Source organism: Dama dama, chromosome 18, assembly GCF_033118175.1.
Source record: "Dama dama isolate Ldn47 chromosome 18, ASM3311817v1, whole genome shotgun sequence".
In the NCBI taxonomy this organism is placed as follows: Eukaryota; Metazoa; Chordata; class Mammalia; order Artiodactyla; family Cervidae; genus Dama; species Dama dama.
The window spans coordinates 69,214,912-70,368,344 of NC_083698.1; the positions used below are offsets into that span (position 1 = coordinate 69,214,912).

The 1,153,433-nt window shown below is 36.6% G+C and overlaps 2 protein-coding genes and 1 non-coding gene across 3 annotated transcripts; 1 reads left to right on the forward strand and 2 right to left on the reverse strand.

Annotated features, from left to right (window-relative positions):
- Positions 1 to 335,855: 335,855 nt before the first annotated feature.
- ZNF804B (zinc finger protein 804B) lies at positions 335,856 to 854,344 on the forward strand. The gene is made up of 4 exons (XM_061166376.1): positions 335,856 to 335,963; positions 755,207 to 755,350; positions 844,695 to 844,825; positions 850,681 to 854,344. The coding sequence occupies exons 1-4, from the start codon at positions 335,856 to 335,858 to the stop codon at positions 854,342 to 854,344; spliced, it is 4,047 nt and encodes a 1,348-aa protein (XP_061022359.1).
- On the reverse strand, positions 374,629 to 375,387 carry TEX47 (testis expressed 47). The gene has a single exon (XM_061166375.1). The coding sequence runs from the start codon at positions 375,385 to 375,387 to the stop codon at positions 374,629 to 374,631; it is 759 nt and encodes a 252-aa protein (XP_061022358.1).
- Positions 559,864 to 559,974, reverse strand: LOC133073165 (U6 spliceosomal RNA). Its single transcript, XR_009696874.1, has one exon. It is a non-coding gene; the product is annotated as a U6 spliceosomal RNA (small nuclear RNA).
- Positions 854,345 to 1,153,433: the final 299,089 nt, after the last annotated feature.

Here is a 1,153,433-nt window from a genome sequence, read left to right on the forward strand (position 1 = left end):
CGACTGAACCAGGAAGATATAGAAAACATGAACAAACTAATTACCAGTACTGAAACTGAACTGGTAATGAAAAAACTCCCCAAAAAAAGAAAGTCCAAGACTATGGTTTCATAGGTGAATTCTACCAAATATTTAAAGAAAAGTTAACTCTGTTCTTCTCAAACTATTCCAAAAGACTGAGTATAAAAACACTTCTGAATTCATTCTATTAAGCTAGCATAACTCTGATACGAAAACCACACAAAAATACCTAAAAAAACAAAATTAAAAAAAAATACAATTCAATATCACTAATGAACACGGATGCACAAATCCTCAAAAAATATTAGAAAATTAATTCAACCATATGTTAAAATAATGATATACATTTATTGGGGGGGATTTATCTTATGGATAGGAGGATGGTTCATATCCACAAATCAGTCAATATGATAAATCATATTAACAAATTGAAGACAAGATTATATGACCATCAAAATTCATAAAATGCTTAAAAATTCAGCATCCCATTTATAATAAAAAAATGTTACAAAGTGGATTTGGAGAGAACATTTATTCAAATAGTTAAAGGATATATATGACAGGCCCATAAGCTAATATTATATTCAATGGTGAAAAGTTGAAAGCATTTCCTCTAAGATCAGCAACAAGACAAGGATGCCATAGTCCTCAAGGCAATCTACAGATTTAGTGAAATCACTATCAAGATATTTAATAGCGTTTTTCACAGAACTATAATAAATAATTATAAAATTTGTATGGAAACTTGAAACACCCCACATAGCCGAAATAGTCTTGAGAAAGAAGAACAAACGTGATGGTGTCATGCTCCCTGACTATACTGCAGCGCCACGGTAATCAAAACTACACACCAAAAGCATGATAATGGCAAAAAGCAGGCATAGAGATCAATGTAACAGAATAGAGAGCTTAGAAATAAACCCTCACTTATATGTTCAATCAGTCTACAACAAAGGAGTCAAGAATGTACAACAGAGAAAAGACAGTCTTTTCAGTAAATAGTCTTGGGAAAACTGGACACCTACATTCAAAAGAATTAAACTGGACCACTTTCTCACACTATACACAGAAGTCAAAATGGATTAAAAAATCATATGTAAGACCTCAAATCACAAAACTTCTATAAGAAAACATAGGATGTATACTTTTAGACATTAGTCTTAGCGATGATCTGTCCTCTCAAGCAAGGGAAAAAAAGCAAAAATAAACAAACCCCTTCCCTCTGGCAGTCATCTGTCTGTTCTCTGTATCTATGATTGAAATAGGTGAGGCAGATTAAGAGGAACAAACTTTTAGTTACAGAATAGATGAGTTACAGGATGATGTACAGCCTGGAGAGTATAGTCAATAATATTTTAATAACTTTGTATGGTGATAGATTGTATCTAGACTCATTGTAATAATCATTTCGTAGTATATAGAAATATTGAATATGCTATGCACCTGGAAATGATATAGTGTTGTAGTCGTTATACTTCAATAAAAATATTTGTTTACAAAAAATAATAAATTTAAACAAATTAATGAAAGTGATGGGTTGTGCATCATAGTAATTCAAAATGATAGCATTCCTTTCGATTTGGTTCAAGTTTGTTTAATATATTTTGGGGCTGTACACTGTGCCAAGCTCTTTACTAGGCAGTTGGGGCTATAAAAGTATATCATTCTAGTCCTATAGGAATTAATAAAATAAGGGTGATACTGACTCCTAAAAAACAAAACCAAACAATCAAAACTATAAACAAAAAATACTAAATATTATGTGTATTACTAGATTGAGGTGAAACAAATAAAGCTTCTCTCTTTGGGAGATGGATTTTTTTTTTCAGGAGAAGAAAGGAAAAGGGATACCCAGTTGAGAAATATGATGTGTCAAGGCAGAGAGCTATGACAGTTCACATAGCAATTAGTTAGCCATGTGTGGTCCTGCTTGTGCTTGTGGTAAAAACAACATCGTTTGTTTCTACTTCTGATAAATGCCAAGAGCTTGGTCATCTTCTTTAACTGTCTTTCTGCTTTATTTCTTGTGAGTCCTGTAGTGATCCAGTGGTTAAGAATCTGCCATCCAACGCAGGGGACTTGAGTTCAGTCCCTGGTTGGGGAATTAAGATCCCAGCTTCCCCCATGGCTCAGTGGGTAAAGAATCTAGGAGACACAGGAGACACAAGTTCAATTTCTGGGTCAGGAAGATCCCCTGGAGAAGGAAATGGCAACCCACTCCAGTATTCTTGCCTGAAAATTCCCATGGACAGAGGAGCCTGATGGGCTAGAGTCCATGAGGTCTCAAAGAGTTGGACACGACTGAGCAACTGAGCTATGCCAAGGGGCAATTAAGCCCAATCCCTGAATATTAAAAGATTCAGAATTATAACCACTGAATACTGAATTAAAAACTGATCCATGGTATTACCTAATTTCTTTGCTGAATGTACCATTTGACTTTATAAATGTTAAAACATTTATTAAAGATCTTGGAGTTGAATGGAAGTGCTATTTGTTGTCTAGTTAAAGAACTTCACTTGATGATTGATTATATTGTTGAATTAGAGGTTAAATCACAACTTTAGTTTCAATCATTAAATAAAATGTGGGTCTAACTATACTCACAGATGGCTTCAGCTTAGAGGTCAAATTTTAATCTGTGTAATTTTTAAATACTGTGATTCTCAGATCATAGAATTACCTGTATTGTATTTTTCAGAGTATGAATTGACAAATTTTTGTGGAAAGAAAGAAGAAATGTATGAGGACACCACATCTCCCTTGGCTCAGATAAAGTCCCATATATCTGCTTAGACTATTTACACTTTATACTGGAGATAGTGTCGGGATAGTTAAGGTCCCTGTTGCAGAATAATAACCTCTCTGACAAAATGCAAAATCCAACACTAAACTCCAATCTAGAGTGTGGGGTAGAGAGAGTTAACTGGATAGGACCCTTTTTAAAAGAACTGTTAGAAGTAGTTTGTGGTATAGTCCAATAATTGTTGATTATAATAGTTACCAACTTTAGTTTCTGCTTATGGTTTTTATTAGTTTTAATAAATGTAAACCATGTGGTCTTCTACTGCCCTACTGAAGTTCATTACTCACTATGTTGTCTGCAGCTGGTTGTTTCAGGATTATCTATCATGCTTAGGAAGAGGGGCTCTTGTCACTCACACAGTTTCAAGGAAGGACAGTTTTCTGGGGAATGAAATTTACACAGAGCATTTGGCTTCAAGTATTTAGTTTGTATGTGTGACCCCATAGAAGGCAAGAGAGGAAGACTCACAGATGCCAGGTGGACATAGACTGAGGATTTCATGTATAAAGTGGACCTTTTGTGATATTTGCCTTATTGGTATGTCAATATTTATTATTGATTATAATGATGATGAAATTTTATTTCATTAAAAAAACCGAGGGGAAGATTTAGGGCATAAATTTAATGTACCATCTCATGGAACCATTTTACAGGTGAGAGTAAGTACTTTCAGTTGCATGATTCTCAAGTCTGGTTGTACTTTTGAATCACTGGGAGAGCTTTAAAAATCCTAAATCTAGATTTTACCCTGAATCAGTTAAATAAGAACTTTTATGGTTAATGATTCTATAGTTGTGGGGTTAGGAAATTTCTCTCTAATTTTTGTTTGGAAATAAATTAAATCTTACAGAAAAGTTGAAAGAGCTCAATTATACTCTTTACACTTAACAATTCTTAACATTTTCCCACATTTGCTTTATTGTTTCCTTTATATAGCTTAATATTTTTCTGAAATGTTTGAAGTATATTTTGACAGTAAGTTTATTTTGTAGCTTTTGAAAAATTATAGATTTTACCCAGGTTTGTTGAGATACTGTTGATGTACAACATAGGTAAGTTTAGGTATACAACCTGATGATTTGACACATGCATATATAGTGAAATGATTACAACAATAAAGTTTACTGACATCTCCATCCCCTCACGTCATTACCAGTTTTTTTTTTTTTTGTGATAGTCACATTTAAGATGTGATACAATGTGATTACCACAAATTTCAAGCTTTCTTAACTTCCAAATATATAATACAGTATTGTTGATGATAGTCACCATGTTGTACATTAGATTCTTAGAGTTAATTAATCTTATAGCTGGAAGTTTGTGTACTTTAACCAACATCTCCCATTTCCCCCACCACCCAGCCTCAGGCAACCACTATTTTGCTCTCTATTTCTATGAGTTTGGCTTTTTTTAGATTCCACATATAAGTGAGAACATACAGTATTTGTCCTTCTCTGACTTATTTAGCATAATGCCCTAAAACTCCACCCATGTTGTTGCAAAAGTCAGAATGTGCTTATTTTTATGGCCAAATAATATTCCTGTGTGTATATATGAAAACATATCTTTATCCATTCATCCACTGGTGGACACCTAGGTTGCATTCATATCTTTGCTATTGTGAAATAATGCTGCAATGAATATGGAGGTGCAGATCTTTCCAAGGTTTGATTCTATTTCTTTCAGATACATACTCAGAAGTGGGGTGATGGATCATACAGTAGTTCCATTTTTAATTTTTTGAGGATCCTCCATATTGTTTTCCATAATGGCAGCACCAATTTATATTGTCATCAGTAATGCATAAAGATTTCCTTTTCTCTACATTCTGACCAACCCTTTTTATATCTTGTTTTTTTGTTACTAGTCATTCTAACAGGTATGAGGTAATACCATATTGTAATTTTGATTTGTATTTCCCTGATGATTAGTGATTTTGAGCACCTTTTCGTATGTCTGTTAGCTATCTGTATGTCTCTTTGGAAATACGTCTATTCAAATTTTCTGCCCATTTTAAATTGGATTATTTGCTCTTGCTGTGAATTTGTATGAGTTCTTTGTATATTTTGGATATTAATCCTTTGTAAGAGAAATTGTTTATAAATATTTTCTCCAATTTGGTAGGTTGCCTCTTTATTTTGTTAAGTTTCTTTCTCTGTAAAAAAGCTTTTTAGTTTCATGTGTCCGACTGTTTTATTTTTGCCTTTGTTGCCTCTGCTTTGGTGTCAAATCCAAAAAATTGTCACAAACCCCAGCGTCTAGGAGATTTTCCCTTATGTTTTCTTCTAGGAGTTTTATGTTTTCAGGATTTATATTCAAAATTTTAATCCATTTTAAGTTGATTTTTGTGTATGGTGTAAGATAGTAGTCCAGTTTTATTCTTTTGCATGTGGCTGTCCAGTTTCCTAGCACCATTTACTGAAGAGACTGTCCTTTTGTCACTGTATATTCTTGGATCTGTTGTCATAATTTAATTGACTATATATATGTGGTTGATTTCTGGGCTCTGTATTTTGTTCCATTGATCTATATGTCTGTTTATATGTCAATACCATACTATTATGATTACTATTAGCTTTGAAGTCAGGGAATGAGATGCTTCCAGCTTTGTTCTTCTCTCTCAAGATTGCTTTGGCTATTTGGGGTCTTTTGTCATTTTGTACAAATTTTAATATTGTTTGTTTTATTTCTGTGGTAAATATCATTGGAATTTTCATAGGAATTACATTTAATCTGTAGATAGCTTTGGGGCAAACTAGACAATTTATCAACATGCTTATTTCTTTTGAGAGCTGAGTGAAATTACATTGGGCTTCCCAGGTAGCTCAGTGTTAAAGAATCCTGCCAATTCAGGAGATGCAAAAGACGGGGGTTTGATCCCTATGTCAAGAATAGATCCCCTGGAGAAAGAAATGTTAATGCACTCTGGTATTCTTGCCTGTGAAATCCCATGGACAGAGGAGCCTGGTGGGCTATAGTCCATGGGGACACAAAGAGTCAGACACAACTGAACACCACCACACCAATATTACATTGTCTGGATGGTCCACAATTTATTTATCCATTTACTTACTGAAAAACTTCTTGATTGCTTCCAAGTTTTAACAGTTATGAATAAAGCTGCTATAAATATCTGTGTGCAGGTTTCTGTTGTATCTATTTTGATGTTGAAATTATCCTAGATTTGACCAGAGTCTCATCAAAGCTGATTCTAACTTCTGATAAATATAAAAATTTTTTGAGTACTTTTTTTTCTGGCATAAGATGATGTTCCAGATGCATTTTTGATGGCAATCTTGGGATTCAACCATTTCTCCAAGGACTCATGGTTCTTTTTAGTGGGAAGAGGTATTTGGAAACCAAGACATGGATGATATTATATCCTTTAACAAAGTCAAGCATTAGAACAAGCTTGGTGATATGTGATTATGGAAGCACATATTCTGAAAACTAGATTGTTTATTTTGAAGTACAGTTTGCTCACCAATTCCTAAAACCAAGAAGGATATATTTCATTAAGGAAATAAATAGTTAGATCTTATAGTTTATTTTTAATTTTAAAAGAAAGCATTATTAGAGTCATGAAAAGGAAAGTGCAATTTCACAGTCTATGTTTTTCTTGCCAGTAAGCAGTGCTATTTTTGTTGTAAGAAACTGTCATAGCCCCATGCTTCTACAAAATGAATGACACCATTTAGGTCTAAATCAGTTGCAAAATGACCAAGTCTTGGCAGTGGTGAAATTGACTTGACATATAACTGTACTGTAGATAAATATTTGAGAAATGGAATATTGATGCAATTGAAAAGTTTCAGAAACAGCAGTTGCTTCAGAATGAAGGACATGAAAAATGGACAGGTTGGTTCTGTGCTATAGCTTAATTCTGGGGAAGTAGCAAAATAGTACACCCCAATGGGGGAAGAAACTAAAAAGAGTTAGGTACCAAGGAGTGAAATACAGAAATGAAAAGCTCTGTCTAGAAAAACCAAGAGCCTATTAAAACATATAAAAAGCAAAAAGCGAGTCCTCAACAAAGTATGAAAATATGTTGTGAGAACAAATATAGAAGTAACCATCAAAATTCTAGGAAAAAAGAATTCCACTGACTTGGAGCTATTGTGTAGCAGAGTCTTCTCCATAGTTTTCCTCTTGACCTCAACCCCAACTTGCTGTCCCACCTGCCTGGCACTTCACCAAGTCCCTTGAGAGTCAGGTGGTACTAGCCAGTCACCATGCCCACTCTGTGCCCCAGCCGCACCTGAGGAAATGTGTATAGTTCATGTTATACAAGGAGGTTGAAGGTCTCTGCAAAGTTTAGTTGATGGATTTTACTCTGCAGACTATGATTATTACTGTGAGAAGCTTCTTATAGATAAGTTAACCCTCACTTAGTATTGTTTGGGTGCCAAATTTCAGGATTTTGCTAGCACTGTGAAGCCAGAGATGTGCTTTTTGCAGGACAAGTATGATAGGGTCTTGAGATGGACTCCTGTTCTGTGTTCAATGCAGATGAGAATACAAAATCTGTATAAAATAGTTGGTGCTAGAGACAATTATGGCCATATGGGAACACCCACAATTCCCCCTGCTGTGGACTGAATTGTAGTCTCCTAAATTTTATATGTGGAAGCCCCAAATTCCAATATGATGGTATTTGGAGAATGGACATTAGGGAGGTAATAAGCATTAGATGAGGTCACAAAGGGTGAGGCCCTCATGACGGAATAGTATCTCAATAAGAAGGGGAAGGGAGGAATTGCTTTCTGTTCATTATGGGAGGATACAGAGAAGAAGTTGCAAGTGAGCAAGAGAGCTCCTGTCAGGAACTGAATTGATTGGCACCTTGTTCTTTGGCCTCCCAGGCTCTAGAACTTTCAGAAATAAATGTCTGTTGCTTAAGCCACCAAGATTATGATATTTTGTTATAGCAACTCAAGAAGACTAATATACTCTTGTAGTCACATATGGAAGGCAAACTCATTCAGAAACTGCTTTATTAATTTACCATAAAATATCTTAACAGAAGGACTAGAAATACCTGAAGTCCCATTCTTCTTGAAGAATTCTCCCTCTACCAGCTGAGTTACATGGAAAATCAGTTCTTTATCAGACAGTGATTGAGTGACCATGGAATTAGAACAAAAGATATTAGATGAATTGAATGTTAAAAAGATGGTTTGATGATAGTATTAAAAAATCCAAAGGGAAGTTTTCTCCATAGCAGTTTTCAACTCACTTTATTATCTCCTTTATTTCTAGAAACACCTCTCTTTTTGCTCTTAAAACATCACACATTCCCCATTTTTCTCCCATCTCGCTATACCTTCTCAGTTTCTTTGGTTTGGAGATGGGCCTCCTATCCTGGCCTCAACGTATTGTTCTAAGCAAAACATGTTTTCATCTGAACATGTCTTGAATGTTCCCACCTTTGTACTTTTCTCATGGTCTTCTTTTCCCCCCTCAAATATTTACCTTCCTCTGTTCTATTCCAGCAAACCAACAACCTTTTAAGAATCAGCTCAAGTTATCCCTCCATTGGTGAATCTCTACAAAAGAGTAAACTTGTTTCCTATACTTAACTTAACTTTTTAAATTCCTATACTTAACTTTTCAGACTGGAGAATAATTATGGGAATCGATGAACTGAATGCCTTATACATACATGTAACAACATGGATAAAACTTGGAAGTAAATTTGGGAAAATAAGTACATGCAGTGCAATGCTATTTTCATGGGGTTCAGAAATATGTATATTTACATACATATGATAACATGTATGATAAAATCATAATAATAAAGATAGGAATTATAAGCATAAAATTTAGCATAGTGGTTTCTTCACTATGGATTTGAGGATAGGAACTAGATGTAGCAAGTAGGTAGATGCAAGGGTGAATGTTATGTTATAGTTGGAGGGAGAATTCACAGATACTCACTTTATGATTATGCTAGTAACTTACAGTGTCTCACATATTCTTTTGTAAGTATCAAATATTACTAAGTGGACTATGTGAAAAAGTTTTATTTGCTACATATCAATTATGATATTCATTCAAAACTTAGTAAGTTGAATTTTATTTAAAAATTCTGCCACTGAAGAAGGCACCACCTGGGTAGACTGGCTAGAGGCCCAGACAAGGGCTCTCAAGGCACAGCCCGCTGTAAAAGGCAGCATCGTATGGGACATAAGGACTCAAGATTGGGAGCTTTCTCTGCCACTCACCAGCTGTGTAACCACAAGAAAATTGCTCATTTTCCTCTTCTGTAAAATGAGGGTAATAATAATTCCTATTGCACAGGGGCTTCCCTGGTGGCACTGGTGGTAAAGAATCTACCTGCCAATGCAGGAGACATAAGAACACGGGTTTGATCCTGGGTCAGGAAGATCCCTTGGAGGAGGGCATGGCAACCCACTCCAGTCTTCTTGCCTGGAGAATTCCATGGGCAGAGGAGCCTGGTGGGATATAGTCCATGGGGTCGCAAAGAGTCAGACATGACTGAAGTGACTTAGCAGCAGCAGGGTTATTATGAGGGTTAAAAATATTGATTTATATAAATTGCTTAGAGAGTGTCCAGTATATGGAAAGAATGAGTTAAATGATAGCTATTTTTATTTGTTGGGGGAAGTTATAGGTATGTGGTCCTAAGGTTCAATTTAGGTAAACAAAATCAGTATCATGGTAATAGACATAAAGCAACCCATCTTGCATGGGAAAATTTATAAACCCTAAGGCCCACTCAAGAAGTGGTAACTTTTTCCAGTGATAGAATGCCTGTGTGTCTTATCCAGATCATGTTTTCCTGGTACTGAGGGACCTAGAAAGTTCAATTTATTATCAAATGGATATTTGAGAGCATGGCTTCAGAGAAAAATGGAAGTATTTATTCCAGGCCACTGTGGCTTGATAAATCAATTCCTACCACCCAGATATTGGCTGTGCTCCTCTTGGTCACATGCAGAGTATTGCTCACCTGCAAAGTGCTGGTAAACACTGTCAGCTTAAGGTCTTAGAGCTTCTTCAAGTTTCATTTTTATCCTTCCATGTTTGTCTTGACTGCCTTGTATTTAGTCTTTTTCTTGAAAGGCTAGAATGCAATTAGTTTACTTCAGTAAAATACAATCACAGAATTCTTTACCCCCAAGGGGATAACTATTTCTCTGTGTTTGCGTTTCTGGTATTTCTAATCTTTTCAGAAGAGATTAGACATTCTTTTTAGAACTCTTTTAACCATTGGCAAAGCAAGGCCTACCTGTTTTGTGGAAGGGACACATGTGCTGGGACCTTGGGCCTGAGCAAACGTTCTGTCAAGGGTAGTTTTCCTTCTGTCCCAGAACTCCATTTCACATTCAACCTTTTCAGGAAGTTCTAAAAGATGACATGGAGAAAACAGAGGCAGTTGGAGAGAAAGAGAAAAGAAGATAGATTTTAAATAGTTGCAAAGAACAGGACCAGGGTGGTAAGTGAGCTACAACTTTTCAGTTACAGGATTTCAGGGAGGAAAAAAAAAGGATAATCCCTCCTCCCAAACTTATTTATTTATTTATTTTTATGACATTTTCCAAATAGTTCTGTTTTCAAGGGAATAATCTTTTTTTCCCCTCTGAGAAAATGAGGGAGTCTCTATCTCTTGTCCCCAAATCAATCCTGATGCTGCTTTATGAAAATAACAGAACAAACTATTACACATGAATTTTATGGACTGCTCTTGACAATAACTTATTAACAAGTTTTTGGAAACTATTTCACTGTTTTTTCATGAGTGGTTTACAAGGATCATGGATGTAAAGAATAAGACTCTTGGGGCAAGGAAATGGGGTCACTGTTATAGGAGCCCCCAAAGTGCTCTTGATAAGTCATCAAGGCCTGGGAACTTTCATACTTTTGTTGGCTGACCAAGAAGTCCTGCCGTGGGAGAAGGGAGAGGGAAAGACTATTTATGGCATGACCTGGGATGTGCTAAAAGAGCTGTCAGAAAATATCTTCCTCGTAGGCTTGACCTGGAGCTGTCCATTTCCACAGTTAGAAGGACTGTCACCGTGCTCTCCAGAAAAGCCTCTATTAAAAATAAATGTTACTTTGAGGCTGTAGCACATCGGTAAATGTCAGTTTGAGGATGTGTGCCTGTAGCTGTGAGTTGGAAGAGACCAGGGTTCCTTCAGCAAGGTCAGCACATTTTGTAGGAAGGTTTGGAAGATGAAGTGAGCAGGAAGCAGTAACTTCTCATGGGCCCCACCTCAGCACAGGACCTTAGATTCTGAGCAGCTGATGAATGTAGGGTTGCATCTCTGTGTCAGGTGGGGCAACTCTTTTCTCTATAGTCATTGACTTTGCCTGCATTAAAATGATATTGCAAATGAGCTAGTCAAATCCTGATATTTGTGCAGAACAGACAATCATTGACCTTCAAAAGGAATTTTTTAAAAGTTTTCCAAATTCCACTTAGCAGTTGTTTTCACCTCCCGGGAAGAAGGTATAATTTATAGCATAGCTACATTAAACTAACTACACTTGAATGGCATACTAAGTCAATTAGGGTGCTTCATTTTAACAAGGACTTTTTCCAGTTCTGGGGTGTTATCACACAATCAGGTGTTCATATTTTTATGATCCAAGCCTCATGCCCTGACAGATCCTGAGTATTTTTCTTTAGTTACCCCCCAAAATAGAAAAGGTTCTCAAGAAGACATTGCAAGTAATCTGCCATCTTTTAAATTGGAATGGAGCCTACTGATTTAAAAATAAGCCATATGGTTCTCTCTCTTTTGGAAGAGATGTCTTTCTTCTTCTTAAAGTTGATCATTTTATGACTATGTGCATTATCTAAGTATCTACAAATTTGTAGGAGTTTTTGTTTTTGTTGTTTTATTTTTAACTGTATAATAACCAGCCATTACCAGGTGATTTGTTAGGTTTTTCCCTTTCTGTGACTCCAGGATTTAGTTCCTGCAGGATTGGTGTATTATTTTTACAGTGATATACTGTGTCCAAAAAGTAATATATCTCCAAATGACTTAAGGGAGTTGATATATGACATAAAATTATGATCATGTACAGCTCTGAAGCTATGTACAAAAAAGATGAAACAATAATTTCATTGAATACAGTACAAAATTGATTTTAGATGAATTCCCTTCATCTCTTCCACCCTGCTGGGCCCGGCTGCTTGCTGTGAGACACAGCTAAATAGGAAGGAGGCTGTTGTTATTTGATGGCAAATTAATTCAACAATTTCAACAAACATTTATCGAATGCATAGTATATGCCAAATATAATGCTACATGCTAGGCATACAAAGAGGAATCAGATATAGTCCTTGCTTCCAAGAAGTTCGCTGTTGAGTGAAGCCAGAGAAATGTTTATAATGAAATATAGTGTAAAGGGGTAAGTGCTGTCTTAGTGATGATGCACAGGACACATAGGGAAGGAAACAATATTTTCTTGGGTGACATCTGCATGTGACTTTGACTCCTAGCAGGTGGAAATCACAGAATGGATGTTGCAGGCAAAGGCAAAAAGTAAGAGCAGCATTCTGTAAATGCTAGGACCTGCTGAGTATCTAGTTACAAGATGAGCCTTTGAATCTGGGCTCGGAACAGAGATGAGACTTCAAACTCTCCCTTAAATTTATATAAAACTAAAATTTATATAATGTTTTCTGCATCCTTGGTGGCTCAGCTGGTAAAGAATCTACCTACAGTGTGGGAGACCCAGGTTCAATCCCTGGGTTGGGAAGAGCCCCTGGAGGAGGAAATGGCAACCCACTCCAGTATTCTTGCCTAGAAAATTCCATGGATGGAATAGCCTGGTGAGTTACAGTCCATGGGGTCACAAAGAGTTGGACACAACTGTGTGACTAACATTTTCATTTTCATAATAGACAAAGTGTCTTCCCGTGAATTAGATCATTTATGCCTCACAGGAAGCCTGTAAAATAAGAATCACAGACGTTCCTCTGCTTACAAACTTCTAGTTATGAACTTTTCCTTATCCAAATGGAGCTACCTTGCAAAGTAAAGGCAGAACAATTTATTTGCACCATAACAGATGGTGATAGCAGTTGTTCACTATCTTTGTAGCTGCACTGGGTCTCTCTAGTGCTCACGGTCACTTGTAGAGGCACTCTTTGTACTTAATTTTGAGTATTTTATGAATATTATTAACTACTATATGTAGATTAAGTGCATGTAGCATATACAGCATGGATATGCTAGACAAAATGTTGATTCACATCCTGGGTGAGAAAGAGCAGGATGGTATGAGATTTCATCAGTACTCAGGATGGTACATAGTTTAAAATTTATGAGTTATTTATATTTCATTTATTATTTTTGGGCCTCGAGTTGACCACAGATAACTGAAACTGTGGAAAGTGAAACTTTGGATAAGGGGAATCTACTGTGTATGTAGTTCTAGAAAGGGGAAAACAAATCTATAGCAATAGTGGATTAGTGATAACTTGTGGCCAGGGGTTGGGGGATTGAATGCGAAGATGTACAAGGGAATTTTGGTGGGGTGAAAATGTTCAAAAATCTGGGTTGGAGTATTGATTAGTTGATTACATGGTTGTGCACACTTGTCAAAACTTATGAGACTTGTACACATAAAATAGATGCATGTTATTCAATGTAAATTATACCTCAGTAAAGTTAATCTAGGGAAGAAAACAAAAAGATCTTTTGTACCCCTTTTGACATGGATCTTCTTTCTAAATGATACTGTGTGGTAGTTCAAATATTTAATGTTATGAAGTACTATTGCCTTATGTGTTGTGAGTTATTGGTATAATAACATGAAATGTTAGAACACAGTAACAGTAGATTTAATAATGTTCCCAAATTAAAAAAAAAACAAACGTTGTACATGTAAATTCTAAGTTTGAATTGTCATCTAAAAAATTCTCAAAAATATAGATTGTTATAGACTTAAAAACCCCATAATTTGTGGAATATAAATAGTGGCCCATTTATGTCATTTTAAAGGCACTTCTAGTCATTTTACCTGCAAGAGAGATGGGTACACAGATTTCCAAATGTTTTTTTCATGTGTCTTAACTTCTAATGTGGTTTGTTGTAATAAGGGGAAAAATAGTAGCTCTCAAGCTATTCATCTCTCACATCCAATGTGTTCTTAATAGCAGGTTAAATGAGTGCAGCTCATTCTAAAGCAAAGGAAGTCCACAAATTAGGTGTAGGATGTTTCTCCTGTTACATATAAAACTGTCAACTCAATTCAAGTAACCATGAGGCACAAAATGTGACCTGTCATAAAAACTATTGAAACCCAGGAACTCAGTAGACATTTCTGTTTCAGGTAAAACTTCAACATCTTGAAATAAATGTAAAATTTGATGAGTTCAAGCCATTTCACTACTAATCCAAATTACTTCCCCTGTCTTCTTCCCTTCCTTCTCTAGCCCCATTGCCATGACATCTGGTGGAATGATGGTGTTGGTGTCATTAGAAGTCAGAAGTTTCTTATTTACGTAGGTGTCCCCAGTGACAAGAAAAATATGTGACACATAACGGTCATGAAATATACATATGTTGAATTGAAAGAGTGTTGAAAACTACAATGAACAAGTGTTTCTACTTCCAAATAATGACAAATGGCTCCAAGGTAACTCACACCATAGGAAAGAGTCTGGACATGTAGGAGAGTGGGCAGTAGCAGAGGTGAGGACAATGTGGAGAAGTTGGAGAGCCTAAACTAGATATAAGACCAGACTATTCAAGAGTAAAAAGAGTAGAAAGCAGGTAATAGATAGACACATCAGGACCGAGTGACTAAGCATAGCACAGACACATTGCATTTTAAATTCCTAAACTTCTGTCATAGAGGAATGCTACCATAAGTCTTTTTTTTTTTCTTTTCTGAATGGACAACTTGCCTGAGAGAATAAACAATAACTCTATGCATCTATTGTCTCCCCATATACACACCCTACTTATAGAAGCATTTATTTTCAAGGAAGGTAAAGACTGGAGTTTTCAAGGAATGGTTAATCAAAGTATCCTGCTGTCCATCACCATAGAAAAACATAAAATATGAATATTTACTTCAGGATTTATTACTAAAACTTGTCAGTAAGTTGTTGCTGTTCAGTGGCTAATTCATGTCCGACTCTGTGACCCCATGGACTGCAGCATGCCAGGCTTCCTTGTCCTTCACCATCTCCCGGAGCTTGCTCAAACTCATGTCCATTGAGTCAGTGATGCCATCCAACCATCTCATTCTCTGTTGTCCCTTCTCTTCCTGCCTTTGATCTTTCCCAGTGTCATGGTCTTTTGCAATGAGTTGGCTCTTCCCATGATGTGGCCAAAATATTGGGGCTTCAGCCTCAGCATCAGTCCTTCCAATGAATATTCAGGGTAGATTTCCTTTAGGATTGACTGGTTTGATCTTGCATTCCAAGGGACTCTCAAGAGTTTTCTTCAACATCACAGTTCAAAAGTATCAGTTCTTTGGTGCTCAGCCTTCTTTATGGTCCAGCTCTCACATCCATACATGACTAATGAAAAAACCATAGCTTGTCAGTAAATACAAGCGTACATTTCACTGGTGTTACTTCCATTAATAACCTAATGTGAAGAAAGCAACTATGCTACAATTCTTTTGATATCTTCTGTGTAGAAGCTGGTGATTTATATTCTGTCTATTGTGTGAATCTTTGTTTTAACAGAGCATCCATGAAGCGACTCTGGTCAGTGACATTGACAGGAAGCTCTGGTTCTATGTGTACACATACTGAGTATACAGATATGGTCCATTTGTTTCATGCCTAATCAATTAGTCTTTGTCAAATTTAAATTGACCTGCCATTATGGAGTTTCAAGTGCATAGATTTGATATATCTATTTTATTTTATTTTATTTTTTATTTTTTTATTATTATCTTATCTTTTTTTTTTTTTATTAGTTGGAGGCTAATTACTTCACAACATTTCAGTGGGTTTTGTCATACATTGATATGAATCAGCCATAGATTATATGGATGCATTATTTCTTTTAGTGTAGACAGAGACATTAGGTATATTTCCACTAGTGTTGTTGTACACAGTTGGTTCCTAGTACCTTATTTTGAAATTGTGTGATGAAAATCACAATTATGGAAATAAGGCTGTGTTTTTAAATTGAACAATAAGGTAACACAAATTGTAGATGATGTATAAGAAATAACTCCCTGTAATTGAATATGTTATATGCATAAATATATGATTCATTATGCACCAATCAATTGACAATGCAGCCAACTAGTACATCATATAGGACATAAATACTACATTTAGACCAGAGAATAACAATGTAGGAGTGCAGTGAAATGTAGCATGCTTTCATTAATGTTTGAAACAACATTTCTATTATGCTATCTCTCACTGAAATCAACACAATAGTTTTTTTCCCCCAATTTTTATCTAGCTAGTCTGTTTAAGGCTATTTAGTATTTGAAATTTTAATATTTCTTAAAAATCCAACTGTATTAACCAGTCAGATAAATCTGATGATCACACAACTATAAATAACTGAGATAATTGATCAGTGGCTTAAAAATATTTTTTCTTCTGAAATACTCCTTTTGTCTATTAGTTATCCTTTCTTCTCAATGTGTACTCTTACAAGTTCACTTTACTCAAATGACACTGTTTCATTCTTGTTCTGGTAAAATGACCAGCTTCTCTTTAAGGCAGAGTAGAATAATTAAAACTTGCTCATTTCCTTTTCTTTAAATTCTCTGATTTTCTATTTATGAAGAGCCTTCAGCAAGTTCTTCTTTGTGCAGAATTTCTTCAAGTATGAAGATCCTTTCTGAATGAGATATTTGCACTTAGAACCCTAGACTATTCCTTAGAATACATTTAAATTAAGACAGCACACATACACACATTTTCTTGCTTAAGATCCCAGTGTAGGAATTAAATGTGTGTGAATATTAAAAAGCTGAACAGAATGCAGTAGTAGAATGATATATGTGCTAGAAAGGGAACAAACTGGTTTCAAAATAAACTTGGAATTTATTCCTAACTCACTTCAGTCCTCTTACCTATTAAATAAAGCCCATTGGACTGCAAGTAGCACATAAAAGAGGAGCATCAGGTATCTGATAAACCTGGCTACCCCATCTACTTTTAAGAGTCAGACCTTTCAGAGCCCGGGTATATCAGAATCTGTGAAGAACAAAGGCAATAGCATTTTATAGGTGCTAGGATCAAAAGCTTTCTCCTTCAGGGAGAAATTGCTCTATTATTTTCCATTTCTAGCCTTGGAGTTAGAATTCAGATTGATTCTCCCATGAGTATAGTCTGGCTAGAGCCTTCTGCAGAAAGAATTTCACTTACCTGGTTTCTTTATGTAACTTGGGTCTCTAGCAGTGGCATAGAGCAATTGAAGAAACATCCCTGGGATGTACAATTGTTTTTTAGAGTATTTTATTTTTCATCCCCCTGAACATATAGATTTGTGGGTTATTATGGAAAATTCTCGGAATGAAAAGTGTGTCTGTGTGGGAGGGGGGATGAGACAGAAATATCAATAAATAGTCACCGACTTTGTTGGTAAGATATGAAAGGATTCAGCATTTAATTCTACATTTGTCTGTGTCCTCACTTATACTGAGTCAGTGATAAAAATCATGACTAATACATTGCCTATAAACACTGTATGTTTACTCACTACAAAAAAGTACATTTGTATTCTGTATCATACCTTTGTGTATGTGACTTCAAATGTGTGTGTGTGTGTGTATGTGTGTGTGTTTAGTTGCTAAGTCATGTCTGACTCTTTGTGACCCCATGGACCGTAGCCTGCCAGGCTCCTCTGTGCATGGGATTTGCCAAGTAAGAATACTGGAATGGGTTGTCGTTCCCTTCTCTAGGGATTTTGCCAACCCAAGGATCAAACCCGCATCTTCTGAACTGGCAGGTGGATTCTTTACCACTGAGCCCCTGGGAAGGCCCATGACTTCAAATTTGTTTTCTATGGAAGGAAAAACTTCAGTAGAATATTTTCACCTTTTCTTAATTATAAGGTATCAGACCATAAGGGAAAGAATCTTTTCTATTTACAATCTTCTGGATATACAATGCAAGGGATGATGACATAGAGAACACAGTCCAGTTTTCATCTGATTGTTTAGAGGAGGATCCTGTAATCAATAAGATTTGAACCAAGCTCATGTAATTGAACAGGAACTTAAAAATGAATATCACTCAATTCAAGGTCCAAAAGTGGAAACATATTCTATAACTCAGAAACGGAGGAATTGACAGCATATTAAAAAGCAGAGACATTACTGTGTTGACAAAAGTCTGTATAGTGAAAGCTATGGTTTTTCCAGTAGTCATGTATGGATGTGAGAGTTGGACCATGAAGAAGGCTGAGCACTGAAAAATTGATACTTTTGATCTGTCATGTTAGAGAAGATTCTTGAGAGTTCCTTGAACTGCGAGGAGATCCAACCAGTCCATCCTAAGGGAAATCAGTCCTAAATATTCCTTGGAAGGACTGATGCTGAAGCTGAAGCTCCAATACTTTGGCCACCTGATGCAAAGAGCTGACTCCTTGGAAACGACCCTGATGCTGGGAAAGACTGAAGGCAGGAGAAGGGGATGACAGAGGATGAGATGGTTGAATGGCATCACTAACTCAATAGACATGAATTTGAGAAAGCTCCAGGAGATGGTACAGGAGAGGGAAACCTTGTGTGCTACAGTCTTGGACACAGCTGAGTGAGTGAATAACAAAAAGTATATAGAGATGTGCCATTTAGTTAGTTTTTCCCAAGTGACAGGCACTATGCTATATCCTGTGAAGTAGATATGATGACCTCCACTTTGTAATGAAAGAAATAATCCTAGAGGTCTGAAGTGATTTATCCAATAACCAGTAGCTTATAAATGCAAATAAGTTTCAATCTTCACCTGCATGGTTCCAGGCTTGTGCTTGTAAGTACTTTACTCCCACAGACCAAAGTAGTTTAAAGTTAAGTTAGTATTGCTGATGCAGAGATAGCCTCACCTGTCTGAAGAAATGATTGGAGTCTATTATTTGGAAAGCAAAAATAGACATGAATAATCTATCCAGTTACTTTTACAGGCTCTATGATAACTTTAGATTGACTTATTAAGTTGATGTTATCAGAATATTCTCTTGAGTAACAGTAAAATAAACTTCTCAGCTAGGTTTTGTGGAAAGTTTCAAAATATAAACTTAAAAAGAAGACCTTAAAGATTATATGTCTTGATCCTCTCATTTTATAGGGTTTTTGTTTGTTCATGACAGATGTGAGATTACCTGAGAGAATGCTGTTGCATGTTTGTACATCTGTGTTGAGCTGTGGACTAGACTGTCATATTCATTTGGAGAAAATATAATCATATGGTTGCATCTGAGAGACTCCCATCCAAAGGAAATAGAAATCTTTAGTCTGTGAGAGGAATTAACATGTGTCTGCGTCACCTTTTATGTTGAGTCAATTAAAATTATGACTGAATTAATTTTCTGTATATTTCATATGCTTACCTAATGGAGCCAGTTTATTTGCAGCCTGTATTATACCTTTTTGTATGTGATTTTAATTTCATCATCTTATTCTAGCTCACTATTTTCTAACTTCTTCAAGTATGAGAATAATTTTTTAAAAAAAATTAAAGCATTATTTGAATTCCTATAATAGTAATATTTTTAGCATTACTAATTGAGAAAAAACACAATTTCAAATAGTTACTCTTATTAATTCAGTAACTTTTGAATACTCTTGTATTTCATGAATGACAAATGCATCTCCTCACATTTCAATGATAGTAGTAAATATATGCAAGGGAACTATTTATTCAGTATGTAGATATATCTGATGTACAAATGGGTTTTTTTAGGTTTCCATAATACCACTTCATTCATTCATTCAGTCATTACATTGACTTTTCATTTAAAAAGTATTGACAGAGCATGCATTACATGCTAGGCACTCTGTAAGGCAGTAGGCATACAGAGATGGTCGTGTAGGCTGGTTCCTGACTTCTCAGAGTTCTGAGTATGAAATGTGTAATTAAGGAAGCTTTCATGGTACCAGAAGGGCATTAGTCATGGCACTTTGCCTAGCTTGGGGGTCAGGGAAGACTTCTTGGGTCAGTGACATATCTGAAACTTCAGAGATGTACAGCTTTGGGGATGTTGTAGAATGGCCACAGTGCTAAAACCCATTGGCTGCAGACCCAGATCCAGCCCAGAGCTGTTTCCTATGGAATAATAGAAGCACGTATGACAACCTCATAATATTCTCCATTGAATGAATAGTGTGGAATATTTGAGACCATGTCAAAATGTCTAGCAAGGCCTTAATGAAGGCATGGGTTATCAGTGTAAAGGACTTACATGGGAAATTCCTACCATGGGGGCCTCAGAATGGATTTATCAGAGGCACATCACATGTGCTTCCTCCAAAGCATAAAGGTCTGGCTGAGTCCCTCCTGCAAGGAAAGGCTAATCTTCCCTCCACACACATGATGGAACTCTCCTGTAGTCACTTATTTATTAAACAAATACTTAATAAATGCCTCCGATGTGCTAAGCACTCTTCTAGGAACTGGCGATATATACAAGTCCCTGCCTGAAAGTTTCTATTCTAGTGGGTAGGCAGACAGATAAATAAGAGACACATAAGATGGTGATAGCCTTCCCAGGTGGTGCTAGTGGTAAAGAACTCTCTTGCCAATGCAGAAGATGTAAGAGACATGTGTTCCGCCCCTGGGTTGGGAAGATCCCCTGGAGGGAGGGAATGACAACCCACTCCAGTATTCCTGCCTGGAGAACTGGAGAACCCATGCATAGAGGAGCCTGGCTGGCTATAGTCCATAGGGTCACAAAGAGTCGGACCTGACTGAAGCGACTTAGCACGCAAGATGGTGATAAGTGTTGTGAAGAGAAAGCATATGAGGCAGAAGAGAAAGATCGAGGTGAGGGTGGGATGGATGCTATTGAGTAGAAAGTGTGCAGATTAAGTGTTTCTGACCAAATGACATTTCAGCTGAGACCTGGAGAGAATAAGAAAATCCCTCTACGGCCTGGGGGCAGAGTCCACACTTCCCACGCATAGCAAGTCAGAGAGAATAATATGACCCTTCTGTTTCTATTCTAAAGCCTAACCTCTAAGGTCACACTTTCTTCCCATGATTTTCTTGCCTCCCATGATGACTGACAATGTTAATATTTATTGCATTCTAGAGAAATCTGAAGGGAGAAACTAGTTTGTGAAGGTCTTCTGACCCTGTCTAGCTTCTAACAAATCTCTCAGCTTGGTCCACTAGTTTCAGATGGTTGCTGATGCCTATAATAAATTATTATAACCTTTTCAACTTTAAGAACAGTTTTTGTACCTCACATTGTGACTCTATTTTATCTTTTTCAATGTTACAGTCCCCTAAGAATAAGGTGCAACAAGTAGAGCATACATGTTAGTCATTAGGGTTGGCTTAAAAATGAAATTTCTCTCACCCTGAGCATATAGTAGGATTGTTTTTCTCTGCCAGTTTGAACTTAGCTTTGGTCATGTGGCCTCATTTGGACAGTAAAATGGGAGCTGAAGTGATCTATGTGTGTAACTTCCACGAAGAAACTTTAAGAGCTACTGTATAATTCACTATGTTTTTCTCTGCCTCTAAAATCATGAAAATGATGTGTTGACAAAAAGTTTTCTGTTAGCTGGGTTCCTAAATGATAACGTTGAGTGATCCCTGGCTTATATATGGTGTAGTGGGGAGTTAATAAACCTTGTTATTTTAAAGCCACTAGATTTTGGGTTTTTTTGTTGGCCTAGTTTGACTTAGCTTATCCTGGCTGATTCAATAGGGGATAGAGGGAGTGTTTTATTCTCACACACATGGCTAGGAGTAGTCAGTTGGGACTTACCTGTAATAGGTTCCAACTGAGCTAGGAGCAATATTATCCATGGAAAAGGAAAGAAGAAAGCATAGCTAGGAAAGAACTGGAGGTGAAGTTCAGGAGCAACTGGATCTTCCATCAAGTTGTCTTACAAGACACTAAAATAGAATCAGTGATTTTTACTGCAAAGAGAGGGAAATAAATGGGGTGACTATTAGGATGTTAGTAAGGGCAGGCATTTAAGAAACAATAGGCATGTGGCAGAAGATTTCTTTTTATGGTACTCCCCATATCTTGCTAGAATTAGGGTGGCAACTAAAATCACTGCTGAGGAGTGGACAAGTACATTCCTCTCTAACACAACCCACACCCTGATGTGGGGTAGTTTGAGTATTTTACATTTGCTCTTCCAGAAGCATTTGATATCTTTCTCTGTGCTACTCCTCTCGCAGGGAATATGACCTCTATGAGTTGCCTTGACCTCTGGTTTTTAACTAAGTTTGGGCAATGGGAGGCACGATCAGATGATCCAAGATGAAGGGAGAATGAGACAGCTGTCCTCGGTCTCCCGGCGGTATCCGTGCCAAGTTTCTGTGGGTTGGTTTTAACCCTCCACTCAGAGTCACAGCCCCTGGTAGTGGTTATCTCCAGACAGACATTTTCTCAGGGTGCGGGAACTGCTCCTCCTTGTCATTGCTCTGACTGAGATGTAATAACAGCAGACTGCTGCTTCTGGCCTGGGATACTGCAACTTTCCTTGCTGGTCCCCCTAAACTTGCCCAATTCAGTTCACTTCAGTCACTCAGTCATGTCTGACTCTTTGTGACCCCATGGACTGCAGCACGCCAGCCCTCCCTGTCCATCACCAACTCTCAGTTTATTCAAACTCATGTCCATCAAGTCAGTGATGCCATCCAACCATCTCATCCTCTGTCATCCTCTTCTCCTCCCGCCTTCAATCTATCCCAGCAACAGGGTCTTTTCAAATGAGTCACTTCTTTACATCAGGTGGCCAAAGTATTGGAGTTTCAGTTTCAGCATCAGTCCTTCCAATGAATATTCAGGATTGATCTCCTTTAGGATGGACTGGTTGATCTCCTTGCAGTCCAAGGGACTCTCGAGAGTCTTCTCCAACACCACAGTTCAAAAGCATCAATTCTTCAGCACTCAGCTTTCTTTATAGTCCAACTCTCACATTCATACATGACTACTGGAAAAACCATAGCTTTGACTAGGGCCTTTGTTGGAAAATAATGTATCTAGGTTGGTCATAACTTTCCTTCAAAGGGGCAAGCATCTTTTAATTTCTGGCTGCAGTCACAATGTGCAGTGATTTTGGAGCCCAAGAAAATAAAGTCTGCTACTGTTTCCATTGCTTCCCCATCTGTTTGCCATGAAATGATGGAACCACATGCCATGATCTTAATTTTCTGCATGTTGAATTTTAAATCAATTTTTTCACTCTCCTCTTTCACTTTCAACAAGAAGCTCTTTAGTTCTACTTCACTTTCTGCTGTAAGGGTGGTGTCATTTGCATTGATATTTCTCCTGGCAGTCTTGATTCCAGCTTGTGCTTCATCCAGCCCAGTGTTTCTCCTGATGTGCTCTCCATATAAATAAGTTAAATAAGCAGGGTGACAACATACATCCTTGACGTACTCCTTTCCTGATTTGGAACCAGTCTGTTGTTCCATGTCCAGTTCTAACTGTTGCTTTCTGACCTGCATACAGATTTCTCAGGAGGCAGGTCAGGTTGTCTGGTCTTCCCGTCTCTTGAAGAATTTTCCACAGTTTATTGTGATCCACACAGTCAAAGGCTTTAGGGTAGTCAGTCAAGCAGAAGTAGATGTTTTTTTGGAACTCTTGATTTTTAGATGATCCAATAGATGTTGGCAATTTAATCTCTGGTTCCTCTGCCATTTTTAAATCCAGCTTGAACATCTGGAAGTTCATGATTCACGTACTCTTGAAGCCTGGCTTGGACAATTTTGAACATTACTTTGCTAGCATGTGGAAAATTCTGAAAGAGATGAGAATACCAGACCACCTGACCACCTGACCTGCCTCTTGAGAAATCTGTATGCAGGTCAGGAAGCAACAGTTAGAACTGGACATGGAATAACAGACTGGTTCCAAATAAGAAAAGGAGTGCATCAAGGCTGTATATTGTCACCTTGCTTATTTAACTTATATGCAGAGTACATTATGAGAAATGCTGGGCTGGATGAGACACAAGCTGGAATCAAAATTGCCAGGGGATATATCAATAACATTAGATATGCAAATAACACCACCTTTATGGCAGAAAATGAAGAAGAACTAAAGAACTTCTTGATGAAAGTGAAAAAGGAGAGTGAGAAAGTTGGCTTAAAGCTCAACATTCAGAAAACTAAGATCATGGCATTCAGTCCCATCACTTCATGGCAAATAGATGGGGGAACAGTGGAAACAATAGCAGACTATTTTTTGGGGCTCCAAAATCACTGCAGATGGTTACTGCAGCCATGAAATTAAAAGATGCTTACTCCTTGGAAGGAAAGGTATGACCAACCGAGACAGCACATTAAAAAGCAGAGACATTACTTTGCCAACAAAGGTCCATCTAGTCAAGGCTATGGTTTTTCTAGTACTCATGTATGGATGTGAGAATTGGACTATAAAGAAAGTTGAGCACTGAAGAATTGATTCTTTTGAACTGTGGTGTTGGAGAAGACTCTCGAGAGTCTCTTGGACTGCAAGGAGATCCAACCAGTCCATCCTAAAGGAGATCAGTCCTGGGTGTTCATTGGAAGGACTGATGTTGAAGCTGAAACTCCAATACTTTGGCCACCTGATGCAAAGAGCTGACTCATTTGAAAAGACCCTGATGCTGGGAAAGATTGAGGGCAGGAGGAGAAGGGGATGACAGAGGATGAGATGGTTAGATGGCATCAGTGACTCAATAGACATGGGTTTGGGTGGATCTGGGAGTTGGTGATTGACAGGGAGGCCTGGCACCCTGCGGTTCATGGGGGTCGCAAAGAATCAGACATGACTGAGTGACTGAACTGAACTGAACTGAGATGAGTGCCATTTTGCAGAAGTTTGAGCATTCTTTGGCATTGCCTTTCTTTGGGATTAGAATGAAAGCTGAGTTTTCCAGTTCTGTGGCCACTGCTGAGTTTTCCAAATTTGCTGGCACATTGACTTGCCCACACTTTTGTTAATGGGTGCTATAATGAACTGCCTTTCACAACTCCATTAGAGAATGTCATCAGTTGCCCACCAGGGATCTGACTACTAGATCACCTATTTTCTTATTCTCTTCTGCTAGAGTCTATTTCTCCACCTTACTCAGTGCAATCATCAGGTAGTCCTTGACTTCATTTTGAGAGACACATGATTCTCGAAGTCATCATTTATTCTGTGTACGGTCATGGTCTTCATAGGACTCCCAGGATTCTGTGTAAGTTTCATAATATTTGTGAGATGGCAATGCCAGTTATGTCCTTGCTGGGATCTTTGCTATTTTTAAAATTTCCATTTACAGTTTTAAATGCCTAAGTAAAAAGTAGTCACTGTAGAAAAATTTTCTAATTTTTCTATGGATAAAAATTGCTAGTCATTACCAACATTTATGGGTAATGCATATTATATGTTGGGTACTATTTTAGGAATTGTATATGTATTTACTAAAAAAAATAAATAAACCTGACAAACTGTGTTCAGAGGCAGAAAGGATTTTTTTGTACATCCTTTAATTTTTCTTATGCAATATTGCACATTTATTTTTAACCAAAAAGAGATCCTATTGTGTATGTTACTTTGTAATCTACTTTTTCACCTAAAATTCATGTGAACATTTCTCTAGGCTAGTATGATCTATACCATCACTTTTAATAGAAGTACAATTTTTCATTTCATATTATATTTATATATTTTGCGATTGTTGGACATGTGGGCATATTTCCAATTTTTTGCTATTTTGTGAACAAAGTGGTGATAACCATACTTGTAGATAAATTTTTGCCACATTTCTTATTTCTTTAGGATAAATTCCAATGCCTGGAATTATTGGGTGAATGAATATGAATAATCCAAGACTTTTGTAAATATTGGTAAAGATTTCTTTTGAGTACTGTACCAATTTCTTCTTACATCAATAGTATAATAGTGTTTTTACATATCCTAGGTTCTCATCCTTAACATTGATCTTTCTCAAAACAAGTTTGATAGTATCTCATAGCATTTATTTAATTGCTAGTGAGACTGAAAATATTTTAAAATGTTAATTGTTATTTACATGTTATTTCTCATTTTGTGAAATGTCTCCATGCCCTTTGCTTAATTTCTACTAGAGTGTTTGGCCTCTTAGTACTGAATTTTAATGTATTTATTTTTAATCAACATTAAAAATGCACATAGTTTAAGGAGGCACTTAAATGTATAATTTAAGAAGATGGTAGTTCTGGGAATTTCCTGGTTGTCCAGTGGTTAGGACTTGACACTTTCACTGCCTTGACCCAGGTTTAATCCTGGTTGATCCTATAAATTGTATGGCCAGGAAAAAAGAGAAAAAAAGACAGTAGTCTCATTTTCCCTGCTCTCTACTCATTTCCTCTTCCCCAGAGGCAACCCCTTTCAATACTTTGAATTGATTCTTCTGGCATCTCTATATCTGTAAAACATGCTGGCCAATTGATTTTCCACTATAGAATATGAACATGCAGCTCTTTCCCCCCACTACTTCCCCAGCATGCCTACACTCATCTCTCAATACTCATACTATATTTATACCATCATTTTGATTAACTCAGTATTCACTGTTTGTGTTATTATAAGTATGCATTTTTTAAAGATGAAATGTGTTAAACTAAGCTTAATTTCCCTTCTGGCACAATATTTTTATTTGTTGTTTGTATATTTTGTTTCTCCATGGTTAAAAGTCTTTTTTTAAAAAAAACAACTTGTCTATTTTCTTAATTTGCTTAGTTTTCTATATATTTATCAATAGTTTAACTTCAAATTATCTTCCAAGTTCTTAATCTTTTTTCTGTTAGATTTTCTATAAAATTCATTCTCCTTTCTTTGCCAGAGAATTATAACTACTCAGGTATAGACTGGTGGTCTTCTATACCTGGAACACAGATGGTGTCCTGCGATCTACCTTTATTTTCAGCTGTATGATTTCTTTCCTGTTTCTTTAGTGTTGCATTTCCTGTGTCCTGTACCTCAGACATTCCTTTTTTGGTGTTGACTCCCTCTCATTCTTTGCACCTTCCAAGTTCATAGGGTTAAAATTTTAGATTTTAAAGTCAGATAATGTCTATTTCCAGGTATACTTGACTGGATTTGGGGCTGAATAGAGAATTTTAGGTTGTAAATAACTTTTCCTCAAGATTTTTGAAGCTTTGCTTCCATTTTCAGATCTGAAGTTATTCTCTTTCCTGATCATTTGACTATGATCTGCTTTTCCTCTTGGACACTTAGGGTAATCTCCTTTCAGTTTCCACTGTTTTGAAATTTTACCATGATATAACTTGGTGAAAACCTATTTTCATGTAGTGCTGAAAACTTGATAGGTCCTTTTAACTTGGACACACATTCTTCAATTCTGAGCACTCTGAACAGTTTCTTTAATAGTCTTTCCCCTTCTCTATTCTTTTTTATTTTCATTTTTGGTTTTCCTACTATTCAGTTGTTGAACTCTGAACTTTATTGTTTTCTTATTTGTTTTTTTCTGTTTCTCATATTTATACATATGTTTTTTTAAACCTTTTCCAGTTGAATTCTTCAAATTAATCTTCCAATTCTTCTAAAGAGTTTTAAGTAGTGTTATTACATTTTAAATTTAAGCCTCTTTTTCTTTTGTTAGTCCCCAAACTTTTCTATGTGTATGGCATCCTGTTCATGTATAGTCCTGGGGATTGATTATCTAGGAGTAATACAGTTCCTGGCCCTCACCAGTGAGACTTGGGTGTTCTTTGGCGGTGTGCTTCCCTCAGGAATTTGGCAGGCTTCTGGCCTAGTTGCTTCTAGTAGATTTAAATGTAAGGAACTACAACAATGTTGTTTAACTTTGAAGCTTGAGAATGTTTGGCTTTTGGCTTCTGTGTTTTGAACACCCTCATTAGCTTAAAGGCTGCTGCTTTTTAGAAATCTGAAATAACCTCTCAGGTGGAATGACTAGTCTTCCTGTGGGCTTAGCCCTTTTTTTCTTTCCTGCCAAGAAACTTTTAATGGAATGTGCTTAAGACAGCCCAGGGCCACCGACTTAATTTTCTGTCAAGGTTGATACTTAACAACTTGTAAGAGTTTCAATATGGGGTAGAGAAGTAATTGTTTTTTTCACCCTGTAAGAATCCTTGCTATGGGCTTCCAGTCAATCTAGATTGCTTGCTGAAGGCAGAGTGTACCTCAGTAACAATGTACTACTTTCCACTTGTGCAAGCAGAATGGCTCGCTCTAGTCTGAGTTTATCTTTTTTATTGTTGTTGTAGTAATTGGCTGAAGATTGCAAGAACTAACCATCATATTCCCAGATTCTGAAAAGTCCCATTTTAAAACTACATTCTGTGTTGAACTCCTGGTTTGGGTTCCAGAATGAGTTCTGCCCTAGAGTGAGAAAGGTTACTACTATGCAGCCTGGAATGTATGGGTATTTGATATCTGGTTTCTATCTCCTCCACTCAGGTAGCTCTTTATTTTAGGTTCTGTTGCTTGCAGAACCCTGCTTTTGGGCTCCAAATTCTAGCTGAATCAGCTATTAATTTATTCAGCTGTTGGTATCAGAAAACAAAATTAATGGTGGTTCAAACAGATAAGGGTTTTTTGTTTGTTTACCTTTTATTTTCTGTTTTCACTTAATGTGTCTGGATACTAACAGTCCAGCTGCTCAAAGACATTCTCTGTCTTCTGGATTTGCCATCCTTAATGTGTATTTTTCACTCTTGCAGTTGTGAGTTGGCTGCTGTGCCTTTTACCTTCTAGGGAGAAGGAAAAAGACTAATATGGGGACACCTGCTTTTTTACCTTTGATAAAGTTTTCCTTAAATCCCACCTAGCAACATCTGCTTATAGCTAATTGGCTTGCCATAGGTCACATAGTCTGCACTCACCCAATCCCTTTATAGGACAGGTGTGCTTTGGATAGAAGCTGCTTAGTCAACCCCCATTGTCAGCACAGATGCTGTGCCTGAGTTATTGGGTCATTTTTCCTAGCTCTTGGCCTGTCTGTGCTGACCTTTTATTTCGGCTCTCTTGGACATGATCTCTCTCCTGACCAAGATCCAATCTGAGTCTACGCAGACTAGTGGACTTTTCAGACTTCTAGTTCAATTATGCAGAGCTGTCTGGCTTTCTCCCTTCCATAATGTACTGCTGCTCCTTTCTTCCCTGAATCAGCCTCATTTTCTCTCTATCTATTTTCTTCTGTCTCTGCTTTGTTCAGTCAAACCCTATTTATAGGAAGTTTCTTATTCAGTGTTTTAAACTACGGTGCATTCATATACATTAACTCCATAAAGATTTTAAAGTGTGGTGAAGTTTCCCACCCTTAGGCAAAATATTCAATGCAGATTTCAAATATATTTAAAAATACTTCAAGGCATGTGAATAGAACTATGTTTAATTTCTGGTTCTATTAGAGGAAATATGCAGGATAAGAAAATCCCTTATCAGTTTACCTAATCATGTGTAAATTTGGTTTTAATGACAATGTGGTGATCTCTATTTTCACATTATCATTGTTGTTCTCGTGTTGATCCTTCCTTGTCCTCTAATATCTGTCTCTATTAGAGCCCAAAGTCAATTAGACACAGAATTCAGAACTTCTTCAAGTTTCTTTGAAAGAAAGCTTGAATAAGCATGGTAGATTTTACTGAAGGAGACAAAAGGAAGGAGGGGATTTATATCCTGCACCCCACAGAAAACGACTTAATCACCATCTTAAACAATGTCCTTTCTTAATGGTTCTTCTGTGGGAAGTCTCTCTTTGACCATTTCCCAGTAAGTGCTCTGAGTTTATGCCACCTCTTCTTTCCTGCTGGATTCTAACCTCTGCCCTCCTTCAGCTCCCTTCTATCATATGGAGCAATTCAGTTCTGACCTGACTCCCACATGAAAAGTTTTCCACACAAGTTCAGAAAGGGGCTTATGAAACCAATAATACTTTAATTGCTCTCCTGAGAAGATATAAAACTGTTTTAGGGAGTAAAAAAGTTTTCTGTTACAATATAATCCTATAGTTTTCAAACCAGACTACAATCAAGAAAACTAGAAATGTAGTTTTAGGTTTTGATTATTTCAGCTGGGTTGTTATACTTTTGAGGGACATGCTGGCCCATAGGTTGTTTTGGCTAGATAGTCTTTGAAGTTTTTATTCCAGATAGAACACAGAGGTAGAACAAGAAGAGGATAGTAAGAAGGTAGAGCTCCTTTATTTTTCTGTATGTTTATTGGTATTTCTTTATGCATTATGACTGAGTATCTTGGCTATCCTCTTATAATAGAATCCCTTATTTTTTTTTTTTTTTTTTTTAGAATCCTTGATTCTTTTAGCTAGGTATAGCCTTTTGAAAATTTACCTCCGATGGGCTATTATTAAAATGTTGTGTGGAATTTATAAAAAGTATCTTTTTTTGTCCATTTCTCTTTATTGCTGATTGAGATATAGATATGATTTCCAGACCAAGCATTCATCTTGAATATTGAAGGGGAAGCATGTGTGTGGATGGCCCAGAGGAGGAAGACATAAGAAGCCTGACATCCTGGAGCACCAAGTTAGCTCTTGGATTCTTATCTACAAAAATTTGTTTACTTGAAAAAGAAACAAACTCTGTCTTATTCAATCCATTCTATTTTGTTTATTCTGTAACATGCAACAAAACTCAGCCCTAATGACATGTACATTTTATTCCAAGGATTTGATATATAATCAAAGAGCTGTCACTTTGTAGTTAGTGTGTGTGCATGATCAGTCATGTACTACTCTTTGTGACCCCATGGACTGTGGCCTGCCATGCTTGTCTGTTCATAGGATTATTCTGGCAAGAATAATGGAGTAGGTTGCCATTTCCTCCAGGGAATCTTCCCGACTCAGGGATCAAACTCACATCTCCTGTTGCTCCTGCATTAGCAGGTGGATTCTTTACATTGGGCCACCTGGGAAGCTCCATTGTAGCTAGACTGACCTCTAAAGGCATGCTTTCTGAAAGGAGTAACTGTGTACTGCAATATGTGCAAGAAACACTGGGATATAGGATGAAAATATTAGAGCATTTCTTTAAAAAAATCTAGCAATAGTGCAATAATGAAGTTAAGGGTTATTCACATTTAATTAGTGAATTGACTGCAATATCTATACTCTATTCAAATGCTGGACAATCATGTAGCTCAAAGGAAGTTCTGCAACTTGGAAGGACCGGTGGTATCAGTCTCAATTCTTGGTTTCTTTTTAGTATATTACGGCATTCAGTATTTTACTTGCCCTGGTTAAGAAGAGTTATAAATTGTATTCTCTAGTTTTAACTAAACTAATCCTCACAAGATGGCTAAATGACCTAATAATATTTCAGGAAATAAACTATAAAGTTAATGGCAACACAAATGAACACCAAGAAAATGACACTTTCCTTGTTTGATGATTTTAGCTACCTTTTTGACTGTGTTATAGAATGATTATATCACCCCTACTTTACCTCACTAGGGTATTATTATTTTTTGGTACTGTTAGTATATACAATAAACCTCTCAAAATATCATTATTCATATTAATTTTTCATTTATAATTTCTATTTTTGTATCTGATTATAATATAAATAGTATGAATAAAGTAACATATATTTTTACATAAATAATTTTTTATAAATATATATGTATGTATATTTATTTATATATATATATATATACATATATATATATAAATATGAGTGATTTTTTTTCCTGATGGGGCAAATTTTTCAAAAGTTCATTTTTTTTTTAAACCTGAAAGAATTGCGAAGCTAAAAAACTGTATTTCCAAGCCTTCTATGACTGAGATTTGAAAAGTTGAAATGAGGGATGGACTTCCTTCCTGCAGTTGTTAGGCTGTTTCTGAGCTAAAATTGAGATAATTCCATGCCCAGCTTGAAAAAAAGATTTTGGCAAACAAATTTTGTTTCTTCTCTCTTCTAGTGTCCCAGCAGGTCTGGCCTAAGGTCCAGAATGAAAAGAAATACAGAACTAAGGATAATAGTAGAAATAATCAATGTCATCCAATGAAACTTACCATAATTCTTGAACATCTTTCCTGAATCAGGTTCACATGCTGACATTGCACAATGAAGTCAGCTCATTTCAACTCATTGGATATGTGGGATCACTGTTTGTAGAGAAAATAATTCCTGATAGTAAAAACTGAGAAATTCTCAAAGTGTTGAAAAATATAGCTACTCTTTTAATCAAGAGCTAAGTTTGTAGGCAATACAGCAATACATCCATTGGTTTTGCTACTGGGACAAGAATTTCTTGGTATAGATTTCTTTCAGTCTAAGGCTAAAAATATTCATCAATGGAATTTCAGAAGATATGCATCTGACTAGGATAAATGCCAGAAATGTCTATTATTATGCTTAAACACAGCAAAATATCACTTTCCAGAAAGGTTGAGCACTCATTGTTTCTTTGCCTCTGAGAATGAGATTCAAAGTAGAATCCAAGGTGTAAGATATTTAGAGTGATACACAGTGAAACACATGTGGATGAATTTTTCATCAACCTGCATTCTGTCCTATGTTACTCTGATATTGACTAAATGGTATGAGTGGATGGCACTTGATCCTTGCTAGGATTTTCTGAGGAACTTTATAAGATATGTGTCTGAACACTTCATCTGTGGGCCAAAGAAGGGAATATTTAGCTATTGATTCCCATTCACCCATTTGTCAACAGTCATCCCAAGGGCATTGACTTCTGAGATATGCATGGTGAATGCCAAGCTGGTTTCTGACTGCATCTCATGCTGCCTTGGAGAGGTCAAGGGGTAAGAAGCAATAACAGGTATATTCCACAGACACCAGGTAAAGGATTGTCAGTCCTACACTAACCTGGTTGAACTTCCATTGAACTTGTTATTATAGGAGGGGCTGAAATAAGAGGTGAATCAAAAGGATCTGAAGTGGTGCACAAGTGACATTTACTCTAATGGGTAACAAAATACTTTATTTTTTGGGCTCCAAAATCACTGCAGATGGTGATTGCAGCCATGAAATTAAAAGATGCTTACTCCTTGGAAGGAAAGTTATGACCAACCTAGACAGCACATTAAAAAGCAGAGACATTACTTTGTCAACAAAGGTCCGTCTAGTCAAGGCTATGGTTTTTCCAGTAGTCATGTATGGATGTGAGAGTTGGACTATAAAGAAATCTGAGTGCTGAAGAATTGATGCTTTTGAATTGTGGTGTTGGAGAAGACTCTTGAGAGTTCCTTGGACTGCAAGGAGATCCAACCAGTCCATCCTAAAGGAGATCAGTCCTGGGTGTTCACTGGAAGGACTGATGCTGAAGCTGAAACTTCAATATATTGGCCATCTGATGCAAAGAGCTGACTCGTTTGAAAAGACCCTGATGTTGGGAAAGATTGAAGGTGGGAGGAGAAGGGGACGACAGAGGATGAGATGGTTCGATGGCATCACTGACTTGATGGACATGAGTTTGGGTTAACTCTGAGAGTTGGTGATGGACAGGGAGGCCTGGTGTGCTGCGGTTCATGGGGTCACAAAGAGCTGGACACGACTGAGTGACTGAACCGAGCTGAACTGAACAGAAATACTATCAATTCAGTTCAGTTGCTTAGTTGTGTCCAACTCTTTGTGACCCCATGGACTGCAGCACGCCAGGCTTCCCTGTTTATCACCAACTCCCCAAGCTTGCTAAAACTCATGTCCATTCAGTTGGTGATACAATCCAACCATCTAGTCTTGTGCTGCCTCTTTTTCCTCCTGCCTTCAGTCTTTCCCAGCATGAGTTTTTTCCAATGAGTCAGTTCTTTGTATCAGGTGGCCAAAGTATTGGAGCTTCAATTTCAATATCAGTCTTTCCAATGAATATTCAGGACTGATCTCCTTTAGGATGGACTGGTTGGATCTCCTTGCTGTCCAAGAGACTCTCAAGGGTCTTCTCCAACACCACAGTTCAAAAGCATCAATTCTTTGGCACTCAGCTTTCTTAATGATCTAACTTTCACATCCATACATGACTACTGGAAAAATCATAACTTTGACTAGATGGACCTTTGTTGGCAAAGTAATGTCTGTTTTTTATTTTTATTTTTTTATTATTATTATTTTTTTTTCCAGTGGGTTTTGTCATACATTGATATGAATCAGCCATGAATTTACATGTATTCCCAATCCCGATCCCCCCTCCCACCTCCCTCTCCACCCGATTCCTCTGGGTCTTCCCAGTGCACCAGGCCGGAGCACTTGTCTCGTGCATCCCACCTGGGCTGGTGATCTGTTTCACCATAGATAGTATACATGCTGTTCTTTTGAAATATCCCACCCTCACATTCTCCCACAAAGTTCAAAAGTCTGTTCTGTATTTCTGTGTCTCTTTTTCTGTTCTGCATATAGGGTTATCGTTATCACCTTTCTAAATTCCATATACATGTGTCACATGAAAAGATGCTCAACATCACTCATTATTAGAGAAATGCAAATCAAAACCACAATGAGGTACCATTACACGCCAGTCAGGATGGCTGCTATCCAAAAGTCTACAAGCAATAAATGCTGGAGAGGGTGTGGAGAAAAGGGAACCCTCTTACACTGTTGGTGGGAATGCAAACTAGTACAGCCGCTATGGAAAACAGTGTGGAGATTTCTTAAAAAACTGGAAATAGAACTGCCATATGACCCAGCAATCCCACTTCTGGGCATACACACTGAGGAAACCAGATCTGAAAGAGACACGTGCACCCCAATGTTCATCGCAGCACTGTTTATAATAGCCAGGACATGGAAGCAACCTAGATGCCCATCAGCAGATGAATGGATAAGGAAGCTGTGGTACATATACACCGTGGAATATTACTCAGCCATTAAAAAGAATTCATTTGAACCAGTCCTAATGAGATGGATGAAGCTGGAGCCCATTATACAGAGTGAAGTAAGCCAGAAAGATAAAGAACATTACAGCATACTGACACATGTATATGGAATTTAGAAAGGTGATAATGTCTGTTTTTTAATATGATGTTTAAGCTTGTCATGACTTTTCTTCCAAGGTGCAAGTGTCCTTTAATTTCATGGCTGCAGTCACAATGTGCAGTGATTTTGGAGCCCAAGAAAATAAAGTCTGCTACTGTTTCCATTGCTTCCCCATCTATTTGCCATGAAGTGATGGGACAAGATGCCTTGATCTTAGTTTTCTGAATGTTGAGTTTTAAGTCAACATTTTCACTCTCCTCTTTCACTTTCATCAAGAGGCTCTTCAGTTCTTCTTCACTTTCTGATATAAGGGTGGTGTCATTTGCATTGATATTTCTCCTGGCAGTCTTGATTCCAGCTTGTGCTTCATCCAGCCTAGTGTTTCTCCTGATGTACTCTACATATAAGTTAAATAAGCAGCATGACAATATACAGACTTGACATACTCCTTTCCTGATTTGGAACCAGTCTGTTGTCCATGATGATTAAGATGAGGTAAACTAGCATTATGGATCATTTCTGGAAATAATATGGTTCATTTGATAGCAATTAGCAGTTCATTGTTTTTGGAAATGTCTCCTTTCATCCTTGAAACTCAGGGTGATGGTTATTATTAATTCCTTTCTTAAGAGGAGGAAATGGAGACTCAGATATAATTGAATCATTTGTTTAAGGCCACACATTGAATTTTGCTGCTGCTCTATACTGAGTGAAAGCTTAGTGTGACAAATACTGATGCTGTACTGTCTGAGGTAAATATACTCTAATTATCCCTCTAGGTGAGGAGTTTCAAATTTGTGTGAGTTACAGAGACCATCAGGCAGAGTTGATGACTGAAGTGGGCACAGATGGGACAACGGATCCTGGGGAAGCTGCTCTTTGGGTTCCAGTGACCTCCTCAGGTTAGAGTGGACTTCCAGTGGGGCTAGGTTTACTAAATAAAATCAAACACACGCTATAATTGAATATTATTTTAAAAATCCCAATTTAAGTGTGGGAAATAATAATAATACAACCCTACTTGGGTCAATGAAAATACATCTTTGGGCTATATTTAGCCTATTTTTCTTCCATTCGTTTCATTTCGTCTTCTCCAGAAACTTTAAGACCCCATCAGGGCACTGCACCTAACATCATTTATTTTTCTTTCTAGAACTGGTTTTACAGCATTGTGATTTTGGGATGTGGTACTTTTGGCTTACACTGAGGTACATGTGATCCGTGATAAGAAACTCAATCTTGTATTTATTGTAAGGTTGTTTGAAGGACACTGTTCACTGTATTGGTCCTCCTTATAAAAAACTAATGGGAAAAAAATTCTCTCTGGACTCAGTGCTAGGACTAGTTGCACTTCTCATGAATATCTTTTAAGTCTTCTGGATGCTAAATTATGAAACTTAGCATTTTTTTTCACTCGTCTTGATTTCTAGAAGGTTCAGAACAAGATTTGTGGCCCGTAATAACAAAAGATTAAGGTATTAGTGACACATGCTTTGCATGTTGATCTTGCAGTGCATTTTATTTCATTTCCTACTCTTATTTTATCTTCAGTCCACTTTACTTACTCTTGGAAGTAATCTTAAGAGCTGCTACACACACTTAACAGGATATGAATAACATATCTAGTAAAGGGGAGAATCCAAATTTAAACTCAGAGCTTCAATTCTAAGTCCAGCCTTCTCTCCTTCATGACACAATTTATTCTTGTTTTCAGACTCTGAAGCTAAAAGTAGTTGAGTTGAAAAGAATGTACAGTTGGTTATTTCAGTACAGTGCAGTGATTTTCCTTGTTTTTTTTTTTTTAAGCTGCTTCTTAGTGTATGAATATGTGTCCATGAGTACATATGTACATGTAGGATGTTGTGAGGTTTGAAGGGGACTTGAAATTAATAATTCTTTTACACATTCACAGCAGGGCTGAAAAAAATTTCACTCTGAGCTTAATGAAAATTAACATCTTCCTTTTCTCAATTTCAGCCATTTAGATTTACTTGGTTAGAAATTGTGTTCATAAGAAAGCTCTGAGTGTGTGTGTGTGTGTGTGTGTGTGTGTGTGTGCGCGCGTGCATGTGTGTTTTACATCTGCCTGTGTATTCCCTTTTTGCTTGGAGTTAGAGGCAATGCTTAGGGGAAGGCAAGATGACAGTAGCAAAATCAGTTCAGGCCACTGTCAGTTGTATGGCTAAAATAAAGCAAAGCATGTATTCTACTCACCTACTATCTCTTGGTGTGGGGAGGGAGTGGTCAATAAAGTTTAAGGTACCACATTTGGTCTCACATATTCCTTCAGTACTAAAGTGTTTGGAAACTCATTGTGAAACTTCAAAGGAACACCAAAATTTCCCTGGCTAGCCCATTATTGCATTATTAACATCCAAAAATCTATTCAATTTCTTATTCTCCTTTACCTTTGGGGATTTAATTTATCTAAAGTCTTATAGGACTATGAAAGCTTTCCAGAGATCATTAGTTTAGCTTTCTGCTTCAAGCAAGTCTGCATTTTCCAGTGCTTCCAGAACAGTAGATTTTATAACCTCCTTTGGAAACACCTTTGGGCACTTAATCAGCTCTTGCCTTCTACTTAGCCTTCATCCCTCCAGCTGTATCTTGAGCAAAGTTCTTTCTAAGTGACAAAGAAAAAAAAAATCAATGACCTTTACCAGTGTTTTTAAAACTTTGTATCAGAATAACCCACAGTGCTTGCTAAAATGCAGATTCCCAGGGCACCAGCATAAGAGGGATAGATTAAAAGAATCTTGGGTAGCATTGAGGAATCTATAGTGTTCTGAAGCTCTGCAGACAGGTTGCTTGCTGTTCCATGCTTCAGGAAACATTATTCTATGCCTTCCACCAGTGAGCCTCAGACTTTGAATTGAGTTTAAATTTATTGCGTAGCTATCTTCCTAGAGAACAAGATTTTATGGATCACACATTGGACCTGGGAATTCAGAGAAACTCTTGGTGACGTTCACTGGTGTTTGGGATCTATAGTGTTGGGTCACCTCTAATTTTCTCCATAAATTTCAAGTTATTTACTTTCTCTTTGCTTAAAGTCAATACTTCAATGTGTTAAGTATTATTTTTTATATTTTAGAGATATTTGCACAATACTACTTTTCCCCTTGAGATCCTGGTTGTGAAAATATTCCTAGAGTGCTTCTGGGGATGCTTTTTTTGGAGTCTTAACAATTTTCAGTGGTTGTGGAGAGATCTGTATCTTAATTTCTTGTCAAGATACCTTACCTTCTGATTAGTGTAGATTGAGACTCTGCATGTCTGGGGCTTGATGTCTCATGCGTTTACCTTGATCCCCACTTAGAGTCCTGGACAGATGGCAAACTTTCTTGCTCTTTCCTCAGGCTTTTCAGTTTTGTTTGTTTGTTTGTCTGTTTTCCCATGGAAGTAACAGCTCTTCAACACTGTATATTTTGCAGAAGGTTCCATTTCAGCTTTTCTGCTTAACAGCAGGCAGAGGCCAACCTTCTGTTCCGGGGGAAGTGTAAACACTCCATGCTTACATGTGCCCTGGGCCTATGTCTTCTCTAAAAAATCTTAGGATTGATAAGGCAAGCCTGTCCAAACAGAAATTTAAATGAGTAATTTTGTAACATTGGGAAATATTGGAAAAGAATAACAGTATAAACATGGAGAAATTTCTTCCCTTTCTTATAGGGAAACACTGGAGAGAAAGACTGTAGTGCTTTTTTTCCAAACTAATGCCTTGGGGTTTTTGGCAATTTGTGCCTTGCTTTAAGTAAAAGTTGATAAGGTCTGCATTTTCTTCTCTCACCTTCATTCCTTTTTTATGTCAGAAGTTAATTATCCAGTCTACGTAATTATTACCAGCACATGGAGTCTCAGGGCCTGCAAGAGGTTCAGAATTACATATGGACTTTTAGCAATTTACACAGTATGGGCTTTGAGCCAATTTGAGAAACATTGAAAGCCATTATCATCTATCTGTAAAATGCCTTGCCCTATGTTTGCTGCCTTCAGAAAAGTGGGTTACAAGAAGGCCACAAAATACCACTGAAATAATTGGGCATGCAGTTCTGGGCATTTTGTAGATACCCATTTGCTAGCTACACATCCGTTGTGTTCTTATTGGCTTTTTTATTTTGAGAAGTCAGGCAAGGTTTTCTTTTGTTCTAGACAGTTACTATCCTATACAAGATACTCATTCTCTTCAGAAGATTTCTTTGCCATAATTCTATCTTCCCTGAAGATAATTTGATTTTACTCTAGGTCCATGAGTGTCACATCCTTGTTGGCTGGGTCAGTCATTTCAGAGTGATATTAAGTGTTTTTCTTCCTTTTCTTTGAGTTTAAGGATTGAAGAACTGGATTTCATCCAAAGGTTGACATTCTTGACTATTCTTTCTCTTCTTCATATGCCTTACTCTACTTTTAGTAATTTTCTCCCTACCTCGTACCCTACAGGTATTCATACTAGAAGTCACCAAAGCTTTTGGAAATACTGGGTTTTTTTTTTTTTTTCTCTTTTTTTTGGCCTTTTACAATCTTTGGTAGAATGTTTCTGTCTTTTGTGTGAACTACGTTTTGGCTATGAAGAAAAGTCTTTTAAATTATTTAACTATCTTTAAATTATTTAAATTAAATTATCATTTAAATGTTTTAAGTCCCTTGGGAATACCAGACTGCCTGACCTGCCTCTTAAGAAATGTGTATATGGGTCAGGAAGAAACAATTAGAACTGGACATGGAACAACAGACTGGTTCCAAATAGGAAGAGGAGTATGTCAAGGTTGTATATTGTCACCCTGCTTATTTGACTTATATGCAGAGTACATCATGAAAAACGCTGGGCTGGATGAAGCACAAGCTGGAATCAAGACTGCCAGGAGAAATATCAATAACCTCAGATATGCAGATAACACCACCCTTATGGCAGAAAGTGAAGAAGAACTAGAGAATTTCTTGATGAAAGTGAAAGAGGAGAGGGAAAAAGTTGGCTTAAAGCTCAACATTCAGAAAACAAAGATCTTGGCATCTGGTCCCATCACTTCATGGCAAATAGATGGAGAAACAGTAGAAACAGTGGCTGACTTTATATTTTTGGGCTCCAAAATCACTGCACATTGTGACTGCAGCCATGAAATTAAAAGACACTGGCTCCTTGGGAGGAAAGTTATGACCAATTTAGATAGCATATTACAAAGCAGAGACATTATTTTGCCAACAAAGGTCCATCTAGTCAAGGCTATGGTTTTTCTAGTACTCATGTATGGATGTGAGAATTGGACTATAAAGAAAGCTGAGCGCCAAAGAATTGATGCTTTTGAACTGTGGTGTTGGAGAAGACTCTTGAGAGTCCTTTGGACTGCAAGGAGATCCAACCAGTCCATCCTAAAGGAGATCAGTCCTGAATATTCATTGGAAAGACTGATACTGAAGCTGAAACTCCAATACTTTGGCCATCTGATGGGAAGAGCTGACTCATTTGAAAAGACTCTGATGCTGGGAAAGATTGAAGGCGGAAAGAGAAGGGGACGACTGAGGATGAGATGGTTGGATGGCATCACTGACTCAATGGACATGAGTTTGAGTAAGCTCCTGGAGTTGGTAATGGACAGGGAAGCCTGGCGTGCTGCAGTACATAGGGTTGCAAAGAGTCGGACACGACTGAGCAACTGAACTGAACTGAACTGAACTGAAGTCTCTTTACAGTTATATAAGATTATATCATCTTTTCACTAGGTAAAAAACAAGAGCACTATGCATTCTTAGAAAATAAACAGTATTACAACAATCAGCAAGGCACCACAGGAAACTTCCAATTCATGAGTGAGTGGAATAATGAGAGGAGGCAGGAGTTTTGTTGCATTTGCAGACCTCATATACCTTATTGGACTCAACTGCATACTTGGCTGCAGATCCTCAGAATAAACTATACACTTGTGTTGTTATATGGAAAGAAACATATATATTACAAAGGGAACACATAAGCCTCAGGAATGTTTTGCCCAGAACATGTGAGCAAATGCAGGTGGATTCTTTACCAGCTAAGGCACCAAGGAATCCCAAGAATACTGAGTGGGTAGCCTATCCCTTCTCCAGAGGGTCGTCCCAACCCAGGAATTGAACTGGGGTCTCCTGCATTTCAGGCAGATTCTTTTTTTTTTTTTTTTAAGACAATTTAAAATAAAGCTTTATTCTTTATTATTATTATTATTTTTTTTTGCCAAGTATCAAATTCTTTTTTTTTTTATTAGTTGGAGGCTAATTACTTCACAACATTTCAGTGGGTTTTGTCATACATTGACATGAATTAGCCATGGAGTTACACGTATTCCCCATCCCGATCCCCCCTTCCACCTCCCCCTCCACCCGATTCCTCTGGGTCTTCCCAGTGCACCAGGCCTGAGCACTTGTCTCATGCATCCCACCTGGGCTGGTGATCTGTTTCACCATAGATAATATACATGCTGTTCTTTCAAAACATCCCACCCTCACCTTCTCCCACAGAGTTCAAAAGTCTGTTCTGTACTTCTGTGCAGGCAGATTCTTTACCATCTGAGCTACCAGGGAAGCCCAATTTTATGGCCAAACTGTGTAAGTTGAGATTTGCCACCAGATCCAGAAATCTGCCTTTGGTGTTCCTAAATTAATACCATTTTCCCTCAAGACAACAGACATTCCACACAGAATGGACCCTTGGATACGGAACTGGTTAGAAATGTGAATATCCTTCTCTCTAATGATGGAGATGTATGGATGTGAGAGTTAGATGGTGAAGAAAGCTGAGCACTGAAAAACTGATGCTTTTGAACTCTGGTGTTGGAGAAGACTCTTGAGAGTCCCTTGGACTGCAAGGAGATCCAACCAGTCCATCCTAAAGGAGATCAGTCCTGGGTGTTCATTGGAAGGACTGATGCTGAAGCTGAAACTCCAATACTTTGGCCACCTCATGCGAAGAGTTGACTCATTGGAAAAGACCCTGATGCTGGGAGGGATTGGGGGCAGGAGGAGAAGGGGACAACAGAGGATGAGATGACTGGATGGCATCACTGACTCGATGGGCATGAGTTTTAGTAAACTCTGGGAGTTGGTGATGGACAGGGAGGCCTGTGCTATGATTCATGGGGTTGCAAAGAGTCGGACACAACTGAGCGACTGAACTGAACTGAAGTGAATGATGGGAATTCCATTTGTGTTGCATGCTGACTGCAAAGCTTTTATCCCAAGCCTCACTAGGGATATATTTGGGGGAGAATGTGATGAGGACAGTGAAGTGGTACCTCATGGCTCCCTGGGCTGCCTGCACTAATGTGCTGATTTAATTCAAGGATGTGTTGAAAAACGCTTCTCTGCTTGGAGTACAGCTTCCACAGAGAAGCACCTTTGTAGTCAATAAGAATGAGATGACTTTTTGAACCAAGAGCATTTATTCCCGGCTGGAATAAATTATCTTAAGACTTGATAATTATAATTGATGTGGTTGGGTTGAAAGTAAAGTTCTCTCTTCCCAGGCTGACTGCGTAAAATGATCTGTTAGGTTGATGTGAGCGTTACAGTATCAGTTCGCTGACATGGTTGGTCCATGTGGAATTTCAGGAGAGGTGGGCACTGTATCTAGCCTGTGGGATGGTAGATAATGGCTATGTGTAGGGGCAATAACATACTTTAAACAGCCATTTGCCCCATCAGTTCCTTCTTAAAGAGAATTATGGGATAATTTGCTCTAAAGTAACTTCTAACAGAAAACATATTTGGCATGGACAAGGACCTATAGAACCATCATGATTTTATATGCTACTTTTCCTAAGGAAATCCTGGTTTTATTAAATGAACAACCTCGCAGTACAAACTCTCCTAGTTTTTCTCTTAATGCCCCTGTAAAAGGCATTCAAATAGCTTGAATGAACAGGTTTCATTTTATGTCACGTTTTTGCTTCATTCAAATAGAATCTACTTTCAGTGCACTTTGTTATGAAAATACAATGCTATTATTTCTAAGGCAGATTGTTTAGAAATTGGCCAGCAAAAGAAAACTATATGAATTCTTCCACTAGTGGAAGTTTGTTGCTTCAAGATAGGAGTTTTGTTTTTCAAGAAATAGACACACTACTAAAATACCTGTAAAGTACTGCGAAATACTATATGTGGCTAGCTACCCTCTAACCAATCTGGCTTCATTTAGCCAGCTTTTTAGCAACTAATGCTTCACTGTTTGAGTTTGCTCTTTGGGAAACTTGCTGGCCCTGAGTGTGACAATATTTTGTCCTTATTTACTAGTTTGTCTCTGACACAGAACTCTTAAATTTAAGGACCTAAAGCATCCTTTAGAAACAACAATGAAAACAAATCAAAGTGGAATTCAGTTTATGAAAGCATTCCAAATCACTTATACAGGTTGAATCCATGTTTCCACTTATCTTTTTACCAATACAACCCATCCCTTTGGTCATTGAGCAGACATTTTCTAAGCACTGAGTGCTAAGTACTGACAAGACAGACCTTTATGAAAATCTGGTTTCCTTCCCTGAGTGTGGCCCTCCCACCAAATAATCCTATTGTGTCCCATACTACAGGCTGTGAGAACCTTTTCGAATTTATTTCTAGAAGTACTTAATTTTTTCCCATCTGTAAGTGATCCTCTTCCTCCATTGTGGGTTCATGGATTCATGGATTCATAGATGGATTCATGGATTCACATGGATTCACAGACGGTACAGTGGGAGTTAGGAGTAGGGGGAAAGAGGCTGTCAGTTCATTCTGTGTGGAAACTAACCAATTTAAGCTTCCCTGAGTAGTGTAGCATAGGTTCTCCATAATTCTTAGTTTCTCCACTTTTGGATTGAGTTTCTAAAGTGGAACCACATTGGCTCTAATCTATTTTCTACACTTCGAGTTTTACTGAAATAAAATAGTATGTAAGGGTATGGAATTTGAAATCATGCATGACAGTGTTCAAATCTAGGCTCACCAGTCACAATCTATGTATTTTCATACAAATTCCATAGTCTCTCTGAGCTGAGTTTTGGTAATCATAGTAAGCCCATGACATTGCTTTGAAGATTAAATTGAATATTAAATGTTTACTGTCTGTTATATAGTAGTTCCCTTTTTCGTTTTTGTTTTTTAACGTAATAAATGCCAGGAAACTAGTATCTCTGTCCCAAATTCTTAATTCAGTTCTTGACATCTCAGCATCAGATGTTAAATTGGCAAAAGTTAAGGAAATTTAAAAGAAAGGGAGTTGAAACAATTAATGTCAATATAAGATTTATTTACACAAGTAATAAGGATAGATGCCTTCTTGTATAAACCATATGAAGAACATACTTCTGCAAAGAATTCAGATACAAAAGCATTTTAAACTTTACTTTTAAGTTATCATAATGCTTATATGTTCACTCAAGGAGTTTGAAGTTTTCACCCATGTTTTCAGTAAGTTTTCGGAATCCCATGAAGAAGATGTGTGTGTGTGCACGTGTGTCTGTCTGTCTGTCTGTCAGTTGCTCAGTCATATCTGACTCTTCATGACCCCATGGACTGTAACCTTCCAGGCTCCTCTGTCCAAGGAATTCTCCAGGTAAGAATAATGGAGTAGGTTGCAATTACCTTCTCCAATGAGGAAGGTATTATCTCTAAATTATGAATGTGAGAAGAAAAGGATGCACAGAGATAATATGGTGGGAGCAAAGTCACACAATGAATGAGAAGTAGAGACTTGCCCTGGCTCTTTCTAGGCCTTCACTGTTTTGTCCAGGAGCCTGAATGTACAAGATCACCAGTAACTACTCAGGAATGTAACACATGCCACCTTGAGTCTACTTCTCAGAATCCGTCAAATAGGAGGGATTAATCAACCAGTGGCCAATCACTTTCACATCCCCATGTCCAGCATAATGTCCATGCTCAGTGGCTATGTTCTTTCTTTTGTTCCATTCTTTTCATTATACTCACTTCTCCAAATCAACTCTCTGGTTAAATATAACTCTAATTTCTCTAGACCAGCACCCATATGGCTTAAGAAAAATACATTCTGAGACTGACTAGTCTCCTTAAATTCATGACCTTGAACCTCATTTGGACTCTGAATGCCCACCAACAATCATTCCAAACTGCTAATCCATTCACCCTTCTACTCTACTTGATAGCTCATTTACTCTTTTCTTTTCTCCAGGCTCAACACTTTCATCCCTACCTTCATTTTCAGAGAAAACTGGGACATTGGAAAGGATTTCCAAAATTCTCATGACATTTTACTTTCAGAAAGCCTTCCAGGGTCTGCCATCCCTGTACCCTGCAGTCTTAGCTGTAACCATAGTTGTGCGTCTGTATGCCAATCTCAGCCCCCAGGTCCTATCTTCTCTCACCTACTCAAGGACATTTCTCCAGAAATTCTCCCCGTCCTCTCTGGTATCATTAGATTATTTATTTATTTTATTTTTACTAGTCTACTTAATCATTACAATTAGCATTCAAACATTTTTATTCTACTAAAAACAAAAGAAAACCAAAGAGAAGTAAGACAGCAACTCTTCTTTGACTTCCACTTTCTCCAGCTCTTGTTACCCACTTTCTTTTCAACGAAACTCTTTGAAGCTGAGTTGTCTAAACTCATTTTAGATGTCTTGCTTATTGCTAAATATAGTGGTCACTTCAGTGCTCCTTTTAGTTCTGTAGCAGTGGGCACACTGATCTCTCTTCTCTTTAATAGACTTTCTTCCACTGGCTTCCAGGACACCATGTCTTCTGTTTTCTTTCTGCATCACTGGCTGCTCCTTCTCTGATGCCTTTGCTTTTTCCTTCTCATCTCCTAGACCTCTTAATATTGGCACACCCAGGACAGAGTCCTTGGTCATTCTATCTGTGATCACATGCAACCTTGTGGCTTAAATGAACAAATAAAAAAAAATAGCTCCTAAACTTACATCATTCAGTCAGATATTTCTTACTACCTCCAAAGTGATATTTTTGATTATTTTCTGCCCAGATATCTAACAAATATTTCAAAGTCAATGTCCCATATTCAACTGAGTTTCTGATCCACCTCTTAAAAAAACTCTGTTCTTCTCATTATAGGTCATAGTAAATCCATCTTTCCTTCAACTCATGCACAGACCAGAGGAATTATCTTTTACTCTTCTTTCTCTTGTACCCCACATCCAGTTTAGCAGAAAATACTGTTAGTTCTTTCTGCAATGTATCTTTAGATATTTCTCCAGAATTTGGCCATTTCTCACCACCTTGACTGCTCCTACTGGTCCAAGGCACCATTACCTCCCATCTTACTTAATAGCCTTGTCACATGGGCTTCCTGCTTCTGTCCATATCCCTCTGCTCATCTCCCACCACTGTATTGTTTACTCAAAACATAACACCCTGAGTGAAACTTTTTAATGTGTTAGTCTTATCACTTTTGCTCAAACTCTAGCAGCAGATCCCATTTAGGATAAAATCCAGTCCTTATGCTGTAGTACAGAGCCCTTCATCGTCAGAGCCCAACCGTCTCCTCCCTCCATCCTATTATTCTGCCCCATGTCCTCTTCACCCGGGCAACATAGCCCTCCTTGCTTCTTCAAACTTGTCAAGCATGCTTCTGTCCTAGGATTTTTGTACATCTCTCAGAAACCATCTTCCCCAGATGGGCGTATAGCTAATCACTTAACGTCATTTAAGCCTTTGCACAAATGTCAGCTTCTCCATGGGGTCTAATCTGACTGTCCGATTTAAAATTACAGCTTATACCATCTGCCTGGTGGCTCAAATGGTAAAGTATCTGCCTGTAATGCAGGAGACCAGGGTTTATCCTTGGATCAGGAAGATCCCCTGGAGAAGGGAACAGCAACCCATTCCAGTATTCTTGCCTGGGAGAATTCCATGGACAAGGAGCCTGGGGGGCTATAGTCCATGGGGATAGTAGAGAGTCAGACACGACTGAGCGACTTCCACTTTCACCATCTGCACATTCCCGTCTCCTTGCAATACTGGATATTTTTCTACGGTCCTAGTCCTAGATATATGATTTGCTTATTTATTTTATAAACAACTTGCTTATTTATTTTATCTATAGTTTCTTGTCTTTGTCTGCCAGAAAGTAGGCTCCCTGGGGGCTAGAATCGCCTGCTTTTTTCACTGATGTATTCTGAGAAAGTACAGTTGTATCATGCAAAAAGCAGATGCTTGAAACACATTTGTTTAGTGAATAACGATTTCAGGAATCCTGCTGCCCTAGAGTTGCAGTTATAGATAGAATTGGCATTGGAATATTTTGGGGTTTGTGGTTTTCTATTCCTGGGCCCAGATGATTCGTTGTTGGAATTAAGATTTTCTGTGAGGCACTATCTGCCCAGGATGGATTTCTTTTGGAAGACATCAAAATTCTTTTTTCCTAGGGTTTTACAAAAGAATCCCACATGTTTAGCACATTATTTGGTATATTAACAAATAAAGGAGAAAAGCTCCAGACTTTATCTGGACTTTGAATTGTTGTAAAGTGATATGAGTTCTCTCCAGTTCATACTGGAGAGCAGAGAACCCTCTGGGTCCCCTTCATGGCCAACTCCTTGGACCTAGTGGCCACTTGGCATACAATGTGTCATTGTGAATCTATTGGATTGTTGAACCCAGGTCTCCAGCATTGCAGCCAGATTCTTCACCAGCTGAGCCACAAGGGAAGCCCTTGGATTATGCAATGGTTGTTAAATAGTTCATGTCGAGGTAGAAACAACCGAAGTCTGCAGTCAGATGTAGGATCGAGTCAGATCCTGGATTTAATGCTCCAAGCCTCTTCTTTACTATAAAGTCATTGCAAGGTTCACATGAAATAGTGTGTTTAATGTTGCCAGCTCAGGGAAGGTGCAGAGCAGGACCATTAAGGGTGAATTTTCTTTTCCTGGAAAAGAACTCTGCATTATCTCTTGTTATTTTCTGGGCATCACAAAAGAATTTACCTTGCCTCAATATATGAACATACACCAAAGAGATTAATTTATGAACTGGAAGAAACAGAACAAAGGACTTCTTGCTTCTCTTTTATTAACTCTGAATGCCTCAGATTTACAATGGAAATTACAAGCTCTAGCAGTTTTCTAGGGAATACCAATGAGAAGACTACAAATCACCATTTCTGGAGATAAAAGAACTAAGTAGCCATTTAAGTTTTCACTAAGAATATGTGATTGTGAATATTTATTGAGAACCTACTGTGAGCAGTATTAGATGTCTTATAGAACTGAGTATAGAAGAGACGGGACTTGTGAATTCCAAAACTACTAAACGTTAATGTGCTTTAATAGCACTGGGCAAAATATTTCTATCAAGACTATTGAAGAGTTTCTAAGGGACTTTCTCAGAGATTGTTAGGCACACTTCAGAGGATGCTGTTAGGAAGCTTTTAGGAGAGTTGTGCAAATGCATAGTCAGCTTAAAGCTGCTAAACACATTAATTAAAGCCAATTATTCTCATGTGGTGGACATAGTTTCAACTGAGAATGACTGCACCACATCTGTTTCCTTCAGGCACAACTTTAGTCTTCATTTGAGAGAGTGTGTTGGAGATTGAGGATGAAAGAAAAAAAAGAAAAACCCTTAGGAATGTTAAGAAATTCAATTCCTATGTAGTCCTCTAAAAATCACCTACCCATTTAGTGCCTCAATTAATCCACCTGTGAAGTAGAAATAGTAACAATGCAAATAAGAATTATTTTTTGGGAACGTCTAATTGAAGTTCTCCAAAATTGAAGTGGGCTGAAATTAACTATGGAAATTATAATGCAATGTGATGACTGAGGAAGCTCAATTTCATTAGAAGGCTAAGTATAGATTGAATTAGTGCTTGCTCCCTTTTCCCTGTAGTTGCTGCTGCTTACACCATGAAGGTAACACTTTGGTAGCCAGTGTGAGTAATAACAACTTTGAATTGAATTTGTCTAGTCTTCCATACTGAGTTATTTTCAGCTGTTCAGAAAAATGTGCAAATGTCATATTCTCATGATGCAAAACCAGTTTGGACTCTTGGAACTATTTTCTTTTCTTTCTTTCTTTTTTTTTTTTTTTGGAAAACACTGCTGGCTTTTATTTTGCAAAGTCTTACATTTTCCACTGACAGGTTCCAGGATCAGAGAGGAAGTCTGGAATCATTATAATCAACAGCTTAAAAAAAAAAAAAGGCAGAAAGACAGAGCTCACTTATTTCCTAATGGCAATGAAATGATTGAGAGAACAAGTTCAGGACCCTGTGCCTTGCTTCAAAAAGTGACAAGATTAAAAAGGATACGACTTTGTTGCCAAGACGCTGAGGAGCCATCTCAAAGAACTTGGAAGGTGACTCCAAGACATATGGTCAACTGCTGCTTTCTAAGTATTAACTAAGATGACATAAATGATGGCTTTAAGATATACTTCAATATGCAGCAATAATAAACTTATGTATATAATTTGGTATGTCCTCATCAACAGCTAAGTGAAAAACCAGACACAAAATTGAAAATAAACTATGACCTTAATTATGCAAAAGCATTTACATACTTCATATTTTCTTCATGTATATATATATATGTACAGGATATATCAGAAGTAAACATGGCAAATGTTAGTGGTCATCTCTAGGTGATGAGATTATTGATGCTCTTTTTTGTTGTATTCTTTGTATTTTCAATGCTTTCTGGGTTCCAGTGAAAATCTATGAATCTGATAACAGTAGGAAAAAGCCATTAAAATTATGCTTAAAGGTGCTTTGCACAGGACAGGGGCATAGAACAATGAATGCTGAGTGAGTGAATGGGTCTATCAGGAAAGCTGACAAACTTTACCAGCTCTCTGGCAGCTGTGTTCATCTTTCTTGTAGAATGAGAGTAAATGTCACATCACAAAGCTTTCATTACAAAGTAAATGATGACGTGTTATAAATTACTACCATAAATAATAAGCATGGACTAACCAAGTCCCTTTTGTGATGAGATGTCTCTAATTGCTTTTAATTTCATGCTTTCCCTTACTGTATTAGCCAATTCTTAAATGTGTAATCTCCACTGTCCTCTCAGTCATTAACATAAATTAGCAATGTTGTACTGTATGCAAATTAGTTGGCTGAAAAAGTCAGTTATGTGGAAAATACTGTAAATAACCTTTTTCAACTCAATTAAACAGTTTTGGTGTGAAACCACAGGCTTTAAGGAATAAGTAATTGACTAAAGCAGTTAAAGACCTCTGGGTCCAATCCAGAGAACCTTATACAGACAAAATTCTCACTTTCCTCAGCACTAATCTTCTATTCCCAGTGTATAAGGATAAGGTCAGAGATGAAACTCTATGAGGACAAAAGAAGAGGGATATGAGATAACATTTCTCAGTGTTACACGCAGTATCATAGTCTTAGTTTCCAAAGTAAAATAGCATTGGATACACAATTATATGGGATTCCTGGGTGGTGCTAGTGGTAAAGAATCCAGTTGCCAATGCAAGAGAGATGCAGGTTTGATTCCTGGGTTGGGAGGAGGGCATGGCAATGACAGCTTACAGTGAATGATGTTGGATTTGTGATCTCTGAATAAGATTTAGCTTCGGGACCAGGGACCAGGCTTGATCACTCAAGAGATTTTGAGTAGTAGCAGATTTTTATTAAAATGAAAAAGAGACAGAGAAAGCTTCTGACATAGACATCAGAAGGGGAACAGAGAGTACCCCCTCGCTAGTCTTTGGCAAGGGAGCAATATACTTTTTAAATTGGTTATTACAATAAATCAAAAGAATGTCTCATGATTGTAAAAATTTTACCAGACCCACTTCCACAATTTATGTTTTAAGATAACAGGATTAGAATTTAACAATAGAAAGTTTTTTTTACCAGATCCACTCCCATAATATACATTCTAAGATATCAGGCTTAGTCAGAAGGTTTTCAGAAAGGAGAAACTGTCCTCAAACAGGATACATTGTTGTTATATAATCCTTAGTACAGAGTTTAAACTGAGTTTTTTTGTTGTGTAATCATCAGTTCTGGGCTTAAAGGGAAAAAAAAAATGTTTTATGTGACTATGACTAAGGAATGTAGAGGAGAAAAAAAAAAATATTGTCCTTTCCTCCTCCTTAAGAACCCCAGACCCTTTTCTCCTCCTCAGGGACCCCGGACTTCTTATCAACCTGCCTAGGAATTAACTCTCTCAGCAAACTCACTCCAGTATTTTTGCCTAGAGAATTACTTGGACAGAGGGGTCTGGCAGGTTACAGTCCATAGGGTTGCAAAGAGCTGGACATAATGGAAGTGACTTAACATGCACACAATTATATATAAACTAGATAACCACAAAGGACCTACTGTACTGTATAGCACAAGGAACTATACTCAATATTTCACGTGTACCCCAATGTTCATCGCAGCACTGTTTATAATAGCCAGGACATGGAAGCAACCTAGATGCCCATCAGCAGATGAATGGATAAGGAAGCTGTGGTACATATACACCATGGAATATTACTCAGCCATTAAAAAGAATTCATTTGAACCAGTACTAATGAGATGGATGAAACTGGAGCCCCTTATACAGAGTGAAGTAAGCCAGAAAGATAAAGAACATTACAGCATACTAACACATACATATGGAATTTAGAAAGATGGTAACGATAACCCTATATGTAAAACAGAAAAAGAGACACAGAAATACAAAACAGACTTTTGAACTCTGTGGGAGAATGTGAGGGTGGGATATTTCAAAAGAACAGCATGTATACTATCTATGGTGAAACAGATCACCAGCCCAGGTGGGATGCATGAGACAAGTGCTCGGGCCTGGTGCACTGGGAAGACCCAGAGGAATCGGGTGGAGAGGGAGGTGGGAGGGGGGATCGGGATGGGATATACATGTAAATCTATGGTTGATTCATATCAATGTATGACAAAACCCAAAAAAAAAAAAAATAACCTATAAGGGAAAAGAATGTGAAAATGTATATATATATATATATATACACATATATATTCATATATATATATATATATATGAATCACTGTGCTATATATCTGAAACTAACATGGTATTGTAAATTGACTATATTTCAATTAAAAATATTTTTTAAAAATTAAAAAACTAAAACAAGTAATCACTATGCTAGCCTATAAAATTTTAAAGTTAATAGTGTAATCTGATAAAATAATAATTTTGCTATATGCTTAATGTATCTTGATAGAGATTAATTAAAGGAAATTAAATGACAGTTGAAGATGCTAGATGATCCAAATTTTAAAAAATGGCATTGAAATATAATATACAAATGTTTACTCTTCAGGGTTTTCTAACCTATGGTCAGCTGCTGTGTACTTTCCCAGGATGCTTTGTTTGCAAATGGAAGTGCATGATAAAATTATTTGGGAACTTTTATATCATATATACCTCTCTTGAAGGGTCACAAAGCACATTAAAATATTAAAGATCTGTAAACTTGTGCAATAAAGGAACACCTTTAAATTTGTCTAAAACAGTGTTTAGCTAAACTTATAAATAGAACTTTTTAAAAAAAAACTGAACATCTACTAAATCCCTTTGTGCTATTATTACATAGGATACTCCTAAAGACCTAAAAGCATTACATCAGTATTCTAAACTAATGGATATGGATGTGGTGCACATGTAATTAGGAGGTCATTTCTATGGCTGCCACATTCACTCTTTATCCAATAAATAGTGTTGCAAGTAGATGCTAATACAGTTTTTTTTCCCCCAGGAAAAACTATATAGTGAACTGGTGGCTCCTAGGAGCCACTTAGATCCAGGTATGTCTGATAAAACAAACAAACAAAACAAACAAAAAAACCCCCCCAAAACTGTTTAAGATTCTTGATTTTAAAAAATGACATATTTAAAAATAATTCAATGGCACAGCATATATGAAGTGTCTTTTGCAGTCTGAAGAGGTATATAGTAACATAGAGGACTCTTCTTTCTGCCCTCTGTCTCTTATTTCCCTCTACTACACTGATAACCATTATTTTGAGTGAAAAACTTTTTTACTTTTTATCACTGGATTGTGAGACAGAGTGGGGCGGTCCAATGTCCAAGTCCCTGTTAGGTTTGTTGATCTACTGTCTGCTTATTTTTCCTCAAGGTTCTGACAAATCCCTTCTGCACAGAACTCACTCTTCTACTCAACCACTCGTTTGGGTCCTTGTGGCCAATCTGTATAGGCAGGAAACAAAATTAAATCTCTCTCCCAAGTTCTCCTCTTCAAAGATCACCAAATTGTAGTTTAGAGGCATACTCAGGGCTGTGGGGCATCTATTGAAAACTTGGCCTGATATGTTTCCTGCTTCATCTTACAGGGCTTTTCTATGCACGACTCACATTCATTCACAGTATACTGACTGAACAAATGATACCACATATAGCAAACTACAGGCTTTCCAGGTGGTGCAGTGGTAAAGAATTACCTGCCAATGCAGGACACTCAAGAGACATGGGTTCAGTTCCTGAGTTGGGAAGATCTTCTGGAGTAGGAAATGGCAATCCACTCTGGTATTCCTGGAAAGTTCCATGGACAGAGGATTCTGGCAGGCTATAGGTTCACAAAGAGTTGGACATGCCTGAGCATGCACACACACACACATGCACATGCATAGCAAACTACAAAATAGGAGTGATCAAAAATAAACAAACAAAAAATGATGCATGATCTGAAAAAGAAATTGCTACCTTAACTGTTATCTTTAGCATAAATTTTACACTAAGACCCTAACATAATGATAATCTTCACTAGTTCCTTTTACTAAGAAAATTCCAGAAAACTGTGCTTGAAATAATAGAGGGATCTACAGAAAATCTTGCTTGCTCTTGGACTATAAGCTGCTAGAATGAATTTTTGTGCCTTTTTTTTTTTCTACCAGCAATCCTTTTAAAGTTAAACTTACTATTAAATTAACAATTATATGAACTCTAAAGAAGACACAAAGAAGAGCTTCAAAAGAAGAAATAGATTATACACTGTATTTCTTGAGGGCAGTTGTGTTGGAGTTTTTATTCAGTAGTGTCTCTGTCCAAAAACTTACATTCACACTTGATTTGCTTTTTAAATAGAAAGTTTGTTTATGAACCATTGCTTATTATTTGCTGTTAGAATCTGTATGCTTCTCTTCCCCCCTGGGCATTTCCCTTGTCTTTGATAATTATTGTTTCTCTCTGGAATTTTTTTACATGTATATTATTTCTTTCTCTCTTGTCAGACTTGTGTTCAGCATTATTTTCCTAGTTTAAGGTGACTCCAGAATCTATTCTACGGTGATTCCTCTGGAGAGTTGGGTAAAATATTTGAATTTGAAAGCACTTTGAGGAATTTATCTCAATCTAACCCACATATCTGAAATTTAGGGAAGGACCATATTTCATAGAATGAGTAACAAACAGTTGTTTTATGTCCTTGGTAGCTTGATAAGTTAGAACTGAAATAAGACTCTTATTTTCTTGGTGTGAAAATCCTGATCTTTAAATAAATGAGGAATATTTACAGTTACCAAATAGATTTTCAGAAAAAAAAAATTAAAATAAGACTGGGATAAAACTCTTTGAAAAATTAGAAAAATTACATTCAGAGATAGAAAGGTAGTCTTTTGTCATCTGTCTAGATTAGCAGTTTTCAGTGGGCATTGGTCCCCACTGTGGAGTATTTGACAATTCCTGGAGGCATTTTTAGTTGCCACATTTGTGTGAGTTGCTACTGACATCGAGTGGGTAAAGACAAGGGATGATGCTAAACATACTAAACTGCACAGGACAGTTCATTGCAACAAGAATTATCTGGCCCCAAATGTCAATAATGCTGAAAGAAACCCTGATGTGGATCAGTGGTTTTCAGAATGTCGTCCCCAGACCTGCAGCATCAGGATCAGCTGGGAACTTGTTGACCGTGTACACTCTCAGTCTCACCTTGGGCTTCCTATTCAGAGTGGGCCCGGCATCTGTACTTTAACCCACACTCTGGGGGATTCTGATACATGCTGAAGTTCAAGAGCCACTGAAATGGATATTTCTCTCTTCTTCTTCTTTTCCAGTCTTTTAAAAAGATGTGAATTCTTGCTTTCTATTCAACCTTTTACTTTGACTAAAGTCTGAAGTCAAGACCCTTCACAACAATTTCTTCTACCTCAAGAACCTTCTTGTCTGGTGGCCTCTCTCTAGTTCTCTGTCCCAAAGAAACCTCCTTCCCAGCAACAAGCGTGTCTTCTGTTGCACTGTTCTAAAATCATGGCAATGGTCAATTCTGTGCTTTGGTCTCCCGAGACTGGTCCACTCCATGCGTGGTCTAAAGCTGGAGCTTCGTTCTCCAGTGAGTCAGTGCTGGGAAGTGGAGATTTCATGCAGCTGCTCAGGACATGGCATTAATGAACTTTTGAAGTTAGCATTCTGGATCTTCTTTAGCCTTGAACCTGTTACACCATTTTGTCAGGAGTTTAAGGCCATATCCCTACGCTCAGTCTTTCTCCTCACACCTGTCAAATCACTTACACGTAGGGTTTCACATAAAACTAAAATCTATCTTGTAAAATGACTCACAGTACACATCTTAGATAATACGGAGTTGACATGGGTTTCTTCATATATGAACAAGTGCACTACCGTTTCTTCCTGCCTGTAGTACAAGAAATGGAACATCCACAGTTGTGATACCAGGAGCTGAATTTTATTACTTACACCATTTGATAACTTGAGAAGGACTGTTAGTCTTTAATACTAGTTAGAAAGGCCTTTGATTTGCCAACCCATCCTTTCTCTATCATGTATTCAAGCCCTTATTTCACTGAAGGGAAAAACAGCTTTTGTATGAGCTTTCATAATAGAGTTCATAATAGAGTGGAGGAATGCAAATCTTATAATTAAGAACTCAGTCTTCATTATTAGCCTGAAAATCATACAATAAAATAAATCTGGCAGACATAGCCAAATGTTCTTACTCAATTAATTTGGAAATATATTTATCTGTTGTGGGCTGCTATTGCAGCTGACAGTTTTGGTTTCCTTCATCTCTACTTAGGGTTTCTGGCAAGTGGTGATGCTAAAGGCAGTGAGAACCTGAACAGGATAATTGTTGCAAATGTAGAAAAGAGGTGGGCCATGTCACCACCTAGAGTTTTCCTCATGAATCGTCCCTTCATTTTCATGAGTCCTGGAGATCTCTACTGATCATCAACTGGGCTTTTCAACTGGGTGACGGCCACAAAGCCACAATTAAGGAAACATACACATACCTCTTGTCAGATAAACTTGTATTCTGACTTGTCATCTGGTCTCTTCACGTAGCATTCAGTGTCATTCTTCCAGAATGGAACAGTAGTCATGCTCTTCATGGTCCTAGACTCCTTTCACTTTTCTTGGTGTCAAAAAAGAGAGGTGGGGATCTGAATCTGTCTGCATTTATCTAGCTTATTGACATAAATTTGGATGATATCTCTCTTTCCTTCCCTCACACTCTCTTTTTAAGTAGGCAGTTTATTTCCACCCCTTAAAAATAGCCCTGGCTTCCCTTTTGACTCAGCTGGTAAAGAATCCATCTGCAATGTGGGAGACCTGGTTTGATCCCTGGGTTGGGAGGATCCCTGGAGAAGGGAAAGGCTACCCACTCCAATATTCTGGCTTAGAGAATTCCATGGACTGTATAGTCCATGGGGTTGAAAAGAGTCAGACACGAGTGACTTTCACAAAAAATAGCCCTAGAGGCTTCTTACGCTTTGAGATAGCAGAACCTATTTCTGTTCTTTAAAAAGTAGTTGAAATTCAGTAGGTTGCTGTGTTTCTTAAAAATGATCAATAAAATACATGCAGACAGATTCCTTTAGAACAATGATCACCCATCAAAAAAAGCAATTTTAGGTTGACATTTATGTGTGTTTGTGTGGAGAAAGCAGTTTTTACTTTCCTAAGTCTGTGTTTTAGGGAAAAGGCATTAGAGTGGGTGGTGATAGTCCTTGTTGAGGGTGTATGTGTGTCCCTGATAGCAGTAGACCGTGTAGGTAATGTTATGGAACAAAGAAAGGAATATGTGTTTTAGAGTAAGAAACAGTGGGTTGCTAGGTTGAAATCTTCAGGCATTTATCAAATGCTTTCTAACTTAGGCTTCCCTTTTTGGAACCCCTGCCTTGGACATTCTGATATCCTCAGCCATCATTCATTTCTCAGTACTGATACTAAGTACTTTTCAAACAGGCCTTCTTCAGAAAAGCTACCTATCTGTGCTTTGGCACATCATGCTTATCAGATAATTCAAGGTTCTATTTCAAGAGTAAATATGAGATACATTAATAGACCAGCACAAGATTTAGTTTCCACTCCTAAAACCTCTAGAAACAAATAGAAGGGATATGGGCACATCTCTTGCTCTGTTAATATATATTTTACACCATGCTTGTCACATTGCTAGAACACAATAATTTGTATCTCAAATGAATGAGAATGCGACGAAGACCAATTTGTGCTCCATTAGGAAAGCTAATACAGTTACCAAGAGACAATAGAAAAAAATGGTGCTTTTACTGGTCACTTAAACCACTCCTTTCTCTTAAAATGAAGTTGTACATGATTTACTTCAGGTACTATATGAAAGATAATTTTACAGTTACCTTGTTCAACTGAGTTATCCATTCCAAACAGGACAACTTAGTCTCAACTAGTGTAGTGTTCCTACTCCCCACCAATAGACTTGTGTCAAATCAGGTAACCTTTAGCTTGTTTTCCTTTTAGACTGTTACTTAAAGATACAGAAGGGTAGTTACCCAGGTTAGATGCTGAGAATACTGATGATTGGCAGATTTCAGCTCAGTACCTTGAGCAGGGGGGAGGATGGGAGAGTAAGAACCACATCCTAACAGCCAAGAGAGCTAACATAGGTGGGGATAAATATTACCCAACCTTCTAAATTTGGGGTTGCCACATTCATATCTTTCTTCTGGAGAGTTTCTCTCACTCAGATGGGTCCCTTTAGCTTTGTTTTCAAAGCTAAACACCTTCTCCTCCTTTCTTGTGGTTGGTAGACATTTAGATGGTTTACATTTCTAAGTTGACTATCCTATTTCCTCGTTAGCTGGATACCTCAAAGAGCCTGGTAAATAAATGGCTTGGCAAAATATGAGATGTGAAGTTTTAAAAAAGTCTCCACTGGATCAGTTTGTCAGATCAATTTCATCTCCTTATCTTGCTGAACATCAAGCGTATTGCCATCTCAGAGGGAGAGGTGCTGGCACATACTGCTTAAATTCACATTTTTGCTTGAGTTTGGATCCTGGTTCCATCACTTTCTAGCTATGTGACCTTAGGCAGATTACTTAACTCTTCTGTGCTTCAGTTTCTCTATTTGTAAAACAGGGTTGGTAATAGTTGCTGATATCAGCATGTGTACATGCTTAGTCACTCAGTCGTGTCTGACTCTGTGACCCCAAGGACTGTAGCCTGCCAGGCTCCCCTGTCCATGGAATTCTCCATGCAAGAATACTGAAGTAAGTTTCCATTTCCTACTCCAGGAGTTTCTTCCTGACCCAGGGATTAAACCCATGCTTGTTGTGGCTCCTCTTACCCTGTTGGAATCTATAATGTGATGGGGAGGTAGTCATGGCTGCCACAAGCAGCCACATTTTCCTCTGTTTGAGAATTATCTAATACTACAGGAAGATGGACACAAGGACAGTAAAAACATATTCCAGTGCTTACTGTATGCCAGAGGCCCTTCTAAGAGTTTTACAGATATTGACCCATTTGTAATCATTTGTATTAACCCATTTGTATAACCCTGATCTGTAAAACTCTTAAAACAGCCTCTGGCAGATAGTAAACACTGGAATATGTTTTTATTGTCCTTGTGTCTGTCTTCCTGTAGTATTAGATGGTTCACAGCCAGAGGAAAATGTGACTACTTGTGGCAGCCCTGACATTATAGATTCTAACAGGGTAACAGGAGATGCAAGAGGTGTGGGTTCAATCTCTGGGTTAGGAAGATCCCCTGAAGTAGGAAATGCAACCCACTTCAGTATTCTTGCCTGGAAAATTCCATGGACAGAGGAGCCTGGAGGCAACAGTCTGTGGGGTCACAAAGAGTCAGACACTACTGAGCACCACCACCACCAACAGAAAAGTAGGGCTTAAAGACTCTCTAGAAGGAATTGTGAGGGAAGGAAACTCTAGCTGACATTTTTTGCTTCTTTCTTTTCCCATTTTCATATTGATGATGAACATATTTCTAGGGACATTAAAAAATGTTTTTCGTACAACTTGGGTAACTTTATTGCATCTAATTCATTTTTAGGAATGGGTGACAGAAAAATAATGCCTAACAGAGACTTATTTTTCTCATGACACAAGAAGTCTAGAGTATCGATTATTGGTTCAGTGGTTAAGGGTTGTTATGGCTATGACTCTAATTCTTGTGGCTTTGTCGTCATATTTGTTACTTTATTGTCTGTCTACTTTCATCTGAGAAAACCAAAGCTTTCCCAGAACAACCTCCACCTCCACCCTACTTAATATCCAGGAATTTTCTACTAATGTCTCATTGACTAGAAATGTGGCATTCAATAAGCCCTAGATGCAGAGGAGGCTAAGAATGTGAGGACAGAATTGTCAGATTTGGTCTAAACAGATCATGAGCCACTGCTTGGAATTACATACTGACTCTGTACATTCTCAGAATCTATTTGCAAAGAAAGTGGGGGCAGGATGGACATTTGCTGGGCCATTAGCAGTATCTTCTAAATCGGTATCCATTTTACTATTCTTGCCTGTCTCAGTGGTGACCACCTTTATTTGAAATAATATTAATTGTTAATCAACATGTTTTTAAGTATGTATATCATTTTGTAGTTGTGAAAAACAAGGCAGCTAATAGGTGATGGGGACATGATTCAAACTCAGGCCCTCTGAGGTCATGCTGGTGCTCTCACCCACTTTTCCACAGTGATTATATTAGATAGAACTAGAGGCAAAGTGATTACCTGGCATCTCTCAGAGAAAATGAAATATGATTTGTCAAACTTATTAATAGAGGGAGGATTCTCTGGAGTTTTCTATAAGAGAGTCTTGAGCTGAGAGTTATTTGTCACAGCAAGTGACCCAGAATTTCCATGAAGCACAGTCTCTCTCCTGAGCCCTTAAACACTTTCATCTCTTTACCCATTTCAGGAATTCTGTCTTGATCTATTGTATCCTTCTGTCTGGGATCCCCTTTTTCTGTCAATTTATGGTGAGTCCCAGGAAAGTATAACTCCTATAGTGTGGATGACCTTGGCCACTTCTTGACTTTTGTCAATTACCCTTCTGTAATGAAATCTTTTCAAGAAACACATACAATAAGTGTGCCTCCTTTTAGTGCTGGAAGGAGTTCATAGTTCACCCAGGATGCTGTCACATAATTTCCACTTGGATGATGTTTACACTTGGTTTGAGGCCCATCAGCTCTGGCTTGTGTGTCTAGCTGTGCAGAGGCAGAGAAGGTGCTGTGCTTATATAAACGAAATTTAGCAGGACTCTTGCGGAGGACATCTTGGAACCTTTTGTTTAGACTACAGAAATGCTAGGGCATCCATTTTTTCACCTCTCCTTTATGATAATGGTGGACCTGGGCATGTCATGGTAAGCATAGTAAAATGCAATGCTCTCATACCTGTTATTGGGGAAGAAGACATTCTTCCCATTTAATCACCCAACGTCAACACTCTTGGCAGTGTTCCTTTTCCTTTTTCAACATTTGACACAGAAGTGAAAAGCCATTCCACTTACCTGACACATCATTAATACATTAATACAAGTGTTTTCTGGTCTCCTCATAACTTTTCAAAATCTGAAAAAGCTCTGGAAACCTTAGCACTTCCTCTAGAGCAGGGCTTAGCAAACTTTTTCTATGAAGGTTCAGATAATATTTTAGACTTTGCTGGTCATATAATCTGCTGAAAATAATCAACATTATTTATAACAGGTAAATGAATTAGCATGGCTGTGTTCCAATAAAAATTTATTTGGGGACTCTGAAGTTTCAATGCCACGTAATTTTAACATCCTAGAATTTTCTTCTTTCATTTTTTTCCAACTATTTAAAAATGAAAAAAGAAACACACAATACTCACCTCATCAAAAAAAAAATACTGACTTAGGGGCTGTAGTTTGTTGAGCCCTGCTTTAAAGCACCTCTGTTTAATAGAATATTCTGTGATGGTGAAAATGTTCTATAATATCAAATACTTGAAATATGGCTAATGCAACTGAGGAGCTGAATTTTTCAATTTAATTTATTGAAATTTAATTTTAAAAAGCCAGCTCTGAATAATAGCTGTTGTATTGGACAGACGTAGAACTCCACTGTTGTCTGAAGAAGATTCAAAATTCTCAGTTTTAGTATGTTTTAGATTAGAATTTTAACTTCCTGGAAGAAAAAGTCTGATTGGCCTAGTTAGGACAAAATCACATAGTGTAACAAATACTTGGCTTCCAGGAGTTTCCCTGTTAGTTGGGGTCAAGGTATGGTGATTCCTGCAGAAGATAACCTGAATAAACAAAACAACAGGTGTTTGCCATAATTTCCTGAAGTCTTGCATTTCAAAAAGAGGTCTCTAATGGAAAGGAAAGGAATGACTTTGAAATGACATACTGTTGGTAGAATCAGTGTGGGAGAGAGGTTTTATGGCTGTCCCTCATTTTAGCACCCCTTAATTCAAAGTGCAATGGTGACTTCTCTACCCCTGGGCCTGTTAGAGAATTTAGCTGTCATTTTGAAAGATGCTACTTGTATACTTGGCCAGCAAGCATTATCAAGCATCTGCCATGTTCCAGACACAGGGCTAGGTGCCTTCACAAACTATTTCAGACTTATTCATCGCTTGAATGTTCTCACACAAAAAGCTGAAAAAGCTTTTTTATGAAGATTTAAAATGAAAGTAAATGACCTTATCATGAATATAGTATGGATTATTATTCTGTTAAAGAAAACACTTCAAGACTATATTATGAGAAATGTGACTCGAGCCTTACATCAACTTCTGAAACTCTGAAAAAGTTTATTAATATTCAGAGCTTTGACTTTACAAGTTAATGGCATGTTTACCAACTTAAGCTGCTAGTCATTCTTACCTGCTTTGGGAAGTCCCTACCATCTCTAGAAAAGTCCTTATTTGTATATGATGGGTGTATGGGAGTGGGGATACTAATTCTGAGTGAGGAATCTGGTAAGGCACCCCTGACATTTCATGTAAGACTTAACTTGTAGGAAGGTGCAAACTGGGAAAGTTGTGGAGCAGAGATTTCTAGGAACAGCAATTGCAACAATCCCTAATGCAGAATGAATTTCCTTTGTTAAAGGAAGGGAAGATAGTCAGAAACTAATGTAGAGGGCTGAGCACCGAAAAATTGATGCTTTTGAACTGTGGTTTTGGAGAAGACTCGTGAGAGTCCCTTGGACTTCAAGGAGATCCAACCAGTCCACCCTAAAGGAGATCAGTCCTGGGTGTTCATTAGAAGGACTGATGCTGAAGCTGAAACTCCAGTACTTTGGCCACCTCATGCGAAGAGTTGACTCATTGGAAAAGACCCTGATGCTGGGAGAGATTGGGGGCAGGAGGAGAAGGGGACAACAGAGGATGAGATGACTGGATGGCATCACCGACTCGATGGACATGAGTTTGAGTAAACTCCAGGAGTTTGTGATGGACAGGGAGGCCTGGCGTGCTGCGATTCATGGGGTCGCAAAGAGTCGGACATGACTGAGCGACTGAATTGAACTGCATGTAGAGGGAGAGCAGTGAGAGGTGAATTCTGGGGATGGTCAATAGTCAGATCATTACATAAGGCATGTTAAATACACAGCGCAGACCCCGGAAGGTGTCTCATATTAGCATACAATAGATGCAAGTGACATCACTGAGTTTGAAGATGTAGGACAGTTAATTTATGACTGAGTTGAATGTGAAGGATCAGCCTTCATGAATGGGCATGCACCCAACTGAAATAAAAAGTAGGCTTATAAAATCATGTTTCCAGTGTCATTTAAGGTTTCACAGACTGAGTAATTCAGATTGAAATGTCTCCTATGGAATGCAGCAGAGTGACCTAGTTGTCAAGAAATCTCTATGTGTATGAATTGGAATGCTGATAAATAGATGAACTCAGATGACCAAGAGAAGCTAGCATATCAACTCACAGAAGATGTAGAGCTAGGATATCTGAATAATTGCTCTAAACAGATATCAACAACAATGTGAGGAACTAGAAAGTAAGACAACAACAAACAAAAACAAATGAACAAATTATTAAATCTCTGGAACCCCAAAGAACCTGAATATGCTATTTAGTCTGTAGTCTGCTTGCTGGAGCCTGGTACAACAAACCAAAGAGTTGAATCAGCATATATAGAGCTGCCTCAGCAACAGTGTTTTAAATTTCTGTGAATGAAAGAAAAAAGTAGGATTCCATGAAAGACATAATTTACTACTTTGATTATTAATGTTTGGAAATATACCTATGAACAAGGAATTTTCAAGGTAGTATTTTCCATGGAGGACATAGAAACCATTTTGAACACATTTATTTCTGGTGGTTAAGTAGGGATGACAATTATTAATGAAAATGCAGTCACACTTGATATAGACAATATGGAACTCTAACTTCAAATCAGTCAACCCAGTCATCTAGGCTACTGCTTTGACAATTCTGCACAGTTTTTGATCATTGGCACAAAGGTGGTATGATGTCATCATCAAATGTAATTTACTAAGCTCATTATGGGTATCAAAGTTATTAGAAATCACACAATACTATAGAGAGTATAAACATGCTGTTATAAACATATTTTTTATTTATGAAGATGAAAAAATTTTATCACTATCAATGCATACTTGATCAGTTGTTCAATCATGTCCGACTCTTTGCAACCACATGGATTATAGCCTGCCAGGCTCCTCTGTCCATGGGATTATCCCAGCAAGAATACTGGAGTGGGTTGTCATTTCCTCCTCCAGAGGGATCTTCCTCACCCAAGGAACAAACCCCTGTCTCCTGTGACTAGTATATTATACAGAAAATGATTATAATTCCCAGAAAATTTTATCAAGTTTTTGAAATTTTATATGACTATTTGAGGATAGATAAGGCAACAAAGACATATTTGCCAAGAGCTTAAAAATTATTAAAAAGTTTTAAGCTGTTCAGAAGAACTGACTCAGTAGGAAAGACCCTGATGCTGGGAAAGATTGATGGTGGGAGGAGAAGGGGATGACAGAGGATGAGATGGTTGGATGACATCCTTGACTCAATGGACATGAGTTTGAGTAAGCTCTGGGAATTGGTAATGGACAGGGAATCATGGAGTGCTGCAGTCCATGGGGTTGCAAAGAGTTGGATATGACTGAGCGACTGAACTGAACTGAAGTTATTCATGAGGTCAGTTAGCTCTTTCATATATCTGTTTCATCACAACCATTCTGTTTTACTTGTAACCATTGAAGAAGCTTCTTGATGACTCGAGAAGAACATAAAAATGGTGAAGGAGGGGTTGCAAAGGTAGTAAATGTGGATGTGTATTATGGGTATGGGGAGATGTGATCCATTTTCCAAACTGCATTATATCTTTTTATTCAAAGATATAATTAGAAATAAAAAATAAGCCACTAAACTTACTTCAAGCATGAGTGATCACTGTGGCTAAGGGATAAGGTGTGATTTTTATTGTATAAATATTATCATCCTTTCTCTTTCTAGCAAGGCTATTTTGCCTGCTTAGCTTTATAATTTCTGCTTAGCTATTCTGCCTGCTTAGTTTTATAATTTTACCCACTTAGCTTTATAATTTCTTTATAAATTCTTGTATAAAACAAACAAATTACCTGTCAACAACCTAGTGCTTAATTCTCACCCACTTCAGTTCTTCTTCTTCTAATTAGATATCTTAAATTATATCTTTGCAGCTGACTAATCGCCAGCCTGTGCCTTCTTCCCTAGATGGTATAATTTAAGAGGACCAGTTCTCCTGGTGTTGAGGTATTGATCAGCCTTGATGCCTCCCATCAGATACACTTGCCCTTTTCAACCTAGAGAGCTAAGCACAGTTCTCGTATATCTCTGAGTTTCAAAGGCAAGCCAGGAATGGAAAGTCATTTTTCTGCAGTATGGCAGTATGAAGCCTTACATAGAAACACATACTCATAACTTCTTTTAAAAGTGCTTATTTAACTATAAAATAACTCAGTTTTAGAAAATGATCTTTTCCTATTCATACAATTTTAGGCTCTTTTAGCAGCATGTACATAAAGTAGAAATAAAATAGAAGTAAAGTATGAAGGGTAAAGATACCACCTGAGAAATGAATTATGGTTAAAATAACTGTTGAAGGAGAGCGAAGGTGATTTGAAGCCCACACAGTTCTAAATCTCTGCTTCCTGCTAAAGGAGGATTCTTCTAGTAGTACCATATGATATAATGGGGGAGAAGGGAGGCTTTCCACAGACCACTGAGCACTTATTTTCTGGTAACCAGTTCATGTCCTATCCTATTCCTGTAATCTTTTTTGACAAATGAGAACAAATTTTCTTCACCTTTTGGTCATCAGAGAAATCTGATGCCCCTAATATTGACTTTTCAATGTAATTGCAGTTTTATCTGATGGAGTTTCAAACCAATGGGAGTAATAGTCCTGGGTGTCAATTCAAATATATGCCATTAAAAGACTTAGTGATGCGAAGACACATATATACCTACAAATACTGTTTTGGAATAGAATGAAGTGATTCTGATGGTTTTAGATTCTTCTTTAGAAAGATCATCAATTATTTAAGTTTGGAATGCAGCCCTCCAGGGGAGAATGTAATCTATAAGTGGTTACGATTTTAAATTATATCTAATTTTTTGTCTAATGTGCACTTCACTTAGCATGAATGCTTATTGATAATTTTTATCATTTCTAGGTTACAATGTCTAATCTTTTTGATCACTTTTTCTTTTAATATTTATACCTTCAAATATAATTAATGATTGCTCATCAATTTAAAAAGTTATTGCTGACCTTTAAACATGGATTTTCAAATGCCTTTGGCTGCTTTGAATGTCTTTGTGTGTGTGTTTGTGAAGTTTTTCCTAAATAGCCACAATACAAGATTAAAGCAGTTAAGACTGGCTTAAATATACAAACTGTTCAATTCAAACCTATGTAAATTATTTTTGGTTCAATTATGTTTATTCCATCTGTTTTTATCATCTGTTGTTACAATAATTTATCATTTCTACATGGTATTAAAATGTAAATGAATCAAGAGAGGAAACACATCTGTGGACAGTTAGTTAATAAAACTACATTTGGTAAGTGAGCTAAGTCATAATAATTAATTAAATGTCACTGCCCATGTATGCTTGTAATTGTATATTTAGTGTGTATTTGCATAATCACATAATGGGATCTATATGATTCATGCTTTGTTGAGTGTAAACTGGATGCACAAATTACCACTTCCAAACTAGAGCTGCTTATAAACATATTACAAAGGCATTTGGCTTTTTTCAGGAAATGATGTACAGGAAGGAAATAATAAAAAAAAATCTTAAAAATGTAAGTTATATATTCTTAGAGCAAAGTAGAAGACTGAAAAGACAATTCAAGTCACAGACAAGTCCTGACTTTTTTCTTTGAAATCCTGCTTTTAAAAGTGTCTGGTATTTTATTGTATTTAGTGACTATTTTTCAGGGAAAGGTTTGCTCTTTTGAAAAGGTGGTGTGGGTATGTTAGATTAGGTGTTATTCTGAGCCAGAATATGTCTAAGGCCCCACGTATAATAACTTTTCATTTAGTAATATTTCAATTATCCAGATCACACAAATACTTGGTTTAATTTTCAAAATAGAGCCTCAGTTCAGTTCAGTTGCTCAGTCATGTCTGACTCTTTGCTGCCCCATGGACTGCAGCACACCAGGCTTCCCTGTCCATCACCAACTCCCAGAGCTTGCTCAAACTCATGTCCATTGAGTCAGTGATGCCATCCAACCATTCATCCTCTGTCAGTCCCTTCTCCTCCTGCCGTCAATCTTTCCCAGCATCAGGGTCTCTTCCAATGAGTCAGTTTTCACATCAGGTGGCCAAAGTATTGGAGCTTCAGCTTCAGCATCAGTCTTTTCCAATGAATAGTCAAGACTGATTTCCTTGAGGATTGACTGGTTTGATCTCCTTGCAGTCCAAGAGACTCTCAAGAGTCTTCTTCAACACCACAGTTCAAAAGCATCAATTCTTTGGCTGTCAGATTTCTTTATGGTTCAACTCTCACATCCATATTTGATTGCTGGAAAAACCATAGCTTTGACTAGATAGAGCCTAGATAGTTCTTTTAGGGCCATATCCTGGGACAAAATTGTGCATATTGGCCTTAAGCTCTTAAATGTATACAATTTACAGCATTTGCTGAAGATGACAGGGGACCCATTTCAGGAGTGACATACTGTACACAGCAGACTCTAGACAAAATCTGTTTTGAGCATGACCACCTCCACCTCCTCAAAACCCAGTCCTCCCCAGTTGCTCTGTGTTGAGCTGATCAAAATAACTCACAGCAAGTTCTGAGTGACAAAGGCTTAACTACTCAGGTTTATCTGCATGTTAAAAATGAAGCTTGTTATCCAAATAGATTTCAAAGATGCTAATCTGCTTTAACCATTCCCATGCCTGCTACCATTTCCTGCCCCCATTAATGGATCAAGTACAAGCTTAAACTTCTCAATTCATTTATTATAGCGTTGCTTGTCAGGTCCTTCATCTTCTGATCATCCTGGTTTACCTCTTCTGCCTTCCTCATCTCTCACAATTATCTGTCTAAGACTTAATTCAATGACCAAGAAAACTCAGCTGAGAAAAGGATGACTATTGTTTATTTAAAAAATTGAGAAAATGGTTCAGACACTAGACTGTTTCAGTCTCACAACTATATTCTTCCTTCTGCTAAGGCCAGATTCAGGAGGTCAACTGGGTGGCTGTTCCAGGTACCAGTCATTTGAAGATGCTAAAATGTGATTAGAAGAAATGAGAAATATGGAATCAGTTAACTCATGTATTTAAGTGCAATGCCTCTAATAACCAGACAAAAATTTTAAACTGTTCCTTTTTCTGCCAAAGGTGATAGTACCCTTGATTGAAAATAAAAACACAGCACATCGCAGGTACTCCATACTGGTTTAACTGCTTTATCCACTGAGCATTTTTCTAATGGGCAGAGCAGATTCAAGTTGAAGAGATGGGGCAGGCCACCAATCCAGCGAACAACCAGATACACGGGTGAAATTCCAAAGGAATTCAAACATTACTTAATCATTAAGATTGAGCATATTTGTTTCAGTATTTAAATTTTAAAATCTTTTTGAAAGGCAGGAGGAGAAGGGGATGACAGAGGATGAGATGGTTGGATGCCATCACCAACTCAATGGACATGAGTTTGAGTAGACTCCAGGAGTTGGCGATGGACAGGGAGGCCTGGCATGCTGTAGTCCATGGGGTCATGAAGAGTCAGACACGGCTGAGCAACTGAACTGAACTGAACTTTTTGAAAAATATATGCTCCCTCCCCGCAAAAAAAAAAAATTCTTCTCAAAAATTTAAGAAAAACCTGCATGTAGAACAAAATCTATAGAAAAGATGGAAATGCTTTGTTGCTCTTGAAATAAAAAACAAAAATAAAAACATTTTAAACCTATTTTAACAGGCTTAATTGGGAAAAAACATCTTGTAATTCATGACATTTTCAAATAAGTTAAAATGCTATATCACATAATAATTACTTTAAACATAAAGAAGCGATGTGATTTTGATTAAAACAACATTTCTGTCTCTGCTGAACATTGAATTCTTGCTAGGGTGATATGAAAAGGAAGGGCAAAGGGAACATGGAATGGGTGGTAGAAAAAGGATGTGTTAAAATATTAATAGTCACTCATGATCAGTTACTAGAAGAAAGGCCAGAAAAGATATGTATGTTTTTATATATACAGGTACTCATATATGTAAGGAAAAAGAGTTCTGCGAATATTGAAAAGGAAGAAAAGAAGCCTCTAATGTTGGTAACTGGTCTGCTGCTCATAGCCAGGCCCTGTTTTCTCCTGTTGGTATAAGCAGTTTCACAGAACATCAATATCAGACAAGGTCATCTGAAACCAGAATGAAATGAGACATAAGCAAAGCAACTGAGCCAGCCACAAGCAAACATTCTTATTATAGATGATAAGAGCGACTGCTGCTTCCTTTTCATTTATAGATTTGTCCTCATTCTAGTTTAACATGTTATAGATAAGTTTTATTGAGTTACCAGATTATAGACTTGCCCCTGCTTTCTGACACTACTCCATCTAGGGGGAACCTCCACTTCCTCAGAGCCTCCACTAATCAACCAACTAAAATCCAAATCCTATCCTATAACAGGTTTTTTTTTTTTTTTTCTTTAAACACATTACCATGACACCTTTTAGTCCCCATACTATGTGTTCTGCATGAATGCATCAGGTAATAAAACCCAACTTGTTCAATGGATGATCTTTGGCTAAAAGACATTGACAGTATTAACCATTTATTTCTTTTTTTCTGCCTTTTCCTTGTCCTCCCATTTCATAAAAGAAGCATAGAGAGAACAAGTAGTTTTTAGGTTAGAGAATACCTTGGTAGAATTTTCGCTGAGTTAGATGAGAAACTCACACTGATGGGACATTCTCTCCCTTTTTGAAGGAGAAGGTAAGAGTATATTAGTTTGTAACATGAAAGATATAGGCAAATGCAAGTAATTCCTGTTGTATGAAGCTTTAATAGGCATAGAAGATAAAGACAGATGCTGAGGAACAGACAAGATAAACTGTGTAAACATCTGGTGGCTCACTCACAAATAGAGTCCCCTTTTCCTCCACTACACCGTTTGGTTTCAGGGAGCCTGATCACTATAACCTGTGCTACCCAGGCTTCCTTTCCCACTGGCTTCTGATTGGGCTTGGCTGAAGGGGGAGAGTTGCCAGGACATTATTGGCCTGGAGGCATTAAGAAGCAGCTGATGGTGCTTCTAGTGATATTCAAGAGAGTAGCTACATCTCTGTGGTTCTAGATCCAGTTATACACACTACTATATATAAAATAAATAACTAATAAGGCCTACTGTATAGCATAGGGAACTCTACTCAATATCTTGTAATTACCTACAATGGAAGACTGTGTCATAAAAGAAAAGATGTATTACTGAATCACTTTGCTGTATATTCAAAACTAGAACAGCATTGAAAATCAACTATATTTCAATAAGAATTCAGAAAAATGGTGTTAATGTCTATGGACATTCACATCCTAAGAAGGCCACCAACGATATTGCTAAAAAAAAAGAAAGGCACTCCCTCCTAGTTGCTTCTGTCTAGTTCCAGCTCACACATGCAAGCCTTCTCAATTTGCTTCTGATAATACCATCTAATCTGTTTGCTCATTTGCCTTTAAATGGTAGCAGTTTCCTGCTGTTGTTATTTTCTGGTTGTCTCAACTTTCCTTGTTTTCATCTCTTCCAACATCTCTGTACGTTGTTACCTGTACTAGATTTCCTCTACTGGGATACCTGGATTAAATTATGTTTTCCTTATCTTATACAAATTGATAGACTCCATAAGCCTAATTTGCAATTCGTTTTATACACCATCATAGAAAATAGATTATGAGTTTTGGCACAGGTTATCTGATAAAGTTACATTTTCTAAAATGAGACAGCTTAATTCTAAGAAGCTCAAAGTGATTTCAGATAACCAAATCCTATGTAAACACAAACCACAAAAACTAAATGCAAATTCATCTTTTTCTCCACATTCATTTTTCTTGGTTATATGCTGATCCAGTTATACTTGTAAATATTTGAACCTATTAAGTAAAAACATTCTTAATAGTCACTTCCTGATTGTTTGAGTTTGTAGAATAGACATAACACGACAGGGGTAGGGAGTTAAGATGAAACACACATCTTAATGATTCTTCTGTCCCTGGAAACTGGTTGAAAGACATGATCTCTTCTTTTTGATGCAAATCAGCCTGGATTTAGCTAGAGTTAAACACAGATCTAACTGCAGACGATTATCTTCATTTTTTTATTCTCTCAGTGGGTACTTGTCTGAATCTGCTTTCTCAAGGCTAAACAATACTCCAGAGCACTTTTGAGATCAGAATTGTGTAAGTCTCAATATGTATATGAGAGACTTCTGGGGTAGGTCATCATCTTTGCAAATTGCCTAATACCTCAGCAAGGTGAAATAAAACCAATGTGTAAAATAATAAAATTAACAGAACATTTGGTATATCTAAACTCTGGATACAGCTTATCATTAGAGTTGCGATTCATCTTTTTTGTTGGCATATTTGCTTGGCTGCTACAATTATAGTTGTATCTGGAAGTATTTTTTTTTAATTAATGGTTAAATTGTGAAGAAATAATTCATTTCAGAATAAGGGAGTCAGTGATTGGTGGATGTTCTGTTTAGCTTTAGTAAAATCAAAAGGCAAAGTTCTGCTTCCTCTGTGTTAATTAACATGCTGTAGGGAGCTTGATGTTTCTCACTGGCTCAGGGGAGAGTCCTCACCCATCTTTGGGGCTCAGGGGAATTTTGTTTCTCTTTTGGTTTTTCACCATATATCCAGTAAATGGGCCCCTTGTGGCCTGAAAGAATTAATGCACCTACTTAACTGCCCAAATTACCTCCAGAGAGTGACTTAGAAATGTGGAAAATTGGGTTCAATGTCTTTGAAGAGCTTTGAGCAAGTTGGATGAAAGCAATCTCCAAGAAGCAAGGAGAAGTATATGCTACTTATTGAAGTATTGAATTTGCTTATTAGATGAGCCTATTAGCCACAGGAGATATTTTAAAATTTCAGCAAGTAAACATTCAAACCAGATTAGCTTTGTGCATCCCTCTTTCTACACATACTTGAGTGCACAAGTCATTTTGTAGACTTTCTCTTATGTTGATTCAGGAAAGGTCCCTTCTATCCCTTTTCTGTTGTTAAATAGGCAGAAAAGTGGGTAGAATTGTAGAGCTCAGTAATGTCAAGGAATCAGCATGAAGGAATGGAGATTTCCATTGTGTATACTGTACATGCATAAGCCCAAGGCTTTGAGATATCAAACCACAAGTCATTTTAGAATTTAGATAAAATTTAAAATATAACCTGGGAATGTATTTTGATTCATACCATTTTCCTATGTCTGAGTCATTTCTATTTTTCTCTGCAAATCTAAATATCATTTACTTCTGAACACCCAGTTCAGCTCTCCTCTTCTGCTATTGGGAGTTCTCCAACAGTTTAATCTATAAAGATCTCCTTCTTTTTAAATCTTTGTTCCTATTGCCTGTATCTCTCTGGGGCAAAGTATTAGGTATTCAGTCAAACTCAACTGATGTTAGTGAAATGAATCAGGCAGAAACTTAATCTTTTATTACTTTGCATTGTGTTGGAGAATCACATAACTTGCATGCTATTTGCATTTTCTCTGTTTTAGATTTATTTCCCTTTCTAGACTATAAACGCATTGAAGGCAAAGATTAGTTTTATATCTTTGGGGTATCATTCACAAGGCCTCCTGCAGTCCTCAGATTATATATAAATCTATTTATTGGTTATCGATGACCCCATGATGACTTCTTAAATCTTCATATATCAATGCATGGTTGGCCTGGAACTCTCTAAGATGATTTCAGTGCTCTTCTTCAGATGTGGTCCTCCATCAGAGAGTAAATGCTCCAGCACCCAAAAGCCTGGGTGGTTACCTTGTTAATTTCCCATGAAAAAGGTTCACTGCTTAGCACCAATCTGATCTATATTTCTTCAGATATAGTGTTGCTCCTTTGAGTTTAGTGGGTCATAATATGCCATTATGTTGTCACTTTGAAGGATTAATATCTTAGACATTCCATTTTTGGTAAAAATATTTTGTTTTAATATAATTTTTTGCCCCTTAGAGCAGAGCTTCTATGTGATTTAAGCAGGTTCACAACCTTTATCTGAGGAAGAATTTTTAATTCTCTCCTTAAATCTGCCTTTAGAAATTATGAAAGTTCAGAAATGGAAATAGGTTGTATAATTTGTTCAAAGGGAGCAGTAAGGCTTGCTACTGCAGGTTTTCGGAAACTTAAATAAAGGAAGATAGGTCTAATTTTTCAGAAAGAGCTTCTTTGTTGAATGGCTTGGTGTTGATAAAGACTTTTTCATATAGAACAACAGAGCCTGCTGAGATCTCAGAGTTCTATTCTGACTTTGAAGGGAACATAAGCAAGAAAACAGTATATAAAGGTCCCCTTAAATCTAGCCAGTCAAGCACAAATAGGATTCAGTCCCTCCTGTGTGCGCCTTTGCTGGGTTCTGGAATAAATGCAAGTCAGACATAGGCTCTGTTATAAGAAGCTCATAATCTAATGCAGGAGATAGAATATACTTAGCATACAAACACTGCAAGAATGAATGCACGTAGAAGATATAGAGCAGCAGTTGACTATTTTTCCTCTGAGTTATCAAAAGGCAGATGACTATAAAGCCTTAAGCAAGCAGATTTTGAACTGGGTTTTGAAGCTGGAATTATCCAGACAGGACATAGGAGTGTATATGTGTTATTTGGGAGCAAGACTTGAAAAGGTGGGCATTCCAGGAGAGGCCACATCCTTTATAAAGAAGAGGAGTGCCAGATGACATGGAAGTATAAGTGATATGGTGAGCTTGAGAGGCTGTAAACTGTTCTGAATTGCTGGAGCAAGTGTGAGAAAGTGGTAGTGGAAGATAATTTTGGAGCGTTAGTCCATCCATCTACATCATGATGCACTGGTGAAGCTGAGGAATTTGAAATCTGGTTTGTTAGGGACTGGAATCCATGTAAATACCAGAACAGGAAAGAGACATGATCAGATTATCATTTTAGACATTTCTCCTGTGTGCTCAGGAAGTTTGTGAAGAGACACAATTAAAGGCAGGGAGACTGGAAAGGGACTTTACAGAAGTTTATGCAGGAGAGGAGCATGTACTTCATTTGTAGAGTATTAAAAATTTTTTTATGGATTTTGTGACATTATTCTTTTCAATTCAAGTGGGAATTCAAGCAGGGAAAATTTCATGCAAAGATGGGCACAATAAAGGACAGAAATGGTATGGACCTAACAGAAGCAGAAGATATTAAGAAGAGGTGGCAAGAATACACAGAAGAACTGTACAAAGAAGATCTTCATGACCTAGATGACCATGGTGGTGTGATCAGTCACCTAGAGCCAGACATCCTGGATTGCGAAGTCAAGTGGGCCTTAGGAAGCATCACTATGAACAAAGGTAGTGGAGGTGATGGAATTTCAGTTGAGCTATTTAAAATCCTAAATGATGATGCTATGAAAGTGCTGCACTCAATATGCCAGCAAATTTGGAAAACTCAGCAGTGGCCACAGGACTGGAAAAGGTCAATGTTCATTCCAATCCCAAAGAAAGGCAATGCCAAAGAATGCTCAAACCGCATAATTACACTCATCTCACATACTAGCAAAGTAATGCTCAAAATTCTCCAAGCCAGACTTCAACAGTATGTGAGCAGTGAACTCTCAGATGTACAAGCTGGATTTAGAAAAGGCAGAGGAACCAGAGATGAAATAGCCAACATCCATTGGATCATCAGAAAAGGAAGAGAGTTCCAGAAAAACATCTACTTCTGCTTTATTGACTATGCCAAAGCCTTTGACTGTGTGGATCACAATAAACTGTGAACAATTCCTAAAGAGATGGGAATACCAGACCACCTTACCTGCCTCCTGAGAAATATGTATGTAGGTCAAGAATCAACAGTTAGAACTGGACATGGAACAACAGACTGGTTCCAAATCAGGAAAGGAGTACATCAAGGCTATATATTGTTACCCTGCTTATTTAACTTATATGCAGAGTGCATCATGAGAAATGCTGGGCTGGAGGAAGCCCAAGCTAGAATCAAGATTGCAGAGAGAAATATCAATAGCCTCAGATATGCAGATGACACCACTCTTATGGCAGAAATTGAAGAATAACTAAAGAGCCTCTTGATGAAAGTGAAAGAGAAAAAGGAAAAATTTGGCTAACACTCAACATTCAGAAAACTAAGATCATGGCATCTGGTCCCATCACTTCATGGCAAATAGAAGGAGAAATAATGGGAACAGGGACTCCTGTTTTTGGACTCCAAAATCACTGCAGATGGTGACTGCAGCCAGGAAACTAAGAGACACTTGCTCCTTGGAAGAAAACCTATGATCAACCTAGATAGCATATTAAAAAGCAGAGACATTACTTTTCCAACAAAGGTGTCTAGTCAGGCTATGGTTTTTCCAGTAGTCATGTATGGATGTGAGAGTTGGACTATAAAGAAAGCTGAGTGCTGGAGTTGATGCTTTTGAACTGTGGTGTTGGAGAAGACTCTTGAGTGTCCCTTGGACTGCAAGAAGATGAAACCAGTCACTCCTAAAGGAGATCAGTCCTGAATATTCATTGGAAGGACTGATGCTGAAGCTGAAACTCCAATACTTTGGCCACCTGATGCAAAGAATTGACTCATTGGAGAAATACCCTGATGCTGGGAAAGATTGAAGGTAGGAGGAGAAGGGACTGACAGATGATGAGATGGTTGGATGGCATCACCAACTCTATGGACATGAGTTTGAGCAAGCTCCGGGAGTTGGTGATGGACAGGGAAGCCTGGCATGTTGCAGTCCATGGGGTCACAAAGAGTCAGACATGACTGAGCTACTGAACTGAACTGAACTGGACTCAGGTTTGCTGGGAAGGAAGATTAATTTTATGTTAGTGGGTATGTTTCTTTATTCTCAAATATATCTTACTAGTTATTTCTTAGGTATCATCCTTCAACCTGTGTGTGGACTTTAAGTTTCAAGATCAGGTTTACAAATTCATATAAAAGACAAGCTATGATAATCACAAAAATATTTTCAGTTAATAAAGATTAACATACATTTTTTCTTGTGTTTCTGACTATGGGACTTTCTAATATCCCAGGACTATTTTATTTTCTTAGATTGAAATAGCATTTTAATATAACTATCCCAGGTGGCTCAGTGGTAAAGAATCCACCTGCCAGTCCTGGAGATGCAAGAGATGAATGTTTGATTCCTGGGTTGGGAAGATCCCTGAAACAGGAAATGGCAACCCACTCCAGTATTCTTGCCAAGAGAATCCCATGGACAGAGAAGCTTAGTGGGCTTTAGTCATGTGTTTGCAAAGAGTTGGACACACCTGAGCACACACAAACACATATCAAACCTTATTTAAAAGTTTAGAATATCGAACTTTCAGATCATGTTGAAAAAAATTGTCCTCTGTCAATGGGAATATATTTAAAAAACTAAGTCTCTGTATGACATTTTAGGACTTCATTAAATTATGAAAACTTTCATCTAATACCCGAGATATTAAGTCCATTTAGGACATTCACAGATGGTTCATATGTATAGTAGTCCAGAGAAGACTTTTTAATTTCTGGTGTAAGTTATTTAAAATTTGGAAGAAACTAGACTTGTGCTCCTCTTAAACATTTTTAGCACATTTTAGAAGCATAAGTAGCTTAGGTAATGATTTAAAAATCTTTTGTACTTATTTCAGTGCCCTTTATCAGATAATTTATGGAATGAAATTTTATTAAGTGGTACAGATGTATCAGAATATATATCACATTCAATTCCACTTATGACAGTGGTAAAAATATTCACCAGCATATGCAAAGTGGGACATAATCGATGGGTTTCTATGACTTTCTATTTTAAAACACATCAAAGACTTAATTGAGCATTATAAGCAATTTTCTTCTAACCCATAATGCATGAAAATATGAATGTAGCAAATAATAGTAAACACTTATATAGGACTTATTATGTGTCTGGCACATTTCAAGTCTTTACCAGTATTGACTAATTTCAATCAGCTGGCATATTATCCTATAAATTATGCCAACATGTATAGGATTCATGTCCCAGTAGGTGTCAAAGTCAGTAATTATTGTCAAGGAGAGTCAGTGTTATCCTGGGAGTAATACTGAACACTCCTGGTAGTTCAAATTATGTTTACGACCAATATGGGCTACTTCTCACACTTAGAGAGTACACATGTAATCACCTCCTCTTATTGTCACAGATACTTTGTTGAGCCCCAAGCTTCATGCTGGCAGGGACCACGCTCTCCTTTGCTGAATTATCCAAGGAAACTGGGAACCTGCTTAATCATGGTGTCACTGTTGACGCTGAGTTTGTATATCCCACGGACAGTTGTCCACTCTAGCCTGGGCTCATCCCTACATGCAGCTGTTGTTCTTCTAGGGAGGAAGGTTAACCTTCACCCCTCCACCCTGACTCCCAAGTGATGAGTACTGCCAAAGGATCTATATTCTAGGCCTCCAAGGACCCAAATTCTTTAACTTACCCAGCAAAACTGATCCATTTTACCTCATTGTTTCCAATGTTCTCACCAGCCTTGCTGGACCTTTAGGTTTTCCAGCACTAGAAATGTCTTGTGCAGAAATCAGCTCTCCTCCTATACTCTTTAGTATGAATCCAGTGTCACCAAGCTTGCTGGTCATGTTACTTTGGAGGTTCCATAACCATACCCTGATACCAGACTGTTACCAGAGCTATCTAATAAATCCTGATAAAAAGTTCCATAGTTTTAAATTTCCAGAGAGCAGAAATCAGGCTTTGAAAGTGTGAAAGTCGCTTAGTCGTGTCTAACTCTTTGTGACCCCATGGACTGTACAGGCCATGGAATTCTCCAGGCCAGAATACTGGAGTGGGTAGTCTTAGTACTTAAGGAATTAGGCTTTAAGTGCTATTTATTTAACTTGTGATATTTTTAAAAAATTGAATGGAAATTTATTTAAATTGTATATAGTGCTCTACAATTTTCAAAAGGTTTCACAACCATGATTTCATATATTCTCATAATAACCCTTTTTTCCCCTTCCCCTGTATTACCCCTCCCCCATTTGCTCTCCCCAGTGTTAACCACTAGCTTGTTCTCTTATGTCTGTGAGGCTGCTACCTTTTTGTTTAATTCACTAGCTTGTTGTGTTTTTTAGATTCCACATATGAGGGAAACATACAGTTTTTGTATTTCTCTGGCCCATTTCATTTAGCATCAATTCAATTCAGTTAGGTCGCTCAGTTGTGTCTGATTCTTTGCGACCCCATGAATCACAGCACGCCAGGCATCCCTGTCCATCACCAACTCCCGGAGTTTACTCAAACTCATGTCCATTGAGTCGGTGATGTCATCCAGCCATCTCATCCTCTGTTGTCCCCTTCCCCTCCTGCCCCCAATCCTTCCCAGCATCAGGGTCTTTTCCAATGAGACAACTCTTCCCATGAGGTGGCCAAAGTATTGGAGTTTCAGCTTCAGCATGAGTCCTTCTAATGAATACTCAGGACTGATCTCCTTTAGGATGGACTGGTTGGATCTCCTTGAAGTCCAAGGGACTCTCAAGAGTCTTCTCCAACACCACAGTTCAAAAGCATCAGTTCTTCGGTGCTCAGCTTTCGTTATAGTCCAACTCTCACAGCTATACATGACCACTGGAAAAACCATAGCCTTGACTAGATGGACCTTTGTTGCCAAAGTAATGTCTCTGCTTTTTAATATGCTATCTAGGTTGGTCATAACTTTCCTTCTAAGGAGTAAGTGTCCTTTAATTTCATGGCTGCAATCACCATCTGCAGTGATTTTGGAGAACAAAAAAATAAAGTCTGACACTGTTTCCACTGTTTCCCCATCTATTTGCCATGAAGTGATGGGACCAGATGCCATGATCTTAGTTTTCTGAATGTTAAGCTTTAAGCCAACTTTTTCATTCTCCTCTTTCACTTTCAACAAGAGGCTCTTTAGTTCTTCAATTTCTGCCATAAGAGTGGTGTCATCTGCATATCTGAGGTTATTGATATTTTCCCCAGCATTCTTGATTCCAGTTTGTGCTTCATCCAGCCCAGCGTTTCTCATGATGTACTCCGCATATAAGTTAAATAAACACGGTGACAATATATAGCCTTGATGTACTCCTTTCCTAAATTGGAACCAGTCTGTTCCGTGATGAGTTCTAACTGTTGCTTCCTGATCTGCATACAAATTTCTCAAGAGGCAGGTCAAGTGGTCTGGTATTCCTATCTCTTTCAGAATTTTCTACAGCTTATTGTGATCCACACAGTCAAAGGCTTTGGCATAGTCATTAAAGCAGAAATAGATGTTTTTCTGGAACTCTCTTGCTTTTTCAATGATCCAGCGGATGTTGGCAATTTGATCTCTGGTTCCTCTGCCTTTTCTAAAACCGACTTGAACATGTGGAAGTTCACAGTTCACATATTGCTGAAGCTGGGCTTGGAGGATTTTGAGCATTATTTTACTAATGTGTGAGATGAGTGCAATTGTGAAGTAGTTTGAGCATTCTTTGGGATTGCCTTTCCTTGGAATTGGAATGAACATTGACCTTTTCCAGTCCTGTGGCCACTGCTGAGTTTTCCAAATTTGCTGGCATGTTGAGTACAGCACTTTCACGGCATCATCTTTTAGGATTTGAAATAACTCCACTGGAATTCCATCACCTCCACCTGCTTTTTCATAGTGATGCTTTCTAAGGCCCACTTGAATTCACATTCCAGGATGTCTGGCTCTAGGTGAGTGATCACACCGTCGTGAATATCTGGGTCATGAAGATCTTTTTTGTACTGTCCTTCTGTGTATTCTTGCCACCTCTTCTTAATATCTTCTGCTTCTGTTAGGTCCATACCACTTCTATCCTTTATCAAGCCCATCTTTGCATGAAATGTTCCCTTGGTATCTCTAATTTTCTTGAAGAGATCTCTAGTTTTTCCCATTCTATTGTTTTCCTCTATTTCTTTGCATTGATCACTGAGGAAGGCTTTCTTATCTCTCCTTGCTATTCTTTGGAACTGCATTCAAATGGGAATGTCTTTCTTTTCCTCCTTTGCTTTTTGCTTCTCTTCTTTTCACAGCTATTTGTAAGGCCTCCTCAGACAGCCACTTTGCTTTTTTGCATTTCTTTTCCATGGGAATGGTCTTGATCCCTGTCTCGTGTACAGTGTCATGAACCTCCATCCATAGTTCATCAGGCACTCTGTCTATCAGATCTAGTCCTTTAAATCTATTTCTCACTTCCGCTGTATAATCATAAGCAATTTGATTTAGGTCATACCTGAATGGTCTAGTGGTTTTCCCTACTTTCTTCAATTTAAGTCTGAATTTTACATTAAGGAGTTCATGATCTGAGCCACAGTCAGCTCCTGGTCCTGTTTTTGCTGACTGTATAGAGCTTCTCCATCTTTGGCTGCAAAGAATATAATCAATCTGATTTTGGTGTTGACCATCTGGTGATGTCCATGTGTAGAATCTTCTCTTGTGTTGTTGGAAGAGGGTGTTTGCTATGACCAGTTCATTCTCTAGTGTCCTTCAAGTCCATCTAAGTTGCTACAAATGGCCAAAAGTGAAGTGAAAGTGAAAGTCGCTCATTAGTGTCTGACTCTTTGCAACCCCATGGACTATACAGTCAATGGAATTCTCCAGGCCAGAACACTGGATTGGGTAAATTTTCTCTTCTCCCAGGTATCTTCCCAACCAGGGATCTAACTCAGGTCTCCCACATTGCAGGCGGATTCTTTACCAGCTGAGCCACAAGGGAAGCCCGCAAATGGGAAAGTTTTATTCTTTTATATGACAGAGCAGTATTCCATGTTGTATATATACCACATCTTCATATGCTGATGGATGCTTCAGTTACTTCCATACCTTGGCAATTGTAAATAATGTTATTATGAATATTGAGGTTCAAGTATCTTTTCAAATTAGTGTTTTTGGTTTTTTTTGATATATACTCAGGAGTGGAAATTCTGAATTATATGGCAGTTCTATTTTTAATTTTTTTGAGAAACATACAAACTTTTTCATAGTGGTTGCATAAACTTATATTCTCATCAAAAATGTAGGAAGAATCCCTTTTTTCTGCATTCCTGCCAACATTTGTTATTTGTGTTCTTTTTGATGATAGCTATTCTGACAAGTATGAGGTGATATCTCACTATGGCTTTTGATTTGCATTTTCCTGATGCTTAACAATACTAAACATCTTTTCATGTCCCTGTTGGCCACTGCATTTCCTCTTTGGAAGTAAAGTTCTTTTGCTCATTTTTAAGTGGATTTTTTGTTTATTTAATGGCAAGATGTATGAGCTGTTCAACAAAGTGTCAGAAAGAGAAATTAATTCCATTTACCATTGCATCAAAAAGAATGAAATATCTAGAAGTAAACCTACCTAAGCAGGTAAAAGACCTGGGAAAACTATAAGACACTGATGAAAGAAATTAAAGATGACACAAACAGATGGAAAGATATATCGTGTCCTTGGATTGAAATAATCAGTATTGTTAAAACTACCATACTACCCAAGGCAATCTCCACATTCAATGCAATCACTATAAAATTGCCAATGGTATATTTCACAGAACTAGAACAAATATTTTTAAGATTTGTATGAAAACACTATGACCCTGAATAGTGAAAATAAGAAGAGAAGAGCTAGAGGAACCATGCTCCCTAGCTTAGACTTAGACTATACTACAAAGCAATACTGTTCTGGCACAAAAACAGACAAAGAGATCAATGGAACAGAATAGAGAGCTCAGAAAAAAATCCATGCACTTATGATCAATCAATCTATAACAAAAGAGGCAAAAATATAAAGTGAAGGAAAGATAGTTTCTTCAATAAATGGTGCTGGGAAAACTTCAGCTACTTATAAAAAAATAAAATTGGAACATTCTCTAACACCATATACAAAAATTAACTTAAAACAGATTAAAGTACTAAATGTAAGACTGGTTACTATAAAACTCCTAGAGGAGAACATAGGCAGTACACTCTTTGGCTTGAATCACAGCAATATATATATATAATCTGTTTCCTACAGCAAAGGAAATAAAAGGAAAAAATAAAATAAATGGGACCTAATTAAGCTTAAACGCTTTTGCACTGCAAAGGAAACCATTAACAAAATGAAAAGACAACTTTCTGAATGGGAGAAAATTTGAAAATTGTATGACCTATAAGGGATTTAAACACTTTTTAATTCTAAAATTTGGACTTCCCTCATAGCTCAGTCGGTAAGGAATCTGCCTGCAACGCAGGAGACCTGGGTTTGCCTGGCAGGCTACAGTCCATAGTGTCGCAAGAGTCAGACATGACTTAGCTACTAAACCACCACCATCAATTGTAAAAGTTGCTTGGGTCCTACAATTTGACTTTCTTTTGGCTTATGAATAATCTCTGAGTACAAGGGTTTCAAGTAATAGCATCCCTCAAAGTGAAAGTGAAACTGTTAGTTCCTCAGTTCTGTCCAACTCTCCATGACCCCATGAACTGTAGCCTTCCAGGCTCCTATGTCCATGGAATTCTCCAGGCAAAAATACTGGAATGGGTGGCTCTTCCCTTCTCCAGGGAATCTTCCCAAGCCAGGGATCAAACCCATATCATGCATTGCAGGCAGATTCTTTATTGTCTGAGCCAAACCACATCTAAATTCAGAAGAGTTCAGAAGAGTAGGTAAATGTTTATTCTAAAGTTCTAGAAATACATGAGCTCTGTCAATGATAAAAAATAAAACTTTTCTTATTAAATATAATGAAATCAAACCACACTGTACAATGTCACACCAAATCAAACTAAAACACAGACAATAAAGAAAACAAAATTCCCTAAACTATATCAAACTACATACATATAAAAAGTTTAAATGTATTTCTTTGGTTCCTCATTTTTTTTTTTTTGTTTAAATATATTTTCTGTCTTCGTGAGCTGGACTTGAATTCAAAATCCATAATCCCAAATAGGGCATACAATTTCCTTTGTAAATGATAATTTGATTCTATACTAATTAGGAATGCAGATTAAGCCTTCATGAAAACATTTCATGCAATATCTCCACTTTCATTCCTCTTTATGTAGAGAATAAAAATAGAGAGAAAGGTAAAGGGCAAGTGTGTGTGTGTTTCTTCTTAGCTCAAAGGATACAGAAGCAACAAATTTATTGAAAAACTTTGAAGGTCAGGAGGTGATTTTCAAGGTACAAGTTGCTCACAAAGTGATCTTATTGAGTTGATTTGCATAAGGTTTTTATACACCTGGATATTATAATTTATAATGAGAAATATGTACAAGATTCTGTTTTTATCCTGTTTCTGTCACAGAGCTCTTTAATCCCTTGGACTTTCCTAAGTGATGAGACTACAAAGGGCTTTTATTATGTTAATAAAGTAACTTTTAGGAAGCACCTAAGAATGGGGGCTGGTTCCCAGGAGAACAACCACATGACTGTGATTGCAGGGCTGGAGCTTTCAGTTCCACTGTCCAGTTTCTGGGGAGGCAAGAGGTGCAACAGGTTGAGTTTAGTCACCAATGGCCAATTATTTAGTCAATCAAGCTCCATAAAACCCCAAAAGGACAAGGTTCAGAGAACATCTGGGTAGGTGAACATGTGGAGATTTGGGGAGGGTGCTGTGTCTGAAGAGGTCTTGGAAGCTCCAGACCTTTTCCCCATACCTTGTGCTACACCATGCATTTCTTCCATCAGCCATTCCTGAGTTATATCTTTTTTTTTTTTTACCATAAATTGATGATTAGCAAGTAAAGTGTTTCTCTGGGTTCTGTGAGCCACTCTAGCAAATTAATCCAACTTGAGGGAAGGAGTCCTTTGATATATATTCAATTGGTCAGAAGCACAGATAATGACCTAGACTCATGATGGTGTCTGCAGTGAGAGGAGTGGCAGTCTTGTAGGACTGAACTCTTAACCTTTGGGATCTGATGCTACCTCTGTGTAGATAGTGTCAGAATTGAGTTGAAATATAGCACACACAATGGGGTCCAGAGAATTGCTTATCAGTGTAGGGAACAACCTCCCACTCCCCCCTCACTGGAAATTGTGTCTTAGAACACCCCAATACACCCTCAAAAGTCCATCATTAGACATATGAAATGGAAGCCAAGAGTCTAGTTTTGAGACTCAGCTGTTAGGTTTTATCTAAATACAACAGAATGATAACAGAACCTTGAGAGTGACATGATCAGATTTGCTTTTTATCTTGTTTTTATTCTGGAGAATGAATTAGGCAAGAGCAAATACCAGAATGATTGGTTAGGAAACCATTTCAATTGTGCAGATAACAGATGGTAATGGTTTTATGGAGGATAATGAAGTCTAACAGTCTGATAATATTTCTTAATTTCACCCATTCAGAAGATTAGCACATGACACAAAATATGAAATGGCATGAGCGATTTTTAGTTCAGGGAGAAAGAACACATGGATTTTATTGCCATTCTTCAAAGGGTTGAGAAAAGACAAGTGGAGAAGAAACTTATTTTGGGAGAGGTTACACAGCTGTCACATCATTGCTGACAGGTCTTCAGACAAGTAAATGAATATAATTATTTCTATGATATGTTTCAAGTTTTAATTTATGTGATTTCTTGATGGAAGGAGTGTATGTACTCAGTTTCTTCAGTCAAGTCTGACTCTTTGTGACCCCATGAACCATAGCCCACCAGGCTTCTCTGTCCATGGGCTTATTCTAGCAAGAATACTGGAGTGAGTTGCCATGCCCCCTTCCAGCAGAACTTCCTGACCCAGGGAGTGAAATCTCCAGTTAATTAGAAATAGATTTCTAAACATTTATCATATGTATATTATGTTTTAGTCATTATCACATATTAATTATAAGCTTCCCAGGTGGCTGAATGGTGAAGAATCCACCTACAATGCAGGGAATGTGGGTTTGATCCACAGGTCAGAAAGATCCCCTGAAGGAGGCCATGGCAACCCACCCCAGTATTTTTGCAAGGATAAGCCCATGGATAGAGGAGCTTGGTGGGCTATAATCCATGGGATCTCAAGGAGCTGGGCACAAGTGGCCATGCACGCACAACAGAATGCATATATTAATTATATAGCTGGGACTCAAAAGATGACTGTTGACTAAAAGCAAACTATTATAATTTTATTGTCTCACATATAAATGTATAGACATTGAGATCTTATAGCTCAGTCAATATAGAAAACTGGCTTGGTCTATGAATTAGTAGAAATCTGGAGAGGAAATGGGCAGGCAATTTTGAAGCTCAATGCACTGATAAATGATTTTTAAATACTTAGATTTATAGCTGAAACTTTAGAAAATCTTCTTTCCCAAAGAGCAGAGAAACATAGGTATGTTGACATGATGAGGATGTTTTTGAAGTATCTGACTCTTGAGGGTAGGAAATTCTAAAAGTAGAATCCTGATTGGATGACAATCTTCATTCATTCAAATGAAGGGAAAAAAGAAGAGAATATAGGGTATGAAGCTATCAAACTAATGTGTTGTTTTAAATTTTTTAGCTTATAATGGTTATTTTCAAATACATAGAAATAGAGAACATATATTTAGATATTTCCAATTGACTAAATACATACCTTTTTAAAGAGTTGGCTTGTTTAAATAGCCAGACACTATATTTGGTTGTCATGCTTGTTAAGTCTCACTTAATTTCTAGCAAACTTCTAGCCCCCCACTTCTTATATTATGTATTTGTCTCCTAGTGAGTTCCACATTGTTGACTTGACTTCCTGATTCTTCATTATTTGTCTTACTTGTTCTTCTCACCCCTGTATTTCTTGTAAATGCAGTTATATCTAGAGACTTGATTGGAGTCAAACTCAATTCTTTTTATCAAGAATATGTCATAGTTTGTGCTGTTTGTTCCTTATTGCATTGCATCAAAGGCCCATACCATCTGGTTGCCCGCATTTAGTGATGCTGAGGTAGATCAGGTGTTTCAGCCCACTTAGAACTCCCTTCACCCTTATTTTCAATCATATTAACATCCATTGATGAAGATTGATTAGATCCATAACTTCATTAGGGCTTTGCAAAATGTTAATTTTCAAATTCTACCTTCCCTTTTGTACTTAAGATTCACAAAGAACCTTCCCTCATTAATAATTTGGTTACTTCAAAAGACTGTGCAAATGAAGTCTGATCTTTTCTCATTTCTCACTTTTCCTGATAAAGAGTTGGTACCTGAACAATATCCAAGGGTGACCAAAGAGGTGTTTTGCTTTTTAAATTTCATGATAAATGAATGCATTTTCATGGTACAGTTTTTATTCTTTTTGATAATCCAATTGCCCATCTTTTGTCAGTGGGAACCCCTTTAAGCTGGTTCTCGTGTCCCCTTGATATGACCCTGTTTATATTGGATGTTTCCCTTGCTTTCTGTCACAAAAATATCCTAGCTCTTGTGAATTTCTTGTCCCAGAACTGGGAGCTGCAATTTCTCTTTATTGTCCTAGTACCAATTAGGGGAAAATCATACCAAACTTTAAAACTTTTATAAGTCATTATATTATGTTAAAACTTTTTCTTTTATAAATATTTCCTGTATTAACATCTTTTGCAGACAGCTTTCTTTCTTAACTTCTGATAGATTTTAAGAATTCCTCTGTCATAGAGCATCATTATTTTAATGCTGTTGTTACATATTGCCAAACTGTCCCTGAAAAGATTATACTAATTTGTGTTTATGCCAGCAGTATTTATAAATGAAGTTATTCTATACTCTTTTCAATTTGCTATTATCCTGAACAGAAAGCAGTGGAAGGAAATTTTTAAAATTTTTTTGTCTTTAATTATTAGTGAAAATGAACTTTTAATTTTGGAATTCAGGGGCAATCTTTTGAGTTAACTGCACTGTGTGGATCGTAGTACATTCTCCCTATGCATGCATGCAAGACTATGCATCCACGTACCAATCATCCATCTCTCTCCTATCTATCTTTATCCATTTCACGTTGTTTGTCTATATCAACTTATATATTGGTTCCTGTGTGTTTCTGTACTTCATTCCCGTTCTCCTGGTGTTTCATGTAACTATTTTATTATATTTCATGTATAACTTTTGGCTCAAATATTTTCTTTCAAAATGTGTATTGTTTTGTGTATAGATATTTTAATTTATGAGGCTTCCCTGGTAGCTCAGAAGGTAAAGAATCTGCCTGCAATGCAAGAGCCCTGGGCTCAGTTATGTATATCATCCTTTTTGCTATTTTTTCCCATTAAATATTAATTCCTAGAATCTATCTTTGTTGCTATTTGTACAGCAAATAACCACTTTGCTCTAACCAATGCAAAATTCTTCATGGTGTGCCACATATTGCTCACCTCTTATTTCCTATGACAGATTTCTAAAGAGCCTTCAATTTCCCACCATCATAAATATTCCCATATGGACCTATGAAAATTTCCCTGGAATTTCTGAATGTTGTGTATGCAGTAGTTAATTTGACTAAATAGGATTTATTTCTGTAAGCAGTATAATAATTTTTTCTATATACACACATTTTCATCAACATTTAGTGTTCTAATTTTGTGGGCTAAAATATGTATTATCTCACTGATTTAATTTGCATTTCTTCAAAATCAATGATTTTTGGCATCTTGTAATATGCTTGCTAAATTTATGTATGCATGTGTGTGTTTTTAATTGCTTAATCATATTTATGGAGTTTTTTGGAAGATGATCATTATTTTCCCAATTATTCTCCAGCCCTATCACAATCAATGTTGGAGTGATTATTCATATATTCTCTTTTCCCGTTCTTTGAACTTTGCTTGAAAAACAGCAATCACTTTATTAAGGTATTGATAAGCCCTAATTTCCTAATTTCCACTTATTTTGCAACTCTCCTGGATTGTTTCTCCTTTATTTGAATATTTATTTCAAAAATATTTTCACTGTTGGCTTTTTGTTGTACTTTTTTTGAGGGACTATATCTGGACTTATTTTTATTTATTTATTTATTTTACTTTTACACTGAAATGATACTATGCTGGATAGAAAATTCTAAATTTAAAGTTATTATAGCATTTAAATATATTTCTCAATTGTGTTTTTGCATGCAGAGAAGTCTGATGTCAAGCTTGTTTCTTTGTAAAAGATCTACTATTTCCATCTATGAACATTTAGAATTGTATCATTGCCTTCATTAATCTTAAATTCACTGTATGTCTTTGTAAGATTTTTTTCTTATCTCTCACTCTCTGAGCCTTTTCAGTCCACAGCCTTTTATTTAATTTTTTGTAATTCTTTGTTTAGCTTATTAATGCATTTTAAAGCTTATTTTACATTTTGGTCTAGTATTTTCAATAAATTCAGTTGACATACTTTATCTAGTTTTTTAAAATTCCATTGAAATCCTGATACTCCTTTTTTTGACCTGTAAACCCATTGTCACCTGGGGGATGAGCTACTCTGTTTAATAATGTGAGTTGAGAAAAGGCTGAAAACAGGCTTCCAATTTTTCACTTGTCTCCTGAGCTTAAGAGGGTGGTGGGGATGAACCCCAGTGTAGAGAGCCTCAGGTACAACAGACCAGTTGTCTTGATCACTCCCATTTTCCTCCTGTATATCATCTCTCTTCTGCCTCCTAGAAAGCCTGCAGGAGAAATAGCATTAGGAAGATGCCTCCCTAGGTTGTAACTAACCAGCACTGGGGGATTGGACAGGGAGAGAGGTAGAACCAAATGTCTGGGCACTGCCGCTAAACAGGCATCTGTTTATATAGAACACATACCCCTGTGGGACTTTTGCCCCTTGGACCATCTGCACTGGCATCTAAAAGGCTGCCACTGATTTTTAAGGTGAAGACATAGGAAATGATGATCCCAAACACAGAGGAGAGGGCAAAGCAGTATTTACAAAATTATTCTAATGTATTCTCTCACTGGTCCTCCACGTCCTGTCCCAAGTTTTAGGCAACTACTTCCGCTCAACACATCTTTAAAATCAGCTTTAGCATCTCTATGGAAAAGTTAGTTGCTGAAATACATTTTCCTTCTTACTTCTGCAGTTACTTCAGGGTTAATTTTATAGAGGGAGCCAGAAGTCCCATGTTAAGTTGCCATATGGGCAGGAACCAGAAGTTCCTACTATGTTGAGTAAATATTTTTTTCACAAACTGATGTCCTATTTTACAAAGCATCTGTTCATTCTCTTGCCCACTTATCCTTTAGGGTCTTTGTTTTTTAAAATTGATTTTATGAGCTACTTGTCTATTGTGGATATCATTATGTTCTCTGCAATTTTAATAGAAATATTTTAATGTAAATATTGAAATAAGGATATTTTCTTACTTTTTGCTTTCCTTTTGTGTTGTTAATGAATAAAGTAAATTTTATACTTTCAGTGTAGGTAGTTATATCTGCCATATCCATTGGAATGTCCCTCATTACTTTAAATCTTAGAATGTTCTGGGGATCAGTGGAAATTAAGGGTAGGAAAAATTTAAATAACTTAAATATATAGGATATATATGTGTAGTGAACATCCTGATAAACATTAAAAAAAAAAATCATGTCCATAAATGTAAAAGGCATATCCATCAGTGATTAGTAATATGGGGAAAAATGCTCAGACAAAATTGAAGCATATAAATTGCTGAAAACGTGAATAAAAAATCTTTTAAGACATCCTTTGGAATAAGGAAAACCCAGGATCCAGGAGCCAGGATTCAATAATCTTGAGTTTCAAAGACATTTGAAAATTTCTAAAGGATAAGCTTATATACTATTTAGCCTTTTTGAGTATCAATTAAAAAAATCTGTTAAATGATGATAAAATTATTGAAAATGTATAGTTTTAACATTTCAAGTCTAATAAAAACTTTATATATTAACCAATGATAATAATGTTAATAAAAGTAACAAGAAATGAAATGACCAACTGTAAGAAAGTAAGAGAGAGTTGGCTATTTGTTAAATTATTTTGTGTTTACCTTTTAAGAAGGGTTATATAATATCTAGAAAGTATATTCCCCACCCCCAGTGGTCTGACTTCACTAATGTAAAAAAATGGTAGAATGATACCTAGGTGTTTTCTTTTTTATTTTTAATTAAGTATAGTTGATTTATAATGGATTAATTTCTGTTGTACAGTAAAGTGATTTAATTATACACATTATATACATTCTTTTTATATTTTTTCCCATGATGACTTATCCTGGGATATTGAGTAGAGTTCCCTGTGCTATACTGTAGAAGCTTGCTGTTTATCCATTCTATGTGTAACAATTTGTATCTACCAACCCTAAACTCCCAGTTCATCCCTCCTTCTTCTCCCCCTTGGCAACCACAAGTCTGTTCTCTATGAATCTGTTTCTGTTTCATAGATGGGTCCATTTGTTATACTTTAGATTCCACATATAAGTCCTTTTTTATGGTGTTTGTTTTTCTCTTTCTGACTTCACTTGGTTTGATAATCTCTAGTAGTATCCACATTGCTGTAAATGACATTATTTCATTCTTTTTTTATGGCTGAGTAGTATGCCATTGTATATATGTACCACACATTCTTTATCCATTCATCTGTCAGTGGGCATTTAGATGGTTTCCTCATCATGGCTATTGTGAACAATGCTGCAATAAATATTGGATATGTGGATTTATTTTCAGTATCCTGTTATCATTTACTCTTTCCATTTAAATGTCCTGCTATAATGTTGCCATCATCTGTCCAATCAGATTACAGATTTGTAACCTGAATTTCTGGCAAGTTTTGAATAAACATTTAGAAAAATTTAAAGTGATCAGACAGATTCTACTTCATGAACCCATCAAGATTGATCCACTGTCAATAAAACCTTTGAAATGAATTAATAGTAGGGAAAGAAGCATTGGATAGAAGGAGAAAAAGGCAATCTAATAAAATATACTAATTCAGTCGTGCACTTGACAAATGCATATTATTAAGTACCTACTATATTTCAGTATTGACCTAGACACTGTAATTAAAATAGTAAGCCCAAGCCACTTTGGTCCCTGCCAGGGAGAAAGAGAGCGAGCAGTCACTCAGATCATCACACAATTAAGTGTGAAATTGGAGCTGAGGTAATTGTTGTGAAGAAAGTCAAATGGCATCAGGGGAACATATACTAGAGGTATTTACCCAGTGAAAGAAATCAAGGAAATGATCATTTAATATGAGCTGAAGGATTCATTCTCTCTGAAAAGAGATCTAGTTCTCATAGAAGCAAGAGGTCTAAATGATCCCTTCTTCTCCCATCTTCCTCCTCTCCTTTCTCCTCTTTCCTCCTTCTTATCCCCCTTTCTCCCTCCATTTTCTTTTTCTTCCATCTTACCATTTTCCTTCTTTCCCTTCTCTCCTTTCTTCCTTGTTTCTTCCTTCTTTCCTTTTCACAGAGGTTATACTCATCTCTGCTTATTTCTCTAACTGGGTCATGCTGCTGTTCTGAAGATAACTTTGTTCCAAGTCCAGGTTTTGTACACAGCCTATGTGCAAGTTAATGTTCCACAGAGATTTTTTTTTTTTTAATTTTTATTAGTTGGAGGCTAATTACTTCACAACATTTCAGTGGGTTTTGTCATACATTGACATGAATCAGCCATGGATTTACAAGTATTCCCCATCCAGATCCCCCCTCCCACCTCCCTCTCCACCCGATTCCTCTGGGTCTTCCCAGTGCACCAGGCCCGAGCACTTGTCTCATGCATCCCACCTGGGCTGGTGATCTGTTTCACTATAGATAATATACATGCTGTTCTTTCGAAACATCCCACCCTCGCCTTCTCCCACAGAGTCCAAAAGTCTGTTCTGTACATCTGTGTCTCTTTTTCTGTTTTGCATATAAGGTTATCATTACCATCTTTCTAAATTCCATGTATATGTGTTAGTATGCTATAATGTTCTTTATCTTTCTGGCTTACTTCACTCTGTATAATGGGCTCCAGTTTCATCCATCTCATTAGAACTGATTCAAATGAATTCTTTTTAATGGCTGAGTAATATTCCATGGTGTATATGTACCACAGCTTCCTTATCCATTCGTCTGCTGATGGGCATCTAGGTTGCTTCCATGTCCTGGCTATTATAAACAGTCCACAGAGATTTTTAAGAAACTAATACAGGGGTACCAGTATGTGATGTGGTGAAATTTACACATGATGAATCGTTTGCCAAGTAGGTCTATTTTCTTTACTTTAGATGATTTTAACTTGTGTCTGGCTACTGTTAATAGTAATAGAGAAAATGTTGATCTTGACCTTGCTGTTGAACAGCTCTGGGTCTCTTAAAATTTAAAACTTAGTCCTTCTTTGATAAATTCAATCTCTTTGGGTTAGTGATCAGTTTCTTAGCATCCCTGCCCTCTTTGCTTCTTTTATTTCTTCCTCTGCTTTTTGGGTGATATCTCCTCACTATCACTAGGATCACCACCAAAGTCCTGCCTCCTGCCAGCATTCAAGACCAGGAGAAAGATTATAGAACAAAATAGTGATGGGGAGTGTGGTTCACTGGCTCCTGTTGACCTCTGGTGGATGTGTAGCTCCTCTTGCCAGCTCTTTGGAAGTTGATTTATATCCTTGCTGCCTTTGCTTCTGACCTATCTTTGGCTGCTGTAACCTGTAGTCTCCTTTCTCAACATAGGCAGTCCATATAATTTATCCTACTGTGACTGTCCACCAGTATTTTTAGCCCCTGCCCTCAACCTTTCACTGGTGCTGCAGATTCTCCATGATCTCTCTTTTGGTTCCTGGTTTGGGAAGTTGATTCTGTATCATTCTGCTAGAAGATCACAATCTTGCATCTTTAGCTAACTTCTGAATTTACCAGGAAGACAAAAAGGAATTTCTGGATCCCCTAAATGTCAAACACAGACTGAATCGAGAGCTATTTAAAGTCCATCCACCTGGACCCTCCCTTCAGTCATTTATATTCTTATCACTCAGACACCATGTTCAACATGGCACCAAAAAAGCCTCAGGGCTCCTCTGAAAGGCATGCAGTCCTTGGAGGTTGTGATAAGGAATAACTCATTTATCTTGGAATTCTACCAAACTATTTGCATGTTTTTACAGTCACACCTTCTCCCCAGTCTGCCTGTTTGACTCTGGGGTTGCCTTGGAAGGTGGTTTAAAAAAAAAAGCCTTCTATCTTTTCCTCAGAATTCTCTTTCCATTCTCTCTTTCTGTCAGGCAAGGATGGTCCTAATCATTTCTTTTTGCTTCCCAAGATGGTATTTTCCCTCCACTTGCTTGTAGAAATAAGTACTAAAGTCATATCTATACTAATAGCCAAAGAATTGCAGAGAAAACTTCAAGTTACAGACAGGGAAAAATACCATCAGGGAATATTTTGCAGTGTATCATCCTGCTATAGAGTGAAGGGACAGATATTCCAGACAGAAGAAACAATGTATTGAGAGTCCCTGAGGTGGGAAGGAGCAAGGCCAGTATGGTCAGATTGGAGGGGGGAGCAACTGGGGTCCTAGGAGATGGGGCTTGAGGAAGTGTTGACCAGTTAATGAAGAGCCTCCTAGACCATGTGAAAGGGGTCTGTTGAAATGTTTCTATCCAGGTAAAGAACTTGGCTGTGATTTCTTCTGAATCTTCAAAAAGCACAAACAAGAAGCAGCAAAAAAAAAAAAAAAGAAAAAAATCCTCCCTATTCTGAGCATCCTGTTTGCATTTTATTTTAGCCTAAGATCTGATAACTTTCATGCTTCCACGAAGTAAGTAAGAACAGATGCTGAACCAGAAACCCATAGATGATCATCCCAGGATGATCATAAGGTGATTTATGGGGTGGGGGTTGTTGTGTTAAAGATGTGTTACTTTTTTCTATTCTTATATGCTGTCATCAATACTAGTTGTGGCAAAGAGAAAGAGGAAACAGATTCCAGGTCCAGATTGCACCAGGACCTTATAGGCCTGCTGGTCATTTTGGTGACAGTTTTAGAACCTGATTGTGGTCTCTGTAGACAGCAGAAAGAACAGTGAAAGCACAGGGAAACATTTCAAAGCAGTATGTACACTCTGAGTTACGGGCCTTTCCTTCAAGTCTATGTGCAAGAACTACACTGCTTGTTCTATAGCTTACTGTTATCATCCAGCTAAGAGAGGGGATTGAGGCTTGGATAGAGCTATTTGTTCAGGTAGGTTTGCATTACCTGCTGTTTATCTGTAAAAGATAAATATTGAAATTGGTTTTCTGCCTCCTGTGAAGTACTTGCACTCTTTGGAATAACATACTACCTCAGCCTAAATTCAGCATTTGTTATTTTCATTGTTAGAATCAGTTCAGTGTAGTGCAGTCACTCAATCATGTCCAACTTTTTGTGACCTCGTGGACGGCAGGACGCCAGGCTTCCCTGTCCATCACCAACTCCCAGAGCTTACTCAAACTCATGTCCATTGAGTCGGTGATGCCATCCAACCATCTTATCCTCTGTCGTCTCCTTCTCCTCCCACCTTCAATCTCTCCGAGCATCAGGGTCTTTTCAAATGAGTCAGTTCTTCACATCAGGTGGCCAAGTATTGGATTTTCAGCTTCAGCATCAGTCCTTCCATGAATATTCAGGACTGATTTCCTTTAGGATGGACTGGTAGGATCTCCTTGCAGTCCAAAGGACTCTCAAGAGTCTTCTCCAACACCACAGTTCAAAAGCATCAATTCTTCAGTGCTCATTTTTCTTTATGGTTCAACTCTTGCATGCAATCATGACTACTGGAAGAACCAAAGCTTTGACTAAATGGATCTTTGTTGAAAAGTAATGTCTCTCCTTTTTAATATGCTATCTATGTTGGTCATAATTTTCCTTCCAAGGAGTAAGTGTCTTTTAATTTCATGGCTGCAGTTACCATCTGCACTGATTTTGGAGCCCCCGAAATAAAGTCTGTCACTGTTTCCACTGTTTCCCATGAAGTGATGGGACTGGATGACATGATCTTAGTTTTCTGAATGTTCAGTTTTAGCCAACTTTTTCCCTCTCCTCTTTCACTTTCATCAAGAGGCTCTTTAGTTCTTCGCTTTCTGCCATAAGGGTGCTGTCATCTGCATATCTGAGGTTATTGATATTTCTCCTGGCAATCTTGTTTCCAGCTTGTGCTTCCTCCAGCCCAGTGTTTCTAATGATTTACTCTGCATATAAATTAAATAAGCAGGGTGACAATATACAGCCTTGACGTACTCCTTTTCCTATTTGGAACCAGTCTGTTGTTCCATGTCCAGTTCTAACTGTTGATTCTTGACCTACATTCATGTTTCTCAGGAGGCAGGTCAGGTGGTCTGTTATTCCTATCCCTTTTAGAATTTTCAATGGTTTGTTGTGATCCACACAGCCAAAAACTTTGGCACAGTCAACAAAGCAGAAGTAGCTGCTTTTCTGGAACTCTCTCATTTTTCAATGATCCAATGGATGTTGGCAATTTCATCTCTGGTTCCTCTGCCTCTTCTAAATCCAGCTTGAACATCTGGAAGTTCATGGTTCAGGTACTGTTGAAGTCTGGCTTTGGAGAATTTTGAATTACTTTGCTAGTGTGGGAGATGAGTGTAATTGTGTGGTAGTTTGAGCATTGTTTGGCATTGCCTTTCTTTGGGATTGAAATGAAAACTGACCTTTTCCAGTCCTGTGGCCGCTGCTGAGTTTTCCAAATTTCCTGGCATATTGAGCACAGCACTTTTACAGCATCATCTTTTAGGATTTGAAATAGCTCAGCTGGAATTCCATCACCCCCACTACCTCTGTTGGTAGTCATGCTTCCTAAGGCCCACTTGACTTCACATTCCAGGATGTCTGGCTCTAGGTGAGTGATCACACCATTGTGTTTTCTGGGTCATGAAGATCTTTTTTTTACAGTTTTTCTGTGTATTCTTGCCACATCTTAATATCTTCTGCTTCTGTTAGGTCCATACCATTTCTGTCCTTTATTGTGCCCATCTGTGCATGAAATGTTCCCTTGGTATCTCTAATTTTCTTGAAGAGATCTCTAGTCTTTCCCATTCTCTTGTTTTCCTGTATTTATTTGTATTGATTGCTGAGGAAGGCTTTCTTATCTCACTTGCTGTTCTTTGGAACTCTGCATTCAAATGGGTATATCTTTCCTTTTCTCTTTTGCCTTTAGCTTCTCTTCTTTTCACAGCTATTTGACCCATGCCTCTGCTGGAGACTCCTGCACACTTATGGGCAAGTCTGAGTTAGCCTCTTGTGGGGTCACTGCTCCTTTCTCCTGGGTCCTAGTGAGCACAAAGTTTTGTTTGTGCTTTCAAAGAGTCTTTGAGACCCAGTCCTGTGTAAGCGCTGGGGGCTCTATGGTGGGGTTAATGGCGGCCTCCTCCAAGAGGGCTTATGCCATACCCAGGTCTACTGCACTCAGAGCCCCAGCCCCTGCAAAGCCCACTGCTGACCTGTACCTCCACATGAGACACTCAAACAGTTCTGTCACAGTCTCTGTGGGGTCTCTGTGTCCTGGTGCACGCAACGTTTGTTTGAGCCCTCTGAGCATCTGGCAGGTATGGGGTTTGATTCTAAGTACGAATTCACCCCTCCTACCATCTTGCTGGGCCTTCTCCTTTGCTCTTGGACGTGGGGTATCCCCTCAAAGTAACTCCAGTGCCCTGCAGCCGCTGCTCCATTGTTAGACTACACTTTATCTTTTTTTAGTGAGAAGAGATTTTGGGGAAAAGTCTAATGAGATTTCTTGTCAACAGTTTTTGGTTTTTTTTTTTTTCCCCCTAAGTGCTAAAATGTGGTAAGTGTGGGTTTGGAGAACAGATTAAAATTGTTTGAAATTGTGAGAAGAGAAAGTAGTCCTGCATTGAATGAAGACAAATCAAAAATGAAAGAGAGAAAAAAAAGAAAAGGTAAAAGGTCACACTTTCAAGTTTCAAATGCACTTTTTTTGAAAAGTAGTAATTTCTACAATTATGAGATGAGACATCTGTGATCTAATTTGAGCTTCAGTACTAATGGTCTTAGTACTGAACTTCAGTACTAACAGTCTTGGACAAATGATTTAATATGCTGGTGGCTTGAATTTCAGAAATTAAAAAAAGATTTGAATAGATGAAATGCTGTCTTATTTTTCCTCCTGTATCTTACTATACTGTAATGGTTAATTTTATATGCTGAGGTGACAGGGCCAATGGTTGAACAGCCAGGTGTCCTTAGTATGTCTGTGAGGGTATTTTTAGACAAGATTACTATTTAGCAGTAGACTGAGTAAAGCAGATTCCCCTCCCTGATGTGGGTGGTATTGTTTAGTTGCTAAATTGTGTTAGACCCTTTGCGAACCTGGGGACTGTAAGCCACCAGTCTTCTCTTTCAATGAGATTGGACAAGAATACTGGAGAGGGTTGCCATTTCCTTCTTCAGGGGTTCTCCCTAACCCAGGGATAAAACCAGCATCTATTGCGTTGCTTCCCTGGGCTTCCCTGGTGGTGCTGTGGTAAAGAATCCACCTGCCAATGCAGGATACTCAGGGAACCCAAGTGATGCAGGTTTGATCCCTAGGTTGAGAAGATTCCCTGGAGGAGGAAATGGCAACCCACTCCAGTATTCTTGCCTGGAAAATTCCATGGACTGTGGAGCCTGGCAGGCTACATTCCATGGGGTCTCAAAGAGTCAGATAGGACTGAGCAACTGAACACTTTACTACTGAGCCACCTGGGAAGTCCAAGGCACTAATACTAATGTGGGTGTGTCTCATCCAATCACTTAATGGTCTGAAAAGATCATAAAGACTGAATCTCAGGTGAATAAGAAGGAGTTTCCCCCTGCCTGACTTGATTATCCCTGCCTTCTAACTCAGACTGAAACACTGGCTCTTTCTGGGTCTCAAGCCTGCAGACCTATAGATTTGGGAACTACACGATCGTCTCTCCTGAGTCTCCAGATTCCTGATTGCAGATCTTGGGACTTGAAAGCCTCCATAATTGCTTGAGCCAATTCCATATATTTATATATATGATGTAACTGAACTCATTAGTCACTCAGTTGTGTCCAATTCTTTGCCACTCCATGGACTGAAGCACGCCAGGCTTCCTTCCCTGTACATTACCAACTCCTGGAGCTTGCTCAAATCATGTCTATCGAGTTGGTGATGCCATCCAACCATCTCATCCTCTGTCCTCCCCTTCTCCTCCTGACTTCAATATTTCCCAGCACCAGGGTCTTTTCTAATGAGTCAGTCCTTCACATCATGTGGGCAAAGTATTGAAGTCTCAGTTTAGCATCAGTCCTTCCAGTAAATATTCAGAACTGATTTCCTTTAGGATGGACTAGTTCGATCTCCTTGCAGTCTAAGGCACTCTCAAGAGTCTTCTCCAACATTCACAGTTCAAAAGCATCAATTATTTGGTGCTCAGTCCAGCTTTCATATCCATAGATGACTACTGGAAAAACCATAGCTTTGACCATATGGACCTTTGACAGCAAAGTAATGTCTCTGGTTTTTAATATGCTGTCAAGGTTTGTCATAGCTCTTCTTCCAAGAAGCAAGCATTTTTAAATTTCATGGCTGCAGTCACTGTCTGCAGTGATTTTGGAGCCAAAGAAAAGCATGTCACTGTTTCCATTTTTTCCCCATCTATTTGCCATGAAAAGATGGGACCACCATCATGAACTGATGGAACTCCATGACATATATCTATATCTATATCTATAGCTATATATATCTCATGATATATATATGTGTATCATGTTATATATATGCACACACACACACATATATACATGTTCTATTTCTCTGAAGAACTCTGACTAATACACATGCTGATGAATTTTTTAGTGGCTATTCAAACTCCTCGCTGGCATCATGGGCCTGCTCTTAAAAACTCAGTTTTGCTTGCTTCTCAGAATGTATATCTTTTCATTCTTTGAGGAAAGGATGTTGAAGAAATGTATTGCTCACGGAATTTTCATCTCTAATTCCCTTAGACCAATTCTGAACATAAATGCAATAAACACAATCAAGGGATCAGACTTTTCATAATTAACAAGTCTTTGGTATAAAATTAGAGATCAAATATTTTGTCTTCCCTTAATCTTCTGTCATTTCATTTATTTGCTGTGCCCTTTTGCTGCCTTTAGGCTCCTCCTGGCTGATACAACCTCATCTCAGGAAGGAACCACTCATCTGGAACCTGGCCAGGTGCACAGCCTGGCTTCTAAAACCTCTTTCATCTTTCCAGGAGGCTGCCAACTCATGTCTTACTTTGCATTTCTGGAGGACATCAGTAGGAACGTGGGCCTACGAACTCCTGTAAAAAATGTTGAGGAGCATATAATATACTTTGGTGCTAAAATTATAAGGAAACATATACCAGCACTTTATTTAGATTCAGTTTCTTATGGAAATTTTCCCAGATTTAAAATTCTGTACTGACAGCTTAACATCTAGTTGATAATTGAACATTTTTCTAGAAACAAATAGTTGGCATTATGAAAATGTAATGATAGAGAATACATCTCTTATTTAATTTGGAGACTTTGCTAATGTTTCCTTCCAAAATCCTAAAATTAAAGGTTTTCATGTCTACCTTTATGTCTTAAACATCTGAAAAGTAAGAGAAAATAATGAGAATTTTACCATTGACATTTCATGAAAAATCATCTCTCTTAGAGATATGAGGCAGACTTATATCAGCAAATTAAAAAAAAAAAGATTTGAGGGAATTATCCAGATATTTTAAGCAAAATGTGCATTTTTATTTATTACTTTAAGACCCTTCTAGCTTTTATGTGCTACTCATTCCCTTGCTGTTTTTGAATTTTAGTAACTGATTTATATCTATATGTTATTTTGTTACTATAGACTTGAATAGAGAGGCAATTTCAGTACTAAATGAAGATATTTATAACATAATAGAAATATTGTGACAGCAGTCCCTATAACACACTGCTGTTTTTGCAGATGAATTTGCACACCTATTTAGAAATGTACTTCACCAGAAAAATAGTATAGAAATCATTGCTAGCAAAAAACTAAAAAATAGAATTAGGATCATAATAATTAAAAGCCTGAAATTATTATAAAGGTGAAAAATTTCAAGGTTAACCTCAGTTTTGCTGCAAAGGTAGGTGAATTATAGACTTGTTCTTATAATTCAAATGTAAAAACCTGAAGGTATTTAGAAATGAGCAACATCAGGGATTAACATGCTTAGAATTAGATTGAAATAAGAGAAATTGAAAGGAAATTATTGTCATTGGTATAAAAATTGGCTTTGTAGAATACTGTTTGTCATTTTTATTAATCCATATTTTAGCCATAATTATTCTTGTATAAGATCACTTTTTTAACCCCTTAAAAAGTATGAAGTCCCTATGCAATAGATATTTATTACATACACATATATGTCTTTTGTAAGGGTTTTAAAAGGCGATCTATGTATCTATCTAGGGAAAAGTGGGGAGGAGGATGGGAGGGAGGGAGAAAGTTTGGAGAGACAGATGGAGGAGGAGAAAGGATCACAGAACCTGCAGTAAACATCCTCTTGTTGGGCTGAACTGTTCCAGAAAAGTCCTTCACATAGACATAGGTTTCAGGTCAGAATAGGGTTATCATTCATTGTTTGTCAGTTCAGTCATGATTATTTCTCCTTTTCAATGCCAATCAACTAAATTTCATTTCATTTTCAGATTATATCAGAAAATCAATATTGTTAGTAAATTAAGTCTGATAGAGTCTTAGATTCAGAATTAACTTTCACCAATGAACACATCATTGTCAAATTTCTCCTGGCTTGTGCATAGGGAAGACATGAATTGCACTATGAAACTGTTACTGAACTTTGCTGGTCTCATTCACTCAATCAGCTCTTTTGTTCATTACACAATTAACAATTCACTGCAGTACTGCCAAGATTTTAATGATATTTTCCAACACTACAAAGCAAACCAGGAAGTTAACTCTTTTTATTTTGATTTTTTTTCACTATATATCAGAAACAACTTAGTCTTTAAGACACAGGCCAAGGTGTTCTTTTTTGGGAAACCTCTTTTGTTGCCCTCAGCTGTTCTGTCATATCCTGTGTGCTTTCTTTTAACATAGCATATATTTTATTATAATGATAAATGTTAATTTTCTACTTCTCCAACTAGATTTTCAACAAGTTAAAATTTATTAGTCCTTTTTTTCTGAATAATTAGTATCTTGTATATAAATAGAGACTCACATATTTGCTGAATGAACAGATCACTGGGCAAATTTCTATACATTTTCATGTCTCTAAGTCTATTAGATTTCCTTCTATGAATTCATCAGGTAGAAAAAGGATGAGCTATTTTAGGCAAATTATACCATATGGACAGAGAGAGGATAGGTGAAAAGTATAGTTTGGTTGTGGGGGGGGTGGCGGCGGGGGGCTTCCCTGCAGTAAAGAATCCACCTGCAATGCAAGAGACATGAGAGATGGGGGTTTGATCCCTGGGTCAGGAAGATCCCCTGGAGAAGGGCATAGCAGCCCACTCCAGTATTTGTGCCTGAAGAACCCCATGGTCAGAGGAGCCTGGCTGGATACAGTCCATAGGGTCGCAAGACTTGGGCATGACGAAGAGACTGAACTCACACAAATGTGTATTTTGGGAATAGCAAAGTGTTTAATATGAGCATAGCACTATCTGAGCCGATAAAGACTAGAGAACTACTGTTTTATGTTTTTTTTTTTTTTCATTTATTTTTATTAGTTGGAGGCTAATTACTTTACAATATTGTAGTGGTTTTTTTCATACATTGACATGAATTAGTCATGGATTTACATGTATTCCCCATCCCGATCCTCCCTCCCACCTCCCTCTCCACCCAATTCCTCTGGGTCTTCCCAGTGCACCAGGCCCAAGCACTTGTCTCATGCATCCAGCCTGGGCTGGTGGACACGGTGCTCATATATTCTCTCTTTGGAAAAGACTCATCAGAACTTTTTCCTTTTCTTTCACCCCAATCAGAATTTACTGCTCCTTTTTGCCATTACTTTGTGCTTAGTTGCTCAGTTACTTTGCAGCCCCATGGACTGTAGTTCTCCAGGCTTCTCTGTCCATGGAATTCTACAGACAAGAATATTGGAGTGGGTTGCCATTTCCTCCTCCTGCCATTACTTTACAATGTGCATATTTCCATCCTACTACTTTAAATATTTTATTGCAAGTGTTTACTTGCCCATCTTGCTTCAGCTCTTTCCAGAATAGTGGAGAGAACTTGGAATTTGCAGTTTGACATCTTTTGGTTGAAATATTGACTTTGCTACTTGACTGGGTAATTGATCATAAACAATCACTTAGTCTCCTTGAATCCTATCTAGTTTCTTTGTCAGTAAAATATGGAAAATAGTACAAACTCCACAGCAGTGTCATGATCACATATATTAGGTGCATGACAGATGTTCAATAAATTATGTTTCCTTTTTTCTTTTACCTTCTCTGAAGGCAAGAATCATGTTTTATTAACGTGTTCCTAGCAGCTACATTCATTGACACCCAAGAGATGTTTAACAGATCCTGTTGAATGAATAAAGTATGTGTTTATTTAAATGTCTAATATCTGTGTGTAAAATGTTTTTAAGGATTCCCTGGGAGCTCAGCTAGTAAAGAATCTGTCTGCAATGTGGGAGACCTGGGTTTGATCCCTGGGTTGGGAAGATACCCTGGAGAAGGGAATGGCTACCCACTTCAGTATTCTGGCCTGGAGAATTCCATGGACTGTATAGTCCATGGGGTTGCAAGGAAATGGACATGACTGAGCGACTTTCACTTTCAATGTATTTAAGAATAGATAGTCAGGAACATTTTTGGAACATAAACTGTTCCAAATTTAGTATTTCAGAATTTGTACTACTACAGTAGTTCCCATATCTATTACTCTACTGTCCTGGCCACATTTCAGATCAGTGGAAGATGGGAAGAACATTCTAGGCATTCCACTTGCTCAGGCACTCCTATAGGGAAAGCTGGGGAAATAATCATACATGACTTAACACAACTACTACATAAATACAAATCATTTATCAGACTACCAAAATTATAAGTCTTCCTTTCCCTGAGGAGGTGCACAGACAGTTAGATAAATTGAATTGGTGTTGTTTGTTACTGGACTATTATAAATCATCAAGTGAGTTTGTATTATTAGCTAGGTTGCTTTAATGTGACATCTTTTTTGGATTCTCAAGCATAATTGCTGATTAAAGATTGCTTCCATGGAGGCTCAGTTTTGCCTCTTGGCAGCATGTCCTTTTGAGCATCTTATATCATTTCTATAAATATTAGCCATCGGCAAGGTTGGATAAAGTACTAGGCAAGGTCTAAGGATGACTCAGTCTCTTTCAACTTTTCATTTTACTGTGAGTATTTGAAATTGGCCGAGCTTGCTTTTTCTCTCCTCTTCCTTATGCTTCTCTCCTCCTACTCTTTTCCTGCCCTTCCTCTCTTCTTCTTACCTCCCACTCCTCCTTTTTTTAATTGGCCGGGCTAGTGACAGACTGCAGGACCATGTGCCGACATCAAGAAGGTGTTGGAGGCAAATAAACTTTTCACCCTGGGAATCCCATTTTGGCTGATTTCTGCCTCTTGAGAAAGGTGGCTTCTCTTGCTACTCATTTGGAAAGCCCAATGACTTTGAAAAGTATCTGTGCTTTAGTGAAAGAACGGAGAAATGAGATAATGTGATTATGAGGGGATGACTCTTCTACTAAGTAATGTATCTGTCTTGCTAATTGAGCTCTCAGTGTTCAGTTATTATGGGGGTGGCGGGGAGGGCAGTGCTTCCCCAGTGGCTCAGACAGTAAAGAATCTGCTGGCAATGCAGGAGACCCAGGTTCGATCCCCGTGTTGGGAAGTTCCCCTGAAGAAGGAAACGGTGACCCACTTCAGTATTCTTGCCTGGATGATTCATGGACAGAGGACCCTGGCCAGCTACAGTCCGTGGGGTCGCAAAGAGTTGGGCATGACTGAGCGACTAACACTATGCACTATATATAACATACTTGAATTTTCTGTGTACATGTATATTAATAGGAGTAGGCTTTATTGCAGAAAACTGTAAATTCCCAGCTGAGTTTTATCTTATGTCTTTTGATGTTATTCTTAATTTTTTTTCAAATTAAACGTAGAATGATTTTACTCACACAGGCAACTTTCTATCATTTACTTTCTCATGTTCTCTTTGTGTCAAACTCTATTTTGACATTAATAAGCAGAGATCACAGATCTCTCCTCATCCTTCAGGAAATCCCACGATTTGTTTTTAGGTGCTCTTCTTGTATGATACTCAACAGAGTCAAGGTACATTTAAAAAAACTATGCATTAAAATCTTAATTTTCATTAAATAGTGAAAGAGTCTAAAAGTTGCATTGAAGAATGTTTTTTCCCAGTATGGGTTAAAACGATACTTCAGACTGATTTAATGCCTTGTATTTAACCAATATCAGGCACATTTATAAGATTCATATAAGCATATTCAGATATTAAAATAATTTCTCTAGGTGTGCTGAAAAATTGATGTGTATTAAGGAAGAGTCAAGTGCTTAAAGTGTTCATGTGTTTCAGGGATGAGGTATTTTTCTGGGCTTCTTGCCCTTCCTATTTTGGAAGGCAGGCTTTCCCTCTGCTGAGCTTGTCAAAGCTGATAGTCTGGCACTCTGCCTCTGGCACTGAACTCAGTTCAGCGTTTTAAGAGAAAAATGAAAAACATCAACATTCTGTGTTTACACTTTGCCAATTGTTGTACATAAAAAAGTCTCCTTTTGATGTTTTATATTTAAGCAGTGTATTTATAATGCCTTTTTCTTTTCACTAATCAACAAACTAATTGAAATGTAACTAACTATGCTATGTACTTAGGGATTCATCCCAATATCTTTGATATAGTTCTAAATCTGCTAATGTCATTATACCTTTTCCAAATAACACTAGGTTAAATTAATGCATATTCTATAAAATGGATACTCCTTTACCATAGAGAAATTATATTCAATTTCTTTATATGTTTTCTTGTATTAGAAACAATGACATTGACCAAGGGGAAACAAATGATCTACCTAATAATATTGTATACAAATTAGAAATAAAATGGTCTTATCATTAACCCTATTAGTCTTATTTCATATACAGGTAAACTAGAGTTTATCAAAAATAAATAATTTTGCCAAGGACACATATATAGGCAAGAGAAAGGTAGGATTTAATCACAAGTCTTTCTGATACCATAGCTGATGCTCCTAAATGCAATACACTATATTCTTTTTTTATAAAATAAAAGCCCTCAGAATAGTGGAATTGTGCTTTTCACCTTTTCTATCTAAGCACCAAGCTGATGTTTTCAGATCTATAATATTTGGCACAATTCTCTTTAGTAAACATTCTTTAAGTTTCTAAATGGGAACAAAGAAGACACTTGCTAAAGTAACAATTCAATAGTAGTAAAACTGATGGTGAGTGCAGTAATACAAGAATGTGAAAGTAGAGGAAGAAATGATGCCATTTCCTGGGTAGTTGTGGTGTTACTGATGATGGCGGTAGAATGATTTGCCATTTTAGTTTTACTTTCTTATAGTTTTATGTTCTACTTTTTAAAAAAATGCATTGTGCCCTATCCTTGATATCATATTAATGTGCAGAAACAATACTGATTGATCCAGAATTAAAATTCCTTCAGAGGCTTTGTGCTTAAGCAGTGCATTAATATCACCATTATATTCATTGGTTGTTTTTTTGAACAATTATTTTATTTCCTAAATATTGGGCCCTCTCTGAACTCATTCAGCAACTTGGCTATTTTAGAAATGATACTAATGTTTAGATTAAAAAAATCACGTGGCCGATATAGACACATATTGTCTACAGATGTGATTGGCTGTCAGCAGTTTCAAAAACTTCACATGATTCTCTACCACTGTCGTTATCAGCCTATGCCTCTCTTTCCTTGAATCACCAGAGTATCATGGTCTCCTCATCCTTTCTAATGGTTTCTAATCAGAGTTCTGCAAAGATAATCAACATTGGGCTTCCCAGGTGGCTCAGGAGTAAAGGATTCAGCTGCCAGTACAGGAGTGCAGGTTCAATGCTTGAGGTGGGAAGATTCTCTGGAGAAGGAAAGGACAACCCATTCCAGTGTTCTTGCCTGGGAAATCCCATTGACAGAGGAGGCTGGTGAGCTATAGTCCATGGGGTGGCAAAAGAGTCAATGACTTAGCGACTAAACAACAATCAGATTTCTGCCCCCACAGCTGTTTTATACAGCCACATCAGAAGTCATCAGTGACTCCTACCTACCAATTGCATCACATTTTCTCATCATCCTCTTCTTTGATTGGTCTCTGCTCAACACAAGTCCTTTCTCAAAATGCTCAGTTTCTGGATTCCATGACCTGGCCTTTCTTGGTTTCCCCTGTTTGTTCTCTGAAAGGCTCTCAGAATCTTTCATGAACTCCTCTTACCTTCATTCCTTAATGACACAATATTCTCACTTCTTTTCCCTTGAGAGTTTCTTTCATGCCTGGAACTTGAGCTCTTATCTCTCTAAGGTCGACTTCCAATGTCATCTACTTTTCTAAGCTTTACATCTCTTTATTAGACTTGACTCTTATATTTCTTAATACCTCTCAACTGATCTCAAACACTTTTTAAGGACATGCCTATTTCCATTTTTTTTAAAAAAGACACCGTTTTTCCAAATTCAAACTTTTTATCATGGCTTTAAATCTTTCTCTTTCAACAACAATACCAGTTTCTTGTTCTGTCTGTAAACCCTATTCCATGACACTCTATATCCATTAGTTAGGAATTTAGACTTTAGAACCAGAATGCCAAGTTCGAATCCTTGATCTTCCAATGAAATTCTGTTATTTTGGCAATAAGTATTTCTTGTGATTATATTCCTTCTTCTGTAAAATGGAGTTGCTTCCCTGGTGGCTCAAACGGTAAAGCATCTGCCTGCAATGCAGGGGACCTGGGCTCGATCCCTGGGTCAGGAAGGAAATGGCAACCCACTCCAGTATTCTTGCCTGGAGAATCCTATGAACAGAGGAGCCTGGTAGGCTATAGTCCATGTGGTTGCAAATAGTCAGACACAACTGAGCATCTTCACTATCTTTCTACTTTTCATTTTCTGTAAAATGGTATACTAATAAGGGTATAGTGATAATGACTGAATGTGTTAACATATGTAAAGTATTTCATGTAGTACTTACTACAGACATCACTATGTAACATAAAATTGCTGTTCTTCTCCTCATCATCACCATCATCTCTAATCTTCTGTCTCCCTATCTATACTGTTTCAGGTTCTCATTATATCTTGTTCAGTCTCAAGATAGATATCTTTAATTGGTTTCTTCCATCTTCAATCTTTCCTTATTCTACTTCATCTCATAAGATATTTTAAAGTTACCATTCCAGAAGCAAAAGCAGATCGTTATGGCCCCCAATTGGAAAACATTCAGTAGTTCTTCAGTTAATCATTTGTGTGATATCAGCAAATCACTAAACTTCTCTGGCTTTAGTTTTTTTCATCTCTACCATGAGAGTTAGGGCTGAATGCTCATAGCAAAAAGATCGATTCTGTAATTTTGATTCCCCATCGCCTGTTCTGTGCAACATGTATCCCGAATCATGACATTCAAAGAATTTTCCTGCTTTGGCTCCAAACCATAACCCCAGCATTATCTCATTCTTCTCCTTTTTCTTTCTTTCTTTCTTTTTTTTTTGCTACTAACCAGCAAGAATGAAATATGGTATTTGTTATTCTCTGAAAACATCTGGTGCTGTCCTCCTTCCATGAATATAATTGTGACATTCTCTTGCCTGAAATGTCCTCTTTATTTACCTAACAAAATTCTGACCTTTTTCCCATGCTCAGTTCAATGTCACTGCTTTCATAAATCTGCCCCACAAATAAATCCCCACACGTAATTACAGTTCCTTTCTACTTCATAATCTTGTAATGAATAGATCATATTATACAGTTGTTTATCTGTCTCTCCTCCCTTAATTGTGACTCCCTTGTGATTTAGGGACCCACATTTATTCATCATTGCCTTTCCTGTTTTCAAACTTGGCATATGCACTGTGTTTGCCACATAGTCTCTCCATGGATATTTATAAAATGAATATGTTGGACACCCAGTGCCAGCAGCACTTTATGTGGCAGCAGAAACTTATGAAAATTCAGGGAACACAGCACTGTTGTATAAGAATCCTGTGATGTAAGAAGTATCTTCACTGTAATATAGCTATAGAGAACCCCAAGTTGTTGTATCACTCCACGAAAGACCCTAAGCCATAGAGAGACCTTTTTCTCAGTGTCAGTGATTTGTGTGTCTATTTTGCTTTTGCTGTTTCAGATGACTTCATATTCTTCTGTTGGATTAGTTTCTTCTTTCCACTTCTGAGGATAAGTATTGTGTCTTAAATAATATATAGGAAAGCAGTGAAATGGGAACTTCTTATTCACTATGGCATCCCTGTTCAAGTGTGCTAAGTTGCTTCAGTCACGTCTGACTCTTTGCAACCCTGTGGACTGTAGCCCACCAGCCTCCTCTGTCCATGGGATTCTCCAAGCAAGAATCCTGGAATGGGTTGCCATGTCCTCCTCCAGGGGATCTTTCTGACCCAGGGATCAAACCTGTGTCTCTTGTGTCTCTTGCATTGGCAGGTGGGTTCTTTACCACCAGCACAACCTGGGAATCCCATGGCCCCCAAGGGCCTGGCAAAGGTGGATTCTTTGTGTGTCTTTGCTTGGGGAGCCATAAAATCATGCCTTTATGGACAGAGCATAACAGGCCCATCAGAAGCTTGCACTCAGTAGCTGAATTCATCTATGCCAAGACATGGCACACAGAGGCAGTAGAATCAGGGTCAACCATAAAGACAAACTGCATAGCCTCTCTCTGGATAAATAACATCAAACTGAGTGACACTCATCTCTATTTCATTTAGAGGTTTCCTAAAATATATACATTTGAAACAAGTGTCTGGTATTTTTTTTCTTGGTACTTGATTTTTCAGAGACGTTTTTAAGTTATTGGGGTTAAAATAGTGCTGTCCTTTGCTCCATGCATTATTTAGAGGAGTCTGGTGTTATTTGTAATCCAATGCCATCTGTCCTTTGAAAGTTAATTGCTCTTCCTGCTTCTAATGCAAAATCTCCATAAACAGAGAGAGGGTCACTGGATTATCTAGGATTAAAATTCTACTCATTAACCTAAATTCTCTCACTGAGCTCACAGTGTAGAACTAGCTCACAGTGTAATTGCCAATTTTCTGTTTGGTGGAGAAAGAGTCTTAGTAGAAGAAACCTAAATAACTTGGCTGAGTTTGTACAGCAAATTAAGAATAAGGATGGGAACAGATGTTGAACAATGATGCAGTTCTTACAAACTTTTGTTTCCTTTGCTACCCTTGAACATCTCTTTAGGGCTATGAGTAACTTTACCCTTGCTATTATGTTTGACAAAATTAGAATGATACATAAAGGTTTTGGCCTGTGAAATTATCATCTGTCACATTAAAATTTATACTGGGTCTTATTTAGTCTCATACTATGTTGGATTACTACATTTAAATTATTAAAATATAATGAAGTGACCCCACTATCATGTGTATGCATTTGGAAATATGGGTTTCCTAATGAAATTTAGAAACATAGTTGGTATATAAACATGAGTAATCCTCAAAGCCAAAAGCTTTGAGGGGAGTTCAAAGTTCAGCTAGCTTCTGAAGATCTTAGGTTCAATTCATTATGTAAGCAATACCTCTCATAATTTTGCCTGTGCTGTTTTTGAGTAATGCAACCAGCAAAAAAAAAGAAAGAAAAAACTATCAGTAGACAACCTTTTTACTGGAATACTTCAAATGCTAGTCTTCATAGAGTTGAGAACCTCTTTATGTAAAGCATTTCAAATCTATAAGACTATATGATTTGTAAATATTTATTAAATGTGCTTTTTCATATTGCTTCTCTAAAAAATAGTAGATATTATAGAAAGTTGATTATAGGAAGTTAAATAACTCTATAGGAAAAGCTGGGTGTCAAACTGGAGCCTGAAGAATTTTATGCCACAACATTGATTTTTTAACAAGCATTAAAAGGAATCTGGAATTTTTCCAAAGACTCTGGGTTACATTTTTGCACCTAAAAAAGCCCCATCCACAAAATTCATCTATCATGTAAATATATAGATCAGCAATCCTCTCAGGAATTTCCCTGGTAAACAACTCCCAAACCAGTAAATTTGTGAGAGAGTTCAGCAGATAAATATATCTATTAATAGAACATACAGCAAAAGAACGGTGGTAAAGTGCAGATGGCAGCACCCATAAATCATATAGTGTCATCAATGCTATGTTACTCAAGCAAAATGGATGGGTGTTTGTTCCAATTAGCCCAACATTCATTCAGTGTTTTGATGCTGCAGGTGAACGAGTTTAGTGCATGCTAAGTATTATGTACTCAGGTGTCTGCTTAAGTTTGTATGCTCATGGCCACGTCATCTTCCATGGTCCCTTGTTATTTTTTCTGTTAAATAATAGCCCCAGTTTTAACCCTTTTAGATAGTGCTTCATTCCAGTACAGTTTTTTTACTTTTTCATAACAGTTACTTATTTAAATGATTTTCTACTACTTCTCCCACATGGTTTGCTTTCAGTTTCCTCTTTGTATGTTCAAAATTCACTGAAAGATCATTTCTTCTAGGAAACAACCCCCCACTCCCGACCCCAAGTCACCTTGTAAAGTCAGAGCTCAGACTGAGTTAAAATCCCAAACAGATTCATTTGTATGTAGTCTTTGGAGAGAGAAATTCATTCACCAAGTATGCACTGAACACATAAAATATACTGCAGCTCTGCTCATTTCTACAGGGAATATAAATATTCAAAGGTCCTTGCTTTTTAAACATTGCCATAATGAGCTGTGATAAATATTAGGAATGAAGAAATGTATGTTTAGCTAGAAGGATGAAAAGAGAGTGTATTAGCATAATATTTCATTTGGAATTTACTCGCAAAGGCCTAAATCTGGTTAGTAACAACTAGCATTACCAGGAGCAAGGCAAAGAATGGATTCCTTTTCCATTACATACCATTACATGAACACTGAATTTACAATTCACAAGGAATGGGGAATTCTTAAAGAAATTTTGTTGTGTATTTCAAAATTTAAACTTATAATAGATTTCACCCCATATGAACAAATGAAGGAAATGTGGGATGTAATTAATGAAAACAACAAAATAAGATAAATATTATAACAACAACAAAAAAATGGAGTGGACATAATCTTAAATTTTCAAAGATGCAAATGATCACCAAAGCCAGAAGACAATTGGTTCCAGCTTCTAAGATTCTAGAGAAATAAGAAATTCAAGTCTGTGGAAGATGGAACTGAACATTAGTGCATTTTTAAAAATCGAGTATTATTTTTAGAAAAGCGCAGTTGAGGTTAGGTGGTCTTTAGATACATTCCTGTGTAAAAAATGCTTTTATTTCTTTCACTTTACTTCTACAAATTGGAGAAAGATAAGGAAAATAAGCAATAATTTATATTTGCTTTCCTAAACTCGGAGCACTAAGAACTTTCAATGAAAAAGTTATGCTTTCTCCTTAGTGTTTTAATTATGTTATTAGGGTTTACAGTACAGCATGGGCAGTAGCTTCCTTACAAGCACAATATTCTTTTTTTTTTTTTTTTAAGTTGGAAGCTAATACTTTACAATATTGTAGTGGTTTTTGCCATACACTGACATGAATCAGCCATGGATTTACATGTGCTCCCTATCCTGATCCCCCCTCCCACCTCCCTCCCCATCCCATCCCTCTGGGTCATCCCAATGCACCAGCCCTGAGCACTTGTCTCATGCATCCAATCTGGACTAGCGATCTGTTTCACACTTGATAATATACATGTTTCAATGCTGTCCTCTCAGATCATCCCACCCTCGCCTTCTCCCACAGAGTCCAAAAGTCTGTTCTGTATTTCTGTGTCTCTTTTTCTGTCTGGCATATAGGGTCATCATTACCACCTTTCTAAATTCCATATATATGTGTTAGTATACTATATTGGTGTTTATCTTTCTGGCTTACTTCACTCTGTATAAGGGGCTCCGGTTTCATCCATCTCATTAGAACTGATTCAAATGTATTCTTTTTAATGGCTGAGTAATATTCCATGGTGTATATGTACCACAGCTTCCTTATCCATTTGTCTGCTGATGGGCATCTAGGTTGCTTCCATGTCCTGGCTATTATAAACAGTGCTGTGATGAACATTGGGGTGCATGTGTCTCTTTCAGATCTGGTTTCCTTGGTGTGTATGCCCAGGAGTGGGATTGCTGGGTCATATGGCAGTTCTATTTCCAGTTTTTTAAGAGATCTCCACACTGTTTTCCATAGCGGCTGTACTAGTTTGCATTCCCACCAACAGTGTAAGAGGGTTCCCTTTTCTCCACACCCTCTCCAGCATTTATTGCTTGTAGACTTTTGGACAGCAGCTATCCTGACTGGTGTGTAATGGTATCTTGTTGTGGTTTTGATTTGCATTTCTCTGATAATGAGTGATGTTGAGCATCTTTTCATGTGTTTGTTAGCCATCTGTATGTCTTCTTTGGAGAAATGTCTGTTTAGATCTTTGGCCTACTTTTTGATTGGGTCATTTATTTTTCTGGAATTGAGCTTCAGGAGTTGCTTGTATATTTTTGAGATTAATCCTTTGTCTGTTTCTTTGTTTGCTATTATTTTCTCCCAATCTGAGGGCTGTCTTTTCACCTTGCTTATAGTTTCCTTTGTTGAAGCACAATATTCTTGCTGACAAGTACATTGAGATGAAACAGCAGGAGCCAACAAACTTATTCAGAGTTGTTAAAATTTCAAAAGGATAAATTAATGTAGTATTGTTACTTAATCTTCATGCCTGACTGCTTTAGCTGTAGAAAACCTAATAATCAGAGCAGTGTCCTCATCTGGTCAGGTGTTTTATGTGATTGTATTACGGTAGAGAAACTTCCTTTTCATTTTGTTCACATCTTGATTTTGCCAGTTTCCATTCAGAAACCTGAAGCATTTTCATGAATGTAACATTCTTTGGTTAAAGATACCACAGCGAATCCATGTTTAACCTTGAAATGATAGCCAAATATGATTCTTTCAGATAATAGTGAATTGAACCATAAGACATTGCTCATGCTTGGCCATTTTTGACTTTAAAATGATGTGTTCCTGTGGTTTAGCCCATCAGTCAGCAGTATTTCTTTGGTGTTTATTACTGCTACACTCTTTTCTAAGCTGTGTCACACGTATCAGTCATCTTCTTCGTAGCATCCTTTTAAGGTGGGTCCTATTACTATTCTCCATTTCATAGATGAGAAAACTGAGGTGCAGAGAGGTTAAGCTGCTTGCCCAGTGTTCCCAGTGATTAGAAAGATAGCTATGAAATTCACCCATGTTGTATTAATATCTGTGAAGAAAAAGTGTGAACAGATTAATGACTATAGAGATTGTTGGTAGGCTTTCAGAAAAGTCACTCTAGTCGCATGCCAGCATATGACAGCTGGACCTCTCCATCCCTCAGTTTTCCTCTCTATAATGGGATTAATATCATTCCCACCTCATATATATTAGTAGGGAGCAAGTATCTTCCCACCTGGATGTTTCTTTGTGTGTCAACCCTGTTACCTGCAGCAGGCCATATTGTCGACAACACATCAAGCGTTTAAGTAACAGAGGTAGTATTTTAATCTCCCATCTATCTTACCATCAGTTTGGTTTTCAGTTGATTCAAACTTAAGCATGGGAAAGGTTTTTGTTCCCCTTCAAGTCCCTGACAAATAAGATTGATGCAAGGGCTAGATAAAAAATTCATATAGAAAGTTTACAAAATAGAATCTGGTACTTATTAAACCCTTATTATATTTACTGTTATGACTTAAATATAATCCCAATAGCAAATTCATACTATAAAATTCCTCTAAGAACTTTAAGGTGTGAATTAAGACTAGTTAAAATGAATAAAAATAATGCATTTTAAAACCATACTCTATGACTCAAATCTTTCACTTTTACTAATTGGAAATGTTATTTATTTTACTAAGATATAGTGAGATTTAACTATTTCATACTTCATCTAATCCAAATTGCCAGCAAAAGTAGTATATACATTTATTTTATATGCCATTAAGAAAGACAAATGCTTCTAATCAATTCTATGATGCAATAGATTAAAGATACATCACAATTTGGGGGGATTAAAAATTCAGAAGCTATGGTTTTTCCAGTTAGAAATTTATGGATGTGAGAGTTGGACTATAAAGGAAGCTGAGCACTGAAGAATTTATTCTTTTGAACTGTGGTGTTGGAGAAGACTCTTGAGAGTCCCTTGGACTGCAAGCAGATCCAACCAGTCCATCCTAAAGGAAATCAGTCCTGAATATTCATTGGAAGGACTGATGCTGAAGCTGAAACTCTAATACTTAGGCCATCTGATGCAAAGAATTGACTCATTGGAAAAGACCCTGATGCTGGGAAAGATTGAAGGTGGGAGGAGGAGAGGACAACAGAGGATGAGATGGTTGAATGGCATCACTGACTCAATGGACTTGAGTTTCAGTAAGCTCTGGGAGTTGGTGAAGACAGGGAAGCCTGGCGTGCTGCAGTCCATGGGGCTGCAAAGAGTCAGACACGACTGAGCAACTGAACTGAACTGCAATATGAAATAATGTCTTAGAATTGATGAAATATGGTAATAAAATCAATGAGTCAGATTTTTCCCTTCACCCATGAGTTGTGATAGTTTGAAATTAAAACACAGAAGCAGCAGGTAAGACCATCCATATTTCTGAGCAACATTGTTGATTTCCCAGATCCTCCTGGCAGTACCAATAGGCTTTTGCTTCAAATGGGCCAAATGTGGAAAAGTTGTATGTACTGTACATTCCACAAAAATGTACTTTATCATGGACATCATCTATGTCCTAAAATGAAAGCAGTTTTAAGTTGCTGAATTTCAATCCATATTCAAATTATGCTGTTTTTCTAAGGTACTAGCAAGTCTTTTTTAAAACACATTCAAAGCATATACTCATGGATGTGTATGCATGACAGTTTACTGAACTGGCTTAAAACAGAACATTTACAGAAACTACTTAATGCAAAGTTAAAACATTAAAATAAATTCTGCAAAGCACCTCACATATGTCAGTATTTCTTTTGATTTGAGTTAATGTTTCTAAGAATGAGAGTTTTAAAGAAACCAAAATGAATGTATACACTTTATGCAAAAATATTATACAAGAATATTTACAGTTTTAGTAATGTATCATATCTTTCTGCTTTCATTTTCAAAGCCATTAAAAAAAGGGAGTGAATATAGAATTTCCCTCAGCAGAGCTTTTTTCTTCAACTACTGTTTCTTTTTCCTTTAACAGTACTCTACTGCTGCAGTTCAGTTCAGTTCAGTTACTCAGTCGTGTCTGACTCTTTGCAACCCCATGAATCGCAGCACTCCAGGCCTCCCTGTCCATCACCAACTCCCAGAGTATACTCAAACTCATGCCCATTGAGTCGGTGATGCCATCCAGCCATCTCATCCTCTGTCGTCCCCTTCTCCTCCTGCCCCCAATCCCTCCCAGCATCGGGGTCTTTTCCAATGAGTCAACCCTTCGCATGAGGTGGCCAAAGTATTGGAGTTTCAGCTTCAGCTTCAGTCCTTCCAATGAACACCCAGGACTGATTTCCTTTAGGGTGGACTGGTTGGATTTCCTTGCAGTCCAAGGGACTCTCAAGAGCATTCTCCAACACCACAGTTCAAAAGCATCAATTCTTCAGTGCTCAGCTTTCTTTATAGTCCAACTCTCACATCCATACATGACCACTAGAAAAACCATAGCCTTGACTAGACAGACCTTTGTTGGCAAAGTAATGTCTCTGCTTTTTAATATGCTGTCTAGATTGGTCATAACTTTCCTTCCAAGGAGTAAGCGTCTTTTAATTTCATGGCTGCAATCACCATCTGCAGTGATTTTGGGACCCCCAAAAATAAAGTGTGACACTGTTTCCACTGTTTCCCCATCTATTTGCCATGAAGTGATGGGACCAGATGCCATGATCTTAGTTTTCTGAATGTTGAGCTTTAAGCCAACTTTTTCACTCTCTTCTTTCACTTTCATCAAGAGACTTTTTAGTTCCTCTTCACTTTCTGCCATAAGGGTGGTATCATCTGCATATCTGAGGTTAAACTGCCACATGGGCATGATTATTCATGTGTCCCATTGATTCATGTGCTTACTGTACTCAATTACATCTGATACACAGTTGGTAGTGTAAACTATGGGTCTGTGGAGTGAGACTCTTGATCTGAAATAGCTAGCCCATAAAACTAAGCTATTAGATTAACAAGTCAGTGCATTAAAAGGAGAAATCAACACAAGGTTGGTTTTCAGTCTGTTTATCTCTTTCACACCAGATGAGAGAAAAGAGTGACTTGGCATTTACGTAGTTCCTTGGTCTGTTTGGAAAGATTTCTCTGTGTTTTACTGATGTGCTGGCAACAGTTCAAACTTATAGTCTTCAGATCATTCATCCCATGTCCTCTCAGCATTTTGTGGGCTACTGTATGATAAGGCTTACCCAGAACAGCAGTAAGCAAATACATTCTTTGTAGAAATCCACTAGTACTGTAGTTTCCTGATAATTTCCATCCTTCAAGGCCAGTGACCAAGGTACAAAATATTTTCTGTTTCTAAATGTAAAATTTATTCTGTTTGGGGGCCAGTTCAGGTCATAGGCTTTTGGAGCAATACAGGTGACATAATACATCAGAATATTTAGGACACTACCATATTAAGGAGCCATTTAAAAAACAGTGTGGCAGATTTTCAGGTTTAAAAAAAATTGTTACTGATTGAGTGCTAATAGGGAGAGTTTGGTTAGTATTATCCTATCCCATGGGTAGTGGCAGAAACCAAGTATAGATATGGAACTTAACTCTTTTCCTTATTTCTTTTGACCTTTCAGAAGCCTTGATCCCTGAGGTACTATGCCTGTTGATAGAATGGTAACAACGGTATTGATTTTGACTTTTTTTTTCTGCTTTACCTTCTATGTCATAGAGAGTGCACTGAGTATGAGCTGCCAGTGGGCTATTTGAAATGGGCTGAGACTCAAATTATACATGGGAATTGGAGGCTTAAACCCAGGTACTCATGGGTTCTATTTGTAAGAAGCAGGACTTATAAACAACATTGATATTTCTAAAGCAAATTTCTCATCTAGTCCATGTGCTATAGATCGCAGTGTTTAGTGGGTGTTAAAGTGGATGGCAATCTTACTGGGCACCTGCTAAGGTCAGATTACACCACAGTTCATCCATTATTTCTGATTCTGAGACCTCTGTTTTCATGTTCTCACTTATTACTTCGTCACAGACAGAAAGCACAGGGGCAGCACTAAGACAGGGCCTCTAAAGTTACTGCTTATTTCTTTGACTAAACACCTTGCTTTAGCATGGAAGGAAAACTGATTTGAACCAAACATTTTGCCTTGATTCCCTTGTTAAAAAAACAAATATCTAGAGCAAATACGTAAATTCTCTGTAACCACTCCCCTCTGCAAAAAACAAAAGCCCAGAATCCTAGCATAGGAAACAGACAGGTTCAGTTTAAATCCTAACAAATTGTTATTTGAAGAAATGTTAAGATACCCTCAACAATGCACCATGGAGTCTAGCACAGTTGAACTATTCCATGTCCTCTTAAAAGATATGACCATTCAGAGACCTGAGATTGCTGCATACATAGACTGTTTCAGAATTCATAGGAAAGAATATCTGCTTTGGAATCATTCCAATGTTGATTTGTGCCACTTGTTAGGCTTCCCTGATAGCTCAGTTGGTAAAGAATCTGCATGTAATGTGGGAGACCTAGGTTCGATCCCTGAGTTGGGAAGATCCCCTGGAGAAGGGAAAGGCTACCCACTCCAGTACTCTGGCCTGGAGAATTCCATGGACTGTATAGTCCATGGGGTCACAAAGAGTCAAACCTGACTGAGTGACTTTCACTTCACTTCACTTCTTCACTTGTGCTGCGTGTTAGCTGTGTGAATTTGGGTAAATTCCTTCCTAACTCGGAGCTATGGGTTTCTCTTTTATCTAACTGACATTATAATATCACCTTATGGAGCTGTTGTAAGAGAAAAGTAAGATCATATGAAATACTTACAGCTATTCCTGGAACATCCTAGATATACTGGCAGTGCTCCCCTGCCTCGACTCCCTCAGGAGGAATTCAAGAGCCTGAGAATTTCTTTGCTAAGGGTGTGTTTACATGAGGCGGGTATTTCTTAACTGTATTGTACTGTTAGATTCCCAAACTTTTGTTCCTGTCCTCTTTCTGTTTTTTGGGGGTTCTCTTTTCTGGACAGCCTTATTCAGCTTCCTGTCCTTACTGATCGCCCTTGTGCAGAAGACCAGCAGTGATCTACCTTTAGCCCTGATCTTTCTTGACAGCTCTTGGCCCATATTTCTAATTGCCTGTGGATATCTCACGTTTGATATCCTGTCAACACTTCTAAATAGGAGCGCCAGACTGAACTGATAGTTTTTCCTTTCAGACCTGTGCCACTTTTTCCTTGACTGTATGTCAATTTAACCAACTGGCCTGGGAAGTTTGGGATTTTATTTGATTTCTCTGTCCTTGACAGTCCATCAGTCACAAAGTCACAGTGAACCCACTCCTGAAAATTTTTCACTTCCATTCTATCCTTTCAATTTCCTTGATCCTCACCATGCCTCACACCTTGTCATGTTCTGTCATAATTGTGGGAGTGGGCTTTTCCCTGATTTCTCTGACCCTTTGCTTTCCCTTTTCAATCCATTCTTCACTCAGCTATGAGAGTTGTCACAGTCTCAAGACTGTCATTTTCTTTTTGGAAAACTTCACTGACTATTTCTTTTAGATTACAGTCTAAAACATCAGTAGTCATATTTATGTCCCAATTTGGCCCAGAGCTACTTTTTATATTAAATAAATATTTAAAAAATTAACATGAACTATTTCAACCATGTAGGCTAAGTATAAAGATTATACAACAGAAATTAATACACCAGCTACTTATAATTAGCATTTGTTGATATTTTCCATATTTGTTTCATATTTTTATTTGCATATTTAAAAGTAAAGTCTAAAATGCTGTTTCCTCAACCCCTTTCCCTCTGTCCTTGGTATGTATCTACCTCATTTACCCTTTCCTTTCTCATCCCATGTTCTTGTGGCTGTGACATGAAAGAGGACTGGGATTTGGGGATGGAGAAGATCTCAGCAGATACAGCTTCTCTCAGGATAAGACTTCCATGTTAACGTCACTGACAGATGAGGAATAAGCAGTATGACAAAGTGATTTCTAATCATGGCTATGACACTTGTAAACAAGGTACTCAACTTCTATAAAACTCAGTTTTCTCATATGTAGACTGAATGTCACCATACCTACCTCAAGGATCATTGTGATGTTTAAGTGAGATAATGTATGTGGCATGCCCAAATCAGAGCCTGGCATCGATATATCAGTTCAGAATTGTAATCAACCATAATGCACTAAACGCCACAGGGCTCTTCATTCCTTGCAGGAGCACTGCAGCTGGAATGTGCAAGTGCTATAAATGTGGCCCCAGGGATTTTTAGACAATTATGATGAAATATGGACTGTTTGAATTTGATTTGAACTTGAAGCTAGCAAATACTAAAGTAACCAAATCCCTCTCCCTTTAGCCTGGCCCTCTCCAGCAGCCTCTGTGTTAGCCCAGGTTAAAGTGCATAACCTTGTATTAAGGGGGCTTCCCTGGTGGCTCAGACAGTAAAGAATCTGCCTGCAATGCAGGAGACGCGGGTTCGACCCCTGGATCAGGAAGATCCCCCGGAGAAGGAAATGGCTACCCACTTCAGTAATCTTGCCTGTAGAATCCCATGGACAGAGGAGCCTGGTGGGCTATAGTCCATGCAGTAGAATGGAGTAGGACATGACTGAGTGACTAACACTTTCACTTTTCACTTTGTATTAACATACGTGTGTGCATGCTAAGTTGTTTCAATCCTGTCGGACTCTCTGTGATCCTAAGGTGGTCATTGCTAATTGTCCCCAGGGAAATCACTGCTTCAGTAAAGGTCTTGCCTCTTGCTACAGGAACAACCCCCCCCCCCCATTTCATTCCATTTATATATGTATTTGGGCCAACAAATAGTTAAATGGGTTCCTAGCATATCTTTGGTTTGAGTGATGTTTAAGTGACTTCCTGAAATGGGGAATCGGGTGGAGAGGGAGGTGGGAGCGGGGATCGGGATGGGGAATACGTGTAAATCCATGGCTGATTCATATCAATGTATGACAAAACCCACTGGAAAAAAAAAAAAAAAAGAAATCAATGTTATATCTGTCACAGAAGCAAAAAAGAAACCCTGTATATATGAATGATTACATTCCTTGCCCAAGGCATGAGTCCCTCAGTGCTCCAGAAAAGTCCACCAATCCCTGCAGTATCCCTGACTACTGCATTTAACATCCAGGTCATAGAGTTACGGAAAGATATGTAGACTTGGGGACAGACAGAAAGTGGGTTGCCTATACATCTGAGGAAGTTCTTGTGTCTTGCTTACTCCTGCTGTTCATTTTGTGCTCCTGAAGCCTGGCACTCTAACGCCCCTACCTACTGACAGGAGCTGATTAACTTGTGTACAGCTAAAACATATGTCCTGTTCAGAACCTCTCATCTTTGATGATTGGGTAAAGTCCTTCAGGGATAATATAATATCCCATTTAATACAGGAATTAGGAACAACCCTTTCTTGTTCTGATATTGAAACTAAGTCTTATTTGAAGGGCGATAGAATTTTTAGTTCCAAGTATCAAAACATCATTATATAAAAACCCCAACATTTTACATTTTAAAGAAAGAATGATGTAAATGTTTCTTTGTGATTTTGGAAATGCTTAAAAATATATTGACAAGGTCAATTCCCAAATAACATTTTACTAACTGAAAAGTCCGATGACAGAGAGCTTAGGAAAGGGCAGAAATAGTGATTGGATTCTTCATATTTGCCTACCATTGAGAATAATTTAGGTTGAGGAAATACATTTTTAGGTTTATATTTTTAGAAATAATTTAAGGAAATACACAATTCACATATATTAATGAATGTATGAATTCAATTTATATTGAATAATTGTCATCAAGGTTTTGTACCCATGAAAAAGCTGGGTTGGAAAACATGGGTTGATGTTACCATTGTTTATAATGAAGGGAGGAAATATAGTTGAGTAGGATGAATGCCAGGGGGTTGAAACAGTGCTTAGTTTAAGAATAATGAGTCAACTATTAAAACTTGAATGTGGCACAGAATTGTGGTTTAGCCGTACTTCAATAAAAAATAAATGTAAAAAATTAATAATTTATTAGTTGACTCTTTTATTAACTTCTCCGTCTAAATAATATGTGTATATTGCTATGTTATTATTTTAAAAATTTTAGGCTTTATCTTTTGATTTTTCCCTTAAGGATTTACCAAATTCTCTCATTTTGCCACTATTCACATACACACCTCCCTCTCCTCCAGTGTCCCAGTATTATTTTTAATCATCATTTTGGTTATATTAATGTTCGTATTTATCTTCCTAAATATGCAAATTAAGATAAGCCATGTAGTAAACTATAATTACATTATTTCTTGCTTAATTGAAGATTATATTGTTTTTTCTTTATCTAAAAATATATTGATTACTAATATAATCTCACCTATTCAGTAGTATTAGTAATTCTATTGTTTTTGCTTGAGTTTTGGATAAGGTATTTATCAATAATTTAATCTCAGACTCTCTTCCAGATAGCTAAATCTCTTTTCAAGGTGTTCATTCCTTTCAGGTATTATATCAGTAACATATGTTCTTCACAGAGCATTATGACCTGCTTCTACCTAGACTGCTTGCCCTCTATACATACAGTTAAATTTCTGAGACTTTTCATGTCTGAAAATGACATCACTTTATCCTCACATTTGACTAATAGTTTGGATGGATATACTGTTCTAGATTGGACAACATTTTCCTTCATGTTGAAATCGTTTATTTTCAAGTATCTATAGTTGCTGTTGAGAAATCTTAGAATATAATTTTTGAGATTTTATGGCCCTTTGCTTCCCTTCCTGTAGGCTTGTAGTGTCTTTTCTTTATCCTTAGTGTTCTAAATGTTCTCCGGTTTCTTTTTGAGTTAATAATCTGTTTACTCAGTTTGTTTCTTTTAGTATGAAAAATCACGTCTTTCAGTAACAGAGAATTTTCTAAAAGTATTTCTCTGATGATTTCTGCTTCTATATCTGTTCTGTTTTCTGTAACTATTACTATTTCAGATATTAGACTTCCTTCATTGCTCCTCTATTTTTTATCTTTTTCCTTGTCCTATTTTTAATTACTTTGTGTTTTGTTATACTTTCAGGAGGAATTCAACAACTTCATCTTTCAGCATTCTCCAATTGACTTTTCACTTTCTGCTATCATACTTTAAATTTCCAAATATTCTCCATTTTTTCCCAGAATGTTTCTTTTTTATAGCATTCTGTTCTTATTCATGAGTGCAAGATCTTTTACTACCCTCTGGAAAATGCTAATATATTGTTGATAAATTTCTGAAGTTTATCTCTATGCACAGTCTTTGCTATCTTCATGCTGCTTTTTTCAGCAAGTTGTTTTAATCCTTGTTTTTCATAGTAGAAATTTTATATCTATGGTACTTGGTGGTGCTTGATTACATGTTCATATAAAATTACAGGACATTTAAACATATATTAATAGTTGTTCTAGTCTCATGGACTAGTTTAGACAATTGTGAATTTCTCCATAGGATGGTTCTACATTTCCATTTTAAGAAGTTCCTGCTATCAGTGTCTTTGGGTCTCTTCTCTGATCTTGTTGGATTCTCCAGTTATCTTTCTAAAATCTCATCTGAAGTGTTTGGGTAGCCAAATTGAGGAAGAAAATTTGGAGCCTAATTGGGAGCCAGGGTATTAATCTTTCCTTAATTTCTTTGTTTACCCTTGTATACTATAAGTGATACAGCTTTTAAGTGAGGTTCTATGATTTATGCAAATCCCTGATCTTTTCCCTGAGCTGGAATGGGGCTGCCAACTGGTTACTTGGAATAAGCAGATGGGATCTTAAAGTCCAAATGGTTCTTTAACAGATTTTTCAACCTTTAATCCTATTTTTGGTTATCACCACCTCTACTATCAGATCCATTTCGTTTTTCTGTATACATCCATTTCTTCATAGTTTACCCCAATGTCAGATTAGGATTCAGTTTTCTTTGATTTTCTAAATCAATAAACATCTCTCCACCAGATTTTTAGTGTATATGTGTGTGTGCGTGTGTGTGTGTGTGTGTGTTGTGTGTGTGTGTGTGTTCTGTCATACAGTCCTTTCTGACTCTTCACAAACCTATAACTATAGCCTGCCGGGGACCTCTATCCATGGAATTTTCCAGGCAAGAATACTGGAGTGGGTTACTATTTCTCCTCCAGGGATTCTTCCCAAGCCAGAGCTCCAACCCGTGTCTCCCTACCTCCTGTGTTGGCAGGCAGATTCTTTACTGCTGAGCCACACGTATGTACATGTACGTATATAATTAGATTCATTACAGTATCAGTCCTGGTTCCATCAGGGGTTAGATGAGTTACTCAAATTAGAATATTTTGAACAGAGTTTAATAAAAGGCTCTCATATTCACAAATATAAGAAGAATAGAGATATACCAAGAGAAATCAGGCAGTAGGCTAGAGTTAGTAACAAGAAGATTTTACTATTCCTAGGCCTCAAGGTGTGAACAGAGGGCATGATTACCTGTACCTTGAGATAGAGATAGCTGCATATGAGAGGGCTGCTTGACATAAACTGGATTCAGGTTGGATACATACAGCCAGCTCATGGCAAGCCGGTAGGATAGAACTAGGGGAATAAGCACTGTGACCAATTCTGTTTCGTCCTTCATCTCGTGGTGGTGTTCATGTTTGGTTAAGTTCACAGAGAAAATGTTAATGCAGCTGATCCTGGTTAGTGAGTCATTTGCACAGAACAAACTGAAAAAGAACAGACATGGATCTGTAGAGGAAAATGAACGTTAATCCTAATTGATTCTGAGATTCTGTTGTCAACATCATTTATTTTAAGAAAAGGTAAAGTTGAAGGGATGTAAACTGCAAACAGTTGAGAGGTAAGGAATAACTAAATATTATTCAAGACATTTGGAAAAACATAAAATGAAGTGTTAGGTTTAATTATACACTTTAATTCTTTGTAACCTCACAAACTTGCCAACAAAGGTCCGTCTAGTCAAGACTATGGTTTTTCCAGTAGTCATGTATGGATGTGAGAGTTGGACTATAAAGAAAGCTGAGCACCGAAGAATTGATGCTTTTGAACTGTGGTGTTGGAGAAGACTCTTAAGAATCCCTTGAACTGCAACGAGATCCAACCAGTCCATCCTAAAGGAGACCAGTCCTGAGTGTTCATTGGAAAGATTGACACTGAAACTGAAACTCTAGTACTTGGCCACCTGATGTGAAGAACTGACTCATTGGAAGAGACCCTGATGCTGGAAAAGATTGAAGGTGGGAGGAGAAGGGGACAATGGAGGATGAGATGGTTGGATGGCATCACTGACTTAATGGACATGAGTTTGGGTAAACTCTGGGAGTTGGTGATGGACAGGGAGGCCTGGCATGCTGCAGTCTATGGGGTCGCAAAGATCAGACACAACCGAGCGACTGAACTGAACTGAAACTCACAAAAATGATGAACTTGACTCACCAATTTATATACACATATTTAATGTGATTTGATTCTTGCAGTTTCTGCATAAAATTGCTCCCAGTTGGATTTCACCTCAATATCTTTCATGTTTACATTTAACAAAGATGACTTGCAACTATTATTTCATGAATGACACCTATAGAATAAATTCTATTCACATAATTTGCATTTCAAAATAATATGGTGAAACTATTTCCACTCAAAACTACAGTGAATATAGCAGTTAATCTTGAAATTCTATTTCAAAACTAATCAGAATAGACTTTGCAATTTCAAATTCAATTACAAAGGCAATGCAATGATCTTTTATAGTAATCTTGGTTTTATTGAAAGTATTTCAGAGGGATCTAATTATAAGTAGAATATTCTCCACATTGTGTTTCTCCATTTTCTTCTAATCCTAGAAAAGGCCATACAAATTTTGAAGACAATGTTAATTATACACAAGGGAGTTCAAACGTTTAAAAAAATGAAGGGAAAAATTCTTCTAGAAGGTATTCAGTCCATTAACAAATAGAGACTTTTTTCTCCCAATATGATTGGTCATTGAAACCATTTCTAAACATCTGGAAAAGTACAGACATTACTTTGCTGACAAATGTCCATCTAGTCAAAGCTGTGGTTTTTCCAGTGGTCATATATGAATGAGACTGTTGGACCATAAAGAAAGCTGAGTGCCAAAGAATTGATGCTTTTGAACTGTGGTGTTGGAGAAGACTCTTGAGAGTCCATTGGACTGCAAGGAGATCAAACAAGTGCATCCTAAAGGGAATCAGTCCTGAATATTCATTGGAAGGACTAATGCTAAAGCTGAAACTGCAATAATTTGACCACCTGATGTGAAGAACTGACTCATTGGAAAAGAACCTGATGCTAGGAAATATTGAAGGCAGGAGGAGAAGGGGACGACAGAGGATGAGATGCCTGGATGGCATCACTGACTTGATGGACATGAGTTTGAACAAACTCCGGGAGATAGTGAAGGACGGGGAAGTCTGGCATGCTGCAGTCCATGGGATTGCAAAGAGTGGGACAGGAGTTAGCAACTGAACAACAACAACCACAAAATAGTTGATTTACAATGTTGTGATAATTTCATGTATACAGCAAAGTGAATCAGTTATACAATACACACATCCTCTCTTTTTCACATTCTTTCCCATACAGGCCATTACAGAGTCATAAGTAGACTTCCCTCTGCTATGCAATAGGTTCTTATTAGCCATCTATTTTGTATATAGTAATGTATTTATGTCAATCTCAGTCTTTCAATTTATCCCTCCCCACCCCTTTGCCGCTTGATAACCATAAGTTTATTTACTTTATCTGTAAATCTATTTCCCCTGGAGGAGGGCACAGCAACCCACTCCAGTATTTTTGCCTAGAGAATCCCATGGATAGAGGAGCCTAATGGGCTATAGTACATGGGGTAGCAAAGAGTGGGACAGGACTGAGAAACTAAAACTTTTACTTTCACTTTTCAGTTCAGTTCGGTTCAGTTGCTCAGTCGTGTCCGACACTTTGCGACCCCATGAACCGCAGCACGCCAGGCCTCCCTGTTCATCAACAACTCCTGGAGTTTACTCAAACTCATGTCCATCAAGTTGGTGATGCCATCCAGTCATCTCATCCTCTGTCGTCACCTTCTCCTCCTGCCCCCAGTCCCTCCCAGCATCAGGGTCTTTTCCAATGAGTCAACTCTTTGCATGAGGTGGCCAGAGTATTGGAGTTTCAGCTTCAGCATCAGTCCTTCAAATTAACACCCAGGACTGATCTCCTTTAGGATGGACTGGTTGGATCTCCTTGCAGTCCAAGGGACTCTCAAGAGTCTTCTTCAACACCACACTTCAAAAGCATCAATTCTTTAGCCCTCAGCTTTCTTTATATTCCAACTCTCACATCCATACACGACTACTGGAAAAACCATAGCCTTGACTAGACAGACCTTTGTTGGCAAAGTAATGTCTCTGCTTTTTAATATGCTGTCTAGGTTGGTCATAACTTTCCTTCCAAGGAGTAAGCGTCTTTTAATTTCATGGCTGCAATCACTATATGCAGTGATTTTGAAGCCCCAAAAAGTAAAGTCTGACACTGTTTCCACTGTTTCCCCATCTATTTGCCATGAAGTGATGGGACCAGATGCCATGATCTTAGTTTTCTGAATGTTGAGTTTTAAGCCAACTTTGTCACTCTCCTCTTTCAATTTCATCAAGAAGCTCTTTAGTTCTTCACTTTCTGCCATAAAGGTGATGTCATCTGTGTACCTGAGGTTTTTTATATTTCTCCTGTCAAACTTGATTCCAGCTTGTGCTTCATCCAGCTCAGTGTTTCTCATCATGTACTCTCCATAGAAGTTAAATAAGCAGGGTGACAATATACAGCCTTGACGTACTCCTTTCCCTATTTGGAACCAGTCTGTTCCATGTCCAGCTCTAATTGTTTCTTCCTCATCTGCATATAGGTTTATCAAGAGGCAGGTCAGGTGGTCTGGTATTCCCATCTCTTTCAGAATTTTCTACAGTTTATTGTGATCCACATGGTCAAAGGCTTTGGCATAGTCAATAAAGCAGAAATAGATGTTTTTCTGGAACTCTCTTGCTTTTTTGATGATCCAGCAGATCACTGGTTGTTGCCAATTTGATCACTGGTTCCTCTGCCTTTTCTAAAACCAGCTTGAACATCTGGAAACTCACAGTTCATGTATTGCTGAAGCCTGGCTTGGAGAATTTTGTGCATTACTTTACTAGTGTGTGAGATGTGTGCAATTGTGTGGTAGTTTGAGCATTCTTTGGCATTGCCTTTCTTTGGGATTGGAATGAAAACTGACGTTTTCCAGTCCTGTGGCCACTGCTGAGTTTTCCCAATTTGCTGGCATGTTTAGTGCAGCACTTTCACAGCATCACATTTGAGGATTTCAAATAGCTCAACTGGAATTCCATTACCTCCACTAGCTTTGTTCATAGTGATACTTCCTAAGGCCCACTTGATTTTACATTCCAGGATGTCTGGCTCTCAGTGAGTGGTCACACCATCATGATTATCTGGGTTGTGAGGATCTTTTTTGTACAGTCCTTCTGTGTATTCTTGCCACCTCTTCTTAATATCTTCTCCTTCTGTTAGGTCCCTATCATTTCTGTCCTTTATTGAGCCCATCTTTGCATGAAATGTTCCCTTGGTATCTCTAGTTTTCTTGAAGATATTTCTAGTTTTTCCCCTTCTATTGTTTTCCTCTATTTCTTTGCATTGATCACTGATGAAGGCTTTCTTATCTCTCCTTGCTATTTGGAACTCTGCATTCAAATGAGTATATCTTTCCTTATTTCCTTTGCTTTTCACTTCTCTTCTTTTCACAGCTATTTGTAGGGCCTCCTCAGACAGCCACTTTAGTTTTTTGCATTTCTTTTCCATGGGGATGGTCTTGATCCCTGTCTCCTATACAATGTCATGAACCTCCATCCATAGTTCTTCAGGCACTCTGTCTATCAGATCTAGTTCCTTAAATCTATTTCTCACTTCCACTATATAATCATAAGGGATTTGATTTAGGTCATACCTGAATTGTCTAGCAGTTTTCCCCAGTTTCTTCATTTAAGTCTGAATTTGGCAGTAAGTAGCTCATGATCTGAGCCACAGTCAGCTCCTGGTCTTGTTCTGGTAACTATATTTCTGATTGTAGATAAGTTTATTTGTACTTTCTTTTTAGATTCCACACATAAGTTATATCGTATGATATTTGTCTTTCTCTCTTTGACTTAAGTCACTTAGTGTAAAACCTTTAGGCCCATCCATGTTTTTTTCCTGGACTTGTTTTTAACATTGGAAAGGGTTGAGTATATTTGTGCGCCATGCACAAGGAGCAGGGAAAGAGGGGCTTTTTGAAAATACAGCAGAAATGGGATACAGAGTAGAACAGAGTCTTTGTTCTAGAGAAAGGAGAGCAGATGGGACTGAGGTCACAGGTGCAGGGACTGGCCTGAAAGAAGACCAAAGGACATTTTCAGCTTCTGAAATTTGAAAGAAGGAATGAAACCAGATCCTGATTATTGTCACTCAAAAAGCAAGCAGCTGAAAGCTATTCTTGATAGCTTCAATTTCTCTCTGCAACAGAAACAAAGTCATCAGTGGGGAAAAGCTGGAGAGTGGGGAGGGGTTGGGGTGGCCCTTGAGAAAGAGAAGAACTCTGTGTATGGCTACTGTGAGGACAGGGGAGAGGTCCAGCTAGAGAAGGACCGAAGGGTTTGCATGGGTCCCCCCTGGATGATTGTGCACTTTTCTGCAGCCCCATTCAGCAGTCTTACATCTTCTGGTATAAATGGAAAATAGCACACTCAGATCTGTATTCTGTCTTCTTCTGTACATTTTAACAACTGAGCATGAAACATTTGAATCGGCTCATTTAAAAAGGATCATTTGATTGCCATCTTAGTTGAAGGAGATGTAATTAGACCTTAGGTGGCTGATGCTATTTTTCTGACCTATCTGTTCTGAACATGTGTGGTGTTTAAAGTAAGTGGCCCCTTGTCTCTCCCATTATCTTGTAAATGGCATAACTCCTGCTAGTTAACTGGATAATAGAATTCTTCCTCTCAGTTGTACTCCTTCACTGCTCTTTGCCTTGTTTATCTGTCACAACTCATGTTCAAATGACTCTACTTCCTGTATATTATTTCACACACACACACACACACAGCAATTCCAGCACATTTTGGTGACTCTCATTCAGTTTGAAATCACATTCCTGTTCTTTTTCAAAATCTCACTATTTGTAAGGATACTGCAAAAGAGGCTTAGATAGGGTATAGCAAACTATGGTCTGTGTCCCAGTTCCAGACTGCTGCCTGAATTGTATATGTGGCCCATGTACTGTGCTAAATCACTTCAGTTGTGTGCAACTCTTTGCAACCCCATGGACCATAGCCCACCAGGCTCCACTGTCCATGGGATTCTCCAAGCAAGAATACTGGATTTCCTTCTTAAGGGGATCTTTCTGACCCAGGGATCAAACCCATGTCTCTTATGTCTACTGTGCTGGCAGGAGGGTTCCTTACCACTGGCACCACCTGGGAAGCCCATGAGTTGAGAATAAAGTTTGAATTGTTGAATAGTTGGAAAAAATCAAAAGTAGGATAATATTTCATGATCTGTGAAAATTATGTGAAATTCAAATTTGAGTGTCCATGAATAAAGTTTTACTGTGACATACCACACTCATTAATTTATGTATATCTATGGCTGGCTTCTCCTCACAGTGTCATTGAGAGGTTGCTAGAGAGAGAGCTGTATTACAAAAAGCCTAAAATACTCACTGTTTAGCTTTTCGACAAAAGTTTGCTCATCCCTGATCTAGAATTTGTCTCTGGATATATTATGTAATCATACGTTTAGCCTTTTTCCCTTGCTGTTTAGTGCATTTAAATTATTTAAAGGAAAAATGCTTTGATATTATACATTTTAATTTTTTTGATAGACTAACACATTTTACAAACTATTTTATTGTCCAGATATTGCTTCTGTCACTAATATATTCAGTTGATCTTTGTTGAATCCTTATAAGACTTTTAGGTTCACAGATATTGAGAATATAGTGCTGGTAACATGAATAAGTATAGTATACTATTATATAGTATGTTACTTGGCTCTGGAGTCAGACACCCTTAGTTCATATTTTGTCTCTGTTACTTTCTTACTGTGTAAACTTAGAGAAGCTATTTTGGTTTCTTTGAGATATTATTCATACTCATCTCAGAACTTTCTTGTATTAAAAACTATTAAAGAAGACAAGTTAATGTAACTGAATCACTTCCTTGATTAACACAACATTGTAAATCAACTGTATTTCAATTTTTTTTTAAACAAAGAAGCAATTTAGGTAATACAAACAAACTTTACTCAACACTTCATGAAGTGAGCAATCTCTCTTCTCAAGGGTCCAGGCAACTGCAAAATGGGGCAGAAGCTGGGAAACTTTTATAGAAGAAAGTATAAGGAACAAGGAAGAGAAAGATGGGAAATGAATAAGAAGCAAGGAAATAAGTATAGAGCTCAGAACTGGCTCAGCATTTTGTGAATTCGTTGACTGGATATACTCTGGAGAATTTGCAGGAACAGGAACGTTATCTCACTTTCAGTTTGCTGATGTGGCATTTTGGACGGGAGCCACTCTGCCTTGGGCCTAGAAATTTATTTCAACAGTTGTGACAGTATTTATGGTAAAACCTCAATGACAATCATATACTCGTTTTTGTGGTTGGTGGAAATCCTTTAGAAGAAACATTTCTTTGCTGGTATAAATTATTACACTCACAAACCTACATTGTTAGTAAGAGCTATCCCTTTAATTTATGGGCCAACTTGCAGATGAGCTTTATAAAATGCCTTATTCTAGTAATCTGCATTGATAACCATATGATGGGGAAATAATTAGACCCACTTCAAACGTGCTCTAAAAACTCCCATTCTGTTGCTACTGCAACTGACTCTGGTTTCATAGATATTAAAATTAGGAAGAAATAGGTGAGGAAAGTAGAAAGGAGGATACAACTGGAAAGTAGAAACAGTAGGCAATCCAGGTAGAATTCTGGAATAATATCCAGGATCTGAAAGTACCATGATGACAGAAAGTGAAAGTGAAAGTAACTCAGATGTGTCTGACTCCTTGCGACCCCATGGACTATATAGTTCATGGAATTCTCCAGGCCAGAATACTGGAGTGGGTAGCCTTTCCCTTCTCCAGGGGATCTTCCCAACCCAGGGATCAAACCCAGGTCTCCCGCATTGCAGGTGGATTCTTTACCAACTGAGCTATCAGGGAAGCATGATGAGGACAATATCCTTACAAAAGGAGAATCTCTGTCTTTCAAAAAATATCAAAGGAGTTGATATGAAATGGTGACCAAGTCCAAGGCTGCTTTTGCTTGAACTGTGGCAGTCTAAATTATGTATAGACTCAGAAAATATTTCCATGAATTGGGAACTTTTGGTCCAAATATTTCTAGTAGCAGCATGGTCATATATTTTACTTTGAATATGCAAGTTTGTCCTTACCTGTTTTTTAATTGTTTGTTGTATTTTGACAACAGAATCAATACAGCAGCATGCTTAAGAGGAATTAATTTTGGAAAGAAAATGTTGAAATCTTGGTATCACATAAGTTGTGTAATCTTGACAGGTCTTGTTATTCTTCATTATTGTTTTGCTTTTCTTATTATTACGATATGGGAGAATCAGACATATCTCAAAGGGTATTGTGTGGTGTATATAAGTAAATATATATGAAGTTCCTGGCATATATTTAGCATTATGTAAATTGTGGCCATTATCATATTAGAAACAATTCCTCTTTGCCTCAGACTCCAGGAAAAGATACAATCATTCTGTCAAACTCTTTTATTCAGAATCACCTATCTTGGAATAATTTTCTCTAATGTATCAATGCAATCTACCATTTAACTGTGTTTTAAAATGGGTTTTCAGCAACATTTTTTTTTTTTTACAAAATTTGCTTTTCACACAAAAAAGAAGCTTATATCCTCATTAAACATTAACCTGCAGAATGAGAAAATCCATTTAAATGAGCACAAAACAGATCCTCTTGGTACTCAACTTAAAGCTTGATAGAAATTTAAACAGTTAATTTTTAAAGATTATAACTGGAAAAGTAACAGTGAGTTTTTAAGCAACGATTCAGTTACTTGGAGAACAACCACATCAGGTTGAAAAATGATGTTCTTGACAAGTAAAGAGCCCAAAAGGATCAATGGTGATTAATAATAAAGCATGAGGCTGTTATCATCGTTCTTCATGTATAAAAACATGTATTTCACAGGACAGGAATGGAAAGCTGGCTGTAATTAAACATTTATATAGATTTATTTTTCTCCCCGACTCTGTGGATGGCCTTAGCAATGTAATCTGTGGCAGAGGAATATTGTATAGTACATCTGTGAGAACGAGAAGTTCATGGGATCTAAGAGTACAGCCTCAGATGAAAGGCTTAATAAAAATTCAAGAAGAATTCAAAGTAAAATATAAAATAGTTTATCCTCTAAATTCTAAAATACCTTTTCCCCTCTAAGATTTATATAATTGCCATTCTTTGGGGGAATGGTAAAATATGTTTATCACAATTTTTTTCTGAAAATAATATTTACCACTAAAAATTCATATGGAAATCAGCAAGTATTAGTAGAGCACTTACTCTATATCAAAAATTGTTCTTGAGAACAAAATTGGTAATGAACGGAACAGGCAGGAATTTCTTCCCTTGAGAAGCTTTTGTGGTCAGAGGCAGGTGGCTATATTAATGTGTACATGCGTGTGTTGTAGAAGATGAAGTCAGTGTGGTCATAACTGGGAAAATTAGATCTTATAAGTTCTCATAGGTCTCTAATGACTTTCATTTTTACCCTTGATGAGAGTGTGAATCACTGAACTCATCAGTAAAATAATCAATCATATTTTAAAAGGACTGCTCTGGTTGCTGGGTAATTCATGGACTGTAAGGAACAAGAAAGGAAGCCGTTGGGGCAGATTAAAGGGTTTTGTATATTTCAGATGAGATATGATGGTGATCTGGACCTGAGTAGTAGTAGTGGTGGTACAGGAAAAGTTGAATTCTGGATATATTTTAAAAATAAAACCAACAGGATTTGTTAGTAGGTGGCATATGAGATATACAGTCTTTCCTCCTGAGTATTTGAAGGGTGGAGTTGCCAATTTCTGAGGGGAAGATAATGGAGGAAAAAATTTTGGAGTGGGACAGTAGTTCAGTTTCACAGTACTAATTTGAAATAGTCCAGTTGGCTATAGGAATCTAGATTTGAAGGGAGAAATCCATGCTGGAGTTTTAGATATGTAGAAGTTTCAGAAACGTAGGTGTTATTGGAAGTTTCTGTTGAGATCACTAAAGGAAGAGAAAGTCCAAAGGCCATTCCCTGGGGCAGTCCTAAAATTCAGTTAGTGTTTCTCAAGTTTAGCTGCATGTGGGAATTACCTGGAGACCTTTAAAAATACCTAGTGGGGGATCTCAACCCTAATGATTCAGATTTACTTGTGCCAGTCATGCGGCAGCCCGAGTTCTGTGGCAGTTGCATCTAGTCACCTTTGCTGTACTTATCCTGGTCATTTAGAAGCAAGTCATGAGCTCCAGTCCACACTGCAGGAGAGGGGATGACACAAGGTTCCAGTCCACACTGAAGGGGAGGGGATCACACAAGTGCATGAACATAAGGTGGAGAGGATCACTAGAACCATCTTTCAAAGCTGTCTACTACGGCGCTTATGTTTATCTTAGTGTATATTTGAAAAAAGACTTACTTTTTCCCAGTTAAACAATAGTGATAACATTTATTTTATAAATAAATATATTGAATAGAATATATTGAGTCAAAGAAAAATTCAGTAAATAATAATATAGGTAACAATAATAATAAGACAGTAGAAGAAAACACATACATTTGGGAAATGATGTATTAAAATAAATGACATCTTTCCAGTTTTTTAAGGAATCTCCACACTGTTTTCCATAGTGGCTGTACTAGTTTGCATTCCCACCAACAGTGTAAGAGGGTTCCCTTTTCTCCACACCCTCTCCAACATTTATTGCTTGTAGACTTTTGGATAGCAGCCATCCTGACTGGCGTGTAATGGTACCTCATTGTGGTTTTGATTTGCATTTCTCTAATAATGAGTGATGTTGAGCATCTTTTCATGTGTTTGTTAGCCATCTGTATGTCTTCTTTGGAGAAATGTCTGTTTAGTTCTTTGGCCCATTTTTTGATTGGGTCATTTATTTTTCTGGAATTGAGCTTCAGGAGTTGCTTGTATATTTTTGAGATTAATCCTTTGTCTGTTTCTTCATTTGCTATTATTTTCTCCCAATCTGAGGGCTGTCTTTTCACCTTACTTATAGTTTCCTTTGTAGTGCAAAAGCTTTTAAGTTTCATTAGGTCCCATTTGTTTAGTTTTGCTTTTATTTCCAATATTCTGGGAGGTGGGTCATAGAGGATCTTGCTGTGATTTATGTCGGAGAGTGTTTTGCCTATGTTCTCCTCTAGGAGTTTTATAGTTTCTGGTCTGACATTTAGATCTTTAATCCATTTTGAGTTTATTTTTGCCATATGACCCAGCAATCCCACTTCTGGGCATACACACTGAGGAAAACAGATCTGAAAGAGACACGTGCACCCCAATGTTCATCGCAGCACTGTTTATAATAGCCAGAACATGGAAGCAACCTAGATGCCCATCAGCAGATGAATGGATAAGGAAGCTGTGGTACATATACACCATGGAATATTACTCAGCTGTTAAAAAGAATTCATTTGAATCAGTCCTAGTGAGATGGATGAAACTGGAGCCCATTATACAGAGTGAAGTAAGCCAGAAAGATAAAGAACATTACAGCATACTAACACATATATATGGAATTTAGAAAGATGGTAACGATAACCCTATATGCAAAACAGAAAAAGAGACACAGAAATACAGAACAGACTTTTGAACTCTGTGGGAGAAGGTGAGGGTGGGATGTTTCAAAAGAACAGCATGTATACTATCTATGGTGAAACAGATCACCAGCCCAGGTGGGATGCATGAGACAAGTGCTCGGGCCTGGTGCACTGGGAAGACCCAGAGGAATTGGCTGGAGAGGGAGGTGGGAGGGGGGATCGGGATGGGGAATACGTGTAAATCTATGGCTGATTCATATCAATGTATGACAAAACCCACTGAAATGTTGTGAACTAATTAGCCTCCAACTAATAAAAAAATTAAAAAAATAAAATAAAATAAATGACATCTTGTGTGTTAACATTATGTATTATTTTCTACTACTGTACTAATACTCCCTTGGCTGTTACAGAGATGAAAACCATAAGCCACTAGGCTCTGCCTTTTAGCAACTTCTAAAATGTATAATTCAAAAATATTCTCTGGAAACCATCACAAATGTCACTTGAAAACAGAGATAATAATCTATGTATTGGGTCTTCATTTTGCTGAAACTCAAGAATTTTGTTGAACTACTGTAGGAGCAATTACAGCAGTTGCAGAATTACACAGTGAAATCCTCCTTCCTTCCCACACAGCTGCAAAGTTTGAATATTAATTATCATGTTACATCTGGACAAAATAAAGGATGTAATAATACAATGAAATTGAACACAGACACTCATGGGAAGTTTTATAGAGAAACTTTGAAATAGATACTCAGGGTTTTTGCCAATATTGCATTACTATGAGATATAGCCTCTTATAAGTGTCATGGAGACCCAACATTCTGCATATTCCTCAGTAGAACATTATCATATGAAAACAGATTTAAGATTATGAACTGAAATATGAAACATTTAGGCTAAGTTGTGTGGAAGAAAAGGAAAGCACTAGTAAGTGCCTCTCATTAGTACAATTTTAATCTTGTTTCCTTCACTGCAGCCTGGAATGCGGCTCTTACAAACCCACAGATCGTGCTCTCCACCTGAGGATGGCTGAGTCAGGGAGAGAGTGTATCTGAGAACCAGAGTCATATGTAGGGTTCTAGTCTTGAGTCTTTGAATAGATATGACCATCCATGTAATCAAGTTTATGGGTTGAAAAGAAAGGACTAAGACACATTTTCTTTCTTATTTCATGGATTCCTCTAACCATCTACTTCAGCAGATTGTGACACAAATGTGTTTTCATGTGGACTAGCTGTTTTTTTCACTGTGAAATACTAGCAGCAAATGTCATATAGGACAATCTTTTTTACCTAGAAAATGAAAAATAACCTCTGTATAAACACCCTTGTTCTTTAGCCAAATACTCTTGGCCAACTGCAAATCACACCGCCTTCACCCTTTTATAAAAACTAGAAACTGAAGAGTCCTCCTCTTATTACTATTTCTCTCATACTCTATATCCTGTATCCTAATCTGTAACTGAATTCTACAGGCTTTATTCCCTAAATATTCTTAAAATCTCCTGAGTCTTCTCCATCTTCACTGTAACCAGTTTTGAGCTACCATCACGTATTTGCATTGATCATTGCAATAAGGAAGTGAATGATGTAATTCTTTTTTTTTTTTTTCTTTTTTTTTTATTATTATTATTTTTTTTTTCCAGTGGGTTTTGTCATACATTGATATGAATCAGCCATGGATTTACATGTATTCCCAATCCCGATCCCCCCTCCCACCTCCCTCTCCACCCGATTCCTCTGGGTCTTCCCAGTGCACCAGGCCGGAGCACTTGTCTCGTGCATCCCACCTGGGCTGGTGATCTGTTTCACCATAGATAGTATACATGCTATTCTTTTGAAATATCCCACCCTCACATTCTCCCACAAAGTTCAAAAGTCTGTTCTGTATTTCTGTGTCTCTTTTTCTGTTCTGCATATAGGGTTATCGTTATCACCTTTCTAAATTCCATATACATGTGTCAGTATGCTGTAATGTTCTTTATCTTTCTGGTTTACTTCACTCTGTATAATGGGCTCCAGCTTCATCCATCTCATTAGGACTGGTTCAAATGAATTCTTTTTAACAGCTGAGTAATATTCCATGGTGTATATGTACCACAGCTTCCTTATCCATTCATCTGCTGATGGGCATCTAGGTTGCTTCCATGTCCTGGCTATTATAAACAGTGCTGCGATGAACATTGGGGTGCACGTGTCTCTTTCAGATCTGGTTTCCTCAGTGTGTATGCCCAGAAGTGGGATTGCTGGGTCATATGGCAGTTCTATTTCCAGTTTTTTAAGGAATCTCCACACTGTTTTCCATAGCGGCTGCACCAGTCCGCATTCCCACCAACAGTGTAAGAGGGTTCCCTTTTCTCCACACCCTCTCCAGCATTTATTGCTTGTAGACTTTTGGATAGCAGCCATCCTGACTGGCGTGTAATGGTACCTCACTGTGGTTTTGATTTGCATTTCTCTAATAATGAGTAATGTTGAGCATCTTTTCATGTGTTTGTTAGCCATCTGTATGTCTTCTTTGGAGAAATGTCTGTTTAGTTCTTTGGCCCATTTTTTGATTGGGTCATTTATTTTTCTGGAATTGAGCTTCAGGAGTTGCTTGTATATTTTTGAGATTAATCCTTTGTTTCTTCATTTGCTATTATTTTCTCCCAATCTGAGGGCTGTCTTTTCACCTTACTTATAGTTTCCTTTGTAGTGCAAAAGCTTTTAAGTTTCATTAGGTCCCATTTGTTTAGTTTTGCTTTTATTTCCAATATTCTGGGAGGTGGGTCATAGAGGATCTTGCTGTGATTTATGTCGGAGAGTGTTTTGCCTATGTTCTCCTCTAGGAGTGTTATAGTTTCTGGTCTTACATTTAGATCTTTAATCCATTTTGAGTTTATTTTTGTGTATGGTGTTAGAAAGTGTTCTAGTTTCATTCTTTCACAAGTGGTTGACCAGTTCTCCCAGCATCACTTGTTAAAGAGGTTGTCTTTTCTCCATTGTATATTCTTGACTCCTTTGTCAAAGATAAGTTGCCCATAGGTTCGTGGATTTATCTCTGGGCTTTCTATTCTGTTCCATTGATCTATATTTCTGTCTTTGTGCCAGTACCATACTGTCTTGATGACTGTGGTTTTGTAGTAGAGCCTGAAGTCAGGCAGGTTGATTCCTCCAGTTCCTTTCTTCTTTTTCAAGATTGCTTTGGCTATTTTAGGGTTTTTTTTGTATTTCCATACAAATTGTGAAATTATTTGGTCTAGTTCTGTGAAAATTACCATTGGTAGCGTCATAGGGATTGCATTGAATCTATAGATTGCTTTGGTTAGTATACTCATTTTCACTATATTGATTCTTCCAATCCACAAACACGGTATATTTCTCCATCTATTTGTGTCCTCTTTGATTTCTTTCATCAGTGTTTTATAGTTTTCTATATATAGGTCTTTTGTTTCTTTAGGTAGATATATTCCTAAGTATTTTATTCTTTTCATTGCAATGGTGAATGGTATTGCTTCCTTAATTCCTCTTTCTGTTTTCTCATTGTTAGTGTATAGGAGTGCAAGGGATTTCTGTGTGTTAATTTCATAGCCTGAAACTTTACTATATTCATTGATTAGCTCTAGTAATTTTCTGGTAGAGTCTTTAGGGTTTTCTATGTAGAGGATCATGTCATCTGCAAACAGTGAGAGTTTTACTTCTTCTTTTCCTATATGGATTCCTTTTATTTCTTTTTCTGCTCTGATTGCTGTGGCCAAAACTTCCAAAACTATGTTGAATAGTAGTGGTGAGAGTGGGCACCCTTGCCTTGTTCCTGACTTAGAGGAAATGCTTTCAATTTTTCACCATTGAGGATGATGTTTGCTGTGGGTTTGTCATATATAGATTTTATTATGTTGAGGTATGTTCCTTCTATTCCTGCTTTCTGGAGGGTTTTTATCACAAATGGATGTGGAATTTTGTCAAAGTCTTTTTCGGTATCTATTGAGATAATCATGTTTTTTATCTTTCAATTTGTTAATGTGGTGTATTACATTGATTGATTTATGTATATTAAAGAATCCTTGCATTCCTGGGATAAAGCCCACATGGTCATGATGTATGATCTTTTAAAATTGTTGTTGGATTCTACTTGCTAGAATTTTGTTAAGGATTTTTGCATCTATGTTCATCAGTGGTATTGGCCTGTAGTTTTTGTGTGTGTGTGTGTGTGGCATCTTTGTTTGGTTTTGATATTAGGGTGATGGTGGCCTCATAGATGAGTTTGGAAGTTTACCTTCTTCTGCAATTTTCTGGAAGAGTTGAGTAAGATAGGTGTTAGCTCTTCTATAAATTTTTGGTAGAATTCAGCTGTGAAGCCATCTGGTCCTGGGCTTTTGTTTGCTGGAAGATTTCTGATTGCACTTTTTAGATTTCCATGCTTGTGATGGATCTGTTAAGGTCTTCTATTTCTTCCTGGTTCAGTTTTGGAAAATTATACTTTTCTAGGAATTTGTCCATTTCTTCCAAGTTGTTCATTTTATTGGCATATAGCTGCTGGTAGTAGTCTCTTATGATCCTTTGTATTTCTGTGTTGTCTGTTGTGATCTCTCCATTTTCATTTCTAATTTTGTTGATTTGATCCTTCTCCCTTTGTTTCTTGATGAATCTAACTAATGATTTGTCAATTTTATTTATCTTCTCAAAGAACCAGCTTTTGGTTTTGTTGATTTTTGCTATAGTCTCTTTTGTTTCTTTTGCATTTATTTCTGCCTTAATTTTTAAGGTTTCTTTCCTTCTACTAACCCTGGGATTCTTCATTTCTTCCTTCTCTAGGTGCTTTAGGTGTAGAGTTAGGTTATTTATTTGACTTTTTTCTTGTTTCTTGAGGTAAGCCTGTAAGGCTATGAACCTTCCCCTTAGAACTGCTTTTAAAGTGTCCCATAGGTTTTGGGTTGGTGTGTTTTCATTTTCATTCATTTCTATGCATATTTTGATTTCTTCTATGATTTATTGGTTATTCAGAAGTGTGTTATTTAGCCTCCATATGTTGGAATTTTTAATAGTTTTTTTCCTGTAATTGAGATCTAATCTTACTGCATTGTGGTCAGAAAAGATGACTGGTCCTGTTCCAAATTTTAAAGGCTTAAGATATTAGAACAAAAATATTTTTTTTCCAGGTTTGATCAAAATATCACATTGTTTTCTAAAGTTTCTCAATAGAAAAATTTTAAACCCAACATCTTAGTTCTTCAAATGAGGATACTGAGATATAGAGAAGTGAGAAGATGTGTCTAAGGTTACATAGTTAATTGATAATGTGATGTGAATAGGAGAGGCTTCAATTCTACTGAGATCCCTTAGGAAGATACACACTTACCTTTACTTCTTCCCCGATCAGTCTTATCAATGAGTTAGCATGCATAACCAGAATTTACTTTGAACTCTGCAAGGCATTCTTTGCAGATAATATGTATCATTGTAGCAGTTTGACAGAGTTTAAATGGCTTCTAATAAACTGTCACTATGTACTATCTCAACAAACTTAGAAAGGTTATCTAGCTTTTGCAGGGAGTTAAACGAGATATTATTCAGTCTATTTAATCTTTAAAGCACTGTGAGTATTTATTTCACTATCTATATAAAATAAGACATAAATACAAAGTAAATTGGGGACTAGCACTTAAGAACTAGAGATGGTGGCTTCTCATTCTTTAGACAAATTTCATTTTATATTTGAAAGGACAAATGAAAATTCACACTGCTATGAAATAGACATTTATATAACAATGTATATGTGATAGTTATGTAAAAATACATGGGTATCTGAGCAATATGCCTAGACCAGATATCACTTTCTGAAAGGAGAATAACAAAATTTCTATGAGCTCAAAGCTTTTCCATAAACAGTCATTCTAGTTGGATTGATTCTCCAAGCAGTGGTTAGCCAGTGAGTGAATAGCAGGGCAAATAAAATGGTAGCTGCACAAAATACTTGTGGCTGCCATTTAATTACAATTACATTCAATTTAAAAAAGTTTTCTTCTCATAAGATATAGACTTTCCCAATGAACATTTGTTAATATACATTTTTTTCCCTTTCTAAATAGGATGACCATAAAATTTATAATCCACAGAGACAACAAACATAAACCAGGACCATCCTGGGCAAACCAGAGTGCACAATAATCCTACTTCTGTTACACATATAACCAATTAGAATAATGCATAGGGTTGACAAACTGGGAGATGAATGAAGTTTATTTTTGATGCCTTCCTCTTTTCCTTTCTTTGTGCTGTTTACCGGTTGTAAACTCTTTCACTTCTTTTACTTCTTCCCTGTGCTCCAGGCTCTCTTGACACCCCCAGTCCTGCCATCTCTAAGTAGTACCAACATCAGTGTTGTTCAGATGAAGTTGCCATGGTCCACCATTCTCAGTTGTTAGTTATGTGCTGGAATCTTATCCAACTAATTCACACTATGTGTAAACTGTAACTTGGTACAGAGAAAAAGCACATTAAAAAAAAAAAAATACAGGTTTGAACTGTGTCCCTACTCTGACTATGTGGCTCCTGACAAGTTCATAAGCTCTACAAACTGTTCTCTAGAAATGTATGAATGGTACCTGTTTATGGGATTAAAGCAGTTTGTTCAGATAGAATGGGTAGACTCTGCTATATGCCCAACTTGGAGAGCTACAAACTTGAGAATCTGTTATCCACCCCAATTTTATAAGCTTAAACCAAGAACATGACATTAGATCTTCCCAAACAGATTGTTTTCTCAGAGAACAAGTCTCTTTTCCTACCTTGTATTTATTTGCTTAGAGCCATCTGTAGTTCTCCAGGATCTTAGATATAGATAGAGAAAGACATTGTCTGATTATAATTCTTACATTTTTTTAAATATTAATACTTGGCTTGACTATGGTCATCAAATGCCAAGATGTTGAGTTTACTGTAACTAGTTGAGACTTAGGCTTTTCCAGTAGTCATGTATGGATGTAAGAGTTAGACTATAAAGAAAGCTGAGCACCGAAGAATTGATGCTTTTGAATCGTGGTGATGGAGAAGACTCTTGAGAGTCCCTTGGACTGCAAGGAGATCCAACCAGTCCATCCTAAAGGAGATCAGTCCTGGGTGTTCATTGGAAGGACTGATGTTGAAGCTGAAACTCCAATACTTTGGCCACCTGATGCAAAGAGCTGACTCATTTGAAAGGACCCTGATGCTGGGAGGGATTGGGGGCAAGAGGAGAAGCAGACGACAGAGGATGAGATGGTTGGATGGCATCACAGACTCTATGGACATGGGTTTGGGTAGACTCCAGCAGTTGGGTGATGGGCAGGGAGGCCTGGCATGCTCTGGTTCATGGGGTCGCAAAGAGTCGGACACAAGTGAGTGACTGAACTGACCTGAACTGAACTGAGACTTACCGGAAGACAGAAAAGCATCTCCTAGTGAGCTCTCTTGCTAACATACAGGACTGGATTTTGATGGAAAGTAAGGAAGATCTTTTCTCCTTTTTAAAATGATTCTTCAGAATGTTTATTCAGAGTTTTTAAAACTTTTTTGCTCTTGTTGCCCCAAAGACATCAAGATATTAATAAAATCTATAGTGTTGTATGGAATACTGATTTCTAAGTTATCATAGAATTTAAGAGGCCACTGATACTAAAATCATGACCTTGGCATCTAAAATAATACCTAATTAAAAAAACTCTCAAGAATTAAATTAGATATTGACAGTACTAAGTACATAACTAGTTGCTTAAACATAGATTTTCTTCCTTTAGCAACGCCATATATTTTGCAAGTGTCTGAGTTTGCATTTCAAAAGAAAGATACTGGAAAATAATCTAACAAGTCTTATGTGAGTGTGTACTCAGTTGTTCAGTTGTGTCTAACTCTTTGCAACCCCATGAACTGGGGCTCTCTAGGTTCCTCTGTCCATGGAATTTTCCAAGAATACTGGAGTTGTTGCCATTTCCTACTTGAGGGAATCTTCCCAACCCAGTTCTCGAACCCACATCTCCTGTGTCTCCTGCATTGGCAGGTGGATTCTTTAGCACTGTGTCACCTGGGAAGCCCTAACAAGTCTTATATTATTTAATAATGGGCATTTCTGAAGAACTGACCTGTTTTGAGGAAATACTTTTGGGCTTAAAGAGGGAAAGCTGTCCTTTTCCCACCAAACCATCTATTATAAAAATAAATAAAGTATACAAAATAGTTAAAAATTTTATAGTCTTAACCTAGATTCTATAATTAATATTTTGCTATATTTTGTTAATCACATATCTATCCATCTATCCTTATCTTTATCTACCAATAAATCTTGGTTTTTGAGTTAATTTCAAAGTTAGTTGCAGACATCTCTATACTTTACCCTAGGCACATCAGCATGCATATAATTAACTGATTCTACACTTATGTTTCCATTATTAAGGTAAATTTTACCAACAGGGAAATGTGTACATCTTAAGTGTAGCATTTGATGAGATTTAACAAATGTGTAGACATGCGTAATCCAAACTCCTATCAAGATATTGAATGTTACCATGAATCCAGAAATTTTCTTTCTAAGTTAATACCTATTTCTATCCCACATATTCAGTATATAACAATTATGATGATGTTTTTCACCACTATTTAGTTTTTTTTTTTTGGTGGAACTCCATGTAAATAAATGCATATTATATGTACTCTTAGGAGTCTGAAATTTACACATGTTGTGAATATCAGCAGTTCAGTCTTTATTGCTGTGCGTGCTTGTGAGTGCTCAGTTGCTTCTGTCATGTCCAACTCTTTGCGATCCTATGGACTGTAGCCCGCCAGGCTCCTCTGACTGTGGGATTCTCCAGGAAAGAATACTGGACTGGGTTCCCCTGCTTTCCTCCAAGGCAACTTCCTGACCCAGGGACTGAACCTGTGTCTCCAGCACTGCAGATGGATTCTTTACCACTGAGCCACTGGGCAAACCCAGTCTTTATTGCTAGTAGTAGGTAATGGCCTTTTAGGAGCCCCTTTAATTCTACCTCAGCAACAACATATTGCTCTGTTCAAGGTAAAGCCAGTCCATGGCATCTTTTAAACAAAATGGGGAAAAGAGTTTTAGGCAGATTCTTAACTGAGTTGCCCTATATTTGTCAAGAGGCAGGTAAGGTGGTATGGTATTCCCATCTCTTTAAGAATTTTCCAATTTGTTGTGATCCACACGGTCAAAGGTTTTCACATAGTCAATAGAGCAGAAGTAGATGATTTTCTGGAACTCTTTTGCTTTTCTTGATGATCCAACAGATGGCTGGCAATTTAATCTCTGGTTCATTTGCTTTTTCTAAATCCAGCTTGAACATCTGGAAGTATATGATTCACATACTGTTGAAGCCAAGCTTGGAGAATTTTGAGCATTACTTTACTAGCATGTGCCATGATTGCACTTATGCGGTAATTTCCACATTCTTTGGCATTGCCTTTCTTTTGGATTAGAATGATATCTGACCTTCTTCAGTCCTGTGGCCATTGTTGAGTTTTCCAAATTTGCTGGCATATGGAGTGCAGCACTTTCACAGCATCATCTTTTAAGATTTCAAATACCTCAACTGGAATTCCATCACTTCCACTAACTTTGTTTGTAGTGATGCTTTCTAAGGCCCACTTAACTTTGCATTCCAGGATGTCTGGCTCTAGGTGAGTGATCACACCATCATGGTTATCTGGATCATGAAGATCTTTTTTGTATAGTTCTTCTGTATATTCTTGCCACCTTTTCTTAATATCTTCTACTTCTGTTAGGTCCATACCATTTCTGTCCTTTATTGTGCCCATCTTTGCATGAAATATTCCCTTGGTATCTCTAATTTTCCTGAAGAGATCTCGAGTCTTTCCCATTTTCTTGTTTTCCTCTATTTCTTTGCATTGATCACTGAGGAAGTCTTTCTTATCTCTTCTTGCTCTTCTTTGGAACTCTGCATTCAGATGGGTAAATCTTTCCTTTTCTACTTTGCCTTTGTATTCTCTTCTTGTCTCAGCTATTTTTTTTTTCTTTTTTTTTTTTCTCAGCTATTTGTAAGGCCTCCTCAGACAACCATTTTGCCTTTTTACATTTCTTTTTCTTGGGCATGGTCTTGCTCCCTGCCTCCTGTACAATGTCATGAACCTCTGTCCATAGTTCTTCAGGCACTCTATCAGATCTAATCCCTTGAGTCTATTTGTCACTTCCACTGTATAATTGTAAGAGATTTGATGTAGTTCATACCTGAATAGTCTAGTGGTTTCCCCTACTTTCTTCAATTTAAGTCTGAATTTTGCAATGAAAAACTGACTTATTCTAAATCGGAAAAGGAGTACATCAAGGCTGCATATTGTCACCCTGCTTATTTAACTTATATGTACAGTACATCATGCTAAATGTCAGGCTGGATGAAGCACAAACTGGAATCAAGATTGTTGGGAGAAATATAAAAAACCTCAGGTACACAGGTGACACCACCCTTATGGCAGAAACTGAAGAAAAACTAAAGAGCCTCTTAATGAAAGCAAAAGAGGAGTGAAAAGTTGGCTAAAGCTCAACATTCAGAAAACTAAGATCATGGTATCTGGTCCCATCACTTCATGTCAAATAGATGGGGAAACAATGGAAACAGTGTCCGCCTTTACTTTTTGGGGCTTCAAAATCACTACATATGGTGACTGCAGCCATGAAATTAAAAGACGCTTGCTCCTGGGAAGAAAAGCTAGGACAAACCTAGACAGCATATTAAAAAGCAGAGACATTACTTTGCCAACAAAGGTCCATCTAGTCAAAGCTATGGTTTTTTCAGTAGTCATGTATGGATGTTAAAGTTGGACTATAAAGAAAGCTGAGACCTGAAGAATTGATGCTTTTGAACTGTGGTGTTGGAGAAGATTCTTGAGAGTCCATTGGACTGCAAGGAGATCCAATCAGTCTATCCTAAAGGAAATTAGTTCTGAATATTCATTGGAAGGACTAATGCTGAAGCTGAAACTCCAATACTTTGGCCACCTGCTGGGAAGAACTGACTCATTGGAAAAGACCCTAATGCTGGGAAAGATTGAAGGCAGGATGAGAAGGGGAGGACAGAGGATTAGATGGTTAGATGGCATCACTGACTGAATGGACATGAGTTTGAGCAAGCTTGGGGAATTGGTGCTGGACAAAGAAGCCTGGCGTGCTGCAGTCCTTGGGGTTGCAAAGAATTGGACATGACTGAGTGCCTGAACTGAACTGAACTGCACTCCCCTATATTTACTGTTGTGTAGTCGGTAAGTAGTGGCTAACTCTTTGAGACCCCATGGTCTTCAGCCCACCAGGCTCCTCTGTCCATGTGTTTTCCTAGACAAGAATACTGGAGTGGATTGCCATTTCCTTTTCCAGGGAATCTTCTCCACCCAGGGACCAAACCTGTGTCTCCTGCTTGGCAGATGGCTTCTTTACCACTGAGCCATCTTGGAAGCCCTCCCCTACATTCAGTTCAGTTCAGTTCAGTCGCTCAGTCATGTCTGACTCTTTGCGACCCCATGAACCGTAGCACGCCAGGCCTCCCTGTCCATCACCAACTCCCAGAGTTTACTCAAACTCATGTCCATTGAATCGGTGATGCCATCCAACCATCTCATCCTCTGTCATCCCCTTCTCCTCCTGCCCCCAATCCCTCTCAGCATCACGGTCTTTTCCAATGAGTCAACTCTTCGCATGAGGTGGCCAGAGTATTGGAGTTTCAGCTTCAGCATCAGTCCTTCCAATGAACACCCAGGACCAATCTCCTTTAGGATGGACTGGTTGGATCCCCTTGCAGTCCAAGGGACTCTCAAAAGTCTTCTCCAACACCACAGTTTAAAAGCATCAATTTTTCAGTGCTCAGCTTTCTTTATAGTCTAACTCTCACATCCATACATGACAACTGGAAAAACCATAGCCTTGACTAGATGGATCTTTGTTGGCAAAATAATGTCTCTGCTTTTTAATATGCTATCTAGTTTGGTCATAACTTTCCTTCCAAGGAGTAAGTGTCTTTTAATTTCATGGCTGCAATCACCATCTGCAGTGATTTTGGAGCCCCAAAATAGAAAGTCTGACACTGTTTCCACTGTTTCCCCATCTATTTGCCATGAAGTGATGGGACCAGATGCCATGATCTTAGTCTTCTGAATGTTGAGCTTTAAGTCAACTTTTTTACTCTCCTCTTTCACTTTCATCAAGAGGCTTTTTAGTTCCTCTTCACTTTCTGCCATAAGGGTGGTGTCATCTGAGTATCTGAGCTTATTGGTATCTCTCCTGGCAATCTTGATTCCAGCTTGTGCTTCTTCCAGCCCAGCGTTTCTCATGATGAACTCTGCATAGAAGTTAAATAAGCAGGGTGACAATATACAGCCTTGATGTACTCTTTTTCCTATTTGGAACCAGTCTGTTGTTCCATGTCCAGTTCTAACTGTTGCTTCCTGACCTGCACATAGGATCTTCTATTTCAGGGTGTTTTCTTAGTTGTTCCTTAGGAATCTAACTTCTACTTGTCCTTATTATGATATAAATTTGCTCCTGAAATGAAGAGTTTATTATTTCATGGGGTTGTTTTTTTCTGTCATTAAGTTGCTTTGGTAGTGATGGGAGTATAGTCTCTGGATTACACAAATACCCCATTAGTTTCATTCTAAATCACAGAAAGCTTATGGAAAGAAACCTTGACAAAGATCATGTTTTAAACTGACACTCATTGGGTATGGATAAATCTATGGCAGAAGTGGAAAAGGGAGATAAGCAACCAATTACCAGTTATTCCAAAGATATGAAATTGATTCTATTTAAGGCCTAATGACATTAAAAATATGTGTGTGTGAAAAAATTAAATGAATGTTATTGAGATGATTAACAAATGAAACAAAGTTAAAAGATACTCTAAAACCTATTTCACTAAAGCTCAATGAAGCAATATAATATTTGACCCAGTAGCATCAAAGCTAGAGCAAACTGTCTACATGTGAAAGGAAAGCTGGGTTGAAAAAGAGAAATAAAATGGTTAAAAACAGAAATGCTGCAAGAAATTATTTTAATCTCTGTGGCATAATTTTTTTCAAAACTTATCACATACAAACAAAAGAAAACAAAACCAAATCACCATTTCCCTTCTTTTAAGTTTTTTGTTAGGTTTTTTTTTGGGGGGGGGGGGGAGGAGCATATGTTTTCTATCGTTGGGTTTAGTTATCTTTCTTTTTAACAATTTCACAATGTTTCAGAGAGATGCTTTTGTAAAATACAATAAAAATAAATTAGTAGAAATATTAAACATAAAATTTAAAAATACAAGTCCATAGGGTTTTTTTTAAATAAAAAATTGTAACATGGTAATTTAAAAGAAAAAGTAGAAAAAGAAAAACATAGTAAATTGCCATGTACACATCATCCAACAGTTATCAACATTTTGCAATGTTATTTCCTCTATCTTTCCACTTTTTTTCTAAATTATTTTAAAACAATAGCCAGGTACCATAAATTCTTCAGAACACATTCCTTACAGGTAGTGACTTTTCATAATACATTGCCATTTTTATTATTAATAATACCAACCATGTTATCTAATGATCAGCCCATATTCAATTTGCCAATTGTCTAAAGCATGTCTTTTTATAGTTTCTTTAAATCAGAATCTAAACAAGTACCATGTATTACACTTGCTTAATGCTTATATACTTTTTTTTTTCTCTGTAGTAATTTCTGCTTCCCCCTTTTCCCATTGCCATTTATTTGTTGAAAACCAAAGTAGATCTGGAAGAATTTTTTACAATCTGGATTTGGTTTTTATTAAATTAAACAGATATCAAAATCAGTATATCAAACAGCTATAAAAGTTTACAAACATCTCCTTTCAGTTTCTCTGCTTAGCATGTTGTCTACCAGTAGCTGACAGTCATGGGCAGCAATGTGAGCAGTACTGAGTTAATAAAGGCAAGCATTACTCTTATGAAGGTTAATATGCCAGAAGAAGGACTTCCCTGGTTGACTCAGTGGTTAAGAATCTGTCTGCCAATACAGGAGATGTGGTTCAATCCCTGGGTTGGGAAGATCCCCAGGAGAAGAATTGGCAACTCACTCCAGTATTCTTCCTGGGAAATCCCATGGATAGAGGAGCCACGTGAGTTATAGTCCACTGGGTCACAAACGAGTAAGACACAACTTAGTGACCAAACTACAACAAATGCCAGAATATAGCAATAACATATCCATTTCTATTTTTAATTCATTTTTATTGAGATAACATTGGCTTATAACACTTTATTGGCTTCATGTGTACAATATCATATTTGCTTTTCTGTGTAACCTTCCTCCTGCTCACCACCAAAACTTTAGGTTTCTCTCCTTCACTGTATAGTTGACCCCCTTATCCATATCACCCTGCCCCTAGAATTCAATATTTTTTTTTCCTTTTTTTTAGACAGGAGTATAATTGATTTACAGTGTTGTATTAGATTCAAATGCACAGCAAAGCAAATGAATCAGGACCCACAGTTCATTCTTTAGAATAATATTTACTCTTCCATTTACAATTCCTAGAGTGTTTACTGGTTGTTAGTGGCTTCTGTATCATAAGTTGATAAAGTGTTTAATTTCATAGGATAAACTTCCACTTAACATTTTTAACAAGTCACTATTTTCAATAAAGCAGAGTTCTTAATACAGAGTTGTAATCTAAAATGACTGCCCTTCATGATAGGACTTATAAAGTATCATAATCAATGCATTTGTTAATAGATATTCTCTTATAGATATGGGTAGTTTGATTTTCCTAAATATGTAGTCTATTAGGAAAAAGTTGGAGGGCGTATGTTCTTGCTTTTTCTCCTTGCCCTGCCCTACTTCCCATGGCTTGACACATTTTGGCCTGTTCCCCCTCTTTCAAGCTTCAATTGCCACAAATATACCATGCCTTTGATGCAACACCAAAGCAGCAGTGGGCACTGATTGTATTTTCTCTATCGACTAAAATAAATTCCTTTGTTGATCAAAAGATGCTTATCAAAAGGATAAAGTGCAAATACTTCTAAAGCAATGCTAACTTATCTCTGTTTCTGCAAAGATTTATTTTCACACCAGAAGTGTAAAACAGAGAGAAACTGTTGCTTCAAAAAGAGGAAATTAGAAATTTAGCTTTTGAGTTCAGAGCACAGAGTACCCACACCCACCAAAATCACAGTGCCCAATAAAGTTTCATAACTTTCATTTCTAATAAAGTTGCTTCAAAACTGCATGCTGCGTTTTTACATCTTGAAAGCATGATTTATTGTACTTAGCTGGCTATATAATGAGATTTTGCATGAAGATTGATTAGTATTTTGCTAGGTCAATCAGTATCATAAAAGGTTGAGAGTGAAAATATTAAAACCTGCATTAGCAGTTAAAACAGTGGGGCAGTGAGATGGTGGAGGAAACAGCTGCTGTGTTTATTATATAGTTTTGTCAGTCCATGCTTATGACAGTATTGGATGACATCATAAACAGTTCATAAATAATGTACATTCCCAGCTTATTTCTTCTTGCAATATCATAAACAATGGCTCTTTTCCAGTCATTGCACCTCTGTGTGTTTAATGGACCTTGCTGGGGGTAGTACTGTTTTTAGCAGAAACTCATTACGTTGCAGACATTTCTGGAATTGGATGTGAAAGCAGAGAAAAACCCTGCAGCAGAGATACCCAGCAAGAAGGAAAAGTAGCAGAGAAAATTACTGGAAACAAGATCCGGACTAGCTAGAAGGCAACCGACACCATAATCTTTGTGGCGTCAAGGGATGATGTGGTTGAAGTAGCCTGATATAGAGTCAGAAAGTGGCTTATCTATTTATTTCGCTTCTTTCTGTCTCTCCCCACTGGAGTGTATAAGTCCATGAGGACATGGATTTTTGTCTTTTTTATTTGTTGTCAGATTCACCAGTGTTTGGCACATATTAGTTATTCAGAATAGTAAATATTTGTTGAATGAAGGAATGCCTTGTCCTTCTGAATGGGCGGGTGGGAGGGACATCCCTTCAACCTCAGGGACTACTAGAACACCATAAAACACTGTAAGGGGACTGCGCTATTGTAGCCTTGGTAGCTTTTTACATTATATCCTCTCTCCAAACAATAGAAGTTTAAACATTTTTAATTAATGTAAGAAATATTTTAGTCAAGAGGGATTACCAGTAAGTAGTTAAGTAACCAATGGATCCACTTGACCCTATTTATATCTAAGGGGGGGATCTTTTAGGTTAGTAATAATGTAGTTTTGTTTTGTTTCTTTGTTTTTGTAAACAATTCACCCATCATTTCAAGATAAAATGAATAATGAGAGCACATTGACGTGCTCCTCTTGAGAGAACATGAGGACTGTGCACAGTGGGGTACAGTACAGGGTTGTTTGGGTTGTTTAGCTTCCCTGAATGGCCCTACATCAAACTCACAAAGGATTTGGAGATGTAGCAAAAGCACTTGGGGATAGTGTTAGTGATATTGGATAGGACCTCAGGGTTGCATATCGTTACCAAAGCAAGTTCACGTGCCCCATATACAGTGAGGCCAAACAAACCAAAATGTCACAGTTTCGAGCAGAAAAAGTTTTGTTGCAGGACATGCAAGGAGGACAGGTGGCTCCTGCCCCCTACCCCCCACAAACCCCAAACTCCCCCAAAGGGTTTCAGCAAAGCATTTTAAAAGGCGAGGTGATGGAGGCATGTGGTGGCTGTTGCAAATTTCTTTGTGTAGGAATCTTTGGTTCTTATAGCAAGTAGTCCATGTAGGTCAGGTCATGATGTTTCTGTAAATCTTCAGCAAGGCAAATTTACTCTCTGTTCTGCAACTTTTTATCTCTATATGAATGGAAAAGTGTTACACCCTTAAAGGTCAGAACCTTCAGAAAGAACTATCCCATATATTTCACTCTGGAGGCAACATTCTTAACTAGTAGCAATAGCAATAGAATACAAAGGTTAAAGTAAAAGAAACAACTAATATGGAGTCAGATTTGTTCTTCCCTTTTGAAATTTGGTTACACAGGGCTTTTGATAGTCAGATAGTCTTCAGTCATAGCATTTGCTGAAGGAGAGCTGTTAAATGCAGGGAAATAATAAGAAAGTCTTGTTCTGGGCATTCACTGTATACCCCCAATTTGACTATAATTCCCTAATTATTCAAACTTTATTTTTGTTTTAATTCTCCATCCTCATTAATCTCCTTTAATAATGAATTTTTTTTTTTTTTTTCTGGAAGATGAGCTGGTAGCTAACATGTGAGCTTCTTCAAGTTGAGATTTAACAATTTTGGTTCCTATCTTGTCATCTACCCAAGCCTCTAATTGCAGAACAAAGTAGGTGAAAACAACTAAGAATAAATAGCTCTCTAATTTCTGAAAGGTATATAAAATCCATCCAGGATTAAGTGACAGTATTTCATGATTGACAGAATGGAAAATAGGCTAAAAGTTAACAGAGTGTCCTTAATGGAATTTTAGGTTTAAAATAGGAACATCTCTTTGGGTAGAAATATGGGTGCCATGACTCTGCCTTAAACTTAGATTTCTTTTCTGCTCAATTATTTCATGTTTAATATCAAGATTGTTAGCCTATAATCTGTAATTCTATACATCTCAGTGTCTATAAGTCAATTTCAAATCATTTTCAGAATATACACATACATATACACATACACCCCAAATAAACAACACCCCTTCCTTTTAATAAAATAAAAAAATTCAATCAAATCAACTAAATTTAACTCACACACTAAATTCATATTGTTCTGTATAAGTGTGGTTACAAATAGTCCAAATTCATCCTGTGTCATAGGTAAAGTAAACAAGAGCTACATTAAAAGTCTTTTCATTAAAAAAAAATGGATGTTTTTATTCAAATCTTCTGTTACAAATCTGAATTAATGTTTGTAGTTTTCTTAATAAGAGTCTATATCTTGTATTTGGTGACTGACATCTTTTTCATCATGTTTTCTCTTTAATTATTTTTGTATAAGTAAGACATTGATTTTTACATACAAATGTAGTGCCTAGTCACTTTTGTGGATATCTCACATGAATTCTAAATATTTTAAGATATTCTCTTGGGGTTTTTATATAAACAGTCATATTATGGGCCAAAAATAATAAATTTGACTAATTTCTAATGCTAAGTCATGTCCCCTTGCATCACTGATGCTATTTCTGATAATATTTCTATTAAAAGAACTGGGCTTTCTCCCTTCCTTAATTTATTTAAAAAAGGATACTGACTGGGGAAGTGAGGACAGGTGTAGAAGATGGAGAAGCAATAAGGGCAGAATTTAGGAAATAATAATTATATATGGAGCAGCAAATGATGTTTGGATTAGTTAAGTAGTAGGGAATGTGTTAGAATGACCAGTCAGAGAAGATTAGATAAGGTTTTAGATTACAAATCTTACACTAAGAAAATGGCCTATGTGTTTTATGAGCATATGATGATTTTTCATAAAAGTGTGAGTTGAAAATACTTTCAGTTCAGTTCAGTCTCTCAGTCGTGTCCGACTCTTTGTGACCCCATAAATTGCAGCAAGCCAGGCCTCCCTGTCCATCACCAACTCCCAGAGTTTACTCAAACTCATGTCCATCGAGTCGGTAATGCCATCCAGCCATCTCATCCTCTGTCGTCCCCTTCTCCTCCTGCCCCCAATCCCTCCCAGCATCAGGGTCTTTTCCATTGAGTCAGCTCTTCGCATGAGGTGGCCAAAGTATTGGAGCTTCAGCTTCACCATCAGTCCCTCCAATGAACACCCAGGACTGATCTCCTTTAGGATGGACTGGTTGGATCTCCTTGCAGTCCAAGGGACTCTCAAGAGTCTTCTCCAACACCGCAGTTCATAAGCATCAATTTTTCGGCGCTCAGCTTTCTTCACAGTCCAACTCTCACATCCATACATGACCACTGGAAAAACCATAGCCTTGACTAGATGGACCTTTGTTGGCAAAGTAATGTCTCTGCTTTTTAATATGCTGTCTAGGTTGGTCATAACTTTCCTTCCAAGGAGTAAGCGTCTTTTAATTTCATGGCTGCAATCACCATCTGCAGTGATTTGGAGCCCCCCAAAATAAAGTGTGACACTGTTTCCACTGTTTCCCCATCTATTTGCCATGAGGTGATGGGACCAAATGCCATGATCTTAGTTTTCTGAATGTTGAGCTTTAAGCCAACTTTTCCACTCTCCTCTTTCACTTTCATAAAGAGGCTTTTTAGTTCTTCTTCACTCTCTGCCATAAGGGTGGTGCCATCTGAGTATCTGAGGTTATTGCTACCTCTCCCAGCAATCTTGATTCCAGCTTGTGAAAGTACTTTAAACAGACAGTAAAGATAAAACTTATCAGTGATCAAGACCATCCCCAAGAAAAAGATATGCAAAAAGGCAAAATGGTTGTCCAAGGAGGACTTACAAATAGCTGAGAAAAGAAAAGACGCAAAAGGCAGAGAAGAAAAGAAAAGACGCAAAAGGTGGAGAAAAGGAAAGATATACCCATTTGAATGCAGAGTTCCAAAGAACAACAAGGAGAGATGAGAAAACCTTCCTCAGTGATCAATGCAAAGATTTAGAGAAAATAAGAGAATGGGAAAGACTAGAGATCTCTTCAAAAAATTACAGATACCAAGGGAACATTTCATGCAAAGATGGGCACAATAAAGGACAGAAATGGTATGGACCTAACAGAAGCAGAAAATATTAAGGAGAGGTGGCAAGAATACACAGAAGAACTATACAATAACCATGATGGTGTGATCACTCACCTAGAGCCAGACATCCTGGAATGTGAATTCAAGTGGGCCTTAGGAAGCATCACTATGAACAAAGCTAGTGGAGATGATGGAATTCCAGGTGAGCTATTTCAAATCCTAAAAGATGATGCTGTGAAAGTGCTGCACTAAACATGCCAAAAAATTTGGAAAACTCAGCAGTGGCCACAGGACTGGAAAAGGTCAGTTCTCATTTCAATTCCAAAGAAAGACAATGTCAAAGAATGCTCAAACTACCGCACAATTGCACTCATCTCACTGGCTAGTAAAGTAATGCTCAAAATTCTCCAAGCCAGACTTCTACAGTACATGAGCTGTGAACTTCCAGATGTTCAAGCTGGTTTTAGGAAAGGCAGAGGAACCAGAGATCAAATTGTCAATATCTGCTGGATCATCAAAAAAGCAAGAGAATTCCAGAAAAACCTATTTCTGCTTTATTGAGTATGCCAAAACCTTTGACTGTGTGGATCACAATAAACTGTGGGAAATTCTGAAAGAGATGGGAATACCAGACCACCTGACCTGCCTCTTGAGAACCTGTATACAGGTCAGGAAGCAACAGTTAGAACAGGACATGGAACAACAGACTGGTTCCAAATCAGGAAAGGAGTATGTCAAGGCTGCATATTGTCACCTTGCTTATTTAACTTGTATGTAGAGTACCTCATGAGAAATGCTGGGCTAAATGAAGCACAAGCTGGAATCAAGATTACTGGGAGAAATATCAATAACCTCAGATACTTAGATGACACCACCCTTATGGCAGAAAGTGAAGAAGAACTAAACAGCCTCTTGATGAACATGAAAGAGGAGAGGGGAAAAGTTGACTTAAAACTCAACATTCACAAAACTAAGATCATAGCATCCGATCCCATCACTTCATGGCAAATAGATGAGGAAACAGTGGAAACAGTAGCTGACTTTTTTTTTCTGGACTCCAAAATCACTGCAGATGGTGACTGCAGCAATGAAATTAAAAGACTCTTGCTCCTTGGAAGGAAAGTTATGACCAACCTAGACAGCATATTAAAAAGCAGATACGTTACTTTGCCAACAGAGGTCCGTCTAGTCAAGGCTATGGTTTTTCCAGTAGTCGTGTATGGATGTGAGATTTGGAATATAGAGAAAGCTGAGCACCGAAGAATTGATGCTTTTGAACCGTGGTGTTGGAGAAGACTCTTGAGTGTTCCTTGGACTGCAAGGAGATCCAACCAGTCCATCCTAAAGGAGATCAGTCCTGGGTGTTAATTGGAAGGACTGATGGTGAAGCTGAAACTCCGACACTGGCCACCTCATGCAAAGAAGTGACTCATTTGAAAAGACCCTGATGCTGGGAAAGATTGAAGGTAGGAGGAGAAGGGGATGACAGAGGATGAGATGGTTTGATGGCATCATCCACTTGATGGACATGAATTTGAGTAAGTTCTGGGATTTGGTGATGGACACGGCAGCCTGGCATTCTGCTGTTCATGGGGTCACAAAGAGTCAGACTCAACTGAGAGACTGAACCTAACTGAACTGAGAATAATTGAACAGGGGTCAAATAACTACTTTGGATCTTGTAGGACTGTCCAATGCAGATCATGCTAACATATTAGAAATATATTGCTACCAGTGTTATGAGCATTCACTTCAATTTTTTTAATATATGGGAGTGAAGAGATTGAAGGGAGAGTTTCTCAAGACAGGGGTGTTTGTGCATTATGTATCCACCTGCTCCCTACAATGGAGAAGAGTTACAGACTGTGTCCTGGAACTGCAGTCAGCAATCCTAGTAGTAGAATTTTGAATAACCTATGCAAGTACCTCCAAAGTGAGAACTAAATCAAAATGAAACAGTACTTGCACATGCATTACATCCAGCAGGAGGAACACCTCTAATAACTATGTGATACTACACAGCTTACCTTTTTTCCTGGTCTTGGTACTTGAGGTATAAGAACAAAAATGAATAGAGAAGGTGAAAGAGGAATAGAGAAGAAGCAAAACAGTCCCCATCCTGCCTTGCTTGCTCAAGTCTGATGCAGATTCTATCAGGGACAGGGAGATGAGGGGAGGAAGGGGAAGGCTTTTAAATTGAATTAAAGCATATTGAGACAGTCTGTCACTAAAAGAACTTCGAAATTTGAGGGGTTCTGCCTGTGATTTCTGGAAGATGCAGGGAAAGAATTAGTTCACAAACATGTTTGAAAATAGAATGGAAGAAAGATTAAACCTGGTCTCTGCTTGTACCCTATTAAGTCAAGCTGATTCAATGAAATATTTACACATTGTTGGAAGAGGAAATTTTGCTATGAGGAGACATGAGAAATAAGAAAATCAGCATATAATAAGACTAGCCAGGAATAAGTTTTGTAAACCCTGATGCTGGAGATTGCAAAAGAAAAAACTGGACAGATATGAGAGAGATTTAAGGGAAACATAATTTATGTGGGTGGGGGGAATGGGGGTAGGGGATGATAGCTAATTGAATTGAACGAGAAAATAGAAGATTGAAAGACTAATTTGAGATTTCAAGCTGGGAATAATGGTGATACTATTTACAGGAAGAGAGTAACCAAAAGGGACTCATTGGGCAAATAAGGAATAAATGAGGAAAAAGAAATGTGTTTGGAAAATGAGACTAAATAATAAAAAGGGAAATACTGAAAGGTCTTTGAAATCAGAGCAGTGTAGGAACAGGTCAGTCTTTCAGGAAGACTAGTGATTGAAGATAGTGATAACGGGAAATCGTTTACCATAGAACTTGTATCATCTCTGACACGATCTACCAATACCAAATAACAACTATAATAATAATTTATATCATTGATCCTAGGGGGAATACCAATAGAATTATCATGGGCTTCCTATGTGCCATGTACTAGGGAAGGGCTTTAAATGCATCATCTTATTTAGTTCATATAATAGCATTCTTAGGTTTATAGTTATATTTATATTAAGGAGAAGGAATGGGAGACTTATTGAGTTTAAGGAACTCACTAAAGTCTTTTATTTATCATTATTTAAATATCCTGCTGCTACTGATGTCCCAAAGGGATTATCAGATATAGAAATGACTCATTTCCCAAATAAATCAATAGATAAGGAAATAACCTCTCATGTATAGAGTTTAAGTTGCAATGATGACTAGTAACTGATGAGCATTTTCTACCCTTATGCTCTGTTTGCTTTTATTGCTGGAAATTTGAACATTTCCTTTCTACTACTTGCTTTTTGAAAATAGTATATTGTGATTTTGGTCCTCATGTTCTAATTTATTGTTTTTCATGCAAGTGTTCTTTTCTTTAAACCTGCCTCCCCATTTCCTTTTTCTCAAATATAAGCTTTTTATTTTAGAAGTTTTAATTTATACAGTTACTGTGAAAATAGTACAGAGAGCTCCAGCACTCTACTGGAGTACCTTATACCTATTTTCCTCTACTGTTAATTTCATAATTTGTATGGTACATTTGTTACAATTAAATAGCAAATATTGATACATTATTGTCCTTAACTGATGTCCATAACTTGTTTAGACTTCCTAAATTTTTCCCTAATATCCTTTGTTTTTGTCTAAGACTGAGCCAGGATATTATTTATATTACATTTAGTTGTCATGTCTCCTTGGAGTCCTTTGACTGTGACAGTTCCTCTGACTGTGACAGTTTCTCATCTTGTTTTGTATGGATACATATATTTTTAGTGATTCTAAATTTGTGTTTGTCTGACTAGACTGGTATTATGGTTTCTCGGGATTAGCACACAGAGCCAAAGTGCCATTCTAATCATATATCAAGGGATTATCAGTATGACACCCCTTTATGTTGCTTTTGATCCCCTGGCTGAGGTAGTGTTTTCAAATTTCTGTACTTTAAAGTAATTCTTTTATTTACTGAAATCCATATTTATTCTTTGGAAGAATGTCATAAGGTACAGCCTCCATTAATATAATGGGGAGTTACACTCCTTCCTTGAGGACAGAGTATCTACATAAATTGGAATTCCTCTCTGTGAAATATTTGTCCCTTCTCCCCCATTTAAAGTTAATTTGATTATTTATTTGTATCAGTATGGACTGATGGATATTCATTATTTATGGTTGTAATCCAATATCATTTTATTATTTTCTTGCTCAAATTATTCTGATTGTGGCCATTGGGAAATCTTCCAATTGGTTCCAACAACCCTTAAATATACCCCTATCATTGTGGGGTTCTTTTTTTTTTTTTTTTGAGCATGTTCTTACTTTTCAGACTTCAATATCCTCTTATGTGTGTTTTCTGTCATCATCTTATATTAGATATTTCTTTAAAGAGCATTTGTTCCTTTTATTGGATAAAGGTATTGGGAACCAAGATCTGAATACTAGATATATTTTTGCTCCTTGAGTATCATACTTCTATACTCTCTTAGCTATCAGAACAAGGAAAAACATGTGTGTTTACTAACCCGTGTATATAGCCATTTGTTGTTGCTTCTCAGTTACTCAGTAGTGGCCGACTATTTGCAACCCCATGGACTGCAGCACATCAGGCTTCCCTGTCCTTCAACACCTCCCAGAACTTGCTCAAACTCATGTCCATTGAGTCAGTGATGCCAACCAGCCATCTTATCCTCTGTCGTCCCCTTCTCCTCCTGCCTTCAATCTTGCCCAGCATCAGGGTCTTTTCCAGTCATTTGGCTCTTTGCATCAGGTGGCCAAAATATTGGAGCCTCAGCTTTAGCATCAGTCCTTATAATGAATATTCAGGTCTGGTTTCCTTTAGAATCGACTGGTTTGATCTCCTTGCTGTCCAAGGGACTCTCAAGAGTCTTCTTCAACACCAGTTTGAAAGCATTAATTTTTCAGCATTTAGCCTTCTTTGTGGTTCGACTCTCACATCAATACACGACTGCTGGAAAAACCATAGCTTTGACTGTACAGAACTTGTTGGCAAAGTAGTGTTTCTGCTTTTTAATATGCTGTCTAGGTTTGTCATATCTTTTCTTTCAAGGAGCAAGTGTCTTTTAATTTAACGGATGTAGTCACCATGCACAGTGATTTTGAAGCCCAAGAAAATAAAGGCTATCACTGTTTCCATTGTTTTGCCATCTATTTGCCATGAAATGATGGGACCGGATGCCATGATCTTAGTTTTTTTGAATGTTGAGTTTTAAGCCAACATTTTTACTCCCCTCTTTCACCGCCATCAAGAGTCTCTTTAGTTCCACTTTGCTTTCTACTTAAGCATGGTGTCATCTGTATATCTGAGGTTGCTGATATTTCTTCCTGCAATCTTGATTCCAGTTTGTTCTTCATCCAGCCCAGCATTTCTAACTTGATGTACTGTGTATATAAGTTATGTAAGGAGGGTGACAGTATACAAGTTTGACATATCCCTTTCCCAATTTTGAACTGTCCATTGTTCTATGTCTGGTTCTAACTGTTGCTTCTTGAGCTGCATACAGGTTTCTCAGGAGTCAGGTAAGGTGGTCTGGGTATCTCTTTAAGAGATATCCATCTCTTTAGGAATTTTCCATAGTTTGTTGTGATCCACAGAGTCAAAGGCTTTAACATAGTCAGTGAAGGAGAAGTAGATGTTTTTTGGGGAATTCTCTTGCTTTTCCTATGATTCAACGAATGTTGGCAATTTTGATCTCTGGTTTCTTTTCCTTTTCTAAATTTAGCTTGTACATCTGGAAGTTCTTGGTTCATGTACTATTGAAACTAGCTTAGAGGACTTTTGAGCATGACCTTGCTAGCATGTAAAATGAGTGCAATTGTGCAATAATTTGAACATTCTTGGCATTGCCCTTCTTTGGGATTGGAATGAGAACTGACCTTTTCCAGTCCCATGGCTACTTGTGAGTTTTCCAAATTTGCTGGCATATTTAGTGCAGCACTTTCACAGCATCATCTTTTAGGAGTTGAAATAGCTCAGCTGGAATTCCATCACCCCCACTAGCTCTGTTAGTAATGATGCTTCCTAGGGCCCACTTGACTTCGCATTCCAGGATGACTTGCTCTAGGTAAGTTATTACACCATTGTCGTTATCTGGGTCATTAATTTTTTTTTGGTATAATTTTTCTGTGTATTCTTGCCACCTCTTCTTAATATCTTCTGCTTCTGTGAGGTCCATAGCTATACATTTTTATATACACAGCTGTCTATATTTATATTAAGCTAAGGATGAGCTCATGCTGCTGTCTCCAACTCTAATTCTCTACATAATGACCATTCTAACATTCAAACCTTGATTATCTGTAATCTCCCACTCCCAACCATGAGAAACCAAACTCCTTCTGCTTGCCATATGTATACTTAATTGTTTAATTCCAATGTACATGTATACTTCCCTGTTGGCTTAGTAGTAAAGAACCTGCCTACCAATGCAGGAAACGCAGGTTTGATACCTGGATCAGGAACATCCTTTGGAGAAGGAAATGGAAACCCACTCTGATATTCTTGCCAGGGAAATCCCATGGACGAAATAATTCTGGCTGGCAGGCTAAAGTCCCTGGGGTTGCAAAAGAGTCAGACAGGACTGAGTGACTAAAACAACAAACAACAAAAAATGTATGTATGTGGTTATTTCAGTTAATTGTTAACCCATGCTCGAACAAGAAGCAACATTGCCCAGTGCTCATGAATAGTTTCCTTTACTTTCAGTATTGCAGAATTCACTCATTTCCAAAACTACTTAGGTCCTTGTTATTCCACTCCCTTCAGTGAGATTTCACACATTTGTAACACATTTAGAGTCTTTTGTGATAGTCTGTATTCCATATAGACATTTGCCAACCTCCTAAGTGATTTCTTAATAATGTACATACGTTAAGGTTTCCTTTTTTTTCTGTAATGTTCTATGAGTTTTTTTAATGTCCTGTGTTGACCAATGTCAATAATTGACCATTATTATAGAATCATAAAAATATTGCCCTAAAACATACTGCTTCACTGGCCTACAAAATACTTCAACCTTTCAAGCATGATATTTTCTGTATCAATTATCTCTGTTCTTTAAAAAAAATCAGGATATATAATTTATCTTTAAATGAGTATGTGCATGTATTACACATATACACATACATGTGTATATGTATTCACAGTTACCATATTGGTTGAACCTTTTTATAATGTTGGAATTACTTTTACTTCATTCTGTGAACAGAAAGTGATATTCACACTTAGGAAGTTAACGAAGTGTCAAGAATATTGGTACCATCATCACATGATGAAATATATTTGTGAGCTTAACCACTGAAGGATATTATTTTACCTAATCTGTGTCACAAATCTGGTGAAAAAGTTTCTGATTAGAAAAGAGTAAGATTCTGTTCATTCTGTTCATTCCATGGGATTGATACTGAGTCATAGAAAACAAAGATGAAACACATATGTTTTGTTTCATGTCCCTCAAAGCCTTCATTCTCATACAATTACTGTTTAGTAGATATTTATTAACAATTATCTGATTGTCTTCAGGTGTTATAAATGAGACCCTACTGCTAAAGATAGATAATGCAAGAACATGATCAGTTTGCAACATGTAGAAAGAACTGAAGTGCAAATGGAAATAATTCAGGGCCTTCCATATGTAACTAAAATGATGCTCAATAATTTTGCCCAGCCAATTTGCTAGAATTGGTCTCTGAACTTTCTATCCTGCTTCCCAGAAGACAAATAGGCTGAAATTATTATTTTAAAGAGCTAAGGATAACTTTACTAATGTATTTAGTATCATTTTTTCATTATCTTTAAGAAGAAACTGATGAAGCATGCTAAAGTTTGCTTGGGGGAAGTTCACAGGAGATTTGTAAATGTACTCTGGGCTGCAATTACTGGGTACCAATAAGAATACTTTGGTCATCTGATGTGAAGAACTAACTCACTGGAAAAGACCCTGATCTGGAAAAGATTGAAGGCAGTATAAGAAGGGAATAACAGAGGATGAACTGGTTGGATGGTATCACCCATCAATGGATATGAGTTTGAGCAGGCTCTAGGCGTTTGTGATGGACAAGGAAGCCTGGTGTGCTGCAGTCCATGGGGTTGCAAAGAGTCAGACACAACTGAGCAACTTAACTGAACTGAACTGAATAAGAAGCAAGTTTTTCATTGAACATTGAAAAATTGTACGTTTAAATCTGGTTCTGCCACCTTCTAGCTATGTTACTTTGGGCAAGTCATTTGATGCTCCTGTTTTATCAGCAAAACTGAAATAATAATACCGAGACCATATAGCTATTTATCTGTTTATTCATAGTCAATACATGTTTGTTGAATGCCTCTTGTATGTCACATGTGTTTTGATAGGCCTTGGAAATGCAGAAAGGGTTAAGAAAATCTGATAGATCAAGAAAATCTATCTTCATGAAGCTTTTATCCTAGTTAACAAAATAGACATTGTACAAATAATTGGTTTTGTGAAAAATGTAACATAGATGTATAGCATATTATGAATTTTATGTCATGAGGAGCACATAATTTAACAAAAAAATATGTAATCTCTTGTACATATTTGGTGCTTAAAAGATATGAATACTATCTACCATTACCATTCAGGTGTTATTTGTTGAATTTACAGTTACTGGAAATTGGTTACAAGTTACAGTTGGTTACAAGTTACAGTTATTTGGCAATTGGACTTCTCAGTGGTAAAGAATCCACCTGCAATGAAGGAGACCCGGATTTAATCCCTGAGTTGGGAGGATCCCCTGGAGGAGGAAATGGCAATCCCCTCCAGTATTCTTGCCTGGAGAATTCCATGGACTGAGGACCCTGGTGGGCTACAGTCCAAAAGGTCGCAAAGAGTTGAACACAGCTGATCATGAGCACACACATACATAGGCAGTGTAATGTGTATGAGCAGGCACCATGTGTATTTGTTACAATTGATATCCCAAATCCAGAGCTTACTTTACAGCTTACTCCTGGTGTTGTAATATGGTTTGAGTTTAAATAAATGTATAATGACATGTATCCTTCATTATAGTATCATATAGCTTATTTTCACTACTTTAAGAATTCTCCATGTTTCATTTATTCATCCTACCCTCCTACTCAACTCCTTCAGTCCTTTTACTGTCTCTATATTTTTGCATTTTCAGATTGTCATTTTGTTGAAATAATACATTATATAGACTTTTCAGATTATACTTAGTAATATGTACTTATAATTCCACCATGACTTTTCATGGCAGGATAGCTCATTTATTTTTAGTGCTGAATGATATTTCATTTTCTGGATGTAGCACAGTTTATGTTATAGTTTTCCCACAGATACTCTTGGGTTTTCTGTGCAATAGTTATATCTCCAGTGAAAAATGACAATTTTTGTTTATTTCTAATTTTTATTACTTTATTTTTATGACTTTATTGCATTGATTAAAACTTAAAAGATCACATATTATCAAATTTTGTAATCATGATGATACCAAAAGAGTCAAAAAGTGTAATTGGTCTACTATTATCTTAGGTTAATAGTTTTAGAGGGAGAAATGTTTTTTTCAGTGTGTTTTTTAGTCTTTTTATTGTTTAATTTGGTTATTCCTGAATCTTTCAGAATTTATATTTTTCCAATTTTTAAAATTTCCTATGTTTTTAACTCTTGAAAAATTATTATATTGTTTCTAATTTCTATGTACCCATTTTCCTTTCTAATATTCTTTATTTAATGCCTTCTTTTCTTGAACATTACTTTTATAGATTTGTTACTCTTTAAAATTTTTTCCAAGAGACCCTCTTTGGTTTTGCTGATATTCTCTTTTCTTTGCTTTTCTATCATTAATAATATCTTTTATATTTGGTCATTTTCCTTCTATTGTATTTATGTATGCAATATCTTTCAGGTTTTTTTAATTAGTTCTGTTTCCAAAATATATATCCCTGTACTATTGCAGATCTGATGATCTTATTCACCATCGTCCCTAGGTGGAGTTCCAGCTCCTTATCCAGGTCATAAACCCAAATCTCTTTCCATCTCTAGTGTCATCCTTTGCCCTTCCAGATTGTCTTAGTTCTCCACATGCCTGATACGCTCCCTTCCACCTGTAATTCTGGTCACTTTTCCTTTCCTGACAAACCCTTCAGAATCAATCTCAGATATTCTCATTAAACCCTAGTTTGGACTAAGAGCTCACCCTCTCCTGTGTACCATTGCACCTGGAGAATCTTTCCATTAAACCATTTAGTGCTAGAAAATGAGTTGGTTTCTTCATTACTGTATCTTCCCAAGTATGCTCCAATTACTTCAGGATAAGAGTCTTGCTTATTCATTTTAAAACAGATGTTCTATTTTGAAATAATGTCAGACTTATAGAAAAGTTGCAAAGATAGTGCAGAGTATCCCTGTAAAATCCCCATCTGATTTTACTTCCTCTAGTGCTATCATTTATGGCATATTTGTCAAATCTAGGAAACCAACATTGACACATTTTATTAACTAAACTGCAAACTTTATTTGGATTTCACCAGTTTTTCCATTAATTTACTTCTGTTCCAGAATTCAGTCCAGGATGCTATATTGCATTTAGTTGTCATACCTCCTTAGCCTTTGGGGATCTATGACAATTTATCAGTCTTTCCTTGTTTTTCTCATTCATTTTTGTAACCCAGAAACTAAGTGATCTAGACTGATATCTTAGAAAATAAACAATGAATTACTCAGGCTTTGATAGTTCTCTCTCATTTTGCTGTTTGCTCAGTTTTGACGTTTCTAACTGCTGCTAAAAATTTGCTGCTTTATGCAATACACAAATTTCTGTCTCTAGTTCCAGCTAGCCTTACCTTTGGGCTTTCTGCTAGCTACTTCTGCCTCATAGGCCTTTCCTAATTTGGAGCAGCAGAAATTTCCTGGCTGGCTAATATGAAAAGTTTCCATACATATGGTTCAAGTTTACAGAACTGATAAGCTCCAATGTTTCATATCCACTGACTCCTGAAAATAACATCAAGGGATAAGGTGAGATTCCCACAATTCTTTAGAGCTCTAGCATTGTAAATTCAGTAGTTCCTTCATGTCCACAATATCAGAGGATATCAGACCCTTCTCAGTATTTGGCACCATTGGCTCCTCGCTGACTACAGATGGGGATGGTGTGCTAAAGAGCATCCATTACATAAGGCAAACCTCTTTTTGGAGGAAATCCCCCTGGTGTATGGACTCTGACCTTGATTGGATCCAGCAGCAGTGAGAATGTGCCCCCAGGGCTCTGTATATGGCACTGGGACCAATAATTCACTGCTTGGAACAACATAAAGTGGGTAAGATGAAGAATTCTGGAAATATCTGCATGCACTTCTGTACCTTTAAGCTTAGATTGTTCACTCATCTAAAACCCCTCCTTGAGCCCCATCAATGATAACTTTGACCTAACAGATATGCTTTTAAACAAAGAATTTTTGTTTGGACACTTAACTTTTATTCTCTTGAAGTCTTCAATGATGCATAAGCCTGCTCTAAAAGCAACGAGTGAAAAAATTACTTGGTCTAACTGGATACAGAAAGTAATTTTATAAATTTACTAACAATATCCCAATAGACTTTTCACATTATCCCCTTTATAACCCTTTGACAAAAATATAATTTAGACAAATCACAGCTTTGGAAATACCTGCAGCTGAGAAATACAATAATGAAGATTATAGGGTTTTTCATGAACGTCATCCCCAAAGAGTTACAGCCAAATTATTTAGAACCTGTGGGGGGAAATAAAACTCAAGGTTGCATTTATATGTAATTTTATTTGTCCTGAGGCCAGCCTGACTACAGAGAAGCAAAGGCTGATGTAGGGCACAAAGTTTTTGCTCAAGATAGATGTTGGACTTTTGTATAATACCTATCAACATAGTAATTGGTACATGTATAATTCCCTGAAAATTACGTAATTACATAGGGTAAAAATTTAAAGCCACATCTGGAAACCTTGGCCATCAGCATAAGACTGATGGCTCTGTTTGAAAGGCAACTGTTTAATTCTTTTGTTCATCTTGCTAAATGTATATGGCAGTTGCTATCTGCTAGCACCTGTTCACAGAACTCATGAAACTTTGGTGATTAGTCTAGAGACTTGCACAAAGTAAGTAGGTGATCAAAAGATACTTGTTGATTGAATACATGATGAATTCAATTAATACAATGAAGTTTATGGAGCATTCCAATGCCTTCCTCGACTTCAAGAATTATCTTAAACTTGAGACTGACTTTGAGGGGGAAAAGTGGTCATGCTTTATAAAACTAGAGCAGACTTTTAGGGGCCAAATGAGTTTCCGGTTTTTGTGTAGGGGAAAGGGGAATATTCTCTTAGGTAAACCAACAGTACCGAGCAAGATAATTCCCACAGAGAATATACCAACCCAGTCTTTCATGAATTTTCACAGGACCCCTATAAATTGCATCTTCACTGAATTCCTATCCTCATATCTTTCCTTTACCTTAGAGAATGCTGCCTCAGTAACTCTTTTTTAAGCATAATTCAGATCATTTCAGAGATGCATGAGGAAAATGTTAAAAGTTTTATTGAGGTGTGATTGATACAAAGCATAATATACATATTTAAACTGTACAATTTGATGAGTTTTGATCTGTATACATCTGCAAATCCTTCACCACGGTGTGGATAATGAGTATAACCATTACCTCCGTCAACTTCCTTGTTCCACTTACAATCTCTTCCTTCAACCCTTCCCACCCACCCCTTCCACATCACCTCCATTCTCAGGCAACCACTGATCTTTCCATCATTGTATATTAGTTTGCAGTCCATAGAGCTGTATATAAATGGAATCATACAGTATGTAGTTTTTTTCTGATTACTTTCACTCACCATAATTATATCAAGGTGTCACAGAAAAGAACAAACCTGACTTCATATTAGATCTATTTCTTCAGGGCTAACCCTTATGCTTTATTGCATGTGCTTTGTCATGCTGGCTCGGCACCTGTGTAAAGGAATGTTGCCTATACCCTGAAACATACATGATGGCACATTCTCAGGGCTCTGACCTCTCAAGGTGTAACACTTATTTGCAGAACAGAAAATAATGACTGTCTTGTTGGAAGCTTATAGGAACATTGTAACCAGAGCTACACTGACAGCTGCAAGTGCCAAGGATTCCTGCACCAAGAGGTTTGCAACAAACAGCCACAACTCCTCACCTTTCAGTATAAAAGAAGCCTGCATTCCGACTTGAATAAGATGGTTCTTTGGAACACTAGTCCACCATTTTCTCAGTCTGCTGGCTTTCCAAATAAAGTCCCTATACCTTTCCCCAACAACTCATATCTCCATTTATTGGCCTGTCCTGAAGTGAGCAGTATGAGCTTGGACTCTCTAACAAAGGTTCATCCAGAAGCCTGTTTCTTTGTATTGCTAATTACTATTCTGGCTTCCCTGGTAGCTCAGTTGGTAAAGAATCTGCCTGCAGTGCAGGCGGTTCAATTCCTGGGTTGGGAAAATCCACTGGAGAAGGGATAGACTACCCACTCCAATACTCTTGGGCTTCTCTGGTGGCTCAGCTGGTAAAGAATCTGCCTGCAATGCGGGAGACCTGGGTTTGATCCCTGGGTTGGGAAGATTCCCAGGAGAGGGGAATGGCTACCCACTTTAGTATTCTGGCCTGAAGAATTTCATGGACTGTATAGTCCATGGGGTCACAAAGAGGCCAACACAACTTTCACTTCATTCTAGTCTATGAGTAAACCTCAGTCTGTTTATCGGCATACTTATTGATGGACATTTGGGATATTTTGAGTTTTGGCTTATATTAACACATTGTTGACTGAGAGGTTTTTGCAGAAATTAATGCCTGTAGCCAGCAATTTGTTATGTAAGTGACTATTGAAACACACCAGTCCATAGCACTGAGGTAACAGAAGACATATTAATATGTGTGTGGTAAATAAATTGTTAATAAAGTTGTTCTGAATGAGATACCAGACTTTGTATGGGCACATTTTTTTCCTTTCTCTTAGGTAAATACAAGGCCTGGGATAACTAGGTCATGTGGTATGTGTGTATTTAACTATTTTAGGAACTACTCAGTTGTTTTCAAAAGTGCATGTGACATTTTATGTTCTGATCAATGGCACTTGAGAGTTTTAGTTACTTCACAGTCGCATCACCACTTTGTATGATAACATTTTTTTTAAATTTAAGAAATTCTTGGACAACTGGCATTCTAGGATTCATCTGGATCCCAGGGTGACAGCGGGAATCCCAGGCCCATAGCTTCCTCCCCATCCACCTGGTGTGCATTTCTTGGCCAGGAGTGAACGGATCTTAGAACCTGGGCAACTTTTTCCCTCAGGTTCCTGAGCCAGGGCTAACCACCAGGGAGGGGAAGGGTTCCTTCCCAATATGCTTCTTGACATATGATGGACCATCTCAGACATACGAATTCACTTTGAAGTTTCACTACCAGCTGAATTCAGCTGGAGAGCATATTTAGAAATGTTGCCTAAAAAAAGACATCCTTCCTGCATCATTTTCTGTCAGTGGACATTGTTTGTGCATGGAGAGATTTTCCTTTTTTGTTTCCACTGCCACAATAATGAAGAAACATCAGAGAATTAGAGTAATAAAAATGCAATAATATTTTTTTTGAGGTTTATGTCTTTTTTTTTTAATTATTATTTTTTTTTTATTAGTTGGAGGCTAATTACTTCACAACATTTCAGTGGGTTTTGATTCATATCAATGTATGACAAATGCAATAATATTAAAAAAAAGTTGATGTTTGGCAGAAACCAACATAATTATGTAAAGAGATTAGACTTCAATTAAAAGATAAATAAATTTAAAGCTAAAAGAAAAAACATAAAGCACTGTCTTAAATGTTTTAAAAAAAGAAATTCTAATCAGTATGTTGTGGCATCTCATTGTCTTAATGACTAATGATACTGAATATATATTTATGTGCTTAAGTCATGTATTTTCTGTGGTGTACTGTCCATTCAGACCTTATATCTTGTATGGTAGACTATTCAAATATTTTGTCCATTTTTCTTACCTTTTAAGAGTTATTTATACATTCAGGGTACAGATTTTCTTCATTAGATATATAATTTGCAAATATTTTCTCCCATTTGGCAGCTTATCTTTTAAACAATTTAATGATACCTTTCAAATAGTAGAAGTACAGAATTTTGATGACATTCACAAAGATTTTCTCTTATGTTCTTCTCCAGAAATTTTGAATGTTTTTAATTTATTTATTGGTGGTAAAAAATATGGCTAGCATGAGATTTACTCTCTCAACACATTCTTTGGTGTTCAACTACTGTGTTTGTAACTAAGCACAGTGCTGTACAGTAGACCTCTGGAGCTCTTACTTCTCACATGATGGAAACTCTATACTATTTAACAGTATACTGTTTCTCCCCCTGCAGACCCTGTCAAGTGTTACCAAATGCCAGTTTCTATGCCCGATGTACAGTGAGACCAAAAAACCAAAACATTGGCGTTTGGAACAGAAAAAATTTTGTTGCGGGGCCATGCAAAGAAAATGAGTGGTTCATGCTCAAAAAGCTTGGAACTCCCGTAACTCTCTCAAAGAGTTTCAGCAAAGCATTTTTTTCAAGGCAACATGAGGGAAGGGTATCCCAGGGTATGTGATCACCTTGTGCACAATTCTGATTGGTTGATGTTGAGGTAACAAGTTAGTGTCACAGGTGTTAACATTATCAATCCTTAAGTGCCAGAAGATCTGAAGCTACATGCTCATGATCATCAAGTAGTTCACTTATTCCTTTGGGTAGTGGATTTTAGCATCTGAAAAACTCAGGAAATCTGCATGAAATATTATTATCCAGTACATCAAAGAGGAGCTACAGCAGAGGATATAGGGGAAGACAGACTATTCCCTTGGGTCCTGCTGGGTTACACAACCACCATTCTGCTTTCTGCTTCTCTGAGTTTGATGAATTTAGTAATGTTTTGTAGTTTTCAATGCACAAGTCCTTTACCTTTTTGGTTAACTCTCTGAGCATTTCTTTTTTTTTTTCATGCTATTGGAAATGAGATTTTTTTTTCCTTCTTCTATTTTCAAAATTGAAGCATAATTAATTTACAATGTTATATTAGTTTCAAGTTACAGCAGATTCTTTTCCATGAAAGGTTATTACAAGACACTGATTATAGTTCCCTGTGCTATATAGTAGGTCCTTGTTTTTTACCTATTTTATATGTAGTAGTATGTATATGTTAATCCCAACCTCCTAATTTTTCCTGCCCCTCACCTTTCGCCTTTGGTTTGTTTTCTAAGTTTATTTTCTAAGTCTGTGGGTATGCTTCTGTTTTGTAAGTTCATTTGTGTGTTTGTTTAGGCTCCACGTATAAATGATATCATATGATATTTGTCTTTCTCTGTTAAGGTTGAGAAACTTAATCAACCTACCACATACATTGAAATACAAATAGCAGTTTAGACAAAATGAGGTAACAAAGGAATATATTTCAAAGGAAAGAATGAGCTAAGACACCAGAAGAAGAACTAAGTCACTTGGAGATAGGCAATTTACCCAGAAATGTTTTCTTAATTTCCATCTTGAGTTGTTCACTGTTAGTGTATAGAAACTCAACTGATTTTTGTATATTGTTTTTGTACCCTGCAACTTTATTGAATTTGTTTATTAGTTTATAACTCTTTTTAAATTATGTAAAATGAAAGAGACGAAATAAATCATCAAAAGGGGAAATCTGTTGCTTGTTTGAAAACTAAGGAAAAACATAAAATGGATAATTTTTATAGGAACAATGAACAATGTAATGGGAAGTGTCTGCAGCAGCAGGTTTATCCAAAGTGTTTTTTCACAGAGCCCCTTATTACGTCAGCCCTCAGTAAAAGCTGAGGACATAAGGCTAAATCACAGTACTATGAAGACATTTCTATGATTGATTTCCAATTATGACATGAACTGAAGGAAAACATGGCAGTGTGACTTCCACGTGTCTAGGACTGATAGGCTTATTTCTGAAGTGCACACCGTAGAAATAGGGGGAAAAAAGGAACTTTATATTAAGCTGTGAAATTATGGTTAAATATTAAAAATGAGTATCTTTTCCATTTTCTATAGCATAAAATATATTACTTCTATATTAGACTAATATAAGAAATGTTTTATTGATTTTTATGGTTTTGAGGATCTTTGTGTAAAAGTCCATCTCAGTTAAAAGAAGCCCTTAATCTTAAAAATCTTAATTATAACCACAAAGTAGCAAAAAATCTTTAAATAACTTTTGTAAACTTTTGCAACTTAAGTTGTGAAACTCTCAATTTCCACTTTAAATCATTTTAAAAGGAGACCTAATTAGAAATCATTATATAAAGCACTTCAGACAAAACTTCTTAAATGAGGTGTAAACTGAAAAGCAAACAGAAAGGTAAACTATTGCTGTAATAAGGAAACAAAATGAAATGTGTGTAAAAGCGTTAATAAGAACACAACAGGCTTCTACAGCTACACTCCGGAGAGAGATGGGGGCTTATATAGAGTCTTTTCTTTTTAAGTAAATGAAGAGGGGAACAGAAAGTAAGATAATCAAGATGGCTGGAACACAGCTCCTTAAAAATAGATTTTCAATTTGCACAACTGAAGGAATAGTATTATTTTCTGTAAAGGCTCATGAGGAAACACAAGTAGTAAAGCAGGCAAAACAAAATAGAAAGTGTGAATGAAACAGAACGGTTTGCATTTGGGATATTGAAACCAACTAGCTTGACTTAATAAATTATTTTGGGGAAGCCAAACAGAACTTGAAAACTGCACTATTATTTTTGAAAGCAATCCATTTTATAACAAAAAAAGCCAAGATTAGTGAATTCTACCTCAATTTTTATTACTGACTAAATCTGAGTAAGTAAAAGAAGAGGAAAGAGATACTGATGCTTTGGGGGATGGAAATGAAAAATGATAATGATTAGTGGTGATACTTTGTCCCACTTTTCAATGACTCATGAGCATGATCATTGTGATCACATGCTCCTATGTGGCCTGCAAAATCTAAAATATTTACTACCTGGCCCTTTATGGGAAAAGTTTTTTCATGTCTAGACTGAAAACATTTGAATTATCTTTCACTTCATTGTTACATCTGCAAGAGAAACGGAATAAAAACCATTAGTAGAAATGATTGTACGTACTTGACAATACTGGAATCTAATATACATTTATCTTGACAATAAGCAACTTAGTAGTAGGAAAATGACTTTAAAAGGATTTGTTTGTTGAAAGAGTATTAATTCCTCTTTTTTTTTTTTTAAATTCCTCTTTTTTGATCATTTGATTTCCAAAACTCAATGAAGAGAAATGGTGTTTTATTGTCCTTTCCCAATGATCTCAAAATGATTTTCAATCATTAACTAAGCCTCCTGGCAAATATCATCCCTGTTTTACAAATATAAAATTCAGAGCAATGAGAACTTAAATTACTTCATTAGAACCAGGTGGTAAAATGATAGAGGAATTGGGAGCAAACTATTCTCACAAGTTAGTATTATTTTATCCCTTGATTCTTCTCCAGCTTCAGCATACAGTTTAAATGCTTTTAGAAATGTTTCCAATTCTTTTTTCTTTTTTTTCTTTTTTTCCTCTTGGTTTAAAAGTAGGACAAATACTTATTTGAGAAGTTGTGACTACTATTTGGCCATTACAATCAAACAAACCTACAAAATAAAACTTGATCAACACTTCATTCATATTCTTAGTCATCCCTAGAATGTGAGAGTCAGGTGAAGGCCAAGTAAAACAAAACATACAATTTCAGAGGAAACTGAAATTATTCAAAATGGAAAAAAGAAAGAATTCAATTAAAGGCTTAAAATGTGCTGAAACTGTTCTTTCATTCTTTTCTGGGTATCAGCACATTGGTTTAAGCCTAGAAAACAAAGTATACTGAGTTGTTGAACAAGGAGACATGGTTTCATATTCATTCTGCAAGAGCAGAATAACTGAATCACTAAAATGAGAAAGAAGAGCCTGAAGGATTATGCCTTTTCTTGAGACGGAAGCAATTATCTCTCAATATCTGAAATTCTGCTTCTTTGTCAAAGTACAGTTCAAAAGTTGAGTCCTCCGTGAAGTATTACTTCTGCTTTGGAAGGCTTATCACATCTCCCTCTAAGAGAGTATACTCTCTTAGAATTGTGTTGAACCTCTGTCACAGGGGTGCTGAGTGCGGTACCCAGACCAAGGACCGAGCAACATGAGTATCACCTGGAAACTTGTTAGAAATGCAAATTCTCAGATTCTTCCCAGACTGTCTGAGACAGAAGCTCAGGGGGTGGGATCCAACAGTCTGTTAACAAGTCCTCCAGGTGTTTCCAATCCCCACTAAAACTTGAGAACTGTGGCTTTTGCAACTCATACAATATTTCATCTCTGTTTTATTCTAGCTTGCAACTATTCCTCCACTGGCTCTCCAAGACTGCAGGTAAGTCTGTTTAGTCATTTTTTGTTTGTTTGTTTTCATCTTTAAGTTCTCATATTGCTGAGACCATGGAGTTTACAGTATTTTGCATTCAGTATTAACTCAATGAATATTTGCTGTTAAATTGATATTACACTTGACTTTGGTATGTCAGTACATAGCATTAGTTATAAAATATATACTACTGGATATTTTTCCTAGAAAAATAACATAGTACTTGAGAAAATAATTTAACATATTTTCTCTTGATCCAGTGAGTCCTTAAAAAAACAAACAAAACAAAACAAAAAAACTGACACAGGTTTTCAAAGTCTGGTATTCCTTGTACCATCCTCAGAGAAGGTTCCTTAGTGATTCTGCAGTGTGCTTCTTATCCTCTTGGTGAAACCGTAGTGATTGACTGCAAGCTTTGAAATCAGATCAATAGAAGTTTTATCCCAGCTCTGCTCCATTTTCTCTGTGCTTGTTCAATGTACTTAACCCTTATATGCTTGAATTTCTGTCCGAAAAACAGGGTATAATGCTCATTTTCTTAAGTTGTTACGAGGTTTAAAAATAAAAACTGTCACATGTAAAGTAATCAATAAACATATGCTGTTATTTAATTTTTGGTTTTATTATTATCAACTTGAGGAAAGAACAAATATACATTTTCTACTGTGAATAACCATAGTATGCTCAACTGATTATTCTAAAAGTACTGCATAATTGCTCTACTGTGAAAGAGCATAGTATTTCTGCACTAGGAAAAAAATATCTGGACAACGGTTTATTCTCTAAATTGTCCAATTGATGAAATTACTTTTTTCTAAAGACTGAGTTGTTACAAAACCCTTAAAAAGAGACAACATGCTGTTTAAGAAAGAGTTGTAGACTTGAAACCAGAAGGCCCACATTAGAGTCCTAGTTCCCTTCTCTTCATGGTTAGGATTTGAGTTTAGGTTACAAATCAAGGTGCAAGTTGCTTAGCAATCTGAACTTCAGTTTTTCACCTTTGTAAAATAAAACCAATAATAATTTGTAAATTAGTTAATTTCATTGCATTGTTAAAATCATAAATGTAGAAGTTGTAAAGTAGTACATAAATACAAGGTGGAAAAACCTTGCTGTGGCTATTATAATTATTATAAAATTGAGATTCTCCACTACTCATTATTTGCTAGATTCTTGTGTTATGTGGACATGGTGTGTTTTGGAGTCCAAGTGAGAACAAATTGAGTAATATTATTTTAATTAATTTATTTTTAATTTAATTTTTATTTTATATTTGAGTAGAGTTGATTTACAGTGTTGGTTAGTTTCTGGTGTACAACAAAGTGATTCACTTTATATATATATATATGTATACACACATATATCCATTCTTTTCCAGATCCTTTTCCCATAAAGGTTATTACAGAATTTTGAGTAGAGTTCCTTGTGCTATAAATTAGGTACTTGTTGGTTATCTGTTTTATATATAGCAGTGTGTACATGTTAATCCCCCTTCCATGTTCTTGTTGATATACTCATACCCGCTAAGAATGGGGTTCAGAACTTTGAAACATTGTGCATGTGCTAATAAAATGCTATTGGATACAAACGACTTCTGCTCTGACAACTGACCCTGCTTGGATTTAAATTGGTGTCCATGAGGCATGTGGCATTTCACTGTATCATGCAGGGCTATCAGATTCTCTGCCTTTGAAGGGAAAGCGTATTTTCTGGCTTACTGTCACTACAGTCCTAGTTAATCAGTTCCCTGGTGCTTCTCTTTATGACTTCAGGCTGTGCAGTAGTTCTGCAGTAAAACTACATTCTCACAGGGCTTTTGATTTTATTTGAAGTTCTCGTGCTTATGCTTGAGTTTTCTATTTCTTAATATTTATGAATGGCATACGAGCTTGATGGCAGTTTTAGAATCAGCCAAGAAGTCCCCCAGGATGTCTGATCTGGCTGTTTTTATAAAAGAACAACCACCACCAGCCCCTTTCTTTTGCTTACTCTGGAGGTTAAATCAACAAAATCATAAGATACATGCCTAAAGTTTGGAGCTTCTCTTGCTTTTTTGATTGAGGGTTAGAGATAGATCCTGTGTAACCATTAGATACTAAATGTGATACATACATCAAGGGAGGGTTCTCTAGAAAGGTAGACAAAAGGACAAGTTTGCCCCCCTACCGCGTAAGACTTTGATAAGGAGTGATCTCAGTCATTGGGAAGATAGCTCAGGATTGAAATCATTTCCAAAACCCAACTGGGATGGACTATCCTGACCAGGGTACTAAGGAATGCAGAAACATAGGCTATGACCACAGGAATAATAGTAAGGAAATACAGAAAAGCATGAGAGGACACTGGAAGTAACATTAATATAACTATGTAGCATATTATGTTTCTTCTGTATGCTTTTCTGTATCTTCCAAATTTCATGTAGTGAACACGTATTTTCTCAACAGGACAAATGTGCAGTGAGACATCAGAGGAAATACTGTAACTTCTTACAAGATTCTCTCTTCTCCATCTTGTATTTCCAGAGGCCAGTATAGTGCCTGGATTCTTGTCGGCACTCAATAAATATTTGCTGAGTGGAAGAATTAATTCATCTTAAAAAAATATTGCTGAGAAGTATGCCTCATATGGGGTTTCCCTGGTGGCTCAGTGGTCTTTACTACTGCCAATGCAGGAGACGTGGGTTCAACCCTTGGGTCTGGAAGGTCCTCTGGAGAAGGAAATGGCAACCCACTCCAGCATTCTTGCCTGGGGAATCCTGTGGACAGAGGAGCACGGTCCATGGTGTCGCAAAAGAGTCAGACATGACTTAGCGACTGAACAATAACAGCAACAACAACAGTGCCTCATAGGACGATGAATATATTAAAATAAAAATATAACAATGTATAACATTACAGCATGTGTGAAGTAATTGGATGGTTTTAGTCATATGAGTGATATAACCTGAATTATGCTTTACAAAAATATTACTTTGGATACCATGCAAAGTGACCTTTAGGGGAAAAAACAGAAATGCTTGACCATTAGAAAGCTATTCTAGACAAAAAAAATGGTAAGTTGAATTGATGCGGTTAGTAAGGAATGGTTACTATATTAACCATTACTGGTTAACTGTAATGCAAATTGTTAATTTATTTATTGTTAATGTTAATTTGTTATGCAAAATTAACTGTAATTTTGCATAACAATGCAATTATTGTTAGCAGATTGGACATAGGCTATGGGGAACAAAGAGTGGTAAAAAAATGACTGCAGGTTTTTTGGAGTGAGGTGCAGGAACAATGATGTACCATTTCCTGAGAAGAATAGTGATGGGCGAAAAAATAATTGGGGGAAAGTGGAGAGGACATAATTCTCTTTTGGTCATAATACATGTGAACTTCTCATTATGTATAAAAGATGCTCAGTTAATACTAATCTTATTTATTTCTATAAATATAGCTCAGAAGGGAAATCAGCACTGAAGATACAAATTGTGTGTTGTATGTTCAATGAATATATTTACATTTAAACCAACATTTATACCTTTAAACCAGGGGATTGGGTGATTCTGCAGATAAATAGATAAATAGATAGATTTACACAGACACATATTGAAAATATTAGGTGACGTCACTCAGCAAGACTGCTTTTCCTTAACAGTTCCCTGATGCTCAGGTTCAGGCGTGGATTAGGCAGACAGTGGATTTAACCAAGGCTTACAGTGTGTGAAATGAGTATGACAGAGTGAGAACAGGAGAGTGGAGGGGATATGAAAAGGAGTGCTTTACAATTACGGCAAACACTCTATTGTATAATGTGAAAATTTCTCATGTCTATCAATATTCTTATAAGAATATATCCAAATCAGTTTATAACATATCCAAATGCATAACCATTTTTTTTATGTCTGTCAATGTTGATGATGTTTTCGTAGCAGAACCCTTTGCACCTGCTCACATGTAAAATATGGCATGAAAAAGTGGACGTTGCTTTTTCCTGTGTTTATTTCAATAAAAGTTAATCAATGTATGACAAAACCCACTGAAATGTTGTGAAGTAATTAGCCTCCAACTAATAAAAAAATTAAAAAAAAAAAAAAAGTTAATGAACTCTCTTCCTGGGTACCAGAAGCCTTTTCTCTACAATCAGTTTGACCAACGGTTTCTAAAATTGCTTTGTTCTTGAGTCGGAAGGTACCACTTTCTCATATTCAGTCCAGAACTGGCCCTGCAAAAAAAAAAAAAAAAAAAAAATCCACAAGGCATGCACTGAGAGGAAAGACATGGCGAACACACGCTGTTCCTGTCTGGGGAAGGAAGCCTCCCTCCCCATCTCACCCCACCCACAATAGGACCCAACAGCATTCCCTTTGGGTTTGGGCCGGTGGCTAGCCCTGCCTCTCAGCCTTCCCTTTTCAGTTGTCGTGAATGCTCTGGTGAAGCCTCCAGAGGAAAGCACATTTTACTAGAGAAAATCAAATCCCTGACAACAGACAAGAAGATTCACAACCTCAGCAATTGATGATGGGATAACGTGTGGCTGACTTCATAACATGGCTGCAGTGAGACAAAATGTGCCAACTGTTAGGAAATGAAATGTAATAAACTTGCTATAAAAATAGATTTCGAACACCATAATGTAAGGAGAAACAGGAAGCTGCAAAGGGAAAGCGACAGGGCCATTAGAGAACTGAGTATTCAAGCTTTCATTAGACTTGGCCGCAGTTGGATATGTGCTCCAAGGTAGTGGTATGAACGGTTTGAGGACTGCTGAAGTTGACTCAATTTTATTTAGAGGCCTTTTTTTCCTTCTTGTACCAGTATGCCATTGTAAATTAGGATTCTAACATTTCAGAAGTGCCCTTTTCCCTTTATAGCCAAACTTAAAATCTTCTTAGTGTCTGCCTGAAGCTTTGGGAGGTGTGCTAACTCTTTTAGTCCACTAAGCAAACATTTAATTAATTAGCATTGTAGAGATGGAGCCATAAATATGTGTTGACTGAAAAGGCGGGAGGGCTTAGGGTTTCAGTTCACTCTAAAGTGACCAGGATGTGGACAATTCCCATGTTTATGTGACATTTGTCCTGGGCAACAGAGATGGTGCTCTTGGGACAAGTCAGTCCTCTGTTTGCCTAAAGCCACAGTGTGATATTTCAGGACCTGAAGGTGGGAGTAAACCCTTCTGCATAAAGAAGGCAATAAACAAGCCAAGGAACTAGGGAGCTCTTCTTAATTTCCCTCTGGCAACCCAAGTAAAATGAATTGTAAAAGCCACACTGTTTGGAACGTAAAGACAAGGCCCAAATGTTCTTAATTTACTCCCAGGGAGCACTCAATCCAGCTGACTGTAACATAAGGAATTTAATAAAGTAAAAGCAAGTTATCTAGTCAAACCTCCTGCTGCTTTTTTATAATATCAAAATGAAAATAGGCTTAACTTGGTGTTATTGTAATCGAATTCATTATGATATCCAAACATGTTTTATGCTTCTCCCCCCCTTGGATATGATGTTGCTGCTGATTGTATGGATGGGAAGGAGGTTAAATTGCTCACTTGTTGAATGCAGATTAACTAATTGTCGACGCTGAGGAATTGCTCACCAAACTTTACAGATAATTTATAAAATGTTCATTTCTAATGGAAATATGCTGGATAAACTGAGTCATTTTATTCTATTAATGAAGAATATATTAGATAACTTTATATACAAGGTTGTTATTAATCCAACATGAATTGTTTTTCTATAAACTCATTGTAAGTACAAAAGATTAAATTTGAAATTATCAGCAATGGCTATGCATCCTGGTCTGCTAGGTGCTCTGCAGGCTTCCTCAGATGATATGAGTGTGCTCTATGCCCATTGTTCTATGCTTCTGTTCAAGGAGACAAAGGAGTCACGTTAGAAACTGAGCCTTAAAGAATACAGAGGACAAGAGAAGTGTCAGTCACGAAGAGTTCAGAGAGTGAACTCAAACTATCCCCTTGCTGTATTCATGTTATAGTACCCCTTAAATAGAGAATTTAAGTTTTCCAACTTCCTACATGGTGGTGATTTCTCATACCTCTCATTTGCCTTTTTGAAGATTGTGATCAACCAGATTTCATTAAGAATAGTGAAGAAATATCATTAATTCAGAATAATCAGTCTGGCTCATCAGAATGTGCCAAACATAACAAGCTGATGCTTGTAGAAAACTAGAGTTTAACATACCGTATAGAATGGGAAGTGATACGTATATGCTGTGCTCTGAACTTCCCAAATGATGATAGAATAGGGTGTTGGCTAAAAATGTTAAGTATGGGAAGGATTATGATATATTGCCAGACAGAAAATTGCTTGTAATACATAATAAAATCATCAGTCAATACAGTGAAGACTGTGATAACTGAGAAAATGGGTGAGGTATACCTATAGATAAAGAGGTAAGGCACACCATCTGTCTGCAGAATGACAGTGATGACTTGATTCCTGATTGGATTGGTACTTTATGTATCAATCAATGACAAATTTATCTTCCCTGTGGCTCAGACAGTAAAGAATATGCCTGTAATGCAGGAGACCTGGGTTCAATGCCTGAGTTGGGAAGATCCCCTAGAGAAGGGAATGGCTACCCACTCCAGTATTCTGGCCTAGAGAACTCCATGGACAGAGGAGCCTGGCAGGCTGCAGTGCCTGGGGCTGCAAAAGAGCCAGACACTACTGAGCGACTAAGCACACACACTCACAATGACCGATTAAGGGAAGAGCAATTCCAGCGTGAAACAGAGACAGACCACAGCCAGTTCAGGATTCTTGGAGATAATTCTTAACGTTTCTGGTCACTTTCTAGGTGCCATGGGTGATGGTTGTTTGGATTTGCCATTATGTGTTTGTGTGTTGTGGGTTAGGATGAGACATTTCTCTTTTAAGTAAGTAATTAGAATAAAAAGATCATATTCCATCTTACTTTCCCTCCTCATAGCCCTCCATTTGTGATGAGGGGTTGCTATTCTCCCAGCTAATAGATTGTGATGCCATCCTTCTAGAGGAGCCCGACTTTGCCTCTGTTCTTGGTTCTTAAGTAGGCCTGGAAATAAAAGTATTAGTTATTTACTCTAGATAGGACTTTGAGAATTCAAACCCAACACAGTATTTTAGGATTTATGTTCAAGGAGAAAGAAGTGACCATAGAGTTGATCTGATGAGGAGAATAGGATATTGTCTGTCAATCAAGATAAACTATGGTTAAGTTATCAGCAACCCTTAGGATATATGAGTGTGAAATAGGACTATCTCCTTCTGATTCACCCTCAGGTGCACTGCTAACCAACTGCAAGACCTCAGCCTACTGATGGAAGAGATTGCTAGTGGAGTAGTCTCAGCAGCTAGATGGGAAAATTTCCTAAGTAAATAATGATAATTCCTTATATCTCACTGGGGGCTTCCCAGGTGGTGCTAGTGGTAAAGAACCCTCCTGTTGATGCAAGAGATGTAACAGACACGGGTTTAGTCACTGGGTCGGGAAGATCCCCTGGAGGAAGGCATGGCAACCCACTCCAGTATTCTTGCCTGGAGAATCCCATGGTCAGAGGAGCCTGGCCAGTTTCAGTCCATAGCGTTGGAAAGAGTTGAACCTGACCGAAGCGACTTGGTGCACACACACACATATCTCAATGGGGCTCTAAAATTTAAAGTAAGCAACAACATATGCTATTTATTTGATTGTCAGTACAATCCCTAAACTATAAAATAAATGCAAATGGTAGAAAAAGTGCACTCACTATTTCCTGATTTACTGAAACAGCTCATGATCTGTATGAGAAAACATAAGTCCATATTATATTGGACATCAATAAGTCACTCATTGCCTTTCTAAATCAATACCAATATGTATGACACTGTTTTCTTAGGTTAGGAAGGACATATGCATGCATACTCTTCTAGAAACCAAGAACTGAAGATAGAAATTAAATCACACAAGACCACAGAACAATAGAAAGTGAGCTGAAATTAGAACTCAAAATTCTTACTCTTATTCTAATGCTAATAAGGAAGATGGTCTCTGCTAATTATTTAATGTAGAGGCAGTCTGAGCCTATATACATAGGCTTAGACTATATATATATATGTATATATGGTAGACACTAGCTACATCCTTCCAATTCAATATTTAACTACACATTACATATGATGTTAAATTTAAAATTATCATTGACTTCCTAGTCAACATGTGGCATCCTTCTTTTCTAAATTTAAATCATTTCATTATGAAAGTATAAAAAAGACCAGAGGCAGCAGCAAGACTTAACTGGACACATTTTTAAGTCAATGATGCATTTGATTTCAACATTTTTGTCTTGTAGTCACAAGCCTGTACTAGCATTTTAAATGTAAGGATATTAGATGAATAGCATAGAAAAGATAAATTGTCCTGAGGTGCCCTTGCTGATGTTACAAAGAAGTTATTTTAGAATTTTTTTTTTTTTTTTCTTTTACATCAAAGCCTTTTCAAAGAGCTGGTTCAGGGAAGAATTTGGTATTTACAAAACCTAGTATTTCTAAAACTGCAAAGCCTACATTCTATTAAAAAGAATTCTCACTTCTCAAAAATTTAAAGAACCCCTAGAGTGCTAAATGCAAAGCTCTTTTAAGTAAATGAAATGGACCAGCTATGAGAAAAAGCTGCACCATGATCCAGTGGAAAGCAATGGTCATAAGCTCTGGCTCCATCACTCTTGAGGCTTGTGACCTTGAGGAGGAAGTAACATGAGACCTCAGTTTCCTCATGGGAGACCAAATGGGGTTGGACTGTATAATATGTAAGCATCATTTCAGTTTTAATAACCCATGGTTGTAAAACCTATATTTTATAGCATTGCATGTTTGGATTTGACTCCCTCACAGCCTACCAAATAAGCTTGTTTTAGCATTTCTACCCAGATTTCACTGAATGCATTTTTTCGCTGAAACTCTTTTTTTCCCCACAGACCTCAGCTTTTTGAAAAATTCACCCATGTATTTCTGGAGACTCCTGTTTGCATGTCCTTGTGTATAAATCTCGGTCTTGCCGGTGGCCAGGGCTGTTCACTGAGCCTCTGTCAGGGACACTCAGCTCCACCACATCTACCAAAGTGTTGCTGTTGCTCTGCTGGTCAGCTGCCACCTTATCCAGACAATGTCTCCTAGAACTCCCAAGATGTAGACCTTTGAGATCCAAGCACTATGATCTATTTCCTACAATCTCTCTGCCCCAGAACCAGTTTAGAAACACCTTATCTTCTTACTGCTTCAATCCCAGTCATGGGACTGGACTGAGGAAAAGAATGGGAAGTATTTGTCTTTCTTAGTTATAGAACCCACACAGAAATCTACTTCTCACTGATTCCTTTTCCTCCTAAGCAAATTATCGGTGCCTAGATTCCTGAGAGGTTGTGGAGCCCACAAAAGCCATCTCAATTTCTGCCAAATCAAGCCTTCTCTTTTACTGAACATTCACAAATATTTGTTGGTGGGAATTAATATTTTAGAATGGTGCATAACACCTCCTGTAATAATTAGCTGCAATCTTCTTAATAAAGGGACAGGCAATTAGCACAAGGACACATAGCTTCAGATTAGAAGTATCTTGTTCCTGGATCACATTGATTTTCCTATTAGAAAGTCTTTCATCTAAGATTTACTCTTAGGACACTCTAAATTTTCTATCATTATCTGAGTGATATGGATTGCCACTATCAAGCAGATATACATAAATGTGACTTCAACTTAGAAAGAGGAGATAATACCAATATAGGCATTGGTTTAGAAAGTCAATTAATGAGTTACTAATATCAAGTATAATATGGACTAATATTGTCTTGTATATATTATGAACTGCTTTAGATAAGCTGGGAATAGTGGGTACACTTTTCCTACCATTTATATTTATTTCACAGTTCAGAGTTGTATTGACAATCAAATAAAATAGCATATGTGGGAGTTTACTTTAAATTTTAGAGTTCCACTTAGATATAAGCATAAGATATTAAGAAGAGGTGGCAAGAATACACAGAAGAACTGTACAAAAAAGATCTCCATGACCAAGATGATCATGATGGTGTGATCACTCACCTAGAGCCAGACATCCTGGAATGCGAAGTCAAGTGGTCCTTAGGAAACAGCACTATGAACAAAGGTAGTGGAGGTGATAGAATTCCAGTTGAGCTATTCCAAATCCCAAAAGATGATGGTGTGAAAGTGCTGCACTCAATATGCCAGCAAATTTGGAAAACTCAGCAGTGGCCACAGGACTGGAAAAGGTCAGTTTTCATTCCACTCCCAAAGAAAGGCAATGCCAAAGAATGCTCAAACTACCACACAATTGCACTCATCTCACACACTAGTAAAGTAAGGCTCAAAATTCTCCAAGCCAGGCTTCAACAGTACATGAACCATGAACTTCCAGATACACAAGCTGGTTTTAGAAAAGGCAGAGGAACCAATGATCAAATTGCCAACATCCACTGGATCATTCAAAAAGCAAGAGAGTTCCAAAAAAACATCTATTTCTGCTTTACTGACTATGCCAAGCCTTCGACTGTGTGGATCACAATAAACTGTAGAAAATTCTGAAAGAGATGGGAATACCAGACCACCTTACCTGCCTCTTGAGAAATCTGTATGCAGGTCAGGAAGCAATAGTTAGAACTGGACATGGAGCAACAGACTGGTTTCAAATAGGAAAAGGAGTACGTCAAGGCTGTATATTGTCACCCTGCTTATTTGACTTCTATGCAGAGTATATCATGAGAAACACTGGGCTGAATGAAGCCCAAGCTGGAATCAAGTTTGCCGCGAGAAATATCAATAACCTCAGATATGCAGATGACACCACCCTTAAGGCAAAAGGTGAAGAAGAACTAAAGAGTCTCTTGATGAAAGTGAAAGAGGAGAGTGAAAAAGTTGGCTTAAAACTCAGCATTCAGGAAACGAAGACCATGGCATCTGGTCCCATCACTTCATGGCAAATAGATGGGGAAACAGTGGAAACAGTGGCTGACTTTATTTTTTGGGGCTCCAAAAATCACTGCAGATGGTGGCTGCATCCATGAAATTAAAAGACATTTGCTCCTTGGAAGAAAAGTTATGACCAACCTAGACAACATATTAAAAAGCAGAGACATTACTTTGCCAACAAATGTACACCTAGTCAAGGCTATGGTTTTTCCAGTAGTCATGTATGGATGTGAGAGTTGGACTATAAAGAAAGCTGAGCACCAAAGAACTGATGCTTCTGAACTGTGATGCTGGAGAAGACTCTTGAGAGTCCCTTGGACAGCAAGGAGATCCAACCAGTCCATCCTAAAGGGGATCAGTCCTGAGTGTTCATTGGAAGGACTGATGCTGAAGCTGAGACTCCAATCCTTCAGCCACCTAATGCGAAGACCTGACTCTTTGGAAAAGACCCTGATGCTGGGAGGGATTGAGGGCAGGAGGAGAAGGGACTACAGGGGATGAGATGGATGGCATCACCGAGTCAATGGACATGGGTTTGGGTGAACTCTGGGAGTTGGTGATGGACAGGGAGGCCTGGCGTGCTGCAGTCCGACTCCACAAAGATTTGGGCATGACTGATCGACTGAACTGAACTGAGATATAAGAAATTATTATTATTAGTAGTAGTACCATTATTCTTAACCACTGATAAACTATTCCCATCTAGCTTCTGAGGCTACTCTGCTAGCAGTCCCTTTTATTTGTATGGCTTAGTGGAAACAGTTTGAAATCTGCCTGTCATACAGGTGGTATCAAATTTGACTGCTCCCCTCACTGTATGGCAGAGTAAGTTATTCACAGTGTGAACCAATTTTCTCATCTATTACGTGGAGATAGTAATTCATAGCTTGTAGAGATTCTCTGAAGATTAAATGAGCCCTAATATTAAAAGTACTTGATACATTAAATCTTAACAAATGTCATATATCTGAAGGGGTTCTTTTCCCTAGGTTTCTTTTAGATTATCATTACCTCTTAGGATATAGGAAGTGCAGAATGTCACTGTGTGACATTTATTGTGAAAGTAAATTTACCTCTCTGGTCTTTAGACAGCTTAATAGGAAAATATGAAGGTTAGCTTCAAATGATATCTAAAGTCCCTGGAGTTCTAAAGTTAGTGATTTCATAATTTTAAATGTTTAATTCATTAATTAAACAATATTACTTTTTCCCTTTGATACCTGTCAAATCACTTTAAAAACTATTATCATACTCCATTTATTTTCTAATAAATTTTTGACAGCATAAATTAGACATTCAAGAAATCCACTGAGTTTTGTTAAATTAAGCCTACATAATACTGAGAGGGGTGTGAAAAAATAGACTCTTGTATTATGATTATCACATATTATTTAATGAAGGATCATACAGAGTTTCCAGATGCTACTTATTTTTAGTGGGAGATGATAATTAACTTTATTCTACCTATCAGGCAATGATGCACTATAGGTTGTTTTCTCATTTATCTTCATTGCTCTATGTATGCAAAAATTAACTGACTAAAATCAATCATTTTATTTTTTATTGAATATATGTGTATACATGCTATGTTAGATTCAAGTGTACCTTTAATTACATTAAAAATGATCACCACAATGAGCCTAGTAGCCATTTGTCCTCATGCAAAATTATTACAGTGACCATATTTCTTACGGTGTATATTACGTCCCTGTGACTTATTTATTTTATAGTTGGAAATTTGCCTCTTAACCCCCTTTACCTATTTTGCCTGATTCCCTAGCCCTGTGTGGAATTCTTTTCTGTGAATGTGTTTTCATTCTGTTTGTTTTGCTTTTTAGATTGCACATATAAGTGAAATAATAGGTATTTGTCTTTGACTTATTTCATTCAGCACGATACCCTCTAGATCCATCAGTATTGTCACAAATGACAAGATTTCAATTTTTAGGATGAGTAATATTCCATTGTGTGTGTGTTTATCTATATCTATACATACCGCTTCTATTCCCATTCATCTACCAGCAGACACCTAGGTTGCTTCCATATCTTGCCTTTTATAAATAATGCTACAGTGAATAGAGGAGTGTAGATATCTTTTTGAATTAGTTCTTTTGTTTCTTCAGAAACATATCCAGTGGTTGAATTGTTGGACAATATGGTAGTTCTATTTTTAATGTTTTGAGGAATTATCCATACTGTTTTCTGTAGTGACTGCACCAATTTGTATTCTGACCAATAGTGTATCAAGATTCCCTTTTCTCCACATCCCCACCAACATTTGTTATTTGTCCTGTATTTGATGATAGCCATTCTGAAAGATATAAGGTTAAATTTCATGGTGGTTTTCATTTGCATTTTCCTGACAATTAATGATGTTGAGTATTTTTTCCCATATGGGTTGGCCATCAGTGTGTCTTCCTTGGAGAAATATCTTTTCAGGTCTTCTGTCCATTTTAAAATCAGATTTTTTTAATACTGAATTGTATGAAATATTTGATATTTTGGATATTAATCTTTGAATATTTGACTTATTGAATATATTGTTTACAAATATATTCTCCTACTCAGTTTGCTGCCTTTTGTGTTTTGCCATGTGAAATCATTTTAATTTGTTGCACTACCATTTATTTTTGCTTTTGTTTCCTTTACTTGAGGAGATATATCCAAAAAATACTACTAAGACTAATGTGAAAGAGCATATTGCTTATATTTTCTTCTAGCAGATTTATGGTTTCAATTCTTACATTTAAGTCTTCAATCTATCTTGAGTTCATTTTTGTATATGAAAGGAGTGAGTGGTCCAGATTCATTCTTTTCCATGGAGATGTCCAATTTCCCCATATAATTTATTAAAAAGGTTCTTTCCCCCATTGTATGTTCTTATCTCTTTTATCCTAGGTTATTTCATCTTATAAATCATATGGGTTTATTTCTGGGCTCTCTGTTCTGTTGATCTATTTGTCTTTTTTGGGAGGCTGCTATTTGAAATCAGGAAGTGTGATACATCCAGCTTTGTTCTTCTTCCTCAAGTTTGCTTTGACTAATTGAGGTCATTTTTGTTTTCATATAAATTTTAGAATTGTTTCTATTAGTTCTTTAAAATTATCAATGAGATTTTGATAAGGATTGTATTAAATCCATAAATTGACTTAGGTAATATGGATATTTTAATAATATTAATTCTTCTACTTATGAGCTGAGCATGATATAGTTTTCCGATTATTTGTACCATTTTAAATTTATTTCATCAACATTGTATAGTTTCCAAAGTATAGGTCTTTCACCTCTTTAGTTCAATTTAATCCTAGTTATCTTATTCTTTCTTAATATAACTGCAAATGTCATTGTGCTATAATTTTTGTTTATGATAGTTTGTTATTAGTATATAGAAAGGCAACAGATTTCATTATGCTAATTTTTTATCTTGTTTGCTGAATTCATTGATTAGTTCTGATAGTTTTCTTTATGGAATCATTAGTGTTTTCTGTGTATATTATTATGCAGTCAGCAAAAACTTACTTGTCAATTTGAATTCCTTTTATTTCTTTGTTTCATTGTTTAAAATATACCTTTTCAAATTTTATTAAAGAATGAAATGAAATAATTTAGTTGAAGAATAAGAATTATATAGTTTTCATTAAAGAAAAATTTTTTAAAATCAGAAAACACATAAAAATAGAAATCATTCATCTGTACTTTGATATCTGTAATGTAGCCACTATTATTATTTATACTTGAACAGTGTGATTTTCTATTTCTGCTTTATTGACTGTGCCAAAGCCTTTGACTGTGTGGATCACAATAACTGTGGAAAATTCTGAAAGAGATGGGAATACCAGACCACCTGACCTGCCTCTTGAGAAACATATATGCAGGTCAGCAAGCAACAGTTAGAACTGGACATGGAACAACCGACTGGTTCCAAATAGGAAAAGAAGTACATCAAGGCTGTATATTGTCACCCTGCTTATTTAACTTATATGCAGAGTACATCATGAGAAACACTGGGCTGGAGGATTGCCGGGAGAAATATCAATAACCTCAGATATGGAGATGACACCAACCTTATGGCAGAAGATGAAGAAGAACTAAGGAGCCTCTTGATGAAAGTGATAGAGGAGACTGAAAAAGTTGGCTTAAAGCTCAACCTTCAGAAAACTAAGATCATGGCATCCAGTCCCATCACTTTATGGCAAATAGATGGGGAAACAGTGGAAACAGTGGCTGACTTTATTTTGGGGGGTTCCAAAATCACTGCAGATGGTGATTGCAGCAATGAAATTAAAAGACGCTTACTCCTTGGAAGGAAAGTTATGACCAACCTAGACAGCATATTAAAAAACAGAGACATTACTTTGTCAACAAAGTTCCATCTAGTCAAGGCTATGGTTTTTCCAGTGGTCATGTATGGATGTGAAATTTGGACCATAAAGAAAGCTGAGCACTGAAGAATTGATGCTTTTAAACTGTGGTGTTGGAGAAGACTCTTGAGAGTCCCTTGGACTGCAAGGAGATCCAACCAGTCCATCCTGAAGGAGATTAGTCCTGGGTGTTCATTGGAGGGACTGATGTTGAAGCTGAAACTCCAATCCTTTGGCCACCTGATGCAAAGAGCTAACTTATTTGAATAGACCCTGATGCTGGGATAGATTGAGGGCAGGAGAAGGGGACGACAGAGGATGAGATGGTTGGATGGCATCACCGACTCAATGGACATGGGTTTGGGTGGACTCCGGGAGTTGGTGATGGACAGGGAGGCCTGGTTTGCTCTGGTTCATGGGGCTATAAAGATTCAAGCACGACTGAGCAACTGAACTGAACTGAATGTGATTTTCTGGCTTTAAATTAGTCAGGTGCTTTCTTTTCACTAATTTTGGTGATGAATTGCTTAAATGCATTCTTTTGGCATTTGTGAATAACAGATTTTTAGACAGGCAGGAATCAACCTAAATTTCATGTGAATATCTGAGACTGAATACTACTCATTGGAATTTAAAATGATTGATAACAATATAACAGAATTTTATTCTGGTAGAATTCAAGTAAGTGTATTATAGTATATAGAGCTTGAAACAGATAAAAATGTTGTGACATTTGGGAGACATCCAAGCCCCAGCTTTTATAACTCTTTTAAAAATACCTGCTGACCTATTCAGAAGAGTGAGTATCCTGATTCAAAACCCAAATACCATAAATTCCTTTTCCATGTCCTCAAGCACTAAAGAGAAGCAACACTCGTGTTAATATAAGTTTTCTTTGCCACCTTCCAAACTTTATGACCGCTCCATCCTTGACCTAATTATATAAGACAAACAGTAATTATTTTGCCTGTAGCTTTGCTTATCTCCTGGAATTGCACAGAGAGAATGGGTAATCATAAATTTAAGAATAGAGAACAGAAGGCATGGGAAGGAAACAGAAAGTGGTTATTTGCTTCACAAAAGCATTCGTTAAAAATAATTTTTAAAAGCCTTACCTTATTTTATTCTAAAAAGAATAGTTGAATTTAATCACAGAATTTCTTTTAAACTAGTAAAATGAGGGATATTGGATTTGGAATTACAGTGTGTTTACAATCTATCTGGTCTGCTTATTCAAAAAATATTTATTGAGTTAAGTTGTTTCTTATTTGAGAAATATTTTTATTGCTTTATCTTTTACAAACACTTTTAAGCAAGTATGCTGTGCACTTAGTTGCTCAGTCCTGTCTGACTCTTTGTAACCCCCATGGACTGTAGCCTTCCAGGCTACTCTGTCCGTGGGGATTCTCCAGGCAATAATACTGGATTGGGTTGTCATACCTTCCTCCAGGGGATCTTCCGAACTCAGGGATCAAACCCAGGTCTCCCACATTGCATACTGTCTGAGCCACCAGGGAAGCCCAAGAATACTGGAGTGGGTAGCCATCCCTTCTCTAGGGTATCTTCCTGACCCTGGAATTGAACCAGGGTCTCCTGCATTGTCGGTGGATTCTTTACCACCTGAGCTATGGGAGAAACTCTTAAGCAAATATAGTTGCCTTATTTGCAGTTCAGTTCAGTTCAGTCGCTCAGTCGTGTCCGACTCTTTGCGATCCCATGAACTGCAGCACACCAGGCCTCCCTGTCCATCACCAACTCCTGGAGTCCACCCAAACCCAGGTCTGTTGGATGGCTTCACCAACTCAATGGAGTGGAGGCATTGTATAATAATAACCCTGGTGGCTCAGATGGTAAAGAATCTGCCTACAATGCAGGAAACCCAGATTCAGTCCCTGGGTCAGGAAGATCCCCTGAAGAAGGGAATGGCAACTCATTCCAGCATTCTTGCCTGGAGAATTCCATGGACAGAGGAGACAGGCAAGCTACAGTCCATGGGGTCCCAAAGAGCTGGACATGACTAACACTTTCGTGTTCACTTTTCATATCACCATTACTGACAACCAGTTGTGGTGAGTTTTGTAGTAAGACTTGTTTCAAAATTGTTCCAGATTTTTTTCCTTGGGGCATGGGATTAAGCACTGAGCCAAGGGATGCTGAATTGACATTTTTTTAAACAAAATATTATTATTTTTTCCCACAGCCCAAGAAATTATCTAGGAAAGTAACATTGTCTAATATGTTCTGAGAAAATATTACTTTATATTTTATTTTTTATTATCTTACTTTGGAAGGTTTAGAAAGAAAAAGTTGACAATGATCAACTTTTGTGTAGGGATTTCTTTCTCAAGTTTTCTCTCCCTTGGAAAATATAGAAAAGACTGTATCAATATTTAAATAATAAGCATATTTTGACTCAAAATGTGTTCATGATCTGAAGGTAACTTTATGCTGGTTCAAAAGATCCCAGTCAAGAATGTTCTCATTTATTAAATCTGTCTCTTGAAGTCACTGAAAAGGTTTTGAACCAACAAGTCTTAGAAGGAAATACATAAAAGAGTAATAAAAAACACTTTATCTGCTGCTTCTGAGGTAGTGACATTGAATTGAGAGGCTGATTGAGAAGTTAATTTTGCTTTTATATAGAGTCTTGAGGGGTTGTAATAGAAGTCAGCTACCTATAAAAACTTTGTTGAAATTAGTTACTAAGTCATTTTATAACAGCCAGATATTCTATAGGACAAAGTCAACTAAGACTTAGGGAAAGGTCAAATAAGAAACGTTTGTCCTTAAATAGCCTAAATTCTGCAAAGGAAACAAAAAACGATGACCATGATGTCACACGGTACAAAATGTTATGACCTATTTATCCGTCTATCTATTAGTCAGTCACTTACCGTCATCTATCTATCTATATCAACTTAGAATCATAGACAGAATCCTACTGGGTTGATTTTTTTTTTTTTTTTTTTCATTAGTTGGAGGCTAATTACTTCACAACATTTCAGTGGGTTTTGTCATACATTGATATGAATCAGCCATGGATTTACACGTATTCCCCATCCCGATTCCCGCTCCCACCTCCCTCTCCACCCGATTCCTCTGGGTCTTCCCAGTGCACCAGGCCGGAGCACTTGTCTCATGCATCCCACCTGGGCTGGTGATCTGTTTCACCATAGATAGTATACATGCTGTTCTTTCGAAACATCCCACCCTCACATTCTCCCACAGAGTTCAAAAGTCTGTTCTGTATTTCTGTGTCTCTTTTTCTGTTTTGCATATAGGGTTATCGTTACCATCTTTCTAAATTCCATATATATGTGTTAGTATGCTGTAATGTTCTTTATCTTTCTGGCTTACTTCACTCTGTATAAGGGGCTCCAGCTTCATCCGTCTCATTAGGACTGGTTCAAATGAATTCTTTTTAATGGCTGAGTAATACTCCATGGTTTATATGTACCACAGCTTCCTTATCCATTCATCTGCTGATGGGCATCTAGGTTGCTTCCATGTCCTGGCTATTATAAACAGTGCTGTGATGAACATTGGGGTGCACGTGTCTCTTTCAGATCTGGTGTCCTCAGTGTGTATGCCCAGAAGTGGGATTGCTGGGTCATATGGCAGTTCTATTTCCAGTTTTTTAAGAAATCTCCACACTGTTTTCCATAGCGGCTGTACTAGTTTGCATTCCCACCAACAGTGTAAGAGGGTTCCCTTTTCTCCACACCCTCTCCAGCATTTATTGCTTGTAGACTTTTGGATAGCAGCCATCCTGACTGGCGTGTAATGAAACACCCCAAGACACATATTAATCAAATTAACAAAGATCAAACACAAAGAACAAATATTAAAAGCAGCAAGGGAAAAACAACAAATAATACACAATGGGTTGATTTTTAAAAGGCATTGGGAAGAAGGGTACACTGGTGAGGGGATAAATGTAATTAAGCTAAATAAGTAAGAGGGAGAAGCATAAACTTTTCCATAATGCCATGAGAACATGTGTTGGGGATCATGAACCTTTGAAGCTACAAAAATGTGACAAAAGAGCTCTAAGTAAGTATGAGAGAGAGAGGCACTGAAGCTGAGAGAGGTAGTCAGAATAACAGATTCTGGAGTATTGCTTATAGATCCAATAGATCCAATCCAGTGACTGACTTTATTTTTGGGGGGCTCCAGAATCATTGCAGATGGTGACTACAGCCATGAAATTAAGACATTTGCTCCTTGGAAGAAAAGTTATGACCAACCTAGACAACATATTAAAAAGCAGAGACATTATTTTGCCAACAAAGGACCATCTAGTCAAAGCTATGGTTTTTCCAGTAGTCATGTATGGATGTGAGAGTTGGACTATAAAGAAAGCTAAGTGCCAAAGAATTGATGCTTTTGAACTGTGGTGTTGGAGAAGATTCTTGAGAGTCCCTTACACTGCAAGGAGATCAAACCAGTCCATCCTAAAGGAGATCAGTCCTGAGTGTTCATTGGAAGGATGATGCTGAACCTGAAACTCCAATATTTTGGCCACCTGATGTGAAGAACTGACTCCTTGGAAAAGACCCTGATGCTAGGAGACATTGAAATCTGGAAGAGAAGGGGATGACAGAGGATGAGATGGTTGGATGGCATCACCAAATCAATGGACATGAATTTGAGCAAGCTCTGCGAGTTGGTGTTGGACAGGGAGGCCTGGTGTGCTGCAGTCCATGGGGTTGCAAATAGGTGGACACAGCTGAGCGACCGAACTGATTGGTTACAGATAAAGATTTCAAATTTTATCCTTACATCTCTAGGAGGGGTTTCCCTGGTGGCTCAGTGGTAAAGAATCTGCCTGCCATGCAGGAGATGCAAATTTGATCCCTGGTTCAGGAAGATCCCGTGGAGTAGGAAATGGCTACCCATTCCAATATTCTTGTCTTGAAAATTCCATGGAAAGAGGAGCCTGGCGGGCTACTGTCCATGGGGTATTCATGAACATTTTCTACATACTTTTATCTGATTAAGCTGTGTCATTGAGTTGCTTATTGATCTGCCTAGTTTATTTAGGTGAAAATAGCAAAATAGCACTTCAGAAGCAAGCACTGTATATTACAATAAATTTAAATACACCCATGGCTGATTCATGTCAACGTATGGCAAAAATCACCACAATATTGTGAAGTAATTAGCCTCCAATTATAATAAATAAACTAATTTTAAAAATAGGGAAATTTATAGACAATCCATAATATGTATACAGTTTACTGTGCATTTACACACACACACACACACACACACACACACACACACACACACCATATAAATATGTGTACATAATGTTGAATGTTTTCTTTTTTAAACACTTGTTAATTTTTTCCTAATGTGTTTGTTTGAACTCTTAGTAATTTATTCAGTTGCATTTGATAAATGACTCATGAAATTACATTTTTTATCATTTAGATACAGTATTCCCCTAGGTTAATTTACTATATCCAGTAATTTTTAATAGAACACTGCCTCCTGGCTAGCAAATATTTTAGGCTGATTTCCATTTCTGTATAATCTACTCTTCTTTTGAATAGTCATTATATAAGAAATATGTAATACATCAATCTCTGGAAATGGGGAACCAGCAATAAAAATATGATGTTTGCAGAGTTTTTTCAATTTGAGAAGTTGTTTTAGTCAATATTTTATAGAGATTTTTAGTTCATCATTTTAAAATATTTTAAGTAAAAAATAACTTCCATTTCTTGAGTACCTATATAAAAATCCTTTTTGCACTACTTATTAGCTATCTAAACTTGGAAAAATTTCATAATATCTGTATATTTAAATTCCAGTATCTGTAAATCAGGGATGATCATACTAATGATGTCATAGGTTTTGTGAAGATTGTATAAATTATACATTTAAAATAATTGTTGACAAATAACAAGCACTTAGTATTTATCATATTGTTATTTTACATGATTAAGTAACTGGGTTTCTGTCTTGTAAGTGTTAGGGCAAGTTAGTTGCATCTGATTCCAACTTCGTATGTGCGATAAATATTATCTGTTTGGATTTTCTGCAAGCTGTAATGTTATAACCCTTTTCCCTTGCTTCACTGGTTTTAAATATCCTACTAAACTTCCAAGGATTCACATCTGTTAAGGTTTGTCTAAACATCTCCTCCTACGAAGCTCATTCCTTGTAGGCATCTTATCTTTTTAACATATCTTCTCAACAAGAATATTTTAATGTCAGAAAAATTTATAATTACCCAACCCCTTGCAGAGTATGTGCTTGATAATGTGGTTGATAATTCTGTTTCTTCCTCTTCATCATCATTCCATAAATGAAACACTGGATTACTTGGATCATAGACATACTGAGTGAATTATTATTCAAATTATCTTACTCTTTCCAATGCGTCACCTTTGTTAGCCATAACTCACCCATCCTTCCATTTATATTCAGCTTTAACTTTTTTAGAAATTTTATATACCTTAGTAGCTAAAGTTATATTGGAAGGATTACTGAAATGCATAATTTTTTAAAAGTGCTACAAATGAGTTGCATTAGTCTTTTCCTAAATCACCTACTTGTTCTAGGAAAATTCAAATTTGATTGGCACAATTTTCATCATGGCACATATTTGATTCAAAATCAAAATATAGGAAGAAAATCCAACTTATTTTATTATAACTATAATGTAACTTAGTAAAATTTTAATAGATCTTTTAGCATTTCAAAGAGTAACGTTCCTGAATAGAATCCGTTCAGTTCAGTTCAGTCGTTCAGTCGTGTCTGACTCTTTGCGACCCCATGGACTGCAGCACACCAGGCCTCCCTGTCCATTGGCAGTTCCTGGAGTTTACTCAAACTCATGTCCATTGAATCGGTGATACTATCCAACCATCTCATCCTCTGTCATCCCCTTCTCCTGCCTTCAATCTTTCCCAGCATCAGGGTCTTTTCAAATGAGTCAGCTCTTCGCATCAGGTGGCCAAAGTATTGGAGTTTCAGGTTCAGCATCATCCTTCCAGTGAATATTCAGGACTGATTTCCTTTAGGATGGGTTGGTTGGCTCTCCTTGCAGTCCAAGGGGCTCTCCAGAGTCGTCTTCATCACCACAGTTCAAAAGCATCAATTCTTCAGTGCTCAACTTTCTTTATAGTCCAACTCTCAAATCCATACATGACTACTGGAAAAACTATAGCTTTGACTAGATGGATCTTTGTTGGCAAAGTAATGTCTCTGCTTTTTAATATGCTGTTTATGTTTGTAATAGATTTTCTTCCCAGAAGCAAGCGTCTTTTAATTTCATGGCTGCAGTCACCATCTGCAGTGATTTTGGAGCCCCCCAAAATAAAGTCTGTCACTGTTTCCACTGTTTTTCATCCATTTGCCATGAAGTGATGGGACTTGATGCTATGATCTTAGTTTTCTGAATGTTGAGTTTTAAGCCAACTTTTTCCCTCTCCTCGTTCACTTTCATCAAGAGGCTCTTTAATTCTTTGTTTTTTGCGGAGGTGATGTCATCTGCATATCTGACGTTATTGATATTTCTCCTGGAAATCTTGATTCCAGCTTATATTACATCCAGCCCAGCATTTCTCATGATTTACTCTGCATATAAGTTAAATAAGCAGGGTGACAATATACAACATTGACGTACTCCTTTCCTGATTTGGAACCAGTCTGTTGTTCCATGTCCAGTTCTGTTGCTTCATTACAGATGATTCTTTTATCTTTCCATTTTGGGGATACAAAAATTTGGATTATTCAGGATAAATGAAGGTGGAAATTACAAAGCACTTTGCATCAGAGAATCTGCCTGCTTCTATAAATAGTTTGTGACCCTCCAAATAGTGCATACCAAAATATCAAGAGTTTGGAGTGGCCATGTAGAGGGAAGTTATCTCCGTTTTGACCAAAAAAAAAAAAAAAAAAAAAAAGTCAGCCTCAGCACTTTTGGAGTCACTGGGTTGGCCAGGAATCAGAAAGCTGAAAGCAAAAATCCAAGAGTTTTGGTGAATTTTACCTACTTTAATTAAAAAAAAAAAATAGTATGCTTTTTACCTAATTGTGGTGCATTAAAGATCTCTCTCTCTTTTACTTCACTCTTCTCTGTACACTTTGTATACCTTCATGTTGGTTTTCCATTCTGTATCTTATTTTAGAGTTTTTTCTTAAAATAAACTGCTTTTATAAAATTGAGATACCTGTGTTCTCTGACTTGTGTTCTGACTTGGCACTCATGCAGGGGCTATTCATGGACAGTGCTTCATGGATCACAGCCTTGTCATGGCAAAGGGCCTTACATAACTTGATGAAGCTGTGAGTCAGGCCATGCAGAGTCACCCAAGTTGGACAACTCATAGTGAAGAGTTCTGACAAAACATGGTCCACTGGAGGAGGAAATGACAACTCTGTATGCTTGCATGGAGAATCTAATGAGCAGTATGAAAAGCAAAACATATGACACTGGGCGATGAGCCCCCCTAGTTGGAAGGTGTCCAATATGCTACTGGGGAAGAGCAAAGGGCAATTACTGATATCTCCAGAAAGAATGAAGTGGCTGGGCTGAAGCAGAAACGTCTCTCAGGTGTGGGTGCATCTGGTAGTGAAAGTGAAGTCTGATGCTGTAAAGAACAATATTGCATAGATGGAATCTTAGGTCCATGAATCAAGTCAAATTGGATATTGTCAAGCAGGAGATAGCAAGATCAAACATCAATATTTTAGGAATCAGTGAACTAAAATGTAAGGGAGTGGGCAAATTTAATGCAGATGACTATTAGTCTTCTACTGTGTACAAGAAACCTTTGGAAAAAATGGAGTAGCCCTCATAGTCAACAGAATAATTGGAAATGCAGTACTCGAGTGCAACCTCAAAAATGACAGAATGATCTCAGGTCATTTCCAAGGCAAACCATTCAACATTATGGTAATCCAAGTCTACGCCCCAACCACTAATACCAAAGAAACTGAAGTTGATCAGTTCTATGAAGACATGCAACACTTTCTGGAGCTAACACCAAAACAAACAAACAAAAAAACAGATATCCTTTCAGCATAGGGGATTGGAATGCAAAAGTAGGTAGACAAGTATTACTCAGAATAACTGGTGACTTTGGCCTTGGAGTACAAAATGAAGCAGAACAAAGGCTAACAGTATTTCATCAATGGAAACTGCTGGTCACAGTATGAAAACTACAGGAAAAAACACCTTTTTCAACAAGCCAAGAGAAGACTCTACACATGGACATCACCAGATGGTCAATACCAAAATCAGATTGATTATGTTCTTTGCAGCCAAAGATGGAGAAGCTCTATGCAGTCAGCATAAACATGACCTGGAGCTAACTATGTCTCAGACCATGAATTTCTTATTGAAAATTCAGACCTAAGTTGAATAAAGGAGGGAAAATCACTAGGCCATTAAGGTATGAGCTAAATAAAATCCCTTATGGTTATACAGTGGAGGTGACAAATAGATTCAAAGGACTAGATCTCATAGACAGAGTGCCTGGAGAACTGTGGACAGAGCTTTGTAACACTGAACAGGGGGCAATGACCCAAATCATCCCAAAGAAAAAGAAATTCTAGAAGGCAAAATTGTTGTCTGAAGAGGCTTTACAAATAGCTGACGAAAGAGAAGTGAAAGGCGGAAAGGAGGAGAAAAATATACCCAGCTGAATGTACAGTTCCAGAGAATAGCAAGGAAAGATAAGAAGACTTTCTTCAATGAACAATGCAAAGAAATAGAGGAAAACAATAGAATGGGAAAGACTAGAGATCTCTTCAAGAAAATCGCAGCTATTAAGGGAATATTCCATGTGAGCATAGATATAATAAAGGACAGAAACAGTAGGAACCTAACAGAAGCAGAAAAGATTAAGAATGGGTGGCAAGAATACACAGAAGAACTAAACAGAAAAGGTCTTAATTACCTGGATAACCATGATGGTGTGGTCAATCATTTAGAGCTGGACATTCCAGAGTATGAAGTCAGATGGGCCTTAGAAAGCAGTACCATGAACAAAGCTAGAGGAGGTGACAAAACTCCAGCTGAGCTATTTCAAACACTAAATGATGATGCTGTTAAAGTGCTGTACTCAATATGCCATGCAAATTTACAAAACTCAGCAGTGGCCACATGACTGGAAAAGGTCAGTTTTCATTCCAATTCCAAAGGGCAATGCCAAAGAATGTTCAAAGTACTGTATAATTGCACTCATTTCACATGCTAGCAAGGTAATGCTGAAAATCCTTCAAGCTGGACTTTAGCAATATGTGAACCAGGAACTCCCATATGTTTAGGAAGGTAAGCTGGGTTTAGAGAAGGTGGAGCAACAAGCGATCAAATTGCCAACATTTGTTGGATCATAAAGCAAGCAAGCAAACTCAGGAAAAAACATTTACTTCTGCTTCACTAACTGTGCTAAAGCCTTTGACTGTTTGGATCACAACAAACTGTAGAAAATTTTTAAAGAGATGGGAACACCAGACCACCTTGCCTGTCTCCTAAGTATTGTAGGTAGGTCAAGAAGCAACAGTTAGAAATGGACATTGAACAACTGACTATTTCAAAATTGTGAAAGGAGTACAACAGGCTGTATATTTTCACCCTGCTTCTTTTACTTCTATGCAGAGTACATCATGTGAAATACTAGGCTGGATGAAACAAGCTGGAATAAAGATTGGAGAAATATTAACAACCTCAGATATGTATAAGATAACACTCTAATGGCAAAAGTGAAGACGAACTAAAGAGTCTCTTAATGAGGGTGAAAGAGGAGACTGAAAAAGCTGTTTTGAAATTCAATATTTAAAAAACTAAGATCATAGCACTGGGTCCCATCAATTTATGGCAAATAGAAGGGGAAAAGTGGAAACTGACAGATTTTATTTTCTTGGGTTCTAAAACCACTGTGGATGGTCACTGCAGCCATGAAAATAAAAGAGGTTTGCTCCTTGGAAGAAAAGCTATGATAAACCTAAACAGAGTATTAAAAAGCAGAGTTATCACTTTGCTGGCAAAAGTTTGTATAGCCAAAGCTATGCTTTTTCCAGTAGTCAGGTACGGATGTGAGAGTTGGACCATAAAGAAAGCTGAGAACTAAAGACTTGATACTTTTGAACTGTGGTGCTGGAGAAGACTCTTGAGAGTCCTTTAGACTGCCAGGAGATCAAACCAGTCAATCCTAAAGTAAATCAACCCTGAACATTTATTGGAAGGACTGATGCTGAAGCTGAAGCTCCAATACTTTGGCCACCTGATAGGAAGAGTCAACTCATTGGAAAAGACACTGATGCTGGGGAAGATTGAAGGCAAAAGGAGAATTGGGTGGTAGAGGATGATGGGTAAGATAATATTACCAACTCAATGGACTTGAATTTGAGTGAACTCTGGGAGTTAGTGAAGGACAAGGGAGCCCGACATGCTGCAGTCCATGGGATTGTAAAGTCAGACACAACTGAGTGACTGAATAACAACAAATTCATGGACAAGTATTTTGACCTATTCCAGTATTCCATTTCCTAATCTGTAGAGGAGGATTCTGAATTAGATAGCATCAGGTGTCTTCAAACTTCCAGATTCTGTGACTTTAGCATGTTTTATCAATCTTTCAACATTTCTCCTTCACTGTTTCCCTTCCTCCCTTCCTTCTCTCCTTCGTCTTGATGTCAGAAACTATTCTTGGAGTAAAATATACAACACCTCTGCTTTTATAGAGTTTATAATAACCATAAGTTGAAGGATAATAAGTCTATGGGTATATAATGGTGGTGGGAGCATAGGATCAGTGCAGTACCCCAGAGAAGGTGCACAGTCTGGCAAAAGACATACCAATTATGGTCAATTAACCATGTATTCTAAGGAAATAAAATTGACTGTTTCTACTTGATTTAATTAACTAAGACCTACTTAATTTGCAGGAAACTTAAAAATTTCAATCGGAAACAACCAAATACCTATTTTATTACTGCATACTCATTTTATTACCTAATTCTGTGAGCTGACCATCTCCTTTCTGGAACAAGAAGAAGCTTAATAAAATGATGCTATTATAACACTAAATATGTGAGTTTTAAATGTTTTAATCTTTGTTCTAATTGATGGCTTAATTTAGTAAATATATAGAAAAAGATATTTAAAAGATTGGTGGAGATTATTGGATCCTGGCTTGGTGCTTATAATAATTCCTGATGTTATAGAACATCACTGATGTCTACTAATAAAGGGAGGTATTGAGGGTAAGATAATAAATGAAAATTAGCTAAATATGCCTAGAGAGACAATCAATCAGGCTTAAAACTCCTGAATTTCCCAAATTCCTGATTTTATAATTATATAGGTGTGCTAGAGCCAGTTTGCATTTACTTACAGAGTTGACTATATATGTCTCTTTCCAGCTCTGCAATTCAGTGACTTCACATTGGTAGCTCAAAGTTGACCATCGTAGAAATGTTTATAGAAATTTGCAAACATTATAAATTAAGAAATCTCTCCTACCAGAATGCAGTTTTTAACAATTTACTGTCAAAAGGCAAACAGCAAATCCTTATACTGGTTCCCTTTAATTTTTTTTTTTTTATTAGTTGGAGGCTAATTACTTCACAACATTTCAGTGGGTTTTATCATACATTGATATGAATCAGCCATAGAGTTACACAGATTCCCCATCCCAATCCCCCCTCCCACCTCCGGGGAAATTTGGGGTATGGCTATAGGAGAAAGAATTCTGGTTGAGTTGCAGGATATAAACTAGAAATTGTGTGCTGGTGGGGAAGAGGAAGTACTTGTGCATGGGAGAGTTTAGATCTTATTAGATGATGACATTTTGGAATTAAGGAAACAAAAATGTGTGTGTGTGTGTGTGTCTATGCACATGCATGCATGCGTTCATGTCCTCATGTACATGTGTTGAGAATCAAGTAAAAAAGAATATAATAGATTAAAATAGAGTGACACTTCATGGGCTCAGTGATGTCCCGGTGATTATTACCAAGCCTTGTTTCTGGCCATGATTGATTAATTCTAGGACAGATACCAGAGTCACATTTGAATAATCAAATTTACTATCACTGGATTTGAATGTGAACTGAGACATCTGGAAGATGGAGGTCATACGAGATATATAATCTATGGCAGAATGACATTTTGTTTCTGTAGGGTAATAACACCATCTTGGCCTCATTGGGCTTGCCTTATTTCAACCCTAGTGAGATCAATGATCACATTTTTAGTCTTCCCTTGTTCACTAGAATTATCAGGCTAGTAAAGTGTTTTTCAAAAAAACTAGGACTTCCATCACCACTTTGTTCCTAATTGAAAAGTAGAATGAATAATTGTCTGAACCCTGGCAATGAACACAGTGAGGGGGATGTATGGGTGAAATGTACAAGATGTATCCAATCTAATATCACTTTTTCCTGTAGTCTTTGAATTCTTTCTTTGACATCAACTAAAGGCTTTCTGGCTTATTAATATTACCTAACATGGGTCACCCTTTTGTATAGTTTTGCTTTGACTAAACCAACAAATTGTTGGAATCATAGTTATCTGCCTGCAAGCTGCTGAGTTCCAAATTGCTCTGTGTTCACCAATAGCAAAAAATTAAGCCTTATCCAAAATCATACTCTATTCTTCATGATTGAGAGCTACCAAAATACTTCTCTACAAATTTCCATTTTTAATGATATAAAATTTTAAATCCACGAAACTTTTTCTGGATTTAATTATTTTATTCTCTACTCTGATTTTGCATTTCAGTGACTGGGAAAATTGAGAGGCTATGAATGTTAATTAGGTAAATTATTAGATCCATTGAGCAAGAAAGATACAATGGGAACATTGTAGAGCAGCTTTATGGGTTGGGGTTCTCCAAATCCTAAGAATACTCCTGGATATGTTAATTTCAATGGATTCTCTAATTTTCTTATTTCAGAATTCCCTAATTTCCTATTCATAGATCATATATTGCATAAAAATTAGTGATGTTGTGAATTTAACTAATTTCTTAGTTAAGCATCCCCTGGAATCAGTTTCTATGACATTTAGCAGCTTCACTCTATGGCTACAAGAGATAAGAGATTTTTTTTTTAGCATGGTAACATATAGAAACTGAGTATCAGTCATCACATTGAGGTAGGATTTTCAAGAATTGCTTTTTAGGGTTCTCTTATTTTAAGCTACACTTTGCTATTAGAAGTAGCAAAGATCCTACCATAGCCCTGGGCTTTTTCATCCTTGGTTGTTTTTCCAGTAGCCAGAGTTACCAACTTGACTGACAAATTCACTACTAGGTGCCACGGGCTGGCACTTTCCTAATGGGAAAGTATCCCAATGGTTTTGTTTGTTTGTTTTATGTCAACCTGATGACAAATTCCCAAAAGATAAATTTATTCGAGGATCTATGGCCCTTGTACTACTCCTAGTTGCCAATTCTGTGTTTGTTGGGGTATTTGTGGTTGTAAGCAGTGAACTCAGTTGCTTGCCCCAGACCTGCCAGCATTACATAGTATGATGCATAGAATATTAGCACAAAAATATGTTTTCATTACTTTATATCTGCAGAGATAGCTTTGGAGACATACCATAATACAAAATTGCATGTGAAACTTGGTTATTAGGATATACATGACCTGGCCTGCTAAATGATTTCATAGTCACAAAAGGTCATCAGCTTACAGTTTCAGGGCTATAAAATGGATAGTATAGGAGGCCTGTGAGCCTGTAGTAAGCTCTTATGGCTTCTTAGGACTAGACTAGGGCCCAAGTAAAAGAATACCATCCCTACAACCTAAATGTTCTGTCCAAGACTACCTGGAGAGTCTTGAAAAACAACACTCACCCCAAAGCTTCTTTGCTCCTTCTTTGTACCTTCTGTAAGAAAAAGATACCAGAATTCTTTCTTTCTTCTAAAAGACTAAGCCTCCGACCTAAACTTTTTAGAAGCTTGATTCAAAAACTTTGGTAAATATGAGGAAAAAAGAAATGCTTCATAGGAGGAAAGTGGTATAGTTTACAGACACAGTAGCTGGATAGTTTTGGGTCTCAGGAAGGACAGAAAATGCAACTGAAACTGCCTTAAGGAATGAAAAAAATTCATTAGCTATTAGGGCTACTAGTGGATAGTGATTGCAGCCATGAAATTAAAAGATGCTTGCTCCTTGGAAGGAAAATTATGACCAACCTAGATAGCATATTAAAAAGCAGAAACATTACTTTGCCAACAAAGGTACACCTAGTCAAGGCTATGGTTTTTTCCACTGGTCATGTATGGATGTGAGAGTTGGACTGTAAAGAAAGTTGAGTGCAGAAGAATTGATGCTTTTGAACTATGGTGTTGGAGAAGACTCTTGAGAGTCCCTTGGACTGCAAGGAGATCCAACCAGTCCATCCTGAAGGAGATCAGTCCTGGGTGTTCATTGGAAGGACTGATGCTGAAGCTGAAACTCCAATCCTTTGGCCACCTGATGCGGAGAGCTGACTCATTTGAGAAGATCCTGATGCTGGGAAAGATTGAGGGCAGGAAGAGAAGGGGACGACAGAAGATGAGATGGTTGGGTGGCATCATCAACACAATAGACATGGGTTTGGGTGGACGCTGGGAGTTGGTGATGGACAGGGAGGCCTGGTGTGCTGCGGTGCATGGGGTCACAAAGAGTCGGACACGACTGAGAGACTGAATTGAACTGAACTGATAGTGTCAGTTTGACCCAGCACCTCAAAATTTTCAACAAGAAATTAGCTTCTTTCTTTTCTCTTACCTGCTTTTTGTATCCTAAAACTGACTCCTTTGTCATGTCATGTGTGCTTAGTCACTCAGTCGTGTCTAACTCTTTGCAACCCCATGGACTGTAGTCCACGAGGCTCCTCTGTCCATAGGGATACTCCCGGCAAAAATTCTGGATTGGGTTGCCATGCCCTCCTCCAGGGGATCTTCCCAACTCAGGGATTGAACCCAGGTCTCCAGCATTGCAGGTGGATTCTTTACCATCTGAACCACCAGGGGAGCTCATTTGTAGTGTCATCATACCACAATTATGGGCTCATAAGTCTTCATTCTTCCTTGTTTATGTTGAGAGTGAGTGATTGTATATTTGTGTGTGTGGAAGGGAAAGAGCTTCAGAGTTTTAGAGAGATAGAAATGTCTGTTTCAGTCATTTAAAAAAAAGTACCCCAAGCTTCTCTAGGATTGAACTAATTTGGCCCATGTTCATTCATGGAAAGTCATGTCCTAACTAGCTGGCTTAGACATGGGTTTCTTGGTAAACAATGAAAATCAGTTCTCTGAAAATAAATGCAAGCATGTTCCAAATGTACATAAGATTGTTATGAACTTTACTTGTGTAAAGGATCTTTAGCACACAATTTATAAATAATAAGCATACAATACTTTTCAATATGAATTTCATATGGCCAATTAATTTTCACATAGTACTTCTGTTAACTTTTGCCAGACTCAGGTCTGTAGCCAATGTATAGTTGCAATCTAGTCATGATTTGAAAATATTCTAGCTGCTCAGAAACCTTACTGATTCATTCATTGATTATGGTAATCATTTGCTCATTTGGACAATACTTTTCAAATACTGGAAGAATATATATTATTTGGCAATTAATGTGATGTCACTGACTACAGAGTCAGGAAAAGGTATGCACTTGCATGGGCTTCGCTGGTGACTCAGTCAGTAAAGCATCTGCCGGCAATGCAGGAGACCCAGGTTCTGCCCCTGGGTTTAGAAGATCCCCTGGAGAAGGAAGTGGCAACCCATTTCAGTATTCTGGCCTGGGAAATCCCATGGACGGAGGAGCCTGGCAGGCTATAGTCCATGGGGTTATGAGTTGGACACAACTTAGCGACTAAACCACCACAAGCACCATGCAGTTGCACATCATTATATAGAATTTCCATCTTGTACAGTAAATGTGAATAATCTCAAGTACATGGATTCTTATAAAGTGTAGTAAAATCACACAAAACACTTAGAAATGGATCTGGTTTGAGTATTTATTATATTTTCATGAGTTTATATAATTTACTTTTTAATAATTGTGGTGTCAGTAAATGACTGCACATTTTCAAGAAATTTAGCAGCTGGCTCTTCAGAGCTGGTATGAAACAGCTCCTGCACACCCCAGGCTGAGGTCTAGGCTACACATTCCTAATTCATAAATGGTGACATGGGGATGGATTATGCTATTGGCTTCAGCAAATTAGGACAGATCCTGAATGATGGATCAAATACCACTCAAACTACATGAATGTACTGTTACAACTGAGAAAGGGAAAGTGAATGCTAGTATCGTGTGACCAGTGTGTGCATGCATGCTCAGTCGTGTCCAACTCTTGGTGAGCCCATGGACTGTATAGCCCACCAGGCTCCTCTGTCCATGGAATTTTCCAGGCAAGAATACTGGAGTCAGTTGCCATTTCCTTCTCTAGGGGATATTCCCAACCCAGGGATTTAACTCACGTCTTCTGCATCTCCTGCACTGGCAGGCGGATTCTTTACCACTGTGCCACTTGGGAAGCCCTGAATGCTAGAAAGGTGACCAAAAATTTGTGCCACCAACAAGAGCCTGAGCTTCCTGATATCGGCAGCAGCAGGAACATAGGGGCTTTTGCTACAGTGCTGCTCTAGTATGCCCAGCTACTTCACTTTCCAATTCTGTGTGCCTTATCCCAACCTTCTAATTCCTGGGGGAACAAATATGATTGGTCTGCTTAGATCACCAGGAGTCAACATTTCCTCTGAATAAAATTGCTAGATGCAATGGAAGTAGGCAAATATATATGCCTCTAATATATACTGCATGAAATGTAAAGTAATTGTCTCATTTTAATTTTCACAGTTGATAATGGATACCAGGTTTAAATAAATGAAATCTCAAATTATTATATCTTTGGAGGTTTTACAACTAAGTCATGGGTAAGAATTTCAGGGAACTTGTATAGCCCTTGCTATTAGATTTACAAAGTTCTTTAAAAAAAAAAAAAAAAAAAAAACCAGAATGAAAAAATGAATAACGATCTGATTGCTTATGATTATAAGATAATTGAATATAGATTTGGTTACAGGTAACAGAAAATCCCATACAACACTGGTTTTTATAAATAAGAAGTTTCTTTCTTTCTTAAGAGTCTGAAAGTAGTCAGTTAAAAGATGCTGTTGACACTCTGGAGTCTGAAAACCTCATGACTTCCCTTTTTGCTCTGCAAAGACCTAGTTTCCACGATAACCTCATGGAATGAGATGAATGCTTCCATTCTAACTTTTATCCTCACCCCATCCAGTAGTAAAAAACACATGTTCTGAAAGTTTTATATTTGCCTCTGTTTATATTTCTTTATTGAGAACTTGCAGGACTACTTTGTATTGCTGCAATGTATACTGAGAAATGTAGACTCTATTGTAGGACAACCACAGTCCATCAAAATATTGAGGAAAAACAGGTATCAAAGGCCAAGGAGATATTGAGAGTAAAATAACCATTTCTGTCACAGAATTCTGCTAACCTCTTCTTTTTAGTAACCTGATATTTTTTTCTCCGGTGTTAACGCTCTCAAGTTTATGGCTCCTGAAAAATCCCTTTTGATACAATGTTTCCTTACATAAAATATTTTTCATGTTATCTTAATTTGCTGAAATTACAGTGAGGCCCCCACAATACTATTATTTTAGAAAAATGCACATGGTTTTACATTTTTACATAATATTATGCACACAAGAGGAAATTTTATGTTACAGTCATACACGGAAAATCCATCATCACTTTCCACAACTAGAAAACAACCATACACACATGCAAAGTGTAAGTAATATTACACTTATCCAAATGGCAGTTGTACTCTGAAGCAGTCTAGACAATTCCTTTTTTGTTATTTGTTTTGTTTTATGCAGCTTTAATTCCTTCAATTCTTTTATCTCCTGTTCTTCCTTTCCTTTCTTTTTAAATGTTACACAGTGGTCTTAATTTTCTTTTAAAATATATTTAACATGTATTCAAATGTAAACAATAGATATGTGTATTAAAAGAAGAACATGTAAAGACCTTCGTGAACGTACCATGTAATCTAAGTACTGTAGCATCACCAATAACTTTCACCCCCTTGTGATCCTCCCTTCCATTACTCTGCCACTTCCTTCGGGGAACCACTTGCCAAATTTTGTGTTTATTCTGTCATGAATTCTTATGGTTCATCACATGTTTATGTTTCCCTGAACAGTCAATTGCTTAATTTTCTTGTTTTTAGTTTTATTAAATGTTGTACTTTTCACTCAAGTTATTGTTCATATTTATTGGCTCACCCATTGTTTTTCTGCTGTGAACTTAAAAAAAAAATCAGTAATATACTTGCATGTTTGTGTTGTGGAAAAAATCATACAGAGGCTATAGTCAAAACAAAAGACAGTTGTAAGAGCTGAATTTCTGTAGCAATATGCATTTTCTGAAAGATTTTTCAGAGATATCTGGCTTTGTCATATATAGATATTTAAACATAAATTTTCAATGTGAATTAATTAGGTTTTGTGATTTTAAGCCATTATTTATATCAGTCACAATAAAATGAATGAAGCAAGTAGGCATTGGGTCTTAGTTTACCTTATCCATTTTTTTCATAGAATAATTTAAGAAATTAAAGCCATATATCTTTTGAAATATTAAGAGAATAATAGTCTCTTTATAGGTTTTATAAACTCAGCACACAATATTGAAAAGAAGGAGTATTTGGACCATCCTAAGGAAAATCCATCAATGGAAAGAACTGTTTGTAGTATATATAAGATGAAAAGGAAATCTGTATTTCAGTAGTAGATATGCATTTATTCATTCATTTACCCATCATGAAATTATGCATCAATGATATAGAGATACTCTAATCTGAGTGTGCAAGGTAAATGAAACACACACATAGATATCTGAAATTTTAATGATAGACCCTAAACAGATTAGCCAACAAAGAAACATTTGCTTATAAATTATGATGAAGACTATGATGAAAATAAGTAGATAGCCATATAAGGTGGAAACTTTTCAGTAAAGTCAATGGTAGAAATTAATTTCCTTAAGAAGCAAAATAAACAAATCTGGGAGAGCTTCCTAGAGAGGCTTTTGATGGGCTAATAGAATTTGTAAAGATTAATAAGCTGGCAATAAGCTTAGAAAGGGTATTTAAATATATGGAAAATATAAGAAAAATAACAGATATCCAAAAATGTGGGATTTATTCAGAGTATTATACAGTCCTGTTTGTTGAAGTTGTGTGTGTGAGTAGTATTAGTTATAAATTAACACTTAAGCAGCATGTTCTGTATTTCGAATGCTGTTGTGAGTTTATCTTAATTCATTTACTCTGCACAGCCACCGTTTCAGGTAGGTTCTATTATTTTTCCCATTTTCAGATGAGCAAATTGAGGCAGGCAGAGGATAAGTAACTTGCTTACATTCACAGAACTCTGATTTTAGAAGGTCTGTCTCTGGACTCTACTCTTAACCCTTGGACTATATTGCTTTAAAATAAGATAGTTGTCTCTATGAAGGAGGTCCTTGATGGTTGTACTCAATAACTTAGACTTTATTCAGCAGACAGAGGAAGCCACTGAAGACTTTGAGTAGAGATAAATGATATATTTGGACTTGTGCTTGGGAGATATGTATGGGTCTTGTACTTGTGGATAGGACAGATATTAAATAGTCCAAGAATGAAGTGTTATTTGAGGGGAGTAATATAAATGACCTAAAGAAAATCAATGTGAACCTTGACTGAATAATGATTAAAACCTTGGAGAGGCTTTCTGAGGCTGTAGTTTCCTTATCTATTATGCATATTCAGAATAGAATAAAACAGAAGGAAGTTTTGGCTATTTTTCAGCCATGAGGTTTATGTATTATTAATCCTCTCTGCAATGGAAGGGTGAATTCAGAAGGGAGACAGGAATGTTTATTAAATATCTATTTTGTGCCTGGAATCAACTTTGGTTCATATTGTTTTCAGTTCTCACAATGGAATCATATGAAATATGGCTTCTCACTGAGTTTCGCTCATCCTGCAGATGAGGATAGCAATACTAATTTTTGACTAGCTTTGTCAGCAAGTAGTAGAAATGGAATTTGGAGTCAAGTCCTTTTTGTCCCTTACACTAGATAGCGCTGATGGCTGTGCTCAGCTCAGAAGGTAAGTTTGCCAGTCACACGGCCTCCAAAGACTTGGCTATGTGCTCATCTTGAGAAATGTTTTGAAATAAATGTTCCTTTGAAGTAATCTTCTCTGAGATTGCCTTCATTTTATATATAAAGAACAACAGATTGAGACACGACTAAAGAAATCTTCATCTATTTCTGAGTTACTCACATGATTAACTTAAAGGTGCAAATGCAAAGGCCTCTTTATTAAGAGGAAGATGTTAAATGCTTCTTCAGATTACTAAGCTTTCTTGTTTTGTTGAATCTTTAGTGTCTCAAACATGTCACCACTATGTCCTAAGGCCAAAAGAAAAACTTGAGTTCCACTTATTAAGCAGGAAAGTCCAAATAACTCAGTAAGCATTTATGTCCTATCACTTAATAGATGTTTGAAGAAAATTATATGCATATATATATATTTATTTTTAGATAAGCACAATTACTTACTAGTGGAATCTATGCATCAATTGAGGACTGCACAACTCTCAGAATCTGGAACTAAATTAGATATCACCAGCACCCTCATTTTACTCATTCCACATTGATTTTTCTTGCTATTTGTTTTTTTATCACAGCAGTCACTTAAAAACCGGTTACACAAAGATATGCCATTAGGAGGTAGTTAGCACAATCTACTTCTGAAACTGAACTTCCTCAAGTTAGTAGTTTGCAGTAATCTGACAGATGTTGAGTTTCACTGTCACCCTTAAAATTTAAAGTATCCTGTAGTGCCTCGTAAATTTGCCGTGATATCCTCGGGCACAGATGTAGTTTGGGAAACATGGGTATACATTATGTGACACACATCAAGAATGTTAACCTGAACACATTACAATTTGCATTCAAGCATGGTTAATTCAAGATATGTTTTTCACAGTTGATGTTTCTATTACAAATACAAGATTATTTTATAGAAGCATCCAGTTGCTGGGGGTGGGGGGAAAGGCATGGATTTGAAGTCAATGTTTCAAATCCTTGTTTCATTATTAACCAGCAGTTTGTCTTTGATCAAGTTACCTGACAACTGTAAGTCTTTTTTTTTTTAATCTTTAACATAGAAATAATAATAATAAGTACTTCTCATGGTGGTTGTCAGAATTTGAGTAAATACTGTATCTGAAATACCTACCACAATATTTGATGCCTCATGGGCTTCAGTGAATGTGGTTTTCCTTCTGTCTTCCTCTATACAGAGAGAATATCTCATAAAATTGACCATGTTTCTTTCCTACATAACACATGCTTAAAATGAGAAATTCCTCTGTAAAATCTGTGAAGGGTAATGGTTTTTTAAATTAGCATAAGGAAGCTGATACAGATGAGATCAGATGTTTAATTCTGGAGAATTTTTGCTGCCAGAACCATTAACAATCTCCTTTCCAGGAACAATTATCTCAGCAGCAAAGTAAGCACTGAGTGAATAAGAAGGAAGAAGTAGTCAAGCGAAAGACAGATGAGACAAAGAAGGATGAACAGATAGGTGTTCTGTAACAAAATATGTATTTTTCATGTGCTCCTAAAACATAGCTTCTAGGGAATATTATTCACTTGATTTTTTCCTTTATGTTGTGTGCCATTGATCAACATTCTCATTGAGACGAATAATTCCTAATATACATTTTTCCTGTGTGTATGTCATGGCTGACTGTGGTTGAGAGAGACTGAACCACTGAATTTCCTTGTTCCCTCCACCAATCTTTCTTTTGAATCAGCCGTATGTGGTTGGGAAAAGTATTTATACTGAAGAGAAATCTCTTACTCATTCAACATTCTTCAGAGCTACATCAGATCATTAACAAGGATTTTCTCAATTAACTACTAAATTAGCAATTAAGGCTTAAGAGATATCTACTTCAAATAAAAGGGTTATTGATTTTAATTCAGTCACATCTTATAATTATGGATATTAATCACTCAATATTTAACTGTAAAATATTTCTCTTCCCACCAGTTAACATGATAAAAGGAAGAAAAGTTAAAATGATTCCAAGTGGAAACATAGCCATGATTTAGGAAAGAGATTGTACAGTATGACATTAAATTAAAAATAAAAATGTGTATGCTTTACAACATAATTTTTAAATGACTTAGAATTTATATTTAGGTTTAGTTAAAATTTATCAGGCATATAATACATAAGCACATTCATTGAAGGACCATATGCAATTACAACATGATATATGAATAGTTAAAACTACACTCTGTGCTTGTACAGACCAATGCATATGCCAAATTGTTTTCATTATATTACATGGAAATGTAATTTGTTAAGTACAGTAACCTAAAATTATTTTATATTTAAATTTATTAAAATAACAGTGCAAGTTTTCTATATGGATATAATCATTTTAGTCTTTGAGAACATGTAAAGTTTCATAAAAAATAGAAAAAAGTCTGCAGTCCACCTCTCTTTCTCTTTTACCAGATGGCAAGATTTTCTTTAGCATTCTTTCATATTTGTGAAAGCTCCAGCTATCAGCCATGTGTTAAATTTTGGCAACCTGGAAAAGACTATTCTGATTCTAGTGGACAATGTTATAATTATGCACAAAAATTTTCCTTGCCCAAGACCAATTCTATTTAGGCTTTGTTTAAATTAGTAATCCCAAACTTAATGCTAATTTATGTAAGTGACAGCAGACTTTTCACAAAAAGATAGTTTCTGATTATATCTTGTATCAAATGCTGCTTCTTCTAATCTGCCTTTTCATGATTGCAAATTGGAAGTATTTTTTTTTCTCCTGTTCAAAAATGTTTCACAAGTGTTAAACAGCTTAGGAAGGCTTTATTCAAGATTTTGTTTATTGAAATAGAATAGGCCAGACTAAAGTCTGAACTGAGTTCCACGGAACAAAGGTTGGGAAGACTTTTAAGCATTGAGGTGAGATGGAGAGTACAGGACATCTGCATTGACTAACTGGTTTTACCTGAAAGAAAAGTAAACTTTCTCATGTCTTTGTAAAAGGAAACAGTTTCACAACTTGGAGTAAGGCATCCACTGCAGCTAGGCTCTTAACTTCCCACAGAGATTGGGGGATTGGACTACTGTGCTTTCCTTGATGTTGACATATCAAAGCAAGTGCTCCCAGGTCTGGAGAAAGACAGTCCTGGTTTGTCAAACTGACACGATTTTTAAAAATTTACACCACAAATGAGCAGAGAAGGAATTTACATTTTTTTGAAGTAAATGCTCCAAGAAAGGGATATCAAAGGCCTAGAGTCAAGAATAAGCTGTCTAAAGTTTAATCAAGTTGACAGGAACTTTCAGTTCAGTTCATTTGCTCTGTCGTGTCCAACTCTTTGCGACCCCATGAATCGCAGCATGCCAGGCCTCCTGTCCATCACCAACTCCCAGAGTTTACTCGAACTCATGTCCATCGAGTCAGTGATGCCATCCAGCCATCTCATCCTCTGTCGTCCCCTTCTCCTCCTGCCCCCAATCCCTCCCAGCATCAGGATCTTTTCCAATGAGTCAACTCTTCGCATGAGGTGGCCAAAGTATTGGAGCTTCAGCTTCAGCATCAGTCCTTCCAATGAACACCCAAGACTGATATCCTTTAGGATGGACTGGTTGGATCTCCTTGCAGTCCAAGGGACTCTCAAGAGTCTTCTCCAACACCACAGTTCAAAAGCATCAATTCACAGTCCAACTCTCACATCCATACATGACCACTTGAAAAACCATAGCCTTGACCAGATGGACCTTTGTTGGCAAAGTAATGTCTCTTCTTTTTAATATGCTATCTAGGTTGGTCATAACTTTCCTTCCAAGGAGTAAGTGTCTTTTAAGTTCATGGCTGCAATCACCATCTGCAGTGGTTTTGCAGCCCCCAAAAATAAAGTCAGCCACTGTTTCCACTGTCTCCCCATCTATTTCCCATGAAGTGATGGGACCAGATGCCATGATCTTAGTTTTCTGGATGTTAAGCTATAAGCCAACTTTTTCACTCTCCTCTTTCACTTTCATCAAGAGGCTTTTTAGTTCCTCTTCACTTTCTGCCATAAGGGTGGTGTCATCTGCATATCTGAGGTTATTGCTATTTCTCGCGGCAACCTTGATTCCAGCTTGTGCTTCTTCCAGCTCAGCGTTTCTTATGATGTACTCTGCATATGAGTTAAATAAGCAGGGTGACAATATACAGGAACTTCAAGTTCCTTAAATGACAGGAACTTTAAGTCTGTTTTAATCACAGGTATTATTGGGAGTCAATTGTAAGAACTGATGTGAATGATGAAAACCTCAAAATAATGGCAAATGGTTAGATGAATTTCAAATTTTAGTAACTACCATATTCCAGTGTTTATTCCTCGTAGAGTCAGTTATAGTTATGATGATGTACTCATTTAGCACACTTTTCAAGTCACTATGAAAGCCATTCAGAAGGTGATGATTTTGTTCCCATTTGTATAAGTCATATTCCTCATTCATTCTCACTCTCTCACAGAAGTGTATATGATTGAAATCCAGAACCTGTCATTATTTCCCCTGAAGTCATGACCTTTCTATGTATTTAACTTATTTTGGCATTTGAAAAAGCAGGTTATATAGTAAGATTCTGACATAGCCATGCATCAACCATGTGATAGGGTTTATAGTTTCAAAGGTACTTTCTTATTCTTTTTTCATTTGATCTGTACAAGAATATCTTGAAGCAGAAGGGAACAGATATGATGACCGCCTTTTTAATAGAGACAAAATAAAGATTCCCAGAAGCTAAGCAACTTATCCAAGGATATAGAAAGCAATTAGTAGAGCTACCTTTTACTTTCATATCCAAGTTAAGTCTTCCCAAATACTACTACTTAAATCCTCTACTTGTAACTCAGCCAAAGTGAGATTTTCTGAGGCATATATATTGCTTTTGTTTTGGGGATTTTTCAGCAAATCTGTCTTACTATTAAAGAGATAATGTCCAAATAATTGAGCAAACGTTAGGCTGAATAATGTTGTCATTCCTATGTCTTTTGGATGCTCCTCCTAATTGCTTTTTCAAAACTTCATCAAATATTAAGATAACAAAAAACATTTAATTTCTTTATTGTAAATAGGTAGACACCTTATATTTCTTGTACATCCATATGTATATATTTATTTTCATCAGCAAAGCTTTAGTTTTATATGTGTCTCAAATTATTCCTTGATTTCTAATGTTTGTAAAATATTATTTCATCATTAACACTTTCATAGTGTTAGAGTCAGTTTCCTTATTTGGGGTCCAAACTGGGAATTCTCAAAGTATGTTCCATTATGTTTCCTCTTGAAATAAAGTGCAGAATATAAGTAATATATGAGAATCTGTGGAAGTGGGTGCAAAGAATCTGCATTAAAGAAGGTCCCAGAGGATTCTGTGTACATTGTGGTTTAAGGTACAGTGGCTCAGATTTTTAGATCGTCTATCTCATCTTAACAAGCTATTTTTTATTCTTATGCAAATCCCCATGAAAAAGCTAGTCTATCAATGCTACTACCACTATAACTTACTATAACTTATGACATTATACCAATAATGTCAGCGATTTTACAGTAGCTTTTCTCAAAATATTTTTATCTTCTTATTAATACCTTATGACAACATTGTATGGCAAAAGAAAATAACTTCCTCAGAAACTTTCCAAATGAAAATAAAAGTCAAAACTAAAATTATAGACACAGAAGAAAGTTTTTGGAAAGTATTTTCTTAACCTTCACTGTGTCAATGCCCTTAAATGAGCTATATTTGTACCCCAAATCCTTAGGACACATAATATTCATTGTGGACACATGTCTTATAGCAGACTTGTGACACTCCATATCGTGCTTTGGATTAATTATTTGAATTACTATTGATTCCTGATATAGCCAGACTGAAAGTGAAAGGAAAGGATTAGTCTCTCAATCATGTAAGACTCTTTGCAAACCCATGGACTATAGCCCGCCACGCTCCTCTGTCCATGGGATTCTCCAGGCAAGAATCCTGGAGTGGGTTTCCATTCCCTTTTCCAGGGAATCTTCCCAACCCAGAGATCAAACCCAGGTCTCCTGCATTGCAGGCAGATTCTTTACTCTCTGGGCCAACAGGGAAGCCCAATCCAGAATTTAAAGTAAGAAACATAAGGAAGTATTATGAATAGATTTATATCTTTTCCAAAAGACTTTTATAACATTTAGAATGTTCCAAAGATAGCTGGCATGGGAGGTAGAGAAGTGAAGTGAAATGAAAGTCATTCAGTCATATCTGACTCTTGCGACCTCATGGAGTGTAGCCCCAAAGGCTCCTCCATCCAGGGAATTCTCCAGGTAAGAATACTGGAGTGGGTTGCCATTCCCTTCTCCAAGGGATCTTCACAACCCAGGGATCGAATCGAGATCTCCCGCATTGCAGGTGGGTCCTTTACTGTCTGAGTCACCAGGTAGAGAACTCCCTGTTAACTAGTGGAAACTGAAAGGAATCCCTGTACTGGGTGAAAAGGCAGACTACTTGATTTATAAAGCCCTTTTAAATACTCTTCTTAATCTCAGAGTATTTAGCTTTGCCATCTGTCCAGCCAGGGCTATTACTACTATCCCATTTAATTACTATTCCTTGAATGCTAGTTGTAATTGACTTCACTTTCTCATTTTTGTGGGGCTAAATATGTGAGATAATGTTAAATGAAGTATTATGCCTTGAACATCCTTGTCCTGAATATAGGCAAAACAAAAATTGAAATTCTTCTATTTGCCCAACTTTAAAATACAGTTTAATCAGGTCTCATAATTGGTAAGTCCTGTAAAACCATAGTAATTTTGAAGGTCTGTGGGTTCTTCAAAGAAAATTTAAACCTGAAATTATCATTGGTATATTTCTATATACAAAGTTTTCTCTGATAATTTTCCAGTGATTAGTTTTTTCAACTTGTAAGGAGGTTTTAAGTTGGGTTTTTAATATAATATTTTGTCATATATTTTTGGGGGCAATTTGGCTGATTTTTTTATTGATAGTAAAATACACTTAAGTTAAAAATTGTCTGTTTACAGTCAGTTGTCTGGTTACCTTGTCCTTGTTTTGAAAAAGACCCTGGAATTTCTAAATGTTTGTGTAAGCACACCCTTTAATTTCCCATGCAACAGTATTGCATGAAAAACTCTCAAAAGACTGGAAGGGAACAGGTATTCCTTCTTTCCTCCCCCCTCTCTTATTAAAATTGTATTTTTCCTTTACTAGCCATTTTTGACAGATAAAAAGCATTTGGAATGTTAAGATACTTTGTAGCATTTACTCTCAGCATAGCCATTTCCCCATGGGAAGCTTTCTGAAGACAGCCTTTGGCAGCTACTTAAAAATGATTGAATTATAGTCTAAATGTTTATCTGCTGCTCATCTTATATTTTTACCTAACAGAGAAGTGCATTGAAAATAGGCTAATTTACAGTTCAAAAGAAACTAATAGAAATAGTTGCTTTGGCACAAAAACTAAATTTAATTTCCTGAATTAATTGATTTGGGAATTAGCAAACTGGAACTATAATTCTGACTTCTAAGAAATAATGCATGTAAATTACACAGAGGATCTTGTTCTGAACCTTGTGGCCAATGAAATAAAATAAAAAGAATGCAGTATTGGAAAATGTGTTAAAGGTGCTATTGTTGTCTAATTCTTTTTGCAAATCTTTTTTACCTTTAGGCTGGGGAGAATGTGCTTAATTTTGCAAGTGTGACTCTGATAGAACAAAATTGCCTTAGTAAAGAGGTGATTGTTAAGGGCACACAACTACTAGAGCAAGGAAAAGTGAAAGCTAGTCACTCAGTCATGTCTGACTCTTTGCATTCCCATGAACTGTAGCCTGCCAATCTCCTCTGTCCATGGAAGTGTCCAGGCAAGAATGCTATAGTGGGTTGCCAATTCCTTCTCCAGGGAGTCTTCCTGACCCAGGGATTGAATCCGGATTTCCCACACTGCAAGCAGATTCTTTACAGTTTGAGCTACCAGAAAAGCCCAGGGAAGCACTAACTAGTTCTAAATGCAGAGCATTTGTATCATCTATGAAGTTGTAGGAAAATTTCCATAGTAGTCTAGTAAATATTTCACATGACTCACCATACTTTAAAACTTATAAGTGATTTTTATTGTTAAGCTATATACAGTTTATTCCTAATTTGTTGAAAAGTTTGTGTGGCAAGTTTTAAAATCAGGTGTTTGGAGTTCAGAATAAAATTTTCTATAGAAATTACATTATCCATGATGGTTAAATCTTTGGGCTAATTCATCATGTGTCAGAGAGATCTGTAGAATTCAACACGGTATCAAAGAAATCTAGCTACCATCTTAAGGGCAATGATTTAGAGTGTTTTTTTTTTTTTTTTTTGATTTAGAGTTTTGACCTACAGTTCTGAACTACATTTGCTCCCTTCAGTAGGGCCCTACATTGCCTTTGTGTTCGCTTTTCCACTTGAAACACAAGAGGATGAGATGGCAAGGTGGCTGAAGATGCATGTAAAGAATATGAGTGAGAGATGATAATAGAAGATACAAAATGCAAGAGGAGGAAAATATTTTTGGAGTTAGATTACCCAAACAACTAAGTATTGTTTAGGTAATGGCAGCTTGTCTTCTATTCTGTCCATTGTTTATGGCATGTAAAGTTTCAGACTATTGGGACAGGTAAAATTGTGGTAGCTACTAGACAAATACAGCTATTTAAATTAGATTAATTAAAATTAAATGCAATTAAAATCTATTTCCTCAGTTGTGCTGGCCATATTTGAAATACTCAATAGCTGCATGAGTTTTATGACTACCATTCTGGGACAGCAGAGATACAGAATATTTCCACCATCATAGTTCTACTAGACAGAGCTGCTCTGAAGGAGAGATTGACAAACTTTTTCCAGAGGGCTGTAGAGTATATTCTAGGCTTAGTGGCCCTGCATGGTCTATGTCTTATATTTTTATAACCATTTAAAAATACAAAAAACATTCTTTGCTCATGGATTGTACAATAATTGGCTTCAGGCAGAACACAGTTAGTTTCTCCCACTCTAGAGCATCTCATTCCTTTCTTCTGATAAATGCAGGTTAGGAGATCAGAAAGAGGGTCATAGTAAAAAGTTTTGCTTTAAGATGAGTACTTGTGCTTCAGGTGGAAGCTTAAGCAAGAAATGGTTTCTCTGCTAAGGAACATGATTTGGTCTGTAGTTTCTATGCTGTGCCCAGATAAGCCAGATCATATCCTTTATTTCAGTGATCCTGGATGATGGAACTTGAAAAAATGTATTACAATATCATAATTTGTTTGCTCTGGAAGCATCAGTCTTTGCATACTTGGCAATTTTATGTCAATAAATTAATGAAAATATGTATTGATGAAATGTTTCTATGCTCTGGTGCAATCTCATTGTAATTAGTCTAAAATTTTTTTCTAAATGTTTAATGTGGTAAAGTAGAATCTCATAGAGTATTTAGTATCTTTTAAAAAAATATATTTTACACTTGCAGTCATGATTGTAGTTTATGTAAATATTTGTATCATGAAAATGTGAACATCTATTTTTTATTATTACGTTTCAAAATATTTTATTTTATATTTCTTCTTTAGTCATCACCATTTGTAAAAGTAACCTTAGGTTTTAAATCTTTACTTGCTTTAAAAACAGAAAACTAAAATTTAGGAGTATTATTTAAAATATTTATGTCTGCAATTTAACAAGATTTTTGAATAAAAATTATGTGCCAAGTATTATGCTAAGCACTGTGGGTAAAAATCAATTATGTAATTCCTGATCTCAAGGAACTCACATGTAGCAGAAAGGCAGGCACATAAATCCATAAAGCAGTATATGAAGTGCAATGTAAGTTATTCAAGAAAAAAGTGTGGAGGACCGGAGCAAAGAACTGTACCAGAGTAATACCTATAAAATCTTTAGAAGGGAAGAGACATCTCTTTTGGGCTTTTTTGGATTTATGGATGAATGAGATATTTTGGAAATGAGAGAGAGAGCCAAGTCCTGCTGTATAAAACAAATAACACGAATACATATATGCATCACAGACACACATACACACACTTGGAATAAGTACTCAGAGAAAAGAGAGCATAATTTTGCTTGAGTAGCGATTGTGAATGTAGGATGGTAATATATGTGTCTAGATTTGTGGTTACTCTATGTGACTTACTAAAATTACTGAATGCTATAATAAAATAGGCAGAGAGATGAATTTAAGCATAGCCTTGGCTTTATTCAGAAATATGTTTCTGGCAGCATGGTATAAAAATGATTGGATATAAAGATTAAGGTAGGATGATGCCATAGGAAGATTTCTATAGATAAGGTAAATAGTATGAAATACATAAAATTAAACAAGTAATACAACAATACAAGGGACTCTTAGAATTCTAAAGTAGTTGGGAATAAATTTGGGCAGAATTTGATCATTTGATTTGGGGTAAGGAAGAAGTTAAAAAATGAAACCACATTTTATAGCTTGCTATCCAAGCCAGCTTTGAAACTCTTAAAGGAGAAGGATAACATGAAAGAGAATAGGTTTTAAAAATGCAAATAATGATTTTAGTTTGAAAAGATTAATTGTGAAGAGCCAATGTATCATACAGATAGAAATGTCTAATTGTAGTATAGTTTATTGGTATAGAAAAAGAGAATTCAACCATCATATGCTATCACCTAATCAACACATTATATGTTTGTAAAGTGTTAAGTGTTGTATTAAATGTTTAGCATTCACTGTACAGTTTATTCACAAAAACTTTGTGGGGAGCATTGTTATTATCACTTATTTTAGAAATGAGACAGATTTGCTTATTTCTACCAGCAGTATCTTTTGTCCTCTTATATAATTCAGAAAAATGAGACAATATGTTTAAAAACATCTGGTTCATAGTTGAAACTCAACCAATTCAGATACAGTAGAATGTAGTAGTTAAGAGTGTGAGTTCTGCGATCAGACTATGGTTTCAAAATGCACTCCAGTGCCAAAACTGGACAAAGATATTATAAGAGAGGAAAACTATAGACCAATATCTCCAATGAGCTTAACATGTCAACACCCCTAATAAAATGTTAGCAAATCAAATCCAGCAATGTGGAAAAAAATTATACATCATGATTGAGTAGATTTATCCTGGGTAGGCAAGGTTGCTTCAAATTCCAAAATCAATGGCTATAACTTATCACGATCCTGTGTGCTTAGTAGCTCAGTCATGTCTGACTCTATGACCCCATGAACTGTAGCCTGGAGGCTCCTCTATCCAGGGGATTTTCCAGGTAAGAATATTGGAGTGGGATGACATTTCCTCCTCCAGGGGATCTTTCTAACCAAGAAATAGAACATGTGTCTGCTGCATTTCTTGCATTGGCAGGTGGATTCTTTACCACTGAGCAATCTAGGAAGCCCTTACATAACTCATCACATTAATAGGTTAAAAGAGAAAAAACATAATCAATAGATGTATAAAATGTATTAAAAAGAAGTCTAACACCTATTCATGACCAAAAACTCAGCAAATGAGGAAGATTGGTAAACTTCTTCAACTTGATAGACAAAATCTGCAAAAAACCTTACACCTAACATTATATTTACATGATGTGAAACTAGAAACGTCCCTAAGATCAGGAACATAGAAAGAATGTCCCTTCTCACTACTCCTTCAACATTGTAGTGAAAGTCCTAGCTAATGCAATAAGACCAGAAAAGGAACTAAAAATTAGATAAAATGGACGGAAACAGTAATGTTTTGTTTATAGATGATGTTTTTACATAGAAATACCAAAGAACCAAGAAAACAATTCCAGAAACTACTAAGAAATTATAGCAATGTTGCAGGATGCAGCAATAATTATTTTAATATTCAGGAAGAATAAAACTGAAATCCAGAGGCAGGAGACTTAAGCCCAAAGCCTGAGAACACCAGAAAACTCCTGACTACATGGAACTTTAAGTAATAAGTGACTGTCCAAAAGCCTTCATACCTACACTGAAACCAACCACCACCCAAGAGCCAATAAGTTTTAGAGCAAGACATACCACGCAAATTCTCGAGCAATGCAGGAACATAGCCCTGAACATCAACATACAGGCTGCCCAAGGTCACACCTAACACATAGACCCATCTCAAAACTCATTACTGGGCACTCCATTGCTCTCCAAAGAGAAGAAATCAAGTTCCACGCACCAGAACACTGACGCAAGCTTCCCTAACCAGGAAACCTTGACAAGCCAATCGTCTAACCCCACCCACTGGGTTAATCCTCCACAATAAAAAGGAACCACAGACCTCCAGAATACAGAAAGCTCACTCCAGATGCAGCAATCTAAACAGGATGAAAAGGCAAAGAAATACCCAACAGGTAAAGGAACATGAAAAATGCCCACCAAGTCAAACAAAAGAGGAGGAGATAGGGAATCTACCTGAAAAAGAATTTAGAATAATGATAATAAAAATGATCCAAAATCTTGAAAACAAAATGGAGTTACAGATAAATAGCCTGGAAACAAAGATTGAAAAGATACAAGAAATGTTTAATAAAGACCTAGAAGAAATAAAAAAGAGTCAATTAAAAATGAATAATGCAATGAATGAGATCAAAAACACTTTGGAGGGAACGAAGAGTAGAATAACGGAGGCAGAAGATAGGATAAGTGAGGTAGAAGATAAAATGGTGGAAATAAATGAAGCAGAGAGGAAAAAAGAAAAAAGGATCAAAAGAAATGAGGACAACCTCAGGGACCTCTGGGACACTGTGAAACGCCCCAACATTCGAATCATAGGAGTTCCAGAAGAAGAAGACAAAAAGAAAGGCCATGAGAAAATACTCAAGGAGATAATAGCTGAAAACTTCCCTAAAATGGGGAAGGAAATAGCCACCCAAGTCCAAGAAACCCAGAGAGTCCCAAACAGGATAAACCCAAGGCGAAACACCGCAAGACACATATTAATCAAATTAACAAAGATCAAACACAAAGAACAAATATTAAAAGCAGCAAGGGAAAAACAACAAATAACACACAAAGGGATTCCCATAAGGATAACAGCTGATCTATCAATAGAAACCCTCCGGGCCAGAAGGGAATGGCAGGACGTACTGAAAGTAATGAAAGAGAATAACCTACAACCTAGATTACTGTATCCAGCAAGGATCTCATTCAGATATGAAGGAGAATTCAAAAGCTTTACAGATAAGCAAAAGCTGAGAGAATTCAGCACCACCAAACCAGCTCTTCAACAAATGCTAAAGGATCTTCTCTAGACAGGAAATGCAGAAAGGTCGTATAAACGTGAATCCAAAACAACAAAGTAAATGGCAACGGGACCACACCTATCAATAATTACCCTAAATGTAAATGGGTTGAATGCCCCAACCAAAAGACAAAGATTGGCTGAATGGATACAAAAACAAGACCCCTATATATGTTGTCTACAAGAGACCCACCTCAAAACAAGAGACACATACAGACTAAAAGCGAAGGGCTGGAAAAAAATATTTCATGCAAATGGAGACCAAAAGAAAGCAGGAGTCGCAATACTCATATCAGATGAAATAGACTTTCAAATAAAGGATGTGAAAAGAGACAAAGAAGGACACTACATAATGATCAAAGGATCAATCCAAGAAGAAGATATAACAATTATAAATATATATGCACCCAACATAGGAGCACCGCAATATGTACGGCAAACACTAACGAGTATGAAAGAGGAAATTAATAATAACACAATAATAGTGGGACACTTTAATACCCCACTCACAACTATGGATAGATCAACTAAACAGAAAATTACAAGGAAACACAAACTTTAAATGACACAATGGACCAGCTAGACCTAACTGATATCTATAGGACATTTCACCCCAAAACAATCAACTTCACCTTTTTCTCAAGTGCACACGGAACCTTCTCCAGAATAGATCACATCTTGGGCCATAAATCTGGTCTTGGAAAATTCAAAAAAATTAAAATCATTCCAGTCATCTTTTCTGACCACAGTGCAGTAAGATTAGATCTCAATTACAGGAAAAAAAATTGTTAAAACTTCAAACATATGGGAGGCTAAATAACACACTTCTGAATAACCAACAAATCATAGAAGAAATCAAAAAAGAAATCAAAATATGTATAGAAATGAATGAAAATGAAAACACAAGAACCCAAAACCTATGGGACACTGTAAAAGCAGTGCTAAGGGGAAGGTTCATAGCATTACAGGCTTACATCAAGAAACAGGAAAAAAACCAATTAAATAACCTAACTCTACACCTAAAGCAATTAGAGAAGGAAGAAATGAAGAATCCCAGGGTTAGCAGAAGGAAAGAAATCTTAAAAATCAGGGCAGAAATAAATGCAAAAGAAACTAAAGAGACCATAGCAAAAATCAACAAAGCTAAAAGCTGGTTTTTTGAAAAAATAAACAAAATTGACAAACCATTAGCAAGACTCATTAAGAAACAAAGAGAGAAGAACCAAATTAACAGAATTAGAAATGAAAATGGAGAGATCACAACAGACAACACTGAAATACAAAGGATCATAAGAGACTACTACCAGCAGCTCTATGCCAATAAAATGGACAACTTGGATGAAATGGACAAATTCTTAGAAAAGTATAACTTTCCAAAACTGAACCAGGAAGAAATAGAAGATCTTAACAGACCCATCACAAGCAAGGAAATCGAAACTGTCATCAAAAATCTTCCAGCAAACAAAAGCCCAGGACCAGATGGCTTCACAGCTGAATTCTACCAAAAATTTAGAGAAGAGCTAACACCTATCTTACTCAAACTCTTCCAGAAAATTGCAGATGAAGGTAAGCTTCCAAACTCATTCTATGAGGCCACCATCACCCTAATTCCAAAACCAGACAAAGATGCCACAAAAAAAGAAAACTACAGGCCAATATCACTGATGAACATAGATGCAAAAATCCTTAACAAAATTCTAGCAAACAGAATCCCACAACATATTCAAAAAATCATACACCATGACCAAGTGGGCTTTATCCCAGGAATGCAAGGATTCTTTAATATCCGCAAATCAATCAATGTAATACACCACATTAACAAATTGAAAGATAAAAACCATATGATTATCTCAATAGATGCAGAGAAAGCCTTTGACAAAATTCAACACTCATTTATGATTAAAACTCTCCAGAAAGCAGGAATAGAAGGAACATACCTCAACATAATAAAAGCTATATATGACAAACCCACAGCAAGCATCACCCTCAATGGTGAAAAATTGAAAGCATTTCCCCTGAAATCAGGAACAAGACAAGGGTGCCCACTCTCACCACTACTATTCAACATAGTGTTGGAAGTTTTGGCCACAGCAATCAGAGCAGAAAAAGAAGTAAAAGGAATCCAGATAGGAAAAGAAGAAGTGAAACTCTCGCTGTTTGCAGATGACATGATCCTCTACATAGAAAACCCTAAAGACTCTACCAGAAAATTACTAGAGCTAATCAATGAATATAGTAAAGTTGCAGGATATAAAATTAACACACAGAAATCCCTTGCATTCCTATATACTAACAATGAAAAAACAGAAAGAGAAATTAAGGAAACAATACCATTCACCATTGCAACAAAAAGAATAAAATACTTAGGAGTATATCTACCTAAAGAAACAAAAGACCTATACATAGAAAACTATAAAACACTGATGAAAGAAATCAAAGAGGACACAAACAGATGGAGAAACATACCGTGTTCATGGATTGGAAGAATCAATATTGTCAAAATGGCTATTCTACCCAAAGCAATCTATAGATTCAATGCAATCCCTATCAAGCTACCAACGGTATTTTTCACAGAACTAGACCAAAGAATTTCACAATTTGTATGGAAATACAAAAAACCTCGAATAGCCAAAGTAATCTTGAGAAAGAAGAATGGAACTGGAGGAATCAACCTGCCTGACTTCAGGCTCTACTACAAAGCCACAGTCATCAAGACAGTATGGTACTGGCACAAAGACAGAAATATAGATCAATGGAACAGAATAGAAAGCCCAGAGATAAATCCACGAACCTATGGACACCTTATCGTTGACAAAGGAGGCAAGGATATACAATGGAAAAAAGACAACCTCTTTAACAAGTGGTGCTGGGAAAGCTGGTCAACCACTTGTAAAAGAATGAAACTAGAACACTTTCTAACACCATACACAAAAATAAACTCAAAATGGATTAAAGATCTAAATGTAAGACCAGAAACTATAAAACTCCTAGAGGAGAACATATGCAAAACACTCTCCGACATAAATCAAAGCAAGATCCTCTATGACCCACCTCCCAGAATATTGGAAATAAAAGCAAAACTAAACAAATGGGACCTAATGAAACTTAAAAGCTTTTGCACTACAAAGGAAACTATAGGTAAGGTGAAAAGACAGCCCTCAGATTGGGAGAAAATAATAGCAAATGAAGAAACAGACAAAGGATTAATCTCAAAAATATACAAGCAACTCCTGAAGCTCAATTCCAGAAAAATAAATGACCTAATCAAAAAATGGGCCAAAGAACTAAACAGACATTTCTCCAAAGAAGACATACAGATGGCTAACAAACACATGAAAAGATGCTCAACATCACTCATTATTAGAGAAATGCAAATCAAAACCACAATGAGGTACCATTACACGCCAGTCCGGATGGCTGCTATCCAAAAGTCTACAAGCAATAAATGCTGAAGAGGGTGTGGAGAAAAGGGAACCCTCTTACACTGTTGGTGGGAATGCAAACTAGTACAGCCGCTATGGAAAACAGTGTGGAGATTTCTTAAAAAACTGGAAATAGAACTGCCATATGACCCAGCAATCCCACTTCTGGGCATACACACTGAGGAAAGCAGATCTGAAAGAGACACGTGCACCCCAATGTTCATCGCGGCACTGTTTATAATAGCCAGGACATGGAAGCAACCTAGATCCCCATCAGCAGATGAATGGATAAGGAAGCTGTGGTACATATACACCATGGAATATTACTCAGCCATTAAAAAGAATTCACCTGAACCAGTCCTAATGAGATGGATGAAGCTGGAGCCCCTTATACAGAGTGAAGTAAGCCAGAAAGATAAAGAACATTACAGCATACTAACACATATATATGGAATTTAGAAAGATGGTAACGATAACCCTATATGCAAAACAGAAAAAGAGACACAGAAATACAGAACAGACTTTTGAACTTTGTGGGAGAATGTGAGGGTGGAATGTTTCAAAAGAACAGCATGTATACTATCTATGGTGAAACAGATCACCAGCCCAGGTGGGATGCATGAGACAAGTGCTCCGGCCTGGTGCACTGGGAAGACCCAGAGGAATCGGGTGGAGAGGGAGGTGGGAGCCGGAATCGGGATGGGGAATACGTGTAAATCCATGGCTGATTCATATTAATGTATGACAAAACCCACTGAAATGTTGTGAAGTAATTAGCCCCCAACAAATAAAAAAAAAAAAAATTAAATTAAAAAAATAAAATAAAATAAAATATCAGTTGTTTTCTATATAATAGCAGTGAAGAACTGTATTTTAAGTTAAAAACATAATGCTATTTGTATGGAAATGAAAACACAACATCACTTGTGTTTCAAGTAACGGAATATTTAAGTATAACCTAACAAAATTAATGATAGATCTGCATTAGAAAAACCTAGGAAACTCTGATGAAGGAAGTCAAATGAGATATGAGTAAATGGAAAGATATTCTACGTTCATGCATAGGAAGATTTAAGCTGCTAAGATGTCAATTCTTCTTAACTTTATTTATAGATCCAGTGCAATGCCATTTAAAATCCCAGCAAATTATTCTGTAAATACTGTCACACTGATCTGCAAAAGATCCAACTTAGCAAAACAGTATTGAAGAAGGATGAAGCTGAAAGACTGGCACTGTCTGACTTATTATACTTATTACAGAACTAAACAAGAGTGTTTGGTAGTGGTAAAACAGTAGACAAACAGATCAATGAAACAGAATTACAGCCTAGAAATAGACTCACAAAAATTAGTCAGCTGATATTTGACAAAGAATCTAAGACAATTAAAAAGAAATCTATCATCAAGTCACAGCAAAAACTCAATAGAGAAAGGATAAATTTTTCAAGAAATGGCCCTGGAACTACTGGACATCCACATGAAAAAATTAGTAAATTAAGTAATCCTACACTTTTGGGACTTCCCTTGCAATCCAGTGGGTAAGACTCTGCATTCCCAATGCAGGAAGCTGGGTTCTATCCTTGGTCAGGAAACTAGTTCCCATATGCTGCAAGTACGAGTTCTCTTGCTGCAATGAAGATTGAAGATCCTGCATGCCACAACTAAAACCCAGTGCTGTCAAATAAATAAATTAATAACTTTAAAAAATAATCTTACACTTATGCAGAAGTTTACTAAAAGTAGCTCATAGACCTACATGTAAAACACAAAACTACAAAATTTCGAGAAGATAACAAAGGAGAAAATCTAGGTGACCTTGGATTAGTGATGACTTCTTATAGACAAACAAAAATCATGACCTAAGAAAGGAAAAAATGATAAGTTCAACTTCATTAAAGTTGCATGCTTTTGCTCTATGAAAGTCACTGTTAAGAGAATTAAAACACAAGGCATAGACTTAGAGAAAATCTTTGCAACACATGCATCATTTAATAATAAAATACTGTCTCCAAATATACAAGAAACACTTAAAGCTCAATAATAAAAAAAATACCCAATTTAAATATGAACAGATAACTCCATGAAAAAATATGTAGATAACAAGTAAGCATATAAAATATGTTCAACATCCTATTTCATCAGGGAATTGCAAATTAAAAAAAGATACCACTGTACACCAATTCGAATTACTAAAATCCAGGACACTGCCAACACTAAATGCTCATGAGGATCTGAAGCAACAGGAACTCTCATTTATTGCTGGTGGCAATGCAAAAATGGTACAAACGTTATGCAAGAAAGTTTGGTATTTAAAAAAAAAAAGCTAAGCCTAATCTTACAATATGCTCCAGCAATTACCCTTGTTGTAGATTGATTTGCATTGCCCAAGAAAGTTACATTGAAATCTTAACTCTTAGTACTTCACAGTGGGATCTTGTTTCGAAACAGAGTCTTGTAGAAAGGTTATTAAGTTAAAAATGAGTTCCTTGAATTGAGCCCTAATCCAGCATGACCGGTGTGCTTATAAAATGGGGGAAAGAGAACACAGAGAGACACATCGCTGTAAATATGAAATGATGGCATAGAGGAAAACACCACATGCAGAAGGCAGAGATTGGAGTAAATCTTTCCAGGAACACCAAAGATTGCTAGCACCTCACCTAGGAGAGCAGCATGAAGCAGATTCTTCCTTACCGCTATCAGAAGGAACCCATCCTCTTATCATCTTAGTTTCAGACTTCTAGCTTCTAGAACTGTGATAAATTTCTGTTGTTTGTAGGGACCCAGTTTGTGGTACTTTGTTTCAGCAGCCCTAGGAAACGAATACAGAATTCTGGGTAATTACTCAGTGAATCAAAAATTTATGTCCACACAAAAACCTGTATATGAATGTTTGAATGTGAAAGTCACTCAGTTGTATCTGACTCCCTGCGACCCCATGGACTATATACAGTCCATGGAATTCTCCAGGCCAGAATACTGGAGTGGGTAGCCTATCCCTTCTCCAGTGGATCTTCCCAACCCAGGAATCAAACCAGGGTCTCCTGCATTGTAGGCATATTCTTTACCAGCTGAGCTACCAGGGAAGCTCTCATAGGAATGTTTATAGCAGCTTTATTCATGATCTCCAAAATTTGGGAGCATCCAAGATGTACTTCATGGGTGAATGAATAAATAAACTTTGATGCATCTAAGCAAAGGAATATTTTTCAGTGATTAAAAAAATGAGCTATCAAACCATGAAGACACATGGAGGAACTTTAAATGCATAGTTGCTAAGTGAAAGAAATCAGTTTGAAAAGACTGCATTCTGTATGATTCCAATGATATGACATTCTGGTAAAGGCACAACTATAGATACAGTAAATGATCAGTGGTTGCTAGGGATCTGGCAAGAGGGAAAAAGGATGAAAATGTGGAGTACAGGTTATTTTTCAGGAAGTGAAACTATTGTCTGATACTGTTATGGGAAATATATGACTTTATGCATTTGTCTCCATGAAATGATATAACACAAACAGTGAACCCTAATGTAAGCTATGATTTTATTAATGTATATGTATCATTATGTAACAAGTGTACCATAATAGCAAGGTGTTAATAATAGGGAAAACTGTGCAGGATGGTTGAGAGAGAGTATGTGGGAGTTCTCTTACTTTCTGCTCAGTTTTCTATAGACCTTAAACTGCTCTAAAAGATTGGTCTATTAATTAAGAAAAATACACTTTAACTTTTAGTAGTTGTGAGGTCTGTGCCTCAGTTTTCTCTTCTGCAAAAAAGGACTAATAATAGAACTACTTTATAGAGTTGTGAAAATTAAATGTGATAAGACATGTAAATCACTTAGCATAGTGCCTTGTGTGTAGCAGGTAGCCAAGCATGTTCTATCTATTTAAAGAGATGTTGGAGTTTCATAAATATCACATATTTGCATTTGTTTTAGAAATGGAAATTTTTGACATAGCTGAACACTAGCCTGTTAGAAATTTAATATATACATTGGCATAGGGCTTAGTTTCATTACATTTGTAATTTGTGACTGGTACATAGTGTTGAGACAATCATCTTAAATGAGAGAATCTTCTGGTAATATGTGTTTTCCAATAAGGGCTAAAGAACTTATGCAGCTTCTTGGCTTTATGCAGCAGATGCAAACATTGCATGAAATTTACTAAATGGCATTACTGTAACAGATAGCTGTGGACACATCTTAAATGCCTCATCCATAGTGCTCTGTTAAAACAATCCTTCAGACAAATAAAAAATTAGAACAATATTAGTGCACATATGAGATCCTTAGGGACATTTAATAATGGCTTATTTCTTTTTATTTTATTAGAAAATTGCTTTTATTAGCAGGTGAGGTTGAAAATCAGCTTTAAGTTGTCTAACTCAATTTTCAATCTCCAGCAACATAAAGCTTACAGGCTGGTAGCAGTATTTGTAAATTAAAGATTTCTTTAATCTTCAGTGGCAAAGATTTATGAAATATTGCTTTAAATCTGTGCTTCATGTAGTAAAGGAAATTGAATTTATTTTATAGACAAAAGCAACTTGAAGAAACCCATAGATTACTTTGCCCACTGAAGAGTATAAATTATGTCTAACTAAATTTTGTCAGTACTGTATGTTGAGCTATTTAGATAAAACATGTTTTTGACATTTATTGCAAAATGATACCTTCTTCTAGACTCTTACATTCTCTGGAGTATGTGAATCATTAAGGGAATTAGTAATCTTTCTGTTGACATGAATCACATTATACAAGATGTAAAAATTTAAATGTATTTTTCTAAGTAAATTATTGTGAAAAGGTATCCAAACCTATTATGATGAATTTGAGGCATGCCAAAACATTATACAACCCACATGTGTAATTTCTAGGCAAATTCATTGCCATTATTTAGGATTTTTAATGCATATTTATTCCCACAGGGTGTAATCCCACAAAGAGGCAAGGTAAGTAAATCATTGTGATGGTTGTACCTTCTTGTTTGAAGTAAAACCATTCTTACAGAGTGTGAGGCTTTCTAGTGGACACCCCACCACCAATATTGGTCAATGTTTTATTCTTCGCTAGAAACAGCATAAGGACATCCACTATGAACAAAGTTTTGCACTAGAAAGAAAAAAACATATATGTTTTAAGACTCCAAGGAACAAAACATTTAATGGGCAAAAGATACATGTATATGTGTGTAAACATTAAAACATAGACAACCAACCATACGGCTCAGCAACTGTGGGGAATGAAAGATAAAGCATGGGTAGATGGTTTTAAAAAAACCACTGTAACTGGGTCCAGAAAAACTATTTGGTAATATTTATAATCAAATTAGTGTTAACACTAAAATTTATCTGTATGGCAAATGCCACTGAACAGCATTTCAATTCAATAATTTAATTATGAACTATATTGACTGTCATTAATTTGGAAGGAGATAATGAGTCTTTGGTTCACAGTTGTTCACCTTTTTCTTGCAAAAAATGTTTGTCTAGACAAACCTAACCCAAAACATTGCAACCTATATTTGTTATTTATATCAAACTCTGGTGGTCCTGACGTGCACAGTAGGTAGCCCTCTCCCCTACCGTTATGTACTGCTCCACAAAGAAAGAACCACTTTGGTGATTCTTCAGTGGACTTCTTTGTACATTAAAGTTGACATATTTCATATTTGGAGATGCTCTTTCAACGCTTTTACTGAGTAAACTTCAGATTTTGCAAGGAACTCAAAATAAGACAAGGATCTGTAACAGGTAGAGATTTCAGGATAACCTATTTTAAATCCAATAGATCCACTTGCACTTAAAGGATAGAAAGGTTGCTGCGTGGAGCCTCTGCTTCATCCCAAAGAGAAGACAATGCAGACTCCTAGGGTTTTGGAGGAAGCTTCTCCTGTATGCTGTGTTCTGTAGCCTATTGTTGTTTAGTCACTAAGTTGTGTCTGATTATTTTGTGACCCCCATGGACTGTAGCCCACCAGTCTCCTCTGTCCATAGGATTTTCAAGGCAGGAATACAGGAATGGGTTGCCATTTCCTTCTCTACTCTGTGGTCTATATGGAGCATGATAAAAAAATTCCATACCAGAAATAGACTATTGTATTTCTGACTCAATGAAGAGGGTTTTATTTGGATGATAACCTGGGTATTACAGTGGAAAATAGAAAAACATCCCTAAAATAGAACAATATCCCGAAAGCTGGAACTATATTACAGTATATCTACAATTGCATAGGCACTGCTTCTGCAAATCAGAGGCCCCTGGCCACCCTTTTGAACTAATAATTTAATGACCTTAATCTCATAGGGAGAGGCTGTAGTTTTTAAATCCCTTTTGTCTTCATTTCTGGGAAGTTCTGAGCCCTCTCCTTGTAAGTATTAATTAGTTCAATTCCACATACTTTTTTGTCAGTTGAAAGAAGCCCCCATCCCTACCTATCAATACTTTATTTTGTTAATCTAATTTATTGTATTTTTAATATAATATATTTCACATATATTAGAATTGGGAACACCATCATCTTTTTTAGCTTTTTTTTTTAAATCTATAAGCTATTATACATAGCCTTATAAGAGGAAGATTCCTTAGAAGAATCTATCTAGTGACTCTGTTATGTTGCTTGGTACCCTTGGATGTTACCTGTTTTTCTGGGAGGAGGTGCAGTTACCCAAGCCATGCATTTTAGGCATTTTCTATTTTCATTTCTTTTTACACAGAATAACTAGCACCCTAGAAACACTATCCTGTCTTGGACTAAAACACTTAGATTCAGAGGAAAGTGAAAGATGAAAGAATAAGAGCATCATTCCTCCTGAATAGTGTAGCAAGTTGTAACACTTTGCCTGCTCCTCTCCATGAAGCAAGATTCCTGCTTATTTCTGTAAAACTCCCATAAAGACCATTAATGACAAAGAAAGAATATTATCCTTGGTCTCTGGTTCATGATACAGTCAACACAGGAGATAAGTGGCAATTAGTGACCTGCAATTTGGATCTTTGTCATTGTTGAATCTTACCACTCCCAGAAAAGTACTTTCTTTTTAATTATTTTTTTAAAATGTAAACCTTTTGTTTTGTATTGAGGTATAACTGATTAACAATGTTGTGATAGTTTCAGGTAAACAGTAAAGAGACTCAGCCATGCATATCCATGTATCCATTTTCCCTCCAAACTCCCTTTCCATCCAGGCTGCCAGGTAGCAATGAGCAGAGTTCCATGTGCTATACAGTCCTTGTGGATGTGGTCCTTGTTGGTTATTCAGTTTGAATATAGCAATGCACACATGTCTATCCCGAACATCCTACCTCTCCCTTCCCCCTAGCAACCATAAGTTTGTTCTCTATGTCTGTGAGCTTGTTTCTGTTTCCTAAGTAAGTCCATTTGTTTAATTTTTTAGATTTCACATATAAAGGTTATCATGCATTTCTCTTTCTCTGTATCACTTACTGCTCTTACTTTGACAATCTATAGGTCCACCCATGTTGCTACAAATGACATTATTTCATTTTTTATGGCTGAGTAATATTCCAGTGTGTGTGTGTGTGTGTGTGTGTATGTGTGTGTGTGTGTGTGTGTACCACATCTTCTTTATTCACCCTTCTGTTGATGCACACTTAGGTTGCTTCCATGGCTTGGCTATTGTAAATAGTGCTGTTGTGAACCAGTGACACAGTGGTAAAGAATCTGCCTGTCAATGCAGGAGACATAAGAGACACGAGTTTGATCCCTGGGTTGGGAAAATCCCCTGGAGAAGGATATGGCTACTCACTCTAGCATTCTTGCCTGGAATCTTCCATGGACAGAGGAGCTTGGTGGGCTACAGTCCCTGGGATCACAAAGAATCAGACACAACTCAGCGACTAAGCACACACACATGCTGCAATGAACGTTGGGGTGCATGTGTCCTTTCAGAGGATATTTTTCTCCAGATACACGCCTAAGGAGTGAGATTGTAGGGTCGTGTGGTAGCTCTATTTTCAGGTTTTAAGAAACTTCACACTGTTCTCCATAGTGGCTATACCAACTTACTTTCCCACCAATGGTGTAGGAGGGTTCCTTTCTCTCCACACTCTCTCCAGCATTTTCTGTTTGTGCATTTTTTTGATGATAGCCATTCTGGCAGGTGTAAGGTGATACCTCAATGTAGTTTTGATTTTTATTTCTCTAATAATTAGTGATATTGAACATCTTTTCGTGTGCCTCTTGGCCATCTGTATGTCTTCCTTCGAGAAATATCTGTTTAGGTATTCTACCCATTTATTGATTAGCCTTTTTTTTTTTTTTTTAATGCTGTTAAGCCTCATGTGCTGTGTGTAAATTTTGGAGGTACATAATTTGAAAATATTTTCTCCCAATCTGTGGGTTGTTTTTTGTTTTGTTTATTGTTTTCTTTGTTGTGGAAAAGCTTTTGAGTTTAAGTAGGGTCTATTGTTTATTTTTGTTTTTATTTCCTTTATTCTACAGTCATCAAAAATGTATGGTACTGGCACAGACATAGAAATATATGTCCATGGAACAGGATAGAAGACCAAGAAATAAATCCATGCACCTATGGTCAGTTAATCTGTGGCAAAGGAGCTAAGATTACACAGTGTTGGAAAGACAGTCTCTTCAACAAATGGTGCTGGGAAAACTGGACAGCTACATGTTAAAAAAAAATGAAACTAGATCATTCCTTGATGCCATCCACAAAAATAAGCTGTAAGTGATTTAAAGACCTAAATGTGAGATCAGAAGTTGTAAAACTCCTAGAGGAAAACATACGCTGAACACTCTATGACATAGATTGCAGCAATATTCCTTTTTCAGTCTAGACTACTTTCTTAACCTTTCATTGATATGTTTTTGATCTTCAATTACTAGGCTCCGTTTGAAGGTTATAATGGGTTTGGCTATCTGCACCAAATTGTCAAACAAGTGAGAACAAGTAACCCAATAATACACACATCAGACATGGAATGATATTTCTAAAGAGAAATTTCTAATATAGGAGAATTAATGGATTTGTAGTTTCCTCTGTAATGGTAATGGGACAGCACATAGGAATATAAGGCATCTAGATACCATGATGAGAGATGGTCCCCAGACTGAAGAACCATCGCATGACCTGGACCTTGGGCTGAGGGTTGTAGTCACAGCTCTATTAAGTGATAGAGTTTTGCTCATCAGCCCTGCTCTGCCACAGTAATATTTTCCCTTAGGAGAGCACAGTGATCAGAGACCCCATGATCAGAGACTGGGTCCGTGCTTTGCAGTAGTAAATATACGATATAACAAATCCCTGGCTTCCAACCCTAATCCACACCACCTCAGCTTTCTCACAGAATTCAGTTCTTTACTGTTTGTACCTCTTTTCTATGGAGCAGTTTGAGTTTCTTATTAATCCTGCTCTGCATTTACCCAACATGCTCAGGAAGACCAGGCTGCATGGAATCAACCTTGGAAAAGTTAATTCTTTTTACCTCTCATTTAGAATCTCTGAAGGAAAATGCTGAGAAAAAACATATATGATTTGAAAGAAACAATAAACTTTAGAGATGACATACTCACATGTAGGTGAACCCTTTGTAAAACAAAATAGCAGCATGTTGAAACACTGCAAAAGTTTGTATGTCAATGGTGCAGCAGCGATGTGGAAGGTTTACACATTAAGTTCAATTTGAAAACTCTGAAGTATTACACTTTTCTTTTCAGAGAATCTCTTATATATAAAGGTTTGCCTGGAGTTCTAAAATCCACATTAAATAATGTTGTCAAAATGATGAATCTATGAAAATATAAGCTTCAATATTCCAATTCTATCTTCAGCTTTATTTAAAGTATTGTGTTAACGATTCTAGATCCTTTGCTTTTCCATAGAAGGTTTAGAATTAGTTTATGAGTATCTACAAAGTAACCAACTAGAATTCTGATTGGGATTCAATTAAATCTATAGATCAGGTTGGGAAAAACTTAGCTGTGTAAGTTATAGCTATGATGTACTATCTTAATTGATACTGAATCTTCCAACCCATAAATATAGAATATTTCTCCATCAATATAAATTTTCCTCAACTTCTTTCTTCAACATTTTTCTTTTAGTTTTCTTTACAGATCATGTGCTATTCTATTAGATTGATAACAAAGTACTTCATTTTTGAATGTTATGGTAAATGGTGAAAAAGTGGAAGTGTTAGATGCTCAGTCATGTCTGACTCTTTGCAACCCCATGGTAAATGGTATTGCTTATTAAACTTCAAATTCCAATTGTTACTGAAATACAGTAAAGGAACTGAATTTTGTTTGTTCGCTTTGTATCATTAGGTTTTGCATTCTTGCTTATTAGTTCCAGGAGTTTTTGGTAGATTCTTAGGGATTGTATACATAAACAATCATGCTGTCTTTAAATAAAAATGGTCTAATTTTTTAACTTTCTAAACTGTATAACTTGTACTTCTTTTTGTTGTTTTAATGGACAAGCTAGGATTATTCAGCCTTTATCAAAATTACTGATATTTGCCTCTGCAGGCATCTGCTTTCAGTAAGCAGATCAGGTTTGTGTTTCTTGGTGCACATATCTCTTCAAATATCAGGGTTTTAGTTTGTCTTGTGATATGGCATCATCTCTCTAATGGTCCAAAGCAAGTCATTGATCTTCAGTGTGCCTAGCTTTCTCACTGTTACAACGGGAATGACGATTTCCAATCACATTGCATGTCAGAACTGATCCTGGAAGTCTCTTCATCATTATTTTAAATATTTAATGTGAAAACCTTCTATTGCAATTTAAATCCATTTTGAATTATCTCAAGATTGTCTAATATTTCATGTTTCACTGAAAAACAAGAACTAATAAAGCTGAAGGATGATCACACTCTGAAATACAATGATAGGAAATAAAATGATCAGAAATCATGTTACTGGAAAAAAAATATTCATCAACAAAGCAGTAAAGCAATAAATACAATTCTGCAATTTGCTATCATGTGTGCAAAAATATCTCTTCAGTGTTGACTACAATAAATTAGAAGACATCATCATTAAAACACGTCAATCAGGAATTGTGTGTAGGCATTCCAAGCATTAAAAAAAAATTATGACTATGAAAACAATCCCAAGTTTCTCCCTTAAATTTGAATTTAAGATTTTCTTTGGAAGTTTTATTTAAATTCAAAGTTTAACTTGTCTATTAATTATTTATCATTTATTTTTATTCTAATTATTTAATATAAAGAACACCTAATGAATTTTTGTGCCAAGTTCCTCCTACCTATTCTACAATCCATCCCAGTTTGGTCCAGCATATAGTATAGGTATTATCATTTTCTCTGTGTGCCATGGAGTAAAATTTTTTGTGAAGTCTGTAAAATGAAGAATCAGGAGCAGATACAAATGGTCATTATTTATTGTAGTATGCATAGATTTAGAAGTTCATAACTTGTCATTCTGAAAAATGTTTTTCTGTGAGAGAAACTAGCATCAAGAAATAATTTTTCTGGGGTCAATAAAACAGGTCAATTCATCAGTACTGAAACTGAACCTGGGAATGGTATATTTTTTTAATTGGGGTAAGAAAGTTATGGATTTTTGTGTTCCTGAGACCATCGTCTTCCTTTCCATTGTTTTATTTTGGTGGCTTGATGGAGGTGTTTACAAAGAGAAACAAAGTTTCCGTCTAACGTCAGTAGTGGCGCCATTATAAGATCTTGAGTAACCTTGAGACTATTTTCTGGGTTAGAAAATTTGAGATCTCTTCATTACACAGAAAACTGGATGTCCCATTCCCCCTCCTTCAGTTCAGTCGCTCAGTCGTGTCCGACTTTTTGCGACCCCATGGACGGCAGCACTCCAGGACTCCCTGTCCTTCACCATCTCCCGGAGTTTGCTAAAACTCATGTCCATCTAGTCGGTGATGCGTCCAACCATCTCATCCTCTGTCATCCCCTTCTCCTCCTGCCTTCACTCTTTGCCAGCATCAGGGTCTTTTCAAATGAATCAGTTCTTCGCATCAGGTGGCTACAGTATTGGAGTTTCAGCTTCAGTATCATCCTTCCAATGAATATTCAGGACTGGACTGATTTCCTTTAAGATTGACTGGTTTGATCTTTTTGCAGTCCAAGGGACTCCTTGCAGTCCAAGGGACACCCCTCCTTAGCTTGTCCCATAAACATGGGAAGTAGTATGAAGCTGTGTTCCCTTTATCAGCAGGTCCAGCTCTGCAGCCCAAGCACCTCTCTCTGTGGAATAGCCGTGCAGGATCAGAGAATCCTTATGTTATGGTCTTGAGTTGTTGTTGATGACTCTTACCAGATAATCATGTGTGTTGATAGTGGTGTGTGTTACTTGGCATCCTCTAGATTTTCTGAACCATAGCTGAGGTTAATTAAAAAGATTCCATTGAAAGGTCTGATTTCCTATTTCTCTCTTTTCACTTGTGTTCCTGGTGTAGTAAAGTGAACAAAATAATTCTGTAACTGATTACTTGCTACATCCTTTATTTTTGTTACCTTGATGGTTAACACCTCAGTGAAAGAACAATCATTTCAGAATCCTAGAAAGCCTTGATGAGAATACAAAAGACAACAGATATTATAATGTGAAGTATTTAAGTTTGGAACATTCCTTGGTGAGAGATAATTTAGCATCTGCAGAAGCAGCCTTGATGACGAGTTCTTCACAGGTTGGTCATACTTAATAGTTAAAATACATTTCTCCTGGGAAAATAGAATACTTGATTGAATATGGCCTGTGGACATAGTTCACACATAAGAGCCTTATTTGTAGTTCACTCAAAGCCTTTACTATATTCTTATCTTTTAGCTATGATGTGACTGTACTTGGAAAGAACTATGATGTGACTGTACTTGGAAAGAGCACAGGATTAGGAGTCTCTACGAGCACACCTTTGAGTGACTTTGATCTTTTTCTCCTAAACATTGATGGCCATATCAGCAAATTCCCCAATTTTCTGTTATAGCTTGCTCTGGATCCTTTGAAATGTGATACCTGGGTATCACTCTACTGTGAAAATATGTCATTATCTGATGATTAAATGTGGTAAAATGCCATGACAGTTTCTTTATTTGATAAGGAGTTTTGAATGACATGTGTCTCTCTAAATTGACTTTTGAGACTGTATTCCTAATTAGCAGACTGGATATTAGCGTCATTTTATAAAGTGCATACATTTCTTTTAAAACCCCACATTCTCTGTGTTGCCCTAATTGAAGTCTATTTGTGTTATGAAACGATGTAGTATATAGCTCAAGAAGATATAACAAATTAGTCTTTTATTGCTTCAACGTTTGGACAAATCTGTCACAAATCTAAATGCCCCGCCCCCCACCAAAAAAAAAAAAAAAAAGTGAAACTCGGAAAAATTGCCCACTGACATATATAAATTTACCAGAAACACCAAAGACATCTTGCCACAAAAAGAAAATGAACATTAGAGTTGGTTTTTAGGTTGCATCAAAAATTGTGTAGGAGACAGACTCTTCTTACTATAGCATATTTGACCAGGAAGAATTGGCCAGAATGAACTAAAAAGATTATATGATGTGGATGCAAGAGACCCTAACTTTATTTTTTTTAATTTTTAAAAATTAATTTATTGATTTTAATTGGAGGCTAATTACTTTATTGCTTATCTCTCCTAGACCTAGTCTTAGCCTTGACATCTCTTCTCCTGGCTGTCTAGAGGCATGCTGTGCTTCCATCCTCCCGGAAGGGCCTTGAGCAGTTTACTTGCAGTCATCTTGTCTAAAAATATAGGCAAGTAGTGGACAGCCTATTGATTGGTTCATTCATACATTCACTTATTCATTCATTTATCCATTTCTAACAACTGAAAGGCTAGAAATAAAATTTGCATGCTCATTTTGAAATGAGTTCAAGACACTGAATTTAAAATTCATTTAGTTTCAAATATTCAGGTTCATTAAAAGTATAAGGGCAAGTGATCAGCAGCAGGCCTTCTACACGACTCTTTGAAAACCTCTCGTCCTTTCAGCGCTAATAAGAGTGTGGGCTTTAGAAATAGCAGCAGGAAAACAAGCCCAAATGGTTAGAAACAAAGATTAGAATCTCACAAATGCTTGGGTTGACCCCATGACATTTCTAACTGTTCTATTTATTGTGCTATATGTTAGCCAATTTATTTGAACGGGCTTATTAGTAACAGACTCATGCACAATCACATTGAGTGTATGAAGCTATTAGTGTTGCCAGATCATTTACATGCAGCAAATGCAGCAGGAGGTTCTCATACACTGCTGTCTACTTTTAATTGGAATTTTGTATTGAAAGTTCCCCTACGAAGGAAATATTTAGCTTCAATTGGACAGACAAAAGAAAAACAATCTAATGCCATTTTTATCCTTATGCTCGATTCAACTCATATTTATTTGTTCCACAAATGTTGATATAAAACTTAAAATCTTCTGTGTATATAGACTTAATATGTTTAAATTTATATGTATAAATATAAATTTAACTATATATGTGTGCATATATATACATACAATAAACTTAATATGAAGGAAAGATTGTAAAAGAGTGTGTGGTTGCATTTTTTAAGTAAATGATATTGAGAAATTTTGTTCTAAAGAAATTCAAAATAAAATTTCATCATACTTTAATTTCCAGATGGAGAACTAAAGAAAAATTTTAAATCATAGAATACTAGAGAAAATACAGAAGCATAAAGTAGATTTTACAACACGCATTTAAAAAAAAATTGGTACATTACAAATATAACACATGGTAGCTATGAACAAATGATGTAATTAATTAGAGAAATATTTGTAATAAGTATGTAAAGAGTTAATATATATATCTCTTACAAATGAATAGGTAATGATGAAGGACTTAAATAGATGAATTAAAAAGGAGTGAAAATGGTCAAGAAATCAAGTTATTGAATATCATTTATGATCAAAGAAGTATGTGGGGTATTATCACTTTTCCCCCATATTTGTAAACATTTGAAATGTACACAAATAATATTGAATTTTACTTTCTTCCCATTCTCAGCTAGCATTTATACATACTAAATATTTTTCTAAACACTTTGCATATATTCACTCAATGTAATTTTCATGATACACCTATGGGTTTGGTACCATTGTTATCTTCTTTTTATAAATAAAAAAATCAAAGCATTAAGATATTATGTAAGTTTCCCGAAGTCACAAAGCTAATAAGTGGTGACCTGAGACTAGAATGTGGATGTTCTGGCTTTGACTTTTGAACTGTCAGCCACTCCTACTACTTTGCCTCTCAATTCTCAGTAAGGTCAAGGTGAGGCAGTGTCCATCAAAGTGTATATTGATGGATCATTTCTAGAAAGCATTTGGTATGGAAGCACACATACATCCACGCACGTATTAGTTTCCAAGAACTTTAAGTATATAACACAAAGGAAAACCTAATAATAGGCAGTAAAATCAGGGCATACAATTTTTCTGTATAGTATGACACTCACATGGAGATGTTAGCCATGGATAAATATAGCTGATTTTTTTAAAGCATTATTTTATGTTTTAAAATTTTTCCTAAAATGATTTGTATAACCTTTTAGTTCAAAATCTCAGTAAAACCCTATTCAAATGTTAAAAGAAAAAATAGCAACACATGGGCTCCTTAAACCTTAGAGGGGTTACAATTACACTCACTGACTACAAAAAAGGGTTATCTCATCAATATTTATCCTTTGTTTACTTGCTCACTTAAGTAGACTAACAAAAAAAAAATAAAACCTAAGCCCATATCATCTGCATTTGACTCAGTAATTCAACAAATACTGACTGTGGGCATACTATATGCCAGGCTTTCATCTAGGGATATTGCAGCAAACAAAATATAACAAATTTCTGCACTTGTGGAATTTTCATTCCAGCAGGGTGAGACAAACAATAAACAACCATATATGTGATAAACAAAGAAGAAGAAAGCAATAATAGGACTAGAGATTTATGGGGGATGCTATTTTTATAGGATAGTTAGAAAAAGACATCCACATTTAGTGACATTTATGCAAAGACAAAAACATATGAGAGAAGAAGTTATTTAAGGAAGAAGCTTCCACGCAGAAAGAACAGTAAACATGAATCCCTGGGGTGGGAGTGTGCTTCGTTTGCTGGGGAATGGCAAGCAGGTGATATGGTATATGTAAAGTTGGAATGGGGACTGGGAAGTGGAGACAAATGTACTCTATGTAGGGCTTTATAGGGCATTGTTAGAACTTTGCATTATACTCTCAATGAGTGTAGGTTTTGACCAGTAGAGTTAAAAGTTCTGACTTAACTTTGGAAGGCTTGTTCTGAATATTGGGTGGAAAATAGATGCTAGGACATCAAAGATGGAGGCAAGAGACCAGTGAGAAGACTGTTACCATAACCCACATGTGAGATTATTGAAACTCAAGCTAGGTTCCTATATAGCCATGGAGAATGTGAGAAAAAATCCAGTTTGGTATAGGTTGAGAAGGTAGACCTATTAAGATTCTCTCATGGATTGGAAATTAGGTATAATTAAAGAGAGACGTTTTAAAAAATGAGTCTAGGGTGAGAGAGAAAGAACGAAGTTAATGTCACTTAAATTATAAGAACATTTTTTATTTTTCCACATCAGGGTCCTGCACACTTTTTGTCTTGCCCAGTTCTGAGGTGACATGGGAAAGTGCCTCCTCTTTGTGATTTCCTAGCACCCCAAGTTACCTTTTTGACTAATCCATGAGCCTCTTGAGGAGGGATATTGTTTTACTTTTATTTCTATCTTCAGTACCTAGTACAATATCTGGCATGCAGTAAATAGCACATGTAATATTTGTTGAATGAATATGCTATTTGCTTAAGTAAGTAAGTAAAGTCACTCAGTCGTGCCTAACTCTTTGTGACCCCGTGAACGGTAGCCTACCAGGCTCCTTTGTCCATGGGATTTTCCAGGCAAGCATACCGGAATGGGTTGCCATTTCCTTCTCCAGGGGATCTTCCCAACCCAGGGATCGAACCTGGGTCTCTGGCATTGTAGGCAGACGGTTTACCATCTGAGCCACCAGGGAAGTGCTTAAATGAGTGATTAATTAGATGAATAAATAATAATTGGATTTTCTGTGTAATTCATATGACATTTTATTCTCTTTTCCAGGGTAGGTTCAAATTAATAAATTAATTATATTTATGTGTGTGATAAAATTTCTTTCATTCCAGGCAGCCTTGAGTTTATTTTTTATGTTTGTTTACCTAAATCACATATACTAAGCAACATGTAATTATTAAACTGGTCTCCAGATCCTCTGGCAAAGATCCCAGAATCACAAGCTGAGTCCAGATCAAAATACTAATTCATTTAGAGGGGTATGGAGACTCTCCTGTGGGGATGGCTAAGATGTTATATATCCTGGGACTTCCCTGGTGATCCAGTGGTTAAAACTCTGTGCCTCCACTGCAGGGGGCACAGGTTCAATTCCTGGTCATTTGGAAACATTTGTTTCCTGGTCAGGAAACTCAGGTCCCACATGCCACACCACCATAAAAAATGTTGTTATATATCCTGAGTGTTGAGAGCTTCATGAATATTTCTAATGACTTAATTTGAAAACCCAAAAGCTATTTTTACCTTTTATTTATTTTTTTTACCAGCCATGAAACCTTCCAATTCTTCCTTTATAGAAAATTTTCCATTTCTTCATTTTTGTGTATCTAGGCAGTCATAACCTAAATTCACATTTCTATATTTTTCCCCTAACTGATATCAGCTGTGATATTAGTCCTTCTTCCTAATTTTTCCTTCATATTACTTTCTAATTATTTCCCCCCCCATAAACCTCAGGATTCATTAGATCATTCCTCTTAGAAAGAACTTAAGATCTTCAGTCAAGGGATACTGCCCATGTTCCTCAGCCTGATTTCTAGGTGTCTTCAATTCTGGCCAGTATTTATAGAATGGTTCCCTATGCAAGACATTTCTCCATATTACCTTGCCTTTCTTCTCCAACTGTATTCCTCATATTCTCCTGTTATAGGTAGAGTCCTCTTTGTTGTTTCCCTTCTCTGCACGGCAACTGTATTATTATCATTTCTGTCTTTTATTTGATATCTTTTCCTGGTGAGCAAACCTTTGAACTCCTTCTCATCAATCTGAAAGCTGCATAACCTTTCAGACTGTGCCCTACCAGCCATTTCAGCCTACTCCTGCCTCAGCTCTCCTAAAGACATGATGTACTGCAGCATTTCAAACCTTTAACTTTTATGATATTGTAAAGTTCTTACATTTTTCATTTTTATTTCCAATTAGACTGTAAGTGCCTTGAAGGCAGAGGATACATATCTTCTTTATTTTCTATTCACAATTTTTTGTTGGGACCTCACATGGTTTAACATACTATGAACTGTTAATAAATGTATATTGCCTTGATTTAAGAAGTATAATAGTAGATGTTAAACAGCTTTTATATCAAATTATGTGTGACACTCAGGAGCAGGGTTGTATATTTTAGGGTTGGTGATTAGCAGCCATTACCCAAGCATCACCTTGTGACCACAAGATTTATTTTTATTGAGCTTCTTGTCAAAGAGTCCATCTTAGTCTGTGACCTCAAATGTTATGAACCAAGCTTTATAAATTATATGGAAATCCAATGATGATACCCATTGTCCATTTATTACTTTTAGTATGATGATTTGCAGAGTCAGTATAGACTGGTAAAGGCAGAATAGAGATTTTAGACAAAGACTGGAAGTAAAATCCAAGATACATGTTTATTTACTCTAAAACAGGTGATATTGTTTCTCTAGTCCACTGTTTTCTTTTCTGTACCATAGTACAGATGATAATACTTGCTACTTTTTAAGATTTATAAAGTAGGATTGTAGTGAGACATGCATGTAAGGCATGTAAAACAATGCTTGACACTTGGGAGTCGTCAATAAATTTTAGGAATTATTATTTCTGTCATTGTTATCTTTATTATTGTTATTAAGGTACAACAAGGCCTAATTTTGTCAGACTATATTATAATGATGCAAATCACATTAAAAATAATTGTCAACTCACAAGCCAAGTGAATAAGAATTGAGGATGATGGACCTTCAAAAATGTAATTATCAAAAAACTTTCTTTATGCCTTATTCCTTTGTAGAGCCAACCTAATTTTGAATGTTGTATGTAAAATAAGGTAGACTAGAAAGCATGAATTCATCCTGTTGGTAATGATGCATTACAAGAATTGATTAAAAATAAAGAATTAGAGAAGAGAAGTAAAAAAAAAAAAAAGAAAATTAGAAAAATTGGAGATAATTTAGTATAAGTAGCATTGCATATTATGAAATAAAATCTTGAGGATATCCTTTCTTATACCAAAAACAGTATAATTGATGCATTAAATTACCATGAATTCTCAGAAAAGATAAAATTATTTATGATAAACACTGTCTAAGTTAAAGAAAACATAATAGATATTTCTGCCAAATAAGAGTAAGAACCTTTTATTAACTTGGAAAGCATCTAGCATATCCAGCTAAAACTGACACTGAGCACACAAATTTATATCACCTCCTCCTGAAATGCCACTAAAATAATAGTAATGGGATTTTTTAAATGGGTATAACACAAGCGGACAAAAAGCTGGGAGAGGAGAGAGAAAAAAGTATCAGAATTTTATTAACTGGAAAGTACATAGACAAGTGGTAATGACCTAGCAGACTCAAGAAAGTTGACTTCTATTATCAGTTGTGGTAAAGACAACTGATTTGCAAATAAAATTTCTCCAAAGTATCAGGTTTTAGTTACTTCTTGATATCAACTGGTTCTCTCTAGTTGTAGAGGTACCCCGTTATCTACTTTTTTTATTGGAGTATACTTGCTGTACAATGTTCTGTTAGTTTCTATTATACAATGAAGTGAATCAGCTATATGTGTACATACGTCCTCTCCCTCTTGAACCTGCCTTCAGCCCTCCCCTCCGTCCTACCCTCTAGGTCATCACAGAGCACCGAGTTGAGTTCCATGTGCTATGCAGCAGCTTCCCGTTATCTATGAATATTTTACACACAGTAGTACAAAAAAGATCTTCACGACCCAGATAATCAAGATGGTGTGATCACTCACCTAGAGCCAGACATCCTGGAATGTGAAGTCAAGTGGACCTTAGGAAGCATCACTGTGAACAAAGCTAGTGGAGGTGATGGAATTCCAGTTGAGCTGTTTCAAATCCTAAAAGCTGATGCTGTGAAAGTGCCGCATTCAATGTGTCAGCAAATTTGGAAAACTCAGCAGTGGCCACAGGACTGGAAAAGGTCACTTTTCATTCCAATCCCAAAGAAAGACAATGCCAAAGAATGCTCAAACAACCACACAGTTGCATTCATCTCACATGCTCATAAAGTAATGCTCAAAATTCTCCAAGCCAGGCTTCAGCAATATGTAAACCATGAACTTCCAGATGTTCAAGCTGGTTTTAGAAAAGGCAGAGGAACCAGAGATCAAATTGTCAACATCTGCTGGATCATAGAAAAAGCAAGAGAGTTCCAGAAAAACATCTATTTCTACTTCATTGACTATACCAAAGCCTTTGACTGTGTGGATCACAATAAATTGTGGAAAATTCTGAAAGAGTTGGGAATACCAGACCACCTGACCTGCCTCTTGAGAAACCTATATGCAGGTCAGGAAGCAACAGTTAGAACTGGACATGGAACAACCGACTGGTTCCAAATCGGGAAAGGAGTAGGTCAAGGCTGTATATTGTCACGTTACTTATTTAACTTATGTGCAGAGTACATCATGAGAAATGCTGGGCTGGAAGAAGCACAAGCTGGAATCAAGATTGCTGGGAGAAATATCAATAACTTCAGATATGCAGATGACACCATCCTTATGGCAGAAAGTGAAGAGGAACTAAAAAGCCTCTTGATGAAAGTGAAAGAGGAGAGTGAAAAAGCTGGCTTAAAGCTCAACATTCAGAAAACTAAGTTCATGGCATCCAGTCCCATTACTTCACAGGAAATAGATGGGGAAACAGTGGAAACAGTGGCTGACTTTATTTTTCTGGGCTCCAAAATCACTACAGACGGGAATTGCAGCCATGAAATTAAAAGATGCTTACTCCTTGGAAGGAAAGTTATGACCAACCTAGACAGCATATTAAAAAACAGAGACATTACTTTATCAACAAAGGTCCATCTAGTCAAGGCTATGGTTTTTCCAGTGGTCGTGGATGGATGTGAGAGTTGGACTATGAAGAAAGCTGAGCACCAAAGAGTTAATGCTTTTGAACTATGGTGTTGGAGAAGACTCTTGAGAATCCCTTGGACTGAAAAAGAATCCAACCAGTCCATCCTAAAGGAGATCAGTCCTGGTTGTTCATTGCAAAGACTGATGCTGAAGCTGAAACTCCAATACTTTGGCCACCTGAGGTGAAGAACTGACTTATTTGAAAAGACCCGGATGCTGGGAAAGATTGAGGGCAGGAGGAGAAGGGGATGACAGAGGATGAGATGTTTGGATGGCTTCACCAACTCAATGGACATGGGTTTGGGTGAACTCCAGGAGTTGGTGATGGACAGGGAGGCCTAGCGTGCTCAGTTCATGGGATCACACGACTGAGCGACTGAACTGCACTGAACACAGTAATGCATGTATGTCAGTCCTACTCTCCCAATTTGTCTCATCCTCCCCTTCCCCCTCTGTGTCCATTCTCCATATCTGTGTGTCTATTCCAGTTGTTCAGTGTTAGCCCTGGAAAGTTAACTCCTCGGTTCTGGCCCATATTTGAGAGTAGGCTAAGGTACCAAGTCAGAGGACAAAAAGACATGCAAAGAGAACATGAGATGAAGTGATATTAGTGCAAGGTAAGTCTGAGATCACAGGCCACATTTTATCCCACTTTAGCTGAAATCAGAGAAGTAGAAAGACTTTGAATTGATACAGCAGTGGTAGCCACCAAAGATCCCTACGGTTCAGGGCTAGAGAGCTCTTACCTGAGTTTGTAGCAAGTCATAATTCTTCAGAAGAGTTCTTCAGGATGGCAAACTGGATAGATTATCTTGACTTTTTAACATAACTGAAGACACAACTGATGGGACAGGTTAGGTTTGGAAATGTATTTATAGATTATATCTGTTAAAAAATAGAAAACTAAGGAAAAAATATTAATTCCAAAGAATGCTATTATTGGGCATTAAATTGGAATTTTCCAAGCTAGAATATTGGGGTGGGTTGCCATTTCCTTCTCCAGGGGATCTCTCCGACTTAGGGATAGAACCCACATCTCTTGCATCTCTTGCATTGGCAGGAAGATTCCTTACCCTTAGTACCATCTGGGAACCCAAACGATAACAGTCATAAGCATACATGCACATGCATGCCTCAATAGTGAGTATTATTTACGTGGTAATAACAGTATAAATACTGAATACTGAGCTAACTAAAATTATGATATAACTACATTGAGAGTTGTAGGTAACGGGAGTATTCATTTGGTGGGGTCAATGAAAGAATGAGGTGCCATAGTAGTAACTAAAATGTTAGAAGTTAGAAGTAGCAATATAAATACAGCTTCCCTGGTGACTCAGACAGTAAATGATCCACCTGCAATGCAGGAGACCCAGGTTCGATCCCTGGGTCAGGAAGATCCCCTGGAGAAGGAAATGGCAACCCATTTCAGTATTCTTGCCTGGAGAATCCCATGGACAGAAGTTGCAAAGAGTCAGACATGACTTAATGACTAACACATTGGACATTGGACCCTTGAACATTTCAGTGTGGGGCGGGGAGGGTGGCTGGGGAGAGGTGTTAGAGGTACTTATCCTCCCCAAGGTTAAAAATCATGTATAACTCATAGTCAGTGCCCTGCATCCTTGATTTCTCCACATCCATTCCAGACTTAACCAACTATGGATCCTGTAAACCCCCACTGTTTAAGAGTCAACTGTATGTCATTTAGAAATATGGGATACATTAGGAAGTAATGTGAATATTTCCATTTGTCTGCATGGCCAAGGCTTTCTGAACAGTGTAACAGAAGATAGAAAATGCTTTTTTCCCATACTGCTCTCATACCGTTAAGGGTCGAAACCACTGCCCTTCATCTTGGAACTCTGCTCCCGCTAAAAGGCAATTAGGGCAATAAAACTTTTATCTCCCACAAAGACAAGAACCTATATTTGAGGATAGATACCTTCCTCTCTTTCCTTATGAAAGGTTCTTTGTCTTTGTTACTGTCTCTCCCTCTGTCTCTTGCTGGAGGGGAGGAGGAATATGTGTGATATCTCCTATATATTCTCCCAATTTCATAATTTCTGGAATCAGATATACAGATACCTCCTGCTCCCAACACACACACACACACACACACACACACACACACACATGCAGCAAAGTGATATCTTCCATCATCTTGTTGCCCTGTGGATGAAAATAGAATGTGGAGAACTGAGGCAAGGTATTCTGTAGGGAAATAATAGGTCTGCATCTGGTACTAAAACCTAATGTTTACTGTTAGGATAAAATGAATTTGTATAAGTGAAAAAACTTATAAGAATCATCTAAAATAATTGAATCTGGTTATTTCAAGATTGGTTAATAGAATTGATATCAGTGATATCAAGGCCCTTTTTCTTATTACAAGTCTTTATATCTCTTTGACTCAAAACTGTGTGTGTAATTTTAATAGTGAACTTTGAGTTAAAATTTTAAATGATCACCTATAAACCTCATTGTCACAAAAAAGGGGTAACTATTTAACATTGACCTTAAAATCAGCACTTATACAATGTTTACATAGCAGTTTGGTTTTACTTTTACTGAATTGTTTTCTATATCTTACCAAGAATGAATTAACCTGCATTACACACTTGTGGTTCAACACATGAATTCAAGACCTTTATGGTTAAAGGAGCTGAGCTCATACTGTAATTATTTAAGTATGGACACAAATAGCCTTTGAAGAGTGCCTTGGGATTTTTTCATTTTCACTGGGTCAAACCTTTCCTCTCCAGGACCTTTTGCTGCAAATGTAACTGCAGTTTATCAAGGCAGGTAGTCATGCACAAAGAATTTCTGAGATGACACTTTGAGAAGGTCTGCACAGTATTTTTCTAGCTGCTATCAGCTATATAACTTGGTGACACAAAGATTTTATCTTTCTTCCACATTTTTTCTTCTTAACCTTGAATAGTACTTCTTTGTGTATTACAGTTATCTCAACAGTTTTTGTTGAAAAATAGATGAAAATTGTCTAAGGAACTGTTAATACATTTTGATATTAACATGAAATCTGCTGTTTCAAAGATGGAGATTGCTAAGTAATGAGTAGTGTGAATTTCCAAAATTTGCTGCCAATCTGAAGTTATTACATATACAGAACTTATTGCTCTTTGCATAAGTGCTATTTCTTTCTATAACTAAGATATTTGATAGATATTTGACTTTATTTGGGGGAGTCTTGAAGACTAAATTTTGGGGAAGTTTCCTTCAGTGATATCCTATTTTCTCTGCAAAATTTAATATTGCCTTTTAAATTTATATTTCCATGTAGTAGTTGTGATTAAAAGTCTTCTGAGAAAAATTTATTTTAAAATATTGTATCATCATTACTGTGATTTATCTGTCAGGTAGAGAGTAGAGGTAATAGCTGGGGGGGGGGTAGTAGAATAAAGCAATTGTTAAAAAATTTCTTTTTCTTTTGGGGTAACTTTAGATTTATAGGAAAAATTTAAATAGAGAGCAGAGACTTGTGTTGGCTGAAATAAAAATGTACAACATGAGAGCTATGAGTCTTAGTTTTATGCTGAGGACTACCCCGTGAGTGGCAGCCTCTCAGATAGCTCTGAGGAACTGCTCCAAAAAGGTAAAGGGAAACGGTTGATATATATATGATTTTGATGAAGGAGTGCATGCGATCAAGCATACATCTCAGTAAAAGAATACTGGTAATCACCAGCAACTCAGTTAATGATGTTAGTGCTTTTCTTATATGGGAAGATACAAGAATCCAGGTTCATAAAAAATTTTCTCCTGAAATATTTCTAATTATCTAAGGATTTGTTTTACCAAAGAACAGAGTGCCTCATCCTGATCTTTCCCTGAATTCCTTTCAGGGTGTATTTTAGGTCAGTGACTGCTGTGGCTAATGACTTCATTCTTATGGAACCACATTCTTTGTTTTACAGTTGCTACAAACCCTGCATCCTGTTTCAGTTTCCCCTACTGTTGGTAGCTTCCATTGCCAGGTACCTTTTTCAAAACTAAGAAAATGGTACTGATACTTTGTGCTGTGCTTTGTAGCTCAGTCATGTCTGACTCTTTGCAACCCCATGGACTGTAGCCAGCCAGGCTCCTCTGTCCATGGGGATTCTTCAGGAAAGAATACTAGAGGGGGTTGTCATGCGCTCCTCCAGGGGATCTTCTGAACCCAAGGATCGAACCTAGGTCTCCCACATTGCAGGTGGATTCTTTACTATCTGAGCCACCAGGGAAGCCCAAAAATAGTGGAGTGGGTAGCCTATCCCTTCTCCAGGGGATCTTCCTGACCCAGGAATCTAACTGGGGTCTCCTTCATTGCAGGTGGATTCTTTACCAGCTGAGCTACCAGGGAAGCCCACTAATATTTTACAATTAACTAAATACTTCATTTTATTTGGATTTTACCATTTTTTCCATTATATGTTTTTTTCTCTTCCAGAAAGCAATCCAGTCTAACATATGCCATTTAGTAATCTTGTCTTCTTAGTTTCCTCTGGTCTTTAATGATTTCTCAGTCTTTGCTGTATTTGGTGACCTTGACAGTTTTCAAGAGTGCCAGTCAAGCATTTTGTAGAGTTTTTGTCAGTTTGGTTTTGTCTGATATATCATTTCTCATGATTAGACTGGAGTTATGTACTGTCAGAAAGAATGCTATAGCAATGCTACGCATTTTTCATCCCTTTGTATTAGGGGTATATGATATCCACATGACATCATTGGTCATGTTTCTTAGGTAGATAGATTTTGCTAGATTTTTGTGCTATAAAGTTACTAGTCTTCCCTTTCCAGTTTCTATTATTTAGAAATCAGTCACTAACTCCAGCCCATACTCATTGGAAGTACAGGTATGAGAATTAAACTCCACCTCCATTTATAACAACTTTGACTCTTTTCTTTTTATTTATTAAATAAATTTATTTATTGAATAAATACAGACTCATGTATGTTTATTTAGGTTATAATCCAATACTACATTTCCCCCTAACTCTGTCCATTAAGAGCTCTTTCAAGATTTGCTCAGTGTCTTCTTAACATGGCCAAATGGAGTTACTTTTTAAGCACTTTCTTACTTTGTGATACTTCAAGACACTCTAGGCCCTTGTTATATTTTTACTGTTCAACTCTACCCTCAAGCAAGAAGCCCTGGTTTCTTGAAATGGAGAATGGTACTAGAAAACAAAATCTGAGCATTGGATATAAAATGATTGTTTTAAAAGAATATGGACATTCATATCAATGTATGACAAAACCCACTGGAAAAAAAATAATAATAATAAAAAAAATAAAATAAAATAAAATAAAAAAAGAATATGGACAATAAGTACATTTGGTTAAGAGAGAAAAAAAAGTTGCAGTAGAGGAGACTAAAATAATAAAAGAAAATGGTACAACTGAAGATATAAACAATAGGTAATAGGAATTAATAGATAGCAAAAATAGTCGGGGAGACATTAAGTAAAAGGCATCACTCATGTTTCTGATATTTAAAAGAAGAATGAGTGAGTCAGACGTAGCTTGAAATGGAATTGATGGCAAGAAAGAAAACACATATGAAGTTTCCTTATATTTATTTTATTAATTCATTTCATTTCATTTTGGAAATGAGGTTCTATCCAAAACCACTGATGTTGAATATGGGATTGAAGGCTTGACTTGATTAGAAAGGATTTTGAACAGTTGATGGAATGATTATGCCAAATAGCAGGAGTTGTGTCCATTTTAAGTTAGAAAAGCTAGCAGTCAAATTAGTTTTTTGTTTCTCCAAGAATGCTCTGTAGGATGCAAGATAAAGAAGGAAAAAGGTGAGTTTAATGGTGTGATTTTGGTAATGATAGATGATAAGCATTTGTAAACATAATGAAGTATTTACCAAAACAGAATTTTTAAACCCTGTCACTTGTACATTTTCGGGAAATTTGCATGCTAGTTTACATTTTGGTAGCTTGAAATCCATCCTGGTGGGAGTGTTTATATCACAGTCATTGGAAAAAAACAAATCAGGCCTTTATTTCCCCAGAGATGGTTGTTGAACACATACCACTGCTTTTGCTCACCCTACTTTTGAAAAGGTTATCTGTATCTTTTGCTCAATTTTGCCAACCTGAAGAAACCATCAAGGCAGAGTAATGGTATTCCCATGAAACAAATAGGGAATTTGCAACTTAGTATCACTCTGGTGGGGTGGCGGGGTGGGAGTGGTAGATGGACTTGTTTGTAAATCAGTTGTTACTTAGAGGGTCAGATGAAATAAGTCTTTGGGGAAGAAGGGAAAACTCAAGGATCTGGGGAGATTCTAACTTCTCTAGTCCCAAGTTCAGTGGTCACTGTCCTGAACTGATGGCAGATATTTGAGGTGAAGATAATAATTGAGGCTCAATATCCATGAAAAAGCAGAAGTTTTACTTTGGGTTGAAATCAGATCTGTAATTGACAAAGAATTTAAGTGTGTTAATAATTAACTAAAAACAGGAGCTTTTGTGGTAATTCTGTGTCTTGTGGTATTCTATGTCTTGATTGTATTGGTGGCAACATGATTTTATTGTTATTGTTCAGTCACTAAGTTGTGTCTGACTCTTTATGACCCCATGGACTGTAGCACACCAGACCTCCCTGTCCTTCACTATCTTTTGGAGTTTGCTCAAACACATGTCCATTGAATACGTGATGCTATTTGACCACCTCATCCTCTGCCGCCTCCTTCTCCTCCTGCCCTCCACCTTTCCCAGCATCAGGGTATTTTCCAATGAGTCAGTTTTTCACATGGTCCAACTCTCACATCTGTATAGGACCACTGGAAAAACCATAGCCTTGACTATACAGATCTTTGTCAGCAAAATGATGTCTCTACTTTTAAATATGCTGTCTAGGTTTGTCATAGCTTTCCTTCCAAGGAGCAAGCCTCTTTTAATTTAATGGCTACAGTCACAATCCTCAGTGACTTTGGAGCCCAAGAAAATAAAATCTGTCACTGTTTCTAGTTTTTTCCCATCTATTTGCCGTGAAGTGATGGGACAGGATGCCATGATCTTAGTTTTTCGAATGTTGAGTTTTAAGCCAGCTTTTTCACTCTCCTCTTTCACCCTCACCAAGAGGCGCTTTAGTTCCTCTAGACTTTCTGCTATGAGAGTGGTTTTCATCTGCATATCTGAGGCTGTTGATATTTCTCCTGGTAATCTTGATTTCAAATTGTGATTCATTCAGATTGGCATTGTGCATGATATACTCTGCATATAAGTTAAAATAAGCAATATGATGATATACAGCCTTGTTCTATACCTTTGCCAATTTGAAACCAGTCAATTGTTCCATGTCCAAGTCTAACTGTTGCTTCTTAACCTGCATACAGGTTTCTCAGGAGGAAGGTAAGGTGGGCTGGTATTCCCAACTCCTTAAGAATTTTCCAGTTTGTTGTGATCCACAAAGTTATTCTGTTATCTTGATTGTGTTTGTGGCAACATGACTACAGCTGTCCAAATTCATATAACTGTCCAGCTAACAAGGGTGAATTTTACTATATGTGAATTTTATCTTGAACCTATTTGGAAATAATAAAACATGGGCAAAGGTATACTACTAGGTGATAGCAGATTGAAAGAAAGCAAAGCTCATAACCATACCTCTCAAGGCAGAAATCAGATTAAAAATCAAAGAGATAAATAGGCATACTTAAAAATCCTAAAGGCTATATATCACAAACTTCTTAAGAGAGGAATACTTATGTGTAAACTAACATAGCAATAGTTCTCATAAAGCATGAAATAAAAAAATTCAAAGGAAAATACACAGGAATACAACTTATAAACAAAAGAATAATGACACCTCTCCCCCTGAAAATAAGACTCAAATAGAATATTCTACCAGAAAACAACAACAAAATGTTAAGAAATGTCTGGGTGAAAATTGAAGAGTAAAATTTTAAAATTCTTTCAAACTAATTATATAGTATGATATATAAAAAGTCTGTGGGGTAGCAGTAGAACAACCACCAGAAAAATATAAAGACCTCTATAAGTAAAACAAACTCCCTCAAAAGAATTAAATGCTCTGTGCAATAAGCTAAAAAAAAAAAAAAAAGTAAACTTAAAGAAAGTAAAAAGAATTAATAAAGATAAAAGTTAATGAGTTGGAAAACATAAAAGCAATAGGATTAATGAATAAATGTAAAAGCTGGTTTTGTTCAGAAAAGATATACAAAACAGATAAATCACTAGCTAATTTATCCAAAGAAAAACTGAAACCAAGGGAAGGTAATTCATATTGTGGTAAAATCTTCAGGAAAAAATAACTATTTCTACCAACACACAAAGAATTGCAAGGAGAAAAAAAAAAAACAAGGGGTATTTAGATGGTTAAAAAGGACCTTTTAACCATTTAAACCAAAGATCTTCCTTCATTTGATATCTACCTGAAGCAAGCAGCCAACCAACCAACCAACCAAACAACAAACAAAACTGGAAAAAAATGAGAAAAGTGGGACATCTGCGCAAACACTAAATAAATAAGAAAGTATTTTTAGGTATGATGATAGCATTTAAAATTATATTTCAAGATGAGTCATTGTTTTCTGAGTTCAACACTGAAATATTTATAAGAGATGAAGTGATAATCCCACATTGTGGAGTGAAGAGGGAAAGGCAAGTGAAATTGTAGATGAAACAGGAATTCCTGAGTTGATAAAATTATTGACAGTAGATGAGGGCTACATGTAGGTTCATTACATTAGCCTCTCTACTTTTGTATAATATATGCTTATTGATTTCCATAATAAGTTGACAATTGTATGGAATTTAAGACTTCACAAGTTTAAGCATTCTACAAAGATGAGGCAGAATTAGGATGTCCACACACTTGGGAGGCAGAAAATACAGATTTGTTTATAACTAGTCTCACACCCTAAAAGGTGAGCTGACCATACTCAATAACATAGATAAATCTCATAAGCCTAATATTGAGCAAAACAAATTGTACTGTGACTCCAAATAAACGGTACTGTGACTCCATTTATATTTCAAAACAGGCAAAGTGAAGCTGTGGTTTAAAATTTTGTTCTGTTCTGTTTAGTCACTAAACACTTTTGTGACCCCATAGACTGTGGCCCGCCAGGCTCCTCAGTCCATGGAATTTCTCAGACAAGAATCCTGGAGTGGGTTGCTATTTCCTTTTCCAGCGGATCTTCCCCACCAGGGATTGGGCCCGCATGTCCTGCATTGGCAGGTGGATTCTTTACCACTGAGCCACCAGGGAAAGAGAGTGATTGTTCCTTTGGGAGCAGTGACCAGAACGTTAGTTCACAAGGGGCTGCTGAGGCACTGGTGATTCTGCCTGTCTTGCTATTGTACAGGCAGGTTAAATTTGTGGCAATGCATTGAGTTATATTCTAATGATTTGTATATGTCTCTGTATGCATGTTATACATCCATAAAAAGGGAAGAACAGGGCAGAGGTGGGAACAGGTGTTCTAAGTTTTCTCATAGCCTCCATTGGCATTGATATTATCTGATCATAATTCTGGGCTTCCCTGGTAGCTCAGCTGGTAAAGAATCTGCCTGCAACACAGGAGATCCTGGTTTGATTCCTGGGTCGGGAAGATCCCCTGGAGAAGGGATAGGCTACCCACTCCAATATTCTTGGGCTTTCCTGGTGGCTCAGACAGTAAAATCTGTCCACAATGCGGGAGACCTGGGTTCGATCCCTGGATTGGGAAGATCCTGGGGAGGAGGGCATGGCAACCCACTCCAGAATTCTTGCCTGGAGAGTCTCCATGGACAGAGGAGCCTGGTGGGCTACAATCCGAGGGGTTGCAAAGAGTCAGACTCGCCTGAGCAACTCAGCACAGCGCAGTCATGTCTTCATCACTTCACGTGAAACAGGCTGAACAGTCCCACTCTGCTCTGTAAGAACACTATTTAAAAGCAACCAAGCACTGTTTTTGACAAATGCTTCTAATTGTAATTTTGTGAACTTGTTGAAATAGCTTAAATTTTATTTTTCTGAGAAATGTATCCTGTCAAAATGGTACATAAACTTGAGAGAATGAAAAACACAGTGACTTGGTTATTTCCATCTTCCAACTTACAGAAAAGCAGTGAATGAATTTCTGAGTATTAAGAGGACTTAAAACCTAGAAGGGAAATTGACTAAGAATTGTGTTGAACTGGAGATACGATATAGAGGGGGAAAAAATTGTGTGGCACAAAATTCCGATCCTCAACAGAATATCAGTAATCAAGATATCTGTAATCAGATGATAAAGGAGAAGCTTAAAATGTTCTATTTAGACAGCAAAATCTTGATATCAAATAACTAAGGTCAATAGAGTTTTATAAGAGACTAATATAAAACAGGGCTTCCCTTTTGTCTCAGCTGGTAAAGAATTCGCCTGCAACATGGGAGATATGGGTTAGATCCCTGGGTTGGGAAGATCCTTGGAGAAGGGAAAGGCTACCAACTCCAGTGTTCTGGCCTAGAAATTCCCAAACAGAAAGTCTTTAAAAAAGCAATAGTCCCTCTTGAAAAAACAAAAATAAAATATTCAGACCAAATTAGACTTGTACCTCCTCCAAACTTTAAGTTTTATAAAGAAAGCCCGATTTGCAACCAGGCAGATTTGCAACCATGCAGCACTATGAAATCCTATTGATTTATTATAATTAGAAACTTTCTCTCTATCAAATGATGATAGTGATTGCAAACCTGAAAAGTAAAAGATACAAGGAGTATTATCAGGATTAACAGAAAAGGTCATTAACCCAGGTTCAGTCATTCAAGAAATCTGAGAGTGAATCATACTTCCCTGAGTTTCCAGCATATTTTCAGATTCAGCACTGCTCAACTAAAATGTAATTTTCACTTTTTGGTATCTAATTAATTTCTGTTATTTTATGGAAAGGTTTTGCACTTTATTAAAAATCAAAGCCAATTAGTTTATTAAAGCTTTCAAAAATAGATCTAAAAGACATAGATTTAATTTTTTTTTTTTTTTTTTTTTGCCCTTTAAACTAGAAACATGTTTGATCACCCTATGAGATGGTGATACTTTTCCTATAACTGAACACTTTCCTGTTTGTTTATATATTTTTATAAACTCAATTTGATTCCTTTCTTTCTCCAGTAGTATGTCTGTCATTGCTATTACTTCAGTGAGGGGAAGCAATTTGATTGAACACTTATTTTTCATCTTTTCCCTGATTTGGCAGCTTGCAATACCACAGGGAGCTCTCTCTTAATATTTTTCCTATGTCTGTCATCTTCCGTATTTATGACTGAAGCTGAAAATTACAAGCGATTTTATGTTCCTCCATACTGCTGACTATCCACCTTTGTTCAAAACAATGACATCCCTGTTGTCCCACATTTCACTTCAAAGACTTTCCAGAACCAAGGAAGTATGGGAGGAGTGACTTCAGAAGGATAAGGAACAATATTTGTTGAGTGTTTGTGAGTCAGAGGCTGTGATGAGCATCTTAAATCCAGTATCTCACTCCATCCTCATGGCCTCATTATTTCACAGAAGGCATCACTTTGTGTCAGAGAGATTAAGTAAGCCATCCAAGAGCAAACTCAAGTTTATCTCACTCCATAGCTCAGAGGTATAAGGGTTTTGATGAGAAAATGCAAGCAAATTCTAGGCACTCTTCTAAATTATTTCTAAGCTTGGTCAACCCAGGCTTTCCTATCCTAGGATCATTGTACTCTCTTGCTTTGGGAGAGGGTTGAGGGTGGCAGGAACTGTTTTGTTTAGATTGATCAGATCTACTTGAGGAGTTATAAAATAATGAAGTTACTAATGACTAAGTATTGAGGGAAGAGAGTCTTTGTGACTGCCCCTTCTTCAGAAATATGGTCTAGCCACACCGAGTTCCCCCTTCCTGACCATCTTTAGCAACTATTATCTGATCTAAAAATCTTAGCACTAGTCTAGTTTGGATGTATATTTTTGTCTTGTCCCACTGGGGGAAAAAGTCAGTTCTTTAAAGGCAGTCTTAGTATCCCCAAATTCCCAAGAACGAAGGATAACGGAATACAATTAAGCTTTTTGATCTAAATTGGCCCAGGTCTCAACATCTGTCTTTTCTGATTTTTACTGGTTCCAAATTCTGTGTTGTAGACTGCAGCAACATTTTATAGTACTGTTCCTTTCTGTGTTGATATTATTTTGGAAGCAGTTGTAATGTTTGCAGGGATAAGGCACCATTCTCCTGCAACTTTTAGAAAAGGCATACACAATTCCAAATGAAGCATTTTAAAATTAAAACCTTTGACTTGCCAGGGAAATTTCTTCACGTTGACTGTTGTGTGTGTGTGTGTGTGTGTGTGTGTGTGTGTGTGTGTGTGTGTGTGTGTAATATGTGTATTTATGGATTCTGTGTATGTATACATGAAATACATATATATGAAGTGAAAGTGAGGTGAAAGTGTTAGTTACTCAGTGGTATCTGACTTTTTGCAACCCCATGGACTGTAGTTTGCCAGGCTCTGTCCATGGGATTCTCCAAGCAAGAATACTGGAGTGGATTGCCATTCCCTTATCCAGGGAATCTTGCCAACCCAGGGACTGGACCCAGATCTCCCACATTCCAGGCAGATTTTTTAATGTCTGAGCCACCAAGGAAGCTCCTATACACACAGGCACACACATAGAAATAGGAATAGGAAGTGTCTGGGTCAGGAAAAAGGAGTTCTGTATTGATGCTTACAACCAGATTCACCTTAACATTGCAGCACTGGTTCTCCAGAGCTAGTCTACCCACATCTAAATGGGGTAGAGCTCCTATGAAAACCTTCAAGGCTAGTGTTGAGTTTCACTCTGTAGAGAGGAAATGGGGAACAAAGGATTTATTCACCAGAAAGACAGCTGCCCCTCTCCCCTTCTGAAGAGAGAGAGAGAGAAAAAAAAAAAATGTTTTTTTGATCTTTTGAAATGGGATGGAAATGATCTCACTCACTCTAACCTTTGTAACGTAAATACTTCTTTTCAAGAACAAGTTATCCTGGGGTCTATAGCATTTATGACCTGAAGATATAACCAAGGTCTGGGTTTCATCCTTTTTTGAATTGTAAAGTCCTAGGGAGAAGCACTTTTTGGTAGTACCTTGATAACTTAAACTAGGGCCCTAATTCAGACTGTAACTGTTTGCTCTCTAGGAGAGATACGAGAGAATTTTTATCATACTTTTGGATCAGAGCAATTAACTGTACAGATAAGTACAGGTCTAATCCTTATGAGATGTGGAAATTAAAAATGTTACTAGGGAAAGTGAAAACAAGCATTTTTATATTTCCATGTCTCAGGAGGGCAGGACTTTTTACAGCAGCACTGAGAAATCAAGGGAATTTTAATTCACTACGTGCTTTCACTATCCCCCTACTATTATTATCACTCAAGTTTCTCCTTCATATGTAGCATGTTTTGCCAATGGAACTATTTTCTGGACCTGGTATATGTCTCAGAAATTTTTTCCTTCTGCAGCTTTGCTTGTGATATTCCCTTGATGGAGAATGTCCTCCTATGCACAACTAATTTTTTTTTCCCCCCACATGGAATATGGCAAATTTCCTAACTGGATAGTTTCTCTTTCTTCTTATAATCTAGTCCTCTTTCATGGCATTTAATCATGTTCTATTTTGTATTATAGCTATTTAGATATTGGCGATTTTTTTCTAGTAGACTGTGCACTTGTTGAAGTAAAGCTTATGATTCTGATTTAAGGTAATTCTGAATGTTAACATTTTTTTTTCCAAGCTGAAGGTATCTCATTTATTTATTCATTTTTCTCTGATGACCTCTTATGTTTGTCTTCAATAATAATATTTTTATTGAAAGATAAACTGTTTACTTTTGAAAGATAATTTAGGTAACTAATTCCTACTCTATCACAGGCAGTCTAAGAACTAAACTTCATAGAAATAAGCATTATGAAACCACATTAGAGACTTATTTATTATATAATACTTAATATAATTATTTATTGTATTAATGTGCTTGTGTTTGTCCTAAATAACTTCAGTTGTGTCTGACTCTTTGCGACCTTATGGACTTGCTAGCCTCCTCTGTCCATGGGATTCTCTAGGTAAGAATACTAGAGTAGATTGCCAGTCCCTCCTCCAAGGGAATCTTCCTGACCCAGGGATCGAACCCACATCCTTATGTCTCTGACATTGGCAGGCAGGTTCTTTACCTCTAGTACTGCCTGGGAAGCTCTATTATATTATACTTAATTATGATTTTATTATATTATTTATTTATAGTAGGGGGATCAAACATAATTATGGTTTCAGACTGTGAGTTTTAAATGATTAAAGCTAGGCTCAAACAATTCTTTATTAATCAAAATAGGAACCACTACAATCAACATATTTTTGCGAATGAGAAATAAGTTTATTCATGTAGTATAAAAATCCATGTTTTGGGATTTGACGAGTTCTTGGAAAGCGTTTTCTGTGTCCTCCTGGTTGTGGAAGCATTTTCCCTGCAAAAAGTTTTTGAGATGCTTGAATAAAATGGTAGTCAGTTGGCAAGATGTCACATGAATACAGTGGATGAGGCAAAACTTTGTAACCCAATTCGTTCAACTTTTGAAGCTTTGGTTATGCAACGTGGGGTTGGGCTTTGTCATAGAAGAGTTGGGCCCTTTCTATTGACCAATGCCAGCTGCAGGCATTGCAGTTTTTGGTGCATCTCATTGATTTGCTGAGCATACCTCTCAGATGTAATGATTTCACTGGGACTCAGAAAGCTGTAGTAGATCAGATGGGCAGCAGACCACCAAATAGTGACCATGCCTTTTTTTGGTGTCAGATTGTCTTTGGGAAGTGCTTTGGAGCTTCTTGGTCCAACCGCTGAGCTGGCCATCACCAGTTATGTATCTTTTTGTCACACTTTTTGTCACACATGACAATTCAATGAAGAAATAGTTCATTATTGTCGCATGTAGTAAGAAAAGACAGCACTTCAAAATGATTTTTTGATTTTTGGTTAGCTCATGAGGCACCCACTTATCAAGCTGCTTCACCTTTCCAATTTGCTTCCAATGCAAAACAACTGTAGAATGATCAACATTGAGTTCTTCAGCAACTTCTCATGTAGTTATAAGAGGATCAGCTTCGATGATACTCTTAGTTGTCATCAACTTCCAATGGCTGGTCACTATGCTCCTCATTTTCAGGGGTCTCGTCTCATTTGCAAAACTTCTTGAACTACCACTATGCTGTATGTTTGTTAACAGTTCCTGGGCCAAGTGTTGATGCTGTGAGTTGTGTCTGCTGCTTTATGACCCATTATGAACTCAAATAAGAAAATTTGCTTTTTGTCTAATGTCATTTCCATAGCCTAAAATAAATGTAAAATAAACAGCAAGTAGTAAGTCATTAGTAAAAATAATAAAGAGAGAAATGCATATTAAAATAATGTATAACATAACCACATTTATTTAAAATGTATTCCATATCAAATGGCTAATTTCAACAATGCAAAAACCACAATTACTTTTCAGTTCAATTCAGACTCAGTCATGTCAGACTCTTTGTGACCTCATGGACTGCTGCAAGCCAGGCTTTATTGCCCATCACTAACTCCCAGAGCTTTCTCAAACTCATGTCCATCGAGTCAATGATGCCATCCAACCACCTCACCTTCTGTCGTCCCTTTCTCCTCCTGTCTTCAGTCTTTCCCAGCATCAGGGTCTTTTCTAATTATTTTTTCATCAACCTAATAATATTTATTATATTATGCCTAATATATTTATATTGATTGATATTAGTTGGTACTTATTAATATGTGTGCGTGCTAGGTCACTTCAGTCGTGTCTGACTCTTTGTGACCTGACCTCATAGATTCTAGGCCACCAGGCTCCTCTGTGCATGGAATTCTCCAGGCAAAAATACTGGAATGGGTTGTCATACCTTCCTCCAAGGGATATTTCCGACATAGCGGTCAAAGCCTCTTTTTTTTGTCTCCTGCATTAGCATGCAGGTTATTTACCACTAGCACCACCTGGAAAGCCCTTGTATTAACATGTTAATGTAACTCCTATATTTGAATTATTATTTAATAAATATTAAATAAAGTACATTTTAATTTATTGCTAATATTACACCTTCTGAATTACTCTCAATCATTTTTGAAGGAATCATTTTACAGGATCAAACTAAGATAAAAACAAGAATAAGGATTTGGAAAAAAGAAAACTTTGAATTATTTTGATTCTTAGCTGTATATTTTAAATATTGCTAAGAGTAGTTGACTAATACTAGCAGCAAATATTTAAACATAGACTACAGGCTGAATTTGAACTTTCCACTTCCACTTCACTACTAGATACTTGATTTGGCCTAAATTTTGAGGGAGAGTTAGAAGTGTACACGATCTTGCTGATATCTGCATTTTGTTCTCTGCTTTAATTCTGATCTACCTTTATTGCAATTATAACCCTTAAGTGCTAGAGAGTAGACCATTCAAAAACTGTGAAACTGGATTTTCTAAGTATGTATTGAAGATCAGCATTCTTTGGCAAAACTGTCAGAGGGATGAAATTGGGATTGTGTGAGTGAAGATCATCTGGGGGTTGTAGCATGATTATTTTTATATTGTCCACCTACATGTGTGGTATTAGACAAACTACTTTCCTATTAGGACTTCCAAAGAGAAAATTTCAAGATTCAACCCTAAACAGAAATTTTTCGATAAAGTTTTTGTCTCCCTCTCAGTTGAAGGAAAAAAATTATGCTAGTGAAATCAATTAAAGTTTAAAAATTTGAGCTGGGGTTAATTGCATCAGAAAAACATGAGTCCTTTTCTTTTGAAAAATATGTGTTTGAAAATTATAGAATAATGTTTTTTTTAATTGATTTGCATTGTCAAAACCATCAAATATTTGAAAACCATAAATCACTGTATTGTCTCCATGAATTCCAAAATAAGCATATCTATAATACTTATTTTTAATAAAAATAATAAAAATTATTCCTGCTCCATATTTTTGATTGCTGTGAAAATTTAAAAAACGTTACATATAATTTCTGATCAATTTGAAAATTCTTTCTGTGCTTGTGAGAGACAAATTTCATTTATATAAATAAAGCTTTTAACTTCATTTTCTTTAATTCTTTTTCTTTGTTGGTTTGTGCATAAGCAGTTGTGACGATAGAGCAACAATAAGAACTAAATATATACCTGTTCCAAGAGAAATCTTTTGTGATTTACCAATTTGAGTGGGTTGAATTGTATTGTTCTCTTGTATTACATTTAAGAGGAGTGAGTGTTTAGACATGTTCTGCTGTTTGTAGCAATCATAATACTTGAACAACAATCTTAGATAAAACTTATTTACATTGAGACTCTCAAATGCTTGCATGTATATATCTTGTCTTACTTTTAGAATTCCCTTAGAGACAATGTGACTCTTTTTTTGTATGAAGAATATTTGCTGTAGGTTATGATTAAACTTTCTTTTTCTCTGCTTTAAAAATGTAAACAGCAACATTTTTTGTTGTTGTTATTGTTCCTATTATACTCTGCCCTTGAAATGGAAAGCCTTGATGAATTTACAATGAAGTGTTTTTTCCCTTGGAATGTATTTTATACGAAATCTGAGGCAACTGAACCAAACCATTTCTGAGGAGAGTATCACAGCTGGATGGTGGTAATAAAGTTAGGCATAGGTCCCCTGTCCCATGACTTTTGTCTTGAAATAGTTTTAGAATCTGTCTCATCTCTATTTCAACTCCATCTATTTCTAGATTGTTCCTTATTCCTTTCAGCTGGACTCCAAATCATTCTTGATTTATCTCTGAGTTCATGAACCCTTTCATTTATCTCATATTTTCTAATTTACCATCTCAAATATTTCCCCATCTATCCTTTATTTATTGTTTCATCATAAACTAATTTTTCAAAGATAAAAGTATTACTCAATACTTTATTCATGACACAAATTCTGTAAGAGAACTGAGATTATAATTCAGTGGCTATTTTCATGGGGCTTAGTAACTCATTTTTCTATGTGCATGCTACTTAGTTTTCCTGACACACAAGGTCAATCCAAACGCTTTCATTTTTTCCAAGTTATCTGCTTTATAGCCCCCATAAGTTAACCAAGTCATTCAGTTGTAATATATGTGTTTATTAAACAACTGTGGCACTCAAAGAATTGTGCTCTCTGATATTCTTTCCTAATATTACTTAATATGTTTCCTTTTGTAAAGCCAGATAAAAAAAAATACAGGCTACCCTGTTAGTCTGAATTTCAGATAAGCAATACCTTTTTAGTATAAAAGTATTAATGCAATATTTGGGACATACTTATCCTAAAAGTATTCATTGTTTATAACATAAAATTTGACTGAGCAATCTATGTTTTTATTTGCTATATATGGGAAGGAGCACCTTAGAAATTTCCTTCCCTTTGTGGAGACTGAGTTCTTCACTCTGGATTTCTTGATGATGATACAATATTCTTAGTGCTTTACACATCTTAACTCAGGTAATCCTCAGAACTACCCAATGATGTAAGAACCAGATTATCCCCAGTTTAGTTATGAAGGTGTTGAGAAGCAATAGTCAATAAACTTGCCCAAAGTCACCCAACCCAGCTAATAAATATCATTTCTGACTCTGAGCCAGCAACTCTGGAGCAAGAGCTTGAAATATATATGTGTGTATGTGTATATATAGGTATGTGTATAGATAGATAGATAGATATGTATATGTATTCTTTTTCATTGTTTTATCACAGGATATTGAATATGGTTCCCTGTACTATACCTATGAGGACCTTGTTTATCCATTCTATACTATATCTTATATATACTATGGAGTCTTAATCACTACATATTACAGCTTCTGTGGAACAACAGTCTTTAATTGGTGTATAAAGTTGCTGCAGGAAATATACTTGATAATGACACCTGCTATGACACTTTTATAATCATTCCTTCTCAGAAGTGTTAAGTATACTTTTTAAGTGTCAGTCTATTTATTTTTCTGGGCATTTCTAGACTCTGAGTGCATAGACACCATAAATATCAGTAGGCACCCTCTTATCTGTTACCTGGTGACTCTGAAAAGAAAGTGATGCTGTAAGGGGCCTATCAAACAGGAGATGGGCTTGTTTCAATGATCACTTCTCCAGATGCCGAAGTATTAGGACATGGACTCTTTCTGAGTCCTGTAGTTACACATTCTGAAATCTACTGAGAAAAATTCCATTCCTCCTTCCTCTGTAAAATTGGGCTAAATCTCCTGCAGATCCATCCATAGAGTGTCAGTATTTTGGTGTGTGCCAAATTCTTCAGTGATGGTCAGAGACTTTTCCCTATCTGCATCATTTTAGCTAAGAATCTTCCCCTTTCTTTTGCACTGTGGTCTTGGACTGGGCAATAATAAAGCTTGTAGTACATAATCTGTCTCTGTGTATCTGTGTATTCATGCAAAGGCAATATGGGCAGAATTGTGTCATCCCCAAATTTGTATGTTGAAGTCTTAACCCCTCTTACTTCAGAATGTGATCATATTTGAAGGTCTTTAAAGAGATGATTAAATTAAGACAAGGTCTCTAGGGTCGGCCATAATCCAATGTGACTGGAATCCTTATGTGAAGAGGAAATTTGGAGGTACAGTTACTGGACACATGCACACAGAGAAACAACCAATTAAACACATAAGGAGGCAATTATCTGCAAGCCAAGGAGAGAGGCCTCAGAAGGAATTAAATCTGCTTACAATTTTATCTTTGAGTGCTACCCTCCATAACTGTGATAAAATACATTTCTGTGTTTGATATCACTGTAGTACTTTGTTATGACAGCCCTAGAAAATAAATACAAAAGGCTACTTCATTTAGGAGAAAAAAGAACTTGATTCTAGCTCTACTTCTGAAAATAGACATCAAACTAATATTGATTAATGCTTCCATGAACATGCACTCCCATTTGACCCCATAAGGTTTAAACTACCGAAAATTTAGCTGTCCAAACTACAGATGCTGTTGTCATTAGCCATATTACTAGTTGTTATTTATTGAGCTTGTCTGTGTGCTAGTATATGGGACTTCCCTATAGCTCAGATGATAAAGAATTTGCCTGCATGCAGGAGACCTGGGTTCTATCCCTGGGTCAGGAAGATCCCCTGGAGAAGGAAATGGAAATCCACTCTTGCCTGGAGAATCCCATGGGCAGAGGAGCCTAGTGGGCTACAGTCCATGGGGCCACAAAGAGTCGGACATGACTAAGTGACTAACACAAGAAAATGTGCTAGGCAATGCACTAGTGATTTTCATAGGATGCCTCAACTAATCCTCACAGCTCTGGAGGTTATTATATATTCCTACAGATAAAGGACTTGAGTCCAAGGACCATTATTCATTTAAACAATGTTCATTGTATCTTGGGCAGACTGTTGGCATTCAATTAAATTGCAAGCTAATTAAGATCAGATTCAAAAAAAAAAAAAAAGATCAGGTTCAATATCATGGATTACCCAGAGACCCAGTACATGATTGGTGCTTAAATGCACATTGAGAATCTCCCCTTAAGATGGCAGAGGAATAGGAAGAGGAGACCACTTTCTCCCCCACAAATTCATCAAAAGATCATTTGAATGCTGAGCAAATACCACAAAACAACTTCTGAATGCTGGCGGAGGACACCAGGCACCCAGAAAGGCAGCCCATTGTCTTCGAAAGGAGATAGGACAAAATGTAAAAGATAAAAAGAGAGACAAAAGAGTTAGGGATGAAGATCCATCCCGGGGAGGGAGTCGTAAAAGAGGAGAAGTTTCCAAACACTAGGAAACCCTCTTACCGGTAGGTCTGTGGGGAGTTTTGGAATCTCAGAGGGCAACATAACTGGGAGGAATAAATTAAATAAAACCCACTGGTTATGCTCCTAACTGTAACTCCCGGCAGAGAAGTAGCCCAGATGCTTGTGTCAGCCACCAGCAAGTGGGGGCTGAACAGGGAGGCCTGGGCTGCATGCTCTGGTGAGGACCGGGCCTGAATGCCCTGAGGGCAATCTGAGGGAGCTAATGTGAGATAGCAGCCCAACCTGTGGGATAGCCAGAGAGAGAAAAAAGAAAAAGAGGAGAGAGAGAGAACTTTCCCATGAAAAGCTCTAACTTAAGGCACTGCCAGGCCCACTCACAGAACAAAGGACTGAGAGAATACCAGAAGAGAGCTAGCCAGCTGTGGACAGGCCCATCCTCTGCCAGAGGCAGGGAGGCAGATGGGCAACAGCCAGAGCCAGAAGGCAAGGGGTAAACTCGGCCCCAGAGATGGCATTTTTCTACCAAACTGCAAGCAGACTCCCAGTTGCTAACCAAGTCTTCCTGGGATCCTGGACAGTTGACATCTGCCAGAAGGGTCGCAGCCAGAGATCAGCTCCCCAGAGGAGACACACAGCACACCTGAGACTGCATCCCACTGTGCACCCAGGAAACTGAGCGGCTTGGGTGGAGGAGGTGATAAGATGCTCTGCCCCACGCGGGGAGTGTGAGTTCGCCAAGCTCCGGTTGCCTGAGCTGCTTGGACCTGGGAAGGGCACAAAACGCAAGCCCAACTGAGGCTGTGCCTTTGTGGAGTACCCAAGAACCTGAACCCAAGTGGCTTAGACCTGGGAAGTGCACGCAACCCAGGGCTTGCCTTAGACAGCTCCCCTGCAGAGCAACCTGGAGCCTGAGCAGTGTAGACCGGGAAAGCACACACACCGTGAGTGGGGCCAAACCCAGTGTGGCCCAGACACTGCAAGCACTCCCCTCACAAGCCAGTGATATTTATTTGCGGTGTTCCTCCCTTCCTGCAGCACAATTGAAGAAGTGAGCCTAAGTAAGTGGCCACCTTCACCCCCTTGTGTCAGGGCAGAAGTTAGATACTGAAGAGATTTGCAAACAGAGGCAGCCAAAATAAACAAAGAAGAGGGAACTGCTTTGGAAGTGACAGGTGCAACAGATTAAAACCCTGTAGTTTGCATTGGCTACATTAGGAAGGGACCTACATAGACCTTGGGATGAAGTATAAGCTGGAACAAGGAACTATCTGAAACTGAACTGACCCCACACTGCCCTCAACAGCTCCAGAGAAATTCCTAGATATATTTGACTATAATCATTTTTAAATTTAAAGATTTTTTTAAAATTTTTAAGTTCTTTATTACTCCTTTGATTTTCACTTTTAAAACCTAGTATTACCTTGCAAAAAAAAAAAAAGACCTTTTTTTTTTTTAAAGCAAATTTCGTATATTTTTAAATCTCTTTTGCTATTTTGTTTTGTTTTTTTAATATTGTATTTTTGAAAGTCTAACCGCTACTCTAGATTTTTAATCTTTGCTTTTTGGTGTTTGTTATCGATTCTGTACCTTTAAGAATTCAATCTGCAGTACCCATTTTTACTTAGGAGTATGATTACTGGCTTGATTGCTTTCTCCCCTTTTGACTCTCGTTTCTCTCCCCCAGGTCACCTCTATCTCCTCCCTCCCCCTTCTCTTCTCTGCTTAACTCTATGAATCTCTTTGGGTATTCTGGGCTGTGGAGAATGCTTAGGGAACTGATCACAGGCTAGATTGGTCTCTCTCCTTTTGACTCCTCCTCCTCTCCTCCTGGTCACCTCTATCTCCTTCCTCCCACTTCTCTTCTCTTCTCTATGGAGCTCTGAACCTTTCTGAGTGCTCAAGATTGTGGAGAGCAAATAGGAAATTGATTACTGGCTAGATTGCTCTCTCCCCTTTTGATTCCCCCTCCTCCTCCTGGTCACCTCTATCTCCCTCCTCCCTCTTCTCCTCTCCATATAACTCTGTGAACCTCTCTGGCTGTCCCTGACTGTGGTGAACCTTTTCACCATTAACCTAGATGTTTTATCATCAGTGCTGTATGGGTGGAGAAACCTTGAGGCTACTGTAAGAATCAGACTGAAAGCCAGAGGCAGAAGGCTTAAATCCAAAACTTGAGAACACCAGAAAACTCCTGATTCCAGGGAACATTAATTGACAAGACCTCATCCAAAAGCTTCCATACCTACACTGAAACCAAGCCCCACCCAAGAGTCAACAAATTTCAGAGCAAGACATACCAAGCTAATTCTCCAGCAACGCAGGAAAATAACCCTGAGCACAAAAATACAGGCGGCCAAAAGTCACACCAAACCCATAGACACCTCAAAACTCACTACTGGACAATTCATTGCACTCCAGAGAGAAGAGATCCAGCTCCACCCACCAGAACACCGATGCAAGCTTCCCTAACTAGGAAACCTTGACAAGCCACTCATCCAACCCCACCCACAGGGAAGAACCTCAATAATAAAGAGGAACCACAAACTTCCAGCATACAGAAAGGCTACCCCAAACACAGCAAGCTAAACAAGATGAAAAGGCAGAGAAATATTCATCAGGTAAAGGAACATGATAAAAGCCCACCAAACCAAACAAAAGAGGAGGAGATAGGGAGTCTACCTGAAAAAGAATTCAGAATAATGATAGTAAAAATGATCCAAAATCTTGAAAACAAAATGGAGCTACAGATAAATAGTCTGGAGACAAGGACCAAGAAGGTGCAAGAAAAGTTTAACAAGGACATAGAAGAAATAAAAAAGAGCCAATCAGTAATGAATAATGCAATAACTGAGATCAAAAGCACTCTAGAAGGAACCAACAGTAGAATAACTGAGGCAGAAGATAGGATAAGTGAGGTGGAAGATAGAATGGTATAAATAAATGAAGCAGAGAGGAAAAAAGAAAAAAGAGTTAAAAGAAATGAGGATAAACTCATAGACCTCTGGGACAATGTTAAATGTCCCAACATTCGAAACATAGGAATCCCAGAAGAAGAAGACATAAAGAAAGGCCATGAGAAAATACTTGAGGAGATAACAGTTGAAAAATTCCCTAAAATGAGGAAGGAAATAGCCACCCAAGTCCAAGAAACCCAGAGAGTCCCAAACAGGATAAACCCAAGACAAAACACCCCAAGACACATAGTAATCAAACTAACAAAGATCAAACACAAAGAACAAATATTAAAAGCAGCAAGGGAAAAACAACAAATAACTCACAAGGGGATCCCCATAAGGATAACAGCTGATCTTTCAATAGAAGCTCTTCAAGCCAGAAGGGAATGGCAGGACATACTGAAAGTGATGAAAGAGAACAACCCACAGCCCAGCAACCTACAACCCCAGATTACTTTACTCAGTAAGGATCTCATTCAAATATGAAGGAGAAATCAAAAGATTTACAGACAAGCAAAAGCTGAGAGAATTCAGCACCACCAAACCAGCTCTTCAGCAAAATTTAAAGAATCTTCTCTAGACAGGAAACATAGAAAAGGTTTACAAACTCGAACCCCAAACAACAAAGTAAATGTTAATGGGATCATACTTATCAATAATATCCTTAAATGTAATTGGGTTGAATGCCCCAACCAAAAGACAAAGACTGGCTGAATGGATACAAAAAAGACCCCTATATATGCTGCCTACAAGAGACCCAACTCAAACCTAGGGACACATACAGACTGAAAGTGAAGGGCTGGAAAAATATATTTCATGCAAATGGAGACCAAAAGAAAGCAGGAGTAGCAATACTCATATCAGATAAAATAGACTTTGAAATAAAGGCCGTGAAAAGAGACAAAGAAGGACACTACATAATGACCAAAGGATCAATCCAAGAAGAAGATATAACAGTTATAAATATATATGCACCCAACATAGGAGCACCACAATATGTAAGACAAATGCTAACAAGTATGAAAGGGGAAATTAACAGTAACACAATAATAGTGGGAGACTATAATACCCCACTCACACCTATGGATAGATCAACTAAACAGAAAATTAGCAAGGAAACACAAACTTTAAGTGATATAATGGACCAGTTAGACCTAATTGATATCTATAGAACATTTCACCCTAAAACAACGAATTTCACCTTTTTCTCAAGTGCACATGGAACCTTCTCCAGGATAGATCACATCCTGGGCCATAAATCTAGCCTTGGTAAATTCAAAAAAATTGAAATCATTTCAAGCATCTTTTCTGATTAGTTTAGATGTCAACTACAGGAAAAAAAAAAACTATTAAAAATACAAACATATGGAGGCTAAACAACACACTTCTGAATAACCAACAAATCACAGAATAAATTTAAAAAGAAATCAAAATATGCATAGAAACAAATGAAAATGAAAACACAACAACCCAAACTTATAGGATTCAGTAAAAGCAGTGCTAAAGGGAAGGTTCATAGCAATAAAAGCCTACCTCAAGAAACAGGAGAAAAATCAAATAAATAACCTAACTCTACACCTAATGCAACTAGAAAAAGAAGAAATGAAGCACCCCAGAGTTAGTAGAAGGAAAAGAAATTTAGGGCAGAAATAAATGCAAAAGAAACAAAGGAGACCAGAGCCAAAATAAACGAAGCTAAAAGTTGGTTCTCTGAGAAGATAAATAATATAGACAAACCATTAGCCAGAGTCATCAAGAAAAAAAGGGAGAAGAATCAAATCAACAAAATTAGAAATTAAAATGGAGAAATCACAACAGACAACACAGAAATACAAAGGATCATAAGAGACTACTATCAGCAAGTATATGCCAATAAAATGGACAACTTGGAAGAAATGGGCAAATTCTTATAAAAGTATAACTTTCCAAAACTGAACCAGAAAGAAATAGAAAATCTTAACAGACACATCACAAGCACAGAAGTCAAAACTGTAATCAGAAATCTTCCAACAAACAAAAGCCCAGGACCAGAGGGCTTCACAGCTGAATTCTACTAAAAATTTAGAGAAGAGTTAACACCTATCTTACTCAAACTCTTCCAGAAAATTACAGAGTAAGGTAAACTTCCAAACTCATTCTATGAGGCCACCATCACCCAAATACCAAAACCAGACAAAGATGCCACAACAAAAGAAAACTACAGGTCAATATCACTGATGAAAATAGATGCAAAAATCCTTAACAAAATTCTAGCAAACAGAATCCAACAACCTATTAAAAGGATCATACATCATGACCCAGAGGCTTTATCCCAGGGATGCAAGGATTCTTCAATATTAGCAAATCAATCAGTATGATACACCACATTAAATAATTGAAAGATAAAAACTATATGATTATCTCAATAGATGCAGGGAAAGCCTTTGACAAAATTCAGCATCCATTTATGATAAAAAAAAAAAAAAACCTCCAGAATGCAGGCATAGAAGGAACATACCTCAACATAATAAAAGCCATATATGATAAACCCACAGGCAACATTATCTTAAATGGTGAGAAATTGAAACCATTTCCTCTAAAGTCAGGAACAAGACAAGGATGCCCACTCTCACCACTACTAGTCAACATAGTTTTGGCCACCACAGTCAGAGAAGAAAAATAAATAAAAGGAATCCAGACTGGAAAATAAGAAGTAAAACTCTCACTGTTTGCAGATGATTTGATCCTCTGCATAGAAAACCCTAAAGACTCCACCAGAAAATTACTAGAGCTAATCAATGAATATAGTAAAGTTGCAGGATATAAAATTAACACACAGGAATCCCTTGCATTCCTATACACTAACAATGAGAAAACAGAAAGAGAAATTAAGGGAACAATTCCATTCACCATTGCAACAAAAAGAATAAAATACTTAGGAATAAATCTACCTAAAGAAACAAAACAAAAGAAACTATATATATATATATATATATAGTTTATATATGTAAACTATAAAACACTGATGAAAGAAACCAAAGATGACACAGACAGATGGAGAAATACACCATGTACATGGATTAGAAGGATCAATATAGTGAAAATGAGTATACTACCCAAAGCATTCTATAGATTCAATGCAATCCCTATCAAGCTGCCAACAGTATTTTTCAGAGAACTAGAACAAATAATTTCACAATTTGTATGGAAATACAAAAAACCTTGAATAGCCAAAAAATCTTAAGAAAGAAGAATGGAACTGGAGGAATCAAACTGCCTGACTTCAGGCTCTATTACAAAGCAACTGACAAGGAATTAATCTCAAAAATATACAAGCAACTTCTGAAGCTCAATTCCAGAAAAATAAGTGACCCAATCAAAAAATGGGCCAAAGAACTAAGCAGACATTTCTCCAAAGAAGACATACAGATGGCTAACAAACACATTGAAAGATGCTCAACATCACTCATTATCAGAGAAATGCAAATCAAAACCACAATGAGGTACTATCTCATGCCAGTCAGAATGGCCACTATCAAAAAATCTACAAACAACAAATGCTGGAGAGGGTGTGGAGAAAAGGGAACCCTCTTACACTGTTGGTGGAAATGCCACTATGGAGAACAGTGTGGAGATTCCTTAAAAAACTGGAAATAGAATTGTCATACTATCCAGCAATTCCACTGCTGGGCATACACACCAAGGAAACCAGAATTGAAAAAGACACATGTACCCCAATGTTCATCGCAGCACTGTTTACAATAGCCAGGACATGGAAGCAACCTAGATGTCCATCAGCAGATGAATGGATAATAAAGTGGTGGTACATATATACAATGGAATATTACTCAGCTATGAAAAGAGGTGGATGAAACTATAGTCCATTATACAGAGAGAAGTAAGTCAAAAAGAAAAACACCAATACAGTATGTTAACGCACATATATGGAATTTAGAAAGATGGTAATGATGACCCTATATGCAAGACAGCAAAAGAGACACAGATGTAAAGAACAGACTTTTGGACTCTGTAGGAGAAGGCGAGGGTGGGATGATTTAAGAGAATAGCATTGGAATATGTATATTATCATATGTGAACTAGATCATGAGTCCAGGTTCGATGCATGAGACAGAGTGCTCAGGATTGGTGCACTGGGATGACCCTGAAGGATGGGATGGGGAGGGAGGTGGGAGGGAGGGTCAGGATGGGGAACACATGTACACCATGGCTGATTCATGTGAATGTATTGCAAAACCACCACAATATTGTAAAGTAATTAGTCTCCAATTAAAATAAATTAAAATAAAGTAAAGTGAAATAATCCCCCCCCCCCCCAAAAAAAAACACATATTGAAAGAGAGGCTGGAGGAGGCAGTAGTCTGCTATCTTCCTGGAAATACATCTTTCACATCATCCCTCCTATGTTACTCTGTGCCATTTTGATGAGGAGACTGCCCATCCATGCACTCACATTAATGATACTACATTGACCCCATAGATAATTTAACCTTGACCCAGGAATGGACTTTTTAAGGCTTTGATCTAAACCCCTGTGTATATATGAGAACTTTGAGTAATAGAAAGAACATTTGACAAGAGGCTATAAGGTCTTGTTTCTAGTATCAGTTCTATTCCATAATGAAAGAAAACCACGAGAAGGATTTAATCTTTTCAAGTCTGAGTCTTCAGCATTCTAATGAGGACAATTATGGAAGCTTTCAGTCAGTTCAGTTCAGTCGCTCAGTCGTGTCTGACTCTTTGCAGCACGCCAGGCCTCCCTGTCCATCACCAACTCCCGGAGTCCACCCAAACCCATGTCCATTGAGTCGGTGATGCCATCTAACCATCTCATCTTCCATCGTCCCCTTCTCCGCCTGCCCTCAATCTTTCCCAGCATCAGGGTCTTTTCCAATGAGTCAGCTCTTCGCATCAAGTGGCCAAAGGATTGGAGTTTCAGCTTCAGCATCAGTCCTTCCAACGAACACCCAGGACTGATCTCCTTTAGGATGGACTGGTTGGATCTCCTTGCAATCCAAGGGACTCTCAACAGTCTTTCCCAACACCACAGTTCAAAAGCATCAATTCTTCTGCACTCAGCTTTCTTTATAGTCCAACTGTCACATCCATACATGACCACTGGAAAAACCATAGCCTTGACTAGACTGACCTTTTTTGGCAAAGTAATGTCTCTGCTTTTTAATATGCTGTCTAGGTTGGTCATAACTTTCCTTCCATGGAAGCTTTACTTGTCTCATGGGAGTGATGGAAGGACCAAATAAAGCAATATGAATATGCTTTGAAACACTTGCTTCCTGGAATGTGGGTTATCTTTCAGAACAATGTGGGTTATCTTCTTTCACTTTCATCCAAATTTTCTATCCTTCCCACTCTTCACAGTCTTCACAGTTATTGCTGGATAATGTGAACTAACTTGGTTATTAATGCTCTATTATATTGAACATATAAGAGACAATGTTTTAATTTTTGCAGATTTTTTTGTTTTGCTGATTTAAAATTTTTTCTTGTCAAAAATAGTGATTAAATGGGCTTTGCTAATATTCTACAGTCACTGTACTTTGATGGCAGCTAATATACCTTAGCATTTCTTGTCAAAATTCAACTATTTTTCTAACAACAGGGCCTAAACATATTGACAATCATAGATGACACTTATTCAACAATTTGAAAGAGGAACTCACCTGAGATCTTTTCATATATTATAACACCAACAACTGTATGTGGTAGATATCATTATCTTTCTTACTCTAAGTATGAGAAAAATGAAGACTAGTTAAGGAAGACTTGCCCAAAGTCACATAGTAATTGTGAAGCCAGGATTTTAATGTTGGTGGCCTGACTCTGTGTTCTTAACCACAACTTTGGGTTGGAGGAGTAGCAGGTAAACAGAAAACCAAAATGTAGAGATGATGTGGACAACAAGGAGATGCATTTCAAGCACTTGTCCTTCTACTTATAGACATTATTCCATCCTCAGTACCTGGCATGCTCTCTGGCAAAGAGTAGGTATTTAATAAATATTAATGAATTTAATGCCTGAGACTTGGAGTTTCCAGGAACTGCAAGGAGATTTACTTACTTGGAAATTAGAATATGATGGGAAAATAGCAGAAAGTCAGTATATGCAAATAAATGAATAAAGATTTCTGGATAAAATATTGTTTGAAGCAAGTTTAATCATTCATTCATTCATTGGTTCATTCTTTAAAAATGTATTAACCTCTATTATATAAAATATTTAGGAATAAGATATATAAATAATGAAGCTAGAATCCCTGCCTTGTAGAGATATACTTTAAATATTTCAAACAAGAGCTTTGAAGAAGACGGACACAGAAATTATCACTTTTATTGGCAGCACTTCTTGAAATAAAAGCTAGTAAACTGATACCTAGATAATACAATCAAGCAATTATCTCTATTATGTATTCTACATAAGAACTTTTTTTTTTCTATCAATCAAATCTCCAGTATTGATTATGATATTTGCATGCCAGGAATCATTCTTTTAAAATAAGGTAGGTAAAAGAATTTACTATCATTTCATAATAAAATAAAAGACATTTATATGAGTTAATAGATTTTGTAACTGAAATGTGATTTTTGCCCAATCAGTAATAACAACTTGTCATGATAAAATTACTAATGAGATTTAAGCATGTAATATAAAGGAAACACACAACAATAAACAACTAATAATATTTTCTGTATATCCCAAACATGTAATTTCAAGTTTGAGGGTAAATAATAGGTAGAAAGCAGTTCATCCTTGACAAAAATACAAAAATAAAAGAAAAAAGTGGAATAAAATGAGAAAACTATGTTAGTGAAAGTGAATTTTAGAGACACATATATCTCTGTTTTACTGGCTAGTTGTTCATTTGTTGTGTATAGCATTGAATAAAACATCACTGGTACTATTCTAACCTTTAAACCTTGTATTTGTCAATGTAACACCTGTTCACACTGGTTGCCATAGGATGGGTTTCCTGAGAAACATACAACTTAGCGTACAACTTGTTTATTACTGAGCATTCTTGAGATTAAGCCTTGTAGAAAGGAATAAGAGGAAAGCCGAAGGAGAAACCAAGCTGTGGTGGAGTTCCAAGGACAGTATCAGCTGACCTCCAGGAGCTAGAATGTCCCTTAAGAGTTATCTGTCCCAAGTTGGGTTGAGATGACCCCGCCCAACTTCAGTCCATCATTAAATACAGGCTGACTGGGAAGCTACTTTACTTTGGAAGAAACGGTTCTTTTCAGCGAAGACCATCACAGAAAAGCCTGATAGTTGAAGGCAGACTGTCAGCAGCCCTGTTGGCAGCCAGTACTATCTATAGATGGTTCAGAAAGTATTTCAGGAAAAGGACAGTCTCCTCCTGCACCCCCATCCTCTCACCAGTATTACTCCCCTCAGCCAATATTTTTTTCTGTGATTTCTGTTTAGGTATTTTCTAGTGATTACTTTTGAGTTCTAGATTATATACTTTCATATACTCTGTTTCTTCAGTCATGGTAAGGTGCTATGCTTTTAAGCATGGATTTGTTTTGGAGGGAGAGACATTTGCCAGAAGAGAAAATAATGAAATATTCTAGGCAGATGAGAAAGGGAGAACAGCAGTGAGATGCCTCTAAAGCATCAGTCTCTTCCTTCCCCTCCCATGTGCAATACTGCATCCTCAGCACCTGGCATAGTGCCTGGCAATGAATAGGTATTTAAAAAACATTGTTGACTCCTTTGCTGAAAGGTGGGGTTTGGCTCACTTTTTCCTCCCTCTCCTCTCAGATGCTTAAAGTTTAATTATTTTAAGTTTTTCTGTTTATCTCCACTGCAATTCTAATGCTATGTTTAGTCTTCTTCTTCTTCTTCTTCTTTTTGAATGTACTCTCAACTACCAATACCTGTTAGCTCCCACTAATGAGAAAAGGACTCTAGTGTCCCTACCCTTTCCTTCATCTCTCCCACTTTTTGCTTCCTATTGTCAATCAACTATAGTTTACTTGTGTATTGTTCAGTGTGTTGACATTTTATATTCTTTTTCTGAACCACAATCATGTTATCTAATGTTTTTCCTCCCTGGCCTGACTCCCAGAATCAAGTGTAATAACAGCTACCAACTCCTCAGATAAATAAAACTTTTGAAAACCTCTGGCTGAAGACCACCATTTTGGAGGTTCTGTCAGCTGATGGTTTCCATATAATGGTTGTCTGCTGGTGTCTATAGCCTGGACTTACGCTGTATGTGTGTTTTATTTGGTCTGTGAATATTTTATATATTTAGGCCAATATTTAAAAACCAGATGATTTTAGATTGACTCTAAAAGTGAAGAATCAGTGAACAGCATTTATATTGCATTCTAGATGAGTGTTCTCTGGGTTGGCTGCATTTAAGCACGTTCTCTTATTCAGAGGCTGTATCTCTTGGATTGGTCTTTTATTTTCCTCTTTTCATTCATATTTTATGTCCATATTTTATTCTCTGCACTTTAAGATATTTTATGCTGTTTAATTTGAGCAATTTTAATATAAGTCTCTGAGTGCTTTAAAAAATTCTCTAAGTGACACTTTACTCAGAATCCTAGTTTGTCTAATTTCTCTGATCATGTCAGAGGTTTCTCTTCTGATTCCTGAGTAATTTTAAATTTTTGTCATTTTCTTTCACAATGTTGGTTCTCCTCTTATAACTAAGAATTATTGGTTGTCATTAATAGTCATCACATGAAGGGTTGAGTAGGTGGTGTGGTGTTTCTTACTATTGTGTAAATAGGTGTCTTTTCCTTTCAGATCTTTGCTGCAGGTGGTATTCTGACTGTGAACTCTCCATAGCCTAAGGCATAGAGCACCAATGTATGTGCAAGACTCTTTGGAGGTGAGTGGTAGATGTGGTCTAATCGCTTTCAGCATCAGGATCCACTTCCTTCTAAGTGAGCCTTTTTTTTTTTTTTTTTTTTTTTCACTGTCTGGAAAGCTAGAGACTTTTTATTCCCTAGACACCCCAGCAACCAGGATTCTGGGAGTGAAGTAGGTTCTACACATTAGGAAAAAGATCTTCTTCCTGCTGTCTTTTGGCTGTTTTCTGCTGGCAATAAAGGCATTGGAAATGTACCTGTGCAGGAAGGTTTCAGTTTCTCATCTCCAGTGTTCTGAAGCTTGTCAGGTTGTAGGCAGCAGCTCTTTTCTAATCTCTGTTTTCTAATCTGTATGCTCACAACTTCAGTTGTTTCCAGAGTTCGCTTTTTGCAGAAGCAGCAACTGTTTTAGTGATCAGGATCAGTTCTATACTGTTCTGAGAGTCATGTTTAAAACCTTACTGTATATACTACTGCTCCATAACTTCCATTGAGTTTGCTACTACTGCTGCTGCTAAGTCACTTCAGTCGTGTCCGACTCTGTGCAACCCCATCCCTGGGATTCTCCAGGCAAGAACACTGGAGTGGGTTGCCATTTCCTTCTCCAATGCATAAAAGTGAAAAGTGAAAGTGAAGTTGCTCAGTCATATCTGACTCTTCGGGACCCCATGGACTGCGGCCTACCAGGCTCCTCCGTCCATGGGATTTTCCAGGCAAGAGTACTGGAGTGGGGTGCCATTGCCTTTTCCTCCATTGAGTTTAGAATCACCTAATTCCCATTATTTGATCCTGCCTTGCTTAAAACAAACAAAAACAAAGAAGATCATAGTGCTTTTATTCCTTTACTTACTCCAGACAGACAGAATAAATAAATGGGGAGCTGGGGATCAGGCTATAGGCCCTGAAATGTCAATGGGAAGGAGATTATTCTGGGAAGTTTATACTAGCTTTCTTGATAATTTTTTTTTTTTTAAGAGAAGGAGATTTTAGGATTGAAATAAGGCTAGGATAAATGCCACATGTTTGTGCCCTGAGTTGATGTGGGGAGAAGAGCAAGGGGATAATCTGCTCCTATTGTTATGTGGCTAGATACTTAGATCTTCAGCTAATTTCACTGTTTTCAGACCCTACCTCACACCATCTTCCGTTACATCTGCTGCCTTTGGGGTTTCAATGGACAGACTGAGCAACTCTGAAGCTGTGATTCCCATGTAATATACTCTCAACCTCTTGTTTTTACCAACAGCGATGTTCCAATATGTTTTCTCTATTCCAGAAATGTTTTTGATTTCTTGACCTACTACAGACACCCCACACCTATATTCCTAATGATTACTTCAATACTTTTTACTTCAATACAATATTTCATTAGAATCTCTAGATAAATGAGAGACTTATGAGATAAATAAATTAGAGATGTATGAGATAAATGAGAACCAACAAGCTTGATTGCAGAGTGGATCTTTAGTCAGGTTCTCATCTGAAGTACCTGCTTCACCAGTTTTGGAAGCAGAGGTTGAAAGAGAAATACTTTCTATCATATAAGTGATCTATCTGGTCATTTTATATTAGTAGTGACTTTCCTACATTTTCATAACAGTTGTAAAGTTTTGTAAACCAATCTTTATTAAATGTATGACCTCTTTCTGATTAGAGGGAAAATATCTAAAACATTTGAATGTTGTGTTAGTGGCAGCCAAGCAGACATCATTATATTCTATTTAAATCTACTCATCAAAAGTGGGAAAGCATAAGAATCTGAGTTAAAACTTGCATGTAAACTCTGATGTTGCCATTTATAACTTTGAAAAGTAGGTCAAATTACTTAATTCTCTCTGAGCTTCAGTTTTTAAATTTTGTCAAAATGTTGATAAGGAGATTTAATGTGCAGTGTTCAAGTGGTAGAAAGTGAAGGTGAACTAAAAAGCCTCTTGATGAAAGTGAAAGAGGAGAATGAAAAAGTTGGCTTAAAGCTCAACATTCAGAAAACTAAGATCATGGCATCTGGTCCCATCACTTCATCAGAAACAGATGGGGAAACAGTGGAAACAGTGTCAGACTTCACTTTTTTGGGGCTCCAAAATCACTGCAGATGGTGATTGCGGCCATGAAATTAAAAGACGCTTACTCCTTGGAAGGAAAGTTATGACCAACCTAGATAGCATATTAAAAAGCAGGGACATTACTTTGCCAACAAAGGTCCATCTGGTCAAGGCTATAGTTTTTCCAGTGGTCATGTATGGATGTGAGAGTTGGACTGTGAAGAAAACTGAGCACCGAAAAATTGATGCTTTTTAACCATGGTGTTGAAGACTTTTGAGAGTCCCTTGGACTCCAAGGAGATCCAACCAGTCCATCGTAAAGGAGGTCAGTCCTGAGTGTTCATTGGAAGGACTGATGTTGAAGCTGAAGCCCCAGTACTTTGGCCACCTCATGCAAAGAGTTGACTCATTGGAAAAAGCCCTGATGCTGGGAGGGATTGGGCACAGGAGGAGAAGGGGACAACAGAGGATGAGATGGCTGGATGGCATCACCAACTCGATGGACATGGGTTTGAATAAACTCCGGGAGTTGGTGATGAACAGGGAGGCCTGGCGTGCTGTGATTCATGGGGTCGCAAAGAGTCGAACACGACTGAGCAACTGAACTGAACTGCACTGAACTGATTCAAGTGGTAATTAAATAGTATAACGTGAACCAATGAAGATGACATATATAGTGCCTATTGTATAGTATTTGTTCAACTCAAAAAACAAAAGAAAATTTCTCTGGAAAACTGGAAAAATTCCCCGATGTGAATTCCTTAACATTACCTCATGAATCTAAAGATATCAGTGAAGCATCAGGAAAATGTTATAGGAAACATACATAGAAAATTCTGCACAAATCTGCAAAGAGAATAGGGTTCATTGTTTTGCCCCTAAAGTTATAATGACAATAGTAATACAGACAGAAGATAATATGGTTAATGTCTTTAAATTATGCTAGATAATGAAGACAACACTGGTTATGACTTATGAAGAATATTTCAAACCTCTAGCCTTAATTTTTCAAAAGAATACTGCTAATAAAGGGAATACAATACATTGAATCTGAAAGATATATCTTGATTTTCTTTTAACTCATTATCTTGATCAATTCAAGTAGCTTTTGAAACCATGAATAAAGTCCATAATTTTGGAGACAGAATTGAGAAAAGGATGACATGAACAAATATCCTGGGCCTTTATCTAGGTAATCATCTTTTTCATTACTTTTTGTGTTTTCTTTTTAACTCTTTTTGAAATTTCTCTTTGGGACAAGACTCTGAAACTCATCATCAGCACATTGTGATTATGATGATTCTGAGATAGTTTTTTATTGGTTAACATGACCTGGTCACTTTAATGAAATATTAGCTTCCAGTGTTATAAAGCTCTATGTCTCCAGAGTCTTTTCCTCTGATTGGATTTTAAGATTAAATAAACCAATGAAATGAAGTCCCAGCTCCCACAGTTACAGACCTGTGGGAGGTCAACCCCTGAAGAACAAGCCATGGTTTTGATGGTGAGGAGAATTGGGGCACATTCTAAATGAAGCCCTGACCAGGATGTGTTGCTTCTGAGAACACTGCTTTTCTGGGGTTTATGAGTTGGGTTTTTTTGGTTATGAGATGTTTAAGACATGAATTAACTCCTTTCATTTCTCTCTTTAAGTACACAAACATTTTGAGAAGGCTGAAAGATATAAAGTCTTCAGCTAGAGAGACACTTGATGTCCTTTTTTTTCTGTTTTGCTTCATCTGTCCAAGTGAGAAAACCTGAGCCATGAGGAGGTTGTACAAATTTCCAGAGAAACATACATTTCCCTCAAGAGATTAAGAATCAGAATAATACTGGACTTCTTAGCACTGCTGTAAGCTCAAAGACTGTTTTAAAAATTTCCAGTGAAAATTACATCTAATCTAGAATTTTTATACTATCAATCAACTATAGGAATGAAAATATAATATTTTGGACATACAGGATTTTATATATATATATATATATATATACATATATATATACATATATATATATCTTGAGACTTCTCTGGCAATCCAGTGGTTAAAATTCCACACTTCTACTTTAGGGGGCATGGATGCAGTCCCTGGTTGGGGAGCTAAGATCCCATGTACTGGACGGCAGGGAAAAAAAAAAAAAAAAATCTCTCATGCATTCTTTACTAGGAAGCTATTGAAGGATATACTTTCCCTAAACCAGGGAGTAAATAAAAAAAAGAGAATATATGGAACCTAGGAAATGGGAGTCTAATACAAGCAAGAAGTGAAGGGAATCCCAGGATGATGACAAAAGAGTTTATAAAGAAAATAACTACAGAGCGATGTGACTAGATTGAGCAAGTCAGAGATGTCTAGGAAAAATTTATCTGTGAAGATAGATTGTTAGGATTTCTGATGTGTTTAGATACATTGGAGTTTCCTAGGTAGCGCTAGTGGTAACAAATCCACCTGCCAATTCAAGATACTCAAGAGATGCAAGTTCGATAACCTGGGTTGGAAAGATCCCCTGGAGTAGGGAATAGCAACCCCCCTCCAGTATTCTTGCCTGGAAATTTCTGTGGACCAAGGGGGATGGTGGGCTACAGTCCATGGGGTCACAAACAGTTGGACACAACCGAGCAGACACACACATGGATACACTGAGTGAAGATTTACATAATTGAGGTATTGTTTGGGGATGACAAATAATGAATATATAGAATATTAGGCCAATAAAGATTGCCAGGAGATATATCAACAACCTCAGATATGAGGATGATGCCACTCTAACAGTAGAAAGTGAAGAGGAACTAAAGAACCTCTTGATGAGAGTAAAGGAGAAGAGGAAAAAAGTCCACTTAAAGCTAAATATTAAAAAAAAAAAAAAAAACTAAGATCATGGCATCTGGTCCCATCACTTCATGGCCAGTAGAAGGGGAAAATGTGAAAGCAGTGAAAGATTTCCTCTTCTTGAGCTCTAAAGTCATTGTAGATGGTGAATACAGCCTTAAAATTAGAAGACAATTGTTTCTTTGCAGGAAAGCTATGACAAACCTAAGACAGTGTGTTAAAAAGCCAAAACATCACTTTGCTGACAAGGGTCCATATGGTCAAGGCTATGGTCTTTCCAGTAGTCATGTATAGTCATGAGAGCTGGACCATAAAGAAGGCAGAGTGCTGAAGAACTGATCTTTCAAATTGTGGTCCTGGAGAAGACCCTTGAGAGTCCCTTGGACTCTTGATCTTAGATTGACTGAGATCAAATCAGTCAATCTTAAAGGAAATCAACCTTGAATATTCATTGGAAGGACTGATGCTGAAGCTAAAGCTCCAATATTTGGCCACCTGTTGTGAACAGCCAACTCATTGGAAAAGACCCTGATGCTGGGAAAGATTGAAGGCAAAAGGAGAAGGAGACAGAGGATGAGATGCTTGGATGGCCTCAGTGATGCAGTGGACATGAACTTTGGCAACCTCTGGGAGATGGTGGAGGACAGGGAAGACTCAGTTCAGTTCAGTTCAGTCTCTCAGTCGTGTCCGACTCTTTGTGACCCCATGAATCGAGCACACCAGGCCTCCCTGTCCATCACAAACTCCTGGAGTTTACTCAAACTAATGTCCATTGAGTCAGTGATGCCATCCAGCTATCTCATTCTCTGTCGTCCCCTTCTCCTCCTGCCCCCAACTGGTCCCAGCATCATGGTCTTTTCCAATGAGTCAACTCTTTGCATTAGGTGGCCAAAGTATTGAAGTTTCAGCTTCAGCATCAGTCCTTCCAATGAACACCCAGGACTGATCTCCTTTAGGATGGACTGGTTGGATCTCCTTGCAGTCCAAGGGACTTTCAAGAGTCTTCTCCAACACCACAGTTCAAAAGCATCGATTTCTCAGTGCTCAGCTTTTTTCACAGTCCAACTCTCACATCCATACATGACAACTGGAAAAACCATAGCCTTGACTAGACGGACCTTTGTTGGCAAAGTAATGTCTCTTCTTTTTAATATGTTGTCTAGGTTGGTCATAACTTTCCTTCCAAGGAGTAAGCCTCTTTTAATTTTAATTTCATGGCTGCAATCACAATCTGCAGTGATTTTGGAGCCCCAAAATATAAAGTCTGACACTACTTCCACTGTTTCCCCATCTATTTCTGATGAAGTGATGGAACCAGATGCCATGATCTTAGTTTTCTGAATGTTGAGCTTTAAGCCAACTTTTTCATTCTCCTCTTTCACTTTCATCAAGAGGCTTTTTAGTTCTTCACTTTCTGCCATAAGGGTGGTGTCATCTGAGTATCTGAGGTTATTGGTATTTCTCCCAGCATTCTTGATTCCAGCTTGCGCTTCTTCTGGCCCAGCGTTTCTCATGATGTACTCTGTATATAAGTTAAATAAGCATGGTGACATTATACAGCCTTGACGTACTCCTTTTTCTATTTTTAACCAATCTGTTGGTCCATGTCCAGTTCTTACTGTTGCTTCCTGACCTGCATATAGGTTTCTCAAGAGGTGGGTCAAGTGGTCTGGTATTCCCATCTCTTTCAGAATTTCCCACAGTTTATTGTGATCCACACAGTCAAAGGCTTAGCATGCTGCAATCCATGGGGTTGTGAAGAGTTGGATATGACTTGGCTACTGAACAACAAAAGGCAAATAAGAACAATATTTTGTTCAAGAAGGAAAAGTAGATGTAGTATACTTTACTACATAGGTCTGTCATAAATAGGATTTACCTAATTGTTGTACATTTACTAACTAAATGACTCAAGAAATGATGACAGGCATCAATTTGTCATAATCTGGTTTCTTAATAGGTCAAACTTCACTACTAATGGTTTGCAAAATGCTGAGCATATTTCCATTGTCTCTATATGTAAAATAATATTTGCATCAATAATTGCTCATTATTTCTCAAGATATAAACATAATTTTTAGAGATATGAAATCAGTGACAATTTTTCAAGAATCTGGGTTACAAAATGAACCTGGAAAGTTTCATTACAAATTATAAAATATAATAAGTAATTGCTAGTAAATAAAAATATGTTTTAAATGTGTGTTTGCTCAGTCTTGTCCAACTCTTTGCAGCCACATGGACTGTAGCCCGCCAGGCTTCTGTACCCATGGTATTTTCCAGGCAAGAATACTTGAGTGGGGTACCATTTCCTACTCCAGGGTCTCTTCCCTATCCAGGGGTCTGAGTCTCTTGCGTCTACTGCATAGACAGGAGGATTCTTTACCTCTAGCACCACCTGGGAAGCCATGATTTAAGTGGATAGTCACAAAAATAATGCATGCTTGTATTATGCACCTTCATCAAAATGATCTCTCTTTGAAAATAGTCAGTGGGTTTCAATTTTGCACATAGATGAGCATTGTCATTTGCTACATCAGGTAGAATAAAAAATTGTAAATAGTTTTCATTAAGGAACTAGTTTAAGGAGAAAGTACTATAATGTGATGTTCTACTGAGTAGTGAATTAAAGAAGAGCAACCATATACATGGCTGATGGGTATCAAGTAAAGGGGATAAAAATCTCATCTTTATGCCTAAAATGATCTAATCATTAAGCACAATACTGCTACTGTAAGAAAGTTATTTTTTACTGCTATGTTTAACTAGGCTTCCCAGGTGGCTCAATGGTAAAGAATCCACCTATAATGCAGGAGATGCACTTCAGGAGACACAGGTTTATTTCCCTGGTTAGGAAGATCCCCTGAAGAAGGAAATGGCAACCCACTCCAGTATTCTTGCCTGGGAAATCCCATGGACAGAGGAGTCTGGAAGACTCTAGTTCAAAGTGTTGCAAAGAGTCAGACATGACTTAGCAACTAACCAACAACATTTAACTTTATCTCCTTTGACTATCTATTTTTTAAATGTAGTAAATTAAAGCAATATAAAAAAGTGGATTTATAATATAGTATCATAATAAACTTGTAAATCTAACTGGTTTGACCATTTTCATTTTAAGCAAGACTGCATTGGTTGACTTCCTAAAAAAAGACACTTCCATTTTTTATTTTTAATTTTTTCTCCTAGTGTTATTGAGCTAAAATTGACAAACAATGTTGTATATATTGAACATGTGTAGCATAATTATTTGCTTATGTATATCATGAAATGATTATTACAGTAAGTTTAGTGAGCATCTATTATTTCCTTAGATACAAAATTATAGAAGCTGAAATTTTTTTCCATATGTTGAAAACTCTTAGGGTATATGCTCATAACAGCTTTCATATATAATGTATAGGAGTGTTAATTATATTTATCATATTGTACCTTATACTCGAGTACTTATTTATCTTATACCTGGAAGTTTGTACCTTTTTACTACCTTCATTCAATCCTCCCCTCCCCCTGCCTAGGTAGTTACAAATCGAGTATCTTTTTCTATGAATTTGTGTTTGAAGTGTAATTGACCTACAACACTATATCAGTTCCTGGTATACAGTATAGTGATTTAATATTTCTATATACTTCACAAGGATCAGCATAATAAGTCTAGTTACCACCTGTCCCCATACAAACATATTACATAATTATTGACTATATTCTCCACACTGTGCATTTCAGACCTATATTTATTTATTCTGTAACTGAAAGTTTGTACCTCTTTATCTCCCTCATCTAATTCTCTTGTCATCTTACCCTCTCTGTTGAGAGGGTGTATGACTCTGTTTTTGTTCAGTATTTGTATTTCTCTGTCTGACTTATTTCGCTTAGCATAGTGCCCTCTAGGTCCATCCAGATTAGTTGCAAATAGCAAAATTCCCTTCTTTTTATGGCTGAGTAATATTTGTTTATATATACCACATCTGCATTTCTATTAATTTACTGATAGTCATCTAGGTTATTTCCATCATTTGGCTATTGCAAATAATGCTTCAATGAACATAGGATTGCCCATATCCTTTTGAAATAGTATTTTCATTTGGATAAACACCCAGAAGAATTGCTGGATTTTATGGTAGTTCTATTTTTAATTTTTTAAGGGAACTGATACTGTTTTTCATAGAGGCTGCACCAATTTTCACTCCCACCAAGAGTATACAATTCCCTCTTCTACACTTGTCAACACTTGTTATTTGTTGTCCTTTTGATAATATCCATTTTAACAGGTGTGAGATAATATCTCACTGTGGTTTTGATTTGTATTTCCCTGATGATCAGTGAGCAATATTGAACAACTTTTCTTGTTCCAGTTGGCCACCTGTATATCTTTTTTGAAGAAAATTGTCTATTCAGATACTCTGCCAATTTTTTAACTGAGTATATATATACATGTACTGAGCTGTAAGAGTACTGTGAATCTTGGATATTAATTCCTTATCAGATATGTCATTTATAAATATCTTTACTAATTCAGTAGGGACCCTTTTTATTTTGTTGATAGCTTCGTTCAATGTGCAAATGCATTTTAGCTGATGACCTCTGTTCATTTTTGCTTTTGTCTCCCTTGCCTCCTTCGATATGAGGAGACATATAAAAAAAAAAAATTGCTAAGACCAGTTTCAGCAAGTATACTGCCTATATTTTCATGAAAAATTTTATGGTTTTAAGTATTATATTTATCTAATAAGTTTTTCACTCATTCTGATTGTATTTTTGTATATAGTGTGAGAAAGAAGGCCAGTTTGATTCTTTTGTATGTCACTGCCCAGTTTCCCCAACACCAATTATTGACGAGTCTTTTTTCCCCAATGATTATTCTTGCCATTTCTGTCACAGATTAATTGCTCACATAAATGTAGATTAATTTCTGCGTTCTCTGTTTGTTACAATGGTCTATGTATCTGTTTTTGTGTCTGTACTGTACTGTTTTGATTACTGCAGTTTTGTAGTATAGTTTGAGATCAGGGAAATTGATACCTCTAGCTTTATTTTTCTTTATTAAGGTTGCTTTGGCTACTCAGTTTCTTTTTGCTTCCCATACAAATTTTAGAGTTATTTATTCTAGTTTTTTTGAAAAATGTCGTTAAATTTTTGATAGGTATTTCATTGATTCTGTAGATTGCCTTGGGTATTATGATCATTTTAACAATATTCTTTATTCCAATCCTTGAACACAGTATTGTCTTTCTATCTGCTTGTATTGTCTTCAGTTTCTTTCATCAGTGCCTTATACTTCTCAGAGTGCAAATCTTTTACCTCATTACTTAGATTCATTCCCAGATATTTTATTCTTTCTGATGCTTTGGTAAATGGAAATGTTTTCTTAATTTCTCTTTCTGATAGTTCACTGTAAGTGTGTAGAACTGCCACAGGTTTCTATCAATATGTTATCTTGAAACTTTACCAAATTTATTGATGAGTTCCTCTTTTTTTTAGTGGTGATGTTAGGATTTTCTATGTATAGTTCATGTCATCAGCAAACATTGACAGTTTTACTTCTTCCTTCCCAACTTGGATTACTTTTATTTCTCTTTCTTGTCTGATTATTGTGGCTAGGATTTCCAATACTATGTTGAATAAAAGTGATGAGAGTGCATCTCCTTGTCCTATTCCTGATTTTAGAGGAAATCAAGAAATGTTTCACGACTGAATATGCTACCGGCTATGGTATATTTCTTTTTTTGTGTGATGTCTTTGATTTTTGGATCAAGGTGATGCTGACCTCATAGAATGAATCCAGGAGCATCCCTTCTTCTGCAGTTTTTTTGGGAATCATTTGAGAAAGATAGGTGTTAACTTTTCTATAAATGTTTGGTAGACTTTATACCTGTGAAGTTGTCTGGTTCTAGACTTTGGTTTGTTGGAAGTTTTTCTTTTTGGTTATTATTGTTACTGATTTATATCACTGGTTATTAATCTGTAATATTTTTTTCTTCTGATTCAGTTTAAGGAGCTTGTACCTCTCTATGAATATGTCCATTTCTTCTAGGTTGTCCATTTTATTGGTGTATAATTGTTCCTAGTGATCTCTTAGGGTCCTTTGTATTTCTGTGATATTGGTTGTAACTTCTCCTTTCTAGTTTCTGATTTTATTTATTTGGGCCTTATCACTTTTGTTCTGGATGAGTCTGGATAAATATTTATCAATTTTATTTGTCTTTTTAAAGATATATTTCTTTGAAAAGAACTCCCAAATCTTAAATACCAAAAATGATGTATAGAATTTAGGAAAATATTGAGAACATTTACTTGAGAATGTGCAATAACAAAGTATTTTGAGTAATTATATAACTAATGCCTCTTGAAGTATTATTTAAGGAAAATATGTGTATTTTCTTTCTCTTAAGGACTCATCTATGGTAAGATGTATGGCTTTTTCAAAACAAAAGCAGTAGGAACATGGAGAAAAGTGCAATGTTTATGCTGAAATACACATTTTCTTAAGAAAATCCAGTGGCTCTAATGCTTTTAGTGGCCTTCTGTTTCACAATAAAAAAAAGGCAGCTCAGAATGAAGTAACTACTATATACCACTGTAGACGTATTTCAGCTATTTGAAAGCTATGTTTTCTCTCTTCTGGGCTATGGTTTCTGCTTCATAATTCACTTTCTGTGTGAAATTTAGACAAGTCATTTAACCCTTCTTCACCTCATTCCTCTGTGCTGTAAATGGCTACTATAAAAACTCTATAGTATTTTCTCTATGAGTAAGCCATACTAGGGTAGTGGAAGTAAAGTCAGATGCTATAAAGAGCAATACTGCATAGGAACCTGGAATGTTAGGTTCATGAATCAAGGCAAAGTGGAAGTGGTCAAACAGGAGATGACAAGAGTGAACATCAACATTTGAGGAATCAGTGAACTAAAATGGGCTGGAATGGGTGAATTTAACTCAGATGACCATTATATCTACTACCATGGGCAAGAATCCCTTAGAAGAAATGGGGTAGCCATCACAGTCAACAACAGTCTGAAATGGAGTACTTGGATGCAATCTCAAAAATGATAGAATGATCTCTGTTTATTTCCAAGGCAAACCATTCAATATCACAGTAATCCAACTCTGTGCCCCGGCCAGTAATGGTGAAGAAACTGAAGTTGAAAGGTTCTATAAGGACCTACAAGACCTTTTAGAACTAACATCCAAAAGAGATGTCCTTTTCATTATAGGGGACGGGAATGCAAAGGTAGGAAGTAAAGAGATATCTGGAGTAACAGGAAAATTATGCCTTGGAGTACAGAATGAAGCAGGGCAAAAGCTAATAGAATTTTGCCAAGAGAAAGCACTGGTCTTAGCAAGCACCCTCTTCCAACAACACAAGAGACTACATGTGGACATCACCAGATGGTCAACACTGAAATCAGACTGAGTATATTCTTTGCAGCCAAAGATGGAGAAGCTCTATATACTCATCAAAAACAAGACTGGGAGCCGACTGTGCCTCAGATCATGAACTCCTTTTGCCAAATTCAGACTGAAATTTAAGAAAGCAGGGAAAACCACTAGACCATTCAGGTATGCCCTAAATCAAATCCCTTACAATTATACAGTGGAAGTGAGAAATAGATTCAACGGACTAAATCGGATAGACAGAGTGCCTGAAGAACTATAGATGGAGGTTTGTGACATTGTACAGGAGGCAGTGATCAAGACCATCCCCAAGAAAAAGAAATGCAAAAAGGCAAAATGGTTGTCTGATGAGGCCTTACAAATAGCTGAGAAAAGAAGAGAAGTGAAAGGCAAAGGAGAAAAGAAAAGATACACCAATTTGAATGCAGAGTTCCAAAGACTGGCAAGGAGAGATAATAAAGCCTTCCTCAGTAATCAATACAAATAGAGGAAAACAATAGAATGGGAAAGACTAGAGATCTCTTCAAGGCAGTTGGTGATACCAAGGAAACATTTCATGCAAAGATGAGCACAATAAAAGACAGAAATGATATAGGCCTAACAGAAGCAGAAGATATTAAGAAGAGGTGGCAAGAATACACAGAAGACCTATACAAAAGTGATCTTCATGACCCAGATAATCACAATGGTTTGATCACTCACCTAGAGCCAGATATCCTGGAATGTGAAATAAAATGGGCCTTAGGAAGCATCACTGTGAACAAAGCTAGTGGAAGTGATGGAATTCCAGTTGAGCTATTTCAAATCCTAAAAGATGATGCTGTGAAAGTGCTGCATTTAACATGCCAGCAAATTTGGAAAACTCAGCAGTGGCCACAGGACTTGAAAAGGTCAATTTTCATTCCAATCCCTAAGAAAGGCAATGCCAAAGAATGCTCAAACTATGGCACAATTGCACTCATCTCACATGCTAGCAAAGTATCAAAATTCTCCAAGCCAGGCTTCAATAGTATGTGAACCATGAACTTCCAGATGCTTAATCTGGATTTTAGAAAAGGCAGAGGAACCAGAGATTGAATTGCCAACATCCATTGGATCATCATAAAAGCAAGAGAGTTCCAGAAAAATATCTACTTCTACTTTACTGATTATGCCAAAGCCTTTGACTGTATGGATCATAACAAGCTGTGGAAAATTCTTAAAGAGATGGGAATCCTGGACCACTTTACCTGCCTCCTGAGAAATCTGTACGCAGGTAAAGAAGCAACAGTTAGAACCGGACATGGAACAACAGACTGGTTCCAAATCAGAAAAGGAGTACGTCAAGGCTATATATTGTTACCCTGCTTATTTAACTTATATGCAAAGTCCATCATGAGAAATGCTGGACTGGATGAAGCACAGGCTGAAATCAAGATTGCTGTGAGAAATATCAATAACCTCAGTTATGCAGATGACACCACACTTATGGCAGAAAGCGATGAAGAATTAAAGAGCCTCTTGATGAAAGTGAGAGGAGAGTGAAAAAGTTGGCTTAAAACTCAGCATTTGGAAAACCAAGATCATGGAGTGCAGTCCCATCACTTCATGACAAATAGATGGGGAAACAGTGTAAACTGTTTTCTTTTTTTTTTTTTTTGGACTTCAAAATCACTGCAGATGGTAACTACAGCCATGAAATTAAAAGACACTTACTCCTTGGAAGAAAAGTTACGGCCAACCTAGACAGCATATTAAAAAGCAGAGACATTACTTTATCAACAGATGTCCATCTATTCAAAGCTATGGTTTTTCCATTAGTCATGTATGGATGTGAGAGTTGGACTACAAAAGAAAGTTGAACATGAAAGAACTGATGCTTTTGAACTGTGGTGTTGGAGAATGCTCTTGAGAGTCCCTTGGACTGCAAGGACATCCAACCAGTCCCTCCTAAAGGAAATCAGTCCGGAATACTCGTTGGAAGGACTGATGCTGAAGCTAAAACTCCAACACTTTGGCCACCTAATGCGAAGAACTGACTCATTGGAAAAGACCCTGATGCTGGGAAAGATTGAAGGCAGGAGGAGAAGGGGACAACAGGATGAGATGGTTGGATGGCATCACCAACTCAGTGGAAATGAGTTTGAGTAAACTCTGGGAGTTGGTGATGGACAGGGAGGCCTGGCGTGCTGCAGTCCATGGGGTCGCAAAGAGTCAGACACGACTGAGCTACTGAACTGAACTGAACTGAAGCCATGATATTGCATATGAAAATGCCCCTATTGTTGGTACTACCTGCAGTTCTATGTAAAGTGCTCAGTGAATTACCTATAATCTAGGCTTTTGCTCAGTGAATATCAGTCATACCTATGGAGTCCTTACTAACATGGTACTGATTCTGCCCCTTAGGTTTGCTGATGTTTATAATCAAACACAGCCATTCAATTTATGGTTACTGCTTGTCAGTGTGGTCTATTAGTGCCACTTTTAAGAAATTTCAAAAACCATCGTAATAGCATCAAGTGATTCTTTTGTAGACTTTTAAGCCCAGGTAAAAGTATAAAGTTTTTCCATTGACCATATTTAGGATAATCCTATTTCACTCACCACTGGGCAAGGGAGTATCATTACATTATTGCCCTTTTGCTTGACATTAATATCACTAAGGGATTTTTTTTCTATAGTTTTGCAACTAAATCTGAGGCAGACAATCACAATGGCTTATATATATGTTAGATGGAAATCTATTGATTATTTTCAAAGACAGTTTTAAGTTGCCAACATATAGGAGAAATAATAAAAGTCCTGATGACAGAACTGCATTATTTTTTGCTTATAATTACTCACTAAAGCATGTATTTTTTCACTGCAAGTTAATAAGCTATTAATAATAATATACTAAAATTAAATATGGTAGAATTGTAATTTTTACATTTAATAAATAATCCAGATTCATGAAGAATTTGGCATAGGCTTGATTTTTTACTTGGTCATAGCTAGAGGCTGAGTTATTACTGAAGCTAGTATTATTTTACACTTTTATAGCAGGTGATAGTATGCTCAGCACTTTGCCAAACTTTGGAATGAAATTTGACCTATCAGAAAATCAGAAAATGACAGGTTGATGTATGTGTTTCTTTTCAGAGGTCTTTCAGAAGTTGCATGTATGTCAGGTAATTATCTTTTCCATAGAAAAGTAAAGATTGCCTTATGAAAACTTTTAAGTTTCTAGAAACATCAGGAATATTTGTTTAACATGTAAGTCTTAGTTCTTTTCATTAATGCTGAATTTTTATTATTTTACTCAAAGGGAATATCAGAAATGACTGTGCAATAGGAACACATGTACTACCTTTTGTTAGCAACATCCTTTTTAGAAAATGCAGTTGTCATATGCACCATCCTTGAAAAGAAAGAAACATTATGAAGATGTGCTATGTTATTCTTGACAGCTATGAACATTAGACTTCTACCTACTGTTTTCAGGTGGAGGGTCACCCAAGTCAGATATACAGATATATCAATAATATGCTCAATTCTCTTTATTGGAAATTTCTTAAATGAACAAAAATAGTATTTGAGAACAAACATGTATTTAGGAATTGAACCATGCCTTTTTTAGTATATATTGATACATTTGAAAACACATGCAGTGTTTATATAAATATTGTAAAACACTTTCTGACATCAGTCCTGAGTCTTCTTAGCTTTCAAATGTAGTACTGCCAGAGTTATAGACTCTATATTTATCGATGGCATTTCTCCTTGAGTTAACCTATCCTCCTCACCCTACATGTGTATGCCCCATGTCCTTATTGTACCACAGTTTGATACTGTGATAGTCATTATTTTTGGTTAATTCCTAAAAATTCTCATTTTTGAGTTAATAAGTATTCAAAGTTGACTTTACACATCATTGCTTAGGTAAATTCTACAGTGATTTTGCTCCCTGCCATTATGCTCTACAGAATGCTGGCTGCATTTTGCAGGATTGGCTTCTATCTGTCAGGTTATATAGCTTTCACTTTTTCTTAAATGTGTGTTCTTTTGTTAACTCCTGATAGACAAATGTGACCAAGAGTATCCTTTTCTTGGGAAATTTCCTTTTATCTTGAAATCTCAGTTGAGGAATAGATGCAAAGGGCCATGTAGCTTCTTAACAATACTACTAAAGACTATGGATCCCTCTGCCCTAGCAATTGTTTCACCAGTGTTACTGTTTAACATCCTTTCTGTTTTTTTTTGCCCTGGCACAGTATCTTAGTTCTGAGATCTTAGTTCCCCAACTGGAATCAAATCCAGGCTCCTTGCAGTGAAACCATGAAGTCCTAACCACGGAACCACCAGAGAATTCCCTAACATGTTATTTAGGGAATAACAATCCTCACCTTGATTTAGGCTCTGATTAGAATAGGGGAGAATTCTGACTCAAGAAATATGCTAAGTGTTTCTTAGGTTCCATTGAGGTAACTAGAAGCTATCCTAGGTCTTTTACTTTCATTACTGAAAGTGAATGCGTTAGTTGCTCAGTTGTCTGACACTTTGCAACCCCATTAACTGTAGTCCTCCAGGTTCCTCTATCCATGTAATTCTCCAAGCATAAACACTGGAGAGCCATTCCCTTCTCCAGGGGATGTTGGCAACGCAGGGACTGAACTCAGATCTCCTGTATTATAAGCAGATTCTTTACCATCTGAGCCACAAGGGAAGCCTTTCATTATTCGCACTCTTGAAATCTATTTTGATAATATCTGCCTTTTAATTGGCATGTCTAGCTCATTTGTTTCTGTTTGCCCTTATTTTTTTGACCCTCTGTTCTTTTCTTGACTTCTATTGGATTATTTGAGTAATTTTTACATACTTGATTAACTCTTGATTTTTTAAGCTATAACTTGTACATTATATTTTGTAGTTTCTCTAGAGATTCCCATATGCATTTATGTATAAATAATAATATATCATTTAATATAAGATGTAGTAACTATAAAGACCTTTATAGTTACTTTCCCTTATAGTTACCTTCCCTTCACCATCTACACTATGGCTGTTAGGTTTTATATTTATATCAAATATATGTAATATTTGTTTTAAACAACCCTATGGATTTTAATGTAGAGAAAAGGAAATACAGCCTTTTCTATTTGCCTTCTCCACATTGAAAACAAAAAAAAAAACAGAAAATCTTTTCTAGGTTTTTCATCCCTTCCTACTTACCAAAGAACTGTTTTCACTTGGTATGATTTCCCTTCAGGCTGAGGACTCCATTTGACATTTCTTGTAGTAATGAATTTCAGATAGCAGTGAATTATCTTGTTTTTAACTTAGAATATTTTTTCATTAAATGTTTTTATTAATATAAAATTCAAAGTTGGTAGCTCTTCTTTCACTACTTTAATGATGTCATTCCTCTGCTTTTTGGCCACAGTGATTTCTGATGAACAGTTATTAGTAATTCAACCTGTTGTTTATCATTTTTCACTGGCTGCTTTCAAGATTTCTCTTTCAGAACTTTGGCCGTGATGTGCTTTGGCCTATTTCCACATGAATATTTGTGTTGTTTGGGATTCACATAGCTGCTTGAATCTGTAAATTTCTCTTTTACTAAATTCAGAAAAATTTTAGCTATTATCTCTTTAAATTTTATGTGCTTTTTTTTTTTTTTTTAAATCATCTCTTCTTATGGGACTGCAATTGCACATATATTTAGATCTTTCGCTTTCGTTCAAGAGTTCTTCAAGGTACGGCTCATTTCATTTTCAATCTTTTTTGATTTATTTACATTAGGTAATTAGATCATATTGATCAATTTTTATATTCAATGACTTTACTGTCTTCTCTATCCTGCTTTACAGTAAATCTAGTTTTTTTTTTTTTAAATCTCAAATATTATTCTCTTCAGTTCTATAATCTCATTTCTTTCGTTAAAGAAAAGAAATTACTGTGGTAAGATGCACATAATGGAAATTTTACCATTTAAGTATTTTAAAGTGTACCCTTCATCCTAAATAATGATGCTGTTAAAGTGCTGCACTCAATATGCCAGCAAATTTGGAAAACTCAGTAGTGGCCACAGGGTGGGAAAAGGTCAGTTTTCATTCCAATACCAAAGAAAGACAATGCCAAAGAATGTACAAACTACCGTATAAGATCTTATACAGTACTCTTTTCACATGCTAGCAAGATTATGCTCAAAATCCTTCAAGCTAGGCTTCAGCAGTACATAAACCAAGAATGTCCAGATGTTCAATCTGGATTTAGAAAAGGCAGAGGAACCAGAGATCAAATTGCCAACATCCATTGGATCATAGGAAAAGCAAGAGAATTAAAAAAAAAATCTATTTCATCTTCACTGACTATGCTAAAACCTTTTACTGTGTGGATCACATCAAACTGTGGAAAATTCTTGAAGAGATGGGAATCCCGGACCACCTTATCTGCCTCCTGAGAAATATGTATGCAGGTTAAGAAGCAACAGTTAGAATCGGACATGAAACAACAGACTGATTCCAAATTGAGAAAGGAGAAGGTCAAGGCTATATATTGTCATCCTGCTTATTTAACTTATATGTAGAATACATCATGCGAAATCCCGGGCTGGATGAAGCACAAACGGGAGTCAAGATTGCCAGGAGAAATATCAATAACCTCACGTATGCAGATGACACCATCCTTATGACAGAAAGTGAAGAGGAACTAAAGAGCCTCTTGATGAAAGTGAAAGAGGAGAGTGAAAAAGGTAGCTTAAAACTCAACCTTCAAAAAACGGAGATCATGGCATCCGGTCCTATCACTTCATGGCAAATAGAATAGGAAACAGTGGAAACTGAGAGACTTATCTTTTTTGGCCACCAAAATCACTGCAGATGGTGACTGCAGCCATGAAATTAAGACTCTTAGTTCTTTGGAAGAAAATCAGTGACAAACCTAGACAATATTATTGCTTCTGTTATTGTCTAGCATCCTTTTACTTCCCCTTGCAGGACTCTCTCAAACCATTTTCTGAAGGGCAGTTCTAGTGATAATGGATTCCTTCAGCTTTTGTTTATCTGGAAATATCTTCATTTTACTCTCACTCTTAAATAGTTTTTCAATATATAGTATTCTTAGTTGGAAGTGTTTGTTTTTCCTTTTAGCACTTTGAATATATCAGACTTTGCTTTCTGGCCTCCAAAGTTTCTGATGAGAAATCTGAAACAGTCTGATGACAGTCTTATTGGGGATACCTAAAGCTTGCTCCGGAGAAGGCAATGGCACCCCACTCCAGTACTCTTGCCTGGAAAATCCCATGGATGGAAGAGCCTGGTAGGCTGCAGTCCATGGGGTCGCAATGAGTTAGACATGACTGAGTGACCCTTCGCTTTCACTTTTCACTTTTATGCATTGGAGAAGGAAATGGCAACCCACTCCAGTGTTCTTGCCTGGAGAATCCCAGGGATGGGGTCACACAGAGTCGGACATGACTGAAGTGACTTAGCAGTAGTAAAGCTTGCTCCTCCTGTCTCCCGCAAACTATGTGCTGGCTTATTTAGGAATATGTGCACAGCTACTCTCCACACCAGGTGCAGAGTGGATTTGAGTAGATGCTACTGTGCTAAGGGCTGAAATTACCTGCAATTTCCTATTCAGGCCTTTCCTTGAAGTTGCAAACCTTCTAGGCACTAGAGTTCCAAAACAGTTATACCAGATTCTTCAAGTGTAATGTTGTCTAGTTGGAGAAACAGATTCCTGATGCTTCCTACTTTACCATCTTTCCAGAATCCTCTCTTATTTGGTTCTCTTTTGTAGCTTTTTATTCCTTCTCCAATATTTGATTTTCTTTTCTCATTGTGATCGTATTTTTTTGGAACATAGTTATAGCAGTTATTTTATATCATCTTCTTATAATTTCAGCACCTGATTCTTCTTGGGATGGATTTTAGTTGATTTATTTTCCCCCCAGAATCTGAGTTATGCATTCCTGATACTTCATGAGTAAAGCAGTTTTTAATTGTTACCCGTGCATCATGGATTTTATCTTATGGAGTCTCTGGACTTTGTTATATTTCTCAGAAGTATGTTGGTGACTTGTTTTAGATGGTCATTCCTTTGGTTGGAGTCAAATTACAAACTTTGTCTCTTGGCTGGCAACTTAGATATCAGTTCGGTTATTTTATCTTTAACTGTATATTCTTGAGTTTTCCCAGTACATGTGTAGTTCAGCGGTCAGCTAAGTATATCAACAGAGTATAAAAGTATAAATTTGGATTCACAACTATGACTTTGTTATTTCTTTGATTTCACCTTTGCTTTTGAATATCTGTTAGTTTCCTGAACTTTTCTCTCATCTTCTAGTATAGAAAGACTGTAGCTTTTATATTGAAATCTCAGTCACTTTTATGGTGCTAACTTCAGTCTACCCTCAGGATAAAAGCTGTAATAACCAAAAACTTACTCCAACCTAACCCCTTCTAGTCCTGTAGAAACTTAGTTATTATGGAAGACTTGTTTTGCAGTATCTCCTAAAATTTTGTGGACTTTAAAATTATTTTAATATCATAATTTAGAGTTTTATATTATCACCTCATTTTTTATTCAAATGCTGAATATTTCATGATGATTAAATCTTTCTGAACACTCCTTCACTTTCTAAAATTGAATTTTCCCAAATTATATTCAGATACTGATAGAGTGATTTTACAACTACGAAAATAGAATGTTTTTCACTTTGGGCATTTAAATTAACCAACAATATGATTAAACTCTATTGAGATGCTGAATATTGTGAAACAAACTAAAAGTCTATGAAGTAGGTATTTCAGTATTCAGAAGGCTTCAGTGGGAATTTTGTCTCTGTAAAGTCCAAAGGTTTGTGACCTATGTTGGTGGTGACCTTAGGAAAAAATCAAGGGAATAAATTACTGTGTCAAAATTACCTTTATAGGCAATGTTTTTTATGTCAGAGGGCAATCTCTGCTTCCCTTTCTTCTTATAATAGTATCAGTTTCTCATTGTTAAAGAATTCCTCATCCCAAGCTACTCTATTATTTCTGGAATTTGTAGAAAGGTCAGTGAGTCTCAGGAGTTGTGATTACTTTTTCTAGCTGACATTTATTGATCTCATTACCTTCATGCTCATATTTCAAAAACTTTTTTTTCATTCTGTTACCATTTCAAAGATGACAGGAAGGCTGCAGTGCTCGCTGTATTAGAACTGTATGTAATTAAAATTGGTACTCTGTTTCATCACAGCTTCAGTGTCAGAACCACAGAGTGCATTATTTATAAATTAGATTGTAATAATTAGAATATACAATGTGCATAAAATCAAGGCTGAACACATATTATAGCATATGTATTTTATTTCTTTTCAAGGAAGTGAATGTTGTAAAATCTTTGGGCATAAACATTTTGTTAACACTGAATAACAAATTCACTTGATTCTTACCTTTGCTTGCACTTAGTTTTAAATGACTACTTCCAAAAAAGTTTGCTTTTGCATAAGCAGTTATTTCCTATAAAATCCTAAAGACAACAGTAATAAAAAGATAGGAATAGAGATGATTAAATAAAATTAGGCATAAACATCTTTCAAATATCCTTACTAAGACTGAATCATAAATAGATACATTTATTAAGTAAATGTATATCTATTTCTAAATAGTTAACAATTCAGCCCAATTCAATTTGTCTACATCAGACATTATTTAAAGCGATGGCAAAAAAATTTTTAATTTACATTTGGATAAGAAGTAATAAGAGTATATATGTAAAAGTAGTCTTATCTTTTGTCTGTTTAAACCTCAGTTATACATACTTAGGGAGTCTGTCCTACCTATTTGCCCATTCAACCAGAAAGATTTAAAGAGTTTCTCTGTGAGAATCAAAAATAGACCCAGGGCATTCAGCTGTCATGATGAATCAGAAATCTAATATATGAATCATTTTCCACAGTTTATGTTTTAGATTGATTCATTAACAAATGGCTCTGATTTACAGAAGTTAATAAATTGTACTTGATATTTGGGACTAAAACCACTCTTGAGTAAGTATGCCATCGTTTACTATGTAATTTTAGTCCTGTTTAGACTTGATTCCTATTAAATCATTTCTGAGAATCACTGACTTCTTTATTCTTCCTCCTAACTTGAGGGATAAGTTTCAGAGAAGCAGGGTCTTCCTCTCACTGCCATGCATGATTTTGAGTGATCTATTAAGATTTTCAATTAAAAAATTTTATCCATGTTTCTTATAAACACACAGTCTCTTGCTTTACTCATATCTATGTAATGATCACTGACACATTGTATTTGTCAGGCAAATGTCAATCATAAAGTTTGCCGAAAACAAAGACACAGTAATTTTGACTTTCCCATTAGGCTCCCCCACCAACAACAACAAAAAAAGAAAATCTAGATTGAAGTCTCTACTAGCCATAATAGAATATGCTAATTTCAGGAAATAAGTGTTTTGATGGACTATTTTATAGAGTAAGCTTGGCATTTTCTCGGAAAATCTGACTTTTTATTATTTTAATGACAAGTATGTTTTGTAATACATGAATTGTATATGTAGTGTTGAGATAGTCTCTATAATAATTGAATTCAGCTAGGTAGGCCATAAACCAGTTAAAAAAATGAACAATCTGTTTTAATTATGGGGCTTCCCTTGTGGCTCAGCTGGTAAAGAATCCGCCTGCAGTGCAGGAGACCTGGATTCTATCCCTGGGTTGGGAAGATCCCCTAGAGAAGGGAAAGTCTACCCACTCCAGTATTCTGGCCTAGGGAATTCCATGGACTGTATAGTCCATAGGGTTGCAAAGAGTCGGACACAACTGAGCCACTTTCATTTCATTTTCATTTCATTTTAATTATATCCATGTCTTCAAATGTTGCAGGCCATAGTTCTACTTGTCACCATCAAGAAGCTTTTTCTATGAAATCTGTTATGATTAAAGCTGATTATTTGAAATCCAATCAACATATTCATTGAATAGTACATTGGTTAGGAACCATGCTATCTTTAGTAGAAAATATGAGAAAGGTTCTGGTACCAAGTACTGGGTTAGCCAATTACAAACATTATTTTATTTATTCCCAGAAAGATAGAAAATGATATTTGTTTCATTTTATGGCTGATGAAATAGATTCTTGGTTACTAAGTAGGATAGAAATTATTAGATTCCAGAAATGCAAAAATACAAAGTTCCTTGCTCTATGGTAATGCCTTCAAACTTCTTTGCTCACATAGCCTTTGAATGAATTGTGAAAAATATGCTCCCCATGTAGGTTTAAGCTGATAGCTAAAAATCTTAGTTGAAATTTTCAATAGTCATAAAAGTACCATTTTACATATTATATTTTCACATAAAAATTGATCTCCAGATCACTCTCTTAAAAGTGTGTCTAATTAAACCTAAGTACCACAATGATTTGGTGCTTTCAGTCTGTTTTTTAAAAGCACACAGACATTATGTTTGGTGGTGCTAGTATTAAAGAACTGCCTGCCAGTCCAGGGGACATAAGAGATGCAGGTCCAATCCCTGAGTCAGGAAGAACCCCTGGGGGAGGAAATGACAACCCACTCCAGTATTCTTACCTGAAGAATTCCATGGACAGAAGACCCGAGTAGGCCAAAGTCCACGAGGTTGCAAAGAGTCAGACATGACTGAGAGTCTGAGTACTTCACTCCTCAGTCTTTGAGTTTGATTTTACAACCCTCAAAAAATTTTGTCTTTAAGTAATACTTTTATGCTTCATATATTTTATTGATCATCCTATTATATTTCTTTATAGTAAAAACATGTATCAATTCAGTTCAGTCACTCAGTCATGTCCGACTCTTTGCGACCACATGAATCACAGCACGCCAGGCCTCCCCGTCCGTCACCAATGCCCGGAGTTTACTCAAACTCATGTCCATCGAGTCAGTGATGCCATCCAGCCATCTCATCCTCTGTTGTCCCCTCCTCCTCTTGCCCCCAATCCCTCCCAGCATCAGGGTCTTTTCAAATGAGTCAACTCTTTGCATGAGGTGGCCAAAGTATTGGAGTTTCAGCTTCACCATCAGTCCTTCCAATGAACACCCAGGATTGATCTCCTTTAGGATGGACTGGTTGGATCTCCTTGCAGTCCAAGGGACTCTCAAGAGTCTTCTCCAACACCACAGTTCAAAAGCATCAATTCTTCAGTGCTCAGCTTTCTTTATAGTCCAACTCTCACATCCATACATGACTACTGGAAAAACCATAGCTTTGACTAGACGGACTTTTGTTGACAAAGTAATGTCTCTGCTTTTTAATATGCTATCTAGGTTGGTCATAACTTTGTATAATTAACACTTAATTTTTAATTTCCTATAATCATAAGGCACTAAGGTACTAAAAATACCTTCATAAATAATCTGTCAATACAATTTTTATTAGTTCTAATGTGATCAGAACAATGTATATATTAAAAGATTAATAATTATTGCATATGAAAATTAAAATTTATTGGTCATACATTTCTAAATGAGAAAGATAAAACTTTTCAATTCCTGTAGCTATGGATGAATATTAAGAAGCATTAGAATAAGCTGTAGTTCAATCAAGTTTGTTGGTCTTAATTTCTGCTTTTATGAATGTGATTGCTGAGAATCCATTTCACATAATTAAATGGATGGGAGTAGAAGTATCAATGTTATTCAATTCTTTTGAAATTTTTATAGATATACCAAAAGGCACAAAAATTGTTTTTAATAGCATAGATTGTTGATTTGACAGGACATGCTGTCAATTTTGTTGACAGCAAATAATTTAAGTTCAACTGACTTGCAAAACAAGCTGTTAAACAGTCATTAGAGTCATTCACTGGGTCAATATCAGCACCAATATTTTAATCAAACTGGCCTTATTGCAGAGAGAAGTCTATTCTGACTCCATGTTGGAACTATTTCTTTGACTTGTTTTCCATTGCTTTTGTTATTATTAGTTTAATCATACATAATGACTGGCCTCAGAGAATCCTACTCCTCAGCCTGACAATTAAGCTAAAGTTCAGAATCCTGTCCACCTGCCAATGCCATACTAGGAGATATTTTCAAGATTGATGGCCTTTTTACTTTGTTTCCTCACTCCCCACCTTCCCCATCTCTGATCCATAAAAGGACCTGGCATCCAGATCCCACAAGATGGTTGTTTTGAGACATTTGTTTGTCATCTTGGTCAGTCAGCTTTCTGAATAGTTACATTCCTTACCTCAACTTCTCTCTCAGATTCATCGGCCTGTCATGGGACAAGCAGAGTGAGCTTGGACTTGGTAACAGTCTTTCATTTAATGCCTGGGCTAGTTTTATTTGCTTGGGTTACACTTCATAACAAGATTCTGGATGGTAGGAAAGAGTCATTTCTTGTGTAAAGTGTGAGAAAGGATTATGAAAGGGGAGTTGGGAATAAAGAATCAGCAAAATCTATATCTTCCTAAGATCATTATTGGAAGAATTCACACAGAAGCTAAGGATATGAAAAGGATCAATGTTCTTTGAAAAATTTAACCCTTTGGAAAAGCTTTGTGTGTCCTCTGATATATATATATATATATATATATATATATATATATATATATATATCCAACCAGTATGAAAACCTGGTGTATATATATATATATCCTCTGATATATACATATATTATATATATATATATAATATCATCTGATATATATATACATTATATATATATATATAATATATATATATCCAACCAGTATGAAAACCTGGTATATATATATATATATATATATATATATATATATATATCCTCTGATATATACATATATTATATATATATATATCCAACCAGTATGAAAACCAGTGCTCTACCCCACACTATGGAAATTGCAGTCTAATTGAAAAGAATGAACAGGTATTTAATTTCAATAAAACTATGCTAAGTCGCTTCAGTCATGTGCGATTGTTTGCAACCAGGACTGTAGCCCACCAGGCTTCATTGTCCATGGAGTTCTCCAGGCAAAATTACTGGAGTGGGTTGCCATTCCCTCCTCCCTGGGATCTTCCTGACCCAGGGACTGAATCCACATCGTCTGTGGTTCCTGCATTACAGGCAGATTCTTTACTGCTGAGCCACTGGGGAAGCTCCAATAAAACAATACAAATTTTAATAAAAATAGTTGAAGTACACAATAAACAAATGTTACAAGATTTGTTTCTGATTAGTTGTAATCACACTGCATGTAATTTTTTATCCCAAATTTTGTCAATAATGGTCTCCCAAACACTGACATAACTATGCATAAGCTAGGATACAGTATAAAATTAAGTCAAAGAAATGTAGGTTTTTTCTTATTTGGTTAAAACACTCAACTTTTTGTATATCTTATCAAATAAGGGGAAAAGAGCAAGAAATTATTATTCCTTCAGGCTGTCTCACCTCAAGGCTGCCCTAGAACTAAGGGCAGAACTGAAATGCTATTTCTCAATCTGTCCATATTGTTTCTTATCTGTTCTTGCTGCCATGGGCCCCCAAGCTCGCTTAAACATATAAACTTTGTGAGTCCCATCTGAGCTTGACAAAGGTGTACTACCAACTCTTAGAAATCTTTCTATCAATTCTTCTCATACATCTCATGTTTGAATTTATGTATTTTATGTAGCAGACACAAGTGTGTGGCCGTTACAGCTATAGGGTAGATTATAACTCTTTGGTCAATGTAAATAATCCTAGTTGCCTCTGCAGTTTTAAAATATCTACTCTGTTAGTGTTGAGACTTCTGCTTTTTTCTTTCTTACAGGGTCCAGGAGAACAGCATTCAGCAAATGTTAGCTATTTGTATTTCTCCTTCAGTTACATTAAAGATACTTATCCTGTTTTAAAACCTACCAGATTTCTATTACACATTGAAACTGTATTTATCTAATTACATATAATATCTATTTGTATGTAATATCTAATGATAAGTCTGTCAGGTGAGTGTATGCTCCTCGGTTCTTTGTCTCATTACAACAAAGATTTGGAGTGACAGACATTAAATCCCCTCGGTGTGTCACAGCTCTCAGGTCTTAGACAAACCATGTCATAGCTCTTAAACAAATCAGTGTTACAGCTCTATTTTATTTAGAAGATAGCCTGAAGAATCCATCATTGAAGAAGAGGAGAGAGTGGAGGAGCGCACCGGTGCATGGGGTGGTGGTGGGGGGGGGGGGTGGGTAGAGAGAGAGAGAGAGAGAAAGAACGTATGCATGCGTGGGAGAGAGAGGGAGAGAGGAGAGAGCCCCTTTGGCTCCTCTTTTTATGTTTTTTCTTTTTTTCTTCCCCCTGGGCCTGCCCTATGCAAATAGGCTTAGGCAGGAGCGCTGTTCTACCTAAAGTCCTCACTCCGGTCCTTGGACCTTCCTTTGACCTTCCTCTGTTCTATTTTTGCAGGCTTTTCCCTTCCTTGTCTTTTAGCCACCGCCATTTTGGACTCCTTTTCCCTATTCTAACTACCTAACATTCCCCCCTCAAGAGATGGGAGGCCTAATTCTTTGGGAATAGGGGTGTCAAGGTCTTTCTGGCTACTTTCTGCTAAACTGGGACAGCGAGGGGTATTGGGCCTCCCCTTCTTGCTAGTCTCAGGTCTCAGAGTCCTCATAGCGGTGTCCATCTAAGGGTGAGTGATATTTTCCATGGTTGGCTGTAGTTTTGTATCTTTGTTGAACTGGCACTGCTTGTTGTAGCTTGTTGACCTGAACAGAGACAAAACAGGTTAGTCAATTGATAATACATGGAGCAATCATAAGCAGCATCATATGGTGTAACAGGGACTAGTAGGGGCATTAGCCAATTCTAAATTCACATCGCCAGGATGGCTCATGTCCCTCCTTGTTCAGGGATCAGAAGATCTATCTCCTGTCTGTTTTGGAGTACAATCTCTGTCAAGCTGTGTTGGCTCTTCAGAGCTATCCTGAGAAATCTTATCCCCCAAAACCAGATTTTGGGGGTGTTCGTTAGAATGGCACTCATTTGTAGTCCTGAATAGGTATCTGAGATCTCCCAGGGACTCACAGGTACATTGAGTGTCCTCTTCAGTTTTCTTCCATGGCTTGAATCCAGGAGTCATGTCCTGATACCTTGACTGCTATGGGGGTAGCAAATATTACAGGGTAGGGGCCCTTCCATGTGGGCTGGAGTTGAGCCTTTGGGGACCCATCTTTACAGACTTTAACTAGGACCTGAGTCCCTGGAGCATATAGTGGTGACTCCTTACAGTCCTTTGGGTCCTGGTTCATACCCCACAAGCATATGTCCTGTTGGAATTGCCCAATGGCCATGGTATAATACTGGAGGGTCTGAACCTCTGGATTTTTAGGAAGAGGTCATTGACTTAAACAAAAGGTCTCCCATATAGCATCTCATAAGGACTAAGACCAACCTGTTCCTTAGGGGCAATACAGGTGCAGAGGAGAGCTATTGGTAAAGCTTCCTTCCATCCCAGGGAGGTCTCCTGGGTTATCTTTTTTATCACTGATTTTAAGAATTGATTGGTTCTTTCTACTTTTCCTGAAGACTGAGGCCGCCAGGAATAATGGAGATAATAAGTAATGCCCAATGCTTTAGAGACCCCTTGGGTGACCCTAGAAGTAAATCATGTCCCATTGTCACTTTGTAATGACCTGGGCAGACCAAATCTTGGAATGATTTTATGGAGTAGTTTTTTTTTTAACTACCTCCTCAGCCTTCTCAGTCCAGGTGGGAAAGCCTTCAATCCATCCTGTGAACGTATCTATCATGACTAATAGGTATTTATACCCTTGAGAAACAGGCATCTTGGTGAAGTCCATCTGTCAGTCCTCTCCTGAATAGGTCCCACGTCGTTGGATGGGCTGGGCCAGCTGGGGTCTTCGAGCTCCTTGGGGGTTGTTTAATTGGCAAGTGGGACAAGAGGAGACCACTTGTCTTATAGTTGTTTGGAGTCCTGTCCTCTGAAGGACCTTTCTAGTAATCTTTGGAGGGCCTTTTCTCCTAAATGAGTGGTGGAATGTAAGGAGTAAACCAACTTCCATTGGAGGTTCCCAGGCAGAAAAAAGAGTCCCTCCTTTTGCAACCACCCTGTATGATCTTGAAAGCCCTCACTCTTAGCTTTAAGAATCTCACCTTCAGTATATGAAGAAGTTTCTGGCAAATTAATCTGTGGAACTAGGGTGGCAACCCCTATTAGGTCATTGTTCTGTAATGCTGCTCTCTCTTAGCTGCCTGATCAGCTGCTTGGTTCCCTCGTGCCACTTCTGTGATCCCTTTTTGGGAGACTGAAACCTCAGTGGGCAGATAGACTGCCTCCAAGAGTCTAAGGACTTTATCGCCATATTTGATTGGGGACCCTCAGGTGGCCAAGTGGCCCCTTTCTTTCCAAATAGCCACATGTGCATGTAGCACCAGAAAGGCATACTTAGAGTCAGTGTAAATGTCTATTCTTTTTCCTTTTCCCAGCTCTAGAGCTCGGGTCAGGGCTATGAGGTCAGCTAATTGGGCTGAAGTACCTGGTGGCAGAGGCTTAGCCTCTATGATCTCAAAATTGGAGACTACTGCATATCTGGCTCTTCTTTTTCCATCTAAGACAAAGCTGCTTCCATCAGTGTACCAGATTTCCTCAGGATTGGTCAGAGGATCTTCTGACAATCCCTCTCAGGGTTTTGTCCAGTGGTCCAAGGTTTCTAGACAAGACTGAAAGGGGAGAGAGCCCTCAGGGGTAGGCAGGAGGGTGGCTGGGTTAAGAACCTCACAAGGGGATATAGTGAGGCCTGGATTTTCCATCAGCATTACTTGATATCTGAGGATTCTTTGATCAGACATCCATAAATGGCCTTTCCCATTTAGGAGTTGTTTTACTTGGTGACTGGTAAAAATAGTTTGCCCCCAAAGGAGAGTTTTAAAGTATCTTCTATCATGATTGCAATAGCTGCAAGATTTCGAAGGCAGGGGGGCCAGCCTTGGGTGGTTGGATCGAGTCTCTTGGATAAGTAAGCTACAGGCTGGGTCTCAGATCCCAACCTTTGAGTTAACACTCCCAAGGCTATTCCCTCTCTTTCATGGGCATAAAGTTGGAATGCTTTTTCTGGGTCTGGCAGCCTCAAGGCAGGTGCCTGAGTTAAGGCCTGTTTTAGTGTAGCCTCTGCCTTCTTTTGAGGAGCTCTCCACATCAGTGGGATTGAATCATCCCGTCCCTTTAAGCTTTCATATAAGGGCTGGGCAATTAGACCATAGTTGGGTACCCAGATTCTACAATATCCAGTTAGCCCCAGGAAAGCTCGCAATTATTTTTGAGTCATGAGGGAGGGCAACTGGAGGATTCCTTGTACCCAATCCTAGGACAGCCTCCTAGACCTGTGTGTAATCTGAACTCCCAGGTAAGTGACTTTTGTCTCGACAATCTGTGCCTTAGCATGGGAGACTTTATATCCCCTTTCTGCCAAAAAGTTTAGAACCTGAATTGCATGTTGTTGGGCATTTTCCTCATCTGGAGAGCAGATTAGTAGGTCATCTACATATTGTTATATTTTCCCATTAGGTCCCAGGTCCAGATCTAGGTGATCCTGGCTAAGGGCCTGTCCAAACAAGTGGGGGCTATCTCTGAACCCCTGAGGTAATACTGTCCAAGTCATCTGTTGGTGTTTTTCTCCTGGGGCCTCCCACTCAAAGGTAAAAAGATATTGGGATTCCTTAGCCAGTGGTATGCAAAAAAAAAAAAAAAATGCATCTTTGAAAACCAAGACTGTAAACCACTTGGCACTGGTTGGGATTTCTCCCAAGATTACATAGGGATTGGGTACTGTGGGATGGAGGGTGACTACAGCTTCATTTATGATCTGGAGATCTTGAACCATTCACCAGGTTCCATCCTTTTTCTTTACTGAGAGGATTGGGGTGTTACATGGCAAACTGGTGGGGACCAATAAGCCCACAAGCAAGGAATTTATTTATTAAAGGCTGTAGTCCCGCCCGAGCCTCTCTTTTACTATTGTGTATGTCCTAGTTTTTATTAGTATTCTATATGATGTCTGGTCTCTATGATAAATTACCAGAAAATTGAAGACAGTGAAGAAAACTGCAGTGCTGATTTCCCTAGAAAGGAGATTCATAGGCAAAGAGAACACAGACTCCTGGGATGAGTGAGGGCCAGATGTATTCTAGAAAATAGAAAATATGCCACTGTGACTAGAGGTAAGCAGGACGGAATGCTGAGATATGGAGCCAGACAGAGATCTTGTTGGGCTAGATGGTGAGGGGCTTACAAACCATGGCAAGGACTTAGGCTTTTATTCTGAGCATGTTGGAAAGCCATGGGATGAGGAACATGAACTGACTTTTTTTTTTTCTTTCTTTTTTTATTATTATTATTATTTTTTAGAATCATATCCTGTTTATACTTTATTTTTTTTATTATTTTTATTTTTTTTATTTTTCCAGTGGGTTTTGTCATACATTGATATGAATCAGCCATGGATTTACATGTATTCCCAATCCCGATCCCCCCTCCCACCTCCCTCTCCACCCGATTCCTCTGGGTCTTCCCAGTGCACCAGGCCGGAGCACTTGTCTCATGCATCCCACCTGGGCTGGTGATCTGTTTCACCATAGATAGTATACATGCTGTTCTTTTGAAATATCCCACCCTCACATTCTCCCACAAAGTTCAAAAGTCTGTTCTGTATTTCTGTGTCTCTTTTTCTGTTTTGCATATAGGGTTATCGTTATCACCTTTCTAAATTCCATATACATGTGTTAGTATGCTGTAATGTTCTTTATCTTTCTGGCTTACTTCACTCTGTATAATGGGCTCCAGCTTCATCCATCTCATTAGGACTGGTTCAAATGAATTCTTTTTAATGGCTGAGTAATACTCCATGGTGTATATGTACCACAGCTTCCTTATCCATTCATCTGCTGATGGGCATCTAGGTTGCTTCCATGTCCTGGCTATTATAAACAGTGCTGCGATGAACATTGGGGTGCACGTGTCTCTTCCAGATCTGGTTTCCTCAGTGTGTATGCCCAGAAGTGGGATTGCTGGGTCATATGGCAGTTCTATTTCCAGTTTTTTAAGAAATCTCCACACTGTTTTCCATAGCGGCTGTACTAGTTTGCATTCCCACCAACAGTGTAAGAGGGTTCCCTTTTCTCCACACCCTCTCCAGAATTTATTGTTTGTAGACTTTTGGATAGCAGCCATCCTGACTGGCGTGTAATGGTACCTCATTGTGGTTTTGATTTGCATTTCTCTAATAATGAGTGATGTTGAGCATCTTTTCATGTGTTTGTTAGCCATCTGTATGTCTTCTTTGGAGAAATGTCTGTTTAGTTCTTTGGCCCATTTTTTGATTGGGTCATTTATTTTTCTGGAATTGAGCTTCAGGAGTTGCTTGTATATTTTTGAGATTAATCCTTTGTCTGTTTCTTCATTTGCTATTATTTTCTCCCAATCTGAGGGCTGTCTTTTCCCCTTACTTATAGTTTCCTTTGTAGTGCAAAAGCTTTTAAGTTTCATTAGGTCCCATTTGTTTAGTTTTGCTTTTATTTCCAATATTCTGGGACTGACTTTTTTAAAAAAAGGACGGCTTAAAAAAAAAAAAAAAAAAGGCTAAGCATACTGTGTGAAGAAGAGACTGCAAGGAGATAAGATAAAGATAGTGACTTGGAGCATGGTGATAGCCATAGAGGTAATTAGAGTTAGTTTCCCCAGAATTATTAAATTATGGACCAATTTTGAAGAAACATTGAGAGCATTTGTTGTTGGTTCTATATAGTTATAAGGAAAGGAGAGAACTCAGGTATGCCTCTAATGTTTTGATCTGAACAACCTGAAAAAGTGGAATTACCATTTTCTGAGAAGTGGAACCGTGGGAGGAAATGCTATGAGGGAGGTCAAGAGTCCACTTTTAAATATGTTAAAGATGCCTCTTCTTTATGTAGCTGGAGAGTTTGAGTAAGCTATTTGAATGCATTAATTTAGAGTTCAGGAGTGAGGTTTGGCTTTGAGATGCAAATAAGGAATTTTCAGTCGACTGTATTTAAAGACAAGAATTTGTATAAGATCATTTAGGAAGTGGATATAAATCAAGATTAAAAGAGTACAAGGACAAAGCCCTTGGGCAGGCCCTAGGCTAAGAGCCTTACTACTGTCAAATAGTAGGAAGGCTGAGCACACTTATCTTGTTTAATAGGACCCTAACACTCAAAAGAAGAATACCTCAAGGCTTCCCCCATTAAAGTCAAATGTCCAATGTGTTTTCAAGATCATCACGTACTTGTCTGAAGTTGTCATCTTATACCAGGAGCCAAATGATATACTTATGAAATTAGATTAGAAATGTTTAATTTTGTTAGTAAATATTGTGGATGATTATGAATAGGTCTACCCCACCCTCATTCCAAAATAAAAGAAGAGAAATATAGTTTGTTGGAGAGGAGGTATGTGTTTGACAAATATCATACTCAAATTAGAGTGAAATTACTGACACTAAATACAAACAGAAATATTTATAACTGTTTCTTACTGACAAAAATATGAATAATTTGATGAGTTGTGGGAGTTTTTAAGTGTAATAAGACAGACATATCCAAACTCATTGCTCTACAGCAGCTAAATAATCAGTCTTAACCAGATGGACTTAACTGACCAAGCAGTACAATTTTGACACTCTACTGGAATATATTAAACTTTACTTGTGTGTTTTTAAGACTGTCTTTCTGGACATTCCCTCTACCTGACCTTAAATTACACATCATTATATGTCAAAGAGAATTTTCAGAGGAAAAAATAAAAAATGGTTGACAATTTATGAAAAGAAATACAATTTGAAATAAAATGAGATAGAATATTTGAGTTCACAAATTGGCAAAAATTAAAAATATTGACCTTATCTCTCATGGAGAGAGCATGAAGAAAAGATGCTATCATTTACTCTTGGCTAGAGTTTAAATTGACTCAGCATTTTTGAAGAGTAATGTGGTGCACTGTATGTTAAAACTGTAGTGTCATCAATTCAATTTCTAGGGATTTATCCACACAGAACACTACCACAAGTGTGCAAAGATGAGTGTTCAAGTAAATTGAATAGAGCATTGTTTGTATCAGGGAACACTGGAAATAGCTTAAATATTTATCATGTAGGATTTATTAAGTAAGTTACAACGCATCCTATAACCTCTAGACAACAGTTAATATTAATTAGAAAAAAAATCCAACATATGCAGTTATATTCTCTACTTGAGATACAGAATAGGAGACTTCCCGAATGGTCCAGTGATTAAGATTTCACCATCTAATCAGGTGATGCAGGTTCAATCCTTGGTTGTGGAGCTAAGATCGTAGGTGCCTCCTGGCCAAAAAACCAAAGCATAAAACAGAAGCAATACTGTAACAAATTCAGTAAAGACTGTAAAAATGGTCCACATTTAAAAAAAAAAAAAAAAGATACAGAAGATAATGCTACACTGGAAGGCAAGCACTGTGATAAAGGTCTGAGTGCAGGCAAATGGGCAATAAAAACAATAGAGAATTTCAGTTCAATAGTAAAACCAACTAAAAGTAGTCTGCCTTTAATTGTTACCATGAGCTGGCAATTTACACAATATAAGTAAAAACATACTCTTTCCTCTGAGTTTGCTGTTTGTAGCTCAGTCGCTAAGTTGTGTCTGACTCTTTGTGACCCCATGGACTTCAGCATGCCAGTCTACTCAGTATCTCCCTTGGGGTCATCATTCCAATTTCCCTTTTGGAACACTGCCCTTGGTTGGCTACTGCAGAAGATGAAAAGTGTGGGTAAGAGATGGGGAGGGGGAAGAGAATGTTAACAAGTTGTTAATTGGGGCATGGATTCAAATGTGGAATCTTAATGTATTTGCTGTATTGTGAAGAGCTTTATATGCCATTACAGGGGATTTAGCAAACATAGTCATTGTACATAAGTTTTATTGCAACACAAATACATTCTTTTATGCTTGTCTAGATTGCTTTCTTCCTACAATGACGAGATTGAGCAGTTGCAACAGAAACTGTTTAAGAACTGAAAAGCCTAAAATATTAACCATTTGATCATTTACAGAAAAAGTCTTATGGACCCTTGTTATAAGTAATGGAATATTTAAATTATATTTAAGAACAATTATTGCTTTTTAGGTTTGAATTACTTTACTCAACTATTGACTTAGATGTTAATGGCTGTTTTGGCTACCAGCAATTTCTTTCACTTTTAATAAATGCTTCATGTCAATTCCTCATTTATATATTTTAGAATTTTTGTGTGATTTATGAGCAATTTATGGAAAAACTGTCAGCCTTTTAACTAAATAATTGAGACCTTTCTGTTCAGTAAGTAGTCCTTGTTTACAGAGCTTTGTCGAATACTTGGGGTTTTATGTCTCCTGAATCTTTAGAAGTAATATATAAAAATTATATTTTCATTGCCCCTTTCCATAAATATATGTAGAATGCATGCGACCAGGTTGCTACATAGTTTTGGTGAATATATCTTCCCTGTGCTCATTAAGTTCCAGGAACAGAACTACTGTGTTTATTCAAAACATGATGTAATTTAAATTAGAAAATCATCCTCTGACAGAGGTCCAGGTGATTTATACAGGGCTACATTTTTAACATATATTCTCATTTGCAAGTCTATTGTTTTTTTTATGAACCTCTTCCCCCAACGGTTTAAAGGTATCTTACATATCTTTCTTAACTGAATGTTTGCTGATAGTAGCCATTCTCTAAACCTCAGTCAATTGAATTGTGTCTTTTCTTCTGATCCCACATTGAAATGTTTATTGAATGGAGTGATAGGAAACCAAAACTCCCAGAACACAAGGCAAAAAGAGATTGTTGTTATTTGAGAGCATGTTATCAGAGAAGACCAAGTTAGGGACTTGGTGGTGGTGGTATTTTTTTTTTCTTTTTTACCAAATCTGCCTAGAATTTAGGCCTGTCCAATTTTGATCAACTTTATTTATTAGAGATTTATTTATTTCATTATTTAAACTTATAAATGACACAGCATGCCTTTAGCATACATGAGGCTGTTTTCTAACCACACAGGAATAATAGTATCTATTCTTTTCAAATTCTTTTCCTATATAGGTTATCACAGAATATTAAACAGAATTCTCTCTGATATAATTAGGTCCTTGTTGGTTATCTGTTTTAAATATAGCAGTGTGTACATGTCAATCCCAAGCTCCTAATCTTCCCCTCCCCCTAACCTTCCCCTCAGTAACCATAAATTTGTTCTCTAAGCCTATGATTCCATTTCTGTTTTGTAAATAAGTTCATCTGTATCATTTTTTAAAGATTTCACCTATAAACAATACCATGTAATACTCATCTTTCTCTGTCTGTCTTACTTCATTTAGTATGATGATTTCCAGGTCCATCCATATTGCTGCAAATGGCATTATTTCATCCTTTTTATGGTTGAATAATATTCCATTGTGTATATGTATCACATCTTTGTTATCCATTCATCTGTCAATGGGCATTTAGGTTGCTTCCATATCTTGTCTATTGCAAACAGTGCTGCAATGAACATTGGGGTGCATTATCATTTTGAATGACATTTTTCTCCAGATATATGTCTAGTAGCATATTGCTGTATTTTTAAGGAACTTCCAAACTCTTCTCCATAGTGGCTGTACCAGTTTACATTCCCATCAACAGTGTAGGAGTGTTCCCTTTTACCCACACCCTTTCCAGCATTTATTGTTTGTAGAATTTTTGATGATGGCCATTCTGACTGGTGTGAGGTGATATATTATTGTAGTTTTGATTTGCATTTCGAGCGACTGAACTGAATGATCAGCAATGTTGAGCCTCTCAGTCATCTGTATGTTCCTCTTTGGAGAAATGTCTGTTTTGGTCTTATGCCCATTTTTTGATATTGAGTCCCATGAGTTGTTTTGGAGATTAGTCCCTTGTAGGCTGTATTGTTTGCAAATATTTTCTCCTATTCTGTAATTTGTCTTTTCATTTTATTTATGGTTTCCTTTGCTGTGCAAAAGCTTTTGAAATTAAACTGAATAAAATCTCTGTCCTCAAAGGAGTGTATGTTCTATATTCAAATGTTGATATTCTCATATATATTCTCTCTTTTTCACCCCTTCCCCTTCTTGTGTTTTCAAACTTTATTTTTACTAAACTAAACCTTTTGTGAAAGGGTTCTGAGGAGAACGGCAGCCTGAATGCTCGCCAACACTCCACCTCTCAATTGTTTCTTTGTTGAAGGAGGCAGCAAGAATACTCTACCAGTCCCAGAGAGGTTTAACACTTGATGATCTGTGATGTCCCTGGGGGAAAGTAGTGCCCACCTGCCCATGAAGAGTCCTGGGAGTATAGCCTCTGTCCTCCTGACCCTCAGGACCTGCAGCAAAGTTAAAAGCTGAGAGAGGGCTTAAGTGTAAGACACTAGAGAGATTCTCAGTAGTTGATATCTGGTCTGTAGTTTTGTTTTACCATCCTTTTGTCTGTTGTTTCGGTTGACTTCAAACAAATAGACTGCCAGATATTTGTCCAACAAAGATGGGTTTATTGAGGACCAGCAGAGAATTGCACTTGGGGATCTGCAAATATGGCAAGCTATGTGCAAATCCCCACATGGCAAGGGAAGGAAAAAGCTTTTATAGAGAGGAAAATAAAGTTGGGAAAACAAGAAGTCTGTGGCTTTTCACTAATTGAGTCCTTGGCAGGAAAGAAGAGGAACTTTCTTCTTCCTGTTGGGCTCTGTTACTGTAGCAGGGTGCGAGAGCACCCTCTTCTGGTCTCCTAACTCTATTTAATTGAGACCTGTTCATTAATTTTTGCATTTCAAAATCATATACCCCAGTAGGTGATGTATGGAGAAAATGAGACAAGAATAGGAACATTGAGTGATAAAGTAGATAGTTTTAGTAAGCAGCAAGCACATATAAAAAATATAACTTCAAAGAGCATGTGTAAAAAAGTAAACTAAAAACTTCAGAGTGTTATTGGGAAAAGTTATATGTGGAATAATCAGGCAATGACTTGAGAAGACATATTGGAAAAAAATTGAATTTGATTGAGATTTGGAGATATCAGTTTAGTGAGGGATTGTGTTTAGATGAATAGAAACTAAAAAGATAACGTGAGTGAAGCTAGACTAAACTTCATGAAAAATGTTCATGTGTTTTGTACATATAACTTGAACTTGGACAAAATTGTGGTGTTGGCATTTACCAAAATCTTTTCTACTTTAGACTGAAATTTAAAATAATTTCAACAATTTTTTTCATTCTACATATCTGATACAAATTGTGCTTTTTATCCTTTTTAGAACACAAATCAACTAAAGCAGATTTTACTCATATAACGCACACATATACACATATACATAAATATATATGTGTGTATACACACATATATACATATAATGATGATTTTGCATAGAGTCTAAAAAATTACCTTTTCTTAAATACTCACAAATTAAAGAGATTTGATCACTGTTTTGTAAATGTCCACAAAATAATGAAACCTTCTCTGGGGACGTTATTAATAGGCCAATCTGATGAAAATGAAAAGACACATTGAAATGCAGAACATGTTCTTCTTGAAAAGATTGATGTATTAAATATTTATGCAAACACATTAAATTGGCAAGTGTATGAAAACATTATTACATATTCATCACCTTCACATCTCATCTTTTTGTAAGAACTTCTTTCCTATAAAACTAAAAGGGATGACGGTAAGTTTTCCAAAGTCACATTTTTCAAATTTTATAACATGGAATAGTTTGTTTTTCACAGTTTATATTAATTCACATAAATAACAAAATGAATGTTGGAATTAGAAAAGACCAATAATTTACTCAAAACAGGAGTCAAGTGCTATTTCATCCTCAGCTTTCTCCTGTATTGCTCCAACCCTGCCCTGGAGCCTCCTCATATAAAAGTTGCTCCCCAAGAGTGAATATTCACTTTGAGGAAGAAATGAGCTCTTTGAGCTCATGAAGTCATTTAGCAAACACTGGTTCTATGGCAAAAGCTAAACATCAAAAGGGAATTAATGTATTTCCAAAGTACCTAACTTCTCTTAGAGTGCGGTAAGTCCAAAATTCTATGGTCTTTGGAAAGTGGTACTTAAAATTTAAATTGACTACACTTCTCATTAAAAGCCAGAAAGTTGAAGTGATTCTATATAGGCTCTAAAAATATTCGAGTTTAATATAAACTGCCATATTCTGCTGATACAATGTTCTGTATTCTAAGCCTTCTTTCATCTCCATTTCTACCTCTTTTTTTTTTCCTGCTGAACTCTCTTTTCATCCCTTACAACTTTTCCTGACTTTTCACTGTTTATTTGATTTTTACCCTATTTTTATTATTATTTCACTCCTATATCATCCTAATTTTTCATCCCTCTACCCATTTCCACAAGCTTCTCTTGCTTTACTGTTCCCTTCTGCTTGCATTTCTTTCCTTTTCTACCTTTTCCCTGCTCTTTGATGTTTTTTAAAAATTAATTTATTTTAATTGGAGGCTAATTACATTACAACATGTACACCCATGGCTGATTCATGTCAATGTATGGCAAAAACTGCTCTTTGGTGTTTTAAAGACTTCCTTTTTTTTTTCCCCCTCTGAGGTTGAGTCCTCACCATCTCTGTTATTTGATAGTTTGTTGTTGGCAACAACCCCCGAGTTGGGTAATAAGTCATTGGTATTGGCTCTATTTAATTTAACTTGACTGTTCTTACCATACATCATAGTAAAAAATAGTCTATATTATAACATGGAAAAGAAGGAGGAGGAAGAAAAAGGTCAGAGTGTGGCCTTAGTTCGCTAATTTTAAAAGAAACTTGGAACTTAATTCTGGCTGCAATTGACTTCTTCTTGCATAAGCCAAACCTCCATCTGTCTGTGTGTGGCCATTCTGTGTCCAGTTTTCCTTTTTTCTCCAAATGTACTCACTGGAGCCCCATCCTATGTACTATATGAATGGTCCCCTGCCTCCTCCAAATCCCTGAAGATTTCCGGGTTTTTGTTTCTGCTGCTCACTGCTCATGACTATTCTCATGCTGCTGCTGAAGGCTGGATTCCTACTCTATTTCTCCCCTTCCTTCACTGCTTTCTCTTCCCTGTCCTGTCTCTCCCTAGACATGAAGTGCACACCATGGTCACGCAATCCCTGAAGCACCGTTCTCTTAAGAAAAAAAAAAAAATTTACTGAAGAATAAGGGGTAAAAGATAGTGATTAAGCTCAGAACATCACAGCAGCAGATAATAACGTCAAAGTAAAACAAGGTTGTTTAGTTTGACAGCTGCTTGTTCATCCCTGCCTTGGTCTGGCTTGCATTTTGTACTGCATTATTCTCTCCCAAGAGATTGGTTTCCCACATGCTCCTCTTCCTCCCATTCAGGGACCCCCAAACATGTTTTCCTGTGGTTAGAAAAATATTCTATATTCTTGCTATTTTATTATGCAGAGTGATTTATTTCATTTTGTATAACCACTCTGCATGTATTTCCCATGGATGCTCTACCAATTTACCCCAGACTGTGGCTTAAAACAACAGAAACTGTCTCACAGTTTTCGAGGTCAGAAGTCTGAAATCAAGGTGTCAGCAAGGCCAAGCTCTCTCCCATGTTCTAGAGGAGATTCCTGGCCTCGCCTCTTCCCAGTCTCTGGTGAGGCCAAGCGTTCCTTGGTGTTCCTTGGTTTCTGGCTGCATCACTGATTTCTGCCTCTTTCTTCACATGACCTTATCTGTCTCTTACAAAGATTCTTGTCACTGAATTTAGGGCTCACTTGAGTAATCCAAATGGTTTCATCTCAGGATCCTTAGGGCCTATCTTTTGGCAAGCCATCACTCAGCCCATTACACAGTCTGTCTAAGCAGACTAATTTTCTCAACCTTCACAACAAAAGACAGACTAAATTTCCCAATTTAATTTAAAGAAGAAAAAATAATACTGTTTTTCACAATAATTCTATAGTCCTTCCAGGACTTTCAGAGTGAATTACTATTAGATTTTAAGTGATGTTTATCTTCTCATAAAAATGCTCCAACCTTCAAAATATGGTTAAAAGAGCATAACATTTAAAAATAGGGGAAAATTATTTATAATACCAGAAACTTAAATAAAACTCTGTATATGTATTTATATAAATGCCTTTATAATTTATATTTTTACATGTGTTTGTGTATACATGTATTTGTAAAAATAGATACTTGTAATCATGACATATTTACAGCTCTATACTGTTCTTAATATTAACATATAATAAATCTCTTCAGTATTTTAGCATATTTAATTTACTATTTTTTATTTTTCATTTTAGTTAATGAAGAAATATTTAATAATTGTAGAAAATACAAATGGAAAAATTAATCATTTAAAATTATACCCCCAAAAATAATCAATTTGGGGACACATACATCCTTATTTTTCTCATGCAGTTATGTCTCCATAAACATATACCTGTAACAGGTACATGAATCTATACCTGTAATTAAATCTATATTTATTTACAGTTTTAATTAGAACAAAAATCATATCATACTTTTCTAGACTTGATTTTTTAAAAATTTTTCCAGTTAATGTTATGGTATACTTTTTATTTTAAATTACTTTATAATAGCATTATTATTCTATATACTATATATGTATATATATGGTGTATCATTTTGATGCTCTATTAATTATTTTCATTTGAGATTATTTTCACTATTAAAATGAACAGTTAATAAACATACTTTATTACAGTCTTTATAAATATATGTAAGTATTGTCTTAAAATTAATTGTGTATAATCTTTATAAATGTATATAATTATTTCTTTAGGATTCTCATAGGTGAATTTGCTGAGTCATAGAGTATGTATGTTGTGGCAGAGACTGGTAGTCAGTCATCGATCCAATTTTCTGTTCTCTGCTATTTAGGTACCAGGAAATTTATTTCCCAGTTTCATGTACAGTTGCATGTGACCACGTGACTGGGTTCTAACCAATGGATAGAAGAGTGTTATTTCACACCATCTGTGGGCTAACATCTTTACAAGCAGATGTGCTTCCTCTGGGCTCTCTTTCCCCTAGGCTGCCTGTAAGCATCAGAGAAAGAGGTCTGAAGGACAAAAGAAAGCTGTGTCCCTTAGTCACCATGTGGAGGGAGTGACCCTTTTACTAGACCAGGAATGTCTACCTCAAAGATTACTCAATTGAAAAATTAACTTCTATTGTGGTTGAGCCATTACGCATTTTGCCTCTTTTAAAAATTATTGTTCCAGGCTAAGTAATACACTTGGTTTTAGAAGTTTTAATCCTTGATGTTAAGTTGCATTTCCCAAAGTCTAAGCAGTGAGTCTATCCTTGCTGCTTTTCAATAAAGTTATACTCACATGTTTATTATCAATTTTAATATTTATAGAAAAGGCCTGTCAACACTTTCTAGAGATTCTCTTACATTTTCTTAGACATGACCATTATAATCATGTTGGCAATTTTCCTAAAAAGTCTTAAGAGAGATTGTTAAGGCTGCAGCTGAAGTAAGATTATTAATTCTAGCATTTTTTTTTCAGGGTTAACCCTTATATATTATTCTAATTATTCATTGCTATGTTGCTGTCATAGAATATTTTCTACATAGAAATTTCCAATGGTAAATTAAATACTTGTATGAATTTCCCAGAAATGTGGAAATTCAGAAAAATGGTAGGAATAAATCTGCAATTTTTTATATGGGTTGTAGTTTCAGGTACAAGTGATGATAAACATGATTACAACAATAAGTCCAGTTAGCATTCATCACCCATATAGTTACAGCATTATTTTTCTTGTGATGAAAACTTTCAAAATCCATTCTCCTAGTTACTTTCAAATATGCAACACAGTATTATTAACTAGAGTCACCATGTTGTACATTATATCCATATGAGTTATTCACTTTATAACTGGAAATTTGTACATTTTGAACCTCTTCCCACCACCCTACCTCAGGCAACCACTGATCTGTATTCTATATCCGTGAGCTAATTTTTTTTTTTATTATTTGAAAAACAGGTATTTTTGAGAACTAAAAATATGTTATTTATTGCTTAAAATGAAATTAAAATAAATAGTAGTATATGAAGGGTTCTCCTTTATTTTAAATTCAAATATACATGTATATTCCAGGGATTTTGCCTTGAAATATCACCATAACAGAAAAAAAGCTAAGTTAAAAAAATTATGACATAAAAGCCCCTTCAGGGCTTCCCTGGTGGCTCAATGGTAAAGAACCAGCCTGCAGGAGTTGCAGGAGACGTGTGTTCGGTTCAATCCTTGGGCTGGGAGGATCCCCTGAAGAGGGCATGGCAACCCATTCCAGTATTCTTGCCAGGGCAATTCCAGGGGCAGAGGAGCCTGGCGGGCTATAGGCCATGTGGTCTCAAAGATTTGGACACAAATGAGCTACTGAGTATGCACGCATGCATGCCCATCATCCATGATAACTGCATTATTCTCACATTCTGCATTTCCTTTAATATGGAAATCTAGAAATCTATAAGGAGATTAGCTGCAATGACTCAGACAGTAGTGCACAATCTGCTGCTATGCAGGAGACCTGGGTTCAATCCCTGGGTTGGGAAGTTTTCCTGGAGAAGGGAATAACAACCCACTCCAATATTCCTGCCTGGAGCTTCCCACCAACAGAGGAGCCTGGCGGGGTCGCAAAGAGTCTGACACCACTGAGCAACTAACACCTTCACAGTTCAAGGGTTAAAATGCAATGTTCAATATTGAAGGGAATTCAGAAATAAAGCTCTTTGAGGGGGGAATGAAACTATATTTATATCTAGAAGTTTATTAGATATTATGTCTTATAACTAATGTAGTTTAATTCATAATGAAAGTATTTCATTAAAAAATGTTTAAATTTTCATTAACACTTTTGGTGTTGGCATTTTGCCTGTGTAGTTGATTTGCATGAAGTGTGATTAATGATAAGTAAAGAAACAGTCTTACAGGTAGAGGGAGATGAAAAATTACCCTAGTAAAAGAAAATTTTATAGGATAACCATTTCAACAACAACAAAAAAAACCTAGATTTATTAAAATTTTATGACATAAAAAAGCTATGTGAAATGTTAATGAGATAAACTTATTAGCCAGTACTAGTTTGAGTTGTTTACCCCAGGAATGAGTTTTCTAGGAGAAAGGCTCACAGTCCCACTCCTTTCTAGAAACTGCACAGTCACAAGGCAAATAATCAGTTCAGCACAATTTAACAGCACAAATGGAAACATTACAAACCAATTCATCTGTAAATAATTTAAAATATGAAAATAAACATAGTAAAAACTGAAGTCTTCTGGTATATCATTATTCTGTTGCTAGATTACATTCTCTGTTTCCTTTTGTTTGAAAGCAGGAATACTTTTAAGAAGACCAGATTCCTTTTATAACTCATATGGGACTTTTTATATAGCTAATGGCATAACTGCTTTTATTTGCCTTTCATAAAACATAAGATATAAGAGCCCTGGGTCATGTGATATGAATGATAAATATATAAAATTATATTTTAAATATGTGTGTGTATGTGTACCCTAAGTTGCTTCAGTTGTCTCCAACTTTTTGCAACCCCATGGACTGTAGACTGCTAGGCTCCTCTGTTCATGGGATTCTCCAGACAAGAATACTGGAGTGGGTTGCCATGCCCTCCTCCAGGGGATCTTCTTGATCAGGGATTGAGCCCTTATTTATGTCTCCTGCATCGGCAGGAGGGTTCTTTACCGCTAGTACCACCTGGTTTCCCCAAAGTCCTATATAGATTTTTATAAAACCTAGCCTCCAATGCAGAATTATGATTGGTTCTCATGCTTCAAATTTAGTAAAAACATCCACATTTGCTAATTTTCCTCCAGAGGTTTCAGCCTGATGAAAGTAGGAGCCCACGGCTTATTCTTCTCTGATCATCCAAAGGCTGAATGATGCAGGATAAAAAGACAGCATAGATGTAAAGAGCCTAGGCTTTGAGTCAGACACACATGGATTCTTGCTCTATCACTTACTTAGCTCTGTGACCTTAGATAAAATCTTTAAATTTTCTGAGCTTCAGTTATGTTACCTGCCTTAAAGCAATTGGTACAGACATGAAATGGCATGATGAATATAAAGTAACTGGCAAATGGATGGTACTCCATAAATATTTCCTCAATCCCTTTCCTTAATTTATTCTGATACTGAGATTCTGGTATTGTTTCCTTTTTTCAATATGCATAGTGGGATTGAGAAGAAGAAAAAAGGGAAATGTTCTGTATGCTTAAGAATCTATATGTCTTGTATCATTTCTAAAGTGATGAGAAGCAATTTTATAACAGAACTGTGGTGTAGGAGAAGACCCTTGAGAGTCCCTTGGATGGCAAGGAGATCCAACCAGTCCCTGCTAAAGGAAATCAGTCCTGAATATTCATTGGAAGGACTGATGCTGAAGCTGAAACTCCAATACTTTGGCCACCTGATGCGAAGAACTGAGTCATTGGAAAAAAACCCTGATGCTGAGAAAGATTGAAGGCGGGAGGAGAAGGGAACGACAGAGGATGAGATGGTTGGATGGCATCACTGACTCAATGGACAAGAGTTTGAGTAAACTCCAGAAGTTGGTGATGGACAGGGAGGCCTGGTGTGCTGCAGTCCATGGGGTCGCAAAGAGTTGGACATGACTGAGTGACTGAACTGAACTGAACTAAGATTCATTTTAAATTTGAAGAGTACATACAATCAGGTTGTATTTTAGAAATGTGGTCCTGGGAAATCAAGAATGATCAAGTCTGGAAAAGGCTCCTTGTGTTTAAATGAATTGTTCTTGCCTTTAAATATGAGAGGGCCATGTTCTAGGAAAAGCAGAAGGGGGTCAGAGTTATAATGAATTGCACTACCATCCATCCTTCCAGACCCTACTGGGATTCTGAGCACAGGTAGACAGGATAGTAGCTGTTTTTCTTGGCCTTTGCAGGCAGCAGGGCTCACTTCTCTCTCTACAGTGTTGTCAGATTAGTGGCATAGCTTTGGGAAACTGTGAAATGAACAAAATGCTAGGTAAGCAGCAAGGACTCCTGTTTTTTGCTTGCGTGTGTGTGTGTGTGTGTGTATGTGTATGATTCTGTAATCTAAAGTTTTTCTTCCACCTCCTGTATACTTCAGAGACTCATCCTTGAGGAGAGGAAAGAGTGTAGAATGAATATGGTGCTCTGCAGTTGGAGAGTTTTGGATAGGTCATGTTTGATTGGTTGTGTATCTCTGAATTATGGTGGAGCTATTTTGTCCTTCTCTTGATGACTTGGAGCAACATCAGTCAATATCAATCATTTCTCTATGATGTAGTTTTAATTAATCCAAATGACTGAACTGATTCTTTACTTGAATGCTTGTCTTGGAAAATAATTTTAACGAATTCCATGAAGTCAGTTTGGTTTCATATCCTTTGCCCTGTATTCTTATAGTTCACAGTATAGATTTAGCTGTATGACTTACTGTTGCCTTCCTGCCAAATTAGATGTTGAAGTCTGAAGGAATCTTATCCTGTTTTCTTGACTTTGATTAATTCATCAGCACAGTCTTTGTTATTTGATTTGTTAGGAGATAGTAGTCAAAATGCTATACCTTATGTGTTAATAGAGAAAGGGCCCCTTAATCTCTCTTAACCCAGTTTTAAATTCCTGTAGGTTCATTTCAGAGAGGAAATATCACTATTTCACTATGTTAAGGGTTTTTAAGTTGCTGCAGAAAAAGACGACTTTCTCATCTTCTCTCCTCACCTTTCTTCCTCTCTTCTTTCCTCCCTGCTCCCCACCTCCCCCTTTTTTTCTTTCTGGCAGTATCTCTTTCTTGGAATGCCTTAAGCATAAATGGGACTTTACCTCTGTAAATTTGTATTTAGTCATATAATCAGAATGATTAATTTTAATGAAAGAATCAAAGGTATCTGTGGTCTCGCATACATGTACATCTGACAAAGTTAAGAAATTCTTTCTTTTTTCCCCCTGGCTCTGTGGTGGCCCAGGTTAGCATTGTTGGGGCAGCAGGATGCTAGACTTCCGTGCTGCCAGTTCTGTTCCCGCCATGGAAGGGGGCAGCCTAATTCATTTCTGTTGAGTGAAGCCCACAGTGGATCCCACAGAGCTAAACATCTTAGGAATCTGTGAACTAAAATGGATGGGAATGGGCAAATTTAATTCAGATGGCCATTATATCTACTACTATGGACAAGAATCCCTTAGAAGAAATGGAATAGTAGTCATAGTCAACAATAGAGTTGGAAATACAGTTCTTGGGTACAGTCTGAAAAATGACAGAATGATCTCCATTCATTTCCATGGCAAACTGTTCAACATTAAAGGAATCTGAGTCTATGCTCCTACCACTGATGCCAAAGAAAGTGAAGTTGACCAGTTCTATGAAAACCTATAAGACCTTCTAGAAATGACACCAAAAATAGATGACTTTTTCATTATAGGGGATTGGAATGCAAAAGTAGGAACTCAAGAGATACCCTGAATAACAGGTAAGTTGGATCTTGGAGTACAAAATGAAGCAGAGCAAAGGCTAATGAAGTGTTTATCAAGAGAATATGCTGGCCATAACAAATACCTCTTACCAACAACCTAAGAGATGACTCTACACATGGGCATCACCAGATGATCAATACTGAAATTAGATTGATTATGTTCTTTACAGCTGAAGATGGAGAAGCTCTGTATAGTCAGCAAAAACAAGACCTGGAGCTGACTGTGGCTCAGATCATGAACTCCTTATTTCAAAATTCAGGCTTAAATTGAAGAAAGTAGGGAAAACCACTAGGCCATTCAGATATGACCTAAATAAAATCCTTTATAATTATATAGTGGAGGTGACAAATAGACTCAAGAGATTAGATCTGGTAGACAAATTGTATGAAGAACTATGGATGGAGGCTTGTAACACTGTATAGGAGATGGTGACCAAAATCATCCCAAAGAAAAAGAAATGCAAGAAGGCAAAGTGGTTGTCTAAGGAGGCTTTACAAACAGCTGAGGAAATAAGAGAAGTGAAGGGCAATGGAGAAAGGGAAAGATACACCTAACAGAATGCAGAGTTCCAGAAAAGAGCAAGGAGAGGTAAGAAGGCCTTCTTCAATGAAGAATGCAAAGAAATAGAGAAAAACAAGAGAATGGGAAAGGCTAGAAATCTCTTCAAGAAAATTGGAGATATCAAAGGAACATTTAATGTAAGAATGGGCATGATAAAGAGCATTAAATGGTAAGAACCTAACAGAAGCAGAAAAGGTTAAGAAGAGGTGACAAGAATACACAGAACTAATATACAGAAAGGGCATCATTAAGATGATCCAGATAACCAGGATGGTGTGGTCACTCACCTAGATTTGGGTATCCTGAAGTGTGAAGTAAAGTGGGCCTTAGGAACCATTATTATGAGCAAAGCTCCTGGAGGTGATAGAATTCCAGCTGAGCAGTTTAAAATCTTAAAAGTGATCCTGTTAAAGTGCTTCACTTTAACTTTAAATTTGCCGCATGTCAACAAATTTGAAAAACTCAGCAGTGGCCACAGGACTGGAAAAGGTCAGTTTTCAATTCCAATCCCAAAGAAAGGCAATGCCAAAGAATGTTTAAAGTAGCGTATAATTGCACTAATGTCACATGCTAGCATGGTTATGCTCAAAATTCTTCAAGTGAGGCTTCAGCAGTATGTGAACTGAAAACTTCCAGATGTACAAACAAGTTGGGTTTAGAAAAGGCAGAGAAACCAGAGACCAAATTGCCAACATCTGTTGGATCATAAAGAAAGCAAGAGCATTCCTGAAAAACATCTACTTCTGCTTCACTGACTACACTAAAGCCTTTGACTGTGTGCGTCACAACAAATTGTGGGAAATTCTTAGATAGGAGAACCAGAGATCAACTTGCCAACATCCATTGGATCATAAAGAAAGCAACAGAATTGCAGAAAAAACGTCTACTTCTGCTTCACTGACTACACTAAAGCTTTTGACTGTGTGGATCACAACAAATTGTGGAAAATTCCTAAAGAGACAGGAGTACCAGACCACCTTTCCTGTCTCCTAAGAAACCTTTATGTGGCTCAAGAAGCAACAGTTAGAACTGGAGATGGAACAACTGACTGGTTCAAAATTGGGAAGGCTTTTATTGTCACCCTGTTTATTTAACTTATCTGCAGAGACATCATGCAAAATGCCAGGTTGGATAAATCACAAGTTGGAATCAAGATTGCTGGGAAAAATATCAATACCTCAGATATGCAGATGACACCACTCTAATGGCAGAAACTGAAGACGAACTAAAGTGCTTCTTGATGAAGGTGAAAGAGGAGAGTGAAAAAGCTGGCCTGAAACTCAACATTCAAAAAACTAAGATCATGGCATCCTGTCCCATCACTTCATGGCAAATAGAAGGGGAAAAAGTGGAAACAATGACATATTTTACTTTCTTGGACTCCAAAATCACTACAGATGGTGACTACAGCCATGAAATTAAAAGACACGTGCTCCTTGGAAGAAAATCTATAACAAACCTAGAGAGTATATTAAAAAGCAAAGACATCACTTTGCTGACAAAGGTCCATCTAATCAACGCTATGGTTTTTCCAGTAGTCATGTATGGCTATGAGAGTTGGACCATAAAGAAGGCTGAGTGCAGAAGATTTGATGCTTTCAAATTGTGGTGCTGTTGAAGACTGTTAAAAGTTCTTTGGACTGCAAGGAGATCAAATCAGTCAATCCTAAAGGTAATGAACCCTGAATATTCATTGGAAGGCCTGATGCTGAAACCGAAGCTCCAATACTTGGGCCACCTGATGTGAAGAGCTGACTCATTGGAAAAGATTCTGATGCTGGAAAAGAATGAGGGCAAATGAAAAGGGATAGTAGAGGATGAGATGGTTAGATAGCATCATAGAGTTAATGGACATGAATTTTAGCAAACTCCGTGAGATAGTGAAGAACAGGGGAGCCTGACTTGCTGAAGTCCATGGGATCACAGAGTCAGACGCAACTTAGAAACTAAAGGAAAACAAACCATACTGGATTAAGGCTCACCCTAATGACCTCATCTTAACTTTGTCATCTTCAAAAAAATTATTTCCAATTAAGGTCACGTTCAAAAAGGAGTTAGGACTTCAGCATTAGGGGGTGGGTTATGGGGGGCACAATTCCATGTAATGGAATACTATAAAACTCTTCCAGCAATAAAAATGAATGTGGTATCAAGCCATTGACAGTCATGAAGGAAGTTTAAAATGCATATTGCTAAATGAAAGAAGCCAATCTGAAAAACTATTATACTATATAATTCCAAATATATGACATTCTTCAAATGACATAAAAAAGACACAGTAAAAAGATTACTGTTTGATAGGGATTCAGAGGCATTGGAGGAGAGATGAATAGGTAGAACATAGATGATTTTTAGAGCAGTAAAACTATTCTGCATGCAACTATAATGATAGATACATGTCATTATATATTCTTTCAAAACTCGTAGAATATACAACTCCAAGAATGAACCCTAATGTAAACTATGACCTTTAGTTAATAATATGTATTAATACTGACTCATCAATTGTAACAAATGTACCACACAAAAGCAAGACATTGATAAAGGGAAAACTGTGTGGGGAAGGGGGAGAAACAATATGGGCCCTCTATACTTTCTGCTCAATTTTTCTATAAACCTGATGATATGAAACCAACAGATTATTTAATAGGGATGGAATAAGATATGCTCTATGTTTTTAAAATATCACTCTGGCCATGAGATACAAAGAATACGGAGGCAACATTGAAAACAGGAGATTAGCTAAAAAGATAATGCAATGATTCAAGCAAAAAGTAATGGTGGTTTGGGCTAAGGTGGGGGCTGTGGATATGGAGATAAGGGGATCAATTTGGGATATGTTGATAAAGAGTGGGTTTCTCATGATATCAGTCATCTATGACACAGCCATGAACCTGGAATCATGTGAAATATCATTTGGTTATAGGTGGAAATCTATTTTGCCATTCATATCCCTTTCCTTAGAATGAGAATTCATCATATCAGATATTGCTTTTAATAAAAGGGCCTTGTAAAACTGTGCAAGATGTTTGCTTTTCACACTTGTAATAGGATTTGACTTGTATCTAAAATTCATTTAATATAGCCTTAAAGTGTTTTCCTTTTCTTTCACCTTTTCTGAAAATTTTTAATTACTGAAGTTGGAAGGAATCTTCTTTGACAAGTCAATGCAACTGGTCAACTTCGTATTTATAGCAACTCTGCAAACAAAAGCACACATTTCTGTTGTTTAGATTGGGCAAAACACATTTAAAGTAGAGGCCAGGAGTGATGGAGAATTGTTGCATATGATGACATCACACTAATAGACATCAGTCACAATCTGTCAAGGAAAAGGGAATTATTCTTTTGTTTGTTTTAAAGACTATTATTAAAATTGGCTGAGAATAACAATTGTGTCAGGTTTTTTTTTTTTTTTTTTTTTGGCCTAAATATTTTAAGATGGGTGGCAAAATATTAGAAAGCCAAGAACAACCATGGTGATGGTTTAGTCTGAGTTGTGTCTGACTCTTGTGACCCCAATGGCCTGTAGCCCTCCAGGTTCCTCTGTCTGTGAGATTTCCTAGGTGAATATACTGGAGTGTATTGCCATTTCCTCCTCCAGGGGATCTTCCTGACTCAGGGATTGAACCTGCAGACCTGCATTGCAGGTGGATTCTCTACCTCTGAGATACCAGGAAAGCCCACCCTAAATGATTTAAAAAAACATGGCAAATTAACAGAATTGGTATCATTCATTTCTAACAAAGAAGGATCTCAAAAGTAAATAATTTTTAAGAAATTAGAATTTTTAAAAGAATTATAAAAATGACTCCAGTCTTTGAAACATTACTATAAAAAGGGATTAGATTACTTTGTTTCCTATGGGAAAACTCAAATGCACATAATAAGTAAATGAACAAGACTGTCAGGATAGCTAATGGAAACTTTGAATAAAAAAGAAATAATAATAGGATGGTATATTTGAATTATATACATTTTCATTACTTACGTCAATCCTTTCATTTTAGAAAAGCATGCCTAATTCTTAAAAATAATCAAGCATTATTAGGAATCATATTTACTTAATGAAGAAGGTAAAACATCCTTGGAATTGTTATTCATAGCATGTGACATCATTCATTTTTCTATTCCATTCAAGAATGCATACAGTTAGGTACTAAATGCTGTTTGCTACTTACGTTTATGAAGAGTGAGATTGTAATTATAGACTGAGCCACACGATATCCTTTTAAAATCCCCCCTTTTTTTCTGGCAAAGATTTCACCTGATTTTGAAATTTCACTCCTTATGAACACATTTTCTTTGCATAGAATATATCTGAAAGTATATATATGAGCAGCATTACTCACTTTCAGCTTTGGAAACATTTTGCAACTCTAAGTCAAATAAATACAACATTATTAAGTAAACACATCTTAGTAGAAAAGGAAAAGTGTTTATATTGTATCTATTGTTTCTGTAATTTTTTTTTAATTTCAAAAGTTCTTCCCAACAAGATAGTTACAAAGTAATTAACCTGCAAGATTTACATTGCAATACCTTATTATCAGTAATTTTCAACTAGAAGTTTGAAAGAAATTGGTATTTTCACGTTATATACTAAGTCACTTTCTAGTATGTAAACACTTTTAAAATGCTTGAAAGATATTATATGAAACCTTTAAAATGAGAAATACATCTGTGTGTTTCTTAATAAAACATTAAGGATATTGCAATAATGTAAACAAAAATCAAGCCTTTATTGGGCAGTTACAGAGGTTATATTCATGGGACTATTTTTAAGAGTTTTATGAGTTACCAGGAGAATTTTAATTTCCTGCTTGCTTTTTTGCCGGTTTCTGTCATTTGTGAGAGGTCTTCAGTGTTATCCAGGATGCAGATGGGGATTATGTTAGAAGAGGAGAAAACTGGGGAGACGCCTGGGTACATTAGCCTTTATCTTGCGATTAATTCTGTGCTAAGGCAAAAGAGGGAAAACGGATGACCTTTCCTTTTCTCCCAACACAGATCTGAAAAGGATAAGAGAGATCACCTAACTCCGGAAGATCAGCTAGCGGGTGGGGGAGAGGGCGTACTGATAGCTGACTCTGCAAGAGCCTCCTTCTCCTTCCAGAGCTCATTTCTGCACGAGTCTTTAATTCTCAGTGCGGCTTCCTGCCTGGTGACTTTATTCGCCCTAAATGATACAACGTCCATTAAAAAAACAAAACAACAACAACAAAAAAAACCACTTTTTAAGGGTGATTGTTCAAGCTTGTGAGGAAACAAACGTCCTATAAAGAGCAAAAATATCTGCCTCTTTAAGGAGACAAGAAAGACTTGTAAGTGCATGTTTATAACTCTGAAGACAGATAAATAGATGGGAAGAGACACACGTATGTGTGTTTCGTTTCTATTCCTTATGTAAGTTTTCTGTCTAAAACTTACTTCCTCCTCCATCCATTACCTACTATAGCGCCTCTAATCTGTTTGCCCTATTTGGGGCGTCATAGCACATCCCTACAGCCGGGTGGGGAGCTGTTGCTTTGGCCAGCGCAGCCGTCAGCCGGAGCGCGGAAGAAATGCTGAAGGCGAGCAGGCGGGGAAAGAGTAAAGAAAATGCTCTCCTCCCGCGCAACTGCTCCACCGTGCACCGCCCCCCAACCCCGCAGGACCCCGCCCCCGACACAGCACAAAGTTGGCCCAGAGACACAGGGCGGAGAGGGACAGGGGTTCAGGGCGGCTGATGGCGGGATGCTGGAGCGGCGCCTCCTGCACCGGGAGAGCCTCCTGACGCCGCCGCAGCTGTCGCCGCCACGCCGAGCCCCTGGCGAGCCCCTCGTCCCCCTGTTGGCGCCTAGCCGTCGCGTTGACAGTCCCCACTCACAAGTCTCCGCGTCCCCAACTCCCAGTTCTCCCCCCAGCCCGCCCGTCCCTCCCCACCCCCTTCCCGCCACTGCAGCGGGGGCAGCGATCTGGCGCTCCGAGGACTCCCCGCCACTCTCCCCGCGAAGGCTGCCGCTGCCGCTGATTCGCGGCGCCGCAGACACAGCCCCGCCGCGGACGCCCGGGCCAGACCGTGGGGACCCGCGCCTGAGCATCCCCTGAGCGCGCACGGAGTGCGAAGGCGGGGGCGGGAGGGAAAGGGAGGAGGAGTTGCTGATCCCCTAGCGGACCCAGGAAGTTGTCCTTAAACAATATACAGCGTCGATCGGCGGTTGAGCAGCCACCTGGCCAGAGCAGCATGTGGACTGGCTCGCCGGGTCCCCTAAGTGCTCTGTGGCTGCCGCTGCCGCCTCCGCCGCCGTCAGAGCAGCTGCTGCTGACAGCAGGAGCCCCGCGCGGGGCAAGGAGCCGGGACGCGCGGCCGCAGCGTCCCCTGCTTACTGCTGGCCGCTTCGTCTCGGGAGGTGGCAATCACTATTGCTGCTGAGAAACCAGCCCGCATTTCCGAGGCTGGTCGCCTGGTGAGGAGTTGAGACTCTGCACCTCCCGCCCGCAACCCACATGGCTTGTTACCTGGTCATCAGTTCGAGACATCTCAGCAATGGTCACTACCGGGGCATTAAAGGAGTCTTCAGAGGGCCCCTCTGCAAGAATGGATCTCCCTCTCCGGTAACCTGCACACACGCGCGCGCACACACACACGTACCACCATCGGAGTTAATATAAATAGAAATGCTGTCCTGGCACAATGAAGGGGAGATGGGTATCTACCTTGCTCATCAGTATATTGTGTCTGTTTATGCAGTTTGTTGAGAGACTTGCTCATGAGGGTTGTGGGTTCACATGTGTAATTTCAACACAGTCATTAGTATCTGTAGCGCTTAGGATGCAACTATTTACCGAATTTAGTAAAGTGCGGGCTTGTGAAAGCAGCTCTTGAGTGTTGTGTCAAGTTATGAATATGCTGATTTGGGCAGTATAGAAAGTTTGAGTGGCACTTTATAGCCATGCTTTGTGAAATCATCAGTTGGGATTAGTTTAACCATGCTGCACTTACTTTATAAGAAAATAAACTCTTTGAAGGTTTTTGCATCAGAGTTCTAGCCAAAGGAAAAGTGTTGGATGTCCGTATGGTTGCAATACAATGTTTCACTATGCAGGTACTTTAAGAAAAGCCAAAGAGTTCTTTGTGGCAATAATTAGTTTTTTTGTACTATGTATAGATGGATTGATATGCAAATTTGAGTGACTGCTACTTAATTTAGTAAACTATTCAATTTAGTTTACTATTTGTTTTAGTATTTTTTGTTAAATGATTTTGATTAGAATTTATGGCTTCAGTATATATTTTAGTTCATTCTTAGTACATACTATAGATGAATTTTTTAAGGATTCAAATGTTTTTCAAAAAAGTCATGATTTACTTTTTAAAGTGTTGAATTATTAGTAAGTGACTAAGGGTCTAAACTTGAAGAACAAAAAAAAAAAAAAATTAAACTTGAAGAACATTTTTTTTCCAGTTTAATGTGAAAAACCAGTACCTTCATGTATAATATAAAGAGGGAAAATTGAAGTTGTCTGATTTTTATTTTTATTTTTTGGTACTTTCCATTGGTTTTTAATTCTTCATTAGCATGAATTATTCAAAACTGCAATATATTATAAAAACCTGTGATTAAAGACAGTGTGTGATTTGCATGAGAAATCTGAAATCAGAAAATGCAGGTACCAGAGATACCACTAGGACTCCTGATTGTGACAAACTATTTTCTTTCATGCACTGTAAAAAGTAGGTCATTGCAATCCCCCTGCAACTATTTAGCACTGAGTCAAAAGTGTAAGATGGAATATACTGTTCATACTGGCATTTACAGTTAAATTCATAGAGTTAAAAGGGTCTTGGAGAGCTTTAGTTGAATAAAGCCCATATTCAGTGTTTCTGAGCAGTTGGTCTGAATCCTTCCTGTTTTTAAAGATTCTCAGGACTAGAGTTTCTGCAGTCTCAGCAAACCACCTTATTATTTAACAACCCATGGTGTCAGAATCTTCCATAGAGCAGACTTAAATCCTTCAAACTTTTCTTTAAGTTCATTTCATCTAGAAAACCTAGAATGTACCATCTGCCTCACAGGTATTATTTTTTTTCCATCCTTTGATAAGCTCTGTGGCTGTCTTCCCAAACTCTGACTGTAGAAATCTGAACTGGATGGTGCGTTAGGTGTATGTCCCTTAATCACTCAAGGAATAAAGGGAGAATTACTTCATAGTTCTTATATTGTTTAGTTCTATTTAAGTTGGTTAGAATATGGAAGTGTTAATCTTCCAAAATCTGAAGGGCTTGCAAAGAAAATTTCTGTTATATGGTCAAAAAGAGTCCTTCCTCTCCCCACACCCCCATCCCACTTTGCTCATTCATTTCCTGAGCCTGAATGACCCCATAGGGACCAGACATATGAATGTGGATGTAAGAAAATAGCCCATAATCCACATGGCTCTCCTGCTGACCAGAGCTCACACCTACGTGATGCTATTATTATTTATTATTGATCTGGTTTTCACGAAAATACTGACTTGTTTACTTTTACCTAGGTGTCATATTTTGACTCACTGGACTGTTCTCTCCAATGTTTACAGTTTACACGTTTGACTATACTTAAATTACATTTGCATCATTAAAAAATATCTGAATTAGTCTGTTTATTTCCTAAACCTGATGTATTTTGTCTTCTTTTGCATTTTACTATGGGATTTGAATGATTATTTCAAGGTTTGAAAAGTTTCTCACATGAGATGAGCATACATGAAAACTGGTGTTTATTCATTCTCTGTCACTGGCAGGTTGTTGAGACAAGTCAGAATTTCCTTCACCTTGCGTAACATTTAGTCTTTCTCCTTAAATTGAAATAGGTCACTATCTTCTGGACCCTAGACTCTTAAGAACTTAAGTAACAGTTTCCTGGTCCAGATGAGTTTATATATGCCTTCTTCATTGATGAGTTGTGAAGCATAAAGGTGAAAACAGGTTACACATCTTTTTTTTTTTACTTTCAGTTACTTTCCGGTTAGCAGAAGTTTATTGATTTTTTTCATCAGCATACGTATTGAGTATTTATAAGTATTTATCATCAGCAGACTCTCTATGGTATACAATCATTTATTTTTTATTAAAACATAGCTGCTCTGAAGGTATGTTTTTCAAATTTAATGCCCAGAATGGTCTCAAATTGACCTCTGTGTCAATAATTTAGTTGTTTCTACTCACTAAAACTCAGTTTATCTGGGACTATGGATTGGGGTATTTAACTCGTTTTCACTTAGTTCTACAATAATTTAAATATTGGTTCTTATTTTCTTAATCTGTCTTTCCTATTTTAATCCATGTTTTTCTGTTTTAGTAGAGCTGTTTGAAACTAGCACATAACAGAATCATTGAGTAAGATTATTTTGTAACTTTGTTTAGAATGGAGAATAGCCACAATTCCTTTTTGATGTAATAAGAGTTTCTTTCTTTGATAGTTCTGATATAAATTTGCCTAGGTAGTATGAATTTAACATTTCAATGTCTTATAGATATAATTCTTCAGTTGTAAATTTAAAGTAGTTGTATAATTTGTCATGTTAAAATGACATGTCTGTAGAATCTGAACACGTGATATATTAAACTGACAGTAAAAAGGGGATGCTTATATTTATATACATTTTTATTTCAAAGGATTTCATTTAGAAAACATTGAATCATTACATGGAACTCTTGTAATAAATACTTAATGGGATACTTGAGAAATAAATAAAGCATTTTACTCCTAAACACTTTTCACAGATCAGTAAACTAAAAATCCTAGAGTGAAATTCAGTTCCTATCATCAAAGTGAAAACATGAAAATGTCTTATCTGTTGCATCTCTGTTCTTTTTGGTGACTTGGCATGAAGAAATAGCTTCTTGCTTTTTATCCTAATTAAGATGTGAATAATTGATTTGAGAGAGTTTATGTTACTTTAAATAGAGGAATAGATTAGAGAAAAAAATGACAGAGCATCACATAGTGCGTATTGGTAAAAGTCTCCAACTTTAGAAAATATTCTAACTCCCACATTTTAGTATATTTATCTCCCACCATATTCCAAATATATAATAAGATTGAATGATGACTTTAAAAATCACAGATGCACACACACACACACACACACACATACACATGCCCGCACATGCCTGCATATATTTATGCATAAATATATAGTTACATGGGCTTCACAGTTGGCGCTAGTTGTAAAGAACCTGCCTGCCAATGTAGGAGACATAAGAGACACAGTTTTATCCGTGTGTCAGTATGATCCCCTGGAGGAGGGCATGGCAACCCACTCCAGTATTCTTGCCTGGAGAATCCCTATGGACAGAGGAGCCTGGAGGGCTACAGTCCATAGGGTCCCACAGAGTCGGACATGACCGAAGCAGCTTAGCACACATGCGTATAGATACACACTTGTTACCAGTGCTCAAGTACAAGAAGCTACCTATATATTATGTTATAACCTTTACTGTCAGAGCTGTTAAAAGTTCAACTTTCTTACAACTCAGGAACTTAAAAATTCTTCTACCACCATGTTTGAATTCAAATAAACAAGTAATATCCTCTATGTAGTGTCAAAAATATTTGAATATATTCTTAGCTATCTTAAGTAATGTAAAATATGATATCACATTTAAGAATTGTGTATGGTTTATTACAGTTTATTTCATCTGTGTGTGAACAATAGTAAGACTGTCATTCAGTTTATCTAGTGATTAAATGTTAACAATAATCATAGTTTTATCTGCGGTACATGGTCAGCTTATTACCATTCTTTGGAAGCTTAGATAAAATGATACTTCTTCAGAAGTACTTATTCCTGGGAACTCTATAGACACCCAGGAATATCTGTTTCTGGGAATATCTGTTGTCTTCCCCTGAAACATTTGATGTGAAGAAAATTCTTGGGATTTTCATCCCAAGATCAGGATCCTTGGATGATGATATTGTTTAATTTAATTCTTACCTTGTTTTGTTTAGTGATCTTATTCTAAGTTGTATGACTGACTGCATTAACCTAATTGAAAGAGGTGATATATAAACGAATGAGCATTTTAAATGGACTAAAAATTTCTATAAAGTTCTCTTTTAAAAATTATCAATGCATATATGTAAATGAATGAAGTTCTAGTATAGATTAATTACCTTGAGCATGCATGTATTCAGAGAACCCGTTATGAGGGAATGAGTGCAATTACGACCTTGCTCTTTTTTTTAACGACTATAATAATTGTATGTATTTCCATTATGTTTAATAAGTACGTGGTTAAACATATCGAAAAATGTTCTCAAATTGTTGCACTTTTCATGTGCCAAGAATAATTATGAAGATATGTTCTCTAATAGAGAAGTCACCTGCCTCTTCTTGAATTCATGAATACATATACTGCCTTTCATATTGAAACTTTCAGATGTTTTCCTTAAGGAAGACGCAGTTACAGTTCTTACACAGCATGTTTTCTTTGCTGTGTCAAATATTGTATTAAGCAATCTCCTTTCCTCTCATAGCCTTTTCAACCCATTTCTTCTCTTCCCCAACTAAATGATTATAGAAACTTGTAGTTGGCATTTGTGCTTTCCAGAATAACTCTCCACTTTCTAGGACTTAATTTATATTTCTGTAACTTCAGGAAGTTTCCACGATAAGAAGAACCCAATGAGTATTTGAGTGCTATAACTTGTGGCTTTATTAGCTCATGCTGAATTTATTTCACAGTTATAATTTAATGGGTCAATTTCTTGATTTGTTTCTTTTAGATGAACAATTAATATAAACTCTATTTTAGGTTTATTTCCCATATTTTGGAAACAGAATAAAACATATTTTCATCATGTGGCTAAATGGGGATGTTATTTAACATAGAACTTAATCATTTGTACTTTTGTTAAAAAAAAAACAACTTAGTCATAACTGTGATATCTTTGTTGTGTAAGATTTCACTTAGAGACATAGTTTTCATGTGTTAAGTATTAATAGGGCTTGAGATGTCAATAGGATTAAAGCTGTACTGAGAGCAAAGATTGAGAAGAGTAATATGTATTTTGAATAACTTTATGAAGTGCGTTTCAGTATGAATTTGGTTTGTTAAACTACGCAATGCTAGAATAATTCTTTAGGATACACATACATATTGTGTAGAAAATAGCTTGAATCAAAATTGAGATAAAAATGCTACTTTTCTTGAAAATATCTTCTGGTTTTAACAGAGTTTTCCAGGTAATTCTTATAAAATGACAAGCAGCAGTCTTGTAGATAGATCAGGCTTACTTAGTGGATAAGGTCTAGAGAGAGATATTAAATACTTGATATGCTCTCATAAAATGCAAAGTTCTGATGATAATAGGAATATATCAATCACCAAGTTCCAGAGTCTTTCTTGCATTGGAAATGCTTATTGGATATGAAAAGAAACTGTGGCAAGGTGAATTGCATAATAGGTAGACAGCGTTCTCATTTGTAACTAAGACATTGTTAGCTTATTGAACACAAGAACACAAGGGAATATTATATACTATTTAAAATGGAAAGGACTTTTAAAAGTAATCACTAATGATCTTACTTTTCCTGAGATGGATCCCTAATAGCATACATTGAATTAAATGTGAACACTTCTTTCATTTAAATTTGATACCTAAAATTTAAACATTACCTTCTAAAAAACTGATAATGTAATTTTCCTTAAGAGGTAGAGACAGCTGTATCATGATCTATATTCCCTTTCTTCTTGGACTGTTAGGAAACCTAGAGACCAATCTCTGGCTTCCCAGAGTGATGGGGATTGATGCTGACCTTCAAAGCAGCATGAGATTCTCACTCCTACTTACCTCCTATTCCTGGTCTAGCTTTTATTTTTAGTTTATTTTCTGTAACTCTCATTCTTTTACATTTATTGTTTTAACATGTAAAGTTTCTTTTAGATGACTTAAGTCTGTTGTGAAAGCAAGTCAGGATATAAATAAATAATAAAATATAGACTATCCAACTATCAGGATGCTACTCAGGATTTTAGACTAGACAGCTTTGAATGTGATTCATGGAGAGTATTCATTTTATTCATTTGTAGCAAGTTTAATTAGAGCTGCCAATTTTTTGCTTTGACAATTGGCAAACTCCTTTTGGCAAGTTTGATTTCACTTTTATGTGGGTGTAAGAAGCAGAATATAGTTTATTTTGAAAGGAGTACTGCCAATTAGCTTTTTTTCCTTAACAGTCTTTTACCTCCCTGTTATTCTTCTCGCCATTGATCCTTATTCCTTTCATTAGCATGGTTACTAGTTTCTTCAACCTCTTTTTTGGTTCATGACTAAATGTTGGCATATACTTCTAACTTCAGAGGCATAGGTCTCTGCAAATTTTAAGAACCATCCCATTCTGTCTGCTCCCCAACCTGAGCATGCATGTTCCTTCTCTGTTCATCAATCACACATATTAATAATTTTCATGTCTAGCTGAATATTTAGAGCTTCCCCCATATCTTCTTTCAGAATCCACATACCATTGCTATTCCCCTGCCCTTTCCCCACAATTATGTGCCATGCTGTGTCAGTTACTCAGTTGTGTCTGACTCTTTGTGACCCCATGGGCTATAGCCTGCCAGGCTCCTCTGTCCAAGAGATTCTCCAGGAAGGAATACTGGCTGCTGCTGCTGCTGCTAAGTCGCTTCAGTCGTGTCCGACTCTGTGCGACCCCAGAGACGGCAGCCCACCAGGCTCCCCTGTCCCTGGGATTCTCCAGGCAAGAACACTGGAGTGGGTTGCCATTTCCTTCTCCAATGCATGAAAGTGAAAAGTGAAAGTGAAGTTGCTCAGTCGTGTCCGACTCTTAGTGACCCCGTGGACTGCAGCCTACCAGGCTCCTCCGTTCATGGGATTTTGCAGGCAAGAGAACTGGAGTGGGTTGCCATTGCTTTCTCCAAGGAATACTGGAGTGGGTTGCCATTCCTTTCTCCAGAGGATATTCCTGACCCAGGGATCGAACCCAAGTCTTCTGCATCTCCTGCATTGGCAGGCAGATTTTTTACCACTGAGCTATTTGGGAAGCCTTTCCCACAGTTACGCAGAAGTTCATTTGTCTCATGTTATCTCCTCAATAGCAGAAAAATACTGTCAGTTTCTCCCTACATATGATATCCTTTTCAGATCCCCATTTTGCTATGAACAATTTTATTCTGTAACATGTTCCCTGGCAAGCAAAGGTGATAGGCATTTCCTTTTTGTGAATGATATAAGTACCATTTGTAAAGAGAAAGTAACTATTGAGCCCCTTATTGAATGATGGAGAGAATGTAGGAGGCTCCATTGAAATCTGACCCTTCTTGTTGATTTGCTTCATCTGAATATGAAGAGACAAGAGGTGACCATATTACTTACATTCACATTATCTGAACATGTTCATAGTCCTTGGGTGGTATCTAAGAGTTTTCATGATCTAGCCCCTTTGGACATCTTCAGCTTTAACTCTCTTCTTCTGCCTAATCCTATGGTCCAGTCATACTGAACTCCTCAAAATTCTTTACTGTGACATGTGTTTATGGACCTTTTTGTCTTTGCACATGCTATTCTGTTTGTTACAAATCCTCTTTTTTTTTGCTCTCATTTCTTGGGATATGTTTAAATTATTCTTTCAAATGGAAAGAGTTGTGTTCTCATGTGAATCTACATGAAGTCCCTTATCTCATGGATCGGTGCTTCTGTTTCAGGCTACAGTCACATCATTGCTCATAATCACTGTGTTTATTTGTCTCCATTTCTCCATGAGTTGTGAGATCCTTGAAGTCATGTTTGTCATTTTCTTTATATTCTCAGAGCTGGGCATAGCTTCTGGTTTATTATTGGTTTCAATAGGAAACAAAAGAATTTCAACAGAAATTTAATTGTTATATATATTCCCTTTGGTCTTTCTGGTAGCTCCAAGAAGAAAATACTTTCTTAGAGAATTGTTTTTCCCCAAGTTAGTTAGAATCTGTTAGAATGCAAACTGTTCTACTGGATTTTGTGGTCACTCTTTTCATGGTGATGCTTCTCACTTCAAATTCTACCAAGATGCTTTGGTCAATTGCCTCAAGTATAATATAATACTTCCTATTATTCCAAATTGCAAAGTACTTTATTCCATGTAACTGTTCCAGAACATCTTTTGTTAAAGGCCACAAGAGGCTGAAGAATGGCTATATATAAATGGATGAAATTCATACCTGAGTTAGTTGAGCCATATTTTTCATTGGCACATATTTAATAGCCTCTGTGAAATGAATTACGTTAGGAACTTGACCGTTCCCTTCCCATTTAGAAGTGTGTAGTAAGAAGGAAAGATAGTTGTCTTCACACCATTTCTCTCTATCTTGTTCTCATTTTCTTTCTTTTGAAAAAGAGACAATCATTTCCTTGTCACTGGCCACTGTAGCCTTTGAGAAAGCATCATCCTGGAGCAGCTGCCAAGTGGTTGTTGCATAATTGCCTGCCCTCTCCAATGGTTTAAACTTATCAATCACACAGTTTCCAATAAGGTTTTGCTAGTACTGATACTTTTTTTTTGTCTTGGATAAGTCAGGATGTGGTCACTATCCTCAAAAGAATCTTGGACTTTTTTCTAAATAATGAGTTTTAATTAAAATATCCAGCCATTTCAACTAGACATACAGAAAGATAGTAATACTCTCTGGAGTGGAGAGAATCAGACCTTTTGTATGGTCAGTTTTTGTTTTTTTTCTTTTTTTACAGTTGTTAACAAATATTTGACTTACTTGTCTTATTTAGAGGATATAAAAATTGGAAGGAATTTTAACAATCTGGGTTAGCCTCCCACTATATACATTTTAAGATATCATTATGATAGAATAATGACTTCTCAAAGATCCCCACATTATAATCCTTAAAACCTTTGGCTTTAACTTAACATAGCAAAAAAGACTGTACAGATGTGACTAAATTAAGGATGTTGAGAAAATTTTCCTGGATTATGCAGGTGAACTCAGTAGAATCACAAGGACCTTTATAAGAGGGAGGCAGAAGTGTCAGAGTCAGAGAGAGAGCTTTGAGATGTTATGCTGCTGAGATGCATTTGAGAGCTTTGAGATGTTATGAGATGTTATGTTGAAGATAGAGGAAGAGGCCACGAGTCAAGGAATGCATATGACTTCTTGAAGCAAGAAAAGGCAAGTAAATAGATTCTCCTGTAGAGTCTCCAGAAAAAATCATAGCCCTGCTAACACCTTGATTTTAGCCTAGTAAGACTTCTGACTTAATAGACTATAAGATAATGAAGGTGTTATCTTTTAAGCCAGTAAGTTTGTGGTTATTTGTCAGAATAGCCATAGGAAATGAATACAGCTACTCTTAACATGGGCAAACATTTCCAGTGGTAGGGTGCCTCTCTGCTTACCAAAGTGACTGATCCTCTAGTGAGACTGTGTCTCCTTCTGCCCTCCCCCAATGTCTCTGCCTCTGTTTACTCAGTATTCTTCCTCAGTGTGCCCCTTGGAAACAAGAGGATAGATCTACCCTGTCTTCAGTGTTATATCCTTTCAACTATTCAGAGACAGTTGGTGATTTTTCAGTAGAGGACTGAAAAATTTGTGAGAACTAACATTCTTCATGTATATTACTTACATTATTTTCTTATTTATTAATTGAATTTTGTGCAACTCAAAATACTTTATTACACTGTTTAATGTAATAGATGTTTTGAAATACAATATGCTGATGTTTTTTTTTAATGGCTGATATTCTTGAAAGGTGATAATAAACTCAGTAAAATATTATCATATATTTAGAAAAATATCCACACTTCTAAATCATGTCTATTTTTTAAATAGTTCCCTTTCATACTGTATACATCCTTTAAATAGAAAATAAACTTAAGACTACAAACCAGATCATTTTAAAAGCATATTTTTTCTTGGTTTGTTGAGTCTTTGATTTAGATACCTGCAAATTTTCTAGGTGATGAAAAACATTAGCTTTAAATAAAAAGTAATGGGATGAGTCAAAATAACAATTATAATTTCATAAAATCTTCAACATTCCTATTCTAGACATAGCAGTATCTAAATAGAAAGTTACTTTTTACATTTTGTATTAAAGAATAACATAATATATAAATTGTCACAAACTGTAAATGTATAGCCTTTTAATACCCCAGATGTGGATATATTACAATTTCCTGGAAGCACCAGGTGTGCCTCTTATCAAGCCTCGCTGAAACCAAAAGCGACTGTTGTCCTAATCCCAGATCATAAACTGCCTTATTTTTTTAAAAAATGATATTAGAAAGAGTTATAGTAAGAAATACATATCCTTGCAGCTCAGCTGACAGCCAAGTCCTCTTTCTGGGTAGGCACAGGTAACTAGACAATGTGTCAGCTGCTTACTATCCTACTTCACTTTGACTGACACAGCTAACTTGTTAACTATTTGAAATGAACAAAAGAATACTGATCTGTAAGAATGAATGGATTCATGCTAATACAACACAGGGATCATATCCAGGGTGACATTTGTGAAATATTTCATTATCTTTCCTTCAATAGTACAAGTTGAAATTCAAAGATCTGACCATCCTGTAGATTTCAATATCTTTGGTTAGGAATGGCTCTGTTGAATTCTCATTATTTGAGGATATGTGAATTATGTATTTAGTGGCAAGCTAGTAAATGATTAAAGGAAAGAAACCTCTATCTTGGACTTCTCATAAAAAATTAAATTTATGTGCAAATGATATGTAAACTTTATTACAAAAGTTGTTATAATCTCACACACATGCATAAGGATAAAATACAAGCCTGTGTTGCTATGGAAACAGGATTATTGCCAAGAAGATTATAGATAAAACCCAAACAATGCTCATATTAATCAACCCTAAATTAGATGAATTTAAATATGTTTAAAGAACTGATCATGTGTTTCAATAAAATGCTCATCTTCCAGTATCCATATGCTACATGCTGTGAGTTCAAGAGCTCTGCATGATATTGCTGGAGCAACCTTTCGTGGCGATCACTGATGATTTGTTTTCTTATCATTATAGACAAAAGATTTGTGAAATTGCGTTATAAAGGAAAAGTAATAAACTGCAATAAATTTTCTTTATGTGTTCCTACCAATAGTAAGTCACTTTGCTGTAAACTTTTTAATAATTGTATTCAGTTACATCCTCTGTAATCATTGGGATAGACTCCATCTCTGAAAATGATAGAGAAAATCAGTTTTCTACAAGAAATAGAACAGGTGAGAAAGCATGCATGCATGTGCGCTCGATCACTAAGTCGCATTTGACTCTTTGCAACCTCATGGACTGTAGCTTACCAGGCTCCTCTGTCCATGGGATTTTCCAAGCAAGAATACTGGAATGGGTTGTCATTTCCTCCTTCAGGGGATATTCCTGACCTAGAGATCGAACCCATGTCTCCTGCATTAGCAGGGGGATACTTTTACCACTGAGCCTCCTGGGAATCCCTGAGAAAGCATATCTGGAACAAAATTATAATTGGTATAAACATATTCATAGGGAATATTATGTAAAATTATATAAGCATCACTGAATCTGAAGATCCTAGAATTAGATCCAATAGACAGTAACTGGAGTACAACTTGTGATCTACTTGTGTGACACTGATTTGGGTACATAAAGTTTTAAATTATTCATTAAGTTGTGAATATAAGGCTAGCTCTAAGATTCAGTTTCTGATTATGATGAGCACTGTGTTTGATGAAATATGGGAGGAACCTACAACCTCACAATTTCTTACCAGCCTGTTTGGAAACAACTCACTAATGTTTGATCAGTGGTCTTCATGTTGTAGTTGTTTTTATTTTTTCATATATTCTTAGTTCAAAGGAAATCTTTGGAGCCAGGCAAAATAGATTTATGCATGCATGTACACTCAGTCACTTCAGTTGTGTCCAACTCTTTGCGACCCTATGGACCATAGCCTGCCAGACTCCTTTGTCCAGGGAATTCTCCAGGCAAGAAGGCTGGAGTGGGTTGTCATGCTCTCCTCCAGGGGATCTTTCCCAGCAGGGATTGAACCTGCATCTCCTGTGTCTCCTGCATTGCAGGCAGATTCTTTACTGCAGAATCACCTGGGAAGCCCAAAATAGATGGAACCTTTGGCTAAAGGTGGGGGGAAGCTTTGAATGGTGAAAACCTTCTCTTTTTCCTCTGGGCAGAGATGCTGGGGAGGGAAGATACATCTAGGCATAAGCCCTGGAACTTTATGATTTGAATACCACTTAGATGGACCATGAGGGGCAAGTATCTGCTGTTTCCAAAACATAATTAAAATGCGTATATCTTATCCAGAGTAACTTAATTAACTATTTGACACTTTGCCAGTTAATTCCATCACTAGACATTGATTATCTATTACATTCACTCTAAGTTTGAAGTTTTTATAAAAAACAGTAAGGTGACTTTGGGATTTCAGGGACACCTTCATGAATAAACTCAAGGAAGCTCAAGTTTTTTCCTAAACTGAGTCCCTGAGCAGACTTTAGAGTCAGTGGGAAATAACCATTGTGTGGGACAGAAATCTGGATATAGGAACCTGGTCTGGGAGAAGCCTAAGGTTTCTCGAACTGGAGACAGAAGAACATTTTAATTGGGAAGTCAGTGTCATTAATTCATTTATTCATCCAATCATGTTTAACAAGTATTGTGAGGGTCTGCTATGTGTCCAACCCTTATTGGCTATGCAGCAAAACTGAAAGATAAGTCACACTATCAGAAACGAAGGTATATTTTCCAAATATACCAAATAAGCAGCAAATACACTTGAAAGTAATTCTATCTGCGTGCTTTGGTAAGTGAACAGATTCATTTGGATAAAGCAGAAGAAAGAAGGTGAGGGAGACACCTGAATTGTATGAAGAGAGAGGATGGTCGGTTGGCCCATGGTACTGAGCACTTAGGTCAGAGCTTAAAAGTAATTTTTGCCTAGACAGTTCTAAACTTTTATCTGTAGATTTTACCATTTTTTTCTTTTTGTTTTGTTTTATTTTGGATCTTAGTACATTTTTTGGTTGTTTTTTGAAACTTTGGCTGCTTACGTGAGACCGAGAGAATGACAGCAATTGAAGGCAGTGTTTCTGTGATCCTGCTGATGTCATTGTGGGATGTAGCCTACTAGGCCAGCGTTGAAAGTATAACCAGCTGAGGGATGAGCGGATGTGGTAGAGAGAGTTCCTAGAGGAGAGACTGCATCAGAGCACTAGACAGGACTTTGTGTGGGGGTGTGGGGATCTGAGTGCTTCCCTTTCCCTTGGGAGAAGGCATGGTTGGCCACCTCCTTAGAGAAGATGCTGTTTCTATTCTGTGGAGAACCTTCTATTTTCAGTGGCTAATGCCAGACCTTCCCATTACACAAATGGGAATGTGTGTGTTCAGTCATGTCCAACTCTTTGTGACCCCATGGATTATAGCCTGCCAGGCTCATCTGTCCATGGGATTCTCCAGGCAAGAATACTGGAGTGGGTTGCCATTTCTTTCTTCAGGGATCTACCCAACCCAGGGATTGAACCCAGGTCTTGGGCATTGAAGGAACCACCAGATGCAAATATATATAAGAAATATCCTTTATCCTGCTACTGATATATTCTTTGATGTAAATGAAGGAGCTGGAAAAAATTCTTCTCTTAATCCAATAGCTCAAGAGTTAGGTGCCCAAAAGAAAATGAAGACCAATGAGGAAATGAAAGCATAAGAAGGGAGCAGTAAAGATGAGTCTTAATTCAAAGTTCTGCTTTGAAAGGTCTTTAGGTGCCCCTTGAGAGTGTAGACCACTAAGAGGAAGGCCCCAAGAGAAGTAAGAAGACTTAACAGGTCCTGGAAGAGCTCTTTGCTATCCTGCATAGAAGATAAACTCACCTGTAACCCAGGTTCCAAAAGAAAGATTCTCAAGGCAGTTATAACTGTTTTCAGAGCTATAGCCATAGGGCTGGAAAAGGTCAGTTTTCATTTCAGTCCCAAAGAAATGCAATGCCAACGAATGTTCAACTACCATATGATTGTGCTTATTTCACATGCTAGTAAGGTTATGCTCCAAATCCTTTAATCTAGGCTTCAACAGTACATGACCTGAAAACTTCCAGATATAGAAAGAAGCTGAGTTTAGAAAAGACAGAGAAACCAGAGATCAAATTGCCAGCATGCATTGGATCATGGAGAAAACAAGGGAATTCCAGAAACACACCTACTTCTGCTTCATTGATTATGCTAAATTAGCTTTTAATTGTGTGGATCACAACAAACTGTGGAAAATTCTTAAAGAAATGGGAGTACCAAACCACTTTTCCTGTCTCCTGAGAAACCTGTATGCAGGTCAAGAAGCAATAGTTAGAACCAGACATGGTACAATGGACTGGTTCAAAACTGGAGAAGATGTAGAAGAAGGCTATATATCGTCACCCTGCTTATTTCACTTATATGCAGAGTACATCATGCAAAATGCCAGGCTGGAGGAATCACAAGGCGGAATCAAGATGGTCAGGAGAAATATCAGCAGCCTCAGATATGGTGGATGATACCACTCTAATGGCAGAAACCAAAGAGGAACTAAAAAATCTCTTGATGAGAGTGAGAGAGGAGAGTGAAAAAGCTGGCTTAAAACTCAACATTGAAAAAGATCATGGCATCTGGTTCCATCACAAAGGTCTGTATAGTCAAAGCTATGGTTTTTCCAGTAGTCATGCATGGATGTGACAGTTGTTGTTGCCCAGTTCCAAACAGAAGGCTGAGCGCCAAAGAATTGATGCTTTCAAACTGTGGTGCTAGAGAAGACTCTTGAGAGGCCCTTGGACTGCAAGAAAATCAAACCAGTCAACCTAAAAGGAAATCAGCCCTGGATATTCATTGGAAGGACTGATGCTGAAGCTGAAGTTCCAATACTTTGGTCACCTGATGTGAAGAGCTGACTCATAGGAAAAGACCCTGATTCAGGGAAAGATTGAAGGCAAAAGGAGAAAGGGGTGACAGAGGATGAGATGGTTAAATGGCATCACTGACTCAGTGGATGTGAATTTGAGCAAACTCTGTGAGATAGTGAAGATCAAGGGAGCCTAGCAGGTGCAGTCCATCAAGTCGCATAGAATCAGACAAGACTGAGCAACTGAGCAACAACAACAACCTCAAAACCCATGAAGTTCAGATTCTGTTTTCACATCATTTGGGACCCTTACCACATGCTGTGCGGGCACTGTCCAAGGTGCTGACTAGAGTGAGGTAAACACAATAGACATGGTAGCTAAGGGGCTTGGTGGTGGTTTAGTTGCTGTCATGTCCAATTCTTGTGACCCATGGACTGTAGCCTGCCAGGCTCCTTTGTTCATGGGATTCTCCAGGCAAGAATACTGGAGTGGGTTTCCATTTCTTTCTCCAGAGGATCTTCCCAACCCAGAAATTGAACCTGGGTCTCCTGTATTGCAGGCAGATTCTTTACTGACTGAGCTATGAGGAAAGCCCCATCTAAGGGGCTTAAGGGGTGCAAAATAAGGGAGGACTGGCAGGTAAGGGCCAACCGTATAAGCTCCTGTAGGCCATGTGACAAGGAAATAAAGATACCATCTCAGTTGGAAATATGGTTTTTAATCTTAGTACAGAACTAAACATTCTGTGGTCCTGACATGGGTACTCCTAATTACTTCTTGTGGGTTGTACCAAATGAGATAGGAACCATGACTTTTTACATTGTGACAAACAAAAATCAGAAATGATTTACAAATAAGAAAATAAAAGTATGGGAGTTGGATCATCATTAATCATTTGTGTAAGTCCATTAAAAATAGGCCTTATAAGGGAAGAAGAACTGAGGATTGACTTTATAGATCTATATGGAAAAATGATATCGTGATTTCAGCTTCACCCAAAATACTCCTCTTTGCTGTTTTAGGGTAACCTGGGGTGGTCTGGCCAAATGAATATTTTCTTGTTTTGTGGATATATAGCATTTTTCTATCCAGAAAGCAAAGGAAAATAGAAGGTTTTTAGAATGTTTTGAATTAATTATAGAAACTCATTTTGTCTTTTTTAGGAAAATTCAATCAGATGGTATTAGAAACAAGACAATAACATTAAACACCCAAAGTAATAATCACTGACTTCCTTAGATGAGGTGCCTCTGCATCTCTGAAATACATGTGTGGTCGCTAAAAGAGGAGTTCCTTCCAGTGTTGCTTGGTGACAAAGGTTGCATGTTTTTATAACTATTTAAAATGTTAAAATAAAAACCATGATGTGTGTAGGGTTTTATGGTGTTGTCTGTATACCTATTTTGCCTTGTTTTTTCCATGTCTGTACTCTTCACCCACTAGACTTTTAAGGTGAGAGCATAGACATTTTCCCTTCCTGTATTTAGTATAGAGAAGTAGTTAAACATATAGATGAGTTGGACTGAACTGGTTTGACCTCCAACTCTAGTTCTAACTTGTTGTATGGCTGCTTCAGCACTAAGAGCCTCAGCTTGTTCATTGGTGATGATAGTCACCTTATGGGGCCTCTGAAAGATGTGAATGAGCTAATGAATGCTAAGTTCTTGGCAAAGTGTTGGGTGTATAGTAAGTGTGCACTGAAAGGCAGTTGATGGTTACTCCTACAGCACTTGGCTTGTTCTGTTATAAACAGGTTTCCTTGACCTCTTAAACTCTTCTAAGCATAGACTGGGAACTCCGCACTCAAACAACTTGTTGAAACTGTTGCTGTTTTGAATGGTCCTTTAAGATGGCTCTTTACTGTAGCTGTGTTTTCTTGAAGACAAGTGCAGGCTGGTTAGCCTTCTGTTTAAAAGAACTGTTGCAAGTAGAAGCCTTGTATTTTCACAACTTTTATCATGAAAATGCCCAGTATGCTCTGCTTTCCTGATACAGCTTTAATTCAAGACAATGATACATTTGAAGTTGTTTTTCCATTTTTCTTGTTTTCATCAAAGTGAATTGTGTTAAACATGAATTGTTTTTATGATTTTGCTGCCATGTGTAATTTTCCTCTTCTATAGAGATAGATATTTAATCTAAAATTACTAACTGTGGTGATAAGCATTCACACTCTTACTGTTTAAATATCTTTATTTCACTTCCTTTGAAAATTCTGATGGACCAATCATGTGATTTTCCCTTCCATTATTTTCACTCCCCAGGAACAACCTGCTTTAATAGTAAACTATTTGAAGTGAAGACATATTAGGTAACTAAAGGTTGTATATGTTATATCTATATTCTATATTGCTTTATCAGCAAATATTAAAGTCCTTGTGTAGGTATAAGCTTTTATGCACATATATTCTCCTCTTAGGGGGGGAAAAACATTCTCAGCTTTTCAAACAGAGGGAATACAATACAAGGAATTGTTTATGGATGTGTTGAAAAGGCTGAGGGAGAGAAAAGGGAAGATGCTATTACCAAGAGGTTAGTAACTACAGGCAATCACTGCAGCTCCTAGGGCTGGAGAAACAAAGGGGAAAGTGGTGCCTAAACCGTACAAGCCTTTCTCTGGTTGTGATTCTGCTTCTGACACCATGTCACCACTGCTCTGCAATCGTCCAAGAGCTGACAGCCCCACTGGTGCTGGTGGGTTTGCTGCCTGAGTGACTCGTATCTACAGCTGCGGGCTGCTGGCACCATTGTGCTCCTCCTGCAGAGGCTGGCAGTTGTCTGAGGCTGCTGCCAGCTCTACTAGAACCTTTGGGTGCTAAGTGCTAAGGTCTCAGGAGACAGAGCCAAGGAAGAAAATCACGGCTCCCTTCCTTTTGCCAACTTCCACTCTCATACCTCTCTGATTAGGCTTGCTCTTTCCATTGGCAGACCTAACCAGAAACCAACCAGCAAGGAGTTATGGGATACACAATTTATGTGTCCCAGTTCCTAGGGAGAGAGGAATGGTTAGGATAGAACTGACTGGCAACAGAGAAATACCCAGCATTACATTTACATCACTTACTTCAAGATTGCAGAAAGTAAGAGGGAGGGGCATTAAATAATAGAGGAAATTATACTGTATCTTTTATATAGAAACCTGAAGGATGCATATGTTCAACCCAGACTTTATGTGTATTAGTTTCCTATTGCTGTTGTAATAAATTACCACAAACTTAGTGGTTTCAAACAACACGAATTTCTTATTCTTCAGTTCCGTAGGTCAGAATTCCCACAGAGGTCTCACTGGGATAAAATCGAGGTGTAGGTAGGACTGCTTTTCTTTCAGGAGTCTTTAAAGAAGAACCAATTTATTTGTCTCTTCCAGCTTCTAGAATCTGCCTATGTTCCCTGGATTATGGCTTCCCATCTCTATTTTCAAAGCCAGCAAGTTCTTCTCTGGCTGCCATCTCTCTGATTCTCTGTAACTAGAAAAAACTCTGTGCTTTAAAGGATTTATGGAATTATATTGGACCCACCTGGACAACCCAATCTCCTCTCCTCATTTGAAGGCTCTTAGTTTTAAAGTTTTAATCACATCTGCAAAGTCCCTTTTGACGTGAAGATAGTATTCACAGGTTCTGAGAATTAAATTATGGGCATCTATGGGACCATTATTCTGTTTACCACAACACATAATTTTAGATTCATAGACATCTGTGGTTATTCATTAGTCATTATCTCCCATAGATATCTTAAACGTGTAATATCCAAAACTAAGTTAATCCTCTACTGAATGCATGCTTTCTTGGCTGGGGACATCATTGAACAGTCTAGGCTTGAATTTTGAGAATATTTTTCTTTAATCCCTCAACAGATTAGTACATCTGCTCATTTTAGTTCCTAACTATTTCTCCATTCTATCCCTTCCATCTTTCCTACCACTCACATTTCCTGGCATGGAAGCACTTTACATTTTCCTGAAAATAATTCTTAATTAACTGTGTCTGGCATTGTGACAGTAAAGTTATTGATATGAATGAGTCCCCATGTTATCTGTTATGGAATTTACAGTCTAGAATGGAAAGCACACATTAGACAAATAAACTTGTATGATATATGTTTTGGAAGTGAGCTTTTCTCATCTTTGATTCATTTTTCAATAATTGGCATTAAAGTATTGTGAGTATTCTAGAGAGAGACCATCAATTTGTCTGATTTAAATGCAATCAGTAATGAGAACCTTTGGCGTATATATGTTACTTTGTCCTGATTCTGGAAGATTAAGAGGGAAAATAAATTGCATGTCAAATACGGCAACTGGGTTAATTGTAGTAAAAATCAAGCTTGTCGTTGCTGTTCAGTCACTAAGTCATGTCTGACTCTTTGCAGCCCCATGAACTTCAGCATGCCAGGCTCCTCTCTCCTCCACTATTTCCCACAAACTCAGATTCATGTCCACTGAGCCAGTGATGTTATCTAACCATCTCATCCTCTGCCACCCACTTTTCCTTTTGCCTTCAATCATTCCCAGCGCCAGTGTCTTTCCCAGTGAGTTGGCTCTTTGCATCAGGTGGCCAGAGTATTGGAGCTTCAGCTTCAGTGACAGAATGGCCTAGCAAAATTAAGCTAGAATGGCCTTACGAGCTCATCTTCATTGGTTACTGTCCAAAGGGGATTAAGCTGCAGATTTAAAGAATCAGTGTACCTTGAGTCAGGCCTGAATGTATAATTTAAACAAGCAGCCCATGAGTTTGTTGTATATATTAAAATTTTGTAATATTTTGTAAATATTATTGAAAATTTAATAAAATTTTTGTAAAATTATTGAACCAATGTGAACTTGCAAATACTCCTGTAGTTTAGAACTTCAGAGGCCAGCACTGAGGAAGGTTTTATGACTTGTTCTTTTTCCTCTCCTCCACTGGTAACTCTTAGGAATCCTCTGTAGTGCTTTCCTGGAATTCAAAACACCTCTCTAATGCCCAGTACATAGTCATGGTAACAGATCGGGAGCACTCACTCTACATCAGACACACTGTTCCCAAATACACCTTTCACACATTGTCTTATTTAATTTTTAAAACAGTCTTAAGATGGTATTACTATTCTATTTGCAAATGAGATGAGGCTACACATTTTACAGCTACTGAGGGGGAGAGAGTTGTATTAGGACCCTGTATCTTCAGAATCCAAGCTCAAGTGTGAAACCACTTGACTGTCATGCCACCATGACAGTTTTCACATTCCTTTATTAAAAGAGAATCGTGTTTTAATTGTTGGCTCACATGCTTGTTTCTCTTTCCTTGAGTCTCCTGGCAGTAGGATATGTGTCTTCTTCATTCAGGTAAATGACAGCACTTGGATGCTGCAGGGTTTGGGGCTTAGTAGGCACTTAATAAACCTGTAACCCCTTGGTCATTTTTTTATGCACTGATTCAATCTAAGTTGATTAGATTGGGTAAAAATGAAAATATTAACATGAGGTAAATGTAAGATTTGAGTATCTACACATATGCAAAAAATAAATTTTGACAAAACATTCATTTGAACAGCAATGTGTTCAGTTAAGTTCAGTTCAATTGCTCTGTCATGTCCAACACTTTGTGACCCCATGGACTGCAGCACGCCAGACTTTCCTGTCCATCACCAACTCCTGGAGCTTACTCAAACTCATGTCCATAGAGTCGGTGATGCCATCCAACCATTTCATCTTCTGTCGTCCCCTTCTCCTGCCTTCAATCTTTTCCAGCATCAGGGTCTTTTCAAATGAGTCAGTTCTTCGCATCAGGTGGCCAAAATATTGGAGTTTCAGCTTCAGCATCAGTCCTTCCAATGAATATTCAGGACTGATCTCCCTTAGGATGGACTGGTTGGATCTCCTTGCAGTCCAAGGGACTCTCAAGAGTCTTCTCCGACACCACAGTTCAAAAATATCAATTCTTTTGGTGCTCAACTTTCTTTATAGTCCAACTCTCACATCCATACATGGCTACTGGAAAAACCATAGCTTTGACTAGACGAATCTTGGTTGGCAAAGTAATGTCTCTGCTTTTTAATATGCTGCCTAGGTTGGTCACAGCTTTTCTTCCACGGAGCAAACATCTTTTAATTTCATGGTGGCAGCCACCATTTGCGGTGATTTTGGAGCCCCCCAAAATAATGTATCTCACTGTTTCCATTTTTTCCCCCGTCTATTTGCCATGAAGTGATGGGACCAGATGCTGATCTTAGTTTTCTGAATGTTGAGCTTTAAGTCAACTTTTTGACTCTCCTCTTTCACTTTCATCAAGAGGCTCTCTTGTCATCTGCATACCTGAGGTTATTGATATTTCTCCCAGTGATCTTGATTCCAGCTTGTGCTTCATCCAACCCAGCATTTCTGCATTTCTCATGATGTACTCTGCATATAAGTTAAATAAGCAGGGTGACAATATAACAGCCTTGACATACTCCTTTTCCTATTTGGAACCAGTCTGATGTTCCATGTCTAGTTCTAACTGTTGCTTCTTGACCTCCACACAAATTTCTCAGGAGGCAGGCCAATGTGTAAGTGTAATTAATAAATGTCCTGACTTAAACTCTTGTTATTGTCAATTATGCAAAACTATAAAGCACTTTCCAAGAACCCAAAGACACTAAGAATGCATAATAATTCAAAAGTGAAGGAATTTTCAGAAATTTTATCTCACATAAATAATTGAAAATAACATAATTTTTCAAGGTGAAGCCCCCAAAGTATAGAAGGAGATTAAAAATGTATGTGTTGCTTCCTCTCCTATTATGTAGTTTTCTAATCTTGTCCCACACTAATTCTGCTCATGTAGTTGTTCAGTTGCCAAGTCCTGTCTGACCCTTTGCTAACTCATGGGCTGTAGCATGCCAGGCCTCCCTGTCCCTCATCAGCTCTTGGAGTTTGCCCTGCCCAAGTTCATATCCCTTGAATCAGTGCTGCCATCCAACTATCTCATCCTCTGTCACTCTCCTCTCCTTCTGCCTTCAATTCTGCTCATAGGTGTGAATATTAACCATCAATTTTATATGTCAGGTAACAAGGCACAGTGGGGTTATTACCTTATTTCTATCGGGTACATTAAGTAACCAATTTCTTGTTAGAAACATAATGGAAACAACCCCCCAGAAAACCAACAGAAATTCATTTTCATCTTACTAGAATTTGAGCTTCTTGAAATAATAAAAAAAATTCCTTTGTATGTATATTAAGCCATTTAATTACAATGGTTTGTGATATTTTTAATGTTCTTATTATTAGTAAAGAATTAAATTGGGTATTCACAACACATATTAATAAAAGTTAATTAACTGATCAGGGGTACAGTTTTCTGAATTGGTATTTGAGCATTTATCAAAGGGTAGTTCAGATTCTTCCCATGGATATGAAAAGCAGCAACAAAAGCCTGCTAGAGCTCTTACCCTGTGGTTCACCCTGCTGGAAGGTTTTCTAAAGTATGTCTAGACCACCTGACTCTTACTATGAAAGCATTATGTAACAACGGCTTGGCTAATTGGCCAAGCATTCCTGAAGTATCCCAAGGCTGTGGGTCAGAATTCAAACCATCTCAAGCCCTTGTCTCAAAGCTTATTGTCATAACTGGCAAATTTGCTGTATGGAAATGGCAAATTTGCAGAGCACTCTCTAAAATAACATTTATTGAGCTGCTGGTTATTTTCACATGCATTTTCTCTCATTGAATATTTGGATGCTCATTCAATTTATAGGTGACAAAATGGAGACCCAGAGAGGTTAAATAATTTTCTCAAGGTTGCAGTCAGCCAGCAGAAATTAGGAGATTTGAACATGAATCTTCTAATGTGAAACTGAGAACTCCTTGCCCTGTGTGTGAGTAGGTTGCTTTGACAAATATTTCTCAGGCTGCTAAGGAATTGTTTGCTTCAAGAGGGAAACACATATCTGTTCCCCACCCCCACCCCCGACCCCACCAACAGCACTTCAGCTGACTTGAGCAAAAGAAAAGATTATTGGAAGGATTCAGACATAAGAAATGCCACCAGGCCTCAGCCAGGGCTGGAGAATGGAATCAGGAGCTGAAGTGCTTTTGTTTCTCTGCTATTCTTAGGCATCTCATCTCTGCTTCTGACTTCAGCTTCATCTTTTGCCGCCGTACACATGGGATTTCTCTGCTCCTGGTAGATAGTACTAGTCCAGCCAGTCTGCTGTGTGTACAGAAGGAGAGAGATTAGAAGGGGAGGATAACAGAGTCACACAGTTGTGACCCATACTCAGAACATCTCATATGGGAGTCAGTAGAGGTGAGGAGGACATAATTGGTAGAGAAATGATCTGCATTATTTATTCAAAGCTTTTCTTGTACTATGGTATTAAACTTTGATAGTTAAATATCTGATTCTCCAACTTGATTTGGAGCAATTTTATGAATATTAATTGGTTTCTCTTGTGTGGGTTTGTGTGTGAGTTAAGTCGTTTCAGTTGACTCTGGGGATCCCATGGACAGAGGAGCTTGTGAGCTACAGTCCATAGGGTCATAAAGAGTTGGACAAGGTTGAAGGGGCTTAATATGCATGCATGAATATATACAGTGATGTCTCTATGTCAGTGATTATATTCTGAAAATGCACATAATTCTATTTATGCAAGCATTTTATTCCTACTAGTCAACTGAGAGTCATCTTCATTAAAGAGATATTTTGATGTCTCTTAAAAATACAATGGGGAAAACATAGTTTTATTATCATTTGTAGACTAATTACTTGTGCTTATACAACTATCATTTGGTTAATATTAGCAAGAAGAACAAAGTAGTGCCGAAGATAAGACATGACACTTCTGTTAGTGGAACATGTCAACCTGAAACTGTGGGTTTCCAGCTCCCCTGACATAATAAAATACTCTGAGTACCATCTTTAGCAACAGACATGGGTGAGTGGTCCTCTGAAGAATTATCCTCCAAAGAGGTTTTTATGGGCAAAAGGACCCTTGAGGAAACCATCATAACTCTTTTCAAGTTAATGCTGTATGAAAGCCTTAAATTTTCAGTTTCTAGAAACTTGTATTTGTATTTGAAGGTCAAAAGTGAAAATGTCAAACCCATAATTACCTTCTCTTGTATGTGGTGAAAATAATACAGGAACCTCTGAAGTCATCCCTTTATAAAAATCATCTTATCTTTCTAATGAAAGGGAAAGAAAGTGAATGTGAAAGTCACTCAGTCATGTCCTGGTCTTTGCAACCCCGTGGACTTCAGTCCATGGAATTCTCCAGGCCAGAATACTGGAGCGGGTAGCCTTTCCCTTCTCCATGGGATCCCTTCTCCTGGGATCTTCCCAACCCAAGGATCAAACCCAGGTCTCCTGCATTTCAGGATTCTTTACCCGCTGAGCCATAAGGGAAGCCCAAGAATACTGGAGTGGGTAGCCTATCCCTCTCCAGCGGATCTTCCTGACCCAGGAATCAAACAGGGGTCTCCTGCATGCAGGCAGATTCTTTACCAATTGAGCTATTAGGGAAGCCCATCATTCTTATAAACATAGATATTGAGTACATTCTTGGGTGACATCCTGGTTAAAAAACATCCAAGGTAAGAACCTTCTTTGTTTCTTACAACTGATCACTGAGCTGTTCACCCCTCAAAATTCAACTCAATAATCATGTGACTAATGTATCAAACTTTAAATGCTTTACATTTTTGCATGTTATTGGTGCTTTGTATGACTGTAGAAAGTAACACCTGTTATTATGTGGATTTGGAGAAATATTGTGTTCCAAGAATAAGGCAGTAGAGCTGTAGTCTTGATTTTACCAGAGGGCATAAGATAGGTGTGGACAATGTCTAGTTCTTGCTTTATTATCAGTCAGCGCTGTGCTTTATTAAGTCCCTACTTGCTCATTTTCCTTACTGAGAGACCTAGGCTGGGATGGACAATATTTAATTAGCTCCTTATAACTCTAGTATTGACATGCTTTCTTTTGAGAAGGGGTTGCTTTCTTGATTTTTTTTTTAAATTTAAGTATAGTTGATTTACAGTGTTGTATTAATTTCAGCTGTGCATCAAAATAATTCAATTATACATACATATATATATATATATATATATATATATTTTCAGATTCTTTTCCTTCATAGGTTATTACAAAGTACTAAGTCCAATTCCATGTGCTATACAGTAGGTTCTTATTGGTTATCTATTTTATATATAGTAGTCACATGTTTTCTTAACCTATATTATCTTAGATAATAGTCATGTTCTTGATAAGCAATAGTTTTTTTTTCTTTTTCGCTACGCTTACATGACTTGTGGGGTCTCAACTCTCAGACCAGAGATTGAATCCAGGTCACACGAGTGAAAGCCCAGAATCCTAACCACTTGATCACCAGGAAACTCCCAACAAACTATAGATTTTTAATAAGTGTTGGTCTTTGTTGAAGGTGGGTAATTGATATATGGGTTCATTTTACTGTTTACTTTTTTGAATGATACTTTCTAGAGAGAGAAAGAGGGACATAGCTGTAAAAATAGTGGCAATGATAAGGAAATGCTGCAAGGAGAAGATGAAACATCTTCATCCTAAAACTCGTGGTATGTTCATTTTTATGGGGCGCCTAAGCATGAACAGTTATAGAAGTGATAGGATGTAGTAGGAAGCAGAAATAGAGAAATTGGAAAACTTTGCAAGTCTCCTTGAATCATTTCAGTTGAAATGCTTTATCATTTTGTTGTGCATGCCATATGAGATGTACTTAGAGTCAAGTTTAATGAATATACATTACAGAGATAAATGGTTCATGAATTCACCATCATTTTGGATTATGCATTATTGCTCTTTAAAATCATTAGTTTGGAAAATTGAGATTTGATTGTAATTTGCAATTTCTTAGCATGCTCTGACCGGGCAAAAAAGGAAGCAATCTGGATAAGGGCCAGATTTCAGAGCAAAATTTACAGATGCAAAGTGCTTGATCCATAAAGTAGATAAAGCACATAATCTGCAATCAACTATAAAGTTTGACCATGGAAATGGTTGTTGAACCCAAGTCCATGTGCCAAAAGCACAGTGAGGCCAGACCAATGGGAACATCAGAGTTTCGAGCAGAAAAAGGTTTATTAATCACAGAGGCACCAGCCTGGAAGGTGGGAGACCCAGATTGATCTCAGATCCATCTTGCTGACTGACTAGGGTGTAAGACTGTTAAAGGCAAATGGGGAAGAGAGGGTCTCTATAATCCTGAGTTCAGATAAGATGCTGCAGGCTTTCTGGCACCACTTCGTGGCTTCCTTTGCCCCCAGTGATGGTGGTTATCCCGCTTGTTCCTAGTTTGGTCTTGTGATCCTTCAGTTTTCCCCTAGAAGAGAGCAGAGACAGTAGTTGAGGCATTTCACTATCTGTTTAGGGATTATATGATGGTTCAGGAGTTTCAGTTCTCAAGTGACCCTATTTTTACATCTGCTTGGGGCCAGCTGGTTGAAGCCACAGGGTGTTACCTCTTAGTTTGGGGTCATCAATCAAGGCATTGGCTTAAGCTAATAATCATGGAAAAGATTACATTGCACTTGCTTTCTCTTCAATTTTGAGTTCCCTCACTTCATGGTTTGAATCCGTTCTTTGGAACTGAGTGAAGTTCTAGGACTCTAAAGCCTTTTTTTCTATAAACAGAAAGACATATTTACTTGGGACTCTCTCTCAGGGTTCTGCTTGGCTTCAGTCCCCCCTTTTCTTTGAAACTCATCAATCTTGACAGGAACAGGAGTCGGACAAGAAAGGGAATAGAGATTAATCATAAACTTGGCAAGGGAATTTGATTTAAGGTAGACTTAGTTTCAGAAATACCAATAAAATAACCCAAACTTTGAGTTCTAACATCAGAGCTCACACGTATTCTAAAGTCACTTTCTGTGCATTTAGGTTTTTTCTAGAGATTAGTGCAATTCTTTATCTAACCCAAATGTTTATTGAGCAAAATTTCTTGTCCAGAACTGTATAAAGAGTCACTTGAAGACCTTTATGGTGCAAGACTGTATTTTTGCATTTTGAAACTGAATAGAGCTTTTTACCCTTTGGGCCATGATTAGATGTTTAATTTCACATAAAATCACAGATTCTTTCCTTGAAACCTGTATAAATCGGTGGTCTTCCTTTTAACAAGGGCTTCCTTGGTAGTTCAGACGGTAAAGCGTCTACCTACAATGCGGGAGACCTGAGTTCGATCCCTGGGTCGGGAAGATCCCCTGGAGAAGGAAATGGCAACCCACTCCAGTATTCTTGCCTGGAAAATCCTATGGACTGAGGATCCTGGTAGGCTACAGTCCGTGGGGTCACAAAGAGTCGGCCACGACCAAGCAACTTCACTTCACTTCACTTCCTTTTAACAAAAAGGATTTTTAAAAAGGGCTATTATATTCCCCATTTGATGCTACAAATTCACTAACAACTCAATACCCAAGTCTTTAGAAATGTTGTGTGTCTATTAGTCTATTTTTTTACCTAATACTCACTCCTGAGCCTGGTGCATCCTTCTTTTGCCTCCTAAACTATGTAAGTCACTCTTTCCAAGTCACCAATGACCTCCTTGTCATAAAATCTACCTTTTCAGTCCATTTCTCACTTGACTTTGTTGCAGTAGTTGATGCGGATAAATACTGTCTTCTTTAGGAAATATTTTCCTTTGGCATCCATGACACTACGGCCCTCTTCTGCTCTTCTTTTGTCTGCTTCTGGGCAATTTAAATAATGAGCTCTTAGGCTTCTTTGTGAGTCCATATTCTTCTGCCCTTTGCCTTCCTTGGGATTTTGAAATAGGCTCTCTTCTCTTGCACTCTGTATACTTGTCCCAGATGATAGTATTACTCTTGAAGCATCAGTCGTTGTCTTTGTGATTTTCAAATCTCTATCTCCAAGCATGGTCTATCTCCTGAGCTTCAGGACAATGTATCTACTTCTCTTATTGGGAGTTACATATTGATGTTTCTCATACACTTCAAATTCAACACCCTCCAAGTGGAAAACTTCCTCTTACTCCCTGTGCCACTCCAGCTTGCTTCTCTTCCAGTATTATTGTCTCAGAGCAAGACACCACCATCTGTCAACTGCTTTTCGTCCTTGATGCTTTTCTCTTCACACTTTCCTCTTTCAATCAAGTATCAAGATACGCCCTCTTGATTTTTGCTTCCTCTTTCTATTCTTGTATCCATGATCTTTGCATTTCCTATCATTATCTTAGCTTTCCTATCATTTCTTTCCTTAAATACTGTAATGGTCTCCTAATTAGCATATCTATCCTGGCTAGTTCCCCAGTTCACTTCCAGGCTCTTCTCTTAATTCCAAGTGGTCCTTCTCTAATGCATTTCTAATCAGGGCACTTCCATGATTAAACCGTGTCTGTATCCTGTTTCACTTGAGAAGAAATCATGGTAATTATGTAACTTTAAGTGTCTGTATAATCTGGTCCATTGCCCAAATACTAAGGGCTTCCCAGGTGGAGCTAAAGAACCTATCTGTCAATGCAGGAGACAGGAGCCACGGGTTTGATTCCTGGGTTGGAAAGATCCCCTGGAGAAGGGCATGGCAACCCACTCCAGTGTTCTTGCCTGAAGAATCCCATGGATAGAGGAGCTTGGTGCACCACGGTCCATATGGCCGCAGGGTCAGACATGACTGAAGCGACTTGGCACGCACACATGCATGCATGCCTAACTGCTATCTAGTCTCATCTCTTGTGATTTCCCTTCATATTTCAGGTCTTCACTTATGGAAATTCTTTCCATTCTTCTAGCACACTGTGACTCTTCTTGCCTTTAGGTTTTAGAACGTCCCTCTGCTAGGATATGTATATATATATCCTCTGCCAGGAACACTCCCCTCCTACTCCTTGCCTTTTATTTGGCTCACTGCTATTTAACTTTCAGAAATCCTTGTATTTTCCCCCCCCTCAGAAGCATCCCCTGATCCTTTAAACAAGGTAAAGTTAGGAAAGGAAACCATTGCAATTTGTATACCCACTGTGATAACAATTATCATAATTGTTTCATTTTCTTTTATGTGTTTGGGGTAGTGGGAGACAGAGACTGTATACTCTCTAAGGTAGAAATGATATGTATTTGCTTGTGATTACATTGCACTCCTGAGCCCCCATGACTGACAAACTGTCTGACACAGTTTTCCAGTTCATACTTGCTGAATGACAAATGCAGAGAGATAATAAAATTCATTGTATGAGAAAAGCAAGAGGCAAGTCATTTCAATAAAATGCCAAAGTATACATTTTCACTTAAATTTTTATTGCAAATGGAGTAAATGGTATGTCAATGGATCTGGAGGGAACTCTATGGAACCTTTTATGTTTGTGGCTTACATGGCTCCTAACACATGACTGCATCTATAGAAGGCGATAAATAATTATTGAATTAAATGTTTGCAATGACTTTTATTTGAATAAGGGAAGGAATTAAGCTCAATAAGTGCTGTTTATTTTTGGCTGCACTAAATATAGATATAAGATTCAGGGGAGCTGTGGTGGTGAATATTAGAATACAGGGTAATTTGGGGGGTAATTTCTTCTTCAGCTTTTTTTTCTTTAATTTACCACACTGTTTTCATTCACTTTGCTTTCCTAGAAGTTACTTATATCAGAAAACATACCTTACTATTTATCTATTTCAACAAAGTATCAGATTTAATATAATGCATATGTATCAGATTTAATAAAATGCATATGCTCTAAAGTTCATCCAAAGATATTAATAATGGAAATATCAAACAAAGATTGTTCCAGTCTGATTTGGTTACATGTCATTAATTAAATGGACAATATTTTCCTACAAACTCTATACTCCTTGTATATTTTCTAACTCAGGAATAATACTATCCTGTTGAAAAAACTATAAAAACTAATGTATTTGACACTTTTCTCTCCCTCATAACCTATGTTCATTTACCTCTTGATTAGCTTTCAAATTGGTCTCCTAGATCCATTTTCACTATCATTAATCTAGTCCAGGCTATTATCTTTTCCTGCTAGAAAATTTGTTACAACCTGCTAAAGAGTCTATCTGCACCACCATGTCCCCTGCCAGCTCACTCTCCACTCAGCAGCCAAACCAATCTGATTATGCTCTGCTTAAAATCTCATCAACCTTAAATAAAAATGTCCCACTCTTCACTGTATCTTCTGACTCCACAGTGCTACCACACTTAATATTTAGATTTCATAATCTCGTATATCAATTCCTGGCTTTTCAAAGTCCCATCCATCTTTTCACTTAAATGAATACAATAAGATAGATTTTTTTTTTAAAAGGAAGATGTTGGTATTTCACCACAAATACTCTCTGATAGGGTGAATTAGTCATCCATTCAGACATTAGATTTCAAATGTTTAAATAAAAATACTTAATCCTACCCTCTGACTGATTGTAAGTTAACATAGTCTTTCCTTTTGCCCATGTTTTTGGATAAGTTCAAGGGCTCATGTGCTTTTTTTATGATGCTTGTAGAATCTACAGTGTAGATGAGCAGAGATCCCTGAAGGAATAAATCACTTGTTCAAGAGCACATAATGAGAGTGCATAGAAGAGATCAGTCATCTTGCTTTAATGTTTTTTGGTTTTTTTTTTATTTTGATTTTGGTGAGGATAGGGTAAGTGCTTAAGAACTGTCACTTTATAGTACTGCAAGTGAAGAATCAAAGAATTAAAATGTTACAAGGTGTGTAGTTTTTGTCTATGGTAAAATGCACCATCTTGTTGAGTAATCTATTATTTTTTATTTCAAAATGCAAAGTAGAATATAAACTGGGAAGAGAGGGAGGAGGAACGTGAGACTTGAGTCAGAGAGATCCCTGAGAGGAGATCATTACATTAGTGTGGATTTTGGTAACAATGTAAATATATTCAGTACGCAGACATTTATTTTTCCCTTCATAAATCAACACTTTACATTTAATGTCTTGTTTTTAAAAAAATGTCCTCAAAAATAGCTGAGTATTATAAAAACAGATCAGAAATGCAAATTACATAGTTAAAATGGAGTCAAATTTATAATAACCTAAGCAAGTATGGGTATAAATTTTAGTCTTATCAAGAGTATGTCTCAAACAACAGGTAAGTATAGATACTGTAAAAAGGACTTAAAGAACATAAATAAGTCACTCTTAAATATGGAATAAAGGTCATATACTTTACTAGTAGTTTATTCAGAAAGTATTTTTAACTAAGTGAATTGGGAATGAGCTCTTTTTTCAATAGATAGTACTATATATGTAAAAAAAAATTCAACTGAATCACTCCCAGAATATATTCTTAGTATCCTTCCAAATTTGGGAATAAGAAATTATTATGTGCTTAAAACTGAAGATTTCAGAGAAGGTGTCACCATGTTTTGACTTGCTATTTTAGAGAGCTTCATGAACAATGGCCAAACCCTGATGGGTCAGATAGGGATATTTTAATATATTGAAATTTCATAACCATTTTGATAAAGGTAGAATTAACCTTATGGAGAAATTCTTACAGATATTTTAAATGATTCCTTTTAAAAATGAGGAGCTAAAGATACAAATATCAAAAAAATCTCATGATTATTGTTTACAAGTTGTTGGGAAATGAATAAAACATTAAATAGCAGCAATAACACAGAAGACTTGCCAAAATGTGGTTGAGGATCATGTACAATGAAGACAGAAAAGAGTATCTTGAATTCACTAGGCTTCACAGAGGAAATAAGATTTAATCAATAAGCAGAACTTTGCTAAGAGAAGTGAGGAAGGAAGTTAGACAAAAAGCATGAAAATATTAGTAAATCATTACAGAACAAAGTGTGAGAAAGAGGATGGTTACAGATGAGGGTGGGTCACTTTGTAAGCAAGGATCAGAAAATCAAGGCTTTGGAGATCATTTTAGAATTTTGCTTTTTATCTTGATGAAATGGAAGCCATTGAAGAATTTTGATCAGAGAAATAATTTTTTATTATTACTTACTGTATGCTAGGATCTTTACACCATTATTTCACGCAGTATCCATAACCAATCTTATAATGTAGGTACTATTTACTGCACTCACTTTGTAGATGAGAAAACTGAGGTGCAAAAAGGTAAAGAAGCAAATTACGGCTCTACAAATTCTCAGACCCAGCTTTCAATACAGCAGTTCAATGCCATAGGTGGGTTCTCTACCTCTTCTGCTATACTGCATTTAACTTTGATAGACATACTACACAGAGTAGAAAGACAGAGAGGAGGAAGAAAGATTGGAGTGAGGGAGATCCCTAAGGATGTCACAAAAACAAGGCCAGACATGAAACACTGTGTAAAAAATGGGTGGGGCTTGGATTGATTACCTGTCAGTGAGATAAAAGGGAAGGGAGGAAATTAGGACAATACTCAAGTTCTGATTTTTTTTTTCTTTCTTTTTTTGGCTTCTCTGATAGCTCAGTTGGTAAAGAATCCACCTGCAATAGAAGAGACCCCATTTTGTTTCCTGGGTCCGGAAGAGCCATTGGTGAAGGGAGAGGCTACAAATTTCTGTAGTTTTGGATATTTCCCTGTGGCTCAGCTGGTAAAGAATCTGCCTGCAACACGGGAGACCTGGGTTCAATCCCTGGATTGGGAAGATCCCGTGGAGAAGGGAAAAGCCACCCACTCCAGTATTCTGGCCTGGAGAATTCCATGGACTGTATAGTCCATGGGGTCACAAAGAGTCAGACCCAAATGAGCAACTTTCACTTTCAAGTTCTGATTTAGCAACTGTGTGGAGAGTGTCCATTTTAGAGTAATGGGGAATGCAGGGAGCAGACTGAAGGAATAACAGAGACAAGGAATGATGAATTCTATCCAGAACACGTGGAGATGGAGATGTCAGTCAGATGTTTAGAAAAGGCATTATGTGAGGGTTGGAGCACAGAAGGGTTGTGGCGTAGTAGTGGAGAGAGCTGTGTTTGTGTTAAAATCGCTTCACTGGTGTCTGACTCTTAGTGATCGTCTGGACTGTAGCCTGCCAGACTCCTCTGTCCATGGGATTCTCCAGGCAAGAATGCTGGAGTGAGTTGCCGTGCTCTCCTCCAGGGGATCTTCCTGACCCAGGGATCACTGAACACACTTCTCTTAAGTCCCTTGCATTGGCACCAAGTTCTTTACCACTAGCGCCACGAGCACTTAGAGTCAAATCTAGAGCACTAGCCATCCTGACTACAGTTAATTACTTAAAGTGATGAAGTGGAGATCGGGGACTAGTGTTACCAACTGTTGCTTTTACTGTGGGCAAAATGCTTAATGTCTTTTTCTGCAAAAGAGTGAGGGGTTGGGGGGAAGGGTAGAACAGACATTTGACAGACACCTTTGAGGTTTCTCTATATTTTCTTCAAAACTATGCACTGTGTTTATTGTATAAATCCTGTCAGCAGGTAATCTGGAAATTTACATAATTGACCACAAGGGGGAGAACTCTAATTCTACATTAAGTCACTACAACTGTAAAATAGCCTTAAAGTACTTGCTATTTTCAGTTGGTGTTAAGCTGTCCCATTTCCACTTCCTCATGGAAGTTTGGGGAGTTCTCTGCTACAGATAGGTTTCACTGAATTGAAATGTGGTGTTATGGTGTTAAAGTTATGATAAAGTCACTGAATGTAAAAATCTCTTTGTATTAAGCAATAATTCTCCAGGAAGGAATCCAGATGCTTCTTTAATTAAAATGAAGACAGTATGAATTTTAAAATTCACCCTGGGAGAGTTTTTCCTTCCAAATAACATTATTTCAGTTGTCCTTCAAGAAAACTAGAATCTTTCTGAAAGTCCTCGGTCACATTTGAAACAAGAAGAAAGTCAACCTGTCACTCTGTTGTAAAGTTATAGGTATCAAAACAAATGTATTAGAATGGTGCTGGCCATATAAATGTCATATGTTCCTTGACTATATATGAGTACGTGTTACATGGTCATTGTTACATGGACAGTGAACACTGTATGTTCCGTATTTAAATGCTCATTTTCTTTTCAGTTTAACTTCTGTACCCTGGTTTTATGTAAAGTGTAATTGTAAGGAAACTATAATCCTCATTGGGGTGAAAATTACCTTATGAGACTTTCTAATGTTTAATGAGCTACATTTTTGGATTTGATCAAATTAAATCACATTTGTAAGATATGAGTATAGTATTTCTGCATTTTATCATTATACTGAAACAGACACAGCTAAATGAGTGTTGTCCCCTTTAAAGATGTGATATGGGTGAGCTCTATAGGACTCCCAATAATGCAGCTGTTATTGGAAACTTATTTGTGCTTCCCCTTGGAGGCAGTGTCACACCCTTTTAATATGTTCAGTGTCAGCAGATTTTCCTTTGAGAGGGAGTTCAATATTTAAAAACAAGTTTTTCTATGAATGAAGGTTGAATATTAAGTGAAAGTGGCTCAGTTGTGTCCGACTCTTTGTGACCCCATGGACTATACCCTCCGTGGAATTCTCCAGGCCAGAGTACTGGAGTAGGTAGCCATTTCCTTCTCCAGGGGATCTTCCCACTGCAGGGATTGAACCCAGGTCTCCCATGTTGCAGGCAGATTCTTTACCAGCTGAGCCACAAAGGAAGCCCAAGAATACTGGAGTGGGTAGCCTATCCCTTCTCCAGCGGATCTTCCCGACCCAGGAATCAAACCGGGTTCTCCTGCATTGTAGGCAGATTATTTATCAACTGAACTGTTAGGGAAGCAGGTCACCAAATTGGAAGATATATTATTTGGGGTCCAAAAAACTAGATATCACTAAGATATTTTAACTCCCTTTGATTTATAAACCTTCTTATCTGTCATAAAAGAGTCACACAACGTTTTTAGTAATGATGCCATCACTGAAATGAGTTTAAACTCTCCTAAAGGTAACTACTTTCATATGAATAAATTCATTCTAAAATGTTCACTTAACAAATAAGTAGTTTTATTTATACTCACTTTGTGCTTATTTTCCAGTTTTCACAATTGATACTTCAAAAATCCTTTAAATGTAAAATAATAGTCTACTAAGTAAATCAGTGTTTTCATTTAGAAATTTTCTATAACTTCTTTCAAAAATGACTCAAGTTTTTTATGTTTTTCTTTGACTAGATGAATTAAGTTTCTGTCTGTATGTTTCACACCAGAAAGTATTATAGATCAATAAAAGGTCTATGCTAGGAAGTCTGAAGAAGTAATTCTCACCCCAATGAGGGTTATAATTTCCTTATGATTACACACATCTTACTTCTGCCTCTATACCCAGTGACTAGCACAGTGCTTGGTCCCCTAGTAAATATTTACAAAATATTAGTTGCATACATGAGTGAATAAATACATACGTACATATATAAATAAATAAATATATAAAAATACATATATATACACATATATACATAAATAAAATATACATATAAAATTATTCCTGTTATATATTGTTGTTCCAGACTGCTATTATAAACATCCACTCAAAACTTAGCAGCTGAGTCAACACAAGAATTTCTGCTGTTCACAGATCTTCAGCTTAGACAGGGCCCGGTGGGAACAGTCCATCTCTACGCCGCTCCTCCACACGGTGTCAGCTGCTCTGGCTTGAAATCCAGGGTTGGCTGGGAGCCTAGAGTCTGGAATTACCTGAAGGTTCACTCAGTCACATGTCTAGTGGTGATACTGACTGTTGGCTGGAACCTCAGCTGGGGATGTTATCTAGAAACCTGCTTGGATTGCTCACAGCATATTTTAGGTTCCATTCAAGTGATCAAGGCAGAGTGCAAGGCGATTTTTAAGACCTTGGAGGTCACATTGGGTCACTTCTGTTGTAGTGTTGGTCTAGGCAGTCACAAAGGTCTACCTGATTTCAAGGAGAAGGGACTCAGAACCCACCAGGCGATGAGAAGTGTTTAAGGTCATATTGTAAGAGCATATGGGGTGAGATATATTGCAGTGGTCTTTTTTTTTTTTTTGAGAACATAATGTGCCGTACTTTTATCTACTCAGATAGGTAGTTTTACTTATAAACTACTTCTATTCACTTTAGAAAATATTGTTCCCAAACAAAATTTACCCTGTTACATGGATTCATCTGCTCCAATGAACATTTATGGTTCATTTTCTCTCTCCTGCTTTTGCTTGTATCTGTTCACTTAAATATGCTCATTTGCTCTTCTACATTCAAAGACTAAGACTGAAGCTTACTCGCTTTCTTTTTTTCCTCCCTACCTCTCTTCCTTTATTCTTCTGGTTTTTTCTTTCTTTCTTTTTTTTTTTGTGGCCTGGAAAGCTTTTACTCTAAACTCATTTTGTCAAGTAAATACTTAGTATCTAATAGGTGACTTCTCATAGTTCAGAGTAAAAACACATTGCTGAATATTAGGTGTTTAATATTTACCAAATTGATAAAATGTTTATAAATTATGTATTCTTTCTTAATTGGAAGAGTTTTTTCTCTAAATATAGTTTTTGTAATTAAATTTAAATGAAAGGAACTTCAAGTTCAGCTTAAAGTGAAAAATGCCATCCTTTTTCTAAATCTATTTTACTAAATTAGAAAATAGGAATGATCTTTCCTGAAATTTGATTCTGATATGGAGCAAATTATATTTTCTGCATATGACAAATCTGAGGTGAGTACTGAAATGGCTTTTTTCCCAAAAAGTGACTGAAATAAACAGTAAACTAAAATGTTATAACAGTATTTCCTCTATTCAGTCCAAAGTCTGTTTCATAGGATATTGAAGCAATCTGGGGATAAATATCATTGAAGTAGTAAGACATTTATGTTGTTTAATTGCTTAAACTAGAAAATTTTAAATAGTGCAAAAAAGCATTAACCTTAGTAAAGGAAGGGGGAGACCAACTTGAAGTAAGTTGTATAGGAACTGCATATAATTAACTGCTATCCATGGAGAAGGAAATGGCAATCCACTCCAGCATTCTTGTCTGGAAGATCCCATTGACAAAGGAGCTTGGTGGGCTATAGTCCATTGGGTTGCAAAAGAGTTGGACACAACTTAGCAACTAGAAACAAAGAAAACAAACTTGAACCTAACAAAACCCCTTAACCCTTTGTTGTCTAATTTGTAGTTTGACTTGGGGTTTTGGTTCCAGTTGCCAATACATATTTATTAACTTTCCGACTGTCCCATAATTATACAAAATTCCTGTGCTGTTCATTTGAGCTATATTAAACAAGTATGTTGACCCTTCTCCAGCTAGAATGAAGTTACAATCAATGCTTTAAAAAAATTATTTTGAACTTAGTTAACGGGGACTTGCCCAGTGGCTCAGGGGTAAAGTCTGCCTGCCAACGTAGGAGACAAGGGTTTGATCCCTGGTCCTGGAAGATCCTACATGGCACAGAGCAACTAAGCCTGTCTACCAGAACTACGGAGCCCGCACTCTACAGCCCAGGAACCACAACTGCAGAAACTCCCACGCGCTAGAGCCTGTGCTCTGCAAAAAGAGAGGCCACCACCATGAGAAGCCTGCATATTACAGCCAGAGAGTAGCCCCCACTCAGCACAACTAGAGAAAAGCCCGAGTAGCTATGAAGACCCAACACAGCCAGAAATAATTAATTAATTTGAAAATTAATTGCTATCTAGGAATTAAATGGAAAAATAACCAATTTGTTTATCTTACAAAGACTTTCCAAGGGAGGACTCATCCTCACATATCCCTGTCATGAGTGTCTGTCCTGTGAATGGTGCTCAGTAAATGATTTGCATGAAAGAATTCAGTGCTTTCTGACAGGGCATTTTCTGGTCATTTCAAAAAACTATTGTGTTCTTTAGCTTTATAATTGCCTCAATATTCTTGATTATGTCATCTAGAATATGAGAGTTTGAAACTATTTTGAAAGTTTAGGTTTTGTTTTCTGAGTTCAGGGATCATACATATAGAGATTGCTCCCTCACTTGTGCTGTTACAGTCTTTCCTACATACTGCTACTGAAATAACAATCACATATCATATCATAAACCATATTTAGTTTTACACACATTTGCCTCCAACTTTAGGTTGCAATCAACTGAAGGGCTGTATTTTTCCCTGAAATAGTATAGTCTTAGAACACATTACTATGTGGTAACAGCTTCTCACTGATAGTTGAGAGAATGAATGAGAATCTGAATCTAGTGTTTGTCCTCTTTCATCTCTATTTTTCATTAAAAAATTAAGTTTTTCCATCAAAATGATATAAGCCTTTGAGAAACTTATAACCTTCATAAAACCCATCACCCTTGAAAATAATGTGTTGAATTTAATATTAGACCAGATAAATTTTCAAGTTTAAGTAAACATATTTTTAAAAGATTAATCTATTACCTTTGTGTAGATATCCATGTTGTTTCTTTTTTAAGGAGAGAGCTTTAGGCATATTTTCCTTTTATTTAAGTAGCATACATTCCTTAAGAGATTTGACCACATTGACCACATCATCTCTCTTCATTCTAGAAACGGGAAGGAGCGGGCCATACCACCTCAGAATCCAATGTGACATGTATGGGTTTATTGTACATGTTTATAAAACCTTCTGGGTCCATTAATTCTGCAGAGTTGCACAAGTACTTTATTATTTGTTCTGGGAGGAGTAATTCAGGTGCAGCTTGGTGCAAACTGTCGCCTGGTCCTTTAGGGTTCAATTTCACAGTCTTAAAAAGGTGAAGTGCTAGTTTGTGTGTTTGGATGAGAAATTCTGTCATGACCTCTTGTAGGGACTGTGTCTGTGTCACATCATCTAGATACATGACCGGCGCTTTTACTACTGAAACATGCCACTGCATAAACAGCCTTGTTGGGATATTGTGGGACATGACTATAATCTTCATTCCTTGGATAAAAAATTCCATTTCATCCTTTTTATGGCTCAGGTAATCTAAAAGAATTTGGTAAAAAGTACCACTGGAGGACTCCAGGATATGCAGAATGGACCTAGGATATATGAGCAATAATCCTGTCACTGCTTCTCCTATATGACGTTTCAAAATTGACTGAAACAATTGTTCGTAGTAGTCAGCAATATCTTTTTTTTCTATGTTTGCTGTTATCCTGGCCACTAGGAACATCCTATGAAGAAGGAATTTCTTTAGTTGTAGTCTTTGCTTTTCTTCCTGAAACTGCAAGTAATTGCTACGTGGAACTTGTGGCATTAGAGTTTCCAGTGGCAAATTCTTTTTGTTGGCCTTTCGGGGATGGGCTCCAAAGGACATGATGAGTCTTATTTATTCTGCCAGATGATACCGGTTTTTAGCTTATTACAATAGTTACATTACCAGGTTACTTCTTTGGTGATAAACTCACTTTTGTTTCTTGTGACAAAAAAAAAAAAAAAAAAGCTTAGTTGTTCAAATGCTTCCAAGTGTTATCAATAAATAGTGTCTTTGGAATAAAAGAGACTGTTGAAACAAGAATAATATAGAATTTTGTTTTAAAATTTACAATGAGATAACTAACACATATCCTAGAAAGAAACTTTCCAACAAACTGGGTGGTAGGAAGAAGATAGAGCTTAATCTAGAATAAGTTCACTGTGTCGTTGTTTATATTATTATTATTTTTTAATTTATAGAATTTTTTTCTCCCCATCTTGAGCCATATATACACACACACAAAGATGAATGTATCCACTGATACTAACAGTAGCCTTGGCATTACATTAAAATGTCTTTTCATTTATGTAATGGTAAATACAGATTCTTTTTGGTCAAAATTTTTAAAGGATATCTTTTATGACAATTCCTCAATTTATACATTTAACTGATCAATAAATTTTTAAACATCTGGGGATCTCTTAACTACTAATTGGCTTCTTTAACCTTTACTCAGTACAGTGAAAGTTAGTAGTATTGCTTGGATAATTAGAGTGAACTTTTGAAGTAAGTAGTTTGGGTTCTTTTTTTTTTAAACTTGTATCAATAGACCTCAGAAATGGCTCTTTTTCTTTTGTTGTTGTTGTAGGGGTGAGATAAAAAATTCTGTTACTTTTGACTTAGTCTTCTTACCAATCTTTTTCTCTTCCCTGCACGTCAACTTAACATATCCTTTTTTCTTCAAGTGCCTCTCCCTTTTACTTGTCCTCGAGGTCCCACTGGTCCTCCGTCACTCTTGCAACTGCCAGTATCTTGGGTGCTCTCAGGTGTCCTGGGTTCTATTCTGGTTTCCATGGTGCCCTGGGAAATCAGAATGTCAATGGTATTAAAGGGCCAAAGTACCCTGGCAACTCAGCTAGATGGTGGACCTGGAAATCCCAGACATTTTCTCTTCTTTTTGTCCACAATTTATAGAAGAGGAAACCAAAGCATGGATTAGTTATGTACCTTGCATGCAGTTAGCTGAACTTGATTTCTACATGGAATATCAGATTATAGAGTTTTGTTTTAAAATTTCTTTCTAACCTTTCACTTTAGAACACTCTAGATTCCTTCTGCTATTTTTCTCAGCGTGCACCTTTATGCTCTGGAACCAAATGTTTCTGAAGAAACAATCTCCCAATGTCCTCTTGTCTTTGTAAGACAAGTAGAACAGATTAAATACCGTTAATTGGTTATTACCCTGTCATGTAAGCATCTAGTCAAGAACAAATGTGCTGTGCTTTGTAGTTTCAGTTGTGTCTGACTCTGCAACCCCATGGACTGTAGCCCCCCAGGCTCCTCTGTCCGTGGGGATTCTCCAGGCAAGAATACTGCAGTAGGTTGCCATACCCTCCCTCAGAGATCTTCCCAACCCAGGGATCGAACTCAAGTCTCTTCTTTTAGATGATTCAAGTCTGTTGTGAAAGCAAGTCAGGCTATAAAAAAAAATAATAAAATATAGACTATCCAACTATTGGGATGCTACTCAGGATTTTAGACAGCTTTGAATGCGATTCATGGAGAGTATTCATCTTGTTCATTTGTAGCAAGTATAACGAGAGCTGCCAATTTTTTGCTTGACAATTGGTAAATTCCTTTTGGCAAGTTTGATTTCACTTTTGTGTGGGTGCAAGAAGCAGAATATAGTTTATTTTGAAATGAGTACTGCCAATTAGCTTTTTTTTTTCTAAGCAATCTTTTACCTCCATGTTATTCTTCCTGCCATTGGTCTTTATTTCTTTCATTAGCATGGCTACCATTTCTTCAACATCTTTTTTGGTTCATGACTAAATGTTGGTATATACTTCTTATTTCAGAGGCACAGGTCTCTGAAAATTGTAAGAACCACTCTATTCTGTCTGCTCCCCAACCCAAGCACACATGTTCCTTCTCTGTCAATCAATCACGTATATTAATAATTTTCATCTCTAGCTGAAAATTTAGAGCTTCCCGCATATCTTCTTTCAGAACACACATACCACTGTTATTCCCCTGCTGTCTTTCCTACAGTTGTGTGATGTGCTCAGTCATTCAGTGCCCAACTCTCTGTGCCCCCAGGGCTTGTAGCCCGCCAGGCTCCTCTGTCCAAGAGATTCTCCAGGCAAGAATACTGGAGTTGCCATGTCCTCTCGAGGGGATCTTCTCAACCCAGGGATCCAACCCAGGTCTCCCACATTGCAGGTGGATTCTTTACCATCTGAACCACCAGGGAATCCCCCAAGAACATCTAATTTTGCCAGGAATTTATAGAAGAGGAAACTAAGGTATGGGGTATGCAAGTACCTTGCACACAATTTAAACATGCTCTCAACAGCCTCCCTAATCTGTATACCTGGGGTAAAGAGAAGATGAATAATTCTGTCTTTTCATGATCAGAGGGTCATTTTTTGCTCTTCTATGACATGAAAGTTCCACTGCAAATGGAAGTTAGCATATGGTTTTAATAAAGTAAATTGAAAGGAAAACTATATTATACCTGTGATCCAAAAAATTGATGTACTGCCTTTAATTTCTCACTCATTTTTGGATTTATTTACACCTTTGATGCACCAGATAATATCATTTTCACTGTAAGAATCACAAATGTGGAAAACACCTGGTTGCTAATTTTAGGGGTTTAGAGTCCATTGGGGTGGGAGATGTCTATGAAAAACATAATAAAACCAGACAAATGTTTGTGCTTTAGAACACCAAGGTAGAAAGGTGGCTGGGATATCTTAGAAAGTTTAATAAGAGAGTTCATATTTGGGCATGGCCTTCAGGGAAACAACTGGGGAGTGGCTTTGTGTAAGCTTTTTGAATTCATTACTTTATTTTTTTTAAATGTTAAATGTGAATTTATTTTTTTCCATTTATTTTTATTAGTTGGAGGCTAATTGCTTTACAATATTGTAGAGAACAGCATTGAATTCATTACTTTAGAACATCATGATGAGCTGAACTTGATTTCTACCTGGAATATCAGATCCCACTCTAACCCTTCACTTGTGCTCATGTACTTGGGAAACAGAACACTCTAAATGCCTAACAACTTGGGTAGAACTTTTCACTAAGCATTTTATTATTATTTTTTTAATTGATGTATAGTTAATTTGGGCTTTCCAGGTGGCACTGTGGTAAAGAATCTTCCTGTGAATGCGGGAGACATGGGTTCAGTCCCTGGCTTGGGAAGATCCTCTGGAGTAAGAAATGGCAACCCACTCCAGTATTCTTGCCTGGAAAAGTCTATGGACAAAGTAGCCTGTAAGGCTACAGTCCATTGGGGTTGCAAAGAGCTGAACAAGACTGAGCAAACATCCATGTGGTACATAGTTGATTTATTTTTACAGTAGTTCAGGTATATATAAGTTATTAAGTAGACAAAGCATACTTGATTTAGCAGAGCAAACCAGAGCAAGCTTAGTTACCAAGAGAATATTTAGGTGTTTTAAGATTTACAAAAAAAAGGGAAACTAGTTTAATTCTCGAGTGTTTTTTCTCTTGGCAAAAACATTATGGAACAGTGTTTGGTAATTATTTATCAAGGAGATTCAGGCTAGAAATACTTTGTTATTTAGTATAAGCATTTAACAGATGTCTAGTCTTTGTAGAAAAGTATGCCAGACAGTGTGGAGGTATTCTTGTGAGTCAGATATTGTACCTGCACATGAAAAACTCAATCCTCTTAGTGGAGCTTAAAGTCTACACAATTACATTTAATACAGGGCTGGAGAGAAGAAATACTACAGTAAAGACAAACAATGAACTTGAAAACACAAATGCCAGAACAATTAAATGTTTCTGGAAGAATCAGCAAAGCCAGGCATGCAAAAAGATGTGATTTGTATGTCTGGTGGGTGATGGTAGAGTAGAGATGGGGGTCAGGGAGGGTTTGGAAAAGACTGTAAGCTTGAAGCATAGAGAGCAGAATACATACATTCACTTCATTAAGAAAATGAGAATAGTCTGGCTTGGCTAGAGTAGTTCTCGACCACAGAATCTGCAGGTTTGTTAAATTGTTGATTCCTGGTCTCTAGCCCTAAAAGGTGTGAGTTAGTCTACTTAAAGTGAGGTCCACTTAAAGTGAGGTCTGCTAAAAGTAAAGTGACTTTTGGACAGGTTCTCCCAATAGCTCTGTCTATTTCACTTTAAGGCAGAATGGTCTGGCTTGTGGTGATTTAAACCTTGGCTATTAGAATCATCTTGTGGAGAACTTTTTTTTTTTAAGCTGACTCCTGTTCTTATTTAATTAATGTAGAATGGAATTCTATATATTTGCAAAAGCCTCTCCTGGAGGAGATTTGCTGGCATAGACTTGAGGGTAAGCAGAAGAAGGGAGTGGAAAACAAGAAAGGAAGTTGCATCCAGTGTTTGGAGAACCCGGACACATGCTCAGAGGTAGGAGAGAATCATTGAGCACACATAATCCTAACTGTGTATTAGAAAGTTGCCTGTGAAGTACAGAGGAATTAGAGGTGGGGGATACTGGAGGCTGCCAGAGCACTTTTCAGAATTCTGCAGTTGGCAAATTAGTGCCCTTACTGTCTGCCAGTTGACAACTTTGGTTTAGCTTTTCTGGAAAGCAATTTGATGGTATAGATCACAAGCTTAAAAACTCATACTCTTTGATTAAGTCTTCCAGATACATGTCATAAAGAAATAAAATTGACAAAGATTTTAATGTAAAGATGGTTATTATGGAATTAAAAGAAAACTTTGAAAATTGAATAGATGTATTAATTATGGATTACTATGGTGCCATGAAACCATTTCTGAAGAATATTTTAAATGGAGGGAAAATGGCATTCTCTGAAGTAAATGATATAATATACAAAATTATATGTACTATGTGATCCTAATTTTAGTTTAAAATATAGAAACCAGAGTAGAGAGAAATCTAGCCAAATGTTAAAATTAGTGGAATTTGGTGGTGATGTTTGCATTGTATATTCATAATATACTAAGCTTGTCTACATTATTGTTCTGTTTAGAAAAAGAAATTAACACTAAAAAAAAAAAAAGGCTGTGGTGATGATTCGATGAAAGGTAATGCACGTTTTGTTCTGCTTGTGACTCTGGGATAGGCTCACTTATCAGCCCACTGATGGATAGAATTTGTAAAATGTTGGATCCTAAATCAGGCTCAACAAGGGGTGTTTGGGCCTAATGACTGAGTCAAGATAGGAAGACATAGAGATGAAAGATGGAGTAGTTATCAAGACACAGTGCAGGAGTCCAGAAAAACCTTACTTGAAGTGAAATGTTTGCATAACTAACCTAAGGCATACTACTGAGAGAAAGGTAGGACTTTAAAAATTTTAGTCCAGTTGGACAGTTGGAATCTCAACTAAAGGAGTTGCTGAGATGGAGGAAATATGCATGTCATCACCACGGTTTTCATGACTTAATTGGACTTGAGACGTGAGAGATGCAAGGATACAAAGATGCTCTGTGGGTTTGAATGTCGGTAACTACAAAGTCTATGTTTTGTTTTTGTTTTTTTTTAATAGAGATGGAGGATAAAGAAGAAAACCTAGATTTTGGAAGAAAAATAGTTTGTATGTATTATGTTGAAATGGAGTTGCCATAGAAAGGTGCAGGTATAAATGCAATTAGAGTCTGGAGAAATGGAGAAGTCTGGATTGTGATGCAAATTAGATAGTCTTCTGCATTGAGGGAAGAGTTGAAACCATGGGAACCAAAATGATTGTGAGATAATGAAAGGAAATGAGACAATGTAGGTGGAGAAGAGAACCATGTAAACCTAATTTTAAGAAGCGGGCAAATGGGACTCAGTGAAAGAGGTGGCAGAGCATTACAGGTGCGGAACAAAGGAAACACAGGGCCATGAAGGTCAATATAAGAGAGAGGTATAAAAGTAGATGGTAGAGTAAAATTCTAGAGAGGTCAAAAAACTTGAGGACTGAGGTGACCTACTAATGTTGGCAATTACAGGTTTCCTGGAGCCTTGAAAAAATAGTAAAGTGGCTGAGAGAAACCAGTTTGCAATTGATCAGTTAGTCAATGTGGTCAAAGAGTAGACTACTCTTCAAAACATTTGGCGGTAAAGAATGAAAGTATGTGATAGTAAATTATAGAGGAGAAAGATTATAGGGTAATTATGCTTCAGTGATCCTAGGTTTTTCTCTATTAAAAACTAAAATGCTGTGTTTTACTAAATTGCTGTTGTGTCCAGCCGGTAGAGTGGAGCCTGAGAATGGAATCCATGTGTCGTGTGCTTTGAAAATATTTTAGGATCATCCCTTCTATACAGAGATGTTGGAGACTGCTAATAAAACTAAACTCTGAGCTTTGTTACTTTTCCTCCAAGAGTTATTTTCTGGTTATTTGACGTTTGGAAGAACTCCAAAGATATATGGCTTACTTAAACTTGCTGTGCGCTCTATGTCATGTGACATCAACACAACAAATCACAATTTAGTTTTTCAAAAATCTCTGAGTAATGGATCTTTGAGTAATAAAAATATATAAGTATCTTTCTGTACACAAAGATAATTATGATTCACTTCAGCTTAGTTTCTCAGTCATGTCCAACTCTTTGTGACCCCGTTGACTTCAGCTCGCCAGGCTTCCCTGTCCGTCACCAACTCCCAGAGCCTACTCACTCTCATGTCCATTGCGTCAGTGATGCCATCCGACCATCTCCTCTGCTGTCCCCTTCTCCTCTCGCCTTCAGTCTTTCCCAGCATCAGGGCCTTCCAATGAGTCAGTTCTTCGCATCAGGTGGCCAAAGTATTGGATATAATTATGATTGGAGTAATCTTTATAATTTCAGTACAAATATTTACTCTGGTCTATATATCATATTTACTAGAACACAGCATCAATAAGGTAATGTCTACTTTGGTTCTTGCTTTTGGTTTAACTCTGATCAATGTGCTGTGGGGAATGAACAAAATGAACTCTAAACAAAGTTTAGAGTTGAGAAGGAATTTACAGTTGCTGACATAACAAATTCCTCTTGCTGTTAAGGAAGACATAGGACAAAAAGGCTAATTAGTAATGTGACACTTCAGTTGCTTATCTTATAGGAAGGAACAAGAACACGTGTACATAAATACTGAAAGAGGGAAATGATATTTCTTCCTAGAGTACTTTTGAGGAAATATGTTTCAATGAGTAAAGTGGTGCTAGAGCTATTCAAGAAAGTTATAGGAATCTGAATTTAGTGATGCTTAATAGAGAACCATTACATATTTTTACACAGGGAAATAATATGTGGGTGCCACATTTAATGATATAAATAACTGTATTCAAGATGTTTGGAAAGGCACAATTTCAGAGTCAGAAATGCCTGCTAAAATATTGTTGTATTCCATAAATGTAATGAAGATTTAGGCTACAATGATACTTTTAAAGGGAGCATTTAAAAAGCATTTCTTTTTAAAGGGAGAGTATTATTATTCCAGTCTAAGTAATCATATATTTTTAAGTAACCAGAGAAACAATGTAAATAGTAAAAGAAAGAATAGTGAAATATTTTTAAAAATTGGCTGTCCTAGACATGTAAATGGATTTTTGTTAATTTAGCCAACAAATCTTTATTATTGTGCAACCTTTTCAGCCTATGCTAAATTCAAAGCTCTTTTGCTCATTCTAATTTAGGAAAATAGCATATTTCTTCAGAAACCTACGAACAATAGCATTTTTGGACATTTCAGAGCCTTATAGGATACTAAATATCATTGTTTTAATACATGTGATTATAAATGCCACTTTATTTGTGAAGTGAGTTACAGAAAATGAAAGTTTACTAAGGTGACTACTTTGGAGGACAGATTCCCAGAGTCTTCAGTAATATGACAGTGGGGGCAGTGTAGGCATCTGGTCCTCCATCACCATTTTTCAGTGTTGGCATCTGCTGGAGATGCATAAGAGCCATTTGGTCCATGCCTCACATGTCACTATGCTTCCTTGTCTCTACGACAGAGACCTCTCAGCTATATATATACCACTGTTGACCTCATAGAAAAACCACTTCAGAATGGGTACTTATTCTTGGAGGGGTCCTAGGCAAATCTGTCCTGGACTTGGTGTGTCCTTGTATGCTGAAATATTGATACATAATTATATTGTGCCTTTTTCAGCCTTGAGAGGTTCTGAGACTTAACATTTTGTAAGATATTGGCTGAACTAACTAGAAGGTCTTAACTCCTAACCCAATAGGATCTAGTTAGTAGAAATAATTATGATTTGTGTGTGATTATTTTGTATTCTTGTAAAACTTTTCAATTGGCTATGCCATTTTTGTTCAGTTGTGATATACTCAGAAAAATCCAGCTATCCTTATAAGATACCTAAAAACATAATAACTATAAACACAAAACTCTCAGAATCATATCGCAAATTTTAGGATCAAATATTGAGGCCCTTTGGATCACTTACTCCTTAGAACTGTCAACTCTTTTGGCCAAACAACTTGTTGTTCGTGTTATAATTGCTGTGATTATACTTGTTTACAATGACAATTTTTATTAAATTTTATTTTAGAGTCTGCACTTTTTGGTTTTGACTTGATGAGAAGGGTAACTTTGTTTTCATCATAAACAGAGCTAAAGGTATAAGATTACTTTCATATCTGGCAGTTTTATGGAGTATTTCACAAGGTAGAGAAATAGCCTGCCTAGTCATTGCTTGACAAGTTAAATCTCTATTTATTTCATAAAATATTACACCTAATTACCATGGACACATATTCAATTACCATGGACCCATATCTCATTTGTGTGTGTGTGTGTGTGTGTGTGACTTTTCAGTAAGACAGCACTATGGTAAAAAGAAAACATACTTTTAAGCTTCATCTCTTGACTAAAGGCTCACAGGACTGTGAGGAGTGATATTTAATGAGTTTCCAGATGTGAAGACAAGTAGTGTGATGTGTATTCAGTGATCATCCTTAGTTGCTAGAATTTGCTTTCAGTGATATATTTAAGGATCAGAATAGCCTTAGATTTTTTATAAGGTCATTCTCTAAGATCTGTGTCTCATAAAAGGAGGAAAATTGTTCTAGGTCATGTTCTTATTGTATCAAAAAAAATACTGGCTAGTACATATCCTCTTTGCCTTTAACAAACTGAATTAAAGAAATTAAAAAATGTAATAGCCTTTTGGAATGAAGACAACTTTACACTTATAAGGTATACTTTTAAAAAGTGGATCTTTAGAATAAAAATCTTTTCAGAGAAAACTAGAGTGTACTCATGCTCTGCAAAATTTTAAAATTAAATGATCAGATTGTGATTGCTATTTTCTACTTGACTTATTTGTTTTGAGTGGCATACTTTTACTATCATCCTTTATAGTTAAGCCATTTTTCTACAATGAAATAGAAAGGGAAAAAAAAAAGAAGTTTATGCTATGAAAAGTTAAAAAAGAGATTTGTATTGGTAGGGATGATGGTAAAGTGGAAAAAAAAAAAGTTTCAACCACATCGTACAGGGAGCTAGATTAAATCTTTTTCTTTTTTTTTTTTTTTTAGATTAAATCTTGAATGCTTTGTGTTTTGTGAGTAGGAAAGAGCCATCCTCTGAATACTAGATAACATCTGAGTGGAGAGAGTGTTGCTACAGCAGTATCTGGGAAATACAATCAGGGTGTCTGAAGCCAGCATCTATTTGTCTTAAATTAATCATTTTTCCGAGTAGGCAGGTGATAATCCTGGTGCTGGATGCCAGTGTCTTTTTATTCATGACACAGACAAAATGGGAGCTCTTTTTAGATTGGTGAGAACTATATAAGGATTTCCAGCTGTAACTCTTCTGCAAGATCATGAACTGCTTTTTTTTTTTTTTTTAACTTTCTGACATTCTTTTGGCTTTGAGAATCAGTAAATACTTGTTTCTAGAATAACTTCTTGAGCACAACTAAGTCTATTGTACCATTTTGCCTTCAGGAGATTATAAACAAGGTATTCTAAATATGAGGAGGCAGCATTTTTTTCTCCTTCACTTTTAAATTCTATAGTCAATGGTGCTCCTATAGCTGAAATGAAAATAACTTCACTAAGGTGCTAGGTTCTCCAGGTGTTGGGACTCTGTCAGTGGGAGCTATAGGGTGAGTGGTAGCGTGGTGGCCTTGATGCAGCTGACCTCCTATGCCCATGTGACACCACACTGTGGGCCAAGCAATTGAGCTTGCACTTTAAACTCTCTTTTCCAAAGAAGTAGACTGGAGAAGTGAAGTGATTCTTTAGAAATAAATAATAAATTTTTAAGAAGTAGAACTTACTTCCTAAGCTTTGTCAGTTAGACATTATATTATCAACTTGCCTGGGTTAGAAAATAAGATAGCAAAAAGACAGCAAAATTTCTTTGCCCCTAAACTGACCAGTTTACCAGCAATATAACCATCTTTTCACTCCTGCTTTCTCTACAAAATATATGTGCATACATACGTATTCATCAGAAGAAAGACTTTATGCATTATGACCGCTTGGTGTGAGAGATCTAACTTTTAATCAAATGTTACAGAATATACACAAATGTAGGAATTGTAGTCCTAATGGAAAGAATCTAAAAATAATTCAGAACTGAATGAAGTGGTGACTCACATTGTTGGATTCAATTAAATATCATAGTTAACGGGATGAAAGTTAATCTAACTTAAAAATTTGGGAAGGGTATGAATAAATCTATAATATGGGCTATGTCACTTTCAAGACTTTTGAACTCAACTCTCATTAAATCCCTGTAAAAGACCATGCTTCCCTTGATTGTGGCTCATTTGGTAAAGAATCTGCCTGCAATGCAGGAGACTTGGGTTCAATCCCTGGGTTCGATCCCTGGGTTGGGAAGATCCCCTGGAGAAGGGAAAGGCTACCCACTCTAGTATTCTGGCCTGGAGAATTCCGTGGGCTGTATAGTCCCTGGGGTCGCAAAGAGTTGGATACGACTGAACGACTTTCACTTCACTTCAGTAGACCATGAATAGAGCTCAAGGTGACCCTTAATGGCACTGACCAAAATCCAGTCAGCAGCTTGATTGAAATCTCCAACCAACATACAGCTTCAATTGATTGAGAAGGTAACCTCAAAACTATTTTTAGTGATATACATTCCTTCATAGATAAAGAGTTTTTAACCCTGGAAGATTTATAATTTACAGTAAAAATACTTAAAATAGTTAAATGTTTTAGCAGTAATATTTTTGTGTAAAGAAGAGATCTGTGTGTATGTGGTATTTAAGAATTTCTAGTGTGTAAGAGAGTTTGGCCTACCAAGTAACATCTTAAAATGATTGTCTTAAAATGTGTAATAGAGTAAATGATTTAGATTTTTAGATTGACTCATTTTAAGTTGAAATCTTACCAAGTTACATATAGTATTGGATCATTCAAGATTTTATCTTGAGTGCATGCTCCTGCTCAGTCATGTCCAACTCTTTGTGACTCCATGGACTGTATCCTGCCAGGTTCCTCTGTCCATGGGATTTTCTGGCAAGAATACTGGAGTGGGTTGCCATTTCCTACTCCAGGGTATCTTCCCAACCCAGGGATGGAACTCACGTCTCTTGCATCTCCAGTATTAGCAAGCAGATTCTTTATAGCTGTGCCACCTGGGAATCCTTTAAGATTTTATATATGTATCTATATCTATCCATCTGTTTATCTACCTATCTAACCTATTCAGTTTATCAGACAGACAATTTTTAAAGAGATTGCTTTAAAAATAATTATTTTTAAAAATTGGACGAGTGATTAATCAAAATCTTTTAAGTTACTATTAAAATATTTTACACTAATAATTTGTAAATTGGTCTAAAAACTTGAAGGTGAGTTATGCTTTTAGATTTGCACCTTGAATAGGTCTAACTTTAAGCTTTAAAACCAAAGGAAACCTAGGAATGATCTTTCTGTGCATAAAGTCTTCTCTCAAGGACACAGAAACACTCTTTATTGACAACATTGATTTGTCTTCTCCCTTATCAGATTGTGAAGAGAGAGCAGTCAACACTTTCAGTTAGAGTGAATGCTTCCTGCCCAGGTGTTTTCAGCCTCTCGGCTTCGTTGCTTTCTCTGGCAGCAGAAGGTTGCCATTTTCAATAATGGTGATTAGCCCAGAGTCTCAGAGACCAAGGCTAAGCAGGATGAACCAACTTGAGAAATGGTTCACATGCATTCTGGCACGGCTTCCACTTCTTTATTATTTTATATAACCAGGTTGTATACATTTCTTATAGAAAATGTAGAAAACAAAGAAAAGGAAAATGATATTTACCTGAATATCATAATTTAAGAAATTAACAATTACGCATATTCTGTGATTCTCTTTTTCTAATTGCAGTTGTGTGTAGGTATGTTTAGTTTCATATATAATGAGTTTACACAATAAACATCACTGATCTTATACACACACACACTTTTCACACCATGTTATTATTATATGGCTTTCTACTTTGTTTTCACCACACAGCAATATATTATGAATGCCTTTTAGAGTTAATAAAACATAAATAACTACAAAGTACATAAAATATATATTTTAAAAACCTGTGTAAAAGTATACAAAAGCATACAATGTTGCTGTTGTATATGAATATATACATATACATATATATGTATATGATTTGAATCAATAAAATTTTGGTTAATGGCTATATAGGCCCTTACTAACCAAACCTCGACTCTTGAGCATTTTGTTTACATCTTTGTTAAAATAAGCAAAACTAAATATACATCTTGGAATCATGCCAATGGACAGACTTCATTTTTGTTAATTCATTTCATAATTTCAATAAGATACTTACAGATGTGAAATATCTGGAGAAATTATAATTCTTTAAGGATTTAGAATCATATTATCAAGTTCCCCTCCAAAAATACGAACCAGTTACTACCCAGTTATTACTCTAACGGGCCCTAGTTTCTTTTAGTTAAGAATGATGTTTAGAAATTAATATCTGGGCACTAGGTCTACTAGTTGCTATTGAAGTGAAACTGAGCCCAGGTCATTCTTGGTGAGCAGGGCACACACACACACTTACACTGATATTTTTATGCATATATTGAAAACCATTGTTCACGCTGAAACCTCCAATTCTAATTCATTGCCACAGCATGGTGTTCGAATTTTATTTCTTTCCACATTTATAGCTTTAACAGCAGGACATCGGGTGCCTTCTCTCTGTGTGATTACTTATTCACCACACTTGAACTTCATCCTTCCTTAACAAGCTGCCCTCTACATAGGCAGTTAGCACATCTCCATCCAGTGGCTTTATGACTGAAATATCCATGAAGGGGAAGGAATGAAAGGGAAAGGGTACAAAGAATATATTAGGGCCATTTTTTTTTCTGTTTAAAAACTTTTATTCATGATTCTATTTATAAAAATAAATATTTAGAATAGTTTTAGGCTTAGTGAAAAATTGCAAAGATAATACAGAGAGTTCTGGTTTACCCCACATCCTTCTTACCTGTTGTTAAGATCATACATTGTATATTTGTCACAACTAATGAACTGACATTGATATATTTTAATGAAATAAAGTACATACATGATTAACATTTCTAGTAACATTTTTAAAGGAAAAAATGATTTTATCCCTGTATCTCCAATATTCTATTTTCACTGCAATCCCCACCCCCCTCCGAACTTGATTGTTATTTAAATAGAGAACACTTAAATTCCTGGTGTGGTAGGAATTCCTAGGAGATCATCCTCCTAATTTATAGATTTTCTGGGGTTTTGCTGCAGCAACCTATTGTCTGTAGCTCAGCATGCTTTTTTTTTTTTTTTTTTTTGCTGGACAGATAATCTTATGAGGTAAGGTCTGCAAAGTGCCTGGCACAGTGCCCCAGGTCACTTTATTTATCAGACACCAGACACACAGCATTAGGGGCTACAGGTTTTTCAGTGGTCTGCAAAAAATAGGCTTGAAACCAAGAAAGAAAATACTCTGGAGATTATGATAAAAAGGCAAAATCTAAATGAATACATGTTTTATTAAATGTCTATGAAACATAACATTATTGTCAACTTCATATGCATAAAAATGTCATATTTGAAAATAATCTATAGACTAGATTTTCTACAAAATGATTGCTGAGAAATCAGAGCTTATCCTAATTAAATGAAAGACTTGTAGCCAATAATTTCAAAAGCAAAATGATAATAGTAATTATGTCTTTTTTTCCCAGCTAAAATTATTTTAATGTGGGACAGGAATGAATTTTAATATGCTTGTTAGCTTGTTAGAATATCTATGACAATCATAAAAATGTCCCACCTAGTAAATAGTGAGTCACTAGCGAATGTTATTTTTCTTTCCTGGTTTTTCTCTCTTTGAATGAATAATTTATACCATAGGGAATAATGACTTGATAATGTATAAAATGTATAAATGTATAAAATACATCCACTGGCAAATTTCAATAGATTTGGTGATTTTAATTCATTTTGAAGAATATAGTAAAAATAGGATACAGTGAGAAGAAACCCAGACTTGTAGGCTGAAGCTTTTGCTGACTTACTTGCTCTGCCACTTATTTGCCCTAAATATCAATCTGGTTTCCATTGCATCATCTGAAAATGGGGATAATAATTGTACCTGTGTATCTACATGGAAGTAATGCTTGTGAAATCGCTTAGTGTGAACAGTTAGGTAAGCAATTTACCTGACTTACCTGACTATCAAAATGTTAAATGAAATTACTGATCATAATTCTTACTGTTGACCCCACTATGGTGTTGATTTAGATATATGTTAGAGATGATAAAGTTGCCATAATCAGGGTATTTTAGGCTCTCCCCATAGTTTTAAATGACAGTTTTTACAAAGTACAGAGCTTGTTAAGTAAATAACAGCAGGAAATAGTAGAGTGCTTGACTATATTCTCTCCACTCACCTTTGTAATTCCCTCTGAAAGTGCATCCCCACCTTCTCTGTGTTCTTGATTTATTCTTGGTTCCAGTGAAGGGTGTGATGCCTGAGGCATTTTAGGACCATCACCCAGTGATAACTTTCATCAACTGTATTAGATGATAAGCACTCATCTAGAATACTTTCTCCATACTGATTTGTCCCAGAGACAACAATAGTGCTATGGCTTTAGCCTTTCTCATAGGTTTTAGAAATCTATAAAGATGGAAAAATATCTATTAAATTTTCCTTTATGAGCAATTATATGAAGAACCTGAATTTTTAGGTTGTGAGTCATTATAAAAACCTATAAACTGAAAAAGGACTATTCACCAATAAGTTTAGCAAAATAGTTTTAAAAGACAAAACAAAGATACAGTTCTCTTGTTTGATTGACAGACTGGCATTTATTGAAGATTTTATTCCTCAAAATGGTTGATCCTTATGTCTTGGCAAGCTCAAGAAACTGATCCAAGTTTTGCTCAGGAAGTATAGTTTGTCATGTTAAGCTTTTAAAGGTAACTTTTGAAGATCCTCTAATAATTTTTCATCACTTTTCTGAACTTAGTATCATTTTAAGTTGTAATGAAAGCTCTATCCCAAATGTTGTATGGAAGGACAAGTAGTAACTCCTTTTTGCTATTTCCTTTAATGGTACAGCCATGACCTTTTCTTTTGGTTCCAAGCTAATTTAAGAACTCGAAGGTGGGCATATTGATTCTTAATTGGTGATATCTTTTGTAGGATAGATACTTTATTATGGACTTGCTGTCTAGGCTTATCATAGCTTTTCTTGGGAGAAAAGCTTGCTCTTTGAAAGAAAAGCTATTAAAAACCTAGGCAGTGTTTTTAAAAGCAGAGACATCACTCTACTGGCAAAGGTCTGTATAGTCAAAGCTATGGCTTTCCCCAGTAGTCATGTATGGATGTGAGAGTTGGACCATAAATAATGCTGAATGCTGTAAAGAATTGGGGCTTTTGAACTGTGACATTGGAGAAGACCCTTGAGAGTCTCTTGGACTGCAATGAGATAAAGCCAGTCCATCCGAAAACCTTGACTATTCATTGGAAGGACTCAAGAGCTAGAGAGCCTCTTGATGAAAGGGAAAGAGGACAGTGAAAAAGCTAGTTTAAAATTCAACATTCAAAAAATTAAGATCATGGCATCTAGTCCCATCACTTAGCAGACAGTTGGGGAAAGAGTGACAGATTTTATTTTCTTGGGCTCCAAAATCACTACAGATGGTGACTATAGCCATGAAATTAAAAGACGCTCCTTGGAAGGAAAGCTATGACAAACCTACACAGTGTGTTAAAAAGCAGAGACTTCACTGAGCCAACAAAGGTCCATATAGTTCAAGTTATGGTTTTTCCAGTAGTCATATATGGATGTAAGAATTGGACCATAAAGAAGGCTGAATGCCATAGAATTGAAGCTTTTGAACTGTGGTGCTGGAGAGGACTTTTGAGAGTCCCTTGGACTGCATGGAGATCAAACCAGTCAATCCTAGAGGAAATCAATCCTGAGTATTCATTGCAAGAACTGATGCTGAAGCTGAAACGCCGATACTTTGACCACCTGATGCAAAGAGCCGACTTATTGGAAAAGACCCTAATTCTGGGAAAGATTGAGGGCAGGAGGAGAAGGGGGTGGCAGAGGATGAGATGACTGGACAGCATCACCAACTCCATGGACAAGAGTTTGAGCAAACTCCGGGAGATGGTGAAGGACAGTGTGGCCTGGCATGCTGCAATCCATGGGGTCTCAAAGAGTTGGTCACAACTTAGTGATTGAACAACAACATAGTTTAGTATATAATACATTCTCCACAAACATATTTGAGAAATTGAATGTTTGAAAAAGAAACAAAATACTTGATTTTTTAGTGATATGTGTGTAGTGTTCCATTTTTGGAAAACTAAAAATTAGCACTATTTTGTTAAATACCTTCCCTACAGGCATTCCAGTGGGTGGGTGTGAACCTTTGCAGGACAAGGGGAAAGAGCAGCAGAGTGGAATCCTGCCAGCTCCCTCCTAGAAATCAGAGACATCAATCTGTGAACCTCCCTCATAGGTCTTCCTGCCTCTGTCTGATCTCTTCCATAGAGCCTTAATCTGAATTTTGAGTGGCCTTCAGCCTTTAAATCTAGAGTGGATGTTCACAGTGTTCTGGAGCATGCCTAAGACAGAAGGAATTAGGGAGATAGCCCACACTTGTTCACAGACCCCAGGGTGAGGAGACTCTCCAGCTGCCCTCCACAGGCCTCTTCTTATTGCCACTCTCATAGCCTAGAGTAGAATTAGGACTGAGCAGGCAGAAAGGGTTTGGAAGGAAAGGGGAGATTCAGTGGGGTAAGGGATAATTTTAGTTGTGCATGATAAAATGCATTAACTAACTTAAGGTGTCCTCTAATGCTAGGAATCTGCATAAGACCCCTCAGTATGGAAGAGAAGGGTGGGATAGAGAAGCCTGTATTGTCCTGTGGTGAACATGGTCAGAAAGCATTTGGATTGCTTGGCTTGGCTGGTGCTGTGACAAATAATAGTCTACAAATGCCGCAGTCACATCATGAAGGCTGACCTCCCTTCCCTTCCAAATCTCCATGGGTTTCTCTAAATCACTCACAATCACTTCTAGTGGGAAATTCTGAATTTGGCCTATAAAAAGGTGGTTTAGGGCATGGATTTATAATACACAAAAGTATCTATTGTGTAAATGTCAAGAACCACCTTTGTGATGTGAATTTACAAAGAAACTACAATAAAACCATAATCCCCTGGTCATGATAAACGCCTAGCCAAGTCAAAATGTCCAGGTCCAGGGGGCATAGCTGCGTGCTCATAGTGATCCCAAGACTGCAATTTGTATTTGTTGAAATCTTGCTTCAAAAGAAGAATTATTTTTTAAAAGATGACCACATAAAAAAAAATTTGTGATTTTACCCAATATTCTCAGTTGTTTTCTGTGTTTTCAACAACCACGAATGGTATTCATAACCCCCCGAAGTTTCCAACACAGATTTAGTTTAAATTTTGAAATATGTGTCTTGTATATGAACCTGGGAATGAGGAAAAGATAGTAGTGACAAATCAGTAATAGCAAGGATTGAGAAGGAGTAGCATTTTCAAATACAATGACAATTACTCAGTAGTGACTCATATCTCTATACAATATCCTTTAGTTGTGTGAAAGGTTATCAGGTACTTGCAGAAATTAAGAATTACAGCCTCATAACCAGTGGGGGAAGATGAAGTTGTTATAACACATGTAACATAATCCACCCTATTACAAATACACAGTTTTTAGATCATAAGTCTATTCCTATTTTTATTCTGCCACTATTTATACTATTTGTTCTTCATTTGAGGCTCTTTACATCATGAGAAGGAATACTGGATCATCATTGGTTTTTTAAAACATTCTTTTATGATAATGCTATAGGTTGCTATAGATGGACAATCTAAAATTTTCTCTGTGGTGTGGTGATAATATGAACTGTCCAATATTTGGATATTGATAGATATCCAAAACTAGCTGCAACGTTATTTGGGAAAGTTACATAAGTATAACACCAACTAGTAATATTACATTTATTCATTTTGTTTTACCATAATGATGTTCTAATCAGAGTTCTCAAGACAGTGGAACCGTGCAGAAAAATTGTTTTATTTTTGTGAGTTGAGACTTTTGGTTTTGTTGTTTTTATTTTTCTGAAGCAGATTTTATGGATTCTTTATTTTTATATTGAAGTATATTTGATTAATGATGTGTTAGTTTCAGATGTACAATAAAGTGATTTAATTATACATATGTATCTATCCTTTTTCAAATTCTCTTCCCATTTAGGTTATACTAGAGTCTTGAGCAGAGTTCCCTGTGTTAAATTGTAGGTCCTTGTTGGTTATCTGTTTTAAATAGAGCAGTGTATACATGTCAGTTTTAAAATCACGTTTGAGTTGAGACTTTTGAAATATCTCCAGCTTTATACAAAAGTGAAATACCAAAAACAAGCTTTATTTTTATGGGAACAATAACAACAACAAAAGGACACTAAACATTGATCAGATAGTCTTGTGATTGTCTATCCACAAATAATCCTGATTTGCTTGGTCATTTTTTCTGCTTCAAGTTCATTAACATCATTGACACCCCTGTTCATAGTTTTCACTAAATGCAGCCCACAGGCCAGCTGGTAATGAGGGGAAGCTGTTTTCTCCTAGAATGTTTAATTACCTCTTTCAGCCTGGGAAAGTATGAGCAGAAAGTCAGTGAGCTTTAGTGTAAGAACAATTGAACATAGTTCTATTTAGTCTGATGCTTTTCCTTAATTGTAAAATTGATCCTCTTAATCAGTATTGTAGAGAGAAAAAGAGATAACCCCACAGAGAAGCAGGGTGGAAAATGATAAAAATTCAATGAGGCTTGACAGTAGCGCCAAAAGTTTGAAGTAACATAAATTACAAGAATAACTCTGTTCATGACTACTTTAAAATACAAATTAAATAAGAAAACACAATATGAATGATTTTCCATTTTGATTTAGCCACATTCTTGGTTCCATTATCTTAAGTAATCTAGGACCCTCTAATTAAGCATTCACTTGGTAGAAAGATGAACTTATAAACGTTCAGTAAAAACATAGTATATGTGCACACAGGGCTGGCATCAGAGTACAAAGCACTCAGAATGAAAACCTCCAAGGCCATCTCCATGATGACTGCTACACAGTTACAGCCCACCTGGGCCAGTGGTACTCCTAGCAATGTAAGCATTCAAAGTCTATCCGTATTGGAGGTTCATAGATATGCTGGCATGTTTGGCAAATTCAGTATCTCCTGACTAATGCCACAATGATGGGACAAAGAAGTTTCTAAGAGTAAAAGGTCACCATGAGAATGTTAGGAGTTGGCAGGGGCATCAGACTTAGGGTCATGGAAGGCCTAAGTGGTGAGTGTGCAAGTGGGGAGGAGAGTGATCAGGAATGGTATCAATTCCTAGTCCAGTGAGATGAATACACTTGGCCACAGCCCTTCTTAGTCCCCAGGTACCATGCTGTTGTTCAGTGGCTAATCTGTGTCCAGCTCTTTGTGACCCCACGGACTGCAGCACGCCAAGCTACTCTGTCCTTCACCATCTCCTAAAGTTTGCTCAGACTCATGTCCATTGAGTCGGTGATACCATCCAACCATATCCTTCTCTGTTGCCCACTCATCCTCCTGCCCTCAGTCGTTCCCAACCTCAGAGTTTTTTCCACTGAATTGGCTCTTCGCATCAGGTAGCCAAAGTATTGGAGCCTCAGGATCAGTCCTTCCAATGAATACGCAAGGACAACTTCTGGCAAGCTGAAAAGTGCTAGACGGACAGGATAACTTCTGCTATTTGGGCGGATACATTTGCTAATGGCTGGATGCTAGAAGAGGAAGATGTTTCTTTACTGGTCTGAGATAAACATGAGATGAAAAGATCTGGAAACAAGAAAACTACTGATAAAGGCATTAAGTTCCCAGGGGCAGCAGAGCCAAATGTTCTCATAGTGGTGAAACCAGAAAGAATGGCCAGCAGCCTCAATGCCTAGAAGGGAAAGGGAAGAGAGACAGCTGCTGCCAAGAGACCTCTGTGCTGATTCTGACTCTGGGATTTGGTTTATGTGTGACCACCTTCTCCCCAATCCCCATGATTCTGAGAGAATTTGAACAAAGAAAGAAGCTTGAGTATCTGGTAAATGAAGACTTCCAATTCAGTAGAAGACTATGGGTAGGGACCTAAATTTTGTAGAGCACTTTCAAATTGGTGTGGTTTAAACACCACTCGTTGATATGTTCCTGGTTCCTTGCTGAGTCTTTTGCCTAATTCTTTGTAATATCCTATAAACCTGATGCTGAGTTCAGCCCCTTTTGCATTATCACTGGTTTTCTGGCTCTGTTCTTAATTTTTAAATTACATCTGACACATCCCAGAGCCTGCAACCCTATCCCAGAATTCAAGTTAAATTTTTCCTGTCATTTCAGTGGGTTAATTTGCCAAAATAATATGAGCCAGAGTTTTACAACCAGCAGTGATGATTAACTAGGTCTATGAAGGAAGCTTAGGGCAAATGGCTAGTGGATTATAATGCTTCTTAGTAAAGAAGGCAAGATTCATCAACTAAAACTATATAACTGAAGGAAAATTCAATAATCAAAATTTTCACAAAGGCCTTGATAACTCCCAGGCCTAACAGGCAATGAATGAAAAATTAGAGTTTTTCTGGTACTTTTTTGTCCTCATCTAGTTCTGTATTCAAAGGGTCACCATTTTAAAAAGAAGGATGGCTTTGGGAGAGTAGGATGAGCTGAGTAGAATCCTGTGAGTAGTGATCCTGGGCAGAAGCAAAGATATTGATTTCATTATGCAGAATCACATTTCTCAGAATGTCAGGTACTTTGTGAGCAGAGTTACAAGCATTGTCATTGGTGATAGTTTTAATACCACCGTTTATGTGCTATGGAATCTTTCTCAATCATCAACAAAGGAAGAGAAGATTGCATGAGGAAGAAATGAATTATTTATGGAATCCAAAGACTACAAGGTACTAGCCTCTGAGCATCTGGTGTGTGGAAGACCGGAGGTACCAACAAGATACTCTGAGAACCCAGGGGCTCTCTCAGATTATAGTGCAACTTGTCACTGTAATCCCTGATTTCTCCACACGTGTGATGGTCTGCAGAAAACTGGTCTCCACAGAGTGGTAAAGTCAAGTGACATATTCTATTATATCCCAGGAGACCTGGCCTCTAACCCTGACTTATTCCCTTGACTAGTTCAAAACCCAAGTAAGTCACTCTTTCCCTCTGGCCCTGTTTCCTCATATTTTTAAAAAGAATTTGCATCTTGCTTATTTTTCATATTTCTTCCAGTACTGGATCTTTCACTTGATCTTTTGAGAAAATCTTGCTCAATATAATTCTGCACTAATCTGATGATTCTTTGCACCCATCTCACACGCTAGCAAAGTAATGCTCAAAATTCTCCAAGCCAGGCTTCAACAGTATGCAAACCGTGAACTTCTAGATGTTCATGCTTGATTTGGAAAAGGCAGAGGAACCAGATATCAAATTGCCAATATCTGTTGGATCACCAAAAAAGCAAGAGAGTTCCAGAAAAATATCTACTTCTACTTTATTGATTATGCCAAAGTCTTTGACTGTGCAGATCACAACAAATTGTGGAAAATGCTTAAAGAGATGGGAATACCAGACCACCTGACCTGCCTCCTGAGAAATCTGTATGTAGGTCAGGAAGCCACAGTTAGAACTGGACATGGAACAGCAGACTGGTTCCAAATCAGGAAAGGAGTAGGTCAAGGCTGTATATTGTCACCCTGCTTATTTAACTTCTATGCAGAGTACATCAGTGAAATGCTGGACTGGATGAAGCACAAGCTAGAATAAAGATTGCCGGGAGAAATATCCATAACCTCAGATATGCAGATGACACCACACTTATGGCAGAAAGCAAGAAGAACTAAAGAGCCTCTTGATGAAGGTGAAAGAGGAGAGTGAAAAAATTGGCTTAAAACTCATCATTCAGAAAACAAAGAGTATGGCATCTGGTCCCAACACTCTATGTCAAATAGATGGGGAAACAGTGGAAACAGTGTCAGACTTTATTTTTGGGGGCTCCAAAATCACTGCAGATGGTGACTGCATGAAGTTAAAGGATGCTGGCTCCTTGAAAGAAAAGTTATGACCAACCTAGACAGCATATTAAAAAGTAGAGACATTACTTTGCCAACAAAGGTACATCTAGTCAAAATTTTTTCAGTAGTCATGTATGAATGTGAGAGTTGGACTATAAAGAAAGCTGAGTGCCGAAGAATTGATGCTTTTGAAATGTGGTGTTGGAGAAAATTCTTGAGAGTCCCTGGACAGCAAGGAGATCCAGCCAGTCCATCCTAAAGGAAATCAGTCCTGAATATTCATTGGAAGAACTGATGCTGAAGCTGAAACTCCAATACTTTGGCCACCTGATGCAAAGAACTAACTTATTTGAAAAGACCCTGATGCTGGGAAAGATTGATGGCAGGAGGAGAAGGGGACAACAGATGATGAGATGGTTGGATGGCATCACTGACTCCATGGACATGAGTTTATGTAAACCCTGGGAGTTGGTGATGGACAGGGAGGCCTGACATGCTGCAGTCCATGGGGTCACAAAAATTCGGACATGACTGAGGGACTGAACTGAACTGAACTGATGATTCTTTTGTCTTAAGCCCTTCCTGTGTCTCAACCAAGGTTCATTAAGTTCTGTTTGACTCATCTTTCTGTTTGAATCAACAATGGTCTGGTCCATTCCTGCCTCATTTAAGACAGGGCAATATAAAATAAGGAGCACTGTCTTTTGAGAATTTAATTTTGAACTACAAAGTCAGCAAATATTTTGTTGAGAACGATCAGCTTATTTTTTTTTAAATAAATCAGGAAATGTTCTCATAACAGATAATTGAAAATTCCTGCAAGCCTGTGTGCTAAGTCACTTTAGTCATGTCTGATTCTTGGGGACCCCATGAACTGTGGCCTACCAGTCTCTTCTTTCCATGGGATTTGCCAGGCAAGAATACTGGAGCAGGTTGCCATCTCCTACTCTGGGGGATCTTCCTGACCCAGGGATCGAATTCACAGTTTAATGACCATTCACTTTATCATCCTAAGTGAACTATGTGAAAAAATACTTAAAAATGAATGATACGATAGTGTCAGAAAGCACTGTAATCTAGGGGTTCACACTTAAATCCAATGAGTTTAATACTCCTATTTCTTTTATTTTCTACAACTTATTTTCTGTTTTTGATTAGAGAAGCTATTTTGCAACATTTCAAAACCGTTTAATTCATACAATACCCTTCAATACCAGTAACAAATTTTGATTTTGCACATTGTTTCTAAGCAAGTCACTTAACCACACTGAACCTCCTCTTTCTCATCTGTAAATTGGAGAGGTTGAAATAGCTAATCTCAAAGGTGCCTTCCAGTTTGCAAATGTTATAATTTGATGTTGCTTCTCATTTATTGTACACAGTGAGAAAAACTATTTTAGCAGCCAGGCACAATAGGAAAACTAATGATTATGACTTCAACAGTGGTCTAATTAGGGCGTTTAGATATAAATTCAACTTACGCTAAGGTCTTTCTCATGAGAATTGCTTGAATGGTGGTTTTAAGGGATATTACTAGGCTTGGGTGAATTCCAAAGTATCTTTATTTCATGGCTCCAATATTTTTGCCTTACAATAAAGGCATACTGTTGTTGTTGTTTAGTCACTTAGTAGTGTCCTACTCTTCGTGACTCCATGGACTGCAGCATGCCAGGCTTCCCTGTCCTTCACCACCTCCTGGAGCTTACTCAAACTCATGTCCATTGAGTCAGTGATACCAGCCAACCATCTCATCCTCTGTCATCTTGTCCTCCTGCCTTCAATCTCTCCCAGCATCAGGGTTTTTTCCAATGAGTCAGTTATTTGCATCAGGTGGCCAAAGTATTGGAGCTTCAGCTTCAGCATCATTCCTTCCAGTGATCATTCAGGACTGATTTCCTTCAGGATGGACTGGTTAGATCTCCTTGCAGTCCAAGGGACTCTCAAGAGTCTTCTCCAACACCACAGTTTGAAAGCATCAATTCTTCAGTGCTCAGCCTATTTTATGATTCAACTCTCACATCCATACATGAATACTGGAAAAACCATGGCTTTGATTATATGACCTTTGTTGGCAAAAGTGATGTCTCTCTCTGCTTTTTAGTATGCTATCTAGGTTGGTCATAGCTTTTATTCCAAGGTGTAAGTGTATTTTAATTTCATGGCTACAGTCACCATCTGCAGTGATTTTGGAGCCCAAGAATATAAAGTCTGTCACTATTTCCATTGTTTCCCCATCTATTTGCCATGAAGTGATGGGACCAGATGCCATGATGTTTGTTTTTTGAATGTTGAGTTTTAAGCCAGCTTTTTCACTCTCCTCTTTCACCTTCATCAAGAGGATCTTTAGTTCTTCTTTGCCTTCTGCCTTAAGGATGGTGTCACTTACTGTTAAAGGTTTATGGTGTAAAAAAAATTTTAATAATGGGAAATTTTTTTAAAGGAGGATGCTGAGTGTGTTTTGCATAGAATTACATAATTCCTGAGACAGAAGGGGTACTGGAAAATTTATGTAGACTTAACTTGTGTAGGATTCCCTGGTGACTCAGATGGTAAAGAATCTGCCTGCAACACAGGAGACCTGGGTTTGATCCCTGGGTCACATAGATCCCCTGGAGAACAGAATGGCAACCCACTCCAGTATTCTTGCTTGGAGAATCCCATGGAAAGAGGGCTACAGTCCATGAGGTCACAAAGAGTTGGACTAACGCTTTCACTTTCAACTTGTATAGGGACAATGCTAAAAACAAGACAGTACATATATGGACCTCATTCATTGATTGGAAGATTTTATATAGATAATACACAGTTCTTTTAAATAACCTTTTGAATCAGGGCAACTTTAAGAATTTTGATACATATTAAAATATAGTTTAATAATTATAAAGAAAGGATGTTGGTATAAAATTTAAAATTCTATGTGTTACAAAATATTCAGCTTAAAAATATTTGTGGTTTATGTTGCTTGTGCAAGTGTATGTGTGTGTTTATTTTTAAAGTAACAATCATTTGGGCAAATATTTAAAAGGACTTGCCTTTGTTCTGATCTGTCTCCCAGAGTTGCATTTTCAGTTTTTCCTCTCATCTCAGCAGTAGGTCCACTTTTTAACTTCTTACTTAGTATCTGAACTTTACTATCTCACTTTGCCCATCTTCCTTTTCATGTGCCTTCTTGAAGAGGAAGATGCCTCATCTCAGTAAACATGACACACCTTTTCTTGTATGTCAAAAATCTGGGGACCGTTCTTCCAATGAATTACTAACAAATAGTTACATAATTACTAAGTCCTGTTAATTTGACCTTCCAAGAATCTCTTGAACACACCCCATTCTTTCTATCTCTGCTGCCAACAAATTTAAACTAAATTTGTTGATCCATGGGATCACAGAGTTGGACATGACTGTGTGACTGAACAGTAACATATAACTTACTTTGATGTTCTATGTCCAGAAACCTGCTTCAGAGAAAACCTGTTATACTTCACTCAACTTGACAAGCTTTTAAAAAATGTAACTTTTCATCTCTGTTCTGGATTACTGATCTCTTTCGTATGCACAGGTATAATAGCCTCCTAATTATCTCTCCAGTATACTTTCCCAAGTTCTTTTTTTTTTTTTACTGTTGTATTGATAAACACTTGAAATACAAATACCATAATATGTCTCCTTCACACAATAATAAGTTAGTTTGAAGAATAGGATTTTTCTGTAATAAAATCATTGAAAAAAATGGATAACAGTTCTGCCAGCTTTTCAAAAGCACATACACACACAGTGAGATTGTTTTGAAGAGGATCCAGTGTTCATTTTGACAATTTCCTTAAATCAGAAGAACTTATTTTTTCTCTAGCTTTGTTGTTTGTTGTTCAGTCGATAAGTTGTGTCTGACTCTTTTGAGATCTCATGGACTGCAGCACACCAGGCTTCCCTGTCCATCACTGTCTCCCAGAGTTTACTTAAACTCATGTCCATTGAGTTGGTGATGTGGTCAATGAGTTTCCTGAGATCATCAAAGACAGTGAAAGTGAAAGTGTTAGTTGCTCAGTTGGATCTGACTCTCTGCAGGCCTGTGACTGTGGTCCAATAGGCTCCTCTGTCCATGGAATTCTCCAGGGAAGAATAATGGAGTGGGTTGCCATTCTCTTCTCCAGGGGATTTTCCTGACCCAGGGATTGAATCTGCATCTCCTGCATTGCAGGCAGATTCTTTACCATCTGAGCCACCAGGGAAGCCCCCCCAGATCAGATTGTAAATGCCCTGTAGTTGTAGGAGTGCCTTGTGTTCTCTTTAGTGCTCCACCAAATAATTTTGTCTCGACTCAGTTACTGAGCTGTTTGTTATGAGCATAGAGAGAGGAGGAAGAAGATTGTTTTGCTGGGCTTTTTCATTATCCTTTATCTGTTATCACATATCTATTGTGGAGATTAGCTGTCTTTTTTTTTTTTTAATGATCTTTGAGGTTACTGTGAGAGCTCTGACCAGATCATAGTGCTGAATCCATTCTACCAAAGCAACATGGACCCAAGGTCTGTTCTCTAATTAAATATCAGTCATTGTTTCAGGAATGCCTCCTTGGTGAGACATGTCTTCTGGTGGTAATGAATCTTAAAGCTCAAAGAAGACAGTTTAAGGAGTAACCAGTGACCCTTCATGGTCCTCTTCAAGGGAAAGTGGCTAACTCATTTTAGCCAGGATTTAAGGTTAAACATCGCAATTGATAATTTAAATGATTTCCCATACTAAGAGAGACAAGAAAGTTTCATATAACAAAATGATCTAATATCCCATAGTATGTTTTAACTAACAAAAAGAGAAAGTTGGTAATGTGTTATTTTAATAGCTTATGTGAGTTTTATTCATGAGTTTCCTGAACCTCTTGTAGTCTGGAAGGAAATCATGATTTGTTTGTTAAAATGTTGAAGAGTTAAAGCATTGATTGTTTTATATAAAATTCTCTTTGAGATGCAAATAAGGTCATATTATTTGTTTAATCATAAGTTGTGCTATATATTTTACTCTGAATATATGCCATTTCACTAATTTTAATAGTATCATCAATTATGTGGTTGCTTATAATCATCTTGAATATCCTTGTATCTTTTGATTTTTGTTCACATATTAAGGCATTTCTGAACCATATATTTTAGTGGTTTGTAGAAAGTGAAGCTACTGTTCATCACTGATGTATGATTCTGTAATCTCTCATTGGGCCCACTGACATTTTGGCACAGTGCTTCACCGGCATGATTTGCTTAATGAGTATACTCTAATGGGTCTAAGAGGGAAATAAAAAATACTGCAGGTACTTCTGGAGAATTTTTTACAAACCAGCTCATGCTTGATTATTAAAAAGGAATTAGACTGAAGCTTGTATTGCCAAAGGGCATTAGGGAACAAAAATTATGTAATTAAAGTGTTTATGTTGATCAAATTAACCAGAGCACAGAGTAATCTGTAATAAGGATGAAAAGTTATATTTTTAAAAATCTTGTCAAGTTGATTGATGCATGGCAGATTTTCTCTGAAGAAGTGCTTTGGACATACAACATCAAGGTCAGTAATGTGCTATTCCATATGTAAATGTAATTTCATTTGAAAATTCTAAAAGAAAGTGTATTCTCTGATTTATCTGGAAATAATATGTGTCAGAGGTTTATTATAGATTGTAGAATATAGTCTAAAATATAGATTGTGTATTTGTAGAAAAATAAGGAAAATAAATATGCAAAGGCCATTCCCAGCTTGCTTACTTCTCTGAGGCAGGTAAAGATATAGCCACAGCATTTACTGGATTTTTTTCCTATTATTTTAATTATAATTTCTCCACACTACAAACATGTTCAAGTTAGAAATTTTGGAAAATATATGAGTACCCATCCATGTACATACACACACAAAAATATAAATCATTTAAAACTCCATCTCTTAAAAATAAAATAATTTTTTATTCTGTCTCTTTGCTTTGTTTGAAGTGTGTGTTGTACGTGAAACAACAGACTGGTTCCAAATCAGGGAAGGAGTACATCAAGGCTGTATATTGTCACCCTGCTTATTTAACTTATATGCGGAGTACATCATACGAAGTGCCAGGCAGGATGAAGCACAAGCTGGAATCAACATTGGTGGGAGAAATATCAGTAACTTCAGATATGCAGATGTTATGCAAACCTTTATGGCAGAAACCAAAGAACTGAAGAGCCTCTTGATGAAAGCGAACCAGGAGAGTGAAAAAGCTGGCTTAAAACTCAACATTCAGAACACCAACATTCATGGCATCCAGTCCCATCAATTCAGTTCAGTTCAGTCACTCAGTTGTGTCTGTCTTTGTGACCCCATGGACTGCAGCACGCCAGGCCTCACTGTCCATCACCAGCTCCCAGAGTTATTCAAACTCATGTCCATTGAGTCAGTGATGCCATCCAACCATCTCCTCTTCTGTTGTCCCTTCTCCCACCTTCAATCATTCCCAGCATCAGGGTCTTTTCAAATGAGTCAATTCTTCGCATCAGATGGCCAAAGTATTGGAGTTTCAGCTTCAGCATCAGTCCTTCCAATGAATATTCAGGACTGATTTCCTTTAGGATGAACTGGCTGGATCTCCTTGCAGTCCAAGGGACTCTAAAGTATTCTCCAATACCACAGTTCAGAAGCATCAATTCTTCAGCACTCAGCTTTTTTTATAGTCCAACTCTCACATCCATACATGACTACTGGAAAAACCGTAGCTTTGACTAGATGGACCTTTGTTGGCAAAGTAATGTCTCTGCTTTTTAATATGCTGTCTGGGTTGGTCATAACTTTTTTTCCAAGCAGCAAGCTTCTTTTAATTTCATGGCTGCAGTCAAAATCTGCAGTGATTTTGGAGCCCCCAAATACAAAGTCTGTCACTGTTTCCACTGTTTCCCCATCTATTTGACATGGAGTGATGGGACCAGATGCCATGATCTTAGTTTTCTGAATGATGAGTTTTAAGCCAACATTTATACTCTCCTCTTTCACTTTCATCAATAGGCTCTTTAGTTCCTCTTTGCTTTTTGCCATAAGTGTGGTGTCATCTGCATATCTGAGGTTATTGATATTTTTCCCAGCTTTCTTGATTCTAGCTTGTGCTTCAACCAGCCCAGCGTTTCTCATGATGTACTCTGCACAGAAGTTAAATAAGCAGGGTGACAATATATAGCCTTGACATACTCCTTTCCTGATTTGGAACCAGTCTGTTCCATGTTCAGTTCTAATTGTTGCTTCCTGATCTGCCTATAAATTTCTCAAGAGGCAAGTCAAGTGTTCTGGTGTTCCTATCTCTTTAAGAATTTTCCAGAGTTTTTTATGATCCACATAGTCAAAGGCTTTGGCATAGTCAATAAAGCAGAAGTATATGTTTTTCCGGAACTCTGTAGCTTTTTTGATGATTCATGAGATGCTGACAATTTGATCTCTGGTTCCTCTGCCTTTTCTAAAACCAGCTTGAACATCTGGAAGATCTCAGTTCACGTATTGTTGAAGCCTGACTTGGAGAATTAACCATTACTTTACTAGCGTGTGAGATGAGTGCAATTGTGTGCTAGTTTTAACATTCTTTGGTATTGCCTTTCTTTGGGATTGGAATGAAAACTGACCTTTTCCAGTCCTGTGGCCACTGCTGAGTTTCCAAATTTGCTGGCATATTGAGTGCAGCACTTTAATGGCATCAACTTTCAGGTTTTGAAATAGTTCAACTGAAGTTCCATCACCTCCACTAGCGTTTTTCATAGTGATGCTTCCTAAGGCCCACTTGACTTCCCATTCCAGGATGTCTGGCTCTAGTTGAGTGGTCATACCATTGTGATTATCTGTGTCAGGAAGATCTTTTTTGTATAGTCTTCTGTGTATTCCTGTTACCTCTTCTTAATATCTTCTTCTTCTGTTAGGTTCATACCATTTCTAACCTTTCTTGTGCCCATCTTTGCATGAAATGTTCCCCTGGTATCTCTAATTTTCGTGAAGAGATCCCTAGTCTTTCCCATTCTAATGTTTTCTTCTATTTTTTTGCATTGATCACCGAGGGAGGCTTTCTTATCTCTCCTTGCTGTTCTTTGGAACTCTGCATTCAAATGGGTATATCTTCCCTTTTCTCCTTTGCCTTTCACTACTCTTTTCACAGCTATTTGTAAGGCCTTCTCAGACAACCATTTTGGCTTTGCATTTCTTTTTCTTGGGGATGGTCTTGATCCCTGCCTTCTGTACAGTGTCAAGAACCTCTGTCCATAGTTCTTCAGGAACTCTATCTATCAGGCCTAGTCCCTTGAATCTATTTCTCACTTGCACTGTCTAATTGTAAGGTATTTGATTTAGGTCATACCTGAATGGTCTAGTGGTTTTCCCTACTTTCTTCAATTTAAGTCTGAATTTGGCAATAAGGTGTTCCTGATCTGAGCCACAGTCAGCTCCCAGTCTTGTTTTTGCCGACTGTATAGAGCTTCTCCATCTTTGGCTGTATAGAATATAATCAATCTGATTTCAGTATTGACCATCTGTTGATATCCACGTGTAAATTTATCTCTTGTGTTCTTGGAAGAGGGTGTTTGCTATGACCAGTTCGTTCTCTTGGCAAAACTCTATTAGCTTTTTCCCTGTTTCATTTTGTACTCCAAGGGCAAACTTGCCTGTTACTCCACGTATCTCTTGAATTCCTACTTTGGCATTCCAGCCCCCTATAATGAAAAGGACATCTCTTTTGGGTGTTAGTTCTAGAAGGTCTTGTAGGTCTTCATAGAACCATTCAACTTAAGCTTCTTCAGCATTATTGGTCAGGGCATAGTCTTGGATTACTGTGATATTGAATGGTTTGCCTTGGAAATGAACAGAGATCATTCTGTTGTTTTTGAGACTATATCCAAGTACTGCATTTCAGACCCTTTTGTTGACTGTGATGGCTATTCCATTTCTTCTAAGGAATTCTTGACCACAGTAGTAGATATAATGGTCATCTAAGTTAAATTCACCCATTCCAGTCCATTTTAGTTTGCTGATTCCTAAAATGTCAACGTTCACTCTTGCCATCTCCCGTTTGACCACTTCCGATTTGCCTTGATTCATAGACCTAACATTCCAGGTTCCTTTGCAATATTGCTCTTTACAGCATTGGACTTTACTTCCATCACCAGTCACATCCACAGCTGTGTGCTGTTTTTGCTTTGGCTCCGTCTCTTCATTCTTTCTGGAGTTAATTCTCCACTGATCTCCAATAGCATATTGGGCGCCTACTGACCTGGGGAGTTCATCTTTCAGTGTCCTATCTTTTGCTTTTTCATACTGTTCATGGGGTCTCAAGGCAAGAATACTGAAGTGGTTTGCCATTCCCTTCTCCAGTGGAAAATGTTTTGTCAGAATTCTCCACTATGACCTGTCTGTCTTGTGTGGCCCTACAAGGCATAACCCATAGTTTCATTGAGTTAGACAAGGTTGTGGTCCTTGTGATCGGATTGGTTAGTTTTCTGTGATTGTAGTTTTCAGGCTATCTGTCCTCTGATGGAGAAGGGTAATAGGTTTATGGAAGATTCTGGATGAGAGAGACTGACTGAAGGGGAACCTGGGTCTTGTTCTGATGGGCGAGGCCAGGCTCAGTAAATCTTTAATCCAATTTTCTCTTAATTGGTGGAGCTGTGTTCCTTCCCTGCTATTTCAGTTCAGTGGTTCAGTCAGGTCTGACTCTTTGCAACCCTATAGACTGCAGCACCCTAGGACTCCCTGTCCATCACCAACTCCCATTTACAACTCCCACCATCATTTTCACTTTTTTGTCTGTTTGTGTATTTTACTCATTTTTCTGATTTTCAGATGTTGTTCATTATTAAGTTGTTTTGTCTCTTTGTGACCTCATGAACTGCACCATATCAGGATTCCTTCCCTGTTCTTCACTCTTTCCCAGAGTTTGCCCAAACTCATGTCTACTGAGTTAGTGATGCTATCTAACGGTCTCATTTTCTGCTGCCCCATTCTCCGCTTGCCCTCAGTCTTTCCCAGCATCAGGGTCTTTTCCAATAAGTTGGCTCTTCTCATGAGGTGGCCAAAGTATTGGAGTTTCAGCTTCAGCATCAGTCCTTCCAATGAGTATTCAGACTTGATTTCCTTTCGGATTTACGGGTTTTCTCTCCTTGCAGTCCAAGGAATTCAGCTGTATTTATGGTCCCACTCTCACATCTGTGCATGACTACTGGAGAAACCATAACTTTGACTATACAGACCTTTGATGGCACAGTGATGCCTCTGCTTTTTAATACACTGTCTAAGTCTATCATAGCTTTTCTTCCAAGGAGCAAGCATCTTTTAATTTTGTGGCTGCAGTCACCATCTGCAGTGATTTTAGAGCCCAAGAAAATACAATCTGCACTGTTTCCACTTTCCCCCCATCTGTTTGCCATGAATTGATGGGACTGGGTGCCACGATCTTAGGTTTTTGAATGTTGAGTTTTAAGTGAACTTTTTCACATTCCTCTTTCATGCTCATCCAAAAGCTGTTTAGTGCCTCTTTGCTGTTGGCCATTAGAATGGTATTATCTGCATATATGAGGTTTTTATTTCTCCTGGCAAATTTGATTTCAGCTTGTGATTCATTCAGGCTAGCGTTTTGCATGATGTACTCTGCATAAAAGTTTTCATATGACTTACTACAAATTTTAAGGGTTATTTAAGTCTTAGAGAGTAAACTGTTTATTTGGTAGCTATGCTTCAATAGTTGTTTAAGCCATCAATGGTTATTAAATATTAAGATCATATCCAAATTTTCATATTAAAAATGATACAGTTAACATCCTAATGGATTCCTTGTCATGTCCTAAATATAAATTTTAAGGAATCAGGCAGTTTGGTTAAAGTGTAGGCACATTTTTTAATGTTTTTGTCGTGTTTTGTCCCTTAATTTTGAGAGATATTTCCAGTTTAAACTGTTTTCAACAGCATACACCTTTACCAAAAACTAGATTCAGAGATTAAAAATAAAAATCTTATTGGAAAGGTGCCTCTAACTCTGATTAACAGGGGTTCTAAACTTTTCTTCCTCAGATAATTAAATATTTGTGTTTTTCTTATGATGGAATGCCTATTAATGTTCTTTGCCCCTTTAAAATTGAAATGATTGTTTCTTACTGATTCCTACAAGCTGTTCATATGTAAAATGACCAGTTTTCTATCATTCATGTTGCCAATTTTCTCTGCTCTAGTTGCATCTTTTAATTTTGTTTTTGCTCTTTATGTTGAATAAATCTTAAAATATTTATAACTATTGTTATCAGTCTTTATACACCCAAAGAAATACTCTTTCTAATTAATTTCTTTCTTTTACCCATCAGTATATGTAGAACTTACTGGCTTGCCATGAATATTAGGTAGAACTCTGTTTCTCCGATTAATTTATGGAGTTTGCCATGTGTTCTCTAGAAGGCAATGGTTTTGTATTTCAGCCCAAATTTACACTATTTCTACTCGGAATACCCTTCAGTGAAAATTGTTTTGTATATTCCCATCCCATACATACTGAAATTTATCTTACACATTTGCTATAGATTAAAGTTATTTAAATTATTAAATCACCAAACATGCCCTAATTTAGAATTTCGTATGTTTTTCTTTTTCCTCTCACTCTCAATCTGCAATTAGAACACGGATCATCTTGGTCTCACAAAAATTCAAGAGAAGTGTCCATACTAAGAACAGTGTTGTAGTGTTGTCGTTTTCTTCATCAGTCATTTTGTTTTAATTGGAGGATAATTACTTTACAATATTGTGTTGATTTCTGCTGTATAATAGTGGAAGTCTGTCATATATGTATATATGTGTATATATATATATACCCCTCCCTCTTGAGATTTCCTTCCCCTTCCCATCCCACCCCTGTAGGCTTTCACAGAGCAGCTTCATACTAGTTATCTCTCTTATACATGCTAGTGTGGGGCCTCCCAGGTGGCACTTATGGTAAAGAACCCGCCTGCCAATGCAGGAGACATAAGAGACTAGGGCTCGATCCCTGGGTCTGGAAGATCCCCTGGAGTAGGAAATGCAACCACTCTAGTATTCTTGCCTGGAGAATCTGATAGATAGAGGAGTCTGGTGGGCTACAGTCCATGGGGTTGCAAAGAGTTGCAACCCTTCATGACTTCACTTCATGAGTGAAATGACTTAGCACATGGAAGTGTGTATATGTCAGTGCTACTTTCTCAATTTATCCTCAGTCATTTTAAGTGTTATTGACTTCAGTCATTGCTGTTGAAATTTCCTCTAGGCTGAGCCCAGCCTAACCTTCCACCTGCTTTTTACCTGTGGGGAAAGCAGAACAAAACAATATGGACAAAAATATTAACCTTCTCCTACCATCTTGTTCCTAGGAACAGATCTCATAGATTGAAGAAGCAGAGCTGTTCTACATCTGGTCTAGCCATTTATCTTTTCCTTTATTATTTTTTTTTTTTAAATTTTACTGCAGTAAGAGCACCTAACATGAGATCTATACTCGTGTATAGATATGAACTCTGAAGGACTTCAGCTGGACTGTCAGTTTGAAAGTATCTCAGTGTATCTTTTTAGTGCTAAACTCAATTTGTATTTGATGCTTTTATTTAACCTCCTGTGAATTTAGACTCAATTAATGCAGATTTTCAAATCTAAATTTCCTATCCTCCTTTCAGTGTTTCCTTTCTGCTTTCTTTGGATCAGCTGTCTTCCTCTTCTTAAGAAAACATTTTACTGCTAATGTAAAATTAATCCTTTTCAAGTATTTCAAGGAAAAAAAAGGATCACCTCTGTAATTAGAGTTATCCACCTTTTTTTTTTTTTTAAACTTTAGAAGATCTGACAGTGTAATCTTACTTTTGTTATGTATGGGTCCTTGGGATTTCAAGGCAATTACTTAACCTTTCTGATCCTATTTTCTTAATCAATAAAATGGATTGAAAACAGCTTATCTTTTAAGGTGGCAGTGAGGATTAACTGAGGTACTTCAGTTAAATTTAAAAAAAATTAGGTGATTACATGTGCAGGGTATGTTGCTGGGTATTAAAATGAGGAAGGTAGGCATTCAGCCCTTAGGTGATTTTAGACAAATAAAGAATATGGAAAGAGTTTGAGGGTTTCAAAAAGACTGGTCTAGGAGGCCAATGTAGTTTCAATTTCATTATTTCTGCTAATAATGTGAAAAAGGTATCTTGCCATTCTATTTAAATGTCTGTTTTATCATTAGTTTAATGGAGAGCTTTAATTCTATTTATCTAATGTAAGAAGGTCAAGTTTCTCAAATAGTCTCTGCTATTTGTAAAATAAGAGCCAAAAAGATTAAAAAGAAAAAGAAGTTTGAGAATAGCTGATTCTACATTTGTGAGTTTATCTTGGTTGGGTAAGAAAACAGAACCAGAGACACTCAGAAAAGTGAGAGTGTTGGTCACTCTGTCCTCTTTGTGGCCCCATGTACTGTAGGCTTCTCTGTCCATGGAATTCTGCAGGCAAGAATGCTAGAGTGGGTAGCCATTTCCTTCTCCAGGGATCTTCCCAACTCAGGGAGCAAACCCAGGCCCCCCCATTTCAGACAGATTCTTTACCATCTGAGCCACCCGGGAACCTCACAGTTTAGTGATTAGAACAGGGCTAGATCCAGGTTCCTAGTTGTTTTACATTTAAAACATTTCCACAGTTACATCAAAATTGCTGAATTTTTTTCTTCCAGAAACACTATTAAGAAAGTGAGGTCAGACTTTTTCAGGTAAGTAAAACAATTAAAAAAAATTACAGTGAAAAAATTCTTCTCTATAATGGGGCTAATTTTCAGCATCTACTTACTTTTTAACACATACCAGTGAGCTGTAGTCACTTGAAGTTTACCTTTAAATGGCAAGCTATAATCAGAAATAATTTGAGCTCCACATATTATAGATACTTACTGAGAGTGTCAGTTCTGTGTAAAAAGTCTTTAAATAAGAAAAATTATGCACAAAATTCTCTTTATAACTATTCTTTAACAAAATGCAACTGTAATAACATAAAAATTACAGAGGAATATAGCCTATATTGTGATCTAGTCTAAAGATTCATATTACCAAAGCAATATACAAATTCAAGAATGAACATTCCTAAATTTTGTATAAAACCATGAAAGATCCTGCATAACAAAGCAATGTTTGGAAAGAAGAACAATGCTGGGTGCATCATGCTCTCTGATTTCAAACTATACTACAAAGCTATTAAAACAATACGTTATTGGCATAAAAACAGCACATAGATCAATAGACCACAGTAGAGAATCCAGAAGTAAATCTATGCATGTATGTTAATTAATTCACAACAAAGGAGCAAAGACTATACAATGGTGAATGGTAGTCTCTTCAATAAATATTATTGGGAAAACTAGACAGTCACATGAAAGAGAATGAAAGTAGATCACTATCTTATACCATACACAAAAATTATACCATACACAAAAATGTAAAATAGAATTAAATACTAGAATGCAAAGCCTGAAACTATAAAACATGGAAGAAAACATAGGCTGTAAAGCCTGAAACCATAAAATATATTTTAAAAAAGCATAGGCTGTAAGCACTTTAACATTAGTCCTGGACATGAGTTTTTTCTTTTTTGAGTTTGACACCAAAAGCAATGGCAACAAAAGCAAAAATAAAATGAATGAGACTACAGCAAACCAAAATGATTCTGTGCAACAAAAAAACCATCAACAAATGAAAAGGCAACCTATGAATGATAAAAAAATATTTGTGAATCATATATCTGAGAAAAGGCTAATATCTGGAATATATGAAGAACTCATAGGACTCAAAGAAGAAACCAAACAATTCAATTTAAAAATGGATAAAATAAAAGATCTAAATATATATTTTTTTCTAAAGAAGACTTTCACATGACCAACAGGCAAGTAAAAAGTTGCTCTACATCTTTACTCATCAAGGAAACACAAATTGGAACTACAATGAGATACCATCTCATACCTGTTAGAGTGGCTATTTTAAAAAACTAAAATTATCCTGGGCATACACACCGAGGAAACCAGATCTGAAAGAGACACATGTACCCCAATGTTCATCGCAACACTGTTTATAATAGCCAGGACATGGAAGCAACCTAGATGCCCATCAGCAGGCGAATGGATAAGGAAGCTGTGGTACATATACACAATGGAATATTACTCAGCCATTAAAAAAAATTCATTTGAATCAGTTCTAAGGAGATGGATGAAACTGGAGCCCATTATACAGAGTGAAGTAAGCCAGAAAGATAAAGACCAATACAGTATACTAATGCATATATATGGAATTTAAAAAGATGGTAACAATAACCCTATATGCAAAACAGAAAAAGAGACACAGATGTACAGAACAGACTTTTAAACTCTGTGGGAGAAGGCGAGGATGGGATGGTCTGAGAGAATAGCATTGAAACAAGTATACTATCAATGGTGAAACAGATCAGGTTGGATGCATGAGACAAGTGCTCAGGGCTGGTACACTGGGAAGACCCAGAGGGACGGGATGGAGAGGGAGGCGGGAGGGGGATCGGGAAGGGGAACACATGTAAATCCATGACTGATTCATGTCAATGTATGGCAAAAACCACTACAATATTGTAAAGTAATTAGCCTCCAACTACTAAAAATAAATGGGAAAAAAAACTAAAAATAAAAAATACCTAAGAGAATATGGAGAAAGGGAGCCCTCAAGTACTGTTGGTGGGATTCTAAATTTGCGCAACCACCATGGAAAAAAGTCTAGAGCTTTTTCAATAAAAATATTACAGAACTACCATATGATACAGCAGTTCCTCTTTTGTGTATTTGCCTGAAGAAAACAAAACCACTGATTTGAAAAGCTATTTTCACACCCATGATGTTCATTAATCATTATTTACCATAGCGAAGATATGAAAACAAAGTATCTATCATCAATGGATGAGTAGACAAGGAAACTCTGATACACATACATATACCATTATATATATTGTAATATTATTCAGCCATAAAAATAATAAAATCTCGCCATTTGTGACAACAGGAATGGACCTTGAGAGCTTTATACTAAGGGAAATAACTCAGAGAAAGACAAATACCCTATCATCTCTCTTTTATATGGAATCTAATAATAAAGAATAAACAAGCTTATAGATACAGAGAATGGATTAGTGGTTGCCAGAGGCACGGTGTGAAAGGTGAGAGAAATAGGTGAGCTGTCTTTGCTTTTTCTTAGTTTGAATAAGTTTAATTAAAAATTATTAAATTGTACCACAATAAAGTAGATTTAACAAAACGTTATGTTGAAATTTGACCTCAGCTGTTCTGTTTATCAGTTTGCTTTTCTTTATTTGGTTTCATAGATCCTTGTTCTTTGGGTTACCAGAAATGTAGCTTTGGGGAATAAATATTTTAAAAGTCTTAACAAAATATATGATGGAATGCTAACATGCAGAATGTCCTAGAACAATATATAACGAAATGTTGATATCTATGGAAGGCACCTACTTTCCGTGAAGTTCCACAGCAATATTTCCTGCACAGAGCTACCTAGATAAGGGGTTCACATAACAATGTTCTGGGTTCCTCTCATGATTTAAGGGAAGCTTTCACAATGTCGAGAGCCCTTGGTGTCCAACAAATGAAGGAAGGGGATGTCCTCAAATGCCTTGTAGTGGGAATCCTCTGAGCTGTCATGGATCTTGACTTCCATATGGAACACTACATCTACAAAAGGAAAAGTGATAATGTCTTACATCATAAATCTGAAGAAAATCTGAAGGAAGCTTCTGCTGGAAGCTTATGCCATTGTTCCCATGGAAAACCTGGCTGATGTCAGCGTCATTCCTCCAGGAATACTGACCAGAGAGTTGGGCTGGTGTTTGCTGCTGCCACTAAAGCTACTCATATTTCTGGCTGTTTCACTTCTGGAACCTTCACTCACCAGATCCAGACAGACTTCTGGGAACTGCTAGCCTTCTGAGAACAGCCTTCAGGAGGTTACTGATCCCGTTAGACCACCAGCCTCTCTCAGGGATGCCTTATGCTAACCTGCCCACCTTGCTCTGTGTAACAGAGACTCTCTTCTGCACTCTGTAGACATTGCCATCCTAGGCAGCAACAAGGGAGCTCACTCAGTGGGTCTGAGTGGTGGATGCTAGCCCAGGAGGTTCTGCACATGTGCGGTACCATTTCCATGGTAACGTCATAGGAGGTCACACATCATCTCTAGTTCGACAGAGTGCCTGAAGAGATTGAAAAGTAAGAATGAGCCACTGCTGCAAAGGCAGTGACCAAGTAGGAACTGTTTGGGGTTAATAGGCTGGTCCAGCACCTGAGTTAACTGCTATTCAATTGAGATCACAGAGGTATCTAGAGGTTCGGGTGTCTGGGGCCTGTTTAGCAGTCCCTGGGGCAGGCGGGGTGCTCAGCCCACCACTGAAGACTGGTCTGCAACCCATGCTGCTCAGGTCACTGAATGGATAGGGACAAGCCTGAATAGCCTGAAGTGGTTCATCCAGACTTTAAAATAGAAAATAGAAATAAGCTTGAGAGAAAGTGTTTCTTTAAAAAAAAGAAAAGGAATTCATGCACATTTAGAAAAAACACCCCTGAACTTTCATTGTTCTGTCAGTCCTGAACAAAACTACAGTGCTCGTTGTCTTAGTTAATAGATGTTTGTATTACTTTAAAATCAGAAGTGGTGGGCTGAGCACCCCACCTGCCATAGGACTGCTGAACAGGCCCCAGACACCTGAACCTCTAGATACCTCTGTGATCTCAATTGAATAGCAGTTAACTCAGGTGCTGGACCAGCCTATTAACCCCGAACAGTTCCTACTTGGTCACTGCCTTTGCAGCAGTGACTCATTCTTGCTTTTGAATCTCTTCAGGCTCTCTGGCGAACTAGAGATGAGGTGTGACCTCCTATGACGTTACCATGGAAATGGTACCGCACATGTGCAGAACCTCCTGGGCTAGCATCCACCACTCAGACCCACTGAGTGAGCTCCCTTGTTGCTGCCTAGGATGGCAATGTCTACAGAGTGCAGAAGAGAGTCTCTGTTACACAGAAGCTGTTACAGCTTCTCATGTACACCTCCTTATGCCAAGATTATTATTTTTAATCTCAATCGCAAAAAAAGTGAAGTGGTGTCTCTTAGAGAAGATTTTATTCTATTCTTGGACAGAGATAATTCATGGGCATAAAACCTATCATTGCAAAAAGGAGGGAAGTTTAAAAAATATATCAGGACAATTACTAGATAGATGCATAATCTAGCTGAAGGAGTTGGTCATCAGCTAAGAGAAAAAAATGTAAGCTTGAAATCTTAAGTAATGGAAACATTTTAAGTCTATTAAAGGCCACAAGTTAAAAATGAAACTTAAAAAGTGAAAATAAAATACACACTGGAGTAGCTGTAATACCAAAAATGGAAAACCTTGATAGATGGTAGATGGTTGGTTTTTTATTGATTTTGGTACATTTTTACTGATTTTAATAATTTTAGTACATATGTATGTATATTCTACATATACATATATCTTTGCAATGTTTATGTATAATTATACATATATATATACACATATATATAATTATTACTGATAAGCGAGATAGAAACGTATACCTAAAAGAGGAAGTCAATATAAATATTTTGAGTTTACTTTTTCCTGCATGTACAAATTAAATATGTATATATATATGAATGTCTGTGTATAATCAGAATCCAAAAGAAAGAATGAAGAGGATTAATTTTGAGTAGCCACATATTCTCTAATAGTAAGAATTCTGCTGAGAAGTCTACAAGATAGGACATTGTAGCAGATACCTATTTACCAAATAATTTCAGCCAATGATGGCTAGATGGGAAGGTTATCCATCAGTTGATCAACTCTGGTGGTCATATGCATTAATTATTATAATATCCTATTTCAGGATGCTAATTTAGTCAGATGTTTTAAATGGAAGAATTACTGTATCAGATTCAAACCTTCATTTTCTAGGGGATAAAATGGCTGGATGAGCATTCAAATGATTTTAAATTACAGATAAAGCCAACAGAAGCTATTAAGCATAATAAAAAATTTGTATAGGTAACTATACAAGTATGATAACCTAGGTAACACTGACCATTTAGAAAATAAATAACAAAAAAGTAAACCATATTTCCTGGAAATGAAGAGAAAGGATAGGATTTGCTCAGTGCAACAAATCAAGTAATCTGAGTTTTGCCAAGAATCACTTAGTCCTTAATCCAGAACCAGCAATGACATTTAACCTGTGATAGAATTCTTGCTATTTTGAAGTGGGAAATTTTTTGTTAATCTAGGAGACTTCCAAAATAAATATCTAGTTAAAATGCTAAGCCTTGGGAGGATATAAAAGTAGGAATAATAATAATATAATAATAACATGAATGAATAAATATTATAAACACACACATTAAGGATAAATGTATTGCTAATCAGCACCCTAATGGACATATGAGGGAGACCCTGAAAAGGTTTCCAGGGCTTTCTCTTTGTTGTTCACTTTTCTTTCCTGCAAACACTTACTTAGCCACTGGGATTCTCAGTCTCCTCATCTCGGAGAGTCCATGAGCCTTTCTGCATTCTCTCTCTTTGTACCCTGACCTAGAAACTCTCTTGAAGGAATGAAATAGGGCACTTGTAGGAATGACTTCTTTTATTTTCCATCTGTCAAGAATCAGTGCTTTTTTGGTTGATACCCAGTGTTTTTGAAAACATTTGATTCATATGTTTTGTCTGTTTTTGCAGAGATGGGAGGAGGATTTATTCTGTCCCTTTTATTCCATCTTGTCCACAAGCAAGAGAGCACATGTCTACTTAATATTTTCTTTGACAAATTGAGAAGTACCCAAAAAAGCTTTTTTGACTATCATGGCTTTCTTTAGAAAGAGCACTTGTCCATTTGAGTTGAGAGTTGTAACAATCTCCTTCTTTTCATGGAATACAATTTTTACTTGAAAACTTAACTGACAGACAAAATATGGCTTTTGAGTATTTGGCACACATTTACTTTAAAATAAAAGAAGTCATCTTGTCACTTCAAGGAAAATCAACTGATAGTATTTGTTGGCAATGAAAAATTCACACTTTTAAGAGAAGATTAGAATTCAGGAAAAATTGAGATAGTCACCGTGAGTTTGAGAGATTCCCAATCCTTACAGTTCTCAGATAAAGGTGTTGGTGATATTAACAAATATATTTTTATAAAATATGTTGATATTTGAAAGAATGGCATGACTCTGTGAGCCAGTATTTTTCAAGTGATCAATGTAGAAAACTGATCCATTTTCTACAAGAAAAGACCAAAGTGCAAAATAGACCATTCAGTGTAACAGAGTATAATGTAAGAGAATGTAGCAATGTGAATGGATTCAGTTTCAGAATGCACACTGCAATGAAGTTTTAGAGGACAATCACTTGTCAAATTTTGGTGTCAGTATCAAGAATGGCATATCTGAAGTTTTCTGAAAAATCTGTTAACATAGTCTTCTTATTTCCAACTACATATCTGTGTGAGTCTGGGTTTTCTTCAGATACTTCAACCAAATAGTTAAATAGTATTACATACCGCATTCAGAAGCAAATATGAGAATCTAATGTCTGACATCATAGATGTCAGGTAAAGACTTGTGCCAAGATGTAAAATACCACCACTCTTCTCATTATTTCTTGAGAGAAGATGTAGTTATTTTCTACTAAAATATAGTGTTTATTTGAACATATTTTATTTTTTAAATGAATTAATGTTTTAATTTCAATTTTAATTTCCTTCATGGTTATACATAACCAATTTAAGCAAAACATCTTGAGATTCTCAGTATATTCAGAGACCAGAAATTCTGAGAGCTGCTTCTCTAATTATTGTGATATTTTCAGATATAACTAACACTTTAACTGATGGTATGCCCGATGTTATCAAAGTTCTGCTGATATTCTCACGACTCTCAAAAAATTCTCACAATTGGACAATGAGATAAATATTATAATCTCCTTTTTATAGATGTGAGAAATGAGGCACAATTTACCCAAACTCATACAGATATTAAGTGGGAGAAGTCAGAATTTGGATATGGCTGAATTTGGAGCCATATGGTGGTATGGCTCCATAATCCATACTCTGACACGTCATTTTATATTCCTATCCTATGTTCTGTCTAAATGTTACAGTGCTCTCAATATTATAAAGAGTTTATATTAGAAGTATTTTCTTCTTATTGTTCAGTCATAAAATATTGTTTGACTCTTGGTGATCCCATGGAGTATATCATACCAGGCTTTCCTGTCCTTCACTATCTCCCAGAGTTTGCTCAAACTCATGTCCATTGAGTCGATGATGCTGTCTAACCATGTTATCCTCTGCCACCTCCTTCTCCTCTTGCTCTCAATCTTCCTGAGCACCAGAGTCTTTTCCGGTGAGTCAGCTCTTTGCATCAGGTGGCCAAAGTATTGGAGATTTGGCTTTAACATCAGTCTTTCCAATGAATAGTCAGGGTTGTTTTCCTTTCGGATTGACTGGTTTGATCCCCTTGCTGTCCAAGGAACTCTCAAGAGCCTTCTCCACCACACCACAATTCAAAAGCATCCATTCTTCAGCACTCGGCCTTCTTTATGGTCCAAGTCTCACATCCATGTATGATTACTGTAAAAACCATAACTTTGACTATATGGACCTTTGTTGACAAAGTGATGTCTCTGGTTTTTTTTTTTTTTTTTAAATACACTGTCTAGGTTTGTCACAGCTTTGCTTTCAAGGAGCAAGTGTCTTTTAATTTCATGGCTGCAGTCACCATTCACAGTGATTTTAGAGGTCAGGAAAATTAAATCTGTCACCATTTCCACCTTTACCCCATCTATATGCCATGAAGTGATGGGAGCAGATGCCATGATCTTAGATTTTTAATATTGAGTTCCTAGGCACCTTTTTCACTATCCTATTTCACCTTCATCAAGAAGCTCTTTAGTTCCTCTTTACTTTCTGCCATCAGAGTGAGATCATGTGCATATCTGAGGTTGTTGTTTCTCCTGGCAATCTTGATTCCAGCTTGTGAATTATCCCACCCGGCATTTTGCATGATGCACTCTGCATAGATGTTAGATAAACAAGGTGAGAATATACAGTCTTGTCATATTCTTTCCCAATTTTGAAGCAGTCAGTGTTCCATGTCCAGTTCTAACTGTTGCTTCTTGACCTGCATACAGGTTTCTCAGGAGACTGGTAAGGTGGTCTGTAATTCCCAACTCTCTAAGAATTTTCCACAGTTTGTGTGATTCACACAATGGCTTTAGCATAGTCAATGAAGCAGAAGTAGATGTTTTTCTCAAACTCCAACATTTATAGTGTTTTATTAAGTTTACAATCAGTTTTAAATATGGGAGATAATTTACCAAATTCACAACTTTTTTGTGTGTGACAACATTGAGTTAGCATTGAGGAATATTCATTGTTTAATGCCTAAAGAATGTTCACTGTTTATTGGAGTTTTAAGACTTGTGTGTTGAGTTTTAAACCAAGTAAAGCAAATAGTGAGGGCTCCTTTCCATATACAAAAGCTGAAGTTTTGGGGATGAGCACCATCTGGACCCAGACATAATTTTAAAAATGATGACAAATCACATGAGAGCCTTGAGCTGTACTTGAATTCAGCATGTAGCAGCCCTGTGATTTAAACATCTTTTTTATTTGAGGATGATGATAGTACTTGACTGTGACAGGAGCATTTACTAAAGACTTACACATACTTTCACTAGCAATTCCAGACAAGTCATTCTATTCATATTCAGACTTTCTGAATCAGTTACAATGTATAAGACTTGGGTATCTTTTGATTTAGTCTCACTTATAAAGCTGAGATACAGAAAATCAAATTAAGAATATTCCCAATAAAGTACCAAATGAATACTTTGTTCTTGTGGGATTCATGAGGAAGTATTAAGAAGTGAAATAACAGGTATACAACTTAGTTTTGAAATACCAACCCACTGTGTGCGTGTGTGTGTGTGCGCGCGCGTATGTGTGTGTATGTATGTGCAAAGGAGCTTCCCAGATGGCACTAGTGGTAAAGAACTTACCTGCCAATTCAGGAGACACAAGAAATGCAGGTTTGACCCCTGGGTCAGGAAGATCTAGAGGGGAGAATGACGACCTACTCCAGTGTTCTTGCCTGGAGAATCCCATGGACAAAGGAGCTTCGTAGGCTACAGTCCAAAGGTTTGCAAAGAGTCACACATAACTGATGTGACTTAGCACACATACATCTGTTTGTAAAGGAAAGACAAAGTATGTATAGCCAGATGGTACCACTGATGAATCTAGATAGAGTGTGTAGATGCTTATTGATTGTACTATCATTTCAGTATCCTTTTCTGTGTAAATAAAAGTTTTTACTGTAAAGTTTAGGAATGAGAGAAAGAACTCCACATGAAAACTAGGATTGAAAACAGAAGCAAATGTAGTTTTTGAAGTATGCTTCCTTGTATTGTGTTCAAGGCCACAGGGAGTCACATGGGAGCTCCTTGTTAGAGATTTTAACGTTCCTTTTATATTTATTTGGAAGGGCACTGAAAGTAATTTTCTGTAAACAAAGTGTATGCTTGTTTTTGAATCCTTAGAAATTTTCACCTATACTATCAAGTAGGTGTTAGTACACTTAATGTCTCTTATTTCATTGATTTCAGCCACTTTTGACTTAGAGAGTCAATACAGTGTAGTAGTAAGAAATGGGGCTCAAATTTCTTTGGTTCTGATCTGTGAGTCCTTGGGCAAGCCATTTCACCTCTATGTGCCTGTTTCCTAGTCTGTAGAACTGAGATAACAATAGAAGCTACCTCATAAGAAACTTGTGAGAATTCCTTGAATTAACATACGTAGACATCTTAGAACCTTTCTAGCAGCATGGTAACCCTTCAATAGATATTAACTGCTTCTGTTGTAATAAGTAAAAAGTGTTAGGCAGTCACTGATCAGTCACTAATATCACTTATTTAAAAAGAGCTAAAAGTCTTATGCATAGAATCAGACCTTGAACTCCTTGAGTTCAGCATTTCAGTTAAATGTAACTAGAACTTGTATGATTTCAGTTCAGATGTTCAAGTAACTATATCTTCTATCTTCATGTATGATCATTGGGCAGTTTTAGCTCTTGTAATTGCAACTCTCAACTTTGTTAGCCTTAAAAAAATGATGAGCAGATCAATGACCTTAGTATGACTTATCTTCACTCTTTTTTGGCAGTACTGGGTCCAGTTTATATTTGCCTGGTATTTAAGATGCTTTATCAAAAAACCTGGGTTCCTAGCATCAAATTTTCATTCAGTTTAATGCTGGGGTTCCTTGTGTTTGTCTCCCAGGGAAGCTGCTGAGCTGTCTTCACACCTTAGTATCAAGTACTATGCTAAGTGCTTTATTTACATTTTGTTATTTAATGTGTACAGAAAACCTATGAAGTTGGCTATGTCATACCTAGTTCACTTAGGAAGAAAACTTGTGTAGAGAGTTGAGTAATGTGCTGAAGTTTGCACGCTAGCAAGCGGCAGATAGAGATTTGAAAACAGGCTGACCATCTCATTCCCTGAAAGTTATTAGCATCTCTGTCTTTTGGAAAAGCATTGAAACAATCAGATCCATCAATAAGGTTATTCACAATGCTAGATTCAGAGCAACTGGGCCATTTTGGTATGACATTGCAACAGGTGAGACAAGAGTATGAGAAATAATAGTCTTTGGAATACTATAAAATAGGGATTGAATCTTTCACTGGCCACTTTAGCAGCTTCATCTGGGAGAGGTTCTTCAACCCTTGTGCACCTAATTTCTTCCTTGAAAATAAAAATAGAATCATCTGTGGAGGATTGAATTAATAATATATACACTGCACATGATATATAATAAGCATTCAATATATGTCATCTTGTTTTTTAGACTGGGGACTAGTTTTACTTTTATTAAGAATAGTCATTTTCCACTAGAAAAGAGCTCTTAAAAAAAGACATTTGTCCTCAAGATTTCTGTAAGTGCTGGTCATATGTTGGCCTCTTCATGGTGAATGCCAAATCATTGTAGATGATCCTTAGAGAAGTGTAATATGAATTAATATCCACATAGGAGACATCCTTTAGAGAAAAATATTCCTGCAGACTAATAGTAAGTTCTGGCACAGAAGCAGCATCCCTGAGCCCTTCCATGGACACAAGGGTATTTTTCAGCCCCATTCATGGCAAAGCTGTGTTCTGACTCCAACTTTGCAATCAGTTGTTCATCTAATGTGTTTCCTTCTTCATGATCATGGCATTAGGGTAATTGATTGTCAGCTTTTTCTTTCCTATTTCTGGGTTCTCTGCTTATAGATATTCTCCATCTGGATAAATAATATTCTAAATGGAAATTTTCATGAAAAAAAATTATACAATTTTATTTATACAACAAGTATTTATAAAATCAATATGCCTTGTATTTTGTTCTCAGAGTGGCACCAGATAATCTTATTCATTTTGAAAATGTTAATCCTTATGAATAATTCTCCTTGAAAATGGGGATATTAGTAATCATATGTTAGAACTGATCAGACTCAATAATTAGAATTCCTAAAATATTTAATTCAGGTCTATTTGATGGTCATTAACTCATTTCCATTAACTTAAATTATCTTCCAAGGGATAGTTTTAAACTGAAATGAGACTGAGCTGAATAAATTAGCTGAGAAGTCCCTGAACTGAACAAAGGGCGAACCAAGAGTTAATATTGTTATAATTATATTTAAGAAGGTGGGAGAAGGTGGCATGTGGTATGATGAAAAGCTTTCTTAGTGAGTCAAAAACAACTCAGAGTAGACATGGATCTATAAAAATGTTTGATGATTAAAATAAAATGACTTGAGATTAAAATGCTTTTGGAAGTCTCAATAGTGGAGAGGTTGGTTATGCATCCAACTACATAAACTGAATACTCATTGACTTCTAGGGAATAGAATGTTTAAGAGTAGATGATTATATTGTCCTAGTTAAGAAAATTCATAGTGAAACCAGAGATTCACAATATACTTATCTATTGATATTACTTATTTTCTTTAACTTCACACCTAGGTGTGAAATGATCATTTAATAGTCATTGTGTAGTAAAGAATTTGGCCTTGCTCAAAGAAATATCTCGCTTTTGCCCTTGGTTTCCAAGATAGCTATTTAATACCTGATAGGAGCATCTTTGTTTGAGGTGGGGGCTGGGGACATTGGATGTTGGGGTCAGGTCATCTATACCCAGTGGCTTGAGGGTGGGGGCTGTCCCCACCATAAAGGCCAACAGTGTGACCTGGGGTGGCAGCTTTGGCTCTTGTGGTATCAATTGACCCAGAGACTGGGTTCAGCCGTGTGAACAATCCGCCATTGATACCTGTGTATTAAAGCTATAGTGGAACCTATAGAGACAGAATCTTGGTTGTGCTTCCTTATTTGGCAAAATCTGTGCCCATTGTTGCATGTCATTTCCAGGAAAGGAGAATGCAAGTTTCATGTTTGAAATCCTACTAGACTCTGCTTTATGTGTTTCTTCCTTTGACTGCTTGCAAAATTTGTATTTTTCACTTTAATGAACAGTAGTCATAAATATAAGTTTTCAGGGAGTTCTATGAAAATTCCTGAACCTGAAAGTGGTTTTAGAATGCTCCTGAACTTGTTAGAAATTGGAACAGTGTTGGAAACTATGCTTTCATGCTTCACAATTTGACTATTTCTAGCCATTCTTAATATACATTATAAGCATTGTTAAATCCCGAATTGCATTCTGAATTTTTCAGCCTAAATTATATCTAGTGCAGTTTTATTGTTATTTTGGAAATGTTCTATTTCTTAAGAAGAGATAAACATTCAAGTAATAGAATATATATTGGCTACTTACTATATATGTCTGGCTGATATATATGATTATTTTATTACTCCAGGTATTTTATTGTTAGGGATATGTCATAGTTTTAGCCATGCTCTGCATTCTGAATAGACTATTTGATATAAAAGGTACATTATCCGTTTAGTGATGCAACATAAATATTTGGGTATAACAGTTACATTCTAGTCCACATCCATCTCAATTTTTGTATTTTTACCATGGGTCAAATCAAGCACTTTTTGATTGGCACTTTTTCCCCCAGTCTAATTTTCCCTAGGACTGTCTTAGTGACTTAAGAATAGTGACTAATTATTTTGTTGTGTCCTCATCAATTGTACAAATGAACCAGCCAAGAAAGTTGGTTTCATTTGATTAGTTCCCACTCATTCTGTTTCAGCTGTGATCAGTTCTTGGGAAGTGAGCTCAGAGAGACCACCTCTCCTGTGAAGTACAACACTGCCTTCTCTATTGGGGGAACATACATTCTATCACAGTTTTATCTTAAATCTATTATTAACAAAACCTTGCATTGTAGGCTTCAGCCTACAGCAGACATTTATAAACAGGTAAGAAAATGAGAAATGGATATTGAAACACAGAGTCTTTGATGACAACTGCATCAATGGTAGTACTATAGTTACCAAATTATTAAAATTCGATTCAGGAAGGTAGTCACCTGATCTTTCTGTGCATGATCTATTTAATTAAGGAGTCTGTTTCTGATATCAAATATTTCTAGACTCTGAAACTTTAACAGTGTGCTGTTTTGTTTAGAAAGTATAATCCGGAGATTTCATGGGCACTGTTGTTTCAAAAGAACATACATAAGAAATAATTGCAGTGCTCTGCACCAATTATCCAATCTCTAATGCAAACTTACTGGGTAAATTCATTTGGTATCTTTCAAAATGTAACAAAGTGTTTGCAAATTAGTCCTGAAACCTCTTGAGTATTTTATAATTTTTATTTAAAATGCTCACTAACAGAAATAATCTGAATGATTCCACAATACAGGAGAAAAATCTTTCTTTGAAACATGTCCATGCTTATGATTTTTATAATCCTTAAATCATAAGGATAATTTAGGATTTTGGTTCTACTTTTTAAGAAATACTTTTTAATAATCTGGCATATGCAATAAAGTTTGCTGTAATTCTTCAGTAGGAAAACTGCTTAAAAAGAGATGAGGAATGCTCTGAAGCAGGAAGAAAAAACAAACTTTTGGACAATAGTCTACTTTTATAATTATACTTTTAATGTCAGTGACACCACTATTTGTAAAAATGCTACCATTCACTTTGTTACCATTGGATTCTAACACCTTATACTTAGTAACTTACTTATTCTTCAAAAAAATGTGTGTATACTCAATCATGTCTGACTCTTTGGGACCCCTTGGGCTGTAGCCCGCCAGTCTCCTCTTTCCATGGTATTTTCTAGGCAACAATGCTGGAGCAGGTTGCAGGGGATCTTCCTGAACCAAGGGTTGAACCCACATCTTTTGTATCTACTGCATTTGCAAGTAGATTATTCACCAATACATGATCTGCACTTCAGGCAGATTCTTTAAAGCTGATCCATCGAGGAAGCCCTATATAATATGATATATTTATTAATATCCTCATTTTATAGCTGATAAAATTTAAACTCAGATGGTTTTAGTAACTTGAGCAAGTAGATCTATGAGACCTCAAAATTAAAAATTCAGTGGTTTCTGGAGAATGATGCAACTATATCATTTACTGAATGAGAAGAATAAATGAAGAATGAGTGAACAAATGAAGTTAGTGTCAAACTCATTGTATCTTACATCTGAATCATAATAGCAGTTATGACAATTTTTTGGCTGTTTTAGGAACATAATATATAAAAGAGTCCTATTGATGTTATTAATCCATTCAGACATAAAAAAGTAAAGAAATGTTAACATCAAACTTATCATATCAATTTTTAAAATCTAGTTCTTAATAAAAATTTTCAATTATATGGAAAAATGTAGAATATAAAATGACTCCCGTATACTCATTACCTTGATTTTAACAAATATCAACATTTTGCCACATTTGCTCTTTTCATTTTCTTGCTGAATAATTTTAAAGTAAATTACATATATATTAAGAACATCTCAAACCTAAACATTTTTGTACCAATCCAAAAATGGAACATTTTCTACTATTAAAATATCAGACAATATCATGAAATCATTAATATTAATATTATCATTAACAAAAGTTCATCAATTGCATTTTAAAATTTCACCAATTAGTCAAAAATGTTCTATAAAGTTCATTTGTTTAAGATCCAGTTAAGGTTGTTTTTAGTTTCTATGTTTCCTTAATCTTGTTAGACTGAGCACCTTTCCTCTTCTACCCTCTCCCCATCTTTTTTTGATATTGATTTATTGATGAATGGGTCCCGCTTATTTATCCAGTTGCTTCTTCCACCTCATAGTGTCATCTAACTTGTTTCTACATTCCTCTTACTGGAGAAGGAAATGGCAACCCAATCCAACATTCTTGCCTCGAGAATTCCATGGATAAGAAGTTAAATTTAGCAGTCTGGTTATAATTGTGTTATTGAATCTTAGGAAGAATTCCCTGTAATTGATGCTGTAAACTCATTCCATTCTATCTGAATACACACAAAGTCTACTTGTCCCAGGATTCATTTTTTTCTAAGAATGATATATGGGTTCAGGTGGTAACATTTTGGATCCTCCATGGTAGATTCTACTTTACCTTCCTCATCTGAATCTTGCTGTGTAAAATACAACTGGGGGCTATATGGTTTAAATTTTGAGATTCATGCTAATTGCTCCAAGTTCTAACCATATTCATTCTATTTTACATTTTCCTTTACTTGACATATAATTCTGGGTTTTATAGCGGGAGGCAAGGGGAGTTCATCCTTGAATGTTTTTGGCCTTATTCTAATTGAATTAGACTTCAAAAAATATGGAACTTTTCTTGTCTGTGGTTTGCAAGCTGGAAATTCTCCCAGTAAAGCAGAACCATCACAGAAATATTCTTCCATAGGTTTATTTTTGAAGGGGCCTAGTTTCCTCCTCTTCTGTAATTCCACAAGGCAAGCAGGAGCACTGTTTGCTTCTGAACTTACAAGGCAAGTTGTTGAACCTGTAGTGAGGTGAATCTGTAGTGAGGTGAGTGGCTGTTCAGTGGAAAATCATACTAGCAAATGGTTCTTTCTTCACCTAGATCACATCACCTTCCTCATCATCTATTTTCTGTTGAGCTTCTGATTCTTTGTAAAATTTTATTTAAGCTTTATGGTATAAAAGGACAAATAAAAGCACTCACATACGCACATAACAACAAGCATTACACAAGAAAGTTACAATTCTTATCCGTGTGGCTCTTAGGACATGGTGTAGGGGCCTGAGAATCACTCAGATGGCATCACACCTGAGGAAGAAGCTGGCAGTCCTGATCACTGCTACCTTCTCAAGATGAGGGGCATTAGATAGCCATGTAAAGTTTTGCTCATGTGAACCCAGAGGTGTGGTCCATAAAATATTTTTATCAGTTTTCAAATGACACTGTCTATTTCAAGTGAGCTTTTGCTCAGGCTGTTTTTTTGTTTTTTGTTTTTTTCCTCCCATGGGACTGTTCTTCCTCCTTTTTTCTGCCGTGACAACTCTTAATTATCCTTTCAAAGCAGTGTACAAGTTGTCTCATCACTAAAGCCTTCCCTGAGCCTCTATTCTAGCTTCTTAGTATTGAACTTACCAGTTTTCAATTAGATCTGTTGGTGGAACTGTTTTCTTTCTAAACTGAGAGGCCTCTGAGTTAGGTACAATGTCCTTTTCATCTCTGTAAGTGCCTTGAGTTATGTAAAAAATGAATATGTGTTTAATAAATGTATGGAAAAAATTGTAAGCCTATGTAACAACTGGAAAAGAGATAAACAGGAGAAAGCTGGGGGGAGGGGTTGTGGGGAAGGAGAGTAGTAATCAGTATAGTAGCCTGAGGTCTGATTTAAGTCTTTGGCTTTGGAATGTCACCAACTTCTAAAGCAGAAAGGCATCAATGGTCAAAGATATGCTGACTCTAGCATAACATTGTGCGTTAAGCCAAACATTTAACTATAATGTTAGCTTAATGTCTATAACTGTTGATGTCCAACAACCCCCTTATTGTTTAAATTCTCAAGCAAGCATCCTTTAGAGTATGATATACTGGAGCTGAGCCTGGTGTATTTTGTATTCATAAATTCTCCCACAGAATCACTAGTAGGTATTATGTATGCTTATTGAGCTAAGCAGAAATAACTACCTGCCAAAAAGTGATAACTGTGAAAGAAGGATCCCAAAAAGAGACCAGAAAGTGTCCAGCTTTCTGATAGTTTACAGAGCCCCACGAAGGATAGGAACCAAGATACAGGTGAAACAGGCTCCAAAAGACAAATGTTATCTAATATTTCCTCAGTGTCTTCAGGGATGTGCTAGTCAGAACCTGTGAGCAGACATTTATTTATCCATAGACTCACTCTGGATGCCTTGGAGTTTGTCTTTGTCCAGTTATTACCAGAGAGCAGGATAACCAGGGATTGGAGCTCAGCTGTTCACAATACTTCTTTCCATAGGCACAAGGAGCAACAGGAAGGATGGAGGTTGATTTCGTCTTAGTTTCACATTTGGTTCAATGGGATGATGAAAAAGAGCAAATAGTTTGTATGTGTGTGTGTGTGTATATATATATATATATATATATATATATATATATAATATATGTATGACACATATAAACATATTCAGACAAGACACACACATGATTATTTAAAGATATGCCACTACCAAATATTGGCCAAGAAACTTAGGAGAAAATAGAAATTGATGGAAGGAAAAAAAAAAAAAACAAACAAACTAGAAACAAACTTTCAAATTTTGGCGAAGATTATACCAAAAGTAATGTTTTAAGTTTGAAGATGGATCTGAAATGCTTGAAGATGCATTTAGAATAAAGTAGAGTTTATTAAATTTAGCAAAATGACCTATATTTAAGAAAACATAATAAAATGGCCTATACATATGTATATGAAGTAAAAAAGTAAAGCACAGAAAACTCTTCAACAAAATCCTATGCATTGTAATATTACTCAGGCTAATTCTGGTGAGTTAATATGTTCCTCAATTATGTTACTATCCAATCAAAATATTTCTTCACACAAAAACTGTGTTTCTAATGCTGCATTAAGAAAAAAAAAGTTTCTTTTCTTCAATAAAATATTTATTTTTATTAAAAAGTTATATAAGTTTTGAAGCTTAACTTTTAAACTCTTTCTTTTTTTAGACACTGACTTTTTAAGCTTAATTTTTATCTTATTTATTTATTTTGGACATATCATTGTGGTACAATATTATTTAAATTACAGGTATGCAAAACATGGTGGTGTGGTCACTAAGTCTTGTCTGACTCTTGCCACTCCGTGGACTATATAGCCCACCAGGCTCCTCTGTCCATGGGATTTCTCAGGCAAGAATACTGGCTGGGGTTGCCATTTCCTTCTCCAGGGGATCTTCCCACATCTCCTGCATTGCACGTGGTCTTCTGCATTGCAGGCAGATTCTTTAATGCTGTGCCACCAGAGATCCCTTTACAGAATAGTGATTCAAAATTTTTAAATGTTGTACTCCATGTATAGTTATTATAAAATATTGGCTCTGTTCTTTGTGTTGTATTAATGCAATATACCCTTGTACAATAAATAAAGCAATTTTTAATCTACCATAGTTATTATAACTATAAAATAAATATTAAGAGCTTTTAATACAATTGGATATGTGTACAGGTTGTTTAATCAAGATAATCATCAGGAAAGGTTATATTGAATGCTTTCTTCGATAACTGTCTGGTACATTCATGCTTGGCTGGCGACTACAGGAATAGTTTGGGTTCACATTATTTTCACATTCCTTTAGTTGAGATAAATTTTAAGAAAATAAATTCTGAGGAAGTATGATGAAGGCAGCAATGGGAAAATGCACATGATGTACACACATGTAGAAGCAGTAAGAAGAAAAAGATAAATTCTGCCTATGGGCCAGGTTATACTTCATCAATGCAGAGATACTTAAATTATTGTGGTCATTGTGGTAGTTTTATGGTAGTTGCTTTATTTCTTTTTTGGTTTGTCTTCTAACTGTGAACACAATTCTTTAAGTTTTCACTTACAGGAATAGTATAAAGGGGAGAAAGAATCATCATGCTGATAGAGGCATGGACACATGAATCAGTATACACTGTTTGGGGAATTATTACTAAGCTGGTATGGCTGGAGTAGTGGTTCTTCATCAGGGATCATTTTTGCCTCCAAAGAATATTTGGCAATGGCTGGAGACATTTTTGGCTCTGATGGGGTCAGGGGTAATGTAGCATCTAGTGCAAAGAGGACAGCAATTCTACTAAACATCCCGCAGTATGAATAGGACATGCCCCACAACAAAGAATTACCTAGTCTTAAATGTTGATGATGCTAAGCTTGAGAAGGCCTTGACTAAAACAGGAAAACTGAAGTGATAAGAGGGAGAAATAGAAGGAGATAAGGCAGATAGTATTTATGTTATGGGGACGGTGGGGATGACTTTGAATGTCAAACTCAGTAGTAAAAGAATAGCATGAGTATTATCAGTGATGACAAAATAAAATGATAAGGAGAGATGCTGTCCAAACATAAAACTGTTCAGGTATGCATGGAACCCATATAGGAAGTGCATTACCTAGGCTACAGTACATATAAATAAATAAAACAAAGTTAGTTTCTAAAAGATAAATAAATGGAGGGGCTAGTATGGGAAATACTAAGCCATGAGATAAAAATATATAACAATATTTTATGGAGGGCTGTTTGTTGGAAGTTTAGATTTGATGCAGAGAGTTAGAGTCCTTGTTAATTTCCTGAATAGGAAAGAGATGAATGAAAATGGCCTTTGAGTGATATTGTTTTTCCAGTTCTGTGTTAGACAGATCATAGCATGAAGAAAATGAGGCATATGACAGGGAAACTGTTGAAATTCTGCCCTCAATTTACAAACAAAATAGCTGGCACCCATAAAATATCCTTTCATATACATGAACCATGCTGGTAAGTTTCCTTTCAATTTTCTTGGGTATGTACATTTACTTAGTCTTTTAGCCTTTCCTCTTCAAGTACATTTCCCAATGTTTCAGTGATTTATTTTCCTTTTTTCAATTGTATTTTTTCTATAATATATTTCACTTCATTTACAATGATGATTCAGATTGAATAGTATATGCTAATATGGTTCAGATCAAAACTTTTGAGAAGGAAAGTATATTCAATAGAGATCATATATATATATATAGAGGTAGATAGATAGATCTGCCTATATACATATATTTAAGGAATTGAAGATATAAAAAGGGAAGGATAGATTCAATCTAATGTTTTATATTTTTTGTAAATACTGAATAGGTAACAAGATGTAAATAACTGGTTAACAAATGTGAGAATAAGGAAAAATAATATGTTAAATGTTATTTCTTACAAATATAAATTTGTCTTCAGTCTTTATTCAAAGCCATTGCATTAGAGTAACATAATTTTTTAAATAATTGCAGTTAAGGCAAGTTTATTTTAAACATGTGGAGTTAAGTTCTCCTTATATTCTTGATTAGTGAAAAGACTCTGACATCCTCTTGTCTTCCATTATAAATAAAATAAAAATTCACCAGTGAAATAGTTGAATATAAATCAGTCTAGAAATTCTTTCCAAGCTTGACAGATTAAATGATAAAAAAGAAATTTCCACAGCAGACAATAGACTGAATTTAGCTATCTGAAACAAGTGTTTCTTTTTAGAAGCAACACTAACAATAATGCATCATAGAGTTTATAACGCATTCTGAAGTTGTGTTTATTTATTTATTTATTTATTTTTTTTGGCTTTTTATTTTTATTTTTTTTTATTTATTTTTATTATTATTATTTTTTTTTCCAGTGGGTTTTGTCATACATTGATAAAAACAAGAGTACAACATTTTGAAGGGGATAAATGGACACACCGTTTTATGGTTCTTCTATGGTATGGGTAATAGTATTAATATAAGATGTCTTAGTGCGTGTGTGTGTGCTCAGTCACTCAGTTGTGTCCAACTCTTTGAGACCCCATGGACTGTATGTAGCCCACCAGGTTCCTCTGTCCATGGGTTTCTCCAGATAAGAATACTGGAACAGGTTGGCATTTCTTCCTCCAGGGGATCTTCCTGAATCAGTGGTTGATCGAACCAATGTCTCTTGTGTCTCCTGCATTGCAAATAGATTCTTTACCCACTGAGCATTAGTATAAGGTGTCTTGTTAGTAGATTGTGTTAAATTAAAAATGTATACTATAAGCTTAAAAAACCAGTAAAATATCACAACAAAGAACTGTTGCTAAGGAGGTAAAATAGAATTACAAAGAATTTTCAATCTGAAAGGTAGAAAATGAGGGAAAAAAGGAACAAAAAAGAGTTGGGACAAATAGAAAAAAAATTAGCAAGGTGATATTTTAAAGTCCAATCATCTCAATGATACATTAAATACAAAGTTAAAAAATATAAGGAAGATATTGTTAGGTTGGATAAAAAAGACTCAACTTTATGCTGCCTATAAAAAGTCCACTTTAAAAGTAAGGACACACATAGATTAGCATTAAAAGGATGAATAATAAAGTAAAAGGATGGTAATAAATGGACTTTAGTCACACTAATCAGTGTAAGACTCCATTTGATATGTAGACTGTGGGCGGGCACTGAGCTCCTATAGGTTGGCTTTGTCTGCATCTCATAACTGGCTTGGACTCCTGTAACAGTGCATTTTTTGACACTTTGCTAAGTACCTTAGAGTAGAGAATCTGCTAGATTATGGCACAAAGGCCAGTAGGTAATTTCTCCATACAGCTATCTCTGTGTACTAACTGGTTGCTGTTTAGTCATTGTGGCCAACTCTTGCAACCCCATGGACTGTAGGCCACCAGGCACCACTGTCCATGGGATTTCCCAGGCAAGAATACTGGAGTGGATTGCCATTTCCTTCTCCAGGGAGTCTTTGAGCCCAAGGATCGAACCCATGTCTCTTACATCCCCTGTATTGCAGGTAGATTCTTTACCACTGAGCCACCAGGGAAGTCTTATAAACTGGTTTGCATTGAAAAAAAGAGCAGGGATTAAAAGTCTTGAAAGAAAGCTAATTTTTCATAATTTTCAGAACATATTAGACTCTATGAAATGCAAAAGGAAGGAAGCAGAGGCCAATTAATATATTAAAAAATTGAGGTATTTTCCTTTTCACCTTCAAGTATTGGGAAAAGGTATGAGATACTTTTTGTCCTTTTGTCAGTATGCAGTTCTCTCAGAGATATGCTAGGAAATGGATTATAGGAAAACATGGAAGATTGGAGAGTACAAGCAGGAAGCAGGGTCCCTAAGTGATCATGCAATTTCCTTGGAATGAGCATCATCTAATATAAAAGGCCTCAGGATGCAGATGGCTACTCTACATAAAGAAATATCTCTAGTTTTCCACTCATAGCATCTCCAAGTCTAATTAACCTGTGGTGATTACAGAAAGGCAGGAAATTCATTGTAGTAGATGTCATGTTTGAAGTGAATCCCACAGTGAAAGAAGTTTGAAAAACTCTTTCTTAAATAAGGGATGTAAAAGTCAAAAGAATGATTCAGCATCAGATTCTCCTTGTAGACAGGGCAAAACTGAGACTTGGTACCCCAAGAACATGCATCATCAATGTAAAATCTGGAGATCAGTAAACTATTGTTTGACATAATGAATGCAAAACCTTGATGGCATCCTCCTTTAGGTATCTGAATGGTTCTGCTGAAATTTCATCGCACTCACTAGCTTTATCAACAGCAGTGCTTCTTAAGGCCCACTTGACATCACACTCCAGAATGTCTGGCTCTGGAAGACTAACCACACCATCATAGTAATCTGGTTCATTAAGATCTTTTTTATACAGTTCTTCCATGTATTCTTTCCATCTCTTCTTGATCTTTTCAGCATCTACTAGGTCTCTACAATTTTTATCCTTTATTGTGCTCATCTTTAGGTGGAAAGCTCCCTTAATGTTTCCAATTTTCCCAAGGAGACCTCTGGTATTTCCCAGATGACTCATTGGAAAAGTCCCTGATGCTCAGAAAGATTGGGGGCTGAAGGAGAAGAGGGTACCAAAAGATGAGATGGCTGGATGGCATTGCCAATGCAATGAACATGAACTTGAGCAAACTCCAGGAGATGGTGAGGGACAGGGAGGCCTGGTGTGCTGCAGTCCATGGGGTCACAAAGAGTCGGACACAGCTGGGCAACTGAACAAGAAAAACAACTAAGTATTGTTTGATCTCTAACTTTCCAATTAACACATATAGCTTCAGTGCAATACAAAATATATTTCTTATTGTGAATCAGGGCCAAAACAAGTTTGCAAGTGAATGTTCTGAGAGGAGTTAAAGTCTTTGAACTTAGTTAAAAAGATCAACTGGTGGAAGTTCATTGCAGTATAGCAATTTGAATTTAGGTAACTAAGCTATGTTTGAAAATACATATTGTAATTCACTTTGAGCTATATTTCAAAAATTTTAGTTACTTTATTTTCTGGGTAAGCATCAAATTCTCAAGCTCTAAAATTTAGAGTTTCTATGTGTATACAATAAAAATATCCACTCTGACCTTTTTCTACTAGACTTTCAGTTTCCCTTCCTAGAAGCAGCCAATAAGTAATGTTTTACATTTCTTTTCAGATATATTCTACTCAGTAGCTATGAGGGTCAAAACAACCTGACACTTTTTTGCCTTGATTAACAAGCCCCTGAATGGTTGACTCCCTTCCTTTGGCCCAGGAGGCCTGACCTCTAGGTACTCAATACTCACACTGAAATTTTGCTGCTCAACTCTAGCTACCTCCCAGTAAGACTCAGATTAACTCTGGCTGACCTTATGAGAAAAAACAGGCCCACTGGCCAGTTCTTCAAGATACGCATCTAACCATGCTATATTTTTTATTGAGATTCAGAGTAAACTTCTGATAACAAAGGCTGACATTCAGTGTTTACTCTATTCATCATGATGCTAAGCAGTTTACACACACTACATCCCTGATTCTCACACACACACTAAATAATCCCTATGAGGCCAGTGCTATCATGATTGTACAGATGAGGTGACTGAAACATTGAAGTCACTGTACAGTCACACAGCTAGCAAATGATGGCACTCAGATTCAAACCAGGCACTATCCAAGGTTATGCTCTTTATTTCTGTGCTGTCCACACTACACTGCCTCTTACCTACACTGACAAAGCTGTTCTCTTTTCTTGCTAGAATAGAAGCATTGTAGCTTCTTAGGACACATGACTGCTATTAGGCAATGGTTTTCTTCTCCTCCAACCCCCTTCTGTGCCATAGGAGTGACCAAACCCTGCACTCCTCTTTAAACAAATCTCAGGAGGAATGAAAGACTTCACTACAAAACAGCTGTGTGTGTGCGTGTACATGCATGTACACATGTGTTTTTAGACATGTTGTATGAATTGGTATCAACTATCTGGAGAAAAGATAACTTGCTTTAGTATCTGCTAGAATTAGAAATTTGCTATTTCATCAGAGAGACAAACATATGCTGAAACAAGCTAAAATAGTGGCCCTAAGTCTGTTTTACACTTCCCAAGACAAGCGAATGGTGAATAAGGAGGAACACGGTTGAAAGCAGACCCAGCAGAGTTGGCACATGAAATGTGTGAAAGATTTACTTATGTGAGGAGGGTTGTGTGATGTCAAGTCTTTATCAAATCATAAGTAAAATGCATTGCTCTCTAAGAGTTCATGGTAAAGTGGATTTACTGTGGGGAATGCAGAGATTCTAATGTTAAAGAACTCGTGACTCAGAGATATCTGGGTTATGCTATCATTAATTTTTCACATTCTCTCCAAACATTTACTGAGCTAAACAGAGTCCCTATCTATCACTAAAATGCATAATTCAAAATATAGGATAAATGATATCATATCGTATTAAAATGAAATAACCCCCAATATAGAGAAATTGATTCCTCTTAGATATTTCATAAATATGTGTGTGTGTGTGTGTGTGTGTGTGTGTATTCACTGAACTAGCAATATGTTATGTTTCTTCAAATTATAAATTTAATTTTTGGCCAAGAATTTAACCAATGTATAGTAACCCTCAAAAAGATGACTAGGCAAAGAATGATAGCTATTAAGATGATGTGGCCTCTTTGGATATAGACTATTCTCATTTAATTCTAACTTTCAGAGCTTTCAACACACGTGAGGACTTTGTAAATGTATGCTTAATGATGATGATAATGAAGATATTTGAATGTTTTGAAAGTTGTTGAAATTGTGCATTTTTTAAAAATACGGAATCCCATGAAGAAAATATTTAGGATATATAGTTGGTAATAATAAGTATGGGTTTATTCAACTGCTTTTATTTTTAAACAAATGTAAGCTTTAACTTTTGAATATCTTGATAAGCTTTGCAAATCCTCAACCTCAGAACTCTACACCATCTTCTATTCTTATTTGCTCTTCTACATAGGCAGCTGAAGTCGCAAAAGGAAATTTTAAAATTCTGCAACAAATTTATGGTTTCCATAATTCATGGGTAGTCCAGCCTCAGAGTAATAACTTTTTTTTTTAACTTTTATTCTAAGCCAGGCAATGTGCTAGACTTTTAACAGGGGTTACCTTGTTTAAAGCTCAGGTAGCTCTGATAAATTAACTGTTTTACCTCCATTTTGTATATGCCAAACAAATGCTTAAGTGAAGTTTTCATTTACCCAAGTTTCACACATTTAGGAAATATTGGGACCCACCCTTAAAATCAGGAAGTCTGATTCCAGAAGCTGTACGCTTAAGTAGTGTATGCCTTTACCTATAATTATCTGTTCTGACACACAATTTCTCTAATTCATAAATAGCAAAGGAGATTTAAATACCCCACCCCTCACATTAGAACAATTTCTGGCCTTTCCTAGATGAATATTACCCACATAAGTTCCTTTCTTCAGGGTTTTCTGTTGAGTATAAAACCTCTTGTGGCAGTAAGAGTTAAAATTGATAAATTTTTGATCCTTTCTTGCAAAAGATGAAAAGTAACTTTAGTAAAAACAAAACAAAAAAAGAATAAAAGTCAAAACTAAGAACTCATACAACATGAAGTCAAGGAATAGAGATGGGGTTATAATTTCTTCCGTGGAACAAGGCTGACCATTTTATATACAGTTGATAGTAGTTAAGATGAGATGGAGAGAATAGGGCATGTAACTGAATTTGATGAATATTTTACAGTAGATGAAAAATACAGAAAATATTCAATAAACGCTGCCAAATTTCATGGTCCCTGAAGAGCTAGGGCACACAATATAATTAAGGACTTTGAGGCAAGAACAGACCTGGTAGGAAAATCATGGACAGTAATATCATGATGAATTATATTTTTATTAAAATCAGATTAATAATGTTACTATTAATGTTAATGTTTCATAAAGAGTTTTAGAAATGTCATAGAATAGAAAAATGCAATGATATTCCATAATGACTTTGAAAAAGAACTATTACATTATGAATTTAAGAAGACACAATCAGCAGCAACTGTGGACTTGATGATGCCAGTTTTTTCCAGCTTTACATTCTGTTTTTCCAGTCCTACAGCTGAAAGATAGAAATATTTTCAATAGTATTTTCAGGAAATACAGAAGCTTGAGATAGATTATTGAAGATTCTTATAAACATTTCCTGAATGTTAAGGGATAGATATGTAAATGAACAATCTTATGAAAGCTTTAAAAATATAGTACATTAAATGAAGTATACATTTTGCTTAATACTGGGCCTCTTTGTCCAGTGAGCCAGTAGACTTTGTTGGGTTGATTTTTCAGGCAACACTCTTCATCAATAAGATGAAGGAAAATGTAGGAATGTTATATCAAGAGCTTTGTGTTTTTGGGGGGATTATGTTTCTGTATAGATTGTACAGGGGGATGTTTTACTAGTAAGTAGTTACAAAACAACTCAATGGAATGACTTAAAATCACTGAATTAAACACAAAAATTGGATCAGGTCATTTTTTCATGTGTTTTGCAAAAGTTAATATAAGCCATATGTTAATAAAAGAGTGTAACTTTCTTCTAACTGTTGATATTATCAGGCATTGTTGAATTATAGTTAATTAAGTTTGTTTTTATGAATGGACTTGACCTAGCAAAATTTTATTTGGGTAATAAGAATAAATGCACTCTTTGATGCTCTTTCCTACTAATTTAAAAAATCTCTAAGGATCACAATTTACAGAGGCATAAATACTGTATTTTGATTTAGATCTTATAATTTAGATCTGATGATTTGAAAAATAGTTTGTTAATCATCAGACTGCTAAAGTAAAAATATTTTCCACAAGCAACTATGTGTAACTAAGATCCCAAGGGAATATTTGCATAAGTATCCATACACATATATGTAAATATAGTTTTACTTAGGTATAAAATAATATCTAATAAGTAAACTAAGATTCAGTTCAGTTCAGTCTCTCAGTCATGTCCCACTCTGCAACACCATGGACTGCAGCACGCCAGGCTTCCCTGTCCATCATCAACTCCTGGAGTTTACTCAAACTCATGTCTGTCGACTCAGTGATGCCATCCAACCATCTCATCCTCTGTTGTCCCCTTCTCCTCCTGCCTTAAATCTTTCCCAGCATCAAGGTCTTTTCCAATGAGTCAGTTTTTTGCATCAGGTGGTCAAAGTATGGGAGTTTCAGCTTTAGCATCAGTCCTTCCAATGAATATTCAGGACTGATTTCCTTTAGGATGGACTGTTTTGAACTCCTTGCAGTCCAAGGGACTCTCAAGAGTCTTCTCCAACACCACATTTCAAAAACATCAATTCTTCGGTGCTCAGCTTTCTTTATAGTCTAACTCTCACATCCACACATGACTATTGGAAAAACCATAGCTTTATATGATAGATATTTGGATAATCCAATTAAGAAAGTGTGCTTATAGTCAAGAGTATTTTCTAAAATTTATCATGTTCATTTTGAAATAACCAAATGAATATAAATTGACTAGTCAACCTCAAAAAGAATAAAGTCATCAAAGAACTAAGTGTGTAAAGATCTCTATTGGGAAAATAAGTAATTTATAATTAAAATTATAGAAAAATATCAGATTAATATTTGATGTTTACAGAATCTCAATTATATCATCTTATGTTCATATTTCATTTCAAAGCTGGTTATGTTGACTTTTTGGATAAGATGGTTAATTCTACTTTGTTACTAGTTGGAAAATAAAAATTTACTGGATTCCATCTGAGAGGAAATTCTCTTGCTTAGGAAAATCTGGCATTAGATTATTACACATAAGATAGTCTAGAAGATAATATTGTATTTGGCAACATTTTCTTTGAATAAATACCAAAAAAAAAAAATGTATTAGTTCAGTTCAGCTGCTCAGTTGTGTACAACTCTTTGAGACTTCATGAACCGCAGCACGCCAGGCCTCCCTGTCCATTACCAACTCCCAGAGTCCACCCAAACCCATGTCCATTGAATCGGTGATGCCATCCAACCATCTCATCCTCTGTCGTCCCCTTCTGCTCCTGCCCTCAATCTTTCCTAGCGTCAGAGACTTTTCCAATGAGTCACCTCTTCACATCAGGTGGCCAAAGTATTGGAGTTTCAGCTTCACCATCAGTCCTTCCAATGAACACCCAGGACTGATCTCCTTTAGGATGGACTAGTTGGATCTCCTTGCAGTCCAAGGGACTCTCAAGAGTCTTCTCCAACACCACAGTTCAAAAGCATCAATTCTTCAGCACTCAGCTTTCTTTATAGTCCAACTCTCACATCCATACATAACTAATGGAAAAAACCATAGCCTTGACTAGATGGACCTTTGTTGACAAAGTAATGTCTCTGCTTTTTAGTATGCTGTCTAGGTTGGTCATAACTTTCCTTCAAAGGAGCAAGCGTCTTTTAATTTCATGGCTACAACCACCATCTGCAGTGATTCTGGTGCCCAGAAAAATAAAGTCAGTCATTGTTTCCGCTGTTTCCCAATCTATTTGCCATGAAGTGATGGGACCAGATGCCATGATCTTAGTTTTCTGAATGTTGAGCTTAAAGCTAACTTCTTCACTCTCCTTTTTCACTTTCATCAAGAGGCTCTTTAGTTCTTCTTCATTTTCTGCCTAACGGTGGTGTCATCTGCATATCTGAGATTATTGATATTTCTCCCAGCAATCTTGATTCCAGCTTGTGCTTCCTCTAGCCCAGCATTTCTCATGATGTACTCTGCATATAAGTTAAATAAACAGGGTAACAATACAGTCTTGATGTACGCCTTTTCCTATTTGTATAGCATTAAGCTTATTACATTTATACATGTGCAATTAAACATAATATTTTAAATTTTGTTTGCTTAATGTTGGAATTTATTTACTTTGTACTTCCTCTTAGGTACTTCAGGTGATGTATTTGTTGTTTATATTAAAAGAAAATTAAAGTGTACTTTATTGAATATTTTTTGTACATACCCTGTTGGGTAGTTAAACTTTTTTTAGATATTTTTGGCTTTAGTAAATTTTTAGTTTTTAATGTTCAGAAATAAATAATCTTTTTAATTGGAACAAAGCAAGTTACCCATAATTCATTTGAACTCAGTAGGATATTAGGTTATAAGAATCTAAGGTTCATATTTATAGGTCTGTGCCTGAAATAATGGGATTGCTTTTGCAAAGAATTATGTTAACAAAAGAAAAATGACAAGAGAATGAGCCAAAAAAAGCTTGATTCATATAAAATCAATTCATTAACTAATGTGAATCATAAAAAAATCAGAGCATTTAAAAAGTCTGTCACAGAATCACACTAGTTTATCATAAGAAATTCCTCTCCAGGTTGCTGACTGCCTTGTTTTAAGATGAGTCTAACTTCTTTCCTTATTTTCAGTTTCATTCTTTTTTCAACAATTATATGTTAATCTACCATAGTTACAAACATTGTTTTAAGTACCAGGGAACATAAAGATGAGTGAGACATAACCTGTCCCCATGGGAATCTCAGTCCACCACAGGAGAAATCCTGTCCCTTAAAAATATAGACTTTTAACATGAGTTTGCATATGCATGCTCGGTTATTCAGTCATGTCCCACTAGTTGGTATCCTATAGATGATAGCCTGCCAGTCTCCTTTGTCCATGCGATTCTCCAGGCAAGATATTGGAGTGGGTTGTCATGCCCTCCTCCAGGGGATCTTCTGACCCAGGGATCAAACCCGTGTCTCTTGCATCTCCTACACTGTAGGTGGATTCTTTACCACTGAGCCACCTTTAAACATGAAACCTTTAACATGAAGTTATTTAAAGCACTAGTTAAATACCAGACTGCTACTAAATTATCTGTGTTAATTCCCTTAATATTTCTATAGTGTAAGTGGATTAAGAATGCCATAGAATCAAAGAAAAAAATCTGGGACCAGGAGGGTTCAGAAAGAAGAGAGTAATACATTAGAGAATTTTTCTGCTAAGGGAAGATATTTAAGTCAGATTATGGAAGAATATAGGAGAAGGGAATGGCAAACCACTTCAGTATTCTTGCCTTGAGAACCCTATGAACAGTATGAAAATGCAAAAAAATAGGACACTGAAAGATGAACTCCCCAGGTTGGTAGGTGCCCAGCATGCTACTGGAGATCAGTGGAGAAATAACTCTAGAAAGACTGAAGAGATGGAGCCAAAGCAAAAACAACACACAGTTGTGGATGTGACTGGTGATAGAAGCAAGGTGTGATGCTGTAAATGTTCCATAGGAACCTGAAATGTTAGGTCCATGAATCAAGGCAAATTGAAAGTTGTCAAACAGGAGATGACAAGAGTGAGCGTTGACATTTTAGTAATCAGCAAACTAAAATGGACTGGAATGGGTGAATTTAACTTAGATGACCATTATATCTACTACTGTGGGCAAGAATCCCTTCAAAGAAATGGAGTAACCATCATAGTAAACAAAAGAGTCCAAAATGCAGTACTTGGATGCAATCTCAAAAGTGACAGAATGATCTCTGTTCATTTTCAAGGCAAACCATTCCATATCACGGTAATCCAAGTCTATACCCTGACCAGTAATGCTGAAAAAGCTGAAGTGGAATGGTTCTATGAAGACCTATAAGACCTTCTAGAACTAACACTCAAAAGAGATGTCCTTTTAATTATATGGGACTGGGATGCAAAAGTAGGAAGTCAAGAAACACCTGGAGTAACAGGCAAATTTGGCCTTGGAGTATAGAATGAAGCAGGGCAAAGGCTAATAAATTTTTGCCAAGGGAACACACTGGTCATAGCAAACACCCACTTCCAACAACACAAGAGAAGACTCTACATCTATCAGATGGCCAACACTGAAATCAGATTGATTATATTCTTAGCAGTCAAAGATGGAAAAGCTCTATACAGTCAGCAAGCGCAAGACCGGGAGCTGACTGTGCCTCAGATCATGAACACCTTCTTGCCAAATTCAGACTTAAATTGAAGAAAGTAGGGAAAACCACTAGACCATTCAGGTATGACCTAAATCAAATCCCTTATGATTATGCAGTAGAAGTGAGAAATAGATTTAAGTGACTAGATCTGATAGACAGAGTGCCTGATGAACTATGGACAGAGTTGCATGACATGTACAGGAGACAGGGATCAAGACTGTCCTCAAGAAAAAGAAATGCAAAAAAGCAAAATGGCTGTCTGAGGAGGCCTTACAAATAGCTGTAAAAAAAAGAGAGGAGAAAGGCAAGGAGAAAAGGAAAGATACACCCATCTGAATGCAGAGTTCCAAAGAATAGTAAGGAGAGATAAGGGAGCCTTCCTCAGTGATCAATGCAAAGAAATAGAGGAAAACAATAGAATGGGAAAGACTAGCGATCTCTTCACGAAAATTAGAGATACCAGGGGAATATTTCATGCAAAGATGGGCTCAATAAAGTACAGAAATGGTATGGACCTGACAGAAGCAGAAGATATCACGAAGAGGTGGCAAGAATACACAGAAGAACTGTACAAAAAAGATCTTCATGACCCAGATAATCACAGTGGTGTGACACTCACCTAGAGTCAGACATCCTGGAATGTGAAGTCAAGTGGGCCTTAGGAAGTATCATTGTCAACACAGCTAGTGCAGGTGATGGCATTCCAGTTGAGCTCTTTCAAATCTTACAAGATGATGCTGTGAAAGTGCTGCACTCAATATGCCAGCAAATTTGGAAAACTCAGCAGTGGCCACAGGACTGGAAAAGGTCAGTTTTCATTCCAATCCCTAAGAAAGGCAATGCCAAAGAACGCAGAAACTACCACACAACTGCACTCATCTCACATGCTTGTAAAGTAATGCTCAAAATTCTCCAAGCCAGGCTTCAGCAATACATGAGCCGAGAACTTCCAGGTGTTCAAGCTGGTTTTAGAAAGGGCAGAGGAACCAGAGATCAAATTGCCAACATCTGCTGGATCATCAAAAAAGCAGGAGAGCTCCAGAAAAATATTTACTTCCACTTTATTGATTATGCCAAAGCCTGTGATAATGTGGATCACCAGAAACTATGGAAAATTCTTCAAGAGATGGGAATACCAGACCAGCTAACCTGCCTCTTGAGACATCTGTATGCAGCTCAGGAAGCAACAGTTAGAACTGGACATGGAACAGCAGACTGGTTCCAAATAGGAAAAGGAGTGCGTCAAGGCTGTATATGGTCACCCTACTCATTTAACTTCTATGCAGAGTACATCATGAGAAACGCTGGGCTGGAAGAAGCACAAGCTGGAATCAAGACTGCTGGGAGAAATATCAATAACCTCAGATATGCAGATAACACCACCCTTATGGCAGAATGTGAAGAAGAACTAAAGAGCCTCTTGATGAAAGTGAAAGAGGAGAGTGAAAAAGTTGGCTTAAAGCTCAACATTCAGAAAAACTAATATCATGGCATCCGGTCCCATCACTTCACTGCAAATAGATGGGGACACAGTGGAAACAGTGACTGACTTTATTTTTTAGGGCTCCAAAATAACTGCAGATGTTGACTTAAGCCATGAAATTAAAAGATGCTTGCTCCTTAGAAGGAAAGTTATGACCAAGCTACACAGCATATTAAAAAGCAGAGATATTACTTTGCCAACAAAGGTCCATCTAGTCAAGGCTATATTTTTTCCAGTAGTCATGTATGGATGTGAGAGTTGGACTGTAAAAAAAGCTGAGCACTGAAGAATTGATGCTTTTGAGCTGTGGTGTTGGAGAAGACTCTTGAGAGTCCCTTGGACTGCAAGGAGATCCAACCAGTCCATCCTAAAGGAGATCAGTCCTGGTTGTTCAATGGAAGGACTGATGTTGAAGCTGAAACTCCAATACTTTGGCCACCTGATGTGTAGTGCTGACTCATTTGAAAGGACCCTGATGCTGGGAAAGATTGAAGGAGGGAGGAGAGGGGACAACAGAGGATGAGATGGTTGGATGGCATTACTGACTCAGTGGATATGAGTTTGAGTAAAGTCCAGGAGTTGGTGATGGACAGGGAGACCTCGTATGCTGTGGTCCATGGAGTCACGAAGAGTTGGACAGGACTGAGAGACTGAACTGAACTGAACTGATGGAAGAGCATGAGGCTGGAAACTGAATGGTACAAATCTAATTGCACAGCATTTAGTATATGATACTGAGGATTTTGGACTATATGCTTAGCAGAAGTAGGAAGCTATTAATATTTTTCTCTGCTTGGATATTAGTGATCTCCTAGGTTTCCCTGTCAAGTTTTCTACCCTGGTCCCTAAAATCTTTGATACCCACAGTCTCTAGCTTAAAGTTCACTGCATTAAGAAATCCTTTTTATATTTTAAATCTGTATTCATTCTTTACATTTTCAGTGTACTTTCAAATAAAAGATCTCATTTTATTATCATTAAAATATAGTATATACTTTATATCCATTTTGGAAAAGGGAGAAAAAGAGCAAAGTGCCCCAGTGACCACCATAATATCCTTTTGGGTATTTATCAATAGAAAACATCTGGGATCATGTGAACAAGAAAGAGACTCAGCAGTGTGTTTTGGGGGAGAATCAGTAGTGAGTAGGGAAAGAGAATGAGAGTAAGGGCAACTAGCAATCACTTCCTCATCTCCCATCAGCCAACTTCACTCAGATACTTAGAACATTGCTTCTATATCAAACTACTATCTGGCATTGTTCGGGTGTGGAATGTTTTAAAAAAAAATCAAATATTCTATTTAATGTAACATTTAGACTGAATTATGTGTTTTCAAATAAGTGGATAAAAAGACATGTAATATATAAAATTATACAGCCAATATTTTAAGCATTCTTTGATCATTCAAAATTTACTTTAGGGTTACCAAGTCCTTTTAGATCTTGATAAATTTTTTTAAAAAGTTATTCATAGATTCAAAGCACCATGTCTGGTATTGAGAATGCAAAGACTACAAAGATGAAAGGGCCTTAGGGAACTCACCACTGAGTCAATAATGCAGTCTTTCCACTGATTAGAGAGCATCTAATTATTCATGACAAGGTGAACAACAGACCTAAGAATAGTGGCGGAAAACACAAGAGGATAGATGGGAAAATTCAGCCCAAATACACAGAAAACAATGTTATAAATTGTAGCTGTCACTATAAATATGCAGAAATTGAAAGTCATAGAATGTTCTGGGTGACAATTTGCACCATGTATCTTAAAATCATCCTTTCATAGATTATTTGCTGTATTATTTCTTATTATTCAAAGTTGAACTTGAAAAATTCAGTCTATGAAATGTTACAAAGCTTGTGTTACTTTCATGAAATGCATAATCACCATGTTATGTTTGTGTGGCTTTGACTAGGATAAAAGAATAATTTCCCAATCAAAAAATTTTATTATGTTTATCATTTTATGATTTTTATCCTCTTATCCAGAGTTCATTTTTATAAACTGACCTCCCTCTTGTACTCAGCAAGTGCAAACTATAAAACTGGATTGTGTTGCTGTTGATTCTTGGGTATTTATATTGTGATTTTTTTTCATCCTTTCATCCTTGACCCTTAATTAGATCATTCACTCCTCTGCACTGCTTTTCCCTTAGCCCTCACCTTTGTTCACACTGAGAATCCACCATCTCACACTTGAATGAATGCAGTGGTCTTTCCTTTCACCCTACATTTCACTGTAGTCACAAGAATCTTTTTGAATGACAAATTGGATCATCACTCTCCTTCATGACACCCATCATTGGCCTTATAGGATCAAAGCCTCTAATATGCTACAAGGTCCTTCAGTGGTTTGATCCTTGCCTCTGCTTCCAGCCTCCTCTCATACTGAAGAGGAAAAGTTAAAATTTTACATAATCTCCTTCTCCTTCTGCCTCTGTAACTCTGTTTGCCCCTTGCAAAGTCTAGATCAAGTAGGTCATGTAGTCTCAGAAAGTGGGGACTTGCAACACTAGGAACTGGAGTTTATCTCACTTACCCTTGTCCTGCTCTTTGCAATCACCCAGCCCCTGCAAACCTGCTTAATCATGCCTGTCCAGGCCAGGCATCCCCCTCCCCATCTTGACTGCTGATCCTGAGCACGAAACCCCTTAGTTTAAACCAGCCTTTTAACAGCTAGTGTTGCCCACTACAGTCTGTCTATAAAGACTCTGTGATCCCTTTGTTCAGGGCTCAGAGCTTGGAGTGTTAACTCCTTTGGGCCCGCCAGCGTAATAAACCCGTGTTCTCCAACTTTCCAAGTATGGTGCTTGGTTTCTCGACTACTGGTTTCTACAACAGTACAACCTTTCCCTTGTTCACAAGGTCTCAGTGAAACTGACCAACTTTCAGGTATAGGAATACATTCTACTACTTCCTGTCTCAGGGCTGTTCCCATGTTATTCCCTCTCACTGCAATGCTCTGATCCTCTGCACTTCTGCGTCCCACCTTTCTTTCTTTTTTTTAATTGGAGGCTAATTACTCTACAATATTATGGTGTTTTTTGCCATACATTCACATGAATCAGCCATGGGTGTACATGTGTTCCCCATCCTGAAACCCCCTTCCTACCTCCCTCCCTACCCCATCCCTCACTCCCTTAATGCTTACATATCCTGTTATCAGCTCAAAAAACCCTGCCTTAGGGAAACCTTGGCTGGATGTCTTTCTAGAATTTGCTGTGCCCATTCATAGCTTTAATCTCAATTTGTAAATTTTTTGTAATTTAAAAATACTTTGATTCATTCATTAGCAAGTATTTACAGTATTTACTAAACATTGTAGAATTATATTGAAGAGAAAGATGTTATATTGAAGAGAATAATATTGGAATTATGGAATTATATGGAATTATACATGGAATTATATTGAAGAGAAAGATAGACATGCTGTCTTTTACATTGGACTTATGTTTAATATAGGTTTACATAGTCCTAGTTGCTATAGATAAAATAATACCAGGTGATTTGGTAGAAAGTGATATGAGTTCAGTACAGTTCAGTTCAGTTGCTCTTTCATGTCCAACTCTTTGAGACCCCATGAACCGCAACACATCAGGCCTCCCTGTCCCTCACCAACTCCTGGAGTCTATCCAAACCCATGTCCATTGAGTTGGTGGTTCCAGTCAACCATCTCATCCTCTGTTGTCCCCTTCTCCTCCCGCCTTCAATCTTTCCCAGCATCAGGGTCTTTTCAAATGAGTCAGCTCTTTGCATCAGGAGGCCAAAGTATTGGAGTTTCAGCTTCAACATCTGTCCTTGTAATGAACTCCCAGGACTGATCTCCTTTAGGATGGACTGGTTGGATCTCCTTGCAGTCCAAGGGACTCTCAAGAATCTTCTCCAACATCACAGTTCAAAAGTATCAATTCTTTGGTGCTCAGATTTCTTTATAGTCCAACTCTCACATCCATACATGACTACTAGAAAAACCATAGCTTTGACTAGATGGACCTTTGTTGGCAAAGTAATGTCTCTGCTTTTTAATATGCTGTCTAGCTCGGTCATAACTTTCCTTCCAAGGAGCAAGCATCTTTTTAATTTCATGGCTGCAGTCACCATCTGCAGTGATTTTGGAGCCCCCCAAAAATAAAGTCAGTCACTGTTTCCACTGTGTCCCCATCTATTTGCAGTGAAGTGATGGGACCAGATGCCATGATATTAGTTTTTCTGAATGTTGAGCTTTAAGCCAACTTTTTCACTCTCCTCTTTCATTTTCATCAAGAGGCTCTTTAGTTCTTCATTTTCTGCCATAAGGGTGGTGTCATCTGCATATCTGAGGTTATTGATATTTTTCCTGGCAGTCTTGATTCCAGCTTGTGCTTCTTCCAGCCCAGCGTTTCTCATGATGTACTCTGCATAGAAGTTAAATAAGTAAGGTGACCATATACAGCCTTGACGCACTCCTTTTCCTATTTGGAACCAGTCTGCTGTTCCATGTCCAGTTCTAACTGTTGCTTCCTGACCTGCATACAGATGTCTCAAGGGCAGGTTAGCTGGTCTGGTATTCCCATCTCTTGAAGAATTTTCCAGTTTCTGGTGATCCACATCATCAAAGTCTTTGGCATATTCAATAAAGCAGAAGTAAATGTTTTTCTGGAACTGTCTTGCTTTTTTGATGATCCAGCGGATGTTGGCAATTTGATCTCTGGTTCCTCTGCCCTTTCTAAAATCAGCTTGAACATCTGGGAGTTCATGGTTCACATATTGCTGAAGCCTGGCTTGGGGAATTTTAAGCCTCTCTTTACTAGCATGTGATATGAGTGCAATTGTGTGGTAGTTTGTGATATGAGTAGAGATATTGGGATTAGGCTACAGAATTTCCAAACAAAGGCAAAGACCAGTACAAATGTTTGGAGGCAGAATCAGATCTGGCAGTTGGAAAAAGAAGTAGAGTAGATTTAATTCAAATTGTACTGTCTCTTTCTCTAGACTGCAGCTGTCTGAAAGGTGGGTTCCATTTCATTTATCTCTGAGGCTTCGTGTAATGAATCAGATGTTAAAACTTGGCTCAGCAGTTACCTCCTTTGTGGAAATTTTGTGTGCCTACCTCCTACTTCCTGACCATCCCCACCAGATAGGAACACACCTACAATCACCCTAAATAGACCTGCTCCCCCTTCATAAATTCCATGCTACTGCATTCATATTTTGTCCTTAAATCAAAGGGTACTTCCTGGTACTCATGTTTTTTTACCTCTCTTTTTTCTCTCAGTGTCTTGAAGGTAGGGATTCTTTCTGATTCATTCAAATATTTTAATAGCTTCAATGCTTAGCATAATAAGTTAATTAGCATTCAATACATTTGTGTTTTGCAATGAATGAGACAATGAATGTATGCCTTATCTCTGCCATCTGGTCTATTTTGACATTGGTTGAGGTTTCCTGGAAAACAGAATCTGAGGTTGAGACTTAAGTGGTAGTGTACTTATTGAGATGAGCAATCTTAGAGCCTGGAAGTGGGCAGTGAGGCAGGCAGAATGAGACAGATAATGATGTTACAGTTGGATCCCAAGGAGACCAACTAGATGTTTGGCTATGTGAGGTATCAGATGGGCTGTACAGAAAATCCACCCCTGAGGGAATATTCAACAGAGGGAGTACAGGGGGAATTTATCTGTTGGCATTGCCCTTTCTCTTGTTCTCCATTAGGCTATTAATACCCCTGGATGACCTGGCCTCTGGTGGTCTCTGGGGAAGCTAGATCCCATGCTTGTGTTTCATCTGAGAGTTAGTGGGAAGAGCCAGACCTCTGGCGTTTGTCTTAGGCAGTGGGTGCATTGTGGGTCTGTTGTTGCAGTGACAGCTGTGATGGAGCAAATGGTCTGAGATACAAGTGAAGATGAGAGGCTCTGAGAGGGTGCAAAAGCACTGATTAATGAGATCGTCAAACCTTGCTTTCTCCTAGGCTCCTTCTTCTCAGCCCACAAGAACATGGAAGTCAATCTAAAAAGCAACAATAAAAAATGAAACAAACTGCTGGGACCCTAAATTCTTCAATTTTCTACTCTCTTTTTCTCTTTTTTGCCCAAACTTATGTCTAGCTTCTCTGTGTCTTATATGTGACACATTGAAGGGCCGGGTCCCAGCACCCTTCAAATCCCTATGTCCTCTGTCCTTTCACATGGCTTCACTCTGTTGATCCTATGGTTGCCTCTACCTTGAATGAACTTTTCTGCTTCTTTCTCTGTGTGACTCAGTCCAGATGGCATATTTGCCAGGAGACCTTTGCCGACCCCTTCCTCAGCTCAGTCTGAGTGTTGTGCCTCTCTTAGTAATTCTGGCATCCTGCCCTTACTCAAATCATATTTATTGCTTTGGTCTAATATGGTATGTTTTATGCAGTCTCCTAAAATTAAATTATCTCACTTTTTTCATTCATATTTATATATCAGTTGTTAGGTTCAATGTCTGGTCCATAATGAGCAGTTAATAAATGGTTAGAAAAATGTTGTACAAGTTGGGCTAAATGGTCCAAAAATCTTGGTGAACAATGTAGAACTTTTGTACTATCTATTTTTAATCTCTGGGAACAAAGAACAGTAAATATATTTTCACCTGACCACTAATAAAGTATTTAATTCAGGCTTTAATTGTTATAATTAAAAATAATATTCTAGAAATCTTAGAGTAATGATTATCTATGATAGTCTTTAAAATGGGCCTGATTAGTTATTTCCCTTGCTGCGTTTTTTGCTTTTCCATCAAGAGGTAGTGTCAATTTCACATTCCCTTAAATATAAGCTGAGTTGGCTTGTTTTGGTCAACAAAATGTGGAAGAAGTGACTGTGAGAAGATTAAAGGCCTTCATTTTCACTTTGGGAGCATTTGACTGTAATATATGTGGTTTATCTACTGTGATACCACCATACTCTCAGGACAATCAAATAGTCATGTGGTGGAAGAGAGGCCATGTGAAGGAAAACTGAGGCCACAGATATATGAGTAAAGCTCTTCTGTACATTTTAACCCAGTCCTGCAGCCAAGTTAAATGCACCCGTGTGTAATGCCAGGCACTTCCAGCTGGAACAGAATAACCACTCAACTGAGTTAAACAAACCAACAGAAATAACAGATCATTGCTTTAACTCATAAAAGTTGGGTGGCTTGGTGTACATCAATGGATTACTGAGTTACCATGTTTAACTTTGTATTCCCTTTAAAAATCTATCTTGACATTATAACTTTGTACTAAAAAGGTTGATTTCTAATTATGGCCCTAGCTGTGAAAAAAGTCAAGCATGGTCACTCAGTTTATAAGAGTCCATTGAGTGTTTCTGTGGGTGGACCCTTATGGAGTGCACCAGAACTGTACACCTTGCCCAGTGGTGATGAACACACAGTAAACCATCATTAGTTGAATAGTGAGTACAGAAGACCTAGAAAAAAGAGCAGCTGGTAAGGAGACACTAGGTAAAGGAAAAGCTGACATAAATAAGAATAAACTTACTAACCTGAAATCATGCAATTCCCTAACAATTTGTCCAATATAATGTAGTAATGACAATAGCCATAAGAAAACTTTTATGGAGTTTTTCTATGTGTCCAGGGAATAGCATCTAATTTAATACTCAGAACAATCATATAAGATAGTTACTATTATGAAATGCACTTTACAGTCAATGAAATTAAAATATAGAGAAGTTAAATAACTTATGCCAAGCCACACAGCAGGAGTTAGAGTCTGAAAAGTTCTCTGACACTGCAGCTTTCAGGGTTAACTACTAGTTGTACTAATATGTAATTTTTGTTTGTATAATCACCTGTATTATAGATGTATACACATATAACACATACAATGTAACATAATATTCATAAACCTACTATCTACATATGTATATATAAGTATATATTATTTATTTATCTTAATAGTGCATACTGCTATTCCAAGATGTGTTGGAACATTGAGGTAGTGATTTGCCTTGATTAGTGGTTTACTGACAGTCTGACCATACCTGCCTCCCCTTCCTTCCTTCCCTTATCTGGACATTGTTCTAAAATTCTCCAGTCCCCCTCACTGCTCTTTGGTCAGCCGATGAACCAACTTTCCATGCATATCCATTACTAAAGAGTGAGAATCTGATGGTTGAAGAGAATAAATACATTTTGAGCATAGTGAAATCTGTTATTTACTCATTACTGTGCTATGCTGTGCTTAGTCACTCAGTCATGTCCAATTCTTTGCAACCCCACAGACTGTAGTCCACCAGACTCCTCAGTCCATGGAGATTCTTCAGGCAATAATACTGGAGTGGGTTGCCATGCCCTCCTCTGGGGAATCTTCCCAACCCAGGGATCAAATCCAGGTCTTCCATATTGCAGGTGGATTCTTTACCATCTAAGCAACCGGGAAAGCCCAAGAATACGGGAGTGGGTAACCTATCCCTTCTGCAGGGGACCTTCCCAACCCAGGAATCAAACTGGGGTCTCCTGCATTGTAGGCAGATTCTTTACCTTTGAGTTACAGGGAAGGTCTTGCTCATTACTATTACCCCAATTAATTATTATCCCCTAGTTTTACAAGTCAGAAAAATTCTTTGTACCTCCTCTGTGATCACTCATAAAATATGCAGTGACCAGAATAGGAGGGTTGGAGAAGTCGATTTTAACCATTCAGGCACATACACCCATATACACATTCTGAATGTTATTTCACTCGTCAACTCTTTGCCACCAACAATTTATTTGACTCACATCATGGCCAATCACTGCCAGCTGCAGTTGGCTGACAGCCTTTATTGATGTTGTCAGGACCTTTTATTCATATTTCCTATTAATCTCAGATGCTTTACAGCATATCTAAAGACAGGAAAACATATTGGGTCAAATTTAGAACTATCTTAGAACTCAGTGGTTGAATCTGCTAAGCCAAATCTAGATTTCAACCAGCAAAGTAGCTTTGAAATGTTAGTTTGAAACAACTCAAAAGCTTTCTTAGATGTCAGTTCCATGTGGGAGAAAAAAGAAGGAAATCTCATTTTAATGATTTAAGTCTAGTTATATCACAAGTACAACATAATCACTTTTTAGTAGAGTGAGAAGAATTACCTATTGAAGATGTTTTGCTATATATATAACCTGCTTTCCTTCTGTAAATACAACCCTAACACATGTTAGAGAAGCAATACATTTGTAAAAATCACATATTTTCCTCTTAGAAGATATCTTAGTAATAAAATAATTCTTAACCAGAATTATGGGCCAAAGAAAGCAGATTAAAGTGCTCACACTAGCTTTTAAGTATTTGTAAAAACTTTTCATCATAACTTCTTGGAGAATAGGTCTGGCATCAGCCTCAGCTGTAAAATATGATTTTATTTTTAAGGTGCTTTCACCTTTCTCCCGGTTTCTTTTTTTCCCCATTAGGTAAAACTATCCTGGGGCCTACCTTTCAGTCTTTGAGCTCACAGCTATAACCCACTACTGTTAAAGTCAACAGTTTTTATTGTGGGCAAAACTAAAAATTAACTAATCATCTCTTTTTTGGTCTTTCTGACAGCTTTCAACATTCCTTATCTCTCATTACGCTCTCTTCCTTCAGGTGTTAGGAAATCTTGTCTTTCCTTCAACAACCCATAAAGCAAGGAAAACTGACGTTGACAATCATTTTTCATTGTCTAATCATAAGCCAAAAAATAGTAGCCTTTAAACCAAATATGTACTTTACCAAAGTTTGTTCTTTAAGTTCTCATTTTGGCAATGTAAGGTTTTAGCCTCTCTTAAACATATGTTTTGGTATTAGTGAATGAGAGGTGAGATGTTTAAAGATAAAGGGCTTCTGAAGTGCATGTTTTATCCAAGGATAGGTCTGAAGGTATCATTGATATGGAGACTGGAGGGGTGTTGTGGGGAAGGCAAACCCCCTCTGTCTTTCTCAGGAGAAGAGATAATTCACAGGATAACAAGTCTTTTCTTGCTAATTATTTGTCTCCTAGATTTAAGAATGCATCAAGTAGAGTTTACTCACATCTAGATAATTGAAACCAATTCCAAGAGAAAATCATTTTAAAGTAGGAAATGCACAGTTATAAAGTATATGGAAGGGCTGAATGACCAGACACTAGGTTGGGTACCATAATCTCAGTATAAAACAGTCTCTCCAAGAATTCTGCTAATAGGAAGTTAGGCAGCTGGAAAATGGACACTTCCTATTGGTCTTAACTGAGATTCAGAGATAAGGAACTGCCTTGTCATCTTTTTAGAACTGTATCAGCTTAATATGGATGCATCAAAGTCATTTCCTCCACCCTCAGCCTTAATTGAAATTCAAAATAAAATCTTACCAATGATTGTAAGAACCTATCACTTTCAGAGATCTAGCTGCAAGGGAGGCTTGAAAACGTAGAGTTTAGTTTTCTATACACTGTAGCACAGAAAGATATTGGAAAAGAGGCCAAAAGGAGTCATTTTTTGTTGTTTTTCAAAATGTTAAAAATTTGTTCAAAATTCAAGTGCTTAAGAACCATTTTTATCTCTCCAATTTAAACAGTTAAACCTAACAAAAGAAAGCATTACATATATAGGCGAAACATTACTGAATCATTTGCTGTAAAGTAGGATACTGTGAGGAGGGTCTTTACTTTATTTTTAGGACTTTTTTCTGTGTGTGTTTATTACTGATGTTAATTAGATATTAATATCTAACATGTTTTCTGTAAGGAAGGATATTAACTTTTAATAAGATTCAGTAGTAAGATAATAATTTAATAGCATTTGCTTCTCACTATGTCTAATTCCGTATTAATTTCAAAATATATCTTATGAAAGGACTGGTAATTCTAGATCAATTCAATAAGGTCAGGGGAATGATATAAGCTAATTTTTAAAATAAACCTGGGAATCATTGAGGGATAAATAACTTAATATGGAATTGGTTCCTGCAGTGAGGTAAAGGTGCCTAGAAAATAAAACATACTATTTTTTCATTCTTACTGAGGTTATTGAAAAAAGATCAAGTATGGTAATATGAACCATCTCTGTGAACTCTAATTAACTATGCAAATACAAAGAAATCTTAACTGAGGCCTATGGCAGGCAGATGAGAAGGTGTCTTGGTCCAGTGCAACTAGAGGGAAAAGGGAATAATGTATTGTTATTATGAAAGTGAAAGTGTTAGTCACTCAGTCATGTCCGACTCTGCAACCTCATGAACTGTAGTCCACAGGCTCCTCTGTCCATGGGATTTCTCAGGCAAGAATACTAGCAGAGAAGTAAAAGCACAATTTACCTTAGTAAAAGAAGGCAATATAAAAATCTTAAAGACAGTAAAGGAAATACAGTCATCCCTTGGTATCCATGGCTTTAATTGTTCACAGATACAGAGAGAAGTCTGACTGTATTGCACCATTATTTATAAAAGACTTGAACATCTGTGAATTTATGGGGTCACACAGAGTTGGCCACGACTGAAGCAACTTAGCAGCAGCAGAGATTCCTGGGGGCTTCCTTGGTGGCTCAGATGGTAAAGAATCTGTCTGCAATGCCAGGGACCTGGGTTCAAACCCTCAGTTGGGAAGATCCCCTGGAGAAGGGAATGGCAACCCATCAAGTATTCTTGCCTGGAGAGTCCAATGGACAGAGGAGCCTGGTGGGGTGTCAGTCCATGGGGTTGCAGCTGATCCCCAACAGATCCCAAGGGACAGCTGTAAGCTTTTTAAATTTTTTAATTCATCAATAGCAGTTAAAATGTAATATAAAATTCATGAATGATATATAAGAGAAAAATTATACCATATTGAACCTGAAGAAAATACAAATATATAAAATAACATATAAGATATATTATATATTTAAACTTAATTGGACAATATGATGCTACTTGTAGGATTTTGTTTTTCAGTTACAAATTTCAAAATTACCATCTGAGAATACCCTGCCTAATTGAGAACTAAAAATGAAAGCTAAATAAATAATAATATGTAGGAGATTTTTTGGTTTACAAAATGTACATAATAGTTTCCATTGTGAACAATCTCCATAGGAAAATACATATATATTTTTAACAAAAGCAGCATTTCTTAAGTGTTTTATGGAAACTTAACTAGGAATTTTGCATGCCATCTTTTTTTTTTTTTTTTTGAAACACTATAAAATAGGTAAACACATTGAATTAAGATTCGTAGAGTTTAAATAGGCAGAGCCAAATACTGTGTTATCTAGATGACAAGTAGTGGATCTAGGAGAAAATTGAATTGATGTTTTAAAATCTATGATCTCTCCACCATGCTATGTAATAATTCCTACTAGGAAGAATTGATTTGCATGTTGGCTGATGAAAATTATTTCCCCTTATTTTCCACAAGTCCATATTTTTCTCTTCTTTCCCAGGTTTCCAGGACAGACAGGCTTAGCTTCTCTAACAACATCTTTAACTCAAGGCTTTCTCTATCCAGTCTTTGCAGAACTGCCAGATCCCAGCTTTCTCTGGAACAGGTCTCTTGACTGACTCTTTCCTGTCACATTAGATCTAAACTTCTCTTTCCAAACCCTCTATAATATGGTTGTGTCTAATTTAGCTGAATCTTATTTCACTACTCATTCTCAATACATTCCTGACCTCAAATGAGTCTAGGCTTCTTGAATTCAAATGAACCAGAGATTATTATTCCACTGTCTATGCCTTTGTTAACAATTATTATCCCCTAAGCCATCATAGACACGTGTGTGTGGGGGTGTGTGGGGTGGCGATAGAGGACATTTGGGATAATATAATATTGAAACAAAATCAAATCACTGATGAAATTCTGTGTGGCTATTGACTGATAAGAACTAGAAAGTACTTAAAAGTCTCTAAGATTAGTGATGTAAATAATTCTCCAAATTAATCTTTTGTTTGTACATCTCCTAAATATACCACTTAATTTCCTATCTCCTTATCTCCAGGCAAGCACACTGGAGTGGGTTGCCATTCTCTTTTCCAGGGGATCTTCTTGACTCAAGGATTGAATCTGGGTCTTCTGCATCGCAGGCAGAGTCTTGACCATCTGAGCCACCAGGAAAGCTACCGATCATGTTCACGCTTCGAGTCACTGAGGCCAAAGGCTACCATGTTGGCTCTATAAAGGCAAGAATCTGTTAGGATGGTGGAAAGGGAGATGTAAAAATGTTGGCAGGTGACTGAGATATTCATGAAGTGAATTAGAAAAGATTGAGAGACTTGGCACAGGGGTTTAGGGAGCAGGGGATTGAAAAGATGCCTTCTAAGTGTCTGGCTTCTATAGCTGATTACATGTTGGTTTCATTTACTGATATAAAAATCCTTGGTGGAACTGTGTTTGAGGTGAAACAATCGCATTTGTTCTGGACATGTACAGTTTAAAGTGCCATGGACTATATTATCCATGTAGTCTCAATGAAGGTGATACCATCTCCAACGGGGTGAAACTTATTTCTTGGGTGGTGACAAATATCTCACCTGTTTATGCACAAGCAGAGAAAGGCACATAACCCAAACATACGGGATATAATAGTACTAATGCAACAGCAATAACGGTATCATGGTATATAAAGTATATAATGATATTAAAATGTAATAGCTGATAAATAGTTAAAAAGTGTCTAAGACTTATCTAAGACTTGGGAAAGGACATATACACACATACAGATGAAAGGTTGTTGCTGAGCTGTCAAAGACACTGAGATTCTTGGCCTCTAGAGGAGAGGAATTCAATCCATGACCAGTGTTGAGGCTTTATCACTCAGAGCTTTTGTGTAATAAAGTTTTATTAAAGTATGAAAGAGATAGAGAAAGCTTCTGACATAGACATCAGAAGGGGGCAGAAAGAGTGCCCCACTGCTAGTCTTTAGCTGGATGTTGTATAGCTACTCAGTTCAGTTCAGTCACTCAGTTGTGTCCAATTCTTTGTGATCCCATGGACCTCAGCATGCCAGCACGCTGCTAGTTAGAGAAAGGAAATGTCTCAGAACTCAGAGACTGACACCAGGCCCCTCACCCACAACATGCATTTTGAGATAACATTGGCACAAGGTGAGTTGTCCCAGAACATAAAATGATTGACATGAATCTTGAAAAAAGGCTGGTTTCTAAGCAAGGCATAGTCTCATTAACATAGCTTAAGAGAACATTTGCATGAGTAAAACATACTGGTTTGTCAAGTTGGTTCTGAGTCTTAGGGGAACTGATGTGAAGACAGAGTCTAGGGTAAATACATAGCTCATTAACATAGCTTAAGAAAAACATTGAAAATATTGAAAAATATTTCCATAAGAAAAAGCATTGGTTAGCTCAAGATTTGAGAAAAGTTTTAAGTTCAGGTGGAACCAGGTGTCATCATGGCAACACAGAACTTTAAAAAAAACCCCTCCTTTTAAATTTGTATAGAGAAGGGGAAAAAAAATCTGACACTTGTAGTTTGTTTCCTCCTGCTGCTTAAGAGAGAGAGAGAGAAAATGTCTGACACTTGCAGCCTGTTTCCTCCATTTGGAGACCCCTAGCCTTCCTGCCTGTTACCCTCTCATATGTATTGTCATTGTTATTTAGTTGCTAAGTCAGGTCCACCTCTTTGCCACCCTATGGACTGTAGCCTGCTAGGCTCCTCTGTCCATGGGATTTCCCAGGCAATAATAATGGAGTGGGTTGCTATTTCCTTCTCCAGGGGAATCTTCCTGACCTAGCGATTGAACCCGAGTCTCCTATGTCTCCTGCATTGGCAAGCAGGTTCTTTACCATTAAACCTCCAGGGATGTCCTATATCTATCTATCTATCTATCTATCTATCTACACATATAGGGCAGGAGGAGAAGGGGGCGACAGAGGATGAGATGGTTGGATGGCATTACTGACTCAATGGACATGAGTTTCAGCAAACTCCAGAAGATAGGGAAGGACTGAGAAGCCTGGCATGTTGCAGTCCATGGGGTTGTAAAGAGTCAGACATGATTTAACAACTGAACAATTATATATATAAAATTTTCTGTGCATAACATTGTGGAAATACCACTATTCATGTCTTCTGAGTTAAGCCTAAAACATAGCCAGGGTTAAACTCTACTGACTAATGAATAGGTGTATATAATGAATAAGGATTCTGTGACTAAGGCTTGTGGAGTTATCTCCCAAAGAGGCCAATTCAGAATACCAACAAATATGATGTTTCCCTAGAAAAGGCATGAAAAAATTCCAATGAGAGACTGAATTTTACATCTATTGATTAGGCTGAGAATTTAAAACATTTCATACTAATGTTCATTGGATTTATTACAAGGGAGATCATTGGTTTTCTTAAAGTTGTTTTGGGGAAGCAAAGGAGAGTTGAAGACAAATTATAGTGAGTTGAGGGAATTGTTAGAAACTGGAGACAGTGAATACAGGCAACTCTTGTGAATTGAGACACCCTTTGTAGTGTAATAAAATACAGGAATTTTCTAATAAAGATTTAATGTTTGCTTAGTTTGAGGCAGTACCATTAAGAAGGCCCTGTCTTTCTCCTTTTACACTTTCTGGTTCTACTTAAGAACATAACCTCAACCTTAATTGTACTGAGTGACACAGTGTTTTTCCCTTGGAAGAATGAAGAAAGATGTCTTTAGATATGCTTGGAAATAAAAACCTCTCCCACACATCTATTTTGAGAAAGTTACTTGAAAACATACTCCAGAACAATAAGCAAAGAAAAGGAAAAACAAGCAAAAAAAAAAAAAAATCCACGAAAAGGAAGACTAGAAATTAGTGAGATTCTTTCCCTTAAATGCAAAATTATGTCGTAGAGTGAAATTATATATTTGAAGATAGATTTAAACTTTTGATAGATGTTAATTGTCTCTCAAGATTATTGTACAAAGTTTCACTCCATCTGATAGTTTGAGATTATGTCATATTTGCATATGCTAGACAGACCTAACAGAGACATTTCAGTGTTTGAAAATACATTAGATAATTAGTTTGTTTTGTTTGAAAGTAATTTTGAGTGAGGTTAAGCATTTATTTCTATATTGGTTCCCTAGTTAGTATATTTTTCCTAAAAGCCATATTTAATTATGATCCTTTGGATTGTCATTTTTTTAATTGATATAGAAAAACACTTGTAAATAAAGAAAACATCATTTGGTAACTGTATTTCAGACTTTTTAAAAGTTTGCTTTGTTTTTTATTGTATTTCTTTTAAATTTAATATTTTGTTTTTGCCTTTTCAAAGTTAAACTATTATGCACCCTATTATACCAAGTGTGGTAGAACAACCTGAGAGCAGACAGTAGGTAGAAGCAGCATTTATATGTATATAATGGAATTCCCTAGTGGCCCAGACAGTAAAGAGTCTGCCCGCAATGTGAGAGACCTGAGTTCAATCCTTGGGTGGGGAAGATCCCCTGAGAAGGAAATGGCAACTCACTCCAGTATTCTTGCCTGGAAAATCCCACGGATAGAGGAGCCTAGTGGGCTACAGTCCATAGGGTCTCAAAGAGTTGGATGTGACTGAGCAACAATGTGTCTGACTCTTTGTGACCCCATGGACTACACAGTCCTTGGAATTCTCCAGACCAGAAAATTGCAGTGGGTAGCCTTTCCCTTCTCCAGGGGATTGTCCCAACCCAGGGATGGAACCCAGGTTTCCCATATTGCAGGCGGATTCTTTACCAGCTGAGCCACAAGGGAAGCCCAAGAAGACTGTAATGGGTAGTTTATGCATTCTCTAGCAGATCTTCCCACCCCAGGAATCAAACCAGGGTCTCCTGCATTGCAGGCGGATTCTTTACCAGATGAGCTATGAAGGCAGATTAAGAAAGAGTGTCTGAAAAAAATAAATAAATAAATAAATAAAAATTAAAAAAAAAAAAGAGAGAGTGTCTGTGGCTCAGATCATGAACTCCTTATTGCCAAATTCAGACTTAAATTGAAGAAAGTGGGGAAAACCACTAGATCATTCAGGTATGACCTAAATCAAATCCCTTATGATTATACAGTAGAAGTGAGAAATAGATTTAAAGCACTAGATCTGATAGAGTGCCTGATGAACTCTGGACGGAGGTTCGTAACATTGTACAGGAGACAGGGATCAAGACCATCCCCAAGAAAAAGAAATGCGAAAAAGCAAAATGGCTGCCTGAGGAGGCCTTACAAATAGCTGTGAAAAGAAGAGAAGTGAAAAGCAAAAGAGAAAAGGAAAGATATACCCATTTGAATGAAGAGTTCCAAAGAATAGCGAGGAGAGACAACAGCCTTCCTCAGCAATCAATGCAAAGAAATAGAGGAAAACAACAGAATGGGAAAGACTAGAGATCTCTTCATGAAAATTAGAGATACCAGGGGAACATTTCATGCAAATATGGGCTCAATAAAGGACAGAAATGTTATGGACCTAACAGAAGCAGAAGATATCAAGAAGAGATGGCAAGAATACACAGAAAAACTGTACAAAAAAGATCTTCACGACCTAGATAATCATGATGGTGTGACACTCACCTAGAGTCAGACATCCTGGAATGTGAAGTCAAGTGGGTCTTAGGAAGTATCACTATGAACAAAGCTAGTGGAGGTGATGGGATTCCAGTTGAGCTATTTCAAATCCTGAAAGATGATGCTGTGAAAGTGCTGCACTCAATATGCCAGCAAATTTGGAAAACTCAGCAGCGGCCACAGGACTGGAAAAGGTCAGGGTTCATTCCAATCCCAAAGAAAGGCAATGCCAAAGAATATTCAAACTAGCACACAGTTGCACTCATCTCACATGCTAGTAAAGTAATGCTTAAAATTCTCCAAGCCAGGCTTCAGCAATACATGAACCGAGAACTTCCAGATGTTCAAGCTGGTTTTAGAAAAGGCAGAGGAACCAGAGATCAAATTTCCAACATCTGTTGAATCATCGAAAAAGCAAGAGAGTTCCAGAGAAACATCTACTTCTGCTTTAATGACTATGCTAAACCCTTTGACTGTGTGGATCACAATAAACTGTGGAAAATTCTTCAAGAGATGGGAATACCAGACCACCTAACCTGCCTCTTGAGACATCTGTATGCAGGTCAGGAAGCAACTGGATGTGGAACAACAGACTGGTTCCAATTAGGAAAAGGAGTATGTCAAGTCTGTATATTGTCACCCTGTTTATTTAACTTCTATGCAGAGTACATCATGAGAAACTCTGGGCTGGAGGAAGCACAAGCTGGAATCAAGATTGTTGGGAGAAATATCAATAACCTCAGATATGCAGATGACACCACTCTTATGGCAGAAAATGAAGAAGAACTAAAGAGCTTCTTGATGAAAATGAAAGAGGAGAGTGAAAAAGTTGGCTTAAAGCTCAACATTCAGCAAACTAAGATCATGGCATCTGGTCCCATCACTTCATGGCAAATAGATGGGGAAACAGTGGAAATGGTGGCTGACTTTATTTTTTTGGGCTCTAAAATCACTGCAGATGATGATTGCAGCCATGATATTAAAAGATGCTTGCTCTTTGGAAGGAAAGTTATGACCAAGCTAGACAGCATATTAAAAAGCAGAGACATTACTTTGTCAACAAAGGTCCGTCTAGTCAAGGCTATGGTTTTTCCAGTGGTCATGTATGGATGTGAGAGTTGGACTATAAAGAAAACTAAGCACCAAAGAATTGGTGCTTTTGAACTATGGTGTTGGAGAAGACTCTTGAGAGTCCCTTGGACTGCAAGGAGATCCAGTCATTCCATCCTAAAGGAGATCAGTCCTGGGAGTTCATTGGAAGCACTGATGTTGAAGCTGAAACTCCAATATTTTGGCCACCTGATATGAAGTGCTGACTCATTTGAAAAGACCCTGATGCTGGGAAGGATTGAGGGCAGGAGAAGAAGGGGGCGACAGAGGGTGAGATGGTTGGATGGCATCATCCACTCAATGGATATGAGTTTGGTAAACTCCCAGAGTTGGCAATGGATAGGGAGGCCTGGCGTGCTGTGTTTCATGAGGTCCCAAGGAGTCAGACATGACTGAGCGACTGAACTGAACTGAAGAAAGCTTGTCTTAATTATATTTTGGTTAAACTGATAAAGAATCTTGGATGGAAAGTTATCCATTTTTATTATGATAAATAGAAATTTTTATTCTTTTGTGATCCTTACATGTATTAATACTTGTGTTCTACTATTTACACCATTAATTTAATACTGAGGATTATTTTAATTGAAATTTCCTTTAACATCGAAACATTTAGTTAAGGAGATTAGTAGAAACAGATCAACACTATTTCATTAAAGATTTGTATGACCATTATTTCACCATGGAACTAAGGATATCTCATAAATGTGTTCTGTCATCGTAAAATGTGTATAAGGATCTTTCCATTTTTCAAATAGTGCTTTAAATGTAAAAGAATATCTTTATCATCACTAATGTATCATAGAGATATTTTAAATTATAACAACAGTCATGGAATGATTCATAATGGAGTATAGGCTGTTTGTAGAAAGGAGTAAATGGAATATAAAGAGAAATTAGAATAAGCTATTTTTCATACAATAGCCTTTTGTCATACAAATAATATTTTTTGAAGAGTGAAAAGTCTATGTCTAAATGAAGATTTCATTCTGTGATTACAAATGCATCATGAGAATATATTGGCTGTTTGGGCCTGTGAGAACTGTGGTTCCATGTATTTTCTCTGCTAGATAACTGGCATAAGGCAGCTTCTCCATCAGTATTTGTTAGAATTTAGATTTAGCCAACCTTTCAGCTTTCACAAAGAAAGTTGTTAGGTCTAAAACATCTGAACATGTTTCAGAATATTTATTGGTTATTGAGAGAATATATTAAGATTGTTTAGTTTATAAATACTTTCCTTGTTAACTCATCCTTTTGCTTGGAGAACGCAATTTTAGGGCATTTCACAGCAGGGCAAAAATTCTAAAAAAATAAGAAATCAATAAACTTGGGCATTTCCTTTTTTAAAATTATCTTCATAGACTTGCAATTTCCCACTATATATTTATTCTGGTCATTTTTGAAGATATTGGTCTTGACAAGAGGTAATTGAAATTACCACATTATTGTGCACATCTTGAGTTTCAGGGATCATGAGTGATTAGTAGCTACTTACCAAATGTATGTGGAAAAGCCTAGTAAACAAAAAACTATGGAGTACTTCAACTTAGAATGATTTTAAAAAATAATGCCTCAAAGGAGAACATTAACATTTCTTTTTAAAAAAATTCTTCAATAGAAAAAAGGATAGCTGATGCAGAAGTTAAATTTTTGTTTGTTTCAGTAAAAGCCATAGCTCTTAATCCTTTCTCCCTTTCATATGGAGCAAGACTGTTGGAGGAAACAACAAAAGCTTCAGTGATTAGTATCAGCTCATGAACACTTCTTTTTTCACTTGGCATTTAAGATTGTCTATAGGCAGATGATCTTCAATTCAAAAATTAATACTGGTACAATTCTTCATTAAAATATTTCCTCAAAATATTTTTTAAATGACTGCTTCTTCTAGAAAATCAGGTGCAAAAAAAATTTTTTTTAATTACTCTTGAAGGAAAACATGGTAGAGAAAAAGGGAGAAAAAATACCTAGGAATCATTTTCACATTTCACTGTGTCTAAGAATATCATGAGAAAGTTGTTTAAAATAATTATTTTAGGCCACAATGCTGTTGATTCTAATCCAGTCAGGGTGGTGTCTAGGAAACTCCAGAGACTGCATCTACCCCACTTTGAGAAACAAGGAACAAAGAATCTTTTTTCCACTGCCTCCATGGAGTTAGATTTAGTCAGAGACTTTCTGTTTCCTTTTCATGTGGATACAACTGGATTAGATTTCCAGGACACCCTTATTAAGGTGTGGTCGTATAGCTGAATTGTAGCCAATAGAATGTGAATGCAAGGCAGTTATCAGTCTTGGCTCATAAATCTTCAACACACATGGCTAAAACTCTTTTCCCTTTCCAGGCTAACTTACATGGAGGGGACCACCACGGTGACCTTGACAGTCAACTGAAAAATATACAGAACTAAGCATTTTCTTCTAAATCAGTGGTTCTCCAATTCCAGTGAACTTATATATCATCTTGTGTGCTTATTACATCTGTAGATTCTCAGATCTCATCACCAAAGATTTTGATTCAGTAGGCCCTGGGAGGTACTCAGGAATCTGCATTTTAAACAATTACTGGGTGATTTTGAGTCTCAGCTTTAAGAAATACTGAATGTGTGTATGTGTGTGTGTAAGGAATATTCAGTGTTCTTAATGTTTGTTGTCACTTCACCTATTGAACTATATCTGTATCTACATCAGTATATATTTACCTTAGAAGAAAGTAGCATTATATAGTACAGAAAAAGGAAAATGGATTTCAATAAGTCATCTAGTTCAATTCATATCCTAATGAAGATAGATGTCTAATCTTCCCCTTTCTTAGCCACTGTATCTCAAACTAAATAATACCAGCTATTTCAACCATTCCCTTAAGGTACTATTTTATATCCAAAATCATTTCTTTTTTTTTTTTTTCTGAATGTTCTCCATACCCTTTACCCCTTTTGAAAAACAGAGCAAATTATAACATCCTGATAAATATTAACAATGCAGAATACTATAGAAATATACTTATTGGGGTTTACATGAATATGCTTTATTTATATCACATATTTTAAATATGAAACCATATTCAGTTTCCTAAATATATGGAACTTTCAAATGTGAAGTACATGCACCTTATTTATTTACATACCTGACTGAGTTATTCTTGCACTTTAAAAAATAACTTTCAGTTTTTTTCCTCTTTAAATTAAAAAAAGACCCACAATACTATATACATTTTTGTGGCCTTTGGCCTTGATTTCCCTCTAGTGGTTTCCTATCTGCATGTTGAGGAATTATTATACATTCAAAACAAAGAGCTTGGCATGTTATAGAAATTTAATGTTTGAAATAGCCATTTATGTTTCATTCCATATGAAAGATGAAGAAACAGGGCTTAGATGTAACAACCTACTTGCCCAATATCATTCACCTAGTAAATTGCATTGCAAATTAACATTCTTTCTTATTCTTTTGTCTATAAAATATTAAAGCTTGTGAGAAAATCTTTTATAATTAACAGTTTTCTATAGATACTTCTTATTTTACTGTGAAATGAATTTTCATCATAATGCTTCTGCTATTGAGTGGAAGTTGCTGAACCGGCGGTCTACAATTATGTATATTAGTGTTATCCATTGAATCATGGTGCACACATTTCCTTCCGAGAAGGATACTAATAATAATTTTCTCTTAATGCTTTTCCACTTTGAGCTCCAAGTGGTCCTGAATACATTACCAAACTAAATCCCCCCATCAACCAGTGGAAAAAAGAAAGCACTTTAATGCATATATAATTGTATCTCTTCTTCAAATGCAATGTTTGATTTTTAGTCACCCCATATTTGGTGATTCTAATTTTTGAGTGAAATCCAGAGTTTATGTACTCAGGATGCTACTGTCAAAGTGAAAATAGTTGGAGATACATTACATTACCGGCCATCTTTCTCAGGGTGAGAATATTCTATTTTGGATAAAAATTGTCTTTTGTTTTTCTTCATCAGGGTATTGAACTGTTCATGGTTTAGAATCCAAATCTCTAAATGAGATCACTAGCTTGTGTTCACTATGCTAATTCATCTTTTCTCTTAAAACAATAGAGGTTTTTCTCTGTGGCTGTTGCTGTTTCAGTTAGATATTGATCTGATTTTGGCTGAACAATACAACATTACTAAAGTCTGGTTAAAAAGACTCAGGAGCACATGAGATAATTTAGTACAACTTTATACCATTTCCTATTAGAAATTTGATTTTCTCCTTTGAATAGTCTGTCTTTCCTAAGTCAGACAATTTTAAAAATGCAGAAGTGGGCGAAGCAACTATGGACAATTTTATAGCATACTAGATATAGGCAATCCATTGAAAAGAATACATCTATTAGGAATTATATCTCTTGTGTGCCTCTTTCAGAAATTAGATTTTTAATTTTCATAACCTTCCTCTAGATTACTTACCAGAATATCTAAATTATTTTTTCACAGTTAAATCTGTAACACATAAAGGCCTGTTTACACCTGATGAAACATTGTAATGAAATTGAAAATTAATCCCCATATATTGTGTGCAATAAAATGATGCTTTATTAATTATATTAGCACTTAGGTCACTAAGAAAGTAAAATGTTCTTTATTGAATTTACAAGTTAACCTTTTGCTCTGAAAATTTATTACTGAAGAAAAGTTGTTCAATGGGAGTCTAAATGCAATGATCTTATAGCTGTCTTATTTTTTAGGAAACTGAGGTACTTTGTTAATTGTCCGTTAGCAACAAATACAGGTATATCTTAAATTTTACCATAGAGTATTTTAAAAATTTAGCAGATGAGTTAATCCAGAACAATAGAAAATCTATTATAGGCCGTTAATACAAATAAAGCAATTATAACATGCATTTATTCCAAAATGGTAGCTAAAATCTGGGAGATTTTTTGGTGAAGGTAGACGGGGTCAGGGATGGTATTTCTCTTGGTGTTTCTCTGTTGAGAGGGAAAGGAGATTTGTAAGTGTAAGTAGATGTGAGTATTAGAGGCCCTGCTTGCTTAGATACTTGGTTCTCTGGGCTACTTGGTAAATTAACCCAGATATTTGCTATCATCTTCCCTATGAAAAGCCAGGTATTAATGATAATTGCCCTCTCCTTTGATAGTTGAATGCATTTTGGTTTGAATTATACCCAATGGAGATCCCCCACTCCTTGTAATATCTCAGAGAGTCCTTAAGAATCATAAATTCCTCCCAGTCTCCTCTAACTAGAATGTAACTCCTTGTCTCTTCCAAGACTCTTGTTTCTGCTCCAAGTAAATTCAGAAAAGGAACACGACTCCTTTATAAGAACTGCCCCTAATCTTCTCACACGAGGTGTGCATTTGCATGGGCCTTATTAAACAGGCTGGTTTTTACAGTTTGAGGCTACCGTCGTCTTTCCATTGACGTTGCTTTTAGTGTCAATTGCTCTTCTTTCCCCACTTTAAGTTGTATTCTTCTTCCTCTTCTTCCTCTTCTGTAGCACTTAAGGAATGCTATGCTCTCCTTACCTATCAAGTCTCTCTGATTCTAATCAGAGATGTTTAGCTTTCTCTTTATGTTTCCAAAATTCTACCCTGCAAACCGTAACTTTTAAACTCAGTGAAAGATAGTTTGCCCAACAAAAGTCAATTTTAGTAGAATAAGTCATTTAAATTAGTTTTGTTAACTGTCAGTAGTTGAATTACTTGGATATGGCTCTGTGTTCTACTTTCATGAAATTTAAACTGATCTGTAAGATGGATATTATATCTGCTTACATAGGTTTACAGCACAAGTCAAGGGAACTTACACTCACTTGAAGCCTAGCACAACTCCTACACAGAGCATTGCTCAATAAGTGAGAGTTCTCTTCCCTTTCCCTCATGTAGGTAACTCCTCTCCACCTTCTGCTTCTAATTTCCCACTCCCCATTTTGCTGCTAAATTACTCCCCACATGATCTCTGACCCATGCAGGCACAGATTGTAATATATGACTGTAATATGTTGTAATATATGATTCTGTTTTACTTCTTTGTTTATAAATATCCATCATTTACCTGTAAATATGGAGTCCAAATTTCTTAATATGGACTTGAAAATCTCACATGCGTAAATTCCACTTTGTTTACATCTTTATTTACCTTTTCTTTTCCCCCCCCGCACACAACTTACTCTGTAGCCACAGTAAAGTGTCAGTTGATTCCAGAATGTATTATTCACTGTTACATCTCTGGGCTGCTATTCCTGCCATTTCTGTCTTTTCTTGCTATCACTTATTACCCACAAATAGCATCTTCCAACTTTAGCTTTCCTTAAGATCCAGAGCATATTAACTGCTACTTTATAACACTTACTGTATTAGGTTTTGTTTATTTAGTTGTCTCTTTCTGCACAACCCTTCCTCTACCATTTGTATTAAGCCTTGAAATATATATTTTAATCTTCCTTTTAGCTTGACATTGAACTTTATAGAATCATCTTCCACTATCACTGTTATTATACTAACATAACTTGGGACAAACAGTAAGCCATGATTTAATAAAATTCCTGGCACCTGTTCTCACAAGGAACCTGTGATTCCCTCTATATTGCAGAACTGAGGTAAATTATAAACCTATATCCAGTGTCTCTACCGGAGAAGGCAATGGCACCCCACTCCAGTCCTCTTGCCTGGAAACTCCCATGGATGGAGGAGCCTGGTGGGCTGCAGTCCACGGGGTCGCTAAGAGTCGGACACGACTGAGCAGCTTCACTTTCACTTTTCACTTTCATGCACTGGAGAAGGAAATGGCAACCCACTCCAGTGTTCTTGCCTGGAGAATCCAGGGATGGGGGAGGCTGGCGGGCTGCTGTCTATGGGGTCGCACAGGGTCGGACACGACTGAAGCGACTTAGCAGCAGCAGCAGTGTCTCTACCTCTTTTGTTACTGCTTTCCCAAGTCAGGAAGCATTGGGAGCTCCTGCTATGAGCTCACTGGAGAATAAACTTCTTTAACTATGTGTCATGAAGTGGGAAGTATTCTCAAGTATAATGTAAGCCACATATCGTATAGTTAAGTGATCAAACTATTCATAGTACCCTATGGTTAATCAACCTTTAAACCTATGTCTTTATTTCAAAATGATTTGCTTGTTTTATAATTGATTATTCTCACAATATGTAAATATGATACCAGACAAAATATTTGAACTCACCTTATAATTGCCATTTCATTACCCACTTAGACACTGAAACTAAAAAAAAAAAAAAAATCAAAGATCAGCATATGCACCAGATTTTAAGTCTGTCTTATTCTAATATCTTCTTGTCCATAGATGAGCATGATCTGTACCAGCTCCAGGTCCCACTTCTGAGGTTTCTTGGAATCTTATTCATTCCTTGGAATCCCCTGTTGTTCTTGCCATTAATAGATAGCACTATCATTATGCCACTCCTTAAGAAATTTGAGTGTTCCTCTAATCTTAGCTGTGAATATTGATCATAATGTTATCACATCAAGTTTATGTTTTAAAAAGTGTTAAAGTAAGCTCTGTATGCGTCTTTGCAAAAAGAAAAGCATGGATCTATATTCACCTCACATACACCATCTTCCCATTTCATCTCACTATAGTCTTCCCAGTGAATCATACATCAATAATAATTTTATTCTTTGTTTTCTATGTTCATATGCACTGTATCTGTAATTTAGCTCTGAAAGATGGTCAGTTCTAGAAACTAGAAGCAACTATCAGCTGAAACATTTCATTTTAGATAGAAATATTATTTAAAAATTGATTGCCAGTCATATATGCCATAGGGAAAATTGACATATTTTTCTGTTGCTGCTGCTATTTGAACATTTTGTAATGAAAAAGATTTTATTGTATTGGCCACACTGCACTATTTCTCTTTTGAATTGTAGTATCATGGAGAGATTGGCTATTGATCCCTGACCATGTCTTTAATTGAAGAGAGGAGGAGAATGCTACTTAAAATACAATGAAAATTATTCATTGGAACTTATTACTATAAACTTTACAGAGACAATAGGTTATTTTAATTAGGAGTAATTTTAAAAAATTCACAATAACACTTTCCCATGGGTGCAGAAGTACTCTTTACAAATAATTACTATGCTTTACTATACTTTTATCTCAATTTTTCAGCATTATTTTCTTAATTTTAAATTAAAATGTTTAAATTATTGGTTTTTATGATAGTAAATAGTGTTTTCATTATCTTTATAACTGATTAAATTACATATTTTGCAAAGAATAAAATTTGCAGGTAAAATGTTAGCCACATAACTGCTTTCATTTTTTACATTATATTAACAATAAGTCTAATTAGTTGAGGAAATAAACTTTTGTATTTTGCAGGGATTCTTAATCAAGTAATAGACTTTAACTTATAATAATATGGGAATGTGTTATATATTTCAATTATCTAGTACAAAATTGGTGAAGTGAAGTGAAAGTCGCTCAGTCATGTCCAACTCTTTGCAACCCCATGGACTATACAGTCCAAGGTATTCTCCAGGCCAGAATACTGGAGTGTATAGCCTTCCCTTCTCCAGTGGATCTTTCCAACCCAGAGATCGAACCGAGGTCTCCCACATTGCGGGCAAATTCTTTACCAGCTGAGCCACAAGGGAAGCCCAAGAATACTGGAGTGGGTAGCCTATCCCTTCTCCAGCAGATCTTTCCAACCCAGGAATCGAACCGGGGACTCCTGCATTACAGATGAATTCTTTACCAATTGAACTATCAGGAAAGCTAAAAAAAATTGGTAATTTACCATTGTTCTTTAGCTGAAATTTTCTTTGTGAGAACTACAAGTACAAAGACCCTATGGCAGTTTTTAAAGACCCTCATAAAAATTTATTAAATTCTGTCTGATTTATTAAAGCCTGTAAACTAGAAAGTGAAAGTAGAAGAGACAAAAAAAAAAAAAAAACCTTTACACCTAAAGTTACAAAAAGTGTTATGTGATGTTTACCCCGTGCTTTTCCAGTTAAAATTGTGACATTCATAACATCGGATTGCTAAAGGGTTTTACATATAAGTCATTTAGATCCATAATTGAGAAATAATATTCAATCTGAAATTGTTTTTTAACATCTCTAAAAGGTCCTTTTGTAGAATAGGTAGGTTGGTAGACAGATAGTAGGTAAATAGATAGATGTAGATGCTACTTATTTCAGGGACATGCTAATAGTACATTTATCTGATTTTCTATGCTGTTTTGCTATTTTAAAGCAAATCATCAGATTGTTCTATCCCTTGCCCACTATTATTCTTTGGTGGCCACACTTTTAAGTTGGATTCTGTCAAGTTGAACACTCTATTTTAATAGGTATTCACTGTGTCAATTCCTAGTATATTAATTTATATTCTACTGTATGGCTTTTGATATTTTGGAGATATTTTAATGATTGCATTGTTTATATACTGTTTTTTTAAAAGCTAGAAATAAACACAATTTGTATTTAGCAAATATATACATCTCATTTTAATATTATTTAAAATATTATTATTTAATATTTATTATATTAAAGAGTTTCATATAATAATCAGTTCATCATTTCAAAATTAATCCACTTCAGATAAGCATACCCCCAAATGATAGATGACATATTTTAAATACCCTTTAAAATTCTTGGCTTAGATGGTGAGAAAGCAACTATATCCTGCAGAGGACCAAAACTGTAATAAAAAAGTAATTGATATGGTAAGCAATCACTAGAATTGGCATTTACCCTGGAGGTATATTTGAGAACTCCTGACCTAGATTCTGAATGTAATGACCAAAGTTCTTGAGGGATATGAAGCAAAACTTGGAATGCAACAAATAGGCCAAATCTGAAACCACCATTAAAACCCCATAGAAACTCCACAAAGGGCAACCTCCTCTGCAGATAAACTAGTTAATAAACTCTGAAAAGGAAAACAATCAGAAAGTATAAAATTTTTTTTCTAAGAATTTCTGATGAAAATTCTAAATCTAAACAAGTTTAGGCCTAGAAGTGACAATACTTATACAACTGAAACAAACAAACAAACAAAAATAACACACCATTTTCTTTGATGTACCCCCAGTTAGTGCTCCTACTAATGTGTGTTGCCAGGGACAAAGAGACAGACAAAGAGACAGAAGATATGAAAGTTTGAGAGACTTACAGGAGAAAGAGATACTATTTTAGAGGGAGACTAGACAAAAAAGTGAATATTGAAATAATTAATAACTTAGAATTTCCAGAATTAATGAATGATGATATTTTGCCTTTATGAGAAGCCCAGTGGATCCCAAGGAGAATCGTTTTTCTTTAAAGTCTACAATAAAATAAATGGCAGTTAAACTGTAGAATTTATAAAGGAGTCAGAGGTAAAAGATGTCTCATACAAAGGATTGACAATTAAAATGATTTTCCAACTAAAATAATAGGAGGCAGAAGACAATCGAATGAGAAAAATTTGCTATTATGCTAGAGATATACTCCTAACAAAGCAAGTTTTTCATCAATGAAAGTGGTATTAAGATCTTTGTATAGACACAAACTGCTTATGAATGCATCTTAAAAACTATCACTTCCTAAAGTAGCACATAATGGCTACACTTTAGGGATAATGAAAATTATCTGAGAAGGAAGGCTTAAGACACTACCAAAAAAAAAAAAAAAAGGCTAGAAATCAAGGAAACTAGAAACAATATGTAAATCTAAATAAACACTAACTGTATCAAGCAATAATGAAATGAAAGCGTTGAAGTTATTAGTAGGGTGGTTGGGTAGAACACATTATAAGGTCCTTTTGTTTTTAAGAAAGATGGTAAAAATAAAATTAACTTTACACGTAGGGCTTCTCTGGTAGCTCAGACGATAAAGGATCTGCCTGCAATGCAGGAGACTCAAGTTTGATCCCTGGGTTGGGAAGACCCCTGGAGAAGGAATGGCTACCCACTCCAGTATTCTTGCCTGGACAATTTCATGGACAGAGGAACCTGGCAGGCTTCTGAGCAGCAAATACAATACTATAATTGCATTAATTAAAGAGTATAACTAAATAATGAAAGAATATAACTATATTAAAATATGTGTAAAACAATCTCATTGAAATGAGGGATTAAGGTTTGTTGAACTTTGTTTTACTTTCTTTTAATCAGTGTAATTTAGGAAATTATTGTAGATTTAAGCCTAATGATAAAAGGAACTGTACACAGATGCTGTACTCTAGTTGATAAACTTGTTTCCAAAGAAGTTTAATTCTGAAACCATTATATATAAAGGTTGAACGTGTAAATGGATGGCAGGTGGTGGGAGCCAGATTTCTCACTGAAGTGGGAAGTTACAGGTAAGAAAGAGGGAAGGCTAGAAGGAACTTTGTGGTATCGATTAGAGTTGGAGGCATCCATATAACTTGATGTTTAGCTTAATAATATAGACACAGATGTATACACAGAGAAATATTTACAGATATGTGTTAATATATGCATGGGTTAGTGTACGTTAGGTAGTTAGCTACCTAATTTCGTAGCTCTGTCCTCTGAGAGGACCTAGAAGCTGAAGAGCATATCAAGCACCAAGATCTTGGTTTCTAATATCATTCTCCAATAACACCAGAGCTCCCTGAAGAAATGACTGATTGTAGGGCTGATGGGAAATAATCAAGATGAGCCTAGAGCATCTGGTAGTGCTAGAAAATAAGGAAGTGCTTCATAAATAAAATGATGGAGTACATCAAAAGGATAAAGGAGCCAACTGCAAAAGCTGCCAGTGCTCAACACTGAAACAACTTGAGCAACAAAATAAACTATATTGGATTATAATCTGAAGTATAGAATGACTGTCTAGAATCTGTGGTGTTATAAAACAATGACTGAATAACTAAATGGGGAGAATAGACAAATTGTAGAAGAATGCCAAATAATATACGTAGAAATAATTCTATTAAAAGGTAGATCATAATTCCCCACTCCTTATATGTGGGCTGCACATTGCAATTTCATTCCAAAGAGTAGAATATTTAAAGGGTAGAGGGTAGAGAGAGTTAAGTACAATGGAGAAACTTGACAAGTACTGCCTCAGGGGATGAAGCTTAACATCATTAAAGACACATCATGTTGACAGAATGTACCCTTAACGTAATGTGCTGCGATAATACTGTGGTCTTTTTCCTCCAACCCACTACCCTAGTCTAACCATGAGAAAGACAGCTGCTGCTGCTAAGTCACTTCAGTCGTGTCCGACTCTGTGCCACTCCATAGACAGCAGCCCAGCAGGCTCCCCCATCCCTGGGATTTTCCAGGCAAGAACACTGGAGTGAGTTGCCATTTCCTTCTCCAATGCATGAAAGTGAAAAGTGAAAGTGAAGTCGCTCAGTCGCGTCCAACTCTTAGCGACCTCGTGGACTGCAGCCCACCAGGCTCCTGTCCATGGGATTTTCCAGACAAGAGTACTGGAGTGGGGTGCCATTGCCTTCTCTGGAGAAAGACAGCTAAGGGAATCCAAATAAAGTATGGGGTTTAGTTTATAATAATTATGATTGATTCATTAGTTTTGTCAAATAGATGATGGTAATTTAAGATTCTAATAATATGGAAAATTTGGTATGGGATATATAGAAACTCTGTATTTTCATACACCTTTCCTGTACACTTAAATTTTTCTAAAATAAAAATCTTATTAAAACACCACAGAAAATCCAAAAAGATTGAAAGCAAAATTCAAGATAGTGTTTGTCTCTGGCAGGAAAAGAGAGAGGAATGAGACACATGGGGGACTAATATTTTATTAAATGGTGATATTTATATTTTTATTATTCTTAATATTCATGTATACTTCACAAACTATTTTGTATGTATATTTTACAACTTTAAAAAAGTAATGATTACTTGATGATTAGTGGTACGGAGATGATGGAAGATATTCTAACGGCTAGGTTACTCAGGTTTTTCTGGAAGACAGTATGTACTCAATTGGCCAATGAATTTAATTGGAATGCTATAGCTATAATTGATTCGAATTTGAAGTTGGACTATGAAACTGCAATTATGCGATGTGCCCAGTACTTTTACAAGAGGAAAGTTAGAAAGGTCATCTTTCCAAAGTGAGAAATTTATTTGGCAGGGCATTTAAAAGGGTATGCTCTAAGAATTATGCATATTAATTCTCTTTAAAAAAGTGAATAATAATGTCCAAAGTGATAATAATAGCTGCACTTTATTTATGCCTATTATGAGCTCAATCACAATTTGACTGCTTTCCAACTTCTGTTGAAGGCTGTGCATAGAGAATTAATAATCAAGAGAGATGTTCAATAAACTTATTTTATTGCTATTTTAGTATTAATTTTATGATTACTCACGTTCTGCTAGCCACTGTACATACATTGTCGTAGGCTGGATAATGAAAGATATCTAGGTGCTGATTCTCAGAATCTGTGAATAAATGGTCTTACATGGCATAAGGAATTTTGCAGATGAAACCCAATGTAAAATCTTAAAACAAAGATATTGTCTTGGATTCTGTGGGTGGTCCACTGTAATCACATGAGTCCTCCTTAGAAGGGTAAAGGATGAGTCAAGAAAAAGGTGTGGCAATGGAATCAGAGGTCCAAGTGATGTGGTTCAAAGATTGAGGAAACATCCATTATGCAGATATACAAGCAGCTTCTACAAACTGAAAAAGACAAGATAATAGATTCTCTTCTCAAGCTTCTAGAAGGAGAACAGCCCTAGTGACACTGCTTTGGGACTTCTGATGTCCAAAAATTTAAGGAACTGTAATTTTGCTGTTTTATACCACTGAGTTTCTGGTAATTTGTTATAGTAACAATAGGGAACAAATACATTGTGTTATGGAATCCCACCAGATTCTCTAAATTGGGACTCAGATTTTCAATGTATCGACGAAGATTTAATTTTAGCAAATTAAGGAATGTGTTCAGCTTCTCTTCACAAAGTTGAGATTGGAACGTGGGTTCCTCTTCCTCTAAACTTTATACTCTTTCAGCCCTTCCATCACCAGCATAGTGCTGAGGCCCTGGAGCTAAGCTGTCTCAGTTGGAATTCCACTTTATTATTTCCAGGGCAGAGTTATTCAACATTTTCAGAAAGAATCATAACTCCATTTTGCCTAGAATTCTTCATCAACAAAACAGTAGAATAACAGTACTTAATCTACAGTTTTGTCACAGGAAGTAAAGGAAATAGTGTAAGTATTTAGTAACACATCTTCATATCTATCTATATAGTCTGGAGTCCTTTATAACCAAATACCTCCACAATTTAATTTATTATCCAAACTCTCAAACCTGCCCCATCTCCTATATAGTCTTCTGGATTCTTATAGCTTCATCATCTACCTTATCTTTTTTGCACCTGATTTTCTCTTCCAACCTCCAGCTAGAACACTTGTCACCTGTGACTTTCCCTTCTGTTCTACACACATTCTGAAAATCTAGTTGTTTACATGTAAAATGTATTACTCGGAACCCAGTTATGGGTATTGCATCTCATTTATATGGTCAACTGTCTTCCCCTCTCCCCTCCCACACAATCTAGAAGCTTATCCTCCTGTGATTACCAGTATTTTCTAAGATCTCCCTCTTTAGGCTTTACCTTCCCTTGGAAATTGTTAAAGAATTCCAGAAACTGATTCCATTCAAAGAAAGTAACTTTTTCGTCCAAGTGCTAGATGAAGCTTTATACTGGTAAAGAGAGTTGCTGATAAAGAGAAGCCTGGGGGCCTTGTTTAGTCTGCGGTGATGTCTCCACTGGTTCAGGCCCCAGGACAGGGAACAGGTGCCCATGGGTTTCTGCTTCATGGTTGTGACTGTCTTGGTTTATGTTATCATGTTCAGGTACTGTTTCCTAAAAATGTACACCCAGGCCAGGTTGGTGGTGAGTCCTGAATGCATGCATTCTTAACCATCGTCTTTGCCAGAACCAAGCAAACACAACTCTTTAGTTCCACTTCTGACACCAAATCAACAACTCAGACACATGTCTTCACTCAACACAACTCACCAACTTATAGTAAGTTCCACTGTGGGGTCCCTTCTTTCCTTCAGACATCTTCCTGGTTCATAGTGGCATAGTTTCTATTATCTGAGCAGTGTGAGAAGAAAAGATTAATATTTTGTTCTTAAAGCATTAGTAGTTTTATTCCAAAAAAGTCTGTGTTCTTCATGTGTGGTATTTAAGTTTTTTCTTACACTCTCAGTACACTAAGAGATATTGAAAAAGAACAGCTAAAATAAGTCCAGGAAATGATCCTGTCGAAACTTTCTAACAATGATTACCTAGTCACCTTATGTAACCTCTCATAATAAGAAAAATCGGCTCCAACTTACATACGTCTCCATATATAAACATTCAGATAACATAATTTCTACAACTGTATTTCACTGATCATGCTATTTCTCTTTGATACTGGATGGCATAGCTCTGACCTCTCTCAAAGCAGACCTCCCCTGTTCATATTCAATGCCCTAGTCTTCATTCAAACCTATATCACCTTTCACCTGAGACTTCCTCAGCTTCTAATTAATCTTCTCATCTCAAGATTCTCCCCTTTCTAGTCTGCCCACTATTTTCACTTTTCCCTTCAAACAAAAATAATGGATTATTTGCTCTTTTGCATAAAAATTTAAAAAAAAATATTTCATTGCTTATGGAATAGGTTTCAATATAATGCAGCAAATTTTGATATAAAATTCAGTAGAAATGGGCTACAACCTAACTTTCCAGGATGAAATCCCAGCACTACTACCATCCATAGTTACCCAAATCTTCTATATTCATAAAAACCATTCTTCCAAGATATGTGTATTCTATAGAAACCCATTTTTCAAAAGGAGAAAAAAACTAAGTCCTTACTTTCTACATTGCTAGCGTACATATTTATGTGTTTTAATTGACATATAACATTCATATGTAGATTAAAATGAATTCAGTTTGAAACACTGATTTATATGACATGAAGTATTATGAATCTGATGTTTTTCAAAATTTAAACTTCATAAATAAATAGTGCAGTGAAATAATGAGCTTGTTTTCTAAAACTATGTTTAACATTGTAGGTTGAGAGTTTCGATTTCTTTTGAGATTTCAACAAGATAATATTAATAAATTTTAAAAATTGGTTTTAGGGCAACAGTATTAGCTGGCACACACACTCTATGTGTAAACATTTGGGTTTCTTTTGATTTATGCAATAGGGCAGCAAGATAGTCAGTGAGTAAACACAGATACACATTGAATAGATTTACTATACAATAGAAAGTAGTCTAGGAAATAACTCAAAATGCCTTCCCTGTGGAATTATTTATTCACCCAAGTAACAATATATGGATTTTAAAGAAATATTGTCTCATTGTCTTCAGTGAGAAGGAAATTACTCCAAATTAATTCATTAAAAATAAGTTAAAATCAGATAGATTCTCAGAGCAAATGTGAAGTAAATTTTCAGAGTAAATTCTCAGAGCTAATTAATTGAGCTTTGTTCTCTTATGAAACATTTATGTCTCAATATAAACTCTAAATATCTCAGAGAAAACTTTTCCTATAAAATATGTTACTTAAATATTAGTGACTTATATAAGAAAGATTTATAGTCACTCATGCTAAGGTTAATGAATGTGTACTAAAAATTTAAAAAATAGTATGCTATTGTCATTCCATGTTGAGGGGTCTGAGTTGGGGCAATAAATGGCTCAGTATAGGTATTCTTATTTTCATTGTCTGCAGTAATTAGACCAGAAATTGTTACTGTTAAAGTGAAAAATTCTGATAAGCCAAATCTCTATTTTAAATATAAGCTTCCTGTAATTCCCTCTCCACCAGAATTTTTAAGTGAGGAACAAATAAAAGGAAAATTAAATAGCTACAAATTATAGTTTATATATCTCAGTGGCTTTCTTATCTTCAGATGGTAGTATCCATCAACAGAAAAATGGCTGAATGGCTGACTGCAGTAAGAACGAAAATTGGAAGTTGCAGAGCTAGCTGGATGTCACAGGCTGAATATCAAACCTGAATTCAAATCATGAAAGATAGACTAGAATGCCTAATAAAAATGCAAATAAAAATGTGAATAATACGTAGTTTTGACACTTCTGTCTTATTTAAAGAATATATATGAAAAGCCAGGGCAGCAATGAAAGCATTATGATATTAGGCCAGTTCAAATAATATGCCTGGAAAATAGGGCAAGTAGTGTGTACATTGTGGAAATTTATTTCATCAGACCATTGTACACCTTTTGTGCCTCTGCCTCTCACTTTATCTCAACACTTTGGCTTAATCTTGCTCACATATTATTAAAATACTGGCCCTGCCTCCCACCCCACACACTCCAGTGAAGCCTTGTTTGATTTTTCCAAGTACAGTGACCATGTCTTAACATATCATGTTGGCATTCTGAGCTCATGTTTATGTCCTTTTTACATAGACTGGACATTTTAGACCTTCAAGAAATGTGTTAGTATTTATTGAATACAGATATGGATTAATATTCTTGGAGAGGAACAGGTAGAAAAAATCTGAGCTCTTAGTGGCACTCTGAAATGGACATGGTGAAGCTTATCAGGTATAGAAAAATTATTTTCACTCATTGTATCATACCCTCTGGGCAGGTTGGCCACTCTCCAGTAGCAGCAGGAAGCAGGGTGAGTGACAGATTGTGGCCACAGTGACTAGCGACCCGAACCAGCAGACAGAAAACACCTCAAGAGTAAGCCTTACTGATTCTCAGCAGGGATTTCTTGACACAGGTGTCTGGACAAGGACAGTGCTGTCGATGTGGATCTATGAGCACCTGGTTTATTCACTACAGTCACCACCACGTTGCAGGAAAAATGACATGCCAAGTAGTGCAGAAACTCAAGGCTCAATACAGGCCTTCTCTGCAGAATCCTCATTAGTGTCCTTTTCAAAAGTTCTTCCCAAACTCCACTTTCCCTCTTTCTTGCAAACACCTCTGAAACGTGTTTAATTTTATTGGCTCAGTTCAGTATCTTTCTGCCAACAAAATACAAAAATAAAACATACTAGTAGTTAACATGGATGATCACAGATAACCTCTACCAGATACATCCTTATACATGTTAGATTATGAATGTATTTCAGTCCTTTTCATTTTAAATTTTTTTAGTCCTATCACTGTCTCTCATATGTTGGTTTAATCCACAAAATTTAAGAGTATCCATAATATGGGGAAGGGGAAAAAGTGGAAGAAGTGACAGATTTTCTTTTCTTGGGCTCCAAAATCATTACAGACAGTGACTGCAGGGTTGAAATTAAAGGATGCTTGCTCCTTGGAGGAAAGCTATGACAAATCTAGCAGCGTATTAAAAAGCAGAGACATCACTTGCTGACAAAGGTCTGTATATTCAACACTATGATTTTTCCTGTTGTCATGTATGGATGTGAGAGTTGGACAATAAATAAGGCTGACTGCCGGGGTCCAGCCCCAGCGGAGTCCAGGGGTTCCCTCCGGATGAGCGGCGTCGGCGAAGAAAAGAATGCGAGTCAAGTCTTGGTTGAGTGCAGGATCAAGACTACTTTATTCTCTTACATCAGTGCTTATATACTGTAAAACCAATAATCCTTTAAAGAGGTTTAAGGAGGGAGGAATGATAAGATTGTACCAAGTGTATAATCACAGGTTACATCATAAATAACTTTCCAGAACAATCAATACCTACACATAACTTTTAAACAATTCAATGGCAGCAGCTAGTCAAATGTGAAACAGCCATCTACAAAGCTTATCTTGGGAAGCTCGGGGGATTTAGCTCTGGTATGTAATCCTAAGGGTCAGAGGTCTCATGAACTCCCTCCTGATCACACCCTAAGGAATCTTCTCAATCTCCTAATGGACTCGGCTACTTTTGCTTATGGGATAGATAGGTCTGTTGCTAGCAGATTTGGTTTTGTGCTAGAAGGGTTTTTGTGCAATCATGAGCATTCCAGATTCTAAATTGGCAATCATAATTCCAACAGAGCCAGAAGAGGCAGGATGTTCTGTGTAATATTTTCCTTACCTCTGGCCTGTTTATTGGGGCCCATGCGCCCCCAGGGACTGTGTTGCTGCCATGCAAAGGTTTCAAGGAGGGATTTTAGGTAAGAGTCGGACTAGTTTCTAGGGAACATAGAAGAACGCCAAGCATCAGAAGATGAAAGGACGAAGGCCTGGGAGTGGATGGTGGGGCAGTCCCGAGAAACCCCCGGAGGTCCGGACGCCTTTGTGTGCCAGCTCCTTGGACCCAGACCTTGTCACGGGCGGGGTTTCTCTCGCTGGCTCCCAACAGCTGAGTGCCAAAGAATTAATGCTTTCAAATTCTGGTGCTAGAGAAGACTCTTAAGAGGTCCTTTGGGCTGCAAGGATCAAACCAGTCCATCCTAAAGGAAATCAGTCCTGAATATTCATTGGAAGTACTGATGCTGAAGCTGAAACTTCAATACTTTGCCCACTCATGTGAACAGCTGGCTCATTGGAAAAGATCATGATGCTGGGAATGACTGAAGACAAAAGGAGAAGGGGGAGGCAGAGGATGAGATGGTTAGATAACATCAGTGGACTTATTCAGTGGACTGAGTCAGTGGAATTTGAGCAAACTCCAGAAGATAGTGAAGGACAGAGGAGCCTGGAGTGCTGCAGTCCATGGGGTCACAGAGACTTGAACAAGACTTAGCAACTGAACAATAATGTGGTGATATTTGGACAAACTACAAAAGAATCATTGAGTATAATTCCATAACTATTACATAAAATTTGCTACATATTTAGTGTACAAAGTATAAAACAATCCATTTTTTTTTATCTGAGACTCCCAGTAATAATACATTTTGTTCTTTTCCGTTATGGTTTACCACATGATACTGAATATGTTTCCCTGTGCTACACAGTAGGACTTTGATGTTTATCCATCCTATATGTACTAGTTTGCATCTGCAAATCCTAAGCTACTAATCCTTCCCTTTCCCACCCTCATCTTGGTAACCACAAGTCTGAGAAAAAGAATATATATATATATATATAGCTAAACAACTTTGATGTACAGCAAAAATTAGCACATTGAAAATCAACTGTACTTCAATAAAATTTTAAAAATACATTTTGTATTTAAAATTATACATATACTTACCTACATACATATTATATATTATATAAGTAAAATTACTTCAGGTAGTGTTTAACCTGAATGTACAATAAAATAAAGTCAAATTAATATAAAAGTATTTATTATAATTTAACTACAATTTGGAAAATATACCAGCTTAAATAATTAAAAATGTTTCCTATGAACCACTAAATGGATTTTGTGAACTTCTAGTAGGTGAACTGAGTAGGTGATGTACTATAATTTTATTTTTTATTATTTTTTTTTCATTTATTTTTATTAGTTGGAGGCTAATAACTTTACAATATTGTAGTGGTTTTTGTCATATTGACATGAATCAGTCATGGATTTACATGTATTCCCCATCCCGATCCCCTCTCCCACCTCCCTCTCCACCCGATTCCTCTGGGTCTTCCCAGTGCATCAGGCCCGAGCGCTTGTCTCATGTATCCAGCCTGGGCTGTAATTTTAAAAAACACACAGAGTACATTATAATGCATTACAGTAGAAATACTGTACATTGTTATTAATTTTTAAAGAAACCAATTAGAAACCAGTTGATGCCTCCCTTTTAGAATATATGTGTGTGTGTGGTCAAAAAATTGGGATCAATCAAATGATATTCTACCTGTTTGCTATGTAAATTGGAGTTTTGTCTTTCATTTAAGACCAGGTTCGGTGAATACTTATATATTCAGTAAAAAAAGAAAAAAATAGTATGTGTGTTAATCACTCTCAATTCCATTATGAAACCATCCATTTCTGTTCAAATTGATTTTACACATTTTAATAGTTGCTATAAATTTTATAGTCCAAAACTGAGTTCAATTAGACTGACAGATAAAAATTCTTTGCTGTCAAGAAATATGGTTTTGGTTGAGGAACTAGGGAAAAAATCACTAAACCATTCAGGTATGACCTATATCAAATCCCTTATGATTATACAGTGGAAGTGACAAATAGATTCAAGGGATTAGATCTGATAGACAGAGTGCCTAAAGAACTATGGACAGAGGTTCGTGACATTGTACAGGAGGCAGTGATCAAGACCAGTCCCAAGAAACAGAAATGCATAAAGGCCTCTGATGAGGCCTTACAAATAGCTGAGAAAAGAAGAGAAACTAAAGGCAATGGAGAAAAGGAAAGATATACCCATTTGAATGCAGAGTTCAAAAGAATAGCAAGGAGAGAGAAGAAAGCCTTCCCCAGTGATCAATGCAAAGAAATAGAGGAAAACAACAGAATGGGAAAGACTAGAGATCTCTTCAAGAAAATTAGAGATACCAAGGGAACATTTCATGCAAAGATGGGCTCAATAAAGGACAGAAATGATATGGACCTAACAGAAGCAGAAGATATTAAGAAGAGGTGGCAAAAACACACAGAAGAACTGTACAAAAAAAGACCCAGATAACCACGATGGTGTGATCACTCACCTAGAGCCAGACATCCTGGAATGTGAAGTCAAGTGGGCCTTAGGAAGCATCACTACAAAAAAAGCTAGTGGAGGTGATGGTATTCCAACTGAGCTATTCCAAATCCTAAAATATGATGCTGTGAAAGTGCTGCAATGAATACGCCAGCAAATCTGGAAAACTCAGCAGTGGCCACAGGACTAGCAAAGGTCAGTTTTCATTCCAATGCCTAAGAAAGGCAATGTCAAAGAATGTTCAAACTAATGCACAATTGCATTCATCTCACATGCTTGCAAAGTAATGCTCAAAATTCTCCAAGCTAAGATTCAACAGTATGTGAACTGTGAACTTCCAGATGTTCATGCTGCATTTAGAAAAGGCAGAGGAACCAGAGATCAAATTGCCAATGTGAACTAGATCATCAGAAAAGCAAGAGAGTTCCAGAAAAACATCTATTTCTGCTTTACTGACTATGCCAAAGCCTTTGACTATGTGGATCACAACAAACTGGAAAATTCTGAAAGAGACGGGAATACCAGACCACCTGAACTGCCTCCTGAGAAATCTGTGTGCAGGTCAAGAATCAACAGTTAAAACTGGACATGGAACAACAGACTAGTTCCAAATAGGGAAAGGAGTATGTCAAGGCTGTATATTGTCACCCTGCTTATTTAACTTATATGTAGAATACATCATGGGAGAAGGCAAGGGCAAACCACTCCAGTACTCTTGCCTGGAAACTCCCATGGACAGAGGAGCCTGGTGGGCTGCAGTCCATGGGGTCTCTAAGAGTAGGACATGACTGAGAGACTTCACTTTCACTTTTCACTTTCATGCATTGGAGAAGGAAATGGCAACCCACTCCAGTGTTCTTGCCTGGAGAATCCCGGGGACGGGGAGCCTGGTGGGCTGCCGTCTATGGGGTCACACAGAGTCGGACACGACTGAAGCAACTCAGCAGCAGCAGCAGAGTACATCATGAGAAATGCTGGGCTGGATGAAGCACAAGCTGGGATAAAGATTGTCAGGAGAAATATCAATAACCTCAGATATGCAGATGATACCACCTTTATGGCAGAAAGCAAAGAGGAACTAAAGAGCCTCTTGATGAAAGTGAACAAGGAGAGTGAAAACTTGGCTTAAAACACAACATTCAGAAAACTAAGGTCATGGCATCTGGTCCAATCATTTCATGGCAAATAGATGAGTAAACAGTGCATACAGTGTCAGACTTTATTTTTTGGGGCCTAAAATCACTGCAGATGGTGACTGCAGCCATGAAATTAAAAGACACTTGCTCCTGGGAAGAAAAGCTGTGACCAACTTAGACAGCATATTAAAAAGCAGAGACACTACTTTGCTGACAAAGGTCCATCTAGTCAAAGCTATGGTTTTTCCAGTAGAAATGTATAGATGTGAGAGTTGGACTATAAAGAAAGCTGAATGCTGAAGAATTGATGCTTTTGAATTGTGGTGTTGAAGACTCTTGAGAGTCCCTTGTACAGCAAAGAGATCCAACCAGTCCATCCCAAAGGACATCAGTCCTGACTATTCATTGAAAGGACTGATGCTGAAGCTGAAACTCCAATAATTCAGCCACTTGATGTAAAGAACCTACTCATTGAAAAAGACCCTGATGCCAGGAAAGATTGAAGGTAGGAGGAGAAGAGGATGACAGATGATGAGATGGTTGGATGGCATCACCAACATGATGGACATGAGTTTGAGTAGACTCCGGGAGTTGGTTATGGACAAGGAAACCAGGAGTGCTGTAGTCCGTGGGGTCACAAAGAGTCAGATACTACTGAGTGAATGAACTGACTGACAGACTGATCAAAAAATCTGATAACTTTTCTCTTCATTTGTAGATGTTGTCTAGCAATGATTTTTTTTTTTTTTACTCCTATTTAGGAATTAGTATACTGTAACTGCTATGCACATCTATCTGAAAAATAAGAGTTATCTTTGTTGATCAGTGAAGAATTGAAAATATTTTTAAAAACAGTGATCAAAGTAAGGCAATATAGTGTCCGTGACAATGCCAAGACATGCATGGATGCATGCAAAATCTCTTCAGTCTTGTCCAAATCTTTGAGATCCTATGGATTGTTGCCCACCAGGCTCCTCTGTCCATGGGATTCTCCAGGCAAGAAAACTGTATAGGGTTTCCATTCCCTTCTCCAAGGAATCGTCACAAAGCAGGGATTGTACCCTGCATCTCTTGCATCTCCTGCATCAGCAAGAAGGTTCTGTATCACTAGCACCAGTGGGGGAAAAAGCTGATCAAAGGAGTGGAAAGAAAAGAAATCAGAAGAGGTCATCTGGGTTCCATGTACCTCATAGAAATTCTTGCCTCCATTAGTAGAACCAGCTCATCTATTAAGAAGCATTTGCGTACTCTGCTTGCTGAAACCTAGACTGTCATACTCAAGTTCTTCCTTATCTGTAGAAAGAATGAGAAAGGGAAAAGAGAAATTTTGGATAAGGAAGAAAAAAGAGAGAATCATAGGAAGCTAGGAGCAGAATTCAGTTCAATTTAGTCACTCAGCCATGTCTGACTCTTTGCGACCCCATGGACTGCAGCACGCCAGGCTTCCCTGTCCATCACCAACTCCCAGAGCTTACTCAAACTCATGTCCATTGAGTAGGTAATGCCGTCCAACCATTTTATCCTCTGTCGTCCCCTTTTCCTCCTGCCTTCAATCTTTCCCACAACTGGGTCTTTTTCAATGAGTCAGTTCTTTGCATCAGGTGGCCAAAGTATTGGAGTTTCAGCTTCAGCATCAGTCCTTCCAATGAATATTCAGGACTGATTTCCTTTAGGATTGACTGGTTTGATCTCCTTGCAGTCCAAGGGACTCTCAAGAGTCTTTTCCAGCACCACAGTTCAAAAGCATCAATTCTTTGGTACTCAGCTTTCTTTATGGTCCAATTCTCACACCCATACATGACTACTGGAAAAACCATAGCTTTGACTAGACGAATCATTGTTGGTAAGTAATGTCTCTGCTTTTTGATATTCTAAGTTGGTCATAGCTTTTCTTCCACAGAGCAAACATCCTTTAATTCCATGGCTGAAGTCACCATCTGCAGTGATTTTAGAGCCCAAGAAAGTAGTCTGTCGCATTTTCCACCATCTCCCCAACCATTTTTTCATGAAGTGATGGGACCAGATGCCATGATCTTAGCCTTTTTAATGTTGAGTTTTAAGCCAGCTTTTTCACTCTCCTCTTTTACTTTCATCAAGAGGCTCTTTAGTTCCTCTTCACTAGAAAGTTCTTCCATAGTTCAGTTCAGTTTCTCAGTCGTGTCTGACTTTGTGACCATATGAACTGCAGCATTCCAGGCCTCCCTGCCCATCACCAACTCCCGGAGTTTACTCAATCTCATGTCCCTCAGTCAGTGGTAAGGGTGGTATCATCTGCATATCTGAGGTTATTGATATTTCTCCATACAATTTGTATTCCAGCTTGCGCTTCATCCACTCCAGCATTTTGCCTGATGTAATCTGCATATAAGTTAAATAAGCAAGATGACAATATATAGCCTTGTCCTTTTCCTTTCTCAATTTGGAACCAATCTGTTTTTCCACGTCTGGTTCTAACTGTTGTTTCTTGACCTCCATACAGATTTTTCAGGAGGCAGGTATGGTGATCTGGTATTCCTATCTCTTTACAAATTTTCCACAGTTTTTTGTGATCCACACAGTCAAATGTTTTAGCATAATCAAGGAAGCAGAAGTAGATGCTTTTCTGGAATTCTCTTGCTTTTTCTATGATCCAGTTGATGTTGGCAATTTGATCTCTGGTTCCTCTGCCTTTTCTAAATCCAGTTGAAGATATGGAAGTTCTTGATTCATATACTGTTGAAACCTAGGTTGTAGAATTTTGGAGGATATAGATGAAAACAAAAAGAGGCTGAAAGTTGAGATGTAAAAGGACAGAAAACATAGGGCATTTGACTTAAAATTTAAAAGTTAAAAAAAAAGTAAAAAAAACTTAAAAGTAGTATCTATATAAAGCCTATTCACAATGTGCATAGAATTCTAGAAGCTCTTCTGCAAATTGACTCCCATTGAGGTGCAGAGGAAAGTATCCAGACATTAGTGATAGACCTGGAACTAGTCTAGTTGTGTAGCCTTAAGTTAACCAGTTATGAACTACAGTGGTCTTTTATAAAGAGAGATTAAAAATACTCAGCATGTACCTTTCATGCAGAGATTCTGTACAGACAAAAATCACTTGGCATGTCATGGCCTCATAAATGTGAGCCCCCTTTCTTTTGAGGGGATTTTTTTTAAATCTTTTTGGCATGTTAAAATGGACTCAAATTACTGCTTTTATAATCTAAAAATAGAACTCATTCAGATATGTGTGGACATAGAGGGTTCTAGTTAAATGTTACTTAGATAACATGGCGGCCCAGAAGTTGTTTCAATAATGTGCTCAACCTTGACTACTTATTTTCAGCCCAATTGAGTGTCTTTCTGAAAGTTGGTTAAAACTTCATTAAAATTTGAAACTAAATGAAAACAGACAGTACATTTTCTCTTAATTATTATTGGTTAGCATTTTAAAAACTGGGAGTTAGTGAAGGACAGGGAAGCCTGGTGTGCTGCAGTCCATGGGATTGCAAAGAGTTGGACATAGCAACTGAGTAAAAACAACTGTTTTAACTCTTCCCCTCCTGAGGTGTAAAAATGTATTGCTTCTATATATGAAGTGACAATCTGGCAACAATACAATTTTATAAATTTTTGAAAAATGCAAAACTAGCTGCCTGCACAGGATTTGTCCTCCTGACTGTAAGGCCATGCAGAGCCAGGATACTTCTGTTCAGGTTAATACTATGTAACTCTGAGGATGTATATGAAGAAAGCAAAGGTATCTCAGGTTGGCAGAAGGATAATGAAATAGAAAAAGTTCCTTCATAGAGTTATGACCTCATGTTTCCTTCATTCCTACTTCTCAACAAAACGTTCATCCCAATCTGACTGCTTCATCTGTTTTTTCTTATGTCCCTGGTTTAACAAAATGGAAAAAAAAAAATACCATTCTGGATGGTGAAACATTAGAGCATACCAATCCCTTACTCCTCAGAGTAAAGATATAAATCAAATTCCTTTATGAAAGCCAAGCTCAAAGGTGATGTAAGTCACAGAACAGAAGAAGGTAGAACTCTCATGGTAGGAAGGAAAAGTAAGAAGAAAATGATGTAGAACAGGGAGATTTGGTGAGGGGGCTATTGTATCATTGAGATAAATTTAAATCAGTACAATTAATCCATTGAAATATACTATTCCAATAATGAGATATATATTTTATACATATGAAATATGTATAATCTAAATTGTAAAATAGGAGATATTAATATTATATAGCATCACATAGAGATCTGATACAAGAAAAACTTCATGTGACAGCTAATTACATGTAATGGTAACACAGATAAATTCTTGAAAGGTGATAACAACTCTAATGTGTGAGCTCTTTTCTCTGCTGTTTATTCTACAGTACAGTCTATTCACATGCAAGCAGATTATCATCTACAAAGAAATGTCAAATCCTATTGCTCCTCCTCAGTGGTTTCCCATTTCATTGAGTGCTAAGGTGCACATTCTTATAAGGTTGCCAGGACTGATTCAAACTGGCCTTTGCCTCTGACTTAATTTTCTGTTTTCTCCCTTCATTCTGTTTCTGCCACTCTGGCCTTCTTGGAGCTTCTGGAACACACTAGACCTACTCATGCCTCTTTGCTGTGTCTTTTGTCTTTTGAAATTCCTGCCCCCTATACGTACTCATGGCTAATGTTCTCATCTTCTTCCTGTCTTTGCTCCATGAGGCCATCCCTGAACAAGTAATGTAAATAGAAAACTGCTTTGCTTCATTTGTTTTCCATAGCATTTAACACCTTCTGACATGTTATATACTTTATTGTCTTCTGTTTTTTCCAAAGCTGTATGGCTATCATCTAGAATAGGTCTGGCACACAGTAGGAATTCCATAAATTATTAGTGGATAAATGGAATAAGTGAAAGAATGAGCATGGCATTCTACTTTTCTTTATTTTCATGCTTTGTTTGAACATGCAGGGATCATCTGTATGTTACAAACATTTATATCCACCAAATCACTATGAATATGTCAACTTCCAATACTTAGAATGATACTTTATAAGCTTGACTATAAGTCAAGTGCTTTTACTGATATTAAAATCCATGTGTTTGGAAATAACTGAATAGCATGTGCAAGATGATCCATGTTTTTGAAACTTACACAATAATATATATTCAGGTGTCTAGTCAACTTTCCTTAGTTTTAGTTTACCTTAGTTTAGTTGTATACCTTTTTATTTAGATCATTTTGTTTGATTCTTGGGTTAAAAAATAATTACATGTGATGAACCATTCATACACTTTAATATATATATATATACATTTAAATGAATACATATATGGTTATTGTATTTCTACTAGATTATACTGCCTTTAAAAAAGAATATAGAACAAAACCTATTTGAAAATTTATATAAGCCAGAATACTAATAGTTTGAAATTAAAGGACTATTACAAATGGAGAATTTTTTTTCATTTTCATCTATGAACTTTTTGATAATAAATTTCATTTAAATTTGGTGATTTCAAGAAAATTTGTTAGGCACCTGTTGTGCACCAGACATTGTGTTAAATGTTGGAGAGGAAAACAAGAAAAATCCCCTTCTTATTGAGACTTGAGTAATATACCAGGTTGAGACAGACATAAGAAATAGTAATTGCAATACTATACAACAGTATTTATGCAATGTCTTTTGTACTTTAGATGACCATCAGATTTTTTTTTCTTCTTTTTAAGTTAATGGTAATAATTTTAAGTACAAGAGATTAGCTGTATTATCAGATTGACCAGTGGGGATAACTTCATATAAATTTGTTCTACTTTTTGTTTATGTTCTAGGCAAGTAAAGGTAAAATATAAGTTTAAAATAACTATTCTATAAGGTAGCTCAAAAAAAATTTTAATTTTGTTTATAGAGGTTTGCTACCTCTTATGTCAATTTGTCAAATGTATCCTCTGTTATCTTTTCCTTTTTTCAAGTTGTTAGTGGCCTTTTCCACCTTTATCTTGGTACTCTATAAAGTATAATCATACTGAATCAATGAGTTTTTTCTTCAACGGATATAAAATGAAAGTTTATAAATGAGCTATCTTTCAACATAATTTATTAGAATCAGAGTTCAACATTTTTATCCCTTTTCAATAAGTTTCACAGACTTCCCTGGTGGCTCATATGGTAAAGAATCGGCCTACAATGTGGGAGACCTGGGTTCAATCCCTTGGTTGGGAAGATCTCCTGGAGAAGGAAATGGCAATCCACTCCAGTATTCTTGCCTGGAAAATCCCATGGCTAGAGGAGCCAAGGCTACAGTCCCAAAGAGCTGGACACTGCTGAGCGACTTCACTTTCACTTTTCACTTTCAATATGTTTCAATGTTAACATTTCAATCTAAAATCAAAGAAATAATCATTAAGGACTAAGTGCATTAATCCTATTTACTTGCCTGAAGTGAAGTGGTATAAACTCAAGGCTTAAAAGTTATTTTCCACTCAGCATATTAACAATTCATTTCTCATCTCAGATAATTACTGAAAGTTTTTAATAATCAGTTTCTATAGAATACACCAAATCATGGAATTAGTATTTGTTCCTCATCCCATAAAATGTAAAACATTGCCAGTATGAAGCAAGCCTGGAAATTATAAATAGAAAAAACAACTTTGGTATTTGCATTCCCTCCTCGTTGGCTTTAGGATTAAGCTAGCACTAGTATAGCTTTACTATATACCAATAATTAATCTAATCCTTCAATGAGTTACTATTATTAATGTGCATATTATACATGATGAAGTTGAGGCTCAAGTAGATTAAGAGAAGGTCTGCAATTATTGTGGCAATTATTTTTCTCTACTCTCATCCATCTAGAGAGTCTCCCAGACTCTACTCCCATTCATCCAGGTCTCCCACATTGTATAACCATTGTTAAAATGGTTATATAGACATGTTAGAGTGGAGACAGAGCTATTCTGGATTAGATTTCAGGGGATAAACTTGGAAGCTATATGCCTTAAATAAATTGACCACTCAGTACACATTTATTGAAATGAGTTAAGCTGCAAAAATTCAGACTTTGAATTCATAAAGTTTTTCTGGTATTGATAATGTAATTATGAGGAATACTTAGAGATATTTTTTATTCTGGTAAGCTTAACTTGCCTATCTAGAATACTCTTAGTTTAATATTTTACTAATGATGAAAATATCATTTTTAAGCCTATGTTCTCACTGCAATTCTAGAGAAGCTTCATAAAATGTGATCAGAACACAAAATCACTTAGTTACTGGGCCAATGGCACCCAAAGCAGGGGATATTAAACAAAGGTATATGCATAGCTTATACATTTTGACATTAATCATAACTGGATGAATATTTCTACATTCATCATTCTTTTTATTTAGATCTAAGATCTTTCTCTTGAGTTTGCAAGGTCCATACAGACTTTCATGGCTAAGCCATATGCTCATACACTGTATAAAATATTCAATTTTTGTTTCTTTAAACTAGAGTTGGATAAAGTCTTTGAGAAGCAATCTTGAGATATAACTAAGTTTTTATAATTTTCAAAGATATCATAATTGCCTAACCCACATCTATTTTGACTAGTTTTGCTCAGCAATTTAACCTTTGTAGAGTCTTCCCAAAGTATTCAAATTAATACCATAGTGCTATAACTCCTTTTCTCAGTCTCCTATATGTTTTAATTTTTAAATTTAATTTTATAAATGCAATAAAAGAAGAAATGGTAAATAATTTGAGGAAAGGCTACTGATTTTGGATGAAAATAATTTACATGGTTAGAGCAGAAATGAGTAGGCATTAATCAATAAAAATACCATTTGTCTTCCTTCAGTAAATTGCATTAAATAGAGGTATTTTGATTTTGGGTAGAAGTTAATGTGGTCAGTCCATTAAGGGAAGGATGATTAATGTTTTTCAAGAGCTTACATAAAAATTCTACTAGGGAAAAAATGATTTCCTTTCTATTTTCTACTTTAAACATCATCAGTTCTGAAAGTAAATTTATTTAAATACTCTGTCTTGTGAATGAAAATATATTGTAGTGCATGAGAGTGTGGGTACATTCATTTTAAATACAGGTATGTATTTATTTCTGAGTTTCAGTCAAATCAACAAAAAATAGCAGTAAATTCTAAAATGACTAGTTTGTGATTGTAAAAGAATCATTTTTGCATATTAATAAACTAATGCTACTATAATAATAATAATGATAATAACAAAAGTTACACTAGTATAACATTACTATATACCAAGAATTGATTTAATCTTTCAATGAGTTACTATTATTAATGTCCATACTATACATGATGAAATTGAGGCTCAAACAGATTAATTAATTAGCCCAAAGTTGTAAGGCCATTAACCTTGTAAGTGATGGAGACAGCATTTAAAACCAGGCACTTTGGCTCCAGAGTCCATGCCTTAAATCAATACCCAGTACCACTTTTTTATAAAACCCAAAGCCAAATTCCATGTGCCTGAATTTTAGCCTTCAATTCTCCCCTGACAAAGACATGTATTTACTAAAAAGGTAAATTTTAATCACCTGTCAAATAAATCCATGTTAGCTGACTTCATTCAAGAAAAATCAGTCTGTTCAATTAAATAGCTAGTTTAAATTTATTTTTTTAAACTGCATTGCTCATATGACTAAATTGGCTGGGAGAATATGCAAAAACTGTCTGACTCTGAATTAAAGTGACAGACTTTATTTTATTGGGCTCCAAAATCACTGTAGATGGTGACAGCCATGAAATTAGAAGCTTACTCCTTGGTAGAAAAGCTATGACCAACCTAGACAATATATTAAAAAGTAGAGACATTACTTTGCCAACTAAGGTCCATCTAGTCAAAGCTATGGTTTTTCCAGTAGTCATGTATAGATGTGAGATTTGGACCATAAAGAAAGCTGAGTGCCAGAGAATTGATGCTTTTGAACTGTAGTGTTGGAGAAGACTCTTGAGAGTCCCTTGGACTGCAAGGAGATCCAACCAGTCCATCCTAAAGGAAATCGATCCTGACTTTTCATTGGAAGGACTGATGCTGAAGCTGAAACTCCAATACTTTGGCCACCTGATGCAAAGAACTGACTCTTTGGAAAAGACCCTGAAGCTGGGTAAGATTGAAGGCAGGAGAAGGGGACGACAGAGGATGAGATGGCCGGATGGCATCACTGACTCAATGGACATGAGTTTGAGCAAGCTCTGGGAGTTGGTGATGGACAGGGAAGCCTGGCGTGCTGCAGTCCATGGGGTCACAAAGAGTCGGATACCCCTGAGCCACTGAACTGAACTGATATGCAGAAACTGTCTGACTCTGAATTAGAAGCTTAGGAACAAACAATCTTGGTAAGATACCTTAGTTAATAATATTTACTGAATCCACTCTTTGAGTGGTAAACAAAGATATAATATTTGTGGTCTGGCTTTTCTTATGAATTATACTTACTTTAAGAAAATTAATTAATGCCTTTATGTTATAATTTGAAAAGAAATCATAGTTTTTCTGTCACAGATGGCTAAAAATAATCATATTAAACTTTGGCAAGCACATCTTTTATTATCTGAATAAACATTGCTGAAAATGTGTTTGAAGCAAATTAAAAACACTTCTACCAATGTTCATGTAGTCATTTATCATTTTCAAAGAATATCTGTTCAAACTCAGGGCTTCCCAGGTGATGCTAGTGGTAAAGAACCCACCTGCCAATGCAGGTTAGAGGTAGCAGACACTGGTTCAGTCACGGGGTTGGAAGATCCCCTTGAGGAGGGCATGGCAACCCAGTCCAGTGTTCTCCATATGTCCTGGAGAATCCCACGGACAGAGGAGCCTAGAAGGCTGCAACATGACTGAAGCAACTTGGCATGCATGTTAGAACTCACGAGAATCTTTAAGGCTTTTTTTTTTTTTTTAGAAAATCATTAGATTACAATAGATTTATAGTTTGTTAATTTCAGGTGTATAGCAAACTAACTCAGTTATATATATATATATATATATATGTAATTTCTCGGATTCTCTTCTCATATAGCTGATTACAGAATATTGAGTAGAGTTCCCTGTGCTAAGACTTATTATACAAGTTGAACAAATTTTTCTTTTTATGCTCACTTACACTTTGACTATCTTCCCCTCCCCCGGTTTATAGAAGATTTTTGAGAAGGGGAGCATTTCACTTACTATGACTGTCATGTGATTATTTATAAAGGTGTGTTCACTGTCATTCAAGGTAGCATGATGTGATGAGCACAACACTGGTTTGGGAATGAGGAATCTGCCCCATTCTCCATCTGCCACTGTTACAGTTCGATAAAGAGCATTTCTGCTTATCTCTTAACATTTAATTTATTTATCTTAAAAATTAAAAGATTGGACCAGATAAAGCATAAAATTTTATCATTTTTGAAGTATTTATTGATATATATATGCATATATATATATATATGTGCATATATATATATCACTGCAGGAGAAATTCAAAGATTTAATATGACAAATATCCTGACTGCAAAAAAATTGCCTTTCAGTGAAAATAGATGAGAAAAAAGAGTTAATATTTATTGTTAAGAAGTTACAGATTTTTTGTTGCACAGGCTTGGAGTTTGCTTGATTGCCTTGCTCTTATTTCCTAGCAATCAATTTAGTTTGATTGATATTTGTTATGCAGCCTAGTAAGTTCCCTTCACTTGAATTTCATTTGCAGAGCTTTTTCCCTACTTCCTAGCAATCAGTTTGACTTGATTGCTGTTTACTTCCTGACCTGTTGATATTGCAAGATTGCTTAAGTGCCCTAATTGCTGGCATGCCCACATGCGAATTTGGTTTTCTCCACATATTTTTATGTTTCTATTATTAAAATAACTTCATGTAAACAATTGCCACTGTCAATGTGGACAATTTTGGAATTTATAATGTGTATTTCTAACTTGGAATGTAAAATAACATATTATATTGTCATGAGATACATTATACTGATTATTTTTTAAAAGTCTCCAGTAGATTAAAAAGCATAATGGGGGAAAGACTGAGTTGGTGGACACAGATAGACTGTGGAGACAGCCTTAGGCTATCTTAGAACACAGCAGGCATACCATGCACTCAGGTCTATTTCTCACCATTGTGAATTTTTAAAAAATAAACTAGGTCACTAAAAATGACCTCTGTTTCTGAAAGTAATTTCAGACAGCATTGATAAACTGAATAAATTCTTCATGTTTCGGAGAGTTTGAAGCAAAGATCCCTCAATTTAAATTGCATCAAGGTGAAGTAGAAGCTTCTTTGGAATATCATATTTCTAATAGTTCACTGAGAAATTTGATTTCATTTTCTATATATTAAAGCAATGCTTTGCTTGGTCCCATGAACTGCTTTACTCACTTTAATAAAGATTTAAACACTCAACCCTATAATCTAAAAACCTTGAAAATTAATTATCCAAAGGACTTATTCAGTGGCTGGTAAATACTAGATTCTCATTCAAGGTGGAGACACTGCTCTTGGATCTGCTTTATAATCTAAGAGATTCAAGTTGTGAATCTTTGTGTGTGTGCGTGTGTGTGTGTGTGTGTGTGTATACTAGTCATTCAATCATGTCTGACTCTTTGCGACCCTATGGACTGTAAACCACCAGTCTCCTCTGTCCATCGAATTCTGCAGACAAGAAGACTGGATTGGGTTTCCATTCCCTTCTCTAAGGAGTCTTCCCAATCCGTGGATCGAACCCAGCTCTCCTGCATTGCAGGCAGATTCTTTATCATCTGAGCCCACCAGGAAAGCCCTTTATACTTTCCTTCTTTTTATTCAGCTGAGTGTATATCTCACCTGCTCTCTACCTCTAATAAACTGCTGTATAATCCTCACATTAGCTCAGTATTTGTGAAGACTAGGTCCAAAGCAAGTGCGATTGAAGAATCAAAAGGAAAGAAGTTCTGCAAACTGAGATTAGGCCCTCTGTACTTCTGGTAATCCTATCAATTCTGAAAACACACAATATCCCTTCAGAAGTTTTTTCTGCATTCTTGGGTCTTCCAGGTGTCATAAGAGTTAAGAAGTTTTAAATCTAGAAGAATAATAAATACTGTATCACAGAAATATGAATGTATGGGGAATCAGAGCAGGAGAGTTTTCAAAGAAAACCAGGTAAAATGAGGTGTATATGTCATCCAGAATTAAGGAGAAGGAGGTTGGACTTTGAGACTTCCAAAGAAAGGAAGGCAATTCACAGGAAGATAAAAAAGAACAAATGCTTAGTAAACATTTGTTGTAGGGAAATGATGGGACACAGAGAGGAATTTTAGGAAAAATATTTTGCTACATTCTTGGCTGTCTACTACATCCAGTTCATATTATGCTAGAGTTAACTGGTGATAGCCGCACTTCCTGGAACAGGTCCTCTATCTAAATTCTTTCAAGAGATCAGGAAGGTAAAAGGTTCTTTCTGAGTCTTTGGGGTCTTGATTGATTTCAGCTTGAAATAATTTACATGCCAAAGAAACACATATTTGGGGTGGCAGATTTTGCTCCTCTAAAATGCCTTTGACTTTTCTGACATGGTAAACTTTTCAGCATCTGACTATTTCTTATCTCCTTTACCCCTTTGAAGAAGGCTTTCTGTCTATTTTATCATTCAAATTCTATTTCTTCTTTAAGACACAACACAAATGTATCTGTGTGTGTGTGTGTATGCTTAATAATACATATACACATGCTTAATAAATGCACACATGTTTATAAGACTGCATCACCCAAGAGTGTCTCTCTTCTGGTCCACTCACTTAATTATCTGTTACTGTTTTGAGACCAACTTTTGTTTTTGCTGTTGTTTTTAATTGAGTACAATTTATGTACAAAGGAAAACAAAAACCTTTGTTTCATAGATTGTTCTTCTGTATTACTAAGTAATATTCTATTATATGAATATACAAAAATTTACTAACCCATTTTTCTATTACACATTTGTGTTATTTCCAGTTAGAAAATGATTGGTCTATGTTAACTTTGTAAGAAACCACAAAAATAATTTTCCAGGGTGTTACACTAATTTGCACTCCTACCAGAAATGTATGAGACCTCCAGTTGCTCCACATACTTGTCAACATTTATTGCTGCATGTCTTCTTGATTTTAGCCATATTAATAGTTATAAAAGAGCATTGTTTAATTGTACCTGCAATTTGTATCTCCTTAATGACTAATTAGGAGAAGCCAATGGCACCCCACTCCAGTACTCTTGCTTGGAAAATCCCATGGACGGAGGAGCCTGGTAGGCTGCAGTCCATGGGGTCGCTAAGAGTTGGACACGACTGAGCGACTTCACTTTCATTTTTCACTTTCATGCATTGGAGAAGGAAATGGCAACCCACTCCAGTGTTCTTGCCTGGAGAATCCCAGGGACGGGGGAGCCTGGTGGGCTTCCGTCTGTGGGGTCGCACAGAGTCGGACACGACTGAAGCGACTTAGCAGCAGCAGCAGCAATGAATAATTATGTTGAATACTTTTACATGTACTTTCTATTGATTGGTATACCTTGTTTTGTGAAGTGTGTGTTCAAGTCTTTAGTCTATTTTGATTGGGTTGCTTGTTTTTTCATTGTTAATTTTTCAGAACTCTTCATCCATTCTGGATATAATCTTATGTCAGACATATATATGTATGTGTATATATACATACATATACATATATTTGTATATATACCAAATATTTATTTCCCCAGCTGTGGCATGCCTTTAGGTTTCTGAAGTTCTCAAGTTTCCTAATGCTGTGTCTTGGTGAGTGGATATTTTAAATTTTGATCAAGTACAGTGTACCAGTGTTTTTCCTTTTATGGTTGCTGCCTTAAGGGACCTTTGCTGACAGAAAGGCCACACATATATTCTCTTGTGCATTCTTTTGGAAGCTTTATGGTTTTAAATTTCACATTTTGTCATATAACCATCCCAGGTTAATTTTTGTGCATGGAATGAGATTAAAAACCAAAGTTCATTTATTTCCATTAAGCCTCGTGGGTTTTAAAACAAATTTATCAATAAGTTCTTCATTCTTTGTATTAGTCAATTTCTTTTCACATGAAAGCCTAATCTTCATTTAGTTGTAAGTCTATTGAGAACCAAGCATTTTTTTAATACTTCTTTTTATCTTCCTAGCATAGATTCAGGAGTTTTGCTTTTTTTAAGAATAAAAATTAATGTTGTACATATTATGATTATAATTATTAGTCTTAAAATGCTTAGTTTTTTTTTTTTAACCTAGATTCATTTATTAAAATGAATCACAACCTGCGTAGGACTTGCAGGTGAAACAGAAGAAGAAAACTATTAAAAAAAAAAAAAAGATTGGTATTTCCAAGACATTTTCTCTCAGAAACTATTAGAATAAACTTTTGGAGTTATATTGGTCTTGATATTTTCAAAACATTAGATAAGTTTGTTTGCCATATCAACAGCATAGGCAATATTTTGGTCAATGAAGGCAGCAATCCTCTTTTATCTAGACAAAACATGCGGCTTCACAGGCATGCAGCAGTATCTGATGGAGTTACCTCAGTGCTTTGATTGAGTGGATTCTTTCTTATTTAATACCATGTTCTATATGATTCCTTGAGAAGTGAGACTAGAATGTAAAGTGTTAATGAAATATTGAAATATTATACCTCTCTTTATGAAAAAGTTACAAATATAACATATTTAGGTTTCACTGGTGGCTCAGATGGCAAAGAATCTGCCTACAATGCAGGAGACCGAGGGTTGATCTTGTGTTAGGAAGATCTGTTGGAGAAGGGATGGCTACCCACTCCACTATTCTTGCCTAGGAAATTCCATGGACAGTGGAGCTTAGCAGGCTCTATGGAGTCTCAAAGAGTCAGACATGACTTTTCTTAATGTATTTAGGAAAATGTATTAAATTCATCACTTCTGTGAGTTTCTAGAAATGGCACGAGCAGTATTATTTCTAAAGAAGTTTAGAATCTGATGTGTTTTTAAGTATCGTCTATATTTTTAAGCAATCTACTGTCTTTTTGTCTATGTGACACATGGACCTGTTGATGAAATCATTTAGTTAACTGTCAAAATGGTAATAATTTCTAGCAAAAAATAGTAAAAGATAACCTGCTTTCCAAGAAACCTGACTTTACTTTGTGAATGCCTGAGGATTGCTAAGAGGCTATGGCTGCTAAAGTAGCAGGCTGTAAATAGACCAAACTGAGCCAAGTTGCCAAGGGAAATTTGCAGACTTTTCAAAAAGGGAAGCTAAACCCAAAGCACTGATTGTAGTTGAGATGTGAATTCTGGGAAAAAGTCTTACTGATTCCCATTGCCTAAGGGGTTGCTAGATGCCAGGTGGGGTTGCGGGCAGATGTTCTGCTTGTTTCTCTACAACTTCACTTTTACCTCTTTAAATATAGGACACCACCAACAAATTAAACCTAAATTTGAAGCTGAAAATAAATTTTCTCTTGTGCAAACTTTGGCTTCACTTTTATTCCATTAAAGGAAAATCTAAAATCTTATAGAGGACTTCATAGGGCTTTTCATTCATACTAGAAGGGTCATGTCTGGCATGCCCTCACAATTTTCCTTAGTTTTGTTTTCTCTTTCTCTTTTTAACTAATACCCCTGCTAACACTCTTCCTCTAATTACATATGAAATAAGGGTGGCCTCAAAAGATTTTCTTTCCTGGTGACAGATAACCAGTGCCAGACATGGAGCACCCATCTTTTGACCCTAGTTAGGACCTGATCTGTGTCTGAGATACATTCAAGAACTGCCTGCTGAATCACCAATATAGTCTTTAGAATTTTTCACACAAATAATGACCGATAGTGACCTGAAAAAAAAAGCCAATTATTTTACTAGTAAAGTGAGTTTATTCAGGAATAACAGAGAATTGCAACTCAAGACAAGTCAATTATCGTGAACCGTTGGTAAGTCCTAAGAACAGAGGAAAGGTGTTGGCTTTTATAGAGGAAAGGGGGAAACTGCGAGTGATTGTGGGGCTCTATATTGACTGCAGGTGGTGGGATCAGAAGGAAATCTTTTCTCCTGCTGGGGTCTGCAAGCTGCAGTTGTATAATACTTGCCTGAGAACTCTCTCTTAAGTGCTTCATGATTCTATTTTAAGTGAGGTTTCTTTTATTCCTTTTCACAAGAGAAAGTGTTCAATTTCGTTTTCTTTGCACAATTCAGTAATACATATATTAATGGTTATGCTTCATTGTAAATTATATAGAAATATCTGAGATCCATTAATAGATAAATAAAAATGAAAACAGTGCACTTTGCAAATTGAATATATGGGTTTAATTTTTCAAAAGACATTGTTGACAATGAATTATATTTTAACTTAAATATGATTTCTATTTTGGTATGTATTTGTTTGTTAAACAAGTTAAACTGCAGAAGAAAATACAAATCAAGAGATTTATTAGCATATGCAATATTACATTCTTGTGATAAAAATGCTTTACTCTAAATTAGAATTTTAAATGTTTCCAATTGAGAACCTTCTTTCTGAGTTCTATACAGATTTAAATTTAACCCAATTCAGTTTTTAAACATTGGAGTGGCCTATAGCACATTATCTCTCTACCTTCTTTTAGCAATCTGTTATTATTTATTGATCTACTAGGACAAATTGGAGTACATATAATATATGTATACTTTCAGGTAGTTTAGCACCATTTTGATAATAATAATCAAGAATTACAGGAAAATAAATTGTTTATCTTTAATGGAAATTTCTACTACCACTGATTTTTATTTTAATAGTACAATTTCCTAACAATACAAACATTTTCCAGATACACGTCCTTACACTAGACACTACCAATAATTTTACCTATTCTGACTAGCAATGTTAGTTCATGAATCCTAAATTCCCAAAGTGCACATTGTCACAAACGGAATCAGTGATATATTAAAACTCTCTCTGGTTATGCATGAAATGCTATTGGACAAATATTCCCAATAGAGATTCTGTTCTACCTGATACAGAAAGTTAAAAATGAACACACATGATGTACAAATACATAGCTGAATTTAGTGGTGAGATGGCCTATGCCTCATAAATACAAGGAAGATTAGTGGAGTAATTATTTTAGGTATATATTTGTGAATTATTTAATCTTCAGAAAGAGATTTTTTGTTTCATATTTACCTTTGATGTTTTAGAGTCTTACAGAAATTGAACCACAAAGAAGAGGTTAATGGACACTGAATAATTTTCAATAACTAGAACTTAATATGATACCCCGAAATCTAGAAGATACTTAAATACAGTGTTATATTGGAAGCAGGAAAGAATTGGCAGGATGTGAATACAGTTATTAATGTTGGTAGTTGAGATTCATTCTTCAAATTAAATAGACGCTCGCTGAAACTGTAGGTTCATCATAAAAGTAAGAGTATGTAATAATATCTATGTTGTAATATATTTAAAACTATATATAAAAAATGTTATGAAAGAATTTGTACCCTGTAGTACAAGAGGTTCACTTAGTTAGTGGTATCAGAAATACTTCAAATGGCTCCAGTGAAAAATTTTTGGAATGTATACATTAAGATAAATAGCCATCTATTTTGTAAAGAAAGAAAAATCTCCCTTTGGATTGAAAAACCATATTGGTCATTTAAAATGAAAGCTCTTTTGGGAGAAGTTCTTGAGCTATACTGACTTCCAAGACCCTTTTGACTTTGTTTGGAAGAATATGTGTGGCTAAAGAGTTTATATATTTATTTATTTCCAAATTAATTTGTATAACTGGATCCCACATTCTTTATGTCACATAAAATTGTGTCACAACTGAGGTTAAGATATAGACAGCTCAGATTTGAAGAGTGTGAATGGATGACAGTCACCAATTCTCATAAACACTTGAGAGTTTCTTAAGTAAAATAATATTTATAAAGTATTTTATGAGTCTTGTACTTAATAATCTGTCATAATAATATTGGTAATGAGGCAATGCCAGTGGTTGCAGTTGACCTTAATTGCTCCATCCACGGTATTGTGTTGCTACTGAACTACTTTGGAGATTCTATGCATCTTGGAAGCCTTAGCCTGACAAAGAAAAATTACTTTCAGATAGACATCGTATTACAAATCACCAACGTCCACTTGAATTTTAATAAAACTATGCACTGTGGTTTTAGAAGGAGCACAATATCACTCATACTAAGGCTATGTGTGTATTTATGAGTTTCAATAATATAGTTTTTAGTGATTTTAGTGAAAGATTATTTGTTCAAATATGCAGGGCTAGGCCTTCCAACTGACAGATCTAGCTGATATATAAAGTGCTTTAAAAATGAATATTTAAATAATCTGAATACATTGACTGCAGTAGTAACATTGCTGTTATTAGAATCTGCTAAAATGTTGATATTTGTAAACAGTTGTGGTTGTATATGCTGAAACTAAAAAAGGAGATAAAGATTCTACAGGAAATACAGCTAAACATTTCTGTTACTGATCTTCTACAGTTGTCTACAACATTTTGGTCTGGTATAGTATTTGATTCAAGTGGTAATAAGAGAGACTCAACATCTTGCTCTTTTTAAGTGTCTCTTGAAATCATGAGACTAAGATTCTGTTCTCAGAATAGGGTGACACACATGCCCACAAAGGTCCGTCTAGTCAAGGCTGTGGTTTTTCCAGTGGTCATGTATGTATGTGAGAGTTGGACTATAAAGAAAGCTGAGCACCAAAGAACTGATGCTTTTGAACTGTGGTGCTGGAGAAGATTCTTGAGAGTCCCTTGGACTGCGAGGAGATCTAACCAGTCCATCCTTAAGCAGATCAGTCCTGGGTGTTCATTGGAAGGACTAATGTTGAAGCTGAAACTCCAATACTTTGGCCACCTGATGCAAAGAGCTGATTCATTTGAAAAGACCCTGATGCTAGGAAAAATTGAGGGCAAGAAGAGAAGAGGACAACAGAGGACGAGATGGTTGGATGGTATCACCAACTCAATGGACATGAGTTTAAGTAAGCTCCGGGAGTCGGTGATGGACAGGGAGGCCTGGCGTGCTGCAGTTCATGGGGTTGCAAAAAAGAGTCAGACACAACTGAGTGACTGAACTGAACTGAACATTATACAACCTTCATATACACTCAACCATTTCTTTAGTAAAACAATGATTGTAAGGTATTTTCTGAAAATCTTGAAAATGGCATCAAGATTCCAGGCTAAATGTGATGGCTAAGTACTAAATTTTGGTGATGCAATATAAAAAGCTGTGAGGGGGTAGGTATTTTCTTGCCACATGATTTTGGAACATTCCTCTGAAAACCTGATGCCATTTCTTCCATTTTAATTTATTTTTCGGTTAGGAGAAAGTTGTGAACAAATTGATGGAAATGCAGAGGAACTTTGAATATTGAGTTGTTCAGAATACATAGATAAATCATGAAATAAGAATTCAACATTAGTCAATAACTGAAAGAGACCAAAGTATCCTTTAAAGAAAGAAATTATTAATTTTGAGATTCATCTAGAAATAATAAAAATAAATTAAGGAATATGTGGAGATTATTATCAGCAAAAACCAACTTAGTAATGAAACTTGAGTAATAAAAGAGAATGATCTCTTATGGAAAGATAATAGAATTTCTTTTCACTTAGAGCATTTTGAAACTCAGCAAGATAAACCATCAGCAGCAGTGCTAATGTCATGCAAAAAAAAAAAAAAAAAAAAAGATAAGCAGCTAGTTTTAGTGTCATAGATCAACAAATTCTTTTAAAGAAACATGAGAACTTATTGCCATGTGCTTTTAAGAAATTATAAAATATTCAAATTATTGGCAATATTTGAAGTACACAGGCTATTGAATGTGCTGGTTTTGGGTTCAGTTCAGTTATGATTAGGAGATTTTTAGATTTCGTAGCATAAGTTAAAATTCAGGAGCATCATTGGCTGGTTCATTCAAGGGAAGTCTGTTGCATTAAATTTCATAATGGTTTTTTGCATGAGTTATTGCTTTATCTGCCAAGCAGAGTTGAGATATGTGTCTTATTTCATTAGAATCTTACTTTAATTGTAAACATTTACAGAAAATGTGTATATTATAATAAAATCATACATTAAGATTTAAAATTTCACAATGGAAAATGAATTGTAGAATATCATTCATGCCTCTTCATATGAAAAAAATGAATGTAATTAATTGTACCACTCTTAAACATTATGTAGTAGCTTCTCAAATGGGACTGGAATGGTTGTATATATTCATAAATCAAGATGAATTTTTATTTCAGCAGAATTCTCTATGGCTTCAATGCCTAAGGTCTTGTGACAAAATATAGATCCTTCTGTAGTAAAATGAGTGTTTCTCAGGGAGGTTGTGTGTATGCACATCTATTTTTGTAGTGAATTCTCTGACTATATTTCTTACATACAGAGTGAAAAGCATTTGAAACACATCAAAAGAATATATGAGATTCAACAAAAAGCAAACAGAAGGGATGAAAATTTTAGTTGACTTGGGCTAGGAAAATGTTAGTTAAAGAAATGCTTTATTTTGGGAGGGAATTCAGTTACTCAGCTTTTAATCCTGAATGGTATTATTTATTATTTCTGAGTACATTTTATTTCACTTTAGAGCTTCATGTTTAAATGTAGCTGTGGAAGTATCATCATACACTGCATATCTAGATCTTTCTTTTTGTGCTTGGAGAGTCTTGGATAGAGCTTGTTCTTATAAGTTGTTGATGTTTTAAGGCAAACGAGCTCACTAAGAAGTGTAGTGAAACTAAATTTTTAAAAAAATAAGTGGGATTTAGTTATTGGGTAATATGAAATGGATCCATTCATTGGTCTAGAGAGGAAAAGGAACTTTAATGATGCAAGAGAAAATGGAAATCAGGCTCAATTGTTAACCAGAAAAAGGTGCTGTACTCTGGACCACCTGTACTGATAACCTATATGTTGAGAAGGATAGTATTCTTTTTTATCAATTTTTTAGTTGAAGTATAGTTTATGTACTATGTTGTATTAATTTCTGCTATACAGCGAAGTGATTCAGCTTTACATATATGTGATTTTTTAATATTCTTTTCCATTATGGTTTATCATAGGATATTGAATATAGTTTTCTGTGCTGTTTATTCATTCTATGTATAAGAGCTTACATGAGCTAACCTTAACCTCCCACTCCACCCTTCCCACAAACCTTTCCCCTGGCAACTCCTCGTTTGTTTTCTATATGATTCTGTGTGTTTCATAGATAGGTTCACTTGTGTCATATTTTAAATTCCACATATAAGTGATATCATGTAGTACTTGTCTATCTCTTTATGACTTATTTCACTTAGTGTGATAATCTCTAGTTGCATCCATGTTGCTGCAAATGGCATTATTTCATTCTTTTTGATGGCTGAGCAGTATTCATACACACACACACATACACACACCCACCCCATATCCTCTTTATAAGAAAGATAATATTCTTTAAGCAAGACATTATAAAATCCATTGGGTCCCTTTCAAAAGAATCACTCTTTAATAAAGCATTTAAGATTTTTCCAAGGAAAATGAGTTCCATTTTTTTTTAAAGCCTTGTTATAATTGGCTCATGAGTAGCTGTATTTTAGTAACTGTGATTCCAAAATTTGCAAATTGAATAAAAGTTTAGTCTATTTCCTGTGGTCACATAGATCTGATCCTTGAATGACTCAGAATCTATGATCCAGGTACACTTTAAACTCCACATTTTTCAGGAAAAATTGTAATCCTTTACCTCAATGTTACATAATAAAGATTTATATTGTTTCTTACCACAGATCTTAGAAAATTATATAAAGATGGTGTTTATAACATATTTCACATAGGATAGACTTATTCAAGAATCCAGTGGAAATCAACTTTGTTTATACCAATTTACCTGAAGATCTTCATTAGTAAAAAATATTTTATAAACACATATTAGTAGAATAAACCCCCATATAAGTAAATTATTTTCCCCATAAATAGATTATATAGATCTCAAATCTAGACTTAGAAGTAAGCTTATTGAATCATCTAACTCATTTGCTCTCTAACCTGGTTCATCATCAAATGATATCTGTATAATTCACATTTACAATATATATTTATAAAATAACATTTATGTACCAAAGATTCCAAATCTTACAAAAATTAGTACTTAGAACTAAATGCTAATTTCAGACACATTAATTTTTTTATTTGCCTCATGGATAAGCATATTGTATGATATGCTTATCATACAATTGATGATTGTATGATAAAGGATATACTATGTGATCTTTACAGCCATTGTTGTGACAGCATTTCATCTATTATGTAATTTTGATTTCCATAATAGTAATGGATTAGTTTAAAAGACTAAGTGCTGCATTAATCTTTGATTTTCAATTATACTTTACTTTGGAGGAAAAATCAATTCATGACCTTCTAATAAGTTAGACAGATACAAGTTATTCATCTTACATTTCTATAATTGGAAAGAAAAAAAATTGAATATCAAAAAAAGCCATATAGAGCTAAATGATTTTAAACTAAATTCAATTCTGCTAATAGATTAAGAACTTACTGAGGACAAAATAACTCACAGGGAAGCATTTTATATCCCATATTTTTCCTGTCTGTCATCATTTTCTGTTCTTAATTATAAGGCTCAGGAAATTAGGATCTCATTACTGATATCTGAAAACAAAGATCAGCTGGATGCAGGCTTTCTGTTTCGGTATCATGGATGACAGGAGTGAGTTGACTTTGATAATAAAGATATCTAAGAGTGTTCATTACTGAGTTTATATGTACATAAGAGGCCATATAGAATTCTATAATGCTATTTTGTAAGTCTATGCCATAGTACTGCCTCATAATTTCCCATCAGTAAATAAAGATACCATGAAGTTCCTATCCATGTTACAATCTGCTTGTTGTGGAGTTTTATTTTAAAAATGAAGCTCATACTAATCACTTCTGGGCAACTGTTTCCTATCTTTTTGCTGTTGGAATAAATTTTTTAAAAAAGTCTTAAATGCCTACCTACCTCTTTTTAAAATCTGTAAGACTAAGGTTGTATTTATCAAAGGCAAAGTAACTGATTCAACCTATTCCACATGGTCAATTCATTGAAACGTTCAACCTAGTTAGGTGGTGCTGCAGAGACAAAAATATGGCCGAAAGCTTGACATACTCAAATATGTATGACATCCTTGACATACTCAAATATCTTGAAAGAATATGATTTAGTGAAAATGTCACTTGAATACATGTCTTTCTCTCACTTAAAAAATAATAATAAAAATAATAATAATTAATTCTAACATCTTCCTCATTTTCCTTCTGAGGCAATGAATATCATTAGATTCATATATATCTTTCCACAACTTACTCTGTCCTCATATAAATGTACAGAAATAAAATGGAGATATTTTAAGTTTATTTTACAAAAATAGGGCTATAGCAGTTAAGTTTGCTTTCTCTGTTTAGCTATTTCTCCAGGTTAATAGAAACAGTTTAAAAATCATTTAAAATTGTTGTATAATACTTCCTAAGTATAGCATATTTTGATTCATGCAGCCCTTCTTCTAGCTACACATATTTGTATTGTTTCTAGTTGTGTTTTTTCATGGCTACTACAAGTAATGTTTCAACATACCTTCCCAAATGGTATACTTTTCACTTTAGGGTAGATTTCTAAGAGCTGAATTGCTGAGCCAGAAGATGTGTGTGCATTTAAAGGTTATTGCTCGATTGTCTCCAACAATACAAATTACATCCTAAACAGTTGTTTCTGAGATTGTCCATTATGATGTCCATTCTTGGCATTCTAGACTGTCATTTCTAACCTTTCTTCTCATCCTCTTTTAAAAAAAATATAATCAGTGAAAGATTATGCATTTATTGTTTGAACTTAAAATTCTCTCTCTGCACAACATCTTGAACATGCTTTCATGCTTTCTTTGACCTTATTAGATTTCCATATCTGACTTTCATGTTCTTGTGTGTCTTCGTTTGTAATTTTCTCAACAATTATAGGTACTCTTGATGTACATAGACATAAACATATATTCATTGCATGTTCAGCAAATATATTTTCCTTGTAAGTTATTTCAAAATAAGACACTCTTCCACATCGTATCTTACCTATCTACCTCTAACTCACCTGCAGTCACACTGATTTCCTGAGTATTCTGCAAACAACTGAATATTTGTACCCTCTAAACCCTCCACCTGAAGAGCTCTTCCACAAGACATCCACATGGTCCTCTCATTTTATTCAGAAGTGAAATAACACTACTGTAACTCTGATTCCATGCTGAACTTTTTTTTTTATTTGTAGAAGTAACATTTCTCCTTACAATGAATTACATATCTTCCATTTTGTTCATGATCTCCTCTGTGATACAGCAGTCCCAATGAGGACAGGAATGACATTGTTTTGTTTACTCCTCTGCCCACAGCATCTAAAACTGCCTTTGTTGTTCAGTCATTCAGTCATGTCCAGCTGTTTTCAACCCCATGGACTGTAGTAAGCCAGGCTTCCCAATTGTTCACCATCTCCTGGAGCCTCCTGGAGCTTGCTCAAATTCATGCCCATTGAGTCGGTGATGCCATATAACCATCTCGTCTTCTGTCATTCCCTTGTCCTCCTGCCTTCAGTCTTTCCCAGCATCAGAGTCTTTTCTAATGAGTCAGTTCTTCACATCAGGTGGCCAAAGTATTGGAGTTTCAGCTTCAACATCAGTCCTTCTGATGAATAGTCAGGATTGATTTCCTTTAGGATGGACTGGTTTGATCTTCTTGCAGTCCAAGGGACTCCCAAGAGTCTTCTCCAACACCACAGTTCAAAAGCATCAATCCTTTGGTGCTCAGGCTTCTTTATGGTCCAACTCTCACATCCATACATGACTCCTGGAAAAACCACAGCTTTGACTAGATGGACCTTTGTTGGCAAAGTAATGTCTCTGCTTTTTAATATGCTGTCTAGGTTGGTCATAGCTTTTATTCCAAGGAGCAAGCATCTTTTAGCTTCATGACTGCAGTCACCATCTGCAGTGATTTTGGAGCCCAAGAAAATAAAGTCTGCCACTGTTTCCACTGTTTCCCCATCTATTTGCCATGAAGTGATGGAACCAGATGCATGATCTTCATTTTTTAAAGTTGAGTTTTAAGCCAGCTTTTCAGTCTTCTCTTTATCTTTAATCAAAAGGCTCTTTAGTGCCTCTTCACTTTGTGCCATAAGAGTGTTGTCACCTGCATATCTGAAGTTACTGATATTTCTCTAGGTAATCTTGATTCCAGCTTGTACTTTATCCAGTCCAGCATTTTGCAAGTTGTACTCTGCATGTAAGTAAAATAAGCAGGGTGACAATATACAGCCTTGACGTACTCCTTTCCGAATTTGGATCTAGTCCATTGTTCTATGTCCAGTTCTAACTATTGCTTCTTGACCTGCATACTTTAGATTTTATAAGTACATTTATTCATTTTAATTTTAATCTCATTTAATTGTACCTATAATGGTAAAAAAAAATATTTAGAAGTCATTGAAATCTTTCAAGTAAATTTTAAAAAAAAATTTTGACCTATGATTATGTTGTGGGTGTAAGTTTGGTTAAATGACTTCCTTTTCCAAAACTTGTGTATAGCAATATAGGCACCACTTAGTATTAGTTCCTAATGATCTGCCAATGAATTATTCTTTATTTACTGTTCCAGAGTCTCACATGGGTGAAGTTTTTGGCAATAATTATGCAGGTAAGCATATGTACCATTCTAGGGCCTATGCCACCACCAAGGAAACTGGTGCTTCCTACCTGTTAGGGGCTGAGTCATGTCCTTCCTAAATCCATATGTTGAAGTTCTAACTCCCAGCATCTAAGAATGTGACCCTATTTGAAGATAAGGTTTTTGAAGAGGTGACTACATTAAAGTTGGGCTCTTATCCATCCTGACTTGTGTCCTTATAAGAAGAGGAAATTGGTGTACATGGAGGAACATCAGGAATGTATGTTTTCAGAAGAAAAGCCATTTGAGGACATAGTGAGATGACCATCTGAAAGGCAAAGAGAAAGACCTCCAGTAGGACCAAAAGTGTTTGAACTTCTAGCCTCCAGAACAATAAGAGCACGGATTTCTATTGTTTAAATCACCTAGGTGATGCCATTTTGTTATGACTTCTGTAGCAGACTAATAAACTGCCACATCCTGCTCCTCCACTGGACAGAAACCATATGCCTGGGGGTATATACAAGCCATGTTCTCAATCGCTGTGAGTTTCCTATGGTATCTATGTCCAAAGAGGTTTAGTCCTTCCTAATTATGTACTGCTGTGGGGGCAGCAGTAGCATCTGAGGACAGCATAGCCTCCACGGGGTCATGAATAAAAAGAAAAGTGAATGTTTGTTTAGACACTAGTGATGTAGCCAGGGATCTATACTTACAATCTAGTTTAATGTTTTGGTTAGTACATGATAAATTGAAGATATCATATAATACCTAAAGTGTTATTTCCAAGAAGAAAATGACCATTCTGAAAATAACACATTTGAATACTGGATTACCTCTATTTTATTGTAATTGGTGATAGCTTCTCTATGAAGAATAAGAGGGATTGAAAACAACAAGGATAATAGAAAAGAGAAAAAAGTCATCTCTGGATGTCCTTCTCAGAGAAGCTGAGGAAGCCAATCTGGTTGTGGCAGCTGGCCCCTGCAGGTGGAGCTGAGCCATCAAATGCACAGAGTAGAAAGGATGGGATTCATTTGTTAAGAGGAGTCTGGTGTCGATGGCCAGAGTTCTGGTCCAGCAGACAAGGCAAAGTGTAACAGAAGAGAGCCCTGGTAGTGAAAAAGACTGAAATCAGAGTGAGGGGATAGATTATGACTCTAGGTGATTTTTACAACTGTGGCTGTTTTCTGTGAGGCACAGCCAAATTGGAGGCAAGAGATGGAAAATACCGGCTGGATGCTAAGGGACCCACCTGTAGACTGGGGTTGGGTCCCAGAAAGAAATGGGTTTTCTGGGCCAAAATCTTAAAACAGAACCTCATCCTTTAGACTAGGTTACCACAGCAGGCAGCAAATGGGAAATACTGAAACTATGTCAATATGTGACAATTTAGAAGTCATTACTTCATTCCAGACAGCAAGCTGCAGACCCGCTAAACCTAATGCAAACATGGCTTGAGGAAAAAGTGGTGACCATCTGTGGTTTCAGTGAGGAGGGTCTAGGGAAGCTGCAACAGACATATTTAATTCTGCTCTCTTCTTTTATTGAACATCAAAGGAATTGTCCACATCATATGATTTCTTTACAAAGCCCCAAATGGAGGTACAAGAGAGGGAAGTAACATCACTCCCCACTGTTGGTATGTAGGGTTTCCTAATCCATCTTTTCCCTCATCCACATTGAAACATACATATCATCAGCTACTGGGCGTTTATCCTTAATTCCTGCTACAGAATTACCTGTAACACTAATCTAAAATAACACCAACTTGCATTTATATAGTATTTGTATATTTGCTGAATGTTTTGTGTCTCTGATCTAATGTTTTTAGCATGCTGCTTTATTCTGATGTCTTAGGTTCTGCTAATTACAGTTCAGAGTTAGATGTTTTCCAGGAAAGAAAAGCAGCAGCTGCTCTGCAGTTTGTTACACAAGTGTAGGTCTTCTCAAAGAATTAAAATGTGAGTGGCAGCTCATATATTCTGGGGATTTAGGGAAGAGGAACTAGGTCCTTCAAGATCTTGTTGGAAATGTTCCTATGTTCCCAGGTGTGCCATGATCATAAAGACAGTGCAAAAATTGGCGGATTTTTTTTTTTTTTAAGAATTTTTAGAACTTACAGTTCAGATATGGCAAGTCAGAGGCAACTCTCAAAACTGCCCCATTGAAGAGTATCATTTGGAGCAGCTGTGATTGAGTGAATATTCATTATGTAGCATCAAAGGCAGTTAGCAACGTTGATTAAATCGGATATATTAGAAATAGAAATACAGAAGTAAAGATTTTGAAAAAAGCTTCAGAAAATCAGGTGCTTTTCTAAGAAAAGCAGAGTCATCTTGGTAAAGAAACAAATGATTAGTGGCTATACTAGAAAACAATACTGTGACCTTAAACTAAGGGGTTTTTATTTCATTGCTTTCAAGAAGTGAGGAAGAGCATCACTTTGTGGAAGACCAAAGACATCATGCCCACTTGAAGTCATAATTTAAACATTCAGAGAGAGATTAGTGAATTCATGACTTTATTTCCCATCTTATAGGCAGCAGAAAATTGGCCTTATCCCTTTCCTTTAAACAGGTCTTGTCTTAGGACACAAATTTGTTGATGGCAGAATTTCTCTTACTCCTTCTCTCCAGTTTCCTCTCTCTTCTCCTGGATATCTCTCTGATGTAGACAACATAGCTTCCAGTAATTGGTTTCTAATCTTTTCTCAGGTGATCACCACTTTACTTTCAAATATTCATTATGTCCTGGCAACTTTTGCCCCTTTGTCAGTTTCACAATTGTATCCTCATTACTTGTTCATTTACAATAATAGAAAGTGTACCTTGTCTGAAACTTGTCCTTGAATTAACATGCATTTAAATTTTTCTTCTACATGCTTAATTCTTCTCATGACTGAATTATTTTGTAAATCTGCCTTCCACAAGCCTCTATTTTGTCTTCCTGAACCCCAGTTTATCCGTGACTATATCCTTAATGTCACCTCCAAAACCTCATTAGTGTGATCATTGACGATCTTTACATTTCCAAGCTGTTAGGTTCACTCCAGCTGTGATAGATAGCCCAGTCATTAGAATTCTTGTGGAAATTTAGCTGTAAGTCCCATCTACCTCTTTAATCTTATGGAATGCTCTTAAATTTTGATACCTATGTTTTGACTTCCCTGGTGGCTCAGATGGTAAAGCATCTGCCTACAAATGTGGGAGACCCAGGTTTGATCCCGGGGTCGGGAAGATCGCCTGGAGAAGGAAATGGCAACCCACTCCAGTACTCTTGCCTGGAAAATCCCATGGACAGAGGAGCCTGGTAGGCTACAGTCCTTGGAGTCGCAAAGAGTCAAACACGACTGAGCGACTTCCCTTTCACTTTTAGATTTATACAATCGTCTATCCCACATTGACATACCATTGACACTACTCCTATGGATAGAGAATTTGAGCTTCTTGAACTAATCTATCCATTCTGAGCCATCCTGCTTCCACCTGAGCTCTAATCATGAAAGCATATTCCAAATAAATGATACTTGGAAAAACAGTCTTTGACTTATAATAAAGTAGCATTATACAGTGTATTTTTAGCTACCAGCTGTGCAAGCAATAAGTAAGAGACTTTGAAGTGCTAAAAATATTTGGGATGTGTCAAGTGGGAGTTGGCAAATACCTTGGGGTGAGAAAAGCCCTAGATAAGATACATCTGGCATACATTTTTAGGATGTCCTATTTTTAGTCTGTATTTTGATTTCTGCAGAGATCCAGGGGTGTTTCCCTAAAAAGGAAGCAAAATGACAGACTGTCTTTAGTGAACAAGATAATCTCTGAACTTTTCTCTCTCCCTTCCTTTTGTCCTTCAAATTAAAATTGTTATGATGCCTGACCTTAGTCTGAAATCACAAATAATAAGAAAACTTTGGATAAAAAATGATATTATGAGTGATAAAACACAGATTGTAATATTAAAATGTTTTGTTTTTTGGTTACAGCTATGAGCATTATCACTGCCATGATTGTTTTCTAGTTATTTTTAATGACCAATTATTGCAAACCTTACAGAAAAAAAATTTTTTTGGCTCACATCTAGCTCATATATTTCATACAGTATATTTAATTGAATTCTTATCATTAGTAGTTCAGTGAAAGAGAATGAAATCCAAGGAAAAATAAAATTTTGTGATAACGTTTATGTTCTAGTCCTAATATTACCAGTTCTCAGCATGTATACTACTTCAATTCTCAACTTGAATATAGCACTGAGCCCCTAGATAATGTCCTTCTATCATGCTCAGAAATCAATGTGAAAATTTCCTGTTCAGTTCAGTTCAGTTCAGTCACTCAGTCATGTCGAACTCTTTGCGATCCCATGAACCACAGCACACCAGGCCTCTCGGTTCATCACCAACTCCCTGAGTCCACCCAAACCCATGTCCATCGAGTCAGTGATGCCACCCAACCATCTCGTCCTCTGTCGTTCCCTTCTCCTCCTGCCCTCAATCTTTCCCAGCATCAGGATCTTTGCCAATGAGTCAGCTCTTCTCATCAGGTGGCCACAGTATTGGAGTTTCAGCTTCAACATCAGTTCCTTCCAGTGAACACCCAGGACTGATCTCCTTTAGGATGAACTGGTTGGATCTCCTTTCAGTCCAAGGGACTCTTTTCTTCTCCAACACCACAGTTCAAAAGCATCAATTCTTCGGTGCTCAGCTTTCTTTATAGTCCAACTCTTACATCCATACATGACTACTGGGAAAACCATAGCTTTGAATAGACAGACCTTTGTTGGCAAAGTAATGTCTCTGTTTTTTAATATGCTATTTAGGTTGGTCATAACTTTCCTTCCAAGGAGTAAGTGTCTTTTAATTTCATGGCTGCAATCACCGTCTGCAGTGATTTTAGAGCCCCCAAAAATAAAGTCAGCCACTGTTTCCACTGTTTCCCCATCTATTTGTCATGAAGTTATGGGACCAGATGCCATGATCTTAGTTTTCTGTATGTTGAGCTTTAAACCAACTTTTTCACTCTCCTCTTTCACTTTCATCAAGGGGCTCTTTAGTTCGTCACTTTCTGCCATAAGGGTGGTGTCATCTGCATATCTGAAGTTGTTGATATTTCTCCCGGTAATCTTGATTCCAGCTTGTGCTTCCTCCAGCCCAGCGTTTCTCATGATGTATTCTGCATATAAGTTAAATAAGCAGGGTGACAATATACAGCCTTGACCTACTCCTTTTCTATTTGGAACTGGTCTGTTGTTCCACATCCAGTTCTAACTGTTGCTTCCTGACCTGCATACAGGTTTCTCAAAAGGCAGGTCAAGTGGTCTGGTATTCCCATCTCTTTCAGAATTTCCCACAGTTTATTGTGATCCACACAGTTAAAGTATTTGGTATAGTCAATAAAGCAGAAACAGATGTTTTTCTGGAACTCTCTTGCTTTTTCAATGATTGAGTGGATGTTGGCAATTTGATCTCTGGTTCCTCTGCCTTTTCTAAAACCAGGTTGAACATCTGGAAGTTTAAGGGACTAGATCTGATACACAGAGTGCCTGATGAACTATGGATGGAGGTTCGTGACATTGTATAGGAGACAGGGATCAAGACCATCCCCATAGAAAAGAAATGCAAAAAAGCAAAATGGCTGTCTGAGGAGGCCTTACAAATAGCTGTGAAAAGAAGAGAAGCAAAAAGCAAAGGAGAAAAGGAAAGATATACCCTTTTGAATGCAGAGTTCAAAAGAATAGCAAGGAGAGATAAGAAAGCCTTCCTCGGTGATCAATGCAAAGAAATAGAGGAAAACAACAGAATCGGAAAGACTAGAGATCTCTTCATGAAAATTAGAGATACCAAGGGAACATTTCATGCAAAGATGGGCTCCATAAAGGACAGAAATGGTAGGGACCTAACAGAAGCAGAAGATATTAAGAAGAGGTGGCAAGAATACAAAGAAGAACTGTACAAAAAAGATCTTCACGACCCAGATAATCACTATGGTGTGATCACTCACCTAGAGACAAATATCCTGGAATGTGAAGTCAAGTGGGCCTTAGGAAGCATCACTACAAACAAAGCCAGTGGAGGTGATGGAATTCCAGTTGAGCTATTTCAAATCCTGAAAGATGATGCTGTGAAAGTGCTGCACTCAATATGCCAGCAAATTTGGAAAACTCAGCAGTGGCCACAGGACTGGAAAAAGTTAGTTTTCATTCCAATTCTAAATAAAGGTAATGCCAAAGATTGCTCAAACTACCACACAATTGCACTCATCTCACATGCTAGTAAAGTAATGCTTAAAATTCTCCAAGCCAGGCTTCAGCAATGCGTGAAAATTTTCTGTGGCCATCGGTGAAAATTCAACCCCCAAACCTCCTAATAAGTATGGAAATGGAGGAGGGTGAGAAGGAGGGTATGAATATGCTCCTGTATAGAGGTGGGATAACCATTCAAGTGTTTCTAGTGAATTCTGCTTTTTACTGATGAGAGAGTATGGATGTGAGAGTTGGACTATAAAGAAAGCTGAGAATTGATGCTTTTGAACTGTGGTGTTGGAGAAGACTATTAAGAGTCCCTTGGACTGCAAGGAGATCCAACCAGTCCATCCTAAAGGAGATCAGTCCTGAGTGTTCATTGGAAGGACTGATGTTGAAGCTGAAACTACAATACTTTGGCCACCTGATGCAAAGAGCTGACTCCTTTGAAAAGATGCTGATTTGTGGGTTAAGTGTCTCAAACTTACACACTTACCCATAAAGTCTGCTCATTAAAGATTTTTAGCTAAAAGTGAGTGTTGATCATCAACAGATCTTTATCCAGTTTTCACCTCTGTTTTCCTTTTATGCTATGGATTGTGAAACCATTGCTTTCTTGTCAGCTCCCTGTCAAATCTTCCACAGTTTGTAAAAAGTACATTTGATGAACAGGCCTTTCTTTAAAAATCTGCCACTTTCTCCATCTACATGAAACTTTCATTCTCTCTTTGTGATAGCTTTAGGTTTCTGTAAATATTTCCTGAGTCTATTTGTCAAGAGAGTATATTATTTGATGAAATATAGCTCTGTTTTGGAAACAATATATTAGAAGACTTCTACTGCAATTCCCTTATAATTATAATGGTGATTTTTAAGTATTCTCAAGAGACAATAATTTTTTGACTTTTCTTTTTTCAGTGATTTAAATTTACAAATTTCAATTCACAATTATCATACATTTATCATTAGTATATTTATGTCTCCAAAACCATTTCAACCTTCTGGTGATACAGATATTTTTTTCTCCAACTGAAGAAATGTATTTAATTTAGATTTCTCTTTATAGAGAGAAGGTTCAGGAAAATGTGTTTGGGATAATCAGTGTAGTTGTGGGGTACCTGTTTAAAAATTTACAGAAATCTTAAATTTGTCATATCTGTTAATTCTCTAAGGAACTTAAAATTGTCATAAAACCAAAAGGTTAGGTTTCAGTATTCACTAGAAGATAAATTGTACATTTAATATTACTTATATTTTTTAAAGTTTCTATTTTGCCACAAAGTCTCAAGCTTTAAATTACATTTTAAAATGCAGTGAGAAGAGAAATTTCCTTGATTGTCTGCTGGGACACAGTTGTCAGCAGTATTGACATTTGGTAAGTGTTCTATAACATCTTTGAGAAGAGATGGAAAGAGTTTCTGTGTCAGATTTCATCACAAATAGCCAACTAACCTTTTGACAATGTAAAAGGCAACCTGTTTGATCCTGAGACAGAGAGAGAGCTGGCAAGAAAATTATATCTTTAAAAAGTCATATTTTCTACTTGAGCACGTATCTGAATATAAATCTAAACTTATTTTCCAAAACAAGTCTCAGATTGCATTTGAAAAGTGCTTCAATTCATGTCTTGAATTATCTTTATGATTCATGTATTGAACTTTTATAACCATTAAAGGGAATTACTGGAGATATGTATGTCTGAGTGAATTAAGACACAGTGTTTTGTGATAGTTGATTAGAAATTGAGAGAGTGTTAATGGCTTGGCATGCTGACTTTTTTATGGATTGTTGAAGAGAGTATTCATCAGGAAAGGGAAAACTTTTGATGCTTCTGATAGTAATAATTCATCAAGTAAATAAAGGTTAAAATATCTTCTTCTTACCACCACCCAAAATCAGAAAGGTGGTCCTTTATCACTATACTTGTGAGATGATACTGCAAGTGCTGAAATAAAGTAGAGAGTTATCAAAGGCTTTTTTCCTGTGAGAAAATGTCATTCCTGTCATCAGTAGATAATACAGTCTAGCCATCGCTGGCCATTACATTGGCTTTCTTTCCTTGGTCAATAGCTTAGGAATTGAACCATAGCATTTATAATTCAGTGGTTTCTACATACCTGTCTTACACTGTCAGTGGCTCAAGGTAATTTGATGTATGAGTTTTGCCTCAGTGAGTCAGTTTTATTGATGCTCTTATTGTAAAAGTTGCATAAATAGGGCCAACTTTCCTGGGAAAGATGCTTCTTGCCATAAGACTTTAAATTGTTCATAAAATAATTCTAATTTTAATCTAGGAGATCTAAATTTAGACATTAAGCCCATAAAATCAAATTCATGGTTATTTCATGCATGATAATTCAGAGAAGTAAATGATTGAAAATATTATAAGAACAACAAAAGTTATTTTTTTTTTAATCCACAGAGGTGAATTTGACAGAATCAAATATTCCCCAAAGTCCAAAAATAAACAGAGAAATTAAATATAATTATATGCAAAAGCCCATTCTATAATGATTCACTAGAATTCTGTGATAGAAACCATAGAGACTATGGGCTAGATGTCTAATGCCTATTTTTAGATAAAGAAATGCTTCATCTCAAACAATGAACTAGAACCTAGATCTGTGCATTTAAAAGAGTCTGAGATTGTTCTCTGCTCTTACTGAGCAAGAAAATCTCTACTCACTGACCTGTTAAAACAGTAAGGAAAATGTTTAATCCAGTAGTTTGAACCACTATTGAGGAGTATCACTGGTAATCAGTCAAAACCCCAATTTCCCTATGAATGGATATAGGGTGAAATTATATAAACTACAGAATGCAGGGATCTACAGGATAAGGAATGTAAAAGCAGGGCCAGTATAATTGATACTATTTAAGCACTAGACAAAAACAAGTTTGAGACTTCCTCATAATGGCATTTTCATAGTCTAGGGCACACTTCTATACATGAATAATCTAACATTTAGATTTAGATTACTATTTAGTTAGTAAGATGTCTAAAATAAGAAAATAAAATGAATAAGAACCAAGGGTCAAAGAGAGAGTGGTCAATAATGTTTTCAGAAATGAAAAGTCAATATGTATCTCCATATTGAAGAATCACAGTATTGAAGAAACAGGATAATCTAAAACCCCACCTAAATTTAACTCCAAAATGCTAAAATGAAACAATCCTAAATCTTTGAGGGAAAGAAAAAGAGAAAAAACACAACAAATCATACCTGGTTATCTAAAAAAGAATAATGGTTGGAGTAGAAGTCTTGTCAGCAAAGCAGTGAAAAAAATACAAAGTACCGAGAGAAAAAAAAAAAATCAACTTAGAGTTTGTACTCAAGCACATTAAGAAGCAACTCAATTTTAAAATGGGCAAAAACCCTGGATACTTCACCAAAGAAAATATAGAGAGGGCAAGTAAGCATATGAAAAAGAGCTCAACATCATATATCAGTAGAAAGGTGCAAATTAAAACAGATGTCACTGTACCTTGATTAGAATGGCCAAAATGCAGCACATTGACAAGACCAAATTCTGGTGAGGAAGTGGAGCAGCAGGAACTCTGATTTATTGCTGGTGGGAATGCAAAGTGACTTAATGTATTCTTACCATACTACCCAGCAACCATCCTTGGCATTTGTCACAATGAATTGAAAACTTAGGTCCACATAAAAACCTGCATGCAGGTTTTTTGCCCAAACTTGAAAGTCCCCAAATATCCTTAGGTAGAGGAATAGAGAAATAAACTGTGGTACATCTGAACAGTAGAATATTATTTAAAAGGAAATGAACTATCAAACCACAGAAACATGGAGAAAACTTCAACCTGTGTCACTAAGAAAACCAATCTGAAAAGGCCATACATGCTGTATGATTTTTAACTATATAATATTCCAGAAAAGGCAGAACTATGGAGACAGGTGAAAAAGTCAGTGGTTGCCAAGAATTGGGAGAGAGGTGAAGGGTGAATGGCTATAGCATAGAGAATATTTCAGTCTGTAAAATTATTCTGGGTGATACCATTATGGTAGATACATGTCATTATACATTTGTCAAAACCCATAGACTGTATTACACCAAGAAAGAGCCCTAACGTAGACATGAACTTTGCATGATAATGATATTTTAATGTAGATTCATCAGTTGTAACAAATGTACCCCTCTGGTACAGGATGTTGATAATGAGGGAGGCTGTGAATGTGTGAGCGTTCAATTCTGCTGTGAACCTGAAACAACTCAAAAAATCTATTAAAAGATAGAGCATATCAACAGGCCAATAAAATAGAAAATTTGGAGGATAAGACATGAAAAAAAGACTTAAAATTTAAGTATAAAATAGGCGACATAATTATAGATTCAATACTGGTTTTAAAACCATGGAAAGTTCATTTGGATAATGCAAAAATTAGATGAAATTTCTCATGAAGAAATAAAGAACTTTCTAGTTCCATAATCATTAAGGAGAATAAATTGCTACATAGATATATAATACTTTTTATCACAAAAATATTATGAAAAGAAAAAGCAGATTAATAGCATTTTGAGAAAGAAGCAAAACACCATTTATGATAATAGATGTAGTTCAGTTCAGTCCAGTTCAGTTCAGTTGCTCAGTCATGTCCAACTCTTTGCGACCCCATGCGGAAATCCTCAGTAAATATTAACTACCTATAATCCACAATTTATGTAACTATCAGTACAACTATATTTAACAACAAAACATTATGACCAAGCAGTTTGTTTTCTTTTTCTTCCCAAAAATGCCCTTGTAGGATGGCACTTTCAGATATTCTACCTCCTTCCTCCCTGAAACTCTCAAATTGACTCTCCTCTTACTAAATGATGTCATTGATTTCCCTTTATTTCTCCAAGACTTATTCCTGGTCTCCTATCATTCTCTCTAAAGATTCTCATTTCTGAATTCTTAGATACATGGACATGGAGATGATGCTTCCAATATCCTGGCTGTTCATATACCCTTAATCTGCTCTCCTAAAGTGATCTTAACTTCTCTCCTGTTTCATCCATTCAATTCTAAGGTCCCATCCAGAGTTTTCAGTATCAGTAACTTAACTCCACTACAATTTTGTTTTACCTAACTCTCTTTCTGATCTGTGTTTTTTTGTTGTTGTTGTTGTTTCCCCCCTCTTCCCAACACACTGTCTTATCATCTATGGATAGGCTGGCAACAAAATTCAGTTTTCCTTCATCTGAGAATGTATTTATTTCCCTTTCACCGTGAAGAACATTTTTGTGGAGTAAAGAACTCTGAATGACATTAGCATGTGAAAACTCTCATGACATTTCCATGGTTTCAGCTGAGAAATACATTGTCATTTGAACTGTTTTGTATGTAATGGGCCATTTCTCTCTTGCTGCTCCTAGGGTTTTTCTGTTTTTAGTTTTCAAAGTTTGAATATGAAGCATTTTGGTATTTGGCCTTTTTAGTTCATTCAGCTTATTGAGTCTTTGTATTATGTCTCGGACAAAACTGAAAAGCTTTTATCCATTTTTTCCAACACTTTCTTATCATACCCTCCTTCTCATCTCCTTCTAGGATTCTGACATAAATTTAGGTCTTTTGTTACATTCTCTTGTTTCTCATTCCCCCCTCCCCTTTCTTCTCTCTCTCTCTCTCTTTTTAGTATGTTTTCTCTCTGTTGTTCAAACTTGGTGATTTTTACTGTTCTACTTTACAGTTGAGTGGATCTTTCTTCTCCTCTCTTCATTCTGCTGTTGAACCTCTATACTGTCATTTAAAATTTTGGTTATTGTATTTTTTTAGTTCTAAAATTTTTATGTAATTCTTTTTTTATATCTTCAGTCCCATTGCTGAAACTTTTAATTTTTTGTTTTACACATGCTCATAATTGCTTTTTGAAGTATGTTTTTTTTATGGCTGATTTAAAATTTTGAAAATAATTCTATTATCTTTGTCATTTTAATGATGTCTTCTATAGATTACCCATTCTCATTCAGTTTGACATCTTCCTGGTTATAGTAAAACAATTGATTTTCAAATGAAACCTAGCCATTTGGAGTATTATGTTATGAGACTCTGGATTTTATTTAAACCTCATATTTTGGCTGGTCTTCCCTGCCACCACTCTGGCAGGAATGAAAGTGTCACTACCTTATTACTGGCAGGTGAGAATACAAGTCCAGATTCTTAAATTGGCATCCATTGAATCCTGGGACTGGGGTTCCTCATCACTGCTGGGCAGGGTTAAGAGTTTTGGCTCCACATTTGGCTTCCATTGACATCACTCCAGAGGAAGCATAAGAAATAAGGCACGTCTTTCCTCTTTATTGCTTTGTGTGTGATGAGAGTCCAGATTTCCCTCTGCATTGACACAGGTGGGGGATGGGGTGGGGTGGAACCTGGATAAAAGTCCCAACTCTCTATATGACCATTTCTGACATTACCTTAGTGGAAAGGTCGGGGTGCCCTGTTATAGGCTGAAGAGTGTGGAAGTTTAGACTTTTCACTCTGCTTTTACTAGTGTCGGGATTAGTATGACCAAAGGTTTTTCCTTAGATTTGGCTGAAATAGAGCAGTTATTGTATAAGATTTCTGTCTTGGTAATCTGCCCCTTGCCCCATTTTTCTTCTTTTGCTTGAACAAACAAGCTGTGTTGTGGCTTTCTATTTGTACCCGTGGTCATTTCTGAATCACCAGCTTCCTCAGCTCCAAGTCTAGAATATATAAGGCAAAATAGACAAATAACCCAGGTTACTCTCCCTTATTTCATTCCTTGAGTCCTGATGTCACTTCTCAGTGTGTTTCTTATCTCTGCTTTCAGAGTCTCCTTATGTTGATTTTATATAGAGTGTCTTAGTTGTCTACTTATAATTAACTGGAGGATGCCCTTCTGTTTCCTCAGAAGTGGAAGTCTTCATTTCCACTTCAAAAAGAAAACTGAAATAATCCAAAGAGAACCTCTAAAAACTCCCACAAAATATTTATTCATCTATGATATTTTCACTTGCACACACTTACCCCATATCCTAATTATCTGTGCTTTTCTCTAAAGAATTCTCCCCAGCTCTGCATCAGATCCCTTCTAATTTTGCCTATACCAAGTTATTGCTTCCACAAATCCTTATATTTCTTTCATCATCAGCATTTCACTTTCTACTCGACCTTTGATTTCCACTTCCCGTTTTCTACTAGACCATGACTTTCAACCTTTTCTTGCCTCAGGTTCTGCTGTCAGATAAACCTCTTGCAGCAAGGGGCTAGCCGAGGGTAGTGATCATAATAGACTGAAGCAGAGCAGGGTAGAGTGAAGGGAGATTTTACCTGGGGATAGATATTTGCATTTTACTTTCTGTTGTTGTTGCTACTGAATTTTGCTGGGTCTTTATCTTAGCCACTGGTGTATCTTTTCATCCTGGGAAAGAAGCCTAGCATAATCAAGGTGCCCAGTTAAAATTTTGAATGAGTGTATGAATAAACAGAGAATTACAGGAGACAAAAGACCAATGATACTGAGATTAAATGACGTGCTAATATCCAGTGAAAGCATGAAGAGGTCTTTTCTAGTCTTGAGTTCTTGTATGTAAATGTATATTGGTTCTTCTTGACATTTTTCTTAAACATTTCCATTTTCCTTCAAGTGTTTATTTTTTTCCCCACTATCTTTTTGTTTTATATATGTGTATCTTATTGCACTGACTATAATAGACCTCATTTTTAGGGGCAATATTGAGGTACACTGATTTGGAGTCACATAACAACATTTAGATGCAATAAGCTTCATTGATGGTATTCTTTCCCAGAGACCAGAATGACGATTGTATGCATGAGTGTGTGGATGTGACTTGTCATACATACTGATGCATTTTACCGTTATATTTTCCAGCTGAAAGTAATCATCATAGAAAATCTCAACAATTCTAATGGAGCAAATAATAAAGAGGAAAAAGCTTCTCTCTGTTTTCACTTAATTTTACTAAATACTGAATATCAAAGGTAATTTATCAGGATTCAATAGATTTTTGTGGTTTCAGAAGGGATATTTCTCTATTTTATGTAAGTGAAGTTGGAGACAATCTCTGTTGAAGCTCATTACCAGGCAGCCATCCTCTCCACTCCTTTCTGGGTCCAGAAAGTAAAGATGTATAAACTATGGGAGTGTAAATACCAGCATTAAGAGAGAGAGAGAATATGACATTTTCTCCCTAAGACCATGCATCTTCATACTGAGTCAAGAGCATTCATGTCCATGATTTCAAAGTTAGAAAAGGTAGGGAAATGCAAAGTGTTTAACATATTTTAGGAAAGATACTAAGAATACTGTGTTCTAGACACCAGGAACTGATTTCATAGAAAACAATTTTTCCACTGACCAGAGAGGTTGGAAGGGTGGTTTCGGGATGATTCAAGCGCATTTACATTTATTGTGCACTTTATTTCTAATCTAAGGCCATAGTTGATCTGACAAGAGGTACCAGTCCACAGCCTGGAGGTTGGAGACCCCTATTCTAGACCACACAATCTTACACTATAGCTTCATTTTTCATTGTTTGGTTTGTTTCCATATTGATGGGACTTTTACTTATACCCAAATCAGTCAATGTTTGATGTGTTTTACTATATGATAAGGAACAGAAAAGAAATAGGACATATTGTTCCTGCCACTAGGAATGCTGCAAGTCCTGCTATAAAGAATTTATATTTCTGATGATTTTTTATTTATAAGCTACTGTCTAAAATCTTCTTTTAAACAAACAACAAAAAGAAGCCTTAAAGAATCTTGGCATTAGAAGAGAACCTTAAAGGACATTTAATTTAGCTATTATCTAGAACGTGCTCTTTATGCTACATGATGTTCTTACAATTCCTTTTAGTAATTCCGTGTCTCACACACTAAAGGCTCTAATAGAAGAAGGAAATAAGATGTCTATTTGATACTGTTTAAGCCAAGATTTCCCAATATTTTTGACCATTATACTTTTTTATTTTCCATAGCCTTTAAAATGTAGTTTAAGAGACATACCACAATGTCCTCTGTAGGTAATGTACCACATTTGGACTGTGAACAAGTACTTTCTTATGTTGAAATGTTTCTTGTGTTTGTAATTTCTGACTATGTAAAGTCATAAAACAGTGAACTGAAGAAACTGAAAAGTTTTGAGCTTTAATTTCTCCTTTACAGAAAAACCAAAGCCTAGGTTTTCATTTGCTTTCTTGGTCTGGTTTATTGTCACAATAAAATTCACCCTTTCTGGGGTATGTCTATGGTTTCAGCAAATGTAAACAGTGTCACCACTGCTACAATCAAGATACAAAATATCCCCATGACTCCAAAGAGTTTCCCTGGGCTCTTGTGTTGTCAGTCTCCTCCCTATCCCCAGCCCTTGAGAAACAGGTCTAATTTCTGCCACTATGAATTTGCATTTTTTAGAATTTCATAGAGATTGAATCATATGATTATGTACCCCTCTGTATCTGATTTCTTTCACTTAAATGCTTTTGAGATTCATCACAATTACTCTTTGTAGCAGCGACTTATGTCTTTTTATGACTAACTAGTAGTCTGATATGTGAGGTATCAAATATTATCCATTCACCATTTGTTGGACATGTTGTTCATTCCCAGTTTGGGGCCATTGCACATGAAGAAACTATCAGTATTTACCAATAAATATATATTGAAAATGTTTAATTTTACTTGGGTAAAAATCTAGAAGAGATAATGCTGGATTTTGGTAAGTAAATATTTACCTTTATACAAAATACCCCAAGTGTTTCCAAAGTGGGCTGTATTATATCACAGTCTCACTACAACAGTCTTATAAAAACAGACTGTATTATACTACAGTCTCACTAACAGCATACGAGAGCTCAAGATTGCTCTCTTTCTTGCCTTACCAGAGCTTGGAATTGTCATTAAAAAAAAAAAAAAAAAGAAAGAAAGAAGACAATGTTAGCCATTCTAGTAGGTGTTCAAAGGTTTCACATTGCAATTTTTGTTTGAGTTTTCCTAGTATATAATGATGGTGACTATCTTTATATATGTTTTTTGGCATTTGTATCATTTTCATGAAGTATTCAAATATTCTGCCTATTTTCATCATATTTTTTATCTTGCAACATTGAGTCACAGATTAATTTATTTATTCTGGACATGTCTTTACGGATATTTACACATACTTTGTTCTAATCTGTAGCTGTCTTTTAGCTTTTTATGTGTCTTCAAAGAGCCAAGTTTGTGTTTTGTTTTGGTTTTAATTTTGATGAAGTCCTATATACCAATTTTTATTTTATGTGGCATTTTTGAATCCTGTTTGACAAATCGTTTAACAGAAGACCAGAGATGTTTTGTTATTTTTTCTCTAGAATTCCATAGATTTCTATTTTACATTTTGATATATGATATGTCACTTTTAAAATTAATTTTGTATATTATATTATGAGAAACATGAATCAAGAAGGCCTTAGTTCCTTTTTAAAAAAATTAATTTGTCATAAATATATGCTTTTACTTTTAGATTTTGCATTCTATTCTACAACATTTATACCAATATCACACTGATATTAGGTAATGTGAGCCATCCAGTTGTTTTTTTTTTCAAAAGCGTTTGGATGTTCTAGTCCAGGGTGTCTCAGCTGTGGAATTACTGGCATTTTGCACCAGATAATTCTTGGTTGTACAGAATGTCATGGTCATCATAGATGTTTAGCAGCATTTCTGGCTTCTGCCTTACAGCTTACAGCTAAATATCACCTGTTCTTTTTCAGTCACTCAGTCATGTCCAACACTTTGTGACCCCATGTATTGCAGCACGCCAGACTTCCCTGCCCTTCATGTCTCCCAGAATTTGCTCAAACTCACGTCCATTGAATCGGTGATGCAATCCAACCATCTTATCCTCTGTTGCCTCCTTCTCCTCCTGCCCTCATTCTTTCCCAGCATCAGAGTCTTTTCTATGAGTTGGCTCTTTGCATCAGGTGGCCAAATATTGGAGCTTCAGCTTCAGTATCAGTCCTTCCAATGAATATTCAGGGTTGATTTCCTTTAGGATTGACTGGATGGATCTCCTTGCAGTCCAAGGGACTCTCAAGAGTCTTCTCCAGCACCACAGTTTGAAAGCTCCAATTTTTAGACTCTCAGCCTTCTTTATGGTCCAACTCTCATATCCATACATGACTACTGGAGAAACTACAGCTTTGACTACATGGACTATATCAGAAAAATTATGTCTCTGTTTTTTTAATATGCTGTCTATGTTTGTCACAGCTTTTCTTCCTAAAAGCACGTGTCTTTTAATTTCATGGCTGTAGTCACCATCCACAGTGATTTTATCTGCTTAATCCTTATCTATAATTTGTTTCCTCCATCAAATGATTTTTGAAAAGAAATTTTGAATCATAAGCCATTCTATAAGATAATCAGAGTATTTCTTTTAAATTACAAAGCTTAAAATGTTTTCTGTCCAACCATTTATTATTTTACTTTGTATCGGGAGTCTAAATAGCAATCATATAACCTTGAGTCTATGGAAACACAGGTAGAATTCTTTATCTCTTCCCAGTGGCTGACATGTAGACCAAAGCTTTACTTTATAGAACATTTAGCAGTCAGTGCCCTCTCCTTCCGTTTGTAAATCTCTGTGCTATTGATAAGTTGTTGTACACCAACAGAAGTTTAGTCAGAGTAGCAAGAGAATTATGTTCCATGTGTGTAAAAAAAACCACATTTTCTTCTCTTTATGTTTTTGCAGGTTTCAAGAAATTGCTAGTTATATTTGAAACCTTTTATTTGTTATAATGGTCAAATTAGATTATGCATATGAAATCATATTTTGAGCTATAAGGTGAGAGATAAATGTTAGTAATATAGTTTATAGATCCAATATGCTCCATAAATACTTTTTGAATTGGCAGTGCATTTAGGGATGCAGAAAATTTCTGTAGAACCTTAAAAGTCTTGAGAAAGCAAGAAAGCAAGCTACATTTTACTGCTTTGATTTTATTCTAGTTATTATTACATAAAATATGTATTTATTATTACATAAAATACTCTGGAAAAAAATAGCAAGCAATTAGGCAAATGTTGCTCTTGTGAGATTCAGTGTAATCTTTTAAATGCCATTCAGCCAATGTACATAGTGCCTAAAGAATGTTTATACTTTGCAGGAATATTTGCAGGTTATTTTTCTACAAGAAATATTTGAAGAACTCCAATGTGACAAAAAGATTTCAGTGGATCTGAAGTGCCTAACACCACCTATAGGAAGGGTGATGTTTCTTTCCTGTGTTAGTGCTCAGTCTTTGCTTCCTTCCTCTGACTTCTTGCAAATATTTTTGAATAGAAAACTACAGGAACAACTTAGTTATACACTCATCATGTTTCATTATTTAGTATTACGATGGAGCCTTTGGTCAATAATCATGTTAATTTTGATTTGAACAAGAAAATGACTTTGAATCCTACCCATTACATACTGATTCAAAGGGCAATAGAGTTTGTAAGCACACACACAGATACACCATCTATATGTGTATATTAATACATATTATGTGTAGTGTCTACTATTAACTTTTGTCATCAATTCTGTCATGATATACTTAATGCCTTTCATGATAGTCTCTTTGAAAATGATTGAAAATTTTAAAATACACTTACTTCTGTGGCAAATTACTTTTGCATTCAAAGAATTCAGGATACCTTTTATATTACAAAAGGTTTCTTAGGAAATATAGAACAATATATACCTGAACACAAGAGATTGGCATTTGAAGATAGGCTAAATGACCATCAAGTACTCACCAACTGAACTGAGCTCAAACATTAAAAAAAAATACCAATTAATGCAAATGTAGGCAAGTCCTTCACATTTTATCATATTTCTGAATATCTTCTAAAAGGACGAGCTAAAAAGAAAAAAATAAAATAAAAACAAATGAATCTTCAAGTTTAAACTATGTAAACACTAAAAAAAAAAAAAAAATGTGATTCCTTAGCCAAGGGTAAATTTCTCTTTATTTATATCTATACCCAGCTGGCCGTGGGTGGTATCTCATTCCTGGAAATTCCTATCTTGAAAAGCAAATGCTTAGGGGAATATTCATTTAGCCCTGAACAGTGCTGTCTCCAGCTCTGAAATGTCATTTTGAGAAGTCCCTGACGCAAGAGAGAGAAATGGGGCAGTGCCTTGGCAGACTCGGTAGTGCTCAGTTCTCAGATTAATGGGTTTTGTCGGGCACTGATGGCTTTGTTGACCATGCTGTATACTGTGATGTGCCCGATGTGACTGGGCCTATGCCATATCCGCAGTGATGGAATTACTGTCATTAGTATCATTAATATGCATACATTCTCCTTGTTCTCTGGATCTGTTTGGAATTTTCAGTGGAGCTGACTGTTGGTAAGGCTTCAAACTCATGAACATGCTTGTTTTTATTTTTAAAGCAAGAGAAATGTATTATTAACAGGCTTGGGAATGAGTTGGACATTAAAATGATGTGGTTCAGAACAAAATGCATTAGTTTTGTATGTGCACGTTTGGCTTGTGATATTCATTATCTCATTTGTTATAATTTCTGCTTATGTTTTAGTATTTTGAAGTCACTGATTATATTATAATGGTATGTCCAGGCTTTTATGAATCTAGTAAAAAACCAGGTTAAAGAAGGAAAAAGCCTTCCTCTATTGATTGATTTTTGAATACCTTTTACTCTTATTTACTAAAAGTAAAATATTGTCATATTAGGCAACTTGAAAAACAGTGGAGTAAGAAAGCCCAAACAAAGCGATGTACAACCCTTATTCCCACAGATATTTTTTATATTCTGGATCTGCTTGTCTTTCCCAGCTTAGGGAACTCTGTGAAAACAAGGTTGGTTCTCTAAGTATGAGGCCTGGAACTCTCCTAGGTTGGGGTTGAACCATGTCCTCACACAGTGAGTCAAAAAGAGTGACAGATACATTAAGAATATACCATTCATAGTTGACTTGGAGATGATATCTCTGAGCACATGCAACGAGAGGTATCCTGTTAAACTATGCAGTAAGTTGTGTTGGTACATTATGCCTGGATCTCAGTTCTTGGAGCTGTCCTCTTGCTTGTGCATGCTTCTGATACCCCTGGCAACACTTGTCTCCTGATTCCCCTGGTCCCCTATGCCAAGCCGTCCCACTACCACATGTGAACTCTATTGGTGTCAGGATTGAGTCACAGGTCCAACCTCCCAGGCTTAGAACTTCTTCCCTAATTTTCCCGCATTCTTCTCTTGGACCTTACATAACCTGTAAAGCACTACATGGTTTGGCTCCAGGCTTCCGCTCCAAACTGATCTGCTATCATCTTCCGTTTTGTTCAATGAGAACTAATTGTATATTCTTCTCTCTTCCCCACCCCCCCTTAAAACACATCAAGATCATTTCCTACTCAGGGCTCTGGACTATGTTAACACATCTGGAATGTTCATATCCTTGATCTTTACTGGTTGCTAGTCTAGATGTAATCTCTCAGATAGGTCATCCTTGACTGCCTTGTCCAAGTAACTCTTTATTAAGAAAACCTTCCCTTTTCTTGATTCCATTTTTATTTCTTTTTAATTGAAGAATAGTTGATTTACGATGTTGTGTTACTTTCAGGTATTCAGTGAATCATATATATATATATATATATATATATATATAATTTTTCAGATTCTTTTCTATTATAGGTAATTACAAGATACTGAATATAGTTCCCAGTGCTATACAGTATGTCCTTATTGTATATTTATTTTCTGTATAGTAGTGTGTATCTGTTAATTCCAAACTCCAAATTTATCCCTTCCTACCCCTATCTCCTCTAAAAATAGAGTTACTATATGAACCAGCATATCCACTGTTAGACATCTATCCAGAAAAGGTGAAAATCCTAATTCGAAAAGATATATGCACCCCAGGGTGTGTGTGTGTGTGTGTGTGTGTGTGTGTGAGAGAGAGAGAGAGAGAGTCACTTAGTTGTGTCTGACTCTTTGCGACCCCATGGACTGTAGCCTGCCAGGCTCCTCTGTCCATGGGATTCTCCAGGCAAGAATACTGGAGTGGGTTGCCATTTCCTTCTCCACCAGTGTTCATAGAGCACTATTTTCAATAGCCAAGAAATGGAAGAAACCTAAATGTTCATAAACAGATGAGTGGATAAAGAACATATAGTACACATATACAGTGGAATATTAGTCATGGAAAAGAATGAAATAATTCTATTTGCAACAACATGGATGGACCTAGAGACTATCATATTAAGTGAAGACAGAGAAAGACAAATATTATATATCACTTATATGTGGAATCTAAAAAAATGATAAAATAAACTTATTTACAAAAGAGAAATTGACTCACAGACATGGAAAACAAACTTATGGATCCCATTTTTTAATAGCATACATTGCCTAAAATTGCTTATGTGTTAATGAATTTATTGTCTATCTTGATTCTTGACCACTGCCCTCTGCTCATTCTTATACTACAATTTAAACTCCACGTAAATAGGAGTTTGTTTCATTCACCTCTATAGTGCCCTTGTTTATATTAGTCTAGCACAGAGAAAGTATCTGAAATGCTAAATGGATGCTGGTTATTAGAGCTTGGTTATCCCAAAGGGTGAATGTGATTATTGGATAAGTTGTGAGAGTCTTTATACATTCTTTTGGGACAGTGGAGGACTCATCCATAAAAACAAAACAGCTCTCCACTTTCCCCAGAGAAAATGAGAAATAATTTTCATTCCTTCCCAATGTAAATATATGCATACTACAGTATAGCTTTAATGACTTATTATATTTTATCATATGGATATAACACATTTTAAATCACCAATCCCTTAGCTTTGGTCATCTGGTTTTATTCTTTCTATCTTTTCTGTATTGTCAGTGTCACCTTCATGGATATCTTTGTACATATGTCTTCTGTACACCTTTTATCATTTCCTTCAGCTGCTGCTGCTGCTGCTAAGTCACACCAGTCATGTCCGACTCTGTGTGACCCCATAGATGGCAGCCCACCAGGCTCCCCCTTCCCTGGGATTCTCCAGGCAAGAACACTGGAGTGGGTTGCCATTTCCTTCTCCAATGCATGAAAGTGAAAAGTGAAAGGGAAGTCACTCAGTCATGTCCGACTCTTCACGACCCCATGGACTGTAGCCTATCACGTTCCTCTGTCCATGGGATTTCCCAGGCAAGAGTACTGGAGTGGCGTGCCATTGCCTTCTCCTTCCTTCAGCTACATTCCTTAAAATCACACTGCTGTATTAAAATGGATTCCCCTCTTTGAATACTTCCCATACTATTATATGATAATATATCTCTTAACATACTAATATTGGAACATTTATTTAAAAAATAGATCTTTTCAGAAAAGTTAAGAATTATGGAATCCACTTGTGAGCTTTCTAGTTTTAATTTCAATTTAACTGCATTATTAAAGTGAATAAAGATTGATTTTTTTCCCCCAGAAGTAGAGCCAGAGAAAAGTAATTTGTCTGTCTCACTCTATAGCCAGTGCAACCAAAGTAGGAATATAACTAGCTTCAAGTTGTCACTCTTTCTTTGCTCTTATTTACTATATTACTCTTTAAATAAATGAAGTTCAGAAGAAACTAGGCTCAAGATATACCAAAAAAGAAATAGTATCCATATTGCTCACAGTGTTAATAAATAGAATCCTTTAAGCTTACTTACAGAGATGTGACTCTTCTCAAAAGTTAAACTTTATGTTTTCTCTGGAAAGGATGGCAATTCCTTAATGTAAGACTGTAAAGAATGCTTTCTAATGCGAGAGGGTTTTTTTTTTTCCCTCCACTTGGCATGAGCAAAGAAACATAATGCACTTGCTGCCTTGTGAAAAACACCAATTATATTGTGTTCCAAAAATGTCTCACTTAAAAAGAGAGGAAGGCATAATATTTGTCATTTGTGGTCATATTCTTAACATTAAACTTCCCTGGTGGCTCAGACACTAAAGTGTCTGCCTAAAATGAGGGAGACCCGGGTTGATCACTGGGTTGGGAAGATCCCCCAGAGAAGGAAATGGCAACCCACTCCAGTATTCTTGCCTGGGAAATCCCATGGATGGAGGATCCTGGTAGGCTACAGTTCCTGGAGTTGCAAAGAATTGGTCATGACTGAGTGACTTCACTTTCACTTTTTCACTTTTTCTTAACATACAGTCTAGCAATCATGCTCAGGTATTTACACAGTTGACTTGAAAACTTCTGTCCACACAGAAACCTACACAAATATTAATATAAATACAAATATTTATAATTGTCAAAACATGGAAACAAAACAAGATATCCTTAAATAAATGAATGGATAAACAAATTGTGTTGCATGCATACAATGAAATACTACTTAGGGATATAAACAAATGCTCTATCAAGCCACCAAAAGGCATGGAGGAACTATAAATGCATATTACTATAGTAAAAGAAGCCTATGTGAAAAGGCTGTATATTGTTTAATACAAACTACATGACATTCTGAGTCAAACCTATAGAGACAGTAGGAACACAGGGTTCCACAACCACAGATAGAGGTTGCCTGGGACATAGGGGGAGAGAGATAAGGATGAATAGAGATTTTTAGTTTAGTGAAACTATATTGTAGATATTCTACTATTGATACTTGACATTGTATATTTGTGAAAATGCACAGAACTGTACAACACAAAGATCGAGCCTTAACATGACCTGTGGCCTTCAGTTACAATAAGTGATTGACACTGACTTGTTAACTGTCACAAATGTGCCACTAAAGCAATATGTTCATAAAAGGGGAAACTGTACGCTGGGAAATAGTGGTATATGGAAACATTTAGTGCTGCCTTCTCTATTTTTCTGTAAATCTAAACTGTTCTAAAAATGATGTCAATTAATTTTAAGAAAGAATGAAAAGTGGCTTTTTCCTCCTATATTTATTTCCAGTATGGGCAAAGAGTCAGACATGACTGAGTGACTGAATTGAACTGAACTGATGGTCTAGTGACTGGTTATACCTAATCTTTTTTTTTTTCTTTTGGATAGAACCATTTAATCAATTTGATACTAAAAACCCTCTGACATAGGCTTTTTTAATTAGGTGATTGTACGAGACCACCTGACCTGCCTCTTGAGAAACCTGTATGCAGGTCAGGAAGCAACAGTTAGAACTGGACATGGAACAACAGATTGGTTTCAAATAGGAAAAGGAGTATGTCAAGGCTGTATATTGTCACCCTGCTTATTTAACTTATATGCAGAGTACATCATGAGAAAGGCTGGGCTGGAAGAGGCACAAGTTGGAATCAAGATTACTGGGAGAAATATCAATAACCTCAGATATGCAGATGACACCACCCTTACGGCAGAAAGTGAAGAAGAACTAAAGAGTCTCTTGATGAAAGTGAAAGAAGAGAGTGAAAAAAGTTGGCTTAAAGCTCAACATTCAGAAAACTAAGATCATGGCATCCAGTCCCATCACTTCATGACAAATAAATGGGGAAACAGTGAAAACAGTGGCTGACTTTATTTTCTGGGGCTCCAAAATCACTGCAGATGGTGATTGCAGCCATGAAATTAAAAGACGCTTACTCCCTGGAAGGAAAGTTATGACCAACCTAGACAGCATATTAAAAAGCAGAGACATTACTTTGCCAACAAAGGTCTGTCTATTCAAAGCTATGGTTTTTCCAGTAGTCATGTATGGATGTGGGAGTTGGACTATAAAGAAAGTTGAGCGCCGAAGAATTGATGCTTTTGAACTGTGGTGTTGGAGAAGACTCTTGAGAGTCCCTTGGACTGCAAGGAGATCCAACCAGTCCATCCTAAAGCAGATCAGTCCTGGGTATTCATTGGAAGGACTGATGTTGAAGCTGAAACTCCAATACTTTGGCCACCTGATGCGAAGAGGTGACTCACTGGCAAAGATCCTGATGCTGGGAAAGATTGAGGGTGGAGAAGGGAATGACAGGGGATGAGATGGTTGGGTGGCATCACCGACTCAATGGACGTGGGTTTAGGTAGACTCCAGGAGCTGGTGATGGATAGGGAGGCCTGCGTGCTGCATCTCATGGGGTCACAAAGAGTCGGATATGACTGAGTCACTGAACTGAACTGAACTGTATCAGCCAATCATTTTTCTCATTGTCAGGCTCTCTTCTGGTCTTCTGGAGCCCTATTAAAGCTTCAGAGTGATATTCTGAATCATTATCTTTTTCTTGCTTCTTTGGACTTATGTTTCTGTGGCACAGTTGTATTAGATACAGTTTCATCTGAATAATGGCAGAGAGAATGTTGAGTCTATAAAACCTTTCATTTTAGGTTGCTAAATAGTCAGTATTATATATCTAATGTTAAAGGGAAAGAGTAATAACAATGTCTGTAAGTCTTCTAGATCTCTTTCAAACCAGTTAAAAAATGTCACTGACCTTGATGTTATCCTGCCTATGAAGTTAAATTAGTAATGTAACAATAACAATTTTCTTGACACTCTATTTCCATATTATGAAAAATTTAACTTCATTTCTAAAGGCAAAGAAGTGATAATATGTTGATTTTTACAGAAATGCTTGCCATCTAAACATTTAATTTTCTAAGCTAAATTAATTTGACAGCAGAATAATTGGCTCTCAACTGGGCTCCCTTTGACTTGGATATAGGTTTGTAATGTGATGGACAGAAGAAGAGAAGGAAAACCATTACATATAGTGATTTCACTTTCCTCTGTAATTCATTACAAACACATTCATATAAAATTGGTGCTACCCTATAATCATCATAATAATTACAGTATGTTATTCTATTGATAATTTACTTTTAAAGTATTGAAATAGTCTCTTCATTCATAGAAATATATATGAGTGTGTGCATATATATACACATATATAAATGTATGTATATGTGTGTGTGTGTGTGTGTGTAGAGAGAGAGAGAGAAAAAGAGAGAGAGAGAGACAGAGAGCTTATATTTTTTAGTTATAGAGTTATTTAATTTATTCCATCTTTCCTGGTGGCTCAGATGGTAAAAGCGTCTTCCTACAATGCAGGAGACCCAGGTTAGATCCCTGGGTTGTCAGGAAGATCCCTTGGAGAAGGAAATGGCAACCCACTCCAGTCCTCTTGCCTGGAAAATCCCATGGACAGAGAAGCGTGGTAGGCTATAATCCAGGGGGTCACAAAGAGTCAGACATGACTGAGCTACTTTACTTTCTTTTCTTTCTTTATTAACTTTTTTTTTTTTTTTTTTGTGGAATGATAGCTGACAATATTTTCTTAAAGGCAGACTATGTTCCACAACAGTGAACAATGACATCAGATCATAGCATTCTAGATTTCTTAGCCACGAAAGTAAGACATCAATTCAAAGGCAAGAACTATGAATATTTATCATGGGCAACACTTGCTAAACATTTGAAACCCACTGGATCCAGAATTTCCCTTAGAAATTCAATTGATGATGACAGTTGGTAATTTGCTTTCCTATGTTGTTCTCTTGTATGATTATTTTATTTTGTAAATTTAATAGACCTAAGCACATAAAATATAACCAAAAGTTTTGTCACCCTTAAAATTATTCATAAAATGAATATTCCCTTATACATATGACAAAACATACATTTAAATGATAATTCCAATACTCATATGTTTTATTCAAAAACCAAAACCTTTTCATATATCTTATTTATGTAACTATTTTTTTCCTTTTTTTCTGCATGCTAGAGAAAATAATTCAGTATGAGATACACAGAGTCATTCACAGATGTCACCATGAAATATTACTGGCTTCATAGCATTTGCTCTATTCCATTCATTCTAGTCATTGTAAAGTATATGTAACTTAAAATGACTGGCCACTGTGTGGTTTACCATATCTCTCATCATAATATTTTTGACTTTGAAGTTATAGACATACAGTATGGCTTTCAACTCATCTCTGAAGATTTTCAGATTTAATGCCAAGTCCAACAGTAACCTCTTGTGTTTCAGATGCAGATTCTCATGATGTAGGGTGCCTGTGTTATTCATGATCTTTCCCTTGTTTAAGACAAGTGCAGATTAATGATGGTGCTGGGAAGAATTCTGCACCCATTCCATTCTGCATTAATCTAAAAAATGAAGAGACATACATGTTTTCTCTTTCACATTGTCTTTCCACAGAGGAATTATGATTTTAAACCTAATCCCCAAAAGTGGACTCGTGATTCCTAGAGACACAGTGTCCTCTCAGGGTTTACTTCATCTATGCCTACAAAATAAAGCAAAAAATAGTCAGTCTCTTTTGTACTGAGAATTACTCATCTGCTTGGTGTGTTGAGCTTTGTTCACTGTTTCACATATTCCATCACTTTCCTTGAGGTTTGCTGCTTCCTGATTTCTCATTTTCATACCAGGATCGTTCTCTGGGAAGTGTTTTTCTTCAATTCCAGTAGGATGCATAGGTTTTTCTTGTCACCTAGTACACAATGTTTCACGTATCATCACTGTTTATGGCAAGTTTACCCTTTCAAGTATGATTTGAGATGAGGACAACTCAACTTTGTTACATTACCTTATTAATACATTTTATGCATCAACTGAGCTCTTGCTTTAACAGATATGTGGGTTTAGATTGTTTGCAGCAATGCTTTGTTAAGGATAAAGTAGGAGCTTTATGAAAATACATTGAGTTGAAAAGCTACCTACCCAGGGTATTGTGTATGCCTGAGTCAATGTCATCATCTTTAGATAAAGTGTAGTCGATTTTTAACAATAAAAAACTATTAAAACAAGAAAAAAAAAAAAACAGCATTTAATAGGCTGTTAGTTTTCTAATTGGATAAAGCAAAGAAAAAGTTTATACTTCTTAATTCATCAGTGATTTTGTTATTTAAAAGTAGACTTAGGTGATTAAGATTTATTCAGTATAGTAACTCTGAATAGATAATACCTGTGGAGAGTGTTAGTCTATGAAATATATTTTAGACATTTAAGAACTGGGTGTGAGTCCACCCCCACGCCCATCCAATCACATGTGCACTAAGGCATAAATAATGAGAAAAGGCTCAATTCTGCTCCAAAGAACTTTGACTTGAAATTTCACTTTTGCTTTAGAGTGCAAAAGAAAGCTTTCTAAATGGAGAATAATTATGTTTAAATACTTATATATGTATATTAAAATGCTGTTAGAATGGTTAGTGTCTTATGATTTTAAATGGACAATGTATACCTTCTTTGATTGTGTGGGACCATCCTTTACTGATTTTTAAGGTGGTTGGTTGCTGATTTTCTACAATTATGTCTCGTAAGTAGAGTGATTTGTGAAGGTTCACATGCTAGATGAAAGTTTATTTTTGTCCTGACTGCATCTTTGGTGAAGTCTCTTTTTCTTCATGACTATTCTGTTTTGAAGTTTTCAACAGCATGTAGTCCTGAATGCAGCATTGACTTCTTTATAGCTTTTAAAATGAAAAATAAAAAGGAAGAAAAAATCAAGCACTGGCTTATAAAGTAGGCCCTGAAATGAAATTCTTCAAGAGCTCTAGTGTTTAGTTTATTCCATATCTTCTCACAAAATTTGCCTTCATGGGCATGAAGTAAAAAACAGTGTAAGATCTCAGTGGTTCATAATTAATGTCAGGGGACTATGATCTGGCGCAACGCAAACTATATCACCAAAAGAAAAAGGTAAAGAAAAATGATGATTGCTCAGCAATTTACACCAGAGGATGCAAGGGAAAGGCATCTTAAATTAATGGTCCTAAAGCCTTGATGCTGCCCTGGCACATTTCATCAATCTTGTCTAAGTTGTATCTCCTATGAATAGGGGACCTCACAGGCACTTAGGGAATACCAAACAATAAATTTTTCAAAAGAAGGCAGCTTTTACATTTTACTTTCGAATTTTCTCTATAGTCCACAAGCTTTTAGTGTGGAATTTGATTAAAACACACTCTACTGCCTAGAAAAGCTTTTCCTTGTAAAAACTGTCTAGTTTTATGGTCAAAATGGTATCCAACTGCAATATCTTTAATTGTATATCTATAATTGTAACTATAATGAATTGTAGTTACAATTCATTGTCCTGAGGTTTTTATAGACCTGAAATGCATTGTCTCTGTACCCACTTTCATTAGGGCCAGAAAGTTGCTTTTGTAGAATTTGTATAGAACATTTTTTGTACTGTCAAAGTGTGGTCTTTTCTTTAATAGCACCTGTAAGTGCTCTTCTGTCCACTCAGTGTACCATCTAATGCTTCAATTTATGTAGCAAGCAGAGGGCTAGAAGAGGATATGGAGCTGTATCAAAATAACTAGAAAATCACTAATCAGTTACCTGGAAAGGAAGAGTAATGTACGCTGCGATCTGATTTGAACTCTCTCCTCACTGAACTCAATACTGCTCCTTTTTAGGTCACTTTTTTTAAAGACTCAGAAGGAATAGTGTGTAGGAGAATGGCCAGGCATCTACACTTAAGAGGAAGCATAGTTTATGACTGCTCTATTTTACAAATTATGTCTAAGCCTTGAGCTAATTATGAAAAAAATATAATATTTTTTAAATTATTTCATTTATGTGCAATTGATCAAAGTGGCTCTATGACATTACCTTATTTTCAGAGAAGAGTGTTGTGAATTATATACACAACGCATGTATAATAACACATATATAATACATATAATTTCATTTATCAGTTCAGTTCAGTAGCTCAGTCATGTCCGACTCTTTGCGACCCCATGAATCGCAGCACACCAGGCCTCCCGGTCCATCACCAACTCCCGGAATTTACTCAAACTTATGTCCATCAAGTCAGTGATGCCATCCAGCCATCTCACCCTCTGTTGTTCTCTTCTCTTCCTGCCCCCAATGCTTCCCAGCATCATGGTCTTTTCCAATGAGTCAACTCTTCGCATGAGGTGGCCAAAGTACTGGAGTTTCAGCTTCAGCATCAGTCCTTCCAATGAACACCCAGGACCGCTCTCCTTTAGGATGCACTGGTTGGATCTCCTTGCAGTCCATATTCGCACGTATATATTAATACATACTTATCTGTGGATAATTCACACCTAGTTAGACCATGGTGAAGTGAAGTCACTCAGTCGAGTCCAACTCTTTGCGACCCCATGGACGGCAGCCTACCAGGCTCCTCCGTCTATGGAATTTTCCAGGCAAGAGTACTGGAATGGGTTGCCATTTCCTTCTCCAGGGGATCTTCCCAACCCAGGGATCAAACCCAGGTCTCCCACATTGCAGGCAGACGCTTTACCATCTGAGCCAGCAGGGAAGCCTAGTTAGACCATGGTTTGCCTAAATATCTGTTGCAGTTCAAAGAGAACTCTTGGGTGAGAGCGTTCTCTTTGAGATACTGATTTCATAGGATATGAAGATTTGTGACATGCAGGGTGTCAATAGTTGAATATAATCTTGCTTTACTACCCAGTAAAGAATGTAAACACTTGAACTCTTAAATGATAAAGGGGAGAAACAAGATAACAGATAGAGGTATTTTTCTTGACAAGGCTACGTAGTCATTCTACCTTTATCTCATCATGGTATAATCACAAATTTCACCTTGACTCAGCATCTTGTTTTCTTATAGGAAAAACTTTTTTTCTTATATCATAGGCTGAAATAATGTGTTTAGAAGACTTGGAGACATTTTGATCAAGGAGATTCACTACTTCTTTTCTATCTGCTTTAGAAGCTAAATCAGTGGAATATCCTAACACAATGGTTAGCAAAATTAGTCCTGCATGAATCTGTGTAAGTCCATACCTAAAGTGGATGTATGAGTAGAAACTATTTTCTGCTCTTAGAATGTTGGATGTTCTACAAAAGTTTAACCTTGAAAAGGAGAAATGAGAAATGGCAAACCACATATGAGGAAGGCCATTTCCCCCTTAATGTTTGGCTCTCACAAATATGTCTGAGCTATAAAAAGATGAGAAACTTGAAAACAGATGGCCCATCTATTTCTGTCTATATGAATTATAGAGCATTTGAAAGAAATGTCAATCATATAAATTGAAATCTGAGTACTCTACCATTTCATAAGTTTTTCCTTATAAGCCATTTGTTAATTGCTGCATATCATTCCCTTATTTTACTAAATTGAGAGTATTTGCTGCTTATTAGGATAATTTTGGTATCTAATAACATGTCATTTATCTTTAAGTAATACAAAGCAGACAGGGATTGGTATGGCAATCAATTAGAATCATTTGACTTTTTCAAATGTGTATTATTAATGTCTAATCCTAAATGAAGCACAATTATGAAGTTTGTGGGCATAAGATCACAACCTTAGGAGGCAAAAATTCTGAGTTTAAATTATCTTATTTTAATATAGGTTATCTTCTGTTAAGTGGGAATCAAGGAATTCATGTATATATATATGTAAACATATATACATATATATTAAACCTCTTCAGGGAAGAAAGTCGTTCACAAATTCTTGTGTATAGATTGAACCTTGAAGACAACCAAGCAACATTCCAAATCTCTCCACCAAATTCTTTAGATATTTCTTTTTAATATCATATATAACAGTAGCTAGTATTATATGTGTTTGTATATATTTTATATGTGCATATTGATATATAATATAGTGTCATGTATAATTTTATTGGATATGTGTTTTTATAATTTTGTATATGTTACATAAAACTTCCAGATTTTTTGGGAGGGATGAGAACAGGTATAGCGGATAACTAAATTAACTCCAACATTCATCTATAACTTCAATAAACAATCAGAACCATGCATCAAAACTACAAGAGGAACTAGCTGAAAGACCAAGTGACCTAGACTTCACTTTTTAAACTGTTTCAGTGGGTTTGGGATAAAGCTAAGCATCATCTCTATTTTTTTAAACAAACTGATTCTGGAAATTCTCACTTGCTTTCTCTTTATATTTATCTATAGGAGTGAAACCTTAGCATTTCTGTATTAGCTAATTGCCCCCTAAAGTATATTATAATTGTAACCCATAGGTAGAATAAATGAGACAGACAGGGTGGGTTTATTTATATCCCTCCCTGTCCTCATGGCAAGTAGCTATATTTTCTTAACTGTGTGTGAGTTTTGGGTAGTTGGACTTTTAGAGTCATTTTCAAATAATAAAAGTCATCTGGTTATACACAAACATGCCCACAGAGTATTCTCACTGCAGTCAATAGTATTTCTTGACAGGTGTAATATTGTAAACATCTCTGTGAGCTTCTATCAAAGTTAAAACCTCCCCCTACTCCAACACAGCTTTAGTGATTAAACTTGAGTTTGTTGCATAACAGAGAAGCCTGCCACCCATGGAATCCAGCATTCTACATTTTTCAGGTATAAGTCAGCCTTAGTCCATGGTGTCCTCCAAAGTCTACGTAGAACACACCTACCAAGCTTCCAAATGGTCAATCTGAAACGTCTCTCATCTAATTTTCATTTTATTTCACTTAATTTACATATAATATACAGAATAACAGGCTTCCCAGTGGTAAAGAACCCACCTGCCAATGCGGGAGACATAAGAGATGCAGTTTCCATCCTTGGATCAGGAAGATCCCTGGAGGAGGGCATGGAAACCCATTCCAGTATTCTGGCCTGGAGAATCCCATGAACAGAGGAGCCAGGCAGGCTACAGCCATAGGGGTCATAAAGAGTTGGATGCGACTGAAACAACTTAGCATGCACCTAGAGAATAACATGTACATTTTTCAGCTTCAGTAGTATAGAAGGAAAGATATAGTTAATAGATTTGGAGGGGAATTCAGGAGATGGTGAGTAAGGGAAAGTCATCTTTATGTAAAGATCTAAGGTTGATGATACAAGAGGCAGAGATTTATGAATACACTTTAAATTGCAAAAGTAACCAATAATATTACTAATAAAAGAATAATAAACAATTTTGAAGAAGCAAGAAAGAGAAAAGTTGATGAACGATATAAATGGACATGTTCTTTCAGAGTGTGGAGTTCATAAATGACAACTAGAATTGGTAAATTTATTTATTTATTTATTTAGAATTGGTAAATTTAAAAACTATGTATAAATAGATTTATAGGTAGAAAAAATATCAACAGAAATTTTAAAATATTCTACAACCACCCTCACCCTAAAGTGTCTGTGAAACTGGAGAAGACTGTAATTCAACATTGTAGCCCTTCCCTAATACTAACTTCCTTAGAGTTATTAAAATCATTTAAAAATAATAGGAATTTACTATTCAGGCATGTGCTGGGTGTAGGGATCACACAGTGTCTGGAACATGGTGCCTACAGTGAATGAGGTGCCTAAAATGGGCTAGGTTATGAATGAATACATTTTTAGGAAGAAAAAATTTATAAATTGCTTTAAAAATATAAGCAGATTCTTCAAACCAGAAATGTTGCTCCATAATATTTAATTACTGAAATAATTAATTCATAGGATTAAATTATTGATAAAAGCTCAGCTGTTTTCTAGTCCAGAGTGGTGACCAGAAGCACCATGCTGCCTTAGATAGTTGACTATATCCTGTTTACATCCTCAATCCACATGGCATTGCTAAGTTTGATTTCTGAATATATACAATTTTTTTAGACATATTTATTTATTATTTTCATATATGTACTTATTATTAAATATGCATTTAAGAATTTTATTGTTTTATATACACACTGTTTATATTAACCCTTTATCAGATTGAGTATTTCCTTTTTCATTGTCAAGTAGAAACTGGATTGTCATTGAAGTCCTGATCTTTCTCTAACTTCCTTCAGTTAGGTTAAAAAGTGCCTATCTCTTGGTTTTATGGATCAAAGAACCTAAAACCCTATCGAAATTAAGCCTATTTGCTACTAATTACATTTGGTGTACAAGGACATGAAATTCATTTTCCATGAGGACTCTATTACTGAAAATTCATTTAGTTACCGGTAATGAGGATTCTGACTGTCTTAGTCACCCTCTTATTATTATAGCAATGTGTAGCATTTAAAAGTGAATGGCTTGATGTTAAATTCAATTTTATAAAACATCGAGGTGCATTTGCTTTGCCCTGTATAAGAAACTGATGAGTATGCAAGATGAGGTTAATGCAATGGGTAAAGTAAATCAATTCCATGTCTTAACTAATACCCTTAATAGTTTAGCAAGCCACATAAAAGTTTACTTTTAAATGGACACTTAGGCTAATTTGACAGCATGTTTGCCATTAGGCAACAATTACTGTCATTAGAGTGACTTTTTCCCCCTTTTATCTCTAGTCAAATCTAGGAAAAAAATAAGAGGGAGGAAGAAAGGAGGACAAATTGTTTACTTTTAACATTAAATTCTGGTGCCTGCAAGTCAAACTCATTATGTAGCTGAAGAAACCAAAAAATTTTTGCACACTTTGTGGTTATTAGTTAAAATTATATGCCATATACATGATTGCTTAGAGAGAAGGGAAACTTTTTTTAAAGCTGTATTTTGCATCATAGCATTAGTCACTTTCTTCCAATTTTGGAAACAAGATAGAAACTTTCTGTAAAAATTGCATAAATATCAGGGTTGTAAAATTTTTTAGCTTTAGTATTGCAATAGAACATGGAATAGAGTTATTTCTGAAAATGTGAATCTTGCTAGGCAAATACATTTCAGTATGGATATAAAACCTGAAGCAATAACACACAACTGGTCTCTTCCTTCTCTTATTTTTTCTTCCTCCCCTTCTTCTCCTTCTCCCCCTTATTTTCCTTCCTCATTTCTGCCCTCTTCTCATCTTTCTTCCACAAAACAATAATAGTGCAAAGCCTTTGCAGCTTTCAATGAAAACAGATCTTTAAGCAATATAATTCAGTAGTATTTTGCATACTTTTCTTATAGACTCCTCTAGATCAAAGGAGATTAAAAACTTTATATCCTTAATACCTTATACTAAACAAACAAGTTCTGAAATTTCTTCTTGTAATTTTATAGATCTAATATTAATTTGTTTTTTCTCTAATATCTAACTTTTAATGGTATAAAAATTAAGTATTTAAAGTTTTATTTCTTATCCATATCTTTAACAAAAGCATACAAAGTAAGTGGGGCTTGGGAATCTTCTCATTGCCTGTTCTTATAAATGAAGCTTTATTGGAACAAGCCATGTCTATTTCTTTATCTATTGCTCCTGGCTGTCACCCTTCCGCTGGTGGCTCAGACAGTAAGGAATCTGTCTGCAATACAGGAGACCAGGGTTTGATCCCTGGGTCAGGAAGATCCCCTGGAGAAGGGAATGGCAACCCACTCCAACATTCTTGCCTGGAGAATCCCATGGACAGAGGAGCCTGGTGGGCTACAGTCTATGGGGTCTCAAAGAGTCAGACACGACTGAGTGACTAACACTGGCTGTTTCCACACTACAATGAAGGAGTTGAAAGGTTGAAACAGCTGCTCTCTGGCCCTAAAAACCTGAAATATTTACTGTCTATCCCTTTACAGCCAAAGTTTACCAACTACTGCACCAGAGTATACATTTCATTTGATATTTTGACCTTGTAGTCAAAGACTGAGTAGTCACATACCATTGGTTTGAAAGGCTGCTGCTTCATAATATGTAATTCACCACTTACACATTTATTTCTTTATTCAACCATTCTTAAGCATTTCCTGTGGGCTAGGTATTTTTCCATGTGATGAGAAGACAAAACCTGATAAGATAACCCTTGATGATATGGAAATATACAGTTATAAGTTTTAATATAATGTGCCAACCTCTAGTAGAGACATTCATTCTGCCATTCTTACTAACTTTGTGGGCATCCTGTGAAAGTTATATGTGTCCTTCCACCTTTCCTGTTCTTCTAATTAGTAATTCTCTGAAGAGGGAAGCAGTGCCTTTACCTTCTGAAATCACTCTTCTGCAAACCCTTTATGATATGCAGAGAATTCTCATAAATTATAGGCCACATAGCTATAAGAACAGTATTACTGGTTTTACTAGAATAATTATTCTATCTTTTGGATTTGCCTCCTTACTGATTATTCCTTTCATGCATATTTTTAGAATTAAACTCAAGATGCCTGCCCTTCTTCCTTTTTTGAACATTACCTTTTTATTTTTCTTTAAACAGAAACTGTTGTGTTGCTCCAGAATTTTCTTGTAGCAGCATGTACTTTTTGAGGACATACTTGCTCGGCATTAATTAAAGGGATACTCTAGGGGCCTAGACTGGAAGACATGTAGCAGAACTTTCTCTCTCTAACCTGTTGTAGCTCTTACCTCTTTCCTAGTATATCAGAGCTATGGATGGAGAGCTGCAGGTGTTTTGTCTTGTTTTAAGAAGGTCAAACATGCTGAACAGATACAAGTATAGGATGAGGCATCAATAGTTCCTTATCCTGCATCTGCTGGAATCATTCAATCATCACATGTTTACTAAAAAGCTATTACATGTCCACTAAGGTACTAAGTGATGACACAAAGCCTGAAACTTCAGTAAAAATGGATTCTGAATTGTTGTTTTCCTCCATCTTTCAATCATTCATATGCCACAAATATGTCCCAGTCTCCCTTTTCCTCTTTTCTCCCCTTCTTAAAATGTCTTTTCTTTCGAAATTGTTTCCAGTTTATCCAGACAGAGTTAATTGTTCCAATCTCTGTTAAAATGTCCATTATTCATCTCTTGTAGCAATACCTAATAGTTTTTGTGAATTGTGTATTTACTTGTCAGACTCTATTCCCAATTGTCAGCTTTCAGAGGTCAGGAGATGTGTTTCACTCATTTTCCCCCTAGATTCCAACATAGTTCCTGCCTGGCATAGCATCAGTACTTAATAGATATTAATAATAGAGTATGATTTTTTAAAATCCGCCCTTCATTATCAGTTTTTCATAAACACACATTCAACCAGAAAATATAACATTCCTTTGAGAAATAGAAGAGGGTTCTGATCGAAAAGATTACTTTTAGATCAACATTTAATCATCTTTAAAATTTATTGTCACTTCAACAAATATTTTGTTAGAATTGATAATGTCGACAATATTTGGAGACTGCTGAGTCTGAAAAAATTCATAATTCTAATACTTCTATAATTCTCCTTCCTAGTAGTATACCGAACTTTAAATCAAAAAGGGAAGCTGGTTGGAAAAAGGTGACATATTTGAGTCAATATTGTGTTATGAGTGATAATTAGACTTGCAGATTGAATTTCAACAACTTCTAGGCTAACAAGGCCTTATTATGGGCTATGAAAATATGTTACTATATTTATTTCATATTTTTTAAGAGGCAAATTTTCATATCTTCCAAAGCCAAAGTCTGGTGTATAGATGTCCCCCAGAGATTAATGCAATTATTGATTGAATGTTGAATTAACTATTGGTATTTTAATGCTTTTCTCCTGAAGAAAATTCAGCCACTCTTTACTTCCACAATAATTGCTTCTCACATATGCCACTTTTAAGTGTTCATTGAAATAATGTGGAGGAGTTTTTTCTGTACATACTATAATCCATCATGTCTTCTAAGCAATGTAAGGGGAATCTTTAGGGAGGAAACCTGTATCTTTGTGAATAAAATATTGTGCATGATACATAATGCCAGATTGGTTCAACTCAGAGCTTATAAGCTCTGAATTAATAGGAAATATTTTGTTTTGAAATAATAGAAATTAAAACCCACAAGAAAGCAGGTCAATTATGGTAAATTTCCTTGTATATCTTTTTCTTTTCAAACTTGGAGGTTGATATGTTTTGATCAAAAACCAACATACATCAGTAAAACCTACAAACCCATTTAATTGTGATTTTTAATTTCTTAGCAGTCAGTGTTCTCTTCTAGAGCACTTTGAAATGGATTTTTTTTTCTTTTGTAAGAAAAGATGTTATTGAATCAAAGCTATAGCATGCAGATATGCCGTTAACAGGAAACTTCAAAGTAAATAATTTTAACAGACTTTCATTCTATAGTGACATATTTTCTTGATCTTAGTAGAAAATGTGTATTTTATTGACTATTTATGATGCTGTGATAAAATTCAGTGTTAATTCTAGGATCCAGCTTTTCTTTGTAATTGATTTAATGATCAGTGGTTTTCCTTTTCATCTAGCCTTTGCTTATTTGAAGAAAAAAACTAGATAATGCATACAATACAATACAATACAAATAGTCTTTGTATTGAATAAACAGGACTCATAACATACCATTATGACATTGACATGACTATTCATTTTTGGCCTTCCCAAGTGGCGCTAGTGGTAAAGAACCCTCCTGCAAATTCAGATGACTTAAGAGACATGGATTTGATCATCAGGAAGATCCCCTGGAGAAGGAAATGGCAACCTGTTCCACTCTTCTTGCCTGGAGAATCCAAAGGACAGAGAGGCTGGTGGGCTACAGTCCATAGGGTTGCACAGAGTTGGATGCAACTAAAGTGATTTATCACAGCACAGCCCAACACATTCTTTTAATTTCTACAACCCTTCTACCTTTTCTTTCCTTTTTTTTAGTGAAGCAAGTAAAGTATTTATTAAGAGGAAAAAACATGCAGTATATGTGATAGACATATGGGCAGACTCTAAAGGAAAGAAGTCCCTGAGTTGTACCCTTATGGCAGTTTGAGTTATTTTTATGGGGCATTTCTTCCAGGTTTCCTTTGGCTAATCATTTTAATTTGCCTGGCTCAGATCCAGATTTGCTATATCTCAGGAACCTCCGATACTCATGCACACATCTCTTAGCCAAGATGGATTCTACCAAAAAGGTGTATGGGTAGAACAACTCTTGGCATCACTCCCCCCTTTGACCTCCAAGGAGACTTTCTGCACATGTGCGGTCAGGGAGGTCTCCTGACTTCAAAGATGAGAAATATGTGTTCTGGGAAAGGCCCACCATCCTCTCTTAGTTGCCTTGCTCTTCTTGTCTTAGAGTTTCAGTCCACAGGGGATGAATCTCCAATTGGTTTATGCTGAGAGGCAGGGAGTATGGTGGCATCTATCTTCTGGCCTCAAATCCTCCCTGAGAAACATAAACCCCAAAATAACTTTATTGGGAAGATGAAGGGCAGAGATCTGTCTTCTGTAACTTCTTCAGCCTGACAAGAGGCTACCTGGTTGGGGTCACTGAGCTCTGGCCCTGTCTCATTAAAGGGTCCCCCGGGTGACTTCTGTTGTTACTGCAACAGGATCTATTGTGGGGAGTGACTGGAGTCCCTGCATCACCTTTACCCTGTGATATTCTAGAGAAAACACTAATTAGATTAGAGAAGAAGGAGCTAAAGATCAGTATAAGACTATTATCCTTGTGTTGCTAAGGGGAGGGTTAGGCAAGAGGCATTAGAATTTTCTTCAGTAGGAAAATGAATACTATTGTTCTCTACATTAATGTTCTGAGTCTTAGGTCTCTGATAGAAGACTCTTTTCCACCAGAAACTTGGCTAAAATTCCTTACGGGATGGACAAAGGTGATCATTAGAAGATCCATAGAGATCATTAGAGATCCTTCCTGGTTTGGAATGCAGGATTTCAGGGCTGTTTCTTAGTTGACCTCTCTGGGTATGTAAAAATATTAAAGATAGTAAGTACAAGTATATAATAATACTTATTTTGTACATATATAAATATGCACCATATATAAATAAAATATGTTATCATATTTAAAATACTCTTTCCCTCATGTGTGCTCTCATAGATACAAAACAGCCTCCCATGCAGAGCCCCTTTAGCTGTAATTCCCAGAATAGCACTGAGGCTCTCTATCAGTGTGTGTGTGTGTGTGTGTGTGTGTGTGTTCTTGAGTATATTTCCCTGTACTATACAGTAGGTCATTGTTGGTTATCTATTTTATATAGGGTGTTGCTGTTGTTGTTCATTCACCAAGTCGTGGATTCTTTGTAACCTCATGCAGCATGCTAGGCCTCCCTGTACCTCACCATCTCCCAGAGTTTGCCTTAGTACATGTCCACTGAATCAGTGGTGTCATCCAACCATCTCTTTATATAAGGTAGCATGTACCTATTAATCCCAAACTCTTAATTTATCCCTCCTCCACCTTTCCACTTTGGGAACTATAAGTTTGTTTTCTATGTCTGGGGGTCTATCTCTGTTTTGTGTGTGTGTGTGTGTATATATATATATATATATATATATATATATATATGTGTGTGTGTGTGTGTGTGTGTGTGTGTGTGTGTGTGTGTGTGTATGTATAAAGATTCAACATATAAGTGATATCATATGATATTTGTTTTTTTCTTTCTGGCTGGGGCTCTTTGTTGACCGGCCATCCTCCATCAATTTTCTTTTCTCCATTGAATCCAGGATCTGGCTGTGAAATCCTGTCGTACCTTTCATGTAATCCTGTTGGTCAGGACTAAAGGTGTTTTGAGGTAAGTTTTCATTTCTTCAGGGTTCACATTTGAACCACAGAAAATCTCAAACATCCATTCACCCACTTTAAAAGGGAATTTATTCCCAGATGTAGCACAACTCACCTTGGCTCCCCTGCCAGAGTAAACTTATTGCCATCCTTCGGACTCCTACAGGTATCATGGGCAGGAACTTGAAGACAGAACATCAAGTCCTCCTAACTCTAGGAGAACTATCACAAATTCTTCAAGAAGCCTCCTTAAAGTTACCCTTACTAAACTTTAGGTGAAAGAAGTACTAATGACATTATAGCCTGCCAAGGGAGGATGGGACTTGCAGTTCTTTCTCCAATAATCTGCCTTATAAAACTCTCCCTAGCCGCTTTCAGATTATAGACCTGTGTTCTCAACCCTGGGGGTTACACTGGGATTGAGGACCACTGCTTAGTCCCTGGTTAACTCAAGTATCATCTGCATCAACAGCATCCTCATTACTGGAAGCTTCAGTTCAGTTGCTCGGTCATCTCTGACTCATTGCGACCCCATGAACTGCAGCACACAAGGCTTCCCTGTCCACCACCAACTCCCAGAGCCTCCTCAAACTCATGTCAGTGATACCATCTAACCATCTCATCCTCTGTCGTCCCCTTCTCCTCCTGCCTTTAATCTTTTCCAGCATCAGGGTCTTTTCCAATGAGTCATTTCTTCACATCAGGTGCCCAAAATATTGGAGTTTCAATTTTAGCATCACTCTTTCCAATGAATATACAGGACTGATTTCCTTTAGGGGACTGGTTGGATCTTCTTGCAGTCCAAGGGACTCTCAAGAGTCTTCTCCAACACCACAGTTCAAAAGCATCAGTTCTTCTGAGCTCAGCTTTCTTTATAGTTCAACTCTCACATCCATACATGACTACTGGAAAAATCAAGCTTTGACTAGACAGATCTTTGTCAGCAAAGTAAATGTCTCTTCCTTTTATTATGCTGTCTAGTTTGGTCATAGCTTTTCTTCCAAGCAGTAAGCATCCTTTAATTTCATGGCTGTAGTCATCACCTGCAGTGATTTTGGAGCCCCCCAAATTAAAGTCGTTCAGTTTCCATTGTTTCCCCATCTATTTGCCATAAAGTGATGGGACCAGATGCCATGACCCTAATTTTTTGAATGTTGAGTCTTAAGCCAGTTTTTTCACTCTCTTCTTTCACTCATCAAGAGGCTCTACAGTTCTTTTTAAATTTCTGCCAGTGTGGTGGCATTTACATATCTGAGGTTATTAATATTTCTTTCAGCAATCCTGACTACAGCTTGATTCCATCTTAATAACAATCTTCATCCAGCCCGGCATTTCACCTGATGTACTCTGAATATAAGTGAAATAAGCAGGGTGACAATATACAGCCTTGACGTACTCCTTTCCTGATTTGGAACCAGTCCATTGTTCCATGTCTGGTTCTAACTGTTGCTTCTTGACCTGCATACAGATTTCTCAGGAGGCAGGTCAAGTGGTCTGGTATTCCCATATCTTTAAGAATTTTCCACAGTTTGTTGTGATCCACACAGTCAGAGGCTTTGTTAAATCAATAAAGCAGAAGCAGATGTTTTTCTGGATGTTTTTCTTTTTCAATGATCCAGTGGATGTTGGCCATTTGATCTCTGGTTCCTCTGCCTTTTCTAAATCCAGCTTGAACATCTGGAAGTTCACGGTTCATGTGAACCTTTTCCTTCATTTTCCTTCAAAAGGATTTCCTTCATCCTTTTCCTTCATTCATAGTTTTCACTTGACCGTCAAAATGAGTACCAAGAGTTACAGTTTTATCACGTTAAACTTTCAATTTTGCAGACATCAGAATATTTCTATTTTAAACGTTCTATAGTCTGTAGTAGAGGTTTAAAGGTATAAGGATGAATGAACTAACATTTTTCCAAAAATATTGGGAATCAGATTTTTATTGTTGTTGTTCTTCAGTTGTCCAGTTTTGTCTGACTCTTTGCGACCTCATGGACTGCATCACACTAGGCCTCCCTGTGATCCTCTTCTCCTTCTGCCCTCTTTTTACCCCAGCATCAGGGACTTTTCCAATGAGTCATCTGTTTGCATCAGACGACCAAAATACTGGAGTTTCAGCTTCAACATCAGTCCTTCCAGTGAATATTCAGGGTTGATATCCCTTATGATTGGCTGGTTTGATCTCCTTGCTGTCCAAGAAACTTTCAGGAGTCTTCTCCAGCACCAGAGTTTGAAAGCATCAATTCTTCAGTGCTCTGCCTTCTTTATGGTCCAACTCTCACAACTGTACGTAACCACTGGGAAGACCATAGCCTTGACTTATACGGACATTTGTTGGCACAGTAATGTCTCTGCTTTTCAACAGACTGTCTAGGTTTCTCATCACTTTCCTGCCAAGAAGCAATTGTCTTCTGATTTCATGTCTGCATCCACAGTGATTTTGGAGCCCAAGAGAGGAAATCTGTCACTGTTTCCAGCTTTCCCCCTTCTATTTGCCATGCAGTAATGGGGCCAGATGCCATGGTATTAGTTTTTTTAATATATTTTCCTAAGATGGCTCTTTTACTCTCCTCTTTCACCCTCATCAAGAGGCTCTTTAGTTCCTCTTTGCTTTCTGCCATTTGAGTGGCATTATCCACATAAAGAAAGCTGAGCTCCAAAGAGTTGATGCTTTTCACCTTGTGGTGTTGGAGAAGACTCTTGAGAGTCCCTTGCATTGCAAGGAGATAAACCAGTCAGTCCTAAAGGAAATCAGTCCTGAATATTCATTGGAAGGACTGACGCTGAAGCTGAAGCTCCAATACTTTGGCCACCTGATGCAAAGAACTGACTCGTTAGAAAAGACCCTGATTCTGGGAAAGATTGAAGGTGGGAGGAGAAGGGGATAACAGAGGATGAGATGGTTGGATGACATTAATGACTCAATGGACATGAGTTTGAGCAAGCTCTGGGTGTTGATGATGGGCAGGGAAGCCTAGAATATTGCAGTCCATGGGGTTGCAAAGAGTCAGACATGACTGAGCAACTGAACTGACTGATCTACATATCTTACGTTGTTGATATTTCTCCTTCCTATCTTGATTTCAGCTTATAACTCATTCAGTCTGGCATTTCTCATGATGTGCTTAGCGTATAATTTAAACAAACAGGGTGACAGCAGACATCCCTGTCATACTCCTTTCTCCATCTTGAGCCAATCAGTTGTTCTGCAGAGTTCTAACTGTTGTTTCTTGACCTGCCTATGGCTTTTCAGGAGACAGGTAAGATGGTCTGGTATTAACATCTCTCTAAGCACTTTACACAGTTTGTCAGGATAAACACAGTCAAAGATTTTATAGCATAGTCGATGAAACAGAGATAGATGTTTTTGAAATTCCCTTGCTTTCTCTATAATCCAGAGAACGTTGGCAATTTGATCTCTGGTTCCTCTTCCTTTTTTAAACCCAGCTTGAACATCTGGAAGTTCTTGGTTCATATAATGCTGAAGCCTAGCACATAAGATTTTAAGCATGACTTTCCTAGCTTGGGAGATGAGTGTAATTGTCTGATGGTTAGCACATTCTTTGGTACTACCCTTCTTGGGAATTGGGTATGAGGATTGATCTTTTCCAGTCCTTTGGCCATTGCTAGATTTTCCAGATTTGCTGACATAATGAATGCAAAATCTTGATGGCATCATACTTTAGCAATTTGAACAGTTTTGCTGAAATTTAACCATATCTACTAGCTTTATATTGGTATGCAAAACCATTAAACATTTGTGTTTCTTTAAAGACAAAAATCTACCATCTCACTCATTTTATAAATAATTTTTAAAAGATGCAGTCTCAATTAAAAACCATTTTTTGAAAATATAAATTTATTTTTATTTAAAAATTTACCTTACCAAAATCATGCTCTTTCCTACATGTACTCTGCTTGGCAGTGGCCCATGAACTAGGAGAGGGCAGCTTCTGTGAGATGCAGGCCATCATGTAGATGTATGAAGGGTAGTGAGGGAAATCTGGTGACTCTTCCTTATTTGCAGGGACTTCTGTACACAGCACAATGCAGAAACTCCTCTGTGATAGGTTCAAGTATCTGAGTTCCTTAACCTTGCATCTTTGACTTAGTAGGACTGCCGTTAGAGAAAAAGGAAGAAACACAAAAATTCGTGGTCTAAAATAGTTGAAAAAGTAAAGTCACTCAGTCGTGTCCTTTACAACCCCATGAACTGTAATCTGCCAGGCTCCTTTGTCCATGGGATTTCCAGGCAAGAATACTGGAGTGGGTTGCCATTTCCTTCTCCAGAGGATCTTCCTGACCCAGGGATTGAACCCGGGTCTCCTGCATTGCAGGCAAGCTCTTTACTGTCTGAGCCAGGAAAGGTTGTATGTCCTGTTTTAATAGGAAGATGTGAATCAACATACCTTATATAAAGGGCAAGGATCATAAATACTAGAAGACTGTAACAGGTACAGGAACCACAGACCCTTTAGCGTTATAAAATAGTTCTATACCCACCATGGATGATTTATTGATCTTTTCTTATTGACAAACTGATTGCATACATGCCAAAATGAACAGACTGGAAGCAGAAGCAAATTTAGATGTAAACAAAACTGTAATGGATGATACATTTTCCTTCTAATAGGAACCGATAAACCTAAGTATTCCTTCAATATAATGCACCCTGTGCCTCAAATATTCCCATGTAAATGGAAATATAATTTCCACTATTTTTTTTTCTTTGGATGGATCCTCAATTCATAAAAAGGTAACAGGGCATATCCAAGTTCTGGCAAAAAAAGATTCTGATAGTCATAAAATATATTAATGTAATATTAAAGCAATATAGCCTGTCTAGAAGGCCTAATTGTTTAAATTCCTTCTCCCTTTTTCTAGTCCCTATTCCTATAATAAATATTTTCCAACATCCTCATTCAATTTATTTCCTTCTCATACCTCCAGTTCTCTTATGGCACTAATGACAACTAATGATTTGTGATTCACCATATTTTTATTAATTGTGGAATTTTCTTCCTGCCCCACAGCACAAATAATCTATTTTTAGAAAATAATACCAGTCTATTTTCTAGCTTTTGCTGTGTTTAGCTTCTTAAGGAGTAAAACCGAATTCCTTTCCAAAGTGCATAATGCTTACTGCCTACACAAATGATGAGCATTGCAGTGGCTTAGTGGTAAAGAGTCTTCCTGCCATTGCAGGAGACCCAGGAGACATGGGCTCAGTCGCTGGGTCGGGAAGATCCCCTGGAGGAGGAAATGGCAACCCACTTCAGTATCCTTGCTGGGAAACCTCAGGGACAGAGGAGCCTAGCAGGCTACAGTCCATAGGGTTGCAAAGAGTTGGACACAACTGAGAGTGTGCACACACACACTCTCACACTCACACACACACACTCTCACACTCACACTCTCACACTCACACACACACTCACACTCACACTCTCACACACATACTCTCACACACACTCTCACACTCACACACAGACACACTCACACTCACACACACACACTCACACTCTCACACTCACACACAGACACACTCACACACACACTCACACACACACTCACACACACACTCTCTCACACTCATACACACATACTCTCTCACACTCATACACACACACTCTCACACTCACACACACAATATACTTAAGAACCATGTAACCAGTAAAATGAAACACCAAGGACCCCAGTACCTAAACAAATTCCAGCTCTTGTTTGCCTTGCTCTGCTCTGTAGCTTGCTTTATTCCCTGTTGCTAGCATCTTACTATGTTTTTCTTTGTTTGCTCTCTATACAGTGTATCCCTTTTACTTGATGTATCTCTCCTGGCATTTACCTCTGACTCACTTTAAATACCAGACTGATTTGCACTCATCACAGTGTACTTCCAGAGCTTGAAACTTTTTTCTTCTCCCCCTAAATCTAGTTCTAGACCTTAAGACCCTGTGTTAGGCTTATTTCATTCTACAAAAGAAAAGTGGGCTTAAAGTTGAATGAAGTTGAATAAAGCCAAACGTACTTACTAAATAAACTTAAGTGGTACCTCATTTCCAAGCAAATCATTTCTTAAATAATGGTGATAATTTCTTAACTTGAAATAATTTAAGTCATTTCTTCTCTTCGAGTCTATTATTTAAAGTCCTCCATCAAATAGCTCTATGTAGTACAGCTTGGGATTTTTTCCTATGCTTTTCCCAGCAGATTAGTTATTTACATAATCCTCAATGCTTGATTCTTGCACTTGTGTATCATTGTCTTCTGTACAATAAACATTTGTAACTATTTCAAAACATCCTTCAGCTCAAGCTCTTTCAATAAGCAATTGAACATACCCTTATGACAGCAGCCCTGTGGCCTCACCTATTTCAGAGTGTACATACAGGAGTTTGATTTGTATAGAATTTATATTATTACATTGTTATAAGGAGAAGTTTCAAGTGTAAGGCTTATCTCCCCAACTGGACTCTAAGCACTAGAAAGAAATCAAGTATCTTGTCTATATATCTTTGAGTTGCTTGAAAACCTAACATATTACTGATAGAAACATAATAAACATCAACAGTCTTGGCTTTGTAAGGAATTACTATTGTTGTTTAGTTGCTAAGTGGTGTCCAACTCTTTTGCAATCCTATGGACTATAGTCTGCCAGTCTCCTCTGTCCATGGTATTTCCCAAGCAAGAATACTAGAGGGGTTGCCATTTCCTTCTCCAGGGGATCTTCCTGACCCAGGGATGGAAACTGAAACTCCTACATTGCAGGTGGATTCTCTATTGCTGAACCAATTGGCCTCCTTTTTCATACTTTAATTTTATTTTGAGAACACATTTCTTATTGGTGTATTAAATAAAACTTCTCTGTAGCTAAAGGAGTAAGAACACTGTTTTACCACCATAAAAAGAAAAATAAAATCTCTCTACATTATGAGTATGAATTCAAATGACAAAGAAATGAGATGTGGAATGAAAATAAAATTTCACCAGAGAGAGATCAAAGCTTTATTTATTCTTTTGAAAACATGGGGATGTGGATATTCAAAGATACTGACTGAATTGTTGGTCAACATGAGAGAGATTTATTCTTCTGTTTCACATAGAGTGATACTTGACATGGGAGCATATATTTTAAACACCATTTTCAAATGGGCAAAGAATATATGTGTTCACTGATGTGTGTACAGCATAAATGCTTAATTATAACACTAGTTATTAGAAAGCTTTATATAATAAGAAAAGGAGCAGAGATCAAACCACATGTTTCTTTTTTGTATCTGAGTCTGTTTCTCTTTTGTATATAAATTCATTTGTATTATTTTTTATATTCCACATATAAGGGATATCATATAATATTTGTCTTTGACTTACTTCACTAAATATAGTATTCTCTAGGCCCTTCCATTTTGCTGATAATGGCAATATCTCATTCTTTTTTATGCCTGAGTAATATTCCATTGTATATGTATACCACATCTTAATCCAGTTATCTATTGATAAAAATACGGAGTGCTTCACAAATTTGCATGTCATCTTTGCACAGGGGCCAAGCTAATCTTTTCAGTCTATAGTTTTCCAATTTTAATATATGTCCTTTCAAAGCAAGCACTAATTAGTGTTTGTTTTTAAATTTTCAGATGGTTTCTGTCAATGCTGCTTTGATTATTTCCTACAAAAGAGGAAAAGTATAGGTTATTGCTAGATATAACTAGAGATACTACTTGCACTGTAGATATGGCAGAATTGCTGTCCTCTTCCAAATTTCTTACCCTAAGAAAGTGGGCAACAAAGCAATGAGAAATAAGCATCTGCTTATTTCAAATATGCACAAGCTCATTTACATGCTAGGACATCTGTGTAATATATAAATGAAAGTATAGGGTCTTGCTTCTGGGCTTTGAGAAAAGCAATGCCATTATTGGAGTAAAGTTTCATTTCATTCGTTTTAAGAAAGTTTACTTGATTTTATTCTTATAAAACTAATTCGTCTTTGTTCTGAGTATTGGAGTAAAATGTAAAGTTTGAAAAAAGAGATTATCCAGGCTCTCTCCCAGAAGCTTTCACTGTCAATATAGTATTAGATATGTTTATTACAGACTTTCTAAGCAGACTTTTCTTAGTTTTGATCATATATGTGTAGTGATTTACTCAATTAATTTTACAACTTGTTTATAAAATCGGTTTTATCTCTTGATTCTTCATCTTACATAAATTTCATCATAAATAATATTATCTTACGTAATTTTCACTGTGCTTGAGTTAATGTTGTTAAATCTGAGTGATTTAATTCTTTCATCATAGGCTAACTCTTCCCTATTAATTTCTTTTATTCAACTGACTTTTGTCTAATGCACTCAGTTGTAGAAAATTTCAAAATATAATATGATGCAGTATTTATATAAAATTCAGCAGCAGTATTATTATAAGAAATTATGTTTCTTATTTCTATAGCATCTCTTTCATATTCATTAAATGTGCAGAGATGATGACCATGCATTTATGTAATTTTGACCTATTACAACATGCCAGTGAAATTGTTTTTTAAGATATTTCATGACATTTATAATCAATTTTACTCAAATTTAGGATATTGATTTTGCTAAAGAACATTGTATTTTACTTTATTTGTGCTCCTGTCTGTCTCTTAAATGAGATTGCTCATATGTTCTTTCTTGACTGATGTATATATTAGTTCCCATAACAGATTAGAACTAACTAAAGTTTTAGTAAATTAATTAATTAGTGTATTTTTGTAACTTTTATTATGTTTGTTTAAATGTATCTACAAAGCCTCTAAAACATCTGAAAAATATGTTTGGCTTAAAAAGTAGACAATATTTGTTGGCATGGCAGTTTTCTAAAGATAAGCTAAATGTTGAAGTTTTTTTTTGGATTCTTTTAATTTTGCTAGTGTAGTTTTCAGCTACTTGTCAGCTAAAACCTTCAACTAAGATAATATTGTATTTATTCAGATTGTTTGACTCAAGTGTATACTTCAGAAAACTTCCATAGAAATGTTCCTTCTTTAACACCATCCTTCAAGAAAAATGATTCTGTTTAGAGATCTTCCCCCACTTTATTGGTTAATCATATTTATTTGTTGCAACACTTTCTTAAAAATACTCAAATTGTTTTTTGCTTTGTTTTAGTCACATTCATTTATTTTTATCACATTCATTAGTATAAAAAGGCTTACATAGGAGATGGTTATAAAAACTTATCCTCTTCATCAGTTTCCTGTGGATCCATTTTCCATACAGGAGAAGCAAATTATAAAAATTAATTCCAGGCTATATGCCAGCTTTTGGATTGAAATCAATTAACACACAGAAAGAAACAGCTGATGGTCTGGACTAGATTGTTTGATTTTGTTGTCGATAATGTCATTCATTTTGTTTTGCTTTCTGGAAGAAAACTAAAAGTTAAGTGATGACTAGTCCTTCAAGAACTTCAGATTTCCAAAGATCCCGGCATATTGCCTGCTTTTTTATTGCTACAGTTCTGTTCTCCCTGTGCCCGCAGGTGTAAATGACATGAAAAATAATGCGAGGGAAGATTAGGTGTCAGAGAAGGAAGAGGTTTGATTTGCACACGGGAAAACAGATGGGCAAAGATGAAATTAAGTGGTTAGAAAATTGAAGCTGTGTTACAAAATATTATAAGGAGTTATGAATGTTAAGTCATGTGAAATGCACTACAGGTATAGCACACATAATAGACATACTATCTAGCTAGCAAGGATGATTTTAATTTTATCAAGTTATATCCCAAAGAGAATCTTAGGAAAACTTTAAGAGTGGAAATCACAACTAAAATAATCCATGGTGCTATTCCAATACCATAAAAACATGCATCTGACTCGATTGATTTTGTACAAGGAACAAGCCATTGCACATTTCCTCCTAAATTCTTTCCCTTAATCCCAAACAAGCCCCACCTCCAGTTGGACTGATGGTACCCATTCTAAACTGGAGCCTGGTTTGGTGACTTCTTGGCTCTTTGTCGAATTTTCTTTCTTCCCTCTCAAGAGATCTAATGTAAGGTGTCTTCATCTAAGTTTTTCTGCTGGCATTTCTTATAGTCATGATGGTATACCTTTGATAATCCTTTTCTGTAAGTACACATAAATTCTTTGTAACACCTCTGTACCCTTTCTGTTCTCCATTTTCTGGCAGGTATCTTAGGAAATCACTCCCACTATAAATTATTACAAAATACCTGGATTATGATTGAAAGATAAGACTACTTTTCATGTAAATCATGTTACTAAATACTCATTACGATTTCCTCCAGACTTCTCTTCCTACCACACCGTTTCTTGATTAATGGCACCAAGAGATGCCCAATTAATTTCTCCATCTCTCAGACCAGTAAAGGGGAAATCATAAAGGTTCATTCCTCCCTCACCCCAACGATAATAACTGAAACCTGAAAACTGAAGTGATAATAATTGAAACCAAATGTCTATCTCTTTATCACCTCTCATATCTGACCACTTTTCCCCTTCCTCAGAATACTGGATTATTAACTTAAGTCAGGCTTTCATCTCTTGTTTCCACCATTTCAATATTTTTTAATTGACCCTGCATCTTTTGTCACCCCTTTCTTATCTATCCTTAAGTTTGTCATCAGGGTAAGATTTTAAGTTGCTAATCAGATCATGCCATACTTTTACATACAATTCATCGTTAACGTCTCATTCCCCTAAACTTAAACCCCATCTTCTTGGCATGGCACTTGAAGGCTACAATAATTGAGTTTCTGCTTGCCTGTCCAGGCTTATTAGAATCCACTCTACATCACACTCTGTGTTGTAGCCATCTCAGAATTCATCATGCCGGTTTGCCCCTTCACAGATGTTTTCTCTGCATTTAATAGACTTCTTACTCTCAGGCCTTGCTTTCCTTGCCTAAGCAATTATATCTAAGATTAATATATAAGATTAATATAACACTACTTGTTATTTATTTTAATGTTTCCCTTTCTACTTACTAATGTTACATTCTATCATTTTTAATTGCAATTATATACCCTTACAATTATATTCTGGGTTAAATAGGCTGTTGTGAGCTAGCCTAGAAATCTTACTATTATTTGTAAAGTGTTTCAATTAAAACAAAAGCCACAAGTTCCAAATGACTGACTGGAAAGCAAATATTTGGAACATAACCTATTGTAATTTCATTCCCACTGGTTATAACACCAAATGAAGAAACAAGAGCAAACCTCAGAGGAAGACTTGCTTGGTTGTTAAAACATGTTTCTAGTGATGTAGGCATGAGAGAATAAAGAAAGGTATGTTTCTATTTAACATTAAATGCCAGATGCTATTTATACACAATAAAAATTCTGGAAACAACAGGGTTTGGCTCTAAGTTCAAAAATGAACTACTAAGGAATTAAGCTCTTAGCTGAATAATGGATGGCAAATAGTAGAGTTGAGTTTCTTACTGTCTGAGTGGGAGATTATAGATAAGTAAGAGGAGAAGTGTGTTTAGGGGACCAGTAAACACACACATACGCATACATATGCACACAGGATAGTATACATAAACATATTATCTTGCTTTGTCAGCTGAAAGAGCTTAGAAGGCAATGACACCCCAGTAGGAATAAGCACAGAATGCACCTGTGTCTTGGTTTCTAATACCCTTCTCCAATTAAAGAAACTAAGGACAATTAGAGAAATGCTTGATGGCCTGACTCTAGGGCTTGGCAGAAAATATACAAGATTATCTTGGAGCATCTTGGTATGCTAGAAAGTAAAGAAGTACTCAAAAAACAAACCAAACACATGTCATTGATGGTTGTATGTCAAAGAGGCATACGAGTCAACTGAAAGGTCCAAAACTGGAATAATTTGACCAACAAAATATATAAAGTAGAGTGGATTATAACCCAAAGTATAAAACAAACGCCAATTAGTCCATGATGATATAAACGATCAAGTAAAGAAAAAAAATGAAAGCATAGACAAATCTCTTGTGCAGTAGAATCCCAAATAATTAGTGTAGATATTTAGCCATCAAGGAAGAGGAACATAACTGCCACTCCTTCATTCCAGGCTGTGCGTTGTGACTTTCTTCCAGAGTATAACGTGGAAAGGAGGGAAAAATGTAAATCACACAGTAGATAAACCTGACAGATATTCCTTTAGCCAAGTGAGAAGGTTTATACTAGTAATGATAAATTGTGTTGATAATATATACCTTTGTTATGGTGTAATAAGGATAGCTGTTTACCTCTGTGATCTTCCTCCTAAACCCTATAACATTAGCTTGATCATGAGGAAACTTCAGACAATTCCCAATAAAAGACATTCTGCAGATATCTGACCAATATTCAAAACTGTCAGGGTCATCTAAAACAAGGAACATCTGAGACTGTTACAGTATAGAAGATCTAAAAAAAATATGATGACCAAATATAATGTGGTGTTGGGAATGAGATCCTGGAACAGAAATGGGCATTCAGTAAAAACTAAGAGAATATGAATTATCTGTGAACTTTAGTAGATCATTTGTATCAATATTGGTTCCCTTATTTTAACAAATATATGATGCCAACAGGGCGTTAATAATACAAGAAATAGCGAAAGTCTCTTGATTGCAAATTCTATGTATTTTCAAAGAAAATATTTTATACATTCCTCTTGTATTTTTTGCATAGAAATAGTGACTTTATATTGTGTTTTTGCATAAAGGACCTTGTATCATATACGGTTAAATCTTTCATCCTTTGGGGGAAAAAATTGCATTGGTTTCAGCTGGCACATCCCATTGCTAGTGTTCACACACAGAATGCTCTTTTATGTGATTCTTTTTTACTGGTTCTTGACCATGATTCTCCTGCATATTTAATGTTCTTGGACTATCCTTCTGATACATTTTAGTGAACAGACACCATTATCTATCTCTCTCAAGTATTTTTTTTAATCACATATTAAGATTACCTTTACCATGCCTACCTAAACCAATATGTTGTGCCTTGGGATGACAGCTCTGAATGGGAGGTTGTGAAATAATTCAGTTGAAATATAACAATTTAAATTTTTCAGCATTTATAGTCTTTCCTATATGTAGAGTCTAGTCATCACAGGCTATTTGCTTTAAAGCAGTAATATGACTTTTTTTCTTGTTACATTATTTAAAACATTTGCAACATAGATTGACAAAGAACAAAACAAATCACTACTCTATTAAGTAGCAAGAGTGTGTGAATGGCCTCAAGGGGAATTCGAAAATCTTGACATAATGAGATATAAAGTATAATTGATTGGTAGGGAGCCAAGACTGATGCCCTCACTACCATGACATTTAGGTTGGAAGACATCTGTAGTTTCCTTCCATCTGACTCAACAGATGGGCATGGTAAAAGATTTGTGCACATGGTGTGTATGTGTGTGTGTGTTTGTATAAACTAGACTGTCTAGCATATTGAATGCAATTCTTTATTAGAAATGTTGTGCATAACATTTTAAAAGCAGTATGTGTTTTACTGATATACATTCAGAATGCTTAAAATGTGAGCTGGGGGCCACCATCCCAAACTGGATTTGAGAGATACCCTTAGAACCATCTAATCAACCTTTAAGTTAGCATCATTTTTTTTATCTGTCATCACTTGTTTATATTTAGTGAAAGTGTTAGTCACTCAGTCCTGTCTGACTTTTTGCAACCGCCTGGGCTGTAGCCTGCCAGTCTCCTCTGTCCATGGAATTCTCCAGGCAAGAATACTTGAGTGGGTTGCCATTCCCTTCTCCAGGGGATCTTCCTGACCCAGGGATTGAAACTGGGTCTCCTTCACTGCAGGCAGATTCTTACTGTGTTTATTTAGAGTGGTCACTTCTTATGGTTATCATCATATCCAGTTAATAAGGGATGTGATTGAAATTCTGTACATGTCTTGCTACCAATACCCTTTTTAGTCTCTCTCTCCTGGAGAGGAATATCTTCCCCTTTATCACTCTTAGCCTTACCAGGCAGAGGCACTATGCCCTCCAGTTAAGGTCACTAGCCAAAACCTTATGTTTGCACCCTGTTTTTTAAACGTTGATCCTCCTACTCACATCCGTATTCTGCCCTAGGTATGTCATCTCTAGTCCTCCTGTTCTGAGGATCTATTATTTCTAGTATCCTCCTGTCCATTTAATCCTAGCTAGTCCTCTGGTGGTGGTAGTGGTTTAGTTGATAAGTCATGTCCAGCTCTTGCATCCCATGGACTGTAGCCTGACAGACTCCTCTGTCCATGGGATTTCCCAGGCAAGAATATTGGAGTGGGTTGCCATTTCCTTCTCCAAGGGCTCTTCCTGACCCAGGGTTCGAACCCAGATCTCCTGCACTGTAATCAGATTCTTTACTGACTGAGCCACCAGGGAAGCCTTAGTCCTCTACTCATCTAGTAGAAGCAAGTCCTCTACTCATTTTCTGCTCAGAAACCTCAGAGATTTGGGGGAAGATACTCTAATCCCACAGGATATTGAAGAAGAAAGTGGAAAAGTGGGATTTGCCCTTCAAAACAAAAGCATGCGAGTGTCAACTCCAAGTTTGCAAGAAATGGGAGAAAGAAGACACACTGGCTGCAGAAATGCAGAGAAAAGACTATTCATGGATTAGAACCACACTGCATGAGAGAGATCATCCCCAGGATATAAGAAGAGCAGAGGAGTAGATGTTATTTCCGAATTTAATCTTAAAAGGTACCTTGCCCCTTTGTTAAAATGTAGATTCAGACACCCTACCCTAAATTCAGCAAATCATAATCCTGTGAGGAAGGGGTCTAGAAATCTGATTTTTAAAGTTCCAGAGTGTTACTTAAGATTGGTTAATTTTGAAGAACCCTGGATAAATTGATGGTAAGGTCACAGAGACATAAAATGTCAAGAGAACTAGTGAGCAGGAAGAATGGCCTTCCTCATCCCACAATATGGGATAATTAGGCTAAAAGCAGGGGTGAGCGCAGAGCCCTAATGCACAGAGTGCTGTGGCTTCCTTAATGAGCCTGCATTAACTCTGCCGGCTACAAATACTTCTCAGTAAAATAGAAGTAAAAAGGCTTTAACAATAAGACTACCAAGATTTTGTTAAATATATTTAACCATTAAGGAAAACATGTGGGATGTTTACTTCATCTGAAGCAATCATTTGCTATTAGTATTTAGCCATAACTTTTTTCTCTTTTTTCGTTCAAAGTTTCTCAACCTGTGGCAGGGGACTTGAAAATATTGTTTGAATGGCATACAGAACAATCACAAGATTTCCATCAACTTTAGAACAAAGTCAATAATTTATGCTTTACAGATTATCAATATATTTTCAGAGAATCATCCTAGACTCCTGTTCCTTACTGGTAAAATTGAAAGTACAATTTACCTAAATATTTTTTATAAAAATAATACATATTTCATAATATTAGTACTAAAATGTCTCATACCAATGGTATGTAAAGTTGCTGTCCCTATTTTAACCTAAAGACTAGCACTAGAGGAAAATAATTTGCTTATTCATCATGTTTTATTGATTTTTTTCAATTGGATTTATAATTCGAATGATTGAAAGAGAGAAGTGTGGACAAGAGCAATTCATAATTAAAGAACTTTTTATAACTTGTTTTGTAGTATCTACTGATTTGATTACTGCTTCTCCAATAAAGATTCTATTTCTCATTCAGTGTACACAAAGATTAATTATAATCAAAGCATTTTTATCATCTTATTCTTTAAAATGTTGATACTTTTCTTAGTAAAAAAAATGAATAGCTGTTTGAAATTTAAAAATAGCATTTTATGGAGAATAGGGGACAAATGAATCAGTATATCAAAATGTTTTTTCTTTTTATGAAAAGATGATCTAATTTTTAACACTCAATTCAGAAAATTCACAAAGGGATAAGCAGAAGGGAGGTTTGTGTCTGTTCTACTGGTTACTAAAAAAATATTTACTTCCACATATTTTCTTTAGGCACATAATTAAAATTCTATTTAGTCTAATCCCTTTGAAAATTTGTTAACAACTATATTCTTTGTTTCATCCCTCAGTGATACTTAAAAGTAAAATATCTTTTTTAACTCAGCGCATAAATGAGAAATCCCTTGATTATTCAGTATTTTCATCATTTCCTTGAGTAGGACTGAGAAATGTTATTTGCTAAGAGAAAATTCAAGGTTCTAGAAGACTCTTGGAATGGAACTGTCTTTTAACACAAACCTGCTGTCCCAAGAAGACTCAAAAAGGCATCAACATCTGCAACAATTGTTATTAAATATTCCTTCACTGATTCTCTCCTAATTTAAGATATTTTTTATTTTATATTAGAGTATAATTAATAATGTGTTAGTTTCAGGTATACAGCAAAATGATTCAGTTATACACACACATGTATCTATTTTTTTCTCAAATTCTTTTCCTGTTTAGCTTATTACAGAATATTGAGCAGAGTTCCCTGTGCCTTTGTCCTTGTTAGTTTTCTATTTTAAATATGGCCATGCATACATGTTGGGCTTCCCTGGTGACTTAGACTGTAAAGGATCTGCCTGTGATGTAGGAGACTGGGATTTGATCCCTGGGTTAGGAAGATCCCCTAGAGAAGGGAATGGCAACCCACTCCAGTATTCTTGCCTGGAGAATTCCATGGCCAGAGGAGCCTGATCAGGTACAGTCCATGGGGTTGTGAAGAGTTGGACAGGATTGGGCAACTAACATACACACATACATGTCAGTCCCAAATTCCCAATCTCTCCCTCTTACTGACTTTTTCCATATGGTAGCCATAAGTTCAGTTCCTAAGTCTTTGAGTCTGTTTCTGTTTTGTAAATAAGTTCATGTGTATCCTTTTTTTTTTTTTTTTTTTTTAGGTGCTGCATTTAAGTGATGTATTTATGTCTCTTTCTGACTTACTTCACTTACCTCTGACTTACTATACTACTTCACTTGGCATAATAATCTCCAGGTCCATCCATATTGCTGCAGATGACACTATTTCAAAATGTTTGTAATGACCAAATAATATTCCATTGTATATATGTACAACATCTTTTTCCATTCATCTGTTGATGGACATCTAGTTTGCTTCCATGTCTTGGCTACTATAAACAGCATTACAGTGAATATTTTGGGTGCATGTATCCTATTGAACCTTTTTTTTTTTTTTTTCTGTATGTATGCCCAGGAGTGTGATTGCTGGATAATATGGTAGCTCAATTTTTATATTTTTAGGGAAACTCCATACTATTTTCCATAGTGGCTATACCAATTTACATTCCTACCAATAGTGTTGGAGGAAACCCTTTCCTCTACATCATCTCCAGCATTTAGTTTTTGTAGACTTTTTGGTGGTGGACATTCTAAGTGGTATGAAATGATATCTCATTGTAATTTTGATTTGCATTTCTCTAATAATTAGTGATATTGAACATTTTTTTCATGTGCCTCTTGGCCGTCTGTATGTCTTCTTTGAAGAAATATACATGACACAAATAAAATGATAGAAACATTTTCCAGATGGTGGTGAAGGCTATCATAACTCAAAATACACTTGTCTTAAATTGCAATTTTATATGTAATTTTTTTTTATTATTATTATTTTTTTTTCCAGTGGGTTTTGTCATACATTGATATGAATCAGCCATGGATTTACATGTATTCCCAATCCCGATCACCCCTCCCACCTCCCTCTCCACCCGATTCCTCTGGGTCTTCCCAGTGCACCAGGCCGGAGCACTTGTCTCATGCATCCCACCTGGGCTGGTGATCTGTTTCACCATAGATAGTATACATGCTGTTCTTTTGAAATATCCCACCCTCACATTCTCCCACAAAGTTTAAAAGTCTGTTCTGTATTTCTGTGTCTCTTTTTCTGTTTTGCATATAGGGTTATCATTATCACCTTTCTAAATTCCATACATATGTGTTAGTATGCTGTAATGTTCTTTATCTTTCTGGCTTACTTCACTCTGTATAAGGGGCTCCAGCTTCATCCATCTCATTAGGACTGGTTCAAATGAATTCTTTTTAATGGCTGAGTAATATTCCATGGTGTATATGTACCACAGCTTCCTTATCCATTCATCCGCTGATGGGCATCTAGGTTGCTTCCATGTCCTGGCTATTATAAACAGTGCTGCGAAGAACATTGGGGTGCACGTGTTTCTTTCAGATCTGGTTTCCTCAGTGTGTATGCCCAGAAGTGGGATTGCTGGGTCATATGGCAGTTCTATTTCCAGTTTTTTAAGAAATCTCCACACTGTTTTCCATAGCGGCTGTACTAGTTTGCATTCCCACCAACAGTGTAAGAGGGTTCCCTTTTCTCCACACCCTCTCCAGCATTTATTGCTTGTAGACTTTTGGATAGCAGCAATCCTGACTGGCGTGTAATGGTACCTCATTGTGGTTTTGATTTGCATTTCTCTAATAATGAGTGATGTTGAGCATCTTTTCATGTGTTTGTTAGCCATCTGTATGTCTTCTTTGGAGAAATGTCTGTTTAGTTCTTTGGCCCATTTTTTGATTGGGTCATTTATTTTTCTGGAATTGAGCTGCAGGAGTTGCTTGTATATTTTTGAGATTAATCCTTTGTTGCTTCATTTGCTATTATTTTCTCCCAATCTGAGGACTGTCTTTTCCCCTTACTTATAGTTTCCTTTGTAGTGCAAAAGCTTTTAAGTTTTATTAGGTCCCATTTGTTTAGTTTTGCTTTTATTTCCAATATTCTGGGAGGTGGGTCATAGAGGATCTTGCTGTGATTTATGTCGGAGAGTGTTTTGCCTATGTTCTCCTCTAGGAGTTTTATAGTTTCTGGTCTTACATTTAGATCTTTAATCCATTTTGAGTTTATTTTTGTGTATGGTGTTAGAAAGTGTTCTAGTTTCATTCTTTTACAAGTGGTTGACCAGTTTTCCCAGCACCACTTGTTAAAGAGGTTGTCTTTTTTCCATTGTATATCCTTGCCTCCTTTGTCAAAGATAAGGTGTCCATAGGTTCGTGGATTTATCTCTGGGCTTTCTATTCTGTTCCATTGATCTATATTTCTGTCTTTGTGCCAGTACCATACTGTCTTGATGACTGTGGCTTTGTAGTAGAGTCTGAAGTCAGGCAGGTTGATTCCTCCAGTTCCATTCTTCTTTCTCAAGATTACTTTGGCTATTCGAGGTTTTTTGTATTTCCATACAAATTGTGAAATTCTTTGGTCTAGTTCTGTGAAAAATACCGTTGGTAGCTTGATAGGGATTGCACTGAATCTATAGACTGCTTTGGGTAGAATTATACATACTATGACGCATTTAAATGTCTAAGTAGAGGAAGGGTGCATTATTAACAATAAATTTTATGTTTAGGCAAGTTAAACATTTGTGATTTTGATTGATTCATATTTTATGTACAACAATACATCATTAAACAATGGACTGTAGAAGAAAAATGTGAAGATAATTTGAGTATTTCAGTAGGTAAGTGCTTTGGTCACATGTCTGTAGGGTGATTCCAAGATAAATACCCAGTTTCTTAATGAAATTCTAAATGAACCTTTAAAGTCTGAAAAGAAAAATAGCATCAAAAGGTATCCAATCCAATAATTTTACTGGTTTCCCATTTATGTTGTGAACTGACTTTTGGGGAAAGAATTTCATACTTCCTGCCTTCTTTTGCTCAGGTCGTTTCCATACCTCAACCTACTAGGGTGCTAAAACCTATGTAAATTTACATGTATGGCAAAACCACTACAATATTGTAAAGTAATTAGCCTCCAACTAATAAAAATAAATGAAAAAAAAAGACTAAAAAAAAAAAACAGGTTTGGTGGTAACAAAAGTTAGCTCCTAATTTGCAAAATCCAGTAGGTTCTCTGTGGTCTCATCTCCCTTGTCCTCTGTAGCATTGTTGCTGCTGATTCAGGTCTTCTTGAAATGTTCTCTTCTTTTGTGTACATGGTATTAATATTTCCCTCAATCTGATTTCATCTGCTCAGTCTTCTCCGGGGTTTTAGTCAATGTTCTGTTTTCTCCTTATTTGATAATCCTCTTTTTAAAAAAATGTAGCCTAGCTGATTTGCAATATTGTGTTAGTTTCAGGTGTAAAGCGAACATATAGTCCTCTTATACAATCACACATATGGTCATGGTCCGTATGCTAGGGACCCCTAAAACTCCACCACCAGGCTCCAAACTCTTCCCTGCTTTCTTGGCATTTCATTTCCTTCCCATTCCTGCATGGAACATTCAGGCATTTCAAGTACCAGATGATCCAAACAAATGTGTTACGTTACCCTCTATACTCTGCACAGCCACACTATTTCGATTCCTGAATAATTTGTGTCTCTTTAATGGCATCAACATCCATCTATGTCTTTAAGAATTCCCATAATGTTCTTTTAGATTTCTGCCTCCCTTACACTACATTAGATTTGTCATAAATTCCAATTAATTCCCACTCCAGAATATCTCAAGGTATGAAGACCAAGTGTCAGGGTAAAATATGTCAGTTAGAATGGGTAATAGTGGTAGAAAAGGAAAAGGAGGAGACAGATTAGACACAATTCTCTTTCTATTCCACCATCCCTCCTTGGTTAAAATTCAAGTATGTCTGCATATTTCTTACTGGATAATATTGAAAACTGTTAATGAGGCATGATCTTATCCAATTATTTTCCTAAATGCCCTACATTTTCCCCCTGCTGAATGTCATTTTATTCATGAATACATCTTCTACTTTTATACTACGGTGCCTTTGTTAATTCCACTTTCTTTCTCTGCAATGTCTTTCTATTTTATTTTCTTCTGGAAACTCCACCTGTCTCCACTAATTCTTTCCCTGGAGCCTCCTGTGACAGCCCACAAGTACCATTACCTCTTCTGTGCTTCCAGGACTTTTGCTGGTCTCTTGTAGTCCCTTCTTCACTCTACAAAGCTTCCTTCCCCATCTGTCTATCTGCAAGCTTTGACCTCTTCAAGGGTGGAGACTGTTAGACACTTAGCACATATTCATCCAGAAAACTGATACTAAATGATAAGTAAGTGACTGATTTCCTTAAAGAATATTCACATTATGTAATTGTAGGGGATATTAATTGGTTCTTTGAATTATTTTATATCAATAATGACCACACCAAATTTTCTCATGTTTAGTCCCAGTTACTTATTTTCCTACTTCTTGTAGCATAATCTGAATATGACATTTGGTGCTCATTAAATCACACAGGGGCTTCCCCAGTAGCTCAGCAGGTAACAAATCCACCTGTGATGCAGGAGACACAGGAGAGGAGGGTTCGATTCCTGGGTTTGGAAGATCCTCTGGAGAAGAAAATGGCAGCCTATTCCAGTATCCTTTGCTGAAAAATCCCATGGACATGGGAGCCTGGAAGGCTTCAGTTAAAGTGTCCTAAAGAGTCAGACATGACTGAATGACTAAGCATGCATAGTCACATAGATCATAACAAATAGAAAAGGCTCAATAAGGAAAACTTCACTGGGAATGTGGTCATAAGGGGGACTCCGTGCTTATATTCAGTCAGACGATTAGAGCTGTAATGCTAACAGTATAAGAGTATTTGCTTATTCAGTCAACAAATACTTACTGAGAACCTGAAACAGGTATAATATGCACAATATAAATTAAAATGATTTATCTTGTAAAAGATCTTTCCTAGTATTTAGTTAATAACTTCTAAACAGGGAACAATCTTCTATTGCTAACACAGGAACGGAGTGAGTGCCAAGCAGGTGAATGGAGAGCAGGACTCCACTGTTGCATGCTCCTGGAGCACTTTATAGGACTCCATGGGCAATTCTGGTCTCCTTTTTTCCTTTGAAGATCCTCTCTGTGAATCCAGTCATTTAAATCCAACCCTATAACACTCCTGGGAAGGGAGGGCAAATAGGAGAGAAATACCCTTCAAACAGAAGCTCACACCCTCTAGAGACACCTGAGATAGGAAAGAAAGGAGATAATTACCTACTTCTCTGTTCTACCTAAGCCCATTTGAATGAAGTGGGAAGAAAGAATCATTTTTACATTACTATACAAAGATGAATCATTTCCTACTTTCTTTTGTAACTGTGATGGAAGCAGCAAGGAGCTGAGTCTAATGAGAAAGTTGGCTGGTCCACATCCCAGAAGATCTCAGTTCCAATACTGTGGCCTTAGGCAAGTCTAAGTCTCTTCTCTAGGATCTGAAGGCTCTCACAGTTTCTTTGTATAATGATGCAATGCATATGGTATCCCAGAAAGCACATCCCTACTCTTATGAGTTTCGTTTGCCAGCTAATTACAAGAAAGATTACCAAGGGTACCATGAAACATCATGGGACAATTTCTACACTGACTCAAAGAAGTGGTAGTTTGAAAGGAGATCATTTCATTTGTAGACAAAAAGAAGATAGAGGGTTTTTACTCAAAAATACTGTTACTAACTATTGTGCTTTAGATAAAGGATTTGCCGTATCACCACGAAACAATGTGCAACTTCTTTGGATGCAAATTAGGATTTTTAAATGTAAAAGTTTTATAATATATATAAACTTAAAGCACTCTAAGCAACCAGCATATAAATGATTTTTGAGTGTAACGTATAGATAAGGCTATACTTTTTAAGTGCTTAACTTAATTAAGTTATAAAGTAAACATAGGAAGATATAATAAGCTTCACAATGAACAACAGTTTACAAATCTTATTTTAGCAATTCATCTTTAGCGATGATACAAAAGATGAAGTCCCTTGTTATAAATACTCGAGAAGGGACTGGAATCCACAGTTATTTCCCTTCAAGTGCTATATTGTTAAAGTTTTATTGACCCTGCCTTTCATAGACTTAAAAGCTCTTGTGCCATATTCAGGGAAGCAAATCAGCTGCAGCCTTCACATCTCATATTGGAGTATATCTTCAAGCTAGATGTATGAATAATAAACAATTGGCTGAGAAAAAAAGGAAAGGGAACCAAATGTGTTGTTGGGAACAATATATTCATAAAAATGGTAGAGGAGGATAAAGCCAACAACTGTTAAAAATCAACTGATCACACTGCTTTCTATATGGGCACAGCTGGAGTGCATGCTAAGATAGAAGTCAACTCAATTCTTAAATGTGAATTCAGTCTAATTCTGAAGAAGTCTTCAGTAGTGATTTGAGACATAGTTATTACACAACATCACCAATTACAATTGCTTTCACACTGCTATCCTGTACTTTTTTTCCCCCCAAAATCCTTACCAGTTTCCAGAGGCCAGGGTTGGGATAAGTGGCTGTACAACCAGATGCATTTCAATTTCATTTGCGGAGTAATACTGAACTATTTCCTATCTGAGGAGTTTCCTCTAGACTATAAAAGCACAGAAATGGTATATATAGTGTATTCCAAGGTTCATTTACTTCTTTAGGATGCAGCAATATACAGAATTCTCCAAAAGAAAAAGACCCATAGTTGAATATGGGGATAAGTCACTGCAGAGTTAGCTGAGATGTTTGATTTTGAAAAGCCCATAATACCTTTAGTTGTTTTGCTGGATATTGTGCAGATATTTTGGAATAGTAAGCTTCACTTTGCCAGGTTCAAAATGTTCACTGGCATAATTTGTGATCTGGAGCTTGCTGAATGCTTGTAAGAGCTGAGACAAACTGGCAGAGAGAAGATATTGGCAAAACTTTGATATGCAATTCCTAGAAACTGAAGAGCTGTGTGACTAGTATACAGAATGATTTTTGATCATAATGTTTTTGTACCAGACTGAGTCATTTAGCATCTACTCCCTCAATTTATCTGTAAAGAAATTAAGGCTCAAAGAAATTACGTGACTTGTCTGAAGTCAAATGGGTTCAGAATCAGAATGTAATCTAAATTTTCAGATTAAAAACCAAGTACTATTAATATTTTGAGCATCTTACCTACTGCATGCCAAGTCACTTCAGTCTTATTTTCTCTTTCCAATCCTTTGGACTGGAGCCTACCAGGCTCCTCTCTCTATGGGATTCTTCAGGCAAGAATACTGGAGTGAGTTACCATGACCTCCTCCAAGGGATCTTCCCAACCCAGGGATCAAACCCAAGTCTCATATGTCCCTCCTTCATTGGCAGGTGGATTCTTTACCACTAGCGCCACCTGGGAAGCCCTATCTTACCCTCTGCTGTCTCATATCCTACCCCTCTACCTCTCTTCCATGCAGTTAGTCAATTTATAAATAATGCTCTGTTCTCATAGCCAGGATATAACTAATGTGAATGAAAACCTATTTGTTGCTGGTGCCAATTCAATTATATCAGTTTTGTTTCAACATGTGGTAGAGTCCACTCTGAATACCATAGTCTCAGGAGGAATACATTTGTGTAGCTATTCTGAAAATGGAGTTTCAGGCATAAATTTGTATGTTCAGTTTATCAAGTAACAAGATGAGAAGGATTTTGCAATATAATGTGAAGATCAGATATTGAATATTTTTTGAAAAAAGGACATTCCAACAATTCAAAATTTATTTCCATGTTAGGCAAGGATTAATGGATTTGTTGCTGATGATATCTGTTTGGAGATCTTTAAACATATTAATAAAAAGAAGTCAATGAAAGTTAAATGATTTATAAATTGTATTTAGCTGTTATTTTTTAAAACAGTTTATATAAAACTGGCCTATTTAAGAAAGGGTGATTTTTGTTTTTCTTCTGAATTTGGTTATATATTTTCAAAATAATACTTTTCAAACTTTGAACTCCCATGAATAATTTAGTCATTTTAATATGAAGCTTTTTTGTCAATGGACGTGAACTTGGGTAAACTCTAGGAGATAGTGAGGGACAGGGAGACCTGGTGTGCTGGAGTCCATGGGGTCCCAAAGAGTCAGACACAACTTAGTGACTGAACAATAACAATATGGTTTTTTTTTTTGAAGCCTTTGACTGTGTGAATCATAACAAACTAGAAAAATTTTAAAGAGATGGGAATAATGGATCACCTTACCTGTCTCCTGACAAACCTGTATACAGGTAAAGAAGCAACAGTTAGAAAATGGACATGGCACAACTGACTGGTCCCAAATTGGGAAAGCAGTATATCAAGGCTGTATATTGTCGTCCTGCTTATTTAACTTATATACAAAGTACATCATGTGAAATGTCAGGCTGGATGAATCACAAGCTGAAATCAAGATTGCCTGAAAAATAGCAACAACTTCAGATGTGCAGATGATAACCATGCTAAAGGCAGAAAGTGAAGAGACACTAAGTAGCCTCTTGATGAAGATAAAAGAGGAGAGTGAAAAAGCTGCCTTGAAACTCAACATTCAAAAAACTAAGATCATAGCATCCAGTCCCATCCCTTCATGGCATATAAAAGGGGAATAAGAGGAAGCAGTGACAGATTTTATTTTCTTGTGCTCCAAAAATCAATGCAGATGGTGACTGCAGCCATGAAATTAAAAGATGCTTGCTCTTTGGAAGGAAAGCTATGACAGACCTAGACAGCATATTAAAAAGCAGAGACATTACTTTGCCCTCAAATGTCTGTATGCTCAAAGTGATGGTTTTTCTAGTGGTCGTGTATGAATGTGAGATTTGGACCCAAAGCAGGCTGATTGCCAAAAAACTGATGCTTTCAAACTGTGGTGCTAGAGAAGACTCTTGAGAGTTCCTTGGACTGCAAGGAGAGCAAACCAGTCAATCCTAAAGGAAATCAACACTTAATATTCATTGGAAGGACTAATACTGAAGCTGATGTTCCAATCCTTTGCCCACATTACGCAAAGAGTTGATTCATTGGTAAGAGTTGACTCACTGACACTGGGAAAGATTGAAGGCAAAAGGAGAAGGGGCTGGCAGAGAATGAGATGGATAGATAGCATCACAGACTCAATGAACATGAATTTGAGCAAACTCTGGTATAGTGAAGGACAGGGAAGTCTGGCATGTTGCAGTCCATGGGGTCGCAAAGAGTCAGGCATGACTTAATGACTCAACAACAAGAACAATATGAAGTGTGATTATAAAATTAAGGAAATACATATAGAACAGTTGAATTACTCACACAAGAAATGCAAATTTATATTTTGAAGCTGTGAACCTAGTTGATTTAAACAGTTTCTGGTTTGGGTTTTTTTGTATCACTGTTGCAAGATTATTTTGTATTATGTTAGGCTGTGATTGTGTTATTCATAGGAATGAATTGTATAATAATAGTGTGCTGTTGCCATGCAGGTAACCATGACTACTACTATTGTTCCATCAGTTTTTGCTCTATGCAGCAGTGGATATTTTTAGTGGTTCTATTATTTTCTCTTTTAAAATTTGGAACCTAAATTATAAGTCACTTCTATTTTTTTAAAAATCTTGCATAATTTTATACAGTGTTTCTTCCTTTTAGATATTTAGGTATGGAATACCAGAAAGGAAGCTTGGGCAAGAGTCTTCTAATTTAAACAATAAATGCCTGTCAATGAGGCCACTGTCTTCCTTGTTTCCCAGGGTATAATATTTATAGTTCTTCAAATTTCTTTCTACCCTTTCCTCTCACTCTAATCATTAGCTACCTGCTATTGACGTAACTTAGCAGCAACGGCAGCAGCATTCTTTACTATGGGCTTCCCTGGTGACACAATGGTAAAGAATCTGCCTGCCAATTCAGGAGATGTGGGTTCAATCCCTGAGTCAGGAAGATGTGCTGGAGAAGGAAATGACAACCCATGCCGGTGTTCTTTCGTAGGAAATCCCGTATACAGAGGAGCCTGGCAGGCTGCAGTCCATGGGGTCACAAGAGTCAGAGGGACTTAGCAACTAAACACCAACACCAACACCATTCTTTATCATGAGAGTTCTAAAATCCTCCCCTTCTAGCCCATCACACAAACATTAGGGCTTCACCATTTATACTGATCATTGAAATACCCTTCTGACTGGGCTTTACACCATTCTTCACATTATTTGTGAATTCATCCCGTCTCACTAATCCTTCTGACTCATTTCTTTCTACCTTATCCTGTTCCAATGCAGCATCTTTTCTATTACAAAAAGTTTTCCCAAACTGGGCATTTCTAATGTCAGATTGTGGAACTCGATGTGAATGTAAAATGAATTATCCATTAAGTGGGGAGCACTATGGGTTTTATGGGGTCTTCCCCTGGCTGGGTACAAAGTGCTGAATGGCAGCGTATTTGGAAGCTTTGTAGTATACATCACAGTTTTTTGGTTGCTGTTGGCATTCTTTTGATAGTTATGAATTTTATCATAAGCAAAATTACAAGGTGAAGGTCAAGGGGGATTGTATAGCTGAAATATTTCTTAGTATGTAGACTGAAGTGCAAATAAACTATTGCTGTTGATTTAGGTGAGCCAATTTATTTTTCTCATGTAAAAACAAAATACTCAAGTTAATAAAACCCTTCATTAGTGAGATTTTCTACTGAGGAAAAGTTACTTAGTTATTGCAGACATAAAATATGATACCGCTTATATGAAAGTTACTCATAAATTCTAGAGCCACTGATTCAATCTGAAAGCAGTGTTATGATCAAAGAAATGGAGTCCAGTAATGAAAAGTTATATCAAATAGTTCAAAGTCTTTACTTGGATGTCTTAAAAAGTGTGAAGTGTTTCAAAACATAACACTAATAAATTTCTCCTTTTTTCCCCGAAACTGCCTTCATTGCAGACCTGCAACACTCCTCAGAAACTCACCCCTCCAACCAGCTTTGAGTCTTTTTTATTTTCTTTTCTGCCCCAGATTTTTTATTATGTAAACACACCTGGCAGTTCTCTACAAGGCATAATTATTCTTCTGTAATTTAGGGAACAAAGGGAAAAATTGGACTAGGTATTCTCTTTGGCAGGATAGTTTTCAGTCACAAAAGTAACTGTTTCTGCAACTAGATTTTTGATAGACAATTTTATAGCAACATATACATCATGCTATAATAGAACAGACTGTACTGGAATTTGGCAACAAATCCTTTGGATTTAAAGGGAGTTCAAGAGAAGAGAATTCAGTGCTAGATAAATAATGTTTTTTATTGTTGTTGTTACCACACAATCGTAATCTCCCAGATTACAATCCAAAGAGATCTTGTTTTTTAAATTGTTTTAATCTATTAAACCAACATTTGTTTTCTGTTTAATTCCCTGTATTGAGATGCTTTTCATCATGGATACATTTCATTTTTAAGACACTTTATATTTTATATGGTCACACATAGGAAAATATCCAGCAGAATGTACAACAAATTTATATAAATCAGGTGCAATCTACTCATTTTCATCATTGTGAAGGACCAGTATTTTGCTTATCTGATTTTTCAATCTTATATGGAATAATACTTTGAAAAATATAACAAAAATCCATGAAAACAATTAGTGATTATTTTATTTATAATAATTATATAACAAAAATTACATGTGGTTGGATGTCATGGCCGTATCAAAATTTCCTGTTACATTCGATGTCTGTATTTACCTTACATAAGATAACGAACAAAAAGTTCTAAAAACAGTTCTCTACCAGCAAGCTCTGCTGATAGACTCTGCAAGAGGCATCTTTTTCAGGAGAGGCTTCTCAGCTGTTTGATTCAATTGACCTCCTCCATAAATGTAGATATTTTAACTATTTTTTTGATCATGTATATTATTTTCTTATGCACTAACAATGTCACCATAGACCATTAAACACTTCTCTGCGACTGACAAAAGGTATCTTTCTTAATTACTGGGGTGACCAGACTTGGCCCCCAGTGGAAACTGGTATCTGCCTCCCTTGTTTTCTGGCTGAGACCTCTTGGGCCGGGCCCAGTTTTCACCCTTAGGTGCAACAGCTCTCATTTGGTTAAACTCATTCTGATTTCATTCCAAGCCCCAAGTTGGTTTCTCAGTCTTCACAAGAGGGAGAGAGGAGCTAGGCAGTCTTTGGAGGATGAAGCGGCTTACTGTGGATAGAGCGTGATTTTTTTTACAGTAGGCTTTTTATACCTGAGTTGGAAGAGGCAAACCTTAATTTATCATTTATGCTAAATGAGCCTCCATTTCTCACTTACACTTTCCAAAATGTAAAAGGCATTTTACTAAAGGTCTTTTGTTGTTAGCTTAATTTATGTTTATATTTACTTAAGTCCGCAAGGTTGGGATGCTTATTTGATTGGGTTTTCCAGGTTCAGGAAACTCTTAAGAGGAACTCAGTCTTTGAATGTTTTATATAAAACTATCCATGGTGCAATTAATATATATATATAATAAAATAAAATATTATAGTGTTTTTAAAAACCGCAGGGACATAGACAAACATTTAAAAACATTAAAAATTTAGAAAAAGATAATTGTATAGAAGCAAATAAAAAGAGAGGCCAGATATTAAGACCAGTTAAAAAGAGAAATCGAAAGAATATAGGCAGTCAGGATGTTGAAGCAAGTTTGCTAATGCATATAAAACTAGTTAATTACCTGTAGAGCAAAAAAATGTCATGTTTTCTAGAGAAAGGAAATCAATTTTATCTCAAATGAAATTCATTTGCATTGCTATGGACAGTAGTCATTTGCTTGTCAGTTCTGTGCAAGGTAACTTCAACTTCTATTGTGGTGTAGTTAATAGAAAATTAATTAAAAGTACATGCCCCTATTGAATGAGAATTTCTTATTAGCTTTCATCTCGCCTACTCTCCAATCTCACCTGTCGCAGATGACCTTAGCCTCTACTTCAGAAATATTGAGACCACCTGGCGTACTTCCCCTCCTGCATTTCGGTCTCCTGCTTAGTACACGCCTCTCAGAATTCCACTTAGCCTGAGGTTTTCTTTCTCTTGCCAGTAAATCTTTCTACTCTTTTCATTCCCATTTCTTTCAGTCCATCCCAGGTTTAACCTCTCATTTTTAAGTGTTTTCAACTTTCCTATTCCAATGACTATTTCCTTTTCACCTGTCTTCAAGTTTCTCTCATATTACATGTTTTCACTGCTCTTAGCTCCCTTTCTTTCTGTGAAGACTTTTTTTCCCCTTCATATGCCAGCTGAACTCCTAGATAAGGAGTCCTCATCCTTGCTGCTTCCACAAGGTAATTGTTTATTTTATTACTAAACTTTGGGAGTTTGCAGTTCACCTTTGCTGCCATGTTACTTAAAAAAATCCTTTCTCAAATGTCATCCTCTAGTGTCACAATTCTTTCGTAAATCCTGCAGTATCAGCGTCTCGATTTTCACTTTTCTTTCTTACATCTGTGATTCAGCATTCTCCTGAGGCTTCTCCTTGCCACTCTCTTTGCCTGGTTATTACAGCATTTATTGTCAGGACTCTACCCTTGATTCTCAGTCAATCGCTGAATATGAGTCATACTCATAATTTCATTGTTTTAATACTTGAACCAAAAATATACGTCCAGTTTGAACCTCTCAAATTTTAGTCATTTAATTCCAGTTGCTCCTAAAAGATAAATATTTCTCATGGAAAATTTAATACATCTCAAACAAAAACACTGTATCTCTTCACAAATGGAGTTCCTTTTAGGCCAGACTAGTTTCAAAAAATATTAACACATTTTTCCAAATCTCATGGGAAGAAAGACTTTCATTTCCATAAACACAATGTTATCACTGAATCTTATGAGTGTTATTGAATGTTATCTCCCAAATTTGTCATCAGTTTCAAATCTATCACCAAATCCTTATATTAGTGCTATATTTATTTTTGTGTATGCACTTGTTTTACTTCCCAGCTAAATTATAAGCCACCTAAACAAAAGGATTTTATCTTTTTCTTAAACAGTTCAAGTAAATAATTAGTAATTAAAATATTAATACATTGCATAACTTTATAATCTTCAAAGCATATTATTTTCTAATGTAATCTAATGACTGAAGCTTAGAGAGGTCAAAGGGTGTTGCTAAGTTTCATAGCCTGTAAAGGACAAACAGAAAAGAAAATTGTGTTGCCTGAACTTGCATTCAATGCTTCTTCATAAATATTCATCAACTTCGTAGTCATCTAGAATGATATAACTTAGAAAAAAATTAAGCCCATATTTAACTGTTAATCTAAAGCTGTTGCTACTAATTCTTTCTTAGTATAGAGATTATCTTTTTTTCCTTTTTTAGCATTTAGGTAGCAGGAGAATTCCTGGCATGGGTGGTAGGGTTTGTAGAGTAAAAACAGATGTGGAAAATTGAAAAGCTTCTCTACAAAATGAGCAACATTCACTTATTGAAAATAGTCTCCACAGAAGCATTTAATAGGACTTTTCACTCTGCTCTGGGAAAGCAGAAGTTTTGTTAAGTGTTATTTGCTTCGTTTCCCACCCAAAACTTTGAGAGCAGATATCCTTGTTGTAAAGGGTTATCTTTACATCTTATAAAACTCCCTCATTTAAGGGCTGCTTTTTTCACCCACCATTAGGGAGCTAAAGTTACTGTGTGTTTCAAACCAGAGTCTAAGGCTACTGAAAGGTCATACAAAATTTACAGTTTTTAATCCCACTTTGGAACACATTTCTTCTATAAAATGTTAGATTTTGATTGCTAAGCTCCTTCACAGGAAAAGTCCAGGATGTTCTGTTGTACAGAGATAATTTATTATTGTGTAAAAGGTTTTGACAGAGTAAAAATATAGTTATTTCAGTATTTTATCCTGAGAGTGATAAGATTTTATCACAGAAAGTTAATTTTAAATTAGTCATGCTCCTGAGAGCAATTAAGACAGAAGAAACAGGTGGGAATTAGAAAAGTTAGTACTCACTATTAAAAAAGCTCTAGCTCATGAGCCACTTACTTAAAAGTGAAGCATTGAATCTCCCTCATTTTCTCATGATGGTGGACAGCTGGCATCTGCACTATGAGGGCTCCATTAATGTGGAACTTACTTTCCTTTCTTCACTTAAACCTAAGAATCTTGTCAGACTCCATCTAAGACTTTTTTTGTTGTTTTGTTTTAAATTACTTTGTTTTCTTAAAATTCCAAGTTTTGATGAAAATCTAATTTAAATGTCTTTGCTTGTTTGTGCTGTGAATGATTACTGAAGGGCATACAGGTGTGTGGGACAGGGTTTCTATAATTTCCTAAAGGGAAGATTTCTTGATCGGCGGTGCCTCTTTTGAAAATAAGCTTGAGTTGCTTTCCTAATTCTTAGATGAGGGCATGGTATCACAGAGATACTTAAGTATTCTTAACATCCACTTTTTGCTCATCAGTGAAAGAGGACATGGGATACCACATGTGAGTAGAGCAAGGCAAAATTAAATAGAAGAAAACAGTGGCTGGATGGAGAAAGAAAATAGAAGGGGAATCAAGTGTTTTAAATATTAAGTCATTTTAATCCATATTCATCCATGAGGCAAATTTCACGTACTCTAAGAAAAAATTAACCTGGTGGGTAAATAAACATACACACCACAAGCACTGACTTCCACAGATTTTTGTCATCAAGGACAATGAGAGAAGCTGGCCATATCCACACGTCAGACTTAAAATCCAGAAATATCAACTGTCGATCACAAAATAATCATGCAAGAATTTGAGAGGAGTATTTGCTCCTTCATGATTGGTATTCCTTTGCCAATCCTACCACTTTCTTTAATAGCTGAATAGGTAGGTGGTGGCTGCCTTAGGTGTTTTTTTAAATGCAATTTCCAACAGTGAACCGCATAATATGAAGTTCCCCAGTGGGTCTGTCTGTCTCACTAGTGAACTTGATTGGCTTAGTTTGTTTAAATACCCAGCTGAGGAATCTAAAGACTTGTGTTTAAGTCCCTAGTGGGAAAATGTGTTAAGATGATAGAGGTCTTTCCTCATTGAACACAGTAGTCAGTATGTCTTGATAGGAACAGATTATCATTCCTCTGCTTTAAGGAAAAATACCCCAAGAATTCTGTTTTATTGACACAGGAATGAAGTAAGATTATACATGAAGTTCAGCTAAACTAATACTTTAAAAGGTGGAATTTTACATTGATCAGTTCATCTTTACTAATCATTTCAAGGGGCTTCCCTGGTAGCTGAGATGGTAAAAAATCTGCCTGCCATGCAGCTGACCCAGGCTTGATCCCTAGATTAGGAAGGTCACCTGGAGAAAGAAATGGCTATCCACTCCAGTATTCTGGCCTGAAGAATTCCACGGGCAGAGGGCTATAGTCCATGGGATTGAAAAGAATTGGACCTGATTGAGCAACTAACACTTTCACTTTTTAATCATGTCAGTGTCCTTGGACATTTCATCAAATTTAATAATTTCCCATTAAGAATGTAGTCTTATGCAAACCTCAGTGTCTCATATCACTAAAGAAAAATACATTTGTTCACACCAGCCACATTCAGGATTCACATACATTTGCATGAGGAACACACAGAAAATCAATCCATGGAGGGCTAAAGTCCTGTATAATGCTTTTTTCATTAATTCTCTTGTATGACCATTCTTGACCCCCACTTTAGCTGCTCCTTCCTTTCAGGCCTCAGCTTGTATACCTAGACTTTTCTTGACTGCAGCATGGGATTGCTCTTGTGTCATTGTTCATCCCACATTTTCCCATGGAATAAAGAAGTTTGAAATGGTGAATAAAGTATAATGAAACTAAGCTGGCATAGGATTCTTAACTTTGTCAAATTGTAGGCAAGACCCTGCCAAGTGGAAGCTGTCTGGAGCTGCACTTTGACCCTTTCTATGTGTCTTCTTATAGCCCATGACATGTCTTTAGATGCTTCATATTTTAGATGAAAATAGTGAAGCCTTCTTTGCCAAGCAGCTGTGATTTTTGCAGAACTCTCATGTCTAATAATATCTCAATTGAGTAGAGGAGATATAGCTTAGCCCTCGTGAAACTAGAGTATGAATAACTTTTATTTGTAGTTGAGAGAAAGCAGGCATGATTTCTTCTCCTAATAGAGCCTGTCCCATAATCTCCTTTACAGTATTTGACAGTCACTTATTTTCGGTGACAATATTGAGGGTGGGAGTTATGTTTCACTGCTTAGCTTTTGATAGTTTATTGTTATGGAGTTTTAGCCTCTCTCTCCCAAATTAACTAATAATTTAGCATACTAACTTATGGTTACCCTTCCTTTTACATATCATGACACCGATAGATGATAATACATATGGGGTAAAAATGTGACTGTCGCTAAGGCTCTGTCTACTCCAAAATCTGAACAGTCACTGCCTTCACATATGGTTAGCTGTTCATTTATAAGCAGTGACATAGTCACTAGGAGGCTCTGTAACTGCTTCTTCTGGGACTTGTTGAAAAAGCTATTGCTTTCTTTATAAACAGTTTCCAGAGTCCTCTCAGAGAAGGGTTTCCTCTTTTCTTCTGAAGAGCAACTAGGACAGTGTTCACTCCTTTGGGTGGTCCTGATTAATACCACTTCCCATGTATCTGCATTTATGCATTCCAGCTGTTATCAACCTTGGGCTCAGAGACAATCATAGATATACCTGAAGTTGTTGCTATTCCCTGCAATGTAAATTAAACACACACACACACACACACAAGTAAATGTCTGAGAGAATTGAAATTTCCTTGAAAGCACTAATAACCAGAAGCATTGCCTTAGCCAGGATTTGAAAAAAAGAAAAAACCTATATTTGCTTTAGCTTGAATCTCAAAATACCCACTCAAATCTCAGGTATCTTCAGCCTCTGCATTGCAGGATCCATTTAGAGTTGTCTTTAAAAGGAACCTCTAAAGCCTTGATGGCAAGAGAATTTAGGGCATATTCTGAGCTTTGAGATTGTCTTTTGGAGAAAAAAAAAAAATGTTTCTTTCAAATCTCTGCGCCATAGCCAGGTGCACTATATAGCACCAAAATGCATTGGTGATTAATGCTAACAGGCCTTAAAGTACATATCTATATGAACAATAGAAATGTATCTTAACAGAAGCATATGGTGCCCATTTCAGGCCTGTAGGGAATGAGAAGGGATGCAATTTTTCATGTAGCTAGTTACATCCATTCCTATGGAGACAGTCACACAAGTCACTCTTACGGTACATGATTTGCCCACTTTTACTACTCAACTCTTTTTACTTTTCTTCTTAGTGCTTACCACACAATTTAAAGTAGAGATTTAACAGTTAGTCTTAAACATTTTCTTGATTTTCAAGTACTCATAACTGAGTTTGAACTGATTGAACTCAGAGGTGTTTTAAATCTGCAGAGGCAACTCAGCCATGGCAGTAGAGATGCTTTAAAATGAAATTGAAGTGGGCAGATGTTGTACTTGATGAGTGATATAGGTCTTGTTATTTATAATTAGTTAACCTAGATATAAAGTTAAGCATGCTACAGTTTGAGTCCTTGACTTGTCATTTGTTATGAAAATCAGTGAATTACAAAGTAATTAAGATAACCTGTCTGTTAATTAAAGCCTGTATTACAAGTGAACATGTTAGTATTTGGATAATCGAGATGCCATGTCTGGATACCATTCCAGAATTAAATATGATTTTATTTAATGCATTATAGAAAATCAAGCTGCTTTGAGGTTATTCACATGTTTAATGAGACAAATTCTTTCTTGAAGCAGTTTCAAACTACGGCTGTAAGATGGGAATCACCTTCACTGCTCTGTTTCCTCATATTTTGTCAAAATGAAATTTCATTTTTTTTTTTTAAATTTTCAAAAGCAATTGCATATATGTGGTACATATATGTACCACATTTCTTTACCCATTCATATGTTGATGGACATTTCGGTTGTTTCCATATATTGGCTATTGTAAATAGTGCTGCTATGAACATGGAGGGGCAGATATCTCTCTGAGTTCATGATTTCAACACTTTGGGACATATATCTATAAGTAGGATATATATAAATATATATATCTAGAAATAGGATTGCTCATATGTTATTTCTAATTTTTTTGAAGAATCTTCACACTGTTTCTCATAGAGGCTGTACAATTTAATAATCCTACCAACAGTGCATGAGAGTTCTGGTTTCTCCATATCCTAACTGACACTTGTTATCTTCTCTTTTCCCCTAATAATGGCTATCCGAATATGTATAAAATGATATCTCATTGTTTTGATTTGCATTTCCTGGGTAGTGATGTTGAGCATCTTCTCATATATGTCTTGGTCATTTGTTTATCTTCTTTTGGAGAAATGTCTGAGTCCTTTCCTGATTTTAAAATCAGATTATTTGTTTTTTGTTTTGTCAGTGAGTTGTAGGAGTTCCTTGCTATTTTGGATATTAATAATTATAAGATACATGGTTTGTAAGTGTTTCTCATATTCTTTATACTGCCTTTTCATTTTGTTGATTGATTCCTTTGCTGTGAAGAAGCTTTTTGTTTTGATGTATTCCCATTTGTCTGATTTTGCCTGTATAGATTGTTCTTTTGGTGGTGTAGCCAAGAAATCACCACCAAGCCCAGTATTATGAAGATTTTCACCTATATTTTCTTCTAGGAGTTTTATAATTACAGATTTTACATTTAAATCTTTAGAACATTTTGAGTTTATTTTTGTATATAGTTTAAGATGTTTAACTTTGTAGTATCTTTCAAAATTAGGGAGCATGATGGCTCCAGGTTTGTTCTCATTATTTTAAATTACTTTGGCTATCCAGAGTCTTCTGTGGTTCCATGTGAATTTTACAACTGTTTTATCTATTTTTGTAAAAATGCCATTGAACTTCTTGTAGGGACTTCATAGTGTCTGTAGATCACATTGGGTAATGTGACCATTTTAACAATATTAAGTTTTCCAATCCATGAACAAGAAATGTCTTCCCATTTGTTTGTGAGCTCTCTAATTTTGTTCATGAGTAATTTTCAGTTTTCAGTGTACTAATCTTTCACCTTCTTGATTAAGTTTGTTCCTAAGTATTTTAATATTTTCAATGAGATTGTGTTAATTTCCTTTTCAGGTAGTTCATCATTAGTATATATAAATGCAACTGATTTTTGTATGTTAATTTGTATCCTGCAACTTTACTATATTCATGTAGTAGTTCTAATAATTGTGTGTGTGTGTGTAGAGTCCTTTGGATGTTCTACATATAAGATTGTGTCACTTAAAATATCAATATTTGAAGTATCAATAAGGAGGAAAGAGTTCACAAGTAAAACACGACTAGAAAAGCAGGAAGAAAATGATGATAATTAAGAAAATTCTTGAGATACAGAGTTTCAAAGAGTGATAGGTCAAATAAAGTAAAGCATTGACTGAGAAGTCTCCGTTGGTTTGTGTAAAAAGCAAATCATTGTTGGCTTATGCGATAGTGATAGAGCTTAACATGTTTAAATGCCAGAGAAAAGGAGACAGAAGAGAAAAATATTTGAAGATACAGGGAACAGAAAGAAGAATCTTTAGTGCTAGTTCTCTGAGGATATTGGGTGGGACAACGTTCTGCACAAAATTGATCTTAACAAGGGAGAGGAATTTCAATGAAGTAAAATATAAGCAAAAACATAGCTAGAATTGTAATTTTAGAGCCTATGGATGAGAAAAGAAACCAACTGTAGGTTTCTCAGCACTTCCTGTCATGCAGGAGGCTAATTAAAACTTTGTAATTTTTGACCTCCAGTCTCTAAAACTACAAACTAACTTATGAGGGTGTAGTGGTCAAAACACGGAATACTATATGTATTGCTCTCTTTTTTTTTTATCTTTCTTTTTTTTCTTTTTGGTTATATATAGGAAGAGAGGACCTCTTCTAGATGATTCTACATTGGTACGTGCAAAATTTAAATGTAGAAACAGAGAATGTTGTGGAAGAATCTGTTCTTAAAGCATGCCTTCTTTGCATGGCAAGATCCTAGGGGTTGGTTTAGGGCAGATGCAAATCTTAATCTCAAATCTGAGATAGACACATGACTCTCTAGCCTAATGACCCTACCTGTCTCACTTGACATCCTCAGTGGTCTGCTTCTTGTTATAGGAAAGATTCTGCAGTTGGTCAGCTCCTTATTTGGCTTGTCTGCCAATATGGAAGGCTTATCACACTGGTCAATTGGATAATCCTTTGATTTTTTACCTCTGGATTTTGTTTATTTGTCTAGCAAGGATTTACTTTACATATTTACTGAACCCATGATTCCTGGGCTCATCATGTTTATTCAGCCTGAGACCTCTGGAATATTTAGGTGACACATAATTATATAATGATTTGTTACATGTTACTTAGTTTTAAAAATACCAATATATAACATAAATAACATAGAGGGATATTTTCTCTGATCATCTTAGCCCAAACATTTACAGGAATTTGAAGTGGTTACAAACATTAACTTGATTAGCTCCTGTGAAATAGAAAACAGAGCCTTGTACCAGGAGTGAGCAGGAAGTAGGTTGATTTGTAGGTTTCAGTATGATGAAGAAGCATGAAATGGCATTGGAGAGAACACTCTAGCAAGAAAAATAGGATTGCTGGGCAACTTCACAAGCCATTTGAGGTTGGAAACCATGGAGATATAGTGTCCTGATTGCATGCAACTGTCAAATGTGTGGTGGTGGTAGTGCATTTATGGAGCTATCTCTGTGGCTTTGAATGCCCTTTTCTACTTCTGTTAATTTATTAAGAGAAACCTGATCCTTTAAGTATCAACTCACATGCTTCATTCTCTGTGAGGCATTTTAAGCAAGAAATGCTATACAAAAATTTTTGTTAGAAAGATGAAAAATTATGCTTCCTTTATGCTTACTCTTCTATGGTCATTTTCTTAAGTTCTTAGTGCTTCAGTTTCTTTACCTGTCAAACATGGATATTAACAATGCCTATTTCTTAGGGCTATTTTGTGGGTTAAACAAGTTCAGACATGAGTTAACACATATAAAGAATGTGAAGCAGTATTTGGCACAGTTTTAATGCTCAATTAAAATTACTCATATATATTATTATTTATCAATGATATTCTTATTATTGAGCTTACTACAGGCTTAACAGTGTAACAGTTACACAACAGTGTAACAGTTCTATGTCAAGTGCTTGTTGAACAAATGAATGACAGTGGATAACTTAATAAATACATTTTTTTGGAAAAACTGATAGTAACAGTGGAAGGATATTCTGAGACGTAAAATGAAGTAAAAGAAAAGAAGCATACAGACTTTGGAATCATACTGAGTTTGTAGCTGGTTGACCTTGATTGAGCAGGTTGCTACATTTCCTGGAGTTTAAAGTTGTTCATTTGCAAAATGAATATAATGGTATTCAACTCATGGAGTTGTAGTGATGACTATACATACTTTCACTCAAGAAGTGAATGGTGGTGTGGTGGTGGTGTTTTAGTCGCTAAGTTATGTCTGACTCTTTGTGACCGCATGGACTATAGATCACCAAACTCTTTTGTCTATGGAATTTCCCAGGCAAGAATACTGGAGTGAGCTGCCATTTCCTTCTCCAGGGGATCTTCCCAACCCAGGGATCAGACCTATGTCTCCTGCATTGCAGGCAGATTCATTACTGACTGAGTGACCAGGGAAGCCAGAGAGCTGACCACCAGCTTCGTCCCTGAGGCCACTGTTGCCTTTCTCATGTCACTTTTTACCTTTCAGACTTAGAATATTATGAAAAAGCACCTCAGTAATAGTAATTTTTCTCCTTCCTAAAATGTAACTTTCATTTTGATTAACTTCTCTATCCGGTAATGTAATTATCCTGAGTGGTGAAAGTTGGAGTGATGGGTGCTGCTTACAATTTCAGGTCATACAATGTTAGTAATATTCTAATGTTTGCCTATGTAGAAGAGCAGCAATGCTGCACAAAAGACAGGGCTCAATTTTGATACAAAATCTGGTATACAAAGAGACTTATTTTGGGAACAAAACAACTGAAAATACTGGGGTTGTGTTTAAGTTAACAGCTGCAGACATTAGTCATGAGTGTGTTACAAAAGAGTTAATTAAGTTCTTTGGGTGAAAGAGATGCAGAAAGAAGTCAAACACAGTCTTCTGATGGGATGAGTCACTGTGATTATAACAGAAAATAACATAGCTGTTGAAAAAAGCTCTGATTCCTAATTGGTTGCTACATTGCAAGATCAGCCTCTATGAAAAGTCACAGACCAATAGTAAACTCAGAGAAAAATAGTTTAGTGCCCAGTAGGACCTCACTGATTCATAAACAATTTGCATTTTCCCATTACATTTTTTTTTTAACTGTGTTTTCAAGACCAAGGGAAAGTGAACCAGTTCTTTGATTCTTGACTTCGGTGGAGTGAGACAGGGTTGAGTTTATGCAGTCATTTTCCCCATCTTGAATCCAAGTGTTAGAGAGTATAGTTATGTCTTAATTAATATGAAAAGCTGTTTATGACAAAGAAGATGAAAGATAAATAAATCCATTAATACTTCTTTCAGCCTCATGGTTTACTACACTGTTCTAATTTTTCTCTTTCTCTATCACTCACCAGTCTTATATTTTAAGGTTCTACCCTTAAATGCAGTGTGTCCATCCCTATTGATCCAGCTTCATTTCTCAATAAATTTTTTGAAAAAATAGTTTCAATTTCCCTGTGTTTTCTCTGAGTTATTTTTCACAATTGATGAAAAGTATCATTCTCAAAACCAAATCATTCACATCACTTCTCTTCAGTTGCTCCGCTGGGTTTCCACATTCATTTCACATTAATGGTCCTTCATAAAGACATGTAACCTTGACCCCCTTGCCAGTCTTACTAACTTGTGATTTCTTCTTCTGACATTGTATTTATGTAGCTATTAAATGCATGTTTCTTTTGTATATATTCTTGCTGATGTCTGTTTGTTTATACTGTGAGCCTTTCCTGGGCTGTCCTTCCTTTGGCCTTCATCACTTGTCAAATGTTAATTCTTCCTTCAAAACCCCACTCAGTTATTTCTTCTACTGTTAAGCTTTCCCTGTGTCTCATGTAGAATCAGATACTCACTCCTGTCCCTGTGCCACCATGTACAGTATTCTTCTATGGCTGCCTCACTCTCTCTTCCCATTATGGTTCCTGTAACTACCTTCACCACTAGAGCTACTTAAGGGCACAGCACATTCAGCTCCTTCTCTTTAATTTCCAAAAGATTTGATACAGGGTAGAGGATAAAAAAAATTGTTGAACTTAATTCACAAATTATAGATGTGATAAACTTCATCAACAACATAGTATAAACAAAAGCATAAACAATGAATTCTACTTGTTTTCCTTACTTTGCCATTAAAATTTATAGGGTGTAGAAAAAAATAGATATACTCTGTAGACTTTGGCTTTCTGCATAGTTACAGAAAGAGTTGAATAGATAATAGTCAAGTCCCTTTTCAGTAAAAATATTTCTTAAGCCTATATTGAGACCACTGGAATAAGCTAAACAAACTCTTTTTGTGTCTCTTATAATGGCTGCATGACCTTATTTTTCAAACAATTTATATCATATTGTTAGGTAGTTAGAATAGGAAAAAGGAGTCCAAAATGGTGGTGGCTACAAGACAAAGAAAGAGAAAAGCCTGTGAAAATGGAACAAAAGAAGACACACAGACTGGAGTGAGAACTTCAGGTGAAATAAATATGCCCCTTTCTTGGCTAGTCCAATTTGCAAAGGGCAGGCTCAGTAGGGAGAAGACAAATGTATAAAAGGAGGAAGCTAAGACAGATTGAGGCCTCTTCTTTGGGTCACCCTTGGCCCACCCTCACGCCTCAAGGATGTACTATCCTTTGCTTGAGAATAAAATTCTGAGCTGTAACCGAGCTGTAACACTGGTCCGCTGTTTCAAATCTTTGCTGCAGCAAGACAGAACCAAGGAAATTTCACACCACCCTGGCAATATCATGCAAATACCTTATTCCAGAGACTAGTAGGTTACTTCCTGGGAAGGTTGCAAATAAATGCAAATACCTTCCCACTGTTGAAGGTGAATTTACATCTTTAGGTGAAAGGCAGCCTTTTCAATAATCAACATGGTTCCAAAGCTGAGGTACATAAAGGGAGCAGGTTTGCTTGGCATAGCTGGAATTCATTTTGTATTGGCCAGTACTTTAATATTTCTACACTACTATTTTTTTTCTCCTGATACAACCTGTTCAATGACTTGGAGGCAAATACTCTGCGTTCTGCTTTGTTTCCAAGCTTTCAGTTTTGGAGTATGAGTAATATATTATCTAAGTCAGGCCGAGATCACACAAACTATTTTACTTTGAGTTGAAATAAACATCAAACTACTCAGTATGATAGGATTAGCTAATCTTGAAGCATTTTCAGGAGGCTGATTTTTTCCCTCAATTTTTATGTCACAGTGATACGAGTATTTCAAAGAAAGTCAGAAATGATTTCAAACTTTTGTGACTTCAGATATGGAAAATATATGCCCTGATAGATTTTTGTAATAAATTCCAGGTACCTGGAGAATGTGTGTGTGGTGGTGGTGGGGGGGCGGGGGGCGCGGGGTGGGTGGTGGTAGGGAGAAGGAAGAGAATAGAGAGAATGTATATGGGGTAAAGTGACAGTGTTAATCACTCGTTTCCAGCTCTTTGAAACCTCATGAACTGTAGCTCATCAGTCTCCTCTGTCAATGGTATTCTCCAGGCAAGAATTCTGGACTTAATGGGCATTCCCTTCTCCAGGGGGATGGTCCCAACCCAGGGATCAAATGCTGATTTCTCACATTACAGGCAGATTCTTTACCTTCTGAGCCACTAGGGGAAAAACTTAGAGTCAGTAAATACCTAGATATTTCTGGAGATAATCTGGCTAAGTTTTACAGTAAGTGTTAAATGTTAGGAACTAATACATGGGAAACAAGGGTAATGAGTTTTTCATTTTATATGAGATAGACAATATAGATTTATTTGCTTACCTTTCCTTATCTTGACTTCAGAATACTTTTATTTTATTTTTTCCAGAATACTTTTAAAATCATGAGATCAGCCTTACTTTAAAAAGGCTTTTTACATGTAAAGAGATGTCAGATTCAGAAACATAATAATATATATAAAACTGGGTATAAGCAGCACTGCATGTGAATATATGGTCAGGAAGAAGGCTTGGGACTTTACAAGTTGAGCATCCTTGAGTATGAATGTCAGTTTGAAAACAGAGGGGACATAAATGAGTAGAGAAAGGAAAGGCTACCCACTCCAGTATTCTGGTCACAAAAATATATGATTGAGCAACTTTCATTTCACTTTCAAATAAGTAGAAATTAGATGTGAAACTGTTACAATTTCTGAAGAAGATCTACTTGAGAATGCAGAACCTTTACCTTTGGAAGACAAATATATTTCCTTTTAAATTTAAGGTGAAATTTGAAACATGAATTTATAAAATTTCTATGTGAATGCTTTTCTCCATAAATAAAAAATGCCATCTTAGATAAATAACATAATTAAAGATACTGGAAAAGAAATATCAATTCAAAGACTGGGTATGATTAGCCATTATGATATAACTAGGAAATAATGAGAAGTTTAATAATAGGCAGATGAGAAGTACTTTATTTCTGAACTTTCAGATTTTCCAATCATAATATTCATGAAATTAACCACTAGCTAGTTAAGGATTTATGAACATCATTCACTATATCATTTTAAATTTTATTTATCACTAGTATAGTATTAACATTTACAAGTATTTCATTATTCTATTTTAAACACAAAGCACATTAAAATATGATTTTTTATATTTATTTGCTTTATTAAAGTATAATTTACATGAAGTAAAATTCAGCATTTAATTGTATAGGTTGTTGAATCTTAACAAATAGTTACATTTGTGCAGGAACTACAATAATACTGATGTAGAATATTTCCAGCACCCCCAAAATTCTCTAGTACCCTTTTGCAGTCAATTTCCTCCTCTAAGTTGTTGAGTGCATTGGCCTAAGTTGTTTTAACTTTATTATTTCTTTTAATGTCTAAAATTTCTCAAGTGATACACCTTTTATCATTCCTAATATTGGAGATTTATATCTTTTTTTCTTTTTATAAAAAATTAATTTAATCTTTTAATTGGAGGATAATTGCTTTACAGAATTTTGTTGTTTTCTGTCAAACATAAACATGAATCAGCCATAGGTGTATATATGTCCCCTCCCTCTTGGACCTCCCTCCGATCTTCCTCCCCTTTCTGCCCTTCTAAGTTGACACAGCCCCTGTCTGAGTTCCCTGAGACATACACAAAATTCACATTGACTATCTATTTTACATATGGTAACATAAGTTTTCGTGATACTCTCTCCATACATCTCAAATTCTCCTCCCTCTCCCTGTGTCCATAAGTCTGTTCTCTATGTCTGTTTCTCCATTGCTACCTTGCAAATAAATTCATCAGTACCATTATCTTTCTCTTTTTTGAATTACTTCACTCTGCATAATAGGCTCTGGTTTCAGTCACCTCATTAGAACTGACTCAAATGTGTTCCTTTTTATGGCTGAATAATATTCCATTGTGTATATGTACCACAGCTTCTTTAGCCATTCATATGTTGATGGACATCTAGGTTGCTTCCTTGTCCTAGCTATTATAAATAGCACTGCAATGAACATTGGGGTGCATGTATCTTTTTCATTTTGGTTTCCTCTGTATACGCCTAGGAGTGGGATTGCTGGATCATATGTTGATTTTATTCCTAGTTTTTTAAGGAATCTCCATACTGTCTTCCATAGTGGCAATATCGATTTTCATTCCCACCAAAAGTACGAGTTCAGTTCAGTTCAGTCACTCAGTCATGTCTGACTCTTTGCGACTCCATGGACTGCAGCACGCCAGGCCTCCCTGTCCATCACCAACTCCCAGAGTTTACTCGAACTTATGTCCATTGAGTCAGTGATGCCATCCAACCACCTCCTCCTCTGGCATCCCCTTCTCTTCCCACCTTCAATCTTTCCCAGCATCAGGGTCTTTTCTAATGAGTCAGCTCTTCACATCAGGTGGCCAAAGTATTAGAGTTTCAGCTTCAGCATCAATCCTTCCAATGATCATTCAGGACTGATATCCTTTAGGATGGACTGGTTTGGTCTCCTTTCAGTCCAAGGGACTCTCAAGAGTCTTCTCCAACACCACAGTTCAAAAGCATCAATTCTTTGGTGCTCAGCTTTCTTTATAGTCCAACTCTCACATCCATACATGACTACTGGAAAAACCATAGCCTTGACTAGACGGACCTTTGTTGGCAAAGTAATGTCTCTGCTTTTTAATATGCTGTCTAGGTTGGTCATAACTTTTCTTCCAAGGATCAAGTGTTTCTTAATTTCCTGGATGCAGTCACCATCTGCAATGATTTTGGAGCCCCCAAAAATTAAGTCTGACACTGTTCCCACTGTTTCTCCATCTATTTGCCATGAAGTGATGGGACTGGATGCCATGATCTTTGTTTTCTGAATGTTGAGCTTTAAGACAACTTTTTCACTCTCCTCTTTCACTTTCATTAAGAGGTTCTTTAGTAATTCTTCACTTTCTGCCATACAGGTGGTGTCAACTGCATATCTGAGGCTACTGATATTTCTCCCAGCTATCTTGATTCCAGCTTGTGCTTCATCCAGTCCAGCATTTCTCATGATGTACTCTGCATATAAGTTAAATAAGCAAGGTGACAATATGCAGCCTCGACATCCTTTCCTGATTTGGAACCAATCTGTTGTTCCATGTCCAGTTACAACTGTTGCTTCCTGACCTGCATATAGATTTCTCAAGAGGCAGGTCAGGTGGTCTGATATTCCCATCACTTGAAGAATTTTCCACAGTTTATTGTGATCTACACAGTCAAAGGCTTTGGCATAGTCAATAAAACAGAAATAGATGTTTTTCTGGAACTCTCTTGATTTTTCAATGACCCGGCGGATGTTGGCAATGGATCTCTAGTTCCTCTGCCTTTTCTAAAACCAGCTTGAACCTCTTGAATTAATGGTTCATATATTGTTGAAGCCTGGTTTGAAGAATTTTGAGCATTACTTTACTAGCATGTGAGATGAGTGCAATTGTGTGTTAGTTTGAGCATTCTTTGGGATTGCCTTTCTTAGGGATTGGAATGAAAACTGACCTTTTCCAGTCCTGTGGCCACAGCTGAGTTTTCCAAATTTGCTGGCATATTGAGTACAACACTTTCATAGCATCCTCCTCATGGGTCATGGAGGATCTTGTTTTGATTTATGTCATTGAGTGTTCCGCCTATGTTTTCCTCTAAAAGTTTTATAGTTTCTGATCTTACATTTAGATCTTTAATCCATTTTGAGTTTATCTTTGTGGGTGGTGTTAGGAAGTGTTCTAATTTCACTCTTTTACATGTAGCTGTCCAGTTTTCCCAGCACCATTTATAGAAGAGGCTGTGTCTGTCCCATTGTCCCATTTGTATTTTGTATCTTGACAGTTCTTGCCTCCTTTGTCAAAAATTAGGTGCCCATAGGTGTGTGGGCTTATTTCTGGGCTTTCTATCTTGTTCCATTGATCTATATTTCTGTTTTTGTGCCAGTACCATACTGTCTTGATGACTGCAGCTTTGTAGGACAATCTGGATGAATTTTGAAGTATATTCAATTTCTTTCTATGTATTCATATTTATGGTATTATTTGTCATTGAATACCGGTAAATAATTTCAAAATCATTTTATGTCTAATACACTCAGTAAGAATTTAGTGAGGATCATATGCATTAATTCTTCTGGAGGTTGGAGATAAATAAAATGCAGTCTCTGCCCTATACTCAAATAGAACAGATTTTAAAAAAAATATTGTTAACTGTCAAATCACCTCTCCTAAACCCAAAGTAGCCCATGCTTGAATATAACTTTTCCTGTCTGATTCAATATATTTTATTAGAAAAATGAAATTTAAAAGTTAGTGCATAATTTCCTGATTACTTGCTACTCTCATCATATATGAACTCTTGAGCTAATAGTTTATCACTCAGTTTTCTGTTGAGGGAACAGTAGAGACTAAATTTCTATAGTTGTACATTGTGCATTCACATATCAGCATAGACAGTTGCTTTAAGAAATGATATTAAATGTGCATAAGCATTCTGGAGAAATATAATGGTGAAAGCAGTGATAGCTTACAGTGAAAGATGTTGGATTCCTGATCTCTGAAGAAAATTCAGCTTCAGCACCAGAGACCAGGCTTCACCACTCAGGGCTCTTGTGTAGTAGAAGTTTTATTACCGTGAAGAGGGACAGAGAAAGCTTCTGACACAGACATCAGAAGGGGGTGGAGAGTGTCCCCCTCACTAGTCTAAGCAAGGAAGTTATATATATTTTTAATTAGTCATTGAAGTGAAGTGAAGTCTCTCAGTCGTGTCCGACTCTTTGTGACCCCGTGGATTGTAGCCTACCAGGCTCCTCCATCCATGGGATTCTCCAGGCAAGAGTACTGGAATGGATTGCCATTTCCTTCTCCAGGGGATCTTCCCGACCTAGGGGTCGAACCCGGGTCTCCCGCATTGGAGGCAGGCGCTTTAACCTCTGAGCCACCAGGGAAGCCCAAAGGTCCATCACTAGTCTAAGCAAGGGAGTTATATATATATATATTTTTTTTTTTTCTTTTTCTTTTTTTTAAAATTAGTTGGAGGCTAATTACTTCACAACATTTCAGTGGGTTTTGTCATACATTCATATGAATCAGCCATAGATTTATTTATTTATTTATAGATTTATTCATAGATGAATCACCCATCCCGATCCCCCCTCCCACCTCCCTCTCCACCCGATTCCTCTGGGTCTTCCCAGTGCACCAGACCCGAGCACTTGTCTCATGCATCCCACCTGGGCTGGTGATCTGTTTCACCATAGATAGTATACATGCTGTTCTTTTGAAACATCCCACCCTCACCTTCTCCCACAGAGTTCAAAAGTCTGTTCTGTATTTCTGTGTCTCTTTTTCTGTTTTGCATATAGGGTTATCGTTACCATCTTTCTAGATTCCATATATATGTGTTAGTATGCTGTAATGTTCTTTATCTTTCTGGCTTACTTCACTCTGTATAATGGGCTCAAGGGAGTTATATATATTTTTAATTAGTCATTACAGTAAATCAAAAGAATGTCTCAAGGTTGTAAAAATTTTACCAGACCCACTCCCACAATTTACATTTTAAGGTGACAGGATTAGAACTTAACAATAGGAAGATCTTACCAGACCCACTCCCATAATATACATTTTAAGATAATAGGATTAGTCAGAAGGTTTTCAGGAAGGACAAACTGTCCTCAAGCAGGATACTGTTGTTGTTATATAATCTTTAGTATAATCTTTACACTGAGTTGTTGGTTGGTTGTTGCAGTTCCAGGCTTAAAGATAAAAAACCTTTTATGTGACTAAGGCTGAGGAATGTAGAAGAAAAAAAAGACATTTGTCCTTTCCTCCTCCTTGAGAATTACAGACCCCTCCGTAATCCTCAAGAGCCCCAGACCCCTTTCTCCTCCTTGGGGACCCCGGATTTCTTATCAACCTGCTGAGCAATTGACTCTCTCAACAGTATTTTAAAAGATAGAATTTTTTTAATTGCTTTACACCAGGTATCACTTTAAAAAAATCTTATCTTTTAATATACTGCTGAAAGAGTCGATGAAATTAAAAGATGCTTGCTCCTTGGAAGAAAAGCTATGACCAAACTAGACAGCATATTAAAAAGCAGAGGCATTACTTTGCCAACAAAGGTCCATCTAGTCAAAGCTATGGTTTTTCCAATAGTCATGTAAGGATGTGAGAGTTGGACTATAAAGAAAGTTGAGCACCAAAGAATTGATGCTTTTGAATTGTGGTGTTGGAGAAGACTCTTGAGAGTCCCTTGGACTGCAAGGAGATCAAACCAGTCAATCCTAAAGGAAATCAGTCCTGAGTGATCACTGGAAGGATTGATGCTGAAGCTGAAACTCTAATACTTTGGCCACCTGATGTGAATAACTGACTCATTAGAAAAGACCCTGATGCTGTGAAAGATTACAGGTGGGAAGAGAAGGGGATGACAGAGGATGAGATGGTTGGACGCATCACCGACTCAATGGACATGTGTTTGAGTATACTCTGGGAATTGGTGACAGACTGGGAAGCCTGGAGTGCTGCAGTCCATGGGGTTGCAAAGAGTTGGACATGACTGAGCAACTGAACTGAATTGAACACCAGGTATCATTTATTTTTTTACACAACCTGTTTGGAAAAGACCTACCTGCTCAAAAGAAAGAATAAATATGATTACTGTTGTAATTTTTTTATTCTGAAGGGATGCTATGGGAGCAGGAATATCACAGGCAATTCATTTAAAAAAGGTTCTATTACTAGCAATGAATAGGGTTTAATTTCATTATGGTTCAAAAGTCTCCCAAGGGCATTATTCTGATTTCTTGCTCTGGGAGCCAATTGTGTTATTAGAATAACAAGATGGTATATTTTCTTAATCATCTCCATTGGCTTTTTATTTTGAAGAGACTGTATGTTTCACTTGTGATGGAAGAGATGAGTTGAGTTAGACATAAATCTTTAGAATAAAGCCTGGGAATGAAGTGGATATTCTGGGCAAAGCTCTAAGTGACAAGCTTTTGATTAGTCTTTCTTAACCTCAGGCAATTTCTTGATCGGTTAACAATGAATCAGGCTTTAGACATTACTCAGCTAACATGATCCTATTTCAAAAATGTAATGAACAAAGAAAAAGTTGGCAAAAAAATCTATGAAGATACTGATTCAAACATACTGGACACATTCAAATGTATTTCTGTTAGGACGTTGAAGGGAAAACAGTACACTGAGAACTTTGTTATCTTTCACATATATATACATATATATATATATATATTATGACTTATTTATGATTTGGAACTCTTTTTTCTACATTTGTTTGATGTGGATTGTAAAACTAAACACAGGATTCTAGTCAAAAGGAATAGAGAAAAACATAATATGAGGCACCTACAATGCTCACAATAGTTGAGCACCCAGTTTTAACTCTAAATTTCCTGGAAACCAAAGCAGAATGAAACCTATATTAGGAGATATAGTTCTTAGATTTGCTGGGTTGCTGGCTTGACTCATCAGCTTAATAGCTATAAGTAAATTATTTTTTTCTCTCTCCCTCTTGAATCCTCAGGGCTTCCCTGGGGCTCAGACAGTAAAGAATCTGCCTGCAATTCAGGAGACCTGGGTTCAATCCCTGGATTGGGAACATCTGCTGGAGGAGGGCATGGCAACCCACTCCAGTATTATTGCCTGGAGAATCCCCGTGGACAGAGGGCTCCCGCCCATGGGGTCACAAAGTTGGACACGACTGATAAACCAAGCACACTCATCCTCAAGCACAAGAAGAGATAATAGTACCTACATCATGGGCTGTTTTGGGAACCACTCTATTACTACATGTAAGACACGTAAAAGAGCGCTATACACATAGCACATGCTCAGTATAGTTCAATAAGTATTAGCAATGAATATTAATAGTGTTATTGCTGTCTGCTAAATGAAAGTATGATCATTCATATAGGTAGTTTCTTCCTCCCATAGCCTCCCCCAATAACTACATTCCAAAAAGCACATAGGGCCAGGTTAACCTGAAGGGAAATTGCCTGGTAGAATACACTCCTTATTTATGTGTGACATTCAAAAAGGCATATTCTACAAAAGTATGTTTCTTTTTATCAACTCTACCCAAAAACCAAGACCTGAACATTAATGCATAATGCAGAAAAGGCATTGTTGCAGCAAAGTGATGAAACAGTATAGTGTGGACACCTGATTTCCTGTTAATCTACTACAGGAGTAAAGGTCTGAGAACTTAGGGTATAGTACACATGAGGCCACCCCTTCAGTTACTAAGAGTCTGAAGTAGCTTTTGTTTGGCTTGAGTCAATTCCAAGCTGAATTCTGTTAAGTGAAGAGGCACTCTTCTGTTTGGTGACTAATGTGAGGACTGCATGCTTTAGTTATCAGACATTAAAGAGCCAGACTTGGCATGCTGTTGTGAAGATGTGGAAGCCAAACTTGTTTTCTTGCTACAAGGTTTAACTTACTTTCTCACATCAGTTAGTCTCCAGAATGCCTGTAGGTAAAATGGATATGTTTCTGAAAAATGAACTTTAAATATATTTAATTACTTGCCACATTACATGGATGAGAAAATTTTAACCTAAAGAAAATTTAAGGACAGATGTTATCAATATATCATTCTAACCCTCCAAAAACAGAAAAGAAAAATGTGTGTGAGTCTTGTGAACAAGGTCCACATTTCAATAGAACTCTTTTCTAATCAGTCTGCCAGAATCAACTGGCTCCTAAAAATACCAGTAGGAAGTCAAATTGACAAGTTAAGATTACTAGTACAGACAGTCCTCTAAATAGTGTAATTCTAGTGTTGACATTGTTCTACGATTCCAGATTGTTGCTTAGAGTTGTATTTTACCAGAATATGATAAATGCCATCTCACTAGAAAAAAACATCGATTGTGCTATCTTTTGTAACTGAACCAAATCAGTTCAACACACATATAAAAATATTTAAATATAAATTTAAAAATTGTGTGTGCATCTAGGACATAGAAGTAATGAAAGATAGTGAAAGTGAAAGTCGCTCAGTCATGTCTGACTTTTTGTGACCCCATGGACTATACAGTCCATGGAATTCTCCAGGCCAGAATGCTGGAGTGGGTTGCCTTTCCCTTCTCCAGGAGATCTTCCCAACCCAGGGATCCAACTCTGGTCTCCAGCATTGCAGGCAGATTCTTTGCTAACTGAGCTACCAGGGAATAGTACAGCTTAAACGTAAGATTCAGTTATGTTTTAATAAGCTATTCCTTCTAGTGCAGTAGAAGTATGATAAAAGATCAAAGAAGGCTGAGAAATGAGTTACACTTTTCTAGTTCAGCTCAACTACAGATAGTCACAAGGGTACTGGTAAAAAACAACGATTCTGGTTATGGATTTAGAGAAGGAATTGAACTTTAGTCTCAGATTTAATATTTACCTGCTGTGTACTTACTGTATATAGATATGAGAATATTTCTGAAAGTTCTCTTTGAAGTTCTCTGACTTTGGAAGATGAAAAAACCTATTTGAGGAATATCATGAGGATTTTTAAAATTTTAACAAGAAACTATTGTTAAAATTGTCTCACTTTGGATTAGATATAGGACATGCCTACTTGGTGTTGATTGAGATAGTGATAATGATTGCCTTAAAATGTTTGCTAAATGAGATTTTTCACTACTGACCTTCATATTAAAGGATTTGGATTCCTAATCATTTTTAAACTTTGCTTTCCTATGTAATTAGCATAAAGTCCCTCTAGGTTTTAGGGGGGGAAAGATCCCAATTTGAAATGAGCTCTAATTTCAGCTATAATAATTTTGGACCAGTGCAGAACTGGTGCTACTCTGAAAGATGGAAAGAAATGTGTTTTACTTAATGAGTTCTTCATCCCCTCTAAGATAACCAAGAGATTCAGTGATAACTTTGAAATCTAGAGTTTGTGAATGAGTTTTATCCTTTTAGGCTTCTGAGGCAAAATTAGCTGAAAACACTTTTTTTCATAGACAAGGATATATGATACTAATATTGTAGAGATATGAGATGGAAGCAGGTTTTTAAAATCTGAATGAGAGGTAACAAAATACTGTATATAATGTATACAAGACATAATTAGCAATTCAATTTTTGCTAATAAAATATGAGAGTATATTCATTTCTATGCTTCATTACATGTTTTATTGACTTCTTATACAGGGATAGTATGTGTAAAACTAATATGGAAATCAAGGATAGCTGTGAAGTAAATCAAAGTCAAAATGCTGAAAGAAGAAATTTGAGATGCTCCTTTTGAAAAAATAAAATGATTCCTAAATCAACTCATGGATGTCTGACATTCCTCCAGATTAATGCCTGGGTCCTCTGAGGCTTACTAATAGGATACAGAAGGAAAATTTTAATTTTTTGACGAAAGATGAGGGCCATTTTAAAGATATGCATTCTCCAGATTTATTATTTAATCACAAATATTTGCAGCCTAAGGTAGAAATTGCTTTGATGTAAGTATTTACAGTTAAACACAATGGTGTTAAAATCATCTTACATCATCAACCTTCATTGTTTCAAATATGGCACAATAAAACTAATTCCTACTTTTAATTACAAACATCTAATTATTTTTTGTTTAATTAAATGGAATATTTTGAGTGGGTTATAGAGTACATTTAGCCATGGAAGTGCCCCTGAAACGATGTCATTGAGAAAACATAATATAGCATTAGCCATAAAATGTCATGGTTGATGAGAAACTCACTGAAAGCCGTTCAAAGGATATCTCTATTAACTTTTGCAAATGCACGCTTTGAATCTATAAATCTTTATGGGAAAACATTTTAACAAATGTACTGTGGTTTACATTTAAAAGTGCTATGTGGTTTATAGTTAAAAGCAATTATGATTCACTCTATCGGCTGATCTGGCTAAGGACAAAGTGCTCACAGAACACAAAAACCCCATTTAAGGACAGTAAGGATAATTGTTTAAATTCAGAGCATCAGCCACCCTCCAAAAGGGGTCAGTGACATCCTTGTAATAAGACCAGCTTCACTGAATATATATTAAGAGATATTAGAGGTCAAAATAAGTTTATGGGGGCGGGGGGAAACAAAACAGGAAAAGATTGTGGTAGAACTGTCTGTTGCCTGTATGTACCAGGATATTCTCCCAGGTGCCTCAGACTTAGGAAAAACTCGTGACCTGACCCTCTCCTCCCTCCTCCATAAGTTATTTCTTCTTTTCCTTATGCTGAGTTAGTGGTGTCATCTTGTATCCAAGGGTTCAGTTAGAAACCTCAAAGTCATCCTGAATTTACTTCTTTTCTAGCTTCTTCGATATTAAAGCAAATCCAGATCTTAACATTCTCTTTTTATTTGTTGTCATTATTTCTTCTTTTGTTGTTTTCCTGCCTCCATCTCTGTTAATTCTCTCCATTATATCCTCCACTCTGTGGTCAAAGAGAGCTTAAGAACTACAGCCTCGAATGTGGCTGCTTGAACATTTCATTATTTTGTCCTTTCACAGAATTAAGTCCAACTGCTCTAGCATGGTGCTTTCAGTTCAGTTCAGGCACTCAGTTGTGTCCAACTCTTTCGGACCCCATGATCTGCAGCACGCCAGGCCTCCCAGTCCATCACCAACTGCCAGAGTCTACCCAAACCCATGTCCATTGAGTCGGTGATGCCATCCAACCATCTCATCTTCTGTTGTCCCCCTGCTCCTGCTTGAAAAGCATTCTAACATGTGTATTCTAGCCCTATTTGTTGTCTCATTCAGCTGTGTTCTGACTTTCCTGCTATATTTCAGCTATTTGTTGCTTTCCTGGCTTCCAGTTCTTGGTATATCCTGAGTACCTCTTGCTGTGTGTTAATACATCCACTATTTAAATTACTTCAAATTATGCTTCTCATCTATTAGTTCTTGTTGTTCAGTTACTTAGTTGTGTATGACTCTTTGTGACCCCATGGACTGCAACACATTAGACTTTCTTGTCCTTCACCATCTCCCGGAGCTTGCTCAAATTCATAACCATTGAGTCGATGATGCCATCCAACCATCTCATTCTCTGTCATCCCCTTCTCTTCCTGCCTCCAATCTTTCCCAGCAGTCTTTTCCAATGAGTTGGCTCTTTGCATCAGGTGGCTGAAGTATTGGGCTTCAGTTTCGGCATCAGTCCTAATGAATATTCAGGGTTAATTTCCTTTAGGATTGCTTGGTTTGATCTCAAAAGTCTTCTCCAACACAACAGTTCAAAAGCATCAATTCTTCAGTGCTCAGACTTCTTTATGGTCCAACTATCACATCCATACATGACTACTGGAAAAACCATAGCTTTGACGAGATGGACCTTTGTCAGAAAAGTAATGTCTCTGCTCTTTAATACACTGTCTAGGTTTGTCATAGCTTTTCTTCCAAGAGCAAGAGTCTTTTAATTTCCTGGCTGCAGTCACCATCCACAGTGATTTTATAGCCCAAGAAAATAAAGTCTTTCATTGTCTCTGTTGTTTCCCCATCTATTTGCCATGAAGTGATGGAACAGATGCCGTAATCTTATTTTTTTGAATGTTGAATTTTAAGCCAGCTTTTTCACTCTCCTCTTTAACCTTCATCAAGAGGCTCTTTGGTTCCTCTTCACTTTCTGTCATAAGGGTGCGTATCTGAGGTTATTGGTATTTCTCCCATCAATCTTGATTCTAGCTTGTGCTTCATCCAGCACAGCATTTTGCATGATGTACTCTGCATATGAGTAAAATAAACAGGGTGACAATATACAGCCTTGATGCATTCCTTTCCCAATGTGGAACCAGGCTGTTGTTACATGTTTGGTTCTAAGTGTTGCTTCTTCTGAAGCTTTTAAAAAACCTTACTTGATCGCTTCCTTGTGTATTTTGTGACTCCCTTTTCACAAGATTTTGGATTAATTGCCCCACTGAATTATGGCTTATTGATTTGCCTTTCTGACTCTCCTGTACTTATTTAACTTTGTATTTCATAGACTAACTTAGATGTTTCCCTGTTTAATACTTACTTACTGATTGAGAAACTGATAATTAGAAGGCCTAGATTGTAATTCTGAGTTTATGCTAATTTACTACCGTGATCTAGGTAGGACACTAAATTTGGCTAAGCATTTATGGAATGAATGGTGGAACAAGATCAGTGCACATAGAGAACGTAAACCATATTGTATTGGCTCTCATTGAGCGAAGTGACAAACAGTTTTTTCTGCAAAGTTTTCATGTCTCATTGTTTAATCTCATTTCATTTCATTTCAAGGGACTGGGAATGATTAAAATCAAGGAGTGACTGGGATGCCAATGTACAGCCCACAGCTAACATTGTGATGTGCATACTCAGTTGCTCAGTCATGTCCAACTCTTTGTAACCCCATGGACTGTAGCCCACCAGGCTCCTCTTTCCATGGGATTTTTCAGGCAAGTGTACTGGAGTAGGTTGTCATTTCCTCCTCCAGGGGATCATCCCAACCCAGGGATTGAACCCACATCTCCTGTGTCTTCTGCATTGCAGGCAGATTCTTTACCACTGAGTCACCTGGGAAGCCCTCACATTATACCTCACATTACTCACCTCACTTCTTTGTGCACACACAAATAGCAGCAGCCACAGATAATTCCCTAACACCAATAACACGTAGGCTTTCATGCCTTGGAGTTTATTGGAAGTAATGTTGACTGCTGGGAACATTTTATTGGAACTGTTGGGAACTATTTATTGAAAGTAGTATTGACAATCAAATACCATTAAGCAAAGGCAATTCTTAGTAATGCAAATGCCAGTTCTCTTATTAAAAAATATGGAAAATATAGTATAGATTATCAAAATAGAGCTGAATTCAGATCTTGGCACTGATATTTACTGTTCGTGTTGCTTGTGTGAGTTTAAATGTTAATTCTCCCAAACTGTAATTTCCTTTATTTACTCATAGGGGAAAATAACAGTTGTTTGACCTTTTTACCAAAAATATTAGATATAGCATATATTAAAAGATCATGAATAGTGATTGGCAGTTTTTACATAGTGCTGTCCTGTGGTATGTCGCTTCAGTCATGTCCGATTCTTTGCGACCCTGTGGACTGTAGGCTACCAGGCTCCTCTGTCCATGAGATTCTCCAGGCGAAAATACTGGCGTGGGTTGCCATGTGCTCCTCCAGGGGATCTTCCTGACCCAGAGATTGAACCCTCGTCTCTTATATGTCTCCTCCATTGGCAGGTGGGTTCTTTACCATAGCACCACACGGGAAGCCCTTTTACATATTTCTATGATGATAATCATTTTGACAATTGATAATACATTATAATTAAAAGTAAGTTTCTTAATTCAATTATGTTAAGAAGGTAACTTAATTAGAATATAAACCTGCTAACTCTGGTACTGCTACTTCTCTTTGTCAGGAAGACCCCCCTCAAAGAGGGAAATGGCAACCCACTCCAGTATCCTTGCCTAGAGAATCCCATGGAAAGAGGAGACTGGTGGGCTACATAGGGTCGCAGAGAGTTGGACATAACTGAAGTAACTTAGCATGCATGCCAGGTTGAAATATGGTCTTGAAATAAGAGAAGAAATTATGTAATGCAAAGATGTTAGAGAAAATTCTAAGCTTTTATTACAAAATTTTCCTTTACAAAATTTATTTAACTGGTTATAGTACATGTCTTACCATTCCCTGAGTACTGCTCTTAATTATTTCCTTTCTTTGGATTAGCTAATGGTTTTGCTTAACCTCTTCTTGTGCATTTTATTAGATAAGTCAAAGCCAAGTTCAATGTAGAATAAGGATTTCTTTAGGTAAAGCAAAGATCTTAAATATGACATTTATATGACAAATTGTCTAGCCTTTTGCTTCAGTTTCACGATTATGTTTCAGTATAAAACACTTGCTGAAGAAGTAAAAATATATTTTTATTTTCTCATTAAATAACCAAACATGTTTGTAGTCAGATTTCACAAGTGTCTCCTTTTTGGATTGTTAAAACTAATTATTGTCCATCATTATCATATCATTAATAATCAAGTATTGTGAGCATTTAATAATGCTGGCATGTTCTGGGACTTTTTGAGGTACCTTGTATACAATAAGAATGGGAAATCACCTTGATTAGTACAAGGTCAATGAGCAGGTTATGTGGGAGATGATAGGAAGAAGCACATTTTCTCACCAAACCCAATATTCCACCAAATGGAGGCTGCTATTTTGCTCCATATCAGCTTGATCATCACTCTTGGAAGATCAGGATAACCTGTGGTTCACCTGGATAATGTGTTGGAGTTGACTTGTACTGGTTTGTAACAGATGACTATTAAAATTTTAGGACATTTGCCACCTAGTTTTTAAATATTTAATAGTTTGAGATTGGCCATAGTGTAAATATTTATAGCACATAAATTGCAAAATGCCTTTTCTATTCTAACCCCTAAAGATCCTGTTGTTCAACATTCATTAGCATATCTGGTTCACTTCCACAACTTCAGGATTCAAAGTGAATGTCACATAACCCTAAATTTAATCACTATGAGGCAGAGATACAGACATCAGGAGTTGATTGAAGAAATCTGAGTTCTGTTTAATTTAGCTATTACCAAAAGCAACAGGATACTGATGCATATATTCATCCTCTGTTATCAAGTTTCAAGTGAAAAAGATTTAAAATATACATCTGAGTCTATACTACTCTGGATATAGCCTCTTTCAAAAATTTCCAGAGGTAAGTACACACAGAAATAAATATAGTTTTTCATTAATAAACAGGGTACCACAGTTTGGCTGTTCTAGGTTCAAAGTGCTGATGCTTTCAATTTAAAAGCATATTTTAGAAGATAGATTAAAGTTTTATAACATTTTTAAGTGGGGATGACAAAAATAGATTATTACCAGGTGACTTACATATGAAATTTTATCCACCAATGCAACATCATGAACTTTTTGTAGGACTTCCTTTCTAGACCCAGATGAAAGGGGGTTATAGTTTATTGCCAGATAAGAAATCATGGAGGAGAATCTTAAATTAATATTCAAATGGTTTTAAGTAATTGTTTCTCTAAAATAAAGTCACACCATTTTCAATCTATATTATAATTTAAATGGATAATTGGCAAAATTCCAATGCTTGCTCTATAGTTAACAGTTCTACAACTCATTCCTTATAAGTACATGAGCCTTGAAGTTATGTCTTGAGTGATCAGAGTCACTTTATTAATTCACTGTCCATCAGGACTCATTTGTTATACACTTTTTCTTCTCAGAGATGGTTTAATGTTCAATAGAGAATACAATGCTGATCTTTTAAAGGTGCATTAAATATCTTCATCTGCTAAAGTATTACTTATTAAAAGACCTTTCAGTAAAATAATTAAGAAATTGTCTTCCTTTTCCAAAACAGGGTTCATTTTTCATTTAACAAAACTTGCTTGTTAAATAAGTGAAATAATAGAGACAAATAGAGAAAAAATTAATCATAGCTCTAGTTCTTCTTAATTCTTACCTTCTATAGTAACAATTTTTGACAGTGTGTATGTCATTTCATATTGTTCTCAAAATATATACAAATGCATACACAAATTAATATATTTCATTATTGTTTTGTTTGAGATTTTACTATGAAAAAAGAATAGCATGAACTTTGTCCTCCAACCAGGTTTTTACTCAAAAGTTTATTATAGGTATCATTTTTTCAACCATACACTCACAAACCTTATGTGCATCCCTGTGTGTATTCATTATCTACTTTTACTGCACTAAAAAATAATACAAGAAAGGTTATTGCTCTCTGAGTTTTAATTTTAATAAATATTACCAAATTTGTCTTCAAATATATTACTTAAACCTAACTGTGCTTAACAGAATCATTCATTTCTTCCATAGAATTAAAACATTTTAAACACTACCAAAAATTCTGTTGATATAAATAAATTTAGATATAAATATAATAGCTTCATAACATTTTATAAAATTGAATAGAATCTGTTTCTTATGGGAGAATTTTGCAAAATACTTTTTGGTTGTGATTTTTACAATATTAGTCGTCAGAAGGATATTCTATCAAATGAATGACTAAGTTACAGTACTTTAGTCAAAACCATGCCCTTATTGCGTTTACCTTCTCATTGTGTTTATAGCAAAAAGTCATCAATTCTAATCTGACAGACACTTGGAATTTTGCTGCTGAACTCAGCGATGTTTCTTGTCGCTTTAACTTTACCTCAGGTGCTTCCATTTCTGTGTTAACTCCAGTATCTAGAAAACAATAAAAGTTTATTGGCAGCTTCAGCTGAATAGTAAAGTTGATTTGGATGAATTCTCTCTTCAGCTACTAATATTGAATATCTACTATAGTAATATTAAAAATAGACTCATTTGTATTTGAACTTTCCTGTGGGGATCAAAGAGTTTTGCATAAATGTTATTATTTTTGACAGAGGCTTATGCCTTGACTTTTTTTGTTGGTATTTGCTATAATAATTGCTTTTTGTTTTATGATAACAATCATTCTTTGTAATTTCCTTCTTCCCTTCCTTTCTTCCTCAGTGATTTTCTTCTCTCCTTCTCTCTCTTTTTCTGTCTTTTGTTGAATAAAACAGATCAGATGTTCTTACTGATTTTGAAAAAAATCCCCAAATCTGTAGAGGGACCCTCTTGTATTGAAGGTAATATTAATAATATGAGAGTAGTAAGAGAATTGAAGGTAGAAATTGAAGCTCCAACATAATGCTGGTTACTGGTCTTCTATTGATATAGTAGTGTTATAGAAGGGAGAACATAGGGGATAGGTTCTATGTTGAAGTGTTATCACCACTACTTCCTAATGTCAACACTCTCATGTGACTTTAATCTCTTCTTACTCTGTAAAATCACATGCTCACAACTGTAGCCATTCTGCTACTTAATATGTAGTGTTTATCCTTAAAACTCTTCTTTATATATATATAATTATATAATATTTTATATATATAATAGTGTATATTTGTTAATCTCAATCTCCCAGTTTGTCCCTCTCCTACTCCCTTGGTCTCTGGTAACCATAGTCCATTTTCTACATCTGTAACTCTATTTCTGTTTTATAGATAAGTCCATCCGTGCCCCTGTTTTTTAGATTCTGCATATAAGTGATACCATATGATGTTTGTCATTCTCTGTCTGATTTATTTCACTCAGTATGACACATACACACTGCTATATATAAAATAGGCAACTAATAAGGACCTGCTGTATAGTGCAGGGAAATCTACTCAGTACACTATAATAGCCTCTATGGGAAAAGAATCTAAAAAGAGTGGATACAGGTACATGTATAACTGGTTCACTTTGTTGTACACTTGAAACTAACACAACATTGTAAATCAACTATACTCTAATAAAAATTAAAAACAACAACAAAAAACTCTTCTTTACCCACCAAGTTTCATGCAGAGTTCAGAGCCCTAACTGTCTCCTAGGTATGTGACTTACCTGGCAGGCAGAGGCTTTCATAGGAGCAATTGTCCTTAATTACCCTAGTCTTCTCCTTCAGTGTTCTCCTTCCTGGCATTCATGCTGTCTTTCAGAAAATTAATTCTTAGCTTTTATATAGTCACTATGTAATAATAAAACCATTCAGACCTCCTGGGGTGGAAAAAAAAAAACAGACACCAGTGCAGTGCCTAGCACATGATAAAGTTTGATAAACATTTGATGAATTGGCTGGGAATATATGAATCATAGCAGAATAGATTTTTTTTCCTTAAAGACTAGTGTTTTGAAGAAATTCCTGGAGCATATCGCCACTTAGAAATGGTTGTGGCATAGAAATGAAGAAAACAGAAATGAGACCCAAGAAGGGGCAACCAAACACTGAGTAAATCTGATTTCATTTTTATTTCTCAGTGGACAAAAGGTACTAGGAAAAGGCACATCGTCTTCCCAAATGTCTCCATCTACCAACAGGAAAATGCCTTGCCTATTTTAGTAGACAAGTCTGAATCATTCTTTCTTTCATTTCTACAGTGTGGACTGAAGAGGCAGTCAGATATTTTTTGGGAAGCTGATCTCTACCCCTCTCTGATTATAGACCCTCCCTACTGGCTGGCATCTGTCTTTTTCCTCTCCCTAACTTTTTATCTTTTTTCTTCCTTGTTTTCCTCCTTCCTTCAACAAGTATTTCTTGAATGTCTACCATGCTGTAGACTCTGTTCAAGACATTGCGATAGATCTGTAAACACAACGGCCAAGGCTCTTGCTACTGTGAAGCCTTAATTTTAAAACTGGGAGGCAAATAATTAAAAGAAATACTTAGGTACAAAATTTTAAGATCATTGTGGTTGCTATAAAATGTAGTGTGATGAGCAATGAGGGTATTGTTGAGTGTTAGATTGGATGACCATGGAAGACCTACTTGAGAAGCTGTATGAACAAAAGAGAAAAACCATTCATCTGGAATTCTAGGACAGAGGGCAAAACACTTCTGAGGAAGAACTGAACTGGTGGAGGAGGCCCTTGTGGATGGAACAAGAGGAGTACAGGACAGATAGTGGAAGATGAGATCCTGGAGGCCACTGTAAATTCAATGGGAGGAAAATGAGTTGTTATAAATAGCAAAATGCTAAGATCTGATCGGGAGTTGGTTGCTGTATTGAGAAAGTATTGTTGGGGATCAGCAGAGAGATCATTTTGGGGACAGAATAAATGAATGAGCATCATAATTAGGATGATGAGATCCGTCTCTAAGATTTGTGTGTTGTGTATGTTAGTCATTTAGTCGTGCCTGACTCTTTGCGAGCCCATGGACTGTAGCTCACCAGGCTCCTCTGTCCATGGAATTCTCCAGGCAAGAAACTAGTCCAAGAACAAATGAAGAATCCTGACTAAACAACCTCTCCACCCCACCCCCATCCCCTGCAGGAAGCCTGGCATGCTGCAGTCCATGGGGTTGCAAAGAGTTGGACGCAACTGAGCGGTTGAACTGAACTGAACTGAGGACACTCTTAACTCTGTGCATAGCCTCAGGCATACAAGTGAACACCACAGTGACTTGAGCAGGAAGTTCCATGAACCCTTGTGTTTGGAAATAGATGTGGAAATGGGATTGTGGAGCGTTGAGAGGTATGAATGCCTTGACTCAACAATCCCTTGCCTTTAGGGAAGGGTGAAGCTGGAGGTGGGCAAGAGTAGGCCTAGTAAAGCTGGGAGCCCAGGGGCAGGCACGCTGGTTGTTTAGCTATAAGGGACATGCTGATGCCAATTTAAATAAAGATTAAAGTAGAGATAGCTGCACTATTTGGAAGTAAAGTCAAAAGAGTGATCATAGGTTCTTGAGAAAAATAGACAGTGTGTGTCTTCTTTGTCACAGGGAAAGAGGGATAAGATCAGGAGGAGACTATGACAAAACTAGAAGCCCACTAATACAGCAAATAAAACACCTCCCATTTGTAAACCTGTTGTGTCCTTTGTGTGGAGCAGTTTTGCTGTTATAACACTCAAATAGACAGGATGGAACCATTGCAGGAAAAGCGTAACAGCATTCAAGTTTCAGAAAAACAATCAATGAATTACTTTTCTTTAAATGGGATGAGGTAGAAGGTTAATTATCTGTCAGAATGGGCTTGAATTTGCCCAGATAGACCTAATTTCCTCAAGCCAACTAGACATCTAAGCAGAGGGTTGTAAGAGGAAAGATTAAAGAGAAAAGGAGGCTATGAAGCAGGTTGTACAGTCCTGGCTGTTGACAGGGGTTCAGAGTGAGGACCACAGCTCCTTCAAGGACTTAGGATGCAAAACAGACTCTTTTCATTTAGCTTTTAAAAATTATTAATTGATAAAAAAAATATTCATTTCTGGGTACAGAGAAGTGGAAATAAAATTTACATTATCCTTGGTTTCTTGAATGTCCAGGTTAATAGTAGGACATTGAGGGGGTGTGGGAGATGGAGAGGAATAGATCTTGTTAGAGGGGGGAGGAGTCAGATGATAAATAGCCATTGAGAGCAGCAGTGGAGGGAGTGTGTCTGTGGAGTGGACTTGAAGTAGGAGCAAGTGGGGATTATTTTTTATTCAAGTGAGTGAATGAAATACTGATTCTGTAGTTTAATCCTGTGCTATTACATTACCAACTGAAAGCGTCTCAGTTCCCTCCCCAGATTGAAGAGTTTGGTGCTTGATTTGAGAGAAAATTCTGCTTAGAGATTAGGCTAAGGCATCCTTATGTCCAGACACGCACAGATGAGAGGTAAGGTACATCATTATGAAAATCCATCTAGATGGTGACCTAACCTAAATATAGAGGTGAAGGAGGAAGCTGAGCCATCCTCGGTCCCAGGAAAGGAGAGAAGTGTTACAGACTTTCTGGGGGGAGGTCAATTTTCAGGCTTGGTAACATCAAAACAATGTTAATATAACATCCCATTTCACTGACTTGAATACATTTTTCAAGATGCTTACTTGCCCTTATAACTGGTAGTAAGATGATTTCCTTATATTTATTAGAAAAACAACTTTTATATTAAAGATCTGTGAATAAAATGTGTTGAAATATGGGGACATTTTGAAACTGCTTAGGTATGGTAGAGGTTAATGCTTTCAGTTATATCTTAATAATTACTGTCATTGGGTTTCTACCTTTATAGCTTTTTAATTGTGTAAAGATCATAAACCAGAAAATTTAGTACAAGCTTGAGAAAGATCCTTTATGGTATAACATAATTTTATACTGATATTATCACTATAAAATGATTCACCAGAAAAGTGTCTTAATGGATCTTACTTTCCACACTTCTGATTAGTATTTTTACTATAATACTCTGTGTACTCTGCAGTGTGCTACAACATTGCTGCTAAATAAATATTTTTCTTTTATTTAAAGCAAGCATTTTGAAATTTTACCTTTTATTAGACTTATCATGAGGATACGGAAAGAGGAATAGATAAGTCTGACAAAAATCAAAGAACAAAAGGAAGACTATACTCCACTGAGAGAAGCCAAAATTACCCCCTCAGAACTCACAGGTTCTTTTCAAATAATCCTCTTTTGAGCAAATTCACTTGCCCTATTCAAATATGTCGAGACTATACTTATGAACCTCCACGTGGGTGTATTGATATCAGGGGAAAGGACACATCAGAGAGCGTGAATTTCAGCTTGTCTGTGTTCAAAGATTTAACTGCCGCCTGTGTATTTAATTCTGAGATGTACATATCCAAAATTGCTCATGCTCTCTCCCTAGACCCACACTTATTTCTGCAAGGCAGTACAACTGTGGATAATACAGGGATTTTTTTTTAAATAAAGCAAAAGGAAAGGAAATCAGAAATGGATGGGGAGAGACTAAGGTGTATTACATGTAGACTTTGTACCAGGGTCTGTGTTTGGCTCCATACCAAATTCTGTTTGCCCCATGGCGCCAAGTGGCACAACACCTATCACAAATAATGCCTGCCAGTTAGTAGTTGTGCTAACTTTTTAGTTGAAGAAACTATTCTGCTCCTCCCGGTATTGCCCATCTAGCAATAGTCTTCCTTAAAAGTCATCTAAATATAACACCTCATACATAAAAAGGTTCAATAATCTCCAAAAGTCTTTGAGTAAAATGTAAGCTTTGGAACAAAATGGTCTTAGTTTTGCCTTGTACCAGCTGTGTTAGCATCTGTGAGTTAATTACTTCTACAACTCACTTCCTTCTTCTTAGATTGCATAATGATCAAAGGGGTTAATGTATGTGAAATGCTGAGAATGATGCCACATAAATTATGGCATTTATCATTAATATTACTTCTTCTGCCTCTAGTTCATCTCTATGGGGATGTCTCGCAAACACCTAAGCTCAGTATGTGTCGTCTCTCTCCCTTCTGCTTAATCTCCTCTTCCTGTCTACACCAAATGTTGACTATTACCCAGGTCAGGAATCTTGGTTTCCTCAGAATTCCACCGCATCTAGTTAGTTCCTCAATCCAGCAGTTCTGCCTCCTATACCCTCAAAAGTGCCATCACTTTCACTCCAGGTTCCTTCACCTGACTCAACTTACACCAAGTCCACACTGGACCTCCATAGTAACTTTCTGATGAACTTATCTTCCAACCTGTGTGGACTGTTCTAGTCCATCCTTAACACTGTTGCCAGAGGAATATTTCTGAACTGCTGATCCAGAAAATACAGCCTGTCCACCTTCTGCTTGACAATCCTTCCATGGGTTTTCATTCTACACAGAAGAGCATTTGAACTTCTTGACAAGAAGTGATTGGCGCTCGTGGTTACTTTCTTAACAGCTTCTTGCCTTTTGTCCCCTACCTCCCGTTGGACCGTGTCACCTCCCCATTTCTATCCCTTCAAAATACTCTTGCTTTAAGCAATATTGAAATGAATGCTCATATTGTTATATATACTGTATTATAACAGGCTTCCATGCCTTCATCTATGTTGACCGCCTGCCAGAATGTACTCTCTAGGTACTTCATCCACCTATTTCCTATTTGCCCCTCAGACAGTTGAAGGGAGCCTTATTTGTGACAGCTTCCCTGACTTCAACTCACTGTCCACCCCCCCAAAAGTTAGTTGTTTCTCTCTGTGCTCCAGTCAGAGAGGAATAATCAGTCCATCAGATCTGGCATTTGTTATATTATCTTATGATTTCTTACTTATACATTAACTTTTGTCTTTACATGATCATAAGCTCCTTAAGAGCAACTTTATAGCTTGTAATTTTTGCTTCCTTGTACCTAGAGGTATCCCAGAATATAATAGGCATTCAAATAAATATCTGTTGAATTAGTGAATAAGATACTCAGAGATAAGTGTTCACATATTATTTCCTATTGAGTGGACCTAGATTGACTCAATTTCTCAGGTTAACTGAGGTGAATAGCATTAATAACAATTTAAATATATGCATGTAGTTATGCATATATTCAAATTTTATGGTCTTTTTCTACTTGCTGATATTCTAAGGATTCAGTTATGAAATAGTGCTTTTATGGCATATGAAGAAACTTGCTAGAATTATAACTTAAGACAGACTAATGACAGACTTCTTTTGAATATTTACTTTGCTGTTACTCATTTCTGATCTTAGGTAATATACTTTAACTTTCTCAGATACATCCTCACATTTAATATAATAATAAAATTTTATTTCACATGGATTTTGTGAGGAGATAATCCATTTAAAGTACTTGGTACACTGTTGGACATGAAAATAAATGCTTTGTAACTACTAGCAATAAATATCATTTATACTCAAGAGACACACTCCTCCTCACTGGAAACAAATATTCAGAAGTTCTAGTCAGACTAAGCAACTTTCTCTACTCTTTATCATCATGTTGTTGTGGCTGCTTATTCATGTCTGACTCTTTGTAATACAGTGGATTGTAGCCTGTCAGGCTACTCTGTCCATGAAATTTTCTAGGCAAGAATACTGAAGTGGGTTGCCATTTCCTACTCCAGGGGATCTTCCCAACACAGGGATCAAACCTGCATCTCTTGTGTCTCCTGCATTGGGAGGCGGAATCTTTTTTTTTTCCCAATTATTTTTATTAGTTGGAGGCTAATTACTTTACAATATTGTAGTGGTTTTTGCCATACATTGACATGAATCAGCCATGGATTTACATGTGTTCCCCATCCTGAACTCCCCTCCCACCTCCCTCCCCATCCCATCCCTCTGGGTCATCCCAGTGCACCAGCATGTCTCATGCATCCAACCTGGACTGGCGATCTGTTTCACACTTGATAATATACATGTTTCTTTGCTGTTCTCTCAGATCATCCCACCCTCGCCTTCTCCCACAGAGTCCAAAAGTCTGTTCTATACATCTGTGTCTCTTTTTCTGTCTTGCATATAGGGTTATCGTTACCATCTTTCTAAATTCCATATATATGCATTAGTATACTGTATTGGTCTTTATCTTTCTGGCTTACTTCACTCTGTATAATGGGCTCCAGTTTCAATCCATCTCATTAGAACTGATTCAAATGAATTCTTTTTAACGGCTGAGTAATATTCCATGGTGTATATGTACCACAGCTTCTTTATCCATTCATCTGCTGATGGGCATCTAGGTTGCTTCCATGTCCTGGCTATTATAAACAGTGCTGTGATGAACATTGGGGTGCACGTGTCTCTTTCAGATCTGGTTTCCTCGGTGTGTATGCCCAGGAGTGGGATTGCTGGGTCATATGGCAGTTCTATTTCCAGTTTTTTAAGAAATCTCCACACTGTTCTCCATAGTGGCTGTACTAGTTTGCATTCCCACCAACAGTGTAAGAGGGTTCCGTTTTTTCCACACCCTCTCCAGCATTTATTGCTTGTAGACTTTTGGATAGCAGCCATCCTGACTGGCGTGTAATGGTGCCTCACTGTGGTTGTGACTTGCATCTCTCTGGTGATGAGTGATGCTGAGCATCTTTCCATGCGTGTGAGCCGTCTGGAGGCGGAATCTTTGCCACCGCACCGCCTGGGAAGCCCTCTTTTATCACCATAGTAGTAGCAGTAGTAGTGGTGTGAGTTGCTCAGTCGTGTCTGACTCTTTGTGACCCCATGGGATTCTCCCAGCAAGAATGCTGGAGTGGGTTCCATTTCCTTCTTCAGGGGATATTCCTAACCCAGGAATCGAACCTGGGTCTCCTTATTGCAATGGATTTTTTTTTATCATCTGAACCACTAGAGAGGCCCCTTTACCATCACGAGAGAGGTCAAATTTGGGGCATTTTGGAGACTTTATATATATATATCAGATGCTGTGCTAGACTCAGAGAGTATAAAGCTATGTAAGACTGAATCCTCAGTCTAGGATCTCATTGCCTATGTTTCATTCTCTTCAAAATGTTCATCCTGGAATGTAGGATAGAAGCAAAAGAAAAGTAGAGACCTATCTTAAATGTAAATTGAACTGAAATATCAGCAGAACAAATGATCAATCAACAAATACATATTATATTTCATCCCAGTGGGACTCTCACAGAAGGCAGTTTCATACTATTCATATGATTATTATAAAGGAATGTTGGTAATGAATAAGGTGGGCCAATGAATAAGTGATAAGAAAAGTATATGTATACCACCCTGTACACTATGATTTATAGAAAGTGAAAAAAAAATGGAGAATTGTTCATTTGGAGAAGGAGGAAGACCATGAAAAAATTTAAAATACTGCCCTTGCTTTCAAATGATTTAGCTAAAATTGTTTGCATTTGTGGAGGAAGAGCTTACTATCTCACTCAATAATCCATTTGTTTGTTTATTTGTTCATTTAATGTGCTCTAAATATTAACACATATAGCAGACAATTAATTGCAATTTGTTGAGTAAATGTGTGAGTAGCTAGGCACTGTTCTTGGTGCTGAATATAGCTATTGAATAAAAAAAAAATTCTTGCCCTCAGGAAGATTCTGTTTTAGGACTACTAACACTGTGTATTTCTCTTAATAAACTATCCAATAATATTTATCAGACAGCTGAGAAAGTCATCATTCTAATCTTTAGCTTTCATCTTTACAGTGTATTCCGTGTTTCTGATTTTTTCTTTCTCTTTATTAGAACACATGACTTCACTGTCCCATCTCCCTATAATCCAGGATCATCTCCCCTGGAGATGTTTACTTTAACACATCTGCAAAGTCTCCTTTGTGTTACGTTGACTTTCACAGGCTTGAGGATCAGGAGGTAGCCATGCTGGGCAGCTATGATTCCGTTTACCACAGTATGATCACACGGTTGCATATAATCTGTAAAAGTAAGGTAATTCTTACACAGTCAGATAAGGTGGCTATTTCTTTTAACTTCTTTGAACTCAAGTCTGGTCATTCTTGTCAGCATTTGGAGTTCTGATAGTAATTTGGGTTGAGGATACACTTAGTCTGGCTTTAATAGGATGTATACAAAAGGTGTAGCTGGCTGTCAGGTGTGGGAGTGGCTCCCAGGAGTCCTAATGCCTTTTGTGCCAACTTACTGAGCATTGTGCCTTAAAGACTGTGCCAAAGGTCATATTGCAATATGGATACATCCTATAGTACCCAGCAATTTAAGTATATGGGTAGTGAGGGAGAATAGGACTCAAAATACGTGGAACCTTAAGCCAGTCTGTGAAAATGGGTTGCAACCATCAAACATGTTAAAATTATAAACAAAGAAATGATTTTTTTTTTCTGACATCTGGTCAAAATTATTATTTAGTTTAGTTCAGTCGCTCAGTCGTGTTTGACTCTTTGTGACCCCATGGACTGCAGCATGCCAGGCCTCCCTGTCTATCACCAACTCCCGGGGCCTTATTCAAACTCATGTCTGTGGTGTTGGTGATGTATTCCAATCATCTCATCCTCTGTCGTCCCTTTCTCCTCACGCTTTCAATCTTTCCCAGCATCAGGATCTTTTCCAATGAGTCAGTTCTTTGTATCAGGTGGCCAAAGTATTGGTGCTTCAGCATCAGCATCAGTCTTTCCAATGAATATTCAGAACTGATTTCCTTTAGGATCAACTGGTTGGATCTCCTTGCAGGGACTCTCAAGAGTCTTGTCCAACACCACACTCAAAAGCATCAATTCTTCGGCACTCAGCTTTCTTTACAGATACAAACCCTGCACTGTAGAACAAACTACATTTTTTATTCTCTTTATAGAAAATGCTATTACTAAATTTTTGTTATATGAAGAGACAATGAGTTAAAAAATTTTAGAGAAAAAAAGTATTTTACACCTGTACCGAACAGTTCATGATAAAAAAATATTAGCAAAAATATTAGAAAATAATTTTTTCTGGGTTATGTGATCTTGTGATCCTTGTCAGATTTAAAAATTTTACTTTTTGTGAGTCTTTTCTTATTCTGCATACTTAAGTTGATACCTAAATGTCTTTTTTTTTTTTTTGCCTCAAAGAGGACTCCATAGTTCTACATACACCTCAAACTATGTAAGATGCAGGCCCCACAGAATCAGAATCTGTCACTGATAACACTTGTATCAGCCAGGCTTTAAACAGAAAAGCAGATTATCTATCTCTAAGTCTTTATCTATCTGCCGACCTATCTTTCATCTGTCCATCTATCCACACACCTCTCACATACCCATCTATAGGGGAATGTGTAGTGCAAGAAGCTGGTTTATGTGATTATGTTTGAAGGCTGGTTAAGCAAGTCTGAGATCTATAGTGAAGGTAGTGAAAAAGCGAAAATCCAGGGAAGAGGTAGCAGTTGTAGACCAAACCATTGCTGGGGTTATCTTTTACCAGGAAGCGTTTAGCTCCTTTTAAGGGCTCACTTGGCTAGAGTGGACCCATTCAAGATAATCTCTCTTCTTTAAGCCAGCTACTCATATAGTCGCCCCTTGAACAAGATGACATGAAGTGTGTGGGTCCACTTATACATGGATTTATTTTTTTTACACTAAGTGTTATAATACTCTACAGTTTTTGGTCGGGACCACAGACAATGGGGGTTTACTATAATTTACATACGGATTTTCAACTATTTGGAAGGTTGGTGTCCTAATCCCTGTGTTGTTCAGTGGTTAATTATATCTGCAGAAATACCTTCACAGCAGAACTGAGATTAGTGTTTGTTTGAATAACTGGAAAAAGATATGTATCTGGAACAAAGTGACTGCTCCTCTACCTTCCTTTCCCATAGCTAAGTGTAGTAAAAGTGACACATCAGAACTCCATGACAATACTCTTCGTGTTATTAGGGAAAATCACAATGAGAGTTAGAAGACTGCACTCTTCTGATTCTGCTTTGTGCTTATTATCTTATTCGATTCACAAATATCCCAGCCAGTAAACTCTTAGGAACTGAAGCAGGCTAATCCCAGGTGACTCAGTGGTAAAGAATTCGCCTGCCAATGCAGGAGACACAAGTTAGATCCCAGGGTCAGGAATATACCCTCAAGAAGGAAATGGCAACCCGCTCCAGTATTCATGCCTGGAAAATTCCATGGACAGAGGACCCTGGCAGGCTACAGGCCACAGTGTCCCAAAGAGTTGGCCACAACTGAGTGACTGAACATGTATGCAAACAATAACAGTAATTAACCATAGGAGCTCTGAAGTCACAGGATCTAAGTTTAAGTCCAGTAAATGTGGAGTTCATCACATTCAACCTGTATGACTTTAAGTAAATAACTGAATCATGGTAACTTCTTAGAGAGCTAATGCTTAAAAAATAGAAAGTTTAAATGAGATAATCCATGCAAAATGCTGAACACAGTGGGATGACAAAACACTTGAATATTCGTATTCAAGAGTATCTTAAATATCAACTATTTCCTACCAGATAACATAATTTTTGTTTACACCTTTTCATTTAACCTTTGTAGTTATTGTTGGAAAGTTATAATGACGGGGCTGGGTGATTAGGAAAATACTATGAGCTTTATCTTTTTAAAGTCGTAGCAACATACCCCATCTTGTGACTTTTTATATATTATGTAAGTATGACGTGTATGTAAGTAGTCATGTATAAATGTGAGAGTTGGACCATAAAGAAGGCTGAGCACCAAAGAATTGATGCTTTTGAACTGCAGTGTTGGAGAAGACTCTTGAGAGTCCCTTGGACTGCAAGGAGATCCAACCAGTCCATCCTAAAGGAAATCAGTCCTGAATATTCACTGGAAGGACTGATGCTGAAGCTGAAGCTCCAATACTTTGGCCACCTGATGCAAAGAACTGACTCATTGGAAAAGACCCTGATGCTGGGAAAGATTGAAGGCAGGAGGAGAACGGGACAACAGGATGAGATGATTGGATGGTATCACCGATGCGAGGACAGGAGTTTGAGTAGGCTCCAGAAGTTGATGATGGACAGGGAAACCTGGCGTGCTGCAGTCCATGGGGTCTCAAAGAGTCAGACACAACTGAGCGACTGAGCTAACTAACTATGACATTTGTATATATTACTGTAGCTTGATACTATTTTTATTATATTCTGCCTAATTATATATGCTGTTGTGTTGTATGAATATTTTATGAAGTAGAAACAATGTCCCTGAAACCCAAATATTTGCCTGAGGTTATTACCAATTTATAAGTAACTTCTATTCATTGATCTCTTTGCAAGGAGAGTGAATGCAATCAGAAGTATTAGTATATTACTAAAAAGAAACATTTCATTTAAAAGAAAGTTATCTTTACATTTTTCTAAATGAAATCTTATGCTAGGTTTAGTTGCCCTGAATTGAGAATAGAGAGCAAATTACTAGACAAGAAATAAAGCTACAGACTAGATATATTATAGTCCTGAAGCAGTCTCTCTGGGATCTTTTAAAATTTGTGATTTGCCATTTAAAAATCCACATCATGACTGAGAATCTCATCATTAACCATCATGTGAACAAGATTAATCACAAAATCATCCAAGAATGTGTAATTGAGAAAAGACCCAATTGTGCCCAACTAGTCTAGAAAAATTTCCATTGTGAGGAACAAAACTCTTAGAGACACTTAGAAGTCTGCAGACCATTGTGGAAGAAGAGCTGAGTTTGTGCCCAGGAGAAAAGACCTCTGAGATAACTGAATCAAGTCCAGGGCTCAAAGCTGATGACTGGGTTTCTCTGAGCATGACTGGACAGTCAGGTACTTTCCTACATCAACAAAACCAGCATTGCCTTACCAGTATCCAGTAGACAGAAGGCAAATGAAGGGGAATTTCCAGGGTTGGCCTATTTATTTATCATGTGTCTGTGCTAATGAAAGAAGGAAACATAAGTACAAGGCTTTCCTGCCATAATGACCCTGAACAAGGTAACAAGAAAAATTCTTTAAACATCTTTATCCAGAAGAATTCAACTGAGTAGGCGGAGTGTGAAGGGGTACGGAGGGTTTAAAGGGCAATCCTTTCCTCCAGGAGGACTCCCACACAGTTAGAGTCTGAATGTCTCTAATGAGACTGTGTATATGAAATGAAAAGTCTATGCCATTGCAGAAGTGTATTTGAAATTCATTAAGGATAGGTAGAACATTTTTTAAAGTAGAAAGAAAGATATTATGCATAGTCTAGTCATCCAAAGACAATCACTGATTCCTTCCCTTCAATATTTTTAATGCACAATTAATTTTTTTCATTTATGTAATTGATCACATGATTTTATACTTTTTGAACTTTAATATCCAATAAACATTTTGAGTGTTTTTCTGTGATCTTTATATAATAATTTTCATGGATACACAATATTCTATTTTGTGATTGTGTTGTATTTGGATCTGATTTGGATCTGTATGCCATGATCTTCACACTATTGAAAATAATCAGTATACATCTGTTTTACAGTATTTTTTTCACTATTTAGTATTGTGCTTGAAAGCATAGATGTTCAAATTGGATAAACTCAATTTTAACCACCTTTTATTTGAATGACCCTGGAAAGTATTTCTCCTCATAACGTTTCAATATCATCATCTGAAGGTTAAGATAATATGCCTGCTAGTGGCACAGAGAATTAAATGAGATAATAGACATAAAACAGGAAGAAATAAGCTACCACACATTTAGTGTTTGATAAATGTTAACTTTTATTGAGTTTGTTTTCCTAAAAACAAGCAAATTATTGTTTGTTTGATACCTCCTGCCTGAATATGTTTCCAAACACAGATAATTAAGTATTAAACACATCAGTCAACAAGATATTTTAGATTGTGTTTGGTGCTATGAAGGAAGTCAAACTGTAAGGTGTCCTGGAGATTAACATCACTTGTTGTAATGGGTTGGAGGCAGTTAGAAATTACTTTTCTTGTGGTCTTAGAATCCAAGTGAAAACATTTTTGAGGAAACAGTAATAACACAAAATCCTGGTTTGTGAAAGAGTTTAGCAAGTTTGAGAAACAGAAAGTTGATGAGCGGCTGAGGCACACTACGAATGAGTGGGTATCGAGGGGAGGGCTCAGCCAGACCCCAGGGTCATGATAGAGACCCCAGTGTGGTGTAGAGTGTACTGCGACGTCATTGGAGGTTGTAAACCCCATGGTGAGTTAAATATTAGCATTGAGTCACTAATTTCATCTTAGCTGGGATAGTTTAATTCCTTAGTTGGGTGAGCTGGGAGCAAGTTAACTAGCCTCTCTTAAACCATGGTTTCTTCATCTATAGATTGATGGCAATAACAGGATCTGCCTCTTTGGTTTGTTTTGAGGACTAAATGAGTTACAGCATGTAACAATTCTTAACATTCTGCCTAGCACATAGTAAGAACTTAATAAAATTTAGTCTCTCTGGCTAATTGTAGGTGCGACTTTGGTAAAGCCAAATAGCCTATTAATAGTACCCTTGCCTTGAACTAAAGGGTATGCTGTTCCTAAATGTGTATTCAAGTCTCCACTTGTAGAGAAAGAGAAAAAATTCCTCTCATAACATTATCCCAATTCCTAGTTATCAAGATTTCAAAACACTATAAAGACTGGCTTAATCAAGAAATTTCAGTGCATAAATAAATCTTTGATAGGAATGTTAAATTTTAAACTGCCATCTCTGACTTAAGTATTTTTAAAGTTAAGAATGTTTCTGTAGGGTCATTTCATGTGATGAAGGGATCAAGGGACTCAGACAAAGGCATGATTATCTAAGAAATATAGAAATGAAACTGTAGTATCAGAGGAGAGTCCTTCCCATAAAACATTATTCACAGCAATAATCAGTAAATGGCAAATTCAGGCACTAGCTTGTAACCTGATTTTTGTCTCATTAGATCAGTTTTCTTATTCTCAATTTCAGGTCCATTTTGCTCAATTTCCAATTTAAAATATATAACAGGACCACATTTTAACAAGGAAATGTGCTTTTCTAATAACATAAATATTTGCAATTTCTTTAAATAAAAAATTTCAAGTATGCAGAAGAGATGGTGTGTATGTACACACACACCCAATAAAGTCACAAACATATATTTACCTTCCAAGTGCATCCTTCTGAGAAATGCTTCTCCCCCGCTCCCCAATCATGAAATCCTTTTTGTCATTCCTTCAATTTGCTAACAAACTCCATTTGCTCTCTGTCTAATTTATCAGAGTTGGGAAGTGTCCCATGCTGGGTCAATCAAAGACAAATACACCCTGGCAGAAGGTGATTAGAATGGGGAAGAGAGGTTGAACTAAACTAGGGAGGGCAGAGGTTTTCCAGAGTTAAACTTGGAAGTAGAAGGGTTAAGTCTGAGCTTCTCTGCAGGTAGAAATCTGAGGCTTTAGAGAAGTGCTTTTCATGAAACAGTCCTAAAAATTTTCACCCACCCTTCTCTGCAGAGAGAAATATGAAGCTTTAGAGGAGTGCTTTCCATGACCCATCTAGCTTGGCTGGATCTATCCACATTGGGCTTGATGAAGCACAAGCTGGAATCAAGATTGCTAGGAGAAATATCAACAACCTCAGATATGCAGATGACACCACCCTTACAGCAGAAAATGAAGAAGAACTAAAGAGCCTCTTGATGAAAGTGAAAGAGGAGAGGGGAAAAGTTGGCTTAAAACTTAACATTCAGAAAACTAAGATCATGGCATCCAGTCCCACCATGTCATGGCAAATAGATGGGGAAACAGTGGAAACAGTTACAAACTTTATTTTGGGAGGCCTAAAATCACTGCAGATGGTGACTGCAGCCATGAAATTAAAAGACACTTGCTCCTTGGAAGAAAAGTTATGATCAACCTAGACAGCATATTAAAAATCAGAGACATTACTTTGCCAACAAAGGTCTGTCTATTCAAAGCTATGGTTTTTCCAGTAGTCATGTATGGATGTGAAAGTTGGACTATGGAGAAAGCTGAGCACCAAAGAATTGATGCTTTTGAACTGTGGTGTTGGAGAAGACTCTTGAGAGTCCCTTGGACTGCAAGGAGATCCAACCAGTCCATCCTAAAGGAGATAAATCCTGAATATTCATTGGGAGGACTGATGCTGAAGCTGAAACTCCAATATTTTGGCCACCTGATGTGAAGAACTGACTCATTTGAAAAGACCCTAATGCTGGGAAAGATTGAGCGCAGGAAGCAAAAGGGGATGACAGAGGATGAGATGGTTGGATGGCATTACCTACTCAATAGACATGAGTTTGAGTAAACTCCAGGAGTTGGTGATGGACAGGGAGGCCTGGCATGCTGCAGTCCATGGGGTCCCAACCCAAGAAGTTGGACACGACTGAGTGACTGAACTGAATTTCCATGACCCAGACTTTCTATTCAGTCTGAAATAGAAAGAAATGAGATCAGTCTACAAAAGACAGAAAGCTGCATAAATGATAGAAAAAGAACACACTTGTCTCCCATGTTCTTGAGTCCAGTTTTCTCTAAGGCTTTAGGTACATTTCCTCCCCCATGGTTAGAATGACTTGGGCAGCCACCTCTTGAAACTCTAGGGATCCAGGCTTATAGAAAGTATTTCTGTATTTCCTTTCCTTTTTTAGTTCCTACTGCCCAGCAGATTATATAACTACACAGTCAATGCTTTTCAATAAAAGAATGAACACTGGAACTGGACTGTACTTGAAATATTTTTTCAATAATTCTTAAACATGTGGTTATCTGATAGAGTATGAACTTTCTTTAATCCATCTAAACTGACCTTCTCTTCAAAATTATTACCTGAAATCTGGGACACTGCAGCAGAGGGGGCCGAGTATTGTACTCTCCTTTCAGGTATCTGGATAAGTGACTTAATACATCTGTGTGAATAAAAACTCTATACAAAATGAATAAGGATACTCCCAATAAAAATGATTTCAAAAGAGTGGCATGAGGATATATAAATATAATCAGAAAGGCAACACAGAATAACCTGTTGTTTAAAGAAGACCTCTAGGGACTCTTTTTGTTATATTTTTTCTTGTTTCAACTGTATTCAGAAAATGAAAATACACAAAGAGGAAATAAGGCTCTTTCTTGGGAATCACAGACAAGCTCTTTTATTTTGATGTCCTACTATATATCATTAAGAGGAAACAAACTCAAGAGTTGCACTTGGGTAATAAACAATTAGATTTTTGAAATGCATTCAGGTCAGGGTCTTCAAATAGTTTGTTCAAGAAATTAGAAAGTAGTTAAAAGTCTTCAACCAGAGCTTATAGAAAACCAAAGCTTGAAATGATGACCTATTATAAAAACTGATAAAAATAATAAATTCCACAAACATTTTAATTAATTTATTTTTTATTGAAGGATAATTGCTTTTCAGAATTTTGCCGTTAAATTTCTGTCAAAACATGTTAAGTGAATTTTAAAAAGATTAGGGTTTAGTGACTAAAATAAGATAGTTGCAACTGTAGAACACACACAAAGGAACCCATGAATACTTTTGATTAAGTCCCTTATTGCTCTGTAGAAATTATGTATATATTTTGCAAAATAGTACTTTGTAAGTATAGCTTAGAAAGTATTCAGCTTGTACCTTGAGGAGGTATGAATTAAAAAGATGAGGCATTCTCTACATTGGGGAAGGGTGTTCAAATGTACAAGTGAAGAAGGTGCTTACTAAAATAGATTTTTAGTAGAAAAAATAATTTCTTATATTGCTATTATACTTTAAGTTTTATTATAAAACACTACTTATTTGTACTTAATTGGTTTTCTGTGTATACTGACATAATGATATGATCATTTCCTTTATTTTGATAGATTTCTTATATCAGACCATTCTTGCATTTTTGTATTTGAAATGCTGCTAGATTCTTAATGCTTTCTGGACCTTGGCTTTATTCATAAGTGAAGTTAGTCTATTATTTTGTTTTACTCCATTTTGTTGTATTGGTTTTGTTGGATTCATGATAAAATTTAGAATTTGAATAATATCAGAATTATTTATTTTTAAAAGTTCTATGAAAGTCAGTTGTAAAATAACTGTTGCCTGCAGATCTTTAAATATTTTTGATCTATCAATTATTATTAACCACTGGTCATTGAATTATTATTATAAAATTATTATTTGCTTCTAAATTTTAATTTTCTTGACAGAGCTTAACAAAATATTCAAGATGGTGCCAATCTTAAATTCCCTCTGTCAGGTAACAGAGATCGATCCTGAGATGATCTCATAATCCCAGTCAGGAATTTAGCATCCACATAGGTCTTTTGCTGCTGTGAATAGGATTATTCACCTGTGATGCCAGGGGCCACCACAAGGAAAATATCTGTAGGAAACAGCATAACACAAAACAAAACACCAGGGGAAGTGAAGATGAGAAATGGAGAAAAGTAGAGTATTGATGATATTATTTAGATATGGATACAGCCATGCCTGAAACAAAAGCTATCTCCCTGAATGTTTATTTATGTGAGTCAATAAATTCCAATTATTTGATGCCAGTTGGAGTTGGGCATTTTGTAGTCAAAAGGGTTTGGTTAAAATGATCTGTCCTCCCTTTCTAGGAAAAAAAATGTAGATACATATATTCAAGTCAATGAAAAAATCAGTTATTAAGAATCTTTTTCTCCTTATAAGAAAAAACATTGCTGAGCAATACAATTACTTAAGTCCAAATAACTTTTTGATAATATGATTGTGATATTTAGTAATTATTACTGAAAGATTCTTAGAGGAAATCTTTGTATAAAATGAACTGTAGTAGCTAAGCAGCATGATGGTAATGAGAATTATTAAAAATGGTAGAGGCTTAAGCATGTTTGCAAACTTATAGGAAGGATGGAATTGTGAATGTTTGAGAAAAAGAGTTGAAGCTAAGATGGTTTTCTGAGGAAGAAGGGATTGGGAATGTCAACTGAAAAACATACTCACAATATAAAAGTGGAGAGTTATGTTTTATTTGGCAGGAATTTTTAGGACTTTAAACCCAGAAAGCAGCATCACAAGTAACTCCGAGAGAGTGGGGGTGGGGTGGGGTGGCCAGAGCTAATTGATACATAGGAGCTTTGCACCAAAGGGCAGGTAATGGGAGCAAAAGATTATTATTAATTAAAGAGAACTATTAATAGAAATCTCAAGCTAAGGAATTTATTGCTTTTCTATTTATGGGATGATGCAAGAGTCTGGACTCACAGAAATCATTCTTTTTAGCATGCACCTCAGCTATCTGGGACCAGTATCCTGCGTTTGCACATCCTGAGTTTCCTCAGGGATTGCTGGAGCAAGTGACTGCAGTCTGATAGCTGCTAGAAGGCAGGTATTCTTTTCCTTCCTGAGTTCCCTTGGGGATCACTAGTTTACCATAGGCTGTGACCACAATCACTGATGACTGTGACCTCCTTTGTTTACTGATATGGAAGGCAATATTCCATTTATTAGGAATTAAAATACTGCTGAAAGAAGGAGGTGAAAGCAATAGAAGAGCCCTTCTGGGGCAGCCCAAAAGGGGCAGTGTGTAGTGTGTTAGGTCAGTGAGAATGGCCCTAATAGCTTCAATTTCCTACAGACTATTAGGTGAGATAATCTATAGTCTGAGCCACCAAGGAAGCCCAATCTATAGTCAGAGGATATGTTCAGGGGCTGTAGTTAGGAGAACAATGGAGGACATTTGATATAGTGACAGTAAAGAGCCATCTACACAGGCAGTTTAGAAGACTCCTTTGCTGTTGCTTTCTCTGTAAATTCAGACTCAATAATCAGTTCTATTGTGTCACTTTTTTCAAAAGACTTGACCACTTCAGGAAAGCTACAGGGAACTGGTTTCATGGGATCCTTAAGAACTGCAGAAGTTTAAATGAAGAGTGAGGGTAGAAGTAAAAGCAGAAAGGTAGGAGGCTGCAGACTTGACAGGAGAGTGATTGATTAAAATAATGGACCAAGGAATCATAGCAAATCAGTGAAGAAGGAAGTTTGACAATGTTCTTTAGTTTTATTAATGTATAATTGACAAAATTATAATATTTAAAGTGTACAATATGGGATTTGATACATATATACATATTGTGAATGGGTACCCACAATTGAATTAACACACCCATCACCTTACATATTTACCTTTTTTAAATTGAGAATGCTTAAGATCTTAACTAATTTCAGTGATGTAATACAGTATTGCCAACTAGTCACCACATTATGCATTAGATCCTCAGAACTTATTCATCTTATAACTGGAAGTTTGTACCATTTTACCAACTTCTCGACATTTCTCCTATCCTCAAACCATTCTACTGAACTCTGTTTCTATGAGTTTAATTTTCTTTTTTTTAGGGGAGGAGAGGTTTCTACATACAAGTAATGCCAAATAGTATTTGTCTTTCTCTGACTTATTTCACTTAATGTTCTCTTGCTTCATCCATGCTATAACAGATGACAGGATTTCCTTCTTTTTTAAGGCTGAATAATATGCCACATTTTCTTGATTCATTCATCTGTCAATGAAACTTAGGTTGTTATTAAGGATATTATGAATAATGTTGCAATGAACAAGGGAGTAGTTATTTCTCTGAGATAATGATTTCATTTCCCTTAGATATGTACCCATAAATGATTTTCTAAATCATGATAGTTTTATCTTTAGCTTCTTGAGGTGCCTCCATAGTGTATTCTATAGCGGTTATATCAGTTTACATTCCTACCAACAGTGTGCAAGGAAGAGTTCTCTTTCCTCCTCATCCTTGCCAGAATTTATCACTTGTCTCTTTTGATTATAGCCATCCTAACTGGCATGAAAAGTTATTTCACTGTGGTTTTGTTGTGTGATTCCTGACAGTTTTTAATATAGAAGTTTCCAACTTCTAGAAGGTATAAAATTGCTTACAAAAATTAAACATTTAAAAATTGGAATTGTTTCAGTTGGGTATTATTTGGAAGGAGGTAAGTTAATGAAGTTGATTATTCTTCAGTAAGATTTTGAAATAACAGAAAAAGAAAAGCAGAAAACTTAATGGCTCTTGGTGCTATAGCAACTTACATTCTGCTCAAGTTCAAAAAACAACTTTTTAGAAGTCTTGAATTTGAAGATATGATTGATCTTTTGATTAGAAACACTGTTCCTTCCTAATCATTTATTTTTTCTTTTATGAAAAATATTATATTAGATTCCGCCAAGATTCTGCCTTTCTTAAACTAGTCAAGGTAATTCAACATAAGCTAGGTGAATTAACAATGAAAAATATTTAACTATATCAGTACAAATAAAAGCACCTAGAGTGTTATCTAACTTAAAAATATTTCCAGAAAGACCACCAGGGAAACTTTATATATGACATCTGGTTGAACTATTATTTTCACATTTATTCAGGTTAATTAATTGCATATTCTATTAAAGCCTCTTTCATATTTAAATAGTTTTTGTAATAAATAAGGCTAATAAGAACCATACTCAGAAGACATTACTCTTTAGTAGAAGCTTTCTATGACTATTGAAAGTCAAGAGGACAAGATTTTATTAACATTAAATGTTTACAAACTTACTAGTGGGATAATAAGTTAGAATGTTGCAAGTGTATAAATTGTTTTCCATTAGTATGGTAGATTGTACCATGAAGACAAACTAACTTTTTCAGACTTCCACAGTATGGCAAAGTATATTATTGCTTCAGTGACTTGAGCACTGAGGGCAATAAAATATAATCAGTATATTCTGTGCTAGGAAAAAAAATTCCCAAGTTTTATCTCCCTTTAGCATAGCGTGAAGTCATGGGAAATACTCAATTAAGAATTTTAGAAATGGTTGGACTTGTTTCTAATTTGTTATGTCCTCTAAAGACCAGTATGAAAGCCTTTGGAATTAATAGATTGTTGTGAAAATAGAATCTTTTTCTTATTTTAGCTAGAAAATGTTTGTTTTCTTACTGTTCCCTACCAGTACGTGACAGTCCATGGCATTTTATTCCCATCAATGAGGGATATTTACTATGATAGGAAAGCCTACAATAGTAAGGGTTTTCTTCTTCCTAAAATATTATCTAAATATTTTGTAATCTGATGAGTAAAATAAGATGTTAGGGCAATATAAATATGTTTAAAATTATATGTTTTACATTATGTAGTTTTTACCACACACACAAACATTTAAAAACAACAATAACAACAAAAGTATTGTGGTTTAAAGGTTTATTATCTGTCTTAAATAATTTCTTTCTGCCCAAAACCTTTTCAGTTATTTCCAAAAGCATCTACAGTTTTGCCTGTTCCTCTATAAAGAAGTAAAATGACAATTGAAGAAGAAATTCGGAAGTCTAAGAAATATAATTTTTCAGTTCTTTCTTAACTTCCTTTTCTTTCAGTCATTACACATTTGAAAAAGTATTTTAAGTTTTCAAAAAACTTTCATTGGCTTTAAAACATAATTTTGTTAATATAAGATAGAACAAGTTTAACTTTACTTCCTCAGGAGACATACAGAGATGGAGTATGGAGCTATTTAATATGACAATTAGGAAGTAGCATTTATGGCTCTTGTTCTTTTACTCCATTTAATTTTTTTTTATTATTAATTTCTCTTTTATCCATAACTTTTTCAGCTTTGAAAGGCTCAAAGCTGAAAGGCCACATCTCACATTCAAGTGTATCAAATCTCTCTTAATTTTGCAAAATGCACATATCCGTTTAACAAAGAATACATTTTGGCAAAGGCCAAGAACTCCTGGACTTCCCTAGTGGCTAAACGGTAAAGCATCTGCCTGCAATGTGGGAGACCTAGGTTCGATCCCTGGGTCAGGAAGATCCCCTGGAGAAGGAAATGGCAACCCACTCTAGTACTCTTGCCTGGAAAATCCCATGGACTGAGGAGCCTGGTAGGCTACAGTCCATGAGGTCACAAAGAGTTGGACATGACTGAGTGACTTCACTTCACAATCTTCTTCAAGAACTACAGAGATGCCATTTTGGAATGAAAAATAAGGGTATGGAAGTGCAGCCTTGACTAGTGATTCTTGAATATAGATATAGATATTTTAGCTCTAGTTGAAAAATTAAATGTTATATGGTCGTTTTTCTACCCAGAGTCAAGTTGTGGGGCACAGCCTTTGTATCTGGACATTCTCTTTGCAGTTCTATGTTTAGAAGCAAATGCAGCTTGAGAAAGTTAGGCAGGTGTCAAAAATTAGTAAGATATCATGAAATAAGAAAGACCCAATTTGACTACAGAGTCCTTTACTGTTAGCCATATGGCCTTCAATCAATTATTCATCTGGGAGCTTCACTTATTTATAGTCAAATAGTGATTAAACAGTTTTCTCTCTTCAAGTTCCCTTATGCAAATACTACAGTAAATAAAGCTGTCCTTACAAGACTTACATTCTAGCTGGGGCAGACAGATAACTTAAAAAGATGAAAAAGTAAAATATATATAATTTAGATATTAAGTGAAGGGGAGGTACACACATAGAATGGGAACGATGACTGATACATGAGGACTGATATTTCAGATATGGCCCAGAGAAGGCTCCTCTCAGAAGTGACTTCTGAGTGAACTAACCATGCAGATATCTAGTGTAAAAGCTTTTCAAAATGAGGAAATACTTTGTCTACAGCTTTGAGATAAGATTCATACCGGCATGTTAAAGGAACAGCAAGAGGCCTGTATGGCTGTTACATAGTACACAAGCTTGAGGATGGTGGTAGGAGAGGAGAAGATGAAACGATGAGAACAGAGTCACCCGGGGCATGAGATTGTGAAGCACTCTACAGGTCCTGGGAAACCAGTGAAGGCTTTCACCGTAGGCATGATGTGATTTGATGTATAATTTTACAGGATTCTTCTGGCTCCTGTGTTGAGAATAGACTGAAGATAGGGAAATCCCGGACACAGGGAAGGCAATTAGGAGATATTGCAGTCATTTAGGAGAAATAAGGTGGCTTGGATCAGGGTGGTGATGGTGGTGGTAAGAAGTAATCAAAGTCTAGATACATTTTGAAGATATTTTAGTTAAATCTCATTAAAATTAATTGAATTTGGAAAAAAAAGACATTGTGAGAGAAAATGAGAAGAATATTGCAGCTTCGGTCTATTCATCTGAAAAACAAAACAAAACTGAGCATCTTATTTGTTCTTTTGCTTATGGGATTATTGTAAAATCCATGTTGTAAGAATTAAATAAGTGCCAGTTGCTATTTGGGGCATTTGCAGTATCTAAAATCAGGCGTTTCCAGAGCCTGGATGTGCACGATTACATCATTTTCAGGAGGTGCTAAACTTCCTTTATGAATATAGGAAACTATACAGTAACCTCTTTATGTCCAGTTCTGTTCAGTTCAGTCACTCAGTCATGTCTGACCCTTTGTGACCCCATGGACTGCAGGAATGCCAGGCCTCCCTGTCCATCACCAACTCCTAGAGCTTACTCAAACTCATGTCCATTGAGTCGGTGATGCCATCCAACCATCTCATCCTCTGTCGTCCCCTTCTCCTCATGCCTTCAATCTTTCCCAGCATCAGGATCTTTGTCAATGAGTCAGTTCTTCACATCAGGTGGCCAAAATATTGGCATTTCAGCTGCATCATCAGTCCTTCCAATGAATATTCAAGACTGATTTCCTTTAGGATGGACTGGTTGGATCTCCTTGCAGTCCAAGGGACTCTCAAGAGTCTTCTCCAACACCACAGTTCAAAAGCATCAATTCTTTGGTGCTCAGCTTTCTCCATAGTCCAACTCTCACATCCATACATGACTACTGCAAAAACCGTAGCTTTGACTAGATGGACCTTTGTTGGCAAAGTAATGTCTCTGCTTTTTAATATGCTGTCTAGGTTGGTCAGAAGTTTTCTTCCAAGGAGCAAGTGTCTTTTAATTTCATGGCTTCAGTCAACATCTGCAGTGATTTTAGAGCCCCCCAAAATAAAGTCTGTCACTGTTTCCACTGTTTTCCCTTCTATTTGCCATGAAGTGCTGGGCCCAGATGCCATGATCTTAGTTTTCTGAATGTTGAGCTTTAAGCCAACTTTTTCCCTCTCCTGTTTCACTTTCATCAAGTGGCTCCTTAGTTCTTCTTTGCTTTCTGCCATAAGGGTGGTGTCATCTGCATATCTGAGGTTATTTGATATTTCTCCTAGCACTCTTGATTTCAGGTTGTGCTTCATCCAGCCCAGTGTTTCTTCAAACTGTACTCTGCATATAAGTTAAATAAGCAGGGTGACGACACACAGCCTTGATGTATTCCTTTCCCGATTTGGAACCAGTCTGTTGTTCCATGTCTAGCTCCAACTGTTGCTTCTTAACCTGCATACAGATTTCTCAAGAGGCAGGTCAGGTGGTCTGGTATTCCCATCTCTTTAAGCATTTTCCACTGTTGTGATCCACAGAATCAAAGGCTTTGGCATAGTCAATAAAGCAGAAGTAGATGTTTTCCTGAACTCTCTTGCTTTTTCGATGATCCAATGGATGTTGGCAATTTAATCTCTTTATGTCCAAAAAAAGCTTATTGAATTTGCATTTGTCAGGAATTTGATTAATAAGGATAGTTATCTTCAGAGATCAAAGCAACTCTTCGTAGTTCATCTCTGACAGCCATGTCATCCGGCCTCAGTCTGTGTCCTGAGGAATATTTCCTTTGATAAGTGGATCAGTTCAGTCCTGCTCCAGTATGCTCCATCTGGAAATCTCCATAAATGTGAGAGGGATTGTAATAAAGAGTGGTCCTCCTGTAAATAATAAGTGCATTTTGTAGCAAGTCTAAAGCATGATATAGTGTTTTCATTTTTGTTCTTTTATAATAAAGAATCCTCACATAGACACTTTATTGGGAAAAAATAACTAGATCTTAACTACATATTCAAATCCATCCACAATTATCTATCAAAAAGCAATAAAGTGACAATTTTCTTTACACTGAAATGTCAAAAGTGTGATGTGTTCTGAGTGTTTTGGTTTGATACATAAAAGTTGATGAAGGGCTTTATAAATGCTATAACAGAGTTGGACTTTCAGAGACAAGGGGCAGATAGCCAAAGGGATGTTGGAACAACAGAGATAAGCTGGCTTTTGTTATTTTGCATATAGTAGATCTAACGTTGCTCTCGTAGAAAAAGAAATCATCCTTCATTAGAGACACTGGTCAATTTCAGGGCCAGAAATTTGAAATTTAGTGTTAGGAAAAGAAAATAAGAAATAAAATTGAAGGTAGGATTGAATCAAATTATCAACTAGTCAGGGAAGGAACTGAGCTGGACCACCTGTTCTTTGAAAACACCTTCCTCACCGTTCCAACTTGATATACTTGCCTCATTGGATGTTCTTATACTTGTTGAATGCTTCCTTATCATAGTTATAAATTTACATTTTTATATTTGATCAGTATTGCTCACTGCCAATCCACTATATGCTTGCAAATTCCTCCAGGGCTGGTTTTGTTCACCACTGGGAACATTATGCATAAGCTCAGCATATGGTAAGTAAATGAACTCAATCAGTTGTTGAAGGAAATGAGGGAGAAATGAAGGAAAATAGGTCATCAGAGGATCAAGATTTGAGCAAATTAATTTTAAATTACATGAAGATCATTCTAAGGTATAGCTACAAATTTAAATGATCTCTAAAATGAACAGTTTTGGAAAATGAATATTCTTACTTTCCTTCACTATTTAAAAAAATCCGTGTTTATTCTTCTCACTTTCCCATCTCTGTTGAGCAAATTGTTCATATATCTCTACTTTAGTCTTATGGATTATTCTGCTGATAACCTGTGAAAAGCAAATTACTTTATACTCAATTTTCTATAGCTTTCTTCTTTGAAATATCCCTTATATTTGAAACAATTTAGTCCTTTTTTCAAATCTAAAGAGCCGTCTTCTCTTCCTTTCAATTCCATAAGTTTAATGAAATGACTTCTAAGTTTCAGGAAGCTCTAACATTATCCAGTTCTAATAATTATTTCTTTATAGAATACGGAGGGAACATTTCAACCTTTCAGCTTGTACATTTTGAAACATATATTGTGTCAGTTGTTCAAGATCTATATGGTATTTATTTTCCCATGAGCAACCAAATTAAACAAACTACATATGAAGGGATCTTGGTAAATGTCACTGCGTATTATATGTAAATGCCACTAATAATAATAATAATAACAATATTGAGCTGGTGAAATAGAATAAATGAAAGAGACAACTAGCGAGTCATCCTAAATAATTTTGAGACATATCTGTGTCTGTTCAAGAGCAAAATAGATCATTAAAATAATAGAAAATAAGATCCAGATTATCTCTTTGTTTTGTCTACATATGTTTCCCAGTAGGCTTTCTCAAACTCAAAATTGTATATCAGGACAAATGGATTTAAGTATTCCTTATCATTTCTTTTTCTCACAACTACCTACTAGGCTAATACTAGGCTAATATTTTTCCATTCCAATCCAAAACAAAATAAAAAATCTTTAAATCTTTCTCTGTTGAAGGAGTAGAAGACTGTACTATACAATTTGTTTTATGGCCCACATGAAGTTAAAAAAAAAAAGAAGAATAAAGAAAAAAAATTACCTTTGTCTGAAAGGCCACTAAAAATCAAGTTAGTGCTTGGAGTGGGAATGGGTTTGAGATTCATAAACCTGAAATTGTACTTACCTTCCTTCTAACTAAGCTAACCTGTAAGGACTAACCTAAGTAGTTAAAAACAAAATAAATCACCAACTTAGATGAAACCCTTATTTGAAAAAATGTGATGTTTTATGGATCTCACAGTATTCAATGGAAAATATTCTTAATGATTTAAATAAGTGTAAAAATCTTATGAAGTGTAAAGGAAATAAATTTGCTGAAGATAATTTCAGTTCTTCAACTAAATTAGTGACAGTTGACGATTCCCTAGATACTCTGTTTTTAGGTGACCCCATTTATTGGAAACATGAGGGTTGATATCTACTATTAACATAAAAAGTATCTTAATAGCAACCTGTTTTCTTTGATGTTCTTTTTAAAAAATATATTGAAGTGTAGTTGATTTACAATATTGTGCCAATCTCTGTTGTACGGCAAAGTGACTCACTTATACACATGTGTACATTCTTTTTTTATGTTCTTTTCCGTTATGGTTGATCACAAAATATCCAATACAGTTCCCTGTGCTATACCAGAGGACCTTGTTGTTTATCTATTCTAAATGTAATAGTTTATAATATGCTCTTATGTTCAATGCTATTTGGAGTTAAGAAGTTTCAAAGGGATTTTATTTTTTGTGAATTCTTGACAAAAAAGATCCTCTTTGCATAAAAGAGAATTTTAAACAAAATATTTTAGAATACCATTTAATTGAAATCCTGCAAATTGGCCTAACAAGGGTAAATATGATATGTTTACTAGAAATAAATATAGTATGAAAGCATATTTCACACACACACACACACACACACGCAGATTGTTGCTGCTCAGTCACTCAGTCGTGTCCAACTCTTTGCGACCCCGTGGACTGCAGCATACCAGGCTTTCCTGTCCATCTCCCAGAGCTTGCTCAAACTCTGCATATCTGAGTTTGTTGATATTTCTCCCAGCAATACAGATAAAACATTAATATCACAAAGTTTTCCTGAATAAATATGTGCAATTATTTGAACTTTTTGAAATATTGTGAAATAAGAAACAGTAGATGTTTATAATCAAATTTGTTAGTAATTTCAGCTCATTGACTCCTTTCCAAATGAACTCTAATTCTGAATCTCTAATCATCTGGGGGCAAATCAGGGCAAGGTTACAAAAAATAAATATAAAACCAAACTAAGAAGGAATGATCATGATTGTTACTGTATACTTCAGATACTCTTATTTCCCACTTCTTCCCAAATTGTTTATTATGATATCATATTAAGAAATCTATGTATTTAAGGATGTATGAATAACTTTTTATGGTTAAATAAGACATGTTCACACATTCCAAGCTTCAGTTCAGTCGCTCAGTCATGTCCGACTCTTTGCTACCCCATGGACTGCATCACACCAGGCTTCACTGTCCGTCACCAATTCCCAGAGCTTGCTTAAACTCATCGCATATACTTTGAAAAGAATTGCAACGATTATAAATACTGTTTCCTCTAACTTAGTCAAGCATCATAAGATATTTTACCTCTGGAGGTATTTTTGTTTCCAAAAAGTAACAGCTGTAACCTGTGTGGTAGGTTCATACTGGAGAGAAACTTATTTCTCTTGCTTGTCTTTGAATTGAATCCCAGAGGATGGGAAGATGTGGTGATTAAATGTCTCCAAGGGTATTTCAGATATGGTGTCGGGGCCATTTGCTCATGCCTGAGGCCCCGCTCCAGTACAGGGCCAGGATTTCAGCCATGCTGTTCTGTCTCCTGTGGTTTGGTTATAAAGCCTCATGAGAACAGTTGGGGAAATAGAAGAAGCTGGGCATAGATGAAATAGGACAAAGATTATGAAACAGCTTGTAGGCCAGATGCTCTTGGGGAGTGGTCTAGGTATTCAGGTCCCTGATCAAAATGACAAAGAAACTTGATCTACAGGTAGCGCTCAAAAGATGAAGAAACTCAACTGGCACAATCCCATCAGTTACGTGAGGAATACTATTCCAGGGGAGTGTCGCAGCCAGGGAGAACTGCTAGTCTCACGGGGTGGGGGTGAGAGGGTAGCAGAGGGTTGGAAAGTGGGAGAGAGAATGACAGAACCCTAGCAGGCTGACTGGATTTCAAGAGGAAGCTCAAATCTCAGGAGGACCAACTGTTGTCAAATTGAAATACTAAAAGAGGGGTTGGATGATACAGAATAAATTATGTCTGTGATATTAGCAGAGTCTGGAGATCACAGACCCTTATCTCAGGCACAGTGGAGCCAGCCTTACTGGGCAATGGCTGCTAATATGTCCCACCATGGCAAGGCCTGGCATTGCTATGCATGACAGGCCAGTCTCAGTGACACCAGAAATAGGCTTATTCATATTAGTATTGAAAGTCTAACCATTTATTTTAGTACTGCCAAAACTGAGGTAGATTGTTGTTATCACAAAGTTCAAGTAAGAGGCGCACATTACTGAGACTAATTTTGGAATGTTTCTATGCGTGTGTGTGTGTGTGTGCCCTCAGTCAGTCAGTCATGTCTGACTCTTTGTGACTCCATGGACTGTAGTCTGCCAGACTCCTCTGTCCATGGCATTTTTCAGGCAGGAAACTAGAGTGGGTTGCCATATCTATACTTGCCTTGAAATGTTTAGATAGTAGCAAGTAGTTTTATTTAACAAAATAGTTTCCCTAAATTAGATGAATTCTCTAAAATAACTGCTAATTATTTATCTGATTTATTTTTACATATTTTTCTTTTTCAAGCCAGATTTTTAGTGCTTATTTCCTATTATTTTTTACTAATGTTTTCTAATGAATAAAATTATCATAGTGAATTCTGAAGTATGGTAATTTCTGTAACTAATCATTTAAGCTATCATTTTATTGTATTAATAATAAAAAAGATGAATACAGTCTTTGAAACATATGCACTGTAGCTTTTTCCATTCCAAGGGGATGAATTGATCCTGTATATAATTTCATTTTCCTTGACTCCTTCTTAGATTAATGTTTCTAAATGTAGCAACCCTGTTCAGCATGCACTCTATAAGCCTAGAATATGCTTGTTCAAATCGAAGTTCTCTTGAAAAATCAATGCTGCCTTTGTTGGTGAGCATTTATAAACGGAGATGTTTTCTGTGTTTGGAAAGTTCTACTCTCATCCCTTTTTTCTGCATGTTTTAAGGTTTACAGTAGTTTGCCAGAAGAAATGATTGGATTTTTAGTGTTTATAGAATACAAAGTAGGGAATCATCTATTGTTTTTATTGGTCACCTACAGTTTCTGAAGAGTTTTGAACAAGAACTCTTATTTGCCCATTTAAGGATAGCTTTTCAGTTGTTGAGAAACATTCTTGTAGTTGATGAATGGAACTGTAATTATTTTCTGGCTTTTAATTACTTCCTAAATCTGCTATGTTCATTCTGCAAGAGTGAGTGGTAACCCACTGAAGCATAGTTAATTCTGGGCTTGTAAATTCAATGATGTTTGGATGTTTCACTTGGAAGCATGAATACTCTGTATACCACTCAAATGACCACATTCTGTTTGCCTTACAAGTGTCTCTGTGACACTTTGTAGGATGTTTTGTTTCTGTGAAAAGGAGGCACACGACTGTAAATTGACAAGGTAAGTAATCTGATTCCAGTAGTTAAATGCTGTCCTCTAATAGATTTTACTTGTCACTTTTCATTCTTTTTAGTCTTTGTCTGCATTTCATTAGAATGACTTTATCATTCAGATTGCCCTCCTGTTGGTTAATTTTTAAAAGATGTAATGGTTTATCTTCAAACTATGGCAATTGCTCAAAAATAGAAAGATATTCAGATTCTTCAGGGACTTTTTAAACTTGATTGCTTTTCCAACCCATTTTTCCTCTTTACACTTTACATTTTTGCAAATAAAGTATTTTACATTTTCTATGTGTCCTGAGCAAGCTTCTACTTTAATCTTCCATGACTTAATCTACTGACTAAATATGAAAGAGTTGGTGAGGCAGTGAGGGGAGAGTCTGTTATCATTTCCTGTTCTGCTTGCCCGATATGATTTGATTATTTTTTTAAATTTACAAGCAGTAAGCTATAACTGTGCAGTTTCCTAAGAGATGATTCAGGTACTGACAAAAATATTTGTAAGCCTTCTCAGGGTCTAGCAATAGCACTGAAATGAATTTGTAAAAGATGGCTTATTATGTGTTTCATGATGCAAAAATGTGATATTCAGCTGTTATTTATTCTATTAGAGAGCATTTTTTATCATGCATATGATCTCCTGTATATGAAAATGACAATTCACATCCAAATATGTATCTTGAGATTGTATCTCATTCTTCTGTAGCTAGTGCATTTACCACATAGCCATTTTATAAGGTATACTATAATTAGTAATTTATCATGTTTGGTTGGTGGGAACAATTAATTGATATAAGACTAATATGAAAGATAAGAAAATGCAAAAAGTTTTGACATTAGTGACAAGATAGACTCTCTAGACCTTTTCATACTTAATAAATTGGGGTAAAGTTGCCCTATCTTAGTTGCAAGTACAATGGAATTATTTAACAGTCCTATCTGGCAAAGGTTATATGATGTCGAACCATGCAGCAGATGGTGGAATTACAGAATGCAACATTTCATGGGTGCTTTTGCAAAATTTGCTGAAGTGAGATCTAGTACATGACTTTTATTACAAGTTAGTTCTGCCTGGAAGCTTGTGTATAAGTAATTTGTCAATATAGTTATAATGGAAATCTGTCTTTGTATAAAATGGAATTCATGCCAAATTATACTCTTTAGTGTTCAGAGCATAGATTCTTGAAAAAGAAAGGAAGCATAATTTTCAAAAAACTCAGTGTATTTATTGATTTTTAGAATGCATCAGTGATGTGACAAGACAAAATTGATGTATGCTCAAAGGTTTAAATGGATTTCATTTTTTTGGTAATGTAACCAAGAGGTTTAGCGCATAAGTGTGAAAAGGGATAAGATAGTCATAATTTTCAATTTTTGATTTCCCCTTATTTAAGTTTGCACTTGTGCCAAAATGATACTCATCTCAATTATTGTATGTTTTCTGGTTTAAAAAAAAAAAGAAAGGTCCACATTTTAAGCAGTTAATGTGGCTGTTAAGCTTGAAAATCCCGGAAGTCATTTCAAATCCTTTAAGTGACTAGGTAGATAAGAAACAAATAAAGATCAATATTAATTTTAAAAATATAGCATCAATGTAAAAAGAGTAAATATTAAAATTAATTGAATGTATAAGCACAGTTGTTCACTTAAATAGTTTAAGTATATACTTAAAGTTTTGATTCACATATTTCAATGCAAATCATATATTTAATTCTACCTTTAAGCATCTGTTGATTTTTAAATCTTAAAATCTACTTAACTAAAAATTTTTGCCTGTGCAACCCATTGGCCATGAGCATTTACCTTAAAGTGTTCCACTTATGTTTGAGTTATATGTAATACAAATAATTGGGTGATTGATTCCATTTCCAATTTTTTCCTTTTATCAAATCTTTTATTGTACTATTCTGATTACTTACTACAAGAAATATATATTGTGTGCTGGGCAGAGTGCTCTCTTCTTGGCCAAAACCAAAGAGAGATTGTAGAGGCGATGGCCATGTTCAGTTAGAAAATCTTTCACAGTAAAAATCTCTCAACAATCATATGGCTGTGATCTATACAGCACTTACTTAGATTGTGGCAGGCCCTTTTCTACGTGTTTTTATGTATTAACATTTAATTTCCACCACTACTCTATAAGATAGGCAGGTTTGATACTATAGACAAGAGAGTAAGTTTTCCCTGGATTCACACAGTTTCTAAGAATTAGAGATAGCATTACAATTCAGTCAGGATGACTTGAGAATTTGCTTTTCTATCAGTGTTCTGTGGGTTATGTGTTTTATGTTTTGGTAATTATTAATATTAAAGCATGCCTCTTGAAAAACCTGTATGCAGGTCAGGAAGCAACAGTTAGAGCAGGACATGGAACAACAGACTGGTTCCAAATAGGAAAAGGAGTACATCAGGGTTGTATATTGTCAACCTGCTTATTTAACTTATATGTAGAGTACATCACGAGAAACGCTGGCCTGGAGGAAGCACAAGCTAGAATCAAGATTGCCGGGAGAAATATCAATAACCTCAGATATGCAGATGACACCATCCTTATGGCAGAAAGTGAAGAACTAAAGAGCCTCTTGGTGAAAGTGAAAGAGGAGAGTGAAAAAGTTGGCTTAAACCTCAACATTCAGAAAACTAAGATCATGGCACCCGGTTCCATCACTTCATGGCAAATAGATGGGAAACAGTGGAAACAGTGACTGACTTTATTTTTGGGGGTCTCCAAAATCACTGCAGATGGTGATTGCAGCCATGAAATTAAAAGAGGCTTACTTCTTGGAAGGAAAGTTATGACCAACCTAGACAGCATATTAAAAAGCAGAGACATTACTTTGTCAACAAAGGTCCGTCTAGTCAAGGCTATGGTTTTTCCAGTGGTTATGGATGGATGTGAGAGTTGGACTATGAAGAAAGCTGAGAGCTGAAAAATTGATGCTTTTGAACTGTGGTGTTGGAGAAGACTCTTGAGAGTCCCTTGGACTGCAAGGAGATCCAACTAGTCCATCCTAAGGGAGATCAGTCCTGGGTGTTCATTGGAAGGACTGATGTTGAGGCTGAAACTCCAATACTTTGGCCACCTGATGCAAAGAGCTGACTCATTTGAAAAGACCCTGATGCTGGGAAAGAGTGAGGGCAGGAGGAGAAGGGGATGACAGAGGATGAGATGGTTGGATGGCATCACTGACTCGATGGACATGGGTTTGGGTGGACTCCAGGAGTTGGTGATGGACAGGGAGGCCTGACATGCTGCAGTCCATGGGGTCGCAAAGAGTCAGACATGACTGAGCAACTGAACTGAACTGAAAGCATGATAAATAAGGTCAAACAGACAGGGGCAGATACCTGAAAACTAGATCAATCAGATACTAAAAGGGAAATATGAAAAGGGAAATAACTAAATACTAAAATACTAAAAGGGAAATAACCAGTAAAATACAAATACTAAGAGGGAAATAACAAGTAAAATATTTTCCATTCATGAGAACATAAAAAATACAGAATGGCAATAGGAGACCATAATGGATCCTCAACTATTAAAAAGTTTAGATTATATGGTAGGTCCTTACAATCGATTACAAGCTATTGTTTACCTATGATGTATTCTTGCTGGCTTTTGGTAGAGCAAAGGGATAACAGTCTGAGTTAGACCCATGGGTAAAGTTCTCAGGCAATGTGAATTCAACTGATACTGTGCCTTGGGTCCTACACTTGCCTTTACTTTTTCTTCAGAATGGCTTAGGCAATACTTGCACCACTTTTGCATCCTGAAGACAGGTTAGCTCCTGCCTCAAATGTTGTTTATGATGTTGGGAAGCAAAACCCTACTGTGTCCTGTGCCTCCAATTTCTGGGTTTCCTTGTTGCCTTGAACCAGCTCCACGCAATCTGAACATACTGGGATTTAGCACCTTGTGGAGGTAAAGGTGAACAATGGAGGGTGGTAGCTGGCAGTTATTTTTCCTCTTCTTCTCCTAAGCTAGACTTTTCAAAAATGCAGCTGTTATACAATGCCTCTCTGAAGAGGTCCGGTGGGACTGAGCCATCAGCCTCCTCTAGAGCTATACACATGTAATGCTTCATGCAGTGGCCTTCAAGAATTTTCCTTAACTGATGTTTATTATTATTTTATATAGTAAAATGTATTTCTCAGCTCAGTGCTAACTCTTGAACAAGGAATTCTGCAATGTTAAAGTTACTATCCTTTTGATATAACAAGATATAATGTTTTATTATGATTGGTAGTTGTGATTATTAGTTGCCTAAAAATGCACTGTGCTGAGATAGAGATCACTGTATCTTGGGAAACATTTTCTCATTTCTCTGGATAGGTATCTATGGAATCACACACTTAAGTGTGTAGTGTTTTTATTTGTATTCTGCTATGACAGCAAATAATATCTGAAAGATTTCCTAAAAGTAAAAGTGAGTGGTACTTTAAATCAAGTATTTTTATTTTAAAATGTTTTATAAGATGTAGAGGAAAAACTCTTTTTATTTATTGTACATACACAAAACACATGTATACACATACCAATGCACACACACACACCCAGTACACTTGCCTATTATAAAGGCAGAAACACCTTCAAATAAAACATCTAAATATGTTGCAATATAAATATTCAAATAGAACTAAATTCAATTCATTCTTAGGTCACTGTAATTTTAATTTGATACTATGTACTTGCAAATGTGCAGGTGGCAAGTGCATATTCAAAATGCAGCTGTTTTATTTTCTGCTAATTTTACTTTCTAAAGACATTTCATGTACTGATTCTTAAGGAAAATTACACTGAATAATCCTCAGTGAGACAGTATTTACTGCAATGGATTCTAGGCTGAACTATCTGAAATATATGAAGAACCTTCCAGAAATCTATATATTTGGATTGGTTAGAAAAAAATTATGAGGCCTGAGTTTTTTCTCAGATTTCTAAAGTAGTTGTTAAATTTAGAGAAAGTAAAACAAATGTAGTTAGACATTACAACTGTGAAACACAAAAATAAATTGAAAGCATATTCTGAGCTTTAAATATCTAGTGGGCAACTGGGTTTTCCCTTCTTGTCGTTAATTAGTGGTGGATAATTGATTGCATTCATGCCTTATATATTAACTTTTTCTCATCAAAATTTCAATATCCAAGCAGGAAGAGAATGAAAGGTCCACATGATAAAATTTCTGTTTTGTTCATTTCTATAGCTCTAGCTTATAGAAGGCTTCCTGGCATATAGTAAGTGCTCAATAAAAATCTGTGGCCTGAATAAATATGAAAATAAAAATGTTAGAAAGATATAAGAAGAGATGAAATGTATCAGGGGATAGTGATCAATACTCAGGATGGGTTTTCAAGATGTGATTATTTTCTTTCTCTTTATGTCCTAAATGAATAGTAAAAATGTTTAGCACATAGGAAAGAAGGGTTATCAAAAAAAGTTGACAAAATAAATTTAAACATAATCATTGTGTATAAATGTAGTTTTAGTTTCCTGACTACTTCTGGATAATCAGCTGCCTCATGATGATTATTAGAGTATAAAGGTAGGAAAATAGAACATTCAGCATTACTGACTACTTTATCAAGAAAACCTGTCTGGTAATTTGGGAACTTCAGACTGCTCAGTTCCTCATAATACAAAGACCCTCCATAATATGACCTCTTATAATGTAAAGGTTTTTTTATACTTCCTTTACCCTTTATAAAATTCAAAGATATTATACTGATCTTAAAGAGTTTTGTGATTTATCTTGGTAGACTGAATACAAACATATGCATACATGTGTAAGGCAGAGACATGCACACTTATATATGCAGGATATTAAGGCACCAAAAACATTTAATAAGCAATTAATAAGCGCAGACTGATACAGACTGAGTCAAATGCAAAAATGCTGAGGGAACACATATGTCATTCAGAAAAAAGGCAGCAAGTAACATATTTTGAGGAAAGTTTGGACATGCATTGAGCAGCAAAGAGCAGATTTACTTATTACTTTTGTCTAATTTTCATTATATCCTTTTTTTTATCTTTTTATGAATTCTACATTTTTATCAACACAATTTGATAATTTTATTATTAGATTATATAAAATATTCACTTTAACAATTTGGAGCAAGGCTAAAATTATATGTGTTTAGGGTTGTCAATCACCTTGGGTAATGTCAGTAAGGGAAAGTAAAGCAATTAAAATCTTTCAAATTAGTTAACTTAAATGTAAATTAGATGCAAATCATTTTAAAGAGAAACAAGCAATTTTCTTTCAAACATGGTAGGGTAGTTAGTTAGTCACTCAGTGGTGTCTAACTGTTTGCAACTCATGGACTACCCACCAGGCTCCTCTGTCCATGGAATTCTCAAGGCAAGAATACTAGAGTGGGTTGCCATGCTCTCCTCTAGGGGATCTTCCCAACCCAGGGATCGAATCCAGGTCTCCTGCACTGCAGGATGATTTTTTACCGACTGAGCCACGAGGAAAGCCAAACATGGTAAGATCTAACTAAAACAGTAACAGTAGTAATAACAGGTGTCACATTTACTGTAATGCAAACGGTTTATTATTTTATAAAATCCTTCCACCGGATTTGCCTGAGTTTGGGGGGATGAATAATCTCACAGCTTTGAGTAAATACATCTGAGTAAAAAATAGAGCGCAGATAAGAAAGTAGCCTCAGTCAAACTAAAAGTATGTACAAAAAATGAAAACGTGGCACAGTCTTATTAATTGAAAGAGAATAAACATTTGGTCCCTAGGAATTTTGAATATGTTTTGCCAGGAGCAATAGTACATAGAAGTAATGGGTTGGCGTTTGTCTTCACTTCCCCTCTGTGGCCTCCCTCTTTTTTTCACTGAAACCACCCACCAAGATTCTGTGCCTTCCCGTGCCACACTGTCTGCTCAGGGCTTCCCACACAGGGTTTCAGTAAATGAGTGAAACTATGAGTTCCAGGCATTTTGTTTTTATTTTCTTTTCCTTCATGGACATGTGCCTGTTCAGAATCTTATGCTCTACCTGCTTGAGTGGTCAGTCTCTACAAAGAGTATGTGGAATTGTTACAGGCAGAAAAATTCGCTGTTATCCCTATTTATTCATGTGTATATGGACTATAAATATTTATTTTATACTTTGGGTTATATTCCAATATTTATTTTGTTGCTCAGACTGTTCTAGTTTTGACCATTGGGAGCTCTTTCCATTGTTTTTTTGGCCCCTTTACATACTTCCATTCTTGTCATTATTCTCCCTGCTGTTTTAGTTGAAAGGGCCTGGAAGCAATGGCATATCATTTTGTATACCTAACATTTACATAACATTTATTATACCTAATATTTACATCTTGGTTTTTAATATGTGTATACTAACCCATGCAAGGGCTTACCTGGTGGCTCAGAGAGTGAAAAATCATCCTGCAATGCAGAAGACCCAGGTTTAATCCCTGGTGTCAGGAACTTCCCCTGGAGAAGGGAATGGCTATCCACTCCACTATTCTTACCTATAAAATTCCATGGGTAGAGGAGCCTCATGGGCTACGGTCTGTGGGGTCACAAAGAGTCTAGATCTATAAATTTTCAGTATGTAACTACAGATATCTATACTAGGCTAAAAAGGAGTTCATTCTGTTTTCTCTAACTTTGACCCATTACCACATGAATCCTTCTGCCTTTCTCTTATTTGTCTATGATCTGACTGTAAGAAAACTGACTCTAACCCATTTACTTAACTTTCCAGTGTACATGAAAAGTAGTTTCAGAACTATTTCCTCTACCACTGTGGGGAATAAGTTCTTCAACTAGAGTACAGTGCTATGTACAATACCCCTTGCCTCTAGCCTTGAAGACCCCTCTCATTTCTAAAGTTAGTTAGGGCAGCACACTTCCCCTCTATTCTTGAAGTGAGATTGTTTAATAACTTGTAATGTAGTGAAATTCTTTTATCACATTCCATTCTAGAAATCCCTCAAACTTCTAAATGATTTTTTAAGTCTTAAACTTTAAAGTTTTCCTGTTGTGCCTTAAAGGTCTATGAGTATTGACAAATACTTAGCTTTGTTACTGACCCCTACAGTGTCAGACAGAACAGTTGCAACCGCCCTAAAATTTCCCAGTATTCTATTATATACTTGAATTTGCTAAGAGAGTAGATCTTTAATGTTTTCAGCAAACACAGACACACACACACATAATATAAAGTGTTGAATGTGTTAACTAAACTTATGTGATAATGCAAATTCAACTTATACAACCAGGGAAGCCCAAGAATACTGGAGTGGGTAACCTATACTTTCTCCAGCAGATCTTCCTGACCCAGAAGTTGGACCAGGGTGTCCTACATTGCAGGCAGATTCTTTGCCAGCTGAGCTACCTGGTATATATATATATACCAGTTGTATAAGCCCAACTTATACAACATTATGTGTTGATTATATCTCAGTAAAGCTGGGGAAAAAAATAAACCCCAAATATGTCTGAGCTCATTTAAAATATGTCATACTTTAATATCTTGTAACAGCCTACAATGGAGAAGAATCTGAAAATGGATGGTTTGGATATGTTCAGGTATTTTTCAGAACAAGAAAAAACACTGGAATTTTGATGCATTTGCACCTGAGGTGCAGTCATTTATAGACTCTGACAATGGGCACATTCCTTCATTCCTACAATGCAGTTCTTATTAATAGCAAAAGCTTGTTTATACATTTTGAATCTATGCCTGTTTTCCAAAACATAAATGATGATTGCACCTTTATATCAATTTCAGTATGAGTTGAATTCTTTATTTTGCTTATACAAGAATCGGTGCTGTTAAAATTCACATTAAAAAGTCAGTGCATGTGACAACAGACCTAAAAAAATAGTTTGACTTATAGTCTCAGGATATGATTCAATTTAATCTGATTGAAAATATTTAAAGGGAAGCAGCAGTACTATTTGTTTCAAAGTTAAGTCTCTAGAAATATCTATCATGGAATACATTTTTCATAAATGGAAAAGCTAAAAGGTAAGCATTCCAAAAAATAAAAACATGAAAATTCTCATAAAGTTCTATTGTCACAATACAATATGTTCTATTATATATGGTTGTACAAGAGACAGTTGTGCCAAAAAGTATATGTGGAAAGGTATATGTGGGTCTTGCCTGATGTCAGACCAATGATTATACAGACATGCACAAGTATGAAAGATCAGTGTAAATCATCATTTTTCATAATCAGTGATAAGCTTACAGAAGTTTAAGTATATGCTATGGGAAAGCAAGTAAACTGTTTCAAGATCTGTACAAAATTGAATTATCAGGTAACTACAGAAGTTAGCAAATGGGATTTCCAACAGTTAAAATTTGATACACAATACATTTGCATTTTTTTCCTTCAAATTTTTTAACTCTTTAAAAATATATACAAAAATGTTTTTGGTTAAACTTCTGCAGCTCTCCTAGAGCTTCCTGTAGGGCTTATTAAAAATCCGTCCCTGCAGAGGCCAGTTTGAAAAATCAATATCCCAGCAAATAAGAAATGTATTAATCTAAGGCATGACCAGAAAAATAAGTATCAAAACTGAATACCAGGAAGAAGTATGACAGGTCTGGTGATACAGGCAAGGATGAGAGACAAGTTTGATAGGCAGAAAGGAACCATGGAGATGACAGTTGTCCAAGGAGCACTCAATGGGAGCACTGATCCTGTGGCAGATGTTGACCAATAGCTCTTATCAAATGCTCCTTTTCCTTGGAGTTGCCTAGAGCCTTCTTTGGTTGCCTTTTGTGGTCTTTTTTGACCCAAAGTGACCTATACATTGTAGTATGAGAAGTAATATGTTTGCTGCTATTACTACCCAATTGTTTCTTGGGTGAGTATTTTGTTGTTGTTGTTGTTTTTTCTTTCAGTTCCTGATTTTAAGATAATTTAGTCTGAAAGATAGTATGGAATTTCAGAAAGACATCTTAATTTTTTCTGTACCCCTTAAAAATGAGATTTTCTATTTCATTTGTATTTTTGAATGCAGGTTTCCTATTGCACTCCTCTTCAAAGTAATTTTTATCATACATGTACTTTTTCTGAGTTGATTAGCTACTTTTGATCTAGATGGCTGACAAAACAGATCCATTTATAGGATACTGCATGTATATAAAAGGAAATCAAGTTGAAACTATGCCATGAAACTGGGTATTTTATTCAGCTATGGACATTCCCAGCAGACACTGTCCTCAGATCCTCAAGTCATCCTCATGCGTGCAGTGTTGAATTATTCCCACCTTACATTTCATCCCTGGCATCGTTGATCCTTAATCTTTGCTTATCATGAAAGTCGTTTCGGTTGCAAAGACCAACATCCTCAAAGCCTCACAGATTGCTTCCAGCTAAATCCTATATTCAGGTTCATGCTGAGTCCCCAACCGAAATTAATGGGAAGCGTGCAGCTGCATCTCCAGGGGGACCTCATCTTCCCTCGCTCCCTTCAGTCCTCACTTGCCTTTAACCACTTGAAGGGTCGTTGTGACTGCTTCAGAGCAAAGCACACACTCTGTTCCAGTGACTTTCTTGCTGCCTCATTTCACTTGAAGGCTGAATTTTCTTGTACTTGGGCCACAGATCAATTTCAGCAGTGTGGATGTTTGTAATACACATAAATGAGTTGGATGAAAGCAGTGAAACAAAATTTCTGAGTCTGCAAATGAAGCTGGAATTGGAAGCAGAGGAAATAATGAAGGGCAATGAAACCTGATTCAAGGAGAAGAATGCTTGAGTATGAGTACTAAGAGGCACTCAGTCAACTTAAATGATGACAAATATTAAATAATTTAGGCGCAAAGAACCAAGCTGGAAACTACCAGTTAAATAGAAGAATGAATCAGCATAAACCAATCAGTATATGGTTTGAAAGTTCTTATAGAAAATCCCAAAAGCTTTCAACTCAAAACCTAACAAGAAATGAATAGAAACACAATAACGGTTTATATTTTGGAAACAATAGGATGCCTATCACTGTTGCAGAAACCAGTGATCGAGAAACCAAACACTATACCCAGAGAGTTGGAGAACTCAGGTTTATTACAGCGGTGGGCCCAGAGGAGTTAACACTCCAAGATCTGAGCCCAGAACAAAGGGGTTACAAAGTTTTTATAGACAGACTATAATGGGCAACATTAGCTGCTAATAGGCTGGTTTAAACAAAGGGTTTTTGCGCAGGGGAACAGCAGTCAAGATGGGGAGGGGTATGCCTGACCTTGACACAGACAGGCATGATTAAGCAGGTTTGCAGGGGCTGGGTGATTGCAAAGAGCACGACAAGGGTGAGTGAGATAAGCTCCAGTTCCTACGATTGTAAGTTCCCACTTTCTGAGACTACAGTGACCTACGTGATCCAGACTTTGCAAGGAGCAAGCTGAGTTACAGAGGCAGAACAAGCAGGAGGTTATGTAAAGTTGTAACTTTTCCTCTTCATCACGACAATGAAAAAATTATAATTCAGAACCTTGATTATATCACTGTAGAAACATTCTCATTTACTTAGATTTGTGAAGGACTTTATTGAGTTAGAAGTCTCATGAACTTGCAAACTCTGATTTATCTTATGATGAAGCTTCTTGAAGGAAATTTTGTTTCATTGCAAATGGACCATCCCCTTTTTCCATAAACTGTTTATAAAACTTTTCAGTAAAATTATCTGCTTTGATAAAGTTGTGATTGCCTCATCATATCATTGAGCTGTCATATATACTTAGCATTTTAAAAAAATTCCAAAGTTCTATAATAATGTAATGATTATATTTAATGCTGATAGTGTACTAGCTTGGACAATGACTCAAACACTTCACATTTTGCATATATTATCAAGCATAAATTTTTACAAAAAATCCTTTGAAGTAGGATCAATGAACAATTTATATCTCAATTTTAAACCTGGGATAGGGACATCAAGGGAGGCTGAGAAGTAAGTTGTCTAAGATCACACACAGTAAGAAAGGGAGCCTGGGTTCAAGCCCTGGATTACCTTCAAAAATGCATGTTCTTCATCACCATGCTATCCTTACAAATTCTGTGCCAAGCAAAAAGTATTGTAGTAAGTTTTGCTAATGAAGAAAGTGAGGTACAGAGTAGTTATGTTAATGTTCCCAATAATGTGGCCATCTTAATGTGGCCATTCAGTGGCTCTGCACTCAAATTCCAGTTGTCTAACTTTGGATTACATGCTCTTCCTATACCACATATGCTTTCTATACTCCCCAAACTCTTACCTTTCCACCTTTGGGTACAAAACGGAATGAAGGAGAAAAGCCCATGATTCTAGACTAAACTGCCAGGATGTTATAATTTCAATAAATAATTGTTTACTTGCTCAGATACCTGTTCTAAGTCCATTGAAATTTGCATTTTTACCCTTGGCCATAATGAGCATTGATAAACTGATCCTTCTGAAAGCTTTAATCATAAATACCTTAATCAACTTTTCCTTACAGTGAAATTTGACTGTAGCTGAAATATTTTCTTACGTGAAATTCCTAGATTCCATCAGTGCCGTCAGGAACATGTGAGGAAATATAGTAACTGAGACAGTTATTAATAAACACCTTGTGTTATATCAGTTTTTTCTAAACTGAGTGCTTTGTTCAGAAATATGCTGAGAACAAAGCAATAGACTGGCTAGATACTGTGATGAACTTTGTGTTGGAAATCCTTGAGGACACTCCCAGAAAGTGAGATCATAGAGCTAAGACCTGTGAAGTGCCTGCTCTTATGCTGTATCATAACTTTACATCCTTTCTTTGAAGTGATGATCTAACGATCGCTGTGCAAGAAAAAAGGTAAAAGGGAAAACAGAATGCAAAGGAAATTATTTCCCCCAAAATATTAAATTACATGTCCTAATGTCTTATATCTATGGAGATGTGTTTTGAAATCTCCCTGTTCCCTGAGAAAGGAGCAGCCTCGAGGAAATAGACCCAGTCCTAGGGACAAGGCACAGTGAAACAAAATGGTATTCAGATGTAATAAACACAAAGAGCTGGAGGTTTAGGCAGACAATGGGCATCATGGGTATCAAACCTATGTAATGGAAGTGCTGTGGGTGGTGGGTTGGAGTAGTGATCATGAGTTCAGGGCCAAATCTTGTCCATCATTTTCTTGTGGCGAGATCTCTGCCTGGGGGAAAATGCTCAGTAGGGTTTGGACTGGGATTGTGAGGTAAGACATTATCTCAGCTGCCAAGAATAAGGCGCACCTCTAGTTTTAGAAGTGTTAGTCAAGTTATAAAGACAAGGGACAGACTCAGATGCAAAGCTGAAGCAGCTTGAGTAGCTGGATGATGTGATATCTGAACCGATCTATCTGCAGAGTTGACCCCATGCCAATCCTCAGACACTTGCACAAAAGCATTGTTACTCTTTTTTTTTTTTTTCTTCAATCTGGGAGAGGCTTCAATCTGTGGATGTTGAGTCATATAGCACAATTTAAAGAAGGTAAATTTTGAAACCTGGAATCCAGGTGGAGGGTAAAAGTATGCATTTAAATCACCTTAGACTAATTTAACTAGTGTATGAAGCACATGTATTTTACCAACATATTTTTTCTCAGGAAAATGACAACAATAAACCATATTATAAAGGTAGTTTCAAGGTTATATACCATGTGTATGGTATATGTATAGCAGGCTTATATTGATATTAGATACATATTTTACCTCTGTTTCATCAGAAACCTTCAAATGTAATTCATATCAAGCTACTGCCAGAAATAAAGGAACCCATTCTTTTTATTTTAATCATTTTTCTTCAAACCAGAATTCATTAATGGAATACAAAAAGCAATGCAATTTCAAAATGAAATCCTTTAATGTAGCAGTTTTAGTGCATGCAAACCCTCCAAAGCATCTCATTTCCTCACAGTCACTACAGCAAAACTCAATAATCTGTATTCATTATATACACTAGCTCCTCCAGCAGGCAAGCTTAGCTTTGAGCTATTTGCATGGTGTGCAGATTGCCAATTTGGCACGGTTGGCATTCACACAGACAGGTCAGAAGTGAGTATTTTGCATTATCAGATATATTTCATTCATGACAATATTGCTATCCTTCTCAAACTCTCTTCACAGTAATCTGCATTTGTTAAACTTAGTGCGATGTTAGAGGTGAACATAAATAGCTACCCCTCTTAAAATATACAATCATGTCTACTTATAATGATCAAATATCTCAATTATTTTTCACTTTTAAAACTATAAAGCAAATTAGCTCACATTTATAAAAGGAGTAAAAATTGCAATTTCCTGTAAGAGGAAAGTTGACCATACAAAAAGTTGACTAATTTTGTGTGTAGAATCAGAAGTGATTAATTTGCATAACTAGTGTATACACAATGCAAAAATTATATTGCTTTTCACATTTAATTTGTGGATAATGCTATCAATTTATTTAAAAGAACTTCTAAATGAAATGTAAGTTGCAAGAGGGCAGAGGTGGTATCAGTCTTAGTGTCAGCTTTACATGGAGTACCTAGCATGGAGTACAGCATGTGGAGGCCCTCAGGACATACTTACTGAAGCATGAATTCAAAGCAAATTTAGTAGATTTATTAAATATAATTTAACATTATATTTTTGTGTTCTCGATGGACAGCTGTTAAAAACATACCCATTTATCATGAGGTTTCTGTGACACTTTATATAATTATTTAAACTCTTGGGAACTAGTATGTATACTATAGCAGCTCTGAGGATGTTTAGTATCAGGTGCTACTTTTTCAGTGTTTTAAATCAAATGATACAGCAAGATGCTCATAGTCTTCTATGGCTCTATACCACTCAATTTAGCATTCAGAAGTTAGAGAAGTAAAACTCAGCCTTTTAGAATACATAGGAATAGAACAAGAAAATGCAAAATGCTCTTAAGGCAAGATATATGACATAAGCTAAAAGGAGGGATGGGCAAGTGACCATGAATGAATGCCTTTGGAGGCTAGCTGGAGGCAGAGAGTTCATGTAGAGAGAAACTGGAGAGTTAGATGCGAAAAGTGGAGACTTAACTGATATCAGACTTTGATATCAGACTTCTGAATGAATAAATGGTAATACAATTAAAGCTATTTTGAATCCCAGTGAAGAGAAATAAAATTAGACAAAAAAGTATATTTTACAAAAGTCCATTACTTCTTCCAAGATGTGCTGAAGAGTGGGAAGACCAGGTAGAATGTTACTGTGGCAATGCAGACTTGAGGTTTAAAAAAGTCTGGACTGAGATGTGGTAGGAAAAATTTATAAGTGAAAAGGCAATTCAGTGCTATGTTTTATAAAATGGAAAGAGGATCAGTTAAATATGGAGGAAGGACTAGAATAGGGGGAACAAAAGATAGATCAGGTCTCTAAGCAGGAGATGGTAACATCATTTCAGGCAGGTGATATTGAATATACTTTGGACACCAGAATTTTTATTTTGGAGGTGAATACTTTGGTTTGGATCTGAAGGCATTTGATGACTGTGATTCCTACTGGAAGTGTTCAACAGAAATTGTAAATATCATTCTGGAACTCAGATAAAGAACATATTCTGAGATGGAGCTATAGTTGTTTAAAAGCTTAGTTATTAAATGTAAAATGAAGAAAATGGGTAAGTTTTCAAGAATGAAGTCCAAATGAAAAATTAACCTGCTAGTTTTAAATATTAGCTAACATATAAACAATTTTTAGTTATAATTAGTGTCATAAGTTTATGGATTTCACTAGTGCAATAATTTCTAATTCTTTAGATACTGAGGTCACTTTTTAACATCATACATGATGAAAGTTATTTTCTTAATATGTGAAAATATACTGATGAACTATAAATTCAGTGATTTTTTTTACATGAAAATTTATATTAATCACTACCACTAAATATATTTACTACTAAGTATATTTGGAATATTTTTGCATATTATGAGATATCTATGGTAGACAGGCATGTGAAATATAAGTTGATAATAGAGTAGCATGTGCAATATAAGTTGATAAGCTTTTCCAAGACTTTCTGTTACAGTCACTGAGACTCCCTTGTTAACAGGGGAGGACTCCTAGTGCCTTAGGAAGAATCCGTACCTGAAAACGTTTTAATTTTTAAGACTCTAAGTTTTAAAAGATAGAGATTTTCAATTGATTAAGGGATGTGCATGAATAGATAAGGGCTTCCCTTGTGGCTCAGATGGTAAAGAATCTGCCTGCAGTGCAGGATACCTGGATTTGATCCCTGAGTCAGGAAGATCCCTTGGAAAAGGGGATGGCAACCAACTCCAGTATTCTTGACTGGAGATTTTCATGGACAGAGGAGCCTGGTGGGCTAGAGTCCATGAGGTTGCTATGTGTTAGACATGACTGAGTGACTAATCTTTTGTGTTTGTCTGTGTGTGTGTGTGTGCATAGGTAAACCCAGAATTTTTCTTGCTGTTCAACAAGATATTTGACTCTGGCAAATAGATGGGGAAACAATGGAAACAGTAACAGACTTTGTTTTCTCTTTGGCTAAGGCAATAAAGAATCTGCCTGCAGTGTAGGAGACCTGGGTTTGATCCCTGGATCAGGAAGATTCTCTGGAGAAGGAATGGCAATCCACTCCAGTATTTTTGTCTGGAGAATCCCATGGACAGAGGAACCTGGCAGGCCACAGTCCGTGGGGCTGCAAAGAGTTGGACACAACTGAGCGACTAACACTTACACTAAAATCACTGCAGATGGTGACTGCAGTCATGAAATTAAAAGATGTTTACTCCTTGGAAGAAAAGCTATGACAAACCTAGACGTCAAATTAAAAAGCAGAAACATTACTTTATTGACAAAGGTCTGTCTAGTCAGAGCTATGGTTTCTCCCGTAGCCATGTACAGATGTGGGAGCTGGACCAGAAGGAAAGCTGAGTGTCTAAGAATTGATGCTTTTGAACTGTGATGTTGGAGAAGACTCTTGAGTCCCTTGGACTGCAAGGAGATCAAACTAGTCAATCCTAAAGGAAATCAGTCCGGAATATTCATTGGAAAGACTGATACTGAAGCTGAAACTCCAATACTTTGGGCACCTGATGTGAAGAATTAACTCATTGGGAAAGACCCTGATGCTGGCAAAGATTGAAGGCAGGAGGAGAAGGGGACGAGATAAGATGAGATGAAATGTTTGGATGGCATCACTGACTTGATAGACATGAGTTTGAGCAGGCTCCGGGAGTTGGTGATAGACAGGGAAGCCTGGTGTGCTGTAGTCCATGGAGTTTCAAAGAGTCAGACATCACTAAGTGACTAAACTGAAGCTTCCAGTAATGTGGATGCTGTTGATCCAGATTATACTTGAGTTAACAAGGGACCAGTGTATTCCTCAGGGTTGAGAACACAGGTCTGTAATCCAAAGAGTTGGACATGCCTGCACGGCTGAGCTGAACTGAGGTTAGAGAGAACTGGGGGTAGAATGGTTAATTTGGGGAAGAAGAAAGGTGCGATGTGTGCATGTGTTCAATGCACTCTGTTGCCTCTCCCATGAACCTGAGGTGACGGATTTCCTTGCAAGTGTGAGAACATGGCAGAATTGTGTCCTACATCTCAGACTTAATCTAAACAAAATGCACAAGTGGAGCAGGCCATTTGACAACTTCCAAAAGCTCTCAACAATTACTAAGTGGCACACGAGGTAACCTGTAAATCTCCTGTGAGTTCTGTGTAGGGTGATCAATTGAAATGGGAGCAAGAGTGGATGCTCCCAGAAAATCTCCTGATTTGGGTGAAGAACAAGACTTCAACAAGTTGTGGTGTGGGTCACCTGTCTGGGGCTAGAGAAGGAAACATCTCCATCTTCTAGGATTGTCACAACCAGGAAGTCAGAGTTATCAGAAGGAAAAAAAAACAAACATGAATCATCTGAACAACATAAATAATTAATAACATAATAAATAGTTTTTCTTTCAACAGTCTCAGAAAAATCACATGTTTATTTCTCTATGATCAACTTCCAACCTACATGCATATGGGCGTGCATGTCTACATGGCCATAGCAATGACACATCTATTTTATGCTTTTTCTGTTGCTGGCCATATTATAAGCATTTTCAATACAAAAACAAAACCTTTATCATTATGATTTGGTATGACTGCATGGAACAAATCACAAGTGTCCCAAATAAACAATGAGAGGTGAGGGTGTAACCATAACAACTTGGTGTTTCTTGTTTGCTTGTCTCAACAAATAAAGCAACGTAGAATGTAATTTTTCTATATGAAAAAGAGGAATATAGGCATAAACAATTTGTGATTGAAAGAGATTAATCATTTCCTCCCATTCACCTGTTAGTGGACATAAGTTATGATATAATAAAAGTAATTAGTTGCTTTATTTTCTTCTTTTTCCACCCACAGAGAGCTGGTATGGGTGGCTTGTATCTCAAACAGGAAGTGCAGAGAGAAGAGCACTGACTTGACTATTGATCTTTCCAAGGATTCTCAGGGAGAGAAGAAATAAAAGTTGTCATGGGGTCAGTGGTGTCTAAAGAAAGATGAGGCATGAGATAAGAGAAAGATGGCTGATCATCTCCACAAACAATAAGGAAGTAAAACATTTCAAGAGAGAAATATCTTCAATAGCTTTTATGTTACAGTAGAGTTTTCAGAACTTACCTCAAAAGGGACTCACATTTAAAAACTTTTCCCTATTCTAGAATGATTTCACTCCCTTTAAGTAATCTTACAGGTCCTCTCTGGAATGATGGTCGTGCTTACTTGGAAATGCAGGGACAGTGCAGCAGATAGGTCACAGAAGGTCAAGGAGGATGATTCTATCAAATGTGGCAAGATTTAGGTCAATAGTGACCTTTTAGAAAACCATGTCTGTAGAAAGGCTGGCAGAAGATAAATTGCAGGGGTTAAGTAAGAAATTCTTGATGAAGGGAGGAGAGAAATGGCTGAAAATCAAGATATGTGCCCACAATAAAGTGGTTGGTAAAAGGGCAAACATTAGGATAACTTATGTAAAATGTATACTGGAAAGGAAGACTCCCAATAGAAAGATAGTGCTTGAAAATCCTGGGAGGAGAGAAGAAAAAGAGCTCCTGATTTGCTGTTACATTTAAACTCTGGATCTATTTAATAAATAAATGCTTTCCTGCAGAGTTGTGTCATTAGTGTAGGAGAAAAAAATGTCCAGCTAATAGTTATCATCTATTCATAAGCACAAAGTAAATCATGTTGGGGTATAATTAGTAAGAGAGCATCAATAGAGGAAAAAAATATTTTTAATCACTAATAGTCCTGGAATAAATCATGCATTAGGTATAATTACTGGAAGAATACTTAGATCTTTGCAAGTAATTTGACAGCATGATTGTATTTAATTTACTGACATATTTTAAATGAAAACAGGATGCTTGTGATGTATTTTATTGTCCAGTTGTTAAAACAGCACATTGAAGTGAGAATAAGACTATTGTGAGATAGCAAAGGACTGCCTGTACTCCTAAAGAGTTGTGATAGTAGTTAAAATGTTCTAACTTTATTAAATTTCCTATCATTTTAATTTATTTTAAATTAAACATCTCTTTCTTTAATGGGAAAGGCCATTTCTGCAAGTCATTTTGTAGTCTGTCAGCTGTCCCAGTGCAGGTTGCTGATCTGGTAGAATCTGAGCCATGACACAGTCCCTTAGACCCAGTCACCAGGAACCATTGAATTTTGTCATCCTTTTACCTTCTGATTTTATTTTCATCTCCACTTCCCTTCCAAAGACTCTTCTTGCCACATCTTTGCATTATTGTTGAAGTCAGGGGGTCAATCTTATGACACATCTTTTTTTTTTATTCTCTCTTTAAATCCAATACCTAGTTGGTCTTAAGCACATCTGTAATCACTTTTACTCTCTTTTTCAAAAAATAATAGCACCCCTGAACTTCTCCTTTGTTATCAGTTAGTTCATTTTTTCTCATCTAGCAGATGAAAATTATATTTTGCCATTCTGCCCCTAAAGAGAATTATATGTTCACCATTGCAGAAGTCATTCATCTCATGTGGTATGCTTAATTTACATGTGGAAATTAAATGTATACTTATTTGAACAAAATTCTGTTCTGGATCCTAATAATTATAAAGATGGCTCTGCAACAGGGAAAAGACAAACATCTATGGCGTTTGCCTTTGAGGGGCATACCCATATGGCGTAGCCAGCAGGTGACAAAACCAATGAGTTCAACATTAGAATTCAGAAGAAGAGCACAGAAACGCAAAGACAAGTTAACATTTCAGAAGAATAAGCTAGTGGGTGAGTTGCTCGGTACAGGTGGGTAGTTGAGTCAGGGGTGTGTGTCTCAAGCAAATAAAATAGCACAACAGATATGTCATACCATATGGTACATTCACAAAGTTGTAATTAGTTCCCTATTGCCAGATGATAAAAGACAATGTGGGTTAAAATAGTGAGCAACTGGGCAGGACCTAGATGACTTGAAACAGTGAAGTACCATAATACATTTTTTGATGTTGAAGCAAAGAGTTGAAAGCAGTGTGGAGGATGTATCCAAGCTGCATGAACTGAAGGCAGGCTGACTAGATAGAGGGCTATGATAGCAAGATAGCTGAGCTATAATGTGGCTCTGGATGAAGGGGGTACCAGCATGGATGGACACGTTCAAGTAGAAACTCAGTGCTTTTCCCTTTAAATTGATTGACTTTATATTTTAGAGTAGCTTTAGGTTTGCAGAAAAATTTAACAGAAAGTGCTAAGGTTTCCATATACTTGCTCCACTGACACTTCAATTTTCTCTATTATAAACATCTTGTATTACCGTGATACATTTGTCACCATTGATGAATAATGCGTTGATGCATTATTAACTCTAGTCCATAGTTTACATTAGTGTTCACTCTTTGTGTTATACAGTTTTATGGGATCAACTGTGAATCAACGTGAATCAACAAGAATTCACAATACCATGTCTACCAATACACTATGATAACAAAATAGTTTCTCTTCCTTAAATAAATCCTGTCTTTACAGATTCATCCCCCACCTCACTAAATCCAAGGAAACCACTGACCTTTTTACTTTTTTACCTTTTGTCATACAGTGGAATCATACAGTATGTAATCTTTCTGGACTACCTTCTCTAAGTTAGCAATATGCTTTAAGGTTTCTCTATGTTTTTTGTGGCTTGATAGCTCATTTCTTTTTATTGTGTATCATATTCCATTGTATGAGTGTGCCTTAGTTTGCTATCTATTCACATACAGAAAGACATTTTGGTTGCTTCCAAATTTTAGCAATTATGGATAAAACTGCTGTAAATACCAAAATATATAGTCTTTTATGTGGGGACATAACTTTTTAACTCATTTTAATAAATACCAAGAAGTGTGATTGCCGAATCATTCAGTCAGGGTATGCCTAGCTTGCAAGAAACTACCAACTGTCTTCCCAAGTAGCTGTACCATATTTGATCCCCATTAACAATAAATAAGAGTTCCTGTTACTCCATAACTTTGACAGCATTCCGTGTGTGTTTTGGGTTTCTACCATTCTAATAGGTGTATAGTGGTGTCTCATTTTAATTTGTAGTTTCCTAATGACATATAATCAGAGAAGGCAATGGCACCCCACTCCAGTACTCTTGCCTGGAAAAGCCCATGGATGGAGGAGCCTGGTGGGCTGCAGTCCATGGGGTTGCTAAGAGTGGGGCACAACTGAGCGACTTCACTTTCCCTTTTCACTTTCATGCATTGGAGAAGGAAATGGCAACCCACTCCAGTGTTCTTGCCTGGAGAATCCCAGGGATGGTGGAGCCTGGTGGACTGCCAACTATGGGGTCGCACAGAGTTGGACACCATTGAAGTGACTTAGCAGCAGCAGCAGCAATAACATATAATATTGAATATATCTTCATATGCGTATTTTCTATCTATACATCTTTTATAACAAGCTATCTGTTCAGATTTTTTCATCACTTTTTAGTTGGGTTGTTTTTTCCATATTGTTGAGTTTTAGTAGTTATTCATATATTTTGAATGGGTGTGTTTAGTAGATGTGTTTGAAATGTTTTCTCCCAGTTTATATCTTGTCTTCATTTTTTGACACTGTCTTTGCAGAGAAGAGATTTTTAATTTTAATAAAATCCTACTTTTCAAGTTTTTCTTTCAAGGATCATCCTTTTAGTATTGTATCTAAAAACTATTTACCAGTACAACTATGTGAATGTAATTAAACCCACTGAATTGTACACTTAAAAGTGGTTAAAATATTAGGCTTTATGTCATGTGCGTTTTCACACACACACAAGGACACATACACAAATTCATTTCCTTACCCAAGACCACCAAGATTTTCTCCTACGTTATCTTCTACAAGTTTGACAGTTTTACGTTTTACACTTAGGTCTATGATCTATTTGAGTTAATGTTTGTGAAAGGTGTAAAGTCACTGTGCAGATTCATTTTGTTGTCTGTGGATGTCTTGTTTTTCCAGCACCGTTTGTTGAGAAGACTATCTCTATGAAATTGCCTTTGCCCTTTCATCATATATTTGTTGGTTCTATTCCTGTAGGTCTATTTCAAGGCTCTCTATTCTGTTCCAGGGATGGGGGAGCCTGGTGGGCTGCCGCCTATGGGGTCCACAGAGTTGGACATGACTGAAGTGACTTAGCAGCAGCATTCTGTTCCATTGTCATATTTATTTATCCTTTGTTCAATACCACACTTTCTTGATCACTCTATCCTTGTGCTTACTCTTAAGGTTGAGTAATGTTAGTCCTCCTTTTTTTTCTTTTTTAAAAAACAAAAGTCCTTCTTTTTCTTTAATAATGCAATGGTTAGTCCAGGTATTCTGCATTTTCATACAATCTTTAGAATCAGTTTATAGATAATCACAAAGTAACCACTAGAATTTTTATTGTAATCATGTTGAAAATATAGGTCAAATTGGAAATAACTGACATCTTAATAAAATTAACAAATTTTTGAATTGCTATGAACATTGCAATTTTAAGTTGTTCAGTGCTTATTTTAAGAGGAGAGTAAAAACACAGGAATTTAGGGATCACTTTCAGATCTTTGATTGGGTCTTGTCAGTGATGTGGGCGTAAGATTTTGATGTGATAATGATGAATTGGATATTGACTATTTAAAATTTGAATTTCTACATGGGAAAACCAGACAGATACAACCAAGATGCAATATAACAAAGTGATCTGGAATACTGGGACAGGTTGGGATATAAAGATTTGGAAATATTCAGCATACCTATAATTGAACACATGGGTATGTATGATATTGCCTAGGGAGAACAGATGATGTGAAAAGAGATATAAAAACACGTTAGAATGTATAAAAATGTAAGGGTAGATATAAGAAAAGTTGCTCAGAAAGGAACCACTGTGAAAATGCCAGAGGTGAAATGAAATAAAACAATAAACAGTAGAAAAAATTGCTTTGGAAGCCACAAGAGAAAAGAATTTAAAGAAAGCAACGTCCCAGTAGTGCCAAATGTAATAAAATAGCAAGAAGAGTAAAAGTGAGAAAGTCATAACTCACCAATATGAATTTAATAGAGCCATGAATGTAGACAACTCATTAAAAAATGCTTATCCTGAGAGAGAGAGCACTGTAATTAAGAATGGAGGAACCTAGGGAGAATTATAGTAATCATCATTACTATTGTCACCATTAGCATCATCGTCATCATCGTTGTCATCATAATCATCTAGCCAATATAAATTTAAGTGCATTTATATATTGAGGGCAAAGAACTAGCAGAAGCCTAGGGAGTGAGATAGAAGGATGTTTTCCCAAAGTGATGAATAGGAATGTGATTCCAATCACAACTGCAGAAATTAACCTGGACAAGGAATTTTCTCTCAATTAATAAATGAATAGAGAAATGATCAAGTGACAGAAAACTTGTTTGGGCCCTAGAAAAAAATGAATATAAATTCTAAGTGTTTAATAATCATTTTCAGAAGTTAATACAGAATATTTTTCTCTCATCCTGAATACATTTTCAAGAAAATATTAAACTAACTTACCTCCAATGTCCTACTTTAAAACTTGGCATTGATTTGTTGGAAGCAGAAATTTTTGATTCCTTCTCCCTGAATTTGTGCAAAATATGCAGATGAAATTGAGACAGGAGTCAAGAAGGCAGCTCCTCAGGCTCTCTCTCATTCCTGAGAGTAAGGACAATGCAGCAATATCAGACATTGTTGCAAATTTGTATTTCCCAGCATACTTTATACAAACCTTGAACATTTCAGTTCTCAGATAGATGGATAGATAAGGCATAGAGTCTGGTTATAAGTTTGTTCCTTGAATGAAATCTGGTGCCACTGTTTTTGGTATTTCTTACTGATGTTCTTTTTTTCTTTGCTTTCTGCCCTTCATAATCCAGTTATAGAGAATTTAATGCAGAGAGTTGATTACATAGACATTGAAAGGCTTGGAAGAGCAGGACAGAGAAACATCTTAGGTTTTAACTTCAGAGTTAAATGATCATAGCTGGGGGAAGAGTAATGAGATATGAGGTCACCAGTGCTCATAATCCTGAAGTATTTCCTGGATCTAGTGCAGAGAGATGAAGAAAACCCTTGAAGGTGCTGGGAACTCTGAGAGGATTTGAGTACTGAGGCTTGGGCTAGGTATGGTATTCTCCCCTATAGGCATCAGAACTGCCTTTAGCTTTACCGTGTCTGCAGAGACTGGCAGCAAGAGAATATTTTTCCCGTCTTGCTGCCTCCCTTTTTCCTATGAGTTTCTCTAGTGGAAAAAAATGTGGCCAAGGAATTTGGAAAATGTAGTTTATAGGAAGGGCCTTGGCTTCCTTAAAATGCACAGCAGAACACAGAGAAGTAGGGAAGGGAACCAAGGGCAAAACAAAATTGTGACTGGCAAAATGAACTTTCCATTAGAAGCATTTTTTGACAAGATTGTAGGGTAGAAGAGGGTTTTCAGTAAAAACTGCCATCTTTTCTACTAACCACTCAACCATGTATCCAAATTCAGAACATTCCAAACATGGAGAAGAAGACTCAACATCTAATGCCAAACTGAAGTTTGTCTTATTATAACAGAAATAAGACATCTGCAGCAAACTTATTATCTGAGGAGAATTCACAGAGACTGATGATTGAAGCTGATGCATTGTCTGGTGTCCTGGAGATTTTCCCACCCCAGAGAGCAACATGATATTAAAATAACACTAGGTGAGATTTACACCCATAATTGTTCAGGGGGAGACAGGATAACATGGTAGAAATGGAGAGCAAGACATCTTGAAGGGCAAGAAGCATCCTCAAGTAGATACATTCTAAATCACCACGGAAGTTGAAGGTCTGAAAATGGATTCTTGTAAAGATATCAGAACTATATTTCTTTGGAATTCTTGTGAACATCTACACGTACTTCACTTTGAAGACTGCTGAAATAGGTAACTTTGAAAAATGTGGTGGGGAGTCAAAATTTATACTCAAAATATGCAAAAGAGAAAAGAAACATTATTCTCTGTAATGCTTTCACCTTGCTCTGAATTCTTCTGTTAATTACTATTAATGCGACTTGGGTAACATGGAACTTAAATGCTTTATTTAAAGGTCAGTTTAAAATTTGAAGTGATCACTTTGATTTAATTTAATATTTAATTTTTCCGTCAAGAATGATTTTACTCTTGCAAAGGGTTTCCTTTCATACACCTCTTCCCAAGGGTGCTGTTTGGAGGTTGAGGTGGGTATGTGTATTCAAAGGTTGTTTTCTCTGCCTTCACTTAAAATGTCCATCTTTCCCTCTGAGGGGCTCCTGCAGGTTGCTTGATGACCAGTCTAATCTTTTAGACAGGTTTCTAGCTGCTAAAGTTGGGAGTATTGTCTCTTTTTAGCAGATTCGGTATCTGAGGCCTCCTCCTGTCAACCTATGGCCACTTTTGACATTTCACGTTTTCTCATTTTCTTTTATGTCTCCATCTAGATTCCTCTGGAAAATTGCTATATTATTGACATAGGTCAAGAGCAAGTGGAAACACTATCCTAGACCTCCTCAACCTGACACGCTGCCTCAAGTATGTGATGGCCCCATCATGAGAGTGTACAGCTAAATATCCCATTGATAAAAATAGATGATCCCCCTACCCCATCCCTGTTTAAAACACACATCTTCACTCCAGCCTTAGGTCCATAAATAGAGGCAGTTTGGTCTCAATCCTAATCTCGGTCTTTAATAATCTCATTTAATAATAAAGTACTACTAAGAACAACATAACTAATTTGAGACTCAAAACAAGCCTTGATCCTTTTGTTTCAGGGTTAATCTGCTCTAAAATTTTTTCAATGGAAGAAAATCACTTTGCATTGTTGCATTGGTTTCTGCCATACAGTAATGAGAATCAGTAACTATACACATATCCCCTCCCTCTTGAGCCTCTCTCCCCTCCTTCCCCTCCCTACCCCTCTGGGTCATCACAGATTGCCAGCCTTGGCTCCCTGTGTAATATAGCAGCTTCTCAGCAGCTATATATTTTACACATGATAGTGTATATATGTCGATGCTATTTTCCTCATTTGTTCCACTCTCTCCTTCCCTCACTGTGTCCACAAGTCCGTTCTCTACATCTCCATTCCTTTTCTGGATTCATCCATACCAGTTTTCTAGAGTCCATATATATGTATTAATACAAGCATATTTTTCTCTTTCTGACTTCATTCTGTATAACATGCTCTAGGTTCATCCACTTCACTAGAACTGACTCAAATTCATGCTCTTTTATGGCTGAGTAATATTCCATTATATATATGTACCACATCTTCTTCATGCATTCATCTGTAGATGTACATCTAGGTTGATTCCATGTTCTGCTATTGTAAATAGTACTGCAATGAACATTGGGAAAATTTGATTTTTTTAGAATTGTGGTTTTCTCAGGGTATATGCTACTACCTCATTATAGTTTTAATTTTCATTTCTTTAGCCACTAATGATGATGTTGAGCATCTTTGTGTGTGTTTATAGGCCATCTGTATGTCTTTGGAGAAATATCTGGTTAGGTCTTCTCCCCGTTTTTTTTTGTTTGTTTGTTTTGATTGAGCAATTTGTTTTCCTGATACTGAGCTGTGTGACAGTTGTTTCATTTGCAATTATTTTCTCCCTTTCTGAGGGCTGTCTTTTAATCTTGTTTATTGTTTCCTTTGCTGTGCAAAAGCTTTTAAGTTTAATTAGGTCCCATTTGTTTGTTTTTATTGCCATTACTTTAGGAACGGACATTACTTTAGGAATGACTTCTTTAAATCAAAGAAGATCTTGCTGTGATTTATGTCAAAGTGTGCACTGCCTATATTTTCCTTTAAGAGATTCATGGTTTCTGGTCCAGGTGGCACTAGTGGTAAAAAACCTGTCTGCCAATGCAGGAGATGTATGAGATGTGGGTTCAGTCCCTGGGTTGGGAATATCCCCTGGAGGAAGGTATGGAAACCCACTCCAGTATTCTTGTCTGAAGAATCCCGTGGACAGAGTAGCCTAGCAGGCTACATTACATAGGGTTGCATAGAATCAGACAGGACTTAACTGACTTAGGATGCATGCATGGCCTTACATTTGAGTCTTTAATCCAGTTTGAGTTTATTTTTGTGTATGGTGTTAGGAAGTGTTCTAGTTTCATTCTTTTACATGTAACTGTCCAGTTTTCCCAGGACTGTTTATTGAAGAAACTGTCTTTGCTCCATTGTATATTCTTGCCTTTTTTGTCAAAGATAAGGTACCCATAGGTGTGGGCATTTATCACTGTGCTTTCTATCATGTTCCACAGGCCTATATTTATATTTTTGTGCCAAACAATACACTTCTCAATAACCTAGAGGCCACTGAAGAAATCAAAGAGGAAATTTAAAAAAAAATACCTAGAAATAAATGACAATGAAAACATGGTAACTCAAAATCTATGGGAGCAGTGAAAGCAATGCTAAGAGGGAAATCTATGACAACACAAGCCTATCTCAATAAACAAGACAAACATCAAATAAGCAATCTAATCTTATACCTAAAGCAAATAGAAAAAAAGAACAAAAAAAGCCCCAACTTTAGAGGAAGGAAAGAAATCAGAGAATAGAGGAGAAATAAATGAAAAAGAAATGAAAAAGATAGTAGCAAAGATCAATAAAACTAAAAGCTGTTTGTTTGAGAAGATAAATAAAATTGGCAAGCCATTAGCCAGACTCATCAAGAAAAAAGGGAGCATGCTCAAATCAATAAAATTAGAAATGAAAAAGAAGTTAAAACAGACAATTCAGAAAAAAGATCTTAAAGATCCTTTAAGAGGCTACACTGAGCAACTATATGTTAATAAAATGGACAACCTGGAAGAAAGGAATAAATTCTTTGAAAAGTATAATCTTCCAAGACTGAACCAAGAAGAAATAGAAAATATGAACAGACCAATCACAAGCATGGAAATTGAAACTATAATAAAAAATCGTGTGACAAACAAAAGCCAAAGGCCAGATGGCTTCACAGGTGAATTCTACCAAAAGTTTAGAGGAGAACTAATTTATATCCTGCTCATATTCTTCCAGAAAATTTACAGAAGGAAAACTCCCAAACTCATTCTACAAGGCCACCATCACCCTGATACCAAAACCAGACAAAGATAGCACACACACAAAAAAGAAAATTACAGGCCAATATCACTGAAGAACAAAGATGCAAAAATCCTCAACAGAATTCTAGCTAACAGAATCAGACAACACATTAAAAGGATCATACCTCATGATCAAGTGGGCTTTATCCCAGAGATGCAATGACTTTGCAATATAAGCAAACCGATATGATACACCATATTCACAAACTGAAAGATAAAAAGCATTATGATCATCTCAATAGATGCAGAGAAAACATTTGACAAATTTCAATACCCATTTATGATAAAAACTCTCCAGAAAGTAAGCATAGAAGAAAACTACCTCAATATAATAAAGCCATATAAGACAAATCCACAGCAAACATTACTCCCAATGGTGAAAAACTGAAAATATTTCCTCTAATATCAGGAACAACACAAAAGTACCCACTCTCACCACTGTTATTCAACATAGTTTTGGAAGTCTAACCACAGCAATCAGACAAGAAAAATAAATAAAAGGAATCCAGATTGGAAAAGAAATAAAACTCTCACTGATTGCAGATAGCAGAATTCTCTCCATAGAAAACCCTAGAGATGCTACTAGAGAATTACTAGAAATAGCCAATGAATATAGTAAAGTCGCAGGATATAAAATTAATACACAGAAGTACCTTGAATTCCTATACACTAACAATGAAAAATCAGAAAAATTAAGGAAACAATCCCATTCACCATTGCAACAAAAAGAATAGAATACCTAGGAATAAACCTACCTATGGAGACAAAAGATCTGTATGCAGAAAACTGTATTCCTGAAAATTAATGCTTCACATTGAATGGATGAAACAGCCAATCAATCAGTGAACATGCTACCTCAAAAAAATGTTTCTGTCTTTATGTGTATTTTATGGGTGTGGGGTTTAGTCGCTAAATCATGTCTGACCCTTGCAACCTCATGGACTGTAGCCTGCCAGGCTCCTCTGTCCATGAGAGTTTCCAGGCAAGAATACTGGAGTGCGTTGCCATTTCCTTCTCCAGTATTTTATGGGTAGAGCTAAAAAAATATTTATTTTTTACATAATCTGGCTTTCCAAATAGCTCATTCTGCCTTATATAAGATCAAACATCCATAAACTATGTTGTTTGAGAAAATAAATTATATTGCAGGCATAAAATTGCTTTAAACTCTAATTATAACTTTGTTAAGTACTTAACATATCCATATGTCACATGGATATAGTGACAAATGAAGTTAAATGATTCAAAGGCACTATAAGTATTTTTTTGGCTAGAGGTTTTTTCAAGATGCTTATTTATTTAAGTATAACATGCAAAAGATATATTCATAAATCATAAGTCTATAGAACCTCTTAGTAAAGATATAGATTCATTGTTTCAATTCTCAGGAAAAATGATTGAAACCATGTTTCTTTTGAAACTGAAACAATTCCCATCTGACCTCTGCTCATACTGTACAGAACTACAAACGTGTGGCTAGTGAAAACTGCTGAGTCGTGTCCAATGCTTTGCGACCCCATGAACTACACAGTCTATGGAATTCTCCAGGCCAAAATACTGGAGTGGGTAGCCTTTCCCTTTTCCAGAGGATCTTCCCAACCCAGGGATCGAACCCAGGTCTCCAGCATTGCAGGCGGATTCTTTACCGGCTGAGCCACCAGGGACAGAACTACAAGTGTGTGGTTAAGGTGGATTAAAAAAAAAAAAAATCTCCATTTTTTTAGTATGTCACCAATTTCCACTTTATTTAGGGTCTTCAAGCTACCAACAGTGATGCACTCTCATTACAGCCATATTTTCTTCCTCTATTTAAAGTTTTTTTTCTCCCCCAATGGTTTTAATATGCTCTTTGTCCTAGGAAACAATAGGTACAGAATGTCTGAACCATGTTTATTTTTCTAAGCTGCTAGTGTTCTGATTGTCTGAACTCTGATAGACTTGAGAATCTCAATAGAAGGTAGAATACTTGAGTTCTATCTCCCTTAGCTTTTTCATAGTTCTCTGATTAGACATGCTTTTGATTACACTGAGAAATTATGTGTATTTTAGTAATGATGAAGTTCTAAGGAAATTGTACTGTGGCCTTAAATGTGAAACAAAAATTCTTAGCAAGGTTTTACCTATTGTGAACATGTCTAATTTCTTAACAGAAGATTGAAATTTTGGCTAATTATAGTCATCATTATTAGTGAATATTAGTCACTTATTTTAAAAAATCAATGAAAATGAGTGTTTTTTTTTTAATTGAGGACAGAAAGAGAAGACCATCAATCCTGAATAAGGTATTTGCATTGTCTGCTCATGCTCAGTTACTTCAGTAATGTCTGACTCTTTGCAACCCTATGGACTGTAGCCTCCAGGCTCCTCAGTCTATGAGAATTTCCCAGCAAGAATACTGGAGTGGATTTCCATGCCCTCCTCCAGAGGATCTTACCAACCCAGGAATAGAACCTCCATCTCCTGCATCTCCTGCATTGCAAGGTGGATTCTTTACTGCTGAGCCACAGGGGAAGACTGGTTCAGTAGGTGTATAATTTATGACAGACATGGTTATTAAAAACTTTATGTTGCGATCTTAATTAAAAGACTTGGAAAACAAGGTATCTTCATTATAACTGAGGATTCTGCATCTCCAGATCCATGTGAAAAGTCCTCAAAAGAGTGAGTCTCCATTTCTATATTTGGCCCTTAAACACCCAAATGGGCTATTTTGAGTCTTCATAATCTCTGTGATTAAAATAAAATTATAAAAACTTATGTCGTGTATAAAGAATATGAAATAAATTATTCCAAAAATTTATTTTAAGGATTCAAAGATTAAGCTTCAGTTCCAGAGATAATAAAGGCTTCTTACCAATTATGCTGATTAATAGTGCATAGAGTTCATTTTCATGAAAGTTAGTAACTTACAACCCTCATCTTCATTGTTTATTGATGTACCAGCATAGTTCCTTATATCTTCTCCTTCTATTGACAAAATTTGGAGGTAATAATTGGAAAAACAATTTTTTTCCATGAGTAGACTCTTCAATGGGCTTCTCTGGTGGCTCAGCTGGTAAAGAATCTGCCTGCAATGTGGGACACCTGGGTTCAGTCCCTGTGTTGGAAAGATCCCCTGGAGAAGGGAACAGCTACTCACTCCAGTATTCTGGCCTAGAGAATTCCATGGACTCTACAGTCCATGGAGTCATGAAGAGACAGACATGACTGAGTCACTTTCACAGACTCTTCAATGGAATGGATTCCATTAGAGCACTGCAGTAGACTGGTGTATGTGGTTCCCAAAATACTGGATCCTGATGCCTAGCACCTGTAAATGCTACCTTATATGGCAAAGACTTTTCAGATATGATTAGGAATACTGAGATAGATATATCCTTGATTACCATAAGTGAGTGAAAGGCGCTCAGTCATGTCTGACTCTTTGTGACCCCATGGACTATACAGCCCATAGAATTCCCCAGGCCAGAATTCTAGAGTGGGTAGACTTTCCATTTTCCAGGGAATCTTCCCAACCTAGGGATTGAACCCAGGTATCCCACACTGCAGATGGATTCTTTACGAGCTGGGCCACATGGGAAGCCCATGATTACCATGATGGGCCCTAAATACAATCATGCATGTCTTTATTTAAAGGAGGCAGAGGGAGATGAACTACACAGAAAGAGGAAAGAAATGTAAAGATGGAGCTGAGAGAGGCTTGAAGATCCTGGCCTTGAAGATTAGAGTAATGTGCCATAAACCAAGAACTTCCATTAGTCATCAGAAGCTGGAAGAAGCAAGAGGCAAATTCTCCTCTACAACATTCAGAAGGAGTGTGCCCCAGCTGACTACCTGATTTTGGCCTAGTGTTATTGATTTCAGACTTCAGGCTTCCCTCATGGCTAAGACAGTAAAGAATCCACCTGCAAGGTGGGAGACCTGGATCCGATCCCTGTGTTGGGAAGATCCCCTGGAGAAGGGCATGGCAATTCACTCCAATATTCTTGCCTGGAGCATGTCCATGGACAGAGGAGCCTGGCAGGCTACAGTCCATGGGGTTGCAAAGAGTCAAATATGACTGAGCACTTAAGCACAGCACAGCTCTCTAAAGTATGACAGCATAAGTTTCTATCGTTTTAAGACAATTTGGTAGTTATATGTTATAGCAGCCATAGAAATTAAATTGGGCACCATGCATTATCTACAGATAATCACGTTTTATGACAACATCTAGGTTATACTAGGTCAATATGACTCTTATATGTTTCTTTCAAACTGAATATTACTCAGATAAAAGAATTTTCAAACATTTTTTTAAAAAAAAACTACATTTTATGTTATTATAGCTTATTCACTGTAATCGATTAATTCCCTGGTTACCTTTTAAAATAACTTAAATTGTACCTTGTGAAGACTTTCTCCAATCATGAATCAAAAGAGCCATTACCCAGTATAATACCTAGCTGAATAAGTTCAAGTAATTTGCTCAGTGGAGTGAAGTCTGAAAAGGTTCAGATTGTGATACTTGTCAGCCATAATGTTGATGCTGTCTAGATGGAATTGTAGGTATATTAAACATATTTTTGGCATTGAGAAAATTTATCATTCATATTCTCATATTCATAAAACATATGACTGTTGAAAAACTAGTTTTAAAAGCTTGTAATCATGATGCTTTCTTTTAGAGTTTGTACATAAATATAAAATCTTACATTGAAGTTTTAAAAATATTCCAGTAAAGTTTTTAGAGTTTGAGTTCTGTGACATTTTCTCAAGGCTGATCATGAATACATTTTCTGCATTTTAAACTACCTTTTAAAAAAGTGATGGAATGTGTACCATTTGTCAGTAGACTTTTAACTGTGTCGTACACTTGATGTACAATAGGAAAAATTCTTTTGTGCCTAGAAGGTTTTTGTGTTTGAACAAAGAAAATTCAATCAATGAGCAATTAATCTTAACCTAGATCAGAAACAAAATGAATACATCTTATTTCACAAGTGGACTGAAAAAAATTATTTTGAAAAATGACATACACATTTGAATGCTACCACATACTGTGCTCTTAATCTTATAATTATTTTATGAAATATTTATTTTTGTTCTCATTTTACAGCTAAAATAGCTAAGGCTTGAACAATTAAGTATCTTCTCTATGGTGTACTGAGTCTGGCCTGGGAGCCAGGTCCAACTGGCTTTTTCCTGCTTCCATTTAGCATTACCCTAATATTACAATCATTTGAGTAATTATTGTAACAACCCCATGGTTCCTAGACCATTTAACTTTATTTGCATATAGAAAATGGGATTTTTTACTGTCTATACACTTTATAAAATCCATCTTCTCTCAGAAATTACAGAAAAATGTCATTCAGCTAATAATGAAATAGTGCTTAGTTTGATTAAATAAAAACAAAATGTTACCTCTTGAGTTTTATAGTGCAGTGTAATGAATTTTTCAGAAGTGGGAGGGGGAAGCTGTAACATAAAGTGCCCCTGGACCTCATACTTTTAATGTCATGAAATTAAATTCTATCCCCAAATGCACTAACAAGCTAGTTATTACTTTTGGATTATTTCAGTTGTTAACTAAAAGGTAAGCAGGCTCAAATTTATTTCAGCAGAAAGTTATAAAATTCTAAGTCCTCATTAAAAATTGCAAGATTTGTCCTTATCATACTTCTGTCCAACATTCCCTTTTTATTACTCTAGGTTCTCTCTAGTTCTCTCTAGAAAGGCATGTAAAGAGATTAGATGAGGTCAGTGATAATGGTGGCTTCCTTTGTGGCTCAGCTGGTAAAGAATCCACCTGCAATGCAGGAGACCTGGGTTCAATTCCTGGGAAGGGAAGAGCCCATGGGGAAGGGAAGGGCTACCCACTCCAGTATTCTGGCCTGAAGAATTCCGTGGACTATATAGTCCATGGGGTCACAAAGAGTCAAACAAGACTGAGCAACTTTCACTTTCGCTTTCTCAAACTATAATACTTTGATGTATATTTTCACCCTGTTTATTTAACTTATATGCAGAGTACATCATGAGAAATGCTGGGCTGGATAAAGCACAAGCGAGAATCAAGATTGCCCGGAGAAATATCAGTAATCTCAAATATGCAGATGACACCACCCTTATGGCAGAAAGTGAAGAAGAACTAAAGAGCCTCTTGATGAAAGTGAAAGAGGAGAATGAAAAAGTTGGCTTAAAGCTCAACATTCAGAAAACTAAGATCATGGCATCCGGTCCCATCACTTCATGGCAAATAGATGGGGAAACGTGGACACAGTGGCAGACTTTATTTTTTTGGGCTCCAATATCACTGCAGATGGTGACTGCAGCCATGAAATTAAAAGATGTTTACTCCTAGGAAGGAAACTTATGACCAACCTAGACAGCATATTAAAAAGCAGAGACATTACTTTGCCAACAAAGGTCCATCGAGTTAAGGCTATGCTTTTTCCAGTAGCCATGTATAGATGTGAGAGTTGGACTATAGAGAAAGCTGAGTACCAAAATATTGATGCTTTTGAACTGTGGTGTTGGAGAAGACTCTTTAGAGTCCCTCGGACTACAAGGAGATGCAACCAGTCCATCGTAAAGGAGATCAGTCCTGAGTGTTCATTGGAAGGACTGATGCTGAAGCTGCAACTCCAAATCTTTAGCCACCTGATGTGAAGAGCTGACTCATTTGGAAAAACTCTGATGCTGGGAGGGATTGGGGGCAGGAGGAGAAGGGGATGACAGAGGATGAGATGGTTGGGTGGCATCACATACCCAGTGGACATGAGTTTGGGTAGATTCCAGGAGTTGGTGATGGTCAGGGAAGCATGGCATGCTGCAGTCCATGGAATTGCAAAGCATAGGACATGACTGAGCAACTGAACTTAACTGATGATAAGATGATGATGATGATGATAGATGATGGCATATCTGACAAGAAAGAAAGTTCAACCATGAAGAATTCTGTGATACATTCCCAGTCATGACCAGGTCAACATTAGATTTGTTTCAACATATACACCCTTTTTAAATTTCATAAGTCAGTTGCATCTATAAATGCATCATCTTTAGACTCAATTCAGAAAGAGTAAAGGAATATGACATTTGAGTACTTACTGATAATATATTCCACACACTAGACTGAACTCTTGTCATACATGACTTCACATGGCCACTGTGGTCTTTAAATCACTAACAGTGATTTCCTACCCTGGCTGCATGTCAGCAATATCTAGAGACATTGCAAATTATTGAAGCCTGGCCTAGACAGTATTCTAGAAAAATCACATCAGACTCTTTCAAAAGATCTGAGACAAGTATCAGTTTTGTTTTTTATTTTTTCTAAGTCTCCCATGTGAATTAAAATATGAAACCTGGGTTATAAAAGGATCATAAGCTTTAAGATAAAAATATTATACCATTTACTTCTATTTGGTCAGCTTATAAAATTTGGGAGGCCTTTCTTCATTGAACAATATTTCTGGCAGAAAACAACCTCTATTATGTATGAGATATTGAAATATTAATTCAGCTTGCTGTCCCTCATTCTTCCTCATAATCAAAATAAATCAATAATAAAATAATTTTCCCAAAGGACTCTCACCTCTAGCTCTGATACAGTTCAGTTTATCTTCTTTAGAATTAATTTATTGATTCCTTCTGTAAGTCAAAAACATGTATCTTGTCTGGGGAATTCCAGTGAAGAGAATTAGAGAACGGAGCATGAAAGATTGCACCTGGCTGTGTCCATTACTTCAGTATAGCAAACTAACCACTCAGGCAGAACCAGCCTTGTTTGCTAATTCTAACATGGGAGACTACTAAGGCATAAAAGTCAAATAAAAATATATAATTTTGTTTGTTTGTTTGTTTGTTTTTTCTTTCTTTTTTTTTTAAGGATTTTTTTTTAATTTTTTTTTTTATTAGTTGGAGGCTAATTACTTTACAACATTTCAGTGGGTTTTGTCATACATTGATATGAATCAGCCATAGAGTTACATGTATTCCCCATCCTGATCCCCCCTCCCACCTCCCTCTCCACCCGATTCCTCTAAAATCTGAGTTTTTATTGATTTTCTCTCTTCATTTTTGTTTGTTTACTCAACATGTTAGATATCTCTAGCAAAGTTTATTTTTCCAAGTGTGTTGGGTTCCTTTGACCTGTGTAGCATCTTTTTTCATCTCATTGGTTGAAAAAGAGATGGAATAAGGTGTAGAGGTATTAGTAAAATTCAGCTAATGGCCCTCATGAGTCACAGAAGAGTTATCACGAACAGAAAATTGTATCTTAAAATAATACTATTTCAGTGCAACTTTTCTGATTCTTTAAAAAACAAAGATTAGATGTATGGAATGAGTAACATGGAAACTTACATTACTACATGTAAAATAGATAGCCAATGGGTATTTTCTGTATGGCTCAGAAAACTCAAACAGGGACTCTGTATCAATCTAGAAGGGTGGGATGGGGCAGGAGATGGGAGGGAGGTTCAAAAGGGAGGGGATATATGTATACCTATGGCTGATTCATGTTGAGGTTTGACAGAAAGCAACAAAATTCTGTAAAGGAATTATCCTTCAATAAAAAAATAAAAAAGAAAAACACACCACTTTTCCCCAAGTTAAAAAAAAAAAAAAAAAAGCCCCAAACTATTATTAATCATCAACAGCTAAAGTTTGATGCCTTGGCTTTTAATATTTTTTTAGTATTTTTTATTTGTTTTTTACTTCAATTTTTTTTGTGTGTGTGTGTGGCAGAAGACAAAATTTTTTTGTCAACTCTTCAAATATTTTCCAAGCAGAAAACAACAATTGTAGTGATTGTTTAAAAGTAGGACTGTGTTAATGCCGAATGTGTTGAGTTGAAATACTTAGGGAAATTGCATTGCTTTTTCTAATTAAAGTAGAGCTACCATTGACATGGCATGTACTGTACAAGACTTTTTATTTCCTCATCTTGTAAGGGTAGCTGCTGAGAACCAGGGAGATTAACGAACTTGCCTAAGAGGTGGCAGAGCCAAAATGTGAATTCCCAGCCCTTGCTGAACTTCATACCACCAAGCCCTCTGCTCCTCAAGACTTTATGGTCCATCTGTAGAGAGCTAACTGCTTTGTGATTAGAGTAACAACTTGCTATTTGGCTTGGAATTCATAGAAACCTCTTGATTTCCTATAGGAGTTGGATTGATGTATAAGACCCATATGAGTCCTACTTATAATTTTACCTGGGAACATAAATTCTACAAAGTCTGTATATAAAGTGTTAAGGTATCTTCAGTTTGGAGGTATACCTGGCATACTTGACAGCCCGTTTTTAACATTTCCTCTCTAGTACAGAAGTAGTAATCATCATGGAAGGAAATAAATGGCAAAAATAACTAGAGAATTAATGCAATTAAAAAAGTTTATTGAAATTTTATATAAACATACTTAATTCAAGAAAACAAATAAATGCTATAGTACAAAAAAGTGACCTGTAATACTTTTAAATTACATAAATTTGTTTCTAAAAAACACAGAATACCTACATATGGGTTGTTCATAGTAATGGACCATAAAATTACAAGTTATTTTTCTAGTCTGCCAATTTAAAAAATCTTAATACAGAGATTTCTACAAGTTATACAGAAAGAATAACTTCTTTCTCCATTTTTATAATCATTATGTTATTAATGTCATTAATAGAGATCTAGGTAGTGCCACCGGCCAATGTAGGAAACACAAGAGATGCAGGTTCAATCCCTGGGTTGGGAAGATCCTCTGAAGGAGGAAATGGCAACCCACTCCAGTATTATTTCCTGAAAAATCCCATGGAAGGAGGAGCCTGGAGGGCTATAGTCCATGGGGTTGCAAAGTCAGGCAGGACTGAATGACTGAGCATGCAACAACACAGGTAGTACCACAGAGACATAACCTGCACAGAAACAAGCTTTAATGATTCCAAACTTATTCTCAAAACAAATTGTGTGTGATTGGGTCTATGTATGTAGAAGGGCAACTGCATAACTAAAAAGAAAAAATCTGAATTAATATCCATATAAAATATAGAGTTTATTAAAAGGTAACCAAATGTGCTCATTTCTTTTCACATTCTGATTTCCTGAAATGATATTCCATGGTTGTCTCCCATTCATTCTTTGTTCCATTGTAATCTATATTCTGCAGAACCTCTGGTCATAGCCATTCCAAGGTCCATAGGAAGTCATCCTTGGCCCGCTTCCGTGCCTCAGCAGCATCAGCGCATCCTGTTTTCATACTGCTTTTACAGTGCACTTGAGAGGGGGATTTGCTTGTTTCTTATGCTTGAGAAACTATGAAATCCTAGAATATATTAGAAATGACACATCCAGTTTTGAGCCTTCAGGACTCAGTTCAGGGCTTGTTTGTAGGGGTCACTAGGTAAACATTTGTGGAAGAAAAGAATAAGGAAAAAAGGGAGGGAGTTTTACTATTATTTTGAATAACTTAGTTGTAAGTTCAGAGTAGGGGCAAGAGGACCAGAGTTAAAATGAAGTGCATGTATACCAGCTACATTGTCTGGACTATAGAGCACATAAGAAGATTTGTTAATATGGCAAGCAAATTATTTTTGCATGTATCAAAGTTCCCCATCATGCTCAAATTATTTCAGGTGTAATCAATATTCTGAAATTCCTCATGGCTCTATTCAACTCAGTATAAAACATATAATACGGTGCTTACTTCATGTTAAGCACTCTGGTAGATACTCAGGATACTAAGAGGACTAATATATTTTATCTGACCTTAATATGTAAGTTTACTTGTTAGGAATAAGACATAAAAAATTAAAGATAATTATGATGATGGTGATAGCTAATGTCCATGTACCACTCACCATTCTTCAACCCTAAGGGCTTCTTCTGCATTTCCTCATTCATTTTTTTCTATCAGCCTATGAAGTAGGTGGCAACATTATTACCTTGTTACAGATGAGGAAACAGACACAAAGAGAGACCAAGTAATTTGCCAAAGGGCACACAGAGAGTAATTGGTGGAGTTGGTATTGTATCTAGGAACATTGTGACAATTTCAGATATTTTTAAGACCTTGTAAGACTGCACAGAGCATAATTACCTATGACCTTCATTTTAACCCAAAAGATGTGATATGGTAAGAGAGAATACAGGCAATCATTGGGGGTTTTAGACACAGCCAGGTGCAAACTCCCCTCAGGTCCTTATTCACACACAGATGGGCTTTGCCCCCACATTGTGCCACCAAGAGCTTTGTAATAAATTTGGCTTTGGGTAAGTTTAATGTAGAAGTTGCTGGCAAGGTATATTATACCCTTTAGTTACCAGTCTTACCAGGACTTCCCTGGTGGCTCAGATGGTAAAGCGTCCTGGAGAATGGCAACCCACTCCAGTACTCTTTCCTGGAAAATTCCATGGACAGAGGAGCCTGATAGGCTACAGTCCATGGGGTCACAAAGAGTCGGACATGACTGAGCCACTTCACTTGAGTTACTTGTCAAACCTGGCTGTCAAACAGGTTATGAGCTGTGAAAAGAATCAATAAGCAAATTAATTCTAGAGGTAGCTTGGGGAATCCTGACTTAAACAGCACATCATAAATCCTACTTTTTAAAATTGGTGGTGGTGGTGGTGTAGTTGCTAAGTTGTGTCCAACTCTTTCGACCCCATGGACTGTAGCCCGCCAGGCTCCTGTCCATGGGGATTCTCCAGATAAGAACACTTGAGTGGGTTGCCATATCTTTCTCCATTTTAAATTGGAGTAGAGTTGTTTACACTGCTGTGTCAGTTTCTGTCGGACAGCAAAGTGAATCACCCATATATATCCCTTCTAGTAAAACTCTATCAGCCTGTTTCAAAAGTCAATGATTATAATTTTACAATGTGGTCTATAGGTGAAGGCCAGTGGAGATTTGTAGTCTTAATCAGGACCAAATACACAAAGGGATCTGGTTGATAATTCCAACGCACAGCTTTCTTTTCCTAGATAACTTCAAGATCCTTGGAGAAAGTGTTAAGTAGTCCCAGCCCAGAAAAACTTGCTGTCATTTAAGCATCCTCTTTTGTTCCACATTTGTAGAACAGTCTAGGATTGGCTGAGTAGGGTTATGTTCTTTATTGTTCCCAGGACCAATGCTTGGCATCACCATTGACCTTTTCTCTTCTCAAGAGGAAAACTCTAGAGACAATGTTTCCTAGTATTTTACAGATGTACTAATTTTGATGTGTTAAAATAACAGATGTCTGGGAAACTTCTTGGTTTTCTTCTTAATCTCATAAGCTTAAGTGGTTGTCTATCATCAGGCCTGATTCTGGTGATGAGCTGGCTGTCCCTTCTGTAAGTAGCACCAAGGAGAAGACCTAAATAGACTTTGAGAACTTAATGGTATACTAGTAAAATTACTGTAAACAGTAGTCTGTTTCCAAAGTGGTCTTATTAATACCCTATTATATTCTATATTGCCATGAAAATATATATCTGATATATTTACACAAGCTAATTAACCACACATAATATACATTGTATACATGATTCATGGATGAAGAGTACATATATAATGTATATAATATGTGTGATTAATTAGCTTGTCAGAAACATGAGTTATCAAAATAAGTTATCTTTGTACTGACTTCTAAAGTCCTTGCTTTTGTTATTCTTCTTAATTCTTTAGTTCAAGGAAACTAATTTCTACCAAGATAAATTTTCAGTTTCAATTTAAAAATCCTAACAATCTTAGTAAACAGTATAGGTTAATGTCGAGCATTCACAAGTATTCTGTTAAGGAGAAAAGGAATATGGGTATGGATTTTAGCTTAATTTTTTAAATAAAATTTTTTAAATTGAGAATGTTATTTTTTAATTGGAGTATAATTGCTTTACAGTATGGTTTTAGCTTTTGCTACATAAAGTGAATCAGCTCTATGTATACATATATCTCCTTCCTCTTGAAGCTTCTCACCCCACCCTTATTTCACCCCTCTAGGTCATCACAGAGCAGCCAGCTGAGCTTGTGTTATACAACTATACTCACCTGTAGTGGTGCGGATGCACCTAGCGTCTGTCATACAGAATGAAGTGAGTCAGAAAGAGCAAAACAAATGTATTAAAGCATATATGTGGAATCTAGAAAAGTGGTACTGATGAACCTTTTGCAGGGCAGGAATGGGGATGCAGACATAGAGAAGGGACAGTGGGGGAAGGGCATAGGAGTGGCAGGGGAAGGGAGGGTGAAATGATCTGGGAGAGTAATACTGACATACATACGCCACCATGCATAAAAAGATAGCTAGTGAGGAACACATGCTTTTAAATGCTCAAAGACAAAATTTTTATTAATTTCAGTGTAATGGATGTACCTTGTACATATTTTTCCTTTAATTCATACCTCTAGGTCTTTATGTTTTTTTTTTAGAACAGAGTGAGTACATTATAGCCATCATAGTTTGTATATACATCCTTTGTTCTCAAGTGCCTTCAAACTGCTAATTTCAGAGCACTATGCTAAACTCCAATAATCTAAGATAATTTAAAGTATAACATAATGTTTATGATAAAATAACATATTTTATACCAGATGTTTTCTTCAGTTATTTCAAAAGTGGATTGAGTTTCTGAGCAAAAAAAAAAAAATGACTCCAGTGACCTATTGATATTTTGGTTCCTTGAAATGTTAATTTGTTGTTCAGTCACTCAGTCATGTCCAACTGTGTGATCCCATGGACTGCAGCACACCAAATTTCCCTGTCTTTTGCCATCCCCCGGAGTTTACTTAAACTCAACGTCCATCGAGTCAGTGATGCCATCCAACCATCTCATCCTCTGTCATCCCCTTCTCCTCCTGCCTTCAATCTTTCCCACATCAGGGTCTTTTCCAATGAGTCAGCTCTTCGCATCAGGTGGTCAAAGTATTGGAGCTTCAGCATCTTTCCTACTGTTGAATATTCAGGGTTGATATCCTTTAGGACTGAATGGTTTGATCTCCTTGCTTTCCAAGGGACTCTCAAGAGTCTTCCACACATCAATTCTTTGAGCATCAAATTCTTTGGTGCTCAGCCTTCTTTATGGTCCACCTCTCACATCTGTATGTAACTACTGGAAAAACCATAGATTTGACTATACACACCTTTGTTGCCAAAGTGATATCTCTGCTTTTTTATTATGCTATCAAGGTTTGTCATAGCTTTTCTTCCAAGGAGTGAGCATCTTTTAATATAATGGCTGCAGTCACCATCTGCAGTGATTTTGGAGCCCAAGAAAATAAAGTCTGTCACTGTTTCCATTGTTTCTCTATCTATTTGCCATGAAGTGATGGGACCAGATGCCATGAAATTAGTTTTTTGAATGTTTGGTTTTAAGCCAGCTATAAAGTTGATTTTGATGGAAAGAAATTGAAAAATTCTGGGCAATCCGTATTGCATACATTTCTTTTATATTAATCTGTACTATGCTAATTTTCTTACATAATATCTAAAAGGGTAGTGGCATATATTGGTTTTTCCAAAAATACTTACCTCCAAATATTTTTTAAAGAGGAACTTCTTGATGATGCCATGGTCATGGATTGTTCTTTGAGAAATACTGGATTGGAAAGTCTTAAAGCTTCTGGGAAATGGACCTGAAGCTAGTTTTGGATTAACACCAATCTTTAGTCAAAACATGAAATAATCCCCACATAGACTGCTGAGTTTATTTTATTCACGATGCCTACTTATCTTACAAATAATAAGTTTTAGAGCTTATTCATGTCAAAAATCAGAATACAAGGACAATATTGTTAGTTATTTAAAAAATGGAGTATCAGAATTTTATATCAAATTGCTAGAATTTAAAGACTCCTGGTTTCTGCACATTTTAATATTAAGTTTTTTTTGTTTGTTTTGTTTAGATGACCCAATGGTTTTTGAAATATATGAAAGACTCAAATGCTCATATTTTTCTACATATTCAGGGATCAGGGATTCTTTAGTTTGCAGGATCTTTTAAGATTAAGATCTTCCATTTCTTCTGTAAATTTTACATGATATGACCCCATATGAAGGCCAGTAACCTGTTAAAGTGCCATTAGAATACTGAAATAGTGGCATGATAAATAAATCTTATGCAAATAGCTTTACCTTTTATAAAGTAGATTTTTTCCAAGGAAAATGATACCTGTACTGCCTACTTAATAGGGTTGTCAGAAAATCAAAATGAAAATAATACACTGTGTGTGAAAGTCTTTTATAAATTGCAAAGCAGCCTACAAAGACCAGAGAATTCAGTAATTATAATGATCATGATTCCTAATTGTACCTGATGATTTCTGAAAGATTTAACAGCTCATAAGCAAACAAAAGCAAAACATTCTCTGGTTCAAATACAGATTTGTCAAGGCAAACGTTTACTTCAAAACATAATTCATTTTGGAAAAACACTAGAAGAGATAAATAAATGTTGATATTGATTGTAAGTACTTTCTAAATATTTAGAGATCAGCTCTTTAAAATACTATGAAAGTGAAAATAATTAAGTGTGGTAATTTTTGTTTTGAAATGGTTTGTTTTTGACTATTTTTCTTCTTACAACATTGGAACAGCACACATACGTATAAATACATTTTTTTAAAGTTACTGTGTTGTTCAAGGGAGAGTTATTTTAAGTGAAAGTCTCTGAGGCAGTGAAGAAAATATACTGAAAGTGCCTCAATGATCAGAATGTTTTCTTCTTGGAAAAGTTATACAGTAATTTTTAAAGATACAGGTCAGAATGTGCCTTTGCTCTCAATTTTGATTTTTATATACTCCCAGATGTTTCAACAACATTCGGGTCTCTACGGAAATAGTTAAGGAAAGAAAATGTAAACCCAGCAAACATGTAGTTCTTTTTGGTCCCATAGGAAGGTACTGTTATTACATTACTGAATAATATATTTTTAGGTTAACACAAACCGCATAGGAATCTGATTTAAACACAATTAATACATCTTTTAATTTTAAAAAAGTAAAATGCAATTGTACTTGCTGATGATAAATTCAAGCAAAACAAAGGGAAAGGCAAAGAAAATTTATCTAATATCCAATTTTACTTTATCTAAAATATTTATAATTACCACATGATATAAAATCCAGAGCACGTTGCTCTACCATGTGATAAGAGATTTTCTTTGGACAAATGGGGTCATGTCATGTATAAAGTTTCATAAGCTTTTGATACTTAATATTTTTTGTGGACATCATAATTGCACACCTTAATATTTCATACTTTCATAGTAGTCCATTGAAATGAATATCAATTTTTAGCCTGTTTCAATTATTGGACTTTTTTTTAGTTTATTTTTTTTTCCTAGTGTAAAACCTATGGTGTCAAATATTTTAAATTAGCATTTAAATATTGACATTAGACAATTATTTATTAAGATTCAATTAGATATGTAATTGTTATGCTTAGTCAAAATTTAGCACTCCTACAATTTTATACATATGGCTAGATCTCCTTTGGAAAAATGTAGCCATTTTCTCTTCAACAAAATTATATGAAAATGCCCTTCCCCCATATTCTCATTATGATCAAGGTGTTAACAAATGTGTTTTTCCCTTACCCAATCTGATGGATAAAATGTGACTTCACATTATTTCAGTCTGTATTTATGTATTAGTAATGAGGTCAAGGCTTCCCTAATAGCTCAATTGGTGAATAATCTGCATGCAATGCAGGAGACCTTGGTTATCTTCCTGGGTTGGGAAGATCCACTGGAGAAGGGATAGGCTACCCACTCCACTATTCTTGGCCTTCCCTTGTGGCTCAGCTGGTAAAGAATCTGCCAGAATGCGGGAGACCTGGTTCGGGTCCCTGGGTTGGGACCCTCGGTTGGAAAGATCCCCTGGAGAAGGGAATGGTTACCCACTCCAGTATTCTGGCCTGGAGAATTCCATGGACTGTAGAGTCCATGGGGTTGCAAAGAGTCTGACATGACTGAGTGACTTTCACAATCAGGTCAAACATTTTTCCATATCTATATTGGCCTTTCATTTTCCCTTTGTGGAATTTGCTGATTTTTCTTTCTCCCTTTTGCATATAATTTGCTCATAACTTTTAAATTAGTATTAACACTTTATTTTAAAGATACTTTCTCATTTATCTGTATTTTTCTATTCTTGTAGATAACTGTCTTTGTGTTTGATGCATCATTACAAATAAATACCTTTTTTTCCCCAATGTATTTTATTGAAGTATACTGAAGTATTGATTTACAATGTTGTGTTAATTTCTACTATATAGCAAAGTGATTCAGTTATACATATACATACATTCTGTTTCATACTCTTTTCCATTATTATTTATCACAGAATATTGAATTTAGTTCCTTGTACTGTGCAGAATGATTTTGTTAGTTTATCCATTCTCTATCTAATGGTTTGCATCTGCTAATCCCAAACTCCCAATCCATCCCTCCTCTAACCCCTACCCTTTTGGCAATCACCAGTCTGTTCTCTGTGAGTCAGTTGCTCTTTCATAGATGTTTATTTTGTCATATTTTAGATTCTATGTATGTGATATCATATGACATTTGTCTTTCTCTCTTTGACTTACTTTGCTTAGTATAAAAATCTCTAGGACCAACCATGTTGTTGAAAAGGGCATTATTTCATTCTTTTTAAGGCTGAGTAATATCCCAATATATACATATACCACATTTTCTCTACCCATTCATCTGCTAAGGGACTTAAGTGTTTCCATGTCTTGGCTATTATAATTATCTCTTTTACTCTGAAAATGAGAAGGGAGCTTATGGGCATGAGATCTGGGCCTTCCAAAAACAGCCTGACCCACTGATATGAGATCGTCATAAGCATGCCTTATCTGTGGCTCTTTAATGGCTGGTCTCAGGTAAGAGCAGTCATGCCCATGTTTGGCTGAGGGTGTCCTCCTACCCTCCTTGCATAGAGTTCATCGTGATGCTTGCCCCACGGCCACTTTTTGCTCCCTCTGAAATCCTGTTACTTCCAGGGCAGACCTAAAAACCTGCATTTAGTTGCTAGGTGTTTCTTACCTATGGTCAATTTTGAGACCCCTGATTTCATTAATACTTGAACATTAATCCCTGTGTATATTCAGGACATCATTATCAAAAGAGCTATTGAAGTTATTTTTTTATCTTTTATCTTACATTTTAAATACTTTAAGAAGCTTAGTAACTCAGTAAGTGATATCATTTTGTTAGATGAGAACTGCATAGAACCTTTCTTTCCTTTGGTCATTATGGCTTCCACTTAGTCCAAAATTAAAATTATGCTCAGTTTTAGAAAATTCCATTGATTTACATTTCTGGTATACTTATCTATCTTAATAGATTATGTGACATTATAGTGTTTAAACTTACCTTAATTCTTCTATTGCATTTCAATCATTTATTATAAACTACCACAAATCATTTGGAAACAAGGAATGAAAAATAATAAATGTGTATTCAAGTAAGCTAATGTAACAATAGTAGAATGCAATCTTCTCTTGCTAGCTGGGCTTGAGGCCTCCAAGGCTGAGAATAGTATAATAGATTCCAGATTATTATGTAAATAATAACTAAAAATTTTGAGTCTTTATTACATTTGAGGAACTGTACTAACACCTTTATGTTTATTGATCCTCTACCCTGTTGGGGTGTGTGTGTGTGTGTGTTAGTTGCTCAGTCATGCCTGACTCTGCGACACCACGGACTATAGGCCCACCAGGCTCCTCTGTCCATGGAATTCTCCAGGCAAGAATACTGGAGTGAGTTGCCATTTCCTTCTCTTGGGTTAAGTAAAATGCTACTACCTACTAGTATCTCCATTCACAGATTAGGATATCAGGCATAAGGAGTTTAAGTAACTTCATTAAGTTTATTTAGCAGGTTGGTGGCAGAGCCAGGGCTTATACCCAGGTTGCCTGGCTCCAGAATAATGCTTTTAGCTACCAAACCAGACTAGCTACCTTCTATCCTGAGAGATAATGAAATCAGTGGCATTAGCCTGCAAAGAAAAAAGATGAATTGGGCAAGATGTAGAGGTTCCCACCACTAACAGTGAGAATGTATTTGAAGAAAAATCATTATTCTCTTCAGCCCCTCCTGGAAAAACTCTGTATTCCTCCCCTCTCCCCTTAAATAAGAAAGAGGTTTCAAGGGAACCTTTTGGAGACTTTATTATAGGGATTAGTGTCGATCCTTAACAAGAGAACTCACCAACTAGAAGAGAGTAATGAGTAACAGAGTCCTGGTAATGAACCATAGAGTAATGAGAGAGGAGTTGCACTACAAATAAAAAGTAGATGAGGGGCCTTTATACCTGGGGCAACATGAGGGACTTAACCTTGGTAAGATGTAGGTGGTCCATCTGCCACTATGAAGGGACATATCCCGGGAGGTTGACCAAAGCAGAAAGACCTAGGAGAGCAGTGAGCAGCCGAAGTAGAACAAAGCAGATTTCTCGGGAATGCATTGATCACATAAAGGAAATTTCAATACAGACGACCATGAAAACTGTGTAGCCCACTGCTTGGCTCGAAGTAGAATTCAAGCATGGTTGTATTTTCCCTTTAGAAATAGGGCGTTTTCTTACTGAAGAAACATATTTGAGAAAAGTTATGTCAAGTTTCCAGTATTTTAGAAACTTTAGGACTAAGTTTTATGAAATCTTTTTATTAGCCCAAACTATTAAGAAACTCAGGTATAGCCTATAGTTTTGAAGAACTGTTTCATCAACTACTCTTAAGCTGACTCATTTCTATTTTCCATTTTGTTTTTGTTGGCCAAAGGGTTTATTTCAGTTTTTCTGTACCATCTTAGGAAAAAACAAACAAATTTCTTGGCCATCCCAATATATGCAAACACATCTCACAAACTTCTCCTTCTTTAGATTGTGATGATTCTGGTACCAAAGCCAGACGTGGTATGGCTTTGGATTCCTATCTACTGTTCTTATAAAGGTTTTAGAGGCAAGTTCATATATTTACAAAGAGCTTTGATTTCAGAGAACATAGAACTAAAATTTAATTTATGCAACACTTTTTACAGAATTAGGCAAAAGAAACTTAATATCTAAATCTGCTTTGTTTTAATTTAAAAGATAATCACAGTATCTTCACTGTGGGAGGTCTCTCAGTAAACAAGGATTTAAATTTAGCACAATTTGTTTGAAAAATAGAAAGGCTGCCAAAATGATCCACACATTAAGTTATTTCAGTTTTACAGGACACATATTAATTAGTGAGAGTAATAAAATATTGCCAGCCTCCATAGGCAGCCGTCATCACTACTGAGACCCAGACAAGATGAAAAGATCCATTATACATAACATGGACAAATGTTGATTAAAGTGTATACTTCAGAACTGCCCTAGCCGTGTCTGAAGGTTGTAATCACAGAGGACTTGGGGAGAAAATGCTCAGAAAACAGCAAAAGCTGCAAGGAAGAGTCATCTGATGAAGGGGAAAAGATGGGAAAATTTAAAGGAAAATGTCAGAGGAAATTGCTTGGTAAGAGCTCTACTTATGTATGACTCTTAAGAAAATTGTCTCCTTAGGAAATTGTAAGTTCTCAAAATGTCTTAAATAAGAAATGGACATAACTAAGCATCCTATAGATCAAGCTTAGTATTTTCAGACTGTAGAGAAATTGTTTCTACATGTCATAGCTCCCCATTCTTCAGAGAAAGACTCAGGATTTGCCTGAGTTTGGGCTGTAAAGTAGTTTCAGAGAGATACTTGATTTTCATTCAAGTTGGGTAACACAAAAATTGAGATAAGACCTCATCAACACTTATTTTAGTCATATCATATGTGAATAATTACACAATTTTGAATGCGATAACCTCATACAGTACTGTATAGATAAGGTGATATTGTGTATATCTATTGAGTATGTGTTAAAATGAACTCAATACTATACTCTGGATTGGGAGGATAAAGAAATCCTAAAATTAAAGTTGCACAGTCGTGTCTGACTCTTTGCGATCCCATGGACTATACAGTCCATGGAATTCTCTAGGCCAGAATACTGGAGTAGGTAGCTGTTCCCTTCTCTCGGGGATCTTCCCAACCCAGGGATCGAACCTAGGTCTCCTACATTGCAGGCAGATTCTTTAGCAGCTGAGCCACCAGGGAAGCCCAAGAATAATGGAGTGGGTAGCCTATCCCTTCTCCAGGGGATCTTCCTGACCCAGGAACCAAACTGGGCTCTCTTGCATCACGGCAGATTTTTTACCACCTGAGCTACCAAGCAAGCCCAAAAGAACTCCTGGTTTTCTACTTACTTGAAGGCTCTTAGGGAGGAAAAAAGCAACATACATGAGAAAAAATTTAAAAAACAATATAATGTATTGTGCAATTAAGTACTGTGCTATGGAACATAGGATTATGACACTTCAGAAAAAATTAATGCAAAGAGACTGGAAGGATGTTCTGGAAAAGGAAGAACTTGAACTGGAGCTTGGACAATGTATAAGCAACAAAATTTCAGATATTGAAAGGAAGGATATTTCAAGAAAGAAATATAGCAACCAAAAAGTTCAAGAAAGGGAGATGCAAGGAGATTGAACTAGGGAACCAGTGTAGCATAGTAACTAAGAACAGTGTCTGGAGCTAGGTTTATCTGGATTTGAGTCCTAGCAGCTGTGACCTTAGACATTAAGTGGTCATTCTGTGTCATACTTTGCTTGTCAGTAAAATAGCACTTCCATTTTAAGGGATTATTTTGAGCACTAATGGGTTTATATATGTAAAACACTTATATTAGGACTGAGTACCAAGAAAACAATCAACAAATGTTAGTTATTATTACTTTTTTTATTGTTGTTGTGCACTATTATAATATGTGATTTTCATGGCTAGAACGAAACTGAATTATATAACAACAGGAACTACCCCTTCTTACAGTCTGGTGGACCCTGTGCTCAATAGTTTGCCTGCATTTTCTCTTGTATTCCCAGCCACCACCGCCTGGATAAGGAAGCATAATTCTTCTCACTTTACAGATAAAGGGTCTAATATTAGAGAAGCATTTTTTTTTTCCTCAAGAATTCTGTAGCTAATAAAGAATAGCCAGGAGTTTGAACTCAGGTCTTTTGGCCTTCACCCTGATGTTTTAAACTAATACATTCAGTTCAGTCACTCAGTCATGTCCAGCTGTTTGCGACCCCATGAATCACAGCACGCCAGGCCTCCATGCCCATCACCAACTCCCGGAGTTTACTCAAACTCATGCCCATCGAGTCGGTGATGCCATCCAGCCATCTCATCCTCTGTCAGCCCCTTCTCCTCCTGCGCCCAATCCCTCCCAGCATCAGGGTCTTTTCCAATGAGTCAACTCTTCACATGAGGTGGCCAAAGTATTGGAGTTTCAGCTTCAGCATCAGTCCTTTCAATGAACACCCGGGACTGATCTCCTTTAAGATGGACTGGTTGGATCTCCTTGCAGAAGACTCTCAAGAGTCTTCTCCAACACTATAGTTCAAAAGCATCAATTCTTCAGCACTCAGCTTTCTTCACAGTCCAACTCTCACATCCATACGTGACTACTGGAAAAACCATAGATTGACCAGACGGACCTTTGTTGGCAAAGTAATGTCTCTGCTTTTTAATATGCTATCTAGACTGGTCATAACTTTCCTTCCAAGGAGTAAGCATCTTTTAATTTCATGGCTACAATCACCATCTGCAGTGGTTTTGCAGCCCCAAAAAATAAAGTCTGACTCTCTTTCCACTGTCTCCCCATCTATTTCCCATGAGGTGATGGGACCAGATGCCATGATCTTAGTTTTCTGAATGTTGAGCTTTAAACCAACTTTTTCACTCTCCTCTTTCACTTTCATCAAGAGGCTTTTTAGTTCCTCTTCACTTTCTGCCATAAGGGTGGTGTTATCTGCATATCTGAGGTTATTGATATTTCTCCTGGCAATCTTGATTCCAGCTTGTGCTTCATCCAGCCCAGCGTTTCTCGTGATGTACTCTGCATACAAGTTAAATAAGCAGGGTGACAATATACAGCCTTCACTGTATTTGGAACCAGTCTGTTGTTTCATGTCCAGTTCTAACTGTTGCTTCCTGACCTGCACACAGGTTTCTCAAGAGGCAGGTCAGGTGGTCTGGTATTCTCATATCTTTCAGAATTTTCCACAGTTTCTTGTGATCCATGCAGTCGACGGCTTTGGAGTAGTCAATAAAGCAGAAATAAATATTTTTCTGGAACTCTCTTGCTTTTTCACTGCTCCAGAGGACTTTGGCCATTTGATCTCTGGTTCTTCTGCCTTTTCTAAAACTAGCTTGAACATCTGGAAGTTCTCGGTTCATGTTTTGCTGAAGCCTGGCTTGGAGAATTTTGAGCATTACTTTACTAGCGTGTGAGATGAGTGCAATTGTGTGGTAGTTTGAGCATTCTTTGGGATTGCATTTCTTAGGGATTTACCTTGCTTTAACTTAAATATTAGGGAGCACTGAGATTTTGGCAGGGGATCAGACAGAAGTGTGCAAGATGAATTCAATGCAGTAAAGAGTCCAAACTTAAGAACACCAGCCAGGTAGCCACTGGTGTCAGCGGCAGTACTCTAGGTAAGGTGAGGTGAAGGAACTAAGATGGTGTCACTGAGACTGAGAAAGCAGAGAAGCAGGACACTAGATTCCTTCAGCAGAAAAAAAAGTGGATAGGATGTTATTCTGGGACTTGAACATAAGAGATAGTGACTCTTGGTTATGGAGTCCTAAAGACTGGGAGAATGATGGCTTCTCAAGGGCTGGCATGGAGTGGTGCAATACCTTTCACATAAGCCCAGAGCTATGGAGCCTGTCATTCATCTCCTTATTTTTTATGATGCTAACTGGACCCATCCTCCTTGCCTTCATGAGATTTGAAATTAGCTCTCCTGTTAACCTGTGCTGCATTTCACTTATCCCTCAGGGGCTCTTGTTGACACAACATTTTCTGAGCAGCTTGCTATACAAAAGTCACTTACAGAAGGACAATGTATTATCTGGAAGAGACAGACAATATTAACTGCTACTATTGTAGTTGAGTTCTCTGTTTTGTAGCCTCAGATCCTTGATGAGCAAGGAATAGAAACAGACACAAAGGGCTAACGCACTTCAGCAGTATAAAAGGTTTCTACAAGAAAAATGCTGCTAACAATAAATGGTTTGTATAGAGTAAGGATAAATCATAATGGAGTGGTAATTTGAGTTAATACTGTACCTCTCCTTGGGGAACTCCAGTGCTCAAAAGACATCATCTCATTACTATCTTGAGTACCTCTGAGAAATTTGTAAAAAGCATCATTTTCTCCAATTTTTGTATAAGGACCTAAGTCACAGGGAATTTAAGTGACTTGTTAGTACATAGAAGTGGATTATTTATTTTCATGGAAAGTATTGTTTTAATGAATTGGTTGAGTGTCTCGTGAAATTAGCAACTCAATTTAAGGGGGAAAAAACACAACTAAAGTTCTCTGTAGAAACCAATAAGCCAGAAAAAAACCTCTTTACCTATTTCAATATGTATTTTGGCAACACTTTGTGGACATGTTTGCACTTAATAAATAAAACTAAGTATAGAATAATTCTGTGTCTATTAGAGTAACTAACCATGTGGTTATTTGAAAGTTCTTGGTGAGAAAGATGAAATTTTTAAGAGAATATGTACAAAACCTGAGGCTTCTGGGCAAATGTGTGACAGCAAGAAAGAAGCTGCCATTGTCTGGGCTTCATTGTCTCAGTTAGGCCAACTCTGCTCAGTGACGAATTGACATCCCCACCAGAGCATGATCTTTGCACCCAGAAATGACAAAGGATGACAGATCACTTCCTTGGCGTTTCTAAGGAAACGGCAGTGCCGTCCGCTAACTCATTTGGGTGTGCTGCTCAACGGGATACCTACCACTCCCTGCTCAGCGGGAGCATCTGCCCCACTGCTTCTCCGCACATTGTTCCCACAGCTGCCCCCGCCACTCCAGCTCACCTCAGATGTGCAGATTCAAGAATCACTCAAGTCAGTTCTGAAAGATTCTAATGCTTGTCATCTTTGGTGTTCTTTTTGGGTAACTTCTGTATAAAGCAGTTAAGGTCATTATGCTTGATCTTTATTCCTAGAGATAATATTCCCTATTTCCTTTGCTCTTTAATTGTATGTATTGTGAAATATCCTGTTCTGTTAACCCACTTTAACTGCTAATTATAGTCTTCTTTGTGGATGCAGATCTCTGGCCAATAATTAAAATTTGTTATTTTTAAACAATTCTATCCCGTTGGCCTTTTTCCTTTAGATAGGAGGTTTAGTTGCTCAGTCAGGTGTAACTCTTTGTGACCCCATGGACTGTAGCTGGCCCCGCTCCTCTGTCCATGGGATTCTCAGCCACGAATACTGGAGTGGGTTGCCATTCCCTTCTCCAGGGGATCTACCCAACCCAGGGGCTGAACCCGGATCTTCTGCATTGCACGCAGACTCTTTACCAACTGAGCCACCAGGGAAGCTACAAGAAGATTAAAAAGAAAGTGTTTATTTCTTGATGGTGATAAAACCATTCAGATTTACTATTTCTTCTGGAGTCAGTTTGAATGGATTTGTTCATTGTTTCTAAGTTTCCATATGTATAAAGTTTTTTCCTTTATGTATATATATTTCAATAGTGGGGAAGCAGTATTTGTATTACAAAACCTACATTGATGGTCTGTTAAATCACTCAATATGAACCCTTGTTCTCAGCTACAAAATTATTAGAAAACATTGATTGTATTTGGTAATTAATTCCTGATTAGGAAACAATTTTATCTGGCAATTAATTAGGACTGAATTGAAATGCTTATCACCATTCTTTTTCATGTCTGACCTCCAGTAGAAATCTACAAGTGTTAAACCTTAAGTTGTTTTTTCTGATTCAAAAAACCTGAGAAAATTGGGCATTCTCTGGTACATATTTACATGAGGTATGAAACCATATATAAGCCAAAAGTAGCTTAGGTATTCACTGCTCTTGGATATTTTCCAGATGTTGCAAAAACTCTCTGTGCGACTATCTTTTCTCTAAGCCAGTGGCGAGTCTGTTCCTCCACTACTCCTCCTCAGTAGCTCTTTATAGTCACATTTTCTTCTGCTTGTATCAGAGTTTAATTTGATTTGCCACATTTTGACTTTGAAAAGGTATAGCCGAATAACATTTACTTATCTCACGTAGCTATTTCCCATCAGGACTCCTATCATAAAGGTCTTTGTTGGCTGTAAATTCTTTAACTGTACAAGCCATTAGATATGTTGATATTCTTATATCTTCCTTGTACTTTCTATAAAACACATACCCTATATGATGCACAGGGATAGTATTCAGATGAAGGCTTTTTCTAAGCTCATTGTCATCTTACTTCTACTATCAGACTTGATTTTAATATTTTGAATATATCTTTGCTCTGAAAAATGGTATTACAAAGCTATATACTTTTGCCATCTTTCCACATATTCTTGTCTGACAGGTAACATGAATGTGCCTCCCACCACATTACATGTGTTTACCCCTAGAGAGAAGACAAGATTGGTGACTTAGATGTTTTAAAATACATTTGAAACTGGCATAAATTAACAGAATGTGAAGCTGTCATTTAGCTTAATATTCTGTAGTTATAGACTATATCACAGTAAAGAGAAAACTGATAAATATCAACTGCATTTTTGTATTGGAATTATTTTTTAACTTTGGAAAGTAGTTCAAAATTTATGAGCTTGGCACTTACTTATGGCATGCTGATGCCATGTCCTAAAATGATAACAAGATGATTTTTTAACATAACTGCTAGGATTCCAGATACTCTTCATTTGTTTTTCCACTGAAGAAGAAACAAGCCCAGGAATTTTGATATTTCCTTTAGGTAAGGGTACTTTGACCTTTTTTGTATTTTGTGTGGCCTGGTTAATATTTTGCTAAAAGAGTACTTAACCACATTTGTTTCACCAGGTAGGAATGTTATTTTCTTCTGTTTTTCTTTGTACTATTTTTCATTATGATAAAAAAAAAAACCCAGAATAATGTTTAACTTTTTAATACCTTTAATTTTTTGTATAAATTTTAGTCTCTCTGTACCCAAGAGATATTATGCACTCTATTATACATTCTTAAGCTATTCTTTTTTACTTTATTGTGAATATAACATGAGAACTAGCCTCTTAATTTTTCAGTGTACATTAGTGTTTTTGATTATCGGCACAATGTTATACAGCAGAGATCTAGAATTTACTCATCATACATAAATGAAATTTTATGCCCTCTGAATAGTAACTCCCTATTTCCACCTTCCCCTAGCCTCTTTTAATGTGTGTGTGTGTGTATAAATATATATGTTTACTTATTTGTCTACGCTGGGACTTAGTTGCAGCACACAGGATCTTTCATCTTCTTTGCAGCAACTAAAGCTCCTCCAGCCTCTTGAAATCACCACTTCACTTTGATTCTATGAATATTACTATTTTAGATACCCCATATAATGGGAGGACTTTTCTTGTGGTTCAGATGGTAAAGAATCTGTCTGCAGTGCAGGATACCTGGGTTCGATCCCTGAGTTGGGAAGATCCCATGGAGAAGGGAATGGCAACCCACTCCAGTATTCTTGCCTGGAGAATTCCCATGGACAGAGGAGCCTGGTGGACTACAGTCCATGGGGTCAGAAAGAGTTGGACATGACTAAGTAACTAACAGTTTCACTTTTATTTCTTCATATAAGGGGAATCAAAGATTTAAATAAAAGTGTTTTTCTTTCTGTGGACATATTTCACGTAACATAATATCAAAATTCATTCATGTTGTTGCATTTTGCAGAATTATCTTTTTTTCTAAGACCCAAGAAGAATATCCAACTGTATATAAATACCATATTTTCTTTATCCATGTATCTATTGATAGACATTTATGTTGTTTCTGTACCTTAGCTAAAATGAATAATGCTATAATGAGCATGTCAATGCGTATATTTCTTCAAGATCCTGATTTCAATTATTCTGGGTAAATACCAGAAGTAGAATTGCTGGATCATATGATAATTCTATTTTTAACTTTTTGAAGAACTTTCATGTTGCTTTCCAGAATGAATGTGCATTTTGCATTCCCACCAACATTGTTCAAGTGTTTCAATTTCTCTACATCCTCACCAGCACTAGTTGTCTTTTTTTTTTTTTTTTTTTTTTGATACTTGCATGTAATATTTTTGGGGGTACAATTAAGCCACGCTAAGTTCATTCACATTGTTGTATGGTCATTACTACTCATTTCCAGAACTTTATCATCATCATCCCAAACTGAAATGAAAAGTGAAAGTGTTAGTCACTCAGTCATGTACGGCCCTTTGAACCCCATGGACTGTAGCCCGCCAGGTTCCTCTGTCCATGGGAATTCTCCAGGCAAGAATATTGGAGTGGGTTGCCATTCTTTTCTCCAGGGCATCTTCCCAATCCAGGGATCGAACCTAGGTCTCCTGCATTGCAGGCAGATTCTTTACCGTCTGAGCCACCAGGGAATCTTGAATCTCAAACTGAAATGATATACCCAAAAATAATAATTTCTCAGCTACCCTACCTCCAGATTCTGGTAATTACTATTCTATCTTATGTATGTATCAATTTGACTATGTAGATAGCTCATTTCAGTGAAATCATGCAATATTTGTCATTTTGTCTGACTTCTTGTAATGCTTTCAAGGATCATGTGTGTTGTAGCATGTATCAGAATTAATTCCTTGTTAAGGCTGAATAATATTACTTGTATGTATATACTACATTTTGTTTATTCATTCGTTCATAAGTAAACATTTGGGTTGCAGCCATCTTTTGGGCTATTGTGAAAAATGCAGCTATGAATATGGTTATACAAATATCTGTTCAAGCTTCAGCCTTTAAAATCATCAGATTTGGATTTAAAGAGTGGTTTATATCTTATAAAACAATTATAATCCTAAACAAAATAACAAATTATGATCACTTTGGTGTGTTAATCGATTCATTCCACAATAATATACTTATTTCCCACTGTGGGTCAGATCCTCTGTTCCATGTTAGTGAGCAAGGGTGACAAATGCAATGTGCTTCCTTGCCTAGGTTACTTGGAGTCATTTGTTACAATGGATTCTGGATCAGTGTACTAATCTAGAGGATAAATCCTCTCTCTCTTTTTTTTTTTTTTTAATTTTCAGTTAGTTCTGTAAAGCTCAGTTTAGGAAATTAAAAAAGAATAAAATCTGTTCCTTAATCTTCTCAATTTAAAGTCACAAAAATTAGACATATTTTCTATTTACTTCCTGAATTTTGTGCTGCATTAGCTACTCTCAAAAAGTTTTTGGCATAATACCAAAATGAACTGGGATCTTCAGCATGCTCTGAATCAGTGTCCAAATAAAGAGACCATTGAGGTTCCAAATGACATATAAACTCATTATCTTCCAAGAGGGAAGCATTAAACTATCATCCCCTAGACACATTATTAGCATAGAACATCTGTAAACATCAGTACGTGGTCAAAGATATTGATGGGATCCACTTTTTTGTAAATTTAAACATGACTCAAAAGATGATAGAAAGAAATCAATGAACATTTATCAGTAATGAGACAAAAAAATGACCTTATAGCATTAGCCCATTTTGTAGGATGCAATAATGTACATATGAAATTACAGAATTACTTATAAACATATTAGGATGTAACATTTATCTAAATGTGGGGATAATGAACATGGCAATAGAAACTGCCAATCAAGAATTTCTAAGAGTGCTTGTATTGAGATTATGGGTCTATAAATTGTGTTAAATTTAAAATCCAACAGTGGGCTTAATTGACAATCTGGAGGTAGTTTTCCCATAGATATCTTGTAGACATATGGAAATAAAGTCATTCAGACATTAACAGACAATAATTTTTTTCTTCCTAATATCTTCCATTTAAGTAGACAGTTCTCAAAATGGTACACCTTGAAATATTTCAGAAGTAATTCCTGCACATGTTTTAAACTAAGGAAATCAGAATAGCAAAGGTAACTGTAATTGGGACAAACATGTATTCTGTGGCTCAGATGAACCAGGATAAAATGAACTGTGTGTAAATTAAAAGTGTTAAAGATAAGTCATATCCTGAAAGTGTTGATACATGAACATGTGAAATATAAAGAAATTCATGACTAAAATGTGATTCTACAAGTAGTCCTAAAAGATATTTTACCATGTTATAGGCAGACCATGTATATGCTTCCATCCTCTGACCAATCACCAGCTGAATCTCTAACCCAGATATTGTAGAAAAGACCATGTTCATTGGTTCCATTATCAATTAGAGAATGATAATGGTTCCATTTCTTATCTTGCACCTGTGTGTGTTTTCCCATTAGCAACTAATAGCAGGTGATATAAAAAATGATCTAATATTCATGAGGGAAAAGGTCAAAATAATTGTCATGTTGAATTAAACAGCTTTTTTTTTCTTTTAGGTTCTTGAATGTAGTAACTAACACTTATAACATGATTTGCATACATATAATGAGAGGAAATATACCACAGAGAGCAAGTGTTCAGGAGTGTGGCTGGCATGAGTTCATATTGCAGCTCTGATACTTTCAATACCTATAACCTTGAACAAATCACTTAACCTCTATAAATTTGCATTTTCCAAGCTTCCCAGGTAGGATGTAATGTCTATATCAGGGGATTTTATAAATGGTTAATTAAACTACTTCTTGTAAAATACATAGCAGGGCACCTCACAGATAGTACTTTTTCAACAAATTGTTACTTATTTTACTGTTTGACTATAATTCAGTTGTATTAGTTGCTAGTAAAAGTATTCCCAGCATGCATAGTATAAGTAAACAGCTTCCAGATACTTCTAGCATACAAACAGCAAATATGAGTATATGAGCAAGAAAGAGAAAAGAAATAGGCAAGATGCTCATTTTCTTGTAAAAGTCAATCTTACTTTTACTTCTAACTCTGTCTACTATAAACAAAGAAAAATGAAGATTATATTGCTGAAGCAATTCCAAAATAATGTTATCTCCTTTAAAATATTAGTATCAGTATCTTGCTGAGTAAAATAAAAACTAATTTGGAAATTAAATCAGTATTTTCTCTAAAGAAATCAAAAGAACTTGATTTGCCCACTCACCAACCTTCCCAACGTCTGCTGTTGAAATGCAGAAACTCAAAAGGATTGTGAATAGAACTTTGATAATCACATAACACAGGCCATTTTGTCAGATAGAAAATACTTAGCAGAATCTAATAAATTATGTGGCATTGACTGCATCTGCTCAATAGTCCTTTATGTGGACTCACTTCAGTTTTTTCTATTCTCTGAAGAATATATATATATATATATATATATATATTTTAATTTCAGTTTCACTCCCTTTCTCTCTGTTGCTGCCTTTAAAAAAAAGGAACAAGCTAGCCATAAACAATCAAGTCGACGGATGCCTATGAGAATTATGTTGCTCTTTCTGAGTCACTCCCAGGGCTTCTTTAGAAACTCTGAGTTTCTGCCCTGGAGACTTAGGCTGATTTTCTGCTTCTGACTCCTTATCCTGTCACTTAATAGAAGAAGGCACGAGAAGGTTACCACTGAGCTGAAATTGAAGTCAGAGCCACTGACCCTACTGCATGAACCTTTCCTTTTGTTCCCCGGGATGGGTCATATCTTATTTGTCCATTGTAAAATTTTAGTGTCTTTTCACTGAATTCCCATTCAGTATTTTAAATCAATTTCCCAAGGGCTTCCTAGGAAAACATGTCCAAAAGAACAGAATTTGAACTGCCAGTCATGAACTAACCTGTCTTATCTTTGCTAGTGGGATCCATTCTAAATAAAGTTACAAAAGCTTGATCGAGAATTTCAATCATATATATATATATACAATTATATATATATATATATGTATATGTCACAAAGCTGTCATTCCATTCAAGGTAATTATAGTTACCTGGTGTTAGCTAGTACTGTTAATAAATTTTGCTTCTTTGTAAATAATATGTAGTGAGTAAATACACAGAGGTGGTAATTTATGTCTTCTCAGCTACTGCAAAAATGGTAAGGCACTTTTCAAATCTTAATGTCAAAATAGTCATTATCTAAAACCTGAGATAAGAGTTTTATCACTTAACATGTAGTGAGAAAAATCCTGAATTCTATTTTCATTGTAAGTGCTTAATCTTAGAGATTCCATCCTTCTAAAAATTCATGCAATCCCAGCCCAAGGAAGCAAACGGTAGACCCCTTTTTGAAACATACCCTGGCAGGAGCCAAGGGTTTATTCAGGAGTTGTCAACATCATATGAAGTCAGCACTGATGTTCATCTGCTAAATACCACTTTAAAACATCCATTGTTGACAACTGGACTAGATTTGGCTCCATTCTGAACGGTCCATATCTGTGCCAGAATGATTATTAAATATTTTGAATACTGTAGGTCACTGTCTCTCTGGAAAACCTGATTTGATGATTATGTGGTAGGGCCCAGGGAGCTACAAAAGTATATATAAATGAATTCTTATTGAGAAGATCCAGGGAACACAGAAAAAAAAGAGAAGCACACAGCTAGGAATCTGTTAGCCTGACCTCCAATCCCACTTTTTGCAAAAGTTAAATCTCTGCTATTAGGTAGATCACTTAATGTCTCTGTATCTCACTTTATCTGGAAAGTGTGCAGATTTTAAGATTGTTTAAAAGATATAAGAGCTATAGAGGTCATAGATCCTTCTAATAGCTCTTTCATTTCTAAAGTGATATTTCTATATTGAGTCATTGCTAAGTAACTGTCAAGAGATGGAGTTGGGTAGTTAAGAGTTTATCCCCACGGACAAAATGGGAAAGTTCAGAGAGTCAAGAAAGTATAAGTAGTAGTCTGGAAAAGGAGGGAGGAAGGAGAACTGGCTCAGGCTTTCTGAGGGGCTAATCTTTCCTAGAGTACATAGTAGGCTCTTTGGATGTTGTCTCAATATTTTGATGTTCTTGAATATTATTCTGTGAGTTTCTACTTATGAAGCTAGTACACACTTTAAGCAAGTGAGAAATCGGAACCTTAAGGAATGTTAGACTAAAGAGAGAAGGATAGGTTATTAAATATTAAACTAAAATTAATATATTAGAACTAGAATAACTGTTGCAGAGTATACTAGAGTGGACATTTCAGAAAGAAAAGAAAAAGTTAAAGAGATATGGACATAAAATTATTAGATTGTGAAATAATAATGTTTAGTTTGATCCATTTTTCAAAATGATTAAATTAAACACAGAAGACTCAATTGAATGTCTCCCTTCCCAGCCACCACCACATCTGAAATTTAGAATACTACATTTGATGTTTATGTGAGAAGTGGGGGAAAGCAAAAGATGGTATTTTTTTTGACCCTTAAAACTTCTCCATTCCTAGAATACACTACATTGAGATTTTGCTGTATTTATTTTATTAATAACTCCTTGATCCAATGTATTATTTTATTAATAATAGGTCTTCCCTGGTAGATCAGTAGGTAAAGAATCTGCCTGCAATGCAGGAGACCCAGGTTCTATTCTTGGGTCGGGAAGGTCACCTGGAGAAGGAAATGACAACCCACTCCAGTATTCTTGCCTGAAGAATCCCATGGACAGAGGAGCCTGGCAGGCTACAATCCATGGGGTCTCAAAGAGTTGGACAAGACTTAGTGACTAAAACACCACCAGTCTTATCACTGACATCTTGATCTATTCATTCTTATATGATAGTAAGACACATACTTTGATTTAGAAATTGTTTTAAACGTTAAAAACACCTGTGGTCTCTTCTCAAGAAACAAATTAATGCCAAAGTGGAACTGAACTCACAGAAAATAACTTATTTCATTGAGTAGGGAGACCACAGGTGTTTTTCATGATTACTGTCATTAAGCTTCATCATTCAGAATGTGTTTTTGGCTGCAAGATGGTAAATGAATTTGCTACAAAATGTGAAACTCTTTTAAGTATTCTAGAATATAGACCAAGTTGTAATAGAGAATGGGCATCTAAACAAACCTATTACCTCCTGAAAAAAGCAATTTCCCTCAAAATAAGTGGCACAGTCCCAAAAGGCCTGTCTCAAGACTCCTTGATTAGAGCTATAAATCCAGAGCACTGTTAGGCAGGGTAGATGGAGGTACAGGAGAATCCACATTCATTGGCCATATTTGCTGTTGAAGACCTACCCCCAGGGAGGAACACTGTGTAAGCGTTACACCACAGGATGCAGATGTGGTTTTGTTTGTTGGTTTGTTTGCCTGTTTTTCAGGTACAGGTGTTAGATATTATTGAAAAATATGGGGCATTAATTATGATAATCCTTTTAAATTTTTTAATTTTTTTAAATTTTTTTTTCATTTATTTTTATTAGTTGGAGGCTAATTACTTCACAACATTGCAGTGGGTTTTGTCATACATTGACATGAATCAGCCATGGAGTTACATGTATTCCCCATCCCGATCCCCCCTCCCAGCTCCCTCTCCACCCGATTCCTCTGGGTGGAGGAATTTTCTCTTTTTTAAATGTAATGTTTTTTCTCTTTTTAAATGGTTAAATGTTTTAATTTTCTCTTTTTAAAATGTTAACACATGAATTACACTAATAGAAATATCAATGTTAAAGCATCCTGGTGTCCCTGGAATTAACCCAACTTGGACAATATGCGTATGTGTGTGTCTGTGTGCATGCTAAGTCGCTTCAGTCATATCCAACTCTTTACGACCGTGTGGACTTTAGCTCACCAGGCTCCACTGCCCATGAGCTTCTCCAGGTGAGAGTACTGGAGTGGGTTGCCATGCCCTCCTTCAGGGGATCTTCCTGACCCAGGGATCAAAACCATGTCTCTTAATTCTCCTGAGTTGGCATGTGGGTTCTTTACCACTAACCCCACCTGGGAAGCCACTGGACAAGGTACACTATTATTTATATTGATTTATAAATAGTTTACATTATTTTTATTGATTTATTATATGTATTTGGATATTTTGTTTAGAGTTTTCCCATATTTATTTCAGATAAGTGATCTAATTTCTTTGTCTTTCATAGCAAGGAGTCAAATAATACTGTTTCAAATTACAGCACATTTTGAAATTTGGTTTTCCAGTTGTCCTTACTTTAGGGAAATATTTTAGGAATTCATAGGTCTTATTAAGAGAATATTTGTGTACAGTTTAGCAGTTTCTTTAGTTTCAATGGACTTCCTTTCCTTCTCCTAAATTTAAACAAAATTAAGACATCTTTATTTAAAAACTAACCTTTTTTTTTTAGTCTGTTGAATACTCCAGACACATAAAAAAAGGTGTCAAAAATAATGGTCATACATTTTAAAATGATCATTATTATTGTCACCCTGCTTATTTAACTTATGTGCAGAGTATATCTTATGAAATGCCAGGCTGGAGGAAGCACAAGCAGGAATAAAGATTGCCGGGAGAAATATCAATAATCTGAGATACACAGATGACACCACCCCGATGGTAGAAAGCAAAGAAAAACTAAAGAGCCTCTTGATGAAAGTGAAAGAGAAGAGTGAAAAAGTTGGTTTACAACTCAACATTCATAAAACTAAGAATGTGACATCTGGTCCCATCACTTCATGGAAAAAAGATGGGGAAACAATGGAAAGTGTGAGAGACTTTATTTTCTTGGACTCTAAGATCACTGCAGATGGTGAACTGCAGCCATGAAATTAAAAGATGCTTGCTCCTTGGAAGAAAAGCTATGACCAACCTAGATAGCAATTAAAAAGAAGAGACATTACTTTGCCGATAAAGGTCCGTCTAGTCAAAGCTATGGTTTTCCCAGTAGTCATGTATGGATGTGACAGTTGGACTATAAAGAAAGCTGAGCACTGAGGAATTGATGCTTTTGAACTGTGGTGTTGGAGAAGACTCTTGAGAGTCCCTTGGACTGCAAGGAGATGCAACCAGTCCATCCTAAAGGAAATCAGTCCTGAATATTCATTGAAAGGACTGACACTGAAGCTGCAACTCCAATACTTTGGGCACCTGATGCGAAGAACTGACATATTGGAAAAGACCATGATGCTGGGAAAGATTGGAGGCAGGAGAAGGGGATGACAGAGGATGAGGTGGTTGGATGGTATCACTGACTCGGATATGAGTTTGAGCCAGCTCCGGGACTTGGGAATGGACTGGGAAGCCTGGTGTGCTTCCACGGGGTTGGAAAGACTTAGACAGGACTGAGCGACTGAACTGAACTGATTTCTAAGTTTTATTTCATTTAAATTTTTATTCTCTGTCTTTTCTGTTGTTTGATTTTTTTCATAAACATGTCTTAATCTTTCAAGAGAAAAAACCAAATTCTTCATTTAAAAATACAAGATATAGTTACTTATTTTCTTGCTGTTAATATCAACTAGACTAAATTCACCTTGACATTTTCTTGTTCCAAAATTTAGTCTAAATTACTATAGTGTTGCTGATAGACATATTTGTATATATACTGAATTTATGCCAGCTAACTTTCAGATGACAAGAACCTGTAGGGAGTGAAGACTGGGACATGTTCTAGATCATTGACCATCTGTTCTGATTGGCCTTTCCCATGTCCCTTTGTCCTTAAGCATTTTTAGTATCATCCATGGGTATATGCAAAGATATTAACAACAAAAACTAAAATGTCATATTGAGATAGGAGCAAGATCAAAGCCCTCAATTAAAGTAACAACCTTTTGCTTTCACTTCCGTTATCTTGTTTCAAGCAGCAGCTGCTTATCAGTCACTGCTTTCCTTTCTGTGATCTTGCTTGCTGGTTACATCCATGAGAACTAGGGCTACCTGGAGATAGGAGGGATCTGAGATGCTTGAGCGGGAAGTTTACCATTTATAAAAGACACCCAGAACAAAGTCAGGGTGCTCAGCCTTTGGAGGTGACTCCACTGGGCCCTCACCAGTGCTGAATAAACCCTGTTGTTCTGCATCTTTGAGTTCCACCTGTCTCTTTCTGATGCCACGGTTTCCATAACAAGATCTTTTTAAAATGGATATTATAAACTATTTTAATATTTTTAGATATCTACCAGGCTTCCCTCATAGCTCAGTTGGTAAAGAATCTACCTGCAATGCGAGAGACCCCAATATCTACCAGCTTACTCTTTTATTATGAGTCTGACTATACCTCTGTCTAACATATAAATCTTATCTACTTCACATGTAAATGTGATCGCACAATATTTGTCTTTCTGTAACTGGCCTATTTAATTTAATATAATGCCTTTAGGCTTAATGGTGGTTACCAGTGCCTATGGCATGGAGGGAAAGGGGAGATGAAGGAAGGAAGGGAGGGAAGAAGGAAGTGAAGGAGGAAAGATAAAGGGAGGAAGAGAAGGAAGAGGGAAGGAGGGAGGAAGAAAGAGAAAGAAAAACAGGGAGAGAAAGAGAGCAAAAGAAAAAGTAAAGGATGGGAGGGAGGAAGGATGGGGGAAGGGAGGAAGGAAAAATGAATAGTGGTTGCCAGGGCTGGGAGAGAGGTGTCGTGAGGATTGTTTAGTGGATAGTATTAGTTTTGCAAAATGAAAAGAGTTCCAGAGATGGATGGTTGTAACGGTTACACAAAAATATGAATATACTTAATATTACTGATTCTTGTTGTTGTTTAGTCATTTTGTCACATCTGACTCTTTTGTGACCCCATAGACTGTAACCCACCAGGCTCTTCTGTCCGTGGGATTTCTCAAGCAAGAATATCAGCGTCGGTTGCTATTTCCTTCTCCAGGGATCTTTCCAACCCAAGGATCGAAACTGTGTCTCCTGCTTTGGTGGGCAGATTCTTTCCCACTGAGTCACCTGGGAAGCCCTAATACCACTGAACAGTACACTTAAAAATGATTGATAGTAAGTTTCATGTTATGAATATTTTACCACAATAAAAAAGTCATGAAGGCGAAAAAAAAACAAACAAAAAAAAAAAAACACTTACTAGATGCTATAACTTAGAAAGTATACTAAAAATTATACTATTTTGTAAGTATCTTCTTATTTTTTTATCACCAGCATGAAACTTACATGTGCTCTGTAAATCCTTATATCATATTACTGTTTAAATCTTGGGGAGGACTCCAATCAGATGACCAGACAACAGCCTGAGTAGAATGACGGTTGGAGGAGAAGTGAGGAAAGAACAGGCAAGACAGAAGACTGAACTTCCAGAAGTATTTAAACCAACAGGGGTCCCCAAAAGGAAAGAGGGTGGAATTGTTTGGCTTTTATTTTGATGTCTCTAACTGGCTGCTCTGTAGTACTTCATGTTGGATGAATCTGACACATCCATGTGATCATCCAACCATAAAGACAAAAGTCAGCCCAGATTTCTCCCTTCGCCAAATGCTCATGTTACTGTCCTCTGTGACTATCTCACCATCTCTCACTCAGATCATTGCAGACTCTTTCCTAGTTGGCCTTCCAGCCTCCAGCCTCACATCCTCTGATCTGCCTTCCAATTTTCTGTCACCAAAGTTTCTAAAATATGCACCTATTTTGTTCTCTGCCACTTCTCTCCTCCATTTTCTATAAAATCCCTGTGTCATGGCATCATGTCTTGGCACAGGAGGGCTTTCTTTACGTGGCTCTTTTTGGTCTCACCAGCCTTCCTCTCCTGTGCTCCCTCCACCTCGCAGTCTTGTTATTGCTTCTCCAACCACCTTGCACATGCCTAAATGCCCATGCACATGCCCAACCACAATGCCTTGCACGTGTCTAAACGTAACAGTCTCTCTTGTGCCTTTACATAATTTTTCATTCTATAGTTTTTCCTAGAATGCCTTCTTTGATTATGAACACTTGCTTTCTTTTTCCTTCCCCTCCCAACATTTTCTATAAACAGTGCACTATCTAAGAAGGTTTCCTGACCTCTTCTTTCACAAGAGGAATTTATTTCCCTGGCATGTGTTCCATTGCTGTGGTTTAGTGTTACTTCATTTATAGCACTGACATTGATAACACTTTTGTCTTATCCCCTCTTCTAGATTATATCCCCTTTCAGATAGGAATTATGTCTTCATTTTTGTAAATTTCTATTTGCCTGTAAATTAGAGGTAATTAATATAAAATTTGCAATGAATGAATATAAATGAAAAATGACATTTATTTGAAGAGATGCAGTATGGCATCTACAGGAGAACCAGATTTTAATCTCTTGGCAGACCTTTCTGAGTGAGTAAATTTGTCATATTACAGTCCTCTCTGATTATCCACTTCACAGCTGTAAAATGGGAATAATAACTTAACTTCTGAACATGGCTGTGAGGCTAAAATGAGATAAAGTAGTTAAAAAGTGCCAGGAATGCATAGTAAGTATTCAAAGTGTTGGCTCTTTTTTCTTTATCTCTGTGTCATTATAGAAACTTGCCTCTTCTGTAGTTTTATTGTTATTATATTGTTAATATATTATACTGTTGTTATTATTATTAATTTAATTAAATGGTTACTTGTGCACCTATTCCATTAGACAATGTTAAAACAGATTTCCTTTGGACATTATCTCTAAGTTTGGAAAAGATAAGAGGTGTAAGTGAGGGTATCTGCATACATCAAGACTGAAGGTCTACACCTGTCAAGGATAAAATAGGCTCAAGTAATTTAGCGTTGCCTTCTTTTTTCCCCCAAAGATGGCAATTACTGGGTATTTTATTGTTGTGTGATGTGTGTGTGTTGTCACTTCAGTCAAGTCCAACTCTTTGAGACCCTATGGACTATAGCCAGCCAGGCTCCTCTGTCCATGGGATTCTCCAGGCAAGGATACTGGAGTGGGTTGCCATGCCCTCTTCCAAGAGATCTTTCCAACCCAGAGATGGAACCTGTGCCTCTTCTGTCTCCTTGCATTGTCAGGAGGATTCTTTACCTCTCGTGCCACCTGGGAAAACCTTTATTGTTGTAGTAAGAGTAATTCAGAGCCTGATAAACACTGAGGGAGGAAAGAAGAGGAAAAGACATTTGTGGAATTTACCCTTCTTCCTGTTCCCTTTTCCTCTCACACACCAGGCACTTTAATCACCCTCATGTACTTGAGAACAGCACAGATGTAGGAGGAGAGGCATAACAAAACCGATGTGTGACAGGCCGTCTGCTAGGGTTGCTCTTTATATTTAAGCCAAGGACACACAAACAGGAACGATGTGACTTGGAGGACCTGGAGTAGCTACCTCTATATATGGTATACAATTAGGTTGAACATAGTTAAGTGCAAAATTCCTCTTATTCTTTCAAATCATTTTAAACCCAAACAGTGTTATCCTAAATACAAATTAATTAACACATCCTATGCAATAAAAAGGAAAAGCCAAGATATCCTGAACTAACTAGTGGTCTATCTTTCTCAACTATCACTTTTCCTCCACAATTAGCGAGAAAGCTCTTGATTGTTGTAGCTGTCATTTTCTCTTTTTATAAGCTGTAAAACATGTACTCAAACATTTCTTTGATGAACATATTGTCACCTAGTAAAATGTAATGGGACATCATTTTTTTCCAACAAAATGACAAAGAATAAAGTCTTTGATAATAGTATTCTTTGATGTTATAAAAGTTATCAGACTTCCAATCTGGTGCCTGCAATTTTGAAGAGGATTCATTAATCACAGTCGAGTAATTATCTTTGGCAGTCATCTTTCTCTGAGTCATGAAAAGCCCTGAAGGTGAATGTTATTATACAGTGGAGAGGAATAGAATATTCATGGTGTTTGGTGAACAAAGATTTCCAAGTACAATAAGCTATGTTTGAAAATGAGCATGTAGTGTAAAAAGCATAGCTCTATAATCATGTAATGACCTCCAGGGCTTCCTCCTGTGTTTACTACAGAATTGACATTGACCTTTCAACAGGAACAAGTGGCAGGGTATCACACAGTAGATTGTGTGTACATGAACATCAAAATTTCCTAGACTCAACCATACTGTGCATCCCTCAACTCCCCAGGTGTGCCTCACTTTACAAATAAGCTCATAAACTAAATCGATGGGAGGCACATAAGGCCAAATTTTTCTCTAGTGTCTGGTTCAAGCACTTTCTGTCTTTGCCTTTGTTTGTGCACAGTTATACAGAGAATGTAAAATACAGGTCAGGTGTGAACTTGACTCTGAGCCAGGAAAGTAGATGTAATTTGAAAAATTCCTTTCATAAGAGGCTGAGAATAACTAATTGAAACAAAAGTAGAAAATACACTGAAATTTGATACTGTAAATTAGATGAACTTGCCAAATATACTTAGCTTAATGACTAACAGCACAAAGTACAATTGGTGGAAATTAGCCTATTATTTTAATATTTTGGAATACATGTATTAATTTCTGAATATGTCATAAGGATGTTCTTATGACAACAGGCCTCATTAAATCCTAACCCCAACTTAAGCATTCGAAAAGGAATACATCTCAACAAAGTTACATGATGAATATATTTTGAATTATTTTCTTTGATCTAGCCTCAAACTCCTTTATAAGATCCAGATGCTGGTTCAAACATCTGCTAAATGATCCAGAGGTGTTCAATTCAAAAACGTTTGTCACTAGATTTCTTATCTCCTTAAAGTAAATCATCTTATTGTTGTTCAGTTTCAAAGTCACATATGACTCTTTGTGACCACATGGACTGCAACGCGCCAGGCTCCCCTGGCCTTTATTGTCTCCTGGAGTTTGCTCAAATTCATGTCCATTGAGTCAGTGATGCTATCTAATCATCTCATCCTATGCTGTCCCCTTCTCTTGCCTTTAATCTTTCCCAGCATCAGGGTCTTTACCAATGAGTTGACTCTTTTCATCAAGTGACCAAAACATTGAACAGCTTTAGCATCAATCCTTCCAATGAATATTCAGGGTTGATCTCACTTAGGATTGACTAGTTTGATAACCTTGAGTCCAGGAAGTCTCAAGAGTCTTCTCCAACACCACAATTTGAGCGCATCAGTTCTTCATATAGTATTAAGTTTAAGTTAAAGGTATCGCCTTCTATAAAATATCCTAAGCTGAAAATCTCCTGCTGTTAAGTCACCCAGACGTGTCCAACTCTTTGTGACTCCATGGACTGTAGCCCGCCAGGCTCCTCTGTCCATGGGATTCTCCAGGGGATCTTCTGGACCCAGGGAATGAAACCCAGGTCTCCTGTGCTGCAGGCAGTCTCCTGCATTGCACATGGATTCGTTACCAACTGAGCCACCAGGGAAGCCCCAGTCACCTTCTACTATCCTCTCTTCAACCCTCCATCCTCTTCTGTTGCCAAGTTCTGTCAGCTTCATTTCTGAAACACCTCTAGCGTTATTTTCTCTCCTTTGCTCAGGACCAATGCGTCAGTTCCTGCTCTCACCTTTCCTAAATTTGATTATTACTCTGACTTTCTAACTGCTGTCTTGGTCCTATTCTCATATACTCTAATTCTCCTTCTAACTGCCACCAAAATAATTGTATAAATGTAAATCTTCTCCCCTTGCTTAAAATGTCTGTTTTAAAATGAATTACTGTTTATATTTATGTTATCGTCTAACATGACCCTAAACAACTGTCTAAAATTATTCTCTTATAGTTTTTTCTTCTCTTCTTCAATCCACCTTTTCATCCTCCATATCTTTGAAGAGTTTCCTCTTCTAAAAGTTCCTGTTCACAAACTTACATATGTCTTTCTCCACCTGACAAATACATAGTGATTCTTTAAGTCTCTGTTCAAATGTCCCTTCTCTGTGACACATTTATCTACAACCCCAACAAAGGTCAACCTCTTCTCGCTATGAACTTCATGAGTACTTTTAGAAAATCCTTATTTATCATATAATGCAGAGCTTGTTCCTATACTTTCTGATTACCAGAATCTCTTGAGGAACTTTTAAACAAGAGAACTACACAATCTGTGGAACTCTACTGTACATTTGTTTTGAGTTATTTCTGGGAATGGAGTCCCAGAAGCTTCCAGGACTTGAATACAATGGATTTGCTTAGTCATCTCTTTATTCCCAACTGCAAGGGTGTTGCCTTGTACATGAAAAGACATTAGTGAGTGCTGGCCAGAGAAAAGGTGAAGTCCATTAGTCAATCTGTCCTCCACTCAGATCTGCAAGTTTACTCTGCCCTCATCTTTGACATTAATCTGGTGATAGCTTGGGCTGCTGCTGCTAAGTCACTTCAGTTGTGTCCGACTCTGTGCCATCTCATAGACAGCAGCCCATCAGGCTCCCCTGTCCCTGGGATTCTCCAGGCAAGAACACTGGAGTGGGTTGCCATTTCCTTCTCCAATGCATGAAAGTGAAAAGTGAAAGTGAAGTCACTCAGTCGTATCCGGCTCTTAGCGACCCCATGGACCACAGTCTACCAGGCTCCTCTGTCCATGGGCTTTTCCAGGCAAGAGTACTGGAGTGGGGCGCCATCACCTTCTCCGGATAGCTTGGGCTAGTACCTACTAAAGCCCAGAGTAGATAAGCAACTGGAAATTGACAGAACTTTGTAGATCAAAGAGCTCCTGTTACAGAACAAATTGAGCAAGGGCTTTGAAGGTGGACAGAGTCTGGCTTTACCATTTTCTAGTTCTGTGATCTTGGATAAGTTACCTAATTAATCCGAGTCCCAGATTCTTCACATGTAAAATTAGTGTGAGATTACATTGCTGTAGAGAGTTGGGAGAATTAAAGGAGCTGGTGAAGGTAAAGCACAGAACAGAATAGGCATATATTAAATGATGGCTCCTATTATTACAAACCTTTAGTGATCTTCTCTAACTTCATGAGTCAACATCTGATAATATTTCATGAATAAGTACTTTCTTCTAACATTTATCTCTGAAATCTTTAACTATCAGTATAGAATTGTGCTCACTGACATGAAATAAAATATTTACATAGTTTCTGCTCAATAATCCTTTAACAGGAAAATATTCAGAGTCAAATAAGAATCCTTTATCCATGGTTTAAAATCCTGCATCAGTTTAGGGAAGGTTTAAGAACCAACTCTAAGTTGGTTAAGAATATAAATTATCTGTAATGTTCCTCAAACAGTCATCCTTTCTAAAGGGTCATGGGAACACTCATGAACACTCAAAATCAAGTCCAAATCAAGCTAATATCTCGTATAAAGATAGCTACCCTGCTGAGTGGTGATGTAAGAGTATTTGGGTGGCCAAATGATGCTGTGACATTCATATCTACTCATTATTTTCCCTTCATCTTCATACTTTTAAATAACAGTAATTCCAGGGCAGACACTACCCTTTAGAATATTCCATTGTTCAATATATTTCCAAAGGAATTTTTACTTCACAATGAATTATTCTGGTTTAATTTGGCTTAGACAATCTATAATTTTGGCAGCTGCACTTTGAGACAGCACCTCCTGGGATATCTTTGTTTACACTTTGTATGTGTGCACGTGTACAATGAATCAGGCTCAATAGTGTCTCCCCTGTCATATTCCATCATATAACACTAATAAAATTTGACATGCTCTGGAATCTTGTGATGAATAACCATATGTGGTGACAACTTGGAGAATGCTTAAAAAATATGCTCTGCAGTGGTTTTAAAACCTTACATGTACTTCCAAGTTGTTGAAGTAACCTTTATAAAATAAAATTCTCCAGCCACGAAAAGATCAATTTAGGACTTTAGTACAAAACTCATGGAGAGATATTCACATTAAGCTTATCAATAGCCATTATATAACACAGGGTTATAAAATGTAACATATCTAATATTGCAAAAAAGATATTCCATATTTTATATGAATACCAGAGCTATAAGACAATGACATGAAAGAATAAAGACATTACAGATTAAAAAAACTTAATCTGTATGTTTTTTTTTCTTTTTCTTTTGGTTGACTTTTGGATGACTCTGTCTCCTGAAATAGTCATTATTTATATACTATTGAGCTAGATTCTGAACTGAATGCTTACCCATGATAAGCACTTTACAGCACTTAGTTTTGCTGCCTTCCTGTATCAATATTGCCATTTGCTAGTTGAGAAGATTGAGGCCAAGCCAGTGAAATTAACAAAAGTCACGTAGCTAATTAAGTAGTGGAGAGATGACTAGAATCCAAATATTTTGTTCTGTTTGCAAACACTGCAGTCTCCAGGTTCTGCTGCTCACTTGCCCTCTTAGACAAAACTGAATGTCCTGCCCGGACACCAAATCCTTGTGGCATTCAAATCACCTTTCCTGGAGAGCTTGCCTCATGGCTAGAGGTGTATTCACCAGGAAGGGAAGAGGTGATTTCTGCCTGAGAGCTGAGGACTGATCCCATGGCTGTGCAGAGAGACCTTGGCCGCCTGTGAAAGCATATTGTGCAATTCTGCTCTGATTAGCAGCACAGCATGACTTCTGAAATCAAGCAATTTCTAAAACCCAGCAGGATTCATCTAGAGAAAGCCCTGTCAACACTCTTCTTAAACTTATATGTACTAAATTTGGTGCTAAGCTTTGACACTGAAGCCCACAGAATATTTTCTGGGTGTCATGAACTCAACACTCTACAGTTTTATATTAAAAACAATTCTCCTATTGGAACAAACTGATGTACATAAAACAATGACTAAGGTAATATTAGAATTTTCATAATTTTATTAGTATTAAACTTGAAGATAGTAAAATTGGAATTAAAATAATTAAAAAACAAAAGTTTTTCTCTTGCTTTGATTTAAACACTTTTCTTTTTTCTGAATAGGAAATTCTTCTTTTTAACTTATTTTTTTATTGAAGGATAATTGGCTTACAGAATTTTGTTGTTTTCTGTCAAACCTCAACATCGGCCATAGGTAAACATACATTCCCTCCCTTTTGAACCTCCCTCCCATCTCCCTCCCCATCCTATACTCCTCTAGGTTGATACAGAGCCCCTGTTTGAGTTTCCTGAGCTATATAACAAATTCCTGTTGGCTATCAATTTTACATATGGTAATGTAAGTTTCCATGTTACTCTTTCCATACATCTCACCCTCTCCTCTCCTCTCCCCATGTCCATAAGTCTATTCTCCATGTCTATTTCTCCACTGTTGCCCTGTAAATAAGCTCTTCAGTACCATTCTTCTAGATTCTGTATATATGTGTTAGAATATGATCTTTATCTTTCTCTTCCTGACTCACTTCATTCTGTATAATAGGTTATAGGTTCATCCACCTCATCAGAACTGACTCAAATGTGTTCCTTTTTATGGCTGAGTAATATTCCATTGTGTATATGTACCACAATTTCTTTCTGTTCATCTGTCAATGGACTCTGGGTTGCTTCCATGTTCTAGCTATTGTAAATAGTGTTGCAATGAACAATGGGAAACATCTGTCTTTTTCAGTTTTGGTTTCCTCAAAATTCTTAATAAAGAATGTTTTGCCTATATATGGAGAATTGGCATAATGTCCCTAAACTTGGGTAAAAGTGAATGAACATTATTAATTCCACTTTGAAGACTTAAATTATGAAATCATTCCCTTATTTTCTGACCTAGGAAATGTACTATCATAGTGATTTATAAATTATTAACTTCTATACCAATACAGGACAGTGAATTTTATCTCACATTTATTATATGTATTTCTCATAAGTAACATATTGTAATGGCTTACACAGATAATGATAATGGATAGTGTGATGGCAAAGAAGAACTTATTTAGCATTCAACGTATGTATTATTTTGACATTCTAATAATATCAATTCTTCTGGAATCAGCTTAACATCTGTGTACTTTAGTCTGTAGCATGTGGACAACATCACTACTAGGGGAAAAGAGAAAAGTATTATTAAATGTGAATATAAGTTCCTACAATTGATAACTATTTTGAAAAAGAAATACATACATATATATATTTATTTATTTATTTATTTATTTTCCTAGTCCTCTTCCTTCTCTTTTGGTTTTTTTCTTAAGCATTCAGTTTGAAGCTTTATTAGATATTTATCTTATGATCATATGCAGGACTTTAAAGTTGGGATTGGAAGTGACTGTTGAGATACCATCTAACCCTATTGTTTTTCAACTGCACTTGAGGTATAGTCAAGTAAAGTAAAGTGAAAGTCACTCAGTCATGTCCTACTCTTTGTGACTCCATGGACTGAGTCCATGGAATTCTCCAGGCCAGAATATTGGAGTGGGAAGCCTTTCCTTTCTCCAGGGGATCTTCCCAGCCCAGGATTGAACCAATGTCTCTGGCATTGCAGGCCGATTCTTTACCATATGAGCCACCAGGGAAACCCTTAGAAATAGAATGAAAATCAAATCCCTAAGTGACTTTTGAGCCAATAATAAAATCCAGGAAAATACAATGTAAGTGTTGACTCAATGCACTATAATATAGATAGCAAATAAATTTTCCTTCCAGTTTGGAAAAAAAAAAATGCTCCTTAATTCTTTTAATTTACAAACTCCTTTTATTTTTTCCAACAGTGAAGCCACAACTGCCAACAGAGGCCATTAGCAGCTTTATTGACTTTAACACTTGAAGCCTAAGTTAGGAGTTCAGTATTCCTTAACTTAAAAACTTTAGTGTGAGTCACCTTTTAAACTGAGAAACTCTTTCTTTTTTTTGTTTTTGGAAGGAGGAGGCAGCAGAGAATAGGGCTTTAATGTATCAATTCATTGTCTCTATGGCAGAGAAAATGTTACAAAATCAGCCAATACAATGCTATTATACATTTTTGTGAAAGATGGGAAAAGTGAGTTAAGTCTAATGCTCTCCTGTCATTTAGTGTTGTCCTTCTTACTTTTGCTTATTGGCCATATTTCCATCATTCCTGTGTAATTAGTAGAAACTCTAGTCAACAAATGGCAGTTATAACTGAAAGTTTTATCTAGCAGTGGTAGTGTAGTTACTAAGTCATATCTGACTCTCACAACCCCATGGACTGTGGCTGGCCAGGCCCCTCTGTCTATGGAAAGTCCCAGGCAAGAACACTGGAGTGGGTTGCTCTTCCCTTCTCCAAAAGTGTTATCTGCTTCTAAGGTTAAAGATATCTTTATGAATCATATATGTATTTTCAAAGTATTATCTAGAATTTGAGTAGACAGTAGAGAAGTGGCTTGAATCTATTATTCTTCATAAATCTTTTCCACACAGAGCTTCAAATTTTAAAAAAAAATTATTCTAAATGCAGATACTGTCCTTTTAATCAGTTAGAATTATTTTCTTCTTTCACTTTTTCATTTATTCTTTCATTGCCCTTTTCTTCCTTCTTTCCTTCTCACATTCCTCTTCTCCCTTCCTTATTCTATTTCTTCCTTCCATTACTCTTTTCTTACTTCGTTTCTTCCCCCTAGATATATTGGCAAATATCACCTCATATTTTAACACAAATGAATAACCATTTTGTATTTCCTTAGTTTGAAAGGATTTCTTTTAACAATAAAACCAGTATCTCTCAAACAATGCTTCCCCAAGGATTCTTTAAGAGCATTAAAATGCTATTCAGCATTAACAATGTTGTACCAAATATTTAAAAGTTTCTAAGAGAGTAAATCAAGTTCTCATCAAAACAAAAAGAGAATTTGTAACTATATGAGGTGCTGGCTATTAATTAAACTTACTGTAATCATTTCACTATACATATATATCAAATAATTATGTAATACATTTAAAACTAGTATAATGCTGTATGTAAATTATGCCTAAATATCCTGAAAAAATTAATAAAATGTGCTATGCAAAATACTCATTTTGTAATCAAATGAGTGTTTATAACTTTGCTACTCCATGAACTGTAGCATGCCAGGCTTCCCTGTCCTTCACTATCTCCCGGAGTTTGCTCAAACTCATGTCCATTGAGTCAGTGATGCCATCCAACCTTCTCATCCTCTATCACCCTTTTCTCCTACCCTCAATCTTTCCAGCATCAGGATCTTTTCCAGTGAGTTGGCTCTTTGCATTAAGTGACCAAATTATTGGAGCTTCAGTTTCAGCATCAGTCCTTCAAATGAATATTCATGGTTGATTTCCTTTAGGATTAACTGATTTGGTTTCCATGCTGTCTAAAAGAATCTTATTGACATTAGTGTATAAAGGGATAAGTGAGAATAACTGCAAAAATTTCTGTGTCTCACCCATTAACATTATGTGGCACTGTTTTCCCAGGGGCAGCAATTTAAGAAACACTGAACTGAGCTAATTATAGTTGTATAAAACCATTCATGTGATCTCACAGTTCTTTACACCTCTGAGGAAGGTATCATTGGGAAAAATTATGAGTAAATTAACTTTAATGGATTGGATATTTTGTAAAGCAAGCATTATGATTAAACAATCTTGCTTCTGTTGTCACAGTCTAAGGAAAGCTCCCAGGGAGAAGGTTTCAGGCACTTATGTGACTCCCTTGGTGTGGTTTTTGTTTTTGACATTGGTGTTCCCAGTAACTCTCCATCATGCCTTTAAACAGCACAGAAAAAATGTCCTCTTTATGTGTTTATTTCAATACCAGATTTATCTTTATCTTTACTATTTTGATGGAAAGCTTTCTAAAATTTATCGCAGGCTTCCATATTTTCTTAAAGATTCATGTAAGTTTGATGGTTTAGATGTATTACAAACCCTATTTTACTGTTGTTGGTGTTCAGTCGCTAAGTCATGTCTGGCTCTTTGAGACCCCACGGATTGTAGCATACCAGGCTCCTCTGTCCTCCACTATATCCCAGAGTTTGCTCAGATTAATGTCCACTGAGTCAGTGATGCTACTGAACATTAATACTAATGTCTATTAACTATATTCAAGACCATTTGTTTTTATGATAAATAGAATAATAATTTAATAGTGACAATTTACAAGTGTTTCCTTGTGAGTGACTGTGTACCACGTATTTCCCATGTTATGTCATTTAATACTGACAGCAGCTATAAATGACATGTATTTCTACCTTATTTTCAAATATGAGTAAGTAGAGTTTTCTTAGTTTACCCAGTATTATAGAGCTAACAGGTAGAATATTCAGGATTCAAACCCACATCTGCCAGATTCAGAGTTTGTATTCTAAACTGATTATTCTACCTCATACTACAACTAGAAAGCTACAAATGGAATTAGTTTATTTTTATAGTATTCTCTGTCTTTCCACCAGTGTGGAAATATCTGTATAGCTAAGGAAGTCCATCCACCACTGAGCTCTCTCTGAATTTTAGATATTCTGCTAATGAGATATGGACTCTGCAGATAGTGAAGTGTCTGGGGTCTCTACAAGGTATAGAGGATACAGAGAGGAATTTCAGAAGATGATAAATACAAGAGAGTTAGATTGGATTGATGAATATAATGAAAACATTTTATTTCACAAAAACATAAAAAATGGAAAGTAGAATGAGGAAAACAATGAAAAGAAATGAGAAATTTGGGGGCAAGCACATTTGTACAATGATGGAGATTTTAATAATTTTTTGAAAGTCATAAACATCCCTGACTTACAGCTCAGGAATAATCCAAGACAGGGGTTTTAGCATGGAAACAGCAGAAAGATTTTTTTTTTTTTTAGATTTCTTAAAGAACCCAAAGAAAAGATAATCAAACAAGAACCGAATAAAAGCACCAGAATACAACATCTAAAATCACCTGTAGAGACATGTTTAAATGCCTATATTGTGTGTTAGCCTATATCCAGCTGAAATTAATACAAATTTTTTTGTGTAATAATTTTTATCTTTATACAGTCTGTAAAGAAAATTTACACTGTACTCCAAGCAGCAGATTCTGTTTAGAACATGTGATTGTGAAGTACTGTGCCAGGCTTAGATTATAGAAGCCCAGACTTTAAAAAAAAAATACATCAGTTTGACTCACCTTCTCTGGGGAACTATGAAATTAAACAACCCAAGTATACAATAATGTTATTAGATGATTTTGGAGGAGAAATAAGAGAGTTCCTAAAGAGAATCATTGCATATCATTGTGAACCTCCTGCATGGTTTCCCATGCATTTGTTATCAGAATGTGTTATAAGTAGTTTTATAAAGCATTTCACTTTATGCCTTGAAAATTACATTGTGTTTCCTTATAAAATGACTTTTATGTTACTAGTGATCCTTTTTGGCCTAGAAGTGATTTCAGAATGCCATCATAATTTTCATAATTTTAAAAAGAGTTTCTGGACTGGCATTCCACCCTCTGGTCCCCATATGTGCAGTGCTTGTGGGTTATACTGCTTAGTAGGCCATTATTTTCTTTAATATGCATTTGTGTACATCGGGATTCCAACATGAAATGAATTTCTATGCATCAGAAAAGCATGGGACTTAATTAACATGTTGGATTTTAAACAAAGCAACTCATTCCCGACAAAGGAAGTTAGAACATATGCAGAGGGTACTTGCTTCTGCAATGCTTTTAAAAGATGGTGAACAGTTGGTATAAGAGTTGCCAAAATTAAAGAATAACTTTTATGAGGAGAATAAAAGAGAAGTCCTGCTATAAAAATTCTTTAGAGTTCATTGAATGCTGCATATTCCAGTTCAGGTAGAACTGCAAATTATGACATTTATTATGAAACTGGGCTTGAATCTCCAATAGAAAAATGAGGGGCCCAAGTGGTGACCATTAAATTATACAACCTGTCATAAAATATCTTATTATTCTACTATTCTATGTAGCCTCACCTTTTATTACATCTTAAATGCAAACTGAAGAAACCACCAAGAAAAGACCTTTTCTAGCAAGAACAGTGAAGCAAAATAGTCATTAAAGCACAGATTCAAAGATTTAATAATAATATACAGTACCTATTCAAACAAAATCAGTACATTGTTCTTAACTTTGAGCACCAATAATCTATGTTTAAACATGGCATTCAATAAAGTGAGTAGAAAAATTAATTATTAAGAGAGATAGACTTATCGACTAAAAAATATAACTATCCCATCCAGTTCAGTTCAGTTCAGCTCAGTCGCTCAGTGGTGTCCAACTCTTTGCGACTCCATGAACCACAGCATGCCAGGCCTCCCTGTTCATCACCAACCCCCAGAGTTTACCCAAACTCATGTCTATCCCATTACTCTCTCTTAAAAATGGGGATTTTTCTCTTTTATTTCTTCCTTTTGTAGTTTTCGTAGTATATACCGATTATAATAAGATTTTTCAGTAGTAAATCCTGTTAGGAAAACACAAACCTATGGCATGAAAATAAGTGTCTACAGGCCTTCTGAAGCTAAATGAAATCCCTATAGTGTTTTTTTTTTGTTTGTTTTTTTTGCAGATACATGGGCAAGCTGTTCTACTACATTATTTTAACACATCTCAAAGCTAAATTGAGGGAGAGAAAAAGTTAGTAAAGAATGAAATGCAGTTGTGCTAATACCTCTTAATTTTTTTATACATTTGAAAGGGAATTTGATGTTCTTCACTTTGGGCTTCAAAAGTCCTAATGGGCAGTTGAAACCTTAGTTAATATTATTGGGACTTGTGGTTGGTGGTTGGTTCATAAAAAGTGAACCAACAAACCCAGAGATTATAAGACATAATACATAGACAGCTTACAGATTTTAATTTAGAATATTCCTTAATCTTTTTTAGTAGAGTTAAATACTTTTCTTTGAGCATGAAAATTCTTATTGAAGTGGGGCTGCATTTTGTGTCTTTTTACTTAAACCATAGTGTAATTCATCATCCACAATTTCTTTGGGTTATTCAAAGTAGAATGAGATCTTAATTGATAATTGTGAATCAATATGAATGCCAAATCTTTCTAGATGTGTTCTATTTCTCCTATTTTAATGTCATTTATCTCACATGTAATTCAATAACATTATTTCTTGAGTCTTTCCAAAGCACTGAACCTGTTTTTCATAGAAACAGATTTTACATTTAAAACATTTATTTTAACAATTTATAAGATATTCCATTAAATATAATTATACAAGAATGTAGTGCCATGAATAGATTGGGGAAGAAATATGAATAATTTATGAAAGCATATGACTTGAGTGTTGGGAAGTCAAGTGCTCAAATTCAGAAGCATGGTATACAGGACAAGCTTTCACCATATCTTAGGATTCAGAGAGTATGGTTAAGAAAGAACAAGAAGTTACAGGTAAACCTTCAAGTCAGTTATTTAGAGATCAGTTCAGAGTGCTTTTACTGAAAAATTTCAAAGGTCTCTGGATAAAATGAAAAACCAACTTATGGGCACTTCAAATCTACTTCAACTTTCCGTTTGTACACTTAGAACCCAGACAGAAAAGATCAATGAAATAGTTATTTGGAAGATTTTTAGCCACTGACTTTAAATGACGTCACTAAACATGTTTTTGTGGAGTTTTGTGTGAAAATAAATACTGAGTTGAGTTTGATATGACCAGAATTATAAAATTTTACTCTTTATATCAAAATGGGGGCTTCCCTGGCTTCTTTCAGACTGTAAAGAATCAGCCAGCCATGCAGGAGACCTGGGTTCAGTTCCTGGGTTGGGAAGATCCCCTGGAGGAGGGCATGGCAACCCATTCCAATATTCTTACCTGGAGAATCCCCAAGGACAGAGGAGCCTGGTGGGCTACAGTCTATGGGGTTGCAAAGAGACACAACTGATATCAAGATGGGAAAAATAGATATTTTTTTCTTTTTCATGATGCAGTAAGATGCTTACTCCTTGGAAGGAAGGTTATGACCAACCTAGACAGCATATTAAAACGCAGAGGCATTACTTTGTCAAAGGTCCATCAAGTCATGGCTATGGTTTTTCCAATAATCATGTATGGATGTGCGAGTTGGGCTATAAAGAAAGCTGAGCACAGAAGAACTGATGCTTTTGAACTGTGGTGTTGGAGAAGACTCTTGAGAGTCCCTTGGACTGCAAGGAGATCCAACCAGTCCATCCTAAAGGAAATCAGGCCTGGGTGTTCATTGGAAGGACTGATGTTGAAGCTAAAACTCCAATATTTTGGCCACCTGATGCAAAGAACTGACTCATTGGAAAAGACCCTGATGTTGGGAAAGATTGAAGGTGGGAGGAGAAGGGGACGACAGAGGATGAGATGGTTAGAAGGCATCACCGATATGAGTTTGGGTAAACTCCGGGAGTTGGTGATGGACAGGCAAGCCGGGCATGCCACAGTTCATGGGGTTGCAAAGAGTCGGACATGACTGAACAACTGAGCTGAACTGAACTGAATACCTGAAGCTTGATGTCATAACCCTGAATCATTTGGCAAATAACTAAATGTGTACATCTTTTTTTTTTTTTATTTCATAATTAACATATGCATGGAGAAACTATAGCTACACTAATGACTTTGCCCTTCTTCTTTACAGCAGTGAAACGAGAGATTATTTCACTGCTAGGCCTCTCTAAGCACGGGATGATCACTTTGCTATAGAGCAGACAATAACACAACAATATAAAGAAATTATACTCCAATGTGGAGTATAGTATAGAGTTAGTATAGTCTGTCTTCCCAAATATTTAAATAGATACCCCAGTAAAACTCTTCAGTTAAGCAAAAATCATGTCTAGAGAGCTTGTGCCACTGGCCGTCAACTATCTATAAATAGAAGTTCACCTAGCAACAAGGGTTGCTTTTATTCCCTCCAATGTATTTTTTTTTTTTTTTCCATTGACTGTAGAGTTACTTTTTCCCCCACCTAATAGAATAAACTTGAGATATCTTACCAGGTAGGCTTTATAGCAATGTAACAAATTTAATGTGCTTAATTTACATATATAGAACTTGGCATTTGAAATACAGGTGTTTATAAATATCCAGGATTTATTGTGGTTATGCAAAACTCAGAGAATTGAGTCTCATTCATAGTTTAAAATTTAAAGCAGGCTTATCCTCGCCCACTCCTCCACTCTGGTTTGAAGTAATAAAACATGATCTTTGGTTCAGAATTGCCCTTTTAATGGAATAAAAGTTTAAGCAAGTATTTTGATGCGCCAATAGCATATATTTCATCTTCATTTTCCCTCAAAATGAATAAGCTTTGAAAAACAGAGCTAATTCCATCACAGTATTTGCTTAGAATGCTTAAAACAGAAGGTAATGAGTGATTCTAGTGGTTCCATAGAGACTCATGGCTTCTAGAAACCATTCAAGGCACTGATTGCAATTGAAAGCTGCTGCATGAGCCCACCTGGGGCATCAATTAACCCCTTGAACTCTTGCTGTTACACATTATTTAACAAGGTCCTAATATTAATGGCACTACTCCTTTAACTCAAAAAGTTAACCCTTGACTGTGTGAAACTTGTGTCTGGCTTTCCTTGTAAATTGTGATTCAAAGTTACAGAATTTTACATTAAATCCCACCCTTACCCAGTCAACAATAATCTCTCTTCCCTGTATTTTTTATTATTATAGTGGTACATATATTCTGCTTACCTAGTCAAATTTTAACATTTGAGTAATTTGACATAAAGGTATTATAGATTACTGAATATCATGTAAGTATGAAAATGGTTACATTAATCTTTATATAAAATATTGAACAAAGCTGAACATTTGTGTATGTTATGACCCAGCAATTTTACTTTAGAAGATATGTTAAAATATTTATAGCAGTTCCATTCAACATAGTTCCAAACTAAAATATTTAGATGTGCTTCAAGAATGGAATGGATAAGTAAATGATAATATATCCCTATAAGGGGATATTACATAGCAATGAAAATGAACACAATATCACAAGTAATTACATAAATCTGATAACTATACTTTAAAGCAAAAGAAGACACAAAAGCACATATGCTAATGAATCTAATTATCTTCCTTCCTACCTACCTTTCTGTTATGAACTGAACATTTACATCCCAGCCTAATTCAAATCTTAAGATCTTAATCCACAGTGTGATATTATTTGAAGGCAGAGTCAGTGGGAAGTGATTAGGTTATGAGGGTACAGGCTTCATGAATGGGATTAGTGTCCTTACTAAAGAGACCTCAAAGAGCTCCTGCTTGTCTTCCCATGTTAGGACAAAACAAGAAATATTCATAGAATTGTTATAAATAGCACATTTTGTGAAAAGGAATTGCCCTTTTTGAACTGAAAGTGAACTCTCACCAAAGATTGAATCTGCTGGTTCTTTGATACTGGACTTTCTAGCCTTGAGAACTGTGAGAAATTAGTGTTTAAGCCACCCAGTTTATGGTATTTTTGTTATAGCATTATGAATGGACTAAGACAGTCTATCACAGGCAAAACTGATCTGTACTAGAGTTAAAAGTTGGGATAATAATTTTCTCTGGGAGGGTCAAAGTATGAGAAAGGTTGATTATATTATATAGCACTGATGATTTGCTGTTTCTTGATCTGGGTGCTGGCTAAAAAATGATGTTCACTTTATAAACATTCATTGAGCTTATGGTTCATTCCCTTACTGTATGTAAGTTATGTTTTAATAAAAGTTGTACTTTAAAAAGCGTATTTGCTGAGAGAAGCTTCCTAAGAGGCCTGTTATGTGCCAGTTTATTCCCTATTAGCAAACAAATCAATAGGATGCAGTCTTAATATTTCAACCTGTAAGCTTTCTGAATTCCGAATTAATTGAAATGGAAACTACAACAAATTAACTTTGAGCAGATGACATTTAATTCAAGTAAGATCAAATAGGAAATTGCCCTTTCCTAAAGATGCTATTACAGTTGTGTACTAGCTAATTGCAGATACTAAATCACTTGCTTTTGTTCATTCTACTTTTAGAAGCTTGTATGGTGGGTAACATTCATGAATCAAAAATTCAAATAACATGTGAGAAGACACCTAGAGGTATTGCTAAAGAACATTCTCCAAAGTCAGATGAAGCTAATTTGGGCTTAACCTTATCAGCAATCCAAATTCAGGAAATACAACATCCTGAGATGTTCATAAAAATTATATGTGGTGGTAGAAGACTTTAGATGTCAAGATGCGGTAAGAGAGGGCTAGTATAGTTGTAGTTACTGTCCATAATAAGCATGTACTAGGTAAAAACCCAAAGAATAATTTCTTACTATTGTTGATCAATAAACTTGGAGAAATGTACCTTATAATTGGTTATCAGAAACACAGTTTTGAAGTGACATAAAAGAGGGAATGTTAAATTCAGCTTTTCTTGACTACTTTGTAAAATACAAGCTTGTCTCTCCCTCCAGAAAACTAAGGGAGACAGTGTGAATGCTTCTCTGCTTCAGTTTCCATAATGATGGGTAGTACAGAGAATATGCCATGACTATGGAAAGTTATTGTCTAGTGGAAATTATCAAAATTGAACTGAATATTTTCATTGCTGACCTATAGTCTCTGATTTGATCTAACAATTATCTGATTCTACTCATGATTGTATTTTGGCTACAACTAGAGCTTCTCTGCCCACATGTGAGGAAATTTCCATTTATTTGTTCAAAAACATATACTTTGAATGTCTGTTGCCTACCAGGAAGTGTGTTAAATTCTAGGAAAATATGGAAATAAGTGCATGATCTTTTTCATGAAATAAACACTAAAGAAGGAAGTAGGAAGGACAAAATTGTTACAGGTCATATAAAAAAGAGTACAGGGCAGTGGGAGCTCATGGCAAAATATTACCTTTGGCCATCATTGATAGAGAAGACTTCTTGATACCAACTTTTTAAAAATGTACAGCCTGAGAGCTGTAGTTAAGTTTTATTTGGAGCAAAATGAGGACTACAACCTGGGATATAGCACCTCAGCTAGTCTGAAAACCTGCTCCAAAGAGGCAAGGGGGAAGGACAGTATCTATGTGATTTTGGTAAAGGGGGAATACATGCAATTAAGTCTCTCTCTCTCTCTCTCTCTCTCTCTCTATATATATATATATATATATATATATATATATTTTTTTTTTTGTAGAAACTTTCTGCCGGTCTCATGAAGCTCCTGCTAGTCATGAGAAAGAGTCATCACCCTGAAAGGTTTTAGTACTTTTCTAGATATGAGGAGATAAATGAGTTGGGCTTATAAAACCAGCTCCTAAGAATATCTGTCTGAAATCCTTTGCTGCCAGTTTTCCCAGAGCAGAGTGCCTCATTTGTGCTCTTCACCTCAAACTCCTTCAAGGGGGTGTTGGAGGTCAGCAGCAGCAGCATATGATTTAATTCTTATAGAGGTAGATTGCTAGCACCCATGGCAAGTGCAAATTTGTATCTGAAAGTGCCATAGGCATAGCAAATGTGTTGAGCTGGCTGAAGCATAAATGTGAGGAGACATGAGAATGGCATTCCAGGAAGAAGAAGGGTTCGAGCAAAGGTACAGAGGAGGAAAAATAATGGTCACTCATAGTAATAGTGAATCATTTACTGTGACAGGAACATGAGACATGTACAGGAACACCATGAGAAATTAGACTGAAATATGTATTGGAGCCAGATCATGGAGGAATTAAGAATTGGTGTTGTGTTCATTAGGCAAGTGACCCAAATGACATTATTTATTGGGGAACTCTGTGTGTGTGTGTGTGTGTATGTGTGTCCTAAGTTGCTTCAGTTGTGCCCAACTCTTTGCAACCTTATGGCCCATAGCCCGCCAGGCTTCTCTGTCTTCTCCCAGGAAGAATCCTGGGATTCATGAATCAAACCCACATCTCTTTAAGCCCCCTACACTGGCAGGCAGGTTCTTTACCTCTAGTGCCATCTGGGAAGCCCATTGGGCAACTGTATGTAAGATGTATTGCTGCATATTGTAGCATGCATTGCTACATACCAAGAACCCCTGAAGGAATACTGTAACTTGGTCTACTCATCTATGCAAGAGAAAAGTCAGGGTAAGCAATGGCGAAAAAAAAAAAAAATTGACAAAACTCATTTGCTTTAAAATTTTTTTTTCTTTTATTCTTTAAGGTAGCAAGCTTTCCTCCTGCTAATTTTGTTGTTGTTTTTTGTTCCTTTACCTCTAAACCCTGCATTCCTAAGTACATTTGCAAGCTCAGGTAGGACAAATCTCAGTTGTGAATAGAATACGGAGGAGGAAGTGGCAACCCACTCCAGTATTTTTGCCTAGAGAATCCCATGGACAGAGAAGCCTGGCGGGCTACAGTCCATGGGGTCACAAAAAGTCCGACATGACTGAGTGACTAATACTTCCTTACTGGCAAAATGGCTGTGACAAGATTGACCAGGATCATAACACCCATTTTATGAAGAAAAATAAGAAGTCAGTGACAGTCATTTTATTTATACAGCCATCTGCACATTCCTATCTAAATCCTTCTGGGATTTAAATATGCAGCTTCCAAACTCGGGATCTTGTGAGGAGGCCCGAGTCACTCAGAAGCCAGCAGGAATGACAGGCACTAATGAATCTTTTTTCTGGGCCCTTAATTCCAATCTTTTATACAGTTAGCCTTTTATAAGTGGTTGTCACTGTGGAATCAAGCAAATTCCAGTAAATAGGTACACAGTTTCTTGGCTCTCCGTCATGAAAAGGCTGGTCTGGTTGAAAAGGAGATGTATGGAAGGTGGTTCAGAATAAGATCAGACTTGGATGATGGAATCATCTGAGCTGAGCGTTACAGTAGGCCGAGATGCTGTAAAGAACTCTGCACAAGCCCTTGAGTTTCAAGGACTGCAACCTACATACACAAACTCACGAGCACAGAGACATGCCCATGCACACACACTTCCATCAAAGCAGCACCTCTTTGGTCTGCTTTAAATACAGTACTGAATTTTTCTCTGATAAAATAGCAGTGGAAACTGCATGCCTAGTACGGCAGCTCATGGAATCCAGTTTAGGGATTCATTTCATAGATGCTATAAACAGTTTAGAAAAGGATAAGTGATTTGTCTTTTTCTTCTTCTTCCCCTAGCCTTCTGTTAGAGAGTGAATAGTTAATAATGTAGTCTTTATAAGGTATTTAACATAGATTATGTTAACTTTAAATGCAATTTATTTCTCTTTTAAATTCTTTTAGTGTTCTTTGTTAATGACATTTCATGATTTCAATATTTAGAAACAATGCTTCTTTGGTGCTTATTTCCCCTAGTATTTAAAGAATACTCCTAACTCTCTTCCTTTGCTACAGACATAGATTTCATCATTGAGTTCTATAATTTCTATGAATTTGTGTTATCCTACTTATATAAGCTACTATCCCACCTTTAGAGGCTAAAACCCAAGTTGTTCTAGAGATTCTAGAGAACCATATATGAGACAGCCCATAACTTCTAACCTAGATGCCTCTTTGATATCAATATTATAATTAACCTATTTTCCAAACCTGAAATCAGTTGTCCTAGCGACAACCAAACAGGACTCTGTTAGGACTCTTCCAGAAAGTCTGCAAACATTTTTGAGTTTTGAGTTTTCTTTAAAACACTTACTGCATTAAAAATATGGACGGTATATGAAAGGATTCTATCATTGTATTAAAATTTATTGTGCCTACACACAAATATTGATCTGTTAAACTGACTATTTGAGTCTGTACTTTTATAGTAGAAGGTTAGCCATTAAAAGGAAACTATGAAAATTAAACAATCAATAAAAATACACAGATGTTGACATTGTATTAACAAAATAATGTTATAAATAAAAGGTATAAAACACCTTTTGCACATATATAATGAAAGTGAAAGTATTTATGAAATAAATTACCACTGCCACAAGTGAGAATATCTTAAAAATTTTATTCAGTTCAATTAAGTTCAATCTCTCAGTCGTGTCCGACTCTTTGCAACTGCATGAATCACAACATGCCAGGCCTCCCTGTCTACCAACTCCCGGAATTTACTCAAACTCATGTCCATCGAGTCGGTGATACCATCCAGCCATCTCATCCTCTGTCGTCCCCTTCTCCTCCTGCGCCGAATCCCTCCCAGCATCAGGGTCTTTTCCAATGAGTCAACTCTTCACATGAGATGGCCACAGTATTGGAGTTTCAGCTTCAGCATCAGTCCTTCCAGTGAACACCCAGTATAATGTAATTCCTGTTTTAAAAAATTTGATGAACATTAAAAGCAAGTTTATTTTGTGCCACCTAAAAGTTAGTCTTTGAGTGAGTAAGAAGATATCTCACTATAAATAGCAATATTTTTATTCTTATATAGAAAAAGTCTTTGATCATTGAATATAGTAATATTTCTATATTATTTTATAAGAGCTACCCCAAAAAATAGGGGCAAAAAAGTGAAATGAGAAAGAAAACTATTCCTGTCATGAAGTCAAATGCATAAAAACTAACATCTAAATATACTTTCAAAGTTCATTTTCCCCAAGATGTATATTACTTTTAAATATTACATCTCTTGCCCCAACTCTTCATTTGTGCAGAATAAGGCAAAGGACTTTGTCTGTATCTGAAGGATTATTCCTGATATGCCTTATACCAACCATCTGATTTTAAAAAAAGTAATTCTCTCTCTCCCTGCCAGAGTAATCTTTTCTTAATTAAAAATGACATTTAGAAAAAGGAAACAATATATTTGTTCACCTACATGAGCCAGGAGTGATATGGCTTAGCAGTTGTGTTGCATTTATAAATATATCTTTTGGCAACTGAGAAAATCACTTTTCTTATGCTCACTTAGAAAATGATAAGAGCCCTTCACAATATAATCTCCAAGGAAATAATCATTCTGAGGACCTGGATAGACAAGCCTCTGCCTTTCTACTCTAAATCTTTCTGCCAAGATATCTGATAGATTCTGTCAACCTTGATAACTCTCTTAGGATGTAATTCCAAAGTTACTCTCAGCATTCTGTTAGCAAAAGCACAGATATCAGAGTCCTTTGATTTGTTTTTTGGAAATTCTCTTAATCCTTAGCTCTGCACTTGGAATGTTGCCTTGTGGGGCTCCACATTTGAAATGCAAGGGCATATCTCCTTTAATCAGTGCATTCACCACCATGGGCAGAGAAATAAACTTGGTTCTTAGTGGTTGGACTTGAGCCTCTCAGTTTTCCATCTTTTTCTTTTGTTTTCTGACATGGAAACTCATTTAACTGAAAGAGAATATTTTCTACCTGAAAATTTCAATCCATCATATTCTTTCTTATTAGTGAATTGCGAATATGGCAGTTCGCCAGTAAAAAATTATGTTAATTTCTTTGAGTCATTTATCTTGGGTAAGTAGAAGCTAAGGGAGCACCAAAACAAGCAACTGAAAACAAATAAAAACAAAGTGAAAATCACGCTAAATAAGTGGTGTCACACATCTAGAGTATAATTGTATAATCAGATGTTTTTTTTAAAAAACTTCAATTTTATATCAAAGCATAATTGATTAATGGTGTGTTAGTTTCAGGTGCAGAGCAAAGTGATTCAGTTGTAAGTATACATATATCTATTCTTTTTCAAATTATTTTTCCATCTAAGTTTTACAGAATTTTGAGAGAAATTCCGGTGCTGTGCAGTAGGTCTTTATTGGTTTTCTATTTTGAATGTGATAGTGTGTGCATGCCAGTCCCGAACACCTAATCTATCCCTCCACTCCCATCCTTCTCCTTAGTAAGTTCAGTCTCTGAGTCTGTGAGTCTCTTTCTGTTTTGTAAATAAGTTCATTTGCTTCATTTTTTTAGATTCTGCATATAAACAACATCATATGATATTTGTTTTTCTGTCTGACTTACTGACTTAGTATGTACATCTCCAAGTCCATCCGTGTTGCTGCAAATGCAATATTTCATTCTTCTTTTGATGGCTGAGTAGTATTCCATTATGTATGTGTACTGTATCTTCTTTATCTAGGTATTTATTGGTGGACATTAAGGTTGCTTCAATGTCTTGGCTATTGTAAGCAGCACTGCAATGAACATTCTGGTGCACGTATCCTTTTGAACCATGTGTTTCTCTGGATATATGCCCAGAAGCAGGATTTCTGGCTCATATGGTAGCTCTATTTTTAGTATTTTAAGAAACCTCCATACTGTTGTCCATAGTGGCTGTACCAGTTTACATTCCTACCAACAGTGTAGAAGAGTTCCCTTTTCTCTACACCCTCTCTGGCATGTATTGCTTGTAGATTTTTTAAATGATGGCCATTCTAACTGGTGTGAGGAGATATTCCTTGTAGTTTTGACTTGCGTTTCTCTAATAATTAATCATGTTGAGCATCTTTTCATATCTTGGCCATCTGTATGCCTTCTTTGGAGAAATGTTCCTTTAGGTCTTCTGTCCATTTTTTGATTGGGTTGGTTGTTTGTTTTGATAATTGAGCCACTTGAACTGTTTGTAAATTTTTGAGACTAATCTCTTGTTGGTTGCATCTTTTACAGATATTTTCTTCCTCTTTGTGAGTTGTCTTTCTGTTTGGTGTGGTTTCCTTTGCTGTGCATAAGTTTTTTAATTTAATTAGGTTCCATTTGTCTATCTGTGTCTTTATTTCTATTAGTCTTTCATTTTGGCACAAATAAGTTGAATCAAGATATTTGGAAGATTTTGATATGCTGTTAAATCATAGGAAGGTGTAACAAATGCCATTTAGTATAGTGTCTTTTTGCGTCTTGGGTTTTGTCTACAGTAGAAAAGGTTTGGAGAAGTAAATGAGCATGCATCCATTCTAAATGAATGAATCCCTGTGGAAACTAGGGAGGCTGAAAAATTCAGCTTCCTCTTCCCAAATTCTTTCCTCACTTTCATATTTTATTGTCAGAAAGATTTTATTAACTAACTCTTTTTCTCCTCAAAAACATATATCCATATTTAAGAAGACTGTCCCTAAAAGACAAAAATTAATGGCATAGTCTTGGAGTTCAAAAGAAACTTGACAATTAACCAAACCCTTATTTTAGAAATATGAAAGCTAGAGACAAGACACTAGAGATAGGCAGTCACACAAATCAATCTGGAAGTAAAGCTATATATTAACTTACCTAATTTCACTGTCTCCTACCTCAAAAGAAGAGTCTTACATCATTTATTGCATTTTCTTTATATGAATGACTTTTTAAAACTGTATGTCCAATTTAGCTAAGATACATGCTTGCAAAACACAGAATTTAAAAAAAAAACATAAATAGAACCAGTTTTTAAGAATAACATAAATTAAAATTTGCATACAATTTTAAATATCAAATTTTCCTATGTATTTCACAAAAGTAAGTTTTAGCTACTTCCATATACATTTGTATCAATGTTTTAATTTTTAATATTTATTATGAATTTACAAAATGTTCAAGTGAGCCATTAATTGCTATATATAATTCAATATTGATTAGCCATGGTGTTCAGCAACCACTGTCAAGTAGTCATAAGGTACACAAAATTATCTTTTATGACATAAAATTTTCACCTAAATGTTGTTAATGCCTCATAAACACTGATGGAATGCAAAGAATAGCTCACCAAATTATTGAATTTGCTTTCAACTAAATGCTGAATAACTTGACAGCTGTTATGTTGATGCCTACAGAGTATGAGTTAACTATCTTATCAACTGAATTACTTGTTATCACTTCAGGAATATTTTAATCTCTTTCTAATGAAATCTATATTAAAAAATTTTGAATGATATTCAATTGTATTGTCATTTTGCACTCAAATATTCTCTACTCCTTCATAAGGTAAAGGTAAAATATACCACCAGGCCAAACACATGAAAGAGAGAAAAATACTTGCCTGAGGATATTACATGGGGGGCAGAATGAAAAACAATGTAAAGCAATTTTATTCCAATAAAAAAGTAAATAGATATATACTGAAAAATAATTATTGATGCTGTTCTGTTTGGGATAGTATCTGCCCAGATATTTTCTCAACAGTGCAAGAATAAAGAATTCCTATCAAGAGTACAGGAAATAAATTAGAAAAACTAATCATTAACTTTTTCATGTATATATTTAAGTGTGCAGTTTAATGAGTTATGCCATATGTTACACAAAGTCACAACTATAATCAAGATGGTTTCACATGTCACCACCAAACATTTCTTAGTACCCTTTTATGCTTCCTTCCTTCTACCCCTCCCTTTTGTCCCCCAGTTGAGAATACCGCTGAAAAGTAACCAAATGCGTATTAACAAGGGGATGGATAACTGTGACAAATCCATATCATAGAATGCCATCCTACAATTAAAATGATCAAGTAATATACACAACATGGATTAATGTCAAAACACTATGCTGAGTGAAAAGTCAGACAAAAAAGAATACATTTTTATAAAATCTTACAAAATACAAGCCCATTGGATTCCATATTCTGTAGACAAAAAATAAAACATTAATATTTAATTAGTTGTTTTTGATAAAGTGTGTATGTTATTTAATTAAGAATTCAGTTTCATATCCTTCAGTTCCTATGGCCCAAACAAAACAGTACAAAATAAAAAGTCCTCAGTGCCTGACTGTAGCAAGTTTAAGAATTCCTTTAACACTAATACAGGTTTCCACAAAAATGTGACAGGAAGAGGATAAAAAGCAGATGTAAAATATGTATAAAGTTGTCACAAAACCAACTCTCCATTTGTTGATGGCTTGTTTTTGCAAATTTGTCTTTTACTAAACAGCATATCTATATGATACTTCTTCCACGTTTTCCTTTCTTTCCCTTGCATTGGCTGTATGACTATAATTGTTTTTATATATGTTATGTTTTCATATGTTATTTCCATCTTGTAACTTCTGCATTAATATAAAAAGGGGAGAAATATTTTTGAAATTTTACTTATGAGGAAATGGTAATCTTAGCTATTCATTTATTAATAATATCTTTGTCACTTTATTACTCACTGGAACGCATATGAAGTTCATAAGAACCACTTAGGGTCTTGATTTTTCCCCTTATTATAATAGATGGTTTACACATAGGTTGGTGAAGTTTAATTTAGTTAAATAGAGACACAAGAAAGTGGATATTTTTCTGCATTTTAAATTTTTAATATTGAGGAAACATGACTTCATTTTTATCTGAATAAATTATTCTTCAATTGATTAGCAAATTGAATGTTTAGATGTTACTAAACCTCTTTTAAAGTAATGACTTTTTATGGGTTTATTTTGACATACAGATATGGACATTAAAGATTGATGAATGGAACATCGACCTTAGGCCATCCAATTTTTCATGAAAATGTTAAATGGACAAACAAAAGAAGGACTGGCAAACATCAGCAAATAATTGTTGCTGTCCAGTCGCTCAGTCGTGTCTGACTCTTTGCAACCCCATGGACTGCAGCGTGCCAGACCTCCCTGTCCTTCACTGTCTCCAGGAGTTTGCTCAAACTCATATCTGTTAAGTCAATGATGTCATCCAACCATCTCATTCTCTGTCATCCTCTTCTCCTCCTGCCCTCAATCTTTCCCAGCATCAGTTCTTTTCCAATGAGTCAACTCTTTGTATCAGGTGGCCAAGTTACTGGAGCTTCAGCTTTAGCCTCAGTCCTTCCAATGAATATTCAGGGTTCATTTCCCTTAGGATTGACTAGTTTGATCCTGCTGTTTAAGGGACTCTCAAGAGTATTCTCCAGCACCACAGTTCAAAAGCATCAATTCTTTGGCACTCTGCCTTCTTTATGGTCCAACTCGCACATCCATTCATGACTACTGAGAAAAACAAAACAAAACATAGCTTTGACTATACGGGCTTTTGTCGGCAAAGTGATGCTTCTGCTTATGAATATGCTTTCTAGGTTTATCATAGTTTTTCTTCAAGGAACAAGTGTCTTTAAATTTTTTGACTGCAGTCACTATCCACAGTGATTTTGGAGGCCAAGAAAATAAAGTCTGTCACTGCTTCCATTTGTTCCTCGTGTATTTGCCATGAAGTGATGTGACTGGATGCCATGATCTTAGTTTTTGAATGTTGAGCTTTAAGCCAGCTCTTTTACTCTGCTCTTTAACTTTCATCAGGTGGCTCTTCAGATCCTCTTCACTTTCTGCCCTTAGGATGGTGTCATCTCCATATGTGAGGTTATTGATATTTCTCCCGGCAATCTTGATTCCAGCTTGTAATTCAACCAGTCTGGGATTTCACATAATGTACCCTGTATATAAGTTAAATAAGCATAGTGACAATATACAGCCTTGACATACTCCTTTCCCAATTTTGAACCAGTCCATTGTCCAGTTGCAATGTTGCTTCTTGACCTGTATACAGGTTTCTCAGGAAGCAGATAAGGTGGTCTGGTATTCCCATCACTTTAAGAATTTTCCAAAAAAAAAATAAAATAAAATAAAAAAAAAAAAGAATTTTCCACAGCTTGTTGTGATCCATACAATCAAAGGGTTTAGTGTAGTCAATGAAACAGAAGTAGATGTTTTTTGATATCCCCTTGCTTTTTCTATGATCCAACAGATGCCGGCCATTGATCTCTGGTTCCTCTACCTTTTCTAAACCCAGCTTGTACATCTGGAAGTTCTCGGTTCACATACTATTGAAGCCTAACTTGAAGGATTTGAGAATTACTTTGCTAACATGTGGAATGAGTGCAATTGTGTGGTAATTTGAACATTCTTTGGCATTGCCTTCTTTTACAAATAGAATGAAAACTGACCTTTTCCAGTCCTGTGGCCACTGCTGAGTTTTCCAAATTTGTTGGCATATTGAGTGCAGCACTTTCACAGCATCATTTTCAAGGATTTGAAAAGCTCAGCCGGAATTCCATCACCTCCGCTGGCTTTTATCATAGTAATGATAAGGCTCTAAGGCTCTCTTGACTTCATATTCCAGGATGTCTGGCTCCAGGTGAGTGACCATTCATTTTGGTCATCCGGGTCATTAAGAATTTTTTTGTACAGTTCTTCTTTGTACTATTGTCACTCTTCTTAATCTCTTCTGCTTCTGTTAAGTCCTTATGATTTCTGTCCTTATAATTAAACCTTTACAAACTCATGTTTGATTATGATACTATCTTGATAAACTTATGAGTTGATTTAAGGCACATAAGTTAAATGGGAAATCTTTTTGGAAATATTACCACACAAATGCATATACACACACAAGTCATTTTTAAAGTTTTTACTTGCTAAACAGACAGAATAATTAGTGTGGGTCTAGACAGGCTTTTTAGTTAAAGTCCATAAAATTTTATCTTTGTCATTTTGTTATTAATAATAAAATGCTTAATGTTTAAATCACCTTCTAAATTTGTGGTCACCCTGGGTAAGTGTTTATTTCTGTACAATAATAGTAGTATTTGTAAGAATACACTTTTTTCTTCTTTTAATGAAAACATTATAGAATCAATTAGATCATAAGGCTGTTTCACTAACAGGTACATGTTTTATACTAAGTAAAAAATTAACCTTGAGGCCCTGAAATTATTTGTCATGTCACATCAGGAATATGGTCACATAAATGCAATGAAATTAATACATATCCTTGTAGAATGAGTATATGTTATTTATTGCTAATATCTGAGGTACATTTCTGTATGTTATAAACTGATAAACTTTCAAATCATGATTTTTGTATAGGGTAGTAAAAATGTGACAGAAAATATTCAAAACTTTAAAAAAATCAAAAGCAAAATCATTAAAACATTTATCTGTCTGTACTTCCGCCAAAGGCAGAAATCCAAGAGATACAGTAGCTAAAGGACAGGTCAGGAAGCCAGCTCAGTTCACCATCTATAATAGAAAGCAGAGCCTGTTTATAGAAAGAAAAAAATGTATGTTTAATGCAAGGGACATTATTTCTAACAAGTAACTTATCCAGTATATGGCACCGTGGGGAGTTTAAAAATAAAAGAGTCAGCAATAAAGGGCATTTGTGTCCTCATAGGAACACGATTAAGTGTCTGGCTGAGGTTTCTGCTTGTTTTTGCACTGGATTTCCCCACCTTTAGTTTGCAACACAAAGACAGATCTCATGGGAAGAAAAACTTGTCATCCACATAGTACATCACTCAGCTGGGAAGATAACTTCATCTCTTCCCTGTGGGTGTGGGGGGGGGATGCTTTTTATTGAACTTTGTGGGCCCATTCTTTATACATTGTTTAGGTGTTAGTTATGGGGAGCTAGGCTCCTCTTCCCCAACAGAGCCGGCATTTTTTAGTTCAGTCCTCATGGACCACCCTCTACCCAACTCCCATCAAATCTCCATTCCCAATCCAGACACTTCTTGTTCTCCTGAGCCAGATGTCTGTCTTCAGCTGTCACTGTGCATTGCATTCAAATCTAATGCCATGTTTTTGTATTTGCTGTTAAACTCTGTAAACACAAAATGGAACAAAACAAAATCAAGAAAGTATAAACAAATAGCAAAACAAATAGCAGTATACGGCCGGTACTATGCAAAGTATTTAATTTGATTTGTTTTCACAATCATTGTCACAGTCCTATGAGTTAGTTACTGTTATCAAGTACTCCTCATTTAGGATAAAGACACAGATAAAGGTGAAATTTCTGGGTACCCCTCATGAAGAATAGACCTTTGATTTAAACTCAGTACATCTAATTCAGAACTATATTCCTAACCATGAGGACATATCACCTCATCTATTTTTAATGTACTTCCCTGGTGGTTCAGATGATAAAGAATCCACCTGTGAAGTGGGAGACCTGGGTTCAATCCCTGGGTTGGGAAGATTCCCTGGAGAAGGGAACAGCTACCCATTCAGGTATTCTGGCCTGGAGAATTCCATGGACAGAGGAGCATGATTCTTACTAATTAATTTCAAAACGTAGAACTTCCTAGACACACTTCCTACTGGCATATTTTCATTTTGGCCACTGCTTCAGCATTTAACACTATAGCTTTTTGTTTTTCTTTTTAATCTATAGCTATAGATGATTAGGTATGTAGGTAGGTTGGTAGGTAGGTCAATAGACAGATAGATAATGTGACTGCTGAGTGATACCTAGAAGGGTATTGAATGTGAAAGTATTAGTGACTCCATTGTGTCCGACTCTGCCACCTCATGGACTGTAGCCTGCCAGGCTCTTCTGTACATGGAATTTTCCAGGCAAGAATACTGGAGTGGGTTGCCATTCCCTTCTCCAGGGCATCTTCCTGACCCAGGGATCAAACCTGAGTCTTTGAATTGCAGACAAATTCTTCAATGTCTAGTCCACCAAGGATGATATTAGGTGCTTTTTATGTTTGAACTTATTTAATCATTATACTCATCATGTGAAGGTGACATTATTATCCTTGCTCTCCAGAGTTTCCCGGATAGCTCAGTTGGTAAAGAATCCAACTTCAATGCAGGACCTCGGTTTGATTCCTGGGTCTAGAAGATCTGCTGGAGAAGGGATTGGCTATCTACTCCAGTATTCTTGGGTTTCATGTGGCTCAGCTGGTAAAGAATCAGCCTGCAATAGAGGAGACCTGGGTTTGATCCCTGTTTCGGGAACATTCCCTGGAAAGGATAAAGGCTACCCACTCCAGTATTCCTGCTTGGAGAATTCCATGGACTAGTCTGCCGGGTCACAAAGAGTCAGACACGATTGAACGACTTTCACTTTCACTTTTTCACTGTTGAATACCATGGAGTTTGCAAGCAGTTGAACAAGGATTCAGAGTCTTACCCTGATCCTGTTCCTCCCTAGATGGACATCCAAAGTGCCAGCTTACGGTATTTGGGCACACCATAGACCAAGAGGACTGCTCCTTGGTGAGTGTTTGCTGCTACTCCTATGGAGTGCCCTAAGGGTATTTAGAAGCTTAAGGGCATTGTCATTTCTTATCAGTGAAATTTGTATTTTTTATTACCATAATGACTTTTTTCCTACTGAAAGGTTTATATCCATCCCTGCCATCACTGCAGATAGCACAGAACAGAGATTTGCTGAGGAATGGCCACTAGTGAGAACACAGACTCCAGCCCAGAGCTGTAATAGAATATTCAAACAGATAGCAGTCAGTCAAGATTTTCCAGGGCATAATGAGTGGAGGAAAAAAAAAAAAGAATATATATATATATATATATATGAATTGATTTAAAAAATAACTTAATTATGCTTTAGTATTCAAAGTGAATTCAGACTTTGTGTAAACACTCTGAAACACAAGCAGAAAGTCCAAGAGAGATGTCCTGGGAAAATAATCACAAGGAGGACACTGAGGAACAATACGGGCAGAATCATAATTCCTGTGTTAACTATTGGTCAGAAATGACACCAGCTGTAATAGAAGAGGAGTCAGAGAATAGGAATTCATCCTCTCTCTAAAGTGTGTATGACTTCCTGTTCATCAATACATAGAGTAAAATCTATATTACTCTCATTGCAAAATGTGAGTTTATTCATTCTCAGAAATATTTTATGTCACCTTCTTAAACTCCAGAATTAGATCATCAACTGCCATTTATTTTTTGTATGTAAGAGTCAAATACAAGACAACTAATTTAGTCTTTTTGTAAAATTCTCTTAATAGGTTTATTCTGCTTTGATATGTAGGCACATTATAAAGTATCAGGTTATTTCCCTTCTTTGAAAATACATAGCACTTTAAATCCCCACCATGTGACTGTATATTCCTTTCTATTGTCACTTGCAATTTGTGAATTAATTCTATCCCTTCGGGTTGTCTGAGAGCCTCTTGAAAATAAGAGTTATGTGTTATTGTTATCTTGCACAGTAGAATAACACAGCAAATAATCCAAACCTTTATAATATAACTAAATCCCCACCATACACTAAATTGCTTCAAGGGTAACACAGGAGTTAAAAAAAAAAATCTTTTCAGGAATAAACTCTTTTTTCTTCTGCTTTCCCTTTCTTTTTATCTAAGATATCCCTCCAATATCAGAAAAGAAGGTAGCTTCCCCCTTTCTAAAACCAGTTTTAGTACTGGCTCAGTTCAGTGTTCAATCCACTGAAACTATCTATAACTAACAATCTATAGACTAGCAAAGCTCTTAATATTTTTTTAAACCTTAGGAAATAAAAGGAGGAAGAGGTCCTCTACAGAGAGTGATTCTGTCTCCGTCTGTAAGAGATGTTTTGAAACAAAATATTTTATTTCTGGCATTTCAGGAGTAAGAACATACTTTTTAAATAAGTTCTTAAATAGATTTTGATTGTGTTAAGAAGAGAAAGACTATATATCGGTATCTAATATATCAGCTTAAATACTAGATACTCATTTATATATGTCAACTTTCAGAGATGCAAAAGCTCATCCTTTAGATCAATCTCCTCTTCCAAGTAAGAAAATAGACTTTGTAGAATTTGTGGCTCTGCTGTTGTTCTCAGAAGTTGAAGTCAAGGACTTGAATTAGTCCAGATCTACTACTTATTAGTCCAGATCATTCTACATCAATCTGGGTAAAACGAAAGAAATTCTGGATTAAATATCTTTTAATTAGAAAAGAATTTCTGAAGTCCCATGTATGCCTACAAGATGATTCTAACTTTCTTATTCCACTTCTTTTACAATGGACCCACAATTTCTGTTCTGTGTAGCTGACTTTCTTTTTAGTCTACCTCTATACAGTGCAGACATACACAATAGATTATGACACAGCTATATGGCTTATTGAATCGGTGCTAATGTTAACAATAAGTACAGAGGCTCCAACTGCTCAAGCAGCTGTGAAAATCTGTTTCAACTCTTCACCAAAGTCTAGGTAGGCTGTACTATGGATTCTGCTATTGTGACACATATTAACTTTTACTCCAGTTTTCAGCTCATCAGACTTTGACTTCAATTGACAATTGTTTTTGTCTTCAATAAAGCAAAAATGTCTCTATGAAACTGGTATGCACATTTTCTTTTGAGGATTTGTGAAGTCAGTGACCCAAGTTTTAAAAGTTCTATGAGAATAATAATTAATAGATAAAATATGTGACAAATATTTCTTCCAAAATATATGAAAGCAGAGCCAAGCTTTTGTATATCAGTTTATGATCTTGAAATGAATATAATGTAGTTTAGAGCATTCCTTTAGTCCATGTGAATGACTTCTTCTCAAAGAAAACTAGCATTCTAATAGACTTTCCTCACTTTTGAGACGTTCTTCCCAGCTTGAAGTTAATATTTCAAGATTTGAGACATAGAGCTTTTGTATAGCATACTTCTTTCACAATTGCTAGTTTTCTCTAAGTTTGAAAGTAAATTACCTATTAGAATTTCAATAGATAGAAACCTGCAGCAGGCAGTTTGAAACAATGAAGTGCCTTTGTGAGCACAATCACTTTTTAAACATTTCTGGTTAGAGAACAAGTAAACCAAATGTAGCTGACTTTTTATCAAACAAGATAGCAAACATTCAGAAAAACAGAAAGTCCTTGGAGTTTTGGCATTTATCTGGCTCATATGTCCTTTTGTAAAAGCAAAGACTTTGGCTTTATACCATTTTAGCCCATCATTTTAGGAGTTTCTAAGCCTATTTTAGTGAAAGAGGATGGGAACAGGGCTTTTTAGAAATGTACAGATTGATTCCAGAACCACCTGAGAAGGCCTTAGAACAGGAATTTATTTGACAATCATCTGGATCTTTTTGAAGGGAACATGTTTGCAGTTAATTCTCAAGCAAAAGTGAAACAATGTCTAGGTCAGTACCACTTAATGACCATATCTCCCCGAGACAGCTGTTGCAGATGTTGAATTTTTAAAAACTGATTTGTAATTGAGCAGGTGTCACTAGCAACTTTCCAGAAAACTTAGTTACCTGACAGTTTCCATTGATTTCTCTTATATTAGAAAATGAAATGTCAGACACTATTAATTGCATTTTTACAATAAGTAGTTACAGCAGGAGTAATGGCTAAATGAAAGTATTTCCTGTCTAATGTACAAAAGTGTATTAATTTAAATGTATTCAATTTAGATGAATGCAATATGTCTATGTTCATTACAGTTATACAGATCTGTGGGCTGAATTGATGGGGTAGTAATTACTACATTTATAAATGGGACACTATTGTCATGCTGGAGGAAGAAAGTACATTTTATTATTACCATATTCTACACATCTACATAATAGACACATTCCAAAATCTTTCTTTTGAATATAGAAATTTCACCCTTTGAATTTCCAGTGGATCTAATGATTGTAAATATGATCTGTCAGTAGTTCTGCTTTGCTCAAGGGTTGCTGAGAGTCACTCTCTCTCATAGAAAATAACAGAACAGAACTGGGGATTTCAAGATATCTCCATATAGAGGAGCTCTCTTTGTCATCTGGTCTACCTGGAACTCAGCCATGTACATTACATAACAAGGATTATTTTTATATCATGTATTGTTCTTCCTGAATTCAATGAAGATAGGACTATCAAAATGGGATTTCATTGTACACTTTTATTTTTTTAAGTAATAGACAATTTTTTATCATTTTCTTTCTTTATTTTTGGCTTCTCTGGGTCTTCACTGCTGCACAGACTTTCCTCTAGTTGTGGTGAGCAGGGGCTACTCTAGTAGCTGTGCATAGGCTTCTCTCACTGAGCAGCACGGGCTCTAGGGCACACAGGCCAGGAAGCAACAGTCAGAACTGGACACGGACCAACAGACTGGGTGCAAATAGGAAAAGGAGTACGTCAAGGCTGTATATTGTCACCCTGTTTATTTAACTTATATGCAGAGTACATCATGAGAAATACTGGGCTGGAAGAAGCACAAGCTGGAATCAAGATTGCCGGGAGAAATATCAGTCACCTCAGATATGCAGATGACACCACCCTTACGGCAGAAAGTGAAGAGGAACTAAAAATCCTCTTGATAAAAGTGAAAGAGGAGAGTGAAAAAGTTGGCTTAAAGTTTAACGTTCAGAAAACTAAGATCATGGCATCTGGTCCCATCACTTCATGGCAAGTAGATGGGGAGACAGCGGAAACAGTGTCAGACTTTATTTTTTTGGGCTGCAAAACCACTGCAGATGGTGACTGCAGCCGTGAAATTAAAAGATGCTTACTCCTTGGAAGGAAAGTTATGACCAGTCTAGATAGCATATTAAAAAGCAGAGACATTACTTTGCCAACAAAGGTCCATCTGGTCAAGGCTATGGTTTTTTCAGTGGTCATGTATGGATGTGAGAGTTGGACTGTGAAGAAAGCTGACCATCAAAAAATTGATGCTTGTGAACTGTGGTGTTGGAGAAGACTCTTGAGAGTCCCTTAGACTGCAAGGAGATGCAACCAGTCCATCCTAAAGGAGATCAGTCCTGGGTGTTCATTGGACAGACTGATGTTGAAGCTGAAACTCCAGTACTTTGGCCACCTCATGCGAAGAGTTGACTCATTGAGAAAGACCCTGATGCTGGGAGGGATTGGGGGCAGGAGGAGAAGGGGCCGACAGAGGATGAGATGGCTGGATGGCATCACCGACTCGATGGGCATGAGTTTGAGTAAACTGCGGGAGTTGGTGATGGACAGGGAGGCCTGGTGTGCTGCAATTCATGGGGTCGCAGAGTTGGACACGACTGAGCGACTGAACTGAACTGAACTGAGGGCATGCAGGCTTCAGTACTTGCAGCATGTGGGCTCAGTAGTTGGGGCTTCCAGACTCTAGAGCCCTAGAATCGGCTGAAGAGCTGTGGCACACAGGCTTAGTTGCTCTGCAGCATGTGGGATCTTGCCAGACCAGGGATCCCACCCGTGTCTCCTGTCAGATCCACTGGCAGGTGGATCCTTTACCATGAACCACCAAGGTTTTAGGCTCATAGAAATATAGATCAGAAAGTACAGAGAGTACTGATACACTCTCTCCTAATTTTATACATAGTTTCCCTTATCATTAACATTTTACATTAGTGTGGTAGATGAATGTGTTACAGTTGATGAACTGATATTGACGTGTTATTATTAGCTAAAGTCTATAGGTCACATTACGGTTCACTCTTTAAAGCATACAATTATATGGGTTTTGACATCACCATACTCATTTCAGACTTTCTGGTTCCCTCCGTTTTGACACAATAAATAGGCAAAAAGTCAGAAAGACATTAAATGTATTTATTCCTTTACTCACTACATATATTCATTCATGAATTCATTATGGATTTTGATAGGCATGAACTCCAGGCCAAGGACTGCTATTTAAGAGATTCAACCTTGTTTCTGACCTTGGTCAAATTGACATATATTTTCATGCACCCTCTTTTTCAACCCCACCTAAGAATATTGCCTGTTTTTACTGGTGAGGGCTGGGATGTTCTCTGTGAGACTGGTAGTCTTTGCATCTTCATGGGCTCATACTACATGGTATCCAGCTAAGTCTCATTGGTTTACATGTGTTTTACTATTTCACTGATTGCTAAAAATACTCTGAAAACCAGTTCGTAACCCTTATGAACTTGTGCAATGTAGTATCTGTAGGCGATATGGAAATTATACCTGCCCCCTTTTTCCTTTATGGCAGACATTCACAGGTAATAAAGCAATAGCTACTCTTATGATTATTTTAGGGTGCAAGTGGAACTGCATTATATGCTTATGTGTTTTTCTAATAGAAGAACTGTATATTAATTTATGCTGAGAAAGATGAAGTTGGTGGTATAGAATACTGATGGACAAAAAATGTGTTTTTCAAAAATAATCTCTGTTCAGATGCAGCCATTAGGAATCTTCTCCAAAATAGGCAGTTATACAAGCAAGTTTTAAGTATTTAATGGTGGTTTCATGAACATAAAGGCAATCATCACTCTGGCATCTTGCCAGTGAATTAGGAATGTGTCATTCTTTCCAAATTAGAAATGATACTAAGATGTACCCAAAGCATGCTACCCAGTGACAAGTTCATGTATTTAATATGGTTGTCTTCTGAGCAGCTTGAATGAATCACTAATAAGAGGGGAAAGCTCTTTTTTTTTTTTAATCCAGGATATGGCTGATGTTATATTTACCTGGCCGTTGATGGAAAGATCTAAAGTTAGTTATGTCCAGTTCAAGTCTGGGAAACCAATACTTGATTCTTAACAAATTGTAAGGAGAACTATTGATTATGGTAAAATGAGAAGAGCATTGGAAATCAGTAATCTATAGCTCTGATTGTGAATCTGTAGGCAATTGTCGCCCACTATTACTTTAGGATAATTCTTCAGTAGGCTCCTTAGGATCTATAGTTTTTAAAAGGATTGTTCCAAAAGTTCCTTATGTTTAGAATCATACTCATTTATTTATTCTGCCATAGTTTCAACAGTTTAATTCCCTATGATATGATTTAACACTGCCAAGGTAAGCCAAGCTATCTGTTACATAGTAGGAAAAGTTGTACTTTTTATCATTAATTTAATTTATTCAACAAATACTGAGTTTTTGCTAAGTAACAGGCAACAAACTAGATACTATAGAATACAAGACCATTTTTTAATAAAATAAGCCAGCCACATATTTAGGGAAATCAATATTAGTAATATTAATGTTAAGGACATCCAATGCTCTTTTGCCTATTTGTGGAATTTCTAAACAGTCCAAATGTTAAAAACAAATTGTAAGATAAAAACATCCTGAAAATTCTATTCAAATAAACCAGATTGGAATTTACTATCAGGGATTGTGCTTTCATATGAGATGGTGGGTTGAAGAGGACAAGGACTCCTATCACTTGTTCATATTTTCATCAGAAAATGAAAGTAACTTTGTAGACTCATAGGAGAATGGTATGACATTTTAAAAAAATTAACGTCACATGAATACAGTGATATACACAAAAGAAAGACACATACACAAAATGTCCAAAAACATCAAGTACCCACTTTTAGCATACACTCTACTAAGTACTTCCATGAAATGGACCTCATTTTATACTCTCAACAATCCTGCAAGCTACTCATTATTCCCCTCAATTTCTAATACTGATAAAACTAAAAACTTAAGAATTTAAACTTTTAAGAAAGAGGCTGAGACCCAAGTTAGTCAGTCTTCAAAGATTATTTTTCCCTGTCACAAACATAAAATAAATACATAAAACTGTCTAAAGCGAGTTTTTCATTACCCAAACTGTTAAAGAGATGCAGGAAGACAATGGGGACCAAGAAAGGTTTTTGAATCAGCATTAGTCACTTGATCAGAAGAGGAAGAAAATTCACTGTCTTTGAAACAGGATTTTATTTGTGGCCAGTGTAACAGAACAAATTAGAGAATATTAAAATTCTTAAAGCAATCTCTTACGCATAACAGTGAAAGGTCAAATGTGAAACTTTCATGGAAAGAATATGAATTCAATCCTCAAATCTCCAATACCATCAAGGAGGTACTAAGAACAGCAGTTGGTTCCTTCTTTTCCTTTTCAATAATCAGGGCACATATGCACATCCAGTAGAAACAGGACTACCACTTTGTATTTTCCTAGTGCCTGTCTCTCAGCTTCAAGAACTTTACAGATTTTTAAAATTATAATCAGTCCTCTGACTCTCTCTGAGAACTAGGGGCTCTGTATCATTCCAAATCTACTAAAATAAGTAGCAGAGGTACCTCAGAATTATGTAGCATCTGGGTAAAAAGGCTAAGTAATTAGGGCAGCCATGAGCCTGGTGATTAATAGCTCTGAAGTCAGATGGATCTGAGTCTGAATCCTGTCCCTGCTCATCAACATTGAGTGAATTTCTAGATGTGTTTTTGCCTTGCCTTCTTTATATGGGGTAAGAAGAGATGATATTTTATAAAGGTGCTGTGAAGACTAAAGGAGTCAACAAGTGTGAGGTGCTTGACAGTTTTCTGTTTATCAAAGAGAGAGCAGTGGGTTTTAGAGTGTAAGTGTCATTACAATAATAAGAATAATTTGGTAGAAATCATTCATATTTCTATCTAAGTGCTTTACGCTAGTCAGAACACCTGCTTCCTTACAGGTATACCTGTTATATGCATGAATATGAAATTCTTGGTGTGAAAAAGTGTATTTTCTCTCTTTGCACCCAAAATATGAGTCATGAAAAGTAATTAATTACTAAGAAATTCTTACTCACTTGTAACATAAATGCCTAGTGGCAATGCCTAATGTTTTTAAAATGAGTTTTTCAGATAACTGTCATATTGAATTTATAATATTTTTTCAACATTTAATCAATCATTGAGTATGGTTAACAAGAAGTTTTCTTTTATTTAATAAATGTTATTTTTTATATTAAATAAGCTTCCAGTCTCCTCTTCTAGGCAGTCTTTGAGAAGGGAACTTTTTATAACCAGCAAATCAATGATGGAACTTTACATCAAATGTTATATATCTAATGTATTATTATGAATTTTATTCATTTTTTATTAAAAAAATTTACTGATACTGAGAATAGGTGGGTATTTTTGCTCCTTTCATATTTAATTCATACCTGTGAATATATTTAAAGACTGTGTAATTATTTCAGAGAGTAAATCTCACCTTAATTTGCCTTCAAGCTTATTTGACCAGTAAAAATATCTTGTCATTCAACAAAGAAGGCAAGGAATGCCAAGAATTTACAGTATATCTCATGCTATGTGTGAAAAAGAGAGGTAAAAAACTCTGACATTTTCTTTCAATTATTCTTAACTAGTGTGAACTAGGTACATTCTATAACAACTTATGATTATTACTGTACTGCAATTTACAGTGTTCATCTCTTCACACGTAATTCTTCCACTTTGCTGCTGGTTTTGTTTAGGTGCTAAGTTATGTCTGAATCTTTTGTGACCCTGTGAACTTTAGCCTGCCAGGCTTCTCTGTCCATGGGATTTCCCAGGCAAGAATACTGGGGTTGGTTGCCACTTCCTTCTCCAGGGGATCTTTCCAAACCAGGGATCGAATGAACATCTCCTGCATTGCAAGTGAATCCTTTACCACTGAGATACCAGTTGCTGTTCAGTCACTCAGTCATGTCCAACTCTTTGAGACCCCACGGTCTGTAGCACACCAAGCTTCCCTGTCCTTCACGATCACCCAGAGTTTGCTCAAACTCATGTCCATTGAGTCGATGATGCCACTAGGGAAGCCTGTAATTCTCCCATGCTAGACTGTTAAAGTCTGAAGAAAGAAATGAACAGTTAAAGTTGTCTAACAAGAGAGTCTTGCCTGTACAAGTGCTTGATAATAGCGGGATGAAAGTATGGTTAGACAAGTGGAAAAATGAGTGGATGACAGCATGATAGTCTACTTTCACACTTCAGAACTGGTCTACTTTATTCCAAGCAATGCCTTGGACGACTAGGTTGTGGTTCTTTTACTGAAAGTCAGGTCTCGCTCTAATCTCAGTTTCAAGTTTTGCCAAAAATCCTTAAGAACTCTTTTTTTTTTTCTTTTCTCTTTTTCCTCTATGATCTGCTATGCCTACCCAACTCTTGGATTGTAGTTTCCTCTGCCTGAGACACTCAGGTTTCTTCCCATTTCTATTCCCTAGTCTCTGCTGTTGGGCTTATGTGTTTACTTCTGGCTCTGAAGGACAAACTGTATTGTGAACCCTATATGGTTTTCTAATTTATCCACTTCTGTATCCTTCCTCTTTTAATCGGGGGACTAGGATATGCCATGGGGAATATCAATAGTCCTTTAGAGGAAAGAGAAATGGGTTTATCAGCACCATATCCTGACAAGAAAAATGAAGCAAGAAACAGGGTATGTAGTTTAGTCAGATGGCTTTGTAAAATGGGAACACTTGTAGGGAATGATATAGACTGAAATGTTGGTGTGACTCATAACTTTTTTCATTGAGAGCCATGTAATATCATAATTAAAGGGTGTTTTAGAAATAAAAGATGTTTAGATATAGATGCTGAGACTAACTGGAAAAGCTCTACTCTGGCCATGGAGCTATTGTCATAAAATCCTCTTATATAATACATAATCTGGAATAGTATGAAAATACATTTTTAATGACAAATTCACCCTGAATTCTCAGTTGCCATCCCTACTCCAACTCCAGTTAATGCAGCTGAAGCAGAGTTGCTCAGTGTCCAAGCACATGGTCAATTTATGAGGCTGTGTCATTGTAAAGTAAGAACCAGGGGCAAACCAAAGTAGACACTCGTTCCAATCCAATTGCTAAAATTATACTGAGAAAGACCATAATTTCTAGTGAGAAACACTGGATGAAAAAGTAACGATTTCCCCTGATTCTAAGTCTACTTCTCAATAGTAGTCTACTATTACTGCTCCCGCAGTTATTAAGTAACTGTATAATCTCAATTCCTTCAGCAACTGGATTTTTGGTCTTGAAACTGGTGTCCACATTCTTGTTTCTGAATATATCCTATGAAGTAGCTTTGATATGCCCCATTAACCTAGAATGTAACCAGATTTCTACTTCAACTCTCTTAGCTAGGCACTCCAGATATTTAGTCTAATTTGCTCTTTATTAATGTACTAATGTCCTTCCTGCTTCTTGCCATGTGTGTTAGACTCACATTGGGGCTTGAATCACTATGTTCCCATATCTAAATTAATTGCCTCATCACTTCATCCAACTCTGTGAGAATCTGCCCAGATTGCTTTCTTGTCTGGGCAATGATACCCCTATGATTTAGACTTATGGCCCAGTTTCTTTTCATAGAAGGTTAGTCATTTTGGAGAAACAAAGCTAAAATCCATTCTTTATTTCGTTCACCCATTCTTTATTCATATTTATTTGGCATCCTTTATGTGCCAGCCATTCTTTTATCTAGGCACTAGGATAATAGAGCAGAACTTGCAGGATGGTAAGAGGCATGAATATGTAAGCCATCGTTACCCATTAATTTATGTCATGCATATTAAATAAGCACCTATTCTGAGCTAGATAATATGTTTGGTACTGTTGACACAAAAACGAATAAGATAGTTTTTGCCTTCCAAAGATTTATGGGAACCATAGACATGAAAACAATCTTTTAAATATCATATGGCTTGTCTGACGATAAAATTAAAGAGGGTAATATGGGAACATGGATTGCTATTAATGACACTGATGAGGTAAGAAGGAGCTTGTATGGTATATTAAGGGGATTGGCCTTGGAAGGACATGGCGAAGCGCAGCTATTTGTTAACAAAAGAGCTAGACATTGGTTATTTGAATTCAAATCCCTTTCCAGTTGTTAACTCAGTGGTCACAAGTGTGTGATCTCTCTGAATTCTGGTCAATGCATCTTTGGAATGTCCATTAACATAGAACTTATTATTTTTATAGTGTTGTTATGAGGAACTACTGAGATAATTCACATACTTATCCTAATACCTGGCACATGGTTTATGTTCAGTAAGCATTTGTCACTATTATTCTATAGCCAATGAGAGAATTCAAGAGGATTTTAAGTGGAGGAATTATGTGGCCAAAATTCTGTTTGAGATAGAGTATAGTTAAAATTGTAAACAGTTAACTAATGAGAACTTACTATATAGCTCAGGGAGATCTCTATTCAGTGCTCTCTGTTGACCTAAATAAGAAGGAAATCCAAAAAAGAGGGGATATATGTATACATAAAGCTGATTCACTTTGCTGTACAATAGAAACTAACACAACATTTCAAAGCAATTATACCCCAATGAAAATTAATTAAAAATAATTTTGAAAATTGTAACACACTCATTAGCAATGCCTAGCAGGAGCTATGTTTGTGGAAGAAGCTTAGGCCTAAGTTAGAGATTTTGGATAAATAAGGCTCTAACTATGGTATGAAAGGGACCACCCTGGGAGAGTGTGTGAAGTGGATAAATCAGTTGGCTGAAGATGGAATTGTGTGGAATACAAAAATATAAGGGGTAATATTAAAGAAAGAAATGTCTGTGAAAAAAACAAAGTAGGAATGATCGTAGATGTGTTTGGTAATAAGCAACATAAGGGAGGCTTTCTCCTCCTTGAAATGCCATGGAAAAGGATGCTGAGAGGGTCCAAGAACTGGGTGTTGAGAAAAGGCTCACCAGTTATCAAGGTGGGAAAGGCATAATGTAAAGAGAGAATAGTTAAGTCCCAACACTTAAGATCTCAGGTAGGCCAAAGTACATGAAGCAATAGGTGAATAATACAAAAGGATGCAATCAATGCCTGATAAAATATTATAGTAGAGAGGTCTTACAGTTTGGGGATGGGTCACTGGCTACGTAGAGGACATGGTGGTGATATTATAGTTAGTGGGTCAGCAGTATCACACCTGGAAACAGGTGGCAAGAAGACAAAGAGTAATGACCATACTGAAGCTGATGGTTCCGCTCCTTTAGGATAAGTCATTATATGTTCACTGATAATTTAGGATTAGGCCAGGCTGAAAGTTGCTTCCATTGTGCCATAGATTTCATAAATGTAATGAGGCTAGCCATTTCCTTTGAGTCACAGTAAAATTAAATTACCAACTTGATTAATATGAGATCTGGTTATGCTATTAGAGAGAAATATAACCAACATTTTTGCCTTTTTTTTCCAAAGGATTTTCCAGAAAAGGAGAAGTCCACAGCAAAGGCCCTGGAAGATGTAAAGGCGAACTTTTACTGTGAGTTATGTGACAAGCAGTACCACAAACACCAGGAGTTTGACAATCATATTAATTCTTATGACCATGCTCATAAGCAGGTAAGTTGAAGTGGGAAGTAACCTTCATATTCCTGGATTTCTACTTTCAGAATACAACATATGCAACTGGCCTTATTTATCCTCATCTAAGTTGCTGAGATGTTATACCAGTTTTTTCCCTTCAAAGTTGTGTTTTTTGTTTAAATATTAAGTGAAAAACTTTTTTCCCAGAAAGAATATAGGATCCAAGAGTAGATTGACATTTATTTTAGGATTATATACGTGAGGAAACCAGGACTCAGTAAAAATAGGGCCAGATTCAAAACCACCTAGCTACTTAGTGGCAGATCTAGAATACTGGATGAGTATTAGGCCAAGATGTAGCATAGAGTTTTTTTGAGTTCCAAGGTATAGGGAATACTAAGTTTTGGGGGGAAATTTTTTTTCAATAAAATGTTATATTTTTGCAAGAATATCCTCTTAGGAAAATCAAAGTGATTACTTAATAAATGAACGATTGCAGAAAAGCTAACAAAGACAATCTCAGACAAAGGCAAAAGTGGAGGGGTAATGGAAGATATAAATATATAAATAAAATCAGTGTTGATATTCTACACATAATGCTAAGATTGATATTCTACACAAAATGCTAAGATTCTCTTTTTCCATTTGTCTGTGAAAGAGCGGGTTATTGTTCTCATCTGTTAAATTTTATCATTGCTGCATGATGTATGAGGATATTAACACTTTAGGAATTATAGGTGTCAAACACCACTAAGAAAGAAATTCCATATGGCCACAGGATTATTACTAACAGCTGAGAAGTTGCACAATCCTAATATCATGAAATATATGGATAAACCTTGTATAATCTAGACCTACAATATTTATTCAGAGTGAAAAGCAATAAATATTTTGAATAATATCACTAATATATATTGAATACATATAAAATATATGGCTTTGACAGTTTCTATTAATATCTTTAAAGCTAGAGCATGAATATGTAATTGACTAGATGTCTCTGACAAGAATAAGAACAACAGGAATCATTGTTCAGGATTGAGATTTCCAAATCTTAGTGTGCCTAATCATCACTTTGGAGCCTGTTAATAATGCAGATGTCTAGATTCTCCTTTAGCTATTCTAACTCAGTAGTTCCAAGATCGAGCTCAGGAACTTGCATTTTAAAAGGATACAAAATAGAATTTTTCAAATGTATATATAAAAATGAAGTATGGGACTACCATCCAACTCCAACAATGATCTGTCTTGTTTCATTCATAGTATCATTACTCCCCACACCTGCCACCACCTTGGATTATTTTGAAGCAAACTCTAGATATCGTATCATTTCATATGAAAATATTTCAAGATGTTTAATGAGACTTAAACAATATAGCCATCATCATACCTAAAAATTAACAGTGTCTTGGTATAGGTCATTTGTCTCATAAATGATTTGTAAATTTGGGTTTGTTGAAATCTAAATGTATCACAATTTTAGCTGATACATCTTAAAGTTTCTTTTAATATTTATTTAAATTATGGGTTTTCCACTCCCCCTTTAAATTGTGCTCTTTGCAATCTGTTTGTTGAAAAATTGGATTGTTTCACACATTTGAGATTTTGCTGAATACAGCTCAGTGTTATCTTTTCACATTTTTTCTGTCTTCTGTGTTTCCTTTAAACTGATTGTTACAGATAAAATCTGGTCAAATGCTGGTTCCTTGGCAAAAACATATTAGAGAGTGTGTTTTATCTTTCCATAAGGAAGTATATGTGATCAAGTTTTCTTTCTTTTTATGACTTGCAGTTTGATCAGTGGGTTTTGGTATGATTGCCTTTATCATTAATTACCCCACCTACATTTTTCCACTAATGGTTCTTGTATCCATAGGTGATCATTTGCTTAAATCTATTACTTCATTTGGAGCTGTAAAATGATTATATTATCTTTGTGTCTTTTATTAGATAAAATATGTCTATAAAGACAAATTTCCCAAAAGCATCATCCAAAGTGAATTTTATGTAGGAGTGCTTCAGCCTGCCTATTAAGAAAAAATTTATTCTGGAGATTTGGAGAAATGTGACCATGGAAGATCTCATGCAACAGTGATATTAGATCTGTGTTTTAGATGTACACAAGTAAATATAAAAAGAGAGATTCAAGATGGGATAGCAATCTTGAGAGTGGAAACACAAGGAGCTAAGGTGAGGAAATGGAGGAGTACAAGGCCTCTTATGTAGAAAGTATTGGACTACAGAAGGGTGAATTCTCCACACTTGATCTGCCTTCTACAGCCTGCCTTTCACTCTGGAATTCTGCCTCATCAGTTCCCTTTTTTATCATTTTCCTTAATTTTATTTCTATTGTCTTTCTGACATTTTGATAAAACAACACTTCCTCAATCCTTATATTCCACCTATTTCCCCATTTCTGCTTTTTTTTAGGCTTCCTAGCTTTCTAACATTCCTAGGCATGCACCTTTGTTCAAACAGTGATTGAGTTTCCATTATTTGCTTTTTTGCTGGTTATAGAAAGTGGAAAATTTTGATCCCTAATTTCAGGAGGCCTATTATGTTGCCTGGAAAATTCCATGAACAGAGTAGTTTAGTGGGCTACAGTCCATGTAGTTGCAAAGTTTCAATATTAGAGAAATTATTGTCTAGGATACGAAGAGAATATATAAAAATTATTTAAGAATGAAGAGTTGACAAATGAAATAGAAATCCTAAAAATATTTTAGAAGTTAGCCATGTTAACCAACTAAGAATGGAAAGTTAGCTTTATGGTAGAAAGGCATGGGTGCAGTTATAAAGCATGACCCACACATAAAGAAGCTGCAAAAGTATACATTGTGATCACTAAAGTCATCATCAGTGTCTTGAGGACTTTAAAAATTTTTGAAACTCTCCTTCATTCCTCCCATTCTTCTCTTGCAATAGACCTCATTCTCCATCTTCCCTTTTCATTCTCTTTTCACCATTTATGTTAATCTCACTCCTGACTCTTTGCTAGCGCCTTCTAACTGGACTCCCTGCTTCTAGTATTTTCCTTGTTCTTCACTGACCTATCCATTTACAGCCATATTGATCTTTCCAAACTCTCACATTTATTCAATCACTCCCATTGGAAATCTTCAATGACTGCTGGCTGACATTTTGTAAAAGTCTGAATTACTTAGTCTGTCATTCAAAATACCCACAGTTTGGCTCTGGCATCTATTTCCAGATTTATCTCCTCCAAACCCAGAATTTTCCTAATTTCTTAAAAGATTCATTATGCTTTTCCACCTGCTCATATTGGCTCATAAACTTCCCTCTGTCTGGGATCCCCTCCTGTCTTATGGCTGTATTTCAACATATGCTTCAGTAGATTTAATACAAGATTGATAACTTACATCTTGATATGAAAAAAAAGCTGAGATCTCATGGTAAGCTGACTTAACAGCATTTTCTAAATTCCTTTTGATCAAAGGATAATTAATATTGTGCAGAATTTTGTACTTGCTGCCCACTTTGGGTAACACTGAAATAATTAAATTTACCATAGACCTCATTATGACTACTTTCTTAGATCAATATTGAAATACTTCCATCTAAAGATTTATTTTGGCCCAAAATATTCTGAAAATTACCTGAACTCTAAATGAAGCTGAGTTTACAATTTGCCTTTTAAATGAAACAATTTTAGATACAGAAAATAAGAAGTATGCACTAAAGTAAAATATGTGAAAACCTTTTCTTTTTTTCAAATTCCAAAGCTAAATACATCTATTTGGTTCTTGCTTCAGTGAGGGTCCTTCTTGATTGTGAGGCTGATTATAATAACAGTAGTAGGGCTTTGGATGAGAGTGTTTTCTAGCCTAACTAACAGGAACAGTTGCCTTAATTTTATTTTCCATGGGGATTCAGAGTACATATCTGGCCTCTTCTGCTGACAGGGTAACCCGCTCTACTTTCCTTCTCTCACTTATAATTACTCAAGATCCTGCAGTTTAATAAGTGATTTCTAAAGCATTTATGTCACCTGGTATCTAAATAGCAGTCCTCTGTGTTTAATTCATTTTATTGCAAACATCATATTATTCACAGATTTATGGTAATTATAGAGAAGTAAGTTAACACTTATGATTATACAGTGGAAGTGACAAATAGCTTTAAAGGACTAGATCTGATAGACAGAGTGCCTGAGAGGTTCATGACATTGTTCAGGAGACAGGGAACAAGACCATCCCCAGGAAAAAGAAATGCAAAAAAGCAAAATGGCTGCCTGCGGAGGCCTTACAAATAGCTGTGAAAAGAAGAGAAGCAAAGGAAAAAAGGACAGATATACCCATTTGAATGCAGAGTTCCAAAGAATAGCAAGGAGAGATAAGAAAGCCTTTCTCAGCAATCAATGCAAATAGACAGAGGAAAACAATAGAATGGGAAAGACTAAAGATCTCTTCAAGAAAATTAGAGATACCAAGGGAACATTTCATGAAAAGATGGGCTCAATAAAGGACGGAAATGGTATGGACCTGACAGAAGCAGAAGATATTAAGAAGAGTTGGCAAGAATACACAGGAGAACTGTACAAGAAAGATCTTCACACCCCAGTTACTCACGATGGTGTGATCACTCACGTAGAGCCAGACATCCTGGAATGTGAAGTCAAGTGGGCCTTAGGAAGCATCACTACAAACAAAGCGAGTGGAGGTGATGGAATCCCAGTTGAGCTATTTCAAATCCTAAAAGATGATGCTGTGAAAGTGCTGCACTCAATATGTCAGCAAATTTGGAAAACTCAGCAGTGTCCACAAGATTGGAAAAGGTCAGGGTTCATTCCAGTCCCAAAGAAAGGCAATGCCAAAGAATGTTTAAACTACTGCACAATTGCACTTATCTCACACGCTAGTAAGGTAATCCTCAAAATTCTCCAAGCCAGACTTCAGCAATACATGAAACGTGCAATTCCAGATGTTCAAGCTTGTTTTAGAAAAGGCAGAGGAACCAGAGATCAAATTGCCAACATCCTCTGGATCATTGAAAAAGCAAGAGAGTTCCAGAAAAACATCTGTTTCTGCTTTATTGACTATGCCAAATCCTTTGAATGTGTGGATCTCAATAAATTGTGGAAAATTCTGAAAGAGATGCGAATACCAGACCACCTGACCTGCCTTTTGAGAAACCTGTATACAGGTCAGGAAGCAACATTTAGAACTGGTCATGGAACAACAGACTGGTTCCAAATAGGAAAAGGAGTACATCAAGGCTGTATATTGTCACCCTGCTTATTTAACTTATATGAAGAGTACATCATGAGAAACGCTGGGCTGGAAGAAACACAAGCTGGAATCAAGATTGCCAGGAAAAATATCAGTAACCTCAGATATGCAGATGACACCACCCTTATGGCAGAAAGTGAAGACCAAAAAATCCTCTTGATGAAAGGGAAAGAGGAGAGTAAAATAGTTGGTTTAAAGCTCAACATTCAGAAAACTAAGATCATGGCATCTGGTTCCATCACTTCATGGCAAATAGATGGGGAAACAGTGGAAACAGTGAGATAATTTATTTTGGGGGGGCTCCAAAAGCACTGCAGATGGTGATTGAAGCCATGAAATTAAAAGACGCTTACTCCTTGGAAGGAAAATTATGACCAAGCTAGATAACATATTAAAAAGCAGAGATATTACTTTGTCAGCAAAGCTCCATCTAGTCAAGGCTATGGTTTTTCCAGTACACATGTACAGATGTGAGTGTTGGACTATAAAGAAAGCTGAATGCTGAAGAATTGATGCTTTTGAACTGTGGTGTTGGAGAAGACTCTTGAGAGTTCCTTGGACTGCATGAAGATCCAACCAGTCCATCCTAAAGGAAATCAGTCCTGGGTGTTCATTGGAAGGACTGAGATTGAAGCTGCAGCTCCAATACTTTGGCCACCGGATGCAAAGAGCTAACTCATTTGAAAAGACCCTGATGCTGGGAAAGATTGAGGGCAGGAGGAAAATGGGATGACAGAGGATGAGATGGTTGGATGGCATCACCAATTCAATGGACATGAGTTTGGCTAGGCTCCGGGAGCTGGTGATGGACAGGGAGGCCTGGCATGCTGCAGCTCATGGGGTCACAAAGAGTCAGACATGGCTGAGCGACTGAACTGAACTGAACTGAACTGCAGTTAATACATAACTTTTAAGAATGAAGTAAAATAATCTGGGACTCATAGCTTTGAACTAATTCCATTGGACATTTAATGGTTACTGCTGCTGCTCCTAAGTCTCTTCAGTCGTGTCCAACTCTGTGTGACCCCACAGACAGCAGCCCACCAGGCTCCCCATCCCTGGGATTCTCCAGGCAGGAACACTGGAGTGGGTTGCCATTTCCTTCTCCAGTGCATGAAGGTGAAATGTGAAAGTGAAGTCGCTCAGTCATGTTTGACTCTTAGTGACCCCATGGACTGCCCCCTACCAGGCTCCTCTGTCCATGGGATTTTCCAGCAAGAGTATTGGAGTAGGTTGCCATTGCCTTCTCCGAATAATGTTTTCTATAATTTAATAAAAATTGAGATATGCTTCATGTAGAAAAAGCTTATCAATAATTACAAAGCTATTTTTTTCTATTTCTTCTACAATAAAAAATGAATTTCTAGATTTGACAGTCATGTTCTATATGTAACTCAAAATTTTGGAAATGACAATTTTTTTAGCTATTGCTTTGAACTTCTTAAAATTGTGTGTAAATGCTGGGCATTACTACTAAAGCAATTTGAATGTGTATACAAATTACAATTGCTTGGATAAAGAAAGTATTGTAACTATTAATATAGCTAACATGTCAGTAACAATTAATTCCTTCTGAGACTATCAAATTATAATCTCTTTCTCAGGACTGTTAGCTGCAAATGCATAATACTGAAACAAATAATACACATTCTCAGAAGCCATACAAGTTTCTTCTGCCCCAGAGACATTCTGACTCATCTCAATTTAGAAAAAACAAATGAGCCGGATCTCCATACAATTAACCCATAAATATATCTTCAGTAATAAAAAACAAATCCACTTTTAGATCCTCCACATGTGACATTTAATCCTACTAATCTTCATTTGCTTCACGATAGGATTTATTTTCACTCAGGAGTAGCTGTTCACTTCTCAAGCTTGGATTTGAACTCCAACTGATTCATTCTTATATTATTGTTTCATATTCTCCTCCATCTTTACCTGCTGAAGATAAAATAAGCAAAACAAAATTATCTCTTTTATTCTTGACTCCAAGTTCAAAAGATTACGAAAGCTGCTAAATGAATTCAATTTAATTACTCTTGCATTGTGCCTATAATTTGATTTATGTTTTATCCAAATACTGCTCAATGATACATTTCATTATATCATATTTAAACTACTACTCATCTTAATATGGCAACAGCATTTAAAAGTATATTTGATTTGTATAGTTTATAAGATTAAAGAAGAAATGCAAATTATAGTGTCTAGAGTGAACACTCTCAGAACCATAAATGTTGGTAAAACAGAATCATCCTTATTTCCTGCTGTATTTTGCATTCTATAAACTCAGCTTTCTGGTAGACTTTAAATTTCTATATCTGACCCACACCCCTCTCACCCAAGAATTACCCACCAGTAATTGGAAACTCTATTAGCAAAGAAGTATAAAAGAACCAAGACTGATCTTATAATAGCTTCTGGATCATAATTCAGCTTTTCCAAAATACTGGTTTCACCCTAGTTAGAGGCTTTTTGATCATAAGGTTACCTCCCAACTGAAAAATCAATTTAAAATCTATGTTCTGGCTTTGTTTTTCAGATGTGCTAAGTGATTTCTTGCCTTAGTGCATTTGTCATATCTCTTTCTTCCAGAAATTTTCTTTCAAATGATATTCAACTTTCTGAGTCCTCTCTTCATTCATACCTTAGCTCAGTGCCATCTGTTATGCAGGGTCTTTTTTTACATTCTGACTCAAGTAGTCAGTTGCCAGTTCTCCAAATTCTAATACCTATTGGTATTGTCAATGGGTTGGAATCAATTTATACGGGCTCTCCAGAGCCAACTGTCTAATATTTAAGAATCTTGTGAACTGGTTCTTAAACCATTGGTAGCTTGAAATTATCTATGTTAGGAGATCCACAAACATACAAATAGGGCTTTATATATTTCATTTGATTTTTCCATAGATTTGATATACCAGCACACCATTGTTTGATACTTTTTTAAAAAGAAAAAAAGTTACCTTTTGAAATTTTTGCCCCCATTCCCTTCCATTAACTTCACAAAGAGAAGAACAGGGCATTGTTGGCTCTCTTGGCTATGTAGCCCCGTACTTCTGGAACTTAGAGCAGGTCTAGCACATTGGAAAGACTCAATAAATATTTTTTAAATAAATGAGTAGTTGAATAAGTGAGTTTCTAGAATTTATCATGCTACTCTTTCCTACATCAATATATTTACACATGATTGATTAATCATAGCTTTTTTTCTGCTAATTTTATTGAAATATAATTGATGTATATCAGTGTGTAAGTTTTAGGTTACAGCATGATGATTTGATTTACATATATTGTGAAATGATAACCACAATAGATGTTACTGAGCTTTTTACTAGGTTATATGACTTCTTCACATGTTTTGGATATTAATCCCTTATCAGATAGATAACTTGGAAATGTTTTCCCCATTTCATCAATTATCTTTTCACTTTGTTGCTGGTTGGGATTTCTACTTGGACACTAGGTATGAACTCAGTCCACCACGTCCAAGTGTGGGCTGTTTTAAGATGCTCCACCTCACTTCTCTGTCACAATAAGATTCCCAGTGGTGGAGTCCTACAGATTCCCTTGCAATCTGGGGCAAGATCAAGGAAGGGGCTCCCACAAAGTGACACACAGTGTTGGGGGTAGGGGTTGGCTGTCCACCCTGGATTCTGCTTGCTCACTGGAGAACCTGGAGAGTGAGGGGAGACCCCTCCATGTGGTATTCACTGGCCTCCTGGGGAAGGGACAATGATGTCCATATGTAGCTGCATCTCACCTTGCAATTCAGTGTCATTGTCTCCATGGTGCAAGGGGTGCTTTAGCCTCACCTCTTTATTCTAGGATTTTCTCAGTGGTGTCTTGTTCTTGAATGGTTATTAGCTGTTCTCACCAGAGGGAACAAAGTCACGAATGACCTATGTCACCATCTTTGTGATCTTACCTTTAATCACTCCTTAGATAAGTAGAGTGAATGTAGTAAGCAAAATCACAAGTTCTTTATAATTATTAAGAAAAGGCTGTCATGAAAATCCATTTTTATAATTTAAGAAAATACTTGGACCCATATTAATGCTGATGTAGTATTCTGCTCTAAGACTTTTAGATGTCACTCTGTGGGAAATTACTAGTCTCCAAGGGCTTTTGAGTAAGCAAATGATAGTATCAGATTTGTGACTTAGAAGAAAAAACCTAAAAGCAGTTTAAGGATCACAGGGTAAGAGAGCTCAGTTCTGCAGTCAGAAGGGAGCCTAAGAGAGATGACTGAAGTATTTACAGCAGTGACAAGGAGAGGAAGGGAGAAGGGTACATCTAGAAGATTGTCCATGGCTTGCAACATGTGAACACACGATCTTACATCACTTGTAATCAGATAAAAATTTAGAGAGTTTTCAAAAAAATGTGCCAAATATGAAAATAGAATTTTACTACCCACTGTTGACATGAAGTAAGATACTAGAAACTGTAAAACATTGCTGGGTGGATATAAATTGTTTCAATCTTTGATGCTCAGCTTTGGATTCTTTATCCAAAGACTTAAAATGTGAATTTTTCCTATTAACAGTTCCATCTGGCATATATTCTAGAAAAATAATCACACTAATGCCAGAGACTTTTACACAAGGATATATAAAATAGAAAAATACCAAAAGCAATCTAAACATAGAGTGAAAAGAGAGTAACTAAATTATGATACACATAAACCAAAGTTCTGTGTACAATTTAAAATGACATTTTGGATCTATATTTTATACAAAATTAATTCTTAAAAGGAATGCTTAGATATTTGTTTATATTAAAAATTAAGGTATACATAAGTATGGAACATTGAGTAACAGTACTTAATTGCAATTTGGTCCATAAGTTTCTAAATGCTTATTATCAAATCATAAACTCTTATATAAAAGATAGACATAAAATATGATTATATTACACATATTAATCTGCCTCATAAGTTTTTGTTTATATCTTGTCAATCCATGGGACTTATATTTTATTGTGTTAATTCAGTGCTCAGAATTTATGTCACTGTAACTTGTAAATATTTTTTATTTTATCTTCATAAGGTACTAGGCTTACTTTATAATCATATTTTCTTTCTTTTACACTTATTTTATTGCTGGAGTTGGAAACTGCCTTATTCTTATACGTGCTCCATTATTTAAAGTCGCTGCCTATTTCAAATTCATCTCTGACCTATCTACAATAAGTAGGAAAAAATTATCATTACAAAATATCAGATAAATGAAATAATAGTTCAATTAGTCCTAGTCCAGCCCCTCCCCTTTCTGATGAAGTCCTCTGTCTTTCTGCTCCAGTGTTACCAGGTAGCTCTCCAGATCTACACAGATCTTCTTTCAGGACTTCTCTTTGTCACCATCCTATGAATGCTTTTATTTCTGTCCTAGATTATACTCCTTGTTTCCTTGATCACATGACTTTCTATATCATATTTCCTCCTTTTGGTGGAACCTAAAAGCTTCCTAAGAGCATACTCACAAGGTAAAATTTTATGGCCTTTGTCTATCAGTAAATATGAATGTGTTTATTCTATGCTTACATTTTATTTATTTTTCAACTGGCTTTTAGCTTTTAGTGTTGCTCCTGAAAAGTTATATGCCATTTGGGGTCCTAATTCTTCCTTTCAGAAACTTATGGACTTTACTCTTCCTCATTTCATTTTATACCAAACATTTTCTTAGTGCCTGCTAGGAGGTACCAATTCAGATCAGTTCAGGCACTCAGTCGTGTCCGACTTTTTGTGACCCCATGGACTGGAGCATGCCAGGCCTCCCTGTCCATCACCAACTCCCAAAGTTTACTCAAATTCATGTCCATTAGTTGGTGATGCCATCCAACCACCTCATCCTCTGTCGTCCCCACCTCCTCCCACCTTCATTGTTTCCCAGCATCAGGGTCTTTTCAAATGAGTCAGTTCTTCACATTAGGTGGCCAAAGTATCGGAGGCTCCTTCCAATGAATAATCAGGACTGATCTCCTGGAGGATGGACTGGTTGGATCTCCTTGCAGTCCAAGAGACTCTCAAGAGTCTTCTCCAAACTACACTTCAAAAGCATCAATTCTTTGGCGCTCAGCTCTCTTTATAGTCCAACTCTCACATCCATACATGAATACTGGAAAACCATAGCTTTGACTAGATGGACCTTTGTTGGTAAAGTAATGTCTCTGCTTTTTAATATGCTGTCTAGGTTGATCATAGTTGGCTTTTCTTCCAAAGAGCAAATGTCTTTTGATTTCATGGCTGCAGTCAACATCTTCAGTGATTTTGGAGCCCAAGAAAATAAAGCCTGCCATTGTTTCACTGTTTCCCCATCTATTTGCCATGAAGTGATGGGACCAGATGCCATGATCTTAGTTTTCTGAATTTTGGGTTTTAAGCCAACTTATTCACTCTCCTCTTTCACTTTCATCAAGAGGCTCGTTAGTTCTTCGCTTTCTGCCACAAGGGTGGTGTCATCTGCATATATGAGATTATTGATATTTCTCCTGGCAATCTTGATTCCAACTTGTGCTTCATACAGCCCAGCATTTCTCATGAGGTACTCTGCATATAAGTTAAATAAGCAGGGTGACAATATACAGCCTTGGCGTACTCCTTTCCCGATTTGGAACCAGTCTGTTGTTCCATGTCCAGTTCTAACTATTGCTTCCTGACCTGCATACAGGTTTCTCAAGAGGCAGGTCAGCTGGTCTGGTGTTCCCATCTCTTTCAGAATTTTCCACAGTTTCTTGTGATCCACACATTCAAAGGCTTTGGTATAGTCAATAAAGCAGAAACAGATGTTTTTCTGGCACTCTCTTGCCTTTTCGATGATCCAACGGATGTTAGAGATTTGATCTCTGGTCCCTCTGCCTTTTCTAATACAAGCTTGAGCATATGGAATTTAAAGGTTCATGTACTGTTGGAGCCTGGCTTGGAGAATTTAGAACATTACTTTACTAGCATGTGAGATGAGTGCATTTGTGTTGTACTTTAAGCATTCTTTGGTGTTTCCTTTCTTTGGGATTGGAATGAACATGGACCTTTTCCAGTCCTGTGGCCACTGCTGAGTTTTCCAAATTTGCTGACTTATTGAGTGCAGCACCTTCACAGCATCATCTTTTAGGATTTGAGATTGCTCAACTGGAATTCCATCCCTCCACTAGCTTTGTTCATAATGAAGCTTTCTAAGGCCCACTTGACTTCATATTCCAAGATGATGGCTCCAGGTGAATGATCACACCATCATCATCAAGATCTTTTTTGTATAGTTCTTCTATGTTTTCTTGACACCTCTTCTTAATATCTTCTGCTTCTATTAGATCCATACCAGTTCTGTCCTTTATTGAGCCCATATTTGCATGGAATGTTCCCTTGGTATCTCTCATTTTCTTGAAAAGATCTCTAGTCTTTCCCATTCTATTGTTTTCCTCTATTTCTTTGCATTGATTGCTGAGGAAGGCTTTCTTATCTCTCCTTGGGTTTGTTTGGAACTCTGCATTCAAATGGGTATATCTTTCATTTTCGCCTTTGCCTTTCACTTCTTTGCTTTCACAGCTATTTAAGGCCTCCTCAAACAACCATTTTGCCATTTTGCATTTCTTTTTCCTGGGGATGGTCTTGATCACTGCCTCCTATACAATGTCATGAACCTCCATCCATAGTTCTTCAGGCACTCTATCAGATCTAATCCCTTGAATCTATTTGTCACTTCCACTATATATTCATAAGGGATTTGACTTAGGTCATACCTGAATTGTCTAGTGGTTTTCCCTACTTTCTTCAATTTAAGTCTGAATTTGGCAATAAGGAGTTCATGATCTGAACCACAGTCAGCTCCCAGTCTTGTTTTTCCTGGCTATATAGAGCTTCCCCATCTTTGGCTGCAAAGAATATAATCAATCTGATTTTGGTATTGACCATCTGGTGATGTCCATGTGTAGAGTCCTCTTGTGTTGTTGGAAGAGTGTGTTTGATATGACCAGTGCATTCTCTTGACAAAACTCAATAAGCCTTTTCCCTGCTTCATTCTGTACTCCAAGGCCAAATATGCCTGTTACTCCAGGTATCTCTTGACTTCCTACTTTTGCATTCCAGTACCCTATAATGAAAAGTACATCTCTTTTGGGTGTTTGTTCTAGAAGGTCATGTAGGTCTTCATAGAACAATTCAACTTCTGCTTCTTCAGCATTATTGGTTGGGGTATAGACTTGGATTACTGTGATATTGAATGGCTTGCCTTGGAAACGAACAGAGATCATTCTGTTGTTTTTGAGATTGCATCCAAGTACTGCATTTTAGACTCTTGTTGACTATGATGGCTACTCCATTTCTTCTAAGGGATTCTTGCCCACAGTAGTAGATATAATGTTCATCTGAGTTAAATTCACCCATTCCAGTCCATTTTAGTTCACTGATTCCTAAAACATCCATGTTCACTCTTGCCATCTCCTGCTTGACCACTTCCAATTTTCCTTGATTCATGGACCTAACATTCCAGGTTCCAGTGCAATATTGCTCTTTACAGTATCGGACTTTACTTCCACCACCAGTCACAGAATCAGATATTCCTAAAACTAGATTTCTAGCTGGTTCACTTTCTCAAGAGAGCAGGCTTCAGTTTTCTGTCAGAACAAGATAGGAGCCTAGTGGCTCATTTATTCTTTTGTGTACTTTAGCCAGTTCTCCTGTTTTTAGTCCCAGTCCCTGCTTTTCCACTTCTACTTCCATAGCACGAGTTTGCTAGATTAATGTCAATTTATCCTTATCTCAGCAGTCTGGTCTGCCTTGTTGCACATCTTCTTTCCCCTCCCTGCCTGCCTCTGTCCCTTTCACCCTCTTCTTGTCTCCCTCCCTCTTACTTTCCCTCTCCTCTCTCCTTCCTCCCTCCCTCCTTTCCTCTCTTTCATTCTCTTTCTTTAAATGTACCCCACTACCTCCTTTTTTTCTTAGTAAAATAGAACCAATGCTACCTTCCTCAGAGAGGTACTGCGACAATTAAATGTAAAAATGCACAGCAACCCCTAACCCATGTCCTGCATAAGCACACAATAGAGCTGATGGAGGCATATTTTATCACGTATGGTTTCCAAGGGAGATTCATACTCAGTCTTCATGTCTGACTCTTTGTGACCCCATGGACTGTAGCCCACCAGGCTCCTCTGTCCATTGGATTTTCCAGGCAAGAATACTGGAGTGGGTTGCCATTTCCTTCACCAGGGATCTTCTCAACCCAGTGATTGAACCCATGTCTCCTGAATCTACTGCATTGGTAGGAAGATTCTTTACCACTGAGCCACCTGGGAAGCCCCCAACAAAGGGAGGCTAGAGGGTGATTTTTTAAGAATAATGTGTGGGAAATTCTTTCATCAAAAGGAAACTAAACTGAAAAAAAAAAAAAACCCCAATGTATCTTTTATCTCTGAAATTATTATTGTATAACTTTGTGGTTAAATACAACTTTCTTTCATTTAATTTAATCTTGGGCCTGAACTAGGCAGTGAGAAAAAAACAGTAATTTGCTATTGCTCTTCAGTCCCTGGAGCCATAACATCTACTGGCCTTTTACTTCATGAACATAATTTAGCAACTTCACTTTGATGTAGGTCAGATTTCAGACAGCATGAAAAACTGTATGGCAGAGTCTTAGTTCTACAACATACATATCCTTTTTGTATGGGCAGATCCATGGGTTTCATTTTCCTAGCTTATTTTTTTAGTTTTTTCAACTTCCATTATAGCTTCCTGACACAATATTCCAGCATATTATGACAGCTCCATACTAAGTGAGTATTGCATGAAATTAATTCAGCAATGTTTAATGATAGTATCTATTATCTCATTGTTCAAAATTTATAAGTGACAATATTATTCTTTTTACCTATTGAGTAGTATTATCTTTTGAATATCTGGTTCTAGATGAGATCTTCCATATAACAATATAAATTAACTGCTGGTAACTTAGGTAATAAAATAATATCCAGTATAATAAAATAGCTAAAATATTCCAGAGTGTAGGTGAGGCCTGAGCTCACTGCAAACACATGTTAATGATAAAGCCAGAGGATAGAAAGGGGAGCAATATTTTATGTGTAAATCATTTTTAATTCATTGTTTTTCTCCTATAGTCATGTAATTCTACCAGGCATACATGGCAATCATTTAGTAATTCACTATTTTAGGCATTTGTTCAAAAATCATTTGTGCTGTGTATATAGAACTGTGTTCTATAAATATAAAAATAAAGAAGCACCTCCAATTTCTAGTCCATTATATATGGGACTTGGAACTTGTCACTCCTATCCATATAACCAGGAAAAAAAATTGAACAACATGAAAAATCAGCAACTTTTCTTTGATCCATCAGAGAACTAAGATTCCAGGGAAAATTGCTCCACTCAAAACTGGAGAGATAGATGAGTGGATACAGGAATCACAACTTACTGAGGTGTAGGAATTCAGAAGGAATGCCGGAATGAGTAGCCATTCCCTTCTCCAGAGGGGGTCTTTCTGATCCATGGATCAAATCCAAGGATCAAACCCAGGTCTCCTGCATTGCAGGGGGATTTATTTTAAGAATGTATTTCTAACCTTACATAAGAAATCTCTAGGAAAACCTAGAGTGTGACAGAGGAAATAAAAACAAGTATACCAGATGAAATTTAGCTCCTTACAGCTGCAATTGTACCAAACAGTAAAGACAGAAAAACCACTTGACAAATAACTGCAAAACCTTACTCTAAAGATCTGTTTGTTTCTGTTCCATTTACCCAGTACAGTATGTCTGGCTTTCAAGAAAATAATTGCAAGACATACTTAAAGACAAAAAGCACAATTCAAAGAAACAGATCCAAAATCAGCACAAGACTCAAATATGCAAAGCTGTTGGAGTTCTAAGATTAGCAATTTAAAACAACTATGATTATTTTACTAATGATTCTAATGGGAAAAGTGGATACATAAAGACAGGTAAGTAATGAAGGCAGATATGGCTAAGGAAATAATCAGTGAACTTGGAGAAAAATGCTAATAGAACCTCCCAAAACTGAATGGAAAAAAGAAAAAAATGAAAAGGAGAAGACAGGGTATCCAAGACTCAATGGACAATTACAAAAGGAATAATTACAGAAGAAAAAAAAAAAAAACAAGATATTTGAAGTAATCATGACTGAGAATTTCCCAAAATTAATTACAGACAATAATCTAAAGACTCAGGTAGCTCAGAAATACGAATAAAATGCTCAACAGATACATATATATTTATGTCTTAGTAGTAAAAATTCCCCCCAGTGCAGGAAGTGGGGTTCAATCCTTGGGTTGGGAAGATCCTCTGGGCAAGGAAGTGACAACCTACTCCAGTAGTCTTGCCTGGGAAATGCCATGGACAGAAGAGCCTGGTAGGATATAGTCCATGAGGTCACAAAAAAGTTGGACATGACTTAGTGACTAAACAACAACAACACATATTCAGGCATATCATATTCAAACTGCATAAATTTAAGAACAAAGAGAGAACCTTGAAAGAAACCACTGGTCAGTGGAAAACACCTTAGCTATAGAGGAGCAAGAATTACACTACACCTCTCCTTAGAAACCATGCAATCAGGAAGAACAGAGTGAAATATTAAAAGCTGAAAGAAAAAAATACCAATTTAGAATCCTTTGTCCAGTAAAATTGTCCTTCAAAAGTGATGGCTAAGTAAACACTTTCTCAGGTAAAGAAAAATTGAGGGAATTTGTTGCCAGTAGACTTACCTTATAAGAAGTGTTAAATGCGTCAGAAAAAAAGGAAAATACACATCAGAAATTCTATTTACATAATGGAAGGAAGAGCATTTGAGAAGAGATAATGAAGGTAAAATAAATCATATTTTCTTATTCTTAATTGTTTCAACAAAAAACTATTTATTCTAGTATTAATAATAATGACTATTATTATTATAATAATAGTATCAACCGTGTATTCAGTAATTATAGCTTATGGATAAGAGCCATGAATGACAGCAGGAAGGAAATGGAAATAAGTGACAGGAAGAAGGAGTTGGAAATATTGTGCTTTAAGATAATTGCATTACCCAGGAAGTAGCTAGAGTGTTATCTGAAAGACTTGGATTTCTTGTAAATTTTTGTTTATAGACTCAAGGGAAACTGTTAAAAGAAGTTAAAGAAGTATAATTGATATGCTAAGAAAGGAAAAAAAAGTATAATCCCAGTTAGAACTAGAAAAGGTGGAAAAAGAGTTAAAAACAAAAAATAAGAACAATAAGAGCAGTAAATACAAAAGAGTCACAAGTATGATAGATATTAATCCAACTATATAAATAATCACTTTAAATGTTAATGTTCTGAATTTAACAATTAAAAGACAGAAACTGTCAGTGTTCATTAAAAAAGAAAAAAAAAAAAAAAAGAGAGAGAGAGACCCAAATATATTTTGTTTGAAAGAAACCCACTCTAAATAGAAAGACACAGATTAAAAGCAAAGTGATGGAGAAGTATATGCCTTGATAACACTAATCAAAAGAAAGTTGGAGTAACTATATTAATTTTAGACAAAGCTACCATTAAAGAAAGGAAAATTATCAGATATAAAGACGGGCATTACATAACAATAAAGAGGTCAGAACATCAAGTGAAAGTGAAAGTCACTCAGTGGTGTCTGACTCTCTGTGACCTCATGGACTATACAGTCCATGAAATTCTTCAGGCCAGAATACTAGAGTGGGTAGTCTTTCCCTTCTTCAGGGGATCTTCCCAACCCAGGGATTAAACCCAGGTGTCCCACACTGCAGGCAGTTTCTTTGATTCTCTACCAGCTGAGACACCAGGGAAGAAGCCCAAGAATACTAGAGAGAATAACCTATTCCTTCTCCAGAAGATCTTCCCGACTCAGGAATCAAACCAGGGTCGCCTGCATTGCAGGCAGATTCTTTACCAGCTGAGCCACAAGGGAAGCCCCAAAACATCAAAGACATGATAATACTTCATGTGTATGTGCCTAACAACATAGCATCAAAATACATGAGACAGAATCTGATAGAACTACAAGGAAAACAGATAACCCACTACTAACACTTTTAGTTTTTCTATCAGTAATTGATATATCAAACAGGGAGAAAATCCATAAACACATGGCTGAACTGAATACTGACAGGTCCAACTGCCATCTATACATTACTTCACCCAACAGTATCAAAATACATACTCTTCACAAGCTCACATGGAACATTCACCAAGATATTCTAGTCATAAAACACAAATTAAAAAATTAGAAATCATACAAAATATGCTCTCAGATAAAAATGAAATTAAGCCAGAAATCAATAATGGAAAGATACTGGAACCTCCCCCCAAAATAATTGGAGGCTAAAGCTATTTCTAAATAAATTGAGTCAAAGACAAAAGTCTCAATGAAAAAGTTTAAAACATTTTCACATGTTAAAATAAAAGGTAATTTATCAAAATTTGTAGGCTGCAATCAAAACAGAGCCTAGAAAAAATTATAGAATTGAATATTATTTCAGAAAATCTAAAATCAATTTAAGCTTTTACCTTAGGAAACTACAGAAAAGAGCAAATTAATTTCAAAGTAAATGAAAGAAAATGAATTAGAAAATTAGAGCAGAAACCAATGAAGTTAAAAACAGGAAAGCACTACATTTAATAAAACCTAAAGCTGGTTCTTGAAGAAAAGATCAATCAAATTGGTGCACCTCCAGCCAGGCTAACTGAACAAAAAGAGCCTAGACACAAATTACTAATATTAAAAATGAAATATTAAAATAATATTAAAAAAGAAACAGGAAACATCTCTACTGATCTCATGGACATTGAAAGGATAATAAAGGAGTATTATGAACAACTATATGCCTACAAAATTTATAACCATTTTTTTTCTTAAAATATTTTTCACCAATTCTGAATCTTTAGAGCAAGAGTAGCAATGGCTTTCATAAAGGTGATTCAGTGGGAGAACCAAAGAAATTATTCCCGGGTATAAACATATGCTGCCCTGGTTGTTCTCCTGGTAAAGAATCAGCCTGCAATGCAGGAGACCCCAGTTTGATTCCTGGGTTGGGAAGATCCCCTGGAGGAGGGCATGGCAACCCACTCCAGTATTCTTGTCTAGAGAATCCCCAGGGACAGAGGTGCCTGGAGGGTGACAATCCATGGGGTTGCAAAGAGTCAGACATGACTTAGTCGGGATTACTAAGCACAGCACACATAAATACATGTGATTGTATGAGTTGCTCAGAAATTAATTCTGAGCAGAACAATAAGTGCATAGTGAAGTTTCCTTTAGATAGCCATAAGTTTGAGGCATTTTTGGTAAGTATGAATATAGCCATTTCATTTGCAGACTAGAGACATACTCCTATGCTTTGGTTCTGTGAGAGAAACAAACTTTAAGTTCATCTCAGTGTGGAAATGGGCTTCTGTTTGAGGGCTAGGTTGGAGGAACATTGAAAAACATAGCCAAGATTTTTCTTAAGAAGTAGTTTAATATCTATTCTGGTGCAGAGTAAAATTCTCAATATTTTATAAGTGAGTTTGACTCAATTTTAGACAGAAAACTGTTAGAAATGAAGTCTGAACAACTTGTAAATCAGTGAACTATATTTTCAATGTAGTAATAAAGTCATCTCAGTCAATAGCCATTAAAATTTTTAGCTTAATGATATAGTTTTCTGACTTATACCCCAAGATGAATTATGAAATGCATACCTAGTTAATATAATGAGCTTGATCTCAAAGTGGAGTTATTAAATACAAGCTGATTAATGGTTAAAGTATATAAACTTGCCTCATTAGAAAAGACCATGATGCTGGGAAAGATTGAAGGCAGGAGGAGAAGGGGACGACAGCAGATGAGATGGTTGGATGGCATAACTGACTTGATGGACATGAGTTTGAGCAAGCTGCAGGAGTTGGTGATGGACAGGGAGACCTGGCGTGCTGCAGTCCATGGGGTTGCAGAGTCGACTGAGCGACTGAAATGAACTGAACCAAACTGAAAAGAACTCTTGCAATCAGACTAGGTTCTAACCCAAGATATAATAATCTGCTCAACTTCTTTGAGCTGTAAATGATACCTACTTCATAGAATTTCCAAAACAAAAAATCATAATAAAATTGCTCAATGCAGTGCTTGATCCAAATAAATGCTACTTGTATAAAGACACTCTTAAAATTATGTGTATAGTAGAATTTTTATCTTGCTCTTTTCTATTGGGAGTTTCAACTTTCAATCTCATAGAATATCATCAAATGCAAATCTAAAAATTAAAAATATAATCAAATTCTTATTCCAGAGGAATATCATCAAAGAATCTGAATCTGAAAAACTTTTGAGGTATAAAATCTTCATGAGTATTAGCAGATAGTAGTGTATTGAGAATTCATTTCTTATACCATATCCAAATCCTCTTCATAAATTCAAAAGCCAAAGGGAAATAAACAAAATGAGATTTTTTTTTTTCCCACAAAGTAATGGTGATAAATATGGGCTTGGTCTATAATAAAGTCTGAATGATCTTCAGACTTTATGGAAGTCCATATGTTCAATGCATCATTAAAGAATCTGAGATCAATTTGAGATTCAATTTTGAATAAGCTAATGTGCATAAAATTTGAAGTGTAAAAGTTGCCCTTTGCAAAAAAGTATTCTGAATCAAGACATATAACTGAAAAAATTAATTTAATTGGTCATAATACTAAGAGTCATGGTCACAGTTTTTTTGATTGTGGGTAACAAAGTTATTCTTCTTATACAAGAAAAACTTGATGACCATCTTAATTTGGGCCAACATTATTATTTTGAAGAACTGAACAACTGGCAAAACTGAAATAAATTTGCTGTTTTTTAAAATTTTTTTTCTGAAGTAATTACAAAATATTAGCTTTATTGGCTATATATAATATTGGCTATATAAAATGGTCTTCTTATCACTTTCTATAATGTGTACTCAGAACAAATGTTTAGTAATAGGTACTAAGTGAGCATTTGTTTAAAACCTACAATTTTAAAGTATTTTGAATCAAAGCTACCTTTGAAAGTCACTTTCATTCTGAGTAATTAATTCAGAACCACATATGTATTCTTAAAGTTGATTGCCAAGTTTATGTAGTTCCTTAAATACAAATAAAAATGTAGTATATGTGAGGTTAATTGCCTTTGCTAATGACTGTAATGGGTAAATTCTTCCTACTCTTATAGTCAACCTTCAAATTCAATTCAATAAACATTTGTTTAGCCCCTGCTGTTTGCCAATACCTCCCCAAATTGATTCATGAGGAAAATCTGAGGGAGATATGTTGCCAGTCTTCAGGAAGGAGATATACGCATGGTAAACAACTGTCTGGGTTTCATTTTTGAAACTGGTGAACAAAAACTGTGAAGTGCCTAGAAAAGTGAGATGAGAGTAAGACAGATATCCACATATTCTAATATGCTAAGTCAAGTATTATGACAGTTACAAAATTCTCCATGGAGATTGAAAGAAGGGAGAAGAAGTCAATATGCAGATCACTGTGCATGTGTGCTCAGTCATGTCTGACTCTGTGACCCCATGGACTATAACCCACCAGACTCCTCTGTCTATGGAATTTTCCAGACAAGAATACTGGAGTGGGTTGCCATTTCCTACTGCAGGGTATCCTCCCAACCCAGGAATCAAACCTGTGTCTCCTGTGTCTGCAGATGATTTCTTTACCACTGTGCCCCCTGGCAAGCCCAATAATGTACAGCAATGGTCCATTCACACAGGGAGAATTGGTTCCCTCTCAGGATGATTAAAAGTGGAACGTTCCAGTTTATCTGAAGTACATGCGGCATTCAACTCTTCACTTAGTATTATTAGAAATTTTTATTTTATTGTATTCAATTTTTTGGAAGCTGTAAGACTTTTAGGATCCTAGACTGTCATGAGATTTGAATTTATACTTATTTTATATATTTATTATATATAATGATTTCATTAATTATAAGTGAAATATATATGTGTGTATATATATACACACATATATATAAGCATGTATAATTTTAAGTTTCAGAGTTGGTTCTATTATACAAGGAAATGAGCATGGCTTATGTTAGTAAATTATATCTCACAATCTAATTTTTGGATTTCCATTGAAGTGTTCTGATGAGTAAGTTTAGAATCCTGCAATCTTATTTTTAGGGTTAGGATATTGTTTTCCAATTAATTAAAATTAGCTTCGAATTTTAAAATTCAAATCTGTTTTTCAGACTTTATATGCTAAGCATCAGGAAGGATTTTAACATTGTTAAGGATATAAAGGTAATGTGGAAAGTGGGCAAACTGCCTGGCCTGAGTCTAAATTATGACTCCACCACTAATGAGCCATGAGAATTTGGGAAAGTCACATAGTTTCTCTTAGTTACAGTTCTTCATCTGAAAACTATGATAATAATACCTGTCTCCCCTACCCCACAGGGAAAGAGTAATTGTGAAAAAGCTTAGGAGGGTTCTAAAAATATAAGGTATTATGTAAACCTGAATAACAATAACATTTATAACTCAATATTTGTGTATAACTAGTAATTCTCAACATATATTCTTAAAATCCTAGGTGGCTAGTGGAAAACATGCTTACAGCCGACTCGGGAGTATGGAAGAGGCTGACACAGTGAAAAGGCCTTGCTTTCACAGCCAGAAGGCAGGGTGGCCCCCTGGCTCATTCACTTTTTAACTTTATTATTTTAGCCAAGTCTTTCAAGCTTAATGAATCCCTTCAGTTTCCTCAGATGGGAAGTTGGGCTTGAAGACTGGCCCCATCCATCTGAGAAAGTTGATGTGATGATGACGATGAAGTAAGATGATGTGTGTTAAAGTACTCCATCAACTCTGAAACAAAAACAGACTTTATTTTTCTCATCTTAACTTTCAAAACAAATCTAGCTGCATAGTATCTTAACTCGAGGCAGCAAGTACAGAGATGAGAGCAGTCTAGAAAAGCTGGGATGAGGTAGTTAGTGGATCCCAGGCCCAACTCAAATCTGCAGAATTTTAGGTTCAAAGCTGGGGATGCTCCAGAGAAGCTGGACCATAGGCACTGCCTGTCATGATGTTCTCCAAACATTCCAGTTATTCAATGCATGCTGACTGCTGCCAGCACTAAGCTATGGGATTTAGAAAAAAGTATGCACCAAAGAGCGATGATATGCAATTTCTGCTCTCAAAGCACTTACAAGTCCTGGCAGAGAAATAATAAATAAACAAACATAAAACTGTGATAAAAAATAAATTATTTAAATCACTTACCAGGAGTCACAAAGAATATAAATTAATTGGCAAATGATTTTAATAAGGCTGACTCAAAACGAGGCTCTTTTTTTCCCCCAAATTATGAGTAAACTGACTTGAGTATATCTGTCTATAAAGTGGGAGATCCAAGTTGGGGAAGATGAGGTTTAAAATGCAGGGGTGGTTGAGGATGAGGGTAATGGTGATAATCGAACAAAAAGTTTTCAGTAGTCAAAACGGGATTGGATCAAAGCATGAACAAAGCAGATTTAGAAAGGAGGAGAGGAGCAGAACACTGCGAACCAAGGCATTAGTAGAAGACTGTTTATAGCAATGCATATTTGACATGTAGAAGAGAAGGATGAAGAAACTTAAATCTTTGCATCTTGACTTTCACAGCCTTTTACTGAGCATACATGCCTAAATCATAAAACTAGTAGTTTTCCACACAGAAGGTTATGATCATTTCCTGGGTCATAACTCATTTTAAGATCATAAAATCATTTCAGTGAGCTGCAAATGAAATGTTCAAAATTGTATATTCAAAAATAGAATTAAATAAAACAAAAAATATCAGAATACATTTTGTAAGGGTGACTCTAGCAATTTTGTTGCTGTTAAATATATATGTATGAGTATCTGGGATCATGATATAAAATAGATTGTTTTTCTGTGGAGTGTAATAAAAAAATTCAAAAGCCACTGAACTGCAGGATCTCTATGAATGGAGTAAAGATGTCACCAAAAGGTATATACAGCTGGGATATAGTTTGCTGATATAGATCACTGGGCTAGAGAGTGTGATGCCCTGCCTTTCTGCAGTGATTGCCAGGAAGCCAGAGCACAAATACAGAAAGAAACTAATGATGTTGATCTAAGGTTAGAAATTAGGTCCAGTGGAAGCAAAATTGTTAGTGACAATATCCTGCTGGTTGTTGAAGCCTGGTCTAAGGTGGTAGACCTGAGTTTCTAGACTAGCATAGGGTAATCATCTATTTTAAACAACTTTAGCTATTAGAAAATATCTTTTCCTTTAAGCTTCAAGTTTACCTTCTTTTAAAGTCTACCTGTACTATCTATAGTTCTCTCTTCTGGTGCCACACTATAAATCTAATCACTTCTGTACAATAAGGATTTTTATGTATTTGAAAACAGAGCCTGTCATTTGGATCAATTTATGTCTAAATGTAGGTGCTCAATCTGAAAGCCTCAGAGGCTCAGATATTCAGAATGGCAGGTACAAGAAGTTGGCTGAAGTTCTAAGCGTGGTAAGGGGTTGGTCTCTGTAGGACAGAGTCTGGTGGGTTTGAAGATTCCCAAAGTGAATGGAATATGTACATGGATCAGTAGAGGCCAGATGTAAAGTTAAATGCAGCTCATGAAATGAAACTGAAGCCACGGCATCATTACCTGAACCCTTCCCTCTCTTTGAAGAGGTCCTGGGTAGAGAGATGACCTAGTGCTCCAGAGGTCAGAAGTGTGACCCTTTTATATCCTAAGTCCTCCTAGTTCTTCAGCTTTTTCTCAAATCATAGTTTTTCAGCCCTTCTCACATTCTCAGAACAACATAGCACTTTAACTTTTCTAAATCCTATTCTCAATCTTATTCTTTCTACAGCACGTCAAGTGTCGTTACTGGCTGATTTATTATGTGTGTGAACATGTAAGGTATTTATCAGCTGAATTTCAAATTAAGCTCTTGAAAAGTATTGAGCTATATAAGCTTCTTTCTTTTTTTTTAAAATGACTTTTTCTGTGTTTGGCAATATTGGTAGCCCAGCTAGCCATAGCGGCTCCTTTACACAGATCAGTTTATTTATGCCTAGAGACACAGTGACATGAATAGATGTTTTGCTAATACTTTTACTAAGCTTTTAACAATATGGAATTTCTTGATATACATGGAATTTAACTGATTGACTTTTTATGCCAATGGTTTCAGAAATATTATTGAAAATATTCAAAATTTTATGGGGATCACTTTCAATATATATGATTTCTTTTTATTCATGAGTATTCAATATTGGGCAAGCACATTCTCACGTTGGTAAATCAGATCTAAATTCTAAATTAAAATAAATACTTCTCCGTCCTTAAAACTGTAAATTACTCATTAAATGGGGATGAAATAACAGTTCACTAATTATTATAAACATGTTGAATAAACTCTTCTGGTTTCCAATTACTAATATGTTTAAAAGGTTTCCCTTTTATATACCATTATATTCAAACTATCATTTTGCAAGTAGAAAACAGTTCTTTAGAACTGGGTTCTTTTAATAATTTTCTAAAGTCATTTTGCTTGGGAATACTGACAGAACCTGGCCTTTATTTCTAGTGTGAAAATAATTTTTATCTTCCTCCAGTTTTTATGAGGTATCTCTGAAGTATTTTTAGAAAGAATATGTCTATACATCCCCTCATGATTATGTGAGCTTTGCCAGTGCTGTTTATACAAAGCCTATGATGGGGTGAAAGGCCATTCCCCTCTTCTTTTTTCTATAAAAACTGTGTTTTGTACCTCCGGCATTGTCTTGTGGTTACTTTTTTAACTGAAAACTCAGTATGCAGTTGACCATATATCTCGTCCCTCCCTAAATAACCGCTGCTATTTATAATTTAGAAATGAATTTTTTCTTCACTGATCTCTTGCCTGGTTTATAACTGACATGGTTCTTATATTTTCTGCTTATACCTTTACTTCACATTAGGTACATCTCTATTTTATTTTGATACATCTCAGCTTTATTTTATTTTGGTACATCTCAGGTTTATTTTTTACTTTACCTTAGATTTTTTTTTCTCATTCATATTCATCTTCTTCAATGCTCTCCTCCAAATATTATTATTAAAACATAGTCTCAAACCTTGGGGGCAGAGCATAATTTCTTACTCAGCACTTAAATTTTTCCTATTAAATTTTAGTCTACAATTACTTTATCCACTGGTTGGTAAGAAGCTAAGACTTGAGTATTTCAAAATGGGCTTAGTACATTGCTTCAAAGACATGATAGAGTCAACTTATTTTAGCCATTTGTAGTTGTGATTTAGTCTTTATTTAGATTTAATTACTCTTCCAAACTGGACAGTTTCTGTCACAGATGCCCACTGTGCCCCATCCTCATCATTCAGAATTTGCAGTATTCCCCAGATTTCTCTCAACTGTCAGTACGTACCTCTCTATTCCTGAATTGTTTATTTCTGTTTCTCTACCTGAAACAACAGAAGCCCAATCTTACATATAAAAGAGACTGTGCTAACACTGACCCATCCACAGGAATCCCAAACAAATGACTCTCCTGAGTATAAATATCCCAGTCCCTTTCTCTACATACAGGCGAATTCCCAGCCATGGGTTTCATCTCTTTCCCAGTACAGGTGTCCCCTGCCTTTTGAAAGTTTGCATTGCATCACTTTGCTTTTCTGAATCACTTATGTTTATACCTGTTTTATGCTAACTGAAAGAAATCCAAAGAGGTTTTTGCTGTTGTTAAAAACAAAACTGCAAAGTGAAAATAGTGTTTAGCATTGCCTGAGCACTCCAGTATTCTTGCCTGGAGAATCCCAGGAACAGAGGAGCCTGGTGGGCTGCGGTCTATGGGGTCGCACAGAGTCGGACACGACAGAAGCGACTTGGCTGCAGCATCAGCAGAGCGCCTGGAGAGGCCCTGTGCATCCCAAGCGTCAGAATGGCGCCTCCAGGCGTCTTCCTTGGGAACTGCACTCAGCATTAAGCCTGCGCAGCTTCAGACTCTGTGCTTTATCTTAGTCTTGTATCCATTGGGCTTCTCTGATGCCTCAGTTGGTAAAGAATCTGCCTACAAACTACCGGGTCAGGAAGATTCCCTGAACAAGGGAATGGCTACCCACTCCAGTATTCTATCCTGAAGAATTCCATGGACAGAGAAGCCTGGCGAGCTACATTCAGTCCATGGCATCACAAAGAGTCAGACACGACTGAATGACTAACACTTTCACTTTTTACCTGCATCCATTAGCAAGGTGTGTCCTAAGATCACGTTTTAAACCATTTTAATGTACAAGAGTTTTCATAGGAACAGTCTAGTTTCAGATATAGGGGAAACCTGTACTTTCTCTGAAATGAAGCTTCAGCTGTTCACTAGATCAACAGTTAAATAGCCATCAGTCAGTCAGTCAGTTCAGTTGCTCAGTTGTGTCCGACTCTTTGTGACCCCATGAACTGCAACATGCCAGGACTCTGGGTCCATCACCAACTCCCGGAGTCCACCCAAACTCATGTCCATTGAGTCGGTGATGCCATCCAACCATCTCATCCTCTGTCATCCTCTTCTCCTCTCTCCTTCAATCTTTCCCAGCATCGGGGTCTTTTCCAATGAGTCAGCTCTTCGCATCAGGTGGCCAAAGTACTGGAATTTCAGCTTAAACATCAGTCCTTCCAATGAATACCCAGGACTGATCCTTTAGGATAGACTGGTTGGATCTCCTTGCAGTCCAAGGGACTCTCAAGAGTCTTCTCCAATACTACAGTTCAAAAGCAATAATTTTTTGGTGCTCAGCTTTCTTTATAATCCAACTCTCACATCCATACATGACTACTGGAAAAACCATAGCCTTGACTAGACAGACATATCCTTTATTTATTGGCTTTCTTCTCTCTCTACCACTACACTTATTCCCTGTCAGTTTTCCTGGCTTTCCTGAATAGATTGCTTGCCCTCTAATCCATGTCTCGGCATCTCCTTCAGCATTTTCTTGCAGGCATGGTTTTCTCATCTGTAAGGGGTATATTTGGGGAGAAGTATTGTACAGAGCCTAACTTAATAGTACATGCTATAAAATCATTGCATCCAGTTAAAATAAGTTTTTTAATCTCTTGCTGCTAAGTATTCTCTCCTAGATATAACTCCGATTCTTCTGTGTCTCAATAGGATGAGTTATTTCACATTGGGTGGACAGGACCATCTCAGTGGTCACCAGTGTGAAAAAACTCACGGTTGCCTACGAGAAGCTTACACACTGTCATCCATGTCTGTGATTCCATCAACAGTCATACGATGTCATATGGTGAGAATAGTCTTTTTCTTGCAGTTCTGTCTGAATCACTAGACACTAAAGAGAAGTTCCAGTGAAAGGCTATGGAAGAGCCTATCTTTTTTTTTTTTTTTTTTTTTTTTTTTATTATTATTATTTTTTTTTCCAGTGGGTTTTGTCATACATTGATATGAATCAGCCATGGATTTACATGTATTCCCAATCCCGATCCCCCCTCCCACCTCCCTCTCCACCCGATTCCTCTGGGTCTTCCCAGTGCACCAGGCCGGAGCACTTGTCTCATGCATCCCACCTGGGCTGGTGATCTGTTTCACCATAGATAGTATACATGCTGTTCTTTTGAAATATCCCACCCTCACATTCTCCCACAGAGTTCAAAAGTCTGTTCTGTATTTCTGTGTCTCTTTTTCTGTTTTGCATATAGGGTTATCGTTATCACCTTTCTAAATTCCATATATATGTGTTAGTATGCTGTAATGTTCTTTGTCTTTCTGGCTTACTTCACTCTGTATAATGGGCTCCAGCTTCATCCATCCAAGAATATTGGAAATAAAAGCAAAACTAAACAAATGGGACCTAATGAAACTTAAAAGCTTTTGCACTACAAAGGAAACTAGAAGTAAGGTGAAAAGACAGCCCTCAGATTGGGAGAAAATAATAGCAAATGAAGAAACAGACAAAGGATTAATCTCAAAAATATACAAGCAACTCCTGAAGCTCAATTCCAGAAAAATAAATGACCTAATCAAAAAATGGGCCAAAGAACTAAACAGACATTTCTCCAAAGAAGACATACAGATGGCTAACAAACACAAGAAAAGATGCTCAACATCACTCATTATTAGAGAAATGCAAATCAAAACCACAATGAGGTACCATTACACGCCAGTCAGGATGGCTGCTATCCAAAAGTCTACAAGCAATAAGTGCTGGAGAGGGTGTGGAGAAAAGGGAACCCTCTTACACTGTTGGCGGGAATGCAAACTAGTACAGCCGCTATGGAAAACAGTGTGGAGATTTCTTAAAAAACTGGACATAGAACTGCCATATGACCCAGCAATCCCACTTCTGGGCATACACACTGAGGAAACCAGATCTGAAAGAGACACGTGCACCCCAATGTTCATCGCAGCACTGTTTATAATAGCCAGGACATGGAAGCAACCTAGATGCCCATCAGCAGATGAATGGATAAGGAAGCTGTGGTACATATACACCATGGAATATTACTCAGCCATTAAAAAGAATTCATTTGAGCCTATCTTTTTAATTTTCTTTTTTATCCCCATAGAAGAACAATATACTATGATCTTTTACACTTTTCACCAACTTCTCTTCACCAGACTATTTCCTACACATAGTGTAAAACTCAGTTTACAGGTCTTCTACAAATCTTGTCTTACTCTTTCAAATCTTTTGAGTTACCTTTGTTTATAAACTGCCATAGCTTCCAATATTTATTCCTTTCATATCATATTATCTACTGAATTACTAACTTCCTGTTTATCCCATCAGCAGTGTCCTAAGTTGGTTGGACTGGGTTATTTATTATTGCAAATCCAGCACCTATAATAGTTCTTAGCATGTAGAGACACTGAACAGTTAGATAATAAATTATACTTATCAATAGTGTTAAAAAGTAAGTTATTGCTAGATTTTGAAATGGTTTTAATGAAATCTGTACAGTTACAGAATATTTCTATCCTACTGCCTCAAATGAGAACAGTTAATACTGCCCTTCTCATTTATTGACCTTACTTTTATGGTATCATGCAATTAACCATATCCCTTCATTTCCAATTTGTGACCAACATTAAACTTGCTGGCAGATAATCTGTGAATATTTTTGGTTTTAGACACAAAGAAGGCATTAAGTCATCTCTTACAGCATAGAAAAAGGTAAAAACAACTTAAAACATTAGAATTTTATTTAATTTCTGCATAAGTGAAAGCAGAGAAAACTAGATGTCAAATATGTACTATTTCTAAAGCCTATATGACATGAAAATAACATTTAATTATTTTATTTCTTATATTTATATTACCAACTCAATGGACATGAATTTGAGCAAACTCTGGGAGATAGTTAAGGACAGGGAAGACTGGCATGCTGCAGTCCATGGGGTTGCAAAGAGACATGACTTAGCAAACTGAAAAACAATTACTTATCACTTAAATTTTTATGTACTGATCTTCTAAGTGCTGGAACATAGAGTTTATCAGTTTGATAAAGGGTTAAATGATGTGCTTTACTTGCTTATTAAATAACTATGTATCAGAGCAGTGCTGCAGGAGAAAAACTTAAATAATCAAATGCCACTGAACACAGGGCAGTGATTACTTTTGCCTTAAGGCAACAAATTTCAGTTTTAAATGTCAGCTTGTACAATTTGTTTTTAATTTTAAATATATGCATTTGTGAAGACAGCTGGGTTTTATTAAGAAATGCTGTACCTGCCATGCTGGGAACATTTTCTTTTATGGCAAAGAAAGCAAATAAATTGGCAGTTTTAATATTTGGAAACAGTATGTTTGGAATAAGAAGTTTATTTTAATCATTACTATCTAAGAAATTTCTAGCAAACAGAACAGCGATCCCTTTACATTTAATGGCTAGATAAGCTAAGTTTGTCATTAAATGTTGGATACAGAGGAATTAAATTTGCCGCATTTAAAGTGAATACTAATAAACATGCAAATGAGCAATTTAACCCTCTTTAAATTGGGAAAAAACCCTTGGGACAGTTAATTTCATAGTTGTTAGCAACAGCCAAATCACTGTCAGATGATTCTTCATATTTCATTATATAAAAAATTACAGAAGCACATTATCAGACTTCTGTATTTAGAACAGAATGAATGACAGTCCTGCCTGGCAGAAATGTTTTATTATTTTGTTTGTGTACTGATGTTTAATTCTTCCGGAAGAGTGGAAGCAAAAACATCCAGATGGAAACTGTGGATGTGTTAAGTGGAGATGGTACAAGAGAAAGAGTTGTTGTAATAATGTTCTGCATTATTTGGTGAACTGCTTAAGATTTGAGTAAGTTCCGGTAACAACATTACCTAAAGCACTGAAATTTTACCCAAATGTTGTTCTATCCCAGATCCAAAAAGCAGGCCTATTTCATGCCTTTCTGCTTCTTAGGTCTTGGGGTTCTTGCAGAGAGGATGAACAGAGCCCAAAGAGAAATATTTGAATAAACAATATAACTCCCCTGATGACTAATAAAAAAGGCACCCAAAACACACTAATTTGAAACACAAAATAGTTACTTCTGGAGATGCTATTGGTATTATATAGCTAATAAAACAACATTATGAAAACTTTATGCATATGGAAACTTAGAAGCAATGAACAAATTCTTACAAGAATCCATTCAAACTGACTCCAGAAGAAATAGTAAATCTGAGTGGTTTTATCACCATCAAGAAATAAACACTTTCTTTTTAATCTCATCATGATAATGCTAGATCTAGGTAGTTACAAAAGCAAGCTCTTTTTTTTCAGATAATTTCAATTTACACCATTTCTTCCAGACCATATAAAAAGAAAGATTGACAATAAAGAGTAATGAGTATAAAAAGTTTAAAAAGAAATTACAGGCCGAAATGACTCATAAGCAGAAACAAAAATGTTAAATTTATTATTTGCACCCAAATCCACTTATGAAATAAAAGTTTATGATCTAAACTAGATTTTTCCCAAGAATGCCAAATCCATTTACTACTAGAAAATGAATCAACTAATTCATCTCATTATTCCTATAGTAGATGTACGGGGGAGTTTTAACATTCAATGCTACTTCAGGATAAAAATTCTTAGGCCACTAAAAATAGAAGGAAACACTGTTAGAATGGTAAATGATTCTTATTAAATATATATATATAATATATACTGTCATGTTAATGGTACATGTTGAAAACTCTTAGTTAAAATAGGAATAAGAAACAAATAAATTATCCTAGTATCACAGTTTCTATTAAAATTGTATTAACCCAAGTTAATGCAGACAGATTAAACAAAATACAGAAAAATGAATTAGAAAGGAAGATACAATGCTGTCATTATATCTAATACATAATTGAATACACTGAAAATATAATTAATAAAATAATTTAGTCAGGTTATTGTTTAAACATCAATATTCAAAAGGAAGCTACATGTATACAACAGTAAAAATCAATTGTTGTTGTTCAGTTGCTCAGTCGTGTCTGACTCTTTGTAACCCTCATGGACTGCAGCACGCCAGGCTTCTCTGTCATTTGCCATCTCTTGGAGCTTGCTCAAATTCATGTCCATTGAGTTGGTGATGCCATCCAACTATCTCATCCTCTGTCGTCTCCTTCTTCTCCTGTCTTCAGTCTTTCCCAGCATCAGGGTCTTTTCCAGTGATTTGGCTTTTCACATCAAGTAGCCAAAGTATTGGAGCTTCAGTTTCAGCATCAGTCCTTCCGATGAATATTCAGGGTTGATTTCCTTTAGGATTGTCTGGTTTGACTTCCTTGCAGTCCAAGGGATTCTCAAGAGTCTTCTCCAACACCACAGTTTGAAAGCATTATTTCTTCTGCACTCAGCCTTCTTTGTAATCCAACCCTCACATCCACACATGACTACTGGAAAAACCATAGTTTTGACTAGACAGACCTTTGTCGGCAATGTAATGTCTCTGCTTTTTTACATACACTGTCTTGGTTTGTCATAACTTTTCTTCCAAGAAGCAAGCGTCTTTTAATTTCATGGTGGCTATATCGCCACCATCTGCAGTTATTTCGGAGCCCAAGAAAATAAAGTCTGTCACTGTTTCCATTGTTTCCTCATCTATTTGCCATGAAGTGATGGGACCAGATGCCATGATATTTGTTTTTTCAATGTTGAGTTTTATGCCAGCTTTTTCACTCTCCTCTTTCACTTTCATCACGAGGCTCTTTAGTTCTTCTTCATTTTCTGCCATAAGGGTGGTGTCATCTGCATGTCTCAGGTTATTGATATTTCTCCCAGCAACCTTGATTCCAGCTTGTGCTTCATCCAGTCTGGCATTTCACATGATGTACTCTGCATATAATTTAAATAAGCAGGGTGACAATATACAGCCTTGATGTACTCCTTTCCCTATCTGGAACCAGTACATTGTTCCATGTCCAGTTCTAACTGTTGCTTCTTGAGCTGCATACAGATTTCTTAGGAGGCACATAAGGTTGTCTGGTATTCCCATCTCTTTAAGAGTTTTCCAGTTTGTCTTGATCCACATAGTCAAAGGCTTTGGTATCATCAGTAAAGCGGAAGTAGATGTTTTTCTCAGGAGACAAGGTAAGGTAGTCTGGTATTGCCATCAACTGGAGAATATAATTATATTAAAAGATACACATGAATGCATGCTCAGTTGTGTCCTACTTTTTGGGAGCCTGCCAGCCTCCTCTATCCAAAGGATTTTCCAGTCAAGAATACTGGAGTGAGTTGCCACGTCCTCCTCCAGGGGATCTTCCTGACCCAAGGATCAAACTCATGTCTCCTGCATCTCCTATATTGGCAGGTAGATTCTTTACTATCAAGCCACCTGGGAGAAATCCATATAAAAAGATAGTAATTGCAATTATATCAAAAATATAAAATACCTAAAGTGAAAACTGTGACAGATTTTATTTTTTTGATCTCCAATATCACTGCAGACGGTGACTACAGCTATGAAATTAAAAGACACTTGCCCCTTGGAAGAAAAATCTAGACAGCATATTAAAAAGTAGAGACATCACATTGCTGACAAAGGTCCGTATAGTCAAAGCTATGGTTTTTCCAGCAGTCATATATGGGTACGAGAGTTGGGCGATAAAGAAGGTTGAGTGCCAGAGAACTGATGCTTTCAAATTGTAGTGCTAGAGTAGGCTCTTGAAATCAACCCTGAATATTCATTGGAAAGACTCATACTGAAGTTCTAATATTTGGCCGTTTGATGGGAAAAACTGACTCACTGGAAAAGACTCTGATGCTGCAAAAAATTGAAGGCTAAAGAAGCAGGCCACAGAGGATAAGATGGTTGGATGGCATCACAGACTCAGTGGACATGAATTTGAGCAAACTCTGGGAGACAGTGAAAGATAGGGAAGCCTGGCATGCTGCAGTTCATGGGGTCACAAAGAGTCAGGCACAACTAAGCTACTGAATAACAATATTAAACTTCCAAAAAATGAGAAAACTCTTTGGGAAGAAAAATATATATGATTTTATTGAAAGATATTAGAAAAACACCTGAATAACGGAAACAACATGATTTGATATAAAATTTTGGTATTGTATATGTCAATACTCTGTCAACTCATGATACTCAAAAAACAATAGCAACAACAACTCAACAGTATTTTCTGTGGAATGTGGTGAAGTGATTCTATATAAAAGAGTGAATGATCGAAAACACCCAGGGAAACCATTTAAGATGAAAAGTAAGGTGAGGGAATTTCCTTTTAGGCAGCAGGTTTTATTAAATACTGCAGTTACTAAGACAGAAAAATGCTGATGAAGAGAGAAGCAAGTAAAAAAATGGAATAAAATAACAAGCCCAGAAACGATCTTTTTCATGAATGTAAATTTGTTTTATATCAGAGCAGGCATTGCAAATTCATGGGCAACAAAGAGACTATTAAATAAATAATATTGGGAAACTTGGTCATCTATTTTAATAATAAAGTGAAATTAGATTTATATCTCATATTCTATACAAATAAATATTAGATGTATTAAAGATTTATATGTATGCACAATTAAATGAAAATATTTTATAATTGTAATGGAGGGAATTTTTACATCAAATTATGGTAAGTATAAAGGCTAAAGGAAGAAATTGATAATTTTAGCAGTATAAGACAGTTTAAAACTTGCATTTATCAAAAGATATTTTATAAATAAGCAAAATACAAGTAATAATTTAAAAGATATTTCTGATATTTACAACTGGCAGAAAATCAATATTCAGAATACAAGCAGTAGTAATAGGTGGTTAATAAAAAATGGATGAAAAACTTGGATAGGAACTTTGTAGAAGAAATATAAATGGACCATAAACTTACTTTACAAATATTTAAACTTTAGTAGTTGTCAGGAAACTTGACATTAAAATCCCACCCATTTCCAAAACATAGACAACAGATTGCAGAAGTTAATAATTTTACTTATTACATTGAACTTATACATTGAAATGCTATAAAGTATAGCAAATAAACATTCTATCACTAGTATCCAGATGGATAAACCTCAAATACATAATATTGATCAAAGTCAATTCATAGGAGAAGGCACACAATATACTTCGATTCAAATAAATCTGCAAATCATTTGAAGCAATACCATATTGTCTAGGCTTACATGCCTTGGTGGTAAAATTATAATGCAAATTAAGTGAATGATTTACACTCTTCAGAAGAATGGTTACCTCTGTGATGGGTGGGGGGGGCAGCAGGTGGGTTAGAGGTACAGTGTTGGTACAACAGAGACATTTGTAGTGCTGGCAGCTGATAATACCTTCTTAAATCTAGTAGTGATTACACAGGTCCTTTTAAACTTATTCTCTAAGCTGCATATATTTAGTTTACTTTTGAAAGTGAAAGTGAAAGTCACTCAGTAGTGTCCAACTCTTTGCGACCCCATACATAGTCCATGGAATCTCCAGGTCAGAATATTGGAGTAGTTAGCCTTTCCCTTCTCCAGGGGATCTTTCCAACCCTGGGATCGAACCCATGACTCCCACATGGTAGGTGGATTCTTCACCACTGAGCCATCTACTTTTAATTTATGACAAATGTTAGAGTTACTATTTTTTAGTATAGTATATGCTTATGAAATATACAATGCCATTGTGGGCCAGACGTTTGAGTCAGACAAGTTGCTACTTTTCCTAGTGTGTTAGTACTCTACAAAATGGCTCATTAAAGAACAAATTTTAGAATATTTTCTTCTCATCAGTTGTGCTGAGTTTAATTAAAATTGCACATAATTACCTGAACTAAGAGGCTGGATTCTCTCCTGTAGCAGAAGAAATTTCCCTCAATTACACAACATTATATCCTGAAATTAATTCCTAAAAGAAATTATCAAATATCCTTCTATGAATCCTTTTAAAATTTGCTTTGGAATCAGCATATGATATGTATAAAGTTCTGTATGGTTGGTCCTAAACAGAATGCCATATATCATGGTGTGGCGGAAAGAATACTGAAAGAAGAATTTCAGTTCATGTTGGTTTTGTGTATTATAAACCTAATCTCTGAATCCTAATTTCATCATATAATGTCCATACTTTTGTTATGTAAATAGTCACACAGAATTAAGCTAACAATAATGTCCTTTACGTATGAAGCAGATTACTACTCTTTAGCTGTAATCACTATTTTTTTTTCCAAAGAGAAACTCTACCTGCCTTTCAGGTACAATATATAGACCTTTGTATATCATAATCACCCCATCCAAATGTGCCAACCTTGAATGATCCCTCATCGAAATACATTTTTATTCCCCTTAACTGCTCTGTGTCCTGCTCTCCTGGGCTAATAAATAATGAACATTTAGCCATGTCAGAGAGGTATGAGTAATAATGTCATGGTATGCTTATCAATTTTGATTGTATAGTTTTATTGTAACAAAATAATTTAGAAAAAATCATATAGGATGAATCTTTGCAACCCTATGAACTATAGATTGCCAGGCTCTTCTGACCATGGAATTCTCCACACAAAAATACTGGAGTGGGTTACTATGCCCTCCTCTAGGGAAACTTCTCTACCCAGGACCCAGGGATCGAACCTACATCTCTTACATCTCCTGTATTGGCAGTTGGGTTCTTTACCACTAGTGCCACCTTGGAAGCCCAAATAAATAGGCAAGACAACACTTTTGTAAGTGGAGAATGAAATACAGGTGTAAATAGTAAGAAAATTTATAGATATAATGAGCTAGGGCTTCTCTGGTGGCTCAGACAGTAAAGAATCCACCAGCAATGCAGGAGACCTTGGTTCGATCCCTGAATCAGGAGATCCCCTGGAGAAGGGCATGGCAACCCACTCCAGTATTCTTGCCTGGAGAATTCCCATGAGCAGAGGAGCCTGGCAGGTTATAGTCCATGGGTCTCAAAGAGTTGGACAGGACTAAGCAACTAAGCACATCACATAATGAGATAGTATCCCGTAGCCTAGTCATTTGAATCTTCTTTCCATGTGAATCACTCTTTCTGGGTGTATTTATGTTTTAATGTTGATTATCTAGAAATAATATTTTTGGAAAATGCAACTCCAGGATTTAAAAATCTTTCCCTAATTAATCTTAATTTGAAAGAAGAAAGAGGTTTTTAGTAAATCTTTTAAGGGAATAAAAACAGCTTGTGAATTACAGAAACACATATTCTTCCATTGTCAACTTTGTTGATTATCCTGGACCCTACAAAAGAAGATAAAAATAGAATAGAGATGGGGCATTTGTCATTTTGGGTTTTTAAACTTTTTAATCAGTTTTGCTCTTAGAGAAGTTCTATGTCTTTCTTCAGTTAAGAGAGTTTCTCTACTATCATTTATTCAATTAGTCCACCTGTCCAAACTTGTTATTTTCATGCTCTAGCAGTTAAGCATGATGATTAAATCTGCTATGAGGATGACATCATCCTCTAGCTCTCTGTTACTATTAATATATATTTTAAAACCTCTATTTGAATTGCTCTTAACTCTCTGGACACAGGTAAGTTACCCATTGATTAGATTTCCTGTCTTTCTTTCAGGGTTGTTTAATATTTGTGACTCATTTGTGCACTTATCTCTGTAGCTGAAGTGTCCTATAATGACTGTCTCCTCTTTTTTGTTCAGAGAGATGCATGCAGGCTGATTTGTGGCTGTCCTCTTTTTAAGTGACTGAGAGAGTGGCATCCCTTGGCAGTTGGTTTTCTGAGGATGGGTACTCAAAAATATTGTTAGCCATTTGGGATTCGTCTGTGCCTCCCTTTCTCTAATCTCCTTCACTTACCGTTTCTGCCTGGAAAACTTTTCTTCACTGTTACCAAGGGCAATCTAGCTGGCTGCTTCTGTGATGCCATAGCTAATAACTCAGCAGCTTCTTTCTCAGGCCCCTCCTGTTCATGGGCTTCACACCCTCCCAATAGACTATCATGATGTTGTTTCTATATTTTACCACTATGGTTTGCTCTGTGGCATTTTCCCTGTTTGCTTTCTATTTCTCAGGGATTCTCTAGTTTCTGGTTTATGCAGAGTGACTTTTTTGAGTGGTGCTATGTATTTCTTTATTTTGGTATATGACAAAAATCGTATCCTGTCCTCCCATATCTTACCATTGTATGATTTAAGCAATTATTTTTTTATGGTGTAGGGGATGTTCAAATTGGATCTAGAATGATAAATCATTTTTATCTCAAGCACCATATCCTATTGACTTGTAGAGGCCACCTAAAGTGAGGGTTGAGAAGGAGAGAGAGGTCACCTCCAGAGTCAGAAGAAAGACTGCTACCATTGATGACAGACAGACAAAATGGCAAGGCAGCATCTGGCCCTGAATTTATTTTCCAGGATCATAGATTATAAAAGTCATAGGACAAGTGTGTATTTGTATGTTTGTGATTTATGATAAATTATTACAGCAAATAAATGGATGAGCCCCAAAAGGATATGTTAGACAGTGGGAACAAAACCAGAAAGGGTTGGAGGCAGGGAAAGGAGACACTAAGGAGAAATTCAGAACTTAATTTGTGTGGAGCCAAAGCTCCTGTTCAAATATAAGTGATGGGAGAAAGTCAGGTTGGGCCCTAACTGGTTAAGGCCATCCATGCTAAGTTACAGAGTTGGTATTTAAAATAATATGAAAAGATCGAATCCTGTCCTTTCTTGTATTGCTGAATTACTATTTTATTCTACTTGAACATTTTTAAAAACAATTTTTATAGGATAATTTGAAAGAATAAAATGATATGTTAATAATATCCTAAGAAAATAGAAGTATTTTGTGAAAATGCAGGTGATTTTTTCCACATTAATTAAGAACCAAGAGCAACAGGAATAAGACATTTTCTGTCTGCGGTGTGACCTGCCATCTGTTTGTCCCTTAATCCCTGGCAATAGTTCCAGGCAGAGATGAAAACCAGCCCCTGGAGTGGATGCAGCCACATTAATTTGCATTAAGGGCTCAGAGTAAGGTCCCATATTGCAGTTCTTTCAGGGCATGACCTCTGGTCACTCCACTTTAGGACAGACATCTTGGCTAGTGGAAGAAGTAAGAATTTTAAGGATTCTTTGTAGCAATGAGCACAAGTAATTGATGCAAGTGTTCTACTATTACCTGTATTTGGATTTTTTTTCTCCCATTACTTGTCAGAGGATTCGAGGTTTACAAATCTGTTCTTGAAGATGTCATCTGGGGCTTTCACTGACCTCTGAAACAGGGTCATTTCTACTCCTCTTCTCAGTCACTTGTCTATTTGTCTTTAACAAGCCACCAGAATAGCTGCCCTCACAGCCCTGCTGTTGCTATTTCTGATGTTACCAGCCTAGCACCAAGGTTGGCTTCTTTCCTCTTTACCATAATCATTTAGGACAAAAGAAGTGTTCTTCACGACAAAGGTCATATTTACATTTCAGAATTTTGAGTGACTGCTTTGCCACATGTTAATGCATATGGTAGATAAGATGGACTCTCACATTTCTGAGTAGCATTGACCATAAATAACTACACCACAGCAAGAATTATAGGAGGGCTACATACCACTGATTCTATCTAGTTACAAAAATGTAGATTTAACCTAAAACATTCTTTTATCTAATATGTAATACAATTCGACATATGCAGCCAAAATGACAAGTGCAGTCCAAATAATTCCAAAGTTCTTCTTGCACAAATCACCTTCCTACAGATGTTATCCTAATATTGATCTCTCTTTTAACTTCAAGGTGAGCTAAATTGTCATTCTGAGGAATCATACTTTGTACTTCTTTTGCCACTTCAGCCACACAACCTTTTTCATTATGTTCATTATTCATTATCAAATAAGATTCCAGAATAATTGTAATTGTGATAAGTATAGTTTTCATCAGGTGTTATAGAAAGATTTATTTCTCCTTTTCCAGAAACAAAGAGGTGGAAAATGGTCCCAAAAACTTATGAGCAATACAGAGAATTTTACTAAAGTTGCATCTAATGAGTTGTATCAGTATCTTGTAAATCAACTGGAATAGATATGTTGCTATATAATAGATATGTGCTACCTATATAAATTGGGAAAATTACTTGCTTGAAAGTTTTTTTTTTCCCCCTTAATTAAGAAGTTGATTGGTTGGAGTGATCTGCACTTATGCGTGCTCAGTTACTCAGTCTCAGTCGTATCCAACTGTTTTTGACCGCACAGACTGTAGTCCGCCAAGCTTCTCTGTCCATGGAATTTTCCAGGGAAGAATCCTGGAGTATCTTACCATTTCCTCCTCCAGGGTATTCTCTCAACCTAGGAATCAAATCCATGTCTCCTGTATTTCAGGCATTGGCAGGCAGATTCTTTACCACTGCCCCACCTGGGAAGTTGGCCAACTGGTTATTTTATTCTTCTTCAGATCTTGATTTAAGTCCTATTTTATATCCTTGCATTCCCTGCCTTGATTTTTTTTGATCTAGATACTTTGTTTCCTCTTATTGATACCTCTAGACTATGGAATACCCCTACTTCTTTTCAAAGATATACTTCCCACGGCTGGAAATTAGATCCCCCTCCTCCTCTGTGAACTTAATTCTATCTGTTAGTAATATTTCTCTTCTGTATATTTGACATTGGCTGATATTGTCAGGATTCTGGTGGTTGCAAATGACAAATCAAAATAGTGTAATTATCTAGACATGACTGCATTCAGGGACTCAAATGATAATGTCTTTCTTTCATCTACTCACTCTACTTCTCTCTGTATTTTGGTTAAACTTGCTTCCACCAAATATGGTCTAGTTTGACATGGGTCACTTGTAGGTACCTAGATACCTACAAAGTAGGTAGAAACAAAGCCAGTTTCTCCAAACCAGTAGCTTAAGAAAAGAGAGAATTTCCAGATGTCTGATGTATTCTTAGGTTGGGGCTTCCCTGGTGGCTCAGATGGTGAAGCATCTGCCCGCAATGCAGGAGATCCAGGTTCGATCCCTGGGGTGGGAAGATCCCCTGGAGAAGGGAATGGCAACCCATTCCATTATTCTTGCCTGGAAAATTCCATGGAGAGAGGAGCCTAGAGAGCTACTGTCCATGGGGGTTGCAAAGAGTCAGACATGATTGAGTGATTAACACACATTCTTAGGTTAGAACCCCTGCCAGGATCAAAAAGAATGAATAGTGGGGAAGAAGTTGTTTTCTAATAGAAAGATTTTTTTTTTTTTTTGGAAGAAGAGAGGAAGGAATATGCAAGCAACAGAAATCCTTTGAATACGCTTATTTCTCAACCCTCCTTCATTATGATTTCATTCTTCCTTTTTCTGCAAATGACTCTCTCTTTCTCTTGTCATATAAATGGTGCCCACATTTCACCTTACGCTTTCTATTCATCTTGCTGAGATGGACACTTTGACCCAAAATCTACTGAAAGTTTTCTCCCTATATTTTATTAAGGACATCGTCCTTCCTAAAATTACTGCCTGCTTTTCTTTTTTACATAGTACCTGATCACATCATCTTTTATTGAGACTGAGTCTTAGCCTTTATAATACATCTCTATCCTACAGGATATTTTCTAACTTGTACCTCCTTTTGAATTTCTTTCTTTTCCTCCTCTATCTATTCATTAAATAAATCTTCCCCTGAGTTCTGTTTTTATTCCAACATGCAATGTCCTTTCATATCTGATATAATTTTCATAGCTTTTATTATCCCTAAATGACAATAAGCACAAATTTGTTATCTGTTTCCCAGGACATTATCCTAAAATACAAGCCAGTCTTTCCAACTGCATATTGATGAGTACAAACAAAAAACAATCTATTAAAAAAAAAAATCAGACTTTTTGTAATAACGCCTCTCTTTCCCTCTTCTCTGTCTACATGATTGAATGACTATTGAATTCCTAATTAAAGCACCTAAGAATATAAGAATCAATATTGTTTACTTACTTTTTCATCTGCACACGAAAAATGTCAGCAAATCTTATCTGGAGACTATTTCCTATTTCCCGTAAGCATTGAAGCAATCTCATCAATGCTGCTGCTGCTAAGTTGCTTCAGTCGTGTCCGACTCTGTGCGACCCCATAGACGGCAGCCCACCAGGCTCGCCCGTCCCTGGGATTCTCCAGGCAAGAACACTGGAGTGGGTTGCCATCTCCTTCTCTGATGCATGAAAGTGAAAAATGAAAGTGAAGTCGCTCAGTCGTGTCTGACTCTTAGCAACCCCTTGGACTAGAGCCTACCAGGCTCCTCCATCCATGGGATTTTCCAGGCAAGAGTACTGGAGTGGGGTGCCATTGCCTTCTCCGCAATCTCATCAATAGAACTTCCTTAAACTATTTCAGTAGCTTTCTATTGTGTCAACAGTTTCCAATTTTCCCTCATTCTAGGTAGCAAGCATAATGTACCTAAACCAGATGTCTGTCTTTTAGGAAACTGGGGATTATTAAAACATTTCAATGTGTCTCTTTGGCTTATAGGGTAGGGTTCAAACTCCTTAACATTAAAATTTTCTTCTAGTGTCTCATTTTCTCAGTCCCACAATCGCTGATTCCATATTTCATCCACCTTAAAATATTTGCCATTTTCCATGTTCCTGAACACCTTCATCTCTTTGCTCATACTGTTTCTTCTACCAGGAAACCCTTCCCCACTGAACTCATGCTCAAAGGATGTAGAAAGGTCCTTAGCACATAGTAGATGCTCAAAAAATATGTATTGATGTATGAATAAATGAATTAGATAGTACTTAACTTATCTTCACTTTCATATTTTCTAAGTTGGGATAAAAATGTATAAGGTCTTTTTCAAAATTGGTTAAAATTTATTAACTAAAATACAAATTTTAATCAGGTGATGATGTGATACCTAACATAGTAAACTTCTCCCTTAGGCAAGTGAAACAGGAGCCAAAAAAAAACTATGCACATATTTACAGCTTAATTAATTGGAGAAATGTTCTTAATAATTTTAAATAAAGTTAATGAAAGTCAAAGACAGGGTTCAAAATAAAGATGCCTTCTCAGAGCATTATCCTTTAATATATGCCATAAAATGACTATTGAGATTTTGTTACTGAACTTGGGTTTAGTCGCTTACTGTTCAGAAGTCAATAATTGATAGGCAAGAGTCCATAGAAAGGAAAAATGATTTAATCAGAAAAACCAGTAATCTTAGCAGTAAATGCACTCATGTCCCAAGGAGACTAACTCCAAAGATTCTGCTCAGCCAGGACAGTTTTTAAAGAGAACAGTGTGTGTAAGAGTCTCAGTAAATCACTGAGGCAAGAGTTTGGATTCTGGATCATTCTCCATTATATGCAGAATTCCTGACTCTCTCTTCAGATGTTATCTTGCTGCATCATCTATGGCATGCAGAATTGCTAAGGGGGCTGCTGGGGCCAGAGAACTCAGGTCTGTCACTCAGTCATGTCTGACTCTTTGCAACCCCATGGACTGCAGCACGCCAGGTTTCTCTGTCCATCACCAACTCCTGAAGCTTATTCAAACTCATGTCTATCAAGTCAGTGATGCCATCCACCCACTTCATCCTCTGTCATCCTCTTCTCTTCCCGCCTTCAATCTTTATCAGCATCAGGGTCTTTTCTAGTGAGTCAGTTCTTCACATCAGGTGGCTAAAGTATTGGAGTTTCAGCTTCAGCATTAGTCCTTCCAATGAATATTCAGGACTGATTTCCTTTAGGATGGACTGGTTGGATCTCCTTACAGTCCAAGGGACTCTCAAGAGTCTTCTCCAACACCACGTTCAAAAGCATCAATTCTTCGGCACTCAGCTTTCTTTGTAGTCCAATTGTCACATCCATACATGACCACTGGAAAGCCATAGCTGTGACTAGATGGACCTTTGTTGGCAAAGTAATGTCTCTGCTTTTCAACATGCTGTTTAGGTTGATCATAGGTGTTCTTCCAGGGAAGAACGGTTTTCTTCCAAGTGTCTTTTAATTTCATGGCTGCTTTCACCATCTGGAGTGATTTTGGAGCCCCCCCCCCCCCCCAAATAAAGTCTGTCACTGTTTCCATTGTTTCCCCATCTATTTGCCATGAAGTGTTTGGATCGGATGCCATGATCTTAGTTTTCTGAATGTTGAGCTTTAAGCCAACTTTTTCACTCTTCTCTTGCACTTTCATCAAGAGACTCTAGTTCTTCTTCACTTTCTGCCATAACGGTGGTGTCATCTGCATATCTGAGGTTACTGATATTTCTCCCGGCAATCTTGATTCCAGCTTGTGCTTCATCCAGTCTGGCATTTGGCATGATGTACTCTGCATATAAATTAAACAACCTGTGTGACAATATACAGCCTTGACATACTCCTTTCCCGGTTTGGAAATAGTCTGTTGTTCCACGTCCTGTTCTAACTGTTGCTTCTTGACCTGCACATAGATTTCTCAGGAGGCAGGTCAGGTGGTCTGGTATTCCCATCTCTTTCAGAATTTTCCACAGTTTGTTGTGATCTAGACAGTCAAAGGCTTTGGCGCAGTCAATAAAGCAGAAGTAGTTGTTTCTTTGGAACTCTCTTGCTTCTTCAATGATCCAATGGATGTTAACAATTGATCTCTGGTTCCTCTGCCTTTTCCAAATCCAGCTTCATTCTTTACTTAATTCTTTATTCTTTTAACCCAGGAAAAGAATCAATAGGTTAGGCAAGTCATGATGTGAATTCAAGAGAGCATAAGTCAGAAGTCAGGTTAAATTCCCTACTGATCTCATTCATAAAATAAGGTCTTTTAAGGTTAGAGGGGAGCAGAAATGGGCAAACAGGAAAGGAGCAAAAGAGGTTGCTTTCATTTTGTGGCTATCCCTTTATTTTCCTGTCACTTCTTAAAATGATCATTTGAACTTTATTTGTAGCATATCAACTCTCTGAGAGTTATAGAAGAAAAGAATTATTTCATCCTCTCTGTTTCTCTCTCTCAGATTTATAGATGAAATGTTCTTTTTTTTTTTTTAAGAAACAATATATACACCACCCACCATCAGATCAAGAAAACTAAACAAGCATTTAATTAACTCTCTCAGACAGAACACTGGAAAGGCCAACTCCAATTCTGTTTATCTACTCCTTGGCTTTTGGACAAACATTGCATTTATACTGCCTTCATGTCTTCTGACAGCGTTTGTGAAGCAGAGAAAAACAAATACTATTAAATTGATTTTCAAATGCTTGTGTAGCTTCAGGTTTAAAAACTAAAACAGGTCTTTACTTTGATTCTAGACAATGTTTTAACTGATTAAAAGACTGTTCTCAATTTTTATAAGAACCCTAAGCACTGTGTCCCTGTATGTAGTTTTGAGGCTATTTTACTAAAATCAGAGTTTAAAACAAAAATTCAACTTCAGACAACAGACTAAAGCAGTAAGCTTAAGCTACTCACTCAAAGAAGTGACTTCAGATAATAGGGCCATCAAAATGGAAACTATGCCACATCTAATGAAAAGAAGGACTAAATTTCTTTTCACTCTTTCAAAGAATACTTCCATCAGGATTTCAAAAGACATATCCTAGGTTATAGATAAAAGATAAGTGCAAATGCTAGGCGGGGTTCTTGTTAAATGTTTCATTTTATTGCAATTAATTTCTAACTTAAAATTTAAAGTGGTTAGACTTTAACTCAGCATTAGAAATTTGTCCACTCTTAGCCAGTTTATAAATATGTGCTGTCAGAAGTTCTCAAACAATTTGCTCAGTTTAATATTTTTCATTTGCAAAGTATAATGTGATTAGGAAACTGACAACTAAAAAAGATAAATGAAATGTAATCTATTATTTCTGGGATAGCTTTCATATTCATGAAGCTCCCTTGTCAATCTCATCTTGATAGCTGTGCTATGCTTAGTTGCTCAGTTGTGTCCAACTCTTTGTGACCCCATGGACTGTAACCTGCCAGGCTCCTCTGTCCATGGGAATTCTCCAGGTGAGAATAATGGAGTTGTCATGCCCTCCTCCAGGGGATCTTCCCAACCCAGGGATCGAACCCAGGTCTCCCATGTTGCAGGTGGATTCTTTATCGTCTGGGCCACCAGGGAAGCCCAAGAATAGTGGGTAGCCTATCCCTTCTCCAGGGGAACTTCCCAACTCAGGAATTGAACCAGGGTCTCCTGTATTGCAGGCAGATTCTGTACCAGCTGAGCTCCCAGGGATATCTAGCACATATTATAAGCTCAAATACGTAATGGTTTACTGACTTACAGATACCTAATAGGTGTTTTGGGTGGTAGGTTTAATATTCCCCAGAACTCCCACTTAATTCTCATTTCTTGGGTCATCAGAATTTCCAAGTAAAATATTGAAGAAACAAAACAAAATATGGATATCTCTCTGAACAATGATAAAAATGACAACATTTGAAGCAGTCATTTTCTATATCAGTAAGTTTAGTTCAGTCACTCAGTCATGTCCGACTGTTTGTGACCCCATGAACCGTAGCACGCCAGGCCTCCCTGTCCATCACCAACTCCCAGAGTTTACACAAACTCATGTCCATTGAGTTGGTGATGCCATCTAACCATCTCATCCTCTGTCGTCCCCTTCTCCTCCCACCTTCAATCTTTCCCAACATCAGGGTCTTTTCAAATGAGTCAGCTCTTCACATCAGGTGGCCAAAGTATTGGAGTTTCAGCTTCAACATCAGTCCTTCCAATGAATATTCAGGACTGATCTCCTTTAGGATGGACTGGTTTGATCTCCTTGCAGTCCAAGGGACTCTCAAGAGTCTTCTCCAACACCACAGTTCAAAAGCATCAATTCTTTGGCATTCAGTTTTCTTTATAGTCCAACTCTCACACCCATACATGACTACTGGAAAAACCATAGCCTTGACTAGAAGGATCTTTGTTGACAAAGTAATGTCTCTGCATTTTGATATGCTGTCTAGGTTGGTCATAACTTTCCTTCCAAGGAGTAAGCGTCTTTTAATTTCTTGGCTGCAGTCACCATTTGCAGTGATTTTGGAGCCCAAAAAAATAAAGTCAGCCACTGTTTCCACATCTATTTGCCATGAAGTGATGGGACCAGATGGCATGATCTTAGTTTTCTGAATGTATATCAGTAAGGTTGCAAGTTAATTTCAATAAAAGATTTTCCCTCTTTCCTCAAGTCAGTCACCACATTCTGCACAGAATAGTCCAAATTTGTTGTTCAGTCACGAAGTTATGTCCTTCTGCAACCCCATGGACTATAGCCTGCCAAGCTGCTCTGTCCATAGCATTTCTCAGGCAAGAAAACTGCAGTGGGTTACTATTTTCCTTCTCCAGGGGATCTTCCCAACCCAGGGATAGAACCCATGTCTCCTGTGTCTCCTGCATTGGCAGGTGGATTCTTTACCATTGAGCCACCAGGAAAGCCCAATAGACAAAATAGGGGTCTTCCAAATCTGCATCTTGGTCATAAAAAACCGTCATACTAAAAGAGCACTCTTTATGTACTCTCCCACTCTGATAGATGGTTCTTTCACATCCTCTTTTCTGCACTAAAATCTCCGGCACTACCTCTCCAGTCCCTATTCTTAGCTTATAATCTTTTTTCCTATTTAAATGAGAAAATCGACACACTTACAAGAGAGATTCCACAAACTCCCAGTACAAAGCAACCCACCTGTCCGCAACTGTAATCATTTCTTCTCCCTTCAGTCCATTTATAAAAAGTTTGTACATCCATCCAGAACCTTCTGTCAGCTTCTCTATTTGTATTTCTTTCTTTCTCAACTTATCCAAGTTTTCCATCCAGGATACTACTCTACCCCGATTCTCCTTTGCTCTCACTGAGCACTCTTTTTCAGTCTCTCTTGTGTATTTCTTATCTCCCAACTTCTAAATGTTGAAATGTCCTGAGGCTCAAGTCATGGATTCTTCTGTCTTCTGCCTTTATGTAGTGTCTCCTGGTAATTTCTTCTGGTCTCATTGAAACAGAGAATTTTTAGAATTCTCTGAATTCTTTAGAATTTTTAGCTCTAGAGTGAACCTCTCTCCTGATTCCAGGTTTGTATATGAATTAACCAGCTGACATCAGCTTTTGGATTTCTAACAGACAGCTCAAAATTAAAATGTCCTTAACTGAGACAAAAAATAAAATTAAAGAAAAGCTTATTCCTGATCTTTCTTCCTGAAAACTTACTTTTCCTCAAAACTTTTCCTTCTCAGAAACTGGAAATTCCAGCCTTTCAGTCACTCAAGCTGCACACCTTGACTTCTCTTTTCCTCTCTTATTGAATATAAAATCAGGAAAACATGTTGTCACTATAAAAAGGTGGCAACTGCTTACCACCTTCTTGGCTCTTACCTTGGCCCAACTGTAATAGTGTCTCAGCCAGTCCACCTGCTTCTGCTCTTGTCCATTCCCCACTTAGTGTACTCCCAGAAAAACAGTCAAATCATTCTTATCATTGTGTTAAAACCTTCACCTCTTGCATCTGTCTCAAAGTAGAAGCTAAAGCTGACACGGATTCACCCCCTCTTACTCATTTATTCTATTTCATTGCTCTCTACGCACTAGCCACTCTGTCCTCAGTACTCCGGCACTTGTAGTTTTATCTGGCTGGAATGTTTTTTCCCCACACAGCGAATTCATCGATTTATTTCAGATCTTTGATTTATTTCCATCTTTTGCAAAAGAGCCTTTTCTGATTGGCTATGACATTTGCAACCCATCCACTTGTTATCTCACATCGCTTATTTCCTATTTTGTTATTGTTTAGGGTTTTCGTCATCTGTTATTCTGTATATTTTTCTTGTGAATTAATTTTTTTGTCTTCCTCCTACAAGAAAGTAAGTGCCACAAGGACAAAGATTATTTCCTGTTGTGATACTGTTTTCCCAGCGTCTAGAAAGTTTACCTGTACCTATTAGACTTTCTAAAAGTGACCTATCGGCTTTGTATAAATTGCCCAATGCATAGTTACATAGGTAACCTGGCTACAAAAAGTGCTTGTAGATATATGCGTATCTAGTATATATCAGCTATGTGTTGTTTCCAAAAGCTCTATTTTGTTTTTATGGGGAAGATTTACTAAAACATAAATACTTAATTTTAAACTTGCAAAAAAAATATGCGTTTTTTGAGAGTACAACAGATTGAAATTTCTGAGATAAACTAAAGATATATTTAAAAAGCTATTTTATGCATGTTTGAGGGTGAAAATTTAAATATTTTGTGGCAGTCAAACTAAAATCATAAAAATGTAATTCAAGACTTAAGATTGTGAGACGCTTTGAAATGATTTTTATTATAATCATAAGACCTCTTTAACTAGACACTTGACCATATTTAGATAAATTTTGAAATTAGCTTGTATTAGCATATTGGGAGAATTAACAATTTTAAAACTTTCTTTTGTATTTGTATTTAATAAGAATCTATGGGTGTTGCAATACCCCTCAGAGTCTTTTTATCACATCAGTCTTTTGAACAGCAGAGATAGAATTCTCTAAATCATAAAAGCTGTGTTAATAAGTTTTTTCACTTTTCCTAAAAATTATTATGTGTGTTTTAGTGTATATATTTTTGTTTGAGTATTGTGAATATATCCTGAATTTGCTTGCATGGGCAATAGAAATGTACACTCAAATAATTTAATATAATTTGGTTGACTGTCAACTTTAGTTGTATTTTTCAGTTTAGTATTAGTTGTGTGTGTGCTATAATTCATATTTTATGCTAAAGATCCATCATCTACAACATGTAAAAGAATTTTTTAAGATGCTTACATTTTAATATCTGTGATATAATAGCTAATTTGAATTCAATCATTAGGCTTTATACGAAACTTCAAAAATATTGTGACCATCTGCACCTTTAACTTCATGACTGATGCTGAGATTTTAGCAGCATAATTGTGTCTAGTGGATTTACTCATATATCCTGGTGCTCATGGGTTTGTATTGTAGAATATTTTTTTCTTTAAGAGATATTTCTTTAAGGTCTGCATACTATTATAATAGCTACAGGTGATAGGCTGGCATGGTATTGAATTTATTTTCTAAGTTGGACTGCAAACATTAATTAGTAATCTTTTATTTGGCTCCCAGGGGAGAAAAAAACAACAGCTCTACATTAATTATCTTATGCGGGAGTCTTAGAAACTTCTGGAGGACTGGATTTCCACCAGTATTCTCTCAAATATTAAGATAACCTTTTAAGTGCCCATAAGTGAAGTCGCTCAGTCGTGTCTGATTCTTTGAGACCCCATGGACTGTAGCCTACCAGGCTTCTCCATCCATGGGATTTTCCCAGCAAGGGTCCTGGAGTGGGTTGCTATTTCCTTCTCCAGGGGATCTTCCCAACCCAGGAATTGAACCCGAGTTTCCCACATTGCAGGCAGACACTTTACCCTCTGAGCCACCAGGGAAGCCCCTAAATGCCCATAACTAATGCTAAGTTCCAATGGATCATCTAAGGAAATAGATCTTGCACTAGCATGAATGTATTTCAAGCAGGATAATTTGTGATAATTCATGATATTAGCTTTTTTTCAAGTTAATACTGGTAAAGAGCATAAGTTAATAAAAACAGCTAGAATCTCTGGTCCAGATGATGTGACAAGTCTAGGTTATGACACAGTTCTCTGCTTCAAACACATGGCAGAGCCAAGTACAGTATGAACACAGACAACAACAACAGGTGATGTAACTGGCTTCCAAGTGAGATAAACATCTCAACAGGTTACAAGTAAAGCAGAAACACAAAGCATGACAGAGTCCTGGTAGATTCTGGATCCTAAAGCAAAAAAACATATCCCCAAAATTGCAAAGTAAAGAGAATAGATGTAAAGTGCTCAGACAGAGTCTAAAACTCGGCTGGAAATGTGGCCTTGAGTTAGACTTTCCCATGCTGGAAAGAGAGGAAATACAACATATAACTTCAACAGTGGCAAACCACCAACTGTGGCTACTGCTTTTAACAAGTTGCCAGTCAGGGAGACTAGGAACCATAGATGTCCCAGGGACATTAGACATAACATAAAGGGGTGAAAAGTCCGGTTACAACAAGGAAACCTGATTAACATGAGAACCCTGGGATAGATAACTTAAAAAGTGATAAAAGAAAGAGTTGAAAAAAAATAAAGGAACCAATGGAAATAAAAATAAAGATTTTCCACTCAGAGTGAGCCTCAAAGTGAAATGCCAAAATAATGAAGAAATCAAACGACAAGTGTAGTTAGCTGATTAATAGTCCCCCAAAATATCAGATTCTAATCCCTGCGATCTATACTTGGTATCTTTTATGCTTAAAGGACCATTGCAGTTGTGATTAAATTAAGCATCTTGACATGGAGACTTTATCCTCTGTGTGTGTGTGTCTGTGTGTGTGTGTGTGTGTGTCTGTGTGTGTTTATGTGCATGCTCAGTCATGTACAACTCTTTGCAACCCCATGGACTTTAACCCACAGGCTCCTCTGTCCATGGAATTTTCTAGGAAAGAATGCTAGAGCAGGTTGTCATTTCCTACTGCAGAGGATCTTCCCAACCCAGGGAACTTGCATCTCATGTCTCCTGCATTGGTAGGCAGATTCTTTACCACTGCACCATGTAGGGGGCAAATGCAATCATCACTTCAGTTCAGTTGCTAAGTCGTGTCCAACTCTTTGTGACCCCATGGTATGCAGCACGCCAGGCTTCCCTGTCCATTCCAGACTCCCGGAGCCTACTCAAGCACATGTCCATTGAGTCAGTGATGCCATCCAACCATCTCATCCTCTGTCACCCCCTTCTCCTCTTGCCCGCAATCCCTCCCAGGATCATGGTCTTTTCCAATGAGTTGGTTCTTCGCATCAGCTGGCCAAAGTATTGGAGTTTCAGCTTCAGCATCAGTCTTTCCAATGAGTATTCAGGACTGATTTCCTTTAGGATTGAATGGTTGGATCTCTTTGCAGTCCAAGGGACTCTCAAGAATCTTCTCCAACACCACAGTTCAAAAGCATCAATTCTTTGGCATCGAAAATGCAATCATATGGATCCTTATAAGGAGAGACAGAGAGAAATTTGACCTCACAGAGAAAAGCTTCCTCTCCTGTGTCATCACTGTCATCACGGAGGCAGAGGCTGGAATGATGCAGCCACAATCCAGGAAAACTGGTGACCACCAGAAGCTGGAAGTAAAAAGGAACACATTCTCCCCAAGGCCCAGTGGAGAATACTTGGGCCTCTCAGCACATTGATTTCAGCCCAGTGAAACTGATTATAGACTTTTGGCTGCCAGAAAGGGATATAGTACATTTCTCTTGTTTTCAAGCCACCAAGTTTGTGGAAGTTTATTACAGTAGCCATAGGAAACTAATATAACAACCAATACAGCTAACAAAATGAATCAGAGCATGAAATTAAAGGGAACATATTTCATTGATGTTTTCTATCCCTTTTCTCCTGGTTGGTGGGAATAATGACATTGTCAGATTTCTATGCTTTAAGCAGAAGCCAGTCTATTTTAGATTTTAATTCCAATATCTTTGAAAATATTTATATTTTGCCCTCAAATATGAATGCTGATTTAATAAAGTACAACATTCAAGATTCAAAATCATTTTCCCTCAGACCATTAGTGATATTGCTCCATTGTTGCCTAGTAATGAATATTGATAATGATAATTGCGGTTTTTCAAGTTCAGTGCAAAGATTTTCATGGCACTAGTTCTTCTCAACTATGATGATTCTTGGCAGGGAGTAATTTTTGTGTTTGCAAGTTCCTACTGCCTGGTCTTTGGATGGTAGTTCAATGGATCTTATTCTATCTCTGATAGTAATGTAGGAGATCAGGATGTGTCATTATCTGAGATTTCTGACAGGTTTTATTTTGAAGGTGAGGGCTTCTTGCTTCTCCTAAAAGCCAGCAACTAACTGGGCTCATTTTTACAGCTCTCTGCTCTCAATGTCTGTATCCCATCCTAAAGTAGGAGTAAATATCGCTACTGCCCACTGTTCAATACAAGATGCTGTGTTGCATAGTTACTCAAAATGCAATTATGCAGTGATTCACTTTTTGGATTTCTGTGAAGCTCTCTTATTGACTCTGACTTTGCTTATTACCTGGAAACTTTCTCACCTTGAAGACTGTATTTTTCTGCAAATGTTTTGTGTTCCAATTTCCTACTGAATGATTTCCCTTAATTTATCATCTTTCTGAAATGGTCAGAATAATCAGTCTCATTTTGGTTTGATTGTTTCCAATGTTTAATTTAATGTATCATAAAGATGTCTTGTTTCATTTCACTGGATGTGGATCAGGATGGAAAAACAGATTATGTTAAATATGCAAATTTGAATTGGTCTCAAGTTCAAATATATTATTTGATTATAATGATATCTGTTCATTTCCAAGGCAAACCATTCAATATCACAGTAAACCAAGTCTATGCCCTAACCAGTAATGCTGACGAAGCTGAAGTTGAATGGTTCTATGAAGACCTACAAGAACTTCTAGAACAAACACCAAAAAAAAAAAAAAAAAAATGTACTTTTCATTATAGAGGACTGGAATGCAAAAGTAGGGAGTCAAGAGATACCTGGAGTAACAGGCAAATTTGGCCTTGGAGTACAGAATAAAGCAGGGCAAAGGCTAACAGAGTTTTTCCAAGAGAGTGCACTGGTCATATCAAACACACTCTTCCAACAACACAAGAGAAGACTCTACACATGGACATCACCAGATGGTCAAAACTTAAATCAGATTGATTATATTCTTTGCACACAAAGATGGATAAGCTCTATACAGTCAGCAAAAACAAGACAGGGAGCTGACTATGACTCAGTTCATGAACTCCTTATTGCCAAATTCAGACTTAAATTGAAGAAAGTAGGGAAAACCACTAGACCATTCAGGTATAACCTAAATCAAACCCCTTATGATTATATAGTGAAAGTGACAAATAGATTCAAGGGATTAGATCTGATAAAGTGCCTGAAGAACTATGGACAGAGGTTTGTGACATTGCACAGGAGACACGGACCAAGACCATCCCCGAGAAAAAGAAATGCAAAAAGGCAAAATGGTTGTCTGAGGAGGCCTTACAAATAGCTGTGAATAGAAGAGAAGTGAAAGGCAAAGAAGAAAAGGAAAGACATACCCATTTGAATGTAGGGTTCCAAAGAATAGCAAGGAGAGATAAGAAAGCCTTCCTCAGTGATCAATGCAAAGAAATAGAGGAAAACAATAGAATGGAAAAGTCTAGAGGTCTCTTCAAGAAAATTAGAGATACCAAGGGAACATTTCATGTAAAGACGGGCACAATAAAGGACAGAAATGGCATGGTCCTAAAAGAAGTAGAAGATATTAAGAAGAGGTGGCAAAAATTCACATAAGAACTGTACCAAAAAGATCTTCATGACCCAGGTCATCAAGATGGTGTAATCACCATCCTAGAACCAACATCCTGGAATGTGAAGTCAAGTGGGCCTTAGGAAGCATAACTATGAACAAAGCTAGTGGAGGGATGGAATTCCAGTTGAGCTATTTCAAATCCTAAAAGATGATGCTGGGAAAGTGCTGCACTGAACATGCCAGCAGATTTGGAAAACTCAGCAGTGGCCACAGGACTGGAAAAGGTCAGTGTTCATTCCAACCCCAAAGAAAGGCAAGGCCAAAGAATGCTCAAACTCTGCACAAGTGCACTCATCTCACACACTAGTAAAGTAATGCTCAAAATTCTCATGAAGTATGAACTTCCATGAAGTATGAACTTCCAGAGGTTCAAGCTGGATTAAGAAAAAGCAGAGGAACCAGAGATCAAATTGCCAATATCTGCTGGATCACCGAAAAAAGCAAGAGAGTAACAGAAAAACATCTCCATCTGCTTTACTGACTATGCCAAAGTCTTTGATTGTGTGGAACACAACAAACTGTGGAAAATTCTGAAAGAGATGGGAATACCAGACCACCTGACCTGCCTCTTGAGAAATCTGTATGCAGGTCAGGAAGCAACTGGACATGGTTAGAAGTGGACATGGAAGAACAGACAGGTTCCAAATAGGAAAAAGAGTACGTCAAGGCTGTATATCATCACCCTGCTTATTTAACTTATATGCAGTGTACATCATAAGAAATGCTGGGCTGGATGAAGCACAAGCTGGAATCAAGATTGCCTAGAGAAATATCAATAACCTCAGATATGCAGATGACACCACCCTTATGGCAGGAGGTGAAGAAGAACTCAAGAGCCTCTTGATAAAAGTGAAAGAGGAGTGAAAAATTTGGCTTAAAGCTCAATATTCAGAAAACTAAGATCATGGCATCTCGTCCCATCACTTCATGGCAAATAGATGGGGAAACAGTGATAGACTTTATTTTGGGGGGCTCCCAAATCACTGCAGATGGTGATTGCAGCCATGAAATTGAAAGAAATTTGCTCCTTGGAAGAAAACCTATGACCAACCTAGACAGCATTTTAAAAAACAGAGACATTACTTTGCCAACAAAAGTCCATCTATAAAAGCTATGGTTTTTCCAGTAGTCATGTATAGATGTGAGAGTTGGACTATAAAGAAAGCTGAGCACTGAAGAATTGATGCTTTTGAACTGTGGTGTTGGATAAGACTCTTGAGAGTGCCTTGGACTGCAAGGAGATCCAACCAGTCCATCCTAAAGGATATCAGTCCTGAATGTTCAATGGAAGGACTGATGTTGAAGTTGACACTCCAAGACTTTGGCCACCTGATCGGAAGAAGTGACTCATTTTAAAAGACCCTGATGCTGGGAAAGATTGAATACAGGAGGAGAGGGGAAGGACAGAGGATGAGATGGTTGGATGGCGTCACCAACTCAATGGACATGAGTTTGAGCAAACTCCGGCAGGTGGTGCTGGATAGGGAGGCCTGACATGCTGCAGTCTATGGGGTCGCAAAGATTTGGACACGAGTGAGCAACTGAACAGAACTGATAATAAAAAAAATTGGCCTTTTTAGAGTATGGCAGACTCCCTTCTTCATGAAATTAATAAATGTTTAAAATTGGACTATTCAAGATAAGGTAAAACTGTTGATCTATTAATATCATCCTCATTGATCTAGATTTACATTATTTTTCTCTGACCTTTTTCTTTTCATCTAATTTGTAGTATTATGACATTTTATGATGGTTGATAATCAAGGGCTAAAAATGAAGGTATATTTTAAGGTATACTCACCTATGGTGTCTTAGCTAGGGAATATTTGGGTGCACAAAACTCTTTTCAACTTTTTAGAGCCATACAACTTTTCCCTAATGAGATGCTGGCCCATCTCTCCTCTCTCCTGCTTTAAATGAGGAGAGCCTGAGTTTCCAAAGAAAGTATTTTAATAATGATTTGTTATGTACTCAGTTTGTTGGAAAATCACTTGAGTCAAGTATGACTATTTGCAGTTTTTATTGCTCTGTATTAGCTAAATAACTGTGAGCATGGAATTGGACTGATTCAAGTGGTATACAGTTAACATATTTCTTAAGGTGTTAACATTCTCATGAAATCTAAAACTTTCAATACCATCTTAACTGGTGTAGGTAAGAAGTGTTGTGGCTGACACAGTCATTATTTCAAATAATATATGCTAGGACTATGTTTTAATTCCCTTTCTCTATTTTTCCTTTTTAACAACCTTATATTAAGTTCAATTAATTGCACATGTGCTAACCTGAAGTAATAAAACTAGAAATAGATGCATTTCTTTGTATTGATGATATGCTTTCTCTTTAGGGATGGCTGGTCATCCCTGGAGGCAACTGGTCTTGTTATCTAAATAGAGAAGAATCACTTACTCTTAAACTAATAAGTTATAACCATCACCTTTGAAAGCTATTTTCCAAAAATAAATTGTCCATTTCAGTATATCCCACTTCCAGAAATGTAGCCCTAAGTTTAAGCACAGTTCAGAGAAGCTTGTCTGAGATTCTGTTCTGTCTGTGATACATAAATTGTGAAATAGTTTCTGAAAGGAGTTGTGCCCAAATTAACTCTGGCATATATTATATATCCCATAGAACTTTGAAATTTCAATTTTGTCACTTTTCTTTGGTGTTGTATGTGGATACTTTTTATTTTAATATAGTTTTAAATTTATATTTGAAAGATATATATATGTCTATATATATGCATATATAAAAAGTATATGTATTTATAAGAATAGAACAAAGAACTCTGATATATCCAATTCACCAATTGTTTGTATTTCTGTTTTTTTGTTTGTTTGTTTTCTTTCTCTATAAATGCAACTGTATTTTTTTGTCTAACCATTTAAGAGTAAGTTGGAGACCTCATGTCCCTATAACTCGAGTGTGAATTATCAAAGAATAAGAACATTGTCTTTAGTTCAGTTCAGTTCAGTCTCTCAGTCATGTCTAACTCTTTGTGACCCAATGGTGTGCAGCACACCAGGCCTCCCTGTCCATCACCAAATCCCACAGTTTACCCAAACTCATGTCCATTGAGTTGGTAATGCCATCCAACCATCTCATCCTCTGTCCTCCTCTTTTCCTCCTGCCTTCAATCTTTCCCAGCATCAAGCTCTTTTAAAATGAGTCAGTTCTTCCCATCAGGTGCCCAAAGCATTAGAGATTCAGCTTCAACATTGGTCCTTCCAATGAACATTCAGAACTGATCTCCTTTAGGATGGACTAGTTGGATCTCCTTGCAGTCCAAGGGACTCTCAAGAGTCTTCTCCAGCACCACAGTTCAAAAGCATCGATTCTTCAGCGCTCAGCTTTCTTTATAGTTCAACTCTCACATCCACACATGACTACTGGAAAAACCATAACCTTAACTAGATAGACCTTTGTTGGCAAAGTAATGTCTCTGCCTTTTAATATGTTGTCTAGGTTGGTCATAACTTTCCTTCCAAGTAGTAAGTGTCTTTTAATTTCATGGCTGCAATCATCATCTGCAGTGATTTGGGAGCCCAAGAAAATAAAGTGTCACTGTTTCCCCATCTATTTGCCATGAAGTGATGGGACCAGATGCCATGATCTTAGTTTTCTGAATATTGAGCTTTAAGCCAACTTTTTCACTCTCCTCTTTCACTTTCATCAAGAGGTTCTTTAGTTCTTCTCCACTCTCTGCCATAAGGGTGGTGTCATCTGCATATCTCAGGTTATTGATATTTCTCTAGGCAATCTTGATTCCAGCTTGTGCTTCCTCCAGCCAAGTGTTTCTCATGATGTACTCTGCATATAAGTTAAACAAGCAGGGTGATAATATACAGCCTTGATGTACTCCTTTTCCTATTTGGAACCAGTCTGTTGTTCCATGTCCAGTTCTAACTTGTGCTTCCTGACCTGCACATAGATTTCTCAGGAGGCAGATCAGGGGGCCTGGTATTCCCATGTCTTTCAGAATTTTCCACAGTTATTGTGATCCACACAGTCAAAGGCTTTGGCATAGTCAATAGAGCAGAAGTAGATATTTTTCTGTTACTCTCTTGATTTTTTGATGATCCAGAGGATGTTGGCAATTTGGTCTCTAGTTCCTCTGCTTTTTCTAAAACCAACTTGAACATCTGAAAGTTCACAGTTCATGCATTGTTGAAGCCTGGCTTGGAGAATTTTGAGCATCTGACATAAACATAAAAGAGTTACTAATGCAGGAAATTAATGATTGAGATAGCACTGCTTTCTAATGCCCATACTCAAATTTAATCAACTGTATGTATAATATCCTTTAGAACTGTTTTTTACTGGGACTAGGATCCAAATAGGGATCAGAGATCACATTTACTGGCATCTTTTCTGGTCCCCTCTAATTTGCAATACTGCTAATCCATGCTTCTTTTGTGTATAGTTCTTTTCTTGGGCGGGGAGGTAAAATTTCTGTATAGTGGACTGCATATATTTAATTTTGATGAATGCCTGTGATCAGCACTACGATCAATACAAAGGATATCCCCATCATCTCAGTTCTCCTTATAGGTGGAAACATATAGTTTTGATATCTTATGTTCAGCTTCTTGAGCTCAGCATAATGACTTTGCAATGTGCTCCTGTCTTTGCAGAGAGCAATTGTTCATACTGTTTGTTACTGTTTTATAACTTGTATATATTGTATGTTTATTTAGCAGTTTGAATTGGTGGTAAGTTGTTACTTTTTTGGATTTATGATAAAGTGACTTTAAATATCTTGTACAAGTTCTTTCTAATTTAATTTTGTGTATGTCTATTTTAATTTATTTTGTGTAAATACTTAGGAATGAATTGCTATATCATAGGATAAATACTGTTTTACTTTTACAAAAACTTGCCTAAACTGTTTCTGAAGTGGTTGTTTCATTTTTTATTCCTACCAAATATGTGTGAGAGTTGCCAGTTCTAGAATAGGTGAAACTAATTGATGGTTAAAAAAAAAAGTTGTTTTAGAGTTGGAATAATTCCGTAGCAATTACTTTTGTAGCCAATGCCCATTTTCACAGATAACACCCTTGATAAGATTGCAAGTCAGATTTCTAGAACTCCCTAATAAACATTCAGCCCTTCTTTCCACCTCTGTTTTCTGAATCTTATGATCTGTCAATTATACAATTATACCGATTGCCAAGCTCTTCTCCAAGATCTTAAGAGTTGTCTGCTTTTCAACTTTTATCACAAGTTTAACTGAGGGACTTAATATTCAGGGAAGATAACCTATTCAACAAACTATTCATGCATTATTGTAGGAATTCTATGTTATGTTTGATTATCAAGTTAGACAGCCTATATACAGTTATCTAGAATGTTATTTTGCCACTCACAAATTTCCTTTGCAATTTAAAATAATTTTTTCTTAATGTTGTTATTTTGAAGTTGAAACTTCATTGATTTTTTTCCAGCTTTATTGACATATAACTGGCATATAATCTTAAGGTGAACAATGTGAATTCAATACACATATATGTTGCATGGTGTTTACCACAATAAAGTTAGTTACATCCTTCAATTCATGTAATTATAATTTTTTGTTGTTATGGTGGGAACATGAAAACTCTACTCATAGCAGCTTTCAAGTATACAATATAATAGTGCTACTGTAATCACCACACCATATATTATTTCCCTGGAACTTACTCAACTTACAGCTGAAAGTTTTTATACTTTGACCAACATCTCCTCATTTCACCGAACTCTCAGTCCTCAGCAGTTACCACTCTACTCTCTGTTTCTATGAGTCTGATGTTTTTAGATTCCATGTATAAGTAGGATCACACAGGATTTGTCTTTCTTTGTCTGACTTGTTTCACTTAACATAGCGCCCACAAGATCCATTCATGTTGTCACAAATGAATGAATTTCCTATTCCATTGTATATACCACGATTTTTTCCCATTCATTCATTTGTTGAACCCTTAAGTTTCCATGTCATAACTGTTGTGGATAATGCTTCAAAAAATATGGCAGTGCAGATAAGTCTTTGAGATAATAATTTCATGTTCTTTCGATAATTACTAAGAAATAATACTGCTGAATCAAACTGCACTTCTATTTTTAATTTTTTGAAAAATCACTATACTGTTTTCCACAAGGGTTGTGTCAGTTTACATTCCCACCAACGGGGCATCAGGATTCCCTTCTCTCTACATCTTCAACAGCATTTCTTTCTTTCTTTTTGACAATACCTATTCTAACAGGTTAGAAGTGATATCTCACTGCATTTTTTATTTGCTTTCAATAATTATTAGTAATTCTAAGTATATTTTCATACTTGTTGAACATTGTCTGCTTTCTTTGGGAAAATGTGACCATCCAAAAGCCTTCATACCTACACTGAAACCAACCACCACCCAAGAGCCAATAAGTTTTAGAGCAAGACATACCATGCAAATTCTCCAGCAACGCAGGAACATAGCCCTGAAAGTCAACATACAGGCTACCCAAGGTCACACCTAACACATAGACCCATCTCAAAACTCATTACTGGGCACTCCATTGCTCTCCTAAGAGAAGAAATCAAGTTCCACACACCAGAACACCAACGCAAGCTTCCCTAACCAGGAAACCTTGACAAGCCAATCGTCTAACCCCACCCACTGGGTAAATCCTCCACAATAAAAAGGAACCACAGACCTCCAGAATACAGAAAGCCCACTCCAGACACAGCAATCTAAACAAGATGAAAAGGCAGAGAAATACCCAACAGGTAAAGGAACATGAAAAATGCCCACCAAGTCAAACAAAAGAGGAGGAGATAGGGAATCTACCTGAAAAAGAATTTAGACTAATGATAATAAAAATGATCCAAAATCTTGAAAACAAAATGGAGTTACAGATAAATAGCCTGGAGACAAAGATTGAAAAGATGCAAGAAATGTTTAATAAAGACCTAGAAGAAATAAAAAAGAGTCAATTAAAAATGAATAATGCAATGAATGAGATCAAAAACACTTTGGAGGGAACCAAGAGTAGAATAACGGAGGCAGAAGATAGGATAAGTGAGGTAGAAGATAAAATGGTGGAAATAAATGAAGCAGAGAGGAAAAAAGAAAAAAGGATCAAAAGAAATGAGGACAACCTCAGGGACCTCTGGGACAATGTGAAACGTCCCAACATTCGAATCATAGGAGTCCCAGAAGAAGAAGACAAAAAGAAAGGCCATGAGAAAATACTCGAGGAGATAATAGCTGAAAACTTCCCTAAAATGGGGAAGGAAATAGCCACCCAAGTCCAAGAAACCCAGAGAGTCCCAAACAGGATAAACCCAAGGTGAAACACCCCAAGACACATATTAATCAAATTAACAAAGATCAAACACAAAGAACAAATATTAAAAGCAGCAAGGGAGAAACAACAAATAACACACAAAGGGATTCCCATAAGGATAACAGCTGATCTATCAATAGAAACCCTCCAGGCCAGAAGGGAATGGCAGGACATACTGAAAGTAATGAAAGAGAATAACCTACAACCTAGATTACTGTACCCAGCAAGGATCTCATTCAGATATGAAGGATAATTCAAAAGCTTTACAGATAAGCAAAAGCTGAGAGAATTCAGCACCACCAAACCAGCTCTTCAACAAATGCTGCAGAATCTTCTCTAGACAGGAAATGCAGAAAGGTTGTATAAACGTGAACCCAAAACAACAAAGTAAATGGCAACGGGACCACACCTATCAATAATTACCTTAAATGTAAATGCGTTGAATGCCCCAACCAAAAGACAAAAATTGGCTGAATGGATACAAAAACAAGACCCCTATATATGCTGTCTACAAGAGACCCACCTCAAAACAAGAGACACATACAGACTAAAAGTGAAGGGCTGGAAAAAAATATTTCACACAAACGGAGACCAAAAGAAAGCAGGAGTTGCAATATTCATATCAGATAAAATAGACTTTCAAATAAAGGATGTGAAAAGAGACAAAGAAGGACACTACATAATGATAAAAGGATCAATCCAAGAAGAAGATATAACAATTATAAATATATATGCACCCAACATAGGAGCACCGCAATATGTACGGCAAACACTAACGAGTATGAAAGAGGAAATTAATAGTAACACAATAACAGTGGGAGACTTTAATACCCCACTCACAACTATGGCTAGATCAACTAAACAGAAAATTAACAAGGAAACACAAACCTTAAATGACACAATGGACCAGCTAGACCTAATTGATATCTATAGGACATTTCACCCCAAAACAATCAACTTCACCTTTTTCTCAAGTGCACATGGAACCTTCTCCAGAATAGATCACATCCTGGGCCATAAATCTGGTCTTGGAAAATTCAAAAAAATTGAAATCATTCCAGTCATCTTTTCTGACCACAGTGCAGTAAGATTAGATCTCAATTACAGGAAAAAAATTGTTAAAACTTCAAACATATGGAGGCTAAATAACACGCTTCTGAATAACCAACAAATCATAGAAGAAATCAAAAAAGAAATCAAAATATGCATAGAAATGAATGAAAATGAAAACACAACAACCCAAAACCTATGGGACACTGTAAAAGCAGTGCTAAGGGGGAGGTTCATAGCATTACAGGCTTACATCAAGAAACAAGAAAAAAGCCAAATAAATAACCTAACTCTACACCTAAAGCAATTAGAGAAGGAAGAAATGAAGAACCCCAGGGTTAGCAGAAGGAAAGAAATCTTAAAAATCAGGGCAGAAATAAATGCAAAAGAAACTAAAGAGACCATAGCAAAAATCAACAAAGCTAAAAGCTGGTTTTTTGAAAAAATGAACAAAATTGACAAACCATTAGCAAGACTCATTAAGAAACAAAGAGAGAAGAACCAAATTAACAAAATTAGAAATGAAAATGGAGAGATCACAACAGACAACACTGAAATACAAAGGATCATAAGAGACTACTACCAGCAGCTCTATCCCAATAAAATGGACAACTTGGATGAAATGGACAAATTCTTAGAAAAGTATAACTTTCCAAAACTGAACCAGGAAGAAAGAGAAGATCTTAACAGACCCATCACAAGCAAGGAAATCGAAACTGTAATCAAAATTCTTCCAGCAAACAAAAGCCCAGGACCAGATGGCTTCACAGCTGAATTCTACCAAAAATTTAGAGAAGAGCTAACACCTATCTTACTCAAACTCTTCCAGAAAATTGCAGATGAAGGTAAACTTCCAAACTCATTCTATGAGGCCACCATCACCCTAATTCCAAAACCAGACAAAGATGCCACAAATAAAGAAAACTACAGGCCAATATCACTGATGAACATAGATGCAAAAATCCTTAACAAAATTCTAGCAAACAGAATCCAACAACATATTAAAAAAATCATACACCATGACCAAGTGGGCTTTATCCCAGTAATGCAAAGATTCTTTAACATCCACAAATCAATCAATGTAATACACCACATTAACAAATTGAAAGATAAAAACCATATGATTATCTCAATAGATGCAGAGAAAAGCCTTTGACAAAATTCAACACTCATTTATGATTAAAACTCTCCAAAAAGCAGGAATAGAAGGAACATACCTCAACATAATAAAAGCTATATATGACAAACCCACAGCAAGCATCACCCTCAATGGTGAAAAATTGAAAGCATTTCCCCTGAAATCAGGAACAAGACAAGGGTGCCCACTCTCACCACTACTATTCAACATAGTGTTGGAAGTTCTGGCCACAGCAATCAGAGCAGAAAAAGAAGTAAAAGGAATCCAGATAGGAAAAGAAGAAGTGAAACTCTCGCTGTTTGCAGATGACATGATGCTCTACATAGAAAACCCTAAAGACTCTTCCAGAAAATTACTAGAGCTAATCAGTGAATATAGTAAAGTTGCAGGATATAAAATTAACACACAGAAATCCCTTGCATTCCTATATACTAACAATGAAAAAACAGAAAGAGAAATTAAGGAAACAATACCATTCACCATTGCAACAACAACAAAAAAATAAAATACTTAGAAGTATATCTACCTAAAGAAACAAAAGACCTATACATAGAAAACTATAAAACACTGATGAAAGAAATCAAAGAGGACACAAACAGATGGAGAAACATACCGTGTTCATGGATTGGAAGAATCAATATTGTCAAAATGGCTATTCTACCCAAAGCAATCTATAGATTCAATGCAATCCCTATCAAGCTACCAACGGTATTTTTCACAGAACTAGACCAAAGAATTTCACAATTTGTATGGAAATACAAAAAACCTCGAATAGCCAAAGTAATCTTGAGAAAGAAGAATGGAACTGGAGGAATCAACCTGCCTGACTTCAGACTCTACTACAAAGCCACAGTCATCAAGACAGTATGGTACTGGCACAAAGACAGAAATATGGATCAATGGAACAGAATAGAAAGCCCAGAGATAAATCCACAAACCTATGGACACCTTATCTTTGACAAAGGAGGCAAGGATATACAATGGAAAAAGGACAACCTCTTTAACAAGTGGTGCTGGGAAAACTGGTCAACCACTTGTAAAAGAATGAAACTAGAACACTTTCTAACACCATACACAAAAATAAACTCAAAATGGATTAAAGATCTAAATGTAAGACCAGAAACTACAAAACTCCTAGAGGAGAACATAGGCAAAACACTCTCCGACATAAATCACAGCAAGATCCTCTATGACCCACCTCCCAGAATATTGGAAATAAAAGCAAAACTAAACAAATGGGACCTAATGAAACTTAAAAGCTTTTGCACTACAAAGGAAACTATAAGTAAGGTGAAAAGACAGCCCTCAGATTGGGAGAAAATAGTAGCAAATGAAGAAACAGACAAAGGATTAATCTCAAAAATATACAAGCAACTCCTGCAGCTCAATTCCAGAAAAATAAATGACCCAATCAAAAAATGGGCCAAAGAACTAAACAGACATTTCTCCAAAGAAGACATACAGATGGCTAACAAACACATGAAAAGATGCTCAACATCACTCATTATTAGAGAAATGCAAATCAAAACCACAATGAGGTACCATTACACGCCAGTCAGGATGGCTGCTATCCAAAAGTCTACAAGCAATAAGTGCTGGAGAGGGTGTGGAGAAAAGGGAACCCTCTTACACTGTTGGTGGGAATGCAAACTAGTACAGCCGCTATGAAGAACAGTGTGGAGATTTCTTAAAAAACTGGAAATAGAACTGCCATATGACCCAGCAATCCCACTTCTGGGCATACACACTGAGGAAACCAGATCTGAAAGAGACACGTGCACCCCAATGTTCATCGCAGCACTGTTTATAATAGCCAGGACATGGAAGCAACCTAGATGCCCATCAGCAGATGAATGGATAAGGAAGCTGTGGTACATATACACCATGGAATATTACTCAGCCATTAAAAAGAATTCATTTGAATCAGTCCTAATGAGATGGATGAAACTGGAGCCCATTATACAGAGTGAAGTAAGCCAGAAAGATAAAGAACATTACAGCATACTAACACATATATATGGAATTTAGAAAGAAGGTAATGATAACCCTATATGCAAAACAGAAAAAGAGACACAGAAATACAGAACAGACTTTTGAACTCTGTGGGAGAAGGTGAGGGTGGGATGTTTCGAAAGAACAGCATGTATATTATCTATGGTGAAACAGATCACCAGCCCAGGTGGGATGCATGAGACAAGTGCTCGGGCCTGGTGCACTGGGAAGACCCAGAGGAATCGGGTGGAGAGGGAGGTGGGAGGGGGGATCGGGATGGGGAATACGTGTAACTCTATGGCTGATTCATATCAATATATGACAAAACCCACTGAAATGTTGTGAAGTAATTAGCCTCCAACTAATAAAGATTAAAAAAAAAATCAAGTCCTCTACTCATTTTTAAAATCAGCTTGTCCATTTTTTGTTATTGATGTTTATGGATTTCTTATGTATTTTGCATATTAACCCTTTGTCATATATATGTGTGTGCTAAGTCACTTCAGTTGTGTCTGACTCTTACCGACCCTATGGACTGTAGCCCACCTGTCCATCAAATTCTCCAGGTATGAATACTTGAGTGGGTTTCCATGCCCTTCTTCCGAGAATCTTCCCAACCCAGGGATTGAACCTGCGTCTCTTGCATTTCCTGCATTGCTTGGTGGGTTCTTTACCACTAGTGCCTCCTGGGAAGCCTATCATATATAGTTTGTCAATAGTTTCTTTCATTTAATACATTGCCTTTTAATTTTGTTGACTGTTTCTTTTGTTGTGGAGAAGACTTTTAGTTTAATGGTTTAGTGTACTACCATTTGTTGATTTTTGCATTGTGGCTTATGTTTTAGATGACATAGCCATAAAGTCATTGCCAAGACTCTTATCAAGATTATTCTCTCTGCTTTCTTTTGGGAGTTGTGGTTTTAGGTCTTACATTAAATCTTCGATCCATTTTGAGTTAATTTTTATATGTAGTGTAGACTAGGAATCCAACTTCATTATTTTGCCTGTGAATATCTACTTTCCCTAACACTATTTATCAGAGAATCTTATTTCCCAGTAGAGAATTATTGGCTTCCTTATCAAGTATTTGTTGACCATATGTGTGTGAATTTATTTCTGAGGTCTTGAATCTGTTCCATGGATTGGTGTGTCTATTTTTATGTTAGTGTCCATTGGTCTATGTGTTTGTTTTTATGCCACATTTTGATTACTATAATTTTGTAATATAGTTTGAAATCAGGAAGTTTGATACCTCCAACTTTGTTCTAGCTCATGAATACTTTGTCTATTTTGAGTCTGTTATAGTTATATATATGTGTTTCATTGCTTTTCTGTTACTATGAAAATGTCATTGGAATTTTTATAGGAATTGCAATTGAATCTATAGATGACTTTGGGTAGTAGGGACATTTTAATGATGTTAATTCTTCTGAATGTGAACATAAGGTATCTTTCCATTTGTTTCTGTATTCATTTCTTTCTTCAGCATCCTATATTTTTTGTATATAAATCTTTTGTTTTCTTGTTTAAATTTATTCATAAGAACTTTATTGTTTCTGATGATATTATAAGCTAGATTGCCTTATTTCTCTTTTAAATAGTTCATTATTAGTGTATAGCAGTGCAATTGATTTTTGTGCATTAATTTAGTATCCTGAAGCTTTACTGAATCCGTTTATTATGTCTGACAGGTTTTTGGTAGTCTTTAGGATTTGCTATGTACAGGAATATGTCATCAGCAAAGACAGACACTTATACTTCAACCTCTAGCTAGGGAGTTCAGTTTTCATGCCAAGCAGTGCCAACTTAGGGAATAGGGTGCTGCGGGCAAAATGAAGCCAACTTCTTCCCTTGTTTGTGCTGTTATTCTCATTTCTTTAGTTCTGTCATGTTGCCGAAATTTCTTACGCGGACTGTAGAGCTCTCCCAGAGCTGTTTTGTTCATGGATAGCTGTGTAGTTGTTAAACTTTGTAAGGGACAAAGGGAAATAGAGGCTGAAGTCTCCCACGTCTCCATCTTGGTGGCGTCACTCTTGAAATTGAACTTTACAAATGGGAATAGTTGTTTCTTTCTTCTTTCTGGGATTATGATATTTGATTCTGCCTTAAGTTTTATCATGTATGACAACGAAAGGCATTTTTAGAGAAGTGAGATATCATGTTTTTAAATCTTCAAAAATAAATGCAAACAACAATTCCAAGAACAATAACAACAAAACTCAGCTGCTTCATTCTGAATGTCTTCAGCAACATTGTCATTTGGGGAGTATCTAGTTTTCACTGTGGACTAAGCACCTCTGACCTGACTTACTGCTCTAAAATCTCCAGTGCCTGATAACAAGCTTAGTTTGATTTTCCCTAAGGGTCTGAGGTTTAACTGCTTCCTTGCATTTTAGCTCTTAAAAATAAAATACACGTATCTATTTACAATATCTCTTTCTCATTATCAGAGCAAAGTTTCTTGTTTAATTAGACCACTAATGACCTTAACCAAAGGAAAATATCTTACTGAAACCAATTATTTGTTTTGGAAATAGTAGTGTCAAGAGTACAAATAGATCTTTAATTGATGAGTAATATCCTAACAATCAGTTCTGCTGCCTAAGTATTCCCCCTCTGCTAACCCCTCATCACACTGCTTCTCATCTTAGGTCAGGACCCATCATCTCCTGCTTGGTTAGTTTTCTTCACTCCCATCTTGTGCCCCATTCCCCACCCCTCAGCAGCCAAACTCATCTTTCTAAAATGCTGTTATATCTATATCCCACTTCTCTCCTTAGCATATTTCATTACCTTCCTTCCCAAGTACCTCTCTATAATTCTAAATAATGCCTAACCTTATGTTGACCTAAAAAACTCTGTAGATCCCATCTTACTTCTCCTGTCTCCTCTCTTACCTTTGCCTACTTTTCACCCCTAATCTGCTTGCAAATGTACTCTATAGCCTTATAGGTGCACTTCTGAGTATGGAACTTTGTACATGTTCTTTCTTTGATCTGGAAAACTCCAGTGTTTTTGCCCTTTACCAGTTAATTATTCTTCCTTGATGTACTAGTGACCAGGGGAAGGCGATGACAATTATTTTTAGTTGGTCATGTATACATCTCTGACTGCAGGATCTTGTATTCTGAAGATGAGAATACATTAGCATCTAAGGAAAAATGAAGATATTCCAGAAAGGGCATGATTCCTGAGTTCAAAAAGATTATGGAGCACTAAAGCAATAGAAAGAAGCCAGCTGAGCTGAAGAGCAATAGAATGGAATAACCAGGGTAGGGAAAATGATAAAATATAAAGCTGGAGAGGGATAGAGTGTTTAAATCAGGTATAGTATCACACACGATTCAAAGGATTTGGATTTTAGTCAATGATCATTTCTAAATCACTGATATGTTTTAATCAGACAAAAGGCTTAGTCTAAAGATATTTTAAGTGATTTCTCTGTTTGCTTTATGAATAGTGGATAAATGTGAGGGAGAATGAAATTGGCAGGTGAGAGCCCAGCTAGAAAGTTTCTATGATGTTTGGAAAGGATATGATGATAGCTTGGGTTAGAGTGGAAGCATTGAATCAAAAAAGCTATTAATATAAGCTATAATTTAGAAGTAGAGTCAAATAGAATTGCTAATGGATAGGGAGTTGAAGAAAATTGTCTTACATTTAGGTAGAGAATTTAAAGACTGGTATTTTTCAAGGTTTTTTTTTTTTTTTTTTTTTTTCTGAAATAACAGCTGATAGACAAGAAACTGTAATAGATGCCTGAAGCTTACACGCTCACTTATTTTGACAACTTTCCACCTTGTTAGACTTTAGCTGATCTCTTGGCTATCCAAGTGCATTCATGTATGACTGCAAGATGCTCTTTATTTATATTATCTAATAAAGCGGACTGCAATAGATTATCTTGTCAGGACAATGCATTACTCTCCTTGCCAAATTGATATGACATGTTATTCTACGTTCCAACCCAAACTGTAAACCCATCTCACTATCATCACATTAATTTTCCTCAGTAACAAATTCTATTAATGTTTTCTCCTGCTAAACATGGTTTTCATGACCCACAATGTTTAGGACAAAATTTATCTGTCAGGCTTGGTATCATTTATATATCCTATGTTTCAGCAGAAAATAACTGCTCGGTGTTCCTTAAGTACTCCAGAATTTTGCTATCCTCTCACTTTGTTCTGTAATCTTCAGTAAGACATATTAGGATCCTATCTCCCTGATGTTATCCTACCATCATCAGGGACTGGAATGATGATACTACATAGTGAGTAAGAGAATTAATGAAGAAACATGGGTTAGAATCTGCCCCTCTAACTTATTAGTTATGTGGCCTCCAACTAATACTTGTGCTCAGTTGTGTCTGACTATCTACGACCCCCATGGACTAGCCCACTGGGCTCTTCTGTCTGTGGGGTTTTTCAGGGAAGAACACTGGCGTGGGTTGCCATTTACTCCTCCAAGAAATCTCCCTGACTCAGGGACTGAACCCACATCTCCTGTGTTGCAGGCAGATCAAACCTGCTGAGCCATATTCTTACCTTCCCCTAAGGGCCAGTTTCCCTTTCTCTAAGTTGGGGAAAATAACAGTATCTATCTTATAATCTTGCTTTAAATATTAAGTGGCATATTGTAATAACAGATTTCATGAGAGTGACATAAAAATAAGCATTTAATGATGGGTATTGATAGCTTTATGAAGACTCACTTTAAATGCTATGAAAGTGTTAGTTGCTCAGTTGTGGCCAGCTCTTTGCAATACCATGGAATGTAACCCACCAGGCTCCTCTGTCCATGGGATTCTCCAGGGAAGAATACTGGAGTGGGTTGCCATGCCCTTCTCCAGAGGATCTTCGTGACCCAGGGATCACACCAGCATCTCCTGTATCTCCTGCATTGCAGGTGGATTCTTTACCACTGAGCCACCAGAGAAGCCTTAAATGTTATAACTGTATTACAGAAATCTCATGACATTGGTTTGAACTATCAACTTAAATGGAACGTTTTATATTACAATTCTTTATACACATCCACACAAACACACACACACACTCATATATATGTGACCAAAAATAACCACCTATATTTTCACTATCATAACAATTTTATCATCATCGCTTGCATATTTATCTTATTGTGATGAACATTAAGTTTGTGTATATACCACTGAATAATTTCATGTGCTGAACATTTTTTTTTCCTCTGCTCTACAGCTAGTTTTTAGAAGACCTGTTTCCTTTTTCCAAATTGCTTGTACTCGCAGCTCCTGCTAAATGAGAGGAAGCCACAGCTCTCACTCCTCTGTTATAGGTAACTGGGACTTGGCTAAAACTCTGGCTCTTGTTTTGTGTGGTATATTCTTTCCCTTCTTGACAGAGAAATTACAGTTAGAGAATCTGTCACTTTGAGCCCAGTAAAGCCAGAGCCTGGAGTGGCCATGTTGTAGTCTAATACATTCCAAAATAGACAAAGGCATGATGGAAAGATATAATAGAATGGCATTTGAGTGCCCAAAGAAGGAGAGATGGAAATCATCTAAGCTACTGACAGATAAAATCATCTAAATTCAAAACTTTCTTTTTTCTAGTGTCAGTACTTTCTGCAGCCTAACCACACTTCCTGCCTGGTCTTTAAATTGAGATATCCTATGCCCTTCCATGAAATCATCTCTACTTTGAGCAAATTTCTGTTACTAACAAGAAAGTCATCCTTGTTGGAGACTACATCCATATCTTCTTTCCTTTTGTGTGCTAGTAGCTATATGAGCATCTTTTTCAGCTTCTCTGATGCATAACCGCTAGCTCAGTGCCTCACACAGAACAGTATTAGCAATCTGGATAACCCTTAATTGTTTTGAAAGTGAAAGTTCTAGTCACTCAGTCATGTTGGATTCTACAATCTCAGAGACTGTAGCCCACCAGGCTCCTCTGACCATGGAATTCTCCAGGCAAGAATACTGGAGTGGGTAGCCATTCCCTTCATCATGGGATCTTCCTGACCAAGGTATCAAACCTGGGTCTCCTGCATTACAGGCAGATTCTTAACTGTCTGAGCCACCAGGGAAGTTGATTGTTTTTACCATTTATAATCTTGAATTTAATACTGTGTTGCTCAGAGTACTGAATCAGACATATTTAACAAGAGAATTTAAATTGATTTTCTTTGAGAACTTTGGTAGCATTTTATAAAAATCCTTGAGATTTTCTCTAAGCCCCTGGATTGGGATAAACCTGTGCTGGGAATTACTAAATTTGACTGAAGTATATTAAGGAGCATAATTGGCTTTTCTTACTAGTAATTCACATGCATTTGGAAAAAGCAAAGCTATTTCCTGAGTGGAAACCTTAGTAAATAATAATTTTTGTGAAGTAGAGTTGTATTCCAAAGTTTTCACTTGTGAACCAAGAAGAAGGCAGATGTTCTTAGGTTGTTGGCCCAGAAACATTCTAAGTTTCAGATGTTAAATCCCAAGTGAACATTTCAAAGCTTTCACAGATGCATGTTTTTAAAGCTACAATTTAAGTGATATGGAAAATATAACATGAAATGTAATTTAAAAATCTTGGCCCTGTGAAGATGGCAATGGCATGACTCTAAGGGAAGGTGATGCTGGGTAACAAAGTACATAAAGAATCTATAAGAGAAAATAGAGTGTAGAGGTTACCAGCCAGATGGAGTCAAGCAGCATGGACTTCAAGTAAATTCTGTAAAACTGATTTTTAGTTGTATACTTCTGAGCAAGTTACTCAGCATCTCTCAGCCTCAATTTTCTCATCAGAAAAAAGTACTTTGTGGGTACAAGTAGTAGCTACAGGGCTTCAGGGGAAATTAAACCATATTATTTAAGTAAAGGGCTTAGTGTAATGCCTGACGTGTGAAAATTTCATAATTTATGTGGGCAGATGCTATTCTTGTTTTGTTGTAGTCATTATAGGCAGATTTTCATCTGATTTTACTTGTTTTATGACTCTTATAAATTGATTGGAAAGGACTATAAAACTTCATCATTTATTTATAAATAAATGGTGCTTGAAACTTGAAAGGGCAAACATCAACATGTTAACAAGGGATCTTTGCTAATAAATTAGCTGAATGAATATTTTTAATTCTTTCTACTTTGTGCAATCAAAATGGCCATAATGCTCTCCTCAATTTTTACTGAACTTTAGACAAGTTTCTTCCTCACTATAGACCCCAGACCTTCCTTTCCTTAGAGCATTTATTTCGGAAAACATGCAATTTGTAAATATTTTCTCCGTCAGTTTAAGATGTAAATGTTCTATATTCCAGAAATGTCTTTCTTAAGACCTGAGAGTCAGTCCTTTGAAATACAATATGGGATGAGAAAGAGTCCCTATCACCCAGTCTCTGGGGGAGGATGGAAGCTTAATTTCAAGAAGGGACAACTGGTAAACACAGATGGCCTACTTCCATTGATGGGCCTCCCTGGAGTATCCTTTAGTCCTATTTCATTAGCACATCCTAGCCTTTGAAAATCCACCTGCTTCTTGTCTCCCTGGAGTTACCTTCAGGGTCTCTCCCTTGTTGCAACAGTCCACCTCCTTTATTGAATACAATCTTCCTTGCTTGTTCAGCTTGTCCAGTGCAGTCTTTTCTTTTATATCACAAGCATATTTATGATAAAAATGAAAACACAAGGGGGACATGTTTGTCTCTGAGTACAGAAGAGGATGTTTGCTAGCTAAAATATCTAAAGAAGAACTGAAGTTCGGTCTCTTAAAGCATTTGCCTTCAGACAGACTTGTTTCTTAGCAGATTATAGTATTATTTCAGCACAACCTGCCAGCTTCTGACACTTAGCTCTAGGGATGAGGGGAGTGTCAGCCCCAAAGACCTAGTAACTGATTTTCAATATTTCATCGTAATAAGTATGATAAACATAAACATTCTATAACCCCAAGGAAAAAGGGGGCTTTGCTAATAAGTCTTCAAGCTCCACCAGATTATTTTATATATTCATATTTCCCTTTTCTGGTATTATTTTTAAAAAAGAGTTTTTTTTCAGCCCACTTACATTTGAACTTCATATGAAATTGATTCACTTATGATTTCATACCTGTTATATTTGAATATTGATGTATGCTTTTTTATGATTATATTTATTCTAATAAATTTGTAAAGCAGCTAATCGTCACAAAGAGCCAGATATGACTGAGCACACATGCACACACACACATACACACACAATGGTTGGATGATTTTGTTTAGGAAAAATGATAAATGTGACCTTCTGAACTTATCATTTCTAATATATTTAATAATTTTTGCCCAAGTTTTGAATTACCATGGTTAATAAGGTTTAGGAAATTTGATTAAAAATAGACTAAATGAAATAATGAGTAAATAGAGAACACCACTAAATAGCTGTTGATAGCTGAATTATCTAAACAGATTTCATTTTGTGAGGCATAATTTATCTCCAAATTTCAGTTCATTGCATAATCAAATTATAGTTGTGTCTTCATGATATTTTTTGATCTGAATGTGAAAGCAGGTCAAATACTTAATAAGGAAGGAAATAGAAAAAAAAGGATAATCTTTGCCAAGGTCAAGGATCTCACTTTGCCTTTCTGTCTTCTTATTCTGTCAAGTCCTGCAATCTTATTTCCACTGTACTTTTACTCACAACTGTGAATTGTATTTTTTTATTTATTTTGCTTAAAACATCCTCATATCAACTGATGTTCTCTTTTTTTATTTTATAGGAGTATTAAATGCTGTAATATTATGTGATTCTTACATTGAGAAGATAAAATTTTGAGGCACTGAGTTTGATGAATTCATTAGTTTCAAATGTTTCTTAAGACAACAAAAACAGAATTAATGTGGTAGACTTTCTCTTTTTCAAGTCAGCTAATTTCAGAACTGATGGTAAAGATAGTAATATGTGAAGGAATTAAAGCAAGACATCTTATGACATGACTATAACTTGCATATCATTCCCAGAAAGAAGCAATCATAGGCAATTTGAGTAGTTGTTAAGAACAAAGACTCGAGAATTAGACTTGTTTTCCCTAAACTTATTAACAATCCTGGCAATATTATCACAAGGAACAGTTTATGTTCATTTGTACAGTTTTATCTAGGGATGAATTTCTAGATAAGGAATTGCAGAGCCAATGGGATAGCACGTATAGAAATATAATCGCTGTCGCCAGATTCCCTTCTGAAAGGATTGCACCCCTTTTGACTCAACCAAAAATGAATGGATGTGCCGTTTCCTCATGCCTCCAGGACCGCTGGGGAAATCCCACGGACAGAGGAGCCTGATGGGTTACAGTTCGTGGGGTCGCAAACAGAGTCAGACACGACTTGGTGACCAACCAGCAACAGTGACGATAAAACACAATGACAAGTCTGGTCTCTATGTCTGTGTCTACATTGCTGCCCTGCAGATAGGTTCATTTGTACCATCTTTCTAGATTCCATGTCAGGGGAAGGAGAGGGTGGGACAAATTGAGAGAATAGCATGGAAACACTTCTATTACCATATGTAAAATAGATAGCAAGTGGGAATTTGCCGTGTGATACAAGGAGCTCACCCCAGTGCTCTGTGACAGCCTAGAGGGGTAAGATGGGGTGAGAGATGGGAGCGGGGTCCAGGAGGGAGGGGACATATGTATACCTGTGGCTGATTCTTGGTGATATATGGCAGAGGCCAATGCGATATTATAAAGCAATTATCCTCCAATTTTAAAAAAAAGTTAAACAAAATGACTGTTGGTTTGAAAAGTGAGAAAAATGGGGTCTCTTTAATGGATATATTTCTTTATGAATATGATTATTTTATTTTTAAAAGTAAAAATGGATCTAAGTCACCTTTCTTAGTGCTTCTGCATTTCAAGATAGAAGTTTTAGTAATAAACATATTTGGAGATATTAATACAAAACACACAATGAATAATGCAGTTTTAGAAAAAAGTATGAATATAACTAACCCTTTGTTTTAATATTTTTAAAACCGTAAATAGCATTCCTCAAAATTTTAAGTCATTTAAACCCTGGACGAATTGTATACAAATGTTATAGATTTGCCTAAAGGCACACTAATGTTTGTATTCTATTTACATATCAAAATTTACTGAAAAACCTGAGAAAATTAATTTTGAAAAAACTTCTTTCGATGTTTTAAAAGTTTAAGATTTGTAAAGTATCTTGCTCTTTCAAAGTAAAATATAAGTTTGATCTCGGTGGTAGTTCATCCACTTGGAGTACTTTTCCAAGAAGATTTTGCAATTACTAAGAGAAAAAGAAAGAACATATGAAGTGCTATTTTTGATTAGCAATGGCTATGGATGTTGATAAAATTGTGTTCAAGTAATTTCAATTTTGCAAGGAATATGTTGCCAATCAAACTATTTGCTTGTTAAAAAAGTGCCAATTATTGAGAAAATAGCTAATGTGAGCCTAAGTTTCTATTATCTAGAAAGTAAAATTTTTGAAAATAAACTCTTCTCTAAAAATAAATAAAATCCAGTTTATTTTAGGAGATAAATCAAGAGTTAATATTAAAAGAGAAGACATTTGCCCAACCTTGCCTAAAATCCACTTTTAATCAAGTATATACTCAGTTACAACTGTGGTTTACCAGACTCTTAAAATTAGCAACAAAGCCTGTGATATAGTTTCTCAGAATGCATCTATTAAATGGAGCTATACTTTTGAAAAACAAAAACAGAATAAAAGTATTTAAAAAGACCACTTATCATTTTCACTTGCAAAAAACAAAGACTTCTGACTTTTTTTTTTTTTTTTTAGTGTTACGCAAAAACAGTGGTTCTTTTTTATTTTTGGCTGGGTTGGAGGTGGGGTGGGATGTCCAAACACTTAACTATATTTCTCTTATTTCTTTTCTCTGCAGTACCTCCAGGCAAAGATAGGCAAAGTATAGAAAAGGCCATGAATCTCATATCTGCCTAATGTTGTTTTGTGTGAACAATGCTGGAAAAACACTTGAAATAAGAGATGATTCTATCTGTTGAGTTCTGAAATTAGTCGTGCACTAAGTTGCTCTGGGGGATTCTATTCAGTAAGAATATTCAGGACTTGATTTGTTAACAAAGTCAGGCTTTATTCAGTTAGCCTTGCTGTAGGAAAGTTGGGAATGTTAAAGGTAAGTCAACATCTTAATAGAAATACAAGCATATCATTTTATTATGCTTTACAGATTTTGTACTTTTTAGAAATTGAAGGTTTGTAGGACCCCCTTAGCTATCAGATAATGTTTAACCTGTTTTGCAACAAAGTATTTTTAACTAAGGTGTGTGTATTTTTAAAGACATAATGTTATTGCACATTTAATAGAGTTCAGTAGAGTATAAACAGAACTTTTATATGGAATAGGAAACCAAAAAAATTATTGTGACTTGCTTTATTTTGATATCCACCTTATTGTAGTGATCTGGAATTGAACCTGAGGTATCTCCAAGGTATGCCTATTCTACAAGTTATCCCAGAAGCGCTGGAGGTTATTGAGTTTCATATTTATTACTATCAGTTAAATGAAACTGGATATTCCTCCAAATACCATATGTCTTTCTACCACCACTACTATCTGCTTCTTTACAGCTTTCCTTGACCGTGTTATGTATTTCTCACTGGGAAAATGTCTCATGTGGTGTGTAAATATGGAATTAATACTGCCCTTAACCTGAACTTACAAGAACAAAGTGATTTCTCTCCCTGGAGTTGGCAAACTTTCTAGAAAAGTTCACGTATTTTGAATTTGTGTGTACATGGTTTGTCTCAGGGACTTTACCTCCACCATTATAGCTTGACAGTAACCAAAGATGAGATGTAATCAAGTGGGTGTAGCTATATTCCAGTAATACTTCGTTGACAAAAATGGGCTGAAAACCAAATTTGACCCAGGGACCTAACTCTAACACTGTATACCTAAGTAGAAAATCAATTCCAAATCTTCTTGAAAGAATTAGTAATTTTAAATGAAGGCCTTTATAATGTTGTGGAGTAAAAGGATCTGGAAATTTCTCACTATCCTGCATTGCTGTCCAATGCCTTAGATCTTGTAGAGGAGAATTTTATATTTGAAGGAAGCCATGCTCTTGATTGAACACTAACCGCACTCATCTCTTCTGACAACATTTGGCACCTTCATTTGGGCAGACGCTGCTAGTCAGCTACTGACTGACCATTCCACCGTCTTTCCTTATGACAAAATCCAGATTTGTATAAGGTATAGCCACATACCTCACTAAAATCTTGAATTTCTCATACCTCTTTCTTAAATGTCAATAACATGTGACATCCTCTAGCAAATGACATTGCAATGAAGTCTACTTGGTCCAGTTTCCAAAACGCTGATGTCTTTAAGATAAAAATGGTAGAGTCAGCTTTTATCCTCGGCTCTTCCTTCTTCTTACTTGGAGAGCAATTCTGATAACTGATATTTCTCAAGTATATTGCAACCAGGAGGATAAAGTTGCAAAAAACTGATAGCTGAAAGAAGATTGGGCTGTGGACTTCCTTAAGAAGGCATGAGTACCATGGCTTGCTTGAATATAGATTCTTGGTTAAGAGTGAAATAAACTTCATTTGATTATGTTACTATAGCCAAGTTTCTGATACATATAGCTCAACTCATTATTAATTGGTATCTGGTATCATGAGCTTTAAAACATCAACTCTATTTGTATGAGTCACATGATACAAAATTCAATTTGATACCAGAGTCTAATATCATTGATTTCTCATGTCTGTTTCTATCTCTATTTTAATAGTTTCTTCTTAAAGACAGTTCTATTTCAGAAAAGCATTTAGATAGGGAATTGAAAAAAATCTCAGAAACACTTTCTCTGTGCTAAGACAATCTTAGTTTGCAGGTTTGTTCAGGTTAAATACTTTTGCCTGCAATATTCTCAGCAGGCATTGCTGACCCTAAACTAGGGTATGAAAGAGTGGGAGGATGAAGTGGAAACTGCAAGAGCTTTTAAAAATCAATATAATGCTAGGTTGTATAAGATGCTGAAATACAAGAAATTGCTCTTAAAGAAACAGCTGGAGAGCTGGGTCAGAGTGTATTAGGTCAAGTTTTCTTTATGAACTGAACTAGGAGGAGTTGACCGTGGAGGCGTCACACAGCTGGGAAAGAAAGCTACAGAGCAGATAATAACCTGCTAAATAAAGATTGTGTCATGACAGAAACCAAACAGGCTTCCAGGAGGGCATTTAGGTTGTCCATGGGATTTCTTAAGATTTTCTTTTAAGACGCCTAGAACCTAGAGCAGAAACATTTATTTCCTAAAATGTCCCCACAAGGAATGTGATTAATTCTCTTGATATTTAAAAATAAATAGTTTCTTTTAATGCCTTGGTCTTCTACACATGTAACCAGGAGTGTTAGAAATAAAAATTAGCCTCACAGAAAAATCTCCATAATGATTTTTCTCACAATACCCATTCTAACTCTCCTGATAACCAAAATCTCCTGATACCCATTCTAACTCTGTATTTTGATATTTGGAAGTATTTATAAAAGAAAGAGGTTTATAAAATATTTGAGCACTTTTTGGCATAAATAAAATTTTTAAGAGAAATTATAGGTAATTTCCAAAATAGACTATAATGTATGAAACATTCTGACACTTTCCAATATTTTTCTATGGAAATAATTTTGAAACTTTGTTGCATGAAGAAAAGTGTGTGGATTTTCCTGGTCTAGAATCATTCTATTGTTTCTTATATTGAGTTTATTCTCCATGGTCTAGGCTGTTATATAAAGCAAAGTGATTTTTTCTGAGGTCTTATTAACTAAGTATTAGTCTAATCCATGTTTACTCAAGACTTAATCTTTAATTAATGAATTTTCATTTGCTCATTTCAGAAATTGTAGATTTCTCCAAACCTGAACATACTATCTGTAGATAGTTCAAGGGAATTAATATTATTCTAACATGGCGAGCATGTTCTTATCACACTATGAACATGAAGAAGAGCAGAGATTGAAAGCCCTTTGACTTCTACAAAACCAGTATGAAAAGCAATTCCAGTGCCCAATCACTAAAGTACTTCCTTTATATTGCTGTTAATTATTTCACAACAGCAATCACTAGAGATATTTATATAATATTGGCTATATTCCTACCTGATTTAATATGGCTTACAAAGGCATTACAAACCTTAGCTTTGGTTATGCCATGGTGCAGAAAATAAACCTTGCAGTTAAACCAAATAAAAGTCTGTGCCTGTATCACTGCTGACTTGGATCCTGACCATAATATCTAGAGGATGGAAGGATGTGGGTAACTTCTCAGAAATAATGGGAACACTGCAGCCGTCCATTTGTTATTTGAAGACAGGGAATCATGGGCCTTGGAAGGGGATGGTTGGTTGCCTTGCTTGGGGCGTATACTTTAATTACCTAGTTACATGCTCCTCTGTAAGCTGTGGAAGTGTCCCAGGCTACTTTGAGTTAGAAAGAATATTATTTTCTGCATGAACCACAACTTTCAGGTTGTCCTAGAATCTAGCAACATCCCCATCCTAGCATTTAGACAGTGGTGTCTTCAGGCTTGGCTCCTTCTCTTTGGAACATCAGGTTCAGCCCATCAAAGAATCCAAATATGAGCCCAATATGGCATCTCCAGGTCCTAATTGTCGAAGTACAGTTGACTGACTACCAGCAATTAAATCTAGAGACCAGAAATTCATGTTCCAGCATGTGTAAGAAGAAACTTCCAGATTCTGTTGTTAAGTATTTAACTTAGTGCTGGAAAGTGAAGAAGTTTGAGACAGAGTATCTACCCCAGGTCCATTTCTTCTCAGCTATTTTTAGCTTGCTTGTGGCCTGACTGATCCTTGGAGCAGGGAATCACATTGAGAGATTATACTCAAATGCGTTCATTCCAGGGACCTCCTTCTGGTCGGTAGCCTGAACTGTAGCTTCAAAAATGGGAGGAATGTGAATTCCCCGGGGCTTCCTAGGTGGCCTAGTGGTGAAGAATCTGCCTGCCAATGCAGGAGATGCAGGTTCCATCCCTTGGTCTGAAAGATCCCCTGGAGGAGGAAGTGGCAACCCACTTCGTATTCTTGCCTGGGAAATCAAGTGGACAGAGGAGCCTGGTCGGCTACAGTCCTTGGGGCCTCAAAGAGTTGGACACGAATGAGCAACTGACCACAGTGAGTTCTCACGTGCTCCAGTGCTTAGGACTTCACGCTTCCACTGTAGAGCGCACGGGTTCAATCCCTGCTTGGGGAACTAAGATCCTGCATGCTGCATGGGGTGGCCAAAATTTTTTTTTTAATAAGGGCTTTTTAAAACAACAAAGGGATCTATATATATCCCTATATATAGCACAGCGATCTATACTTACTATCCTGTGATAAACCATAATGGAAAAGAACATGAAAAAGAATTGTACATATATGTACAACTGAATCGCTTTGCTGTACAACAGAAATTAACATAACATTGTAAATCAACTATATGTCAATAAAAATGTTTTAAAAAATAAAATGGGAGTCTTAAAAATATTTTATTTTATTTCACTCTCTGTATTTGTACAGCTTCTAGACTGCAGTAAAAATGATGGCATGCAAAAAAACAGGAAATAAAGAAAGTCCCATTTCAACATGGAGAATTTTTTTGACACATACTACTTTTTATATAATTTAATTCTTACATCATGATCATATTGCTGTTCAAATTATATCCACTCCTGTTCTCAATTATTGTTTAACGATCTATAAATGTCTTCCAAATCATTTTGGCACAAAACATTTCAAGACAATTAATTAAACATTTCAAGACTTTTAATTTCACAAAGTGGAACTGTTTTCAGTGTCTAGACTTTTACATAAACACTTCTCATTTTTCTTTAATGAAGATTAGACATCCTGTTTTCAAGTCACAGTTCTTTTCTTGGCCTCTTCTTTGATGTGGATCAAGTCATTTAACCTTCTATGTGTTTGGTTCTTCATATCTAATATGAGGTTAATCATTTTGACCTTTTGCATTGGGGTTTTGTTCTGCTGTGAAGAAAAACAATTAACGTCTGCAAAGTGCTGTGGGATCTATGGATGACAGTCTAGAGATGGAAGGAATTATTCTATGTCAGAGAGGAAAACGTAAATACGCTTGAGTAAATCCATCTCACATGTGTGTTCTGCTTCAGTGAAGGTGAACGGAGAGTGTTTACTGGAGTGGGATGCTGTTTGCAGGCATGTTCTGACTCAGAAGCAATAATATTGGGAGTATTGCTATTCAAAACACATGGAAACTCACTGCCCTGATCAATTTGCCTCTTTATTTATTCATAGCTGAATTCCAGTTTTGCAATGCATGTGCCAAGCATTCCTGTTGACAGGTAGGGAAGTAAAGATTGCTTAATTTGTGCTGTTAAAATGAACCTGAAAAAAAAATTAAATCCCACATATTTCACAAAGGTATTTAAACAAGTTTACCTCCATAAGCCTTATTTTGCTTATTGCTGAGAGAGAATAAAATGCACTGTGAAAGTTGGAAAAGATACCTAAGAACTGTTGATACTTTTCTTTCTTTACCTTGACCTCTGCATTAGTCTTTTACTGCACTGCTTTTAACCTGGGCAAAGACCAAGTTAGGTAGCTGCCATTCAGGACCATGAAGAATATCTCTCTACCATTTCTCTTAAATTCCTTTTACATATACAAGGATATGAACTGATTGTCCCTGTTTTCCTCTAGGAAATATTAGACCTCTGATCTTTTACCCTCTTCCCTGATTGAGTTCTATTTTGGATAATATTAATAACCCTATGATGAGATTTTTATGTAGGAGAATAAAAATGCAGACAAAATGATTATGTTTACAATGCTTTATTTAAAATGTGTCTGGGACAGAGAAGCTCATCAAGATTAGGAGACCACCTGAGATGAGATTAAAGGAGTGCAAGCTGTGCACACACCCTAGTCTTGTCAAAGATCCCACCCTTGAACCATTGTTAGAAACCCCCTCATCAATTCTTTAAGCTTGAGACACTTAGTTTTTCAGGCAGGAGCCAGCTATGTCCCCCTTTGCCTGGCAAAGCAATAAAGCCATCCTTTTCTACTTAAAAATATGGAAGGAGCATTCAAATTTTAGCTAATTGGGCAGTGATAAAGGTTAAAGCATATTTGTGGGTGGTTTTTAAGAAAAAATGTTGTTGTTTAGTTGCCAAGTCATGTCCGACTCTTTGTGACCCCATGGTCTACAGCATGCCAGGCTTCCCTGACTTTCACTGTCCCCTGGAGTTTGCTCATACTCATGTTCATTGAGTCAGTGATGCTATCCAGGAATCTTTTTCCCAATCATAAGACATGTCTATTCAGTGACAGCTTCTGAAAGGAGAAATTCAGTAGTGATGTTAAATCTAAGCAGTCCATTTAGCAGAGATGTGAATTTGTGTTTACCTACAGACAAAGAATTTTCTCTCTTACTTCGGTAGGTGCAGCCATGTCTCTTTAGACTCTTGGGCAACAGGTGGAAATTAAAGGCCAAGTTGAAATGTAATATATACCAATGAACAGTTCAGTGGATTCCGTTGGCAAGAAAATTCATCTTCCTACCAGCCTTCAGTTCAGTTGTCACCCAGTCATATTTGGCTCTTTGAGACCCCATGGACTGCAGCACGCCAGGCCTCCCTGTCCATCAGCAACTCCTGGACTTTACTCAAACTCATGTCCACTGAGTTGGTGATGCCATCCACCCATCTCATCCTCTGCCGTCCCCTTCTCCTCTCACCTTCAATCTTTCCCAACATCAGGGTTTTTTCAAATGAGTCAGCTCTTTGCATCAGGTGGCCAAAGTATTGGAGTTTCAGCTTTAGCATCAGTCCTTCCAATGAACACCCATGACTAATTTCCTTTAGGATGGACTGGTTGGATCTCCTTGCAGTCCAAGGGACTCTCAAGAGTCTTCTCCAACACCACAGTTCAAAAGCATGAATTCTTCGGTGCTCAGCTTTCTTTATAGTCCAACTCTCACACTACTGGAAAAACCATAGCTTTGACTCAATGAACCTTTGTTGGTAAAGTCAAGTCTCTGCTTTTTAATACACCTACCAGCCTTGGAAAGATCTCAATTGTCTTTTTTTTTGTTTGTTTCTTCTCTAGGGTTATCTGGCTCTGAGCCAAAGAACCAGGCAGGACTTATCACCTAGCTATAATAGAGGAAGTTCTGTATTCTTTACCCAAAGGGATCTAACTTAATCCCTAGTAGCTGCTATCAGCATAAGGACATTTTCCATAATGCTTATTTATCTCTAAAAACATGCACATAAATGATCTTCTTGATGTTTGCAACAGCCTAGTGAACTTGTTAGGGACTTGCATCATCTCCACTGGGCAAATAAGGAAATTGTAATACAAAAAGACATATCCAATATCATTACTGTTCTATGACACACACATATGTATAAGATACATTCTGTTTTACAGAGAAATTTTGAGGAAAACAAATTTTTATTTTTCATCACAAACAGATAGCTATCTGAAGGTTTAAAAGGAACATGTTTTGTTTTGGTAGTGCAAATATGATATCCTATATACTGGAAGGCAGTAGGATATCATAGGGCCTTCTTGGTGGCTCAGATGGTGGAGCATCTGCCCGCAATGTAGGAGACCTGGGTTCGATCCCTGGGTTGAGAAGATCCCCTGGAGAAGGAAATGGCAACCCCCTCCAGTACTCTTGCCTGGAAAATCCAATGGACAGAGGAGCCTGGTAGGTTAGAGCCCATGGAGTCGCAAAGAGTCAGACACGATTGAGCTATAGGTTCGATAGGTTCTAATAACCAAGGGCAAAAGTGAAAGAAGTGAAAGTTGCTCAGTCGTGTCCAACTCTTTGTGACCCCATGGACTATAGCCTTCCCGGCTCCTTTGTTCATGGAATTCTTGAGGCAAAAATGCTGGAGTGGGTAGCCATCCCCTTCTCCAGGGGATCTTCCCAACCTAGGGATCGAACTCAGGTCTCATTGCAGACAGATTCTTTACCGTCTGAGCCACCAGGGAAGCCCAAGAATACTGGGGTGGGTAGCCTATCCCTTCTCCAGGGGAACTCGCTGACCCAGGGATCGAACCAGGGTCTCCTGCATTGCATGTAGATTCTTTACCAGCTGAGCCAGCGGAGAAGCCCAAGGGCAAGCTTCAAATAAAATTTATCAAGGAAAAGTTTGACAACAAATCAATGCTTTAATCCTAAATTTATTATTTTCTTCAGTAGTGACATATGATCTTGGATTCACAGGAAATACAAATATTTCCATAAAACATTATAAATTATTCAACACAAGGTGAGGAATATACTCAACATGCTTCCCTTTTCTATCCTCTCCTTTAGAAAAGGCTCCACCCACTGACCTTGTAAAACTGTCCAAATGTTTTAGTCATCATTATGGTTACTATTTCTGGTGTCATTGTTTTTTGTAGATATATATGTATATATATATATATCCATCTACCTGTTAATACTTTCCTTTTGTCCAATGATATTCTTTAACATTTCTTATCATGTGGTTTTCTGCTGTTGAATTCTTTCAGATTTTAGTGTTTGATATTGTCTCTATTTCACCCTTTTTTAAGGATATGTTCACTGGGTCTAGAATTTGATTTTTAAAAGTTTTAAATTTTCTTTCAGAAATTTGAAAATGTTACTCCATTATATCCTCAATTGCTTGTTTCTAGTGAGAATTCTGCCATCCTCATATTTGTTCTTCTGTACAGAAATATGTCTTTTCTATCCAGAGATACTTTTTTAAAATTTTCACTTTTTTCCTGGCTTTGAAAAATTTGATTATGCTGAGCCTTGGTGTAGTTGTCTTCACATCACTTGTGCTTGAAGTTTTTTTTAGGGGAGAAGGGAAAGAATCTGTGTATTTATAGTTTTCAGAAAATTTGAAATATTATCACCCACTGTATTTTCAAATATTCCTTCCTCTTTCTTCAGAGACTCCAACCACACATTTGTCCACGGTCTCTTTTCTACATTTTGAATATATGGTATGCAGTTATAATTGTCTTAATATACTTTTCTGCCAATTCTAGCATCTGTGTCAGTTCTGTATTGGTTTTGATTGGTTGACTTCCTATTTTTGGATGTGTCTTCTCATTTCTTTACGTGTCTAAAAATCTTTGATTAGATCTCATTTATTTTTCCTTGTTTGTGAAAGTTTATATTTTTATAAATATTCTTGAGTTTGGTTCTGAAATGCAGTTTAGTTGCTTGGAATCAGATTTGTACTTTTAGCTTTGATAAAATGATAAAAATCGTTTCTTAGGCAAATGTAAAATAGTGCTCAATATGTGGCTAATTCTTCTCTGCTGAAGCAAGACACTCTGAATTCTCTACTCAATGTCCCAAGAGCTTGTCCGATTTTGTTGGTAACAGCAGGCACTATTTCTGGTTCTGTATGAATGGTAGGCATTGTTTCCTTTAGTTATTTCAGGTGGTTATTTTCTTGGCCTGGAATAGTTGCCTTACCATGTAGTTCTGATGAGTATGCTGAACTTTGAAGGGCCCCCTCTGCAGATCTCTGCAGGGATTTCCTTGTGTAGTCTTGAGCACTCAGCTTTGGCCAAGGCAAGACTGTGACTTCAGGTCATTTTCTAGTTTTCTGTGTTCCTTAAAAATATTTTAGCTTTGCTGATTTCCTCAACACAGCAATTCTCCATCTCCACCCCCAGTCTATCTTAACTTTTCCTGTATGCTTCTAAAGCAACTTGTCCAGTCTTCAGAAACTCAATCCTATATTTTAAAAATATCTGTTCACTTGTTTGTCTCCCTTGAGGGAAAGGTAGTTGATGTGTGCATTTCTATATCTGCAGTACATAGTAGGAATTAGCAGTATTTGTTGTAGGATGAATGAGACAAAATTCTCAATCATCTCTGTAACTCAGAAATAGGAGTAAAATATTAAAAAATGAAAGGCTAATGAAAGAACCAGGTATACCTGGAAATTTCAAACAAGATTTGAATAATGAGATTCATCAGATGTTGTGAGTAAATGAGAACAGGTTTCCTCTCGTAGGCTATTCAGGTTTTATATCCTAGTAATATCAAATATTAAATAAATATATCATAGAATATTTTATGTTCAGTAGTAATTGAGAGTAAAAAAATCAAATAAATCCCTCTCCTCTTTATCAAAGTAGCCATGCTCTCTCTTTCACTCAGTTGAACTGCATTCTCTGTGGGCTCTTATATTATGTTGGACAATTTCTAAAATGTCTTTGCTCATAAGATAATTAGACCCAGTAACTAGATAATTATGCATATGGGGGATGAGGAGGTGAGAGTAAGAGGGTAAGTAGAAATGGGGATTTTTATAAGCCTCTCAATCTTCGGACCAAAGATAGCCTTTAAGGTTTAGGTCATGCAGCTCTAGAGAGTTACTGATCCTTTTTTTCTTTTCTTCTGATAACACACGGGCCACAATTTGATTTTTTGAAGTCTCCTGTTTTTAAAAAGGCTCTGAAACATTTGTCAAAAACCAAATTTAGGTTGACTCTACTTTTCTCTCTGTGGTTGTTTCTAGTTCTGTGAAATTCTTGCTCTTTCTGCTCAGAATATTTTCTTTGAAAGAGTATTCTGTTTCCCTCCTTAAATACTTAACCTGGGAACAGTGATTTGACTACAATCTCCTCTGAACATGTTCCCTTTCAAAAAGGAAACTAATGGTCATTAAAGGTCTTGGCCCTTATTCTGTAGGTGAGAAATAGTACACCACAATGTTAATTGCCTATTTTGCCTTTCCTGGAAAATGTCTTTTTATACTTGATTTGGGAAATAAAAGCAGTTAAAGGACACAAATTTCAGGCAGTTTAAAGTCATTTTATATGGGTTAAGAGGGCTACTCTTCAAATATACTCTTAAATCAGAATTAAGCCCCAAACTTCAAGATGCTCATTTGATTATGGCTGTATCTCAATTTGTTCATTATCATTAGGCTTCCCTGGTGGCTCACGTGGTAAAAGAATCCACCTGCAATGTGGGAGATCTGGGTTGGGAAGATCCCCTAGAGGAGGGCATGTCAACCCACTGCAGTATTCTTGCCTGGAGAATCCCCATGGACAGAGGAGCCTAGCAGGATATAGTCCATGGGGTTGCAAAGAGTTGGACACAACTGAGTGACTAAACACAATGGCATATTCTGAAGTAGTGATTCAAACAGGTAATGAGTAGCATCCAATCTTCACATAAGCCAATTGTTTTAGAGACAAGATTAATTCAAAGAAGTTGTAGGCCAAACCTCTATCCTGAATTTAAATCCCTGACCCATTCTTTTCCTCCTGGATACAATATAGAAATCAGAGTTGGATAAATATCTCCATGAGAGAAAAAAATGAATTAAGAATTGCATTTAGAGCTTTGAACTAAATCTTACACAATAACAGATTTCTTTACTGAAATAAGCTCATTTTACCTAGTGTATTTCATCATACCAATTTTCAGGAATAAGAGTAGTTATGTTTTTATAAGTGAGAGAGCTGGTGACATTGCATGGAGGGAAGTGCATTGCATAACTTTCTCTCCCTTTATACCCACTCATATATTGCACAGTATCCTCCATTTGTGTTTTCACAGGCACAGAGATGATTGCAATTACATACCCAGGGTGGTCCTGGTAAGGACTGCAGTCCAGCTTTGCAGTACAATTCTGTAGTGATTGTGACAAGCTTTGATAAATAACCCAGTTGACAACTAAATTGATCTTGGAGCAGAGAAGAGAATTAATGGAGAAGGGGCTTCCCTATCCAGAAAGTCACCTCTGTACTCTGGACAGAGTTTAATAATGAAGCTTTTGGATGGAAAAAAGATATATTACTTATTCATAGTGTCCTTTCTGTTTTGCTTCTTTGTCCACAGAGACTGAAAGAATTAAAGCAACGTGAATTTGCTCGAAATGTAGCTTCCAAGTCATGGAAAGATGAAAAGAAACAAGAAAAAGCACTTAAGCGACTTCATCAGCTGGCTGAGTTAAGGCAACAGTCTGAATGGTAAGAATTCAAGGTGCCTCAGGTGGTCAAAACTCTCTTTAGAGTCTCAGGAAATTCCAATCATATATTTTTTTGGTTCTCTAAACAATGTAAACAAATTATAATTAATCAACAGATATATCTGAAGGTACATATTCCTAATAGCTAAAGGGTTAAAAATTAATGAGTTTGACACCTGAGGTTTTCTTTCCTAATATTGTTAATGTGTTCTTTAATGAAACGATCCAAGAATAATTCTAATATACAGACATTTATTCTATCCAGGTGATTTATACGTATCTTATGCATCTCTATAGTGCTTCACAGTTATTTTGTCTTATTATTTTTTTTTTAAATCATAAGTAACAATGCATCTTCTGGGAGAGGAAATAAATCTGTGCATTCCTCTGTACACACCTGAAACTAGAATAAATGGCACTATCATTGTCTGGATGACAAACAAGATGTAATTAATGCAGTTAAATTTACCACATGGTGCCATTTAAATTGATAATTGTAACAAGCATTACACTGATACATTCTTGTAGCTGAAAAATAGCAGTTTTACATGGGCTCGGAACTCCTGGATGTTTTGTAGTAAGGAGTTTGTTACCTGGAGCTCAATTACATTTGCAGATTGTGATTTGTGTTCATATGAATCATAATGTAGAACACTAATGTAGCTAATTAATGTAGCTGACAGCAAGCTGGTGAATTGTGATATTTGTAGTTCTGTGCCAAAATTTAAACTCCTATTGTTTAAATGAAAAACAATATACAGTAAGCTTGGGAGTGAATGACTCAATTATAGTAGGAGAAGGCAATGGCACCCGACTCCAGTACTCTTGCCTGGAAAATCCCATGGACGGAGGAGCCTGTTGGGCTGCGGTCCATGGGATCGTGAAGAGTCGGACACAACTGAGCGACTTCACTTTCATTTTTCACTTTCATGCATTGGAGAAGGCAATGGCAACCCACTCCAGTGTCCTTGCCTGGAGAATCCCAGGGACAGGGGAGCCTGGTGGGCTGCCATCTATGGGGTCGCATAGAGTCAGACACAACTGAAGCGACGCAGCAGCAGCAGAATATTAGACTTCATGTTTACTTTAAAAAAATATTTTTTAGGATCAATTTTGAATTAAGTTGCAGTTAGCAGTCACCTTGAAAGTACTCAAGTATTTTTCTCACTATTTAGAATATTTTAATTTGCTTATAAAGATATAAAAAAGATAATATGAAAAAATAAGTGAGAAATTTGGTATAAAGAAAAAAAAATAATAAAGGTTAGAAGACCATGTGTCCAGAGGTGAGGTTAATACAAAAATGCATGTTTTTAGGGCACATGTGATCACAGAAACAGGACACATAACTGGTACTAAACTTATTGTCAACACAATAAAGATTAACTTTATTGCCAATAAGATATCAGACAGGATATTTTGTCAAAGCAGGGCTTAGAAGGAAAGGTCTAATGGTCATTAGGATGGTACACAGGAGATAATTGAGGGAATCTGTTAATTCCTGGATGATTAATTACAAAAAGTCAAATTAGAAAAGCAGGGCAAGTCTCGCTGTAGAGAGACCCTTTAGATAGGTTCTTTAAAGTCACACAATCAAAAACAAAAAACAAAAAAGCTGAGTAGTCTTAATATACAGAATTTTGATTCCTTTGTTATTATGAAAGTTGTCACACGTTTACATTTCTCCTCACTCATTCCATATTTTCTTTCGGAAGAAGTAGACAAAGGATCAGAGGAGCCTTGATGGTGAGGACAGTGATGGTGATGATGCTTTTATTTAAAAGTTCTAAGTATACAGAGTTATCTAGGAAGTGTCTTGAATAAAATAAATTATAAGCTCTATTGAGGTTGAGCTGCCTTTGGAAATCTTAATAACTAAATGAAAACAAAACTAGGCATTTTCTTCCATAGAGTAGTTAGGCTCTCTGGGTCCCAATCCGATCATATTGTTAGGAAATGATAGGTATTCAACTTCTCAGATACAGAACTTGGAACTAGGAAAATTACTTCATTTTTTTTTTTCTATTACCCACCATCTGCCCTCCAGACAATTGTTCTCTCAGATTAGTAGGCACTTGCCCTAAAGGAAGTCTGTTCATAGCATTATTAAATATTTTCATTTTGGCAACTGAATTGACAAGTGAAAAAAGTCATCTGTGTTACTTCTCCTCGGATAACCCTTCTTTGTCCTTTGTTCTCATAATGAGGGCTTCTGAGTAAGATGACATAGATAACAGAATTCTTCCATGACCCTATGGAGAGGAGAGGTGAATTTACAGGTAGTAAGAATATTTGAATAAGATTAATTTTTAAAAAAATGATGGCAGAAAAATGTTAATGAATCTTATAAAGGGCAGTCAACCTTAGCCACCTCTTAGGTAGATCAACCCAACATGATTCTTCAGTAAAATAATTATCTTATTGGGAGAAAGAGATTCACTCTATTCATAAATTTCTACTATGTATAAGTCTAATGCATCTTGATATGGACCTTTTTTTTCAAATTTTAAAAGTTGTGACCATTGCTTCTGAGAGTATGACATTCTTTATATAAGAAATAGATAACGTGGAACATTAGGAAATTACATCACTTAAAGAAATCAAGTTATTTTGATATGCTTTGCTTCCTATTTGAAAAGTGTACTTTTTGCCCAGGAGAGAATTAAATTATGCATGTATTGAGTTACCAAGCATTGGATTTGGGAGAACTATTGAAATAGACAATCCATTAATAAGAGCTAAAGGGTAACTAATGTCATTTCAAAAATTATAAATAAAAATAATTAGGTAAAAATACAGAAATAAACTAAAAATTATTCTAGAGGAGAAAGTGAAATTGTAAATGGGAGTATGACAGCAAAGATTAAGCCTTTAATTATGTCACAAGGCATAAGCTTGAATTAAAATAATAAAATTTAAAGTATCACAAAGATAAAAATAAATTAGATTTAAGGTATAGGAAATTAAATTTTATAAGGCAATGAGATAAAAAGTTTAAAGCATAAATATAAGAAATAGATATGAATAATAAGGATGAAATGTTAACATTGTAAAAATATAATCATAAATGTATATTGAATTGTAAAGTGAGAACAGAATAAGGACAAGAAGAGCAGAATGTAACACATAAGAGCAAAGAAGTTTGAACATATTTGGAATACTACAAAAGAAGCTTTTACACATATTAGAAAGATAAATGGTGAAGTGAAACAGCAATATAGAAAAGAATATTTAGACTAACATAAAGAAAAAAAGTGCACAAAACAATGCCAGAATAATAAGCAAAACTGTTATTAAGGAAAAAGAGAATATAAAAAATAGCCCAGTATCTACATCATAATGGAATAATTCAAGAAAGGAGATCAATGTGATGAATAAGAGAAAAGTTTTCATTATGAAATAGTTACTGTAAGGAGCAGACACTTTAAAATTTTTCCAAATTTAGTTTTCCACAATATTCAAGAATACAACTCTAAAATTACAGGCATTATTAGTTCATAGAAAAAGAGCCATCTGAAATTATTAAAGACTGGTGACTAAAATTATTGTTTGTAAATCAAAATCCATATGGATATAATAAACAGATTGGACATTGAAAAATACTGAATCCATAAAATAGAAATTAAAAACAAATTCTTTTTCTGAACTAGAACAAGAGACTGAAAGAACTAGAGTATTAGTATAAGTAATAAGACCAAAGCATACAGTCATGAGAGCAAATAAATTTAATGTATAAATTCAAGGATAAGGTACTAGGACAGGGAAGGGCAATAATCAGATCAACCAGAGAAGAAAATGTATCTGAGCGGAAGAAAGTTGAATTGAAAGTTCCCAGAAATGCTGGCAAAAATTAACCAAAAGAAATCAATTTATAACTATAGCTTGGTAAAGTGAGATATACACATAATTATTTGTATGTATTAAGTATAACAAAATACATATACATATATGTATATATGAGTGTGAAAGTGAAAGTCGCTCAGTCGTGTCCAACTCTTTGTGACCCCGTGGACTGTAGTCCATGGAATTCTCCAGATCAGAATCCCCTTTTCCTTCTCCACGGGATCTTCCCAACCCAGGGATCAAACCCAAGTCTCCTGCATTGCAGGCAGATTCTTTCCCAGCTGAACCACCAGAGAAGCCCAAGAATACTGGAGTGGGTAACCTAGCCCTTCTCCAGTGGATCTTCCCAACCTAGGAATCAAACTGGGGTCTCCTGCATTGCAGGTGGATTCTTTACCAACTGAACTATCAAGGAAGCCCCACATATATGTATATGTATATATAATAAAATATATACATGTAAATTATGTATATATACATAGTTCATTGTTTCAAATAAATATAACAAAATATATTATGTATACATAAAAAGGAAAATTTATAAAATCATGCAAATGCACAAGTGGATTTGTTTCAATATGAATAAAAGTAGGCTAATTAAATATGTCTCTGTAGTATTAAACATATAAAGACAGTGAAGGAAAGCAATGAAATTTGGTGAACACAAGGAATGTCGTGACACCAGAGTTCTATGGCAGTTGATCAAATAATTAAGTAAAAGCAATAAGAAAGAATTTTTCAGAACAAAGGCTAGGAAAGGATTCTTCCCCATTAGAATTTATGCTACATGTGAAAAAGATATCTGTTATTTTATTACTGTTTGCTCAAGCAATAAATGACTGCATAAAAATGAAGTAAAAATCTAAAATAGGAAAAGGCCAACAAAGCATGTCCAAAAATGTGGAGGGAAAGTAAAAAAGGAAAAGAAAGCCAGCTCAAAACCAGCAAGCAAAGCAGCTGAAAGCAAGTCAGCTCAAAGCAACAAAAATGAAAACAAAGCCAGCTCACAATGATGCGATTTGTATTGTTTCCCCCTGCAATAAGATTTGTTTTATAGTAGGTGTTTCACAGAACATTAGAGAAAATTTTAATCTAAAGAGTTTCATCTATTGTATATATCATCCTTTCCAGTTTCGGATTGAATTGCTACTCAAGCTCAAAAGAACAATCTTTAAAAATCTGTCAAAAGATCAAACATATATATGCAAAAAAGATAAAAGGAAAATATTTTGACGAGTAAGAAGCTAAAAGAAGGGTTTCAGACTAATTGAAGACATTGAGATGGCATGTAAAAATGTGTGTTACTTTGTTAGAATTGATCAAATTAGTGACAAGTCATAAAGACAGAACTGATCACCCTATTTCCTAAGAAAACAAACATGAAGGGATTTTAAGACTGAGGAAAAAAAATTATATAGTGCTTGAACTAGGTATCACCAACTCGATGACCATGATGAGTCTGAGAAGCTCCAGGAGTTGGTGATGGACAGGGAAGCCTGGCCTGCTGCAGTCCATGGGTCAAAGAGTCGGACATGACTGAGCAACTGAACTGAACTGAACTTTAAACTAAAAAAGTGAATAAAAGAGATATGTTTATGCTTTGGAAGTGACTTTCAGTTCCTTTTTTTTTTTCCTATTTAGGTGAAGGCACTGATTGGAAAACTCTTTGCAAAATAGGTTAAATCTATATTCCAAAGAATTAGTAGTCTCTGGGGGACATATTGTGATGTAAATACAATGCTTTATTTTCTTTAGCAGCACTGGCATAAGATATTCACTTGCTATTGCTTTTTGCTAATTTCAAAAAAACCGACTTAAGCAAAGCATTTTAGAAATAGCTACTATAAAACATGGAGATACTAAGTTACATAAATGCAGTGAAATTGTTATATTACAATAGATACAGTTCAAAAATAGTATCAGAACCCACCATCATACATTATGAAATGTTCATATATAGATAAGATTTCAAATCTGATGTCTTAATCATTTAAATATTTGTTTTATTTACAGTGTTTCTGGAAATGGGCCAGCATACAAAGCCCCCAAAGTAGCTATAGAAAAACAACTTCAGCAAGGAATTTTCCCAATTAAGAATGGCAGAAAGGTATCATGCATGAAGAATGCTCTTCTCCTTAAAGGAAAGAATCTCTCCAGAAGCATTGCCGATAAGCAGCGGTCCACCACAGCAAATCGACACCAGTTGCAAACAGACCGACGTCGTTTGTTTGGAAATAGGGTACCACAAACATCCTCAGATCTCAGCAATGCAAATCATAGGACAGGAGTGTCATTTTCTTTTTCCAAAAAAGTGCATCTAAAATTAGAATCTTCAGCATCAGTTTTCAGTGAGAACACAGAAGAAACCCATGATTGTAACAAGTCACCCATCTATAAAACAAAATCAACTGCAGAGAAATGCATGTGCTGCAGGTTTGCAAATGAAGAGACACATCTCACTAAGGGAAAAGATGTAAACATCTCATCAAACCATCTGGAAAGTATTTTACACAATACCCTCTCCATAAACTCTCAAATTTTGCAAGACAAGAATGACTTTGTTGATGAAATGCTGGAAAATTCAATTGGCATTCATGCTTCATTCAGTAAATCTAACATTCATCTTTCAGATGTGGATTTTACTCCTTCCAGCAGAGCAAAGGAAACTAGAAATACACTGAAGAACACTTCAGAAAACCACATTAATCACTCACACCAAGCCAATGTTTCCTCTAGCCCAACAAACATTTACAAGCATAGTGATGCCAGGATATTTGAATGTCTGGATGAGTTTCCATCAATAGAGCCAAGCGAACAAAGCAGTTCAGTTCATCTGAATCCCAACTCCAGAAAGGAGAAGAGAGAAAAATCATTAGATAAAACAGAAAGAGTTAGCAGAAATGCACAAAGCTTTATAAGAGAAGCATATCCCCATGATGTGAAGTCCAAAGCATTGCCTTTTCTCCACGTAAAAAGTAAGGATGGCCATACAACTCTCCAATGGCCAACAGAACTTCTTCTCTTTACAAAAACAGAGCCCTGTATTTCTTATGGCTGCAACCCATTATATTTTGATTTTAAGCTTTCTCGAAACGCAAAGGATGGCCGTGATCCAGAGGATTTAAAAACAGAATTGCAGAAAGAGCCCTCAGAAATGAAGACTACAATGGAGAATCAAGTCTCAGGTTTAATTAAAGACCAACAAAAATTGATCCAAGAAGATAATCGGTCTCTGAAACCAAAGATGAGGATAACTAATCCAGATTGGGAAAATTTCCAGAGGAAATATAATTTGGGCTGCAACAATTCTGAGTCCAGTATGAGTGAACATAATTTTAGTGCAAGTGACTTGGAAATGAAAAATCCTGAAGTGCCTGCTTACCTTGATATCTCTCTAAAGAATTGTGTAGGAAACAATAAAAATGGTGATAATGAACTTCAAGAACCCTCAAGGGCCCATTGGCAAAGCTGCCAAAGGGTAATTCTAAATGATGCAAATGAAGGCCTATCTTTTTCTCCTTGCATCTCTAGGACAAAAAAGCATAAACTGATTTCTTGTGATCCTCATCTGGATGTTGAAGAAGGGAATCAGTTCACCTGGAAGTCTAGTCCTTACACAGTAAGGGACCACAGTGACCATGGGAAGGATTTCAGTGTAATCTTGAATAGTAACTACATCAGTATGACCAGCGGGGTTTCTGGATGCGGAAGAGCAAGTTACAAGATAAGTTCTCCAAAGGTGTCTCTGAATAGGTGTACTAGCCCTTCAGACACATCCCATGTCAGTACAACGAGCTTGAGAAGTTCTTATTCCAATCATGGGTCCAGTGGACTTGGCAGAGGTAATTTGCTCTACTTTTGCAAACGAGAACAGAACTCAGTTGAAAGGCACAAACGGAAACGCCGAAAGCACAGTTGTCTCTGCTTGTCTGATGAGCTAGCAAAGGGTGACTGCCCACAGTCTGAAACTGAGAGAGGCGGGAGCTGCACATTGTGGGAATCAATTAAAAATGAAAAATATTCCAAACATGCTTATGGTCATTGCAGAGAAGAACCTAAACTGGGCAAAAATCAACAATTTTCAGGGCAAAAATCCAAAAGAATCACCCAGTGTAATTCTAGCTCACAGGTTTCTTGTGCTGGAAACAGTGAAAATCCACCTAATTGCCAGGGACCTCAGCACAGCAGATTGGGCTCTCACTCAAGAGAGAAAATATATTACTTAAATACAAGTAAAAGGAATCAACAGTCTTTGGACAGCCCTCACATTTGTGATCTGGGAAAAGTAAAATCCATGCAATGTAACTCTGGGAATATCAGCTACCTTCTAAGAAACTGTCCAAGAAGCCCTTCAGATACCGCAGAGTTGAACCCTGTAGAAGCAGAGAGGACCTCCCTGACAGCCAAAAGCCTTTTAGAAAGAGTACAAGCCAAGAAATATCAGGAACAATCAATTCATTTTGAGATCTCATCAAACAGCTGTAAAAATGAATCAGAGCCTCTTTCACAAATCCAATGTGTAATTCCATTTACACCACCAGGCTGTAACAGACCTTCATTGCCTTTGCCTAGAAAGACACCAAACAAAAGCAGAAGAAGAAAGGATAAAGGCAGTGCAATGCAAAGAACTATTGACAAAAACAAAGTCAAAATTTCCCCAACAAATGATTTTCCTGTTTTAGTGGGCACTGATTGTGATAATCATCTTTCTAAAGGTATAATTCATGTAGTAGCAGAATCTCACTCACCAAACATGAAAAAGGACCCAACAACAAAAGAACAACAAAAATCATTAATTGGTGAAGTCCAACCTTCTATTCAAAGCTGTGACCTAGTACCAAGTGGTTTCCCTGGTGCTTTTCCATCTAATAGATACAGTGGTATTACTGACTCAATGGAGACCAAAGAGAACGATATGAATCTGGACTTACAGGATGGAAGCATGCAAATGAATCAGATAGAGGGGAATATAAACTCTTACTATGACAGAACTATGCAGAAGCATGACAAAGTAGCAGATGACTTAGAAGTGTGTCATAAATCTCTTTCTCCTCCATTAATTCAACAGCCCATAACATTTTCTCCTGATGAAATAGATAAATATAAGCTCCTACAGTTACAAGCCCAGCAGCATATGCAGAAACAGCTCCTATCAAAGCATCTTCGAGTTTTGCCTGCTGCAGGGCCCACCGCTTTTCCTTCGGCCTCCACTGTACAGACAGTTCCAGGTCACCAGCAGGCTTCTATCACCGCCATCCACCACACGTTCCTGCAGCATATTGTTTCTGCTTCCATAAATGCCCATAGCACTCATCTCCCTATAGCTCATCTACATCCTCTTTCCCAGCCGCGTTTTAATCCATTCACATTTTCACCTTTGACCCCAACCATCATCCCTGCACACCCCACTTTCTTAGCAGGTCACCCCCTGCATTTAATCACCACTGCCCCTTTCCACCCATCTCACATAACATTTCAACCCTTGCCCCCTTCAGCGTTTATCCCCACCTTGTTTGGCCCTCACTTCAACCCAGCTACAACTTCTATCATCCACTTGAATCCTCTAATTCAACCAGTGTTTCAAGGTCAAGATCTTTGCCATCACTCTTGCTCCAGTCAGATGCAACCATTAAATGGAGTGAAAGAGGCCTTAAATGTGTCAGCTCACTTGAACTAAAAGCCCTTCTTCTGGATAAATAAAACAAATTGTCAGTACCTACAAAATGATGTATTTAAAGTGGTCTGATTATTATTATATTTAAAAGAGTGGTGCCAATGCAAAATGTGACCAATATAGAAATGTAAACAGAATTGCCAATATTGTAATAGAAGCATTTTAAGAATCTCTTAATTTGCTAAAAATAATTAGACAAATTTAAAGTAATTTGATAGAAAGGCAGAGGGGTATTTTTGGATGAGTTCTCATGTAATGTAAAAAAACAAAAAAATTAGGCATACTAATATTAAAAAAAATTAAATGGAACATAATACTCTATCTTCTAGGTATTCATTGAATGAGTGAATGAATGCACATTTGGTTTTATTCATCAGGTAATAATAAAAGGTCAGTGAAACAAACTAATTATGTGGTAAAAATAGTTCCTATGGTTCACTATTTACTAAGCTTTCAATCAATGTAATCTGTTTCAACCAATATAGACTATATTTTCATAGGAAATGAGAAATGACAAGAAATTTTCTAACTAATTCAGATTAAAAATTACTCTTCAATGCAAAACAATCTTATCCACATTGTATGGCTGAGTTTGCATGGAAAACTGAGTTACCTTCATTTCACATACTTCTATGTTAAGAGAATTTTGTAATTATAAGAATCACCAATATCTAAAATTAAGAATATTTAATTTTTGTATAAGAAAACACATATTTGCAATCTTTAGTATTTGATCATGCAAAATAAAACTAAAATATACTATGAATAATATTTTAATACACTGGCCAAACTTTCAAATATTGTTGGGATTAAAATATTAAGTTTTCTTTATTCTCAGAAATCTGTGTTCAGCCAACATATGTATATCAATTATATACAGTGGCAAAGGTTTGAAAATGTCAAAAGTCTTACCTGATGTTTATTGAGAAAACTTTAAAGTATTTGGTGTGTTTTGTTCAATTTTATTAGGAACTGATAAAATGCAGTGAATTATGATTAATAAAATCACCATTCCTGTAATTTTGTAAACAATTTTAAACATTCATTCAAAATACTTTCTGACCACAGAATTTGCATTTCATACATCTATATTTCTGACTGGCCTTTCAGTTCAGTTTATTATTTTATATTCTTAAAAGCATAGAAAACTTATGTGACTACATAGCCCCCATAAGCACAGGTTTCAGAGAAATTCAAATTTTTAAAAAATGGAGGTAATTGGCCATCACCACTGTGTGGATGATGATGCAAAATCCTCTATCACTAAAACATGATAATGATGGCTTATTCAGCCTTGGCTTCACAGGTAAGAGAGCTGTCCTTACAGTAGCTCTCCTGTGTGTATCAAGAGAGTCAGGATGAGTACTAGACCCTCATTATCTCATTTAATCTTCACAAATGTATTTTGAGATCAGTATTATCATTCCTCTCTATAGATGAAGAAAAATGAAGGGTTAAGTCCATAACACTTGCAAACAATAATTAATGCTGGTAAAGGAAAGATAGAGAATAAATTTGAATTAAAAGTTTTAGCATAAAGAAGTGACATAGTTTCTGAGATACCACCAGAAACTTATGGGATGAAAGTTTTGACTGGAGTATGGCAGTGAAAAAGCCTATTTTATCTAAAAGAAATAGAAAAAAAAAGGAAAAAGATCATCAAATAGCAAAAAATTCTATATTTGTGTGGAACTCCATAAAAGTTATTATGAGAGACCATTGATAAACACGAATAGTTTCAAAAAAATAGATGACAAATGACCCAGCACATAAAAAGAAAACTAAAGTGAATGACTGTTTCCTAAAACAGATTACAAAGTTGACATAGAGCCAAGACAGAATAATTACAGGAACTCACTAGGAGTCTTATCATGAAAAAGACAGCACCTGATTAATATTTATAATTGTCTTGGTGACAGTTTAATATCTCAGAAGGTTAGAATAGAGAACCTCTACTTGCGCACTTAATTTTGACTAACAAGTGTAGACTGATAAGAACTGATGGCATGGAAATGACTATCTCATATTATCAATTATGAAAATGTTCATTGGATATACTTACTCTCTTGGACTGTGGGAAGACAGACTTTGCAATCTAAATAAAAGATAATTTGAACTCTGGGTAGGAAATTATAAAAGTTATAGCATCACATGAGCAAATTTACCATTCTAAAAGGTTTCAATGAAAGAAAAATGTAGTCCTTTAAACATCCCAATATAAACTGAATAAGAAAAACATTAGAGTAACTGAAAAATTCCTGTACATTCATAAACAGTAAGACAATAGCCATAAATCGAACATGAACAGAGACTAAGTTAACACCTTTTAGGTAACCCAAATACTGGGAAAATCAAAACAAATTGTTTTTTAATTTTGATGAAAGAAGAGATGATCTAGTAATAATAGTGTTACTTCAATCTGATTTTGTTTTGCTGTCCTTATTAAGGAGAAACATTCTTTACAGTGGAAATTGTAGAACCAACATGGATAGGAAATTTGGGACATACAGAGAAAATTATTTCCTGGCCACTTCTAATGAGTTTGAATCTTCACATTTAGGAGAATTTTACAGAGAATATTAAAATTACCTAAAGAAAGTCTAATGATATCAATTGTTCTTGAGGAAATAGGAAGACTAGAAGAGAAATTAGAACAAGTATCTCTACTTTAATAAAAGAAAGACTATTTAATGTAGATATTAGTGATTTAGTTCAGTCATGTCTGACTCTTTGTGACCCCACGGACTGCAACACACCAGACTACCCTATCCATCACCAACTCCCAGAGTTTAATTAACCTCATGTGCAATGAGTCGGTGATGTCATCCAACCATCTCATCCTCTGTCATCCCCTTCTCCTGCCTTCAGTCTTTCCCAGCATCAGGGTCTTTTCAAATGAGTCAGTTCTTCCCATCAGGTGGCCAAAGTGTTGAAGTTTCAGCTTCAGCATCAGTCCTTCCAGTGAATATTCAGGACTGATTTCCGTTAGGATGGACTGGTTGGATCTAATTGCAGTCCAAGGGACTCTCAAGAGTCTTCTCCAATACCACAGTTCAAAAGCATTAATTCTTCAGCGCTCAGCTTTCTTTATGATCCAACTCTCACATCCATACATGTCTACTAGAAAAAATATAGGTTTGACTCAACGGACCTTTGTTGGCAAAATAATGTCTCTGCTTTTTAATATGCTGTCTAGGTTGGTCATAACTTTTCTTCCAAGGCACAAATGTCTTTTAATTTCATGGCTGCAGTCACCATCTACAGTGATATTGTATCCCCCCAAAATAAAGTCTGTCACTGTTTCCACTATTTCCCCATCTATTTGCCATGGAGTGATGGGACCAGATGCCATGATATTAATTTTCTGAATGTTGTTTTAAGCCAACTTTTTAACTTTCCCCTTTCACTTTCAAGAGGATCTTTAATTCTTCTTCACTTTCTGCCATAAGGGTGGTGTCATTGCATATCTGAGGTTATTGATATTTCTTCTGGCAATCTTGATTCCAGCTTGTGCTTCATCCAGCCCAGCATTTCTCATGATGTACTCTGCATACAAAATAAATAAGCACAGTGACAATGCATAGCCTTGACATACTCCTTTCTCTATTTGGAACTTGTCCCTTGTTCCATGTCCAGTTCTAACTGTTGCTTCCTGAACTGCACACAGATATCTCAGGAGGCAGGTCAGGAGGTCTAGTATTCCCATCTGCTTCAGAATTTTCCACAGTTTGTCAAAGGCTTTGGCATAGTCAATAGAGCAGAAATATATGTTCTTCTGGAACTCTCTTGCCTTTTCAATAATCCAACAGATATTGGCAATTTGATCTCTGGTTCCTCCGCCTTTTCTAAATCCAGTTTGATCCTCTGGAATTTCATGGTTCACGTACTGTTGAAGCTTGGCTTGGAGAATTTTGAGCATTACTTTACTAGCATGTGAGATGAGTGCAATTGTGCAGTGGCTTGAGCATTCTTTGGCATTGTCTTTCTTTGGGATTGGAATGAAGACTGACTTTTTCCAGGCCTGTGGCCAATGCTGAGTTATCCAAATTTGCTGGCATATTGAGTGCAGCACTTTCACAGCATCATCTTTTAGGATTTGAAATAGTTCAACTGGAATTCACCTCCACTAGCTTTGTTCATAGTGATGCTTCCTAAAGCCCACTTGACTTCACATTCCAGGATGTCTGACTCTAGGTGAGTGATTACACCATCGTGATTATGTGGGTCGTGAAGATCTTTTTTGTATAGTTCTTCTGTGTATTCTTGCCACCTCTTCTTAATATCTTTTGCTTCTGTTAGGTCGATACCATTTCTGTCCTTTATTGAGCCCATCTTTGCATGAAATATTCTCTTGGTATCTCTAATTTTCTTGAGATCTCTAGTCTTTCCATTCTACTGTTTTTCTCTATTTCTTTGCATCAATCACTGAGGAGGGCTCTCTTATCTCTCCTTGCTATTCTTTGGAACTCTGCATTCAAATGGGTATGTATTTCCTTTTCTCCTTCGCTTCTCTTCTCTTCTCAGCTATTTGTAAGGCCTTCTCAGACAACCATTTTTGTTTTTGCATTTCTTTTTCTTGGGGATGATCTTGACCCCTGTCTCCTGTACAATGTTACGAACCTCCCTCCATAGTTCTTCAGGCACTCTGTCTACCAGATCTAATCCCTTGAATCTATTTGTCACTTCCACTGTAAGGGATTTGATTTAGGTCATACCTGAATGGTCTGGTGGTTTTCCCTAGTCTCTTCAATTTCAGCCTGGATTTGGCAATAAGAAGTTCATGATCTGAGCCACCATCAGCTCCCAGTCTTGTTTTTGCTGACTGTATAGAGCTTCTCCATCTTTGGCTGCAAAGAATGTAATCAATCTGATTTTGGTATTGACCATCTGGTGATGCCCATGTGTAGAATCTTCTCTTGTGTTGTTGGAAGAGGGTGTTTGCTATGACCAGTACATTCTCTTGACAAAACTCTATTAGCCTTTGCTCTGCTTCATTCTGTACTCCAATACCAAATTTGCCTGTTTCTCCAGGTATCTAAAGTTAGCATATTCATAGATAAAATTTTAAGCAGAATATTTAATGATGGTCTTTAATTAAAAGACAGTCACTAGTAACTAACAGGTACACTAAAACCAAATAGTATGAAAGCAAAATTATTTTTTCTCATGTATTCACTTTATTTTATTTCTTATTTAGCAAATATGTACTAAGGACCATGTGCTAGGCAGTAATCTGACTGTTGTGGATATAATAATAATCAAAACAAAAATTAATGCCATAATGTAATTTAATTCTAACTGAGTTATAGAAATAAAAACCAGAATAGACAACTAAAATAATATAATACTATGCTAGATGATGATAAATACTACTGAGGAAAATAAATAGGGAAAGTAGATAAAGATGCTTGGTCAGGAGTAGTAGCTAAAATACAATTTTAGGTAGGTTAATTAGAGGAAGCTGTACTGTAACAGTGATATTTCACCAATAACCTGAAGGAAGTGAGCATTCTAGGCTAAGATCAACAACTCTTTGTGTGTGCTCATCAAATTTATACTATGAGACACTGTGACTAGGAAAGAGGGTTTCAGAGAATTATGGGAGATAAGACTAGAGAAGTAAATTTAGAGCAAAATCATTGGGAATCACACCAACCATTATAATGACTGGCTTTTACTGTGAAATGAGAAGCTATTGGATAATTTTAGCAGAGGAGCAACATGATTCTTAATAGACTTTACCAGGCTCGTTCAGCTATTGCATTGTGAATAGTTGCTGGGGAAATGAATTTGGAGAACAGAGGCCAATAGTTAAATTTCAGGTCAGGAAGATCCCCTGGAGAAGGAAATGGTAACCCACTCCAGTGTTCTTGCCTGGAAAATTCCATGGACAGAGGAGCCTGGAGGTCTACAGTCCATGGGGTCACAAAGAGTTGAATATGACTGAGTGACTAATACTTTCATTTTTTGAGTATTTCTGACAAGAGAATGCAATGGCTTGCTAAGGGTTAATCTAGTGGAAATACTGAGAAGAGGTAAGATCCTGGATATTTTGAGTGTAAGGCTGAGAAAATGTGCTTCCTATTGGAAGTAAAGTATAAGACAAAGAAAGAAATCAGAGGTAACATCATACTTTTTGTACAAACGACTAGAAGGATGGATTTGCTGTTAATTGAAATGCAGAACACTATGGGAGGATAATTACTTTAACTATTCTGAGATCCCTTTTAAATATTGAAGTAGAAACATTGCATTGGTAGTTGGCAATAAGAATCTAAAGTTTGAGTAGAGGTGTGAAAAGGACAAATAATTTCAGAAATTATTAATTTATAGAAAGAGTCTGAAGCCATTACCCTGAGTAATACCAACAGGGATAGGTAGGATGGATAAGAGGTTCAGAGACTGAGCCCTAGGTCACTCTAACTTTAAGAGTGGAAGTAGAAGGAACCATATATCCATTCTTTTTCAGATTTTTTTTTCCCATTAAAAACAAGACCATGATGAACTTTCAAGTTTCATAGAAAAATTCAGAAAAATGTGTGTGCCTATCAGGCAAGTAAAGAAAGTGACTCAAAGAAGTGAGAATGATCAACTCTGTTACATGTTGCTGAGTCAGGTAAGAAGACAGAGAATTAAGTATCTCATTAGTCACGTAGTGTTTCTTTGTTATCTTCACCAGAGATGTGGTGAAGTGACTGGGAGCAAAATACAGTAAAATGTATGGGTATTTTATAGAGAGACACTTTATAAATATTCTTATGAATTGTAGTCAGCACTGTATGACAAATGTGCTAATTAAAAAAGATATATTGAGACCTGGACTAATTCTAAACTTGAGAGAGGGTTATAGAGACTGCTTGTAAGTCTTTGTGTAGTACTCTGTTAGAGTCAATCTTTTATAAACAGGGACAAAACCATGGAAGACATGTCTATCAAATAGGAAAACACAAACCCAGGACTAGGAATGGAGTGAATGGCACAATGCAATGTGAAATAAATCCAAAATGATAAAAAATGGGACAAAATTTGAAAGGTGAAATTTAGCATAAATAAATATCAAATTCTACATTTATCTTTAATTAACAGAGCTTTGTACATGTAGATTATTGGGGAGACAGAGCCTAATTCTAGTTCATCAATAAAATGAGGAGTTTAGTAGGTTCAAGCTGCATATGATTCAGTGATGTTTAAAAAGTTGCAAAAAGTTATGAAATATTAGGTTATATCATAGGAATTATACAAAATTAGTAAAAAGAGGTTCATGTTCTTAAGATTATTTTTATCAATATATAACTTACATAACATTAACTTAAGGTATATACCATAATCATTTGCTATTTGCTATATTACAAAATGGTCATCATAAGTCCAGTTACCATTCATCACCATACATCATTACAAATTTTTTCTCATGAGTGCTTTCAAGATCCACTCTCCTAGCTACTTTGCCATATGCAATGCAGTATTATTAACTATAGTCACCGTTCTGTACATTATACACCCTTGATTTATTCATTTTATAACTGGAAATCTGTGCTTTTAAACCCCTTTCATTTTGACAACCTCTGAGCCCTACCTCCCTGCCTCAGGCAAACATCAATCTGTTCTCTATATCCATGAGTTTAAGGTTTTTGTGTATTGATGGTTGCTTTGTTTTGACTTTTAGATTTCACTTGTAAGTGCCATCACATGGTATTTACTTTCTCTGAATTATTTTGCTTAGTATAATGCCCTCTAGTTTCACCCCTGTTGTTGCAGATATCAAGATTTCATTCTTTTTATTGATAAATAATATTCCATTGTGTATATATATATATATATATATATATATATATATATATATATATATATCACATTTCCTTATCCATTCATCCGTCAATGGACATTTAGGGTGTTTCCATGTCTTGACTATTGTAAATAATACTGCTATGAACATGGAAGTGCATGTATCTTTTCAAATTAGTGTTTTTGATATTGCTTTTTTAAATACCTAGAGGTAGAATTACTAGATCATATGGTAGTTCTATTTTTACTTTTTTGAAGAGTTTCCATACTCTTTTCCAAAATGACTACACCAATATTTTCCATAATGACTACACTATATTCCCACTATCAGTATATGAGGGTTCCATTTTCTTCATCTCTTTTATCTCTTGTCTTTTTAAATAGCAACCATTCTAACAAATGTGAGGTGATATCTCATTGTGGTTTTATTTTTATTTCTGATGATTAGTGATGTTGCAAGTCTTTCCATACACGTGTTGGCTATTTGTATACCTTCTGAAAATTGTTTGTTCAGATCCTCTGCCCATTTTTTAATCATAATTTTAATTTGCTATTGAGTTTTATGAATTCTTTATATATTTTAAATGTTAACATCTTATCAGATATATGACTTACAAATATTTTCTCCAATTCAATAGATTAGACTTTCCATTTTGTCGATAGATTCCTTTACTGTGCAGAAATTTTTTAGTTTGATGAACTATTGTTTGCTTATTTTTCCTTTTATTTGTCTTAGATTTTGGTGTCATATCCAAAAAATCATTGTTAAGACCTATGTCAAGAAATTTACATCCTATGTTTTCTTCAAGGCTTTGCAGATTTTCCAATCTTACATTCAAGTCTCTAATCCTACTTGAATTAATATTTTTGTGTAGTATAATATAGCACTTTTTATCCTTTAAGGATTTTTTATTTTTGGAACTTGGATAGAATAGACCATTTGTGGAAAACTCTGTGCTGTTCCAGGACACAATTTAAGAGAGTTATTGGCAAACTGAATTGGATCCATAAATGGCAGATGTGACCAGTTAAGAGATCAGATTAATTTTATGCTTTTACACTGATGAATAACATCAGCTCTGTGAATTAACAAAAATTATTAACTAAATACAAGTTAAATTTGTAAATATTCTAGAGAAATATTGGGTTAAGTAATTTTACTTCTTTACTTTGGTGTATCTCAGAATGTTTGACAAGCAGCATGCACTAGACATTTCCAGGAGAAAGATAGAATATGTTGAATTTCCAAAAGTAATAATACAGATTTTTTTTTTTTTTGCCTGTGCACTGTCTCATGGAATTAATGCTTTGTAGAACAGACTCCGGTAAATTGCCATATGAAAAATAAAGAAATCAATATGTGCACTGCAAAGAAAAGGACACTTGCTGTGAAAAGAAATATATGAGAATAACTTTCTAACTTTAAATATCTAAAAGGTAGCATAGAAATGTATACAATGGAAGATCATATTTATTCTCTTTAAGGCAGAAAGGGCAAATACTACAAAAATGTAGTTGTTGACTCAACATGAAGAATAACTCAACAATTTAAGTTATTTGTATAAAGTTGTAAAATCTCCATCCTGAAATATTCAAGAACTTTTGCATATTTGGATGAGCAAAAAACATTAGAGCTTTTCAGAATACTTTTCCTAGATCTTTGCTTGTAATTAATGACATATCCAGTTATTCTCTAGTATAATTTCCAAATTGTTGATTCATAGGGCTTAGTTTTAAATTAACATTTTTTTCATCAGATTATACTCAAAATATTCCTGCTACAGAGAACATTCTGAGCCATTCTCTTACCTTCCTCAAATTAGTCATGTGGGCTCAATGCTTTTTGTTTTTTATTTCACTTGATGCATACTTTGGAATTGGAAGAAAATTAAATTAAAGTCCTAATTATATATTGAATTATAAAATAGATTATTTTTAAATGATTTCCACTGTGACAGATTTTTATTTTCAACTTTGTTTCTTTCACTCGCACAATTATTTAACAGTTGACTTTCTTTTTATGCCTATTACTTGGTTTTTAATGAAATTATTCTCTTTATGGGATTACTCTTTCACACTTAGATCATAGACACAAATTTTTGTGTGTCTTAAGCTATAAATGCTTAATTAAAAATGAAAATGTTTTAAGAAAGACTGTGAAATCTTTACACACACAAGTACATTCACACACCTATAAATATATTTTTCTTGGAGATTGAGAAGGAATCCAGCCTCACTGGATTCAAGGGATCATTAAATAAATTAAATGCTTTGTATAAAGAACTGTAAATTTGGAAAACTTTATCTACATTTTCATTCCCTGTTATATTCAGCAAGAAAAATTAGAGTGGGTTATAAAAAACTATATTTCAGTATTTCCTTTGAGTTCACTTTTATGTATGTTGTAAAATAAAGGAAATAATTAGAACATAGGGAGTAGTCTGAAAAATTCCCAGCTCCCAGGAATTTTTCACTCAGGCAGACATTTCATAGAATGATCCCCTGAAATTTCTATTTCACTTATAGAAAATGGATTTTGACAGTAACTCCTTTTCTTCAGTTTCTGCCAGGACTTAATGGAATCTCCCTGTTCTTTCTGAATAGAAATATATTCAAAGAAATTAATCCTATACAGCCTTCCCACTAAACAGAATATTTAATAAGCAAAATTACTCAGGATCATATTTCCAGCTCTGGCTATCTCCCTCATGCATGAAATTTTTGGTTACTTATATAAAGTTCCCAATAATGGCAGCAACACAGCTTCTGAATTTTACCATAGTACTTTCAAGCTGACCTAAAAACTTGTATTTGAAGTATTTGGATCAATAACTGGAGATAGTGAAGATGGCTCTCCCTCGTGGAGTACCACTCCCAGGGTTCTAGATGTCTATAAATGAAACGTCTAGTGCCCTCCCCAGGCTGTATGGAGAATTCACTGCTATTTTAATAGTGAAATGACATTGCCAAACATTTCAAAGCAGTAGCATAGTTTTCTATGTTCCCTAAAAACTTTTCCATGAGTTTTCAGAAAGATGGTTTTCTGAAACATTCTGAAGAAATATATGTGAGTATCAGATCCAAAGAATACAAATCTCACACATCAGTGTATGTAGCTAATGTACTTAGGAGCAAAACTGACCAAGTGCTTATCTCTGGCCCAGCAGGGGTCAGGAAGAATTTTAATTTTGATTCCTTAAATGAATGAATGCCTGAAAAGAAATGTCCTCTCATTGGAAACTAAAGTATTAAAAAGCAAGTATGTGACCACATGCACACAGTAGTCAGGAAAACAGTTGACTGCCCTTGTGTCTCAGACTGAAACTAAATTTACTCCTAAAGTATGTTTTCCTGGGTCTAGAGGATTTTCAAAGGTTATCATTTCATTCCAGCCAAAACATTATCTTCTTCTTCTATTAGGTAGACATTTGAAGGTGATTGCTGTGTTGCTTTGGATTAAGCTATATTAAAATGGAAACAGTGGCTGAATCAGTTAGGTTTAGAATAAGCCAATATTAGAAAGATAAGCCAAAGGGTCTTCTTTTCATTTTATGCAGTCTTGAATCAGAGGGAGACCTCTCAATCTTTTTCTTAAATCCTTTTCCAAAGTCAATGCCTCATTTTGCACCCCACCCCCTTTCTTAAATAGCAAGAATAAGAAAGAAAGATAAATCAGACAAATTGGAATCTGTAAAATGTGTGTGTGTGTACATATGAGTGTGCATATGTGTGTGTTCTTAAAAATATACTCTTTAGTCTTTAGTTAAAGACCTTGACCTTTGTTCAGAATAATGTTTTTCAAAGCACATTCACATTTTAAAACAATCAACTTCTAGAAATATTTATTTTCTGCCAACTGAAATTGTCACTTCCTTCTATTTGTGAGAAATGATAAAATAGCTAATAATATAAACTGGTTATGTAGCTTTTTAAAACAAATTCTCACTTTAATTCTATTTAAAGTATTTACTTTGTAACTAAACTGGACAATAATCCAGCAATATCATACACAATCCAATAATTTTATTTTGTATCCTCTGTACAAAACATTTTTTATTATACTGTGGTGAAGTATATTGCACTATTGTACATGCAAAGCAGCTTTTTTAGTTATTCAGTAAATTACCTGGACTGTAGTTCAATGCAATAATATTTTTTTCAATAAAAAGCATAATGGTATAAGAGTGTTAGTCGTGTATTTCTAACAAAAAGCATACCAAAATAAAAGAACAAAAATCAGAAGCAAAATGATATGGAAATATGCTGTATTTTACATTGCTGAATTTAAAATGCATTTAACATTTTATTTATTATTGTATATATTTATATTATATATTTAAAGACTGGGATTTCTTAGAGTATTTCTTAAAATTTTAGTGTTACAAAATAAAGCTGTTTCCTCAAGCTGAAAATAAATATGAGTTTAAAAGTTACCTAGATGTATTCTTTGTTGAAACCTAATATACTATGTTAAGCCTTGTTTCTGTCTGCTTACTTAAAAAAAAAAAAAAAAAAAAAACCAAAAAACTGTGATCTGATAGTTTTTAATGGTCTGACAAAGCTTTATAAACACTCTCTGGAATATATTCTCTAGCTGATAACACAATATAGACACACTGGCATTCTGCCTGTTACAATAATTTTAATGTAAACTTAGAAAAATAATTAATGGCCCCAATCAACTGTTATCCTCAAAAGGACTCAACTCACTCGGAAATCTCTTTAATCAAGCATGACCGATGATGTGGGATTACAACTTGAGACTTCACTTAACTGTCACTCCTCACTTTATTTTCTTTGCCTTTGCTTTTCCCAAGACAACAATATTGAGCCCTTATCTGCTAGATTTTAGTATGATTTATTCTGCGCAAAAACTCAGACGAGGTGTTCCTAGAAATGAACACTAGTTGCTCTCTTGTTCTTAAATCACGTTGATCCTTACTCTTCCTCCTACCCTCTACCAAGCTTTATCCAAGTCCAAAAGCTTCTTGCTTCTACACCTTAATTGGATGTCCTATCAATGCATGTGTATTAATGGGAAAGAACTCTGCTTTGCACTCTAACCTGGTGTCAAACCCAAGGTATCACTGGAGAAATTCTTCAGCTGCCAATCATCTGTCTCCCCAGACTTCACCCTACTTTCTCTATTTCTATGTTGGATGCTTTTTCAGAAATCTCTTAAGGATTAAGAAGTACCTTTCACACAACACACAAACAGAGACACGCATTCACACAAGCACACATACGTTGGCTATTGACAAGAGTCATGATAGAAACCCTCATTTCTTTGTCAATTTGTCACCATTTATTGATCACCTGTGAGGATCATGTCTTGTTCAGCTATCCTCCCCACTAACTAATTTCTTGAATTTCCTTTGAGTAGGAAAGTCAATTTTGCTTGAAAATAAAAGATGATATTACTAAATGCACAGAGATGTAGAAGCAAATGGTGATGCGTGGTCTGTATATTCAGTGTCTTCTCCTCCTTCACATGTGAAACTTTCTCTGTCTTTGTTCACCATCTGTGTAACTTTCTCTTCATCATGGAAATATTTGACCCTGACATAAAATGGGTATTACATACTCTTGAGGTTGTGTTCTCTTATTACATCTAGTAGAATTGAGTCAATTCCCAAATGTCATTTTTTAAATCGTTTGAATCATAGAGATAAAACTATCTGAACTTGTGAATTTGCTCAGCCATAAGTAAATAAGAGGTATTCCACAGCCTGGCACACTCATGAGAGTGCTATGTTACTTTAAAAAGCCTTAGGGGAAATGATTTATAAATTAAATATTTTCCTCACTTCCATTTTATCAGAGAGATGGTTCAAAGACATCATATTTCAATTATTTGGCATGTTTATAGCATATAACATCTTCAGAGAAGTCTCTTCATGAGACTTTCATTCTATAAGAAAATATTTTTTTTCATTTATTTTTATTAGTTGGAGGCTAATTACTTTACAATATTGTAGTGGTTTTTGTCATACATTGACTTGAATTAGCCATGGATTTACATGTATTCCCCATCCCGATCCCCCCTCCCACCTCCCTCTCCACCCGATCCGTCTGGGTCTTCCCAGTGCACCAGGCCCGAGCACTTGTCTCATGCATCCCACAGGCTCTCGTACTTTGTCATTAGTTATTCATAGTTTCTGGGCAAAAATATTAGTTACATATTTCCAAGACTTTGAGAATCTAAAGATAATTTATTATAGAAATAGTTCATTAGGAAACAATTAATATAGTCTATGAATTACTCATTCCTTATATAGTTGTTAGGATTATTCAACATTGACTAAAACAAAGGCAAAATTAATGTTGAGTGGGAAAAATTATGTGATGAGTCTAGTCACTGTGGATTATTTTTTTATCTGGATGTGCATCCTTATCTGTATACACTGATGTTGACTATCAAACTCTCAGTTTAGTTTAATGATATTCCATTATCCAGTAAGAGCTAATGTTTACCTTTAACTTGACTTAATTTTAATCTTAAAACAAGTATTTAATCTTAATATTTATCATAAGTAATAAATTATTTAATACAAGAAATTTCAGTAGGCTTTATGGAGTTTGTAGAATCCTAAAAATTATCTGTATACAATACATGAAGTATGTAATATTGGAAACACTGTTATAACTGAATTTCAGAAATGAATTCAAATACATTGCGTTTAAAGTACTCAGGACATGAGATGAACTCAAATAGCACATCTTAATCAGCCAGAACATTCCTGAGTAAGGTCCCTTTCAAACCTCATAATAATCTATTCTCAACAGCATTTATTGATCTTCTTATTTGGAACAATTTCTTCATTTTTGACTCTTGAATAGGATATATTTATACTTTGTCCTTAAGCATGCCTGGTTTCTTATTTGTAGCTTTTTTCTCTTCCAGAGATTCTTTATATCCCCAGTCTTTAAATGTTGGCATATCTCAGGGTTTAGTCTTCAGACATCATCTTTTCTCTATTACACAAACTATGTGATCTTATTCAGTATCTGAGCTTAAAGAATCCCTTATACACTGCTGGTACTTAACTTTATTTCTTCAGGTATGACTTTCCTTGTGTATTCAACAGCCAATTCAAAACCACTATTGAATATCTCCTAGTAATCAGAAACTTAAGGTCCAAAACGAACTCTTGGTAAATCCATTCCTTCCGCAGTGCTCCACATCTCAGAAAAGAGGTCAATCAGCTCCTCAAGTTCTCGTTTTAAACTCTTGAGCATCCTCTTGGATCTGCCTCTTAACGAATCACACATCCTTATCAGCAACTTGTCAGCATGTCCCTCTAATCCTACCTCACAATGTATCCCAGGCTTCTCTCTTTTCCTCATTTCCATTGCTACCACCATAGTATAGTTCATCATCTTCCCCCAGTTGCTATTGTTAACATAGAAATAACCTCCTACCTTGTCTCCCTGCATCTCATGGTCCTAGAGCTTAAATTACAGTGAAGAGACAGACTACCATCGTAAAAATAGAAATCTTTTAAATTTTCACACTGTTTTGGATTAAAATCCAGTGTTCTCACAACACCCTTTAAGATTCAGTTTCATCTGCAATCTCTACAACTTCCTCTTCTTCAACTGTCTCTTTTGGTCACAGGGACCTTGCAGTTTCTCAAACAGACCAAGCATTTCCCACGCAGGTACTGTTTTCTCTGACTAGAAGGTTCTTTTCTCAAGTACTCTTATGATTCCTTTCTCTTTTCAATCAAGTATTTTTACAAATATCTCCTCCCCTGAGAGGACTTTTTTAACCACCAGTCTAACAGAATACTTACTTTACTATTCATACATTTAGCCTTGAATTATTTCTTCCAGCAATTTGTAATCTACTATTTTACCATTCGGGTTCCCTCATATTTCAGTTGGCAAAGAATCTGCCTGTAATGCAGGAGACCCTGCTTCAATTCCTGGGTCAGGAAGATCCCTTGGAGAAAGGATAGGTTACCCACTCCAGTATTCTTGGGCTTCCCTTGTGGCTCAGCTAGTAATACATTTACTTTTGTATTTGTGTTTATATACATTTTTAATTGTCTCATCCTAGAAATACATTTTTGAGAGGAGACATTTTATGAGACCAGGAATTTTTCCTCTCTTGATCAATGTTATTTTTTAATTTCTTAGACTCTTATGGGGAACACAGGAGAGACCTTACAAATATTTGTTCAGTAATAGAATGAGATGAGAAAGATTCTTAACTTGTCAGTTGATTTGAGGTAATACAAATTTACAGAGCACTAGTGTGCAAAATTTCATGCAATTTATTAAATAAATTATATAATTTATATATTAAAGCCCAGATTTTCAACCAAAGAGTAGATGTGGAAAAAAAACCTTCCAGATTAATTGATAAAATATTTAATGGATGTGAGGTGTTGTTTAGTTATTTTAATTTTCAGATTACCCATAGATAATGATGTATTTTCTTGAAGATATAAAATTCACAGGCCTACATAAAGCTTTAACACATACTTGAGAGTTTACATTGATTTGTAAAGATATTTATCACATAATCTCTATAAATTCCGGGATTTTGTTTGATCCTGTTGGTCAGAGACAGTATCACTATCATCATCTGGGTGCATATTTCTACTCCTCCATACATAATACTCCTACTGCTCTCTGCAAGTGGTGAGACAAGCTGGAATTTCTCCCGGGGAATGGTTTCCTCAATTATTCAATAAAAATAGTTATTAGCTACTATATGGAAGACAGATATAGTGATATATAAACACTCAAAAAGCCTTGTTCTTATGGAACTTACATTTTACTGGAGGAGTAAAAAACTAAATAATCAAACTACATGTTAAGATAAATGATAGCAAATGCTGAAAAGTTATTGGCAGTCTGTGCACAATGGAAGAGGCTGTATTTATACCTACATATATGCTTTGTTCCCAAATCCGTGTTTCTTCTATTACCTGACATGGTGTAAGATAGACATCTATGTCTGGTTAATAATAATGCTTCTTTGTTTGGTTGCTTCCTTCAAAGAAGGATGATGAGTAGAAGAAAATCCATTTCTTTTTAATATCCTTCAGAGAATCTTTAGAAAATTTACCCAAATGTCATCTACATATTGACTTTGAGATTGTAATTATACTAGTTCAAAATCTGTTGGTACTGAATAATTAAAAATGTGATGACTATGCATGGGAGAGGTAATAATGAAATATGGACCTATTTACATAGATAGGGGAATGTGCTATGGTTAGATTCTTCTGCTGTCATTGGCAACTAATGCATTTCCAGGAAGGGGAAATCCAATTTTAGAAAAGGACTGGTGAAGTTGTCTTTTGAGATCTCTGTTTTAGGAAAGTAGTTTTGTATGAGACAAACTTAAAGCTTTTGGAACTTTCCAGAGAAATCTCATTTTATTAAGAGGCTAGGCACTCTAGGATTTGTTGCTACTCAGTTCAACTAGTTGCTGTATTTATTCAAGTGTGACCGTTTCTTATGTCTCTGATATGCAGCTTATTGTCTTACATATTTTATAACCAGCAGCCCTTTACTGTTTTTTTATTGTCTATTATCCCAATCATTTTATTTTTTCTCACCAATTTGAATAATAGCCAGATTCCTTTTTATCCTAACTTGAGTAGAAGGAAAATAGGGAAAAAAAAAAAAAAAAAAAGCCATATGAAAACCTGATCTCTTTAGGAAAAAGTCTCTTCCAGAATTCTGAACTTCTGATTGGTTGTCTTTGCCAATGAGAAAGAAATGTGCTGTCAGTAGTCTGACTGATAAATGAGGCTCTTTTGGCAATACTGTTATAAAGGGAATGGTGTCTTTTGGTCCATATCCAGTAAGTCTCCTTGGAAGATCATTCTTTGAATTGCAGCACCAGCCTTTACTTCCTTTTTTCCAAATGAGCTATTTCACCTTGATTGGCAGCATGAGTTCTTTTGCTGCTTATAGAGATGTTTCAATGCTTCTAGCTGATTTCTGGCAGAAGCTTGAAGCATTACACTGCCCATCCTGGAGGCCTCTTCCATTTCTTAGATATTCTGCTGCCCTCATCAATTTTCTTCACATGCAAGTCCTGTCAGAGTTGACTTTTCACAATCACGGTGTCAGCTTGAAGAAGCAAATGCATCCTGAACCCTGACCAGCAGGGATTTTATTCTGCCTGCTGAGGTTGTGTGGATGGTATTTGCCTTAGAATTCAGAAACTGGCTGTGACATGTAGAAAAATTCTCATGAATTGTTTGGGACTGCATAGTCACTTTGTCTCCTTGGTTCTTGATATAGGACACAGTGCCAGGGATAGTGTTCCTTAAAAGACAGTGGGTTCAGATGCCAATTTGAGGGGACTATCACTAACAAAGGTTTCAGAGATAGGGTATTTAAATATTTTTATAGAAGAATTAGCTAATCCAGAAATTGCCGGTGTTACATTTCCTTAGTCAAGATCTGCAGCTCTACAGTAGGAAAGAGCATAGCAACCCGAGTTGATGGTTAAAACATAGTTGTCACAGTCTGCTTGTCTCATCTAGACTCAGAGGAATGATAGAAACATTACTGCACTATGCCACAATTCTCAAGCTCTGGAGCAGTGGTGTACTGGTGATATTGTACCCTATTTTTTTTTTACTTACTATTATAACTTTCATAATACATTATTTCTTAGCCAGCATTCTTAGCTAGCATTTTAAATAACACAGACAATTTCATGGAGTGAGAATACCACAACTCACACAATCATTTCTCATTTTATTGCTATTTAGCCTCTCCCTCCAGCTTTTTTGCATCAGTGTCATGTAGTTTTCAGTAAAGAAATCTTTCACTTCTTTGGTTAAATTTAATCTTCAGCATTATATTGTTTTTATTCTATTGTAAATAGGGTTATTTTGTTTATTACCTTTGCAGAAAATTTATAGTTAGTAACACTACTGATTTTTGCATGTTAACTTCTACCTGCAACTTTACTGAATTTGTTTACTAGCTCTAGCAGTTTTCTGCTGAAGTCAGGACTGGAAGGCCTGGTCCAAACAACCTTCAGGTGTTCCTACTTAGGCTTTCTGGCTGCTAAAGACCTGGAGCTACACTCAGCAGTGGGAGGGGCTATGAATCAGCTCTTCTGCTTGGTGAAGTAAGGGAAAACTCGGAGCCTGGCAAGGCTCTTAATCTTCAGTCTTGACTCAAGCCGACCTGCTCTCCAAGTCCACTGGTTGAGTAGTGTCACTGACTTTGCTCTGTAGACTGCAAGTTCTGCATGTTGTACCCTTGGCTCAAACATTGTTGGCCTAGGCAGTGTCCAGGTGTTCCTGATCAGGCTTTCAATTTGGGAAGAAGCCAGGGAGCTTCCTTTCGCAGGGAGCCAGGCTATGACTCAGCAACTTTGCCTGATGACGCCGGCATCCCACCGCGTTTTCTCCTGAGACTTCCACCATCTTGGTTCTGCAAACAGCAGAGCTAGTGGCTGGGACTACAATTTGGATGCTGCAGGTAGGAGCCCCCAGTTATCAAGATTCTAGTGCTGTTTGTTGCAAACCCCTTCCCCCATCTCTCGCCACAGATTCCCCTTCAATTCTTGTAGGGATAAGACCAGAATGGACACTCCCCGAAAGTGACCCTAGTCCCTTTTCCCACTGGAGGAAAGGTAGGTTTGGGTAGACCTCTGACCATGCTGCTGTGCAGGCCTGGGGGAGAGAGAGTGCTGTCAGCCTGCAACTGCTTTTCTTGCCCTTCTAAAGCAGTCGGTCTTGATCTTTGTGTTACAACCCCTGTGTTCTAGGATTCTCTCAGTGGCGTCGGTAAACAGTTCTTGTAAAAGGATAAGTCAGGAACAACTGTGTGGCCCTCTCCGCATGTTCACTCCTGTTCCTATAAATGTAAAAAAATTTCCTAGGTGTGGGTCCTACTTAATGTATAGATGTATATATATGTATATGAGTTATAGTTATATATTTTGGGTAGTTCAGACAGTAAAGTGTCTGCCTGCAATGCAGGAGACCGGGTTCGATCCCTGGGTCGGGAAGATACTCTGGAGAAGGAAATGGCAACCTACTCCAGTACTCTTGCCTGGAAAATTCCATGGATAGAGAAGCCTGCTAAGCTACAGTCCTTGGGATCACAAAGAGCTGGACATGACTGAGCAACTTCACTGGTTCACTGGTTTGGAATTTACATAAAATGAGAATGCTGGTGAGAGTTTGTGGTTTCTGTTTTTTAATGGACTACAAATCATGCCGTGCCTTAATCATCATGCTCTGTGTTTTTATTCCTTGACTTGCATGCAGGTACTTTATACACCATCCAAATATGTAATTGCCTGACTAGGAATCAAATATTCTCCTCTAGGGTCTTGTTTCTTGGCACTGCATTTTTCATATTTCCTTTAAGAAGAGAAAATTGCACTGAAAATTGCTCTAAAAATAAGTGTCGACTAGCCGTTTCAGAGCTATATGTAATGGAAAACTGCTGCACCCGTGTAGTGGAGTATCATGTATTCTTACAGTTAAGAGACTTCAGAGCTCATTTAGACCCAGAACAGTGGCTACAATCTTGTAGACACTAAGTAAAATTTTCTTGACTTAATGAATAAAGTACCAGGTTTAACTTTATACACACTGTTTTTAAAAGTTTGTCCCAGAAGTACAAATGACTTTGCCAAGATGAACTGGTATTCTATAAAACATAAATTAGTTCTTCATTACAATACTCTGCCATCTATTTATTAATAGATTTGAGTGAATGGTTTTATTTGAGTATTAGTAATTAAAGTTCAAAGTGTAGACTTCAGTATCAAATTGTGCAATTTCAAAACTTGGCTCTTTTGCTTACCAGCTGTGTGACCTGAGATAAGTCCCTTAACCACTTTGAGCCTCAATTTCTTCATTTAAAAGTGTAGATAATGATAGCACATATCTGTGTAATAGGAAATTTGGCTCAGAGATAGACTCCTAACCCTTAGGAAAAAGAAGGTGGCTGGTCTTTGACCTGGGTTCCTAGGAAGTAGTATTTGTGGAATTTCCTAAGTAATAGAAGTGTCTTTGCTATTCATGTAAGCCCTGATAATTTATCCTAATGAGGTCACTCAGGTCTGTCCCTAGAAAGTTTAAGCTCTCGACTCAGGATAGAAGTTAGCTGTGCCAAGAAGACCGATCATGTTATTAGAAGGCTGGGGCTTTGAGCCACATGATATGGGCTCAACCTCTAGGGAGAAGAAGTAGATTGGAGATTGAGTTACATGGCTAAGATTTCAATCAATCATGCTTATATGAAGACACCTCACTGTAACTGTGGACAAAAAAGCTATGTTCCCTGTTTGGTAACAATCTGTGTCCTGACTCCATAGATGGCACAAAAGGATAGTGGAAGCATCACAGTTGGAGCCCTTCTTGATCTTACTCTATACGCCTCTGTTTTGGGATGGTTCTGATGTGCTTGTTTTTGACTGCAATAAAGCTATGCTCACATATATAATATTTTGTTAAGTTCTATAAGTCATTGAACCTGAGGGGGTAGTAAAAATATCTGAATTTGTAGCCAGTTGGTCAGAAGTAAGGATGGCCTGTGGACCCTTGAACTTGAAGCTGGTGTCTGAAGTGAGGGCAGTATCGTGGAGGACTGTGCCCTTCATCTGTGGTGTCTGTTGTTAACTGTGGGTAGTTGATGTCAAAAGTTACTGCAATATCTCAGAGTTATTGTGAGACTTAAATGGTTCAGAGTATGTGAAATACTTAGAATAGGAACTGGATGCAATGACTGTTATGCCAGTGTTCTCTATTATAATTAAAGGTTCAGGTTCTTCATGATTGATAAATATTATGACAATAAGGGCTAGTCATTTTTTAATATGTTTTATTTAACCTTTAGGAGCACTATAAGATGTTACCATAAAGCCACTTTTCAAATTGTTTAAGCAAATATATTTAGTAAGTAATAAATGGGCATTAAAAAAAGTCTGTGATTTTTATTACAATGTAATATAGTGTTTCCCACTTATTCTCACCTAAGGCTGGAATCTCCTTTTCCAGAAGAAAATATGTGGGTATAATTACTTAAAATGTTGGCCTGATTTTTCTGTTGGTAAAAGAAGAGGAATGGAAAATTTACCTCTGTATTTCCTTATAATTGAACCTCTTATTATTATACTGTATAGAATGCTTGGTTACCTATCATAACAAATAGACTGCAAAAATTAGAATAATGCAAGCTCAATATGTTTATTTTAATAAATTTTATTAAAGTTATTTTTAGTAAGTACAGGATATATACATCCATGGGGCTGCTGTCTTGTGGTATACAAAAAACTCAAACGGATAGAGAATCTTGTGTCTTCATATAACGGTGCCCAAATCTTCCTTGGGTGTCATCTCCAATTCATCTGAATAGAAGCCATGGGAAAAAATGAGAAAATAGGAAATGTCTATGTAGTTTAAGCCTAGAAATAATTTTAACTTACATTCTGTTGACTATATCCTAGTCATATAGACACATCTAACTGCAAGGGAGTCTGGGAAATATAATTGTAGAAGAAGAGGAGAAAATGCAATACTAGCAGTTTAGTATATCATTGTTAATTTTTCATATACTTTCTGTGCATTCCCATTAAGTCCTGGCAGAAAGTAGTCAATAACAATTAAGTCGCCATTGATTATTTCATTAAAGTCCTCCACTTCCGTGAAATACTCTCTTGCCTACCACAACTGAAAAAAGTGTTATTTCTCACTGGTTGGTCCCTTTGGCCTAAAATTCCCCCATAGACATTTCAAGCTTTTGGTATTCACTGTTGAAACTTACTAGAGGCATTTCTGGTGTAATTCCCTATTAAAATACAAATTACATCATCAGGGATAAATGTTATCAGCATTTATACCTTGGAAAGGATGACTTTATCACATGCTTTCCAACTGGCTCTAATTCATTGTAAGTCTTTTTATTGATGGGAAGTGAGGAGAAACACAGGCAGGAGGGTCACAAAGTGAAATTGGCAAATGCAAAATCTCCATCACATCTATTCTCACAATTCTGTCTAGAGACAGCTCAATTCTTTTATACGTGCACCATCATGTGTGCTGGGTGTCTTTACTTCTTCAAGGAGAGTGAAGAAATAGGTCTGTTTCTGGCAGTCTTAAATATCCATTTCTTCTCTTGAGTGAAAGAAAAGCAAAATGTTTAAGATCCTTCCTTTTGTTCTTACCTTTTCTACTTTTTATCATAAAGCTGAACGTTGCTTCTCTTCCTCCTCCTCTTGTCCCAAATCTTGTGGCAAGAATAAAAAGAGTGGAGAGATGGTGTTTGCTAGTCCCATGGATATAGAAATACACAGGTGCAGAACCCTGGGGTTTAGGAATGGAAATTGTGCTGTTCTGATAGTCTGATATGGTCCAGGTAAATTATGCAACCTCTGACTCATACCACCCTTTTCTCCTGATATTTGCTGTCTTTTAGTTCCAAAATATTAGATTTTTAAAAAACTGAAAAGAACTAGCATTTCTCCATTGCAAATATAGTTTTTTAAACATTGCATCTATTACTAAATTTCCCATACCCCACCTTCCAGTTCATTAAGTAATAGAATATTTCACTGCATAATTCCTAATCTTGCAGATCTACTGCAAAAATCTATGCAATAGACAAACCGAGGTTTTATTAAAGTTCTTGCCTGTTTGGAAAACTCAGCAGTGGCCACAGCACTGGAAAGGGTCAGTTTTCATTCCAATCCCAAAGAAAGGCAATGCCAAAGAATGCTCAAACTACCACACAATTGTACTCATCTCACAGTCTAGCAAAGTAATGCTCAAAATTCTCCAAGGCAGGCTTCAACAGTACTTGAACAGGATTCTAGGAGATCCAACCAATCCATCCTAAAGGAAATCAGTCTTGAACATTCATTGGAAGGAGCAATGCTGAAGCTGAAAACTCCTATCCTTTGACCACCTGATGTGAAGAACTGACTCATTTGGAAAGACCCTAATGCTGGGACAGAGTGAAGGTGGGAGGAGAAGGGGATGACAGAGGATGAGATGATTGGATGGCATCACTGACTCAATGGACATGAGTTTGAGTAAACTCTGGGAGTTGGTGATGGACAGGGAGGCCTGGCATGCTGCAGTCCATGGGGTCGCAAAGAGTCAGACACGACTGAGAGACTGAACTGAATTGAACTTGCCTGCTAGTACTTGGTGATATCCAACTGACCTATGGAATTATATTATTTATTACTAATAAACATTGCTTATGGTTATAATACTTCTTTTTACTTGGCCAAGTCCCTGGTAAGTGTACAGATACAGTCAGGCTAAATTCCCTCTCAACAAAAACTTCATCTCTCTTGGATTGAGGTAGGAAAACATTCCCAAAATGAGCACTGAAGATGTCACAGCTACCCTAATCCTTCATGGTATACGGCCTGGCCTGGGATAAGCATATCCTCGGTAGATGTTACTCTGTGTCATCATCTCAGGTCTCTTATACCTGGAACCAATACTTTAGATGGAAAGGGAGGACCCAGAAGGGAGAGAGGGAGGAGGAGGGAGAATCACTTCTCATCTGTGGTTTCCAGGAAGGTGGTGTTTACTTAGATGATGAAATTAGACATCACTACCATTTTGTCAGGAGAGACTTTAACTGGTGGCTTAAAATTTTCAAACAAATTAATAGAAGGCAGATACATTAAAAAAAATTTGATGATAGGAATTTAGGTCTGACATTTCATATTGATTTTTTTTTTCCTCAAAGAAAGAGTGTACATTTGAAATACCTTGATTTGTTATAGATAATCCCTCAATATTTCTTCCACTCTTTATACATTTATTTTACTTGTGTGGGATTCTGTTTCTTCATAGGTATTTATAGATACGCACAGATATACTACAAAGTATATTTTCTTTCATAGCAGGTTTGTTTTCAATCAGAAATAAAGATGGAAGGAAAGTTAAGAACCAATGGGAGAAAAACTGAGACATTTTCAAAAAATATTTTGAACTGAACAAATTCTTGTCAGTTCAGAGAATGTTTTGATGGTATGTCTGGTTTTCAACCCAGCACTTTTAAATAACCCAGCTTTATTTTGTCTTTATCCTGGTTCACTTTTGAGTATTAGTAAAGAAAATAAAGCAAAGCAAAAAAAAAAAAAAAATTGTGCCAGATATCAGGAAAAAAAACTATTCAAAACCGTGCATATTAGCATAATATGCTAATAGTATAAGAGCAACTTAAAATAAATATATTCAGATTAAGTTATGGCTGATTTCAAGGCTGAGTGACCTGTACTGGGTAGGTACTTGTCAGGACCTACACTCTCAGGAGAGTGTCTCCGCAATATTTCTAGGGACCAGTGTTACTGCAGGACAATAAATTGTCCTGTATATTTTATATACAATATGACTAGAATAAACTGGTATATGATAGTTAAATATTAATTTTTTGCCCAATAATCTGTATCTTATAAAGTATAGCTTCTGAAAGGCATGCTACACACAAGACCTATGCGCTCCTGCTGCCTAAGTTCAGATTCCAGCTGCATCTTTTGACAGCTATAGAAATGGGAAACTCCTTACCCTTCTGAACCTCAAGTTTCTCCTCTATCAGAATAATAGTGATGATTTCTACCTTATGAGTTTGTAGTTTAAAGCGTTTAGAGTCTGGCACAAATAAAGGTCTAGTTTTAGTATCAACTACTTGTAGGATTGTTTACCTTCCATGTAAAAGCAAAGTATTTTACCATGGTAAAGAGAATGGGATGGGGGAGGACTCAGTTTGAGTTCAGCATAAATTAAAAAGACGATAAACCTCACTACCCCTTAGATGGACCCAGTCACTCATGCTCATTTATTTCCAGTCTCTTTGCTTATCTGTGGACTTTAGGGTAGAGAGGAACGGAACCCCTGCTTTCCTCAGTTGCCTCGATTGACTGAACCCTAAACACACCTGATCTTTGAACCATATATCACACTGGTATTAATATATAAAATAGGATCCTGACATACCTATTGAATCAAAGGTTCAACTTTGATTATCTTGGAGAAAATTCCTCAATAGGCAAACTTACTATCTAAATCATTGATATCAGCAAGAAATCATAACATGATTCTGAACAATTTTATTGATCTCCAGCTTTTCACTTGAGTAAGTTAGGGTCTTCTGAGAAGTGGATGCCAAATTGGGATTTTCTGTGCAAGAAAATTACTGGAGAAAATGCCTTTGAGGAAAACTCAGGAAGTTGTCGGCAAAGACTGGCAGAACTCTCAGACCAAGATGCAGGTCTAATTCCTCTGAAGAAGAGAAGGAAGCAAGAAAGGTTGAGTAGGGAAAAGTTTTTGTAATGCAGTTGAAAGGAAGTTTTTTAGCAAAGCTAATGAGGGTAACTCAAGCTTCCAGTCATAGGAGTCATATCTCCCAGGAAATGGCCTGGCTTCATACCTTTGTTTTATCCAGTCACTGGTGTGAGCAACCTGGTGGGAAGTTAACCCCTGAGCAGACACATCAGTGGGTTTCAGTATACACCACTTGGTGCCATCGGTCAGTTATTCTCCCTGCCATGAGATAAATGAGAGAATACTTCATGGTCACCAAATCACCTGATTCTTGAACCTCTTCCTCAACAATCTCCACTCTGCAATGATGAGATTTCACCACCTCTTCTACTCAGACATTGGCTTGGGTCCCCACCCCCTCCCCTCAGCCATTAACTTAACTGATTTCCAGAACATCCCTTATACCTTTGATTGTGAATATCACAGTAAACTCCAAAGACAACTGTGATGTTCAAATTTTTTGTTTAGGTTTAGCCATTACCCAACTCTAAAGATATAAATAATTCCCTGAGCAAGCATGATCTCTAGTTGTTATTAATATTTACCAAGATAAATTATGATAGAGAACTAATTACATGAAACTTACAGACTCAGGCAGATCAGCATGTTAAAACAGAATATAAGCAACAATCTGCATTAATATTGTGCTTTGTTAATTGATTCTCCTTATGATTTGGAGACGGAAATGGCAACCCACTCCAGTAAAATCCCATGGATGGAGGAGCCTTGTAGACTACAGTCCATGGGGTCTCAAAGAGTGGGACATGACTGAGCGACTTCACTTTCACTTTTCATGATTGTACATACAAATGAATATTCAAATATCCTGATATGTTTCCAAATCTATAAACAGTAACCTTTCCCTTCAGTTTTGTTTTCCTTTCATCAGTGTTTACTAGTTTAAACGATATGGAAAATGATAACCAACAACAATGAGATAACCAATTGCAAACCTGACTTTACAGAAAAAAGCATTAAACATCAAACCGGTGACAATAATCAATTTACCAAGCTTCCAAATATACATGGGTCAGACTTCTCATTAACATTTCAAAACATTCGGATGTGGTGGAATTTTGTAGCAAATTATAAATGATTTATGAAAAGAAAAATTTGTAGTCTATCTCAGGTTACAGAAGCAGAGAAAGAAAGAAACTCAGAGCTAATTTTACTGCACTTTGCAGATAGTTTTGAGAATTCCACATGACCAGAAAAGGTAAAAGAAAAAAAAAAAATCACTATTTTTTTCTGCTACTATCTTAGCTCAGGTTTTCACAAAAAATACCACAGATAAGGTGATTTAAACAACAGGAATTTATTTATCATAGTTCTAAAAGCTGGGATGTCTATCACCAAAATGCCAGTAAGGTAGATTTCATGTTGAGGCCTTTTCTCTTGAGCTTGTAGGTGGCTGTCATCCTTGCTGGGTGCTCACATGACCTCTTTTGTATGCTCGTGGGGAGACAGAGCAAGCTCGTTGGTATCTCTTCTTATAAGGACACACATCCCATCATGAGAACCACCCTATACTCATAATTAAATTCAACCGTAATTATATCCCCAGAGTCCCATCTCCAAATAGTATTGCATTGGGGGTTAGGGCTACACTATGTGAATTTAGGGAATGGGGGCACAAACATTCAGTCTATAATATAAAGTCATTGCTCTAGCTTCAGATCTAACATCTGTAACACAGATGTGTGTCACAGCATGGTCAAATGACAGTACCTCCCAGATTAGCTGGAGGTCCATTCTTTTCCACCTGTAGTCTCTCTGCAAATTCTCTCGTGGATCCCCAGGGTTCTTTACTCAGATCTTCGAGTCATTCCTCCTTTGTATGAAAGTTATCTACTGTGAAATTGAGGTTTCAGGGGTGTTCCTCCGAGCCCACTGCCACAATGGTGACCTCCTGTCTGCTGTTCCTGGCTCCTTCCAGGGTTACCCTAACCACACTGAGATCTTAGAGTTACTGATTAAACCATTACCACATGAAGAAATGCCCCACATGTAGCATACCGTCACTGCTATTGCAGAGCCATCTCACGGCCTCTGTGGTGCTGAGGTAAGTATCTGCTGTTTCTCCCAGGACTGTATACAGCTCAAGTATCCCGTAGTAAAGCAAGCACTGAAATTTTACTCTGAAAATTTCACCTGGTAATAAAAATATTGTAACCTATTCTATAGCACTGGGAACTATAGTCAATATCCTATAATAATCTACAATAGAAAAGTAAAGCACGTGAGCACCAAGTGTTAGAACTCCCTGTCACCCAGATGGTCATGCAAATGCAGGGTGCATGCTCACACACAAACACAGAGTCGCTTCCCTAACAAGGTGCCTAGAGTGACATCAGTGGGTACTCAGGATGCAGAGACCAAACTACTTCTGTCCCAATACTCAGATAATATAGAATATAAAACACAAATTCAGACTCTTCTCTGCTTATGGTTAAGTTTATCTCAGAGGTCTTATTGGACTTTTACTTCACATTGCTGTCAGCCGTCTTCTGTTTCATTCTGTATGTTTCAGTACACATACAATTTCAGAGAGAAAGATAAGAATCTTTTGACAAAGCTGGTCTGTTGCCATGTTTGGCCTGAAGTTCATGCTTTTAACTTCCTCATGATGAATTGGGTATATGCTTTATATAGGGGCTTCCCAAGTGGTGCTAGTCGTAAAGAACCCACCTGCCAATGCAGAAGACATGAGAGATGCGAGTTCAATCCCTGGGTTGCAAAGATATGCTAGAGGAAGGCATGGCAACCCACTCCCGTATTCTTGCCTGAAGAATTCCATGAACAGAGGAGCCTGCCGAGCTATAGTCCATAGGGTCAAAAAGAATCAGACATGCCTGAAGAGATTTAGCACACACGTACTTACATCATGATAGATAGACAATGGGTTTTTACTCTGAAAATTTCACCTGGTAATAAAAATATTGTAACCTATTCTATAGCACTGGGAACTATAGTCAATATCCTATAATAACCTACAATAGAAAAGAACATGAAAAAGAATATATTTGTGTAAGAATATGTTTATAAATTTAATATATATGTTCTTATATATGTATAACTGAATCACTTTGCTGTACATCTGAAACATTATAAATCAATTATACTTCAAGGGGGGGAAAAGCATTGTATCTTATGAGCCAAAACAAAAATGGCAGGGCCCCATTGGGAACCTCAGTGCCCCAGGGAAATGACCCTGACACTCTGGACTGCTTTTCCTCTGACTCCAACTTCCATGCTCTTTTATGAGGTTGAAGAATAATAAAATAAAAATCATGTCAGTTGTAGTATGGGCTTCCTCAGTTTGCTTTGAATACCTCATTCTTGGGGGGAAATGCTGCAACCCTCTAAGTGGTCTTAATTAGTAGGCCTGACTTACAGGAAGCTCTGCAGGTGAAAGATACCTGTGCAGGTATCTGGGCCCCAGAGAAATGTAGTCTTCTGGTTCAATCTTGCCTTGTGGTGTTCTCCTAGGGCCTGAGGTTGTGCCACATCCCTGCTCAGGGTTGACTCTGGAGTTCTTTCATGACCCAGAGCCCAGCAAGGAACTGGGAGATGGGAGCTGAAAATAAGTCAAGGTCTGGTGATGAGAGGGAGGAGGCAGTGCACCCTGAAGGCCACTAAACCTTTGGCTCCTGACCTGGGAAGCAGGGTGGTCACAAAGATGGGTCTAGTTGGAGAACCGCTCTTCAGTACTGATCACTTAAAATGTGGCTGCTTTCCCCAAGCTCTTGTTATAAAGCCAAGTGTTGCAATTTCCATCTTCAGCTCTATTTCTACCTCCTGAACTATTGGCATTTCTTTAACATCAATCATGAGGTTGCTGTGAACCTTCCCTGTTTGAACTCAGTTGACGCTGAATTTATTTTTTAGGTATCTAATTTTATCATCAAGTCTTAGCTCTGAAATTAAAGCTGGGTTATATCAAGTCTCTTGGGATTCTGAAGTTTTGTGTCATACTGGCTTTCTCAAGTTTTATTTCTTAACATGAAAAAAAAAAAAAAACCTCCCCTTCAAGTCTTAGGAAAGAGAATACACAGACTTTGGGAATTGAACAGCATCTAATCACAGCAGCAATACCCACAGTAATAGATCTGTAGTCACAACAGCGTGGTAGTTTAGCTGCTTGCTGCTCTCATAAATCTTCACTCTGTCACTCGCACTGTCCCTGTGTCTCTGTTATGCCATGCTAGGGACTGATTCTTCTTTTTGTTTTAACTGGAGGATATTTGCTTTACAATGTTGTATTGATTTCTGCCATATAAAAACGTGAATCAGTTAAGGAAATATTATCAGAATAAAGTATATTATTATTGCTATCTTATCTATAATAAATTAATTCATGGTAAGGCACTGGAATCTTCTATCAGATACTCTAGCAAAGTCTGGTCACAGTGTAAATTAGGCAAGAATTGGAAAATTTTGTATCAAGTTCTGAAATGAATGCACTTTGCATTGGGTTATGTATTGAGATATAGGTTCAGGAGGTAATCCCAACAAATGAAGCAGCAGGTGAGACCAGTCTCCAAACTGTTTCATTCCAGTTAAGAATATCAATGACTTAAATGAAAAATCCTACCATCTAAAGTGGAGTAAATTACTGCAGGATGACATGGCTTATAAGATCATAAAAATGATAGTTATATTTTGCCTTTACATGTACTGAGAACAAGAGTTGCAGTAGGGACAGCTCTGGGAATCATACTCCTTGGAAGGATCAGAAGCCCCAAATAATCACAAATGCCCTAAAACCTAAAGAAGGAGGTATATCCTGATATGAAAGATGTAGCAGCCCCTGTAACAGCCCCAGATGGGCTGATGCCTAGGGCAATCCTCCCCTCATCCAGGGCCGGGCTTGGAGAAACTGCTGCTGCTTTTTTTTACTGCAGTGGAAGTTTCTGGAGGCTCTCTTCCACATCCCTTTACTGCAAGCCTTCAGCAACAGTGCCCCCTGTTCACGAGCATTTTTTTCATGAAGAAAAACCTATACTTTGAGATGGGGGGAGATGGGTTACTCTTTGCAGCAAAGCCTTCTCTGTATTTTTAAGTTGACATAGTTAGTAGAAAATAGTATTAACATATACATGCCATGGAGAATATCTCAGTTGTGTTGACAAAGAAGGATGCCATGAATTCTTTAGTCTTGTGTGTTAGTCATTCAGTCATGTCCGACTCTGTGACCCCATGGACTGGAGCCCACCAGGCTCCTACGTCCAAGGGATTCTCCAGGCAAGAATACTGGAGTGGGTTGCCATTTCCTTCTCCAGGGGATCTTCCTTACTCAGAGATTGAACCCGGGTCTCCTGCATTGCAAGCAGACACTTTACAGACTGAGCCATCAGGGAAGACTAATGAATCCTAGCTTTTTAATTTAAAAGCTGTATAATTTTCTTTAGGGGGGTGGTATTTTTGTACTTAAAATGATGGTAGAATTATGTTAAGTCCCCAGGACTAGAAACCTAAAAATGAAAACAAGGGCTCCGTAAATTTGCTGGAAGGCATCTTTTTGTAAATTAAACAAATTGCCCAAATGCCTCTTTCTTGGATTGTGAAATCATTCTTCATGAATAAATTCCCACTAGAAGTCAAAATGTATATCCAGCAAGAGTTTCAATAAAGCGTCTAGGAATCTAGGCTTTCGATGTGGTTAGTTTTCCATCCTAATATGTCCTCCCTATGCGTCGAGTTCAGAGATTTTTCCTTGTGCCTGTCCCCGAGTCCCATCACATTTGTCAAGGGACAGTCCAGCCTCTCCCTCAACACGTTCCAGAGCTGTAGCTTTCCCTAGACATTTTATCGCATTGAATTTGGGTCCAAGCAAATGTTCATTCCTGTTCCATTTTTTTTAATTCAAGCATTCTCAAAGTATTTATTAGAATCTTGCTGAGTGAAAGTGTGAACCAGTAATATAGAAGATAACAATGAGGTGTACAATTGTATTCTTAAGACCTTTGTCATTCAGAAATAAAGACTGGAAGCAACTGTTTGTTTTACTCACCATCTTATCTCCAAAAAATATAGATTTTTGGCACATAGTGAACCCTCAGTGTTTTTCAAATGAATGAATGAATTAATAATGAATCCTGATGCTAGAAAAGGTAATGGAAATTATCTTAAGAAAAAACTAAAACACTTTGCCTTTTAGGATCTTTGACTATCCTATCATGGGACCAGAGATGACACTTTGGATGAATTCTCTTCAATTAATAACCCCAAACACTGCTGGGAAAATTTACAGCCCTACAACTGTAACCTGTATTTGGTTTTCTTTCGGTGTGAGTTGATCACTGCAAGTCTAGTTAACATCTGTCACTGCACAGATATAATTTTTTTCTTGTGATGAGAGCTTTTAAGATCTACTCTGTTAGGAACTTTAAAATATGCAATACAGTACTATTAACTATGGACTTTCCTAGTGTCTCAGACAGTTAAGATTTTGCCTGCAATGTGGGAGACCTGGGTTCGATCCCTGGGTTGGGAAGATCCCCTGGAGGAGGGCATGGCAACCCATTCCAGTATTCTTGCCTGGAGAATCCTCATGGACAGAGGAGCCTGGTGGGCTACCATCCATGGGGTGGAAAAGAGTCAGACAGGACTGAGCGACTAAGCACAGCACATTATTAACTATAGTCACCAGGCTTTACTTTACATCCCATGACTTGTTTATTTCATAACTGGAAGTTTGTACCTTTTGGACCCCCTTTATCCATTTCATCCATCCCCTACCTCCCTGCCTCTGGTAACCACCAGCCTGTTCTCTGTATCTGGAAGAGTTCACCTCCCTGTTATTTCTCCACTGCTACCTTTTTTTTTTTTTTTTTTTTGGTGGGGGATGGATGGGGCGGGGTCTTTTAGCTAAGCTCAGTATTTGATATACAGACACCAGATTAAGTCCAAGTGTTCCCTAAAGGCATGTGGAACTCTTACTGATGCCAGGTCCCAGTGGATTCTGAAGACAGAGAAGGCTTTCTTATGCAGAGATAGGATACCTTGTACCTTATAGAAAGATGCTCACAAATAAATTTCCAAGGGGAACAAATATACAGCACACAGAAAGAGAAACATATTTCAGTTTGATGTTTAGGTTTTCAGTGAAAGAAAAGCTGAGGTCTGAAAGGACAGGTTTGGGCAAAGCAGTCTTCTTTCTGTCCCTTATCTATGGTGAGGTTATCACGTCAAGGTTTTTGTTTCTTCCTTTGTGAAGGTCATTTACCTATATCATTTCATGAATTTTTTATTCACCACATTCAGACACAGGTCAAATTTCCTCTCTGCAGAGATCCTTCCTTGACTACCTAACTAAAGCACTTCCCTGTTGGTCTGTAACATTAGCCTATTTTATACTCTTCGTAACACTGAACAATATTTTACATTTTTTTTTATGTTTTCTAGGTATATGACACATTTTACACTCTTTGTAGTCATTCCTTTCCACTGCTGTGTCCAAATGCCTGGCCAAGGGTGTTAAATAACTTGGTGGAGACTTACTGAGGGGTAGTAAAGGGCTTTGAATTCTAGACTTTTTTGATTGTACAAAAGGGAAATTCATTGGAATTCCTTTAGCTGTGAGAAGGCACATGTCCAGAATTGGACATGTGAAATTATATTGGTGGCAATATGCAGTCTGGATTAAAGAAGAGAGACCCTGGCACAGGGAGTCCAGGAAAAATAAGGGTGTCAGGTTGCTCTTTCCCTATTTGATGTGGAAAATATTGCTCCAAGTTATATTTCTTTGTATAGTATAGTAGCTATTTAGACCAGAAACAGGTTTTAAACTAAAGGAAATCTATTATTTAAACCTGTTAAATATCATACATTATACATATTTCCCAAAGCAGCTGTTAGTTGCATGTCTGTGTGGTTAACAAAGTCTCATTTGGTTGTTTAAAGTTATCAACATGTCTCTATAAAGATGAAGACAACTATTAACCAAAGAACCTAAGCATTTTAACCCAGATGATGCAAAGAGTCTTGGAATTCAGAATTTTCTGTAATTATTGCAGTTAAAAAATAGTGAAAGTTTGAGATGGTATGTCCTTGTATTCCAGGCACTTAATGAGGGATAATAATAATGATTATGATAATGATAATCTCATCAAAATCATGCAAGTATGTTTAAAAAGCCTAAAATGAGTTTCCTGCTGAGATGATAAAAAGGATTTTTTTCAGGCCAAGGAAAGAATTTAATTTCTACATAGTCCAATTAACTTCACACAGAGGAAACAAACAAACAAAAAAATCACACACAGCTATTACATGACTCCATGATATTTACTCTCAACCATGTGTTCAGTTCAGCGCAGTCATGTCCAACTCTTTGTGACCCCATGGACTGCAGTACGCCTGGCCTCCCTGTCCATCACCAGCTCCCGGAGTTTACTCAAACTTAAGTCCATTGAGTCAGTGATTCCATCCAACCGTCTCATCCTCTGTCCTCCCCTTCTCCTCCTGCCTTCAATCTTTCCCAGCATCAGGGTCTTTTCAAATGAGTCAGTTCTTTGCATCAGGTGGCCAAAGTCTTGGAGTTTCAGCTTCAGCATCAGTTCTTCCAATGACTATTCAGGACTGATCTCCTTTAGGTTGGACTGGCTGGATCTCCTTGCAGTCCAAGGGACTCTCAATTCTCCAACACCACAGTTCAAAAGCATCAATTCTTTGGTGCTCAGCTTTCTTTAATAGTCCAACTCTCACATCCATACATGACCACTGGAAAACCATAACTTTGACTAGATGGACCTTTGTTGGCAACCATGTGTAGCAGCAACAACAAATCAACAGTAAAGTTATTGAGTACTGATGATTGAAAACTATTTACAAATATATGTCACTAGCCAAATAGGAAACTGAATGAAGTATGGCTGAGTTAGTGCAAACCTCACAACTATTGGCCAACGTTAGGAAAATAAGTCATTCAAAGGAAAATCATCTTTTCACACATTTGAGAGCTGGCTGTTGTGTATATCTATTGATCCCCTATGATTTTTCCATTTTAGCTTATTGTAATTTTTCAGGAAAAAATTTATTCCCATATTCTGCTTTTATTACATTGCTTTCAAACCTCCACTTCAATCCTGCTGCTGCTGCTAAGTCGCTTCAGTCGTGTCCGACCCTGTGCGACCCCATAGTCAGCAGCTCACCAGGCTCCTCTGTCCCTGGGATTCTCCAGGCAAAAATACTGAAGTAGATTGCCATTTCCTTCTCCAATGCATGCATGCATGCTAAGTTGCTTCAGTTGTGTCCGACTCTGTGTGACCCTATGGACAGCAGCCCACCAGGCTCAGCTGTCCACAGGGTTCTCTAGGCAAGAATACTGGAGTGGGTTGCCATTTCCTTCTCCTAGGTGTCTGTTTAAAAGATATAAAGTATGTGAGTCAAACCATTATGCATGATACACCTTAATCTTATACAGAGAGGTAGGAAAAATATAAATAGGTAAATTTTTTTAGTTAATTAACCAATTCATTAAATGACAGATCTTATCATGACTCATCTCTGTTTATAACCTGTGAATAGATACCCAGAATCAATATGAAAAAAAACAACAACAACAACAACTACAAACCAGCCCTCTAGATATGGAACATAAAAAAGTTCCTCCTTTGTTGGTGCCTTGCCTGATTCTTCAGCCATGTTTCCTAAACACGTCCACTTTACACTTAGTGGATTAATACCAAGCTGATTTTTGTATCTCTGCAGTTTCATAACTGTTTGATTCTATTTGTGTTGCCTGGAATGCCCACCTTTCCTACCCCACCTTCTTTCTTCCTCTTCTAAGTCTTAATTGAAACTTCAATACCAAATTTAAACATCATTTCCTCAATGATCCTCTCCCTATGTCTTCACTTACGGCTTAGTTAGACTTAGGTTTTAACCTTGACTTCCATTGCATTCTGGATATTTCTATTATATACTTATCATTAAACTTATTGGTAACGATTTACATCACTTTACCTAGTTTTTCAATAACATCTGTACTCATTTAATTCCAAGAATTTATCATTCTCACTACTTCTTTCAAATAGCTTATGAAATGATCACCAAGGCCATTCTTTATATGAAATATAAAAATCACCATTTAATTTTTACTGTGTTGCTTAACTAGTTGCAATGTTTGATATAGTTGAACATTCCAAGTTTTAATATTTAATGAAGTATATATAAATCCCATAAATTATACAGATATAGGTAATAAATCTTTTTTTACAAATTGAAAATACCCATGTACTTACCACATGTCAAGTGTCAAGCTATAGAATATCTCCAGCACCACAGAAGCCCCATCTAGGACCTCCTTATCATTATCACTAATTTCTATTAAAAGTTAATTACAAAAGATTAATTTTGCCTGATCTTGAACTTCAGCTGAGCCACCAGGGAAGCCCTTATATAAACACAATGACATCATTTGTACTCTTTTGAGTTCAGACATTTCCCTCAAGACTGGGTTTGTGAGATTCACCATGACCTCGCATGCAGGAATAATTCTTTATAAAGCCAGGCAGATGGGTGGGTTCCTGTGTATGAATATACCATGAGTTGCTTACATATTCTTTGTTTGATGCTTATTTGTTTTTTTTCAAGTTTGTAGTCATTGAGAATAATTCTGCTTTGAACATTGTGTACTTATATTTTGGCGCAAATATGTATGTGTTTTGATTAATTATATACCAAGTAGTAGAAAGTCAAATCTGGATTTCCCAAGTGGCTCAGCAGTAAAGAATCCACCTGCAATGCAGGAGACATAGGTTCAATCCCTGGGTTGGGAAGATCCAAGGAAGATACCCTGGAGAAGCAAATGACAATCCATTCCAGTGCTGGGGACAACCTATGGACAGAGGAGCCTGTTGCGGCTATAATCTGTGGGGTTACAAAAGAGTCAACATGATGTAGCAACTAAACAACAACAAGAAAGTCAAATCACATGATATGTATGTGTTAATCTTTGGTGAGTACTGACAGTTTTTCAGACTGGTTATATCTAATTCCCATAAATAGTGTATGATATTTCCTCTTGTTCTGTATCATCTCCAATCGTTCTAACTTCAGCTATTTATTTATGTGCTTGTGCTCAGTCATGTCCAACTCTTTGTGACCCTATGGACTATAGCCCACCAGACTCCTCGGTCCATGGAATTTTCCAGGCAAGAATACTGGAGTGGGTTGCCATTTCTTTCTCCAATGGATCTTCCCAACCCATGGATCGAACCTGCATCTCCTGCATTTCCTGCATTGGCAGGTGGATTCTTTACCACTATGCCACCTGGGAATCCCTATTTATTTATATATGCAGTTAAATTACTTGTGGTTTTAATTTGCAATTTCCTATTAACAACAGTGAGTTCTGTTTCTCCTTACCTGTACCCAATCCAGTATTTTTGCTTGGAAAATTCCATGGACAGAAGATCCTGGCAGGCTATAGTCCAGGGGGACACAAAGAGTCGGACACAATTGAGCACACACACATTAATATATAATTGGTATATAACAGGTTGTATCAGTTTAAGATGTACAATGTGATGATTTGATACATGTAGATATTACAAAATGATTAACAAGATAAAGTTAGCTAAACATATCCATCCCCTCACATGTTCACAATTTTATTTTTTTATGGTGAGAACATTTAAGATTTATTCTTAACAACTTTCAACAATATAATACATTTTTGTTAAATGTATTTAACAATCTAATATTTGGCATGTAGTCACCATGCCAAATATTAGATCCCCAGTATGTATTCATTTTATAACTGGAAGTGTATACCCTCTCTTTCCTTACATCCCAGGCCCTTTCTTTTTAGATATCACATTTAAGTGAGATTATATAGTATTTGTCTTTCTCTGATTTATTTAGCTTAGCATTATGCCCTCAAGGACTTCCCTGGTGGCTCAGTGGTAGAGAATCGCCTGCAAATACAAAAGATGCAAGTTCCATCCCTGGGTTGGGAGGCTCCCTGAAGAAGGAAATAGCAACCCACTCCAGTATTTTTTTTTAATTAATTGGAGGAAAATTACAGTATTGTGATGGTTTCTGCCATACATCATCATGAATCAGCCACAGGTATACACGTGTCCCCCTCATCTTGAAACCCTCTCCCATCTCCCTCCTCACCCTATCCACCTAGGAAACCCCCAAGGACAGAACAGCCTAGTGGGCTACGGTCCATGGGATTGCAAAAGAGCTGGACATAACTTAGTGACTAAACAACAGTAGTGCCCTCGAGATCCATCCATGTTATTCCAAATAGCGGGATTTCCTTTTTTCCCATGACTGAATAATATTCAATTGTATGTATACAACCACACCACCTTAGTTTACTCTTTCACCCACTGACAAATAGATTGTTCCCACCTCTTGGTGACTGTAAATAATGCTGCAATGAACATGAGACTGCAGTATCTTTTCAATACCCTGTTTTCGTCTGCTTTGATTATATACTGAGAAGTGAAACTACTGGATCTTATGATAATTCTATTTTTAATTTTCCCCCCAAACTTTATTTTTTTTTTTTTCAGTTTTTTTTTTTTTTTTTTTTTTTCCAGTGGGTTTTGTCATACATTGATATGAATCAGCCATGGATTTACATGTATTCCCAATCTCGATCCCCCCTCCCACCTCCCTCTCCACCCGATTCCTCTGGGTCTTCCCAGTGCACCAGGCCGGAGCACTTGTCTCGTGCATCCCACCTGGGCTGGTGATCTGTTTCACCATAGATAGTATACATGCTGTTCTTTTGAAATATCCCACCCTCACATTCTCCCACAAAGTTCAAAAGTCTGTTCTGTATTTCTGTGTCTCTTTTTCTGTTCTGCATATAGGGTTATCGTTATCACCTTTCTAAATTCCATATACATGTGTCAGTATGCTGTAATGTTCTTTATCTTTCTGGCTTACTTCACTCTGTATAATGGGCTCCAGCTTCATCCATCTCATTAGGACTGGTTCAAATGAATTCTTTTTAATGGCTGAGTAATATTCCATGGTGTATATGTACCCAAACTTTAAACTTTTTCTTTTTTATTGGAGTATAACCAGTTAACAATGTTGTGGTAGTTTCAAGTGAACAGTGAAGAGATTCAGCCATATGTATACGTGTATGCATTCTCCCTCAAACTCCTCTCCCGTCCAGGCTGCCACATTAACACTGAGCAAAGTTCCATACAGTAGGTCCTTGTTGTTTTTTGATGATAGCCATTCTAAAAAGTGTGAGGTTTTGAGATTTTGATTTACATTTCTCTGCTGATTAGTGATGCCTGTTGACCATTTGTATGTCTTCTTTGGAAAAAAGTCTATTTCAGTCCCCTGCCTAATTTTTAATCAGTCTGAATTTTTCTACTATGAGATACATGAATTCCTTATAGGTTTTAGTCATAACTCCATGTCTGATACATGGTTTGCAAATATTTTCTTCCATTGCGTAGTTTGCCTTTTTCTGTTGACTGTAACTTTTGCTGTGCAAAAGCTTTTTAGTTTGATACAGTTCTACTTGGTTATTTTTTTCTAGTGCTTGAAAGTTGTATCCAAAAGCTCATTGCCAAAACCAATGCCAAGATTTATTTTTCCTGTGTTTTCTGTGTGTGTTTTTAAGTCATTTTGAGTTAAATTTTATGAGTGGTATATGTCCAACTTCATTCCTTTGTATATGACTATCGTGCATATTCTGGTGTGTTGGATGGAATGTTTTGTATGTGTTTGTAAGGTCCATTGGTCTACAGTATTATTCAGGTTCACTCTTTCCTTATTAATCTTTCATCTGAAGGAGCTATCCAATATTGAAATGGGATATTGAAGCTGCATATTATTATTTTGTTGCTCTCTATTTTCCCTTAAGTACTGTTCATGTTTACTTTATATATTTACTTGCTCCAATTTTGGATGAATGGATGGAGATGTGTGTGTGTGTGTGTGTGTGAATGTTACAGTCTCTGTGTAATGACCTGCATAGCTTAGTGACTGAATTTTTCTGAAAGTCTGTTGTTTTTTTTTTTTCTGATATAAGTTCGTTCTCTCTCTCTCTTTAACAATTTGCATAGAGTTTATGTTTCTATCTCTTCATTTAGAGACACTACACATGTCTCTAAAGCTGAAGTGAATCTCTTTTAGGCAGCATATTGTTGGATCTGATTTTTTATTCATTCAGTCACTTTGTATCTTTTGCTTGGAGAATTTGTTAAGTGTGCTTTAATTCCTTTCTCTTTATGTTTGTGTAATTAGTGTAGGTTTTTCCTTTGTGATTACTGCTAGTCTTTCTTGAAACGTCTTATAGACCTCCCAGTCCATTTTAAGCTCTAACAATTTATCTTCAATTGCACACAAAAATTCTGTACTTTTACTTCTTTCCCCACATTTTAGGCTACTGAGGCCTTGCTTTGTATCTTTTAAAGTTTTCAACACCAATTAACAAATTTTGGAGTGGCTAGAGCTGAGTTTTGTTGTTCTTGTAGTCACTAAGTTGTGCCTGACTCTGTGACCCCATGGACTGCAGCACACCAGGCTTCCCTACCCTTCATTATCTCCTGGAGTTTACTCAACCTCACTTCCATTGAGTTGGTGATGCCATCTAACCATCTCATTTTCTGTTGCTCCCTTCTCCTCCTGCCTTCAATCTTTCCCAGCATCAGGGTCTTTTCCAATGAGTTGACGCTTCATATCAGAACTGAGTTTAGGGATCTTTTAAGAAATTTCTCAGGTACAGACATGACTGTCTTGCATCTCATCTCTGCCACCAGAACTGTTCATGAACTGTGGCTGGAAGAGATTGGAATCAACTGTAGGATGCTTTCAGATTCTCCTGGAATGCAAACATAAGTATCTCCCACTCCTTGGCTAGCATTATTGCTCAAAATGAGTAGTGATAATCAAACTTTGGAAATAGACTCTGATGAAGTAGGCTCTGACCAAAAAAATAATATATATGTGTATATATATATATAAATGCAAGCAGTGTAATAATTACCAAAAATATTCTGAAGTTACAAGTGAAGGAAAATGAGTAAAATATCAGTTTCAGGACAGTGATTGCCTAATGGTAGCAAATGGAAATATGGAAGACTTTGAGCTGCAAAGCTGATCTAGTTCATAGGGCCTAGAGCAGAGCCACGTCAGGTGACAGACTCCACCAAAGAGTTTGCAACAACTCTCCCCAGCACAGCTTGCTCCATACACAATGTGTAGAGCCCTTCTTTCTCCTTCACTCTAAAAACACAAGTCCCATGTATTCCCAATCCCGATTGGGAATACATGTAAATCCATGGCTGATTCATATCAATGTATGACAAAACCCACTGGAAAAAAAAATAATAATAATAATAAAAATTAAAAAAAAAATAAATAAAAATAAAAAAAATAAAAACACAAGTCCCAAATATTGTAATCTATACCTTCACACAAGAACAATGTTTTTGGCTTTCTGCCCATACTTCAGTTAAATACCAAAAGTTGTCAGAACACTCTTTAGTACAATGGTTTCTACTGCTGTATTCAGTCCCTGAAATAGAAACAAACTTTTTTCTTGAAAAAGAAATTAAGATAAAATTTGAGTTTAAAGTGGACTTAAAATTGAGACATCTTTAGAGATGTTTTTGTTATTTCAACTCTGTGAAATACAAATGCTGAAGAAACATCAATAAAATTTAAAGGAACTATGAAATTGATTTGACTTGATACAATCCTAAGTGGCAACTTTAAGTAAGCCTTCTTCTTTCTTGTAAATTACCTTGAACACTGCTCTTTTTGAAATAACTTACCATTTACCAAAATCCTCTCTTGGTATTTTACTGTTAGTGAATATTTTCCATTAAGGTTGAGCCAATTACAGAGCAGAAATGTTACTTAAAATGCTTTTCTTCTTGCCACAAAGGTCATATGTCTGAGAAAGCTTTGTTTGAGTGGACTGAGTTTTCCCTTTGTGATGTTCCTAATTCTTGGAGAAGGCTTATGAAGCTCCTGATATTCATTCTTACATCACTATTCAGGCTACAGCTAAGCAAATGAATTATCTGCAAAGATTTTTTGCACAATGTAGTAATTTATCTATCTACTGGCACAGTGAGTAGTAACAAAGGGATTTCCCAACACAAACTGTTGGTTTGCTTCAATTTGAAAATTAATTTAGGAGAAACAGGAACTAGTTAAGGTCAATTTCTTAACTTACTACAGAGCCAACAACTTAATTGTTATTAGTAGATTTTCATGCAGTTTTATACTAAATTGCATAAGATTCTGCTGCTTTTGACATCTCTTTGGCTTGAGTCTTTCTCACCAGAATATTTTATAGTATTCTGATCATATATTTAAATGGTGATTCACTCAAGTGAATCCGGATTCCCTATCTGTTAATAACTTCAACATCTTAGATAAATCCTATCTGAGAGGAGACAAAAGAAATGATGAATAAAGAACCAATATATTTTTTATCCTTCATTAGAGATTAATATTTCTCTTGGAATATGATCCCAAATAGATTAACATTTCCATCTCCAGAAATATGAACCAGAATAGGCCCAAACTCCTGAAGCTAGTGATTTCCCATGATTGGTATTTTTTTTAATTGAAGAATAATTGCAATATTGTGTTGGGTTTTGCCATACATCAACATGGATCGTTCTATTTTCTTACTCATTTGTACATGCTCTGTTTCTGTCAGCAATGGATAGTTAGATTCTTAGTTATATACTTTAACATTTGAGTATAAATGAATGTGCCTGTCAATCTCTAAAGATAACTTAGTGAATGCTCTTGAGAAATATGATTTTAAATGTTACCTATGGTGAAAATGTGATTTCAGGACTCTCTCCCACACCATTCCTAATGGAATACAGTGATAACAGAGACTGGCCAGAAGACCAGGGGCAATCCTATGTCATATAGATTCAACTTGAGATTATTGCATTTTTAAAGCACATTTACCTGTCTGGTTTAGTTTAGTTGAGGTGAACCATCAAATGTGCTGGTTTCTCCTTGGAGAGTGAAACCTGAACATTGTTGAATGCCAGAATAAATGAGAATAAATACCAGAATAAATGTCATTGCTGTATATGTCAATCACCATCCACAGCACTGATGGACTGTATTTGTTCTTAAATGAGACTAATTATATAGTATGGTTATTCCAGATACATTGTTGTTTTTGAGCAGTCACTAAGTCATATCCAACTCTACCAATGCCTTGGACTGCTGCATGCCAGGCTTCCCTGTCCTTCACTATCTCCTTTAGTTTGCTCAGACTCATATCCATTGAGTCAGTGATGCCATCTAACCATCTCATCCTCTGTCATCCACTTCTCCTCTTGCCCTTAATCTTTCCCAGCCTCAGGGTACTTTCCAATGAGTCAACTCTTTGCACCAGGTGGCCAAAGTATTGGAGTTTTGGCTTCAGCATCAGTTCTTCCAATGAATATTTAGGGTTGATTTCTTATAGGATTGACTGGTTTGATCTCCTTGCTGTCCAAAGGACTCTCAAGAGTCTTCTTCAGCATCACAATTCAAAAGCATCAGTTCTTTGGTGCTCAGCCATTTTACAATTCAGCTGTCACATCCATACGTGACTACTGGAAAAGCCATAGCTTTGCTATACAGACCTTTGTCAGCAAAGTGATATCTCTGATTTTTAATACACTGTCTAAGTTTATCAAAGCTTTTCTTCCAAGGAGCAAGTGTCTTTTGATTTCATGGATGCAGTTACTGACTGCATTTATTTTGGAGCCAATATGATGAAATCTGACACTATTTTCACATATTTCCCATCTATTTGCCATGAAGTGATGGGACCTGATGCCATGATATTTGTATTTTGAAAGTTGAGTTTTAAGCCAGTTTTTTCACTCTCCTCTTTCACTTTCATCAAGATGCTCTTCAGTTCCTCTTCACTTTTTGCCATTAAAGTGCTATCATCTGCATATCTGAGTTTGTTGATATTTCTCCCAGCCATCTTGATTCCAGCTTATGATTCATCCAGCCTGGCATTTTGTATGATGTATTCAGCATGTAAGTTAAATAAGTGGGGTGACAATATACAACCTTGACATATTCCTTTCCCAATTTGGAACCAGTCCATTGTTCATGTCCAGTTCTAACTGTTGCTTCTTCTCCTGTATACACATTTATCAGGAGGCAGGCAAAGTGATCTCATATTCACATCTTATTAAGACTATTCCACAGTTTGTTATGATCGATACAGTCAAAGGACTTAGCATAGTCAATGAAGCAGGATTCGAGGTTTTTTTGGGGGGGAGGGTGGATTTTCTTGTTTTTTCAGTGATCTAGCATATGTTGGCAATTTGATCTCTGGTTCTTCTGACTTTTCCAAATTCAGCTTGTACATCTGGAAGTTCTTGGTTCACATACTGCTGAAACCTAGCCTGAATTTTGAGCATAATCTTGCTGGCTTGTGAAATGGATGTAATTATATGGTAATTTGAGCATTCTTTGGCATTAGAATGAAAACTGACCTTTTCCAGTCCTGGGGCCAATGCTGAGTTTTCCAATTTTGCTGGCCTAATGAGTGCCGCTCTTTAACAGCATCATCTTTCAGGATTTGAAATAGCTCAGCTGGAAATCCGTCACTTCTACTAGCTTTGTTCGTTGTAACACTTCCTAAGGCCCACTTGGCTTCACACTCCAGAATGTTTAGCTCTAGGTGAGTGACCACGCCATCGTGGTTACCCAGGTCATTAAGAGCTTTTTTGTACAGTTTTCTGTGTATTCTTGCCACCTTTTCTTAATCTCTTCTGCTTCTTTCAGGTTCTTGCCTTTTTTTCTTTTTTTCCTTTATTGTGCCTGTCTTGCATGAAATATTTACGTGGTAGCTCCAGTTTTCTTAAAGAGATCTCTAGTCTTTCCCATTGTATTGTTTTCCTCTCTTTCTTTGCACTGTTCACCAAAGAAGGCTTTCTTATCTCTCCTGTATTTTGGAACTCTGTATTCTATTGGGTATATTTCCCTTTCTCCTTTGCCTTTTGTATCTCTTCTTTTCTCAACTATTTGTAAGGCCTCCTGAGACAAGAGGAGGCCTTGTTGCATTTCTTTCTCTTGGGGATGATTTTGGTCACCACATCCTGTACAATATTATGAACCTCAGTCCTCAGTTCTTCAGGCACTCTGTCTACCAGATCTAGTCCCTAGAATCTATTCATTAGCTCTATTGTATAATCATAAGGGATTTGATTTATGTCATACCTGAATGACCTAGTGATTTTCCATACTTTGTTCAATTTGAGCCTGAATTTTGCAATAAGAGTGTATGATCTGAGCCACAGTTGGCTCCAGGTTTTGTTTTCCATGACTGTATATGACTTCTCCATCTTTGGCTGCAAAGAATATTATCAATTTGGCTTTGGTTACTGACCATCTGGTGATCTCCATGTGTAGAGACATGTCTTGTGTTGTTGGAAGAGAGTGTTTTCTATGACCAGTGTGTTCCCTTGGCAAACTCTGTTAGCCTTTTTGCCCTGCTTTATTTACTCCAAGGACAAATTTGCCTGTTATTCCAGGTATCTCTTGATTTCCTACTTTTGGATTCCGGCCTCCTATGATGATAGTTCTAGAAGACCTTTTAGGCCTTCATAGAATCATTCAACTTCAGCTTCTTTGGCATTAGTGGTTGGGCATAGATTTGAATTACTATGATATTGAATGGTTTGACTTTGAAATGAACCAAGATCATTCTGTCATTTTTAGATTTCAACCAAGTACACTATTTGGGACTCTCTTTTTGATTATAAGGGCTCTTCTATTCCTTCTAAGGGATTCTTGCTCACAGTAGTAGATATAATGGTCTTCTGAATTAAATTCACCCACCTGCATCCATTTTAGTTCACTGATTCCTAAAATGTTGATGTTCATTCAAATATATTAGATGGTAATAATTTTGCTAGCCTCATTGTTCTGAAGATATTGGAAAGCACTTTCAAAATGATTTCAATATTCAATATATTGGTGAGGCCTTAAGCTTGTCATTAAAAAAGAAAGAATTTGAAAGAAAATTTACCATAGATTAGTGGCCATAAAAACATCACCTTTTTGTATGTAATAGTGTCACTTTTTTCCTCTAAAGTGTTATTCTCAGAATGATGCTAGTAATGATCACCAAATTACATAGCTTTTGACATTTCATGCATTCTGAGAGTTTGTAATCTTTATGTATAACTTTCTTTCAATCTTTTGTTAGGTGAAACATTATTTTTAAATAAGGAAATATAATTAATTTACACGTGGTCCACTAATTTATGAGCCTATAACCTTCAGTTCCTTGACTTGAGAATTAATGGTGATTTTTCTCAAGGGCCACATTAATACTTAGAAGCCAAAAAATGAAAAAAAGTCAAGATGTTAAATATAGACTATTTTAGACATAGCTGGTAGGATGATAAATACAACTTTCTGCAAAGGAAACATTAACACTCTCCTTCTTAAAATTTGTATGTCCTTTGTTTCCCAAGTTCCACTCTTGTATTTCTCTCTTTAATATCCTAGTGTTAGGTGGAAAGTTTATGGACAGAATAACTCACTGAAAAATTATAAATAAAAAAATATTTAATGTAAAATTGCATCCTTGAGTGGAGTATTGTCATCAAAAAGAATAAAATAAAATCATGGGTACAGACAAAATAGTGCTGAAATATATTTTTACAGGAGTGAAATAAGGCAAATTTTCATAGTATATAATAGTTATAGATACACATATAAATTGCAAATATACCCACTTGTGATTGTTTGTGAATTATGCGTACACTATATACTCCATATTAATAATAGTAATTTCATCAGAGTTTCCATTATTCTACTCCTGCTGTAACACTGTTGTTTATTTTAGCTTCATACCTTGTTTTTCATATTCAGTGATTTTTGTGTGAACTCAACCTTGTACTTTAAAAAAAAATTGTCCTGTGTTTTTTAAACACAATTATCCTTTTAATAACTTTTTAACTCAACTGTGAGAGTTTGTAAAACTCTGGTAGGATTTTGAAAGGTATTAATTTGGATTTATTGAGTATTATAAAAGGAATCTGTATCTACATAAAACTGCCATTGTCACCCTCAACATAGCATGACTCTGGAATTTTAGACTTTTGTCTTTCTATAACTTGTCTTTCTTTGGATTGTCTCCATAAAATTCTTGCACCACTTTTTATAAATTACAAAATTTTCAATTTACATTTTGTAAATGTAAGATAACATTTGTATTGTTGCTGCAATGCATCATTTTTCTATTATAGGTTTTAATTGGTTGTTGCTTGTGTAGAGAACACAAAATAATAAGAAATAATTGAACTCTTATGCTGATCCTGTATAAAGCAAGCTTGTTGAGTTATATCACTTCTATGCATTTTAAATTTGTTGATTCACTTTGTTTATAGGAAAAAAACCCTATGCTTTCTTCTATCCTTGGGTAATGCCTTGTTAGATCAATTGGTCTATAACTCATCTGGTTCTTTGCTCTAAAACAATTGGTATAAAATGATAATTACTTTTTCCTTGAGTAGTATATGAGCTTGGGTAATATTGTGTATGTCTGTGTATGTTTTAATTATATCTTAAATTTGTTTTTAATAATATTTGCATCACTAGAAACTCATTTTATCTAGATTTTTCAATCTTACTGGTATAAATTTGCCAACATTACTCACTAATTTTTCATTCTTTTTTCTACTGGCACTTAATTACTATTAGTTTTTCTTCATTAATTCCTCCCAGTGTCTTTTCTCTCCCTCATTGATTAAGTTGTGTTTTTTTTCTTTTTCAGTGTTTGTTCTTTTTTTTTTTTTTTTCAGTGATTGTTCTTTAGTAAGCAACAATCTTTCATTTTCCCTATAATTTTCTGCTCTTTTGGTTTTTATTTTATGTTTAGATTATTTATTTGTTTTGGAGTGGTATGGTTGGGTTTTTTGTTGTTGTTTGTTTTGCTTGATGCTGAAACGGTTTCTAAATTTCATCTTTCAGTTCACTGTGTTGTTGTTCACTTGTTAAGCCATGTCTGACTCTTGCTGACCACATGAACTGCAGCACACCAGTTTGCTCAGACTCATGTCCACTGAGTCAGTGATGCCATACAACCATCTCATCCTCTGTTGTCCCCTTTTCCTGCCCTCAACCTTTCTCAGCATCAGGGTTTTTTCCAATGAGTCAGCACTTCGCATCAGGTGGCCAGAGTATTGGAGCTTCAGCATCAATCCTTTTCATATATATTTACAGTTGATTTCTTTTAGGATTGATGGGTTTGATCTTGCTGTGCAAGGGACTCTCAGGAGTCTTCTGAAAAGTTCATTCTACAGTTATCAACTATGTATAATCTGCTCTTTATCCATATGTTTTGTCTCATCCCAATAACTAAATTTATTAAATATCTTTTTCTTGTCCTCTTTTTTGTTTTATACTATACTGTTTTAATTTTAGCAATGATTCCTTTCATTGTCTCATAGACTCATTTTTAAAGCTCTTTTCTGATTTTTTAGTAACTAATTTCTTTTAATATGAAATCTCTATTGTTTCTCTATCAAAATATTAGCCTTTTTTGGATTTTTCCCCTCACTCTCTGAATCCTCACCAGCCTGGTAGCTGCAGCTGTTTGCTCTGTGGATCCAGTAAAGTAAACACCTACTAAAATGATGGACTAAGAGTTTTTAGTTGGAACTGTGCCATCTTTGGGGATGCCCTTGCCTATGGCAAGCACTAGCTTTACCCTGAGACATCACTTCTCAGGCATGCCATTATAGCTCCTGTCTACTGTGAATTCCTTTTCCTTTTTAGGAGTTTGCATTTGTAATATTATACTAAGTTTAATTTTCACATATTTTCTGTCATTTTTTAGAATAGATGAAGGAAATTTAAACATGATTTCATTATCTAGATGTATAAAATACTATGTTACTCTTATAATGGAAACTTTAAAGTGTCTACAGAGTCCTTGGAATGTATTACTATCCTTGCTTATATTGAATTTTATAGTTTCATGTAATTAAAATGTAATAAGCATAAATCTTGATATTTTAACTATCTTTTTCAAAATCAAGCAATCCTTTATTGCTATTCATTTTCAGATAATACACACTCTTATAATAATACCAAGCCATTTATTTACTGAATCACAGAATATGCCACAGTACAACTCCTCAGCACAGAATCCAGATCTATTACATGGCTGCTCTTTATATGAAAATTCTAACTAGTCATCCTTCATTAGCACTTCCTTAAGTCATCTATCCTTTACACTGAAAAATGCATAATTTTATAGAATGTTTTCATTAACTTACTAAAAAATCATAATTAGATCGTGTAAATTAAGACCCAGAGGAATCGGGTGGAGAGGGAGGTGGGAGGGGGGATCAGGATGGGGAATACGTGTAAATCTATGGCTGATTCATATCAATGTATGACAAAACCCACTGAAAAAATAAATAAATAAAAAAAAATAAAATAAAAAAAAAGGAAAAAAACTGTCATTCACTTGACACAGGGGACAGGATTTTCTTTTCTAATATTTATGGTATAACCTGAAATGTTACAGATGCTTATGCTCAGAAACTCTAACTTGGCAACTTTTTCTGATAATTTAACTTTATTTGCCTCTTGCTGCCAAAATTCTGTAATAGATTTTGTCCAAAAGTAATAGAATTTGACCTAAAGATAAACAAAAGTTTGCTTTAGAGATGAACTCTGAAGTTAACCTTATTTAAAAATAACCATTTCTTAAAACTATCTGAGTGATTTAGTATTATTATATAAATATTAGGCTTTTACAGAAAAAGGCAGATATTAATATATCTATTCACATAGAAAAGTCTTTCCTCTAATTTTGAACCACACAGAGAGATCATGTGATGAGAAAATGTTAATGTAGAATGAGAACCTTGAAATAATGCTTTACAAACCTGGTTATTTACTTCTTCCAGTGTTTAAGCTAGTTGCATTCTTAAATTTTAGGCCTCCTTCCCTGGTGGCTCAGACGGTAAAGCATCTGCCTATAATGCAGGAGACCTGGGGTTGATCCCTGAGTCAGGAAGATCTCCTGGAGAAGGAAATAGCAACCCACTCCAGTATTCTTGCCTGGAAAATCCCATGGATGGGGGAACATGGTAGGCTATAGTCCATGGGGTCACAAAGAGTTGGACACGACTGAGCAGCTTCACTCTTCCTCTAAATACTATGCATTTTCTATAATACTGGCAGGAGGCTCGTGGCCATTATGCCCATAGAATGATTTTAGATAATATGATAGCTTCTTAAAACTATGTCTTACTTCAATATGACATAGAACAGCTTGGAGAAAGTGAGTAATATTACAGTTAAGTGTCAAATAGTGTGTCATTTTCTTTCCATTTTATACTAGATAAACCACATTACAGTGATATTGGTACAATTTTAGATTTACTTCTCTTTTCCTTTCCTCCACTTCTTTGATTTCTGTGTGGAATTTATTGATTATGGAAGACTTTACTACTGAGAAGATTTATTTATTTAGTTTTTGGTTGGTTTTATTTCAAAATAACTAAGAGCATTTTATTGGAATGAAAATTGATGAGCCTAGTATTACCATACTGATAAAGTCTCCACTGTTCATTATGGGGGAGTGGGTGTATGCTCCTTTTAATCCCCACAGTCAGTGAGGGAGGTGATTTGGGAGCCAGGAGAGATTCTTTTGTAGTGAGAATGGTCTTTTATTGAAAGCATGCTCATTTCTTAGTTTTGGTCAGCTCTATGAAAAAATATTCACATGGGATCATCTTGTGCTAGTTTGTGGTATAGTTATATAACATTAAACACTTTTGAAATCCATCTGAGGAAAGTAGAGCCTTTTTCCTGCCCTAATGTCATGTTCAAGGTCAGTTTTGCTTTCTTGTAATGAGTATCCAATAGGGAGGAAACCATCCACATGACTTTCTCCAAAGGCAAGATCTGAAGGCCAGGATCCAAAAGAGTGGGATTGCCAAGATGATAGAGTTGAACCCATACTTTCACCCTTCACTAGGGTACAGTTTACTGCAATTGATCAGATATTTAAATGTAGAAAATTAAACCATAAAATTATTGAAGAAAGCATTAATATTTTAAAAAATCTTGGAAAAGTCTGAGTGTTAAAAACTGATTTATGTTAAAATGCTAAATTTTTGTATAAATGTTAAAAAGTCACATTAGAAATGTGAGATATTTAGATGATGCACAGAAAATCAAAAGGTAATCAACAAACAGGAAAAAATAGTTGTAACACAAACAGTGTCATATATATTTCTAATAGAAAGAGGAACAAAGACTATCAGACTACCCATGGAAAGTTCATTAAAAGATGCAAATGGTCTTTTTTAAAAAATAAAATGAATTCAACCTCATTTAACTAGAAATTCATTCTGAAACTTCAAAAACAAAATAAAAAAGACAACGTGATACATTCAACTGTCAGGGGAGTTTGTAATTTCCTTGGTTCTGTCTCGTTGCAACAAAAATTTGAAGCAATGGATGGACCAGTGTTACAGCTCCATGTTACAGCTCAGTTTTTTTAGAAAGCAAAGGAAAATACATCCTTGAGACTTCAGGGCAGGACGACCCAAAAGATGAGAAGACAAGCCCCCAGTTCAATTTTGGCTCCTCTTCTTATATGTTTTTTTCTCCTCCCCCTGAGCCTGCCCTATGTAAACTGGGCTAGCCAGGAAGGCTGTTTGTTTTACATGAGGTCCTCATTTCCATCTTTGGACCTTCATTTGTTCTATTTTCGTGGGGTTTTTCCCTTCTTTGTCTATTAGCCACCGCCACTTTGGACTCCTTTTTGCTATGCAGACTACTAACACAACCAATAGAATTCTATATATAACATGAAAAAGTGAATTACCAATATTTGAAGGGACATCATGTTGCATAAAAAAATCAAAAACAAAAATATCCATAAAAGGACAGGGAAGTCTAGTGTGCAGCTGAACAAAAGCAACATATTTTAATTTATATTCATGAATAAGCATGACTTCTATTGTGATAAAATTATGAATGGTGTTTGTCTCTTGGTAGGTTGGATATTGACTTGAAAAACATCAAGAGAGATTCTGGGATACTGCTTATGAGTCTTGATTTTTGAGTAGAGGTTGCACAGGCATCAGTTCAGTCGCTCAGTCACGTCCGACTCTTTGTGACCCCATGAATTGCAGCACGCCCGGCCTCCATGCCCATCACCAACTCCGGGAGTCTACTCAAACTCATGTCCATCAAGTCGATGATGACATCCAGCCATCTCATCCTCTATCATCCCCTTCTCCTCCTGCCCCCAATCCCTCCCAGCATCAAGGTCTTTTCCAATGAGTCAACTCTTCACATGAGGTGGCCAAAGTATTGGAGTTTCAGCTTCAGCATCAGTCCTTCCAATGAACACCCAGGACTCATCTCCTTTAGGATGGACTGGTTGGATCTCCTTGCAGTCCAAGGGACTCTCAAGAGTCTTCCCCAACACCACAGCTCAAAAGCATCAATTCTTTCATCTTTCTTCACAGTCCAATTCTCACATCCATACATGACTACTGGAAAAACCATAGCCCTGACTAGATGGACCTTTGTTGGCAAAGTAATGTCTCTGCTTTTTAATATGTTATCTAGGTTGATCATAACTTTCCTTCCAAGGAGTAAGCATCTTTTAGTTTTCTGAATGTTGAGCTTTAAGCCAACTTTTTCACTCTCCTCTTTCACTTTTATCAAGAGGCTCTTTAGTTCCACTTCACTCTCTGCCATAAGCGTCGTGTCATCTGCGTATCTGAGGTTATTGCTGTTTCTCCCGGCAATCCTGATTCCAGCTTGTGCTTCCTCCAGCCCAGCGTTTCTCATGATGTACTCTGCATGTAAGTTAAATAAGCAGGGTGACAATGTACGGCCTTGACGTACTTCTTTTCCTATTTGGGACCAGTTGTTGTTAAACCATTATAAAAGCTAAGGACATTGTTAATTTGTGGATAAACAAGAATCTGACAGTAGTAATTGCCTCTTGAGTAAATACATAATAATGGTCATAGAATAGGAGACTCTCTATTACAGTTTTTCCTTGACATCCACAGTGTATTAGTTTGAAGACCCCACCCTTATTCCCCACCTGCCCACAGGATACCAAAATTTACAGATACTCAAGTGCCTTGTATAAAATTAAGTAGTATTTGCATGCAGTCTAAGCACATTCTCTTGTATATTTTAGATCATCTCTAGATTATACTAATAATACCTAATGAATGTTAATGTTATGTAAATAGTTGTAAATACATGTGAGCAGTCTTTAAATAGTTGCCTAGTGTGTGGCAAATTCAAGTTTTGCTTTTCTGAACTTCCTAAAACTTGTTTTCCCAATACTTTCAATCTGTGGTTGGTTGAATTTACTGTTGCAACACTCACAAATATAGAAGGTCATTGTATGCATGTTGATATACTTTGATATTTGTCTATATATCATACTGTTATATTTCCTGTTAATAATCAATGACAGATATTTTGCAGAACACTGGAGGAAGTAAATGATTTTGGAAAGACAAATAATGAGGATGATAGCTACATGTGTTTAAAGCAAGTTACTATGGAGACATAGGTAAAGACTCTGATATAAGAATGTCAACTTCTCAAGAGAGACAAGAATGACATAAGTCATGTATAAGTCAACTAAAAGAAAGTTAAGGCAGCTTGAGCAAGAAGATGAGGAACTGAGACTTTTTCTAAAAAGACGCAGATAAATTAAAGTTGTTTCACAGTAAACAGATGCTGGGACATACCAGCTAATGCTCCCAATAGAAAATTAGTTTGTCTTTTTTTAAAGAAGATTTTAAAAAGGGGACAAAACTTGACTTTTAGGTCAATAAGTAATTATTGATCAAGTAAATAAAAGGAACAAAATATTTAATGTAGGGAGAGAAATTAGGCTTTAAAAAATGATGGTTGGGATTGACATTTTGTTCCTCTCTTACTGGATCTGAAAGAATTTCTTTCTCAGCTTCTCTGATTTCCTTCTCCTCTTTTCTGTCCAGGTCTGCCTTTTCCCATTTAAAATATTCTATGCTTCCTCATGCTCAAGACAATACCACTGCCAGTCTTTGGGTCTACATGACCCTAGTTTCTTAGCTTAGCTGCCCATTGAAAACTGACTGAATCTATCTGTGTTCTAGTTTATGGACCTTTGAGGGGAAGGAATCTTACTACTTCAGTCCACTTGATGTTTGCCCTTGGATTCAGGGATCTATTCAAGTCCTTGTAACCATGACCAACACATGTAAGATGTGAAGATTACTTTGTTCATACATCAGAAAGAGCAAAGGAATATTACTTTGTAATGACAATGTTTTGTATTCTAATAGATCTGTATATTTTGTGATGAAGCTGACTGTATGTTACATGGAAATAATTCTCATTCCAATAGGTAATTTATTTATTTTGTAACTTATTTTTTCTCCATAAAAATATGAATTTTGAAAACAACAGCAGTAGAGCAAACCATTCTATATCCTGTTATAGAAATATTTGTCTGGATGGACTCTACCTGTCTTGTAGTCAAGATATCTGTCCTTCAAATAAGTCATAACATATCTCTCACACAACAAAAATGTTTTCATTTGGTCCTGTTCTAGGGGGATGTGACATGCAGTCAGTGTATACATGTAGCTTTGAGAACAGAGAATACATATTTGTAAGAACTCTTCCTAACGCTGTGCCACTTAAAATATACTAGACTGAAAACTATACAAATGAAGTCTATCTGTTCTTTTAGCAGTTTATATCAGTTTATATTAGCTAATCTTAAATGATAATATGAGTGAGATTTATCAGCTCGTTTATATTCAGATGGTACAGTTATAAATGTCTTTCTACATGACTATGAGTACTAGGCGAGGGTTAACACAGTGAGTGATATTTCAAAGATCAATGAAGATTTTACTTTTCTTAGGTCTTTTGTGTTACATGGGCTTCCCTGGTGGCTCAGACAGTAAAGAATTCGCCTACAATATGGGAGAACTGGGTTCAATCCCTGGGTTGGGAAGATCCCCTGGAAAAGGTAATGGCTACCCATTCCAGTATTCTGGCCTGGAGAATTCCGTGAACAGAGGAGCCTAGCAGGCTACAGTCCATTGGGTTGCAAAGAGTTGGACATGACTGAGTGATTTTCACTTTTGTGTCACTGAGGCTCATGCTGATGATAAGCTCAGTTTATGAAAGGCTCAGATTATAATAACCACACATATGTGTGGCAATGCATGGCCATTTAGTCAATATCCAGTAGAGGACATAACAAGTGGGCATGAAGACTAAGTATTATAGTAATGCCCCTAAGCTTGTCTTGCTTAAGGAATGTTATCAAAAAGTGTCTGGTCCTGGGTAATGGACCATCTGCAAATAGTCAGAATATATACCCAAAATGGCTCTTCTGCCAAAGGCACAGTATAGATTCATTCAACAGCAGAAAGAAAGCAGCCAATAGTGAAAACACTAATAGCAGCAGACAACAAAAATGAAAAGAATAAAACATAAGAAAGCAATTCCAGGTTAACAAGAAAAAAACAGATAACAAATATTTGATGTATGTTACTGGAAGTAGCATATTTTTATCTAAATTGATGAAAAATGAAAGACTATAGACTTTTATAAAAGTTTACAAAAGAAACTTACAAAAAGTACCCTTGGTCATAATGTTTCTGTAGGTCAGTAATACTACAAAGGATACACAGGAGATCAACAGATCTTTGATAATGCCAGGTGTCTAACTAGACTATGCATTTGGAAACACAGACCAGCATTGTTTGGGATTTTTATAAGATTATAAATGCTTGTATTACTTAGTTTTTGTTGCTGTTCACTCGCTAAGTTATGTCTTACTCTTTGTGACCCCATGGACTGCAGCACGCCAGGCTGCCCTGTCCATCACCAACTCATGAAGTTTGCTCAAACTTATGTCCATTCAGTTGGTGATGCCATCCAACCATCTCATCCTCTGTCTTTCCCTTTTCCTCCTGACCTCAATCTTTCCCGGCAACAGGGTCTTTTCCAAGGAGTCAGGCTCATTACATCAGATGGCCAAAGTATTGGAGTTTCAGCTTCAGCATCTGTCTTTTCAATGATTATTCAGGACTGGTTTCCTTTAGGTTGGATCTCCTAGCTGACCAAGGGACTCTCAAGACTCTTCTCCAATACCACAGTTCAAAAGCATCAATTCTTTGGCACTCAGTTTTCTTTATAGTCCAATTCTCACATCCATACATGACTACTGGAAAAACCATAGCTTTGACTAGATGGACCTTTGTTGGCAAAGTAATGTCTTTGCTTTTTAATATTCTGTCTAGGTTGATCATAACTTTCCTTCCAAGGAGCAAGCATCTTTTAATTTCATGGCTGCAGTTACCATCTGCAGTGATTTTGGAACCCAAGAAAATAAAGTCTGTCACTGTTTACACATTCTCTCCATCTGTTTTGCCATGAAGTGATGGGACTGGATGCCATGATCTTAGTTTTTTGAATGCTGAGTTTTAAGCCAGCTTTTTCACTCTCTTCTTTCATCCTCATCAAGGATCTCTTTGGTTCCTCTTTATTTTCTGCCATTAGAGTGGTATAATTTGCATATCTGAGCTTATTTAGGTTTATTAATATCATTGGTAATATACACCCAGTTTTCCATGGAACATGACAATGAAACTGGCTATTCATATTGATTTTTCTAAAGGATGAAAATTACTATTTTTCACTAAGTTTTTAGATTTTCTTCTAGCATTATTACAAGATGCTTGTGTAACTAACAGTCATCACTAAGTAATATATTCAATACTTTGCTTTGATCTTGAGAACAGATTTTATTCAACAAGGATCATAAGTGGGGTGTCTAATAAGCTGTTGAACTGAAAGGATTGAATTGATTAGCCAATGAAATTTTTCATTTCTAGCATATTACATTAACTCCTCTGTAAGCTATTAATAATAATAGAAATACCTCACACTTAGTACACAATTGTCAGGGTCTATCATAAATGTTTATATCATTTTACTAACCCTCAGGACAATCCTATAAAGCAAATACTATGTTCTTATAATTTTATAGATCAGAAACCTGTGGCTTAGAAAGGGTATAGGAAACAATATTATTGAAATAAGTAACTAAAGAGGCTATTTACAGAAGTGTAGAAAGGATTGGGGAAAGCAACAAGGTATAAGACATTGAAAAAAAGAACAGTAAAAACCCATTATACCTCTAAATTTCAGTGGCAAGAAGAACAAGAGATGAAACAGCAGTACTGAAAATGTGCAAGAGCTGAAGTAGAAGAAGGGCCAGTATAGAGCATCCTTAAAAAGCTAAAAATAGAGTTACTATACAATCCAGCAATCCCTATTCTAGGCATATATCCAGAAGAGGTACAACCTGTAATTTGAGAAGATGCACCCCAGTATTCATAGCAGCACTATTTACAATAGCCAAGACCCAGAAGCATCCTAAATGTCCATCCACAGATGAATGAATAAAGAATAAATGAATGTGTGTATGTGTGTGTTGGCCATTGGTAAAAAATCTTCCTGACAATGCACGAGACGTGAGAAACACAAGTTTGATCCCTGGGTTGGGAAGACCCTCAGAGGAAGAAATGGAGCCCCACTCTAATATTCTTGCCTGGAAAATTCCATGGACAGAGGAACCTGGCAGGCTACAGTTCATAGGGCCACAAAGAGTCAGACATGACTGACAGCATTATGTGTACACGCACACAAACTCACACACACATATATATTTAATGGAATATTGTTCAGCCTAAAAGACAATGTGATCCATGCCATTTGCAGCAACATGGATGAACCTAGAGATTATTATATTAAGTAAAGTAGGTCAGACAGGAGAAAGACAAATATCATATGATACCACTTACATGTAGACTCTGAAAAGATGATGCAAATGACCTTATTTACAAAACAAAGAGACTCACAGACAAAAGGCAAACTTAGGGCTACCAAAGGTGAAAAATGGAAGGATGGAATAAATTAGGAGTTTGGGACTAACAGATGCAAACTACTATATGTAAAATAGATAAACAACACGGACCTACTGAATAGCTGAGGGAACTATATTCAGAATCTTGTAATAACCTACAATGGAAATGAATCTGAATATATGTATTAAAGGGCTTCTCTGGTGGATCAGATGGTAAAGAATCTGCCTGCAGTGCAGGAGACCTGGGTTCGATCCCTGGGTTGGAAAGATCCCCTGGAGGAGGGCATGGCAACCCACTCCAGCATTCTTGCCTGGACAATCCCTATGGACAGAAGAGCCTGGTGGGCTATAGTCCATGGGATCGCAAAGAGTTGGAAATGACTGTGCAACTAAGCACAGCAGAGCACTTGTGTATCAAAAGAAGGACCAGATTCCGTCAAACAGAATTCTGGGTACTTGATTCCTAGTCTTGTTGTCTTTCCCGATAGCATGCAGTTGAGCAGATGACGATCTTCAGATATCCGCAGTGTCATATCTTCAACTAAGAGGCAAAATACAATATCCAGTTTAGTTATGGTTAATTTTCTCTGGGTTCAAGATCTCATTCCTACTGTTGAAAAGTGGGGTCTGGAGCACTAAAGGCAGTTACTGCTAATGTAGTAACAAATATTATGAGGGCATGAATATCATTTATCAAGGCAATTAAGTAAATCATCCCAGTGGTCTTTCATCAGTAGGGGTTGAAGGACAGGCAGTGGAATGCAAATCAAGGAAAAGTATAAGACAGGTTGAAATGAGGAATAGGAGACAGAGACTGGTAAATGTTCCAAGATAATCCTATAGCAATTGTTTAATGAATGCTTTTTAACTTGTTTTTCTGAAAACGCATTATGTGAAAATGAAAGTCGCTCAGTTGTATCCAACTTTTTGCGACCCCATAACTGTATAGTCCATGGAATTCTCCAGGCCAAAATACCAGAGTGGGTAGCCTTTCCCTTCTCCAGGGGATCTTTCCAACTCAGGGACTGAACCCAGGTATCCTGCATTGCAGGCTGATTCTTTCCCAGCTGAGCCACCAGGGAAGCCCAAGAATACTGGAGTGGGTAGCTTATCCCTTCTCCAGGGGATCTTCCCAACCTAGGAATTGAACTGGGGCCTCTGGCATTGCAGGTAGATTCTTTACCAACTGAGCTATCAGAGAAGCCCTTCATATCATACCAGGAAAACCCATCATACTTGGCATATAATGTGGATCATTTTGGAGTATTTCCTAGAGTCCATATTTTTAGTTGTCCAACATGCATGTGTAGAAGAAAGCAAGGTAGAAAATGTGAGATTCTGGAAAGCCTATGTTCCAGTGATGAAAGAAATGGAGATATTTATCCTGGAAAAGGAAAAATATCTTAATGGAGTCTGGTGTTAGATGAAAAGTTAACCTGTCTAGTTACAATGAACATAACTGGGACCAGTTAAAAAACAGGAATGATCAAAAAAGAAACTTGATTTTGATGTAAAAAAACCAAGGTTCTATTTATAGTTCTAACTGCTAAATTATATCTAAAGTGGGTTGCCTTGAAAGGTGGTGAGTTCCTTGTCACAAGATGATATCAAAGATACTTTTGAAGTTTAAGATTCTGTGAAATGCCATTAAACAAAAATATCAAATTTAGTGACATTTCTGGCCTCTCCATGGTTTCTTGTCTTAGAGAGATTTGCCCAGACAGTTCAACAGGTTGAAAGTGAGTTACCAAAAGTTTCCAGAAAAACAATTTTTTAAAATGCTTTCTTCTAAATTGCTCTTTTATGAATTCAAAATAAACTTTAATACTCAACAGGATGTTGCCAAAATTTATAGAGCTTTTATTGCTCTATTTTCATTTGATTAGATCTTTGCAGTATACATCAACTCTTTAGCCAGAAATCAAAAGAGAATGAGAATTTTGATGTATAACTCCCATTAGTATTCTACCATTAGTGAGCTAAAGCAAATTAAATGTCTGCTGGTACAATGTTCTCTTCCTAAGACAAGGGCATATTTTGCACTAAAGAAATTTTTCAAGGTACGGGATATCATATGACTAACTCATCGCCATCTTGTGACTAGACTCTTCATATTAGAGTGTAATGAGAGAATCAACAATTATGTGAGCTTAGAGCAGACAACATAGGAGACTTTATGTGAACCCTTGCCACACAAAGGGTGGCGAGATTCTGAAAATCAACAGATCTTATGTGTTTTTAATATGGATTACTAAAAAACCTCTTGATGAAAGTGAAAGAGAAGATGAAAAAGTTAGCTTAAAGCTTAACATTCAGAAAACTAAGATCATGTCATCTGGTCCCATCACCTCATGGAAAATAGATGGGGAGACAGTGGAAACAGTGTCAGGCTTTATTTTGTTGGGCTCCAAAATCACTGCAGATGGTGACTGCAGCCATGAAATTAAAAAACGCTTACTCCTTGGAAGGAAAGTTATGACCAACCTAGAGAGCATATTAAAAAGCAAAGACATTACTTTGCCAACAAATGTCCGTCTGGTCAAGGCTATGGTTTTCCAGTGTTCAGGTACGGATGTGAGAGTTGGACTGTGAAGAAAGCTGAGTGCCGAAAAATGGATGCTTTTGAACTATGGTGTTGGAGAAGACTCTTGAGAGTCCCTTGGACTGCAAGGAGATCCAACCAGTCCATCCTAAAGGAGATGAGTTCTGGGTGTTCATTGGAAGGACTGATGCTGAAGCTGAAATTCCAATACTTTGGCCACCTCATGTGAAGAGGTGACTCGTTGGAGAAGACCCTGATGCTGGGAGGGATTGGGGGCAGGAGGAGAAGGGGATGACAGGATGAGCTGGCTGGATGATATCACCAACTCGATGGGTATGAATTTGGGTAAACTCCGGGAGTTGGTGATGGACAGGGAGGCCTGGCGTGCTGCGATTCATGGGTTTGCAAAGAGTCAGACACGACTGAATGACTGAACTGAACATTGAATCTGTAGACTGCATTTGATAGTATAGTCATTTTCACAATATTGATTCTTCCTACCCAAGAGCAAGAAATATCTCTCTGTTTATGTCTTCTTTGATTTCTTTCATCAGTCTTATAATTTTTCGTGTGTGTTTCTTTTGTCTCCTTAGGTAAGTTTATGCCAAGATATTTAATTTTTTGTTGCAATGGTGAATGGGATTGATTCCTTAATTTGTTTCTGATTTTTCATTGTTAGTATATAGAAATGCAAGTGATTTCTGTGTATTGATTTTGTATGCTGCAACTTTGCTAAATTCACTGATTAGCTCTAGTAATTTTCTGATACTGTCTTTCTGGTTTTCTATGTACAATGTCGTGTCATCTGCAAACAGTGAGAGCTTTACTTCTTCTTTTCCAATCTGGATTCCTTTTATTTCTTTTTCTTCTCTGATTGCTCTAGCTAGGCCTTCCAGAACTATGTTAACTAATAGTGGTAAAAGTGGACACACTTGTCTTGTTCCTGATCTTAGGGGGGATGCTTTCAGTTTTTCACCATTGAGAATAATGTTTGCTGTTGGCTTACCATATATGACCTTTACTATGTTGAGGTTGGTTCCTTCTATGCCCATTTTTTGAAGAGTTTTAATCATAAATGGGTGCTGAATTTTGTCAAAGGCTTTTTCTGAATCTCTTGAGATCATCACATGGTTTTTATCTTTCAATTTGTTAATATGGTGTATCACATTGATTTGCATATGTTGAAGAATCCTTGCATTCTTGAAATAAACCCAATTTGACCATGGTGTATGAGCTTTTTGATGTGTTGATGAATTCTGTTTGCTAAACTTTTGTTGAGGATTTTTGCATCTAAGATCATCAGTGATATTGGCCTGTAGTTTTCTTTTTTTGTATTGTCTTTGTCTGGTTTGGGTATCAAAGTGATGGTGGCCTCATAGAATGAGTTTCAAAATGTTCCTTCCTCTGCAATTTTTTGAAAGAGTTTTAGAAGGACAGGCATTAGCTCCTCTCTAAATATTTGATATAATTATCCTGTGATGTCATCTGGTCCTGGGCTTTTGGTTTTTTTTTTTTTTTTTTTTTTTTTTTGGAGATTTTTGATCACAGCTTCAATTTCAGTGCTTGTAATTGGGTTGTTCACAATTTCTATTTCCTCCTGGTTCAGTCTTGGAAGATTGAACTTATCTAAGAATCTGTCCATTTCTTCCAGGCTATCCATTTTATTGTCATATAGTTGTTCATAATAGTCTCTTACAATCCTTTGTATTTCTGCATTGTCTCCTTTTGCATTTCTAATTTTGTTGATTTGATTCTTATCTCTTTTGTTCTTGATGAGTCTGGCTAAAGGTTTGTCAATTTTGTTTATCTTCTCAAAGAACCATGTTTTAATTTTATAATCGTTACTATTGTTTCTTTCATTTTCATTTATTTCTGCTCTGATCTTTATGATTTCTTTTCTTCTACTAATTTTGGGGACTTTTTTGTTCTTCTTTTTTCAGTTGTTTTAGGTGTAAAGTTAGGTTGTCTATTTGATGTTCTTGTTTCTTGAGGTAGGATTGTATTTCTATAAACTTCCCTCTTAGAACTGCTTTTGCTGTATCCCATAGGTTTTGAGTTGTGATGTTTTCATTGCCATTTGTTTCTAGAAATTTTTTGATTTCCCTTTTGATTTCTTCAGTAACCTGTTGGTTATTTAGAAACATGTTGTTTAATTTCCATGTGTTTGTGTTTCTTACAATTTTTTTCTTTTAATTGATATCTAGTCTCATAGCATTGTGGTCAGAGAGGATGCTTTATATGATTTCAATTTTTTTTAATTTACTGAAGTTTGATTTGTGACCCAAGATGTGGTCTATCCTGGAGAATATTCCATGTATACTTGAGAAGAAGGTGTATTCTTCTGCATTTGGTTGAAATGTCCTAAAGATATCAATGAGATCCATCTCACCTAATGTATCATTTAAGACTTGTGTTTCCTTTAGTTTTCTATTTTGATAATTCATCCATTGGTGTGAGTGGAGTGTTAAAGTCTCCTACTATTACTGTGTTACTGTCAATTTCTCCTTTTATGTCTGTTAGTGTTTGTCTTATGTTAGTGTATGTCTGTTAGTGCATGTCTTAGTATTGAGGTTCTTCTATGTTGGGTGCATAGATCTTTACAATTGTTATGTCTTCCTCTTGGATTGATCCCTTGATCATTATGTAGTGTCCTTCCTTATCTCCTGTAATCTTCTTTATTTTAAGGTCTATTTTGTCTGATATGAGGATTGCTACTCCATCTTTCTTTTACTTCCCATTTTCACGGAATATATTTTTCCATCCTCTCACTTTCAGTCTATATGTGTCTTGAGGTCTGAAGTGGGTTTCTTGTAGACAGCATATATACAGGTCTTGTTTTTGTATCCCTTCAGCCAGCCTGTGTCTTTTGGTTGGAGCATTTAATCAATTTACATTTAAAGAAATTATTGATATATATGTTCCTATTGCCATTTTCTTAATCGTTTGGGGTTGATTTTGTAGATCTTTTTTCTTCTCTTTTATTTCTTGACTAAACAAGTCCCTTTAACGTTTGTTGTAAAGCTGATTTGGTGGTACTGAATTCTCTTAACTTTTGCTTGTCTGAAAAGCTTTTTACTTCTCCATCAATTTTGAATGAGATCCTTGCCAGGTGCAGTACTCTTCACTGTAGATTTTTCCCTTTCAGTACTTTAAATATATCCTGCCATTCCCTTCTGGCCTGTAGAGTTTCTGCTGAAAGATCAGCTGTTAAGTGTATGGGGTTTCCCTTGTATGATACTTGTTGCTTCTCCCTTGCTGCTTTTAATATTCTTTCTTTGTGTTTATTCTTTGTTAGCTTGATTAGTATGTGTATTGGTGTGTTTCTCCTTAGGTTTATCCTGTATGGGACTCTTTCCTGCCTCTTGGACTTAATTGACTATTTCCTTTCCCATGTTGGGGAAATTTTCAACTATACTCTCTTCAAAAAGTTTCTCATATCTTTTTTCTCTTCTTCTTCTGGGATCCCTATAATTTGAATGTTGGTGTGTTTGATATTGTCCCAGAGGTCTCTGAGATTATCCTCAATTCTTTTCATTCTTTTTACTTTATTCTGCTCTTCAGAAATTATTTCCACCATTTTATCTTCCAGCTCACTCATTTGTTCTTCTGCTTCAGATATTCTGCTATTGATTCCTTCTAGAGTATTTTTAATTTCAGTAACTGCCTTCCTTGTCTCTGTATGTTTATTCTTTAATTCTTCCAGATCTTTGTTAATTGATTCTTGCATTTTCTCCATTTTGTTTTCAAGGTTTTTGATCATTTTTACTATCATTATTCTCAATTCTTTTTCAAGGTTTTTTTTATCAAATCTTTACTATCATTGTTCTGTATTATTCTTCAAGTAGCTTGCCTATTTCCTCTTCATTTATTTGGACTTCTGTGTTTCTAGTTTGTTCCTTCATTTATGTAATAAGTCTCTGCCTTTTTATTATTCTTTTTAAACTTACTGTGTTTGATCTTTTCCTAGGCTTCAAGGTTGAATTCATTCTTCTTTTGGTTTCTGCCTTACTAAAGTTGGTCAGGACTTCCCTGGTGGCTCAGATGGTAAAGTGTCCGCCTACAATGTGGGAGACCCTGGTTCAATCCCTGGGTCAGGGGAGATCTCCCGGAGAAGGAAATGGCAACCCACTCCAGTGGTATTCTTTCCTGGAAACTCCCATGGATGGAGGAGTTGGTAGGCTATAATCCATGGGCTCACAAAGAGTTGGACATGATTGAGTGACTTCACTTTCACTTAAGGTAGGTTTGTTTGTTTCTTTTTCTTCTGATGGGCAAGGCTGAGTGAGGTGGTAATCCTATCTGCTGATGATTTAGTTTGTATTTTTGTTTTTTTTTTTCTTGTTTAAATGAGGTGTCCTGCACGGGGTGCTACTGTTGGTGGGGTGATGCTGGGTCTTGTATTCAAGCAGTTTCCTTTGTGTGAGTTCTTACTGTTTGATACTCCCTAGGGTTAGTTCTTAATATCTTCTGCCTCTGTTAGGTCCATACCATTTCTGTCCTTTATCGAACCCATCTTTGCATCTCTAAGTTTCTTGAAGAGATCTCAGTTTTCCCATTCTGTTGTTTTCCTCTATTTCTGATGCTGAAGCTGAAACTCCAATGCTTTGGCCACCTCATGCGATGAGTTGACTCATTGGAAAAGACTCTGATGCTGGGAGGGATTGGGGGCAGGAGGAGAAGGGGATGACAGAAGATGAGATGGCTGGATGGCATCACCGATTGGATGGAATGAGTTTGAGTAAACTCCAGGAGTTGGTGATGGACAGGGAGGCCTGATGTGCTGCGATTCATGGGGTCGCAAAGAGTCGGACGCGACTGACTGACTGACTGACTGAGGGTTAGTTCTCTGGTAGTCTAGGATCTTGGAGTCAGTGCTCCCACTCTAAAGGCTCAGGGCTTGGTCTTGAGTTTTGCATGTCTGTATATTCTTTCCTGCTGGTCAAGTACTGTCTGCTTTCAACTGGTATTCTGCATGCCTTTCTGTGTCTGAAGGTGTTTTCCTCAGGTATCCATGGAGAGAGATGCACTCCAAGTCTACCTACTCCTTCATCGTCTTGTTCTCCAGGCTTAGTTTTTAAAGAGAGAAACTTTGAATGACTGGTTACACATAGGACATCTAAAATAGAATGGCATGCTCTCTCTCTCTCACACACACATAGACACAAACACACACTCACATGCACATATTATAAATATAATAACAATGAATAGATCATTAATCTACAGTAGAAAATGGATGGGGCAGTACTGGGGAAAGTAAGGAAGTTCAGGAAGCAGTCAAGGAATTTCAGGGAAGTAAAGCCATCAGCAATTCATAAAAATTAGGCTCTACCGGGTACAGAAGGCTTGAAAAGTTAAAATTCTTTTAATAAGTCACACAACAGCACTAATCAGCCGTGATGACTTGGTAAAATTTCACTGGCAAAATACCAACCGGTTGTATTCTCAGTATGGTTCTGTGGCTAAATATTGATCTCACATTTATTCAAAAGCTTTTATTTTTAAAAAGAAAACATTACAGCATTCAACTCAGATGTGGTTGGCTCATCATACATGGATCAGGGGGAAATAGTGCTTATAGTAAAAACAGTAAAATACTTAGCCTCTAACAGTTCATTTATATTATCTCTTTTCTTCTTGATTCTAATCCTTTCCTCCCCTGAAGCATACACATTGGAGATAAAATAGACTGTCCTAAATGCAAATTGCCCTCTTCACTGTGGGTTCATGCCCTACATTGATCTTAATGTTTTGGCATCAACATGATAGCATGATACCCATTGGGGATGAGGAATTTTCTAGAGTACATGCAATTTCTCTTTTAATTATAATAGCTGCCCTGCTGAGTCTTGTCTGCAGCCTCCAGATCTTTTTGAAAAGAATGAAGTCACTTTTGCCTGTCAGCTAAAGCCAGCAATTCCCAAAGATTGGTCCTACTGTTAAAATAAGAGAACTCTCTTTTAAAGGGAGATCTCAAAGCAAAGCCTAACAAGATATTTTTTCTTCTTACTCCCTAACTCTGCTTGTTATACCTTCAAAATTAGAAACAGCTAATCAGCAAACTTAGCAGTGGGCATTTGTAATTTCACATATTCTCATATATCTAGAGAATTTTTTAAATCTAATTAGCAATGTTAAAGTGAATGTTAAAATGATCTCCTGATATCTGATTCCTGAGTAAACAGAGAATGATGGGTTTCACCAACCTAGGGAACAATATGGGAGAAAACGCTAAAGGAAAATATGTGGTTAGTGTTTGTAGCCAGTTTTCACTTTATTATCTGCCATGTGTCCAAGCTAAAAATCTTGGAATCACTCTTAATTCCTTTTTCCTTTACATACCAAATCTATTTTTCAGAATTGGGTCACATCTCCATGGCTTTCATTTGCTACAACATTAGTGTCAGCATCTCCTGACTGGTGGCATTACTTGTGCCCTGACTTTATCCTAGACTTCATGCTCAGAGGAGCAACCAGCCCGCTTGTTCTTAGAAAACATATGTCAGACTATACCATGCCTCTGTTTATATTTTTTAGTGGGTAAAGCCCAAGTTTTCTCAATGCCCAGTAGCACCCTATTATATCTTATCTTCTATGGTCCCAATTCATTCTGATCATTTCACTCTTCCTGGAAAGAACAGACCCACCACAGCTTCAATGACTTTGCCTTGGCTATTTGTTTGGTCTTCCTCAAAACTTCTTTCATGTCTTGACTCAAATGCCACCTACCTGGAAACACCTTACTGAGACACTCTATCTACTGAACTCTGGAGTTTTCTTTCCAACTTAATTTTGCCAGCTCATAGTTTGTCTTATATTTAAAATGGAGGCAACTGATAGCACTGTGTTGTTGTTGCCAAAGAAAAGAAGCTAATATGTGAACACATGTGGCTTATTGTACAGACCAGTGAGTGACTATCTTTTATTATGAAAAATATACATCTAAGAGAGTATAGGTATCATGTAGGTCTCTGAAGAGACTATACCAGTATTCACTTCCACAATTAGTAGATTGAGTTCTCAGTATTCCATATCCTGACCACAACTTTGTATAGATAGTTTTATGTTTTCCAATTTAGTAATATAAAAGGATAGTTCATTATAAAATTAATTTCCCTGATTACTAATGAGTTTGTACATCTTTTAATATTTTGATTGATTATTCATACTTCCTCTCATCAAATACCTCTTTGTGGTTTGTATTTTGTTTCCTCCTTTGTCTTTACTGAGTGGTCTCAGTCAGTTCAGTTCAGTCACTCAGTCGTGTCTGACTCTCTGTGATCCCATGGGCTGCAGCATGCCAGGCCTCTCTGTCCATCACCAACTCCCAGAGTTTACTGAAGCTCATGACCATTGAGTCAGTGATGCCATTCAGTCATCTCATCCTCTGTCGTCCCCTTCTCCTCCTGCCTTCAATCTTTCCCTGCATCAGGGTCTTTTCAATGTTTAAGTTCTTTGCATCAAATGGCCAAGGTGTTGAAGTTTCAGCTTCAGCATCAGTCCTTCCATTTCCTCTGGGATGGACTGGTTGGATCTCCTTGCAGTCCAAGAGACTCTCAAGAGTCTTCTCCAACACCACAGTTCAGAAGCATCAATTCTTTAGCGCTCAGCTTTCTTTATAGTCCAATTCTCACATCCATGCATGACTATTGGAAAAACCATAGCTTTGACTAGACAGACCTTTGTTGGCAAAGTAATGTCTCTTCTTAATATGCTGTCTAGGTTGGTCATAACTTTTCTACCAAGGAACAAGCATCTTTTCATTTCATGGCTGCAGTCACCATCTGCAGTGATTTTGAAGACCAAAAAAAAATCAAGTCTGTCACTGTTTCCACTGTTTCCCCATCTATTTGCCATGAAGTGATGGGACCAGATGCCATGATCTTAGTTTTCTGAATGTTGAGCTTTAAGCCAACTTTTTCACTCTCCTTTCACTTTTATCAAGAGGCTCTTTAATTCTTCTTTGCTTTCTGCCATAGATGTCATCTGCATATCTGAGGTTATTGATATTTCTCCCAGCAATCTTGATTCTAGCTTATGCTTCATCCAGCCCAGGGTTTCTCATGATATACTCTGCATATAAGTTAAATAATCAGGGTGACAATATACAGCCTTGATGTACTCCTTTCCCTATTTGGAACCAGTCTGTTGTTCCATGTCCAGTTCTAACTTTGCTTCCTGACCTGCATACAGATTTCTCAAAAGTCAGGTCAGGTGGTCTGGTATTCCTATCTCTTGAAGAATTTTCCACAGTTTGTTGTGATCCACACAGTCAAAAGCTTTGGCATAGTCAATAAAGCAGAAGTACATGTTTGTCTGGAACTCTCTTGCTTTTTTGATGATCCAACAGATGTTCGCAATTTTATCTCTTGTATATTCTAATTATATTCTAATTGAATATTTTCTATTCAATGCCGGTTTCTTATTAATTTGTAAAACTTTTAAGATATCTTGGATATGAATTTTATATTACAGCTGTTTTAAAGTATCTTCTCCAAGTTTGCAGCTTATAATATCTTTTGAGTCATTTTAACGTAGTCAAATATGTATTTTCCATTATGATTTGATTTCTTGGGATCTTATTTTTAAAACCCTCCCTGTTCCACTGCCCAAATACATATTTTAACATTTTCTAAATACTTTTGAGATTTGGTCACTCATACTTGTCTACTTTTTTTTTTTAAATATAGTTGATTTACAATGTTCTGTTTGTTCCAGGTATACAACATAATAGTTCAGTATTTTATGGTTTATACTCCATATAAAGTTATTATAAAATAATGACCATGTACACTATATCTTGATAACTCTTATGCCTAGTAGTTTGTACCTCTTAATCCTCGTCACCTATTTTTCCCTCTCCCCTCTCATCTCCCCTCTGGCAACCACTAGTTTATTCTTTGTATCTGTGATTCTCTTTTTATTTTGTTATATTTTGTTTATTTTTTAGATTTTACATATAAGTGAAAACACAGTATTTGTCTTTCTCTGTCTGATTTGTTTCACAAAGGATAAGTCCAGGTGCATTCATGTTGTGGCAAATGATGAAATTTCATTGTAATATTCCATCATATGTGTGTGTGTGTCTGTCTGTCTGTCTGTCTTCCCTGGGGCCTTCCCAGTTGGCTCAGATGGTAAAGAATCCATTTGCAATGTGGGAAACCTGGGTTCGATCCCTGGGTTGGGAAGATCCACTGGAGAAGGAATGGCAACTCACTCCAGTATTCTTGCCTGAAGAATCCCCAAAGGCAGAGGAGCCTTGTGGAGTAGTCCATGGGGTCGCAAAGAGTTGGACATGACTGAGCAACTAAGCACATGTGTGTGTCTACCATACATTTAACTGAATTTTCAAAAATATTAATATTTTAAGATTATAGACATTTTACTTTTCATTTGTATTGTTAACTAATTGTCTCACAATCATTTGCTAAACAATAATTTTTCTATTGATGTCCGTTGTAATACCTCTGAGGTTTTTTTTTGTCATTTATCATTTTTTATTTATTTTTGACCCCTTTGTAACCTTCCTAATGAGGATTTCTTGGATTTCCTTATTTAAATTGAATCTCATCTGCTCCTTCACAACCACACACATTTTACACTCTTTGTACTTTCTACTGCCTTCCTTGCTTAACATTTCTTCATAGCATCTATCACTATCTGAGATATTATATTTTACTTATTCATCTCATGTATTGCTTTCCCCTCGATTATAGAAACTCCACAGAATTTTAGTTTTATTTGCTCTATCATTACTGTATCACTAAAATTTAACAAATCAGTATATATAACAGGTGTTGAAAGAATAGCTAAATTATATTGAGTTGATAGTCTACATGCTTATTGCCATTCTAATGCAAACTGTACTTTATAAGAAACATATTTTGCATCTTGATCCTTTCACCTGGTCTTCATTAAGAGTATCTTGGACCTTGAGTCTTTGATCTTCCAGGAACATTTGAGAGTTAGCTTTCAAAACTATAAAGAGAAAATTCTTTTGGGAAGGTTGGTATTAAATCTGCATGCAAACTTGGAAGGAACTGAATTTTTTTTTATATAGAGCTTTCCTCTCCACAAATATTATCTCTATGTAAAATTTATATCTTATTTAATTGCCTTCAAAAACATTTTATAATTTTGTACATAGAGTTCTTACATACATTTTGCTGGTTTAATTTCATTATATATTTGTTGCTACAATGAATAATAATTTTTAAAATTAGAAGTTGCCATGATGGGAAATTAAATGGAAACATGTACTCACTTACTTATTATTTTTAAATATATATATTGAAGTATAGTTGAGTTACAATGTTACAGGTGCATAACAAGGTGTTTCATTTATAAAAATACACATTAATTAATTTTGAAATTCTTTTCCATCATAGGTTATTACATGATATTGACTATAGCTCCCTATATTCTACAGTAAACCTTTGTTGCTTGTTGCATATCTGTTTTTTTTAATTAGAAACCTATCATTCTCTTCATACTAAGTCAAATAAATGAGATCAAAATGTTATAACTTTTTAGTTAGGCAAAATTCATAATTTTCTAAAATTATACAATTGTATATTGTATATATATATGTATAAAAAAGTTTTTCTACTACACTTGGTAAAGGCCTGAGAAAGAACAACAATAACAGCAAAAAAAGAAAAGGAGATGGAGAAATGTGAGAACATTAACTGAAGTGGAAGCACTGATTATGAAATAGAAAACGTGAAACAAACTAGATAAAAGTAAAAAACTATCATAGTCCAGTTGTTTTTAAACATGACTGCTCATTAGAAATATATCTGGAGCTCTGAGGAAAAAAAAGAATACCTGAGAATTTGTATTTTTCAAAAAAATTTAAGATAGTTCTGATAAGCATCTGGATTTTTTTTTTTCATTTTCAGTAGGACACCCTTTATGTAAAATATTAAAACACAAACAGTACATATACTCATGAGCAGATATGTAGAAAGAATATGAAAACGTGAGCAGGAAAAACCATGCATGAACGATAAGAAAGTTACTACCTTTGAGGAGTGGTAATTATCTTCTCACATGAGATTGGGAAGGCATTTCAACTGCAACTAGATGTTTTCCTTCCTTCCTTCCCTCCTTCCTTCCCTTCCTGGCTTCCTCCCTTCTTTCTACCTGCCTTCCTGCCTCCCTGCCTGCCTTATCTTAATTGTTTTTATTTTATTTCATTTTTTTATTTTATTGACCCAGAGGGATCGGGTAGAGAGAAAGGTAGGAGGGGGGATCAGTATGGGGAATACATGTAAATCCATGGCTGATTCATGTCAATGTATGACAAAAACCACTACAATATTGTAAAGTAATTAGCCTCCAACTAATAAAGCATCTGGATTTTAAAAAGTGATTACAGGTTTTTCTATTAGATCCTAGTTTTGGTGATATGGAATTCTGTTATTTATGTTGACCAATGATGAAACAATGGTATTGAGTAATAGTTGCATAATCACAATAGTTTTCACTGTCAATAGCCAGACAATAAAAGACAATTGCAATTACAAGCCATAATGGGAACATGATTAACTTAACAATATAAAATAATTACAATTTGTGGAGGTGATGGAGCTAGTGAAAGTGATGGAATTCCAACTGAGCTATTTCAAATCCTAAAAGATGATGCTGTTAAAATGCTGCACTCAATATGTCAGCAAATTTGGAAAGCTCAGCAGCGGCCACAGGATGGGGAAATGTCAGTTTTCATTCCAATCCCAAAGAAAGGCAATGCCAAAGGATGTTCAAACTACCACACAATTGCACTTATCTCACATGATAGCAAAATAATGCTCAAAATACTACAAACTAGGCTTCAACAATATGTGAACTGACTTCCAATTGTTCAAGCTGGATTTTAAAAAGGCAGAGGAACCAGAGATCAAATTGCCAACATCTGTTGGATCACAGAAAAAGCAAGACAGTTCCAGAAAAACATCTAATTCTGCTTTATTGACTACATCAAACATTTGATTGTGTGGATCACAACAAACTATGGAAAATTCTTCAAGAGAGAGGAATACCAGCTTACCTGCCTCCCGAGAAATCAGTATGCAGGTCAACAAGCATCAGTTAGAACTGGACATGGAACAAGAAACTGGTTCTAAATTGGGAAAGGAGTAGGTCAAGACTGTATATTGTTCACCCTGCTTGTTTATACACAGAGAACATCATGCAAAATGCCAGGCTGGATGAATCATAAGCTGGAATCAAGATTCCAGGGAGAAATTGAGAATAGGAAATATTCTCAATTTTGGGAGAAATATCAATAACCTCAGATATGCAGATGACACCACCCTATGGCAGAAAGTGAAGAGGAACTGAAGAGCCTCTTGATGAAAGTGAAAGAGGAGAGTGAAAATACTGGTTTAAAGCTCATCATTCAGAAAACTAAGGTCATAGCATCCAGTCCCATCACTTCATGGCAAAGTTAGAGAAACAATGGAAACAGTGAGAGATTTTATTTTCTTGGGCTCCAAAATCACTGCAGATGGTGACTTCAGTCATGAAATTAAAAGGCACTTACTCCTTAGAAGAAAAGCTATGACCAAACTCAAGAGCATATTAAACAGCTGAGACATTACTTTGCCAACAAAGGTCTGGCTAGTCAAGGATATGGTTTTTTCAGTAGTCATGTATTGACATGAGAGTTGGACTATAAAGAAAGCTGAGCACTGAAGAATTGATGCTTTTGAACTGTGGTGTTGGAGAAGACTCTTGAGAGTCCCTTGGACTGTAAGGAGATCCAACAAGTCAATCCTAAAGGAAATCAGTCCTGAATATTCATTGGAAGGACTAATGCTGAAGCTGAAATTCCAATACTTTTGTCACCTGATGCAAAGGACTGACTCATTTGGGAAAGACCCTGATGCTGGGAAAGATCAAAGTCAGGAGGAGAAGAGGACGGCAGTGAATGAGATGGTTGTATGGCATCATCAACTTGATTGACATAAGTTTGAGCAAGCTCTGGGAGTTGGTGATGGACAGCAAGGCCTGGTGTGCTGCTGTCCATGGAATCAAGAGTTGGACACGGCTGACTGGCTGAACTGACTGACTGACAATTTGTGGGTATCAAGCAGATGGATGTTGTAAGTGGAAGTGCATACAGGCACACGTTTTCGTTGACCCAGCCAGTCTATGTCTTTTGGTTGGTGCTTTTAATTCATTTACATTTAAGGCAGTTATTGATATGTATGGTCCTATTACTGTTTTCTTAATTATTTTGGGTTTATATTCTTTAAGTCTTTTCCTTCTCTTGTGTTTCCTACCTAGAGGAGTTCCGTTAGCATTTGTTGTAAAGCTGGTTTGGTGTTGCTGAATTCTCTTAACTTTTCCTTTTCTGGGAAACGCGACTTCTCCATAAAATCTGAAGGATTTTTGCTGGGTAGAGTATTCTTGGTTGTAGGTTCTTCCCTTCACCACTTTAAATATATCATGCCATTCCCTTGTGGCTTGTAGAGTTCTGTTGAGAAATCAGCTGATAGCCTGATGGGATTTACCTTGTAATGTTATTTTTTGTTTTCTTCTTGTTTTTAATATCTTATCTTTCTTTAATTTTTGTCATTTTAATTATTATGTGTCTTGGTGTGTTCCTCCTCCAGTTTATCCTTCCTGGGACTCTTTGTACTTCCTGGATTTGGTTGACTATTTCCTTCCCATGTTTTGGAAGTTTTCGGCTATTATCTTTTCAAATATTTTTTTCCGGTCCTTTCTCTCTCTCTCTCTTCCTTCTGGGACCCCTACAATGTGAATGTTGGTGCATTTAATGTTGTCCCAGAGGTCTCTTAGGCTAACTTCATTTCTTCTCATTCTTTTTTCTGTATTCTGTGCTGTAGCAGTAATTTCCACCATTCTGTCCTTCAGGTCATTTATCCATTCTTCTGCCTCATTTATTCTGCTATTGATTTCTTCTAGTGTATTCATCTCTGTTGTTTTTTCTTTAGTTCTTCTAGGTCTTTGGTAAACATTTCTTGCATCTTTTCAATTTTTGCCTCCATTCTTTTCCTAAGATTCTGGATCATCTTCACTATCATTACTCTGAGTTCTTTTTCTGGAAGGTTGCCTATCTCCACTTCATTTAGTTGTTTTTCTGGGATATTATCTTGTCTCTTCATCTGAGATATATGTCTGTTTTTCTCTGTAATATAGTTTTTGTTTTAGCTACTATGAGATTGTGCTGCTGCTTGATTCTTCTCTCCGTCCTCTGATAGATGAGGCTAAGAGGCTTGTGTAAGCTTCTTAATTGGAAGGATTGGCAATGGGAAAAACTGGGTCTTGCTCTGGTCAGCAGGGCCTTGCTCAGTAAAGCTTTAATCCAATATCTGCTAATGGGTGGGGTTGCACTCCTTCCCTAGTAGTTGTTTGGCCTGAGGGTTAATGGCAGTCTCTAAGAGGGTTTATACCAAGAGCCCCCATCCCTGTGGTGAGTCCCTGCTGACCCACACATCTACAGAAGGCCCTCTACAGCAGGTAGTTCTGGTTCAGTCTCCCATGTTGATATGTGCCAAATTTTGTGTGTGCCTCCAAGACTGGAGCCTCTGTTACCCTCAGTCCTCTGGAAATTCTGTAATCAAATACTACTGGCCCTAAAGGCCAGATTCCCTGAGGATTCCCAGTCCTTTGTCAGATCCCCAGGCAGGAGGCCTGACATGGGATTCAGAACCTTCACAACAGTGTGCAAACTTGTTTGATATTATTATTCTCCAGTCTGTGGGTCATCCAACCAATGATTCCAGTAACAGCCAGTGTTGAAATACACTGTTCTAGGAGAGTACATTCCAGGAAATCAAACTGTAAAGATATAATAATATTACTATTATTAGATAGCACGATTAGATAATAATATATTGAATGTCCAAACTTTAATTTTTATATCTTCTTTGACTTAGACTCTCCATATCCCATGGCTAATTAAAAGATCAAACATTGTATTTCAATATTAATGTCCCATAACAGGTCCTTAAATGTGTATAAAGTAACAAAACATTTTAGTTTTCAATGTTTAAAAGTGGAAAAAGTATTTTGAGATGAAAGGATGTATAGTCAGGATCACTAGATAGTATACAAGCTAAGAAAACTAAATGTAACAAACACCTCAGTATTTATCAATGGAAACTTTTTTTTCCCCATGGATTTAATATATAAAAAAATCAAACTTCTTAGAAAATTTATTAAAATAATCCACATAAAACAAAATTTATATTATTCTAAAGACAGCAATATGGGACTATTCTCTGAACAATAGAGTCTGTTGCATTGCAGCTACAGAACAAAGACATGAAGAGTCCTGAGCAGGAAAAGAAAGAAAAAATAGGGAGACTGATATTGAGCATAATATTCTAACAGAATATACTTGTATAAGAATTACTCTTAGGAAAGCAATTCTTTTTATTTAGGAAAACTGGTGGAAGATATTTTTTGAGGGTTAAATGTGTTATGGGTCCTTTTCCATAATCAGAATGGGGATAAATAAATATTTAGTATGATTAAAGTTGAGAATTTTTTCAGCTTCCTGATAAAACCTGAGTGAATCAGGAAGGGAAAACACTTAGCAACATAACTGAATGCCAGAAGTCTGGGGGAGGAGGCAAAGTTTGCTTTGCCTGAAAGAGAAATCATGGCTACAGAGAGTGGAGAAAGGATACCATACTAGGAAGGAACCTACACTTTGGAGGCCTTATCTATTTCATTTCATTCTAAATTTTAAGAATGTGACTTTATGTGACCAGAGGACTTGAGTCTTTCTAGGCACAGAATACCTGGGTTATGCACACATTTCAAGTCCTATTAGGTATCCTGGAAATAAAGTTCACTGATATCAAAAATCTAAATCTAGGACTCTCAAATCAGGGTGCTTGAGAGTTGGCTTTTGTGTGGGAAAGGAGAGATTATGATGTAGGATGGTCATCCTGGAGTTTGGTCCTTAAATTAGGATATACATACTGCAGCTTACATAAAAGCTTACAAGGGGCAGTATAGGCATAAATATTAAGATAGTTAATATTCAAATTTTAAGTTTCTCCTTAAAAATACAACTGCAGTCTAGGTCTCTTGCTGGGTCTCTATTCCCATTCTTCCTTTCAAACTGTCTCCTCTCAGGCTACAAAAGAAAAGCACTTTCCCCAAATCTTGGCAGAATGTCTTCATGCTGTATTTTGATGGAGTAAACATACTTCTAGGGGGAAAAGTGGCAATTATAATTATTAGTGTTGAGAGGCTTTCTTTAATCAAGACATCTCTCCATATTTTTTTCATATTAGGGTCCGTGACATTGGATATTAGAAATAGGATATGTTGTACTGTGTTGAGATATTCTGAATTTAAGTATATCATAGAGCATGGTGGTGGGATGGATGACAATTTTCCCTTAACTACTTTTCTTTTCCTTTCCAATGACCATTGCCAAAGAATTCATTACTCTTGAGGAAGGATTCTTTGAGATGTTTGGCAAAAGTTTACATATATGAAAGATTTGAATTCATTTGTCTTCTAAAAATTTGTCTTCTAAAAATAAATTTGTCTTCTTATAAGATTTCTTGAACCTATTAATAAACTATTAAAAACTTAATTTTTAATTAGAAAAGATGAATATTAGTGAAATGTAAATAAAACTAAAAGTATCTTGCAGTTAGCATGACTGTGAAAGCCTTCTCCAAAATAGCATTGCTCCATGTGAAAGCTAGAAATTATTCATGATTTCAGAATACATTGTAATATCTGTGGCACTTATTCATAGTTTAAAAATATTAGATACCAAACCTATTGTTGCAATTAAATTGGTTTCTCCTATTCAAATAACACTATACTTTGTAAAGATCAGATAGGAACATCTGAAATTAGATAGAAACAACAGGGAACATTGTTCAATATTTTGACAGAAATTGTTGTAAATAAAACTTATATTCCTTGGGTACTGAAGACCTAGGGATAGCTCTAGTTCTTGTCAGTAAATAATGTATATTCATACATATAGGGAAGGAAATCAGCATTGGTAATTATGGTGTGGTATGCAATTCTTGCCGAATAATCACTTAGTAGAGAGGTTTTCTGAACATTAGACAGTGATTTTGAGTTAATTCTGGTTAAATGGACAATGATCAGGTACAAGAATGGTTTATTGCTTATTCCTGCACCTTGAAATCTTATTTTGAGGACGCTATTTTTTTTAACAGCCTCTTTAAATTATGTATCATCTGGGGACTTTAGTAAGTATTGAAAAAAAAATTCAAATACAATCTTAAAATCACAAATAGAGTGAGGTAATATGAGATTCTAAGTATACAAATCAGAAAAAATCAAGTTGTTAATAATGTCAATGAGACACTCACCAGGGCTTGGGAAGTAGACTGAACTACTCAGTCTGAAATAGTAGAATATAGAGGCTTTAGTAAAGCATGAGTTTTATGTTTATGGAGAAGAAGATAGTCTAGCAAATATAAATTTACCCATTTTCTTCTAGGCTGAATATTCTTAATCAAAAGGCAAAAAAGTGAATGTCTTTAGTTTCCATGTCAAGATCAGAGCACTAAAAATAAATTGAACAGTTAAATGAATGTTGACCACAAAAACAGGAAATATGCTAATGTCTTAATTTATACTTGATTCATTTACGGGTCTATAATCTCTTACCCTCAATTTCAAAATTAGTTATGTAGCTAATTATAAGATAATTAAAAAGCTTATTTGGGAACAAAAAACTCATGTGAGGCTATTTTTAGTCTTTATATTACTTTACCTTACTAAGTATGTGTTATTATATGTTTCAGTACAGAAATAGTAATAGATTTGATTATAGGGTGCTGTCCTCACATCAACTGAGAATGTTATGTTGTATATGATGTATATACTTAAAAACATTATACCAAAATACTGGAAAAGAACTGTTGATGCATGCTAATGCTATTTGTACAAAAAGACCTTTCAAAATATTCTAACCCCTCATTGTTCAGTCGCTCAGTTGTGTCTGGCTCTTTGAGACCCCATGGACTGCAGCACGCCAGGCCTCCCTGTCCCTCACCATCTCCCAAAGTTTGCCCAGTTCATGTCCATTGCATATGTGATGCCATTCAGCCATCTCATCCTCTTCTCCTTCTGCCCTCAATTTTTCCAAGCATCAGGGATTTTTCCAATGAGTCAGCTGTTCTTATCTGGTGACCAAAATATTGGAGTTTCGGCATCAGTCTTTCCAATGAGCATTCAGAGTTCATTTCCCTTAAGATTGATTGACTTGATCTCTTGAACATGAACATAATATGTCACTCATCTACTTAGCAACTTTTACAGAGTACTCCAAGTGTGCCTGACACTGTTCTAGGCGCTGGGAATTCGTGGTCATGCACATTTGCTTTTTTTTGGCCATGTAGCACATTTTGAGCAGTTTTCTTATATATAGGGGATTTTCTATGTTACGAACCACACTTCTCAAATGAGAAAGCTGAAACTAACTTTTATTGCCACTACCCTTGACCAAGAGCTCAGCTTTGTGACCTAGAATTTGCTGATCTCATGCACGTACTCCAGACTTTGGTCCTGGAAAGGAAAAACTATAGGAAGCAGATACCAAAGTGGGTACTTTTCTAAATGCTTTTCCTGATAGGTTAGAGCCCCCATAGCTGAAAAATTGGACTTCCAAGATAGGATATTGTCAGCATGTGGACAGTGGTATCTGGCTCTGGTGGCAATTGTGATGGTGTGCGTTGAACCATCCCCACTGTGAGCCTTCCACGCTTTTTCTGGTGGCTTAACCTCCCAGCCTGGGTAATCTTGCCTCCTGAAGGGTCCCTGAGCAACTACTAGCTTTTAATAAATGTATTGCTGTTTATGGTAACTATGGGTTAGGTATTTTTGCAATTAACAACCATGATTCATATAAACAATGAAAAAAGTCCCTGACCACATGGGGCTAGAAGGGGAAACAGATCTAAGTTAATATGCTGATCAGCACAAAATAGAATATAAAGCTGTTTTTTTTAAAGCACACGAATGGAGGAAGAGGATCATTTTAGAGGCATGGCAAGGGCAGAACTCTCAGAAAATAAGGCACTGAAGTAAAATCTAACTGAAGAGCGGAAGTGAGCCATGTGAATATCAGGTGGAGAAACCATAAATGTATGTGCTATGGAAGCTTGATTTAAATATTTGACAGACAGCAACAAGGTTTGTGACTGAACTGAATTGAGAAAAATTTAGAGGAAATAAGGTCTGAGGATAGCCAGGGGCAAACATGTTTAAGTCTTTGTAGACTACCATTAGTGTGTTTAGGACTGAGAGGAATGTCTATTTGTCTATCTGAAATGGAGAAATACTGAGTCTTTAATTTACAAAATCCTTAGAATAAATCTTATTATATAATGTCTGCTAGTCAATGTGACAAGTTAGAAAAGTTAGTTTGTGTGGTTTTTTATGAGTTAATAGATTAAAAATAGTTTTTATGCTAAAATTACATGGTAAGATGCAAATTTTGCATGAGTTTTAAGGTTGTAACAAGAGGGCCCTAAAATAGTTTAAATTTGTGAACAATTTATGGTAAATTTCTCAACCTCTTTTTGGTATGGGTTTCATGTTTTATCTTGTACAACAAGGTATTTTTAGTAGCTGAAGTTTGAGAAGAACTACATTGATAAGCAGTGTACAATGAGAAGAGTGAAATATGAATTAAATGGATAGTAACAAAATTTTGCTCATTTATATAAGATAATGTGATTTAGTGAAAGAGCATAGAATTTCAAGTCACTCAATATTGGATACAAAGTTTGTTCTGTTCAGCCATTTACCACCCAGATGACCACGGGAAAGACACTTTAATGCTCAGGACTTGAATTTCCTTATCTGTAAAATTAAGGATATAAAACATATCATACAAATTGTTATAAATATTAAATAATGTAGCATCTGTAAAGAACAAACTAAGATGTTTCCCATAAATGACAAGATTGTGTATGTTTTATTTTTCCTTTTTAAGTTTTATACTTTAGTTGGTTTCATAGCCACATCTCAAGAGCTCAAAGGGAAGCAGAAGGAAAAAAGGATGCTTGGAATAGTATTTTATTCTCACAACAGCAATAAAAACAAAAGAGTTGTTTAACAAGAAATCTTTTTGTGGGTTTTCACAATAGGGCTTGGGAGCTTCATGCCTATTGATAAAATACATAGGTTTTAAGTGTGTTGAACTTACCATCATCATCTTTATTGCTCCCTATCTCTCCAAAGCACCTGAAGATATAAAAGCTGATAAGAATAAATAAGCACGCTTCCCACACCTGAAAGTAGAATGGGAATAAACTCAAGACACTGACATTAAAAACAACTGTTAGGGAAGTTTAGCAAACATTGTAAATCTTACCAGTGAGGAAAAAGCTCAAAAGCTAACACTGAAGACATGTCCTAGAACATATTAGGACATATATATATGGATATTTGTTGGCCATCCAGAACTAGAGCCAACTCAAAACCAGTACAAAGATAAAACCATTAATAGTCTAAGACATTCTGAAATTGTGTACTGAGAAGAGGTTACAGTCAGAAATGTAAAAAAAGTAAAATTTAATAATATAATAAAGCAATTAATGGATATGTAAAATAGCCCAACACCATTTATGAAACTGTGAGGGACTATGAATAAAGGGATGTGTGGCAAAACAGTATTATAAGTAGATTTTTCACAGTTAAACATGCATCAAATGGAGAATGTTACTAGCATAAGAAAGACTAGGGGAAAGACATGGAATTTGTTAAGGGACCAAAAGGGCTCAAACTGCAAATAGCAATTTCTTAGTATATGGAATTACTGGTGGTGTGCTTGGGGGCATGCATATATGAGCATCCAGCTGGCACGGAAAACGTGTGTTGTGTCCTACTCTTTGTGACCCCATGGACCGCAGCACCCCTGCCCTTCACTCTCTCCTGGAGTTTGCTCAAACTCATGTCCATTGAGTCGGTGATGCGATCCAACCATCTCATCTCCTATCATTAATAAAGTTCAGTTAATAAAGTGCAAATAATGACCTTGTGTTACAATGCAGTATTTACAGTTTATTGGCATCATTCCATGTATGGCTTCAAATCTTCCTCTTTCATGTAACTGTGAGTGTAGCCTTGGGCAAAGACTCCCATCTATAAAGCAGAAATAGTGTCTTCTATCTCAATAGCATATATGAAACAACAGATACATATTTTGGTACCTAGCAGGTTCAGTTCAGTTCAGTCGCTCAGTTGTGTCCGACTCTTTGTGACCCCATCGACTGCAGCATGCCAGGCCTCCCTGTCCATCACCAACTCCCAGAGTCTACCCAAAGTCATGTCCATTGAGTCAGTGATGCCATCCAACCATCTCATTCTCTGCCATCCCCTTCTCCTCCCGCCTTCAATCTTTCCCAACATCAGGGTCTTTTCAAATGAGTCAGTTCTTCACATCATGTGGCCAAAGCACTGGAGTTTCAGCTTCAGCATCAGTCCTTCCAATGAATAGTCAGGACTGATTTCCTTTAAGATGGACTGGTTGGATCTCCTCACAGTTCAAGGGACTCTTAAGAGTCTTCCCCAACACCACAGTTCAAAAGCATCAGTTCTGTGCTCAGCTTTCTTTTTAGTACAATTCTCACATCCATACATGACTACTGGAAAAACCATAGCTTTGACTAGATAGACCTTTGTCGGCAAAGTAATGTCTCAGCTTTTTAATATGCTGTCTAGGTTGGTCATAACTTTTCTTCCAAGGAGCAAGTGTCTTTTAATTTCATGGCTGCAGTCACCATCTGTGGTAATTTTGGAGCCCTCAAAAATAAAGTCTATCACTATCTCTACTGTTTCCCCATCTATTTCTCATGAAGTGATGGGACCAGATGCCATGATCTTAGTTTTCTGAAGATCATGTACCTAACAGGTTCTTGAAGTAATGTTGTTAGTATTAATAATTTGTTATTGGTATTATTATTAAAAGTTGTTATGAATGTCTGTTTTCATAATTTTTTTTACAGTCAATTGCATCTCTGCATGTCTTTCTAAAACTTAATATATACTATAGATGATACTATATTTTTATACTCACTTTTCAAGAATAAGCAAGATGGTCAAGATCAAGATGTCATATTAACACATTATTAGCTCTCGTTATTTCTAACTAAAACATAAGCATCAAGAATATCAAACTAAAATGCCTAAGGGAAGGATGTAGTCTTTAGTCAAAAGGAAAAAAAAAAAAAAAACACTGCTAATGCTTCTGCATGATATGACTGAGACCCTAGTATATTGTTTCAAATTCTTTCTATTCAAGTTTGAAGATAGATTTTTTTTTCTTTCTTTTCCATAAACAGATATAAGCTGTCTGGTGCCCTAATTCCCTACCAGTACCCAGAGATTCCAGGAGCTATTCTGGACTCAAGATTCTATAAGAGGTTTAGCTGTTCTCAGTTAGAAGAATTATTTCAAAAATACCAAGTTCAGGGGATAATTTCCCTCTGGAGAGAATTTAAAAGATGGTGGTGCTAAAATATGCGGCATCTAGTTTTCAGCCCCACACATTTTTCATCAGCTTTCTCTGAGCCCAGTAGGATTTTATCATTTCATACCTCTTGCTCAACCTGTCTCCGTAATAAGTATTGTGGGCCATATTTTTGATCAATCAACCTCTCTATCAGTTTGTTCCCATATACTGAGGATAGTTACTAGATTGACAAATCTTGGGTTGTGAGTTTGGTGAATACTTCCCCTCTAACACAAGAGCTAGAACACAGGAGCTAGAACCAGCTCCCGTTTCCAACTCTTTATTAAAATGCTAGGAAATACTTTTTAGCTTCTGAATTTATATGATGAATTAAATATTTTCCCACTAACTTGACTGATAATCTGGGGAAATGCTTCTTTGGGGTTTGATTTTTGACTAACCTGTGAGCCCAGATGTAAAATTGGAGCCATCCTCCACATCAGTTTACTGAATATGCTACAGGTTTGGTGGCCCGTGCGGAAGTTGATGAACAAACAGTGCAGTTTGTCAGCTTAATACCTCTGCTCATGACTATGTGAATCAGTGAGAGAATTGAAATTAATTTTGCCAAGATTGTAGTGACAATAATAACTGGCTTAGGTTCTCCTCTGTGGAATTAAAGACAGTATTTTTGCTTTTGAAAAGTTACTTGCGTTTATATATTTATTGAAAATCATTTCACTTTTTCATCAACTGAAATTTCTTTGTAGAGTTACAAATGGCCCAACATTAGACAAAGTCTTTTGTCCTAAAGAGTTATTACCCCCAAGTGGAGAAATAACTCTCATTTCAAGGACTGGTGCCAGAGGAGCAGTTTTCTTGCTGGGGAAGAAATTGAATACAGCTTCAGGTGAAGAAAAACACTCAAGGCAGCATTATTTGGCTTTGTCTACACAGCCAGCACAAAGCAATTGTTTTAAAGGTGTTTTCTAAACATATTCAGATAATCATCTCAATTTGTCCATTTTGCAGAATGGATAGATTTTATAACAAATTGTTTGGATAGCATGGCTCATGGGAAGAATAAAGTCTAGATGCCAAGGAATAGGTGGAAAGCCAGTTGTCAAAATTATTTCTTCACCTGCCTTTCTCAGGGTGTGTGTTATGATGTCCTCTGTATTCTGAAAGCTGCATGTTGGGCAAAAGTCCCAGTGCATACTGCATGGATTTTAAATTAGGATAAAATGTTAGATGCTCCCTGAGCTTCATGGCCAGGAGAGAATGAACTTGCCCATGGCAGACTGAGATGACATCTTTTGAATAAGAAGCTTTAAAAATTTAGGCAAAGTATCCAAAATTCACAAATCACTGACCTCAAGGGAATTTCATAGCAGTGCTCATGAAAAGAAAAGAATCTAATGTGAAACACTTTGCAGAGCTTTTCACCATGCTTTGACATTCTCATTCACACGCTAATCTACTTCAGAAAACAAATGGGGAAAAATGAGAAGGTACTTGACAAAACAGCCCTAAACATATTGTCAATAACTGCCTAAAGAGTCTACACTGTTTGAAAAATCTAAAGATTCTTGGTTTTAGAGTTGGGCAATGCTCTTATCTGATGAACAGACAAACATTGATATGCCTAATAGCTGAAAACTGTTACTCATCAAACAATCGTTAGTGGAAAGTAAATGCAAGGACTATTTTTGTGTTAGCCAGAAGCACTGTTTACTTCTCCACGTGTTTCTAAGAATCCCCTATTAAGTTGCCCCTTTGAATTAGTATTTATTCAGAATATTTCAATAAAAGGCAACCACATAAGAAAAGCTGTTCATTTCAGTTTTACCCTAAAGGTGACTGTTCTACCACAGCCAGGTCAGACCAATTTCTCAGTCTCAGACATCTATGAAAAAGCCTCTTGATTCTTCCCATCTCATTTTTAAATAAAGAATAGAAATGAGAATGTATGAGTGTAAGCTGGACTAAGGCAATAAGTGGAAAAAGTGCACTAGCTAGTAGTGCTGAACTCTACTTCTGACTCCTCTTCATACTTCTGAGTCTCATTATTCTTTTACATAAAATAATCTAGATTAAAGTGGCATCTGCTATAAATACCATTTGTAAATTTTCTTGGCTATAAAGTATCATGAATCTTTTACTGTATGTCCATGATGTGTATATGCATTAGAAACAACAGTGCCTTACATTTTGTAAGGGCTATAATTTTCAAAATTTTAATAATCATTATCCAATCCATCTTTATCTTTCAAAATCCATTTTTTCAATATATTTAATTTTTATCCCACCAGGCTCCTCTCTCCCTGGGATTCTCCAGGCAAGAATACTGGAGTGGGCTGCCATTTCCTTCTCCAATGCACGCATGCATGCTAAATCACTTCAGTCATGTCCGACTCTGTGCTACCCTATGGACAGCAGCCCACCAGGTTCCTCTGTCCATGGGGATTCTCCAGGCAAGAATACTGGAGTGGGTTGCCATTTCCTTCTAAGTGTTACTTTTCATTTACAGTTATTGCAAAATATTGGTTATATTCCCTGTGTTGTACAATATGTTACTGAACCTATCTTACATACTGTATTTTGTACCTCCCACATCCCCTACCCCTGTGTTGCTTATCCCCTGCTACACCCCCACTGGCAACCATTAATTTCTTCTCTATATAAGTGAGCCTGCTTCTTTTCTTTAATATCCACAGTTTGTTATATTTATTAGATTCCTTGTATAAGTGATTTAATATAGTATCTGTCTCTAACTCATTTCACAAAGCACGGTACCCTCCATGTCCATCCATGTTGCTGCAAATGGCAAAATTTTATTTTTTATGGCTGAGTAATACTCTATTTGTGTGTGTGTGCATGTGTGTGCACACACACATGCACACACACACACCATATTCATCTGTTGATGAACATGTTGCTGCCATATCTTGACTGTTGTCAAGAATCATGCTGTGAACACTGGGGTGCTTGCATCTTTCCAAATTAATATTTTTGGCTTTTTCAAATATAAACCCAAGAGCAGAATTTCTGGGTCATATGATAGTCCTATTTTTAGCTTTTTGAGAAAGGTCCATACACTGTTTAACAGTGGCTGCACCTGTTAACATTCCCATGAAGAGTGTGCAAGGGTTCCGTTTTTTCCACATGCTCTCCAACATTTGCTGTACCTGTTCTTTTTGAAGATAGCCATTCTGACAGCTGTAAGGTGATATCTCATTTTGGTTTTGATTTGTATTTCTTTGACGATTAGTGATGTTGAACATCTTTTTATGTGCCTAAAAAGCAACCAGTGTAATTGAGGAGTTTCTCATTTGTGGCTCTTCTGCATTTAGGCTCCAGAAGTTTCTGAAAATTACCACTGAAATGTTCCTACAAGTTTATGTTCTGAGGAATTTCTATCTCAGGTAAACATTTCTCTCCTGTGACTCTACATTTGGCTGTCTTTCCATATTTTGTGGTGACAGTTGGTCCTATAGGTTCAATTCTCTGAGTCCAAGAAAAGTTTTTCATTTTAAGAGTTTTAACTGTTTCTTGTAGTAAAAACAGGAGTGACAGATTTCAACTCTTTATCTTTTAGTTTAAATTTGCAAATAGAGTTCATAGTCTGTTTATATTCCATTCACCGTTGAAAATATAATTTTCCCTTATGCTTATACAAAATAGAAGCAATAGACAGTGGTGTGTCACTCAACTTTTGATGCTTAGGTCAAACTGAGAAAAGTAGCATCAAAGCTTCCATTTGCTTTTTCCGTTTTTGCTCTCCTTGGTGGAGCAAGGAGATTCGCCATGACAGGCCAGGGCGTGTCTGGAGTTAGGACTTCAGCTGACTCACAACTTGGCTTCTACACACTCCCAGCATAGATTATTCTCCTCTATAAGAAGTAGTATTAATTTCTACAAATAAAGCAAACTCAAATATGGTCCCAGAGTCAGCACCTTTTCAGTTATTCTCAGGCCTAAATACACTACTATTAAATAAGATAATTATAGCTGTTGCTTTTCCTTTTTCTTATCATTTTTGTTGCTTTCTTCATTTCCCCACCTGTTTTTATTTATAGAAAGCATTTTTTTTAATATAACAGGATAACTAGAAAGTTAATAGTAATTATCAAGAGTATAGCTCCTTCTTCTTTAAAGTATAAAGCTGGTAGAACAAAATGTATAATATTAATCTCAGTTAAATTGGTTATTTTAATATAGACAGATGGAAAAAGGAATCATTTTTCATCACTTTAGTAAATTTGATCCACAAACTGTTACAACCAGGAAAGGATAGTCTCTCGAGGGAAACATTTCCTCATTCCTTCAAAAGCCCAGAGTTTTCATTTGTAATGCTTTGGTGTCCTCATTTCCCCTCTGTCTGGGTTATACAGTATCAATATACATTGATATTTAAGTATAATAAAAGAAAACAGTAAAATTTGAACATGAATATTAAAGCACAAGGATTCCTGTGAATGGCTAGAGAGTTTCTGGAGAAGATTTACTTGTCAGTGCTAAGCCCAATATATTGACAGAATGAAAATAACAACAGCTACCTTATTGGTATAATAAGAACTTTCAGTAGAGGAAGAATAACCTTGTCTTCTATTTATTGAGGAAACGTAGCTAAAATTCTAAAGCATAAAAAGTGTAGTTTTTAGATAAAAAATACCTGAATTTTAATCCTGCTCTAGCTAAATAGCATCAATGAGTCTCACAATCTTTTTAATCTGTTCCTTTACTCTTAAAATGGATGTTCAAATACTTAATTGGCAGGGGTTTTGAAATATTTAATATTAATTATTAATTAAATAATAATATATAATATATTTAACTTTGACCAATATAAAATGTAGAATGATAGATACTCAATAAGTTATAATTATGATTTTTTAGTATTTTGAAATACTAGAAGTCTCACAGGCATATATTTCTTTAAAAATAATCATCACAAGTTGCAATTTGAAATGGAGAGAGATCTGTTACTCTGTTTATAATTTTATGAATCTGGATAACTTGATCTTTTTGCCTGTAAGAAAATTAAGAAAAGGAAAAAAATCAGGGAGAGGAGAAAGAAGAAATAATAAGATGAAGATGGCTCCACTCCAGAATATTTTTATGTGATATGGTATTTAGGCACTTCATCCAACCCCTTTAAAAGACAGTAGGATAGGCACTTCATCCAACCCCTTTGAAAGACAGTTCAGTTCAGTCATTCAGTTGTTTCCAACTCTCTGCGACCCCATGAATTGCAGCATGCCAGGCCGCCCTGTCCATCACCAACTCCCGGAGTTTACTCAAACTCATGTCCGCCAGGTGATGTCATCCAACCATCTCATCCTCTGTGGGCCCCTTCTCTTCCTGCCCCCAATCCCTCCCAGCATTAGGGTCTTTTCCAATGAGTCAATTCTTCACATGAGGTGGCCAAAGTGTTATAGTTTCAGCTTCTGCATCAGTCCTTCCAATGAACACCCAGGACTGATCTCCTTAAGGATGGACTGGTTGGATCTCCTTGCAGTCCAAGGGACTCTCAAGAGTCTTCTCCAACACCACAGTTCAAAAGCATCAATTTTTTGGTGGTCAGCTTTCTTCACAGTCCAGCTCTCACATCCATACCTGACTACTGGAAAAACCATAGCCTTGACTAAATGGACCTTTGTTGGCAAAGTAATGTCTCTGCTCTTTAATATTGCTATTTAGGTTGGTCATAATTTTCCTTCCAAGGAGTAAGCATCTTTTAATTTCATGGCTGCAATCACCATCTGCAGTGATTTTGGAGCCCCAAAAAATAAAGTCTGACACTGTTTCCACTGTCTCCCCATCTATTTCCCATGAAGTGATGGGACCAGATGCCATGATCTTAGTTTTCTGAATCTTGAGCTTTAAGCCAACTTTTTCACTCTCCTCTTTCACTTTCATCAAGAGGCTTTTTAGTTCCTCTTCACTTTCTGCCATAAGGGTGGTATCGTCTGCATATCTGAGGTATTGATATTTCTCCCGACAATCTAGAGTCCAGCTTGTGCTTCCTTCAGCCCAGTGTTTCTCATGATGTACTCTGCATATGAGTTAAATAAGCAGGGTGACAATATACAGCCTTGACATACTCCTTTTCCTATTTGGAATCAGTCTGTTGTTCCATGTCCAGTTCTAACTGTTGCTTCCTGACCTGCATATAGATTTCTCCAGAGGCAGGTTAGGTGGTCTGGTATTCCCATCTCTCTCAGAATTTTCCACAGTTTATTGTGATCCACACAATCAAAGGCTTTGGCATAGTCAATAAAGCAGAAATAGATGTTTTTCTGGAACTCTCTTGCTTTTTCAATGATCCAACAGATGTTGGCAATTTAATCTCTGGTTCCTCTGTCTTTTCTAAAGCCAGCTTGAATATCTGGAAGTTCACGGTTCACGTATTGCTGAAGCCTGGCTTGGAGAATTTTGAGCATTACTTTACTAGTGTGTGAGATGAGTGCAACTGTGCACTTGAAAGACAGTAGGATGCCTCTACTACTTTTATTCATGCCAAGGGAAGTCTGTCTCTTGACCAAATTTGATAGTAATTAAAGTTTGTTTTCAGGTTCCCCAGCACTCTATTTTAATGCTATCCCCAACTCCAGATTAGACCCTGCCACCTACTCTCAGAAGGTTTAGGTCTTCTTCACTCAGTTCTGTTCTTTCATAAAGACTGATAACCTTAATATATATTACTTTTCATATATACATTGATATTTGAGGTCTTATTTTTAATTAGGGGACTATAGTTAGGGATATTGTAAGGAATAGGATAAGGATATTGCCTCAAGGATAGCATAAACCATTCCTAGGTAAGGGGTCTCAGGCATCAGTCAGAAGGAAAGAATAATATGCTTGTGGGTGTATGTGTGTATGTGTGTATGTCCCAACTATGACCCTGTGGACTTTTGTATAGAACATGGAAAATAACAATGCCAAGCAGCCTGAGAATGTAGATATTGTTACACTTGGCCTTGCAAAAGTGTCTTTTTTTTTTTTAATACTTGTTTTCAGATATCCTTACAAAATTAAAGAAACTTCAATAGAGAAAGAAATATCACTTTTTCAGTTTGTTTATTTCATAAATGTGAAACAACTTGTGAATGTTTGGAAGGAATATTAAAATGTGTTACTTATTCCAAAGAAAATCATAAAACATTGAGAACATGAAAAAAATGTTCTATGCATAAAATATCTTCATAAAAACAAACCACAAATATTGAATAAGCAAATTCATTTCAGTAAACCTGAGATTTTGGTTGTTGTTTGTGATGGTGCTGGTGGTGATAAAGTATGTGTTTGTGTGTACATGTGTGTGTGTGTTAAAAATAACTCTGAAACCTGTGCATCTTTAATGCTGGAACCACAGTTTTCATGTGGAGTTTAACCAACCTATGTGTGAAAGACTACTGAGAGGGTAAAATACTTCATATGTTCCTAAGAAAAAGAAATCATGAAGTAAATCCACTATTTAGATCTGAGTGTTATTGCACCCTCATTAAAATAACAAGGAAATTATAACTTTTTCAAATAATAAAAAATTTAAGTGGTTTAAAATAGCCTTAAGCGAACACATGGCAACCAAAAATAGAGGTGAAGAATAGAAATTCAGCTCCTACCTTGAGTCTGAGGAAACTTAAGTCATCAGAATTTACATATTAACACTTTGTTTCTATCATGGTACCATGGAATTTAATGCTACTTCCAAAGTACCTGCAGTTCTCACTTACAGTGAAGTCTCCATCTAAAAGAAACAGTCATCCTCCTTTCTTAGCAAAATTGTAAGACCACTTATAAGCATAAGCAATCATTTGAGGAGAAAAAGGTTTTCACTTTGTAATGGGTGAATTTAGGTAGAAGTTGCTGGAACTCCAAGTCCATTAAGCTAATGTCTATAGAATAAATGGCAGGCCGAAAACCAAACAAATGAAACTCTACCCATAAACAAACAAAATTTTTTTAATTAAATTGAATTTAAAAGTGCCAATTGAGAGAAATTTTCAAGGGAAATGGTATCTTTTTCTTGGTACTGCAGGAGAAGCAGAGAAGGAAACCAACGTTTGGAAAGAATATTCCATATCTTTCCAAGACCAGGGAAAACTGTAGAACATCCAGTTAATGGTACAAATTGGGGAAAGGAAAAAGCAAAAAGATAGTTTCCAGTCTCCTATCCACATACCCATATCCACATTGTTTGTGTCTCTCTCCTTTTCTCTGTCTTTAATTTTATTGCTTTGGAATTCACCAAGTGATATTTAAAGACATAATTACCTTCCCCATTGTATTTATTAGTAATGTAAGCTTCAGAATATACTCCCTAACTGCATACTGGATCTGGGAGCCTACTGTGAGATAAAGGGCATCTATCCTAAGAGATTGTTTTAAATGGTATTTCTTTCTTAATTTTGTTGCCAATCTGATACAACTTCAGATTCTTTCTATTATAAAGACCGTTTTACATATCAATATATTCTAAAAGTCTACATGAAAACATTTTTATAAAGCCAAATTTAATTTCTAGTTAATCCACATTATAGTTATTGAGGTGCTATAACTTCATTCTTTAAATCTTTCTTTGAATCAGCTTTATTGCGGTATAGTTTATATGTAATTAAATGCACCCATTTTAAGTATAAGTTTCAATAAATCTTGACAAATTTATATACACATGTAGCCACTACCATAATCAAGATAGAGAACTCTTCCATGATCACAGAAAGTTCTCTGATGTTTCATTCTAGTAACTCCTGCTCCACTGAAGTCCCAGAGAATATCTGATCTACTAACATAATATATTAGCTTTGCCTATATATAGGTGGAATCATAAAGTATGTATGCTCTTGTATCTGGCTAATTTGATTCAGCACAATGATTTTGGGATTCATCCATGTTGTTAAATATATTAAGACTTTATTTCTTCTCATTGCTAAGTAATATTTCCATTGCACTGCTTATATATTTGCCAGTTAATGGACATTGTTTATTCTCAAATTTTGCCACATAAATAAAGCTGCTAGGACTCTATGAACATATAAGGACATATCTTTGAGAAGACATTATATTTTCACTTATTTCGGGTAAATAATTTCCCTGATGATTTACATTGTAACCTTGACAAATATTTTAAGATTTCCCAGGTATTGTTTCTGATTTATAGTTGAATTCATTTGTATTAATAACACATACACTTGCAATTTTTAACACTTTTGAGGCTTATTTTATAGCAGCATATATTTTGAAAGCTCTATGTGTACTTGAAAAAAGTATATATTCTGCTTTTGAAAATAGATTTCTATAAATCTCAACTTGAATAATTTGTTTTATATTGTTTTAAGTCTTCATACTCTTAGAAATTTTGTGTTTACTATTCCTATCCTTTATCAATTATAGTAAAAGGATGTTGAATTCTTCATATATAACTATAAATTTATCAAATTCTTTTTCTATAAGATTTAATGTACTTTGAAGCTCTATTAGTTTCATACATCTTTGATATTTTAAAATTTCTTTGTATTGTGGTAGCATTGTTTAATAACATTAAGTTTCATATGTAGAACAGTATTTTTCTATTTCTATATATACTGCAATTGTTATCACCACCATAAATTTAGTATTTGATATTTTATATATTCTTCAAATAGACTTATTATTATTATAAAATCTCTACCCCTTACAATATTCTATTTTGAAATATGCTTTTTCTGATACTGATATAGTCCTCTAGCTCTCTCTATTTAGTCTATGCAAGATACATCATTTTCTGTTATTTTACTTTTAACCTTTCTAAACATTTAATACCTTTAGAAACCTTTCTAAAGCAAGCATTTCTTATACACAGTGTATTTTTAGTCTTACTTATTTAAATTCAGTATAACCATCTCTACCACATAATGGAATACTTAGACCATATAAAATTAAGGTAAAATGATAATGTGTGTGGTAGAAAAAACAATGGTCCCCTAACGATGTCCATATCCTAACCCAGAAGACCTGTGATGTTAGGTTATATGGTAAAGGAGATTAAGGTTGCAGATGAAATTGAGGTTACTAATCAACTAACTTTAAAATAAGAAGAATAATGTAATTTATGTGAGTGAGTTCTATATTATCCTAGTGCTTAAAACTGGAAGAAGGAGGCAGAAGAAAGACATGGTGGCATGAGCACTTGCCCTGATGTTGAAGGAAATGGACCATAAGCCAGGAAATGTGGGTAGACTCTGCAGGCTAAGAAAGTGAAAGTGAAAGTCCCTCAGTCATATCTGACTTTTTGTGACCCCATGGAATATACAGTTCATGGAATTTTCCAGGCCAGAATACTGGAATGGGTAAGCCTTTCCCTTCTCCAGGGAATCTTTCCAACCCAGGGATCAAACCCAGGTCTCCCCCATTGCAGGCAGATTCTTTACCAGCTGAGCCACCAGGGAAGCCCAAGAATACTGGAGTGGGTAGCCTGTCCTTTCTCCAGAAGATCTTCCTGACCCAGGAATCCAACCAGTGTCTCCTGCATTGCAGGCAGATTCTTTACCAGCTGAGCTATGAATTCTCTTCCTGGGTATCTAGAAGGAATATAGCCCTACTGACCCCTTTATTTTAGCTCACTGAAACTCATTTCAGAGTTTCATTATCTGGAATTTTAAGATAAATTTATATTGTTTAAAGCACTAAATTTATGATGATGTATTACAGAGGTCATAAGAAAATAATGCAGATGTCATAATAATGCTAGTTGTTCAGTCGTGTCTGACTCTGTGAGCTCATGGATTGTAGGTTCTCATGGGCTCCTCTGTCCATAGAATTCTCCAGGCAAGAACACTGGAGTTGGTAGCCATTTCCCTCTCTAGGGCATCTTCCCATTTGATGGTGTCACAGAGCTTACCAAATAAAACTTGTCATAACCAGATGTATTTGGGAGAAAGTAATGTAAGCCACTTCCAAGTCTAGCCATCTAAAACATCTCATGACATCTTCTACTCTTTCTTTTTCTCTGTGACCTTTATGACCCCGTATTCCAGGTAAAGTAACTAGATGGGAGAGGCTTGACTTCATGAACCACTTGTAGAACTATTTACATTATGAGAGCTACTGGATCCACATTAAATGAAATAAGAGCTAGAAATAAACCTTTATTTAGTAAGTTATTGACATTTTAGAGTTTCATTGTTGCTGCATCATATAGATATTGAAATAGATTCTTTAATAGTACCTTACTTATGGAAATTCTTTTTTTTTTTTTCATTTATTTTTATTAGTTGGAGGCTAATTACTTTACAATATTGTAGTGGTTTTTGCCATACATTGACATGAATCAGCCATGGATTTACATGTGTTCCCCATCCTGATCCCCCCCCTCCCCCCAACTCCCACCTCATCCCATCCCTCTGGGTCTTCCCAGTGTACTAGCCCTGAGCACTTGTCTCATGCATCCAACCTGGGCTGGTGATCTGTTTCACCCTTGATAGTATACTTGTTTCAGTGCTTTTCTTTCAGAACATCCCACCTTCGCCTTCTCCCACAGAGTCCAAAAGTCTGTTCTGTACATCTGTGTCTCTTTTTCTGTTTTGCATATAGGGCTATTGTTACCATCTTTTTAAATTCCATATATATGCATTAGTATACTGTATTGGTCTTTATCTTTCTGGCTTACTTCACTCTGTATAATGGGCTCCAGTTTCATCCATTTCATTAGAACTGATTCAAATGAATTCTTCTTAATGGCTGAGTAATATTCCATCGTGTATATGTACCATAGCTTCCTTATCCATTCCATGCTGGTGGGCATGGAAATTCTGATAATTTTGTGTTGTGTATTAATAAATTATCCTTAGATTGGCAACCAGAGAAATTAAACTCTTCACTGTTGACACATTGTGATCCCTTACAAATAAATCCCTACTTCCTCTATTGAAGATCTGATGGAACAAATAAGATGTCTTTCTTTGATATAATCTAGAAGAAATGCTACCTATGACAAGGTATAAATATCAGTTTGTCATAGTCTTAAAGAAGAAATATCACTCAGGGTATCATGATTTTCATTGGCTTTAGTCTTTTGTCAAATAATCAAATCTAACATTAAGTCATTAAACCTTTATGTTATTAAGTCCCTGGTGGCTGAGACAATAAAGAGTCTGCCTGCAGTATGGGAGACCCAGGTTTGATCCCTGGGTCAGGAAGATCCCCTGGAGAAGGGAACAGCTACCTACACCAGTATTCTTGCCTAGAGAATACCATGGACAGAGAAGCCAGATGGGCTACAGTCTATGAGGTCTCCCAGAGTTGGACACGACTGAGCAACTAACACTTTATGCAATTATTATATAAACTAAACATTAACATTTATGATTGATAACTGGATCTAATCATGGGAAGTAATATAGAAAAATGAAAATTGGATGAAAATTTTCATTGTATTAGCTGCAATGCACATATTTCCCTTGAAGTGAAGTGAAGTTGCTCAGTCGTGTCTGACTCTTTGCAACCCCATGGACTGTAGCCTACCAGGTTCCTCAGTCCATGGGATTTTCCAGGCAAGAACACTGGAGTGGGTTGCCATTTCCTTCTCCAGGGGATCTTCCCGACCCAGGGATCAAAGCCGGGTCTCCCGCATTGTAGGCAGATGGTTTACCGTCTGAGCTACCAGGGAAGCCCATATTTCCCTTACACACACACAGTTCAATAGTATTTTAGTGCCTTCATTATGTAATTTGCTAGTTTCTGAAATATCCGTCCCTAAATAGGTTATATCTAGTGAACATGGCATGTAATAATTGAAGAGGTTATAATGCAAAGTGTTCTGTGATATTTAACAAAAGTCAAGCAAAAATTAAATAAAAATGCTAAAGGATAAAATTGCTAATCTATTACAACAAATGAAGGCTGCAAAAATCTTTATGGAAACCTCTCCACTAATATACAATTAAGAGATGAATATAAGTAGGAAGACTACTGTATTTGATCTTTGAAAACCCTCACAACCAGGACTTTTGTTGACTTGAACTTAAGATTTAAAAATTAACAAGAATGAGAACTTAGAAAATGCTTGATTGCTCACTCCATGGACTTGTAACAATAGATTCTTATTTATGCAAAAGCATGAAATTATTCTTTAATGTCTATCCATTTGTGATGTCTCACTTAGAAATTATGCCCCAGCTTAAGGAAAAATATTAGAATATTCACAGACATGTATATATTTTTAAAGACTATACTCATTATCACAACATAATTCTACTTTATAAAGCAATTAAGCATTGCCTATTTAATGTATTCTATAGACACGGCCTAGCGACTAAATAACAACAACATAGAGCTTGTCATTTTTCATTTTCCCTAATATATTAATGTAATGTCATAAAATAATTTGTTTGAAAAACACTGTTACTTTTAGGTATAATATAAAAATTAAGTCAATAGTTTAGCAATACTTGGCACCAAACTTGTTAGAGATACGTCTACCTAACTTACAGAATTTTTGGTCCTTGTAGACAAATGACAAAAAGACCTTCATAAAGGATGATCCCATTAGCTCTCTGGGTTATGACAATGTTAATGGGGCAGAGGATATAATAACTGGTTTCATAAGCTCCTCCTTCATGGATTTTTGCCATTGCCTCGCAAACTGCCACCTATTGAATTAAAAGTCTTTATTACTTCAGAAGTGCATATTTGCCCCAGGGAGAGGAAGATATAAAATAACCAAATAAAAATAAGAAAGTTAGCTGAGAATCTAAATAGATTTCTTATAATTCATAGAAAGATGCAATGCTTAAAACCTTTTTGATTTTTTCAATCATATATGGTTTTTAGGGGGGAAAAGAGAATTTTCTGAGTTCAAAGAGCTTGGCTTACAATATTAAAAGATGTGAGCCAGTAGGTAATCCTTAGATGACAAAATAAAGATGTTTAATGATAGAAAATCTGGCTTTCCTTCCCCAAAAGCAATAAAGTAGACTGGTTGGTAGAATAAGGGACAGCTAAGAGCCAAAGAATAAGAGTGAAAGATTATATGTTAGAATTTGAGATATGGCCTCATCACTACTTCCTCCCACCACTTGAATCTGTGGCAGACTGTTTAGAATCTCTTGTTCCAGGAACATGTAGGAAAGTGTTACCTGTACTGCATATTATGAAAGATAATAAATTCTGAAAAATTCATTTCTAATAACACATAGAAATAAGATTTTTAAATGTAGCTATGTTTAGACTTTTATGTCGATAGACCTTGCCAAAATTTATTAATCACGTTATTAGCAAAATTTAAAAATAAGAAAATGATTTACAGCTGATGGTTTCATTGGCAGAAGGACTCCCAAGTTTGGGAGAAAACAGAAAATCACTTCTCAATTATTTCTGTAACTTATATCAACAGTAAACCACAAAGTTATCTACCCCCAACCTTCAAAAGGGAGACTAAACCAAACGATACATGGTGCGCGTTTGGGAGACTGACAAGGAGACTAACAAAATGCAGTTACAGGGCAAAGTTGACATTTCTTCCTTCCTATTCAAATTTATTCCTGGATGTTGTTGCCAAATGTGAGGTTTTGGCTGCAGAAAGACGATAGAACAAATAGATAGCTGTAAAATCACTACCAATCCAGAACTTCAAGTCAGGGTGGAAAATAGAGCAGTAATTATTGTCCCCACTTTCCCCACAATCTCTGAATAACACATGCGGTTTTGTGTTTGAGGAGTAAGAAAGGCGGAATAAGTTAATTGTGTAAAGAGGAGAACTAAAAGGGAAAAAGGGAAAAGAAACGTGTGCAAAAATCAGGAAACGTGAGTGTGAGGCCACATTTTATGGCTGCCTCTGCTTCTTTGGTTGCACACACCCATCTCTTTCCTGGTCTCAAGAGTTCTAAAGATGCTGTGAACAAGCAGCCATCAGTGGTGCCAGAAGATAATTTCGGTAATGTATTAGGTCTATAACAATTCTCATTATCATCATATTACCTTTTACTTTCCCTGTTCCCAACTCAGAGTACAAAACACAGATGGCAAGTTCCTCTGAGAAGGCACATTGTTTTGCTGCTTAATGTTTCCAAATGAAGATGTATAATGAATTGTGCATAGCACATAATTATAGCTTATTTACTGTATTTAGCATTGAACAGTTCAGAACCAGATGCAAGTGTCTGAAGAAAACCAGGAGAGTCTCTTACTAGGCACATGGCACAACATGTGTAGACCTAAATTTATAAATCAGAAGTATAGCACTTTTGAACAGATATTTGACTACAGTGACAAATCATAGCTCTAGTGATGATTTTCAAAAGTCCCATCAGGTTGAAGGCTGAAGTTATGACACAGAATTTTGCAGCCTCTTCTGTTTTGCTTGTTTAATTCTGTAATTATTTATTTTCCATTAGGAAAAGAAGGAGAAACTGTAGTATCTAGCCTCAGGGAACTCATTTCTGGAAGCTGTTCGTAAAGAATATATCAGCAAGAGCACTAATATTCTAGTTACATTGTAAAACATCAGAGATTTATATTTTATTCAACTTTTGAGTGTAAAACACTATTCATAGTCAAAAGAAAAGTCATCCTTAAGCCTTTTATCAGAATTTCTCATAATGTTATTTAGACACACTGCCAGCATGCCTTTTTAAGATTTCCTTACAAAGCAGGTGTAAAATTCCAGGCTGTCTTTGAAATAGGGTTAAAAGTGATTTAGGTTTTATTCCAGTAATATATACCTCATGGAAATGGACTCCTGAGTTTTGCCTGTATGTTTGAAAATAAGGGAACATGAGAATAATCCCATCACTTTCATCCCTGTCATATTCATAAGAAAAAGAACAAATATTTCTAATTATCTGATGTTTTGTCAGAGTGCAGAGTGGACTCTCTTGTTTTGTGGATATGAAATTTGAGTCATTTTGTAGATAAAACGTTTGAGCAAATTTGCTCTATGTAAAGAAATTCTTTAAATGAGATTCACAGTGTTTGCTTTGCCATACATTTACTTTTTATTAAAATATTAATGCTTAAACTTATTTTTTATTTAAGTATAATTGACAAAGGTAGTGGAGTTGATGGAATTCTAGCTGAGCTATTTCAAATCATAAAAGATGATGCTATTAAAGTGCTGCACTCAATATGTCAGCAAATTTCAAGACCTCTGCATTGACATGGTTCTGAAAAAGGTCAGTTTTCATTCTAATCCCAAAGAAGGCAATGCCAAAGAATGTTCAAACTACCATTCAATTAAACTCATTTTGCATACTAGCAAGGTCGTGCTCAAAAAACATCAAGCTAGGCTTCAGCAGTATGTGAACCAAGAACTTCAGATATACAGGCTGAGTTTAGGAAAGTCAGAGGAACGAGATCAAATGGCCAACATGTGTTGGATCATGGCAAAAGCAAGGGATTTCTAGGAAAAAAACAAAACAAAACATCTACTTCTACTTCATTGACTATGCTATGACATAGCATAGTCATAGGTGAATGACAACAAATGGTGCAAAATCCTTAAAGAGGTGGAAAGACCATCTTACCTGTTTCTTAAGAAACCTGTATGCGGGTCAAGAAGCAATGGTTAGAACCTTACATAGAACTGACTGGTTCAAAATTGGGAAAGGAGAATGACAAGGCTGTATATCGTCACCCTGTTTATTTAACTTATATGCCAAGTTCAGTTCAGTTCAGTTGCTCAGTCATGTCTGACTCTGAGACCCCATGGACTGCATCATACAAGGCTTCCCTGTCCTTCATGAACACTCAGAGCTTACTCAAATTCATGTCCATCGAGTCAGTGATGCCATCCAACCATCTCATCCTCTGTCATCCCCTTCTCCTCCTGCCTTCATTCTTTCCTAGCATCAGGGTCTTTTCAAATGAGTCAGTTCTTCACATCAGGTGGCCAAAGTATTGGAACTTCAGCATCAATATCAGTCCTTCCAATGAATGAATATTGAGGACTGGTTTTCTTTAGAATTGACTGATGGGATCTCCTTGAAGTCCAAGGGACTCTCAAGAGTCTTCTCCAACAACGCAGTTAAAAAGCATCAATTATTTGGTGCTCAGCTTTCTTTATGGTCCAATTCTCACATCCATACTTGACTACTGGAAAAACCATACCTTTGACTAGACAGACATTTGTTGCCAAAGTAATGTCTCTGCTTTTTAACATGCTGTATAGGTTGGCCATAGATCGATACAGACGTAGGTCTCTGCATACATCTATGCAGAGTACATCATACAAAATGCTGGGCTAGATGAATCACAAACTAGACTCAAGATTGGCAGCAGAAATATCAACAACCTCAGATGTGCAGATAATACCACTCTAATGGCAGAAAGTGTGGATCACAATAAACTGTGGAAAATTCTGAAAGAGATGGGAATACCAGACCACCTGACCTGCCTTTTGAGAAACCTGTATGCAGGTCAGGAAGCAACAGTTAGAACTGGACATGGAAAAACACACTGGTTCCAAATAGGAAAAGGAGTATGTCAAGGCTGTATATTGTCACCCTGCTTATTTAACTTATATGCAGAGTACATCATGAGAAACACTGGGCTGGAAGAAGCTATAACAAACAAGCTGAAATCGAGATTGCCAGGAGAAATATCAATAACCTCAGCTATGCAGATGACACCACCCTTATGGCAGAAAGTGAAGAAGAACTAAAGAGCCTCTTGATGAAAGTGAAAGAAGAGAGTGAAAAAGCTGGCTTAAAGCTCAACATTCAGAAAATTAAGATTATAGTGTCTGGTCCCATTACTTCATGGCAAATAGATGGGGAAACAGTAGCTGACTATTTTTTGGTACTCCAAAATCACTGCAGATGGTGACTTCAGCCATGAAATTAAAAGACACTTACTCCTTGGAAGGAAAGTTATGACCAACCTAGACGGCATATTAAAAAACAGAGACATTACTTTGTCAATAAAGGTCCATCTAGTCAAGGCTATGGTTTTTTCAGTAGCCGTGTATGGATGTGAGAGTTGGACTATAAAGAAAGCTGAGCACCGAAGAATTGATGCTTTTGAACTTTGGTGTTGGAGAAGACTCTTGAGAATCACCTTGGACTGCAAGGAGATCCAACCAGTCCATCCTAAAGGAGATCAGTCCTGGGTGTTCACTGGAAGGACTGATGTTGAAGCTGAAATTCCAATACTTTGGCCACCTGATGAAAAGAACTGACTCACTGCAAAAGACCCTGATGCTGGGGAAGATTGAGGGTGGGAGGATAAGGGGATGACAGAGGATGAGATGGTTGGATGGCATCACTGACTCAATAGACATGAGTTTGGGTAAACTCCGGGAGTTGGTGATGGGCAGGGAGGCCTGGCGTGCTACGGTTCATGGGGTTGCAAAGAGTCGGACACGACTGAGAAACTGAACTGAACTGAATGGCTGAAAGTGAAGAGCAACTAAAGAGCCTCTTAATGAGGGTTAAAAAAAAAGAGAGTAAAAAAGTGGCTAAAAACTCAACATTAAAAAAGCTAAGGTCCTATCACTTTATAGCAAATAGAAGGGGAAAAAGTGGAAGCAGTGACAAATACTGTTTTCTTGGGCTCCAAAATCACTGCAAATTGTGACTGTAGCCATGAAATTAAAGACACTTGTTCCTTTGAAAGCTATAACAAACCCAGACAGTGTATTGAAAAGCAGAGACATGGCTTTGCCAATAAAGGTCTGTCTAGTCAAAGCTATGGTTTTTCCAGTAGTCATATACAGATTGAGAGTTGGACCATAGAGAGAAGGCTGAGTGCAGAAAAATTGATGCTTTCAAATTGAGGTACTGGACAAGACTCTTGAGAGTTCCTTGGACTGCAAGCACATTGAACCAGTCTATCCTAAATGAAATCAATCCTGAATATTCTTTGGAAGGACTGATGCTGAAGCTGAAGCTCCAATCCTTTGGCCACATGTTGTGAAGAGCTGACTCATTGGAAAAGACCCTGATGCTTAAAAGATTGAAAGCTAAAGGAGTGGTGGGGGCAGAGGATGATATGGTTAGATAGGCATTCTAGAAAGAAAATTCAGTGGACATGAATTTTCAGCAAATTTTGGGAGATAGTGAAGGATGGGGAAGGCTGGTGTGATGTGATCTAGAGGGTCACCAAGAGTTGGACATGAATTATCAACTGAACACCAACAAAAAATAATTGATTTGCAATATTATATTAGTGATTCTATATTTCTATATATTATGAAATAATCACCTTGCTATGTCTAGATACCCTTTGTCACCACACAGAGTACTTGCAGTATTATTGACTACATTCCCTATGCTATACATTACAACTCTGTGATATTATTTTTAATAATTGCAAATTAGTACTTCTTAAAGGCCTTTCCAAATTTCTCCACCTCCTCACTGTCTTCCCCGCTGCCAGTCACTAGTTTGTTCTCTGTATCTATGAATCTGTTTCTGTTTTGTACTGTTGATTCATTTGTTTTGATTTTTAGATGTGACGTATAATTGAAAGCATACAGTATTTGTCATTCTCATTGATTTCACTTAGATTCCTCTAGCTCCACCTTGTTTCAAGTGACAGGATTTCATTTTGTTTTTTACTGGCTGGGTAATATTCTGTTGTGTATGTATGTATGTGTGTCTCTGTGTGTATGTTCAGTTCAGCTGCTCAGTCGTGTCTGACTCTTTGCCACTACATTGACTGCAGCACGCCAGGCCTCCCTGTCCATCACCAACTCCCGGAGCTTACTCAAACTCATGTCCATCAAGTCGGTGATGTCATCCAACCATGTCATCTTCTGTCATCCCCTTCTCCTCCTGCTTTCAGTCTTTCACAGTCTCAGGGTCTTTTCCAGTGAGTCAGTTCTTTTCATCAGGTGGCCAAAGTATTGGAGTTTCAGCTTCAGCATCAGTCCTTCCAGTGAACACCCTGGACTGTTTTCCTTTAGGATGGACTGGCTTGATCTCCTTGCAGTCCAAGGGACTCTCAAGAGTCTTCTCCAACACCACAGTTCAAAAGCATCAATTCTTCTGTGCTCAGCTTTCTTTATAGTTCAATTCTCACATCCATAAGTGACTGCTGGAAAAACCATAGCTTTGACTAGATGGACCTTGGTTGGCAAAGTAATGTCTCTGTTTTTTAATATGCTGTCTAGTTTGGTCATAACTTTCCTTCCAAGGAGCAAGCGTCTTTTAATTTCATGGCTGCAGTCACCATCTGTAGTGATTTTGAAGCCCCCCACAAAATAAAGTCTTTCACCGTTTCTGTTGTTTCCCCATCTATTTGCTGTGAAATGATGGGACTGGATGCCATGATCTTAGTTTTCTGAATGTTGAACTTTAAGCCAACTTTTTCACTCTCCTCTTTCACTCTCATCAAGAAGCTCTTTAGTTCTTCACTTTCTGCCATAAGGGTGGTGTCATCTGCACATCTGAGGTTATTGATATTTCTCCCTGCAATCTTGCTTCTTATGTATTTACATCTTCTTTATACACATATGTGTATGTGTATATATGTATATAAAGAATAAATATATAAGATATGTATATTTGTGTATAAATATATATAATAACTTTCTCTTTATAAAATCATCTATCAGTGGAACCTTAGATAAATTTCATATCTTAGCTACTGTAAATAATGCTTCAGTGAACATGGGGATACATGTATTTTTTCTATCATTAAATAGAATATATATCATTATATTTTCTAATGCTAAATGTTCAGAAGTTTAATCACTGGATTGTATGGTAGTAGTATTTTTATTTTTTAAGGGATCTACATAATGTTTTTTATATTGGTGTACCAATTTACATTCCCACCAATGATGGGTTCTCTTTCCTCCACATCTTTGCCAATTTTTGTGTTTTCTTTATAGTCATTCTGACTGGTGTGAGGTGATATTTCATTGTGATTTTGATTTATATTCCCTTGATGGTTAGAGATGTTGAGCATCTTTTTATTCATTTATTTATTTGATTGTGCTAGCTCTTAGTTTTGGCACATAGAATCTGCAGTCTTCGTTGCAGTGTGCAGTATCTTTAGTTGTGGCATCTGGGATCTGAGCATCTTTTCAAGTGCCTATTGACCATCTGTATGTCTTCTTTTGAAAAATGTTTACATCCTATACTAATCTTTTAATCATATTGGTTTGCTATTGAATTTTATTCTTTGTATGTTTTAGATATCAACCCCTTATCAGATATATCATTTGCAAATATCTTCTCCCATTCAGTAGGTTATCATTGTATTTTGTGGATGGCTTCCTTCACTATGAAAAGTCTTTTAGTTCAATGTTCTCGCATTTGTTCATTTTTACTTTTGTTGCCCTTGCTTATGGAGACAGATTTAAAAAAAAGTAGTGCTTAAACCAGCATGAAAGAGCATACCACCTACATTGTTTCCAGAAGTTTTATTCATTTAGGTATTACATTTAAGTCTGTAGTCCACTTTGAGTTTATTTTTCTATATTGTATAAGAAAGGGGTAAGTTTCCCTCTTTCACATATATCTGCCCAGTTTTCCCAACACCATTAATTGATGAGACTTTCTTTTCCCCATTTTATATTACTACCTCCTTTGACATAGACTCATTGACCATATAAGTGTGAGTACATTTCTGAACTCTTCATTCTGTTCCATTGATCAATGTGTCTGTTTTTTGTGCCAGCACTATACTGTTTTGATAACTGTAGTTTTGTAGTATAGTTTGAAATCAAGACACATGATACCTCCAGCTTTGTTCTTTTTTCTCAATATTCCTTTGGCTGTTTGGAGTTTGTGATTCTATACAAATTTTAGAATTATTGGTCCTAGTTCTGTGAAAAATATCATGGATATTTGCAGTATTTAAACTTAAAAAACATATTTTTTATCCTCATTAAAAACTTTGTTTCCATTCCCATACTGGTGTGTTAATAGGCGTATCAAACTTTAACATGAAAGTGAAATTTTCTCAGTTGTGTCCGACTTTTTGTGACCCCCATGGACTGTAGCCTGCCAGGCTCCTCTGTCCATGGAGTTCTCCAGGCAAGAATACTGGAGAGGATAGCTTTACCTTCTCCAGGGGATCTTCCCAACCCAGGAATCAAACACAGGTCCCCCATACTGCAGGTGGATTCTTTACCATCTGAGACACCAGGAAAGCCCAAGAATACTGGCGTGGGTAGCCTATCCCTCCTCAGGGAATCTTCCTGACCCAAGAGTCAAACAAGGGTTTGCTGCATGGCATGCAGATTCTTTACCAGCTGATTTATCCTAACATACTGAGACAGAAATCCTGATGTCTACCTTCTTCCTCCCCAGATTTGCTTTTTTTGAATTCCCTCCTCTTTTTCAGTTCATGGTTCCTCTTTCTCTTTCTTTTTCTCTTTGTTTCTTTTATGACTTTCTTTCATGATTTTCTTCCTCCTTCCCTCCCTCCATCCTTCTCTCTGTCTCTTGCTCTCTCTTTTATTTATTTATTTATTTTTTTGGGAGGGTGTAATTACAACCAGAGACACAATATAAAATTTTATATGTCTATATCTACCAATACACACATATTAGAATTTCTTTAGGGTTTAAATCAGGGCTGTCCAATAAAAGCTTCCTGTGATAATAGAATTATTCTATAATCTGTACTGTCAAATAATGTATTCACTAGCAGTTGAAATATACCTAGTGAAACTGAGGAATTAAACTTTCAATTTTATTGATGTTATATAAGTTTAAATAATTTAAATAGTTACATGTGGCTAGTATTGGAGAGTTCCAGTCTATCCCAAGGAATGGAGTTGCTTGGGAATCACTTATACACATTTAAACGTGAGCTAAAGTCAACTTGCTGTCTAGAACAGACTTTAGTATCTGTATGTAATTACATATCAATTTCTTATGCATGCAATTATTCCTTTAACTCCTTGATTATATTTAGTATTAATAGGTTTTAGCACTTTTTGTGTAGTTCAATGGGTGACATTATCTCATTAATCATTTAACCTGTATTTGCCTTCATCTTCTTATATTACTCATACCTTTATTTGCCAGTCCTGTTTTTTCTTTCCATTACTTTCTTATTTTTCTGTTGAAGTATTTATTTACTAGCTTCTGATTAAAAGGTATGCTCATATTAAGTTCTTCCAAAGAGGAAGTAGGTTTCTGTTAGTTTAAGTCCAGTCTTTAATGATATTTGAAACTGAGCAATAAAAAACTGATGTACTTGACTTGTCTTTAATTTTAACGAATTTGAAATTTAATTCTAAATGAATCTGAAAATATTTTTTTCATGTCCATGAGAAACTGAAGGTTGATCCTAGTTTCATAAAAATATAAATAATTTGACACAGAGCCATCTTATCTACAAAAATGACATATGTCTCAAATGATTGATTTTTCATGTTTGGAAATAGCTTTTTGTACTTTTCTCCAGGTTAATTTCCCAGTTAATAAATATATTTGATAAGGAAATCATACATTTTTTACTTATATTTTTAATTTATTATTATTGGTGGATAGAATGATGTTCACTTTTAAAATATAGATATTCAGATCAGTAAACACAGTGAGTTGCAAACTTATGAACTAATACAGGATTATTGTTTTAAGCCACTAAGTTAAGGACAATTTGTTATGTAGCAATAGAAAACTAATATGATTGAGATGTATTTAATTCTAATGTAAATATTTTTAAAGCTCTACAGTTACATAAACTGTTTTCTTTATGGTCTTAACAAATGTATTTCATCAAATTAAAGAATTTCCTTTCTTCTCATTTATAATTGTTTAAAAATGAATGTAGAAATATATTTAATGATTTTTCTGTGACTAATATAATCATAAGGTATTTCTCTACTATAGTAAAATTACTCTGTAACTTTGGATGTTAGTATTGTTATATTTTCTAATACTGAATCTCCCTTGCATTTCTGAATTATGACTACTTGTTCTATTATTATTTTATACTAAGACAATTTGTACTTGTAACTAATCTGCGAAATCTATGGTGTCTGTTTTCTCTCATTTTTATATTCTGCTGGATATGCTTTGAATCATTTTAAGGGGATGGGCAGAGGTGCTTAAACAAGTATGCTTATGTTGATTTCCTATCTGGAAGCTGTAACTAAATGGCTTTGAAAGTACATTGTTGCCCAAGGAAGTTGAGATAAATTAAAAATGGAGAGGTATAGTCATGAGCAGGTCTCCCCAGGAAGCAGATTTGGAGAGAGTTGAGCATGTAGCTAAGGATTCACTAACATCCCTGGAAGGAAAAGGAAGAAGGCAGGAGTGGGCTATGGGCAATGTGAAGCTACTGTACAATGTCAGCCTGGGGAGTTCTGGACTCGGAATGTTTCTTTGGAGCTGTCCTGTGTTGGCCTGAGGTGACCCCACTGTTATGTATCCACGTTGTGTAGTCCTAGCTCGTGGGTTACCCAGGACAGAGTATGAGATTGAATAGGGCAGCTCTCTGCGGCTAAGACTGTCCCTGAAGGAGCTAAACTGTCTACTGTCAGCACTCTGAGAAGCTGGTGCAGTGTGCTCATTCTTAAAGTGAGAGTTTGTTACACCCTCAGCCTCTGCCATGGATATGTATGGATAATGAGGAAAACTGTTAGGCCTGAACGATCTGTTTAGATGGGATCAGCACTGATTTTAGCTGACTTATATGGGATAGTTAGGTACTCCAGAATAATCCCAGGTACACTAAAAGGGACCTTGTATATATTGTAGCTTTGTAGCTCATGCCACTAAATTAATTAGTGGAGGTACTTGCAGAATGACTGTTCAACATTTTCAGTGTTTGTAGTTTCTCACTTCTCTAAAGCCTATGAGTCACAGTGATGGTCAAAATAATCTTCTAGTTAGTGAGAATTGGGAAATTGGCAGATATCCTGAGCTGTAGTTGCTCAAACTGCAAATCTGTGAAAACAAAATAAGCATTTTGTGTCTGAGGTTTTAGCTGCAACAGTGCCTGCCCTCCTCCAACTTTGGGCCACATGGGTGGTGTAGACAGGACAATGTCAAGTTTTGCTCCCTTACCTCTTTCCTAAACTTCACTTTCTCTTTGTTCCAGCCTCCCTCAAACGCCTAGTTGATAAAGAGATTGTTATATTCTGCTCAGCCTAAGAATTTAATTTCAAAAGAAGATCAGAAACCAGGGAATATTTGATTTATGCTAATACTACATCCAAGGACTCTATAGAAGAATAATATGTTTATGAGACAGTAGAGATAAAAGTTGGGGTACAAAATGGGAATGGTTTACGGTTTGGCTATAGGCTTGTAGTCCAGAGACCAAAGCCTTAAGTCTCTGCTCATTTGTTAGCAGACTTCACACCAACTCGTTTCACTTGTATTGCATTTATTTTTCCAGTCTCCCCAAATGGAAATGATAAACTATATTATGGAGATTTATATCACAGTTTCACACTGTTTCTTCCATTTACTTAATTCAAAGAACTTCCCATGCACTATTTCACTCATTTGTATCTCTGTAAAGGCAGCATGTCTTGCATTAAAACCCTTCTGCAGGGTAGGAGGTAGATGAATGACCTAGGGTCAGTATTTTAATGGATGATACAGTGTATATTGAAAACCCAGTATTTTGAAGTAAGATACAAAAATGTTTGCCACACTGCAAACATTTATATTATGTTGTGGCTGGCAAATGATGATATCCTTAATAGGCGGTCCAATTCTAAGATAAAATCTGGCTTATTTCATCTCTTTTTTTTTTTTCATAGTTTTCTTATCAGTGTCAAATATTTTTGATTTGATAATAGATAATTTATCCCTTCAAGGAAGCTTTAATCCTTGTTTAGTTCTCAGATTTCAATATTAAGCACATTGAGTGTGAATTTTACCTAAAGTTTATCTTGTTGAAAAGATATTCTCTTTACTCATAAACAATCACTCCTGTAAACATCTGAAGCTATCAAGAGCCCCATAAATGTTATCTTTCAGATAGACTTTATGTGAATCAGATTTACTAAATTTGTAAATAAGCAGTAAGTTAAAACAGACCAAGTTGTTACTGATGTGCATAGCTTCATATAAATACGACAACAAATGATTTCTCTTGTATTTCCTTTTTGAAGAGAAATAAGATATACAGGAGACTCAATATTTTTAGCAATAAGAACATCCTTGGGTAAGATTTTTTAAAAGATAAAAATAAGATTCTAAGAAGACTACTGATCTGAGAGTCTGAAGACTCTCAGAATAAGCAGGACTTTAAGTCATTATATTTGCCTTTAGGTAAGTACCCTGATGTACTGTATATTGAGAGGATGTTGTGATCTTACATGGATTAGAGTTAAAATACTCTCAGTCCCAGGTATTTGGAATAGATTAGATTCTTAGTTTCTACTTAACTAAATCATAAATCATATCACTCTCTCTAGATTTTATTTGGCTTTAACTTTAAGGTATATACACCTCTTTCTAGTGTCACTTCTTTAAACAGTGGCCTCAACCTTTAGATTCAAATGAGAGAATGTATATGAAAAACATTGTGTATAAATCCACCAATTATTTTTATTATTTTTATTGTCTTCACATATAATGCAACCCTGATAAACCCCTTTAGAGGGGAACATTCATTAATAAGACATAATTCTAGAGATAAAGATATAAGTCTTATTCCTGCCTTAGAGAATTTCTTTGATGGTCAGCTGCTCACCTAGTTTTGCCTTCCTAGAAGTTAAAATTCTTAATTTTAGAGAGAAAAACAGTGCCGTTATTTCTTAATGAGTACTCACTGAGCATTAAATTAAGGGCAATAATTACAACAACAGCAAAAATCTAAGAAAATATGACAATCCCTGCTTGAATTCTAAGATGATATGTCATCTTCTCTTTATTTTGATTGTTACCTCTATGTCAGTTAACTGTTTCCCCCTTGGCACTCGATATTTTCCCTTACTTCATTGTAGGATATATTTTGATTTGTGGAATTTTCTAAATGATACGGAGGAAGTCTTTCTGTAGCTTTGTCAGAATCCTTCCCTAACCCATTAAAATGGATTAAAATTGGAGTTTGAAATATCTACTGGTGGGAACTGGCTATCCATTTTTCTTAGTGTGTCCTAATATTAATGAAATTAAAATTCCTAAGCTGGAGTACCCACCAGCATACATGAAAAGCCTCCAGCCTACTATTCCAAGCATAAACTGTTTCAGCTTGGTTTTCCAATCTGTAGTATCAAGATATGAACCAATTCCTATGCGCATTTCTTTCTCCAATCAACCCAACTGATTTCTAGTATCAGTTGCCATTTTGGTTAGTTTATTTGATTTTTATTTTTCTATGTTTATTCTTCATACCTCTCACCTCTGATTGCAATTTTTTACAATTTAACAATTCAGTTTTAAATATTTAAAGCTAAAATATGTCATAGTTAAATATTTAAAAGATAAATTAAACCACACTTTTTATTCCAAATATATAAACATATACTTAAGCTGAAAACATGGCCTGGCTCCCAGTTCAAACCATCTGACTTTGGGGACATAATTACAGGCAGAAACTGTGACTTAGGTCCAATTATGTGCTGGGCCCGAGTTGGGTGCCTCCGGTTTTTCAAAGATGAGTAGCCAGAATTAGAATTTAAATTGTCAGCTCAAAGAAATTCAGGATATATTTTGTTTCTGCTAGTTAAAGTGTCATATGGGAATCCAGAGGGGCAGCCTTCTATGTCATTTACATCCTTCCCCGAATTGACCCAAGCCTAGGTTTCTCAGAAACTGATAATTAAACGCAGTTCTTCTCAATTACTTATCTTTGTTCTTTATGAAAACACTTTATTGCTGGAATGTATTTGTGCTCAGTTTAAATGAACATAACTCTATTCTCCCACCCTGCATATATGGTTGGGAGTGGAGGCGGAAGGGAAATGGAGGGGAAATGAAAAGCTCTTGAAATCATATAGTAATTAGTTTCTCTACTTAAAAGCTCTAAGTTTAATTAAACAGCAGTGATAGCCAGCAGTAAACTGCTACCCCTGGGAGAGGGGGAAAATGTCAAATTTCATTCTGAAAAGACTTTTGCAAAAACACAGACACCAAGTTGATTTAGCTTTATTTTGAAGATTTATTTCATACCAGTTCAAGCTACTCAAGACTAATTCAAACCTGTCTCCCAGATGCAATAAGTGTGAAGAACTAAAACTTGCTGTCAGATGATTTTTGTAACATCTCACCATCTCTAAATATTGTATACTGATGTTAGAAATACTACTACCCAAAATCTTTGTTGAGAAATTTTTAGCTCAAGAAAATACATATGCAATTATGACATCATATGGGTATATTATGTGTATACATGTGTGTGTGTGTGTGTGTGTGTGTGTGTGAGAGACGGAGAGAGGTTTTTCTTTAGAATGATCCATTTGTGTATATAGGCTTCCCAGGTGGCTCAGTGGTCAAGGTGGCCTGCCAATGTAGGAGACATGGGTCAGGAAGATCCCTTGGAGGAGTAAATGGCAACCCACTCCATTATTTTTCCCTGAGAAATCCCCTGGACAGAGGAGCCTGGAGGGCTACATGACCATGGGGTCACCAAGAGCTGGACGCAACTTAGTGACTGAATGCAAGCAATGACTCCTTACTGCTCAGTGCATATTTGTGAGTACATAAATCTCCTTTTCTTATCACATAAATGTAACACAATGGGGAAAATTATTTTAGCTTTCTTAAAGGAAAGTCTTACTGATAATTGCTGTGTTAAATGACTACAAGAGGAGAAGCAACATGTTTGAAAAACAGTATAGCAGTTTCTCTGAAACTATACTAAAGAGTCCCAGAATTAATTTAGGGGATAAATAGCTGGTTATAAGGCCAAACAACAACCCACATGTTGCAACTAAAAAGTAAACAATCACTTCATTTACAATCTAACTTTTCCTTGTGAACTGACAAAGATCCATCGTAGAATGTAGTATAGGGAACCTATTACATACATACTTAAAAATATTTATAAACTTTGATTCCTTTCAAGGTGACTTTGAATCAAAATTTTTTAAACTAAAGGCAGTATATCTCAAAGAAAATATACAGATGACAAATAAATATATAAAAGATGGCCCACATCATATGTCATTAGGGAATTGCATATTAAAACAACTGTGAGGTATCACTATACATCTGTTTGGTCAAAATTCAGAAGACTGACACCACTAGATACTCACAGGAATGTGGAGGAACAGAAACTCTGATACAGTGCTGCTGGGAATGCAAAATGGTCCAGCCACTTTGGAAGATAGTTTAGTATTTTCTTACAAAGCTAAACATGCACTTACCATATGATCCAGCAAACACTCTCCTTGGTATTTGCTCAAAGAAATTGAAAACTATCATCCACACACAAACTGTACACAGATTTTTTGTTTGTTTGTTTGTTTCTACTGTTTTTATTTTATTTTATTTTTAATTTTTTTTTATTAGTTGGAGGCTAATTACTTCACAACATTTCAGTGGGTTTTGTCATACATTGATATGAATCAGCCATGGATTTACACGTCTTCCCCATCCCAATCCCCGCTCTCACCTCCCTCTCCACCCGATTCCTTTCGAAACATCCCACCCTCACCTTCTCCCACAGAGTTCAAAAATCTGTTCTGTATTTCTGTGTCTCTTTTTCTGTTTTGCATATAGGGTTATCGTTACCATCTTTCTAAATTCCATATATATGTGTTAGTATGCTGTAATGTTCTTTATCTTTCTGGCTTACTTCACTCTGTATAAGGGGCTCCAGCTTCATCCATCTCATTAGGACTGGTTCAAATGAATTCTTTTTAATGGCTGAGTAATATTCCATGGTGTACACAGACTTTTATACAAGATTTATTCATGGCTTCCAAAGTGTATAAACAACCAGAATGTCCTTCAGTAGCTGAATGGATAATTGAACTGTGATACAGTCTAGACCATAGAATATTGTTCAGCAGTAAATATGAACGTGCTACCAAGGCATGAAAAGACATGGAGGAACATTAAATGCATATTACTAAGTGAAAAAGGCCAATCAGAGAGAATTACATACTGGAGGATTCCATCTATATGACATTCAGGAAAAGGCTGAAGACTGTTTAAATAAAGCCTATGGCTGCCAGAGATTTTCTGCAGGGAGAGAGGTTGGAGGGGAGAGGCTAGTAAGGGATGACTAGGCAGAGCGCAGCAGATTTTTAGGGCATGCAAATGCTCCATGTGATACTGTAATGATGAATATAGATAGTTATACATTTATCCAAACCCATAGAATGGATAACACCAAGAGTGAATCGTAATGTAGACTGTGAACTTTGAGTGATTATCATGTTTCTGTGTAGGTTCATCCTTACTAATCTGTTAAGTGATTTTGGCAATGGAAGAAGTTATATGTATGTAAAGGCCTAGAGTATATGGGACATTTCTGTGCTTCCCCCTCAATTTTGCTATGAATCTAAAACTGCTGTAAAAAATTAAAGTGTGTTTTAGCAAAAATTCAGTATTTTGCCTTTGGTAAGGCAGGTACCTCTAACTGTGCTACCTCAAGTTGATATAAAATAGGAGCAAATACCAAAATTATGAAATTGTATGATTCACATATTATAATAAACAATAATGTTAATGACATCAAAAGCATATGCCTGCTAATCACATGAATTGATTCCTTCTTTTGCTTGCCACTTACCCAGTAACAGCAACCAAAATCAAATTTACCAGAATCAAAAAACCAAAATCAAAATAACAGCAACCAAATTTTCTAGTGTTATTCATTATACTAAAGGAGTACCTGGTGAATACCACAGATCTTCTTTCAAGTGAGTGTGAATTACCCTTGTTTGAGGCCCCAAAACATCCAGTCTGACAAGTTGGCAACATTTGACCTTTAAGAATGTATACTAAAATGTTAATTTCTTTTTACCCATTTAATGGCAGCCACTTCTTTCTACCTTCCTCTGCCAAAGTTGCAACATATTACATGTCCTGTCTTTCCTTGGGAGGTCTTGTGCATTTCTGAAATCAGTAAACACAAGTTTACTAGCCTCAGTTCTCTCATGGGTTCAGTGAAGTCATGATTCTACAGATTATCTGGATTTTTCTTGGTACAAGTAAAGAAGACAGTCTTTTCAGTTTCCTACAAATTATGCAGCAGAGGAAGTGACTTCAAATATATTTGTTCAAGTTTTTAATAGGTGTGTAATATTCATTGCAAATATTTTACCATAATTTACTAACAATACTGTTGAATATTTTGTCTTTTTCCAAAAAGTTTTTTTTTTTTTACCATTAAGAAACAATATTATAGTAAGCACATTTATGTACACAGCTTATTATTTTATTTAGAATTGTTTCCTGGACAAAATTACTTGGTTAAAAGAGAATAGGGTCAAACTGCAGGCTGCTGGGTTTGAATTATGTTCTGCCATTGATTGTCTGCATTATTTTTAGGTACTTATTAAGCTCACAAAGCATTTTTTGCAAAATATTTTCATATTTTTTGGAAAACAGGGACAATAATATCTATGTTATACAATTCTGTGATATGTAAATGAGATCATTCACATGTAGTGCCTGAGAGTAGTATCATAAGCTAAACATGCAATTATGGTTAGTTATTATAAACCAATGATGAATCTTTTTGCAGACTCTGCAAATGACTTTCCAAAATGATTGTGGCAATTCACATTGTACTAACAATGCATAACAATAAAGTCCTGAACATTTAAGTAGTTGATTTTTTATTTTATCTAGGAAACACAGTTTTCATATATGTATTGTATGGTATGACATCAGCAAAACACCAGAGTTTGTATGAAGACAGATATGAAATACTTGGGTTCAGATCCTGATCCTATATTTGCTACCAATGTGGAGTTGGAAATTTTTATTGATTTCACCACTTTTCACATTTCTCAGTCTTAAAAATGAGAAGAATAATCATACTTTCAGTCATAGCAGGCATTAGAAATAATACAGGCAAATTACTTAGCCCGGATTGCATACTCAAAATAAGATTCTCACCTTTAATCATACATTAGAATTACTGGGAGATCTGAGGGTGTTCAGTTGCATCACAAACTAATCTCATCAGGATTTCTGGAGGTGGGTTGCAAGTATCAGTATTTTTCCACAGCTCCCCACTGGGTGTTACGTCCTTATCCATGTTATAACAACTAATATGTATAAATGATTTCACAATTTATAAATAATTTCATTACCATAATTTGATTTGATTACTATAAAAGCTTTGTTTGTATTGAGAATTCCTACATATTTTAAAAAGTAAGTAGATTCTGAGCTATGATAGCTAGCAAATTCGACACAAAGTCCCCTGCCTTGCTCTGCCTTAGACTTAGTGTATTGCATATATTGGCTTATATGATGGTCCTGAATCTGTATGTATCTCTTGCTACATTTAAATTGTGTGCGACAGAATCTGTAGCACAAATTCTCCATACCAGAGCCAGTCAAATCCTTTTACAAAGTCTTTGAAGGTAATGCTCAGGATTTTATTTCCTTCCTAGTTGGTACCATGATCTTATATACACAGCATATTAGCACATTGCTCATAACCCTGCTTTGTCTGTAAAAGCATCCCATTCTTTGTTTTTGAACACCAGGAAGCTAAGTCCATAGACACTGAAAAAAGCTAAGTCCATAGGGTCGCAAAAAGCTGGACATGACTGAAGCAACTTGGCATGCATGCAAGAGGAAAATAATTGGATGTGGTTTTGGAACGGGAGAACTTTACACAGAATCCAAGAGAATAGGTTTGTTGATGAGTAAAGAGGTGATTTTGTGGATTCTGCCTTAATGCAGGGACCAGACTAACAGGCACTTGGACATAATTCCAAAACCAAATAAATATTTTTTCTGCATAGGTGAATAAGCTAAATTTCTCTTTTTTTGTAAGCTACTGTGTGCTAGTCTGTGCACCATTAAGGTAGCCTATAGGAAGGATTTTTGTAAAGCTGTGTCATACGCCACTCGCCAACACTACCTAAAAACTATAGTATGCTTTTACTGGCCCCTCTATATATTCTTGATTGAAACTTGCCCGTGTGGTCCAATAAGTTTTTGCAGCTCAGTTCTGAAATTGATTTTGTATCATAACCTCTCTTAAATTAAAAAAAGGTATTTTCCTGGACCGCTGAAAAATTATATTTGGGGCTCTTTCAAAGATATATGGGGTTCCAATGTACTGGTTAAAATAAAAATATTGGTGATATAATGATATAGCTTGAAAGGAAAATAATATACACTTAAAAGAAATAATATATCTTTAATAGAAAGTCATACATCAACACCACTAACCAAGAGTTAGCATATGTAATGTAAAAGCTCTAACTGAATTTATGACCAACCTATACAGCATATTAAAAAGCAGAGACATTAGTTTGCCAACAAAGGTCCATCTAGTCAAAGCTATGGTTTTTCCAGTAGTCATGTATGGATTTGAGAGTTGGACTATAAAGAAAGCTGAACACAGAAGAATTGATGCTTTTGAACTGTGGTGTTGGAAAAGACTCTTGAGTCCCTATGAATGCAAGGAGCTCCAACCAGTCCATCCTAAAGGAGATCAGTCCTGGGTGTTCACTGGAAGGACTGATGTTGAAGCTGGAATTCCAATACTTTGGCCACCTGATGAAAAGAACTGACTCACTGCAAAAGACCCTGATGCTGGGGAAGATTGAGGGCGGGAAGATAAGGGGATGACAGAGGATGAGATGGTTGGATGGCATCACTGACTCAATAGACATGAGTTTGGGTAAACTCCGGGAGTTGGTGATGGGCAGGGAGGCCAATATTCATTGGATGGACTGATGTTGATGTTGATGTTGAAGCTGAAATTCCAATACTTTGGCCACCTGTTGTGAAGAGCTGACTCATTTGAAAAGACCCTGATGCTGGGAAAGATTGAGGGCAGGAAAGAAGGGGATGACAGAGGATGGGATGGTTGGATGGCATCACTGACTCAATGGACATGAATTTGAGTAAACTCCGGGAGCTGGTGATGGACAGGGAGCCCTGGCGTGCTGCAGTCCACGGGGTCACAAATAGTCAGACACGACTGAGTGACTGAACTGAACTGATAACTATTTTGATAGTCAGCTACCCTTAAGTGTCCTTATATCCTTTTTGGAGATGTGATAATATTATGAAACATCAAAGACACAGGCAAATAATAAATTCTGCTGTTGATTCAGTTTCTTTCACATTTTAACTTAATATTGGTACATTGAGAAGAAGACTGTATGCTATAGTATATGTTTTAATTACACTTTTATAAACCTGGGTGAAATACAATTAAAATGCACTTATTATAGAACTATAATATGAAAAGTCTATTATATTCAGGCACACATTATAGAAAATGTAATTGATTTCTTAACCAAATGAGGAACTCTTCTACAAAACCAAGAAAATAATTTATTTGCTGGGTAGATTTATTAGCAGTTATTCTTATCCTAGCGTAAACAGTTGAAAAAAGTAAAAGTTTTATAAGATAGCAATATTAATAAACATGCAGTGATTCTGCTTCCTACCCCCAGAATTGTTTTTACCCACAGTTCAATTAAGGAAAAGCAGGTTGACTGTACTGTTTATTTTAATAGTTCTCACTCAATATATGTCTTAAATGTACCTTGTGGGTATTGGCTCTGCTATTTCATGCTGGTACACTGTAGTATGATTATCACCATACACCAAAAAAAAAAAAAAACCACAAGACAGAATTCAAGATGGTGCTTCATGACATGTCACTTCCAAAAACATAAAATTTCCTTTAGAAGGAACATAATATACTTGTTATTGTGGCTAAATTCTCACTGAGTAAGACAAGAACAATCTGCATTCAACACCATCTACAATTAGTTATTTAAGTTGTACCTAGACAAGGCAATTATTTAATACTAATACAGAAAGCTCTCTTTTTCACTCTACCATTAAAAATCCAGAGAAAGATTAATAGTCCTTCAGCAAAAGTGTTCTAAATGAGTCAGAACCTCTTGGTTAAAAATGTTTTGATGAAATATTTAAGTATAATTCAATAATAATAATAATAAAAGCTAGAGTGTATTCATGTGTGTGTGTGTGTGTGTATATATATATATATAGAGAGAGAGAGAGAGAGAGCGCGTGCGTGTGTATATATGCTTCCCAGGTGACGTTAGTGGTAATGAATCAACCTGCCAAAGCAGGAGATGCCAGAGACGGGGTTTTAATCACTGGGTTTGGAAGATCCCCTGGAGTAGGTAACGGCACCCCACTCCAGTATTCTTGCCTGGAAAATTCCAAGGGCAGAGGAGCCTGGTGGCTATAGTCCATGGGGCCCCAAAGAGTTGAATATGATTGAGCAACCGAACATACCTTGTTAAATATGTAGAGTATATATGCAGTTTTCTTTAAAAAAAAAAAAAGTAGACCGATCATTTGATATAAAAATCTGAGTAACTACTTTCATTTGAGAACAAAGTAAGATGAAACTAATTCCATGCTCAAAATAGATTCAGTGATGAGGTTAGGTTTCTCAGGAGCGATATTTATTTATCAGTATTATAACTTCTAAATCTATAATCTTTGCATAAATATGTTAATCAAATAGGTAGGCTCCCTGTATTTTTCAGCATAGATGTGATATTTTACACTCGAAATTTTCCAGTTAGTATCAAGCAAAATATTGCTGGTCCAAAGTCTCTAGGAATAATTTCAGTTCAAGTTTTTACTTTCCTTTCTAATACCTGACAATTTACGATATGGACTTTACTCTGGAAATTTCCTCATTATCTCTAGAATGTCTGCCTGAGGGAGCATGGAGTGGCTAACTTAGTCTAGTGTCAGTAAATTTCCAGGATTTGGTTGTTTTCAGAACAATGTTTTGTGTGTGATTTAGTCAGTGATGATAAGCATGCTAATTCAACATCCCCAACCTTTTTGGCACCAGGGACCAATTTTGTGGAAGACAATTTTTCACTGAGCAAGGGTCTAAGAGAGAGTTTCAGGATGATATAAGCACATTACACTTACTGTACACTTTATTTCTAATCTAATGCTGCCACTGACCTGGCAGGACAGACATAACAGTCTGCAGCACGGAGGTCGGGGACCCCCACACTAATTGGTCGCTTTGAGGTCAGAACACTACAAATGTGGTCAGGTTCCAAAATTGATATTACAATCTCAGAGAAAAGTTGCTATATTCATAGAATCTGGTCATCTCTGAAGAGACAATGGCATCTTTGAAGCCAGAAAGGGGACGGCTAAGATCTCAGAAGTGAGTTGATAATTCCCAGGGATTCCACAGGACATTTTCTCTTCCCTCCAGAGACTCATAGACAGAGGAAGAATATTATTTGTAAAAACTATCAGTTTTTCCTCAGCCAAGGTCATCATGAGCATTTCAGCAATAAAACACCAAACAGATGTACTGTATTCTGCACATTTTCATGTGCTAGAGACATAGACATAATTTACTTGGCAATAATAGCAAATATCACAGACAGGGCAGAAGTGCTTTCAAGGAGATTGAATCCATGCTCTGCACAATTAAGCAGTGCTACCCACCCAGTGAGGATGCTTTATAGTGTCTTATATTTTCACAACAGCCAGACTGTTGGTAAATTTAAATAAAAAGTTTAGTGCATACAACAGTGACTGACTCAGCTAATGAGATGTTCAATCAAAAAAAAAAAAAAAAGGAAAGAAGGAAAAGAGAAAGGAAAGGGAAAGGAAGAGAAGAAAGAAAAAAAGATAAACACAAATCACAATTACAGTAAGACATAGAGCTAGATACATAGTGGTTTAGACTATTCCAAAGCTCTGCTTTGATTTACAAAAAAGGGAACAAAATCTATAAGATAAGCAGCAATAAATGTGTCCTGTGGCTCTTAGGATATAATTTTACAGTAGCTTTGCTGTAGGGCTTTCCAGGTGGCTCAGTGGTAAAGAATTCACCTGTCAATTCAGGAAATGTGAGTTCAGTTCCTGGGTCAGGAAGATCCCCTGGAGAAGGAAATGGCAACCCACTCCAGTATTCTTGCCTGGAGAATTCCATGGGCCAAAGAGCCTGGCGGGGCTACAGTCCATGTGGTTGCAAAGAGTTCTATACAACTTAGCGTCAAACAGCAGCAGCAACAGCTTTGCTACTGTTTCAGATAAAATGCACAATATTTTTTACCATATTGTTCCCATAGAAATTTAGCCAAAAGCAAGTTGAAACTATTTCAGTAGTAATGGCTAGAATTGCCATGATGAACCCAAGTTTGAAAACCATGGTGTAATGTTAAACAAAACCTAGCATTTTAATATTATGATTAAAGACTTTTGCCAAAAAAAATGTATTTTTATTTTTCAGGTTAGAGGGTAGAAGGAAGGGAGTGAAGGCAATAATATTTTTTGGGTACCTAGTATGTGTCTTGGTGCATTCTGTTTTTATCTACACTAAACATCCCCTAGACAGCATATTAAAAAACAGAGACATTACTTTGTCAGCAAAGGTCTGTCTAGTCAAAGCTATGGTTTTTCCAGCAGTCATGTATGGATGTGAGAGTTGGACTATAAAGAAAGCTGAGCACATAAGAATTGATGATTTTGAACTGTGGTATTGGAGAAGACTCTAGAGAGTCTCTTGGACTGCAAGGAGATCCAACTTGTCCCTCCCAAAGGAAATCAGTCCTGAATATTCATTGGAAGGACTGATGCTGAAGCTGAAACTCCAGCACTTTGGCCACCTGATGTGAAGAACTGACTCACTTGAAAAGACCCTAACACTGGGAAAGATTTAAGGCAGAAGGAGAAGGGGATGACAGAAATGAGATGGTTGGATGGGTCACCGATTCAATGGACATGAGTTTGAGTAAACTCCAGGAGTTGGTGATGGACAGGGAGGCCTGGTGTGCTGTAGTCCATGGGATTGCAAAGATCAGACATGACTAAGCAACTGAACTGAACTTTCTGAACATCATAGTAATTTTGCTAGATAGGCCAGTTGATAAAAACTGAGATTCAGAGAAGTTGTCTAACTTTTTGCTACTAGATGAGATAAGTGGGATTTAAGTTTAATTTAATTTTTCCCAGATATTTTGAATTATTATGAATGGAACTGCCATCTGGTCACTAAACCAAGATTAACCAACAATATTTTAATTCATGCAAAGTATTTAGTGCAATAGCTAACGCAAAGGAAGTTCTCTATAATGTTTAATGATGATAATGATCATATCAGAATTTTCCTTTGTATCCAAGTAGTCCTACACATTTATCTGTATTATCTGCCTAACATTCTCTATTAGTTCCTTTCTTCAGCTCTGTATTCTAAAGCCTTGATTCAAGCTCATGCCATCTCTTTGTTTGATCATAAATATTTTCAAATGATTTCTTATTTCCAGTCTTGCCACCTCTTCCCAAAGCTATGTCCATTCTTCATATTGTTGTTACCATGGTTTTTCTAAAATGAAATTTATATTATTGCCTATTGCTTAAGATCCCACAGTCATTCTCAGTAGAAGGTATGGATCCTTCTTTTCAGGGTATATACATTGTCCTATCATATATCTAAAATATAAAAGCTAATATTTACTTACTTAAAACATTATGTATTATCTCTCAACATTTCTATTTTCCAATAGCCAAGTTAAAATTCTTAAATGGTATAAATAATTCTGTGCTATCTGACAAGCTGCCTTATTTTTTTTAATGATTTTTATGATTTATTTGATTACACAGATAATTAGGGTATTCTTTTAGGTGATGGAGAGTCTAGGTATGAGCCCTGGGGCTCTTCCATCCAGGGGGGCCTGGTTTTCTAGTTGGTATGTTGTTTCCATAGATACTGGGCATCCTGCCTTATTTTTAATTATTAAACATTAGCTCTCACCACTTACATTTAGCTCATATTCTAGGACCCTAAAATTCAACTATCAGTTTCTTAGGTCTCCCAGAATATATAATGGCTTCATGCTTTACACTGATACCTTTGACAATTAATTTATTGAAGGAAATGTATACTTACATATAAATATTATTGTTGTTCTGTTGCTAAGTCATGTCTGACTCTTGGACTGAACCCCATGTCTGAACCCCATGGACTGTAGCACACCGGATCCTCTGTCCTCCACTATCTCTTGGAGAGTGCTTGGATTCATGTCCATTGAGTCAGTAATGCTACCTAGCCATCTCATTCTCTGCTGGCCCCCTTCTCCTTTTGCCTTTAATCATTGCCAGCATCAGGGTCTTTTACAAAGAGTCAGCTCTTTGCCTAAGGTATTGGAGCTTCAGCATAAGTCCATCCAATGAATATTCAAGGTTGATTTCCTCTAGGAATGTCTGGGTTGATCTCCTTGCAGTCCAAGGGGCTCTCAAGAGTCTTCTCCAACACCACAGTTCAAAAGCATCAATTCTTCGGTGCTCAGCCTTCTTTATGGTCCAGCTTTCAAATCTGTACATGACTACTAGAAAAGCTATAATTTTGACTATGTGGACTTTGGTTAGCAAAATGATGTCACTGCTTTTTAATATGCTGTCTAGGTTTGTCCTTCTTCCAAGGAGCAAGCATCTTTTTTTCATGGCGGCAGTCACCAATCAGTGATTTTAGAGCCCACGAAAATAAAATCTGTCACTGCTTCCAGTTTTTTCCTTTCTATTTGCCATGAAGTGATGGGAACTAAGATGCCATGATCTTAGTTTTTTGAATGTTGAGTTTTAAGCCAGCTTTTTCACTCTCCTCTTTCACCCTCATCAAAAAGTTCTTTAGTTCCTCTTTAGATCCAGCCCAGCATTTCACATGATGTACTCTGCATAGAAGTTAAACAAGGTGACAATATACAGCCTTGTCATACTCCTTTCACAATTTTGAACTAGTCAGTTGTTCTATGTGCGGTTCTAACTGTTGCTTATTGACCTGCATAAAGGTTTCTCAGGAGACAGGTAAGGTGGTCTGGTACGCCCATCTCTTAAAGAATTTTGCACAGTTTGTTGTGATCCACACAGTAAAAGGCTTCCACGTAGTCAATAAAGCAGAAGTAGATAATTTTTTTTCTGGAACTCCCTTGCTTTCTCCATGATTCAGTATATGTTGGCCATTTGATCTCTGGTTCCTCTGCCTTTTCTAAACCCAGCTTGTACATCTGGAAGTTCTTGTTTCATGTATTGCTTAAGCCTAGCTTGAAGGATTTTGAGCATAATCTTGCTAGCATGTGAAATGAGCTCAACTGTATCGCAGTATGAGCTCTTCCAAAGAGTTATAAAGAGGTAGAAGGGAACGAAGACCACGAGGGTGAAGTTCATGATACTTTAGTATCTGAGTTGTTCTGTCACAATCTTTGATGATAGGAACAGGTTCTATGCCAAATTTCAGGCTTTACCCTATGCAGGTTGCCAGTGTTAAGTAGTATCTGGAGAGGAAATAAATGCAATAGCACTCAGGATTTTCCAATAAACAAAAAGCCAATTTCTGAAGAGGCAGACAAACTGATTCTGGTATAGACCATCTCTTGTGGCTTTCAGATCATCTTGCAGATAATAATGATATCTGGCTCTCACGTGAGAGAATATGATATCTTTGTACCTTTTCTAACAGGGACTGCACAGGTTATATCTCTAAAGATAACAGCAAACTTTAGCAAGATGAAACTATAGTCTACAAAGCTGCAGGGAGCCCCAGAACCAAGACTGATTATCATCTCCCTCTTCCACCACCCATTCAAGATTTCTCTCTTCCTTGGACATTCCTTTCTCTCATCTGGTTTGCTTGTTTGCTGAAATGACCTAGATATTAAATTCAAACTGAGTATCTAGTTTCTCAGTTGGGCAAATATCATAGTGGTCATGGAAATACCAAATGATGTCCTATTGAATCACCTGGGTTCCTGATCTACTTTTCCTTCCTCCAGTGAATAGTTTTAACTATAGATCTCTCTGGTAATCAAAGTCAATTTCCATTTCTAGTAAAGTAACTCCATTTTTGTCTACTAGTATCTCGGTATGAGAAGCCAAAAGTAATCAAGTGATAGTTTCAGCTATCAGCAGAGTAAAACCTTCATTGTATTATCTGGTGGAAGTACTTCCCCTGTGCCTTACAGAGAATCAAGGCCTTTATCCAAGGTGAAATAGAAGATTTGGGAATAGAAAGTTTAAAATCCATGAATAAGGTTGTTAACTATGATAGAGAGGTCAGTCATTCCTCTTGTACCCACAGGTTTTAGACTCATCTATTCTAGTTGTCCAAGACACAGATCCATATATAGGTCATTGATTTAGATCATATACCACATCCTAGAAGATAATATCCAAGATCTTATTTTCAAGCTAAGCTGATACAACAATTGTACCTTCAAAAAACAGCTCAAAGCTTCTATCTATCTGGTTGCTCCTCCAGTAGATCTTATGGTCATATATCTGTTAATATAACATCTTTCTTATTTAATGTTCCTTAAACTGAACCAGTATTATAGAATATTAAGACTAAAAAAATCTGATATTTTGTATAATCTTAGGTTTAGGTGCGGGTGCTGGCACTGAAAATAGAAAGGACAAAGGTTTATATGGAGTATGTATCTGGTGTAATAAAGAAATAGTGTTCCCTCCACCATGGTGGAAATGGTACAGTGTAACCAGCCTGCCACCCCAGTAGTATGGCGTTATGGAGGGATTGCACCAAATCAAGGGTTCAGCATCAATCTCTGCTGCTTGAGGTTTGGGTATTCATCAGTGGCAGTGGCTATATCACAGTAGGTAGGGGAGCTCCTGTTTCTAGATTCATGCATGGATTCCAACTATGCCACTGTGATCAGTCTCTTCAGAGATCCATTCACACTAAAGTGCCAGGGAGTAACTTCCAGAGTTTCTGCCCATCTGATTGTTGAGAGTTTACTCTCTGGTGGCTGCTTTCTGGTAGTCATTTACTCAGGATACAAAGATCTGAAGTCTTTCTGCATATTTATGTAGTTTTATCCACATACTTTCCCTTCTTTAATACTTTCCCCTTCTTTAATACTTGAGTAATTTTTTTCATACTTCTGACCGACTAGCCAAGGTATTAATTTGTATCCAGAAGTTAGTGCATTATCTATATCTATTATTTTCCTTCAGTATGAAGTGGATGTTCAAGCGTCTGGCTCATGGATCTAGCCACTGGAAAAATATTTCTTTACCTGTGGTTTATGAAATCACTCTTTAATGGGATTATAATCTAGCAACAGATAAATTCCAGCTAGTATCATCATATTATGTGAAATTACTCAGTGTCCCATTGTCATATCTGTACTAGAGCACAGGGTCTGCAGCTTAATACATTTCATTTAATGAGCATTTTTAGTTAAACAAAACACTACCAAATAATCTCCAGTTAAAAGATAAAGTCCCAGACAAAATATTAAAGATACATCATAAAAAGGAAAATGCAACATATCAAAATTTATGGGCTGCATCACAATCAGCAACAAGAAGGAAACTTATAGTCCCAAATATAAAAAGTGTAAACCAGGAAATAATCTAAACTCCTACATCATGGACATAGAGAAGAAGAGCAAAATAAAAGTAAGCCAAGCAGAAAGATAAAAATCAAGATAAGGGCAAAAGTCAATTAATTTAAAAATAAAAAACAGTAGAGAAAACCAATACAACAAAGATCTGTTTTTTTAAATCAATAAAAGTGACAAATGTCTAGCAATACTGAACAAAAAAGAGAAGGAGAAACACAGTGTACCGGTATTATGACTGAAACAGAGGCTATCACTACAGAACTGCAAGACATCCAAAAGATGAAGACGTCCCTGGTGGTTGGCTAAGAACCCACCTGCCAATGCAGGGAATATGGGTTCCATCCTTGATCTGAGAAAAGTCCACATGCTCCAGAGCAGCTAAGCCTGTATGCCACAACTACTGAAGCCCACGTGCCCTAGAACCTGTGAGCCACAGCTATTGAGCCCAAGTGCCGCAACTACTAAAGCCTGTGCACCTAGAACCTAAGCTCCTTGACGAAGATACCAACACAATGAGAAGCTCACGCACCACAATAAAGAGTAGCTCCTGCTCATCACAACTAGAGAAAGCCTGCAAGCAACACTGAAGACCACGCACAGCCAAAAATAAATAAATAATTTTTAAAAAGATATGAAAAGTTCTATACATGTAAATTTGACAACTTAGATCGAATAAGCCTTTCATTGAAATACACAAATTACTATAACTTACTTAATATAATTGAGTAAAGTTAATTCATATAGCTATCATTTATTCCCCCAGAAAAAAATCTCTAGACCCTAGATAGTTTCACTGGAGAATTCCTCCAAACTTTGATGAGATTTTTAATACTAGTGCTACACATAGAAATGTTCTAAACCCCAGAGATTCTCTACAATTTAAAAAAGATCCCAAATGAAAAAAAAAAAAAAAAATCCCAGTATGATGTAGACCCACAGATTATGATTAAATTCAGGTCTAGGTGTACGATCATAAGGTTATGATCGTACCTCCATGGATATTAAATTAGCAGCCGCTAAAGGTTTTTGTTGTTGATGCTAGCATTATGATAGAAAAATTGATTAGATTGGGAAAATGCAAGTGGGTAAACCTGAAACTCTTCAAATTCTTCTTACCCCTCCTGCCTAGTACAGACAGTCTCTTGCCATTTACCATAGCTTCCCCTTTGCATGGAGATCCTGCAAAGACCTCACCTAAGCACATGTCCAGTAAAATACTGTTCTGAAATCCATCACCACCTATTGCCTCCAGCCCAATAACCAGAATCAGCTTTTAGCACATTCTAAATGGACTGGAAAGCAATCCTGTAAATGTAAAGCAGGACACCTCAAAATATGAACCACCAGCCACTGAGCACTTATGTGTGGTCATGGATCATAAAGAGCAGCAGATGCAAAAGATAAAGCTAAGCAGAAGAGAATTTATTCAGGAGGGTATTTAGCCATGACTCAGGATATGAAATATTGGCAAAAATACCTGTAAATTTACCTAATAATTTTATGGAATGGCTCCTTAAAGCCTGAGCATGACAACAGTTGACAGAAAATGAGATTGAGATGTTGTATATTTATTTGACAGAGTATTGAAGAAGGACTCAGAAGCCTTAGGAGTTGGGAAAGTTAGAATTAATTGATTCTGTAATGCCTAGGAAAAAACAATCTTTCTCTTTTTATGAAATAAGCCCAGAAGACATTTTAAAAGTATTATTGATATGGCAAAGATTGCCTTAATAAGTGAAACATCTGAACTTTGAAAAAAGAAGTGATGGCTAGTGACTGCAGTCCAGAGGCAGTAAGAAGTGCTGCTATGTAACTAGGGTGCCGACCCTCGATGGGAAGGATAGGAATCCAGAATGGCATAGCCTAGAGAGCAGAACTTAGCTGTGAGAAGTAAGGGAGGCATAATCACTGTACCAGGCAACAGCGCTTCTTCCTTTTGGAGACTAAGGTAATAGCTAATAAATCATGACATTCTTAGGGATTTGACTGTTGGGTACCTGACAAGGATATTCCTCCATTTATATAACAAAACAATTAAATGCTGGCGAACAGAGTGGAAATTAAAATAATCTCAGAGTACATGAAATGTTAAAAGCACTATGCATTCTGATAATCATTAGTAGAATCCTCCTTCGGATGACTCCTCGGGGAAAAGTGTCATTTTATACAGAAAGGTGATTTTTTATGGTCATTAATGAATAATAAAAATTTCTCTAATTTTTTTTTAATGGTAAAGTTTAAGGTTTCACCAATTTATTGAAAGAGTCAACTGAAATCATTTTGAAAGTGCTTTCAGTATATTAAGAACAATGGGATTAATAACAAATTATTCTTGTCTCATAAATTTAGGACAGCCCTACTGTACAGTTAGCTCTCACTTGAGAACAAACACAGCCCATCAGTGCTGTGGACAGTGACCCACAGAAACAGCAATGAAAGGTTCATTCATCCTGGGATCCAAGAAAGTTCAGGTTTCAGTCTCCAAGGGGAAACCAACACATTGGACTGCTCACCTCAACCAAACTGAACCAGAAAAGTAAATCTGCTTTGAAAATACAGTGTTCTCAAGTTGAGTCTATGTGACACAGGATTATTCTTGCTCTTCTGGACAATCTCTGCTCTCAGTGGACTCCATTAGCAAGGGGAAGGGAGAGTGGCCTGAAATCACATCTTATTCATAGACAGCCTTTTAAATCATATTTGTCAAGGGCTTCACTAAGTTGGGCTTCCCTGGTGGCTCAGACGGTGAAGCGTCTGCCTGCAATGCAGGAGACCTGGGTTTGATCCCTGGGTTGGGAAGATCCCCTGGAGAAGGAAATGACAACCCACTCTGGTACTCTTGCCTGGAAAATTCCAAGGACAGAGGAGCCTGGTAGGCTACAGTACATGGGTTTGCAGAGTCAGACACGACTGAGTGACTTCACTTCACTAAGTTACCTTTAGAAATTGTCAGGCATATTAATTTATCCTCACATATGAAACTGAATTGAATAACAATCTTAACTATGCATTGCTGACAGGAACACTGAGTTTGTACACAAATGAGACCAACGTACACAAAATAGACCAATTATGGGAAATCCCTAGGTGCAGGAGTTTGTGTCCCTACTCTCGCTGTTCTAGTTCACATTTATGGAAATGGAATGTTAATCTACTTGGGATTATGTCTTAGTAGAAATGTTCATCTCTAATCAAGATTATAAAGTGTATTGATACTTTTCTTTATTTTCTTTGTCTCCTCTCAGATAGGATTTATAACTGGTTGATCATTCCAAAATGTTGAAGTTAGTATCCAGATAGGAAATAGAAATCTGATATACACTAGAACACATGAAATCAACATGTAAAAATATGATCAGAATACTCTATTCAAAAAAAAAAATATGATCAGAATACTCTAAAAAATTCTGATCAGAAAGACTCTAGTCAAAGAGATGTCAAAAGCAACAGAATCCTATGCAATTAAATGTAAACTGCATGAAAATCTATTAATAAAAATTAAATTGTTAGGTATGTAGTAAGTTGAGAGATTGACTTTAGTTACTTTTCTCTTAAATTAATTTTGCAAATTGAAGCAAAACCAACAATTTGTGCTGGGAAATTCCTTTGTTACTATGCACTGTGCCACTAGATAGAGAAATACTACACCATGCAAAAAATCCTTGAAGTTAATTTGTTACTTGCTCAGCTGTAGCCTGAAGAGGGATGTAAGGATGAGCATCAGGGGCTTCAAAAGTCTTCTCCAAGAATTCGAAGCATCGCAAGACAAAAACTCAGTCAACCCAAACAAAGTTCTCTCAGACATTTGGACTTTGTGGCAGCAAGAAGCAAAACATTTTAAACAACATCTGTGCTCTGTAATTGGCTCAACCTTAATGGAAGATATTCACTAACAGAGTAAAACATCAAGGCAGGATTTCAGCAAATGGCAAGTTATTTCATAAAGAGCTCTGCTCACGATAATTTATAAGAAAGAGGAAGGCTTGCTTAAAGCTGCCACTTAGGATTGAATGAAGTCAAATCAATTTTGTAGTTCCTTTAAATTTTATTGATGTTTCTTCAACTTTTGTATTTCACAGAGTTGAAATAACAAAAGCATCTCCAAAGGTGCCTCAATTTTAAATCCACTTTAAACTCAATTTTTATCTTCTTAATTTCTTTTTTAAGAGAAAAGATTTGTTTCCATTTCAGGGACTGTGAATAAGCAGTAGAAACCATTGTACTAGAGTGTTCTGACAACTTTTGGTATTTAACTGAAGTGTGGGCAGAAAGCCAAAGAACCTGTTCTTCTGTGAAGGTAGAGACTATAGTATTTGGCGCTTGTGTTTAGGGGTGAAGAAGACCGGCGAGCTCTACATATTATGTACAAAGCAAGCTGTGCTGGAGAGTATTGCAGCAAGTTGTATGGTGGAGTCTGTCACCTGACTTGGCTCTGCTCTAGGCCCTGTGTACCAGATCAGCTTTGCAGCCCAAAGTTTTCCACATTTCCATTTGCCACCATTAGGCAATCATTGTCCTGCAACTGATACATTCTACTCATTTTCCTTTACTTGTAGCTTCAGAATATTTTCAAGCAATAATTGTATTTATGCAACTGTAAAATAGCATTTTGCTTTTTAAAAAACTTTTAATTGGAGGACAGTTGCTTTACAGTGTTATGCTCATTTCTGCTGTGCAGCAATGTGAATCAGCCATAATATCCCCTCCCTCTCTGAGTCTCCCACCCACCGATCCCCCACCACCCTACACTTCCATATAAGCACAGAGCACTGGGCTGAGCTTCCATGTTTTACAGTAATTTCCCACTATCTATCTCTTTTACACATGGTCGTGTATATATTTCAGAGTTTTGTCAGAGTCTCCCTCACCAAAAAACAGCTTTGAGAGCCTTGTTGCTCTCCTGCTAGAATTAAAACTCAGAGAAGAAATGTAACAAAGTCCAAAATTTGATCTTTACTACTCAGAAGCAACACCATATTATTACATTGTAGTATTGATGCTTTAATATGTATCTACATTTTAATTTCCCCCCTCCCTTGAGTTCAGTTCAGTTTCCTGGCTCAATTGTGTCCAACTCTTTGTGACCCCATGGACTGCAGCACACCAGGCCTCCCTGTCCATCAGCAACTCCCGGAGTTTACTCAAACTCATATCCATTGAATCGGTGATCCATCCAGTCACCTCATCTGTCTCGTCCCCTTCTCCTCCCACCCTCAATCTTTGCCAGCATCAGGGTTTTTTCAAATGAGTCAATTCTTCATATCAGGTGGCCAAAGTACTGGAGTTTCAGCTTCAGAATCAGTCCTTCCAATGAATATTCAGGACTGATTTCCTTTAGGATGGACTAGTTGGATCTCTTTGCTGTCCAAGGGACTCTCTAGAGTCTTCTCCAACACCACAGTTCAAAAGCATCAATTCTTCAGCACTCAGCTTTCTTTATAGTCCAACTCTCACATCCATACATGACTACTGGAAAAACCATAGCTTTGACTAGAGGAACCTTTCTTGGAAACTTAATGTCTCTGCTTTTTAATATGCTATCTAGGTTGGTCATAGCTTTTCTTCCAAGGAGCAAGTGTCTTTTAATTTCATGGCTGAAGTCACCATCTGCAGTGATTTTGGAGGCCCCCAAAATAAGGTCTCTCACTATTTCCACTGTTTCCCCAGCTATTTGCCGTGAAGAGATAGGACCAGATGCTATGATCTTAGTTTTCTGAATGTTGAGCTTTAAGCCAGCTTCTTCACTCTCCTCTTTCACTTTCATCAAGATGATTTTTAGTTCTTCGCTTTCTGACATAAGTGTGGTGTCACCTGCATATCTGAGGTTATTGATATTTATCCTGGCAGTATTGATTCCAGCTTGTGCTTCATCCAGTCCAGGATTTCTCATGATAAACAGTGCATATAAGTTAAATGAGCAGGGTCACAGTATACAGCCTTGAAGTACTCCTTTCCCAATTTGGAATGAGTCTGTTCTTCCATGTCCAGTTCTAACTGTTACCTCTTGACCTGCATACAGATTTCTCAGGAGGCAGGTCAGGTGGTCTGGTATTCCCATCTCTTTCAGAATTTTCCACAGTTTGTTGTGATCCACACAGTCAAAGGCTTTGGCATAGTCAATAAAGCATAACTAGATGTTTCTCTGGAACTCTCTTGCTTTTTCAAAGATCCAACAGATGTTGACAATTTGATCTCTGGTTCCTCTGCCTTCTCGAAATCCAGCTTGAACCTCTGGAAGTTCAGGGTTCAGGTACTGTTGAAGCCTGGTTTCAAGAATTTGGAGCATTATTTTGCTAGCATGTGAGATGAGTGCAATTGTGCGATAGTTTGAGCATTCTTTGGCATTGGCTTTCTTTGGGATTGGAATGAAACCTGACCTTGTCCAGTCCTGTGGCCACTGCTGAGTTTTCCAAATCTGCTGGCATACTGAGTGTGGCACTTTCACAGCATCATCTTTTAGGATTTGAAATAATTCAACAGGAATTCCATCACTTCCACTAGCTTTGTTCATAGTGATGCTTCCTAAAGCCCACTTGACTTTACATTCCAGGATATCTAGGTGAGTGATCACACCATTGTGATTATCTGAGTCATGAAGATCCTTTCTGTATAGTTCTTCTGTGTATTCTTGCCACCTCTTCTTAATATCTTCTGCTTCTGTTAGGTCCATAACATTTTGTCCTTTATTGTGCTCATCTTTGCATGAAAAGTTCTCTTGGTATCTCTAATTATCTTTAAGAGATCTGTAGTCTTTCCCATTCTATTGTTTTCCTCTATTTCTTTGCATTGATCACTGAGGAAGGCTTTTCTTATCTCTCCCTGCTATTTTTTGGAACTCTGCATTCAAATGGGAATATCTTTCCATTTCTCCTTTGCCTTTTGCTTCTCTTCTTTCCTCAGGTATTTGTAAGTCCTCCTCAGACAACAATTTTGCTTTTTTGCATTTCTTTTTCTTGGGGATGGTCTTGGTCCGTGTCTCCTGTACAATGTCATGAACCTCCGTCCATCATTGTTCAGACATTCTGTCTATCAGATCTAATCCCTTGAATCTATTCATCAGTTCCACTGTATAATTGTAAGGGATTTGATTTAGGTCATACCTGAATGATCTAGCGGTTTTCCCTACTTTCCTCAATTTCAGTCTGAATTTGGTTAATAAGGAGTTCATGATCTGAGCCACAGTTAGCTCCCAGTCTTGTTTTATCTGACTGTGTAAAAGTTCTCCATCTTTGGCTGCAAAGAATATAATCCATCTGATTTTGGTATTGACTATCTGGTGATGTCCAGGTGTAGAGTCTTCTCTTGTGTTGTTAGAAGAGGTTGTTTGCTTTGAGCAGTGCATTCTCTTGGCAAAACTCTATTAACCTTTGCCCTGCTTCGTTCTCTACTCCAAGGCAAATTTGCCTGTTACTCCAGGTATCTCTTGACTTGCTACTTTTGCCTACCAGTCTTCTATAATGAAAAGGACATCTGTTTTTGGTGTTAGTTCTAGATGGTCTGTAGGTCTTCATAGAACTGTATAACTTCTGCTTCTTCAGCATTACTGGTTGGGGCATAGACTTGGATTACTGTGATATTGAATGGTTTCCCTTGAGTGTTAGTGTTCAGATTATTTCTATGTATTGTTTCCTGATTAAACCACAGTAGTTTCATTTTTTTTTTTCTGCATGGATTTAATTTCATATAATTACAATAATATAATTTTGTTTTTTTAGTTTAATAAGATTGTATGTTAAGTATTTTCCAATGTTTTTACATCATTTTAATAAAGCATAGTGCCTAGTGGAATTTTTTTCTTCCTACTTTTTTTTTTTCTTGTTGTAGCCTTTTCTTTTTCACTTAAGGTGAGTCTTTAACACTTCTGATAAGGCTAGCTTAGAATTAATATTGATGAACTCTTTCACATTTTGTTTGTCTTAGGAGCTCTTTATTTCTCCAAGTCTGAATGATAACCTTGCTGGATAGAATATTCAAATTGTAGGTTTTTCCTTTTCAGGACTTTAAACATATCATGTCACTCTGACAGCCTACAAAGTTTCTGCAGAAAAATCAGCAGTCAGTCATTTAGTGGTTCCCTTGTATGTCTCTCTGTTTTTCTCTTGTTGCCTTTAGAATTCTCTGTGCTTTCATGTTTTCCATTTAAATGATATGCTTTGGTTTTGTCTCTGGGTTAATCTTGTTTTGGACTCGCTGTGCTTCATGTATCTGGCCATCTGTTTCCTTCTTCAGGTAGGGGTAAGCTTTCAGCCATGATTTCATCAGATATATTTTCTAAGCCTTTTTATGTTTCTTCTCTTTCTGGGACACTTATAATGCAAATGTTAGTATACTTGATGTTGTCTCAAAGGTCCCTTAAACTATTTTTATTTTTAAAAGCTTGCTTCTTTTTCATATTCTGATTGAATGATTTGATTTCAGGGATTCTATATTCCAGATCACTGATGCATTCTTCTATATCAGCTAATCTGCTATTCATTTCACTAGATAGAGTAGAAAAAGGAGTCCACAGTGGCATTTACAGGAAGTGGCAACTAGAAAAAACCCGGCAAAAGGGACAAAGAAAGCCTGTGAAAAACTGCAGCTCAGAATGAGAGCCTCTGACATGAAAACACACCCAAACACACCCCCTTCCCTGATTGGCCTTGAACATACACATTATTTGCATTCCCTCCCCTGATTGGTGATTCCCCAATTTGCATGGGGAATAGCCAGTCAAACCCCAGGAATGGCCAAAAGGAAGAGACAAAATGTATAAAGAGGGAAGTCAAATGAGTTGAGACCACTCCTATAGGGTTTAGTCTGCTCTCACATCTTGAGAGTGCATTGCATGCTGCCTGCCTAATAAGTCCTGCCTGCTGGAACTGTAACTAGTCTGTTGTTCCAGTTCTTTGCTATAATGAGACAAGAACCAAGGGAGAAAAACGGACCTGACAATTCACTTTAGTGTACTTTTTATTACAATTACTGTATTCTTTTTCCTATATTCTAGCTTTTGTTAAAATTATCACTGTGTTCATCTATTCTTTCCCGTGTTTAGTTAGCATTCTTATTACTATTATCTTCTATCAGTTAAATTATTTATCTCTATTTCTTTAGGGCTTTTCCCCAAGCTTTTTCCTTATTCTTTCATATGGAATATATTCCTCTGACTTCTCAGTTTGACTTTCTCTGTCTCTGTGGAATTATGTGAAACAATGTTCTATCCTGATCTTGAAGTTGTGTACACGAGTGCAAGTGTCCCTGTGCAATCTGAGTAAGCCCAGTGGCTTTGGTGGGAAAGCTGGATCTGAAGTAAGTGCAGGCTGCGTCTTCCCTGGAGGTGTGCTGGCAGCTCTAGCCTTGGTGGGAGGTAGGGCTGAAGCTGGAGAGGATAGATCTAGAAGCAGGTGTCTAGAACCACAGGCTTCCTTTATGCTCAATGGCCTTATCAAGGACAGAGGTGAGTCCATGGGCGTGAAGTAGAAATCTTGAGAGAATTGGGTTTCTTCCGGTTGTGATGGAAGTCTCTGCCTTGATTTGGGGCGTGACTGGGTTGGGAGGGCTTGGGGCTGCCCTTCTGTGCTGGTTTCACTTTTCCCCCTTGCGTGCATGTCTTGGTTAGAGGCTGTGTTGTGGCAAGAAGAGTTGGTGTCACACTACTGAACTGGTTTTGCACCCACCCAAGTGTGTGCAGGGACTGACTGATGCTCCTGCTGTGGTGTTTATTCTTTTCCCATATGAGCATTTAAGATTAAAGGGTTTGATGAAACTACAGCTTTACCTATATTTAAAAAGCACAGACATATTGTATTTTCATTATTAAATTAGTTCTTAATATATTTCAATCTCTATTATAGTTTATTTGGGATCATGACTTATTTGCAAGATTCTGCATGATTGTTTTTTAGCTAGATATTTTTGGATGTGGATATTCATTTCCTACTGTTTGCCAGCTTTTAAATTTAGCTGACTTTTGCTCAGTTCTGTGTAATTCAGTTCTGTGTAATTCCTTATGATATGTTGTATAATCTATTAATTGGTAACATTTGAGAATGTTTCTTTTATATGCAGTAGTCAGTAGTGCTATTTAACAAAATACTTCCAGTTTTTTCTAGTTGTTATGAAGCTTGTATTATATTGCTAAGTGTCTAATAATCACCGTGACTCAATGCTTAATTGCACTGTTATGTTGTACCAGCATGAAATACATTTTTGTTGTGTTAACCCACTGAGATTTGATTCTTTTTGTTACTGCAGGATTATAAACCAATCCTGATTTGTGGATAGATGATGTTAGAAGCCTGGCAGTGAAAAAAGGTGGTAATCCATGTTAAACATTATCAAAATACCTAATAAAACTACCACTTGTTATAACTTGGATGTCCAATCATGCATCTAATGATTGTGTAGCACTAAGAGAAGTGGTTGAAAATCCAAACAATATTGGCATGTATCAGTTGGCAGTAGCTGTTTTTATGAAGCTATTATGAAAGAGACTCAAAGAATATATGCTTATAAAACATATTTTATCTCATCATCTGGCACAGGGTTTCTTTCTAGTCTATCAGATCAACTTGTTAATTGCTGTTGAAATCTACTATATTAAATTCTGTCTAGCTACTACTTTTTGAGATTATTTTAAAATCCTTTATCATGTGAAAGGTAAACATTTCTTGAACAGAGCCTAAAAACTATTAAGCAAAACATTCTTGTCAGATTAGTTGATAATAGAATTACAAACTTCTGTTGCTCAAAAGACACCAGTAAAATAATGAAAAAGCAAGCCAGGAAATAGAAGAAGATATTTTCAGTAAAAACAGCAAATAGCTTAAATCTATAGTACCCAGAACTTCCTGCAAATCAATTAGAATAACAAAAAGTTCAAACCAAAAGGAAAAAAAATATATATATATATACACACACAAAAGAAGTATGGACACTTCATCAAAAAGCTAATAAACCTTTGAAAAGATTTTTAAGGAAATACAGATCAAAATCTCAATAAGAAACTGCTATATACCTAAAACTGTTCAATATGAAATATTGAAAACTGAGAAAATAAAAAGTAGTCTCATACACTGCTGCTGGGAGTGTAAATTTCTACAACCTCTTTGCAAAAGTGTTTTGCAGTATCAGTTAAAGCTCAAATTGATAGCTATGTCCTAGCTATCCCAGTTACACAATAAAGATCTTTGAGGATCCCAGCTTTATATAAAGGAAACGCACTAGTCATAGGACTCACTTTTTTGCCTTCTCTCAGAAAGAACTGAGAACTGTGCTGCCTATTGCCCAATATCTTAAAATCATTGTTTCAAGTATTTAACTGGTTTTTAGTATTTCAAGGCAGGAGGTTAAACTGATTCATACTGCTCATCCATCTTGGCTGAAAGCTGATGTTGTGTGACTTTTTGTTGACTTTCTGCTCTGGCCATTTCATCCCCCTGCTGGGTCACAGAACATGCAGCTGCAGTTGCCCTAGTGGCATACCTGTGGCTGTGATGTCTGTCTCAGTTCCAAAAATGCTTGCCAATAACCTGAAACACTTTAAACTCATGCATAGTTAGTTTGTCATTTTTATTTTGAACTGGTCTACCCTTTTTCCAGGAATTTAACAGGAAATTAATTTTTTTTCCTTCCACATACTTTGATTTAAAAAAAAAATCTCTTTATTACAAACATATGTTCACATTTTCCCAAAAGAAAATGTAAATCCTAGCTGATAATTGTATTTCAGTTTGGGGGTTTGCAATGAGACCACCTATCTGAACTTGCTTTTCTGTGTTTTCATATGTTGATGATGGCAAAAAATGCTATTTTTATGTATTATTAAATTTTATGATAAAACTGTCTAAAATGCTTGGAATTGCTTATTAAGATGCTATAAAACTAAAACTATTCTTGAACTTAAAATTTCTATGAAAATGGATAAGCTACTAAAATGTGTGATGGCCCAAGTGTAAAACAACAGTAGTTTAATTTCTCTTTAAGTTCCTTTTTTTGTGTCTTATTTTATTCAGCAGAGAATGAAAAGGTGTATTCTTTTTGATGTTTTATTGTTGTTTCTCTTGATGTGGAAGAAGTATGCACCTATTCAGGGTACCATTAAATAACCATAGTAATTAACAGTGACTCAGAAACTTACTAAAGAACCTGTATTTATTTTTTAAAGTTTTTATATAATTTTAAAGGTTACTTTCCATTTACAGTTATTGCAAAATATTGGCTATATTACCTGTTTTGTATAATATATATTTGAGCCTATCTTACAGTCAGTAGTCTATACTTCCTACTCCCCCACTTTTTAACTTCATTCCTTTGTTTAGCAAGGCACTGATTGGCAAAGTGATTAAATAGCTAAAGTTGATTTTTTTGGTGTGAAAAGTGAAAGTAAAAGTCGCTCAGTCATGTCCTACTCTTTGCGACCCCCTGGACTATGCAGTCCATGGAATTTTCCAGGCCAGAACACTGGAGTGGATAGCCTTTCCCCTGGGATCTTCCCAACCCAGGGATGGAACCCAGGTCTCCCGCCTTGCAGATGGATTCTTTACCAGCTGAGCCACAAAGGAAGCCAGAGCATACTGGAGTGGGTAGCCTATCCTTTCTCCCGAACCAGGGATCGAACCAGGGATCGAACCAGAGTCTCCTGCATTACAAGCGAATTCTTAACCAACTGAGTTATCAGGGAATTCCCCTCCTCCCCGGTTTTTTTTTTTTTTTTGGTTACTCCCATTGAATTTACCTCTACTTCCTCATTTTACTCTGGGGTAGCCTGCAGCTCATAAGCCTTTCCAGGATGTTAGTACCTATGGCCAGGGATGTCGATATTGTCCTTTTAGGTTCTCTTTACCTGCTTCTCTGCAAAGTAGTATATATTGCATCTCATAAGCATAGTTGAAATTAGTTGTTACTAATTAGTTGTTACTGAGTCAGTGACTTTCTCTCAGTAAGGGGCCAGACAGATAGTAAATATTTTTCAATTTTAGGCCCTTCAGACTCTGTTACACCTACTCAACTCTATCACTGTGACACAAAAACAGCTCTAGGCACAATGTAAATGAATAGGTGAGGCTGTTTACCATTAAAACTTTAGGTACAAAAATAGGCAGTGGGCCAGATTTGGCCTGTGGCCATAATTTGCTGAATTCTAATTGAATATCTTCCCAAAGCAGTATGTTAGAATTTTGACAGAAACCTCTGGGAAACCCTGTAACTGAAGTTTTAAAAGTGGGCTTTCATATGGCAATAGAGCTATAAGTCATACATTTTTAAGCCATCCAGCATCCAGAGCAAATCATGTTACTAAACACATATATATGCATATGAAGAGTGCCTCGTGAAAAAATTTTTCACAGTTTTTCATATTTACAATACTATAGGCACTATATTAGAGTTTAGTGTACACTGCAATTAAAGCAATACAAAAAAAAAAGCAAGGCTGATTTTTATTAACTTTCAAAAGCATTGTCAACTGATGATTATAGTACTTGAGAAGCATTTTAAAATAACAAATTTATATCTGCAGTGGTCAGATATGGAGTTTGATAAATTACTTAGTATTCCATTTAAAAGAAGCCTCATTGTTTTTCAAAATTATTTTCTAATATGAATATATACTCATTGTTTTTCAAAATTATTTTCTAATGTGGCTATATACTCATTTTCTAATATGGTTATTTTAAGAGTGGAGGTCTACCCTCAAAATATCCAAATGAAGATCTGTACATAAGCTATAAGTCTCAGTGGGGTGAAAGAACATAAACATGATTTTCTGTTAACTAACTTTGAAAAATATCATCAATGTAATTTCTCCCTAGCAAAGGAGCAGTTCTCGACTGGTTAATGTTTCTCTTCTGCTATATGTAGACTGTAGAGTTGTATTTCTTTGCTTTAAAAAAAAATTTAATTTGAATAAATTTTTCTTTGGAACTTGTCAGAAATACCATGGGTTTTCAAATAAGACTTAAATGATTTCACTAAAAAGTTGTGTGATAGCTTTGAAGACTACATCCATGGTTTTAGGTGATTTGGGGGAAAAAATTAGTCAACCAGTGTTTTCTGCCATACTGTCACTTCTAGCTCTTTAGGTGTCTTTTGTGTTGGTAGCTTTGCTGTAAAATATTCCAGCTGAGATATATTTGGCCATTGTAATGACATTCATTTCTAGGCTAAATCCAGATGACTTAATAAATTTCTTGAAACTACATACAAGAATAGAAAGCATTATTAAACCATTTAGAACATTTTTAAAAAGCTTATTCAAAGATTACAGTGGTCACTAGGCAGGAACATTCCATTTCTTGTGCCAGTAAGAATTCGATGAGCTTTTATAATAACAGGTAGGTCAGGATCTCAAGTAATTTTTCAAGTCATTTCACAGTAATTCCAAAGTTATACATTTATTCTTGAAATTAATAGTGTGTCATGAATCTTGACTTTCATTTTTACTTAAAAATCCATGCCTTCATTTGTTCAACAGATGCATCTTGAACCTACTATGTGCTAAGATTTAGGAAGTGAAAGATGAAAAAATTAGGTGTAATTTCTGCCCTGATAAAATAAACAGTCAAGCTGGACAAATCAGATACTAAACAAGTAGAAATCTATGTATAATAATTTCATTGTATACTAAACAGATTCATATGCATATAAGTGCTTCATGAAAGAAACTGTCTTTTCACATATTTACCATGAATACTGTATGGGGATCTAATGAAGGAAACGTCCCTGTGACATTAAAGAGTGACAAGTTATTGTACCCTGTACCAGCCAACTAATGAGGATCCCAGCAATTCCTCTGCCAAGGAAAAGTGCAAAAGAAGCAGTATGCCACTGTTACTCTATTTTCTAAGGAGTTTTCCTAAGGAACAGAAATGCCCTAATAAATCAGGGCTACTTTATGATAGTAGTAATCTGTAGAATGGAAAAAATACTTCAAGTTTGTTAGTGCACCTTAAAATGATGATGATTTCCTTTAACTTTAGGTTCTTAAACTTCTCAGCTCTCTAATCCCATGGACATGCCCACGATAACCCTTTATTCTTATCATTTCAGCTTTGAGAAACCCTTAGGCCCTCACTCCAGTGCTGTTCTGAGTGGAAGGCTGCAAGTCAGGGGAGAGAAGCCACATGACATCTTCTTCCCCTGACACCTGGTTTGGTTCTGATTGACAGGTGGTAAATTCTTGGTCTGTCTGACATCACAAGATGGAGCCTAAGCTCCCACAGAATTGTTTCTTTTGAAATATCAGGCTTCTGTGCAACCAGGGCACTCTTTTGAAATGGAATCAAGATTCAGGACCTTCATCTTACTTCTGATTTAACTATTCTCCACATTAGTCTGTATTTGGAAAGCTGTGGTCACACTGGAGAGCTTATTCTTACTGTTCTCCTGAATATCTAAACATCTGCATGGCACTCTCAAATCTAACTTAATGCCTTAACAACTAAAAGAGAAAAGCACTGTGACGAAGTCACACCTGTGCAAGAATCTGAAACACAGAATGGCAAATATATTAAATAGGATTGCCTTTTTCTATAAGTAACAGACAACCTGAAAAGCAATGGCTTAAATTACTAATCACCTATCTTCTTCTTATAAATAAGAAGTAAGCAATCCACTGTTGATCTCATGGAGTCATCAAAATCCAGTTTCCTTCAAGCTTTCAGCTCAGCCTGTCTTAGCATGTGGTTTTCATCCTCAAGTTTTCTTTTCAGTTATTCTCAAAATTTCAGAATTTTAAAGACATTGAAGAAATGTAACCAATATTTGCTTCCTCATGACCGTAAAATGGCATTGGATGCTATATAGTCACAAACCTTTGTAAAATCTGAGTACCTACAGGGAGCAGAGAGAAAGAAGGTCTTCTTTGTTTATACTTGACATCAGTGTTGTCTGGAACCTGACAAAGCGTAGCACCAGCTTCTGAGGAACCAAAGGGCAAAGCCTTGGAAGCTTGCAGGACTAGAGATGAAGGAGAGAGAGGCAATGTGAGACGAATGCTGCCCTTAAAAGCTTTTGATGACAAACCAGGGAGGGCAAATGGCTGTGACATTTTAGGATCCTTGTATGACTAACACACTGTGTATGGTGGGGGAGCCTCATCTTATGGAAGGAAGGAAATCCTTCATCTCTACTTAATCTTCCCTAACACCAACTCAGGGGCTTGGGAGGCACATTTTACCACTCCATGTGGGTGGAGATCTAGGCTCACTACTTAGTCTCTGCTGGGGTGAGTAGTGGTGGGAGTCCACAGGTTTCTTCTGCAGTGTTTGGTCGGAGTAAAGTGGCTATTGTCTTAAAGTTTTCTTTGGCTTGACTGCCCTAGACTGTTCCTTTGGCTACATGGAGCAGACTTCTCTGGTGCTTTTGTAGTGTGCACTGTTAACATTTCCAGATTGTGACTTCTTCAACTACCAGTCTGAGATTGTTGTTGTTATTCCATTGCTCAGACATGTTTGATCATTTGCAACTCCATGAACTGCAGCATGATAGGTTTCCCTGTCCTTCACCATCTCTCGGAGCTTGCTCAAGCTCATGTCCATTGAGACAGTGATACCAGCCAACCATCTCGTCCTCTGTTGTCCCCTTCTTCTCCTGCCTTCACTCTTTCCCAGCATCGGTGTCTTTTCTTATGAGTCAGTCCTTCGCATCAGGTGGCCAAAGTATTGGAGTTTCAGCTTCAGCATATGTCCTTTGAATGAATATTCAGGACTGATTTCCTTTAGAATTGACTGGTTTGATTTTCTTGCAGTGCCAGGGACTCTCAAGAGTCTTCTCCAACACCACAGTTCAAAAGTATCAATTCTTTGGCACTGAGCCTTCTTTATGGTCCAATTCTCACATCCATACATGACTACTGGAAAAACCATAGCTGTGACTTATAAGGACCTTTGTTGGCAAAGTGATGTCTCTGCTTTTTAATATGCTTTCTAGGTTGGTCATAGCTTTTCTTCCAAGGAGCAAGCATCTTTTAAGTTCATGGCTGCAGTCACCATCTGCAGTGTGGGATATATGAGGCAAAAGGAAAGTCCAGGGAACACATCACTACATCGTTCCTCAGGTTGGATCATCCTAGCCAACCTGACTTGTTTCTACTACTTGTTAGCATCTTCTCATGGCTGTTTTATATATAATGTCCAGGATTGCCTGATATAATTACTGGGAGAAAGAAAAGTATGTTTACCACGTCTTGGAAACAGAAGTTGACTAGAGCCAAGTGCAATTTTTTATTTCTATGAAGTAGATTTAATGAATGTTGAAAAAATTTAAGTGAAATCCCTTTTATTTAACCCAATATATTAAAAAAAGCCTCAGCAATTCAAAATGTTAATTTTGATGTACTGTGCCAGTGTAACTTGTATTTTATGTAAGCTGAAAAACATCTCTAAACATATTCCAGCTTCAAGAGAGTTTCCTCCACCCCCAGAGCTAAAGGCAAATCCTGGAGATAAATAGGTTATTTGAAACAGAATATTTATATTTAAATAAAGTAGCCATTTAGCATTTAGTATTTCTTACAGAATATCTTTTGTTTTGCCTTCAAGTTGACTCCCCGAAAGAGAAGTTCTTTGTCATTAGGCAGAGGATGGAAGAGTTGAGGATAAGTTCAATAAAGGAAGGTCTTCCTTTTTGGCTCAGATGGTAAAAAGTCTGCCTGCGATGCAGGAGACCCAGGTTCAATCTCTGGGTCAAGAAGATCCCCTGAAAAAGGGAATAGCTACCCACTCCAGTATTCTTGCCTGGAGAATCCCATGGACAGAGGAGCCTTGCAGGCTACAGCCCATGGGGTCACCAAGAGTCAGACACAACTGAGTGACTAACACTTTCACTTCACTAAAGGAAGTTTGCCATCATTCCTTTGCACACTCGCTGATTTCAGAATGTTTCATCAAAGGTTAAAATGTCCTCATTCTAATGCCATGCTTGACCTTTCAAAGAATGATGTGCTTTATTTGTTCTGGGGGCAGTTTTCCTCCACATATTACCACCTCTTGAAATCCAAAGCCTCTTGAGAGTGTGATGGGATGATTGTCCTTGCTGCCTGCATGCAATGCAAGATCAAAAGGTGCAGATTGGGTGCCATTGGCTTAGAGGAGAATCTCAAAGACAATACTGTAGTCTTCTTTTATTTCCTAGGAAGCAATGGCTGTGAGATGGTGGGATGTGGTCAAGCAGAGGACTTGTGCTTTATTCCCAAACCCAGAAAGCAAGCAGACTGACTATATTCAGTTACAAGTCTCCTCAGGAATTATCTCTAATGACTTAGAGCTTGTTAGATTATTTTAAGAAATCCTGTGCCACCAACACTTTGATGGAACAAAGGTTACTATTTTGCAGAAAAATATGGATATTCATGACTCAAATAGAAAAGTGCTTCCAAATTCCAAACTCTAAACATGAAAAATGTTTTAGGAAAATGTTAGCCATTTATCCACTTATATTTTTATACACGCACAGAAGTAGTATGTGATAAATTTCCATGAAAACATATTTTTCTGTAAATTTTTTGTGTTAAGAAAATGTGTCATGGTTTACTTGGCAGTGGGTTTCTTTATAGTTCTTAATAATGGACATGTTTCTTTAAAACCTTTTTTTTTAAATTTTTATTACAATATAGTTGCTTTACAATGTTATGAGCAGTATAGCAAAGTTATTCAGTTAAATGTGTGTGTGTGTGTGTACATCTGTTTTGGATTTCCTGCCCTTTCAGGTCACCCAGAGCATTGAGTAGAGGTCTGTGTGCTATACTATAGGTTCTCATTAGTTATCTATTTTACTAACAGTGTATATATGTCAGTCTGTCTCCCAATTCATCCCACCTCCCACTTTCTCCCTTGTTATCCATATAGTTGTTCTCTGCCTTTGTTTGTTCTCCTCTTCTGCTTTGTAAATAAAATTGTCTATACCAATTTTTTTCAGATTCCCCATATATGCATTAATATACAGTATTCGTTTTTCTCTTTCCAACTTACTTCACTTTTTATGGCAGTCTCTGGGTCCATCCCCATCTCCACACATGACCCAATTTCATTCCTTTTTATGGCTGAGTAATATTCCCTTGTGCATATGTACCACATCTTCTTTATCCATGCCTTTGTTGATGGACATTTAGGTTGCTTCTATATCCTGGTGATTGTAAATAGTGCTGCAATGAACATTGAGGTGCATGTATCTTTTTAAATTAAGTTCTTCTCTGGATATATGCCCAGCAATGGGATTGCTGGATCATGTGGTAGTTCTATTTTTAGTTTTTTAAGGAAAGTCCATACTATTTTCCATAGTGTTTATATCAATTTACATTCCTGTCAACAGTGTAAGAAGATTCCCTTTTCTCCACACCCTCTTCAGCATTTATTTTTTGTACATTTTTTATTGATGGCCATTCTTACCATGTGAAGTATAGTTTTGATTTGCATTTGTCTAATTAGAGATGTTGAGAATCATTTCATGTGCTTCTTGGCCTTCTTATGTCTTCTATGGAGAAATGTCTATTTAGGTCTTAAGCACTTTTTTTTTTTTTAAACTGGGTTCTTTTTTTTTTTTTTTTTTAATATATTGAGATGCATGAGCTGCTTTTGTATATTTTGGAGATTAATTATTTGTCAGTTGCTTCCTTTGCAAATGTTTTGTCTCCCATCTGTCTTTTCATCTTTTTTATGGTTTCCTTTGCTGTGTAGAAGCCTTGAAGTTTGATTAGGTCCCATTTGTTTATTTTTGTTTTCATATTCATTATTTTAGGAGGTTGGTCAAAAAAAAGATCATGCTGTGACTTATATGCCTGCCTGTGTTTCCCTCTAAGAGATTTTATAGTGTCTTGCCATACATTTAGATCTTGAATCCATTTGCAGTTTATTTTTGTGTATGGTGTTAGATAGTGTTATAATTTCATTATTTTACATATAGCTATCCAGTTTTCCCAGCACCACTTATTGAAGAGGCTGTCTTTGCTGCCTTTTGTACACTCTGGGGTCTTTTGTCAAAAGTGCCTGAGTTTATCTCTGGGCTTTCTATCCTGTTGCATTGGTCTATATTTCTGTTTTTGTGCCAGCACCATCCTGTCTTGATCACTGTAGCCCTGTAGTATAGTCTGAAGCCAGGGAAACATATATATATATTCTATATATATATATAAACACTAAAATATATATTATGTAGAGAGAGTAATATATATGTAAATTATTATATGGGCTTCCCTTGTGGTTCTGCTGGTAAAGAACCCACCTGCAATGTGAGGGACCTGGGTCCAATCCCTGGATCAGGAAGATCCCCTGGAGAAGGGAAAGGCTACCCACTCCAGTATTCTGGCCTGGAGAATTATAGTCTATATATATATAGAACTATATAGTCCATAGGGTCGCAGAGAGTCGTAATATTATATATTATATAGTGCAAGCATATGTACTTTAGATACCAGTAGTTACAAATATTAAATATTAATCAGAAACCATTTTCAAAGGCTTTACTATACAAATGAATATGTTGACTTTTTAAAATAATGTTATAGTATTCAGATTTTTCACTCATTTAGTCATAGGGTATTTTTTTCTCATATATCCTCTTACTCAGACACCTGGGAATATGGTTTGGATAACATCTGTCTAGCTTCTTTTATGTCACAGTACTCCAGTGTATATTCTAATTTTCTACACAATATACTATTTTACATAGTAAGGTCATATTACTTAACAGCTGCTACAAATGTACTGTTACTTTTATGTTAGAAATATTTTTTAAACATATTAACTTATAAGACCTAAGTGTGCCTAGATACATAGTAATTGTTCAATAATTGCCCATGAAATAGAATCACACACAACAGTTTCATTTCCACAGTTCTTAAGAGAGGAACCTATGAAGGGAAGGTTCATGGGGGGAAGGGTCATTACTGGGACTGTTACCCATATCATATTATATATATATCACCCTTCTATATTTATCACTTCATTAAGTCTGTGAAAAATCAATCCTGTATCTACAATAATTAGTAAAATAAGAAGTCAAATCTAGGCCCTTTGAGTGCATATCTGAATCAACTGCCTACTCTTTCATCTTCACGCACAGCCAAAAATCCATTTTCTTTCCAAATTATATTGATTATCATTATTTTAATCTAGCACTTTTTTCATGTTGCTAAAGTATTCTCAATCATGTATATTTATTTTCTTCTGGCATTTCTTAGTCATTTTGTAGGTGAGTGTTTCTTTTAGTCACATGTCTATTTCCCTTGGACCCAAATTCCCAGACATTGGAATCTGTGGTTTATTATTGAAGCACATACCAAATACTCACTGCATGTATATATTCAGCATACAACATGCATGTTGAATGGCAAAATGCAAATCTGACACATTTGTCAAAGAATCATGAGAAGAGCAATAAAAAAAGAAAAACTTTGTTTGCATAAGATAGATGTCAGATGCTCTCCAGACTCGATAAAATTTTCATGTTCAAAAAAGGTGGAAAGGGACTAGACAAATATTTTGTACAAGGAAGTAGTCACCTCTCTGAAGCATTTTAAAATGAAAATTCTTTTCAAAACATCTTTTAAAACATTTCATAGAAAATACAAAATTTTAAGTGATTGACTTTTTGTTGTTATCCTCATTGTGCTGAGATGCTCAGTCATATCTGACTCTTTGTTACCCCATGGACTGTAGCCTGCCAGCCTCCTCTGTCCATGGGTTTCTCCAGGCAAGAATACTGGAGTGAGTAGCCATTTCCTTCTCTGGAGGATCTTCCTGACCCAGGATTATACCTGTCTCTCTTGTGTCTCCTGGTGGATTCTTTACTATTAGCACCACCTGAGGAGCTCTTTTGTTGTTATAAACAGTACATTTTGGTCAACAGTAAAAGTATTGAGATTCTTTCCCCTCAAATGATAAATTCATCATATAAAGTATTTGGTTTATTCACAGTGGCTCATTATGGGACTCAAGTTATCCAGCTATTTTTCCAGAAAAAGTGACCAATCATTTATTTAAAACATGGGGTTGAATAGATTAAGCATGAAAAATAAGGAAATTACAGGCAGCAAAGTCCTCAACTTTTAAAGCACCGGATTTTTTCTTTCATTTCCCTCTCTTTCTCTCTGTCTCCTTGTCCCCTCCCCCTTGGTATTTCTGCCCTCTACCATTCATTCTGAGGAGTGCTCATTATTCTTTTTTAAATGACAAGGGCCATTCCAATCTTATTAAGTGGAAACTTGACCGATGGCAACGAAAAGGTCACTTGTGATTCAGGCTACAAGTGATAAAAATTTAGGAGTTAAGATCAACAGAGACTGGGAGGAAAACTGAAAAAAAAAAGAAATAAAGATTTATAGACATGAGGCTATTCAAAGAAGACCAAGCCCTGCCGGTTGCTGAGAAATCAAATTGATGACCAGAAAATAATATCAGATTAAGAAATATGAGATTGGTAGGGCCTCCTGAAGCACAGACCGGGGACACTGAGATATATTTTTAGCCGATTATGAAGGATCCGGGAATGGATAACTGAAATCCTTTTACACTACATCACAATGTGTCACATATTCCTTGAGAAACTCAATTACCAAGCACCCCAGACAACATGAGTGGCTCTTGTTGAAGTGAGAAAAACTTTGAAAGTGACATGAAATGCTAAATTGACTTTCAGAGTTCAAGAAAGTATTTTATAAGTAGCCTAAACCCTGATTTTATTCAGCATAAGAATCTCATATCTATAGGCAACTACTCATGACCTGTGAAAGGTAGCTAAGTAGATTTTTAGAAATTTTAAGATTGTTCTGAGCCCTTAAAATGAACACAGATATGCTTTTTTATTTATAGTTATTTAAGGTCTCTTCCTTTTTAGTTTATCCTTCCTCAGCTTCAGTTCACCCAGGAGAAGTGCTTAAGAATTACTCAAAAGTAAACAAATACAGGAAGTTGTTTTATATATAGAGGATTGCTTATGAAGGAAAGTGGGGAAAAGGTGGATTTTTTGTTGTTTTTTAGTTTTGTTTTTGTTTTCAGGGATGGAGCAAAATAGAATTTTTGAAATAAATACTACAGAAAAGAAATGAACTCACTCTAAGAGCAATAATGTACTTAAATAAATTAACACATTAACAAATTCTTCTCCCCCAAGCCAAATTAATTGACGGGGTAATAATGGTAGGTAGCATTTAAATTCAATTCTTGGTATGGGATAGTAACTAGCCTAACTTTTGATGTAGGGTCTTTCATTAGTATAACTACTTTACATATGAGATAACAGGACTGAGAGAGAATAACCCCTAGATCTGAGTTGACCCAGGCTTTGAGTTCAGGCTATTTTGGTCCTGGGCCTTGAACAACTATGTTGCACTGCCTTATAAGCAAACAGTTCCTTCTCTTAATAAAAATAGACTGGAAACTACTAACTGTAGTAAAAATAGCTGCTGAAGTGTGTTCTTGCCATTTTCTAAGCTTTACCTTTGTCACAGTAACTCTCCAAATGACTATATATAAAAGGTACTTACAGTCATTATTTCTGTTTGACAGAGGATGGACCTGAGTTTCTTTATAAGGTTAAATAATTTAACCTAGGACAGTGGTTTTCAATGTTAAATGTACATAATCATCACCTTCAAAGTTTATTAAAACACAGTTTCCTGGAGCCCAATTTTGGAGCTTCTGATTCATGAGGCCCAGGGTATGGCCAAGATTTAGTGATACTCCTGGTCAGAGGACCACATATTGAGAACTACCACTCTACATAATAATGTTAGCAATTGAACTCAAACAGTTTATGTTCTAAACCCTTACTTTTATCAACATATGAGTCTATAGAAGTTTCGTGATGTTTATCAAGCACATAGTGACTAATACATACCTTTTGGATGAGAGCATCTGCCAATTGACCCCTAGATTATAACTCCATATACCACTAGGGCTTCCCTGATAGCCCTGATAAAGAAACTGCCTGCAATTCAGGAAACCCCAGCTTGATTCCTGGGTTGGGAAGATCTGCTGGAGAAGGGATAGTCGACCCACTCCATTATTCTTGGATTTCCCTTGTGGCTCAGCTGGTAAATAATTGGAAAGTAATGAAAGAGACCCGGGTTCAATCCCTGCATCAGGAAGATCCCCTGGAGAAGGGAAAGGCTACCCACTCCAATATTCTGGCCTAGAGAATTCTGTGGGCTGTATGGTCCATGGTATTGCAAAGAGTCAGATGCAACAGAGTGACTTTCATTACCACTACTACCATTGAGGCTAGGCTTCAATAGTATGTTTAAACTATGCTTCAGTAGTAACTGAACCAAAAACTTCCAGATGTACAAGCTGGATTTAGAAAAGGCAGAGGAACCAGAGATCAAATTGTCAACATCTGTTGGATCATAGGAAAAGCAAGAGAATTCCAGAAAAAAAAAAAATCTACTTCATTGACTACACTAAAACCTTTGACTGTGTGGATCACAACAAACTGTGGAAAATTCTTAAAGATGTGTGAGTACCAGACCATCTTACCTGTCTCCTGAGAAACCTGTATGATGGTCAAGAAGCAATAGTTAGAACTGGACACAAAACAACAGACTGGTTCAAAACTGGGAAAGGAATACGTCGAGGCTGTATATCATCATCCTGCTTTAATAACTTATATGCAGAATACATCATGAGAAATGCCAGACTGGATGCAACACAAGCTGGAATCACAATTGCCAGGAGAAATAGCAATAACAATAGCAATAACATCTGCATCAAATATGCAGATGACACCACCCTAAATGGCAGAAATTGAAGAGGAACTAAAGAGCTCCTTGACGAAAGTGAAAGAGGAGAGTGAAAAAAACTGGCTTAAAACTCAACATTAAAATAATAATAATAACATCATGACATCTAGTCCCGTCACTTTATGGCAAAAAGATGTGGAAAAAAATGGAAGCAGTTACAGACTTTATTTCCTTGGGCTCCAAAATCATGGTTACTGCAGTCATGAAATTAAAAGACATTTGCTTCTTGGAAGAAAAGCTTTGACAAACCTAGACATCATATTGCAGAGGTATTACTTGGCTGACAAAAGTCCATATAGTCAAAGCTATGGTTTTTCCAGTAGCCATGCATGGATGTGAGAGTTGGACCATAAAGAAGGCTGAGTGCTGAAGAATTGATGCTTTTAAACTGTGGTGCCAGAGAAGACTCTTGAGGGTTCCTTAGACTGCAAGGAGATCCAACCAGTCCATCCTAAAGGAAATCAGTCCTGAATATTCATTGGAAGGACTGATGTTGAACTTGAAACTTCAATACTTTAGCCACCTGATTCCAAGAGCCAAATCATTTGGAAAGACCCTAATCATGGGAAAGGTTGAAGGCAGGAGGAGAAGGAGAGACAGAGGATGAGATGGTTGGATGGCATCACCGACTCACGGGACATGAGTTTGAGCAAGCTCCGGGAGATGGTGAAGGACGTGGAAGCCTGGTGTGCTGCAGTCCATGGGGTCACAAAGAGTCAGACATGACTAAGCGACTGAACAACCACCACCACTGGGCTCTAGCTCCTTCTGGCTTCATAACATACCTTCCTTTCTAGTCCATTTGCCTCTGGAAATGGCAAATCTTACCATCTCAGGTTAATTGTGCATGTTGATATTGTTTCTTTGTTATTGCTTTGCATTAACATATCTTAGTTGGGCATCCTGATGCTGAATCTGGCCTTTGTACCTTGACATCAAATTAAATCTCAGAGATAGAGTTTTGGATGAAGCAGAAAAGATAAGTTTTATATCTTTGCTTGGTAGAGGAGACTAGAGCAGGCTAGTGCCTTAAAAATTCTGTGTCCTGACCTGGAGGGTGTTGTGAGGAGTTTTATAGTAATGGGTGAAAGAGGAGGGCATGATCATCTCATGAACATTCTTCTCATTGGTTTGTGGTGAGGAGATTGGGAGTCAGCATTGTCAACTTTCCGATTCCAGCTGGTCTGGGGTCTGAGTGCTTGCAGGTAGTGTACAATTAACTTTTCGCACCTGGTAGGGGTTTCAGTATCAACAAAACTGCTCAAAGATATTGTTATTTATATCCTTTGAAGGACAATCAGGACCCTGCCCAAAGGCTGCACTATTGTTTCTTAACTGCTCCTCCCTTATCGTCACTTAGCCTCCCTTCCCTGATTAGCAGCTCTTTGAACCTGCCCTGTGAAACTCAGGGAAGGTTTTAGAGGCTGAGTGAAGTCAATTTCCTATAATCAAGAAATGAGAGACACAAACACTTTTCTGTCCAGGAGTCCCACAGGGTCCTGCTTAGTTTCGATCCTTTTTCTGCAGAGACCTTAATATACAAAAATAATTCCTGCTTTATAAGTTTTTTGTAAAGTTTAACTGAGTTGATAAATATAAAATGTGTAGTATATCGTGCCTAGTTTATAGTAAACTTTCAATAAATCACAGTAATTTCTCCATCCAAAACATGTAAATAGTAAGGCATTATTCATAAGGATCTTCTGTGGACTAAAGAAGCAATAGTTGTAAAATATTTTGCAGAGTTGCTGGTATACAGTTGATATTCTATGCTTTAACTTTTACCAAAGGATTAAATTGAATACACATACAGGGGGTCTGCAGAAGGAAATGCCAACCCACTCCAGTATTCTTCCCTGGAGAATTCCTTGGACAGAGGAGCCTGGTGGACCACAGTCCATAGGGTCACGAAGAGTCAGATATGACTGAAGCAACTTAGCACGCATGCACAGAGGGTTCCTTTGTGTGAGCTTTTTAGCAAGATAAATTCAAAGCACAATGGTGAAGCATATGTTTCACCAAGCAAATAGATATTGTTTCCTGAAACTGGCAGGTGAGTGAACTTGGTTTGGCTCCCAGTGGGTACCTGAGAACTTTCTGGTGTGGCAGTAAAAGGACTGACCCTGCTCACGAAATGGCAGACGTGTTCACATGGGGGCAGGAAGGAGGGATGCTGCAATAGGAAGAGCACGGAGCAACCCTGATCAAAGTGCAGAGAACAGAGAAACTGTCAAACCGGCCCTCCTTACCAGAGGCAACTGGAAGGGAGGGGAATGAGAGTTTGACATAGTACCTCCTTGGCAGGTAGGATTGATTTCCTAGCATGTTCATTTTAACGTGATACAAAGGCAGTTGCTTGACTCCAAAGCAGAGTAGCTGCCTCAGGAAGACCCGCTGCCTGAGGTTCACTGAAGAATGAGATCCAAAGCTAATGAAGGTAAACATGCTGCCTGGAACTGATGAAGTCAGGAGAACCCAGTCTCAGCAGCAAGAAGCAAAGGAGTGAGAGGATCCAATCTGGCGATGAGACCCAGAGAAGGCAAAATAAAGGCCAAGAAGGGAATTCTTGGAATAACAGGGTCAGTTATTCCCAAATGTGAGTCAGAATTGGTAAATCAGAATTTTGTCTTACATCTGGGTTTTGAAAGGCTCTAAATTTCCCTTCTTTGAAAATTAGAAGTGTTAAAGGGCACAGATCGGTTGAATCTTAAATCAGAATATGCTATGGGTTGAATCATGTCCTTCTGTAAGCTCCATGATCTCAGAACGTGACAAGTGTGATCAGGTCTTTTATAGAGGAAATCAAATTAATGAGAAGTTATTAGAGTGATATTATCAATCCCAAACTATTTCATTCAGTAATTTCTTTCTGAATAGAAGAACATATAATTAAATATTTCCTACCTTTTAAAAGTATAATTGATTTACATTGTTGTGTTAGTTTCAGATGTACAGCAAAATGATTTCTCAATGGAAAAATCATTTAATATTTTTTGTACTCATTTTACTCATCTGTTAGAAAAGCCTTATGATCTGATCTTAATAAATTATGATTTCTGTGATTTATATAGTAAAGGATCCCATGTATGTGACACTCATAATTTTTGGTCATGTGTAGGTTAGCTTTCTTTTTTAATAACTTCCTTATTTAAATTTTAAGTTAAAAATTATTCATTTAAAAATGCATTGATCATAAAAGTCTTGTATACTTGTTAAGCATTTTTATGCAGAATTATGGGGAGGAAAGGTAAAACTGTTGACATAACTATGATTCAGAGATAACTATTATCAATATTTCTATGTGCTTTATTCAATCTATTTTTTTTAGAACATAGGCAATTTAATAAGAAGTTGCAATATTGGTTTATTGTTTAACCCTTGTTTAATATCTCTTATTGTGTCTTTTAAGTTGCAACATGCTTGTAAGAAAGCAGAGATTTAATAATTAATGCATAAAGAAAATTCATTTGGAAAATGTCTTTTGCAACTACTTTATCAGATTCAATTAAATGCACAAGTCACCTTCCTTTAAATTAGAGTTGCTTATCTAATGTATTCCCATAAGAAAGTCATTCATGCAAATTAAATTATTTCTTTCTAAAGGTCTTAGGGGTAAAAAAAAAAAAAAAGTAACATATCTTATCAGTCACACAAAGATGTTGGGAAACAAAGAAAAATTGTATTCTTCAAACAAAAGTGACCACCAGAGAAGCACAACTGGGCATAAGTGTTTTGTACAAAACCAAGCAGATAGATTGATAAACATTCCAGACACCTAATAAAATAAATGGCTGATGACATGACATAGTAACTTCTCCCTATAGACACTGCTTGCTCTGTTAGGTGAATAACACTCTAGCTCTTTGAATATGACACATGTATCTATTTATGAAAAAATATAATTCTAATATAAATTGCATTTAATATTGAAAATATCATTGTTTTCTTGAAAAGTGAAAGTGAAGGTTGCTCAGTATTGTCCGACTCTTTGTGACCCCACGGACTGTATAGCCTGAATTCTCCAGGCCAGAATACTGGAGTGGGTAACCTATCCCTTCTCCAGCAGTTCTTCCCAACACAGGGATCAAACCCAGGTCTTCCATATTGCAGGTGGATTCTTTACCAGCTGAGCTTTGATTCTTTACCATCTGTATATGAAAGCAGTGGCTAAATGGTACTTCTTTCAAAGAGCACGTACAGACACATATATCCACAAACACACTCTTCCAGATGCTGAAACACGTGAAGCAACTGAAATTTAATGTAAGTTAACTGGGAAAATTCTGTAGCACAATCATAGACTCCAATGGAAGATCATTTATATGCCAGAATATTCATACATGTGGATAATCCTTAATAGCTAAACCCTATTCTGATTACTTTTCAATGTATAAGAGTTTGTATATGCTATTCAGACTACCACGGGAACCTGTATTGAACTTGTATAGTAGACATCCAAAGGAAAAGTGCTCTGTGGACACTCACCAGTCCAGTAATGAAATTAAGTTCTGATGACAAAGCAAGATATTACTGGAACTTTTCTAGGCAAACATAATCTATCTAAAACTCACCCAACTCATAATGAAAAAGCACTTGGCATGGCCATAGGGATGTGGATTGAAACATATTAGAATAAGAATAGAAAATTATGGGAAAATAGCAGCTTCCTGGATACTACTTACAGGAAATGGATTAAAAGCTTCAGTGAAAGCAATATAAGCAAGCTTGAGTCTTTAAGAGAAACCATAAAAAGAGAAATTGGCCTTCAGGCTTGAGTAAAAGCAGATTGACCTTTGTATAAAAGAACTAGGATATTTCAAGATTTTAAAATAAGGAAAAGCATTTCACTGTTCACTAAACAACTTTACCCACATCACTTCTAGCATCCATCCGGGATATGTTTATTAGAGAAGGAGAGCACTCAGGAATTTTCCCAGTAGCCAAGAAGGTACACTACTTTCATTTATCCACTGTGCCAAATCCAATTCAAAAAGATTGAGAACATGGGCGCAAAAATAAGATAACAGTAGTCCTTATTCATTGCAACTTAATCTTTTAGGTAAAAAATGAATTTTTCTAATTTAAAACAGGAATTAATAACAGCGCTTCAGAAACTTGGCCTTCTCTCCTAATTCCCATAGGTTTCAGTCCATCATAATGATAGCAGAAGACCTGCCACCTAAAGATAAAAGTTTCAAAAGAAATTCTACATACAAGAGTGTTCAAGAAATAAAACAGTGATATTGACTTGAGAGGCTTATTCTTGAGTGAGAAGTTGTAAGTGATAGAGATGGAAAACTTGCCTATAAATTATGTTTAACAGTTATTAAAAAAGAAATAAAAAATTAAAAAAAACCAGTTATTAAAGCATTTTCAATGAATTACTTTATAACATCCTGAAAACTGTGCTGAGCTAGTGAAATAGGTGTTATCAGCATTTCAACAGCAAGGGAACTAAGACTGTGAGGTTAATGAAATAACCAAGGGCAAAGTTTCTTTTTGTTTTTTTCTTAATACTGTGACATCAACTAAGATTCAGTACTCGAGTACTCCTACTGTGCATTTTATATATAACTATACAAAATAGCCACGAATCCGCTTCTACCTCTTTTGTCAAATGAAGTCACCAAGGCTACGTTGTATTGGTATGTAATCCTTTTCTATTAAAACTCAGAAGATAATCCTCCTTTATTTTCCAACATTGATCACTTGTATGTTTACTGGATCATACTTCTCTGGAAACATTTTACAGTCTTCTCTTTTTTTCTTACCTTTGTGCTCTGCAAGTTCAGAAGCATTTATCAGTAGGCAGGACTGACTGTTCTACAGATAGCTGGAAGACCATCTAATCTAAAGAGTTTTGTGTTCTTTTTTTAAGATTGTTTGTTTATTTTTATTTTGGGGCTGTGGTGGGTCCTTGTGGCTGCACACAGGCCTTCTCTAGTTGCTGCAAGCAGGGACTACTCTCTAGTTGTGGTGTTCAGGCTTCTTATCGCTGTGGCTTCTCTTGCTGCGGAACACGGGTTCTAGGCACGCTGGTTTCAGTGGTTGTAGCTTGTGGACTCAGTAGTTATGGCTCGTGGGCTCTAGATGCGGGCTCAGTAGTTGCGGCGCATGGGCTTAGTTGCTCTGCAGCATGTGGGATCTTCCCACACCAGGGATTGAACCTGTGTCCCCTGCATTGCAAGACAAATTCTTAACCTCTGAACCATCAGGGAAGCCCCTAGTGTTTCTTAAACTATGGGAAATTGACTCAATTATTTCTTATAAAATATTCCCTTCAAATTTTTTCTGATATTTTATCTTCTATAACAATTATTTTATCCCCTTTTTATTCAGTCTTTGAATTCTGCCAAGTCTCTCTGTTTCTCCCTTCCCCTCCCTTCTCCTTCTCTTTTCTCCCTCTTTGCCTTTCTACCTCTCTCTGTGTGTGGTTTAATTTCAAAGGACTCTTTCCTGGTTTCCGAATTTTACCTTTTCAGAACATTTGCTTCTGATTTTATGCATTTGTCTGTGTACAACATGCAGAATTCTAAAAATCTTTTACTTCCTGAATTACCTCTATAATTTTTGGTGTTTGGGTCAGTAGTCCTGTTATTCATTCTTTATGATGTTGAAATCAACATTTCATTTGTCTAATTATCGTTGACCATTTATTTATATCTAAAGCATGAGAAATTGGTTTAATCTAAACAGCAGGCATGCATTTCCTCCATTGTGTGTTTTAGTCTCTTTCCCTCATCAGCTACACACAAAAACGGAAGATTGGCCCGATATGCTATAAAAAAGTAGTTTGTAGTAGGTGTAGGTTGTAAGTTACTAGGTTCTGCCTCAGGTCTAAGTGGTGAGAATATTAGTTGGAAAGCCACAAATGCCAGAATGTGAAGGATTTTAATTAAGGATGGTTACAGCCACGGGCCTTTTTCTCCTTTAAATAAGCGTCAGTACCTCAGTTAACACTCCAATCAACTGTAGAGAGAGAAATAAATGCCTACAGCTATAATATTTAGACTTCCCATGGCTATAATTCTGTATCTTCAAATATTGGCTGGTAAACATCTTAGAAATCAGTAATCCTTTTGAAATTCATTCTGTTACTCTGTTTTTGTGTATAATAATTTGTGGTTGAGAGTATTAGGGTGGGAGGGGTACAGGAAATGCAATAGGGTTTTATAACAAAATATATCTGTTTGCCACATGATACTATTTGCTTTGTGAAGGTGAATCAAAGAAATTTCCAAATAAAACAAATGTGAGGCTCCATCATTGATGAAAAAATTTTCTCAAAACAATATTCTAAAAACAGGGGATGTGTGGTTCAGTACTTATGAGACTTACAAGCCACAAGTGGGCAAAAAGCTGGATTTTTAGTTTTACCCCCATAGTGTGAAAAAGTTGCTAGTCAATTCATAGCACAGAGCAAATGCATGCTGAAGTCAGTGTGGCACAGTAAATAAATAAAAAAGGACAGCTTGAAAGAATCTCATTCAGAAGTGAAATCGTAGGATAGGCTTTCATCCTGAATCAACACAACAGTCTTCACAATCCAAATTGCCAGGTAATAGCCTGAGCAGATGATCACCAGAAATAACGCATGAAGTCCCAGACACCCTTCCTGAATGGCAATCACAGGATCCAGATGCCAACCTTTGAAAGACCTCTCACTAGCAGCAGGATTTGACACGTTGGCAGGCTTTTCAAATAGTTTCCCTGGCAGCTTTGAAGTTGCCTCTAAGTCAGTTATGTGATTAGATTCTTCAGGAAGCCTGGATTTGCTTATCTTCCTCTGTGCTGTATCTTTGGACACTGCAGCTTCTCATAAAGACAGGTAACTGTGCAGTTCCCATCAGTTTGGGCTGCTGGTTTTCCAAAAGTCAATATTTTGTTAAACTAAGTAAATAGTCAAACCAATTTTCCAGAATATACTTGCCTAAGCAAAAATTCCTGAGAGGCCAGAGAGAAAATATGTTTATTGTGTTTTTAATCTGGGTGCTGGTCTTTCTTTCTTCCTGGTCCCCATTCCTGTTTGAGTTGCCAAAGATTGTTCTTCATCTTCTTTTACTATAATAACCAACCACTTCCTCTTGGATCACTCTAAAATTTTATTTTAGGGCAAAGTTAGAGAAAATAGAAAGGAAGATTAAGAATGGTCATTGGAAATGTCTTCCTGGTTTATATCATCATTATGTGTTTTGCCAATGCATGGAACCTGAAGACACATAAATTTCTTTAATTAAATCACATAAAATTAAGGAAATAACATAAACTTTCTCAGTAAGCATGTCAACCAGTGAAATGAGGTACCAAGGGCACTCGTACCTGTACATGTAGAAAATAAAGGCATCTTCTTCAAAAAGTGAAGTGCATCACATGAGAATTTGATCTTCTTTGTATTTTGTTAGGACTGAAAATGACAATGTTTGAGTTATGCTCTAGTAACTTTCAAGGTGGAATCAAGACTGCCAGGATAATTATCAGCAACCTCAGACATGCAGATGATACCACTCTAGTGGCAGGAAATGAAGAGAAACTAAAGAGCCTCTTGATGAGGTTGAATGAGGAGAGTGGAAAAGCTGCTTTGAAACTCAACATTCAAAAAACTAAGATCATGGTGTCCAGTCCCATCCCTCCATGGCAAATAGATGGGAAAAAAGTGTAAACAGTGACAGATTTTATTTTCTTGGGCTCCAAGACCACTGTGGTTTTAACGAAATTAAAAGACATTTACTTGCTCCTTGGAAGGAATGTCAAGACAAACCTAGACAGTGCATTGAAAAGCAGAGATATCATTTTGCTGGCAAAGATCCATATAGTCAAAGCTATGGTTTTTCCCATAGTCATATATGGATATGAGAGTTGGACCATAAGGAAAGCCGAGCACCGAAGAATTGATGCTTTTGAACTGTGGTGTTGGAGAAGATTCTTGAAAGTCCCTTGGACACAAGGAGATCAAATCAGTCAATCCTAAAGGAAATCAACCCTGAATATTCACTGGAAGGACTGATGCTGAAGCTGAAGCTCAATACTTTGACCACCTGATGCAAAGAGCCGACTCTGGAAAAGACCCTGATGCTGGGAAAGATTGAAGGCAGGAGGAAAAGGAGGTGACAGAGAAAGAGATGGTTGGATGGCATTGCTGACTCAATGGACATAAGTTTGAGCAAGCTTCAGGAGTTGGCAAAGGACCGGGAAGCCTGGCATGCTGCAGTCCATGGGGTCACAAAAAGTCAGACACAACTGAGCGACTGAACAACAGGGCCCTGAGATGACCAAACTTATACATGTATTATTCTAATGATGTTCAGTGGAACTGTGATGCACCTTATTTTCAAGAACATAAAAGCAATGCCAAATAATATATTTAGGATAAAATAGTATTCCTTACTTTTTTCCATTGTGCCAAATCCTAAAGAATATACTAAGGCTGCATATGATAAAACACCTCCTTAAAGTTTCACTTTGATAACATAATTAATTTATCATTTCTTTTACTAGTAAAAGTGATTTTCCCTGCCTCCAAAGAATCTTTCTACATTTTAATGACTGTGCATATTTGATTTATTAAAGTATGGGTCACTGTGAAGTTAGAAATGAAATAATAATAGCATGTCATCTCTCTTCAGCTGTCTCTACCACAGCACTCAGTGACTTTCATTTTTTCTATATATTTTGCTCTCTATTCCCATCTGTCAAAGAAGGTCTGACTAGTTAGAGCATAGTTATTCTCCCTGGGTCTGAGGGTGGAGGCAGTTGTGTTCGGAACCTTCTTCCTTAGCCACAGGTACCGAGAAAATTGATCTTCAGCCAGGGGAAATGGTGCTCATCCATCTTATCCATCAGACCATCCCCTGCTTGAGTTTTCAGGCAGCTTGAAAGAAGGTTAAACAGAGTTTTTTCCCATTTTCTTCTTTTCCCTTCTCTAATTATTTTTGCTGGTATTATAAGATGAAGGAGGGAGGAGATTTAAATAGACCTTTTATTCAACAAATCTATTTTATGACTCCCAAGGTAAAGCTTTCAGCACTGTAATTGGCTGGGGAAATTAACAGAGTAATATTTAACATGTGAACTATAAGTTTAACTTGTTTCTAAAAAAACCTTGTTTTATCCTCTGGCTGAAGAGGATATTTGGAAGCTATCCTCTTTGAAGATTACAGAATACAGATACTGACCCAACATTTCAAATAGTATACTCGGGATTGACATTCAAAGACCTAAATATTTAAAGATAAGGTAGTAAAATAAAAGCAGCAATATTATATTATGGAAATGTGGAGAAGTAATTTTCTTTCATTTTTAAAAGCAAAATTCCATCTCATTTGGGTGGTGGCAATGTTAATGGCAAATATGTGAATAAAATGATGTTCATTTTCTTCCATTTCTATTCTGTTCAACCTGCTTTTACCACTTTCCATTATAGAACTTCTTTATTTTTTATTAAAGTTAGGGCTGCAAGTTGCTCAGTTGCATCCAAACTTTGATGAATATGTAAAAACTCAAATTACTTTGGTATCAATATCAAAAATTTATGTTATGCTTTACATTTTCATACATTACATACACCATGTGTCATTTGAACCTCATGTAGTGTACCTAGGGGAAAGGTTGTTATCTGAGTCTTAAAGATGTGGGAACACTGATTCAGAGAGGTTAGGTGACATTACCAAACTAGTCAGTGATGCAGTCAGAATGTGGTTTTTTAGATCTAAAGCCAGAGATCTCTAAGCTGTGCATTCCACTATTTTGATCTCCTTAGCCTCACCTCACCCAAGCAGAGTTTAGGTACCACTAATCACCTAACCAGTTGCCTCCACCTATTAAAAAGAACCTCATCTTTACATCCATGGGTGATAGACCCATTTTCCTTTTTATCTGCCCTATGATAGGAATATAGTAGGGAAGTATTGCTACCCACTATCAGTGTTCCCTAAAACATTTACCACCATAGTTTAAATTTTATTCTAAATACATTTCTAAAATTGGATTAATATAGCTTTTGTTCTCATGTTTAAGCTACTCTTGTGTTTGTTTCAGTCAGCAAAAATGGTCATAATACAGTGATTTTATCCATCCCAAACTTTCAATTCAGTAATTTGTTTCTGAAAGAGAATGTGTAATTAAATATTCCCTACTTTTTAAAGGATAATGGATTTACCCTGCTGTGTGTGGTAGTTTTTGGTGTAAGGCAAAGTGATTCAGTTATATATATATATATATTCTTTCTCAGATTCTTTTCCTTTTTAGGTTATGACAAAATGTTGTCTAGAGTTCCCTATGCTATATAGTGGGTCCTTGTTGGTTATCTATTTTACATATAGTAGTGTTTACATGTTCATCTCAAACTCCTGATATATCTGCCCCCTTCTTATCATGTGGGTTCATGTCAATTTCTTTCTTCACACTACATGCCAATCCCTAACCAGAAAATATCTTACTATTTTTCAAGAAGAGAACAAAAGAATATATGTATGTAAATATTAGGGGGAGGGAGAGAAAGAGAGAGAGGGAGATAGTTTAGGTACACTACATACCTCATTTTATTGTGCTTTATTGCATTCTTCAGATATTGTGAGTTGTTTATATTTTATTTTGTTTTACAAATTGAAGGGTTCTAGCAACCCTACATCAAACAAGTCTATTGGTACCATTTTTCCAGCAGCATTTTCTCACTTCATATCTCTTTGTCACATTTTGTTTAGTATTACAGAATTTTGAGCTTTTTCATTATTATTATATTTGTTATGGTGATCTGTGATCAGTGATCTTCAATATTACTATAACACAAAAATTGTGACTCTCTGAAAGCTCAGATTAAGGTTAGCAATTTTTAGCAAGAAAATATTTTTTAATTAAGGTTCATATATTATTTTGTAGATATAATGTTATGTCACACTTTATACCTTACCATATAGTGTAAACCTAAATTTTTTATACACTGGAAAACAAAACATTTGTGTTGACTCACTTTATTGTAATATTTGTTTTATTTTAGTGGTCTATAACTGAACCCACTGTATCTCTGAAGTATGCCTATAAATATAAACTGTATTTGTTTCTCTAAATCTGATTAATTCATCATTTTCTTCTCAAGGTGAAGTCCCACTTATCTCTGGAAGTCATAACAATAATGGAAGCTCATCCTCATTCAGTAAAAGTAACCAAAAAGTATTTTAGAATGTTGATTTGCTATTCACAATTTACCAGGTGCTTTTATGTGTGTTTTCTGTTTTGATTTCTCACAACAAGTATGTGAATCAGCTATTATTATCCCTGAATTTTAAGTCAAAGTATTTGTGAGAAATAATTTCTCCTCCAATTGCTTTAATCTGATGTTTCAGTCTAGCACTTCCTAGGAGTTCTGAGTAGTGATTCTGACTCACCGTGTTGTATCTGTCAAACTGATGCTTCTGCTAATGTTTATCACTCGGTACCCCTTGTAATAACCCATGAAATTCTTCAGGTATTGCTTGTTTCCTCTTTCTTTGCCTGAGGTACCCTGCATCTGAACAAGTTGCCCAATTCTCCCTAGCAAGGTCATTAATTCCAGCCATCTCCTCACACCTTCAGGATCTTCATACCCATCTAAGATAAATTGTTTAAAATGAACTACAAATTTCAATGTAAAGGTAGCTTAATATCACTGAACCATTAAGAGACATAATTTCCACCAAGGGAAGAAGATGGCCATTTCATCACCGATAGTCTTCATAATTGGCATCTCCTGACTTACAGCACATTTGCTAGTGGTTGCCCTTAATATTAGAGGATAATCAGCTCACAGCAGCGGAGGAGGAGCACACAGCATCAAGTGGGAGCTATGAAGCCAGAAAATCACATGACCAGTACAGATTCAGGATCCCAGATGTCTTTATCTACTGCCAGAACATTCTGACTCTCAGCAAAAATAGTACCATCGTTTGCTCCACAGCCCCAAAGTCACACTCAGTCTCCATCCTCACATAAATATTTCACATTATAAAACCCCTTCAGAGCCCTGTAACTCACGCAAGCTTCTTTCAAAATGACAAATGACCCTCTGCCCTAGAGAGACAGATTTCACTGACTTCCTCAATGTATGTTTTGGACAGAATGGTCTATGATGAATTTCAGTAACAACAGTTATTCTGCTGCTCACAAGCCTAATAGCCAGACAGCAGTGAGGAGCCTTGACACCAAATTCCTAGTCTTAGGTTCAACAGTCCAGACAGCAATCTACTTGGCTGCCTGGTAGACAGTGTCTCCCGCTTGGTGTTTGATATGTGGCAGATCATTAACTTCAAAATGCTCAGACTGACAGACTAGGGAAACTGTTATCTGAAGAGAGCCTGAGACTTGGAGTAACTTGTTTTTTTAATATTAGCTAAGGACTCATAAGAATATATATTCTAATTGACCATTATATAAAGATGCTAGTAACACTGACCTAAAAGCAACAGTCTCAAGAAAGTTCTTTAACTAAAATGCTTCTATTCTTGGACAATAACCAAATGATTTTCATCTTCATCAGCCTATAAGCTTCTTCAGTGTTCCCAGACTCAGTGTCAGACACACTTTCACTCTGAATTCCACCAGACCAAACATGATAATAAGTTAGTGACAAGACAGGTATTCAATGTTGACAAACCATTTTCCTGTTTTATGCATCGTTTCCATTTATTCATTCAGTCATCTACTATGTTAACACAGTATCTACTATATTCTGGTCAGTGTTCCAGACACTGTTTATAGAGTGGCAAGTAAGATAAAAATCAAGTTCCTGTAGCAGTCATGAACTATGAATCTTATATTTTAGTGTAGTCATAGAATGTATGTGGGTATATGTGTGTGTGCACGCATAAAAAAGTGCTAGGAAGTAATACTAATAGGAACCCATGGGCCAGATAATATAGGACTTTGTAGGCCACAGAAGAGAAAGTTTTGTGCCTTTCTAAGTTTAATTAGAAGCAAATAAAGAGATTTGAGCAGGAGAAGGACATAATGAGATTTACTTTGTAAGAATATCCTTTTGGCTACATGGTGGGGAATTTGAGAAACTATAGACGTAGAAAGATCAGTTAAGGGTCTAAGACATCAGTGCTTAATAAAGCTGAAGGTGTTTGGGTGAAACTAACAAGGGGGAGAAAATGTTGACCAATTGTGGACCAGTTTTAAAGTTTGACCTAATAGGAGTGAATAGAAAGGTCTGAGAAAACACCCGTGAAAGGCTCTTAATTGTTCCTATAAGCTGCTGGATTTTAATCATAGGAGACTGGAATGCAAAAGTAGAAAGAGATACCTGGAGTAATGGGCAAGTTTGACCTAGGAGTACAAAATGAAGCAGGATGAAAGCTAAGAGCTTTGCCAAGAGAACACACTGGTCACAGCAAAACCCTCTTCTAACAATGCAAGAGACGACTCTACACATGGACTCTACACATGACCATATACAGATGGTCAATACCAAAATCAGATTGATTTTATTCTTCACAGCTGAAGATGGAGAAGCTCTATACAGTCAGCAAAAATGAAACTGTATTTGCTTGTTATACAAACCCAGGAGCTGACTGTGGTTCAGATCATGAACTCCTTATTGCCAAATTCAGATTTAAATTGAAGAAAGTAGGGAAAACATTAGACCATTGAGATATGACCTAAATCAAATCCCTTACAATGATACAGTGGAGGTTACAAATAGATTCATGGGCTTAGATCTGATAGAGTGCCTGAAGAAATATGGACAAAGGTTTGTAGCATTGTATAGGAGATAGCGATCAAAACCATCCCCAAGAACAAGAAATGCAAAAAGGCAAGATGGTTGTCTGAGGAGGCCTTACAAATAGCTGAGAAAAAAAACAGAAGCTAAAAGCAAAGGAGAAAAGGAAAGATATAGCTATCTGAATGCAGAGTTCCAAAGAATAGCCAGGAGTGGTAAGAAAACTTCCTCAGTGATCAATGCAAAGAAATAGAGAAAAACAATAGAATAGGAAAGACTAGAGACCTCTTCAAGAAAAGTAGAGATAACTGAGGGAACATTTAATGCAAAATGGGCACAATAAGGGACAGAAGTGGAATGGATTTAATAGAAGCAGAAGATATTAAGAAGAGATGGCAAGAATACACAGAAGATCTATACAAAAACTATCTTCATGACCTAGATAACCACGATGGTGTGATTACTCACCTAGAGCCAGACATCCTGGAGTGAGAAGTCAAGTGGTCCTGAGAAATCATCACTATGCACAAAGCTAGTGGAGGTGATGGAATTCCAGTTGAGCTATTTCAAATCCTAAAAGATGATGCTGTGAAAGTGCTGCACTCAGTATGTCAGCAAATTTGGAAAACTCAGCAGTAGCCACAGGACTGGAAAAGGTCAGGTTTCATTCCAATCCCAAAGAAAGGCAAACCAAAGAATGTTTAAACTACTGCACAATTGCACTCATCTCACACACTAGTGAAGTAATGCTCACAATTCTCCAAGCTAGGCTTCAACAGTACATGAACTGAGGACTTCCAGATGTTCAAGCTGGATTTCCAAATGGCAGAGGAACCAGATTTCAAATTACCAACATCCATTGAATCATTGAAAAAGCAAGAGAGTTTCAGAAAAACTTCTGCTTTATTGACTACGCCAAAGCCTTTGACTGTGTAGATCACAGCAAACCTTTGGAAATTCTTAAAGAGATGGGATTACCAGACCACCTGACATTCCTCCTGAGAAACCTCTATGCAGGTCAAGAAACAACAGTTAAAACCAGACATGGAACAATGGACTGGTTCCAAATTGGGAAAGGAGTATGTCAAGGCTGTATATTGTCACCCTGCTTATTTAACTTCTATGCAGAGTACATCGTGTGAAATGTTAGGCTGGATGAAGCACAAGCTGGTATCAAGATTGCCAGGAGAAATTTCAATAACCTCAGATACGAAGATGACACCAGCCTGATGGCAGAAAGCAAAGGGGAACTAAAGTGCCTCTTGATTAAAGTGAAAGAAGAGAGTGAAAAACACTGGCTTAAAATTCAACATTTAAAAAATGAATATCATGGCATCTGGTCCCATCACTTCATGGCAAACAGATGGTGAAACTAGGTAACTGTGACAGACTTTATGTTCTTGTGCTCCAAAATCACTGCAGATGGTGACTGCAGCCTTGAAACTAAAAGATGCTTGCTCTTTGGAAGAAAAGCTATAACCAACCTAGACAGCATATTAAAAAGTAGAGATATTGCTTTACCAACAAAGGTCCATGAAATCAAAGCTATAGGTTTTCCAGTAGCATGCATGGATGTGATAGTTGGACCATAAAGAAAGGTGAGCGCCAAAGAATTGATGCTTTTGAACTGTGGTATTGGAGAAGACTCTTGAGAGTCCCTTGAACTTCAAGGAGATCAAACCAGTCCATCCTAAAGGAAATCAGTCCTGAATATTCATTGAAAGGACTGATGCTGAAACTCCAATACTTTGGCCACCTGATGTGAAGAACTGATTCATTGGAAAAGACCCTGATGCTGGGAAAGATTGAAGGCAGGAGGAGAAGGGGAGGACAGAGGATGTATGGTTAGATGGCTTCACCAACTTGATGGATATGAGTTTGTGCAAGCTCTGGGAGTTGGTGATGGACAGGGAAGCATGGTGTGCTGCACTGCATGGGGTAGCAAAGAGTTGGATTCAACTGAGTTACCTAACTGAACTGAAACTGCTGGATATCCAGTGCCATTTACTGAAGATAGCAAAATTTCTGTAGTAGATTTAGAATTCGAGATGTCTTTTAGATAACCGATGGAATTATTACATTGGCAGTTAGAACACAGGTCAGGGAGAGGTTGGCAATGAAGTTAAAATTGAAGATTGATCCACCCACCACATAGGTGATATTTAAAGAGAAAGGATTAGAGAAGAGTGGTCTGAGGACTGAAGTTTGGCAGACTTTATCATTCAGAAGTAACGGAGGGAATGATGCACCATAGGAGACTGAGCCATGAATGAAGTAATAGGAAAGGAAAGTCAAGGTAGCACGTTACTTGTTTGTATTATTACTGGCCACAGGAATCATTGTGGGAAGAGCACAATTTTGTTACTAGGAAGAAGTTTCATAGTTCATCCAGGGTTTCTTTTTCACATTGTACAACTCTGAAAAAAGAGTTCATCTCGTAATTGATGGTATCTTAGGACTGTGTAACCGTTAAAATGGCAGACTTTTTCTTTAATGTTGGCACATAAAATAGTACTGTATCTTAAAATATTGATGTTGTTTTAATAATGAAATTTAGTGTCATGACTATATAACATAGCACACACACAGGCAAATTAGCTGACATTCATATTCTCTCTCTGTCTCTCTCTCTTACATCATTAAGTATTTGAACATTCTTTTTTGAGGAGGTTTGAGGACGACATAAGGGAAATTTCATTTTCTCCTTATAAAATAGCAGAAAACAAATTAATAATTCCCTACATATGATATTCGAGAAGGGTATTCTAAAGTCACATGCTATATTATTTATGTTTCTTATTGTATATAAGCTTTTTTATTTCATGGTGAATATATTACTCTCATGCTATAAACCCTGACAATTACAATTCACTCCTCTATCAAGCAAATAATTTTACAACTAAGATATAACTTGATAGAAGTTATTGAATTACTCTAAATTTTCTAGAAATGAAAGACTATCATGGCCATAAAAGAACACTAACAAGTTTTTGTTCATGCTAATATTGCAACTGAATTTCACCTTCAAACATATAAAAATTGCTTTTTATAATAAAAATTGATACTGAAAGTGATTTTCAACTATACAGCTATCAAAGACCTTATATAACTTGAAGTAGCAAACAACTCACTGTTTTACCAAAGAGTAGTGCTTCCCTGCTGGCTCAGACAGTAAAGAATCTGCCTGCAATGCAGGAGACCTGTGTTTGATCCCTGGGTCTGGAAGATCCCCTGGAGAAGGGAATGGTTACCTACTCCAGTGTTCTTGCCTGGAGAATACCATGGATGGAGTGGACTGAGGAGCCGGGTGGGCTATAGTCCATGGGATGGGAAAGAGTCGGACATGACTGAACGACTAGCACACACACACAGTGAGTTAAATAGTACATATAATCACTGTATGTTGGTCATGTTCAGGAATTGGTTCTGCATCATAGCAAACTGATATTAAATATTGAAAATAATATTGAGATTAAATAGTAAATATATCAGCAAATATATGTATGGATACAGGATATAACCAATTTATGCAGCTTATTACTGCTATCAGTGATTTTTAAATAATAACTGAATAGGATATTGCTTGATTGAGGCTGTTTTAAAATTTCCATGGTTATTCTGTTTCAAACCTGGAGATGTGCAATCAAAGCTGGAGATGTGCAATTATCCTGGCTTACCATTTTGTAACCAACTATTCATGTCTGTCTATGTCCCTAAGTTGTTCAGCTGAAGTAATGAGTCAAAGATCAATTAACCACAAGCCCCATAATGGATCAAGTCACTTTTTTTCCCCCAATTCATTTGAATTTAGAAAGAGACAGCCTGGTTTAATCTGTCTTCTGAAACGCAAGGCTAGCAGACTGGAGGATATCGGCTGTCACTCTTTTTGACACTTTCAATCAGTCAACCTTGATTGGTCATGCAGTTGGACTTTGGAGTTAAGAAAATGATGTTTCTTGCCTCCCCTACTAATGCTTGATATGAAAGTAAAATGCATCTTGATTTCAAATTTTAAACAAGTGGTGAATTTTAGTTTTCCTGTATTCAAGTCTGGTCTGTAAGACGTAAAAACTGATGAAGCTAAAGTATATTTCCGTGAAGAGCCAGGTTGCTGTATTTTCATTTGAAAACAGAACTAAATTGAAAAATAACCATAACATAAAATAACCATAAAGCAAAATTCACTTCCAAATATATATCTTATAGAATCCTTCATTTTTTACTCACACATCATATTTCTATCTAAAAGGAACAGGAATTCTTCTAATGAGATGAAATAGAAAAAGAACTTGTAGTTTTCATTTTCCTAATGATCATGAAAATGATTTGCATTTCAGAGACTGGAATGAACATGTTTATTAGAAGAACTATAGGTTCAAATGGGACCCAGATAATCTATCTACAATGCTAAGTAGAACAGTGGAAGCAGTATGATCCAGAAGATTTAGGGTCATGCTAATATCATATCCAAAATTAGAAATCGGTTACTTTATTTGTTGTGGGGAATTAAAAAGGCTTCTTTATTTTATTTATTTATTTATTTTTTGGTGATGCTTTCCTTGTATGACTTAACTTATTCTATGAAATGTTTATATAAAAATCTCTCTCCCCACCTCTGTTGTTCTTTCCATGAGCATGGCCGTGATCTTGGCCTTGGCATAGATCTTTGCATAGATCAACTATTTGTGACCCCATGAACTAAAAAGCCTCTTGATGAAAGTGAAAGAGGAGAGTGAAAAAGTTGGCTTAAAGCTCAATATTCAGAAAACTAAGATCATGACATCTGGCCCCATCACTTTATGGGAAATAGATGGAGAAACAGTGGAAACAGTGTCAGACTTTATTTTGGGGGGCTGCAAAACCACTGCAGATGGTGATTACAGCCATGAAATTAAAAGATGCTTACTCCTTGGAAGGAAAGTTATGACCAACCTAGATAGCATATTAAAAAGCAGAGACATTACTTTGCCAACAAAGGTCTGTCTAGTCAAGGCTATGGTTTTTCCAGTGGTCATGTATGGACGTGAGAGTTAGACTGTGAAGAAAGCTGAGTGCCGAAAAATTGATGCTTTTGAACTGTGGTGTTGGAGAAGACTCTTGAGGGTCCCTTGGACTGCAAGGAGACCAAAATAGTCCATCCTAAAGGAGATCAGTCCCGGGTGTTCATTGGAAGGACTGATGCTGAAGCTGAAACTCCAATACTTTGGCCACCTCATACAAAGACTTGACTCATTGGAAAAGACCCTGATGCTGGGAGGGATTGGAGGCAGGAGGAGAAGGGGACAATAGAGGATGAGATGGCTGGATGGCATCACCGAATCGATGGACACAAGTTTGAGTACATTCCGGGAGTTGCTGATGAACAGGGAGGCCTGGTGTGCTGCGATTCATGGGGTCGCAAAGAGTCAGACATGACTAAGCGACTGAACTGAACTGAACTTAGCCTTTCAGGCTCCTCTGGCCATGGAATTCTCCAGGCCAGAATACTGGAGTGGGTAGCCTTTCCCTTCTCCAGAGAACCAGTCCAACCCAGGGACTAAACTCAGGTCTCTCACACTGCAGGCAGATCCTTTACCATCTGAGCCACCAGGGAAGCCCAAGAATGCTAGAGTGGGTAGCCTATCTGTTCTCCAGGGGATCATCCCAATCCAGGAGTTGAACCAGGGTCTCCTGTGTTGCAGGTGGATTCTTTACCAGCTGAGCTACCAGGGAAGTGCCATGTTATCATCACCCAGCAACATATTCTCTTTGAGCAGATGAATTTGCTTTTGCTTGAAACATCTGGTTGAAGGAACTCTTTACTTATCCTTGTGAAAAGCTGTTTTCAGCATATTCTCCAGCAGTGTGATACATTGTCTTTTGCAGTCCATGTGTGAGAGTCACAGTGGAAATATACCACTGAAGTGGAATATAGAACTAAATAGGCAACGGAGAGGAATAGACAGAGAAATTGAATGTATATCATAAGTTTAAGAGCTTATGATATAGTGTTGAATACAGTTGTTATAGTTGTGCTATTTCATGTGATAATTTCATCTGGGACATACGCAAAAGGCACCTACTGTCAGTAGAAAGAAACATTGCACTTAATTACATTGAAGAAATAATCTTTGCTATAATAATGGCAAAGTGGACTCAATGATATGAGCAACATATCCTTGGACATTCATAGGAAGAATAAAAATTTCATTAGAGAATCAGGGAAGCTAGTTTGTAACTGATAGTCCTAAAAGTATGAGGTGTAAAGAGATAGAAGGGTTAAATAATGCAGAATTTGTTTACAGATCATAGTAGTTGGTCTGGAGCACTGAACATGTGTCGATAAAATGAAGGAGATATGAATAAAATTAAAAGTAAGAGAAATTAATTTTGTGAACCTGTGATATTTTGGCCATGGTGTATTAAAATTTATATGTAGTATTACGTCCATAACAACATCATCAAAGTGAGCGCTATTGTCAATTTAGTGATAAAGCTGTCTGTGTGTGTGTGTTAGTTGCTTAGTCATGTCCAACTTTTTGCAACCCCATGGACTATAGCCCACCAGGCTCTTCTGTCCAGGCAAGAATACTGGAGTGGGTTGCCTTTCCCTTCTCCAGGGGATCTTGCTGACCTAGGGATCAAACCTGGGTCTCCTGCATTGCCGGCTAATTCTTTACCATATGAGCCACCTGGGAAACCCAAAGACATCTGGACCCAGATAATTATAACTTAAGTTAGATCAAATAGAAAAAAAGGGGGGGAAACCAGAATTTGAATCAATTATATTGGATTCTTACCATTAAAAAAAAAGTTCAGATGAGATCAAAACTCTCTCTTAAACCAAAGCCTGGGATCCTCCTGGGTTGGTACGTGAACCGCCTGAATTCATTGCATGAATTGTCCTTAATAGTAATTTACGAAGCATTTTCTCATTTTTTTTTCACACTATTCCATCTCATTCATCTTATGGCTTTTGATAAGAAAGTACCCAAAACACTTTGTCCTTTTTCCTTCCAGTGTGAGAATTAAATGTAATAAATTATGTTCAAAAGTTTGGAATAGGATGAGAAATAGGTAGTCCTACATTCTGCAGTGTGTTGTCAAAATCAGTTGTAGGCATGACATTCAGTCTTCTTTAATCATATATTAATTCATTAAAATCACTTAATGTTATATTACTGACAAAATAGCAATACTACCTGGGTTTGTGCTCTTTACTAAGAATATTTACTCTTTTAAAAATACAAAGAATATATTTTTTCTAAAAACTTATTTGGAGTCCTTAATCATAAGGATTAAATAGATTCAATGAATGATATTTCAGAAAGTGGCTAGCCAAGTATCTGACATATTTAGATTATTAAGTGCATATTAATTCACTTATTCATTCATGGATAGAATTTAATTACATTTCATTAATTGAAGCTTCCCCAGTGGCTCAGCAGTAAAGAATCTGCCTGCAATGCAGGAAACCCTGGTTCGATCTCCGGGTCAGGAAGATCCCCTGGAAAAGGAAATGTCAACCCATTCCAGTTTTCTTGCTTGGGAAATTCCATGGACAGTAGACTGGTAAGCTATAGTCCCCAGGGTCACAAAAAGAGACAGACATGACTTAGCAACTAAACAAAGCAATGCCAATGCATTAATTGAAATAAATCAGCTGTGGGGAGTTAGTTTAGGTATCCAAATGTTGGTCATGATACTCATTGCATGAATTCATCTCTTTGCAAAAATGTAAATTTGTATTTAGACAGTACCTTGTAGTGTAAAGTATCAGAAGGCAGTATCATGTCTTTATTTTGCCTTGTGAGAGCAATGTAAGCAGGAGGTAAACTGGATGCACCTAACAAGGATAACTAACTAATGCCCTCTCTGTTTTCTATTCTCCAAATAATTACCATTATTTTTCCTCTATTTATGCTTCCTACCCTTCTGAGCATTTTGATTACTACTGACAACTCTCAAATCCATTGCTATGTTTGAGAATCAACAGGAATATTAAGGGTAAATAAAACTTTAAGATGTCAGAAAGAATTCTTGGATGTAGATTTGGTAATAAAAAGATACTTTTGGTCAAGATATATTATTTTCTTAGGCTGAGTTTTCTAACAACAAAAACCGAGTGGTGTGGATTATGCAAGTGGTTTACTAGGCAGCAATCTGTAGGAAGTGAGGGAGGCAGCACTGGGGAGGGAAAAAACCTTGGTGAAAAGAGAATGTCAGCCAAAGCCTCACCACGGCCTCCTCTCCTGTGGATCTCAGGAGAATGGGTGGCACCGAACAACTGTCATGATTTTCAGCAAGGTGGCTGGATTTTCACACCCCCGTTTCAGTCAGTCAGTGACTCTGGAGGGTAAAACCTGCCAGGAACCCCTGGGGCAGGTGATGCTTGTCAGTCTAGACAGTTGTTCTCAATGTATGGTCCCCAGATCAGTATCACCTGGGGAACTTGTTAGCAGTGATAGTTTCTTGGACCTTAGCCCAGACTTGCTGAATCAGAACTTCTGGGGTTGGGGCCCAGCAGTCTCTGGTTTAACAAGCTCTCCAGGTGATTCTGATGCACTGAAGCTTGAGAACCACTGGCTGAGGGCAGTTCTCCAGAGGAGAAAGCTATGAGCCCTTAGCTGCTGCTGATCCTCACTGCATTGTTGGTTCAATTGCCCTACAGTCCCCACACACATGCTAAATGCTTCAGCTGTATTATAATAAGTCATCCTTGTATTACTCACCACTGTAGTCTCTGTAAGCGTCACAGTTTAATATCTGCCCTACACGAATATGCTAGTTATACCCCAATCTGAAGAACATGATAGTGTACCTAAATCACTTTTCCTTGGCATCCTGCTGTCTTCATCACCCCACTCTCCTTCTCAGGAAGAGCTTCCTCTTTGGGACTATTTATCAAATATAACCCCCCCAGTCCAGAGCCCACTTCCCCAAACTATTGGACTATGTCCCTCCCGGCCATGATATGCCTGCCCTGATGACACCCCCAGAGCCAAGTATAAGATAGCCCCTTTGCCCCAGAGCCCACTGAAATTATTCAACCTAGCCAATCCTGAGCCTGTATATTTGTCTTGCCTGTTTCTTCCAGAATCAAGACCCTCGCTGCTGCCTCCAGACCAGCCTGGCGCTTGGAGCTTCCCTGTGTGTCGTCCTGTGGCCTGCCATGCCTCCTCTTCCTGAGAAGGGTGAGTAACAATTTATTATTATTTTACATGGCTATCACTTTCCTGACCTGTTGGCCTTGCTATAACTCGCATTTCCATTAATGTACTCTACTTGAAATCACGTCTCCATCACAATCTACTCATAAAAGGTGCACAGGAGATTCAAAGGTGGATTGAAGAGTCATACCACAGTTTGTGTGAAACCAACTGGTAAGCCACTCCCATGGATTTGAATTAAAATTTCAAGTTTGGTGGTTAAAGGGAAAAACGATTCCAAGCAGATGCCATATAAAATTCTGTCTCACATAATTCTCACAATGTGAATGCAAACAGACTCAAAGTTCACTACAGAGCTCGGGCAAATATTTGAGTCTCCCACATAGACTTTGCCTGGAAAAGAAATCCAACTTGCCCCCGTGCAAGGATTTAAATAATCTTTTCCTTGGAACATCATGCTTTGATTGCAAGCATCTCTTCATGCTCACATGCAAAACACAGTAAAGATTTTTATTATAAAAACTCTGGTGTGTATACTTTTGGTCAAAACAAAATAACAAAAAATTCACTGTTTGCTTTCACAGTGAGTATATATGCGCCAAGGTTGAAACTCAAGGTGACAAATAAACATTAAAAATACTGAATGTAAAACAAACGTAATTATATTACAAAGCAATTTTCCTGCAATAAGTAATGTGACATGTATTTTCTGTCATTGATTTGCATTGATTATTTTATGAATTGTTCAGTCAGAAGCAGTGATTTATGATGTGTTGATTCTTGTTCATGAATGTATGTTCCGCTTTTGAGTGAAGGTTATTTTATTTATCAAGGACTGAAATTCTAAAGCACACAGTCCTAGTGCTGGTGACCTTGTCTTTTAGGTATTCTCTGGTGTGCCAAACTGTGAAAATTGCAGGAGATACATTTATCTTCATCATGTGTGTTTGATAGCAGTTATTGAGTTTTTAAAATTAAATAGTTTTCAGGCTATTTTAGAGTCCAAAATTTGCTGCAAAATTTTCTATCTTATGAGTGATTTATCTGTGGGTCCAAAGCACCAGAGGCTATAAAGCTATGGGCCAAAAGATTCTTGCCCTGTATATAGGTTAAAAGGTTTATCTCACTGGACGTGTGCCTAACTCTGTACAGATGCCAAAACACAATGATGTTCGACATAGACAAGTTGTATAATCTTCAATGGTCAGAGCTGGGCTGGACATTGGTATCTCTGTCCCTTGTGAAATACTTCATGGCTAACAGAGTTTTCAGTTACTTGAGGATTATGAATCATTGCCGGCATAATTCAAGACTTAATTCTGCTTCTGACGTTAGCAGAACAATGGAAGGGATAATGTCAGATTATTTAAAGGATGGTTATCTTAACTTTTAAAATGGCAAAATGTTATGCAGCTTATCATTCTCGGGCAAGCTAAAACACACTGTCAGTATACAACAGAAGGCTGTATTCCAAGACACAGAGATTTGTTTACACGCTTTAGTCTACACTTGGGGGAAGAAAAGATTAAGAATTACTATTTGAAATGCACAGCATTTGAAATGCAGTATTTTCTCCAGCTGGTAAACTTTTTAAGCACAGAAAATTGCTTTACTGTATTAGCACCTCCTGGTTGACTGTTCCAGCACTGCTAACAAATTCAATTAAGCATGATGATTGTGGCAAAATAAAGATAATGGTAATGACAATATTAGTCATACTGGCTATACTTTCACAAATGTTTGTAGTTGTCTAGGTGCTTTGGATGTGTATTTACTTACTTAATCATCAGAACAACCCCATTAGGTCCATTTCCCAGGTGAGCAGGAGTTGTGCTCCTAACCTATGTATGGGTAACTGGAATTGGGCAGACTGGGTTCAAATCCAGGCTCTTCCACTGGCAAGGTGGGTGAACATGGGCGAATTACTTGACCTCTGACACACATTATTTGACCTTTAATTTGTTGACTATGTAAAGGATCCTTAATGAGAATACTGTTTTTAATGTGAATAATACCTCTGATATGGATTAATAGCTTTCCTTCTATACTGTCACATGATTGAATTCCTTCCTATCCACAACCACAGTGACTTTATTAGTCCATATTCTCATTTATCTCATCTAGACAAATCCCATTCTTTGCCCTTGCCTCCAATGATATTCTGGATCAAACTGTACTGACTCATGAGAACACACGGTTACATTTCCAGGACTTCTGAAATCCTGCTATTAAACCATTGGCAGCTTAAAATCAGCCACAGTCGGGAGTGTTAACACCAGGAAAATCTGTAAGCTCTACAAATCAGGGCTTTCTCCATGGACGTCCTGCAAGAGATTCAGTTTGCCAGCACATCTGCCTTTTTACTGTCAGCAGAGGAATACTCAAAAACATGCACTGAATCACTTTTTGATACACTTCTATCGACTTCCCAGTTCCTAGAGTCCAGACTACTTAGGCATTGCGTACAGTTATTTTTATACTTGAATGCAATCCAGTCTTTCCAGCCACTCCAGCTCTCATCTTTTCATACATGCTTATACTATATTAGAGCAACTCTTGACCTCTTATTCCTTGAACATATTATGAACACCCTGCCTCTATATTGTCATTTATGTCTTTTTTTTTTTTTGTCTACCTAGAATCCCCTTCATATTATATATACTTAACAAGCTTATTTTTTGAATTTTCCTTGTTTAATTTTGTCTTCCAATTTGTCTAACTTCTTAAAGCCCCTCAGACTCCTGGGGATAAGAAGGAGGACAAAATCTCCCTTACCTGTTCTTTATAGCATATGTGTAAATATGAACATTGTGCTTATCACACTCATTTATATTTGCTAGCTAGTGGAGTATATCCAAAGTTCAAGTTGATAGTTTATTACCTAGAGTACAGTAGGCATTAGTCAAAGAAAAATTGCACCAAGGTAGGCAAGGAAGATTTTGGTCAATACTACTACAATAGGGGAAAGATATTGAACTCAACTGAAACAAAAGTTAAAAGAGTTCTTAAGCACAGGGGCGAATGAGTGGCAACGTAGTAGATAATGTTGGAGAAGTAAGTTGGTCAATGTGATTACTGCCTTCCATGTAATTAGAATGATCAAAATTGGGCTTCTACACTCCTCAGAGACTGGGATATAAGAGCTCTGCTTTTGTGATGTTTACATTTTAAAGAGTTTTCAGGTCTTTTTTCCCCCTAGTTTTATTGAGATTATTGACACAAAACATTGTTTAATGTATATAAATAAAGTCTTGATAAAGGCATATATTGTAAAGTGATTACCATATAAGTTTAGTTAATATACATTAGCTCATATAATGTTACAGTGTTTTACCCAGTGATACCTTTTAAGATAACTTTCAAGTATACAATACAATATTATTCACTATAGTCACCATGATGTAAATTACATCCCCAAACTTATTTACCCTAAAACTGTAAGTAACTTTTGACAGTCTTCACCCATCTCACCCACTCCCCCATCCCTACTATATCGCCTATCTCTGGCCACCATCAATCTATTCTCTGTATCTATATGCTATGAGGTTTTCTTTGTTTGTTTGTCTTTTGCTTTTAACATTCCATATATAGGAAGTGGTATCACACGATATTTGTCTTGCACTTTCTGACTTAATTTTACTTAGCATAATGCTTTCAAGGTTCATTCATGTTGTTGCAAATGGCAGGATTTTCTTTTTATTGCTGAATAGTATTCCTGTGTGTGTGTCTGTAGTGTATACATATTCACATTTTCCATGTTCATTCATCTGTTGATGGAAACTTGGGTTGTTTTCATGTCTTGACTTTTATAAATAATCCTGCAATAAACATAGGAATGCAATTGTTTTTGGAAGATAATGATTTTGGGGTTTTTTTGGATGTATACCCAGAAGTAGAATTGCTGAATCATATCTCCACCCTATTTTCCACAGGGGCTATATGAATTTAAATTTCTACCAACAGTGTACATGGGTTCCCTTTTCTCCACATCCTCATCAGCATCTTTTATATTTTTGTGGCTAGCCATTCTCATAGGCATGAGAAAGTTCGTATTATGATTTTGGCTTGGATTTCCCTGATGATTAGTAATGTTGAGTCCCTTTTCATGCACCTGGTGCCTATTTAAATATCTTGGGGAAACTGTCTACTCAATCCTTTGCCAATTTTTAATTGGACTTGTTTTTGTTATTCGGTTGTATGACTTCCTTATAAAATTTGGGTACTAACCTCTTACCAGATGTGTAGTTCACAAATATTTTCTTCCATTCCAAAATGAAAAAGGTTTGCAAAATGAAAAATGAAAAGTAACCTTTTTCATTTTGTTGATTCTTTCTTTCACCATGCAGAAGATTTTTAGTATGATGTAACCCTACTTGCTTAGTTTTGCTTTTGGTGATTGTGCTTTAGGTATCATATCCAAAAAAAGTCATTCGTAAGACATGTCAAGAACTTTTCTCCTATGTTTTCTTCTGTAAAGTATATGAATTCAGATCTTACATTTAAAGTTTTGATCCATTTTGAGTAAATTCTTCTGCATGTTCTAAGATAGAAGGTCTATGTTCATTCTTATGCCTGTGAATATCCAATATTCCCAGCTCTACTTATTAAAGAGAGTGTCTTTTCCTGATGAGGTTTTATGGTTCCCTTTTCAAATATTAGTTGACTTTATATGCATGACATGAGTTTATGGGCGTAGTTCTACAGTCAAGAATACACCTGTCTAAAGTCCAGTGAAGCTGAAGGAAATATCACACTTATCTTTTTTTTTTTTTTTGAATTTTTACTTTTTAAATTGAAGTATGAATACCAGACCCCCTGACCTGCCTCTTGAGAAACCTGTATGCAGGTCATGAAGCAACAGTCAGAACTGGACATGGAACAACAGACTGGTTCCAAATAGGAAAAGGAGGACGTCAAGGCTGCATGTTGTCACCCTGCTTATTTAACTTATATGCAGAGTACATCATGAGAAACGCTGGGCTGGAAGAAGCACAAACTGGAATCAAGATTGCTAGGAGAAATATCAATAACCTCAGATAGGCAGATGACACCACCCTCATGGCAGAAAGTGAAGAAGAACTAAAAAGCCTCTTGATGAAAGTGAAAGAGGAGAGTGAAAAAGTTGGCTTAAAGCTCAACATTCAGAAAACTAAGATCATGGCATCTGGTCCCATCACTTCATGGGAAATAGATGGGGAAACAGTGGAAACAGTGGCAGACTTTATTTTTGGGGGCTCCAAAATCACTGCAGATGGTGACTGCAGCCATGAAATTAAAAGACGTTTACTCCTTGGAAGGAAAGTTATGACCAACCTAGATAAGCATATTAAAAAGCAGAGACATTACTTTGCCAACAAAGGTCTGTCTAGTCAAGGCTATGGTTTTTCCACTGGTCATGTATGGATGTGAGAGTAGGACTGTGAAGAAAGCTGAGCACCGAAACATTGATGCTTTTGCGCTGTGGTGTTGGAAAAGACTCTTGAGAGTCTCTTGGACTGCAAGGAGAACCAATCATTCCATCCTAAAGGAGATCAGTTTTGGGTGTTCATTGGAAGGACTGATCCTGACGCTGAAACTCCAGTACTTCTGCCACCTCATGTGAAGAGTTGTCTCATTGGAAAAGACCCTGATGCTGGGAGGGATTGGGGGCAGGAGGAGAAGGGGACAACGGAGGATGAGATGGTTGGATGGCATCACCGACTCGATGGACACGAATTTGAGTAAACTCCGGGAGTTTGTGATGGACAGGGAGGCCTGGCGTGCTGCAATTCATGGGGTCACAAAGAGTCGGACATGACTGAGCGACTGAACTGAACTGAACATATGGCACTGTAAATTTAAAGTATACAAGTAATATGTACCTTAAAGTACTGTTAATTTGATACATTACTATTTTCATTTGATTTCTCTCTCTATATATATATATATATAGAGAGAGAGATGGATAGATAGATAGAGTTTCCCTGGGTTTCCCAGGTGGCTCAGTGGGTAAAGAATCCACCTGCAATGTAGGAGACACAGGAGATGTGGGTTTGATCCCTGGGCGGGGAAGATCCCCTGGAGAAGGTGAGGGCAACCCTGTATTCTTGTCTGGAGAATCCCATGGACAGAGGAGCCTGTAGGGCTATAGTCCATAGTGTCACAGAGTCAGACACAACTGAAGTGACTGAGCAAACAGTGTACGTGCACACACACACACACACATATATGTTTATGTGTCATATGATTACTATCACCATTGTACCTCCATGTCACATGATTATAAGTTCTTCTTAACGGTTGGAATAATGAAGATCTCATCTCTTAGCAAGTTTGATGTTTATAATGCAATATTGTCTGTTTTCACTATACTGTACATTTGTTTCTAGGACTTATTTACTACTTCTTGCAAGTGGTATGCCTGTGAACATCTCTTCCCTCTACCCCCTACCTAGCATCTGGGAACCACTGTTTGATACCCTGTTTTTATGAGTTTGGGCTTTTTAGATTCCACATATAAGTGATATACACTATTTGTCTTTCTCTACTTAATTTATCTCACTTAGCATAAGGTCTTCAAGGTCCAACCATGTTGGTTTTTTTTCTTAAAATTTTAAAGTAGAATATAATGAACCCCCAAATATTTACCACCCAGGTTCAAAAATTAACTCATGACCAATCTTATTTTATCTCTATTCCTACCTACCTACTTTGTCTCCAGGTTTTTTTTTTTTTTCCTTCAGAAATTTATGTTTTTGAATTTTTATTTTTGTATTAGAATAGATTTGATTAGGGGCCTCTCTGGTGGCTCAGTGGGAAAGATTCTGCCTGCCAGTGCAGGAGATGCAAGAGACACATTTGATCCCTGGGTCAGAAAGATTCCCCTGGAGAAGGAAATGGCAACCCATTCTAGTATTCTTGCCTTGGAAATCTCATGCACAGAGGAGCCTGGTGGGCTACAGTCCATGGAGTCACAGAAGAGTCGGACACCACTTAGCAACTAAACAACAAAAGATTTGATAAACAATGTATGCTGTGTTAGTTTCAGGTGTATAACAAAGTGATTCACTTATACATGTATCTATTCTTTTTATTCTTTTCCCATTTGGCTTATTACAGAGTATTGAGCAGCATTCCCTGTGCTATACAGTAGTTCCTTTCTGGTTATCTATTTTAAACATAGCAGTGTATACATATCCATCCCAAACTCCCAATCTGTCCCTTCCCCCTCCCACAACCTTCCCCCCATAACCATATGTTGTTTTCTAAGTCTGTTGGTCTGTTTCTGTTTTGTAAATAAGTTTGTTTGTATCTTTTTTTTTAGGTTCTACATTTAAGTGACATCATATGGTACTAGTCTTTCTCTGTCTGACCTACTTTACTCAATATGATATCTCTAGGTCCATCCATGTTGTGCAAATGGCATTATTTCCTTCTTTTAATGGCTGAGTACTATCCCACTGTATATATGTACCATATCTTCATTATCCATTCATCTGTTAATGGACATGTCTTGGCTATTTTGAACAGCACTTCTATGAATATCAGGGTACATTCATCCTTTGAAGTTACGGTTTTCTCCGGATACATGCCCAAGAGTGGGATTTCTGGATCATATAGTAGCTCTATTTTTAATAGTTTCTTAAGGAACCTCCATACTGTTCTCCATACTGGCTGGACAAACTTAGATTCTCACCAACAGTGTAGGAGGGATCCCTTTCCTCCACACCCTCTCCAGTGTTTGTTTGTAGATCTTTTGATGATAGCCATCTAACAGGTATGAGGTTGATACCTCATTGTAGTTTTGATTTGCATTTCTCTAATAATTAGAAATGTTGAGCATCTTTTCTTGTGCCTCTTAGCCATTTGTATATCCTCTTCAGAGAAATGTCTTTTTAGGCCTTCTGCGCATTATTTGATTAGTTTGTTTGTTTTTATGACATAGAGCTGCATGAGCTGTTTGTAAATTTTGGAGATTAATCCTTTATCAGTGGCATTGTTTGCAGATATTTTCTCCCAATCTGTGTGTTGTCTTCTTGTTTATGGTTCCCTTTGCTGTGCAGAAGTTTCTGAGTTTGATCATGTCCCATTTTTTTATTTTTCTTTTTATTTCCTTCATGCGATGGAATGAAAATAATATTGCTGCAGTTTAGGTCAAAGAGTGTTCTGCTTATATTTTCCTGTAGAAGTATTATAGTATCTGGCCTTACATTTAGGTCTTTAATCCATTTTGAATTTATTTTTATTGATCATGCATAATAATGTCTTAAGACTTGTTTTAACTGATAATGTGCATCCTATTAGTCAATGCATTCTAACCACATTTATGACTAAGAGCAAATAATATGTTATCTTTTTTATATAGACTTTTAGTAATTTTCTAAATGGTGATTACCAATTGATGTTATTTGGGGTTATTTTCCCATCAGTCTATTTAAATAAATGTTCCTAAAGAGCTGTGCAAAACTTTTTGTTTTAACAAATAGCATCATATTTTGAATATAGTAAAATAGTTGACTATTCAAAGGACCCTTCAAGGAAAGGTTATTTATATTGGTGATAATTACTGCAGAATTAAAATGTTTTATAAAAATATATCTCTTACACTGATCACCCTTGAAAAGAACTGAGGTACTTTTGGCGTTCTGTTTCTTGATTGCAATGCAGGTTATACAGGTGTTCATGAAAATCCCTTAAACTTTACCTCTATATGTGCTTTTCTGAATATAATACTTTATGCACATTTTTCTGATTATTGTGCTTCAATATAAAAGATATAGAAATATTACAGGAAATTTGAAATTCAGGCATTGGCTTAACATACCTGAGACAAGTCTCTTAACTTCTGTATATGTCAGTTTCTGTATATGTAATATAATATCACTTACCTGATATACTCGTTATTTAGATCAAAAGGAATCATGTATATGAAGTACAGTGTATTAACTATAAGTTATGTGAAAATAGGAGTTATTATGAATATATTAATATTCCTAATATTCCATCTTATTTAGAGTCTTACTTGTAATGCTGTAGTGGAAAAATGATTGACATGCTCTGCAATTTGTTTATGCTAAATTTATTTATAAATTTTTCCTTTATTTTTTAATTGAAGTCTATTTGATTTACAATGATGTGTTAGTTTCAGGTGTATAGCAAAGTGATTCAGTTATACATACATATCTATTTTTTTTCATATTATTTTCCCTTATAGGTTATTACAAAATATAGAGCATAGTTCCCTGGTCTGTATAGTAGGTCTTGCTGAGTATCTGTTTATATATATATACATATATATATATATGTACATATATATATATATATATATATATATATGTGTGTGTGTGTGTGTGTGTGTGTGTGTGTGTATGTTAATGCCAAACTCCTAATTTATTCTTCCCCATTGGTAACCATAGCTTTGCTTTTTACATCTGTGACTCTGTTTCTGTTTTGAAGATAAGATCATTTGTACCTTTTTTAAAGATCCCACATATAAGTGATATTATGTATGTCTTTCTTTGACTTCATTTAGTATGATAACCTCTAGGTCCATCCATATTGCTGCAAAAGACATTATTTCACTTTTTAATAGCTGATTAAAAATCCATTGATACATATATTACATCTTCTTTAACCATTCATCTGTTGAACATTTAGGTTGCTTCCATAGCCTGGCAATTGTAAATAGTGCTACTGTGGATATTGGGGTTCATGTATCTTTTAAAATTATGGTTTACTCTGGCTATATGCCCAGGAGTGGGGTTGCATAATCATCTGGTAGGCCTATATTTAGTTTTTTTAGGTACCTCCATACTGTACTTCTTCTGCTTTATTGACTACGCCAAAGCCTTTGACTGTGTGGATCACAACAAACTGTGGGAAATTCTTCAAGAGATGGGAATACCAGACCACCTGACATGCCTTCTGAGAAATCTGTATACAGCTCAAGAAGCAACAGTTAGAACTGGGCATGGAAAAACAGACTGTTCCAAATTGGGAAAGGAGTACATCAAAGCTATATATTGTCATCCTGCTTATTTAACTTATATGCAGAGTATATCATGAGAAATGCTGAGCTGGATGAACCACAAGCTGGAATCAAGATTGCCAGGAGAAATATCAATAACCACAGATATCCAGATGACACCACACTGTGGCAGAATGTGAACAAGAACTAAAGAGCCTCTTGGTGAAAGTGAAAGAAGAGAGTGAAAAAGTTGGCTTAACACTCAACACTGAGAAAACTAAGATCATGGTATCTGGTCCCATCAGTTCATAGCAAATAGATGGGGAATCAGTGGAAACAGTGACAGACTTTGTTTTTTTGGTCTTCAAAATCACTGCAAATGGTGAATGCAGCTATGAAATTAAAAGATGCTTGCTCCTTGGAAGAAAAGCTATGACCAACCTAGAGAGCATATTAAAAAGCAGAGATATTACTTTGCCAACAAAGGTCCGTCTAGTCAAGGCTATGGTTTTTCCAGTGGTCATGTATGGATGTGAAAGTTGGACTGTGAAGAAAACTGAGCACCAAAGAATTGATGCTTTTGAACTGTGGTGTTGGAGAAGACTCTTGAGAGTCCCTTGGACTGCAAGGAGATCCAACCAGTCCATTCTAAAGGAAATCAGTCCTGAATATTCATTGGAAGAACTGATGCTAAAGCTGAAATTCCAGTACTTTGGCCACTTGATGCAAAGAACTGACTCATTTGAAAAGACCCTGATGCTTGAAAAGATTGAAGACAGGAGGAGAAGGGCATGACAGAGGATGAGATGACATCACCGACTTGATGGACATGAGGGTGAGCAGACTCTAGGAGTTGGTGAAGGACAGGGAAGCCTGGCATGCTGCAGTCCATGGGGTAACAAAGAGTTGGACATGACTGAGCGACTGAACTGATACTGTTCTCCATAGTGGCTATACCAATTTACCTTCCAAATGACTGAGTAGAAGGGTTCCTTTATCTCTATACCTTTTCCATAATTTATTATTTGTAGACATTTTAATGATGATAGTTCTGACAGGTGTGAGATGATATATCATTTTAGTTTTGATTTGCATACCTTTATTTTTGCTTTTAATAGCAACTTTTTATCTCCTGATCTTATTATAAGGATTTAATTTTGGCAGGGATATCTTGCTTCCAATTTTTTTAACAGTTTATAGGAAAACTTCATAATAGAACAAAGTTTTTAAAAAGTATGGTAAAACTTGTACACCTACCACCTAGGTTTTCCTACTTATTTATATTTCTCCTGGCAATCTTGATTCCAGCTTGTGGTTCATCCAGCTCAGCATTTCTCATGATGTACTCTGCATATAAGTTAAATAAGCAGGGTGACAATATACAGCTTTGATGTACTCCTTTCCCAATTTGGAACAGTCTGTTTTTCCATGCCCAGTTCTGTTGCTTCTTGAGCTATATACAGATTTCTCAGAAGGCATGTCAGGTGGTCTGGTATTCCCATCTCTTGAAGAATTTCCCACAGTTTGTTGTGATCCACACAGTCAATGGCTTTGGCATAGTCAATAAAGCAGAAGTACAGTATGGAGGTACCTAAAAAAACTAAATTAGGAAATTTTTTTTTTTTTTTACTTCTTTAACCTATATTTTGTTGTTTTCTGTCGCTAAGTTGTGTCCCACTTTTTGTGACCCCATGGACTGTAGCATGCCAGGCTCTTCTGTCCTTCACTATCTCCCAGAATTTTCTCAGATTCATGTCCATTTAGTCAGTGATGCTGTCTAACCAACTTATCCTCTGCTCCCCCTTCTCCTTTTGCCTTCAATCTTTCCCAGCATCAGGATCTTTCGAATGAATTGGCTCTTCACATTAGGCAGCCAAAGTATTGCAGCTTCAGCAACAGTTTTTTTCAGTGAGTATTCAAGGTTGATTTCCTTTAGGATTGACTGGTTTGATCTCTGAGGGACTCTAAAGAGTTTTCTCCAGTGCCACAATTTGAAAGCATCAGTTCTTCAGTGCTCAGCCTTCTTTATGGTCCAACACTGAAGTCTGTTCATGACTACTGGAAAAACCATAACTTTGATTATATGGACATTTGTGGGCAAAGTTTTGTCTGTTTCTTAATATGCTATCTATCTTTGTCATAGCTTCTCTTCCAAGGAGCAAGTATCTCAATTTCATGGTTGAAGTCACCATCTGCAGTGATATTGGAGCCCAAGAAAATAAAATCTGTTGCTGCTTCCACTTTTTCTCCTTCTGTTTACCATTAAGTGATGAGGCCAGATATCATGATCTTGTCCTAATAACATATTAGACACCTTGTGATCTGGGGAGCTCATCTTCTGTTTTCATACCTTTGCCTTTTCATGGTGTCCATAGGGTGTCTTGGCAAAATTACTGGTGTCTGTTGCCATTTCCTCCTCCAGTGGACTATGGTTTGTCAAAACTCTTCATTATAACCTGTCCATCTTGGGTGGCCCTGCCTGGCAGGGCTCATAACTTCATTAAGTTACACAAGCCTCTTAGCCACAACAAGGCTGTGATCCAGGAAGAAGTAACCTATATAAGTGTACAGCATTGTGAGTTTTGACAAATTCGTGTAACCAACACCATATTAGGATATATAATATTTCCATTATCCCAAAGGTTCCTGAGTGTCAGTCTATGGTTATTCTCTGTACTCTCTTCCATTCCCCCCCACCAATATCTAGAAACAATGGATACAGTTTGTCCCTAATAGTTTCACATTTTACAGAATATTATATAAATGGATTCTTATAGTATGTAGGCTTTTGAACTGGATTTTGTTTTCATTTAAAATAATGCCATCAAGGTTCATCAACGCTACTGCTTTTCTTAGTAGTTATTTATTTTTACTTGCCGAAATTTATACCATTATTTAGCTGTACCATAATTTATCTAATCACTAGGTGGTTAACATTTTAATTACTTCCCACTTTTGTCAATTATGAATAAGGTTGCTAAAAAATTTCACCAGTATTTTTTTGTGTGGAAGAAACATTATAGGCCTAAGGAGTGAAATTTCTGAATCATATGATAATCTGCATATAAGTTCAAATGTCATTGCAAAAGTATTTTGCGAGGTGGTTGTATCACCTTGCATTCTCATGTCAATGTATATGAGGACCCTGATTAACACCTCATCTTTGCCAAAACCTGGAATTTTCAGGGGTTTGGCAGTTTTCATAATTTTTTTTGACTATAGATGTATTTATCTCATTATGATTTTAGTTTTCATTTCCACAATGATTAATGATATTGGGTAACTTCATGCTCACATGTTTCTTTGTTATCCATGTCTTTCCAAGTAGGACTGTGCAAAGTTCCTCTTTTAAGAAAAAAAAAAAAGTGAATGTTTCTGTTCTACTGGGAAAATTGTGAGTTCTTTATATTTTCTGTTTGTGTTTTTTTAATCAGTATTCCTTACAAATATTTCTCTATTTTTGTATTTGCATTCATATTGATTTTCAATTCCAATTTATTTTTCCTTCATTCTTCCTTTGGGTTTAGTTTTTTCCTCTCTAAAATGGAAGATTAGATTCGCTTTGAGATTTTTATTCTATCTTCCAATGTAAACATATGATGTATAAACACTTATTTAGGCACTTATAGCTGCATCTCACACATTTTTGTATGTATTTTTTATTCAATTCATAATATTTCATTCCCTTTGTGACTTTTTACTTGACACAATGTTATTATCAAGTAAGTTTGTAATATTCAAGTCTTTGTGGGGATTTTCCAGGTATGTTTTTTATATTTAGTCTATTTAGTTTGTTTCCAACTCTTTAACATTGTTGAAGTTTATTTTAAGGTCCAAAATATGGTCATGTGGTGAATCTTTAATGAGAGCTTGAAAGTACATATTCTGTTGTTTTATTTCTGTTGTTGCAGGGTTCAATTAAACCAAGTTGATTGATGGTATTGTTAAAATCTTATATATCCTTAGTGTTCTCTTGTCTCTGGGATAAGAAGTGAAGTTTCTATCTGTAATTAAAATCTTGTCAGTTCTTCAGTTCTATTAGTTCTTCATAAATTTAAAGAAAATATGTGTGTACCTATATAACTGTTATATCTTAATGAATTGGTGTTATCATCTTTATGAAGTTTTCATCATAAAGATAATATTTTTAATTCAGAAAGATATATCATCTGATTTTGGTGTACCCAATCCATTTCTCTTCTAATTACTGTTAAACATTAAACATCTTTCTGTTTTAATTTTAGCATATAAATTTTCATATATTGAAAGATAGATTTCTCTTATGTTTTTCAAAAACCTAGAAATTATATGCTGTGTACCAATCTGTTTTTTATTGGGTGTTTAGCACAACTGTTATAACCCAGTTGATGATGGAATTTAAATCTGCCATCCTGATCGTTTGTTTTGTTTGTCCCATCTATTCTTCCCTCCTTTTTATTCCTTGTTCTAAAAAACAGAACAGTGATTTTATTTTTTAACGACTCCATATTGTTTACACTATTGTATTCTTAGTTTTGTTTTTTTTTTTTAATTTTAGTGACTTCATTTACACTTAGACTAAAAATTACTATATCAGAGTATACTTTTAAACAATATTATTTCACTTTACATTGTATTTAAATCTTGCAGCAATATTTTCTCATTCTTCTATGCCATCCTTTATACTATGTTTATCTTACATTTGAATTTTGCATATAAATATCAAAAGACTATTACTTTGTTTTAGGTGGTCTTATCTTTTCTTTTTCTTTATTATCTTACTATTTTTTTTTTTTTAATAGTTGGAGGCTAATTACTTCACAACATTTCAGTGGGTTTTGTCATACATTGATATGAATCAGCCATAGATTTACATGTATTCCCCATCCTGTTCCCCCCTCCCACCTCCCTCTCCACCAGATTCCTCTGGGTCTTCCCAGTGCACCAGGCCCGAGCACTTGTCTCATCCATCCCACCTGGGCTGGTGATCTGTTTCACCATAGATAGTATACATGCTGTTCTTTTGAAATATCCCACCCTCACATTCTCCCACAGAGTTCAAAAGTCTGTTCTGTATTTCTGTGTCTCTTTTTCTGTTTTGCATATAGGGTTATCGTTATCACCTTTCTAAATTCCATATATATGTGTTAGTATGCTGTAATGTTCTTTATCTTTCTGGCTTACTTCACTCTGTATAAGGGGCTCCAGCTTCATCCATCTCATTAGGACTGGTTCAAATGAATTCTTTTTAACGGCTGAGTAAAATTCCATGGTGTATATGTACCACAGCTTCCTTATCCATTCATCTGCTGATGGGCATCTAGGTTGCTTCCATGTCCTGGCTATTATAAACAGTGCTGCGATGAACATTGGGGTGCACGTGTCTCTTTCAGATCTGGTTTCCTCAGTATGTATGCCCAGAAGTGGGATTGCTGGGTCATATGGCAGTTCTATTTCCAGTTTTTTAAGAAATCTCCACACTGTTTTCCATAGCGGCTGTACTAGTTTGCATTCCCACCAACAGTGTAAGAGGGTTCCCTTTTCTCCACACCCTCTCCAGCATTTATTGCTTGTAGACTTTTGGATAGCAGCCATCCTGATTGGCGTGTAGTGGTACCTCATTGTGGTTTTGATTTGCATTTCTCTAATAATGAGTGATGTTGAGCATCTTTTCATGTGTTTGTTAGCCATCTGTATGTCTTCTTTGGAGAAATGTCTGTTTAGTTCTTTGGCCCATTTTTTGATTGGGTCATTTATTTTTCTGGAATTGAGCTGCAGGAGTTGCTTGTATATTTTTGAGATTAATCCTTTGTCTGTTTCTTCATTTGCTATTATTTTCTCCCAATCTGAGGGCTGTCTTTTCACCTTGCTTATAGTTTCCTTTGTAGTGCAAAAGCTTTTAAGTTTCATTAGGTCCCATTTGTTTAGTTTTGCTTTTATTTCCAATATTCTGGGAGGTGGGTCATAGAGGATCTTGCTGTGATTTATGTCGGAGAGTATTTTGCCTATGTTCTCCTCTAGGAGTTTTATAGTTTCTGGTCTTACATTTAGATCTTTAATCCATTTTGAGTTTATTTTTGTGTATGGTGTTAGAAAGTGTTCTAGTTTCATTCTTTTACAAGTGGTTGACCAGTTTTCCCAGCACCACTTGTTAAAGAGGTTGTCCTTTTTCCATTGTATATCCCTGCCTCCTTTGTCAAAGATAAGGTGTCCATAGGTTTGTGGATTTATCTCTGGGCTTTCTATTCTGTTCCATTGATCCATATTTCTGTCTTTGTGCCAGTACCATACTGTCTTGATGACTGTGGCTTTGTAGTTGAGTCTGAAGTCAGGCAGGTTGATTCCTCCAGTTCCATTCTTCTTTCTCAAGATTACTTTGGCTATTCGAGGTTTTTTGTATTTCCATACAAATTGTGAAATTCTTTGGTCTAGTTCTGTGAAAAATACCGTTGGTAGCTTGATAGGGATTGCATTGAATCTATAGATTGCTTTGGGTAGAATAGCCATTTTGACAATATTGATTCTTCCAATCCATGAACACGGTATGTTTCTCCATCTGTTTGTGTCCTCTTTGATTTCTTTCATCAGTGTTTTATAGTTTTCTATGTATAGGTCTTTTGTTTCTTTAGGTAGATATACTTCTAAGTATTTTATTTTTTTTGTTGTTGTTGCAATGGTGAATGGTATTGTTTCCTTAATTTCTCTTTCTGTTTTTTCATTGTTAGTATATAGGAATGCAAGGGATTTCTGTGTGTTAATTTTATATCCTGCAACTTTACTATATTCACTGATTAGCTCTAGTAATTTTCTGGAAGAGTCTTTAGGGTTTTCTATGTAGAGGATCATGTCATCTGCAAACAGCGAGAGTTTCACTTCTTCTTTTCCTATCTGGATTCCTTTTACTTCTTTTTCTGCTCTGATTGCTGTGGCCAAAACTTCCAACACTATGTTGAATAGTAGTGGTGAGAGTGGGCACCCTTGTCTTGTTCCTGATTTCAGGGGAAATGCTTTCAATTTTTCACCATTGAGGGTGATGCTTGCTGTGGGTTTGTCATATATAGCTTTTATTATGTTGAGGTATGTTCCTTCTATTCCTGCTTTCTGGAGAGTTTTAATCATAAATGAGTTTTGTCAAAGGCTTTCTCTGCATCTATTGAGATAATCATATGGTTTTTATCTTTCAATTTGTTAATGTGGTGTATTACATTGATTGATTTGTGGATATTAAAGAATCCTTGCATTCCTGGGATAAAGCCCACTTGGTCATGGTGTATGATTTTTTGAATATGTTGTGGGATTCTGTTTGCTAGAATTTTGTTAAGGATTTTTGCATCTATGTTCATCAGTGATATTGGCCTGTAGTTTTCTTTTTTTGTGGCATCTTTGTCTGGTTTTGGAATTAGGGTGATGGTGGCCTCATAGAATGAGTTTGGAAGCTTACCTTCCTCTGCAATTTTCTGGAAGAGTTTGAGTAAGATAGGTATTAGCTCTTCTCTAAATTTTTGGTAGAATTCAGCTGTGAAGCCATCTGGTCCTGGGCTTTTGTTTGCTGGAAGAATTTTGATTACAGTTTCGATTTCCTTGCTTGTGATGGGTCTGTTAAGATCTTCTCTTTCTTCCTGGTTCAGTTTTGGAAAGTTATACTTTTCTAAGAATTTGTCCATTTCATCCAAGTTGTCCATTTTATTGGCATAGAGCTGCTGGTAGTAGTCTCTTATGATCCTTTGTATTTCAGTGCTGTCTGTTGTGATCTCTCCATTTTCATTTCTAATTTTGTTAATTTGGTTCTTCTCTCTTTGTTTCTTAATGAGTCTTGCTAATGGTTTGTCAATTTTTTTTATTTTTTCAAAAAACCAGCTTTTAGCTTTGTTGATTTTTGCTATGGTCTCTTTAGTTTCTTTTGCATTTATTTCTGCCCTGATTTTTAAGATTTCTTTCCTTCTGCTAACCCTGGGGTTCTTCATTTCTTCCTTCTCTAATTGCTTTAGGTGTAGAGTTAGGTTATTTATTTGGCTTTTTTCTTGTTTCTTGATGTAAGCCTGTAATGCTATGAACCTTCCCCTTAGCACTGCTTTTACAGTGTCCCATAGGTTTTGGGTTGTTGTGTTTTCATTTTCATTCATTTCTATACATATTTTGATTTCTTTTTTGATTTCTTCTATGATTTGTTGGTTATTCAGAAGCGTGTTATTTAGCCTCCATATGTTTGAAGTTTTAACAATTTTTTTCCTGTAATTGAGATCTAATCTTACTGCACTGTGGTCAGAAAAGATGACTGGAATGATTTCAATTTTTTTGAATTTTCCAAGACCAGATTTATGGCCCAGGATGTGATCTGTTCTGGAGAAGGTTCCGTGTGCACTTGAGAAAAAGGTGAAGTTGATTGTTTTGGGGTGAAATGTCCTATAGATATCAATTAGCTCTAGCTGGTCCATTGTGTCATTTAAGGTTTGTGTTTCCTTGTTAATTTTCTGTTTAGTTGATCTATCCATAGTTGTGAGTGGGGTATTAAAGTCTCCCACTATTATTGTGTTACTATTAATTTCCTCTTTCATACTCGTTAGCGTTTGCTGTACATATTGCGGTGCTCCTATGTTGGGTGCATATATATTTATAATTGTTATATCTCTTCCTGGATTGATCCTTTTATCATTATGTAGTGTCCTTCTTTGTCTCTTTTCACATCCTTTATTTGAAAGTCTATTTCATCTGATATGAGTATTGCGACTCCTGCTTTCTTTTGGTCTCCGTTTGCGTGAAATATTTTTTTCCAGCCCTTCACTTTTAGTCTGTATGTGTCTCTTGTTTTGAGGTGGGTCTCTTGTAGACAGCATATATAGGGGACTTGTTTTTATATCCATTCAGCCAATCTTTGTCTTTTGGTTGGGGCATTCAACCCATTTACATTTAGGGTAATTATTGATAGGTGTGGTCCCGTTGCCATTTACTTTGTTGTTTTGGGTTCACGTTTATACAACCTTTCTGCATTTCCTGTCTAGAGAAGATCCTTTAGCATTTGTTGAAGAGCTGGTTTGGTGGTGCTGAATTCTCTCAGCTTTTGCTTATCTGAAAAGCTTTTGAATTATCCTTCATATCTGAATGAGATCCTTGCTGGATACAGTAATCTAGGTTGTAGGTTATTCTCTTTCATTACTTTCAGTATGTCCTGCCATTCCCTTCTGGCCTGGAGGGTTTCTATTGATAGATCAGCTGTTATCCTTATGGGAATCCCTTTGTGCGTTATTTGTTGTTTCTCCCTTGCTGCTTTTAATATTTGTTCTTTGTGTTTGATCTTTGTTAATTTGATTAATATGTGTCTTGGGGTGTTTCGCCTTGGGTTTATCCTGTTTGGGACTCTCTGGGTTTCTTGGACTTGGGTGGCTATTTCCTTCCCCATTTTAGGGAAGTTTTCAGCTATTATCTCCTCGAGTATTTTCTCATGGCCTTTCTTTTTGTCTTCTTCTTCTGGGACTCCTATGATTCGAATGTTGGGGCGTTTCACATTGTCCCAGAGGTCCCTGAGGTTGTCCTCATTTCTTTTGATCCTTTTTTCTTTTTCCCTCTCTGCTTCATTTATTTCCATCATTTTATCTTCTACCTCACTTATCCTATCTTCTGCCTCCGTTATTCTACTCTTGGTTCCCTCCAAAGTGTTTTTGATCTCATTCATTGCATTATTCATTTTTAATTGACTCTTTTTTATTTCTTCTAGGTCTTTATTAAACATTTCTTGTATCTTTTCAATCTTTGTTTCCAGGCTATTTATCTGTAACTCCATTTTGTTTTCAAGATTTTGGATCATTTTTATTATCATTATTCTAAATTCTTTTTCAGGTAGATTCCCTATCTCCTCCTCTTTTGTTTGACTTGGTGGGCATTTTTCATGTTCCTTTACCTGTTGGGTATTTCTTTGCCTTTTCATCTTGTTTAGATTGCTGTGTCTGGAGTGGGCTTTCTGTATTCTGGAGATCTGTGGTTCCTTTTTATTGTGGAGGATTTACCAGTGGGTGGGGTTAGATGATTGGCTTGTCAAGGTTTCCTGGTTAGGGAAGCTTGCGTCAGTGTTCTGGTGCGTGGAACTTGATTTCTTCTCTTTGGAGAGCAATGGAGTGCCCAGTAATGAGTTTTGAGATGGGTCTGTGTGTTAGGTGTGACCTTGGGCATCCTGTATGTTGACGTTCTGGGCTATGTTCCTGCGTTGCTGGAGAATATGCGTGGTATGTCTTGCTCTAAAACTTATTGGCTCTTGGGTGGTGGTTGGTTTCAGTGTAGGTATGGAGGCTTTTGGACAGTCACTTATTACTTAAAGTTCCATGTAGTCAGGAGTTTTCTGGTGTTCTCAGGTTTTGGGCTTAAGTCCCCTGCCTCTGGATTTCAGTTTTATTCTTCCTGTAGTCTCAGGACTTCTCCAACTATACAGCACTGATAAGAAAACTTCTAGGTTAATGGCTAAAAGATTCTCCCCTGTTAGGGACACCCAGAGAGGTTCACAGAGTTACATGAAGAAGAGGAGAGGGAGGAGGGAGATAGAGATGAGCAGGAGGAGAAAATGGGGGACTCAAGAGGAGAGAGACAGATCTACGCAGCTGTCTGTTCCCAGAGTGTTCTCCGTAGCCCAGTCACCTACAAAGATTCACAGAATTGGATTGGGAAGAGAAGGGGAAAGGAGGAAATAGAGGTGTTCTGAGGTAGAAAACAGAGAGTCAAGATTGGGAGAGAATAATCTTCGGTTTAAAAGTAGGGCTTCTCTTCTTTTTTTTTTTTTTGTAAGGTTATAGTGTATTGAAAATGAAAATTAAGGAGTAGTAGAGGAGTACTAGACGACTTTAAAAGAAATAAGAGAAAAAGAAAAATAGAAAATAGAAGAGAAAAAGGAAAGAAGAAAAAAGAAAAAAAAAGAAAAAAAAAAGAAAGAAAAAGATTTTTTTTCCCTAATTAAAAAAATCGTAAAAATCTATGGAAATGAAAGTTAAGGAATAATGGGGGAGTAATAGGGAATTTTAAAGGAAAATATAAGAGAAAAAATAAAAAAGAAAAAATACAAAAAGAAAAAAAAAAAGAGAAAAAAGTAAAATTATATCTAGGAGTTTCTCTGGAGCTGTTGCGGTCAGTGTGGGTTCGGCTAAGTTTCAGATAGCTCCTCGTTCCAGCTTACACTTCTCGATATCTACAGGCCCCTTCCGGTGTAGTCGGTGTTTTCTACAGGGATTTTAATCTGTTGCACCAGTCCCTTCTGAAGCGGTTCCCTTTGTTTATTTGGCTTCTGTTTGCCGGTCTCTTCAGAGCCTCATTTCCGCCCTGACACAGGCGGGCGGAGGTGGACTCTTATTCAGGTAGCTAGTTCCGTCGCTCTGCGGGGAGGGGCTGGCGCTGCAGGGAGGGGCTGGTGCTGCCGGGAGGGGCTGGCGCTACGGCGAGGGGCTGGCGCTGTGGGGATGGACTGGCACTGCCGGGAGGGGCTGACAAGCTGCTTTCTCTGTCTGCGCTGCTCAGGCTCCCGGCTGCTCCATATGGAGCGCGCCCCACGCTGCGCGAGGTTCCAGCCCTCGGGTGTTCCACAAAAGCGCGGAACGAAAAGCTGCGCCTGCTCTCCGTGCCTTCCCCGTCAGAGCGGTCCAGGCAGCCAGGGGCTTGATGGGCGCACTCTCCCCAGGTGTGGCGCGCCCGCTCCCTTCCGCGGACCCAGTCTCAGTTTCCGCTGGCGCCAGTCGGGTGTGTGCGCCTTCTGCCCTCTGCGTCCCCAGCCCCAGTCCCCGCCCGCGCCGGTCGGGTGCCTGCGCCCTGTGTCTCGCCGCGCCCTTCCCCTCCCCCCTGCCTCCTGCCTCCGGCGGGGCTGGGCCGGTCCGCAGCCTGCGAGCTCTTCTCTGGACTTTCTCGGTCTCTTTGTTCTGCGAAGGCCGGCAGTGTGTTCGGGCCGGTTAATTTACTCTCTCTCTTTTGGTTCCCACAGTTCAAGTTGGCAAATCACAGAAGCTCCCTCCGATTGTCCTCAGGACACTCAGGCCCAGACCCTACCCCAAGCAATGCCACCTAAGACTCCCTTCCCAGGACGGATCTCCGTCCTTAGCTCTTTGGTCTCACTTTTTATCTTTTATATTTTGTCCTACCTCCTTTTGAAGACAATGGGCTGCTTTTCTGGGCGCCTGATGACCTCAGCTAGCGATCAGAAGTTGTTTTGCGGAGTTTGCTCTGCGTTCAGTTATTCTTTTGATGAATTTGTAGGAGAGAAAGTGGTCTCCCTGTCCTACTCCTCCGCCATCTTGGCTCCTCCCCTGGTCTTATCTTTTCAAGTGAGTAAAATTAGAAAAAAATAAAGATACTCTCTATATTTACTGTTGTCATTTTGCTGTTATTAAGCACTCTTCTGTTTGTGTGGATTCAAGTTTTTATCTGGGATCCTACTTTTTCTGTGAAGAACCACTTTTAACATTTCTTGTAGTACAGCCATTCTGACAATAAACCATCTTAGCTTTTGTCTGTCTTGTAGCAAAGTCTTCATTTTGTCCTTATTTTTAAATATTTTTTTTCTGGGATAGAAGTTTAGGTCAAAATTTTGTTTTTCTTTAAGTGCATTCTGTGTGGCTTATGTAACTTCTGATAAGTCTGGTGTTAAATTTTGTTTACCTGTCTTCTCCTTTTACCATCTGAGCCACCAGGCTCAGTCCCTGGGTTAGGAAGATCCCCTGGAGAAGAGCATGGCAACTCACTCCAGTATTTTGCCTGGAAAATTCCACAAACACAGGAGGCTGGCGGGTTACAGTCCATTGGGTCACAGAGAGTTGGACACAACTGAACAACTAAAACACTTCTTCTGGGTGTCTGATTTGTACATGTTAGGTCTAAGTGGCCTGACAGTATATCATGACCCTTGGATACTCTTGTATTTTATTTTCACTCATTTTCTTTGTTTCATTTTGGATAATTTTTATTGATGTGCATTTGAGTTCACTGATTCTTAACTTTTAGTCTTCTGTTAATCTTATTGAAGAAGAAGGAATTCCTTCTGAAAAAGAAGGAATTGTTTGTCAATGATAGTTTTCTTTTATTTCCATCATTTTAACATTTTTTATGGTTTTAATCTCTGTGCAGAAATTGTGTATGTTTGTTATGGTGGTCATCTTTTCCCTTGAGTCCTTTAACATATAAATCATATTTATTCCAAAATCATTGAGGTACTTTTATTAAGTAATTAAATTTCAATATAAACTTTTTAATTATACAGCATCCTGGCATAATAAATGAGTCACATAGGAGAAAAGTCAGGGGATCTCAGACTTATCAACATCATCATACAGTGTCCTAAAACAATTTGGTACTGTTCAATAAAATTTTATATAATCAAACATACGTAAACATCAACACAAATAGGCATTCACAAGCATGAAGGAACTCAAGGAATTTACTAGCATTTATTAAGTAAATTTTGAGGAAAATCAGTCTTATTCACTGAGCATTTAATTGATTAAAATATAAAATTATGCTGTCCTATAAGGAAAACTGCAATCTATGGTCAATTTTATTTATCTCTAATTGTTTTTCATATAAATGCACAGAAAAATGTGTGCAGTCACCTATTGCCAAGTATAACTGTTATGATATAAATGGGATAAACTCAGTAATAATATGTACTTTTGAGTAGTTCTATAAAGTAAAAAATGTTCATGTGTTAATTTTACAAATTATTTTTCTTTCAAAGGAATTTTATCAAATTAACTACACAATTCCAGTTTAAAAACATTCTACCTGTAGGGTTCTCTTCAGCTGATTTTGTGGCTGATGATTTCTTTGAGTTTTTTTTGTTTGTTTTTTAAATCACTCTTGATAGGAAATGTTTCTTGATTTATATCTGGCAGGAATTTTGCTAGGTCTTAAAGGATTTGTTTTAAAAACAAGTATCTATACTTTTCCTAGAAAAAAGGATATTATGTGTATTTTTCTCTTTGGATTATTTTAAATTGAGTCACTTTATTTTCAGTATTCTGAGTCTGTGTTTTTCATTTTAGCTGAGAAAGTTTATCTAGAAACCATACCAATTCTGATTTTATTTTTCTGTCTTGCTTTACTCACCTCATACATTTCTATCTACCTACGTTCCTATCAATTTTGTATATAGTTTACTCTGAGAACTAGATACTAGTCAGTTTGCTAGTACTATTTGGGAAGCTCTGGAGTAGCTTAAATTATCCTGGATAAGTTTCTCTTTTTATGTCTACTGCTTTGCCCTGTCTTACCCCGGGGCAGTTTTTTTTCAAAGTGCCCTCATTAGGTTTGTTGCTGTTGCTTAGTCACTATCATGTCCAACACTTTTGTGACTCAAAGAACTATAGCCCACCAGCCTCCTCTGTCCATGGGATAAAAATATTGTCATGGGTTGCCGTTTCCTTCTCCAGGGGATCTTCCCAACCCGGGGATCAAACCCACATTTCCTGCATTGATAGGAGGATTCTTTACCACTGAGCCACCTGGGAAGCTTGCCCTCATTAGAATATCTGTCCAAAAACAGAAAAGTTCTTATGATTTATCAACACAGAAGTATGTTGAAATACATGAGTATACATTTGTAGAATGAGTTTTTAAAGCATTCTCTATTTTAAAGAACTATTTTTATAACTTCCACCATCTATTTTCAGGTAAGCACTTTTACAAGATGAAAGTGACCCCATAACAATATAAAAATAGTAACTATTTTAGGCACTATACTAATGTTTTATATATATTAACTCATTTAAAATAACCTATTTTATTTATTTATTTACTTATTTATTTATATTTATTTATTTATTTATTTATTTATTTATATATTTAAAAATCCTATGAATTAGGTAGTATTATCTCCACTTTGAATATAATGAAACTGAAGCAGAGAAAGCTTAGAACACTTAAGTAACTAGCCTAAAGTCCTAGAGTATGATGTGGTATCACTAGGAAGACAGATTTTGGTTAAAATTTTACATTATAGTCATATTATCTTAACTTCATGAATAGTTTTTATTTACCCTTGGTTTTATAAATAATGTCATGGAAATTTTGCATATAAAATGTTGAAGGAAATGGCAACCCACGCCAGCATTCTTGCCTGAAAAATTCCATGGGTAAAGCAGCCTGATGGGCCCCAATCCAAGGGGCTGCAAAGAGTTGGACATGACTGAGCAACTAGCACACATGTTGAAACATATAAAATGTTTACTGCCTAATAACTAAATTTTTTAAACTGCCTTGCTATCAAATAAGACAAAATTTATTTTTAAAAATTTGGATTTTAGAATAACATGTTGTTGTTTAGTCTCTCAGTGGTGTCTGACTATTTGCAACCCCATGGACTGCAGCATGCCAGGCTTTCCTGTCCTTCACCATCTCCTGGAGCTTGCTCAGACTCATTTCCATTGAGTCAGTGATATCATCCAACTATCTCATCCTCTGTCATCCTCTTCTCCTCCTGCCTTTGATCTTTCCAAGCATCAGGGTCTTTTCTAATGAGTCGACTCTTTGCCTCAGGTGGCCAAAGTACTGGAGATTCAGCTTCAGCATCAGTCTTTCTAATGAATATTCAGGATTATTTTCCTTTAAGATTGACTGGTTTGATCTCCTGTGGTCCAAGGGACTCCCAAGAGTCTTCTCCAACACCAGAGTTTAAAAGCCTCAATTCTTTGGTGTTCAGCATTCTTTAAGGTCCAATTCTCACATCCATACATGACTACTGGAAAAACCATAGCTTTGACTAGACAGACTTTGTTGGCTTTTTAATATGCTGTCTAGGTTTGTCATAGCTTTTCTTCCAAGGAGCAAGCGTCTTTTAATTTCATGGCTGCAGTCACCATCTGTGGTGATTTTGGAGCCCCCCAAAATAAAGTCTGTCACTGTTTCCATTATTTCCCCATCTATTTGCCATGACCAGATCACCAGCTCACAAAACCAGATTAGTTTTTTGAATGTTAAGTTTTGAACCAGCTTTTTCACTCTCCTCTTTCACTTTTATCAAGAGGCTCTTTAGTTCCTCTTCACTTTCTGCCATAAGGCTGGTATCATCTGCATATCTGAGGTTATTGATATTTCTCCCAGCAATCTTGATTCCAGCTTGTGCTTCATCCAGCCTGGCATTTGGCATGATGTACTCTGCATATAAGTTAAATAAGCAGGGTGACAATATACAGTCTTGAAGTACTCCTTTCCCAATTTTGAACCAGTCTGTTGTTCCCTGTCTGGTTCTAACTGTTGTTTCTTTACCTGCATACAGGTTTCTCAGGAGGCTGGTAAGGTGGTCTGGTATTCCCGTCTCTATAAGAATTTCCCACAGTTTGTTGTGATCCACACAGTCAAAGATATTAGCATAGTCAATGAAGCAGAAGTAGATTTTTTCTGGAATTCTCTTGCTTTTTCTATGATACAATGGATGTTGGCAATTTGATCTCTGATTCCTCAGCAGTTTCAAAATCCAGCTTGAACATCTGGAATATTTTGATTCACATACTGTTGAAGCCTGGCTTGGAGAATTTAAAGCATTACTTTGCTAGCGTGTGAAATGAGTGAGAATAACATGAGGATTGTTTAAAAAGAATCTATGTTCCCCACTTTTGAAAAATCAGTGAAAGCTACTAGTAAATGCTTCCCTGAGAGCTCAGTTGGTAAAGAATCTGCCTACAATGCAGGTGACCCCAATTAAATTCCTGGGTCAGGAAGATCCCCTGGAGAAGGGATAGGCTACCCACTCCAGTATTCTTGGACTTCTCTTGTGGCTCAGCTGATAAAGAATCCACCTGCAATGTGGGAGACCTAGGTTCAATCCATGGGGTGGGAAGATCCCCTGGAGAAGGGAAAGGCTACCCACTCCAGTTTTCTTGCCTGGAGAATTCCATGGACTATACAGTCACAAAGAGTAGGACAGGACTGAGTGACTTTCAGTTTCACTGGTAAATGCTGTTGCTTTAAGAACTTAAAAGTATGCATGGATAACATATTTAATAGAAATAATAACAGCACTGTTATTGTTGTGAGCTAGAGATAATTTTCTCATTATTTTATTCAATGTCTCTAAATGATCATAGTTCAACAAAGAAAAAAAGGTTTAATTTCCTGGATATTTTTTAACTGTTAGTATTAATGAGAGCAGTGCTTATATTAAAAGCTTGTCTTATATAGAAACAGAAAGAATGCTTTTTAAAATGCTTAACTCTAGGATACAAGAGTGCTATTATAAGAATAATGTTATCATGTAATCAAATGCATAATCATGACTAATTTAATTTATCATCTTGTCATAATTTTACAAGACAATAGGACCTATGGTAAGAGTTTTTTTCCTTTAAAACAAATGAATATAAAAGAGATCAAACAAGCAAGCATGTGTGAAAATGACACATTAAATTCTTGTATTCAAATGGTGTCTACCACATATTAATGGTTACAATTGCAAAATGCCATGCCATTTACTGATCATGTATTTCATTTTATTTCAGTTCAATATAAATCTGGAACGTGAAGACTACTTTAGATGTGATTTTCAAAGATTTAATCAGACTTAGAGAAATGAAGTCCTGGGGGGAAATATCACCCTATTCTTAGAGGACATGAAAGATGGAGTTTTTAATAATTCTGAAAACTGAGTGAAGTCAAGTATTATCTTTGATTCTTGATGGAAATTTTGCCAATCATTTGACTTTTTTATTCTTATGCCATCAAGAATGTCAGGACAAGTCAAGACCATTCTACTAGTCAGTCACTGTGTCCTATTGATTCCTATCAGCACTTCTCTCATCTCCAATGACACTGCCTAAGGTCAAAACTGTCTTTTTGATATAAATAATCTCTTCGCTGGTATCTGACTTCATTCTTCCCTTCCATATCACAGCCTCTCTCCCCTAAAACTGGTCCATTTTCAGTGCTGTCATAAGGACTTTTTCTAAAACTCATGTCTGATGTAGTCACTCTTTAAAATCATGAACAGGAAGCCAGGTTGCCTGGATTGAATCCTGCATCTTTTATCTAGTAGATTTGAAACTTTGAGAAAGTCATTTAATTTCTTAGTGCCTCGAGTTTTTTGTTTCCATCTATAAAATAAGGGTAATAATGGTAGGCAACACAGTATGGTTGTTGTAGAACTTGAATTAATGTGTATAAATGAAGAAGAGTAGGACCCAATACAGAGTAAGCAATATAGGCACTAGTTTATGGAAGAAGAAAAGAAGAAAAAAATAGTACACACTATCATTGAGGGTAGGCAGCCCTCACATTAGTTATATATATATATATATATATATATATATATATATATATATAGGGCTTCCCAGGCAGCTCAGTGGTGAAGAATCCATCTGCCTGCCAACACAGGAGACATGGGTTCGATCCTTGGGTTGGGAAGATTCCCTGGAGGAGGAAATGGTGCCCCAATCCAGTATTCTTGCTTGAGAAACCCCATGGACAGAAGAGTCTGGAGGGCTACAGTCCATGGTGTTACAAAGAGTCGGGCACTACTTATCAAGTAAACAACAAAAACAGCAAAAAAATATATACAACTAAATGTGTGTTTAGTTATATATGTATACAACTAAATATAATGACTTCCTACGCTTGTTTAAAGATGTGTACCTGTGTATACATGTAATATGGAAGCTCCTATAAAAAAGTATATGTTATAGACACATGTATTCATATAAAAGTAAATAATTAAGCAGCTGGTTTAGTGGCAGGCCCATCCTTATTTGACCTCAGAAATTTTTATTCACTTCCAAAATCCAGGATTAGAAGAAATGTAAAATTGTCAGAGGAGTAGTTCAAAGAAACTTGAATAGCTTGTTCTAGATCACAGGATGAGAAAGCAAGCAAAGCAGACATGGACCCAAGTTATGTTGGTGGCAGGAATCCCCCTTCTCTGGGATATAGAGAATGGAGGTGATCTATCCCTTGGAAATAATACATGCAGGTTAGGTTCAGATTCTGAGAACCACATAGACTATAACATAGCCAAATGAGATAAAACATGTCTACATCTGAGGTAGCTGGGCAGGACACAGACACTATGGGAGTCTACAAGGATTTATAGGGATCTAATGACAACCCACTCCAGTGTTCTTGCCTGGAGAATCCCAGGGACGGGGGAGCCTGGTAGGCTGCCATCTATGGGATCACACAGAGTCAGACACGACTGAGGTGACTTAGCAGCAGCAGCAACCATGAGCAGGAACCTATCCAGCATCTTTGGAGCTTGACGTCTGCCTGTGATTTCAAATTTTACTCCTATAAAACTGTTAGAAAGCTTTTACCAGAAAGTTTGATTCTTTCTTCATAGTTACTCTCCAGTGGTTTTGAAGCAATCAGAAGCAACCCTGAACACATTGCTTCAGACCTAGTTCTCAGATGGGTGAAAAAATAGAAGGTAGATGGAATCAAGCAGCAAATTGCCAACCAATCTGGTGATCCCTTTGGCTACTGGGACTATGTCCTAGACCACTGACCTCAGACCACTTTATCTGCAGTCACTTAATCTTGCTCTAGATTTTCAATTATTATATAATATTATGTAATTGCCAACCATCAGTAGAGACAGCAGACTTCTCAACATGTTTTGATCTCTAGTTTTTGTAGTTCAGTTCCTTAGTTTTCCTGCATGTTCTTGTTACCCAGTCTTTGCATTAAGTGATCTCCAATCCTTTCAAATAAGCCTGCACTGGAGCAGACAGGACTCATTTTCAGGGATGGTTGGCTATAGGTATGAGCAGATTCTGGGACTCTCCCCTGAATACTTCAGGCAGACTAGAACATACCATATATGTATATTCCCATTGTAGCAATAATGATATCATTGTGCAGTGTTTAGTCTATTTGTGAATCTCTCCACTAGATTTGAAAGTACTTTTTGGCTAGAACAATAATTTTTTAACTTGGGTATTTATCCCCCGTGCCTGTGTCAGTGCCTAATTTATAATGAATAATATAGAAAAAAATAGTTAACAGATCAAGGAATTGGATGACAAAGGTATGAACTAATGCTTGACAGAAGAGCTGAATCCATTGCTAGACAAATATTGATAGGGAAGCTGTCCAAGTATCTTTTACAAAATGAGGGCTTTTCTTAAAATAGTCTAACTTTCCAAGACTTATTTATTTTTTATACTAACTTATTCAAGTCTCCCCTAGGTATGGCAAGAGTGTGTGTATCTCTATTGTTCTGAGGGCTAGAAATCAAAGAAGTTATGGAGAATATATTTTCACTTTATAACAGAGCCTCATCTTATATATCTATTTTAAATAAACTTAGAATTAAATGATTCATACCTCAAATGTGTGCTAACTCATTTGTAGAGGAAAGTTCTCAGATTGAAATTATGATTATATCATCCTGGTGCTTTATAGTCCCTGTTAGGAACTGAGCTATTTAAATTGCTGGAAAGGGATGATAAGACATTTAGAAGCTTAAGTGGAATACATCCATGGATGAACATAATGTGTGCTATAGAGGAATCAAAGTAGGGACATTTAAAAAATAGTTTGAAGATAACACAGCATCTATCTCCAGTCTTTAAGTGACATAATTTAATAATGTCAAAATTTGCCATTAGAAGATTTTCTGAAATCCTTATATAGTTATATTTCATGATTGGCAGCTCTTTTTACTCCTTTCCCTAAGCTTGACTTTCTTTCAACAAGGATATCAGTAAATTTCTAGATCAACAAGGCAAAATTTCCCTTTTTTTCCCTAGGTTGTTCCTCCAATTAGCTTGAGCTACAATAGAAATAAAACATATTAATAGTATGTTTGCACTAATTGGAAAAGTCTATTTTTAAGCCTTTTCACTTTTTCATTGGTGGTAGCAGAGGAGATGAGTTCCAATATTATAGAAAAGAAAGGGAAAATACCTGTAATTTATTAAATTCAAAATTTGGGAGATTTTTCTATAAATAATAGTTATAAAAATACAAATGCATGTATCTATATGTATGAAATTTCTCAAAGATAATGTATTCTTAATTAAGTTCCATAACTCCTAGTAATAATGACAGTATTAGGAATAAGTGAAACATAAAAATTACAGAATTTACCACTTAAAATTGCTACTTTTACCAACACAAAACTAGAATTTGCAAAAGTTTCAAAATTATTACTTTGTTATTGAAATAAAGATCATGATAAGAATCTCTTCTTTCATTGATTGTGCATGTTTCATACTCATTCCTACCATTCATTCAACTAGTTTTTATTAAGGTATGTAGTAGCTTCTGATATTGTCAGTGCTCAAGGTAGAATTAAGAAACAGACAAGGTCCTTGTTCATCTAACATTCATATACTGGGGTAGGAGGGATAGGGTAGAAAAATGTCAAATGAACAAATATATTAAAAGATCATTTTAGGTTTTGCAAAGTGACATAAACAAAATCTGGGCAATAAAATAGGACATGGGGAAGCAACAGAGTTATGTTTGTCAGTTAGGCTGTGACATGAATGATAAGAAGGAGAAGGCCAAGGGGAAAGTCTTGGGGGAGGAGTATTGCAGGCAGCTGTTGTTCAGTCACTAAGTTATGTTTGACTCTTTACGACCTCATGAACTGCAGCATGCCTGTCTTTTCCGTCCTTCACCATCTCCCAGAGTTTGCTCAAAGTCATATCCATTGAGTCAGTGATGCCATCCAACCATCTCATCCTCTGTTATGCCCTTCTCCTCCTGCCCTCAATCTTTCCCAGCATTAGGCTCTTTTTCAGTGAGTGGGATTTTCATATCAGGTAGCCCAGCAAAATGCAAGGGTGGGTATGAGTCTGGGACAAAGGGGCTGGTTTGGAGGAAACAATAAGACACTAAGTGGTTAACAATCAAGTGGCAGTGTTTGGCAGGGATCAAGTCATAAAACAAAATGATGTGTAGAACGTGATAAGGATCTGAATTTTCAAAGTGCTCTGAAAAACTATAGAAAGATTTTCAGCAAGGCTGAAAACGTCTAATTTTCATCTACATTTTAAAAGATGCATTGGCTGCCATCAATGAATGAATTTTACCTGACCAAATTTACTTACGTGGAAAACTCGGTGTAGATGTCAGTGTCATAGCCTAATGAGTGATGATAGTGTCTTAGACTAGGGGAACAGCAATGAAGAAGTAAGCATGATCAAATTTGGTGTGTATATTAGAGGCAAACCTGACATGATTTAATACTGAAGTATACGTTTCATGTGTGTGTGTGTGTGTGTGTGTGTGTGTGTGTGTGTGTTGAGGCAAGTGGTGGTGAGGGAAAAAAAGGCATTAAGACTGACCTCAAGGTTTTTTGTTTTGCACAACTGAGTGAATGATCGTGTTCTTTATTGAGATAGGAAAGATTGATGGAAAATCTTGTTGTAGGGAGGGAGACACAAATCAAAAAGTTCTATTTTAGACATGTTTAATTTGAGATGCCTATTAGTCATTCCAGTGACAGTTGGGTTTGTGAATTTGGAGCTCAGAAGAAAAATTAGATGCAAGGACATATGTTTGGAACTTATTGCCCAGTTCATATTATTTCAAGCAGTGCAACTAGGTGAGATTACATTGAAAGACTTTTTAGAGAAAGAATGAAGCTTAAAGTAAAATTCTGGGGTCCTTCAATATCCAAAGTTTGGGTAGATAACAAATCAGATAGTTGTCACTTGTGTTAAATTCTGCTGGGAAGCATGAGATTGTTAGTAGAAATTAATGAGAGCAATTTTAGCAAAGTGGAGGACAAAAGCCTGATGAAAGAAAACTTGAAAGAAAATGGGAGAATGGGAGATGAGGACAAGGTGAGAACCAGTATAACTTAAATTTAAGTATTCTGTGAAAGGGTCAGTCAGTTCAGTCGCTCAGTTGTGTCCGACTCTTTGTGACCCATTGGACTGCAGCATGCCAGGCCTCCCTGTCCAGCACCATCTCCCTGAGTTTATACAAACTCATGTCCATTGAGTCGATGAAGCATTCCGATCATCTCATCCTCTGTCGATTCCTTTTCCTCACACCTTCAATCTTTCCCAGCATCAGGGTTCTTTCCAATGAGTCAGCACTTTGCATCAGGTGGCCAAAGTATTAGAGTTTCAGCTTCAGCATCATTTCTTCCAGTGAATATTCAGGACTGATTTCCTTTAGGATGGACTGGTTGGATCTCCTTGCTGTCCAAGGGGCTCTCATGAATCTTCTCCAACAACACAGTTCAAAAGCATCAATTCTTTGGCTCTCAGCTTTCCATATATTCCAACTCACACATCCATACATGACTTCTGGAAAAACCATAGCTTTGACTAGACAGACCTCTGGTAGTAAAGTAATGTCTCTGCTTTTTAATATGCTGTCTAAGTTGATCATAGTTGGCTTTTCTTCCAAGCAGTAAGCGTCTTTTAATTTCATGGCTGCAGTCAACATCTGCAGTGATTTTGGAGCCCAAGAAAATAAAGTCTGTCACTGTTTCCTCTGTTTCCCCATCTATTTGCCATGAAGTGATGGGACCAGATGCCACAATCTTAGTTTTCTGAATGTTGAGCTTTAAGCCAACTTTTCCCCTCTCTTTCACTTTCATCAAGAGGCTTTTTAGTTATTTTTGGCTTTCTGCTATAAGGGTGGCGTCATCTGCATATCTGAGGTTATTGATATTTCTCCCGGCAAACTTGATTCCAGTTTGTGCTTCCTCCAGCCCAGCATTTTGCATAATGTCCTCTGCATAGAAGTTAAATAAGCAGGGTGACAATATACAGCCTAGACGTACTCCTTTCCTGATTTGGAACCAGTCCGTTGTTCCATATCCAGTTCTAAATATTTTTTTCTTGAGCTGCATACAGATTTCTCAGGAGGCACTTAAGGTGGTCTGGTATTCCCATGTCTTTAAGAATTTTCCACAGTATATTGTGATCCACATAGTCATAGGCTTTTGCATAGTCATTAAAGCAGAAATAGATGTTTTTCTGGAACTCTCTTGCTTTTTCGATGATCCAATGGATGTTGGAAACTTGATCTTTGGTTCCTCTGCCTTTTCTAAATCCAGCTTGAACAGTGGGAAGCTCACAGTTCACATACTATTGAAGCCTGTCTTGGAGAATTTTGAGTATTACTTTACTAGTGTGTGAGATGAGTGCAATTGTATGGTAGTTTAACATTTTTTGGCATTGCCTTTCTTTAGGATTGGAAAGAAAACTGACCATTTCCAGTCCTGTGGCCATTGCTGAGTTTTCCAAATTTACTGACATATTGATTGCAGCACTTTCACAGCATCATCTTTCAGGATTTGAAATAGCTCAACTGGAATTCCCTCACTTCCACTAGCTTTGTTTGTAGTGATGCTTCCTAAAGCCCACTTGAATTTGCATTCCAGGATGTCTGGCTCTAGGTGAGTGATCATTCCATCATGATTATCTGGGTCGTGAAGATCTTTTTTGTATGGTTCTTCTGTATATTCTTGCCACCTCTTCTTAAATCTTCTGCTTCTATTAGGTCCATACCATTTCTGTCCTTTATTGAGCCCATTTTGCATGAAATGTTCCCTTGGTGTATCTAATTTTCTTGAAGAGATCTCTAGTCTTTCCCATTCTGTTGTTTTCCTCTATTTCTTTGCATTGATCGCTGAGGAAGCCTTTCTTATCTCTCCTGGCTATTCTTTGGAACTCTGCATTCAAATAGGAATATCTTTCCTTTTCTTCTTTGCCTTTAGCTTCTCTTCTTTTCTCAGCTATTTGTAATGCCTCCTCAGACAACCATTTTGCCTTTGTGCATTTCTTTTTTTGGGGGGATCATCTCAATCACTGCCTCCTGTACAATGTCACAAACCTTGGTTCATAGTTCTTCAGGTACTCTGTTTATTAATCTAATCTCTTGAATCTATTTGTCACTTCCATTGTATAATCATAAGGGATGTGACTTAGGTCATACCTGACTGGTCTAGTGGTTTTCCCTACATTCTTTAATTTAAGTCTGAATTTGACAATAAGGAGTTCATGATCTGAGCCACAGTCAGCTCCCAGTCTTGTTTTTGCTGACTGGATAGAGCTTCTCCCTCTTTGGCTGCGAAGAATATAATCAATCTGATTTCGGTATTGGCCATCTGGTGATGTCCTTGTGTAGAGTCTTCTCTTTTGATGTTGGAAGAGGGTATTTGCTATGATCAGTTCATTCTCTTGGCAAAACTCTGTTAGCCTTTGCCCTGCTTCATTCTGTACTCCAAGGCCAAATTTGCCTGTTACTCCAGGTATTTCTTGACTTCCTACTTTTGCATTCCAGTCCCCTATAGTGAAAAGGACATCATCTCTTTCAGGTGTTAGTTCTAGAAGGTCTTGTAGGTCTTCATAGAACCGTTCAACTTCAGCTTCTTCAGCATTATTGTTAGGGGCATAGACTTGGATTACTGTGATATTGAATGGTTTGCCTTCGAAACGAACAGAGATCATTCTGTCATTTTGGGATTGTATCCAAGTATGGCATTTCGGAATCTTTTGTTCACTCTGATGGCTACTCCATTTCTTCTAAGGGATTCTTGCCCACAGCAGTATATATAATGGTCATCTAAGTTAAATTTACCCATTCCAATCATTTTAGTCCACTGATTCCTAAAGTGTTGATGTTTACTCTTGCCATGTTCTGTTTGACCACTTCCAATTTGACTTGATTCATGGACCCAACATTCCAGGTTCCTATGTAATATTGCTTTATACAGCATTAGACTTTGCTTCTTTTATCAGTTACAGTGAAAGGTATGAAAAAGAATCAAATGCTGTTATGTAATGTAAGTGCAGAATGTAATTTAAAACGTGAAACTTTTAAGTAATATTTTTCTTGTAAGATTAGAAATACCAGAGCACATTAGTGTAAATTATTCAATAGAACAGAAAAAGTGTTGGTATTAGATAACAAGAGAGGGTAACAAAAGAGTGAAATGTTTAGGAGGAAAAGAAGGGGTATAGTACAAGTCAGAAGCACAGAACTAGCCCTTAGTGAGAACACAGGCACATCTTCATAGTGTCAGGAGGAAACACAGATTAGAGAAAGCTAGAGATCAGAAAGGGTATACTTTGTTTACAGGAAGATTAAATCATCCCTTTCTGTTTTTGCAAAAATCATTATCATGTTCTACATATCATTTTGTTTTATGACTTGATCCCTGCCAAACTCTGCCATCTGACTATTAATCACTTAGTGTCTCATTGTTCCCTCTAAGCCAACACCTTTGTCCCAGACTCATACCCTTGCATTTGCTGGGCCACCTGATGGGAAAAGCCCACTCACTGGAAAAGAGCCTAATGCTGGGAAAGATTGAGGGCAGGAGGAGAACGGGGTAACAGGATGAGATGGTTGGATGGCATCACTGACTCAATGGATATGACTTTGAGCAAACTCTGGGAGATAGTGAAGGACAGAGAAGACTGGTGTGCTGCAGTCCACGAGGTCAAAGGAGTCAGACATAACAGTGACTGAACAACAGCTGCCCGCAATACTCCTCCCCCAAGACTTTCCCTTGGCCTACTCCTTCTTGTTATTCATGTCACAGGTATCCCACATTGCAGGTGGATTCTTTACTGTCTGAGCTACCAGAGAAGCCCAAAGCAATATAAAGTGAGGTCATAATCTGAAATTGGAATGTTGGAGGTATCCTGCTACTGATCATGTCAGCACAAAGGGTACAAGCACAGTAGGGGGTGGTTGTAAGATACAGTGCATTTGCACTAGTGATGAGCAGGTCAAATAGCTCAGAGTAAAACTTTTGTATTGGAATGAATCTGAGTATCTCTGTAGTTTCACAATTTCTTTTCCACATTCATAACTCTGATAAGAAAACCAGCAGGGAACCTATGTATTGAATTAGCCAGAAAGTTCACTAGGCTTTTTCCATAAAATCTCAGTAGAAAAACACAAACAAACTTTTTGGCCAACTCAGTGTTTTACTTACCATGTTTTGCATTCTTTTTGTCATGTCAGAATTGTACGAAAGGAACTCAATGTATTTCCTCAGAATAAATATAGTTTTCAGTAAATTGAGATAATCCATTTTGTGTAAATGTTGAAAGAATCCTTCAGGCTGTGATTATTTAAATTACATGCCTTTTTTTTTTTTTAATGGTAATACAATAAAAGATACCTTTGACTTATACTGTACAGATAAAACTCTATATACATTTTGGTTTAACAAAAAGATTGCAGATTCTTTTGTAAGACAGTGGTATTTAAAGCTAGGTTATTTTTTAGATTTTTTAAATATAATCACCAGTTGCACTGAAAACCTAAAATTTAGAACTCTAAATAAGTCATTAGAAGGGTGCTAACTAACAAATAAAAGATTTTGCATTATTTGCCTCCCTTGTTCAACGAAGTGAAATTTTTAACCCTTTCCTCCTAGGCTCTCATTTGACCACATCTCTCTGCAATTGGCCTAAGTACCACTGAGGGGATACTGTTAAGGGGAATAACTATGTGTTGGGACCAAAAGTCCATTTACTCATGTAACTACTGGAATGGGAAACCCCAGATCCATTAGGTGCTGCCATTTTTGTTTTGTCTTTTTTTTTCCCCCCCTGTTTATCACTTTTCACAAACCTAGGCATTGTGGAAAATGTTTGCCATGACTACATTCCTTTATGTATTTTGCCTTTCTTATCCCCTAAACTCCTGGAATGAAACTCCTTAACTATTAAAATAGACAAAAATGCATAATTTTGACCATATGGAGTTAAAGGATTTCTTTAAACTTTCAATTATCAAACATGTAGACTTTTTTTAATGTCTTTTTTATTGTGATACAAGTCACATATAAAGCACATTACCATATTTAACTAGTTCAGTGCCATTAAGTACATTTACATTGTCATGCAGCTCTCACTATCATCCATCTCCTGAATTGTTCACCTTTCTAAACTGAAACTCTGTCCCCATTAAACACTAACTCCTCATTCCCCTCACTCCACCCCAGCTCCAGCCTCTGGCATCTACCAATGTACTTTCTGACTATGAATTTGACCTAGATATCTCATATAAGTGAACTCAAGCAATATTTGTCTGTACCTAATATATATTGGAATACATTTTAGGATTAACTTAATGGATGTCCTACAAACACATTGTACCTTCTTTCATTTTCCGCTGTGCTATATATTAATTCCTTATTAGTTATCTATCCCACACATAGTAATATATGTATGTCAATCCTAACCTCCCGATCCATCTCCCATCCCCTTTCCCTCCCCTTGGTGTCCATATGTTTCTTCTCTACCTCTGTGTCTCTATTTATACTTTGCAGATAAGTTTATCTGTACTACTTTTCTATATTCCACATATATGGATAAATGTATTTGTTCTTTTTTTCTTCTAACTTAACTTTGATGACAGTCTCTTAAGTTCATCCATATCTACGCAGATGGCACAATTTTTTTCCTTTTTATGGCTGTGATATTCCATTGTATATATGTAACCATATCTTTATCAAGTCCTCTGTTGATGAACATTTACATTGCTTCCATATCCTGGCTATTGTAAATAGTGCTTCTGTGAACATTGTGGTGCATGTATCTTTTTGAATTATGGTTTTCCCTGTGTATATGCCCTGTAGTGGGATTGCTGGGTTATATGATAGTTCTATTTTTAGCTTACAGAACTTTCATACTGTTCTCCATAGTGGCTTTATCAATTTATATTCCCACCTGCAGTGTAAGAGGGCTCCCTTTTCTCCACACCCTCTGCAGCATTTATTGTTTACAGATTTTTTTATGATGGCCATTCTCACTGGTGTTAGGTGGTACCTCATTGTACTTTTGATTTGCATTTGTCTAAAAATTAGTGATGTTGAGCATCATTTCACGTGCCTCTTGATCATCTATCTGTATGTCTTTGGAAAATGTCTATTTAGGTCTTCCATCCATTTTTTGATTGGGTTGTTCAGTTGTTTAAGTATTGAGCTGCATGAGTTGTTTCTAAATTTTCGAGATTAATCCTTCATCAGTTGTTTCATTTGCAAATATTTTCTCCCATTCTGAGGGTTGTCTTTAAGTTTTCTTTGCTGTGCAAAAGCTGTGAAGTTTAACTAGGTCCCATTTGTTACATTTTGCTTTTATATTCATGAGGAAGTGGGTCAGAAAAAATCCTGCTGGGATTTATGTCAAAGAGTGTTCTGCCTATGTTTTTCTCTAAGAATTTTATAGTGCCTGGCCTTACATTCAGTTCTTTAATCCATTTTGAGTTTACTTTTGTGTATAGTGTTAGAGGCTTGTGGTGGTGGTGGTTTTGTAGCTAAGTTGTGTCTGCTCTTGTGAACTCATGGACTGTAGCCTGCCAGGCTTCTCTGTCCATGGGATTTTCCAGGCAAGAATACTGGAGTGGGTTGCCATTTCCTTCTCCAGGGGATCTTCCTGACCCAGGGATCAAACCTGGGTTCCTGCACTGCAGGTAGATTCTTTACCAACTGAGCTACCAGGGAAGCCCCAGAGACTGTTGTAGTTTCATTCTTTTACATGTAGCTGTCCAGTTTTCTCAGCCCTACTTATTGAAGAGGCTTTTCTCCATTGTATGTTCTGTCCTCCTTTGTCTTAGTTTAAGTGACCATAAGTGTGTGGTTTTATCTCTGGGCTTTCCAACCTGTTCTACTGGTCTCTATTTCTGTTTTTGTGCCAGGACCATGCTGTCTTGATTACTGTAGATTTGTAGTTTAGTCTGAAGTTAGGGAGCCTGATTGTTCTACTCCGTTTTTCTTTCTCAAGATTGCTTTGGCTCTTCAGGGTCTTTTGTGTTTCCATACAAGTTGTAAAAATTTTTGGTCTAATTCCATGAAAAATGTCATTGGTAATTTGATAGGGATTGCACTGAATCTGTAGATTGCTTTTGGTAGTAGTCATTTCCATGATATTGATTCATCCAGCACAAGAACATAGCACATCTTTTCATGTGTTTATGTCATCTTTCATTTCTTTCTTTAGTATCTTATGCTTTTCTGAGTACAGGTCTTTTGCCTCCTTAGGTCAGTTTATTCCTAGGTATTTTATTCTTTTTGTTGCAATGGGAAATGGGATTGTTTCCTTAATTTCCTTCTAATTTTATGTTGCTAGTGTTTAGGAATGCAAGAGATTTCTGTACATTATTTTGTATCCTGCAACTTTACCAAAACCATTGATTAACACCAGTTGGCATCTTTAGGATTTTCTATAGATAATATTATGTCATCTGCAAACAGTGATAGTTTTACTATTTCTTTTCCAATTTGGATTTCCTTCATTTCTTTTTCTTTAATTGCTTCAGCTAGGACTTTCAAAATGATGTTGAATAATAGTGGTGAGAGTGGACCTCCTTGTCTTGTCTCTGATCTTAAAGGAAATGCTTTCAGCTTTTCATAATTGAGAATGATATTTACTATGGGCTTTCATATATGATCATTATTATGTTGAGGTATGCTGCCTCTATCCCACTTTCTAGAGCACTTTTATCCAAGCTTATAGACTTTTAAAACAATTTGGGATAACTAATTTCTTTTTTATCAGTTTAAATATCAAGATGTCTACTATATGCTGGACATTGTGTTAGATGCTCAAGATGCATCCACTAAAAAAGACTGGCACAACCCTTGCCTTTGTGGGTCTTGTTCTTTATTGAAAATGATATTTTTTTTACATCTGCAGATGGCACAATAATCCTTGATGATTATTTGGGTTGGGGCATGAAAAAAACAGGCTTTGAATAAGTTGGTGGATTCAGGACACATGAAAATAAGAACAGATTTAAGATTGTGTAGATGATGAGTTCAGTTTTGGGCATGTTTCATTTAAACCTTCCCTGGTGGATCAGATGGTAAAGAATATGCCTGCAATGCAGGAGACCCAGGTTCGATCACTGGATTAGGAAAATCCCCTGAAGAAGGAAAGGCAACTCACTCCAGTATTCTTGTCTGGGAAATCCTATGGACAGAGCAGCCTGGAAAGCTCCAGTACATGGGGTCTCGAAGAGACAGATGTGACTAAGTGACTAAATGCTTAAGATGTCTAACAAGCAAGAGGCTTAATGAGTCTAGACCTATAAGAGATCTAAGATAGAGTTAGGGGTCACCAAGTACTAGATAGTCACAGAAGTCTTTGGAGATACATGAGCTTACACAAGAAAGATGTGTAGATGAGAGAACAAAGGGGGCCTAAGATAGCTCTGTGTGAAACATAACATGCAGAGAATAAATGTGGGAGGTTGTCTACAAAGGAGAAGGGAAAAAAAGATCATGCAATTTAGGGTCAAAGCTCCAGCTATGTGTCCAATAACCTTAGGAAAGCCAGCATTCCAAGGTGATGACTGAGTGATAAAAATACATGAATAATATTCCATTGTGTGTATGTACCACAGCTTTCTGATCCATTCATCTGCTGATGGGCATCTAGGTTGCTTCCATGTCCTGGCTATTATAAACAGTGCTGCGATGAACATTGGGGTGCACGTGTCTCTTTCAGATCTGGTTTCCTCGCTGTGTGTGCCCAGGAGTGGGATTGCTGGGTCATATGGCAGTTCTATTTCCTGTTTTTAAGCAATCTCCACACTGTTCTCCATAGTGGCTGTACTAGTTTGCATTCCCACCAACAGTGTAAAAGGGTTACCTTTTCTCCACACCCTCTCCAGCATTTATTGCTTGTAGACTTTTGGATAGCAGCCATTCTGACTGGTGCGTAATGGTACCTCATTGAGGTTTTGATTTGCATTTCTTTGATAATGAGTGATTTGAATCAGTTCTAATGAGAAGGATAAAACTGGATCCCATTATACAGAGTGAAGTAAGCCAGAAAGATAAACACCAATACAGTATACTAATGCATATATATGGAATTTAGAAAGATGGTAGTGATAACCTTATATGCAAGACAGAAAAAGAGACACAGATGTATAGAACAGACTTTTGGACTCTATGGGAGAAGGCGAGGGTGGGATGATCTGAGAGAACAGCATCGAAACTTGTATACTATCAAGTGTGAAACAGATTGCCAGTCCAGGTTGGATGCATGAGACAAGTGCTCGGGGCTGGTGCACTGGGATGACCCAGAGGGATGGGATGGGGAGGAAGGTGGGAAGGGGGTTCAGGATGGGGAACACATGTAAATCCATGGTTGATTCATGTCAATGTATGGCAAAAACCACTACAATATTGTAAAGTAATTAGCCTCCAACTAATAAGAATAAATGAAAAAAAATATATATGAAACCTCTTTACCTCTACCATTATCAACAACAAGACAAATGAAAAATAAGAAAGCACTAGTGGAAATAGTCTGAAAGGATTCTTTTAATCTATTTGACTGAACTGATCTTACTTGAGGATGATTGGAAACTCTTGTTTTTCCCCAAGCATACCAATCTTCACTATTTTATTAAAAATGCAATATTGTCTGTTTTATTCAGCAAGATTTTAATGGAATGGAAAATGTTTCAATCATACAACTTGAGAGAGACTATAATTCATGTCTCTCTCCCCATTTGTTTTTTCCTTGTTATAATTTTTTCCTATAAACAACTAAAACTTTATTTAGATAAATTAAACATAAAAGTAATTTATTGGAAGGGCATCAACTAGCTCAAAGAATTTTTAAAAAGGCGGTGGGTGGGGGAAATGGATATAGAACCAGACTCAGAAAACAGTAGGAACCAGGCTCAAAAAACAACAGGAAGCTTCAGGGTTCTAGTTATAGAAACTCATTTGCAGTTTTGTTTTATTTTGCTTTAAGTCTTTACAGCCAAGATTAATAAACTCTAACTGCTTTAGTCCCCTTAAATCTCTTCACTTAAAAATCAATGCCTGGGGAGATACAGAATCCACTAATTCTATTTTGGTTATATGTCTCCTCCTTAATGAAGAGGGTCAGGGAAATTTATTGAGGGTCTCTTTGGGACTGCACACAACGAGGAAGAGTCAATTACCCACATAGGAATAAGTATGCCATTATCAAAGCAGGAAAGGATGACCACTGGGTGGCTACAAAACTGTACTTTATTCTTAAACAAACATTCTTATACTAAATTCTTAAAGTAAGCAAACTACAAGCATTTTAAACTTCAAATTGCATAAGCTCCAATTTTCCAGATTTATTCTGCTGTATCCTCTGAGTTTTAAAAAGCAGCTTTATTGAAACATATGGCACTGTTCAGTTGGTAAAGAATCTGCCTGTCAATGCAGGCGACACAAGAGACGTGAGTTCGATCCCTCAGTTGGGAAGGTTCCCTGGAGAAGGAAATGGCAACTCACTCCAGTATTCTTGCTTGGAAAATTCCATGGAGGGAGGACCCTGGCTGGCTACAATCCATGTGGTTGCAAAGAGTCAGACACAACTGAGCACACATGCCTCATGGCACTGTAACAAACTGAACATACCAATTTCTCAGGTTAAGTTTTGCATTTGTATATACTCTGAAATCATCTGCATTATCAAGAAAAGGAACACATGCCCAACCTTCAAAATGTCTTTATGCCCATTTGCAGTCCCTACCTCCTGCACCTCTCTGCTCTATCTCCTGCCAGCCCAAGGCAACTGCTGATCTGTTGTCTGCTAATAGTCATTTCCATTCCCTAGAATTTTATGTAAGAGGAATCATGCAGTATGTACTCTGTTTTGCTGGTATTTCACTCAGCATAATTATTTTGACCTTCACCCATATGATTACCAGCACAACAGTTCATTTTCTTCCCACTGTTTAGTTAGTATTTTAGTGTATGGCTTTAGCATAGTTTCTTTATCAATTACCTATTAAGATTCAGTTTTTTCTGTTGCAAATAAAGTTGCTATGAACATTCATGTACAATTCTTTGTATGGACATGTGCTTTTATTTCTCTTAAGACCTATAACTAGCATGACAAAGTGCTAAAATAGGTGTGCATTTCACTTTAAGCATGGCAAAACTACTTTCCAAAGGATTGTTTCATTTTACATTCTTACTAGCAGTGCATATGGCTTTCAGGTACACTAAATCCTGGCAAATAGTTCTGGGATAGTCCTTTTTAAAAATATTAGAGAACCTACTTGATTTATAGTAAATCTCATAGTGGTTTTGATTTTCTGTAATGACTGATGTTAGAGATCATTTTCTTTTTATATTTGCCATTTATGTAGATTCTCTAAGTATTCAAAACATTGCCCTTTTTTTCTTGAATTGTTACTTTATTGAATTTTGAGACACTGCAGTCTTAGATGCAAGTTTTTATCAGATATGTGATTTGCAAACTTTTTCTCTCCATCAGTGGCTTGGAGTTTTATTCTCAATGATAAAGTGCTATTTATCATCTTTCAAAAAGCAAAATGTTTTGATAAGTCAAATTTGTTGTTATTGCCTTTAAGTTTACCATACTTTTAGTGTTGTAGTTAAGAAATATTTGCTTAAACCAAAGTCAAAAGATTTTATCCCATCAAGTTTTCTTTTTAGAAATTTTACAGTTTGAGGTGTTATATTTGGAATTCCCTGGTATTTTCCTTTTGAAGTTCCTCTTTTCACTTTTTAAAGTTTTACAGGCTTCCCTGATAGCTCAGTTGGTAAAGAATTCACCTGCAATGCAGGAGACCCCGGTTTGATTCCTGGGTTGGGAAGAGCCCCTGCAGAATGGATAGACTACCCACTCCAGTATGCTTGGGTTTCCCTTGTGGCTCAGCTGGTAAAGAATCTGCCTGCAATGCAGGAGACCTAGGTTCAATCCCTGGGTTGGGAAGATCCCTGGGAGAAGGGAAATGTGACCTATTCCAGTAATCTAGCCTGGAGAATCCCATGGATCATATAGTCCATGGGGTCACAGAGTCAGACACAATTGAGACTTTCACTTACTCACTCATTTTGCAGAATAGTGAACATATACAAAAATGGACAGGATAGTATAATGAACCCCTATTACTTAGTCCTAAGAATCATTAACTCACTGCCACTTAGGCTTTATTCACACCCTAATTACTTCCCTTTCTTAGTATTACTTTAAAGGAAAATTGACATCATATAATTCTATCTATAAAAATTTCAGCATGTATCTCTAAAAAAGTTCTTATATTAAATCACAATACCATTATATCATAAATATTTAAATATAATGTCTTCATTGTATCAAATATCCATAGTATTCAAATTTCCACATGTCTCAAAAATCTCCTTTCAATTGATGCAGAGTATGGAGCTATAGCTCCATTTTATTACTATTATTATTGTTTTTTACTATTTTAATTTTATGTATTTATTAACTTTGAAGTATAATTAGCATATAATATTATGTTATAGTTACATAATATAGTGATTCACAATTTTTAAAGGCTATATTCCATTTATAATTATTATAAAATAACTATATTTCCTGTATTGTATCATATATCCTCATAGCTTATTTCATGCCTATAATTCCCTACCAATATTGCTCCTCCCCACCTTCCCTCTCCCCACTAGTCACCAGTAGTTTGTTTCTTTTTTATTATACTCACTCGATTCAGTTCAGTTCAGTTGCTCAGTCGTGTCCGACTCTTTGTGACCCCATGAATCGCAGCACACCAGGCCTCCCTGTCCATCACAAACTCCAGGAGTTTACTCAAACTCATGCCCATCGAGTCGGTGATGCCATCCAGCCATCTCATCCTCTGTCGTCCCCTTTTCCTCCTGCCCCCAATCCCTCCCAGTATCAGGGTCTTTTCCAATGAGTCACCTCTTCACATGAGGTGGCCAAAGTATTGGAGTTTCAGCTTCAGCATCAGTCCTTCCAATGAACACCCAGGACTGATCTCCTTTAGGATGGACTGGTTGGATCTCCTTGCAGTCCAAGGGACTCTCAAGAGTCTTCTCTGACACCACAGTTCAAAAGCATCAATTCTTCGGCGCTCAGCTTTCTTCACATTCCTACTCTCACACCCATACATGATCACTGGAAAAAACACAGCCTTGACCAGACGGACCTTTGTTGGCAAAGTAATGTCTCTGCTTTTTAATATGCTATCTAGGTTGGTCATAAGTCTCCTTCCAAGGAGTAAGCGTCTTTTAATTTCATGGCTGCAGTCACCATCTGCAGTGATTTTGGAGTCCAAAAAGATAAAGTCTGACACTGTTTCTGCTGTCTCCCCATCTATTTCCCATGAAGTGTTGTTGGTTGTATTTTTTAGATTCCACATGTATGTGATATCATATAGCATTTGTTTTCCTGTGTCTGACATACTTCACTCTACAACAGTTTTGTTTTCTTCAACTTTTCGCCTGTGAATTTAACCTGAAAGATGGTGAGCTTCCTATTAGTTTTAGACACTGCAACTCTACAACATCTGGAGCTGCCCTCACAGCAAAATAACACAAACATGAAACATTACTTTGTCTTTTCTAAAAATTTGTGTTCATACACTATGAGAAGATTCCCACCATCTAGTTCATTGATATCTTCACATCATCTCACATTTTGCTTTTGTTTTGGTGAGAACATTTACTTCTACTCATAGCAAATTTCAAATCCAGTGGACCATTGAACAATGCCTGAGTTAAGAGTACCGATCCTCTGCACAGTCAAAAATCCCAGTGTAATTTATAATCTGCCCTTCAGATCCTCAGTTGCTCTGGATCCTAAAATTCAGCCAACCACAGATCATGAAGTACTGCAGTGTTTACTACTGAAAAAAATCTATATGTAAGGGGACCCAGACATTTCAAACCTATGTTGTTCAAGAGTCAGTTTTGTATAATATGGTGCCATCAAGTATAGTCACCATATTTCAGATCCTCAGGCTGCTAATCCTACACCTCAAAGTTTATATCCTTTTACTAACCTCCCCCTTCTTCCCCCACCTCCACCTGCCAACAACCACTTTTATATTCTATGATTTTTTTTTTTAACTTTCCTCATATGTGATTCTGTGCAGTATTTATCTTTCTCTGATTGGTTTATTTTCCTTAAAATGGATGCCCTCAAGGTCTATCCATGTTGTCCCAAATAATAGGATTTTCTTCTTTTTTATGACTAATATGTGAGTGTAATGTATTTTCTTTATCCTTTTATTCATTTGATGAATACTTAGGTATTTCTCGTGTCTTATCTATTGTAAATAATGCTGTGATGGATATAGGGGTGCAAATATTTTTTTTTCCTTCAGATAAATACCCAGAATTAGAATTGCTGGATAACATGGTAGTTCCTTTTATTTTTTTGAGGAAACTCCATACAGTTTTCTACAGCGGTTGTACCAATTTACATTCCCTCTGATAATACACAGGGTTTTTTCTTTCTCTAAGTCCTCATGAGCATTTGTTATCTCTTGTCTTCTTGATGGATCCATTCTGATAAAAGATGATATCTCATTGTGGCTTCAGTGTTCATTTCTTTGATTAGAGACATCGAACACATGTACATATATACATGTTGGCCATTTGTATGCCATCTTTGGAAAAATAGTCTATTCAGTTCCTTGCCTAATTATAAAAACATAAAACATTCCATTGCTTCCTCTAAATTGATTGTTATTTATAGTAGAATCACTTTGATTTTTTTTGTCTTTTTGTTTGTTTGATTTTGGATTATATCTTTGTAGCAGAAGCTGGATTGTTAGAAGTATAAATACAGTTGTTCCCAGGTATCCATTGGGGATTGGTTTCAGGACTCCCACAGATAATAAAATCCATGGATTCTCAAGGCTCTTTTTAAAAATGGCATAGTATTTGCATATAACCTACAGCACATAATCCCATGTACTATAAATTATCTCTATATTATTATAATACCTAATAGAATGTAAATGCTATGTAAATAGTTTCCAGGTACATGGCAAATTCAAGTTTTGTCCTTTGGAACTTTATGGAATTTTTTCCCAATATTTTCCTTCTGAGGTTAGTTGAATCTGCAGATGTGCAACCTGCTGATATGATAGGCCAACTGTATATGTAATATATATCTGTTATGATGGTTTTAGCTATTTTTATCAAAACTCAAAAACAGGTAAATTCCAGATTGGTATATAATGTATTGAGCATCTCCCATTAGGTTCATCAATTCTCCTGTCAAGTTAGGGACGGGGGTTACTGGCTTTACACAGGTGCAGCCTGCTATCCCCTTGCTTTGAACCCATGCAATGAACCCTTCACATACCACTCTGAGACTTCAGTTATGTAGTTAAATGCCTATGAAAATGGATCAATACTCATCTATGACTAATACAGTTTTAAAATGTAATGCCCCAGTTCAGTTCAGTCGCTCAGTCATGTCCGAGTCTTTGCAACCCCATGGACTGCAGCACATCAGGCCTCCCTGTCCATCACCATCTCCCAGAGTTTACTCAAACTAATGTCCATTGAGTCGGTGATGCCTTTCAACCATCTCATTCTCTGTTGCCCCATTCTCCTCTCACCTTCAATCTTTGCCAGCATCAGGGTCTTCGCAAGTGAGTCAGCTCTTCGCATCAGGTGGCCAAAATATTGGAGTTTCAGCTTCAACATCAGTCCTTCCAATGAATACCCAGGACTGATCTCCTTTAGGATGGACTGGTTGGATCTCCTTGCAGTCCAAGGGACTCTCAAGAGTCTTCTCCAACACCACAGTTCAAAAGCATCAATTCTTCAGTGCTCAGCTTTCTTCACGATCCAACTCTCACATCCATACATGACTACTGGAAAAACCATAGCCTTGACTAGATGGACCTTTGTTGGCAAAGTAATGTCTCTGCTTTTTCATATGCTGTCTGGGTTGGTCATAACTTTTCTTCCAAGGAGTAAGCATCTTTTAATTTCATGGCTGCAGTCACCATATTTATTGGAAAAAAATCCATGTGTAATTAGACCCCCACAATTCAAATTTGTGATGTTCAGAGTCAACTGTATTTAATATCAGTTAAATCAATGAAAAGGATTTAATGTGCTGTGCTTAGTCACTCAGTTGTGTCCAACTTTTTGTGACTATAGCCTGCCAGGCTCCTCTGTCCATGGGGATTCTCCAGGCAAGAGTACTGGAGTGGGTTGCCATGCCCTCCTGTAGGGGATCTTCCCAACCCAGGGATCAAACCTCCGTCTCCTGCATTGCAGGCAGATTCTTTAGCATCTGAGCCACCAGGGAAGCCTGAAAAAGACTTAATAGAATTGCTCCAATATGGCACCTTCCACATTGAGAAAAGTTACACACTGCAACAGGTACTTTAAATAAGCCACATCATTTGATGTTTTGTTTTGTTTTCCATTTTTGGACACATATACTACACCTATGAAAATTTCCCTCTCTCCCATTTATTATTCTAGAAGTTAACACTTTTTCTCTGAAAATAAGATTAGTAAATATTTAGGCTTTGCAAACCAAATGCTTTCTGTTGCCACTGCTCAACTCTGCTGTTGCTGGCACAAAAGGAGCAATAGATGGGACATAAACAAATGGGTGTGCTGCTGTTCCAACAGTAATTTTTTTTTTTTTTTAAAGTATCAGATTGCATTTGGCTCATGAGCCAGATTTGGCAGACTTTTATATTAATGGGTGACTTAACGAACTCTACTAATCTAAGTGGGGTCCAGAGAAAGAAGCTGCTTTGTAATTTCAGGTCCAAGTTACAGGTCCAGACTATGGACAGGATTCTCAATTATGCAGGCCATATGACCCAGCAGATCCCACGGTACTAACCTTATTTATTATGTAACAAATGCTAACTGTAGCCTCTGGCAAACTGCTGGAAGGCTTGTATTACACAGACTGAATGCAGATCCTCACCTCAAAACACACTGAATACTTCTTGATTTCTGCTATGGTACTTCTTTGACACCACTGTATATGAAACCCTGCCACATCCTAATCAGGATTCATGCATGTGTACCCAGGAAGTCCAGAGTGATTAATAGTTCCTAAGCCTACCTTAATAAGTGGTATAGGCACTGACGGTCAAAGCCTCTTGCCTTTCACCACCTGGGTAGGCAGTTCTAAGATGTATTTTATGAGACTTCCCAGAGGCAACTGTGGAAGAGTACTAGTTGTCCTTAGTGATGGTCAACTCACTTATGCAGCCTTCTGTTTGCCTTCCCTTTTGCATTTTACTTTCCTCATCTGTCAGTTTTGCTTCCTGGGATTACCTTCCCCCAAACAACACCTGTATCCAAATATTTGTCTCAGATGCATTTTAGCAAAACCCAATGTTAGATATTCTGTTAAAACTCATTTAAAAAAAAAAAAACAAAACTCATTTTAAATGCCCCAAGACAAAATTGCATTGTTCTAATGTTCCAAGATAAGAATAAGGGGGTTTTATGCATGCATTTATTTATGAGGAAACAAAATATCTCCCCAAAACTAAATTAAAACACAACAACAATAACAAAATAAAGGAGTCTGAATCTTCTTTTCTTCCTCACAGGAAGGAATGATATATTTGAATATAGATTTAGAAATAGACCTAACTAAACAAGTCAGTAACCTGAGCTGGCCAGCCGTGTTTGATATAATTTCAGGTTTCATACGTGATGTTTTTGTAATTCTGCGTAAAGAAGTTAAATTTAAAAAAAAAAAAAGTTAAATTCAGAGGCACTTTGCTTTTTACAGATGGAAATATAAATCAGTTATCCTTTTGAGAATTTTTCTACTTCCTCTAAACTTTTGTATGGCTTCTTTTGCTTAGCTTTTGGCAGGGAAAGTTAGGCAACATTGAGGTAGAATATTCAGGAAAGAGACAACGGGAATAAACACAGGAGCTTCTAACCCAGTTCATTTATTTTGAATCATAAGTGGTGTCATAGCATGTAGGTTTACTTTTAACTTAGATGTAGAGGGGGAAAAAAAATCAAGATAAATGATAGTTCTCCCTCCTCTGTTTGCATAATTTTTTTGTTCTTTAATTCCCCAAACTAGAGATGTGCTGAGTATAACACAATGTGTCACTCTTAAATGGGTTGCTACTTCTAGCTGTCACTTTTGATCAGAAGGCACACAGGTCTGGGGCATGAAACTTGCAAATAAAAATCAGGGAAATAAAAACAATTTCCATTTCCACTTAAAAATTCACAAACTGCAGTGCTCTGAACAGCATGGGGTAGTTAAAAACATGTCTTTCATTTGTCTTGCTTCTACAGAAAATACAATTTGGAGAAGGAACAAATGTCGAAAATATATTTTTCGCCTTCTTGAATATTTGGGAATGCTGTGAAGAAATCACTTAATTTAAAAAGGACTATGAAATCTTGTTTCTCTCCTGTCTTAGACCTAATGTGGCCAAAAAGACAATTATGTGAAATTTTAACACACTGGTTGATAGAAACATTTTGCATTATCTGCCCAGATAGGCAGAATTTTCAAAACGAAACACAACTTTTGAGTTCCCCACTGGTTATTGACTCTATAAATTAAGTGCTTCCTTACAACAGCTGTGACAGTGTTTGATATAATAGAAGCTGAAACAACACTTAGGATAAACAAATAATCAACATCTAATTTCACAACTAGTTAAATCTCAGTTTGCTTCCTCTGTCTTCAGAATCTTGTCTGCCACAATGACTTCTGTTACAAATCGTCAGATTATTAATTTTTAGTTTTTCTCTCTGGATCATGGCTTTTCACCCCTCTTTTACTCCAGGAAACAAATTTTTTTATATTTGATGACTAAAAAGCCCTATGAGATAAAAATATACTTTATTATCTATGAATAATCATGGGCCTACTAATTCTACTTGTTTTAGAAAAAAGATTTTTTTAAATGTAATTCTCTTAATGCTTTAATATCACTTTGATCAGTTTCGAGTGACTTGTGTGTCAAATCTGGTCAACTGAACCCAACTAAAAGTTTAAAATGATTTCCTAAAAAGTGGTTGTGTAACTATCATAATGGTCAAAACCTAGAACGCTGAACCTGGTGACAACACCAAATGCTGGTGATAATAAGAAGCAACACAAAGTCCCACCCACTGCTGGTAGAACGGCAAAATGGTGCAGTCACTTTGGAAGACTTTGGTGATTTCTTACAAAATTAAATGTTCTCCTGTCTTACCTGACAGTAGTGCTCCTTGATATTTACTCAAAGGAGCTGAAAACTTATGTCTATCCTAAAACCTTCACTCAGATGTTTATAGAAACTATTCATAATTGACAAAACCTAGAAGCAACTAATGCACCCCTTAGTAGGTGAATTGATAATAAACTGTGAAACATCCAGACAGTGAACTGTTAATCAGTGCTGAAAAGGAATGAACTATCAAGTTATAAAAAGAGAAAGAGAAACTTAAATGCATATTACTAAGAAGCCAATCTGAGAAGGCTATACTGTATAAGTCCAGCTATTTGATGCTCTGGAAAAGACCAGCTATGAAGATGATGAAAAGATCAAACCTATTAAATGTATATTGTGTATGCATGCTCAATCACTTCAGTCATGTCCGATTCTTTGCGGCCCCCATGGACTGTGGCCCACCAGGCTCCTCTGACCATGGGATTATCCCAGCACGAAGATTGGAGTGGATTACTGTTTCCTCCTCCAGGAGATCTTCCTGACCCAGGGATCTAACCCGTGTTTCCTGTGGCTTCTGCATTGGCAGGTGGATTCTTTACCACTGAGCCATCTTGGAAGCCTAAATGTACAGCACTGAGTGAATTCTAAGGTTAACCATGAAACTATGGGTGATTGTGATGTGTCAATGAAGGTTCATCCTTGTTTTTAAAATAGTGAACCATTCCAGTGGGGTTATATTCAGTATGGAGGAGGCTATGCTTATATGGTGGCAGAAAGTATATAGGAATGGCTGTATTTTCCTCTTAATTTTGTTGTAAATGTAAAAAACTGCTCTAAAAAAAATAGTCTTTAAAAAAATTTTGACTGGGCAAAAAGTAAAGGTTGGGGAGACGGTATGTAGAGATGATTATAAGAGAAGTAAGAATTTGTAATTAGAAGATACTGCATTACCAGTTAGCAGCTTGGCAATCGTGGCAAATCTCTTAAACTTTCTGGATTCCACTTCTACATCTGTCATGTGAGACTAATAATACTTGCCTCACTAGGTTTCTCAAGGAGAATGTGAGACAATATATATATGAATACATATTTTATCTATTATTACTCATATTATATAATCTTTATTATAAAGTATATCTAATTATAGGATGGTTGGTGGTTTTAGTCGCTAAATTGTGTCTGACTCTTGTGACGCCATAGACTGCAACCTGCCAGGCTCCTCTGTCCATGGGATTCTCTGGGCAAGAATACTGGAGTAGGTTGCCATTTCTTTCTCCAGGAGATCTTCCTGACCCTGGGATCGAACCCAGGTCTCCTGTGTTACAGGCAGATTCTTTACCAACTGAGCTACAGGGAAGCCCCAATTATAGTGATGTATTACAGATTGATCATGCACAGGAATCAACTGAGATTTTCCTTCTGTTTTTAGAAAGCTGTTCAATGATTACTTGTTTACTTATAATTCAGACTGTGATACTTTTTAGAACTGAAAAATTTTATTCAATATCATCTATTGATTTTGCTATAAGCGAGAAGGCTTTCCAACCTGTGCCTGAGGTCATGTTTAAGCACATAAATAGGAAGCCAGTTTCTTTTGTTTAGATCAATGGAGAGTGCAGAGACTAAATATATCTGTGTTCCATCCTCTCATGTTTAGGGATCCTTACTTTAGTTTTGTTTTAGCCCAACAGTTTCCCCTGAGATCCAGAGATCTGTAATAGCAATGACTATAGGTCAAGAGTTCTCAGAAACAAAATGCCTTGGTAATATTAAAGGAGAAGAAAAAGAAAACTTTTTTCAAAAGGGGATTCTGAGAAGGACTTTGGAATGAATGTAAAATGCACTGTATTCGATCTTCTTTAGACTCGTCCTTGAAAGACTATACTTGGATTATGATTTCAGTTTCCGCTTCCACCTAGAATTTGTTTCCACAAGTTTTCCAGGAAAAAAAAAAAAATCTATGTCTTTTGCCTAAAACGGATGAGCGTATCTGGTGTCACTTCTCTATGGAAAGGAGCATGGCTGTAACAGGAGAAAAAAGAAGAGGAGCCCAGAATATCTTGGGCTATAAAGTAAAGAGAAAGTGATGAAGACATGTCAAAAGGATATAAGAGCCAGCTTGAAGTGTCTGCTGCTGCTGCTGCTGCTAAGTCACTTGAGTCGTGTCCGACTCTGCGACCCCAGAGACGGCAGCCTACCACAGGCTAAATGTAGGACAATTTAAAATCAAACTAAATATCATTAATGGGTTATAAGTCATGGAATAAAACAAGAATGAACAATAAAGCCAGAATCCATGTGTCTATGCTCTCATAAATAAGGGGAAAATTGGAAGTTTAATGAAATAGGGATATTTGCATAGTTTCAAAGTACCTCCTCACAGAATGCATGTTAATCCCAAGTAAATAATGAGTAACTTTATAGTGATGGTAGACACAATCTTAATCAGGTGATCTAAGTAACCATCATCAATAACTAGGTAAGTTAAAATATTTTGCCATGCTATAGGCTGTAATTAAGAAAACAATATCCTATGTAAATACTTCATGAGGGATATGAGCCCATTCTAAGTAGAAAGATATGCTACAAAATAACTAGTCAGTAACATTCAAAGGTGTCAAGATCATAAATGCCAAGACCAAGGAATTGTTAAAGATTGAATGAAACTAAAGAGACACAATACTTAAATGTATTGTGGTTCTCTGTGTGATCTTTCTGCTATAAGACATTATTGGGTGACAAAGCCCAAATGACTACTCAGACTTAGATAGCAGTAATGTACCAATGGTCATATTTTGGTTTTGATGGTGATATTCTGGTTACTTAGGAGGATGTGTTGTTTGTAAAGAAGACACACTAAAATATTCAAGGGTTGTAGAGCCATAGAATCTCAAATATCATCAGGGAAAAATGTCTTTGCACTGCCCTTGTGACTTGTATGTAAATTTGAGATTGTCATTTATCTATGACTCTATCAAAAACCAGTCCTTAAAGTCAGTAGGAATTATACCACAGAAAGGACTTTGCTAATTTTAATGACTCTTTCTTGAGCTACATAAATGAAAATAATGAAGAATTATAGAGGGGAAAGTAAAGTTTTTCTCACATCTTTCCTCCCTCCTAATCCACTCTCCAGGAATGAACACTGTTGGTGCCCTGGAACGTATCTCCTGATCTTTTCCTTTACATTTACTGGTAAGAGTGGGCAATATATTAATAGTTAAGACCATACTATTCAGCGAACCAGACTGCCTGAGTTCAAATTCCTTTGCTTATTAGCATTTCTGCAAATACGAGCACATTTCTCAACTTCTTGCAGAAATGTATTTCTGCAGCAGGCTGATAACTGTTTCTCCCTAACTCATTGGATATAAAGATTAAGTCATATAATACATGTGAAGACTCTAGAACTATGCTTGGCTATAACAATCTTGCTTGGTTTTTACCTTAGGCAAGTGTGTCTACTTTTTTATACACACATACACACAAAAAACGATGTCTAGATACTGTGGTTTTATTTTTTTCACAGTCAACTTTCACATTGTTTTTTATTTCAATACAAATTATGATAATTTCCTAATTAGAAGTATAATCACATCTTTTCATTGTAATTCCAGAGGAGAGTGGATTAGATTGTCACACTCAGTTCAAAATTCTGTAACTTTACTGGTTATCTATTTTTTTCACCAGGGACTTAAGGTTTTTCAAGCTCAATAGCAGCTTCATTCACATTCATCTTTGAGGTAATCCCGACAGCACCAAGATGTTCAACAATTTGACAGTACAATTACTCTGTTGGTGCCAGGCCGTGGGCAACAGCTTATGTGCTCAGACGTCAGGAGGTATAACAGGGGAGCTGGCATTAGGAGAAGGAACCAAAAAGAAGGGGAAAGGCTCCCCTTGAGTATGGAAGTTGGTGATAGTGGTTGAGTTGAGGATCAAGTACCCAAAGAATCAGAATTGGAACATGAGTATATGCTTATGATATCAGAAGTCACTGATGCTCAAGGCAGCCTACAAAGCTAACAGGAACCAGAGAACCTGACAGGCTTAAGAAGGAAGGCAGCAGGCCTCAGAATCTTAGCCAAGAAGGAGCAGAATCCAGCCTGGAAAAGTGAGCAGTGAACACAAGTAGGCACAAGCAGCAGCTAGAAAATGTATCCTTTGAATACTGCACCAAAACTCTGCTTTACTTGAGGACATTTTCTTTGAAGGCGAGAACCAAATCCCGGCTTGTATGAACCAGCTGGAGTGAGAGAAAATGGCCACATTCAGTTGGACTTGAGGTACAAAGAGCAAGCAGGTCCTGAGAGCAGGAAGCCTAGAGCCTATTATTTACAAAAAGCCAGCTATAACCACAGTGAAACTCAATGATTTCCAAATATGATTGAATTTTTTTAACAATATATAGCTTGCAAGACAGAAATAAACTTTTTTGAAACATCATTTGGTCAGGGATTTTTATTTATTATTATTATTATTTATCATTACTCTTTTGACCACAAAATCTTTGGTGGTCAAAATCTTTGGAGCACCAAAATCTTTGCCATAATAATAAGAAAGTACTCTGTCTTCTAGGAAATAAATTTGGAGAATACAATAGGGAGTATTTAATTTGAAATTTAGTTAAAAAAATAATAGAAAAATAACTTTGGTATATTGACAGTAAGCACATAAAAGAGGGAACTTCACTTTAAATTTTTATTGTAGTATAGTTGATTTACCATGTGGTGTTAGTTTCAGATGTACAGCAAAGTGAATCATTTATACATATACAAATATCTAGTCTTTTTTTTTAGATTGTTTTCCCATATAGGTCATTACAGAATATTGAGTAGAGTTCCTTGTGGTATACACTAGGTCCTTGTTAGTTATATATTTTATACATAGTAGTGTGTATATGTCAATTCCAGTTTCCCAATGTATCCCTTCCACTCTTAGTAACCATTTTGTTTTGTTTTGGAGATAGTGAAGCAAGTAGGAGGGAAATATAACTGGGAGGCATGATTAGTAAGGATAGCTTTAACTAAGGTTTTTCCCTTCCTTGCTTCAGCTTCATGGCAAACGAAGTCAATAGTTGGCCACCGTATTCTCTGCTCAAGAGATTACCGGGGTTACCACCATCACCCCCATAGAAGCCCTCTACTCCTCTCCCTCCCCCATAGAGCAGGCACTTCACTTTTGATAAGTTTCCAGTCCTTTCACATTAGCAAATTTAGTCATCTCCAAGCTCCAAGCATACTTTTGCACTAGCAGAGGGGTGATCATTGCAACAGAAATAAAAATGTATATGATTCTGGTTACAACTGAACGGATACTGCCCTGTGAGATTGCTGCCTATAAATGCTCTTTTGCAGTTTCATGACCTGTGTCTATAATCAGCAGCTCTGATAAGCGTTGCCTTCCTTATTGCTCTCCATTTCAGTGTTCACATCTTTGTCATTCTTCTTAGGTATGACTTTTAACAGAGCACATTTTACACCTCATTTCACCCACATTTGCCCAAGTGCAGGTAACTATTTCATTGTCTTGAACAGCAATACTCTGAACCTAGTCAGGTGCTGCTTTAATATGAGCAAAATCATGTCCATCCTTTGCCTGTATCATGTGTCAGTATTTCACTTAACACAATTTTCAACATGTACTGCTTGGTCTTGAACCTTCTTGATGAAGGAAATTACATGCTGAAGTTCAGTCTTATAGGTTAACAAAGTTCTCTAATTATCAAAATAAGCTCTAAGTAACTAATTATTAAACCTACGCTCTCAAACACTCAACTTGTTTTCTTAGCAAACTTGGATAACCTCAGAACAGAGAGGTGAGTTATGTTAACTGTAATGCATCAACTGATGTTTCATGCCAGTTGCCCCCCACCCCACCCCCCAACAAAGGAACCAAGGAAGCAGGGATATTCAACAGTTTTCATACAACATTTTTCCTCCAGAATTTTTGTTCTGAGCTGGAGTTAAAACTTAACAGTCAGGTCTCACAAAACTGGGCAGTTTGGGACAAATTTATTCTGTGAGCAGAATCCTTCATTAAAAAAAGATTCTAAGAATAGCTTATTTATAAAAGAATGCCAGCAAAAAATTAAAATTTTAATTGGAATTGGAATTCCACCCAAATTACAGGTCAGTGAAGTTAAAATGTGTATCTATGTATATATATATTTACAGATGCATATGTTTGTTCTATATATACATAAAGCCATAAATGTAGATATATAAAACTCTATAAGCCTCTCTGTAAAACTATACATATATATATATATATATATATAACTTCATTGACTCTTTCCCTCTAAAAATATCACATATCACTCCATTTAGCTGTTTTAAAATATCTTTCAATAATTTTTTTAATTAAAATAATAGTGCCCAGAATCAGATATAGGTAGAAGTATGAGAAGACCCAAGAGCTGGCAGACATTTCAAGCAAAGTTCCTCACGGGATTTTTGTGGGGAATCTAATGCTTGTGCCTATCCATACATCTTACTGGACTGCTGCAGAAGCATCATTTTGCTCCTCACATACTCAATGGGGCATGAGTCATAGACTCATAGTTTCAGGTTATAGTAACTGAGGACAGCCCTGAAAGATTAAGACCTTTAATTAGAGACAAAGTTAGAGAGCAGAATTCCTGTGATTTTAATAAGCAACTCCAACAACCAAGTCACTTATACTTAATAAATACATAGATATGTATTGGTGATTGATTGGATTAGTGAATCTAAATTTGTTACACAACTCAATTCATTTTTAGCATGGGTTTTAAGATGCATACCCTCGCTATGTTAAAATTCCTTTGGTCAAAAAAGCTAAGCCCCAAAATGACATAGATCTAGTGACTTAAAAATAAGTCTAGTCCATACTAGTGACATGTTTAGGTAACTTTGCTTAGATGCAAGGCCCTTAAACCTACCAACTATTCTGAGTTTTTTGGTCAATAAGGAAAGAGAACTTTTCCTCCAAAGGCTTAGCCCATTTTAATAACTTTAATCAAACTCAATCTATTCTATTATTCTTATCCAAGTTGAATTATCCTAACTATTCTTAAAAACACTAAGCAGGGAACTAGATTCAGGATTAGGAGAGCCAGAACATGCTATCATATCTTTGCAATGTACTTGTATATTTCTTTAAGGAAGTAAAGAAACTACAAAGGATAAAATCTTGATTCCCGGATATGTCAAGAGAAGCACAGTTACATTTGTGTTCTTAACCTTTTATTCACATCATTGAGATTTTCACTTTGCCACAACCCTCTGCTCAGTAGCTCTAGAACAGGTCGATTTGATTACATGATTGGAAATAATGATTTAGGGAAGTCAGCAGTTTGAAGGAGGCAAGAAAACCAGAAACTGTAGCTGTTTTAAGGGTCATGGAAATAATACAGAATTTGGAGTTGGAAAAATTTTGCTTCAAATCACATCTCTTTTACTTATTTGCTGACAGATCATGGAACAACTACTTAATCTTTTTAGGATGCAGAGTGTTCAGTGTAATGGAGACACATTCTGTGAGGACTAAATTAGCACTTTATATATTTATAAACAGGTATATTTTAATACCACCTGAGTATTCAATATAGCAGCCAACAGCTACTTGCCCTTATTGAACACTTGAAATGTAACTAGTCTGAATCACCATACGCCATAAAATAAAAAACACCCTGTATATTGGGAGTGAAGTGAAGTAAAAGTCACTCAGTCATGTCCGACTCTTTGCTACCCTATGGACTATTCAGTCCATGGAATTCTCTAGGTCAGAATACTGGAGTGGGTAGCCTTTTCCTTCTCCAGCAGATCTTCCCAACCTAGGGATCAAGCCCAGCTCTCCCGGGTTGCAGGCGGATTCTTTACCAGCTGAGTATATTGGGAGACTTAGTACTAAAAAAAGCAAAATGTCTCATTTGTAATGTTATATTGATTGCATTTTGAAATGACATTTTAATAATATTTGACATATATCTAAACTTCATTTTACTTTTATTTACTTTATTAATGTAGCTACTAAAAAATTAAAAATACAAATATTTCTATTGTAAAGCATTGCCCTATATGAATATTTTGCCTTTTTTTCTCCCCTGTAGACTAAAATAGGAGAAGGCAATGGCACCCCACTCCAGTACTCTTGCCTGGAAAATCCCATGGACGGAGGAGCCTGGTAGGCTGCAGTCCATGGGGTCACTAAGAGTCAGACACGACTGAGTGACTTCACTTTCACTTTTCACTTTCATGCATTGGAGAAGGAAATGGCAACCCACTCCAGTGTTCTTGCCTGGAGAATCCCGGGGACGGGGGAGCCTGCTGGGCTGCCGTCTATGGGGTCACACAGAGTAGGACACAACTGAAGCGACTTCGCAGCAGCAGACTAAAATAACCTTGAGAGGAGGAATTCTCTCTTATTTATTTTGTTTAATATCTAGTATAAATTCTGACTTGAATATATGTAAAATTTATGTTGAGTAAAAATAACTTTAATCAGAAGTATTTAATACAGTTTCCTAAAAAAGCATTGTTGTATCTTTTAATAGGCAAATTCAAACCAATCTTTCTTGATTTTCTATCTCATTTATTACCTATAGTTCCAAATAACATTTGTTTTTGTCTCACTGTATCATATAACCCATGGGTTGAAGGAGAAATTACAAGAAAAATTAGAACATATGTTGAACTAAATGAAAGTTTGAAAAAATCATGTATTCACATCTGAAGAATGTATTTTATTTAGTTCCTAGAAGAATATTTATAGCATTATATGGAATAGAAATTCTGAAATAATCTAAATCTCTACCTCAAAAATCACAAAAAGGCAATTAAAGTCAAAGGAAGCAGAAGAAAGGGGGAAAAAATTTTAAGTGAATAGAGATCAGTTAAGTAAAGGAGAAAAATAGAGGAGAATAAATGTACCTAAAATCTTATTTTTTGAAAGATAAAAATGTATAAACCCCTAGACAGCTCAGAAAAAAGACCCTATAAGTCATATGGTTCCAATTTTAGTATATGTGCTGCTGAAGCGAGCATGACCCTATAAGTCATAACAGGAAACTATTATAACTTATTGCCAACTAATTCAACATATATGGAATAGACAATTTTCAAACTAGCAAAACACTTAAAAAAAAAAAAATACATACCCTGAATCATTTACATTTATTATGTTAGTTGGATTTGTAGTTTAAAACTTTCCACAAAGAAAATTCCAGACTCATGTGACTCCAATGGCTAATTTCATCAAAGAAGAAATATCAATTTTGTGCATACTTTTACAAAAACTAGAAGAGGAAATATGTGAAGTGATGGATATGTTAACTAACTCAGTGGGGGAAGTTCTTTCACAATGTATACACATATCAAATTATCATGTTGTACACTTTAAATAGCTTACAACTTTATGTTAATTACACCTCAGTAAAGCTAGAAAAAAATCAAAAGCACAAATCAATATCCTTTATGAACATAGAAATAATATTTGCTAGCTAACTGGGTCTAGCAATATTAAAGGAGTAACTTATGACCAAGTATAGAGTTAAAAGATTTTTGACCAATTTCCAGGAATTCAAGGTTAACTTAACATTATAAGTAATTAGTATAATTCACAATATTAATAGAAAAAGAAAGTAAAACCATTAAATTGTAACACCAGAGCCAGAAAATACTTTGTCAAAATCTAACTCCCACTGATGATAAACAACAAGCACAATACAATAACTCCTGGCAAACTAGCTAACATTGTACTTAATGTTGAAAGGCTAAATGTATTCACCCAGGATAGAGGAAAAGTCAAGTGTATTCCACTCTCAGCATTTGTATTCAACATTGTATTGAGGCCCTAACCAGTGCAATGATATAAGAAAAAAAAAGTGTATAGGTAGAAAAGAAGCAGAAAATTTATCTTTATTCATAAACAACATAATTCTAAGGAATTCTTAAAAAGAAACAGTAAAAATTTATATATGACTTGAACAGAGACTTCACTAAATATGGAATATTAATTACTTTAAAAAATTAATTACAGATCTCATGGACTGTAGCCTGCCAGTCTCCTCTGTCCATTGACTCCTGCAGGCCAGAATACTGGAGTGGGTAGCTGTTCCCTTCTCCAGGGGATCTTGCCAACCCAGGGATCAAACTCAGGTCTCCCGCATGGCAGGCGGATTCTTTACCATCTGAGCCACCAGGGAAGCCCAAATATGACATATTGATCGCTTAAAAAAACACATGAAAAGATGCTCAGCATTATTAGGCTCAGATGGTAAAGAGTCTGCCTGCAATGAGGGAGAGGAGACTTGGGTTGATTCCTGGGCTGGGACAATCCCCTGGAGGAGGGTATGGCAATCCACTCCAGTATTCTTGTCTGGAGAATCCCATGGACAGAGAGAAGCCTGGTGGGCTACAGTCGATGGGGTTGAATAGATCTGGACACAACTGAGCACATAACACATAGATGATGCACATAAAATCTACCATGCCATACCCACATACCACATAAGCATCCTTTAGAATGGTTAAAATAAGAAAGAGTGACTATACCAAATATTGGTGAATATGTATGGTAATTGAGAAACATTTCTGATAGAAGTTTAAGTGACAAAACCAGCTGGGGAAATATTTTTGCAAATTCTTAATAACTTAAATATTGTTGCTCATCAATCCTGGGACTTCCCTGATAGTTCAGTTGGTAAGAATCTGCCTGCAATGTAGGAGACCCCAGTTTGATCCCTGGGTCGGGAAGATCCACTGGAGAAGGGATAGGCTACCCATTCCAGTATTCTTGGGCTTCTCTTGTGGCTCAGCTGGTAAAGAATCTGCCTGCAATGCAGGAGAACTGGGTTCAGATCCCTGGGTTGGGAAGATCAATCTCATCAATCCTAATCCTAGGCATTTATCAAAAAGAAAGAGGCATATAGGCAGACAGAAACTTACACATATATTCATAAATTTGATTCATAATATTAAAAAACTGGAAATAACCAAATGTTCCACAGTAGATGGAGAAGCAAATTTTGGTAATGTTTGTACAATAGTTTATCACTTGGCAATAATCACAGAGATGAATCTTAAAAAAAAAAAAAAAAACAGTATGCTGAGTGATAGAAATCAGTAAAAAGGGTAAGTACTATATTAATTCATATATATGGAGTTCTAGAAAAGTCAAAATTGTAATGTTAGAAGACAGATAAGTCTTTGCCTCATTTTAGGGTGTATGTGAAGGGGTATAGAGGTGACAGAAAATTTGATAGTAAAGATTCATTAATAAAATCATGTGGACACATTCTGTATTTTGAATGTAGTGACAATTTGTCAAAATTCACTGAAACATTTAAAATGTGTGCATCTACCTGCTTGTAAGGACTTCCCAGGTGGCACCAGTGATAAAGAACCTGCCTGCCAACACAGGAGACATAAGAGACACAGACTCCATCCCTGTGTCAGAAGAAGATCCCCAGAGGAGATTACAGCAACCCACTCCAGAATTTTTCCTGGAGAATCCCATGGACAGAGAAGCCCGGCCAGCTACATACAGTCCATAGGGTTGCAAAGAGTTGGACACGATTGAAACAACTTAGTATGCACATACACTTGCTTGTAAATCACACTTCAATGATATAAATTTAAATAGTGAAAATGAACTGGTTACTAGGGAGAGGGAATAGATTTGAATAAGGTTAGAGAAAGGCACCTGGAGAGGAAAGCATATGGCATGTGTGGGGAGCAGTAATGAGTTCCATTTGAGTAGAACAAAAGAGAAATGTATAGGAATTGTTGTGACAAAAACTGGAAAGTTAGAACATGAAATATCATAGACACCAGAATAAATATTTCCAACATTATTTGTGAAACAATGAATGATGGGGCTTCAATTTGTTTGCCTTTCCCTTCCCTTCCCTTTCTTAACATTTGGAGTGACATCGCTCAGACACGTGGATGGACAAGGCTTGAGCAAACTATGGGAGGAAGAATGCCAGGTTCCTCCTTAAATGGTAGGATCTCTGGGTTGTCTGATTTGCATAAGCTCCCTGTCCATCAGTGGCAATGTTCATTTGTTTCTATCATGTCAGCCTTTCTCACAGTTACCATCAGCAGAGCTCTTAAACACATATGTTCATGCAACCAAAATTGAACCACAGTGGTGGGCTCTCAGCCTTTCTTGAAATTTTTTAAAAAGCACTGGGTAAAAATCAAGTATTTTCAAATATATATATTTTAGGCACTATTATTTTATCCTTTCTTTCCAAAATAAGTGGCCTGAGATTTGGATGGAAATATGAAGGCTATGTCCACTATTTATTCCCAACTCTCCAGCTTAATTTGCATGTGAAGAATCATAAGGATTGATCACGTATACTGGAATACTGCAAAAGCTAAAAGATTCTTTATAAATCTATAAATCTGTTAAGCTCAATATTAAGTAAAACAATATTTTTCAATCCAGATGGCTAATTTGCATGGCTTTATTTAACACCTGACTTTTCCACACACATTTGCTTATTATAAAGATGGTTATAAAAAATATGTTACCTAAAATTTTGACAGAAAAAAAAATAACCTGCAAAAAAACTGCCTGCCGGATTTGAGTCATGCTATTCATGTTTTTAAAATGAAGGAGAAAAGAGGTTTAAAGGATTTGGGGCTTTGAAAAGGCAGTAGCCTCTTCTGCACCCTCCAATGAATTAGTCTTCTCTTGGATTAACAAGCTATTAAAGTTTCAGATAGGAACATTTTAATATAAAGTCTTACCAGAAAAGTATAGAGTCAAAATTCAAGTAGAATTCTCAGCACTACTGTTATTTAATAGTTAAAACTATAATACAACATTTTTCAGAGGTTTTACAAGAAATAATAAACACCTATAATAAATGAAATAATGTTTATATTGCTATGATATAGAATTTTGACATCACTCATTTCTTTTAATGTATCATCAAGTGGACATTCAAAATCCTTGCCTTCAAGACTAAACCCTACCAATGTTATTTCCTATTTATATGTGGCACTCCTGAAATTTATTTATCAGTGATTATTTTAGCACATTTTTATAATCCCATATATTGCATCCAGCATTGAGTACTGGACTTTAACAGTAAAGTACCTTAGAAGCACTTTCTGAAGTAGTTCATTTCAGTCGCTCAGTTATGTCTGACTCTTTGTGACCCCATGGACTGCAGCACTCTAGGCTTCCCTATCCATCACCAATTCCCGGAGCTTGCTCAAGCTCATGTCCATCGAGTCAGTGATGCCATCTAACCATCTCATCCTCTGTCATACCATTCTCCTCCTGCCTTCAATCTTTCCCAGCATCAGGGTCTTTTCCAATGAGTCAGTTCTTCACATTAGGTGGCCAAACTATTGGAGTTTCAGCTTCAGTCCTTATGAAGTCGAGGTGATGAGATATTAGGACTGGTCATTTCCATTCCTTCTATCTGAAATTTTCATTCTGCATTGCAGTGAATTTGTACAGTCATTTCATATTTATCACAATTGCTTTCTCCTGGGCAATTCAAGGTAGAAGAAAGCCAGGCATTATCAAATAAAGGACAACATTTGAAATTACAGAGATTTGCAAAGGACATTTGGGTAGAAATACATCCTCAACTTTGATTTTGTCATTATTCAGAATGAAGCCAGAGAGATAGAGGCTGAGATTTGAATTCTACTTCGCCAACTGGGTGTTGCTTAGGAGAACTGCAAAGTCTCTTGACCTCAGTCTTGTCACCTACAAAATGATAAAAGCCTACTATACATAATAGGGTCTTGTACAATACATAAAGATAAGTTGTAAAACTCTCAAGCAAATTAAACATCATATATATTCAGTTCAGTTCAATTGCTCAGTTGTGTCCGACTCTTTGCGACCACATGGACTGCAGCACGCCAGGCTTCCCTGTCCATCACCAACTCTCGGAGCTTACTCAAACTCATGTCCATTGAGTCAGTGATGCCATCCAACCATCTCATCCTCTGTCGTCCCCTTCTCCTCCTGCCTTCACTCTTTCCCAGCATCAGGGTCTTTTCAAATGAGTCAGCTCTTTGCATCAGGTGGCCAAAGTATTGGAGTTTCAGCTTCAACATCAGTCCTTCCAATGAACACCCAGGACTTATCTCCTTTAGGATGGACTGGCTGGATCTCCTTGCAGTCCAAGGGACTCTCAAGAGTCTTCTCCAACACCCCAGTTCAAAAGCATCAATTCTTCGGCACTCAGCTTTCTTTATAGTCCAACTCTCATATCCATACATGACCACTGGAAAAACCATAGCCTTGTCTAGATGGACCTTGGTTGGCAAAGTAATGTCTCTGCTTTTTAATATGCTGTCTGGGTTGGTCATAACTTTTCTTTTTCACAGTGTGTGTGCTGCATGCTGTCGCTTCCATTGTGTCTAGCTCTTTGAGATGCTAGGGACTGTAGCCTGCCAGGCTTCTCTGTTCATGGGGTTTTCAAGGCAAGAATACTGGAGGGGGTCACCTTTTCCTCCTCCAGGTAGTCTTCCTGACTCAGGGATCAAACCTGTTTCTCTCAGCATCTCCTGCATTGGCATTGTAGAATAGCTGAGGGAATTAAGTGTTGCTCTGCTTATAGAAACATATAATATGGCTAGTTTTTTCTATAATAGCAATTTTAAATTTTGAACAACAGCCCAACAAATGAAGTGATTCTCTCATCTCTTAGTTCAAAGGAAAGGCAAACTCTTCAAACATATCTAAGGGAGAAAATATAGCCAAAGTTCTTTATACTACTCTAATAATTACTACTTCTAGTTTTTGTTTTTGTTATTCCTTTTAGGATAAGAATGAATGCTTTATCAATGGTCAGGCTGGTGTTTTTCTTTATAATAACCCAAAATAAATGCTATCCAAGTATGCTGAAGTATCACTACAAAAATTTAATCCTATATTCTGTCTTTCCCTAACTACTTTTTAAAAACTAATTTCATAATATATCTATGTCCCTTAATTGATCATTTCTTTTCCCCATTTTCTCTGTTTTATCTGTTTTGTATGCTTAGCAACCTCAACTGTTTTTTTCCAATAGGTTAAAATGACCATTTTCTACACAAATTAAAAAACAACTAAAAGATCAGCAGAACACATTTTTAAAAATTCTATTTCAATTAACTAATTTTTCAGTTGGTTAACCAGTTGGTTAACTAACCAATAGTCAGTTAGTTCGAGAAGATGTTGTACTAAGCTTCCAAGGTAAATTTTTAAAGTATAGACCTCAATATATCTAATTGTAGATTTGGGGGGAAGAAAAAAAAAACACAACATGTACCCATATCCTGGAAATTGTTAGATACACTATATTTTGCTTATTTAGTTCTCACAATAATCCTCTAGAGTGTGCATTATTATCATACAGATGGGGAAACCAATGCTTAGAGAGATTCCACAGCTTGCCCAAGGTCACATTACTAGGAAGTATATGATGCTATTTGAATAGAACCCAATTTGGCTTCATATCCTTAATTCTTTTAATTGTGCCTCTTAACACATGGCTTGGTTATTTTTTTTAAAACACCCTATTGCTGCATTTTATTTGCTAAATATTTTTCAGAGACATTTCATAAAGGATATTGGTCTCTAGCATTCTGATGGTTTTGGTCTGCTTTTGGTATCAAATTTAATGCTATCCTCATAAAATGAGTTGGAACCTGTTTTGCTTCTCTTATTATCTTGAAAATCTGTGTATAATATCTATTATTTATTCATTTTTAGGGGTAGAATTCATAAATAAAGCTACCTGGACCTGGAGTTTTCTTTGTGGGAAATTTTTAAACTGTGACTTAAACTTCTGAACAAATAAAAGGAAATTGTTGTCATATATATTTTTTCCCTTGAACGAACTTTGGTATTTTGTGCCTTTCAGGACATTGGTCCACCATAAATTGTCACATTTATTGGGGAAAAAAAAGTAATTCCTGAAAATTTCTTTTTTCACTTCCTATGTCTATAGAATCCAAGGTAACATGCCCTTCTTCCTGATACTGGCAATTATTTTTTCTCCTCTCTTTCACTGTCAGTCATCTATTTTGGTTACTATATACTAATATTTTCTGGGGTCTTCCCAGGTACCTTGGTGGTAAAGAATCTGCCTGCTGATGCAGAGCATGCAGATTTAATCCCTGGGTCAGGAAAATCCCCTGGAGGGTGAAATGGACACCCCCTCCAGTATTCTTACCTGGAAAATCCCATGGACAGAGGAGCCTGGTGGGTTTCAGTCCATAGCATCACACAGAGTCAGCTGAAGTGACTAAGCAGCAGCAGCAGAAACAGGCTGTAGCCCACCAGGCTCTTCTTGTCCATGGGGATTCTCCAGGCAAGAATACTGGCGTTCCCTTCTCCAGGGGATCTTCCCAACCTAGGGATCGAACCCAGGTCCCACACATTGCAGGCGGATTCTTTACCATCTGAGCCACCAGGGAAGCCCAAGAACTCTAGAGTGGATAGCCTATCCCTTCTCCAGCAGATCTTCCTGACCCAGGAATCGAACTGGGGTCTTCTGCATTGCAGGCGGATTCTTTACCAGCTGAGTTACTAGGGAAGCCCCTATCAACTGGTTATAAGATTTTAAAAGTTGTTCAGGTCATCAGTATCCTGATAGATTTCTACCTACTTGTTATATCAATTATTGAAAGCAAAGTGTTAAATTCTTCAATTACAACTGTAGTTGTATGTATTTCTAGTTTTAGTTATACTAATTCTTGCTTCATAGGTTGAGATCCTTTTGTTAGGTGCAGATAAACCTAGGACATTTCTTCTTTTCTTCATTAACTGTTTTCTTTTGTCATTGTGTAATGTCCCTCTCATCCTCGATTATCATATTTCTTGTTCTGTGGCTTAACATTATCTGATGTTAACATAGCTACTTCAGCTTGCTTTTGATTAGTGTTGCACAGTACACATATTTTTCCATCAGTTTACATTTAAACTGTTTTTTTTCCTATTTCTTATAGACAGCATCTTTTTTAGGTATTGTATTTTATGGAGTGTAGTAATTCTGCTTTGAATTAGAGTTTTTAGCTGGTTTACATTTAATAAAAAAAAGTATATGGTTAAAATTTATCTTGCTATTTGCTATTTGTCCCATATTCTCCTTCTTTTCTTCTTCCTTCTCTATCCTGATTTTCTCCTAAATTATCTCCTCACCGACTTATTTTTGTTTTATTTGTACTGGTTGCTGTGAAAGTGAAAGTCACTCAGTGTGTCCAATTCTGTGACCCCATGGACTGTAGCCTACCAGGCTCCCCTGCCATTGAATTCTCCAGGACAGAGTACTGCAGTGGGTAACCGTTTCCTTCTCTGGGGGATCTTCTCAACCCAGGGACTGAACCCAGGTCTCCTGCATTACAGGCGGATTCTTTACCATCTGAGTCACCAGGGAAGCAAGCCATCAGGGAAGCTGGTTGCTATAGATTTCCTAAAATTCACTTTTAGTTTATCACAGTGCAATTTCAAATACAGTTATTACAACTCACATACAGTATAAGAACCTGACAGCTCCATGTTTTTTACATCTTCCACTTAATCTTGGCATTATTATTATCATGCGTTTTAGTTCTCTATTTGCTACAAATCTTATAATGCATTGTTACTATCTTATTTTAAACAATTATCTTTTATATTATTTAATTACAAGAAGTAGTACCTATTAAGTAATGCATTTAAGACTTCCCTGTAGTTCAAATGGTAAAAAACAAAATCTGCCTGGAAGGCAGGAGACGAGGGTTTGATCTTTGGCTTGGGTTGTTCCTCTGGAGAAGGGAATGGCAATCCACTCCAGTATTCTTGCCTGGAGAATTCCATGGACAGAGATGCCTGGCGGGCTACAGTCTGTGGGGTCACAAAGAGTCAGACATAACTGAGCAACTAACACACAGTACATTTTAAATATACCCATTTTCCATTTCTCTCACTCTTATATTTTGTGTGGATTCATATTTCTGTCTGATAATGCTTCCACCTGATGAATTTTAATATTTCTAGCTTTACCTTATCTTTATTTTCCATTGAAGTAAAATTGATTGATAATGTTGTCTTAGTTTTTCAGGTATATAGCAAACTGATTCACATCTGTGGGCTTCCCAGATGGCACAGTGGTAAAGAATCCAACTGTCAATTCAGGAGATGCAAGAGATGTACATTCAATCCTGGGTTGGGAAGATTCCCTGGAGTAGGAAATGGCAATCTGCTCTGGTAGTCTTGTATGAAAAATTCCATGGACAGAGGAGCCTGGTGGTCTGTAGTCCACGGGGTCACAGAGTCGGAGACAACTGAGTGCAAAAGAATACATATACATATATTTTTTTTCATGTTCTTTTCCGTCATAGGTTATTATAAGATATTGAATATAGTATCCGATGCCATATGGTAGGACTCTGTTGTTTATCTATTTTATTTGCAGTACTGTGCATCTGTTAATCCCAAACTTCTAAATTATCTCTATCTCCTCCATTCCCCTTTGGTAACCATAAGTTTGTTTTCTATGTCTTTGAGTCTATTTTTGTCTTGTAAATATATTAATTTATATCATTTTTTTTAGATTACACATAGACATATCATATGATATCACTTATTTCTCTGATTTACTTCATTTAGTATGATAATTTCTGGGTCTATGCATGTTGCTGCAGATGGCATTATTTCATTCTTTTTTCACAACTAATATTCCATTTCATTATATATACACACAGCACATCTTCATTATCCATTCATCTGTTGATGGGCATTTAGGTTGGCTCCATGTCTTGGCTATTCTAAATAGTGTAGCTATGAACACTGGGGTGCATGTATTTTTTCAAATTATGGTTTGCTTTAGATATATGTCCAGGAGTGGGATTATGGGATCATATGGTAACTGTATTTTAGGGGTTTTTTTGTTTTGTTTTTTTAAAGGAACCTTCATATTGTTCTGCATAGTGGCTGCACAAATTTGCATGCCCATCAAGACTGTAGGAGGGTTCCCTTATCTCCACACCCTTTTTAGTGTTTATCCATGGTAGACTCTTTGATGATAGCCATTCTGACCAGTATGAGGTAATACTTCATTGTAGTTTTGGTTTTCCTTTCTCCAATAATTAATGATGTTGAGTATCTTTTCACGTGCCCATTGGCCATCTGTGTGTCTTCTTTGGAGAAATGTCTATTTAGGTGTCTTCACATGGTTAGATTTTTATGTGTGTGAGATATTGAGCTATGTGAGCTGTTTATATATTTAGGAAATTAATACCTTGTTGGTCACATTGTTTGCAAATATTTTCTCCCATTCCATATGGTTGTTTTTTCATTTTGTTTATGGTTTCCTTTGCTGTAAAAAAGCATTTAACTTTAATTGGGTCCCATTCATTTATTTTCATTTTTATTTCCAGTACTCTGGAAAACAGATCTAAATAACTATTACTGCAATTTATGTCATAGAGTGTTTTGCCTGTGTATTCCTCTCATTTTATACTATTCAGACTTAGATTTAGGCCTTTAATCCATTTTGAGTTTACTTTTATATATGGTGTTAGTGAATGTTTAAATTCAATTGTTTTATAAAACAATTTATAAAAATTGTCCAATATTCTAAGTTCTGTTTACTGAAGAGAATATCTTTTCTCTGTTGTATATTCTTACCTCCTTTGTCAAAGAATAATTGACTGTAGGTATGTGGGTTTATTTCTGGACTCTCTTTTCTGTTCCATTGATCCATGTATATATTTTTATGCCAGTACTAGGCTGTTTTGATTTTGGTAGCTTTGTAGTATTTTCCGAAGTTGGGAGGGTTATGCCTCCAGCTTTGTTCTTTTTCCTCAGGATTGCCATGGCAATTGTGGGTCTTTTGTGGTTCCAAACAAATTTAAGGATTTGTTCCAGTTCTGTGAAAAATATCATGGGTAATTTGAAAAAGATTGCATTAAAACTGTCAATTGCTTTATGTAGTAAGGCCATTTTAACTATATTAATTCTTTCAATTTAAGAGCACAGGGTATCTTTCCATTTCTTTGAATCATCTCCAATTTCATTTGTCAATAGTTTATATTTCCCAGCATATAAGTCTTTCATGTCCTTGATCAAGTTTATTCCTAGATTTTTTCTTTTTGACACAAATTTGAAAGGGATTGTATATTCTTGCCTCCTTTGTTGAAGATAAGTTGTCCGTAGGTACGTGTATTTATCTCGGGGCTTTCTATTCTGTTCCATTGATCTATATTTTTGTCTTTGTGCCAGTACCATACAGTAAAACCACTACAGTATTGTAAAGTAATTAGCCTCCAACTAATAAAAATAAATGGGGGGGGGGGGGAAGAAAGGGATTGATTTTTTTTTTTAACTTTCTGATATTTCATTTTAGGGTAAAAAATAAGGCAGCCCATTTGTGTATGTTGATCTGGTATCCTGCTACCTTGCTGAATTTTTTCATCAGCTCTAATAGTGTTTGTGAGGAGTCTTTAGGGTTTCTATATATGTATCATGTAATCTGCATAAAATAATTTTACCCTCTTATCATTGTCTGATTGCTGGTGACTAAGTCTTACACCAGTATGTTGAATAGAAGTGGTGAAAGTGGATATCCTTTTCTAGCTTAAGATTTTAGTGGAAAGGTTTTCAGTTTTTAACCTTTGAGTATTATATAGGTTTGTCATAAATAGTTTTTATTGTGTTAAGATATGTCCCCTCTACACTCACATTGGTAAGAGTTTTTATCATGAATAGATGTTGAATTTTATCAAGTGTTTCTTGTGCATCTATTGAAATGATTCTTATAATTCAGGTCTCTGCAGTCATTCATCTGAAAATGTTTACTTCTCTTTCACTTCTGAAAGATATTTTCAGAAGTTGTATATAGTTGTATATAATCTTGGATTGACAGGGTTTTGTTTTGCTTTAATGTGTGTGTGTCATGCTACACAACTTGTGGGATCTTAGTTTCTCAACCACAGATCAAACTTGGTCCCTGGAAGTAAAAACATAGAATGCTAACCACTCGAATACCAAGGAGTTCCTCTTCCCCCCCCCCCCCCCCCGCCCCCCATTTTTAATGATCCCATATCTTTGTCTTTAAAAATGGGGGAAAAAGAGGAATTCCTTGGTAGGCCAGTGGTTAGCACTCCATGTTTTTACTTCTTTTGTCTTCTGGTTCAAATTGTCTCATAGCGTTTCTGTTGAAATTGTTACATTTGTTTTTTATTCACAGTATACCCTCAAGATTTTTCTTTATCATTCTGTTTTCCACAATTTTACTATGATATGCCTAAGTAGAATTTTTCTTTATATTTGGGAAAGGGTATTTAACTTTTGGTTTGTTGAAATCCATTAATTTGAAAAATTCTGGACCATTATCTCTAACACATTATTTCCTGGGGGGATTTTTGAAGACAGTAATGCATATGGCTATAATGTCTCCAGTCAATAATGTATTAAAATAGCTTCCTCTTGTTCTCTCATTACTAAGATACCAATTCTACACATGGTAGATGGTCCGACAGTATCCCAGAGTTTTGAATGTTCTATTAAATTATGTTTTTCATTGTGTCTTTCAGTTTGGATATATTAAACTATCTTAAAGATCATTAGTTCTTTCTGGAAGATGTTCATTTTATTGCTAAAAACCTACTAGTAGGACACCTCTTCTCTGATAATCTTTTGATTTCTTGAGTTTCTTGTGGTTTTTTATATAGTTTTCATTTCTCTGATAAAATTCCTCATCTCTTCATACATGTTCTCTATATTTTCATTTTACTGTAACTTTTTATATATGAATCATGTGATGATGGTGATTTAGTTGCTTAGTCCTGTCTGACTCTTGTGACCCCTTGGACTGTAGCCTGCCAGGCTCCTTTGTCCATGGGATTTTCCAGGCTAGAATACTGGAGTGGGTTGCCATTTGCTTCTCTAATGGATCTTCCTGACCCAAAGATCAAACCTGGCTCTCCCGCATTGCAGGCTGATTCTTTACCACTGAGCCAAGGTACATTATTTTAGTGTCTGATATGTCAAGTATCAGGATAATTTCTGGGTCTGGTTTTGTGGATTGAGTGTTTCTTGACAATGGATCTTTCTTTTCCCCCATACAATGTTATGTTTCAAATTTTGGAATAAATTCTGGACACTGTGTTTAAAAGAAAAGTGGAAACTGAGTTATATAATATTTACACACAGAAATAGATTAACCCCTTCTTTTATAGACCAATACTGTAGTTGTTATTCAGTGGCTAAGTCATGTCAGACTCTTTGGGACCCCATGGACTACAGCATGCCTGGCTTCCCTGTCCTTCACTATCTCCCTGAGTTTACTCAAACTCATGTCCATCAAGTCATTGATGCCATCTAACTGTCTTATCCTCTGTCACCATCTTCTCCTGCCCTCAATCTTTCACAGCATCAGGATCTTTACCATTGAGTCAGCTCTTCACATCAGGTGGCCAAAGTATTAGAGTTTCAGCTTCAACATCAGTCCTTCCAATGAATATTCAGGGTTGATTTCCTTTAGGATTGACTGATTTGATCTCCTTGAAGTCCAAGGGACTCTCAAGAGTCTTCTCCAACATTATAGTTCAAAAGCACCAATTCTTCAGTGCTCAGCCTTCTTTGTGGTCCAACTCTCACATCCACACATGACTACTAGAAAAACCATAGTTTTGAATATACGGACATTCGTCCAAGTACTGTTAATAAACTGTTTAGGTTTGTCATAGCTTTCCTTCCAAGTATCAAGTGTTGTTTAATTTCATGGCTGCAGACACCATCCACAGTGAGTTTGGAGCCCAAGGAAATAAATAAAACTCATCACTGTTTCTACTTTTTCCCCATCTACTTATCATGAAGTGATGGGAGTGGATGCCGTGATTTTAGTTTTGTGAATGTGGAATTTTAAGCCATCTTTTTCACTCTCTTCTTTCACCTTCATCAAGAGGCTCTTTTTTTCCTCTTTGCTTTCTATCATTAGAGTGGTATCATCCACACACCTGAGGTTGTTGGTTTTTCTTCCAGAAATCTTGATTCCAGCTTGTGATTCATTCAGCCCAACATTTTGCATGATGTACTCTACATATAAGTTAAACAAGGATAACAATACACAGCCTTGTCATACTTCTTTCCCAGTTTTGAACCAGTCCCTGTTCCATGTCTGGTTCTAACCATCACTTCTTGACCTGCATACAGGTTTCTCAGGAGGCAGTTTAGATGGTCTGGTATTCCTATCTCCTTAAGCAATTTCCACAGTTTGTTGTGATCCACACAGTCAAAGGCTTTGGCATAGTCAATAAAGCAGAAGTAGATGTTTTTCTGGAATTCTCCTGCTTTTCTTATGATTCAGTGGATGCTGGCAATTTGATCTCTGGTTCCTCTGTCTTTTCTAAATCCAGCTTGAATATCTGGAAGTTCTTGGTTCATGTATTGCTATAGCCCAGCTTGAAGGGTTTTGAGCAGCAAAATTCTGAGTTATGTCACTAACTTATAAAATGACTGCATTTGTATAGTAGTTTGAACATTTTTGTGGCATTGCCCTTCTTTGGAATTGGAATGAAAACTGATCTTTTCTGGTACTGTGGCAATTGCTGAGTTTTCCAAATTTGCTGGCATATTGAGTACAGAATTTTAACAGAATCATCATTTTTAGGATTTTAAATAGCTCTGGAATTCTATCACCTCCACTAGCCTTGTTCTTAACAATGCTTCTGAAGGCCCATCTGACTTCACACTTCCGGAAGTCTGACTCTAGTTGGGTCACCACACCATCATGGTTATCTGGACCATTAAGGGTTTTTTTGTACAGTTCTGTGTTTTCTTGACATCTCTTCTTTATCTCTTCCACGTCTGTTAGGTCCTTACCATTTCTGTCCTTTATTGTGCCCATCCTTGCATGAAATATTCCCTTGATATCTCCAATTTTCTTGAAGAAATATCTAAGTCTTTCCCATTCTATTGTTTTCCTACATTGTTCATTGAAGAATGCCTTCTTATCTCTTCTTCCTATTCTGTGTAACTCTGCACTCAGTTGACTATATCTGCCCCTTTCTCCTTTACCCTTCTCTTCTCTTCTTTCCCTCAGCTATTTGTAAAGCTTCATAAGATAATCACTTTGCCTTTTTGCATTATTTTTTCTTTAGAATGATTTTGGTCATTGCCTCCTCTACAGTGTTATGAAATTCTGTCCATTGATCTTCTGGGAACTCTGTTCTACCAGGTCAAATCCCTTGAATCTATTCATTGCCTCCACTGTATAATCTCAGGGATTTGATTTAGGTCATACCTGAATGCCCTAGTGGTCTTCCCTGCTTTCTTCAATTTAAGTCTGAATTTTGCAATAAGGAGCTCAGCCACAGTCAGCTTCAGCTCATTGTATAGATTTGTCCATCTTTGCTGCTAAGAATATAATCAATCTGATTTCAGTATTGACCATCAGGTGATGTCCATGTCTAGAGTTGTCTCTTGTGTTGTTGGAAAGGGGTGTCTGCTATGACCAGCACGTTCTCTTGACCAAACTCTGTTAGCCTTTGCCTTGCTTCATTTTGTACTTCAAGGCCTAACTTACCTTCTACTTTTGCATTCTAATCTCCTATAATGAAAAGGACATCTTTTTTTTCTGTGTTTTAGTACTAGGTGTTGTAGGTCTTCATAGAACCAGTCAACTTCAGCTTCTTTGGCATCTGTGGTTGGGACATAGACTTGGATTACTGTGATGTTGAATGATTTGTTTTGGAAACAAATTGGTGTTACTCTGTCGTTTTTTAAGTTGCACCCAAGTACTGCATTTTGGACTCTTGTTTACCATAAGGGCTACTCCTATACATGTCCTTAAAGCTGACATAGTTTACTAGGCAGCATATATTTGGGTATTATTTGATCTTTTTATCTCCAGACAGTCTATACCTTTTGATTGTAGAATTCAGTTCAATTTACATTTAGAGTATAAATGTTATTTAAGGACTTACAAATGACACCTTATTCTGTTTTCTGGCTATTTTGTATTTCATTTTTTCTTTCTTCTTTTTTCTTGCTGCCTGTCTTTGTAAAGCACTAATTTTCAACAGTCACGTGCTTTGATCCACTTCTATTCACCTTTTGCTTATCTATTGTAGATTTTGCTTTGTGGTTTTCATGAGGCTTAGATAAAAACTATACACATACACACATACATACACAAAAAGGTGTGTTTTACACTCATAAAATTTTAATTTTAATCACATATATAACTCTATTCTTTTACTCCACCTTTTATGTTTTTGTTGTCACCATTTATATCTTTTTTTTAAATTTTGTTTTCATTAACGTATTTGGAGAAGAAAATGGCAACCCACTCCAGTATTCTTGCCTGGAGAATCCCAGGGATGGGCGAGCCTGGTGGGCTGCCATCTATGGGGTCGCACAGAGTCAGACACGACTGAAGTGACGCAGCAGCAGCAGCATTAGCATATTGTTTATGCTAAAGCTACTTTTAATACTTTTGTTCTTTAATCTTTATTCTAGAATTAAGTTAGCATCTCAGTTTGTGATAACATACAATGAAGTTCAGCCAGTATTGTCTGTTTTCACCAACTAACCAGAGATCTGTTGCTTCAGCTTAAAAACTTCGTTCAACTATTTTTTTTTTTTTTTTTTTGGTAAGTCATATTTAGTAGTGATGAGTTTCCTCAGCTTTTTTTAAATGAGGGGAAGTCTTTATTCCTCCTTTATTTCTGAAGGACAGCTTTCATGGTTAAAGTATTTTTGGTTGGTAATTTCTTTTTTCTATCACTTTGAATATATCATCCCATTCTCTCCAGGCCTGCAGTGTCTGAGGAACCTGCTGACAGCGTTATTGCAGTGCCCTTGTATGAGAAAAATCATTTGTTTCTCTTGAAGATTTTAAAATTCTCTCTTTGTCTTTAGACAGTTTTATTATATGTCTTGGAGAAGAACCTCTTGGATTGAAATTTTAAGGTGACCTCTCAGTTCACAAACTTAGATGTTCAAATCTCTCCCCAGGTTTGAGAAGTTCTCAGTCATTATTTCTTTAAAAAGCTTTCTTCATTTTTTCCCCCATCCTTTCCTTTGACACTCCAGTAGTTCATAGACTATCAATTTGATGCCCTGTCCTTAACTCTCATAGGTTTCTTCATTCTTTTGTCTCCACAGGTTGGATCATTTCAAACTCTTCTTGCTCACTGATTTCTCTCTTCTGTCTGTTCAAGACTGCTATTGAAGCTTTCTATTGATTTCTTCAGTTCAGTCATTGTATTCTTCATCTCCAAAGATTCCATTGGGTTCTTTTATGTTTTCTCTATGAACTGCTGTTTTATTCCTGTATTGTATTCTGATGTTAAGTTGTTTATCTGTCTTCTCTTGCAGCTCTTCAAGCATATGAACAGTTGATTTCTTTGATCTCCATTTCCTTGTGGTCAGTTACTACAGGTTTGTTATGTTTCTTTTGTAGATATATTTCCCTGATGCTTTGTGAAACCTGTAGCCTTGTGTAGATGTCTGCATATTTGAAGAAGCAGCCACTTCTTCGAGAGTTAATGGGTTGATTTCAAAAAGGGAAACTTTTACCTGTGAATAGGAGCTCACTACATCATGCTGTGACCTTGGTTGTTAGTATAGGGTGTCAAGCTCAGGAGCACATGGAAACATCTAGTCTGGGCAGAGTATTATGTCTCTGAGTTCACTAGTGTCCACAATGTCAACAACTGTGTTGTCCTTGGTGAGCACTGTGGTGGGTCCACAGGGTCTTTAAGTGACTCGTCTCATTTCAGTAGCTAAGAACCAGGGAGCAGTGATGACTAAAGACAGTGGTTTTCACACACTTGGCCCTGTGGGTCAACTGCAGTTGCCTATATAGTGGCAGAAGCAGGGGCAGGCATGCTGATAGTGACTGGGCTTGAGGCAGGTGGCAAGGCCAGAACCAGCTATAGGCTCACTTGCAGCTGTCAAGGCCTTGGCTGTCAGAGGGCTCTCCTGTGGCTGCAAATTCTATGCCTATGTGTGCACCATGCAGTGGAGACTGGTGTCAGGGATCAGGTGGGTGGGCATGCAGGCACACATATGGAAGGGCTAGTTAGAAGTTGGAACAGTGGTGTCAGCTGTGACAGAAGGCTGGGCCTGCAAGCAACTGCAGGGACCCTGGGATCAGCGCAGTCACATGGAGCCCCCCGTCTCCCCCTGAGCCTATACCCTGCACTTGAGGCCAGTGATAGGGGTTTGGCTGGGAACACACAGGTGCACTGCTGGAGAGGCTGTCTCATCTTAGACATGGTGGTGGCCAGCAAGCATTGAGTGTGATCTGGACCCATGAGAAGGGGCCCTGATGTTGGTGTGCACACTGCTATGCACGCTGGTGATGGTGTACAGCTGGCAAGGCAGAGAGGGAGTGTGATGGTTGGCACTAACAAATGCAAGCATTTGTGTGGTGATAACCTGCAGGGGGTTTGCAGTGGTTGTGCTATCATAGAGAAGCTGCTGGGTTTGGTTAGAATGTCTCTCTGAACCACAATCATGCCCCATATGTGACTGCTAATAGTAGTCTCTGCTTGTTTTCCTCATTCCTGCCAACTCTATATTTCTCAGCTTTGACAGTCTGGGTAGAGTAAAACCCTAGTAGGAGCTTTGCACAGTGCTTGAAGAGGCTGGTTTCTCACACTATGCTTCTTTTCCTGGTGAGAGAAACTTTCTAGCTAGGAAATTCCTTCTTGCCACTGAAAAATGCTGACTTGCCAGATGTGATGATACAGGTGAAATGAAGCTTCTTCTCTTCTTGTGTGATTATTCTGACTTTGTTCCACGATATTGCTAAAATTTCCTAAGTGATCTACCAGAGCCTTTTCTGTGAATAGCTGTCTAGTCATTGATCTTTGTGGGAGGATGGGGAAGCTGGGATCTTGTATATTGCTATTTGTGTGTTTGTGTGCAACCAATTTCTTTGGTGTCTTGATGAAACTATTATATATTACCCTGTAATAAGAAGAACCATGACTTGAACACTTACACATTCATTGTTTCATGGAAATTTTGCATATTTGTTACAATTTCCATCCTACAAATTATCTTCCTATTTTTACAGTGAAAATAATTCTTGTAGATAAAAAGTAGAATCATCTGATCTCATACAAGCTTTATACATTTTTCCTAGTATGATGTAGATTTAATTCAGTCATGAAGAACCAAACACCTGTGTTTCCATATGTTCTCACTTGTTTCACTAAGTTGAAAGCTCATGTATAAATTTCTGTATAATTAGATGAACATGATAACTTCCCAGAAAGACAGGCTTGCCTGGGATACACTATTATCCAAGTGCATGTGAATCTAGAGAGGAGTAAGGGTGGATGTCTACAGAGGCACATGTATATACTAACCAGTCAGTAAACTTGAAACAACCAATCATTTCAGAGATATCAAGATAATAATGAATGTGAAAAAATGTGATCTGCTAATATGTTTTGGAAAAATGCTTTTTGTATAACAATAGATCAGAATAAATAAATGGGGTTATGCAGTACAGGCTGAATAAATCTGTGTCTCTCTGTATTGGGTCAGTATTTAGGTTCTTTGGAGAAATGATTTGCCACAGTGACTAGACTTAACATGATGACCATTTTGAAATGCATAGAAATATTGAAGTACCATGTAGTGTAGTAGTAACTGACATAGTGCTGTAGGTCAATTATACTTCAAGAATGAAGTCATAGAAAAAGAGATCAGATTTATGACTACCAGAAGCAGGGGTTTGGGAACTGGATGAAGGTAGTCAGAAGGTAATAACTCCCAGTTATAAGTAAGTACTAGGGATGTAATGTACAATATGATAAATATAATTAACACTGCTATGAGTTATATATGAAAGGTATTGAGAGTAAATCCTGAGTTCTCACAAGTGAAAATATTTTTTCTGTTTCTTGAATTTTGAATCTGTATGAATGATGGATATTTGCTGAACATATTGTGGTAAATATTTCATGATATAGTAAGTCAAATAATTATGCTGTATATCTTAAACTTATACAGTACTGTATGTCAATTATATTTCAATAAAACTGGAAGACAAAAGTATATGCAGCTCCTCAGAAACAATACATGTTTTAAGAAAATCATTCTTTTAAAAAATCAAAAAGACATAGACATGCATATAGTTTGATTTTTTTAACCAAAAGTCAGAGTAAAATTTTATATTTATGATGAACTCATAGAAAACTCAGTTGGTGAACTTGATATTAAAAAGAATTACATTTATGGCAAATCTGAACAGACACTTCATTGTAACTGCCAATATTATTTTCATCTAATTAGAATTCATTCTTTATTTTCAGAATAATTAGAACTATACAGACTTGTGAAATAAAAATGAACTCTCACATTCTAAACCATGAGATATGAAAAGTTTATAAATTATGATTGAAAAGTCAAAAGAACATATTCCTTTGAAAAAATAAAAGAAGCCTAAAGGAAAATGATTTAATGGAAAAATTAATGAATCAGAGAAATGTAATAAACCAAATATGTATTATAGATATAACATTTTCAAGTCTGTTGATACAATCTAAATATCAACACAATGTTTTTGTGAGAAATCAAATGGAATTTTCAATGACAGGTGTAAGGGTTCTGTGCTACAATGTCAACAGAGAATTGAAGTACTTTGTTAACTCCCAATTTTGACAAATTTAAGAAAATCCTTCTGTTAGAATCTGTTTTATAAACTATTGATGCACTAAAGAAATAAAGTCTTTGGAGATACAAAACTCTTTCGCGACATTAATTGTTACTGTCAGTCACCTCAGTCATGTCCAACTCTGCAAGTCCTTGGACTGTAGCCCACCAGGCTCCTCTGTCCATGAAATTCTCCAGACAAGAAAACTGGCATGGGTAGCCATTCTCTTGTTCAGGGGATCTTCCCAACCCAGGGAACAAACCTGGGTCTCCTGCATTTCAGGCAGATTCTTTACCGTCTGAGCCACCAGGGAAGCCCATTAATATAATTAAGGACTGTTCTTATTAATTCTTATTATGATTAAGAATGTAATAAAACAATTATGTATTAACAGATCATTCTAAGAATATAACTCAAAGAGCAGCTTAGATTCCTACAGATTAGCAGAATAGAGATACCAATTTATGTAAGTGAAGAGCTCATTAAGTAAAAAATAAAATTCACAATAGAAAGTAGTAGAGAGGAAACAAGAAAGAAATAGGTCTAAGGCTGGCTGGTGGAAACATAAATGATTCAGGTTTTATAGACAGGATAGAATTTGTAATTATTAATAGTGAAGCTCATGGATAAAGTTAATTTTTAAAAATCTTGTGAAAACAAACACCATACACATATCAATGAAATGTATACAGATGCCTGGAGGTGGGTGGAAATTAGTGGCTATTCAGAATATCATTTTTCCCTAGATCATTGATTCATTATTGTAACTGCATGATAATACAAAATTCTTGGGTCTTTGGATATCAAAAATGTTAGCATTTGTGACAAAAATGAAAGCAAAATATAAATTAACCTGTCTCTTATCATATATATTGATCCTATTCTAAAACTGCAAAAGTTACTCACGTTATGTTTTCTCCTTCAGAAACCATGCTGTTTTCATCCAAATTTTTTATTCATCCAAATTTTTTATTGAGATTCTATGTATTTTTATATCTGTCAGCCACCTAAATTATGGAAATGAGAGAAATCAACTATTTATTGCTGTTTACTTTTCCTTACTAAATACCTAAAATCTAAAATTAAAATATCATCCTTAGTTTCATTAGCCAAAATTCACTACTGAATTCACTTTTTAAATTGAAGTATAGTTGATTTACATTTTATTTGTTTCAGATGTACAACATAGTGATTCAATACTTTTATAGATTATACTCAATTTAAAATTATAGGTGTTTCCCTGTGATGTATGTTTTTATAGTTTATTTTATACATAGTATTTTGCATCTCTTCATCCTCTATCCCCCAACTTGACCTTCCCCTTTGCCCCTACCCCACTGGGAACCCCTAGTTTGTTCTCTATAACTGTGAGTCCATTTTGCTTTATTCCTTTGTTTTATTGTTTAGATTCCACATATAAGTGATAATATACACTTTTTAGGACTCCCCTGGTGGCCCAGACAGTAAAGAATCCACCTGCATTGTGGGAGACCTGGGTTTGATCCCTGGGTTGGGAAGATCACTTGGAGGAGGGCACGGCAACCCACTCCAGTATTCTTGCCTGGAGAATCCCCATGGACAGAGGTGCCTAGCAGGTTACAATCCATGGGGGTACAGAGTCGGACACGAGGGAACAACTAAGCAATACACTTTTTATGACTGTCTGACATATTTCATTAAGCATAATAATCTCCGGGTCCATCCATGTTGTTGCAAATGGCAGAATTTGATTGCTTTTTTATGGCTCACATTTCATTATATATGCACATAATATCTTCTTTATCCATTCAGGTATTGATGAATACTTAGATTGCTTCCATATCTTAGCTATTGTAAACAATGCTGCTATGAATATTGGGGTGTACTTCTTGGCTACCATTGCAGGTCTTGCAGATCAAGAACATTTCTGTCCACACAGAAATTTATATTAAACAGGCTGGTCTAGAATACACAGTGCTTGTATCATTTATTATGTTTTTAATGCTTTCTTTTTTTAATTGAGACAAAACTGATGTACCACCTCCTATAAGTTTAAGGTATACAGTGTGTTTATTGATACATTTATATACTGCAAGATGATTAACACCACTATCAGATTACATAATTATCATTTTTTTGTGGTGGGAATAATTAAGATCTAGTCTCTTAGCAACTGGAAGACAGTATTATTATCTATAATATATAATTATATCTATTATATCTACAATATCTATGATCTATAATCTATATCTATGTTGTGCATTAGATATCCAGGACTTATTTATCTGTTGGTGGCAAATTTGTACCTTAAACAGTATCTCCTCAATTCTCCCACCCCCAGCACCTAGCACTCACATTTCTAATCTGTTTTTATAAGTTTGGCTTTTTCAGATTCCACATATAATTGAGATCACACAGTGTTTGATTTTTCTGTGTCTGACTTATCTCACTTAGCATAATGTGCTCAAGGTCCATTCCTGTTGCAAATGGCAGGATGTTCTTTCTCACGGCTGAATATTTGTGTGTTTGTATTCTACATTTTCTTTATCCTTTCATGTATTGATGAACACTCATGTTGTTTCCATATCTTAGCTTTTCAGAATAATGCTGCAATAAACATGGGAGTGCATATATCTCTTCAATATCTATTTTCATTTCCTTTCAGTATATATTCTGAAATATAATTGCTGGATCATATAGTAATTCTATTTTCAATTTTTTTCAGAACCTCCACATTTTCCATAGTGTTTGAACCAATTTACATTCCCACCAAGAGTGTAGAAGGGTTCCTTTTTCTCCACATCCTCGCCAGCATTAGCTATCTCTTGTCTCCTTGATAGCCTTTCTAAGAGGTGTTTGGTTATAGTTCACAGTGGGTTTGATTTCTATTTCCCCGATTATTTGTAATGTTGCGCATCTCTTCATGTAGCTGTTAATCACTTGGATGTTGTTACTGAAAAAAATGTCTAATTCCTCTGCCCTTTTTATTGTATTGGGTTTTTTCCCCCATACTATATATATATGTGTGTGTGTGTATATATATATTGCAAATATTTTCTTCCATCGCATAATTTGCCTTTTTTGGTTGTTTATTTTGCTTTTTAGTTTGATGTATTCCTACTTGTTGATTCTTGCTTTTGCTGCTTATTCTTTTAGTGTCATATCTAAAAAATCATTGCCATGATTAATATCAAGGACATTTTTGCCTATGAATTTTTCTAATACATCTATGGTAATATGTCTTATGTTAAAACCTTGTATATATTTTAGTTCATTTTTGTGAGTGTGTAAGATCCAGTCTAATTTCACTTTTCTGCATGAAGCTGTTCACTTTTTCCAGCACCATTTGTTGAAGAGATTATTATTTTTCCAATTGAGTGGTCTTGGGTTTCTTGTCAAATGTTAGTTGACTGGAGGGTTTTCTGGACTCTCATTTTTGTTTCCCATGTTTATGTATGTATTTTCATGTCAGCACCATACTGTTTGGATTACTATATCTTCATCGTATGTTTTGAAATCAGGAAGTGTAATACCTCCTTCTGTATTCTTCTAAGGATTTCTGTGTTTTTCTTAAGTATTTAGGATTTTTAAAAATTATATGATTCATCCAGTACTTTTGGAATTTTGATAGGGATTACACTTGATTCATAGATGGCTTTAGATAGTAAATACATTTTAAAAATAACCCTTCTAACTCAAGAACAAAGAATATCTTTTTGTGTCTTCTTTAATTTCTTCACAAAAGTCTCATAGTTTTGAGAGTATAGATCTTTGATTTTCTTGGTTATATTTATTCCTAGTTATTGTTTTTGATGCTATACTGAATGAGATAGTTTTCTTTAATTCTTTTTCAGGTGTTTTGTTTTAGGATATATAAATGTAACTAATTTTTGTAAGTTGACTTTGTGTCTTGCAACTTTGCTGAATTAATTGACTAATTTCAGCAGTTATTTGGTTGTGTCTTTAGGAGTTCAAATCATATTATCTGCAAATAAAGACAACTTTACTTCTTTCATTTCAGTTTGAATGCCTTTTATTGTCTTTGTCTAGCTTAATTTCTATAGCTAGGACTATCAGTATTGTGGAGAAGGACATGGCAACCCACTCCAGTACTCTTGTCTGGAAAATCCCACGGACGGAGGAGCCTGGTGGGCTGCCGTCTATGGGGTCACAGAGAGTTGGACACAACTGAAGTGACTTAGCAGCAACAGCAGTATGGTGATGAATGAGAGCGTGAGATTCGGTACCCTGTCTTATTTCTCATCTTAAATAAAGAGCTTTCAGTTTTTCACCATTGAGTATTATTTTAAGCTGTGGGTTTGCCATATATGTCCTTTTATATTATATTCTCCTTATACTCAGTTTTATTAGGAAAAGATATTGTATATTGTCAGACATTTTTTCTACATCAGTTGAGATGATCATGATTTTTACCTTGAGTTCTCTTATTGTGGTGTGTCACATTTATTGATTTGTTTTTGACGAACCATCCTTGGGATCAATCCCACTTGATCCTAGTGAAGGACCCTTTTTACTGTGCTGTTGAATTTGGTTTGCTAATAGTTTGTTGAGCATTTTACATCTGTGTTCATCAGGGATATTAATTTCTAGTTTTCTTTCTTTTTTTTGTTTTTGTAGTGTCCTTTTATAGATTTGATAAAAGAGTAATCCTGGCCTTAAGTTTGCAAGTATAGAGGACTTTGAGAAGGATAAGAAAAAAATTCTTCTTTAAAAGTTTGATAGAATTTGCCAGTGAAACCTCTGATCTAGGGCTCCTCAGTGTGGGTAGCTTTTTGATTATTGATTCAATCCCTTTACTCATTAGATGTCTACTCACATTTTATGTTTCTTCCCAATTCAGATGGGTAGGTTGTGTGTTTCTAGGATTCTATTTCTTTTAAGTTATTTAATTTATTGACATAATACTGCTTATAGTAGTCTCATTATCTTTTGTATTTCTGCGGTGTCAGTCATAATGTCTCCTCTTTCTTTTGTGATATTTGGGCCTTCTCTTTTTTCTTAGTTTATGTGAGTATATTGTCTACTGGAGCTTGGTCTCATTACTACACCAGGAGCTGACTGCAGAGTGGTAGGAGCGTGCAGAATGCTCAGGGTACCCAGGGTGACTGCTGACCCCATTAGGGAGCACTCCCCCTGTGTGACAGGTGTGGTGCTCCCCGTGCTCATGAGTGGACTTACTGCTGAGCACAGGCATCAGGGTCTGTTTCCCTTTAATGTTATTTAAACTTTCTCTTTCCTCATCTCCTCCCTCTTCGAGTCATGGACTGGACTCCCCAGGACTCAGTGCTGCTAGAGAGAAACAGGGTAGTTGGGCAATCATTCATCGTTCTCCTTTTCTCCTATGACAGAGGTCACCACCCCCTGATAGGTCATCATTGCATAGTCTTTCTTTGGGAGAGGGCAGCTCTGTGGAAGCTGTTCTTACCATCTCCATAGCACCAATGGCATGCTGGAATCTCCCTTCAGGAAGGTTGGACTTCATAAATCTCTCTCTCATCTGTGGGAATCTGCCCAGGTCAGCAGTTCAGGTTTTTCCCCAACTGTAGCAAAAGAGGTTGTAAGTTTGCTTCTCGTTTGGTTCCACAGTCCATACCTAAGATCTGTCTACTTATTGCTAGATGCCCAGATGGGCAAGACTCCTCATAGGTCCCTTGGCATATGGTGCTGGATCCCACAACTTTTACACAAGTACTTTTGTTCATGAATAAATGTCTAATTTTTCATTCTAAAGGGTGAACTAAAAAGAGGAACCATGTAAATATCACCATTCTGTAATTATTACCTTTAATTTGCCAACTTGATAATATATTATACTACTGAAACTTTCTTCTATACATGTTTTTTTAGTTATGTTTCTAATTTCTTTCTAACAGAAACAAATAATACAATTTTTTTCCTGATAACTCTTCAATCTTCAAGTATCATTACATCAAAATATCCTCCTGGATTTTATGTGCACATGTAGTGTTAGTTTGTATTCCATAAACAATAATTTCCCTTTGTTTTCCTGCTCTAATGATCTCTTATTTGGTCTCATTTATTTAGTAAACATTTAAAATGTTTACCATAATCATAGCTAACATCCACTAAGCCTTTAATATGCTATTATAACAAGTCCTTTACATTGAGTCCAATTCTAAATTCTCAGAATAATATATATAATTATTCCACTTTACAGATAAAGGAAATGACTGCAATGAAGGCTAGGTGATTTGCCTAAGGAAACACAGCTAGTTCTTTCAAAATTCAATGATAAAATATCATAATCTGCCCTCTGACCTACTGTGATATTTCCTTTGTGCCAGCTGCCTTAATATCCTTACCCTGACTGTGTGGAGAAGGGAGGAGGAGAAAAGAAAGTAGCTACAAGTTTAATAACAGACAAGCTCACAAACAGGTATGAAAACTACTAAATATGTCTACATATGCTGTGTAGAGACTTGCAACATGCATGTGATCATGGCTTAAGTCATATGGCTTGGGTCACTAGCATAAGAGGAATCAAGGGACAAATTATGTTCATTTACAGATAAAACAGTGGCTGCTGCAAACAAAAATTGAAACATTTTGTAGTAACCATTTAAGTAGGCCAAAACTGGATCAAAAAACTTAAAACTAAGATCTCTTCAACTTGGGCAGAAACAGGCAGATAAGAGCAAGCTGGGAAAATGGACCCAATTTGTAGGATTAGCTCTTTGGAAAACAAGATGGGAAGGGAGAGCCCTGCTATTCAATGCTTAGTGACTTAAGAGACAAAGCCTTGCCTAATTTGATCAAGTCAGAAGTTGAAGTTCAAACCAAAACATATATCATAGGCACAGAGCCCAGAAAGTAGATAATAGGAAAAAAACAGGTCTGAGGTTGAAAGCTTATCTCTATAAGCTTTTAGTTAGTACAGAAGATGCAGAAAAGGATTCATCACCCAGAGGACAGGGCTTCACAGTGGTAAAGTATCGGGGCTGCAAACAATAGAGCTGAAGTTCTAGATAAGACTTCAGCTGTAGCAGAAAACTGGAGTACCAGGCAGAGTCACAGAGGAAGAAGCCCAGGCCAAGGAAGTGGGCGGTACAAGTTTGATTCTCAGGGGACAAGGGGCTATTCACAGTTCACACTGTTATATAACAGACAATATATAATACATCTTTGGCAGGAAGATGTATTCTATACTCACCATCTGGAGCTCTTTGTAAAATACTCTTTGATTAAAGCAGAGATTAGTCTATATAGGAGATGAAAGGGTCTGGAAAAAGGCAAAAGTTGGCCTTCTCCATTGAACAAAGGTGGTTCTGACCTCTAATTCTGGAGTCAAAAAAACAGTCTTCTGACTTGCAAAGTACTTGTCAGTCACTGATAAACTACCTTAGCTGTCTTTCTTGCATAAGCCTGTCAAAGGCAAATTTGTATTCATCCATATATTTTCTAGTACGTTCCTTCGCCCTCCTTCATAACCATAGAAAATATATTCTTGGTATATAGATCACTCACATCCTGAAGGATATCTACATAGAATTTTAAAATACTCATTGCATAGTCTTAGTGGAGGCCACGTGGCTTAGGTTATATGGTTTTATAGCAGTATATAAGCAATATCCATTCGCAACACTTGATTAATGCTATTCTAAAAAATTAATTTAGGTTGTTAACATTAACACATATTTTCTTTTCCCTTTTCACACGTGGATTTTTATATTCATTTACAAAATGTTCTCAAACTTCCTAAGAACTATTTCTAAGGTCTCTCTGTAAGAATCAAAGAAAAACACATAAGAGATGTTTGGGTTTTTGCTTTTTCTTAAAACATTAATAAATCAAGTACCCAGATAGTTAGAATTCAATCCCACAACTATTTTATTTGAGTACATACACTGGAGACAAAAAGGTGGATAAGATGCTCTAACTACTATCAAGAATTTCAGTCTATCCTGGGTGAAGGGAAAGAGATACATTCACAAGTAACTACAATGCAAGTCTGCAGTGATAAATGCTATAAAACAAATATAAACATTTCCTGTGGGAGCAAAAAGGAAATGGTGATTGATTGAGATTATGGGTATTAAGAAAGGGAAACCTTGCAAAATGTATAACATTTGAGTCATACCTTTCAGTTCAGTTCAGTTGCTCAGTCATGTCCGACTCTTTGCGACCCCATGAATCGCAACACGCCAGGCCTCCCTGTCCATCACCAACTCCTGGAGTTTCAGCTTCAGGATTAGTCCTTCCAATGAATACCCAGGACTGATCTCCTTTAGGATGGACTGCTTGGAGCTCTTTGCAGTCCAAGGGACTCTCAAGAGTCTTCTCCAACACCATAGTTCAAAAGCATCAATTTTTTCGGCGCTCAGCATTCTTCACAGTCCAACTCTCACATTCATACATGACCACTGGAAAAACCATAGCCTTGACTAGATGGACCTTTGTTGGCAAAGTAATGTCTCTGCTCTTTAATATGCTATTTAGGTTGGTCATAACTTTCCTTCCAAGGAGTAAGTGTCTTTTAATTTCCTGGCTGCAGTCACCATCTGCAGTGATTTTGGAGCCCAAAAGAGTAAAGTCTGATACTGTTTCCACTGTTTCCCCATCTATTTCCCATGAAGTGATGGGACCAGATGCCAGGATCTTAGTTTTCTGAATGTTGAGCTTTAAGCCAACTTTTTCACTCTCCTATTTCACTTTCATCAAGAGGTTTTTTAGTTCCTCTTCACTTTCTGCCATAAGTTTGGTGTCATCTGCATATCTGAGGTTATTGATATTTCTCCCGGCAATCTTGACTACAGCTTGTGCTTCTTCCAGCCCAGTGTTTCTCATGATATACTATGCATATAAGTTAAATAAGCAGGGTGACAATATACAGCATTGACGTACTCCTTTTCCTATTTTGAACCAGTCTGTTGTTCCATGTCCAGTTCTAACTGTTGCTTCCTGACCTGCATACAGGTTTCTCAAGAGGTGAGTCAGGTAGTCTGTTATTCCCATCTCTTTCAGAATTTTCCACAGTTTATTGTGATCCACACAGTAAAAGACTTTGGCATAGTCAATAAAGCAGAAGTAGATGTTTTTCTGGAACTCTCTTGCTTTTTCGATGATCCAGTAGATGTTGGCAATTTGATCTCTGGTTCCTCTGCCTTTTCTAAAACCAACTTGAACATCTGGAAGTTCACGGTTCACGTATTGCTGAAGCCTGGCTTGGAGAATTTTGAGCATTACTTTACTAGCGTGTGAGATGAGTGCAATTGTGTGTTAGTTTGAGCATTCTTTGGGATTGCCTTTCTTTGGGATTGGAATGAAACTGACCTTTTCCAGTCCCATGGCCACTGCTGAGTTTTCCAAATTTGCTGGCATATTGAGTGCAGCACTTTCACAGCATCATCTTTCAGGATTTGAAATAGCTCAACTGGAATTCCATCACATCTACTAGGTTTGTTGGTAGTGATGCTTTCTAAGGCCCACTTGGCTTCACATTCCAGGATGTCTGGCTCTAGGTGAGTGATCACACCATTGTGATTATCTGGGTCGTGAAGATCTTTTTTGTACAGTTCTTCTGTGTATTCTTGCCACCTCTTCTTAGTATCTTCTGCTTCTGCTAGGTCCATACCATTTCTGTCCTTTATTGAGCCCATCTTTGCATGAAATGTTCCCTTGGTATCTCTAATTTTCTTGAAGAGATCTCTAGTCTTTCCCATTCTGTTGTTTTCCTCTATTTCTTTGCATTGATCGCTGAGGAAGGCTTTCTTACCTTTCCTTGCTATTCTTTGGAACTCTGCATTCAAATGGGAATATCTTTCCTTTTCTCCTTTGCTTTTCACTTCTCTTCTTTTCACAGCTATTTATAAGGCCTCCTCAGACATCCAGTTTGCCTTTTGCATTTCTTTTCCAATTTTCATTTTCCTTTTTCATTCCATACTCCAAGGCCAAATTTGCCTGTTTCTCCAGGTGTTTCTTGACTTCCTACTTTTGCATTCCAGTCCCCTATAATGAAAAGGATGTCTTTTTTGGGTGTTAGTTTTAAAAGGTCTTGAAGGTCTTCATAGAACTGTTCAGCTTCTTCACTGTTACTGGTTGGGGCATAGGCTTGGATTAATGTGATGTTGAATGGTTTGCCTTGGAAGCAAACAGAGATCATTCTGTCGTTTTTGAGATTACATCCAAGTACTGCATTTTGGACTCTTTTGTTGACTATGATGGCTACTCCATTTCTTCTAAGGGATTCCTGCCCACAGTAGTAGACATAATGATCATCGGAGTTAAATTCACCCATTCCAGTCCATTTTAGTTTGCCGATTCCTAGAATGTTGACATTCACTCTTGCCATCTGCTGTTTGATCACTTCCAATTTGCCTTGATTCATGGACCTAACATTCCAGGTTCCCATGCAATATTGCTCTTTATAGCATCGGACCTTGCTTCTATCACCAGTCACATCCACAACTATGTGTTGCTTTTGCTTTGGCTCCGTCCCTTCATTCTTTCTGGAGTTATTTCTCCACTGCTCTCCAGTAGCATATTGGCCACCTACTGACCTGGGGAGTTCCTCTTTCAGTATCCTATCATTTTGTCTTCTCATACTGTTCATGGGGTTCTCAAGGCAAGAATACTGAAGTGGTTTACCATTCCCTTCTCCAGTCAGCCACATTCTGTCAGACCTCTCCACCATGACTCATCCATCTTGGGTGGCCCCACACGGCATGGCTTACTTTCATTGAGTTAGGCAAGACTGTGGTCCTGTGATCAAGTTGGCTAGTTTTCTGTGATTATGGTTTTAGTGTGTCTGCCCTCTGATGCCCTCTCGCAACACCTACTGTCTTACTTGGGTTTTTCTTACCTTGGAAAGAGGGGTATCTCCTCACGGCTGCCCCTCTTGACTTTGAACGTGGAGTAGCTCCTCTCGGCCACCGCCCCTGCGCCATCGCAGCCTTGAGTTACCTTTAAGGACAGCTATATCAAGAAGGCAGAGAAGGAAAATGAGAGAGGGGGTAAGAGAAAAGGCTATTTTTGGCAGAGGAAGGAAAGAATGACACTGAAAATTGCATATTTTATTCAAGGGCAGGGAACAGTATCCTGTGTCTGAAGTACAGAGGAGGGGTAAAAAGGAGAGAGAAGGCTGTTGGAGATAGCAATCCCAATTATGAAAGGCATTGAACACCATATTGGGGTTTCATTTTCAACCCCTAGGAAATGGGAGCCTCTAAAAAAGACTCATATTGGAGACTCAATTAAGAGAATATCAATAGCATATTTATAAATTTTTAAAACTCATTGCTTAGATTTTGGAAAGTGTTTTAATAAAGAAGCATAATGTGGTAAGTGTGACTTTCAAAATCAATTATGTAAAAGATACTGTTATCTAGATGAGGGCAATGACTTAAAAACAATGCAGTTGAGTGGAGAAAGGTCCATTTGCATATTGCTCAGCTAGTACCCTCAAAGAGCTGAATGATCTTCCTTTGACTCCATAATCAAATGAGTAAAATGAAGATTCTTCATGTTACAGATTTAGAGAATGAATGATATGAAATATAATGATACACATTAGGACTATAATGAAATATAACTAAGCACATTACTGATTATTCATTGTCATCAGGAAACAATGAATTTGTTTGAACTTTATATTAGAGGCTTTTACTATTCCTGGGTATGGCACACACCTCTTGGAGGAGATCACCATTAACCCCAATGTAAAGCCACCAGAACTTACAGAGGACTGGGCAAACACTTTTGGAGAGCACAAACAAAACCTTGTGCACACCAGGACCCAGGAGAAAGGTGCAGTGACCACACAAGAGACTAACCCAGACTTGCCCATGAGTGTCCATGAGTCTCCGGCAGAGGTGTGGGTCAGCGGTAGGCTATTGCAGGGCAGGGGCACTGAGTGAGGCCACCAGGTTAAACAACAGGGAGGAAACACAGCCCTGCCCATCAACAGAAAATTGGATTAAAGATTTCCTGAGCATGGCCCCACCCATCAGAACAAGCCCCAGTTTCCCTCTCAGTCCGTCTCTCCCATCAGGAGGTTTCCATAAGCCTCTTAGCCTTCTCAATCAGAGGGCAGACAGAATGAAAACCACAATCACAGAAAACTAACCAAACTGATCACATGGACCACAGCCTTATCTAATTCAATGAAACTATAAACCATGCCATGTAGGGCCACCCAAGACGGATGGGTAACAGTGGAGAATTCTGACAAAATGTGGTGCACTGGAGAAGGGAAGGGCAAACCATTTCAGTATTCTTGCCTTGAGAATCCCATGAACAGTATGAAAAGGCAAAAAGACAGGACATGAAAGGTGAACTCCCCAGGTCGACAAGTGCCCAAAATGCTACTGGAGAAGAGTGGAGAAATAACTTCAGAAAGAAGGAAGAGATGGAGCCAAAGCAAATATCCAGTTGTGAATGTGACTGGTGATGGAAGTAGTATGCAATGCTACAAAGAACAATATTGCATAGCAACCTGGAATGATAGATCCAGGAATCAAGGTAGATTTCATGTGATCAAACAGAACATGGCAAGAGTGAACATCAACATTTTAGGAACCAGTAAATTAAAATGGACTGGAATGGGTGAATTTAACTCACATGACCATTATATCTACTACTGTGGGCAAGAATCCCTAAGAAGAAATGGACTAGCCCTCATAAAGAGTCCAAAACGCAATACTTGGTTGCAGTCTCAAAAATGACAGAATGATCTGTTTCTTTCCAAGGCAAACCATTCAGTAACACAGTAATCCAAGTCTATGCCCCAACCAGTAATGCTGAAGAAGCTAAAGTTGAACGGTTCTATGAAGACCTTCAAGACATTCTGGAACTAACACCCAAAAAAATAGGTCCTTTTCATTACAGGAGACTGGAATGCAAAAGTAGGAAGTCAAGAAATACCTGGAATAACAAGTAAATTTGGTCTTGGAGTACAAAATGAAGCAGGGTAAAGGCTAACATAGTTTTGTCAAGAGAGCACACTGGTCATAAAAACACCCTCATCCAACAACACAAGAGAAGACTCTACACATGGACATCACCAGGCAGTCAATACTGAAATCAGATTGACTATATTCTTTGAAGCCAAAGGTGGAGAAGCTCTATACAGTCAGCAAAGACAAGACCAGGAGCTGACTGTGGCTCATGTCATGAACTCCTTATTGGCAAATTCAGACTGAAATTGAAGAAAGTAGGGAAAACCACTAGACCATTCAGGTATGACCTAAATCAAATCCCTTATGACTAGATTATACAATGGACGTGACAAATAGATTCAAGAGATAGATCTGATAGACAGAGTGCCTGAAGAGCTATGAACGCAGGTTCGTGACATTGTACAGGAGGCAATGATCAAGACCATCCCAAAGAAAAATAAATGACAAAAGGCAAAATGGTTATCTGAGGAGGCCTTACAAATAGCTGAGAAAAGAAGAGAAGCAAAAGGCAAAGGAGAAAAGGAAAGATATACCCATCTGAATGCAGAGTTCCAAAGAATGCCAAGGAGAAATAAGAAAGCCATCCTCAGTGATCAATGCAAAGAAATAGAGGAAAACAGTAGAATGGGAAAGACTAGAGATCTATTCAAGAAAATTAGAGATACCAAGGAAACATTTCATGCAAAGATGGGCTCAATAAAGGACAGAAATGGTATGGACCTAACAGAAGCAGAAAATATTAAGAAGAGGTGGCAAGAATACACAGAAGAACTATACAAAAAAGATTTTCATGAACCAGATATCCATCATGGTGTGATCACTCATGTAGAGCCAGATATCCTGGAATGTGAAATCGAGAGGGCCTTAGGAAGCATCACTACAAACAAAGCTAGTGGGGGTGATGCTAGCAAATTGGAAGAACCCAGCAGTAGCCACAGGACTTGAAAAGGTCAGTTTTCACTCCAATTCCAAAGAAAGGCAATGCCAAAGAATGCTCAATCTACCGCACAATTGCACTCATCTCACACGCTAGCAAAGTAATGCTCAAAATTCTCCACGCCAGGCTTCAACAGTACGTGAACTGTGAACTTCCAGATGCACAAGCTGGTTTTAGAAAAGGCAGAGGAACCAGAGATCAAATTGCCAATGTCCGTTGGATCATTGAAAAAGCAAGAGAGTTCCAGAAAAAATTCTGCTTCTGTTTTACTGACTATGACAAAGTTTTGTGTGGATCACAACAAACTGTGGAAAATTCTTAAAGAGATGGGAATACCAGACCACCCGACCTGCCTCCTGAGAAAGCTGTATGCAGGTCAAGAAGCAACAATTAGAACTGGACATGGAACAACAGCCTGGTTCCAAATCAGGAAAGGAGTACGTCAAGGCTGTATGTTGTTACCCTGTTTATTTAACTTATATCCAGAGTACATCAAGCTGGAATCAAGATTTCAAGGAGAAATATCAATAACCTCAGATATGCAGATGACACCACCTTATGGTAGAAAGTGAAGAAGAACTAAAGAGCCTCTTGATGAAAGTGAAAGAGGTGAATGAAAAAAACTCAAGCTTCACAAAACTAACATCATGGCAAATAGACTGGGAAGCAATGGAAACAGTGAGAGAATTTATTTTGGGGGGCTCCAAATCACTGCAGATAGTAACTGCAGCCATGGAATTAAAAGACACTTGTTCCTTGGAAGAAAAGCTATGACCAACCTAGACAGCATATTAAAAAGCAGAGACATTATTTTGCCAAAAAAGGTCCATCTAGTCAAAGCTAGGGTTCTTCCATTAGTCATGTATGGATGTGACATTTGGACTATAAAGAAAGCTGAGCTCAGAAGAATTTATGCTTTTGAACTGTGGTGTTGGAGAAAACTCTTGAGAGTTCCTTGGACTGCACTGAGATCCAACCAGTCCATCCTAAAGGAAATCAGTCCTGAATAGTCATTGGAAGGACTGATGTTGAAGCTGAAACTCCGATATTTTGGCCACCTGATGCAAAGAACTGATTCAATGGACAGGCCCTGATTTTGGGAAAGATTGTAGGTAGGAGGAGACGGACACTACAGCAGATGAGATGGTTGGATGGCATCATTGACTCAATAGACATGAGTTTAAGCAAGCCCTGGGAGTTGGTGATGTACAGGGAAGCCTAGCATTGTGCATTCCATGGAGTTGCACAGAGTTGGACATGACTGAGTGACGAACTGAACTGAACACTTTGCTGTAACCCAAAGACATTGCCAAAGTAGTCTCAAATAGAAGCATTCTTCTCTCAGGACATGTGGACACAGTGGGGGAAAGCAAGGATAGGACAAGTTGAGAAAGTAGAAAGTAGTGTGTATATATAGTCTATCATGTGTAAAGTAGATAACTAGTGGGAAGCTGCTATAATACAATACAGGGAGCCCAGCCTAGGGTTTTGTGACATCCTGGAGGGGTCGGATGGGATGGGGGAGGGAGGCTCAAGAATGAGGTGATTATGTATATACATATATATATATATATAAAATGACTCATTTGCTTTGTTATGTGGCTGAAACCAGCACAACATTGTAAAGAAATTATTCTCCAATTAAAAAAAAAAGCATTCTTCTCTATTCTTGACAGATCTTAAAGCCTGGAGGGCTGCAGTCCATGGGGTCACAGAGAGTCGGACACTACTGAGTGACTAAACTGGACTGAACATAAACCCCCTGGCTGGCCACATAGCCAATCTATATTTCCCAGATACACCGTAGTTAAATGAACCACTTAACTGAGCTCTGCACCAGGGAATATAGCCAGAGTGATGTGTAGCACTTCCACCCCTAGACAAGAAATTCCTCTGTACATATTTCTTGTTTTATTGCCTCCTGCCACTGAATGCTAGTGACTGTCCTGTCCTAGAAAAAGCAGATGATGCCTCAGTTCATGGATGAGATGCCTAAGAACTAGACACACTCTCCTTGAACTGTTAACTTGAGTGATCAGTAAACTGCTGTTGTTTTTGAGACATTGCATTGGTTTTGAGACACTGGGGCATTTTATTCTGAAACTTAGCTGGACTGAATACAAATGTATTGCATTTGAAATTTCTGTAACACAACATTTACACTACAATGATCCATGAGAGATAAATAAGCAGCATCCCTAGATTACACAGAGAAGCACCTGATTTAGAATGAGAAGGCTGAGAAAGCTTTGCAGAAATTTATCTTGAGACCAGGAGTTTGATGAGATGGAAAATTATTGGGAAAGGCATACTGAGACTAAGAAAGAGTCATATATGAATAGAAGATTAAAGTCCAGACTTTGTAAATTTTGTTTATTGCCATTTGGATTCTTGGAGGCAGAGATATCAATTAGTTGGTCTTACTGAGATGTATTGATATTAGTCCTATTAAAGGTTATTTTGTTAAAGGTATAACTGTAAGAAGGTTCTTTTGTCTTCTAGATCAAAGGAGGTCTTTATTTAATACATACAGGCTTTAACGATGCAAAAAAACATTAAGCAAGCTTTAATTCAGTTACCCATGCCTTCTACACTACATTTGAAGCAACTAAAAGTCCCTAGGCCAAGAAAAGAAAGGTTTCTTAGCATTACAGTAAGGGGACTGCAGAGATTGTCAACAGAGAAAGGGAGGTAAAGGTATTTTGAAAAAGTGTGATGACAAAGAAAATTGGATTTTCCCTCATTTTGTCAGAGGAGGTAAAGCACTTCCTTGGGAGTGTCAGAATAGTAGCACAGACCAAATTCACCTGTTACCTAAATGATTCTCCTTTGCATTTCATATAAATTTTAAAACCAACCAGTTAATTTCCAAACAGGCAGAATAGGTAGACATTTTATTGGGATGACTGTAAAGCTACGTATCAATTTATATAGGACTGACTTCTTCATAGTACTGAACGTTGTAATGAGTAAACATCATAAATCCCTATATTTAGGCCTACTTTAATTTTTCTTCTTGACGGTATGCCACTTCTTTTTGTATAGAGTAGCAGCACTTGCAGTTCTGTAATGCTGCTGTTGAAAAATTATGATGTGGAGATATATACATTTTATTAGATTTGTTCCTAGAAATTTGCTGGCTTTTATCTATTATAAAGCGGTAACATTTTCCCTACTTTGTTGATAACTTTTAAAAATGTCATTTCTAGTTGTTTATTGCTGATGTAGGTAGGCAGTTGATTTTATATACTGATCTTATAGTCAGTGACCATGCTAAATTTAAGTCACTTGTTCATTCTTTGGATTTTCTCTAATCACAGTCATGTTGTCTTAATCATGGCAGATCTGCCTCTCATTCCTTTTCATGACTTACAACACTGTTAAGATCTTTAATACAATGTTTAACAGAAATGTCATAAGCTTGCATCATCATCCTCTTATTCCTAATCTCAAGCAGAAAGTTTTCAGTATTTCATTAATAATAATGTCTACCAAATATTTTCTTAGATATCATCTATTAGGTAAAGGAAACTACCTATATTCCTAGTGGAGTTTCTTCTACTACAGAGTGCTGAACTTTATCAAATATTATTTACACATGTAGCAATGTTATCATATGATGTTCCCCCTTTAGTATCTTTATTTCCTTAGTGAATGCATATATACCTTTTCTTACATAAATTAGTTTTTTTTTTTTCAAACAATCAGTTGTTACAGATATTTTAATTAAATACAAAACCCACTGAAACTCTTTGTATGGAAGACTTTAATCTTTGCTGGAAAATTCTATTTCTATGTATCTATATTTATAACTTTATAGAAGATAAAATTTTTTATAATACATATTTGTATTTGCTTCAGACTCACATAGAACTATTTTAAACAACAGTTTACACAATTCTTTCTGCAAAGTATGAGTTTGTTTCACAAACATTAATATTTTTGTTCATTTTCAAAATGTTTGCTTTCCAGATTCACCATCTTAAACGTATTACCAAAACTTTCCTGTCAAGTGTTAATAAATAAGCATCTCATAAACGCCTAGTAAACAAAAAGTGATAATTCCACTTTTGAGAATTTAAACTTCAGGTCCCTTGACACATTTTCAGAATGATGTATGTTAAGTCATTGTAGTTTTATTTGATAGAGCAAAAGGCTGGAGAAAGCTTATACATCAGAGTAGGCTACATTAGGCTGAAGTGTACCAGGACTTTAATGCTTTAAAGCAGTAAAGTTTTACGTGGATTCTGCTTAAAGAATATATCCATCTACTTATGGAACAGGAACTGTCTGGAAATGGTGAGGGCTGCAGTGATGGAAAAGAAAATGACAAAATATACCCCATGCTATAAAAATTCTGACCACGTAAGTTCTAGGTATTTTTAGTTGGTTTTTTTTTTTTTTTTTTTTGGTGGGGGGGTAGGAAGCAAGGCACTTGGCCAATTTTGGCCAATGCAAGAAGGAATTTGATTATGATTCTCTTCCATGGTAGGAAATTATATATTGATGAACTATAATTTAGACTGACCAGTCTTCTTTTCAGATCACAAATCTTTGGTTTCCTTTCTCAGATACTTATTGCTCCCCCTCCAATCGCAACTACTAGAACACCTCATCAATTTACTTCTTTGCTATTAAAGCCCTAGGTCTCAGTCATTCCAATTTACCACGTGCAGATGGACACTCTTTACCAGAAACACAGTAGTGAAATAAGGACAGCAACTCTGCTATGGACACCTCCATTTAGATGGAGAAATATCAAGAAATATACAATTACTCATATTTAGCAAGGCCAATTCACACTGGTCATATACAGAAAAGAGCATTTGTCCTGAAACGGGAATAAACCTTTGATTTGTCTTCCTAAGAGCAGTCCCCATGCCACAGTTATCCATGATCCTTAAGTACACCCTCTGGGATGCAATTCTTTTTCCATTATCTTCCTAGGCTACAACTGAAGAAGATATGTGACAACTTTTTAAGTGGTGAAAAGCTTTCTCAGCCCATTTTCTGCCCACAGAGTGTTAGAAACACAAGTCTACTTCAGTTCAGGTTAGCATTTGTCTTGATAGGATAACTCTCTGAAATAATTTGTTGACCTCTTATTTATTTGATTTCAACCAGCATTATGTGAATACAAATAGCCAAAGTCACAACTCTTCCTAAGACACGCCCGTCTATGTGTACGTAACTGTGCATACCTTGAGCTATCAGAGTTTTAAAGAAAAGTACACTTAGTCTTTTTCTTTTCTATCTTTTCTTTCTTTCTTTTTTAAAAAATAAACTGTCTTTCTAACATGCTGAATCTACTGCTAGTCTCTTAATCTGTTCCCAGCTCTTGTTTTATGGTCCATAGGTTTTATATGATCTTTGCTACAAGGCTGATTTCACAGGCTTTTTCTCTTAATTTTGCCTTTTATTGTTAGAAATCAAGACACAATTTCCACTTACAAATCACAAGTCCTAACTTTCAGGACTATCTTCCTTTCCATTTTCCCTTTCAAACTGGCAATTTCTGCTCTGGGCTTTTTTCTTCTTCTAGTTAACAGACAACCCACACTACTCGTATTGTTTCCCAACCTTTTCACCAAAGTACGAAGGATGTTAGTGACTTGTCAAGTTATTGCAGACTACCATTTTATCACTGTTTCTCCAAAACTTAACGTAGATCTCTATCCTTCCAACTTAAAAAAATTCTTGCAATTTATTTCCTAACCAGGATGATGACAACACATAGGTCTATGTGTGGTAGTGCACAAATTCTGGTATCATTCTTCATATCAATTATGATCATCTAGGTAATGCTATGGCAACAAATGAAAAAATATATGCTTTGTGCATTTTAGCAATTGTATTTCTCATTCACACATAGCGTTTAGCACAGGTCCTAATTATTATACTCACATGGAAGGAGTACCTTTTTCCAGGTTGAAAAGGAATTGTACTGGTTCTCTTGTCTGGTTGAGAGAGAAGGGGAAGAAGACAGAATACGACAAAAAAATCTTCACTGTCCCTTAAAGTTTTTACTGTAAGTGATACATCATTGTCACTCATATTTCACTGGTCAAGGCAAGACATGTGGCTGGAAAGGAATAGAGAAATGTGATCTTAGAAGTCAGGAAATGGAGATTGGAGTGAACAATGACATAGCCTACCAGAAATATTCACCAGTGGGGGGGTTGTAAATTAACTGTGTGAAATCCATATAAAGAATCACAAGCTGTTGTTTTAAAAATAAGAATGATGACTTATTGTATGTATCAATATGGAAAGACCTCCAAGACCAGTGTTTTTTAAAAGAAATTTAAGTTTTAAATAGCTTGTATAATATGCTAAATTCTGTGTGAAAAGAGAGAGGCATAAAATCTGCAAGAATATCTAAGAGACTGGCCAGAGAGAGTAGACTATTCACTATATGGTACTTTTTATTCTCACATTTTGAACTACAGAAATGTATTTCCTCTTTAGAAGTTCTGTTAGATACATTTTTAAGGGACAAATTGTTTTATTTTTAAGTTGAGAACAATCTGATAGACAGCACATGACTAACAACTGTATCACAGAAAGTGTCAAGTACTATAAAACTGCTGGCTTGGTGAAAAGAAAATGTTCAATTTATGTCTAACTCTGTTAGTTATTTTTGTTATTTACCCTAATATCCAGGTAACCTTTTTAATACAGAAATATAAAAGCCATACCCATGTCATTACTTAATATTCAGGGATTTTACTATTAAAGCCCCTGTTTTTATAAAAATAACCACACTGATGATACCCCATAGTATTTTGTTCACCTTGGGTTTCCATGTCTTTGTTTCTGAACTGTTTCTCTGAATGATGGAAGGAATGCATTACAGGTAGGTAGTTATAGCTGGAAACCTACATTAAATTCTTTTTAAAATCTCTGATAAACTGGTTCCAGCACTGATAATGACATTTTCAATTTTTACCTTAAAATATTTTGTTATGAAAGAAAACCTGTATTGTCAATACTGTTTTTTCATAGAATGCTAATGTACCAGAAATGATAAGTTTCATTACTAGAAAGTCTGTGTCAAGCAATCTGAGACTGGTTTTTGAAATCTATTTTTAACCTACCATATAGCAAAAGTTCTAAACTCAATACATTGTTCTCAAATGCATTCAATACATTTTGTTTTCTAAATTTTAGGAACTGTTTTCCAACACGAGATCCTGACCAAGGTACATGACTAGTAAGTATTATACTGTTCTTTCTACAATGGTATTTGATGTTTTAACTTTTACTACTAAGTAGAAATTTCAAAATCACCTGCTGGACATTTATAAGTTTAGTGAAAACATTCTAAAACACACATTTTTTGTACTGAATTTCAGATATTCCAACTGAAATAAATAATAGTTTTTACTTATATTTTTGGTGCTAAGATTTTGAAAATTTCCCTAATCATGAGGGCTTCATGTTGTCATTAGCTCAATACTGTATATACGTAGACAAATTTCATCATTAATTTTGCTTGTTTTTACTAAGTCATGTCTGACTCTTTGTGACGCCATGGACTGTAGCCTGCCAGGCTCCTCTGTCCATGAGATTTCCCAGGTGAGAATATTGGGGTAAGTTGCCACTTCCTTTCCCAGGAGATCTTCCCGACCCAGGGATTGAACCCACATCTCCTGTTTGGCACCAGATTCTTTACCACTGAGCCACCTGGAGTAGACTGCTAAAGAATCTTGTTAATTTAAAATTTAAACAGATTTCTTGTTACATGTACTACTTTAACCTCATCTTATACCCAAGAAAGAGACTAGTCTCCATGTAGAATAGTCTATTCTGTAAACATGTAAACTATTACAGTTTACATGTAGAAATGAATCAACATTTCAGTCAAGGAGTGGTACATCACTGATGTTTACATTATTCATATCACATGTAATATGAGGGTGAATTTAGTTGTTAATGAAATCATGGATGAGATGATAGAAACTACAAAGCATTATAGTGAAAGCTGCTCTTCTGTATAATGAGAAACCCAATTTTTCCTTACAACAGCTCAGGAGCTGTATTAGGCATAGGAAAATCTCATCTGTGGAATAAAGGAGGATACCCTTGTTAATCTATACAAAAGATTTTAATTCTTAACTTTATTTTTAAAATAAACACAAATAATATTCATCTCCCTTTATAATAACTCTTAGTGTCTACTAATTGCACTGGTCCATGCACCCCTATGGGCTTCCCAGGTAGCACCAGTGGTAATGCAGGAGATGTAAGACATGTGGGTTTGATCCCTGGGATGGGAAGGTCCCACCGGGAAGGAAATGGCAACCAACTCCAGTATTCTTGCCTGGGAAATCCCATGGACAGAGGAGCCTAGTGAACTACACTCTATGGGATTGCAAAGAGTCAAATATGAGTTAGCAATGGAACATGCACTCAGGCACACATTATCAACTAATAGTAGAACAGAGAAGCTCTCATCACTAAAGATGGTGGAGTGAAACAATATTTTCATATAAAAATAAAAACTCACCTGCAAATAACATCTGAGATTTCACTTGCAGTAAACTTCCTATACAGAGAAATTAGGTCTCTTCTCATAGAGTGTGTTTCAACTATAGTTGACCCTTGAACAACACAGGTGTTAGGGATGACCACCCTCTGTAACTGTGGCTCTGTATTTGCTAATTATGTAGTACTGTACTACTTACTATTGAAAAAAGCTGCATGTAAGTGAACCCCTATGGTTCAAAGCCACGTCACATTGTTCAAGGGAGAAGTGACTGTATCTTGCCACAACACTAACCCCATCATATATTTAGTTCAGCTTGCAGTGAACTTTATAAAAATGAAGTCAGATTGCAAGTAATCTTCTATAAGCTTATTTTTCTGTTCAATATTATTTAATATATATTTTTTACATATGGCTCTCATTTATTTTCAGTGCTTTAAAGTATACAATTGAGTGATTGTACTATAATTTATTAATGATCAACCTTATTTTTGATGACTATTTTTTTCCTCCACTTTGTTTTCTTTTCAATTACAGCAATGCTGCTAAGAACAGTCTTTTCCATATGCACTAATACATGAGTGATTTTTCTCTATGGGTGGTGGTAATTCTGCACATACACAGTCCAGTTAACTAGCTTGTTCTTGTTTTTCAGGACTCCCATTAGCATGTTATGAGTTTGCATTACACTATATTGTCTAAGCAATTAGTATTTTCAGACTTTAATTTTTGCTAACCTGGAGGATTTGAAATAAGATCTCATTGAATAATGATATCTATCTAATTAATCAAGCTTCTTATATGTTAAAAAAATTTAAAAGGTATTATCTAATACTGGAAAAAATGGTTGGCACTGTCAGAGAATACTGTATTTAAAAGTGAATTTACCAAAATAAATAGATTAACCTTTTTTTGTTTAAAACAAAGTTTTTACTATTATGCACTTGCCTATTAGCTCAGATGGTAAAGAATTTGCCTGTGATGCAGGAGACCTGGGTTTGATCCCTGGGTCGGGAAGATCCTATGAAGGTAATGGCAATCCACTCCAGTATCCATGCCTGGAGAATTCCAACAGAGAAGCCTGGTGGGCCCCAGTCCATGGGGTCGCAGAGTTGGACACGACCGAGCAACTAACACCTTCACTTTCCTACTAGATGTTCTCAGGGATGCCTGGGACTATTACTGGGCTCACCAGAAAGTTTGTTGTGGTTTTTCCATAGGATGTGATGGGAAAACCCCATAGAACTTTTGGACCCATCCATAGATTGTTTATCCTTATACTACACAGTCTCCAGCTACCTGAAACACTTTTTCCTCCTCCTTGATAGCATCTATTCAGGTTTTTCCCTCTCTTTGTATCATATCACTTGCCCCTAGTGGTGTCAGCACCCTCTTAGTGGTGATTTCTAATAGGCAATCAACTGGGGAACAAAATAACCAATCTCACTTTAAAATATGGATAGAGGGATGTAGATATTTGCCTTGTAGTTATTATGCCTCCTCCTTCTAATTATTAAGTTCCTGGATTTCTGTTTATGAGTGAGTGTCAGTTCTCTTACACTCTAAGATAATTATTTTAGTTGCCTAGAGATGTTGCTCTCATCTTATTTCGGACTTTAAAATATCTCCTATAGATCTTAGTTATTAGTGACTCAACTCCGGGAGAATTGCTTAAAAAAATTAATGCTTTAAAAAAAAAAAACTTTTTTCATGACTAATTAAAAATACTATTTTGATTATATCTTAAGTGGTCCTTTTTCTTCAAAAAGCCAAAAACTATTTACTTTTACATTCTTGCTAAGGTATCAGTGAGCTTTCTTTTAGCATTTGTAATATGCCTGTTTTTATTTTTTGAAAAGAGCAAGTACTTAATCAGGAAATAAGTTTGTTTCATCTATCCTAAACATGAAAGAGATATCATTTCAGAGCGAGTTATTAAAGTGTTAGCAGTAAAATAGCAAAGAACTGGCCCAAGTTCTAAATACAGATTTTCTTCTTTATGCTACAGCTTTGCAACCCTAGCAAGTACTATAGAATGCACCAGCAAAGGAAGTGACTACTTAGAAATTTCTCTCATAGCCAGATACATTAGTACCTGATTTCCCCTGCATAAATTCATAATTAATTGTGTATATGTAAACATTATCCAGAATCCTCAAAGAACTCCATTTAGGAAGTAGATTATGCATGAAATTAGTTGATGCATTAATCAATGCATCAATTCCCAAATATGCAAAAGTAGTTATCTTCCATGTTGCTTAATTCATTGTGAGTTTTCAATAACAATTTTTGAGTTCTACAGAGATTGATCTAACTTCAATTGCTAGGCCCACCTCCCATGGTAAATATTAGAAGCAACAAATTTTAATTTTACAGTAAGAAACAGGTAACTAAAAGTAAGCTATTCTATGGAAAATAATATTTGGCATTATATCCTTATTTGGGTTACAATAATCCTTAATCATGCTGATCAAAATACAAATGCTTTAATTTCCCCTAAGAATGTGAATGAAAACTTCTTAGGAGATTATGAAACACAGGAGCTAAACCAAGCTTTTCTGAAGCATGATGAATAATAAAAATGAGTAACATAATACATTTGAAATTAAGGAAATTTAAGCACACATTAATATCTTTTAAAAATCTTTCTTGTGGAAATGAAAATTTATCTACTTCCACAGGTGGTAAATTGAGAGGATTTTCAATCTGGATAAAACATTATAAAGAGTTTCAATCTTTATACAAAAGAGTTGTTTCATACAAGCATTTATTTCTTTACATCCACAAGACTGTAACATTTCCTAAAATATGGAGTTTAAAATTGGAAAATAAACTCCTATAAGCCAAGCGATTTCTTTAGTTATATTTTGGGTTTAAAAGATAAAAAGCTCTGTTTTAGCCCCCAAAAGATTGTCTTTTCTCATATTCTTTTTGGGCATATTATTGTAATTTGAAAAGAGATCCTGAAAATAGAGGCAATAAAACTGTTTCTGCTTGCATGCTGTGACATTCTCCCCACAAGGTTTTAAATTGAACTTGCTCAACAGGCAGGGAGAACCACCTTCTTTCTTCAAAGACATAAGAGGATTTGCTCAGTAAAAGGAAAAGGTGTAGCAGCATTCTCTGAAAGGGACACGTTGAGTGAGTCTGTGATTGCCACTCCTATCAACTTTCCTCCTATCATCAGAACACGCCAAGGAAGCCAAACTGTGCATGCGACGTGGGAGTCAGTTAAAACACAAGCTAACCTAACTAGCTACAAAAAGACATCTCAAAAAGACAAGATGATTTGATTTATACATTGTGTGGTCTGGAAGTCCAAAAGAACCATGGCTTAGCATATCAATAGATTCCACAGTCTGCTACAGGTAAAACTGGAAATCAGTTCCTTTCTCCTTAATACAAGGAAGCATAAGATTTACTTTGACTCTAGGTTGAGGGGCGGGGGGAGGTAATAGAAGGATAAGGAAATATTTTATTGTTCTTTTTCCAGTTTTCTATAATAATAATGCACTCTTTCTAGTCAGTCCTTCAATAAAGGCAGAAGTGATTTTAACTGGAAATATATATTTTGAAATTCTCCTGAGTTTCAAATTATAAGCCTTTTATATATTTGGTAAGCATTCTGTAAAAAATGCAGTATACCATTTCCATTTTTAGACTTTCCGATGTGGGGGTAACTGAAAAGATCAATTAGCTCAAACTGAGTGTTTGTTACAGACTGAGTGCTTATGTCTCCCTAAAATTCATATGTTGAAACCTAATTCCCATTATGATGTTATTTTTAGGTGATCAGGTGATCTTACAAGAAAGGGCCACACACATAGGTCGATCACTTTCTGCCACATGAACACAAGACCTCAACAGTCTGCAACAATGAAGAGGGCCCTCACTATAACCCAGCCATACTGACAACCTGATCTGAATTCCAGTCTCTGAACTTTAAGAAGTAATTTCTGTATATGAGACCCCACCACCACCACACACACACACAAGTCTATGGTATTTTGTTAAAGCAGCCAGAACTGATTAAGATACTATTTGACCCTATCTAGAAACTCTTTGCTTGGACTCTGCAAGGTGAAAAGGTGTTAATGAACACATGAGGAGAGAAAGTTCCATTGAAGAATTCAGATAAATGATTAGACAGGAAAATCTGAATATGAGGCACCTCTAGAAAGGAGTGGGAAGCAGCATCACAATGCTTTGAACTACTCCAGAATATAAAACTAACCCTCAGGAAAGTGTTTTGAGTAGATAAAAACCAATAAAAAATGGAAGACACTCTTAGACCCCACATAGAGAGGCAGGTTGGTTCAGTCTTCAATGGAGAAAAGCATGTAGAACTCTGAGTTCGTCATCACAAGTGATGGGGGACCATTCTGCAGCTCAATTGGCTTCTCTCCATCCATTCCTCTCAAGTCAAGCAAAACACAGCCTGTCCTCAATATTAATTGTGCACACTGCCAGCTTGCCACTCTGGAGCTTTCCTATTATCTCTGATGATGAGATGTGCAGAACCCCCTTCATACCCAACCTACAAGCAGACAGAGCTGATTGTTCATACCTGTCTGCTAGCCCACCATGGTTGCTAGAATCATAGGGAACCTGACTTCTGCCATGACTGTTTGGAAGAGCCAGATGACATCACGCGAAAATGTTAATGCCCTGTAGAATGAATTTTCACCAACAATGGATAGGAAATGGAAAGAAGCCAGATAAACTGTTTTCTCCCCTAGCAGATTCATCACCCTTGTAACCAGCTGTACTTTCCAGTAAAACTGTCAATTCTGCAGTGCACTGCTTTCTCTGCCCTGGTTGCCTTTTATCCTCACATTTGTTTCTGTAAAATGGCACCCACACACTCACTGAATAAAATGAGTACGTATGTCTTAGCTCGTGCTCTTCCTTTTAGAAACCTGAATAATTGAAAAGTGGATTGTTGGGGAAAGTAGCAAATAACCCTTTTCTTGCAGCTATTTCTCTCAACTATGTACAGATGAAAGAGATGAAACTACAAAACAGAGCAAGTGAGCAGTTATACAAACAGGAAGAGAAAGAAAGCAGGAAGTGAAAACACTTCACCTAGTCATAAAACTCAACAGTTGAGGCAAGAATAAATATATTAGCTAAGATGCTTTACTTTGGACCAGAGCTTCATAGCATAAGTTGACAAACTTTAAAGTGAATTCACTAAGATTTTTTTATAAAGGTAGTCCATGTTTCTAGATTTTTGTGCATTATATATGTTTTGAGAGTAACTGTCAAGTAAATAAGATCTGGTGATGACTTTCAATTATATTGCATAATCCTGGGAAAACTAATGAGAAAAGATATAAGCTTTAAAAGAAATAACTGAAAGAATAGACTAAATTCTCTCAGACAACATAGCCCAATGATATAACAATATTGGTGGGGATTATATGGGTATGGTGATTTTAAAAGCTAGTTCTAACTTCTTCAAATTTAAAGCAGGCACTGTATACTCATGATATATTTAAAAGTGAACCAGGATGTCTAGACTGCTTACTATCTCTACCCAAGTAGTCATGTATGATATGGATTTCAGCTTCATTTTCTTCCCTTATCACTTTTTTAAAACAAAATCCCTGATAGGTGGCTCAAAAGCAGGCTCATATAATTTCTATGCCAAAATATAATGTACTTTTTGCCTGGAAAATACCAAAATTGAAAATAATAGTTGGGTGAAGTCACACACATTAAGAGGCAGCTGATTTCCATCAGGCAAGTAAAGTCATGTAGGCAAAGGATAATAAAATACAATTGTGTAAGAAAATACAAATTGCCTTATGCAAATACAAGGCCAACCTTCATGATCGCCTCGCAAGTTAAAATATATCTCTAAGACTTCATTCCAGCTTGGTTGCATGCTAGTGACTAAGGTATCCACCACAGAACTGAAGAAAAAAAGCAATATAATTGTTGTTTGGTTGGAAAACATCTGACACAGAGCTGTAACTGAGCACACCAGAAGTCCAAGGGAAGAAAGAGCCACACAATAGCTAGAAATCATCCGCTCCTCTCACTATGGAGCAGTGGCAGAAGTATAACACAAATTGAAAAATGTGCAGGATGGAAGTCACTATTATTATCAGAAGTAGTGGGTGATGGCAGACCTCATTCTGTTACCAAAATAGATTCTGGAAGAGACTTGTAATAAAACAGAATAATATATAAATTTTTCAAAAAGAAATAGCCATGCTTTTCTTTAAACCTAGGTTGAGTTGAATCTATTCATAATATATATTAAAAGTAAGAGTTAACAAAATCTCAACTTCTTTGTACTGCTATAAAAAAGTAAAAATTCAGAATGTTTTAAAATCCTTTGAGAAAACTATGTAAGAGCACCAGGAGAGTGTTACATCTCCTATTCCTAGAAGAATAGTGGTCCATGAGATTATTTATGAAGATGAGGAAAGTCAGCCTCACCCAAATATGATGTGCTATTTAAGATGTATTACTCTTGAGTAAGCAAACTTTTCTCTAAAATGCAAGTCCCTCAACAGGATTAAATGCATGATATTATTAAAAATTCATGTGAATCCACTGAATTAAATGCTTTCTATAAGGCCAGAGTTTCCATCAAAAATACAAGGAACTTAGACTTAGCTAACGAGGAGGAAGTATGTGCCAGGCTGGATAACCACACTGGGGAAATGGCTAGGATTCTGGAAGCCACCTGGGGATGCAAATAGAAAAATAACATTGGGTCTTTCAAAATGTTGTACATGTCTGACTTTTCCTACTTTTATTTTTCCCTACCAATAGCAACTTCAAGCTCCCTCTAAAAAATCATCACTAAAAAGACTGTAAGTGAATCAGAAATTTTATGCCATTTAAGAACTAACCAAAATACAGCAGAATAGGTATAGAGCAATGACCTCAAATGAACTCTACTTTTTTTTTTTTTTTTTTTGTCTCACCGCATTATTCTCCTTTCTTCTGTGTTCTATTTTCTATCTCACTTTTCCCATTTTACTCAGACTTTTTTTTCCCAAAACCCAGCAGCTCTGGGTTTGTTAGAAATTCAAACCTAGGGATTTTGTTAGAAATTCAGAATCTTTAGTCTCTCCTCAGATACTAAATTCTGCAGTTAAAATTCCCCAGATAATTCATAAAATTCCTTCTCAAATTTTATTTATAAATTCAAACCTTTTCTCCATTATTTTATTTTTCTCCCTTCTCACCTCTATTTTTCTTGAATATCTTCATCACATTCTTTATGTGATGTGCTTTGCTCTCGTCCCATTACATTTTGAGATTATATTTCTTCATTAAGTCTCTAATACCGCTTTCCCAACTTCAGTCATGAAACTCCTGTGAAGAATGGCCTTCTGCTTTATGTGTTGGTATTAGAGCTAGATAAAAAAAAGTTATCATCTCAATGACCCTTACCCAATGAAATCAGTGATAACTCACTTTTGCAACTCTCATATCAGAGTTTCCACAAATCTTGCATTGCTACATTTTTTATTATTAGATTTTAAATTATTGGAGGTATTTAAATGAAGTTCCTAAAGGTCAACATGCTCTTACTAAATCCTACCCAAGTCTTAGCTGAAACACACCCTTTAACAAGTTTCAAAGGAAGCTGGTGAGCTGCCCTGGCTTATGAACACCCTACTCCAAATGAGACATCACCTGCTGAAGTTTATAAAGAAAGCCTGTCCATTTCCACAGTCCATGCAAAGTGGCCCTTCCCTAGCTGTGACATCAAATATCTGACTAACTGCCTAAGTGAAATCTCCAGAGGATATTGTTTTTCTGTCTCCTGAAAGACCAACCAAACTAACCTCATTATATTACATTGCTGCACATATCAGTCACTGCCAAAAACTCAAGCCTCCCAGAAAGGTGATCACAATCTAGATATAAAACAGAGCATACATCTGTTCATCTATCATCAGCACCATTTTCCACCTGGCTGTGATTCCCTAACCACCATTTCCTTTGTAATTCACATTCTGATATGAGTACAATTTAGTCATCTATCTCTTCTCTGAAAGCTACTCATATTATTTGCTCTAATCAAAACCTTCTGAAAAAATAAAAAAAAAAAAAACCTTCTGTAACCCAAAGACTGTGCTAAAACAAGATGGCAGAGTAAAAGGATGTGCGCTCATCTTCTCCTGCAAGAACTCCAAAATTACAACTTGCTGCTGAACAACCATGGACAGCAGAATGTTGGTTCACACCATTAAAAGATACCCCACATCCAAGGGCAAAGGAGAAGCCCCAGCAAAACGATAGGAGGGGCAAAATTGCATATAGAATCAAACCCCATACCTGCCAGAGACGCTGGGAGGGCTCAAATAAACCATTCTGTGTACCAGGAGATCCCACAGAGACTGAGTCAGACCTGCCTTTGAGTGTTTGAGTGTCTCCTGCAGAGGTACAGGTCAGCAGTGGCCTGCCACAGGGGCAAGGTTCTGGGTGCAACAGACCTACGTGTGGAATAAGCCTTCTTGGAGGAGGTCACCATTAACCCCACTGTAGAGCTGCCAGAACCTACACAGGACTGGGGAAACAGACTCTTGGAGGGTGCAAACAAAACCTTGTGCACACCAGGGCCCAGGAAAAAGGTGCATTGACCACACAAGAGACTAACCCAGACTTGCCCATGAGTGTCCATGAGTCTCTGGCAGGGGTGTGGGTCAGCAGTAGGCTATTGCAGGGTTGGGGGCACTGAGTAAGGCCTCCAGGTTAAACAATAGGGAGGAAACACAGCCCTGCCCATCAACAGAAAATTGGATTAAAGATTTACTGAGTATGGCCCCGCCCATCAGAACAAGACCCAGTTTCCCCCACAGTCAGTCTCTCCCATCAGGAAGTTTCCATAAGCCTCTTATCCATCAGAGGGCAGACAGAATGAAAACCACAATCACAGAAAACTGATCACATGGACCACAGCCTTGTCTAACTCAGTGAAACTATGAGCCATGCCATATAGGGCCACCCAAGATGGATGGGTAACAGTGGAGAATTCTGACAAAATGAGGTCCACTAGAGAAGGGAAGGGCAAACCATTTCAGTATTTTTGCCTTGAGAATCCTATGAACAGTATGAAAAGGCAAAAAGAAGGACAGTGAAAGATGGACTCCCCAGGTCGGTAAGTGCCCAAAATGCTACTGGAGACGAGTGAAGAAATAACTTCAGAAAGAATGAAGAGATGGAGCAAAAGCAAAAACAACGCCCAGTTGTGGATATGACTGGTGATGGAAGCAGTTACCAATGCTGTGAAAAACAATATTGTGTAGCAACCCGGAATGTTAGGTCCATGAATTGAGGCAAATTGGAAGTGGTAAAACAGGGGATGGCAAGAGTAAACGTCGGTATTTTAGGAATCAGTGAACTAAAATGGACTGAAATGGGTGAATTTAACCCACATGACCATTATTCTACCACTGTGGCCAAGAATTCCTTAGAAGAAACGGAGTAGCCCTCATAGTCAACAAAAGAGTCCAAAATGCAGTATTTGGGTGCAATAGGCAAACCATTCAGTATCACAGTAATCCAAGTCTGTTCCCTGACCAGTAATGCTAAAGAAGCTGAAGTTGAATGGTTCCATGAAGACCTACAAGACCTTCCAGAACTAACACCCAAAAAAGAGGTCCTTTTCACTACAGGGGACTGGAATGCAAAAGTGGAAATCAAGAGATACCTGGAGTAACAGGCAAATTTGGCCTTGGAGTACAAAATGAAGCAGGGCAAAGGCTAACACAGTTTTGCCAAGAAAAAGCTCTGCTCATAGAAAATACCCTCTTCCAACAACACAAGAGAAGACTCTACACATGGACGTCACCAGACGATCAATACTGAAATCAGATTGACTATATTCTTTGCAGCCAAAGATGGAAAAGCTCTATACAGTTAGCAAAAACAAGACTGGGAGCTGACTCTGGCTCAGATTGTGAACTCCTTACTGCCAAATTCAGACTGAAATTGAAGAAAGTAGGGAAAATCACTAGACCATTCAGGTATGACATAAATCCCTTATGATTATACAGGAAGAGATGAATAGATTCAAGGGACTAGATCTGATAGAGTGCCTGAAGAACTATGGATGGAGGTTCATGACATTGTACAGGAAATAATGATCAAGACCATCCCCAAGAAAAAGAAATGCAAAAAGGCAAAATGGTTGTCTGAGGAGACATTACAAATAGCTGAGAAAAGAAGAGAAGCTAAAGGCAAAGGAGAAAAGGAAAGATATACTCATTTGAATGCAGAGTTCCAAAGAATAGCAAGGAGAGATAAGAAAGCCTTCCTCAGTGATCAGTGCAAAGAAATAGAGGAAAACAATGGAATGTGAAAGACTAGAGATCTCTTCAAGAAAATTAGAGACACCAAGGGAACATTTCATGCAAAGATGGGACAATAAAGGAACAGAAACAGTATGGACAACAGAAGCAGAAGATATTAAGAAGCTATGGCCAGAATACACAGAAGAACTATACAAAAAAGATTTTCAAGACCCAGATAATCACAATGGTGTAATCTTGTGCCAGACATCCTAGAATGTGAAATTAAGTGGGCCTGAAGAATCATCACTACAAACAAAGCTAGTGGAGGTGATGGAATTCCATGAACTACCAGATGCTCAACCTGGGTTTAGAAAAGGTGGAGGAACCAAAGATCAACTTGCCATTTGTTGGATCACTGAAAAAGCAAAAGAGTTCCAGAAAAACATCTACTTCTGCTTTACTGACTATGCAAAGCCTTTGACTGTGTGGATCACAATAAACTGTGGAAAACTCTTAAAGAGATGGGAATATCAGGCCACCTAACCTGCCTCCTGCGAAATCTGTATCCAGGTCAAGAAGCAACAGTTAGAATTGGACATGGAACAACAGACTGGTTCCAGATTGGGAAAGGAGTATGTCAAGGCTGTATTTTGTCATCCTGCTTATTTAACTTCTATGCAGAGTACATCATGCAAAATTCTGGACTGGATGAAGCACAAGCTGGAATCAAGATTGCTGGGAGAAATATCAATAATCTCAGATATGCAGATGACACCACCCTTATGGCAGAAAATGAAGAAGAACTCAAGAGCCTCTTGATGAAATGAAACAGAAGAGTGAAAAGGGTGGTTTAAAATTCAACATTCAGAAAAACTAAGATCCTGGCATCTGGTCCCATGACTTCATGGCAAATAGGTGAGGAAACAATGGAAACAGTGAGAGGAATTTTTTTTTTTTGGCTCCAAAGTCACTGCAGATGATGACTGCAGCCATGAAATTAAAAGATGTTTGCTCCTTGGAAGAAAAGCTATGACAAACCTAGACAGCATATTAAAAAGCAGAGACATTACTTTGCCAACAAAAGTCTGTCTAGTCAAAGCTATGGTTTTTCCAGTAGTTATGTATGGATGTGAGAATTGGACAATAAAGAAAAGTGAGCACCGAATAATTTATACTTTTGAACTGTGGTGTTGGAGAAGACTCTTGAGAGTCCCTTGGTCTGTAAGGAGATTAAACCAGTCCATTGTAAAGGAAATCAGTCCTGAATATTCATTGGAAGGACTGATGCTGAAGCTCAAACTCCAATACTTTGGCCATGTGATGCAAAGAACTGACTCATTGGAAAAGACCCTGATTTTGGGAAAGATTGAAGGCAGGAGGAGAAGGGGATGACAGAGGATGAGATAGTTGGATGGCGTTGTCAACTCAATGGACATGAGTTTCAGCAAGCTCCAGGAGTTGGTGATGGACAGGGAAGCCTGGTATGCTGCAGTTGATGGGGTCACAAAGAGTCAGACACAACTGAGTGACTGAGCTGAAAACCTTGCTGTAACCCAAAGACATTGCTAAAACCATTCAAACAGAAGCATTCTTCTTAAGAATGTGTGGACACAGTGGGGGAAGGAAAGGATAAGACAATCTGTGAAAGCAGCATTGACATATAGTCTATCATGTGTAAAATAGATAACTAGTGGGAAGCTGCTATAATATTATACAGGGAGCCCAGCTTGGTGTTTTCTGACATCCTGGAGGGGTTGGATGAGACAGGGGAGGGAGGCTTAAGAAGGAGGGGATTTATATATATATATAAATATATATATATTTATATATATATAATTATGATTCATTTGCTTTGCTGTATGGCAGAAACCAGCACAATATTGTAAAGAAATTATTCTCTGATTTTAAAAAAAAAGCATTCTTCATTCTTCTCTATTCTTGACAGATCTCAGAGTGAGTGGATTAGTTGCCCTTTTGACACTCACAGTTGATGTTTCATGTATATTTCCTCAAAAATACTATTCTACTGATGCTCTTCTAGATTGAGCCATCATCTGTATTTATTTGTTGAATATTTTAGCCTTCCTCTCCATGAATGTACCAAAATTTCATGGAAATATCAACACCCATATATGCTATTTTATAGTACCTCTGCCTTCACTTCTTTAAACTTAGATATTTAGCTAAGGAGATTTCCAAGCAAAGTATTGCAATATAGTATGGCCTAATTTCTTCTTGCACTTTTAGTAAACTGCAATTTTAAAGAGAGAAATTAAAGGACAATTTTTAAAATCATAACATGTATTTTTTATTTGTAAAGTTGAATTCAAAGTAGGTATAAGCACTTTCAGAATTTAGATAGCTAAGAGAAAAAAGAAAGAAAGAAAACTACTCTTCTCCAGTTTCAGAGTTGGATAGGAAAGATGTGGTTAAAGAATTTGAAAGTAATAGTCACTCAGTCATGTCCAACTATTTGCAGCCCCATGGAGTATAGCCTGCCAGGCTCCTCTGTCCATGGGATTGTCCAGGCAAGAATACTAGAGTGGGTAGCCATTCCCTTCTCCAAGGGGACAAATTTTTAAACATAAAGAAACTGGAGCATGACCTCCTTATAGCCTACATCAGCATCTCAGTCATCTTTGGTCATAAGGAAATATTTGAGCTCATTAAAATTATTGTGCTATCTCTAAAATCTCTAATCACCTCTTCCTGTGCCTACAGTTAATAGACACTAGGAACAATACTTTGATCAGGGCCAAATTGAAAACCAGACCTTTCCTTTTTTCATCCAATAATCAGTTCAGTTCAGTTCGGTCACTCAGTCGTGTCCAACTCTTTGCGACCCCATGAATCGCAGCACGCCAGGCCTCCCTGTCCATCACCAACTCCCAGAGTTTACTCAAACTCATGCCCATTGAGTCTGATGCCATCCAGCCATCTCATCCTCTGTCGTCATCCAATAATAAGGTGTCCCTATTTGTGGTGTCAGTGATGACTATGTGAATAGCTGGAACTCCCACTCCTATCCAGCAGTAATGAGAATGTTCCCGTGGGTTTCAGTAAGAGCCAAATGGTGAAAGCATGTTCTATATTCACCGGCCAGTGATGAGATAACACCCCTCATCCCTGGCAGGAACAGTGCCAGAGAAAAACAACTATATAGGATTAAATAAGATTCAGAGTCTCATAAAAAAGTATGCCAAATGTCCAAGTTCCAATTTAAAAAAATCTATCACTCATCATATCAAGAACCACAAAGATCTCAAAGAACCACAAATATCTCAGTAGAAGACAACAAAGGTGACAGACATGTTAGACATTAAGCTGACATCATTTAAATAAATGATCAACAAGTACCTGTTAACATGCTTAAATCAAACAGCAAAATATAATGACTCAGCAAAAATACAGAAAATATAACCCCCCCAAAAAATGTAAAGAAGAAACAAAAAATTTTAGGATTGAAAAAAAAGTAGATATTTAAGCAGATTTCCAAACAGTGTTGAAACATAATATTGGCCTTATTTCTTCTTGAGCTTTTAGTAAAATGCAACAAGAAACAGATAAAATAAGAGACAGATTTTTAAACATAAAGGAACCAAGGCATGATGATTTTGAAAACCCTCATCTTTCACAAATGGCAAAAGATGCTGAAATTAAGAGATTTACTGTCAAAGTATCCTATAGAGAAAAATCTGAGATTTGGGCTTTTTAGGTTTTTTTCTAATACTTTCAAAGGATCAAAAGTTCACAGTATGCCATTAGAGAAGTCTTTTTAAAGAAATTAGGGATTAAATAAGGATTTACTAAATAACTCATAGAACTATTCAGTATCTTATACTACTCTATAATGGAAAAGAATTGGAAAAAATATGTATGTATAACTATCACTTCACTTTTTATAATAAACTAATACAATATTGTAAAATCAACTATATTTCAATAAAAAAAGAAATTAAAGGTTGACTTAATTCCCTCTGCTATGTCAGTAAAAATAAAACATAGAGAAGATTGTTTCAAGAAAGACCTGTGCACAAATCTCATGATAATGCAGTAAATCCCTTGGGCATATGTGGGAGATCTACAAGGTGCCTCAGAATGTTTTAAGAATAGAAACTCTCCCAGTTTGGCTTGAAAGAGAAGGAAGGAAAATGATAGCTGGCTACTGAACCTGCAACATTTTATAAGCAGGATAATAGGTTGATAACACTATTCAGCTATAGACATTTTCTATTATCCATGAAAGGGGACAAATGACTCAGAAGATGAAGTCAAAAGCCCATGACATAGTTGTGATTTCAAGGAGTGAATCTGTGAACCTCATAAGATTATTCCCAGGCCCTGATGACAAGAAATGTTTGCCTAACTACATCTGAAAGTTGCTTGGGGACAATAACTGTGCTTTCCCTTTATTTTTCCTCTTTTTGAATGTGAATATTTATAACTACTATTGAAGGGTTGCTGCTGAACGATAAGACGCCGGGATTCTTGGCCTCCTGAGGAGACAAATTCAATCCGGGGCCAGAGATGAGGCTGGATCGCTCAGAACTTTTGTGTAATAAAGTTTTATTAAAGTATAAAGGAGATAGAGAAAGCTTCTGACATAGGCATCAGAAGGGGGCAAAAGAGTACCCCCCTCCTAGTCTTTAGCTGTAAGTTATATAGTCACTCACAGTCTGTTAATGAAAAGAAAGGAATGTCTTAGAATTTAGAATGGCACCAGATAATTCATCCCTGGCCATAAAACGATTGACTTGAATCTTGTAGAAGGGCAGATTACCAACAAATAGTTTCATTTACATAGATTAGGGAATAATATCTGAGTAAGTAGGTTAGGCCATTTGGCGGAACCAACTTGAAGATAGAGTCTGGGGTACATTAACATAGCTTAAGACAACATTTCCATAAGAAAAAGAAATGTATTGGTTAACTCAAGGTTTGAGAGTAGTTAGCTTCAGGTGAAACCAGGTGTCATGGCAACACAGCATTTTAAGAGAAACCTCTTTTTAAATTTGTATAGAGAAGAAAAAAATATATAGCTGGTTTGTTTCCTCCTGCCGCTTAAGAGAGATTAAAAATGTCTTACACTTGCAGCCTATTTCCTCCGTTTGGAGACCCCTGGCCTTCCTGCCTGTTACCCTCTCACTATCCTATGTCTCCCTCAGTATATTTTTGAACAGAGAATTTAATTTTTGAGTTTCAGAGGTTCACAAATGAAGATGAATTGTGCTTCCCTGGTGGTTCAGACAGTAAAGAATCTGCCTGCAAAGAGGGAGACCTGGGTTCAATCCCTGAGTTGGGAAGATCCCCTGAGGAAGGGAATGGCTACCCACTCCAGTATTTTGGCCTGGAGATTCCATTAACTGTATAGTACATGGGGTTGCAAAGAGTCAAACATGACTGAGCAACTTTCACTTTCAGGATGGATTATACTCAGAGACTCACTCTATCCTTATGTTTATTATTTAGATAATGAGATTTGGGACTCCTCAGATTCTATGATTTATATGATAAAGATTTTGAAATTGAGCTGATGCTGTAGTAAGTTGAGATTTAGGAGAGTATTTGAATGGAATGAAGGCATTTTGTGTGTGATAGGGTGGTACATCTCTGGGGGCTATAATGTAATAGAATAATGCCCCTTGCCAAAGATGTCTACATCCAGAACTTGTGGATATGTTTGGTTAAATGAAAAAAAAAAAAAAAAAGAAAATCAACATAAAAGAATTCAGTTTGTTAATGACCTGGCTTTAAGCTAGATGGGCTCAGGTTTAAGCACAGGTTTCCTTAAATATATAAGACAAATGAACAAGCATCAGTGACAGAGAGATACAACTGAAGATTTGACCAGACATTATTGGCTTTGAAAATGGAAGGGAGTTACAATTCAAGAATGCAGGAAGTGTCTATAAGCTTGAAAAGATAAGGAAAAAAAGTTTCCCCTAGAGCCTCTAGAAAGGAATACAGCCTTGCCAATACAGTGACATTCAACTAGAGAGACCAATAAAAATATAAGATAACAAAGTTATATTGCTTTAGGCCACTACAGTTGTGGTAATTTGCTATAACAACCATAAGGAAAATAAAGATTTCAATATGAACACAACAATTTGTTAGAATTATTTCACAAAGGTTTTAAAGCAGCTGTCATAAAGAAGCTCTAAAATCAATTACACACATGCTTGAGAGTGATGAAAGAATTAAAAGCCTCAAATATTTCAAAGAAATAGAAAGTTTTAGGAAAGAAAAAGAAGTAGAGATAAATGGAAATTTTAGAAGATTAAAGTGTAATACTACCTAAGACGCTCAGTGGATAGACTGAAGCAGAGTGGAGGAGATAGAGAAAAAACTTGAAATTGAAAGATTAAAAATAGAAGTTCTTCAATTTAAACAGAGAATTAGACTAAAAAAACAAAAACAAGTACAGTGACATGGAGATTTATAATAAAAGTCCTAACATTTATGTTATTGAAGAAGACGACAGAGGGGAGGAATGAAAAAGTACTGAAGAAATAATGACTAAAAACTTTTCAAATATGGCAGAAAATATAAAACTACAGCTTAAAGGAGCTAACAAGGCATAAATGAGATAAATCAATGCAAAGACACAAAAAATTAAAATTCTGCCAGCTAAATATAAAATGTTACAAGGCACCAGAGAGAAAAGAAACCATATCTACAGAGAAAAGAAAATTCAAATAGCAGTGGATTTTACATTAAAAACTATGGAAATAAAAAGGAAATGGCACCGTGTTTTGCAAATAATGCAAGAAAAGATCCATTAACCAAAAATCTTAGCTCCAATAAAAATACCCTATAGAAAGGAAAGAGAAATTAAGGCATTCTAGAATTAAAGATCACGAAGAGATTTTTCACCAGCAGACTTCCCCTAAAAGAACAGCTAAAGGACATTTCATAAACAAAAAGAAAATTATAAAAGAAGGAACTTTAGAACATCACAATGAAAAAGGTGGCGAGTAAAAATATGGTAAATACAATAGACTCTGCTCTATTTTCTAAATTGCTTTACAATTGAAGCAAAATTATAACACACTCTGTAGTGGCTCTAAATGTACCACTTCTAAATGTAGATAAAAGGTTATGACAATTTATTATAAATGTAGGAAGATAAAAAATGTTAATGTGAAGAACTTTTTCTTCACTTCACTTTTACTAGCAAAATGAATACAAAACTGAGGCAAGTAATGGGTAGAAAAATTTTTAACTCAGTAAAAATAAAAATTATTTTCATAATTTGTGAGCTATAACTTAAGCAATGCTTAGAGAAGGGTAATAGCTCTAAATACATATATTGAAAGAACTAATAACACAAGTTTTTACCATATAAAACTAGAAAAACTAATAACAAAAGCTCTAAAAGTAATAACACAAGCTTTTACCATATAAAACTAGAAAACAGAAAATAAACTTGAAGCATACACAAGAAAAATGAAACAAAAATTATAATAGAAACCAATGAAAACAACAGAGAATAACAACTAAACAAAAAGATGGTTCCTGGAGAAGTGCAGGGGAGACTACATTCATAAACGTCTAACCAGAAGCAGAAGAGATTAAGAAGGGGTGGTAAGAATATATACAGAAGAACTATACAAAAAAGGTCTTAATGACCCGGATAACCACAGTGGTATGGTCACTCACCTAGAACCAGGCACCCTAAAATGGGAAGCCACATGGGCCTTAGGAATCATTAGTAGGAACAAAGCTAGTAGAAGTGATGGAATTCCACTGAGCTATTTCAGATCCTAAAAGATGATACCGTTAAAGTGCTTCACTCAGTGTGCCAGCATATTTGGAAAACTCGGCAGTGGCCACAGGACTGGAAAAGGTCAGGTTTCATTCCAATCCCAAAGAAAGGCAATGCCAAAGAATGTTCAGACTACCATACAATCACGCTCATTTCACAGGCAAGGAAGGTAACACTGAAAATCTTTCAAGCTAGGCTTCAACAGTACATGAACCAAGTATTTCCAAAATACAAGCTAGACTTAGAAAAGGCTGAGGAACCAGAGATCAAATTACCAATATCTGTTGAGTCATAGAAAAAGCGAGGGAATTAAAAAAAAAAAAAAAATCTACTTCTGCTTCATTGACTATGATAAAGCCTTTGACTGTGTGGATCACAACAAACTGTGGAAAATTCCTTAAAGAGATAGGAATACCAGACCACCTTATCTATCTTCTGAGAAACCTATATGCAAGACAAGAAGCAACAGTTAGAAATGGACATGGAACAAGAGAGTGATTCAAAATTGGGAAAGGAGTACTTCAAGGTTGTATATTGTGTCACCCTGCTTAATTAATGTCTATGCAGAGTACGTATGCAGATGATACCACTCTAATGGCACAAAGCCGAGAGGAAAAAAAGAACCTCTTGGAAAAAAAAAAAAAAAAAAGAACCTCTTGATGAGGGTGAAAGAGGAGAGTGATAAACCTTGCTTACAACAACATTCAAAAAACTAAGATAATGCCATCTGGTCCCTTCACCTCATGGCAAATAGATGGGGGAAAAGTGGAAACAGTGGCAGATTTTATTTTCTTGGGCTCCAAAATCACTGCAGACAGAGACTGCAGTCATGAAATTAAAAGGCACTTGTTCCTTGGTGGGATTCCCTAGTAGATCAGATGGTAAAGAATCTGCCTGCTATGCAGGAGACCTGGGTTCAATCCCTGGGTTGGGAAGATCCCCTGGAGAAGGAACGGCAACTCACTCCAGTATTCTTGCCTGGAGAATTCCATGGACAGACCATAGGGTTGCAAAGAGTCACACCCAACTGTTCCTTGGAAGAAAAGCTATGACAAACCTAGATAGCATATGGAAAAAGCAGAGACATCCCTTTGCCAACAAAGGTCCACATAGTCAAAGCTATGGTTTTCCCATTAGTCATGTACAGATGTGATAGCTGGACCATAAAGAAGGCTGAATGCCAAAGAATCAATGCTTTTGAATTGTGGTGCTGGAAAAGGCTCTTCAGAGTCTCTTGGGGAGCAAGGAAATCAAACCAGTAAATCCTAAAGGAAATTAAGAAAAAAACAAGACTCAAATAAATCAGGAATGAAAGAGAAGTGACAACTGATACTAGAGAAATACAAAGAATCATGAGACAATTATACACCAACAAATTGAACAACCTAGAAGGAATAGATAAATTCCTAGAAAGATACAACCTACCAAGACTTAATCATGAAGAAATAAAAAATCCAAATACAGTGATTCCCAGTAAGGAATTGAATCAGAAAAAAACTCCAACAAAAGCCCAGGAAACAATGTCTTCAGACATGTGAAAAAGAATTAACACCAGTCCTTCTCAAAATCTTCCAAAACACAGAGGAGGGGGGGGGAATGTTTCTGAACTTATTATATACAAATATAAAATGCAAAAGTATCGAAATTTTAGAAGAAAACAGGAGAAATCTATGTGACCTTGGTAAAAGTGTTTTTAGATACAACACCAAAAACACAATCCATGAATGAAAATATTGATAGTTTGGGCTTTTTTTAAGTTTAAAATCTCTGTGAAAATCACTGATAAGAGAGTGTAAAGATAAGCCACAGATTGGGAGAAAATGTTGCACAATACATGTGTGATAATGAATTTGTATCTAAAATACACCAAGAACACTTAAAGCAGCCCATTCAAAAAAAAAAAAAAAAAAAATAGGCAAAAGAACACAGACATGACACCAAAGAATATATAGAAATAATAAACAGATGAAAATATACATAATATCATTTGTCAAACCTAAGCGCCAAGGTATTGATGCTTTTGAACTGTGGTGTTGGAGAAGACTCTTGAGAGTCCCTTGGACTGCAAGGAGATCCAACCAGGCCATCCTAAAGGAAATCAGTCCTGAATATTCATTGGAAGGACTGATGCTGAACCTGAAACTCCAATATTTTGGCCACCTGATGCGAAGAACTGACTCATTGGAAAAGACCCCGATGCTGGGAAAGATTGAAGGCAGGAGGAGAAGGGGACGACAGAGGATGAGATAGTTGAATGGCATCACCTACTCGATGGACATGAGTTTGAGCAAGCTCTTACAGTTAGTGATGGACAGGGAAGCCTGGTGTGCTGTAGTCACAAAGAGTTGGACACGACTGAGTGACTGAACTGAACTGATCATTTGTCATTAGGAAAAGGCTGCATAAAAATACCATGAAATACCACAACATACCTACTAGAATATCCAAAATCCTCAAACCTAACAATAACAATAGATGTTAACTTTCAGTGCTAGGTCAGAATGCAAAATGTTCTGTCACTTAGGCAGACAGTTTAGCAGTTCTTACAAAAGTAACTATAGTCTTGCCATATGATCTAGCATACACATTCCTAGGTGTATACCCAGATGACTTGAAAACTTAAGTTCAGTCAAAAACCTGCACATGAACACTTACAAGACCTTTACTCATAATCACCAAAAACAGGAAACAATGAAGTACATAGATATATGAAATGTTGCATATTTATAAAATGTAATACTATTCAGCAATAAGAAGGCATGAACTCTCAAGCCATATAAAGACATATGAATCTCTGTTACTTACTGAAAAGTGAAGTAAGGCTACATACTACATGATTTCACTTATATGGTATTTGCAAAAACTAATTATGGAGACAGTAACTAGATTGTAGCCAGGCTCCTCTGTCCATGAGGATTCTCCAGGCAAGAATACTGGAGTGGGTTACCATGCCCTCTTCCAGGGGTTCTTCCCAACCAGGGATAGAACCCAGGTAGCCTGCATTGCAGGCGGATTCTTTATTGACAGAGCCACCAGGGAAACCCAGTAAATAGATCTGTGTTTGCCAAAGGTTTAGGGGTAGGAGAGATCTGGAGGGTGAGACAGACAAGGTACAAGGAATTTTTTAGGGTTGTTATTTTTATGTGATACTTTAAATAGTAGATATATAAACTATGTTTTTGTCAAAACAATTACAACTTGACACTCTTATTTAAGAATGAGCCTTAAAGATGAAAATAATTAGGAAGCTGAGGACCCCAGGATGAAATATAGGCTGTGACACAAAAACCTAACTATAGTACAAATACATGAAACAATCTAAAGAGACAAGGAGGCTAAGCTAAATAACTTCAGAAATGCGTGGTTTCTGTAAGACTAAAGGCAAAAGGAACTACACATAACCATTGTGCTATAACTAATAAAGTTCTTTACCAAAAGGGTATGAGTAAACAATTCTGAACTCAC

What these genes read in the sequence shown, in the direction of transcription:
- ZNF804B (XM_061166376.1), top strand. Translation starts at nt 335,856, where the DNA reads ATGGCTTGTTACCTGGTCATCAGTTCGAGACATCTCAGCAATGGTCAC. An exon ending in AGAATGGATCTCCCTCTCCG is followed by an intron (nt 335,964 to 755,206) that starts GTAACCTGCACA and finishes TTTTTTCCAAAG; the next exon opens with GATTTTCCAGAAAAGGAGAA. An exon ending in ATGACCATGCTCATAAGCAG is followed by an intron (nt 755,351 to 844,694) that starts GTAAGTTGAAGT and finishes CTTTGTCCACAG; the next exon opens with AGACTGAAAGAATTAAAGCA.
- TEX47 (XM_061166375.1), bottom strand. Translation starts at nt 375,387, where the DNA reads ATGTCCTTTGGAGCCCATCCCCGAAAGGCCAACAAAAAGAATTTGCCA.